Below are 1,052,380 nucleotides of genomic sequence, written 5' to 3'. Positions count from 1 at the left end.
TGCCACAAACAGAAATTCCCAATTTCTTTCTTACAGGAGTGAAAATATGCTGCATTAAACAATTCCCAGAGGCAGCTCTTGACTCAGTCTCTCCAAGGTTAAGGGGCAAGGAAGCTGAACGTTCCTTCCTGTAACAAGAAGTGACAGCTTCTTATTAGGATCCATTAAAAGGTGCCTCAGGGAACTGATGGGACCATTTTTCAGAATGCATTGTTTAAATTATTTCTTGTATTAGAAGGACATGCTGGCTGATCTCAGTGGAGCTCAGCTATCTTCGTTATCTTCCCCAAGCCTACATGTGTATTTTGAGTCACCTCAGAGCTGTGCCATGCCTACAAGTCAGGATATGTGATCTCTAGAAATCCTGATGCTCTCACAGCCCTGTCACACTTTATGGAAAAGAGCTGAGCAGATATATGTCCACGGCCATAGTGTACGAGAATGTGAATGAGGGGAACATAATGAGCATAAACCCTAGCTCTTTGAGGTACCAGGTTTTAGAGTCAATCATCATCTAGGAGACTATTCTATGGAATAGTCCTTGAGACTATTGAGCTGGAGCCCAAGGAGATCCATGCTTACATCCACTAACTACTATAAGATATATCAACACAGCTAACAGGTCAACAACAGTAGAAAGCCATTCTCCATCTATAAAGACTGTTGGTTTCTTCAAGTTCACAGCCTCTACCTTAAATATAGGGCAATCAAGGTACAGATAAATTGCTTCCTTGAGGCCTTAAAGAACCATACTCCAACCCCAGTTTAGCACACAGTAGTGTTCTCAGCTCTTCAAGCAGAGCACAGCTCTGCAGCAGAAAGAGCAAGGAAGCATTTTATACTAGCACTGCCAGAGATGTTCCAAAATGCATTCAGGGAGCTGAGATCATTTTGAATCCACCTTATTCAAATCCACCCCAATGATTTTGACTTTACTGCAGGATCCAAGCTGGAAGGAACCTGTCCTCCAAGCACCTGAGATCTAAAAACTGCAACACATGCAAGACTAACCAAATTTGATAACGGCAGAAGCCCCCAGACAAATTATTGTAAGACCACTCCGAGACAACCCAGATTCAGCTATTCCTATTGAAAAGCACCCCTCCAAATTCCAGCATAAAATGGTGGGTGTCTGGATATTTTGGCATACTAACTGGTACTTTCCTTGAAACTCCAGCTCCTTGAGTCAAAGGATTATAGGAGAAACTCATTACTCTTTGAAAAACAATTTATATTCCAAGCACTCATAATGACGAAAATGCTCCACAATGTGATTTACTTGCATGTTAATTCTGGTGGAACAAGAAAGAAGATTTACCTTTTATTTCCTCCTCATCTTTCACAGTTTGGACTGGTAAACCTCCTGCAAAGAGAGCACCTTGCCTTGACTGAGAAGAAGCTGTTCTGAACTAGTCTGGCATTCGGGTTCCTTTTCGACCAAAAGCAATGAGGATTGGTTTCAAAGTGACAAAGTAGCAAAACAAAATGAGGCAAAGAGTTTATTCCCTCTAGAAAACAAATCACAGTACAATTAGAGCCTCTGAGCTGTCCATTGCCTGTTTCTCTGCAATATCTGCAACATACATGACACCATTTAAAAGGAAGTTAGTGCCTTCTAAAATATGCATAAAGAGTCTTTACTGCCTCATCAAGGTACAGACAGCATTTTTATCAGAGCCAGGGAACATTCCAACTCCCAAAGGTAATAAAAACACAGTTTATCTGAAAACAATAGCAAATGAACAAAAGATTTTTTTGTGTGTTTCTTCAGGTACGGCTAAACTTGTTGCTACTCTAAGTCAGGTTCCAGCATCCACCCTGCCTTTCCCCCCATGGGATACTGTTACCTTGTACTGCTAAACCTTCCCAGGACTGCTGTTGCTGGCCAAACCTTCACAGCTTCATATCTTTGAGACTCAGCTGATGCTGTAATGCACCATCCCCTGGGGCTCGTGAGCCTTCACTAATTAATTGAAGGATCTGGCGATTCTGACTCTGTGCACAGCCTGTGCATTCTGCTCAGTCCTGGGACTGTTAGACAGCAAGGTCCCTTGTGGCATTGGCTCATCTTTCACTATATTTTTTTGTTTCCATATCAGGTTACAGGCAGAGATGCCAGGAGAAGTCTTTTCACGTGGCTAACATGGATAAAGCCTTAACTGTCCATTCCAAGGAAGCATTTGTGAAAAAAGATGGCTGAACTGGAGTAAAGCCAATGAGCAGTGTAGCAAGTGAGGCCCTGCCCATCTATGAGGCAGTGTCACAGCGGGCGGGAGTGAGGGACACTCTCTTGAATTTGTTAAGCAACAGGAGAAGAGCTTAGCAGGACTAATCACAGCCTGTTGGCCTCAGTCACAGATGGGAGCCTTCCTCACTTTAAGAGGGAAGGAATTTGCCTCCAGGGTTTGTTTGTTTCTATTCCATATGGGCTCTGTTCTAACTGGGAAGAAATAGTACCCAGATAGAGAGTGAATACTGGCACTAACGCGGCAGCTTTTCTTCCCGTGCAACCACTGAGTTTTATGAAATCCAGTATTAGCCATTGATGAATAGCATCTGTAGAGCTGAGCCTCAAACCTCACTGTGTTCATATCCACATGCTGTAACATTGCCTAGAGCAGGACACTAGACATTAATATGCCTAAAATAGCAGGGCATTTTGCGATTCTTTACAGTACCTTTGTGATGCTGGGGTTTATTTCTTCCTTTTTGCAATGAAACTCAGAAAATCACTATTCTAAAAACTACAAAAAAAATTTGGTCCCTGGACTTTCTTGCCACACCATTCTGGACTGCCCAATAGTTTCTCTTGCTATCAGGAGCCAGGATGTGGTTGGTACAGTTATTTTCTTTGCAGTGTATGATATGCCATTTATCATTACACTCCTGTGGGAGAATTGCTAGGAAAAATAGAGAGGACTTTTTTATTGTATTCCCTTACGACTAGAGCTCAGCCAAGACTGGGGCCTCATGAAGCAGTCCACTTTCCAGATAAACAGGTAAGGGGTGAAAGCAGAAGCCAGCAGCATGGAACTAACACAGCTCACTCAGTGGCAGATCCACATGTAGACCTTCAGTTCCTGCTCCAGAATTTTCAACTGCATCATGCAGCTTCTTGGGAGAGCATAGAGATATGAATTCTTCTACTTCATGACTTTACTCCAGTGTTTTTCCAGGGGAAGCTTCATGCCTGCACAAGCATTCTGCTGGAATGGCCCAGCCTCATCAGTTGCACACAGGGCTTCTTTTTTCCTTTAGGCTTGTTTTTGTGCTGTCCAGATGTCCATGATACGTTTTGAGCATCAATCTGGAAAGATCACATAAGAGCAACTTAGGCTGGCATCTCTGGATGCTGAGTATCAGCCCAAGAGATCTCAATCTGCTTTTTAATACACCCACAAGCCAAGAGCTTAAGCCATCTCTTTGGTTTGCCATTGTCTCTTAACTGTGGCCATCAGCACAGAAGAGGGGGATTTAGGGTAAGATTTTCTGAATTGCTTAATTACTGTTGACTTTAAACAGAATAGACATTCCTGAATCATGTATGTGCTTTTGCAAATTTCATTCAGTGTCCCACTTTTCCTGCACAGAGATAATGGGAACACAGGCAGAATGTTTCTTGCCTCTGATTCGGAGGCCTACATCTGTTTGCAGAACAGTGGCAGGAGGACCCCAGCCAGCAAACATAACTATCTGGGAATCCTTCTAAGGTGGCTGTCTTCAGCAGCCTCCTGTCAGGTATACACTCCCAGCAGGCACTGAATGGATTCATTTAGTAGTAAAAATTCAATAGGGAAAACAACTAAGACATGGAGCTATAGAAATGGAAACCAGCTCCCGTTCTGTATTATGCTATCAAAAACTCTCTGTGGCCAACAATCAAGTTGACACTAAGCTAGTTACAGAGAGACCTCCAAACATGAAAAATTGTTACCTACCCATACTACCAGCTCTACTTTTCTGATGAACACAAAACACTGTTGCCCATTTGTCTCCCTGCACACAAAGCAAAGGAGATATTTGGAGATAAAATCTGCAGAAGTGCCTGTTACCCTGCAGATCATGTGGCTGTACACCAAAACAGCCAATTTAGCATGCAGGCACTCAGCTCTTGCACGCAAGTGTGTGTTCTAGTCAGCACTGCCTGCAAATTCAACCTCAAGGAGCAATTGCAGTCACATAAACCCTAATTCTTATGTAACACTAAATAACAAGCCTCATGGAAAATGACACTCCAGGCCCTGTTCATAAGATTTGGAAAATGGGGAAATCCCTTTGGGAAAAATAACTCAAGCCCCTCTTCTCCAGATGATGAGGGACTGTTGATGGGCTGTAAATTGCCTGTCAGACTTAATTCTAGAGTGCACTGTCAAATACCCAGAGGAACGTTACACAGGACAATTATGCGAATATTCAAGCTTTTTATCTCTGAAACTCATTCAGTTAGTCCCTCTTTCCTTGCTCCTTGTTTATTTAGCTTCTTCTAAGTTACTATTAGCATGTCCTCCCCACCTCCAATTCAGCACAGTGATGCACTGCAATATCTTACGCCCCCGCTGTTGCAATTTGATCCCAGCCAGGCTTCATATCTGGTACATGGTAGAAAAGAGTGATACCTGTATGTGAACAGCTGTCCATAGAACCTCCTTCCTTAGATACTGGCTGTCCTGCAAGGACAATCAGGAGGAGAGAATGGACCCTTCTGGTGGGGAAAGAGGGACATGGCAGATGCTCAGCATTGGGATGTCTCCTTCCTTAGCAGCCTAGAAAACTTAGAAGGTCTTATAGCGAGGATGTAGTGTCCTCTCTGGTGAATCTCCCACTGTCTGCACTAGCAGTAGGATTTCATGCCCTGGGTTTTCAGCTGCTGCATGAGCAAATACAGCATTTGCAAAAATCTCAAAAACCTAGACTTGCAAGAGGGCTTCCAGCCTCCGATAAGGATTGGAAGGGGGGGAAGAGGTACTTTCTGTGTGTTTGTTTTAAACAACCACTACATTTTATGAGCTTATTTTAAGAAAGAATCTGGCAAAAACTACAGCAAGAAAGCTATTTCTTCAAAAGTTTGTGTATACGAGGCATAAGGGTCTAATCCTCCAACTCCGCCACTCTGTGCAAGCAAGAGCAACGCCAAACATTCATCTACAACAACACAGAACTTGACCTCAGATAAATGAATAAATTACTTAAGTAACTGCAGCACCTGAAAAAAAAAGGATAGTTTGTTTCTTTGTCTGTTCAGTGGCTGGGAAAAGAGGGCAAGGACCAGATTCATCACTAGTGTAATGTCACTAATTTCACTGCAGTCACACTTGGGATCACTTGTGAAGGTTATATTAATGCAGCAAGATGCTGCATTTGCAGGCTTTCCTAAGCATTAACATGCTGATGTGGTAGAAATTCATGCCATAATACAGCACTGAGAATCTTAAGATAATAAAGAAGCAAAGCTGCCTGCTGTCACCATTGCCAGCTAAGTACAACAGAATGGACAGACCCTTTGCAGAATTCCATATACCGTATTCATGCAGCACAATAAATGAACCATGTTAAAGACAGAAGGCTAAGAAGACATTTCTGGTTTTGAAATCCTCTAACCCTACAGTTATAAATAGATGAAATAATTCAATAGCAATTTGCCATTCTTTTTTTTCTCAGCTTCCCCTCCTGCCTCCAGACCTGCTTTTGCTGAACACTAGGCAGGAGAGAGGGCAGAGGAAGAAATAGCTATTTGGTAATTCATTCGGAGTTTCTTTATCAGAGTCCTCCACTCAGCCCTAGGCTTGAGGCAGAGAGCCATCTTAGACCTCCACTAGTCTTCCACTTGGAATACTCCTTGATCCTGGGACACTCAACAAAGGTCAGAAGACAGGATGAAACAGCCTGATCCAGGCTTTCTTATTTTGCAGTGATGCTCAGCATTGGACACACCTGGCTTAGATGTTATCTAGAGCAGCCACAGCAGAACTGCTGACACAGACAATTAGCACTTGCAGATAAAGTTTCAGTCCTAAAGAGAGGTGAACTGGCCACTGCTAGGAGTGAACATTCAGCACCTGGAGTGCACAAACTTGTATCATGGCACTTGTATCCAGAGGCTGCCAGGGCCTCTGGATTATCCTCATCTAGAAATGGGATGGGAAGTTTCCAAGATGAAGAGGCCAATGCTCTCAAACACTAGCAAATGACTTCTGTAGGACCAGCCTCAGGCTGTGCTTCTCCAGATGGCATCACAGCAGCACAGCTGGCAGACAGGTGTTTGTTTGTTAGCCAAAATTTGCAGCACTGTTGAGACTAACTACAGCTGTTTCCATGAAAGCAATGAGGCCACACAGCCTGTATCCTCCCCAGTGGAGGAATTTTGCAATGAGGGCACCACAGCAGCTGATACTGAGCTTTTACACAGGGAGAAGGTATTTCCAATCTATCAGTCACCCACCCAGCACAATTACTCTTAATTATTCTTCTTTGCATATAGCACCTTTGTTAGGAGAGTGTGAAATTCGTCCCCAGAAGTTTCCCCCTGAAGTTTCCAAGAATGCTTTGCTGGACAGGGGGAGTGGAGAAGACAGGCTTTGTCATGATGTGACCATTCTGGGTAGCTGACTTACTGAGCTGCTCTGAAAACGTCACTTCCTCTCCATTTTCATTCTCTTCCTCCCTTCTTTTCTGCACTGACCTCCCTGCAGTACCAAATCTGGTTGACTCCTGCTGTAAGAAGGCCTCAGTACTACTTCAGGTTCGAGAACTACTAATACTCTATTAGTTTGTATACAATGAAGAAGTGCAGATAATAGCATGAGACCTGCTGTAGTTTATGGGATTAGCGTGCATCATCTCTCCAATATACTAAATTCTGTTAAGCTCTCCTACAAAAAATTGTACAAGGATTAATAAAAGGCTCCACCGCTCCTTTAACCATTGACTATAAGAGCCAAATGATGCAAAAGGTTACCCTCTTGACTCATGCAATATACACTGAATAGAACTGCTTGGCCTTAGTTCCTAGTTGGCGCTGGCATTTCCAGACCCATTACAGATGCTTTGGCACAGCAAATTTCCATTTAGAAACAGACTGGTTGTTCTTCCTCACAGATATGATTTCCAAGGTTATCAATTATTTAGGGCTCAACCAACACCGCACTGTGCAGTGCCATATACCCCTCTGATCACAGCCCTGACTGCCCAGAAAAAAATTAAAACAAAATGATTGCTAAAATTTTCCTCCATTAGCTGTTTGAGTCACATAGGGCAGTAAAGCACTTGGTTCAAATGTTTCCTGTGCAGACAATTATTGCATTAGAATATGAGTGTCTCTGTAATAGTTGTTCTTCTTTGCAGAAAAATGAAATCAGGCCAGATTACACTGACAGAGAAAGGAAGGGAAAAAGAGAATAGTTTATATGTTTGAGAACACCATCAGATAAGAGACGTTCAATTATTAAAACTGTTGCATGGTTTCTCCTCACGCAGGAATGGGAAAGGAGACTGGATCCCAGCTTTGGGATGTAAAACAGCAGGTATAAGGCATCCCAGACCAGCTGGCTCACCTCTATGAAAGAGTGTCACTGAAGGAATATCAAGTCTGCTGCCCCATGCTCTAGAAGTAAAGTCACTAAAAGTACCCACTAGTGCAACTAGCTTCTCAGATGCCCATGTTCAGAAAAAACAGCATACAGCCCGGGATGAGATTCCAAGCAGTACCTCCACAACTCCCTCTCTCTTACCAGGATTTCTGTAGCATCAGGAGATCAATCTCACAGGACAGAGAATCAAGGAGATCCAGACCTAGAAATACAGACTGTAATTGGATTGGCAAGGCTAGGGAAGGTTTGAGTTCACAACTAAGAGATATTTAGCTGTCTATCTGTAGTAAATTTATGAAACCATGAGTATCCAAATGAGCAGGTGAAATAGGCTGCAAACTAGCTTAGATCCAAAAATACAGATTAAACAAAAGCAGTGAAGCAGGTTAAGGAACTGCCAAGACAACAAGCAATAGAGACATGTTTGCTTCTCTGAGGAAACTCTTGGAGCATCCACAGTGGATTAAAGAAACCACATAATCAGCAGTCACTTTTCTAGTTTGAATACACCTTTCACTATATTTCAATAGGTGTGAGTGGATGGAGGCAACCCGGCTAAAAATGACTTCTCATTTCCCTACAGCAGCTAATCTTTCACACTGCAAGGCTGGCTTTGTACAATTCAACCCCACCACTTGTCACTAGCCTGCTGTTCTGCAACACCAAATACAGTTTTCCTTATGCAGATCCAAGACTATCTGTCCCTTCTCTTTGCCTCCTGGTCATTAACACTGCACTCAGGACAAAAATGCAGCAAGACTATAGGTTGTCACAGCTCAATGCTTGTGCAACTTCCAAGGGCAAGTGTACTTTCTCATTGCTGGCATGTGCTTTCTTGTGGTAACAGGTTTCAGGATTACAAACGAAATATTGAGAAACTATCTCACCATGTCTACAACATGCTAGTACATATTTATTCAGGGTATTTGTTCAGTTGCGGAGCACTGCACAGCACTCTGGCTTGTTTGCTGACATTGCTGATACATTGCCAGTGCAATCACAATGACCTAGTGCACTGCTTCTTACACAGTCGTTCATAGCAGTGCAGTGGGATCAGACTCTGATGCAAAATTGCTGCAGTGAAGCAGGGTACAGGGTAAGAGGGTGGGTTACCCTATTCTCATTTTACAGATGAAGCTGAGGCACAAGCTGCTTCTTACAGGACCCCAGGGAACTAGATGAAATTCAGAAGTGAAGAAAAGTGATTCCCTGGTTACCCCTGGCAGGACAATTCCACAGCTGCAGCCCCTAGGCTGAATATATGATACCATTATATTTATTTGCCATCTGCCTTTGATTGCAGGCTCAATTCAGCATATTCTTTGCAGAGATTTATTTGCAACTACTTTAAAGCTCCTCCTGAGATTTCAAATGAAGATCCAAGCTATCTCTAGTGCTTTTTACCACACTGGCTGGGCTGCAAAAAGCAGGGCAGCAAAGGACTGTCAGCTAAGTCCATAGGCCATGCAAAGTTAGAGGACTTAGGAGAAACAGTTGATAAGCAGGGCTTCCGGACTGCCTGTTCTCTGAAATGCCAGGTTGTTCCAGGTTGTTCTGGTGTGTGCTTTTGAGGGGTGATTTTAAATTCACATGAGGAAGGAGGTGAGTGTGTCAGTAGTGAACCACTAGAATAGAACTGCTTTTTGAAACTAGCTAAATCTCGTGCTGCCCTGACTGTTTTCAGATGCACACATAACAGCACAGAAGAAATGGAGTATTGAAAAGGCAAGTTTCCAAATAAACCTGGACAACAACTAAAAATACTTAATGTCATTATAAGACAGGGGGTTGGAATTTTAAGCAGGAATCTCACTACTACTGTGATCTCACACTCTTTACATTTGTAAATTCCTTGCTTGAGTCCTTTTGTAGTATGCAGATCAGCCCCATAGTGCTTTGGATCTCTTCCTTCTGGAAGCAGTTAATTCACTGTGCTTTAAACGGCACACGGGTGTCTAACCGTGAAGCCACTAGGAAAACCTCAGCCTTGGACCCAGTTCTGCGCTCTTGTTATCAGGAATCTTCAGACTTTGGTTCTACACCTCAACTCACTCAGCATCAGGAGGCTAACTGTAGTGAGAAGAACGCATTTGGGGAAAGGAAAGGAAGGGGATTTTGTCATGTGATTCCTTTTAAGCACTGGAATTTGGAGAAGTGCCGACATGACTTTTTTGGATTGCTCATGAGCCCTGAAGAGAACTCATGGGCTGGGATTCATAAAGTTCAATGTCCTATTTGGTAGTTTTTGGTTCGGATTACACCCAAATTCTAGGCCACATCTTTTCATTTTAAAAAGCAGAAAAGGACCAAGTCTAATCCAGATGCTTTAAAGATCACCCTCTATTGCCTGGGTGGTCTGCCAGAAAGTGGTGCGCAACCTCCCCATTCCTGAATGTGGGAGCCAGGAGGGAATATTTGCCTCAGTAGCTGAGCTGCTGAGAGACTGATTTGGCTGAGACTAAACTCAGGACTATAAGGTCACCTTGAGATGACTGGGAGACAATCAGTAAATTCCTTTCTCTCTTCCCCTCTACAAGACAAAAGCCAGAGGCAGCAACTACTTGTCTTACTTGCTTGCCACTTCAAATTGACGAGCAAGTTTCTCTTCAAGGGTGTGAGGCTGCTCTTTATCTTTTTTTGGCCACCAAACATAGGCAATAGGGAGCTAAAGCAAAACAGTTCCATTTAAAACTTCTGCAGCCAGACGTTTTTCTAGAGCTGCATCAGCAGGTTAGAGGAGCGTGAAGAACGTAAATAAGATAGGAAGGCACTTGGCAGCAGAAGGTATTCTACTGCTAAAGAGACATTACTGGGCATGTGATGCAGGTGATGCTTGAAATACATGATTGTTGCTATTTAAAGCATACCTGTAGGTTATTTGTGCCTCGGCCCCAGACCAGCCTGTGTATCTCAAGTAATTTCACCTCTGCACTCAGTTCTCTTTAAAGCTGTCTTTTGTCAGGAGATAGGAGAGTTTGGAACACATGACCACACAGTGGCCAGCACGGCAGGGCCCTAGCTGGTCTCCTTTTCTCCCCTGTAATACAAACAGCAGCTCTGTGCCATTAAGATCAATGTGGCTGCTGTTGACTTCAGTAGTAAGGCAAAGGCCAAGTAAGGAGAGAGTCACTTGAGCTAAAAGGCTACAGGAAAGGCCCTCAGAGTTGGTAACTTTTATACTCCTTGATTCTCCATTTTCAAAGTGCCTTAGCTCAATGAGCTTTATAACCCCTTGGAAACGGAGCTCCTTCCAGCTCTGGCTGCTGCGGAGATTGAAAGGCACAGCAAAAACTATTGAGGCTATCCACTAGAAACCAATGTCTCCTGCAGATAGTTACTTTTTATGAATGCTGTGCAATTAGATTTGCAATTTTCTGTAATGGCCAAAAATATCCTTCCTGGATTGGACTGTAAAGCACAGGAAGGAAGTGCTCATCCCTGGGTAAGCGCGTGCAGGCTGGATGAGAGCAGCTAGGATCTCAGTACGAATGTGAGATAAACCTCTAAGTGGCTTGCATTTCAGTGATCAAGCTGAAGGATTCTCATTTGTGCTAAAGGCTTTCATCCTGTGATCTGCATTGGATTAAAAGTTAAAGTGCAGTGATAACCAAGCACAGCCTGCAGATAGACTTGATCAGTACCCAAGTTAGAAATACTAACTGTAGTTAACTCCCATTCCTTAAATCAGAAGAATACAATTCCTTACTTTCAGCCACTGGACTCATTGCTTCCAGTCTCAAGTGACAGACTGCTGTTGTGCGCTTGCCTGTCAGACATCACTGCAAAGCCTCAGAGAAACTTAGTGCTAGAAATGAAGATGCTCCCTGGGTTCATTGCATCTTTCACAGCCTCTCTACTGGGATGACACGAGGGGAGCAAGAATTAGTCTTCATTAAGGGTCAGTTCCTCTAAGGCCATCCATCATACATATAGCTTCATGCAATGAAGAGAGCTTGCCCTAGGAAGTGTGATACATTGCCAATCTGTTCATGCCGCTATGCAGCAGTTCCTCAGTTGTCAGCAAGCAGTCGTTTGCTCCCATTTGCCTTATAGCACTGTGCTAATCCTCACAGGAGCACTACTGCTGCAAGCCCAACTCTTGCATGTACTTAACACCTTGCTGCACAAGAGGCATAAAAACTTGGCTGACAAAGGAGATGCTCTGTTGGGGTGAAAAAAATTGGTGACATTATAACTTTGTACATTTCCCTGCATGTACACAACACCTTATTAACAGCAGTATAGACACTACAGACCAACTCACCAGCAGAACTCTCAAGAAAGCACAGCTGTCCTGCTCTGCAGGTAAACAGCTTTAGAAGAAGAACTGCAGCGCTACTTCCTAGAGAGTTCGCCCCAGTGCAGAGACTTACACCAACTCTGCACACCACTTAGCATGTTAGATTAAAATAGTACTTTACTACCTAGTGCTTACCCTACCCTGGGGCATAGAAGCTGCTTCCTGACTTTTAGCAACACAACAATATCTACCCTACTAGCATTTCACAGGAGACAGACACCAACATTTAAAGGCTAGGAAATTTGTAACAGAAGAGAAGAGAGACTTTGTCTTCCTAGAATACTTCGCTGACAAGAGCAACCCCCACCCTGTCCCTTTGGATGAGGACAGTTTGTCTAGCCAATGAGCTATCCTTATTCAGCTGTCCTAATCCCTGTTTCTATGTAGGCTTCACACCATTCACATCCTGGCATGATCTGATTTTTCTGTGAATTTTTTGTTCAATGCTCTATTAGAGAAATTGCTGTGATATGCTGGAAGCTGAGCTAACTTTCTTAAGGATCCTATCTCTTCCATTTTCCACTTCTTTTTTTTTTGAAAATGACCATGTAATGACAATAGAGAATGTGGCCCAGATGAGTCTTATCTCCTTTGGCAATAGCAACTACCAGCACTGTTTCCAATTAATAATGGTACCGGTCTGTATTTTTTGAGCAAAATGTTCCAACACACCCAGGACTAACCCCAAAGGTATGAACCCAACAGGTAAGTATCTCCTCTTCCAAATCAAAGAAGTGGCTTTGATCTTCCCTAGATGTCACTTTTAAAGGAACAAGTACAGCCAAGTTCCACAGCATACAGGGAACCTTTCCAATCAGCTTTTCAAATACCTGCTACAGAAGGTTAAAAATGATATCATTGCCTTAGTCACATCTGCCTAGTTGATTCCTTTAAGGATCATAGGCCAATTATACCACATTGTTCTCAGTTACATCAGTTTAAAGCTGGAATAACCCCACCAAATTTAAAAGTTATCAGATCTACACCACTTTCAATCACTCAAAGCTGGATCCATGCTTTGCCTTTTAGTTATCAGTTACCTTATTTCCCTTTATGTTTATTGCATACAGATGGTATCCCAAGGTAGACACAGACTTTTTAGTATATATATCTGTTATCTAATCCTCATAATGGCTTTGCCATGGCTTCTGGCTTATTTTAAATCTCCTGTTATTTAGCCCAGCTCCTGAAAGGCCCATGGCTCAAGGAATCAGGAAAACAGTTCAGCTGTTAGAATCTGATGGATTCAAACCCTAAAGTTTGTATTAACTTGGAGTCATATTTTTTCCAGTAAAAACTGTTGGTTAAAAACCAGGACAGCTGCTTTTCAGTGTTATAAGTTGTTGGCAAGGAACAAAGAGGAATCCCTCTTGGGTATGTGTTCTACTAGGCTGTGATTCTATTTGTTTCAGAGCAGAGACCTAGATCCGGAATTGAACTTCCTCAAAGTTAAGGAGTGTTTCAAAGCCGGGTATTGGATGTAGGTCCCTTTCTGGCTTGTTTGAAACTCCAATATCCCTCCAAAGGCAGTGTCACAAGATGTAACCATAATATCACTGCACATTTGCAGTGTGTAAGCCGGGGAAGCTACCATTTCCAGGCTTCAGTTATAAGAAGAGGATTCCCTGAACCAGTCTTTCCACATATAAATTCTTACATTAAGCACGCAAAACGGACACTGCAGAACACTGTTGTTGGGGAAAATGCCCTTCTGTACGTGACATGAAGACACCTGTAGGACCACCTGTTTTCCCTCCACTAGCCAATATTTTTTCCCATGTGATGTTAGCACATCAAAGAACATCACTATACTTCTGCTGCTGGTATTGCCATCATGTAGGCATCTACCTTCCTGGTCCAGTGCCACGTCTGTAAGCTACAGAATATTAGGAAGAGGATGGGTTACTTTGTAAGATAGGTTGGCTAACAGGGTTAAATCCATATAGCTTCACTGATCTTGAAGTGGCCTTCCATATCTGTTAGAGAAGGTGACTCTGGTGAAGCCTACAGTCTGTGACTGTTTCTGTATAACAGCGGCATCCAGTGGGCAAAAGATTCCCAGCAAAATACATTGGAAGATCAGGATAGGACCTTGTAAGAGCAGAGGCTTCTATCCCATATCCAGAGTTATGTTTCCCCGTTCCAGCCCCTCCCGGTAGCATTATAATATTGCCACTGAGCAAGAGACTGAGGTAAACTCGCTCTTACTAGACACCAGAGGATCCACACTGTAGCACGTATGATCACAGCAGCACAGGCTCAAAAGAGATCTAAGGAGGCAGTAGTGTTTACAGAACAGGAAACTAAGTCACCTAGGTTCAAATCAATAGTTTCTGGAATTGCCTACTGCTGTTGACCAGCCATTTTGGAGAGCCACCATTTGAATGCTGGTGTGTGTATTCAAAGCACTTGCTGCTCAGGTCTGCAGGAAAGTGGCACTCCCTTCACATAAGAAGTGAAGGGAAGGGGAATTACTTTGAAGCATACGTCTGCTGCAACTGTTTGGAAGTAGGGCAGTTCGATTTTACTGTATGACACATCAAGAAAGTAATCCTTCCCATTTACCTCCATCTTGCTACCAAATTCCCAGATGGTGATAAACTTAGGATGGTTCAGCTAATTATTTCTGATCCTGAAACGTTAGGCTTGCTGCTATCTTTATGAGAGATGAAATCAGGACACAGCCCAACACTCAGAATGAAATGACTGGAAATGATGGCGTTATTATCTCCTAACTCAGCTGTAAAATATTGTATTTTCACACTTCTTTATGTCACCTCTGCTTCTTTGGTGGGGTTTTTTTTCAAAAAGAAAGATTAGATGGCAAAAGCCAGATATAATTTAGAGTCTGGGCATGGAAGTTCACATGTTTAAAACAAGCACTGGTGAAAATAAAGCCTAAGTTATCTTGATACTTAAAGAGTAAGCACAAAAAAAGATACTCCAAATGTGAATGAGTATTTTCAGGCAATTGATTTTTGTATTCACCCGCCTCTAAGGTATTTCTATGTTTATATTAAAATATAATTCTGCCTGGTAAAAGGCAAGCTGAGGGAGTATCAGTGACTATTTAGATCCACTTACCACTCTCTCAAATACTTAACAGTACTCATTCTCCACCTTCTGGCCAAAGGGCAAACTGTGCTGCAGTTCTGCTTATGTGGAAGTTAGCAAGTCTGCCAGTCAGCTAAGCATGGAGCAGAAAGTTAGAAGTATATGGATTCCTCCATGCGCACTGCTGAGTTCTAACTTATTTTCCATGATAAACCATTATCTCTCTCTCGCACATGCATACCCTCCTTAGTGGCATATGTGGATCTATTCCAGACTTGTAGCAGAGATGCTGGTGATACGTATGTGGTAGAAACAGATCTAAGGAAACAATTTACTGCAAACAAAGCCACGAGTCTGCCACATTATAAAAATTGTAACATAGAAAATGCTGGCCAGGACATAACATCCAAAAGAAATATTTATCTTGCTAGTAACGTGATTCCTTTGAGGAACTGGATGAGACTTTTTGGTGGCAGAAATGGCCACAGTCCTCACAGATAATACCATTGTGTGATCAGGTTTAATGTTGCTAGAAACTGGTTGCTCAAAGTACTTAAATAACTTTTGTGTAGGAAAACAGTGCAACAAAAGTCAGGAGGAGACCTTTTGGAAGGGGAAGGTGATATTTTGCAAAATCTCCAAGTAAATTGAAGACTTGTACTCACTTTCTCAGATTTCATTCACTCATTCTCACATTTTCACCATCACCCCAACACATGTAAGAGAAGACAGGTAAGCTTAGGACAAACGCTTACAAGGTGTAAAAGAAAGTTAAGAGTTTGTTCCATCTACTAACTGGTGATCCATATGAAGGTATTGCAAGCGTCATTAGCAGAGAGAGACAACAGAAATTCCTAATTTGCCTCTGCTTCTTTGAAAAGGAAGATAATACACAAGCAGTAATACCTTATGCTTTTAGATCCACCCATTCTGCATTTGAGTGTCACAATGATCCCGAGCAGGAAATATTTGAGCCGTGATTTGGCAGCAGAGACAACCCTGGTGGAAAGCTGTCCCTTTCAGAGCCCTCAGACTACCTGGAGAACACTGCATCTTGCAAGGAAACAGGCTGAAGCCCAAAATCTCCCTAAAAATAACTAAGTTACTCTGAAAAAAACCCCAAATCTAGCACTCAAGTGTCTATAAAAATGCGTCTTGGAGGGGATCCTACATTGCCTTCATATTGGAAATTCCCGTGGACTTTAATGGCCATTTTGCTTGCGTAGAGAAAACAGGAAACGATCCTATTTATCCTCAACACCGCAAAGCAACCACACCGGAAACACGAAAGAACGGCAATACAGAGGGAGGAGAGGGCAAAGGCGGACCCCACGCCGCAGCCGCTGCCCCGCTCCCACGGCCAAGCAGCGACGCGGGCTGCAGCGGGAGAGCAAGAGCCGTCCTTGGGCGAAACCCGCCGCGCAGCCGACTACAACCCGCCCCGGCCTCTGCCCCGAGACCACCACAGAGGTGCCCTGGCGCTCCTGCGGGGGGCCGGGGCCGGGCCGCGGGGGCGCCCCGCGCCCTCACGGGACTTGTAGTCGGCCGCGCCCCGCGGGCGCTGTGCGGCGGCCGCCAGGGAACTACCTCTCCCAGCATGCCCCGCCGGCTGTCACCAGGCACCGGGAGGCCTGGGCGGGGCGCGCGGGCCGCCCCGGGGCAGCGGGGCTGAGCGGGGCCGCTGCGGCGCTGACGGGGCGGCCGGCCGGCCGCGGCCCGGCTCCTCGGCCGCTTCCCCTGGGTAGGAGGGGAAAAGTCGGATGGAGCTGAGCCGCGGGCTGCGCCGCTGCGAGGGCGGGGGGTGCCGCGGCGACGGCCTGGGGCCAGGCCTGCCGGCCGCGCCTCTGCCCGACAGGCCCGGGCCCGGGCGGCTGCGGCCCCCAGAGGGTCGCTGGGCTCCCGCGGCCCCCGGGCTGCGCCGGGGGTTGGGGAAGTCTCTGGGTGGCGTCCGGCTGTCGACGCCGGGGCGGGGCCCTGGGGCGGCGGGTGCACGGGTCGGGCGCAGGGCGGTCCTGTGGCCGGGCTTGAGCCGCGCCGGGTGCCCCTGCGGTTCGGGGAGCAGTGGCTGGGGCTGGACTCATGTCTCGCGTGGCATCAGTCCTTACCGGTAAAGGCCCGAGTGACTGGCTGTCTACAATTATGGTGCCCACCTGAGCTGTTTCTCAGATGTTCTGCTCTCTCCACAGGCCACTTTTCAGACTCCTGCGCCAAGAAGGAATGAGGGAAGGAAACAAATACGGCCCTTTGTTAAGGACAGTGGCTCTCTAAAGGGCTGTTGTGAGTTTTGCTCCCTCTCAGCTTGATCAGGTATGTGTCCTTATTTCCTTCTCTTCTTTGGGATAAGCTGGGAGTAGGTCCGCTCTAAGTGGTGAGTCTTCTTTCCACCGTGTTTAGCCAGGGTTGAGCCTGTAATTAGATGTGTTTGCTTGCTCCTGCTCCATTTTTATTTCTTTTCTTCTGGATGACTGGTCCCAGCTGTCCCAGAGGGTATAAATATAGATAATTTCCTGTTCTGGAATAGGTACTGCAGGTAAGTCCTTGCTTGCTGGGATGATACCTGAGCATGGAAAAACTGGGCGTTCTGTTTTACTGGAACACGTGCCATATTCTAGATAAATATCAGAATTGAAGCATGTACTACTCCCATCTGCCCCCATTCCACGCGTTGTGTTTGTATGATACTTACAGTTCCCTGAACTGAGAGAAAGAGTAGCAGAAACAAGGGCCAAATTTAAACCTAGAGGGGATGGTACAGCTACACTGAAAGCACTGCTTATGTTTAGTCTGATTTGCCTACAAATCAAAACCAAAACTTGCTTTCTTGACTGTAACAGACTCTTAATGGCTAGCTCGCTTAGACACAAGTGAGCTCTGGCTTGTCTTCGTGATAGAGGTCATGTGAGCTTGGCTTTATTACTCAATCCTCTCAATTTTTGGCCAAGAGCCTAATTAAATCTTCTGCATTTCTCTGTTGCTGTAGGAGGAATTTATTTGGCTTGAATGGGATACCCTTATTTCTTTTCTGGTTAACAGCTCTTTGGTCTCGTAGAACTGCTTCCCACGAAGGACAGTGCAGTTGTTCATCCTTATAGCTCATTCCCCCTCCCAAATATCTTCTTGGTTACCTGTTGAATGTTTGTCCATGCTTTCAGGATATAGGTGGGTGAATAGTCAAGGGATTCATTTACTGTAAATAACCCACATTGTTATGATTGGAACGATGCCGCATGTCATGTTGAAAACTGAAGTCACAAAGAGAATGCCTCAGTAGCCTTGGCAGAGCTAGCAAGGTCCCTGCCTTGTTCTGAGCTTCGCAGCTAACATTTATTGGATGGATGATGGTTCCCTTCAAGAAGCTCTTCCCTGAGGCAGCCAACTAATAGGGCAGTGGATTGGGTGTCAGGTGACTCACACTGTAGTCCCAGCTCTGATGTCTTGCATACCCGTGCTATTCTTGTCTGTATCTGTGGTGGAAAGACATAATTAGCTCATTTAGGACTTGCAAGTGTGCCTGCAACATATGTAACAAGCAGAATTTTTAGTTGCCATTTAAGTGTCACCACCAATTCTGTTTCCTTGAATAATTTTGTTTTAGGCTTCAACAAGGTAAATGTGTCTCCCTTCTTGTCCCTCTTACACAGAACACCTCTGAAAGTCAGTGCATGAGAAGAATCTTCAGAATTGTATGATATTTGGGTTAGCTTAGTTTTTTGCTTATTATGATACTGGTGTATTGTTTTATGTGCACTGATACATATTTTGAATGCTTATCTCTTGGCATGTTTGAAGCTCTGTGACTGGGAAAGCCCAGTGCTCAATTAGTGCATAAAGAATCTCCTATGTTTCTGTTTTGGTTTGCAGTGGCCCTTAATCCACTCCTAGGATTCTTCTGAAGAAAGGGTATTCCATGCTAACACTGTGTTATTTCCCAAGAGCTACTATTTTTGCTTAGTGTGCCTTGCTAATACTCAGCGTGCAGTGGCAGCTGAAGAGGGAGCGTGTGCAACACAGTGTCTTTCCACTAGAACTTTGATGGATGTTTCAGAAGTTGCAAAAACTGGAATTATTGCAAGCTTGGTGATTGAAACTGTCTCTTTCCATTTTTGTTCAGAAAGCATCATGTTTATGGCTTTCTGAGCTACTTTGATCAACAAGTCTGTGGCTACATGACCACAGTAGGCTAATCTGAGCTATGGCAGCTACCTCTGAAACAGGCTCATCTCCTAAATTGCATTTGTCTGACGTTAGTATTGGTTGCCTGCAGAGACCAGACTTTGTTGGTTATGGTTTGGTTGAAGGCTTTCTCCAACTTGATAATTCAGCTGTTCCTAAGTCACGTTGCCCCGACTGCCTGTTCCCTTTTCGTCTGTTTGTTTTTCTCATCATCTCTGATACAGAACTGTTCCTGGGGCCCTGCAAAATTCAGAGTCATGCTGAATGGCCATACCACTTGTAACAGTACTGATCATGCCCATTTATTTTGAGCTGCTGCTTTCCAGGGATGCAGGGTTGCAGGAATAGAATGCAGAGCTCTGTGAGCAAACAGTTTGAATCCTGTTTGTTTTTCAAGGATTCTGATTTACGGACGTTTAGGGAGGGAGCCAGAGCGTTGTGAATGTGCTCATAGGGAGACCAGTGCGTGGTTCAGTGCATTTTCATTGGAAACTCTGATTGGAGTGCCCCATAAGTCTTGTGTGGTGGTGGTTGTTGTTGTTCTTGCTTTTTCCCCTCATTTGCTCCTTCCATTGTTTAAGGTGTGATCAGGTCAAACCATGTTACTGGCTCACGCTGCTCCTTCCCCTGTACTTTAATAAAGCATCCAGTTACCGTGCTGTTCAAATGGTCTTATTATTAAGGTTGCCATTAGCAGGAAAGAACACCTTCTTGGATTTCTGTGGGGTTTTTGTTCCCCTCTCCCAGTGGGATGTCATCTTCATTGAAAGAAGTATGTTTCTAGGGCAGTAGCACCCTACCCAACCTGGGAAACCTATTTTCCCCTTCCTGATTCTCCTGCACAATTTTCTCTGGGACCTGCAGGGCTTAATCAAATAAAGATCAGGCTTTGCATGCACGCCCAATGAGAATACTGAGCCATTTCCTCCAGGAGTCGTGACATCAATAGGTCAGCTGGGAGTTCATCACTGTCAAAATACAAGCCTCTTAAACCCATTCATTTTGTATGCAGATGGTAGAATTTAAAAGCTTATATCTTTCTTAGTCTTCTATAGAGTATCTCCTTTACTTCAGACTTGTGATATATCCCTTGTTATTGCTGCTTGAGAGTGTAAAGAAACTGCATTGCCTGTTTTATTCTTTTGATTCTTATCAGAGTTACAGTTCCTTAGCAATGGAGAGCTCTTCTCCTGCAGAAATGGGTAGGTGTGTTTTTGTGTTTGTGCTTAGCTTCAGTCAGGTAAATAACCAAAGTTGGAATGGTGAGAGGGAGACATGCACCTGTGCAAAAACAGGCAGGGGGAGCTTGCATCAACATGAACATGTTTTCTGTCTGAATAGCACACAAATGTTCTGCGTATAATCTTAGCACTTCAGAATTATTCTCTTCCTGTGGGGTACATATGATTGGATACTCCTCTCTCCTTTAAAGAACGAGTGAAAAAGCAGAGTCTCACAGAACTTAAGTATTTCAGCTCCCTCTGGAATGAAAGCAGGTATTCAGTATTTCCCAGGATAGGGACCAAATCCTCTAGCATATAGACCAGGTGTATGTGGAAAATGGCAACAAAGTTCTGTGTGCTAGCATGATAGTAAAATCCACGTTCCTTGACGTGCTCTGAAGAAATTCGAGAATAAAAGCTGTATCATGGGTGACACCTTCCCTTTGTTTCCTTAGAGAGTTGTATGAGGACAAAGCCAGGTTCTGGAATATGACTAGTAGGGGCAAGGCTCTGGAGTACACAGCTTTGAACTAGGATACGTGGACTTCATTCCTGGTCCTGCCACCAATTCCATATATAACCATGGATCTATTTCCCATCTTTGAAGTGTTCTTGCATTCTTTAAAGTACTCAGCTATCCAGAGCTGAAAGATAACATCTGTACTTCCAAAATAGGCAAACTTGTAATGGAATTGGTATACATGCTGACCCCCAAGCCTTTTTTAAGTACGGGAAGGAAAGCAACAGCTAACTGCTCAATTCATTCTGCTCCTATGCAGTTGATGTCTCTCTGACAAAGGCATGTCAGTATAGATTAGACTTAAACCTCTTGATCTGCTCTTAGAGCACAGAAAGGGCAAGTCCTGCTAACCGGTGCAGCAGATGCCAGCTGTTTGCTGCGTATCTCTTAACGCCAATGGCCAGAAAAGTGATTGTGATTCTTGGCTGGAGAAGGGAGGGGGTTGCTCAATGCAGTGCTTGTGAGTTTTCTCATATGCCGCAGAGATCTTCCATGGAGGGTATGGAGAATTTAAAATACTATTGTTTCTGTATCAAGTGAAAAATATCATAGTCCCAACTATAGCAAATAATCACTTTCTTTTTTTAACAGAAATGTGATGCAAGCAAAACTCCAAAATCTACTATTGACAAAAAGTGGGTTCTGATCAGCCCCAGCTACTGAGCTTTTTAGGGCTTGAGGCTCCAGTCTGCAAACTGTCAGATGCAATTAAAGCAAATGACTGGAGCTGATATGTTTTTCTCCCTTCTGAAAAGAAGACAGTTCATCAAAAGCCAGAAGGAGATTTCATCAGGCTTATGTGCAATTATTTTATGAGATGTAATAAAAGAGCGTTCTACTAGATTCCCAGTCTGGATTTTTACTCATAATCATTCTTAATTCTCCAGTGAGTAGATGAGCACTGATCCCACCGATTTAAACTGTAAAGCTTTTGGCATTCAGTAAAAGTTAGTAGAGAGTAGAGCGGACTAGATGTTTTGCGGTATTTGATGGCTGGTGTCTTGTAAATCTGATTTTCAACTAGACCTAATGTGACAAATGGTATTTCACCTTTTAGTGGTATACCACAATTTCTGCTGTGGGAAGCCTGTGACGGCTCTTTATTTTTGGTTGATCAGTGTTGTTTCCTGAAGGTTCTGTTTGCATTTGTCCTGGCTAGAGCAAATGTTGACCTACTGTGCAATCCAGTTTAGTTCATGGGTCTAGTCCATTGGTCAGTGTTGAGCTGACTCATTAAAAATACTGTGCTGTATTTCTGCTCCTGGTAAACAGTGTGGCTGATAGTTCCACTTTCTGTTCCACTTATTTTGTTACTTGTCACTGACAAAGATCCCCTTTTGGTACACAGAGCTTGGTGACAAAAGCAGTTTGGACTGAGGCTATGCGGATGAGTGCTTGGTTTTGGAAGTAGGTTCATTTTTCTGCATCTGTTGTCACAGGTGGTTTGAAGTTGGAGCTTGGTTGAAGTGAGAGTTTGGGGTTCAAGGCCAATCATTTTTCTGATTTGACAGCTCTAAAAGACTACAAGCTTGTCATGCATGACTTCACACTCTATTGGAAGAAATTCTCTGAGTAGTGTGTTTCTTGGGACTTCAGCCATATTCAAGCTGAATGGTCTTTTGAATCTAATCTGTAACCAAAATTAAGGAACATGGCTCCTATTTGAGATTTTGGTTGTGGTGGTCCTGAATCTAAATGTAGGGAGTATTCTTTATCTGATTAGTCTTAGAAGTACAGAGGACTTAACAGCATTAAAGTATAACAAAGAACTCTCAGCCCCAAATTAGTACTTAAGGCCAAGAAGTCTAGCTTTTCGAACAAGGAGAATAGAAGATAACCTTGCAGGATTTTTTGGGTACTGTCTCGCCAGCTAGAAGCATATGGGGTGGTGATTTTCTTGGGCTGTGGAGTCAATTTTTCCTAATACTACCTCTTCGTAGTCCAATATGTGCAAACTGTTAAACGCAAGACATCTTGCTTTTCCCTTAAGGAGCAAGTGGTGGTACCTGTGCTCCTCAATTTCTGTTTGCTAGGATACATTTTCCTCTTCTGGTTATGTATTTTATAGTATGAAGGAGGCATGGCCTTGCGACTGAGTAACTCCACTGGGATTAATGTAATCTGTTGCCTGTGGCTCTGCCATAGACTGTCTTAGCTGAATCACTGAGTGTTTCTCTGTCACAATTCTGAATGAGGATGTTGGTTTTTGCCTGATTAGGTTCATTCTAGTCTGATATTGACATTTGACCCACAGAAATGTCATCTGCTCTTCTCTCCCACTCTGTATCAGTGATACCATTTTGCAAAATTTAGGCTAAACCGAAATCCTGACAGCACAAAGAAAAATATCCCTGTCATCAGTGAGCTGTGAAACAAAGCATTGCTGAAATCTCATGGCTTAGCACTGGAATATTGAACTATGTACTTCAGCCAATTCTGCAAATTTTTTTGGTGGGCTGATGGGGAATTTCATGGTGTTAGTTCCCAATGGATAAATGTGTAACGTAGTGGCTGAGATGGTATCGCTCTTCTACATTAAAATTTCTGCTAGCACTGGGAACTCAGAATTTGTTTTCTATGCTGTGACTAGGCACTGTGGATTTGCGACATGAGTGGACTCTCTCTAGCCATCTTTGTTTTAGCCACAGCAGATCAGGCCTTGGAAACTATCTTTGTCTCCAAAATGGAAAAGGGACCTCAGTGGACTTTAAAAGTGCTAGTATCAAGCAGTGTAAGGTGAGATAGGTGCCATGAAAACTCAAGTATTGCTGCTCTCTAGTTCTTTTCTCTTTCAGGATAAAAAGAATACAGTATCTTTTTCCAAACTATATTTCAGTTGGAGTCATTCATTTAGCCCTGTTACCAATAGGGCTAGATGTTCAGCTGGATGATAGCACGTTCTGTCAAGGTTTACTAAGGTACCTGTCACCAAGGTACCCCATTACTTAGTTGTTCCAAAAGTCTGGGCTTTTGAACAACAAAAAATGGAGGCGAGACCCTGATAGCGAGGTTTTCGTCGTTTCTTCTCTTTTTTTAGTTAGAGTCAGATGGCTGCTCCAAAGAGGAGTAGTGTTGTCAGGATTTGAGTCCTTTTTTTTTTTTTTTTTTTTTTCTGGACTTGGGCTGATATTGTTACAATTCTTTCATGATGTGGAAGTGTTTGGCTTTGATTTGTCAGTTCCTTGCTTTGATCTGCAAACTTTCCTCCTTGGAAGCAAGTCCTTCCTAAGCAGTCCAAGTCCTGCTTACCTGAGTTTACAACCTGATCCCCATTCTACAGTCTCAGTGCATAAACAAAGACCTGATCTAACAGTGCTGTTCTTTGTATGTGGAATCAGATCTGGAAAACAATAAACAAATAGGTGGGTCTTACTGCATGTTTTTCCACATCAAGAAATGGGACTGGTACTAGTGCTGTGTTAGGAGGTAGTATTAGAGCCCACCGTTTGTGAACTAATAATGTATTGAAACAGCTGTTCTGAAAGCAAAAAATCTTTATCATGTGTTATGATTTAATATTGATCTTTATACTGAAGTGACTTTTTTCATTTAGTAGGGTTTTAGGTAAATTCTTTAGCAAGTAGCATAGCACAACAGATACTAGAATAAATGTATTCCTAAAACAGAGATGGAAACATTCCCTCTAGCCTTTTGTTTCCATTACAGCCAGCGCCTGCTCTGTCTGCTGTCCATAGGCTGCAGGCTGCATAAAACCAGTGAAAATGAGCAGAAATACAAGTGATAAATCGCCCTACTTCAGTATCTGATAGGAGAACACCACAGGAAGTGTGCATTGTGGAAGATTGTACCCTGAAGTTAGTCTTTTTCTCATGACCCTTCTGTATTTTTCATGTTTGTGAAGATTCCCAGATCCAGTGAAACCCTTCCCCTCTTTTCTGTGAGATGCATTTTGATATCTATGGATTTACAACTACGAGAGAATTCCTGTTGTCCTTTCATGTAAGTAACTTGCATTAACTTTTTTCATCTAGACAGAAAAATCATCAGTGAGCCATAAATGCTTTGACAATTTGACGCTCCATTCTAGCTAACAAAGTATCAGCAGTAAACTCTAGGCTGAAGGAAAAATAAAATCCCAAAGTAGACTGTCACAAAAGAACATGGTATTCCTGACTCTTCTGCATCTAGAGTCTCAGTCTAGCCTGAATTTCCCCAGCTAACAAAATTTTAGCATGCAGTTAAACTCGGGTTGTTTGGTTTCATGCAGATCAAGATAGAGGGAGAAAGTTTTGAGTCATGAGTTTTGCTGTCTTGGTTTTGTTTAGCAAAACACATGCCTGCGCATCTTATAGTTCAGGGAGGTTCGAGCGCTTGCTGACTTATTATGAATTCCAAATATGGTCACAGTCTGACACCAACTTTTGCCCATAAATGGCTCTCATTGAAATGCCAGTTTATAGTTTAGGTAGAGGCCTCTTAAGGCCTCTTGCACTCCTGCATAGAAAGGACAGTCAATCATATGTGCTTGTTAGGGCTGCAATTGGTACAAGAGAAAGTAGTACCTGCAAAATTATCCACTACATGGCAATTGGAATAGAGAGGCTTTTTCAGAGCATCTTAAAAATAATATGCTAATTACGTATGGGGTAAATGATTGATATGTTGCTTATATGTCGCTGGCTTTTCTTAAAACAGGCATTTGAGTGCTAATGAAATACTTGGATGTAGATATAGCAATCATTTGTGCAGCACTTTAGGCAGGATTTATTTTCACTAGTTTATGCTACAATTTTAGCACAGAACAAAGTTGCTAAACAGGGCCTGGCTGCTGTGTGTGAAAGGAATAAAGAGCTGGAGCAAACAGCAGTTCAGTCCAAAGGCACTATTACTAGGGAGCTGCTTAAAAGAGGCCCACAAGAAGGCAAGGGTTTTGTTTGAGTAGTAGAGGAGCTGCTTGAAAGCAGGTGACGGCCTGAGTTGAGGACTAGATGGCAAACTCCATCCTGAAAACTTGGAGGGAATTAGAACATGTATTTCCATAGGAGGAGTTTTGGGGCCCAATAAGAATGGTTTAGGTAGAAAGCAAAAGTTCAGAGAAGACAAGGAGAGAAGACTCAAGAAGAGTGATTTGCAAGTGGTGGAGCTGGATATTTAACCTGAGTGAGCTGGAGTTGGGATAATAAAATACCATGGAACAGGCTAAAGTCTCCAGACAGGGCCCCTGCTCAGAACTGGAGACTGAGGACACATACAGTTCAGGAGTGCTGGGAGTCAGAATCTCCTCCTAGCTTGGAGTCATACAGAGCAGCCATACCTAGGGCACTACAGCCAGCTGGCAGCAATAATGGCCCCTAGTTGCACCTGGGGATCCAGAAGGGGATAAAAGCCACAAGAGCAGCCTCATGTGCTGGTAAATGAAAGGATGATTTGCTGCGAGTCTTGCTGGTTGCCTGACCTGCTGGTGAACATATTTATCTGTGGGAAGTGTGTTTATCCTTGGGAGAAATTACACTGGATGCTGCTGATGAGAGCACATGTGCATTTGCTGCTGTGGTGTCCTGGGATCTTGCTACTTGTTGAGGGGAAATAAATGAGGAGTGAGTCTGAATTTGAGTTTATTGACTTGTATGCTTGTTTTGGTAATGACTAACTTAGCTTTAATCCCTGGCCAGAGGTATTTGATCCTAGTTGTCATTTATTAGTAGAGAATCTTTAACACAGAAGTATTTATTTCTGTTTTTCAGAGAGGGGAAATTAGGGTGGGAGGCAAGCATTGTGTAGGTAAGCATTGGCAAGGCGGTTAGCTACTGAGCTTGTATTGGTTTCACAAAAGTACTGCTTCTGTCAGAAAAAGGAAAAATCCTATCAAATCCTATTTTTGTAGGGCAATTGTCTGAGAAGTGTAGTGCAGAGAACAGTATGGTCAAAAGCCTGCACAGCCACAGCAAAAGTTCTTAAGCCAGTATAAGCCAGTGGAGATGCCTTAGTTTAATTTAGACGTTACATCTAACATGTTTGAATCTCTGTTTATTTTTCCAGTGAGAGGGCTAATGATACAAAAGTAAACCTTGAGCCTTTACCATAGCGGTACTTGATCAATCTAAATGTTTAATGGTTTGATATGGCTTTTTTTAATGGTGCCACATCCCTGAAGCTCTCTTGGAAGGGAGCAGTTAAAATGTGTGTGTATGTGTGGAGAGCCTAAAATAGAATACTTAAGAGTGACTAAGAACCAATTCAGAGGCTTATTAATAAAAGAATGGTTGGAGAAACTGGTCCCGAGTCAGGTGTTCTTTGCTGCCTGTGCTGGCTGGGAACGATCCCTTTGGACCCTGACTGGAGTTGCAGACCCTTGTTCTTGTGCAGAATCCCACCGAACTGAACAGGAAGGCCAGCAAAGTCACCACAGTGTCTTTTGGAATCTTGCTACTGAACTGTCTCCTGAAGAATGAGCAACATCAATCTGATTGCTTGCTTGCACTACAGTGAAGCTATTCTGGATTTCTGCTGGCACAGGCGGTGCTGGTCATATGCTCAGTTCCAGGCCATGTGTGTTATGTGTGTCTCTTGAAAGCTAGTAAATGTTTTATGAGGTTTGCTTAGTCTACGCTGGGATCAAGGAAGGGTAAGCTTGACAGAGCTAATTGGCTTGCCATGATTTTTCTGATGTCAAGCAAATAGCATTTTCCTGCGCAAAACCTTGCCCCTGCTTGTGTGTTTCCCCTCTTTCCTGAAAGAGATGAAGTGAGGATCAAATACTGAAACATAAATCCCCTCCTTTGCTGACAGAATTCACAGCTTGAATGTCCCTGGCATACCTTTGTTCTGCTTGTTAAGTGCTTGTCAGCACTGATTCTTTCAGCCCTGATCCAAAAGGATCATTATCTGTTTCAGTGATCCCTGTAAATCTTTGCATCCATTTCATCAGGTTACTGCTGCTTGCAAATACTGATTTGTTTTGAGAGCTGTTTATAGCTCTCTTAGTTATACTTGGTTCTCCTTGTCCTTTCAACACTTTGTGATGATTTCCAATAGAAGAATCTCGTCAGTGCTAGTTTACTGTGCTGCTATTGCTTCTTCTACCTGTTTCACAGAGAATGATAGGCTATGGAGATAGCTGGGATCTAGATTAACTTCCGGTTTGCTGCAAATTAATTTAATAACTCAAGGCCTTATGTAGTTTTCCTGTGCTGCTGTTTCACTATCTGTGTGACAGAGGAATTCTGGGGGGAGCAGCATCTCAGAAAATGGGGCTGTTGTAAAACTTCTTAGATCCTCTTCTGATTGCTACCTCTGAGTTGTGCTGAGGGTGCCAAAGCTAATTCTCTTATTGCATTGTACGCCATGTACAAAAGGTTTGGCAGAAGAAGGGGTTTATAGCTGCGCAGTTATGCTGTGGAGGCAGCATGAACAAAATAAATACTGAATAAACAGATACTGAGTTTCAAGAAATGTTGGTCTGCCCATTTTTGTGGGGCAGAGGACATGAGTGCTTTTTCCTCCTAGAGAAGTTGTGTTTTCTATTCCTAAATGAGAATTCATAGAGGAAATCTTGACTCTTGTGAAGATTGTCCAAATCGCCCAGGGCTCACCAAAATGAGGATTTTGCATCTCTTGGTTGGCAGTGCATGTTCATGTCCCATCCCAGTGTACCCAATTGCATAGTCATTTTTAAGTCAAAGGCCTAGCACTGTTGCATTCAGAGCATGCATGTTAGTGAGAGCCTTAAAGAGGGAGCAAAACATAACTGTGAGGGAGCTGTGCATGGTCTGGCTCTGTGGTCATGGTTGTCTGGGCAGTGTTAATGGCATAAAAATAAATGATGCTCACTATGGCCCTTCTCCAAAGAAACCAAGACCTACAAACACATCTATCTTCAGGAGCCTGGAGAATAGAGCCGGGACTCTTGAGTGCTGCCTGCAGTGAAGGACCATGCAAGGCTCCTGCTCACTCACTCATTCACTACTGGCCTGATGCAAATAGTTGCAGGGGGGGAGAATCTGGTCCCAGGTGGCTACCTGGGCTGTCTGGAGGAAGCACAGCCTTTAGCTCAGCTTGTTGCTGGAGGGAAACAGGCTGGAGTGTCACGGTGCACCAGCCTATGCTGTTGCTTTAGGTGCAAAAATTTGCCACTGTCATTGTCTGTGCTGAAAGATCGCAGTGGAAAGGGGAGGTTCTGTGTTTGCATTTAGCTCAGATCTTCCTTCTCCCTCAGTGAGCCGCCTCCTTGTGCTCACAGCTCTGTAGTCGTGGGGCTGAGTCCCCACAACTCCCTCCAGGGGACAGATTGCCAGCATGCCCTGAGCAGAGTGGCTCCCAGGCTGGTGTTACAGCATGCCCGTTCCCTGCTTGCAGGTAACCCGGGCACTGCTGTGGGGGTGGCTGGACAGATGGTTTGCAGCTTGGCGCTGCCCTCCTGCAGTGGTGTGTGCAGGAGGTGCGATGGGAGCGCAGAAGGCGGGCACGTGGAGTTGCCCTTCGGTGGGCCCTTTGTCATCCCTTGTCTGGGGCTCTCACCACTCCCAAGGTGCAGCTGCCCCACATCCTTGTCTCAGACGAGTGAAGGTTGCCCCTCTTGGATGGGGCCAGCAGAAGCAAAATTAGTCTCAGGCTCTGGCTTAGTGCTACTGATTTGGCCCATAGCGGACATGGTGTTGCCAGGAGCTCGCAAGGGTTAATGGCAGGAGGTCCAGGTCAAGTAAGCAGTTCCCTGCAAAGCCATTGCTCCAGCTTACTTAGGCTCTCGCGCAGTGATGACTCTTGGAAAACTTTCTGCCTGATGGGTAACTCTCAGTCAGAGCAGGGATTTCTCCTGCTCTTATGTGCTGGGGCTGGTTCCATAGGATCACATTTCTTTAAATCGGTTTTGGAGATTTGTAGTTGACGCTTATTCCGTGTTCCTTGACAAACTGTCTTTTGGAATGAGAGTAAGACAATAAGTAGATAGCCTGACCTCCTTGGTAGATGTTGGATACTGCAGATCTCCAGTTACTAGAGATAACGATATCCAAAATTACAGGCTGGGGCATGGGAAAAGGAAAAGTCAGGCTGAAATTAATAAGAAGTGGGTGATATTATTTTCCAAAATGCTTAGTATAATAACAACTTATTGTGGGGCTTATGAATGAACAGTTGGGAATGCTGGGTATTTTAGGCTCAAGTGAGTCACTGTAAAAGACCCCATAATAAGAGTCTCCATGTGACTTCATAAATGATGCTAAGAAATTAGGAGATGTAGAGGAACATGAAAGTCTGAGCTTTGCAAATATTGTGCTGCTCTTCTGCAAAAGTGCAGTCCACGTTTGCTATGGACAAGGAAGCATCCTTAGGACAGGCAAAGTTCTCTAAGGTGGAGTAATTCACTGGAGAAGACAATTCTAACTGCGAACTATATCTCTGCTTAAAAAAGAGAAAAAAATGATTGGCTCTTATGTTTAAAAAAAAAACCCAACACCTGCACCTTCTTGTTTACCATACTGTTGAAATAATCTGATAACCAAGTTACATGCACTGGTTTTGTCATTTTGCTTATACCACTGTTCACTTCTGTTTACTGTGTATCCAGTACAGTAGCAACCTCTGCCTCTTATGAGCCAGATTTTAGGTTGCCTCTAGAGCACCTTCTATCAACAAGGCAGTTTGAGTATTAGCAGAAAGTTGCAACAATTTTTGCAACTAAAATGTTGTGGACAAAAGACACCAAAGTATTTTCCATTTCTTCCAGTTATATATTACTATGTATTCCTAGGAATGCATTGATAGATTACACCTGGACTGTTATTTTACGTTTTATAGTAGATTCAGTAAGAATATTACGTCAGGATTCTGGAATGTGATTGTGTTTCATGATGGATTATTTGTTCATAGTTATTTTAAACTCCAGTGGGAAGCTGACTTTTTCCCTGTGAATTGTTTCTGGCAGCTCTACCTATCCTTGCCTGGAACAATTATGACCCAAACAGCTTTGAGGGAGGAGCAGAAGTAAATAATACTGGTTTCTGCCAAGACTTAGACTGCATACACATTGCAATGAATCTTGTAAAGGTTTTGAACAGCTCTTTACTCTTGTTGTGTTGCATCACTTACTACTCCTGCAGATTAGATAGGAAGGCAGTGCATTTGGTGCCGTCTTGTGTGAAAATGAAAGATTCGTGTTAAGAAGGCGGCCTTTAGATCAGTGAGCACTGTAGCACAGATGACTCCATTGACAGAAGTGTACAGCTGAACTACAGTAGCTTTGGTGCCTGTTGGAGTCCTAGACTGTTAAGATCAGAGCTGTGGGATGGGTGGGTTTGCAACTCTTTTGCAAAACAGGTGCAGGGCCAAGGGAGGCTTGATGCATGTGACAACAGTAGAAGAGTCTGTTTTCTTCTGGATCCAGCTCATTATGGGCTACTGATTAGATGGATTTGTGTCCTTGCAACTTAATAGGAAAATTTATTTCTGACCATTTCAGGCACCTGTGGTGTCAACAGAGATTGCTGTATATTGGCAGCTCTGCAACCTGACACCTGATGTTGGTATGTCATTTTGCATCAGCTAATAAATTCACAGTGCAAAGTGAAATGCTGCACTTCTCCAGGGCTTTTTCTACAAAGTTTCTTTATTGTAGGCTTGTGTATTTCAAGGGCAGTCTGAAGAAGGGATGTCTGTAGCATCCCCTTCAGTAAAGAGGCAGGAAGGTGCACAGAGAAAACAAAGTTGTATCAGTACGTAGGTTACAAGTTTCTGTGACCAAGGCAGTTCTGAACTGAGGCTGGCGTTCTGCTGTTAGAGTTGTGCCTGTGTCACAAAATCTATAGTGTGTCAGCCTGCTCTGCTGTTTTTAGATCAGGACCATCGTCTTTTATACTGCAGTGACTTAGATTTTATGGGTTTGAGGCACAGCCTGGAATATTCTTTTATGCTGAATAATTTTTGAAACTGTTCTTGCCTTCCTTGAAATACCAAGTGTTCTGAAGACTGTGATGCTTCATTCATTCCTGGGGAGAGGGGTAAGGTCCGCTGAAATAGCACAAAGCTTTTAGGGTTGGGGAACGGCACTGTCTCTTCATCTAACAAATCCTGTGGGTCATGGTGCTTTCTCTTCTCAGTGCGCAATTACTTTTCCCTCTGTCATTATTTCCTTCCCTCACCAGCTCATATGGATGAAAGAGAAGGATTTTTATTTTTAGGAAAAGCCATGTAGCGGTGATTGAACTACATTTCTCCTGTTGTACCTTTGTACTGTTGTCAATTTCCATTTGTTTTCTCTCCAGTGGGTTTGAGTGTCTTGACTGGTTGATAGCAGCCCTTAAAACAAGTAGTTCTGCCTCTTAGTTAAAGCAATAAAATATCCATTTTACTTATCTCTGGTCTGGAGGAGGAGGAGATCATACAAATCTCATTAGGTTTTGCAGTGCTTTGGAAAAAGGGTGTTCTTTCTCTTTGATTAAATTCTGCTTCTAAAAATACAATGACCACTGGTGCGCCTTAGATTTTCAGCAGTGTTGCATCTGTCTGCACAAAGGAAATCTAAATGAAAGCATTGCCCAAGCCATCTTTTAGTGACGATTAGGAACAAAGATGCTATGAAGTTCACAAGGACGTTTGCTTTTGCTGTTGCTCTTGTGCAAGAGGCGTTTAGCAGTCACAATGAGGAGTAGCAGCAAAAGCCTGAAGCTAGAGAACTGCTAAAAGCTAAACAGAAATTAAGCCCTTTCTGCATGCTAGAAACTTGGTTCTGCACCAACCTACTCCTCCATCCGTTTAAAAGGGGATATTTGGCTGGAGGAAGAGTTTATTTTTAGGCTTCAGTGGTTTCAGTTGCTTTATGGGTAGGCAGTAGTGCTAGGAACATGACACAAAGGCGCTCCTACTGCCGTGTCTGAGTAGGCAGCATCTGAGCTTGTCTACGTTTTCATGGAGCAGGGCCTTGGAGCTGGTTTGTCAGGCTGGTTTGAACGGGCTCTATGTCATGGCAGTTGGTAAGATTTGCTGTGCTTTCAGAGTCTGCCCAATTTGGCCCTTAGAATCCTGTGCTTTTGATATTTTCATAAAATTTTGGGTGTTATAGCTAGGTTAAGCGGGAGAACCAGGGATGCCCAAAGAGAAAAGAATGCTACAGTAGATTTTTTTCCGAAAGTCAAAGCAGCAGCTTGACCCTAAATATTGAAAGCTGGTGGTAGATGCTTCTTGTACTCCTCTGTCCCGTTGTTCTGGTAAAGAGATTTGTAAACCAGGCTTTGACTGTCTATTTGATTTAATCAAAGTTGTGGGTGTGTTGCATCTATGTTGTACTCGCTTCATTTACCAATTGCCATAGCAACAATTGGAAAGGATATCCCAAGCTTTTACTGATCCCAGCACAGACTGCAGTGCTTACTGTGCATTAGCTACCCACCTTTTCCTGTTCCTGTTGTAGCTAGCATTGATGAATAGCAGCAAAGATTGACATTACTCTGACACTGGCATTTTTTTAACTGCTGTTATTCTGGAAAACAGACACATTTATTTCATATGCCTCTTTGAAACTTCCTATATCCCAAATTCAATCCCAAAACTAATTTTCTGGGCAAGCGAAACTCATCACTGCAATATTATATGGTAAGATGTGTATGAAGAGTCTTCCTCAAAAATTCAGAAATACTATTTTTTTTTTCTTTTTGCCAAAATCATACTGTTGGTGTTTCCCTGGTTCTCTCTTCCAACTTTAATCTCTGTGCTTTTTTGTTCCTGTTGCCATTGTGTCTTGGGTAGCTTAAGAAGCAGCAAAGGCATGTGTAAAGGATTTTAGAACTGAATTGCTTTATGGAATAGACTGAAAGTATCAGAATGGCCTAGGATGTTTCTTGTTGCTCCATTAGGGCTGGTGCCACAACTGCCCCATTCTGTGTTTTGAAGAAGAGTCTACTCTTTATCTAAAATGCAATAACCTATGCTTTTTATAGCAAGGAGACAAGTGTTTCTGAGCACTGAAGCTCTAAGTGTGTGGAATGATACATAGGAAAACCGGAGGCCAGAAAGTGGTTATAATACTGAGGAAATCTCTTCTTTCATGAGAGAGAAAGATGCGTTTTATCTTACAGCAAACAGTGTCTCATCGCTGCTATGTAGAGGCTGCTCCAGAGTCAGTCTGTGAACTAGACACGAGCACAAATACTGGCACTGGCCTTCCTCTCCAGCAAGCAGTACTGTATCATTCCCTAGGAGGAGGCTTCTCTGAACCTGGTTTACATCAGAAAATTTACACTGGGCTGATGTTTACCATCACATGCCCAGGTTGGGAGATTTATGGGAAGATGCACCTCTTGTGAATGCAGGTGAAAGTCATCTATTTGGCATGAGTTTCATTTTAATTTGAACTGAAGCATAAATGCCAGGAAGTGCAGCTGCTGTCTGCCCCATTTCTGTAGTTAACCAACTGGGGTTCACCTAGAGCTGAGACTGGAGCAAGAATGAATTACAGTCCTATGAGTGGCGGATTCCCCCACCACTACCAGTGCCTTGCTTTTGTGTCTTGTTGCTTCCTATATAGGTTGAATTTATGTATTTGATAAGCAGTTTGATAACGCTAATGGTATGTAGAGACAGAGCTAAGTATAAAAGCTGCCTAGGTCTGGTTAAACTCTGCCTTCTCGTAGGTATGTGTTTTGGGCTGAATGTGGCCTGATCCAAGTCAACAAAGTGTCGCTTTGGAGGAGCTAGATCTCCACAAACAGGTTTTGTTGGGAGTTTCAGGACCTTCCTCAGTAATATGATCTCTTTACTCAGTATCTTTTGGCATTGTTTACACCAGAACGGGATAAGTACTTTGAGCTGGGGCTAGAGTTCTTTTCTTTTGAGAAGTGTGGAGCATAGAAAACATCCTGGCCCTGTTTATTCAGCATGAGTTTGTGCACCAAGGGTATGAGCTGAAATGGTATCCATTTTTCTTGCTGTGAAAGTTACTGCTGTGATCTGCTGAGTGACATCACTTAATTGTATGTATGTTGTCTCATTAGATGTGCTAAACATGCTGCTGGCGATGCTGGATGTGTTGCTGATTATGGTGCCTGTCTCCAGGACCCCCTACATGGAAGAATTTTGAGGATTGTTGTGCAGAGCGATGGACTTGGACCTCTATGCCAGCATGCAGGTTGGGATGCGGGTAGTCCGTGGAGTGGACTGGAAATGGGGCAGCCAGGACAGCGGTGAAGGGAACGTTGGGACTGTGGTTGAGATTGGTCGGACAGGCAGCCCAACCACTCCAGATAAAACCGTGGTGGTACAGTGGGATCAAGGCAACCGAACCAATTATCGGACTGGATTCCAAGGAGCTTATGACCTTCTTCTGTATGATAATGCACAAATAGGTAAGTATGACATGGGGGTAACAGCCCCTGGTACTGTAAAGCAGTCTCCTTTAGCATATGTAACATCTGCTTCACATGACAGCTGCCACTTACTGAATTAAATGCTAACATTTCAGAGCAATATCAGAGGTGTGGCTGATGCAAGCCTTTTGCTGCCACCTATCCATGGACTGGTGCTGAGCAGTAGTGTACTATCAGCCAGCTAATGGCAACAAAATTCAATGATGAGCATTGCTTGGGTACATTCATGTGCAGAAATTAAAATCTCCAATCTAATAGACTGAGAGAGCTTAAGAACTGGGCTTAATTGCACCTGGATCTCTGTTCAGCAGTGAGCTTTTTAGCGAAGCTGAGAAAAGTGACAAACTTTTATCTGTTGAATCATCTGTGAAAATGAGGCTGCTCCTTTGTAAGAATGTGTGTTCAAATTCATATTCCCTCCTTCCTTTGAACTCATTTTTTTCCCTCTTTTGAATGTTGTGTCATTATTTGAAAGATGACATAAAATAGTCCCAAGGTTTTAAACAGTAGAGACAAATCCAAACCGCAGCTCCCTAACATACACTAAAACATTGCAGTTCAGGATGAATTCTAAAGAGGATCCAGTGTCACTTATATATCTGACTCAACAGCTTGAAAAATTATATTGCCTTGTGTTTTTTAAGACTCCCTAAGTCCCTAAAAAAAAATAGGGCTACAAGGGATGTGAAGAAGTCATCTAGTCTATCATTCTGCTTTAAAGCAGAATCAACTATTGACTATTCTATATCATTCTAGACAGACTTCAACATCTCCACGTTACTGTTGGACCCAAAGTACAATGAGATGTTTTGAAAGTCTGCTCCCTTGCAAGCTTTGGGAGTAATTGTTCTGATAAGTCTTGCTGACTTTGTCACGCTGTTAAATTCTGGCATGACTTTTAGCATAAGAATCTCTTAAGCCAGGAGATGAACGCTTCACACTACACATGAAAGGAGCATGCAGTTTAAGTGTTCAGTTGTATAGGGCCAAATTCTGCTGCAAACTTATGCTGTAAGCCCAGAACAATGTACCTGAGGCTAGTTAGGCTAAATTCTGCTCTAGGAAGGTCACATGTAGGAAGTATTTGACAGCTCCCCTTGCCTTCCAACAGCTATGGATTCTTAGATGCTTAAAACTATTTTAGAAGCTTGGGAAGGAAGAGGGAACAGAATACTGATGTTCAAATCTGGTTATCTAAAACATATGCAGAAATGTGGTAGAATAGATGTGCTGTGGTTTTATTTTTTTCAGAATTGCAGTGAAAGCTCAGATAACGTGGAAGCAAAAAGTACCCAGCATATTTGAATGGTTTCTGCTAAGTTTCTTAAATCTACAAATAAGCATCTAAGTTTATTTGAGAAGATTCCATTTTATTTTTTATTAATTTTAGTTTTGCAGACTTTTTTGTAACAGAAACTCATGTTTCACAGATTAGAAAGCAGGGATGTGGTAAAGAGGAAGAGGTGCAGGTGGATACAGATGTTACACTGCTTTTTTGTGGCCCCAATTTAAATGACTGTCATTAGAAATTGGGTTGAAGATAAGAATTCTTCACCTCTGCCAGTGAGCTGCTCTGGCTTTGTGTTAGTGCTGCTCAATCCAGACTATGCAAGACAGGAACAGTGTTTTGATAAGTGAATTGAACTGCAGGGAAGAAAACCATATGGAAAAGAATCAAAAGCTGCTCCTATACAGCCTCATTGTAATGAATGGGTTCAGTTCTGTTCTGTTACTCTCCTGTCACAAGAATGTGGAAAGTCATCAAAACTGAGCAAGCTAATCCAGAATAAATGAGATGTCTTCATAGAGCAATATCAGCTCTATTCCTTGGGCTCCATTGTTGTTTAGGCTGTATATGTGAGGCTCTCATTAAACTTTGTAGTCAAAGTTACCGTTTGTGCAGAACAAGCTTCCAAGTATTAGTTGCACTTCTTATGATTAATATTTCTTGCCTTGCACGGTAAGGTGCTCAAGAGTCAAGCATCAGAAAACTGAGCATATAAATTATCCTGATTGAGCTTATTTGCTGTAGCTGTGCTCACTCAGTGGAGTAAGGGCAGGAGTTACCTATTGTTGGGTGAAAGCTAATATATTCTTTTAAGCAGCTCTCCAATAAGAAAGTCTGTTCTATTGTATTGTACTGGATGAGCTCTACTCTTCCAGTATCAGCTGCTTTCATTGGCCATGCCCATGCAAAGGAAGCACTAAAAATGAGTTGCCTTATTTTGCTGTTGTGGTAGGAGAGAGCAGACAGATATAAACCAGCTTCAAATCCAAACACATGTAGCAGTAGCGTGGCCTTCTCCTAACCTATCAAACCAGGGGAGAGGCAGGGATTACTGGCTCAAGCTTGATGCCATCTTAGTGCATTTTGGGGTTTCTGATTTGCTCTGATTGCAGCTTCTTACATGTCCTTCAGTAGACAGGTAGTGTGTCATTTTTCTGTTTAAAACATGCTAATGTAGCTCTAGTAGCATTGTTGATCTTGTTTCTATACATTTTGTGTGTGGATGTTCTATTTCTTTTCTTTTGTTCCCTTAGGTGTCCGTCACCCTAACATCATTTGCGACTGTTGCAAGAAGCATGGGATACGGGGAATGAGGTGGAAATGCAAAATGTGCTTTGACTATGACTTGTGCACACAGTGTTACATGAACAACAAGCATGACTTGTCTCACCCCTTTGAGCGCTATGAAACAGCACACTCTCAGCCGTAAGTGGTGCTATAGGGGAAGTCCAGTTAACCATGCTGAGATTTATAAGTCGCTATTCTACAGAATAATATAAAGCTTGATCTAGCACATCTGAGATGGTTCGTGGAGCTGCCTGAAAAAAGGGAGCAAAGTTTGCTTCTCTTTTTTCTCTCCTTCCCTTCCCCCGACGCCCAAATTAAATAATGTCTTTGAGGTGCTCTAGTATTTGCTGTTTTCAGATAACTGAGAGGCAGTGGAGAGGCTTGACAGGAATCTTGCACTCACAAATTGTTGATTTCTTCTCAGAGTCTGTACTATTCCTTGAAGAACATCTTGTATACTGTGTACTCTACACATCAGCATTATCGGAACTGACCGTAGAACATTATCCATAATTTTGTGCTCATGCATCAAGTGCCAAAACATGGAAATCTGTTCTCCTGCCTTGAGTAAGAACTGAAAAATAACATTAACTGTAGTTTCATTTGCTCGTACTAAGGTAGGCGTGAAGATGAATCTTGTAATCCTCTTGCCTGTAAGAAAGGTCATAAGGAGTTAGCTCTTGTCGCTGTCATTGATTTTCTTCTCTTTTTTTCTTTTGCCTTAGGTGCAACATACAGTGACATTTCCATCTGTGGAATGAAAAGTGTAATTTCTTTGCTAAAGACAGTGGTGTTTGATCTCCACAGCTGTTTTTCCTCCCTTATGAGAAACTTACTTGGGAGTTGATGGTAGTTTTGCCAGTGTGGTTGAGCCAGGCTTCTGAGTGCTAGCAAAGGGATGAGTGTTGCTGTCCAAAGATGTCCTCACTAAGCTGTGTGGCTTGTGTTTATCTACCAGATTAGGACTTTTCTTAAGCTTGCGTTAATATGACAGTCTGTCCAGATGTTATTGTGTAATGAGCTTTAGGATTTCCACCATGTATACATATTCTCCCTCTTTCTTTGAGTATTATTATAGTTAGCTCCAAGTAGTTATTCAGAGGCAACTGCTTGTGTCTTCTGTTTAAGCTCAAGGAACGCTCTGCTGTTAAGGTACATGATCTTCCTCAAAAAAAAAAAAAAAAAAGCGCAATTGCTGTAAGAAGTTGCACTATTGCGAAGGTGTCCCAATTTACTGACCTTTGGAAGGGCTCTGCACAACACTGCTGCTTTGGGCCACACAGTGATGCATTTTTTTTTTGGACAGCTGGCCAGCACTGTCACCTTTTCTGACCCTCATCAGGAACACTGATACCTTTTATCAAGAGGCAGATCACTAGGCAATTCTCTCCTCAGAACTCTTATCCTCTTCAGAACTTGTATCCCTTTCTGAGTAGTCTGGATAGGTAAAGATGCAGAAAGAGCAGTTTCAAGGCTCATGGTGATGCTTCTTGTGTAGGAAAAAGTGAGCAACTTTGATTCAGATGTGCATTCCAGATATAGGGGGTGAGGACAAGCAGAGCAAACTAGCGGTCTTATTGTTTTGTGGTTCAGTGGAGCAAAGAAACCAAAGGATGCACCAAATTTACTCAGGAACTTGATGGAAAATTTGAGAGATTTAAGAGTGTAAGCTGCCCATGAAAATCAATAGAAAGATTCGCATAGGCCTTTCTAGGTTTTGGATCGGATCACAGGAGATCTAGTAAAGGCAAGTAACAGAAAGGAACCATGCAATCCTTGAGTAATTAACCAAGGCAGCAGCAGCAACAAAAACTTCTGGAGGCAAGTGCTACTCTATGCTGGCTTTATAAAGTGGGCAGATGTCTTGCAAATAATGATCGTGCCTCCCCTATCCTCTTAAGAGCTTTTTGAGTAGTCATTGAACTGTCTAAGGGAGGCAAAGAGATGAGAGCTGCATGTCATCTCGGCAGGACTGGCACAATCTTGTGTAGTTTGACTTGATCGCTGCTTTTCCTACATCCTTTTTTTGCTGTTAGCGCACATTGACTGGCTACTCTGATTAAGCTGGATGTAGATTAGACAGACTCAAGTGGCACTTTTGAAATGGATTGGCAAAGGGATCTGGGTGTTTGAGAGTTTCAGCAGGTAGACTAGCTTTGATCTATAGGCAAAGGCACTCTGGTTTGAATCTCATGCAGCTTTGGGGTTGTGCAGTTACCCCATAGCAGATCCCAGTAGTTACCCCACATCTCACGAATAAAAATCTGGTAGTCTGATATCTAGATCCTTCTTCCTTTCATTGGAAAAGCCACTTTTGTCTTTGTAATCAGAAGGTTAGGGCTGGAATGGTCAGGCACTCTGCTGAATTCTGCAAATAATCAGGTCCGAGATCATCTTCCTCTTCTTATGCAAAATGTTAATATTATCATATTCAAGAGTTAGTAGTAGTATTATATTCAAGCGCAAAAGCAGCAACAGCATTTTGCAATTGTCACCTCTCAGGGGTGATGCAAATTTAGATTTCAGTAGGGGGAACAGTGCATTTGACCAAGGCTATTTTCTAGTGTTCACTCACCAATCAATCACATTCTTAACAAAAAATTTGTAAAAGTCCTAGTGTGGTTTGGAGAACAATGGAGGTGGGGGTGACAGCTACTAGATTATGGTTTTGCCCTGCACAGCCCCCTCAAGGAGCCTGAAGTTCTGAAAGAAGGATGATCTTTTTTTTCCTTCACTGCAAGGCATGCTGTGTGTGAGTGAGTGGATGTAACAGTTTTGAAACTTCAGATTTATATATGTTCAATTTCAACTTTATATATTCAATGTATGTTCAATAGATGTTCAATATTGAATACATGGGCTCTTACAGGCTCATGCCTGTCCTCATGCTCATATAGCAGCCTGTATCCCCAGTTATCTGCAGCCTACAATTGAGGGAAGCTCAGAGCTTTTTTTAAAGCTCACCATAGATCTCACAATCTTTGATAATATTTGAGCATAAACTTTGATCTTCTCTACTTTTAGCCTAGTGTATGAACGACTAGCTGTCACTGACAGTTGTCCACTGTCAATAGAACAGTGCCTAGGTTTTGACCTTTCTGGGGAGAACAGCTTTTAGGATCAAAGCCTCTGTTCCGCTATTTTACTGCTTTCTCTCATTTTTTTTCTCTCACGTTCTTCAGAACTCAGACCATGCTTTGCTGTACGTAGGTGTGATACTTGGTTGGAACAGAGGTTTACAGAGTGTGAATAGTAACAGTAAATTAATCTATTTTCTCTTGTTTTATTTTTCAGAGTCCTAGTGAGTCCCCGACAGAATTTGAGTCGTATCACGTTAAAAGGGACTTTCCAGGGGGCTAAGGTAGTCCGTGGCCCAGACTGGGAGTGGGGTAACCAGGATGGTAAGCTTTTTCTGAGGTGTTCTGTAAAACACTCCTTGATTTTATTTTTATAGTTTTTTAATTATTTTTTTTCTTCTTGCCAAACTGCTAACTGAAAACGCTTGTGCTGAGCGGTAGCTTCTGTGGGAGCTGTTCAGATGATGCAGGTTGCTGTTCTGTAGAGTATTAAATGTTTGTTCTTTTGTATTTATTTGGAAACATATCTGTGTCAGAGACTCAATTCAGGGTGTGAGGGGAAGTTTTGCTGCTCCTGTTTCATAGATATGAAAACTCATGGGAAGCATCCTGGAAGATCTTATATAGAACTATAAACGTACACCATGTTTACAAGAAAATGAAGCCCTGCCCTATGCTATGCTGTCCTATCACGAATGAAGAACTCTGCTGTGGCTGTGTCTGATGTCTAATTCTCATTCAGTCCACTGAAGGCCTGCTTTTCTCATTGATGAAACTAGCAACAAAGCCCGCTAGTTTGTCTGTGTTACACTTTTTGGATGGATGTGCATTTAGATGAGGAATTTAGTTCCTTTAAGCTGGTAATTTCCTAGCCGTTGCAGGCAATTAGAACTTTACTGCCTCGCGGTAAAGTTCTAATTGCCGGTGAGATAGACAGATACTGCCGTTCTCATTTGGGAAAGCATTCAACCACTGCTGGGATTTGCCCAAGTTCATGCAGATTTGACAGCAGAATGAGGAGCAAAATCTGCAAATTCTGACTCTGTATAACTAGGTTCAGTTTTAATACAGTGTGGTCTCTTGCATGAGAGTATGTCAAGCCAGATTTACCTGCTCACATATACATCCCATGTTCTGGATCATTTCAGTAGTGTTCCTCCCTGCTTGGGCAGATAAAGAGAAGCACCGCAACAAACTGTACTTGATATTTGCCCACCTGACCAGTGTGTGAGAGTGTTATAGGGTCTTGGGCAGCTTTTATAATGCTGCTATGCTTCTACCTTGCCACAGTGTGGTGCAATGACACCATGCATTGCCTAGCTAGGCAGTATTTCTGTGGACTGGGGAAATGACTTTTACACTTTTGCAGAATGCAGCTTTTGTATATCCGTATTCCAAAGCAAACAGCTTTGCTGCCTTTCCACAAGCTTGATGCTGAGATTCTCTCTGAGCTAGGTCAAACTGAGTTATCTCATAGCTTAACTTCCTTAGGAAGATGACTGAGACCTCCTGTGCCTTCTGCAGCTTAAGGTTGTGAGGAGGATGTATAAGCTGCTGAATAATTTCTTTGGTTTGCTTTACTTCTTTACTGTATATGAAGAACACTTGATTGAAGGGCACTGCTTCAGGCAGCAGTATGCTGAGAGTGAAGCAGACCTGTGTGTGTTCACCATGTAAAATTGGCCTATGGGTTTCTGTATAGGGCTACGCAGAAATCCTCTCTGGCAGCAACCTCTCTGTCAGAATTTCACCTTCTCCAGCTAGTGGCTTTTGGCTCTGCACCTACTCCTCTGTGGTGAATAACTGGAGAACTGACAAGTTTTCTTATTTGTTTTGACCCTGCTTTTTCTCCTTGTGTTTGATTTATTTAAGATAAAAACGTTATTAAATTGTATCTCAGTAAACATCCCAGTGTCAGGTAAGTTTCTGTGTATTGGTCTCTGTGAGAATGCAAGCTAGATACTTTTTCTCCCTCTTTATCTGTCAGGTGGGGAAGGTAAAACAGGACGTGTGGTTGATATTCGAGGCTGGGACGTAGAGACTGGACGTAGCGTGGCCAGTGTCACATGGTCTGATGGTACCACAAATGTCTACCGAGTTGGACACAAGGGGAAAGTGGACCTAAAATGTGTTGTGGAGGCACCTGGTGGCTTTTACTACAAAGAGCATCTCCCAAAATTAGGTATGTGGAGTGAGTCTTCTGTTGGGAAACTCAGACTCATGCTGCCATACCAGTCACTTATATTTTCCTGATATTAAAGCTATTCTACTTGGAATACACAAAATCAGGAGGTAGCTTTGTAATGTTCCCAAATAATGTGTACCATTTAAAAAAAATTATTCTGCCTGTCAACATAGTGCTTTCTTACAGGACAGTTAGTAAAGCAGCTCAGTATTGAAGTGATGTAAGATCATATAAGATCATCAAGTGACTACGCTTGTTTACCAAAGAGGGATCTTCTGCCAGTACAGTTTCTCACTGATGCAAATGCACGAAAATCCCTTGGGAGTGCCTGCATTTGTAAGCAGAAAATTCAGTCCAGTGTCAGTTTTGTTAATCCAAAGTTTTTCATTCTTCAGGTAAGCATTGCTCCAACTGGTGTTCACTGTGCTTTGAGAGAGCAGATAGTATGGTTCTGGTGGACCAACAAGTGTGGTAGAGGGGAATATGACAAAAGGGAACCTTCTGAGAACAGAGCTGCCAAATACCTTTTCAACAGGGAGTTAGGAAAAGGTTGTGGATAAAGGTGATGTCTATATTAGGAACGTGCCACAATCCATCTTTCTTCTTAATTCTCCATTGAAATTATGAAAACTACTTTCATTCTGAGTGCGTTTCTGGACTTCAGCATTTTTGACTGAGGTGTAATTTACATGTACTTTGAATCAGGTGCTAGGGGCCTTCTTTTGCTCCCCTGAAATAAAACAAAGAGGACTGTTGTTAACTTTGCAGCAGCACAATCAGATCTTTCTCTTTCTTGTCTCTCCTTAAGTAACTTGACCAGAGCATCAGGGAAGGGAATGATCAGGTGGGGAGCTTATTTCCAGGAATGAGGCACCTGAACACAGAAAGGCTATGAGGATAAAGTACTCCACAAAGCAAGCTCTTTCTCTACCTGTGGAAGAGAACTCATTTTGAGTGCTCTGTGGGTGTCTGCTGAGCAACAGTTTTGGGTGCCTGAATCACTAAGAACACATACTGAAGTCTGACATCACGAGAGGCATCTTTCAAATGCGTACTCCTTCAGCAAAGGACAAAATTGTGTCTTGCGGGAACTACTTCATGTTTAACTCGTAGCATTATCTAGTGGGAGCAAAATATTCTTAGTCCTACGTAATGCTGCCCCGGAGAGTGTGCAGGGTGTACTCCTCAGGTAGAATAAGATTTTTACATCATTCTGCTCCAATTAAGCTTATGTTAATTTGCAACCCTTGTTAAAAGGCCAAATGAGAGACAAAGCATATTATTGCACCTTGCATGTGTGTGAATAGTGTCATTCTGCTCTTCAGGAAAACCAGCTGAATTGCAGAGGAAAGAAAGCACAGACAGGCATCCATTCCAGCATGGGGACAAAGTGAAATGCCTGCTGGATGTTGACATCTTGCGGGAGATGCAAGAGGGCCATGGTGGCTGGAATCCTAAAATGGCTGAGGTATGTTTCTGCTTGCTCCTATTCTTTGAGTAATTTATCAGTCGCTATATTCAACTACGGAAGTAACCACTGGCTAGGAAGCTACCAGAATATCGTTGTGTAACATAATAGCTTCTGTTACTATGTTGTGTTGAGCAAATAATAAATATAGATTCTTCAGTGGTAGCACACTGAAGTCAGATTTGGTTTTAGGTTCAGATAAATCTGTATTGTATGAGAAGAGACTTGTGGAGCTCTGCAGAATTTCTAAGAATGAGCTGGGCCAGAAGAGCTGCTCCAAAGTCTCAGGAGCCAGTGCAAAAAACTCTTGGCTGGTTTGTTTGTTTTCAAATGTGATCTTTTCCATGGAGTTTTGGGTTTGTTCCCTGTTTAGCTTCTTTTATAGCATGCATTAGTGCTAATGAAGGTTGTGTTATCAGCAGTAGGCTTTATCCTTGGATATGGCTGACTTCTCTGCCCACATGACATTTTTGGAGCTTAGCCTGTTGTTTTGTCCTTTGTTTTGAAGAGCAATCAGTTTGTTGTCACCTGTTGTCTAAATAAGCTTAGACAGTAGAGGAAATGAAAAAAGAAATGACACCTATTACTACAGTAGAGTCTCAAGGGGCAGTTTTACCATCAAAAGCTTCGGGGGTTGTGAATATTAGATGTGAGCTTACATTCAGATGAAATGATGACACCTAAATGAGTAAATTTGCCCTTTAAATCAAAAGATTTTGTACTTTTAATTTCTCTTAAGTTAGCTTTCTTGGGTTTTAATAGTCCACAGAGCTTGCTGAAAATAGATTAAATTACCTTCACACGCTGAAAAAGACAATGTTGCTGTTGTGCATTAGATTTACTGAAAGGCAAAACTACGTTTTGGTACTCATCATTGCAGCAGTAAGATCTATTTCTGAACCTATATTAGTCACCTCTGTAAAAGTGTCTTTTTGGAGGAGGAGGGAAAGTTAAAATGAAAGCGCTTGTATATAGCCACAAGTGGCCCAAAAACCTGCTACACCTGGGTTGGTATACCGAGTAAGCTGCAGGTCTAATGCTGAGGCAGCTCCCCTGAAGCCTTGGTATATGAAGCAGTACTATAAAATTATACGGACACATAATATATGTAGTCTAACCCAACCTGCCCTGTAGGTAAGCTGTCTTTTCTAAGTCAGGCTTTTAAAAGGTCAATCCAAACTATGTCATTTCAGGCTCAATGCAGAGATCTATTAACTGAGCATCAGTTTCTACTTTAGCCTGACAGGCAGGGAATTATCCTTATCTGACATAAACTTTTAAGTAGTCTGCCAACTGAGCCACGAGTTTCTTATTCTTGCTGAGGCCTTCATCCCTAAACCATAGTTTTTGAGTTGCTACTGTGTAGCTAAGACAGTCTGCCACATCGTTAAACTTCTGGGCTTGTTTCTGTTGTTACTGAATGTAGGTTTAAATGGGAATATTAAACAGAGAAACAGTAACTTCCCTTCATGTCAGAAACTGTTGCCTTTTGTCTCCTTGAAAACTGTCAGCTACTCAGGCCTGCCAGAATCAAGAGAGTACTGCACCACATAACACTATCTTATTTTCTGTAGTCTTCCCTCCTGCCCTTTTTTCTCTCAAAGCATGCCTTGCTGGTATTATACTGTAGTACTGTGTTGTAGTCTCTACCCACCTTTGTCATTGGGAAACATGAGGCTGATATGTGACCCAAGTTTCAAGCATTTTCACACTTTGTGTTCCTATCACCTTCCTCCCCCCAGTATGCTGCTACTTGAAAGGAGCTTCTTAGGCAGTCTTTTCTTCCTTTTGCAGAAAAGTAAATGACTGTGTGTCATTAAAACAGGTTTGGAAGCACTGTTACTCTGTGAATTAGAGACTAATTTAGTGTGACTCATTTAGCCACTTGTCCCTTGGGTGCCTGCTTTCCCCACTATTAAGCATTGCAATTTATTTAGAGGCTTTCCTCTGTTTGTTTTTTGTTTTGTTTTTGTTTTCTCCCCTATCAAAAGTTCATTGGCCAGACAGGGACTGTGCACAGAATCACGGACAGAGGGGACGTGAGGGTCCAGTTCAACAGTGAAACCCGCTGGACTTTTCACCCTGGAGCTCTGACTAAGGTAGGTGAGCTTGGCCAGAACCAGCAATGCTGCAGGGAATGGCCATCAATTCAGCTTTTTGTGTTAGGACACAGTGTGTCTCAAGTAAGTGCCAAAGAAATGCGCTGCTGTTCTAAAAGCAATAGGGCCGGGCTGAATTTCCTGCAGGCCATCAAAGCTAAGCCAGATGGTTGCAGACTGTGGGAATTGGGCTACTAGGCTGTCCAGTAGGAAGAATCTTTTGGATTTTAAGTGTTGGAAGTTCTTAAGGTGAATTCTATTTCTGGATTTCAGCTTCTTATAAGACTGATAACAATAGAGTTGTAATAATTCATCCTTCTGCAGCTGCCTCTCATCTGTGATGTACCTTCCTCCATATCACTCCATTTCATTTTATTTTCTTGCTCTCCTGTCTCCATGTTGTTCTGTCTCTTGTCTCTTTCTCACACATCTCCCTGACCGTTCTGGATGGCCTGAGTCTTTAATCCATCTCTTCTGATTTTATGTCTGCATTTTTAAAGCTGTTGGCTCTGGCCTTCTCTGGAGGGTTGATGGCTTGAAATGTCTATTAGAAACAGACAGGGCTGCTGGAAGACTAAAATTCTGAAAGATCTGAAAAAGGTTACGGCGTATTTATTTAAAAAAAAAAAAAAAAAGATGGAAAATGCAGTGTCAGGCTGTTTTGCACAAAACTGGCCTGCTCTGGACAGTGTGTTTTCACAGTGCTCCCTTCTTAGCTCAATGTAGGGAGGGAGCATCTGGCAAAGGATCAGTACAGGTAAACTCTGCTTTCCCAAAGATTTAACTCCCTTAAAGTGAATTAAAATCTCCAGTGCTGAGTCTGGTATGGTGAGGAGATGACTAAGGGAAATTCCTTGTGTGCTTCATCTTGGTATTACTTATAAACGTTTTGAAGAAGAAAGAAAAGAAAATTGTTCTATCCCAAATTATTTGCCTGCTTGTAACAGAAATCTCTCAACCCTTGAACTATGCTTATTTTGCAGTGCAGTGATTATGAATTTCTTGCCTGTGAAACTTCTGTTTTGTAATGCCTCATTTTTTTTGCATCAATGGGCTTCTTGTTTGGTTGAGATTTGGCGGGGGAGGGATGGAGGGGCTTGTGTGTGTGGTGGTGGTTTTGGCTTCATCCCCCAAAAGCTTATGACTTTCTTTTTCTTGTAGCTCAACACTTTTTGGGTTGGTGATGTTGTCCGGGTGATAGATGATATGGAAACAGTGAAGCGATTCCAACTTGGTCATGGGGAATGGACAGATGAAATGGCACCTGTGAGTGCACGTCAGTTCCAGGACAGTCCAGTAATTTCCTGAGTTTTCTCATGCAATTAGTAGTGGTGATTGGGCTTGCATTGCCCTCTAGTATTCCCTGCTGGTTAGTCAGTGCACAAACCTTTCCGGGACTGCTGAGGCCTTGCAAAAGAAATGTTGCCTAGTGCTATTGTCTATTGGTAATATAGTCACAGAATCACAGAGTGGAAGAGCTTGGAAGCGACCTCTGCAGATCATCTAGTCCCACGCCTCCGCTCAAGCAGAGTCAGCTAGAACAGGTTGCTCAAGACCATGTCCAGTTGCGTTTTGAATATCTCTGAGGATGGAGACTCTGCAACCTCTCTGGGCAACCTGTTCCAGTGTTCAACCACCCTTGCAGTGAAGTGTTTTCTGGTGTTCAGATGGAATTTCCTGTGTCTCAATTTGTGCCCGTTGCTTGTCTTGTCACTTGGTGCCACTGAGAAGAATCTGGCTCCATCTTCTTTATATTCTCCCATCAGATATTTATAAACATTGATAAGATCCCCCCCCCCCCCCCCGAGCCTTCTCTTCTGAAGCTATACAGTCCCAGCCCTCTCAGCCTCTCCTCTTATGAGAAGCGCTCTAGTCCCTTCATCATCTTTGTGGCCCTTCCCTGGACTTGCTCCAGTAGTCCTGTGACAGCATCCAAAGCAAAGTGGGTTGGTGGGGAATCTGACAAAGGATTTGGCTACCAGAGAGTCAAATAAGAGGATTCAGTAACCAGAGTAAACATGTCCTCTTTTGGCCTTCCTAATTCTCTGAAATGAAGCAGGGAAGAGTGTCCAACTGGAAAAATGGTCTGATCAAACTAGTGTGGCTACAGGGCAGAATACAGACGTCCTCCAGGAGCGGTTAAATGCACAGAGGAAACCTTTCCTAATCCCAGCTTTGTCAGTCCTCTCAGGACATCACATTTTGTTGTTTAATCAGCTTCATTTCCAGACATTTGTAATGTGTCTGGGAAATCCTCTGTGTGTGTAACCGGTAACACAGAGACTGCTGAAACCCTCTTAAGTGCTTAAGTGGGAGCTGTCTGCAGAGGTGTCACTGTTTAGTGCTTCTCTTTACACAACAGAAGTACTGCCTGTGAAGCCACTCTTAGAAGCGTTGTATTGGTTCTGAAAGGCAAAGAATGCTGCATCTTCACTTCTAAAAATTGTTTCTCTCTTCCCGTTGCAGACCCTAGGGCACATCGGCAAAGTGATCAAAGTGTACGGGGATGGAGACCTGAGAGTGTCAGTTGGAGGGCAGTCCTGGACATTTAACCCCGCTTGCCTGACAGCCTATCAGAGAGATGAGGAAGCAAACCTCATGACAACTGAGAACACGAAGGAATCAAAAAGTGAGCTAGTGAGAAGGGAGAGGTCTTTTCTGTCAAGGACTGAGAAACAATTGCTCTGGTGTAACAACAGCACCACTCTTTGGTCAGTGTTAAACTCCAGCTGCTTGTCCTTTCCCAGATGGAGTACCAAAACCAACCTATGCTCTATCGGGAAAGCAAAGCTGGTCTTGAGGAAAACACAGGATTTAGGATTCATGAGTACTACCTGTGGCACTACCTTACGCTCAGTGTTTGCTACCACCTTGATTTGTTCAATTTCCTATTCCATCCTGCTACGTTTCCTGCAGGAGGATAAAAGATACTAATCCATGAATGCTTATGATATACTCCCGGGTCCCTTGGGTGGAAATTCTGTCAAAAAGAGGAGCATTTTGTCCATTGTACCCTGAAATTGGACTTGAGATCCCATGCTGTGTAGAGGAGATTTTTTTATTTTGCACGTCTGCTGATAAAATTTTTTCTAGCCCCACCGTACCTGTTTTCTTTAGAGGTTAGGATCGTATGGGGGGGGAGAAGACTCCTACTGCTTTTTTTTTTTTTGACTTTGCTATGTAGACTGTTTGCTCAAGTACACCTGGTGATAAACTGTGTTAGACCTAATGCAGTACTTCTACCTGAGCCCAAGCTCTTTAACTTTGCTCTGCCTGGAGGACTATAACACCTCTGTCCTCTCAAGCGCTCAAAAGCTTGTGATTGGAGAGCAGGTCTGAAAGGACCCGTATTTCCTCCTAATGACATCTGTCCCAAAGCTCGGCGTTCCTCTTTAGAGTATTTGACTTTTGTTAGTGGTTTTTCTGGGTTGGTCTTCTGTAGCATGGTCTCCAGTATCTTTTGGGTTCTCAGAACATCAGGCTTGTAAAGCAAAGGGGCTGTGAAAGTAGCAAATTTGTAAAGCTCTTTGTGTGAGCTAGGTATTAGAGATACAGCAGGCCAATACTGTGGTTATACAGCCGTACTGCTCCAACTGCAGGTTGTACACGTGTGCACACATGCGTGTGCACATGCTCTTCGGTCCTGGTAGCTTGCAGCTGTTCCTTTTTCCTGTCCAGGTACTTTAATCACTGTTCTGGAGAAACTGCTGTCCCAGAAGACAGAATCAGACCATGCAGGGTGCTTGGTCATTTGGGCAGCACTCAACAATGCAGCTAAAGTTCGGGAGCTCCTTCTGAAGTACCCAGACAAGGCAAGTCTTGATGACATCCTTAATGGTTAATTCTTGTTGCGCTTCTTTAAAATACTGGTATAAAACTTTGTGGTAGAGTAGGCAAAAGGATGGAAGAGAGATGATAGATTTCTAAATCCTTGTATTGGGTAGTAGCAGTTGGGAAATGATTTTGCTGCAATTTAGGATTTAGTCTGTAAATTAAATGTGCATATCTTATGGCATCAATGTGTGGCTTTAAGTCTGAGCTGCAGTTAAGTCCTTACAGCTTGTTTCCAAAGCTGGCTTCCAGAAGACTTTCTGTATGGACACTGCACCTGTAGAGTTAGGGAGAGAGATATTCTTGTATATGAAAATAGTGGCAGGATGTCCAAGAGTGTGGCTCGTTTTTGAAAATAAAATGCATCTGTCCTTAGATGACCTTGCAAAAATGGAATTATTGGAGTCGGAGAAGGAAAAGAGAAATGCTGTCCAGATTCTTACGCTGTGTGTGTCTGTACAGTGTCTTATTTCATGTCTGGCTGGGTCAGCCAGACAGGGGGAAGGGGACTGAGGCTTGGCTTGTTGCTGAACAACTTATATGCTTACGGGGTGCCAAACTGCTAGGATTACAACTACTCATATCTTTTCTCTTTGAAGCTGCCTGTTAGAGAGGATCTCAGCTCCTTCAGTGAGGGGCACAGAGTCTGTAATGGGTTTAAAAAAGAGAGCAAAGTATTTCAGCAACGTCCTTGGGAGCCATTGGTAACAAAAATTCTGTTGAGGCTGTGAGTGCATGGCAGGCAGGAGCAGGTGGATGGGTTGCTGTTGAACACTAGGACTGGTTCTGAAGGAACCTCTGTGAAGCTGACTTAGTGGCTGCTTGTCTGATATTAGCTCTGGTTCTTTACTTACAAAATGAATGGGGCCTCTGGAGATGGGAAGGAAAGAAGGAGCATATATAATAGATTAAATAGCCAGCCACCCATGACTCTGTCTAACTTGTCTCAAATAAGAAAGTGCCAAGAGTCAGGAATACATTATCACATTACTTCTATTAGAGTATTATAAACAGCAAGAGGAGGCTGGAATTGAGGCTCACTTAGCAGTGCAAGTTGGAGTTGCTTGTGAAGGGTTTTCCAGCTTAACAGCATTGTCCTTCTTGTGTTAAATGGGGGAATAACACGCTGGCCTCTTAACGCCTCCTTGCCTGACTGGCTTACCCATCATTTTGAGCGAGCCAAAGGAAGTATTGGCTGTCCTGCTGTTCTGACCGCTGTAGAGCCAGCTGCAGGAATGACAAAATTGTTCTGCTTGCCAGTCTGCTGAGGCTTTGCCAGCTCCTTCATCTCTTTTCCTTAGTCTCCTATCGATTTCAGTAGCTTCCATTTCTTTTTGTCTTTCTTTTCATATAGCCTTTCTTCGCTCTTCAGTTCCTTTAATTCTTGAAAAATCTCATTGTAGGGCTTCAACACTGTGATTTACCCTCCAGCCATTGTGCCCAATATGGTACCTAGAGTGACATAGAAGAACAGGGACTTGGCATCTTCAAAGCCATATGCAAAGCTAATCTGATCTCTTCATGCATTTTCCTATTGGGAAAGAAATTGTTGGCAGAAATGTCAAATATCATGCTTGCAGGCCTAGAGGTAGTTGGTGTCAGAGGTGCAGCTTCCAGCTCTGTGTTCTCCCTTCTCCCTTCTTGACTTAATGCGTTGTCCATTTCCCTTTAGAAATATTTTGGGACAAGGTCAGCATTTTAATTGATGTGCATAAAACGCCTGGTCCAAGGGGGCGCAGATTCTACTTATCACTTCTGAGCATGCTACTCTTCTACAAGTAACAACTTTTATCCTGCTAGGCCTGCTCTGTAACAGGGATGAGGCCTAAACGCAAATTAAGCTCTTTCCTAAGCAGCTGTTTGCTGTGCCTCTGCTCTTCCTATAGGTCGACACAAAGAATCAGGGCAGAACTGCCCTGCAAATTGCCTCCTATCAGGGACATCTGGATGTGGTGAAGATTTTGCTACAGGCACATGCAACTGTCAACCTAAGGGATGAAGAGGGGGATGCAGCGCTGCACTATGCAGCTTTTGGGTAGGAGATCTTTCTTCTTGCTATGGCTTATCTCATACAAGACCTAGGGGGGCTATAAAAGGACTTGTGTAGATATAAATGAACAGTCTTTGTGAGGAGGGTGCGGCAGAGCGTGGCATTGCTCTGATTTTACTCCTTGTTAGAAATTGGCCCTTAAGCTTCAGGGCCACAGGTGAGTTTCTTAATGTGCTACTCTAACTTCCACAGCTAGGACACTTCCCATGCTATGAAATTTGGCGGGGGGAATCAGAACAAACGATAAGAAGTTTTAGGTGATTGGATTTTTGGTAGGGATTTTTTTTGTTTGTTTGGCTGGGAATTTTTTGTTTTTGTGAGTGCATATATTTTCTAGAGCAAGATACAATGGTGTTGGCAGTTACTAGGGGAGAATTCATCAGCATCGAGTGCGGGAGGTTACTGCCGATTTAAACCAGACTAATGGAGTGCAGACTCTAGAGTACAAATTAGGAAGGTTTTTTTAATACTGAGAGAAGATGGAGTGGAAAGGATACAAAAATCGAGAAATTCTGCTGCCTTAGAGGGGGGGAGAGTTTATATCTGCACAGCATGACATCTAATCTGTCCTACTCCACGCTTTTAAATCAGAAATCAAGCTGAGGTTGCCCGTGTGCTTATTGGTAAAGGAGCCAGCACAGACCTGTTGAACAACGCAAAGTGCACAGCGTTATATGTTGCTGTTAATCAAGGATTCACAGAGGTGGTGCGGGCTCTCTGTGAGCTCAACTGTGATGTCAACCTCCCAGTAAGTTTTGCGTTTGGGTGTCCTTTTCTTTCTTTTTTTTGGGGACGGGAGGGAGGTGGAGGGAAGGGCAGACGGCAGGCAGGCACAGGGGGCCTTTATGATCTTGCACCATTTGTTGTTTAGTGGAATGTGAAGCTCATTCTCTTAACAAAATATACTGCTGTTCATTGCCCAGGGAAAGTATTCCTCTCACTTCAGTACTCTGAAATTTCAGTTTTGGGTCTGGCCCTTCATTGTGGGTCTGCTCAGCTCAATCTAGTAGCACTTTCTGTTGTGCTGGACTCAGCCCTCCAGCAAGGGCTGGCCTGCTGCTAATGTATGATGTTGACACACCCCTGTTCCCAGCAATAAGAACGGGTGAGGATTTTCAGACTGGCATTTAGGGACCCAAAGGGCAGTGGTGAATTGGACCTAGCCTGTTTTTAGGTCACATGCATATGATAATGGGACTGGACTTTGCTGGGTCAGTCTCCCAAAGCTATTTAGGAGTATTAGCACTTGTTTACTCAGGAGCCGGACTCAAGACCCGGTTAAAGTGATTTCATGCAGGTTATGAAACTGCTACGGGTGCTAGTGACATCTGGATGTTTGGCCTGGAGTTGATGTAACCTGATGACACTATGTATCTTCTTGTCTCAAACAGTCCCTCAGGGTGGCCTGTTCGATTCAACGCTCTGTGAGGTAACCTGTGCTCTGCTTTGGTCTCCTTGTATAGGATTCTCAGGGAGACACCCCCCTGCATTATGCCATCACTGCTGATTACAAGGTCATCATTGAGATCCTCACTGAAGTACCCAACATTGACTTCACTGTCCAGAATTGTCAAGGCTTCAACCTGCTCCACTATTCTGCTCTGAAAGGCAACAAACCGTAAGTGAACAAACCATGGTATACATTCCTGGGATACCCACAGGTTGGCTAGGGCCCTCTGAGACCAGGTAGTGATAAAGCCTTGCTTGTGAGAATGCGTGTGAGACAGCTGTGAATCCTAGCAGGTTAGCACCCATCTGAGATAGAGGAAGTCTCCATCCATCATGGGCTTGGAGTGAATTCTCTGCTCTATTAGCAGTAATTCAGATGTCGGACATGAGCAGAGAGTGCATGTGGTGCTGGGGGGGGGAACAGGTGTCAGTTGCTGTGTAGTATACCTGCTTTTGCAGAAAGAGATGAGCTCAATCTGAAAGGTCTTTTCCTCTAGTCGCTCTAGTTTTCAATTCTTATGTTAATGTATTAATTCTCTGCAGAAGTGGTTTCTCAGTAAGGGACAGGGAAAGGCTGAGATCATCTAGCTCAAAGTGACACATTTTCAGCAATACAAGTCTAGGATTGTGCCCATTAAATTCCAGCTTCCTGTGCTTTCTCTGTGTTTCTTCAAGTTAGCTCTGCACAGAGCTTTATAGATATTGAAGGGACTTGAAATCAGAAAAATATTCTTAGTATTCCAAAAGCATTAGACAAGAGTAGCCCTGAGAGAAGTGAATTCTCCTAATGAGTATTAGACTTGAAGGAGGAAAAACAGTAGAAAATGTTCTGTTTGTTTATTCTGTGCCCTGTGTGCACTGAATAAGCTGTGCCTCCAAGCCATGAAAAGCAACCAACATAACCATGTAAGTTTTGCCAGACCTCAAAAAAATAGGAGATTTGTACAAGAACACACAGCTTGGTGTCCTAAAAACAGCTGTAGATAGTCTATGCTACTTTTCTGTAGCAAGCTTTCTGGCAATATGTGCAGTATTTGAAGGCAGCAGAGAAATCTAAAGGTCTGCCTCACTAAAGTTGCTAATGAAGGTCTGTTCTAAACTATGTTCCGATGCCTAAAGAGAGACTAAGGCAGGGCCTCCCCTGGAAACGCGTGCAAGTGTAGCAACACTGGAGAGGAGCGTGGTTCTCTGTGACACTGTTATGCTGACACGGTGGTGGAAAGATCCTCTTGCCCACAGAAGTTTTTCTGTGGGAAAACTGCCATACTCTGTGTCCACACTGGCAGAGTTGCAAGGGAAAGCTTTCCCTCACAGTTTTCATCTAAGAGAATCCTACAAATGCGTCAGTGAACAGAAGAGGAATAGAATGGCAGGCTTTGTTTTATTTTACTTTTGAGGTCTCAGATGTCCAAGAAAACTTCTCTTCACGTGCCTAGCTCTCAGTGGTCCCTTACTTTGGAAGACCAGATCTGCTTCAGTGAGGAGAAAGCTTTTCATCCATTTCCAAGCGAAGCAAAAGGAATCGTGGGAGAGTGATTGAATCATTGATACCAAATTAACATAGAAGGCGCAATCTGTCAAAACTAGGGCATGTGAAAAGCCACTCCAACCCTCCTTGAACAGCCCGTTATAATAAGAACCATCCTAGAGTTCCTCATTCAGCAGCTGCTTATGGCTAGTGTGTTGGCGGCATTGATTTTGGCTCTTCTGGGTGAGGATGTGGGACTAAATTCTGTGTTGATGGAGAAAGATACAGCTTGAGGCATCTTTACAAGCCATTGTGTGCATCTGGACTTTATTTTTACTGCTTTTGTAGATATTAACTTATGCTTGCTGTCTACCAGTAAGAAGACAGTGGATGTAGCTCTAGATAGCTAGAAAAAAAAAAGCTTGATTATGTATTTCTTGGGTTTAAATAGTTGTTGCATTCCTTGTCCCCTTCCCTCCTTCATGCATTCAGAGGAAACCACTGCCTGCTTTCCCCATCCCAACTTTCTTTTACCTCCCTTGGTTCCCTAGGGGATCCTTCTGCTTCTGGATAGCCTTCTTAGCTGTCTGGGATTATGTATGGAAGGACAGGAGAAGGATTATAGTAATCTGTACTTGAAAACACAATATTTAACTTACCAAGGGTGCATAAGTCAGAGCCTCTGGGATTCTACCAAGGATAAATCTATGCATTATTTTCAACGGCAAAGTGAGGTTTACGCTACTTCATTAAGTGATAACTGAGGGCTTTTTGTTTTACTCTTGTAATTCAATCTGCAAGATGGAGGTAGCTCTCTGCATCACAGTTGCCAGCTCAGGATGCTGCCTCTTGAAACGTGAAGAGCAGCATTCATAACTACCGAGCAGAAGAGGCAGGCCTGTCTCTTCTCCTTTTCCCCCCTCCCCCCCCCCCTTCCTGATAAAATAACACTTCTGTCTCTGGTTAACCTCCAACCCTCTAGAGCTGTAAAGAAGATTCTAGCAAGAGCTCGACAGTTGGTTGACTCCAAAAAGGAAGACGGTTTCACTGCCTTGCACCTTGCTGCTCTCAATAATCACAAAGAAGTGGCAGAAATTCTCATCAAAGAGGTAAAGGCAAAACAAAACAAAAAACCCTTAACTCTCCACCTCCAAAAGCCCCCATTTCCGAAGCATATCAGGTTAATGCTGGACTCATAAACATGTCTCTGTCTCTCTGAAGAGCTGCCGTTGCTGCCCAGACTTTAAGGAACAGAGATTGGCATTCCTGGTGATATTCCTGGGGAGCAGTTTCCTTTAGTAAGGAAAATAAACTGAAGGATGGGAAGCTAACTGGCATTTTGCTGTTGATTTTAGTGGTGTCAAAGCTAGCATCTATCTGTGCTTTGAGATGCTAGTGGCAATGAAAGTGGCAACTACAGGTCAGCACTCCTGGGTTTTGTTTCGGGTTGTCAGTGGTTCATTGTCTGAGTTTCTCCACCTTTATAATGGGGATCCAGGCCACCACACCAAGGCTCTAATGGCTTTATAAATGAGTGCTGTTGTGGAGAGATGTCTGTGAACACTAACTACTGTATTGTGATAGCTTTATTTCTGACATAATCACTGCATTAGCCTAGCCATACCTCTAAATGCTCTCCGTGTTTCTAATCCCTTGCTGCCGCCTTCCCCCGCAGATTTGGCGGAAAGGCAGAATGATCCAGGTTTCAACAGGTTTTTCTCTTCTTTGCTCAGTGGTGCAAACGAAGAGGGGGAATTAAAGCACAACAGGTAGCAAGGAATCAGTATCACTTTAAAGGAGCTAAGCCATGACTGCTTGGAGTAGTTCCAGAATTTGTTTGTAAGTGTCAGGAGATTGACTAGCTGTCATCCAGCTCATTACTAGGAAAACGTTACCTGTGTGTCACCTTGGGCACTGGGCTTGTGGTCCTCCCTTTCTTTACTTGATATATGAGATGTCTGGACTCTGTGGCCAAGGCACAGAGGGCAGGATCATGTAGCGCTCTCTTGGAGTTCTCTCTACTGCTCTGTCCTGAAGATGGAATTGATACTTGAGGCTTTAACAAGCACCATGGCTGCGGCACTCTTCTTCAGCCAAGTTCTGCAGCAACAACTCTCTTTGTCTGATGCAATTGTTCAAGGGTCGTTGTGATGTTAACCTCAAGAACAACAGGAACCAGACACCACTGCACTTGGCTGTCATCCAGGGACACGTAGAGATGGTGCAACTGCTGGTCAGTGAAGGCAGTGATGTCAATACTGAGGATGAGGATGGGGACACAGCCATGCACATTGCTTTGGAACGGCAGCAGCTAATGTCAGTCATGATGGAGAAGCGTGAAGGGGAGATGGGATTGTCCCTCCTTTCCAAGGTGAGCCGGGTGTAGCAGAAATTCCAGCACCAAGGGCAGGGAAACGCTTGACAATGTTGGAATGACTGCAGATGGTGGGACCTAAGGGGGCAAAGTAAGGCAGGAAAATTGTGTACAGCTAGCCCAGACAAGGAGCTGGGAACAAACCTGCTCGCTTGTGGGAAAGGAGTGGATATGTCCTCTGAGGCCTCAATATCTTAATTCTGTGGTATGAGGGTACGCTTGGCTTTTTAGCATGAAACTTCACATAGACACCAACTCATCCTGTCTTCCCCAATATTTTTTATTAGTGTTGTGCACTCCTTTCTTGACATGGGAAAGCTCGTGCATCCAGTTGCAGAGCCAACAGCATTGGGTTTAATTCACTCCCCAGAACCACACCAATTCCCTTCTGTCTGATGGTATTGAGAATATGAGGACAGCTAAGCACAAGCACCCCAGTTATCTGCAGATGTAGAGCAGAAGGTGAGAGATGAGACATATCGTATGTGATGAAGGCTACCTTGTTGGAAAGCCTGAGCTGGATTTCACCATGTTGCTCTATATTCATGGATATAAAAAAGTATTAGCCTGTGTCCCAGTCTAAAGCTTCCGGAGGACGTCTTGGCCTCCCTGAAGTCAGCAGAGAACCTCTCAAAAGAGTGGGTCCCACACTTCAGCTCCACGTTTCAGATTTACGTCATCAATACTAGACTTTCTTCAGGTAAGGCATGGACATTGACAAGAAAAGTTCTTTCACCCAAGGAAGCTCTTTCCAGCCTTCCTGTTGGTATAGAAGGCAAAGAGTATTGTATCTGCTTCTCGGTCTGCCTTCTTGCCACAGAGCTTGGAAATGGTTTTCTAGAAGGCTCAAGATTACTGGAGAAAGGAACACCTTACAATTCTCCTATGTAGAATACGTACTCATATAATGAAGGAGGTTTTGGCTCCCCCCAATAGGTTCTTCAGGCAAGAATTGGTTGGGACTTTCCCCGATTACTTTACTTTTTGGAAGACGCTAATAGGTATAAACAGTTCCTTGGAAATACATGTTTTTGACTTTGCTTTTGTCAGAAGGATTTCTCAAGGTTAAGTAGTCCACTTTGTAAGAGTACATAGTACAATAGCTACAGTACTTGCCTGCTCTTTTGAGAAACCTAGATTTGAATCCTAACTCTGCCTTATTTGGAGAATATGCTTGAAACTCTGCCTTCCACAGGGTATTCTGTGGGGAATGGTCAGAGGAGAATGTATCCCTATTTTTTCCCTCCTTGCTGCTTTTTCCATCTTTCAATGCAGAGCAAAAACAAATTACAACACTTTAACCTTTCTTAATGAAACGTTATTCTTGTTTTCTAGCCAGTTCAAAGCAGGATCTGTCAATTTACAAAACCACAAGTGCAGTGGAAAAAGTGCTTTTCTGCATTTCTGTTAACGCTCAAGCCTAAAATTTGCCTGTAGACTGTGGCTGATTTGGTGCAGAAGAGCTGAATTTCTCCCTCAGTTTGAGCACAGGTCATTTCAGGAAAGGCTTTAGATCTAGAAATCAGCACGTGATATGCCAAGTATTGGAAGCTTAGTCTGGTTCTTTGGCAAAGATATTAAATTAGCCCTTCAAAGTGCTCTGCCATCCATAAATATGCCTGCATGTGCACACACCAGATTTGCAATGCAAACCATGAGTGAAAGTATCAATTTTACATTCTGAATGGAATCAGAATGATTCCATTGAGGTGGACTATATAGTACACTGAAAAAAATGGTCTACCAGTAACGATTCCTGAGTTTCTCTACCTACAGGTTCAAGCAAAGGGATCAGCAGTAAGGATGGGTTTTAGCAACTCAGTGACAGTTTGCACAGCAGCTTTACTAGCTGTTAGGTGTTAGCATGTGCTGGGGAAGGTTGCTAGCTGGCCTGGAGGCAGTGTGTCCAAGAGCTATGCAAGGGGTCTGGACATGGTGTTTCCAATACTTTTAACAGGAATGTCTAGATTCCATAAGGCAGAAGGTAGGAAGGAGGATGATGGCGATTTTGGCCTAAATGTGCAGCTGCTTCCCCTCTGATTTTACATGCTGTGATCTACATGTCCTGGTCTTTTAAGTCATTGGAAAATTTTTGTCGACTTCAAATGAATTTGGATCAGGTCCACAAAAGCTTGACTTTTTAAGTAGCTGCCACACAGGGCTCCATACGTTAGCTGTTCGTCTTCTAATATGTGCTTTGGTGTCCTCAGTGTACTTCCGAATACTGAGGTGTCTTCACAGTGCCTCCTCAGTGCAACTGAACACATAAGAGGCCAAAGACTGAAAAAGCAAAAGTCTGCTGATTGAAACTTTGGCCAACAAAGCACAGATGGGAAGGAGGCATCTCATCTACTTTTCTCATGGCTCTTTTCCCTAGAAGTAATCAGTGTTCCTCATCCCAAGATCAAAAAGCAAAGAGGAATCAGCAAATGAATGAGTACTGAAGCGAAAAAGATGAGGATGAAAGGATATTCTGCAGGCTTCTTACATTGTAAGGCTGCTTTGGCAACTCTTCCCTGTAAAAGCACTAATCTAGGTCGATACCTCAGTATTGAGTTAGGCATAAGTGTTTAGAAGTATCCCAGTATATCAAGCTTGCCAGTTATTTGCAGTGAACTCCACAACAGCTTTCTGGAATACTGGCCTCATCTACTTTTATTCAAACATGCTCTGAAACTAGCATCCTGACTTGAACCATAGCGTAGAAGGGAAAAAACAGCTAGGCTGCAACAGTTCAACTCTAAAGAATAGCACTTTTCACCACCTGGAGAAAGGAATGCCTATTACCATGATTAGTAATTAATTAGCACCAGTTAGGACCAGTCTTTTGCACTCTTTGAATGGAAGATATGAATCTGTTATTTACATGCTGAAGGATCTTTTTGTTTACAAATAGGAGTGCAAAATTGCACTCTCAAATTGCCAGTACAAGGATTAAGACTCTTCAGAATTTGATGCAGAGCAAAGCTAGACAATAGAGATTTTTTTTTTTCTAGTAATACAGATTGTTTCTTATCCTCCTTTAGCTGCAGGCTTCTGGCTTCCTTGGAAATGTGGAGCTGAATGTTGGAACTGCAATTGCATGTTATTTAGCACAAGAAGGAGCAGATATTAATTACGCCAACCATCGTGGAAAGTCTCCTTTAGACCTCATTACAGATGGAAGGATTGTCCAGATCATCAAAGACTTCTCGCAGAAATTCAGGTAGGCCAGGTCTTCAGATACTGTTCACAGTGTACTTCCCTGCAAAATACAGAGAATTCCCACGGCTATTTGGTGTCACTGCACGTGGCTATCCAGAAGGGATTGTAGCCTCTCTGCAACATGTTGGATGTCAGTCTGAGCACCTCCTGTTTCATCTGGAGTTGGCTGCTAGCTGCATTCTTCTTTCAGGGTGTACACTGCTATTTGAAACAGATGGCAACAGCAGATGAATACTGCTCACACAAACTCAAGCTCTTGAATTGCAAAGAGCCTTGAGGCAGTCTGAGAAGACTTTCCACTGAAGGCAAGAGCAGCTTCTCTCTTGCACAGTAATTCTAGATTTTGTTTTACTTTCCTTGCATTCTGCAGTTAGATATTTAAAGCCTAAGCAGAGAGGAAATCCAACAAAAGAGTGAGCATCAGAATCCACAGACTTTATTCCAGAGCTGGATAAACGCCTATTTTTCAACTGATAAGAGAAATAGCTGAGCAAGTTTCAAGGGGAGAACGGCAAGTCAAAGGTGGCGTTATCTTAGGTTCTGAGAAACATTTGTTTGAGTTTTGGCTTGCAAACATGAAACCAGAGGTCTGTTTTATCTGAGGGCACAGACCCACAGTCATGTTGCCATTGGAGGAAGTAGCATGTAGTAGCCACAGTAATTGGCCACCATCTTACTCCATTGTAAATACAAGGTGAAATGTGTTCCTTTAAACATCTTTCACAGGGATTTTGTCAGTGAAATATATGTTGGACTGAGTATTTTTTTTGCTTAAAATGCCAGTTCTTTCAAACTGACATTTCTCACAGCAATATACTGGTTTCAATTTCTGTGTTGAAGTTTGACTGGAAGGTTTGGGTGTGCATTTGCACAGGCAAGTAGTTAAGGTAGCCACTGCAGATTGGGTGCTGCATGTTAGGTCATAGGCCTGAGGTACCTCATGATGTGTCCCAGGAGCTGCCAGGACATTAGTGAGGTGCCTTGGGAGAGGTTATTTAGCTGTGTCTTCTTACGCTGCTTGGTTAGCTTGACTGAAATGAAGAGGTCTAAAAGAAGGGTGTTGGGGATGTGTATGCATTTATAAATAAGCTTCTGCCACTGTGGTAGGAAGCTAGAGAATAGTTGCTGCCCAGAAACCTATTGACTTTGTATCAAAAGACCCGAAAATTCCTCTTCACAGTACTCCTAGTAGGCCAGGGACTTCTTGGCAATAATGTAGACATTTGCTAGTAAAACCAGCATCATTGACCCTTCTGTTCAAACAATTAAAGAGTTTAGGCAGCAGAGCTAGTTAGCAAGATGACCAGCTGGCAGCAAAAGTAATGGACAGATTGGATGTTAAGGGCTTTGGGTTTGGGACTCGTAATGTCAGGATATAGAAGTCTGAATCAGAGCTTGTATTATACAAGAGACAAACTCACAAACAGGTAACTGCCCCAGGCCATTTTCAGGAGTATGTAAGTACAGAGTTTTCTCAGAGTTACCCTTTTTAAATAGGTCCTGAAGGCTGACTCCTCCCTGCAGATGGATGTACTATCAAGACCTTAGTCATCATACAGAAGGGCAGTTTCAACTCGTGTAAATATGAGTTGTACCTGCTCTTTCCTCTGGGTAGTGTTTTTGGGGGGGTGGGTTGGTTGGTTGGGTTTTTTGCTGCTGTGGCAGCTGCTGCTGCTAGTTAGATCCAGCCAGCATACCAGCTACTAGAGGCTGAGCTGGCCCTAGCAAGGGTAATGAAGGTTCAAGAGTTTATGCTAGATGAATATCTGCTGCACTGTCTGCAGGTGGAGTGTTTGCCCCAGGGATCAATGCAATTTTATGTGCTTACTGAAGAGGTACCTGGAGTATGTGGCTCAAATCTTATCACATATTCATGGTTGCAGGGAACAGCAGGTTTCTTCAGACAGCTCAGCCATCACATGCAGCCTCCGTCGTGTGCACACCACCCCCAACACGATGACCAACCTTAGTGTCTCGAGTGTGGCAGCCCCCACAGAGTGCCTTGTCTGTTCAGAGCTAGCATTGCTCATCCATTTCTTCCCATGCCAGCACAGTATTGTGTGTGAAGGTAAGTCTGTTCTGTTTTTGCTCTTCCCCCTCCCCCCCATCTCCTGTTCTGCCAGCTAGCCTCCCTGTTTGGACTCTCATAAATCAGGCTCCATTCAGACACAAAGCTACTGAGCTGTGACCTGAAACAACCCTGGCAGGATTTCAATAACATCCTCTTAGATGGGATGCCCAAAGCTATCTATGAAAGGCACAGTGTGTTTTGGGCATTTGTTGATGGGGACCCCAGGCAGCTTAGCTTGAGCTTATAGATGCCGTGGATGATTCAGAAGGAAGGCCAGATGTTTCAGTTCTAGCTGGCAAGTGCTCTCTCCATCAAAACCTCCTGAGAAGGATTTCCCTCTTCTCTGGCTGTAGTTATCTGTTTACATTTCAGTTGTTTTAACAGCAGCCTGCTCAAACATGTCAGCAAGTCTGTTATCTTGCTAAGGCCACCTCAGTCTGACCACAGGGCATTTGGATGTGGCTCTGGCATGCAGTCCTTACAGTTTCCCTCAGAGCAAAGAGCTGTTTTGCAGCAACAGTGCAGCAGTTCCAGTGGAGAAGCTAGCATTATGATCCTGTTATTAAGGCACAGAGCACTGAAGAGCTAAGGGTGTTGTATTTGCTACTGGGAGAGGACAGACTAAACTAAGAGACCTTCAAGAGAAGGTGGTTTCCTCGTTTCCATGCAGAAGCAATCTTTTTGTCATCCAGGAAATACTCAGGATTTTTAAAAGCTAATATTCTTGAGTATATCTTCTTCTTCTTGCTTCTGGTACCAGTGGGCTTAATTGTAATCTCTTCTTGTCTCATTTGTGGTAGAGTGCTCCAGGAGAATGAAGAAGTGCATCAAATGTCAAGTGACAATAACTAAAAAACTCAAACAAGGTATGTTTGCTGTTCCTACAGTACAGTGCCATAGATTGAGAAGGGTCCCTCACAGTGTTAATTTTGGGCAGCATCAATTATCTTCAGTGAAATAAACATAAGGAAGGGGCTTGATTTTGTGTGTATGTTGGATTGACTAGCTTCAGAGAGGCAAAGGTAGATTAACTCTAAGCTGTCGTAGGCCAAGCTCAAGCTGCACAGACAGAACAGAATATTTGAGGAAGCTTGTCCTGTGCTTGACTTGCTCTGTGTACTGAAAGCAAATGTCAGGTCTTCCGTGTGTCAGTGTAACCCTTTTTGTAGGCAGTGATTTAACAGTGAAAATGTGTGAGAAAGCAAAAATTATTTCTTGTGAAAGCCTTGCTTCTCACTTGCCTGGGATTACAGTGCCTGTGCAGGACTGGGGCTAGACAACTATCTAAGAATCATTGAGCTGAACTGCTCTGATAAAGCTCTTTAGCTCAGTTTTAAGCAGGGATTTTCTTCTGTCCTTGTTACTCGGTGTCCAGAATGGGGAATGCTATACATAGCAGCAAGCTGGTAGCATGTTGGCACTGGCCTTGGAATTAATCCAGGTTGTCCACTGAAGCTTTTCAATAGAGCACCTGAGAGTGGATGTCTTTGTGGCTGAGATGACTTTTAGGGCAAGTTTGTGCACGTGAAAAGGAATTGCGTGTCCTGCTGCTGCTGGTTTAGCTTCATGTATGCCTTTGGCATCAGGCTATAATCTTATGACTTGATGCCTTTGACAAAAGTATAGGGAAGCCAAGAATCTGTCACATGGCATCAGACATACACAGCTAGCTAAGCCAGAAATCCTCTCTGGAACTTCGTAATGCAAAAAATAGCAAGTTTACCTGCCAGTAGGCAGGAGCATTGTTTTTGCTGTGAGCCGCAAAGCGTCATCAAAGAGGAGAGCAGAATTCCGGATGAGAGATTTGTATGCAGATTTCCACCGCAAGAGGAACAGCCAGGTTTCTGAGCGTATCAGCAGGACTTCTCTGTCAGTGATGTGTACAATGTATGTCTTTAGCATGCTCCCCATCCCCAAACTTGCTACAACTTTATGGATTTGAAATCACTTCTTGCACCACTGAGGTATAATTAATTTCAGAATGTTTGGGAAAGGGATACTTATATCAAAGTGTAAAGCTACCTAATCAAAGATTTAGGAGCAGAAGATGAACAGTGGCTGTGTTAAACTGAAACCAGGAGGATTCTATTTACCTAAGTTGGCAGTTGAACAGCACTTGGGATTCTTTCATTTCATCTGATTTAGAACCAAATATCTCTGCAAGGTCCACTTAATTTTGCCTATAAAATTGACTAGATGATTCTATTTGTGTAGCTTGATGCATGGAGAAGTCAACTTCGGTGAGTTCACATGGTTTCTTCTTGTTGTGGCCTGAAAGACTTGAGCAAAAATTTGCATCCCAGATGTAAACAGGAGGTTGAGAGGATGGAGTACAGTACTCTAAGGATTCCTGGACCTGTATGCCAGAGCATCACAATCACCTTTGAAAGTTTTTGCTTCAAGGTGGCAGCAGCATATTGCAGAACAACAAGGCAGGACATACCAGATTTTTTTGTGTGTGTTATTTAAAAAACAAACACGCACAAAAAGCTGAGCAACAGAATAGAGAAAAGCAACAGTGGCCAGCCTATTTAAAAAAAAAAAAAAAAACAAAACAAAAAACCAACAACAACAACACCCACCAACAAATCTTAGACTTTTGTCTGAGGAATCTTTGGATAAGGCTCAGTGAAGAGAGTTTAGGCTGATGTAATTGCTGCTCTTGAGGGGCAAAGTCTAATTAAAGACATGTTGCATAAGGGAAGAGGCAGAGCACACTAGCCACTAATTCTCTTCCTGCCCTCCCACCCCTGCAGACAGCACCGAGGTGGAGTGCAGCCCAAGCTCTGAATCCACAGATCAGAAGAAGCTCATGGAGGAGCTGCAGAACCGCTACCGGCAGATGGAAGAGCGCATCACCTGCCCGATTTGCATTGATGACCAAATCAAACTGGTCTTCCAGTGTGGACATGGCTCTTGCCCAGACTGCAGCACAGCCCTGACCGTGTGTCCTATCTGTCGGCAGGCTATCCGGGAGAGGATTCAGATCTTTGTCTAAGGATATGCTTACTTCTCTTCCCATCTCCCCCCCCTCCCTCCTTTACTTCCTTTTGGTTTGCATTTTAGATGAGAAGCACTGGTCTGTATGATGTGTTTGGTTACATGCAAAGCCATCCTGAAAGGGGAAGAAGCAAATAACTAACGTGACTTGGGTAGAAGCAGAGGGAGTCCCCTCCAGTCTCAATATTATACATGCAAGGAGTGGTGCTTGAGGGCAGACAGCCCCTCTCTCTGTGTTCCTGATCCATCAGAAAGATGTGAAATAAAGGACACTGACCCATGTGCTGAAGGCAGAAGAGACTTTCAGACCAGAGGCAACTAGACTTTGACATGCAGATGTTTGCAAGAGCATCCAACTCCAATGACTGCATCTTGTTGTCCCTGCAGTGTCAGATTTGCAGCCTTGTGTTGCTCTGAAAGGAGATGCTATGGGAGGATATACCTCATACCTTTGCAAGCAATGGCAAAGCAATATTCTTGCACTTCACATGAGGAGATATCAGAGGAGAGCAGTCACAGCCTTCAGTCCTCCCAGGGGCCCGTCAGTGGTAGAAAGATAGCGTCCTAAGACAATATACTCTCTGAACTAGTCCTCATCAGCTCAACAAGATCTTGGACTGACAGAGGCAAATCTGGATGTAATGAGATCCTAGAGACAGAGTGTGTGCCTTAGAGATAAAGTAGTGAGCAGTGACTGGAGAAAATATGTTGTTGCGAGAAGTACTTCTAACCTCTAAGTGACACTCTTTCTTCCCCCCTCCCGCAGCTGTGTGTTCAGAGACTCCTGAGCTTTCTATCCATGATGCCAAAGGCAGGTGTTAAAAAACTCCAATCAAAGTGTAAGGAAAACAAATAGTAGTAATTAAGAAATGAGGAAGAGGAAGAAGAATTTCATTTTTGTTTCATTGTTTTGCAGCAAAACTTAATAAAATAAAGTTTATATTTTCCTGAGCATTAAAATGAATGTGCAAACAATAGTTGAAATATGGATCCAGCTGTATTGTAATTCCTACCCTACTGGCTGACTGGAGAAATATTATCCAGTGAATCTATCCTGTAAAGTAACTGTTAGCGGAAGTGGCAACCTGTAGGGCTAGTGTTCATGCCTGTGTGTATGTTTATGTATATGTTTGTGTGTGTGGTGTGTGTCTTTTCTGACACAGTTATACATAAGTATGCTGTTTGTTACACCTTGCAAGTAATATTTAAATCAAACAAAAATACTGTGTTCCTCTATTATCTTTATTCATTAGGAAAGAGGTGACATCTTTTAAAGAAATTTTGCAACTTTGTGCAATATATGGTAGTTAAAGGAATATTTATTTATTTATTATTACTACTACTACTTAGTAGTGGTTCTCAGGTGTCTTGAGAAAGTTTTATGTCACAGTTCCAAATTCCTGCAGATAATCTTCCTCCAAATATTCAGATTTAACCCAATAATTATTTGGTCGGATCATATTTAACAGCTAAACAAGGTGTTAGGTGTTAAAACTGAATTTCAAAAAACAAGCATTGATAATGTCAGAGATGCAGACACTCATTTACTTTATTAATCTTATTTCCTAGAAGTTAATGTTAGGGTAAATCCTTATTGAATAAACCAGACATTTCCCCAAAAAGTTTGCAAATGAAAAGGACTGTTAAGGGGCCATCATTACCCATCATGATATTTTAAGAGCTGTTTTTACTGCTATTTGTTGCAAGTGAATAATTTTCCATATTATATATTACCCCAACATATGCTGAGAGCATTTTCTGAAATGTTTCTTTCACAAGCCTCTACATCAAATCCAAAAGCAATTTACACAGATGAAACTAATCAATACCTTATGTATGTTAACCATATATGTATGTTGGCTTTTGTGGAAGTGGGAGGAATTGAGAAATGGTTCAATGTCTGTTGCTTTATTCTCATGTCTTACCCTAGACTCTGTCAGTATATATAGGAAAAAATGGGGAGCATCTGATTTTTTTTTTTATTTTTTTTCCTCTAATAACTTCCTCACATACTAAATGAAGAATAGGCCTCAAAGTGATTGTTTTCCCTAAAGAAAGAAGTTTGTGGGAAGACTGCAGCCCTCAACTTCCAAGCTTTATAGCTGCTGTGGAAAATGAAAAATTACTTTTTCCCCAACTAATTAAAGACATTTTCTAGGGAAAGAAGAGCTCCCTTCAGTGTCATGTTTTACTTTTTTTTTCCTTGTAATACAAGTTCTCTTTCAAGATCTCATGATCTTGTTTGTATATGTGAAATTCATTGAAAGGCCAAGTTAGAGATGGAATTTTGCACAATATAATACACCTGCTTTAGAACTATGTTTAGAACTATGTTTAGAACTATGGAAATAGTTTGTAAACGTAGCTTTCTGGTTGGGATTATATTCTTGCATTTCCTTGTTCCTGCTGTGATTGCTTTTGATGTTTTAGGAGCAAGAGTTAATCTGTTAGGCACCCTTTTGACCCATTCATTTTCTCAGTAAGAAGTAGGGAACTGCAACAAGGAGAAAACAAGATGGTCAGTGAAGCCAGAGGGATAAGAGACATCAGAAGGCAAGCCAATGCTGGTATGTGCCAGGTTTGTTTTTGGTAAGCTTTGCCCCATGGCTGGTTCAGCTCCATGGGAATCTGAGGCTTTGGAGAAGTGTTGGTGGAGCAAAGGTTCTGCTGTTTTATCTTTACTTGTAGTCCTGCTAACATGGAGGGCCAGGATCACAGAGTGTCTTGAGGGCAATTGAGTGCCAAACTAGGTGAAATGGTTAGCTTCATGTACTTGCTAGCTCTTGTGTAGTCTGGCCCAGCCTGTAAAACTTTCTCTGCTCCAATCCAGACTAGAATCTGAGGTATGAGAAGAAAGGGATATCTGCTATAAGCAGGGAAAGAACTAAGAGCCTGGACTGAGATTAGGAGCTGCATTAAACTTAGCTACAAATTATAAGTGAGGAGAAGAGGGGCCAAGATGGGGAAGTATGTTCCTCGCTTTTGTTCCTTCCCCTTGCTACCAGCTGGTGTTCTTGCTGGTCGTAGGAGAACAGCAAGAGGCTGAAGAGAGGCAAGCAGATGTCTCTATGTCAGGCAAACGCTCCTTTAAAAGACAAAAGACAAATATTGTGGTTGGTTATAAGGTGTGGATGGTGTGTAACTTTCTGCTTGGTGTTTATTTATCACCTACACTGTGACAGCTCTTTGGGAAATGAGCTCAGGAACACCTTGTTCTCCCTGGGGCACTCTGCTGCCATCTGCTGAAGTACAGTTGTGTACCTTGCAGCAATGTTGGTTTTGAAAGGAAAAGATCTTGCTGAGTCCTGAAAATGTTTAATAGTTTATGCAGTCTTAGCCATTGTTTTAAAGTGAACACAACTTTACTTTTTTGGTCTATATACTGTTTTCCAGTTAGTCTCTAAATGAAGCAGATCCTTCTCCTGGATCGGTCTCCTAGTATAGAAGAATGTCTGTTGTTCCCTTAGAACACAGAAGAGATGCTTTGTTCTCCCCACTTCTCGTTTTCTGATTAACCCTCAGGAAGTGCTTCGAAACAAAATTGGCCACTTTCACTTTCTTACTTTTTTATTATGTATGCTGTCGCTTAAATTTTTCCTGGCAGATAGTATTCTAATCCAGCTGGGAGACTGGTATTTCAGTTAGCAGCTGGTCTTACGAGCAGGGCTTTTTGTGCAAAAGGATTTTCATGGAAAATCATTTTAGTAAATGGGCCTGCCGTTATTCTAGGCAATGTAAGGACATGAGCCTACAAGGAGCACAAGCTCTCTGCCTATTTTTATGCTTTGTAGAATCTGGGGATTCTGCCTCATTTTCGTATCAGTGCCATGGTGCAACCAAGTAGAGCTGAATTTGCAGTGTTTTCTTTTTTGCATGAATCTAGGATATTCTGAGTCAGTGCGAATACCTGTTGGAATAGCTTCCATCTGTGTACACAAGAGACTGACTTGAAGCGCAACTGGGTGACTGTGGCTAAAACTGGAACAAACTCTTAATGCAGCCAGTGCCAAGGGAGTCTTTTCATCTTTTAAAATAATTTTAAATTGCCCTCTTTTTGCAGTTGAAGAAAGGTAGATGTACCCATGCCCTTCTAACATCTGCTTTCTAATCCTTGGATCAAAATGAATTGTCCTTGTGTTATAGTTTAAAGCAGAACAATGAATTTTGCAGTCGCTGCACAAAAGAACCCAGTCATAGCCCTCAGAAGAGATGGCTGGCTCCCTTCTTTAGCTGGGAAGGGCATTCAAAGGCAATGGAGGTGCTTTGCACTGAGAACTGCATTGTTAAATCAAGGGAAAGAAATTCCAAGCCTCTCCTTGGGCTTCTTTGTCCCCCTCTTCTCTTTGCCAAGTTCTTGCTCTCCTGGATTCAGCTGAGCTAACTTACTGCACAAAATCATACACAGAATCCCTCTGCCTGCATCCTGGCTTCCTACAGAGGAAAACCACTGAATGGAATTTCTCTATAGAGGTTTAGTTTTTTCTTAGGCTAACAGTTGTTTTACAAATATCTGTAAGTGCTCTGCGAAGAATTTGCATTATTCCCAGTTGAGTACAAAAACCTGTGCTATTTTTACTGTTTCTTCCCTTTGATCAGAAAATGTTGGTATGATAGACAGGTATTCTCCACTTTTCCTCAAGAAGGTTACCTCTTGGAGCTTTTCCTTCCACGTGCACAGCTTTGTTCTGCTGTGGCATTTTTTAAATGAACTGAGTGCTGCTGAAGGCATTTGATTTACAAACCAGGAGATTGGAGCCATCTTAAGGGTCAAACTCAAACCCTCTGAATCTGTACAAGGGGTTATTTCATTTGACCTCAGTGGGATTTTTGGAATAGTGCTTTGTATGAGAAGGGGCTGCCTGATCTCAGAGATGCAAGTGAATTATTTCAGTATGAAGCAGGTAGACTTAATGTTTGAAGGAAGTCAGTAATGCAAAGGCTTGTAAGCTGGTTTCTTTTGAGCACTATGTGATGCTTTCTCTATAGCATAGCCTCAGGTTCTGTGGTTCACTTAGTCTACCATCTCTCCAGGGAAATAATTGATGTAAATTTTGGCAGGAAGAGCACAGGTACTAGGGCTAAGGTCCACCGCTTTCTTTTCAGTCTCCAGAAGTTTAAGCTGAGGATCTGTTGATTTAAGAAAACTATTCTGACACACAGACCTTTCCACCACAAAGTCTGAATTCAGTTTTGTCTTGCTCATTTACAGGGATAATACACTACTGTAAGGTCTCTGTAGCCCTAAGATGCTTATGAGCTGAAAAATGTGCTGCAAATAAAACAGCTTTTTCTTTAAATTCTCATCATGCTCAGTAGGTGGGATAAAGGCCTATTACCTCACATTTTCTCCATGCTATTTACTCCCTTAACAAAAGGATGAAGTTGTTAGCTACTGTGTCTAACTTTTTGCATCTGAAATCCTGTCTTCAATGTTAATAGCACTCTCTTTGCAATCTTCCTCTGTCCAGAAAAGAATGTTGTTTCTTTTATTCTGGTACAAATTGTCTTGCCTCCTACTATTATTATTGAAACTGAATGCAGTCCTAGGAATTTGTTGCTCCTTGGCTTTGTCAAGTACATTTGTTTGTAAGTTACTTTGAACCAAAGCTTCTAAAGCACTTCCTTTGAAAGTCTGGCCAATACTTGCCATTTTGCAGTCTGGGTGAGACTGAGGGAGTAGAGAGAGTGAGATAGCTTGTCCAAAGGCAGAGTCAGGAAAAGTTCCTATCTCTCCTTTGATTTTGTTCCAACTAACCCATGCTGCTTCCATGATTTCAGGATTGGTCTATGCACAAACGGTTTACAAATGATAAATGTAGCCCGCTAAAGGGCAATAGCAGAAATATCCCCACAACCCAGGGAGCAAGTCTTAGTCCCTTTTGGACACACTTTATTCATTTGTGCCTTGAGAAAATTTGCCCCTCATTTCATTCCTGAAATTCTACTCACTACATGGCCATGACTGACTGCTGAGCTGCTGACTGGGGTCAAGACCATGTCTCTTTGGTAATGTGAGGTCAAGCCAGCACAGATACTTCTGTGAGCTGTAGCTCCAAATTGACATTTAAGTAAAATATTCCATTTTCCTTGCCAGCTGGAGCAAGCCCTTGTTTTCAGCTCATTTGGTATTCAGCACACCATGGATTTTTCTAGGAATACCAGGAGATGCTGATTGCAAGGGGCTGCCTCATAGTAAGAGGGAGACTGCTTGGGCACTAAAGAACATTCTTGCTCTCCCACTCCTTGGAGAATGTTGCTCCCTGCTACAGCATATACAATCCTATTTCGTGCATGACGCACTGAAAAGGGTAAGTTTTAACTGCTATTCCCACAGGAACCAGGCAGGAATGCTTTTTTTTCCAGTTGTGAGATGAAGGGATGAATATGTGAGAGTGCTTTTTTTTGAATAATAGCTATATGAGGACTTGCTAATTCTTTTCACATGGGTCATCAAGGAACCAAAATGCAGTAAATCACATTCAGCTGTGTGCACACTACATCCCCTCTCTATGGTCTGGACTTGGCCTGGCACCCTAGAAAGGAAGTATTGCCCTGAGCCACTGGAAACAATATGATAGATTCTTTCTCTGTCTCTATCCTCCCCATCCCCTGATGTCGACCTCCCAGATCAGGACAAGGGAAGCTAATGAGAGCAGTTTGTTGCAATGCTGACTAATATGTACTTATTCTGGGAATAAACAGGAGGTGCTTTGCTTTCATGAGGGGTGAGATTCATTTTTGGATAGTCAGACAGCTGTAGGTCTAGCACTAATGGTTGTTCTCCATGTAGCCCCTCCTAGCATGAGTATGGATATGTTGTAAGAGATTGCTCTTGAGTCTTCTGGGGGGCTGGAATAAAGCAGTGCCGGTGTGCTTGCTGGCCTGCTGCTGCTCCGGAGCTAACTTTCCTCTTAAATGTGCCAAATGTAGCAGAGAGATCCATTTGGAAATAGCACTGAAAGTGAAATTTAATGATGTAACAGTGCTGACTAAAGGGGAGGAGGGAAATACCAAGAATAATCCATGGAAATAAGAAAATGGTTATTTTGTCAGCTAAAACCTACCCTTAGGAATGCAGCCACGTACTGTGTGTTATATTGCAACTATGCTTTACAACTAAGCATCACAGCAATTAAGGTTGAAAAGAGGAAAGAGAGGCTGAGGTGATTTAACAAGTGTATTGTGTTGTGCAAATGATCCAATCCTTTATGCTCTACAGAGTCTCTAGTTAACCACTGTGGATTTTTATGAAACACTCATTCCCTTCTGATAGCTGTTTAGAGACTACTTTTTCATGTAACATTTATTGTATGCTTACAAGATCTCAGGATATGCATCCCTGATTCCTTGCATAGAAAAACCTAGCTTCCTACAAAGGAGACCTAGGTCCTGGTGACTGCTGCTAATGGCAGGAAGACAAACCAAAGTCGGTTCTGTCCCCTGCCTTCCTCTCCTATTCCCTATTACACCATATGGCTTCCCTCAAACTCTAATGTGTTCCATTGCATTTAGACACTGTGTGGAAGGGAAGGCAGGAACGTTTTTCTCTCCAAATATAGTCAGACTGACAATTCTAGCTGTAGTCCAAACCAAATATCCGGACTTGAGAACTTGAGGCCTCCAATATTCTTCAGAGTTCTGAAGTCACAACGCTTCTCTGCCCTTGTATGAAAGCAGTCCTTGCAGGGGCTCAGACTGTCTGATAAAACACAGACAATATTTTCAACTATTGGAAGAGCCAGAAATAAAACCTTAGAATTTTGACTACCCTCTTGTCCTTGGCGCTTGGGCTTGCGCCCTAGGCAACACAGGCTCCTAGAAATGAGCCTTGGGAGTTATCTGAAACATCTGAAAGGGGCTTAAATTCTGGGAAGTGCTATGACTCTGAGGCCAGTGAGGGCTGCATCTGAGAGGCCTTTGAGCCCGGGTATCTTTTGGGAAAGCCATGACATTCTTAACGCTGGGCACGTAACAGGGATAAAATGTCAATGGATGTGCACACTGTTAGTCTTCATAATCCTTAAAATATCTACAGAAGAGAGCTGTGCTTGAAATTTAACGAGCACACTATTAACAGACTAAGTAGATCACCTGAACTTTTTCCTCTTTACCAGTGGCTACACCTGAGAATTCCAGCCAGAGCTTGGGCACCAATGAATCCACATGTACAGTGACTTTCTCAGAAGCATTGTCAGTGTGCACAAGGTTAAGTTCATGCATCTCTCTCGACTCCACAAACTTTGTTTGTAGATTTTGAATACCCCAGCATAAGAGCTTTCCTCGTCTGACCCTGCAACAAGTGAAATTTGTCTTGGCATTACTGCTGAACTGGTTTCTGATGAAATATTTGGCTTAAATTTTAAGTTTCAAAAGCATTCAGCAGCCAATGGCTTAGTGAAGCTGCACTCATAGACACTGAATCTTTATGTGGATGGGCACAGTGCACTGCCTGCAGATGCAAGGGAAAAGGAACTATCTGCTTTCGAAGAACCCTGTTCTGTCACTTCTAATCTACCTAGACAACCTGCTTTCTACCTTGGTGAAGAAGCAGGACCCTAAATGGTACAGAGGTCATGAATTCTCTGCAGCTAAAGATGCCCATTCATCCACCACATGTGGCACAAAAAGGGAAATGGCTAACACACAAATACAGAATACTGTAGCTCCTGTGGAAAACAGCTTGGCTGTGCTAAACTTCAGTAGCTGCATGAATAAGCATTCAGAAACAATGACATCCTCAAGAATGTGCCTTTACTAAAGCTCTAGATCCCAATTTTTTTTGTGTGTGTGTGGGGGGGTGGAATCTGGGCCAGGATATATATTCCACAAAAACTTTTACTTTCTTTACACTGAGATAAAGGAAACTCTCAGGTTCCTCAGGCTATGTGGTTGTGTGAGTTCTAACTTCATGTTTTAAACTTAGGTGGCTGTAGTCATCTTCAGAAACAGTAAGGCACTAGCTGGCTGCTTGGAAGACCTAATTTTCGGTTCCTGCTCTGCAAGACTTCGTGCCTGATCTCAAGGAAGTCTTTTATCCTATGCAGTGCTGTGCTTCTCAGCCTGTAAGATGCAGGTAATAGCACTGCCCTACCTTTGAGGCTGATGTGAGGATAAATGCTCTGAGAGGCTGTGAGATACTCAGACACGCCGGTAAAGAGGAGAGGGTGTCCGTATGAGTGGATAAGATAACAGTTAAAATCTTTTTCAGACACTGATGACTCTTAGAAGCCCTGTGAAGGGCAGATGCACTTAGTGTTGTTATGCAGTTGCACAGCTGAAATTTAATGTTCTTTCAGCAGTGCATTTACAGTTTTTTTCTTTTGTGCCAATACTACTTTAGTGGAAAAGAGCTTTTGGCCAAAGTTTTCAATCCCTATTCCAAGGCAGCTTTTTATTTCAAGACTCCCCTCCTCAATCAGTCTTTCTGCGAATGTGTTCTTGTCTACAGACTCTGACAGCAACTTTTTCAAGTGGCTTAAGACATTGCTAAGTGTAACAATGTATTGTTGCTTGGTTCTCATTTTATACTGTGGTCTACAGCTTAAACCACAAATGGAGGTGGGTTTGCTCTAGTCTTTGGGGCTCTGAACAAAGCAGTTGTTCAGAGTGCCTGTGCCTCATCTTTCATTCTGCCAGCTGTGTTACTGAGGAAGGAGGCCTAACTGCCCATAGAAAGTTGCTGCTAATAGCTGAGATGAGCTAATGTCTTAAACTACTGTAGCTGACTGCTTTGGCCTGTAGGAGTTAGAGCCCTGTCTCGTCTCCTTGCTTCTTGCTCTTTCTCTTCCTCCTAGTTCCAGTTTCCCTCTGTAATTCTGCCCGTAGCTTCCTTCCATGTTGCTCCTTATTCTGTCTCCCCTGGCATCACTCAACAATTTCTGCTGCACTTTGTCCGGTCTCTACGGGAAGCACATTGTTTCTGCTGGGGGAGCTTTGTGAAAATTGAAAAAGAAAAATGTTTGTGAAACTATATATTGATTCTTCGGTCATATTTATTTTGAGCTATTTAAAAGCTGTAGGTAAGCTTTAGTTTGAAATGCATGAAACTTCCAAAGTGTCATAAATTTCATTATGAACTAGGAAAAAAAAAATTCAAGTGAGACCATTTTTCATTATTTGAGGTGCAAGAAGTTTCTGATTTTCAAAGGCTTCAAATATCCATTAGGAATGTTTCATACTAACTGGTAACAGAGCTAACCCCTCCTCGTTATTTGCTTGTGAAATTAGGGGATTGCTCAAAATTCCCTTTTCTTCTGTCTGATCAGAGCTGTTTAGCTAAGGGCACCCCAGCTCAACAGCACTGGGATCCAGTGCTCAGCAGCCAGACAAAAAAGTCCAGCCAGTTCTGAATACCTCAGCATTTCTGTGTAAGCTTTTTTAAAAGCCCTGAATGACTTCACGTCCACAGCTGGAGATGCCTAATTGCTTAAGCTAAGCTGACCACTTTCCTTCTCCAAATCAATGATTTTGGGGTGCTCAAGCTGAGGTACCCAAAACCAGCATGATTCTGAAAATACTTTTGTTTGCCTTTCTCAGCATGATAACCCCGTACTGAGTAGCCCCCAAGTTCTGTTGGGATTTGCAGGAGTTGCTTGCCAAGTTTCATGGAGGAGGGAGTTGATTTTTACTTTTATCTGAGCTTGTAAATTCCCTGACCAAAATCTCCTGAACAGAGAAGCCCTGCCTGTTCTAGCACAGCATCTCATTTTTCATTCTACTCTTGAAGACAGCCTCGGACAAATGACAGCTCTTCAAACATTAAGCATCCCTACATGAAGCATTCCAAGGGTGTGATGCTGGCTTTTGGATTCCTTTTACTGCCCCCTCCCCCCAACTTTTTCATTACATAAAGCTGACAACTGCAGATTTGTCCTCTGTTGATATACAGCCAGTTAAAGAAAGGAGTTCATGTCCATCCCAGCTTGTTTCACTTTGCTGTTTTTCCTCCGCCAGCCCAAATTTCAGCTCCAGTAATATGATACCACTTGGCAGAGGTTAAGAGAATCTTTGGCACATTGGAAAGAGGCTTAATGTAAAGTCTACTTTTTTTTTTTTTTAAGAGCTTTTTGAAACTCTAGCATTTCAGCACAACTTTGACAGTAACTGCAGGACTCCTCACAAATGTTCCAGATGCAACTGTGAGCAAAAGGATTACCAATGAATGCATTCTGTGAAGTAAATGTCTTAGCGTTTCTCATCTCTCTCTAAAAAGCATTAAAGAACAACATGGATCCAATAGAACAATTTTCTGCAAACAGAAAGAAGAGCTTCCTCCCAGCAGACAAGAAAAAAAACAATGGTTATAGATCTATTGTGGGATTTTTATGCATCTTCCCTGTGGTGGCTTTGTTGGCTATTGTGGGAGACCCAGCTGGAGCTGCAGCTCAGAAGAGTCAGGTAGGGGAAGGATCTATTTCTTAGATGCTTGGAAGGGGAGTGGGGATATCAAGTGTGTGTGTGTGTATGCTTTTTAGAAGACTGGTAAACTCGGGGAGCAAGCTAAACAATTTGAAAATAACCGTTAAGGCAACAAGATCTATTTGTGTCTTATCTGAGTCCCTTTTTGCAAAGGACCTTAAAGGGAAATGAAGTGTCTTAAGTAGAACCAGGTCGTTAGAGATAAGCCTGCAGCTTGCAGACAACTAAATGGTGAAGGTACAAAAGCTTTGGACTGTTTTGCTTCAGAGCTTTGGCTATCCTCCTAAGTACCTCTGCTTTCCTAGACTAGTATGATGTGGCATGCAAATATTCTGGTTTCCTTAGCAGCTGAGCTTTCCTAGGAACTCCAGAGGCAGGGCTCTTGGTATAAAATCCAAAATGGGAGTTAATGCTGGACCTACAGAAACTATTAGCTGATGTTAGCTCTATTTCAAGGTCTATCCATTAGCAAGATATGCTGGGGCAAATTGGGATTCAGTGGGAACTAGAGCAAGGCTCTGGGACTCCCAAAAGCTGATCGTAATTTTACTGCTATGTTAAACCATGAAAAATAATCTTCTCTAAATCCTTACATCCTCTCCTGCTGTTTGTGCTTATGATGATCCTGGCAATAGCATCCCTGGTCTGCATCATGTACTCAGGGCTCTTATTAAAATGGTTGTAAGTCATAGAGTTATGTTACTATTTAATCTGAGAGATGAACTGCATGGCCAGGGGAGAGAAAGAGAGAAGAAAGAGCTACAGTCGTTACAACTCAACAGTCATTACAACTCAATGAAGTAAATTAATGGAGGCCAAACAGACAAGCAGGCTGACTGCACAGGGTAAATACTGTAAACTGGGATGTTGACCAATATCTGCCTTCATGGTGCTTTGCATATGTTGGTCTCTCTTGCAATAGTTAAAGTTGAAACAAATGTCCTTTTCCTAATACGTTCCAAGCTTTGTGAATATTCAAGACCCTCCCCACTTCCTCCTGGGAGTGGCTGACCTCTACTCCAGTTCTGAATATTCTCACAGTCTTGGCTACTGGGTCTTTAACATGTAGACAGATTCTTTAATACAAATTATACTGCATATTTTTTATCTAGATCATTCTCATTTCAGTCAGAACCTTAAATCTGGCTAGAGCGTATATGTGGTGCCCAATTGTTCAAGTCATTTTTGCAACATGTTCTTAATTAAAAGCATCCTGTTGCATCAGTTGTAGGCAGAACAAAGTCTACAGAAAAATGGAGACTGAGCAGGATGTTTGAGCGAGAGAGCTCAGCCCTCAGACACAGGTTTCAGTGATTTCTGTTGGGCCTGTGTCACCCTTACCTTGTTTTATATTTTGAGGATAAGCTCACTGGGGACATTTAATTTTCCCCTTTGCTCGTTCAGCGCCTATGACGTTAGGGTTTTAAGCTCAATGGGTATAAAAAAAGACGATCGTTTTTCCCTGTAGGGACTACAAGAGAGAGAAGTCAGCAGGCTCTTTCTGTCCATCTAATTTTCCGTTCCTGATACCCCAGAGCTTCAGGATTTCACCCTGTGCTTGTGTAATTTAATGGCCCAGTGGCAGAGGAGGCAGAATGGGCGGAGTGCCCATTACTCAGCCTGTGCAGCCCATGGCTCTGTATGTTATCATAAAGTGGAAATGGCAGCAGTTGGGCTGTGAATTACAGAGGCCAGAAAGTAAACGTGCTGCCTGTCTTGCTAGCTTTGCTAAGAAGCAGGAGCATTTATCATAAGGATAGACAGCTACCTAAAGGTGTTAAATGTTACGTTATCTCATCATAAGTTATCAAGTCTCCTGTGTCAGAGCCCCATAGACTGACTGAGAATTCACGATCCTAACAATCATAGACTATTCCTGAACAATGCCAGAATGAATATGTGATCAGCCCCAATACTGACAAGAGATCACAATGAAAACATAAAGGCAAAACATAAGCAGATAGGATTTGCCTAATTCTACCCTCCTTGGAAGAACTGCAAAAAAGGGAAAATAACTTATTATCCTATAAGTATGATGTAGTCTTCTCCAGGCTCCTTTTACAGCTGCAAGAGATGGTTTATACTTCACTGGCTAGCAGATCCTCTACGATGTCAGCACTGCTGAAAAGGATAGGAAATTTTCCTTTTGTATCAAGGGAAAATAGCATTCTCAGAGTAGAATCAGAGGTAAAAGCCACTGGAGGTGAAGGGAGAGAGACAAAAGTCGGTGTATTTGCATCACATGAGCCTTTGGGAAGAAGGGGCTAGGCCTTGAACAGTGAAGGTGTCAAGAAGTATAGGTTCCTAAGCCAGATCCCTTAGTACAGCGAAGTAAGGGACAAACATTAAAGGGAAAAGTGATCCTGTATGTGCTTTCAGGAGCAAATCAGCATCTGAAGCCTCCCAGGAATGTGATCAAACTGCCTGCTAAAAGCTAACAGATGTGGAGTGGCACACATCAGTTTTGCAGCTGAGAAGATAAAGCAGTGGCTAACATTTCTCTGTCTTATAGGTGAGGCTGCATGGCCCTTGAATTCCTTACATTGAAAGGATCTAGTGATTTCAAATCATTGGTCAAACCCATAGCTGAGCTCGAAGAAGACTGAAAGGCTATCTTCCTAGAAAAGAAAGATAATGAAGTTAGAACAAGGTAGAAGCTCGTATGCCTCACGGACAAGAGCAAGAGAGACTGATTTCCTGTTAGGAGGGTCTCTCAGTCTTTTACCAGCCATGACTAGCTATAGTCACGGAGAGATGCTAGTGATCTGAGCAGTTGTTCCTTCTGGATTTTAGTACTTTCTTGTCATTGACTTACTGTGAGACCAAGGATATGCTGTTTTGCCTCTCAGAGCCTCAGCTCTTCCCTAAGTAAAACGCAGACAGCCCTTGTCTTCTGTAGAATGTGCTGTGAGGCTTAACAAACTCATTCTGGTGCAGCTTTAGTAACATTGCCACTATACATATCACTTATTAAGTGTCTTGTTGCCTCTGGAGCAAAGATGACCCAGAGACATTCAATGTCTTAGTTCTGACAAGGTGGGGCAGAACAGATAGACAAGAGGTTCTGGAGAACCACATTGGGTGCCAAGCTTCTCTCTCCACTACTCAGGACTAAAAGGCTTTTGTAGTTTCAGTCAGTTTTGTAGTTCAGTAACAGTCAGGCCTGTTTTGGAATTTGAGGTCTTTTACTGTATGACTACTTTAAGTGAACTTCAGGGTTTCCAGGGCTCCAATTTATTTTGAAGGCATTTCAGATCCATAGTCCAGCTTTATAAAGAGCTCTCAGCACAAAGGGATGCCTGTTTAACTCACATGTCCAGTATTTCATTTTTTCTGTGGTTAAGCTGGAGAGCAATAGCAAAGTGAAAAGGAAATGAGAACTTTCCAGGAAGAGTTGCAGCACTCACTTTGGCCAGAAGCCTGTTGAGGCCTCATTTCTTTGCTCCATCTGTGCTGCGCTCTAGGAGGAGAGAGGACTGACTGCACTGTCCTATCCTAGAATTATGTGGCAGTTCAAGGGAGCCTACAGCACAGATCCTCTGTGATCCAGCGTTGTGGAGTGCTGCTCCCTTCCTTTTCTTGCATGTCTGATCTAAATAATGCTCCAATAAGTCCTTGCAGTTACACCCTCTTTTCTTCCCTTTTGGTTTTGTTCGCTACCCTCAGAGCAGGCATACTCTGCAAAGTACTGACCAGCTGATGCTGTCTCCTGGACACCCATAAGGGAGGACTAGTTGTGCTCCCCAGCTTTCGAATGCCCCATACCTGGTAGTTTTTCTTTTACACTGTTCAACCCTACATTCTCTCCCATCTCTTTTAACCTCCTGTTTTGTCTTTTAAGGAAGATGCTACATCACCTGGTCTTTATGGAGTGAATGCCTCTCCTTTGCACAGTCCAACTTTCCCACCTTCACCTCCAGCACGGAGAAAACGATACACAATCACACCAGGGCACTTGAAATGGGACCACTTCAACTTGACGTACAAGTATGGACATGTCTTAGCCTAAGAGTTGTCTCTCTCTAAGTGACTTTGGGGTCTGAGGTTTTTCTGCTATGGATATGGGTACGAGCCGTATGGATATTGCTAATCTGGTTGTTAGTGAGTGGCTAGCTGAGAATCTGAATGGAATCTAGGATGTTTTTCTACCTATGCTACATTCATCACCTCAGCTGTGGATCATGAGCAGTAGCCTCACTGCATTAGAAGCTAGTAGCACTGGTGATACCATCCAAATTGCCTGCATGCTGAGAACGCTTATGGCAAATCTCTAGTTGCTCAGGGATATGTTCAGGCTTCGCACAGACAGGCTTCCCAGAGCTGGGGGCTTCCCTCAGAGGGTAGTGAATTGAATACCAGCTCTGTCATGCTGGTATTTTAAAAAGAGGTCCATATGAACCTGAATCATCGTTAAGGGAAATTGCTGTTGAAAGGTTCCGTGATTTCAGGAGGATTGAGCTCTGTTAGTGGTGAATGCTCTTAGGAATCTTTTTCTCTCTGTTGCTTTAAGGAAAGGACGCCAATTCTCAGATTGCTAACAAACAAACAGTGAAAAGCCGTTGGCAATTTTAGGATGAGTGAATCTGGATGAGACTCGCTAGCATGAGTTAACCCTAGTATTTATAGATGTTTCTGCCCATGAAAATGGCTATCCAGAATGCTGATTTCCAACTGGGTATACCACTCCCCCTCCCCAAGCAACCGCAGCATTTCTACAGTATTATAGAGTTATAGACCAATCAGATTTTGACAGGAGAGACCTATGTAAATGTGCAGTGCTAGTACTACTTTCCACAAGCAGACTGTTCAGAGCCAAATTTGATGGCATCCCATGGCTTTTCACATTTAACTGTTTCTCATTGCTGTCTGGCTCTACTGCTACAGCTGTCATAAGGCAGTGTCAAATCCTGTTTGGTGCTCAGCCTTAGAACAGCACTCTTCCTGATGTCAACAGTGCTGAACAGCCCCTGAAACTCTCTGTGCAATTGGCTATAGTGGCAGCATCCTGGAAAGAGGCTTCATTGGGAAACTATTTAAATGCAGGTTGCTGAATGTTTTTCAGGAGAGCCAGCATGAGCTCAGACAGAACAAGGTCCAGGGAGTCCTCGTGGAACCAGTTTGATTAGATGAGCACTGCCCGATGGACTCAGACTGTCCTGGTAAACCCCAGGCTTGCAGGAGCCTGGTAAATCTCAGGCTGTTAGAAGCCCTGGAGTTTGCCTGAAGAAGCCTGTTGTTCACCACCTGGCCAACAGCGCCACATGCCTTCTGGGGAACACAGGAGCCAAATCAGTGTTTGTTCAATGTGTTATATGATAACAAAGATCCATTTAATATGACCCCCCATAACTCCAGTGTCTTCTGACTTTAAAGTACAACAAACCCCAAACTGACCTCTCAAAGGCGCAGCAACCACTAACTGTTAAACAGCAGTAGTTTGAATGGCATGTCATATTGGATTTCTGGAAACACTTAAAAGTGTCCTTCTGGCAGCAGAAATGTGTTGCAGCTTCTGCTTTGCATTAGGGTGAAGATATCATTATGGAGCTGTGAGGGTCTTTCTCTGGGAAGCTGACCCAGACTGTGACTGAAATGGATGGGAAAGTTTTCTTACACCAACAAACAGGAAAGGAAGGTATTTAGAGCTATGTTTGCAGTGGGTTAGCCTGAGACAGTGGAGGATGGGGGAGTAGGGTGGGAAAGAGGGGGGATGGACAGCAGCAGTTGCTTCAGTCTGAGAACTCTCTTCTAATCCCTTTCTCCTCCACAGAAGCAAGATGGGGAGAGTATTTCAAGATCTCTAAGTCCAGGCTGATGCTGCCTGCCCCCCATCTAGCCCTGCAGTTGCCTCTATTCACTAGGTAGCAGTTCTACCATCAGTCACACAAGTGTCTCATAACTGTCACCTGCCTCATGTGTGCACTGTGTTGTGGTTGTTGCCTTGTCCACTGGGTGATGCTTCAATGTTGACCAGTAAATCTACGCTTCCTGCTGGACCAGGGCTGAGTTCTTCCTGTAAGCCCAAATAATCAGTGGGTGGCATGAACCTGCCTCCTTTGCACTGAGCAGAGACCGTGCATCTCTTTAAAATCATCCCAAACAGGCTAAGCTTCATAATAGTCTTAATTGTCCAGTTATCTATTCATTAACAACCTGACTTGATATGAAACCTTCTGCTCCCTTTAGGATGTGCTGGAATGAAGGGAGAACAAACAGTATAGCTTTTTAAAAGAAAAAAAAAAAAGCAAGTTTCTAGGATCTATCTGTATAGCTCTATGGTACAAACAGTGGTTCTGCCATCCTACACTAGTGGTTTTCTTACAGTGCAGCTGTATGTATTCCTGTGGCCTAACAAAAAAAAAACTTTAGTCTCTCTCCCAAGGGATGGGACTTTTCAAAGTATTTTTTTACTTGTTTTACTATCAAACCTTTGATATCCTTCAGAGCCCTCTTTCAAAAGCTCTGCCTGAGAGTATTATAATTCAGTGTTTGCACACTGAATTATATTACATATATTGCATTTATCCTGAGCGATGTGAATAGGAATTACTTAATCTGCTGCTGAAATGCGCTGCTTCCTCTTCTAATAATGCTGTACAGCAGATTGGGGCTAATTTAGGAGAAAAGTGTTTTTCTAAGAGAACCTTGTCTAAAATTATGTGCTTGAGGTAGGAGAAAAGCTGTAGTCCAGAACATGGGATTGTAAAGAATATCAGTAATATCTTAGTCCTTGGGGGGATTTTCATAAATATTCTTCATTATACAATCCAAGCTATCTCTGTTTGGAACCTGTTAGAGTGAAAGGAAAGACTTCATTGTCTGCTGCAGCCTTGAGAGCCTTGAGCTAATGCTTGGGGAGGGAATAGTATCTTCCTAAAATTCTTCTCTGTCTCAACAGAATCCTGTCCTTCCCAAGAAACCTCATAAATGCCAGTGATACACGCAAGGGACTAGCAGCTGCATTCCGAATGTGGAGTGAAGTTTCACCATTCAGCTTCAGAGAAGTGCCACGTCATATAGCTAGTGATTTGAAAATAGGTAAGAGCACATGGGGTCCTGCACTTAACAGGATGCTGTTGCGTATGTCAGCTCCACGAGGGACTTTTAGATTTTTCAGTATATGACCCAGGAGTTCAGAGGCAGGAGATACTCCTCCTTTGCTGTGCAGACTCAGCAGGGACTCTTGGACAAGGATCTGGCCATCATCTGCCTTTAGTCAGGTACAGAAACTACTTTTAGTTTTTGTGGGGTTAATAGCAGAATTAACACTTCCTCTGAATCTTGCAGCTGAGAAACTTTAGATGTTTGTGAATTAATCCTCAAAACCTGCCACTGGGACAGGATTATCTCTGTTCCACAGATGGGGAAACTGAATATTGAAAGGTGAAGTGACTTGCCCAAGGTCACAGAGAGCCAGAGATTCCAATCTGTTTATGGATTAAGTCTCCCTTCTGTTGATCATGTTGAAACACCACTTTTTCTCTCTTCTCCCCTTCCTTCTGCCCCCATAGCACTATGCAGGCTTACTGGTTACTTCATGAGTCTCTCAGGCCTAGAAAAACAGTAATGCTGAGGTGCTATCATCTGTTCAGTCTCAACCCCAGATGTAAATTCTTCTTGTGATTTGTGGCCTGTGAGAAATAATTATTTCCTGCGCAGATTGCAGCAATATTGAGACAACCAGTAGATTTTCCATTGTTTCGCAACATGTTCTTCAAGCTACTCTTACGTGCTTTTAAGTGGTGTCATGCGATATGCCGTCCCAGGGGCTTGTCCTGCTGCCACATGTGAACTCTAGGTGGCCCCATTCCAGTGGGCGTAGGCTGCATTGTGTTGCTACCTGACCTAAGACAAGGATGGCAAGCATCTATATCTGTAAGGATGTCTGTTCATCTACATTTAACATGGTAGTACATAATACATCTTAGGGCTATAGTCTCACTGCCCAACTCCTATTTAAAAAAAAAAAAAAAAAAGTTTCCACATGATGTTGCAAAAAGAGCTCAGCATTCCTTTCTGACAGGCAGACTCTTTTGTGTCTGTTGGAGACAGCTCTAAATCCAGGGTCACCACAAGGCTGAGACAAGTTTGCATCACTTAATCCTCATTAATGACAACTGCTTTGCATTTATTTTTCCTTTCGTACCTCTGTGGAGTGGAAAATACATGGGACACCATAAGAAGAGATTTATTAGTAAACCACAAGTTTACAGACGGCTGTGTTCTGGATGGGCTTACACTGCTAGGTACACTAAATTTGCTTCCTTTTTCACAGGTTTCTACTCTATCAATCACACAGACTGTTTGGAGTCTCTTATTCACCACTGCTTTGATGGAACAACAGGTGAACTTGCCCATGCATTCTTTCCACCCAATGGGGAAATCCATTTTGATGACCATGAATATTGGATATTGGGGAATACCCGGTTCAGCTGGAAAAAAGGTAATACATGTTTCAGGGAGCACATAATGCCTGTAGGATTTAGATTTTTGTCCTTTTTCTGGTTTACCTAGTATTGGAAAGAGATAACAGAAACAGCTGTGCTTTTTCTGTAGTTCTGGAGTTTTGCTGCTCTTGCTATAATGTGACTGAATTGCTGTCAAGGACTGTGTTTGTTGGCAATTCCAGCTGTTTCTGATAATTCAGTGGACTCCAGCCACATACTCAATAATTAGGGCTGGCTTTGGCCCAAGCAGCTGCATCTCTGGGAAGGGCCATGTTATGTTGCTTTGACTTGCAGCCATGGCTGTTTACATTTTCATTTTCCTGGGTCAGTAGTCCATTTCAGGTTTGTGGGTACCTTAAAGAAAACATCTGTGTTACTTATGGCTTGGGGATTGGGGGGGGGGGGGATGGGTGTGTGTTTTAAGTGATATCAAAACTAACCTTAAATTAAAAGCAGATGGTCCCTGACTAACTAGCAAACTCAGTTCATATTATATGACCAACTTTGTATTTTTTTAAAAGTAGGGTATTTCGCTGTTCATCAAATAAAAAGAGAGGTGGAGAAATTCAGAATGGCCTAGAAGGCCCACCGCCCCCCCTTGCTTTCCAAAGCACAGCAACAAATAAGAACATGGGATGAAGGTCAGGGAAGGCCGATTTTAAAGCAAGAATGTCAGTGTCTATTAAGAAAATAACTGGTCAATGTGTATTTTGTAAAATATTCAGCTTTGAAAAGATGCCCTTCGCCATCAAACTACTAAATGGCTGCTAACTATCAATGGTAGTGTGTGTCAGTGATAATGAAGATCAGACAGCTGTAGTTTATCAATGCAGTATGGTAAAAAACTTATGTCAGCAAACCACACAGTTATCAGGGAGCAATATAGTTCCCTAGCCTGTGTTATTTTGCAGGCAGCTGCTGAAACAAGCATGGGCATTTGCAAAAGTTAATTCTTAAGTGAGGTGTGGTTTTTTTTTTGTTTTGTTTAGTTTTTTCCCAAAGACTGTGACAAAAATCAGAGACCTGACTGCCAGTTCTGCAGTTGTGCCACTGACACTCACTCTCTCTCTCTCTCTCTCTCGGTGCTGTAACGCCACTCTTTTATGTGGAGATATTTATGCAGGGATTTGCATATCCTTCAGCTACCTTTGTGAAATAGCAATAGCACTTCTGACTTCAGAAGGCCATTGGGAAGTCGTGATTATTAATCCTTGTAAAACATTGACCGCTTCTCTTCCCAAAGAAGAACAGGAACAAAGTAAACTGCAATTAATTGTTGTTCTTCCAAATCACATCAGTGCGATTTAGCCAAAAAAAAAAAAAACTTTTTAGCACCCTAGTGCTAAAATATTTATTTCCTCTGTTTATGCAGCAGGGTTAGCAAGTGTACGTCACTATGCAGTGTCAGCTGTTTTTTTTTTCATTTTTCTTCCAGGTGTTTGGCTTACAGATCTGGTACATGTAGCAGCTCATGAAATAGGACATGCCCTAGGACTTATGCACTCCCTGAACCCCAATGCCCTCATGCACATCAATGCCACGTTGACTGGGAAAAAGACCATCTCTCAAGATGAAGTCTGGGGAATTCACAGACTTTATGGTAAGGAAGGCAGAGAACAGGGTTGCGCTCTGGGCTTCTCTGTATAAAGAACATTTGACTACAATGTCAGGCAGATTATGACACGCTCTCAGGGTGTTAGTTCCTCATCTTGTGACAGGACTAAACTGTAAACCTGTAAGAATTAACAAGGAGGAATCTTAGTCCTTTTAATGCAAAGTGAAGCTAAAAGGAGGTGTGGCAGGCAGTCTGTTTCCAGAACTAGTAGCTTCAAATGAGATACATAGCAAGCTAATGTAAAAGGCTAGGATACCATACACTAAAATGGTTTATAGATTTCATGCTCCCACCTTGCAAGATTGCGCTTATGAGAGACGTTTACCTGACCCAGTGAAACCTGAAGCCCTCAGACTGCTCAAAGCAGCTACCGCAGAGACACAAGTACTGTATATGGTCTCATATGCCTATCTCATTATGCCCCAGCTCAGCAACCACCTCTGAGTGTGGACTCTTTGGGCCTCATTTTTGTACAAAAGCTCTTCCAAGAATAAAAAGCTCATTTTAGCCATGGAGGGCCCTGACTTGTTTGTATATATCTGCTCACTTCAGGTGCATGCCAGGAAGGGAGAGGCTCCCATACAGAGGAAAAGAGAGAGCAAACAGCTGTTTGGCTGGACTAGGATGTGTTAACACAGGGCAAAGTTCTCCACAGACCAAACAGGGTGTGGCACGAATCTCTCAAGCTCAGAAACAATTGCCTGCCACTCCTGAAACAGCACCTCTTGTAGGATTTAGAAAAGGCAACTTTGTGCCATCACTGGTGCAGCTCCATGAAAGGACCTGGGTATCTAGCCCACTGTTCATATAAAACTGGCATCCTGCTCTATTTATCATACACCCATCCCAGCGCTGCCATTTACACTGAACAATCTGATGTGGGCAAGGCATCACTTTGTTTCTCAGAGGGAACAATCTACCCCAATTCTGCCTAATACCTTGTCTCCTTCTGTTTTAGGATGTAAAGACAGATTATTTATGTGCCCATCATGGGCACGAAAAGGTTTCTGTGAGAAACGCAGGAAGCTGATGAAAAAGCACTGTCCATCCACCTGTGACTTCTGCTATGGTATCCTGCTTTTCTTCTGGGATTTTGGCAGGGTTTGCACAGAGAGAGGAGGTAATGTTAAGCAGTATTTGCTGTAGGGATAGACAGGATCTTAATTCCACGGTAAAGATCAGAGGATGTAAGTGACTAGCCCCACCCAGCTCTGATGAGAAGTATAGCATACCTCTGAGACAAGATCAAGCCTCAGAAATAAGCAACAGCCTTTAGGTATAAATATTTGTGGACTAGAACATTAAACTGTCCCAATCTTCTCTAGTTTAACTAAACCAATGTTGAGGAGCTTCTGAAAAAAACTACTACTCCATATGCCTCAGACTGCTTCCCTTTGGGACTGAACTGAGAAACTGAGTTGCCGAAGTGTTAAATTTGGAGATAAGAGATGCAATACAGTACCCAACGCAGTGATGGGAATGGAATAAAGCATATGAAATCTCAGGCCCAGCTGGACTTGAGCTGCTCTGGAGAAAACAAAATAAGAAAAGCATGTTATTCATCTCATTTAGTCCCTTAGTTCTATGAATCCAGATAAGGGGCTAATACAGGATCAAGGTCAAGCTACTGCAGATGCGGGATTAAGCTTCAAATACCTACTGACCTTAAGATGATGATGCACCATATAAGTAGTAGCTGTCACCAGTACAGGGGTATTTTTTAGTCCAGACTAATGTTAAAGCACAATTAGATACAAACACCTGTATTCTCTGGGATTATTCACATACCGAAGTTCTACCTCTCCAAGTATATGAAACAGTGGCAAGTTGCTTTTTATTCATCTTTGAGTTTACATGACACAAGAGTTATCTTTGCATATAAACAATGTCAAATGGTCAGCCAGAATTGCTCAGTAAGAGGCATTTTTTTTAAATTAATCCCTTTAAGGTTCCTGGGGTGATGGTGTAATTCTGTGACAGCATTTTGGGATAACTAAGGCTTGACAATGAAATATGCTAACTTTTGCCATTTAATTCTCTCAACTCCGATGGACAGAATTCCCGTTTCCAGCAATCCCCTCTACTCTGCCCCCACCAAGGACAAAAACCAAGACTGTTTCTGAAGGCAGAAACGTCACCTTCCGCTGCGGACAGAAGCTCATTCATAAAAAAGGCAAAGTTTAGTAAGTTCTCTGTCATTTATTCCAATCCTCTAGGACACTTAGCTGCTTACATACCAAAAAGGAAAAAGAATGAGGAAGCATGACAAAATATTGTGTACCTAAGAATGCAGTTTACCTTCTGGAGCATGTGACTGTCCTTTATCTGGCACTCAGTAGAAAGAGAGGGGTGAGGAAGCGCGCGCTAGCTGTGACATACGGGATGGAAGAAAGGACTGTGCAAATATTGTTTATAACATTGCAAAGCATTCAAAGCATTTAGTCTGAAAGCAGAGCTATCAGAAGTGAACAAGCTGAACTGAAAAGGATAAAATCCTGTTCACATATATAGCATAAGGACAATTCTTACCACTCGATCAAATTCCTTGGCCTATATTCTGCAAAAGATGGCAGTCTTAAATGTACCCATTCAGTTAATAATTTGTTAGCTCTTACTAACATATAAGCATGTAATTTCTGGATGTGTCTAAAGCTGCTAGATATAAGTGCTCAAGTCCATGGGTCAGTTTGGCCTGAGGGCCCAAATTCCCATTGACTTTCAGTAAGATTCCAGCTCTTACTGTTAAAGAGTTTAATAAAATAAGCTAAAGTTTTCTGTACATTTCAAGTAGCCGATGGGGATTATAACAGGGTACTAGCCACTCTGTGCTGCAATAGACTTGGTTCAAGCAAAACTTACCAGCACAGAGAAGGACCACTAACATATTGCATGATACTGGATGTTTCACAATTTAATTTCTGTTATTTTTCTTATGACAGCTGGTATAAAGATAAGGAGCTTCTGGAATACTCATATCCAGGTTACTTATCCTTAAATGATGATCACATGAGCATCATTGCAAATGCAATTAATGAAGGAACTTATACTTGTATAGTAAAGAAAAAAGAAAGAATCTTGACCACTTACTCCTGGAGGATCAGACTGAGGCACTAACAAGGGCCCTGGAATGAGAACTTCAATTATTGCTAGTTCTGTTTCAAATTCAAAAATTTTCTTTAGCATTTTGTATTTAATCTCCAGCAGTGCAATCGAACTTTTAAATCAGTTGCTTCCATAACTTGGCAAGAGAGACTCTAGGACTTCATTTTTGGAAAAAGCTTTTCCAAGTTACTTTTAATGGTTAAGAATTTATCAAGTATGTCCTGTACAGGTAGAGAATTAAAAAAAAAAAAAAAAGAAAGAAAGAAAAAAAAAATCAAGGGTCAGATTTTGCAGTTAAATGACCCAGGTCACTGCAGACTGCTGAAAAACAATAACAACCCCCCCCCCCCATCAGATAAATGGATCAACAGATTGATGGCTCAACTATGTTGTAACGGAATCAGAGGTACTGTGGAAGAAAAATGACCAGTTAATACTCAGTAAGTGTTTTGCTGTCTTTTTTTTTTTCTCAGATCTTGATGAGGGTCATTAAAAGGGCTTTTAAAAAAATAATAATATTACTTTTTCTTTTACTTGACAGAAGGAGGATACAGGGCCACAATAAGCCTTTTCTAATTACTCCATGCCCTATTTCAACATGTCCAGTTACTTAAGTAGCCACAGAACATCTCCCCCCCCCCCCATCTGCTTTCCTGTCATATGCATTTATTACTTGGTCAATATACCATATACTATTTACCTTCATCTGCAGCTCCTCATAAATTGTCCTTTAGGTGTCTGATCAGTAAGCCTCTGGATCCCTTCTGTAGAGATAAGATCATTTCTATCACTATCCTCACCCCCCCCATCACCCCAAGATGAGGTAAATATGCGACAGCGGACAAGAAAATGGCAGTAGTATTAGTGGGCAAAACCAAGTGCACTTAAACATCTGTATCAGTGGAGCGTTCATTTGCACAGTCAACAGCCCCTGACAGTCATTACATTTAATGAGAAACTCGAAAGAAAGGTGGAATGATTTATCCTTAAGTCCTTTTCAGTTTGCATAATGCCACTTGGCTGTAATGAAACTAAGCTACTTTAGCACTGGTTGAACATCTGTCTCAGAAACTAGCCTAGACAAGCCTTAGTATGTTATTGCAGAATAAACTCATGTGGACAATGACAGATGCATCCCTGCCTTCAGATAATGTCTTTCATTGACTCAAGAGCTAGAAAGGGCATCATCAGTGCAAGTGGAGGTTTTGACCCAGGTAACAGTTTAATTCAGTCCAGTTTTTAAACGACTCAAGAATTGAGCTTTCCACTGCCTCTCTTGGCCATACCAGAGTCTAACAGATTGTGCGTTAAGACATTTTTCCCAATATTAAAGCAGCCTAAATTACTCTTTGCTCAGTGTCACTCCTTTTTAGTTGTCCACTTAACCTCTTGCAATAAGTTTCTCCCTACTTAACGAACACGAACAAAACCAAAGCATCTCACAATGCAGTAAGAGACAGCAGTCTAGGAAGACCTGTATTAGAGCAGAAAGGCTCTATCAGTAAAACTCTGCTCTGTCCCAGGACAGCAAAATTGCAAGGGAAAAGAGAGAAACTAGTAACAACAGCGGTTTGCCGAGACAATTGCAACGGTGGTAGTTTTACTGGCAGACATCTAGCACAAACTCTGCCCATCTTTGTTTAACGGACCAGAGCTACACCACATCGATCTGAGCATCTCCTCCCAAGGCAGCTCTGTCTTTGGGATTTGGAGGAGAGGAACAAGAACAATCAGCTGATCACTGTAGCCATCAGTAACTCACAAGGGGATGTCACCACTTCAGCTGCAAGGAGGCCTAATCTCTGGGCAGAACCAAAGTCCTTCATCTCACGTCTCACTACAGTTTAACACTGGTTTTTAGACATATCATTTCTGATAAACAAGGTTCATACAACTTTTCTGAATCCTGCTTATTAATGTTGCAGTAACCTGCCAATTATCTCTGTAGCTCTTTCCAACTCTCTGATGGCGCCTGGCAGGCACTGTCCAAGCTGGCATTTGGAAAATAAGTGAATGCACAGGCAAAAGTGGAAGCAGAGGCAGAGGCAGAAGCAGAGTAAGCACTGGTTGCCAAGGACTGCTTTGCCACAGACATCCTGCAAGACGTTAGCCACCTTCAAAGACTGGCTGTTGACCTGAAGGCAGGTGGAAGAAACCAAGGAAACATTGCAGGTTTAATACACCAGGTCACAACCCAGCTCTGCCACCAGAATGCCATTCACACAAAGGGCATAGCACAGCACTCAGCATTCAAATCTGCTCTACGGTCTGCAATTTCAAGGCTGCCTGGTCACCCTACAGAATCTTCAAGAAACTCAGGAAACAAAAAGCTTGAATTTCTGTAAATAAGCCAAAAAAAAAAAAAAAAGAGCCTTCTCTCTTCCCATGCACAGGAAGGCTGCATGTTATAGAATCATTAAATGTTAATGATGTCATAGCTCCCATTTGTTGAAATGCTGATTTGCTGGTATGGAAAACACTTCACAGATCTGGAGATATCCTCAAGGTAAGCAATCAAGCTGGCTTTATCTTGGATTATAATCTGATTTTACAAAAATAAAACCTGAAATAAATCAACAGCAAAATAAGTACCTAAACTGCAAAAAATCCTGTAATGTCACCATGCTCTCATACAGTGGAATTTCCACTTTGGTGTAAATGATATACTTCTGCAATTCTTCCACACTGCTGAAATCAATTGTTTAAACAGGCATGATTTCAAACTAATTAATTAAATACTGTAATACTGTTCCTGGTGAAACTGACTTATTTAACTTATCTTCTCTCCTCATTTGCCCTTGCATACGATTAAAAACAAACAATTCCCTTATCACTGTCAAAATTCCAGATTTAAGTTAGCCCATCACGGAAAGAACGTCTCCCAATTGTATATGAAAGGCCTGCTTAAAACAGTTAAATACCGATAGTCATTGCTGGTAACGTACAATTATCATTTAGGTATTTTTATCCCCTTTCAATTCTCACATATTTGTTTAGCATGAATAAATAAGCTTAGGCTTCACCTTTACCATCACATTCAGCTGAGATGACAGGGTAGTAAAAAAATTTAAAAATGCGTCTTTCATATGGACAATCACAATCAGGATTGTAAACTGCAAGCATTCTTTGCAAAAATAGACATTTGAGCCAAAATAAAAGCTGAGATGCAGCAACTGAACAATGCTGCTCTACTGAGGAAGAGCCGATATTCCTCTTCTGTGAAGAAAATTGGAATTACACATACCTCAGAGCCACATCAAATTCTCATTATAATCCAGCATTAGGGTTGTTTTTGCCTTTTTAAAACTGAAAACATCCAACTTACTTAGATAAATAATTATTTCCTTTTGTCAGGGAATCAGACCTTCCATGAGTGATGTCCCTGCTGGCTGCAACAATGCCAAGGAAGTTAGTAAGGAAGTAACGTCACAGAGTGCAAGGTGCACACCAGAGCTTGGAAAAAAAAAAAAAAAAACAGTCACATTTTTAATCCTTCACAGTTTATCACAGGCCATGGCAAAATGGTTCTTCTGCGCTGCAGTCTGTGGGATGTAGCAGAGAAACTGCTTTTTCATAGGTTATTGAGCTCTGCATATGATCATCATGGAGGAATCTCACAAAAATCATGCACACTTCAGTAAAAGAGCAGTAATACAACTGTTTCTACTCCAGTATCAGGAAATGAGGCCTAAACAGAAAACAGCTCTGTCTCCCTTCATAGAAGCACCCTTTTTTCAAAATTTACAATTTTAGTATATCTAAATTCCAGTTCCAAGGCCCCGATGTCCAGTAAAATCTCTTAAAATGCACTGAAGTCAGTGGAATGTTTACTGTTTAAATTAAGCCTTTTACTGGACTGGTGCCCAAGTCTGACTACGTGAATACCCCAATATTTGGCAGTATTTTCCAAATCTTCCTGCCCCCAAAAAGAATGATAGCATCATAAATTAAGAGACCCAAAAGACACTGACATTCCAACATGATTCCTCTTGTGAGAAGGAATTTGAATATGGCATTTTATATACAGTCAGTACAACTAATCTCTTATTTTTTTCTTTTAATGGAAAAAGGGGATATTTAAAAGAAATTCTATAGGAAATAAAGTTTCAATTCTCCATAATAAATCTTTTTTGATGTATAAAACAATATATTAGTCCTTTTGCACCAGTACCATTGTAAATACATGTACGTGACAACTCAAACAGTGAAGTGGTCACTCAAAAGCACACTCAAAAACGTTGTCAGTGACTATCAAGCACAGCCTAGTCTCTGCAAGGCACAGAACAGGAGAGAAACTTCAGCAGCGTCATGATTTCTTGCCCAAACAACTACCTTCAGCCACATAAAACTTATGAAAGAAGTTGTTTGTCTGGGCTGACAATATGCTAAAATAGTTTAAGCAGCAGACAGGGAAACAGACAAAAAAAAAAATAAATCTCTCAGAGGTTTCCACTCTAGAAGACTTAATGCCACCAACATCCAAGTTTTCTGCATGTGAAGAAATGAAATCCTTCACACTGTTAAACAATTAAAAATGTATTTTAATTCTACAAATTTACAAGCAAAAATACCCCTAAAAACAACACAAAAAAAACACTGTTCCAGGATTGTACTTCAAGTTTTCCTTTGTCAAATTTTGTAATGATCCTTGGCTTTTCAGGTTCATTCCAGTCCTCTAAATGGAATGCAGCAGTTATACTCCACACCCAGCAAGAGCCTTTTAATCTGTGATGACATTTGTTTTTTTTCTGTGAAAAGCATCTAGTCTCCCTGATGTGAAGAACAGAACTGGGGGCACTCAAAATCCACTCACATGAACAGTTTGGGGGTTTTTTTGTTTGTTTGTTTCTTCATGGTGAGTTTAAAACTTGAGGCTGAATCCAGGTCCTGCAGCAGATGCTCCCTGATTTGTGGTGGTCAGATGAAAACCTGTATCTTTCAGATCATCATCGCCCTGTGAAAACGAAACACAATTCAATTATCAGCAAGTGTCAATGCACATGTATTCCTCTCTCCAACACAAAAAGTAAAGCCAAAAAAATTTGAAGTATCACAGAATCACAGAATCGTTTAGGTTGGAAGGGACCTCTGGAGATCATCTAGTCCAACCTCCCTGCTCAAGCAGGGTCACCTAGAGCATATTTCCCAGGATCACATCCTTAGAAGAGAAACAAGTGTTTGATTTAGTGGCATCATAGCCAACTGTGATGCAGTGTTATTCAAGTTATTTAAATATTGCTTTTTTGTTGTCTTCTCTAAGGAATCTCAAAATACGTTCCTAGTTTGTATACCTACTTTTGACCAAGAACGTTAACGATGAAAAAAGGTTGTGAACACAGTGGGTAAACCAACGCATTCAGCATCTAAGGAAACACACTCTGCATACCCTCCATTTCATTTTTTACATCCTCAAAAAAATCAAGGCTATACAAATTTTAGGCTATTTCATCTGTAAGCTGGGCACAATAACTACTGTGCTATCTCATCTATGCTGAGTCATAGAATCAGTAATGAGACGTTGATATAATTAAGGCACCTGAGATTGTAACATGCTATACTTAGAAGGGCATCTTTTTCAGCCAGGTTTTTTTCAAACTGGGAATGCAAATGGAAAGAACACCAGCCTTGCCTTTTACAGCTTTTTCTCTAATACTGGAAAAAGCAAAAAGCTTCCATCCACAAGGCATATGCAACTTGCCAGACTTTGGATTTTTTTTTTCCAAAAACAAAAAAAAAAAAGGAACCTGCAGCTTTGAAAGCTTAGCTGGAAGTGTAAAACAATATACACTTTCAAAACAAAAATTGCTCTAAGACAAAGTATCACTCCCTTCTCAGATTATGTATTGCAATCATGATTCTATGAATACAACAGTAGTTGGATCAGCCGTTTGAGAAAGACACTACAGAAGTCTAGCTTTCGCTGTGTTCTTTTTTTGTGCAAGCAGGGGTGAGTCCAATGATTCCAAGCCCCATAAGACTAACAGAATCCAATCTACGTCAAGTCTTCCAAAAGCAGAACGTGGATATGGATGAGGACAGCAGAAAAGTTTATGCCCAACTTTCTCAAGTCACTATACTTACCAATTGACTATATCCAAGGCCTCCTTCAGGCGGTCGTGGGCTAGTGCCACGTTTCACCCTTTGTTGTTCACTTTTTGCTGGCCACGTGGGAAACATGGAGGGGTCAATAGGAAGGGGAGTCTCTCGGAAATACTCATGCTTCAAACCATCTTCAGCAGTGATTCTTCTGGCTGGGTAGTATGTCAAAAACCTGAGAAGAATTTAGGAAGGCAATGAAGTAGGGGAAAAGAGAGAGACATGGGCAGAAAGAAGATAAACCTTAGCCCAAAAGTATAAACTCTTCAGAAATGCTTTATTTTTTAATAAAGAATTTTATTAATGAACGCTATTGGTGATAAATAAGCTATCTAACATAGCTACCTGATTTTAAAATCATGTTTCCTACATGAACCTATAACTAATGGAAGTGTAGCATGAATATATTTTTATATAAATATTTATAAATAAATGAATACTTTTTTTTTTTTTTAATAAAAGCATGAATAGCTTTTAGAGACCTGTTCTTTCAGATTTAAATTATTAGGCAACTCAGAGTCTAGGGTTAGTCAGATATAGCTCGAAGGGGAGCAAAGATGGTTCAATTAAACACTTTTACAATGCTGCTGGTTTTTTTAGGGGAGAGCGTATAGATACACCACATATAATATTGTAATATAATGTAATTTGACTATGCAGCTTGTGGTTGTCTATTCTAAAACTTTCACAATACAGAAACATGTTTTACTACATTGTTCATCCTCCTTAACAGTATATGGTCCTGATTTTGTAAATACTTATAACCAAAATTTGTATATGTAATTAGTTCCACTGACTTCAGTGCACTTACTCACGTTCTTCTGCAAGATCAAGATCCACAAACATACAGTGTGTTATCATTCCTACCCAAAATAATAAGGACATAATGCTGTTGTAGCCAAAGCAATTAAAAAGTAGATTGACCCTTATCTGATACCCATCTTTATTAAAACAAGATGTGTTTTGACCTTCTGGAAGGTTATCTAACTTTCAAGACATTATTCATGATTCATTCAAAAACCAGGGCATCAGGGTTTTGTTTTTTTGTTTTTTAATTACATTCAATGGGTCAACAGGTACATCTTAAAAATCTGTAATTAAGAATAAAGACATGTTCTCAATAGCATTTGGAACTCGCATCAATCTTTTACACTAGTTCATGGCATGAAACTTCAAGGGAATATTAGGGGAAGGAAGGGAAGAAGGTCTTTCAAGCTACTGTTGACCTCTTTGAAACAACTATGAAAAGGCACTGGGGCCCACCAGCAAAGGTAATTACAAAAGACTGGCAGAACATCAGATGTGATTTCATGAACTCTGAAAACCTAGGTAAAATTTAGATTGGTATTTTCCTAATTCTGTAATAGGATCTCAGAATGTGCTGCTTTTTTTTCCTTTTTGAATTCGGTCATACATAATTTCATTGTTTTAACAAGATCCATCAGCAGACTGCATGATAGTTGACTCACCACGTAAGTAAACGTGAGTGACCTAAAATTACTACTGAAGCAGTATTCTATTCTTCTAGGATATCAGTGTGCAAGAATAATCTGGAACTGAGGTAACAGCAGGTGTTAAAGACTGTGGTACACTGAACAGAGCTGCTGGAAGAATGACGAGCTGCATTGCAAGAAAATATCACAGGCAAATCTGAAATGCGTAAGCATGTTTTGGCAAGAGGTTAAATTCGCTGAAATACCATGCTTCAGTCATTCTCCACAACTACCGTAGCATGTGAACACATTTTCCGCGATAGCACTTACTAAGATAGCACTTACTTGTTCATCAGATCAAACCCCTGATCAGAGAGGAGCGCTCCAAATCTCTTGCGTAGATTGTTATAGGGATACTCGGTGAATGTCATCTTCTTTACAGCTGGCAGCTCATTGTAACCAGGCCAGATTTTTTCACTTGGAGTACCCAGGTCCTATAAATTAAAATATCTTGAGTGCAGCTTTCCTGCTTATTCATTATATAGCTATGGGAATTGACAACTACCCAGAGAAAACAAACAAAATACAATCCATGATCTTATCCCACTATATCTACTGTAAAGGGCTGAATATTTTGATTCTTGTTTATTAAGGCTGAATCTTTCTCTGAAAGAGTGGCAAAACATTTTTGTTTTCTTACTACCCTCATGCACCTCCCTCTAAAAATAATCAGTTAAAATCCAAAGGTGTTAAAAGGGTTACCTTAAAAACTTTGTTAATCTGGTCAATTTCTGATTTCCCTGGAAACAGCGGTTTCTGAGTTAACAGCTCTCCAAATATACACCCTACTGACCACATGTCTATTGCCGTTGAATATTCCTGAAAAGAGGAAATATGTTATACATTATAAAATTAATAGATGCTTTAACTGAGTAGTTTTTAAGAGGCTACTACCCTGTACAGAACACATACTGTCATTTCAATACCTAAGGCACAGCTGCCAACTGTACTTATTTAAAAGTCAAAGTTACTGCAACTTATAAAATGAGTAATACCACATACACAAACACTTCCGGATGAAGCATGAAATACAACACAGTGCAGCCTTTCTCCTTCACCCATGAACAGAGCGTCACGACGAGCATTTCGCACTTAAACTCTGAGCCCTTATTTTGCTGCCACAACCACCTCAGGCTGTGGACACAAAACCTGACCCTCCACGGTACAGCTCTTTTCTTAAATACAGTCATTTCACCTGTCGTAAGAACACAGTATTCTGTCAAAGAGGAAGAATGAAATAAGATCACCCTTAGCATAGGGCTTCTTTGACTTTTGCCCTCTTTTTTTTTTTTTGTGATCATGCAGTACTTTCTTCAGGTGTGGTTCTTGTCACAGAACCCTACTGATTTCATCCAGATTTCAGTTATGAAACCGGTAATCAGTAGAGAACATTACCAAAATGTTTCCAGCATCTTGTTCTGCTCTTGGACACCACAAAATTTAGAGTAAGGTGGAAAAAAATCCAGCTGCCTAAGGTGACAATGAAAGTTTCCAGCAATCCATGACAAGAAGGCAAGTAGCTCTACCACATCAGCATTCTAAAGGAAAACACTTCCATCCATCACCCACCTACCCTCTGTCTCTGAAAGCATGAACCTTTACAGCTTTTTTATTAGGAGTAATAAAATTGAAGTTCCACAGATTTCTATCTCTAAATTTAATATGAAGAGTCAATCATACTTGTACTCTGTTCATAAATTATAAAATAAAGCTAGTCTGAAAAGTCATTACTCTAGCTCCCAGAGGAGCAAGGAGAAACATACCTTCGCACCAAGCAACAACTCTGGAGCCCTGTACCAAAGTGTCACAACTACAGGTGTGTAAGGCTTCAGTGGAGATCCATATTCTCGAGCTAGTCCAAAATCCCCAACCTGAATGAAAATTAGTTATCAGCAATATTTCCAACATTGACCATACCATTTTCCAACAGTGCCAATGTGTATTGGCCATATTGGCTACTGTGTGGCCTCCAGTCTTCAAAAATAGCTGTAGAGAATACACGGTCTTTTAGGGGCCTTTCTTTTTTTTTTTTTTTTTTTTTTCTCCACCCAAGGGGGAGAGATCACTTCCTTCCAAAGCCAAGTAAGAGTACTTGTTATTGATCACCTTGACAGATTTTTCTCTGTGTACTAGAAGGCTTATATGGCAGGAGGAAGAAACAAAACCGAACAACATCATAAGGTGTTGACTTCAACCTTGCAAGTTGAAAGAACACTTAACAACACTTGAGAGCTGTAATAATGACAATATACAGTTGGTGTCTAAAATTCAGAACTGAAGAACTGAAATGTTATATCCTGATCCTATTCATATTGTTCTTCTAGATTTTCATAAGACGACAGTGAAAGGCTAGATTTTAAACATGCAACTTTTTTAAAGACTCCTTCTTTGTAAAGAGAATGTCCAGCTCCACCAATAACTGTACACTTCAGCACTACTACAGTGATTTATATTATTTATTTATTAAGCCTCACAATCTCTTGAGCAACCCTAGTTCAAACATTAAGGGGCCAAGACAGAAAGACATAAATGTCACCATCAGAGATTCAGTATGCTGCATCACCAGGAAGAGAACATTGATAATACTTGTACTCATGCCACAAACAATTCAGTCTTCACTAGACCACGCTTATTAATTAGTCACAACCTAGCATAAATCTTACAGTTGTGGCAAGGCAGTCTCTTTATCTAAAAGTAAAGTTTTACTAATTTGCAACTGCGATACACGTGACACACCTCATACTTCTCAAAGACTAATGCAAAACATTCTACCCAACTCTTAATATAGCCGTAATGCAATGTAATACTGCAATATAAGCTTTTTAAGAAGTATGGCACATTTCACGTAATCCTTACTTTTAAAATGCCTGAATGACTAAGCAACAGGTTGGAAGTTTTCAAGTCTCGGTGAAGTATCCAGTTGTCATGAAGATGCTTGACTCCTCGCAGTAACTGAATCATCAAGGTTTTCACTTCACCTGAAGTGATAAGAATAAGCCAAAATATATTTAAAATAATAAATCTCCCTTTAATTTTTTTTTGTTTACGGAAAGAAAGGGACATCAATTTAGTAGCATAGCATAGACTCTACCATAAAAATGTGTTGCAGGACAAGAGTGGTTATAACCACCTGGCTGCCAATAGAGCAGCATGAAATTGGATAGCTGGAATACAGCCAAGTAATGCTAGGAAATTAATGCCTCTCAGCAACATGGGAAGCGGCCAAAAATGGAACACAGCGGTCTCTTCCAGTCTAGCACAAGGGAAACTCCTCGCATCTGATGCCCAATTGCACCCTGAACACGTGAACTGGATTCATGAGCCAAACATTACTACGAGTAACAGCACTGCCAGCCTACTATCCTACCTTAACCTGGATCAGGGGAATCAGACTGGACAGAGAAAAAGCAATAGAGACCTCATTCCACAGAACACTCAAAAGGAAATTCCAAGGCATCATACAAGCTAGTTCTCTATTGTCAGTAAAGCCCAAAGATGCTGAGGTCTTTACAGGTCAGTTTTTGAGCTTGGGAATTACAGGAGACTGTGGCAAACAGTACCTGGTAAAAATGGTTGCTTCATTGTTTCCATTAGACTCTTGAGATCATGTTCTACATAGTTCATTACAATATAGATTTTATCCATATTACTACCTACAACAATTTCCTAAAACACAAAAAACAAATGATCAAAGCAAGCACATGCTATTTAAAAAGCATACAAAAATGAATTTTAGAAATGTACAGGAAATAGGATAAATGGTACCTGCCATTGGTAAAATTCACAGAAAACTTAAGACTAGCTGCCCAAGACAACAGTTAATTCTTGTAAATGACCAGATTTTGTAGAGACAAACGACATATGTTTAGTTTTACAGGTAGCATATAACTGCTTATAGAAACAAGCTCTGCTAGGAACGCTAACATTTTTGTAAGGTATTTTAGAAGCCAAGAGACAACATTTCAAGAAAAAAAAAACTTTTAAAATAAAGGGTTGGTGGCCTTACTCTGACAGTGACAATATTTGGATGCTGTGCTTTCAGAATAGTATTTATTTCTCTAAGAGAAGTAATGGGAAAACCTTCCTTTTCCTTTTCCATTTTCAGTCGCTTCAGAGCCACAATTTCATCTGCAGAGAAAACAGAGTTATTAACTGCTGACTCCACATAGCTAATAAAATACATGTGAAGAGGGCTCCCCAGTGCTCTGTCACTATTTATTTGAATGGAAGCCATTACTCAGATATTATATCTAACTAAGAGACAGAGTTAATCTGACATTACCAGCGTAAAAAAATAATAATAATTGCCAAGTTTAAGGAAAAAGAATAAGATTCAAAATAGAGATCCAGAACCGAGAGGAAAAACGCTGATTATGGATTTTAGTGTATTCTAAGATAACTCACCTGGAAAGAGACTAAAGAAAAAAAGTATTCAACTCCAAAGTCCTCACCATAGTTTGGCAGATCAGGTGTCAGACAGCAACGCCTCAAATGCAATTCACCTCTATCTAAAACCCGACTCAAAATCATGGTGCTACTCAAAAATATTACTAACATGAATTATTTAACTACAACTGCTTTCGTATGATACTGTAGAGAATAATGGGTATGCCATTCTCAGAGCAGACCCCACGACAAATACGGAAAAGAAGTAGCCGTCTGTGGTCACTGCCCAATAAGCGAGTGAACTCAGAGAAACTGGTATGTCAGCTGTATATTTCACTCCTCAAAGATGATGAAATGGTGGCACTTTTCTAAAATAAATGGAGAAACCAAGGCATCCAGAGTTTAAACTTGTCATCAAAATCATAGCTCGTCACTAGGAAACTGAGAATAACCATAATTTGTGTCTAGACCTGCTTTGCAACATGTTTTCTCTCTAAAGCTCTCTTCACCCTCTGTCAACTCCTTAAAATTGCACGTATACAACTTATACTGCTACAGTTCCCCTCTGAAAACCACCACCTTGCAGGAAAGTAACATAATGCTAATGATTGTAACACTACAGGGAAATCATTATCAGCGGCAAAAGAACAGTCAGTACCTTGCTGTACGTTATCGTTTTCCAGGGAAAAACAATGCTGCGCTAGTGTCACAATTTCTGTTAAAATCTCAAACTAAATACTTCTTTCAGTTGAGAAATCACCTCGGAAGAGGAATACACAAGCGACTTCATGTTTGGCTCTTGCAATAAATGCAATAATTTCAGCAACACCTGCTATTAAAAGTCAGATAAACAAGCAAACAGGTTTTATGTGTTTTTAAAATATAGATCCACCTGTATCCACAAGAAGTGTTTTTGAAGAGGTAGCTTTCGAAAAAGTGAAATTTCTCCATACAACAAAATGCTGTGTCATACACTCACAGCACACATACCACTGCTTTTATGAATTCTCTAATCAATAGCTGTACTTACAGTAACACCTAGTGGCCTGCTTACATCAAATCAACTGACCAATCAACCTGTTAACTATCTAGCAAATGACAAGCAATAAACAGTTGCTTTATATCAACTATCACGTTGATAGTTCTACACAATTATGGCCAATACAGAAATTACTTCTGACCTTAACTAGCTGCAAGGGAAACCCTTATGTCAAAATCCACATCCATTAAAAGGGATAGCTTACTCATGGAAAAAAAGAAGGTATTTCAGACAGATTTTCCTTACCAGTGCAAGATACAGAACCATAATCTGCTTACAACTGCAACTCTAAATTTATATATAAGACAGGAGCAGAAATTAGCCATATGAAAAATCAAGGCAGAAGATTGATAAAAGACAGAGTATCAGTTTTGTGCTTAAAATGCAATCTGAGAGCCAAGAAACACAAGCTATGTTTATCACTCTACCCCAGACTTCCTGTTGTACTCCTTGTATAGCTACCATGAAGTTTAATTTATTTGAATTCACAGAGCTCAACTGGTGGTCCTGGAACAGAATAGTCTCCAAAATGCAAAACACACTAGATTCAACTTGCATACAGTGCTTATGCTTACCCCTCAACATAACTGCTGTATACACTCATTCAATATAGCAAAATAATTACCAGTTCCCTCTGCAGAGTTCAGAACTTCATCATGATTCTAAATCCACCTCATAGTTTCACTGAAGTTTCATCTTCAGTGAAAACTTTACACCTTGGACATGATATCTAGCTTTGGACTCCCTGTGGCTCCAAATTTTTTTACAGCAACAAATACAATGTACCATATCCCCTACTGTACCACCACTTTTTTTTTTTTTTTTAAACCTTTTCCTCATCTTGCTCCCTTCCTATAAAAACTTAAATTGTCTACCGTATGTACACTGTAATACAAAGTAGTACAAAACAAGTACACTTGTTTTCACATTCATAAAGCACTCACCAGGTGAGTACCGCAGAAGGCTGATTCCACAGTTTAGAGTACAGGCAAATAAGTGCATTCTCCAAACTGCAGGTCCCAAAATTCATACTGATTCTCATAAATGACAACAGCATTCATGCTAACATGGGTCTTGACTGAAATGTTTCTTACATTAGATGACATTTAAGTCATAATGCTTAGTTTATACCACAAAATACTGACTGGAGACCACTTATACTAACCAGTCTTTTTGTCTTTTGCTCTGTAGACCACACCATACGTTCCCTCTTCAATCCTGTTCAAACACTGAAATTCCTCCACACTACGACACCCCTGAGGGAAAAAAAACACACAGATTGACAACATTTACTCTTCAAATGTCTGTGGAAGGGTTTTGCTTATTTGTTTTAAGAGGACGAAACACGGACTTCAGCAACTTCCTAGGAACAGTTAGAATTTACCAAGAAAATTCTAAATACAGCTATGCCAAATGAAAAAGGCATCTCAGGGGATTATTTTTACTTGGATGTCTAAAGAATTCCTGGACAGAGTCTGTGTCTCAGTATAACTAAATTACTTCATTAATTCCTCACTCATTTCCTTCTGCAGAGAATAAAGTGAAATTTTGGTCTCAGTGGCAAAGTCAACTCAGCAGCTTAAGATTGATGCCTTGTATATAGTTCAATTAATACAAAAATACTTTTTGTATTTTCTAAACTTTGCTACTAGCTGCAGAAAGAATAATCACCTCCTAATTTCTATTCTTATTAACTAAATCCTTCTTTCATCAGTATCTATTTTTAGATAACAAATACCAAAATAGCACAGTATCAAATGTATTACATTCTTATCTACATCTAAAAGAATCATCTCATTTTTGTTCATTTTTCTACTTGTGAAAAATTAGCATTATTTCAAATACAAATGTATATGTTGTGATGTGGAGTCAGTGAGGGATATTCTACCCACAAACTCTCTTATGCCTAAGTGCTACCGCAAATACATGTTTATCACGTTAACAAAGCCGCTAGGGAAAAATCCATCTGCCTTCTGAAGCATCCTCTAAGCGATCCTCTACCTGAAGCGCAGGAAGATACTTAGGAAGCTCTTGTTTCAATTCAATGGGGGAGGAAGCTGGTGAGTCAGGAATATAGTCTCCTTCTGTCATTGCATTGGAATGAGGGGTACCCTCCCCAACTTCCTCCTCTTCTCCTTCACTTCCTGCTGAATCTCGGTCAAACCTTGACTCTGTAACTTTAAAAGTCAGAATCAGTCATGGAAAGAGGGAGCCATTTCTAGTATTTAAATTCAGCTTTAGACAAATAACAGGTGAAACTTTGATCCATATAAATGGGATAGTAGCAAGGTGCATAAATTATGCAAGTTAAGTTACTGTAACACTAAATATCATTGAAAACTTAAGAAGCCTAATTTCTCCTCTTTGCAGAGATGAGGCTTTCAAGAACTCCAGTTTACAGTTATTCAGTCATTTCCAGAGCTAAACACTGCATGTTGGAAAAAAAAAAATCTTTACAGAGAATGCAAGAGAAAACTGACCCAGTATCTCATTCTGACTGTAAAACTGTTTGATGAGAGGACAGGATAAGAGATCCAGTATGAAAAAGAAGGAAACATTAGAGAAATCAGCTCCTAGTCTCATGAGGTAAACATGGGCCTTGGAAAAGATTGTGGGGAATTTCTCACTCTGACTTGAAACTGGGGCTTCCTCTTCTCTCTGCTTCTCAACTGAGAATGGCCAGAAAGTGCCAAATACTCAAAGCTTTAGAATGACAGCAAAACTGCAAGCACTAGATAGATTTAAAAAGCTAAAGCAACACTTCAAAAATTCAATATTTGCATTGTACCAACTGGGATGTGGTTTCCATTCTCCTGTTCTTCCTCTTCACTCATTTCTTCTTCGCTCACCTCTTCTGCAAAAGAGAGTCAAGTACAACTGAAAAAATTCAACACTTCTCTAGTTCCTTGCCACACAGATCATTGCTAAAGTGCTTTTCTCATTCGGGGGATGAATTTGCCAAGCCTTGTTCAGCACTGTCTAGTTAGCGAACCCTTACTTCTGTTTCACTTGGAAAACAAATGCTTCCTTTCTAACGCAACAGAACTGCATCATTCAGCTTCCAGCAGGGAATACAATTCTTATCAGTGCCTGGGAATTTAGGGTGGGAGAAATAAATTAATTGGGTCAAGAAACTTACGCGTATTAGCTTATTACCTTTAATTGATTTTTAAAGAAAAATATCCTGCCCTCAGACCAGGCTGTTGCGCCTTTTCTTTTCTTTACTAATTAATGATTAAAACAGCTAAAGTAGATTTGTTTACTAATCCTTCTTTATTATGTTCAAATATTTGCAGTGACTTTAAAAAAAAAATCTGATATTTGCATTCAAAATGACAGACACATTTTTATTTCACACCTCCCCCCACCCCAGACAATTGTGGAATTGTTCTCTACAAAATATTTCTTACTGTCCAACATAAAATTATTTAAACTATTGGTCTTACACCATTTAGGAAGACAAAAACAGCTTTCAAGGTTTCTAATCTTGCTTCTTAGATGAATAATTTGTATTACCTCTATGTAAAAGGACAGAATATGACTTGTACTTGTTTTTTTTTTTTCCTTTTTAGTTATCTTGACCTGTGAGGTCTCAGCCTATCCTAGACTAAGAGAAAAGGAAAATGTTGAAGTAAAACAATACAAGATATTGTAGGAAACTAAGATATGCCATAATGCATTATTTTAGGACCTTTATGTTACTCACCAGCTGACTGCTCAGACACTTCCTCAGAATTGCTTCCCGTCTCCTCTTCCTCCTCCTCTTCCTCTCCCTCTTCCTCAGATCCTTCACTGCTAGACTCTTCTTCCTCTTCTTCCGAGCCTGATCCAGATTCTGTCGAGCAATGAGCAAACATGTAACTAAGTAGATACATTCTATACATTGATGTTTCCTCAAAAGATGACTGTACAATGAATTACATCTGCTAGATTGCATTTACCTGATGATGACTCTGCCGAGCTGGTTTTCCTCTCGCTGTCACTGATGTCTTGCAAGTCTGAAAGGGGATCTCTCTCTTCTGGTTTCTCTTCTTTTACTGTTAGACCATAAAATCAAAAATAGAGTGGTGACGGAATATCACCTCTACTGTAATCTCTGAATACTCAGAGCCTTTCCTTTCTCTAACCATTCAGCTGATACTGAACATTCATCCAATACAGACCGCTCAAAGGATTTCACATTCTCTTCAAGAGACAAACAGCTTTCTGAATTGCAGTGGTGCAAGATTAACTGGCAAAAATGTGGAATACTGACTTTTTTTTTTTTTCCTTAAGCCCCTCAGAGTGAAATATAAAAAAATGCATAACACGATAACAAACATCATTACAGCACAGTCTCAGCAATATGAATACCTACATATAGTGCTTGTTATCAGGAGTAATTCTACTGCAGTCCCTTTAGACCACCATGGAACAGCATGTACAAATAACTATTGATTGATTAGATATTACATTCAAAGGACTCATTGGCTGTCTCACCCTGGAATTTCAGCTGGCTACATTGCGCAATCACCTTCTTTGTACAGGAACAGGCTCACTGAAAATAGTTTCACTGACTTTTACAGCAACTTCAATCATTATACACATTAACAACACACACACGTAGCTTGTCTGCTTTAACTAAAGACATTTTTATGTCAATTGTGCAAGTTCTCTGCTCACAGCTAGGACCTTCCATGCATGAGAAGGGTCGTTGGGTCGTTTGCTGGCTTAAAAAAAAAAAAAACAAAATTCACCATCTAACCAGAATACTGCCTGAAGCATTCATTTTCTTATACACAAAGACAGTATTAACGTTGTTTAAAGTACACTAGTTCCTGGAACAGTTCCTTCTCATCAACAAACCCAACTAGATCTAGTATAAACAATCCCTTTTTAAGCTGCAAGGAAATTAAGTTACAGAAGAAGGAAGAAATCAGCTGCCTCTTTGATCAAGTAATGCTCAAAAAAAAATTTTTTTTTTTTATTTACTGCTCTTACTACCAAAAAGGAAAGATTCTTTCAATTTGCTCCTCACACAATTACCTATGAAAGCAGTATTGCTTTGGAAAAGAGTATATATGTCATCCCTCAGAAATTTTCCAGAGTTATGCCACCATGACTAAAGTGACCAATATTTTCAATATTGCAAAAAGAGATAGGTTTACAACTAAACACTCTACTTTTCCCCAAAACAGCTCCTCACGGCCTCCAGGCAAAGGTATTATCAAGTGCAAATACTACCTGGTTTCCTGCCATCTCCTTGCTCAAGCTTGTCTCTTTGTTGTCGTAATGGGCTGCGACTCCAGGGTCTCATTTTTACTTTGTCGCCATATTCTTCCCTCACTGTTCTATGATGTGCAGAAACTAGTGAAAACAAAACCAAAAGAAATCCTTACAGCTCTGCTAAATGCAATTCTTTTGTCTGCCACAATCACCTGCTTTGTGTATTATTCCTTTTTCCTCAGAAAAGACAGAGAGATGGGGTAGGGGTGGGGTTGGAACCTAACTACATCAGAGAACAAAGGACTCTGCAAGTTACTGCATAGCTTTTGTGCATTGCAGTCAGCAGAAACTGCTTACAGAAAGGTGCTGTCGTACTTAACAAACAGGCGCAAGATGCCCTCTATAATATAGAGTGAATACCCTGAACCTAAGGCATTAGTAAAATGGAGAAAAGTGGACAGACCAAAGGAGATGCATAAAAACAGCTCAGGGTTAGAAGGAGCTGACAGAAATGTAAAGAGCAATAAAAATAACTAAAATCAAAGGCTAGGTATATTGAGCAATACCAGTATAAACACCAGGCATAAAAAGGAGCTGTCCGGCATGACTAGAACTAGGAAGAAGAGCAATAAACATGGCTTATTCTGCTACTCTTAAGCACTCTTTGTCACCTGATCACAGAGATGGGCAATTTTTAGCTCTGAAAGCTAGGATAAACAGAGATCCTTTAACTAAAAAGGATCTGAACTTAGACTGCAAGTGATCTGAAACATGTGAAGTGAGGATTCAGGTGTAAAAGTTAATTTAAATTAATTTATACTGTGCTGAACAAGTAGTTCTATGAACACAAGAACTAATGGCTCCTGGGTTTCTATATTGGTGTCTTGCAGTTGATTGACTTTGGTGCCTATGACATTAGTTCCAGCCAAAGCTTTTTCTGCTGCCGGGTTATCAGATCCCCCCTTAACTTAATTCCTACTATGGCCTTTTACATAGCTGGGAGCACATAAAGGCAAGGGGAGGGAGAGAGACCATGCGTTTCCCCCAACCCTTGAAATGTCTAATTTTGAGGCTTTAGCCTCTATCAAATGGGGCTGGACTCAGCTAGACTTCCGAAGGGATTGTGATCAATACAACCTGAATTACGTAAATCTTGCTTCTGTAGGAAACCAGACTAATGAAAAGAGGAAAAGAGAGACTTTCTGAAAATTTACTAACGGCACTTAAAGCTCCGTATGCCATGATATTTAAAAGATGATACAGCTAAAAAGCTTGACATTCTACTCCTCCATGCAGGATTTCACAGATTCTTTTTTCTGCATAGAAACATGTTTTTATTAATTCTGCTACTGACCTACGTAAAATACGCTTTCTTGCTTTCTATACCTCCATTCCAGCATTGTGTCATCAAATAGTAAGCCCAAACATCTATACTGAAATAGCTACCTTCTCTTCTGGCTTCCCTTTCCTTACGCCTTTCTTCAGCTCGTCTTTCTCGTTCTTTTTGCTCCCTTTGTTCTTTTTGCTGCTCTCTGATTTTTCTCTCTCGTTCTCGCTCAAGTTGTTCCAGACGATCTCTAGAAAAGAATTATTTTTTGTTACATTACAGTTCACTACAAATTCAGCTTCTGTTTTCTGTAACAAACTGCAAGACTACTCAATTTCACTAACAACAGCACCACTAAGTGCATGCCTGCCAAAAACATAGGCAGCTTTTCAACTGATCCTTTAAAAACAGTACTTCAGAGACAAAGATCATGAGCTAAGAAACACATAAGCTTCTGCACCCTTATTAGCGTTTAAAAAGATACAAAGCAAGTCCAGTTAATAGATCCCATCATACTATACAAAATCGATTTGCCCATTTTTCTCTACAGCAAAACACTGGCAACGACTTCACTTGGAAATATTTGTACTAATGGAAGTCACTCACAAAGCTAGTTAAAAGTCAAGAACCCATTCTGTTGGACAACACATTCACAGGAACATGCTACTGGCACTGGACCTTACCAGCTTTTGCTCTGAACTTTTGTATCAATGCAGAACAACGAAGAGTTACGGAGGCACTTAGAGAAGGAAGGGGTTCCTCTCTCTGTTGGTTTTTGCAGTGGGGTTGGGGGGGAGGGGTGGGGGGGGCAGTGTAGGGGGACGTAAAGTACCTCTCCCTCCTGGAATGCTCCCTTGCCATTTCTCTCCGTTTCTGTCTTTCCCATTCACGTCGGGCTTTATCCTGCTCTTCTCTATGTCTCTTCCTACGCTCATGTTCCCGTTCTTTCTCTTTCACTCTGGCATGTTTCCCTAACCAAGACAAAAGTGAGTTTTGGAGTGTTACTGTTCAAGATATTCAGCGCTCCTATTTCCAGAAAGCAAAACTAGAAAAGATGAAACTTATGACAAGCTATTTCTATGTTCTCTGGCCTTTTCTTAATGGAAAAATCTTGATCCAGAGGGGTGTTACAAGATTAAAAGTTTATAAAATCTTGCATGAATACTCATGTTGAAGACAGAGGAAGTTTGTTAGTAACAGGACTTTTCTGTACCGTTTTACATTGAAAGGATATTTATTCTTTTACAGCCAGGTGCAAAGATCACTCAGTGAAGCCAGGAAGAAGTTAAACAGCCTTCAAAGAGTAAAACTGGACCCTTTGGCCCTGTCCCAAAGTGGTTTCTGTCATCTCAGACTCATACACATCCTTCTTATAAGGGCATTCAACATAATCGAAGAAATAACACAAGTTTAACTCCTCTTGTCTTATCCACCTGTCCCATTTTCTCTACTTCACAGTTACTGTTATCTATCCTCTATACAGTGCCTGTTCAGCTTGACCTTGGGAAGCTACTATAAGTATTAAAGAACTGTGATAATACCGCCTTCTGCTGAATGACTACGATGTCTACGCTTCTCTTTCCTCTTCTCATCTTTTCTATGATGAGTTTTTTCTTTCCGTGACATTTGCTGTGGTGGTTTTATAGCCAAGGAATCATCTTCTTCTCCTCTAAAATACAACATAAATTAATACACTCAGGGAGCTTACACATACTGTCTAACAAAGCGTACGTTATTTTCTCTTTTCTCCATTTTGAAAAGAATGCATTTTTTCTATTTCATTAATTTACATGAACGTTCATTTCTTTAACTTAATGCTTGAGCCAAGGCATTAAGAGTATGTTACAGAAAGTCAGACAGGTGAGTAGTTATGCTATTATTATATACACGCTTATAATATACAAGCAAACTAAGGGTAATTAGGTATCAAAGAGAACTCAGCAGGGCTGCTTTAACTGCACCTTGAGGGAAGTATTATATTTCTAGGTAGAGGCCAAAACTTGACCACATTGTTAAACCACAATCAGTACTTCAGAAAGATATCTTGGCATGTTCTGCACACAGAACACAAGATGGAACATCAGCATACTACAGGAGTTAACTCTTCCCCTTCAGAAATTTTTAAACAATCTTCTCAGCTCTTCTAAAGTTTCATTTCACCAACTCTTTCTAAGGCAACAAACATTATTCTCATATTCTGACCTGTCTTCCATAGAGTCTTCCCTTCTGTAAGGTGAATTTCTGATTGTTATTTCCATGCGGTGATCTCTCAGCTCCCCCTCTTCAAGGGAATCCCGCTTTGAATCCCGATCATCCGACTGTAATAGGAACACAAGAAAGGGCAAAAACAAAACACGGTTAAAGAACAAAAACAAAACACGGTTAATGTGTATGTTGCAAGAAGAAAGAGAAGAAAATAGTTAGCAACAATTCCATTTCTAACTCAGAAGCCAGCCTTGACTGATCACACCAGCAAAATACGCTCATTTATGAAGCACAGATTTCCAGCTTAAGTTAAAAGTAGCCAAATACAGTTAGAGTGCAGTTATAGCTGAAATTCTGTAAATTCAATCTATTTTTGACAAAATTAACCCACAGCTATCAAACAGGATCCCAATAACTATTGTCTTTTTCTAGAAGACAATTATTTTATGTGTAAAAGACTTTGTTACCATAAGTAACAGTTATTTAAGTGAATTTAAGTCATTCAGTTTGAAGACAGAAGCCCTATAAAGTTTTATAACTTTATAAGGTAATCTATCTGAAGTGCAACTTACAGTTAATTATATCAATTGCTTAATCCTTTCAGCATCTATGAAACTAAGCATACAATGTAGGACCAATTCGATTTTGGCAAAGTATAGCATTTTGTTAAACTTTAAGGCAGAACATTAAGAGATCACTCGTGAAACATACAAGAACACAGAGAACAGAGCACTGACAGGGCTAGAAGCAGCACTGTTCTGATCAGAAAATGAGGGGACAGGCACTGAAGCTCTTCACTCCTCATTAGAAACACTTTTTAAAATCAAAGGGTGGCTTACATTTTTCATGCGTTTTATCTCTGCCTTCTCTTCTTGCTCCTTCCTTCGTTTTTTTTCCTGAAGAATTTCATCTAAAGTTTTCACTTTCCAAGAATCCTTTTCATCACCCATTTGAGTTCAAAAAAAGCTCTGAAAAAGAACATGATGTTAACGAAACCTACGCAAACTACACAGTCACCAAACATAGCTGCATTAATTTCACATTAATTTTTCATATACAGATAAACTTATTGTAACAGCTCCAAGGAGAGTCAAGTTGTAATTGACTTACACTGAACAGAGAGAGTCTTACTTAAATCTAGAACAAGCATAGGCTTTTCCATAAAGTTAAGGACCCATTAGAGCAAAACGAAGACAACATCTATAAACAAGATCTCGCTCTTTGCCACTTAGGAGGATGCAGAGGTGGTTGTAAGCACCAGCCTATCAAGTACAACTCTGCAATCAGAAGGATGAAGACAAACCCTGCTCTCAGCGGGCGCAATTACAGCCTCCTGCTGCGCCGCTGCTCCATCCCACCAGACAGCACCTCCGGGTCCGGGGCTTGCCCTCAGACCTGACGGCCGCATAGGCGACCAGGAGCGGGGGGACGAGCCAGCCTTGTGGCCTGGGCCCAGCGCGGCTCCCCAAGGCCCGTTTTCACCATAGGGAGCCGCTACTCCTCGGGCCCCTCCTCCGCCCGGGCTGGGGGCTCAGGGCACCGCCTGCCCCCCGTTCAGTCCCTCGCCTTAGCGGGTCGGACACCGGTGTGGCACGGCCGGCACGCGGCCCCGGCCCAGACCGGCTCCTACCGCCGCCGCGCTCAGCCGGGCAGGGAAAGGCCCCGCGCAGCGCTCACTCGCCTCCGCCGGGCGGGAATAGCCCACTCACCGCTGCCGCCGCCGGAGACTGGGACAAGGCAGCGCGAGACAAACACGCCACTTCCGCCCGCCGGCCCGGGCTGATGACGCCCAAGGCACGTCCGGCAGCGCGGGCACGCATGCGCGTGGCCCGGCGCTGAAGCAGGGCGCGGCGCGCGCCCAGCGGGACTTCCCCCCCCCCCCCCCCCCGCCGTGGCCCTGCCGGGCAGCACAGCTAAGAAAAGGCGTCAAAAAGCGGAAAAGGCGTCAAAACAAAAACAGGGCGACACTGCGGGAACTTTATTCTTTCCAAGGTTAATTAAAACGCTGGAACCATTTTAAACATCCACAGGATTTAACGGAGATCGTGCATGTGCTACCACTGCTGAATGGGCGCAGCTACCAGGCTAGAGCCAAGACAGCTGCACTACTTCGAAAGCGTCCAGACCTCACATAAATAGCCAACAGTCAATATACAAACTACCTTCACAAAACATCGTATGTAATTATTATGTACAGTTTAGGTCAGTCCCACATTCATATTTTGGTATCAAATACACAAAGGTTTGGCTTTGACAATGAAGCAACTAGAGCTACATCTTTAAATTTCTCAGAACGAGAGCTATTTAAAAGCAACTGCTTATTTAAACACCAATACCTCACACGCCTCCAAGGTCTTCTGGCACAGGCTTCTGCCTGCCTCAAAAACAGCACGCCGGTGCTCCTTCATGAACAAATGCATGACTAGATCAGCCAAGACTAGGCTCCAAGAGTCGAGATTGATGTCATTGCCACAGAACTAAACAGTTGTCTCTACAAGTAAATGCCTTTTGGGTCTCCTCTTCTCTTCCATGTCATTCATTGAGACCGATAGGGTATGACACAGCTGAAGTCTCTGCTCATCAAGGTGACAGTTAACTGAAGTCACTAGTTCACCTCTTAAGAAAGATTCCAGAAACTAATCACAGTAAATGCTTTTCTTCAGTTAGCATAACTCATGAAGCCAAGCACTTCTTATGAGCTCAATAATCAGCTGCAGTTCCAAGGGTGAAGCATGTCTTATGCTACAAAGTTTATTTAGAAAGCAGAGCTTGTTGCAGCCTCATTGCCTTAGTGAACACCTTCAGTGACTAGGTTCCCAAGATTAAATGTGTAACCTTACATATTATGACCAATAACATTGATAAGTGTGCACACAAACTGAGAAACTGAGTCTTTATTTGGCTATAAATGCAACAAGACTGAAACCTATTTCATAACTCTGAACACCAGCGACATCACCCTACGGAATGCAAAAAGCCTTTTCTGTTGAATGCCTCCTTACAACCAGTCTCTTAAGAGACTAGAGCTACTTATTGGCTGAATGAGATGAAGTTGAAAAGAGGTATCACCAGGAAAACTGTGGTGTTTCCAACAAAAGAGTATTTTTCCACATACAGCAGGCTGTCCCACCACCCAAACAAAACTGCTATGCTGCAAAACAAACATTTTCTCAAATCACGATTCCCGTACAATCATCATCCTAATTCCAAGTTTATATTGAAAAAACAAGGCTCCTCATACACTCGACTTCTGAAGTATAATGTAATTCTAGTCAGTGCATGAGCTAGGTTTGGGAGACCAAACTGAGTGGAATTAAACAAATCTCCAACGGCCACGCTAAGTAATTGTCAACAAAAAACGCTAAGTAATTGTCAACCTATTGTAACCTAGTTCCTATAATATATTAGTTTTAACACTGGGCAGGAAGATAAAAATAACTGCCAATCTCTGCCCATTCAACAATAAAAAATACAGACAAAGAGTGGCAGAAAAGGAGAAACCATCACAGCATGTATCTTTATTTTTTTCTTTTTTTTATATGTAATTATAGGGATTGGCATAAAGGATCAATTTTACTATTCATTTGAATAAAGCATGATACCAAAGAAAAAGTTTCAAAAAAAAAAAAAAAAAACCTTTCACAAAAGTTACTTGTATAACGGCAGCAGAACTAATACATGATGGAGAATTTACATGAATTAAATGCGAGAAGGGCCATTCTTAAAGTTTTATAGGAATATCAGTTAAGAATACATGCAGAGAGAAGTAAACAGACTTACATGGTTAAATCACTTGACCATGAGGAGAGGTTAGGTTAAAATATAGTAAGTGCATGTTGCACTTACTATGCATGCACAGCTGTTTCATTTCCCAACTTAAAAAGATGCATAATTTGTCTTAGAGATGTTAAATGCTGCTAATAATGTCTTACAGTTGCAAATCTGTGTTTTCTCTACAATAAGCACTTGCATCATTTCAGCACTGGGGGAAGGAGCGAGAAGCAGGGGTTTTTTTGTTTGTTTGTTCTATTTTTAAGTGAAACATCCTCTCCCCAGAAGCTATACACTGAAGTATTATGTGCCTCATGTTGCTCTGTTTATTAAACCTGCAGTAATCTGGCTTACTACTAGCAGTCATATTTAATTATGTATTTATACACTGAAATCCATACGAAATCCCAAAAATACAGCTGTATATCCATTCTGATGCAGTAGAATCATGCATAGCGACTCAGAATGTCCTTCCGCTAATAAGCGGATATATTTTTGCTTTTGGAAATGTGAAGGTTTCCAAGTTTTCCAAGAGGAAATCTATTTGGAGAACTGTTTTTGAAGTTTAAAACACCTCAAAGGTCTGCCTTTCAACCCAGGCAATGATCGGAATCCAAAAGCTTTAATGCAGGGCAGTCAACATCTCTTGTTTTAATAGATGATGCGTACAGAATAAAGGATTCCAATACAGCAAGGTAGCAAAAAAAAAGAAAAAGCAGCAAATGCTACCTTCTGCACAACATTTTTAAGGAAAAGTAAGAGGCCTTTCTTACAAGTGGATAGTAAAAAAGGTTGGTTTGTTTAGCTTAATAAAGGCCAATACAACTGCATATAAAAGTACATAAGAGGAAAACATGGTTAAAAGAAAACAAAACTCTCTGAAACTGAACTATCCTGCTCATCCTCTCTACCACAGAGCAGGTGGAGCTAAATCAGCCACTGAGAAACTCCAATATGTTAGAAATTACAAGTTACAAAATCCTCCCAGCTGTTTCACAATAGTCTTCCAGTAACTGGAAAGGCAAAGGTCTACTAGCTTTTAAAATGAAGCTCAATCAGTTTATGAAGTGGATTACATGAAAACTGAGCTAGACAATCAGAAAGCCACTTATACTCCTGTCTTCCCCAAAAAGTAGAACCATAATGCAAAACAGACTTTGGTTTCTGCCAAATCTACAGGTTAAAGGCATAACAAACAAACAAACCAACCAACCAAGATCTGCCTCACAGTCCACAGCATTTTGCAAGTAACATTAGTAATGACAAAACAAATCAAACATCAATGCACACAGTGATGAAAAAAGTTACGTTTTTCCCCATGACAATCTTCAGAGTATATACCCCAGGCAACCAGTCACATATAACACTGTGACCTGAAGTAAGCATAAGACTTGCACTCTTAATAAAAAACTGAATTATTTCCCCATAACAGAAATATATGACAAACTGCAAGATATTTAAATAATTCAAATGGTTGCTTATAGAAATATGGATCCTGCCTCCTTTATTACCAAAGATTTTCAGTGGTTTTTACCTGTGAGCGATTGAGAACATTTATTTAAACCCTCTGTCTTATACAGCATATGTATATATTCGCATTTCAACATTGTAAATACACAACTAGGCTGCAACATTTCCATGGGGGGTGGGGGGGAAAAAATCGCTTTTTCTTGCTAGCTTTGCAGTCAGAAATAGCTGCTCCTCATTATCTGGGGGCATGGAATCATTTTTACAGTTTACTTGAACTAAGCATAGACCAAAATATGTCATTTGCTGGGAGAGGAGGGGGCTCTTCCTTCCAGCTCTACGATACAAACAAATGATAGAGGGTGCAGTATGGTCACAAACAGCTAGGAACGTCAGTTAAGCACCAGTTTCACTCCACACTAAGCAAGCATAATACAGTGATGGGTCATGTTTTCACATTATTTTGATGGAGAAAGGAATCATTTTCCTACAAAATATTGAAGATGTTTTTCTAATATAGGCTTTTATATTATTTGCAGTCAAGAAGCAGATTACAAAGTCCACATTTACCACATTATATGACACTAGGTCCTCTGTTTAGTATATCAGTTTCTCAGCAACTCAAGGCTTACTAGATTCTTCCCATTGTTTTCTTTCTGCTTCAAGTCCCAGTCTTGACTTGCTGTAAACTCAAAGGAACCAAATCATCCTCAACTGTTGAAGAAACAACCACTTTCAGAAAAAGTTCCTTTGAGATAATGCTATTTTGGAAGAATAAATGGCCATATCAATCATATGGTTTCAAATCCTTGGAAATTAGTGGCTCAGTATCTTCAGTCATACTTTGTGCAGGCTGCGGGGCCACAACAGCCAGACTCTGTATAGTTTCTTGCTGATGCTGCTTTGCCTTGTTATATAGTAGAACTCCAATTGTCACTAAAACAGTCCCAATGGCCGAGAGGCTTGTGATTTTGTTACCAAACACAATAATACTTAGCCAGATTGATAGCGCATGCTTCACAGTACTAGCAACACTGGAAAGGAATATAAAAGTTAAGGCCCAATAAAGGTTTCTCATATCCCACACAACTTATTCTTCGTGCTCTAATGTAGCGGGACATTTTTGTTTTGCTTCTTTTTTAAACACTAAGTCCGATTCCATCTTCCCTACTTCAGCTAATGCCATAACCAAACTGCTTATATACTGACACTAGTATCTTAACTCTAAAATTAAGGTAAGTGTAAATACAAATAACTTGCTTCTCCAAATAGGTTTTTGTTTTGGTTATTTTTAAGCATGCAGTACAGTGTCAGCAATTTGTTTCTGGCTAATGCAGACACCCAGAAATACCAACAGACATAACTATACATTTTTATGTGCATTGTTACTATTCAGTATTCACATAGTATTTATAACCTGAAAAGAACCAAACTGTAACCCATACCAATAACATTGTAACATACAGTTAAGGAATTTTTTATTTACATAAACATGCATACATGCTTTTACATGCTGGTGTTGTGTAGGTAGAACTATCAACTTGCAAAACGTGTGGAATAGCAAACTGTCATGGGACTGCAGCAGTGACACATGAGAGCGTAAGACAGGAAAAGCCTTGAAAGTTTAGCATGACCCTGCATGCCCCAAGGCTATTCATACAAGTGACCAGTTACTGAATAAGAATTGTCTAAGGGTCTAACAAACCTGCAGTATATATCTGACAGTATAGGTGGAGCTGTCTTTAAAGCCTAAGTAAAAATACGACAAACAACCCCTTGTGCTGGTGCCATGCTTCAGAAACAAGTATGCAGAACTGATTGCTCATGTTCTGCACTGCACTGCTACGTATGCGAGTATTGCCTTACCATCATTCAAGCAAAAGGAAGTTTAATGTTTGGTCTAAGGTTCTGCTGATTCTCCTCCGTCTGGTTAACCACCTTTAAGGAATAGCTGTTAAACCTGAATGCAGCACTCCTGCTAGTAAACATGAGCACCTACTCCATCAGCTCAACAGCCTGAGTCAACAGCTGCTTTCCTCGTGCAATGAGGGAGAATGAAAAAAGTTTTGGTGGTATGTAGGATCTGACATGTTTTCTTCTTGCATTTGGTGTATTTGTACACTTACATTACTTATTTGAACAACACCTTTACTACCTAGACCCCAAGCAGGAGGAATACTAAGAAAAGAATAATGATCTTGACATGATTTTTTTTACCTGAAAGTCACAGGAGAAATTTTTCCCATCAAGGCATAGGCTGTAACACTTTGCAAGTGGAACAAGACTCCATCTATTAAGAGAAGTACAATGACATCTTGGTTGTAGCTGAAGCTCCTTCCGCTTTTCCCAATTACTGGCACATCCTAAACATTAAAAAAAAAAAGAGAGAGGATTTTAAGACTCTATTTTATAAACAAATCTAGAATTGAATTTCCCCCCCAAGTATGAAAAACAGTCATTATTGTTATTGGACCTTTTTTTTTTCCAATCAAAATTTCAGCAAAACAAAGACTAAAACATGCAGGATGTCTATATGCTCAAAATATGATTTTCCCTCCAAAAGAATACACTGGAAACCCAGATCTTAACTGAACTTTCCTGTGTGCTCTGCTCATCTGTGACATATTTTCTCCTTTGAACACTGACACATGACAAGACAAGGATTCAAACATATCCTCTGACACATTATACTTAACTCTCTGAAAGCAAAATGGAGATGATGTAATACTCCCATATACCATGTGAATACAAGGAAAAGGTCAACAAGTATTTAGCATTTATTATTAAGTCTTTACCTGAGACTTTAAATGCACCAATAAGACAAAATTATTCCCCCCCCCCGCCCAAATCCTGAAATAAAACCATGCTTTCTGGATCACTTGTCAGCTCATGTTTATACTGAACTATTTATTTGAACATTTTTTTTCCAATCTCTTGCAAACAGAAGATGAAATGCATTCCAGGGTGATTTTAAAGAATAGGAAGGTTGAAAGGTAAGCCTAAGGTTAACCATATGCTCGCAAGTCAAAAAGAAAACATACATCAGTGTTAGCAAATTCAAATTACCATAAAAAATATCCAAGCTGGAATAAGCATAACCACTGCAGCAGCACTGGTATAGAACTGAAGCTCTGGGGCTCTACAAAGGAAAAAAAAAATTAGTAAAAGCTTCCACTTCATTAGAACTGAAGAAAGCTGCATCAAATTTAAATAGAAGCCTCATTATTGTATTTACAGCCATCAAATGGTAATACTGAAAAACCATCTACCAAGCATTGGGGACAATAAATTCAATAATCTCTTGGAAAGACAGTATTTTGCTTTCCAAGCTAGCTGAGATGCATTGAAGATAAAAGGCAAACGTGTTCAAGAGCATACTTGGCGTTTTCTAAATCTGCAGCTATTTCTGAAAAAAAATATACATTTTTTTTTAAATGGAATGTGTCCTTAAACAAACAAACAAAACACAGAGAACATATTTTTAACCACAATATCTTGCTGCTGGTTCACATGTTTCATAGTTAAAATGTGGAGCAGGTACTGAAGGTTGCTTCTCCAAGACTAATAACGTTAAAGGAACTTTTATGATTGCAGCATAAGGACATATTTCTGTGAAAAGATGACTCCTTTTGGGTATGCTGAGAGAGTTTTAGCTGATCATGAAACTCCCCCCTACCATAGTGGGATCTGAGAATACATGAGTTTTTTTTATTTCCCTGATAAAATGATTTAGACTAAAACTGCAAACGGCTTAAGGAAAATAAAATATCCTAGTCCAATCTAATCACAACTATCGGGTTTCCTTATGCAGCCCAAGGTCCTTCTCTTAACAAGAAATTTGAATTAAATACTTACGAAAATCTGTATTTATCTCCACTGAGGAGTTTTTTGGAAAAGACATTTTGCAAACTGAAAAAGAAAAAAGAAAAAACCCCACACATTTACCTGTAGATTTTAGATATAACAAACAAATCAAACCGTGAGACAGACGGTTGTTTCTTTTAGAATACATTAGATAACATCTTCTACACAATTTTTATTCACATTACCAAAGCTCGGTTTGAATTCTATTTTCTTCTAAAAACTCCATGGATTTAAACAAAGTATTTTAAAGGAGGATTCATAAACAAACGTATTTAGGGAAAAAATTCCAGCACACACCTTTGCTACTTTAGCGCACTTAACTACTCTGTAACACACTTTTGAACTTTTACTTTCAAGGTACAACGTGCCTCTTTTTGAAGCAATGGTATTTTGTGTTCGTCTGTTAGGATTATTACATAAAAAGCACTAACCTGCTCTGTGTATTTGATGTAAATATTGTTATACTGCATGTGAAAAATGTTCATTTAATTTCTTCACAGCCTCTAAGTTTTGACTTTCAGAACCATCTATAGCCTTTGTGCTGAAGTTGAAACAATTTAGATCCTTAAATTATCGGTTGTTTAAGTAGAAGACAGAAGCATAACACTCCTTTTCCTGGCTTTTGTTATTCAACCACACATTCACAAACTGAAACAAGTATTGCACACTCTATATGTAAAAATATAAGGCACTGCCAAGAGCACACAAATAAACAAAGTAGTGTATGAGCACTGTATTTTTTTTTTTAAATTGAAACCACTTAAAATAAGAACAGCACACTTGATTTTATTTTAATAAAACATGCACAGTCCTCTCTCATGCCTGAACCTGTATTTTTTAAGACTGCAAAGTGTACAATGTTAAAATAAATTACCAAATCCAGAGCCATAGAGGGAGACCACTCACCCAGTCTACCTAACTTTACACAGAAATATTCAAACTAAATTTAGATCTAAACCTAGGTTTCATAGCATGAAGCTTTTCTCTCACACTTTAACTCACTGATAGCATACCACATTTAAAAAACAAAAACCCCACACCTCTCGATGACCTAAGCTCAGTTATATTTCTATCCCTAGAACATGCTCATCTGTTCTTTCTGAAGTCTAGAATACTAGACTAGAAGACTACTATAGAAGACTAGCACTCTTCTACAGTACTTCTTGTGTATATTTTTTTTCCTGTAGCTGGCAAGTTTAGCATATTTCTTAGTAACATTTTAACATAATAGGGTCCTTACCATTCAATTTCGTCTGTAATTAGAACTCAGTTTTTAATTTTGCCCCACTTCATCTAGCAGTTGCAGGGGAAAGCTTTCATAATCTACTGACATACTAGCGGTTCACAGGTTTGAGCAGCAGAGTCAAGAGTTCTGAATAAAGATTATACAACTACAGATGCTTTTGGACCAAAGTCGTACTATTCTTTATCTCACGAATGCTAACAGATATGGTTTGTCACGCCAAAAGTAACTGTATCTTCAGTTAAAAATAATTTTTAAAAACAAAAGCTTAGATGTAGTGTACAAAAACAATGGCAGGCAATAGTTTTCTTCAATCTACAAACAAACAAGATTCCTCTATTCCACACATGCAACTTTTATTATGCCTTACCAGTCCATAATATTGGTAGATAAAGCTGCTGAGAAACCCAGAATGTTGAAACTGATTTCAGTAGCTGTACATAGAGCTAGCCCGCCCATAACAGGGATGAGAGAAAGATTAACCAGCAATCCTGCAAATGAAAAGAAAGTTTAAAATCTCTGTTTAATTACTGTACTTCCAATGCCACACACCAGATAATACAGTTAGAAAAAGTTTCAATTCCAGCTTAGCTTCTTTAGTTAAAAGAAAAAGAAAACTTATTTGATAAGATTTTAAAATTACAGAGGTTCTAAAGTGAGATCTCAAACAGTAACAATGTTCTCTGGAAGACAATATGGATACGTATTGACTGATGAAAATATCTGCCTTGGAGAAGGAAAATGGACTGATGCCCGTCTTCATTTTAGCTTTGTCATCAAAAGGCAGAAGACAATAATATTCACCCTGCTTACTCTGTGATTGGACTAGTTTTCCTCTGGTGTATTTCAGCCTTCTGCCATTTGGGCTTTGCATCAGAAAAAACTGTGAATGGCTTCCGTATTAGTCCTATGACTTATAGCTGGTTAGAAGCAAAATCTCTGCAAACAAATAGCCTCAAGCATGCAATCACAAGTGGAATTACAAGTAAATTATATTGTGGATCTGAACTGTGGAAAGTCAGCTTTTATTCTTCAGCCACAAAGTGAACCCTGTAAATAAATTCAGGATTTTTAAATTCAGATCAGCAAGCTGTCCTCAGAAAAAGAAACACACAGAACGATTTAAGGCTGCAATGGTATTTCTTGACAGAAAAAAGAACTTCAAAGCAAAATTGCCCTTACATAGTTGCATTGAAACAAATCCTTTTTCACTTGTACATACTCTATTTACTGCGTTCATACAGAGCAATTCTTCCATTTACATCAAATTACTTACTACATTCTGGCAGAATCTCCCCGCCAAGGCCAAATAACCCACAGCACTACACAAAATGATCTTGTTTTAACAGTGAAGTACTTACCAGTGTATTCCCCTAATATCATTCGGGACATGATAACAGTAAAAATAGGTGCAGAACTTTTAACTGTTTCTGCAAATGAAACGGCCACATTTTTCAAGCTGACAAGCCCTAACACTACCGTTGCAAATCTGTAAAAGAGAAGAACATATGAAGTTAAGCAGAGAATAAAATAATGCTTAAGCATCTACTTTTAGCTATCCAGCCTAGAAAATGTATAAAATTGAACTACAATAACTAAAAACATGGATGGCCGTAGCTAGCAAGTTACCAAAACTTGATAGCTTGATTGAACTGCAGTAACTGACCAGCTACACACTTCTAGTCCACAGCACCTGCAAAGCATAATGCATCAGATCTATTCCCTTCTGCAGTGGCTTAAGCATCCATACTTATTTAGCATGAATGAAGGCACACTTGGGCAATAATCATGTGCAGTTTTTAAGGATGTACAGCAGACCTCTAAAAATCCATAAAGCTTACTCTTTAAGTCACTCAATAATCAAGCCTCAGATGAGTGTTTTAAGCTAAGATTTTTAGTAGGCTTAAGTTAAAATCAGTTAACACAGTTCTACTGATAAACAGTAATTTGCTAAGGAAACTTTAATTCTTGCAGCCATCCATCTGTACTGTAAGTTAGGTATGCTGAACATTTATTCATACTTCAAACCATGAAATTAACCAGCAAAGCTGCAGAGTTATTAAGATAAAGCTGCTCTGAATTAATATGAATGCTGTTATCCTATTTTTGCAGTGTAGAGGGGAAAAAAAACCCACACCAAACCATATATTCTCTCCTAAATCACGGACTGATGCTATCCCACCATAGAGCAAACACTTTTAAAAGGTAAACATTAACAGTCTGTATCACCTTTGAGAAAAAAGGCTGGAAAAGGTGACAGAACAATGTAACATCATAAGAAATACTACTACACTAAACAAATGTCAGCCTTAAAAGAGAACAAGAAATAACAGCAAATTGAAAGATGATGTTAGAGAATAGAGTATGTCTTAAGAGAGGCCAGCTGTGATGGAACACTAAACTAGCCCAAAAACTGGCATTTGGAAAAAGAAAACTAGTAGTTAGGAGAAAGAACTAAAGATAAAATTGTCCTGTGATTTTTTTGCTGGGGGGGGGAGGGGGGGGGCCGGGGGAAGGAATGGGGGTAGGTGAATACTGTTCTAAATGCTTTCTAATCTTCATATGAAAGCAAGAAAGAAAAGGAAGAGAGCCATGAAAACATAGGTTCTGTACAGAATAACATAATGAGACAACCAGAGAAAGCTCTAGGAAATATTTAACCGTTTACCTCATTAATCCAACAAACAGCATTATCATAATGAAATTTGGTGGATACGAGATACGTGTTTTGTGCTGGTACAAACAGCATGGAACAAACATTTTAATGCAGCCAATGAAGGTGGTTGAAAGCATTTGAACAGCACCTAAAGAAAGATAGGGAAGAAAAAAAAAAAAAAAAAGACGATGGAAAGAGAGAGACTCAAGCAACGTGAGAATCTGTAGTATTCTTAGTAGTTAAGAAATATAGCAATTATCTAAGTTTTATGAATTCACACAAAAGCCCTTTTACTTCTACATCTACCAGCAAGGCAGCAGAATATATGTATATGCCACCTTTACGCTATAAAACCTGACACACAGATAAAATTCCCTTTGTTTCTCCCTTAAAAAAAAAAAAAAGGCAAAACAAGCCCAACAGATAACAGTGGGCACATAAAGGCAACGTTTGCATTTCTACAAACAAGTTAATCTTAAGAACTCTGGAAACTATCAATTAACTCAAGAGTTGATTTTCCTAAAAACTCACACTATCCTACAACACAGACAACAGAAAATTTAATTACATTTTTCTTTCCAGCACTTAGTTTTCAAACACCATGCTCCTCTATGAGCAAAGTTTCATTCTGTGTTTCAGAGGCTAGAGGGACAAGGGGAGGAAGGAATAGTGTCAGAACCCCCTTTAGAGCCAAGGTTACAACTTACAAGTTCCCAGCTCCAAGATCTAACCTTCCCCCTCCCCCCCAAAACCAATCACCTAGCAAACTCTTTTTCACTTCAGGTAAACCATTTACTCCCACAACTTTACATAGGAGCATCTGGTATTGTCAAATATCTCACTGTAATTAAAGCATCAAAGAAAGATAAGGTTACCTAGCATGCTGGGCTCTCCTTCCAGTAATGAGAGAATGTATTTGTTAAGAAAAAGAGTGCAAAAGCTGAAGAAAAACCACAAAGTGAGGTAGATGAGAGCATGAGAATTCCAGATGCCCAAGTCTGACTCAATGACTGTTGTCTCAGTGATAGTTATTTTCAGAACATTCTCCTCTGGTACACTATCACTCCTAGCAATTACAAATTTTTCACTCCTGTTAGCAAAGAATGAGCCCAGTTGAAATAATGCTTTTTCCTTTGGCTTTTCTTCAAGGAGGGGAGGATTAGATTCCTCCAGGGTCTGAGTACTTGCTACAGTCGACATGCTGACATTAAGAGACTAGCGTTTGTCCTTAATACAAAGCAACGTTGACTAAGTACAGAGTGCCACTTCAAGGAAACAAAAAATACGTGATTAATCTTTCATCTCCAATGGCCTGTAAAAGTGTATTTGGTCCTCCAAATAAGATCTTGCAAAAAATAAACTTCAGATGCTTCTTCATGTGGTCTATTCCAATTTTTCTGCCTGAGAATGAAAAAAAAAAAAAAGAGATAAAAGGAAAACAACATGTAGCGCTTAACATAATGACATTTAAAATCCCTAACACAGCAAGAACACCACATTTCACTGTCAGTTTATTAAAGATACAAAGCCTTTTGTAGCTTGTCCTTCAGGCTGTACTTTGCCCTGCTAATACGATCATGATACCAAGATGGAGGACTAAGAACTTACCAACTTACCAGAGATTTTTTATTCTAAGCATGCACATGCACATGCACACACACAGAGAAAGATTTTCTGTTCTTAAGTTCTTTCTCCATCTAAAGTATGTCAACACAGCCTTTTCAATTATAAATAATTCTTCTTCAAGATTCTACAGTCATCTTTGTCTCAGTGTAGGGTCTCCTTATAACCACTCAAAAGAAAAGTCTTCATAACTCAAACCTGGGCAGAAACATACACCCTTAGTACTACTTACGCTCTTACCATCATCTTGAGTTAAAGTGAGCTATCAGTAATCAAGGACTGTAACTTCCAGAAATCATAAACATGCATTTAATTTCTGCTGTGCTAGTAATTCTATTAATTCTTCTGAAGTCACGTAACGTTAGCATTATAATACTAAGATTCAAAGTCCATACTATGAGGGAAAAAAAATCGTATCTGAGCAGTTTATCTGCAACATTCAAACTTATGATTGTACTTATTGCTTTCTATTTTGCAGTCTGTGTTTCAGGAACAAAAGAACACAGAATGAGACAGATGAGAAAGAAGTGACAGACAATCTCTTGCTTCTCAATGAAGGAGCACTAAAGGAAATTAAATTTGGAACACTGTTACCTATAATCACATTTGTTAGATGAATGAGATGGTGGACCTTGCAGAGTTAAACAGTTATTCAGCTGCTTGAAATGAGACCATAACACTACAGCGTATCAAACAATGGCAGCACAGAAAGTTATGAATGGCAAGCAAAAATATAGGAGTTCTAACAACAGCTAATACACTTGCATTGAATTTATTTTATCATGTTTGCTAAGGTTAATATGATATACTTTTTCTTCATGTTTTTTTTAAATGTCCAGTGCAACATCCCCCAAAAATTCTTGAAGACATACTAAAGAGTTAAATTTCACTGTCACTTTCAATATCCTAAACAGCAGCTACTCTACACTGAAAAGTTCCATTCCTCAGGTATTACATTTCTGTTATTATAGTCATGCACAGATGGCCTTCATCCCTATCCCCTTATCCTTTTCCACTATTTTTATCAGTAAATCATGCTTGCAGCACACTGAGATACAATGCCTTTTGATACATTCACGTTAATCCATATACTCAGGTTAACCCAGTTTAAGACAGACCTAGTCAATTTAAAGGAGGACACGCATTCTTTAAGAGAATTTGATAAGAAATTGATCCTTGATCTTGATCAAGGATCCTTGATTCTTCCTTTTTCAGGTCTTAAAAAAAATTTCCCTGTACATTCAAAGTGATTAGTGTTATCACAACTTTGTTAATAATTATTCAGTTTATACTGCTCTATTAAAACCAAAAAGCAATTATGCATAATAAATCACTCGGCCTCAGCAGCACTGCTAGGTCATATACGATATCACTGACTGCACACACGGCAGCAAGTAGAACAGCAATTAAAACTCTGGTGATCAAGAGCTAAGAAAAACCCACACTCCCAAATTACTGACCTGCTGTCTAAAATCAACTGGAAAGTCTTAAATTGGCTGAAAGAGTTCTTCATCTGGGACTAATTCAATCTTCTTCCCTTAAGACCAACCAGTAGCTGATGTTTACCAATAGATGAAAATGTGGCAGCGGTTGGTAGACTCTTTCTGTTGGATTATACACGAACACTGAATCTTCCAGCTCACAAGAATAAACAGCATGCAGTGCATTTTACACTGTTCTTTGCATCTTCTCTCATCTTTACTATATTAGGAATAAAAAAAGTTGTAGCAAAGGTGAAAAAAAAAATCCACATGGAGTATAAGCTTTGAAAGACTCATACAAATCCTGACTGCACAAGAAGTAGCTAATTACCAACCAATCTGACAGCTCCCCAATTTCATACGCATGAAGACACCAAATTTGTAAGACTACTGCATTCAAATTCATTTTCCCTTTCTGCTCCTAACAGCTCAAATTTTATTGGAAATACATTATCTTCAAGCTTAAAACAGGAGCAGAGTATCAGCCTTTTCTCAAAGAAGCTAAGGGTGAAGAAAATAAAAGACGACATTGTCTGAAAATGCTTTTAAGCATCTAGTTTTTATTTAAAAATATTATTGTCCCTTCGGTTCTTAACAGAGTAGTCATACTAGGAAGAGAAAAACTGTACTGATTCCTTTATTGGAGACTTGCATCAGATTCAAACTTACTCGTTCTTGGTTTGATTACTGAATTGCTGACATTATTTTCTATTGCATGCAAGTGGCCTTCTTGGGAACAAATATCATCTTGCTGCCAGCCACACTGCATGAATATATAGAAGTGACAGCTATCTGTACAGTGCTTTTGTGGAAATGATGCCACAATGTAATGAACATTTCAAAACTAGCAGCAGCTCAGGATTAGCACTCACTCCTGCTAAAATAGCTGTTTGCGTGGCCGTTCACTAGACCAAACTGGGGAAAATGCCCTTGAAATTTAAGGCTGCAGGAAAAAGGTTACTCCTAATCCATGTCAGGTCCCCAGTACAGTTTACCCCCTTCATTATAACAGCAGTAGAATGTCACTGATTGTTTTCTGCAAGCCTCAGAAGAAAAGACACATCAAGTTTTGCAAAAAATAAAGCGCAGAAGCAACACAAGTTATCAAGAGCATGCTCAATGCACTTTGCACCAGCTCTTCTGTAAGAAACGTTTTCAAAGTAAACTGTAACATTCCACACTAAAGTAAAGTAAAAGAGGAAGAGAACAAACAATAAGTAGACCTCACATAGGGTTTTACCACAACACATTTTTCTAACACAGTTTAAAAGCAAACAAATTCTCCTTTTCTGAAGGGGAGGTGTGCGTTGTGTCCCCCTCCCCCAAAGCTTCAGAGATAGAAGGATGAGGGCAGCTTGTGGAAACCCAGTTGCAAGCACTGAGCAATATTACAACAGGGCCCTGAAACATTCCACACATGACCTTCAGTGAGGTTTTCTGCAACAGACCTACAGATTAAGTAAGGAGAGCCAGCTGAGCTGTCTTCACCCAATTCTAAGAACATATAGTAATCTCGTTTAAAAGTAAGTGCAAAGTGATAACGTTAAGAGTCTGTTCAGAGCTGACTTTGATAAAAATCAAAGAGAGATAAAAATAACCATATTCAAAACCAATCTGGGTATCAAATTGTTTTTTTGATATTATTATTTGATGACATGTTTCCAAAATTGTCATCAATAGTATTCACTTAAATTAACTATTCATGAGAATCTAGAGTTTAACCCTAATTTTTAAGGGAGGGCTGAAAACAGAAAAAGCCAACACCACAACTGTTCAATGTACCCAGACATTTTGCCTACAACCAGAAGACTACAATTAAAGATAACACATACAGTGACAAAAGACAAAGAAGTCCTGTGAAAGAGGAAATATAGTACCTTTTAAAAGTTACATATATTTCATCAAAACACAGTGAAAATAAAATACATTATTTCCGGCACTGCTGATTCTGTGCTTTTAACTATGTATTATAACTCTGTTTTATGCACACAGTCCTTCATAAAGCATACTGAATATTTTTATTATCAAGATATATTCATTTGCAAGTGTTTGTCAGGTGCTCTGAAAAGTTTAATACAAAGTTCCTCTGTCACGCAGCTGATCTCAAAGCAGACACCCTTTGTTCAGAAGGTGTAATTATTTCTTATACAGCTTAGCAGTTTCTGACAATCACCATTACCTGTATGACACTGACAGTTCCTTACTGCATTCATTTGTCCAACTTCAGAAGCGCTCTAGGCTTTGTAACGACCGCCATCTAACAGTGAAGACAGAAAGTCCGTGCTACACCTTTCTCTCACTCCTTGTCCATAAGGACAGATATCTTCTTTTGACAACATCCACAAAGAATCCTATAAAGTCAGTCTTACATCCTGCAACAGAAAAATAAAAGCTCAAAGATGTTAAGACTAATCTAATGGTGAAAAACAAACAAGAGCTTCGTGTGCATACCTCTTAATCTACTAATCTACTGTTATGCAACAGAGCTCATTGCTTCTAAAGTGACAAAGGCACAGAAAGTAGCATCCCAAGTAAGCAGAAAATCTAAACGGTGTTTCATTATATGAAGATGAGGACACCCAAGACATTTATGAACACAAATTGTAAACCCAATCTCAAAGCTAGGAACATCTATACTAAATGCTAAAAGCAGATTTAAATAGCTTAATACTTTCTTGTACATCAGTTACATTTCTAGAAACCCAGTCCTCAGCTTCCCTCCACGTGAATTCAGGATCAGCTACCGTGCAGGCAGGTGCCACACATGTTTCTGTGTGCCCCAAGGCATCTCGGAACTGATCTTATCATTTCAAACACACTAGAAGCAGCCAGAGCACTGCGTATTTGGAGCATTCTCCATTCACGTTCAGAGACCTTCACAAGGCAGAGCTATACTATTTCAGTTCTGACCTGCTATCCCTGGTTTTCTGACCCAAGGATTTTCAGAGAAGAAAATTACAGCTGCAGTGAGTTAAAAAAGGAAATGACACAGTTACCCCTCTCCTAGGGACAAGATCAAGCTGAGCCAATACTTATGTGTTAAGTGCTCTTTAAAAAACAGCACTTTCACCTGACTTATAACACATTTTGAATCTTCTAAGTCAATACCAGCAGAGTCCGATGACTGATTTTTTCTCTCACAGGTGGAAACCTGACAGTCCAGTGCAAAAAACTATGTAAGATATCACAGAGAACCTCGGGAGGCTTTTGAGCCCGTGACTGCGTGCTTCCAGAAACAGAGCACTCCCTGTCGCTCTTGGATTATCCTGGCCAAACCAGGCTTCGGCTTTTCCAGGCGCGACCGACCCTCGGAGCGGCGGCCATCCCCCCTCCCCGTGTCGCATCAGGGCACGGCACCCGCAGTGCGTGTAGGGGGAGGAATAAACGGGCCCACGCGGCCACGTCTCGGCCCGACCCCTGATCCCTCACCTGGGGGGGAGGCAGGGGGCTGAGCTGGCCACGGCCTGCCAAGCAGCTTCGGCCTGCCCGCAGCTAGCGGTGCATTCCCTCTTCCTACGTACTCACCCCACAGGCACTGGAATTGGTGACCAGGTCTGCTCCGATAAAAGCTCCCGATTCCCCTCTCCCCCCCCAGCAGCAAAAGCACCTCTCCTGGGGGAAGCTGTTCTGCAGGGGCGAAGATGCCTCCGTGGAAAAGCGCCTCACTCAAACCGACCGTGGGAATGAGCTGCGTGTGCGCGCATTCTGCACGGAAACACGTCAAGACGCCTGCATGCCCAGAAGGCTCACAGTAGGGCTACAAAACCTAACGTGACTTCCAGAGCAGGCAGCAACCAAGTTAACTAGCTTCTGCAGTTAAATGAGTTTTTTGGCTCTGTTACAAACTGCCCCCACAAGAGCCCCACTTGCTTGCGATTCTCGGGGCAAGTGAGCCCTGGGGAGCGGAGATTTCAAAAACAGCTTCTGCATTATAGATGCAAATGGAAGGGTAATGAATAAACACACACGCGAACTGCAGCTATGGTTTAAATGAAAGCTAGGCAACAGTCCAAAACCATGAGGAACACGCACTAAACCTGCTCACTGACACGCTGGGGGATACACAGATTACAGCACTGCTCGCGGTCCAGCCTCTTTTACAGCAGACACTGATTTGCGTGCGCATGAAGCGCTGCCCCTCTCCTGTGCCACCTTTGCCACAACAACCATTTGTTTAATTACCAACAACCATTTGCGGTCAAAGGGAGGACTGTAAAGGTGCAGGATGATTATTTAGCAGAGAGAGCGAGAGAGAGAGGAAAAAAAAAAGGCAGATTATAGCGAATGCAAGTCCACTGAGGGGGAATATTTGATTAAAAAAAGCAGTAACGTCCACAGGTGTTCAAATCCACCCAGACCTGTTCATCTAAGGACATGGGAACCATCGGACAGTTTCCTGCTGCAGTGCTTGACCCAGCTCCTCCACCAGGCCAAAGAAAATGACTGCAATTTAGCAGCTGTGCACAGCGCAGCGCAGAAAAGGCCCGCGTAAAGACACGCCTCCGAGGAGCGGCAAGAGGAAGAGAACGCACTAGCGGCAAACGAACGGGAAAGCGCTATTGTGTCGGTGCGGACGGACTATCTGCTGCGGGAGGAACAACCGCTGCCTGATCGCTGCGTGATGGTGTCCTCCCCCCGCCCCCCCGCAATTCCTCGCCGTCTCCTTTGCTTACGGGGCGGCAAGGCTGGCGCCCGCTCGCTCCAACGACGGCTCAGGCCCATTGGGGACGGGGAAGTGACGTCCCGGTTCCCCCCCCCCGGAAGTGCAAGCACTCCCCAGAGCCCGAACCCGGCCGTTGCAGCCATGTAGGCACCGTTACCGGAGGGAGAACCCGTCGAGGCGACCATGGAGCCGGCCAACAATAGGTAGCTGCGCCTCGCGGCCTGACCCGAGCAGCAGCCCGTAGCGTGTCGCGCCTCTAGGGAGCTGAGGCTGGGCGGTACCAAGCGCCGAGCGGGGGCAGCGCGCCCCGCTCCCCCGCCTTGTTACCCGGGGGCACCCGTTGGGGAGGGGGGAGGAGCTTGGTCCACCCTCCCTCACCTGCCGCTGGTTGGTACGGCCCGCGCAGGAAGTCTTCTCTTGCCGGGCGAGCGGGGGTCGGCCGGGTGACGTCACGCCCGAGCGCCCCCCGCCTTTGCCTGATGGCCGCCCCATCCGCGGGGGCGCGCGGCCGCGGCGAGACTTTCTCTCTCTCTCTCTCTCTCCCCCTAGCGACGCCGCAGCCCCTCCTCTGCCGAGCCTCATCCCCCGCCACCGGGAGCTCATCCCCACCCCCTGCGGCCCCGTGAGTATCCGAGCGGCCCGCCGGGGGGCCCGGGGCAGCCGCGCGCGCTGCCCGCCGCCGGGCGGAGGGGCGGGGCCGCGCCCAGGAAAGCGTTTTCTCGCTCTCTCCAGCGAGTTGTCGCTGAAGGCACCGTCGGCGTGCGCTGCTCGTACCGCCCGCAGGAAGCGGGGGCCGGCTAGGGTCTCTCCTCTTACCGCGATGTCTGAAGACGCAAAGCGGAGGAATTGGCGAACCGAGTTTCTTTCGACCTGCCCCTTTGAAACTGTGTAATGTTTAGACGTGACTAGATAGTTGCCGCCTTACTGTTGTTCCTCCGCTACTACAAATGGCATGGTTCAGAAAAAGCACAGCCTGGTTACTCGCGTACCCTTAACTTTTCTGGCATTAATTGTGCTTGCGTAACTTTGTGAAACCCCGAGGACAGTGGATCACGGGTGATTATTTTAAACGTGGTTTTACTAGAACTTTTTAGCTAGTCGTTTTATTATAACTGCTTAGTGTGTGTTCAGATTTTATGGCTGTTTATTCAATACAATTGATTTTTTAAGCAAACCTATTATTAAATAAAACTCGCTAGAAAACTTGAATTAGTCACTGCCAGCCTAGCCGCAATTCAAAAAGCACTTTCATTCAGGTGCTCGATTGTTTTCATTTGTTTGGTTTTGTTTAAATAAAACCTTATTTTCAAACAGAGAATATGTAATTCATCAAAAGTTACTTTATATAATAAAACCATAAGAAATATTTCCAGTATATATTAAAATCATGGTCAGCAGGAGGAAATCACTAAACAGCTCTGTCATGCAGCAACCACGTCATAGCCAAGCCTTGACTCCAGGTGACTCTCCAGCTCCACAGACCTTTTGATGATGCTTTTTTTCTTTACTGCTGACACCATAGGAAAATAAAGTATTTTTGTTAGCATGGTGCAGTTTATCAGTAGTTCAGCTGTCTCCTGGGTTTATGCTGCCTGGGATAAATGGAAAAAATAAATCTCACTCAAATCCTGTGTGCGTTGCTTGGAAGTGTAAACCTTTCTTTAAGATTTTCTAGAGCTGAAAATCCTGATAAGGCTGACTACATGAATGGTTAGTGGGAGAAGTTACTTGCTGAACGTCACTTGCTGTGTTTTGACAGGCATATTTGCAGGCATTGAAAAACTTGTTTTCAGGAGATGCAATTACAATATTCTACCCTTTGTGAGGCGCAGTGAAAAGTGGAATGCAGTCTATAGGTATAAACTGGAAAATCTAGGCTGAGAATATTTACCAAATAAAGTTAGATTTCTCCCTTCCTAAAGAGTTTTGGATTTGCTATTCTACTGTAAAGAGTTTCCCTTCCTTTTTTGCAAGGCCAGCCTTGTAGTGGAAAGTGTAAGTGACATTTAACCAAATTGCTGTAATGCATTTCTTACAGAAGAGCAACTAGTTTATAGCAGATTATGAGTTTAAAACATTTTCTTTCTTTACAGATAAAGCCTTGTTCAGAGCTATCATTTCCTGTCAAGATCTACTTCTGTGTGACTATTTTGTCTCTGCTGAGTGTAATAGGGCTCACCATAGAGACGCTCACTCAACAAACTGAGGAAGATTTCACCATTTCTTTTATACAGTTAGTTGGAGTTGGTAAGACACATACGATTTGTATTTGAAGACAAATATGTTCTTCCCCAAATTAGTAATTAAGGAGCAACCAATGTTTCTTATTTCACTCCATCTGACATGATATATTATACACAGAATCTTCTGCTACTTTAGCTAGATGTTTTTGCCATTATTGTTTTTTCCAGTAGTATTTTAGGAGAAGGTTCAGTAAACATATGGTGTCACGTAGAACAGTTCAGAAATGTGCATATGCTATCTGCAAAAAAATAACGCGCAGAAAACAAATCTGCTTGCAAATGCTTTGTAGAGACTTATTCTGTTCTAGCAGCTGAAATTGCAAAACAAGTACTGTCTTAAATCTTTCAGGATTTCCTAAGGTCATAAGCATGCAAAAAAAATCATATGATTCACTTCTTAATTTGCTAATCATTTCCAGTTGTCTCAATTACTGTAAATAGAAGTGAAAAAGGAAGTTCATTGACTAGACAGCTTCTTTAGAGAAACTGAAGTCATTATGTAACTTTGTGAACTTTTGTGACACTTTGTCCACATGCCCTTAGAAAAAATACATTACTTGATACGCAGAATCCAGAAAGTAGCACTATGGGAAAAGAAATGTATTGGTATTTTGTCTAAAGTAAGAATGAATTAGTGTTTGGAGGAGCATCATATATAGGCACAAAGAGCTGACTCCTGTTCTTATGAAAGGAAAGCCTTTTTCTTATTTAAGCTTTGTCAAAACAGATGTGCAGAGATGAACACTGACAGCTAATAACATTATTAAGTGTGCTGCTTTTGGACATATTTCATAACAATATAACCTCAGAACTTTCCCGAACCCACTCCTTTCTGGACTATAGGTTGGAAGGAGGGGGAAGGGTTGAAAAATTCAGCACAAAAATAAACTGTTAGGAATCTAATCTGTCTAATGTCTTAATTCAACACACTCCCCCTTTCTAGTGGTTGGAGCCACACAAACAATACTGTAGAGGTATGTGTATGAGTGGTAAATTCCTTGCTAATCACTTGAATTACTCTCGCTGGGAAGATTATGTAATTTCAGATGTTTTCTTTAACAAAAACAATGTTGCTTCACTTAATTCAAAGATTTCAGTATATTCATTTAATTCAAATACACTATTCAATATATTGTTTAATATAATATTCAGATAATATAATCAAATACAGTGCAGCTGCCAGTTAATTTTGAGTTAATATGTTGCTATTTTCAAGGTATCACTTCACAAGTAATCCCCAATTCTAACCAGTTATTTAATTTATTTTGTGTTAAGCACAGGGGAGGGTTCTCACGGCATCTGATCTGAAGTATCTGATTTAGGCTCCTTGGTAAGAATAAGGATATGTTCTTGACTGAGGAAACTAAGTTATGTGGTCTTGATACTACCATTTTGTCATCTGGATCAAGCACATTGAAAAATTGCACCATATGCCATCTGTGTTCACTTGGTAACTGACCTTTCTTTCTCCTTTTCAGTGTTCTGCGTATACTACGTGACTAGAGGAATTCTGCAGGAGAATCGCCAGGAGCTTGTTGTCTTTGTTCTTTCCATCTTGCTAGTGATGTTCCGATCCACTGTCAACTTCACAGTTCTCTCAGCTGAACAGAAGCCAAAACTCCTGGTTAGTCTCCTTGCTTTTCTCTAAATCTCGGATTTGAAAATCTCAGAAAGGCAATCTGCAATAAGGGCACTGATCACGGAAAAATCAGGCTGAATTATTCCTGCCAAGTCACAAAATGTGCACTTCTTCAAAATGGTACATCTGTGTCTAAGCAATTCTGAGGGTTTCGTTATGGTAATATCTGAAAGTAAGATTAATATCAAAGAATTTTACTCACATAGGACTACCACAGAAGGTATTACCTTCACTTAACCTACTCTGCTTCAGGTTTGTCTATAAAGTGACTGGCTCAAAGTCATAAATCTGACCTAGGAACTGAACTGGAATTTTTTGAGTCCATGTGCGGAAACAGTGTCATTAGCCTCACTTTCCCGATATAATACCCTAAATTCAACATTGTGATTTTTGAGAGAGTTGTGATACATGCTGTAAGGAAACAAAAAGGTACAATGTACTAAGGGAGGTAGTGCCATTCCAGATTATCTCATTTGCATTTCATAACAGTAAAATGTAATGCAAGGATTGTATCCTATGCCTTATTAGGGTTTGTAGTTAAACTTCCTCTTGCTGTGCTCCTCAGAAGTCCTTCCCTTTTATGGTCACACAACTTTCCCAAAGGTGAAAAGGAAATTCTTAGCTAGAGTCATCCAAAATTTGTTCTTGGATAGCAGGGATTACAACCAAGCTAGCAAGATCAAAGCAGAGCAGAATTTGCCTAGTCAGTGTACATATCAGTTGTACATTTAGTTAAACATACTTATCTACAGCAAACTAAATTGATAGGGTCAGTAAAAAAACAGGCAACAAAGGCATGCAAATTACTTTAAAGTATGTGTCCCAGTCTTTACCTTATATATTAAATAAGAACCTCAAAATAGGGCCTAGTCTAGAAGATTAAGGATGTTTTTTTACTACTATAAAAGTAATTTGGATTACTGTAACTCCCTCCACTTCCTGCGCAGAGTTTCTGTGCCAGAATAAGGCATGTTTATATAAGCATTTTTATACCAATGTAATTATATAGAGATGGACGTTTTGCCACTCCGTCTGTCTTTAAAGCAGCAAATATTTGTTGTGAAGGACAACAAAGCTACAGATACAACCCAGCCAAACCAGCGTTTCTAGAAACTTACTAAATACAGCACTGTCCCCATAGAAATCAAAGAAGAAGTTTCTTACCAGTTGGTTTATGCCATAAAGGAAGTTTAGAGTCAGTCTGTGTTAAAAGAAAGTTGTTTCTTCAAACTGTACTTCAAACTTGAGCAAAACCTTGCTAAAAATTGTAGTGATATTACAGGGAGTGCAAAGGTTATGTTTCTCTTAACAGCTGCAAAACTACGTTGAGGGTAACATGAGCAAAAATAGCCAATGTGAGTTTACAATTATTACCAAGTGGTTACATCAAATGGCGATAATCACGACCAGATCTTTGCTACTTAACAGTATGGCAATCTATCGTGTTTAATTGTAACTTAAAACACTTACTTCAGATCTCTGTAGGCAGAGAGTAGGCAGCCTGGATATCCTTGCTCCTTTATTCTGTTATTTCCAGTTATAAGTGATTTAAATTTTAAAGTTGTCCTGTTTCAGTGTGGCCAGTCACATTCTTATTTCGCTTTCCCATCAGGCTCGCTTCATTCTGATTCTCTTGGTTGGCTCCTTTGATGTGATCTGTGCCATCATCCTCATTCAGAGTCAAAGCATGATGGCCTTCCGAGTGGGTGGTGCTCTAGAAAGCCTACAGTCACAATACTTCATGCTGAACCTTTGTTTTTCCATGTTGACCTTTGATCTTCAGGCACAGGTATAGATCTCTCTCCCTCAGATTCCCCTTTTTTTCCTCCTATTAAGCAGAAGTTAGAATTAGACTAGCTGAGCTGAACTGTTGACTTCCTAGAGCAATTCTGTCTGTCTTACCTTTTAGATAAGGTTAGCCTAAAAATGGTCATCTCTTGAGGTATTTGCGTTAGGGAATTTTGGATAAAATCCAGAAAAATGGATCAACATTATTTTCTCACTGTCCTGCCAAAATAATTAAAACAATCTTATTTTTGGGAAATAAGTTTGCCCAAAACAACACTTCCTTCCATAAGCTCTCACTCAGCATTGTATTCAGTCTCCTAAAATAAGAAAGGTTATCACTGCACAACATTGCAGCCTACTGCTTTTCAGCTATGCTAGCTGTCTACTACATTTGGGAAAATGATACTGGGATGGGAGAGGGGAGGAAGATCATAGCCTGACCTGGCACAATAATAAGGGTGAGATAACAACCTGAAGTTTCAGATAAGTGAAGTGAACCCAAGGTCTGTTTAGAAGGAGTTTGTACTTCTGTACAGTGCCATTCATTCTTACTTTGCCTCTGTATTATTTTATACTTTGTCTGCAGCACATCTTGCTGCAGGGAAGCAGGGAAGGCCCTGTTCTTCTTTTGGTGCTAATATGGTATACAAGGGAATGATGTCTGTCACTTTTTTGAGGAAAAATTTTATCCTTTTAAGGTCTGCCCAAGTTACTATTGCTGGGATTTTGTGTCTGATATTTTTGGTGGGGTGTATAGTTTTAAACTAGTAAGTTTATCAAGTCTTTGCCTCTCCTCTTTTAGCTCTGCTTGTGTGTTCTGCTCACAAGCCTGCGTGAGATCACCCTTCTACATAACATCATCTCAGCAGCGGGAGTCCTTTGGGCGTGCCTGAAAGTGACCATTAGCATCATCGCAGTAAGTGTTAAGCTAACAGCGACACTAGCAAGGGGAGTCACCTTCCAAGACTACAGAGTCTCACCTTGAGCAATGATGACAGGCTGGGCAGTCACAGCCATCCTATTCTACGCATACTGCTAAGCGGGAGGGGAGCCCAAACGGATCCCAATAGAGCATCAACACTAATGAAGTCAGGTTTTTTACACGTCTGAGTCTCTCCCCTGAGCATACAGGATGAGACAATCTCACACTATCGTTATTCCTTTCTGAGGGACATTATTATATTCTCCATCCTCTACCTGACCACCTACTGTCATGAAACTTGTAGGATCTTAATATCTTCAAGATCTCTACCTCTCTGACAAGGTTAGGTGAAACTGGCAATAGTCCTGCAAATTATTATGAAGATGGATAGACAGACACAATGAGACTGCACAGGCCTTATTTCCGTAGAAAACCACACCAAAATGATGAGTGGTCCTTTATCACAACGGTAAGTGGCAATCTTCAGGTTAACAAGGATTTGTGAACTTGAATTGTAGTTTTTGATGCCAGTCAGACTGAACTTCCTTTGAAATCTTTGAGAGCTCTGTCTCAGGAAGGATCACAGAATCAGGAGCAAAGTTGATCAGATACGTGAATCCAATATTACAGGAAAGGATTTTTATTTTTTTTCCCCTCAAGAGTTTCTTAGATGTTTGCTTCAGCCACTCAGACAAATTCCTAACAGTTGAAATACAGTTTTTTAGTACAAGCTAGGCATTATTTCCTGGATACCAGTAAGAGTTTTGTTTGCTCTCCTTGAAAAAAATGGGGATAACACCAAGCACTGGGCTCTTAAATTACTATTTCATTTTACGGGAGAAGTCACACTGAATCATCCTTCTCCTGGCCTTTGGAGTCTAGTGGCTGCTAGCTTCCGTCCTGTTGGCAGAAAGGAGACAGGACTCACTATGAGTGCCTGGCTTAAGAATGCAGTTAGTGTATCTTATAGCTTAGCTTCCTCCTAGGAGCTCCTCATGTATCTTTGTGAATCCCTGGATCTTTGCTTTCAGTTAAATTGTATCAGGTGTGGAAAGGAGGGTGATACCAGAACCATGTCTGTTTGCCTGTCAGGACTGAAAGTGTAAACCTTGCAGCTGTTTTCCCCACCACCACCATCAGAAACCAGGTTGAACCATTTGCCTTTCACAGGTTTATGAATTATTTCCTTGATTTGCCTTCAGGCATTAACAGAGGCACCATTTTATATTTCAATTAGATGGTCTCATGTCTTAACATACACGATATCACTCATGCTCTCATCAATAGCAAACCTGTTTCTTAATAGTTCTACTAGTAATAGCAAACGTTCTAGGGATCAGTACATATTCTTGCCTCTTTGCTCAAAACTGTCTACATTAGAACTATTTGAAAGCTACTTTTTACCCAGTCAAGGTACAGTACTGCCTTCTCTACAGTTGTCTAACTGAGAAATAGCAATGCAAAACTAATGAAAAGAAACTGCTAGAGCTGTATTTCAGTAGCTGGTGACACTCACTGCAGGGCAACTGCACCTTACAAAGTCAGGTGTGTTTGGTCAAAGACTGGCAGCTTTGCATCTGAGGAAAAAATGATTCTGTCTTAGGCGTGAGAATGCAGATGGTTTCACAGAGGGATCACCGTAGGAACTCATTTTCCTTACCCTGTTCAGACAAGTTTTTCACAATCAGCTTCTTGAAGATGATGCAGCAGTAGAGTAACATGTCATGCTGTCTCTTGTTTGGTGCTCTCACAAACAGCACATCCTCAGGTTGTTGTGTAAGAAAAATACGGAGACATACATAATACGCCACAAAGCGTAAGCATAGCAGAAGGGAAAACATGGAAACGCCTTGTACGCAGTCTTTTCTGGACACCGCAATACCTGAAAACACAACTTCAACTCAGACTCCCTTATTTCTGGGCTGATGCTGTATGCCTTTTCACAAGGGGATTGTTCACTGTTATTTATTTATTATGCACTGTTTATGTGCATGGTCTCCTATTTCCTTTGGTGGATTTCTTTTTCCTGCCTCCATTATTAAACTTAGGCTCCATAATACCATTTTTCCCTTTTCATCCTGTTAATTTTCAGCTGTCTCTTTCTCCTCTCTTATTTCCTAGCCTAACCACACCCCATTCTTTCTCAGCCTTAGTCTATTTTTGCTCTTAACCTAAGAGGAGCACAGTGCAGTATCACAGAGAACAGAGCCAGTGGCAGAGGCACACTTCCCTTACTACTTCTAATAGAGGTTCAGACATTGACCATTGCAGAAGGATCAGTATTGATTTTGAGGGTTCAATCAGATGCATCAAATCTTATCACAACAGTTGGCCCAGTTGCTGCTTTTATTCACAGTGACTCAGCTGTTTTTCTTTGGTTTGCTCTGACTTGCCCTTCTGGTTAAGGACTGCTGAAATCTGCCACCAGCTCGAGGGATTCTCCTAGACAGGAAAAGTAGTCCATCATTTCTTCTTTCCCAAGTCTCAAGGTTAAGCATGACACACAGTTATTCTGACAGTTAAATCCTCTGGCTTTTCCCAAGTTTTTCGCTCTCAGGGGCTTTACTTCCCTCCAGGAGAAATAAAGCTGGAGAAAATAGTAACAAAGCATATTCAGTCTGTAAGCTATGAAAATATTAAATTGTTAGAGAAAAATAAAGAGTATACCTCAAGAACTATTACGAAAAAAGAAATTTGCTGGAAAAAATACATCAGCTTAGATGGAGCGGTCCTCAGAAGAGTCAACAGCTTCTCCATTTAAGTTAGCTGGGAGTTGTCCTGGAAGTATAACCAGGCAGGGCTCAAGAGGGTGGCCCAGATGGCTCAAACCACACAGCTGTCAGGATGTGCCCATAAAACCATCAGTTTTGATTTTCACCAACACCACTCCTGTCCCGGTTCAGTGGAAAAGAGAGATCGTATTTCCTGCCAAGGAGCATAGGTGGAGAAGGCAAGTAGAAAGCAAAGTTATGACTGGGAACTGAGCTAGACCAACACTTAAAATCCTGTTGGAAAATGAACAATATATAGCCTTTATGGAGTACACAGCAACCAGTTATAAAGACACATGTATCCCATCTTATTTTACAGATTCTAAAAGAACTGAAACCTCTGGTGTGGATTTTTCTAAGCCAGAATGTACCTGAAGTAGTTTATCTCATCTACCTGCTTTACATGGTAATTCATGAAACTTGCTTGATAATAGAGGGCAAGACTGATACTGATAGAAGTCCAATAGCAGCAGTTATCCAAGTCCTTGGGGTTTTATTTATTAAAGCATGCAGCCAAATCAGACTCTTTATTTACAGGCCTCTAAAGGACCAAACACTGTCTTTGGTGGCTATGTTGTCCTTGTATTACAGTGAGGAAGAAATACACGGGTGGTAGCTTCTGACATAAGAGTAACATAGCAATTGAAAACAGCCAGGTCTGCTTACAGTTTTGCATGGCAACAATGAATGTGCAAGAGTACCTAGAAATGGAGAGCATCAACAGGCCATGCATACCCATCTCTGCCAGAGGCAGTTGCACTGTAATCGCTTCTCCAAAACAATTTTTTTCTAGCACCTTTTATCTGAACACCTCAAAGGCAAAAAAGAAAAAGCAAACTGCATTTACCGTTAATTACTTCAGCTCTGAAAAAGCTGCTAGAGATTCTGATAATACATAGCAGCTGCTTTACAAACCTCTGCAGTGTAAACAAGAAAACTGGTGAAATTTAAGTAGGCAGAAACAAATCAACCGCACTGAAATTAGCCAGGACATTCAACCTGCCTATATTTAGGAGATATGCCATTGAGGTTAACAAATCAAAACGATCAGAGAACTATGGGTTTTTTTGTTTTTTTTTTTTGTTTTTTTTAATCTCAGCTCAATAATCACTAGGACTGCTGGAAGCGGGAGGACTACTGTTGGGTCTTCGTATCCTTTCTTCACTGCTGGATTTTTGCAGAGGTCTCTCCTCTTAGTATTAACATGCCTGATCATACTTGGTTAATTGGAGCAGTGACCTTTGCTCAGCATAGTGGATAGCTGCAGGATATAAAAAAAAGAGTTGCTTTGCATTGCAAGCTGCCATCTTTTGTGTGTCAGACCCCTTAGAAAAGCAGAGGTTAGACATTCATGATGTCAGAGGCAAAGTAGTTAGGCTAACCGTGGAAGAAAATGGGGATCTCAAAGTAGACCCCCAGACATGTATGACAACAGCAGTACAATGACAGCCAAGGAAAATAATTTTCATCCCATAATCTGCAGTGGAGAGAGACTGAGATGTAAGATGAAGTCTGGTTTCCTTATCTCTGGCATAGCTGGTTTTTCAGTCTGGGCACAATACTGTTCTCATATGACTTCAATGATGTTGAGATCAGAAGGCACAAAGCATTTAGCTAGAACTTAGATTAGATTAATCTGCAACCAAGGAGGAAAACAAGAGAGTTTAAAAGCAAACCAGGTTTGTTTTTGTCTGATTACTATCTGTTGACTTCTTTCAGCCATTTAATGGTTGATCTGCATTTTACAGCATCAGGGTTTTGTGGCACTAGGTGCTGCTGATTGTTGTATGTCTCTCTTTTCCTGCAGGTAATAACAAAGTGGGGCAAAAGGAATTCTTACACTCTGGAAGCTGCTGTCATTACTGGCTCCTGCATTTCTGTTGCAATAAAATCTGTTTTGTTTTGGGCATTGATTCGTGTCTACCGCAGCTTTGGGCAGGGGCTGAGAGAAAGAAGTAAGTACTTAAAAACGTTAAGTTCACATATGAAAAGGTTGTAGCCTATTGTATTGCAATCAGAGAGCTCATCAGGCCAGAAAAAGAGTTAGGGATAGTCACAGTAACAGGTAGATCCTTAATGACAGCAAGTACTACTGCAGCCTCAGAATTTACTGTCCTGAAAAAGTTCACCAGCTTGGATGAGATAGAACATACGTGATCGCTCCTTGGAGAAAACTGACATTAATCAGGTCGCTTCCAAACCTGGGCAAGACTTACTGCTACTCAGAAAACCAGAGTTATATGGAGAAGATTTTTCCCTGTAAGATAATTTCTTCTGTATGGTGCTGTAAAACTGCCTCCTAGTAACTAAGAGGGACAGAATAAAGAGATACAGAGAGCCACTGATCTTAAGCTACCCAAGCCTCCTGTTACATTAATGACATAAATGCTAGGCATTGGTGTTGACTGTGATATTCTTCTTCCTTTCCTCCCACAGTGTTTTCTTCCTATGGAAGGATTGACTCCTGAGCATCCCCTTGTGCTCAGTCTGCAGCTCTCATAGAGTGAAGTCACAGCTGTGAAAGTTCTGATCATGTATTTGCATTCAAAATATAAGATAATAGGTGAGTTTTGCTGAGATAGGGCTCAGAAGAGCTAGCCCAAAAGGGGGCATAAAAGCTACTCACCTTTTTGGTCCTCCAATTTCAGGGTTCCACATCTAATACATTTCTTGGTTTGTACTGTGCCTGGGAACTATAGCAGCGGAGCTGGTAACCTAGTTTAAAAGCAAAGCACACTCTGGAAATCAGCAGTAATCCTCTCATTCAGTGCGTCTTGCTGACAGGAGAACACATCTTTCACTCTTTATTTTCCTGATATTGTTTTGCAACTGGAGATTACAACCTACATGTGAGTAGAGAATAACATAAATGCTGGTTTAATTGATATACCAGCATAGTGAAGACAATTTGCACAGCAGCCTGTTTTTTTCACTGAGCCTAGAAGTAGATTGCTGTACCTTCATTTCTCAACAGATGTGCTGCTGAACAGAGGTTCCCAGAGCACAGCACAAGCTTTCTCTTGCTACACAGCAGTTAAATGATTTTCACAAACCCACAAGTTGTTTTGATGAAGCTTCATTCCCCGATCTCCACCCTCACAGAATGCCTATGGCTTTTGCTCTTCCTCTGACTTCAGAATATTTTGGAATATTTATTTTTTTAATCCCAGCTATACATTAATTCTACACAATTTAATCTCATGCCCTGACTCTGATAGTGGATCTAACCAACGTGCCATTTCATGCCCAATGGTGATTGTTAAAATAAGCCTTTAATTTAAAAGTTTCATATTTTACTAATTGGAAGCTTTTTGTTACTGGCTGTGTATTTTTTAATAAAGTATGAACAGTGTGGGCATAGATAATTATTTATTGCATGTCTTAGGTGGGAAGCCCATGTATGAACACAGTACGGAAGAGGTTGGAACTGTAATTCACATGTGTTGTGAGAACTGCCATCACATTCCCCTTGGACTGCATCTTTAAATTATGGGTACTCAAACACTGCACAAAACAGTTCTACTAAGTTACAATAAACTAGTTTAATTTTACAGGGAAGATCTCAAAACTTCTGTAAAAATATTTCTTACAATAGTCTTCTCAACCTGAAATGAATTATTTTATGCACATTGAGGCATGAAGAGGTACATGTCTATGGCCAGACAGCATACAGATGACAATATTAAGAGAAAGCATGAGATGAGCTGATCACTGCGGCCTCATTCCACATAACAAAACCTGGCTTTGAATTGTTGCTGAAAGGGAGGAACACAATTAAGCATGTTCAATACTTATTTAAAAAAAACAAAAAAGGCAGACATGAGTCTATCTTGCAAGAGGCTTGTACTTTGCCAAAATTAAGTGACGAAAGTATGTTTATTGCTATGTTCCTTTTATCTTCATAGCAAAGAGATGACAGAAACAATTGTATAGTTAGAAGAAATACAGCTGTGATTACATTCAAACATTTATCCCCCAGAAAGCAACAGTGTATTGTTATGCCTTGGGGAAATAACCTTCACACTTTCGGGGAGGGGGGGGCGGGGGGGAGGGAAGAGAAAGAGTGTTCTCATCCCTGCCTGAGGTCTTGTTAAGCTCCTGTGGAAATCTGCCTGTTCTTTTTCACATCTTGACAAATCCTAATTCAAAAGATAACATGCTAACTAGCTAATTCTATTTAGAAACACAATATATTACCAAGAGTGCCTTTGCTATAATTTTTTTTTAAACTTACTCCATCAATTCAACCTAAGTATCGGAAAAGGGGTAAGCTCTGCAGCATCCAGTTTTTTCAGTGAAGTTAATGCTTTTGTAGGTCAGAACTACTACTGTATCTGTGAAAGTTTCCCTATATGCAATCCTATCATAATCTACAGCAATACTTTTGGCTAAATAAGTAAATTGCCGCACTTTACTTTTTACCCAGCTACTCTAATCCTGGATATAGATAATCATTACACCAACTGGTTGGGATAACCAGCTTCACATTTTCTAACATTAAGGCAGATTAATCCAGCTATATAAGGTCAAAAGAACAGAGTTAATTCATCACATTTCTAATTGGCTTTCACCAATCAAAAAGGAAAGCAATGGGAACAAATCACACTATTCACACTGTACCACAAAAATGGAGGCTACTGCTCTACATGTCAACAAGGACTTCCACTGTCAACACAGTTTTTGCAAGTTTTTACCTAGAATGGTATGGAAAAAAAGCTTTCTGGTTTTGGTCATTTGCTCAAATTCTTTACAAGGCACCTGTTAACACATAAACATTAGGTCAATCTTATTTGTCCATGCTAAATTAATAAGACATTTCTCTTAAAAACAACAGGTAGGGAGATACTTCTTAGTATGTAGTAAAATAAACACACCTAACAGAAAGAAAAAACTCAAACCGCTCACATGCTTTATTTTTTCACATGACTGACTTCTACCAGATCTTCTGTCAAATCTTTTGAGTTCAATTTTTCATAATACGTTAATGGGAAAAAAGTTGATTTTTTTTTTCCCCTCCTGTATTACAAAGTATTGGCAGTTTTAATTTTATCTCCCTGGGTATGGTTTCCTGTTTTTCTCTTTGAGAATGATACGAGACCAAACTCCTTTTCCCCTTAGTGTTTTATGACTCCCCTTAGAAAAAGCTTACGGCTACTGTGTACACGTGCCACAATTGATACTCATTTGGACTCCAGAAAAGTTAAAGAACAAACGTTTGAAGACATAGCACAGAAAGCAGAAGATAATTTGACAAAGTGAAGAAGAACATTTAGGCCTTGTAAACCTGTGCCCCACGGTAACAAATCACTAATTGGTATGGCAAGTTCAAATGGTCATTAGAAGCACTACACAGTCATTATTACAAAACAACTCTTAATATTGCTGCAAATAATAGATGTTTCCCCACCACTCCTTTCATTAACAATGCAGTAAATCTTCTCCCAGTTGCACAAGGAGCACAACACTGTCATCAAGAGGTGGAATTGCTGCACAGAAAGGGAGACCCAGATTAAATTTGACTTAGCATTTCAGGGAACAGCAGCAGCAAGTAAAACCTGTACTGATTGGATGCACTTCACATCCAATATCAGAGATTATTTTTTACTTACTGAGATAGCGGAAATCTATGCTGCCACATCATTGCTATGTGAACAATCTAGATTAATTCAAATTAGTATTGACATCCATTTCTACTTGTCATGTAGACACACACCCAAGCGGGATAAAACTAGAAAGATGGTTGCTGGCCTCAAGCTTCACACAGCCCTATAGCCAAATTATATCTTCCTATTTTGGGCTGCTTTAAATTCTAACTCTTGAAACTCCAGATAAACTGGCATAGCAGTTTTTTTAATCAACACAGCTGGTTTAATTTTGCACCTGAACTTCTGATACCTCAACTTGGGAAGAAGGCAGGAAAAGATTCCTTTTTGCTAGTTAAACAAGCTATGGTAACTCTCTCTCTCAATGCTAGAACTGGGTCATTTTAAACTGCAAACACTATGAAGCATCCTTTTTGGAAGACAGGACTAGCGTGTTGCATGTAAACTATCATGTGCAAAGCCAAACTGAGGGTCCATTCTTTGGCAGTGCTATTTCCCTGCTTTACACATAGGCAATAGAGAGTCACCATCACAAAAATACTGGGTTATTGTTTGGACTATGGACAGCAAGAATTTTTAACTAGCCAGGCATGAGAAGATACACACTCTAAGGTACCTCATTAAGCAAATGAGCTTTTAAAAGCAGCTATATTAATTGCATGAGATATCCTGACATTCGTGTGGCATGCATGAACTGTTACTTTATGGAATAAGTTACAAACTGCTTTAATTATGAAATTATAAAAGGAAGTTTAATCATAATCATTAACTATAGGCATCATGGAAGAAGCGCCTAGAACTCAGCCAGTGTGCAAAAGCAGGATAGAGCAGGTATTTAAACATGTTCATTCTTAAACTTATTATGTATCCAAATATCTGAAATTATCTCAGTTTACTGTGCTTACTGCTCCTCCCCTCATTATTCTACTCTTGGACCTTCAAAAAACTAGTTAGTGTAGCCTAACTAGCTGCAAGGAAGATTTGTTTTAACTTGCACAGCAAATCCAACACCTTTTACTTTGGAACTTTTGAGAAAAGACTGGTATCAGACATACATATTTAGAAAAACCTACATGTACTTCTAGAAAACAGAAGCTACTGTCCATGAGACAATGTATCAAATACCCACACTGGACATTTGGCTTCCAAGTAAGCAATTGTGCATATCTTTGTATTTCCAACAGTCAAAAAGCTGCTGCTGCACAAATCCAACTTTAAAAAAAGAATTTATTGAAAGGATTGAAAAATATGTTTTCAACAATATTTAAACCAAGTTTTCAAAACATTAACAATATTTAACAAGATTTTTCTTTAAAAAATTCAGTACACTGCATTATACCATGTTACATCAATTTTTAATAATTGCTTAAACTCTAGTAGAGAGTAACTGATTTTCTTCTAAACAAATTCATTTCCAAGTCTCCCTTTTTTTTTAATTGGAAAGGGTTTGTAGAAATAATAACATGAACAAATCCTTATATTAGAAATACTGCTCATAACCAGCAAAAAGCTACTTTACTAGTTCAACTTAAAGGAGTTCCTGTAATGGATTAAGCTACATCAGCAAAACGAGTTTTTTGTTGCCAATATAACCAGATCTGCATTAGAGCTCTTTTCCAATTCAGCTCTAGTCTGAACAGAAGTTACCACCCACCCACCCCCTTTAAGCAGTTAAATATGCAAAACTTGAATGCCAATCAAACCTCACTATCTTTCTTGTGAATTGCTGGTTTGAGGAGTAAAGGCCTTGAAAAGGGACTTTGGACAGTTAGATAAATTCGTAATGTATTAACACAAATAATTTAGATTGTGTTTTGGTAAAGAACAGCTAGTAATATTATAATCAAAGCAGCTTTTCTGAAGTAAATCCATCATGACATGACTTTTTTTCCCTGTAGTCTGTGGTTGCACCTCTCTACTTGACTGAGCACTGATCCAAATTAAGATTGTCATCAAGTGGGACTAGTAGTACAAGCAAAACTGCAGAAGCCTTAAAGCCCATAATGCAATTGCAGCATATGATAAATCCAAAGACATCCTAGTAAATCTAATTTAGAGAAAGTAGTTAACTAAGTTTTGTTTACAGGTTTCATGAACTATACACTCTGAAAATTAAAGTTGACAATTTACTTCATGAGAGATTTACTATTATGAAAAAGCATAAATAAAAAGTGCTGAATATAGTTTTATCTTTAAAAAAAAAAAAAAACAACTAAATAAGGCTCATTAATCATTTCACCTCACCTCAAAAAGATTTCCACTTCCTAATGTGCCTAGTATCCTGCTTATTTTTCACTTAATACATTCATACAACCACTGTACCCTGTTCCTTGTCTCAATTATTGCATGTTTAAATAAGAAAATGAATGGTTTCAAAGCAAAAAGTTTGATGCTTCTATAGGCTCAAAAAGTAAACAGGTATTTAATAACTGAATATTCCATCTAGAAAACCCGTAAGCAACTTCAAAACAGTTTACAGATTACTGTAGATTGAACTGAAAGACAAATCCCAAAAGCTATCTGAAAATTTTCCAAGATATCATAAAATTTATCTGTTTAGACTAAATTAAACTAATATTCTATTTTACAAAATTTACAAACTGAGTATTATAGTAACACAACTTCATTGTGATTTGTATCCCTAACTGAGAGCTTGCTTCTGCTTTATGGAAAAGTGCTCTCATCTTGATCTAATAAAATTAGATAGACTAGTGCAGTATCCAAAAAGGAAGATACATTCATTAAATCATCAGAGGACAGCAGGTTATGCAGAGTTCAGAAATTAATACATTTCCCATTACTGCCTTGGACCACACAAACAACGTAAGACAACCATGAAGAGTTCAACAGAGCTTCTCAATCCACTTACAAAGAAATCCCACCTTAATCAGTAAGAAATTAATTCCTCCACAATATTATGGTGTAGGTTGTAAATATAACGGATAATGTCCATTCCTTTAATGGCCGATGCAGCAACACTTTGAAAATGCTACAGTTTGGATAGTATCACCAAGAGACTGCACCAAAAGAACATAAATGTAAACAACATACGTGGGGTTGATATTTTTTCAGTTAACATACAGTACAAACCCCTTTCTTCCAAACTGCTTATTTTCATAAAAGCATGTACAATAAAATATGTACATCGAGAAGTTAGAAACAGTTGAAAGCATCTTTAAAAAGTACATATGAGACTTAGAATACCTTGAGTGTGCTGAAGGCACCATTGCTACTATACTGGGAATGTGTATTCTCACTGATCAGCCTATCAATGCAGTATCCCCTTCCGTATTACTCAGCACCCAAAGTTGGAAGACGGTATCTGTGAATGTTGAAGACCTAGTTTAGGATATTGTTTTTTCTTCAAGACAGTGGAGCTAGACAATATAGCAGTAATTCAAGTCCAGACTCTTCTTGAGCACATGGTGAAATTTTTAACTCTAGTCTCTAATAGTATTATTCATTCCAGACAATTAAACAAAAACAATAAGAAATCAAACACATTGACGATTCCCACCAACAGAAACTGCGGAGCTACAAACTAGCTCCGCCACAAAAATGAGAATCGTTGTACCCCCAAGTCAGCCCACACTAACACTTGTTCATGCTATTTTTGGATATTTATACAGTGATTACAGCCAAGGGCCAAACACTGTTCAATCAAATATGCACAAGAGTTTTTTTTTTCCCCTCCTCCCCCCCTTTTAAGTTCCATCTATTCATAGAAAACATATTCCTGGGTGTTCCTTCGTAGTTTGTCACGTCTGCAACTAAGGAGAAAGTATTGTAAGTGCTGTCTTGATAGGGAGACATTCTGAGCAAGATATATCTAAGCTAACAGACAGCTTATTTTAAAAGAAAAGTCCTTAAAGGTTTTAGATGCAGAAAAAATCTTAACAAATGGAATTAAAAATATACCAAATCAAATATTTTAATACCACTATTCTATTATGTATCTGCTTACAGTCTACTATGTTATTGGCATGTTGCTGGTTACAAACACATCTACAGACTTGCTTGTCAATACCATCAGAAATAATCCATTTCAAAATTTCTCATTTAAAGGAAATTAAATTTGGATTACAACAATCAGAGCCTAATTTCTTCCATTCCTTTTCCTGGTGGACAGGAAGTAGCACAATGATTTTTGGGCCATCGGCAGATCAGACTGATATGAGGTACGTCACTGTATATGTTTGTCTTGGTGTCCATACATGTTAGCCAAAAACTTAAAACCCAAATATTTTAACAGAAGAGATACTGCTACTTTCCATTCCCATGAGTCTTGTTAGATGGAGACACTTAAAATTCTTCTTCTTCAACAGCAAAGTTATTTTGCTTCTTCCGAACATTCCAGTGTAAACACTCAGCCAAACTTTCAAACCAGTCGCTCACAGGTTCTCGGAAACAGATCGAAGGAAGGGGATAGCAAGAGGTAGTGATGCTAATACTGCAACAACACAGGAATACCCCAGGTCAGTCAAGGGCAACGAACGGCAATAAACCCTTTCAGCAAAGACCCTGTATACCTAGATTTTTTTTGTTATTGTTAATCTTCAAGTCACTAGCTAAACGAGTGCTGCATTTAGCCATTTAGGGGAAATAGTAAGTTTCCAGAATCAGGCGATAACCAAGTATGCAGACACATCTAAACAGAATGAACACAGGGCTTAAAACTGCTAACAGAAGTGCTGTGGTTAAGCTTTTTTTCACACAGTGAGAATCTTGAACCCACTTTATGAAGTCCTGCATTCTCTTGTTGGTCTTCACAACCTCAACACTGGGACAAAGGAAAATTTAAGTCATCACCTTGGCCTTTAAATTTCAAGTTTTAACAATAAGTGACAGCACTGAGAAGTCTAACACTTAACAAAGGACCAAATGCCAAATCTGATATTTGGATTCTTCCTGATCTATTCCATAGATTTTTCAACGTAAGAGGAAATAAAAACAATTCAAGATGGAGTATCATGGCTGCTGCACATTCTCCTTCCTGGCAACTAATACGGATCAGGAAGGAAAGAAAATGGACATCCTGAATGACAAGTCTGTCAGTCACATACCACACAAAATTACCTTACATCACCTCCCATTAGGGTAAAGCCACCACATTTTGTACAAAACTGTGGAACCTTCATACATTGCATTTTGCCCACTCAAGGCAACAGTATTGCAAATGATCACAATGATTCGATAAGTTAACATGGTTTAACCATATGGCATTATTTGAAGAGTTACTGAATATGTGAACTCCTGTTGGCTTAATTCTTCTCAGACTCCCAAGATCTATCTTTAAGTTAATTACAGAAATTACTTAATTAAGTTAGTTACAGAAATTTCTAAAGACATTTCCCTTCCTTGCCAAGTATGCAATGTTCACATGCTTTTGTCCTGATACTTGATTTGCTTTCACAGTAAGATCCAAAAAGCTCACGTGAGAAATTAGCAAGCATTTTTAGCACAGTTTGTCCTGTAAGAGATATTAGGGTTTATAAAAGCTTGTTTCTTCGTTGCCTTTTTGACAGTCTAAGCAGAACGAGAGAAGCACATGAATTACTATTTTCTATATTTACAAAAAAGATGCTACAACCAAAAAAAGACTTGACCTGTCTCCGTGGCATATTTCCTGTCTCTTCCTTCCATCAAATGAAACCCATGCTGTATTCCTTGCATCTGGGGAAAGCATAATCTGAAAAAGAGAAAAGAATGAAATTTCAGCTTCCAGACCTATTGTACTTTCTATTTTCAAGAGCAAGGAAGAAACACCTTCTCCATCCTCCCTTTGAGTACAGAATTTACTCTTCCAGTTTTACAGTTGCACTGAAATTTGTCATCTGTCAGTAATAACACTATAGGAACATACTAAACAAGTTCCAAACATTCATTTCATGTTTCATATATATAAATATATGTATATGTATATGTATTTTTCTGTGTGCAATAAACCTGCCTTGATAAATCCAGCAAGGTCATAAAACAGAAAGACCTTCCAGTTACAGCCAGTGCATTTCCCAGTCCAGTTCCATGAGTTGGCTTAGCACCTCTTTCAAAAAAAATTATAAAAATTATCAAGAACAATAGATTTTCGCTTTGATATATAATAAATCTAAAACTATCAGATTCAGGAAGTCATAAGTTAATTGCTCATAATTAACATAATTTCCTATTTAAGAGAAAAGGAGAAGTGATTGTCATTGGCCAGTAGCATCCACTGCCCCATAAATAACTGTGGATTGACAGCAGTGCCATGAATAAACATCCAATTCATATAGTAAAAACAAGAACAACAACAAAAAGCACACACGTTTTTCTTAATGCCAAGGAGATCTCATCTAAAGATATTAGTTCTTTTGCAACTTAAGTAGACCAGAGACTTGTAACAGTTAAGAAGCAGAAAGGGGTTCTTCCTTAAACACATGCATAGACTAAAATTGCACATTAACTAAGTCCATTTTATATTTGGTTTTATGTGCCAACATTTTCTGCAAGACTGCATCCGCTGTAACAAAAATACTCAGTGAACTGCAGGTACCTCTACTAACACACTTAAAATCTGCAATAGCTTTAGCCATGGAGAGTATAATTTTTCATTCCCTTGAACTCTACTGAGCTGCATGCACTTTAGCCCTACTCATCAGAACACAAATGTATTTATACAAATTTTGCAAAAGTCTATACAACTACAATCCACTAAAAAGCAGTGCAACGTTTTGTCATGGTGGGTTATCATTCTACACAAACGTGTATTCTCCAAACAGATTTGATCAAGTCCTCCCACAAATAAGAGAATTGCAGGAAACTCAATACCAGGCAAATCCTAACCTCTTCAGTTTGGTCAGGTTCACATGCTTACAGAAGCTTCTAGCTTGGAAAGAGAAATAACATAATGTACGCTAACCTTGAGCTCCACTCCAGCAGGAACAACAATAGGTCTGAAAGACAACGAGTGAGGGCAGATTGGGGTGATCATTATTGCAGGAACATTTGGATGAATCATAGAAGCTCCTGCCGCAGCTGCATATGCAGTGCTACCAGTCGGCGTGGAGACAATGACTCCTGTGAAAGGAGCAAAAGTTTCGCTTACATTAACATTAGAATCAATACTGTTCTTTTGGAAGAAGCCTAAGAAGTAGGACTATTATGAAAACGAAGCAAAGAATGTACCAACTTGGACTTCACATAAGAGCTGCAGTCTAACACATAAAAAGCCAGAAATTCTCTTCTAATCCTTGCACAGCATGTTTGTTCTATGGCCACATGTAACTGCATGAACTTCTAGATTTCAGGCTACATTCTTTGTAAAAGTGGCATTCATTTGTCTGCAAAGGATAAGAATTACAGTTTAAGAGCTCTAAAGATGAAGTTCTCTAATGAGTTAGGAGATCTTGGCTTTTCAGCAAATTCCAGATAACCAAGTAAACTATTTTCTGACTGTTTTTTGCTCTTTGTCCTAAAGTATCATAGAAGTGGCCACTTGCCTTCACAGTTCTATATACAATAAAACTTAAAACACTCTTTAAGACTTCAGTGCTGTTGTGAATTGCGTTAAGTTACCGATGCAAAACCTTACCTATCCTTTGCACCTCAATGTTTTCTGTCACCCATGAGCTGAAGCTTGAGATGCTGTTTCCATATGAGAGAAAATATCCTCTGGTAAAATAACAACAGTCTACACAGGAGTTGATAAGCAATTTGACTCAAGAAACAGACATACCATCCCCTTGCACTGTGGTTATAAGGTGCCCATCTAGAAAGACATCTACATTGGAAAGGTATGAAGAAGGACCACGATCCACTACAACTTCATTTAGGACCTGCAATGATATCCAATATCACTACTCTGCTATTGCTGACTTGGCAATGTAACAAACGACAAGCGAAACCATGCTTTCCAGATCTTTGAAAAGTTCATACTGATTTAATATCCACCCAATTACAATTTTGCATTATCAAGTGCCAGTTGAAGATTTTTTTTTTTTGATGTTACAAATAAGTTTATTTCCAAAAGTCAGTTGCCAGCAATGTGCAGGGCTTTTCTTCTCACTTTTATAAATCTTTGGGATAGCCTGTTTTAAAACTCCTGGGGCTTTTTTTTTTCAAAATAGAAGGAGACTATTAGCACAGGACAGTAGAATATTAGCACTTATGACTGCAGCAAGTAAGGAGGTACACCACTTGCCCATTATTTAGCACACATGTTGTGAATTATACCAATATAGCTCTGTCACACCACTGGGCCAAGGCAAGTCAACTAATGAGAAGGGGAAACTGATAAATAAAAGCAATTTACAAATTGTGTATTAGGTTTTTCTGTTTGTTTACTTATTTTGCCCTCTGACCTGATATTGCATAATTTGCTTGCCCACTTCTTTCTCTGTATTTGCAGACACGACTCCATTTTCTTCTATACCATTTTGTATTGTCATATTCTCTCTGTTCTCTTTTACTACTTTCACTTTCAGCCTGCTTCGTAGAACAAGTGCTGCATTGCCTAGAAGTGAAATACAGGAGAAAATGCACAAAAATTATATGCTAGTATAGTAATAAAACTCTGTAATGACTAGCAATCTGAGTAAAATGCCATCTGTCCCTATGTTTTCAACATTTCCAATTTCATTCACAAGAGAATTGTCTACATTTGGTTAAAGTTCAAACTGATTTTTAGTAGTAATGAGCAAAAATGAAGTCAAATTTGAGCTAGTCCTTCTTCCCTTTCCCCATCATGTAAAAAGAAATTTTAAGCTTTATATGAACACGATCAAGATTAGAAAATACTGACTCACTAGCTAAGCTTAACTGAGACAGAAGCTAAGCTTAAAAAAACCAGTACATTAGAAAAACCTATTAAAAGACAACATTCTAAAAACATGAGAGTCCTACACATGTTTTCAGAAATCTTTATTTTGGGTGCAACCCAAAGAACCTTGTATTGAAGAGAGAAAGTATTTCTTCAAGTGTTCTATGAATTCTGTTTAGAAAATGACTTATTCGAAATATGAAATATGACTTTCCTAACGACTTCTTATTTAGCTGTCATTTAGCATACAAGTTCTGTATTTTCTTTTACTTTTTTATTTCACACAGGACAAAGTTATCTCTTAGCCATTTACCTTTACAACACAGTATGGAAAGCAGCACTGAGTGGATCAATACAATGCAGTATTTTTACTCGTTTAATATATTTTTTGGTGACCCAATCTTACTGAAAAACCTAAGTGAGTCAATTAAAAAAATTAACCAGTCTTAGTAAAAGCTGCAGAAAAATGTAACAAAACACCCCCACACCTTATCCCCTTAAATTTACCTTCTATAACCTGAGTGACTTGAGACTGAAAATTCTCAAAATTAAATGGAGTAAGAAATCCAAGAGATCCCAGATGAAAAGCCATAACTGGAGGTACACTACCCTATCAATAAAGAAAAGAATTTAAAAGCTACTGAATAAAAGCAGTATTTTGACTATTGATGTAATCTCAACTGTGCACAACAAAAACAGTGATATAATTTAACAAAGCAGCGCATACACATTATTTTCAGGACGTAGAGGGTAAAAGAGGTTTGATAAAGATAAAATGAACAACAGAGGAAACATGCAGTTCTCAATAACAGAAGGAGAAACCAATCTTCAAATTCTCTAAAAAGAAAAAGAGTGCTTTAAGTCTATTTCCTATGAAGACCAACCTGGAAAAGTGAGGAAGCGTAAAGTAAGGTCCCATCTCCTCCCAAGCATATGATAAAGTCTATCTGATTGGAGATATCATCATAATCTAAAAATAAATAAATAAAAGGTCTCAACTTCCTAACATAAATTAAGTATAGCATAGCAACATTCACTCACTAATATAAAAAACTGCAACTAAGACATAACAACAGCTGTTCACAAACAAAAAAAGTTTGACATATTTGATTTAATCAGTGAGGAAATGCTAAGACAAATAATCACTGTATCGCAAATTTACTTTCAAGAAATCATTACCATACCTTCTCTGAAGGTGCAAAATTTCTTCTTCACTGGTCCAAAATTATCGTCATTAGCTATGGCTGGGTCTTCCAAAACTTTTTTTTCTACATACACTATCATGTTATTCTCCTTAAAAGAGGCAAGATAACATTACTAATAACCTCTTAAAATGATGAAAATATTTGATGAAAATATTTGATTCTCCCCACAATTTTCATTAGTTTAAAACATATGATTAATATTTTACAGAAGTGATTTTCTATATCTATGGAGTTTTTTTTTTAAGCTACAGTATATGGTCTAATTCTATGGAGAATTTGCAGCATGCACAGGCTATGTAATAAACTGAACTTTGGAATATAAATTACATGATACAGTAACATTGCTATGCTTATTCAAAATAAAAGGATAAAATATTTTATCCTATCCCTTTAACTTAGAACTGGAAAGAGAATGAAGGAAACAGTTTTGCCCCATTTTTTTTTTTAAAGCTCCAAGTACTGCTCTGAAACAAGTTTTATTACTTCCACTGCAACGTGCATAATGATTGTTTGCACTACACAATTCCATGCATTCTACCTGTAACAGAATCAGTAAGACTGAAAACAGTTCAGTTATACATTTTTTAATTATTGGAGAGAGGAAAAAAAAGTGTTACATTTCATTACCTCAGTAAGATACACACAGAGTTCTTTAAAAGGCTGCAGCAGACTAGCATCACGTATCTTTTTAATAACAAGAACGCTCTTGGGAGGTTTGTTCCATGTCAACCGCTGGCTTGCTGGGTCCTGAATGTGCCTGAAGAATAGAGTAAAAAAGAGAGGGTGGCATAAATCTTTAGGATTATTAGATTTTATATGTCCCTTCATCAGGAAAGGTTAATATGGAAAAGAGCTAAACAGATTATTAAAAGCACTGAATAACTGAAAGAAAGAACAGAGACATGCTGCAATGCCTCACAGGTTTTCAAAAAAGTTACTACATTTTGCTTTGACAACATTCTGATCCAGTAAGAATACATGCTTCATTATAATCACACGCAGTCCTCGAGCAATATAAAGAAGGATACAATAGTTTATAATTGCAATGATGCTTTTTCTCCTTTGAAGCCAATCAACGCTTCACCAGATTAAGATGTAACATTGTACTAAGTTGTCCATTTCTGCAACTGCTGATATGCTAATAATATTTGCAAGCAGGGACTTTAATAGAAGCACTATAAAAGCTACTGAGATAAAGTTCTTCAACTGACATCTGCCCTGATGCTTCCAGCCATAATGCTTTCCTCTATCTTGTCTTAGTGCTCTCTCCTCTTCAGCTGATTCAAAATAAAGAGAAAATTAGAGAATCAGAAAAAGCTGCAGTACAAACTTGGTTTTTCTTCTTCCAATACTATTAAATACAAATTAAATATTTAGCTTAAGTCAATGCAAATTTAAGACACAGTATAGCAGTTCCATCTCCAATACTTTTTTTATTTTTAGGAATGTTTCCTCCAGCATTTGCACTAGTATCAGATCACAGTCAAAATTTTCTTGATATTTTTTGACAGCTGGAGATGCAGTCATAAATTCTACAGTTTTTCCACTAATATTAAGAACTTACTCAAAACTACACTACCACAAGGAAAGGGCAAATATTTTAATTATTAAGATCCACACAGTGGACCTGTTCTAAATCCTCAAGACAAGCCTCAACAATTATGAAAAACTGTACCATTTTAAATCTATTCTGGGAAGTCTGGACCGCAACTCTTTTATACTTCTTATCAAAAAGCCTCAAAATTAATGGCTTAACAAGGACAGACAACTAAAAACTTCTATTCCAGTACAGTATCAAGGCAAACATTACAGATATGTAAGTATAGGTGAGTTTTCTACAGTATTTCTTTAAAACATTATCCTCTATATTAATTTTCTCTCAGTGAGAGAGAAAAAATAGATTTATCTGCTTAAAGTAATAAAGGTAACTACTGCTTGAAATTAAAAAAAAGTTGAACTTTAAAAAAGTATTTCAAAACTGCTCGCTCTCTCTATTATCAGATTGCATTCAAAGACTTGAGAACCTTAAGAACTAAGTTACTTGTGTATGAATAATTTTGTAGCTTTCTAGTGATAAAAGTCAGTTCAGTACCAGAACTTCATGTTGCTCCATAATACATTTGGTTGATTTAGGAATATTCAGCTGCATTTTTCTGCTTTGTTTGTATCCAATTCTGAACTACATAGTTTCATAGCTGTATTTCACAGATTATAAGCATCCCATCTTTTTCCATAAGGTGTAGATAATCTACAAAGCAAAGCAGATTAGTATAAACGCTGTACAAGCCAAATTTATAAAGAGATTTGGATTTAGCACTCTAAGGGTTAAAAGAAAACAGATGATACTACTGCAGATGACACAACAATCTGCTCGTTTTACTTTCAAGAAAAAAATCTAAATGCCTATATTGTACATACAAATATAGCAGAAATTATAGGCTATTGAAGTAGTCTAATACTGAGCACTTTCACCAACATAAATTACCACATCTCTCTCTCTCAAAATATTGTTACATACACAGAGCAGTATAAACATGCAGTTATTTCTATACTCAGTATCGTGTACAGGCTATCAACATCATGTTAAATTTCTCCTCATTGGATTTCACTATCACAGAATCACAGAATAGTGAGGTTGAGTTGAGGTTGGAAGGAACCTCTGGAGATCATCTAGTCCAATCGCCCTGCTCAAAGCAGAGTTTTTTTGGTTTTGGTTTTTTTTTTTTTTTTTTTTTTTAAGATAAAGTATTTGGTCACTATGAATCTCAGATTGCAATGCCAATGGAAGGCTTCTCCTGACTTCACTTGCCAACCAACAGCTAAACCGGTAGTAAAAAAAAAAAGTAAGGAGGGGGAGAAGATTTCCAATAACATTTTTAACATTTACATGTTTATTGTTGCCAAACAATTGCAAAGGAACAGAAGCTGAAGTTTTATATGCCATTTTTTATATAGATGGTGACTAAGAATACTGTTTTCTATATTGAAGTTCATTTAATAAAATTAAATTCCTCAGATCTCAATACTGTTAAAAAGGAAAATACACATACAGAAATATCCCACACACATAAACACAGATTTCACCATAATCAGTCTACTTGGTAAAGCTAGCAAAGAACTAAAGACTGCAGCACTGCTTTTCACTTAAAAATCCAAGAACTAACACAGAATTTATTCAAGCCAGTTTGTTTCAACTGTACTCACCAATTCCACGTAGTACTACTAAAGGAGAAATTATTCATAACATGCTGTAAGATCTTCATGCTTGTCTACAGAAGTCAGGCAGGCAAATGCAACAGAGCTCCAAAATGGGCTGAGGCTTACAATGCTTCTTACTGAATTGCTACCTCAAAGAAAGCATGTTTCTCTGAAGTTGATTTCCAGTTAAGTATTTTGATTAGTCTCAGTAAAAGGTTGTGAGGCTTTACAAAAAAAATTCCTTCTAAAAGAGTATTATAGAACTTCAGAGACAACAGTGTTTCATAAAAAAAATCCTGTTTCAAGAAAGAGTTTAAACACAAGTAACTGACCATGCCTCTCCGCCTAAAATACAACTACTTAATTCTTTTCTAATTGAAGAGGCATTCTGCTCTTCTGGTCCTTTTACAGGACAGCCTTCAACAAGTAGGTTTTTCAACACAGTCATCACCATTAGCACTCAAAGAGACACTAAGACGATGACTAACTGATGCCCATACACACAAACTAGGATTTTCTGTTACATTCTCTTCAGTGAAAAAGAGTTTAACATTATTAGTGACTGACAAGAAGAAAAAGCAATAGTAAGAAGATTTAGCTTGTTTTTAAAAGCCACAAGAAACAAGAAGAAGCAAGAAAATCTCACAAACGGTAATTTACAATTTAGTTTTCAAATAATCCTTTCCTTCTAAGACCTGAAAATGCCCTACTTCCCCAGCTATTCTGAATTCTGTCTTCTCTGAATACTGTATTGCCATAGCCTCTGTACAGAACTGATCTTGACACTAACAGTATATTGTACAATGCTGTCTCAGCCCATGGGAAGGCGCATATTCATTACAAACAGGTGGGTAAATGTACAACGCAAGCTAGGTTGTCAGATGAACTTCAGCATACCAAGCCACTAACTTAAGAACGGACAGAAAGCATGAGGAAGTTGAGAGTTCCCCAACACTTCAAGATTTCCGCCACACCTTGTGGGAGAAGTTAAAATATCACCAACCTGCTTTGAGGAAAACTATTGTTATTTAAGTGAAGATCTAAGCAAATAAATGTATTATCCAAATACCTTAAGTTCATTTAATTTTAACAGAAAATCAGAGCAATAAGATAGAGCTTTTCAAAAGAACATTAACCAACTTCGTAGTACCTGTGCATCTAAAGAACCCTATTAATTCCTTGTTTGACCAAGACACCATTTACTAAGCATATAATACATGCTGATAAAAGATAATACTTTTATGCTGCCCAACCTACAAAATTAAAATGCTTACACAGCTGCTGAATAGAAACCTCCCCTTAATTCCACATGAAATTTACCAGCAACATAGACTTAAAGCAAACTTGCCTAGATGATATTCATACACAGAAAGTGCCACAGATTGGATAAAAAATTTCAAACTACAAGCTTAAATCACATTATACAAAGACAGGGAAAGACCTTCTCAGACTTCCCTGCGCACAGAGCAATTTTTCCTCATGCTGTCCATAAAAATTCCTCTTCTTTCACCCTTTTCTCTGCCACTGAAAACCAGTTCTCATACATATATATTTATATATTTCAAGTCAATGGAATAAAGAAAATGCTACCAATGCCTTCTCTGCATCATTATCAGATTATAAGGGTGTTTTCTTAATGCACATGCTGAGTTTACTGTCAATTATGTTGAAAAGAGTTTACTAAACTAAGAACTGCAGATTGCACAGGACATACCTAAGCAAAACTTAAGTACTTAATATTATTTGCATGCCCTGCCCTATTGCCCTATTTTTAAGTGAAATCGTTCACTTTCTTTTCAAAGTTTATATATCGAACAGCAAGAATACTCCATTAGTTTAGGTAGTAGAGTGTAGGCCTAAAAACATCAGATGAATTACTAAAGGAGGAATTATCACAATTAATTCCCTTGTAAATCTGTTACCCTGCAGGAAATACTCCAGCTGGCAAAATCCACTATATACCTACACAGAGAAATACGGATTGCATACTATCATCCTCCGGGAGGAAAAGAAAACAAACAATGACATTCAAACTTATATCATACTCTTCAACCCACAGATTAAGCTAATACACATTTAATTTGGTTTTACTTGAGAATCCTCTCAGCAATGCTATCCATTCTCCTCCCAGACTGACCTTTCAAAAAGTCTGTATGATTCAAATGACAGGCCATTTTCTGCAATACAGGTCCCACAATGGCAATCAAACAACACAAAAATCTCTGAGTATCAGGTAAAATACAAAAAGTGCAGATTAGGGGGGTGAGTAACAGCAAACTGTTACTTTTTTCACTTAGAATAACCATAATACTGTTAATTTGACATGAAGTACTTACATGATCGTTTTAGGATTTTGCAGCATACAGGCCTTTGGTCCAAAGGTGGTCACTGGGCATGGTCCATGCAAGGAGCGTGTCCTCCTGAAAAAAAATTAAAAAGGTAAAAGAATGTGAGGGCAAACTGGATACAATTAGCTCCCCAACCACCAAAGCCACCTTGAAAAAGCCACATTAGGCAATGCAGGGCAAAGTACATTTCCTAAACCTGCATTTGCTGTTGACCAGTCAATATAATTTTATGTGTATTAGCTCATACATTAAAAAGCTAAATCGTAACTCTTCTACCTAGTCCTAATGATTTTAACCCAAGCCTCACTCCCAGTTTATCCACTCTGCATACTGAGCAATTAATTCCTAAACACTAATACAAGGCACATACTCTTCTAACTCATTTAATCTTCACTTTGCACAAAGGAAGCATCACAGCCTCAAACAAGATATGGTCAAGTTTCAAGTTGGTTCTGTGAATGCATGTCTAGCCTGCCTTTTCAGTCTTAACTCTCTTCTGACATTACAATACAGAACAGTACACGTGTGTCTGAGCCAAGGCAGAGAGCCACACAATAGTAAAAAATTCAACAACAACAAAATTCTGTAGATAAATCCTAGACTATAGAACTATAAAAATATAAACTAGCTTTGAGGTCTCACTATTGCACAAAGGAAAAATATATATATATATAATGTTTAAAAAACAAAATCCAAATAATTCCTATTTCAGAATTAGATATGTAAATCTTAAATAAAAAGGCTTACCTTTTTCCTAAGCTAGAATAATAAGGAATTTAAATAGCTAAAGGGTGCATTTTTCAACTCCTCAATTATGTTGGCTATTTTTAGAATTACAGCAGAAAGCATAAACAAGTACGTAACTCTTCAAGTCCGTAACAAGTAAGCAACTGAACACCTCAGATTTTGTGGGTAGTCATAAAATAACACTGAGAAATTATCAAATGAGAGACTTGTGACAATGCTTGAAAGCAGCTCAAACTATCTCAGTAATAACACAGCTGAATAAAGAACAGCAGCATTCAGCTTTTGTTATGTAGTTCAGAAGTTTCACGACCTTCACTGAACAAGTGAAGTGTACCCAGTCAATTATTCAAACTACAAAAAAGTAGCCTGCTTTTTTGTTTGTTTACAGTAAATGCACTTTCTCTTCCTTAATGTTTTGGCATGCATTAATTCCTATTGACAACAGACAACCAAACAACTAAGCAAACAAACAAAATTAAATGCAAGACCTTTATCTTCAGGGCACATTCTCAGCAAAAAAACTGCAGCAACTGTTAGCTGTCTGTCATTAGATAGTTGTAAAGGATTAGTTGGATCAATTCCTGGGTGATTTCAGCTTTACTGCTGCACACACATTCACCACTTTATTTTCTGTATTTCTTGAAACACTGTATCTTATCTAAGAGAACACAATTTTAGAACAGGACACGCAGACTGATTAAATCCAGTATTAATATAAGCAAAATTATTTAAGCAGTATTCTTAATCTCAGTAAGGTACAGTAACATGTAAAAATTAGACTGTCTAGTGCAAGTCTTGACAAGCATTTACAAAGAAACCTCACAATACCTCCCACCTCCCTCAGCAAATCTATATATGGGAGTAAAAACCTAACTCATGTAATTGTTTAAACATCAGGTAAATACTATTAGAACTATTACAATAAAAACAAGTGGGAAATAACGCCTTTCTTGCGCTTAATTCAATTAACACAGGAAGTGTTAACTAACCTATTGCTTGTCCGTAGCAAATCATTATTTACTGCCTGTGTTCACGCGCACTGTAAAGTAACTCAGACCAGCCTGGTAAACTTAGCAGTTAAAATAACAAGGTTCGCTCTTAGTCCTGAAAAAAAAAAAACACCCCAAAATCTACTAAAATTTTAATCAGATGTCAGGTGAAGAAGATATAATCTAACCAAAGAATAACAGCAACATTCTATTTGTTCCATGTCTAAGAAAATGCACTTGTGTAAGACTGCATTCAAATAATAAAAACAAGTATTTAATTTCACACAGAAACGGTATTTGTTTTTCAAAAGAAAACTTTCCTCATTTATAAATTCAGGCATGACTAATCCATTCAGATGAGATTATTAGCAAGTGTTTTATAAAGTTGCCCTTATTTATAGCAAAATAGAAAAATGAGCAAGGACTTACATTATCATAGATTAATGTATACACCAGTACGTGTAAAGGAATGGTAAGTCTCTGTCTACTTCAGAACAATTACACTTGAAAGTAGGATAATAAAATAATACTCTGACAACATCACTTCCCACTTGCTCTACTCAAGCCTCACTCAGTAACTATCTTTTTTTGCCTTCTTTCAAGAGAAGTCCTTATTCCACGCCACCCCCTGTAACTGGCTAATCTCTACTCCTACAAAGAGCAAAGATACACATGTGACCTACACAACATTCAAACATAAGTTTTCTCTGGAGGCTCGGCTTAGTATTTGACAGAGATTTGTGTTATGGTTTTGCATTTATTTTGTTTCTATTAAAACTCGGTCTATGCACTGTTTGATCAACCAAAGATAATATGTTTGAGTGACAAGAATTTAAAGTGGTTTGTTGTAAGACTGTCTTTGCTAAGAATGAAGAGTAATGCTCTGGAAATTTTACATCTCTTAGGAAAATATAATTGCCAATGCAAAGCAGATAGGCAACTACTTCAATTTGAGTACTATAAGCAAGCCTGAGAACACTTTTAGTCTGACATTCTGCACAACACCTTCGGACAGGTTTTTCACTTATTGATAGACAGCCAGCAAATGCATAGAGAGCATTTTAATAATAATAATAAAAAACCTTGTAAACAATAGATCTAGTTCAAAAAGTTCAAAATCACAAGGGATAAGGTTTATGCAGATTATTTCCAGTCTCAAAAAGTAGCATCTTTTTATGCAGGTTAACTAAAGTCTATAGTCCTAAAGATTCAAGTGGAGAGGAAGCAGGGGAAAAAAAAAAAAACCCACACCACCAGTTTTACAACAACCTTTTTATGCAAACACTTACCTATTAGCTATGATGCAAAGCCTAGTAGCTAGAATCAATAAAGTCAGAGCATGGTCCTTTGTGAACATTTCCCAAAAGCATTAAAGTACACTACTTTCTGAACTACATATGCAAAGTAATTTTCTAAGCTTTTAGTCTCTTTAAAGATAGACTTACATCATGCCTCCTCCTTCACCATAAAGCTTCCCCTGCCATCTTGATTCTCATCCATGTATGTTCTGCATTGCAGCCACAATCCTACCCACCAAGCAATAGGAATGGAAGAGAATTTCATCTGTTAAGCAACTCCTCCGTGATTCTGTCCGTGCTTCAATCATGTGGGCAGTCACAATATAGTTGTGCTAAGTGCTGATAAAACTTCCCACAAGAACAAGACACACTGCTACCAAAGCATGCTATTTAATAGCTACAACAGGTCCAAAGATCACAACATCAAAAGTTGAACCCAAGTTGTCCACATGACAAAGCACTGCAAGTAGATTAACAATTTGGCCTGAAGAAAAAATGGGCGTTTCTGCAATATGATCTGCAAGCACAAACTTACGTGGTAATGTGAGGCAGCACGAAGTAACTTACATTCCCATACAGGTTTCTCATATACAGCACTAGAGCTCTAGCTAGAGCATCTTTGATGTTCATAGATTCCTTTCTGATACTATGAACTCTGTAGATATTGGTTTTGACAGCCATGCCATTGTGATTACAGGTATGGTTTAAGTCCTAGTATCTTCCCTCCTTCATTTTGGACTAGGGACCACCTGAAGTGCATTTTAAGGAGTCCTTAAAAGCAACCCATTGAGCCAAGAGGTAAAGTTCTGCCAACTTGTCAAGAATCTGGAACCAAGCAGAAACCTGTTTTTTCCTGTAACTTGAGTTACTATCAAGCTTTGAATTAATATCCTTCAGTACAGAAGCATTTGTGTTTTATTTCTGTAAGGTACTTAGAACTTCTGAGGTTATGTTGAAATATGACAAATACCTCTTAGCATTCAAAGCTGAAATCTATCCTGAGACCTTGGAAGTTGAATACTTAGGCACAATGGATTCCTCAAATCTGAAAATTAATATTTTGCATTTATCTGTTTACAGGCAACAACCTTCTCAGATTCTATATTTCATTAACTTCCTTCAGCTGGAAATATATCCATAGTTTCTTAACAAACTATTAGAAATAATCTATTTCAACACATGAGTTTCCAGATAGGAGTTTTACGTATAGTTGCTCTTCCAAAAAAGGGGTCTATTATGTTTCACATAGCCCTTTCTAAATGTAAATACTTTCTTGAAGCCTAGCTCTGACATATTCATCTCAGACAGCATTTAAATGTCACTCACAAAGCGAATGAGTAAGGCATTGTATCGCTGAAGCTGTATGCGCATGTAGATTGCTGACAAAACACGTATTAAAAAACAGCTCAAGATCTAGTGAGAAACACTAAAGCAGAACTAAGGCCTCACTATTAACTAGAACCTATTTACGTGAATGTGGATTTAGTGATGACCACCTAGCAGGCTTGTTCAGACATTCAAGTTCTTTTCACAGCACGCACCACACTAAGATGATGGCTCACTGATTATCTCTCTCCACGTTCATTACAACAAAATCCTATTTTTCTTTCTGTTCATTATCAATTAATCAATTCATTGACAGGACTACAGTTATATAAAAAGAGCAATGATAACTACAATATACCCTTTTTTTTTCCCCTTAAAGGTAGCACAGCAGGAAGAAACAAGAGCCATACCGGAATTCTTTGGTGCTTCCTAGGGCTGGTGAAGCAGACAGGCTTCGTGACTTAGCTCGACCCCGGCTAGTACTGCTCCACTCCTCATCATCATGACATGCTGAGCAATGATAAGCAGATTCTGAGCGTGCATCAGCTTTACTGGTACACAGTTTTCCTCGATTCATCTCCATACCGGAAGTGAAGGAGCTTCAGTCAGGAAAAAACTCAATTCCTGTGGGAAAAATGCCAGGGAACAAGAGGTAGGGAGGAAAGATGAAAAGTTTCAGCATTACCAAAGCTAATAAAGCAAATATTAGACACTGAGTTTACATCCTTAGAATTTTGAGAAACGCTTCTCAAAGACATCTGGGCCATTGAAAAGTTCCTCAAAATCATAAAAAGACACTGGAAGGAAGGAAAACACAGAGGATCCCAAACCTACAAGTAGGATGTACAGTCTTGAAAAATGGCAGGGGAGATATGGATGAGAGGAGCAAAAAAGGAGCTCCAGGAGCTGATACTCAGCACAGAGATGTTGAATGCTAGTAGCTCAGTACCAGTATAGATTCATGCCTCCAGCTCTATGCGGGGAAAATAAATGTATTTTATGGACTGTAGAGGAAGAAAAGCTTTAACTGTTTGCCAAGAATCAAGACCCAGGAATGCCTATTAAGCCTACTCTTAGGTGATACATATATTGAATAAATAAGAATAGAATACTCTAGGCTATGATACTGGAAAAACGCCTGTCAAAGTATGCAAAAAAATAACGGAACAGAGAAGCTTAATGAGCTTCAGTTCTTCAAAAAATTGACTATAATGCCAAGCTACAGAGTTCTTAAGTCATTCATGACAAATTGGGGAAATGGTCCAAAATAGGATAAAATAAGGAAAAACGTGAAGTATTTCACTTCCACAAATAATCAGCACAAATAAGATGAAAAACAGTTGGCTAGACAGAAATTTCACAGAAGTGAAAGAAGTCATCTTTTCACTATGCTTTGTGTACTTATAAGGTCTCATTTGCACAAAACATCAGTTTTACTCTCAATTGTACTCCAAATACATAAATAAATATCTGTTTTTTCAAGTCCTAATATCCTTCTACATCTCATAACACATTTTATTCCCAAAAGTTCTGCTCAATAGCAAAGAATGATACCTTCAGACACAAAATTACATTTCAAAATAAACCTTTTCTCAAAACATTCTGTTCTCTTTTACACCCAGGCTAAGCAATTCTTCAATAAACCAAGTCTATTCTTTTCAGTATTTTAAATATCCACTCTTCCCTGAAAGTAGTGGAAACCCCACATGCAAGCTCTCATCCTTATTTGAGCCAAGTAGAAGAAACCTTATCACAATAAAAATGGAAAGCAACTTACACTGTATAAAGAAACACTAAACTATTGGCAAATAGCATCTAAACTAATGAAGTACATTCCTCAAGTGATTTCAGCAGCAGAAAAAGTTGATTCATTAAAAACTTGCAGATTTTTTTTTTTTTTTTTTTAAAACAATTGTGTCATTTTGGTTGGGCTTCCCACAGTATCCTGTACAAAATGGATCATAATATTATTGTAAAAAGGACTGTGGCTCAGGAAGATATTAATAGGGTGAAAAAAAGGTATTTGGTGGTAAAGTTATGAGAGGATGGCAATCCCCAAAATTTTACAAACACTAAGCTTCACAACATCCCAACTTTTAGATAACAAAAGCATCAGGAAAATAGTGATTCCGTAGTAATTGAGAACTAAAACCGGTTCATTACTTAAGTGGTAGTTCCATCCAAATAACTAAATTATAAAATGTCTTTGCTCCTGCTGTAGATTGCACTGGCCCTAACAGAACACAATTACAAAGAACTACAGTTACTGTCATCCATTAATAATTTATAACATCTTGCACTCATAAAGGTATTGATGTTTACTCATTGCTTAGTATCACCTATGACCAAGAGTTGGGAAATGCTCATTTCGACACACTGACTATTCTGACATCCGTAACTACAAAAAACGTAGCTCAATTTTCAGTTAACTCCAAGCTCAACATAACTGCTGTGCCAGTTACTCAATTTGTGCACATAATTACCGGGATCACACAAGCACATAGTAAAACAGACTGATATCTGACAACATAATTTTTTAATAGTTTCTCATTCGCATTACTTTTTAATCACAGCCTCATCAAGTTTCAGGAATATATCACTGGCTGGTTGTTTCTAAACTAGGTACAAAAATAAAGTCATTTAAACGCCTAAGTTTCAGAAAACAAGCGACTTTACACATGAGATATTCAATACCTCTGACTGGCAAGGCCCCTTCAGCATCCGTGTGCAACTGTAGAAGGTCTTATATTGTTTGTTTGTTAATTCATCTTCTAAATTAAGTCACTGCTTTTATTTTAGAGATCCTAGACTTGAACAAGCATTTAATTTTTTTTTCCTCACATGCAAACTGGATTTTTAATTAATAGTTTTCCTGGTAAAATACAAAAAGAACCAAAATTCTAAGTTCTGAAAATTAAATAAGAGGATTTTATCCAACAGATTTTTAAAGGACAGACATAAAGGAAGTTAAAAAATTAGATACTCATTCACCTTCCATTTGTACCTAACTCACACCTGAATTGCATGTACCATCAAAACACATAAGCCTATCAACAACATACCTAAAAAAACTAGTGCCTTAATTTATGCCTGTATATCCAAAGATTATTCTTTATAACCGGAAATCATCAAGACAAGTAGAACATTGTGTTTGATGTGTCCATCTTATAGGGCCCACACAAACCTCTCCAGTATCTTAATACACCTAGACTTCTGTGTTCTTCATCACCCATCTTTCTGATTTTTAAGGAATTAACAGATCTGTCTGTAAGTCTTTACTGGACTACTATGTTCTTAGCTAACACTAGCCAAAACTAGTATACTTATAGCAAGTCAAAGTTAATGCCTATGAGTTAATACATTCCATTCTGTAAAATTATCAAAAAAAAAAAAAAAAGGTGGAGATAATTCTTCACCAGCTGAAGAGGCCATCCCCTCATGCATAATCAGAATAAGAAAAAAATATATATACTGGAAAAGGTGGGGGAAGGGGCAGATAAAAACAACCACTGCAGCTCACTGTGTCTTATTATCCAACTTAGAAACCAGGTATTTGGAAAAAGAAAAAAACCAACCAAACAAAACAAAAACCTTATCAACACAACATCCAGGAATGGACCCAAAAACTTTAGACACACGTCAAAAAAACAAGTGAAGAGGCTGCTCCTGTCTAAGTCATGACCAAAAGTTAACAACAACAGGATTTAAAAGTTTAGCGTTACAGAATGAAGAAGAGTTGAGAAAGACTAACGCTTTCATATTAAACTTCCACGATAGTGTCCCAAAGTAGCAAGTCGAGTCACCTCTCTCATACGTATCCACCTTTTTATTGTAGTATCACATCTTCTGCTTCTTAATCATTATAAATGAACACTCCTATGAATCAATGTTTCACAGAGGCTTCAAATCATCCCTATACGGAAGGAAACAACATAACATCCCAGAAGTTCTACTATCGCGTTTAGACCATGATTATGAATTTATATTGTCAGGTCTACCTTTGATAATCTTTTTCTCCTCTGATCACACTGAATGATAAAAAGAAATATGATCTTCCAATGGAAGCAGTTACACAAGGAGCATAATGCTGCAAGTAAGAGCATTTAAGGAGTTTAAATCATTTTTGATGAGCAGGCTTTTAAGCAGTTATTTTGTAACAAAGCTTCCTCTCTGTCAAATGCATGTTCCCAATTCACTATGATTAGAGGATTACTGCAGAGTCCATCCTGACCAAATACACACACTGCATTTAACATGCCTTTAAGATTGCCGCTATTCCACTAATTTCTTCAAAATTAAGAAAATTTTCAAAACTCTTCATTTTGCAACTTATCAACAATGTATTAGAGCAGAAGAGGACAATGTTACATGCAGAAACTGTACCAGTTGCTCTATTGCCACAGACTCCTGTTCATTTGTTCTATATGGTATTCACTTCATTCTGCTAACAATTTTTTTTTTAAACTATACTTTACTCAAGAAAGTACTCCAATAGAGCACACATGCATATAACTCCATCCACAAGGCCCTAAAGCTTCTCTCACCAAAAAAGCAGCAACAACTGTATCAGGCAGACAAGACTTTGTTGTAGTTTAGAACTTTGTGTTGCAGTGTGTCTGAAGCAAAAAAAAAAAAAAACCAAACAAACAACAAAAAACACCACATTGAAGTCTAGCTGTTTGACACCAGCTGAATTTCTGTGGCATCTTTTTTGATTACATACTTACAAAATACTGAAGTGCTATTTCTACTAAAAAACAAAACAGATAGCATGCCTATCACGTGTTAAATGCCCAGGGAAAACAAATCCCTGTGTTAACCCTTCCGCTACAGAAATATCAACACAACAGGCACCTATGTTTAACATACTATAACCCCAGGGAACAGATATTAATAACCAAAAACTCAGACTCCTAGATATATCCCTATCCGTGTTAGTCTGGAACGAAGATGTCAAAGAAACAAAAAATGAACTGGGCTGCATATTTGATGTGTAGTCAGCAGATCACGTGCCAAATTAAGTTGTTCTACCCATTATCCTTTCGAGAAACTATCCTCCTACCTCACTGCCCCTTATCGCTCACGTTACTAGGGCGCGTCTACAGCTTACTCCGGTTGAACTGTTCTCCCGGGTTTGCAAGAAGTTACCCGCGAGTCCGTTTGTCCCAAAGGAAGACAGCCCGCAGGCTCACCAACAGCTCTCTCAGGTTCCCGAGAGCCGCCGGATACGATCTGCCCTCCGGCGCGGGCAAAGAAGCCGCACCAGGCCAGCTCCCGCGAGCGGCGGCAGCAGTCCGGGAGGCAGGCGCCGCCGCGGCTCCCCGCCCGCCCCCGCGCTGGCGCTCGGGCCACGAGCACCCGGCCGGCCCCGGCACGGCCGCTCCGCACCCGGCCCCAGCGCCGCGGGATGCTGCGCAGCCCCCGCAGGAGGCCGCTCCGGACTCCCCTCGCAGGAGCCGCCCCCCACCTCTGCCTCAGGGCCCAGGCGGCCCCCGACTCACCGCGCCACGGGCTGCTTCAGGGCCGGGCGAAGCCTCCCGCCCCTGCGCCTTCAGAGGCCGGCGCGCCAACCCCGACGGTGGTGGTGGTGGCGGCGGCAGCGTCTGCTCCCGTGCAGTGAGCGGAGCCGGCGGACCCTGCGCGCCTCCATCGTCCTCTCCCCGCCTCCTCAGGAGAGTCGGCCCCAGAGGCGGGGCAGCGCGCATGCGCGAGCGAACGGCCCTCCAGGGCCGGGACGGCCCTCCGTCTGAACGCCTGCGCAGCCCGCCCTTCCGGAGCCCCGGCGGGCGTCGCTGCACGCCTGCGCCAACTCGGCCGGCCGCTAGGGCAAAGGGGCGCGTCACTGCGCATGGGCGGGCTACGCCCGCAGGAGAGGGGGGCGGTGGGGTGCGGCCTTGCTTGGAGGGCCCCAAGAACCCTTCTGCCCTAAAAGGTTGTCACTGCGCGCTTAAGATGGGGCCTGCTGAACAGGGCAACATTCAGGCCTGCCTCAGCCATCTAGGTTTGCAGCTCTCCAAACCAGTGGATCCTACTGTCGGCAAGCAGAGTAGCTGTCCTATATGGTGATGAACCCATGTGGAGGGGCCAATACGTTTCTTTCATTTTCACTACCCGATAAATGACTTCCTTGTTAGTTTGAATTGGAAAAATATCTGTAACGAATTAGTCTCCACAAAGGCTGCAAAAAGCAGAAGGGACCAAATGTTAAGAAATAGGCATGACACCTGAATGTCAGCTGCAAAATCCGTCATACCATCATTGACCGAGTGATGTTTCTATTAAGGATGATTAATTAAATCCTCAAATTAAACTGTCAACTTCTCAAGGCAAAGTTTTGCACTGCTCTGTTTTTGGTTTATGTATAATAATGCTCTCACCTCTGCAGTCATTTCTAAGCTAACCAATCACAAGTTATAACACATTTTAGATCTGTCCCAGATGTATCTGGGATGCAATGAACATCATTTAAATATTTTCTGCTATAAAATTCCTGTTTGGGAATGCATGTCACCTTACTGTATTTGAATCCTTCTCATCACAACTGTAAGCAAAGGATCCTGATATGCAAGCAGCTATCCTCCGGTCTGTCCTTGATTTGAAACCGAATTTTGAGCAAGAGTAAAAATAAAACAGAAAAGCATTTGATTTTAATAGTTGCTTGGACCTGCTTCCACCTGTTCATTTTGAATTGAGTATTCTGATGCCCAATGCTGACTATCTTGAAATTATCAGGAATTTTGTCACAAATTTCAAAAGGGGTAGCATTAGGCCCCTATATAGATGCAAACATGAAAACAGCCCTTCACAAGTGTCAAAGACAACCCGGTTTTCTAATTTCTAGACTGTGTTTTCCATGAATACTGCTTCATTTTAAAGAGGTCATATTTTAACTCAGACTCATACATGTGACTCACTGGAAAATATTTCAGGGCAAGTCTACAAAGTGAGAACAGTTTACACCATTTGAGAATTTGGTATTTTTGGATTTTTCTCCCTTAATGCAGAATTGCATGTTTTCAGAAAGCTGGGGAGTTGCAAAGCAGAATTCACAGTCAATAAACAAAGAGACAGACTTAAAAATGAGGAAGCAGTTGCTACATATGGGGAAATACCATAGCCAGTGTTACATCACTTTCTAGAGAGCAATATTTTGAATTTGAGCCACAATTTCTCCTTGATCTTCCTTTCAGACAACGATAGAGCCCAGACTGCAAGGAATTCAGGAAACGGAACACAGTTCCATGAAGTCAATGAAATCTTAGAGACTCAAATGTTTTGCAGGTGCTTAAAGGGATAATCAAACTGTAAAGGGACGATACAAAACGATATTAGGAAGTAATATAGAACTACGTTTGACAGAGTCAAGCCATTCATCTCCAAAGCTGCAGTGAAACACGTTCCAGCAGACAGGAACCATGCTCAGACTCAGTGCCTGTGTTACGCATACTTGTCCATACCCAATTACCCCCCACTACCAAAGCCAACCAAGGAGTAAATTTTCATTTAAGTTGGCTCTCTGGATGAATTTTTCCAGCTCCTTAAAGATGAAAGATAAAGCACCACTTGAATATATCTTTGCAGCTGTCCTCCACAGGATTAGATATAAAAAAAATAAACATTTCAACATTTTTCTAAGCACAGCGACTTCATGCACTTGCTGAACATCTTACAAGAGGAATGAGCTCTGGACTTCATGAATACTTATCCTCTCTAATTGATGGAGATTAAATAAGACTGCTAATCAGCCTATCCTATTTATAAAAGAGCTACAGTTAGCACAGCAGCTCTGAGATGCCCAGGTTCAGCAGTGACCTTGGAAGCTCTGATTCCTGGGCTGGATGAACTTAACACACAGACTAGTAACACTTCCTCCCTCCTTTACAGATCAAAGTGCCACGAGAAATAGAAGAGTTTTGTCACTTTTGAGTTTGTCCTCCCAAACAACATGCTCAGAACAGTGCAGCTCCACACACTAACCCAGGTTGTGCTTCCTTTCTCCCAGGGAAGACACAGGGGAAATGTGAATAAATAGGATCTCTGGTAGTAACACTGAGATATAAGCATAAAAACTTACTGCTTTTTTCTGCTCTGGCTCTCAGTTCTGTGAAATATAATTTTGCTGGCTTTAGATTTACAAAATAGATAAGTTAACAAAAATGCTATTGTCAAGGGAAACCTCAACTAATCATACAGAAGACTGGTGCCAGATACAAAGAGGCTCTGTTCCAGCCCCATCTACAGTTCCAAACCCAGCCTTCAGCAGAAGATATTTCCACTGACCAGGAAACAAATTAATTGCCTCTAGTAACACTCAACAGGGTTGAAGAACATAGTTTTCACTTCTCAAACTTCTTGTTTCGTACAGTCTCTGACAATTTAGAACACCTGAGGAATCATGAGGGTTAAAGATGTCCATAAACTTTAAATTCTGATTAAAATGGTAGCACATGAGTGTGACAAACGAGCTATTATTAATGGTGCTGAACCACAAAGCCACTGACATACGGACAGAGAAATGCATGCCACAGCATCACATTCGCTGTTCAGGCTGATCTACAAATACCTCCAACAGTTACATAAATATCATTATCCCCATTTTAAAGATTGGGAACTGGATTAATTGACTTGCACAAAGGTTCACAGATCTGTGGCACTGCTGAGATAAGCAATCAGGAACGTTGGCATGTAGCCCTACACTCAATCCACTTCACAATACAGACCGTCTTGGATAACGTGAGGATAACACTGAGAGCCGTTGGCAGCCAGTGTAAAGAAAACTTAGGTAATAAGTAGTGCAGAGATGCAGGAGAAACGTAACATGTGAAGAGTAGAAGGGGAGACAGCTGAAATCTTTGACAGAGTGAAAAGCCAAAATATTAGCACTGTTATTGAACATAACAGCTAGAAAAAAAAATACCATACAGCAAGTTTGTTCTCAAGTATATTGCTCCAATTAGGAAAGACTACTGATTTCATAAAGTTTTCAAATAAATTTGAGCAACATTAAAATGACATTTGTTCAGAAGAAAACGTTCTTAAAGGAGCTTAAACAGAGATTTGATGGCTAAACAAAACCAATCTAAAGTCATACTTTGGATGACCTGCTAACCACACAACACAGCCTAAGGATAAGACTTGCAAAGAGCACAGCTCTGGGAAGCCTGATTGTCTTGTTGGACTTGCTCTGTCTGGGAACAACAGGGACGAAGCAGAAGTCACCAAATTTTCCTAGTTTCAGACAAAACGGAGCTACTTAAAGGTCAATCACAAGCTCATCTATTTAACGCTGTACTCCATACATTCCAGATTCAGGCTAGATTACAGGACAAAACCAGCTTTGCATCACTGCTGCTGGTGCTTACAAGACAAACAGCTACTCTCACCTTTCTGGACCTTCCTTTGGCACCTGATACCTTTAGCCATGGGATAGAGCCTTCTTGTCTCAAGGATGCAAGAGGGTCCCAGGTTAATGCATTAAAAGGACACCTGAGTCTTTCAACAACAGCTAGATCCCTCCCCCAGAAACCTACACAAGAATCAGTTCTTTCCTATACAAGCCTTACTACATGAACTGGCATCAGCTGATGCAGGCTCAGTTGCCAATCTTCAGCAGATTCTAAACATATCATCCCATTTTTCATCACAGCTGACTACATCATTGCTAATAGACTTCAGTATTTGAATGAAAGCAGCCAATAGATTCAGCTTCAACTTGTCCCCCCACCCCAAACAGGGCAATGATTATGCTAGAGGGCAACTGAACCAACTGGAAAGAATGTGTAGCTAAAAGTAGTCTTCTTATGTGGAGGCATACGCTTCCAATTGGTTGATTCAGCCCATAGCTTCATATTGCTCCTGAATCCCCCACCAGTGCTAAGCCTTCACATAGCAAAATCTACAACTGAGGCTTTCTACCAACTCCAATCAGTAAAACAGCTGTTCCATCTTGATGTGCAATCAGTTGGTTTGAGTTATGCTTGCTTTTGCCATCTGGATTATACCTGTGCTGGAAGTGATCAACCCTGGGAAAGTGCAAGTAGCACCAAGTACTTCATTCTGTCTCTTTCAGTAAGGACTATCCCAAGCAAAGATCTCTTTGCAATCACTGTATTGTTTTCCATATAAAAAAATCCAGTGCAAGCAATCACTCAAAATACATTGTGTTCTTTATCAAAATAGGCCCTTAGCACTTACCTCCTATCTCACAGCAGGATATAGAGAACAGATAGACCTATGGAGAAGGCCTTGGAATACAACCTGGGGTGTTCTGGAAGGTGTTCCACCCTTACCCTGCATGATGCTGGCTGAGTCATAGAATCTGTTTTTCTACCAACAGAGCAGAGATAAAAAAGTTACTTCTCTCTTTATCAATCTTGTCAAAGCTGTAATATTACTGACACAGGAACCGCCTCTTAGCATATGCCAGAGAAGCACGTATTCCAGTGAGCCTATCATCTTTTATGAATTTCCAGTTGGTAACCTAATACAAATAAAAAATGAAAATCCAGGTCTATTTATTACAACATGTTTTTCTGTTCAAAGGAGAGCTGGAAAGAACAAGACTATATTTAAATAAGTCATTTAATTTTATTCCTTTTACAAAAGCTCAATTTATTGTAAAATTTAAAAGCTTATCCTCCAGGGAAACTGAACCAACTAGGAGACAGGGTAAGGTGTCTGATAGGTAAGCATGCTGCTGCAGCACTGAAGTTCAAGCCAAATCACTAGTTAGATGCACAGTCTAGGAGAATTCGTTCCATTTTCTGCAGGATCCCGCCAGAGTGAAGCACCCCTGAAAGCTCTCTTAGGTTTTAATATTGCCAAAATCAACATAGTTAGCAATTCCAGGCAGAGACAGTAATGGGACTCCAAAGAAAAACTTCTCCTGGTTTCCCATAAATACCTTGCTGTAACTGTTTGGTCAGGTCTAGGCAATTACAGTTACTACTTGCTCCCAAGCCACCAGTGCTTCCAACATGATCTTTCATGACTGAAGTATAGAAGAGATCGCAGAATTCAGCCTTATAGAATTCCAGATCTCTCTCTCAGTATTTCAAGGAAACTGGCTTATTGCTATCATTTAGGCTATTTTCAAAACACATTCCACCACCATAAACAGCTAAAATGTATTAAAAGTCATAACTTCTAGTTACTAGTTGTCTTCTTGATAGCGGGATGAGCTGGCTGTTCTGCGTCCTTTATATGCCAGAAACCACCCAAGTTAAACAACTGCGATTAACACCTTAGAGTAATAACGGAGGAAGTTAGGTCACAAGCTTTCTTAACTGCCCAAACTTTGAAAACAGATGGTTCCTCTTAAGATGGTTCCTCTACAGTCAATTCCTCTTTGTTGTCATGTGTTGTCAACAATATACTGTTTTGCCATCTATAGAGCATTATGCAACTATGGAATGATTTTAAATAGCAAGAGGCAAATGTTCAAAAAATGACATTAGAAGTAAGATGACCAAGCCCTGTTTTTTCCACTAGCAAGGATTAGCAAGTGAAAGCATTAGCACTGCAGGCTTTCCTTGCCCAAGTGCTGAACATATATGAAACATTATGTTCTTGTCCCAAAGAGAACATAGATGGAAGACTCAGACTTATGTCCAGGTTACCATGACAAAAATCTTACCACACATTAGTTGTCCACAGTAAGTACCAAGGGGTCATACAATTCACTGCAATGTGCACATTCATTACAGCTGATGCTTGTTAACCCATGAGTTAAAAGTAAAGTTTCTGCTCTGAAAGTCAGTAGGGATCCACTTTGCAGTTTGGTCATTAAGGGACATTTCCTTGCAGTTCTAGGACACTACAACTCCAACTCCAAGAGCTTTGTTGTTAGGCTCACAAAAAGAAAACCATAATTTTGCTGATCAACAGATATATTTTAGTTTCCTGTGTTTGCTGATTTCTTCCTCTAATTTTGGAAAGTAAACTTTCCAGTCTTTCTGGCCTTATCCCCCATTGGCCCTCAATGATTTCCAGTAAACAAGGCTGATCTTGAATCATGCTTTTGCTTCCTGTTTTGTTCCTAAGCATCCTCCTGTTGTGAAAGACCGGGTTAACCATTCAGAAAACACTTCAGCATCCAGGTCAGCGATGTAGCATTTATAAATCTATTATAAAACAACTCCTAATCATAGGAAAACAGAACTTGGTGAGAGCTCAGGAGGTCATACTTTCCTGTGGCCCAAGGCAGGATCAGTTTTACCCATGTCATATCTAGCAGACATCTACCAAAACTGTTTGTGAGGCTCTCTAATGGTAGCAACACACAGCAACCTAAGGCAATCTTTCAGTGTTACTAGTAACTGACACATGAATAAGCTTTTCCGGATGTTTAATGTGAATCTTCCTTGATACAGTCTAGATCCATTACTTTTTGTCCTATTCACCACGGACATGGCGGGGGGGAAAAAAAATACCCTCAACTCCAGCAGCTTTTGACACAGAGACTTATGTTTCGTCTGTCATCTTTTTCTTTAATTGAAACATGTCTGTTTAATCAGTCCTCACCTATAGTGATTTCTAGCTCTTTGATCATTTTGACTGCTGTCCTCTGGACATTTTCCAATTTATCCATGTTTTCTTGAAGCACAGCAACTGAAATTGCAGCCATTACCCTGTCAGAGAAACCACCACTGAAGAGGACAGGCAGGTTACTTTACAGGCTTTGCATGGTGTAATACCATTTGTACAACTTAGTATGTCAGCCTTTTCTGCAATGGCATGGCATGGTTGACTCATTTAGCTGGGGATCTGTCATAATCCCTTGATCCTTGTCTGAAACACTGCTGCTTATCTTTTCATTCCCCAGTTTGTATTTGTGCATCTTATTATTTCTTCCTAAATGTAGCTCTCCGTATTTTTTCCTACCAATTTTCATATAATGTTTTCTGGACTATTTCTCTAACTTTTTGAGCAACGACTTTTAGCTTGTTTGACTTGCCACTTAGTACTTTCTTGGGTACAAAAATTGTGTCACAGTTATAATGATCAGAGTTGAATGTGTACGCATTGGCACAATCAACATGCTTATAGTGTTGCATTCATATGGTAAATGCTCCCACTTAAACTGAGCTTGTACATGCAAATGAAGTCAGAACAGTATAATCAAATATGTAGCCCTGCACACATTTACTTGATATCTATTCTCATTCTTTACATGCTCTGGAGTTTCCCTGGGGCTTTTAGTGTTGGAATTCCTGCAGTCTGCAATCCCTTCTTGGACCTTGTCCAATATTTCACAAGCCCAAGCACTGCTATATTCTGTTCTGTGTGATAAGGGACTCTGTCGCTTCAGGACAGAAGCAACAGGTCTCCCTCTATCCCTCTATCCCCAGCGCAGGGGTATCTGAACAAGCCCGCACCTCCTGCATCACTGAGAGGTGATACAGGCAGCGGCAGAAGGTGCCACCAGCTGCTTCTATCATATCACTATCCCTTGCTCCAGAACACCCCAACAGAGGTGGATAGGGAGCACTAAGTCATAGTAACCAGGAAGAAAACCTGTAAAACCACCTGCTTTTTGGAGTTAAAATGCTTATAACAAAAATTGAAACTTTTTAGATTTAAAACATAAACACTAGTAGTGCCCTCTAGTGTTTATGAGATGGAGCAAACTTCTTAACTGAACTTCTACTTAGGCTCAATAGGTTCAAGCTCAAAAGGTGAACTTATTAATTAAGCTCAATAACATTACTTAATGCGACCACTGTGGCAACAGACTGCCCATCAGCCAGAATGAACTCATTTTTATGTCTTTCCTTAAAAGTTTCCTGCAAGTAAGTTTGGGTTGTCAAAACTGGGCTGACCTAAAAGGTAGACTTTGCCATTCCACTGCACATGAGGCTGCAAAAATTCAGGGTGCAAAAGTAGCAGTGTCTTTTCATCATACTCCATCTCTATAAAGGAATGTAGAAGATTCAGGAGAACAGCACGTTTTGCCATGGGCATCTAAGAGAAAAAGAAGTACACAATAGCGCTTTGTATTGTGTGTTTTACCAATGAGTATCGTCTGTAACAGTATTCCCTAACAATAGCAGTTGTATATCCCAAAACCACTACGAAGCATAAGAGTTTCCAAAAACATGCAATGGGGCATATTCCCTGACATAAATCACATGTTGGAAAAATTACAGAGGCCTGAATGTTTGCTTATGATCATACACACATCTTAGGAAGACCATAAGCATCAAAGTCACTAGCAATCAGTAGATTCCTTGTATGTTCTGTGTAATTGCTGGCACTCCTATTCTGGAATGAAAGTCTGACCTATAGGTCTGAGGCTTCATTTATAGTTTTTCTGTAATCAGAATATAGGCATATGACCCAGTGACGGACTGCAATAGAAAATTACACAGTATCAACAGGAAGAGCCTTAAAAATTTACCAAGCTTAACAGTAACTGTTTACTTTTTTGTGGATTTGTCGCACTCTAAAAATTGTCGTTGACTAGATGTTGGCTGGAAAAAATTACGACTTGACAAGATTCCATATTCTTCTTTATGCAATGCTTTTGTGGGGTCCTCTTGTAAGTTGTCAGCCCCTCTGATCCTTGGAATTGGTGGGCAGAGCCTGTTATGGAAAGAGAACGTCCACCTCTCACCAGGGAAGAATGGCACTATATTTATCAGTCCCTGGCAGAAAAAATAAGAGGAAAAAAGTTAACAGGTTTGGCTTGAGGTTAGAAGGCTAAAGAGCAGCACGGGAGGTTCAGACAACATTAATGAGTCCATGAAAAGCTTAAGAAATTAATGGCTACTCTCTAGAGAAGCTTTGCCCAACTAGATGCGTGGACCAGAGCCCTGAAGTCTCAGAGAACTTTCCCCATCCATCCTCCTTTTCTCAGACTGACAGTTCTGAAGAATAGCTTTTGAGGAGAGTGCATCATTATAATCACTTTTATAACAGCAGTCTTATAATCTGTAAAATGGAGCAGGAAAAGAATTAGCTTTTAACCAGGGATCAACCACAGTAACAGAAATAAACAAACAAGAAACCACTGGCACCTTATGCCACGTGCTCTTTAGTACTGTATTACATGTGTTACCCAGATGTTCATCACAACAGGGCCAAGATGCATAAAAATTCCCTATTGCTGAACTTACTCCATTATGAAGATGTATCTCTGCATATCAGGAAAAGATACAAAAAGTGTTCTTAAAGGGTAATGTAACAAGGAAGGCAGTATTACGGTATTTAAAATCATCCAGAACTGGTAAACCCCCAAGATACAGCAGCGCAGCCAGGTATAACAAGGGAACGGGAGTCACCATACCTATCTTTTGCTTCCACATTTGCCCTTGGGCCACACCTTGACATTAAGACCCTTAATCTTGCAAAGCATGGATCACTGTGACAAGTTCCCAATCTAAACTAGTCATTAACAGCAGATGGCAGTAGAAACTAGAGTCTGGGGCTTTCAAGCCAGCCTATACATTAGATTTAGTCAAAGTTTGTTCAGTCGCATAACACCCCATATACAGGGGATTTAATAAGCGTGGCTTGCATGTTTATCATGGGATGAGTATGGGTCTTGCAAAAATTCTGTGGAGTTAAATAGATGGGTTAGGCAAATTTGGGGCACGGTCTCGCAAATTAATCTCCCTCAGTGTACTCTGCATGTGCACACAGTGTGCCAGTACACAGGTCTTTATGGAACTACCTTCCTTCACAGAGCTCTTGCAGAACGACAGCCTCATGTTGTTCATCTCCAAGTTATCTGAACTTCTTTTTTCTCCGTATTTTAAACATACTCTCCTGCCACGGTCAGTTACTTGATGTTAAATCACATAGAGCATCAAAAAAAAAAATTAAGATAAGAGCTGAAGTTTTATCTCTACGTTAATACACTCCCATTAAAACGATACCTTCCACTAACCTTCACCCATAGCAAGACAGTACGTATAAATACTCCCTACTTTGGCAATTACGTTAGCAGTGAGAAGCTGCAGGGGGATCAGGATCCCATTGTACTGGGTCCTGCCTACACAAGTAACAGGACTCAAAGTTCCTAGCTAAAGAACAACTCATATAAGCCTTTCTGATATACTTCAGGGTCTAGTTCCTTTATTTCACTTAACTTCCTTTCCATTCATAAAATACGCTAGAAATTTCATACACATCCTATCAAACATATTGAAACCAAAATTTCAAATGACAATGCAAGTGACCAGAAATCAAACTACTTAACAGACAGATATAATGGACATGCCTAAGAGTTAAACAGTTATGACTTCCAGGTCAGCAGTCAGACCAAATCTTATATAAACCTAGGAAAAGTGATGTTTGTTGTTCACACATGGCATAATCCTCAATTCACAGCAGCTGAAGAAGAGTTTGTACCTGGCCACTCATGCAAACAAGGTCCCTAAATAATGCATAACACTACTATGAATTAGTTCTTGATGCTTTCTGACAAGATTACAAATCTTTTTATTTCAATCGGCAGTATTGGAAGTAGCCATTCTGAAAAGGTCAAGTTACAAATTAAGATTGCTTGCAGACTATTTCATCCAATGAATTCTAGTTTAGTACCAGACTAATGAAAATTGTTGGCTTTAAGAATGGAAAAGAGGAAAAAAGGAAAGATCTAAGTAACTTTCGGATGGGATGCAGCTGCCAAGTTACATAACATTTCAGAGAGCCCAAACAATTATTTTATGGCCTGGTCTTCCTCCATAGAGCTGAATTTCCATACCGCAAAGCATTAAAGCTTCGCAAACAATACCAAGAAAAACAGGGCTATCATCTGAGTAGGAAGAACAGGCTCATAAATCCCTCTGATATAATTACAGAGGACATCCTGTGGAGAACTCAGCCAAACACAACTCAGAAGGATTCTGTCTCTCTCTGTTCTCCCTCCTCCCTGCTAGGATAAACTGTAAAATTAGGAATATTTCTGCTTTATCTGGCTTACACCCAAATGTGTTACAGTTGACATTTCCTCCAACAATATCAGAATGTCATACTAATCCCACCCTGATACTATTGCCATCATCTTTTGCTGCTTAGTGGAGTGATTACGTGTGGCGGAAAAATGACAGCAACTGCCAAGATTTGTCAGCCTGAGTAAGCGGATGTCAGACAGGAAGAGCGAAGGCAAAGAAACACTCTTCTAGCTAAACACAGAACTGCAAGCCAGGCAGCCATTCTTTGTTTCATCTCAACCATTACACAACAAGGGTAAATCACAAGCATCTCCATGCCTCAGACTTCCAGTACACAAAATGGAGGCAACTTCTCCCTTCAAAGGATGCCATTGGGAGGTTTTGCCTTTGTAGATGTAGAGAGACATACAGGCATTGCATTAACAAGTTGACAGAGTAATTCAAAAGGACACATACAGGTTTGGCAAGGGATTTCTTACTCAATTGATTTTTAAAAAATGCTGAAAATGGTTCAGGTAAAGAAACTTCTTTGCACATGTTGCACTAATGCAACACAGCTGCAAAGGAGAGCTAAACTGACTGTTACCGCTGGCACTGCTGTTTGCCATTAAAAATGTAAACAAAGCAGTAAAGTATTAGAAATAGTATATTAATAAGCTAAACTATTCAAAACCAACACGGGGACAGAAAGATGTTAAAGTCTTTTGTGTTTGTACTGCTACTACCTTAACAGTACTTTTCTAGCCAGTGTGCATCACAAATTCCAATTTATGATGCTGGTTGAAGCGCTGAGCACTGACAGAATAACTTGGAATCGAAGGGGGATACAGCTGCCCAGCCACACTATAAAATAGGCTCAAGAACTGTTATTTATTTATATTTTTAGTAGAAAGAATGAGAAGCTATCCCTGATCTAACTTGGTGAGGAACTTTCACTTCTGCCAGGGATCAGAGCTGAGGTCAGAAGACTGGCTCCCATCTGGTATTTCTGGTTAAGTTATTCTTGGTGTTTAAAACTGTGATAACCTTCAAAGAACAAGAATGATCCTTTGCTTATTAAAGGAGTTTAACCTTCAATTCTGAATAAAATAGACTCCAAGAAACAGCTTAATTGCTGACTTTTGCTCCATTTCCTCTCACTACGCCTGATGCCATCACCTGATTGAAAAAAGCCATTGGAGGAAGAAGATAGATCTGCCAAACAGCATCATTTTTAATTCCAAGCATCACTTTCTAGGACTACCACCAGCACACACCAGGCCTGGCCAATGCATCCCACTCAGTTTCTTCCACTCCGAATGTTTTCGGTCACTTTGGCTTTCCTGTATAATTCAATAATACCTCATACCCAGGGCAATTCTCTCATGTTACTTGACAACATGAACTCGGGACAAGATTTACAAAGCTGTTCAGGACCCAGTGGGTTAACCACACATCTGATGCGTACAGCAGATGAAATGAAGATCGGTTCAATTAAGTGATGTAGCCATCCTTGAAAAAGCTCCCAAATCTCTCATTAGTGCAAACTGGTGTCCATCACTCCCAACAGAGCTGTCACTTCACAGATCCTTACTGTTCATTCAAGGGCTCAGATCCCCACTAGACAAAGAGCAGCAGCTGTTTAAGTAACACTAACAGCTCCTATGCTCTACAAGAAAAGGCAGAGGGGCAGGAAGAAGGTGGAACCAGTGCTCTTAAGGGGGCTCAAAGTCTCACCGCATGACTTCTCCCTTCACCTACACTTTTAGTGGCTTTCAGAAAGTGGAAAGTAAGATGAAAGACATTGTTCAATGCATAAGCACAACAAAAACACAAACCAAAACAGGCCTGAATTTTGCTTGACCTGAGGAGGCAGACTGCCTTCAGTTCTAACAAACGCAGTCAACTCTTTTCCTAAGCCATTCTGAAGAAAAGGCAAGAATATGGATGCTGTTTGAAGGGATTTTAACTCCCAGGTTTCTTCCACTTCATGATTTGAGTGGATGTGTTCATCATTTATAGTCCCAAACTACAGATTATACTTAGAACAAAATAAACTCATCACAGACTATACCCTGCTCCTCCTATTGGAGATGGAGAGGTACAGATGGTATTTCATTTCCATCATCCATGTCTAGACATATCTAAATACATAAGATCCACACTGTCACGGAGAAGGGACTCACAAGCAATAGTTTATTTGTAAATGCAGCTATAGAACTGTTAATGGTATGGGAGCAGTGATGTTTTTGTCAATGTATAAGATTTTTCTTGTTTGGGAATAGTACGTTTTTTGATTGCCCTAGGGATTAGAACTTCTTAGAAAGATTTCTGGTAATTTCCAGTATGTGGGTGCACCTACATACGTACAAATATGTTTCTGTATATTACCTACAAAGTACAACCCATATCACAGCTGATACAGATGTTTGTTCTATGCTTTTCTGCAATGTAATTATTTAGAAACTCTCTCAGCTTCCGGTATTATTTGATTCAAATACAATCAGTGCTGCTAAGCACAGAATTAAATAAAGGTGTTACCATATTTAAGTGCAAAAGATGGACTCCTGCAATTGATTCTGCAAATATGACAAGGTCCCTAGTAGGCTAGTTTCTGATATACTGAAGGACAACCTGAGATCAGACCAGACTTCAAGGTAAGTAACCACCAAATAATCTAATGGGTTAGAAATCTAGAAGCTCATTTAAGTTCTAATTTCACATCATAGGGCTGTAAGACTTCCACGTGTAAGTCTGCGGACCCTCTTACAGTAAGTATATCATGCTTACTAGTTCACAGCAAAATAAATAAATAAATAAAATCCAAATACTTTTGTTTGGTATAAAGGAGAGGTTGAAATACCATTCCATGAAGTGAACTGCAACTGTACCTAGTCCACTTCATCCACTTTTTAGTCTTCTGAGTACTAGCATGTTTTCTCAGAGCATCTTTAGTGTACGAGATAAGAAGGGAGGAGGAGGGGAGAAAAACCTTCAGCTGTAAAGCTAGAGTAATTTTAATGTCAGATATCGACTATCACTCACTTAAAAATCATGTCTTGTTCTTCACACTGGATTACCCAATGGCAAATAAAGGTACCAGTTTCAGGGAACAAGCGTCAAATCTGATTATTCTAGTTGAAACTTGTTTCAGTTTTGTTTTATGTCATAGAAAGTAAATCACTCTTCCATTGATTTTTCAACTACCGTTCCTTATCTTTTTCTTAAGCTTAAATATACATAGTTCCATATTATTACAATATGACTTACTCTGCCAAGTCCCAGCCAGCGTAGAAAAGGATCTGCTGCTGCCTACTTGGCTCTTCAGCGCTCAGCATGAATCTTTATTTTGTAAAGGAAACAGAAGCCTAATGTTAATATTCTACAGATGTTAAAATGCAGACTTTTTAAAATAAGGGCTTAAATTTATCTGATATAACAATTAAAAGATATCTACACCATTGCGTGTATCAAGAACAGGATATACCATAGCAGTACTCTTTTCTAACACAGAAAGGTACTTCACTACACTGCTTGGGGGGTGGGAGGGAGACACCACCTGAGCCTCATCTGAGCAGAAAAACCTTGCCAAAGTATCTTCATCAGAAGCTCCAGATTCCAATTCCTACTTGCAAGCAGAGGAAGAAAGCTGCAGAGAAGAACAAGTGTTCGGGAGTAGATTGTGATAAAAGTAACATCAAAAGCATTGAGAGAGAGTTCAGAAATGTATGTGGAAGAGGAGTGCAGAGAATTCATGTGACATTTGTGACCTCCACCCACTACTTTCTAAACTGGAGTGGGATTCAAAGTTCTCTCAGAAACCCTGCTCTGGTTAACAGTGGCTGATTTTAATCTCTCTGACTGCCATCTGAAGTTTTCATTAAAAAGAAAGCTTAGAAAAGGGTGTCCTGAAAAAAGTAAACATTAAGAGCAGCTTGTTTTGTTTGAAGACCTTCATGGAAAAATGTGAACATCTTCAGTGGTCTCTGAAGGTATAAGGAAGTAGGGGTTACATGTACTAGGAACACATACTGCACTCTAATTCAGCATGGGTTTCCTTATCACATATGTTTCCTCTACATTGAACACTAGCTTATGATTTATACCACCAGATGGCATTGCACCCTTTGTATAGCTATATACAGTTTTAATGAGAACTCAACACATTACCAACTTACAAACGTTCTTCCTTTTTAACAGAGTTTTTTCCTCTCCTGTCTATTTTGACATTTAAAATTCTGTCACATCAAATAAACTTTTAATTCCCCACTTCCAGCTCAACAGGCGATTACCTCACAGGGTCAATCACACCGCACAGCATTAAACTAGCGCAAACGGCTTACGATTAAGGAAAAGAAGACTCTCCCTGTGACCTAATTTATGGTAAAATTGACTTAACGTAAGGCTGGAATTACTCAAGTGAGTATATCCGAGGGCCTATGTTTCCAAATGGTCCCTTTTCAACAGCCATCTCTAAGAAACAGGAAACTCCTATAACTTTTTTTTTTTTTTCGTGTTTCTGAAGGGTTAATGTTTCTCCCATATAAGTAACATACTGGGTAATTATTCAGGTACTGTCCGGGGTTAATATCACATATATACTTTCAAAATACTTCTTGGAAACTTTTTGTTTTGGCTTTTGAAGAAAAAGCTGAGCAGATATTGTTTCAGAATTATTCAACTTTGCCTCCCTCAATGAACAAAGATTGAACGAGCCCCAGTTTTTCAAAGGGTAGGTGCTCTGAACTTTGGAGTATCAGCTCCACAATTTCATATTTGAAAAGAGAATGGGAACTACCATAGGAAGTACTAGCTTAAGCTTTCCTGCCTCTGTTGAACCAATTTAACCCACAAGAATAAATGCTACATAAAGAAATTTCTCTGGTTTGGCCTGAATTTCAACATTCTTAAAATGCATATGTAACACAGCAGTCATTCCCACGCTGTGATCTATACTGACATAACTTCTATAGTATATATACTATTACACTAGCATGAAAAAAATAAATAGACTTTTGTTATACACTTAAATTCAAGGGACTGGAACAAATGATGTTTTTCAGGAAGAGGGCTTGTAAACAGACATACCATTAGATCCTTTCTACATAAGGATAGTTAGATCCACTTATTCCTTAGTATTTCTGCCAAAATTACCAAAAACTGAACATTTGTTTTAGCGTTGGATTCCCAATAGGAACAATTGGCTGCTGGGACAGAACAGCAACTGGATACACTTTAGTAAAGTTAGGGGGCCTAAGAGAAGCTAATTTGATTAATAGCCAAAACAAAAGAAATTTCAAAGTGAGTATATCCTGCTACTAACCTGATTAATAGTCAAAACAAAAGAAATTTCAAAGAGAGTATATCCTGCTACTTACCTTTAGTTTATGAGATAACAATATCACCAATGTAAGCTAGGCAATCAACCTATCAACCTATTATCAACCACAACCAGATAATACAGCATGCAGAACAAAGAGCTGTCATATGTACCTGAATTCAATCATTTCTCAAGTGACCATATCTAGGGCTTTTTCACAGGCCTTTGGCATTAACTCCCTAACAGAATTTTCTGCTGTAGTTATTCTTTACATAAATTTTAAAAGTTACAAAAATGAAGCTTATGTATTTCAGCACTACATTCCAGATTTCACTGGGGAAAGACTTTCCATGCCTAGTAAAGCCTTCGCTATTTGTTGCTGCTCCTCTTCTTCAAAAGGAAAGAGGCGGGCAACAAAGTATATATGCGAACTTGAGGGCCTGAGGCCAGAAGGCTGGCAATCTGTCAGTCACGTATCACCTCCTGCCAGGAAGCAGAGGAATTGCAGATTGCCTCAACAGCTGTTTCTGGAGAGAACCTTTAACTCAAGCAGTAAAGCCTAGAAGAGCCACATCAAAATAAGTTACACAGACCAGAGAAAATAAAGGCCTTGATTCTACTGAGTGACTGATTATAGCAGGCTCATGGACAGGGCGAGCAGGGGCAGAAGTCACCTTTCACAAGAAAACAAATGGACAGCACCCAGTAATGTGTAAGAAAAGACTGGAACAGAAGGGGACAGAGAAGGACCTTCCTTTGGAATTTTCTAACTCACCAGGTCCAGTGGACCAAAAAGTACATAATTCACCAAATAACACTGCCAGTAAAAAGCACATCTCATAGGATGCAAGCAGCTGCCACTCAGTATACAAGGTATCTGCTCTGATCACTGAGCAGAGAGGGAACTTTCATGCAACAGGGAGAAGCCTTTACGGCCCTCGAAAGAGCAGTAGTGATAAGGGAATAGGCAAAGCATCCCCCTTCTAAAACAATGAAACTGAATCTATTGTTTGTTCTTTACAGACTTTCGCAAGCTCTTCTTCCTCCCTTTCTCTCAGTGTCCAAGACAGAAGAAACATAAGATTTCACATACTTTAGGAGACTTATTACACACTGAAACATAATAGGGACACAAAGTGGTCAGTGCAACTCAGATGCATTCACTACCCTGACAGTTGAAGCTAAAGCAGACTTTCTAAAGGTTATACAAAAGGGAGAAAAACAGAGCACCACTATGCAAAAATAGCCAACTGCTGTTTAGAACCTCTTTATTAGTTTGTTCTTCCCTTAAAAATTTGAATTCAAGATTACACCTACACTAAGAACAGCATCAATCATAATACCACATAAGATCCTGATTTGCTTCAGACCCAGAATTCAGCAAGGGTGACTTGTTTTATTATTCTTTATTTACTCTGCCACTTCCCAGAAGCCAGATCATTCTGGTTTTAGCTCCTATAGAGGATATCTCAATCAGTACTTTTAAGTGTATATCTCAATCAGTACTTTTAAGTGTATTTCACAACTGATTTAAAATATACCCACAGCATTTCACAAAGGTCAAAACTTGGAATGCACAACTCATCCATTCTTCTACTAGCAGTAGTTTCTCACATCTTTTAAGATACTTAGTTCTCTAAGAAAGTAATGAAAAGGCCACCGGGGCACAGAAAACATTAAAGTCTTGATGCAAGGTACTGAGACTAAAAAAAACAGCGATCTCATCCTCCATTTGACTGCCCCCTGCCCCGCTCTTTATGAGCGCTTCAATACTATGGATGTCCATTCTATTACCAGGACAAAATTTCCAAGCTAGGACCAGATAAATACCTGTAACTCACTCTTTCCTCAGCTTCACACCCACTCATTAGCCAATACCTCAGATCCACCAATCTTACCCACCTTTGTCACCTAACTTGCTTTATTAACATGGAAAACTTTATTCCATCCTCCTTTATAAAGGCATTACTCCTCATTCCTTCATCCATCTAATAAATACTCAGAAGCCCAGAATGAGTCAGGAACTGCAGAAGCTGCCGCAAATGCCAAGCAAGATAAAACCATTCTCAAGTACTATTGTTCTCGGTTTATGAACATTAGCTCTAGAAACTTGCCAGGAGCTTGATGAACCTGCTCTTTCGGAACCACATCTGAGTTATCTTTAAGCTAGAACCTTTTCAAAACCTACAGGAAGAGCCACTATGTTACTGTGACTGCCCTACATAAGATGATATGAACCATTTTGATTTGGGTACAGATCAAGGCCACCCTAAAACTAAAGGCATTCAAAACTCAAAGACTGGGCCCAAAGTGACAAAAAAATGAAAGAGTTCACTGCTTCTCATGTGGCATGTTCATTTTCTCCCTGTTACACCATGCTGAATAAGTAAACTACAGCATTTAAATGTGTGTCTATTTTCACGTAAGGCTTCGTATTTAACAGAAGCACTATCTGTAACAGAGAAATCTCCCAATCGTTAAGTGTTTCAGATAAATCACACTACACATTAGCCTCTTGACAGAAGAGGTTACTATCTTTGTGGGTATTTTATTGCCAGCAAAAGCATTCTCAGCGCAGGCAGGAATTCAACATATGGATAAAGATGAGGGAAAGTAAGACAAAGAATGCCTGCACTGATTTTATTATAAATAGGTAAGTCATATCTGAAACATCTGCTGCAATAACAATATACTAAGGAATGGAAAAAAACAGTTATATCTTTTGGAATTGGAAAAGACTAAATTTGAATTCCAAAATTTATGCATTTCCAGCCACATGCTCACTTACCACTATTCTGCAATCCAAAAAAATCCAAAGCTAACAGTCAAAGCTGCTACTTTAGTAATGCCACCATCATATTTTCCATGCTCACAGCTTTTAAAAACTTCTCCATTGAGGCTTAGAATTTCCATGTTTGGGAGGAAACCAAGCCATGGCACTGGAATTTCTCTTAGTTGATGTGAAAAGAGGAAAATCCACTTTCTTGCTCGAGGTTGATTAAGAGAAGCAATTTTATTTATTAAAATACAAAAAAATCTCAAGCTGACCAATACTGGTTAAATCAATTGCATTTTAACATCCCTAAGTACTTGTTTCATAAATTTGCTTTTGTGGGTAGAAAAATTGATAATTTTTTTTCTAGATTTAATTCTGGCTAGTGGGGCTTTTGTTCTTACTGAGCATTAAAAAGGCAGCCACTTACCCTTCTTAATACCTACGGTAAGGACAGCTAACACTGACAAGGGAGCTTATTTGATCAGATCCTCAAATGGCAGTAACATGACATGTTCCACTCAATTCTTTTCCTATTAAAGGATACAAAAAAATTCAAACAAGTTACTGCATATTTTGCTCTGTTATTTGAGACTTCAGGTATTGTACACTTGTATATTGTCCAAAGTGTTTTTGTGATCTATATTACACGAATCACATTAGCTACTTTTATTTGGGGTTTGAGCTTACAGAGCTACGAGCAGTTTCTGATCAAGCTCTTGAGTAGTTCTAGCAATCAGAAAATGTCCATCTTAATGGAAGAAGAAAAAATGCCTGCAGCTGCTAACCTCACATATTTGTCATATCCTTACTAAATTCAGTGTTAGTACATATTTCACATTCCCATGTTTTCACATACTACTTGCTTTCCACTAACAAAAACCCTTGGGGTTTTAACTCATCTTGCAACTCTCTTTTTAGCTTTAAAAACTTAAACCTGCATCCCTTCACATGTATACAGTATACAGCTTTCCAACACAGCACGCGCTCTGCCCAGTTAGCCATTAAACCCATTTAAAAAAATCCAAGCCATGTTAAAAATACTGAAGCCAATTAACAATTTGTTCTGGGGCAGCATATATTTTTCTGATTTATTTCATAACTCAAATTCTGCCAGGAGTTTTGTGGGTAGAATAATAAGCTGCAACACAGATCAGTCAAAACTCATGTCAAACTGCTTTATTACATCTTAAATAACATTACATTTTAATATAGTATCTATCTTGCATCCAGCTTTCTTGAAGTACACTGACTTTAAAATTAAATACAAAAGGTGAAGAGGGATACAGGGAGTGGAGAAAGCTCTACAGAGTAGTTTCATAAAAGAGAAAAGGGGAATTCATCTTTTTATGCCAAATCCAGGCCTAATGCACAATTACAGCACACTTCTGTACAGAATGTTGCAGAAAAAACAAAATGGAGAAAAGCTACTACTGCTGCTAGGGAGGAGCATTTCTGGATACAGTGAGAAGATAGGAAAGTTAACAGAACAATCTGCTGTCCAAACGCTGCTGCTTTTAATATTTTATTTGAAAAGAAAGCCAGGAAAACCTGCTCATTACAAAAGTGACTCTAATCAGATGCAAAGGATTCATCCTGCAAGAGGAACTGGCTGTGAGGAACTAATTTATTAAGAAGATGGTCTAGGTTCCCTCCTCCCACACCCCAGAATCATTGACAGCGATTGTTTGAACAGGTGGTTTCTTAAAAAAAACAAACAAACAAAAAAACAGATAGTGACTTATCACGCTACTCCAAAACGTGCATAGCTTTGTACTTAAGTTCTTCATATGTTTATGCACAGAGTAGCAACAATAAATGAATACAGGACAATGGTTACAGTTTTTAAACAGGTTATTTCTTTAAAAGAAAAAACATCTAAGGACTTAGTCCAATATGCACTTTTTAGCATTTCTACAGCATGCGATTCTAAGAGTAAACCCACCCAATATGGCAAACAATCAAAAAAAGGTTTTTTTTTTTTGTTTAACTTAGAAAGTTCAAGATCATTATTTTCAAAACATTGATTTGTACATCATTTCATACACAAAGAATTGACTCAATACCCAAGTGTAGGATAGGTCTCTTTCGAAAACAGAGATTCCTGGTTGTTGAGACTACAGGGTAGTGTTAGTATATATAAACTGCCCTTTCAAGTGGGCAAAACGAAAGCAGATAAAAAAAAAAAAAAAAAAAAAGGAGGGGGAGGGAAACACACCAAAAATTGCATTTGTTGCCCATAAAAGGTGAAAGGATTCTTTAAACAAGCATTCATTACCTTGTACAGCATGTGCTTGATTACCTTACTTCTTAACATTATTCTATATATGCCATGTTTTGTGCAACAATTATCTGTGATACTAGAAAATAAAATTAAAAAAAAAAAAAATCAAAGACTAGATTTACAGCGTTAACAACCCCCCAGATTCTCTGGGCTAGGACTCCCTTGTTTTGCTCAATTGAAGAAAAGTATTTAAAAAGGAAACTTGGAAAAAATCCTGCTACAAATACGACTAAAATTTGCAACTGTGTGAGATAAAACAAAGTTCTTAACTTCAACTTGGAAACTACAGTGAAAGCTAATCGTTTCACAACTATGATCAAGTTAATTTTCTGGTCATGCCTTTATGATAGTGTTTCATTTTTAAATTCCCAGACAAAAAAAAATGGTCCCAAAAGGAATGCACAATTTCATTTTGCTTACAACCACAGAAATTCTTCTTGGAAAGGTAATTGTGCTCTTCATTTCAGCAACAGGAGACGGAAAAGATCTTGCCCTTTGGAGCTGGGGAGGATGGGGTCCAAGTTAGTACGGTCAGACTGGATATGCTATCATTTTTAATTTTCAGCCGCTGGAAAGTTCTTCCAGTCACGGAGTCCGCTGCTCTTCTGACACACAGAAAGACATATTATGAGCTGCACTTTGATAAATTGTAGCAAGTTTCAAGTTTTGCTCTCCCTGCTCACTGACACATTCAGCCATTATTTCACCATTTTCAAGAATGCCATTTATTTAGTAACTCAGATTCAAAAAACTGCACAGTCATCCCTGCCAGGAAAATAAAACATGCCCAAAAGAGTTCACCTGTCCACAAAACCACTGCTTGTATTAAGCAAGTAGCCTTCTAAAGAAAGAAGCTTTTTTTTCCCCTCCCCTAAGGATGTTCTGGTTTGAACTATGAGCTTGTAACATCAGTAAAACAGGACCTTTTTTTCACTGTTCCAAAAAGCATTCTGAATGCAATGGGAAAAAACCTAAGGGAAACTTACAGGAAGTTAGTTAGTTGGATGCCTACTTACTTCAGTTCCAGATTTTGAGGAAGCTGTCCCATGATCCTGTTGCCACTGCCATACCATCATCAGTCACACCTAAGCAACTGACACGGTTATCATGACCGGCAAGGACACCTATAAATAAGAACATGCAACAGATGCATTGCATTGCTTTTGAGGATTTCATTGTTTAGTTTAAGTAATAGGGCATCCATGTTTTAATTAGCCACCCATACATCCAAAACACCCCAAACAAATGTGGTCTGCATTTTTAAATGCTTTTGTTTTTGTAAACACAAACAGAAAGAGAGTGAATTTGCAAGGGAGTAGTTTAGAAAATGCAATACCTGAGGATTTTACTTGATTTACTTTCTCATGAATTGTGAAATCAATGCCTTCAAAATTCCGCTGACAACACACATCAAGTATAGTATAAAAGCATGTGCTGAACAGCTCTTATTTCCCCTCCCTGAAGACCAATTAGTATTTTACAAGACTTGTGAACGTGCAAAAACAGAAATTAAGCTGGATTGTGTTACAAACACTAGATCATTTTTTCATCCAACTAATTTTATCTTACAATGCTTTCAAGCACTTAAAATACTTAAATGCCTACACTGATTGCATTTGCCAAGATGAAGCTCTGTTGCGACTCAATTATAGTATCATTAAAAAAACAAACAAAAACAAACAAAAAACAACAATGAGATATTGAACAGAAAATAAATTAAAGGAGTCAACATTTTCTTCTACCTCCTTTAAATATTTCAAGGAGGTTAAAAAAAAAAATCCTACTCCTGTTCAACCTCTACTCCACCCACTGCACAGGGCTAGAGATATTCTTGACAGAGTTACAATTAGTCATACTACATCAATTACAATGCTCATAGGGCTATCCTCATTCATCTTTTTGGGCTTCTTCCTCCCCCTTCCCCAAGGGGAATTCTCCAAAACAGAACACACATGAAGTCAGATTTAATTCTCATACAAATTCTCATATAAATGTTTAAAGAATTAATATTTTTATTTCTTAACTCAGTGTGAAAATCACTACATCATACACCAGGATTCTTGATGTTTGAAAAAGTAACATTTTTAATTTGCTTTACAAAAGCAGTAACACTGCGTGGGTAATACTGTTAATCTCCGGAGCTTATCAAATCTGTACAAGAGTCCAAGCCTCAGCACTGAATTTTGCACTTCTGCAGAAGCCAAATCGTAAGTGCTGAAGTGGCTGAAAGCACCTTCAAAAATTCAGTGGCATACAGAAGCCAGCTGCCAGAGGTAATAAAACGCCCAGGAGTTATGTAGGATTTATTGTGGGAATAGCATTCAGCAGTAATAAGTACTGAAACTTGGTAAAATAAAGAAAGAGCCAAGAATTTTCATACGGTTTGGACAAAATAAATCAACCACAAAGGTATTTATTACAGAATCAGGCACTACAGGTAGGCAAAACCTGCTCAGCAATTGCAAACCTCAGAACATTTCAATAAGCAGAATACTTGACAAAGTAGCTGTTTAAATCAGAGTTCTAAATGCCAATTAACATATTACTGCATAATGTTACAGCATATTCTACTCATCTCCTATTTCTGTATTGTTCCACTATAGAGCTTTTCATCTCGACAGAGTTTTGTTTGAAGATATACAGGTAAGCAATAGGATCGTATTATTTCCCCCCCAGCCCGAGTTGTCTCTATAGTTACAGCTACAAATAACTATCATAAAAGGTGTGTTTCATATAAATAGCCTCAATGAGTATCAAAACTCTTACAAGGGAAGTAGAGCAAGTAATGTGAGAGTATCTTTGATCATTCTTCTATTAACATATATAAAGTGTCATCCCATAAGCAGTTAAACTTTATAAAACAAACACAAACTAAGTGGTGTTTTTTTAATTAAATACTGCCTTGCAGAAGCGTTTGCTGTACAGAGAACTTTGAGATAACAAAAATCAATGACCACAAGTTGCTGCTTGATAGTTACACTACCGTACAATCCATGCAGCTGTACAGGAGAACATGAAATTGATAGCCTATCAACTTCCACCTTGTAGTATTTCTCTTAACTATGCCAGTTATTTTATTACTAACATCAGGCAACTGCAAACCCTTTCTATGTGAAGTGGACAGTACGCTGAATCACTTTGAACAGTTCAGGGGAAGGGGGAGAAGAGGAAAACCCACCCCACACAACCCAGACCTTTGTTTTGATGGCAGGATTCCTGTTTTCAAGCATCCATTGTTCTCATCTATCATTTACAAGTACTCCAACATATTTGTTAACATACATAAGCTACTTTTATCATTGGTCATCTCAAAGCAGATTATCAGAGTTTTAAAGTTGAGACATTTGCATAGAACTGCTGGCCTTCCCTGTCAACTTACACATTCAGTTTGTTACTCTATCCTATTTAAAACCAAATATGCTTACCTGCTCTATCAGCTTTCAGTGTATCCCAGACATTGCAGTTAAAGTCATCATAGCCGGCTAGGAGGAGACGCCCACTCTTGGAAAACGCTACAGAGGTGATGCCACAGATGATGTTATCGTGTGAATAAACCATAAGTTCCTGATCAGCCCGAAGATCAAAAAGCCTGCACGTGGCATCATCCGAGCCTGTGGCAAACGCATTGCCATTTGGGAAGAACTTTAATTGGGGAAGGTGGGGGCAGGGGAAGGGAGGGAAGACACAAGATTTCAAATTAATTTCACAGTAGCTGACAAAACAAGGGAACTACTAAAAAGCTGCAAAATGCTTTATGCCTGGCAGACACAAGTCCAAAATACACGAGATGCTTTTCATCTGGTACTCGGGTACAAACCCCATGTCTCCTGGAGTACTCCAAAGCTGAAAATTAGGAATAGAACTTTACCCTGGGTCCCAAGGTGGACTCAATTCCTTTGTCTCCTTGAATATACTTTGTATAGACCAAGTGTGGCAAAAAAGCAGCAACGAAGAGGAGTGTGCCCCTCTTCGCTACTGTGATATGAGTAAAACTGATCAAGTAATTAAGAGTACACAAAGAAACACTATCTTAATAGCCAGTCACTGTTTCCATTTACCACAACAAATCTGAAGTTATAGAAACTTCAGGTAGTCTCCCCAGCCGCAAAAGCTTTCAATTAAAAAAATTACGTGATAACACCAGAGCATGCAGCATACAGTACATGCTTAATAGCTGAGATGAGGGCAATATACAATTATGTATTTAAATCCCATTTCCCCAGTTCAAGTTCATACATACACAGATGGCATTGATGTCCGACTCATGGCCAGTGAAGGTTTGCCGACACATTCCTTCTCTAACATCCCACAGTTTGGCAGAGGCATCACAGGCACCAGAAACAAAACACCGGGCATCAGGAGCAAGAGACAAGCTCATGACATCCCCAGTGTGACCAGTAAATGTAGTTGTCTGCTGACCAGTTTCTATGTCCCAAAGAGCGCTTAAAAGAATAATCAGAAAGGCAAAAATCAACATATTCATGCATCCATTTTTTGTGTCCCATTAAAAGATCTATACAGCAATTCTTGTCTGAACCTCTGTGTTTACATCATTTATAAAAGGTACAATGAAGTACTAACAAAAAACACTGAAGGTAGAAGAACAGGCATTCTTTGTTGAACCATTCTGCAATGTTTACAAAATAACCATGCATAGTATATTTTAAAAGCTGTCTTTTTAGAAAATGTGTGTGTTTTCTTTTTTTTCTTTCTTTTCTTTTTTTTTTTTTTTTTTTTTTTAAGATAAGAGTAGCATAAACGTCTACCTAAAGAAAAGGATTTTTACGCGTTTCTAGAAATAGAGGGCAAATGCAATGACTGATGATCACGGTTGTTTAGACACAAATTTCTTGTGACATGGCAATGGCTTTATCTTCTAATACTACTATAAGGCTGAGCAGTCCTGGTAAAGCTACAGCAAAAGATGAGTCAGCATTTCTGTTGCTTTTAAAAACTCATTGAGGATATACAACCTGGTGAATGTTGTGTCTTGTCTTAAATTTGCCCCACTTGCCCATGACAAGCTCGCTACTGTGATAATCAAAGAGCAGGACAGGAAGAAATAACAATACCATGATCTCTCATAAAAAGAGGTCTAAACATTTAAGAAACATTAAAGATATTTATTTTCTGTCTACTTCTCAGTAAGCCAGCCTCATCAGTCAGAGATTTACACCAGGCAAATAAGAGATCAATGTACTTTGTTATCCTTCTGGGAGTTTGGCTGAACTGAAGTGACGTCAGGGACAAACTGTTATCCAGATAACTGCCAAGATGCTATAATAAGTCCTGAAACAGCTGCATCTTCTTGTGAAGAGCATCATTTTAACAGATCCAGTTTGTTTTTAAGAAGTTATCACAAACATTTTTGTATAAAAAACCAAATATCTATATTCAATAGCTACTCAGAATCAGTGCACTAACAGAAGGGCCTTGAAAGAGATTGATGCTGTGTAGAAAAAATTCACTGGATGACCTTTGTTTTTAAAAAAACTCCTGCTGAGGAGAGTTGTATTGCTTTTAAGAAGGAGATATACTAGAAAAATCAATGAAAAAAAGATTTGAGGGTTCAGAAGCTAATATTTTTATTAAGATATATACCTACATTCTCCTCAAAAAAAAAATCTGTTGTCACTGTAGAATGTTCTCTAGGAGCTCTTATGAATAGTGTTATGCATTGAAATTTATATAAAAATGATCTTGTTAAAAATGTAATAAATACTGAATACTACAGAACTTCAAAAAAAAACAGTCATTAGTCTAATACACTTATTTCCAAAAGCCAAGTATTTAGGGTCAAAAATTCCATATCATCTTGTCACAAAGAATTACATGAAACTCTTCAGAATATGGACATAACTAAACAATCAAAGCTAATAAATTTGCCTGATGGTTTTCTATTATTAGTTAAAACTTGACATAAAAAAAGCAACAATCACTTCTAGTCTTCTGGAGAAATATCAGCTTTAACAAGAATTAAGTTTGTTTCAGTAAGACCAACTGTGAACAGCCAATACTAACACTTATGTCACAATATTACTGCTTACCAAGTGGTGTCGCCAGAGCTGGTAACAATCTGATTATCATCCAAGAAACGGCAGCATGACAAGTATCCTGAAAGCAAAATCCAAAGTGGATGAATATAAAACCAGAGATGACTTTATGTTCCATAATGGCTGCTTCCTCCTCTCGTACAGAGTCACTAAAAACTACCAAGTAGCCTAAAACATAACAAAGAATTTTAACTTCAAAGCTTTTGGACAAAGTAACTCTTTACAGATGATGCCCAATTCAACCACTTCTCCTTGTGGTTTCCTGGCAATTCTCCTTGTGTCCTGAAAGTGGGGAACGGTGCCTTCCTATAAATCACTTCACTGGTCACAATCACTATTTGAAGGTCAAATCAGCACTGCTTTCCTCACTCCACCCAGACAGTACATAACTCCTCTAAATAAGATAGCTAAAATAAGGTTTTGTAAGAAAGACACCTGAGAAAATATGAAATAGCATTAAACCTGCTTTAGTCTATATTTCTTTTATTCTTTTCCATATGAATATTCATTAATGTATAACTACTCATTTCTGAGCAACCTTAGTTTCCTTCAATGGTAGATTTCATACCATTTACTTTACTCCTCATAATTAAGTCTTGATCAGGCAGAAAGTCAGCAAGATAGAGCCCACCTGATGTTTTTTTCCTCAAGAACTGTTAAAAATTTTTTTCCACAGCCAAGCTGGCAGCCTCTAGAGCAAGAAGCATCCATTTTCCTGCACACTGGATTACACTCTTTGCAGAAAGAGAGGGATCATAAACATGACGTGCAGCTTCAGAGCCGCAATCGTAAAAGAATTGCTTTACTACAGTTGATTCCCGTTTGCAGATTGCTGGAGAAATTACTGATTCTGCAAGAAAGCAGAGCCTGCTGATTTGTACGTTAGGCTCAGTGCTACTCCAGGACTCTGTGATACCAAAGTGACTACTAAATAGCCAATGTTTTCATTTTTAACTGAGTTCAAGAAAGCACCCACCCAGCTTTCCTCTGAAAGTTTCCAATGTCACTCAAAAAATACAACCTGTCCATTATTGTCCAAAGCAATCCATATTTTCTAGTTACTGCTGCTTCTAAGGTGCACATCTCCCTTACTCTTGTGTCCTAAAGAACACAGTTATCTTCAGCCAGGGAATTTGCATTTAAAAGTGCGTAACAAAGCTGATTCCCTTAGTTTGTTCTGAAAGAAAAAAGAACTGTTCAATTCATCCACACCTACAACTCCTGTTTAAGTGCCATGCGGGACCTTCTTGCTTCTAAAACTTTGTAACAATTACGGTTGTATAATCCTTCTTACTTAACTAGATGAATTTTGCTTTATCAGTTACTAATGGAGAAGTCTGCAGGTACACTTTCAATCATAATTCAAGAAGCAGAGTCTGTAAGATATAGCTCTATCATTTCACAGTTCTTCCTAACCGTAATTGGCCTAGAGATAACTACGTAACTTAGAATCCTCAGAACAGCTGCTGTTAAACACCTTCCCCTCCAACCAAGAGGAAAAAAAGTGGAGGCTTGGTATCAATGTGATTGTTCAGTTCTTTAGTACATAATTGTATTAGCTTCTGAGACTAAACTAACAGAAAGGAGTCACAGCAGACACATGTCACACTTCACTTTGTAGTGATACCCACTATTAGAACCTCTCTTGTGAGCGCATAAGTGCAAACAAATTGAACTATACAGGAATAACCTGAGGTAAGATATTCCATACTGTTCAACATGACTTCTTTCCCCAAAGAGATTATTCAATTTTAGAGACTGTTGAGAAAGCACATACTGAGTATGGCAGGCACCTGCAAGAAACGTGAAGACCCTGAAACACAGATCATGATTTTACCTGAGATTCAATGAACTTGCTGTTTCTACCCTTCTCAACTATAAGGGCGTCTTAAGTTAGGATTAGAACCCAGGGTCTCACCCATCACAAACCCCACCCAAGAGGACTAAACCAAGATGGCTTTAGTCCATCTTAAAAATTGAAGGCAAAAATTTGAGGGTACTGTATTTTGGGGAGAACGGAGAGAAGCAGAAGAGAAAGCAGCGAGAAGTTAAACCTCTACAGTTATGGAATGCCACCAGAACGAAGCTGCCTTATGAAAGGTTAAAAATATTTTCACGTGAGTCTCTATTGATACTCTTTGAACAAAAGATGTTAAAAATGAGGGCAAGAAAAAGCCTTCAAAAGTGGTTACGAAGCAGCTACATTTTTATTATTATGAGAAACAAAGGTGCACAATACAGTATATTTTTTAAATAGGAAATTACGTTAAGTAACTAGTAAAAGCTTTCTCCACAAAGACATGTTGAATAGACTGTATTATATTTCTGAAGTGTCTTTATCATATCTTCTCTCCAAGCCTGCACTAATAATGTAAACAGATTGAGGAATGGGCACCTGAAGCTGGATCCATTCATAATACAGATGAAGAATTTAACTCCCTGCCAGGATGCTGCGACGAACTGATAACTTGACAACATATTGCATCTTAACGTGAGCACTGCTTATTCAAGACTGTGTATGGTAAAGTATCATCAAGCTATTGCAGTGAATAGCCAAGCACTTAAAACTCTGAGAAAGTTGCGTGAAGCTTGCGATTATCATGATTAAGAAACCCAAAAGTATTTCAAGGAATTTTTAAAAACAACAATGTACAAACTGATAAAGCTGGAAACAAAAGGGAAAGCTATTTAGAAACAATTTGTCAAAAGGGAGAAGATTTAGTTACCAAGGTCCAAAAACACAGAAGAGGAACTAACACACAACAGGGTTTAAACAACTTATTACACCTAATATTAACAGAGTCATCCTAGACTACACAGTAAAATAACCTTTCAATGAAACTCTGAATCATACAACAGACTTAGAAGGAAAAAAACAAAGTTTTCACCATGGGCTTAAATGCCTTGATCATTCTTGAAATAGGCACTCACCTGTGTGACCAGCCAGTTCACGGCTGACACGTACATTCCCTTCACGCGTTTTCAGGTTATAAATGGAACAGATGTTATCAAGACCACCGCAAGCCACATAGTTTCCAGAAGGAGCATATGCACAAGTCATGACCCAAGATGAACGCAGGGGAATAGCATGCACCTGAAACAAAGACACACCAATTACTTCATCAACAAAAACTGACTTAATAGATTACAGTCAGGAAGTTTTTCATCTCTCAAGCCACACATCTTTTGGTCAAAACAGACAAGAGGGAAAAAAAAAAAACATGGAAAAAAGTCTTTGGCTGTTTGAGTATCAAAGTATTTTAAAGGTAACTTGCTCATGCAGCTTGTCACATCAGTTAAAGCTGTAATTAAAACCTGAAATCTGCTTTCCCTGAATCCGTTCTAATCAGAAATTCTCACAAAAGCTAAATGATTTTGGTTCAGTGCTGATGGCCATTGGTTTATTACAGGTTCAGGAAAATACTGATTTCCAAGTACAGTAAGCAAAACTGCCAATTCCAAGCTTAGATGGTATGGGTGAACAAGTGAAGAAATTGCTACTTTCGTCCCCATTTAAATCCTTCCTCAGAAGCCCACTGCAAGCAATTAAACTTCGCATTTACATAACTACCCCATGTTTCCTTGTCATCCCATGCTCAAAGGACAAAGAACTTTATACAAAATTATTGAAGCTAAACCTTTTTTGTCTCAGTAACTCATTGCTGTCATCTCTGAAATTTGTTCATAGCATCTATGAGAAAGGGATCATATCCTTATACATACTGTGAGATTTCATGTAATATTCACAATCTTCCGACATTTCTTAGATAGATAGAAGATAATTGTTTGTCCCTCTACTACTACAGAAATCAGCAATCCTGCAGCAATCAGCACTTAAAGAATAATACCCTGCACTAAGAACACAAACAGCTCATTTTGTTAAGTCTTATGCCATGGAACTAATTTGAATATTCATCTCGAGGCATTTTAGTTTGATGACAACTTTGTTATTCCCATTGCGTGGTGCAACTGCCAAAAGACCATCCTTCATGACTCTCATACAAATATTTCTGCATTAACTGCTTCTGGGTGCTACCTCGTCAAGTTTAATGATATATTAACACAAAAATACTTACTAGCTATAATTCCAACTTCCAATTTCTTTGGTTTTTTTAAACTCTCCCTACTTCACTGAGTCAATTTTGTCAGGGCAGTGAGAAGAGGTGATGTTTTTGCAGTTGAAGAGTTTTATTTCTGATTCTAGTGAAGATTTCAGTCTAGTAACAATCTCTGATTTAGTTCTCCCATTCTAAAAAAGACGTTCCCTGACTCTTGGTGATGTTATGGGTTAACATCCATTTGAAAGAGATACTAATATGGAAATCTTGGCATATAATTATTATTTTAGCTTATCTGTCAGTTGACAAGGTGCACTGTAGTCATTTAAAACACATTTACCTGCAGATGGGGGCGAGGGGAGGAGGATGAAGACAAAGGGATGCATTTATTTCTATTTAGTAAACATTATCACTACTCTTTACTGAAGCTACGAGTTCAGCAGTTTTTCAGCATGAGGGTTTCGGCAATAATCTCAGCTTTAGGAGTTGCTGCCTTCGCTGTTTTGTTTCTCCTTCCCCCCCTGTACCATGCCACCTGCCTAAGTGAATTGACAAAATTATTTGCAAGGTGATGATATGAGCTAAACCAGGAAAACTTGTTTGAAAAGTCAGTTCTGTGCTCCCACGCGCAACATAGACCTGAGCAGCTGTGTCAACCCAGCTCAAAGGGGCAACATGCAAACTCTGTTGCTAGCGCTGCTAATTGCAACCATAACCACTAAATATCAGCTACTGTCATATGAAAGTAAAAGGAACTCTGAACTGCATCACATGGTTGCAGTCAGGAAACAGCCCATTAGATATTTCCAGTATTTCAATACTTTAATGAAGACCCAAAACCAAATCATCATGGCTATGCTGAAGTCTGACTATTTTGGTGCAAAATGTTGATTACTTCTTGGTCTCTGATGATAAACACTTCTGTGGCATCAACACAAATCAAAGCATTCCCCAGAACTCAGTAGGGTTTTTTGTTTGTGTTGCACGCTTCCATACACAACACACTTAGGACTCTAATGGAGTTCCTTATATGCAAACTTCACTGTTCTAGAGATGTCAAAATTTAGGCTTATGACTATAAAAGTAACATAGCCAAAATCATGATAGGTAATATTTCTTTCCTTTGCATTTACAAAAGAATTATAATAATTTAGGAACACTTCAGTTAATCTTACCTTGTTTGTAGTATAGCTGTCCCAAATTATAAGTTTGCCATCCTGGGAGGCACTAACTAGAAGCCTAGGGAGGAAAGAGCAGGTAAATACAGTCACCACAGACAAACAGAAAGAAGCATCTTTCTGATGACATTTGTCTCCACTACCAAGGCTAAGGCATTTGAAATCATTTAAGAACAGCACGTCATTAGCCAAGTCTAATTATTAGCACTATAAGAACAACACTCAATTTCACATGCTAAATATTAAGAAAACGTGTGTGGTGGCAACTACATATCTACACATTCCGACCTTAGAAAAACCTGCAGCCATGCAATAAGCATCTCAGCGCTGAAAACTAAAGCAGAAAATCTTGCATGTTACCTGTACTTCTATGTTCTACACAGAAGCTTCAGATTCATTAAGCTGGGAATCTTATATATCAATGTGTTTTCCCTTTTCTTATTTTTACAACTAGAATTTAAATTCTAAGCTTTCAAAAAACCTGAATATACGTCAGCATTGAAATGCAATCAAATTTCATTTCATTGAAACGCAATGAAAGTGAAATGCAGCATGCAAAGATGTTACTAACGGAAGGCATAGCTTTAGGAATAATTTTACTGTAAAACAACTTCCTTACTCCTCCCCTGCAATTCGGTTTGAACCATGATGCACCTCACTGCTGCTCACAGCTCTCTTACCTGATTGCATAACATTTAATGATAGATCAGCATACTGACTTCAAACATCCATTCAGCCTCCACCTTTCCTAAGTAATTTTGGATAAGACAGTCCAATACTGTATCTGTATTTATTCAGTGCATCTTTGTCTGATCTTTTCCAAGTTGAACAACACAGTGCAGTCAGTGAAGTGTTCCAGTCTGTTTGCGTTACTTTTTTTTTCTTGCTCGACATCATATTTTTGTCAGTCTAGAGACTGAATCCCCATCTTTAAGCTATATGCCAAAGAGAAGCCTAAAGCAATGAAGTCTGCACACCCGGGAGAAACTACATTATCTCACAGGCATAGAAAGTTAGAGTGCAAGATGCTACAAAACGTAACTCACTACATAACAATTGTGTCTCTCTGATCAAGTGCTAAGCAATTCAGAAACTGGAAGTATAACACATCATGATTTACTTTCCATCTTCATGCTGCATACTGTTTTGTTTGTAAGCACTTGGCTATTTTGATTTAGCATATTGAATCTATACACGCACACAGGAGTTCACACGTTTCTTTCAAATAGTAAAACTTGTTTACACAAATCTGATAAAAAGATAATTTTAGCAACACCAAGCTTTCTTTGACAAATCTCTATCAAGTAGAAAGAGTCTAGCTGTAACTTGCAAATTCCTAAGGGTAAAAAAAAAAATACATTCCATATGTTCCTGCAATGAAGCAGCAACACATTCATTTAACTGAAGCTTGAAAATTTCCTGCCATTAGTGTGCCAAAAAAAGGAAAAGAAAAAAAAAAAAAAAGGGGGGGGGGGCAAGGGGAATAGGAGGAAGAAGAAGAAAAAGAATTAAAAAATGAAAGTAGCCGATAGTGGTAGCATTTAGTTTCACTATATACAGTTAACATCAGTGATTAATAGGAAGTATTTAAGGGAAAAATGTAACAGATACAAAGGTCTACTCTATCTCTAAGTTTCCTCAGAAATCCTATGGTACGACAACCATATTTTTCAGGTAAGTAGAAGGGACTGGTATTTTGATACCAAATTTGCATTTCAAAAACGTGGAGGTTAGCAGGGTAAAAGTAACATTAAGTGTTGCTGTGTTCTATTGGTACTAGAATAGGACTTTGTTATGAAACTTAAGCAGGTAAGGGTGATCGCTTCAATTTTAAGTTCCCACTTAAAGTGGAAAAAGGCTGCTTTCAACTCCAAGCCTTTACCTAAAAAGGACTTCAAGTAGACTGTAGCCATCACTAAAAAACAAAAACAAAAACCACACACACAGAAATGTATGTTTGTTTGGGGATTTTTTTTTTGGTCATGGATTTTTTTTTTTTTTCCTGGTCATAGGAGTGATGGGAACAGGAAAATAGTTCCATGCATTCAATTTTCCAAAGAACAGTGAAGCCAAATTATCAATCTGTACCACTAGCACTCACCTGGAATCAGTCCCCCAGTGCATCGCGTAAATTTTAGCCAGGTGTCCCCGGAGCGTTCTTCTAGTGCGCATTTGAATTCTCCCCACTGGGTCAATATTGGCTGTGATCTGAAGTGGGAATGGTGTTATACACTAAATTTTCACTCCATAGTTCCCAAAGTAACACATTAAACACAGTTGCATTTGAACAAGCGTTCCAATGCAGATGAAAGAAAGAATCAGCCCCATATTTTGAATATGAAGTTTAAAAAAATTTGACATAATCAAAAGTTATTTTATGTAGATCTGTTTACTTAACAACTGCAGAATTTGTCTCTAGATGCAGCCTATCACGTTTATAGACTTTGCTTAGGTCATATCTTCTTAGACCTCTGGGATTTCAGACCTCTGATCTAAGTTCTCTACTCCTGTACAGATATATACGACAGACTGAACAGCGTGTTTGTTTGTTTTCTCTCAGAAGAAGTGGATAGTAGCAGGAGAAATATCAGGCTTTAAACATGCCTCCATTTTTAAAGGGTGAATGAATAGCTCACTGTCAAATATAAATCGTCTTCCAAGCACAGAATTATGACATTCATAGTATTCATGTTTTATTTAACTTTCTGAAGATAAAAGTAGACTCAGGAATATGTGAATAGCAAGGTGAGCAAGTCATCAGTTTAGCTGTCATTATACTGTTAAGTTTAACAAAAATAATTCCTTCGGCCTGGAGAGAAGTACTGGTTTAAAAAAAATAAATAAACAAACAAAAATCGCACAGCACATAACGCATTTCCAGTAATATAATGAGTGCACATCACAACAAATTCAAGAGTTTGCAACTTCATTTTATGGTTAATATCTGCAGACTCCTCCTGTCTCTAAGTTACAGGATTATTTAGCAAGTGCATTTGAGCAAAGATCTCTGCTTTTCTGGAAAAACAAAACACAGCTCAGGACTCAAATGAACAGATAAGAACGTTTCCTAGGCAGAAAGACTCTCTCATGGTGCACATCTTATATGAAGAACTGAGGCCTTTTTGCACACTTTCACCCTGGGAAATGCTTATTAAGCTAACATATCTGACACATTGTGCCTCACACAAGATGAAATCACAAGGTATTTATGCTCAAAGAAATGCTGACATTACCTTTTTACTCGATACTTTTGTGACATTTTAAATGAATAATCTGACACCAATCACTTCTGTACCAACAAACTTAAACCAGGTGCAGAAGCTTATCAGACAACATTAAAGCAGAGAAATTGAAATATGTGACAAGAACAGACTCTGATTCACAACGTATCTAGAAAATAAGCAAAGGCTAGCCACTTTTGCTAGTGCAGTAAGTCTGCTTCAGTTTGAATTCTTCCCCAAGTTTCGGGGGGGGGGGGGCAGGGGGGGGAGGAAAGGTGGAAGGAAACCATGTCTACTCTATGAGATGGACTGCAGGGCACAAGATTCCCCCCTCCACCTAGTTAACACTGATTGAGCCCCAAGCCAATAGGATCAAACGTGACCACAGAGCAACACGCAGAAACATTATCTCAGGTTTAAAAGCAGTTCAGACACCAGTGCAGCACCATGTTGAAATTAATAAGCAGGTTAACCTCAGCAGGTCTTATGGCTCAGACTGTCACAGTAGCGTAACAACACTACCAACATATCCATAGCAGAATTTTGAGGCTCCCGTGCATTATTTTCCACTGAGCAGTAGAGATACGCCCAAGTCACCTATCAAAGTACTGCTCAAGTCTACTGCTCTCAAGAACTGGGCAAACACAATCAACATACATATTTATAGAGGAAGTGTTTTACCACCCAAAGGCAAAGAAAAAGAATTGGATAGGGGAGAGAAGAGAAAAGAGACTAATTTGAATGAAATAAATATTTTCATACCTTATTCTCCGTCTATAAAAGGGATATTTTGTAATTCAGGTTAACCTCTAATGAAAACTTACCTGAGCCAGGGTGGCATCCGCACATGCTTTCCTAGCATCCTGCAACAACAACAAAAAATTAGAGAAATTGGAAGAAGTTCCGTGCATCTATTTATCCTCAAATTTTATTTCGTCAAGTTAATCAAGTCCCTTCAAAACATGGTTTAAAAGAGCATTTTGCTTGTCATCCAGGGAGGACCATCATAACTGGAACATGAAAATAAAAAACCCAGACTGCTGTCAAAATATACCTAGCACTCACTTTGAAGTTTTCTTCTTTTAGGATAAAGGTAACATCATTTTCAGCATGAAGGCAGTCAAGCAGAAGAGCTTGCCCAAAGAGGTTGTGCAGTCTTCACCCTTGGAGTTTTTCAAGGCCCAAATAGATAAATCCCTGAATAACCTGGTCTGACCTCGCAGTTAACCCTATTTTGAGCAGGAGGTTGAACTAAATAACTTCTAAAAGTTCCCTTCCAACCTGAGTTATCCTACAATCCTAAAAAGGTTTGCCAACAAAGACCAGAAGCAACCCTCAATAAGTTACACATGCAAGTGGCTTAGAAGTTTCCTTTACTAAGTTTAACTATAAACCAAGTTTCCTTGTCATCAAGTCTAATACCTGATTAAAAAAAATTGAGATAACATTTGTTATGTTCAGAAAAGACTTAAAATAATGAAGATAAGGAGACATGTTAATTCATCAAGCTAGTTATGTATACTAATAACCAGAGAATTTGCAAGCTGTCCTACCATAGTACTTTGCATGGACAGAATTGGCTCTAAGGGACTTAGCTATTTTAATCATCACATGAGAATTTTCACTGTCTGTTCTAGATAACTACAAGCCGTTTTAGAGAATACCAGCAAAAATAATGTTTTCATTTACTACCTAAAAGCAGTCAAGAGAGACTTAACAATACTTAAACTATACAACTGGAGAAACCTTGTTTCTTATAGATGGTATCAAAAAAGTTATTAAAAGGAAAGGTAGAAAAAAAATCTAGACCTTCTGCTCAGCAATAGTGAGAGTTTCTTCTTTCTCTATGGATCTGATGCAACTGCATCTGGTTTTCAGCTGTTCGCATATCCCTTTGTCAGAAATATTTATAAATAAGGAAGAATTTGACAAAAAGTGAACACGGAATGATACAAGTGAAATTAGTATTAGAGACAAGTATATGCAACTGTAAAGAAAAAACAAGCAAGTTAACATCTGAAAACTATGAAAATACAAGATAAAAGTCTATACTATAGAAGAAAGTACAACTAATGCATCTAAGAAAAGGAAAACAAGCTAAACATCTTCATCTTTGCAGCAATAACTACTGGGTAGAATATCTTCCTAAAGGAGAAACTGAGGCCTATTGTTAAGGTAGACTTTTTCCACCTAGGAATATCAACTTTAGAATTGCCCTACAATAGTAGTATGGAAAAATAAACTGGGTAAGTGTCTTAACTGTAAAACCATGTGCATTTACAAGAAAGATTTATCAGGCAGTCTGAATAGTTTATTTATCTACCTGAACTTTGTTCAAAGGCACACACAAACACATCGTGCATGTGTGTGTGTGTGTGTGTGTGTGTGTGTGTGTGTATATGCACGTGTGTGCACATATATTTGTGCATATGTAAGTTCTTGTAACAGGATTCAGCTTTAAAGATGAAATCAGTGTTCTGTTCTTAGCCACTTGAGGACACCCTTAAATAAAACTAAAAGCAGCTAAGCAAACTGTTGTACTAATAAATTAACTTATACTCATTCTGGCATGAAAGCTACTCTATAATCACAGCACACTTGCTTGTTTTCATGCAATAATACAATATATTCTCTTTTTTCTAGGTTGTTAATGCATCTGAAGACACTAGGATATAAATAAAATTATACAAAGAAAGTCAGTACATAAATGTGTTAGTTTAAGCTAGTCTCCAATCTTTACTGGCCCATATACAACAGTATAGATTGAAGTAATTCATTGTGAATGACATTGTGGCATCAGAGATTCCCTATCAGGGATTGCAGAGATAACCACAGTTTTAGTATCATAATTTCTTAAGATGTGGAGACTCATGCCTGTAGGGGACAAGAAGATTCTGAAGCCATGTAATTATCAGTACCATATTCTCCCTGTGGAACGTGACAGGAAAGGAAGGGAAAGGAGTCCCATTTTCACTGCTAGGGGAAATTTCAAACAACAGAAAAGACGCAGCATCTCGATAAGGTAGTTTATGACCTGTTCTAAATTAGGTTCAAATCAAAGCCTCATGAAGTTTGGCAGGAATACACAGAGGTTCCAGATCCCGTTCATACATTAAGTATACAATTGTCCTTTGAGCAACTACACAGCCATGCAATTAAGCCAACACTGGTTCAGGATGGACTGAACAAGCATTGTATGGTCTTGCCATGTAAAAGTAGCCTTTGGCAAATATGAACCAAGTTAGACATGTCAGCTAGCTTTTGACAACTGCTACCCACCTCTGAACATTTTTTGGGGGTGGAGGGGTGGTTATTAAGAAGCCTATCTGAGAGAAAAGGGATTTCATATACTCTTGGACTATACCCCAGTTGTCTGCAAGTTCTGTCCCTAATCAGTTCATTGTTATGAGAAGAATGAACACCCGGATTTGTAAGAATGCCGCTACAGTACACAGATATTTCATTCTGGTAGCAGAATGAAATAGTCTGGAGAGACTGGTAGCATTTGGTATCAGGGAGACTTGAGCCTTGCAGTAAGTTTAGGCACCTCCTCTGAGCTAGCTGTCCAGCTATCAACGAAGAAAAAACACACATATGTACACGCACACACACAGACCCCTTCCCATAAAAGGGAAATTCATGAACAAGTCTCGAGACAAAGAGATGAAACAAGGAAGGCAAGCACTATAACCTTAGTCTGAGGCAGGAAATGATTTTATTTAAGTTTTGTCAGCTCCGAGATTAGAGATTGCTTCTTCAGGATGAGAACAGCAGCAGAAAAAAACACTATCCCTCTGGAGTGCCTCCTCCCAGGTCCATGCAACAGAGAGACAACTAGCAAATAGCATAGGTGCTGGAAGACTGACAAAAGGAATATGCAAGAGGGGAACAAAAAGCATACCACGGGTAACCTTTAGACAGAGAATACTAATTAAAATCCTCTGTCACAGCCTTATTTCACAGAGCACATCTTGGAGATCTCATCCTATGATGCACAGAAGCAACCAGTAGTTTTTAATGTTTCATTTTCTAAAGGAGATTTGTCTTTCTTTCAGTAAGAGTATTTTTACCATTAAGTCACCTGAAAGGACAAGCTGCTAAAATCTCTAAAGAAAAGGGCATTAAATGCATACAGGGAGATCAGGATGAGCAAGAACTAAGAGGCAGTTCCAATTTGATTAAACTTGATTCCGTCCTTGATGTCCTTCCTAGAGAAGCATGAGATATCAAGCAAAGTCTCTCCTGAATCTCTACATCAGTGAGGATTTGGAGTTGGTCTACATTAAACTCATTTATAGCCATTACTTTGGAAACTGGATAATAAATTTTGTTCTGTATGCATTATGCTCCCCTCTAGAATGAAATAAAACACTGAGAATATTCTAAATCATGTCAAGTTTCATAAAACATTTTTCAAATTAAATCTAAAATACATGTCATTTGGACAACATTGTTTCTTTAAACAGACTGCTCTCACTCTTCTTTTACTCAGTATACAGAAAATGAGCAGACATCAGCAATTCAGAAAGATGCATTATACTGCTTTAATCTACACTTAATAATGCGATTTCACATGACAGCCTACAGATAGAGCTTACATAAACCTTTAATCATGCTCAGGAAGTTTTCAGCTTCATTCCTCAGCTTATTTGCTCAGAGGGTGACTAAGTTTAACATATTATATCCTGTTGAACTATTGTTTGCAATACACATATAGTGTTTAGCACTATATGTAACCAACTTAGTGTGCAAAGCATGTTCCCTTTCATTTAGTCTCATCACAAATGCACTTGATATAAGCAGGTGAAATAGATATCGCAAGGAAAATGAAACATTTGTTTAATGTCTGGTACAGAAAAACTTCAGGAAGCACATTCATTCTGATCTAAGCCACTTTGTATATTTATTTGTGTAGCTATTATTTTCTAAGCAATATTAAGAATCAAAAAGTTATTTCCAAGAGCAGCTACATGTGCTTACACTTTTTAAAGATCCATGTCATGAACCCTGCAATATGTTATGAAAACATTAACTTATATAGCATTTATGTTCACCTCTGTTCTTCTCAAGACGCAAAAAATGACCATTCTTCTACACAGCGACTTCATGACCCACTGATTGAATACGTACCCTGATTTGGTTTTTCAGTTGCTCAGCCTCCTGGCGTAACTGGTCAAGCTCACTCATTTTCCCGTGCTAAAGTTGCGCTTCACTGCTACCTCTGAGGGGACCAGAAATCTGAAACAAATAATGAGAATTAGTAGGAGTCATAGCTTGAAATTAAAACGTAGACTGTCTCAACTAGCACAAGCAACACACACGCACAAGCAGTGACCGGTTTCCAAACACTGAAACAGATGATAGTATCTCTGAAATCCCCTCAGAATAAGGTATTACCATACTTGAAATGTGCTTGATTTTTAGTTTTGCTTTTCTCCCCTCCAGTCACAATAGATAGAAAATGATTTTTGACTATTCCTTTTCTCCATACCTCCCCCTCATCTTTTTCTGATTCAGTTTTGTATCAACTGAAATTCCACGAAGAGAATAGCAAACTTTTCCAGCTGATAATACTAACGCCAAACACAGAAGCTAGAAATTCTCTGTAAGCTTTAAGAATAGAGTAAGGAACTCCTCCTATGAAAGGATAAGCATCGTTAAGTATTTATAGACTGACAAAAACAATTGCAAAATTCTTTAAAAATAATATGAACTCAATCTGAAATACAGCAATTATGAGAAATGTTGTTCTGATATCTAGAGAGGAAGTCATTTACAATCATCATTCAGGTTTTTATTTGCTAACTATTAAAGTGTCTCCCTAACATTTCTCATAATGGATTTTAACATTAACATGTTATCAGAATAAAAGTAGTAATTTTTGAATGTTGAGAGAAAGAGTCATTTTTTTCCCAGCACCTCATTTTCCTAGCATCAATACTCCCCAAATTACTCACTAACATACAACCCTCTAGCTGCTGCACTCTGCAGCCAGCAATACAGAGCCTGAATAAAAAAATAAATAAATTAAAAAAAAAAAATCACCGAACTGCCTCAACTATTCCCAAGACTGTTTTCCAGTATAAGCATATATGAATTTTCTATTAAGCACACAATTTAGCTTTAAAAAGCTTCTGTTCCAGAAAGGCATTGTTAGCATTTTCACCAGTGTTCTAAACCAACAACTCAGCTGTACCTAAATTTTGTTATAACAACTCTGCATGCTTGTTACGAATATAAGATGCCAAAGAGACACAATAATAAGTTTGTCTTTTGCTGCAGAACAAGGTATCTGTTACATAGAGCATCTACAGTTTATGAAGTAGTGCATTTTTGAGACTATTTTACTAGCCAGAACAGATCCTTTACTACTAAATAATGCAAATACATACTATTCTGTTGAGATCTAATCAGGTTATTTATCTTTGCAAATATGAGGGGTTTGTTTTTTCTAAAGCTCTTAGGTAGCTCTTCCCAAGAGGAAAGATAAGGATAATTGCCAAGTTTTTAGCCAATCACAGTAACAGAACACATTGAGAAGGCAAATTAAAACTAGGAGAGCAGACATTTCTGTTTAATGGAGGAGGGGGAAAAAAAAAAAAAAAAAAGACAGAGAATTATTTGGGCCTTAATGCTCCCATGCTCCCCAAGCAGCGCTGACCCATAATTAGACTTTTCACAAGATCTCTCTATGTAGTAGAAAGTACTCCAAACTGAGACCGAGAACCTAAATGAACATAATGTTAAAAAGCTCTTAATATCATCATTTTCAAGTTTACACTCTTCTCTGAAACCAAGTATTTTAGAGATGGAATTTTATTTAAGTTTTTGTCATCAAAAATCCATTCACACAACTTCAAAGCCCTTTGCTTCATATACATAGCAAAACTAAGACTCTCTCTCTCTTCTGGTTCCAGGGTCATCTTTAAGTCTCTTTAAGACTGGTTGTTCAGCTTAGTTTAAAATCCAGTTAAGACAAAACCTGTCAAGAGTGTTTTATTATCCTATAACCACCTTGTTTTCTTTTGAATATTCTTTTGCTTCTCAAGATCTTTTGTTCAGTCTACATTTAAGACAGAACACTCTGCAGCTGGGTCTCCTTCCAGGTTTTAGCATGAGGACATCACTGTCTACAGTTCCTGTAGAGACACATTGTGAAGCTCAGCTACATATTGTGAAGTATACACTACTCCCCTCCTAAAGGAATTGACAAACTCTAGAGACTTTTTTTCAAAATACATTGGATCAAGATTTGAGATCTTTTAGTTTTTTGATTTCTTTTTCTATTTCTGCCAAGTTACTTTTCTAAGTTACTACACAGCCCAATTTCCACTAAGCACACACCAGCCTTTCCAGGCAGAGTACAACCAACTTAAAGGTGGTGCCTTTCTTATTTCAGAGAAAGGATCTATATTCCAAAGCCTAAGCGTTCAGCTCAAGGTCATAGCAACTGAATGACAGGATCAAGATAAAGATTCAGGACAGAGAACTCCAGCTGCAGAGTTCTGAATAACTAAGCTAGAAATTTAGCTGCAGCTTTATTTTTAAAATATAATAGGGTGAATAAACTAATGGCAACCAAGGTAAATACACCCTCCTACAACACACAGTTTAAAATAGTGTCAATATGTTTGTGCACTAATGCAACACAACTGTTTCTCATCTAAGTGTAACAAAACTTACTTGTATGGAATAGAAAGGCCTAAGGAAATGAAAAATAAACCTAGTTAGATTTATACCAATAACGTGAGACCCATGGGGGGAGGGAAAAAAGGCTCTCTCCTCCACTAGACTTTTTGGCTATTCTGTAGATCAGCAGAGCTCACTAGTACTCAGCGTTAAAACAAACTTTAAAAGAGCAACAACAACAAGGTTAGGGAACTGTATGAAAAAATATTTTTTAATCTATTCTCTCTCTCTCCATACATAGAGAATTTTTATACAGATGTGTTCATACTACAGTCACAAAAATAACAAGCACAGATTTCAAAAATGACCTAGGTTAGCTAGAAATGAGTCACAATTGAATATTATAGTGATATACTTCATTCTGTGGCATGTTCTAAAGGTATTTGACTGCATGCTAACATAAAAAGGTTTCTAGGAGAAACTGTTAGCTTGATAAGGAAGATTATTCTATTTCTGAGGTTTTGAAAGAAGTTACTAAATTTCTAAATCAAGCTAACCTCATGCAAGAAGCCACTACACAAGTTCCACATCCTCTTTCTCCAAATTATTACCATAGGTGTAAAGAAATAGGTAGTAGCAAAATTCATACTTACCTTACCTTCCCTTGAATGTTCTACTGTGTTCTCAAATGCAAGCTTCTCAATAATAACACATTCATTTTGCTGAACTTGCTCAAGACCTTTCCATAGGCTGAAGTGCTTAAGTCTGTATGCTCTAAGCCTAATTCCCCCCAAATCCTGTTGACAAATATAGGTTACAGATAATTCTCTTCTTACTAGGGACAATAATATGCATACTTGCAAGGTAGTTTACTATTCTTCACTACTCCAAATGACCCAAGTCTCTAGTCACCTATTACAAGTTACCCATGAAAGAGTTGCTTTGTTTCCCCTTTTCCCACAGAGGAAAACCAAGTGCTGTCTACACATACCTTGTTATTTAACAACAAACTTTTGTCTCTCAATTTCAGAGGGTTATATTACCATCCCTGTGGAAGAGCTTACAGTTCTATTTTGAAAGCATTTCCATTTAGGATAAAACTTCACAATTCATCAACTATGCCAAAAGGATTTATCTTGCCCCTTGTGTCAAAGTAACAAATTCTTTTTATTTTTGGTTTTCTCTATGCTGCACGAAATAGGAAAGTTATATACATCCGTGCAGTCTTAACTACTGAACAATTCTGCACAAGAATCTGAACAAATGAATAGAAAGCTTTGTGCAATCTATAAAGCATCAAAATACTTGCTGCGGAAGGAGATATACTTAGAATTCCAGTACAATAATTCTAACTTAAAGATAAAGCTCAGAATTCATCGAAAACAGTGACAGGACTGAGGTACAATTCAAATCCACTCATGTCACTGCTACAACATTGAGATCCTTTCCAGAACTAAAGCTACTTAATCCAATGAAGTACAAGCTACTGAGGTGAGCAATGTTTAAATCTAGAACTGAGGTATCATTAAAATCATCAGTTTAACACGTAGACTGATGCTCACCTATATTGAATTATAACAGAATTCCTTCAGTCATATGGTCTTTGGTTAGCTACATATGATTCTTCTCTAAAAGGTCCTGATAACAGCAATGAGAGAAAGCTTATACACGTCATTTTTATTTCGTTTTCCCATACCTCTGGTATGGAGGAAAAATAGTCGTCGTCTCCTATCCTGCCCTAAATCGCCTGTCCTGTGAATAATCTCTACAGTTACGAAAAGAACCCAGATTTCTCATCACAGCTTACGTTAGGCCAAACAATTACATTTTACCCCTTAACAGCCAAACTGCATTTGGCATAAGATTTTTTGTTTTTACTATCCATTATTACTATCAATAATTAAAGTAATCTCATTAAGCCATTGATACAAACTTTGGTAATTTTGGTTTAAAATTATATTTTCCTATGTCAGATTTTTAGCCAAGTAGTCATTTCATAAGGTGAGCTAAATCACCTTTCTTCCATATTAACATATTTGTTCCCCCAATGCCTTTCCTTTTAAAATATATCACTCAAATGTGTATGAAACAGCTAGACGAACAGCAACATGGATCATCTGCAAACACAAAGCCAAAACTTTACAGCCTTAATAACGTGATCACATTATGCCTACCAGACAGTCTCATAGCAGGTCATCCGATTAAAAGAAGCTGTGCTAATCTAGGAGATACTATAAAACCTATTAGCAACATGCCCAGCAGCTTGTATGTTTTCAATGACAAAGTAATTATACGCAATCCACTGCTAATTCCAGTGTTTGGTATCACATTGGCTTTGACGAGTTTTTTCAGGGCTTTCGCCTTTTTAACGGAACAAGATATCGTTTCCCATTTGATTCTCATTCAGTAGAAAACACGGTAAATCAGAAGATCAGAATTGCTTGTGTGACAAGTTTGAGGTGTGCATGCTCTAAGTTACATGGGCTGGAATAGAAGACAAAAGAAATTCAGGGGTGTCCTCTGATCCTGAAGTACACACATCCCAAAATGCTGCGATCACAAGAACGGTATACAGAACTTTAGAGATTAGAGACCATTGAAAAAAAGTATAGAGTAACACAACATAAGTAGTATATGGAATCACACAAGCTGCTGATATACAAACTTCATTTGGGAGAGAAAAACAAACTGGAAGAGATATACTGAGTAGATCAAGAACACTGGTTCACACAGCACTGGTTAAAACAGAGCAAAAAGTTACAGAGGGAATAGGATAGAAAATACTGACAATATTATAATGCCACTGCCTAAGTCAATGGTTTATGTACACCTAGATCACTGTGTTCAATTTTATTCTCTGAAGCTCCAAAAAAAGAACAAAGTGTCCAGAGATGACCAACACAAGTAGCTAGAGAATACCCTAAGAGATGGGTTTAGAGAAAAAACAAGAGGCTTACGATATAAAAGAACACATGCAATAGAAAGCATTAATTTGATGCTTGCTTTTTGAAAAAACAAGGAAATATCTAGTAATGGAAAGTTAACAAGTTTGACTGAGGAAATACTTTCTACACAACACGTGATTAAAATAATATTCATCACAGAGTAATAGGCTTCACAAGAGGCAAAAAAATTCAAAGTTATAGGCAGGAAGTTAATGAAGGTCTCACTGTTCCATGAATACTAGATGTAAACGTGATTACATAGAATATAAACTTGACATTTTTAGGCTCTGATTAAACAATACTGAAACATTAAAAAGAACATTCTGATAAGAGTCCCTTTGTCCACAAGAAGTTTAGCCTTCTTTTCCCAAACATGCCTGTTAAGTAGTTTTTCCACCCATGAGAGAACACATATTCTCTCTCTCTCTCTTTTTTTTTTTTTTTTTTTTTTTTTTTAAAAACAATAGTCCTCTGCCCCACCAAGATGAAACAATTTCATGTACAGTCTCCCTGTGGTTTGCCAGCCCTATTCTTGAAAACATGCAGGCACTAACATTTATTATTTAGCAAGTTTCCTGACCATCTTAAAATCCTTCCTGTTGATGAAAGAATACACACACACTGAAGGAGAAATTAGGCACTTTAGAACTGCAGAGTAAGAAAAAGCTAAAAACTGAAGTCATCCACTTTTTACAAATAGTCTGAGTTTCTCAAGCACTAGAAGAAAGGAACTACTTTATTTTACTACTTACATTTTCTCTCACTACAGTAGAAAGCCAACTTCTGCTGTCAAACATGTAAATTCTGAAAAGAAAAAGGTCAGAATGAGTCTATATATTAAGAAATAAGGTCAATTCCTTACCAGAATTAGCAAAAAGTCTAATACTATCAAAGCACAGAGTAGTTTTTCTTAATTAACATGAGCAAGCTGGCTTGTCTTTTTGAAGAATAAGGATGCCGCTTTGGCAGTAACACTAACATAACCAAAAGACATGCTCGGCTAAAGAAGCTTTCAACATTCTTTTTCAATAAAACTCATGCAATCCTCAGATCATTAGTTCTCCCCTACTTCAACAGAAGTCCATTCGATTACAGAGTTCAGGATTATAACAAAACATTGTCCCACTCATATAAGACTGGAATTTTCATAGCGCTACAAAGCGCCAAAAAGATCTCCATCTTCAAAGTCTTGAAATCATTTCTTCTCAATGTTGTTTCTCAGGTATGCTTGGTTTCTAAGCATAGCTAAATATCAAGATATCTAATTTATCAACAGAAGTTACATAAACTTCCTAGTGATGAGCTCAAGGCAGAGCACAACACTCTCCCTTCTGGAAGGCTTACAATTTCTAATCACTAAAAATAAAAAGGAAAAAATTTTAAACTGACAGATTAAATAACCCCCACACATTTTCAATTTGAAAGGTGGTAATGATTTATGTTCAGATTGGCTTCACAGAAGGATAAAAGGATTTTTCCTAAGAAAGAACGCTGCTTCTTTGACAGCACACAGTAACGATTATAATTCACCTCAAGATGTGAAATCTTCACAGCTGCTTTTATGTTCAAAATCTCTTTGGTCTCTCTCTATTATATAAGCAAGACAAGGACTATGGGTAATGTAAATGGACACTTGGGTGTACGTCTTCAAGTCTGTTGTGTTAGGACAGTGGAAGATTGTTTGAGGCATAAAACAAGAATGTAATAAAGCAAAGTAATTCTGAATCAGAAAGCCAGTCTACAGCTTCATACATTTTAAACTAAAACGTTTACATGCAACGCAAGTGTATTTCTGTTTGTACAATTCACTATTAGCTGGAAAATTTACAAACCACTTCAGTGTCTTGTATGGAGGTTAAGCTACTTGGGATATGGGTCATCCTCATCCAAGCTCATTTATAGATGAACAGTTTAGGATTCTGATTATGAAATCAGTGTAAGCAGTTTTGGTTGTTATTGCCAGAACAACACACTTAGACATAAGACAGTAACTCATACTCACAGGCCAAGCATTCCACCCCCCAAAAGAAACACCTGACACAACCATTTTAGGCTCTGGGAAAAAAGGATCAACTATACTCAGCTTTCAAAAATTTCTCCACACTGCAGATAGCGTGAAATCTATTTGCTGAAAGAATTACCTGAAATGTGAACAGGTAACATTATGCTGGAACACTAACAGCACACAGAATACACAATAGCAAAGGCCAAAACACACACCATTATTGTCCTGTGCTGCACCCTCATTAATGCAGGAGAGGTGTTGCAGATTTCATATGCCTTCTGCAAAAAAGAAACAAAAACAAAACAAAAACAAAAAACTACTTTAACCAGCCTGCAAGAAGAGTAAGAAAGCATAGCAAACTTGTTTTCCATAAAGTTAATTTTTGTTTTGTTTTGTTTGTTTGTTTGTTTTTTTGATTAGGTAAGTTTTCAGTTGGGTATGCTGAAAGCATCCTATGATGCCTGCAGAAAGCAATCCTGACACTGAGATATTTTCAATCCTACACTACAGATAGAGCTTGTTTAAGAACAAAAGTAGACAAACCACGTAAGGAATGAGACTTGCATTTTTACAAGTTTCTTTTTTTTTTGTTGTTGTTGCTGTTAAAATACAGTCTGGTAAAAGCAACACAAGTTACAGGCCAGCTCATATTCATCGCACCACAGCACTGGCTCAGTGAAGAAAGTTCTTGCATGCAACTTCAGAAGCTTAATCTGAAAGCTGTCTTAATCAGCTCTTTAACTCTGCTTAGCTGAAAGTTTGAGGTTCTCAACATTAAGAATTGGGGTTACTAAAACAGAAGAGAACAAGAAACACCACAGAATACTTTAAGCATCATTCAAGCAGTTAAACATTTACACCAAAGGACCTAGATGCCAGCCAGTCCTCCAGATTCTTGGTGTAAGCCACATCCCCATATTGCAGTCGCCTTCTGACCCCCCCCCCCCAAAAAAAAAAAAAAAAAAGGGCACAAGAAGTTAGGACTAATAAACAATCTGGTAACCCTCAGAAGGCAAAAGCATTGCCATTTCTAGCTAAAGTTTCCCTACCACAGGCACTCACCCTAACTGCTGTCAGTCTATTATTCTGCTCTTTTCTTTAAAGAAGTTGAGATAGTCATGTTGATATGACAACACCACCCCAAAAATTTATCTCAACTCCAACATTCACTCAGAAACAAGTCTCCATGAGAAGACAACTCTTATGCAGAAGAAATTACATTTTTTTTCAGGAGGCTGGGGAAAGTAGGGAATGAAAGAAAGGAAGGAAGGAAGAAAAGGGAAGACGTGTAAACACTTTTCCAAGTCTTCCAAGTATTCTCCTTAAACATCGTAACAAATCTGAACATACCCTCCAAACTAAGCAACTTACTAGAAAGTATAAAAACATTTATTTTAGCCTTCTCCAAAGCCACTATCTCTGTGAATAGGTATTTCTCTTCATACCTCAGTGGTGTTAAGACCTACCAATTCAGTATAAGACTTGAGGAATTAACATCCAGAACATTTGTTCTACCTGCGCTCCTTCCTAAGGCTTCTTTACATGTATGTTGGCTAGATGCCAAAGGTCACATTTGAGCTCAATCAGGAGTAGATTACCCTGACTGAGGCCTCAAAAATACTGTCCACACCTCAATACAGTTGAAACATCTAACCACCATACCTGAGCACTTCCTACGCTGTCCAGCGTAACGTTGGAGAGATGTAAATTAACCTCCTTGGCCTTAAGAAGTTTAGACTGTTGTTTTATAGCTTTTGCTTCCCAGAAAGAAGCAACTGCACCAAAAATTATCTGCATTGCAAATAGATATGCTTAATGCTTTAAAGTTTTATCTCTGTAAATGTTATGCATAAAAAACACCAACCAAATAAGACTGTGGAACCTCAAAAGCTGTCTTCAGAGTTTCAGCTTTCTATTTTTTACTTCTAGAAGCAACTGACAAATTTAAAACACCTTTTCAAGGTGGCAAAGTATTTCTGGAATTTATTACTAGAGTTGAGCCCAGAGTAATTTCAAAATTGGAGCTCTGCACTCAATGGAAGCCAATATGTTGCTACCCCAACCATCTAATGCTTGCTATGTAGCAGTTCTGTTTTGAAAAGCACCTCAAAGTAAAATGACTAAGTAGATACTTAAAGTCAGGTGTCACCGAAAGGGGCTGTCCTCCTTCCCCATCCCATCTGTTCCTATCGCTTACCCCTTGCATCAGCACTAGCTCAATACAGTAAAAACACTTTATCCTCCCACAAGAACAGGTTTGGTTTCTAAGTTAAAGCAGCAAAAAGATCCATCATAAAGCGCAAATGCAGATGCTATTTTATTTGCAGCAACACCATCTTTGAGCATGAAATTAAGTTATTATGAATTTATTATAAAATTATATCTATTAAATCCAGCAGAGAAGCTACTACTAGTTCCAATGATCAGTTAAGTAAGTTTGTTCATTTCCATCTGATAAAAATCCAATGAACCTTGCTTCAGAAGTGTCACCCAATCTTAAGGTAGTCTTGCCAACACAAATTATGGAGTAAAACTGTTTTGCTCAGGGTATCCCTTAACTGCTTACGTTTTGTTCCAGGGAGCTGATAAAAAGGAAAAAAAAAAAAAAAGAAAAAAAAAAAAAGAATTTGACCAAATCTGAGTATTATCTGACAGATAAGCACGTACTGTCAGGGAGAGGGAGGAGGAATTTGACCTACCAGTTTTCCAGTATTTGCATGTAGAACAAAGACAGTATACCTGAAAAGGATAACAGTTTCATATATACAGGCAAAATAGAGGACAGTACCTAAAAATGTCATTATTCTTAACTTGGGCATCTCATCACATCTGCAATGTTATTACTTACAGCCATTTTCTATTTACACTCTGCCACATCTTTTCAGGGGGCAAGTCTTTTCAGCTTTGTACTTCCGAACCCATATTTGTAGACTAATACTAGCTTCAGTAAGTTCTTGCAGGCACTGACGTAATAGATTAATACAGATAAAATTCAGCATTCGTGAGTACTATTTACTCCACAGTATAATAAGGCTATATTAATAGAAAGCTAGTATTAGGGCTTTCCAGTAGTATGAGAATGAGCTACTTCCAGAAACTCAATTTCAACTGTTGCTAAACAATTAAATACAGAAAATTTCCAGTCTTAGTAATATTACTCTACCTGAAGAAGCAGCTTTCTTTGGAAAGCTAGATGATTCTAAGCTTTTCAACAAGGATACTCACTGTATTGATCTTCCTTCTTTCAAACAAAAATAAACAGTGAAAAAATAATTTAAGAACTCTGTATTAACAATCTCAAGTTAGAATGCCCAATACCTTCATGCACCTTTAGATCTTTTCAACAATAAGAATGCAAAACTGTCCTTTTAAAAAACAGACAGGTTATTTTACATCAAAATGAGAAAGTCAGACACTACCCAGGTAAATAGTCAAACAAAAAACTTGATTAAAAAAGGTACTGAAAGAAACAATCCATTAATAAGGAAGAATGACACATGCCAGTATTACCTATGAAGAACAAAATGCAGCAAAGTCTCAATGACTTAGAAGGACTTAGGTAGGAATGATCACAGAATACCTCAACCCCAAAAAGCCATTTCTTAAATGCATGGCTTAATAACCAAGCACGAACTCAAAGGGTTGATAGTGAAGAAGTCTTAGGAGCACTTTAAGTGAGCTGTAAAAAATATTGGCCCATAACAAAGATGAAGGATCTAGGATCTAAAAACAAGCAGTTATTTTCAAAAAGCACCAGGAGAGGGCAAGGAGGAGACGTAATAAAGGAAAGAGATTCCAATAAAGAACAAATATCTTACAGTAAGAATCATTGTCAAGCATTTGAGCAGAAAGCTCTATACACATCATCTACTCACAAAACGTTGCTACTACAGAACTACAGCAAAAATATTCAGGCTTCTTCAAAAAACACCACCAAGCCACAACACCAAAGCCTACTACCACCTAGGTGTCAGCATACCAGATTTGTCAGCCTGTGAAGGCAAAGTCCTGAGATCAGATTGCTTCTGTACCAATTTAAAGTATGCAGTCTTCCGTATAGACACATGTTTTTAGCAGTTTTATCAATGTAGTTTAAAACAGATCTTAGTCAACACAGGTGAGAGCTAAACTCCACAGCCTTTACACCATTAAAAAAAATATATATATATCTATATATATATGCATAGCACATCATCCTGCCAAACTGCTATATAAAATTGTTTTTATCAAAGGCACTCAGCTGGAGGTGATTTCACTGGAAAAAACAAAACAAAACAAAAATAACAAAAAATTCCCACTCAGTATTATCATTAAAGTAAAATAATTTCAAATGCAGTTACTTGTTAATTTGTTACATCTTGGATCTGAAAGGGACATATCCTACACCCAACACAGAAAGCTCTGTGCATGCAGACATTTAGTAATTTAGGATGCAGGCGCTTCTCTTCTGGTACACACCACTTATCACCATCATTACACATCAAACTACATAGTACAGAAAATCAGTGAAACGGGGAACTGCAAGTTACTTTTCTTTATTAAAATTCTTTCTTACAATCTGCGTAGCTGATTATCACACACAGAACAGCTGAGGTCAAAAGGGACCTTTAGAGATGATCTAGTCTCATTCCCCTGCTCAAGAAGGGTCACCTACAGCAGGTTGCCCAGGGCCCTGTCCAGACAGCTTTTGAATATCTTCAAGGATGGAGACTCCCCAGCCTCTCTGGGCAACCTGCTCCAGTGCCCACTCACCCTCACAGGGAAAATTTTTTTTTGTTTTTGTTTTTTAAGATTCCTGTGTTTCAGTTGGTGCCTGTCCTATCCCTGGGCACCATGGAGAAGAGTCTGGCCCCATCCTCTTGACACCCTCCTGTCAGCTACTTATATACACTGATCAGAGTCCCCCTTCAGCCTTCTCTTCTCCAGGCTGAAGAGTCTCAGCTCTCTCAGCCTTTCCTCCTGAGAGAGATGCTCCAGTCCCTTACTCATGTTAGTGGCCCTTTGCTGCTCCACGTCTCTCTTGTATTGGGCAGCCCAGAACTGGACACAGTACTCCAGGTGTGGCCTCACCAGGGCTGAGGAGAGGGGAGGATTACCTCCCTCAGCCTGCTGGCAATGCTCTTCCTAATACAAGCCTTCTTGGCCACGAGGGTGCGTTGCTGGCTCGTGGTCTACTTGCTGTCAGCCAGGACACCTAGGTCCTTCCCTGCAGAGCTGCTTTCCAGCAGGTCAGCGCCCAGCCTGCACTGGTGCATGGAGTTATGCCTCCCTGGGTGCAGGACCCTGCACTCCCCTTGGTTGAACTTCAGGAGGTTCCTCTCTGCCCATCTCTCCAGCCTGTCAAGGTCCCTCTGAACGGCAGCACAGCCCTGTGGTGCGTCAGACGCTCCTCCCAGTTTTGTATCAGCAGCAAACTCGTTGAGGATGCGCTCTGTCCCTTCACTCAGGTCACTGATGAACAAGTTGAACAGTACTGGACCCAGTATGGACTCCAGGCATACTGCGCTAGCTGCAGGCCTCCAGCTCGACTTTGTGCCACTGATCACAGCCCTCCGAGCTCTGCCGTTCAGCCAGTTTTCAGTCTGCCTCACTGTCCGCTCGTCTAGCCCGCGCTTCCTGAGCTTGCCCATGAGGATGTGATGGGAGACAGCATCAATAGCTTTATCATGGGACAAGATCTTAAAAGACCAAGAGATTACGTGACCTTTCCAAACCATTGCCAAGTCTGCAGGACAACCTAAAGTTCTAGTTATGCCACCGAGCAACAGGAATTAAAAGCCTGAAATTTAAAAATACGCTTCAAGACTACTTTGTATATATTAAAATTCTCAAGTTGATGTTTTTTCCTAACTTTTAACATAAGCAGGTCTATCACACATACATGCGCATGAGCTGCCTCAAGAGCTAATTTTCATTCAAAATTTTCTTTTCTGGTACAGATCCATGTTCCAGGAAGCCTAGCCTTTGCTGTCACATCCTACAGGAAGAGCTTTGAAGGATAGCCTATAGAGGTATCAAATAATATTTCAAAATTCATAAATCTAAATATATTAGGTGAATGAACATACCCCTCCCACACATATACACTTATCCGACACCTTCTTTCTGGGAATCTTTTGCCCTGTCTGTAATTCCTTATCACATGAGGTTTGAAATGGAAGCAATACCTTAGAAACAGGGCTCCAAAACAGATTGCCCTAGTATGGGTCATCCTAAAGTGTACAGCTCCTTTGAAAACTTACTGAAAACTCTCATGCAGTCAAAAGATAGCATGGCTGGACCATTTCTGTGGGAGGTAATCCCTTCTTTGTGTGTTGCAGTTTCCAAGTATCCAGAGGAGGCAGGTATTTCGCTCAGACATTTTCCCATGTATTAGCGTGAAATACACATCGAGTATGTGAGTACCATGTAGATGAGTGCTAAGACTCATTAAGCAAAAGTTACAAAAACTGACTGAAGAGCTAACAATATATTTCCATTTTCAATACAGCAAGCACAGTAAAAAAAATTACATAAGGCCTCATTATTACATATAGTTCAATTCTTCAAATACGAGTTTCATTTTAATTAGATAGCTTTCTACAAGGGTCACTGATATTAATACTTGACAGTTTTCGCACTTTTTTTTCCTTAAACAGAATAACCGGCAGTGTTAAGATAAAGAAAAACTGTTTGTTATGCTTGCCATGTCTGAAGATAAATTTTCTGATAAGTGAAATCCTTCATCTGTCTCCCATGCATAGGAACTGGTGGAACAGAATCACAGAATCGTTGAGGTTGGAAGGGACCTCTGCAGATCATCAAGTCCAATTGCCCTGCTCAAGCAGGGTCCCCTAGTGCACGTTGCACAGGACTATATCCAGATGGCTTCTGAGTATCTCCAAGGATGGAGACTCCATAACCTCTCTGAGCAGCCTGTTCCAGTGCTCAAAGCATATTCAAGTTCTGTAATCCATGACTTCAGAACATTCCTATATGAAGTTACAGCCCTATTAAGAATTAACATGTTCATGAATATGAGTGACATTTCCACTGTTTTTTCTTTTTTTAAGTCATTTTTGGATATAGTGCTTTCCAATAGGACATCAGAAACCTGGAAACACTTTATCTCAGTAGTGTGTACACTTTCTCTACCCTGTTTTACAGATCTAGAAAACATCACATTATGAAAAGTTTTTTCCTCACAGCTCCCCAGAACACAGAAATATTCCCGGCTATAGAATAAAGGTCAGTTCTATGGCCTTTCCAGGTTCTGGCTACGTTCTTTCAGCCTGTAACCTTATTCAGACTTGCAAAAAACCCACACACAACAGGAAAATCCTGATATAGCAGGTCTTCGTCAAACAGATGGCTTCTGACCAGTCAACAAGGCCTTCCACCAAACTGCCTTCAACTCAGCAGCCAGGGCAGTAATTTTACCACTTTAATATGTAAGAAAAAACAAATAAACAAAATCTACCATAAATAACTTCCAGTACTCTGCAAAAATAACCAAATTTTTATTTCAGAAAATCTATGGTAGAAATTTGATGTTTTAGCTAAGCTGGAAAGCTTGCGATACTTTCCAAAACCCAAAATTTTTAAGACATTTCCACATTCAAAGTCCCAAATTTGAGTTATTGTCTCAGAGAGATATTGCCTTTTTATCTCCTTCAAAATTGCTACAGAATAAGACTAAGTTGTTGGGGGGGGGGGGGGGGGGGGACCCAACCCTAAACGCAAAATCCTCAGTGTGCCAGCTGCTATTATACAGTGATGCAAAACGGAAAAGCTACTCAAACTCCAACTCCAACCATATCTGTTTTGCATAACCCACCAGCTTGTATATTTAAATTTTCTAGGAACTGAGGACTCACCACTCCCTATGCTGAACAAGTATTTGAAAATAAGCTTTTAGGATAGTTTACCACTTTCTTTAAATAGAATACTGATCAGCAGAAAACAGTGCTCAAGATCTTGGCAGGGGCACAGGCTTGTAATAAATGGCTCTGCGGTGAATCGGCCAGTCTCCTTCTGCCACCAACAGTGAACAAACTCAAGCTGTCTTCACAGAAGACAGCGTCCATACGTTGCCAAAATACTCACATTTCCTGAGCTAATCCCATGACCTACATTTTAAGAATCATACCGATGCAATATTTAAGCATATAAATCTGGACTGTTGCAGGTCACTCCATTAATCCCTTCTAAACAAATATCCAAGCTGTGTGCATTATTAAAAGTCTTTAACTCTAGGTACAGCAAAAAAAATTATGTAAAGAATGACAGAACAGATTATTACAAGTTTAACAGACTACTAAAACTTATATGCCTAAAGGTACACTGTTTAAGAGGGTTCTTATGAGAACTTTCAAATAGTCACTAACATTAATACTTTTGCTACTTTAGTGATACAAGTCAAAGAATTCCTCACTACATATCTTCTTTTCTAAAGGAAATTCATATTTATGAGATTTCTAACATCTGATAAGTGACTGGCAACGGGAGCTAAGTTAACTGTAAGGAAAAAGTTATTAATGATCAGCATCAGTTTTCAAACTTACTTATTAAAAATTTCAAAAGATAGTACTCTAGTTTTTATTCATTTGTTCAAAATTACCTTTACTTGAAGAGCAACCCACTGACAAACCACATTAACTCTTATCAACCTGGCCAGTGATGTTTTTGATTGTCTCTAAGGTGGTACAACCCTGCTTTCTTGATCTTACTACAATTTGGGGGGGGGGGAGGGGGAGGTAAAAATCAAGAAAATTTAGAATGCGCCTGTGCATAAATTTCTAGCTAGATTTATCTCAAAACTAAGTTACTGAAAATTGTCACTTAAACCATGAAGTATCTTCTTATACAAAAAGAAGTTTTTCCCCTGTTACATACTACTACACATCTCCCTTCTTTTCAGTCTGAAAAGAACAGACAACGTTAAAGGAGAATGTTACTATTAAATAACCAACACAGAAATGACTAAGCATTTATTACGATAGGCTTCTAGGCTTTTTTTTTTTTTTTTTTTAACATAGCTAAAATAATCTACAATTGAAACTTTTTAATTTTTCACTCAGACTACACTTCTATTTCACCAATAATATTTCGCCAAAGAAAACATGCGTAAAAACAAAAACGTTCATGAATACTAATGGAAGCTGGAAGAGTATCAGAATGAAGGAAAACCACACTCTAACAACGCACATGATCTCTTACTGCATCCAGGTTTCTTTTTCGTATCTTTGCTGCCTTAAATAGCAATATTCATTTTGCAGCAACTAGAAGATATCCTAGTTTCATGTGTTTTTGTTTAAGACTTCGAGAACTAGGTTAAGAAGAGAATTTCGTCTACAGTTTTTAACTTTTCACATAGCAATTTGAAGACTCGAACCCACAGCCTTAAGTTAAAAAACAGATCTAATAGTAGCTTAGCCTACTTGTGAACACAGCAAAACTCAACACGCACATAAAATGCAATGGATATTTATTATTTTGTTAATCAACTTATACCAAACTACCACTTAGATAGATAAATTCGGTTTTAAAGAATTCAGAGATACAATTATTTTCATATAGTTACCAAGGCAAGAAGTATCCATGTTAAAAAGTAAAACTATCCTAGAAATTAAAGGTTTGATATGTAATATTCTCTGCATAGTATGTATCTAGCCGACATCTGAATCTCCAAAACGCTTCAGAAATAAGTGAAATACTGCCATATACATGATGCTCATTTCAGAGCACTTCCTTTTTTATTTCATTTCTCCAGCAGACATGCTATGAATTTGGATAACGAAACAGAAGCCAATCAGAGCCATTTCTGAAGGGGCAGAAGGTTTATTAAACCTTCAGCAACCGTGAAAAGGAACCTCTTTTCCACAGACTTACAAGGTCATTTCTATCAAATGAAGAAGCCACCACTGGTAAATCAAGGTCATGGGGGGAAACCTTCACATCATAAGGCCCCATGATAGACCTTAAATCCACTTCGTACTATATTCATGTCATCAGACTTTCTTTTCATTAGTTGAAAGATCAGTTTTGCCTTGTGCTTCAGTTTCATAAATAAGTATAGGTAGGTTGAAGGAAGACATTAGAACTCTATCTGCAGAGCCTCACAATAACTGAACATCAGTTAAAAATTGGTGAGGATCTCCAGTTGCTGTTTCTTATATCAGCTGGCATCTTCCACTGTTTCCTTCAACTCTTACCATTAATCTCCAGTTTTCACTGACATTTTTATTTCCTTTGTAAGCTTACCAGAAGCTGTTTACCTAAACAGGGCTGAGCACTTGCACAATAGGGATCTCAGTGCTATTTTTATACTAATACTCCTTTCTGACACACATCATATTTCTTGCTGTTTAGAATTAACGTTATTGCCATGAACAGAGAAGTAGCTAAAAAAGGTAGTAATTCCTTAACCATTATTACTCTATCCAAACACCTTTTCCTTAACACACAGCCAGACACAAGCTGCAAAAACCAGAAAACTCACTCCTACTAGTCTAACAAAACTCTGCTCTGAAGAGACACTAGTCAAAAAGGTTTCAGCTGTTCTCCCAAGCCAAGTAATCTGAATCAACTAGGCTTTCTGCCATTTGTCCAGATACCATAGTTCATTTACTTCCAACAGTTTTTGTCACGTAACTATTTATATCCCCTTGGAATTGCACCAAAGTTACTTTGTTCTGCCATTTTTTTTGAGGAAATACAATTTTTGACATAAGCCTTTTATCATCAGAAATGCTTAGGACCTTTACTTAAGAGGAAAAAAGCACAGCAACAGCTATTTGGAAAGCTGGTAATGATGAGAACCGTTTCAAACTGTGGATTTAGAAGTGTTAAGGAGGTAAGAGAGGGGAATGGGGGCAAAACTACAGGAGAAATCAGTCAAATAAAAGAAAAATTGCCTGGCACATGAAGTATAACAGCAATGTGCTTGCAGAGTAGTTAAATCAAATAATGCCAAAACCCCAAAAAAAGAAACAAACAAAAAAAAACACTACCATTTCTCCAGTGAACCTAAAGTAATGCCACAGTATTAGGGTAATACCCTTTCACAAGCTGTGTAATCTCTCACCTAGATCAGTTGAGCCTATAGGCAGCAGGCTTGGGGCAGTTTGGAATGCAAATTATAAACAGTACACTTTATTCCAGTAAACAGAAGCGCGTTGTTGTAGGACAAAACAGTTTACACATCATCCCAGTGTGACAGATCGATAGCATCACATAGCAAAACATATTTAAAAAAAAAAAATGCACTTCACACCTAAGCACAGATATTTCTTCCTTTTTATTAAAAGTCAGTCTGCTAAGAACATATTTACTTACTTACCAGAATAAGTTTTTTAACCCACAATTTGAGAACACACCTATGCAAGGTTACAGCCCTATTAAGAATCGTCATCTTTGCTAGTTCTCATGAAGTTTCCAAGGATTATAAAAAAAAGTCATTTCTGGATATACTCATCTTCCAGTAGGTTTTCAGTTTATGCTCTGTGACCTCAAGTATGTTCAAGAAGTCCTCACAAAGACTTATTTCTCTAGCATGATGATGTTCTGTTCAAATTCTTCCCAAATAACTCACAGTAGACACTGAGAGGGGCACAGGGCATGACTGGAACAGGTTGAGTTGAATTCACAGGCATGCAAATGGTTAGATTCATAACCTAGCACAAAAATAGGTCATTATATCATTCCTTGTTACCAAAATCCTTAAGATTACAAAAGAAGCAACCAGGTGATTCAACCAACGCTCACTGAGGGGGAAAAGATAAGAGAAGAATAAAAGTGTTTTCCAAAGGCCTAAACACTGTCTTTCAGCTCTGTTGGCCAACGCATCTCTGTTGGCATCATCTTCCCACCTACCTTCTCCACCTTGCTAAAAATCATGTATTGTTTCACATATTACCATTACAGTGACATCAGTAGGTACCTTAAGATCTTCACTGCAACGTTAGTATATTGGAGGAAAGGGGCTATATGATCATGTATTTACAATACAAAAACCAGAAAATAAAAACAAAGTTACACACGAATACTAATTTATATAAATATAAAATCACTAAGACTTATCCAGGCACAAGCATAAGGAAAAAAGAGTGAAACTTCCTATCAATTAAAAAAAGTTGCATTTTCCATTTCCCTAAGTTTCAGCTCAACTATTTTATCAGCACGACCTGAATCACCCATTTCATTCTATGTGTCAGACAGTAAAGAGTTGACTGAGAATCTGTTGCTTCTTATTTACAACATTAAAAAGAAAAAGTATGTGTGTGTGTACATACACACCCCCACCTAACTGACTGGTTATTTCTACTAATTTTGAATGGTTTCAATTTCAAGAATGTATTAATAAACATTGCTAAGTGTAGCATTTTGAAAGTTAATCAAATAAACATACTATTTTCTTGAGCCAAGCAAGCCATTTACAGATACGAAAAGGTCTTTTATGGGCAATCAATTCTGCTTCTGAAAAGTGTGTCCCTCACCCATGCATGTAGGCACACTGACTTCAGTTGAGATACTCATGTGCTTATATGTCTTATTGGACTAAGGTCATCAGAATACTAATGAAAAATATGTTTTCAGAAGCAGGAAGATAATTCTATTCCGTCAAATCTGCATTGTACTTTACAAGATGGATCAAGAAGTGCCACATCAAATGCCTTTCAATATTAGGGTCCAATCCTGAAAGTACTTCAGCAAGATAGACCTTTGTCTCAACTCTTAAATTGACTTTGAGAAAGTAAGCAAGATGATTGCTTTACTAAAAACACAACCATCTAGGGTAGGCTGGACAAAGGCTTGATAGCTACCTTCTGACCCCCCATAAATACAATCACATCCTGCATGGATAAAATATGGTAGTAAAGTCATTTGAACAAACTATCTGCTCCATTTTTGTTTCTGTCACCCTCACTGTACACAACAGCCTCAGAGATCATCTGAAAGGAAAATACAATTACTTTACCACTATTTGTGTTCAATACATTATCCAAACAGCCGATTGAAAAAAGAGGAGGGGAAAAGAAAAAAAAAAAAAAAGAACATTTCGCCGAAATAAGAATTTAGTTGTTCAAACAGTATGCTGGTCTTGAGTAAAAGCTTAACACAGCATTGTTAGAATAAAGTTAAGCTACTCCCATTCACGAAATAATTGATTTCCAGTACAAGCCTGAAGTTAAAAAATGGACCTTAAAACCAACAAAAATATTCTATGCATATAGCAGATACAAGAATCCTCAGTAGAGATTCAAGTATGGCATGATTTCCTTAATCTTTATACCCCAAAACAGACTGAGCGACACTTTGTTCTCTAGTCCTGCAATCAGCATAATCCATCTTTAGTCAAGGTGCATGCAGCTTCATTTAGTTCTTATAGCAATAATTTATACCCAATAGTAGCCCATCGATTTCTCCCAGAAATTGCTCTATTTTGATATTTATGGTTGATATAAAATAAAGTTAAGGTACAGAAGAACAACAAGAAGAAAAACAAAGCTGATAGACTGTAAAATAGAACACAGGAAGCCTCCAAGTCATTAGACTCAGAAGGGGTGTTTGGGAACCCACAACGCAGCCATGCTTAACGCTGATACAAAAGGTAAACTTCAAGTACAACCCAGGGACAGTACTGCAAGAAAACACAAAGGTACAACAGGAAATACTTGCTTTCATATTGCACAGTACTTGCACAGTACTGCATTCACCCTTTTGCAACATTCAGCACTAGTCTTTAGATAGCAGTTGTATTCTTCTACATCCTATACGTCTGGGTAAGTGATCAAAACAAAGAGGAAAATAAGAACAACATAACATGAAAAGAAAACGGAGAAAGGATTTCTGGGGATGGAGCCCGGGGGGGGGGGGGGGGGGGAGTGTAAAGCAAAGCTGAGAAAGTAAAGCTTTGTTTAACAAAGACAGTAGCAATATGGTAATGTTAGTTGAAACATCTGTAATTCACGAGGTTCTGCACTGATTTTCTAGATCCTCTGCATACTCACCTTATACAAGCACTGTTTCATTTTATTTGGAGTCACTCAGCACTACTGTTGTGCAAGTCTGTGCAGGTTTTTGGGGAAAGGGCGTTTTAAAACAAAGAAACAAAAAACAACAGAAAACACACTAACTGTAGTAAATAATGAATCATTCTGGTCCTTTAAAAATGGAAACAAAGGGATTTGAAGACAGACCACTTGCACCTTACACAGCACATTCAGGATTCTCACTTGGGAACAACACAGTCATAGTACCCATCTCTAGCTTCCACCTTAGCTTTCGAAAGTTCCTGCATCTGCTGTAAGAAGAGCTGACCAGCTCATTAACTAGCACCTGAACTGTCACAGTATACAGCACAGTGCATGACAGGAAACTATCTCCCATCTTGGTTTCCTTAATATGCTGGGTTGTGAACTGGCAAGGCAGCTGCTGATTCAGATGTCGATGCCACTCTTTGCAATGGAAGCAAGAATAAATGCAGTTTTCCCAGCGTGAGCCCTTTAGAGTTTTGATTCAGAACTACAAGGATATGGAACAGAAAGTTACTACAGGACAAATTAGACTGAAATTTCAGACCCAAGTCTTGAATTCTCAATAGTACATATCCACTGGAGACAGTCACTGCTAGCTGGGTAATATAGCTTTACCATCCATCAAAGGGGAAGAGAGGTGAACACAGGCTAAGAGTAAACAAGAGGGATTACTGGGCATCTTCTCACATCTAAGGACTTGCCCAAGATTTCCAAAGCGTTTTGAAGAACCTCCTCCTATTTTCAAAGTTTCCGAGTTTATAGCATTTAAGATGTTTCCCCCTTTTCTTCAGGATTGTACTCATTTGATTATAGCAGACGGATTATTCTTTCTGAAAAAATTACATAATTGAATCTTCAATTTGTGATGTTTTGTAAATAGTAAGAGAACTTGAATACAAAGACACCCAAGTACTGACATCTATCAACTACTGTGTCCAGATACACCACCTCTGCAGTGCAAGTTCTGCAAGGTACCACCTCCCCTATGACTCTGCATTTACAGGATAAACTGAAGGACTTCCTGAAACAATGAAGTTTCACATATTGCTTACAGGCACAATAATAAAGGAAGATTTTAAATGCTGAATTAATCAATCTGACTTCACTTTCCAAAGCGCCCTTGGAATTCAAGAGTTACATACATGAAAGACTATTTCCCCCCTGTGACTTCTCAAGCATCCATTAACACACACTATTCTGTCAAGGTTTTAAATCTGTTAAGGTGTTCCTGTTCAATACTACTACACTTTCTGTAAGTGGTATACAGTCTTTTAACCAATTCAACATATTTTAAATTAACTTTTAACTAAGTAGAGCCTGCCACAAGTGTGATTAAGTGCATATTGATTAGAGCTTTAAAAACAACTTTTCTATAGTAAGAGCCTAAATTATGGAAAACTAAAGAACAACTACACAAACGGTGCCTCAAATATTAAAGAATATATTTCTTAAGTAAAATATCTTCATAGTGGTTTAATTTTCTACCCAATTGATACTCAGTGTGAGATGTGCCATTGTCTTTTTCCTTATTTGTTAAGAAGTATCACTGAATGCAGCACAAGATGGAATTTACAAGTTTAATAAACAATCTTTCTATGGTATTGCTGTTAAGCATTGAGCAAGGATCCTTGGTCAATGCTTACAGCTTTCAAAAACCTTTTTCCTTCAAGGGAAAAAACTTCACATCTCAGAAATATCTCCAAATGAATCTCCTTTCAATAACAAAACAGTTCATTTCTTGCCCCAGTGAGAGACTTCAGGACAACGTCACTTTGCAGTACCATTTCACTTTTCTATACGATTCTCATTTAAGCACACTTGTTTCAAGCACTGGGAGGCTAACTGGTGCTCACAAAAGAAGTTCAAGAAGTTTCAAGCTTAAAAAAAAGTCAAATTTGCTCTAGACCAACCTTGAAATCCCCATTTTATGAGAGATCCAGGTGGACTACAGCCATTTGATTTCAAATAGTTAAGTCTAGAATAAAGAAGATAAATCTTTATTTCAATCTTGGCATAAGTCCATGACTACTACAATTGTTTCCAAGTCAGAACATTTTTATCATCTAGTGTATGGTTCCAGTGTGTTTTATATACAGAATAATTCACCTAATGTATAACTTAACACATACATTTATGGGCCATTCATCCACAAAATCCCACATTAGTTACTACCGGGTTTTGAGGAGCAAGAAATGCAGTTCTAACTAAATTCTCAGGCATAAGAGATCTATAAACCATTACCTGACAGCATCTGCCGACCTGCAGTGAAATCCAGGATTTTGAAAACTGAAGTACAATTAAATTGCTATAAGCATTAAGTGAGCGGTTTTGATCTTTGTACAAACAACACCTTTCCTAAATAGAGAGCAGCGAATCTGTCTGTCTTCAACAGTTTACCACTTTACAAAGAATGTGCAACCAGAATATCAAACATATGTTCTAACAAAAACACTTCTTTAATTAGTAGGGTATAATTATTTTTAGTACCAAAGGTTTCAGCAGACTATCACATCTACTTTGTTTTTCTAGGCTAACAGATAAAAAAAATCACCACCACCCCCAAACATTTGTTAGGGTATCTGGAGAAAAAAAGTTTTGGAAGCTAACAGCAAGAACCCAAGAGGACCATAACCAGATTTCTTCTCAGCATCTTGAGGCATGCACGTGCCTGCTTTGTTGAGTACTGCTGCCTTGTTTATAGGAAACAGAACACATACTAAGTTTTGTATTACACAGTTTTAAGTCCTGATATTTTATGCACTGAAACTTAAGCTTAGTCACCTTTTACTTTTAGATTTGACATTGCTATGCTCAACATCTAACACACACAGTGTTAACTACAAATGCATCAGCTTAACAATTTAAATAAACCTAAACAGAACAGAACTAATTGCATATGTGCCAAAAAACAGATTCACTGCTCTAGCCTGTGCCACAGAGAGATCTTACCAGAAATTATTTATACTGTACACTGATATCACGCTAAGAAATAGCATTGACCAGAAGTCCTCAAACTTACTGAGTGAACATTTCTGCCTGCCCTTAAGAGTTTCTCTACTAAAGACAACAAAACGTTAACTTTTAAGATCTATGCATCAGCAAAAGGCACATTCACACCTTCTGTACACTTCTAACCGTGCAGCTCTGCACTGCCTCCTACCGCTCAACTTTTTCAGGAAATCACACTTAAATAGATACAATAGCCCAAACAGATGAGCTGAATACAAAGCGTTCAGATTGTAAAACAGCATTTACCAGAGCAGTTATGGCTTGCTTCTGGAATTAGAGGAACTTATCCCCCTCCAATTACAACAGCAATACCTCTGTAGGGACCTGCAAGGCAAGGCATCTGGACAGATACAAGCATTCTGAATTACCTTCAAAAACATCTGTAGGCTCAACAGCCTGCTCAATAATCCTCTGTAAGAAGTAGTCTAGTAAAATATACCCCATGTTACCACAGACATTTCAATGAGAAAGTCTCTGCAATGAAGCGTACACCATTAATACAGGGCATTCGTACTGCCGTTACCAAGATAGTTAAACTGCAATTTTAAAGTGAATAATTACAAATCCATCTGTTAGAAGTACTGGAAATCTGTTTCAAAAACAGATTTCCAACAAACAGATTTCCAACACTCAGATTTCGTTCCACAAAAATAAAAGAAAATCCACTCAGCTTGTCAAATGGTATTGCAAAAAATTTTAGATTACCTCTACTATTGAAAAATTCCAATAAATCCTAAAACGTTGTAAGGCTGACCACAAAGCATATGTTAGTGAACAGACTTAAGATGGTTCCCTGAATCTGGCCATAGATAGGCAAAAAGGGTCAGAAAAGCAGGAAGAACATAAGATGCATAGAATTAACAACTCACCTGCAATAATTTCACAACAGAAACCTTCCTTCTGTACAAAAGAAAAGTAAAAACTGACACCACCTGTTGTAATTAAGCCTACTGTAACAAGGAAAAAAAAGACATACATAAGGCACTGCTTTCCTGTCAGTGATGTCAACTTTATGGGTGTGGTTGTTTGTCTTTCTGGAATTTATATGGGAGCTTGGCAAAATTTTTTTATTTAGTTCCCCATGCTCAACATAGTTTGATTTCAGAGTAAGGATAAGCAAAATCAGCACTAATACCTGCACTGGTAAAATGTTCACAACTACTTTGAAAGGCTGTGTTCAGGAGTTTCTAGAGCTACATGTTTTGCTTTTACTTTTTCTTTTTTTCTCTTCTTCTTCTCCTCTCAGAGGGGTAAGGAGGAAAGGGGGCAGGGGAAGAATAAAAAGCTGTTGTTAATTACAAAAATCCTTTACACAGTTTTAAATACAATAACGCATTACAGAAAGCTACATGAAAACATATGTATAACTCACGTTTTCTTTTTTGGCACCTGGCAGGTAGCACTGCAAATTCCAAGAAGAGAGTAAAATTATATTCTCATCTTGGGCAAAATTTATGATAAACATAATTGGCAAGAAATTTTAGATAAACCTTTCTGATCCTCAGACCAGTGTAGGAACATGTGGAAAAAATGTTTAGCTATCTAGATTTCAATTAATCTTTATAACATAGAGAAGGTATTCCTTTTCTACACAGAGAATCTTTAGAAATTGCAGTGATTATATAGGCTGAATTTTAACTTAAATTTAAAAATGTATATTTGATGAAGTAGAGTTTCATATAAACTCCTTACTGCAATGAATAGCATCTCTTATTTAAACTACATTTAGTTCTTTGAATCATTCTCTTTCTCTTTACTGTCTGCTGATTTTTCTCCTTCTTCCAAGTTCTAAATAATATCTATGAAAGTATTAAGTTGAATATTATCCTGCCTTTAGCACTGTCAGGTAGAGAATCATTCCTTTATGCTCTCTCAGATTACCTTCTTCAAATCTTTGGCCTCATTTTCACTTAGCCATTAGGAGGACTCCAAAACTGACAAGGCACAGAAAGATCTATTTTTAACCCTCAAGTCCAACCAAATCAAAAATAATTATAGCTCTTCCCTTCATAAGTCTGTGACTAGTGACAAAAACACTGATTGAAAATACATAAGCCTGCTCATTTAGAAAAAAGAATTTTAAGATAGGTCTACCCAAATATTCAAGTAAGAAATCTCAGTGATCTTGGTATCAACCTACACAGACTGCTTTCCCACAAGCCAAACAAGGCTCAAGCTCATGAGCAAATTTCTAGTATTATTTGATCCACAGTATTCATCTATATGCACACTTTAAGCCTACACTAAGTTTCAGATATTGGAATTAATTTAGTCCTCAATGAAAAAGGGCTATACTTATTTGAATAACCTTGCATTTATCTTAAGAGTGCAGACCTGGATAATTGCCATGGACCAGCTGACAAAGGGTAACCTATTCATTAATCCAAAGCCAGGTCTTCCGAACACCTGCAACCTCTTCTGACACGCTCTTATTTTAAATCTGCTATAGTAATTTGTATTTCTTGTTTTCAGTAAGACAATCTGGCAAGATCTAAACAACCGAAGCATTTGCTGCATAACTGCTTTCTCAAATACTTATTTATTCCTGCTTCTCCCTACCCCCAAAATTGAAGAAACATTTCAACAACATGTCAACATGTAAAATTTACGTGCAATCCTTATTCTGTCACTTAAAATTTTTAAGAATCGAACAAATAAAGTGTCCAGGCCTGTGCTGAAAATCCTGGACAGTATTTAGAGCCATCATTTCCAACACTCACTACATATTACACTTTTATGACATCCCTCAAAATGTACTGTAGCTTACATGTACAGATTATCATGCAGATATCTAATTACATCATCCCTGGTAATACTGAGCATACGATACGCAAAACAAACAACATCATGTCTCAGTTGTTTCAAGATAAACATAAATAAATATTGTCATGTCATTACACTCCAGCTGGGTTCAAGAAAAAAATGAGTTCTAGGTGCCTAGAGACATATTGGGAAAGGTAAATGTTGCCCCCTTCACCTAACACACTCAAGGTTCCAGCTGCAGTCTTCCAAACAAGCAGAAATATTTCATTATATTCCAAGAGAGTTACATATCATATGACATTAGACACCATTCTATAATAAATCTAGTCGCTGCCACAAACACTCGATACAAACAAATATCATTTTACAAGAGATTCATTATAAAGTACATATTCTAGAAGGCCAGTGTTAAAAAAATAGGCCAATAACACATCTGGTCTTTGCGTATTTCTATCCAAAGACTAACCATCTCCTCTCTTTCTCTCCCTCTCTTCTTGAGGACTCCTAGTGTTTTAATAAAAATGCAGTATTCTGCTTGAAAACTTTTTTTGGAATGTCCACTTTTTTTGCAGTGGGAAGCTTGGCATGCTAATTTACACTGATTATTTTGGCATCTAAAATAAAAGTACTGTTAGTAGCCAGCTCAAAACTTTTAAACACTGCTTAATATTCTGCTGAACTACCAGTTGGCTCTAGTATCTAGGGATTTTGCATACGTTTCTATTTAGCAAAAGACAAACCCTCCACAAACAAAAGCCCCACAATACAAGACACACTGAAGAAATAATAAATTGAGATCTTATGCTAAACAGAAACATAGGGGTTTGGGGATTTTTATTTTTATTTTTTTTTTATCATGACCCTGGCTAATACTGGTTCCAGCAGTGGCGAGAAAAAAAAAAAATATTGTGAGTTGAATCTGTATTCATTTCAAGTCTGTACCTTAAGCAATCAAGAGACTCCCTTAAAACTTCCATTTGATCTTAAATCAAAGGTTTAAGTAAAATTTCACTAACACAAGCTAGTTAGTTTCAAGGTTATATATGTTTTTCCAACATAATCAGTAATATCACATTGCAAAAAACATCCAAAATACTAGCATGACTGTAGGCATTAGAGGCTCCAAAGAAGATTCACCTAAGCCTAATTCAACCACTGGAATGCATGGTTTCTCATTCCCACTTGTTAATAACAAACTAGTGCTAAACAGAAGTCTTGGAACAATATGGCATGCCATATGGCTAAAACTGGATATTAAAATTGCAAATATCAATTACCAATCCACTAATGCTGAGAGCTAAAATCCACGGACAGTAAGAATTTAATCCAATTTAGCAACTAAAACATGAGCCAAGCCTGACATACAGAAGGCAAATCTATGGCAGTTTTCACAGAAAGGAAGCAACTCCAGTTTTATTGCAAATATTTATATTTGCAAATATTTTTATTATAAAACCCACACAATTAACTAAATGCAACAGCTTCTTAACATTCTTAGCTACCAGCAACAGGCAACATGAGAATCTGCGAAGTCTACATACTCAAGTTTTTACATTTACTGGTATCTCATTTCACATTGAGATTGAGAAATCATAACCAACGAGCGTGACTGCTAAGAAGGAACAGTTATAATTGTTTCCTACATGACCAAACTGAAGGCTTCAAAACACCAGGAAGTTATTACATACTGTAGCCAGAAACATCTCGTTTAATTTTAAGAAAGGGTATCCTATAAACGCAAGAAGATACATATTTTTACTATAATTAAAATATCCTTAAAGTAATTGTATTAACATGGTGGTTTATCAACACAAAACATCAAATAATTTTTAAGGATTTTAATATTTTAAGCATGCTAGTTTTAATTATTTTAATTTTAAAAGAAATAATAGCTGCAAGAGTGTTGCCTTCCAAATGATACTATGAATAATTCTATACTGTAAGTTCTACACACTTCATAATCACACCAATCTTTATTGGTTACTTTCATATGAAGAAGTAAATTCTCATTAAGTCTAAATACCACGCTTTCAGATTTCTTCAAAGCAAAGAAGTGATTTTAAAACCGTTCCATTAGGATTCACTGTGGATTTCTAACTCTACACACTGCCAAAAACTTCATGACAGGATGCTTGCTACATACTGACCTAGCAGCTGCAAGGACTAAAGGATAAACGCAATTTATCTTATTCAACACAGGATCCCACTTCACCTGCCCCCTTCCTGATCCTGTGGTAAAAGGCCAAAGTACTAGTACCAGAAGATTGCACAGCTAATTTCAGGTTCAACAGCACATTAAAAGTATCAACAAACAGAACAAAACATTTCCTAAACAAGTATTCTTATTAAAAAAAAAAAAAAGTTCTTGAACTAGTAGATGAATAAAATACATATAGTTAATTTCAGCATTTAGCTTTTTTTTTTCTCCCTAAAACAAAAGCCTCAACTGCAAATTAGCTCTTCTGTTTCCTGCTTTCCCTCTGTACTTACTACAAATGGGTTATTACAGTAAAGAACAAACATCTGATTATACATAAAGTCACAGATACACAGAACTAAAAGTCCTGGTATCACCAAAGGTTTGGAGCTTATTTGAATACAGGAAACATAACCAAGTCTTATTCTCTGGCTTAAAATAATACACTACTATAGAAGGAAAAATAAAAATCTGATATATCAAATATTAACTACAGAACCTAAATAAAATAGCCTGTTTAAGAAGGTTGGTACTATAGTAAAACATCATTAAAGTTACAACTGAAAGCCCATTTTTTTTAAAGATATTAAAAACAGTATATAAAAGATTTTAGAACGCTCTAATATCATTTTAAAATATGATACCCTGACAGACACAAAGCTGTTAATATCCCCACAAATCTTTCTTACCCTTCTCCATAAAGAGAGTAATTACCTAAAATATGTCAATAATTTCAGGATAAAAGAAGATTTAAAAGACTCCACAAATCATGAGGATTTTGAAGCAGATGGGAGACTTTTATATTACAAAAAGGGTGACTGTCTACATGGGGTCTGATGATTATTTGGTTGGTGGAGAACCAGCAACAGTACATAGCCCTAGCAGAAGCTTTGCGTACCTATGTTCTAAATTTTAAAAATGTTTTTTGGCAATATGCTTATGGAAAAATAAAGAATATTTTGATAGCATTGAGCAGATGCTGGAAGGTAAAAAAGAAAATCATGTCACCCTTTTATCCAGTAACAGCCTACGTGAACATCTCAATAAAACTATTTACTCCTCCCACCTAATTTCCAGTCTGGAGAGGCTCACAAAATTAAGAAAAATCTACAGATTTCTTGCAACAATCTTCCAAACGGCCCCACCCCCACCCCCCCCCCCAAAAAAAAGAAAGTAAATAGAATCAGAAAGTAAATCTAAAACAATTACGGAATAAGATCTAGCTTGGCAAGGCTGTGGTAAGGAGGAGTTGAAAAATGAGAGCTGCCTTGCTGCAAACGCCATCTTGTTGCAGTTATTGGGCCCAGGCACAGAAGGATCCATTCATTCACAGCAAAAAGAAAATCAAACACACACCCTGGGTAATCTGCAGCCACCAAAACAACCACACTATTATCATCCCTTCTCTTTCTCTTCTCCTAAAGGACACGGGGGTGGGGGGGGGGATAAATACACTGCATCTAAGATGACTGATATATTACACTTAGAACAAGTTTAGATTTTAATGCAATCTCTAAATTTTCTTACATGCTTTTCACATACACATCGACACCGTTTCATTTTGATTCACATCCTTGTGTTTAGCAGCCTGGCTTAAAACATGCAATAAACCTCTCACAATTAGGTGCAGATATTTTCCAGCAGCAAAACGTTTAATTTTTATTATCAGTTTTAAATGATCTCTCCAAGTTGAGCCAACTATTCTCAAAAGCTGTTTCAATAATCATTTAAACCATACTTTTACAGATCTTCCCTCCTATATTCTACTCTGAAGATCATACAAAATAACATGGCAGTCAGTACCCTACAAAGGATGCCTTATTTAAAATAACGAGTCCCAACTATGACTTTGTTAGAGAATAATGAAATATCACATTCGTTAAAATTTCAGCTCATCTTCACAAATGATAAATTGGCATCTTAGAATAACCTCTATATCATTCTGATTTTCTTCTGGACAAGATTTTTTAAATAAAATGACTTGCCTCTTTCATATTTATCCACAAGACTCTATACCTCTTCATTTTTATAGAAAGGTGTAGAACTACGTTAAAAATCCTAAACCATAAGAACCCCTCGTGCAAGTAAAAAAAATTAATATTGAAATATTTTCAACGATAAGCTCGGTACTGAAGTAATATTTTAATAACGCTTCCGAGGAGAAAACTCCATTTTCCTATTGCAGTAAACACCCTCCATGATCTTCATTATTGCTGTTACGGGCACACAAAAAAATAGGCAGCACCATGACAGGGAAACAAATATGCAGGCTAAACACATCCTCAGCCCTGATTTTTAAGAAAGAACAAAACATTTTCTGCCCCTTCCTCCCCCAGTATAAACAGCATGAACCCAATCTTCTAGCCCCAGACGTTCCCCTCACTGGGCTGGGGGCTGCTAGAAGCAGTCTTACCCTGTTTGTCTCACCCCTGTCTCCTCTTAATCAGTTTTCCACCATTACAGCAGAGACACCATCGCTTTTCCTTGATTCTCTCTCCGAATATTCCCTCTGCAGGCTTGCTTTCTCTGGAAACTCACCTTTTATATCTTAACACACAAGAAAACACCCTAAACCTTCTAACATAGATCGCTACCGCCTAATTATAATTAAAAATGGAACCCCGCAAAATCCAAGGTCTCCTCCCTTTTCGCCTTAAAACCTTCAAGAGAGAATCAGTCCCACCCACACCTTTTTCTCCTCCTCCTCTACCAGCTACAAACACACTTCTTTTTTAAGGGAAGCTCAAGTATCGAAGAGGTGAGAAAGCGCGGGGGGAGGGGGGATTATTTCCAATCTCGCTATACAAAGAGGTGGACAAACCATTAGCCGCCCTTCCTTCTTGCGGGGGCAAAGAAAGGGTGGGCGAAGAGGAGGGTCCTGGCGTGGAAGGTGGGGGAGAGGTACAACCAGGAGCTCTGAGGTAATAAGAGGGCTGAAAGAGCAGCGGAAAGGGAGGAAGAAGGAAAAGAGAAGTGCAGCAGCAATGGGGAAGGAGGGGGGAGGGGGAGTAGCGTGGAAGCCACGGAGAGGAAGAAGAAACCGGGGATGGAGAGGAGAGCTGGGGGGAGGGCCGGGAGCAGCCAAGGGGACGGGGCGGCGGGAAGATGGCTTCGGGGTGGGGCTGGGATACGGACGGGAGACTCGTGGAGCCGAGCGCAGCGAAGGGGCACCGGCGAGGAAAGGCTTTTGCGCGGACCGGCCACCTCCCTCCCTCCCCCCCCCCCGCCCTCCTGGATGGTTACCTGCCCTTCCGACCGCTGCTCATTAACGGGGCCGGTCTATCCGCCGCCCGCGGCCCCTGCCTGCTCTGGCTGCGTCCCCGCCGGGCTGGGGAGGGGTGGGGGGGCGGAGGAGGAGGGGAGCCGTCCGCGCTGTGTCTGGCTGGTCTCGGGGAGACCGCAGCTCAGGCGGGGAGGGGGGGCGGGAGTCGGAAGGAGAGGGGGGCGGGGGGGTCGCTAGGCCTCGGCTCCTCCTCGTAAACTTGGCCCCCGCTCAGCTCCCCACAGCCATCGGGAAGCGAGAGCCTGGGCGCGGTAACCGCCCCGCCCCGCCCGTGCTGCCCGGCCGGGAAACCCCGGCTCGGCTCGGCTCCCGCCCCGCCGCCGGCCCCGCCCCGCCCTGCCCCCATCGCACCTCCGGGCGGCGGCCGGCCCAGGCGCCGCTGCGCGGGAGGCCCCGCTGCCTCAACGGTAACCTGCCAGCCCGGCCGGGAGGGCTGCGGCCGCGGCGCGCGGGCCTGGTGGGATGCCTCCCCGCCACGGGCAGGCGCGCGCGCAAGGAGGGCAACACCCTTTCGGCCAGCCCCTCGGCGGGCGGGCCGTGCGGTGGGCGAAGCAAGCGTTTAGCCGCCCGGAAGGGGGGCTCGAGCAACTGTCCGTCTTCCTCCTCCCGCCCGTTCTGCTTTGGTTCGTCCCCGTTGCCGGGTGCTTCCTCCCCGGAGCGCGAACAAAGGGCGAGGGCCGCGGGTGGTTTCGCTTTCTGCCGTGCCGCGCCCAGGCCGCCTCGCCGCGGGGCTCCGCGGCCTGCGGCCCTCCGCGGGTTTCAAAACCTGGCATGCGCAAGTATGTCCGCACAGAAAAATAATAATGAAAAGAAGAAAACAGGCCCCCGAACTAAATTATTTAGTTAGTTAACGTAGCGAGAGAGCAGGGTTTGGGGGAAGAACAGATGTCCTTATCACAACAGTAAGGTGATACCACATGTAAAGAACATTTGAGTGAAATTCTGAACTGTTCAGCATAAGTGAAGGTGGGGGGGGAGGCTGAGACCTTAAAGAGCTGCTAGTAAGAAGGCTAGAAAAAAGAGGACTTGGGATCATCAAGTCCCCACGATTCAGTGGGTTTACAGATTTTTGTAATTTCTTTTTTTTGGTCTCGTTTACAAGGATATTTGCATGGCCAAAGTTTCCAGAGTCCTATTTTAAAATTCTGCTTACCAGATAAGCATCCATCTGTGCTCTGGGAAGCATTACTGAACTGAGCAATCAAAAAAATGGGAGAACAAACAAGGAAAAAAAGTCTTTCTTTTTTGCAGACTGGACCTCACATAAGCCAGGCAGGACAGGTGTTACCAAGATAGAATCATTTCACTTCAGCACTCACAGACTGAAGCTTCATTACTTAATGATACAGAGTAAGTAGACAGTAATACACCATTTTTCCCTTATCAAAAGGCCTAAATCTATTTTTTTTCTATCTTTTATACTTTGTTAACTCAAAAGATAAGAACTTTACCTTTCTCTAAGTAGGCTTACTAGCAGAAAAAATAGCTTCAGAAGGAGAAAGGGGCAAAAAGAAAAAAACAAATCATAGCAAGTTTGGGACAGAGTACTTTAAAAAATCTGCCTGAAAAGAATATGATCTAATAACATGAAAAAGCTACTGACAAACATCTTTCCCAAAAGCTTGCAAACTCTCCCCACAACAGCTACTTGCTCTCCAGAATTTAAAGAAGCAGTTACTTGCCGTCATGCATTCTGGAAAGGTAGCTGTGGTTACCTGTAGTTAGTAAGGGAAAGAATAAATTTGTCAATTAGACAAAGTGGGTGAGTTGCTATAAATGATTTAGGTTATCTGTTATGAGTAACTCTTAGATTCTTCTGTGGTTAAGCCTTTGTTATATAATAAGCAGGTATTTGTTTTTAAATGCTTTATATCCTATGCTTAAGCTTTAGTTCTTTGCCGTGAGATTTATAAATAACAGGAGATTTCCTTGAATTAGAAGCAAGGATTCTTTAGTTATAGTCCTAACTTGCTTCTGTTCAGTAACCATGGGGAAATAAATTATGCTCCACTTCTGCAGAGAAACATGCTTGAGTTGTGCATCATGGAGAGGAACTATCCCATTAAAATCAATGGAATGACTTGTATGCAGGTTGGGGATGAATGTAAATGTTCTTGAGATTGGGGCTAGATACTGCATTCCTATTTATAAGCTATTGACTAAACAGAAATGCTTAAGAAATACCCCAACAAGTTTATTAGATATTTATAAAGTATTCTAGAGATTTCAAAAGCAGTTGCACACATTAGTGCAATATTTAAGTCAGAAAGTCTAAGATTAGGGAGATCTGTAGTAGGCGTGTTGCATGATATTTTGTAGTTAGAGATCAATTTTATGCACAGATTTTATCCAGAAAAGAGATTAAAATGCCATTTTTGGGTGTGCCAAGATTTGTCTGGAATAAAAGATTGACCACTTATTACTTCAGTGAAGAAAAAAGGTATACATAAAGGATAAAAAAAGCACCTTGTTTTGCTAAGGAAAATTCATAAGACTTCATGAGATTTTGTGGAAAATTTTCAGCCAACACTAGGTGATCCAGTAGAAATCTGTGGAATGCATTAAAATAAAGTTCGGTGATGTTCCTAACACATAGTCACGTTTTGGTTATTTGAGAGAACAGTGGCCAGGAGATTTTGTTATTAAACAGGAAGATTCATTGTGTGAACTAACTGCACCATAATAAACCAGTGTGTGTTTTTTTCCTGTCTCATGTGCTTTGCCACACAGATACTTAATACTTTTCCTCTGCTTCTAGTAATGGAACAATTATAGAAAACTTAATGCCACAGTTTTTAAAGTAAGCATTCAGATCTTATCCTCTACAATGAATCTTTAATTTTTTTTTTCTTTTTATTCACTCTCTGTTTTATGAGCACTAAAGGATAATTTCTGTCTTCAGGTCTGTGCTCTGCCACCTCTTTCAATCTGTGGAGTTTAGCTAAGGAACCTGGACAGGCCAAATGTGGTTATATGTGACAACTAATTCTTTTGCCACACCTATTCTTCTGTATAAATATGACTGTTGCAGTAGTTCCTGTTTCTAATCCAGTGACTTAATTATGTCTTGTTCTCCAGTGAAAAATTTGAATGATATGTAGTTAGACTGCTCATATGGAGAGAGATTGTGAAGATTGGAGAAGGAATTGTTTACAGGCTGGAGGGTCTGGGCTTTTTTTTTTTTTTCCTCTCCTGTAAATCTGACTGGACAAATCAGTTCTGCTGCATTTTCAAAGCTTCCAAGAGAATCATAAATTTTTGTGCCGCACTTTTTTATTTTGATGTCTTCGTATAGTCCTGCCCTGGAAGCTACTGTGAGCTACTGTCTTTATTTTTTAAATTTCATTTTCATTTTAATCTTCAGTTTTTGTATGTGTATACAGATACATACACAAACTGTCCTAGATTGTAGTATTTAGCACAAGAATGTGCAATAATCACAGAAATAAGTGGACTTATTGTATGTATGAGTTTATCTGTTTCTGTAAATGGAAAGAATTTTTGTGACTAAAAATGTAGATGAAATTAGCTGCTAATACCTGTAGATCCTAATGTACATGATTGACAAAAATAAATCTTTATGGTTTTTCATGACTCCAATATGAAGCAGCTAGTACAGCTAAAGCAAATTAAAATACCTGAAATAGATGGGAAATATAAATCACAATTTCACAAAGTAGTAAAACTTCTTCATTCCTGGGACTCTCACATATGGTAGTACTAGGTTGGCTGAAGCAAAAGTAGTAGTCTTTCTCATTTAGCTTAGTTTGGATCTAAAGAAAAGCTTCTCCTGTAAGCATGTTCCTCTGTAGCTCTCAGTTGTAAAATTTCTTGCACCTTTTCCTCAATCATTTGATATTAACCCCTTTATAGAGAGCATACTAAACGGGATGAATCTTTAGAAACGTCTGAAGTTCATACCTTTCTTCAAAACTGTTTCAAACATGATGACAAATCTACTCAAATCTGTCATACTTTAATACCGTACTAGAACACCTGCTTTTGCAGGTTGCTCTGTCCTTCAAGAGCTCTGTGTTACAACACACTAAAGCACACTGCTAGTGAAGCTGTGAAAATTGTTTCAAGCCATTTGTAGAACACAGAGGACTTAGTTGTTAAAATGAAAAATGATCATCACGGGTGTACCTCACTTTGAAACTTTCCCAAATATGGAACAATTATGCCACACGCAGCTTATACTATTACCAACTCCAAATTTACAGGACATCTACGTAAACACACAGAGCCAGTGATTGCATGCACATGAAAATTGCTTTCCAGCTTTCATCCTCCACGCTCTGCTTTTGCTCTTACACGGGTGTGACTGCCATCAACAGATGAAAATGGAGGCTATTGAAGGTTAAAAATATCTGTGAAATATTGGCTTCAGAGTATTAACTACAAAAATGCTGTATTTCTTCCCTCTTCTGAGATCTTGCAGTGCATAAGAGAGAGATTAAGGACTTAGCAATCAGATCAGGGAGTGGAAGTCCTGGAATGTTTCATCCTTACTAGTCTTTCACTTGTCTATCACAGTCATCAGATTTGTAATGCTGTAGTACAGCTATAATCTGCAGGATGTCACACCATAAAGCTCAATGATTCAGGTAGCCATGTATGTCCTATTCAGGCATCTCTGTTGCAGAGGCAATAACTTTCATTCAAGGTGTGGACTGTACAGGTTATGGTAATGAACTGCTCCCAGATATACTTCCTGTCAAATGTATGGCTGTATCTTTAATACTAAGGCAACTAGAAATATAGGGCTGGAAGGGTGCAGTTGAGTTACTGAGTCACAAGTATCACAAGTATATATATCACAAGTATATATATATATCACAAGTAGCCATGTCATGTAATGTCTTTTGAAAATTTAGCAAACTTCATCTTTAAATTATTTTGTTTTTGGCCTCCTCTAAACCAGTTATAAGGTGGTTTGCCTTTCAAAGCCTTATTGCACTGTTCAGAAACGGTGAAATTAGAAACTAGAAATGGGAACTTTGAATATTCAGCAAGTCATTCTGGTTAGGCATTTACAAGCCATTTAGATTATCTTTCCAGTCATTGCCAAAACTCCTTTCTTTCTTCCGTCACAATTTCTATATATAAAATATATGGCAATGTAGTCATATTCTTTTTAAAATAAATGTATTAGATCAAAACTGTTACATAATTTTCAGTTACTATAGGTGTTGTATGGTGTATGTTAACTTTAATAAAGATTATAACTTGACTAAATCCTCCAAATAACTTCAAGTTCCTTCATCTAATGAGATTGTAGGGCTTGATCAAAAAGTCAGTTTGGGTTATCTGCTCTTAGAACATTATTGCATAGTCCTGAGAGAAGGCTTTCTTGTTAAACGGGAAGAGCAAGGACCCAACTTACTCCCCAAAGCATGAATGAGTTTACATGAGTTTTATTTGCAAGTGAAGTTGCCATTGCATATTGTTTAGAAATATACCGTATTCATGTTTGATTGAACGTTTTGTCAGTATTTTTCCCATTTCTTAGGAAGTAATTATTTTTTGCATACAAATAGCATTGTTACAGCATTGGAATAATTGAAAATTACATAGTGTTATCTGAGTAAATGTACTATATAATTCTTATGATAACTCAAGTTGCTCCTGGACTCTGAAAGAATAACTGTCACCAAAGAGGGATAAAAATTGCTTTGTAGAGAAAGGAAGAAGAAAAGCACTTCTCAAAATTGCACAGCTCCACAGATAGTATAAAAATATTATGGAAGTAGGAAATAATTATATTTTACTTACATTTCTATTTGTGTCTTCCAAGGTGGGTATTTCTAATGGACTTATCCAAAGTAATAATTCAAAAAAAACCACTTCATATTCCAGGATCACACTAACACCACTTCCCTTTCTGGTGCACTTTGTCTGCCTTCATATGCTGTGACTTCTAGTGGGCAGCGTTCTATTAAACCTGCTGAGATTCATAGAAATGTTCCCTTGATTTTGACCTGCTTTCAAGCTCTCACTCCGTTTGTTCCAAAAAGTAATGCAGAACCATTGTTTCTCCTGAATTTCCATCAAAATTAAAGGAAGCTTGTGCACTATTTTCAACTCAGCTATGCTTCAGGCCCAAGTCTACTCAGAAGATAAGGAATTTTCTTATTTTTTTAACTAAATTGGAACTGTTCCAACCTGCAATTCTTTGTGAAAATTCTTTGAAAATTGTGGCTGCTTGTTTCTAAAGAAGGACCTGGGTAGCAGAATATTAAGATCATTCATTTAAATAAATAAATAAAATAAATGCCTACTGAAATAAAATAAATGTCTACTGAATAGAAATTTTTTGTGAGGCCGAGCAGAGGAAGAAGTAGAAATAACGCAATCTGCTTAGTTACATTCTGAAGTCACACAGTTTCTTTCAGTTTGCTTATTCCTACCGAACAAGAGTTATTTTTAATGAGTTTGAGAACACAAAACATAAAATTAGCAAAATTATTTTAGTCAGGAGAGAATATAATTGGGAAGATTTTAGGTAGGGGGAACTAGTTTTGCAAGCATTAGTGTAATTTAGAACAAGAAGGGCAGGGAGATCGATATACCTGAGTTTCCTGACTAATGCAGTCTTGCAGGATAATATTGAACTTGTTACTTAGAGTGTTGATTAGAATGGTTCATCTGTGAAACGGGTTTGTGAACACTTGATTCAGAATTGTTGACGGACTTTGTAAAACACTCTAAATCCCTTGAAAAAATTTTATTATTGTCTATTTGTAAAGTAGAACAGGGTTGTGAAAGAAGTGGGAAAAGGGACAGAATTCGGCCAACAGCATCTCTCCAAAATTTGATGTGTAAAGAAGGTATTCCTTAAGCTTAAGGATATGGGATGTATAAAGGCAATTGAAGGCCTACAGTATTCCTGTAGATTTCATTCGACTGCATCAATGTGTATATAAGTTACTGTAAATATATAATAAGCATATATGCTACATGACTGCCTCTGTATTTCTCATTCTTGACTGAGGCAAGATAAGCTACATGGGGACAGTATACACTGACCTATATGTGTCCTAAAGGGCATTATACTTATGATTTATAAAAATAACGAGGCATTTTTATTTCCAGGGGAAACCCTTATTCAGTTCCTATTGTCTTGTGACCCATTTCACATCAATGGTATAAGCAGCTTGGGCTTCAACAATAATAAAAAATTACTGCCTGGTTCCTGAGTGATTCTTATATTTAGCATCTTGAAGCATTCATTTTTCTAAAGTCAGAAAAAATCACTACCCTGTCTTAGACATAAGAAATCAAAGCATAAAGTTGTCAAAGTATTTACACAGTACCACCCAGCAGTTTATGGACAGAAGTGAGAAGAAATGTTAAGGCTCCTCAACCTGGATCTACTATTCCTTGCAGTCAGTGCCATAATTTTATACCATGATACTGTCTTACAATATGATATAAACATGTACTTTTGTGATCTGTATTTATATTTCTCCCAGCATGTTGCTGGGAGCAAGCTCTGTTCTGAATTTTTCTATGCATTCAGTTTCTAACCTTGAAACACATATGGGTGTCTCAAGGTTGGTTCATGCCTGTTTGTACACTTACCAATCACTTTCTCCATTTTTTTTTTTGTTCTTTTTGTACCAACCCATTTGGAGAGACCCGGAAGAATAGTATTTTTGGTGCTTTTTTCCTACAATCAGAATTTATCAGAACTCTTTTCCATGTGCTCGTGATTATATAAGGTCTTGCTCTTGTTTCCTTCATGTTCAAGTGTGCATTAGTAGTCTTAATTTTTTTCTGTCCTTTTAAACTTAGCAAACCACCACTGTGCTTCTTGAAAATGCTTTGTTGGAGCTGGGCAAAGAGGATTTAGAGCTGCCCTACCTGGGCCCAATGGATATTTTTTTAAGGTGATGAAATCACTTAGTGGCATGAAACAAGTATAGCGGGCTTTGCACTGGCTTGGATAACAACAAACATGGCCAAGAATGGGAGAATATAAAATTAGTACATGAACTTTTTTTTTCAAAATCTCATATCCTATACTGAGCATAGGTCATTCAGAACTGTGGGGATTGGACCTTACCCTGTTGGTAGCATAGTTAGTGGAATTGAAGGAGTAGGTGTGCAGATATTAACAAGCAAGTAAATATAAGTATATTTTCCCGCATGGACCCCCTAGCCTGCAGCTGTAATAGTAACAAATGGCATTGTTACAATAATCTTGGAGATCATACTCTATAGGGTGTATGTGTGTGTAGGGCTACATATATAAAAATAAATTTACACACATGCACACACACACACACTCCAATGCAAACTGCTAGGTCTTCCTCTAAAATAATTTTTTCAGTACCATTTCAGTTGCATGAATTCATATTAAGCAGTTGAGTAAAGCTTAATGCCTAATGTTTTCCCCTTTAAGGGGACTTTGCTCAAGGGGATCATTGTCTTACTGAACAACTAACAAAAACAACTGGTACCCTGGAGATGCTGACAATTTAGAATTCACATTGAGAATTCAGCCTACCTACTAAAATGTCTGTGATGTCTGATGCATCAGACCTGCAGTGAAGTTTGCCTCTGGGAAATATCTCCAAATACAAAAGATGATTTGCTTATCTCACTACATGTCAGATTCCTATAGAACGTTCTTTCATCCTTGGCAGAACAGTTTCAAGTGGTCACAGATGTCCTATGGAAGCAGCTACCAAACGTTGGAATTACTGATGAGGACGCTGTTCGTTCAAACACGTATATCTTACTTCATTGCTGGAGTTGTAGTATAACTTCAATGTTGCTAAAGATGCCAGAAGCCAGAAAACAAAAACTACATTCCTAAATGTAATTGAGTAGAAGGGCTTGTACCACTGTCCTTGGAGAATCCATGTGTAGTCAAATAAAGCCTATCTGTGATACGAGAAAGGGGTAAGATATGCTTGGAACATTCAGTAGTTGTTTATTTAATTCTAGTAAGTAAAATGAGTAGGTTCAATAATTGTTACATCCTGTACTTCAAAAGGGAGCATTTACTTGGGAAAGTCCACTGGGACTGAGAAAAATACAGTGATAAAAGATAGTCTGAAATCAGTAGACTTCCATCATTCACACCAAGCAAAATTGGCCACAGAATTCAGCCCAACCACTCTGTTCTTGCAGCAGAAGAGAACTCAATGAAGAACAAAAAATGTATGCTAATCTGACATTTAAGAAGCAGTTCAAGAAAAATCTGTGTGAATGTTAGATAATGGGTATAGAGGTTCTTCATAGACTGTATGACAATATCGCCTGGTAGGCTGTTGTTTAAATGGTCTTAAGAGCTTTAGGAGCTGAAGATTTAAAATAGTTAAACGATATGGCAGGACATAAAGTTGTAAGAGGACCAGTAAGAATCATTAGGCATCAGGTCCCATGGTATGTGAGTTTAGGTATGTGTACTCCCTGCTGTGCCTATCTTGAATGGGAAAGCATTGCATGGTAAATGTAAAAGAGAAAATTGGTTCTAAGAGTGCATTAAAGCACAGTGACCTGAGCAGACTAAATGATGCAGTGATCCTGAGAAAGACCTGCATATTGGATTTCCTCACTTGCTGGAGCAGAAGGCTTTAGTGTGAGGAATCATGACGATCATGGGAGGAGCAGAAGGGACAAAGTTTCTACACAGAATTGAGTTGCCAAAAAAAAAAAAAACCCCTAAAAGAATTGAAGTGTTAGCATACAGGATCCATGTCTACCTTTTTCTTCAGTGCTCCTAAGGAAGAAAGAATTGCAACAAACAGCTACATCTTCTATCCCTAAGAATTCATATTCTTTGAACACAAGGATGAGTCTTCTAATTTTCAAAAAGAGAACTTTCCACTGACCTCTGGGATTCTGTCACAGTAAACATTCCAAGTGGGATGTCACTTGTCAGGATCTTGACAGATTCTGATGCTGCAAAGCCCTTTCTTATGAGCACCTGAAAAGAAAAAAAAAATTTTTTTAGAAAAAAAAATGCTTATAAAATTCGTGTTTCTGTGCAGCAAAACAAAACATACACAAAGTCAAGCATCTCTCAAGCCACTGCCCACAGGATCTGACAGAAACAGTGCCTAGCAGAATGATGTTTAGAGGCCAAGCAATACTCTTCCAAAAGTCCAGAGGAGATTTTAAGTTCATACAATGAACTCATATGATATGCAGGAGTTTTGCCCGTATCTTAGCATAGCCAGAATTTCACCGTACATGATTGAGTACTTAGGGTGCTAACTACAACCTGTGAGTCTGTAGTGCCAAAAGCAAATACTGTCATGGAAAGAAAGATGAGCATGTACTCCAGCCTTACTTCCCATGAGCTGGGCAACTTCAATTACTTAATGCTGGATAAAAGTGCTAATCTTTATAAAAATGTGTAAAGTGGTAGCATAACTTTCTTCTTTCATCCCACCTTTTCCCCAATATCCACAGACTGGCTTAATACAAAACTCTGTTTTGAAAACTGTAAAATGTATTGTTTATTTGTTTTTTAAGTGCTGTCTTATATTCCTGGAGAATAACTCTCATTGACAACACTGGAAATAAGGTGAGGGTCGTATTGTTTTGATGTAGAATATGGACCTTTCCATGCTACATACATTTCAAATACTATGTCTTACTGTCTTCTTGGTGCCAACTGTCATTTATGAAAGTTATCATTTTCTTCAAAGGAAACAGAACTTCAATTTTCTTCTTATATGTGCTTCCTCAGTTTCTATAACTCTTTGGCTCCCTCTGCGAGTGTCAGTACATGATTTGCTATCTTAGTTGGTTATCTTACTTAGAGATAATCCCATTTAGAGTTTATCCTTCTTGCAGAACAGTCTTGTTAATAGCTCTCCCATATAGCGCAGAAGAAATGGGTTACAGTTGGTTAAGGTAGACTGGCCATGGGCTTGAAATTCAAGAGTGGGACTCTCTGATCTTCTGAGTTTTATTCTTGGCCTAGCTGTGGAGTTTGACTTTGAATAAATTATTTGGTTCCTCTGCTTTATATGTGCGAATGGGGAGTGGACATAATAATGCACAATGGTATTGCAAAGCTTAATCCAGTAACGCTTCCAAAATACTTTGAGATTCTTGGGTTGAAAGAGATGCAGAAATTGTTGCTGCTACTACTGCATTTTGTTTCTCAGCTCTAGAAATATGATTCAAAACCCAGTGGTATGGGATGAGGAAAGTTACAGTCCTTCTGCCCTATTTTGGGAGATTTGCGTGTGGAGATATCTGTGTGTGTTTTAGCCTGTAGGAAATGTTGTCTCATGAGAAGATTTAACATTTTAGTAAATAAATAGCAAGCAAAATTGAGTTTTAACCCAAAGACAATTTCATCTAATGCAAAAATTAAGCCCCTCTACAGGTAGATTTTTATTTAATCAAACAAAAAATATTTATTGCAAAAATAATTTTTATGGAAAATATTTTGACTAACCCTAAAACACAAATAGATTTGGACTAAGAATTTCTAAAAGGTCAAGGAACACATTCACAAAACAGATAATAAAACTAAAAGCCCCCCCTTCCCCTTTCCCAACGGTTATAGGTCTCCATGGACAAACAAAAAACTGAAAAGGAAACCTACGAACAAGCAGTGTGATTACTTACTTATATCTCCAAAAGCGTTTACCTTTCAGTTAACTGAACAAACTAGTTTCAGATTTGATAATACATTCTCTTCCAAGATGATTAGTGTGTGCTGAGTTTTGGTGCTTCATTAAAGACTTTTGTACTTGAGAATTGTAACAGCTGGCAAGCAGGTTTTATGTTACACTATGAGTAACATGCCAACAAATCTCTTACCTACTGAAACTCAGCAACAGAGCTATAATATTGCCTGTGTGTGTTTAGGCTGAGTTATGCTGTTATATTACTGCTGTGTATCATGCTAATCCAATGAAACATAAAGACCATTGTGTCTTTTGTGACTTCTACCACAGTGGTACCAGTAGGGATTTGCACTGGTAATATAACAGCAGCAGAACAATCTAGGCAATTGTTGATGTGTCCTATTTTGAGGTTATGGATCCAAACCTGCAAGTAAGTAGAATTCCCACTAACTTCAGTGAGTCTTGAAAGGCTTAGGACTTACTTGACAAGGTTCAGCAGCTGAGTCACTGACACATCAATATGCTGTTCATCTCTTAATTAAAAAATAATAATAATAATTTTGTGGTCCTGTGGATTATGGGCTACCCTCAAAATGTAACTAAAGCTGATTGAGCATGCAACTGATTTAAAAAGAACATTTGAGAGAAAAAAATTGAAAAGCAATTCCTATCAATAACACCTTACAGTATTAGAATTTTAAAAAGTGAATGTACTTCTCACTATTTAAAATGATAGTTTACTTTTGACATTTCATTTATATTTATGATCAGACTAGTCAATTTCATTTTTGCATCTTCCATTGTTCTATATTGGGGCTTAAATCCTCATAAGAGCAAGATGTAATGGAAATAAAGATGAATGACATTTTCAGTACTTTTAGTAAAGCCTTCCTCCGCTGCCAAAATTAATGTTGGGGACTAAGCTAAGAGCACTATGTGGTTTACTAATATGCACTAGTCAGCAGATGCATATCTAGATACAGCATCACCCTTTGACAGCTGGTATTGGCTGTATTGCTATTTATTATTTATTAAGCTCCATTAGTGTGAGTATTCATAGTTGTGCTTGAAACTCAGTTATTCTTTTTTCTTGTACATGTGCATGTGTAAGTGGGTGATATGGTATGGATTTTAAAAACTCACTACCTCCTGATGCAAACAATGGCATTTGGCACTGAGGTGATTCACCTTTTTATGAATGTGGAAATTCAGAATAAAGCTTTCAGATTTTGACTTTCTGCCAATCTTGTGTTGGGCAGCATATTAGTAACTGTCGATATGGCTTGAGGACAGTGTTCTGCCCCATTTGTGTGGAGTGCATTAGTTTATTTTCATTACCATGTTTACTCAGCCCGTACTAGAGCTGAAATCAGATTTGTGTACTCACTTCTGCCAGCATATGTATGGCAGTCAGGGAAGTGAGGGGAGATCTCAGGTACAGCTAGACTAAATTGGAGGGTGCTGAAAGAGCTGTCTTCCTGTGCTTCTCCCATTATAACTACCCAGTATAGTCTGCAGTCTGGATCACATGATGAGGGAGTAGCTGTTCAGGCTCTCTCTCCCTCTGTTCGCATTGCCGCTGTGCTGATCTCTATTGTAGTTATGCTGGTGAAAGGCTCTGAAGTAGAAGCTGCTACTGTTATTTTAACCAGTAGAGCATGTTCTGTTCTGGAGATATGATGATGGAATATACTATGCTCGATAGAGCTTGCTCATATCTACTCTGCAAATATAGCACGCTGTTTTTGTTATACCAATAGAGTATTCTTGGAGGGAATATCTGCACCATGTGGTGGAATACAAGTAACATAGCTACACATGCCAGAGACATTTCAACAGGCAAATGCCAGAACAGAAAGCAGAATAGGCTACCATCAGTGTCATGCCATAGTCGAATTTAGCCCTGGTGTGCAGCGCTTCACTGCTATGACTATACTGCCTCTGTGATCCTGGCAAGCGTTTTTACATTCATACGTATATGGCACAAGGTAGTGCCAGTTTGTGCAGTCTTAGCTACAAGGTCTTTAACATGGTATTCACACTTAACTCCACATTGTTATTCTCCTAGCATATTTACATGTGCTTTGTTACACTGTAGTGTGCATTTTTTGTACCTGTTTTTTGTACCTGTTTCAGTCTAAGGCTCAAACTGGACTTCACTGGCTCTCAGACTGGAGCCTAGCGAGTTGTTTTTAAAGGACCTTGGAATCTAGTTAAAATCTAGGAATTGAGATTAGCCCTATTAAAATTAGTGGGAGTTTAGGCATTGACGTGATCCGGCCTGATTTCCCATAGTTTTCCTTATTCTGCAATTGTGGCCAATTTATATTATGGCAAAATTCCCACTGTCATCAATAAGAGTTTTGCTAAGTCCACTGCAGAAATGGAGTTGAACGGCAATAACAGTCACCTGTATCTCCCATTCTGATCATATTTGCTTTAGGGACTAGGTCCAGCTTTGTATATGGTTACAACAACGCGACTCCACAGTTCAGGATATTTTGGGGATTAAGTCTTATCATTAAGAACAACTTTATCGTCTGTGCTGTCTATCTTGAACACTTCAGCTGAAGGTTTTGGGTGTAAATGTAAACAGTTCTATGGTTACGAGTTTTCACTCAGCATAGGCAAGGTTTAAATACATTTTCTACTGTTCTGCATATAAGGGGGTGGAGGAGGGAAATCTTCTGGAGAGGAAGCTGAACTTCCTGTGCCAGATTTTTTATATTGGAGCCTTCCCTGAATTCAAGACAATGCAATAAAGGCTTAAGATATGAATCACTAGAACTGCAGACATGCAGGAATTGATTGCCTGCCAGAAAGACCCTTCTGCATTCACAACTGTGATTAAGGATTCATGTGTTTTTGTAAATTTGTAACAGACCAAGCTGACTCATTTTTGGACTTGGCAGTTGCCTCCTCCTTCACTACCCTATCTCCAAACTGAGAAGAAATTCCCTCTTTGTAGTTTGATTTCTCTGAATGTTGTTTCTGATTTGTGAAATAGCTAATTTGGGCATCTGGATTAATTGTGAGTATATAGTTAAATGACTGCAAGCTGAGCTATGACAGAAACAAGAAACAAATGGCCTGCTTACAGGAGCAGGTCTAAGCAGATAAACAAAAGAGGTAAAAAATGCAAGGACTGTGGGGAATAGAAAATAATTAGATACATGTACACACCTTTAAGAGTTATATTTTATAATTACAAATGAATGAAAAAAGCACCAAAATAACCCCACTGCTTCTCAAACTACCCTTAGCCTGATTTTTTTTCTGTTATTTGTTTAATTATATTAGCACATGTTACCTAGCGCCTGGCACACGGATTAAAGCTTAGAGATTTTGGGATATAAGTTCTGTATCTAAAATAGCAGGATGTGTTAGGAAACGAAAAAGAAGGAATTAGTAACAATTTTTGATCTTTTTAGTATGTTATCACTAGCTAGTATCACTAGCTGCAGTTCACACAAGAAGACATGGGCTAATATCTTCTGTCAATAGCTGATCGTTTTGATGGAATCCTGTGGGAACAAAGACAGCCTCTGATGAAATATGGCTTTCTGCATGGTGAGAATGAGAGAAACTATAGAAAAGAAAGATCTACTCCTTTTCTGGGCTGGAACAGCATTACTCTTTATGTTTTTGGTTTTGTGGGTTTTTTTTTAATCCAGGCAGTTTCCTGTACTTCTGAAACCTGATCTCCCACAGGAGGAGTTTTTATACAGCATCTTTTACCCAAAGGCAATGTGCAAAGCAGTAGGTAGACTGTGTTTGTTTTTCCTGTTTTGAGGCAGCTCATTCATTTCTGATGACATAGCTCATGTAGAAGCATCTCCTTTCTCCCCTCTACTCTTTATCTGTTTTCTTCTTGCCAGTTTTCTCATCAGAGGGACAAAAATCAACAGCACACTGAGCTGGCCCCTGTAATCACAAGCCTGTGTTGAGCTCTCACTGTATGAGATGATGCAATGTCAGTCTAAGCAGTACAATTAAAAAAAACATTGCATAGGTAGCATCAGCAAAGCTTACAGCCTGCCAGCACAGTATGAGGAGGTAAACAGGGTGATTTAGGTATCCAGCTCACATGACATTTCCCATGGGCTGCTTTATGCAACTGTTTATTCTAGACCTACATTCAGCAAGAATATATTAAATATCATACTTAAATTAGACCTGTGAGTTTTAGCATACCCTGAGTAATACCCTGCATTGTATTATATGCACAACATCATCTTCAACAAAGAATTGCGTCCAAAGGAATAGTGAGAAAATTAAATGGTAATGGTTCACACGAATCTTCTAGAATGTTACGAGGTTTAGGTTAGATAGGTAGATTAGTCTAGTTTTCAGACGCTGATAGGACCAAAGGGTCATAGTAGAAGTCAGAACTTAATCTTACTGATGGATTGCAGGACTGCATCATATAGCTGCAGGGCAGCTAATTTGCAGACATTCACGCTATCCAGTTTGGCACTGTAAATCGTGTCCTTTAGGAACCCTTTTTTCCCCATTGACTATATAAAGCACTGTGACTTCTAGCTGTGGGCCAGTAGACGTCCAGCATCCATGTAATTCAACTAAGATGACAGGCGAAATTCCTGAACAATTTAGGATCTAGACAAGTTAGACAAAAAATTAGATTAAATATTTTGATTATTAAAGGACTGCAGCATCTGTCATACAAGGAGAGGCTAAGTGAGGTAGGATTCATGAAGAGAAGGCTCAGGGTGATCTTACTGATAGTTATAAATATCTGAGGGGAGGGACTAAAGGAGACAGAGCTAGACTCTTCTCAGTGGCACCCGATGACAGGATGAGAGGCAATGGGCACAAATTGAAATACACGAAATTCCACTTAAACATTAAGAAAACTATTTTTAGTGTAAGGTTGCCTAGAGCACTTGTGGACTTTCCATCTTTTGAGATATTAAAAACCCAACTGGACAAGGCCCTGAGCAACCTATTCTACTTGACCCCACTTTGAGCAGGGGATTGGACTAGGTGACCTCCAGAGGCCCCTTCCAGTCCCAGGTGCTCTATGATTCTATGAATTTTCTCTTATTTTTAGCAATGAAAAATTGAGGCAAAGGTATTGGAAGTGAGACGTGTATAAATGTCCAGGATACCTCTGGTAGGGCTGGAATCTGTCACATTCCAGGATATTTCTTAATTGAAAAAGAATCCTTCCTATTAACACAGTTTTTCTTGAATGTAACAGTGAAAATAACAGAACATAATTTTTTTTTAACTTCCCATAGCTCATACTAGCCAGGTCAGTTGAATTTTAGGATTTTACAGCAGGTGGAAGGAGATGAAGTTGTTCTGAAGAATGATTGTTTTTTGTGTATATGTGAGTCAGTAGAACATTCCCGACTGGACTGGATTCTTTGCCTCCTGGCCATCTTGAAAGAGCACCAATCCAGCAGCAGGCTTATGTGTTCAGTTCCAGAAAGTGCTGTTAAATGTCAATAGTAAATGAGAATCTTGCAACTTAAAGCAATGTTAGGCTACATGGCTCCTGAAATGAGTGACCCCTTTAATATTAATACCAGCAGTGCTTGGCTGGCAGTACTAGACCAAACAAGCGTATGTTTCATGGTTCTTCAGGAATGCTACCTTAGGAACTTGACAGTTGAGCATTGTTGCAGCTGTAAGAAAAAAAAATGTAAAAGGACATAATGCTGCCTTTCAAATACTTGCCATGAACTTAACATCAGCAGACAACTTCATTCCAATGTTTAGTACTAGTTAGTGTCTGGTTCTTCATCTGTAAGACACTCAGTGATACCTCATAATCTTTAGTGGGAAAATAGGAAATTCTCTTTGATACGCCCACTGCAGCTGTTAAATATGCATTGGAAAAGAGGAAACAGGTCAAAGAACTAAACAAACTGCAGGATGCGACAGTTTGAGGGCTATATCATTAACTTAGAGATAGATCCTCAAAGCCACAGTCCTAGGTCAGACAGGAGATAAAGCAGATGCTCATTCTAGATTTGGCCAGAGTGTGTGTTTCAGGAAAGAGAGAGTCTACACAAAACGGAGAGGAACATTTGGTTTGACAGTTTTGTCATTTTAAATTACTTTCCCCAATCTGAATACTATTAGGAAGTTTTTAAATGGAAATTTCTTGCGACTTTTCCATATTTCAGATGATTGTAGTATCTTCTGTCAGTCCAGAAGACAGTAGATACATAGTGGTGACTATAACATAGTTTGAGGAGATTCTGTGCATTCAAATCATTTGCCTGGTAGAACAGCTGGCCAGAAACCTCAATACACTGTTAAAACGTGTCTTGAAAGATCAGCATGCTCTTAGCAGACAACGTTGTCCACCTGAATGCGTGCATGGCACATGAATTAGCGAACAGGCGATTTTAGATTAAATTAGATGTGGAAGATGTCCAGCTGATTCACATCTAAGCAAACTGCAAATATTTTGTTACAGACCCTGTTTGATCTTTTAGTATTGGGGGAAAATAAAGTCAGCAGTAAGGCTGACTTTAAACAGGAAGAAAGGGGATTGTTAGTTTTGAGTTCTGTGAGTAGGGAAAGTGAAACAGTATATAGATAAAAGGCAATCTCTTAGCTCCTTTTTTAAATGGAAACTAGAATGAGATTTCTATTTAGTTAGAACCAGTGTTTGCTCTGTTTGGCTGATGGGGATCTGTAGTAACGCCACTGAATTCTAAAGCCCAAATAAGTTAAGAGTCACAGTTTCACATAAACACACAGGATGTCGTAATCCAGCCCACTGCTTACAGTATTGACAGGTTTGTTTCTTCCTTGACACCGTAGATCCACTTAGTCAAATTCCTTTGCCTTACATTGAAGGAGCACTTGTCTCATGTACAACAAGCAGGATCTGACCAATTTGTCTATACAACACCTTAAATTGAGGGCAGCTCTGTAGCAGAGCGTGGCACTTTTTGCTGGTAGGAAAACAACAGATGCTTATTCTTTTTATTCTGGGAAATAAAAAAAGTCTATATGTGCAATTTTAAAGTAAGGAAGAAAAGCGGATGGCTTTTTTTCCTCCAAGTAATCATCTTCTCACAAAATTTAATTGACTTTGTAAGTGCTGCTATCTAGCACCTAGTCTGAACGAACCCCCCCCCCCCCCCCCACTTGCCAGACTGCTTCATTCTGAGACCAGGAAGTCCATGGTCCTGTGGCTAAAGCAGGGAACTGGAAGTCAGTAGTCCTGGATTTTGTCTGTACCAGTGATTTGATCTGTGGCTTTGGGTTGGTCTCCATGCCTCTTTCACACAGATATTTCTTCTCTGAAATACTGTAATAATATTTATCATCTTCATTATCGGTTTTAAAGGGGGAGGAATAATCACTTAATTCATGGAAGTATTTTCCAGTACAGTTTTTTTTGCTCTCTCCACCACAGTTTCTTTGTGGATGTTCCTCTGTCTTTTCTGTTTGTCATCCTCCCCGATACAGAGCACAAACCCGGAAATATTTGAAGGCAGGTTTAATCAACTCACTCTTAATTACCATGAAACCCACACTGCTTGCTAAGTCTTGATGGCTTCAACAGCCCTGTTTAAGAGGGTCGTGTCCTCTTTTTCAGTCATTTGTTCTGAAAATTTAATCAGCTGTCACACAGAATATCCATTCATTCTTTCTCTCTCTCTCTCCCCCCTCCCTCTCTTGTATTTTTTGCATGATTGTAACTGAGCTGTGCTTTAAACAGATTTTAGCTCTTCTTCTGTTGGTCCTGGTTTAACAGTCTCTCTTCAAATGCAGGATGTTTATCTTCCAGAGAAGACTGAAGGTTCCTGATTGGCTGCTTTTTCACTTACTTAGGCATGAGTTACCTTGCAGTGGAGCGTTGCTAAAGTGGGAGGTGGACTGAGGGAAAAACGTGACTCTCTGAAGAAGTTCTGTTTCATACCTCAGAGGCAGCAATATTGAAATACTCTTCAGGATACTTCGTTTAAGGACTTTACTTCTTAGGATCGACTGAGCTGCAATCGTTGGACATTCATGTAGGTCACTCTAGGCTCACTAATGCCATCTTGTGGAAGAAGGCAGTTTAGCTGGGAGTACAGAGATGGAGGGATAGTTCTCCAGACGGGGATGGTGTATTTATTTTATGGCCTTCTAATCACACTAATGTTGCCAGCTAGTGCCTTTAAAAAAGAGCAGCACAGCTTCCTCCCATCTGCTTCACAGAACACTGTTGTCTATACTTTCTCCCTGGAGTCTGATAACTCCCTTTTGACAAGAGATGCAGCCACTTGAGAAATGTTGGTCAGGGGTTAAAAAGGACAGCATTTCCTACACCATGGAGCTGAGCAAAGCTTCCTGCCCAGTGTGATTTTATGTTTTGTGGGGAGGGTGGAAAGTAGACTAGAGAGGCTTTTGAATGAGACCTAAGATTATAGATTACAGAACAAAGGCTGAGTTTCAGCAAAGGAGAAATGAACAAAGTTATACAAATGAAGTGCTTGTACAAACTAACAAAGGAGCAGCTTTCTTTTTAGCGTTTACATCTGAGGTGGAATCTTTGTCGGCTGTACATATTTTGAATTCCAGATCACTACCAAAGTTAGCCTAGAAAACTAGAAGTCTTTCCTTGGCTTGGAGGCAACACTTAATAGGGTGACAAGAAGCCTCAAGATCGAGAACTGGAACCTGAGCTCCAGGTCATTTGAGACAGTCTTCCAAACTGCCCTGGATTCAGATAATTGACCTGGAGGTAAAAGTTTCTCTATTTAGTTATGAAAATTTCCTGAGCTAGCCAGTCCTATGACTGTAGTGACATTTAATGTATTCTGAGTATTAAGAAAACAAAAAGCAAACAGTCTTTGGATAAAACACACACTGCACATCTTTGCAGGAGGCTGGCTCAGGTACAGTTCTTTTCCTCATATGCACATTTACTTATCCCACTTGCATCTTAAATAGAACTGTGGGTGAGCCAATTTCATCCTCTTAATGGTCATGAAAGTACACTTTAGTTGGAGGTAGCATTGTTGTAAATAACTTTTCAAGCAACTGTGACACCATTGAACCACTATTCCATTAAAGAAAAAAAGCCACACAAAACAAAAAACCAGCAACAAATAAAACCACACTTCACCCCTCAACCCAGACCGATACATGTTCCTCCTCTGAAACTTATATCCATGCAGTGCTGACCTGATTCGGTGATAAACTCCTCCAAGGAGCAGCTTCAGCAAAATTCAGCCCAAACAGCCAGAGTAAACATATTAGTGGCTTTCAATATCAAGCAGTACTACTCACCTGACAATAATTTAAAAAGTTTGTTTCAAGTCAGTCTCTTTATTTAACACTGGCTGCCTGTCATGTCAGTAGCCATTTGGGTAGCACTGACGGATTCTAAAAGGAGAACAGGTACTGAAAGGAAGATGATCAGGAGGATATATTTGTAAGAAAATTTTCCAGCAGTTAAAGCTGTGTTGGGTATTGCACTTTCCTAGTGTGTGAATCGCAAAGGCTGCGCTTTGCTTACGCTCCAAAGTGAGTTTCCTTTCCCTTTGTTTGAATGTCAGTTAAATATTGCCCAGGTGCTTTGGCAGGGTAGGGAAGGAAAGGGAGAAGATAGTGCAAAAATCTTGCCCTTCACATCTTGAACTAGCCATTTTTTCCTTCCAGTATTGCACTGGTTACTATCTTTAGAATATGTACCCTTAGTTGGGAGCCAAAGAGCCAAGTGAAAAATTAGACGGAAATACACGTGCCCATCAAAGTGAAACCTCTCTATTGAGCCAAGATTTCTAGCTTAGTTGTTGTTTAGGTGATTGAGTGTTTTAAAGCAGTATGCTGTAGCTATTGCATCTTAACTGTTCTACTGGTTCGGTTCTAGTTAAGTATAAATTCCATTTTTCCAAAAACATTTTCTAGATTGCATGCATATGCTCTGATGTCATCCACTATTAGTATGTAACCATACTAGTGGGTGTCTAGAAGTCAGCAAACCACTGCTCTGTATCTCATTTTTAGCGGAAGGTAGTGGCACGGGTTCAGCATGTGGAAGTAAGAAAATATTTTTAATCCATTTCACCAGGGAAAACCAATGCTTCTGTGAAGAATGCCAAAGAAGTCTTAATGTAAAACTAACAGGACTTAGGTTTTAAAAGAATTTCAAAAATTCTCACATAGATTAAACCAATAAAAATGCATTCTCCTGCTTTAGGATCAAGGGCTGATCCAATTTTATTTTTAAGTATAACGGTAACACCTAGCGCTGAAGTCACAGGCACTGTATGAACATGTAACAAAGATATAATCCCTGCACCTGCAGGAATTCCTGATCATCTAAGTCTTTCAAACTTGCTGCTTAATGCACCAAAACAACCCCCTCTGGCCACTAATCTCTATTTTATTGATGGGGAGGAAGCACATTTGGCCCAGTGAACAAATGGTATTTGGGGACAGCAAGGCAGAAAAGGCAAGTGCAAGGCAAAACAAGGAATGGCTTTTCTCTAACTCTTATTGCATCTAGATCTTATTGATGCTTTACTCTGGATGTTGCAGGTTTACCACTTAATAGTCTCCAAAGATTATAATGCATTGATCATAAAAGCCATTATAAATGCACCACTTTACTTATATTGTTAATGAGCTTGGCTATAATGGGATGTGCAACCTGAATTTTTTGACAGAGCCAAGGTATGATTTGCTCTGGATTATAAAGCTTATGAATTATGGAGACAATTCCCAAGTCTGCATTTTCTTTCTGAGCACAAGTGCTCAGGGTGAGTGCATATGTGTGTGAGAAAAGGAGAAAGACAGGGCTGCAAGCTGTTGACAGTGACGTAGGCACCAACTTGCTCCACCAGTGTATCTCCAATCATAAGTTCCTTCACAAAGCTAGCCGATAACGGCTGGTAATAACTGGCAAAACAGTCATTTTGGACAAATGAGGGAATAAAAATTACATGTGGAACAGTGCCAAATGTGTTCCAAATTCAAATCACAGTAAAGAATACACTCGGGATAATTACAGAGAGCTGTCACGTAACTTGTGTGGATATAATCAGATTTAGTGATGGCGAAAAGTGCTGGAGTGACAAATCAGAAGTCTAGGATCCCCCTATGCAGCTGAGCGAATAGTCTGCTATGGGACCAGGTCTCCCACTCAATGTTGTTTTTATCCTGGCTTCCTAAGGAAGTGAGGCCTTGTAATCAGACTGTCCGTCTGTGTCCTGTCTCCCCTCTTTCCCCTCCCCACCCCCAGCTACTAACATTTGAATCCCACTGACAAATTTCAACCCAGGTTGGTAGAGAACCGGAGGTTTCAAAGGCATGAAGCTCCTAAAAGTTTCATGAAAACAGGAAACTGGATAAAGAAGAGGGATCTTTCAATATCCCCACTGTGGGACAGTCTGCAGCATGAGCTCACCCTTATTAGGCACTAGAGAATGCACACAGGAAAGGAATCTTGTGCATGTCCTAACTATAAGGAAAGCTTCGACTAAAAGTTACATATTCTTAAATGTTTGGAATTTGTCATAAGATACCAGGCACCATTACTTTTGCTGCTCAAGGAATTCAAAGGGTTCCCCCCCCCCCAACTATTTGTATAACTTGAATACACCAAAGACCCCTCTGTGACCAGATCTCCATTATGGCCGGCACTGTGGGAGAATTTCCTGCTCCGAAGCATGTACATCTTAAACATGGGACAGACCACCGGATGGGAAAAGAAACAGAGGCATAAGGGAGGAAGCGTCTTGATGGAGGTCACCTAACAGACTTCTAAACACAACACCTCACAATAGCACATGCACTGCAGCTGCAAGCAGTTTCCTCAGCCAGGGAATAGAAAACTTCAGCATTATGAAGGAGAATCACTTCAATACCAGTGTTGACAGGATTTCATACTTTTCAGTGCCCTCCTACAACAGGTGAGGACAGCCTGATAAAACCAGCAATAAAAGATGACCACTTGTGTCAGTATGCTGCCAACATAGCTCTAGTGAAGGATGCTGCATTTAAAAAAAAATGCACCAGGTTAATTGTGGTCATCAGCAACCTGTCTAGGCTGTGGCTTCCAAAACTGCCAGGACCATTGGAGTTGAATTAGCATAACCAATCCTGAGAAGAGTTTGCAGATTTCTTTAGCATAGACCAGGCTAATCTTGCTCTTTGATATACTGTTGTAAAAGGATTTTTTCTTACCCCCACAAGTCCTAAGAGTATTTTGATACCAGCTAAGTGGAATACCAGGGGACAATCAGTATCACCAATGAATCATTTCATATTACTCAAGAGGTTAAAGGGAAGTTCTGTATCCATCACATGTTTTCTCTTAATCTTCTCTTCTGATATTCCCAGCAAGTGAGTCTATAATGCTTATCTTTTAACATATTTGGCTTAGGAAAAAGTCTCTTTTGGGAAAGAGATGTGCTCAAACCACAGCCCTGCTCAAGAGCATCAGGATAATTCAAATCCTAATCAGGGCAGACTGTGAGGGCTTGTCTCTAACCCATGCCATCATACCTGTGACCTGATCTGTGCTTTCTTTTTAGTCTTAACTGTGTGCATTCAGACTGCTTTGGCCTAATATAGCTGAACCACCTTCCAAGTTCTTTTTTTTTTTTTAATTGCCATTTTTGAGAAGAGCCCAAGAATTTATTTCATTACAACAACAAACTAGCTAAGAGAAGCAATACTCAAGTCTCAAAGCAAAATGCTATTGGCCAAATTGTTTTTATTTTTGGTCCTGAGATAATGAAAACATTATGCTTAAGGTATCCATTTAATGTCAGTGCCTTCTCAAACTTGTACCTTGGGCCATCCTTTCCCTCCCCCACCCCGATTCCTTTTCCTTTATTTGCATCCAGAGCACAAAAAGAACCTCATCCCAGGTGTTGTGCTTCTCTGAGTGGTGCCTTAGCTGTGCTTCTTTTTCTTGAAATCAATTAGAAAATCCACTCGCAGAAAATGAATTAAATCAGTGTCATCTTTCATATTGCATTTTGTTTAATTAGCTGTTGGACTCTATCTTTCGAACCATTGTCTTGGTCGTCCCGTCCCTTACATAGAAAGGTACTAGGCACTCTCTTCCCTCTTCTGTTTTTTCCTTCAGTGAGATCACTTTTCTTTGTCCCTCACTCATCCAAGGTGCTTTGTTTTTAGTTCATATAATCACAGTCATCAAATATAGCTAGATATTCAAATCCTCTGTTCATAAAGAAAGAAACTGCATAGTGCACAATTTTTACTGGGAATTACGTACACTTGACTTGAAATGTGCAGCATGAGGATGCTGTTCAGAAAGCAACATTGCTTAGCAGATATGCTGCTCACATGCCTGGGACAAAAGGATGCTGCCAAGGGCAGCAGGGATCAAATTCAGTACACCTCAAACATAACAAACAAAACAAAACAAAAAAATCTCTTGACCCAAAAGAAACCCTAAAAAATTTGCAAATATTAATTCTTTTTTTAGGCTTTCTCTTTGGAAATTGTGTGCACTTCAAAAATTATAGCAAAAAACTTTCTTCTGAAGGTGTTTTAGTGAGACACATGCTGGTACACAAGGCTACAGGAATTCGAACATTTTACTGCTGTATTGTATGTTATTTACCCCTACCTGTCCATGTTTATTTTTTAAGCATGATTGTACAGAAATGAACAGCTTATAAATATGGTAATAGAGTTTCACTTCTTCAGCAGGACAAAAGATACAACTCATTTTTATTGCAGTCTTCATCAACATTAATTACAATTCTAATGTACAATCATGATCTTACAATCATAAATAGCCTTAACAACCTTATCATTTTTCAAAGTTGAGAAATTGGATCTACAGTTGCTGATTTAGACTTGCCAAATGCCCATAGTGGACCTGGACTGCCTCGCTCTTAGAATTTTTATCGGCTCTCTGGGTTAAATCGGAGCGTAGACTATTTAATATCTGGGTATACCTGGCTTGTAGCAGATACAACATGTTTTCATGAGGAACACGCTGCTGTCAGCCTCCGATTGTTGTGACAGTTCTCTGGACTCTTCTGGCTTGACTCATTGAGAGAGCAATTCTCTATATCTCTGCTGTAGATTTGTTATGAGCAAAGTTCCCCAAAGCAACGTTCAGAAGGTTGGGCAGGGTACAGCTAATGCTTTCTAGGTTTGCACCTAGAAAGATATGACAAGTCTTGTCAGACCAAGCTGCTCAGGCTTTTTAGTTGTTAAGTTGGAGTTTCAGAAATTGAGGTGCACCAATCGGTAATCCTTTTGTGAATATCTGGTCCTCATAATTTCTCTGTAAACTGGCTTATTGAACAGGTATTTTACTGATCTCTTATCCTGGTGTCTTTATTTATGATTTTAATGTTGTAGCCCAGGAAGAATAGATAATACAGAGAGGAAATCCTGTTGTGTACAGACTTTGGCTCTGAGCTGATGCTCTCCTACTCTAAGCAGATACAGTCAGAAATAAATATTCCAAAAATAGGGTTCTTAGCTCGTGAGCCTTTGAAGTCACAAAAGGTTTTCAAGAAACCCTGTCCTATGAGGATCGGCTGTGTAGCCCTCTTCTGCAATCTGAAATAGAGTTCCATTTGCGGCAACACACTTCTGTCTGAGCAGTCTCCCAAGACATCGAGAACACGGTAAGTATATTGCCTTTCCTTGCTGTACCAAACTGTAATACCCGCAGCTTCTTTATATACCTGTGATAACACTTCTTTTACACAAATGGTATGAGACTTTGTGTGCGAATGTGCTGTAATACAGACCTGGCAAAGACAAACAATTTCAGAGTAACCCTGCGCAGATCTAACGGACAATGAACTCCTATTTGGGTAATTGCCTCATCTAGAATTATTTAGACATGCTTGAATGACTACCTCAGAGAATTATTGATTTTTTAACATGTACATTTGAATTCACTTCTCTGCTCTGGAAAACTTTTTTTAAGTAAGTGTTTAATTATTAAAGCACTTTTGAGGGAAAAAATGTACAGGATTAATACTTTATGAGTGGAAATATGCTAATCCTCTGGATCTTCCTGAAAGGCTGTTCTGTAGCATCACCAAGGATAGTATATTTCTCTTGAAACGATTCTGTTCTAGACATTCACAGTTTAAAAAATTATAGCACTAATAAATAGTGTTAATTACACAGTATCTTGAAGTCCCAAAGTACCTTAGAAACTGGCTACAAATGGTACCATCCATAAAGAGCACTCCAGTTCTCACTGATATACACCCATGTCTGGATGCTATGTGATGACTCTCTAAGAGCCTGCAGCAACTCTGTACAAGATTTCTGACCAGAAACTGAGACATGTCATATTTGTTCGGAAACACAAGAGGGAAGATACATGTAGCTAAGAGAAATAAAACTGAACATAAAATGGGCTTTTTTTCTGCAGTAGGATCTCATCATGTTTCCTGTAACTTTCATAGCGTAGAATGGAATTCTAAATGAAAAATCAGTCATATATTCCAAATACTTTTCCTGGCAAATAACCAGGGACCCAGCCATCATAAATGGGGAGAACAGTTAATGTGCAAGAACAATCCTGTCCCACCTTCCCTTATGCAAGCTTAGTAGAACAAATGCAAAGGAATACCATGTCTAGGTTGGGAGCTTTTGAAAGTATCCATTTCTTACTTGAGACTAAGAACATCAACAGCAAAACAAAATTTTCTAACCTTGTAAAGTCAGATCCCACACTGAGAGATAAATAGAGCTAGTCAGAACACAAGCAAAAGTAAATAGAGAAAGAAACTTTAATGGAAAGCAGCAGTAGAAGTGAAGACAGAATATTAATCTCCATTCCACATTTTGGGGTGTGGTTAATAAGTTTTAAAACAAAGAAGTTCATGTCAACTTACCATGCAGTAGGGTTAAGAACTCCTAGTACCCACCTCCTAGTTATATTGCAGAAACACAGGCTCAGCAGAAGCTGGCTACTAAACCTATTTTCATAAACATTAACAAGAAATTCTGACTTTCTCCAACTTGCCTAATTAAATAGAAAAGACTCAGGTAATCAGTGGACACACTTTTCCATCCTACTTCCTGCTATTTAGGCATGCAGGGCATATGGGAGCTGTGCTTTCAAGCTGTTCCCTAGGTCAGGATTCAGGAGATCTGCTTTTTAATTCTTTCTCTGACATTAGCTTAAGTGCCTTTGGTCATTTTCTGTCTGTATTCCCCATGTGCAACAGTGATTCTAAGGCCTGACTGATGACAGTCTACACAAATATAAACTGCTGTTTTCAAAGCGGGAAGGCACCTCTTTGTTTGCTACAGGCATTGAAATGGAATTTATAAATCCCCCTATCCATGATCTTACTGTTTGGAGGGACAGCATTTCTGCAGTGCTTTTGACCAGCAGAAACCCGTTAAGTGCAGATGTAAGGAATGAGCAGTTGCTGGGGTAATCCTCCTCTATAAGAACAGAGGGCCAGGGCCATCTATTACCCTTTGATTATCAGCTTTCCCTAGAGAAGGGGTTAGATGATTTTGATAAAAGGCTCAGATATCGCTGTTGAAAACATTGTGGGGAGCAGACTGAGCTGCTTTTGATATGTAAAGAAAATTCTGTGGTCCTGGAGCCTAATTAGGTCAGGGGAAATAATAGTTTGTGTTTGAATTAATTAGAGCCTGAACAAGACACAAGATTTTTCCTAGGTGGGGGAGGGAAAATACTAGATTATACCGTTCCTGCTAGGAGAAAAACTTAAGTGCCTTATTCGCCATGCTGTGTCAAGCCACACTTCCTTTCTACATACACACACTGAAACTCCATTCTGCAGTGTTCCTTCCTCTTTGCCCACTCTGTACTTTCCTAAAGAAGAAGCAGGTTCAGTTGTTTTCTTTTGCTGTGCATAATGGCTTGTAGAAGCTATTAAGGACATGAGGGACTGATTACTGAAGGGCAATTGTTACTAGGTTAGGCTGGCAACATGTAAACACATCTCCTTGCAGTTTCGTAGATGCTCTGTCAGGCTCTGCTGACAACTTACAATATGGAAGAGTTGCAAAAGCAAAAGCATGCTGGGAATGGAAGTCACAGTGGTGTGATTACTCCTCCTGTCCTCCTCGAGCAAGCTCAGGCCTTGCACTGCAGAGCAATCTCTGCAGAACCGAGCAAAACTGATCCTTAGAACCACCATTTCCTCTTTGCCACAGCAGGAGCTAGTCTTTCACAGCGCTATTCTCAGTGATGATACAGTACAATACACTGAAAAGTGCAGGACTGCCCTCTTGTGTCAGTCACTGCTTTCTTATTTATATATTTCTGGTTTTGTATTGCTGTGTCTATCAGTAAGCACTCTGCCATTTCCTTCCAGTAGTTTTGCCGAGTTCAGTGTTTTATCACATTGATTGCAGTGATAGGAAACAAAAATGGAAATGTCCATTGATCAATATATTAATTTACTACTTTAGACAGACAATAAAGGAGACAGGAATAAATATGCAGGTTTTGTCAAAACTGGAATTTAAAGATATCTCATGTCGGCTAACACTATCAGAGCAAAATTTGCAAAAGTCCTGTGTAAGATAGAAATGTAATCTATCTGTATTGAAAACTAATGGCTTTTATTATTTTGCACACAGGATTTTGGTTTTGACAACATTTTTCTCATAGTCTCTCTCTGTAATTTAATGTCTACTGAGTCTTTCTAGTAGTGTCCTGGGTTTTAATTAATGTGCCTTAGCACACTGGATACTAGATCACATTTTTTGCATTAAGCTCTTAGAACATGTTGATCAGAATACACCTAGTGACTTTTAAGTGGAGTACCCCTGTTCTGTGGTTCCTTTGGAATCAGAAGAACAGGTACAAATATAGCATGATGGTATTAAAAGTTCATCATGCATTAGAACTGCTTGAAGAATGAGCGTTTTCAATTAAAAATTCTGCAAAAAACTTTCAATCAATCTGTAATTCAAAATTCAACAAAACAATTTCACAAGAAAAATTCCAAATTATTGGTAAAAGGCTTATCATTAATTGACCTAATGTAACATTGGCAAATGTTGATGTGCTTGCATGAAACTCATTTGTAGTGTTCAGAAAATGCTAGCTGCTTAAATAACTATAACCTCATACAGAAAAGATGTGGGTGCTAGTGTGAAATAGTTCTGCCAAGAACCAGTACCCAGTGATGAACATTAGCATTATAAAAAGGCAAACGTTGTGTTAAAATACTTAAATACTAGTATGCAAGACACTGAAAGTGTCATCATGCCATTACATTAATCAATCCTGTATTTAATGTCTAGAATATTGTGTTCAATTTTGATTTTTCTACCCTGAAAAAGAGACAAGAGAAATACAGAAGAATTCAGGGAAATTCTTTATTTCAGGGAAAATAAAAAAAGGTCCTAAGATAAACTGCATTTTCTGAGCACACAGTGAAAGTATGGAACTCACAGCCATTAAATACTTGAGGCTAGGAGACTGAAGGATTTAAAAATATGAGGCCTTTATGTTGGTAATGTCATTTAAACAGAAATACTTTTACCCATGGGTAGGTTGTAGACCACTATATTCTCTAGAACACAAGGCTAGAATTCTAGCCTAATTTATCTTCTCTTTGGAAAGGCACAGAATTTGTTTCTGAGTGCCATCTTGATGGAAAGGTTCAGTAAATAAGAATACATTTACTGTATTCGTGACCCGGAGACACCCAGGATTGAGGGTATATATCTCTTCCAGCTGGAGGCATCCAAATAGTTACACTGAGTAATAATTCATTCTGTTCTTAAAAATGATTCCTGCCTGTTCTCTATCTTCACAGAGAAAAAGAAGGAGGAAGAGGGAATAAGACAGGAGAAGATAATTAAGACGGACAGAAGAGACAGAACAAAAGCAGATTTGTTAAACCAGTCTTTTCGTGGAACCCTCTTAGAAAGCTATATGCAGGTTAAATATAGAACCAACACTTCCCTAGGGAGCCTGCTGGTGAATGGTTCACATGCCATGAGTTTGTAGCAGATTCTAGTCTCATTCCTGTTGGCTGGCGGAGATCTTCATTTCTAAATCATTAGTGCTTGTCTCCAGGGTAGTTCTTGCAGTAGTGGTTTTCAGAGCATAGTCTTTTAAAAGCTGTGCAAGATTTTTTGCCCACCACTTTTCTACTGCTTAGTAACAACAGACTATGAAGTTACGATATCTGCTCACATTAATCTTTTGTAAATACACACATTAATCTTTCATAAAAAAGCTGAAATAGGAAGATTACTCTTGATGACCTATGTTCAATAGTCTTGGGATCCTCTTCTGTAAAAATCTTCTGAGTACAGCATTACTTTTGAAGAGGTAAAGCCAGTGGTATACAGCTGTGGCAGATACATAATTTAGGGCATCAGATGACTAGATGATTTCCAGTGGTGACACTGACTTCTTCTCCAGTTAAGTTATTTTATAACAAGAAGAATAGAAAATGAACTTGATATTTTCCCACTTATCTAAAATAATGCAAGTGATATTTACAGTTTCTGTAATACCTGTTTTTATGGAATGGCCGCAGTTTCTAAACTGTGCAGCTGACTACATTAAAATGTATTGTTTCATGATTTTGATCAACATTAAGGTACTAGTCACTAAATGACAGTTTAATGCAACACTACATTTCAGCTGATCCTTCAACAGGTGGCAATAGAAGCATGTTTGCTACAAGAGATCAAAGTGCCATCCCATTCTTGTCTGAACTTTTTACAGAGGTTATGGCCGGGTCATGATCATAATTTTTCATTTAATGTAGGTTCCTTTAAAAATTAACGCTGCGCTCTTCTCTGTCTGGATATCTTAGATGAGCAGGAATATGTTTTCATGACAAACCCTAATAATACTGAATCCTTACACAGCTCAACATTTTTTTAAATATGGTAGAGCCAGACTAGATCAAATATCTAATCATATATTTTTCTCAAAGTGACTAGTACTAAATATATCAGAGGATTTCATTCATCTTCTTCTGGAACAAGTAATTCCATTGAAAGAGTATCTTTCTAAACTCCTCCTCAGTAGGAGGCAAACTTGCATTTTAGTTTCAGATCAGTTTTCCTTCTTAAAATACTCTCTGACTATTAATCAGACACTGCTAAGTATTTGTGACAGACATAATCCCATAGACAGTCAGGGGAGTAACTTTAACCCTGCACCTAAATTATCAGACCATCGTTTAGTATTCTTAGTATAATCATTTTTTCTCTGTCCTTTACATGATCCATTAGCACTTACCCTGCTTCTCCAAATGCATAATGTGTTTGTTAATACCCTAAGAACTCCCATGTTGTTGGGGAAACCTATATGCAAAGGTATGAGTCACACCTAACTTGAACTGTTCTTTTATTGGTCCTGCATGCATTATTTTCATCCCCATTTGCCCCACTGTGGACTGCCCTATTTAACAGTGTGCTTTGGAAGATGTGGCCTCAACTGTAGTTCTAGCCTGTGGTTTAGTAAACTCCCAGAGCATTTAACGCAAGGTTCAGTTAAGGCCTGAGTTGGTATCAGAGAGTATTCTCAAAGCAGAACAACACCCCTTATGGTAGCTGCTCTAGCTGAGCCTGCTTTAGAATTGGACTAAATTCCAAGGTCCCTTGCAACCTCAGCTATTCTGCAATTCCGTGAAAGTATAGCCCTAGTCATTGATCTGAGTACCCCTCAGCTTTTTCTTTCATTATGTCTCCCTAAGATAGCACAGTATTTTTATTCCCAACAATAACAATAGCAAAGACAAACTGATACGCAAGATCATCTAGCAAATTCATGGCAGAACAGTAAAGTGTGCTCTCAGGCCTGCTCCTGGGTATTTATTTAATATAGTTCATTGTTTCTGTTTTCAGTGAGTGCTGCTGTCACTCTTTGTGTGGACCAAACGTATTTCCAAAAAAAAATTGTTTAAGTATTAAAATTTATACCAAGCAGACTGAGTGGGCTGGAGAAATTACTCTTCTTCCTCATCTTAGTGCTAGCAGCGAGTCAAATCTCAGCGCTTTAAGGAAAAGCACTTTTTACTCCACACCTTCATGTGGACAACTACTCTTGAAACTATACCAAGCCCCACAGTAGTAAGACCACCTATTAATTGCAAAAGGCACTGTCTGCAATCACTGTTTTAGAAACAGAGACAAAATTGTCATTGAATTCTCTGTTAGATGAGTTTTCCCTTGATTGGAATCAGTGCTCTTGCTTGTCCCTATATCATTTAATCTGTAGGAGTGAATAATGAAATTTGTGTAAAAAAAAAAAAAACCCTACTTGATCAGCAGATTATCCAATACAGCAGTATGACAAACTGAATAAAGAAGGAACACACACAGACACAAAAATCACAAACTTGTTATCAACTGTAATTTAGAATCTATACAGTCTCTTCCCACCGTAAGTGATCCTTTTCAGTAGGCTTGACAGAACTCTTACAGTTTATATTTCGGATTGGGGGGGGGGGGGGGGGGTCAAAGAAGAATCAATAACTAAAGTTTGTTTCACTATCAGAAATCATACCTTTAGAAGATATCAGTATCACTTACCAAGGTTTGGATCAAATCCTTAGAAGCGCTCATTATTTCTAACAATGGTTTAAGTCCCAGGGGGAACTGATAACTGTCTCCCACTTTTCATCTGCTTTACTTTCTTTTCATCCATGACTTCAGTAGAATGACAGCTTTTGACATCTATTAGAATCAAAGACTGGTAATAGCATTAGCCGAGAACAAATGGGTATGACTTTCTTCTCTTTCCTCTGTTTTCAGCCTGGTTTTAAAGGCCTCCCTGATCCCTTTCTACAAAGCAACTAGAAAAGTTTCACATTTTAGATTTCTTTCTCTGTTCTTGAGGTTTTCATCCCAAGGAAGTTTAGATTATTTCTCTTCTTATGCATATAGATTCATCTCTTCTTATATATGGGTAATTGCATTGTCAGTCTCCTCTCAACAACTGCAGAAAAAAGCAGACAAGACCCTCATGATACCATTAGAAAAAGCTACCCCCAGAATCAGAATTAATTCTAATTCAGAGACCTCTAATTTAATGGACTGGCAGTTTTTAAGGGAAAGAAGATATTTACTGTACTAATAAATTAACAATGTTTGTGTATAAATGTATCAGCCATAGTAAAGTTTAGTTATACAGGGGGATCCTCTAATGATCTTCTGGGAGGAATATAGGAACATTGCCTGAGTATGCAGGGATGCGATGAGGAAGGCCAAGGCCCGTTTGGAATTTAATCTGGCAAGGGATGCCAAGGACAGAAAGAGGACTTCTTCAGATACATCAGGAACAAAAGGAGAAGCAGGGAAAATGTGGGCTCACTACTGAATGGGGCGGGGGCCCTGATGACAAAGGATACAGAGAAGGCAGAGATACTGAATGCCGCCTTTGCTTCAGTGTTCACTGCTAAGACCAGTCCTCAGGAACCCCGGACCCTGGAGATCAGGGAGAAAGTCTGAAGAAAGGAAGCCTTTCCCTTGGTCAAGGAGGATCAGGTTAGAGATCATTTAGGCAAACTTGACATTCACAAGTCCACGGGCCCTGATGGGATGCACCCACGAGTGCTGGGAGAGCTAGCGGACGTCACTGCTAAGCCACTCTCCATCATCTTAGAAAGGACATGGAGAACAAGAGAGGTGCCTGAGGACGGCAAGAAAGCTAATCTCACTCCAGTCTGCAAGGAGGAGGACCTAGGGAACTGCCGGCCCCTCAGCCTCACCTCGATCCCTGGAAAGGTGATGGAACAGCTCATCCTGGATGCCACCTCTAACCATGTGAGGGATAAGAAGGTGATCAGGCGTAGTCAGCACGGATTCACCAAGGGGAAAATCATGCTTGACCAACCTGAGAGCCTTCTACAATGGGATGCCTGGCTGGGTAGATGAGGGGAGAGCGGTGGATGTTGCCTTCCTTGACTTCAGTAAGGCTTTCGACACTGTCTCCCATCACATCCTCACGGGCAAGCTCAGGAAGCGCGGGCTAGACGAGCGGACAGTGAGGCAGACTGAAAACTGGCTGAACGGCAGAGCTCGGAGGGCTGTGATCAGTGGCACAAAGTCGAGCTGGAGGCCTGCAGCTAGCGCAGTATGCCTGGAGTCCATACTGGGTCCAGTACTGTTCAACTTGTTCATCAGTGACCTGAGTGAAGGGACAGAGCGCATCCTCAACGAGTTTGCTGCTGATACAAAACTGGGAGGAGCGTCTGACGCACCACAGGGCTGTGCTGCCGTTCAGAGGGGAGTGCAGGGTCCTGCACCCAGGGAGGCATAACTCCATGCACCAGTGCAGGCTGGGCGCTGACCTGCTGGAAAGCAGCTCTGCAGGGAAGGACCTGGGAGTCGTGGCAGACAAGCTGACCATGAGCCAGCAACGCGCCCTCGTGGCCAAGGCGGCCAGTGGTATCCTGGGTTGCATTAGGAAGAGCATTGCCAGCTGAGGCCACACCTGGAGTACTGTGTCCAGTTCTGGGCTGCCCAATACAAGAGAGACGTGGAGCTACTGGAGCAAGTCCAGCAAAGGGCCACTAACATGAGTAAGGGACTGGAGCATCTCTCTCAGGAGGAAAAGCTGAGAGAGCTGGGACTCTTCAGCCTGGAGAAGAGAAGGCTGAAGGGGGACTCTGATCAGTGTATATAAGTAGCTGACGGGAGGGTGTCAAGAGGATGGGGCCAGACTCTTCTCCATGGTGCCCAGGGATAGGACGAGAGGCAGCAGGCACCAACTGAAACACAGGAAGTTCCATCTGAACATGAGGAGAAACTTTTTTTCCCTGTGAGGGTGAGTGGGCACTGGAGCAGGTTGCCCAGAGAGCCTGGGGAGTCTCCAGCTTTGGAGGTATTCCAAAGCTGTCTGGACAGGGTCCTAGGCAACGTGCTCTAGGGGTGATCCTGCTTGAGCAGGGCGGTTGGACTAGATGATCGCCAGAGGTCCTTCCAATCTCAACCATTCTGTGATTTGTATTATTCTATGTTACTATATTTTCCAAGAAAAGAAACATAAAGGGTATTCTTCTTGTTATTGAAAGATTTAATAACAGAGTCTGAGAAATACCAAGAGGTTTGTTTTGAATTTTTCTTTTAATTAAAAAGCAGCAGCAACAACAAATTAGAAATCTGATTATAGATAAAATTGCAGTGCCAGATTTTTATTTTCTGGAACTTATGCTCTTGGCTTTCCAAAACATTTGACATTTTTCAGCTCATGCTGATTTTCAAACCCATCGGGATCAATCAAAGAGCATGAATATTAGAAACATGTTAATACTCAACCACGTGTAGACCTGTCTGTGAGACTATTTTGTTCTGTAACAGGCAAAAAAGTTTAGGAAAAAGATCCCACCCACAAGCCAGCTCATCTTCAAAAGAGAAATTCTAAAGATTAAAACAACATAGAAACAATTCTCTCAGGTTTCATGACCAACAAAAATAATATCTCTTATCTGTCTCATTCCTTGTCTCTAGTTGTGCAACATAACATAATGCCTTCCCCTCCATAAACACTTCCATGACCTTGTCTGCAATTTTCCTTCCATTTAAGGGACATTTGCCGTTACATAGCAACGAGTTCAGTGCTCCAGCAATTTGCTGGACAATTAACCTTCCCAAAACAAGAGACAAACTATAGAGACTCTTCACTTTGACATGCTAGGATTCCACTTTCAACTCAAGTTTGGGAAGTTCCTGTTCTGGAACAACAATCTGCCCTTTGTAACATTCTGGCTCTTGGGTTCCTAAGATGGCAGCATTCCCCTGACCTTTTGTATTGCTATGTGCTGGGCACAAGGAATTTTTTTTTTTTTTCCTCTCTCTCTCTCTCCAAACCTCAGGAAACAAGCGAGCATCCATGTCTTACTTTTACAAGCATTCTTAAACTGCTGCCATTTTATTTCATTTCATATCCTTGAAGAAACTTGTACCAAGAGATTACAGCAGTCACAGGCAACATTTCTAATTGACGGATCATTACAAGGGCACAAGAGGAAACATCTTTCCATGGTAACATGCCTATAAAAAACAAACTCTGTGTCTTCTATAGCTCTTAGAGTCCTTTTCTTGCTTTTTATTCTCCACCTGAAATGAGCTGGAGCTGAGGCTGAGACTGTTCTTGTGCTGCATCTTGTGAATTTTCAGAATTTGGCTGTGTGGCAAGATCTCTGTTAACTGTATAAAGTGAACACTGGATAGGATTCAGCCCACTGCCTGGTAGCACATGTCCAGCGACGTCATTCAGTTTCTGGCTTACCAGTGCTGTCTTAATATATTGTTTACCTATTTGGATAGCTTCATCATAGGAAGGTGGCAACTCCATTGCAAAGAGACTGTAAGCTGGAGGGGACATAATGTTCCTATCCATATCCACATAGGACAAAGGAATAGGGGCACATGGAGGGCACTGCAAAGAGCTGTACGCTGTGAAGAGAAGGGGAGGGGGGGAAGAGAGAGAAAATAACATAAAAACAACTTAACAGAACCCTCTTATATAAAGGTCTAATCCTATTTTTCTCTAAGACCCACAGGTATGGACCCATCTTTGTGGTGTCAGAACATATGTGCTGTATATTAAGAGCTACCAGTATGGAATTACCCATGATGGAACCTCACATTCTCCAAAGGAGAATGGTCAGAAGAGAAAACATTTCTGCAAAGACCCATCCAGCTATTACTGTGAAACAGTTGCCATAATAGTTTATGTTGTAACAGTGACAGTTTCAGTTGGGTTCCTGCATGCCTAGCTGTGAACAGTTCCTCATGTTAGAGATACTTTGGCTGGAACAGCTCGACAGTGAGATGAGTTGAAGAGTTAAAGCAAAGCAAACAAAGAAAAAAAAAGACAATGGTGATAAACTTGGAGAAGACTTGTATGAGGTTAATCTACCACGGACTTTATTTTAACCTCTATAGCATTAAATCGTACTTGTCTTCTGCCCTTACTTAAAAGGTTGTCCTGCTGAAATCTCTTATCTCTTTCCTGCTGAAATTTCCCATGCCCTCCCTATATCACTGGAGGTTGTTATGAGACTATCTCAAAAAGCCACAGTTGTTGCAATGAGTAGATAAAGTATCTTAGTGGCTTAATTGCCAAGTACTGCTGAATAGTTGACTCCCTGAGGACACTTACAGGTCACTGTGCTATGGGCAGTGCTGTCATTGTCAATAACAGTCAAATCACAGGGGTGCCTAGGGAAGGTCTGAACTGGAGGACTCTTCTTCCGGCAGCAGAATTTCACACAGCTTGCTGTGATCCCACAGAGCAGGAGCATGAATACAGTCAGCAGGATTAACCTTAAAGAAATGGGGAGAACACATCATTTCATTGCTTATGTTTTAGTTCTTCTAGAGCTGAATATAATTTCACTCTAAATCACTGCAAGACAGTCTGAACCTCTTCAGGCTCACTTCTTTATGGGTGCTGGATCCAAAATTGGAAAGCTGGATTGCAAACAACTTAATCACAAGTTAAGTGCCACTGATGAGCATTACGACCCTTTCTGGCTCACAGATACAGTAATATTAAAGACCTTGGGCCAGATTTTCAGTTTGTATGCAGTGAAAATGGCTCCACTATCATCATACATATTTAAGTACATACTCTTGTAGGCATGTACTTAAAGGGAAATACAAGTACAAGCTTTCATAAGTCTAGGACCTATATTTATAAAACACTGCAGAAACTGTATTGCAGTCTGTCTTGAAAATGGAATTCAATCTCTAGCTATTGTCCAACTTCATAGCACACACTGGGTGAGTGCTTTTACAATGATGGAGGTACCTGGAAGACCCACTCTGCAGTAAAAGGAAAGCTCTGAACTGAAATCAAGTCAGCCTTTACTTTCTGTACCAAACATACTTTTTGCAGAAGCAGTGCAGTCAGCATTTTCTGGTGCTAAGAATGAGTACTCACTGAGAGTTTTGGATTCGAATATGCTCCTGAATTTCTCATTGGGATTATATCCCACCCTAAATATGCATAGAAGTGGCCTCACTATCATTATATTTTGCCCATAAAATTCATGATTCCAAAATAAACATTCTTTAATAACTTTTTAACAAGAGACTATTTCTGTTAGTATTAGAGTCAGACACACACAAAGACTATAGTCACCCTAAAGTTTGTATTTGAAAGCCTCAAACTTCCATAGATTCCATAGCATAAGCTCTGGGTTCTTGCAGGAATCCCATGTCGCAGCTATTTCCTTTATGCAGCTGACTTCAATTGCATTTCCTTTAAGTTACTGTTTGGAAAAACCCTTTCAGGCAGTTTAAAACCATGTGTGATAAGAAGGCTCTGCCCTGCTGGAACTTGGCCATGAAACATTCCTCTATTGTGAGGAGTATTAGCTCATCACTAGCCAATCAGCATTTCCTGCCACTCCCAGAGCGGTGTGTTAAGTGTATTCAGCGAAATAATCGTGCCAGCATATGCTGCTCCCCTCTGATGAAGGCAGGGATAACCTAGGTAAAGGGGTAAGTCTCAGTAGTAAACACTAGCTTATTAGCTTCAATGGTTTCAAGTCAGCCAAACTGCAGATTGCCACACTCAAGCCTTCTTAAAATATTGTATGTAACTGTATGTATTTTTAAACAGTTCTGTGCATCAGCATGTCCTGGAAAAAAAACAAACATCAACCTAAATTAGTCCACAGACCACGTGATAACCAATTTGATCTACAAACTATCCAAACTAACCAATTTGATCTACATACTATCAAAGTTAATTATTTGACAAAATATAAGCTATAAAACAATGTTAAGATACATGCCCTTTTTGTCATTAAGCCAACCACTAAACAAGTTTGTAATCAGCTTGAGTAGTCAACACCATAAACTAACAATCTCCTGTCCCTTAACAGAAAGGGAGAGCACTGAGGACTATGTATGCATTAGGCAATGCAATGCCAAGCTCTAACAAGTCCATTCTGTGCAGCCGCTACTGTGTTCAAAGTTGTCTATTTAAAAGGAACAAACAGGCCCTACAGTTAAATACTGATGTACTCAGAATGGAAAGATGACCTGTCTCTAGGTGAACGCTCTCTTCTGCCTTACGACTTATCTTCTGTGGTCTCATTTAACACACTCCACGGGCAGCTTTCACAAAGCTGATGAGCAACCCTTTCCCACATCCTGTGGGAGGGAAGTGTTTTCATTACCTTTCCGTCATTACTGTTCATAACATCTTTCAAATTACTTTGTTAGTAAACTTACCAGACATACCACAGGCTTGTCCAATTAGACATGTTCTGAGGGCATCTGTGAAGGAAAGCAGATAATTCACTAATTTAAATATCTATGCTCAGTTAATTTATGACAGGAAATAAATTTCATGTCATTTATGAGGTGAAAAAAAGGAAAGCAATCAGTAAGAAAATGGAGCAAAGCCCCTCTAGATTTAGTTTCAAAGGGCTATTCTTCATAGTTGTAAGATCATTACAGCTGAGAACATGCGAATTCCCCTGTAAAAAACTGAGTTCTGAGTAAATGAATGGTTTTACAAAGTGGTACTTCACTGTCCTTTATGAGGGAGAACTACCCATGCTGGATTTTCAAAAGCCCTATGAAATAATTTGAAGTTAACAGAGCGCCCTAGGCCTGTCTGAAAATGCCAGCCTAAGACAACTTCCTGCCTCTCTTATTTACTTTTGAATTACTTCCTGCCTCTCTTATTTACTTTTGAATTACTTTTTCCATGGCTCCAGTACAACTAGAGTTGTCCTATTCAGATCTTCTTATAGAACCAAAAAAAAAAGAACAGCTTCCAATACATTCAGAAGAGTAGCTGCCAAAACAGTATTATAATTAGTGAATTGCATGCAATGGATTTGACACAACAGAGCAATCCTGAGATTTGGAAAATTGTGATTACTCACCGATCATAGGTCTCACAATTATTCTCAGAAGAACAGAGCGATGCCTAGTAAAGGAAAAAAAGAATCGGATAAGCAGAGGGCCAGAAGTAAAGCACTTTGATGCATCTGCTTAGCCAAGTCCAGCGTGAGTTTTCAATGACTGCTACGCGTGGCAGCCACAGCCTCCGACGGTGCTGCATGAAGTTACAGATCGCCCCGCTGGAGACGGGGTGAACCCAAATGGAGTTTCTTCCGTGGCCTGTAACAAAACACCCGAGCCTCTAAGGGGGGAACACGCATATCTTCATGAGAATCAAAATCCGCACTCTGCGCCTGGAGCTAACTCCAGAAGAGGCAGACGGATAAAAAAAATCGTAATTCATCACTCCGGGTGCCTTGACTGAGCAGAACGATGCCGTCGCCCAGCGGCGAGGCCGGAGAGAGACGCGAGGAAAGGCGCGTACGGCGCGCGCTCCCGCCTGGGAGAAGCTGCCCACGGCGGCGAGCGCAAGGCAGGACCCGCCGCAAGGCGCCCCTCCGCGCCCGCGCACCTGCAGCGCCGCCAGCAGCGCCGAGAGCGCCCCGCGCCGCCGCGCACCGGCCATGCCCCGCCGGGCTCCTGCGCTCAAACCGCCCGGCGGCTCGTCCCGCCGCCCGCGGGAGCGGAGCCCAGCGCGCTGCCAGCTCTCTCCTCGCCGAGAGACGCCCAGCGGACCGCATAGGGGACCGCGCGGCCCCCCAGCTCCGCGGGGCACTGTTTATCCCGCCCGCCCCAGTGGCCGCCCCGAAGGGGCGGTCCAGCCGCAGCCATGCCGCGGGGGCTGTGCTCGGCCGGCGGGCGGGGTGTTGGGGCGAGTGGCTCGCACAGCTGCTGGGAGGCGGGGCAGAGCAGGGCAGAGCTCCCCTGCGAGGCGAAGTGGCGTCGGCGCCGGCACCGCTCTCGGAGCGGGGGGCCCGGCAGCGCCCCGGCCGTGTCAGCCTTCCCCCCGCACCGCCGCCCCCCTTCCCCGCCGCGCCCGGGACCTGGCGCCGCGCAGGCTCCCCGCTAGCGCCCGGTGCCCCTCGCGCGGCGAGCGGAGCTCTGCAAAAAGAGACTCTCCGACCTCCAGCCCCCTCCTGCTAGCTCTGAGGTCGCCTCGGTGCCGCGGCAGCTCCCTGCAAAGCGCAGTTGTTTTCCGGTGAAGCCTGAGGGCAGACTATCCTATGTCCTTCATTCCGTGCAGAAGCAGAGGCCCTCCAGCTCCAGGAGTCACAAAGGAAGCCTTGAAGTTAGGAAGGTGATACAAAGGGAGCTGGAATGCAGGAAATTCAACTTTCAGAGGTTTCCCCGAAGCAGTTTTGGACTGCTACTCATTGCTTCCTTAAGAGAAGGTATTGTCAGGCATGTCAGTAACTGAACACACACCTTGTGCCTATGTGGCATCAGAGAGATTTTGCAGGAGTCATGGAAAAGGAATGAGTAATTAGATATGGAAAAAAAAAACCATCGAGAAGAAACAAAGGTCTGCAAAAGCAGATCATTTTAAAAATTAGCCTATTTAAGACACATGGAACAACTGCATTTCAGGACATGAGTAAAAAGGTATTGACTGCTCCCTGAAAAGGGACCTTCTCCAAAAATAATTTAACCATGTCCAACATTTCAAATTTAGAAATTGACTTGTATGTCATTATTGTCTTAAAATTGTGAACCTAAACCCTTAGCATAGATAACATTTGGTGGTGGAAATTTCACATAGATGTTATTGTGATTAGAGTGATCATTAACAGTGATTTTGCCCATCTGTAAATAACAGCTTTTCTGCAGTTCTCTTCAGAGTGAAGTCTAGCGATTTTACTAGGATTGTATGTAGCCAAAGAGTTAAAAATCTCCCCAAGTCCCTTTGTTACTGCAAGTTACAGAAGTCTTAGTATCAGCAAAGGAGAATAAATAACGCACCAAAGGTCAACCATATCCACCACATGAATGAGCAAGGATTATTTCTGCTTCAATGTAGATGGTGACTTAAAGGTCAGGCACCTCTGAAACACTCTTAATAGAGCAGGGCTCAGTTACATAGCAACAAGATAGTATTAGTCAACATGAGAGATGATCAGAGTTGGGGTGATCATAACATATGGCTAGGTAAGTAACAACAAAAAAAAAAGAACTGGAGCTGAAAAGCAGGGGAACTAATTAGTGGATTGGAAAAGATTTTAACTGGAGAGTAAAGGGAAGATTGATCTGACAAGCAGCCTTTTGACATCTCTTGAGGTCCCCGACTTTCTCAAAGAGAAGGGCCTGTGTGTGTGTATGCGCACACATGCAAGTCTCCAGTAATTAGAATGGGACATCATACAAGGATTCTTTCTGATATTTTAATGCAACAGGAAGAGACCACATTTGGACTTGGGTTGCCAGAAGTTTATTCTATGACAATCATGAATAAGCTCCAGAATGATGAGGGCAACCATGGACAAAATAGCTTGGAAGCAGCTGGTTCAATTCTCCAGATGAAAACACTTAGTAGGGTTAGTCTCTAAGGCTCAAGAACTGTGCTTTAGGGCTTAGTGATGGCACGTGTCACTGACTAAAGTATATTCCTACAGAACAACCCAGGATCATGGGACCATTGCTCATTTAAGAAAAACTGCATTCATAAGTATGAAACAACCTCTAAAGTCACTGGGTAAGCAGAACATGTATTAATGAAATGTCTATGACACTAGCACTTATTTCTCACTTCCTTTCTGCTGCGGAAGAGAAAAAGCTAGATGAAACTGTTAAGGATTATAAAGAACATACATAGATATGAATCAGTTTTAAACTAGAGCTAGACTTGAAGCAAGAAGTACATGTTTGCATTTAGATCCAAACTTCTCTGAAAGCACAAGAGATTTTGGATCTGCTTATCCAAAAGCTACCACAGTTGCAAAACTTAACCCGCAAGCATAGTCTTCAGAAATGCAGTAATGGAGGAAGAAAACTTCATCTCATCGGAAAGTTAGATACATCTTGAAGATTACATTTTCTGTATTATCCTTGCAATATGGGCTCCATTCCTATTAGTCTTAGAACACTGAAACAGAAACATCAAAATTTCTGTTTAGCATCTCCTGGCAATTTCAATATGGAATGTACTATGATTGTTGCTAACCTGCTTTGGAAGGTTTGTTTTTGTTATTGAACAGTTTTTTGTTGGTTTTTAAGAGATAACATGCATGAAGACTAGAGCTGCTGTGCTGACCTTCTGGTAGTTGTGAACTCAACATTAAACCATACAAGCAGAATATAATAGCTCTCTCAGTTGTCTTCACCTAATATTCTCAAGGAGTTGCATACAGGCTCACTGTTTTTACTGCAGCTTGGTGTATCTAAATTATCAGACAAAATAGTTTCCAGTAGTCAGTCATCTCAGCCAATTTTCTGTTTCCTGTATTGGAGAAAGAGATGAAGAATCTACTTTAAAACATATCCATTGTACATGAGAATTGTTTAGGTAGGAGCATGCAAATAGAATTCCTAAATTTTCATTCACCTGACAGTTTACATCTTTGATCAGCTTGTTGCAATATTGCATTATGAAGATTCTAAAGAGGCATGGTATCTATTAAAAATATAGCAAAAGTAACTATTCTAATCTAAATAAAATGCATTTTTAGTTATTTCAGTTTTAGAAGTCAGATCTATTGTTGACTCCCTGGCTTGCTTGCTCAATAGCCAGGCCCATAAGCACAAGGAGTTAGGCAAGTAAGAAGTCCCAATGATGAAACAGCATACAAGTGTAGGGTACAAGGGTTAAGGCCCTGACTTTTCCACTTCAGTCAACTTAGTCAGAGAGAGCTCTGTCAGATTCTTGTAAGGGAAAACTAGTTACTCTACTCTTCTACAAATTAGCGAGCTTCATTTAAATGCTAAATCAGGCAGCAAATATATCAGAGGATTGGTTCTTTCATTCCAAAAAGGATCCCACTGTTTTCTGGTGAAATGTGATAATTCTCAGTTGAATGACAGTAGAACACCCGAGGCCTACATTTTGCAAAAAAAGAATAATTGTGCCTTTGCTTTTAAATTTTACTTATGTTCCAGATGAAGACGCATACTCTGCACAGCAGTATTATGCTTTATAATGGATCTGTTTTCCCACATCGGACAATTTGGTTTTTTTCCCTTTATGTCTTGCCTCTCTCATTTGCTTGAGTGTTGCTTCACACAAGAGTCGGGCACATGGACCTACACAGGCCAAAAGAATGAAAATAATCCGCTGAGGCAGGAAATAAACAATCCCGGAAGGATCAGCCATTATGTCCCCAGAAAGTCAAATCTAATTATTAGTTTCCTGGCCCGAGATAAGACATCAGTCTTTTCTTCCATGAAATGGAAATCTGGAAGTTTGTTATTCTATAAGCGCCTTAAAGAACATCAGATCCCTTACATCAGCTGGTGTATTGCAAGCATAGTTTTTCTTATTTTCATTGCTCCAGAAATAACAGCCTATTCTTAGTTGCATGGTTCAACACTCACCCTGGAGAGAATGAATACACATTTTAGGCTTAAGCATGGAAGTCTGACCAGAACTTTATGCTCATTTCAAGTAAGTGAAATTACTCATATGTGGCTGCAAGATCAAGTCTTAAGAATGCAGTTAAAACTTGGTTACATCCTTTGTTTACCTTTAAGTGATTTAGTATAGACAATGAGCTAGACTGGTTGATAGCAGTTGCTCTTTATACTCAACTTAGCTTTCTGTTTCTCATGCACTAGCATAGCACTGTGTGCTGGACTTTCCAACTTCCTACAACTCAGCAGCTTCATCCAGAGCTCACCGAAGCTATTATGAGACTCGCAGATTCAGTGGGTTCAGAGTGGGCCTTAGATATTCAAATGTTGTTAAATAAGGGGATTTACATTATTTCATAACATTACTTTTCCATTTTTTTAAATTATTATTATTCCTCCATCTTTTTAATCGTAAAAAGAATCTTTGGCCTTGACTAGGTCTCACCTCCATAGAGACTTAAGGTATTAAAATTAATAGACTAACAGGCATCACACTGTGGTTTGCACTTGGTCAATTAGAGCTCACTCCAGCCCTGAAGCTAAGGTTCAAAAACTTGGAATAAGCAAGATGGAATGATTTGGGATACTCCATTTCTAGTTCTAATACCAGTTTAGAGATTCCATTGTTTTCTATTAGAAATATGAGTGCTGTCCTCTATTTCTCTCCATTACAGTGGTTTCATGGAAGGACATTTCTCTCCATTACAGTGGTTTCAGGAGGGACAAAGGAGATAAATGAGCATTTGTCAAGTTCTTCTCATGTCTTAGCAGACTGAAAGTATGTGTAAGTCTTTGGCAGCTGAGACAATGCATCAGAGGTTCTCATTCATGTTTGTACTAATCAAAAGAGAAAGACGAGTGTAAAGGCATTCAAGTTCAGTGTAAGGACAGTTTTTTAAACCGAGATATTAAATTTATATCTAGAGTAAATTCTCACTAAATGCATTAAGGTTAGTTTTTTGTACACAGCTCAGGTAGCAATCATATACAGGGTGAAATCCTAGCATATCAAGCCCTTGAGTCTGAAGGGCATTAATTCTTCCTTCGTTCACGATGTGGACTGTTTTAGAAAGTATTCTGAGAAGCTTCTTGTGAAAACTTCTGTTACTATCCAATAGGTATCAAATAGGTAGTTGAAGAGCAAACAATTCATTTCGGAAAGGCCCAAACATCATGAAAATTACATATTTAAACGAAACACTGAAAATATAAAGCTTTTCACAAGGTCATCTTTCCCTTTTAAGTCAGACAAACAGACTACTATGAACAGACTACTATCCTGTTAAGATCAGGAATATACTAGCTGTATGTTTAAATTGGCAGGACTCCTTAGAAAGGAATGAAGCATTTCCAATTTGCATGATTGCTGCATGCCTTCCAAGAACAAAGTACGCAGGCTTCCATCAAAGTCCTGCTCAGTATCAGTTTGCTCAGTTGTGACACCTCCCTCTTAAGTTATGCTTGGGAGCAAATCTGTTTAGCTTGCCAGTGCCTTCTTTTTTCTTCTTTACAATCATTGACATCTAGGCCACATCACAGACTGTTTGTTTTGATACTGAATTGGAGATCTGCAGGTCTTCTCTGGGAGAATCCAGAGTTATGGCTCATAAGCCAAGCCAAGCCAAGCCAAGATGAACTCACTGATCATAATATTTTTAAAGACCATTACTGTAGAAAAATCCTGTATGCTCATTTTGAAAACATTCCCAGAAATAAGTAACAGATGTTATGCATATTTTGGGACCGTTTGTGTTTCCAGAAGATAACTAAAACATGCAACAAGCAGTGGCTAAGAACTCTAATTAGGGTTCTTTGTGCCAAGGAGTACACAACAAAAATTGATAGTTTTGCTTAAGAGAGCTGAGCCTAGTACAGGAACGATGGAAGAGGAGGTTAAAAACAACCTGCATTGTCTGTGACCAGTGCCTAACACAGCACTGCCAGAATCAGAAAGAGGGAGAATCCTTATTTGACTCTAGCCATTATTTCCTATATTGCATTCATAACCTTTTGTTTTCATTCTAAACATTAAGAGCTAAAGACCAGCTAACTACTCCCTTTCTCGCTCCAACTTTAAATTTGTGCTCTGAGTTATCCTTTCAGCTCCTGCCAGTGACTGGCACATGAGTCATTGCATAAAACCAGAATTGCTGTTATTCTAAAGACTCCCTTGAAACCCTTTTTCATTCTGCTTCACATGCTACAAAGTCTTTGTTTAAAGGAAGTGGATTTAAACTGCATCCAACAACCTGAACAAGCATGACATGATATTAAGTCATCAATTTTTCTCACAGTAGTAAGAAAAGTAAGCAGTAAGTGTTTATTGATATGTGCAGTAGAGCTCTTGTTCTGTGTCTCTTTCCTTTCTTATGAAACTCTTCACTCATAGCTAGCTTAATAGACTTATGGCTTGCAGCATCATTCCTTCAGAATTGGCCAAAACTGGCCAACGCTATTTACACAAGCTAAATCTCCCAGAAACAGATAAATGAAAATAGGTAGATCCCTTTTTGGGAACTGGCAACTCAACATACAGTTTTCTTTTGCCCCTGATTTGTTGCTAGAGATTTAACTGCTTATCACAACAAGTTGCTAACTTATTTGCATTTCTTCTTCCTTTTAAGAAAGAAATATGCAAAATAAAATAAGTAGTAACTGGCTAGCTGTCTTTGCACTGAATGTATCTAATAATGTGCTGTGTACCTAACGGACCTTAGTGCATGACAGTCTCTTTCAAGCTGACTGGCATTACTTGCCTCAGAGTTCTCCTGTATTCAACCCGAGATACCCAGAGAAACTCAGTGCAAGGAAAAACATTTTATAACAATGCCTCATTCCATAGACTTCCTCTCCACGAGTTTTTTCTAGGGCTTTTTATTCTTGAGATTGTACATCTAATGACTGCATATACACACTTCCAATAGCCTTCTTTCTGAAAGTTCCTTCTTGTTGAAATCCCTGATGTCTTCATTGCCCCATGGTTCTTTATTCATATTTTTTTTCCTCTGGGAAAAAAAAATATATAGATTCAGGTAACTGGCTTGAGTTTTGTAACTTAACTGCCCGGCTTGAGTCTTCCCCCCATTACTCTTTTGCACTTTGATTATAAATAGAACATCGGAATGTTTGCTGTGAACTATTATCTCAGTCTATTATGTTAATTTTGTACTTATTGTTTCACTGTTTATCTTACATGTTTATGCTTTAGTATGCGTAGCACTAAAGTAAAATAAATTTTATTACTACTAAAATTGTTGTTGCACTGAAGAGACTAGAGAGAAATTAGTATTTCTTGCAAAATGCTTTCAAAATTTTAACACATCCAAACTTCATTTGAATCTAGAAAGATAACTCCGAAATTTAAGACTAATGTTCTTGGAACTTCGTTTTGAAAATATAGTATGTCTCATGAAGCAATTCACTTCTGCTTCAATATGATATACAAATTTTATACATTTTAATTAAAAAAAATCAAGATTAAAAAAAATTAATGAAATGTATGCTCGTATGAAATTCTTTGGTTTTGTCAAATATCATTTTCCAGGGTAAAATTTATTCCTGTGAGTGGGTGTGTGGGTGTGTGTGTATATTTGTGTGAGATCAACTTAAAAAAATCTTACCTGGATTTCTGGCTCATGTTTCACTTTTAGCTTTTAACTCGTTAAACTATGAGTTCAATGTTGTTTTCCACAATTTAATATTGAGTACTTACTTTTTGTTTTGTCATTCTCTTGAATTACTGTTGCTTGGATTTCCCAGTCCTTGCAGATACACCTCCTTATGATTTACCAGCCCATTTCTTCTTCTCATCATTACAAGTGACCTCAAACAACTATTTTAACATAGTGACAGTTTTCACATACACTCTAAGTTGTTTGCTCTTTTAATCCACTGGATGCTTTTTCACCTGCAGTTGAAGTTCACTGTACCTGGCTTCTGCAAAGTAGATTGCTAAAATGGGTGTGTTGTTTTCTGGTAGAAAATGTTATGTTTATTTTCAGCAGAGTATATGGTTACAAGAGTCTGCAGACTCCACAATAGTACTTTATTTCCATTACTTTTCATTTCCAAGGGTGAAATCCAAACAATTCTTACATAATGGTGGCTCCCAAATTAACTGCCTTGAAAGAAACCTTTTTGCCTAACATGCTGTGCCCTTCCTTGCTTTCTGAAAACTCCTCTGTCATTAGGTAACTATCATTTCACAGTAATATTTGCAACTTTCATTTCATGAGAGATTAAATATCACTCCTTTTCTGGGCTGCAAAGACTACAGAGAACAAGTGCACAACTTTGTTGTCCTTAACCTCAACCTAACTGCCTCAGCTGTGCCAAAGGAAACACTCAGCACCTCTTTGTCCTTATGAAGGCAGAGCTGTCTTTGGCTAGCACTGCCAACCCACTTCTAGCTCCTGCTTCCTCCCATGGTGAGGGACTATTGCTTTAGCATCAGTCATGCTTTTGGCTGAAAAAGTTAAGCAACTTCTCAGCCATTTGATCCATTATTAAATGGGAACAGATCTGAATGAATCCAACACACCCTGTCTTTGAAAAACAGAGCTTTTTCATCAGTGTTATACAGGCTACCTCTATATAAGTGGAAAAGCAGTTGAAATACTTCTTGTGACCATTGCTTTACTTCTTTCCTGCACTGTGATTAACTTGATACATTTACCTTAGTGATGTTTTACAACGGTCTCACTGTTTTTATTTTCTTACTGCATAATGTAAATGAGCAATTTTAACATCTAGATGGCACCAAATGGCAATAAGCCTTTGGAATGGTGGTCAACAGATTTTGCCACAAACTTATTGCAATTTGTGAAAGAGTGTGACATAAGATTTATTGGATTATCTGTGCTTCTCAATTTCTGCTACCTTTCTTCCCTGTATTGTACTGGCTCTGTACTTCTCTTCCCTGAAATGGCTACTGCTCTCTGACAGAAGTTATACCTGTGGGGAACTCCAATCCCCCAGCAGCTAGAAAAAAAAAACAAAAAAAAACAAGTCAGAATTCAGAGGAAAGCAAATGTAGAAATACAGAGTTCCTGGACAGCCATGGTATATGGCAAGTGTCTAACAAAACTATGTGATTCAGTCATCAGCATAGTCACTATTTCCTTATTGATGCTATGTCATCAGGAGGAATTCAGAGGATATTGTAAAAACAATTTCCCATAGAATTTAGAGGGGACTTGAATGAAAAGGTTTATTCCAGTCTTAAAACATAACAGAAAAAAACAAGGAGTTTCCACATCTATTAAAATGCATCTCAAGTTGGAAAAAAAAAATAGTTTGAAACTCACACTTTTAGAGGTTAAAAAAAGATACACTTGCTGAAAGAATGCCTGCCTTTGGAAGATGCTGGGATTAATAGCGGATGTATCTGCTTGGCCCCCGTACTCCATGTTAATTCCTCCTTCTACCATGAGGTTAGTGTCACAGAGTCAGCTTGAAAATAAAACTAGTGGAGTCAGACTTCATACACAACTTTATGGAGAAAAGCAGAAGTATTACATTACCTTCCTTCCTGTCCCCCACCCCCTCCCATCACATACTTGCAACAATCTCACAACCTTCCATTTTCAAATTCAGATTCAATGGTCTGCCAATCATATAAGCCTCCATCATCTTCCTTTCCATTTAACTTCATTTTCCTTACTTAGTGGGAGTACATGCAGATGCAACTTTTGCCATGAAGAAGATTCGATAAGCTTCCTTAATGTCACCTTTTAATGTCAGTAAGGTTGTCACAATCAGAGGGCTATCAGCCTACAAAAAATACACATATGAAGCTCTCCTATTTCTTCTGTATATAGAACAGATTAGTAGATCCAGTTCTAAACAGTGTATTTTTCAGTCGCAGTTGTAAGGTGTACCAGTTACAGATAACCTCTCTTCCCACTTTAAGTCTTTGGTATCTTCCCACAATGCTCATACTGTTGTGATAAGTCGTACTGACTAAGCATTCTATCTCCAGAGTGGTACAGGCATTGTCACCAGGTTACAACCATAACAGCAACTGGGCACAGCACTGACCACAATATGTTGCAGCAGAGGTCAGGAAAGAAACAGAGCCTGTTAGCCATGAGTTAGTGCAAAATCTTGTGTAACAACCAGTTCTGGTTACCAAGAGGCACTGAGTCAATCTCATATGTCACCCCAGGGACTCTGGTGCCTTCTGCACATGACAGCAGAAGCCTTTTAATTTTGGAACAAGCCACTCACTTTGCCATCCCACGCACAGCTCAAGACAAAGTGTGGGAGACAGTTCTTTCAATCTCTGTGAATACCCATGAAGATGAATCAGGAGGGGCAATCCCAGCCCTGCACTCAGCTGGAACTCCTATCAAGACTCTGCAATAAAAAAATGGCAGAAGCAGCCGGGGTAACAGGGTTTATAGGGCAATTCATAAAGTGAAAAAAATCAAAGAGACTCCACTGAATCCCAGTGGAGAAAAATATACCAAAAATAAAAGGGATCCTACAGCCAAAAGAAATGTAAACACTAACAGAATGATCCATGTAAACTTAGTTCTGTGTCAGCAGGATTGCAGGTTTCCTTGCAAACTACTGCATAGGGGGCGTTAAATAGCTCATTTTTCATCAATACATAAAAGGCACTGCTTTGATTACAACAGCAGCAGCCATGTTTTGGTCTTTTGGCACTATATAATAAAATGACATGTGAGAGATTGAGCCCTGTAAGGTGCAAGTTACTGTGCTCATTCTTCTCATTACACAGAAGACTAGAAGTCCAAGGTGAGGTAGCAAGCCTCCAACTTAGACACATGCTGCCCATCTTTTATTCCTATACTAGTGTTTACCAGCCTATATTCCCTTTGGTAACTACATGTGTTGTCACCCTAATGTGTTAAAGCAGCCCGCACCACTGACGTCTTGAAGATTGGCTTTTGTGTTGCTACTACAAGTCATGAAAATACCACTGTCACACATTCACTTCCAGTTTAAAAGCAACATGCCCTGGCAACTGTAACTTACATGAAAGTCAGCAGGTGGCACCCAAGAAACACTGATGCATTTTATTTGACCACGTTCAACTGTTCCCTTTGCCGATTCAATGGTGAATCCCTTCTGCTGCAGAAGCGGCAGGTTATCAAAACTGAACTCCACATTCTACAAGAGACACAAACACAACATACCCTCACTACACACCAACTCCTTCATACAAGAATGACTGTTTAAAGGCTGCATTGCCCAGATGCTATATAACTTGGCCAAGTTGCAGCTTCAAAGGGCAGAAGCCAACATCTATCTTGTTCACTGCATACAGTTGACATTAAATACTACATAAAATGAGAGAATATAGAGAATTTTTTTTAAAAATAATGTGCTCTTCACATGAAATTTAATTCTCTGGAAATGCAATCTGTTTCATCATTGAACAAAATGCCATTATTACAAGTCAAATTTAGGTAAAAAGTTGTGGGGTTCTGTGTGTGGTTTTTTTTTTTTTTTAAAAACAGACTGCAAATATCAACTAAAGGATTAGTTTACAATGATCAGAGCCATAATTCAGTTCTGTGTTCAGACATCTATATTTAAGAATTAGGGGAAGACTTAATTTGTTGCTTACTTTTAATATGATAATGCTAATTCCTCTTGTTAACATGTGGAAAATATTTTTTCCTCTTTCCCAAGACTGATGCTTTTGTAGTGTAAAGCTTAACAGAAAAGCTCAAAGGTGTTTTTTTTTTTTTAATTTTAAAGTTCCTAATGCTCAATTTTTGACTGGAGGAACTAGACGCCATTTGTACTGTCTCAGTGTTCCTAATATCTGTGTCTGACATAAAACCGCACTTGTCTTCACCTTCTTGGATGCAAACTGAGCTGTCCGTATAGCTCCAACTTTCAGTTCTGTCATTGCTGGCACTATAGAACTCTCTTCCTCAATGTACTCCAAGACCAGGAGGATGGACTTTACCGGTTCTTGCAGCTCTAAACAGATATGAATCAAGTAAACTTTAGAACACTCAGAAATGAAGGATTATCAGTCTGGAATGGCACAAGTTACATCAAGATGGTTCAACGCAAAGGTGATGTTGTGGCAAATCCATTAGCTGGCATAGATAAAGATATCCTTCTTTAGTTTAACTTACAAGGTTAATGAAGAATTAAGCAAAGGAGGTTTTTCATGATTTGCAATTGCAAACTGTTAATTGTTTTTAGGTTTCATGCTTATTTTCTAGCCTTGTGGCACATACATTCTATGAGTGCTGTATTCCTATTGTGTATTATGTGTGCTTGTACTCCTTTATACCTTAGTAACTAGATGTTGTTTATATACAGTCTCTGAACATAGATCCTGTCCACAGAAATTAAATAATGAGGATAAATTCTAAGTCCTGAAAGTGTGTCCATTTCTGAATTCATAACAATATAATCAGGAGAGTCCTGAATACGTTAATATATGTGAGATAATTTTATAGATTTTTAATGCAAGTCAGAAGTAGCAGAAAGCAAATAAAGTATAATTCTTTGCAGTATTATTGGATTACAGTAGCTTTTTGCAAGGTAAGTTGCAAAGACAGATGATCTTCATTAAGATAGGACTGTATTAAAATTTGGAGAAACTCTTTCCTTAAGGGAAAGTTTTCTGCTTCATGTTGTGAATACAGGTTACACTATAATATGTACTCATTCTGACTCTAGAAAAGTTATCTTTAATTTACTTTTTCTTAAAGTAAAGGATGAGGAATAAGCGTATGTCTTATCATTCATTATTTTTCAGTAAAATGCAAGTGGCAGCACGTTACCTCCTTTTGCTGCTTGCTGCGATGACACAGGTAATGTTACAGCCAAAGACTCTATGGGCACATCAAGTGGAATTCCCCCTTCCACAAACATTGGATGATATCTTGCTGCACCCTTTAAGTGGATCACATGGGCTACTTCCTATATAGGACAAGAATGCTGCAAATGTAGGTTACAGCTCAACTACTGATATAATTGGAATCCTGACACAATGGCAGCAGTTGCACAAAAACAATTGCATAATCTGCCTATACTAATGCCAAGAGACACTACACTGTAACGTAAGAATCCTGCTTCTTCCCCTTGCCTTATGTAGTCATGCACTTTCACTTTAAACAATTTCATTCTCAGGACACATGCCTTAGGAGGGTACTGACAAACTTGACACTAGAGCCACTAAAACGCAAAACTTATCAGTTGCCAAACTTAGCTGAAGTTTGTGAATGAGGATCAGCCTCCATGCATCTTCAGCTTATTCTGATTTTCATTCTTACCTGCAATTCCAAAAATAGTTTGGAGATACAAACTTGAAAGGAGAGGAAAAAAATTTAAAAAACCACAACAAAACAAACTTATTTGCTCACTACCAGTTTCTACTGTGTTTGCAGTACCTGCTGATGGTCATTAGCTAGCACTCTTCATTAACTTTTGCTCAACCTCTTTGGGAACATGGTGGTAAGCCACCCGTGATGCTACCAGCCAGTACATCCTGATTTTGGCTCTGTCTAAGCTGAATTGCCACTCTACAGATGGAAACCTCTTCCCTCATGCAGAGGGACAGCAGAACAGCTTTCTGGTATTCAGTGCACCTGACAGTTTGCACTGTGCAGGTATAGCTCTCCTCTCACACTGCCACTAAATGCTACTTGTAGGAACCCCACATGGAGCTGTGCTCAGTGTGGCAAAAGCATAGCTCCCATCCCCTCTCAGTTACACAGTGGTGACAGCAGGGTAGAAGATGGGACTGAATCCCAAGTTATTATTATTATGAATATATTCATAAATAACTGAATATTTAAAACCTGAAGAAAGCCAGTGGCCCAAACCTGCCATCTCCTACCTGTATCAATGAATCTAACAAAGGCAATACATTTGCCTACAAATCTTGTCCACTAGATGTAATTATTTGAAATTCCTACTAAGATCCACCAACATAGAGTTGTGTATCAGACTTGGATTTCACAGTCTAGATATGTGGATCGTCTCACCTTGCCAAAGAGCACAACCTTGAGACGGTCAGAATAGTATAGACTTTCATGGTCAGGGCTGAAAGTGACAATAAAATCCTGGCTCTTCCCAGCAAGAATTTCTCCTTCTATTGGAAAGATGCTGAACACACTTAAACCATTATAGTTCTGTGTTCCTGGAGAACAGAAGCAATGATAAGAATAAGAAAAGAGGAAAGCTTTGTTTTATTTCATATATATGTTAAACCCATTTTATTTTTGTTGGAATGGCAAATAAATAAAAACTTATACATGGCTTTGCAGCAGAACAGGGTATTAGAAATACCAGACAAACCCATCTATCAGTTCAATGCATTCATCTCGTTTGGTGATGCTTTTTCAGTTCCTCCTTTTCTGTATTCTGCAGTCTACTTTCACAAAGATGCACATTCCCAAATGTACTCTTTAACATGCAAATACTATGTGGGTTATTTAGATTCAAATACTAGTAACTCCTTACTTGAGGATATTTGCTCAGGCTGCGTAAACTTACAGCTACCCCTTGTTGATAGAATTAGTACAACTCCTACTGGGGAAACAAAATTATGCCCTTAATTACAGCCATGTGATGACCCAGGTTTTGGTAATTGGATAGATCTAATAGCAGCAACACTTTGTCCTGTTATGTACTTTGAGTCTTAGCAAAAAAAAAAAAAAAAAACACACACGGAAATTTACCAACAAAGTCTGTTCTTTGCAAAGAGGATGTCATGAAGGAGGGAAGTCTCTGCTGATCTTTTTCCTTTGTTGAAGAAAGTGAATCCAGTTGTATAGAGTATCTCAGGTTCAGTGCGGAAGTGTTCTGTATCTGATGACAGAATTTACAGAAGAGCATTTTCATTAGGAAAAATGGTTCTCAAGCCTGTAGGATCCATAATTTGTAAACTGGCTGAATTTACTTTTCTGCATTACTGCACTATTTTGTGCCTAGAAGCTATAAAAAGCGTGTAGGTTATTGCCATCCATGTGTCATGCCCATCCCTGCTCCCTCCCCCAACAATAGGGACCAGCCTCCTCAAGTCTTGCAGCAAGCAATGCATTTTCATCATTGACATGCTTGGACAAAATTAAATACCTGAGAAGAAAAAAATTATGCCTAGATCCTGGCCTGTTTCCGAGACTGTGAGAATTTGCAGTATAGGAATGAATGAGTGAATCAGTTAAACTTAAACAATCAGTAAACCCAGATTGTACCATGACAGACCCTCACGTGCTCTTTGTAGGACCAGTTTGCATTTCACTCATTTCACTCTTGCCCTTTGTAGAGGCACAGAAAGCAGCTTCAATTGGGATAGCAGTAACAGAGAGAAGACAGAGGACAAATATTTCTGACATTAGTGCTGGTGAAGCCATTTCTGGCTTTGCATCCCTCTACATGCTGGCTAGAGCTAAGGAAAAGATCACATAGGTGCATTTCTTTTTCTTTTATAGATGGTACTGCATCTCTACTGTACACGCAGAATCCTGCGGGCAATGCAGAAACAGCTAAAGAGATCCTCCCCACACAGCTTTGTTACCTTTAGCCTTAAACTGTCTCAGCCTCAAATCACTCTGCCAGATGCACTTTTAAAGTTGCATTCTTTTGCTACTCAGTCGTACATCCCACCAGAGTGGAAATTACATAATTCTTCTTCATATGTCCAAAAATGGCTGGTAGGCTTTTCAGTTCAGCATAGAGTTCATAGAGATCAGCAGTTACCTTGAATGTGGAAGTTGCTTTCTCTTTGGCTATGACATATCCCATATTGAGTACTTCTTCCACAGAGCAGGCAATTGATGGCATCACCCCGCGACCAGTGATGCTTAGAGTTAGATTGGTTTTTACAGTCCAGATGTCCAATGTTTCAAAAAACTGCAAAGAACACCTCCATTAGTCGGCCCATTTGCTGGAGGAACATGCAGACTAGAATGGACCATTACTACAGAACTTCTGGATTCAGTACATGGACAAAGAGCCAAATGTTCAGAGGGGCTATGTACAGGTAGCAAAGTTTTGCTTATTATTAGGCAGACACATCTGAGTCAGCTTATATATGTATATACACACACACACACACTACACAGCCCCTTATCTCCGTCTCCCTTCTTTTTCCCCCCTTACCGTTGTAACTCTTACTCACCCATTTATTCTCATTTGGGCAAAAAGAGATGATAAGAGTTTTATCTTCCCCTGGATGAAGTGTTCCAACTGGTCTGACCAACAGGAAGGGACCATTGGGATTCAAAATTGAGAATCCGAGCTAAAATAGTGCAACTTAAGGAAAAAAGTTTATAAACAATAATTGGGGGAAAAGATATAAGAACAGATTTTATGTATTGTTCAGATCAAAGATGAGTGTTACCCAACCACCCACAAGAAGCTTTTCCAGAGATGAGTAATTTTTCTGTTCTCTGAGTTAACTTTAGATTTTTTTTGCACACAATTCAAGTAGCCAAAAGATTATTTTCCAATTACTAACATCTCCATGGAACTCCATTTCCAGCTTTTGCCTGGAATGGGTCATTAACACCTTAAGATCTGAGATAATGGCATTTTCCCATACTATCCCACACTTAAACCAGGCAAGATGAAAGCCAATGTAATAGCCTATTCTGATGAGGTATTCAGAAATTCAAAGTAGTACTGTGCAAAAATCGACTTGTTGGTTCCTTTCCACATGTATGTCATACTGTATTGAAGCCAGCTTTGTTTTCAGTAGCTTTTACTGTTTAGAAAGTGCTAAGTGCTTATCAAGTTTAGTTCTATGCACAGTATTTCCAGTCAAAAGAGTGTGATAAAACTAGCTTCCAGTGGGTCACCTAGACTTGTCCAATATAGTCTTCACGTCACCTCCTGTCTTACTGTGGAAGATATGTATTAAGTCTGAAATATGCTATCTCCTCCTTGCTCTTGTGGCAAACAGGTCCTATTTTTGGTACAGCATCAAATTAATTGAACAGCAGATCAACCTACATGTTCCAAAAAAAGGATACTTCCAGCTGCTCTGGGGAGATATTTTGTATTGTAATTTGCTTAATTCTTCTGTGGCCTAACAGGAATGAAAACAACATTTCAAAAACTGTTGATGCTCATTCATGTATTGCCGTTCCTCCTTTTTACTTCTGTTTCTACCTGTGCTAAATGTTTATTGCATTTATATGGCTAATGCATAGTCATAGCTCTCCAAAATGTTTTCAAATTTGGACAGTCACTAGTAGAGCTCCCAATTCCATGTTTCAGGATCAAGCAGACTTTTATATGCCTCAGCTGGCCAGGTAGGCTCCTAATTTTCCATCTGAGTGCCTATTACAGGGCTAATCTCCGTATCGACTTTTGAGGGAGAGGAAAAAAAAACAGCACAATATAAAAGCAAATAAAATAAAAAATTATGCTCAGAAGAAATTAGAGACAGATAGAAAAAAAAAATCCCAAAACTTGAATTCAAATTTCATACCTATTGCAACATCACCAAAATTGACCGTGTTTTTTCCATTATCTGAAGTGACCACAACAGACGGTGCTACAGCTGGACAGTGCAGCTCCAGATACAAGGTATTATAAGGGCTGGGGAGATAGTAAAGAGGTATTTGCTCTCTTATAAACTAGCATCAAAAATCTGTTCCTATTTTGTTCATGTGGCAGGGTATCATTACATTGGCATAACAGAACAAATAAATACTTTTTGGTGGCTGCTTCTCCTCCTGTGTATGCTGAAGCAGAAAGATGAACTATATCTGGCTATTAAACTTTTCATACAGTTACTCTCTAAGATGCTTTGATATTAATGTGTAAGATTTTTATCTAAGTAGTTTTATCTAATTATTTATATCTAACAAACAATTAAAATCCGAAAACAAATTTTCTTCCAAAATGAATAAATAACATGCCTACCACATTCCTCTGAAATTTCTGACCTATCATGAATTACAAATATCTTGTTTGAAGCTATTTGCTTGTGGAATACCTGCAGCTTAGATCTTCAGAGTTTCTCTTTCCATCAGTATCTCCACTTGCAACAAAGCAGGGTATGATGTATCTTTCAAACCTCCCTCTGAAATTCCTCATCAGGAAAATATGGGCTGCCATATAAGCTTCAGAACTAGAAAATCCAGGAGCAGGAATCATGATAGTAAGAGACAGAACAACAAAAAAAACACTAAATAGATATCTGCTGAGCAATTTGTATTTGTCTTCTTATTCATACTTTCAAAATGGAACTAAGCAGTAAAACTACGCAAGCACAACAATGGATTTGTTCCACTGAATATGTGATTTGTTTTTCTGGTCAAAAAGAATAAAAATTACAAATTCAGATACTTGATGGCATACTAAAGATGACAAAGTCCTCAGTATGATTCCTTTATGTTGAATACCTAAGTATTCCAGTATCTAGTACTTCCACATCATTTCAACAATATGTGCACACACATCACAAACCACATTTCTGTAACACAGTATGGCTAGCAATATTTTAAATTTGAAGTTTGCAAATATGAACTTCATTTTTATGACCTGTACTAAAAGTACTTTAAAATTATAATTAATGGTTGCAATGAACATAGAATTTTATTCAAAAATAACTAGCACCCAGTGCAGCAAAATGCCTGGTGTTTAAACATGTATTTACTTTCAAAAACTTCTTCCAAGTTCCTCAAATTTGGCAAAAACGTGGTTCTAAAAGTTGAATTATATGCCAAACCAGGGACCTTAAGTATCAGATTTCAGATCTAAGAATCCAAATTGCTAGATAACATGTGCCATTAATAATTCTCAGTGAGCTATACATATTGTAAAATGACTATTTAAAAGGTTTATTTTACAGTATTGTTACATTTCTAACTAATATGATAGACTTTCATATTTTCTGATACATTCTTTGAAGTCCTCAATTGCCCTGAAGCATATTAAAGGGGTTCTTTACCTTACTTGAGATGTTACCACTGGGTGGCTTAAAAGCAGTACTAACAGCATTTGCAATATGACTAAAGCTATTTCTTCAGCACTGTTTGATTTCTTGTCTACCTGTAGGGTTTAGTAGCTCTATTAAACCACTTATAAGAGGTATTTGTTGCCTATATAACAGATGATGCTTTTACTGACTTACTTAGGTTTTATCTCTTTGGATTTTGGTTGTTCAGAACTATATACAGAAGTCAGATTTTTACTGCCTCCGTCTCTTGCAAGCTGTCTGGAGGACTGCTGTCTGATAAAGGAAATGCTTAACTTCTTCATTTCTCTCTTCTCATCTTTCTTCTTTGTCTGTAAATACAGAGACATCTCTCAGAAATTATACACTGAGATTTCTAGCGCTGAGGAATTTGGATAACCAGTTCCTACTGGAAAGGCAATGTGATGATGCAGTGAGGAAAGCAACATAACAGCAGGATTAGGGTTTAAAAAAGTAGACGCAGTAGTTGTTACACTTTTAGTAAGATAAAATTAAAATAGAAGTGTTTTACTCCATCTTAAAAAAAAAAAAAGAGTACTCACAGCAGTTAGCTGCAATTCCCATTTTTTTAAAAAATGCTCTAGGAATGCTTTTGAAAGTCTTATGAAATTGTTCAGTCACTTTGTCCTGTATACACAGGTCATAGCTCATGAGTTTGCACTTCATTAATATGCAGATAATTTTAGGATAAAAAATACCGCTTGGAAAACCAAATAACTGAAATTGACAGACCAATAGCACGTGCTAGTTCTTAACATTTCTTACTTGTATTTCTGCCCTTGTCACAGCTGCTCTGCAAAGCCCAATTGCCTCTTCTCTGATTAGCTGATCTGACAATGTTGGTCTGAAGGACACTTGAATCAAGCTTTTCTGGAAGTGTGAAAGCACAGACAAGAATGATTCAGCCCCTCACACATGTGTTATACCTACAAAGCACATTAGGGGCATACATTTGACAGTAAACTTTGATAAATGCAATTTTGTTTTTCCAAGTGAATGAGATGAACCTAAGGATAAGGTCACTTACAGCTTCTTAGAAGCACACTGTGTTAAAGTGCCTTCACATTTACCACTGTTTTTGATATTTAAAGGTTCTCCAAATAAATCATAACAACACTAGGGAAAATATTCAGGGTGACAGTTCCCATAAAGCATTAGCCAGATTTGATGGTTAACCCCTTGATTCCAATTTACAGCATTATTTCAAACAATACAAAACATTCCAGCTTTGCTAATAATACAACATATGTTTTGCTCTTAACTTCCAGGCTACAGCATTTGTAGGGATGTAGATGACCAAAAGATTTATTAGAAAGTTTGACATTTGAAAGTGATTTTACCTTCCCAGGTAAAACAGTCCCAACAGAAGGCGTAATTGTCACAGGACAGTCTTCAGGCACATGGAATTCAAAGGACGTGGGTCCAACGTGGGCAATTTCCCCATTGCCAATTCTTGGGACAGCATGACTACAGTGGTTGACACTTACATGGGAATTTATCACATACAGTGTTGCTGTAGATACACCATTTAAAGCTGTTGCAGCAAACTGAACTAAGGAATGAGACAATTCAAGAGGTGGGTGGACTCCAACTGCTTTGCATGACAGCTTGAATTGTCTAAAAATAAACATATCATAAATTGTCTCAGCATAAAATAGGCTCTTAACCAACCCAGAAACTAGGGAACCGATCCGGTAGTCCCTATTCAAACAGAATTTCTCAAGCCTGCAATGGGAATTTTGCCTAAAGATGAACAATAATACTATCTATTTTTCATGCACAATTGGCTAAAGATTCCCTATTTGAATTCTTCCTCTGTGAACTTCTGGAAATGCATCCAATTAAATCAGAGTTTTTGCCATCATTATTTTAGTAGCACTAGCTTACTGAATGAACCATTTTTAGGGAAAAAAAATTTTTGATAATTCTGCCGAGAAAGCAAGCAGAACATTGCAGGTTAAGAAAACTTGAGGCAAACTAACAGCTGGGATATGTGACATGGATAAATTATCTTTTCCTGTCCCATTTGGAGTAAAACGCAAAACTTATCTCAGTAAAGACAGACATGGAAATGAAGAATGAAACTACCAGGAACTGAGCAACTAACTAGAGAATTTCTGCCTGCCTCACAGTTCTATCCTACAGATAACATCACCTTTTCAAGGTACATAGTTGATTTCATTACTGGACAGGCTTATCTTAACTGTGGAAATCCACTGTGATTTAGACTTCCACATTACCTATTACTCAACCAGTTTCATAACATACCTATTAATCTCTGACTTGCAGGTTAGTTTAAAGTCGTATTCTTTTGCCTTGTTGGCTTTAAAGATTATGTCCAATGTCAGGCTTTCCAGGGGAAGAAGAATTCCCAGTCCATCATTGGGCTGAACTTCAACAAACTTCAAAATAAAAAGTTAAGAAAAATATTATTAAACATATAAGTGTCAGGAAACAGAAACCTCTTGGTTAGAAGCTTTCATCTGAGTTAGTGATTAGTGTCTGGCTGATTTGCAGGATTCTTATTCCAGAATAACTTGAAAGGCAGAAGTTTAATAACTCAGACTTTTGTACAACCTTATCGCCTGACTTCATACCATCTATGGTAATCACCTTTTCTCAACGATGTTTGTTTACTCTTCATATAAAATTGAATGAAATATAATAAAGTTCTCAACTGTTCCCCTGAAACTTTGAAAAGCTAATGCTTGTGTGATGTGCAGATACCATGGTGATAAGTAGCAGCTTAGTACCTAGAAATGTACATTGCCTTGTGTTTATATGAGCTGATAGTGATTCAATAATGTCTTTCAATCACAGTTAAAGCTAATCATGAATCACCTCCTGTGCAATAAAACTCGGAAAGCTGAAGATTCCGATTTCGGTCAGCTAACTCCTTGGGTTTAGTCCTTAAAGGAGCAGAGAAAGGGAGAATGTCTAATTAAACATCAGGTTCCTGCTACCTCAGATTCCAGCATGCTAAATGGTTTCTTATGTGATCACCACAGTATTGCGTCAAGCTTGAACAGTTGATTTTTCAAGATAAACAAACTAAACAAAACCATAGCCCTCTAGAAATTGGTGTTCCCTGTGATTAATTTAGCCTACATGTGAACTAACAGTCAATCAGACAATGCCCAGTCACAGTTCAGGGAATGTTTCCCAAAAGGCAGTTCGGGCATGGCCCCTGCTTTGAGAGCAAATAGAGTTTAGGCATTTGGACAAAAACTACGCCATATCCATCAGTGTCCAGGCCAGAGCAGTGTCCCTCAGCCTGTTTTATTTAGTAGCATATATGCAGCCTATGAGTATGAAAGAAAAAGGCATCAAATATTCTGTTATTAGATCTCCTGGTGGAAAAAAAAAGCATTCTAATAGGATAAAGTTAGCCTATTAACGTTAGGTAGGGGAGAGGAATACAATCTCCCTGGAGATGTGTACTGCTGGCATAAGATATGCTGCTTGGAAAACGCTTATGGTAGTATAAGACAGAATTTACACAAATCCATTACAGAACTAATCTGCATGTCTCCTCAGTGCTGCTGGCAGGAGTATTTCCACAGGTTTGCAAGAACCATCTCAAGAGTTATTTACACTCACATTGAAATGCAATTTCAAAACAATTGTGTGCATTTTAATAGAAGCTGTGTAGGAAGGATAACCACATACCTCTGGAAGTCCCACAAATCCAAACTCTTGTGGCAAGATGGATTTGTTTGTTAGTGTGACATTTGTCTGCACAGCTTCATAGATTGTGCAGTATCCAAAATTTATTTCTGCTGGACTAATTTCCAAATCAGAAGTAGTAACAATTGCATGGACAGTAAAATTAACAGGTTTAGTCTGAAACAAATGCAAGAGCGCTGGTAAAAACTGTACCTGTAGTATTGTGAGCATGAGATTTAACTGAAATGACATTCAAAAAGATAACTACAAAAAAAAAAGACTACATTTCTACTCTATTCCTTGACAGTAACATATCTATTTTGAACTTCAGTCTCACTGATCTCTAAAATTAAAGGAGTACAAAATGCCTCTTTTTTAAAGAAAATTGCCAAAAGAATCTGTGTTTATCATCTTAAATTCCATATGCTAGAGTAGAATCAAACCTGCATCTCCATGAAACGTATGCCTTAAGAATTTGCTACCTCTGCAGTACAATACAGATCAGAATAAAAATAGTATGCTGTGGTATCTTAGAACTCACTGATATAAAAAAAATCTCTAGGGAATAAAGGAGCAGTAAGGAGAAAGGATTTAACTTTCTAAATTTTATATTTTAAAGGAACTAACCATTTTGTATTACCACTTTAAGCATCTTTTACTATTGTCATAGAACTTCAACTAGTAAAGGACTAAACTAAGATTTGATATCATTAAGCAAATACTCAACTAAAATAATAGATGTACATCTATTGTCAGTCTGATAACCACCATAATAAAATCACTCACCTTATCTGCAATCAGTATTGTCATTGGAACTTCCAGAACTCTCGTCTCCTCATCAAAATAGCTCCCTGCATCTTCAGGAAGAGAGTGCCTAAAATTGAAAAATACGCTCAGTTTCATAAAAGCATCTTGACTGTTTTCTAGCAAGTGGGAATAATAAAATGGATTTGAGGGATGTATTCCTGAACCAAATAAAAAATAAAACAATTCCATTTAATAAAGATCCAAAAGTTTTATTCTTCAAGGCTTGTTCTCTAACATAGTATTTGTGCTCAAATAAGGGTATTCACATACTTGTGGTTAACACCACAAGTTACCACTGTGGTAAACACCAGATCCAATGCTTCACTGAAATGAAGTCTAATTAAAATCTTGTCCTACATAAGCAAGTGTTAGACAAAACGCAACATAAAAAGGCCATTCAAAAAAAAAATCATGACCTACGATCAACGGCCTTCTGCCCAAAAAAGTGCAGTCATATCAGAAATATTGTGGACTTGTCATGGTTTTCCTGGAGAATGGCATACCTCCAGGCAATCTGCTCTGAGCAGGTATGTACTGATTACGAGGATATCTAGCAATGTAGTTAAAATAATTGACCTTGTATAGTAATGCTGGATTTTTTTGATGACAGGTTTGTGGATATACAGATGTTTTAAGAGAGTTATTTACTGGCAGCTGCACTCGTTTATGTTCTTACCAAACACCCCATCCAAATGCTCCTTAAAATTCTGAAAAATTTAAAGCTTCCTTTATCATCAGAATGTAAGCCTTCTGCGCCTTCACTGCAACCACAGCTAATAACCAAACCTACCTCAGCAACCTTTTGACACTGATGACAACTAATCGCTAGCCCATTTGAGACATTACCAATTGGATCACAAGATACCAAAAAGACATAGATAAAGGCAAGCTGCGTAAGCGAAACAAACTTGGAGACCAATAGTGACTGATTACATACCAGATTAGTCACTTATAGGGAATACGTGGGTTTTCTGTTGCTGAAGCATCTTCATATTCTAAGCTCAATTTCAGAGCTTCAGGCCAAGACAATACAAAAGCTCTAGCATTTTTAGCTCCGCTGGTCTATTAATAGTGCCTTACAGCATCAGAGCTGATTGTTTCCTGTTCTTAGGTCTGCACAGTGATACTGTTCTTGGTAGCAATTCTGTAATTGCATGTAATTTTGTAGTGTATTTTTAAAGAAAGTTAATGAATAAATTATACTCGCTCATAATCATCATGGTGATCTGTAATCTTACTGGCTTTTGTTTTGCAAATCTGAAATGCAACTTTAGAAGATCTGTGTTGTTCAAATGGATTGTAGACTTGCTTAAAGATAGGAACTGAGTTAAATATAAGGAAGGAATGAAGTGTCAGTTTTCCCTGTGCAACTGGACATTACAATAACATAAGTTGTTCACATAGTGCAGAATAACCCAGAGAAAAAATAATCATAACTAGAGCCCATTGCTGTGTGTGTATAAATTAGCTGTTATGCCTTGGGAATAACAGTGAAATCCTTCCTATAGTTCTCCAAAAGCATCATTAACATGAAAATTAACATGACAAGCATAAGAGACAAATCCGATTTAGGCTGCCAGCAGCAGCAGGACTAGTTCTAAATGCAGAAAAACTAAAAGACAACATTGGGGAGTTCTGAAAGTCCAAAAAAAAAAGAGAACTTGCTTTTCAAATATGCAGAAATTGTCTTTGCTTGAAGCAGCCATATAGTTAAGAGCATAGTATTATCTTACCAAGCATTTCAATGTGCACAAAATACTTGGGAAAGCTTCCCAAGCTACCCATCTTTTCAGTTAGTCTTCCTCATTAAGAGTTTCTTTTATTTTGTTTTGTTATTAATGCAGCTATTCTTTGTCCTGAAAAAAGTGAGCTTGTAGTACTAAGTCAATTTCCAGAAATGTGTCACTAGCTCAGTGCATTACAACAGGCATTGTACCAAGCTCATCTTTCTCTCTTGTTCTCTCTCATATACACACACTCTCCCCTTTTAAAATTCATCTGTATGGTAAAACAGCATGATACTTATCTTGTGTGTCAGAAGCGTCTTAATCTCATCAAATCTCCTTTCTGAAGCTTTCTCATTTTTCAAAGACAGATTAATGGTCTAAATCTAAGCTATACTTCTACCACTCAGTAAGTGTGTTTTACAGCATTGAACTTTAAGAACTGAAAAATATCACAACAGTTACTGTTGTTGTAATCTGATAGGATGTGAAGTGTTGGAAAATTTGTAAGTGCTTGCATTTTCTTTGAATACTAACCTGATGATAGTTTTCATGTCAGTCATTTTGGAATGTACAGGGTGTGATTTCCAGAGATGTTGAGCACATCAGTGAAAATCCCAACATACTTATATGAAAGGAGCTAGATAATCTCTATGAAAAAAGCAGCAGGTGTGCACCAGCAGTCACTGCATCTAATGCTTTCGTTTTTGTCCTTACAAAATCTGGTTTAAATTTGTAATAACTGAAGCCACTGAAGTATTTGGCTCTATCTGTACTGAGATCTAATCATTCAATTTATTTTTCAAAGGAAACATCCTGCTAGATTCTTTAAAATAACAACAAAATTAAGATAATTAACAATGGTCAACAAGAATCTTGCATTTAAATTTAAAAAAATTGGACTTGTTAATTTCTATAACTGCGTTATGCTTGCATACGTAGATGCATTATGAAGTGGAATAACGAAACTTGCTAGGATAGGGCTTTTAGCATCTTAGAAGACGTTGTTATGTAAAATGACACATGAAATAAAATACATTCATATTTTAGAGAAAATGATACTGGGTAGGAGGGATACAAACAGGAAGTCCAACTGTTTTTACCTTACTTAGCAAGCACACGAGTACTTGTCCAAAAGTGATTTCATCAGTGAAGTGTGAAGTAGCCACCTGCCTAGCTAACCTCTCTTTTGTGTAAGGATAGATTCCCCACAGAAATGGGAGCAATCTACCAGGAATGCAACTGTTAAGATTTTCACACTGCTGCTGTCGCCACAGGAAAAGCATTTCCTCACAGGAACGCGATCCAAGTTAATTTCCTTCTTGAGCATCTGGCATCTTTTACCAGAGAGACAGGAGGGAGACTGGGACTACACTAACACCAGCAATGTGGAGTCCAGCCTACTCCACTCAGGAGGTGTGAAGGTTAAAAAACAGACAAAAAAACCAAACACACCACACACAAGCACACCCACCCACCCACCTTGGACTTGCTCAGATTTTATGCTGACAGCCTCTTATAGATATTATCTTAAATACCCAAAAAGATATTGTTAGATTACCTGGGCAGAAACTTCAGCTGCACACTGAAGGATGACTGAGCTTGAATGTAACCTGTTTTTGGAAGAAGATCCATATGCTTACTCAATTCTTTGCATACTTCAAACTTCAAACGCAGTGCAGCTTTTGCTCTGCAAAGAGATCAGACATGCTTAGGTGGCTTAGGGGCTACTCATTTTGCCAGATCAGCAACTCCATTTGCTCTGGGAGTTTGTTCCTCTTCCCCCTCTTGCATCACTCCTCTACATTAGGATTGCAACTATTCTAAGCCTCCTTTGAAAATGAAGGGCATGTAAAACTGTTATAGCAAAATCACAGAGTTACATTCTCTTTTAAGCTAAGTATAGAAAACAAGATTTTGGAAGTACTGTGAGCAAACTCAGCTGTATTTCAAGCAATGTATACAGCTGATGGGAACATAATTATCAAAGTGCATAGTGATAAATCAGGTCAGCAGAAAGTCAAAGTCAAATTATTGTGAAATATAAGCTAATTATTTGTTCCTAATATATAGTCCCTCTATCTGAATCAATAAGAATGATTCATGCAATGTTTCTGAGACACCTAATTGGTCCTAGCTGCAGCCACAGAACCTACTCAAGATGGAAAAAGAGTAGTCCTCTTGTAATGCTGTGATGCTACAATGTTTTGTAGTGATCAGGGGTAAGTATGATGTAACAAATGAAAATCTGTTATCCTTTCTGAGAAATAGAAAAAAGACCACCAGCCACCCTAAGTGGGGCCAAAGATATCTAGATGCTGTTTAAGCTGCTAATAAGCACTGAATGTTCCAGCAAGGAGCTAGGAAGAAAAAAAAAAAAAAAACACAAAAGAATGAACCTGGAAGGCCATAGTACACCTAAATAGAACATCAAAATGTAGCCAGTTTGTGAATTCTGCTCATCCACGTTCTTATAACAATCTCAAAGCCTTCAACCATAGACAATTAAGTCTGCATAGGTAGGAAAAATACCCAAATTCAGCTGTGCTGGATGAGTTTCTTACGCCAGGAAATCTAATGAGAGCTTTTTTTGTTTGTTTGTTTTTCTGAAAATTGTGGTGACCTCTTAAAGAGATGTGAATTCACAAGTCTCTTGTAACTTCTCTTGCCAACAGGGATTCTACAGGCCTAGATGCCATAGTGTGGCTGAGCTGATGCTGCCAGATCCTCTGCTAGACAGCTTGGGATCAATTTGCCCTATGAATGGTATACTGGAGGCTAAGGAAACATCTCATTGTTTACTGAATTCTGGCCATACTATAATATGGCGATAGCCACAAACCATATCCTGCTTTGGAATTTAATGTTTGTGTGCAAAATTGCCAAGCAATTTACAAATATTTCAGCTTGTCATTTTCCTTCTCTCTGACTGGTTTACAAGCTGTCAGTCCAGATGGTCTGCTCTCAGTCAACAACTGCAGCATAAGGTACTGAGAGCCTGGAATGATTTCTGACCGTTGACGGACTAAGAACTGCATACTGCTTCATTAAATCAGTGCAAATTATAACCTGCCAAAGAAATTACACTTCAAAATGGTTTATTTTGGACAAGATTCTGGTGAAACACTTTCGCCCTCTAGGCTCCATATTTATGCTTCCTGATTACCATATTCTATGTCATCAGAAAGAAAGAATAGTATTAACTAACAATTTGCAATTCTACAGAGCTTGCTGGGACACTTTAAGTGCCTGAGATATCTAACTACAGAAAACCTCATCTCCTACTTATGTTATAGACTATAATAATAACTTCTGTTCCTGTATCTTAATACTGCTACAGTTTTTTTCTGCTCTGTTGCTGTTGGGAGTTTGTGTGTACTCAGTGAACAAAAGGCTATTCTAACAGAACATCCCTCACAAGTGCTGGGTCAGATTTTGCCCCAAAAATCTAGAGGATCATCTCTGAAATTTTTGCGATTTTTTCCAATAACTAGTTAGGGATTGGAGAAAACATTTGTAAGAACAATCCAGAATTTTTAAAAACAATCTTTAAAATATCTAATTAACATTTAAGTAATCTGTATTTTACAAGTTATGGTAATAAGATTTCAGAACTACTGGATTTAAACCTTAGTTCTCTCTAGCTAAGGCATTTCAGGAAATGTTAGACAATAGCCTTTTCAGCTGGGTTATGGTAACCATAGCTTTGGTCTCCTTAAGTGCTTGGTTGCTATGAGCAAAAGCTTACTTCAATGTAACACCTCTTTAGCTGATGTACAGTTTGTATGTTTACTGTTATACCAAACTACTGTCTTGGTTTGTATGTTGACAGCAGTTTGGACACTTCATTGCTAGCTTGATAACTGTCCTTGGCTCTGGATCCTTTGTCTGTGCATAGTTGCAGAACACAGACCTTAGCAAGGCTACCTTTCCGCAGTCTTTCACCACTGCGATCAAAGGACAGCTTACTTAACAGTCTAACCACTACCTTCCTGAGAGATTATTCCCAATTAATAGCAAGATACAGGTATTTTCACCAGTTCTTAATCCACTCTGTTTGACAAGCAGTTTGACATGTACAATGAGGAATCCTGTTTCTGATTCCAGCTACAGAGTAATTTTAATAGCTACTAGAGGAAGCGGGTTCTCAGGCATCCCAAATGCAGCTGAGATGAAGCGTATCCATGTTGGCAGGATAAAAAGCTGAGACATGATACTCTTGCAGATGCAATGCTTGGGATTTCAGCCCTGATGAACAAGGATAGAACAAGGATAATCCTTCCCAACGAGTCAGAAGGAGAGATCAGATTTGCCAAGATAAACTGGTATATTAGTGTGCTACATATTAAGCGCCTTTAATATAGTGAAAGTTGCCAGAAGTCCAGAAGGATGATTTTTCCCATGGTTAAGAAGTTTTGGCCTAAGCTGTATGACAGCTTCTATCTTTGGAATACCTAGAAATCTTAAGGTTTCATTAGGAGAGTTATTTTGTTTCTATACTTCTGATTTTTTCCTTGAGTTATATAGACCAAGTCAAATCTCTTACATAACTTGTACTTGTCACATTTGTGAGCTGAATTTCTGAGATAACAGCTCTACTCATTTCTTTCCAACTGCAAAGAATTTCTGCAGCCTGTAATTAATTCTGGTAGGAGGTTAGAATGGATGCCTTCTAACAGAAATATTAAAAGCAAAAAACAAAAGAAAAATTCACATTACCCTCCTCTCCCCCAAAACCTCATCCCAATTTTAACAGCATATATGTAATTAGAATCTAAGATAAGGAGATTGTTGTTAAAATAGGGATACTGAGCATCTAGCCGATAGTCACGTATTAGACAGAGAAGACACCCAGCACCCACAAGACAGTTTGTTCACATAACCACTTTCTAATAGCAAGAAGTGTCTGGAAGCCAGTGAGCTAAAATAATTATCTTTACATTACAGACAAGCAGAACCAGTCTTTGGATGTTACTGGTGTGGATTATGGAAGTACCTACACAGACTTTTTCTTTAAATTGCTATTTGTATCCATCACTCTACTGCAATGTGCAACGTCTACATGGAAACGCAAAAGGATTGAAGTGATTTAACCAGCATCTTATCCCTAGTCTGGAAAGATTAGGGATTGAATTTCTATTCCAGTATTCCCAAGTACTGCTGAGTCCACAAGGCAAAAGGTAAAAGACATCAGAAAGTTCTCAGACATCCCCAGAATATCCTAACCAAAGATATCCTATCCTATTAGGATAGCCCATCCTCTTTTCAAAAATATACATAAAAAACACAACATGCTAGTGTAAAGACTTGCAAGGTCTAGCTTTACCTACAAACTCAGTGAAGTTCATAGTGGATAAGGGGAAGGGGAAATGCAACTGACCCTTTCAGCTTTGAACATACTAGCCAGATTAGACTCAGTCATGCTATCCAGTACCTAACAGTACTCTAAGTTCAACAAACATTTGACTTGAATACAGTAGCTGTAGAATCCTATAAGGAAAAGTTGTCATGAAGCTGGCTTCCAGATCATAAATCTTTCATGGACTGTTAATAAAATATAACAAAGAGAAATTACAAAAATATTCCTTCATGAGATTTCCTGACTGAATCAGTTATACCCTGATGTTCACTTTAAAAATCTTAGGCACATTTACCTACCTAATATTTAGTGATTGAATTCTGCACTGCTGAAACCCAGTGGGACTGTTATTCCCTAGGGCTTTAACAGTTATATGCCAAACAGGCACAGCATAGGGAATCTTGTGGGAGTGGATAGGCATACTTCATAGCTGCATACTTCATAGCTACTGCTGGTCCTAGGGATTTAGGATAGCAGAATATCCAAGCCCAATTTCTACAGCAGAGAATTCAGAGGGCTTGCAGCCGTATGCCCTCCTGAAATGCCAAAGAAACAAATCCCTGTTCTTCAGCCTCCCATGGTAAATTTATTAACTTATGTGTTTGGCACAATTGGACCTCCAAACATCACCTAGTGACTTAAGATCTCATTATTAGCTACAGAATAAGACCGATAATGAATGGGTAGCTCACCTGCTTTGAATGACAATGCAATCCTGATAAAGTCGGTCATACATACAGATCTTTAAATCGATGTTTGGATTGGGCACCCAAACTGGCACATCAATAGAAACTCCAACGGCACTAAAGTACAGCTGTTAATATACAAATTCAGAGTGTGTTTGTTTGTATTAGTCTCTGAAATTCTTACCCATCTAAGGCAGAGCAAGAGTTTCCTCTATGAACTACAGCTGAGTAAGATACTGTTCATATTAAAGGTATTTTAATTAGACAAAGGTAGGGAAGGCATTTATAAAATAAATCATAAATATTCTCGTGTTCAGCACAAAAAATATGAATTATACTTTGGCTTAGATTCTTTGACAGAAAACAAAGGAACATTTCTTTTCAATATCTTGGACAGCATGATATCTAAAGTACATCTAGTTTAAGTGAATGTGCCACAATTCAGAAACTCAAAAGACATTGCAATTTGTTTATCCAATAAAGAAATACAGCAATGGCAGGAGAGTACACTATGTCCTATAATAATGACCTTAAATGATATTTCAGCAATGAAATAGCTCAGACTTGGAGAAAACAATCCTTCTCTACCAGGGCTGAAAGGCAGCTCCTTCTACAGTGTATTCCATCTGCAGATCTTGAGAAGAGCCAAGACTAGCCTACTGAGCTCCTTGGAAGTTTTAAGTTTTTTGGCAAGGTTCTGTGAACTGTTCCCAGGCAGAATTTGACTTCCAATAAAACATGGAATTAAAATAGCTGCAATGGTAACTAAAGTTAGCATCTGTCCCAGCTTTCACACATCAGTTTCAGTATTACATGCTGAATAATTCCAATCTGATAGATCAGGAAGAAAATAAACTGTGTGGGTTGGGGATAAAGACTTTTTTAATTTGTTTCCAGGCAATTAATGTTTTCTAATATGATGCCTGATAAAATAGGAGTATCAGGATAGGGCTTTTAGAAAGTACGTTACAAAGACAAGGGCCATGGTTTACAAAATTAGTCTGTGACCTGCCATGAGACTACATAATAGATAATCATGTGCTACCTCGTTATTTCTTAGAATGTCCATAAACAAGTTTTCATCTACCTGCTTCCCTGGTTCTAATCCAGCCTTCTGAACTCTTGTTGTTCTTGGAAGAAGCATAAGCAGGAGGATTTCAAACTAGTTTTTCTACAGTGTTTTGAGTCAAATCTTATACAAAAAAAACTCACTGGTTTGCAGGGTGAGTTGTCAAACATAATCACAAACTCTGCCCTTACATCCCCAGGGACAGCTGGGATAAAAATAATCTGAAGTTTGACTGAGTTGAAGGGTCCAATTTCACCTTCAGTAACCTAAAAAAAAAAAAAGAAGTACAACTTCATGGAAACCTGGCAGTATTACTATAGTTGGCTATAATTTGTACTGAAAGGAACAGTATATGTTCTATACATATTCATACTATACAAACACTAGATTATGGGGTTTACTGAAGAGTGTCCTTCATGTCAGTGAAAATATAACTAATGCGTGGAAAAGTTGTCTTGTGCTACCATCCAAAGATTTGCTCTACTAAATTCAGCACAAGTTTTCCTGCCTTCTGTACAAATGAGCAGAAGCCATGAAAGCTCATAAGAGCTAGCATCTGTACTTTCATACCCAAATTCTTTAATATAGTGCAAGTCTCCCCTTCCTCAGACATTCTTCCTGTCCCTTCTTTTTTGGTAACACCAAACTTCGTATAGTCATGAAATGACACAGCAGAAAAATATATGCTGACCAAAAAAGAAAAAAATTAAAGTTATGCAAAGTTTAAATGTATACAGTCTCTTTGGCCCAAATACTCTTTCTAGGTCAAGAGAAAGGACAAATGCATAATGTGATTTCATTTTAGGAATTAACTGTGATACACTAAAGTCCACTGGGCTTGGCATTGATTGCATACTCACGATTTACCACCAAAGCCAAAGCAATTTGCTTGATACAGGCTTAGAATACTGAAAATCTTGTATGCATCTCAGGATATTCATTACCTTGCCCAGCATAATTTCAATTGGTGTTTCTTCAGGAGAGGGTTCCACTAAGTTCTCTGCATCATCTGCTTCTAGATCTGATTTGGAGTTCAATGCATCTCGACTAAGCTGTTCTGGAAGGAAAAAAGAAAAGTGCTGAATGTATGCATCTATACACTAATGAAAATATCAACCAGCACAAGCATACTGATTTCGGTCAATACTGCAAATCTGATCACATATCCCAGCATAGGGGAAGGGGAGGTCTAGAAGGAAACTTCTGTTTGGACATATGAATTTGTTCCAGTCCAGAAGAAGTCTTAGACACTTGAGCGTCCCACTGCAGGCAATGAATATTAATTTTTCAGTAGGATAAAGTACATGCAGGAGATTGTATTTCTTGACGTAACAGATTCAGCTGAAAACTTAAGCTGGGCTTTAAGCAGCATTCCAATAGGACAAAGCAATGCAGTCAAGAGGACCTGCAAAGCAAGTGGAAGTGCTGTTGCATATTGTATCACTATTCATTTCATTTCCAAAAAAATTGCAAAAATAAATACCTTTTAATCCAATCAACTTCCTCCAGGACTCAAAAATGCCTTAAGCTAATATACTGCTGAAGAGATGCGGCTAACTCTGGACTCCATGGCAATAATCAACTGGTGACCGTATGTTAACGGAGGAAAAAGATCAAAATGGCATGAGACGTTTAATGTGCTAAAGCAAAGGAAACCTACAGATGGAAAGGAAGTCTAAGCTATTTTTCAAGTCTGAAAATAACTTTAAAAAGATACATATGCTGTAGAGAAAGCTAAAGTGACTTATGGAATCACCATTTCACAATACAGAGAAGAAAAAACCTACAACCTTTTCATGGGACTATTATTTTCTTGGAATGATCAATATAAAGAAGAAACTTAACTTCCTTAGTATGTGTATTCTTTTCTCCTATAAGACTGGGTTTTTATTAAGCACATAGTAAACATGAAATAACAGGAAAAAGTTCTGAGGAGGTTCATCTTCCTGTTTCTTTGTTCTTAAAATTACCAGCTATAAAAATAAACTTGTGACATGGCTCTCTTCTGTGAGGCAGGTGTTCAGTTGCAGAGACAAGAATGATAATTTCAGTTTCTACAGTCTGGTTAGCTTTTGAATTCTTCTCTAAGGCCAAACTGTTGATTGCTAATGGGGAGTAAGATTCTCCACTGTTTTTGATATAAGAGTGCTGGCACTTAGTCATTTTTGTGAGCTGTGTAGGTGATTTAGAGTTGAGGCAACATACAAATAAATGTAACACAACTACTGGAATGATTAGCTGAGTAACTTCGCCAGTTGAATTCCACAGTTTGTTACAAGGAACTATACACAGCTAATGCTTAGCCTGGGAAACCACACTGCTAGTTTTCCCTAAAATCATCATCTCACCTGTAGAGCTACTGCTCAGGCTTGTCTCTGTGCTCTGCTGCTCCACCTGAGGTGCACAATGAGTCATTTCTTCACTACGGTCATGACAAGTTTGATCCTTTTTCTCAAGCACAGATTTCACAGGACAATTACTGACTTTCTCTTCAGAGACAGAGTCACTGAACTGTTGACTAATCTATTACAAAACATAGATAAAAAAATTACTAAAGTTATCTATCTAGCTTGCCTCCAGCTCTGATTTCATCAATCAATTTTCAGAGAAAACCAGATTGGTTTTGTGCCAGTGTTCCATGTTATAAATGGAGATTGTTGTACTTTTCAAGAAGATGGCACACTCTTCTAGAGCAACCAGCAAAAAATTACATCGTCTCATTGATAAAACTTAAAACAGGAGACTAATATAGGGGGAACAGTAGAATATGGTGCTAAATATTTTACAATTAACAGAACCCACATTTTTCCAGAGGAAATACAGATCCCTCTATAGCAAATTTAAGCCTGCTAAAACTAGGCTTCTGTTTATTATACACCTACAAAAGTAGTTCATGAGCTGCCAAGGATTTGGGAACCACAGATTAATTCAGATAGCGGTTTTTTTTTTAAACAGCAATTATGTTCAGAAAACGAGACAGGACAGAACCCAGTTCATGTCAGTTTTAAGCTTTCCTGGGTTTGCAGTCAATTGTAATAAGGAATGGAACAGAAAAGTAATTAGCTATAACAGAAAATGCAGAGAGAAAAAATGTGGATACAGAAGGTGTTATTTGTGTATACTCATTTTCCTTATTTGACCCATGCTTTAATGTCATGATAGCATGAGAGTTGATATCCACGATGAATAATCAGCTCAGTTTCACCGTAGGTACTGTTTAATGTAGTCTTTCAAAAGGGAGGTCAATCCCTTTTTTAAAGTTTACATATGGATTAGATTACTTAATTCCCTAGCAGGGAATTTTGAAAATCTGATCTACTTATACTTCAACAAAAAAATTAAAGACTGCACTGATGAAAAAAGATGAAGTATCTGCACTGTGTCTATGAATACATTTAGACACATTGTAAAGATACCATGCAATCTAGTGGTGACATTCTCTTTTGTCAAGGACCTGTGAAATCTGTCTCTGGAGTACTTTTTACATAGCACCTGAGGAAAAAGGAACATATGATAATAGTATTCATCAACACAGCAGTTACACAGCACAACTTGATAGAAAGTTGAGACATTGCCTCCTCTTTCTTTTTTTTTTTTTTTAAATCTGAAGATACTCATCCTTGAGGAATAAAACCCATAGCTTCATGTCTTCAGACTTCAGCTAGCCTTCTCATACTGTAAATCCGCCCCACAATGCTGACATACAAAGAAGATTGTATTCATGCTTTCTCCATAAACTTTCACTTATAAAAGTATCTACCACATGGAGCAGTAGAGCTCTTAGGAATCCTGGGTTCTCTGTCAACTTCTACAATTGGCACAGTGTAGGAGCAATCAATATCAGATCTGACACCACCCACTGTCAGCTCTGAACCAACTGTCTGAGTTTTTGTGAATTTCTTCAGTGATCTGTGCTTCAGTCCCACTGAGCATATTCTACAGGGCACAATCGCTTTCATTCATTCCAATATTGATTTTAGAGATCTCCCCTCAGTTTTTTTTTTTTTTTTAAACATATACAACACACACACACACACCAGTTTTCAGGCAACAGACCTGATTGCAATTCTTAGTTTGACTAAGAAACCTTCTTCTCCTCTAATAATAGCTTGTTAACAACTGTTGTCCTTCACTAGGAATTTTAAATGAACAGCTCAAATTTTAAAGGAAAAAAATCATAGGTTAGTACTGCCAACTCCCATCACTTCATTGCTAGTTTTGCAATAGCTGGCTTTTTTCTGAAGTCCAGGAATCAGATATTTAAATGATTGTGTCAGAACCTCTGCTTTTAACTAAAAAGTGTTTTTCTTCCTAGTTTTCCAAGATGCCAACAAAATAGGAAACATGATATCTGAGCATAGACTGAAGTGTTTCAAAAATTCTAATTGTTGAGGTTTTTTCCAGAGCCATTTATTTTTAAGTTACCTTGCGATATTTGGAGTCTAATGTGTTATTTATGCTTGGGTTGGCAATATTGCATATCTCAACAAAAACTATGATGCTCAAAGCAGAATGTCTTGATTAATTTAGAGAAATGCTTTTGAACCTACCATTCTTCCAGGAGAAGATTTTGCTATTGCTCTGCTTACACTACTGTCACCTGCTGACATCTGAACCTTGAATCTTGTTCCCAAAGCTCCACAGTTTGTCAGTGTGACAGTCCGTGAAATTCTCTCTCCCACAACATGAGTGCCAAAGTCAATGAGCTCTTTATCTAGTGCCAGCTGTAAGAAGAAAACACATAATTACTACTGTCCCAGATAGTCACTAATGCCAACTAAATGGGCACCTACCATTTAAAGAATAAGACTTTAAAGTCCTTATTACCACTTCAAAGACAATGTCAAATAATGACATAAGTTACAGGGACTCTGCCTTTCTGGAGAAGCAGACTAATTTGAACAAAGTAGTCTTGAATTGAGCCACTTCTCTATCAGTCCACTATATGAGCGGAAACAACATATCATATTCTGATCATGGTAGCAGCATTGCGTAAACCTGAGCAACTTCAGTTAGTTATTCCGGATTTAGACAACATTTACACATGAATTTGACATTACTGCTCTTATATTACACTAAGGTGGTCCTATTAGCATCAGGATGATAAACAAGCAAGCAGCATTTAATGTCGTGTAGTTTGCAGACAGTTTATAACACATCCTATTCTGTTCTTTGAGCCACCATAGTTTAAAAGCAGTATAAAATTAATATAAGGGAAATGGAAAAAATAAACGTACTTCTTGCTCAATACTTTCAATGATGTTTATATTATTTCACGTTTTTTATTACTACTGTTACACTGACTGATTAAAATATTTAAAGAAAATCACTTACAATGCATTTCTTGTTTGTGCATTTCAATGGAACAGAAAAAGAACCTGTCTGTGCCATAAATGTGATTTCTCCTTCCAGAGTTTCATTTATCTAAAAAAAGCATATGTAAAAACAACCAAAAACCACCAACTAGTTTGCAAAGATTTAGCCTGTTTAGTTAGCTTTCTAGAAGGTATTTTTTCCTCATTCTTTGAGTTGCATGTTAAAATGTAACTCTGTAGGTTCTGTACTTCCACATTAAGGTAGTTTTTGATAACTGCCTGGCTAACTTCAGCTAGGCAATACCATAAACTTTCTAGTTCAGAGCAATTTTCAAAACATACTCCAAAAATATCTAGTGATAAACACTTCTCTAAAATATGCCTCTTTGCCTTACTACAGTGTAACAGTCAATGTATGCACCGTTCTCAAAATAAAGTAAAATCTAAGACTGTAGTACCCATGTTAACAACTGAGAAATCAGACTAAAGATACTTTTAATTGAGCTGATTGATGAGAACCATGGTATAATCCTTGTACATCTTTTCATTTAAAATTAAAATGCATAGCGCACTTACCACTGGCTTAAATGTTACCCCTACTTCACAGGACATTCCAGCAGCCATTTGACCAGGTGGGTCAAAACTATGGAGATAATTCACATAAGACTCAAAATTAAAGCTACATATGAAACCTCCAGCTCCCATTCTGATAACACTAGCAGAAAAATGACATAATCTTTTTTTCACTTGGATTCATTCATTACTCAAAGCCAGAATGAGTGACAGATTAAGGAAAAGCTAAGGAATCTTGGTGCAGTTATGAGACCACAGAGGCTGATTTTTTATAGAGATGTTAACCAGAAAGTCTTAGAATGCTTTTAAGAGGCAAGAATTATTGTGTCCATGTTACAAATGAGGAGACTGTAGCCAAATAGGTGAAGACGAGAATTAAAAAAGTGCTGACATTAATATCAAGAATAGGGACTAATCACCAAGTCTAACAACTAGGAAGCACTCTTCTCCCATTACCCATTGGGAGTATTGACCTGTAACACCTCCACTGTCCAAACAAGTAGTGGAGGAAAAGAAAGAAGGCAATTGAAAGTGATTACAGAATCTACTGCTTGTTACAAAGTATCAGGATTATCTTGAGTAAGAACTGCCACTCATTTCAAGTTGCATCTCTCTCTTCATGGCTGCCCTGATGCACACAAAATAGCCACCAGATTGTTTAACTCCTTCTCAACTATGACCAAAACAGATTTAGTGAGACAAGTTCTCACAACTGCATTATAAACGAAATTACGGTACGACTGGAGGTCTATTCCACTTAACAGAATCAGAAAGGAAGCTAGACAAATTAGATAACTATATTTACTCGCCATAGGAATACCTATGTAAACTGGACCACACTGCACCATAAAATCATGATTAATATATATGTTGTATCAAAACAGAATTGAAAATAAACACAACTAAGATGAAAAATTTTCAAACAGAAATGAATAAAGGAAGTGGTATTCAGAGTTCAGGGCATTAAAATTTAAGTAGGCAAACAGGTCTATAAGCTTCTGGATACTGAGCTCCAGAACAGACCTGGTAGTTTCTCCTGAGTAATTGATTACACAGGGAGGTCAAAATTCATCAACATACATGACTTCAAAAATAAACAAAAAAGCTAGACTCATTCTGTTGTGCACTTGAGCAACTTTAAAAGCTTAAGCGCTCTGCTGTATTGTGGCCAAATATGCATCTCTTACTCTGTGACTGAAGTGCTAAATATTTACCAAGATCTTCTAGAGCAGTTGGATTCAGACCTTATAGCTCTTGAGTGATTATATTCAGTCAAGAGCTGTAGTATGTTCACATCCCAGTGTGCTCATAGAGATCAAATGGGCAGGAATGGTTTGTTGTGCACCATAACTTATCTTCTTATCAAGGTAGTTAGAAATTCAAAGTGCAATCTATCACTACAAAGTAGCAATGGCTAGTGAGCTGTAAAACAGAATCTCTTAAGTATGAAATTAGTTACTGTGGTAATACAACTTGTTCATTTCACTGGGATATGACTAAAACAGTGTAAGAAATGTTTTTTTTCCAGGTCAGTCAGTCGGAAGAGCTGAAAACTTTTTTTATGTAAGCCAAATAAATTTGCTCTGATGTCTCCTATTCATCAATAAGCTCTGCAAACAAGCAAACAAGAGCTTTAGCATTTTTTCCATTTTTAGAGCAGCTACAACTGATTCTGTTGGTTTCACAGAATTCTAAATAAAAATAATATTTCCTTGTCTTTATTTTTAAGAGAATAAAAACAAGTTGGGGAAATAAGTATTTTAGAGTTTTAAAGACTTCAAATGTCTCCAAAGAAAGCTAGGCTCTGAATTACCTTAAGAAACATTTCAAGGATACTTCCATTTGCTTACTTATAAAAACTCACATAACATGATCAATATAGTTAAGTTGAGATGAATTTGTAATCTGTCCCAGCTGGGACAATTATTTCACTGTACAACCTCTTATGAGGATTATGCAAGAGGATTGATGGGAAACTCCATAGGATTTCTATTTAAGTGCTCTTTGCTCTGAGATCAATTCATTTCATTCGCTCCTTTTCACTTATATTTCATATGAACAACCAATAATCTGGAAGTTAGTATGAAACATGCTACAAAGGACAGCAGCTGGTAAAAGTGGGATTAAAGGCCCTTATGGTTGCCTAGGGAGAATCTTGGGTCCTCTTTCCCTAGATACAAGTGGATCCTCTTCCCCTCTTTCCAAGTGTCTGACATTTATGAAAACAAGCTCTCAACTTCTTCAGGGCTGGCAGTTACCAGGAGCGTGTATATTGCTTTCCACAGATTAGGGGCTGGTCCCTTGCTATTACCACTACAGAAACCAGTGACAGGCAGCTCAACCTCAGGAGGTCCTTTTTTTCCCTCAACTTGGGCACAGTTCCTTCTCACTGCACAAGGACAGAATATTAGTAATTTAGACATATCTGTTGAAATCTGTTTCACTGGCTATGGAATTTGGTCATGCCTTCTGTTGTGGTACAAAGATAAAACAGGCAACTAGTACACAGTTAATCTTACTCACTGAATACTGATGAAGTCCTTGAGCCATTCACTGATTCCTACTAGTCTGCAGAAGTTAACACCGTAGGATGCATTTGTCAAAACTATCTTCTTTTTGTAGATTTTACCAACATCAAAATCCTTGGAATACCAAACATATCAGGTGGTCTGAGTTACATATATAGCATTTACACATGCAATTACAAGAGCAACTAATTTACTGCAGTAGTCCTCATAGTCGCTACTAGAATCATGCGCTAATATAATTGTCAACAATTTATTCTGCATGTGGCAAAAACAATACACAGATTTTGAATACAGAGCTAGGTACCACTTTCTTCCAGTGAAGTTCTGTTTTCTGCATGAGGCATGGATTCCTAGCTCCTAATGAAACCAAAACTCCATGAATGCTGCACACCTAGAGACATTCACATAAAGACAGAGACCTGCAGGCTGTCTGACTGGCAGCAATTCATCTTTGATAGAGTCAGAAAAAGTCAGACATGCATTTATTTTCACAAGTTTACCAAGAGAAAAATTTTAAGTGTCTTAGAAAGTACAGGATTTAAAAAACAAACGCCACACACCAAACACAACAGATGCTTTGTTCCTGATCTGTTTGCAACTGACCTGAAAGTTGGCACACCTGAACCATTTTGCAGCCGAGCAAGATTTTAAGGGAAACGTTCACAGATCACCCCAGAAAACCCTGTTCTACAAATGGTGGCAGCTGATGATTTTTATGATCAGAACTGCAACTTGTAGAACAAGGGACACTCAGAAAATCTGTGAAACTTAAACAAGTTTCCTGGAGCATGGACTCCAAAACCTCAAGATTATAGGACTTTTTTCAAAGTATAAATTTGAACTTCCCCAAACTCAATTTCTCCATCTATAAAATCTGAGAAAGGCTACTACCCATCTCTAACACAAACAGGACCATGACAATTAAGTCACTAACATCCATGAGGAGTTTTGAAAACTAAGAAGGGGAAGGGGGAGAAGAGTAAAGTCTACATTTTAAAATATTTTCAAAAAGAATTCTGAAGAACCCTAGATGAGGGCTACTGGAATTTTTAAAACCTATACACACAAACTCTTACGAAATATTGGGAAGTTTATGTCAACTGTATTTTTAACGTATGATTAAGTTTGCAGCTAAATTTGAATAAAAGTTGAAGGGTATATTTGGCCACAGGGAAAATATGAGATTTTCTTCTTGCCCTCATCTGCTTGTAAAGTTGTCATAATTCATTCATTTTTTTCAGAGAATATGAAATGATAGCTAAGGTGTTTGTTAAGGAAGAAAGCACACCAAGATAGCGCTTTTAGTCTTCTTGATAGCGTAACTTGAGATTTGGAAAGACGTGTTACAACTTGCCAGAAACTTAATATCAGTTTGATACTTTAAAGGGAAAGAGTCTACCATTTCATTTTTCTAGTTTGTACATTGTGTTCCTCAATCATGCTGTTATGCAGAGAAATGGTGATGTTCGCCATGGCAAAGCACTGTCTGAGATTTCAGAAGCGTGCTGCCGACAAGCTCATTTTCCAAGGTATGTAGAAGCCATGCAAAGTCTTTAAAGTATCTTTAGATTAAAAAAAGAAAACAAAAAACCTATACACAACTAACTCCAAAATCAAATAATTGTTAGAGATCCTGAAGTAAGAATCCTGAACAAATGGTACCTTTAAATATTTTTAGTCCCACTTTGCAAATGAAAAATCTGGAGCACTGTGGCATTAAGCAACGTGTTCAAGATAAGAAGTATGAAGAAGAGCTAGGCATGATGTGCTTTTTTCATGGCATACTTGTTAATTACAGCAAAGAGAAACTGCAGCTCACAGAATAGTTGAGGTTGGAAGGGACCTCTGGCGATCATCTAGTCCAACAGCCCTGCTCAAGCAGGATCGCCTAGAGCACGTTGCCTAGGACCCTGTCCAGACAGCTTTGGAATACCTCCAAAGCTGGAGACTCCCCAGGCTCTCTGGGCAACCTGCTCCAGTGCCCACTCACCCTCACAGGGAAAAAAAGTTTCTCCTCATGTTCAGATGGAACTTCCTGTGTTTCAGTTGGTGCCTGCTGCCTCTCGTCCTATCCCTGGGCACCATGGAGAAGAGTCTGGCCCCATCCTCTTGACACCCTCCCGTCAGCTACTTATATACACTGATCAGAGTCCCCCTTCAGCCTTCTCTTCTCCAGGCTGAAGAGTCCCAGCTCTCTCAGCCTTTCCTCCTGAGAGAGATGCTCCAGTCCCTTACTCATGTTAGTGGCCCTTTGCTGGACTTGCTCCAGTAGCTCCATGTCTCTCTTGTACTGTGTCCAGTTCTGGGCTGCCCAATACTCCAGGTGTGGCCTCACCAGGGCTGAGGAGGAAGAGGAAAACTATACTATACTGGCCAAGAGTAAACTGTGATGGTCACCTGCAATCTAAAACCTTTACCAAGTTTTATTTCATAGTCAGAGTTATGATATCAAGGCCATTATTTTATGTTAATAATGTATGTGCGGACAATATATCAATAACAGTTACATGGCCTTTTAGAGAGCATGGAACACAATCTAACAAGATGCTTATTTTATGCTCACCCTTCTGACAGTGTTTAAATTCCCTTAACTACAGAAACTATTTTATATTCAAAACTGAGCAAGTACTTCATTTTGCCTGGTTCTATAACTTCCCTGGGAGCTGCTAGAGAAAGAGGCAAGTAGTTTTCCAGGTTTGACTAATGACCTATTAAAGGCAACAAGAGTTCCACTGCCCCCACAGCGAAACAGGCATTTGATCAAGACATGGGTATAAAGATACAGTGGATACATACACCTTCTTAACAGATCCTATGCAGAATGGCCACTAACCTTGAAATGAATGAGATTTGGTTTACTATAAAAAGGGCATCCCTCACATTCATGACCAGACGCTATTTGCTTGTGAATAATTCCAGTTCGGAGTTTTCCTGTTTTTTTCTTGAAAATCTCTTTTTTCAATATCCTTGCAGCCAACTGCTTTGATTCTGTTTCTTCTTTGGGTATCTAACGAAGAACACCAAAAAAACCACCATGACTTGAATGTAAATAACTAATCAACGAATCTATTGATCTAGACAGAAAACCCTGTGAATAGAATCTTTTCATCTCTGGCTGGCCTTTGTCCTGCTTCTAGGTCAAACTCAGCCTCCCAGCTTCTGTTGGAAGAAATTAATGTTCTGAACTTTCTATTCTGTATCTTGTGTACACCCAACATTAACACCTGTGAGTTAATATTGTCATTAATAACAGTAAGTCATACTTTCTCCTCTTTCTGAACAACTAGTCATTCAAAGAAGTTAACTTTATTGGGCCATTTCAGTTACAGTCCAGTGTTTCTTCTATATGAGTATATGGATATGCACTGACAATGTTGCTTTTTGACAGATTCTAGAGTCTGTTCTCAAAGGTCTTCTGCGTCTCGAGAAAGTAGTATATGGAAGGTACGCCTTGGAATAACATTTAATTTCTCAACTACGTAATTTCCACGCTGTAGGTGAGTATTATTTGCTTGCATTTAGAGAACTGAATGCTGTTACTTTGCCACAGCAGAAGTGGTACTTTTTGGTGCTTAGCATGGGATGGAAAAAGTTGTTTCCATATGAAACAATCTGTGTTGCCAACTCAATAGAATACCATGTTCAGTTTTTTCAAAACTCAAACAAGCAAGTGAGCATGATGTGATACGTCTTTACATATCTCTGAACTAAAAGTGAAGTGTTATTTTCTCTTTAAGAGAACAAACACTACAAAAACAGCGTCAAACAGCAATTCCTTTTATGATATTCTCATATGGAACCTTTACATCTATGAAATAATGTAAATGTATTTAAAATGCAAATTAGATATAAATAATTACTTTAAGTAAGGTTCCTAAAATAACGCCTGCCAGTGTCACTACTTTGGTAACTAAAATTACTAGAGAGGAAAATGACACTGTTCCAAACCTTTAAGATACTTTCATATATACTTTCAAAGTTCTGTAAAGAGTTAAAGTTAACAATAAGACAAAAATATAGGCATTTTATCCACATCTGTTTTTCTACTTCTAAGAAAAGATATCAAAACACTTACCTTGTGCAAGTCACTTTCTCGATTCCAAAGTCCTGGGAATTCTGGTTCAGCTTGAGGCTTGTCCCCCTCCTTCTCATCCTCTTGCCTTTCACAGAACACATCATGACATACTTTATGGGAAAATTCACATAAAGAAGTATTTCTCTCATCAGCTGAGGAGCAAGTTGATGGAGAGCACCATGACTTTTATAAGAAAACATAAGTTTTGAAGATACAGTTAGGAATTGCTATAGGGCAATTGCTTCAACAGTAACAGTTTTGGAAGAGACCTTTTAAAACAAAAAATGGCAGGGTTCTATAAAGCTCTGATGCCAAAGATCACAACTTAAGCAATGTTCTTTAGAAGACTGAACACAGCTGAAATGTCATTTTACAAGCATCTGTATGATGTTAATTTTATGCTATAGGAGCATACATAGGAGCAAAACCTAGTCTTCAGTTAAGAGAATATTCACTGTGTACTGCTTGAAGGTTCTTTATCTATTAAGTGATAACCAATGACTTTGTAAGTGGAAATAGGCATAGTACAATAAAACAACAAATATTCCCCCCTCTCCCAAAACTCACAGAATGGTTGAGGTGCTCAAGCAGGGTCACCTAGAGCACGTTGCCCAGGATTGTATCCAGACAGCTTTGGAATACCTCCAAAGCTGGAGACTCCCCAGCCTCTCTGGGCAACCTGCTCCAGTGCCCACTCACCCTCACAGGGAAAAAAAAGTTTCTCCTCATGTTCAGATGGAACTTCCTGTGTTTCAGTTGGTGCCTGCTGCCTCTCGTCCTATCCCTGGGCACCATGGAGAAGAGTCTGGCCCCATCCTCTTGACACCCTCCCGTCAGCTACTTACATACACTGATCAGAGTCCCCCTTCAGCCTTCTCTTCTCCAGGCTGAAGAGTCCCAGCTCTCTCAGCCTTTCCTCCTGAGAGAGATGCTCCAGTCCCTTACTCATGTTAGTGGCCCTTTGCTGGACTTGCTCCAGTAGCTCCACGTCTCTCTTGTATTGGGCAGCCCAGAACTGGACACAGTACTCCAGGTGTGGCCTCAGCTGGCAATGCTCTTCCTAATGCAACCCAGGATACCACTGGCCGCCTTGGCCACGAGGGCGCGTTGCTGGCTCATGGTCAGCTTGTCTGCCACGACTCCCAGGTCCTTCCCTGCAGAGCTGCTTTCCAGCAGGTCAGCGCCCAGCCTGCACTGGTGCATGGAGTTATGCCTCCCTGGGTGCAGGACCCTGCACTCCCCTCTGAACGGCAGCACAGCCCTGTGGTGCGTCAGACGCTCCTCCCAGTTTTGTATCAGCAGCAAACTCGTTGAGGATGCGCTCTGTCCCTTCACTCAGGTCACTGATGAACAAGTTGAACAGTACTGGACCCAGTATGGACTCCAGGCATACTGTGCTAGCTGCAGGCCTCCAGCTCGACTTTGTGCCACTGATCACAGCCCTCCGAGCTCTGCCGTTCAGCCAGTTTTCAGTCTGCCTCACTGTCCGCTCGTCTAGCCCGCGCTTCCTGAGCTTGCCCGTGAGGATGTGATGGGAGACAGTGTCGAAAGCCTTACTGAAGTCAAGGAAGGCAACATCCACCGCTCTCCCCTCATCTACCCAGCCAGGCATCCCATTGTAGAAGGCTCTCAGGTTGGTCAAGCATGATTTTCCCCTTGGTGAATCCGTGCTGACTACGCCTGATCACTTTCTTATCCTTGACCAAGGGAAAGGCTTCCTTTCTTCAGACTTTCTCCCTGATCTCCAGGGTCCGGGGTTCCTGAGGACTGGTCTTAGCAGTGAACACTGAAGCAAAGGCGGCATTCAGTATCTCTGCCTTCTCTGTATCCTTTGTCATCAGGGCCCCCGCCCCATTTAGTAGTGAGCCCACATTTTCCCTGCTTCTCCTTTTGTTCCTGATGTATCTGAAGAAGTCCTCTTTCTGTCCTTGGCATCCCTTGCCAGATTAAATTCCAAACGGGCCTTGGCCTTCTTCATCACACCCCTGCGTACTCAGGCAATGTTTCTATATTCTTTCCAAGTGGCCTGACCCTGCTTCCACCTTCTGTGGACTTCCTTCTGTTGTTTGAGTTTTGCCAGGTGCTCCTTGTTCATCCATACAGGTCTCCTACACTGTTGACTTGACTTCCTGCTCATTGGGATGCACTGCTCTTGAGCCTGAAGAAAGTGATCCTTGAATATTAACCATCTTTCTCAGACCTCTCTTCCTTCTATGGCCCTCTCTCATGGGATTCTTCCAAGAAGGTCCCTGAAGAGGGTAAAGTTAGCTCTCCTGAAGTCCAGGGTTGTGATCCTGCTCTTTGCCCTGTTTCTTCCTTATAGGATCCTCAACTCTACCATCTCATGGTCACTGCAGCCAAGGCTGCCCCCAGCCTTCATATCTCCAACCAGCCCTTCCTTGTTTGTTACTACAAGGTCCAGCAGCACATCTGTCCCTGTTGGCTCCTCCATCACCTGTGTCAGAAAGTTATCATCAGTGCTCTCCAGAAACTTCCCGGAGTGCTTGTGCCTTGCTGCGTTGTTCGTTCAGCAGATATCAGGGTGGTTAAATACCAAAAGATTGCATGAAGCTACTAGTTTTATCAGGGGATTCAATTCATCCCACCTCCCGCTCCCTAGGCCAGTACTTCCTGGAATATTGTGGAGATCAAAAAAACTGGAAGTATAGGGGACATTAGGTCTTGAGAGTACTACTGTCTTCTTTCTAATTCAGTAGAAAGATTTCTCACTTAGACAAACTAATCTGAATGCTTAGTCAGGGATGAAGGTAATTAAACAGGAAATGCCTTTTGATACTTGCTGTGATGGAGGTGTGTGAAAATTCACCTCTTCTCACAAATGCATTTTAATTTTTCTTAGTTTTAGCTGGACAATGTCCTTATTCATACAAGTGTCAACAGTCAAGAAAAGGGAGATTAATAATCATAAACAGACCTAATGGAGAAGTTATTCACTCCCTGCTTGTTCTGTACTATCTGGTATTTGTTTGCAGCCTGTGCAATTCAAAGGAAAAGAAAAATTCATTTTCAAGTCTTTGACAAAAAAAAAAAATCTGAAGATGGCTAATGCTTAGACCTTTGTTTACCTGTGGCATTGCTGCAGCTGAATATTTGCAGGTCTTCTCAATATATTCCCATGTTTTCATCCTCCACAGTAAAGAATCCTCAAGTTTACCACCCCTCTTAACTTCCTTAGTCCAGGATTGACTATTTTTCTGCTTGTGAAAATAAACATTTTCTTGCAAAATTTGAGCTACAATTTCAATTCTTCTAGATTTTTGCTGTTCTCTAAAAGCTCTGTAATAAAATATTAGAAACATTAAAGAAATCATGGCTGTATAGAGTGAAATTATCAGATTCCAGTTACTTTTGATCCTTTAAGCTAACTAGTAAGTCTTAAACCTTGGGTGCAGTAGTAATTTTTGGCAAGTTAGGGAATTCAGAGGCATTATATACAAAGTCATACTGTTTTGCTGACTAAATATACTGAATTACAGTGTTTTCAAAGATAAGGAGTTGATAAAGCGTATCAGTCATTACTGCTGAAAGTTGTTAAAGTTCCCTAACCTAGTTAGGTATTTAAAGGAAACTGTCTATCTGAAATCTAGTGGTTTTAACAAAAAGAGGAAGAACTGTTAAAAGAAGAGTTAAAAGATAAGGACGCAAGTACTGAGCTTGGGAGATACAAATTCAAAGCTACGTAATGCCAAAGTTTCCTGTGACACGCTGGGTAGATTAATCTCAGTTTTAATACCAGCACTTTACTACATAACTTTTTGGAACAAGTATTATCCACTGTAAAGATATCTTTTAATATAGTCATTCACCTCCTCAACTTATCCATATAAATGATTATTGACTATTAATGAGAGCAAAGATCTTTCTTATTGAAACACAGGCTACTGCATACTGAAGTACTTCAATGACCCACTGCAGCAGAAAAATGGGATTTTCTATACTATACATTTTGGGAAAAAATCATGATACTGAGAAGTTACAAAATATAGCAATGGTATACTGACTCCCAGTATTGGCAGTGCTATCTGCCGTAACTGTAACACCATCCCCCTTTCCTAAGGGAAGTTATTGTCTCTATAATTCTATTTATAGATTTAGTTTATACAATTAAATTACAGGCTTGAATGACTGAAGAGGAGGTTTTTTTAAAAATATAATTCAGAAATATATATTTGGGCTGAAAAATGCTCAGATAAAAACTTGCCTCTGATCTTATTACAGGGTAATCTTCCAGAGATGTTCTGTAAAAGCCCTAAGAAAGCTATCTAATATAGATAGTGTTCAGGAAACACATAATTACAGTTACTTCATGCATCCAACTTAGGTTCACTGAATCACCCTGCTGGAGCAGTCTATCTTCTCTGCACTGACCACAAAAGAACATGGGCTCCTAACTCTGGTTCCCTGAATAACATCTAAGCTAGAAGTTCAAGTTACTTAAAGCAGATTGCACAAATATCACACATACAGAATATAAGAATGATTAATTCCATTGAGATAGCATCACAGATGTTAAGTTTTTAGTCTGAGTAAGAGATCCAATATATTCCTGCATAAGCATCGCTAAGCAGCTGAGAGTTCCATATAGAAATGAATACTTACTGTTTCTCTTTTTCATACTCTAGCAGTCGTTTATGTAGAAAAAGTTCCTTGGCAACATTGCCTCCTTCTGCTAGGAGAGCCTCCCTCATTTTCATCTGTTTTTTTGCCTCAAAGGCCCTCCTTGTTTTTTTCCCTATCTGGAGAGCTCGGAGGTTTTCCTACAAAGTCACACAAACCACAGTTAAATATTTGATTTATTTGCAGAATATGGGTTTGGGTCCCTATCTATATAGAAATCCGTGATTGATTTCTCTGAACTGGAATTTACTGTTTTCAATATATACAGTAGTCAGTTAAGCTGCCAATAGACTCTGTGCACAGGAGATGCAGAGTATTACTTATTTGTAATATGCATTATTTTAAAGAACTATTCTACTAGAACAACTGGATCGCTCACAGAATAAACTCTACAAGTAGAAGTGCCAAAATCTGCCCTTACAAGTCTAATACTGTTTTTTCTGCAGTTAAATTCTCTCCGGTTTCAGAGATTTGGCCAATGGTAAGACAGAGCCACACAATTCTGCAATGAAAACTGAAATTACTTTCACTAAAACCTATCAGTCTACAGAGACAATTTCTTCACTCCTAGTCTAAGCTGCAGCAGCAGTACCCTGTTGGAAGTTATGCTGTTTTTCAGGGAAAGCACAGCTTGCATCCTTCTCTCCATATGCTCTTGAGTCTTCAGTTCTTCTTTTGCATTCTCCTCATGAATTCTGTAAGCAGAGTAAAATCTTTCATACTCACATCCTGGAAGCTTTTAGTATTAGAATGTTTAACCCAGCAAACAGTAATTGTCAGTGTCACCCCACATTCTTACTCTAAGTCTCTGTTTACTATTATACTGGGGTTGGGTAAAGTGGAACAGTTGGAAGAGTCTTCCATATACAGTACCACTCAAGTTACAAGTGCCAAGAACCTCCACTAGTTTGCTCAACAACATATTTTTTATATTTTGAATATGAAGAACTTTTGTTCCACATTATGACATATGTCTAGTTGCTAAAATAAAGTGCCTTCGGGTACTGCTCATATAACCAATATTTAAACAATTACAGTGAGCCTTACTTGTACCCCCACTAAAATAAACCCTAGAAACCCTAAGAATTAGTAATGCCAGTCTGAATCAAGTCTGAGAATATCCCAGTTAATTAACAGTAAACTAGAAAAAAAATAATAAATTTGTATATTTGATATATTATTCAGCAAGATAGATCAATTTGGCTGATTTTGTTTTACTTGATTATTGTAAGCTGGTATATGCTAAGGAAAAATGAAATATATAATACAGAAACACTGATTATTCTAATCACTTTTTCAATTAAGACAATCCTAATATACAGGTAAAAGTTATAAGTTTTCAGTTTCTTTAGTAACAAAATAATTTAACATCACAGTAATTAGATAAACATAAGCCTATGTAGAGAACGCTTGATTTCCCATTCACCATAACACAGCAGGAGCACAGAGAAATGCACTATGAACCAATTCTACTAAACAATAAGAAAGCTATTTTACCAAATTTTGGAAGGAATATAGAAAGGCAAAACGCAAGTTTCAAACTTAGAATTTAATTATACCACTTCAGTTAACAACATGTACAGTTACACTGTACATATTTTAAATTATGTATGTGAAAATGTTTCAAAACATTATTAATGCCTGTAAGCAGACAGAACTCTTTGCATCTCATCAAAAAGACAGTTGCTTCAGCTACAGGCAATCTGCAGACCATGTTAGGACACTAAGTCTGCACAGACTCAGAAAAGGAGATGTCAACTACTGAATTAGTCACACTACTCAGCAAAGCCAGTGGATTTTCTTGAAGGCCTTTTCTCAAGTCTTTTTGTGCTAGGACAGATTTGACCACTTCACAGTGCTGGCAGCATAGCTGAAGATTTCCAAGTGTAAGAGAGGATGAATCTAGCAGAAAAACAATTAGACTGAAGCATATTGTATCATATGCTATAGAATGCGTAATGACAGAAAAAAAGGAATTAATTATAACCTTGTCATGGTTTTTCTCAGGAAGTGGACTGCTTTTCCATGGTTCCTTTGGACATCTTCAAGCATTTCTTTACGCTTTTTTTCATATTCTTTCTGGGCTTCCTCTTCTCTTCTACGAAACACAGGCAGAGAGCTGCAGTAATGAAATCTTGATTCTAACACTGCTCTTCTGCTTGGAATCCATGATCTAAGGCCTACAAGGCACGGGGCTGTTATCAGTATGTCCTGAAAAGGGGACATTAGTCTGTTCTCTCTTCTCTGAGCGCTCATTTTCACAAGATCTACAGAAAATTGATGAACTGGAATCCTCTTGCCCTCCAGCAAATTTGGATGAACGTGATCATATGTTTAGAAGTTCCTGGGGCCAACAATGATGCAGACATATGCGGTTAGTCTGATCTAATAACCTTCATTGCCTTAGACAGAAAGCATACATATAGCTTCCATTTTTAACAAGCTTGTTTTCATAGGTCAGAAGTCTATTATCTACATAACTGCAGGAGGGCAGGCAATTCTCATTTTAATTTATTTCCTCAAAAATTTTCCAGAGTCAACAACTACTTCAAAAACAGAAAACCACTAATATGCTTTGAATTCACTAGTCTTCTCAACAACCAAAATAATGAATTAAGTAAAAATACTGCAGGCAAAGGAAGCAGAGTGAACAAGCGCTTACTTTTCTCTAGCCTGTTGATTTTGTTCTGCTTGCAGAGCAGCTATTTTTTCCCTCCAAATCCGCAATTCTGCTTGTTTTTCATATTGCATCTCCAGCTTCTCTTCATCTTTTTCAAGTTGCTTATGGAAGCTTCCAGATTTTCCCTGCTCAGCTTCTACTGTCCATACCTCATATCTTTAAAATAAAAGATGAGCTGTTTTCACTAACAGTCTGGCATTCTTTCATTTACTTAATATTATTGAGCAGGTAAGGCTCCACAGTGAAAATTAAAATCCAGCCACATTTTAAGATTTAAAACATTTTGAAAAATATCTCTGCTATTTACACAGGATTTGTACCTTTCATTCAAACTAATTCTCATATCTAATAGCATGTCTGATTTTAAAGACACTGAAAATATTTATGTTGATACTTTTCGTCTTTCTCAAATTCTTAATGTATTTTAAAAGTTTTTTCTGTTTTGGACAATAAAACTTTTTGACTTCTTTCTGAAACTGCAGTGCCAGGCCTTAGATTTTACTCTTCTGTTTTGCTGAAGGAACTTAGATATGATAGGGATACATATAAATAATTTAATACAGTTATCACTAATCACACAATAAGTGTGTCAAATAAACATTTTATAGCTATTATGCAACACTGCAGCAGAATGCACTGTATTCTAGTGAATCACTTGGATAAAAATGTCTATAAGCTCCTGAAGGTGTTCCCTTTCTGATGGGATGGCATTAGTACCGGCATTTATACCAGGACGGCATTTATACCTCCGGCATAAAAAATGTGAACAGGCTCGTCTGCTGCCTTCTGAAAAAGATAGTTTTATTCTGTCTCATATAAATGGATAATTTAGTATGTGTGGGGGGAGGAAAAAAACAGCTAAAAGTAGCAATATTAACGTAGCATAACAAAACATACAATTAAAACTTCTCCATAATTCTTAATTTAATATTTTCCCTCATGTAATTTAACTACTAAAACTTGTAAATTAGAAGTACTTATGCTTATTCAGTAATCAATATTATTTTCTATTTAAGATGAGACTTGTTCAGATCCACAGTTTGTACACAACTCCAAATAAATCAAAACTTCATTTATGTGTACAAAGCTAACTCAGGAGCTAAACCACAGCAACCAGTTTAATTTCCTAAACTGTGGCCTGTTCAGGCCAAAAATTGCTCTCAAGATCCCATGCTTTACAGAAAGCTCATGTGACCTTACATTACGTATTTTAGTACTTACATGCAACTTCTGTAGAGATTAATTTATGACCAGGAAGAACAAACATCCATTAAGCAGCTTATGAACAGAAAACTACAGTAAAGATCAGTTCTCACCACATTATCTCTCATTCCCTCACTTACACACTTTCTTTCAGTGTCAAAGCAATTTTTGACTCAAGACGCTTCTTATTCTCCAGTTCAGTGCACAGTTGCCTATGCACTGCCTGCGCATGGAACAGGGCTGCACTTACATTGAAGAGAAACAATTAGAAAGAAATTGGAACTAATTCATTTTAGAAAATTGGGAAGGGGAGGGGCACAAAAATCAACAACAAAAAAAGAAACAGCCCTGAGGCTGAGATTATGTTTCAGAATTCCACTTATATTTATTTGATGTCTCTTAGTTAATCTTCTAAATCTCCATTCTTCCCCCAAAAGCAGTTTTCTTTCAACTATTACACATTGATTGAAATAACAGAGAAGTATTTATTTCAAAAGCACTGACGACCAGTTTAAAGTGACTCTTCATTTCTCAGGCTGAGAAAATAGTATTATTAATGAAAATAAGTCTAGATAAATTGAGAGAACTTTGACTTATTTTACTTTTAAAATGGCACCATGGTTCTCCATGTACTTTGGCTACAGCGGCAGCTTAGGCAAAACATTTGTTTATTTTCCTTGGGCTTGTTTACCTGAGAAAACGAGTGCACAATACACTACAGGAGCCAGAGACATGAACTGACTATATTCAACATAATTCCCTTTCTGGAAATGAAAATTGGAAATGGATCTTCACCTGAATTATTACTTTACCTTGCTAATTTTTGGATTAGGCATCAATAATGTTAATGGCAGCTAGTATTTTCATTACCATTAAAACATTCTGTATTTGAGCTGCATAAGCCAGAAATTTGTTAACAGATCTTCTTATTAATTTGCTAAATGATGTTAATAGATGGTGAGAATTGCAATTTTTCTGCATACCTAGACATCATAATTGGACCTGTCATAAGTATAGAGACTTTTACAGTCCTTTTCCGTCTCTTAATTTTTTTTTAATCAAGATCACCTCTTTGAGATTCCAAAAGGAAGTACTGGCACTCACCACAGCAGTTCCATCAGTATTCGTTATTTTTGTTTAATCAACCATTCTACTTCGGCAGTTAATCTACCTTTATTATCCTATCATTTATTGGTATACTAGCTTGCTGGATCCTGGTACACAAGCCACCCACTTCGTTCTATTTAAACACATGTGAAGAGTACAGTAAATTGCCTCCCACTTTACAGCAAGTGTTTCAGAACAGCTCCTGTATGCAAAACTACTCCTGAAACACATGCATGCATTTCTCAACATAAAACAAAGAAACAAAAAAAGACACATAATTCCTGTTCATAACAGTTATCACAGCAGCAAATCTATGACTTCTAAAATTACCATAGCAGACTTCAATATCAGCTGATCATGCTGAATAGAAGTGATTAAGCAACTGATAAACAGAAACATAATTGACAGTAGTGGGCTAGGCTGAGCTAATGACCTGCTGTTTTTAGACGTTCTTTAAAACACATGCCCATTTCCCATCCATTTCTAAGTTTCCACCTCTTTCTGCATTCTTATTTACCCAACAGAATATCACCTCTAGACCAGAAAGCATAGAGATAATTATTCCCAAGCTAATGGACTGTTACTCTTCATTTCAAGAGGAGAAATGATTGCTGACTAAACCACCTGGAAAGCAATTGCAATATTAGCATTGCACCAACATGGGAATGAACGTAGTGCTCTACTTACCAGCTAAAAGCACATACCCTTGTGCCAAAATAGCCCTCCAAACTAATGCAGTTTTACCTCTCATCCCAAGAATGGCATTGGCTTTCATCACTGACCTATTAACATCTTGAAAATGTGTTTAAAAATCCTATCAGCTATGTTCAGGAACACGAAGAGGTGAAAACAACAAAGTTTCTCATTAACTACACACACATAAACATAGAGGATGCCAGTGATCTCTGATGACCAGAAATACTCTCTACCTACATATTGCCAGCATCCCTCTCTGTTTCAGTGTGCGTATATACTCCAGCTGCTTTGCTAGCATTTTGATCTGGCACGTGGCAGGTACCGAGCTTGTCTTTGAAACAAGCAAACAGCTTGCTTACATTTTGTGAGTTCTCTACTCCTTCCATAAAACTCTTCCCTTTCAGGGTAAAATTTACAGCTGGTATTCCCTCAACTCTCTTCCCCCCTCAACTTTCTCTTTTAAGATTCTAGTATGAGGTTCCTCAGAAGCAACTGTTAACGTCAAAGTATTTTCTCCAAGAAAATAGAAAAATATCATAATAGTTTATTCTGACTTCACCCAGAGTTCTGATATTATATAACATGACGACAGCATTAATATCTTTTTCATTAGTCTTCAGATATATTTGCAACTAATGAAAGTATTTTTGGCCTTGACACAGCAGAACACTCATAGCAGATGCTTACCTTAAAGTATGTTAATAACTTCTATCACAGTTAAGAGCACTTTTACCATGATTTTTCCACTTGATGGTTCCAACTGACTGTTGGGCCAGCAGGCATATGCGCAGACATAACTGAAAGGAATTAGTAGCTAATTCTCCCAGACCAAACACCTCTTCTTTAACATTTACTATCATTAGGGTTTCATTTTTTCAGATGTTTAATTCATTTATACCCTCTATTCCTTTTAATTAGTAAAAAGGTTTTGAAATTTGAGTACATTCCCATGAACAAGGGTTTTTGTCAGATAGCTTTCTTAAAAATTATATAAACAGGTACAGTACCCCAATATTTGATGGTGCATTTATGCTGATGGCTTACATATGCTTAAACACTAACCTGTTTTTTTGTACCGCATGTTCCTTTTCTTTGGCTATGTCATTCAGCTGTTTTAGGTTCCCGCATTGGGTTAATATATGAATTCTATCTGCGTACTTCATATTCTGAACATTATCAATGTTGTCCAAATACTGTTCCAAGTTTTCCCTTTGAATTGAAACATAATTAATACTGAAAACAGGACTGAGAAATTTAGAAGATACGCAAAGTCCATACATTGCACTTGTGGGTTGTTTCATTCTTTTTCTAGCAATACTGTAACAAATACGGTGACCCTAAATAAGAAAAAACACCAAGACAGTAATTTGTATAAAAGTACACTTAAGTCAAGATGATCAGACTTGGATATCTAATGTTGAGCACCTATACCCATGTTTAGGGCATTAAGGATATTTCTTTGTTTTGAACTACCTGTGGCTCCTCTTGCTAATAGCCAGGGTTTGCAAATTCTAGTTTTCCTGAACAACAGTTTCAGACTTTAAAGGGAATACTCTGAAGTAGTTTAAAACACTTTATACACAGCTGATCAAATAGTTTGTGGGGCAAGTTAATCTCTTGTCATTCTAGTCTATTTAAATAGACTAGAAAAGAATAAGCCTGAATTTTTAAATCATTTTGGTGTATTTTGAGTTTTTCTGTTGATAACAGAGACACTGTCAACATTTACTGGCAGTAGGCATACGTGTCATGCAACTTCCCACACACATAAACTAATAACTTTGCTTTGTTTTTTCATCACTCCTTGTATCCCTATGCCAGGTAAATCCAGGGCAGAGGTAAACAATCTTGTCACAGTAGGCAGAACCTGGCTTTGATCTCTGCAAAGTCAGCAGCAACCACTTAAGACCACATTCAACCCTGCAAACTCCTTTTCATGTGTGACCTTTGTTACATGTAAGGTCACATGTATTTCTCCTGGAATAGATCCGCTGTACCACCTATCTGTGAAAACAAAGTAGTACTGAACTATCACTACAGTGGTTCTGTGCTAACTGACTTTACATGGTGGTATTAAACTCTTCAAAAATTGCAGTCCAGCAGTGATACTCCTTAACAGACCAACTTCTCTTTTTCAAAAACTCCCCATGTTCTACAAGTAGAGGGACATGAACACAACACAAAGTAGTGCTACAAAGAGCAGGCTGATTTTAGAAGCAGTACAAATATGTTAGTGCAGCACTACCCCGGCTAATAAAGTCTTTCAAGGAAAGCTAATTAGCTCATGTTAATCTAGTACAAACATTGCGTTATGTGCACACACCTTCAATGGCTTCAGATTAAAGAGGGCCCAGAGTCTATCTTTATCTTATTATGATGTAAGTCATTATTTTAACAATGGTAACTGATTTTGTTTATTTTTAACGGAAAGGCCATACATCTCAATGATGAATTTGCCAACCCCCCCGCCCAATGGATAGCTGAATTAACCAAACCTTATCTTTAAAAATGTAAATTAACACTATAGAAGAAATTACTGTTAGAACTGATAACAAATTAAGTTATTTACATGCTAGAATCAGACTCATCTCCAGCTCCTTTAGAAGGGTCCTTGTTTCCCATCTTGCCACCATCACCTGACTCTTCAAGTTTGTGTTCTAATAGAAATTAAAGCAAGACAACAGCTTAATAAAGACAGCTTGGGCATGAAAATGCAAAGCCCTTGTATACTTCCTGTCAAGTCAGAACATGAGGATAATCAAAAACGCCATTTTAAAAGCTTTACTGCTGTGTATATTGAAAAATGTGATGTCACAAAACACACAGAACTGCAACTGTACACCTGCAAACCAAAACAGGAATATGTACTCTGCCTTCCCTATAGAGTTGTCACCAACGATGACTCCACCAATGCACAAGAAAAAAAGAAAGAAAAAAGGAGGTTAGTACTAGCCAAATGCAATGTAAGGTGCATAGCATGGTTCATTGACTGGTTTTGGTGGACAGTCTACTCAAGTCTTGTTAATCTTATACTCGTTTATCCTGCTCTACATACATCTATGTATTTTTTTCATTCCTCAGACTTACTGCAATAGAGTCCATTTTTATTAAACATATTGGGATCACCAAAATGACAATGAAAAATAGCCTAAACTTTTGATTTAACAGTCAGTAGTCAGCACTACACCACACGCAGAAACAGTAATTTGTAATATGGTAGTTATGTTGTCTCACATAACCTATTTCAGTATAACTTTTTGATACAATTAGAGAATTTTGGATACAATTAGAGAAATCAGTTGCCTATCAACAGATATCAGTTGTCATTTACAATGCCTAAGGCATGCAGCAACTTGAGAGTTAGATCTATGGAAGAATATGCCTTTCTGGAGCTAGACAGGAGACTAAAGCACCTCAAGTGGCACTAGGTGCTAATGTACAACCAACTGAATCAAGTCCACACAGTCAAATATTGATTTTTATCATTAGTAACTCTGAAATTAAAAAGCCTTACAGAAGTAGAAAGTATGGAATTCACTGCTACAGAAGTAATGGGTTAAATTTGGATGAATTACACCTGTGACAGTATAACTGTAGAGAAAACTTTACTCAAATCATTGCATTTACTCAGAGTTATCATTCTACCCTAAAACTGTACTGTTCCCATCTACTAAGTCAGTAGAACTGTTAAAGATAGCTTTCTGTAAGTTACCAAAATGATTCATAATCTTCACCTTCCTGGTGGTCTTTCATATTAGAGAACTGACTGGCTCTGTCTTCTTTTTCTTCCTGTTCCAGAAATGGTAAAAGAGTTTTCTGCTCTTCTTCACCACTATCACTGAACTTAGCATCTTCCATATCGATGGTTCTTTTAAAACAATCAAGCTACCAAAGAGAAGAGTGCATGTTTTACATAAAGCAAAAGTGCTGACTATAGTTTGAGATGCAGTAAATATTTATTAAATGCTATTACTCCATGCGAGATAACTGGATACAATCACGCGCCTTTATACTACTCACACATTTGGACTATTAGTCCAAATTTAATTAGTCCATTTAATTAGTCTCTGATGGAAAATAAAAGACACTTCCAAAGAATTTTGTTATAATAATCAGTTCTGTAACAAAACCACTCTTCCAAATGTGTTTTATCCACTTGGACAACCACTTTACCCAAAATAGTTAGGGAATGACTCAACAGACACTGTTGACTCTCGCTTCTTATGCGGTTCCCCCTTGTTAAATTCTTCTCAAATGTTGATGCAATTTACCAGAATTCAGTAAATGCTGTGTGTCATCTAGAATGACTTATTACCACATGGCTGATCATTTCATCAAGATCTTACTCATATAGAGACATACATATGATTAATTTTACACCCAGAGCAAGGCCACTGACTCCTGTCTTTATGTAAATCCTTCTGCAGAACTCAGATAAACACAAACTAGAAGAGAGTATCTATTTCTCTGAGTTAAGGAATAGAAGGGGTATGCTACAGAATTTAAAGTATGGGATAGGCTGGAACAGAAGTGATAAAAGCCACCTTAAAGCCAAAACAGAATTCTTACACAGGGTTATGGTCAATTTAAAACTACCCTGCTAGTTAAAGGTTAGAACTACCCTGCTAGTTAAAGGTTAGAACTACCCTGCTAGTTAAAGGTTAGAACTACCCTGCTAGTTAAAGGTTAGAACAGACAACATGCCTTGAAACATGCCATGAAACAATTTGGGCTACGTAAGACAAAGGAAGAACATCTTTAGCAGCTATTCCGGGTAAATATGGGTTCATACACACACAACTCACAGTCGGTACTCAGGATTCTCAAAGGTATTTAGGCACTTGGTATGCAGGCAGTTAGGTAAATACATATCTCTGAAGATCTGGGTCCAGATCAATAGCCATTCATGCTGGAATATATACAGTCCAGCAAGACATGGAGTCTCCTTTCCCCAAGATTCCTCAGAGCTCTTCTTTATCTTATAGCCTGAAAGTCTAGCAGCCTGTCCAAGCTGCATATTTAGATGAACAGAAAGTGTATTTTCCAAAGAAACGCAATTATACGTTTAGAAATAATACTAAGTGGCCAAAAAGGCAGTGGAAAAATTCTTAGTAGCTTTGAGTGCTGAATTGGGAGCTTATTTAGCAGCTACAAGGTGTTATTTCAAACAGTTTCAGAAACTGAAATGAAAGAGTATTTAATAGGAAATGACACGGGGAAAGAAGTTTGGAAACAATATCTACACTGCTTTATTTTACAATCAAAAAAACAATCTGCAATTTTTGGATTCTGTGTAGGAATGGTAATGAAAACTTCTCTACTCACTTACTCATGACCCAGAGTCATTGTCACCTGTTTTCTTTTGGAGAGGAAAACAAACAAACAACATCCACCACCAACAAAAACACACACTGCCTAGAAACTATTCTCTTGCAAAACAAAGCCTTGGGTTACCCAGACCAGAAGTTTCCTGCAACATTTATGTTACCCAGAAATCTTTTCTGACACCATGAAGAATTTCCTCCAAAATCTTCACTCTTTGTGAGTACTGCTATAAGAACTACATACATAACATATATTGAATTTCAGCAATGCCTAAGAAATAGGAGCAAACAAAATAACTAATGACTTGCACTTTTACATGACTATTTCAGATGTAGAAGTGTGAGAATTATTTGCCAAGAGCCTGCTTTTCTGCAGCACTTGAGAGATGACTGCTTTCAGTAGTCAGAGAATTACAAAGTCTAAAGGCTACAGAAGCAAATCTGTTTTTAAAAAGTATGTTTTCAGCTTTTAATAATGCATTAACTGTTTCTCTAAGAGGATGAAGTCACCACTAATCTTGACCAGCAGGTGAAGACTGCATCACTTGATGACATGAGGTAATAAATCCAGCAGAACGTTTAAACTCTGACAAAAAACAACACAAAAGTACATCAAGCTGTCAGTGCAGCAGTAATAGCTTGAATACCTTCTGATAAGCCATTGTCTTGTCAAGAGATGGAACCCAAATTTAAATGCAATATAGCTTTGGCTAAATTAGGCCAAATCTACCACATGATTTGGGGCCTTCTGTAAGAAAAGAATCACAAGTCAGACAGTGAAAGGCACATAGCTTCCAAAATTCATCATGCTACAGAACACACATGCTGCATCTGAACATTATGTTGTCAAAACATTATCATGACATTGGATTCACGTCGTATCCCAGCAACACCACAAACAACAACAAGGTACAGGGCACATTTGTACAGCCTCCCTCTAACTGCTGTAAATCCGCCCCAGAGCCAGCAATGGAACTGCAACAAAGCCTCCCACACCAGAGCACGCCTCCGGTAACAGCCGCGCAAGGGTCAGCCCACGGGGTGAGCCAAGGCCGCACGCGGGGGGCACCCCAGCCGACCCGCGGCGTCCTCTATGCCCCCCTCCTCCGGCGACGGCAACGGCTCACAGCGCTCTACGGCACAGCACGGGCCGGCCCGGCCCGGCCGCCCGCGCGGGGCCGGGGCCGGCTCGCCCCACCGAAACGGCGTGATGCCGCCAGGGGGGCCACGGCGTTCCCCAACCGCGGAGGCCGGGCAGCACCTCCGCGTCCCGGCAGGGCAGGGCTGCGAAACAGCTCGCCGGGAAGGAGCGCGCCATTCCCGCAACCCCCTCCCATCTTCCAGCACGCGGGGAAGGGCTGGCCTGGGCTCGGCTCGGCTCGGTTCGGCCCACGGCCTTGCCGCTGCCGCCTACCTCCAGGGCGGCAGCCGGCGTCCGTTGGAGCCGCTGCCACGGCAACGGAGCGAACCACGGCTAGCGCGAGGCAGGGGAGCCGGGGGCGGGTACTCCCCGCTGCGGGCCGTCTCCTGCCCGAGGCATGGCTCGGCAGCCGGCTGCGTGCACCGCCGAACCTCCTGCAGCAGCTAAAGGAGCGAGGGAAGGAGCCCTGCGCTTCTGCGGCTCACCGTGTTCCCCCCGGCCCGCGGGGTGGTCCGTGCCGGCGCGCTCGGGAGGGAGGTGCCGCGGGCTTCCGCCACACCTTACGGGGACGGAGGGCTGCGTGCGTGCAGTGCCCTACATTGACAAATACCAAATAAATTTACCATGAGCGAGTTCCCAGTTCTAAATTTGCACTCTTATAAACAACCCGGAGTTGGGAGATGTAGGCCAGGTATTTATAGGTTTATTCAGGCCGATGAATTAACACAGATTTGAATCAGCTGAGCAGTTGATCGAGTTGTTCTCTAGCTTGACAATTATTTTATTTTTAGTAGTGTAGGTTAAAACGTGAGCTCCTATGAAACACCAGCTCTTTCTATTTTTCATTGACAATTTTTTAAGATAAAGTTTTGTGAGCTTTTAACACTGTTTCTAATACTTGTGTGTGTGTACTTACAAAATGAAAACTGATACTTTTTAAAATACAATGGCATTAATACTTTAATTGAACTACGGTGGATAGTTACACCAAGGAGAGTGCTCATGCCATCTGTGATAGCCTACATTAGGCTTCTTACACAAGTGATTTCAGTTACCTGAAATCTAAGAGAATCAGATTTTCAGAGAGGTTCTTGGTATCTCTGTTTCTCATATTGTACTATACTTACAATTTTGTTCTTTGATTCTCACATATGCAGAATGGCCACAACAGAGAATGTGAATATTCTCATTAATATCCCTTTTATTACAAAATACGTAAAACCATAAGTCTTGTGGAAACTAATGCAAAACGATGTCTGAAACGTGCATGGTCTTTTGCCTTATCAGCACATAACATAGACAGCTCATTGCTGCATAACTCTTATTCCAAAACCTATATGATTATTACATTTACTTCTGAATTTGGACTTGCTTGTGCATGGTATTACTGTTCTGTGGGTCTTGCATGAACACAGATTACATTCTTGCTGTCTTTTTTATCCATTCATGTATGTATTAGTTTCAGCTATGTTATTTATTCCACATATACACTTACAAGTTTTAAGCCACTTGATGGCATTACATTGAAAAAAACCTTTTAGTGTTATATTTAGAAAAAAACATTACATTTAGAAAAAAACCTTCACACAACTTTCTGCAATGAAGAAGTCATAGAGATTTGTGTTTGTAGATAGAGATTTGTGTTTGTAGTACACTTATTTTCGAATACTGAAGAATTCAGAGTTCCAATCCAGGCTATCTTAACTGCCTTTTCAGAAATAAGCATGTACAAGTCTGACAATAGTATTTCACCATTAGTGGCTAATTAAAAACTATCGCAGCAAAAATTGTGTACTGATCATGCTGCCCATTAGCAATGTTCCACATTCTGAATCCTTCCTCTAGCTTCAGCATAAAGGCCAGACTTTGAGGGGCTTCCTCGTAACACTTTAATAATAGTTACAAGTATGCACAAAATCATTAAATGAAAAAGTCTTTAGATGATATTCTAGTCATTCGTAGATGTCACTATTCTAGATCTTATAGGCACTGACCAAAGTCATGCGTCTCTAAGGTACTGGGTAACCAAGTGAGCATGTATAAATTGAAAACCTGCTATTTTCTTAGTGTGGAGTTAAATTTAGAAACATTTAAGTAAAGTTGCTTTAGCACCAACTGCTGTTCAGTTTGAAACTTACTAGAACCAGACAATTCAGTTTGCTATATGATTACATATTGTGCTTCTTCTGGCAGTTGGTATTTCTTTTCTGAACGTTTCCAAGGTGACAGTAGCTCATATATGGAGATTACTAGCTTTTAGGAAGCAAGAAATGCCAATAACAGAATCTTAATTTTTACAGTGTGGTTCATGTCAGATTCCAAAAAAAGAAAAAAAGAAAAAACCTTCTCTTTCCCTATGCTATAAGATGGATCAATATTTGACTGTAAACAGTGACAAAACGTTGATAAGTGTCTTATCAATGAGTCATTCCTAGAGATGTAGTGAGAACAGAATGAAAAGAGAATTTGCTATCAGAGCACTCCAAGGTGGCATGAGCAGAGATGAGCTTGGATGAGGTTGCACCGTTGAGAGCAACGTATCTGGAATAAGACAATCATCTCCACTCCTGGAACTAGCCCTGACTCTGGGGCAAAGTAGCGAATTTCATCCCAAATCTATTGCACAGAGAAGAGGAAAAGAGGGGGATGTTTCTAGATGCACCGCACTTCATGATTATCAAAAAATATGTGCAGAATGAAGGAGGAACTAGATGTTCTGCAGAACATTTAGAAACAGAAAAAAATGAGATTTCTCACCCAAGCTTTTAAGTGAAAGGAACAGTAGTATAGAGGCTATACTGATATTTAAGTGTAGACACTTGTGTTAGGACCACAGGAGATTGACACAGTACAAGGAATCATTTTTGTACAACCTCTGAAATGAGCTAAATATTCCGATCATGTGACTGTGATTGATATTTCCAAACCTCATTTATAAAAATAGACATATGTGTGTAATTTATATATCTAGAGACATTTGGAGACGTTGCCACAACAGAGTCTTTCACGAGCTGTTTATGTGGAATCGTGGGAGACTGAAACTAATCTGTGCAGCACATTTTTGCTTCTAAAAATTGTATGTGACAATAAGACATGCTTACTTTGCTGACAGTAAAATTAGTTGCCATTTTTAGAAAATGATCTATTCAGAATATCAGATAATGCAGATGCAACTTTAAAATAAATTTAAATAATGTATTTTTGATATACTCTTGAAGTCTTTAGATAATAAAGGACTATGAAAACTTGCTATCTAGACAAAATTACCGAGCATATTTCTTCTAAATCCTACCTAAGTTTGTTCTCCGATAAATTACTTTTTAGTAGCAGTTAAAAAAGTATGGATCACTATGATCAGGAAAAAGTCACAACTGGTACATGTTCCAGAGGAAAAAATCTTGACTGCTTTTGAAATGTGGATTTCTGTTTTATAATTATAGTCAAATATTACTTCAAAGCTGTGACCTTTACTTACTACTTGAGAAATACTTAAAAAAAAATAGTACATGATTTAATAATTAATGTTATTTTACATAAACTAGGTTTCCTTGTAAAATTGTCCAGAAGTGGTCAGAGTCCCTCAAGATTAGATAAGACATACATGACATATATGGTCAGATGACACGAAAATACTGACCTAGGTATCTATAACACATTGGTCATTATTGGATAACTTTCCCAGATCTACTACATCTTTATATTACAACAGCAATCGGGAAGGTTTGTTCCAAACTGTATGACTCCAAACTGAAAACCTAGTTATGTCGGGGCATAGTTTAATCTCGTGCAGCCTCTGATGATCCATCTGAACGATAAATGCAAAGTCAGATCACAGCATGGATACTTTCATAATAGTGAAAATACCATAGTAGCTGCAGCCAGAGGGAATGAGAAGAGGTACTAATTTAGTGGAGTGACAAAAAGGCTTAAGAAACATTTAGACTCATCTTCTTGGCCTATCATAGTGATGATGAAAGACAAAGGGACTCTCCATACGTATTTTTCTCATTCAGGATGGCATTATCAATCCAAATCTATAGTATAAGGCCTTGATCATTCAAGATGATTTCAGCAAGTGGTAAACATTCTTATGCAACTCTGAGTGAATGGGACAGCAAATTTTTCCAAGGATAATCAGAACCCTGATAATATCCCTGAATTACCAGAGTTTGTCAGAAAGGTTATCAGTTAAAATCCTGAAGCCAAACACTTTCCTACCATAATTCCATTGAAGATTTTGTGATCAGTGACCTTACTGTTTTGGCTATAGAGCTGCTGAAAAAGGAACATAATGGTAGAAGGAGGACTAAGAAAGAGAACTAGCTCAAAAAATGTAGAGATAATATGTAGATGTTACTCTTCTGCTCCTTTTACAATATCACAACAACTGTCAGCAAAGAACATTTTAATGGTATCAAAGTGAACTAAGTGCTGAAAGTGTAGCTGGAGTAGAAACAGTTCTTTCAGTAATGATTCTTTTAGAGGAGTCCTACTGTATTTTTACTTGTTTTAATGGACAAATTTATAGCAGCCAACTATCCTTTTAGAGCATATGCTGCCACAATCTTCTTATATACGTCCATATATACATATAAAATACACTTACACACACACTCACTCATTCTAAATATATAAATTGCCTTGGCTGTTTTTTTGCTATTGTAAAAGATATAGCCTGAAAACATAGAACTGTATGTCCTTTTTCACTAGTATATTAGATGACAGCTGTCTAGCCAGAGAGAAACAGTAGCAAAGAATACTCAGAGCAGGTATATAGTTAACTGGAACAGCATCCTTAAGAGTAGGTAAAATATGAAAAAATGTCAATTGCAAATATCTTGAAAGATGTAAATCTGCTCTATTATACAGAGAGACAAAATCATTTTGTTTTATATCTCACCCTGTAAATTCCATTAAAAATCTTTTGGTTTCCTTCCTCCAGGAAAAACAGCTTTCATGGAATAATACAACTACTACCATGTAAATTTAACTCTTTCCTCCCAAGCATGCATTAGCTGCAGGCATGACCACTGAAATTTGCAAAGAAAGAAAAAGATCACACACACACACACACACACACACACAAAACCATAATTCTTACAGTCTCTTGACATATGCTTCTATATATATAGGTATGTTTGTGTATGCATTTTGTACAGATGCACATATATTCTCCTGAATCCCACAGGGCTGTTATTTTCCCCCCCTCCCTTAGTTGCCATTTAAAATTGGCATTAAATGATTAAAAGAAAAGAAAAGAAAAGAAAAGATAAACCAAACACTTTACCCCTTTACCCCCAGATGCATCCTCTCATTTGAGTAAAGTACCTGCACCTTCATTTTTGCTTTATGATACAGTCTCTTAAAAATGTAGCCTTCCCAGTGTTTTCTTTGTGGGTTGGTTTTAAAATCGTCATTCTAGACTGAACAGTACCAAAAAGCAGAGGAGAGAGCAGGAGAGAAGAAAAGAGCGAATATGGAGGAGAAAACCGAGTTTGACCTGCGAGTAAAGACGAAACCAAACTCCGGAATAGCCTTCTGGCCGGGTTTCCCTACTGACCCTTCTCCAATGAGTCCCGTTCCGTAAGAGCAAGCGGAGGTTCCAGAGAGTTTGCAAGACATGAAAGACGCAAACGTACACGGCGTTATTGAGTGTTAACGATTTCAGCCCCGGAGCAACCACGAGATGGATTATTGTAAACGCAGTTTCACAGCTCCACGCCTGCTGAAGTAACCCGAAGCGTTTCATTTTAGAAAAGCCCCTTAGGATTTGACAAGAGATGAGACAGAAGTTTACAAAACCTTGGATCTGCCGCCTTTACTTTTGTTCTGCCAGGCTGGGACAGCTTTTAGAAAGCAAAGGGATCGCAATTTCCCCTTTTCCCGCAGCAGTGTCCCCCCCGTTTACATTCCCTCTTCCTTTCGAAAGCTGCTCGAAGACGGGCTGCTGCTGCCGTTGCCCCGGAGTTGTGCAGCCCAGAATTGTGCAGGGAGGAATAAGGGGGGGGGGGAGGACTGGGGGAGGTGGCAGCGTGCTTCCAACACACAACGACAGCCAACTCCTGCAGTCCCCTTGTCCTTTTCTTTGCCGAATAAACCTTCCATTAATTTACTCCAAGCAGCCTACGGACTGCCTCCACCCTATGGCTAAATCCCCTTTGCCCTTAGATCGGGCTGCATCTGCCTTTTTCTCCTTGTCGTTATTATTTGCACAGGACACGTCCAGTATCTCAGGAACACTTGTAGTTTGCTTCCTCCCGCGCTCGGTGGGATCAAATCTGCAATTTTCAGAGGTTATTTTCGGCAACGAGCTTTGCACTCAGGAAGATCGGCTGGAGGAAGAGCGAAGTGCTTCTGAAAGCAGCACAAGGGCATGCCAAACCGGGGCAGCAGAGCTGGCTTCTGCTTCACTTCTGCTGCCCTTTGCGGGAGTGAGCCAGGGGAGCTCAGCTGAGGTGTCACCCCGCAGAGGAGGAGACCTGACCTACTACCTGCTCCGCATCTCTGTCTGCCTGCATGGCTCACAGGCACTGGAAAGACTGCGGGGGTTGCTGCTGCTGAGCAACAATACATTGCTTTAAACTAAACCTCAACTTACCACAGCAAGGATGGCAACACAACTGGAGCTTTGGAGCTGCCAAGAGAGCCGGGGAACCTGGGTTTTGTTTGCCACTATCTAATAAATGGGAGTAAAATGGAATTTCTTACCTGGCTTTTTCCTGCCTTGGTTCTACTGTGCACCCAACAGCACAGGTGTATCAGGTAAGAAGAATACATGTTATAATTCTTTCTTAGAGCAGACTTAGCTTTTCTTTACGTGTGCATGGGATGAAAAAATGCCAGATTTGTAGCTGTAACTCTTTTCCCTGCCCCTAGCTCCCATTCCCACTTTTGCCTGCGCATGGTCTCCATTTAAGGGCTACAACTGCCTAAGTGTTCAGTAAGAAAAGGTGGTCTTGACTCAAGAGTTTCCTCCAAGGTGCCCTATCCCTTTATTTTCTAGGAGAGGATGCACTTCTGCCAATTGAGCTGCAGTGTCTTGGGTTAATATAGGAGTATGCTTCCAACAGGATGCCTAGGGGAGCCTTTTCCTGAGGGCACTTTAAATTGGGGGTAATCACCTTTTGTAATGGCCCTGCACATCCTGGGGCAGCCTTGCTCCCCTTAAACAGCTCTGTAGGGGGGTTGGTTGGAGAAGAAACTCTTTTATAAAACCCAGAACAACCAGTGGGGTACTAACTGTACATCTTTGCCTACTGCCTTCATAGACATTATTTTTAAAAACTCCAAATGCAGACATTCCTTTGCTAATGGGTTCATTAAATATCCTGGACCTGAGATAAGAGGAGGAGACTGGAAACTTTTTTTTATGAAAAAAGTTTGAAGAAAGACAACCATTTTTTTAAAATAATAAATTGTAAAGATAAATGTTTGCCATTGTTAGTCACATTTATTCAGAAGGTGTTAGCTAGGCAACCAGCTATGTACTCTATATATTCTCTACAGACCTGGAGGCTGTATGTGGAGAAAGCTTGCCATGATTATGCAATGAAAACAGGAGGGGGAGGAAGAAAAGAACTTGGTGCATGCAAAAACATGACTACATCATCCAGAGCAGAGATGGCTGTGTATTACAGGGGTCTTCCTACTTTTATTGTATTGACACTGTTAATAGTATCAGAGGGTAATAAAAGGAAAGTGATGACTGTAGTAAGACATAACACTACTGTTTCAGTTTTTGAAATTAATTGGTGAGATCTGATTATTGCAGTGGGAAGGAAAAGGATCTTGGATTAGAGGAAGTGTCAGGTCAATTGCTCTTATTCAGGACCTGACTTAATGATTTGTCTATGACCTTGAAGCTGTTATCCAGGGCCAGATCCTGACACCCTCATGCTCTGAAGTGATCCAGTATTTAACAGAAGCCAGAGAAGATACTGTTTATGATCTAAAGGCATCAAGACCTGGCCCATGATTCCAGTGAATCTGTTTCTCTCTCTGCATTTTGGCTACCATTAAGTATTTTGGTTGAAAAGTACCATTTCAGTACAAAATAAACAAAATAAATTTTAAGGAACAGTCAGTCTTCTCAGCCTGTGACTTCAAGGTCTGTTTCTAAGTATAGCAACTGTCAGGTTATGTGCAACCTGTAATGTGTTAGATACATTATTTTATTGTTGGATTAATTGCCTAATTACTTGGTCTTCTTTCTCTAGTTACACAACAGTGATGAGTTGTTGTTAGAAATATATATGCCCATGGCAGAGGGTTAGGAAAGGTAGCTTCTAGCGTGTGAAGTTCAAACTGTTCAGATCATAGTGGTTTTCCAAAATATGCCAAAAATGTAAGACGTTCAGTGTTCAAAGAAAGCTGCTCTGTTTAGTACAGTAGTTTTCTGAAGATCAGGATTTAGCATGGATATAGCAGATAATTGGAACACTGCTTAAGCCTGTAACTTTGCTTCTTTGCTTACACGTGTACTTTTGATGAGTTAATTAAACAGAAATAAAAAACATTTTACTCTTGCCTGAGAAAAATTACTCACACATATGTGACCACTGACTATGAAGTAATTCCCTTTGTAAGAACAAGGAAGCACATTAATTGCCTTATTCTTCTTTCTTGGAGTCTTGAAATATGACAATTTTGGTGAGAGATGCTTTTTATTAATCTGTTGTTCTATAATAATGGATAAAATTGCCAATAGCTATGTTTCTTTATTGCTCCAACTTTGTTTTCTAAATGTAATGTGATTCATGGCTATGATGATAGAGGCATTCAAAAATGCTCAATTAGCTACCTGCCAGTTGTATGGATTGTGTACAAACAGGTGTAAGTAAAAACATACAAAAAAGGAGGAACATTTCAAAGGATTCCAAAGTCACTGGTATGACATAAGATTTCCCAAGGATGAACTTTAAAGTTACTTATTAAAATAATGTTAAAGTCTGGCACAGGAGAGAAGTAGCGAAAATAAGTAGCCTGCTTCCTCATAGCATTTCTGACTATCATTTCAGGGTGCTTAAAAGAGCTGTCTTTGAAGCACCTTCTCTGTCATGTGTGTTATTTGACTGCAATGAATGAGCCAAATTCAGTCTAACTGAGCACATTTGCCTCTACTTATGCCAGTGCTGTTTTCAGGTAAACATTCTTATGAAATTAGTATTTTTGGTCTGCTTGAGAGACTGATAGTGGCAGGAAATTTGGCATTTATGTAATTGATAGCTCTTTGGGGCTAAGACTGCAGCTTCTCCTATTTTTTCAGAGTTTGATATACTGTAGATGCTGCAACAATAAATGTGTCACAGTCAATGAGATCTGCTGAAATAAAGTTAGCGAAATCTTTCTTCTTTCTGCACCGGGAGAGAGTATTATCAGTAGGACTTTTGGGGTATAGGCTCATACTCTGTAGTTCTTAACTGAACAAGATTTTTGTTCTCTAATAAAAAAAAAGGTATTTAAGATTCTACTATGTTAAAATGACTTTTGTATATTTGCATACAATTAACTGTCATTCAGTAGGGTATCTCCCTTAGCCTTTTATTTTGAGTCATGAAAATAGAGAAGCTTTAACCACTGAATATATGTAAAGAGTAATTTATTTTCTGTAGCTCAGAGAGAATGAAATACGGGCTTTGATGTTCATAATGTTACCATGAATTAAGAATAACCCTTTTTCAATTACATTTCAAAATATAGAACATATTTACAGTGAGTTTCACTTAGAGTCAGGAATGGCAGATAGAAAGGATACACATGCTGCCCTGGATAATCCTGGAGCCTGACAGAGGTCAGATTGTTTGCTGACCTGGCTAGATATTCTTTATCTTTTTCCCAAGAAAAAGTTTTCTTGAGTGGCAGTGACATCTGCAACATCTGTCCCCAACAGATTATCTTAAAGGAAAGAAAATGTACTCCATACCAGTCCTCAGTATCAGTAAAACTGGTGTTTCCATCTTCCAAGTTAATAGATTCATACTGCAGCTATGTCACTGCCCCCAAAAGATTCAGTCAGGTTAGCGGATTTAAGGAAGAAATGGGAGATGCAGCAAGTGATTTTTCACATCTTTTCTTACTGCTATACACACTTGTGAGAAGGTTAGCAACCTCCCTGACCTAAAATCAGCATCTCAGTGGCTACTGACTTAAAGATACTGCTGAGCTTTTTGCATTGCTGCTAGAGCTTTCTGTAATGCTGGGCAAAAATAATATTGCTGAAGTTAAGTCTTGCTCAACTTTTGTAAAGAGAACATATAGACTGTCCCTGTCTTTGGAGAAGACCTGTTAATACAGGCTAATACTTCACTTGCCTGATAAGTCTTTTGAAGATGTGCTGTCCAAGTTGATTGACACCTCTCCTCAAGATCATTCCAGATTAGTAGAATGCATTGGTTCTTCAACAGCTAGGAGAAAGATGTGATCTTGGATAGGAAGGAGTTTGGGATATATGTACTTTTTATTCTAGAACTGATAATACAGCTCTGAAAGAGATGCATTTCTCTGCTATGCCATTTGAGATCCATTGTTGAGTTACTTTCCCTAACCTGTGTCAAGGACATTTTTGCTGTCAAAGAAGAACTTCACAGTTTTCCTAAGTTTAACAGCATCAGTATCCTCTCACCTTTGTCTAAGAGAACTAGCTATTTTTTTTTTAGTTTAAACAATAGTAATCTGTTTTCCACTGCTAACCTCCAGCTCTTTTGAAGTTCTCACAATGCTGAAAGTCCAGATTTGGACTGATGTAAATATATTCTCCAAAATATCTGCTTGAAATGAGATATATCTAGAGTGAGAGTGGAGATTAAAAAACATTTTCTTCAGCTTCAAGTTTGGGAAAGACTTCCAGAGTGATATTGGTACTCATGAATATGTTGCTATTCAGTCAACTAGGCATCCCTCTCTGGCCTAGTGCAAAGTAAAGATAAGCTTTCTGATGAGCTGCTAAGCCCCTTGAACTTTACAAATCTATAGCTTACTTTTATCAAGTCCCTTTCTTACCAAAACAAGCTTTACAGAAGCTTACATCAGGAAGTGAAGTTGCTGCATCAACTAATAGTTTCCTTTCTCTTCATCTGCATTGCTTGTATTATAAAAAGTTAATCCCTTCCAAAGTGTGTTTTCTATGCTGGTCTTCCTTTTTTCAGATAAAATACATGAATAATATTTTAGGCCGCATATAATCCCCACTGCTTATCAAAGGATGAATGAAACTCTCCAGTCATCCTTCACATAACTCTAATGCACTGCATTTGATGTACAGAAGTCTAAAGGGATGGTTCAGTGGAGCTATCACAAATTGGCCTATAAATTGCAATGAAATTAAAGGCCTGCTTTCCAAAGTCATTCTTCCTGACTGAAGACTGCAATACTATCAGCTCATAGTTGTACTTATATTTTCAACAGATAAAAAAAGAACTAAAAAGATTATATGTAGAATAATACTCTTGACTTCATCGTTTCTGTTCTTCAATATTCTTCAGGGAGATAAAAGAGGGGAATGGGGGCATTCTACTGTGATGGAGGACCTGCGATGATTTTAGCCCTGAAGAGCTCACTTCACATGGACAGTAGAACTTGGGCCCATTTACACCATACTGAATCACACACACAAGCAGTTAGCCCCTGCTACGTTATTCCTTATGTCTGCATTTTTTCCCTTTACTCCATCATCCTCCATACCAGGCTGACAAAATATAATTTGAAGAATATGGTTGTTTCAAGTGATTTAAGGGAAAATATAGGTTCTTCATGAGAAACCTAATATTAACAAAAATTTTTGTTAACTTAGTGATCACTGTAAATCAAACGGCGGGTTATTCTGATTCACATATTCTCTTTGAACGTTTGGAAGACATACTGTGAGAACCATGGTAGTGCATGAGAATGACAGTAACTAAGTAAGAGTAATTTTGTTGCCCGTTTAGAAAAAAAAATAAAAAATGGATTGGTAGTACAAACATCAAAAAAGAAAATCTAGCCATAGAATTATTTTAGCTGCAATATTTTAATATCACCCACAGGCATTAAGTGGATATTGCTCCACTAACTTGAACAAATTTGTTACACTGATGATCTGACCCTAGGGCTTTATTAATAATAGAAACAAGATTTTTTTTTTAATTGTGTCATGGATATTTAAGTAAAACTCCCTCCAGATTGTAATGTGCTTAAAATGCATGGCAAGCTGTGGCCCGCAGTTTTTAACCCAATGCTCTAATTTTAACTTCTTTTAGCTCTATGTTTCTCCTTAAAGCAATTACAATAGAATACTGACGCAGGATAATGATATGTTATTGCTGCATTCTGTAAATGCTGAAGTTTTTAAGAAAAATAAATGTCAAAGGAAAAGAGGTGATTTTATTTTTCAAAAAAAAGGATGAGCCTCCTAACAGTTCTTATAATGACATTACTTCTCGCATAGCAAGTGACTGATTATGAGTCAGTTATCTGGGGATGAGTTCTTGATGTATTCCTGTAGTAATGCCTAAGGTGAAAGGGAAGCATCAAAATTTGCTTCCATTATTTTTCTCAGGTTGAGTACTCACAAACATACATGGTATTCTGATTTTCCAAAAACTTGTATCTAGCACTTTCAAAGTATTGTATGCGCAGTAAGCACAGGCTAGATCCTCCCATCCTCATAGATCAGGCTTGCAAGATGAGCCATTACAATACAACCACCTTTTGACATGAATATTATTTGGTTTAAAAACATTGTACAGAACTTGGCTGCAATTTTAGCAGCAAGAGACGAAAAGCCCCATCTTCAAAAGAAAATGTAAGGAGTTTTTAAGCAGATAGAGTATAATCACTCAAGTACACTCCAATTATTTACTGTAATTAGGCAAAGACAAGAACTATCATTCTTTGCCTATAAAAGGGGTTCAGATATTGTACTGATCAGGATATCTATGGCTGAGAGCTACAAATCACAAATAAGTACATTAAAAAAAAAAAGTACTTTCAAGACAGCCCCATATTCTCTAATCTGCCCAGGTCTTAATTTCAAAAATTCTTTGTTTTCTGCATTAACTGATAGCCTTAGTATTTCAAAGAATAGGGTAATAAACATAAAAGAAAATAAAAGAAAGAACTTATGAACTGCAGTGTTTGATGGTACTGCAGAAGAAAGCCATACCTTAGTACCTGGATCTTGCTAAGTATTACAAAACCATGATTTTATTGAAGAGATTTTATAGAGAGTTGGATGATTGAAACAGCAGTCTGATAGAAATAAGTGTTTATATAGTTCATGAGAGCCAATAAAGAAAGAAAAAGCCCTGTCAACATGATGTTATACATCACCAAAACCCTTGCTTGAATGAATTATGTTATTCCAATTTATATAGCTGAGAATATGGCTTTGACTCTTCCTTAACTCAGAAGAGGTACAGGAACATGAGAAATATGTGAGATAAGTCATTTGGTGAAATATGAGAGATAGTCACTTGAGATAAACATACAGCAATCTACTTATGGCAAGGAAACATTATAAATGCAATGTAATATATTTTTATATTTTTTAACAGTTTTTAACAGTTTTAAGAGTTTTAACATTTTGCTGTGAACTAATGATATTTCACTTTGGAGCGGTGTCCCTGTACTTACAGGTCACTAAGCTTTGACAACTCTGTTAATGCAATTTGTCAGTGTCTCTGCTGCTCAGAACTTACATTCATACATTGTTACCCCAGAACTTCTCCCTCATATAATTAACTTCATACACATATGGCAAGAACCTCATCACTAGCTCAATCAATGATGGCTCTTCCAGCCCACTGTGAGAAAAGGAGTTGGTTATTGTAGTAGGATATACTGCTATTGTGGTGGCAATAACTGCACGTACTGAGCTGAATGTCAGCACTGGCATACTTTGGGGAGAAAAATGTGTGCTTAATGTGAGTCAATGTCATATGAACATTCTAAGAAAGTTATGCAAGTCCCAAATCACAACATTTTATAGTTTTACTCTGCAGTCTTTCATCAATATTTAACAAGTTTCTCTTCTTTTACTAGTGATATAGTAAATATCACTAGTATATATCACATATATCTACATCTATATGTATGTCTATCTTAAATGCCATATTTATTGCTGGGCTCAGTGGAAGCTGCTAAAGCAGTGCTCAGACAGCTCCGATACACGGTACTTGTGTTCAAATGTGTGCCTCTTTCAGACCACTGGCAAGCATTGCCTTTGCAAACAGGTGTGGTAGAAATTGTCATAGTCCTTCATTTTTCTGTTTCTGTCACCTCAGTCATAGTGCTGGCAAGAATTATGTGAGCAGGCATGTATCTACTTTGAATGAAGTCTGCCAGGTCAGTTTAAGCAGTTAATGAAGGCAGCTTGAGCTGGCCTTTGTTTATAAGAGATTAGGGAATATCCACATAATTCCTTCTACCTGCAGGGTTGAGGGGTATCTACAAGGCTGTGGAAAATGACAACAAGAAGCAGTGCTAATGTCTTCAAGGAGCATCTCTAGATTAGGAAGAAGCATGTGCCTACCTACCACCTGAGAGATGGAGGTTTATTTCTGGCAACTCTGACAGTGAACATGTTACCTCCCCAACAAAACCCAATGCCTGCTTGGTGGATCACTCAGGTCCCACGAGTGACTGCAAAAGGATGTGTGCATTATGGCACCCCTCCTTTCCACAGCAAGTTATGCTCAGCCTGCGTTCCTACGAGCTCCAGAGTTGAGGACAGATGTGTGGACACCTGCACTGCCTCATACTGGCAAGTGGAGAACAGCACAAGTAGGATTTAGGATACCTGCGGGAAGGCAGAGAGTGCTCTTCCCCCCACATTTCTAGGATCGTGAGGCACATCTAGGGTTCTAGACAATGGCCAGATCCTTCAGGTTCGCCGCTAGGGGCAGCTCCTCGTCCTGCAGAACCATAGGCTGCTCCTTGAGGTTTGCAGGAGGTTCTGGAATTGCCAGGACCATAGACAGCCACCTCTTTGGTTCACCACCACGCAAAACTACAGGCGCTTTTCAGAACCACGGACCCACTTCCTTCCCCCGGAGGTTCAGCGCCAGGAGCAGCTCCTGCCGAGGCTCACAGCCATGGACAACGCCCTTAAGTTTCAGGGCTGAGGGAGGCTCCCTGACAGTTCAGGACCGTGGGGATGCCCCTTTCTGTGGTTCAGACTGTCTTCTGCTGTTTCTTTCACCTTTAAACTTTTATCTTCTTTTTGACCATATCTTGGCAGCTTACAGGTGTTTGTATACTTTCCATTTTGCCTTGCTTTTTTTGTATTTCTGAGGGCCAACAGTACTTTTTACAGTATCAAAGACGTTAAAGAAATTTCAGCTGTGTCATTTTTACTTTTTCTTGTCACATTTGAAAATATACCTCCCTTCTTGATCTAAACTGTTCCACAATGATGCTAGGAGCTATCAGATAGCTGCTGTGTTCTGCTACCCAGATAGCTGCATTTTAGTGTCCACCAGATGCACTGTATGCAGTATATAAAGTGTCTCAGTCTCTTCTGAGATGTCTTTAAAGTTAGGGAGCAATTCCTTCCATTGTCTTTCTCTCTTTTTCTTTTCTTTCTTTTCTTTTTCTTTCTTTCTTTCTTTTTTTCCAAGTTAGCGACTGAATGAGTATCATATTCTTTATTTCACTTTTGTGGTTGGTGTTACTGGAGACAGGTCACTATAACTTTTCCAGACAATTCATTTTTCTGTAATACTTAATTCTTTATCCTGCTTTGTCCATCTCAGAGCCTTTCACAAGGCTAATTACAAAATATTTAGACATTTTCAAAGGAGCCTGAAATTAAGTTGCCATAGATTCTCTAACAATCAAAGTACACAGATAAAATACAGTTTTTGTCACCTCACTGACAGGGAATAAAAATCTTCAGGCGAGTAAAGCATGTTGATAGCATTTCGATGATTTAGAATGTTATAATTTACTCTTCTTAGCTTCCCTCAATGCATAGGAAATCCCTATCATCTGTAAGGTATTCTTTACCTACACTAAGTCAGAGAGAAAAAATAGTGAGCTCACTTTAACAGCGTTACAGTAGAACTGTAGATTTCTAAGCTTGAAATACACCCTTGAGTTTCCATTCTTGCCCCACTTGCTATTTCATTCATTTGTTCATGTCAACATGAAAACAAACTCCAAGTACTTTTAAACTTTGATTTTTTTTTTTTAGGGGAAATGCTAAAAAATTGTGTGCTTTTGGGCTTGTATCTCAGAAAGATGCCAGAGTCTTGCCTGAAATATACTTTGATTTAAACAGAAATGTCTGACCCGAACATTTGATTTAATCAGAAACATTACGGGCTAGACGAGCGGACAGTGAGGCAGACTGAAAACTGGCTGAACGGCAGAGCTCGGAGGGCTGTGATCAGTGGCACAAAGTCGAGCTGGAGGCCTGCAGCTAGCGCAGTATGCCTGGAGTCCATACTGGGTCCAGTACTATTCAACTTGTTCATCAGTGACCTGAGTGAAGGGACAGAGTGCATCCTCAACGAGTTTGCTGCTGATACAAAACTGGGAGGAGCGTCTGTGCTGCCATTCAGAGGGACCTCGACAGGTTGGAGAGATGGGCAGAGAGGAACCTCCTGAAGTTCAACCAAGGGGAGTGCAGGGTCCTGCACCCAGGGAGGCATAACTCCATGCACCAGTGCAGGCTGGGCGCTGACCTGCTGGAAAGCAGCTCTGCAGGGAAGGACCTGGGAGTCGTGGCAGACAAGCTGACCATGAGCCAGCAACGCGCCCTCGTGGCCAAGGCGGCCAGTGGTATCCTGGGTTGCATTAGGAAGAGCATTGCCGGCTGAGGCCACACCTGGAGTACTGTGTCCAGTTCTGGGCTGCCCAATACAAGAGAGACGTGGAGCTACTGGAGCAAGTCCAGCAAAGGGCCACTAACATGAGTAAGGGACTGGAGCATCTCTCTCAGGAGGAAAAGCTGAGAGAGCTGGGACTCTTCAGCCTGGAGAAGAGAAGGCTGAAGGGGGACTCTGATCAGTGTATATAAGTAGCTGACGGGAGGGTGTCAAGAGGATGGGGCCAGACTCTTCTCCATGGTGCCCAGGGATAGGACAAGAGGCAGCAGGCACCAACTGAAACATAAGAATTTAAGGAGAAACTTTTTTTCCTGTGAGGGTGAGTGGGCACTGGAGCAGGTTGCCCAGAGAGGCTGGGGAGTCTCCATCCTTAAGATATTCAAAAGACATCTAGACAGGGCCCTAGGCAACGTGCTCTAGGTGGACCCTGCTTGAGCAGGGGGGTTGGACTAGGTGACCTCTATAGGTCCCTTCCAACCTCAACCATTCTGTGATTCTGTGATCTGAAATGGTCTTCCTATCTATATATGGTATTTTACCACTAAGTTATCAGTCATGCTTAATTGATTACACTGTAGGTGGTTTCTGGTGGTGTAATAGGGGCCAATGTTTTCCATTTCCTGTTATTTTTCTTCTTCTAAAGATGGCCAAGTTTTAAAAAATACTTGTTCTCTTTACCTAGAGCTATGAATGACATTGGAGATTACATAGGTTCGAACATCGAAATATCCTGGTTGCCGAACCTGGATGATTTGATGAAAGGGTATGCACGTAATTTCAGGCCTGGGATTGGAGGTGAGACTTTAGGAATTATGTCTCTGTTATGTCTGACAATCCTACTACTCTTTGATATTTATGTGAACTTCATCCTCTACTTGAATAAAGGGTTGTAGTTATCTTGTACTTGGATAATGGAAACAGTAATGATCAACAATTTGCTTGTTCTGCCACTCAAAAAACATCGGACTGTTTTTTATAGTACAACACAATTAGAAATGCACTCTAATTGTGCTGATACACTTCTTAAAACAATCAATATCTAAACTGAAGTCATTTTGAATCACATTAAGTGGGGAAGATTTCTGCATTTGCTTGAAGTCATGGTGTCTTAAACTAGACAACATGATTTCCAGCATGGATTCCATAATTTTCAATAGTTGTGATTGCACTTCATTTCCTTTATAGCGGAAGAGAAGTGCTCTGTTGAGACTTGAGGGCATGCTACAAAAAAGATTGAAATTTCTTGCTCTAAGGAAGAGTTCATTTGGAAAGTGTAATCTGCCATGGAGAACACTTTTATATTTATTATATGAAATACAAAAGAATTAACAGTCTTAGATCATCTATATTATTACCTCACTGTGATGATGCATGTCACCCCCTTCTAATATTTTTTCTCAGGTCCTCCTGTTAATGTTGCTCTTGCAATTGAAGTAGCCAGCATTGACCACATCTCAGAAGTTAACATGGTATGTTGTCAGTTAAACTTACCAACTTAGGAACATCTGTATTGCAATGACAGGAAGCGTAGAAGTCTAACTAAATAGATAGATAGTTGCAAGTAGGATATCCTGCTACAAAATTAAAGAAGGAAGAGATTTCCCAACATGTCTGGAGTGTCACAAGAAAATATTGCAAAGAACAAATATTGTATTTTAAGACACATTTTGGGTAGAAATTGGCAATTATAAGACTTTAGCCATGTAAAGCGTGTGAGCTTTCTTACCACAGTTAGTTAGAACTGCCCTTATTAAGGGAAAACCTAACTTTAAGCAGTAACCTCCAACTTCTGCTCAAATTCCTTTTCATCGCATACACTCCTAAAAAGATGCTGAGGGAACTATTAGTTGTGAGATGCTGCTCCTTATTGCATAAAGATCTCTGAATAAAGCAACAGGGTACAACATATTGCAGATCACATACATAACCAAGCACAGGCAGGAATTAACCACATTTCTGAAACACAATAGATTTAATTTAAAAACCTCAAATCTGGATTCCCCTCCATCCCTTTTCTTTATTAAGATGCTTAACTTCACCTGACTTTTTTTTCTTTAAAAAACTTTCAAAACTGCAAGTCTTACTTATGGACATAAATAAGCGGATTTTCTTCATCTTAGACAAATATGCAGCTCTTGCAACGAGGTATATGTAACACTGTCATTGAATCACACTATTTTTTGATCTCTTGGGTTTATACGTAGTAAAAGCTCATAAAAGAAATGTAAATGCTTGGGCAGGATGTCTGAGTACAAAAATATTTTTGTGAATAGGAAGCAGCTATTACATTTCCAGACTTACACAATTATTTTTAACCAAGTCCCAAGGCATTGTCATTATGTTTGTTTAGCATCATCTGTTAATTGTGATTTCTGTTGTCATAGGAATATACCATGACAGTGTTTTTGCACCAGAGCTGGCGAGACGACCGTCTGTCTTATAACCACACCAATGAAACTTTGGGCTTAGACAGCCGGTTTGTGGACAAGCTCTGGTTGCCAGATACTTTCATAGTAAATGCCAAGTCTGCCTGGTTCCATGATGTGACTGTGGAAAACAAACTTATCAGGCTCCAGCCAGATGGAGTCATTTTATATAGCATCAGGTGAGCAAGAAAAAGTGAATTCAAGTGCACTCTCTCACGTGTGTTAACTTTTTGAAAAGCCTGTAAAAGTAAGCGCTCAAGTTTTCCTAGGATTTTTTCCTAGAATAACTATTAATTCAAAACAAATGTAAGTTCTCATCACTCCTATCAGAGATCACTTTGCTTTGTAACGATTGCACTGTCAGAAAGGTATCTTCAGCAGCACCAACACATTTTCCATTGAGCAATCACTAATCACTATTAAAATGTCCTTAATGGAAGATAAGCTTATAACTATTTGGTCACTAGGCAAGGAGGTGCTGAATACAGAGAAAAGATTGAGTTTTCTCTCATTGTTTCCTAAGGGAACTGTGAGCCCAATTTTGGCTCAACTTCCCTGCCTTTTGAAGGGAAGAAAGTAGCATTTCTCTGCTTTGGAAGAGTGTTCTTGTTAGAACTCAGTAACTGTATTTAAAAAAGTTAATTGTCTAATATTCTGAAAATTACTTAATGAGTGCGCACCTTTGAAATAGTAAGTCCGAGTTCATCTTAAGGTATTGGTAATGATCTTGGGGACGGGATGGGAGGAGATTTGACTCAGAAAAAGTCCTTTTTATCATCAGAAGTAGCTGAAGCATCCTCTGACATTATACAAGTCATTTGACCTTTCTTAATTTCCCCCAACTCCGGGTTTCCCAGACACTTAGTAAAGACAATAGCTCTGAGGGTTTTGAAAATATTGTTTGTTGTGTTAGTATTATTAAGGTTTCAGGGTTTTCCATTCAGTCCTTAAGTTCTGAAGGAAAATGAAAGGTCACAGAATTACAGAATAGTTAAGGTTGGAAGGGACCTTTGAAGATCACCTGGTCCAACCACCCTGCTCAAGCAAGGTCACCTAGAGAAGGCTCCCCAGGACCATATCCAGGTCAATTTACAAAGGTCTCTCCTAACTGAATTCAACTCACTGGTGTTCTTCTTGCTTGGAACAGGATTACCTCAACAGTGGCCTGTGACATGGACCTTTCCAAGTATCCAATGGATGAACAAGAATGCATGCTGGATTTGGAGAGCTGTAAGGGCTGAGTACAGTATTCCCTATAACTTATATTCTATTTAAAGCCTTCATATATGGTACTTAGGTTGCTGGAGTTTGTTGGAGTAATTCTGCTTTAGTCAATGAAATTTAAGGACTGCTTAAAATTTAGAAATAAAAGGTACAAATCACAATCCTTTGATTCTCTGTGTTGGGCATTAGACTATGCACTTTTCAAAACGAGTTCAGCTCTGACCCAATTCAAAACTATAGGATTCAATTCAGTGAGGATGAAAAACCTTCAGTCCTACTGATGACAGATGACTGAGAACTTTGTGCTTGATGTAAAACCTAGTGAAATTGGCAAAATTTGGTGTGCTTCCTTTTTTTCTTTCCTTTATGAGAAAACATGAAGAGGAAAGCATTCCCTGCTCTTAAAGAATGTGATAGTGACTAACCCTGGCATATCTACTTAGCTTGCCTAGGCATTTCTGTATCTGTTATACAGGGATCAGTTAGAAGACTATGCATAAATTGGCTTCATGCTCACAAGGGAGAGTGAAGGATAAATTTATATTTTGTCCAACCTCTATTTTATCTACAATCAGCTTGTAATTCCCATAAGCACTAATACTTTTGAATGAAATTCACCACTGACACAAGCAGGGGCCATACGATCAATAGCAATGAATTTGGCTTTTTGTGGTTTTTGTATCAGGAGCAGACTAGAGATCCTGAGGGTTCCACAGATTGGAGAATAGCAGTTTCTGAACAGATGCACTGACACACTGATGCAAGCTTCTCGTTTTCTTTTTTAGCACTGACTCTGTTTTCCAGGCAATTAACCACAATACAATTTTATCCTGTCAAAAATAGCAATCTACAGTTTTACTTATGTAATCAGCAAATGCAGAGGCAGCAGACAATGAACCAGCAATCAGTTCTCTCTCCCAGCAAGTGCTGCAGGAAGTTTTGGTGACAGTTGATTTTTTAAATTGAATTTGAGCATTTTGATTTCAATGCAATAAATATATGAAGAAATAAAGCCTCTTTAAAGAAATGAATTAAAGTATCAAGTTGTCCATTACAGAAAAACTAACAAAGACTGATTTCCTATGGATTTGCCTATCATATACATCCCCTCATACATCTCCCACCCCTATCTCATACTCCCTGTGCCCTGTATCTCTTCCTAGCAGTTACCTTCCAGCTGCCTCCCATGTGATACTGCAGTGACTAACAGGCTGATATGCTTGGTGATTGGCAAGCTAGCTGCTGCATCTCTGAATGGATGTGGGTCTGAGTTATACTGCCTTTCTCTAATTGGATGCACTAATTTGTGTTCTCCACCCACCATTCCTTACAAAACTTGCAGGAATCTAGCAACTTTGAAACCTTCATCTTTCTGTTAGATTAGTTTGAAAATGTTAAGGAAGTTCAAAGGCTGTTAGGAGGAGACTGACAGAAAGATGGAGCATAGGCAACTTAACTGCATAGACATAGCTTTCTTATTAAACTACCTAAAGCCTAGGGGAGATGTTGACAAATGTTTCCAGGAGTGGTGACTCCTATGAACAATTCAGGTACATATTTTAATTTCCTGTTGGGTGCATCTTTTTTTAAGTGTTGCGGGGCTTGCAAGGAGAGACACACAGTAGCCAGTAAACTGGATGCATGCTTGTTGAGGACAGTGGAGAAATCCCTGACAAGAGAACTCTGTTTCCTCTGTACTACCTGACAGGCACAAAGACTGCCTATCTCATAAAATCAATGGGTGAAAGTAGAAACAGATTTGCATTACATAATTACACTCTGATCTGCCTTCAGTAGGGTGGTGACATTAGATTTGGTAGTTATTTTCTTTTCCAGTCAGTTCCAATTCCTGTGACTCTCAGATCCAGGCGCATTGCAGAGGTAAGTAGCCTAGCTTGAGTGCTAAAGTAACAGTTAATCTACTTTGAATATGTAAATGAGTTTTGAGAGCTAACTTGAATATTTCTCATGGCACTGAATGTGTTGTACCATGCCACTTACTGTCAGTTTGTGTGAATCAACTTGATTTTTTCTCCCTGTTGGAAAGCTATCCCTGTGGTTATCCTGGCAAAACTGATGTTGCCAGGACAGTGAATTATGCAGACTGAATCTCAGCATGTTTGCAATGCGACTGATGAAAATCAGATTGGCAGAGGAATGTGAGGAGTTCCTCTCTGAACCCTCTACATATTAAATTTCTTCCCAAAACTTTGTGCTTATTCAGATTTCCTTTTGGCAGATGGCTACTCTTCAGAGGATATTGTCTACCACTGGTCAGAAAACCAGGAGGAGATCCATGGGCTGGATAAGCTGCAGCTTGCTCAATTCACAATCACCAATTACCGGTTCACAACAGAAATGATGAACTTTAAATCTGGTAACAGAATCAGTCTTTAATTCAGAGACAGTATCTGACTTGTTCCAACATAGGAAAACCTCCCTTATCTGTATTAGAAAATTCCTTCTTTTAAGGAATTAGTTTAAAGGATCTGTTATGTTTCTGGTACAACTTTCTTTAGCTCATACTTGCAAAAAAATGCCAACCTTTGCTGAGCCTTCAGTAGCCACTGCAGCATATTATGACAAATCTGTAGTCCTTTAGATCTACGTGTTTGAAATAATACTGCATGGGGTACCCAGATAGCACTTTATAAAAACATTTGAGGTATAGCTCATGTCTTCCTGACCTAATTTGCAATTTAGGGTAAGGAAAAGTTGAGCCCTCATTTTATGAGGCTTATGATGTACAGTCAGATCATTCCTAATTCTATCCAGTAGAAGTCAGTTGTGTGTAAGCATATCACTGGGTTTATTGCACTGTTTGTAAGAGATTGGAATCATTTCTTTCCTGCTGATTTTTTCATCCTCATTCATGTATTCAGATTCTCATTTATGCTGCAGATCTCCTCCAAGCTCTTTTTTTGAGTTTGAAATTAACTTGGCCTTTTAGAAAAACTAAATTTAGTATCTGGAGGACTTTCTACAGCAGATGATGAGACAGTACACATTTTGAAGCAATACTGTTATTCAAGAAGACTCACAATTTTATTTTCAGATCTGGCATTGATATGACCTGAGACAAGTCATTTGACCTATTCTTAGCTAACATTGCCAAGGAAAACTAGAGTACCTCATGCAGGGCTTATGAAGACTAATTGAACAACATCAAAAAAATTTTTTTGTAATCCTTGTCCAAAAGATGTTTAAGAATGCAGATCTTCATCACTATAGGAAAAGTTATTTTAAATATCAAGTTGACTGTAATTCACGCAGAATTTTTTTTTCATCTGCTTCTTTTAATCAGCAGGTCAGTTTCCCAGGCTCAGTCTCCACTTCCACCTTCGGCGAAATCGAGGCGTTTACATCATTCAGTCTTATGTTCCTTCTATCTTACTAGTGGCTATGTCATGGGTATCCTTCTGGATCAGTCAGTCAGCTGTGCCCGCCAGAGTGTCATTAGGTAAAACAGATAGTTTGGGGAACAAACAAGGAGGAGTATGCTGAAGTTGTAACGATGCTCTCTAAAATACCTCATTTTCCATGAAGGCACATTTATGAATACTATGTCTACATCTGCAGAAGAGAGGGTCTTTTAAAAGATTTCCTTCATGTTTTAAGTTCTGTAATGCTATCAAAGCAGCTGTCTGAGTAAAGAACAGAAAATAAACATCTAATGATGGTTAAAGCCATAGTGAATGAAGGCAGTTGTATGAAGGAATTGGTCTGAAGCAACTGAGACCATGACAAAAAACATTTCTAGAGCTTGTGGATCTGTTTGCCTGAAAAAAGGTTGCAAGTCCAGATGAAAAGACTTTTGAGGGTCTGGATCTAGAACAAAATGAAGATTTTTCAAAGCTGCCTTAGTCATACGAATGCACAGTTTTCACAAACTTTTCAAATTCCCTAGACATTTTGAAAATTAGAAGCCACACTATTAAAGGGCTTCTACTATGAAGAATATTCCTCAATTTCAAATTACTAAATACTTTTTTATAAAGGTATATTATGAAACCTAAAAAAAGTTTCTCATACTACACTGCAGGTATAACTACAGTTCTTACTATGACTACACTGATGGTCAGTGCCCGATCTTCACTTCCACGAGCATCTGCCATCAAGGCACTTGATGTTTACTTCTGGATTTGCTATGTGTTTGTCTTTGCTGCACTGGTGGAATATGCATTTGCACATTTCAATGCTGACTACATGAAAAAGCAAAAGAACAAGATAAAGGCGAGAAGGCGGAGTGGAGAGGTCAGTAAGCTAAATGCAAAGAGTCATCCTGCATTACAATCTTTTCTCCTGTGGAAGCAAATTCTTCTTGTTCTACCCCTTTTGAAAAGAAAAATAAACAATTCCTGGTTAATACTCTTGCCATGTTAATATGACAGGCAACCAACCGCAACTGCTGATTTCCCCCTGCAATATGGTCAACATCATACTCAAGGAAACGTTCTAACATGGTTTGTTGCTGTATTTAAGAGAGAGAGAATGGAAAAGAAGAGGTGCAAAGTATGTCCTGAGGCAGATCTCTATGCCTTGCACTTAGAGAATACACTTAGACCCTTCGATATTGGTCCAATCTCAATGTAAATTACTGTAACCTTGAGCTGCTCCTGCAGGGTCAGGGTAGAGCCATTATGACAACATTGCACAAGAAGGGGAAGAAAGGCCTTTTCTCAGAAAGTATTCTTTAGTGGCTGCTTATATTAAGACTCTTCCAGCTCTGCTAGAGATTCATAAAAGGCTTCCAGCACAACTGAAAATTAGGCCTGTAGTCTTCAATATTATCCTGTGGAGATTACATTGATACATCTAAGTTGCATAAGATTAAATATAGATATAATTAGCTTGGCTCTAACTTATGTTCTAAAGTAGACATGAAGCCCCGTGAAACTGAACAAAGGAGTCCTTAGATGAAATTTCTTCCTGGAACTCCACAGATGGCTTTGCTGCTTTCTTCATGCACCTACATGCATGCCAGCAATGAAGCAGAGTGAAACGTTTAAGGAACATTTATTCTGACAATTGACAATGTGCAGTCCAGGCCTATATATTTTAGAGCTCTCTGGGACACTGAGTATTATTTATTATTACTCAGTTTTATGAAGCGGTAGCAGATATGACTGATCCATGTTCATTTTCTATCCTACCTTCACATTCTCTCAGCTTTAGTGAGTCTGAGAACTCCCTACTGTCTTTGACCACACATGAGATAACTATCTCCTTCAAATCAGGCAGTTATTTTTAAGCAGGAAGGCCTAAGCACACTATCTCAATAGTATCTCAGTAACCAAGAGTATGTAAAACTATAACCAGAATTTATAACAATTTCTGTGGCAGCACAGAATCTTTCATGGTTCCTTCTGCCAATGCAACTCATGAATACTGTTCAACCCTTATAGGTCTCATGCATATTTAGCTGTGTCAGTATTATGGCTAGCTCTGATCAAGTACATTACCTTTGCCCTATAAATTACTGTTTCTCCTTTTCCCTTTGCAGATAAATGTGAAGAATGCCATTGTTCTGTTTTCCCTTTCCATAGCTGGTGTGAACCAGGAACTAGCCATTTCCAACAGGCAGCATCGAATTCCCAGAAGCCTGCCTGGATCATATGGCACAGTAGAAATAGAAACTGGAGAGACAAAGCAGCAGCATGAAATGAAACTGGATAAGAAGAGTGGTCTGAAGTCCCTCTTTAAGCCTATTGATGCTGATACCATTGACATATACGCCAGAGCAGTGTTTCCAGCAGCCTTTGCAGCAGTCAACGTTATATACTGGGTTGCTTACACAATGTAAAAAAAAACAAAACAAAACAAAAAAAGGTTCTGTGAAGACCTGCAGATTGAACAATATCTACATACTACACAGCCCTTGCTGAAACTGTATTGGTCCATCTCTTCTCAAAGTGTTTCCCAATGAGCTTGAGACACTTGCAAAGTGAAGGAACTCCTACAACTGATTACTACTAAAAGCAAAAGAAGAAACAATTCATTATCAATTTGATTTAATATATTAATTACTGTACTCTGTCAAACAATCTCAGCTCCTTTTGTTTGTTGTCTTAGTGTGAGACAATTTATCATATGTACATATTGGCAGCAAAAGTGCAAATCCTAAATTATTATGTTTTTCCTCCATTTTAAGGACTAGTCAGTAATGAAGACTTATTTCTTCACACTCATATAATTTTGGTTTTTTACAGAGCAGCTAATTACTCATTTCCACACAAGAGTGATTTTCTGTACCTGGCCTTCTGTGGGATGGTCCAGGTTTAACAGTAGTGATAAAGTTGGATATTTTAGTCATAAAAATCTCATTATCCAAGTAAAAGGGAACAAGAGGTGGGTAGAGGATTTTTTTAAAAATTATTATTTGTCTTTGATAAAGCATTTAAAACATTTCCGTACTCTTAGTCACAGCATGAAATAAAATATACATATAATACAAATGCATATATACAAATAGAATTCTAGTGAATTTCTAATAATGACTGTATTACATTTCAGATACAAGCTAAGGAAAACTTAAAACACTTAAACATAGCAATGTTTATTAGTTTAGCAGGCCCAAAATAGACAAGTGCTTCAGAAACACAAAGGAAGCTCAAGCTTCCTATGTTGGAAAGGCAAACATTTTTAAAAGTGCTTGATAACAAAAGTACTCCATTTTCAGGAAGGACTTTAGAATTCCATCTGTTAATTTTCAGTGAAAATCAGATACGTGACTACCATTTGTGCCTCTGAAAAATCTCCTTTTTGCATCTGGCCCTAAATAGCTGAGGGAAGTCCAAAAATGTCATACGTGGCTTTAATCTACTCTAGATGCTTTGAAAATTTTTGCCATTTTTGTTCAGAGGCTGACCTAATAGGTATGTTAGGCCGTTTCACTTCCATGATTTGATAATGAAATTTGTGGATACTCGCACACATTCCTTAATTTAAGACTAGATCCTATCACCCAACTCACAAAAAGTAACTTTGTTCTGTAAATAATTCCAGTGACCTCAGCAGATGAAGGCAGGGTTCACAACAAACAAAATTTTCATAATTCATCTCTAAAAAATTCCACAACAAATATATTGGGATATAGGTGCAAACAACTGAAATATTGTTAGTACAGGAAATCAATACAAGAAGCTTCAAAAGGGGGATTTTTTTGAGGATTGTGGTGCCTAGAAAGTGAAAGGTTGTTACGAATATACAGACTGACACAAAAAGTGTGAGAGGGAGGGAAGGAGGGAGACAAAGGAAGTGGCTGAAAGTTGGAACCAGGGAGAGCATGGGGAGATGCAACATTAAACAAGAAAAGATGTAGGAGAGCTCTGCTGGGCTTTGAAGATGGGGATCTTGAACTTAGTGACTGATGCTTAATAGCTGCAATTGCAGTAAGGATGAAGGATGAAGCACTTGAGCACAGTGCACACTGATCAGTGTGTGCAGATTCCTCCTGCCTTACTTCCCTGCGACACGTGGTTTGATTTCACACAACCAGCACTGAAAGATAGAGCATTGTTACACAGATTTATAACTTAAAATAGTTCTTTTCCAACTCCAACTCAGTAAGTGCATCCAAATAGTACTTACATGTTTGTATTTACTACACTTTACGAGACTCTTCTATACTAAATAAAAGCAAGGTATCACACAACTTTCAGCTTATCCAGGAAGCTCATGAAATTTCACATTCCTTTAATATGTGTAGGTAATCCAGGTTGTCATCTTCCTTCTGCTTTTCCTCCTTCTATTTTATTTTTCTTAGTGATTGTTCCCGATGTTGTCAAAATGCTACATTACAGAAATATACAAATTTTTACTAAGTGCATTTTGGTCATAATTGTCTTCTCCCATAGGAAATTCAATAGCCTCTGAGTTGCAACCCTTTCTTGTCCTCTCCTGAATCAGGGATGATTCAATGATTCAACTGATGATTCAATCGATGATTAAGTGCAGAATGGAATACAGAGGAAGCATAGCTTTACAATGACTTTTTCTAAGTTGCTTTTTCTACAATCTTGGGCCAGGTCCTTGACATATCTTAAATCTCTTTTCTACCTCTTATTTTTCCTTAAAACTGAGCTGTTTCAATTTACACCTAATCTAATTCTTGCCTGGTCTCAGGAGCAAAGGAAGTGAAAAGGTAACTTTTGGATGATGACAGTTTCTTATCTGTCTACCCATAGGTAAGCAAGAAAGCAGGCAAATCTGAAACATTCTGCTCAGCACTTTGAAGAGTATCACAACAACAGCACACTGGAGGAAGGCCATAATGCCTTCCTCTTCTCTTTAACATTCATGTAAATTAGAAATAATCCTTGTTTTAAAGTCAGTGGAGAACTATGGCTTTGAGAGCAGAGTCTAACCTTTTTGTATCCCCTGGTTTCTCTAGCTACTAGTTTAACACGCCGCCTGTCAGAGTCAGAATCTGTTCCTAAGAGTGAAATTATGGGCTGAATCTAGTGGAAGAAATACTTGCAGCAAGCTCCATTGGAGTGTATATCATAAGAAATCCCCTTGATTTAGGATTAAAGTTATTAAGGAACGGAGAACAAAGCACTGACCTAGTCCCTCTAGTGTGCAATTGCTGGTTATTCAGAGTAATTAGCAAGAAGGCGGCTGCAAATATTATAAAGGCAGTGTCTAATCTAATTACTTCAGCAGTAATACTTTGTAATTGTAAACCTGATATAACTCCTCACCCTGAAGCCAGCTGAGCAATCACAGTGAGTTACTGGACAAAATTAGTTGATTCTCCATCTGGAAGATACTCACAGGCTGCATGCCCTGTTGACTTCTTCAGATTTATTCAATGAAATTTCTATAGTTTGACTGCAAGTCTTTGAGTTGCATAGCTCAGTTGCGACTGACCAAGTAAAAGGTGGCAGCAATCTTTCCTTCAGAAATCTAAGGCACTGAATCAGCCAGGAGACATTATGCTAGGCCATTACAATGTTATAGACAGAGGCATAAATAAATGAAATTTAAAAAAAATCCTCTCAAAATATTTCAAGCAGTCAGAATGTGCACTGTGAGCATACATATGGCAACTGTGTCCATTCCAGGAATTAGGTGACTCAGAGAGGAGAACAGGTGTTTCAGCTACTGTTACTGCAAAAGCATTTGCAGGAGTACCATAAGACAAAACATCTCCATCTTGAAGAGTGTTCTCTGTGTTTCCAGAGGCAGAAATAGAAGAGACAGATGCCAGACAATTCCCCCCCCCCCCCCCCCCCACACACACCTTAAGGAAGAACTTCCATACAGGAGCATTGTTTAATGGCTAGAGTTTTGCATAAATTTGAAGGTTCTGAGTTTTTGGGTATGTCTTACATTTCATTTTTCATTTTTAAAAAATGTCAATGATAAGGGCTCTGAATGCAGATAATACTCTATTTAAAACTACACACAATACCCTAATCAATGCTAATTTTACAGAGCACTGAATAAAAAGAGATAAACTAAGTCTGATGTCAACTGAAGGCTATCCAGGCTTTGGATGTGCTATACTAGTGTCGAGGAGAGAAAAAAGAACCATGTGACAGAGTAGAAGGAATTTTTTTCTATGCTGTACCTGAAAGTATTTGTATTCCTTTCAGCTCTTTAGAATACTGCTCTATGGACTGGTGTGTCTGTGGGAAAGAGAGTGGGATATGTTTTAATGTAATCACTGTAACTGTTGAAGTGTTAATAAAGTGTAGATTATACATAAGTTGTAGCTTCTATAAACAGACAAAATAGACATTCCAACTATTGAATAAATAGATAAAAGACATTACAAGAAAAATCAAAATAACCTCTGTGATTTCTTCCCATACTGAAATCTTGTCTCTTCAGTGCCCAAGGGCTCATAAAACCCTGCTTTGGCCTTGACAACAGAAGAAAAGTACCATTCTGTATTCATGAGTACTCTTTGTGGGGAACTTACACAAACTTCTGTATTTAGGTTAAAAAAAACCCAGCTGTTTGCTGCCTTAAGAGGTTGGAAAGAATCAGACAGTACAAGATGAAGAAGAGAAAGATACTAAATGATTTGTTTGAAAAGCAATGCCTGCAACGCCTGCACTATTAAGAGGGTAACACACATACCTAAATCTGTCCTGCTGCTTTGCAAAAAAGAAAACATTTATCCAAGTTTAAGTAAAAGCTCCCACATCAGTCCTTAACAGGTTTGCTAATCCAACAGATAATGGAGCGAAACCAGTTTTAACTCAATGAGGCGTCTGCTGTTGGTACAACAAAACACTTAATAGGATTGCTCTGATTTTCAACGCTCAGTGTCATTAACCTAAGAAAGCACTTCACATTAGGAGGAAAACAGCAACCCTCTGCATGTTTGTTTATGCAGCGGAATAGATAACAAAAAGCTCATTGAAAGTTATTGAGAATATTTCCATTAAAGAAAAAAAAGAAAAGAAACACCTCTCCCTATGCCCTCTTTATTACAGAGACTTAAAACATTTGCAGTGGTTGAAAGCTTGTTTAATGTTACAATAATACTGAGTGCAATATTTATTACAGAATATTTATAGCTAATTCTTCTTAATGAAGACTTAATACAAATTTGGCAGTAATACGTCTTGTTGAACGGATTTGGTAGCTGGACTGCAAAGCACTGTCACTTTCTGCCTTTATAGTTTGTGTCTTAAATGAAATGAGTTTGGGGATCTAAGCCCATCATTACATGAAACATTAGGGATCTGCCCTCTCCTTATACCTGTTTTATGTTACGGCTATTCCTTTTACAAATTTCTGCCTGATAAAAACAAATCTGAGAAGATAGTCAAACTCTGTCTGTTAGAAAATTTGGCAATAAGAACTAAATAGATGTTATTGGAGTTGACAATGCAACAAAAAGGCTGGGCCAAATATATATACATATATATATATATACATACATATATATATAGACACACACACACACACACATATATACATACATATATATATATATCTCCAAATAGCTCTTACTTCTGTTATATTTGAAACCTGTCTCAATCATTCTGGATTTAGAACCAACCAAAATATAGGATTCTGCTCCACCAAAGGTTCCTATAACCCATTATCCAATCTCCATCCTTTGGTATAAAGCCTGTCATGGAGTTGCTGAGGGTGCATATCTTTTATTGAGATCAGTAATGTTCAATATTTAAAATTGCTATTCTTTTTGTTCTCAAGTTGGGTTATCACAGACAGTATTAGAAACTAATGAAAAATGCTTTTATATATGTAGGTCCAATCCACACAAAAAAAGTTGTACTGATTTAACCACATTAGTTTCACAAGCTTGTTTTGTCAATACCACCATTTCGTGTCACACAGAAGAGAAAGTGTACCCAAGCAAATGATAGAACTTTTTTGTGTGCACAAAGTTCACGAAATTTCCATGAGGGGATTTACCAAAGAGAGCTTAATTTACCTTGTTAGAATTGTTTAGAAGATTAATTCACTAATAATTTGGAACACTGTTAGCTACTTAGGATGAAGGCATTGAGAAAGGTAAAGAGTATTTCAAATAGGTAACAATGATTTTTCAGGCTTTGAAACTAAGTTGTTCAAAAATAATTACACGGTAACCTGTCACTGGTCTAGATTTCACCTGGCAAGATGAGGATTTCTCATAATGTCCTAGAGATGGCATTAAGAGATAGCAGATGTAAACAAAGATTTGTAAAATGAAACTGACTGTATATACTTTATTTCCCAATTGCCTTTAGACAGTTTTTATATATTCCTGTAGTAACCATAAAGCCATTGATCAATTTACCTGTTGGTTAAGATAAGAAGACTATTCATATAGTGTGTGCACCATGGGAGCTTTTAGAAAAAAAATTACCATTTACTCCTTCCCTGCATTAGGATATATTATTTAATTGAACAGTATTTACTCAACAGTTATATTCCTTTACTCAACAGCTATATTCCTATGTACTTTATTATAAATAGCTGTATTTTTTTTAAGCTACTTGAGTAAGAATAAATCGAACAAAGGAAAAATAGTCTTTCAAGACCTGACATTCTCAAGCTCAGACTTTCATGTTAACAGGATCCATAACAACTTCAGCTGAAAGCCTGGAATTTAAAGAGCCGGTGGGGCTGCACTCTTACCATATAACTAATAATAAATTACAAAATTACTATTACAAAAGGTCGCAATTGATATTACAATGCCTAGCTTCCTGGGGTTGATTTTCAAGATATACAGTGAGAGACAGTACTTATCCCAACAGTTTAAAATCTCAACAGGCAAAGGAATAGGAGAAAGGAATTACATATCCCTGATGTATAAGTAAGGAGGTGACATCTTAGCAAGTTGATCGTGTAGAGTTAATTCCAGAGTACCTTTGAAAACTTAACAGGCTGTGAAAGGAAACCAACCTCTAGAAATATATCCCTTTCTTTAACCCTTATAATACTTCTATCTCACTTGTTGCTCTGCTATTTCTCACTTTCTTCCTCTTGAAAAGCATTTCAAACTTAGAAAAAAAAAAGTGGAAATTTTCTTTCTCTTTGATGCTAGGACAAATTAAACAAAACTAACTGTAAGCTCTTCCTTCACACAGGTATGAAAAATACACTGAAGTTCCTATAAAACTTTTGAGTCTCAGTGTACAGACTTTGTAGTTGTACCCATTTCTTTCTCTTGCAGCACACACAGGTAATCTCATATATGCAACAGAGAAAAAAAGAGAGCTTAAGACATTCCTCAAATTCTCCACACTCCTGAGTAGACTTCTCTGAAAATTATAATTTTGGCCCAAACACCTTTAACACAGTCTTTGGGTAATATAAGTTAATAAAAAATACAGGCTTGCATCAGTTGCTGACTGGATAAATAATCAGAACAAGACCAGCGCTGGGAATTATCCTTGGTAGCACAAATATAAAGCGCTCAATCTTCATGCCTTGAGGTCACCAGATGGAGTGTGGAAGACATTTTTCTTTTACATGGGAATAAATAATTGGTGAGAATTAAGGGGGAGAGGTGGGGAACAGACATGGCTGGAAGTAGCAAACCATTGGATTATTCCAGTATTGCAATTACTATAGTCTTTTAAGATAGATCATTTGAGTGATGACCTACAGAGAAACCTGTAAAATAGCTGGTATAATACTCCATCCAGACTGTTCTTCCTTTATTGCTACATTTGTTTCAGAGTTGGACAAATACAAAAGATCTATTTCTGCACATCTTGAACTTACTACACTTTTTGGATATATTTAGGATTACCCTACCCTGATCTTCCCAGCTTGTCTGTGTGTGCAACTAATATACATACACGTATGAGCTTGTATATGTAAAAGCCAGCAGGATTCTGCATATCGTTTATAAACTATGGTGCATGCAGTTTTTTGGAACTGAACATGTACTTTATAAAAAAAGAAATACTTAATATGTTAGTTCTGATTATTTGCAGATTGCCTCCAAAGGTGTTTTTGTGCATGGCTATTGAAGGAGCTATCAGGCACTTCCAGGATTTGGCATATTTTGAACTAACAATGCCTATAATTCATTACCTATCTTTTTTCAAGTTGAATGCTAGCTGGAGCAATAACGAGAGTTCAGGACAGCAAAATTAAGTCTGGTCTAAGGAACGGAATAGAAAGACGATGCTTGAGGAACCAAGATGAAAACTTAAGTCATCAGGTTTAAGTGTTTTTGTTTAAAATCTTCTACATTTTCTTCCATCCACTGAAATGACAGATGCATGTCATCAGTGGCAAAAGCATCCGTTTTCTTTCTTTCATAGTTTCCTTCACTGCTATCTTCAGAAGAGGGATCACTGCTTTCTAAAGGATTAGGATCAGGTTATGCAGCAAGAAGAGAAGAGCTCTATGATTTACAGTGTATTGTCTAACGATGAAAACACATGAAAGGAAGACAGCCAAAAATTGTAATGGGTTCTACAGAGACAGGTTGTGTAAATATCCTGGATAAATAAGTACAGAAGCATAGAGGTTTGGTTTTGTTCTTAAACATGTAGCTTGGGCTGCACATAGCATTCTTCTTTATCCTGTAGGCTAATATAATGACAACAAAAGTGGGAGTTAGCTTCTGGGTGCTTCTGTCTTATATAAAAAACATGGGTAAAGGGAGGTGTTGTCTTAAAATAGTCTTGAAGCATTATTCATTTGGTCTATTTTAACATGGACTAGAAAAACACTAATATTCAATCCACCAAGCCAATTTGCAAAGAATTACCATGGTGATTTCTGATCTTATATAAGATATACAGTTTGCTCCAGTTTATGTTAAAATATATTAATGCTTTGCCTTATAATTTTTATCCAAACTTGATCCAACTTTGGGGCATCTGGCCCCAAATCTGTTCCTACCGAAAACAATGATTTCACTGTCATTGACTTCAAAGGAAATAATATCTTGTTGCTTGGGAAAAAGAGAGCAAGTAAAGAGAGTAAGGTTGAAGAGTAGCCTGCATGTCTGCTCATGTTGCTGGTCTGCGTTGCTTAAAGGAGAAATTCTAGAAATTCATTCCAGAGTGACACAGAATCAGGTACTCATATTTCGTGTACACATTAAGATAGTAGTCTTCCCTTTCCATTTATTAGTTGTTTAGCTCTTATTCTGAAATCATCAGTTCTAATACACACTAAATCTTTAAAACCTTAGAGAGCTGACAGATCCTAATATGTCTGAAGATCTTAAGTCACTGGTTCAAGTAAAGACAGGATGCCTGTCAACTTCTTTTGCTAAGATAAAACTAGTAGTTGCCACATTTCTTTCAACAGCTGTCTTTAAGAACTATTTCTCATAATGATGTCTTAAATCAAGCACCCTGGAGGGGGAAGAAGGGAAGGAATTTTGGGAAGGTTGTAGTGGAGGGAAGGTGATCAACTTTATCCCATATATACAAGCACCTTGTGGATGGAGCCATCTAAAAAGTTGTATCAGCAGAGAAATGTAGACAAACAGGAGTCTTGCCACCTACTCATCAAGTTTAGTAACTCACAACACTATATATTTCTCCTAAATTTGAAAGAACTTTCTACATAATAATATATTCTACAAAGAGTTTATATAGAACAATGATTCTTTAACAACCTTTAACAATAGGAACATGCCCAATAGTTTTAAACATATAAGCAATGTTTGAAAGTCCTAGCTAAGTCACCTGCTAATTAATCGCACAACTTTGTGTTCACTGAACTAACAAAATTAAAATAAGGAGCTTTTCCTCCCTGTTTCTTAAACCTGGTAGAGAGGGAAGATTTAACTACCAATATAGCAACAATCTTCCAAAATACAAGGACAGAGGCCTCACCTCTGCTGATTTCCTGATCTGTGAAATAAAATGAACCGTAAGAAATACATAGCCTTTGATCCTTGTTTCTAAAGGCAGATATCTCTTTCAGAGGAAGGCCTTTGTAAAAACAGAGATGTTGCTATGGAGACGAGACAGATCAGCTGTCACTGATAATGAAGTTAAGTGCTTACTGACATAGGATTATCAATTCATGTTATGCTTCCACACTAATAACACCTTTGCCCACCACTCCTCTTCTCTTACCTAGCAGACCTGAAGTGTTTCTCTCAAAACTTGCGATTCGCTCAGTCTTGGAATGGGTGCTAAGCGAGAGCACTTTAAATATTAAACTCAGTAGTCCTGACTAGGTTCAATAGCTGACATTTTTCTCTTTAGGATCTGAGATACTTGATAATTACAGTTATTGAATCAACTTTTTAAACTAAAGTATAACTAATCTTAAAGGTGCAGACAAAGAACTTATGCATGAAAATCTTAAAACAATGAGCAACCTATGAGCATGCCTGTTTTAGTCAAATACTGACCATCTGACTGAACACAGGCAAAATTTACTTTAGACATTCTAGTGGATTCCTGTATGTTTCCCTGAAGAATTCTCTCATGTATTGCCTTAACAGTTTGTCCCTTAGTGAGGGTAGGTATCCCTTTCAATCAAGATCCTCTGTTGCTCAAACCCTGGGATTTGAGGCTCTCAGTGAAAAATAACGTTGTGATCTGAGCTACAGAAAAAATAAACCTTGCTAGTCAATAACTCTTTCGTTCTTCTGTGATGACTCTCAAGTATTTCTTATGGGATATCTTGTTTCAAACCATTCATCTGATTTTACAGCCCCTTCTCCATTTAAATAAACATTAAAATATGGTAAACATCCCAACATCCATGTTATATACGCCCTTCATAAATATTTAAAAAGCAGCCCTACCTGTGACTTAGATTGTTTCAACAAAAAGTACAGCTCACAAGAACAGTGCAGTTCTTCACTAACCCAACTACATGAACATTCCTCTACTGAAATATATTTTATTGTATTCTACTGAGCAAAAAATTGGCCGAGCTTTCTTTTATGCAACCAAAATACCCAGTACCTTTAAATCTCTCCTTCTGTTTGTAGTCTGGATTCAGAGAATCACTTTTCTGGATCTGTACTTTACAATACCAGCATACGCAAGTGGAAGGACATAGTATGAAAGAGTAACGTTAGGATACTCCTTTTTCCCTTCTTTTTGCAGGAGCGGTAGCTGCCAGAATAGCAATAGGTTAATATAAAACATGGCATTCAAATAGATCTGTGTACCAAAATGTGAAAAAAGAAATGCTAAGATTATAAAGAAAAGTTAGAGCTATTTGGAAAATTTAAAATGGTTTTCCATTAGACTAATATGTCTATCAGTAGATCACAATGAGGCAAATGTACAGTGGAAATAATAGGAACTACAGTTAATATATAATAAAATTTCATACACACAAAGCAATTTCAGATGCAGTACATACCTTCCAAAAACAAACATTACTTACAGGTTTTAGGCAGGATGAGTAAAGAGGGCTGAGAAAATTTGTTTCTGTCTCAGTTATGCTGAAGTACAACTTGAAGAGAAAACGGTTCCCTCTAACCTAAAAAAAAAAAAATACACTATGTTTTTTTTCTGTTTTTGTAGCTAACCGTGCCAAAATTCTAGTAGCAAATACTACATGTGAGAGATCAAATTATTTCTACTGTATTCAAATTAATTAACATTTAAACCTAGAAATTTTCTCACTTCTTCCTGACTGTGGTGTATAAAGTTATATTTGACAATTGTTTTTTCTGAATGGCCCATGTAGTGAAACTGCTCTGAGATATTCCAGAATATTATTCTTTTCACAGAAGAGGTTAAAAGATACTACTTGCTCCATATGGAGACCAGAATAAACTAGTATAATTTCCTTCTCTAGATTCAGTGGGGTATTTTTGTGCCCTTTTTTTTTTTTTTAATGCAGGTAGTCCTGTTAAAATAAAGGGAATTACACACACACACCAACATTTTATATATAAAAATGTGTATATATACATATATAAATGTGTATACACACACACACACACACACACACACACACACACACACATGCATGCATGACATTATTATCTGAATAAGGGTCTGAGACAGAAAGGAAAGAATATCCCCTTGATACAATTTTCCTATGCAATTGCAGCCTATTTCTTTCAAAATGCTGAAGAGCAGATTGGACCACGATAAGGAAGTATTGTATTCCTCTTAGAGGCACTAAAACAGTTGCACTGCCTTGGAGTTTCCAAAGCCATTAAAGAGCAAATGTTTCTTGGAATTTTAAAAAGGAAAATACAGATAAAATAACTTTGCACTTTAGTGAAATTAATAGCCATTAACATAGACATCTGATGCCTGAATCAGGACTCTAGATCTGATGCCAGAAGCAGGACTCTAGATTGATGCTATTAACCCCAAATAATTTGTTTTCCCTTTAAACTAATCTTTAAAGAACAGTTCTCAGTGGCCTGTAGGACTAAAATAAGGGACTAGCACAAATAATCATTGTATATTCAGCTGTTTCTTTCCCAGACAGTTGCCTAGGAATATTTTGCCATCTGCTGGAAACATGTAGATATACACATTTATATAAATACGGACTTCAAAAATATCACAATCACTCATAAAATTAAATAACCAAGGAGATGTTACATTCAGAAACCAACGCTCTGCATGTTCATAACTTTTAGTCAAAAAGGCAATTCAGTAACATGAGGTAATAGCAAACTTCTCTACTGCAGCAATCGCAATAACAACAATACATTCTTTAGTAAAACAGTTTTCATCACTGCCACTATAAATCTGTTGCACAACTGGACAGTGAGGTTGAATGTATACCTGGTCCTTACATGTGTAAAGCTAGATTATCATTGTGGTCATATCTGTGTAAACTGGGACTAAACCCACTGATGCTGAGGTGAAGGGATAAGAATGCAAAACAATACACAAACCTGATGCATATGAGTATTTAGTACCACAGGTACAGGTGGCATAAAATAAAATGGCTGACCTGTAGGACCCTCAAAATAGTGGTGTTAATAAGGATACTATCAGGTCTTCAAATTTAGGTGCGGTTGGCAGCCATATAACAGCTTTGGTTTTATTAAGCTGAGAGTGGTTTTGTAGAAGATAAAAGTGCAATGCTCTGTCATCGGAAAAAAATAATCAGGATCAGAAATACATTCAGGATTACAGGCTCTAGGCCAACAGAAGCTAGCTGTGTTTCAAAAACAATATGCCAGACACAATGATCTTTCAATATGTTGCATTTTCAAACCAGTTACAACCTTGTTAACTAATGCACAGAGGAAAACCTACATCTTCCCACAAAAAAGCCATCTGCCCACTCTTTTCCCCAGAAGTGAGAAATATCTACTAACAAATTCAAGTGTTTAAACAATCCTGTAATACAACAAAATCTAAAGCAACAAAAAATAAGACTTTTAAAAGTAACAGCATGAGTACTAATTGACCAATAAAGAAAAATCTTTGCAAGATATACAAATTGCTTTGTATTCAGGTTTTCTGTAATTGCTGAAAGTGTATCCAACAATTTGTCCTGAGCAAGCTGTGCTGAGAAAAAACAACAACAAAAAAATTCAAATAAATCACAGTTCTGAAGAACTACACCATCTTTTATTTCACTGCCCAACATCTCAAGTATCACAGGATGTCTGAGGTGACAGAGAGATCAAAGTCTAGTTTGCCCTGAAATAAAGCATGTTCGTTGACACATCTTATATAACGTTCTCCATTTTAAAGATGAAATCTGAAACATATGAAGATTCAAGGGTCCAGTTTGAAACAACACTGAGAATTCCAATTGAGATAAAGTTAGCAACGGAGTCATTATTTATTCAAATTAAAGACTGTTAAATCAAACCAACTGCTGCATTTTTTTGGAGTCACAGAAAACATCTAGATTGATGGGAATAAGTTTTGCTTCTGTACTCCTACTTAAACTAGTATTAAGCATTATTCATATTTTTGGAAGTTCATAGAGACACCAAACAAAGCATTAGCGCTATATTCGTACAAGCGCACACATTCCTATAACCCTCAAGGGAATTGTAAAAGCGCAAAATGGTGTCTAAAAGAAACTTGAGGTAGGTGTGTACAAGGTAATAGCAAGAGACTAAGGATCAGTCTTTTCTCATTTTCAAAATACAGATTATGACTGCTCAACTCGGAGTAGTCAAACCCAAACCACAGTGGTTGTGACACCCTGGCTTGGTTTATTGTTCAGAGTTCAGTGGACTAGTTACCTGAAGGAGATGCAAACAGCTAAGCAAAAGCTCCAAGGCAAGCCTTTTGTTTGGATAGCTTATTGGCTTGCCAAATTGGTTTAGGTATAGAAGAAAACTAACTGGCCATTTTAATTCTTAATTTCCACGAGGGGACTCTGTGAGTACAACTATCCCACACCTCTGTCCAAAGAACAGAGGAGACCACTGTGCTTAAGTCATAGCTGATTCATAGTTTTAAATCAACAGATCAAAGTAGCATTAGGAAAAAAAGCACTTTATAAAACTGAAATAGTGATGACATTGGACGTTTCACAGGCTTGCCCTTGTGAAAGCGTAGGTAAGTCAGCACCGTTACAACAACGTAGTCCATTGCTTTTTTTCCTCCCCTCCCGATGTGGCTACTCAGAAGAAGTCACGATATTGTTATTTTTATTGTTTCATTTCTTCTGTACCTATTTATTTCGACAGCAGTTTTCCTGCCTTTACAGTCCCGAATGAAGTCTTCTCGGTTTGGGTGGTATGATTACCCTTCCATGGAACTACACTCTTGTGAAAGGAAGCTTTCCCTCTAACTCCGGGCGGCAGCGCCGCTCCTTCCGGGCACCGCCGCTCGCCTCAGCACCGCCCCCGGCCCTGCCCCGAGGCGGCCCCGCGCTCCCTGCCCCCAGCCCGGCGCTGCCTAGCCCGAGGGGGCGCTGCCGCTCCTCCCGCAGCGAGCCAGCGCCTCCCGGCGAGCTGAAGCTAAGGGGGGGCCGGGCGAGGCCACACCGGAGAGCCAAGGGGCCTTCGGCAGTTTGGACGACCCACTACCTCTCTAGAGGGCTCCGAGGAGAGCAGAACCGTAGCTCTGTGCCCTCACAGCGCCGTAACGGTCGCGTCTGCTCCTCCTCTCGGGCCTGGGGCCTCCTCTCGCCACGGCGCTACCACATCTCCGAGCGCATAGGTGCTGCACGGGCACAGCAGGGCACCGAAACCCTCCAGGGACGGACTAGGGCTACGGCGGAGCGCCAGAGCGCGCCCGGCCGCTGTCGTGTGAGGACAGCCGCCCCCTCTGGCCCCGCCCCTCCCATCACACCTACCGCCCCACCCGCCGCGCCCACGGGAGCCGCGCACCCGCCGCTCGCTTCTCCGATTGGCTGCAGGCGCCCGCCTTCCGCTCCCTCTATGGCTTTTTATTGGCTGAGAGGCTCCTACTCTTCAGGTAACGGTTTCTAGCCTATGATTGGTCACGGGTGGGGAATATCCTTTTGGGGATTGGCTGCAGGTGAGCCGGAGTTTGCTATTGGCCGGCAGGTAGAGTGGGAGGGGCTCTATTGGTTGTGGGTGCTTCTTCGTCGGCCATGTTCGGAGTGGTGGCGCTGGTGCGGCTAGGGCTGGGAGGAGGAGGAGGAGGGCTGGGAGGAGGAGGGGGAGGAGGAGGAGGAGGAGGAGGGGGAGGGGGAGGGGGAGGAGGAGGGGGTTACTGAGGTGGGGAGCGGATGAGCAGCTACGGGGGAACCTGGGGCTCTTTCCGCAGCGTGCTGCTGCCGCCACGGTTCCCGGGGGACTCGCCTGCCCGGAGGGCAGCGGAGCCGGGGTCCGACCCGAAGTTCCTGGCGGGACTTTGAGCAACTTGGGGGCGGCGGGAGCGGAGAGCCGAGCTCTGCTGGGACGGGGCTGGAGAGGCAGGCCCGGAGGGCGGGCGTTGTCGGTGAGCTTTGCGGAGGTGATGGGGAAGGGGATCCTTGGGCACCCGGCCGCCGGGGAGGGACCTGCCTCGGCCGGAGCAGCAGAGTAGGTAGGAGGAAGGGGGAGCCCCAGAGGCGTCCCTTGGGCGCGGCGCGGCAGGGAGGGAGGGAGAGGCCTCGTCCGGGCGAAAGCGTCCCCTGCCTCTCGCTCCCCGCGCGCGTCGGGGCCGCGGCGTCGCCCCCGGGTCGGCGGGCGCCGGAGGAGCCCTGGGGAGGGCGGGAAGGGGCTGCGAGTGCCCTCAAACCCCAGCAGGGGAGGGAGCCCAAGTTCTGGCATCTTTCCATGGTCCGTGTGGCCCCGCTTCCCTAGAGAGCGGGCTTAGGGAGCTGTGTGAAAATATTTTCGAGTATGCCTGTATATGGGAGGGAGCAGAGAGAACCTCTGAAGAAGCAGGATATTTGCTTGAGAGTCCAGTTCTAAAGGCAACTTAGACAGCCCTTTGGAGTTCTTTCACTTTTCTTGAATAAATTTGTAATTAGCATGAATGAGTAACTGTCTTCCATGTATATGCAAATTACTTTGAATTGGAATTCTCTACTGTATGAAAGAAAAGAGCCAGAAGTAGTATGGATGAAGAAGTAGTTAATTCCTTTGAGTATTTCTGGCCAGGAAGGAACTACTGGATATTTTGTTAGAAAATATTGTCCTTTAAAAAAACCAAAATTTAAATGTTTTATACCAATTGTGCAAAAAAAAACCCAAAAAACAAACTGTCTTGAGTTCCGATCGTCTATAAATTGGAATGCTTATGCAATGCAGGGTAGTTTAAACTGATTTACTTCATTACTGTGCCAGACAAGTCTTATTGTATGTTTTCCTTTTGTTTTCTTTTGGCTTTATATGTAAAGCTACTTGAGTTTACAAAATCTGACACAACGCATTTGTTCAGTAGAGCGTGTGTATATTCATCTGTATTTTGATTTTTCTTTCTTTCAGCTGGATTGACTGTCGTCTGGAAAAGATGTGCATATATCACATCTGAAGTCTTTCACTTAAGAATTAAATGAATTATCTGCTCTTTCTATATAGTTACCATATAGTCATTCATTTAGACTGTTGAATTTAGACCATGCCTAGCAGAATGGGCTCAAAAGTTAATTTGAACAGAGACTTCATCAGGGTGAAAACACACTATAGCGGGTAAGTCCACATATTCCCTCCTGTGTATTGTGTCATACCTAATTTTGAAGCGTATCGAACAGGAGTCTATAGTCTCACTTAGTAGCAGAGTAACCAGGAAGCTGATGGATTTGAATGTAATGTCAGGACAAGTATATAAACTTCTAGGCTATTAAAATAAACATCCACAACAACTGCAGCACACTGAAACATTTTAAAAGAGTTGCTGTTTTATTCCTTAGTCTGGGTTGATGGGTTATTGCTTTCTGTTTTCTTGCAAGTGTTTTACGTTCACAGGCAGATAAGTTGTTCTGTTACATCCAGATACAGTTGTTATATTTTTATAATATAGAAATACATCTATTGTACTTTATTATATTTACTCATGTTGTGAGCTCTGAATCTGCAGATTACCACTGAAATTAGCAGGAGACTACTAAGTGCAGGTTTCCACTCACAGATGTCAGTTCATGACTGTGTGCTCCTTGGGACAGAATCTATGGTATTTAGTACGAGAGCTCTTTTCCGGTGGGATTTTTTAGATATTGTTTTTAATTTACAGTGGTCACTGTTTGGAAAATTATTGGAGGTGGGGTTTTTTGTGGGTAAATATGTAAATCTTGAAGCAACAATCAGATGTCATTGGATTTGTCTGCCTCTTGAGAAATTTTGAAGAGAATGCTTGCCAGGGAGTTATCTAGGTAAATGTGGGAAGAGAGAATTTTAGTTAAATCTCAAATTATGAATAAACTTAGATTGAGCCTATGTAAGCTGCTTGAAGACTCAGTTTTAACAGTGTGTGTGTTTTTTCTTAAAAATCTAAATTCAAGACACAATGTTTATTTTCATACAGTGAATAAACACCAAAAAACTTGCAAAGTATGTTAGCTTGCTCTCTTCTTGATAGCTGCTTTTTTTCTTCCTTCCCTGAAGCAGCTTGACTAATGGAACATGAAGGGCAGTGAAATATTGGTGTTAACGCAGTTTCTTTGGTTGTCCTCTCAATGCTTATTTTTGCAGCTCTGCTTTAAGACAGTGAAAAGAAAGTCATGGTCTTCATAACTTCAGTCAATTGACAACAGAGTCATGAAGAGTTTTATTACTTCAACATGTAACTTGGTTTTTAAGGGGAGGGTGTAGGAGTTTGTCTTCCTGTAAAGCATCAAATGTCAGTTTATTTTTTTACCAACAAAACCCCGAGTCCTGTAGGCCAGCACTTCAAAATCACATAGAAAATCTGGTTGGTGGTTAGGCTGCGGAATACCCTGTTCACGGTCACGCTTAAGGCTATTGTGTGTCAGGGATTATCTGGACGTGATTTCTGCAGGCAAGAAATATTGTTTGCTTTGAATGTGAACGTTTTTTAAGATTGGTCTGCATAGATGCTTCTGTTCGGCAACTGAAATATCCAGCTATCCTAGATGTTTCTATTGCATCTGTGCAATAAACCTAATACTCAAATTCAGTGCTTTTAGGAAGCATGTGTGTTGTGTGGGAGCTTTATAAGTATGTTGTAAATCTGATGGAGGTTGGCGATACTGTTCTTCCTGTACCTTTGTTAGACAGTGTGAGCTTATTTCCTTCCTCCCTGGAAATTCTGGACAAGAATACTGAATGATAGACTGGGAAGGAATTTTCTCTTAGAATGGCAGCGTCTTTAGTGACTTTTTGGCTTTCTTGTCAGACTGAGACTTGGATGTCTAATGGATCATATTTCACTTAATTGATTTACTGCCACTGTGAGGACCCTTGTGAATTAACATGATTTTGGTCTTTCCTATCTTCACCTGAGCCATAAATTTAAATCATTTGAGGAGTTACATATTTGGCTTAAGTAAGTCCTTGGACTTGATTTGAATCATTTAGACTAAATTTATTAGCACATGAATTCATAGTAAGTGACCTAAGTCACCCTTCTTGATTTTTGTCCTGCTGAACTGATGAGCATAGATACTGTAGTTGAGGTTTTTAATAGTGTGGTGTAGGAAAGTGGTATTTGTAGTGTAATTATGAAAATATCTACCAAATTTTCATATAAATAAAGAGCTTTCCTGCTAAGTATAAACTTATTTTCCAAGTCAGTGCCAAATAGTTTGAGGTCCTGACCTCAGAATTCTAGAGCAATTGCCATTATTGGATTTTTGCCTCTTTTCCTTAAAGCCAAAAATGGGCCAACCCTGGTGTGCCTATGTCAGTAATCTGGTGAACAGCAGCTTTATCACAACAAACTTCAAGTATTTCAGTTTGGAAGGAAGAGAACAAATTAGTGTAAAAATGCATCCAGTGCAGTGGCTAAGGAAGTAGTTAATACCTGTATAGATCTCTTCCTATGACTCTCTTCATTTTTTAATGCATTAGCAGAATTGGATAATAGCATCTTGAAAGACAGATATTCTCATGTATAAGGGTAAGCTTTTACTTTTGTTGGCTTCTACTCCTACCTGTGCTTCTGACTCTAACTCTTTCCTGATGCCTCATCATTTGACTTTTATGTCTTGATTTTTGCCATCTATAAATTGAAAGTCTAGTAAAATCTGTTAATTTGCAGTTCACTTATCTACATGGTGAATTTTCATATAAAAATTCTCATAGCAAAAATGTAGATATGCTTTTTGTGATAAGATACCAATTTTGACCTGAATTCCTAACAGAATACCAAGAATTTGCTATCCATTTTTGGCAGTAAATAGGCACAATGCTCTGGTTCATTTTTACTGCTGTTTTATTACTGTTGCTCAATAATTTCTGAAATGTGATAATTAGTAGAGCTTGTGCAAATCAATTGAGTTTTGTTATATTATTAATCATCTGCACCGTGGTGCTGTTTGGGATATTTAATAGATGCTTGTAAACTGTTGTATGAATTTGACTGAAAGGTTTGCACAATATATGTAACATTATTTATGGTTATTTGTGCTCAGTAGTTTAATCCTACACCTATTAAATCATATCATACACAGGCTTAGGTTGAAAAGAACATACAAACGTAATACTTCTGGTGTGATGCATTTCTGAGATTGCATGGATATGCATGTTCCTCTCAAGCAACATAGGAGAGCTGCCTTAGCTATATGAGGGAAGGTACTATAAACACAAGTAGAAATTACAATAAACAGTTTGGGATAGCTTACTGGCATAAAGTGCAGCTATAAAGAGAACGATGTGTGTCTCTTTAAAACATACCTACTCGGAAGTGGATGAGGTGAAACATTTGCTTCATTATTAGAATTTACAATAAAGAATGTAATCACTGTGAATGTTAGTTAGAATAAAATATTATAGTAGTGTCTCCTGCAATGCTGTGTTCAGTAACTTCCATTAGCTGTGCAGGCTTTCTTCTTTCAGTTATTCATCTTTAGTGTATTATTGGAGTAATCTCTCCATGATGTTCACTTGCTTAATGCTATCCTCACTTGAAGAGGAGTAAATCATCTCCTAACTTACAAAATGGGTTCTGTAATCACGGAATTTTGTCTTTGTTTGAATTCAAGGGTCCATATGAGTAAAAGCTGACTAACTTTGTCATTATACATTGTATAACTGATCCTTTCAATGTCGTCTTTAAATAAGTTTGACAAACTGCAGGAAATGGTTCATGTTGGACAGCTTTAGAGTTAGGGTCAAGCTTATTCTGGTACCTCCTAAACAATTTAAAATGTCATGTGACAGTATGATGCGTCTTTTTGAAATATCAATTAAAAATAAGCATGAAGAAGCTGTAAAAAGCATGAATGCTGAGTCTGTCTCCAGGGAGTCCTAGGATCTTAGGTATTCCTGTTCCTGGGTGTGACAGAGTTCCTCACATACCATAAATAAGTGTACAAGCAGATTGCAAAAGGAACTTGTAAACTTGTGTAACGCTCGCTTCATTTTTTTCTCAGTTACTTAGTTTGTCTGATTTGTATGTGATCATTTGAAATCGCTTCATGTAAGCATTTCCTTGATGCAACACTTTTTTTCCCTGTGTATTACCTCTGTTTAATTGGTGAAGAATCCCACGAGATGCATGCTTTTGCCATTGGATAGCTAAAACGGCACGCTAACAAGTAATATGAAAGACTAATGATCAGGAAGTTATATGTATGGGCAGTTATATTAAGAGAATTACTCATGTACATAGATTAAATACATCAGCTTTTAGAACCATGAACAATGTTTGTTTATCTGTGACCTGATTGGCTAACGTGGCTACAGGCATTAAGATTAAATATTGTAAATCTCAAAAGAATATGGGTATAATCAAGATAATGGTTTGAATAAACCTAATTTTATGTTTGCATCTGTAATAGGTGTTGCTTGGACAAAATAACACAGCTGAAATACGCTAATCTGAAGGTCATTAATTTATATGTAGAAGGCAATGCCATCTTCTACCACAATTTTAATAATTCAGTCCTGATTAATATTCCAATCAACTGCAGTTGGCATGTGTGTGTGTATAATACTGTCTTACCGCATAGTTTCACATTTTGCATACATATTTAAATACCTGTGAAAGCATGATTACTGATCTAAAGAAGTTGGCAAGAATTACCACAGATCTACAAATGCTTGATTTTATTAGTAGCTTGCGGTGGCTGTGCATTAAATAATGAACTACTTTTGTCAGTGACTGTGTCTTGGTGCAAGGCACTGCACCGGTCATCAAAAACTATTTTGAGAGCTAGTTTGGCCCCTTACTCACGTAGGTGCATCAAGTATGCCTTTCTCACTTGGGCAGAGGGGAAGGGGTTATTCTTAGACTCTGCCTCACCTGACAACTCTCAGGATTGTAAAACCATCCGGCTTTGCAGATTGCATATTTCTTTTGCGTTGGTATCAGGAAGAATTAGTTTATTATGCTACCGTTCTTTGCATACTTAACCAATTGTAAATTTAAAGGTTCACTTGAAAAGCTAGTAGTTATTTGAAACTTAAAACAATGTTTTAAAGAATTCTGCTAAAACTTTGCTTACTGGTAATTCTTATCTGAAAAAGTAGAGTGTAAAATTATTTATGTATTTCACTTAATATAAGTTACAGAATTTAAGATTCTTAATTCAGTGTATTACCCTTCTTAGAGATCTCCACATACTTGATACTTTTAAATTTTGTTGTTAAATCTAGTAAATAAGTCAAATACTTAAAGGTTTTGGGATCTGGGTGAAAAACACAAATAAGCAAAATAGGTAAGATTGCATAACAGGTTAGAAAACATACTAGGTGAAAATAGGAAAGCTAATCCAATCTCATTAAGTAACTTCCGATACATTTACTGTGTTGAGCTAAGAGGAAAGAGTTGCATATGCCAGTAGCCATTAACCGGGAAATACAGTTTTGCAGTTGTCTGCTAGGAGGTCTTGAAAGTACCCAGACTACTTAAGTATGTCTCCTTTTTGTTTAATCGCTAAGTTTCCTTGAGTCTTTTCCTGAAAGTATTTAGAAAACAGGAAAAAATTTAGTTTGTGTCTTCAGAATTTGTTTGGCATCATCTTTTCTTTTAAAGAAATCTTCATTCTGTTTGACAGTATTATGTGACTTTTCATTGTATCAAGAGTTATTCTCGCAAATGCCTGAGCATGACTTACATTAAGCATAATTAAAAATTAGATTTGTATTCTCAAAACACTTGAGATGTAAAGTACAGGAGAGTACAGAATTTGGAGAAGGTTTTATCTGTAATTTAATTTTGTTGCAATATATCTTTTGAGAATTCACCAAATCAGAGCTTCTTTTTTAATGACCTAGCAGGTGTGAGGAAGTATTACATTTTTATAGGCCTTTACAGTAATCATGAGATTTTATTTTATCACCTTATGGAAGATCCCAGGATCCAATTGTTGTAAAATCATGGGGGTTTTTGTTTTTTTGTGCAGTCTTGAGCACTGGTGGCTATATGAAAGGAAATGGGCTGACTGATGGGAAGGAGTAAATTTAGGGAGAAAAACCACAATCGTTAATACAGTTAATGCCTCTACTTCAGTATTTTAAAAAAGTAAGTTAAATACTGAGATGTATTCCCGTTGGCTTCTGGCCATATACTTCAGCCAGTTTTTAAAGTATGCTTTTGCAGCTTAGAGTCCATAGATGGAATTGCTGGACTATGCTGGCTATAGCACATGTTTTCTCGTAAGTTTGATTTCATCTCTTGCAGGGACATCCTGATAACAAACTTGGATGCATCAATGAGCTACGGTGAACTTTGTGATGAAGTGCGTGAGATGTGTACTCTACAACAGGAACAGCCGATTACCCTTAAGTGGATTGATGATGAAGGTACTGTAGATAATGATGAATTGCTCAGTAACATTTCATGTATGTTTATATGTTTTGGTACAAAGAGGGGCACTGAGGAAACTTGTGTAAAACAGGTTTCATATTGTGAAGTCATTTTCGATTTGTAAATACCAGGGCACATGACCCTGTTCTATAAAGCAGGGAGCTCTGAATAAATGAACCTCAGAATATCAAGGTTGTGCTGTACTTGAATTTACTTTCTTCCTTTTTGAAGAACACTTTCGATGTGTAATTATCTGCTGTTATATTTAACTAGAGTGACCAAAGGAATAGCTGATGAGAAAAAAACTTGGCAGACTTATTGTTTCTATTAACTCAATGATTAACTCAGATTTTTTCCTTCTCTGGTTGATACGATTGGAAGATATAGGTTTTCCTTGGAAAAAGGCAAATGTAGAGAGAGTAAATTGTAGCTGTAGTCTGGTAAATGAAACTTGTAATGTTGCTAGGGAGAAAAATGTCTTTCAAGAGGATGCTAACCAAGATCTAGTGGTAGGAACATTAATGTATCTTGAGCTAATCATGCAGTGATTAATGGTTTAGATAATTACTGTGAAGAGTTTTAGACGTGGTACTACATACTTCTTTTCTTGCCTCTTTATTTTCTTAAGGTTGGGTTAAGAAGATGGTTTCTGGTTAGTATCTGAAGCCTGGATCCTAATCCTAATTTCTGCTCTTCTGTCTACTATGTGTAATTTTGGGGAAAGCTTTCAGCATTCAAAGTTGGTCTAGCTGCTTGCCTATAAAATAGGTCTGAGTGTATTGCTTGCCCATGCAGACATTTTTTTCAATGTTTGTCTCTGAAGTGCTTTGTGAGAGGTATTTAAGAGGCTCTGTAGAATTTTAATATTTGACTATTCCATGCTTGCATGTTGAATGCAAAGCCCCTTTTAATTTCAGAATTTCATAAGCCTAATGCGATACTGTTCAAAACACTCACTTTCAAATCTCAGCAACATCTTGTTTTTAAGGTTTTTAAATCATGTCAACTCTGTGTGACATAGGCATTTGCATCTTATAAATTATGATTTGCCTTTAGAGTGAACAGGTTCTCAAGAAGTAACATAGTTGTAATATCAAAAGACTATGTTCTTAAGTTTTTTTTGGCCTTTTGTGAAAGGCTGATGATAAGAGTTACAACAACGATAAGTGATGTTCTTTTTCTTGTGGTTCTTGACAGTTGCACAACTGTTTCATGGTTGTCACTGGTTGTAGTATTGATTATGTTACTGGTCTAACATAGCTTATTCAAGAGCTAGGGGGCAGATTGTTGGTGTCTGTTCTTAATGGAGCATTTCACTAAATTATGTTAATATCATCCTGTTATTACCCGACATGAAACAAAAAGGTGAGTTATAGGTGACTTGTTTTGATTTTTTTCCCCCACCCCCTCCACTTGGCTGATATTTTGAAGAATCATTTTTCAAGGTGATAGATATTAAATGAAAATATATCGGAAATAAGTTGCTTTGCCAATGTTACAGAAAAATACCTGGTGTATTGCAAGTAAATGATATACAGAAAAAGTAAATGGGGGGGCAGTTAGTATCTGGAAAAATAGTGTAACCTTTTATTTTACTGAAGTGTGAGGTTAATAAAGTCCAGTAAAAATGATTTGTTGCAAAAGCTTCAAGTTCTTACTGTTTTGCTACAGGAAAGAAAAGATTGATGTCATCTGATTTCATTGTTGCAAGCTATCAGTCAGATCTGAAGCAGTTTATCATTATTCTGTTTCCACAGGTTTTTGTATGTGAGAGAAATCTGCTTTTTCTTTACCTTTCCCATAGGCTCTGAAATGCTGTTGTGATGTAAAATGGTTTTGCATGTTTCTTCTGCAAAATGTGGCAGGTCTCTACAGCCTTAAGTTAGAACCTTCTGGTTGCTGTGAGTAGGAGTAAAACAGAGGCTTGATGTTGTGTTGCTTTGCTGCTTTTTTTCCTTTTTTCTGAACTTACGTGTTTGCTTACGTGCCTACATGATACAGCTGTAATTCATGGTGGGTAAAACTCTTGTCTAGTAGGTTGTGAATAGCTGCCATGCAATTATAAAACTGTATTTGGTGTTGTGCTGTGTGTTCTGAGCACCCCTCTTCCCCCACCGCACTTATATTTATCAAGGCTACACTTCGCAGCAGAACTTCTGGAGCTGCGTGCAGAGAGATGGAAAAAAGATTAGTGGTTTGGTTCACATTTCTGATTAGGTGATTTTTTTAATTTTTTTTTTTTTCATGGAGTAAAATAGCCAGTACCATCCTCTTCACCAAGTAGTGTAGTCTAGTGGCTGAGTAGGATTTCAAGATCCCCTACTGTGAAGAAAAACCTGTAGTTGGAGAGAATTCAGTCCCTGTAAGATGAGTGTGAATTTTTAAAAATTTCACTCTTGCCTTTCTTGGTAATAGGAATATAAAGAGGCAGCTGTAGTGATTTTGGTTTCCTAACCTATAGTTTCATTGCTGTATATGGCAGTCTAATAAAGTAACTGATCAGAAGTGCATGGAGAGTCATTATATTGCATGTGCTGAACTATCTGAACAGCATCATCACTAGGAAGGCTATTGTAGTGAAGATAACTTCATGAGTTTTGAGGTGGTAGATCTTCAGATGTGTCCTTTTTAACTGCTTCTTGGTTTCAATGTCTGTTTTATTTGTTTGTAACACTTCTTTCTCCTATATTTTCTTTTAGGCTTGTTTATATATAAATCTATTATATATATATCTGTGTATGTATGTAACAGATTATGAACTTCTTGCAGATTTGTAATTTGAAGTTGTTAAGTTTCAATCTGTTTTGCTTTCCTTCAATCTGTTTTGCTTTCCCTGAATCCTTACAGATTTAGCTACCCTGTTTTTGCATGTAAATTGAGTGCTTACACTTATTGTCACATGTAATTTAAATTCATTTGACTGACTGTACCAGATGTTCTCTTTGAACTCACTTTGAGCAAACAGAATTTCTGACTGCTTAATGGATAAAGAAACCCCACCGAAGATCCAAAGAAAACACATTTTGTGGTGGATTTGTTTTAGCATTTCTCTGCTGGTATTTTTAGCAAGATTCCCCAAACCTTGAACTATGAATAGCCCTGTCACTATAAAATGCCACATAATTATCAGGAATTTGGGGTGGTTGATTTGCAGCACAATTCATTCTTTTCTCTTTCGTATTGCATTATTGCAGTATTTCTAGACTATCTAGAGATTATCATGAGTTGTTAAAACTGAATCCCTCTCTTCCGGAGAGGTACTCTTGCAGTATCTCCCAATTCAGAGGTTTAAAAAAATATATATATATATATATATATATATATATATATATATATATATACATTTTCTCTTAAATATTAGAACTTACCCTTTGGAAAGGTCTTTTTCTGACATGCAGCTTTTCAGTAATATGGGAGAACTGGAAGCTAAGCCAGAACACATAAGAAGTCTTTTCAGTGCTTTTTCTCTGGCACCAACCAATTAGGTCAATTGGTTTTCTATAGAACATCACCTAGCTCACTCACTTTCCTATTATTGTCTGGTGTCAGACTGTCACTTTCAAATCAAATTGAAAAACCATTCTGTTAGCTAAGAAGAGCTAGCCTCAGTCTGTCTTTTCTTCAGAGATTCAGAGAAATGGAATCCTTTAATTTCTCTACTTAAAGGCTAACATCATTACTACAATAGTGTGGATTTTTATCTTCTGAATTTTACTATTTAGTAATGACCTTAGAGAAGTGTATGTCAAGGTTTGTGGTTCTTTGTGTTGATTTGAGGGGTGGGGGAAACTAACTGGGATTTTACGTTTTAAAAAAAGCATTCTGGACTAAGTAAAGATCAGTGAGTTTTTATTATGAAAGGGTCTTTAAATAGGATTTAAAAAAAAAGCTTTTAATGGCTGTAATGTTACTTGTCTGGGCTCTGTTGTATGTTTTCCTGTCAAATGCGATAACACAATCTGTATGTCTGTGTAATTTCTACCTTTCTGTAAGAACTTTTCAGTCCATTGGTTGATTTGAGCCATACTTGTCAGAAAGGCAAAGGCTTCTGGAAAAAAAAAAAAAGCAGTTTGTGTGTGGGTTTTTGGTTTTGTTTTTAATATATTATGGCAGTTGAGGTGGAGTTGGAAATCTTACAAATGTATCATCCAAGTGAACAGTTGCTAACCTTATGCTATATTAGATACCAGGTTGTCCGTACGAGTAAGGACCCTTGTAAATCTCCAATTGTAATAGAAACTTGAACTGGAGCTCATAAGAGTCAGAGCACCAGTTATTCAATCAGAGAACACAAATGCATAGAAAGCTAGACTTTGTTAAATATAATGCTCATTAAGCCTGTGTTTTGTAATTACTTTTTATTTTTCAGAGGCCTTTCTCTTAATTGGCTCTTAAAGATATTTGAGATACTGAGATTTATGTTTATATGACTTTTTTAATCTGTCAGTACATCTCATTGGTCTTTAGCTCTGAGCGAATGCTAATACAAGCAACTGAGAGTTTTTAAAATTAGAAAACACAGAACCTGAAGACATTATAGAGAATGTTTTACCTTGGCAGAAGATAAATTGAATGATACAGTAAAGACTGGAGCCTGAAAGTATCTGTGGTAATCAGAAGTACTTTAGAAGGGTCTAGATTTCATGTGGCTCTAATGTCTTAGAGTCCTTTCATGATTCATGGTTGTAGCTGTCATTAATTTATTCCGACTCATAACAATTCTCCATAGCAGCTTTTCTTTTTTGAAGCTTTTTTTTTAATGCTTTAATATTAAAAGAACATTTCTGGGTCACTCCTTTATGACTGAGTGACAACTAACATTTCTGTGTATTTTCTTAATGTAAAAGCTAAAGGTGTATGCTGCATGCATGCATACATACAATAAGGTGTGGGCAAGATGTGGTGTTTGAGCCTAGGCTTCAGTATTCTGTAAACTTTTTCGCCATAGTACCCCCCCCCCACCCAACTACCACTTTCCTCCTCTTTTCCCCCTTTAGATTTCATGCTGAGCTTTTTAAAGCTTTTCTGAACTTGATCTGTTGAATCTGCTAATGAAGAGTATGAGTAGAGAAGATAAATTAATAGAAATGAGGGACTGATCTACTCTTTTCTGAAAGAGAGGGTTTGTTATGGCTAGACAAGTTTCACTTTTTCTGTTTTTTCTTCTAAACCTAAGTTTTTAAAAATGCAAATCGACCTTTCTCAAAAAAACCTCTGAAACTTTTATGGAAATATTAATTTTATATTAATAACTATCACTTCAGTTTTGGCATATTTGTACCCCACCTGTAACTTCTGTCTATTATCTTTATATATAAATAATTTTAAGCTTTTTTAACAATGGATTGTTTCTCTGTCAGTATAGTGAAAGAGACCTAACTAATTTTTATCTATGGACACCTTTATAACACTTTTTCTAAGTTACCATAGTGTTGTTCTGCAGTCAACAAAGTTAAAGTAGTAAGATAAAAGGCCTCTTAATGAAGGACAAATTTATTTTAAATTTGATCTTTTCTGGGTACTAGGGAGTGAGCTTACCTTCTCCTCCCCCCCCCCCCCCCACCTTGTGTTAAACATCATGTATTCACTTTTGTGTTTCACTGTCCACTTGCAAACTAGTATGGTGTACTTCTGTCTACTTACTAGAAGTTAAAGGGGAAAAATTGTGTTCCTATATTTCAACTTTAACCAAAGTGACAGATTAATGTAACATTTTTAACGAAAAGCAATCCTGAAAGCTAGTACATTACTTAATAACTTAAATTCTCCCCTAAAATACTTTAGTCATAAATTTGCTTATGTATTGCTTTGTGCTTTTTTTGCTAGGTGACCCATGTACCATCTCATCTCAGCTGGAACTGGAAGAAGCCTTCCGTTTGTATTGTCAAAACAGAGATGAAGGGCTGATTATTCATGGCAAGTATTACACAATTTGAGAACCGTGTATTCATTTGTTGATAAGCCTAATGGCTCACTAAAGGTGAAAGTAGGAAAAACATTTGACCATCAAATGAAATACCTACTTTATGTAGGTGTTGCCCTACAGTTCTGTGTTGTAAGAAGGAAGTGTTATATTGGGGTGGAGCCAAAGCCCAAACAATTCAGTAGGCTTTGAGTGGGCTTCAAGTTCTAAACTGTACAGATCAGTTAATGCTGTAGCCAAGTGTAAGAGCTTGCCACTACTGACACTGATTTTGAGTTGTTTAAAGGCTTCCAAAAACTGGCGGCTTATAAATGTGTTCAAGAATCAAGGAAATAGTACTACTGAGATTGTTTCTACTTAAATTTAATATTTTTGTTTTAGTTTTCCCAAGTATTCCAGAAAAACCCGGCATGCCTTGTCCAGGAGAAGATAGTGAGTACTAGAATGTTTTCGAATTTTAGTTTATATTTTTGTCGTATGGAAAAGTAGTACTCTAAAGATTTTTCACAAGCTAATTTTATGTGCATGTATTGCATTGTTTACCTTTTTCTAAATAGAATATTAAAATATTTTATCATCAGAGAAATTATGATGTATTGTATGAATCAACATGGTCGTATTTTTAATGTTGCTGAGGATTAATACTGGCTTCCAGTTGCTCATACAGCGCAAAGAAGAGTGGTCAGGATTTTAGATGTGTTTAAATATGGTAAAAGTGGTTTTTGCTTTTGGTTTTTGTTTTCGTTAGTTTTTTAACCTGTGAGGAAGATAAGCGATGTACTGGAGAAGAGTGAAAGAGCTTTTTATAAAGGCCCTATCAATCTGTTAGAATCTTTTTGAAGGAGTAGATACGCCTCCAGAGAAAGCAGACATGATTGATAAGGTCCACTTCAATTTCAATAACTTAAATAACTGCATTGGGATGAAAGAATTAAATAGCTGGATAGTCACTTTTCATTATGGAGGGGGGTCATCAGTAAAATACTCCATATCTTTGTAAATGTCAAGGAAAGGAATGTGAATAATTGGTTGGCAAAGTTACCTGATGACACTTGGCTAGTCACAGTAATATAAATGAAAGCTGATTGAAGAAATTGAAGAATTGAGGTATGCTTTGCTACCTTTTTTTTTTTAAAAAAAAAAAAAAAAAAAAAAGCTTGCTTCTGTTAGACCAAACCTTTCACAATATAAGAGCTGAAAGAAGCAGCTGACTCTAACTCTGCTTCAATTCCCGTAGCCGTTTAAAGAAAGGAGGAGGAAATACTCATGTGCCAATCTAGACTGATGAAAGTTTTAAGCTGGAACTATTTGCCCTTATTTGCGAGAAGGCAAAGGCAACTAATGCTAAATACTATGGGGAAGAGTAAGCTAACCAGAGGGGAAAAAAAGGCTTGTTCCTTAAAGAAGATCTTTGCAAATCATGTGGCATAGCAAAGTTCTTTGCAGTTTAATAATCTCATTAAAAGTATGGATATTGTAGGACAAAAGTGTTCAGTGTTAAACTGTAGACATTTTAGTTGTCCCAAACAATGAGATGAACTAGAAGTGCACAAATTAGCATGACTCAGATGACCTGTATGTAGGGTATTCTTTTTAAAATACTTTCATACTTGAGTTGTGCTTTGATCATTCAAAAAGCCTGTGTAGTAGGATGTGCCCAGTAAATGATTTCCAGTCAGATTTCTCACTATTTAATGAATGAATTCAGTACATATCATCTCTTGCAGTCATGGGACCTGCATGGAAATCTGGTATCCTGACTTGGTTATAACTATTTACAAATTCTTTTACAATAGAGGTATTAAAGTGTATTGGTGCAAATTAGCTAATATATTGAGCGTTATTGCTTGTTAGCTACAGCTGTACAACAAGCGCAACAAATGTGTTGCGCTTGGACCATACGTGTGAGTTTCTGGTATTGGTGATACAGTTTATATTAAAGATATGCTATGAAAGATTATCTGAGCAGTACTTTAACTTTTTATGCTTTAAAAATACACACAACCCAAATCCCTGATAAAAATATGATTATATGTGCTTGACAGTTTCTGTTGTATGGATAATGTGAAGTAGAGAGTTGACAAGGCTAAAAATTCAGAAAATTTGGAATGTTTCAAGTTCTTATTTTGTGACTTTTTTTACTAAGTTATCATTCTTAAAAAGGATTTTATATGGAAGAAACTATTGTATGTGCTTTTTAGAGCATCATGCTTTCACTGTGGAAGTAGCTTGTCTCAAGTTTGTCTTCAGTTACATGCAGAGACAAGTAAACAGTTAATCTGCCACTTTATCCAAAATAATTTTTTTTGTTTAAAGTAGGAGTCTGTAAGCGTGGACTTTGTTTCAGAATTGTGGACAGTTTGAAGTGGATTTTGTCAAAATTTTCTTTGCTTGCCAAATTATTTCACTTGCAATGTATTACTCAATTCTTGATCTAACCTGAACAAGTTTAAATTCCTACTTAGTGACATGTGATTGAATGGCAAATATTTTGTGATGACATGACTTTCTATAGAATTGTAGGTTTTTTCTGTTTCTGAAAAATAATGTTTTTAGAAGGAGAATGCACAAATACATGTGAAATATTTTGTGCTCATGTTGAAATCAAATGATATGATTCCAAATGATATGATTCCAGCTGTCTTGGATCTTTGAAACTGATGTGCCCTTGAGGTTATACCAGTCAGAGAAACTTGAAATAAATGTATGTAATCCATTAATGAAATAAACCATGACATTGAAGTTTCAGTGCTGTTTGTACTCCTTTAATTAAAAATGAATAGAAAAGGGCTGTATGGAAAAAGTTGGCAAACTTTTCCCCTGCCCTCAACAGTGAAGAACAAATAGATTTTTAAAAATTCTTATTTGAAGAAGCCATTTTTTTAATATTGGTATGTCTGCAGAATAGGATTTGCCCAGATTCTCCAGCATCTGAACTTGTGTTGTCTCTGTATTCTTTTTGCTCTAAAATTTTTTGCTCCTTCCTTTCTTAATTTTCCCCTAGAACCAATTCCTACTGTACTTATACAGCTACTGTTGTCAAAACAGTACCTTTTTACCTTTAGCAAGACAGTTACTCCATTCCATGCAAATTGGAATGGCAGTGCTGCTATGTGGGTGAGGTAGCAGGATTTCTGAAAGATCTTGTATTCAGTATCGGGGAAGAGATGCAACCTCTCATAGGTGCATCTAGCATCTGCTGGCCTGGAGCCTCGGATACTGATTTCCTGATACAGATAGGAGACTTCTAGGCCAGCCTTGTGCATTCAAAGATCTTTACTTTTGAAAGTAGACCAGCTGTTTTTTTGGAATTGATAGTAAACAATGTTGTTTATGAAATGTTTAGATGTATATTTCTCTTCTGTGCCCATAAGTGATAGCCATTTTGATATCCTGATGCAAAAATGCGATCTAAGTGGCAGTTCTATTACTTGAAAGTTATTGTAGGCTCAGTTTATTTATGCTGACAGATCATGATCTAATTCATCACTCTTGAAACTGCAGGGCGTTGTATAATAAAACATATTTAGCTGAACGATTTCTATTGACTTTGGTAATTCCCTTAGGGAACTTTTATATTTTATCAGAGAAATACTTGTTTTTGACATCAGCTCCTTGACATCCATGCCATGTTTTAGTTTGTGCCTCAGCTGCTAGCTACAGCCTCCCAAGGGAGCCAGTACCACCCGTGCCTGGATACATGAGGCAGAGATGTGAAAGGGAGAGAACAGGATAACCAGTCTTCCATTAAATATTTGCTCTTAATGTTCAAGCTGATCCTGCCTATTGTCTTTGGTGTCTAGTGGTATTCAAACAACAGCATCAGTGGAGTAAAGGGAAAATGTTTCATTTCATACCTACTGCATTGTAAAGCATAAAGAATTACATGCTGAAGAAGCGAAAGAATAAAACCCAGTGAGTAATGCATGCCTTTTCTATAGCTTTTATGTATCACTGTTGCGATTGCTACTGTGAATTGAGGCCATTGATGCAGTGTGTGTGCGTGGTGCAGCAGATAATAGAAGTCAGCATTTTGGTTATCATGTAGCTGCTTTGCCTACCATCCTCCCTTGCAGCCATAGATTGTTACAAGTACAGATATTCCTGGTGCATCTTGTATTTGTAAGGATGTGGCTGAGAGACTTCTTAGAAATGCTGTTAAAATTGCAGTGAAAAGACTTTTTCTTGGGGGATGGATTTTAGGAGAAAAGGACAGAAGAAAAGGATAGAAGAAGATGCTGCTGCTGCTAGTAAGGGAGATTAATGAAAGAAATGTATCCGAAAAACCCTGACGGTATGTGTTCAGGGCCTATTTATTGTAAGCTTCCTAATCCAAAGGTAAATGTTTTAGGGGCATCCTTTTCTAAGGCCTTTTTATTGAAATGTATTTAGTGGATTATTTAATATGGAAATACTTTTTTTGAATTAGGATTTACTTAGTTTCTAATATTAACAGAATAAGCTGCTGGTATACTTGTTTCTTCTGCTTTTCTACATTTGATCAAATTGGTATTTGTGTTTAATGTTAAAAATGCCTCTTGGATTTGGGTATCTAGAGCTAACAATTTCAGGGCTATTTTGCTATTGGTTTCATTAAATGAAAGAATGCAGAGGAAGAAACCTTTAAGTGATTTTTACTAATAGAATCAATATGTTTTTAAACATACAAGTGCTGAGAGCGTTAATATGATAGCAGACTAGTGCTTTTGTTATCTAATGTTTATAGCTGGTTTTGCTGGACTTCCTTTTTTTGTAACAATTACACTGTTAAGAATGTCTCTTATGCTCTTTGTTTATCTACATAATGTTTTAGCATTAGATATCTGGACTTCATTTTTCCCATGCCATCTTTCTTGAAAATTACATCATAGGGCTCAGTAAGGTATCTTACTATCCTGATTATTGTTCTGAGTTATTTTATTTTAGATACAGATATTTATTTTTGCTTTAGCTTTTTGTCTTATACTGTGAAATAGCTCTAAAAGGCTTCTTATGACAGTAGCATGGCCTGTAAATATTTTTCTAGCTCAGAAGGCAGGTTTTTCCCTTCATTTGTTACTGTATTGGCAGCAATGATTAGGTTATTCAGAGCACGTGAACCAATTCCATCCCCCAGTGAAGGAAGGAACTATTGCGACTGTACAGATTACTCTGAAGACATAGCTTGGATTGCACTGGGTAATTAGTCTGTTTTGAAACTGCTACTAACCTTCTCCCTGTTCTTTAGTAATTGAACTGGCAGAGGGGGAAACAGTACTATTTGTCATATAATAACATACAGTGTTGCTTAGGAATGGAAAATAGCTGTGTCATGCTTTAAACATATCTGAAATCTCCCCTTGTCCTCTTACTGAGTACCACTTGTTTTTTTTTATGTAGCATGTTTGGAAAAATATACATTTTGATTATTAGGCAGTGTAAGTCCATGAAAACAGACTTGTGGTTAAGATCTGTTATTGCTTAGAATCATTTAGTGTTTTTAATTCTAAAATTATTTTGTTGTTTTTCTTAGCTGTGAAGCACGCAATGATGGCTAGAGAAATATAGCTTCCTTTGGGGAACTGAGATGTGAAATTGCAAAGCACGTATCTGATCATGATTCTTTGATATCTTCCCTTACTTTAAGATACTGGATATCTTACCAGATGTTTGTGTAACAATTCATAAACTGTAAATAAAAATATACTAGAACAAGGTATGCTTCAGCTAGTTTTTAAGGTAACAACAAATAGCTTTAGTTTTTTTTCTCTGTTCTTAGCTGTTGCTCAGAGTGCAATATAATCATGCAGGAAAGATGTCATTTAGTTTTAGGAAACTTCAATTAAATATAATTCTATTGAATATAATCCCTGTGTTACTTCTCGTACTTCCAGTCCATATATTTCCTCTTGTAAGTCTGCAAATCTGCTTCTTACATGCAGGCATTATATACAGGTAACTAAACTGGATGAAGGTGATGAAGCTTTCTTTTACTTGTTGGAACTAGCGGACATTTGCAAGACTGTTAAACCTTTGTTAGGTTTTTGTGTTTCAGTAGCTTGATAGAGCCCTCACGTATAATGCTGTAAATGATATTGTGAAGGTTAACTATCAAATATATTTGGTTGCTTTCATAAGACTTTTAAATCAGCTGCTTCAAGCAAGTTATAATTAAAAATTTTTTTTAAATTGAGCCACAGATATAGCCGCAGAGGCCTGCAGATCAACACTCTTCTCTGAATTTTGAGTTGCTGTATGAGAAATCAGATTTTGTGAGGGGGAATCTCAGGTCCTGCTGATTTCAAATGTAAAGTGCTTCAAAAGTGAAGCCTTGTAAGACTAATGATAGTACTTGGCTAGCCATTGGAAGACTTGCTGTCTGTTCAGGTCTGGGTAGTATACGAGTTGTCTGAAATAAACAAAAAGGTGCTCATGTGAAGCATGATGAAAGGGTGGTTTTTCAGCAGAGGTATTTGAGACTTCTCTAATCATCACTGTCAATGCAAGAGTTCCATGTTGAACGGTCTGCAGTTCAGCCCTTAAACCTCTGGGGGAAAGCAATGACTTGGATAGCGGAAAAAAGAAAAACGGGATTCTCGGTATTGACTAGAAAAGCTCCTCATTTGTAATTCTGAAGTTCCATTACTAATTCTTCTGCATCTGTAAGTGCTCATCCTTGAATTACTAGCTGGGAATACAGAAAATATTTAAAGGAGAAACTTCAAGATTTTAGTATGGCCCTCTTTACTTCTACAATACTATGCTCATTATTAGCACTAAATCAGCCTTATCATTATCTAATACTGCTTATTAAAACAACTCTTCTGGTAATTTAAGTTATCATCTATTGCTTTTCTCAGTAAATCAGGTGTAGATACCCTGGTACAGGGGCTGGTAGAGGACTCACTGCCCTTTAGAGTCTCAGCTGTCATAAAAATCATGCTTAGCCATGGGGAATGCAAAGAAAGTTTTGAGGAAAGAATCGGACGGTGATTAAAACTGATGTTGTAGGCTCTACAAAAATAGGTCTGAGATGGGAACTGCCCCATTGATTTCAAGGTGTAAATTGTTTTTAACAACACTTCTGGCTATCTCAACGCTGCTTTAAATTTGTTAGAAAGAATAAGAATTGTAATACAGTTTCACAGAGCAGTTCTTACAGTGTATACTGGGAGGCAAAGGAGAGCACAGTGGAGATGAAAAGTAGTTTTGATAGACAACAGCAGAAAACTTAAACTTTGCAGTTGTAGTGTAATTACCTTTTTCCTTGATGGAATAGAAAGCCTCCTTCCAAAAGCTGGAAGACAAATACCATTACTAATTTGAATGACTTAAACATGCTTTCTTTAACAAATGAAATACTAAAGCTTTCTGTTAACAGGGCAGATAAAGGACAGGTAAATAAGACTGCATCATATGAAAATTTATATATATAGATATGAAATAAAATTTTCCCTCTAGGATAAAGAAGTTCTGAGATGGAAGATTACTTTCTTAAACAGCTTAGTAATTCTCTGCATCATAAAGGAATTAACCAAGTAGGAATTGTGATTCAGTTTGGTATTAGAATTAGCTTATCACTAAATCTAGAAAGTAACAGATATGATAACTTTATCTTCGGCAACTATTCAATTTTTTTATATTTAGTTACTATTTAATAATACTTTATATTACGACAAACACAAAACAGTTCTGAAACTTTTGGAATGTGCAAATGTTATACCCCTATATCAGGAAGCTTAGAGTGAAAGTACAAATGAAAGAATCGGGTAGAGATGAGTGTTATTTCTTGGATGATGAAAATGGAGCAGAATACTTAGACTATCAGACTGTGACATGATGAGAATCCATGTTTCATCCACTTAATTTCAGCATGCTTTCTTCCTAATACAAAACAGAATAAGGTACCTCTGAAGTGCATGCATGTCAAAACTATCAGACTGAAAAGTAATTGGTCTGGAGTATTTTAGGCCTGCTGTAAAAGCTCCATCAAACTGTGACTCATCCTAGGAGCCTCTGACTTGCTGTATATACTCGCTATATATGCGATATCAACTCTTTGTTGCGTGTGTTTGACTTGCTCTGCATGTGGGTCATTGTCTTTTATCAGGGATTTTTAGATCTGGAAACCTAATAACCACGCTCCAGAGCAGCAGGGTTTATTAGATTCTGGCCAAATTGGCGAGTTTGGCAATGGGCTCATGTGAGGAGGATATGGAGTAAAAAGTGAGTGTTTCTAGCCTGGCATGTGCATAGGGTACAGAAAATCCAATAAAGGTGGTACATGTGTGTGTGCAGTTTTATGCAGATGACCTGTAATCTTCTCTGGGCATATAACTAAATAGATAAAACTCATCCTTTTGTTATTTGTTAAAACTGGACAAGTTTTCTTCAGAATGTCTTGTATTGTTCAAAGTACCCTATATTCAAATTTCTGACTTACCAGGCATGACCAGCTGAAGCTCAAGTAGACAACATTTCCTAATTTTGAGCAACCAGCTAATAGTATCCTTCTGTGTCACAGTGAGGTACTGCATTCTTTTCTGGCTGTCTTGTTACCAGAAGGCTGAAATTTGAAAGAATTCAGAAAAACAGTCAAGAGTCTGATTTATTGGAGCAGATTGGAAGATAATATACCTTTTGAAGTAACATCTAAGCTGAGTTCTATTCTATTAGTGTTGGAATAATTTAAACACTCTTTCTAGAATAGAACACTATCTAGAATGGAATTGTGCTGTGAAAGAAAACAACCCCAACTAGAAAATGTGTCCTGAGACTCTCAGAAACAAATCATGGTTTCATGGATATTGTGGAGGCCACTTTATGCAAGCCTTATGAATTTGAAGTAAATTTTGAATCAGTTTTGAATAGCTGATCAGTCTGTCTTTTGGTGTGTTTGTTTGATGTGTGCTGTCCTAATCTAATACATATGGATGACTATGACTTAAGAGTGAATCAAGTAGTTTGGTATGCAATAGAATAAAACTTAGAAAATAACATAAACTTAATACCAATGCTAACAATCTAAAAAATCAAATTTTCATGAGAAATAGGTATGAACAGCCCGTAATAAATGTATTGCTTAAGTTTGAGGGCTGGAGGGCAGTGTGTTTAGATTTTTTTTTTAATTATAGACAGATTTTTAGAATCTCCTGGTAGTTTTGTGACTAATGGTTGAAAATACAAGTAGAATATATGGGTAATCATGAAATAGGGGAAAAATTAGAAAATTTACAAGATGGGCAACAATCAAATCCATAGAAAGGTTCCACTGCAAGGAGAGCTAGACTAGACTAGGACTTCAACTTAGAAAAAGACAACTAATGAAATATGATACCATTAATTTAAAATTTGCATATGGCACTGAAAAATCAGGAAATTGGTTAACTCTTTTCTAAGGTAAGAAGGAGCAGTCATAAAATGAAGTCTTATGAAAGGTATTCTAGGGGAAGTATCAGTAGTTAGCTTCCCCTCATCCTGTCTAACCCATTCCATATTTATGTTATAACTTGCTGTTCAAGACAGCAAAAGAGACTAGATGGAGGCTTAATCTGACAGTTTTAACTGGTCACATTTTATCACACTGGATTTAGTTCCTTCTCTGATTGCTATCTAGCTCAGTCCTCAAGAAGACCCATATAGTACACTGAGGTAAGGGATTTGGCCAGAGATTCTAGTACTTTCCTTTCAAATTTTGCTGTCACTGGCAGCCTAACATTGAAAATTGTGGACAGCTATGAGAATTTTGAACTTTTTGATAGTGATGTTCACTGCAGGTCTACATATAATATAGCGCTTCAAATGGATATAGATTTTTTTTTTGACTCTTAATGTAATTCTCACCATTACAACTACCAGTAGACATGAATCATGTGTACTCAATTTAAGTACTTGTCGTTGTTTCTAGAAATTTTGTGCTGCCGGGTTTAGCTAAGATTCCCCAACAAGTCTCAAGACAAACAGCAGCAGCAAGTCTTAAATCATGCAGGCTACTGGTAACAGAAAACAGAACCAAATTTCTGCAGGAAATTCAGTGATTTGCTACTCATGTCTTTGTATGCCTACTTCAGTAATTCTAGATGTATTAAAGACAGAGGCTTTATTTTAATAGGTTGTTACTTGAAATTGACAAGAAAACTCTATTTTCTTTGTATGGGCTTGAACATAAAAGTTAAGAAAAATAGGACTGTGAAAGGGATGCGGATGTAAATTAGAGAATAATGTTTTTACTGTGCTTTCATCCAGTAACCTGGGCACTCTTGCATTAGATACTTACTAAATACAAATAATAATGGCTTAGTTGAAGCTATAAAACTTGTAAACATGAACAATGTCTGGATAAAAATATACCTAAGAAGGTGCTGTCTTACCCATTCACACCAGTGGAAAACTGCTTAGAGATCTCTGCATGAATGGATTTTAACAGTAAAGAAATGCTGAAAGCCTACTTGAACATTCTGAACTTCAGTTATATCTAATCCAGTACTAAATAAGGTAAACTGAAGAACTAAATCACTTAAGTTGTGGTTCCAACTCTTTTAGCCTGATTTTAAAAAATTATAGATCTTATATAATGTTGTGTTAACAAGAATTTTAGTTTTCATTGTAGTAAATATTTTAATGCAAGTGATTTGGTGGAGGGGAAGAGTATAAGATACAGGCATCAAAGAAGCCTTTCGGACTTGGTATTAATGATGCTACAGAAGCTCTTCCTCCCCCCCTCCCCTTTATTTCCTAAGTAAAAATGCTAGATCACCTTCAAAAGTATGGATCAAACTCCAGTTTTTCCTTCCCTTTCTGTAACATAATATTTCAAATTATAGTGTCCAAGACAACTTTCTCCTATCTTGTGTTCTGGACAACCTTGCAAAACACATACATAGCAATTGCTTCGTAGCTCAGGGAAGGACATATAACACATTATGTTCCCTGACATGTGTGTGCGGAGAAGATGAGGACCTCTCCACTTCTGTAATAGCATCCCTTACCTGAGTTTAGTGAGGATTTGAGTACTGCTGAACATAGGCCAAAGCTACATTATTGGGAATTTCCCAAATCACTTATGAAAATATCTAATAAATTTCATATCAAATATTCAGAGAATAAAATTCTCATCCCTCTGATTACAAAGTTATGATGCATTTAGAAAGATAATGACCCTTGTCCTAACATGTAATAAAATGTGTTTTGGGGCTCTCAGTTCTACTCTAAACACTATGAATAAGCACTGTGCAGTAATGAAGTGTCTTGAATTTAGGGCACTGGAAACAGTATTTACAAGTATCTGGGAGTATTTATCTATGGATTTTCATTTTACGTATATATACATACATACATATATATATATATAAAAAATACCCTCTACCACCTTAATTTCTTGGGGGACATGAGGGAGTTGTTTGAAAGAATTTTTAAATAATAAAGCATACATAGAACTTCTATTTTCTCCTGCAGTACATGCACACCTTTTGCATAGTATTTCTTTCTATGAAATATTTCAATAGACCTACAAGTTTTTATTAAGGAGAAAAAGCAAAATGAGATTGAATAATTCAGACTCATTCCCAAATTTGTGTCTCAACAAAGCCATTGTCTTGTCTTCCTATTTCCTTCTATACTGACTTTCACTGTTCTGTTGCTTCTAGCTACCATAAACTATATTCAAAACTCCCTTAATTCTCTTAAATCAACTCAAAAGATATTTGCCTTTTGATATTTGTTTTCATTTAATTTCCAGCACTGGGCATACTGCTGATGAAGGAATTCACGTTAGCCTGTACTGATAACAGCAATGATAGAAACGTTTTTGCTTTGAGTGGATATTAATATACAAGTAAACTCTGGCTTGTAAATTGAGTCAGGTTCTTAATGGTTCTTAGTGATAGGTTAATAAAATGCGTAGTCTCAAGTAAAAAGAGAATTGTATTCAAATTCTGTGATTTATTTCACAATTGATGTTACAGAATTCTTTTTTAGAAGCCAGAGGATCACTTACTTGTTGTAACTTCTCCACCAGGGGCCTGGGAGAATTCTACTCTAATCCTAGTTTAATCCCAGATTTATCTGTCTCAGTAGCATCACAATTGTATTAAACTACTACGTGCACAGTAATCTTTAATGAAAGGAAACTGTTCAGCTGTTGAATGTGATGTAGCAATGTTAAATTGTAAAAATCTTTGCTTACTGAAAGTGACGCTCAGGTTTGTCTGAGGTTCAAACTGTGGTTGTTCACCTGCATCACCCAACACGTATGCAAGCCAGGCAGATGACTAGCGTGGACATGGGACTTTTATTGCACTCAGTGATCTGACCAGTAACAATTGTAGTTTTTACACTTGATGTTAAGGCAATGTAGATTGTTTAAGAATGTATTTTTTGCTATATCTTGTTCTGAGTTTTCTAACTTTCTTTTTTGGTTTGACAGAAACATACCTCGTAATTTTGTGCATTATTATTTCATGATTGTGGGAGGGTTGTGTTTCCAATAATACAAGTGATGTGTTCATCTCAGTTCTCAAATAATTCTGTCAATTCCTGATTTGTTACTAATTGTTTAGGTATTTCCTTAAAGTATCAGTTGATTATCCTCTTTTGTTTAAGAGGTATTAAGTCAGCTCCTTGGACTTTGTCTCTTCATTTGATAGCTGAGGTAACTATCTTGCTTGTCCTGCTAGTAGGACACATTATAATTCTTCCACACAGGGTGACTCTCTATGGTACATCTTTGAGGCCTCATCCACTTTTTAAAATTATTATTATCAAATCTGTTAATCACAATTGAGCTGCCTTTAAAAGTTCAGTTTATTTATTGTTAAAATGTGTTACTTTAAATTTCTGTATTTTTGTGAATGTAGTTTTTGTTTGAGAGCCTGTGTTTTAAATAAATGTTTTTAGATCACTTTGTTTTTTAATTTTCTCATATATGCTGAATGCAACCTGTATTTTCAATGATTAAGCAATCTTGATTTTTCTAGTTATTTTCATGAGCTTTTTAACTTGGAGGCAAAGGAAGAGCGGAAAACATTAACAGGTGTGACTGAGTATGAAAGGGCATATATTGTACCAGTGCAGCAGAGGCTTTTTGAATGTGAGAGAATAGCTCTGTTCTTATTGGGTGCCAGTGTCTTAGTAAATCTGGTATATCACCTTGTAATGGCATGGAGCCGTTTTAACAGAGGGGCATGAATAAGAGCAACCAAGAGATAATGCATGAAAACTTAATATGTGTGTGGAGGGCAGATTTTCTATCCAAAAATCCTGAAGTGGCAGTCAGCTGATGGCTTCGAGTAGGTGAGGAACAGGATATCCAAACAGTATTCTAGCTGAGTTGCAATAAATGCCCCCTGGCAAGGCATCCCCTGCTGAACTGTATTACTGTGAATGTTTTTGGTGTTGCTAGATAAGTGTTACTATTCTGAGATACAGTTCTGTTTTCTTATTGCTTTTCTGCTAATGTTGTAGATGGTACCATGTTCTCTTTGTCATTATTGCTTTTTTAATTGTGCCTTTGTTAACATAAAGGTTCATCTGCCTTTATTCATAGTTAATTTAACATCTTTTGAAAGAGAAGTTGAGGGTGCTGTTGTTCCTCAAGCACTAATCAGTTTAAAATTACTTTTAATATATTTGATTTCAGAAGTACTGAATCACTTTATGTACCTTTCTGCCATGAATATTTTCTGATATAAATAATAATAGGACCTAGATCTATAATTTCTTAAATAGTAACAAAATGGGTTAGAAATGCAAAGCAACCTATGAAATGTTACTGAAAATGTGCTGTATGAATACAATTTAAAAAGGCAAAATGGACCACTTGCAGACCACACACCACTGAGAAGAGTCTGGCTCGGTCTTCTTTACAACCTCCCATCAGATATTTATAGACATCGGTAAGATCCCACACTCCCCACCCCAAGCCTTCTCTTTTCCAGACTAAACAATCCCAGCTCTCTCAGCTGCTCCTCATGTGAGAGATGCTCCAGTCCCTTAATCATGTTAGTGGCCTTTTGCTGGACTTGCTCCATCTCTCTTGTACTGGGCAGCCCAAAACTGGATGCAGTGCTCCAGGTGTGGCCTCTCCAGTGCTGCGCAGAAGGGGAAAAATCACCTCCCTTGACCTGCTGGCAGCACTCTTCCTAACGCAGCCCAGGATACCATTGGCCTTCTTGGCAATGAGGGTGCACTGCTGCCTCATGTTTGACTTCTTGTCTGTCAGGATTCCCGGGTCCTTCTCTGTAAAGCTGTTTTCCAGCTGGTCAGCCCCCAGCCTGTACTGGTGCACAGGGTCATTCCTCCCTAGGTGCAGGACTTTTCATTTACCTTTGTTGAACCTTTGTTCGTGAGGTTCTTCTCTGCATGTTTCTTCAGCCTGTTAGGGTCCCTACAAATTCCAGTGCAGCTGTCTGGAGTATCAGCTACTCCTCCCAATTATGTACTGTCTGCAAACTTGCTGAGGGTGTGCTCAGTCCCATCATCCAGGTTGTTAATCAAGAGGTTAAAGTATTGGCCTTGATATCGACCCCTGGGGCACACCTCTAGTGACTGATCTCCAGCTGGACTTTGGGTTGCTGCTCACAACCCTCTGAGCCTGGCAGTTCAGCCAGTTTTCAGTCCAGTTATCTAGCCTGTACTTCATCAGCTTGTCTATGAGGATGTTATGGGAGAGCATGTCAAAAGTCTTACTAAAGTCAGGGTAAACAACATCCCCACTGCTCTCCCCTCATTCCACCTCATCCCAGCTAGTCATACCATTGTAAAAGGTATCAAGTTGGTTAAGTGCAATTTTCCCTATGGAAACCCCATGCTGACTATGTATGTGACATCTGACTAATGCTGCTTAACAGACATCTACAACCACAGAGCTGTAGAACCTTGCTTTTGTTGGTTATTTCTGAACTCTGGACTTGATATTTATAAGCAATTCTCTAAGATTTTTTTTTTCCCTGTTTCATCTGAAGTATGGTCCCTAATTTCCAAATTATGTTTCCAAAGGAGCGTAACTTTCTTTGCAACTTGCTGTAGGTGACCCTGCTTGAGTAGGGGATTTGGACTAGATGATCTCTAAAGGGCCCTTCCAAACTCAACTGTTATGTGCTTCTGTGATTCAAAGGCTTTGACTTTTCTCATAAGTTCTGAGGCCATTCCTTGAATGGGGGAGACTTCAGCATATAGTTTAGTTCTTTCCTTTTTTCAAACGTCTCCTAGAAGAAATGAGTGCTTGGCAATCTTTAGATTGAGAATTAGTTGAAAATTAATACACTTTTCTGATACTTTTGTTTAAAGATGAAGTTTTAAATGTGTATCTGCAGTAGACTAGTTAATTTGGAACAAGCAGTGAAGGATAAACTTTTCAAAACACTCATTAGTTTGTTTTATGCAGTTTTTTGGTTTTTCCTCAAGTTTTTCTGCAGTTGTCTATAGAAGTTGAAAAATAGGGGAATATGGCAAATAGGGAATGTTTTGGAAGGATTTATTAAGTGTTTACAGGATTCCTTGTGTATTGCTGTTAATGTTGTAGTAGCACAACTTGACAATAGAGGGAAGTATTGCGTAGCAGGGGTAGTCATAGTTGTTCAGCGCTTCTATACAGAGGCAGTTGGTTGATTTTTATTTAACACACTTTAAATATTTTTTTTCCTTTGCAGTCTTAGCTTGAAACTTCTCTTTAGAAGAGCTTGAAAGTAGATAAAGTTCTTAAAATGCTTTGTTATTAGATTATTTGTGGTCTCTAATGAAAACTTACTATTATCTTTAGTGCCCAAAACATCTTTGGGGGTTCCTCTAAGCTTTGTCACCTACAAAAGGAGTATTCAAAAAACTTTGTTCATTTTTGCTGTTAGGTGAAGACTTAGCTTCAGCATTTAGTACAGAAAAAGATGATTTTCTTTAATTAGGGGGATTATATCTTTCATCCTCCAGACGGTTAAACTGGAGTTCCTTAAGTGAAATGAAAGGAACCCTTTCCTTTTATCCTAACGCATTCTTGAAACACATACCGAAAGATGTCTCAGATGGATTCAAAACTACCTTTTCCCCATCAGAAATATAGGGCTGAAATGCGTACTAGGATAAAGGCTTGTTCCCACATCAGACAGAATACTGACAGGAAATTATTTGTTCATCATTTCAAAAAAATGTGCTTATTGCCATTTTATTCCTCCTGTTTTCTTTGATTGTAAATTTCAAAATACAGCTCTAGTTATTTCATAGAGCTGAAGGATTGATTAGGATTTTTTGATGCTGATAATGCTTTAATAATAAGGTTAATGGCAAACAAAATATTTTATTAAGGGAGTTTTTTAGGAAGGATCTTCTCTTTCACTAGGGCATTCCTAGATGGATCGGATACATGTTTTACCCCATTTCTAGGTGTTATGCCCTCTTATACAACAGAAGCACTTCCATTGCTGTTTACTCATTGCAGTTTTGTTTAAACACTCTGAAGATGAGGCAGGTCCACATGTATTATATATGTGAACGTTTGATTGCCCGGTTAACAGAAATAACACAAATGTGCTGGCTCTTAGGACAGTTGACAGCTGTTTTCCTCATGCAGCTCTGTTTTTGACAATGCAATAATCTTAAGTCTGGAAGTTTGATAATTGCCAGTCATAATGCATTATTGATTTCATGTGGATTACAAAAATGAATACTAATATTGATATTCCTGAAAACTAGTTTCACATTATTCTGCAATATGAATTTGAGCTTCTTGATAAAGTACTGAATAATAATAGTACTTGTTATTTAAAGGTATCTTATTATCACTATTTTTTGTTTTACACATAGTCCCCTTTTTACAGAGAGGGAATAGGAGTTCATCTGCCTTAGGCCAGACACTGAATCAGTGGCAGTCTAGTGGGAGTTTCCTTTTTTTTTTTTAAAGCTACAGTAACTTAAGTATTTGCTAGATGACTGTCTCACAACAGTACACTATACAAAAAAAAAAACTGATTTAAACTTAACTTATTAATTAGGGAAGTGACTTGCTCCTTTATTTGCAGACTTTGCCAGCACAAGCTGCTCATTAATTTATCAGTCACTTAATATTCCTCATGTCAGTGATAAGCCAGCATTCAGAACACAGATGTATTAAGCTGTCTCCATATGGTGCTTTGTCTAGTGAATCAAATGAGCTATTTTGGGGGGGAAAAAAAAAAAATCTTTGTGAAAGGTTCTTCCTGCCTGCACCTCCCACCCTGGTAAAATGCCATCCTACAATGGTGAAATAGTGTATATGTGTATGGTATGTTTCAAAGTTGCATCAGTAAGAAGTGTATGTAATAATGGAGAGTACATAGTGTTTCACAAAGTAGTATTGAATTTTTTTGAAATTTCTGAATAAACGAATCTAAAAATTGGTTCGACTTTCCTGTAGTAACTACAGCTATGCTATTGTCTTTTTTCTGTATAATTCTAACTGTCTGAAATTCAGAAGTTCAGATGAAGAAGGAAAGTATAATTTGACTCCAATGCACTTGTCTGAGGCTGCCAATATGCTGAAGTGCTTTGTGATGACTTTTTCTCTCCCCCCTCCCACCCTTTTTTTTTTTTTTTTTTTTGAGGACAAAAAGTTGCCCCTTTAGGTCACTTGTTACTGATTTAAATCAGTAATATTCTAGTTCAGAAGACAGAGGTACTGGATCAGATTTTGCTATACCAAATGGTTGGAAAGAGGAGCATCATTCTCTTTCTTTTGTGATGTTAAAGTTGGTTTTAAAAGTAAATATTTTTCATTTTCCAAATTTGGTTTACATATGAAAAGTTATCTAGGAAGAGTAGGTTCTACTTTCAGAACATTTTATGTTGTTAAAATTGGTAAGCTTCAAATGTGTCTTTTAACATCTAAATGTGATGTTTACCACTTTTGTGGAACTTTTATAGCATACTCAGATATTCTTTTTTTCATCAGAAATAAATGTTTTTCTTAGAAGAATATTCATACTTTCCCTTTCTACAAAAGAATAGGTTGTAGAGAAAATACCTAATTAGACTTTAAATCTTTGATGATCTGTTTTCTGTATTTGCTTTACAGGTCAACAAGTGTTAGTTATTCTGAAGTATGTAACATTAATTTTGTATTCCATCTTACCAGAAGTTTGGGATGTACAATGTTATATATTTGATCATAATTTTGAATTATTTTTCCATTTGATTTTTTCCACTCCTGATAGTTATTTTACTTCAGTGTTTTTCTAATTATTTCTAATTATAATAAATTATGTTCTAATTATATCTTTGTATTTCCTCTTGTACACAAGAGGGTGTAGAGAGGAAAAACTTCTAGTGTTTCATGAATTTTCATGCAGGAATTCTCAATGTCAGCTATACTCCTCTGCCCTCAGATGAGTGCATTTTGTCTATCCTTATGGTAGTTCTTTGCTAAAGCAGTTAGTTGCTCTTTTCCTGTTTGTTATCTTCTAAAACTTCCCAAACTTCAAGTCAAAGCTTTGGAGTAGTTCTTGTGGTCTTAGTTTCTGTACTGAATAAATGCTGTCATTGTAATGCTCTAGTTCTTAGAGCACTTCTAAATGCAGAATTAGAGTAGATATCTGATCTGCCTCTCAGCGTCATGGTTACAGAGAATCTCCTGGCCTAAGAGTCCTCAGCTTGGAAATCTTAAGTAGGATTTGCCTCTCTCTCCATGCCTAAATCTATTCTAGTAATTAGATGAATGAATGCAAACTGTTTAAAAACAAAATATAGTTATTTGAAGAATGCATATTTTTTCATACATATTAAACTTCTAAAATACATTATCTTCTCCAGAATTAGTAAAGTATTTTGGTGTAGGAGAAGGCTGCATTTTTTTCTTCCTTTTTTTTTGAGCCGGCAATGGTTTCTTACCCTAGATGGAAGTTAGTTGCATTTGAGAAAGATGAATATAGTCTTTATTGTTTCTTGACATTTTATTACATAATTTTATTTTTATGTTAGGAAATGATTAAAAAATAAAACAGATCTCAAAGTTGTGATACACAGTAAGAAAGCCTGCTATGTTGGCATTTTGTTAAATGCTTAATGCGATCCTGCTTTGCTTTTTGGCTACAGCTTTAAATTAGAGAATCATTACTAATTTTGAATTTTCTAACTATTAACAGTTGCAATTTTGTAGTTCAAATGCATGCACGCACACACACACATTAGTAAGAATTATCTTAAATCTTGTATGTTTTCATGGCATCAGGTTACTATAGCAATTGTTCATTCAAGTTCCTTAAGAGTCCTTTAATAGTAGCCTTTAGACACAGAGGTGACTTCTCATTTTAAGGCCTTGATGTATGTGTGCCAGCTTGTCTGCTCTGAAAAACTTGAGCTGTAGCAGGTAATTATTTCTTTGTAAGAGAGAGATCTTTCCTTTCCAGACACTGCGTATGATGTGTTTAGGATTTGTCTACACGAGAGTCAAATGGTGAGAATCTAGCATAAGTGGATAGTCAAGGCTGTCTTTAACCTGCCTACATATTCCAGATGGCAGCTCTGATGGAGCAACGTGAACTTTTTCACGAGCAGTACCAGTCACCCAGGATCTTGCTGTATATGCTTAACGGTTGAAGGCTAAGCCTCTGAATTTTCTTAGAGAATTCACTACTGGGAGTAACCAGAGAGAAACTGCACCTGATGCATGCATCCTTTAAACAGTGTTTCACTGTCCACTGATTCTTCCAGACTGCTATTTTTATTAGCATCTATCTCATGAGATATACCTTTCATTTACACCCTTTGCTAGGTGTCCCAAAGTATCACCATTCACAAACATTTTGCTCTGAACCTACCTGAAGCTTTCAGGTAATCACCCTTGTTTCTTAGAAGGCTAGAATATGTCATGATATGTTTGAACTAAGTGGAACCATAGCAATGTAATACCCCACCCCCACCCCATACTTGATTCTTCAAATTATGTTATTTCCACCAATTAGTCAGTTTAATTCTAAATTATACTTGCAGGAGTTAACTTGTTCTTTAATTTTATATTTCATCTTGGTTTATTGTTGTTTATGAAATTAGTTATTCCCCTCAAATATTACATAGAAATTTAAAAAAGTGTATTAACTTGAAGCATTACGTGTAATTATAGAATGTGATAAGGGAGTAAATCACATATTTTGATATCTACAGCAGTATTAGTAGATCATTACATCAACTTGCTAGTATAAACTGCAAAGTTTTGAAAGGCTAGCTATTTAGTGGTTCTTTAATCTTTTGTTGAAGTTATAAACCAGTGGAACTGGTTCCGAATACGAACTGGATGAGAATTTCTAAAGATTTAAATACTCCCATTTCATTTTGTAGCTTTTGATCTGTCTTTAAAAATAAATTTCAATGCTAATGTAATTACTGTACTCATGGATGCTGCAGTTTACTTGAAACTGAAAATGAGGACACTGGTTGAACACTTCTGTAATGACTATAATGCTTACTCTTAAATAAAAACCTGTAATAGTGCAAAATTTATATGTTGAAAAACAAAAGCAACACCAGATGAAGAGCAAACGATGCACAAGTACATGCAGACTTTAAAAGCTACAGATTAAACTACTGCAGACTCTGTAGTCACGTTAATGGCTTTATAGATACCTTTCTGTTAGGGTGGGAAAACAAGAATGCAAGTTTTTCATCAGTGATTAGCTGGATAATCATTTAGGAAGTTACATTCAGTGACATTTCAGAAAAAAATCTCTCTTTCTAAAGAAACTACTACATTTTTTTCTCTTCCCTTAGTAGATTAGGCATGTGTTTAGACACTTGTAATATTTATGATGTAGGTCAGACCGTGTATAGTCCATAAAAATATCCATTGACGGCCAGACATGGCTTATGTAATATTGTCTTGTTGCTTAATTTAAAATATGTGGTTAGAATTGTGTCTTTGGTTTGTGAGGCCACTCAACGCAGTGTCATAATTCATAGATCCAAAGTATGAAAAGCTAGAGTCATTTGCCCTTGATTTTTCTCATCCAATTCACAGAATGTGTTTTATCTTGAGATGGTTAATTCGTTGAAAAAAGGTTGTGTAAATTAAGTTTGGATGCTGTCAGAGCATAAAACAAATTTTGGATGCTTTGCAAGAATGTCTGTTCGGATACATTCTTTGCACTTAACTTACATTCATCCTTCTTCTTTGTCCCATATTAGAAAATTTGGACTACAGAATTTGCTGTAGTTCTTCATCTTATGAATATGCCAGTCCAACATCTTGCCTTCAGCAAAACTTTCAAACCAGCGTGTCCTCTGAGTAGTTGTTGAACTACTTTTGGGATCAGTAATGTAGCAGTGCCAATGTTAACAAAACTGTAGCCACTTGAACTGGTTCTTCTGACTCTTGCCGAATAGTAGGGATCCAGAAGGTGGGAAAAATAGGAAATGAAGATTAAATTCCTAGTAGCGTGCTAGTGTTTTCTGCTTCTTTTTTTAATCATGTGCAATGACTAAGCCAAATTGTTGATAGAAATGGATCCAAGAAGGCCATTTGAATCTTTGTTTAGTAAGGCACTTGCCAGAAAACTGAAGGAAGCAATTGTCCAGCTTTTAAAACTGTCTGAACATATTCATTGCTAAAGTTTCGACCATGAGCTTTGGACCTGTATAATAAAGCAAGTCCATACAAGTTTGCACTGCTCTTTAACACTTTTCAAAATTAAATATTTTTTGAACCTACCCTATGGCATGAAAGAAGAATGTCATAAATATTGGTTCATTTGCAATACATGTGAAGCTGATAAAGGCTCCGAAAGTTTGTAGAACAAAATTTTTGATATTGATAAGTTGTTAGTGTTGCTTACCTGCTGGCAACCTATAGCAAGGACAGTGTCCTCCTTGATGTATTTGTCTCCTGAAGGAAAGTCTCAGAGAGCAAATGCTAAAAACCTGATTCTTTGTTGGTATGAAACCTTTCTGTGGTTATATGAATGCCTTTTTCTGATCTTCTTCCAGGTTGTAGTGAAGCTGCAAGTTTGATGGCCTATCTTATGTAGAGTTAGCCTTCAGGTTTTTTTCTGTTGTATGTGGCCAACACAATTGCTTAGTGTATCAAGTCTCTTGCTGTAACGACTTGGATAAGCTGGCAAAAAAATTAACCCTAATCTACAGTTATGAATGGAGGGTTTAAGGAAACAGTCAGAGACAAGAGTACAATGAATATTGTGTTTTTATGATCCAAATTCACAGCTTACTGAATCTATAGCTGCTTTGATGCTTTTGGGGATTTGAATTGACAGCAAATACTGAAAGTGTAGTTGGACTAAAAGGTTTTGGGGTTTGCACCTTTCTGTTACTGAACTCAATAGATCTCAAGTGGTTATCTAAAAGAAGTCTGCTGGAAGATCTGATCTAGAGCGGGATATGACTTCAGTAATTCTTCTTTTTGAATTGTGGTAATGGCTAATGTCTTAATGGTCGCATAAAGCGTCAGGTAACAGGAAAACATGCTCACTTGTAACACTTATGTTTTTGTCTTCAGTCATTCTTTCAATCTGTTCCCTCATCTTCAAATGCTTTCTCTTCATTATTCTCTTTTCTTTTGGTGGAATGTGTCCATCTGACAATTACAAATGCTTACTGCTTGCTTTTTTAAAAGGATTAAGTTTCTTGTTAATCACTGTCAGTGAAGTTCATTTTTCTGAGCATTTTTTAGGCAAAAACTGCAATAATTCTGCTAAGTTCTCATGTAAATTTTCATTGCACTTAGTGAAGTAGTTTTTTTTTTTGTTTGTATTTTACAGATTTTGAAGAGCTTTTGTAGTCAAGTAAATGTGTCAAGTGAAACACCTCTATTCTAGCAACTGTGTTTGCCACCTCTGTGGCACGTGGTCTTTCCGCTTTTTTGAGAAGATCCCCCTGCTCCCCAAAGTGAACACTTTATTAAATGAAGTGCAATGTCTGTTTCAAATTCTTGTAAAGCAAACATTTGCACGTGTGAATAAAATTACATGTGAATGTTTGCAGAGTTGGGGCTGAAGCTTGTGGAGTAACAGAAATTTTAGTATTTTTATGTGCCTTACTATTGAAGAATGGCAGTAGAATATTTAAAATCAGACCCACTATGTTCAGTGTTTGCACACTGCATGTCAGTAGCATATGATTTTTGGCTTGCTCAAGCTTAAGTTGAAGTAATATTTATACTAAGCAAAAGTACTTGTTGAATTATATTTTGACCATAAATATGTGAAGAAAGGAATGACTCTTGATAAGGTGTGAATATTTAAAACTAGTATTATGTGATATTTGAAAACCAGAAACATGAATGCTAAACACGAATACTAAAGATTGTTTTGTGTTATTTTCTGAGATTATAATTCCCAGGTTTTACACCTTGACATAACATAGCAATGTTTATAAGTCAAGTCTGTCAAAGAGTTTAGATTAAGGATGTTCTCTGCTACCTGTTTTAAGTTGCTTTATAAACAGTATACTTTTTTAAAGACTTTCAATTAAAACTTTATTTGGAAATGTAATTGATTGTGCTACTGAAGATAGCTTTTATATAAAAATCTAAATAAGAAATCTTAACTTTTCACTTTTTTAATAATAGGATATTATAGCACCAACAAAAACACTTTTCAAGATATTTTTCCACAAAATGTTTAAGGGTATATGCTATACTTGTCTGGTCTGATGTTTTTAATAGTCTGACGATAGTGTTTCATGTTAAAAATACTCTGTTGCTGTCTAAAATATGCTTCATAACTTTACAAGTTCTCAAATTGTGCTATTATTTAAATCTAATTATACCTGTTAACAGACTCAAATTTTAATTTCTTTATCTTTGAAAATCATGCAAAATCTTCAGGTGTTCTGTTTTTTGCTTTTTGGGGGGTTACTTTTTTGTTTTAGGGTATTTTGTGGTTGGAGAGAGGTTGTGGGGGTTTTTTTCTGTGTATGGGGGTGTGGTTGGTTTTTTGTTTGGGGGTGTTTTCTTTGTTTGGGTTGGAGGGGGAGGCCTTGATGGCAGGAGCATACTGCAAATTTTAACATGGCTGCTGACTTTTCTGCTTAGTTCATCCCCCTGTTTTTTCCCTGTCTTCTCTGCTTTACCCGGTATCCACTAACATTGCCAGCTATAGAAAGCACCTGATCCTGTTTGTAGCAGGTGATGGCTGTGTTCTTTACAGCTGCATGTAGTTCTGAACTGTACTAGTGTTCTACATCACATTTTTCAGCACTTAATACTGAATATCCAATCTCTAATTAGTGTTATAAACAAAAATTGTGCATATGTTTGTGCAAAGCAACAACAAAAGTAAATTTGCAATAGGTGGTAGGTATTGTCTTGTATGGCCTCTTGAAATCTGTCCTTAATGGCTTAAACATGGTTTCTTGTTGTCGTGTCTAGGAAAGATTAGAAATAATTGCAGAAACACAGTTGAACTGTTTCCATAGCCAAAGTAGTATTTTGGTAGTGTTTTCTAGACTAGATAAAAACTAGGTTCTTATTTGTAATACCTTTAATAGGGCATACTTAAAACATTATTAGCATCTAATATCCCGTACGTGTTTATACGTTAGTTTGACATAGCAAGATAAGAATCTTAGGTTTTATTAGAGGAAGCTGTTTCTTTAACTGTTATCTGTCTCTTTCACCTGAGCTTGAACTAGCAAACAGCAAAGAAACTGTAACAAGATTATGATCATGTGAGAAAGAGACAAGGACAGAGAAAAAGGAGAGGCAGTGGTGAAAGCACATCTTCCAGAATCTGTCATTTAAGGCTACCTTAAAAAAAAAAAAAAAAAAGGGGGGGAGGGGAAAAACCCTCAGCAAGGACTTTAGCTGAGTGTTGACATTTAGAAAAACAAGATTGCTTTAAGCCACAACTTGCCTGACGTAATGTATCTGGTTTTGCTGTGCTACCATGCTGCTTCTTTACACCTTTTTAATTTTTTCCTTAGAATCAATCTATCGACGTGGAGCCAGAAGATGGAGGAAGCTGTACCGAGTCAATGGGCATTTGTTTCAAGCCAAACGTTTTAACAGAGTGAGTACTGTTGCATAAAATGATGGGTTTTGGTAATGTTCTGCAGTTGTTTTCTCAGTCCATGCTTTTTGTGCATTTAGAGTGGTGAAAATAAAGGAAAAACAAGATGCTTGTTAGTGTGACTTCTTGGTCTGTGCAGTATTATTCAGGGCATAACAGTTAGGAAAAAGTCACAAGTCTTTGAATCTGGGGTGGAGTTAATAACATATGATTGGTTGAATTTTTTTAAGCTTCTAAGAACTATTTTTGTGAATATTTAAATTGATACATTCTTCGATCAGCTTTTTTTCTCTCTACCCTTTGTCATTTTGATTGCTTTTTGGCATAATTTTTACCTTCAGTATTTTTTCTTATTTATTCTTTAAGATTAGAGCTCTTGATGTTAATTTTAACTCTTTTGAAGCCAAGGTAGTGTATAATCCAAGGAGAAAATTTGGTGTTGAACAAAAATACAACTACATTAAGAATCTGACTTAATTCATATAAGCAAGAGAATGCCCCTTTAAGATCGAGGCTCCTCCTTCACATATTCTGTTATGCCAAAGTATTGCAGCATATATACAAATACAATATATATGTTTGGGAAATCCATACAAAATTGAGTAAAGTGAAGTGAGCTGATTTTCTTGATTCAGCAGTGACCTTTATTTTATGAAGTCTTAACTACTGTTTGGATATGGATATGTGTTTTTTTTTTTTTTCTAATGCTGCCCTCCCCAAAATTGCCTTAAAAGAAGGAAAGAAAGGCCACTTAACTCAGCATCTTCTCACTGGATATGAAAAAATAGTCGTATATCTGAATTATAACATGCGTTGGTACACTGTATATTGTATCATACAAACTCAATTTTTTAAATTCATTGTATGAAATGTATTTCATTCTTTATGAAGTATGATTTGGTACATTGTTAAAACATAATGTTCTGAAATGTTGTGAATACATACTGCATATTAATAATTCAGAATATTACTAATATTTGTGTAATTATTCATGGAAATTAGGCCTATAGTGAACTTATATTTGAAAATTTCAGACTCATTAGCATATTTATTTACCAGGAAATCTAAACAATACTATTTTGTTACAAATGTGTGTATGCAAATGAAATCATATAAAGCCATGACACAAACCAAATCCTGAAGCTGCTAATAAAGTTGAAATGAACTGTAAAATGTGACATTAAAATGTAAATATTACTAATAAATTATGTGCATGTATAAATGAATTAGGAATTTTTATAATGATTGGATTGTTAAGACTGGGGTATTACCTAATGAATTCATTCCTTTTCCAAAATAACTTTCTGAAACTTGTTCAGATAATTCAGATAAATGAGCACATGCAAGAATCTAAGCTTTAGTATCCTTTAAAAAAAAAAAACACACAATGTAAAGATTAACTATTTTTATTTCTGTGCTTGTAAGCATTTGTGAGGTATAAGAAGGGCATCTGAAATACTCATGGAATTTTACAGCTGCCTCTGGGTCCTTTTATTCTTGCTCGCCTGCATCTGACTGAAGTAAATCCTGTTTTCATGCATGTCATCTCCAGAGCCAGAGACACTTTCTTTAGTCTTAGTATTATTGTTGCCAAACCTGTGCAAGAATGCTGAACGTAATCTGGTGGACTAGGAGCTTTGAAAAAAGAGGCTATAGATGTCCAAGGCTTCCTCCTTAGGCAGTATGGTTTTGTCCTGGACAGTACAGTTTGAATTTTTCCTGATAAAAGACTCTCTGTACTGATGAACGGGAGTAGTTCATCCTTTGTTTTCTGTAATTCTCAAAAATATGAGAAAGTCTATATGGGGAGGAGAGAAAAACATATGTACATTTTATCATCCATTCTGTGATCATTATTGCTATTTCTACTACTAGTATGGATTCATACTAGCTTAACTGTTTTGGGTAGGGCGCTCTGATTCATTAATCTGAGGATGTGAATAACCACACTCTAACTTGCAGTTGGCTGGGAGGAATAGACTGTCACTGTTTTGTGGCTTTGGGAGAGTTGCAGTAGAGTTCTGTCTAAGCTTGAAATGGTGGATGAATGCAGGACTGCATGTGCAGCTTGCAGAATGATAGGTATTGTCTTTATTCTGTAATTATTGCAGAAAGGGAATAGAGAGTAAGTTGCCTGTTGGTGAACTGTGCAGTGTTTAGGGAGATAATTGAGGCTAGATGACTTCCTGGCATATAAGAATCTCAGGTTGCTATTGTGCAGACTGGGTAAAGTAGACAAAATGACCACAGTACATATGCATTATAAAAAATATTTAAAGAACCTTTTCAAAATCAGCAGTAGAATGTCTGACTTCTTCATGGATCTTCATCTCAATTCAAATTACTTAGATACTGTTTTGTTGTATGCAATAAAAAAGGCCATATATTTCTGATAATAAATAATGGAGCATGCAAAGTTTTTTTTGTCAGAAATGATAGATAATTTTTTAATTAAAGTTTTTTTGATATTTGTATTGTTTTGCAAAATTCCTACTGGTGTTGTATTACTGTTACAGTATATAGGTACAGAGTATTCATATTGTAACTCGATCTTGTAGAGACTTGTAACATTTAGTGCCAGTGTTCTCCAAAGTAGTCAGTTGGGATTCTTTTTATGCATATTGGTGTGGTACAAATTTCTGTTGGTTGTGTTTGGGCGATGCCTGTTTATACCTGAAGTTAAAAATATGCTCATCCTTGTAAGAATGTCATGCAGATGTGAAGCTGTGATGAATTCTTCATGCTTGAAATCTTTGTTTTCTTAATATTCAGTTAAATAAGGAGTGCATTTAGCTAAATTTTAAGTGTGAAGTGTAATCTTCAGTTATTGAAAAACCCTGGATATTTTACAAGAAGACATGTTGATCAATTTTATTATTGAATACTTACTAGGAGGTGGGTAGGATAGGTTCTTTCTGCTAGATAACTACCAGCCTATGGAAAGAAACAGGTAATTGATAATATGCATTCTGGCTTTTAGAGAGCATACTGTGGCCAATGCAGTGAAAGGATATGGGGTCTCGGAAGGCAAGGCTACAAGTGTATCAACTGCAAACTGTTGGTCCATAAGCGTTGTCATATACTTGTTCCACTGACCTGCAAAAGGCATATGGTAAGTTTGCATTCTGTATAAAGCTAAGGTATCTTATTGTGTCCTGTTTTGTGATTGCCAGACATGCATCCCAAGGAATAAACACTGTATGGGTGTGGATCATAACATTGGTAACGCTTGGTATTTTAGTTCAGGTTTCCAAAATGTCTGTGAAGGACAGGCCTTTGGATTGTCAGCAGTTGGAGACAAAGTGAGGAAACAAAGTTTGTGATGTAGCTTAAGTGCTAGCAAGCTTGAGTTTGAATTTTCCAGAAGAAATACTGCATTTTACACATAGATAAGGAGTTACCATTGAGAGCCTTAGCGTTTGTTCCTTTTACGTTGCAGAAATAAGAACAAAGGCACTTGTGTCTTTTGTGCCACTGGTTGCAAAAGGACTTCTTGCTGCTTTCATGTTTTTTGCCATCTCAGTCTCTCCAATGCTATTCTCTTCCTCTCCATCATTTCCCTCATATATTCCAGCTGCAACTCTGGTATCTTTCCTAGGCTTTAAATATTAATCAATGTTCCTAAATTTTAGCCCTTCCTCAACAGTATCCCAACAGTTGCTGCATCATCCCTTTTCTAACTAGAAGCTAAAAACATTATTTCTCTTTACTGGTGTTGCATATGGCTTGTCTTGACATTGCTAGGTTTTTTGCTGTTTTATTTCTACATGTTGTTACATCTGCTTGAATAATACTACACGTCTTGTCATGTGTTGTGGTTGAGACCTGGGTCCAAACATACTATAGTAATATTTATTATTGTGACCGTTATCAATATATGCAGTACCTTTGCATAATGAGTCGATTACAATTAATGTTTTTAAACAAGAAAGGAATATGCCAGAGCTTTAAATTGAGCATGTAACATCACCCTGAAGTATGTTTACTTGGTGGCAATTATGTGAGACAAAATGGGAAGTCTTCAAGTTTATAGAGATTTTATAATACATTACAAAAGATTAATATTCTGAAATACTTTCTACAAACTCCATTTTTCTTTCTGGAAGCTACAAATACAAGATTCTCATCATGCTGTATTTGTATGGCAAGGCATACCTGTTTGAAAGGGACTACCTTAACAGATAATTTTTTTTTCTGTGTAACTTATGTATTTTGCAAGGATTCGGCCATGCCTTCCCAGGAGCCTCAGTTAGATGATAAAAATGATGAAGGTGATGTCCCCTCAGAAGAAACTGATGGAAGTGAGTATTTTTCCTGTTAGGATATAATTAATGTGCTTCATTAATCAGGTAAGAGTATTGATATGGTAGCATGGTGTTAGGTAGTTGTCCAAAAATCTATGAAAATGTAAGTTGTATAAAACGTAGCGTTTGTGAAGTGGGTAACTTTGCCTCCTATTACATACTTGGATAACTAAGCTCAGGGGATGAGATGTTTAACCTTGAGATTAGGGTTTATGGTTGCTTTTTTGTGTTCAGTAAGATAAGAGTTAAACTCAGCTGGGCTGCACGAATAAGGCTCTCTTTATATTAACAAGTAATGTGGTATGATGGATTGAGTCTGTAGAACCAAACAGTTGGTATAGGGGGAGGCATTTTCTGTTTTACCTTCATTTTTGGTAGTTTAATTTCGGCTATCGCTAATTTAGTCCCATGGACTAAATACCCATTAAAGACTGAAGTACAGTAAGTGTACTTCTGAAATACATCATCTCGTTCAATTTCATCCTAAATTCATATGCTCTGAAACCATTCTGTAACGTGAACTAAAGCATACAGCAGCTGGCAGCAACAGGAAATTTTCCTTTTCAAACAAACAAAAAATTGAGCTTCAGATCCAAACTGTAATGCCAATGTAAGGGCACCTTAAAACTTTAAATATTTAACTTAATTTTGTGGGATTTGGGATTTTTTTTTCTAGATTAATATTTTTGATGCAGAATCACAGAATGGTTGAGGTTGGAAGGGACCTATAGAGGTCACCTAGTCCAACCCCCCTGCTCAAGCAGGATCACCCCTAGAGCACGTTGCCTAGGGCCCTGTCCAGACAGCTTTGGAATACCTCCAAAGCTGGAGACTCCCCAGGCTCTCTGGGCAACCTGCTCCAGTGCCCACTCACCCTCACAGGGAAAAAAGTTTCTCCTCATGTTCAGATGGAACTTCCTGTGTTTCAGTTGGTGCCTGCTGCCTCTCGTCCTATCCCTGGGCACCATGGAGAAGAGTCTGGCCCCATCCTCTTGACACCCTCCCGTCAGCTACTTATATACACTGATCAGAGTCCCCCTTCAGCCTTCTCTTCTCCAGGCTGAAGAGTCCCAGCTCTCTCAGCCTTTCCTCCTGAGAGAGATGCTCCAGTCCCTTACTCATGTTAGTGGCCCTTTGCTGGACTTGCTCCAGTAGCTCCACGTCTCTCTTGTATTGGGCAGCCCAGAACTGGACACAGTACTCCAGGTGTGGCCTCAGCTGGCAATGCTCTTCCTAATGCAACCCAGGATACCACTGGCCGCCTTGGCCACGAGGGCGCGTTGCTGGCTCATGGTCAGCTTGTCTGCCACGACTCCCAGGTCCTTCCCTGCAGAGCTGCTTTCCAGCAGGTCAGCGCCCAGCCTGCACTGGTGCATGGAGTTATGCCTCCCTGGGTGCAGGACCCTGCACTCCCCTCTGAACGGCAGCACAGCCCTGTGGTGCGTCAGACGCTCCTCCCAGTTTTGTATCAGCAGCAAACTCGTTGAGGATGCGCTCTGTCCCTTCACTCAGGTCACTGATGAACAAGTTGAACAGTACTGGACCCAGTATGGACTCCAGGCATACTGCGCTAGCTGCAGGCCTCCAGCTCGACTTTGTGCCACTGATCACAGCCCTCCGAGCTCTGCCGTTCAGCCAGTTTTCAGTCTGCCTCACTGTCCGCTCGTCTAGCCCGCGCTTCCTGAGCTTGCCCGTGAGGATGTGATGGGAGACAGTGTCGAAAGCCTTACTGAAGTCAAGGAAGGCAACATCCACCGCTCTCCCCTCATCTACCCAGCCAGGCATCCCATTGTAGAAGGCTCTCAGGTTGGTCAAGCATGATTTTCCCCTTGGTGAATCCGTGCTGACTACGCCTGATCACCTTCTTATCCCTCACATGGTTAGAGGTGGCATCCAGGATGAGCTGTTCCATCACCTTTCCAGGGATCGAGGTGAGGCTGAGGGGCCGGCAGTTCCCTAGGTCCTCCTCCTTGCAGACTGGAGTGAGATTAGCTTTCTTGCCGTCCTCAGGCACCTCTCTTGTTCTCCATGTCCTTTCTAAGATGATGGAGAGTGGCTTAGCAGTGACGTCCGCTAGCTCTCCCAGCACTCGTGGGTGCATCCCATCAGGGCCCGTGGACTTGTGAATGTCAAGTTTGCCTAAATGATCTCTAACCTGATCCTCCTTGACCAAGGGAAAGGCTTCCTTTCTTCAGACTTTCTCCCTGATCTCCAGGGTCCGGGGTTCCTGAGGACTGGTCTAAGCAGTAAGCAGCCTTGATTTAAGGGTCCATTTACCATACCTGGTCCTCCTTTGCCAAAGTGACTCTCTGGCCCTTATCTGATGCTGTTGTGAGCTCAAAGGTTCATTGATGAATTTCAAAAGGCCTTTCTTTCTCAGAGTTGATTCTCTCTGCAGTACCCTTAGGAGCTGCTCTCAAGATTAGGAGAGTAAAGTGGAAAAATTTGACCAAGCAAAGCAAACTGTTAAGCCTAAGCTGTTAAATTATCTTTGTTTATCATTTTTTTAAAATGGCTTTTAATGAAGGCTTTAACAATTATACTACTTCTATTTACTTGCTGTATTTTGCAGTTCCTTACCTGCCTTCAAACCGGAAACATGACAACATTAAAGATGACTCTGAGGTATGTTTAAAACACACGTGATTGTAATTCACACTTGCACATACTCTCAATCATACAACTTCTATAAAATAGCTAATTATTTGTCCTGTATTTTTTCTGCTACCATATAAATAAGAAATCTGTGTTTCTCTTCTGGAAAATTAATATATTTTCAACATTTTAATCGAATTTTTCAGATTTCTTCTGGACACAAACAGCTCTTACTATCCTAATCATGATGCGAAAATCCTTTTTTTTTTTTCTCCATTCATGTTAGAGCAGTGATTTTTATCAAGACGGTTTGAGTGTATTGGCCCCTTCAGCGTAGTGGCTTTGACGTTTTGTCCCATCTGCCCTTTCTAATGGGAGGTATTTCCTTATCACCCTCTGGCTAACATCATGAAAGTTGGCCCAGTCTGATAATACATTAACTATCCAGCTCTCTTTGAGATGTTTCATATAAATAATACGTTGTCAATTATAGAAAGCTGATGTGGAAAGAAACATAGAACTGTGTACTTCTATTCTGGTTTTGGCCCTTTTGTAGAGGGTCTGACACACTAAGTATGTTATTCCCTTGAAGCAGTTTGAAAAATCCCAGCACGCTTTAAATAACTCTAAAGAACTTAAAAAGAATTACTTTTTAAGTGCTTCTGGCATATTTAAAATAATAGAATGCACTCAGAGCACTAGCAGTTTGTTTTCCCATTTCCAGCAAGCCTGCACCTTCTTTTCTCTACCTCTTCTACAATCCTTGTCACTATCATTCATTCACACTTCAGTAGTTCCTGCTGTTGGGCAAGTGACTGCCTTATTTTCAGGCACACGTCTTTAGGTTTTGTCTCAAATACAGAGACAGAAAGGTATAAATTTGAAACACACTGGTGAATTTTAGTTACTGTCTGGAATTACTGAATTCTATGATAGTAGTGCTCAGATGGGTAGTGCTCACATTTAAATTTTGAGTCTTGACTTTGTTCAGCCGTCCTGAATTGCACTGCTCTGATTTTACTTTGTCCTTTTGAGCTTTAGTAAATTTAAGGTATCCTGCAGAGAGGACATGGCATTCTGGGAGCTTTGACTACATCTTTAAGCTCAGAGCAATCTCTTCTAATAGCAGTCAATCCTAGATCAAGATTCTTTATTTAAACACTTTCCATAGTTAGCAGAATGTTGATCTGACTACAAATACTAGTAGTATGAGGTCAGATAAAAATAGGCCATAGAAGTATGTCAAAGCATTGTATACATTGGTAAAGCATGGATTGTCAAAATGCATGCAGTACTTTGTCTAGTTTAGCTGCTTGATCTTCAGTCTTAAATTCAGACAAGCCTAGACATATGTTCTTGTTCCAAAAATAGATAAAAGTAAGTTTTATCTTGGAAAATAAAAAATAAATTTAAAAATCCACTTTTTCATAGTGGAATATTTTGTGCAAAGTCTTATGTTCGAGAAACCACCCTGTGCTTCTGCATGTTGCCAGGCAGCTGTTAGCAATCTTCATGTTTGTTAAAACTCTAGTGAATTTGATGCAAATAGGAGTTGCATAAACTCAAACCAAGGCAGGTATATTCATCGGGAAATTATTTCCATGTCTTCTCTTTGGATAGCCTTTATAAATTTGTTCTGCAACATCCATCAGAATATTAAAGACAGAATTTTCATGGAGTGAACTGTAATTCTACATGGCTTACGATTTGAGAATTTGAATGAAACCTCATTTCTTTAGGCATTGTCTTTCCCTTTCTAGTAGGGAATATTTAATCATTCCTTAAACTACTGCCTTGAAAACACAGCATTTCCTAATAAAAGCAGAAATAATACCAGTAAGAAATTTATTTAAGTGTTATAGTCTGCTATTTATGTCTGTGCGCCGGTGACAATGGCATGAAAACTCAGCAAATCTTGTCCAGTGATTGAAGACCTCTTTGCTATAATGGTTATTTGTTATGAAAGTGTCTTTTGTCTGTAGTATCTATTTATTTCTTTTTATACAGGATATCAAACCAGTCATTGATGGAATGGATGGAATTAAAATTTCTCAGGGGCTTGGACTACAGGACTTTGACTTAATCAGAGTTATTGGGCGTGGAAGCTATGCCAAAGTTCTTTTAGTTCGGTTAAAAAAGAATGATCAAATTTATGCCATGAAAGTAGTGAAAAAGGAATTGGTTCATGATGATGAGGTAAAAGTCTGTGTTAATCATAATCTATTCCATATCGTAAAAGCGTGGTATTGTTTAACAAAAAGCATTCAACTAAGAGCAACTAAGGTTTCAGACAGCGTTTTCTATAGTAGAAGTTTTACTGACTTGTGAACTAATTTTTCATCAACTGAGTGTGAAGTGTAGCACTGAGATTAAATCTGAGAAATGTCCATTATTTTAATAACATCTAATAAGTATTAATGAAGACTTAGTAGAACACACATGAAAAATAATATTCTTAGATGTGCTAATCTGTTAGTGATGGGAAAAATAGGGAGGAATTTGGGCACTTAATTTTGAACGAAAACAAAGATGTTGTTTTCTAGGGCAGATGGATTAATCAACAAAGTACTGTTTCTCTCCTTTAGAATAGGAGCTGAAACTGTTCTTAGTATTTAAGAACACAGCTTCATATAATAATAATACACAAAATAGAATTTTTGTACATAGAGGTTAGTTTTCAGTACATGCTTGGAAACGCGGAAATATGTTTATGTAAATATTTAAATCACAACTATATATAAATAGATATTTAAATCACAATTATAAAGCTCATGTACAAGTGATACAATACTCTGGTTTGTTTTTTCCATGTGTTTAAAATATTATGCTACTGTTATTTAAAGTTTTTATAATATGGGATCTCAAATGCATAAGTTGGTGGGGGGGGGGGGGGGGAGGCAAAAACAGAAAGCCTGGAAAAAACTTTCTCTATCTTTTTGCTGTAATATTCAGACCTCCTGAGAGGACTAGATTGGTTCATTACACTTATGAAAATAGTAGAAAGGAAATAGAGAAGTTGCAGCAGATAAGGAAGGCAGATTGGGCCACCCACAATGCCATTGGACTAGAACGTGCGATGTTAAGTAATGAAACAGGATAGGGTAAATGGAATGCTTGGTATTGGACAACAGCCCTGATGCAACAGCTATCTCGGAGACCTGACAGGAGGAAGAAAAGTGTTTTCCAGCTACCAGTTTTATTGGAGTGCTACAGTGTGAGATACTGGTGGGGAAGTGGCAGTGTATCTGAAGGATTATATGAAGTGTGACAGCATAAAAAACAATACTTCTGTTTTCATCAAGTAATCCTTGTGGGTGAAATCCCACACTCTAATAATACAAAGAGTAGATGGACTGTCATTCTGACCTAGTAAGGAATTCCTTTTATAGCTGTTCTTAAAATAGAAAGAAAATTTTTCCAGTAGAAGTATAACATTGTTAGGTTAAAAAACACATGAGTTTTGTCGTCCAGGAAAACTGGGCTTCCAGAAGGTAAAGTGTTGTCGGGGGAGGAGGAATATGATTTTAAGCACTGCTTGTGTTGGCAGTTTTATCGAGGTACTCTAGCTGCCATCTATGTCATTTTTCTAGAGACTAAGGTTAGGAGACTAAAGTTACGGAGTTTTTTCTAAAATATATTGGCCTGCGCGGTTATTTGCTGTCTTTTATGACCAAAAATCAGACTGCTATGTAGTTTATTTACAATTGTTTTTTAAAATGTGTTTTTGCAAGGAAGTAGAAGCTAAAGAAAAATACTTAATGGTGTATGCAGTTATCCCTAAGAATCAGAGGTAGATGAGAAAAGTCTTCCTCATTTGAATAGTAGTTTTCATATGTAATGACATAGAACATTGAGCTAATTGTTATTCTTTTCTGTAAGATAAGCTATGTAAGGGAATGCTGGGAATTGATAGGAAATCTGTTGAATTCTGTGAACGCATGAGCTATTGCAAGTAATGGAAATTCCACCTAGTAAGTGTTTCACTGATAAAAATTAATTACATAGCAGATATAAGATTAAATCTTCCAGTGCTTTCTGTGTGATAGATAATATTGGAGACAAATGAATACTGCCCCAAAAAGATTGAAGCAAATCAAATACTTCAGCTCCTGCTATGGAATTTTTTCCTAAGCTTAATCCTTTGTACAATAGTACCCTAGTACAATACTGGTGTATTAGTGCACTAGTAAAATATGAGTTTGGTTTGAAATCTTTTAAGGAGAAGCTCATTCAATTAAAACAAACAAAACCACATTTATTGTTTTATTACAATTTTTTGAGGGGGCTTATATTTCAACCCCCATTTGCCCCTTCCAAGGTGTCACATCTTCAGGAGAACGTAAGCACAAAACCTGAACAAATTTATACATATTTGATGATGACGCTTCTTGACAACCTTTGAAATTTTGGTTGCTTAGCCAGACATGTTGTCCTGAGGTTGAAATCTTTGTTTTCCCTTCATACAATGTTTTTAGTAATTATTCCAGACAGAAGGGCCTAGTTTCTCAGTATCTGTCTTGGTTTTCTCCAGGATTGGCTGGAGAGGTGAAGTCTGTTGGAAACGGAGAATTTTAGAGCAATGATATCGCTAGTTCATTGACAGAGTACTGAGTGTTTGCAGCATGGAACGTGATCTGTGCATTGCCTGAAGACTGAATATCTACTGCTAAAATCAGTTGTCCACAAGGCATAAGTTTTGTATGCTTATGAAACTTTTAAATTATAGTTTGTTAATGAATCTGAATTTTTGCAGTGCTCTGCTAGCATCAGTCAAGTTTTGGTATGTTTTTGTTACGCGGTTTTGCGCTATGGTAGCCAGGACTTCACCTTGTTGAAGTATTAATGGTAGTCTGATACTGTTAAGAATGGTTTTGGTTTGTCAAGCTAAACAGGTTTTTGTAGTTTCACTGAGTTCATTTTGACTTTCAGATAAACAAATGAAGTTTAGTTGATTTGAACATTTTAAAAACTGGAGATTCACATTGCTTGAATTGAATTATTGGCTTGAATTGCTTCCGCAACCTGAAGGTCATTTATCTATGATAATTGCATGTAATTCTATCAGCCAGTGTAATCAGTGTATCACAAATACTCTAGATATATATTTTAACTGAGGTTAAACAATTTGTGCACACCTTTCTAAATGGTTAAGAAATATCTGATATTATAATTGAATTTAAATATTTTGTGACTTCCTTCCAGATTTAGAGGCTTTTCTCTTTCTGAAGAACACTTGTAACAATGACAGTATGTATAAGGGAGCATAGATACTCACCATTTCTTTTCTGGGATTACCAACAGCAGATTATCTGGCAGAAGTTCTGATTGTTCAATTACTCTATTTCAGGATATTGATTGGGTACAGACAGAGAAACATGTGTTTGAACAGGCATCCAGTAACCCATTCCTAGTTGGTTTACATTCATGCTTTCAAACAACAAGTCGGTAAGAAAGATCTGAAATTATTTTTGTCTTGAAAGTCTTATCATTGTACTAACTGCTTCTCATAAAGCAAACATAACCATGGAACACTTCCATCATGTAGTCAGAAGTCTTTGGAAGGAAGCATTAGTATAGTCAGGCATTCAGTGGGAGTAGTGTAGTCAAAGGCTGTGGGGCAGAGCAAAAGGCAAGAATCTTCAACTCTGAAGGAAAAGAAAGAGAAGGAACGGTGTGCTGTGTGCAGGGCAGTGTGACTTCAGCAATAAGGGGATGATAGCAGGGCAGAACAGAACTTTGTAAGAGATAGCTTATACATGATTCTAAAGATGAGGGCCAAATCATGTCCTATTGTAGTTCTCTTTCTTCAAAATAGTATAAGAAAAAGCAGTATAGTTACATGCAAATATATAAATATCCAGACAGATGACTCTTGGACTTGAGCAAAAAGCAATTATATCCTTTTGCTTATGTTCAAAAAGAAAAACTTTCAGTACTAGTGCTGTGTGTTCTAGCAGGATATGTACTAGGACAGCTAGAAAGAACTCTCCTAAGTAATTTGAGCAACTATGAATCTATATATGTATGAAGAAGTATTTTTGACCTGTATGAGTCTTGTGAACCTGTAGTTGTTTCATTTGGAAAAACATTTAATAAATCCTTTGGTTACTTTGAAATATTAAATTTTTTGTTCTCGTGCACACAATCCAAAGTGGATTGTTTGCTAATAAAATGAAGAACTTCTATTCCAATGGGGAAGATTGATTGTTGTCATTTTTTTTCTTAAAGCATTTCCATAAACATGCCTATCTTGCTTTTATAACACAAAATGACATATAGCATAAATCATAAAAGTCCTTGCATCCTGCCTATTTAGGTAGCATGCACTGTAGTATATACACTGTTCTATGCATTCTTCATGGATTATCTAGTCACTTATCCTTGAGGAAAAAAACACCTGTTGATTAGTGTGTATTATAAATTATTAAAATACAAATCCAGGCAAAAACCATTTCTTCAGTCCACTAACTTTCAGCCCCTTAATGGCCATAGTCACAGGAACAAGCTTTTTCCTAGCAGGAAAAACGCAACTGAGAAAAAGGAAGTAAAGCTGTATAAAAGCGTTCTGAAGGTCTGAAAACTAGGAAATGTTTTGGACCAGGAAGAAAAATATTATCTCTAAAGGTGACTGGCTACAGATCTGACTAAAAGAAATTCCTCTTGCAGGAAGAGGCAGGGAGAAAGGAAAAACAAACAAAAGCAACAACCCCACCCCAAACAAACGGAAACTGAGCCTGTTAAACATTCACAAACGTCCTAGTCCTCTCATCAAATTAGAACTTAGTAGCTTTGAACATCTAATCTAAAGGCGTGGAAGGGGGAGCTATTGAGGATGAAGTTTCTTTTAAATGCTGTCAGAAGCAAAGAAAAAAAAAGATGTCATTTGTAGAAATATTTTTAGCATGCCACTTTGATAGTATAACATCATAGTGGAGGAAAAGAAATGGAAAAAGAACACACTGAAGGTAGTCAGTGATTTCTGTATTGCCATTGTTACAGAATTTATTTTCAGGAGGCTGCTTTTTCCAGTCTGGCTTATCCTTTCAGTGAAACCAAAATCTTATAACTTCAGCCAGTTGTCATGGATATAGCTGTAATGTCACAAATTCAGAATTCTGAGTTCATTGCAGGATCAAATACAAGTAAGAAACTGATTGGAAGGGAATAAATTTATCCAGAGCAGGTTCTGTTGATAACTGGCCCAAAGAAAGTATGTTGTAATATGAAAACAATTTGTGTATAAGTCTGTTATTAAAAAAGAATACATTTTTTTAAAATGTAATCATATTTGGTGTGTTCTTTCCCTTTTGTATATTTTTTAAAGATAAAATACATTAAGAGAAAATAAATATACTTAGAGAAGACACTTTCAAAACTTTTTTTATTGTCTAGGGTTTTGTCACTAGCCCATTCAATAAATGTAGCCGTTTTTGTTGTTTTAGATATCAGTGATGCTTTTCTTATGTATATGTATATATATACATGTATATTATTTTACAATAATATGCTCTGAGCTTGCCCAGAATTACCAGATAGGTGTCTTCCAAGAGTAGTTACAATCTGAAACCTCAGTCCTGCAAAGCTGTAGGTGTTTGAATAAATCCTGAAAACAGCAAGGACTACTACTAAGAACACACTTAAAACAGCTGGGCATGACTTGACGCATGCAATTTTAAATTGCGGATTCTGGATGTTAAACACCAGGTGTCCCTAGATAGGAGAGGAAAGTTTGAAATGGGGAATATCTGGAGTACTGTACTAAGCTATTGCAATTGTTGGCAGTATTTATTTTATTCATGCTTTACTTAGTCTTTTATTCTTGTGCAGAAGCCACTGAAAGACTTGCAAGCTGTGGTGTCTAGTAATTGTTCCTGGTTTACTCTGTTCAGTAAAATACCTAGGAGCGTTTTCAATGTTTCAAATGAAGAATCTTTCATTCACAATTTAAAAAAAAAAATCTTTGCCAAGAATGTATTTTAGAATCATCTGAGAGGCTGTAGCGAATGTTTCCCAAGTATGTTGTGGGCTTGCGGAAAGGAATTTTCAACTCATGGAAAAGTAGGTGTATAAGGAAATGCTGCTTCCTGGGACAGCTTCAACTTTCATAAGAAACTCTCACTCAGCATATTTCTATTTTGTAGGTCTTTGACCATGCCAGCATTGCCTCGATCATGTTTTCCCAAGGATAAAGCCTTCCTTTCAAGCTGTAATAAATATCTTTTTATATGACTCTTGATTCCATCTATATTTCTTTCTCCTACTGAGTGAGAACCTGTTTTGAGAAGACCATTTAAAAACTCAGTTTTACAGGGAAACTAATAAGTATTTACGCTGCAGCCTTTTGTGCCTATGTCTTCCATTTAGTGAATATGCTGTGTGGAGAGTAAAAGAAGTGGGTCCATTGTACTTTTTTTTTTTTTTAAGTTTACATTCAAAGCCTAAAATTCCCCATGTTGCTTATTCACCTGTCTCAAAAATTTGTGTGAACTTGTAGAGCTTCTCGCATTCCACAGGAGCATGCCTAAATATCACACAGGAGTCTAATGTACCTCAATAGTATGACAGTCATCAGGCATGATTCTGTTTCTTCCTCCCTTTTCCTTGTCACCTCCCCTTCCATATTCATTGAGTAGGGTTTTCACTTTAGTTCTCTGGAGTTCTGCTTGAGTTGAAATAGAAGTTTCCTGTGCATGTGTGTGTACTGATGAATTGGATTATGTGCAAGATTGTCTCAGATACCTACAGCCCTCCCACTATAGTTCAGCTTGGTTTTAAAAAAAAGTTTGGACAATACTGAAAGTTCTAAAGACCTTTGAAGATCTGGAATTTAACAAGCTTATTCTAGTTCAAAAGTGACAACCAAGCAGTGTTACTGTATTATCAATATGTTGAAAAGACCAAGTTGTGTAAGACTAAGTGGGATAAAAAAATTTGTGAGTTTAGTCAAAAAGTTCTTTCTGGTTAAAATGTGCTAGGAAGGAAAGAAATCACTGCATGTGAGTTAAGTACTCAGAGTACTAGCTCAGGAAGCTCTAATGCATCCTGAGTTAGACTTGAGTGAAAGGAATTTTCCCTTTGTTAGGAAACCAGAGTTTTCATATTAATGTGTAGACTCTTCTCTACTAGGCAAGGAGCTGAAATACAATAGCACTGGACAATTGCCTGATATAATGAAAGAGAATTGTAGTTGAAATCACGTTTTTCTACAGATAAAGTTCCTAGCAAAGTGAAGAGAGGGCGAGGTTTGATTATCTAACCTGTTAACCATGGCAGATTTAGTTTTCAAAGGGGATAAATAAAAGACAAACACGTGTTGAGTATTTCACTCTTAGTTCTTTAGTCTGAATCTGTGTATACAAACAAAAAAGTTTTTCTTCTAGGAATGAGTATGTATTAAGAATATGCTAGAGCATATAATTTTATTTGGAAAAAATTGTCATACGCTATTTTTTCTTTCTTTTTTTTTTTCTTAAGTAAATTTGGCTTATTCTTCTGAGTCAGTCTTCTGACACCTTGCTTTTGGTATATCTCTTTTAGCTTTTTAGGAACTGAACCAGTACAAAGAGCAAGCTTCAGAGTTATGTAATTAATATCACAAATCCTATGGAATTTACTGATTGCTTTAGTAGTGCTGATTACCCATTAATTACTGTTGATAATCAAATGTATAGTTATTTTTAAAAGATGCTGACCTTCCAGTGACAAAACCATTTCAAAACCAAAAATGGGAAATTTCAGATTTTGTCAGTGCAGAAAACCATCTTTAGTCAAGTAGAGAGTGTAACAATAACTATTCTATCAAAGTAAATCTGTCAGACTACTGATTGTTTACCTTGAATTTAAAAAGCATACAATTTAATTGATGTAATTTTAAAAATATATATTTTCATGTTAAAACATTTATTTTAAATTTGCGTTGTTTCTGGGAGGTTTGTGGGTTTTTTCAGTCAACCAAAATGTTTTTATTCAAAGCAATATACTCACTAAACAAATTTTATAGTATGGATTTGTGTTGCATAAGTTTAAAAACAAAAATGAACAAAAAACCCCAGCAGCCTTCAATAGGGAATAGTCATGTAGTATTTTTATATTATTATGGGTATATAAACTTTTGTCTGCTGTCATCATCTACTCTTGTGACCTTCCGGTGTGGATTTTCTTTGTTTTTTTTTTATTTATTGGGAAAAGAAAATTCTGCTATCATGTATACTATTTTACATGGTTCTGCAGGTTTCACACTAAAGAGTAGCCTCTGTAAGCAGCTGCATCTCCTTTACATTTACTCCAGCTTCTCCATTTATATTTGCATTTGAATGACGCATATGATCCTATGTAATATGGATCAAATAAGTGTTCTTTTTTTATTCTTGATTTGTGTTGCTCTGAGAAGAAAAGTGAATCTAAAGCAGGAATAGAAGTGAAAATGGCTTGAACTGGAAGGTTAGGTAGGAATAAGGACTTATTTTTTTCTTGAGCATTTCCTTGAAATCCATTTATTTGTATATATTTTTCAGATTGTTTCTTGTCATAGAGTATGTAAATGGGGGAGATCTTATGTTTCACATGCAACGGCAAAGAAAGCTTCCTGAAGAACATGCAAGGTATTTCACTATACGTTCTTAGTGGTTCTCCTATGTTGTTTTTATTTAATGTTATATAAAATGTCTTCAAAACTATTTTCTATAAGAGAACATAAACTGCAAAGAAATAATGAAATGTTGATTTTTAAATATAGAATGCAGTGCCTTGGGAAAAGATGTTACTTTTATTTTTTCATAGGATATGTATTTTTTTAAAATAAACAAAGCATTTGATAATAGGAATAACTGTTACCACTTCACTGTTTGCTGCTTCATGTTTAACTGACGTATCTTTGAAATGTTGATGGGAGATGTAACTATGAATTATTTTGATCTCATATTCAATTAATCAAATGATGGCATTAGAAGGAAGAAGAAAAACTGACTTTGCGTGGTTTAGTACTACAGAAAAGTCTCATTGTAGTCTTTAAACTGAAAATGAAGTTTTTGAATGTTTATTAATTTGACGTTTTGAGGAAAAAATCTATAGGTTATACAGATAATTCTTTTCATTCCACCCATGAAGAAATATAAATGTGCCATATTCATTTTAAGGAATAGTTTTACTTATGAGTTCAGTATCAGTTATGAGTAAACATAACTTTTTTGGTATCCTGTTCATAGTGAAAAGCTGATGCAAGCTGGTGTTTCAAGAAATGATTTTCTTAAGTTGTGCCAACTCTTGTGTAATCTTCATGTTAGTATGATTTTTTTCTTTCTAATTTCAGGTTTTATGCTGCTGAAATTTGTATTGCTCTAAACTTCCTACATGAAAGAGGAATAATCTACAGAGATTTAAAACTAGACAATGTTCTTTTAGATGCAGAGGGTCATATCAAATTAACAGATTATGGCATGTGCAAGGTAAGACTGTATCTTAGCTTTCTTTTATTTCTCTGTAATTCAATGTTGTATCTCTCTGGTGATCCTTTTAAGTCAAATACTGCATCCAGCAGTGCTAAAGTAAAACTTGGAATCATTACCCTTAGCTTAACACTAGTGTTACTGAGCCCAGAATTTGGTTGTTAAATAACAATTTTACTCTGAAAAGTGACTTTTGAAAACAACCATCTAAGTAAATTTTTCTATTGAGTGTTACAAGTTGTATGGGTCATTTTGGGAGACGAAAGTAGTTTATCTCAAGTCCAGCACCGAATAGAGGAGGCAGCCTGCTTTTATACCTGCGCAACTCCACTGGAGATAGTATATTCTAGCTAGCTTTTATTTTAGGATGCCAGAACCACTGGAGGTTCCTGGGTTGGGTTAGTTTTGATTCTTGGCCTAATAACCAAGTCTTTCTTTTATTTAACTTTCTATGCGACCCAGGTTAGAAAATACGAGTAGATTTTCAAAAAGGTCTTTTCCAGCTCTAAAACCTGTGTTCCTGTGAATATGAATTGTATTAACCATTTTCTATGGCTGGGGCTTTGGAAAACAAGCTATGTGAATTGTTAACTTCACAGGAACTCTGTTTTTATGCTGCAACCTTTGGCACCAAGCAGCAATTTAGAAAGCACTGTTTTCAAAGTGCTTGGTAAAGAGTAGAATATACTTATGTCACATAAGAAAACAAGAAAGCATCAACAGAAAATACTAGTGTAGAAGATACTGACTTTAAATAAAATCAACGAAGACAATGCCAGTTGCAATTCTGGTTTCTGAGACTTATTCTCACCAGGAATTATACTGAACGCTCATCTTGCTTCACGTAATAGCCAGAAACAGTGTGGTGGCAATAACGGAGACTTGAGGTCAAAACAGCAGCTCAAAAGAAACAGCAGATTTTGTGCCAGATTAGAACTACTTCAGTCATCTCTGGTATCCTTACTTTACACAGATAAATTTTAAAGAATCTAGAGATTGAATGTACAATATTAATGTAAGTTACTTCTTTACCTTACTAATTTCAGAGCATGATTAAGGCATGTTACGGTAAGGTAGTATCTTGTTCCCTTCAGAGAATAAATACTGCACCAGTTTCTAAGAATTCTGGACTAGTGTTTCTCCACTGTCAAAATACCCAGGTTGTTATGAGGCTTGGCTTGAAACACAGCAGTTATGTAAAAGCCTTTGATTTGTTCATTTGTAGAAATAGAAGGCTTTTCCCCCAATACCTGTATGAGTAGGATTTCCATACTTTTTTTGGTCTGGAAAAAAATCTTCTAAAATGTGCCTTTGTAAGTAGTAAGCAAATTGTTACTAGAAATGTGTTGTGACTCAGTTTTACACATTTAATTTGCTGCTGCTGAGCTATGAAGTCATAAGCCAGTTTTGAGCGCTAAGAATTTTTTTCAGTCTAACACTGCCTTTTTTGAAAGGAAGGTCTTTAGACTCCCGAAATAACTTTGTTTTACGAGTGTAATGAAACAAAATTCCTAGACATAGAGCTCAATTTTAAATTGCTTACCTGATTTGTGCATATAGGAAGGATTGGGCCCTGGTGACACTACAAGCACTTTCTGTGGAACACCAAATTATATTGCACCAGAGATCCTCAGAGGAGAAGAATATGGTAAGCCAGACTAAACAATTTGGCTTTGTAATTATAGTGAATCACAAATCAAAGTTCTAGTTTTAGGTTGCATCACATACGTTTATTATTAGATTTTTTTATATTGTGTGATTATACATTGAGAAAATTGAATGCATTTTGTACAGTTTTATCTGAAATGAAAAGATAGTTTTACCCCCTGTAGTCATGCGTTTCAGCTTTTCTTAAATCATGCTTGAGCAAAAGTTAGCTTTCTCCTGAGCAAGAGCTGTTAAATGATACCATGGCAAAACGAAACAGTCCTTGGCATTCTTTACGTTCCAAGTGCAATTGTCCCCCAGAAAATTTTATAAAATTCTGTCACAAAAAGTCATTGTTCATACAGAAGTCAAAACTGTAATAGGCTTTTTAACTTGCGTTATTTGAGAACTGATCTGTTGAATTGGGTACTGTTGCTTAGATACTGTATCTCATAATGTTCAGTTTCTTTTAAAAATCAGAAATTTTCAGCTTAAATTTCTTTTTTTGAATCTTTGAGTTTTCATTGAAGCACTGCTGTGTGATGGACACCTACAGACTCTGATTCAAATTACATTTCTAGTGCACATTCGGAAAACTCTGAAGCCTGATCCAGTAATACAATAAGCCATGATATTTGTAGCTTCAGTTAAAGTAGAAGGTTTTCAGTATTTTGTGGAAGTGGGCCATTAATCTTCACTTACAGATAAGAGAACACCTAAATTCAAGGAGTCCTGGCTAAAAACCTGCTCTGTAAATACTTACAGGGTTCAGTGTGGATTGGTGGGCTCTTGGTGTATTGATGTTTGAAATGATGGCAGGAAGGTCTCCTTTTGATATCATTACTGACAATCCAGACATGAATACTGAAGATTACCTCTTTCAAGGTATAGTCACTTTGATTATTTTGTGGGGTGTTTTTGTTGTTTTTCATGAATTCTGTTGGGGAAAACTAATGAAAATTAGCAGTTGCAGTATGATATTTAAAAAGTGTTTATGCCTTTCTTTTAGACTTCAATGTTTCTTTTAGACCTTTCTCAAATCTCAGTTTATCTGATGGCTGTCAGCAGATTTACTGTAGATGGGAGAGGGCCACAACATTTCCAGTTCCTCGTTCTAGGAATTTACTTTGCTGAACTGGGGGAAAAAATGGCCCTGAATTGGGGACCATACTTCAGATGAAATAGGGGGGAAAAAAAAAAAAATCTTTGAGAATTGCTTATAAATATCAAGTCCAGAGTTCAGAAATAACCAACAAAAGCAAGGTTCTACAGCTCTGTGGTTGTAGATGTCTGTTAAGCAGCATTAGTCAGATGTCACATACATAGTCAGCATGGGGTTTCCAAAGGGAAAATTGCACTTAACCAACTTGATACCTTTTACAATGGTATGACTAGCTGGGATGAGGTGGAATGAGGGGAGAGCAGTGGGGATGTTGTTTACCCTGACTTTAGTAAGGCTTTTGACATGCTCTCCCATAACATCCTCATAGACAAGCTGATGAAGTACAGGCTAGATAACTGGACTGAAAACTGGCTGAACTGCCAGGCTCAGAGGGTTGTGAGCAGCAGCTCAAAGTCCCATTGTATCGGATGGCATCTTTGTCAGCCTACAGGCTGTTGATTTTAAAATCCGGTGCTATGTGAGGATTAGAGGATTTCTCTTGACAGAATGGTATCTATCTAGTTTTGTTCCAAATATCTTTTCCTTCTGATGAAGTTAATAAAGCTTCTTTCTTTCCTTTTAACCCTCAGGAGTAGTGACATACAAGGTTTTCTAAACAGAAGTGGTAATACTTGCCATAAATTTATACAACAGAAGCTCTGTTACAGTTTGAAGAATGGATTGCAGAGGCATAGCATAGTCTGAGCTGAGTTTTGAAGAGAATGGTTTTCCTGAGAAATAATCCTTGATCGGCCAGTCTTTGTGCAATGGAGAGCTCTTTCAAAAGCAGTTGCCTCCCACTCCTTAAAATGCAGACTTGTTTAAACTACTTAATGCAGTTGTCATACCGAATCTGCCCTGGTGGTCTGGACCAGTGTAGCATTAACTTAATTATTGTTTAAAAACCTACATATGTATATTAAGGACACTGAAAAGCTTTTATTCCTCATTTTTACAAAAAGTAGAACAAACAGATAATGAAGCTAAAATTTGTTTAGAAAATCTTGAAATGTCAGTTCAGTTGTACCTTGTATTATGTAACTCCTTTTGTTTGCACTATTTTAAATATTTACCATATTCTCCCTTGTCCAAATGGTAACTCAAACCATAGAGTGTTTCTTTTGGAATTATGAAGAGTATCATAAAACAGAAAATAATACTGCTATTTTTAAACCTGTAACAGTTATTCTTGAAAAGCCAATCCGGATTCCAAGGTTTCTTTCTGTCAAGGCCTCCCATGTCTTAAAAGGATTTTTAAACAAGGTAAATGACATTCTTTTATTTTTAGCATCTAAGATCTGGAGGTTAAATCTTTTTGTTGAAAGGAACGTAAGTTAAGAAGTTACTCTGCTTACTATTAAGAAAATCTATAAAACCTTGACATCCTAACTTTTTAAAATAAATTCTTCTTAATTGTTAAATTACTGAGAACATTTTGCAGCACAGAACTTGATTTAAAAGCCAGCTCATAGTTAATAATGATTGTAGACTTGTGTTTATAAACTCTGTTTTCTGGAGAACTTACTAACTGTTAGTTCATTTAAGCTGGTTGAAATCTGTTGCACTAATGTCATATTTAATGGAGGGAAAAAAAGGAAAAGAACTATACTGTACTGTAAGTCTAGACTTTTTATTTTGGAAATGTTGCACAATAACATGTTTAAGTGAATTTTAAAACCTACTTCATTTATTTAAAAAAAAAAAAAAGTTGATAGCCCTAATATGTGTATCTTGCCAGCAGTTTGCATAGTACTGGGGATGCTAGAGTTGTGTAGATAGGCTTTGACAAAAATGGAATCTTTCTTCACTAATTGATATAACATCAATTTCTTTGTTTTCTGCAGGATCCCAAAGAAAGGCTTGGTTGTCAGCCACAGACAGGATTTTCTGATATCAAGTCTCACACATTTTTCCGCAGCATAGACTGGGATCTGGTAAAAATAATTACTTCTGTTTGTGTGTTCAAAAGGAACATATGCTTTTTGTTTCTTAATTATGTAAATATACAAAAATCTTATTAAAAACAGAAAAAGGAGTATTTCAATTTCACGAATATAAAACAATTTTCCTTTCTCCAGAGAGGGTAATGTAATGGAAAAAGCTTTGTTTCATGACCAAAATTCTGACTTTTTTCCAAACTTGAAGAATGGTTGCAGCTTGTGGGGATCATTTTTTTTAATTTATGATGAATTTTATAAAACAGCTTAAAAAACCTATCAGAACCTTGATGAAGCCACTTATTCTCTGGTTTGTCTTGTCAAATGCCGCAAACTCATGCGCTGCGTTCTACTGCTGTAAAATTTACCCAGAATATGTGCAAGGTGCCTGCAACTGTAGAACTTAGGATTTGTGTAGACTTTTGGTATCAGAATCCAGTGCCTTACCTTTCTAGGCAGTTGCTTCGTTTAGTCCTGTTTGAAAACATTTCAAACTCCATTGAGAAAAGTGTGGGTCAGCAAAGGCAGCCTATTGGAATGCCATTCCAGTGCTTCATTTTTCTGCTGATTAGAAGCCTTTTTGCCTTGAAGAGGTTGTTGGTAGTTGATTAACACAGCCAGCAGACTGGGTAAGGTATTATGGAAGCAGTTTATATTTGACCATGGAAATACGTAGTACCTCAGATATAAGAAGAATTTGTAATCTCTTTGTAGTTCACAAAAAAGGCTGGATTTACAAATGATATAATTTTTAAAACCAAAAGGATTTTACAGGTATGTAGTAGGGTTTATTTACACAAGTAGGATCGTGCCCTTGGGAAGGGGTGGGGGGGGTGGGGGGAAGGAGGGATGTAGCTTGAAAATCTTGAAAGCAGTATGATTATTTAAAATGATTCTCTGATTATTGCTTTCAGTTGTGAGGGGTTTTTTATACTACTGTTGGTATAGAGGAAGTTTTTTGGCTCATGGAGTAGACTATACTTGCATTTCAGTGGCTTTGCAGGCAGAGAATTGTATTAAAATTGTAAGTTTTTAAAAACTTCTATTACTTGGTGTTTGTGCCTACTTCTGTCTTCATCATAGAAAATTATAGAAACTACCTTAATTGTTACATTCATTGTTTTATGGCTATAGCATCAGTGAGGTCAGGAACACTGTTACTTGCGTTACATTTTTAACACCTCGTTGAACAGTGAAAATACATGTGCATAACACTTTACCAGTCCTAAGAAGTCTCCAGGAAATACTGTTCAGACCTTCATCACTAACATTCCTCAGAGAAGACATGCTACATGCGGAGCCAATGTTTTAAAATACTTGGTGATTTCAAAGCTATTCATATAATGTTTACAAGGGAGTCCTTAATTTTTGTCAGAGACATCCCTTGTTTTACGTAGCTCTCAAGTCTGTGTTATGTTCCATTATATTAGCTACCTAAAGGTGCTGTAATGCATCTTGCTATACATAAGCATCATGTACTACACAGTTTTGTTCTGTTTTTTGGATTTTTTTGAGACAAGATTTTGTTGGAATTGTACTTTGCTTATTTGTATAAAAAAAACTAATTACAACTGGTACGTCTTGGTCAACACTTAAACTGATTTGAAATGTAATTATGATTTTTTACTTTGAGACCTGCTATTTAGTATCTAGTAAAAAAAGACTAAACAAAAGATCAGGGAGGCTATCTCTACTGTTATTTTGTGTTATAATTGGGAAAATGCTGTTCAGTGTGATCTAAAATATCAGGTAAATTTAGAGCAAAACTTATAGCGGGGAGAGTCGTCTTGGGAAATACTCAGGAGAAAAAATTATTTGGAGAGTTTAACTGTAGAATTTTCTGATGTGCAGATAATGAGTAGAAAAGATTTAACTTCAAAAATGTTTTTTCAAATCCTTTCGAAGTAAAACACAAGGAAATGAGGCTTATGTTTGCTGAAAGAATTCTTCCATGTGAAGCTGGAGTTGAATAAAAAAAAAAAAATGGTAAAGTGGACAGACATACCATAAATATTTTTTTTTCAGTGTTAGTCATCTGAGTTGTATGTGGCACAACTAAGAACAATTCTAGTTATTCACCCTGTGTATAGGGTGAGTTAATGATGTTCAGGGAAGTACAAAGACAACCTTTTGGATCATTTCAGCACATAAAGTCAATTATTTTAGTGCTTGCTTTTATGGTATTTATCCATTATGTATTGGAAACAGTAGTGCAAAGCTATGATTACTGTTAGCTGTGCATAGAAGCAATAGAGATGGATATGGAATCAAAACCTAAACCAGGAAAAATATGTAAGAAAAACTACAAATGATAATTTTGGTAGAAGAGAGTGGTATCCTAATACTTACAAATAACATTGTAAATATCAGGGTTTCACAATTCTGTTGTGGTCAAAGTTTTTTTCTAAAGCTATACCAACACTTTTTTTAACGTATCTGGTCCTTATTTTCTTACAGTAAAGGCTGCAAGTGCATGATATGTTTTCTTTCTTAAAAAAAGAGGACTTTTATTTGCTCTGTCTGATACAGAAGAGGCAGTTTAAAGTTTAACACTTTCTGTTGAAATGTTAACCCATAGCTATGGCTGGCCCATCTTATTGCTGTACTTGTTCAATTTGTAAATATTTAGTTTAAGTATTCAGTAAGTGTACAGCTTGTCTATTTTTACTTAAGAATATGTTGGCACTGCAGGAACGAGCATGTCCTGGGCAGAGCATATGTGAATGACATGGACTTGACAGCTCAAGCATATTATTAGTTTTCAACATGCAGGCAAAACAGAGGCCTCTGCATATACAGTGGAACTTCATGATATATGGGCATGATAGGTGCAATGCATTCTATATAGTAGCTAGAGAGCCCTCTTCAGGAAAGTCTTCAAAATGATATTGGTGAAAAGGAATACAATGGGATATATCAGATATATCTAGATAAGAGCATAGAAGGATCTGCAAGACCCTTAAGAATATCCAGGTCATGGTGTAGAAGATAGGAACATGCTACTCTTCTCAATGTGTTTCAGCCATCCAGCCACAAGTGTGGAAAGAAGTTGGAGCAAAGGAGAAGGCTGACCAGATGTACCATGAGAGTTCACAGAAAGAACACTCTCTGATCAATAATAAATCTAAAAAAGGGAGTGGGGTTGTTCACATGTCAGATTTTTTTGGGTAATGATTGGCTGTGATCTTAAGACCACTACATCTGGACTGAGAAGGCTGGACTGGAAAAATCTTACCTTGCACTTTCAGTGCAAAAAAGATCTCAGCCTATCAAATTGAAAGATCATAGAGCTCTTTCCAGACAAATTTAAAAAACACATTTTGCTTATGAAGCATAGTGATATTTTCTGTGTTCTATTTACATTCAGCATTTGTTACTTTTAATGCTATGAACCTTAAACAAACCCACCCCAACGCCACACTAACTAGGGAGCCTGAGCAGAAAGTTCCAGAACTTGAATTCGACTCTTTACTCTTAGGCAGTGGTCACAGGTGATGGACTTGGTGGTAAGGGATCAGAGGAAAACATCATTCACTTATATCTACAGGAAGTCTGACAAAGCATATATGACTTTTTTAAACAAAATTATTCAAACTTAATATTTGTAAATTTTCTTATAACTTTTAGGGTTTTTGTAATGTTTTAACTGTTGACCTAAAATATTGTTTTTGGGAATTGAGTCATCTTATTAAAATGATGGATGTTATTTAACTTCAGTAAAAAGATAAGTTTATCTCCTGTGTCTTGATTTAATAGACAATAGAACACTGAACTGCAGTTAAGCAGCTGGTTTAATTTTAAGTAACATCAGTTACTGTAAGAATGTATTTTACAGAATTTATTGTAATTGCAAATAGGATATGATGAATTTGATCCAGATGTGAATACCCTAAAGACAGAATTTAAACTGGGATTGTAGTGGGATAGAGAACTAGATCCCTGACTGAAGTGGTTTGTCAAAAGGTTTTAGAGCTGTTTTTCATTTAGTTATAGTTAAAATATATGCAAGCTGTGCATGTTGAAATATGCATTTCACTGAATGTATTTATTTTCACAACTGTAAAACCATGTGAATAGGGTCATTTTGCCTGTGATAATACTCCTTTCAGTAGTGAAAGAAAAATAAGCTAGTTCTGCATAATCTACAGAAAAATATGGAAGTGCTCCATCCTCTTGTCACCAGCCCTTTTATCTCTGCAAGGAAAACCACTTTGCCTTATTCTGTTCTGGAAATGCTTTCACTCAAAATCCGGATTTGTTCAGCCACTCTGAAAGCAGGTACCTTTTCTTGAAAGGAAGCAGGAACGTGATTTGAATCTGTAGCATAAATGAGGGAGTACAAGAGTTCAGCCTTTTATTGAAATTTATCTATGAAAATCTTTTACCTCTCTGCACATTACAAGACTAGGTTCCTTAAAGAGATTTCTTTTTTACCTAGGCACCCTGAGTAATAAAGCGCATATCAAACATAAAAGCATACCAGGACAGATTCATCACTCATAGTTAGCAGTAACATAGAGACTGTAAAAGGAGAAAGCGTAATGAAAGTTTCTCTAAAACAGTGTATGATGAACTGACCTGGAAATAGTGTGTGCATTTCCTTTCTCATCTTAAAACAGAGATTATCAAATGGTCTAGCTGCATAGCTTGTTAATCTAAGTGATGTCAGATGACCTTTGTGATTTGGATCAATTTACTATTGAATTTCTTGTACTGAGAACAGAGTATTACATGTTACATCTAGGGTAATATATGATTGCCTCATGAGGACCAAGCAGTGGGGAAAAATGTCAGCCTTCAAGTACTAGATTTCTTGCTGCAGAGAAGTTAGTAGTTCTGATAAAGTAAATATTGTGACTTATTGACACAGACATCCAGATAGGAAGTTTTAACCTGAATCAGTGTTAGAAATTTGCCCCCCTCCCCCACCCCCGAGTTCTTTTAATATGTATCCATAGGAGATTTATTATGTTGTTAGCATACATTAGTTTACCGTGTTTGGCTCAAATGTAGAGAAAGGCCAGAAGTTGCTCATTGTAGCACAGAAAGTGAATGGAAACCTAAAGAACATCTTAAATTCTTTAAATCATAAGAAGAAAAAAAAAAAAAAAAGCGCAAACTGCAGAGCTACCATTTGTTTAAAACTGACCTCATCTTACTGGCTACTTAATAGAAAGATGGGCTTTGCTTTGCATGAGCAGATACCAACAGCTGTTTTAGGAAGTTAAGACTTACAGCTGGTACTAAATATCATCTAGCATCTGGTGTTTCAAAGGGTGGTGAAACGGGCAAAGAGAAGACTATCTACTTCTTCCCTAGCAAAAGGTAATTAGTGGCTTGCTAATAACCTGATTCATGTAGCTTAATTTTTAGATTTACATCTAGTGAAATATTATTACTTTGAAACCAGAACTTCTTAGAAATTTCTCTCAATCTCCATACAAAACCATGTATTAAAACAGTCTTATCACTTTGTCATTTAATATTGTTATCACTGAGGATTTGTTGCATGAAAACAAATGGTGATTTTGATTTTTTCCATTAGTATGATTAGGTCTCTTCCAAAGGGAGTTTTGAATGTTGATTTTCTATCTGATATTTCTCTAGAGGAACGGTGACCTCCAGTGGCCAGCAAGGCTAATCCAAACTGTATAAACTACGTAGGCCATAACAGATCAGAATAATGATCAAGTCTGGTAGCCTGTCTCTATCAAAGCCAATACCAGAAGCTTCAGAGGAAGGTAAAAATGGTTCCAAATGCTCATAGCCTACAATGTTTCTCATAGGGATAACTAATTTCCTTCTGATTCATGTAGTAAATTTTATGCCCTGTAGCATGAGTATTGATATAGTTTGTATAGCTGTTTAGTGCAAAAATATGGTCAGAATACTATCTGGGTTGTTTTGTATTTTAACCACAGTTTTTAAGTATAAACTTCTGTGGTGATAAACTCCTTGCTGTAACAGGGGGGATGTAAGTAGAGTATACTTCCTATGATTTAAAAAAAATTACCTCCACAATTCAGAGAAGGCAGGAAGAATTCATTTAAACAGAATTTCTTTCTGAAATAACTAGGCAATTTATTCTTTTATCAGTTGCATGCATTGCATTGCATTACCAGAAGGAAATTTTTTACCAGTGATTAAATTATGTAACACAAGGTAAAATATTATCCTCGCTCTGCTCCGAAACAGTTTGTTTGCCCATACATGAACACACAATTTTGCCTGGAAAGATTTAAGTTTTATACAGAATTTTCAAGGAATTTCCTGAAGATCTTCATGTTGAATTCACTAAACTTTAGTGATTAGACTGCCTAACTTACTGTTAGCCGTGAAGGCTAAGCTCTTGACTTTGCAGAGGCAAATACGCTTGTGAAATGATGTATGGCCTATGTGGAAGTTTTGAATATCGTCATTATTTTACTGTAAACTCTGTTACACAAGGATTCTGAGATTTTTGTGCTTATATTCTTAAGCCACACTACTGAATTTTTTGCATGCAAAAGGAGGAGGGAAGGGAGAGGAATAAACTGATACTATGGAATCTTTGTCCCTTAATGATGTGAGCAAAAGATTCCCTCTTGCAAGAACAGGAACATCACCTGTCTTTTAAGTTATGCAATGCATTCACAGATGCCTCTGAGTGATTATGCTACTTGGAATTTGCAGTTATCCTTCCGTTTGGTATGTGTTTTTCAATTCTGCCCCAACATATCTCCCACCCTTCCTTTGTAAGGGGATCCATGCAAGTTTTGCACCCCTATTATGATATAGCTCTATGAGATTCTCTCTGTATATTTTTACAAAGCCTATAGCAGTGGGACAGTGATCCTATTTAAGGTCCTGTAATTTCTAGTTAGGTGACCTTTTGAACAAAAAGGACATACAATAATGATGAGCATATTATCTTAGTATTGGAAACCTAGATTTATCTATCTCCTTTTCCTTTGATTTGCTAAGGAGAAAACATAGTTTTAATTCAGTAATGTTAAGTGAGAAAAGCAAGTTGGTAACTGAATCATATAAAACAGTAGAAACTTCTTACATAAGGTTTCAAAGAACCTTCAAAGCAAAGAATGTATCCTGAAAATTCCATGCTGGAAACAGTAATGCTGGCATTATTGAAAGAGGATGTTAAGATATATGTGCCTACTCAAAAAAAACAGGATTCTTACAAATTTGTTTTTGCATTGTCTTGTCTTGTATCAGAATCATTCCTATCATTTTCTCCTACTAGCAAAGTAATGACATGATCCATTGTTAGATGTGTATTCTGATGTTCTTGTACATAGTCACAGCCTCATTAAATTAAAGGAGCTTTATATGGATGCAGGATTCCAATTATGCAGACTTTTTGTAGAATTGGCATTTTAAATGGTCACAAGTAGAAGAGCTGTGAAAAATACATGGTTTTAGGTTATGTTTAACATAGATATATAGAGATACTCTAACTATTAAATTGAGAATTTGGGGCAAATTATAAATTTCACTTTTCCTTTCATGTTTAATAACAGCTCTTCAAAGTTTTGCTGCAAGAATTGTTCTTTTTACAAATGTGCTAAATTTACTGATGTCTATTAATATGTTAAAAGTGAAAATGCAATTGATAAAGTTTAAAAAAAAAAAAAAAGCATTATATGCTGGCATCTTCATTGGGATGGTATGTTTAATTGCCAGTTTAATCATTTGCCATGCTTTGCTTTGTAACTAGCACCCTGGTTACACTTTTGGAATTGGGTTTGTAATGAAACTGTTTTCTGTGTGATGTGTATCTAACAAGAAATGGGTACAGTCTGGTCCTAAAATAAAATTGGAGCATGGGACTCGATGAATATTTTTTTACAAGGGATAAAATAAGGGATTCAATCAAATATTTAAAAACTAAATAATCAAAATAGGGGTTCTGGAGAAGAAGGAGAATTTTCCAGGTAATCCTAATGTCTCTAGATAAACGTGTTGCAATTTTGCCTGATCCTCCAAATTCCTAATACTCCCAGATTCCAATCTGGGAGTATTTTACTGATGTGAAAGTAAATATATCAGCCAGTTGGTTTGTAGGATTGAGCTCTTTTTAATTTTTAATCAAAACCTGTAAATGGTTAATTGAAATTTTTCTAATTTATTTTTCGCAGTTAGCAAGATATCTTATTCAAACCAGGCAATATGTACTACTTTACCTTTTATTGTATTGCTGTATATGTTTAACTGTATTATGTTTATGTGTATGTGTATATATAGTGTATGTATTTCTTTGGGAACTAAACTTTCTGTGATGCCATCCACATTTTTTATGTAGAGCTATAAAAGACAAATTAAGGATTAGAAGAGGAAGACTGATGAAACTTTTATGATTTTGTGTAGGCTGAAGTTAGTCTTGACTGCATTAAAACACTTTCAAATAGAGGTTTCACCTGATATATTGGATCTCCATCAACCACATATGTAAGAACAATAGTATTTTTTAATGCAATTATGAAGGAGAAGGGACTTAAACATTGTACTATTCTTTCACCAGTTATGACACCAATAAGTTTTGAGCCTTTCCATCAGTTTTTGCTTATTTTGATAGGCATGTGGACTCAAAGATACTATATGCCATGTCTTCTGTGAAAACGAGCATCAGGGTAGACAAGATAGAACCAAATTAGTCCTCTAGTGAGGCAAGACGGGGAATTCTCTCCAAAAGCAGCTGTCTAACCAGGATACTTGTGTTGACTGGCGATCAACGGCCATGTATTTCTGGACTAGCTTTGCCCAAACAAACCAGGAGTGCCTAGAGGGAACTGAGAGAATTGTGGGAGATGGACATATGATCTTGGGAGAGGAGGTGGAGAAGATGTAGAATGTTGGATATGAGAACCCTGGAAGTATTCTGGTTAGTGTTGTGTAGGATCTGGGAGAGCTGAGGCCAGAATTCAGAGTTGCTTGTTTCTAAAGTACTAATTTCAGTCCAATCCAAGTCGGAATCCAAAGTTGTTACAGTGGCTTCTTTAAAGAAATAGGTTCTTTCAGGCAGCTTCCATATGATAATGCAATGCCAAGTGAATTTAGAACTTTCGGGAAAAATGTAATCAGTTGCTTGTAATTTTTTTATCTGTTTCTGAGCAAATTTTAATCTTCAATGTATAACACTTTCTTATTTTGTGCTTAGTAAGTATGAACATATTTAATTTATTGAAGTAATAAGATTTCTTCATGGCCGGTCTGTGTTTCATGCCTGTCATCATTTATATGTAGATGTGAGGATCATCTGTTGAGTGTGAAAGATACTCTTCATTGGTGTTAGGTCCACTATTTTTCTTTCATCCCCAGTTTACTTGCTAATATATACAAACATTTTGGTTATCCCACTATTTCTAACTAGTGAGGCGTTAAAATGCATAAACGTACAGATTTTATTTTAGGAAGTGTTATATTTTTCCATGCATAACTTTTCTGTAATATTTAATGCTCCCCTTTTTATCTTCGTAATATTGCATTCCTGAATTGTACTTTTTTTGGTATAGGGTATGCCCATAGTATTTTGACAGGCATGGACGTTCGTATGTGATCAGTCATCTTCCTATAAAACATAGACATTTGTAGGACAAATCTAACTAAAATCATATGAAGAAGTTAAGTGATATAACCTCTTTGAAACACTTTGAATTTCAGTTATACTAAAGAGTTTGACGCATTAGACCTTCTGCTTGCTTATATCCAGTGTAGTTTAGTTCACACCAACTTTTTAACATCAGAGACAGGAATTCAAATAATAAGCAATACTGTTCCTTTCTTCTTGATTTTTTTCCTAGAATGTAGTGCTTTGGAGTAGTTTGTTCATTTGTATAAAGGAAATGAGTAGTAGCTACGGCTGGGTCGTTGTACAGTGTGCTTAGTATATAAAATAACTAGTTTGAATGTCCCCCAAACTTTAAACAGAAATGGGAGAGAGGTGGCTAACTTTTTTTTTTTAATCAATGTTTTTGAGCATCAGCAGAAGCAATGTTTTGCGTTTGGGTTCCACTCGCTTCCTCTTTACAATGCAGAAGAGAAATTTTGAGGTTTTGTTAGTGGTACAGTGGTAGAGGGTTTTTTTAGGGTACAGTGTAAAATTTCAAGTCATGATCAAGAGGGTTCAAATTGGAAATGTGAGTGGTGTATAATAACTTCAGGAGAAATATGAGAAGAATCCAGTAGAATAAGTCACAGTAAATCATTTGGAACTTCCAAAGGGTTCCTTAAAATTAAAGATGCTTTATTTTCTATAATATTTCAACTGGCAGAGTCAGTAATATGGTAGAAGTAATATGTGTAGACAACATAGTAGTATTACCTGTCATTTATGGTAAATGTGATTCAGCTGACTGGTTTTGTGAACCAATAAATCAGACAGATCAATTGCATGTACTTCCATTAGCTTCCTAAACTTAAATTACTTGTGATTTCCACCCCCTCTCCCCCTGCCCTCTTCTGGAGCTATGACTACTTTGAAGCAAGCTAAAAAGTGTGGAGTTCTTATTGAGCCTTTCCAAACTGCCATGGATAGAGATTCAGACATTATTCAGACGTGATTATCTAATCACATTTAACTTATCACCTCCTGTATAACTCAAGCTCGTGATAACAGGGATCTGATAAATCTGGAGACTGGTAGGGATTTGTCTTAATCAGAAAACTTCAGGCACTGAAGATGCTATTGGTAGTAGCAAATCAGAAAAGGTTCTTAATGAGTGGAACAGCATTATTTGAGTCAAAAACATTTTCCCTGTGTTTATTGATACTCTCTGGTGTGGAAGATAAATGTTGGTTTCCAGCTCCTGTAGCAGGAAATATTTACATTAAATATATTCATAGTTACATTTTAACTAGAGAATAGAAGTCTGGGCTGTTCCAGCTATTTTATTGTTTAGCATTACTGTCTTATAGTGACTGCTTACCCCTGTGGCTAGTAATTGATGAGGACATTAGTAAATAAAGCTTATTGTTTTGTACTGTGCTAGAATTATGTTAACAAATAAGTAAGTCTGGTTATACTGAAATAGCATAGGTTGATTTACATGCAGCTTTTCTTTTCTAAGAGGTCACCTTTACAAGAGGGGGAGCTTCAGAGAGGAGCTTGCGAAAGGATAAAAATGAGTTAAATCCTGGGGGAAAGTATCTTGTCTTGAGTAGAGAGTTTCTGGAGTATATTCTCAGTTTAAAAACTGACCCAGACTTATATAGCAACAATGCATTTCTTAATTCACATGGTGAGAGACTTGGGAAACAGCTTTTTATACACTCTCTAAACTTAAATTTTTATTAAATTTTGATAATTTTTCAAATTTTTGTGTTTTAAATATAGCAGTAATATAAACAGGTGATTGCATACTATTTAGTGTCAAAATCTACTTGACTAAAATTTTTTCAGATGTTATTAATATCTTTATTAATATATGTTTATATCTTTCACCAATATTGAACTTAAGTATAGTGACTTTATGTATGTTTGTAATCTAGAGACAATGTATGTTGTTGTTTTGAGATTTAGTAAATATTCAGTGTTTTTCTCTCCTCCATTATAATTCTTCTTAGCTGGAAAAGAAGCAAGCAACCCCTCCATTTCAGCCTCAGATCACAGATGATTATGGTTTGGATAACTTTGATACGCAGTTTACCAGTGAACCTGTGCAGCTAACCCCGGATGATGAGTATGTCTTCCTTTTTCCCCAAATACAATTGCATGTTAAGAGATATTTACAGATTACGAAATTATTTACAGTTTTCTGGGAGGAAAGTGTTAGAGAGGTGTTAGAGTGGGAGGTTCAGTGTTAGAACATGGTTGAGTTAAAGAATTCAGTTTATTTAAGTAACTGACATTTTACATAACTTATTTTTATATATTTGAAGACTGATCATTTATTAGATTACTAGGCAGAAGAGTTTATTGACTTATTGCTTAGCATGTGCTTGGCATGGTATTAGGAGATGAAAACTTGATTCCTAACCCATTTCTGCATTAAGAAAAAATAGAGACAGTTTCTCGGATCTTGGAATAAACTTGAGATAGCAGAAGAGCCTTAGAAAAGGGTATTACTCCAATGTGCTATGGAAGCTTTTGCAAGAAGTAGAAGTATGGTTTAATAAAGGAATTTGAAAGCTGCGAAGTGATTGCAGTATGCAGAAGAATTAAAGTGGCTTCAAATACAGGATGGTATACAAGAAGACAGGCTGTTTGGTAGTTAGGTGGGAGACTTCTCTTGCCCAGAGCTAAGCAACTAAGAGCATAACTGCACAAAGGTTTAGGGGTAAGCTGAAGCCTAAAAAGTTGAAATTGGAAGCTTGAACTTCAGTTAGGAAAAACAAGGGGACGCTGTATGCAACAGGGTAGGGTAAAAATGTCAGAGAAAAACAGCCCTGGGAAGATCTAGCACCTGTCTGGTAAGAAATGCTTTGTGGAAAGTGAGAGGAAAGTGGCTCAGATGATATCAGGGTGAGACACGGTATCTAATTGCTGAGGAATACAAAAGCTTGCATCTTTTCTATTCTTTTTTTTTTTTCCCCAAGGTTCACTTTTTCTTTCATGGCTTAGGCATGTGACACTAATGCCAGAAGTGGCATTAGTGCACCTTTTAAAATGCACCTTTTAAAAAACTTTAAAATATGGTTCCTCATGAAAGAACTGAGGTATTAATAATAGACTTACCATGTCTAAGTTCTTAGATACTATCTGAAGTGCTGCATGAAATACAGTGGCCTGCCATTTTGGCAGGCAGAAGCTGTTGCATATTATCAAATGGCTCTCATAATTAAGGATGCAAGACCGTTGCATTCCAGCCTGTGTGTTTTTACTAATTGTGCCCCTTCCATGGTGGTTAAGCAACAAAGCTAAACTTCTCTGAAAGATGGGCAATGATGTCTCAAAGCTTCCTTCACAAAGTCCTAGTCCAGCCCCCAGGGATAAGAGACTCTAAAGATTAGGTAGTTTGTCTGGGGATTTAGATTTGTACAAATAAATGCTATGCTAGTTAAATTTATGATTGTAAAAATTAACCCTGTAACTAGTGATCTGATTAAGTTGAGTCTACCCAAGTGGCAATGAATTCACTATCCATGGGTCTTCCTCTTGGTGCTTTCTTGGGCTAGCAGGTGTTCATCCTCAAGTGATTATGTGTAGGGAGATTTCATTGTGGATGTTTGTGTGCCCAGGTGCTCAAGCTTGAATTTTTAACTGGTGTTGCCTATATACCTTAGATCTGTATTTCACAACCTACTCTGCATTCTCTATTTCTCAAAAATCCAGAATAAATGAAGTGACTAGCTGAATCGAGACCAGAGCTATGTACTTCAGTTAAGTTTCTGTGTAGAAACCAAAGAATGGCAAGGCATATTCATCCATTATAGATTTCTGCTTGACAACAAAATTAAGTACCAAGTGCATGTGTGCCTGTAGTGGGAAATTATATGGCATTATTTGACTTCTCAAAAGAAGTTTCAAAGAAATTGTCTTTTCTATATGCATCAATTTATAACTCTTTCGTTTAATTTCCAGTGCATACAAAGTACAGCAACACAAGTAGTTCTAATTGATAACACTAAATCAATGTTTCTCTTTATTTTTCAGAGATATAATAAAACGAATAGATCAGTCAGAATTTGAAGGATTTGAATATATTAATCCATTGTTGTTGTCAACAGAAGAAACAGTATGAAGGAATGTCATCTTCAGTGTGGACAATGTGAATGACCTTTAAATTTATCCTTAACTACAGTATATGCATGCGAGGCTGGGGAACCGTAAGATTTTGGATGGAGACCAATGATTTAAAAAAAAAAAAAAAAAAATTGCTGCTGAAAATCAGAGGAGACTAATGATTTTGGTGGGTGTCTTCCGCTACATAGTGGTTCTTAAGTTCTGGGCACTGACACAACTGGCTTCATTAATGAAGGAATTTGCATTTTGTGCCTGTTTCATGAAGAATCAAAACATTCATTGCATCCCTGGAAAAAGATTCTGAACAACTTTGAGATCTGCGCCCTTTCTACAAACATTTGATGCAATGAGCTACCAATTGAAGATTATTAGAGTGTAACATCCTGAAGAATAAAGTGTATTGCAGTGGTGTTGAAGCTTATTTTTGATGCCTTTTTTCACAAGTGGTACCTGTCTAAACGTCTCAGATATATTTAAAAGGAGTTGTGTTTTATTAGCAATCAAAACATAAATTTGGGTACAAGATTTAAGTGCCTAAATGGATAAACTGCTTTGAAGAATTATTACATGTTTGGAACGTTCTTAAACGGGGTAAGTTCTGCTTGTTAATATTAAGTAACCATTTACATATGAAACATACAGTACATAGCTGCAGCATAATATTCATTTGCGTCTTGATAGAATTTGAAATGCAGAGTGACTCAGCAATATTAACTCCAAATTAGAATTTACAATATCAACTCCAAAATCTATTGTTTTAAACTCCAAATTTACCAAAAGATAGATTGAAGAAAACTAAATTTGCACAGAAAGGATTTCTGAAATACTTAAGCAGTGCCTACACCTAGTGATGCTTTTTGTTGTATACTAGATTTTTGAAGAGTATTTTTATCAACAGTACAAATATTCAGAAGTAGGGCAAAAGCATAATAGATAGCCTTAAAGTTTGAATAATACATCTAGAACATCCGTAACATAAAATACACTTTCCTGATAAAGCACACCTCCTACTTACAATAAACTGTCTGCTTGAAAATACTCAATGTATATTAATAACTAATCATCCTATATAAGAGAATGGGATGTTTTGGTAAAACGGTTTGCATCAAAGTAGTAAGTTTTTTTCTAATGGAAGAAACATTGAATACCTGAAAAATTATGTAAAGAGGAAGATAACCACTGAATCCCTTCTCCTAGAAACTGGGGGGTGGAGGGGAGGGGAGGGAAAGGGGGCATTACATCAGAAAGGTTTAACAATTTATCAGCTTGGAAAAACTCATGTCACTACATTTGAGGACTAGCAAGTATGTGTTGCTATCTAAAACTTCAGATGCTTGTAAAGATTTACCTGCCTCTATGGGTAACAGCAGCAGGGGCAGTGTTTCTTTTTACTAAGTTTCTGGTTAACTATATTGTGTGGCTTGTAGGTCTGGAAAAAGGTTTGAGAAGGAAGGAATGAGAAACCCTGTGCCATGACATCTTACCTAATTTGGTGTAAAATGCAGGATAAATTGCAACACTTTCACTTTCTGTACATTAACATATGGTTTTCTCAGGGTACAGCATTGCATTAGGTGCTGAACATGACATCTTTCGGATTCACATCCAAGTCATGAGGTGCTAGGATGAGACTGCCAAGACCTTGTGTTTAAAATTAACCATTGATTGATGACCTACATTTTTGTATCTCCTCATTAGGCACTATTACACAGACCTGTGGTTATTAAGTTCTATTAATACCATTCAGATTTAAGTTGTGGGTTTCTCTCTGTTGGACTGTAGCTTTTTATTTTGAGCAAGATGCGTTTTAACCAGCACTAAATAATTTAACTGGTAAGAAATACTTGCCTCAAATGCCTGGACATTAGAATTATTTGCTTTCAAGTGTAATCACAAAATTTTTAATTTTAATTACCCCTTTTTTCTTTCCCTGTAAATTACTTAATGTACTCTGAATAATTTCTCTTTCAGTGTTTAATCAAATCTCCTGGTTATACGACTAATCAATAGTTAGATCAGTCAGATCATGAATGGAAATACAGAAGTTACACTGTCCTTTGACGTTCTGGGGCATGGGACTTAGAAATAGAAACAAGGAAGGGTGGAGGATTTTTTGTTTTTCTTTAACCTTGTTTCTAGGTGGCCAGAACATCTTGGGGGGGGGGGGGGGGGGGGAGGAACGACAAAAAGGCATATTTGCTAAACAAGCATTTAAAAAAATATATACTTCATTTATTTAAAAATATAAGGCATTTAAAATGTTGCTGTGTTGCCAAATAGTTTGCTGGTTACAAGTTTGGTTGCTCATGTGCAAGTGTATGAAAAATGTTCTGTTTATGATGAAGGGGAAATTTTTTATATGAAGTACTTGTTTTATAAATAAAAGAAGATGAAGGATGTAATTAAATGTGTGTTTTAAAAAAATCCTAATATATTACAAATGGATCTGGTAATGATATATAGTTGTCTTATTTGAAAATAGTAAATGAAAAATCTAGCTAATTTAATGATTGTAAAACAGTAAATATGTTCTTGTAGTTTTGTATAATTAATTAGTTGGGATCTTTGCTGACCAGTTTTAATTGTGCAGAAGATGGTATACTAATCCATAACAGTTAAGATCATTTATATTCTTGCACAACTATTAAAGACTTTAATGAAAAAGCTGACTGTTATTATTTATCAGTAAACTGAGCTGTGTCCAGCTTACTCTTTTTAAAAAGACCCCGTTGCAAATTACAAAACTATGGAATTCTTACTGTATTTTGATACTGTATTCAATGTTCCTTCTGTGTTTTTTGGATCATATCTGAACTGTATGTTTTTGAAGTTGAGGCCACAAGTTTATTGTGACAGAAAACCATTCAAATACTGAAACTTAGTCTAGTAATTTGAGTTACACTTTTCACCTCATGGGAAAATTATAGAAATAGCTGAAAGATGCACTGCTGTAACTCTGGCATATAGTGCTTTGTGAAAAGAAATTAATTTCAACTCTGAGGCTGTGACTCAAGACTTGATGTATTGCCTGAATAAGCTAGCTTGTTCAGTAAACTGCACAAGTGAATACTTGGGGCGAGTGAACAACCTACTTGTTGTTTTCCTCCCTTCCATTTGTTGTTACTAAATTATCACTAAATACCGTATATTGCCCATCATGGGCAAGGCTGCTTTTCTCAAACTTACAAAATGCTTACTTGCTGCTATTAGGAAGCTATGAAAATTGTAGATGAGTCTTGATATCATCCAGACATGACAAACTTTCAGTGTGTGTGTGTGTTTGTTTTTTCCCCTTGAAACACTGATGCTTACTAAAGAAAAAGCACAAGCTGTTTTTCCTACTTGCGAGCAGGGGCAAGGAGCAACCCTGTTTTGGCTGAGTGACTATTAAGTCTAGAGTTGCATTTCAGTATTATGAAACTGGCAGGAAAAGTGTTCTATTTATATGTTGCTTTCTGGAGCCTACTTACTTTAGACTAGGCATGTTAATGGAGTGGATGTTGACTAAATACTTATGAAGTAAGATATGAATCTAGCTGTGTTGCTTCAAAAAGGAAAAAAAAATCACACCCTTTATTTGGTCTGGGCTGTGTTTTCTTTAACATAGATGCATTCAGAGAATCAACAAAGTCTTTATTTAGATATTCAACTCGTCAAAAATGCAAGGCTAGAGTGAGTTTTTATTTTTCTCAAATGATCTATTGATAAGAAAAAATAGATCAGTAAACTTTTAGATTAACAAGACAACTGTTCATTCATCTAAACTGCTTTCTTCTGTACTTTTATTTTCAGAACAGCTAAGGTACATGAGACAAAATAGGTTCTTCAGGGACTTGCAGCAGTGCATTCTTCTGAGGTACCCAGATTCTAGGAAGGCTAAGTCATTTCTGTGGGGGTCGCTGGAACATCTTACAGCAGCATTTTCAGAACTAGAACTATTTTACATATATTTGAGAGGATTTATAATAAAAGGACCATAAACTGCAGGCAGGTGCTATTTCACTTTCCTTTTTGGAGGCATTGGTTTGGTTTGCTACCCTTAAAGTTTGAGACAAGCATGTTTTCCCTTGACGTACTTTTTCCTTCGAGAAAGGTTCATCCTCGACCTTGTGACTTTGCTCTTCGTTCCTCTGAAATTACCACGTTACATCATCTGCGCTTTCAGACAAGCATCTAGCAAGATGGCCATCAATATCCAATTGTGACAGTCTGTAAATTCAGAGAATTTATTCAGTGAGAAACAAAGTTAACTTATGCTGTTCATCACATTTACTCTCATTTCCTAACTAATCAGAAATGTTGTAGTAGCTTAACAGATAAATCATTCCTATGCTCAGAAATGTTATAATCTGCCACAAACCCTTGTGCTTCTACATGCTGCTGGAGAGTTTGCTAATGCCACTTACTAGAAGGTGATGCTAAGGACAAATAATGCTTTCCTTAGAATGATGGATGCAAAGTTTTTGTTTTAATTATCCTGATTTTGAGAGGTATCCTATCTACATGAAATGCTCTTGCTGTTAGTGATCTTAAAATCAGTTTTCAGTCTAGGAATTCATAATTAAGACAAAATAGCTGATACGAAACAGAAAACCATTATCTTACTCCACATTCAACTGCAACTTGAGGATACAGGAAATAGGAGATCTCTGATAGGGATGGAGGCTTTAACATTTTCCCTTTGCTTCCCCCCTCCCCCCCCTTTTTTTTTTTTAAAGAGTTACTTGTGATTGTGAGTTCTCTCTCCCCACCCCCCCATTATATTAAATGTAAAACTACTGCTAATCAGTACAGAGTAACTAATAGCACAGAGATGAATATGAGGATATGGAGTATATCTAGCCTTTCTGTCAAACTTTCTTGATATAATGTCCACAATTTTGATAATATTAATGAAGCTATCCTCTTGTCTCCTTGTTCAGCATCCTAGAGAAGGAAAATGTTGGAGACATTTATCTTCCAGCTACAGGGCCTGTTAAAGAGCATATGTTAGTTTTCAGCAACTATGACAGCATAGATGCTATTCAGAGGTACAACGGCAGGAGGCTAACGTAGTTCTTATTGGAGAATAGATGTTCAATTGTGTGGTGGTGTGTGTTTGCTGTGGGGTTTTTTGGTAGAGGTAGTCTGATAGCAGTGGATGACTGACATCTTATTTTGTTGTATTAATTTGGGCTCGCGTAAGGAAAATCAGCTTCCTCCCATTTTTCCCTGACCTGGAAAGCTAAATCTAAAATTAAGAGCACAGTTGCTCAGCCAAGTGTCCAGGTACTTGCTGAACAGCTACACCAGTGTAGCTGTAACTGTAAACTCTAGATCTTGAAGGGAATGTGACAAGTATGAGATTAAACCGTCTAGTTCTAAAGTTAGCTTTTAGCTACTAGGAGTGCTGATTTAGAATAATTTTTGAATTATAATATAGACTTCACGAAAGTCTTTTCATACTCAAGTATTTTAAACTGCTAATTCTAAAAATACTAGCAAGATTTACCAGAGAATTCCAACTTAGTTTTTTTTTGAAGTGTTATAATTTACTAATCAGGAACTTTTAGACTGAATTAGAAGTAGGCGATTCTGACACTTCAGAAAGTGGCACTTTACAGTAAAAATTCTGCCTGCCCTGATTTTCATTGTTTCGTTTGTAGAGAATGCAACTGAAAACATTGTTTTCTGTATACTCTAAAGTTATTTCAAAAAAGTACAAAAGACTTACGTTCCACTAAACTGAATCAGACACATTGGACAACTGTCAAGAATTAAAGTTACTTCACTCTGATCTTCAGGCTTTTCCTTGCAGCTTTCAGTTCCAGGCACGTTGACAAGAAGAGACTTCCTTTCTGCAGGCATAGATCTGGCCTCACCAAACGAAACATTGCCTGGATGTGTTTGTAACTGGGACTCTCTGCTGTTCTGTACAGTCCCCCTGCAGTGCTGCTGAAAGCTAAGAGCTTTTGCAGAGCTTTGCGACAATGCCAAGTGATATGCAGAATGTTCATGTTGAGCGAGTATACATGATTTAGGATTTTCATCTGGCACTGAAATACCTTTTGAGTTCTCCCCAACCATGTTTTTGGTTTGATCTCTAATATTTACACAGCACATTTTCTCAGCTGTAGAAGGTAAACTTTTTGGTTTATCTGGTTGGCTGCATCCTTTCAGTAAATGGTCAGTTTGGCTTTCTGTTAGCTGAGGGGAGCTAAGATCCTTTTGTTTTAGACTTTTTTCTTTGTAAAAAGATGGGAATGATATCCACTGAAAGTCTTTCATTCCAATTTTGAAGACTTCTGGTTTTCGTAGATTCTCTTCCTCAGAACTCTAGAACACACCCAAAATGTCCTCAGAACAAATGCAATTCAATCTGTCTATTAAAACAAGATTGGGCATAGTACAAACAACTGAGAAGGCTAAACTGCATTGGAAAAAAAAATAAGTATTTTATATTTAGATCCCTCTTCAGCTCTTGTAAAGCAATTAAGAACTTCCTCCTGGAGTTTATGCAATATATGTATTTCTTTAACATTTTTAAATTGATACAGTTGATTGAACACACATAGGATACTGCTACTATGTCCCACAGAGGCTAAGGAGGATGAAAATGCAATAAAAAGTGAAGATTGCTGCTGTTTGCTCTTGATGTTTGCGGGAGGAGGGGGAGAATTTCCTCTAGGAGAACTCCATTGGGTTTTTTTGTGTTGTGATAGCCCCTAATGCTATAGAGCTCTTATGTTTGTTACTGTGTAATTTACCTCTGTTACGGTTTGCCTTTTTCAGTTTCATTCCTCTAGCAGAAGCTAGTGCTTATGAGCAGTCAGTGTACACTGGGTCACCTCTTCTCAGTAAAAGTTCTAATGCACTAAACAATTTGTCACATTATGGGGAGTGGGGAAGGAACTAGCAACTTGTTCTTATACCACCTGCTAACCACACTAAGCCCCACTACTCTATGTAGTAACTAAACAGCAGAAAACCAACATCCATTTAAAAGCTGTTTTAGATTGTTTCTCCTAACTCATAGTTAACATCACAGTTCAGATTATCAGTATTTTAACCGCTACAGAAAGTGCAGACAATAGCACACACTACCTTTCCAAAGAACTCTGGAAAACTGGACACTGTTTGCCAATTTGTGCATTTTAAGTCTTGATTGACAGCTTTCAGTAGTAAGATCCATGTTTTTTCACACTCACTTAAGTCGTCTTTTTCAAACCAGGAACATCTGTCAGCCGATGTCCTGTAAACAGAGAAACAGTCCACTAGTTTGCTGTGGGCAGGAGGGAAGGAAATACTTTGCATTGTTACTATGTTTGTCTTTTAACTAACTTGATTTACTCCTCCTGTAACACTAACTGTGTATCCATTCTTAACCTTTGATTTATCAAGACAAAAGTATTAAAAGCAAGATGTTCCAGTAGTTGACAGTGCATTAAGTCCATTAACCTCTTTCAGTCCAATTCAGTGGCAAAATTTTGCAATTCTCCCCTTTCCATTTTTAATGGCCTAGTATAAGGTAATCTTGTGATTGAAAATGCATTTAATTCTACCTTATGTACAACTAAGAACTCTATTCTTGCCTATTTTCTCTTGATCAAGCAGCACAATACCTGCTAAAATGACAGTTACATTCGACAATTCTGGTATGCCAAACCATAAAGAGGTACATAAAAAGAAGCATTTGTCAACTGGAGCAAGTATACAAATGCAGATTCCTCCGAGCTTAAAGGAGGGGCAAGACTACCTGTGGAGGACAAAATGGTTTAGCTGTTCATTACACTATTTGTTTACCAGGGCAACCTCCATATAGCCTACAGCAAGTTCTTGCTAGAACACAGAAGTTATTTATCCTGCAAACTCAGTTTTAGGGTCTGAAGTAACTATTACAGCTTTCAGAAAAAGTTACCCTATATTTGAACAGCATGTCTAAAAGCTGTACTTTCTACTTGTAACAAATGAGGTCTATGTATTACTGTCTGCCCTTCTAGGTGAAATAGTTAAGTGTAGCCATTACTTTTTCTCTCAAGGACTGAACTGGGCACTTGCTGAGTACAGAAATCACTTAAGTGTTTGCACTGAGGAAGGCAACTGCATTGATTCCCATGTCTGCTTGGCTGTTCCTATACTGCCATTTTAAACTACTGATGATCTTTCTAAACAATGCTATCTAACTAATCCTTCCTAGGAAGCCATTAGAAAGGTTTAACTATAAAACAAGCATAAAAAGGTTTTTATACTATTAGAGCAGTATAAAAAATAATGGATTATCAATATCAGAATACTAGTTCCAGTGTTCCCACTTCTTACTGATGCATTTTATTGGGTGGTAGCTAAAGAATGACACTGCAGTAAAGAGGAATGAGGTACAATTTTCCACAAGCCTTCAAAAGAAGAAAAGCAGCCTTCTGAAGCCTATGTTTGGTAAGTGGGATTGCTGACTGCTTGCTTGCTTGCTTATCCCAACAGGCTGGGACAAGAAGCAAACCACTACTTCCTTGCCCGACTTTTCTTCCTCCTCCCTTACTTGAGGCCCAGCCTAGAAGAAACAGAAATTGTTCTTGGCCTCCTGTGAATTTATTTTGAAGAAAGATGTCAAGATAACTTAATACATTAACATTCCCTGTGGGTCCGTCCCTTCCTCGCAGGTGCTGTGTGGTGTCCGAAAAAAAACCATGCACAAGACCTAGTATACTTTAGTTTGCAACTGGCCTCTCAATTTTTTTTTTACGTGCTGTATGTGTTTTATGAAATAACTTGTATACAGCCGTGAATATGCTACGACCACGCCTACGAGATGTTTAAGGCTGTAAGCGTTATCCTGAAGGTCCCAGGCGCATCTCTGCGGCACGGAGGGCGGTGACAAGGAGCAGGGGAGAGCGGAGCGGCCCCTCCTCCGAGGGGCGTGCGCGCCTGACCCTACCGCGGACCGACGGAGGGGCGAGACCGCTGCGCCCCTAGGGCCGGGGAGGCCCTGACGGCGCGGGCGGCGGAGGCGGCTCTGCTCCCCGGCGCGCCCTTCCTCCCGCCTCAGCTGGAGGCGGGAAGCGGCACCCGCGCGCTGGCCCTCCCACCTCTCCCCTCCGGCGCCCGGGGACTCACTGGCGCCGCCCGGGGGGGTCCCGGGCAGGGCTGGGCTCCCGGCTGCGGTCTGGCAGCGCTTTCCTGGGTTTGAGGCGCAGCTTGGCGGCTCCTTCCTGAGACATGGATGAGGCACCGGCCCGGCCCGGCCCGGCCCGGCTTTCCCTGACAGGGCCGCTTGGCGCTCCTCTCCCTGCTCCCCCTTTTCTGGGCGGGCGGCCCCGTGCCTGCCTACAGGGCTTGCGCCGGAGGGCCGCCTCCTCGCTGGGGGCCGCGAGGCAGAGGCGCCGCCCGCTCGCGAGGCGGTGGCTGAGGCGGCAGGCAGCTGCGAGCTGTCCGGCCCTGCCGCCGCGCCAGAGCTTCCCTTCGCTTCTCCGCGTCGTTGGCTGCGCGGCGCTCCTGCCCGTAGTCGGGCGGAGCCGGCTGCCGGCCCTCCCTCCCCCTGGCCGGGGCCGCGGGGCGGGCCGGCCGCTGCGGTGTGAGCTGCGGGGGCCTCGCGCGCGCCTCCGGCTCTGTCCTCAGAGCTGCCCTGCCCCAACGGTCGGCGGCGGGGGGCGGGGGCCCCCGCAGCCCTCAAGAAAAATTGCTCCTTCTTTAGCGCCTCTGCCGCGGTCCGCTCCGCACCGGCGGTGCCTGAAATACCACAGATAACCTGAAGTTCCGCTACTAAGTACTTGTCCAGCTCAAAAGTCATCTTTATAGTATTAATTCTACTCTAAACCGTTTGTATGTGCTGGATTTTAGTATATGTGGGGCTTGGATGTGGAGTAATCGTTATGGAAATGCAGTATTTTATGTATGGCCGCTGTGTTTTACTGGGTATTCTTTAGGTAGGATCAATGAGTTGGCCAAGGCGTTGTCCTGTACTTCCTTGAAAGCACAATGTTTGGGACTGTAAGCAAATATGTGAAATCAGGCTTTGGTTGAACTGGGCAAAATGGCTATGGCCTTAGCTGTGTTTGTCATCACTCAGTTGATTTTTGTGCTGATACCAAAGATCTGTTTACTGTAGTATATGTCTGAAGGCAAGGTTGTTATTTCAAATAATAAAGGGGAGTGGGAATGCATCTCTGATCTAGTTCCTCTTTCAGGAAAGAAAACTGTTGAAGTGATTGTCTTTTCCGGCAGGAACCTCACTGTATGACTTGAAATAAAACATGACCTAGAGTTGAGCAATAACTGGTAGTTTTTTACATGGGCAGACACACTGATCAGGCTGCAGCCTTTTCAAAAAAAGACATATTAGGAAAATGATGATAGACCATTGATAATGCCCCAACAGTTATATAAAAGGATCAGAAAGTACCTGCTGTTTGAATTCATCACCATCAGTATGAGAATAACTGTACAGGGAAATAAAAATCCTGTTTGTCTGATAGCAGGTGTTTATGAGCTGCAGAGAGGGAGCAGGTACAAGGCACTTTTTCTTAAAGCTAATTTACTATTGCCGAAAGATGAATTCAAGTTCAGATGAATCCGAGCTCCTTTCCTATAACTGCGTTTCTGGAGTGCTGAACGTCTTATGGACGGACTGTTTTGTCTTTGGACTCCCCCTTCAGGCTACCAGTGAGGTGTCAGCATTGACTGCAGCATAGTGTTAAAAGTTGTTTGTGAATTACTTAGCTGGGCACACAGACCACCAAAATGTATTAAATAACAGTTGTCGTCAGTTTCTACATATCTCGGACAGATATGAACCAGGAAAATGTTATTCAGATATCAGAGTTAATAGATATCAGTAGAAACAAATTGGTAGATTAACCTGGAAGTGACAGGTATAGCCACACAGCCATCTCCAGCCGTATTATAGACTGAAGAGAGGAAGATGGTTCAGTTAGAGTGTAGCTAGAGATCTGTGAGGCTTGGACCAGCTTATAGCTGTCCTGTGTTAACTTAGGTATTTAGTGTTTCTGTGAGGCCATAGCTGCAGAGAGAGGTAATGCCTCTTACTATAATAACTGATCTGTTAAAAGGGGGTTAATGGTTTTCATTTTGTGTAACAGTGAGGATAAAAACATTGAAAGGTGTGAAGTGTTTGGTTACTACTGAGAACTGTGCAAGTTTCCACAACAGATAGCCCAGCTGGAAAAAAAAAAAAGGTAAGAATCATCGTCCTAGAGTGCTAGCATTTCTTGTATGATAGGCAGACTAAAAGAGAATGAAATTCAGGAAGAAAGAAATGATGATAAAAAAGCTAATCACTATCATGTAGCCTAACATTTTCCCATATTGATGTTTATTACAGCTAGCACAGTACCCAAGAGTCACTACTCAGTTACAAAAAATGTGATGTCTTTGTTTTATTGTTTTTGTTGCCATTTAGAAGCCTCTTCACAGAGATTAAATGAAATTCCAGGAAATGGGTCCTCCTTTCCCTCTGCATGCAGGAGAGGCATTCTCCAAAACATTCCAAGCAGAACCAGGTGAGCTGAACAGAGACAAGGGCTGGATTTGAAAGTGAAGATTTTAGGCCTGCTGTGAGAAGAAAGGTGGTGATGGCAGCAGGTATAGAGCAACTAATAGCAAGAGGAAATAAATATAAATAAAGCAGAAGTGTAGACTGAAAGGAGGAATTAGCCGTGCAGCTGCTTGAAAATTAGATAACAGAGGAGGAGTCGAGATTTGATTTCACAACTATTATTGCCAGTTGAAAAAGAGAAAGAAAAAGTATTTTGACTTGTGTTCTTTTGCTTGCTGCTAATCTTTGCCTTCATGACTGTGCTGTAGATTAGAAGTAACACCATTGATAATCACCACTTGGCGGCAGCAAACAATATAAAAATCTCTCCTTAAAAAATGTGAGTGGAAGGAAGAGCTTTTTGACTGAGCTGATTTCTGCAGGCGTCTGTACATATTTCTGGGTATACCTATGTTAATGATTACTCTATTCCACCTTTTTTTTGTTCCTGTGATATGTGTGTTAATGTTTTATAATGCTTTAAGACTCCCTAGCTACTGCTTTGACAATCCTCTGTGCCTAAATCATACTTTAACTAATATATATTTTGTTAGTAATGACTTCTCCAGGAACAGCAGTCACATGTTGTCTGTTTTTCGTGCTGAAGGTGTTGTGTGGTACTGTTAGTGGTGTGAGTCATGCATTATAATATTTGCGAAAATGTTATTATGGGTGAGCATTAAAAAAGAGAAAAATCGATTATTGTGCAGTAAGGGCCAAAAATGAAGAATATGAAGACTATAATAAAAAGAATAAGGATAGTTATTACTGCAGCTGCTAATTGTAAAAGTGAAAGAAAAACACCTTGCTTCTATCTCAACTATAGCTGTAGGTCTTTTTGTCCTTATGTAACTGAAATCTATTTACAAAATTTACAAAATTTATTTTGTTCTTGATTTAATTGAAATCTTGGTGTTATAAGTTTTTTTTTGTTTTTTACTGTTATTTGTTTAATGCATACCCATTATAACCTATGCAGGCAGGCATGTCAGTGAGTGTTTGGGTTTTTGTTCTGCCCGTTTCTATAAGTACAAGTAGAATTGAAACAAGCATTCTAGAAATCTTTACTGGTACTCAGTATTTTCAGTCTGCATCTTTCCAGAATTAATAATGTACTAATGGCAGCAAGAAGGTGGTCTGTAGAATAGATTGTATTCTTGGTTCTGCCATGTTGGACAAGATCATTTCTACCATTTCTTCCACTAAAAGGGAAATCCTATTACTTTTCACTTGACTCTGGTTCTTACTTAATAATTATAATGTTTTGAGATCTTAGAAAAAAGTTCTTGCAGAAATACAAAGACATTATCATCATCATTCTCAATTGGATTTGAGCCAGCGGCCAAGTGATTTGAGCTTTTGGAAGCTAGAATGGTTCCACAGGTTATCTTTAGGGGTTTCCTTGTAAATGGAGTGTCAGCATGGATAGTTATCTCCTCCCTGAAGAGTCTCATCAAGCAGCACATGCTTAATCTTTACTTACATAGTCCCTAATTCCTTCTGCAAATTAGGCCTCAGTTTTAACTTTTGCTCTTATGAAGAAGGGGCTACTATAGCAAATTCTAAAGCTTTACAATACCATAATCACAAAAGCCTATGAATTGTCTGCCACACAAACCAAGTGATCTTTTCCTGGGCTGAAGGAAAGAGGAGGGTGTGAAACGCAGGTGCCAGCATTTGCTAGGGAAGAACTGGTACATTATCAACTAATCCGCCTTCTGCTATTTCTGATTTCCTACCCAACAGCTGCAGTATTGAATGAGAGCTTCTGCATTTAGGAAGAATTAGAAAGCCTGAAGTAATGGCGGAATCTCTATTTAAGATACAACAACTCACGGAGACAGAGGAGAATTTTGCTGTCAGTATAGGATTTGGAGTGCTGGATATTTTACAGCCTGGAAAAATTGTCACTTTTCAGCTGTTCTTATGAAAAAATCAATGAAGAAAAGATACCATAGGTTGTGCTAGATTTTCCTCTGGGTCAGATATAATTGCCTGCATGAGCTATGCTTTTTTTAATGTACCATTTTGATGCTAGAGCATATACAGTTTTTGTTAAAACTTTTTATGGGGATTGATGCTATCAGATAGTTTTGGTCCTTCTAAAGTAACTCTGATTCTGCAGTCGGTAGTGATAGCTCCTATATCAGATAGAAATGTTTAGAATAAATTGTGCCTTGCTAGAAAATTAAAATATTATTGTATTTTAATTGTTTTATCTAGCATATGCTTGTTTTAAGATAATATGTTGGTAATTTGGTGTCCTTGTCAAATGTTCTGTAACTTCAGTCAAGGATCAGGGGGTCCACTTTATTAAATATGGGAAAATGCTCTAAAAGATACAACTGGAGTCTAAAGTATGTATAGTAGAGCATTAGTGAAAGCTTCTGCAGCAAATGGACTTGCCACTGTGTCTCATCTACAGTCTTGTGGCAGCAAATGTAGCATTGGAAAGAGTAACTCAATCACAGTGGCCTATTCAGTATAGCACTGATCGATATCTGTTGTGGAGTGGAAAAGTCTGATTCTTTTTATTAACATCGTGTATTACACTTCAAGCTACAAAATTATGAAAGCTGTGTAAGACTTCCTTTAGTATACTCAGGAGAATAAAGATGACATGCAATTTCAGTTGGAGAAATGCAAACTTACTTCTCTTTCCAGAGAAAGTCAGTTGAGTGGAGGTGCTTTTGTTGGCTCTCCCTAATTTTATTGGTAGGTGACAGTCTTTTAAATGAAAAATCATAGGCTTTGAAAACTGCTTTCCCTGGTAGCTTACCAGAGCCTAAATTTGTTAATGTGCAAAGCCCAGTGCACAACTCACATTTTCAATTCAGCCTTCCCTTTTCAAGTGCAAGACCAGATCAGTACCCACGAGGCTGTCTATACAAAATCAAGTCTGCTGACATTTATATGACAAGATGGGAAGACCTAAAAAGAGGACTGGGGAAACTGGCATGGCATTTGTGGGCACCAGGTTGCCAAGGAGGCATATTGTATTGAAATAGTTGCCTGGGAAACATTTAAAAATACATTGAGTGAAAAAAGCATATGTGATGTGCCCACAAGTGTTCTGTGTGAATGAAATGCCATGGCTGATGATGGTACCAAGAGACTGTTACTATTGCACAAAAAGATGCTGCAAGTGATGTGGATTTTTTTGTTGTTGTTGTTATGAAATCCTCATGTCTTCTCATGCTCTGTTTGTAGGAGGTGTGCAGAAGAAAGATTGCTTTGCTCTTGGCCGATGGATTAAAGTAAATGTAGAGAAAATGGTGCATGCAGTCATCATTATCATCAGCGACTGGAGATGGTAAGAGTAACTTGACTTTATTTAGACATCCTAAACCAAATTAACAAGAAGCCCACACAGTTCCCCTCAGAAATAACAACAGCACTGCTAAAACTGCTTACATTCATATAAAGATAAAATAGTTCTCTGAATTTATTTTATTTTTAATCTCTTTAATTTGTGTTAAGGTTGTGGTTGGAGGCTCTGAGATCCTTGCCTCATTTGAACAGAAACTGTGTGTGTAAACATCACATAGAATGCAAAGAATTTATGATGAAAGCATTTGAAACAGCTATATGAAAAAGTCTCTCATATCCCTAATTTTATGTCTGGGGAACTGAGGCAGAGGGAGATTAAGGGAGGAATTTTCAGGAGACAGCCAAAGTGCATGCTTCTTCCTCAGATCAGACCCAATTATTGAGAATTGGTACTAGCATAAAAGAAGGATAAAGCGTCACTAGAAATAAAACATAAACAGCTATATCCACTCATTTGTTTCTCAAAAATAAAACTTTATTTTTTTCTATGCAGCCAAGAAACAAGGGAGCTAGCAACCGTAATCTATGATGTGCTAGCTTGGACAAAGAGGTTCATCTGCTAGTGTTTCCAGATGCTAAAATCCCTCTCCTTCATTGAGGATAAGGGGCAGGTCTGAGGCTGGTTAGGATTATAATCTCCCTGCCTGATCCTCCTTTGGAGATTTAGAAACAAATATTTAAGAACCCTTCATGTCACTACCTACTCATGGTTTGCTATAGTCTTAGAAGGCCTGATTGGGGGATGGCAGATTTAGCTTGGTCCAGCCTTTATGTGGTCCAGACTGAGTAAATTTGTAGGAAGAAAAGACACTGCGGATAGGGCTTCTGCTAACTGAGAAAGATGCTCTAGAGGCCTTTTGGTTAGTAGTAGCTCTACAAAGATGTGTTGCCTCACAGGGAGAAGCCCCCAGGGCATTAGCTTCTTGGAGAGGTTGTCTGTTTGAAATGGTAAAGTTATTGTTTATCTGGTATGTGTGCGTTTTTCCCCAGTGAGTAAGCATTTCAAGTGACAGTGACTCTACTGACTTTGCTGTTATTTTGGTGAGTGATGGGATGCTTTTTGGCTGTCTATTTAATCTGGGCACAATCTGCTCAGGGTCCTGAGGTGATCCAAAGACTGTATTGGAGAACTATGAATGAAACAAAGTCTTCTGTATCCCAATTAAGTCCTAGTATCACTAGGTCACCATTTTTCTGGTCCAGCATGTGCTTGGTTAAATCAAGTCCTGATGTTTATAGGTCCTGGGGTTAGTGTAAGAGAAGTGGAAACAATCTGTCCTTCATCTGCCTATACAATTTTGGAATACGACTGAAAACTGTTGGAGAGAATGTTTCAGATCTCAAAGATTAGGTTCGATGGCGTGAAGCTTTTGGTTCTGTGGCCTAGAATTCTCCTGAGGGAGATGTGTAATATCCTCACATTTAAAGATTTTGGCTGTGAATTTAGGCTCAGAAATTATTTGAGCTTTTTAATTTATATCTTTCTTTTTTCCTTTTCTTTTTTTAATGTGTTTCACAGCATTATCGCCTATAGCAGTTTGATTTACTCCTATTTGCTGTGTATTGTTCCTTCACTTTAAATCAACGTACTAAGAGGTTTAACCAAAAAAATCCCATAAATAATAGCTATAGTAATTGCAGGAAGTCGCATGCCTTTTTCGCTGGCATGAAACTGCAAAGCAGAGTGACAAAATTACCAATACCAACCACTTAATGTGGTGGGGTGGTATCCGTAACTAGAATGGTGTATAAAATCAACTTAAAATACCATGTCATTCAAAAGTTTTGTGCCAAGAAGTTTGGATAAGAGGTTCAGTTAGTTTTGCAATTTTTAAGGGATTAGCTAGTATTTTAAAATGAAAATCTAGCAAATCTGAAGGCACAATCAAAGCCATTGAGAAAACTGTTTTTTTTTTTCACTGAGAACTGAGTGTTTTGGTTGGGATCTATTATTGTAATAATTACAGTACATTACAGAAGTATCTTGAAAATATGCAGGAAGTCCCCCCTTCCCTTCCTAAATATTTTCCTTTTTGACATTCATTCTACTCCTGTTCTTCATTAGTGCTTAACTTGATAAAAGACACACTAAAATACAGTAGACCTATAGTTTGCCAAATGTCATTTACCTAATTTTATCAGACACAGGCTGACCTGAGTATGGTTTGTTTAGATTGGCTTATACCCACTAAACTGAAACTATTATGTGACACTGTCAATGTGAAAGGTCGTTAGGCTTAGAAAATATCTTGTTATGACAGGACTGCAACACGTAGTTAGAGATCTTGAAGTAGGTGTCTGCATTCCTCTGCTGCCATCTTGCAGTTTCCAGCATCTATAAATCAAAATTGTTTAGATTATTTCATGCCACATACAAACAGAACCACTATCAAACTACAGCCTCATGCTACTGTTCCTTTCATGAGTGACTTTAAAATGATGCTGGTTTTGGAGTATTTTCCCCAGCTGACCTCTTCTCTTTCAAAATTCACTTTACCATTCATTCAATTCATCTCTGCTGATCTGGTATAAATCTGATAGCTCTCTTCTAGTCAGTGGAAAGTACTCTGCAAGAGGATGTGTAGTAGCTGAAACAGAATACCCTAATGCTGGTTTAGGACAGGAAGTCTGTTTAGTTAGCAGAATAATAACTGTTTTGTACCACTGTTATTAGCCTGTTTATTAATGTGTCCTAAAATACTGGAATCAGATATTTTATCAGAAGATAACTTTACAAGTTGATTGTGAGGGAATGTAGCAGCTTCACAGCTCCTTATGGCTGTTCTCTACCCTCCGTAAAATGAGTTGGTCAGCCTCTATCCAGATTCCACTGGACAAGAGTCAACATCACTAAGAGCCGCAAAAAATTCAGCGCTGTTAGTCTTAGGATCAAACAAATAGCTGAATCCAGGTCCCTATAAGAAACTGTCTTGACCTAATTGGATTGGCTGGACATGATGAGATATGAGCTATGACCAATGCAGCTTTGCAGGCAGAAATGCCAACTATAGATGCCTTTAAGTGACAGAACTGCCTCACTTTCCCTCTAAAACCAACTAAGATTTAGAGGAGCCTGCTTGATAAAGTCTCCTGTACAAAGTTCAAAGGACAGGAGCAATCAGCAGGAAATTGTCATGAGGATGTTCCTCCAGTCCTTTTGAAATTTTTTTTTTAACTATAGCAAAACTAGAATTGACATCCCCATTCACTAGTCATGATGTAAGGGATGGCATTTTTCCTGAAGAGTTTACCTATTCAGTAATGATTTAATTTAGGAATTATTTCAGGAAGTTATACAGTGTGATGCAGGAAGTCAGATTAGGTGATTACAATGATCCCTTCTGGCTTCATAGTAGTCCTTTCTTAGTTTATTTCGTAGTTATCCCTATTTACGAGATGGAAAACAGGTATACAAAAATTAAGGACGTTGCCTGAAACAATGGAAGACTTGGGAACTGAACTCTGGACTGTTGTTTGTTGGGCCTTCATATAGGCATAAGACTGACCTTCCTTTCAAGCAGCATTTGGTTCCCAGGGGCTTTCGACGCAGAGTCATCGGTTTTGAATTCATTAGAGAAATTAAAAGAAATAAAAAATAAAGGAGGAATATTTTTCTGGAAAGTCTTTGCCTAATATCTCATGTCCTCCATAGTACTGATCAACAGTAGTGCAAATAAAGTCTCCTTAGCCCCAAAGACATGCTCTGGCTTTAGTATCACGCTTTTAATGGCAAACATTCACCTAGTTTACCAAAAGCATTCTTCTATCTTAACTGTTCTCTGTGCACATTAGGAGATTTATATCTACCCATAATGTATTTCATGTGTGTTAGTTGTAAATGCTGTGCTCATAAATCAGCCTGGACTATCCTGGCCCAAGAATGGAGACAACTTACAATAGGTCTGTCTGCTTCAGTTTGTGAGACTGCACTACTTCTCATCTGTTTTTTCCCTTTCTTGGCTCTGCTAGTGGCATGTTGCCAGTCTCCTGTCTCACATTAACATGGATATTATATATACTGAATTTTAAGTGTTTTTCTTTCAGGACTAGAAGAATGTAATAGAGCATGCATCTGGAAGCATGGCATTCTTCTTATGGGGCACAGAGTGCCCTCTAGGCAAAGAGTCAGCACAAAGGATTTCTGCTTCAGTCCTCTAGGCATGAAGAGTTTTACTATGTGCATTGAGGTAGCTCTTAGAGCAGGTTGGGGACCCATTATGGCAGAGACTGCATGCATACATACGTAATGTGTAATGAAAAACTGATTCTTCTCCCCTCCCTTCCACCAAGATCTCTAAACTGAATACCACAAAATGTAGCAAGTCTATAGCATAATTCCAGAATTCCAACTTTCTCATTCCAGTTCTAGAAAGAGCTCCTTCTGTTCACACCTGCTGACCTTACTTTTTTCATCTGGAGAAGAAAACTTGTTATATCTGCCTCATGAGATGTTTTTGGAGAATTTATTAGTTCATAAAGTGTGAGGGAGGACATACCATTACCATGGAAGCATGTACCTAACTGCCCCAAAACTCTATAGGATTGTTACTCTTAGTTGCCGGATAGTTCCATCTGGATTCCTCTCCGTTTGTCCTTTTGTTGAAACCTTGTCTCCTTGGCAGGAACTGCAAATAGTTTCTTCAGTGCTACTGCTGAATTATTACCCTTTCTATGGCTTTTAATAACCTTGTGCTCTTCAAATTCCTACGCTTGCATGAAACAAAGCTCCATTAAATTGGAGTGTCTAAAGCAATCAATATTCAGTGAGCTTCTAGTATTTTAATTGGCTTGCTTTTAAAAGTCTGAAATGGGCTGAGCTGCATGGCTAAACTAAACAAAGCTCATGTCCTACCAAAATTACTCCACAAAAAATGTATTTCTTCACAGTGCAATGCAGCTGAAAACACCACATTTAACTGTAATTAGTACACATACACACTTGTGTCTATGCTTGCTCTCTTTATTTATGTATACTTAAATATGATGTTTCTAGGTATCTGATTGTTGGAGGCAAGGTTAAGCCGGTGTCTTCTGTTGTTTATTCTGATCTAATAAAAAAAACCCTTAATTTGCATCACACAGTACATCCCCAAACTATAACCCTACTCAGACAAAGTTCCCCAGAACAGTACATGACCCAGAGCACATGATGCGTTGCAAGACAGCTGGAAAGGAGAATGGTATCATCACCTGAGAGGAAACACAAATTAGAAAGAAACGAGGAGGGGAAATTTTGGTGCTTATTTTTAGACTCTGTGGGTGTGTATTATTTTCAGCTCTCTCTATATAAAGTTCTGTAGAACATAGTATCAACATGTGATTAGTTTTTCTGTTAATACAGTATCATAATTTCTAGCTAAGACTAAAGTAATCACTTACTAGCAATCCTGGCAGAATCAATATACCCATTTGATACAAAGATAAGGTAGTACTCAAAGGTGTGGCTACAGACTGTGTAGATATATCTGAAACAGCTGTAAGCTAGCTAGCTGAGAAACAAGAAACCTATTTATACATATATTTATACTTCACAATTTCAACAAAATATGTCTAAGACATTGGGTCGGTCCTCCATTTAGCTGAAGATACTCTGTTATTGGTAATAATGTGAGTTACTTTAAAGCGAACTCTGGATCTGTTTATGTGGAGCTGTTTTCACACTTGTGACTGCATACCTTCAGAATCTTCTCTGCTTACCGCAAGACTACAGATTTGTAAGTCTCATTGAAGAAGGTGCTACTTGTTGATCAGGACTTTATTGTCTCAGTATGCTTAAATTAAGCATTTTAGCACATTCAAGAAGCAGAAGCTTTATTGGTTTGCGTTCTAGCACCATGCTTCGTATTGTCAAGTGCTGTCAGTTGGCTTCTTTCTGTACCTTATTTATGGAGAGAAGGAGATTGCAATTGGAACATTCTGGTAACAGTTCTCACCAGATACCTATTGGATATGTTATAGAAGTATCTCTGATGTTAGAAAGAACAGGAAAATTAATAGGTAATAGTCTCACCGTGCGTGCTAGAGAGGATCCCCTTGAGAACCTTTGGTTGCTGTATAGGAAAGGTAAAATTTCCCTGTTGCAGAGTGAATACAGTGAGAGGAAGGAAAGAAGATAGTATCGTATCAAAGGATCTTCTGGTTTCCTTTATAAACAGCTAAGGAGCAGCTTTATCACTTCCCTTGCTCAGTATTAAGCAAAGAACCTCTGACAGTAGTTGATAGGCCTACCAAAATTCTCTGAGACTGTCTTAGAACATATTTGCTGTCTCAGTAGCAATAAAAGCTAATACTGCGTTACAGCTAGATGTTTCTAGTTAGTCTTCCATGCTGTCTTTTAAGCTGATGCGGAGGCAGAAAGGTGCAATGGAGTCTGATTTTTGTTTTGAGAAACCTGCTTCTGTCACTGGTCCTGAGGTTGACCTTTTCAGTGACTTTATGTGAGTCATTGTGTCTCTGCATCACTCCCACACTTTGCAAACTCATCAGTGGAAGAACTGCTTACTGGCAGTGTTGTGCCTTACACAATAAAGACTAGTTCTTATTTGACAAGGCTAAATACTATTGTCATTAAATTTAATAATTTACAAAAATGGTAACATTTGTGGTAAGTATTTTCTAAATAAGAACTAAGTGATGACAGACATTAAAGCTATTTTGGTAGCTTATGTTATAAGTGGAACATCAGAAAAGGCAGCAAATGAGGCCTGATTTTATATGATATTTTGATGTAGTCTAAATAGAAGCAGCTAAATTCTGAAGTGATAAACTAGCAGTTTCCAAACTGGTCCATAAGACTGAGATAGATACTAAATTTCAGTATTCTGTGAAAATTTTTGAAGGTTGACTGTGGCACAATAGCACAGAAGTTGGGGAACAATTGAGTTGAACGATATATCTCCTCTGCAGAACATCACATGTAGCTTTTGAAAAAGATTTCTGTAAGCTTATTAATATCTGCTAAGATTCTTGACCAGTTTACTACTGTTAATGCTTCAGATACTTTTAGAGTCTTTATTAAAATCCATATGTAATGGCATTTAATTATGGGTGTATATTTTCAGCCTGTCACAGAATACATCCCATTACAATTTTTTCGTAATACCTTCTTAGGGCAGGTATATACAAACTAAATATATGAGATTTTTCTCTTGGAAAATGCAGCAGATGATAGCTAATCTTGGACTGTCTTATTACAAAAGAAAGCTATGAGAATTCAACATAAAGCTATGCAGAATAATCCATGTTTCCAGTGTTTATTAGGTTATTTATTAGGTTTTATTGTGCCGCAGAATTTTCAGAAAATTATGAGGGCCAGGAACGTTCAATTAAGTCTTGGTTTTTAATCTGCCAATTGAGAACAAAATCTAGAGGAAAAAAAAGTCATTTGGATTACAAAATGTCAGAAGCATATTGATATAGTTATCCTTAAAAGCAGATGCTGTAGGAAATAGGATGGATTAAATCATTACAAACATTCATGGAGTAAAAACACTATAAGACATTAGATGAGTCATATGACCACTGCACCAAAAGCGTAAAAACAACGCTTTGGAAATGAATATTTTCCCAGGAAGACTTTCCAGTAAGAACCTGGGAAACTGCTTTTTCTTGCGGTTAAAAAAAAAAAAAAAAAAAAAAGCCACAATCGAACTTTAAAGAGACAGTACTTCCACAGAACTTACAAATTTAGAATGTACTCTCTCTCCTTAATAGCTATGGAAAAAAAGAGGCTTAAGGATTTAATTTAGGATTTTTCCAGTGTATGCCTATTATTCTTTTTCATTTTTTTCCATGTGGATGATAAAAGTAGACAGGGCAGTTTCTCAATTGTTTCTATTTGATTTCTTTTTCTGACTCCCATGCACTTGTAGAATTGCTGCTAGTGGAAAAATAATAATAATAAAATCACTGTGGGGATCGGAAGGTGCAGTGTTTTTTGTTGACGTTTTAATGTGTATGTCAGTAATGGTTACATGATTACATGGTCTCATATGTGTTTCAGCCTAAATGACAAATGCAATTGGTCCTAACTGGTTTCCTTAGTAGCTCTCAGGAAGAGCTCTCATAGAAAACCTAGCCTAGTTAGTCTTAGTATTGCATGTTTCTTTGACTTTTGCTGGTGGTACTTGGAAGGTTCTTGAGGTGTTGCTTATTGAAACGCGCTGTTGAAATAGTGTGAAAGTGAAATTCTACCCTCTCGCTGATGGTACTGAACCTGTTGTGTAAACAAAGGACTTCGTTCTCCAGGGCTGTCGTGTCTGATATCCTTCATTGCTAATAAATACAAAAAAAAAAAAAAAAAAGAGAGAGAATGAGAGTGCAGAAACTGACCCTTCCTGCTTTGGCTGCCTCTCTGCATAGAATCAAAGACTTGAGCTTATAACATGTACCATGAGAGGAAGAAAATTTGGAATATAATACCTGATTTAAGACTTTGAAAAATGCTTGGTCCCGTAGAATTATTGACAGTCTTACGCTACCACTATGAATTTACTTTAATCCAGCAGTGGTCATCTCCCCTTTTTTTTTTGCCTTAGTTAACTGTATCAATTACTCAGTTTTCTTGTGTAGAAATGAAAAAGAAAGAAGATAATCCAATGCATGGATTTCTAAATACAAGTAATATTTTAAAAGGAAATAGTTTCCAAAGAAGAACAATATCCTTTCTGGTAGTGGGTGGCATAAAGAGACTGTTTTTTCCATTCAAGGCTTTTTTTTTTTTTTTTTACTGTATTTGATTTAGGTTGATTTCACCTGGTGTGGGAATTGAAAGTTTGACTGTGAAACTTCCTGTTCAAAGTTGTGGCTTAAGTGAGTTGCTGGATGAATGTGTGTTGCCAGTGTTGTATCCTCTTTCTGGCATAATGAACTGTAATTCTGATGAGTTTCTATCTTGTGCGTGGGCTTGATGAGGCAGTGTGCTCATGACCCGTTAAAAGCAGAGGAAGTCTGCATTTCTATCCAGACCTTCTATATGTCTTTTGATAGAATTACTCAATTTCTGTCTTTTATCTCAATGTGCTTGTCAGTGCAGTGTAACTTCTGGAAGTGCTTTGAAATCCTGATGGAGGATTTGCTGAAGTCCTTAGAAGGAGTTATACCTGGTTGTTTTACTAGGTGCTCCCTTGCTGAGCTGGTAAATAACCTCAGCACTTGGAAGTGGAAATACTCTCCCTTGCCTTCCATTCTTAGAATCCACTTTGTTGCTCTTTCGGTGAATTGGTACTTTTCCTGTTTTCAGTACTTTTTTTAAAGATTTTTTTGGATATTCTAAGATATCTGTGACAGTTTGGACCTAGTCCTCTGCTTTCATCTGAGCCCCTTCAAGCAGGTTGGCACCAGAGGTTTCCTTTGAGTTAAAGCAGGTGAGAAACAGTTCTGTCTTTACAGGCTGTGTAGCGATAGCCTTTAAGTTACAGCAACATCTACAGATATTTCCTCCTTTTCTGACTGCTTGTGTTGACAGGAAATGGCCGATATGGATAGAGACTCCCAAGCCTAAAACTTCTGCTAGCAGTACACAAAGAAATCACAGGTTACAGGTATGCTGGTTAATTAACAGTTCAATGAAAGGTTTCTGAGCTCTGGAAGTTTATTGTACCCACCAGCTAGCACTCTCCCTAGCAGTTTCTGACTGTGGTTCAAGAGATGTTGTGATCCAAAGCCCATTCTTACAAGGGATTTTGTGTGCAGCCATCCTGTTTTAGAGACAGGTAGCTTGATGTTATGGGCATGTACTGTGGCCACATGGTATGAAACAATCCCACAGAACAGGTTCAGGCCTGTTTAAATTAGTGGATACAGATGTAACCTTAGTATCTGGAATATAAGAGAGAGAGAGATGTAGCTTATATTGATTGTACAGTCCCATATATGGCAAGTTGCATATTGAAGCCCTTGTCTTGAATATTTCTAGATTTTTTTAAATACCAAATTCACTGTTTATTTAAACCAAACTTACAGTTACCACTTTCTTAAGTTCTTAGAAAGTTTTCCCCTCTTTCCCCTGTGTCAAATACTATAAACTCAAGGTCAGAGCAACTCTTCATGATGCAAATGTGCTGTTTTTATCAGTTCCTCTGTCTCATTTTTCTTGAAGGAAGGAAAGGAAGAGGAAAGAATCTTTGCATCTTTTTAATCAAATAAAAAGTAAATACAGAATGAATGCTTTATGTACTTGAGTGTGTGCTTGGTTTCAAGGTTCTCTTACTTTTCTGGAGAAAGTTTTAAGAATGTTATTGATTATATCTACCTATATCTACCTTCTGAATTTCTTTCTCCCCTTCAGATTTCTTGCTAGTGATATCTGGGAGCACTATTTAACCTAGTCCATTGTTGAAAGCATCTGATGCTAATCTTTATCCTTTTCAAATATATATAATATATATAGTATGTATTAGCAAATACAATATCTGTGGAACATCATCTTAAAAATCCAGATGTTAATAAAGAGAATTAGCATGTGTTTGAGGAGCACAAAATTCAACCTTACAGGATAAAGCAGGGAACCTTTGACTTATTCTAGAGCACCAGCTAACACAGTTTCCTCTAATACGGTGCAGAGGCCTTTGTGCTCAGCCACTGACAAGACAAGTACTAGCATAACTTTGTCTGAACTGTATTCCGCTGCCTGATTTGTGTTCTGCTTAACAATCCCTTGGAGTCAGTTGACCACCAACCCTTCACCAGTGTCATTCTTGTAGAGACTGTACACTCCCTCTGAGCATGTCGTATCTAACCAGCCAATACAGTTTTGCCTCTTAGCTCCCCCTCCATGATGTTCTTCTCTGAAATATTTGCAAACCCTATATTTCATGGCTAGCCCTATTCCTGATTTATCAGCTGTGCTGTTTATCTTACTGGGTTCATGTTCTTTTTCAGAGATGACCTCCCTTGCTCACAAACCACAGCTAATTTGGTCTTGTATTTCCCTCCCTGCCCCCTCTTTCTGGCATGCTAATAGCAATGGTTGCTAACTTCTACTCTGCAGTTGTCACTGAGCCTTTCCAAGTTAAATATTGCACGTGGAAATTAGAACATGCTTGGCACTGTATTCAGCTGGAGGTGCAATCTGCACGTTAGGAGGTGATGGTCACTACCAAATGTCAGCTTTGGAGAGATTCAGCAGGTGGGAACACTCTGTTTTAGACTATCTGCCCATGTATTTGTTTAGACAGATTCATGGGTATTTCAAATGCCTTCGGAAGCTGGCACTGCAATGCATAGCACTAGAAGACAAGGGAAACATGGAAGTATGAGGAAATGTTTGTAGTGTGCATGAAGTGTTTTCAAATAATGCTTTGCAGTTGCACAAACAATGGATGTTCCTGTTTGCTTAAACCATGTAGCAGTGAAATCTCATTACAAAATCTAGACAGCTATTCACTCAGGTGACTGAGAACAGTGCAAAAAAAATCAGCTCATCATCTGCCTCTGAAAACAAGGCAGGCAGGACCTTTTAGTTACTCAGTTGATGTCCGTGCTAGATGTCCGTGGGAACAAAGTATCAGGAATAGTAGCTGAATCTTTTTAGAAGCCATTTATCTTATCTACTGCTTGCTCTTCCTAGAATTAAAATAAAATGAGAACAGAATCTGAGGCCTGGTCAAATACAACCCTAAATGGATGGCGCATCTCCAGAGAAGTTACAGGGACTTTGTTAATCAATTATATAAGGAAAAGCATTGCGTAATAGACAAAAATTGCAAAGCAGTGTCATCTGCGTGAACTTGTTGAGTCAGTATAGATAATCAGGTTAGCTGAAACAAGTAGCTGTGATATGGAGAGAAGACAGCATGCACTCACTAGGCCTACTTTGTTACAGCAGATTGATCAGCTGATTTCAAAGAACGATTCCTGGCTTAAACTGCTAGGTGAATGTAGTATCAGCCCTAGCTACTTGAACTTGCATTTTTTAGGCTACCATAGCCAAAGCTGGCTTCTTATGTAATCAGGTGCAGCAGGAATAGGTGTCAACAGAATTGTGCCTGTTGATCATAGTGAGTTTAATCCACTTTGAACATGTCTTGTATGTAGTATACCTATTAGGCTGCAGAGACCATGCAAAGGTCCATCTTGCTTAGATACCTTTGTGTTCAGCCAGCTGAAGTAGTATCTGGAGTTGGGAATGTGTGTGCTGGAGCAAAGTCTCTATGTGGGTTTTGTATGAAGCAATGGTACAAGAATTATTGAAGAATCCAGTCCCACCTTGTGTCATGTCCATTTCCACATGTACCTCTACAGGTACATATGATGTTATCTATATGGTGATAATGGCCAGAGATTAGAAATGTAGTGGTCACAGGTTGAATAGCCTAAAGGATTTTGAAATATGAGTTTATTCTAATTTGAAGTGAAACTAAACTATTAAAAATATTAATTTGAAATCATTCAAAACTTTTTGTTTTATTTGAATTTTTTCTTTTGTATTGGTACAGTAGGTGAACTATAAAACTCGGGCATTTTGAAATAAAAAAAAATGAACTTGTTTCACTTTGAAAATATATATTGACAATGGTATTCTCTGCACTTATCCTCTTTCCTAAATTAAATGCAGATGATACAGATCCAGTTTCATGGATCATGTAAATTTCAGTGGAAATTGCCTGCTTCAGCACAGTGTAGTTCTATCAAAGTTTCTGTAGCCAGCCCTTTTAAGGACTTCATTTTGTTTGCTGGTTAGTGAGAAGAGTTCCTCTTCAGGGAGATAATCTAAATGGGTAGCTCCTTCTGACCATGGGTGTGAGAAGCAATAAAAACATGGAGCAAAAACTTGTTTAAGGTCACACAGTAGATCATGGCAAAGCTAGCTCTCTTAATTCTAATGCTAATCTCGATCTGTTTCCACTTGTAATACACAGGTCTTCATATGGTGCTACGTAAAGCTGTAAACAAAGGAAGTCAAACCATGCATTTCCATTTTATGGAAGAAGGGAGGGAGAATTGACTTGCTGAAAATGGGCTTGCAAACCTGAGGAGGAGTTTGGGATTCAATTTTGAAGTTTTTTCAGTCCACCATAGCAAGTATCATTGCAATTCTTTGTTTGCAACTGATTAAAATGCCAGTGATCTGGGTGTAACAGGGAAGGCAGATATGAAAAGATTACATACGGAAAATGCAGGTGAAATGACATTTTTAGTAACTGAGCTTTCAAAAATTGAAGGCAGTGTAAATTTGCATCATATACCTCTGTTTTGCCTGCTTTCTTTAACCTTGATGTGTTCCCCTTAGAGCTTCTGCAGGCCAGCATAAAACAGTCTGTATTGATCCAACTAGACTGTTAATTTACTTGCTGTAAGAAGACCAAACTTGCCATTTCTGCCTTGAACTGAGCTTTTCATTCTAGGCTTAAATGCAGGAGAGACTTCAAACCTAATTCCTCAGCTTATTTTGCAAATAATATTTTGAATCTAGCAGGATCATAGCTTTTGTATAAAGCTTTCCAACTGTTTTCTGTTGATAAAGGACTTAGCTGGACACTAAGACATAAGATTGTGGGACTGAGAAACTGATGACTTAGTCATGTAATCTTGGACTGCATTCCCATGTGGAAGTTATGGATAGGTGTAACTCTGTACAAGTTAATGTTCTTAGTCCTACAAGGTGCTCAGCCTTTAATTTGATGAAAATTTTGGATGCTCGGCACTGTCAGGTTAAAGTTTTATACATAGACTCTAGATACCTTGCAGATTGTCAGTGTAGCATTCAAATGAATTAATTCAGTGCTGTTACTCTGAATCTGAATATGCTGTGTTCAGAGAGCAAATTTGACCGGAAATTTCAAAGTGACGCCTTTTGGAAAGACTGAACCTTCCAGGATCCAGCTTAGGGAAGAGTGTCAAGATCAAACATGATTTACAGTATCAAGGACTTTCCTTAGTATTGACAGCTGAGAATAGTAATAGAGTTTGTGATAGCCTAGAGTTTATATTCTTTGCTTCTGAGCAAATGTGCTATCCATACTTCTGCTGAGATAAAGGTTTGTCTTGATGTTCCAGGTAACTCTAATTAATTAGACACAGGAGTAAAATTGGACAAATTATTTGGACAAAGGGACAAAATACATCCAGGTGGTTGGAAGCTCCTAAAATCTCATGTGCTACAATGACTGCTAAGCCAGCTAACTACTTTTTATGAATTAGAACTCTAATAAGCAAGTGAAACCTGCTAAAATCTGCCCTAGAGCAACTCTAACTTCTACATCCCTTTTTTTGGTTCATCAACACCTTTGTCTCCTGCAAAATTACTTCTAAGGATACTTTTTAATGTAATCTGTTATATTTTGTGACTTGACTTCATTGTTTCTGCAAATCAGCAAATTAATTCCATTTGCAGTTCAGTTGTATTTTTTTCTAAGGCACAATATTTATGCTAGATTTCTGTTCCTGCCTTTACCTTTAAAAATTACACACCGTAGCAACTCTCTGTCTAGGAGAAATATACAGCTGTGACTAAGTGTAGCATGCATGTGGAAAGATATTGTAAGGCCAGACTATGACCTACATTTCGCAAGTGGTGTAATCCATTAAGTAACTTCAGATGTACACTGAACAGCACCTGCCCTACATCTCGTGTTTAATTGTTAAATACCATCAATGAAATTGTTATACATATATCATAGTCCTTTTGCGTCAACTTCATACCACAGTCATTCTGGTTTTTTTCCACTGTTCCTGTCATATAGCTGATTGATATCAAAACATGGGAGATGAGACTCTGATGCTGATGTAAGACAAAACCAAGCCTTTGAAGTCAGAAGAGTTACAATGATTTTACCCTAAAGAAGAAGAGAAGCTGTTTTCCCTAGCTTAGACAGTTGGTCAAATTTTTTGTTTTGCTTATTTATGCAGAACGTTGTGGCTCCATAATATTCCCTACTGTGAAAAAGAGAGAATGTGTTGATGCCCAGTGCTGTAGCAAAGTATATAAAGAAAATAAGAACTTAAGGTAGAAAAACTCTAAAAATTAGAGAAATCTATGGAACTGGTGAGAAAATGAGAGGTGACATGAGAGCAGGAAGGAAAGGGGAAGGTTATGTCATTAGAGACTGGAATTCAATGTTTTGATAAAACTCCATGGATACAGGAAGAAGCTGGGTGGGTAAAAATAGCTAAATGAATATGATTTGAGTTCCAAGAATTCAACTCTCTGAAAAGAAAGAAATATATTGTCTTACTTAAAAAGAGGCAGAAAAAGTTATGTATAGTTATGAATCTATTAGAAAGAATGAAGGAGAAAGAAAAGAGGGAAAAATTGCTGACTGTGATTTCTGCTTTTTTCTCCAACCAAAACATTAAACTTTGTGTTGTTATATAAATTTCATCCAAATGCTAAGTGGTTTGGTTCCCAAGAGAAGGAGAACACTTTTTTAGCAAAATCTTCTCATCAGAAGGCCTTGGAGGCTGTTCAGATTAGGGGTGTTTTTCTGGGCTGAGCACATGCACACATACATGCTTACAGACACACAAATGCACTCTCTCACTCAGTGATACAAAACACCACTGATCATGGTGTGAGAAAATGGCCGTTACTTTTAGAATGGAAGTTTACTTTTCAGATTTTAACTTACCCAAAGCCAGTTAAACCAAAGTCTCCATTCTTTTTGCACCGAATTGTATATGCTAGCACCCCTCCCATCCAGACTTGCATCTCATCCATGAAACAGAAAGCTCTTAGAACAAGAAAAAGAAAGAAAATCAACCAATTTACTGAGATTTTCTGTTAATGTCGGAACAGATGGTAACACATCACCATGGAAGTTTTATAAAAATTTCCATCTTCTAACATTGAGTGCAGGCCTTAAATTTTTCCCTGGTGAAAATGCAGAGCGTGAGTCATTAAACATGCTATGTGCTATCTGCATGGAATTTTCACTTACTTTATTCAGAAAAATCAGAAAGCCGTTCTATTACACTAACTACTTCCCTCCTTCCCAACTGGGCAAATGGCCAATTCTGTCATCTCAGGCCCAGCAGTATGAACAAGGAAGGTACAGTCCAAGGAGGGAATGTAATGCACAGACATAGGGATATGCGTTGCTCCACAATCCAAAGAGGAGGAGTCAATTTCTAAAGCCTAAATGATTGTCAAAAGAAGTAGCCTGAGTTATGAGTTCTCCAGTGCAATCTGAATTCACTAATTGAAAAGTTATGGCCTGGTTGTACAAGTGAGTGGTAACAGTGCTTACAGAATGTTCAGCACCTACTGCATCTTGGCCCTAAATTATCATTTAGGAGACAGAGGGTATAAACTTAATCTTTGTTTGGGCTCCATATGGACTTTGGTACTGACTACTGAGGGAGCAAATAAGGCCCGGGGCAGTGATTGCCATTTTCTGCCCGTCTAGTGACTGGACCCTGAAGAGCTACAGGAGTTCAGTCTCTCCACTCTATAGTACAGTTCATATTAGTGAAGCTATAGAACTTTGCTGGGAGGGTTATAAAGGGATTTTTTTCACTGAGGTATCAAGGCATTTGGAAAATCCTTTGGTTCTGTCCGGGGCCTGACTGCAGCCTGTGATGCCAACTCCTTAATGTGTAGCATCTTCCTGAGCAGTATAATTCTCATGACTTGTATCTATCCATTCTTTCCTGCATTGGTTTTGGTAACATGTAGATCAAAATTACCATGCAGAAATCAAGTTAGGATCTGAAATTTGCAGCCTGGAGTTACCTTTGCAACATCTCCAAGTGGTATCTACACCCACCTTGGAGTGGAGAGGTGAAAGAAGTATGAGATGTTTTGCCTCAGTTACTTATATTAATGAGTGAATTAGAAATGCAGAAAGGTGGTTGGGTGCATGGATGGGTAGATATTTCATCTTCCAAGACCTCTGTCATTCAGGGAAAGGTTAGTAAATTATTCTCAGCCTGTGTGATACTAAATGACACCTGGAAGAGGGGTGAATGGTATCTTGTCGGATGGCAAGAATAATATAGAACACCATTTCCCCTGAAGAAATAGCTCACATACCTTATATAACGCATGAGCTCATTTTCTCTGCGTTTGCCAGAAACAATACAAGTTAGAAAATGTCCCAGTAATTAAAGTAAAGTGTTACGCAGATTTATGGTGAGAAATGTGAAATGTCAGGCAATTGAGTGCAACTCCACACTTGCAAATAAGCTTCACATTCATTAGAACAGGTTGCATTCATTACCAAGAACAGTGTGGGTCCAGTGCTAGTCCCAGAAGGCAATGAATGGTTTCTCCTGCTCAGAGAGAGAAAGCAGAGGGAAAGGAAAGGTGCCAGCTGGCATAGTAGGTGATGCATCTTGGGTTGTAGCAGTAATGCTGCAGTATGCACAGTTCAGACATAGTCATTGCTTCAAGTTGGGTTTTGGATTACACAGTGGACAGTAGGAAGAAGGGAGGGAATGTCATTCTCAGGCCTGCCACATGCACAAAAGAAATCTAGTAGAAACTTCTGAAAGGGAGGAGATGAAAAAGGGGAATCTAAGCAAGGTCAGCTCTTCCTAATACCCTTCCTCTTACAGTCACTGCTTTTTAATTATACAAATACTATACAGACAAGGTCATGGATATGAGTTCATAGCTTGCTAAAATAACCTTAAATGCTAATTATTGCAGAGACCTCCTTTTTTTTTTTTTTTTGCCAGAGGGCTGCACAAGACGAAAGAAGTAGATCTGGTCTACATTACTACTATGCATCTAGACATAAGGAATATTTAAAGTATATATAGAGGTAGGACTGTTCGGAATAGAACTGAAACTTACAGAACAACTACTGTGTAAGCTCATTTAAGCAATACCCTTGCAATTCATGCTCAAATATTACAATTAGCTTTCTGCTTTGTGTTGCTAGAAAAGGGTAGGCTTGCTTCGTGCAAGCTGATACATGCCAGTTGTAGAGCCCAATTCTATTCACCTTTTACTCACCAGAGCAGCTGCAGCAGATCAAATCAGTATTCCCACAGCTTCTCTGCATGATAGAGTGTGTGTGGGAGAGAAAGGGAGAGGAGTTAACCTCCTTTGTTTTGGTGAAGCTCAAAGCTGAGGCTTTGCTAATCGGTAATTCCTGTGGTGCGAGACTGGCACACACATTTCTTTTGATACTGATTGCTTTGGGATAGAGTGGATGGCTATAAACCTTGAGCTAGGGGAGATACTCCATGTAACTCTTAAGTTTAACTTTGTCTCAAGTGTGTTGATTTTTCTTCCCTGAAATGGTGATAGTGACTACTTGGTAATAGCCTGTAGGAGGAAATATGGAGTGTGGATATTAACAGTTTAATTGCTCTTTTTATAGGGTCAAGGCTTTGGCTTAATATTCTTACCCCTTCCTCTGTTGAATACACATTCTGTGCCTTGTTTGCTTACCGCTGGGTATGCTGAGAGACGAAAGATGCTGTGTTAATGTAAATGACAAAAAGTCTGTGCTGCCCTAAGTGACCTAGCAGGGCTATTCTGTAAGCTTCTTTGGGAATCCCAAAGGTTCCAGCCTGTATTTCCCTCTGACTTTTTCCAGTCAGTATTTTTTTTTTTTTAATTGGCAGTGGCAAGCGTTCCTGTGTTTTGTTTTGTTTTGTTTTGTTTTTTTATGAGGTGTTTGGTGGCGTCCACGAGGACATGTATGCACAGAGTGTGGGAGTGGGGGGGGCCTTGGGCAACATACCAGAAAATTTTGGGAGGAAAAATCCTAAAAGATGGAGAGCTCTTTCATGTGGTTTTAACAACCCCTCACCTCTCCTATATTTCCTAGGATGCCTGATGACTTCTTCCAGTAAAAATGTGAATTTCAGGTGTGAGAGCAAGTCATATTTTAAGCAGGTCATCCATTTGTTGCATGTATTAGTTATGTACATGTGCCTATTAGTCAGACTTTATGAAGATTCAAGCCAGTTCTTAAATTTAGTAGAGCTAGACAGCTTTTGTTCTGAATAGGCTGCTGAACTGTGCTAGCATGGTAGCTGCTATTCTGGCCAATGCTAGAGACTTCTGGAGCAAAAAGCATCGGTTGCTGTAATCTCAGCCAAATTCTTATAATAGGTCATTATTCTTTGAGGATCAGGAACAGAGAGGGATATGATCTATATTGATCAAGAGGTTCTGTACTTTGTGAAGAAGTAAAAGACATGAATGAGCTAGGCTAGGAAGCTAAGCTGAACAAGGACCAAGAATTATGAATGGGGTTAGGAAAATAATGGAGGCAACTTCTGAACCCATGGGATTCTCTGCTTAGTGAGGTCAGAATCCACTACATGAAGATGGTAAAATGTAAACAGTTAGCTGAACCAAGCCCATAAAATATAGCATAACTAGCTGCCATCGCTGAAGAGATCAGATAATTGAGGAAAAGCAAGAGCCTGGAGGGGAGCAGCATTTGGGAGACAGATTGTTTTATCATCTATGCCCAGGTCATAGGTGCTGAAAGGGAAGATGAGAGCTCTTCTGTTTTCCATATGCCTGTTTTGTGCCTAGGCCCCAGCATATGTTTCCACCATTCCCAAATTCTGGCATAGTAATTTTTCTTCAATTTATTCCTTGATTTTGAGTTTCTTTCATACTGTACAAGATTGTCTGCGGTACAGTCAAGCTGGTTCTGCCTTCCAGAACTGAGGAGGTCAGCCTTGTTGCTCCCTAGCCTTTGTGGCTCAAAGTATACAACCTGAGACACCTCCTTCCAACTTAGGTATTTTAATTGAAACTACATAGCAAGGCTGAAGTGGGAACAACCTACCAAAGGGGAGCTCTGCCTTTCTGTCCTCCCTCTGGACTTACTTTGTCAGTATCTCAGTCTTCCCTTGATTTGCACCCTGTCAGACATTCAAGCTGCTGAGCAGCTGGAGTTAGAAATGCTGTTGTTATCATGATGTTGCTCTATGCCCTGGACTATCCATTTAAAATACTTGACTTCAAAATTTGGCTCAAAGATGTGAAAAACAGAGCCTAGCTATCTTTGACTCTTACTTATTATGTTGTAGTGCTGTTATCTTAGACGTACAGTTACAAATCATATCTTTTAAGTCACATCTTCAGAATCAGAGCTGTGATTGCATGCACTGTTTGAAAATCAAGACCATTTATTTGGGTGTTTAATGTTAAGAGCTTAGGTTTGGTATTTCTTACCACAAGATCTTACCTTTATGTTATTAAAAATTTAAGAAATTGAATTGAAATATTTTCAGGCATGTTTAAGGGGGGGGAAAAAAAAAAAAACACTTAGATCTCCCTGAAAATTTACTGCATTTCTTGCACTCTTCGAAAGCTCATAGCAGTAGCCTTGAGGTAGCGCGTGGGCCCCAAAAGGTGATACTTAGTATAAACTTGCAGTAACTGCCACAAGTGGATCCTGGTAGTTCATAGCATCCATGATTTCTCCCCAGTCACTGTTCATATTTTACAAGAAGAGGAAGGTTGATCCAAGGACTGATAGGGAAAAAGGGTATGTGTTTCTTCAGCCGGTGGTGGAAAGGGCTAGAGAGTAGAGGAGCAAGGTGAAATGAAGATTGTTGTGTGCCATCAGGCAAGCAAAAGAAACTCCACTTACTTGCTTTTGCTACTATTTTAATCAGCCTAGAGAAGGTAACTGAAACAGTAGTTACTATTTCAACTGTTAGTAACCTCCAAAATGCCAAAGGGCTTTATGAAGAGAAAATGATGGCTAAACCCTGAGCTCATTAGCTTATTGATCCGAATTGCAGTGACAGCTGATTTTCCCTGTAGGCAGAAGACTGCAGTATGTTTGACAGAGGGTGCCCTGGGAATACTGGAAGAGAATCCAGATTCAGTTCTAGCTGTGCTTGCCATGCACTTCTTTTCATTGTGCAGTGATAATGGCACTGATAGTAAACTGAGCAGTTGGAGCTGGCTGGTAGAATATGGCAGAGACTGGGAGTACATATCATAATCAAACGTGGATTTTAATTGTAACAGCCAGTTACTCTAATTACATCATTACAAACTGATGGTAAAAATTGTGTTTTGTTCTTCTGAGATGACTGATGGTGAAAGCAGGCAGCTGTACTTCAGTAAAAATACCTTAATCCTTTTTTTTTTTTTTTTTTAAATCTTGGTAAAGCTCTGTTCCTTAGGATTGAATGCCTCACTAAGGCATTTCTTAGGGTCTTTTTCTCCCTGCTAATCAGACTTACATTTGAAGTGAATAATACATGTGGCTTTACTTTTAAGCAGAAAATTGTTTCTCTTTTGCCTGTACCTCCTGACAAGTAGGGTCTCTATTTACTAGGATGCTGAAGCCACATTGCTCTCAGTGCTTTTTTGAATAAAATAGGGGGAGAAAATGAGTAGGCAGACTTTGTTCAATGTACAGACTTTGCTAAGCCTGGATTATGCAAAGAGCCAAATTGCTGCCTTCCCCACCAAAATGATCTCCTGCTTGTCCTGTTAGCAAAGGTTATCTTAAAAAGTCTTCACCAACTGCTAACTCATTTAATCCAGCAATTTCTGAAAGCTTTACATCTACCTATATATTCCCTCCCCACTTACAGTATCATAATTACCAATTTTGTTTTTTACTGCTCCCAGAATAGATCATGCCACTACTTGGAGCACAGTAAAAGCCTAAAATGACTTTATAAACGAGCTATTAATATGTAAATCAACCCTGTAACTGGTCTATATGAAGTGTGATATAGACATTTTCAAGGTTGTGCAGCATCCCAAAGATCACCTAGAAAATGGTAGAACCCAGTGGGTGGTAACTATCATGGAAGATCCAGTGATTCCTGAGCTCTTTTTTCCTGAAAGGGGTTGTGCAAATAGTTGATTTTTCCATTAACAAAAAAAAAAAAAGAAAAAAAAAGAAAGAAGACTTGCATTGACATGAATCAATTGCTGACCTTCTCAAACTGAGTGAAATTTTTGTTTCCTAAATCTTAAGTCTTCTTAAATATGACTGATCTATGAAACATTTTAGATATTTTAAAATTTGCTTATTTCAGTACATTTCTAAGATAAATATATTAAACATTTGATTTCTTTAAAAATAAATGTTTCACCATTTGTTTTAGCCAAAAAGCTAAGAATTTGACACAAATTTGTGAAGTAATATTCTGTGAGCTGTAACTGTATATTGATGGAAAAAATGAAATATTTAATTGAAAAAGATTGCCAGACTCTTAGGTAAGTCTTTTTCAACAAGAGTTTGAAATTTTATTCTGCAGGTTCTGGATAGTTTGTCATTTCCCAGTGTCACTATAAGGGGAATAGTCAATGAAAGTGGTAAACTTTAGCAGAGGTTCCTTAAAGAAAGGAGGGAAGGAAATGTCATAGTATATTCTACTTGTGTAGAAATCATTTTGCTTTAATACCTAAATGTCACGTTTAGAAGTGAATATGAACAATGCAAACATGAAGAAATTAGATGCTCACTGCTATAATGAATTACCATCTAAATTAAGCTGCAACAGCGATTTTGATGTGTGTCACATTTGCACATTTCATTTTTTACTTGTCTTTCTTCACATTCTTCACAATAAGCCTTTCCCCAATGTTTTGTCAAATAGCTTCAATAGGAAGCACAGTTCTTGATAATCCCCAGGTCTTCCTGTCTAAGCAGACATCTTAAACCAGAGCAGGGCTAGGGTGAATCATTTTAGGATATACTTTTTGTATGTATATATGAAAATATGCATAAACATGTCACCCTCCACTTTGGGAGGATGTAAAAGGTGGGACATGATAGTTGTGAGAGGCTCACAGTTCTGCAAAAGAAGGTGATGTGGGTGTTGGGGGGGAAATGAATTGTCCGTTAAATAGGGAAAATGGAGTCTGCTTTTTGTTCGGGGCCTTTGGAATCTGTGGGTGGATTGGAACTGGCAGGCCGGGAGCAAACACCCACCCACTACAGGGCTGTGTGGTTCAGAAGTTTACAAGAGTGTTTGTGTTCCAGAAGCTGTTGGCCTTGAAGCCAGTGGGGAGGGGGAGGAGAAGAGGGAGAAAATGAGAAAAACACTGTGGTGTTAGGGCCCTTCCTCTGAGATATTTTTTTCCTTCTCCTTTCTCCAGCTAGAGGGCTGTGGAACTAGAGCAAGACAAGCAGTTACTGGGGGAAAGATGAATGTAATTTTAAAATACACTGCACTGCACAATCCATCATCAAGGGAGGCAGAGACTTCAGAAACCGCTGACACCTTAATCCCAAATGAGAGCGCTCTTTGCTCCTCTTTCTCCTGCCCTATGGCTATTTGATTCTACAAAGCCTATAAGTTACAGACAAATGGAAATTTTAATGTATTGTTATTGTATGAGTTGCAAACGCCAGTCTTTTGATGCCTAGAACTATGTGGAGAAAACTGCAGGTTGAGCTGTTTGATTCTAATGCTCTGCCCATCTCTAGCACTGTTATTCCAAGAATCTAAAAATTGTTTTCTGTCACTTCATGAATTTAGGTTCAGAAGCTGCCCCTGATTCACAATCTCAATATTGCAAATATAGAAACTGAGGCACAGAGAGACTAAATAGCTTGCCCAAGGCAACAGGAAGTCTGTGGGAGAATCAATTCCAGATGTCCTGAGTTTTCTGCCGTAACCACAAGCCCATCCTTCCTGTTTTTTGGTAGTCCCCTCTGCTTCAGGAATTCCATATATGAATTCCAACCATAAACAATCCGTTGTGTGCTCCAGTGATTTACTTGCATAAAAGACACATTTGGAAGGGAAGATGGCACCTCTCTTAAAATAAGCTGCAGTTATTACTGTTATTTCTAAAGGATGAGGGAGGAGGAGTGCCAAAAAACATCTTCCAGAGCTAAGAAGCTTTACGTTACTAACCGAAATTCCTTCCAAGCATTAATTTCATCCTTTAAAAGGATCAGGAACTCCATACTCCCTGTTGAGTACGTCTGGACATTTATATCCTAGTGAGTTAAAAATGGCTGAAACTGAATTAAATCTGTCTAGGGAATTATTCTACTGCTCATTACAAGTGTATCTGAGTTACCTTCTATGAAAAACAGTTAAATTCCCATATTCCTAGTGGACTTCATCAAGTATCTAGTACTGCTCTTGTGTCATATTCAGAACTTTTCTAAGATGAGGGTGAACAGTAGGAAGAGTTTTTTTTTCTAGTAAAGCACATGTTTTGGTCTGGAAAGATGGCATGAACGGAATGTCATGGATGTGCTTCATATTATCAATAAGTGACATAAATCAGTTCAAAAAAACACTATTGAAAATGATTCTTAACTAAAGCTTTTAGATAACCCTATTACTCAGTGCAGAATACTCCTAGGCCTGCTTTCTGTTAACATGGTAACCTCTTTAGCACTAGGAATCAGTAACTAGCACAATATAGTCTTGATTGTCAGTTCCCATCTTTAGACTTTGGTATGGTGGTAATACCTAAGAATTCCACTCATGGATCATTAAATCCATTGTGCTATGCACTATATGAACACAAATCCAAAGGATACTTCATGCCAGCAGTAGATAAAGGTTCTCTAAGCATCTTCTCTCAGTACATGAAGATACAACTGATGACTTGAATCAACATGTTTGGTTCTTCCCTTCTCTGAACTCCCTATTAATACATGAAGGCTTGATACTTCCATTGGATGTGTGAGAGAGGGCTTCCCTGATGAGAAATGCTGATTCACTTGAAAGATCAAGGCTCTTTCACAACTCTTTGACACCTCTTTCCCTTACTCTGAATGTGATTTCAGAATATAAAAATTCAAATAAAATATCAGCTTGATTTTGACTAAATCTCATCCTTTTCTTGTTTTCTACTTTGCTCTTTGAAGTGGTATATGGAAATACATCTATTTGCTCTACCTCTTTTTTCCTGATCTGTTTTCTCTGAATTTATATTATAATGGTAAGCACTTTCAGAAGAGACTATCCTAATGCTCAATTTCTGCATCCCTCAGTGTAGAAAGATTCTGAACTATGAATACTGCTTCGACTGACAACTTCATTACAGATAATACTTTTAACAACAATTGTATTTCTGTGAAGCTATTCTCCAGCCTTGTCTGCACACACAGTGAATTTACAGAGATTCCAAGATCACAGAAATAACCTTTTAAATTTGTTTCTTATGTGTGTGCTTAGAGCTAGTTAAAAAATGTTCAGACTTTCAGTTATGTAGCTCATGAAAAAAGGGGAAAGTCAACTTTTTTGTTTTGTAAATTAATTTTAATAGAGACTAGAGAACATTTAATTCCTGCTCAGAATAATGAAATAATAATAAAATTCGCAGAACTGAGCAGTGGTGATATGTGCACGCATGTTGATATATTCATTTTAACTTCTCCAAACTGTTCAAGGTTGAAAAAGGGATCAGTAACAGAACAGGAAACTTTCAAGAAAAGCCTTCAGTTCTGGAAAAAAAGTGCAAAATCGCTCAGTAGAGGGTGCTCTTCTCTCTGGGTCTGCACAGAGTACAGCCAAATGGGAGGTAAAAAAAGAGGTCCTTATTAGCCATGGTCCTTAAATATTCTGTATCACATTTTGTTGAAATAAGGATATTGACTTGCTCAAATTTGTAACAAATGTATTTTTTCGAGCCTGAAGTCACGTTACCATTTCAGTGGGGGTTTTGGTAGTTCATCTATTTTCTCTGTACCCGTATTGTGGTTGTGCCTTGTATTCCTTCCTTATATCAAACATGCATGGAGTTTGCGTGTTTGCATTAGATGCGTAGAGTGTTAGGCATATGGCATTTGTGTATTTTGCTCTTTATTCCATGAATGTTTTTTAAAATATCGAATGCATGTGTATGAAGTGTTGTGTAAATTTGGTGCATGACTTGTCATGTTTTGCATCTGAGTGATTTGTGCTATCAATGTATATACTGTTCCATATCATAAGTTGTGTTTGTAAAGCTGGCATGTGTATTGTGTTTGCACGTGTGTGATTTCTGCTAATACAAAGGGGTGTATGCTCAATGTTGTAAGCAGGTTTTGCAAGTACAGGTTTTATGGGGTGCACTTGCACTTGTATGTGTGCGAGTGTGAGGCATACACTTTTTTGTGTGCTCCTTTTTTTTACTACTGTTCAGGAATAAAACTGTAAGAAGAAAAAAAGCCTTGCCCTCCCGCCCCTCCACCGCAGCGAGCTGGTCTGTGAACCCAGCACTTTATTCTCTCTCTCCCCGGCTCTGCCGCCCGGGGCCTTTCTGTGCGCCTGCTTTGCAGAAGCTCTAAGAAGAGCGAGAGGGGGGAGGCGGCCGCTGTTCCTGGAAGAGCCCAGCCTGGGGAGTTGGTCACATTCTTGGCTGTGATTCAATGACTGAGGCAGACACCAACAAACAGAAAGGGGGGGGAGGAGTGAGGGAGGCTGAGCCAGCCTGCATTAGCTCAGCTTTCAGGCACTCTCAGTCTCTGCTGGAAAGAGGAGCTGGGAGGATGAGCGCTCTGTTACCGCGGCTCCCCACAGCACGCTGAAAAGACCGAGAGAAAGAAGAAAGGAAAACCGAGAGACGAAGAGTCCTCCCAGACCAAGCTAAGGGACCACGAGAGAAAAGGGAGCCTGCCTATCTGTCCTTCTGTAGTCCCCTCGCCGTTTTGGAACTGCCAGGGATTTGGGCCTTTTAATTTTATTCTGCGTTGTTCCCCTCCACAGACGAAGCTTTCTTCCTCCTTCTGCTTTTTACTTTCCTCCCCCGCTCCTTCCTTTTGGTGGATATGGACAGAACGGAGATTATTGCAGAGAAGCAGCAGCCGCCAGAACATATTTGAGCCCCTGGTGCTCGGAGCGTGGCATAGACTTTTTGTATTTTTGTGGGTGCGTGCGTGTGTGTGTGTGTCTTGTATGTGTGTCGGAGGTGTGGGGGGCGGGATTGGTTTGCTCGGGGGCTTGGTTGAGGGGGTGAGTGTTCGGATGAAGACCTCTTTTGGCGTGACTCTTTGCTCCATCGGGGCATCTTTGGAGACTTGGAGGTTTTGAAAGTGTAACAAAGCGAGAGAAAAAGAAGAGGGAGAGAAATACGTACAAAAAGGATTTATTTGCTGTTCATTAGTGGATTGTTAAACCTGAGTGGGAAGGAGAAAAAACGAGGGTGGGTTGTTTTATTTTTATAATAATTCTTTTTTTCTTAAAAAAAAAAAAAACCAACAACTTTAAGTGGATTTTTTTTTTTACCAGGGTGGAAAATAATTGAGGGTTTTGTTGTTTGTTCTGGGAATAGAAACTAAAAAATGGAGACTGTAAGTAGAAGCAGCTTCCAGCCTCATCCAGGACTGCAGAAGACCTTGGAACAGTTTCATCTGAGCTCTATGAGCTCCCTGGGTGGCCCTGCTGCTTTCTCAGCACGATGGGCACAGGAGATGTACAAGAAGGACAATGGCAAAGACCCAGCAGAACCTGTATTGCATCTGCCCCCTATCCAGCCTCCTCCGGTGATGCCTGGCCCCTTCTTCATGCCCTCGGACAGATCCACAGAGAGGTGCGAGACCATCCTGGAAGGGGAAACCATCTCTTGCTTTGTGGTGGGCGGAGAAAAGCGGCTTTGCTTGCCCCAGATCCTGAACTCGGTGCTCAGAGACTTCTCCCTGCAGCAGATCAATTCAGTGTGTGATGAGCTACATATTTACTGCTCCAGATGCACCGCTGACCAGCTGGAGATCCTCAAAGTCATGGGCATCCTGCCCTTCTCTGCTCCCTCCTGCGGGCTCATTACCAAAACTGATGCTGAGAGGCTTTGTAATGCCCTGCTTTACGGTGGCACCTATCCTCCCCACTGCAAGAAGGAGTTTTCCAGCACAATTGAGCTGGAGCTCACAGAGAAGAGCTTCAAGGTGTATCATGAGTGCTTTGGGAAGTGTAAGGGGCTCTTAGTCCCAGAGCTTTACAATAACCCCAGTGCAGCCTGCATTCAGTGCTTGGACTGCAGGCTTATGTACCCACCTCACAAATTTGTGGTCCACTCTCACAAATCCCTGGAAAATAGGACTTGCCACTGGGGCTTTGACTCGGCAAACTGGAGGTCCTATATTCTCCTCAGCCAGGATTACACTGGGAAAGAGGAGAAAACACGGCTGGGCCAGCTCTTAGATGAAATGAAAGAAAAATTTGACTATAACAACAAATACAAGAGAAAAGCCCCCAGGGTAAGTGATGTCTTTAATTCTTATTTTAACTGAGGAAGGGAGAAAGAGAAAGGGGAATTTTCTATAATTTAGGTGACATCCATTGATATACCCATGTGTTACCAAGTACTTTTCATTTTGAAGTCACTTAGCAATCTAACCATGCTGTTAATTCTTACCACGTGTTTTTCAGTGTAGATGAGCAGAGTTTGAGATGGCACTTTTTAATGGTTGTGAATTTAGATTTTTTTTTTTCTGTTCTGAATACAGTAGTTAGAGTTTAATTGAATTACATATCTATATGTATTTGTTTATCTTAGTGTACATGGAACTTGATCTTTGAATCCCATCACATTGCCCCAGACTCTAGCAGGAAGTATGTAACATCGGGATTTAAGGGCATGAATTAGGGGTCAAGACAAGGAGGATGCAAGAGAAAAAGTAACAGATTGCTCCAAACACAAATATATACAGCTTCCTTCTCAACTGCATACCTCCAGGGGTGGAGGCAAAGGCTAAATTGTCTAAATGCATGTATTGTAATAAAATGTGACTGCTAAGAAAAATCCTGACAATAATGCAGGCTATTAATATTCAGATTAAGTACCTGGTACGTGAACAGAGATTTCTGTGCTTTCTGAGAATCTCAGTGGAGTCTGAATCTCACCACCAGACTGGCTTTTCTATATTGGATTATGTGTATGTTCAGTAAATGAATCTGTCTAGGGCCAGCTGCAGCAGCCTCTTTAAGGTATGCCATGCAGTATTCAGTCTGCCTATCCAGACAGCACGTTTATTTTAGGTGACTTCCCCCCCCCCCACTTCAGTCTGAGCTGCCTTTAGATCCCAGAATCCCTTGTCTAGTATGTCGGTGGGAGGCTGCCTTGGCATCTAGCACCAGTCCTGATCAATGGGCAGCGATGAGTGCCACAGGGCCTTGAGGATTTGCTTGCAGACACCAGGATGTCTGGCTAGCTGGCAGTGGTGCAATTGGCTGCAGGATGAGCAGTTGACTTCCCACCCCTTTTCTCCCCCCCTCCCCAAAGGGTAAAAGGCAAATAAGAAAAGTCGAATTAACTCTTGCCTACTGAGTTTTACACTGCTGATTTGTTGTATTGATTTTGCCTCATCTGTTGGAGATTTTGGAAACTTTTCATGGGTTTTTAAGTGTCTGGAGTGGAAGAGCAATGACACTAGCCCCAAGGAGAAGCAACATTCAAAGCCCGTTGAGAATGTTCAGTAAGATTCTTAATTAACTTCCCAAATATATGTTTAAACATACAAACACACACTCAGACTCATGTATAACTTTCCTTTAAAAAAAAATACCGAAGCTGATTAAATGCCTTTCACACACAATGCAATAGTTAGTAAAGCTAGCCTAAAAGGCCTAATTAATAGATTGGATTGGCTTCCACGTTTTTTTGATCAGTGAATGGAGTCTCACAAGTTGCCATTCCTTTCCTGGTCTTCTGTTTAGCAGCCCCCCCCTCCCCCTTACCCTTCCTTTTTCTCCAGCTTGAGTGTCAGAACCACTGTGACAAGCCTGGGCTGTAATGAGCCATATTATCTCCATGGTTGGAGGTGGATGTGTTTTTAATGGCTTGTCTATTCTCTGTCAGTCATGTGCCAAGAGGGAACGGTGGGATAGACATATGAATGCCTGTGAGAGGAGAGTACAATTCTGAAAGTGGAGATATTTTTAAGCCTGGGAAACAAGTTTTATGTGACATGCTTTGTTTGGGAAGCAGAATTAAGAAATTCCACTTTCTTGCTCCCTGAATGGTAATGTGTCTCCAACTTGGTCATTTCCACAGTTTAAAATTAAAATGAATGTTATTGGAGGTGTGCATTCCTTTTCTTCCAAGGCTTTTATGGTACTGTACTCTCTGCAGTTTATCCAGTACACTAGGTGAGATTGCACATGGAGAACAAGATAGGGACTATACCTGCTTAGAAAAGGCTACTAAATTTTGGTATTGCTTGTCTTTTTTGGTGCCCATTTAATTGGTCCTAGTTCAGAACATGGCAAGTACTTTTCCTCCACCCTCCAAAATCTGCATACATCACAATGCTTCTTGCAGAGGGATTTTGAGATACCTTTAGTGGACACCAAAAATTATGTAAGACAATAATAACAATCTGTTTTTCAGGAAACTTAGCAAAAATCTGTCATAAAAAAATGTTAGAAGTCTCCTGCATAGGCTCTTTTGAGAGGTGGCAAGGAGTTTGATGGAGGAAGACTAGCGTGGTAAGCGTATGTTCTGATGATAGGGTAGAGAAAGCGGAACGCTTCATCATAGATCCTGTGCAGAAGTGGGCTTAAGTTCCAAGGCTTTTGTGCTGTCTTCAGGGCTCTTTTATAAAAGCAGTGCAGTCTTGAAGCAGTCTGTACGCAGCTCATTTACCTGGCAGTGCTGGCTGAGTTTTGAACACTTACACTTCCATTTTCCGGAGCCTTTTTCTGTTGGGCTTAACCAATAGATATCATATGCCAAGGTTATTTGTGTTGTAGAAGTGTTTGCAGATAATTATGGAGAGATTTAATCTGGCTCTAGGTTTGGTAGACTGTGGCCAGGGGCAAATAACACTGGAGTAAAGTTTAGATCGCCTAGTGAGGAAGTGAAAGGATGATCCCATGTCTGCTTCTGTGTGTTTATGTTAATCATTGTCAGTCTGTGTGGTTTTTGTGTGTCTGAGCTCTGTCTGCCTCTGTGGATGAAAGGGTGAAGCATATGTGTCTTTGTGGTGGTCTTCCTTTTTGATGTGTATCTCTGCATTGCTTTGTTTTATCGTATGTATGTTTGTGTGTGTTATATGCCTTAATATGCTGTGTCAGATGTTCTGCCTTCTACTTTCAACAGCATTTCTTTCGTTTTCCTGATTTATGTATGTATGTCTGCATGTACGCACACATGCACACCATTTTGTGTGGTATGTTTTCTGTGTTTTCCCTGGGGCTCTGTTAGTATGTTGGTAGTAGTGGGATGTGTGTGACTGTTGTGGCTGTATAAGAAGCAGCGAGTTTTCTGGCGTTTTTGTGGGTCTTCATGAGGTTTATATGATGAGGTGTGTTTGTAGGATTCTTCCAGCACAGTTCTGCCTTTTAAAGGTTTGACTTCTGAATGGAGGAGGTGAGTTGGCAAGCGCCCTCATTGTAGATTCAGTTTACTGGCAAAACTGCTTTTTTTTTTTTTTTTTTTTTTTTTTTGCTTTAGGTGGTTTTACAGCATTTGCTACAAGGGTTTGTAGGCAATGCCTTGCCTACAGAATTGCATTCCCACCATATATTCCTATATGCATCAGGCACCCATTGTGCATGTATACTGACATAGTCTCTCTGTCAGCATGGTTGCTTGAACAAGGTGTGCGTTGTCTGGTCTTGCCACTCACAGAAGAAGTTTCTGTCTAGATCTCTAGCTCCATGAAGTCAGCAGTGAGTTTTAACCAAAATCTGGAGGGAGTGGTGACAGCTGGACCCCACCATACCGGGAGCTAGAGGAGCCATAGATCCCTCTGCCACTTCTGTTACCCTCTTTAAAGTTTTATTTTTTATATGCTCCCTTTTTGTCCTTGGATGAATGACTGACCTCCCATAAGATGCTTCACCTTCTTGTCACTTCCCAAAGCTCCCCCTTTTCTTGAGACATATGATAACTTCTTTCTTTTCCTTTGGTTGTGTCCCTGACTGGGTTTTCTATCTTTTCACATGCTTTTGCATTTTACTGTGCTTTGTTTTCTGTATGATCTTTTCAGAATCTCCACGCAGAAATACTGGTTTTACTTGAGCGGGTGTCCCCTTTCCCTTCCTGTCTCTCACTTCATCCACCATTACTAGCACGGAGCACAATTGAATTCTAGGGTATTTCTAGAGATTTAAAATATGAATAACCTGACAGGGTGACAAAACAGGGTCCTCAAAATACAGTATCAATGCTACAGCCTTTTTCTTGAGCTGAACAGCTCAAGAAAACGTGTTGAATCTTTGCTTACTGGTATAGATACGGCCTTGGTGTTTCTCACACTCTGTTCCCATTTCAGAGTGCTCTCTGCTTTCTAAAGATCAGTATGCCTCCACTATGACTGAATTCATAAAGGAGGCCTTAAGGCTTTGTTGGTTGCTATTTCCAGTAAAGCAGGGTGGGTTCCATTCTGTCATTTTTGAATTCTTCCCCCACCGCCTTTTTTTTAATACTGAACTGAGCAAAGTCTGACAGTGCTTTCATATTTCCTACCTGTGTGTCAGACATCTGTACTTTAAGCATAAATGTGTATAGTCAGATACTGGGAGAATAAGAGGGCCTTCCCTGCACACATGTGAGTACACCCACACGTGCTGGCACTGCAGTGTTCCCACGGTTCAAGTCCCAGCAGCACTTCTACGAAGTAGCTGGAAGCTAGAAAAGAAGCATTCTGGGTACTGACACACAAATGAGCTCATAAGGCCTCCCACTTTATTTCACAATGCCTACGAACCCAATGCTGCCACAACATGTAGCTTTCTCAGCTGATGTAAGGTTTGGCCAGATCAGCCGTGCAGCCAAATCAAAGAACAAAAAGCACTCAAAGTGAAACAATGCGGTACTGACTTGAGTTGTAAGATAGCTGTGGCCTTTTAGTTACTGTACAATGGTTGTTATGGTGCACCTGTAGCCATCTGAAATGTTGCAGTAGTAGAGCCAGAATGTGTATCTTTCTGTTTCTATATCTGAGAGTCCAGGCTCCTGGCAGTAGTAAACTTCTTTATTAATAGTATATATTCTACAGTAGCTATAGCAGAGCAGTTCTGATTTTTTGCACAGGCAGTGATGTTCAATCTACTAGCGGTATTTATTGTTCTCTGTATAAAACTGGCTTCATGAGTACTCCTGTAAAATTTTGCCTAAGGACTGTGGTATCAATTATTATCCTATGGAGTAATTAAGTTATTCATTGCCTTATCTGACTTTTTAAAATTACATTAGAGATTCTTTAATACAAATTTTGATGACGCTAAATCAAAAATCCTGAAGTCTTGAAGCAGTAATTTAAGCTCAGAATGATTTTGTGGCTTAGAAACTGAGCTTCAAAAAAGGTACCAAGCTTAAAGCAAAATTCTGTGCGTCTGTAGAGATGTCAATGTTTAAGCAGACATCAGCATTTTTTCCCAAGAGTGCAAACAGTTGATTGAGAATTAAGAAGCAGGTATGTGCCTGGGTGTGAGACAAAGAATATGCTGCAAATAACGATTTAATGATGTTGAGTCAACTTTGGCTCTTTGTGGTCCCAAAATAGTTCATATGAAGTTCCTGAATTCTATCCTCTTGAATGTAGGGAGGGAATTACATGAAATCTCTTCTTTTGAAAATCAGTGCCTGAAATACTAAATATCTGCTGCTCCCTTCAGGATCTGTGCTGTCTGACTGGCCTCTGCATTTTTGTGGTTTAGGGCTTGGGCATATGTCCTTCCCAAAACAGTAGCATGCTTTCAAGATGCATATAAACACAGCTTATTTTTCGCATGTGTCAGGAGCATTATACCTGGTCTGTCTTTCAGAATATGAACATGGTTATCACTAGCTTGGGCTAACTGACCAATGAGGGGCATGCTATCATTTGTTGAGATCTGTGTTTAGATAAGTGTTGTAAAAGCATCTGGAGGCGTCTCTATGAGACTGCTCGGAGCATGTCTAGACAACGTAGTGGGTTAAAAATCTGGCAGCCACTTGCACCTTATCTGCCCCTTGCTTCTCAACATTACTAGAACAGCGGGAACTTTTGGGCTGAATTTAGGTGGTTGAGCCCAAGAAAGATTTGGATACCTAAAGGAATTGCCCATTCTAACTGAAAATTCATGTTATTTTTGCTTCTTGTCAAAGTTATGTTGCCAAAGTTACAGGGTTTGCATGGTATTGATTCCTGTAAGGAATGGGCCTGTTTTCTGTACAGGTGATAACTAACGTTGGAACTCGCATTGCTGGCTTAGCTAGCCAAACTGCTTTGCCACTGCACAGAGAATCGCATCTTAATGCGCACTACTCAGACCCAGAAATCTTGTTAAACTCTCTCGCTCTCTCTGTCTTTTTTTTTTTATTATTATTATTTTGGCAAACTTTGAACTTGAGAATAGAACTCTTATGTACAGGGAACTCTCATAGAAGAGTTGCATTCAATCCAATGGAGGGGGTTCTTGGAAAGAAGTTAAACATACACATAGGTGACTTTGACTGACTTCTAAAGAGTCTGTCAATAGAATACTAGCAATTACTAGGCTAATCTGTTTTAGCTGAGCAGCCACAGAGCACCTAAATCAAATTGATTTCCACATAAAGGAGTAATTACTTTTAAAATGGAGTAATTTAGCACGCTTTTGTTTTAACTTTGTGAATTATGATATATTTGTTAATAATAAAACAAATGTTATTAGAGATGATCTAATTTGCTTGTATATTTGTTTTCTGAATCTGGGTAGTAAACATTAATAAATATGCACCACTTTCTTTTTATGCCCTTCCACTCTTCCAGTGTGTAATCTAGTCAGTATTTGTCAGTTGGGCAGGGAGGGGGACAGGGATTAAGTTGATGTCATGTTGTTTTTCCTTGGAAAATAATTATGGAGAAGCAAGTTTGCCCTGAATAGGTGTGCTCTATTCCCTTACCTTCCTTGTGGTCCCTTCTTCATTTCATTGTTATTATAGAGCTGCAAACTCAGATTACTACTAAAATCACCTGTTCAGGTATCTTCTGGGACATGTGAGGTTAATTTGAAGGTCTGGGGCTTTGGGGCTTGTTCTGCAGTTTTCACACAGGCCATCAGCAGGTATGGTGATTGGAGCCAGTTCACCCACAAACCACGCTAAACTTGTAGGTGTATCTGACTTCTTCCTGCGCGTTGACTGGCAGCACTTGCAGTCATAGAGTATGGGGACAGATTCTGGACCAGAATATATCAATCTAAATACAGAGTAGCTTCACTAAGTTTGTAGTGTTACTAGGCATCTACAGGGTGCTATAGCTGAGAGCAGAACCCATAGTTTTGTTATTGCAGTATTTCTGTTTCACTTATTTATTAGGTTTTGGGTTCAGAGGTGTTTGAGGGTGCTCTGATCCTGGCAGATCTTACTGAATGGGGCAGTAGTTCCTACAGCTGTGAGCTGGCTTCATACTAAAAGAATTGTGCATGCTGGTAGCTATATGCAGGATTGGATTTTAAGGTTTAGGATTTGTTTATCACCTTTTTCTCTTTTTATTCTCTTTTTTACTGTCTAGAAAATATTTCTAAAGCTAGGATATGGGTCAGCCTTTTTTTCTGATGTGAATTTAAGGAATGTAATTTTAAGGACCATAAACTTGACCTCAAAACTGAATCAAGTGCAGGTGCAATTGTTTGAGCACGCCTGTTCTGCTCATACTGAGATATTGGCCCTTCTGCACTGAGTTAACTGTGTTGCTTTGTCTTTTGGTTGGATGATGTAACAAAAACCCTGATACAAATTCAAGGCCTAGTCTTGCCAGTCTTCCAAGAATGAAGATCCTCTTGAAGTTAGTGGGAATTCCCATATGTGAAGCTTTTATCATTGGTTCCACCTGTAGCTGGCTGCTGTCACTTCTAATTGGGCTTCTTCAAACATAGGGTGCCTATTAAAACAACCCGATAAGCTGGACAATCATATTTTCTGTTAAATAAGATAGGCCCTGCTGCCTTTACTTGTGTTAACAATTCCGTAGAGAGTCAGGGGAAACATACATGAGACTAGAGATTCTGTACATGAGTAGAAATTGCAGGATCATTCTGTACGCTTACAATAAACAGCAAAGGAGCTAATCAGTAACCCAGTTTCTGGCCTTGTTGTTTATTGATTTTTATGTACAGTTACCTTTGACCATGCTTTGTAGAATATGTGATTATTTTGTGATTTATTTATTTTTTAATTGAAACGATTTCTGCTTTGGTGTGAGGATTAGTGGCACTGGAAGCACAAGAATAATTGCTTAGGTTTTAACAATTGAAGAACAACAGCAACATTAAAAAAATAAAGCTAGAGCCTAATGCTTCTCTTATTTTTAGTGGGGAAGACTTCAGTGATGTACTCAGAAGACATGTACCCCTGTGCTTTGTTCTTCATCCACTCCTCAGTCAATGGCATTTTATAGAATAAGGTCATTGACTTGGATTGCTTCTTGGTTTCTCAACCCTTTTCACCAGCCAGTTTGTGTAATGTCTGTCTGAAACATTGAGTAAGGGCATTGAAATAGCAGACAGGATATCAAGTGTTAGGAAGTCTGGGTTAAGTATAACAGACTATTCTGGCTGGTGAAAGGGGAGTAGCCCCTTGAGCTCAGTTACAGATCAATCTCTGTGGAAACAGCAGTCTCTGGTCTTTGCACTCCTGTTGCAGCTTTTTCCCTCTGTTCCCCCTCCACCCGTATAATTATGTGTGGGTGCAGCTCTTTTCTAAGGAGGTGTCTTCCTTATTTCTCAGTGATAACAGAATTGTCTATAATAATGTGTCTTTCTAAGGATTACATAAGTTTAAGATGATTTCTTCACTAGGAGAATTATGCAAGTTTAAACTGAAATGTATTTAGAAAGCTTTTTGTGTGTGTTTTCTGACTTGCAATGCAGAGGGTGATTTGTTTGCATTCTTAATTGGACAACATCTGTTAGGGTTGGAAGAAGAAACACTTTGCATCTTTTCATTGTCATAACCTAGATTTTTATGAAGCTCCTCCCCCCGCCCCCCACTTATTACCATTCTTTGACTTATTACATTATATGTGTTATAGGTTCTGATTCTTCATGCCCAAATAGAGGCAGTCAGGCACTCAAGTTGGATGCTCTTCTGGGCAGGGGTCTGCAGATCTTTTAAAAACGTATTTGGAAAAATGTGATATGTGCCAATGGTACTGTTAAAATCATAAATAATAACACCTATTTTCTTTCAGTCTTTGAATTTTTCTCCTTTTATGGAAAGTTGTTGTCTTTATTATTGTTAAACAGAAGACAATGATGGTGAGGCTTCCCAATTCTGTCAGTGAAGAAAAAGGGACTAAAATATTTCTATAATACTACTATTAATAATCTTTGACCATTTAGTAAAACCTTTCCTGCTGGTTTTCAGCATGATTAAGCAGTTTTATGTTACTTAGCACAGGGGAAGAAAGCTACTGCGCTCACACGCATTTACCTAACTTGAAGAAACCAAAGTAACCTCTTGGTTAAATGTGAGCTTTCATGTGAGGCTATTTATGTGACTGTATCCTGCAGTCCCAAATCTGGCATCTGATCTGTGCAGGCAGCCTTTAGAAACTTCAGTGGGGGAGCCACACAGGCATAAAAATCTGCCCATACAGATCAGATTGTAGAAGTGGGATCATGATGGTTGTTTTCTTTCTGTTATTATGTAATACTGGAGTGCTGGGCATCTTGGACTGCATGCATAAAGCATGCAGATACTTTTTCAGGATCAGCTAAGTAAGTTAATTCTGCTGAGCGTTAAAATGTGTGTGTTGTGTGGAGATCCTCCAGCTTACTAAAGCAGATATTGTCGTAGTACCAATTAGAAACCGTGAATTACTCTTTCTTTTTCTTGCCCCCTCTGTAAGAATTTAATTTTTCTAGGTTCTGTATTTTACTTGACTAGTATCTTTAAAAAACAAAACAAAAATCATCAAGATTATTCAGGTTTACATATGTATAACAGGAAGATAAGTTTTATAGCTTTTATTTCATATAGATTAATAAACGAGAAAAGCAGAAAATTGACAGTATTAAGGCTATAATGTGCTCTGATTTCAGTCTTTCACTGATGTTATGAATTTCAGATTTAGAATCTTGTTATTGAGATAAGAATTTCTCATTAAATTGTATGTTAACCATGCTTTTTTAAATCCCTTCTTTCCACAGTTGAAAAACTTTTCTGAGTTGAAAGATAATGGAGTGTCATTAAAAAAATAAAATGTAACCCATTCTTGACTCCCCACTAGGAGTTTCAGTTTATTCAGTGGGTGTGAATTATCTCACCCATGCTGGTATGATTTAGAAATATTCCTTTGAAGTGAATGTATTTAGAGTGGTGCAGAGCTGCTATGAGATGTAAATCAGGCTCAAAGAGCACAGACTGCATCATTGGATCCATTACTGATATTTCTTTGTTCCCATTCTATCACTCATAAGAAATATGCCATACAATGAGTCCTTGCGCTAATATGTCCAAAGGTTTAGTTTTGTTTGGCTTTTTGCCTTTCTATTTATGACACAACGGTGTATTTATTTGCAAAAATGGGGAAGGCCAATAAATAGAGTGCTGGATATGCATATGAGGAAATCTTTGGACGATATTCAGCAGTAGACAGTGTTGTAAGTGGGTGTAAGTGGTAAAGTGGTGTAACTTGCACCATTATACAGTTCAGTGGATATGCAAAACTGCTGTTCAAAGGACTTGGTGCTCACAGCATAGCAAATACTGAAACCCTAATTCCTAGAATCATATTTATGTGAAAATCTATTTTCTCATGCAGTTACTGATTCTTCCTTAGCCCTAGTGTTTCTAGAGCAAAGATTATGTGTGTGCAATTACTAAATTCTGAAGGGGGGGAAAAATAATTGCTTTAAAAAATGATTTAGATACAAAGAAAAATGAATGATTGTGAGGAAGAAGGGGTAGAAGGAGTTGGCAGTGCTGTAACTACTATTCATTCGTACTTACCGTATGACTTGCATTGTTATTTGTAACATCATTTTAACTTATGTGTTTTTTAAAAGGAAATTTGGTCTTTTTGCAGGTTTATTTCTGTTAACAAAGTACCCCAGCCATGGTGAAGCTTGAATTAATATCATCTGCACACCTGTTTAATATTAAAGATCAGGCATTCAGTGCTTTCTGGCTTTAGCTTGAAATTCAAGTTGCTTTGAGTCATCCCTTTAGTCTTTTGTTTGGGTGAAAAGAAGGAGTGGCAATAAATGGCTTGCAGCTAAGAAATGAAAGAGCTGAATTAGGTTTTAGAAATAAGTTAGTCTTCACATTTGGGACATTTGCATTTGTACAGATTTTCATGCTGCTTTTATTATGAGTTTAGCAGTTCACCGCTCAGGATGAAAAACGTTTCATAACTTTTCCCCAGTAATGTGACACACAACCTAGATTGGAAGAGTAGGAAGGAGTTGGAGTATGAGTTGTGGTTTCATGTTTCTACTAGGTTGGCAGTAACACCAGCCTATGGATTATTGCCCCACCTATAGTTTTCATACTATGGTATACAGTTGACTCAGGTTTGTTCAGACAGCTGCTTCTAGTTCTGTGAACCAGATCAGAGGACTGATCCAATATTAAAAAAAAAACAAAAAACAAAAAAATACCCAATGAGACAAAAATGGCTAAGAAATAATTGCAGCATTCTCTTTGTTCTGATTTTGGTTTAATTTGTAAAGCATCATTAGTTCTAGTGTAGAAGAAGGTATACTAACACATACTGCAGGGATAGTGTGTGGTGAAGTTAGTAGGAATATCTCACCCTGGTATCATTGCTGAGTGCTTTATATTGTGTAAACAACCATATCTTGTACTACATTTACTAAATTGCTTTAGTATGTAGAGTTATATTTATAAATGTATAGAGATGTGGATGAGATTTAACTTTTGCCATTGTAGAAAAGAAATAATATTTTAAATGACCCTATAGTCTAGACCCTTAGGGTCTTTAATCGGTTTATCTTGCCTGGTATGCAATAAGAATAATCCACTCGACATCACGGTGGTTGTGCTGTCAGGAAAACCATGTAAGGGATTGATTCAAGTCAGTGGTCAAACAACAAGCTGCTTCAAAAAAGACCCCCTAAGTATAATCAGAAATGGACCTAATGCCTGCCTCAGTTCAGAGGAGGTCATATTAGGCAACATTTTTCTCTATTATTTGACTCCAGTGAGGTCAAGGGACTTGGTCCAAGTTTATCACAATGTATCCTAGAGTGGAAATTGGTTATCATAGCTTCTGAATGCAGCCATTATTTTTTTTTCATTGATTATAATTGGAGGGTCAGATTCTGCTTTGAATTTACAAGTGAAAATCTAGAGTGTTGAGTTGGGGAGTTTATTGTGAGTGTGGGTCTACTCACAAGAGTAGAATTTTTTTTTTCTAAGAGTAGAATTTCAATATGGAAATATAATATTGCATGCAAATTTGAAATTTAAGTTTCTAAGGATTTATCAAATTCACTCTCAATATTGGACTATTTTATCAGTGCATTTTTCTCTTGTTATAACTTGATTGGATTTCAGTATATTTACACTGGTCAAACATTGTACATTTCTTTTTTTCTAAGAGTGATGTTCATTTTCTCCTTACTGAGCAGCTAAACCGTTTTGACAGCAACTAATTTTGATGTCTCAGAAGATTATGATTTTGACTGAGGGAAGCTGACATCAAAATGCACAAATGGATATCACAAAGCAAGCATTAGATGTGAAGGAAAAGAAATATGGAGACACATGTATCCTATTTGAAACAAATTTCTAAACTAAGAAGAGGTTGCTTGTTTTGATTTTAAAAACAGAAGTCTGGAGCACTTTTGTTTTGGGGTTGGTTTTTTTTTTTTTCAGTCTTCTACAAGCCATCAGTAGGTTGGATTCTGCTTTAGTTAGATTATTGTGTTGCATAGTAACAATTGATTTGCTCTAAAATCACTCTGCAGAATCTTTTTGGTAATCATATAGAAGACTCTCCAAACTGACTTTCTGTGATTTTTTTGTTTGTTTATTTTTGTTTTGTCAGGGGAGAACTGCAGTTGGATTCATAATTCAGCTCAGTTGCTCTTCTTCCTGCTTTTTTGGACACACTGGTAACTTTCCTTTTTTGTTTGTTTGTTTGGTTGGTTTTTTTTCCAAGCTTCTCCTTTAGGCTTTTTGCCCAGGTGCATCTTGGGATTTCCCTTTTGCTGAATGAGCTGTTTGTTTGACAGGGAGGAAGTAAGGTCCCTTCTGGATTAGGAGAGGATGGGGGTGGAGGGCGGGGAAATGTCCTGTTTCTTATGCAAAGCACATTGAACTAAAAAACCACCACCCAAAAACCTTTTTTAACAAAACCATCCATGTCACAGGCTACTGGAGCAGCTGCTGGCTTTGTTATGGAGAATATTAATGTTTCAAAGACTTATAGAAGCTTTTAAAAATGAGATAAAGGATGTAATGTGTTTGGTTTTTTTTTTTTTTTTAAGTACAAGCTGAGATTTAAAAAAAATCACCGTATGGGTGTTTGTGAATGGAATGTGCTGTTAGATGTAATATCAACCTCCACAATACAGTCATGAGCTCAGTGAGATATGTCATTATGATGTATTGTCTTCTTTCTAAAACTTTAATTAAAGAAAACAGCCATGGTTTTCTTGTCCCTGACATCAGTATTAGCTGTGTGTAATTTGATTTCAATGGAGTTTTTTTTACTTGGCCTAATAAGCAATTTCTCAAAAGAAAAGCAAAAGTAGCTAAAGAGCTGTTCTAATCTTAACATGACATTGCTTAAATGGGGAGCAGTGAAATCTGTGCAGACAATGGTGAGTCCAGTGTTTAATTTTTTTTTCCATCAGTGATTGTTCATCAAGGATGAGATGTGAAGTTTCCATGATACCCAGAAAGTGTGGAGGGCAGCTATATTTTACTCAGTTGCCTGTCATCCTCATTCTCCTTCCTAGTAAGGTCAGCAGGAGGTCAGTTCAGAAAAGAGTTGAAGATTTGGGAAGAAAAAAAGAAAAAGCTTCTCCATTTGTATTTGTCTCATTAATGAGATCAATGCCTTTATTGCCTATGTCTCTTTGTATTAAATCTTTGTACAGTAGAGATATAATGCTCCAGCTTTTACCATTTTAATAGTTGGTCTAGTTTGTCAATGCGAATACAAATGCAGAGCATTATACTGGTTTAAGGCTGCAATTCAAGTTAGTTGATGTTAGCATGGAAATGGTATCATCATCATCTATGTTCTTGGCAACCAGCAATATGATGCTGACCCTGTGGCCATTCTTGTTGCTGTTTGTAAGATTATACATATACCAAGATGTGATTTTTGTTTTCCATTTCTGGAATACATGGGTGCTGCTTTTATGTTAAAAACTTTTCTTGGGCATAGGCATAAGAAGCTTCAATTAAAAAAGCAGACTATTAAAAGAAATAACTCATAAAACTGGCCATTTTTTTTCAGAGTACTTCACAGTTAGTAAGCTTGATGGTGATCTTGCGTTACCCTGGTTTTATAGTGGTATGACTTAAGGTGTCAGAAACATTCTGATATTTTTTATCAGTGGTTGTACATAGATACATGAGATAAGCTAATTGTATGTTGTTGTTTTTGTTTTTCTACTTCAGAAAATTGGAACGGATAGAATTGATAATGTCAATACTTTTCAACTCCAAAAGTGTCTCTGTTACAACCATAAAGCATTCAGAGATAGAAAAGAAATACTGTACAGCAGGCCTAGCAGATATCTGGTTTGTATGCTGAATTCATGTTCTTGCACAACATGTTCAGATTTGTAGAATCTATCTTTTAAAAAGGGAAGTGTGTTAGCATCAGTTCTGCAGTGATAAGCTTCCAAACGTGAGCAGGTTTTAACTCTTTCCGTAATGTCTGCTTGTGTCTGTTAGCAGCCTGCAACATAAGTCCAATATGTATTGTGGGAAGGTTATGTTCTTGACCCCAAATTCTTATCCACTTAAATAAAATCGTAATTTGACATCCCTGCTGCAAGGCTCTTAACAGACTAGCTGCATCCTTCATACTTTACGTTATTTATAAGCAATGCAGCTGGAAGATATCTACTTATTTTCCTTGATTCTAGTTGATCTTACAGTCAAAGATCTTTTTTTCGGCTGCATGCCTGAAAGTTTTCTCAAATCTTTCTTTAAATTCCCTCCAAGTTTAGTGACAGAGCAGGGCAGGCATTGATATTTTCCCTTCCACAGTTTTTGAAACAAAAAATTTCATATGCAGAAAATGATTGTTCTTGTAAGTAAACCTGTTTTTGAGAGTAACTCAGAGCTGTATATAGGAACAGGCAGCAGTGATCATAGTTTAAAAAAAGGGGAATAGTTAGCATGAATATAAAATACTCTAGTTCTGAATCGCACTGGAATCAGTTGTGATATTCTAATGTTCTCGACAACAAAAAAAATGTTGAAAATCTCAGCTGAAAACTTCAATTTCATTCAAAAACTCTCATTGCTTTTTCTTATTGCCTTAGTGTATTTTACTTGCAACTTTCTTCTTCACAGGGAGGGGCTGGTGTAATGCCCAAACCATTCCATTTCTCAATGAATGATATGCAAATATAGTCAATTAAGCAGGGGGGTTTTAATTAGCAGTTTAGGTTTATGTGTGAAGTGCCTTGCTCTAATTACTTAACAGTTTTGTTGTGAATTTGCAAAGTTATTTTTTTTCCCTCCGCAGAACTATCAAAATTGTATTTTTTTTTTTTTTTTCCCCTTTGGTAACGTTTTCAAATACTAAGAGTAATGTCCAGTGTGTTTGATCTCAGTGCTGCTTTTGTGTATGTGTCCCTTTATTTATAAAGCTCTTTTCAAAGCTGTGGAGAGAAAGCAAAACTATGTTTATTGTCTCAGAGTAGAATGTTACATTTAAAAGAGAAAATAATTTAAGGCTTTTTGTACTTAATTTGGAGTGAAAGGCCATTTATTTATTGTACTTTTGTAGCTAGATTACACCAGCATAGTGGCATTTGTATAACTGCCAAATATAGTTGCGGAGCACTGTAAAAGGTTGTTTTTGTTTCAAGTTCTGTCTGCACAAGTTACTTTCCTATGCTATTGTAGAAGATCAGTATATATTAGCGTGTTAGTGTGGTGGCAGTGATGCAAGGAACCTAGCATTAATACAAGAAGAACACTTAAGTGCTGTGTGCTAGTGCAAACTGTCTTTTGTGTGTGTGTATGTGTTTTTTTTTTTAATCACATAATCTTATTTGGATGGAAGGGGGACTAAGCATGTGAGAGTAGCACCATTTAGTTTTGTGATAATCTAAAGGCCATTGCTGCCAGTCTATTTTATATTTTATGTGTCAGTATGGTGCAGGATGACTGTTTTGTGGCTTTATCTTGAAACATTTAAGGGCAGGAGAGAAGAGGGATGGCATCTTGAAACATTTGGTTTCTTGAAACGTTTAAGATGGGGGAGGGAAGCACTGTAGAAGGATGTGGTATCACCCGTCACCAGAATCCTCATATGATTTACATATATGTCAAGACTAAGATCATTCTTGATCACTGCAGCTTCGTATTTTATTATCTGGTAGTATTATGTTGACTGTTGTTTTGCATTCTTGAATTAATAACCAAAGCGATAGGGCAATTCTTGGTAAAAGACTTTGTTCAAAGGGCCCAGGATATCTTAAGATTGGGCAATTGCAAGAAAAAGACATTGCTGCATTGAAAAGGATCCCTCTATAGTCTGGACTGGGATCATCTGACTTTAATCCTCTAAATTATAGCTGAATTTGTTGGTTCTTCCCTTTCTTCCTTTCTATCCTTAATTCCCTAATCCCTCACCCCAGTGTGAGAAACTCTGGGAATGGAAGAACTAAGGGAAAAACATAGGAGATGGGAAAGAAGATTAATTTCTATAAATTCCTCCCTTAATAACCCCGAATAATATTTTAACGTGTCCCAGGACAGATATGAGTATGTGACCCTTCTTTCCTCCAGTTCAGCACAACAGATGATTCCAGCTCTCCCTTTCCTCCTGGCTTTGGCAGCTAAGACTCCTGGCACATTGTGAATTTCAGCACGACTGGGTGCAGTTCTGCTGTTTTGATACAGATTTTCACCAACAAATAATATTTATCCCTACGATAGCAGATACACTGAAGCCGGATCTAAACTGCAAAGCAAAGTTTCTCATCTGATGTCATTCAGCCGTATCAATTCTAGAAAAGAACCTTACTAACCTTCACACGCTTAGCTTGTATGTATTTCTTTCTCATTTCCCACGCCCTCTTCTCAAACTGCCATATACCAGGTGCTAGTATAAATGCACATTGACAGATAGGAATGAGAACTCATAAAAGGTCTGTAGGAAATTTAGCATTGAAACACCATGCTATCTATAATGCAGTGTTTAGTTCAGAAGATACTGTTTGGGTACAAAGAGGTTCCCCGGCTCTCAGCTGGGTTATTTTAAACGTGGCGCTTGCATAAAAGTTCAGAGAAACAGCTGTCTGCTCGGTTTTTAAACACCTCTCTAGACACTAGTCAGATGATAAGTGCAGGGGGTTAAGAGTTCGGACAGTGTGCTCGCATTACACGCTCACATTGCATATGCAGATCTGCCATTATTAAGCAGAAATGAATCTCCTCCTCAGAGCAACTGTAGTATGTAGGCAATGACCCCATGGCATATTAAAGGACCCATTCGCATTATGCTCCTTTCTGCAGTGCCTGCATGAGTTTGAGAAAGCCACAGCAGGAGTATTCAGGAAGTCGGGGAAGGAGGGAGAGTGGTGGCAGGATGCTGAGCAGGGTTTACCAAAATGAGCAAACATTCAGGAATATATCTGGTACTATATGGCTTCATCAATAGTTTCTTAGGATGATAGGTAGTATGGCTTTTATGGCAGGAGTGTTTTTATTGCTGTCTGACTCCCAGGCTGTAGGACTGAGTCACTGTGAACTCTGCTGCAGTGAAAAGCCTTTCTGTGGTAAAAGGGTCTGAATGTCTCCATCTGTTTTAGTGCCTCATAGTATTATGCTAATCGTGATTCCTTTTGCTACTTGGTATATAGTTGGCTGTAGTTTTGGGTCTGTGCATGTCTGTGTATTTACATGCAATAGAGGAGAAACTGGGGAGGAACAAGAACGTTTTCACTTACAGTTTAATGCACTACAGATTTACCGATATTTTCCAGTGATTTTTTTTAAAGGATTTCTTTAGAATATGACTTAAACTTTTTAACTTTCCTTCAGCCCAGTTAGAAATTATACTAATTTATCTTCTGCAACACACAAACTGCCATTAACTTTACAGCTAATGGTATAGTAGTGACATCCTCAGTTTAAAGCTTTTAGACTGGGAAAAAGTGTTTTGTACCAACTGAGAGTTTGAGACACATGGTTAAAAAAACTGTTGCATTAGTTCTAGTGACTGGGTTCTCATATCTGTGCGTCTCTCAGAGTATAGATTTTAAATAATTCAAAAGCCACACAGATTTAATGTCTACAGCAGCAGTATTGTTAGAATCACTTTAGTCAGCAGACGTTCAGTCTGGGCAAAAGGCTAGGATGCACATGCTCATTATTCCTTCATGTCCTTTGATTAAAGGATCCTGTTTAAAGATAAACTGTAGCACCATATGATGGGAAGTTCATCCTGTTAACAGTCCTTTTGTATGAAACAGGAGAAATCTATCTAAACTAGAACTCCTCATTTCATTTATCTACATTTTGCAAATTGCTTTGTGAAACTAAGCCATGTTAGAAATAGAATTATTGTGCTGCTTACGTTTAGGATATCACTTCTTGCTATCTCTTCCCTCCCTGCTCCTGTACTAATATTAGTGGAAATAGGGAAGAGTAATATAATACAAAGTGGGTTCCTCCCTTCCAGAGAGTTACCACGTATTTTAAACAATCCTGGCTAGTGCTTACTTCCTAACCACAGAATAAAGGGATCAAGAAAGCAAAAGTAAACAACAGACATGGAACCTACTGACTTGTTAAGTTTCCAAATTGAAGGGTAAATGCTGTGGTTCAGAAATTTCATTTTACTTTTTAAAATTATGCCAAGTCTAAGAGTGTAATAATAAAACACATCTAAATTGAAAGTTGGATGTTTTTCTTCCTTCGTTCTCTGTGCTTTTCCAGGCTAGATTCTGGAGACTTTTTCTTCAAATTTGCTATTATTATTTATTTGATTAAGATCTTGTAGTGGTGCCAGGATATAATTTAACAAATTTCTTTCCAGTTCAGATGGGGCAACTCTTTTACTGGGCCTTCTTTTGGACTGTGTTCCCATGTGCTGCAAAGGCACTGACGCGTGACCTCGTCACACATAGAAAATCCTAAATGTCTTGCCCCTTGCCAAACCTATCACAAAACTACCCATCGCTCCCTTTTCAGGATCCCAGATGGTAAATAACAGCAGGAGGTGAAAGGGGAGCTTTGTCTCCATTCTCAGTCCTATTTTAAGTATTCTGTGTCTGTCTGTTTCCTTATGCCTTTCCCACTCTGCCCATAAATTAACAAGCCAGCTTTTCTGACAAGGAAAGACAAAATGTCCATAAAACTGCAGTAACATCACCCACTCAGGATAACGTATTTGAACAGTCTTAGTTTTCATTCTGTGTGATTGTGATCTATCTTCATTTGGGTAGAACTTCCCTCGGGACTGACTGCTACACTATTTAGGGAAATGCACTTTTACTGAATATCAGGCTGCGTTTTGTAATTTCTGTGGCACATTCAAAAAGAAAGTATTCACACGCTGAAGTTGACCTACACCCTGGGTGATTGGGCTCTGACTATCAAAAAAATAATTCTACAAAGGCTTGCCTCTCTCCCCCTTTTTTATTATATTATTATTTTTATTTTGTTATTAAAGCCAAAATTGTAACACACACCAGCAGTTCCTGCTAGATGGGATGCCCTGAGAGCAACTGCCCATATGAGCTTCTAAAAGGGTTTATCAGAGAGGCTGTGAAAGGAACAGGAATGAGGTCTGTGGACACAGTGATGCAGTTTCAATTGTTGTGCAACTCAGTGCTCATTTACAGAAGCTGTGCTTCACTCTTAAAATTCACTGAGCAGGATATTGTCTCTATACGCTCTTCCCATGGAGTTTCCCTCAATATCAATTATTTCCTCTCACTTTGTGGAGTAAAGATGATTTGGACTTTTGTGCAGAGAGGGGAGGTTCTATAGCATGAACTGCTCTAGTGTTAATTCTGAAATACTCTTAACAGTATCTAGTTGTACTGAGAAGATGATAAAATTAAACTAGGTGTTTGTGGTTTTTTTTTTTGGGGGGGGGGGCGGTTGGTAAGTGTAAGGACATGTAAAATTTTTATGTTATCTCTCACTTATCTCTCAAAACCAGGCATCAAATCCTGGTATACCTATAAGAAGAACAACTTAATTTTTTTTGCCAGTGCATGCTATTTATATGTGTATACAATATGTATATGGTTATCATATTGTGTGAATCTAGTGGCTTCTGCTAAGAAATGTTCATTTATGCTAGTTGACCATATATCCTAGTTTGCTGTTGGCAGGTTGTTTTATTTTCATTAATTAAGATATTGAATGTTCTTTATCCCCTTCTGATTCCAAAAACAACCTGCGTTCATCCTGAACCTAAAGTCTAACACCTTTGTGAGTGTGAGATCAGTCTTGCTTTCCTCTGACCTAGGCTGCAGCTGAAAGTCGTGACTTTACAGTTTCAGATGATTGGAGATGAGAGACTGGTGAACTGAAATAGTGAAGGGTTAATGAATTCCCTGGATACTGAGATCACTGTTCTTTTTTCCATCTTTATTTTAAAGTGTTGAATATTAATGAAGAAAGTGGAGTGGGATCACAAGGTTTGGTCCTTTCTCTGTCTTTTTTTTTTTTTTTTCCTTCCAAATACTGTTGTAGAAATCCTGTATGGTTACCAGATTCCTACCTAGCCATTTGGATGCCAAGTGAGTATTAGCTGAGACATGGATGGGAGTGCTTTAAGGCAATAATGCCTTGTTTGCAAGTGTTGTGGCTGTAAAACCTAGAGTGAATCCAGGTTTGACCATATTTGAGCCTTCTTTTTTAAGTGATGAGAAAAGTTAAGATGAAGGGAGTGAAGAGTTTGTGTGCCTTTTGGCTCTGTTCTCTGGTAAGAGTAGCTCCTTTTCTATGTAGTACATTAATTAGCAAAGGTTTTTATCCCTCCTCTGGTATCTCCTGTGTTTCCCTGACCTGTAATTCTACATATAGTCATCACATAAAACAGGCCTGATGGGACTCAGTTCTGTCATGTTGCGTTTTGACAGCACATTTTGTTCATACTGAGTCAATACTGTTGAGGCCATAGTTGCTTGGTCACTTAAATTTAACATAAACCTAGTTGCTGCCAAAACTCCTTTTGGCTTCTGCCCTAACACCAGCCTACTATTCCTGTCACCTTCTTTGACTATCCCTAGCACTTTTATGGCTGCACAGTGTGTAGCAACTCACCAGGGAATCAATCTGCCTGAAAATTAGTCATTATGTAGGGGAGAGTGACAAAAATTAACTGGACAAACGTGCTGTTGAGTGTACAGAATAAGCAAGTCAGGGTTGGTTGGTTTGTTTGTTTACTGGTGTTATTTTGTATTTTTATTTGGGATTGCCAAAGATGTAAAAGTTTCAGAGAAAAGTACGGTTTACATGTTGGTGCTTTGTCCTAAAAGCAAACAGTATAAAGAACTTTTCAATATAGCAATGGTGGGTGGGAGTGCGAAATAGATGGAATCAAATAGTACTTCTTCAACCCTAGCTTCTGTAATATGTTAAACCTTTGTGTAGTAGATGTGGCTCTTAAAGACTAGGTCAGTATCTTTTCTTGAACACCTTACTAGGCAGTTGCTCTAAACCATGAGCTTCTGGGAATGCATTTTTCATTTAACTTTTAAAAAGGGTCTTGATGGATGAAGCTCTAAAATGAATAGAAATAGTGTCTCCCTTTTCGTTTTCCCTCCTACTCAATGCTCGCATGCAGTCAGCCCTCAGGTCTTTTCTTTCTGCGGTTGGCAGAACAGAGAAGGAGGGAGGGGAAGAGAGAGAGAGAGACTGTCTGGGCCCCTAGCGCTGTCAGGAGAAGAATAGTGGTGCTGTTACCACTAAATCTGAAGGGACAAGCTTGTATATGTATGCTGCAGCAGCCAGAAGGCTGCATTAGTGACATTTAGGCATTGTGAAGAGGCTAATTGAGTCACTGGTACTTGCTGATGAAACCAGCATGTCCAGTAATGTCTGGATGTGCATGTTGACGTTTGGTTCTGTACTCTATGAAAAATAAACATGCTAGGTTTTCTTTAACCCTTTCCATTTTGTTTAAGCCACTCAGTAGCCTAAGGGATATCAAAAAATCCAGATACATGTTTTTGGGAGATCAGTCTTATTTTATTCCATTCTCTTCCTCGTGCGCTGTGTGGTGGAAGTGGACAAGAAGGCATTAAAGCAGTTCCTTTCCAGGCTGCTGAACTCTTTCCATTTCAAAAGTGCAGTCTCAGGTTAGCCTTTGGTTTAGTAGGGATAGTCAGAATTCTGAGGTGACAGAAGGTAAAGAACTGAAGCCGTCCATGATGGATGATACATCTGTGCCACGTAGGTAGGACACATGAAGCCTTTGTTGGAATTCGGGTTGACATCCATCTCAACCCACTCCACCTTCTTCAGAATTGTGTTAGTAATGTACGCTTGCTGGTGCACCACTGCTTGTGAATATCTAATCTAGGAAATGCATGAACAACTCAATTGTTATATATGCTGATGAGGATTACAGTGTGGGTAAAGAAAATTTAAGCTTTAACTGGGTTGTAAGAAGAATACATTGAGAATCTCAAGAGCTGACCTAAAATTTAATACACCTTTGCAATATATTTTCTAATATGTTGTCTTTCCTGACAAATCTGCTGACAGACAAAGGCCCAGCTTTGCTTTTTGCTCACAGTGGTTGTTAAACAGTTGTAGCTTGATTGACTTCAGTAGAATTACTCCTAATTTACAGCACTGTAACTGGAAAACAGAATTAGATTCTTGTATTTTTCTTTGACGTATGCAGTGCTCTCAGGGAGGCTGTTATGCTGAGGGCATATTGCTTTCAGTGATTCTTCTTAAAAGTTAAAAACAAGATTGAAAAGAAAAAGACGCCTCTCAATCTAAACCAGAAGGATGCATATGGAAAAAATAGTAAGACATATAGAGGCGAATGGTGGGTTCAGAACCTTGTGAGTCATTGCACAGAGATTGACAGTTTGGGAGCATGAATGCGGAGGAGTGAGGATGGGATGCTCAGGGGCTGATGAGATAAGGGAGTCTATAGAATGTCAGTGTAGGGGTCAGCAGCAGCATGCATCTCATTCCATAGTTAAACTCAAGCTTTGGAAAATGGCGTTCCTTGACGACAAACACAATCTGACAGTTCTCAGCTAGCTACAGTGTTCACCACCTCCTCCTCCTCCTCTTCCCCTCCCCTTCCCGTCAACTACATATCAGTGGATGCTTTGAGATAATGCCTGTTCTTGCCTTCAAAGCAGCAACAAGAAAATATTTAAAGCCACAGGCACGCCTTAGAGGCTTTGCAGGGTAAGTTGGGTTAGCAAGAAATGTGTGTATTTTAAAAATTTTGTCCTTATTCAGGCATCTCAATTCTTAGTTGTGGTCAATCAGTTATATTCCTGTGCAGAGATTATTCAGCTTTACTCTAATTTTAGCATTTAATTTTTGTCTTTCTCCCTCTTTCTTTTTTTCTCCTGTGTGTGTTTGTGTATATGAAAGAATTTCCTTCTGTTTGTGAGCAGGTCTGGACTCGATCAGCCCCTGGAGTTAGCTACGTAGAAGTTCATTCATTCCTCCTCTGAAATTACTTGGTGTTTGCTAGGTATAATTTGTTCTTGGGTGGTGGGGAAGGAACTGTCCTCCCATTGTTATTACTAAAGGTGCAGGGAAGTGATACTGCTTTAGTGGACAGGGCAAAAGACCAAGTCAAGAGATCTTTGTTATAGTCCCAGTGTTTGACATCATTTTACTGGGTGACCTTGGGCAAGTTACTCCACTTCTCTGTGAAACAGGAATAACGATGTTTACCTCCCTGCCCAGCAGGTGTGTTAAGAGGATTTTTATGAAGCATTTTACATACATATAGCATTGTATGATTGTTGAGTGTTGTGGGGTTTTTTTATGAGCATATATGAAAGGTGCTAAACATTACCTAACCCTGGGCCTCACACACAACTAGTTGCAAGCTTGTGATTGATCTGAATTTATGTAAGATGGAAGAGATTAGAAGTGCTGTCCTCCGAAGCTGTTGACATCCTCCGAAAAGAAAGTGGCAAATCCCATTTCTCTTTTTGTAATAAGCACTGCAATAAAAGAAAAATGTGGTTTTCTGATTATGCGTTCCTTCTGGTAGCATTTTGGGGATGGGACATAGGAAGTCTCCTGTCAGACTAAATACATATTATTTTTCTGTAGACCTTTTGTGAGATGTTAGAATCTAGTTCTTATTGCTGAGGGAGACTGGGAGAAGTAATGACAAAACATTGTGCTATAGTTTTATTTTTGAATCCTGAAAACTGGGCTTTGGCAGGGGAATCAACAGCACAGAGACCAATGAGAAGGCTGCACAAGCACTGCCTCCAGGGTGTCACTCTTGTGATGTCAATGAAAACTTCCTCTTTTAATCAATACCACAAGGCAGCTGTGCTGCTCTGACAGCGTGGTCGTAGCTGGGGGCTGGGAGGGATTCCAGTTTGTAAAGGAAAGAAGGATATGATCCTCGTCTTATCTGGTCTCTTACACAGGGTGGAAAAAGGGCTGGGACACTGTAAAGGAGACCCTAGAAGCCCTCCCTATGAAGGGGAATTTTCTTGGGCAGGAATTGAAAAGTATGGCCATGAGTCTGCCTTATATGCTGTTCTTGCAAACTACAATGTGCTGAGGATGGGAATGAGGCTCGGGGTGACTTGATAATGGCCATGGCCTGAGCTTTGAGCTACTGCACTGATATGTAGTGGTGGTGCTAGAGCCCATAAACAACAAAGCACAGATTATTTTAACATCTATATGTTCCCAGACACCATGTGAAGAATTAGTGAAGAATTTTTAAGGTTTTGTGGATTTTATTCCTAAACTCTGCCAATATTTAGTTCTGGGTTTCAGCTGCCCTATTTAAAATGAATAAATAAAAGCATTGGAGCATTAGAGGACTTGGTGTTTGTGTTGAAATTGTTGAAAGATAGACATATGTAAATACTGAATGTCTTATCATAAATATTCCAGCTTTGTAGTCTTCTCAGGTAATGCAAGTCAATTGTATAATGACTATCAAATAACATCTTCTGTCCCTGCTCAAATAGCCAACAACCTTAGATTTTGGTTTACTGTGTTGACAAGGCAAGTTCAGGTTGGTTAGAAACTTTTTCCTCCTGTTCTGTTCTAGGTTGTGCTTTTGGCTAGGCTGTTAACGTTCATTTCTAAAGACTGATCATATTCGCCGCATACATTGTGGGTATAATTAATTAAAAAATGAACTTGTGACATGAGGAAACAGACTAGTGTAGAATGGATTAAGGATCTCTCTCTCTTTATTTTTTATTTTTTTTTGTTTACCAGTATATTAAGAAATTATACTACAGTCCTGTAGCCCTGTGTCTCTTCCAGTTATGGGTTCTATACAAGTCCTATCAGTCTGAATGGTGCAAGTGATGTAGCTGATTTTAACATGTTTTATGGGATTTCTGTGATAAAATTATTGGGTTTAATTATATTGGCAGACCGTTTGTTGCTCGCTCTTCCAAAAAGAATACATGTGAATTGATTCTACGCTAGCTGAAAGTACTTGGGCGTATATAGCTACAGTATAAACTACACTAAAATCAAAATCAAAATTTTAAATACTGACATGAATTCAGTACATTCATGTGTTCTGAATGTACACATTCAGAACAATGTGTACAACCCATCTCTCTATCCCTTTTCTGGGACTCATTCTTGTAACGTTTTTTTGCCTCAAACACACTGAGACTTTCAAGGGGAGTTTTGTGCACTCAAGATTTTTTAGTCCAGACATCTGTTAAGGCTGCCTGTGGGTGTTCAGTTCAATTACAGAAATACTTTTGTTCTTTAACTTCATCATAGAATCTGTAAACTAGAAAAGTTTCATAAGATCAGATAGTGTCCAGTCTTCAAATGTCCATTTAAACACTCCTAGCTAATAGTCCCTGTATAGTGATTGTCCTATTTGCAGGGCTGTCCCTTCTGCAGTTGCAGTGCAAAACTGTACTTTGTATATTTAAAGTTTCTTGATGGTTTCCTTTCCTAGCCTTCCTTAAGTTATATTTGTCTCTTTTTGAATAAATGTGTGAAAGAAACAATTATACTTTCACATGATTCATGTGGCTTCTAAGCATATACCAACCTTTATTCATAGTATTTCAGATAGGGTTTCTGGTAAAGTTTGTGTGTTAATGTCCGTAGGAATGGAGCTTTTGTGAGTGAGTGTGTTCTTACAAACTTGTTCTGCGTTTGGATGGTTTTAAATGAGTATGCTTTGTCTTTTAAGAGAATAAGTGCATTGATATCAACAATTTGTTGTCCTAAAACATTCTTTAGGTTAACTCATTATTAACAGTTTTGACTCCACATTCAGATTACTTTCTGGAGAAAGGTTAGTTTCAGTGGTGGAGGAGAGAACAAAGTTCAAACTGTTGTCCTTTTAGTTGTTGTTTTGTAGGAGATAGATCTCTGTTCCTTGGGTGCAGAACACATCTTTCCCAGATTGAAAGCAACGTGCTAAATACGAAAGAGAAAAGTTGCTTTGATTTTCACCAGAGGCAGAAGTTGCTGGCTGAGTTCTCTTCATTTCAAAGTTTGGGAGGTTTTTGGTTTTTTGTCATGGTTCTGCTCTTATACCCCTGATACAACCGTAGTCCTGTAAGGGTCATGTGATCACAGTGGGGTGATCTGTACTAAACAGACAGAAGTCACAGAGCTGGTGGTGGCTGTTTAAAGTTTGGAAAAAAAAAAAAATTTAGATCTGTTCCTTTGCTCTTTTTGACCCACTCATTCTCTGCCTTCTACTGTATGGATAGGTTTGAAAAGCCTTTACATAACTGATTTATTGTAAAATTGCATCATCAGTGGGTTCCAGGTTAAGGATCTGTGTAAATCAGAACTTTACACAGTAGTCTGAAAGTTTCACATACAATAGATACTGTATTTCTTTGTTCTAAATGCAAGTACACAAATCAGCTGTATTTGTGCCTGGCTTTCTATGTTACACAATTCATACTTACAGTGAGATGTGTTTATCACTTAGCTCCTGATTCTCCTATGCAAAGATCCTGTCTCACAGCTTTCATCAGACGTACCTTTCTGTGAAACAAGTACATTCCAATATGCTTATATCCATTATATGCTACTTTTGCACTACCTACCTACCTATTTGGGTGATGAAGGGGGTTTAGTGTAAATGAGAAACAGTCTGTACGTTTCTTAATAGGAGTAATGGTGCCTTGCAGTCACCACTAATAACAGTGAAGATAAGTTACTGGAAAAATCTTATTCTGTTTTGAGTTCATAGGTCTGATGTTGGAATTCTTACTTTTATTGAAAGCAAAAGGGGAATTTGAATATAGGAATTATCTTATGCTATTTAAGATTTATTCTATTTTACATTTCTTTATTTGTAAAGTACTTGAAGATACAATGGCTTGAATGGTGCTATGAAAGGATAAATCTGTGGCAAGGAATAGGGAATTTTATTAATTTTTGTCATCTGGGAAGGCTACTTCTAATGGAATTGGATTGCTTAGTTGAGACAGCTCTTTTGGGGGAAAATTAGAAAGGCTTCATTTCTGTCATAACAAAAGTGGGTCATTATGATCTTAACTAGGTCACATACAAGTTTCCAGCATGGGAGGCTTCTTACCATATTTGATATAGGTATGCTATTAGAGCAGCCCAGTCCTGTTCACTGTTACTGCAAGGCATTGTGCGTTCTGCCTCGAGTAGTCATGAGGTAACTACCTCCGTTCATAAATACTACTTACTCCCTGCTGTGAATGTTTTCCGAGAAGTTAACTGGGAGCCTGATTCAACTATTCTCTTTAACGGATGTGTCTAGCCTAGGCTGAAGACTTGGAGAGGTCAATTGTGATAGAACTCCCAAGCCTTTCAAATTAACAGTATATTTTGGCTTCTGTTGTGGCCAGAGGCTGTCATTAATTTTCCTGGAGGAGAGGAAAAATACAAATGCGTGGAGCTGTAACTTCAATGCTGAGGACATTTTTAATTCATTAATCTATCTTAATGAATCCTTCTTTAAAAACATTTTGTTACTGTAACACTTGTGTGAGAGGTGTCTCCCACAGTCAAAGTGTAGTCCAGGAAAGCTGTAAGAGATGCAGAGTAAACCTCTGAAAGAAAGTAAGTCTCCTGTGTCTTTCTGCTGTACATGAAAAGAAGCAGTGTCCAAAAACCAAACCAAACAAAAAAAAAGCCCCTTAGCACAACAGCTGGCCTCCTTCCATGAACTAGCCCTACTATTTCCAGCCTGCCTACCGTGGTACCAGGGGCAAAGTCTGTCATTTAGAGGCTGTTCTTGTATGTACATAAAGCCTTGTGATTTGTGTTTAGAGCTAGGAGTCTCCTAGAGTTCAGCTCTGCTGGAACAAAGTGTTCAAGACAATACTGCGGGATCCAGCTGGAGGTTTATCATTAATGCAGTGTCAGCCAGATGGAAATGAGGTAGAGAGGATTGCAGAGGAGATGGGGGATGGGGAATCCCTTCTCCTTAAAGAAGAAAGAAAACAATAGTAGCTCTGAAATACATACATTCACATGCATTTATAGTGTTAAATGCTAACTATGAAAAGCATATTCTCATTCAGTTCAGTGCCACTGAGTTATCCGTTGTGCTTTGTTTATGGATGATACAGTAAATAGGGCAGAGACTTCTCTGAGTAAAAGGCCTGCGTAGCTCTTCTGACTTGGGATGTACACTGACATAACTGGAACAGAATTTGCTCATGGCCTGTGATTTTTCCAAACACCCTAGTGAGTTTGTGTATACATCGGGGCATGCCTTGCATTGACCTGGTTTTCAGAAAATATAAAGCACATACATTCTAAAATTACCAGTACTCAAAGCTACTATTACCTTTTTGAGATCTTGGTAACTGTTTCTAGATGTAACATGCATCTTGTGAGCTGTGATAGCCCAAATTTAGTCCCTTCTGCTTTACTGATGTGAATGGGCATGGTTATGGATTGCTGAGGGGGCGGAGCAAGATCCATCAAGTTTTTCAACCTCTTTTTACTGGATTGCTTTGCTCTTTGGAATGGCTGTGAAGGATTAGTGTATGATGTGTTTTAATAAGCTGACAGTGAAATGAAGCTTCTGATTTGTATTTGTGTATGAGGATTCATTTGAGGCCTTTCGAGGTCTTTTTGTTCTTTATACCAAAATTTAATACAAGAAAAGGAATTTGACATTAGTGGTTCATTTATAGAAAAACATGCTCCATTTAGGCTCCCGTCTGCCCTATAACACTGGAAAGTGCAAACCCGTCCGGTTTGCTGGGTCTTTGGAAAATCTGTAGCCATGTGAGCGTGGAGAAACAGGTAGCACTAGTTGGGTAGCGGTAGTCCTGTCCAGGAATGCTGAAACAAAAAATAATTAATTTGAGAAGATAAGGTAACTTTCTTCCATTCTATGTTTCTCAGAAGCCTGCTGCTTTTCTCCTGAGATAAAGGAAAATATTCAGCAACCCACACCTTCACACCTTACCTTAATCAAGCCAAAAAAACATTGTGTTCGTTTAAGGCTATTTTAAGGAGCTTGGTAGGTGGCTCTTTTATGGAGCTGCAGAGGGAAGAGCCTGTTCATGTTGTTTGTCTCTCTCTTCTATTGGTTTCCCATTTAGACTGACCAAAAGCAGAACTACCTGCATGCAGATTCAAAGAGCCAGTTCTGCTTTCGCAGAAAAAGGATTTAGCAAGAAAGAATCTCTCCTCCTTCTCTTTTCTTGGCTTATTTTGCTCTTTCCTCTTTTAGAGGAGAGGTCAGCAGGTTCTAGTGAAATCTATTTGAAAAGATTAAGAAATACTCTATGGTCCATTCCTGTAACTATTCTTGGTTCAGCAATAACTTTTAGAACATCTCTGGAAATGCTGTGATGTCCTAAACACTGTATTTCAGGGCCCCTGTGAGTAACATCAGGTATTTTCATAACATCACAGAGCTTGGACAGCTACAGCCAGATAGATAGTGATGTAGTGTCACTTTTAGTCCTTCGACGAACATCTTCAGAGAAAGAAAACTTCCTTCATGTAATAAAATGAAAAAAATTTTATTGTAAGGGCAAAGAGAAGAGGCACAATGGTATTCTACTTAATGACCTTGACTAAGAAGGAACAGTAGACAAGAGGAGGGAGGAGATTTTTCTCTGTCTTCTGGAATATTCAGAGATCATTCCCTAAGGCAGAGAAGACTTACAGCATCAAAGTTGGTTGTAGTCATATGTGGGATGCTGAATTGTTAATTAAATTACCCACAGCAGAGGTCCGTGGCCGAAGCCTTTAAAAAGTATTTAGCATTCTTTCATCTGTGCCCTAGTATCTTCTGGGAGCAACTTGCAATTAAAGTCAGATCTTAATGAAAACAGTTGAGGCTCTCAGTGTGGTTTTGGTGGTAGTAAACAATCAGGAAATTTAGTGATTTATTGGTGGTGGGTCAGTGCTGGGAAACCTATACCCCTTCTTTAAAAGTTTCTCTTTTAAAGTTCTCCCAAACATGCAGTTCCCAAGCTCCCATTCACTACTTACCTAGAGAATCAATGCCTCTATTTTTTTTTTCCTCCTCTTATGTATATTCCCATGGGCTATGTGATCATAAGTTGCATTGCTGTGTTCCATTTTCCACAGCCTGTGGCTTCCAGGCTTTTGTATGGCTTCTTTAGAATTTCATAAGTGCATCATAAGATACTGTTTTGGGCAGTAGTAGAACAAGGAGTGTTTAAGATCTTCAGAATGCCCTTTGCCACTCTGTTAGGACTGCAGAAGTATGGAGAAAACAAACCAGACCAAAACTCTTGGTACATCTTACTCTAGCGTGTTCACTTTACTTTATTTTGAGCCTGACATACAGTTTTTCTAAATAGCCCCTCTGCTCCTTGATTCAGGAGCATATGCTTAATCAGCCACTATACATAAACATATATCTTAGTTCAGCAAACAGCATTCTTAAGTACTCTGCTCAAAGTTAGGCAAAGGAGCTGGGCTAAGCACACCTAAACATGCTGAAGATATTTTTCTGTCTGGGGACTTCCCGATAAGAGTAAATGAGGGATAATTCTGATGCATCTCGACATTTAGTAGGCTATATTTTGTTAGAGTGTAACTTCCTGTCTGATTTGAGATACAGAGGAGGTTATTTTTAATTTTCTGGGAAATGTGTCCCTTCCTACATTCACTGTATCACTTCTTTGGAATGAGTTGGCCAACTGATAATTAGTGTTGCTTTTAAAAGTGAGGCCCGTTGTGGCAGAATGTATAGGAGAAATACCTGCCTGTAATCAGCTGAAAGGAACCTGTTAGCAGAGCTTTCTCATTCTGTCCTACTGCATTCCTGTCAGTTTCCACTCCTGCACAAAGCTTATGTAACTGTCTCTGAAGTAAAAAAGGGGTCACTTCAGGCAGCCGTTTTGATCTGTTAGCATCTCCTCTTCTCTCTGATGTTGCCTGGAAGGATTTGTTAGATTCCCTTTTCAAAAGGAGAGGCCAGGCGTGCATGTACTTTCACACATGCGTATAGTGCTGTCACACTGGGATTCATAAGACATGGGAAGCCAGGGCTGTGACAGGAGGCCTGTTTGGCCGTACAGGCCTTCCACAGTACTTTGCTTTTACATTAAAAAACAAATTCTGTGTGCCCAGTATTTAGACGCACTGCCCCAGTGACATCACACGCTGACAGTACTGCAGTTATAGCATTACCAACAGCAGTACTTTGCCTGTCCTGCTTAGTTTGCCTGAGACTATTAGAATCGTTTACATATGTTTAACTACTATTGTATGACTTTGTGACAAAAAGTTATTTTATATGGTCTGTAGAGAAGTAAACTGAGATAGAGAACAGCCTGATGGCTTGTCTGTGGCTGTACAAGAAGTCATCTGGTAGACCCTACAATTAGAACCTGAGAGTCCAGGCTCTACTGTGTTCCGATTGCTTGATAAGCTCTTCTTCCTGGCATGCAGCCTAGGACCAAGGAGTCTTCACCTCCAGTGTTGTGTTCTGACCTCTCTATTGTATCTCCATAGCTGAGAATAAAAGCTGGGAGTCATGACTAACAGTTTCTTATTTTAAGCAGTAAACTGAAGTCTGAGTGCCCAGAGGAAAAGATGTAGTCAATGAGGATGTTAATCTGCCAGCTTCCATTGAACTGGTACAGCTTCAGATTAACTGAATGTAGAATGTAGACTTGGTTGCTGATCTTCGTGACTAGTCTCCCTCCCTAGACGCTGCTAGTACTTCTTTCGTCTGCTCTAGATAAGTAATAATTTTTCGGGGGATGGGTTGGTTCTTCAATTTTTGGGTGTCCAGCTTGGAATACTTTCTTGGGGTCTGAATTTTCATAAGATGAATGCCTTGCACTGTGGGGACGAAAAAAAATAGAGGCTTACTGAAATACCCCTAGGAGAGAATCCAAACATAGAGACTACTGAAATCACTGGTGAAAATCACTGGGCTCTCTCTGAAGTTATTTTGCAGCTACTTTGCTCATGTTTTCTTATCAGGCAATAGTTAAGTGCTTTTTGAATGCCTAGAAAATTATAAAATATAATGAAAATGGACACGCTGATGGTATTGCATGGCATTGTCACCTGTATTGAATGCCCCAGATGAGGCTTGATGAATGTGATAGCTAATTTTAGAAAGAGTTCATAGTGGAGGGAATGTCATTAAGGATGTGACCATTGTATGTATTAGGACAGCCAGCTACACAGCAGTCATCTCTGGGGTTAGGAGGAAGATGCTGCCTAAAGAAGACGTGGGAGAGAAACCAATACCAGGCTTATGTGTCATAAAAGCTTTTATTGTAAGCCTGGCTTACAAGGGGAGGGGGGGGTTCTGTGTTGGAATCCGTGTCACTCAAGTCTTCTTCATATGTCTGTGGTCATTTTTTTTTGTTAACTGCATCTAAATAATCTAAAAATACATCTTAATTTCTATGTGTTAGATTGGTATAGATTCTTATAAAATTATGATCTTGGTAGAAAATGAAATGCACAAACTCTTTAAAGATTTGCTAAGATAAAAGAACCTGAGATAAGGCATACATTTTTAAGATGTATTTTTTGTAGTGAGCAACTAGATGCAATTTCTGTCTTCCATCTCTGTTTCTTCCCCTCTTCCTTCCAGTCACTTCCCAAGGATAAATACAGATGTTATGCTGTTTCACTCTGGGGATTCTGATAGCAAGTGTGTAAAGGAAGCTTTATATCTGAGATCTTTTGTCTGTTGGGATGTCTCCTTACATATCTGCATGGTAAAGGTTTTTCTCTTAATGGGCTACAAACTTTGAATTAGTGCCATTCTTTAATAGGCTATTGGGTCTGGTCAAAATTAGGATGAAATACCAGGCATATGCTACTCAGGTTATGTGTGAGCAGCACAAGAAATCTGCCCTGCAAGCTCTGTTACTGTTCTTTGCCACATAAATTGGCACATGAAAATCTAGCTGATGTCAATGAGAATTCTAAGTCAAAATTTGTTCTTTATACAGGTTACTCTGTTAATGTGACTCCAGGAACACCTCGGCCACAATTAGGAAAGTCGAGATCTGTCTGTCAGATCTATGTTGTTCCATGTGCCCTTGAACATGCCTTTTTCTTGACTGAGATGTAGCTGTAACCAGTAAACTATTACCAGATAGCAAAATTCTCAAGAAATCCAGAGTTTCATGGACATCATTAACCAAAAAATTATGAATGGTTAATGTGTATTTGATCAGTGTTAGGCAATGCACTGCTGTAGTTTTGCATGATCATTTCTCTCCCCTCTGCAGTACATTTGATCTCTGAGCCTGCCTTAATTTTCCCAATGAGCGCCTGATTTGTGTGCTGTTGTTCTTGATATGTTTTGTTTTGGGTTTGTTTGTTTTTCTTTTGCCCATTTGAATTGATGCATATGGTCTTTGGCAATGCTGTCCTCTCTTGACAAGTGAGAGAGCAAATGTAATGTTCAGTATTCCTCCCTTTCCAGAAGCTTCAGCAGACAACTGGAACCAGAGGTTACAGTCTGGTTGAGTGGAGCTTTCAGTCAGTCACAGAAGAAAGGTGAATCTTAAAGAAAATCCATATGCCCCCTTTGGCCTGGTGAGATCTTGGAAAGACTTACAGTTGCCCTTTGCACGCAAAAAAAGATTAACAGGATCCCGTTTGGTAACGTGGTGCCTCTTTAAAGAAACAGAAAACCAAGAAATGAACCCTTGATGTAGGAGGAGAAAGATGAAGTTTGGATAACTATCAAAGTGCCCTGAGCTGCATTCAGAGTAGAGTTTCTTGGAAGCATAAATTACAGGAGGAATTAAATAGCACTAGATTGATGCATCACAGTCATCTTTCCGAAATACAGTGTGTGTTTATGAAATGGAGAGTGAGTTTAGCTCTGATAAGATTTTATTTCTATGTCTCCACCTAAGTTTTCTAACTCCTTTTATATTCTCTTCCCCCAAATTTGAGGAATTTTCCCCAAATTGGGGAGTGAATTCCTAACTCCTTTTAAGGCAGTGAGTGCACTTAGGTCTTTCAGCCTGGGTATATTGGTAGGAGTGAATAAGGAGAATGTAACCCCTTCCTTCAAGATGGAATTTAACTTGAGACAGGATGCTTCAATGTGTAAGGAAAAAAAGTGAATTGAGTATAGAATATATATGCTAACTATTGCATGATGCAAGTGTTTCTGACTACTTAAAAAGTTTCTTCCCAAAAAATAAATAGTTACCTCAAATTTTGCTTAATTTTTGTAGCTGTTTAGCCCTAGTCTTTTCTGAAAAAGGGGAGACTCCTGAATTGTATTGTGAAAATAGAAGGAAACTTAAGAGTGATTCAAGCAGGCACCACTATAAAATGTAGCTACATTCCACATACCCCTCTCTCAAAATATTTCCCTAAATAAATAATAATAAAATATTAATGTAGTGTTAATTAATAAAAGACACCAATTTTTTCTCCTAGGGTTAATTTATTTGTAGGAAACGTGCATGTTAAATTCAGTAAATAACTTCCTGTGTTGTTATAACGATTTTAAAAGTATTAGACTCTGCCACTGTTGGAAGGATTCATGTGGTCTTTGTTTAGTGTTGGGATGTAAACTACATACAGTAAATAAGAGGGATATATCAGCCCTCCTGCTGACCAGATGTTAGATGAAAAGAAAAGCAAAATGCAAAAGCCTAAACCGAAAATTAAAGATTACTAAGAATTTACTTTTGAACTCCATGTAAGTTTAACAGCAAAGAGCAAGACAATTCTGTATGGTCACAATACTATATCCTCTATCATAGACGTTAATAGAGAAACTCTGTCATGGGAACAGAATTAGAAACCTTTCAGTTTCTCTGGAAATGTGGAAAAGAGATGAAGCTGAATTTCCTAAAGAAATAAGGACTCATTTAAAAGGCCAAGAACTTTTTTCCCTTCCAGAAAGAATGCATATCTCCAAAAGAAGAGGTTAGCACAGTGTATTTATCCTCAAATGGACTGATTGGGAAACTGTCTTCATATTCTTTGGTTCTAGTCACTACTGAATATTGGACTACACAGATCATTAAACTTACTTCTTTTTGGGACTCATTCATGGGGTATTTTTTGCAGTTTTAGTTCTGCTGTTTAAAAATCTGCAGCAACTTGTTTGAAGTTGCCCTTGATTTAACATGCTATGGGCCTGTACTTTTGTTTGTTTGTTTTGCAAAGGACTCTGACCTACTATCTTGAGGATGCCTGCTAATAGTTGGACTTGTTACTTGATGAGAGTAAGATCAAGATCACAAAGAAAATAGGAGAAGGAATGAGTATTTCAAAGTCTTCTGGAACTGTGTTTTGGGTAGAAAATTATATTAGAGCAGGATGAAGGCATACAAGAAAACTAAAACTTAAGAGATGAATGAACCTGCATAAATCTGCGTCTAAATAAGAAATTATATCTAAACCAACCACAGGTACTCATTCTGGATGTGTAATTTATTGGCTTCCTGCTAGTGTTGGTGAATCTGTGCCACCGTGTTACAATCATGTACTGTACCACACTGAAAACAAGAAAACACCTAAGAGAAGAGGCAGTCCCTAGAATCAGTAAAATTGAACTTAAATACATGAGAGGAGAATCCATCTCCTAATTAAATCTAGGTGATAATATTCGAGATACTTTCTGAGCTCCTGTCTGTGCATTTCCTACTAAAGTTCATGAGAAGTTAAACATGCATAATTGAGAGAAACAGAGTTGGGACTTTCTTTTTGAAAGAATGAATCTTTTTCTTTTCTTTCTTGTTTTCTTTCTTTCTCCCTCTGCTCATTAAAAAAGTGCTATTTGTGGTCATTAGGAGGCACTCAGAGCAATTCGTTCTGACTGTCCCACTTGATAGATATTCAAGACAGAAGCTAAAGCAGGACTGTATTGTAAACAACAACAGAAAAGGGATCGCAGTAAACTTTATGGCTTGTTGGTATGTTGGGGGGAGAGATTAGAGGACAATGGTTCAGCATCCCTGTAAATGTTATTTATCACTGATGTGGGGGAGGATACCATATTTGAGGGGAATCCTAGGACAGTGAGGTTGTGAACTTTAAGGTTTTTCAGTTAAAATGGCAATGAAGAAGGAGGGAGTGAAATAACAGAATACGGCCATATGACTCATATCTGAGTCTGACTTGTAAATGCTTGTGGGTTGGGGCTAGACAGAAGGAAAAACCACCTTATTAGCTCTCACACGCAAGAATGGCCATTCCAGGCATCCATCTAACTCAATATCCTCTCTCAGAAAATGGTCAATAGCAAATGCTGGAGGAAAGAGATAAGTCTAAGCGTACAGAGACACTTTCTCCAATATATGCTTCCAGCCATGTGTGGTTTAAGGGCTTCCTGAGTTGGAAGTTTGTTGTTAAGTGTAATAGCCCTTAAGGGACTTTTCTTTGGATTTGTCAGGTCTCCATTTTACCAGTGTCGTCATGTTCAGTAAAAAGCTAATTCTGATTGACTACCGAAAGAGTCAAATGGTGTATAAACAGTCACAGACATTTGAATTGCTGTACTTTATCGTCAGCTAAGCTGTGATAAGTGCTTGGGCATATGTTGTCCTATAGCATTATAAGTGAATCTTAAATAAAACATATTGGCTTATATAACCCTCATGGCATTTGCTTTGGGATAGCACTGTACCTACTTCATGCAGATTATCTGGTGATAGTAATTCCTTTGGTTTCCTGATCTTGTCCATCCCTGTAGTAAGAATGATTGGTGTAGGCTCCATACTTTTTTTCTAAGCAATGAAGAACTGTGCAGCTACATTAATTGAAAAAGGCTGTGCTGATTTACAACAGCCCTTGATATAGAAGAGGCATATGATAGTGTACAGGCAAGGTAATACTCAGAGGAACATAGTATGTTTTAGATCAATAACCAGATTTGTTAAAATGGAGTCATGGATGGATCCACTGCCTCCCTGCTGGAAATTCCTACTTCTTTGGAAAAGGAGTCCATGAGTTTGTTTTTTGATTGGGGTTGTCTAATTTCTTGGGTGTGTGTTTGGAAGAGATAAAAAATCTTCTTTGTAGTATATTTACAAGCTGAATGAGCATCTCCCCTTCCCCCTATTGCAGGGAACTGTATTTGAATCAGCTTCTCAGGGCAAGGAGAAGGTTGTCTTGTGTTTTCCTCTTAAAATACGTTATATGCTTTTGCTATAATGTATATTATTATGAATAGCTAACCTGCTGCTTTTTCTAAATCTGGGTGTGAAATGGCTGTACAGAACTGGAAACAGATTGATACAAATGGGATCAGCTTCTTTGAGGTTTGAAGGCTTCTGCACCATCCTGTGGTGGGATTGGTAGAACAAGGTTCAGCCCTTTCCGCTTTTATGTGGGGTCAGGCAGTCACTGCGGATGGTAGAAGGTTCTTAGTACTGAGTCCACCATCTGGCAATCATAAAACAAGTAATCAACATTTTTTTGAGGAGGATGGTGAGGAAACAAGCTGCAGATGATTGTCATGAGATCACGCCCCTACACAGACACCTTTATGGCTCTTCACTATTCTGGTTGGGTGTCTGCACTAAGGGTCAAAAGTTCAGACTTTCTCTCTCCCCCCCACCCCCCTTTCTTTTTTCTTCCAAAAATGGGAATTAGGCAGGGGACTGGAATGCAGAAAGACTGTAAAATGGCTTATCCTGCCTAGCCCCTCCTACCCCTTTCCTTCCTTCTCACTATATTGCTGTGTGTGTTATGGGTGGAGGCTGGGCAATGCAGGCTCAGGTTGCTGGAGCGCTTGGAGAATATAGAAATCAGACACAGCTTGAACTTTGTAAAATGCTTTAGTTTGTTGTTTGGGAAGCTGCCTTGTCACTTCATCTAACTGGCAAGTTCAGGTTTCTCAGTTATTTTATTTATTTTAAAGCACAATTAGTAGTTTTTAAAAGGTTTTTATGCTGCTGTACCAGACCTTGGAGGAAAATAGCAAGGTGAGGATTTCAGAGACTGCTGTTTAGGGTAGCACTGAAACTGGACAAGATGAGACACTGCCAGTAGAATAATGCTGGGGAATGCTGTCACAGAAGCAGATGCTATTAAAGGGGAAAATAGGTAGATGATTTGGTCGATGTGATATTTTGTTAAATTCTATTGTAGGAAAGTGAAGTTTGGAATAATTATATAAGGTTTTCTGTTCTGCTGACTTACACACATATTGTATATGATTATAGCTCCTCCCACTCAGTTGCTTATCCATTGATGTAGTCACTGTAAGGGTGAAACTTCCAATTTACCATACTGATACGACAGGAATAACATCTGACAGGTATGCTTTGTGCACTAAAAGAATGCCATAGCCATCGGCCTGATTCTGCTCCTCATAATGAAAATGGGGAGTATGAGTAATTAATTGCATGAATGCATGCAGCTACACCCACTGCAGAATCAGTGGACAGTCAGGATGAGATGTAAGGTAATATTATAACAACAACTAGAACAAAACAACAAAATTAAAAGAGAAATGTCTATAACCAGGACCAAGTATAAGCTACAGAAGAGGTTACTGTGGGCTGAGATTAAACTGTGGATGTGAACCATTTTTAAGGTGATGAATCAGCTTTTTCTAACAAGAGAACTCAATGCATTTCTTTCTCAGAATGGTAAAGGCCATTTTAAAACAGTCAGACCTAGTTAATGTGAATCATTCTGTACTGTTTTTTTTTTTAGTCTTTTTTTCTCACATACAGAATCTGCAGATTAGCAAATTGCTGGAATGCAGAATGCACATCTGGTCTGTGTTACTGTGGACCTGGCTGTAATCACACAGAGAAGGCTACCTTGGGTTTTCATGTAGAAATGTTTGTATTATACAAAACTCCAGTTGCCAAGCAGTTTTTATTAAAGCAGCCAGTTTATGCTCAATCTCATGTCCTGCTGAGAAGCAGAGAAAGCCATAAAATCTATGCACAGCCTCACTCCCAGTTGTTAAAGCTCAAGAGGCTGAGAGTAACCAATGTATTACGGAATTGGTTGGTGCTATCTGAGCTTTTGTCTACACTAATGTTTTTCATCTTGGAATATCCAGTTGTTGCTGCCACTTTGATAGCTCTGCCTATCATAGTCATGGTGGATTGCTAAGAAAGACTGACAGCTGGAATTGTAACCACCATTTTGCCTGAATTCTGCAGCAGATCTGAGTGACAGGAAGTTAAAAAAAAAAAATCACTACCTAAACTAAGCTGGTACTCCTGGTGGAACTGTACCCTAAAACCAATAGTGAGAAATTAAACCAGAACACATTGTAGTACAGGGGAGCATGGCAGGGGTTAGTTTTGAGGACCCAGAGGGTTTTTATTGATACTCTTATGGTGATACCTGGAAAAAAAAAAAAAAAAAACTCTTGTTCTCTAACACTAGTTTGTATAGCTTATTAAATCCAATTACATCTATGCAGTGAGGTGCTACTTTCCCTTCTTTTATATTGTACCTCCTCATTATGTTTGAATTTTCACTATGTCTGTAACCTTTTGTTATTGCAGGAACCCTGTTAGAGCTTTAGATATACCACCTTTTTGAGCACATTTTCTTGGCAGATTGGTATTTCTTGGTCTGTCACATCAAGTGATATCATTGTCAGTGCCAACTAATTGCTATCAATCAACTGTTGAGCATGAAAGGCTGGTCTGAATGTTTAATAAAGTATGTTGTAAAGCAGGGGACACGTTATTTCTTGTAAAATCTGAGGCTTGATTGATTATTCTGTGGGAAATAGGCTGGGAAATAGGCTAACACGTCTGCGTTTTGCAGTTGTTAGGATCTGCCATGCAGGTGGGTAGATGAAGCAGACTTCGATGATTTATGTCAGGATTTAGTGCCTGTCTCTTGGGAGTGAGTGTGAAAGTGGTCAGCAAGGAACCATTCCTCCTTGATTGCTGTAGGGTCATCAGAGACCATCTGCTTTCTCACAAACTCTGCTAGCATGATTGTAATTGATAGGAAGATAGTACCAAGCAGGAGAGAAACACAGGTAGTACATCCCTTATTATAGCTAAAATAATCTATTATCATCCTCCTCAGATAATTTATGGGATAATCCCCTTAAATCTGAATTTTTCCCCACTGTTAATTCATTTGTTAGTGGGCTGTTCATTTTTAGCATATGCCTGTTCCTGTGATGGTCTTAGTAGCCAAATTGTCATTTAAATTATATGTAATTTATTAAGATAACAGTAGTTTGTCTGATGTTTGGACAACACTAGTTGTCCAGGCCTGTTGTCTTTCCTGCCTACCTCGCTTAGTGGTTCAAACCAAGGCATCTCTTACAAGACTTACAAACACTAGGAGTAAGGAGCTGTAGCCACTACAACTACCACGTATCTTTCCCTACAAAACTGTAATATCTAGTACCTTTGTGTAGTCCCAAAGCTCAAAAGGTCATAGCTCATGTTTATTGCCTTCAGATTAGTTCTCATGAGTCCCATTTCATGACCACCATCAGTTCTGGCCAGGGCATCAGACAGGTCAGGGGTGTTATCTCTTTGTTTATGACTCTTGGGTGTTTTTTTAGGAGAAAGAGGCATTCTTTCTCTTTCTTCCAAGCTCATTTGAAAGCTTGGCCATCAACCTTTAAGAAGTTTTTATTCTTTAAGGGAAGCTATTTAACTTACCTTTAAGAATGGAGAGTTTCAAACAAGAGAAGAACTTTAAAACCCAAGGCAATTGTGAAGCTTCACAGCCTAAGTGAAGAGGAAATAGTGAATTTGAAAATAGGGGAGAAACAGCTATGCGTCGTTTTTGGTTCTCTTTTCTGACAACAGAAACCCTTTGTTCTCCCAGTGAAGAACTTTTATGCTACTGCTTATTGATGCGGGCTCTTTTTCTCCAAAATGTGAAACTTTATTCTGGGAAAAGTGACTTACTCTCACAGGAGCCACAAAGAAAATAATCCTAAATTCTGATGAGAAATGAACAGCCTAGGTTGGGCAGGGTAAGCATCACCTTAAAAATTCACATTTTCAAAGTTAAATCAGTGACCTGATTTAAAAAAGTGCTGAGCACCCAGCAGACTCCAGTTGATTTCCGTCTTTTCCTAATCTTCTTGAAAATAGGATCATGTCCCAGTTTGGGAAAGTACATAGGCAAAAATCTTGAATGTTCTCCGATGGATTTTGAATGTTGTGTTGTAGTTAAAATATAAACCTTGTTGCTACTTAAAACTGTGTCTTTTTCCTTTAAGGTACCTTGGATAGTTGCTCAATGTATAGATAGACACAACTCTGTGCTTGAAAGGACGGGAGCTCTCTACCTTGTTTGCAATACAAGTCATTATTAAATTGTAACGTGCTGCCACTTGTGCAATATATCACCTTTTCTAGTACATACTTAAATTAAGGCAAACCTTGTAAACCTTTCGTATAGGAGTGGTGTTATCCATTTAAGTAAATTTCGTAACAAATGTGGACTGAACTTTTCCCCTTCATGCTGTTGAATTGTAATGCTCTGATTTCTTGGATGTATGCTGTATTATTGTGTAGCTTATATTCTTTTTCTCTTCCCCCTCCCCCCTTTTTGTTTCTCTGTGGTGGATTGTGGAGTAGGTAAGTAATGCATGTTCTGTGTCTGGTATTCAAATTGTGATGTTAGCTTTGGAACCTTCTTTCTAGATAAGTGTCTTGCTTTCTGACTGGAAAACATATTTTGTCCTTACAGTGACCTTTCAAAGGTGGAACATGTTTGCTCTGCTTAAGTGTTAATGGTATGATGTTTCCCAAGGGGTTCCTTGTGGGTTTGGGACTTATTTTTGTGGTAGAAAAAGTTTACTTCGTGGTTTTTTTTCTAATTTATTTTTTTAAAGTGAAAAAACATAAAGTAAACAAATGCTTGTGAAAGCACTTGAATGCTAGAGCTATGTATTCTTGTTGGAAGACATTGGTCTTATTGTTCCTGTGCATTGTAATCAAATTCAAATTTAATTCAATTAGTTACTAGTACAACAGAATATATTCCAAATAGATTGTTTTAGCGTGTTGTCAATAAAAGAAAGTAGTGGAACGGCTTTCTCCAACAGTACTGCAAAGCTGCTATTCTCTGAATACAGAATTTGTATGTATCATTAGAGAAATATCTTCAAGCAATGATCAGTTTACCAAGGTGCACTTTGAGAAGTCCATGGTAACTGAATTCCATATTAATTCTCATAATTCACGGTTACCTTTTCTAATCCATCACAGTTATCCTCTAAGAAACCCTCTGAAGAGTTAGTAGAAGGAGAATCTGGTCTTTTGCTCAGGTAGTTTTACTAAATACATAACAAAAAAATAACATGAATATTGAAAAAGATCTTCAAATCTAACATACATAAAGACAAATTTTAGAAGAACATTTTTTCCCTAAAAGTGAACAAAGATCCCCAAAAGAAGCACTGTTTAACAAGATGAGAAAAAAGTAAGGCTATGAACAGATGTAAAAATGAAGATGTGCTTAATTACAATAAGGATCTCCATAGGAAAAGCAGAGGGATTATTCTGCAGAAGTTTTAGTTTTAATTTTCACTTTCTCTTTTCGTGCTTCTAGAGAAACCTTGGTCGTCTTGGTTAGAAATGTTGGCTTTCCTTTTCAGTAAAGCTGTGCTTTGCAGACAGCATCGATGTAAAAGGTTTTGCTGAGATGCTGTTTGAAAAGCAGTGTGAAGAGCGGAGATGCACATACTGTATTGCTCCGTACAACGTTAGTTTTGTGGTATTTTGGTTTTTCGTTATAACCCATTTTCCTGAGGAACCTGGCTTCAAGTTGGTTGACTTTAGGCCACAGGGCTTGTAATATGGGTTTTTTTGGGGTTTACCACTACCAGATGGAGCTTTGTTTTCTGCATGCTTGGATGTCATGTTTTTAAAGGAAAAAAAATCATTAATATTTATAATGTGTGTATATATATATATTTTCAATTAAAATAGGGCTGACTTAATACTTATTAACTGCTGTCAGGTCTAGACTTTCCTCAAGTCTTCCATTCATTCATAGGCTGTTGGCCCGGAGCTAAGGTAGACCTATCCTAGTACCTTTCAAGCTGCTACGTGATTGCATTTCAGGTGAATAAGTTGCTGTGTTTGCTCAGCAGTTCACAATGAGAGTTCAGCATCTTGACTGTGCTTGAACTTGCTACTTTTTGGCACAAAATGGTGAAAGTGCTTAGACTGCATTGAGACTAGGGCAACCTCCTCAGAGAAGGCCCATGGGTATCTTACCTCCTAAGCTAGCAAAAGGTCTTTGGAAGTGATTTTCAGAAGTGAGAAAGTGAATACCTGGTTTTGGTTATTCAAACCAAAGCCATGTCAAAACAAAACTACCTCAAAAGGCTTCAGTTTCTGGGAAGCAAAGAGCACTTTGACATATCTGCAGATATGTCATACAGCGGTCCACAGAATGCTATTTGATCATTGCATATGTTCATATTTCTTGATTATTTGTATTGCTATGGAACTTGGAGGTCCTCCAATCCATTGTGTTAGGTTCTATTCAGATGAAATAGCTGTTCCCCCTCTTAAGAAGTTCAGAATGTAAGACCAAACAGAACTGATGGATGCATGAGATGGATGAACAACAACTTAACTCCCCAATATGCAGCGGTATATGTGTTGTAAAAACAACCACAACAACTCCCCAATATGCAGCGGTATATGTGTTGTAAAAACAACCACAACTATTTTTCAGTTTCCCTTGACTTGATTGCCAGACTTGAGCAGTTTATGAATTACAAAAAGAAATGCCATTGTGAACACACTGACATTGTGTCCTATGGAATAATGACACTGCAACAGTTGGATCACATCAGATCTGCTAGTCAGTGTTTGGAACAGAACAGTAGAATAGTTCTGATTCCCAGCTCCACTCTCAGAGGAAATTCAAAAAATGAATGGGCACAGAGAGGTGTCCCTGTTGGCTCCCTAACTAGATAAAAGATTATTTACTTTCTTCCTGTGGTGTATCCAGCGACAAATGCCTGGTCTGTATCTCTCTATAACATGAGAACAGAGCGCTTTGCATCAGATAGGATAAAGGCCAAAAAAAAAAGACATGGATTGTTTTGACGGAAGTGACAGGCTTTTTTTTTTTTTTTCCCTACAAGTTGATGTATTTAAAAGATAATCTTCTTTTGTCAGAAAATTTCCAAACCTACTTTTCCTACAAACAGTTCTATGAAAGATGGTTTAGGGGTTAATGTTACAGGCTTGAGTGACTTGAAGTTGTAAGAACCCTTGGAATGTGTAAAGAGGGGAAAGATTCCATGGATAAGGCTGAACTTTGAACTCAGAGCACAATTCAGTTTATAAGTTAATCTCCACCAATAAAAGCAGCATCAGCCATCTGACTGAGTCAGGACACTACTCCTCCTGTTTAAATTGTTCAAATAAAGAAAGTAGGCTGTTACACCTGAGAAGAGGGCAAAGAAGGTGTATTGTGTTATTCTTGAGCTTTGAAGCACATAAAGCAGTAGAGCAGCTTAAAATAATTGGAAGAAATGTTCTTTTGAGGTCATATAATCAATGCAGTCTCATATAACTTTCTCCTTTTGCAGGGGAGATTTCTTTATTAGACCATTGCTCTGACCACCACCCCCTGTTCCTGTATAACTCGGCATTTGCCCTGTTGCAGATAGAGGAGCAGTTGTGTTAGGAATTGCGGGAAGAGAATCTTTGTTTTATTTATTTATGTATTTATTTTTACTTGATGTTCGTGCTTAATATGACTGGGGAATGCATTTGTCTCTGGCCAGCAACGGTTTGTCAGAGACAGCAAAATGGACTTGTGAAATAGCTAATCAATGGAAAGTATGTACAGAAGCGCTTCTTTTGATGCCATTGGGAACTACCTGCTTCTGAACAAGCATCGAAGAGGGGAAAGAGGAATGTAGGATGAAAGCACAGCTTCAAGTGGGAAACATTTCAATTTCAAAATGGTAAGAATATGACTTAGTCATGACTCCAGGTTAGATATTTTATCTGTAGAGGCCTGTTACTTAGTTTGCATGTTAACCTGTCATCCTTTTCATGATGGTTACAGTTATCTCTTCCCAGCTTTTTCCTCAGTGAAGCTCTGAGCAAGTTGGGTGTGTGGAAAAACATGGAAATGAATAGGTTTCTGTGAGTCTTGTTTTCTCTGACAGAAAACTTTTGATTCTTTAAACATGTGGACAAGATTGATTACTGTCAGGTCTTTCGTATTGTATGGGATGAAAACCTCTTCACAGAGATTCTGTAAGATAAGAAAAATGACTGTTGATAGTAACACAAAAGTACGATGAGATCTTCTTGGGCCATAGTTATATCTTGATTATAAAGGTCACTGAGTGAACCCGGGGGTATTTGAAACATGGAATTACTAGATATTTGAAAATCAACAGTAAAAAAAAGAAGTTGCATTAACTTTGAATCCAGGAATGTTAACTTTCTTTTGCTAAAGTGCGTTGTGAATTTTGGCTCACTACCTAAAACAACCTGAGAACCTTGGTTTTAAGGAAGTGATGACTGGGCAGCTGTTGAAGATCAAATCTCTTTAACAAGATTGAGTTTAGTTTAACTTTGCTCTTGCCCTCCAGAAATGAAGGCTTGAAAATTCAAATTTTGTTTTTAAAATTTTAAATCAGTATTACAAGCAGAAGAAATTGGTGGTTCTACTTGGAGCAACATCTCATGACGTTATTAAAAACAGGATGTTGCTATGTCATTCTGATTCTCATTTAGTCAGTAGTATCCTTCTTTTTACATCACTCCATCTGATTTTCTGACCTAGCACATCCTTTACTTTCTTAGGGCCAGAGTATATTGTGATCTTAAGAACTGGCCATCAGTGTAAAGGTCAGAATAACTGGTTTCTATTTGTGTCTTTTGCTGAGTGATGGTCTCAAAATCCTTGCCTCTGTTAACCTATCTGCAAAAATGGATATAATGCTGCTTATAGACTTATATGAAGCACTTACAGTCTTATCTTTTTTGGTTGGCTGCTTGTTAGGGAAGGATAAAATGACTTGAGTGCTTGTGCCAAAACTAGACTTCACTGAACATTTGGAGAAATTGATTTTAATTTACATTTTCATTCTCTCTCTGAGTGAAACCCAGAAGGGAAGAAATACTTCAAAAAGCAAGTCTCACTAGATTTTTTTAGGGCTTATGGAAAGCAGGAAGTGTGGTAGCTCTCATGAGAGAGGAGCAACCCATATTTTTAATGAATAAGGTTGGAGAATCACTAGCAAGACTGCATTCTTATTTAAACCAATTTATTGTTAACCAGTCCTTATTGTTAGTGTCTGCTTCTTTTTGGTGCCAGACTAGGTGGTGATGATAAGGGTTCACTATCTGTGATCTCTAGGGATTATGTTTGTAGGGGGGACTCCTTATGTCACACTTGAATCAATGGATTACTGCAGTTAGTGATGTGCCATTTTTGCTTTACAAATGACTATTTTGCCCTGTCTGCTTCCTGCTTAAAAGCTCCTTTGGACAGTTGAGAAGGAATTGAGGTTAGAAGGGGCAGCAGTTACTTTTTGAGGTAAGGGAGTGTCTCCTTGGTTGCGTAGAAACCTGCACCTTATCTCCTGCCACCACTTCTTTGAAAGGTTACTCAAGGTTTAAAGTTCTGGGTTTGAGTAATCAGTCCAGCACAAGACGTTACAAAGGGAAACAATGGCTGAATACAGTGCCCTAAACGCTGCCACAAAGGAAGTGGCTTGGCTTGCCTGAATTTACAACCTTCCTGAGACCATCCAAAATGTACTGCTTAGATTCTGCCTTTAAAAGAAAAGTGTCCTCTGGGCTATCCTTTCAGCCCAGTGGGCCCTTCCTCCCACTTCACCCCTCCTCTCCCCCATTTTTTTTTTTTTAAGTCATCATTTTCTTCACATGCTATTCTCAAGATTTTTTTGTCATTATATCATGAGCTTCCTCAGAGGAGATGCTTTTTTTTTTTTTTTTTAAACAGCCTCTCGTCGGAGGAATGTGCAAGCAGAATATGTTTAAGAGCCACATTCTGTGCTACCATGGCAACCAGAGTTTTAAAAATGATACAGTCAGTGTTCCAAAATGATGCAACCTGCAATGAATATCAGGAATAATTAAGAAAAGTAGAAGCGTGCTCTGTGCCCAAGAGAAGAAGAAAAGATGACGCTTAGGGAACCATTTCTCCACCCCCTCACCCCCACCCAAATAATAATTACTGGGTTCTTTGCTCTGGTAATACTCTCAAAGTGGTCAATGGGAAGTTTTTTCAGAGACCACAACGTTTTGTCCTATGTGGTTTTATTATAATGTGGCCTGCTGGTGATACTGCTGAACCAAAAAAAAATTTCTTTAATCATTGCAGTGCTGGGACGCAGCACCGCTAATTAATCAGATCTTGACCCAAGGACCCAACACTGGTGATCTTCCAAGACATTCCAGTCAGTGATGGTACCAATACTATGGTATTCTTGTCATAACATACAAGCTCTGTCACTATATAAAGGGCATGCATTTAGCATCATTCCTTTTTATGCTTGGTTTCTAACTTTAGTTATATTGAGGGAGCAATAAAAAATGGAAGTCCCAGGGGCAGCTGATGGTGCACGAAGGAGTCAAGAGGGCTTAAAAAGAGCAAAGGTCACAGGCTAAGACCCTTCACTGGGAAGAACAGAAGCAGTTCTGTCTTCCTAGTGAAATGACTGGGATTTTTAGTACTGGGTAGAGAAAGTGAGGAGATTGGGAAAGGATAGTGCACTGCCCAAGCTTTCTGTGAAGTTTCAAGTCTTGTGAAGCTTAACCATGAATATTATTGTTGATCCCATGAATCAGATACCTTCCCCTCCCTGCCTCTTATTTTTCTAAACTGAAAATTAACTGTTTTTCTGCATAAACTGTTCAATTTCATTAGGAGAGCACGACTGAATCCTGCTTTTGTCCCAAAGAAAAAAACACATCTGCTAATTAAATTATTAAAATCCAAATAGCCATGAAGCTTCCAAACAGGCTTGCTTACTCTGGAGAAAATTAATGCCTTTCCAGCTTGAGGACAAGCGTTCCTTTCATAGAAGTAGCTGCTCTTCTGCTGATACATCAAATCTTCATTACCAGCCAGTCTAAATATCTTAAACATAGGTTCTTGCATGTCTTCATTAATAATAGGTAATGTAAAACAATATGTAGGAAGTGTAACTTCAACTTCCCAAAAAGCCATAGGTTTATCTTTCCCTTTCCTTCTGTGCATGTATTCTACTTTTTATGCCTAGCTGCTCAGCCACAGAGAAGCCTTAAGAAACAGACATTCTGTATTCTTTTGAGGTTGTTTAGTGATGTATTTTAAACAACAAAATAAAAAACAGACAGAAGTGAATGATACAAGGACAGCTCACCACCATCTGTTATAGAATTAGAGAGATTACACATCCAAGCAGTGTAATTGCCACCCACAGCTGTACCTCCACACCCCCATGCACTCTTCCCCCTCCTTCTGGCGTCCCCACCCAGAAAGTAAGAAAGAAACATCTTTGTGATAATGTGGAGTTTCTTGTTCTTAACTGTTGGAGGTGAATCTGTGAAAGAACACCAAGTTCATGCCCCAACCATTTCCCAAGAGGCAAGTGAAGCAGTGTTTTTTTTTTGGTGCTGACGAGACAAATTGAAAGTGTGTTTTACAGGCACACCCTTTCAGGTTTCTATATCTCTCAAATTGCATTAATTTTTAATCACTTCCTCCAGTTGGCGTGTAGCAACACCTTTAAGGGCTGATTGAATTTATTCTCAGACAAGCAGTACTCAGCCTTCTTTATCTAACAATCTAAGGTGACATGACCTTAAAAACTACAGAAAATTAATTCTAATTTCAGACGTGCAGGTATACATTGGCTTCAGGGGAGCAGTGCCAGCCTCCCTGAGATCATAATCTGTACATAAAAAAAAAAAAAACTTTTTTTTAATGCAAATTCAGGCTTCTGGATTTTGTGGACTGCTGCGTATATCTGTTAACAGGATCTGTTGTGCATAATTATGGAATTCGTGCCCTGTTCTCAGACAAAGGAGAAGATCCTGCTGGTATAGAGTTTCATTTACCCTGTTGTTTTGAACGTTTAAACTCATCGTATTTCAAGAAGCAAAATGAATACTTTGGATGTGCACGTCTGTATATGGATGCATATTCAAAATGTCTATATATGAAGTACTTTGTAGGTGGTTAAGCATACTATTTCATTTCAGGAGTGATGTGCCAAACTGATTCTGATTGGAACATGTAGCTAGAAAACTAATGTGAGGGAAGGGGTTTATACTATATTGAATGTGAGTTACCTTTCCATGTGAAGCATATGTCCATGGCTTTTTGAAGGGTAGCTGGAACAATGTTTGTGGGATCCAAAAGCTCTTTTCTAACATTCTGTTTCCAGGCACTATGGTGGCAGTTCTCAGTGCTTGCTGTCTGTGTAACAGCCTTTGCTGCTAGTTTGCAGCTTTGGGAGTTCAGGTCAGAAACCTGAAAAAAATCTCAAGCTAAAGTTTGGGGAAGAGCCCCTGTACACACATGCACTCGCATACACAGAGATATAAAAAGCAGGAAGCATCTTCCACGCAAATACTTCTTTAAACCACTGATAGAGGGTTGCCTGCCCTTGGAGGCATGGGAGACAGAAGGTGGTGGTGAGCAGGATTGCCTTGAACATGGTCCCAGCCAGGGGAACTGTGCAACAGTTTTAGGGCAAGGGTTCCCCTTGGGTGACATTCTACAGTATTTCAAATATACTGTGCCACTAATGTGGCACGGCCTGTGTGCATTACTCTTCTGCCTTGAGACATAAGGCTTCAGAGAGTTAATGGTCTGTTCACTGGGGATGACCCTGCTTTCCTCTGAATGACAAAGAAGTGGCTTATGTCTGCAGAATGCTGGTAGAACAGGACTGTGCTATTAGATGCACTGTCAGGTTAGCAGATGTAGTCTAAGCAGGCTTGCCTTCAAAGATTTCATTTGCTTATGTACATATGTGTACAACACATACGGGCACGTTACACAGAGGTCCACTGCATGTAGCATAAATATCTATTAAAGGGCATGTGACATGCATACCGGTATGTCATTCCGGAAAACCACATACGGATTTACCAAGCCATCAAGGGAAAACTGCCTCTCTCTCTCCCTGGCCTCCCTGCTGCGGCTTTGAGAATGCCTGTGAAGTGCGTCAGTCCTGGCGTGGCGGCGAGCCGGGCAGACGGGGCGGGCGGGCGTTTGCAGGACGGAACAGCCACAGTCTGGGCTCCCAGCCTCCTGGCTAGACTGGAGAAACTTATAATTGAGTTCCTGAGCCTCCCCTCCCTTTCCCTCCCTGCAGCTCTGCTGAAAAACACTCTGGCTCCCTGCCATGCCCTTTCACAGTGACCTTGCCTGCAAATAGCACGCAGGAATTTTTACAGGCAGTTGGAAAAAGGGTTGGAGGGTGTCAGTAGGGAGCTAGGAAGGGACATACTGGTGCATTTGGTTTAAAAACACACCATCAGCTTCCCTTGTCCCCCGCACCCCACATGAAAACCACTGAGCTCATGAGTTGCAGATTTCATTTTGTTGTGCTTTTTTTTTTTTTACAACATTATAAATTCATTTTTCTTTTGATGTTATGAAAAATTGTAAATCTGGTTTCAAGGAAATTGTTTAAAATACTGTCAGGATGATATACTATATGCTTTGGTTCCTTGCACATATAATTTATCTTTGACTTATATGTAAAAGTATTTATAAAAATATATGTATAGTGTGTATGTGTGCATATATATGTATATAAATGTGCATATATCTAGTTATGCATGAGCATAATGTAAAATGGTGATGGTAATGGCTGCCTACTTAGTATATATATGTAAAGCAGCAGTAATTGGCTGGAAATAACTTCAAATTGTTTTCTCAGATTACATTAGTTAAACTTAGAACTTTTTAATGTAAAAAGCTAGGCCCTTAGATTCTGTTTAAGAATTAGTGGTACTTCTGGGACACCATGATCCAGGCTATAGAAAGCACTGGAGTAGGGGCTCAGGAGCTAATCCTGATTTTGCCAGTGACCAGCTATGTGAACTTGGACAAGCCGTTCTGACTCTTCCACCTTTTATCTGCAATATTGAGTCAAAGTCTAAGCTTTTCAGGGCAGAGATGATTCTCATACAGTATGACCAATGAAAGCACAGTGATCCCCTGAATCTTAGTTGGGGCCTCTGGAGGTGCTACTGTAGCAATATTACTTAGATTCCTAGGTTTTCATCTAGTGCTTTAAAAGTAGTACAGAAACATTCTTGCTTTTGGGGTCTTTTGGGGTCGTAAGATATATTCCTTCCCATAGCTGTTTTATGCAGTCTCTGGGAATAGGAGGTGTTCAGCACCTTGAGGATCATGCTTTTCACATGTTGTCATCTTGCTGTCAGTTACTGGACCAGCTTGTGTAATGTGTCAGTTGTGTCAGACTCTTCAAACACATATTAGAAGTTCATGAAATGAAAAGGAAAATTGATTATCTAGAAGTGTCTTTAATTAAGACTTGTTTTTCTTGTCTGCTCTCCTGTGTTTATGTCTGCAACAACCCACTCCCTGTAGTCAGCAAACTTTTTTCACTCCTCTGAAAAGTTCAGTTGTTGCAATCAAAGGTAATTTTGTTTGTACAAGATATTCATCTCCAAAGGAAGGGCCAAGAATAGGGGTGAAAGAGAGGACAGTAGTTAGATAACTTAAGTTTTTCTATTAGGCCTATCTGACAACCTCAATAACTTTTTAGTGGCTTCCTAATAAAGTTTAACATAATTATATCTGTTAGTTTTTTGGACCCCTTTTCTACTCATTGACTAAAAGGCATGAAAAAGAAACAGTCAAAATCAGAACATGTATGTCTCTGTTGTGCTGATACAATGCCACAACAGTGTCTTTAAGTTCCTTTTTATCCTTTAGAAAGGGAGTAAAGGACTAAACGTGTTTACATGTCAATTCAGCTATAAGATTCATCAATACATGGTTTGCTCCTGGCACCCTTTACATAAGCAACCCAGAGTCTCAGGATTTTGGTACCTAAAGATAAAGGATTTCTTCTATCAAAAGGTAAAAATTTGCTTAGTGTGACTTTCTCTGAGACATATGGTATAGCAGCACCTGTTTTATAAGTATGAGCTCAGTGCAAAGAGAGCAGATCCTCAAGAATAGAGGAAATTTCATATCTCCTTCCCATGATTCCACCTGGCTGCCACCTGCTCCCACATTTAATTGGCCCTATTCCCTTGGCTCCCCATAGCAGCCTCAGGGTAAGCTGGAGGAAGCAGAGACAGACAGTGAGTATGCAAAGTGTTGTGGTGAGACAAAAGAGACTTTCAAAGAGCAGCTCAAATAGAAGCTGTGCTGGTTCGTTGTTAGACTTGTCAGTCATAAAGGGGTGGTGTTTGGCCTAAGTACCACAGTCTGTCACTTCATGTGAAGGCACAGTATAACTTCTTGTATAGTTGGGCTAAATAATCTCAGTTACTGGGCATAAAATACCTGACAATTAATGTTTGAAGAAAAATCCCGTGCCATCTAATAATGGACCAACAATTCAGAAGTCTGCAGCTTTCTAGTTTCGTAGCAAAAATAATGATGATAACAGCTGGGAGTATCCAAGAGTAGTTGGCAATAATACCCACACACCAGGAATAAACACTTCAGCTTTCTCTGGATGTTTATCTGCATGTAGATGTTACTGCTTGGTAAATTCTAACACATCTGGTTACCACCACTGAGACTTGCCAATAAAAAGGAGCATATTTTACCACATTTTTCCCAGAATAAAATGAGCATGGCTGCTTGTATAAAGAAGGTTTGAAAAGTTAATACCTAACATAGGTATTATGTTAATACCTAACGGATTTTATTCCTCCTTGTCTGCGCTTGCACACACCCCCTCTACTCTACTGAGTTTAGCCATCTTTTTTCACTGACTTAGTATGACCACAAATATTTAACCATGGTTTGTGAACTTAATCTAACCACACTGGTAATCATGGTGAAGACGAGCAAACTTGAGGGGGGAGGAAAAAGCTGTAGTAATGTAATGAACTTGTGTGGATCTGTTTGTTATCTGAACGCTTGACAAACAGAACAACACTTACATTGTGGTAAGTTACAAACAGTGCCAATGTGTTTCCCTTTTGTGCTTCATTTCTCAAAAGTACATTTATGGATTGTGGAACGCCAGACTCTGAAACAAGTTCAAAAATTAAGTCTTTAAGTAATAATTCCTAAGCTTTATATATCACAGAGATCAGCGTTTTACAATGGCAGGTCGCTCTTATCCCTGTTTCTCGAACTCTGGGCAAACTGAGGCAGAGAGAGGAGCAACTCAAAGTCATTCATTGAATTGACATAGCTGGGAACAAAACCCTCACTCCTAGTGCAGTCTTTTCTACTAGAACATACTGTTCTAGCAGGTCTATCCTTACAGAACATTTCTGTCTCCTTTTTACCCACGTATACTGGAGTTGAAGGCTCAGAACACTTGAAATTAGGACTTTTTTTATGCAGATAGGCCTTGAAGCATAGCTAGTATGGCTCTAATTCTTAGTAAAGGCAAAATTCATACCAATATTGTGCTGTAAAGCAAGCATGCTTTCTCAGTTTTGAGTGAGGCCTACAATTTCTTACTGTGCCGCAGCAACTTTCTGAAGCCTCCTCCATCCATTGCTGTCGCTGAAAGTGTGCAGACCTAAATCATGCTAGGTTCCTGAATGGCAGATTTTTGCCAATATATTTTCAGATAAGCTTCTCAATTAGCTCAGAGAAGGTCTTTAAAATGATATAATTTTTCTTTTGCTGTGTAACGGAGCTCTGGATTTCATTTTAGCATCTCGTTGGTGGTTAGTAGATGGACACCTTCTCCCTTTCAACATGCAGGAAAAGGGAGGGGAAGGACATTCGGAGGAAAAAAAGTTAGTTGCGTTTTCTTGGCATGACTGAGGCTGTCTGCAAAGAGTTTGAAAACACTGCCTGCTGAGGCTAAGAGAGACACCCACCAAGTATGGTGCAGCTCTTGTGGATCTGTAGCGTTAATGTGACCTTCTTTCTGTGTTGCTGCATTTTCAATCCCTTTTCTATAAAATAGCAAACTCAAGTTGATGCTGTTCTTATCACTTGCATGCCACGTGTGCCACAGAATTATGCTGCAGCATTGAGGAGAATCTGTGGAAGGGGGAGATAAGTAAACCACTTCTGTTTAATGAGAATGAATAGCTTTCACTTTGGTGCCATTTCTTTCCTATGTATAAAGCTCTAATGGCTACTTTCATATATAGAGGAATATAGGAAATAGTCTTTTTATTCTAGTATTAATGGTGGGTCTACTTATACTCATGGAGGATTGAATTCTCTTTAATGTGTGACTACTTGAGATGTCAGAAAAATGCACAAAAAGCAGGCCTTACTAACTGAGCTTTCCTATACATTTGTGTTACTTACCTTAAGGAGTTTGCGCACTACTCTTCAGGCACAGTGCCCGGTTCCCAGTGTGTGGGACACAGTTGGATTTAGTGGAGGAGGAAGAGGCCAAGATGACCCTTATTTGCTGTTCTCTCTCAGTAATCAGGTTTGCAGCTTTGGCCTCCAGCCTCTTTGTTCTGAATTTATTTTAAAACAGTGTAAGTATACAGAGGACAATGGATGTAGGGCTCAGATATCCACATTTGGAGGGAAGTGGACATCCACAAGCAGTATCTTTAGTAGCCATTACAAGCTAAGCTGTTCTTCTTGGTCGATTAGAACTTTAGAGTGGCCTCAGGGCTACTCTGTCTTACTGTTTCTTGGTGTAGATATATCCTTGAAGTGTACAAACGCAACACATTACTCCACCAATGGTTGGGCTGAAGTAGAGTTTTCACCGTTACAGAAGCAATCTGTATAGGTTCTATTCTTATGGGGTCCTTTTCATTTACTTTGAGGCTCCTTTATGCTGATATAAAGAGATTTTAATGCAATTTGGAATGCACAGCACAGTCTGTCACCAGCTTCCAAGCACACAAATGGGAAAACTGTGACAAGTGTTTTCAAATGGAGCTTGTTTCCAGAGGACTTCCTCCTTCCATCACCTCACTCCCATCCTAATGGAACATGAAGATAATAGTGAAATACATCAGCAGAATAGAATGGTAGGAGATGACCCTCTAAATAATCTTGAGTACAGACTGCATTAAACAATTGCTGATGCTGCCTGCCAAGTGCATATTATCCTTGTGTCTCTGAGCAGTGTAGCCATTTACAGATAAGAAAAGATTAGTGCCCTTAAAGGAGTAGGATGGTGTATACAAAGGTGTCAATATCAGTTTAGCAAATCAATGCAGTATCTGTTTCTTTGTCTCTTTTTGGTGTTTAAGGAAACAGTCCAGCTCCTGGTAGAACAGGTTTCTTGTTCTGCATGGAGAGAGAGAGGCAGCCAAGTAATGTGTCCTCAGTACTTTAGGAGATGGCCCATACACAACGCTTGTATGCTTCTATCATGTGTCTCTTGCTAGTATCTAGATAAAATTTTCAATGTGATGCACGCAAAGCCTGTGATGTGAGAGTACAGTGGACAGGCTTGCAGTCGCTCCCATGGAAGCTGGGACTTAGGATATGTAAATTTAATTCCTTTGCCACCTAACTCCTCTATAAACAGAATCCAGATCACATTAATCTGTAAAATGCAATCTTTTTCTCATCTTTAGATTGTAAACTCTTTGGGGGTGTGAACTGCTTATATAGGCATGTGTTTGTTGCACTGTGCACAAAATGGTTGTGGCTGTGTTTGAGATGCATGGATACTTTTACATTAATACAGGAAGAATGGGATGAATTTAAAGTTTTTAGAGGGAGCAAGCTCTTGTCAGTGAGGAGAGAATTCTCCTTCTCACCAAGAAGGAAGGAAGGAAGGAAGGGTATAGATAGCCCAGTACTCTGTTGTTTGGTTGCTGAACAAAGAAGGCATTGATTAGGCCACACCCTTTTTATGTTCCCTCAGACTTTCAGACTGAGATTTAAGGTATCTTATAGGGGTAGAGGTGCACTTGTTACCTAGAGAAAAATAGACAAATGAAACAGAGTACATCCAAGGTATTGTGCACCAACCTAATCTGGTTTTGATGCTAGCTGAAACAAGAAGTTACATCTGATTCTATTTTTCTCCTTTACATGTTTCTTCTTTCCATTAGCTTTTGAGTCAGTTAATGTTTATACAGACTGAGTCACCCATCCCTACCCAGCCACCAAGGAACGCATTTAATTCACAGTTTGAGAAGCAAACTGAATGTTTAAATTGACTCAACCTTTGTGAAGGCTATGATCCATTCTGGAGAAGACTAAGAGAAACCAGGGGAAGTCAGTTTGCAATACTACAGCTTATGGCTTTTGCTGTAGGATCACTTTCACGAAGAGCACTAAATGTTAGAAGCAGTTTGGAAGTGGTATCCTGAGTGCTGGAGATGGGACAATGGCTGTTTTTTGCAGCACACAGCAGTGCAAAATGACTGGGCAGCAGCCAGTGTCACAAAACAGCTGGGGTTCTTCAGATTGTTTTTAAAGTGCCAACTCCTTTTAGTGCTCAGATATGGGTACCTTGGAGGGATTTGTTTTGTAAAGTGCTAAATACTCACATGCTGAAAAACAGGATACTCAAAACTTGTTACATGAAAAACCTCAATTGTTGCCTTTTTAAAAACGTAAAAACGTGTGCTCTTTTTCAGTTTTTCAAATGTCAGAACAATGATGCTAAAATCAATCACATATGGTCTCTGTAGCATTAGAACAGGCTTTTTTCTCTGTATTTTCCTGTGTTATTTGTCGCACTTTTAGTCGTCTAAAGGACTTTAATGCACCTGGATTTAAGGTAAATAACTACGTGTGGCTGGTTATGGGAAGTGTCCTTGATCTCTCCTGTAGGGACTGTACAGTATCTGGAAAGAATCCTTTCTAGGCTGTAGTGCTGTTCTTATGTCTCTGACCGCTGTTCCACTGAACCAAGCGCTTCATCAACTTGGTTTCAGGGTCATGGAGAATGGGGGTAAATTGTCTCTCTTGAGTCCTGCAGTACTTGTCTGTTGAGTAGCCAGAAATCCCTCCATTCTGCCTCTCTCTTCTCCCTCTTGTGCACATTCTGTCTCTCTAGCTTTTCCCTTCCCTTTTGTGCCAAGAATGTGGTGGGGGGAGGGAGGAACCACACAGGAAATGCCTCTTCTTTTCTCTAACGACATTTCCAGCTGCATTTGGATGGGAGACTTAGGGGAGGGGGAAAGCATCAAATCAGTGGAAAGTTGTTCAGCTGCCAAGTCAAACTGGTACATTTTAGCTCTGGAGACAGTAGAGCCTTTTCTCCCTAATTTTGGCCCATTTTTAAAGTTCTGTTTTTGGAAAAGCAGAAGGGAAAAAGTTAGTGACATCAGCACTCCTATTTCATATTTCTATGTAGATTTTTTTTCAGGGTTAAATTGTAACTTTACTTTTAAAGGTTTTAAGTGCAGTCTGTTTAGAAACTCTGAAAAAGGGTGATGCCTTTTTTATAGGAAGGAATATCTGTGCTTGCCTGCCTATCCATCTTTTGTTTATCTATCCATGCACGCACATCAGTGCCAGTTCCTCCTCCTTTCTGCCTTCCATTCTTCTATGTGATGTTGTTATTAAATAATCTGACTGTCACACCTGATCTATAGATTAAAACAATGCCTCACAACATAGAATCAACCACTTTTCAAGTAAGTGGATTCCTCAGTACAAAGATAACCTTACAGTTTATAAGGTGCCAAGGAGGTCAAGGGGTTAGCTGCAAAGTAAAGAAATTGGAGAAATGTAGATAGGGTAGAAGATGCAAGGTTCTCTTCTAACCAAATAATGTAACTTTTCTTCATTCAGTCCCATGAGACGATGGAGTTTTCCCCCAAAGAGTCCAGCTGTTGCAGGAGAGCACAGGGTTTGTCTGTAGCGTGCTAAATTTGGAGTTTATCTCTGTTGCTTTCTGGTATGCTGAGGTCTTGTACTTGCTTGATGTTCAAATGAAATAGGCTGCAAGAGTAAAATTTGTGTTGGTCCTACTAAAAATGGCAAGCAAGTACTGGAATCTTTTTGGTGGTGAATGTTACAGTCTTTGAGTTCAAATGCTGCATATTTTGCAATTGTTTGCCATATAAACTGTGTTCCTTTGCAGCAAGGTGCAATGAGATGTTGAAGCTCTGTGGAAAAAGAAATTACAAAGGAGGAGGAAAGAGGAGAAAAAAAAAAAGCTTGTCATTAGCAGCCTGGTTGTCTGTGTTTAGAAAACCCATTAAAAATGTATCATGCTGAGGAGACAGTCTGCACAGTGTGTAAAGAAGATGGGTTGCGATAATTCTGTCCGGGAGTTTTGAAACGCAGCCTTAGACAAAATATACAGGACAAGGAAGGGTGGGGGGAAAAATCCTGAGAGAGGTTGTTTATTGCTAGAGCAACTGTATTCTGGACTTGCACCAAATGCGTTACTGTGCAAGGGTCAGAGGAGGAACAGCAGCAGTAGTGGGCAAGAGGAAAAATGGGAGTAGAATGGGGAGAGTGCAGGAGGAGACCTTTTTTCTTGTGATGCTGAGATATTATATTGATGAAGTAACAGAATGAGGGCCAGGGTTTAGCTCAGCTAGACTGATCTTGATTTCTCTTGAGCTAGCAAAAATCATAGGTAACTTTCTGGAGATCACGTGGGATCTCTAATATGACTTAACTGAAACTCAAGAGGAATTGTTTGATTCTTCTTCTTTTTGCATGGTAAGGTTAAAAGGAGTACACAGAGGTAGCAGAATGTTCTGAGAAAGTGTACTGGGAGGAATGGAGAGTCCAGTCTTTTATTCTCTGCACTTGAGTGAGTCTGCATCTCTGCTTTACCCCTTGGGTCAAGGTTAATGCTCTTTCACAAAGTTTCAGGTCACCACCAGCATGGGAGAACTCAAAAAATGATTTTGGATTTGTATGAAGACAAGATCAGAATCCACTTTGGGTCATCTTTTCACTCTTCAAGAAGCTCTCTTGGTTTGATCCTCTGGAGTGCTGAGGACTGTGGCCCTGAATCAGTCACCTATGTAAGCATCTTCTTAACTTGATGCATGTGAGCATTCTTACTGCCTTCAGAAGCATGCTTCATGTTTTCACTGTGTGCAGTGGGCCTCGCTAAGTTATGGGCATGGTGCTTAGCATCTCACAGAATCTAACTGTTAGTCCCATGGCCTTTTCCTCCCAAATCTGCAGAGTTGCTGCTCTTACCCCATATCAGTATTCCTTCTCTGCAAGGAAGAGCAGGTGGGGTCTAGTTTAATGCCAGCTTGTCTGGTTTTGATTTACAGCCTCCTGGCTCTTTATCCTTGAAGGGAGTAGGGGGTGTTGGGACTTTCTCCTCCCAAGGGTTGAATCACCATTTGCCTTGCAGCAGCCCACAAAAGCAAGAGTCACCAAACTTGTCCAGAACATATTGTTTTCACAGCCTACAGGGTAGTGTGGTTGGCTGTGAGCAGTCCTAGCCCCATTTTCTTTTCCTCTCCAAGAAGCTGGATTTCTTTACCTTTCTACTAGCAAGATTTCTGCAATGTGTTCTGTTGTCCCTTATTGTCTTCTGAGTGCACAAGGGAGGCCAGTGTATCCTGCAGATTGAGAGGTAAACAGCAGCATGGGAGATTTAGGCCTCCCTCTTTTGGTTACAGGAATTGTTTTCACTTGGCATTTTTATACTCTGTAGCTTTGTTGTTTTTTTCCCCTAACACTGCAGAAGAAAAATTATAATTCTGTAAGGCTGGGGATTTGCTTACTCTGACATGTTGGAAATCTTTTGCTTCAAGGTTTGAGACTTCTTGTGCCAAAAGGCAAACCAAAATTATCAAAGAAAACCCTAAACAGTGATAAGAAACTTCCCCCATTTATTACTTCTTGGTTGTTTCCTCTCTTTCCTCAGTCTGTTGTTTGAAGACTTCTTGAGTGAAATGCTATACAGTAATGGAGCAAATTGGCACTCAGTAAGGTATTTTCTCAGAGTGCAATCTACCCACTCAGAACTTTAAAATAAAGTTGGAAACAATCTTGCTCTGTCAAACATAAATCCTTGTTGCTTAGCTAAAAGAGAACTGTCTAACAGCAGCACATGGCTTTTGACACATACCTGAATTGTTCTTATTCTATACAGTGGGTTAGGGGATGGAACAAAATTTGAGAAGAACTGGGTTTTGTTCTTACTTGCACTGTTGATTTGTTGCAGATTTGGATGCAAATTACTGCATTTTGTATCTGATTCTCCAACTGAAGAATGTTGGTTAAAAACGTTGGTTTCATTTGTGTACACCTTGGCATCTGCTAAGTCCTATATGAATGATGTCTGCTAGAATATTGTATGCTGTCATGACAAACTGCTGCTTTTTTAATGTTTTTCTCTGTACTTTATTTTTTTCTGTCATAGTCGGATTTGTCCTTAATTGTCTGTAGTAGGTACTGTTTTGTAATACTGTTCTGCCAATTTTATGTATGTATGAAAACATGCTAGAGAGGCTCAAGGATCTGCCCAGCGTTATGCATCAGGGTGGAAACTGAACTCCAGAGTCCCGATTCCCACTATTGTGCCTGTGTTTGAAGACAATGGACTGTTTCATATGTTATTTTGGGCATCTTTGGTTTCTGCTCATGAAGTTTTGTGTTAAGGTGTAAACTTCTTCCCTCCTGCCCCTCTTATTATTTGTTAGCTGCAACCATTGCCTTACTTAAACTGTGTTAGAAGGATGTGGCCCAAATAAGACAGCAATTTAAGGTCAGTTGGTGATTTACTATGTCCTTTTTGATATTTAGCTTAAAGAGATTTGTGTGGCTTTGAAAAGCTGGGGTAACGTGTACAAGCTCTGACAGAGATGCTTTGGAAATGCTTAAAAGGCAGTGAAGTACTGATGTCTGGTGGAATATGCTGTGAAATTCACCACAGGCCAATGGGCACGGAAGAGCTAAGATGGAGCAGTAGGTATCCAAAAAGACTTCAATTTTAGCTTATTTTCCTTTCTCTTCCATATTGGCTCTATCTTGGGGTGAGCTATTATTTTTTTGGCACATAGATTGGTAAACCTAGAAAGAGAGTAGCAAGAATATATGAATTATGTGAAAAGGTGGTGAAGCAGTTTTTTTTTGCTTCTAGTTGCAAAATTGATCTTAATTGCAAGATGACTTGAGGTAATAAAAGTTCCAAAGTTAGACACTGTACTCATGTCAGTGGAGTACAATACACATAAACACCTTTGACCTCTTTCATGAAGTTCTCTTCAGTACTGTAGGGGAAAGGAGTCAGAAAGGAAAAGATAATATTTACTGTAGGAGATAAACATTTACCATGTTTGCATTGGCCCATAGTATAGTTGGAGCCCAGATAGAACCTTCAGTGTTGTATAAGCATTTTCTAGAGCAAGGGCAGTGCAGGTTAGCAGCAGGCTTCTTTCATTGCTCACAGAATTCTCAAGAAATGTCCCATTTGCAAGATGCAAGCATAAGTCAAGAATGTATGTGAACATATCTAGGAAAAAAAGTAAGTTTTCCTACATTGCAGATGGAGTCAGCTTGTTCTAGGGGAAATTTTCAGGCCTTCCCAAGGCCATCTCATTCGGGCAGCCCTGCCCTCCCTATCAGAGAGGAAGAGAAACGAAAGGAACCACGCTAGCTCACTAGTGTACAAAGCATCACTCTGGAGCTGCTAGCGCTGATAATCCCCTTTCAGAAGCATTTTTTTTTTTAATTATAGATGGGAAGATACAGAAGTCTGCAGGGCTGAAAACATGGCTAGTGGATGGGTCTCTGTGAATACTCCACCCAGGCACTGAGGATTTCTCTTTGATCTGCTTTTCACTCATATCTAGGAAAGATGACATCCTTGAATTTCTAGGTCTTGCTGATGTGGCACAAATTTCTTTTGGTGTGAGGTTGCTCAAAAGGGTTGTCATGTGCAGAACGGAGTTTGCGGGAAGGAATGTTACTTCTTTTAGGTTAGCTCTACAGTGGAAAACTTTGCTGGTTTACCATTGCCGCTACTTTTTATTTGTGTTTAGAAACCAACATACCTTTCTGAGTGTTGTTTTTTGTTTATTCCATACCACAGATACCTTTTTAATAGGGAATAGAATGTATTTAGTTCCATTTTATGTGTAAAACAGTTTATTGTGAAATGTAGGGTATACCTTGCACAAAGAGTCCTGAATGAGCTGTTTAGTTTTTGCCTGGTACAGTCTGCATGTGGTTACCTGATGCCTCTCCTTTTTAAGTGTTTAACCTTCTGCTAACTACCGTGGGAAAAATATAGAAGGCAGATAAAAAAAGTAGGAAGTTTGCAAAGATGTTGCTGCCTCTGCTGTTAAATTTTATCTGTGGAGTGGAGTGGAGGGCACAACATTGTTATTTTGCTGAATAGCCTCACAGTACTAGATTGATGGGACTGTTGCCTTTATCCTGAGTAGTTTAGAACAGTACCTTGAAGGATCAGATGTGCTTGGCAGCCTCTGGGTATCCTGGACATTTATTTCCCTAACTCCCCGTTTCTTTAGAGTGTGCCTTGGGCCAGGCTGTGTTTGTGGAGCTGGAGGCTGGCTCAGGCTCACTGTTATGTCGGTTTCTATGGAGGAAAAAAAACATAAGGATTGCCAGACCTGGAAGAGAAGGAAAAAAAAAGGGGGGAGGGGGGAGAGAAAGGGGGGAAAGAGGATGGGGTAGAAAAGAAATGTGATCCTAGTATGCTCCAAAGGTGAAACCCTGTTTTTTTTTTTCTTCTGTTTCTTCTTACTGAATTGTATGTGGTGTTTTTGTTGTCTGAGGCTTGCAAAGTCAAATGGTGATATATGCATCTTCGACTGAGGTGTGTTTTCAGCAGGAGTGGTTTCTGACCTTGAAGCCAATGTAGTTGACAGCTGAACCCAGCTGGTATGTTCAGTGATGTGGGAAATAGATTAGGGTTCACCCATGGTAGATCACAGAGTTATTTTGTGTCATATTTCCATCAAAGTCTCTGGATGGTCTGCAGAATTAGAGGTTAATGGAGCTGGCGTTTCATCAGTGTGGTTCCCAATTTCCTTGCCTTTCTTCAGATTTTTAAGAATCAATCTACAAGCGCTGTGTTCTGCTGTTTTAGGAGCAATTTTGAACTGCTGTCCCTCCCCCCATATGCACTTGTTTCCATTGGGATCATAAGTTACATTTCAGTGCATATGTTTCAAGTTTTTCAGTAGCAACCTTTGGCATCAGATAAAAGCCTCTGCAAATTTTCTGTTAATGGGAGTGAATGGGTTTATAATACTGTTCTCCATCTGCCCAGTTAGGAGGACTTCTCTTTAAATCCTGACTCTAGGGAGTTCTTGTAGCTTCCTGTAATGCAGAGGGGCATTATATTTTCTGACTGGGATACAGAAGGAACTAAAACTAAATTAACAATAATTATCTGCCCTCCGATTAATATTTTGATCTCCATCCCCTTGAGAGATGTCACCTTTTACATGTTTCATAGTTGTTTTTGTTTGAATGATTTTTGAAACTAATTTGCGTTGTTAGTCTTGATTAAGACACAACTGTAACCCACTATTGATGCTACCTATCTTTGTAAACCCTTCACATGTTTTCTATATTCAGTAGGAATCCTGCAGTCTTGCACGATTTGACCCTCCACCTTGTACCTTTTTGGGCTATCGTATAACTGGAGGTGAGATCCCCAATCCCCACCCTTATTTCGCTCATGACTAAAACTGAAGCAATCTTAACCAAGAGCCAGTGTTCTCTCTGCAGTGACCCAGACCTCAGACTAGAAGCAAACTGTTGGGTCTTCAGGTATCATTATAAATCCCTACTTGGAGTGAGATCATTGAGGTTTGGAAACTTTTTTTCTGGGCCAGTGTGGAGCTGGGTTGCCTGAAAAGCCTGGTTTTGTGTAGAAACCAGGCAGATTTTTTTTTTTTTCTCCCTGACTTTTGGTTTTATTGCCTTCAGAAATAGTCAAGGGGCATATACAGACAAATAGAGTTAAAGTAAAACCCCCTGTGAGTGCACAGTTTCTCACAGCAGAATACTCAGTTGTTCCTCGTTATAAGGAATTTCCCTCTTTTGAAGACCTAAAAGAACCTCTCTCAGAAATGCTGAGTCATAAAACTTTGGCATCATTGCCTTTAAAAGAAACCAGTAGTTTTGGGTTGTGTAAACTTTCTGGTGCTGATAAATGTGTGTCACATTTTGGACTTTTCTTGCTTTCATATTCTACATTAGAAATCAAGACAAGTCAAGGAACAAATTCTATACTATGTGGGCTTACTTATTAAGCTCCTTAGGACTCAATGTAATTACTTTTACAGGCAGAAAATATTCTTAGAAAGTTTCACAAAACATGCTCCATTTTACATGTTATTTTTACAGAAAAAAATGTTATTTAAAAAAGACACCCTTCAGAATGTTGCATGTTAAAGGCAATCTTTAGACAGAAGTATGCATGCTTCAGGCATTCCAGTGCATTTTTTTCTTTTTTTATTAAACAGTGCGGATTTTCTTTTCAAACTATGTTGCATCTGTCTGTTGTATACTGCTGTTCTTAGCTGGGGGTAAGGTAGGTGAAAGTACCCAACAGTACAGTGGATCAGTACCTATCTGGCCAACAATGGAAAGTAATTTTGTGGGAAGAAAAAAATGGACTAGCTTGCTTGGGTTTTGTTATTGTGAATACTGTTTTTAATTGTCTGTGCATACTTGATTTAGAACCTGGCTTTTCCTGTAGGATATCCTGATGGAGAGTTATATTTTTGAGCAGTATCAATTGGAAGAATATTTTAGCTACAGACCAAAGCTCAGCAATGAAAAGAACTTTGTAAATGAGGATTTTCACCAAAGCTCATTGAAGTTAGTGGTGGGTTTTAGAACAAGGCTTAGAACACTTCGTAGCAAACTTAACCCTGTCTATCTTTTTCTTCTGCTAGTTCAGAGACTGCACGAATGGCAGTTTCAGTTATCTTACTGGTCGTGGACTAAGAGATGAAGGCATAATGGTCATGTTGTTATGTTTTATACTGAAGGATGAGCTTCAGTTATATGGTGTGTTTGGAACTGAGGTGTTGTGTCCGATAGTGCCTAGCACAGCAGGGAGGCCATTCAGTTCGCCCTTGTATATTACTTGTAATAACTCCATTAGTGATGAATAGCTGAGAAAGTTTGGTAAAAAGGCAGGCCTGTGCAGAGAAAAGCAACAAAGGGTCCAAACTGCTTGCTTGGAAACTGTATGTGGTAGGGGGGCACAGGCCAGCAAGTCTGCTGGAACTCTTCCACCCTAAAATCTCCTTGGTTCCTAGCACTCCCCTCAGTAAACATTGGCCTCAGTTGGCAGCTAAAGCAGGACAAGAGTTTATTTTTATTTCTTGGAGTTCGGTAGACCTGAAATCTGTTAAATGTTAACTTTCAAAAGACACATGCATCAGCATTCTGAGCCGCAGTTGGTATTAAAAAAAAAAAGAGATAATAGAGAACAGAACTTGAGCTAGATTTTATCCTCTCCCAGTCTTCTCTCTCTTCCTTACTCTGCCATGCTTTTCTGTGTGACCTGTAGAAGAATCTGCAGACAACTGTGTACCATCTAGTAACTATGATTTTTTTTGAGTATGTTTTCATTTAAGTGGTTGCAGTGGTTGCCATAGGAGAAAAACAGCAGCTTAGAAAGTCAGTGTGCTGAAGTGTTGACTCATTGATTGAGTGTTAAATAGGTGTTTGTCTTTGCTGAACTGTTAGCAAAAAGGGCACAAAAATTTCTCCCTTGACTCAGTTTGTAATATGCATGTGCATATGTAATTAAGAAAGAGACCTTGTTGAATAGATGATTTTGAGCTCAAAAAGGGGGGAAGGGAATCCAGATTTTTTCAGCTTAAACAGTTTCTCATCCATATCAAACCTGATTCTGTAATAAAATGACCCATGGGAAGAAATGTAGACCAGCTTTCTTCCTACTGAATTAGTTAATTTATCACCTTTAAAACAGTTTCAGCTAGTCATTTTAATTTTTTTTTTTCATTTTTTCGATTAACAATTTTGAATTACTACACATGTATGTCGAACTAGGGAGTAAGTGAGACAACTGAAAAATAGAACTGACTTTCAATCCTGTCCCACTTGTGGATATTCGTGGGTAAGGAGGATAATTTGTGTAAGTGACTGGTCAGATTTTTTTCTCCTCCAGTGTGAAATTCGAGTCCCAGTGGTAGTTTTATAAATCTGGAATGGCTCCATTGACATCATCTTGGCATTCATTTGTTGATATTTGTTTCTTCCTGTGCTAATAGCAGTACCTCCCTTTCTGATCTTATGTTGTGATTATAGGTTCTATTTCACAGCATTACCAAGACCAGATTCATTGTTATTTGTACTGCAGTAGTGGCTGGAAACCACAATCATGACCTTTTGTGCTTAGTGCTGTATAAATGCATAGAGAGACACAGTCCTTACTTCTTGAAATCTAATCTAACACAAACTGAAATGAACATGAGTACTTAGGGAAAAAGGGGTAATGAGTAGGTGAAGCAGTAATCAAGATAGCTGTTGTATAACCCTATTTGTATGTCAGAACACTAAGCATACATATATAAATGTAAACCAAATCATCTCCTTGGCACCCAGTACAATCTTTTAGTTTACTTGAAATCATGTAGCTATGAGAGCAGAAATGGGATCTAGAAAGAGGAATATAGAGGTTTCATGGATATACTCAAGGAAAATTCTATCTAAGGAAAGTTCCCCTTGCATGTAGAGATGGTACGTCCGTATGGCATCAGCATGCATGTATCAGTCCTGTCATCTTCTCCAGAGATTTCCACAGGTTGAAAGGTTATGCCCCAAACTTTATATATAACAAATACTTTTCTCTGTTAAATAAAATTGTTCAAATTTAGGGAAGAACAGAAGTGTTTGGAGAATCAGAGTTTTTGTTGTTTGGGATTTTTGTTGTTGTTTGTTTTAAAGATGAATTTCAAAGCACCTAGACTGATGTAGTAAAATAATATTCACTCGCCCCTTTTCACTTCCCTTGTTATCTATGCATTCCATCATTGCAGCTGTCAATGTTTAATTTGGGTAAAAATATTTCTCAAAAAGATTGTTTATAATAAAAGTATTTGTATTACACTGACAAAATATAAATGTGTAACGGCTGTCTCAGTTAGCACAGGCTATAGGAATACTGCTTTGAGTGTTTATAGTGCATCCTGAGATCTCAGATAAGTCTGCTCTGGCTTTAAGTATCCTTTTAATTTACCCAGATGTTTCTTCATCATCTATTCTTTTCAGGCTGTTGGAATGATCAACAATTTAGTCTAATTGTGCTGAATGTTTGGGCTGTAAGGCTGTTTATTTTGTCTATGTGTCTGGAATAGTCACTCTTTCAAGGACTTGACTCGTCTCCACAGACCGCACATAATTTAGAGGAAGGCCTGGGTTGTGATTTTGTTAAAACCATGAAGATGATATTACCAAGCTTGGTTGCAGGCACAGTTCTTTCATTCCTAGCTCTGCCATATGGCAGTTTGCTTCACTCATCTACATGCCCATGTAAACTGGAGACAATAATAATTACCTGTTTACATAATGACTTGAGATCTGTGGATTAAAAAAAAGTCCTGTTATTCTGCTCATAAAGAAGAATTTCCCTTTTCTGAATACTAAAAAGACTGTAGTCACTTCCTAGGTGACTCTTGTCTTCTAGGTCTGATTTTCTTGAAATCTTGAAATTTGGCAAAATAGTGAAGTGAGCATGCCTTGCTAAGCTATGATCATCTTTGTCACTGAACAAACAGTCTGTGGTGACAATGATGGAGGAATTAAGTCATTTTACTCATCCATCCCAGCGCTTAAAGCTCAAAGCTCAAAGACTGATTTTATTTGATGGCAAATCTTGTGTACGAAAGCGTAGAAGTCCTTTGCTGAGGACTGTCACAGGATGATTTTTCCCATTACTTGATAGTTAATACTGAGTTAACTCTCTAAGAACAGGACTTCTGGACTATTTTGCCTACTCTGATTGAATTTCGCACATTAATTTAGTTTGTTTTCACAGTAATAAATAAATTCTACACACAAACGCAAATGATGAGAAGTTGCTGTTCTTACAGAGGACGGTGGTAAATATTTGACTCTATGTTGTTCCGGGTCCTTCACCCATAGTATATGTAGGAAAATAGTTTAACATATAGAATCTGCACATGTCAGCTGGAAAAGCACTCAAAAGTTATGTATCAATCCATCCGGTACAGGTACCCCCTACACTTGTGCTAATCTTGACTTAACGTCTGTTACATTTCAGGGAGGTCCTTTTAAGTGCATTAGCTGCTGTCTCTTATATGAATTCGTATTGCCTGAAAGTAAAAGAGGTGGTTTGAGTTGTAGCTTGTTTGTTTGTTTTTTTTCCCTTGGACAATTAATTCAGTATGGCATATTTCAGTCAGTGAAGTAAGCTGCAGGAGATCCTGGCTTGTGGCCGTGATCCCTGATAAAAATGGACTTTTCTGAGAGTCGGGAAAGGGAGATTGAAGAGACACTGAAAAAGCAATGGAGTGATTATTCACAGTTTAACAAATCCTATAGATCTTTAATGGCTCTAGTCAAACAATCCTTCTTCACCCTCCTTGATCATGATAGATAATCAATTGTCTAGGACAACTGATGTACAATAAAACACAAGTCAGTGCAGGAAAACCCACTGCATGGAGAAGCAAAGAACCATTAATGACTACAGGACTATTATTTAATCCCAGTATGCTCCCTGGAGAGTTCTTGAGTTTATAGAATTGTCTTAGTCCACAATACCTTAGATTTTGCAATTAATAGCTAGTTTTCACTGATTAGAAGTATTTATGAAGCAACTCAAGTGTTGCTTTATAACATAATTAGTGAACTTGAGAGATGTGTGTGGCATTCTGTATTTATAAATAAGGGTAGTGTTTTTGCCATGAATTTTTTAGTGTTTACAGTGTGACATACAGTTGCATTGGTGAAGATGGGACATTGATGAGCAAAGTGGGATTTGGGGCACTCTGAGCCAGCATAAGCAGTGAACGTAAAGGGTGATCAGTAATGAGACCTGACCTTTTCAAGAATAGGGCAGTCAGTGAGCATGATTCTAGCCTAATATTCTAGTCTTGCAGAATGGGGACGTGGGTAATGGATAATGCAAGTGTGTATACATGTTTCTACACAAAAATAGTAACCAATAATGACAGTGTAAGCAGTGCTTTTCTAGCATTTCAGTGACACCTCTCTCCAGGATTGTCAGATGTAAATCTTGTGAAATGACAGCTGCTATTAACTTTTCTCATTACATGAACTATTACATGAATAGATCTATTTTTTTTAGCTAAAGTTCCATTTGAACGAAAGCACTAAGCCATTTTGAAGAAGACCTGTAGAAAATGAGATTACTGCTTTACTACCATATTTCTTGTTCTTTTCTGAGGGTGAGGCAGACAAGACAACTGTTTATTAGAATGTCATATTATCCCATGGTTAGTCATATTACCTTCTTGAGAATTTATTCTACTTGTATGGTCTGTCCTTGGCTTGTAATATGTAACATTCTGAAAAATTAAATAGTTAAAATCTGGCTGGTAAGTAGTAGTTCTGTGAGAGGAACCATTGTATGAGAAGTTTATGGAAGGAAAAAATCAAAACCAAAATACTGCAGGTACACACACCACATGCACATACACACACACACTGCCTAAAAGCCCTGGATAGTTGGCGTAGTGGCAACTATATCATGCTGTGTCCGTGTTGAGAAGAATACATGAAGTCATGACTGTAGTAGCATAGCTGAGTATTTTCTTAATCTCTTCTTGCATAGATAGATCAAAGCTTTTAAAGTTGAGCTATGTGCCTTTTGTTCCAATGGCTTTTCACAACAAAAGGTTATTATAGAAAGGGAAATAATGAAATATTATAATTGGATGTTTTTTCTCCTATTGCAGATGACTTGTATTTGCAAATTGTGACTTGGTCATGGAGTTACCACAGCTATGTTCCCAGGGAATGTAGATCTAAAACTGATACACTGCTCCTAGGCAAACTGGATGGGATTTGTCCCCATCAGATGTTCAGTAACCTTTAGTGTGAGCAAGATTCTGGATGCATATTGATGTATAACTTAGGGCTAGTACTCTGCATGTTTGAATTCTTTCGTTCCCTATTCTGTTTTATTTGGCTTTTCTTCTAAAACTGTGAGCAATAGCACGTCCTACCCCCTTTCAGCTTTCCAAAAGTTCCTTGAGTTCCTTTCTTCTGTATTTCTTCTTACTTTACCTAATGTTCTCTTCCTTCCTCCTTTCCTTCCTCCCCCTCGCCCCTTAGGTTTTGATCCCCCCACCTTTAGCATATTTCATCATAGTTGAGCTATAATGTATAATTCATCACACTGCACTAAAACTATGAAGCTTTTGTATGGAAAGAGAGAGAGAGATGGTGAAAGTTGAACAAATAAAAGGTTTTATTTTGCATGGAAACTTGGCAGGCTTTCATGTGCCAGCTTCCAGACACAACTAATACTGGGCTTCTTTTTTTGCAAAGGGGAATGACTTAAAGAAATACACCTCTTACTAGAAACACTACAACTGCTATTTTTTTCAATATGCTTCATTTTCTCTTCTCATTACTCCTTTCAGCTCTTCCCTTTGCCACCTTCATAATTTTATATTTTGCAGCAATCAGATTACTTTTAATCACATTTCTCTTGTACATCCTTAGGGATAATAGCAACTGGAAAGAGCTCTTTCTTGTTCTTTTTTATGTGCAAATAATGGTAGTGCTTTCCAGTTCCAACTAAGGATCTCTGATCACTTTGCAAATATGTGTTGCAAACTCATGATGGGTAGTCTCAAAATGTTATTGTAATAAACAGAAGAAATAACAGTTAGTTGATAATGGTATCCTGTGCCTGACTCTCCTCTCGCTTAAGCCCTGTTCATACTACAGGTTCAGCTATGGTTATATACTACTCTGAAGCTGTCCTCTTACTCTGGTGCATAGCTTCTCAAGACAGCAATGTTAGTCCTGTCATGGTTGGACATGGTACATCTGCATAAACCCTACTGTCTGTCATTATTAGCATTTTATGAGAATGTGGACAGCTGTCCTGCGGGGTAATAATATCAAATCTCAGGAGCAATAGTATTTTTAAATATGTAAGTGTTACTGTTCTGATTCTTATGGTGTTACAGTATAAAAATATAACATACAGTTGTGGTTTCTGATCTTTCTGTTTTTCTCTCTTGGTTGCCCATAACTCTGAAATGGCTTCGTGTAAAAGTGTTTTGCAGGGCCCTTATGTATTTCATTTCAGTGAAGGTGGGAAAATGTCCAGCCAATGAGTGATGTGATTTTGGAACTCGTTCAGACATTTCACTTAGCTGTGATTGGGGGGGGAGGGGGGGTTCTTGCATTTGAATCTGTTCCAGCATTCCCTGTCCTGCAAAACTCCTGCTGGCTTCTTACTGACTTTTTGTTCTTAAATTTAAAAAGCAGCAAAAACTGCAGCAAAAATGGAATATTTCAGTTGATTTTGTGTTGAAGCTGAAGTTTAAAGCTGTAGAGCAGATAGGTTGCCAAATTTGGTCTTACTTTTTCCCATTTTCTTATTGCACTGCCTGAATTACTATATATTGTTGGGGGTTTTCTTCTACAGTGCAACACTGACTGATCAAGTCTTTTAAATATGGGCAATCAGTGTTACTAGCCAATTCCTTCAGTGAAGTTTTCAGTAAAAGTTAGAAAGCTTTCTAAGTTAAGGATTTCTGAGGCCCTATTAAGCTGTATTCTGAAGCTTGTATCTAATGCTAAGCACATGCTTAATTTCTTGTTCAACTGGGACCTCATTCCAGGAAAAAGAGATATGAATATCTCTCTGAGAGTGTGGACAGATGTGTGCCCCAGAAGAAGTGGATTCTCAACAGCAGTAACAAGAGCAATTTAGCAAAAACGCTACTGGTATCTTTGCAGAATGGGATTTGGAAAAATGACTTATAGTGCAGGCCTGGTTGAATCCTTAGTGTTGGAGCTGCTCTCGAGCATCTCTGTAATTTGGAATGTGAGTGACGTCAGTTCTTCTGGCCATCTGGTTAGAAAATCTAGTCATAATTGAAAATATCCAACCTTTTTTTCTCTATTGCTAGGTGGTGACTAGACGCTTATGTAATTTAACAGCTCAAATTCTTTTCCGTTCTGCTGATTTCTTCACTAAGTCGTAGCCGAATGGACGCTAATAAAAGGATATCATCAACCTATTCAGTTTATATTAGCAGTTTGTAGTCTAAAGGGTAGCTGCGCATCAGAGGGGAACTACAAGGCTGAGGCTTAGAAGATATGGCTCTGTTCACTCTGTTTGGTATGTGACCTTGGACAAGTAAATTTCCATTTCTGTACTTCAGTTTCCCCCATGTATTAAATAGAGCCCATGACACTTCCTATCTTACAGGCATTGATAGAATCTAACCAGTCATGCTAGGAAACACTTAGAAAGGCAGCAAGGTATTGTTGTAACTACTGCCCGCAGTGTTCTGCTTATTCCTTACTTTTTGTTTTTCCTTTTTTTGGCCCATCCAGATATCCCATTTTAATGACCTTCCTCAGATACTTCTAGACTTACTGCACTAGATTGTACGATTTGTTTCAATGAAAACTGTGCATGAAAAGGCACTGTTATCATATGAAGAATAAAGGAAAAAAAATGTCAGCCATTTTGTAAAGCATTTTTAATGGCAAAACTCAAAAGAGCCCAAGAACAGGTTGTAAACAAACCATAAATGTAGCCACACTTCCTTAATGTTCTTATAAAACATTCCTTTTTGATTTACTCAGATTCCTAGTAAATAAACTTTCCAAGCAAAATAACCACAACATCCTGTGTTTCATTTTTATGCTTGGTATTTCCTCTAATTCTGGATGGAAAAGTTAAGTCTTTTTCTATTATTGATCCTTAATGGCAGCAGAGAGTCTGGACCAAACACCTCTTCAGTGCCCCCATAACTGAGCCCAGTCATCTAGCTGAAATGCCAGATGCTTGTTAGTGACCCTGAGAAGAGAGCTGACATCACTAGGGAAAACTATAATAGAGAATTTGCCAGGGAGGAGATGAAGTTTCAGGATCTGAAAAAAATGGGCGTTTATTTCCTGCATGCTCTTTTTAGAATTTCAGATCATGCATATTACAATTTAACCTGGAGAGGAAGAAACTACTCCATTCTGTTATTCCAAAAGTTTATGCAAAGGGGACAGCATTAAAAATAATAAATGAAATAGAAAATAACTTGTTGAAAGCAGTGAGAAATTATCACATTGTTCCCCCCACCTCCTTCTTTAAAACAAACAACCCCCTTCTGTTGGGGTAGAGACATGATGAATGGTATGTAAAATTAATCAGCAGACCAATTAAAGGAGTAACAGGCACATGAACAGATTACTGCAGGTAAGCTGAGATTTCAACTTGCCGTACATCAGCTACTTCAATAAATGACTTTGATCTTTGGTAAGTACATGGTAGCTCACCCATTAGTGGTGAAAGGAAAGCTGTATCTTTGAATGGAAAGCTACCCAAAGTTTACTGTGGCTCTACAGGAATATTAGTTTCTGTTGCTGTAGAGGAACTAAAGTGCTGTACATTTGCGCCCTGGCACGCTTGTTTACGTGCCACCACTCCTGTGCTCCTAACAAATGAATTAGTAGGATCAGTTGTTAGTGAATAACGAAGAGAAAATCCTAGTCTTAAGGAAGACTGTGGCAGGAAATGGCCTTATTTGTATAGTAATAAAAACATTCACTGTACAGTGTTCCCCCCCCTTTTTCTTTTTCCTTGAGGCTTTTCCATCTCCGTGGATGAAAACTTTAAATGACCACTCAAATGGCCTAGTACCTACTGCTGTGGAACAGTAAATCTTTGTACTGTATCTCCTGTTATAATGCACCATTTTTTTTGCATTAATAGTGAGTTGGAACTCTAGAGTTCACATTTATTTTCCTAAAGCACTTCAGTACCACACTAGAAAGAGTGATTTCATATTAGGCAAAAAAGGGGGAAAAAAAAAAAGAAAAGAAAAAGAAAAAGAGTGGGAAATACTCAGTGGTTAGGTTTAATTGTACTGAATCCTTACTGTGTTTCATGAGAAAATGTACTGAGGAGAAGTGCAATAGTAGAAAGTGTGATGGAAAGGTATAATTTGACCACCTACCAGTAGCCAGTAGCAGCTGAAAAGTAATTCTAAGGGCTGCAGGTCTATCAGGATTAATCACAATTTCATTATTGAAAATACCTTCTTTCTCACTCATGCAGTCTTTCATGATAGGCTCTAGGCATAAGAAGGTGTTTGACTGAAGTAAATAGGTTATAGTCCAACCCTGTGCTTGTGACATCCACAAGAGCACCTTTTGTTTGGTGCAATTTTGGAGTCTTTTGCTGTGGCAATTACCTCTGTAGAAGAACTGGGAAAAGGGCCGGATGGCCAGGCCCCACCCATCACAGAGCAGCATCACATCTCTAGACCATTTTATGGCCCCTTGTCTAGTCATTTACCTCCAGCTGAACTCTGGCGATGGACATGGCCAAGTGTTTCATTTGGACAAGAAAAAAGAGCACTACTGAAAGGGACTGACCTTTCCATCACCCTATTCTGTCGTCATGGTGCTTTTATAGCATTTCTCCCTACCAGTCCCTTCCCTTTTTTAAGCCACAATAACTCCCCTCCGCTCAGTCCTTCCTCCTAGGAGACTTGGTAGTTTCTCTTTGTTTTCACAGCACCTGCACTGCTGCACTTGTTTCCTAAGATTCTGTGAGCCTCTGGCAGAAAGTAAAATAATCAGCTTTGGTCTATCAGCAAAGCTTGGAGAGACTGGATTTCCCTCTCTTCTGGGTACACGGGCAGTGCTTGTTGAGCAGACTTAGGAGAGAGACCAAGACCAAATGGGTCTTGGAAATTGATTTTTTCTTTGGCTCTCCAAGAAGAGTAGTTGAGGCTGCTTTGCAAGGCCTTTGCGCTTTTGTTGCACGTATTTTGTAGATAGAGTGGCCTTTAGTTTATAGAGCAGGGAGTCTGGTACCTTTTCTCTGATCCAAAATCCATTTCGGTAATGGGAGATAATCCTGTTGAGCCCAGCAATCTTTTTCAGAATTGAATGTTTGTTGTATTAAGGTACAAGGCTGTCAGCACTGGTGTAATAATTCAGGCAGAACAGGTCTATTCGGGACACCTATCCATAGGTAAGCAAAGGATAGAGAATGTGTGGCCATGGCAAATATGCTTGTTATTCTGAGTGAAAAAGTTCAGGCTGAAAGTGAGATGACTTACTTTCCTTAAGCAAGTAGTAGACGTATTTTTGTAAATGCTGTGGTAACAGTGAAAATCTCAAAGTATTACATTTCATTTTTATTTTCTTGACAAAAATTCTTAGTCTAGAAATTGAATAGCTAATGTTTACAACTGTAGATTTTCCGAAGATATTTGGGAAGATGGTTGTTTTTCCATGAATTCATGTTGATATATGCAAACTGTGCAAAGTAGTATGTTAGCCATTTTCGGTTCATTGGGCATGATAACTTGCGTTAGAGAGTTTGGTTTTTACTGGATTCCAAATTTCGTTACTTGTGCTGATGCCATGCCTTTACAGATATAGGCCCAATGTTTCAATTACATACTTGTACTTTGTTACTTGTACTTCGTTACTTATACTACTTTTCTCAATAGTTTTTTCAGTATTTAGCAAAAAGCATACCACCTTTAAGGATTAGATTTTCAAAGGATTATCCTATGTTCTGCGTGCAGCAATTGCCTCTGTATGTCCTGCTTCAGTATTCTATGCACAAACAGGAACTTGTATGCCTATTTATTCTGACTGTATAAGATCCTCATGGAAAAGCAGTTACTGCAAAATGTTGGTCACCTAGGCTGTGCCTCCCATGTTTCATGCAGACCCAACAGGAATTTGACCGTAATTCCAGGTAATCTTTTGTATTGTCCTTTTTATTATTGTACATTCTGTATTTAAAATACTCAAACACTGTGAGCACAGCTTCTAGACCTAGTCTTTCAGGCACAACCCTTTTCTCAGTTGCAATAATACTCCATTCTTCCTAAATATCTGATGCTAGTGGTGTCCATTCTGAGCAAGCAGGGTAGTTGGAGAGCTCAGAGTTTTAGAGTTCAAATTCAGCGTGCCTTTGCTATGACTGAGTGGTGATAGCACTGTGGGTGGAACTTCCCTGTTGAAACCTCATATCAAGTTAGAGTGGAACTGAAACTTACAGGCCACTTAAGATTCAAGTCAAAACACAGGCTCAAAGGGATGAATTCCTAAACACTGATCAAATATTTCTGCCTAAGAACCTGGCATATCTGTGGTAAAGTGGGAAGTGCAATGAAAATTGCATCAGTTCTGTGCCTTAAACAAATGCTTTTCTCTGCATGCTTGGAGAAGTGAACACAGGATTTTTCCCCTAGCTTCTAATGAACATTAGAATTCAGTAATATAATATTGGCATTGTACTTGGGCTGGAACACTTGATTTGGCAGGGTTACGTAGTGCCTATCTGACAATTTGAAATGTTTTTATTTTAAAAACAAGTCAGATGCCAGACATGCAAGAAGGGGTTCATTTGGCTCAGTCATTCCGGTTAAGTTTTGACCTGTCAGACAGCTATGTCCTTGCTCAGGTTATGGGTCTGCTATTTTTATTTTGCATCTCTGCAAATTTTGATCTTTGTAGTAATCGTACTGAGGAGGCGTGAAGCTTGAATGCAAGCCAATAAAAAGAGGAAAGAAGACAAACTGTCACCAGGTTATTCCACCAGCCAGGTAGCTGGTTTATAGATGAATCTTGGGCTGTAAGCCAAGTTTCCGTAGCCTCCCTAGAAAGGAGGCACTTGCCCTGTGTGGCAAAGAACCAGATAGAAAAATTGATTGTTACTCTAATGTTATCTGACATACGAAAAAGAGGAAGTAGAGGACAGGGACAAACTGCAACCTCAGCACTCCATTAGAAGCACTTTGACTTTGTAGAATGTATTGGTGTCCTCTTTCTCTCCTAGAGACAAATTTGTAGAAATCTTCCTAGGGAAACGGAAAACAAGGGAGTGCGTATGGGTAGTACAGTTGTGCAGTGTCCTTGTGCTAGACAATCATACTAAGATTGTATATACGAAGATGACATTAGTCTGACTGCTTATGATGCCTGCAGAATTGTAATCTCCTCTTAATAATGCCATAAATAAACTCATCAGAATGGGTAAAATCACAGCTATAGCTGGTAAAATGGTTCAGGCATGTAGTTGGAGAGGTAAAAATCTTCAGAACTGCAGAACTTTTGTATGATTGCTGAAACATTTTTGCAAAAGGATAACTTAATTTATTTGTGGTCTGCATTTTGGGTGCAGTTTCAGGCATTTATAGGTTAAATATCTTTGCCAGCGGGAAGGAGTTGCCATTCCCTATCTAGTTACTACTCCAAGGATTTTCTGTATATTGGGAGAAGTGTACACTGTTTTCGTCATTGTTCTGAACTAGAAGATTGTTTTTGTCCTGCTGGAAAATGTAATTATAAAAAAAGAGGTACGCATTATAATCATTTTTTAGCTTCAGTGTTTCTTTTGAAGGGGAAGTGCTACAAAAAAGACATTTGACTTATTCATGAGGCATAAAAATGTTGTCTAAGATACTAAAAAAGCTTAATCAGCTGAGAGAAGTGGGCAGAGAGAAAAGAAACTTAAACATTGTCTCTTTAAACAGGGATCAGTCTTGTAGATATTTGCAGCCAGATTTTTCAAGGATATTTAGACACTTACTTCTATTTGTGGATGCATAAATAACTTTGGGAGTCTTGTCCATGTACCACAGTGCAGGCTTCTAAGTCTGTGATGACAAATTATCTAGTTAGTTTTAAAGCACCTGGTTTAGGAGGAGTTGCAGTCTAGAAGTGCCTCTTTCTGTTGACTGTAAGGGAGTCTAGACAACTGTCTCAAGTGCAGGTAACTCCATGGTAGAAGTCTAAAAGCAGATTACATCTTTAGTCAACCTGATTTTAAATATCCCACATACAGATACTCAGGTTAGAACTTAGCACATATATTCACTTTTTGAGAATGTAGTGAAAGGATCAGTCATACGAGATCAGGCTAGAGATTTGTTTGGTCAGGCATCTCATGGTGAGATGCTTCAGGGAAAGGAGTAAAAAGGTACAACTTATGTGGGATGTCCTGTCTTGAGAATATTACTGTAGGCATACTTAAATCTTCTCTTTAAACTGTGGAAGCTCTTGTCCAAAATGATAAACCGAGACTTTTGGAGAGTCAATTTGGGAATTAGAGAAAAAGGTTGAAAAATGAATGATCAATATATAGAAGGCAAAACTCATGAGCTCCACCTTGAATTGTTTCCAAGCTGGATTTAAAGTTGTTTAACCCTACTAAAGAATTAGGAAAATTAGATTTTAGATTATTTATGTGAAAACATTAGCTTTATTTCTGCGTAGCCTTATGCTGAAGATCTCAAACTCCTTCAGAAATTCTGATACTGTTTACACAAATGTTGTTTAGTGAGACTCATGAGTTACATGATTTACCTCAAGCCATTCAAAAAATGTTAGTAATCCTGACCTTCAGGTCTCTATAACTATTAGGCAGCTCTTCTTCCACTAAAGCAGATAAACACATCATTCCCCAAATGTCAGCAATGGGGTGTTTCTCTTCCTCCTGTTTTAATATTTTCCCTGTGAAATCAAGAAACAGTTATTGGAAATATCAAGGAGAAAGGCATGTGCCATTCATATTAGCTAGAACCAGATGAAAATAGCTAGAACCAGTGGTTTTTGCACAAAACCAAGGTCTGTGATCCCAGATTTAAAAAATAACTGTGCCTGATTTAATTCAAGGGATCTTAAATTAGACTACTAGCATTTATTCAGTGTCCCTGCTCACTCCTAGCAGTGGTCCAAGACCACTTTGTCACCCCATTGTTAGGATATTTGCTGATTTTTGACTGATGTACGAAGTAAAGAAATTCACTACAAAAAAGAGTAAAATTGAGGGTTTTGTTTTTGTGGAATTTTTGTCCAGCTTCAGTATTAATTGTAATTAAACAGGGGGAAAAAGAACATATTGTCATGAATGCTTTCCCACTCGTCTTAAAGCTACCCTCAGTTGCATTCCACATGGGTCCTATTAACTCTACAAGGAATACTGCTAACATCCCATGATTTTATTATCTAATCCTATTAGTCATGACCCAAATCAGGTTTAAAATGGTTAAACGCATAGAAGGGGAGCAGGAGTAGAGTGCCAAGAATAGCTTGGAAGATGTTATCCCACATGTTAAGAAGGAGTTGGTATCTCAGAGGTGTCACAGTGATAGAAGTGAGGAGAAGACTAAATGGCCAAGTAGGCTTTCCAAATAGATGTTGACTCCAACGGAAGTCCATTAATGCCTTTGAAAATATCTCTTGGTACTGATGCAGCGCTTCCATGAAATTCAGGAGAGGCTGTTGTTGCTCTAAACTTTCGAGAGTAATACCTATCAAAACTGCCAGAGATTTCTAGTGGTTGGAGCGTAGGATTAGGAGCCAAAAACTAGCAGCCTCCATCCTTAGCTCTGGCGCTCACTGGAGTGGGTCATTTGGTCTGCTTTTTTTGCCCTGTGTAAGGGTGGGCACAGGGCTGGTGCATCTGATGGCACAGCTTTTTAGCTCTTCATACAGGTCATGGTTTAAGTTGCTTTAAAATAAGATTCAATCTCTGAAATTAGTTGTCGCTAAAAAAGAATTTTTCGTCTTAATGGTTTATGTTCACTTTGTGTAGAGGTGTGGAAATGCTGATCCGTATACATTTTTTGTTCTCCTGTTTCTCTCCACTATAAACATGCTATTGTGCTATCTTTGAATGAATGAAAATTACCACAGTGGAAAACTGCAGGAAAGAATATCAATAGCACTGACAGGCTGTGGGGTAGCTGTGCATGAAATTTACAGCGGATAAGTTGGAGTAAAGTGAGTGTCAGAAAACCCACCTTCAGGGATGGCTTGATGGTGTTAATGCGTTTTCATTGAGTGCAGCCCTTAATTCATGTGCTTATTTTAGTTTCTTGGTATCTTCTCACAGTATTGCACCCCCATCCAGAAGAAAGGAGACCCACAAGGTAGCAAATTTTCAGAGTATTTTTAATGTGTACATTTGCCAGAGACAGCTACGAAATCACTTCTGATTTAAAGGGGGGGAGGGAGAAGGCTTAATGTTGCAGCTATCCCTTTAAGGATTGTGTTTATAGTCTGTTTTAATCGCTACTTTGACCTGATTAAATCCTTAGCCTCACAGAAATCAGCTTAGAGAAACATGTCTCCTGTTGAACCTGAGAACAGCAGCAGTTCAAAAAAACAATCCAAGCCAAATACCATTAGAAAGAAATGAAGTCTTTTGCTCTCAGAAATATTATAGTGATGTAAATCACATAGCACTACTCTACAATGGGATATTTCAAATCTGCTGATGGTGAAGGGCCAGAATGAAAATCATCTAACTATTTTGTGGCTTTATCTCATGTACAAACAGATTAAACTTGTCCCAAATATAAAAGGAAACCTTCTGGGTTTTGATGGATTTTTATTTTGTGCCTTATGTCTCGTAATATGGTGTCAGGAATCAGGTACGTGTAGGATGAAGGAGAGAAAGTAACATGCTTTGCCTGGGATTGTGGGATCAAATGAAGTTTTAATCTTTTTTCAATGCATCTGCCTTCTTATTACACTCAATATCCTTTCCAGATGTTATTCAAATCCATATGTAGATCTCCTTATCAAGATTAAAGTACAAGAATTATTCCATTGAACAATTCTAATGGCAGCCAACAAAAATCCTTAATTTGTGGGTCAAAATTGAAGCTATCTGTGAACCTGTAAAATGAAAAGGAGGAAAAAGCCTTTTCTTTCAACACCAGGAATGAAAAAGTGCAGGACTTCTTTTTTTTCCTCTGATCTTAGGTTTACCCCAGTATTACTTACAGTATAGCTTTCAGCAGTCTTTGTATACATCCCTACTACTACAGGCAAGGAACTCCTACCATTAACTGCCAATTCTAAATTAAAATTCTTAAATTTGAGGGATTTGTTTCACCTCCTCTTTTGAGCCAACAGGACTACAACAGCTGCATCCTAGAGTGATAGGTAAGGATATTTGAGGCTTGGTTATAGAAATTCTGTAAGAAAAGTCAATCTTTTCTATCTATCTTTATCTGAACTTCTGAGAACAAGCTGCATTTTCCAGGTACGTCCTTGTTTACATTGTCCCTTTAGCCATGCTAAGCAAGAACAATTAGACTCTTCCATTATGCAAGGCCTGCCATTTTAAAGCTCTTTTGCAAATTAATCAGCTTCTCAGCATTCATGGGTGAAGTAAACATTAGTTTTAGCAGGGTTAAGTGACTTGCCCAAGGTCATGCAAGTCTGCAGTGTGAGAGCCAGAACAAAAATCATATTTTATTACACTGTCCAAAATCTTAACAAACCAATTTTTGGCCATAGCAGGAACAAACATTGTGAACCAGTAATAAGCCCTGTTAGCCCTCAAGGTAAATCAAGCTCTGTTATACTGTATATGAACAGAATGACCTTGTCTAAATTAACATTTTCCCCTCTCTCTGAAGTTTCTCAGAGTTAACTAGTGCTACAGTAGTATTCCTTCCTACAGGCAAAGCAGTGATTTTGACTGGTGTATTAGTTGCCATGTCACCTGCAGCAGCATTAGCTTTTCCCTAGGAGAGAGACTCAGCAAAGAATGGATAGAAGAAAGCTACGTTTTAAAGGACTGTCCCCGTACTGAGCTGAGTTATACTAGCCATCACTGAAGAAGTATAAAGCCTCTAGCTGCCTTCTAGGTCAACTGAAAGTAGTTGATGACATGCATGCCAGAGGCTGACAATGCGATGAAGATGGGGGTATCTTTTTTTTTTTTTTTTCATTATGGAGCTCTAGGAAAGAAATGGGGACATGTACAAAACCAAACCCCAAATCTGCCTAGAATAAAGACAGCAGCCTATTCTGGGAAGGCAACAGCTAACAAAAGAGATGAGAAAAGCAAGGAGACAGGGGGCCCCAACCTATTGTTTCCCCTCTTCGTTCCAAATAATTGTGACTTTCACGACCTCCTGGCTTGCTCCCTCCAATGAGGATTTCAGGACAGCTGCTACCCTGAACAGCTGAGCCAGACGTTATTTGCCTGGCTTCCCGCAGTTCCTTCCTCCTCCTTCAGCAGCAGCAGTTGAATTTTGCGGGGGAGTTTATCACTTCAACTATATCCTTTAATAAAGGGTTGGGATTCTATTCTGTATTTTAAACAATTTTTTCTTCCCTCTTGTTTGAAATTTGCTGCTTTAACTCCATTATGTTCTGTTTGCAACATTTTTTCTGTGCAGTAATGGCTCAATCTGTTTCTTATAGAAGCTGATGACTAAACTTGGCCTTACAGAGAACAGGATTGCAAGTTTGTCAGAGAGAGTTTAGCAGAGAGAGTGAATTTGCAGCCTAGTTCTTTTGCTTCTTAATCAAAGGTCTCATTATAGTGGTTGGAAGAACCAGCCTAAACATTCTTAGAAATTAAGACTCAGGGCCCATATATGGGAGAGCTTAGATGACTGTTAATGTTTGGTGTGGTTTTTTATTTTTGTTTTTTTGTTTTTGGCCCTTGAAATATTTGGCTGTGGTACCAGGGAATTTTAATTTTATATCTACCTGAAGGTGATAATTTTTGCCCAAATGCTGGCAGGTTTCTCCTGGAGATGAACTCTGGCTTTCCTCAGCCTGAGTAGTCTTTCTTTAGCTGAAATATCAGCTTACCTCTGATTCATTCTCGCTTGCTTGCTAAGCTGAGTAGGCAGTATGGTGTATTTATACCAGTAGGCTTTTCTTCCCTAAAAAGATGAGGGGAGACAAAAATCTACCGTCTGGAGTCGTCCCTCCACCAACCCCATCTTGTCCACCTTTGCTCAATTTCTGTATGGTATTGTTGCCTTCTTGAGCCTCCTTCTGCTAAGTTGGTACCTTGCACAGAGAGAGAGAAATTCTCAGCCAGCCAGCCACACGTTACCCAACTGGGAAAGTGAACAGTGTAATATTCCATTGCTCTATTCCAGTGCAAGTCTTGGGCTTCAACTGTCAGAATTAGAATCCAGTAACCCTTCAAATTAATCTGTTTTGTTTAGGTCTGATCTCAGAAAAAACAGAACAGTGATATCCTTAATATGAGATAGGTGAAGAATTGTGACATGTAGTTTCATGGATAAGTAGGGAATAAAGTCGAAAAAAGCCTTAGCGGAACGTCCTTTCGCCCCTTGCACGTTATTATAAGAGTAGTGTTTGAACCATAACTTTTTCTATTCAGGCAAGTGGAAATGTTGTCCTTTTTAAGTTGGGTTGCAGAAGTGAAAGGGTGGTCAATCTAATTTCTGCTTTTTCTTAGGTATTTGCGTTGTACATTTTTTTTCATTTGGGGTTTGGATGAGACAAGACGCTACAGTGTCTAATGGTTTGCAATTAAGTCCTTCAGTCAATCAGTTATCTTGGAGCTTTGTATGTTTTTGTTTTATATATCAAAACTCTAGTAATGTAAGGTTGGAAGCTATCCTTAAGGGAAACTTCAAGAACAAAGCAAACCATAGGACTACCCATCTTCCAATACTGGAGTACTATATTGTTGTATGATGTTACATATCAAATATGTTGGCACAACAGAGTGACACTGGAATAAATTGTCTGCATTTTCATTATTAGTCTGCTATCTGTTCTATTTAAGTCATTCACTAAGGTTACACATCAGGAAGCCTTTTTTTATAGACTTTTTTTTTTGAGTTCTTCTTTTCATAGCAACATGGTGGAGAGTGAATTAAGGAAGTTGTCTTCCAGAGCTACAGAAAAAAGGGAATTTCTCTTAGGAAAAAGCAAAATGGTTTTGGTCCTTTGGGGAAGACTTTAGGCCATTTTCCCACACCGTCACCTTCCTGGCCTTCATCCTTGTCTCTCTGTATTAACAAAAAAATGAGCATGCAACAAGTGCAGGCATCTAAGTGAACACCTTCGTACTGCTAAATGTGATGCACGTACATGTTGAATTGTACAGGAATACACTGTAGGACCCGTGCAAAGACCAGCAGCACAGGTCTTTATGCCCGAATTTGTCCTCCTGAAAATGAGAGTAGTTCTATCGTTCCTTCCTATCAGGCGTTTGGGAGCATCTGCCTGAATGCAGATGTTTGACAGTTCTCATGCCGCTGCACAGATTGAACCCGCCATCTATCTTACCATGAATTCCTGTAGAGAACTCGGGCCATGGTTATTAACTTGCCTTCTATGTACAATCCACCATCACTTCATCTTCTTGCATGAAAGTGATTTCCTGTCTCTCTTCCAGGTGGATACACAACATGTCTCTCTGATTTTTTTAAAATAAAATTGTTGCATACTAGATGTATGAAAACAGCATTGAAATGCAGACCCAGTGAAAAAAATTTAGTCATGTAACTGAGTGGCTACATTCCCTTCACACTATCTTTTGTCTTCTGCTTACACTGGTGTAACTGTGTTTGCTTTCATGGAGTGAGGGCCTGATTCAGTCTTTTCCTTGACTTAAGACTTTTGGGTTAGGCATTTATTGTTAATTTATACCATAGCTTTAACAAAAATGGAGCACAGTTCTACTCTGCCCAGAATACTGAAGAACGCACATCTATGCTTATGTAAGGTTTTCATTGCTTCTTTATAGCTGGGCTGCTTGAGATGTTTCTTAACATACAGTACTGGTCAAAGTCTTGTGTTTTTCGATCACTGCGTTACAGGCTTCATTAGAAAACTTCAACCCACAACTCATATTGAGGATTCAAAGTCTCCCACAAAAGAAAAAAAAATAATTTGAGACTTTGAAGCCGTCACGATACTAGGGCTGCATTTCAATTCTGGTTGATTCCCATGATGTGTTGGATGAAATGTTAGAGACTTCTGATAGCATAATTCCCTGAGAAGGCAGGCAGACAGATTTGCCCCGTTACCTTGGAAATCTTTCTTACTTTTCTGTTTGTGAGTAAGTCAGTTGTGCTGAAGATGAGAAGAAAAAGAAATCCGTGCCATGCTATAAGAATAGGAGGGAAAAAAAAAAAGGGGAGGGGGATGTTTATAGCTCCAAACATTCTCTCAAGCCCTTTCTCCGTATTTCTGATCTCAGGCTGCAGTCCAGACTCCATGGTGGTTTGTAATTAAACCCAAATTTTGAGGGTTCTGTGGAGTTCTCAATGACCACCAGGTCAAACTGAGTCTGGTTTCTATCATGGAATATTTCAGTTCAGTTGCCCCTTGAGGAAGTATGGGAACAGATAGTCCATTCATATTGAACAGATGACCACAGGGGGAGACTTAAAAAAAAACCTTTTTGTCCATTAAGCTATGGCTAAGGTATTACAAAAACTGCTTAATAATATTCCCTAACATTTATACCACACTATTTTCTTATTTTAATTTTCCAGGCAATTAAAAATAATTGAAAGTTACTGCCAAACCCCCTGAAGATATACTTTTTGTTTTAAATAAGCTTATTTTCATACTTGTGAGATCACTAGATATTTATTTGACCATCTTTATAGGGGTTGTGCAAATTACACATACAGAGCAGGAATGTGGAATAGAGCTCACATTGTAACCAGAAAGTAAGAAGTGAGAGGAAAAAACTAGTAAATGTAGGGCCCTGTGGGTGTTCATATTTATTATTTGGGCACAATAAACGTAACTCATTATACAGGAACCAACTGAGGCCTGAATTCTGCAATTAACTTAAATGCTTAACATTAAATTTGTGTTTAAAGCCTATTAATTTTTTTAAACAAAAGCTTAAATGCTTTGTCAGATATGGAGGCTGGGACTAGCAAATAGCTTAGGCAGAGGCTACTTAACTGAGTAAAGTCCAGTCTGGTGTGGCGGTTTGCTCCATTAGGCCCTTTTGCAGTGCTGTTTGTATTCTAACATCCCTAGGAGTCTCTGTGGCAGTGAAAAGGATTGGAGAGAGGAGAGAGAGAAGGAATTCCACCAAGGAATTATGTTGGTAGATATAGGCTGTATATAGCCAAACCTCTCTAATCTTTTATCCTATTAATAGAGTTGTAGCAGATACAACCCATGTGGCTGCTCAGTCACGCTGCATTGTAATATTGCTTAGCCAGTTCTCCCCCTTAAGGCTTAAAATCCATCACATTATACAAGAACTGAAAGCCTCCTTGTGCTGTCCCAGTTTTTCCCCTCATGTTCATCCCATTCCCCTTCCATTTTTTTCCTTTCAAATTATCTTTTGCTGCCTCACTTATGTTATACAAAATCAGTTTTTTTGAAATATGTTGTGTATATATGCACATGTATATTGTGGATGTTTCCTTTTAGATCCATTTTCTGTAGTAGAAAGATGATTTTTATGTTGGAAAAAAGAAAAAATGGGTAGGCTTTTTGTCAGTATTTTGCGTATTGAATGAAATGTTTTGCTGAAGGCTTTTTTATCATTGATGCACACATTGATCATCCCAAGTTAGCGAGTAGGATTTTGCCCAGTTATTTTATTTTTATTTTTTAACTGTTGTACATGTTCTCTTTCCTCAATGCTGATGGATGCACTGAAGGACAGAAGTTCTTTTCTAAGTCTATCTATCCTGCAAGATGATTGTTCCAGGTAAAATTAGTTCTATTTAGATTAATCACCCACTGGAACATAAAAGGTTCTTCCAAAGCAGACCCTTTCTGACAGAAGAGTAGTGAACAGCTGCTGCATGGATTTTCTGGAAAGAGCAAACTAAAGGGCCCTCTCCTTTTCTTCATCCCTTCTCACCCCTCACTTCCCTCTTCATAACCCTCCCTCCTTAACTAAACATTTGGTGCAAGGAGCATGTGATGCTTATTTCTAAAGGCAGCAAAAGAAGCTTTGAAAGTCTAAGACTGTAATTGATTGTCTAGCTTTATCCTTGGAGCTCTGGGGATGTTTCAGAAGTAATAACTGTTATTTAAAGTAGATGAGCTTCTTGTGGCGTCCTTAGAATTGTTTTGGGGCACTTAAGGAAGCATCTGCCTGCCTTTTCTGTAGCTTTCAAAACATTTTGTAAGTAAAGGATTTGTTTTTTTCCTATCTTCTGTATATGGAGGATGAGAAGATACTGCTCAAAAATTGTGTTTTTACACAAATGGCTCTGTCTGGACTGACAGTACCTGAAGGAAAAAAAAAATGTTTAATGATATTAAATGTTCTCAGCACCTCACTTAAAGGTATTTTAGATGCAAATAGGTTTAACTATATGGTCATTGCTCATGCCTTCTTGATATAGAAAGACCCAAGATAGTAGTTTCCCCTAGAACTGGATAGATTAATGAGGCCTAGCACCATTTTTTTCACTAGGAGTAGGGGTTTCCATTGCACTGTCTCTTAACCTTAATAAGATTTGAAACCATTAATCCATAATCAATGAATTGACAGTATACTTTCACCCATATGTTTAAAGTAGTCTTGGGTATAAAAACTGCATTATGCATTGGTTAGAAAAGAAATTGCAGACTCAGTGTTGCTGTGTTCTTACTCAGTAGCTGACTTTGTGAATACCTTTGAGCTAATTGCCATTGTTTCTCTATACCTTGCCATACTTGGACTTAGAAGCAAAGAGCCTGGCTCCCAGTCCTGTGATGAGACTGTTAGCCTGTTTATTCCACAAGAGTCTCAAGCTTTTCTGCAGTCCTCTCAGGCAAATTAAATGCACGTGAAAAAATAATGCATTGACCTCAGCCCAAGGGCAATGCAGCCTTTCTGCAACCTTGAGGACCTCCATTGTTTCATAGAATTTTTATTCCAATGTATTTTTGATTACTAGAATGACACCAGAACCAAACTAGATCTGCTGGTAAAATGTTTTTTCGTTAAGTAGGGGGAGGGATGCAGAGCAGGTTGTCAGAAAGAGCCCTATAAATAAATTCAAGTAAGCATGGATCACAGTGCAGACAAGTGGGTTTGTATTTGCAATGCTCTACTGGTTCTTCAGACTTTGAAGTAATTCATCATGATGTGCTTAGACTACTAACCATGGCTTAGGCTGACAAATGGCTCTGTTCCATTCCCCTGCTCCCATCAGCGTCACATGCTTACACCCGTGTGCCAGGCTTTTGCCATAGTTCTTGACAGCAAACCAGCCTGCCACAAGTATCAGATTAGGTTTTGAGAGGAGGAGTGGAGAGAGAACTGAAGGCCTGATTATCCAGCTGAATCATGAGAGGTGGTTAAATACACCCTGCTTACCAGTTTTGCCATTTTTTTTTTTTAACTTTTTCTCACATAATTATACAGATTTAAAAATAAACCCAATCCTTTGAGCTTTGTCTTGGAGAATACACAAATAATTAAATATAGAAAATCATTTAGGAAACCATAGTTCTGGCAACTAACTTTAAAGGATCTTGATTGTATTTTTGTCTGCTAGGTACCACGCTGTAAATGTGGTAGGGTTTGGGATTAACATTAAGGTGCCTGCTGAACTTCTGGCGCAGAAGACTATACATGGGAGACCGTTGCCCTGGCAGCCCACCATTGCAACTAATAACTGCACTGAAGGTATCCTGGCTTCAGACATGCGCTTGTCTGGGATATGCCAACTGTGATGTGCTGTGATCTGCCACCACATTTTAGCAGGATGGGACTTGGTATCTGTGGTGGTAAAATAATGTGTCACCCTAATAGTCATGAAACCTGTGAGTATGGCCTTTGCTTGGGAAAGATGCCAAAGTGAGAGAGATGAGCGAAACTCAGGGGAACTCATGAGGAAGAAGTATTGAAGAACAAGGTCTCTGTTAACAAACACCTGTTCTTGGAATTAAAAAAAAAAAAAAAAGGTGGGACATGCAAACGTAGGGTGCTGGTAGCTCTTCGTTGTATCGCCGTGCATCAAAGGCAGCATCTGTGCTCTAGGAAACTCTGCAGGCACCAGAGGAGTTGGGGAAGAATCTGTATCAGTACATTCTAGAGCTTGGTAGCTGTCTGCCCAGGTACTACAGGAGGGTTTGACAAAGCAGCAACAAAAGCCTGTCTGTTTTCCATCAATTTAGACCTCTCCCTCCCCTTTTCGGAGTTCGTTAAGCATTGGCTGGTATTTGAGGAAGAACAGCCTGCCTGCTAGAGCCAATGTTAGTGGAAAACATGAGGGGAATACTTGCCCTTTTATGTAACATTCAAAATTAAAATGAGATTCTTGGCTGACAGAGTGGACGTATCTCCACAATACAGGAACTGATGCCTTGGAGAGAGTTTGAAGCTGGAACTTAAGCGCAGTTATGGCAAGATATCCTCGTTTAATTTAAAAGAATATGAGAGGGGAAAAATTTCATCCTCAGAATGCTTTTTAGGTTCCAGAACTCTGCAAAGAATTCATCAAAGATTGGGCAAAGAAAATCTGTTCTTAGAGGAAATTTTGCTTTTCCTTGATGAATGTTCCACTGAATCTGATGCCATAACTTCCCTCAGCTTCAGTAACAACAGGAGCAGAGCCCTTAGTTCCTCTGGATTTTCAGGCTTGCTTTCTGTTTTCCTTGAACATATATGCATGTATGTGTGCATGGGCATATACACATGCTTAATTTCTCTTTTCCTCAGTCAGTCACGCTCTTCTTTCCCGCCATATTGACATAGCATCAGAAAGTTCCCAGACAACTGTTGCCAATAAAAATGACCAGAGGAAAAAGGGCCATTTTTCCTGCTTAGTCCCTCTGACCTCTTTTATGATAGTCTCAATCACTGGCTGTACTCCAGCAGTGGGAAGTGAGTTGATTTTTTGGTGTTGTTTTGTTTTAAACCACAGGGCAGGTATTTCTTTTCAAGCCATAACTTTTAATTCCACTGGAAGGGCAAAGCAGACTCCTAGCAAATGCAGAAGAGGCTTCCAGTTTGCACCAGCTGAGAGCCAAAACCCAAGTACATTGCCTAACAGCTAATCAGCTCTCTCTTTTCAGAAGTCTCTTCCAAAAGAAGAAAAAAAATCCAGAGGAACAACTTTATTCAAGGGTTTTAACTGCTGACATTAAGTTAGCACATTCATATGTAGCTTTTACTTTGTTTATGTCGCTGTATTGCTTGCTTCAGTTTTCCCATCTGTGCAATGGGTATCATACCATGGTCATCTTGTGATTGTCCGTACCAGGGGGATTCCTGCTACAGGAATCAGAGATGCAGAATCTCTTTGCATAGGAAATGCTGATTTAGTTGAGCACCGGCATGAAGATTCATAGAGTTCTGAGATCAAAAAAGTGGCTTATGTTAATAAGGTAATGTTTGTATAGGTTTTGGACACTTTTCAGGTTAAAGAAGCTGTGTGATTAATATAGCTATCATGCAGGGAAAGATTATGTCTTCTGAGGACATTTCTGTGGTATAGAGGAGGAAATGCTTTCATTTAAAACCAATTTGTCATTTTGTTTTTTCTTCTTTTCCTTCCACCACCACCCAAAAGTATTTTTCCACTTGTCTGCCAGTCTGGCACCTATCATTGCATTGACTCATATTTTGTGTGACCATCAGGCCCAAGACTGACTGATTTATTTACTTTCGCATCAAACTATAAGAAGTGGAGAGAAAGGCCAGTATTGCTAGGTAGATATCCTTTAGCCCATGAGTAACAAAAATGATTTTGGTGAAAGAATTACTATTGCTTCTAATAGAGCATATTGTTTCTAGAGAGCACACAAAGTGACATCCTTATCCTGGATATATGTTTTTGGGACAACAGGTTTATATAGGCTAGTGGGTTTGAGATAAGTCCTGTGAGCTGCAGTGAAGCCACAACGCTGCACAGTACTTCAAGAACTGTTTTTTTGTGGTTGTGGGAGGTTTTTGGTTGGTTGGTTTTAGTTTAGATGGCAGTTGGGATCTAGAACAAGTAGAAGTAATTTACTCAAGTAGATAATTTTTTCCAGATCACTTAGAATGAAATACTTACTTTATAAATTACACACATCTGCACATTAGATGCATAAGAGAGAGAGATTTCTATATAAAGGGATATCTACAGTTCTGTCCAGCTGTACTACTTTCTGGTTTTAGATGGTTGTGGGAAGAGGGTTGTGTCAGGTCTTTTGATTTTTCTATTCCAGTTGTCTGAAATCCACTTCAGATTTAGCCATTTTGGTCAAAACCATGGGTGTTTGGGAATTACTTCAAGGATAAGAGATGTTTATATATGGCTAAAAATCTTAGAAGAGCAAGCAGAAGCTGTTTGTTGCTTATTTTTAAATTCATACTATGTGTCTCTATGCGTATATATGTATATATGTGGTTTTCTTTTGCAGAGATGCAGCTAAACTCTAATGTAGATGAATGGTGAAAGTTTACCTCCTGCACAGAATGAGTGAGGTTATCTTTTATCTGAATACACAGAAGTACAAAGAATAACATACTGAAGTTACTCTATCTGAGATGGCCTAAATATACATCCATAGCAGAAAAGTGCCTTTAGCAGGATATCTGACCCAAGTTGTTGCTAATCGTATCCGTGGAGAAAATGGCAAGGCAATAACATGCTCTAGGGTTTTTTCCTTAGTCTTTTCTTAGCCAGTTAGAAGAGTGTTTTGCTTCAGGCCTTGAGATCCAGTTGGTAGGACTTTTTCCTTAAATTCTTACAACCAGACCTAATTTCTACAGAATAAGGATTTGCAGGATCAGGCCTATATCAAAGCATAATTTTCTATGATAGATTTACAAGCCGAACTGCAAAATAAAAGAGTAATTGCTGAGCTCAGGAATTAAACTTTTGGCCAGTTAAACAGGCTGAACATTTTTTTCTCAATGCAAATTTCCAGGTAGCACCAGCGAGATCTTTATGCTACCAAACTTTACTAAATTGAATTCAAGAAAAAGTCTACAAGTTGCGGTAAAGCTTACAGTGGCCCAAAAGTATCCCAGAAAGCTTACTAATCTTTGTGAAATAGAAAAGTAAATGATGAGATTATTTGCATTTTTATCTCTCCATTTCAAAAATTAGTTTCTGGATTTTGGGTTTTCAGGGTGAGCAGTTGTGTTTTTTCTATTTTTTCTATACCACAACTTCTTAGAAATGCCTTACTGTTTGCTATTTGTTAGGGTAAGTGCAATCATCAAATGGCATGTGGCCTAATCCTTATAGTAAAAAAATAAAAAGGAAGAAAGGCTGAGGCAGAAGAGTAAAGTTTTTTTCTTTCTTTTATGCTAGCCAAGAAGCTTTAAAAATGGACGTTGATTTGGTCCAGAGGCTATGTAAAGAATATTGTAGAAAATAATTAAAATTATCCTTCACTCAAGGCATTCAGCAAAAGCTATAGTGTAGGAAATTGCTTTAAACTGAGGAAAGCGTCTGAAATACAATCCCAGTCCCTTCTCACTTCTGTTGTAAATCATGGGTGTGGTTACATAAAAATTAAAAGTTTTTACACTGTTCTGAGAAAAATTTTATTCCTGAATTCTTAAGATGAACTTCCTATACTAACTAGCATATGACTGAGACGCTACCTTTTTCCACAGCGTCCTCTGGCTGGGACTAGTTGTGAAGTGGCATTTACGTCGCTATTCAGTTAGGTAAAATAAGGCCTTTGCACAACCAGAAGATTCTCCCTCTGGGAGAGACAAAAGGAGTCCTTGTAGGCTTATCAGTAAGAAAGGAGAGCAGGTTAGTTCCAGGGAGGTTCTTTTCACAGCACCTTTTTAAGCCGCTGCAAAACTGGCACTCTGTAGTGCTCGCAACTGTGGTTTGTGAACATTCCCCACAGGTCAGACTTGTGACACGCACTAGCAACCAGCATACGTGCTGGGAAGGGTACTACTAGAAGAGGAGTTACCATCCAGGGTGCCTTGACTTCATTGTGTTTATAGTAAGACTTTGCATCCTTTTCTTCCAAGTAAAAGCACAAGACAAGCCTCACAATACCCTTTAAAGGTGGTAAGTAACATTACCCATGTTATCTCCAGAGGGCAGCTGAGTTTAAGTAACCAACCCCTAGTCACACAGGTGAACAAGTAAAGCCATTTAAAATGGAACCTCAAAGTTCTGTTTTTAAGTTCCCATTAGTATTACTCAATGTAGTGTTCATGGAGCAGGAGCAGAACTTGTATATTCTGGTTTCTCAGCAATGATCTATGCAAGTATTATCTGCAGGCTTTCCTAGGGCTCTTCAGGCATTACCAGTAGCATGAGATACAGAGACTGGGGTAGTTGCTTAGACTTGCTTTTCATTGTGGAGTAAGGAAAGCCCATCAGTCTCTGTAGGAAGATGCTTTCAGAGCTTCTCGTGTTTAGTGTATTTTATTTAATAGGTGTGCAGGTGATGAGAGAAATAATCCCTACAAAAATTTTTTGTTCCCTTGCTGTGGCTGAACATTTCAACACTTCATTTTCTGTAGCGCTTTTCCTGCAAGGGAACATTATTAAAATATTGACAGCTTTGTCTGTTAACAGCTAGGTTGCTGAGTCAAATAAGTACTAGGAACATTCTCATTTGCTTCATTTGCAGTTACCACAACGAAATGCAGTGCAGTTGCCTGGAAGGTTAGTTTAGACCCACTTTTTCACTGTGTATGGAGGTTTTTGGGCTATGGGGGAAGTTTGTTCTTAAAAGCAAGCTGGTGTTGGTAAAGTAAGCTTAGCAAAACCTGGAGAATGGAGCAGCCTGGTAGCATGAATCATCCTGACTTTTAATATGCTTTTACTCTGATACCGCTTACAGGCTTTTGAAAATGCCATCGATTCTCCCTAAATTTTGATTTAGAGGAACACCTTAGAAGGATGAGAGATATTGTTGGTGGAACTCCTGTTTGGTCCTTGACTTCCCAAAATATGTTAAAAAGATGCTGAATTTTTCCAGTAAGATAAGGACTGATGTTGTCCAATCCATTTCTTGTAATCTAGCAAGGTCCTAATGGATAGGTCCATAAAGTGCTAAGAAAAATAAGCCTGTTGCTAGCTGGCATGAATTTGCTAGAGATGGCTCTTCACCTCCCTGGAAAACTTCTAATATCCACAAATTCAAAAAGTCTGCAAATCATATAGACACCTTTGTAACCTTTTTATGGGAATATCTGTAGTGTCAGAGGATTTTTACTCTTGATCCATCCTTTGAAGTACAACAGAATTAATGTCAGTTTCATAGGGAAAGGTAGAAGTTGTTACTTGCTTAGGATCTCATAAATCAATCTGTAGCAAAACTTAAGTCATAAGCCCTTTTTTTTTTTAGTCTACTCCTGTATGCACTTACAAATCATCTTTCCTATGCAATTTACCTAAAGAAGAAAGTTATATTGAAAATAGGTGTTAGACTAGTTTTCCTTCAGAATTTCCGTGGCCTTGTGGTGCAGATGTGTTCCTTCCCAATAGGCTCTTACACTGACTTTACTGTTCTGTGTAAGACAGCACTGTTCTAGGTGTATCCAGGTTCCCTTGGGCTGATTGAGTAGATATGAGCTGAGACAGTTATTAAAAATATTGCTTTTCCTGTCCAGAGCTGTTTTTAACAGGAAAAACTTATTAAATAGCAACCAGCTCATTTCTAACCAAAGGTTCACTGAGGTTAGCAGGAACCTGCTCATCCAGTGGACTCTAAGTGAGCCTCAAGTACAGACCCGTGCAGTTTGTGATTTAACTAGTTTTCAGCATTAGCACTGAATGCAAACATGGGCATTTCATGTTAGAGGTAAAGCATATTCACCTTAAGCTTTTTGCTTTTTCATTTTTAATGTACTATTATCTTCTGGTGTCTGACACATTCTTAACCCAAATAGACGATCTTTGAGGTTTCTCCATGCTTGTATCAGACCAGTGTTGGTCTTGTGGTTTTTGCCCCTCATGAGAAAGCTGCTTTAATTTTCATGCCCTGAGTATCAGATGAGACAGGAAGCTCCACCCTTTTTCATGGTGTAACTGAACTCAGCTGTTAGCATGGTCTAGCTGCAAAAGGAATAGCTTGAACAAGACTATCTATAGACTTAGAGGCAATTTTTTATTTTGTTTATTCTAGTTCGGCATGCTTTTTTAGTTGCACAGTTCTCAATGGAGACATTCCAGATTTACACTAGAATTAGGAATATAAAACTCAGTTCTTTTGCTTCACAGTATTTCCAAAATTCATTTAAAGAGTCTGAAATAGAGATTCTGTGTCTTGGTGTAGGTTTTAAGGACATTAAATCAACGACGAGGATAGACAAACTCTCCTTTTTAAAGGTGCTGCATGGGATGCAGTGATTTCTGTGGGTATTGTATCCACATCTCCAATCTGTCTTTAAAAGGAGTGGATTGGGCCAAGTGATGGATTCACCAGCGTCATCAAAGTGCCTGCACAGAACGTGCTCTGTCCCTTTAACTGTCTACTTCCTATCAAGTGGTGAATCAGTAACCCTATGCAGCGTAGGTCACTGCACCTGCTCCTAGCCTGTCGGATGTTCGGAAAGCTACTGAAACAGTGACAGTGCCCCGACTGGCACTGCATCACTGAATTCAAAGAGCAGAAGTCTGGAGTTTTCCTTCTCTCACTCACTGCCTTCACCAAACGTAGTGGAGATGCACTCACACCTAGCCTGGGAAAGGTTAGAAACACAGATCAACGTATGCCATTTCCCCTGTCTTAACTGAGATCTGTGTTTCGAATTAAGTTTTAGAATTTGATGCTAAACTTCGTCTCAGCTATGGTGAAATTTTATCCCCAAGGGATAGATCAGAAATTGGAGCATAGACTCTTTTTCTGGAGGTACATTTCTAAGCTAAGTTCCACAGACAAGGAAGCCCTTAAGTATTTTTCACTCCTTTTGCCTAATGTTTTCCACTCTTAAAAGGCAAATGGAGCCCACATTTCACTACCACATGTGTCAGTATAACCTAGCTGAGTACCATAGCAAAGCCTGGAGTGACAATGAGCACGATGACATTTGAGCCATTTTAACAGGATCCTTGGTGATTTGTGGACGCTGGGTTTCACTGAGATTTAGTCCTGTTCATAATGCTGGTTGATTTTATATACAGAGAGAGTACTGTCCCGTCTGTCGTGGTCTTTGCTTATCCTCTAGTGGATAGCTGCTCACAACACAGAGTGTCTTAGATATACAGCAGCCATTGTTTGGTGCAGCAGAACAAAGAATGAGGAATAAAGGAGAACAGAGAACTAAAGTCATCCACTCAGCCCAGTTATGTAGCATTGGAAATAGGATAAAGAAAAATGGGTTACGTCAGGAAATGCATTTTGGTAGATCTTCAAGAACCGAGAATAATATCCATGAACATTCCCAAGTCTTAAAATTTAGGAATTTCTTCTGGGCCCAGTTTCCATTCTAAGTTGCAATGGAAAAGTAACTTTCCGGTACTATGCTGGCCAAGTACTTACTCTTTGATCTGCTGCTTCTATGCATGTTATTGAGGACTAGGAAAGGATTGTATTTTTGAGAAATAGAGGGTCAAAAATTCTTTTTATTGGTCTCATGCTTTGTTACTATAATTCTTAGAATTAGAAACTTAGAACTGAACTAGAAAATTTGATCTGACATATCAAATGTGGCCTTGGCTGGCTGGAGGCCAAATTAGGCCGGTTAAGTTCAGTTCAACTTAAAAGGGCTGACATTAATGTGGAATGTCTTTTTTAATCTTAACTAAAATCAATGCTTTAGAAAACAACAGTCCAAAAGCGTAAGTAAAGGATTCACATGATATTTCTGGGCCCACTTGGTATCATGAAGTTTCTTATGTGCATGGATTTGAGAAAATGTGCATTAACAAATCACTTTGCCCAGCTCAGAGCCTACTTGACAGATCATGGAGTTGCCTGCAATGGAATGAAAACTGAGGAAGAAATAAGAAACACTTCTTAGAGTCTTCCAGGGTTTGGGTTGAAGTTTTTTGGAAGACATTTATGAAGATGGTAGAAAAAGTTGCACTAGATTTTCAGTATTTCTTTTTTTAATTTCGTATGTTCCATTATTTGCCCAGGAGACAAAAATAAATAAGATTTGAGCCAATATTAAGGTTTACTGCCTGCTGTGGCTGGGGTGGAAGTGGCAGAGTGGGATATAATGTTGCCTGGAATCTGTCCTGGAGTGGGATGTAATCAGTGAGTCATATGAAGAGGAGATTTTGTGGTCAGTATCTAGTCACATTCTTGCATCTAAATATTTTCCTGTAGTTGTGAGCAAATTTTAATTCTTTCTCTTTCAGTGTCAGACTGCCGTACAGAACAAGAGAAGTGCAGTACAATAAATGACAGTCAATGATATGCTTTTGATATTTATAGGTGAAAGTTTTGATGAATTTGTGACACAGTCACAGTATTTCTGTGGAGAGGGACACAGTGGGATACCCTGGTAGACAGAAATACACAAGAGCAATAATTTAATCAAATGACTGCAGGTTGTAGTCAGACACCTTCAGTTTCATGAGTTTCAGAGATGAATCCCATTTCTTGACGAATAGCAACATGTATTGCCTCAATATTTCATAGGCCAGGTGGGAGAACTACTACATTTTTATATTGCTAAATTAGAACCCAGACATTGTTTCATACATGGTGTTGTATAAGCATGTAGTGAGAGGCAATTCCTGCCTCAACCAGCAGATGATCTATGTAAACAAAATGGGATAGTGGATGGAAAGAGAACTGGCTGAGGTCATCACAGCAATTCAATGATTATGTTGGCAACAGTCCTGTGAGTCTAGCTGAAGTGCTTTACCACTTTAGAGAGCACTGGTTTGTTAGGAATGCTGAATAGCCACATGATGGGAGATGACTTGAAGTTAGAACAATCTACATGCCCATTTAGCACCTGCTTTCCTCTCCCCTTTTCCGTCACCCCATTTCCATCTCTTTATGGTAAAGGAAAACTATTTTTCCCTTATACATGTGCTTTGTATACTGGGTTTTTCTTGCTACAGCTCATGTTTTCAGATCAACACTGGCTCCTGGCAACAAAAGAATAAGCATCATTTCCCAAATCTACTGAAATTTTTTGTGCTGAGAGCCCTGTGCCTTGGATGTCAGCCTTGATTTAAGGGGAAAAAAGGGGTACAGTGGAGAAAGCTGGAGAAGAGGCATGGTTTCTTTAAAAATGCAAATGAGATAATTCTGTTTAGATGTGCCCCCTCAGACCCTCTTAAAGCCTGACACTTTGCTCTTCTTTTCCCAAAGCTGCTTGTTTTTACACTTGACCTGTAGTACAGATCTCACTATAGCTGTGTGTGTGTTGATGGTGGAGGGGTAGAGGGTCCAGAATGGCTGCCTCCACGCCTGTCTGAACAGCATGTTCTCCTGCAGACGAGCGGAGCGCGGATGGTCAGGGGGAGGAATGGGTTTCCATGCTGAGTCTTGCCACCTGTTGCCTTTTTCATTCCAAGCTCCCCTTCCTCCTCCACCCACCCACCCCAAGTTTCCCTCCCCACACTGCTCAGCATCCCCAGTGGATAGGGCTGGGATCAGTAGTCACTTGCCAAATACCTTTCTAATGCTGTCACTAATTCTGCACAGGCAGTATATCTGAAAGCAGAAATGAATCTTTTCCAATGCATTGTCCTGTGTTTTCTACAAAAAGCATTTAGAAATGCCTTTTCTTAGTTGGGTAGCTGGGAGGGACCATGCTATAGCTATTTACAGAGTCAACCCTAAGAAAGCCTGAAGCTGTGCCAAAAGAATCCTTTGCAAATCCATTGAAGTTGGCACTTGGCACTGGCATGGCTAATTTTACACTTGCGGTTACACATATACACACCCATGTCATTCTACTTCATCTGCTACATATGGAAAGCTGCCCCAAGCTCCAGAGTGCCAGAGAAGGTTTAGTAAAACCTCCAGACTTGGTTTGATTATGTTACTGTGCACATTGAGCTGTGGAAGCTGTAAGAGTGGTGTGTGCTGCCAGTTGAACTGGCATTAACTAGATATTCATCAGCTTGAACCATAGTTTTGCACTGCTGCCCTGCTCAAATGAAAGTAGAAGATTGTTCATGTTCTTGATATCATAGTTTCCCTCCAAATTAAGGAGTGTGAAAGGAATAGTATTGATCTAGTTATATAGCTGTTGGTTTTGTCTGCAAGTCAGTTGAGAGTCTGCTTTCAGTTCCACATGTAGTCTCCAGGTAAAGTCATTTAGGTCACAATTTTCAAAAGTGAGTAATCATTTGGAGAAACAGTCTTTGAGTTCTTAACTTAAGATGCCTTAAAGGGGACTGGCTTTCAGAACACAAGTTACTGGCAAGCAAGATCCTTTCTTTCATTGGCAACTTGACCTGTTTTGAAGCATTTTGGGCTTCTCAGAATTTTGCCCTTCACATGTGTCTGTGCATCTGTAAAATGCAGGAATGAATACTTGTTTGCCCTCAAAAAGCACCATGAGAGGTAGGGGTGGAAAAATTTGGTGCAAACAGGAGCTATTGCTAATTACTGCAGTGTGGTTCTGCCACCTTACTTAGAACTGGGTTGGATGGGAATATGGAAAGTATCCAAATTGCAAAAAGGAAGGAAGAAAGAAAGGAAGAAAGAGAAACAAAGACAGAAACAAAGGTGGTATGTTCCTCTTTCATTATTTGCAGTCATGATGTAGAACAAGGTCCTGAACCTTCTCCCCACTGCTGATAGACTTGTTTGTGCTGGCAGGGCTTCATGCTGGTATCCACAATGCACCAGTTAAACCAGTAGTTACCAATTTTTTTGCAAGCCACACTGGGGCTGTAGCAATTTTATTCCTTCACAGTGTTGAAGCAAAGGGATTCTGCTTGCCAAAGGGCTTTCTTATGCTTGAGGATGATTTATGGGCCAAGCTGAGCCTCTTGTGGAAAAGGCAAAGCAGCTCTTGGCAGCACCCCCAGAATTCACTGCAGCTGTGGGGTAGTGAAGTCATCGGCATAACAACCGCTGCAAACAGAATAACAAAGTCTGTTCTGTTCTCATTTAAAAAAGCTGTCCAGTTCAGCAACAACATTAAAACTTACCTTTCTGCATACAAAAATAATAAGAGCAGATATTTCTCTGCAGCCTGGTGTAAATGTCTTGCTTATATTCCTGCCTGATTATTACTCTTGCACCATCTACCCTTTATCTGGGTATTTTAGGTGAAAGAATGAAACCACATTATGTCATGGAATATGTTTATGCCTGTCCCTTGTTTTTATTCATTTGTTATTCCTTCAGTTGCAGTCATGAAATGACCATTTGCTTTAAAAATGTAAAAAAAAAGAAGAGTATTTTTTACTTTTAGATACAAAATTTGCTTTTGTCTTGTACCTTCTTTCTAAATTTTTCCTGTTTGTCTTTGTTCCAGGTCCCTTCAGATCCTCCTGCTTCCAAAAAGCCCAAAATAGATGACTCTGCTTCCCAATCTCCAGCTTCTACTGAGAAGGAAAAACAGTCCAGCTGGTTACGGTCCTTATCCAGTTCATCTAATAAGGTGATTACTGAGTGTTTTGTGCTTAAAAGAGAGATGAGATTAGCATGTAGCATCCCTCTAGTGCAACCAGAAGAGAAAACCAGAGAAAGACGTTGCCCAGGTTTTGTAAATTTTTAGCATTTCTCTTCTTTTCCTAGCAAACATTCAGCTATACTGTTCTCCCAGTTTTCTTGCCATCTTTCAGTGTGCACTGGCCTTGCTTGTGAGGATGAAGTAAGCAATTCCTTCATGCCTTTGAGGTACAGGAATCCTGAAAGGCTAAGGAGCTTCATGTGGTCTCTGCAAACCACATATAAATTCTTGGCAAGGGAACAACCATGCAGGATGTTACATTAGTACAATTCACCCCTTCCAGTGGAACCTGCTAAGCAAGTAGGTCCTAGCCAGTGGGGGATCAGTTCTAGAGATAACAGAATGTGTACTTAAAAGCATCACTAGTGCTCCATTGTGATTATACTTCAAAAGGATTGTCCAGTATTTATTTATTTTTTATTTATTTTTCTTTCCTCTCTTTCCTAGAGTATTGGCTGTGTCCATCCCCGTCAGCGTCTCTCAGCTTTCCGGCCCTGGTCTCCTGCTGTATCAGCAAATGAGAAAGAGCTCTCAACACCTCTTCCTGCATTGATTCGAGACAGGTAAGGAGACATGAACTGAAGGGGGCCTGGGGTTAGCAGCTGTGGAGATGCTACAACAAGTTGTTTTACTATTCTTCCCATGTGCTGCTGCTGGTGGCTTTGTCATTCATTCAGTTCAGTCCACTGGCATCAGAATAAAAGCATTTGCAGCTGCAGTGTTTTAATTAGGAGAAGGGAAACAAACACACAGAAAAAGTGTCAGTATTTAGTGCATTCATTAGATGGGTTTTCTTAGGTGAAGCAATGCCATAAAAGTCTGAAATGAAGGCTGTTTCTGTAAACTATTGATAATTTGGGGGTACAGTCACCAGAACCTTCAGGGCTTTGCTGTTTAAAGAAGGATTGTGCTTTTCACTCAGGGCAGGTGGTCAGGGACCAGACAGCTGCTGATTGGTAACTGCAACAGCTCTGTAACAGTGGACTGTTACCACATTGCCAACAGCTGCATTCTGTCTCCTGTATTGACAGTACCATAGGAAGCCCAGGAAGCTGAATGGACAGCCCAGCGTACCCCTACTCTCCTGATGGCGAGTGGTCTTGGGAGGTCATGGTAGAGCACGCTGGGCCAGGAGAGTTTGTGGAAAGCTCCTCAGTCTGTAGGACCCATTGAAAAGCTGATGTTATAGGCCGGATTCTGCTCTAGGATGGGGACATAATTAAATTGGTACAAGAATCAGCTCCAATCTCTAATAAATATGTGTGCCTGCCGGTGTCACATTTACAAAAAGCATCAGGGCAGCCATACATTCCTTTGCCAGACTCAACGGTTTGCCAACTGTTGAATCTGAAAAATCATAATGCCAGGTTTCTGCCACAGGTGGTGGTGGTGGTGGTGGTGGTGGTGGGGGAGTGTCAACTAAAATGGTCCAGGTGTTTTTAGGAGGGATTATGGAGAAGAGATTTTGTTGCCCTTATGAGCAAGCTTCTTGGAAGTGTTGGGGATTGATTTTAAAAAAAAAAAATCCCAGCAGCACATTCCTGCTTTTAAATAGATTTTAAAATTAGGTGGGAAGAAAAGGGGTAAACTGGTGTAAGACTATCCCTTTGTTGTCCCTGTGAGAAATCTGGCCAACTTATAAGTCTCAAAAAAGCAAAAGGTTTAGTAGGAACTTTAATATATTAGATTGAAGAGCGCATTGTATTGTAGATGCTGAATTAAAGTTGCAAAGGCAGTCTTCACTATGCAAACTTCTCTGTATTTGCTATTATAGCATTAATATCCTTTTAACATAGCTCTTTGTTTTTGTTTTTTAATGTAGCTTTGTTTTTTAATGTAGCTTAACATACATGCACTCAGGTCCATGCTGTGTCAAGAAATTAATGATATACAAGAATATGCTGCTTGTGCTCTCACGGCCTTTCTTCAGGAAGTACTGTTCCCAAGGTTGCAAAACATTTGTGGATAGGCAAGTAAAACTTGTCTATTTAGGAAAGTCAGTAATGCAGGAGGATCAAGGGGAAACAGCATCATAATTTTTAAACACTGGGAGATCTAATCTGCTTGGTGCTTAGAATATGTGGTACTTCAAATATAATACCTCCTGAACTGGATGGAGATTACCCGTATAAAACTCCTGTACATTTAGAGGAATGCAAAACACTTAAATATATAGTCAGAGCCTTTGCTGCTGGTATAAATCAATCAATGCTGCACTATCATAAAAGAAAGTTTCTTGCTGTTTTGGTGTAACGCACAGATTAGGAAACATTTTAAAGGCAAGAATATGACTGTTTTCTCCTTCCTGTTTTTTTGCCTCTCCTTCTCAAACAGTTTTTATTCCTACAAAAGCTTTGAGAATGCTGTGGCTCCCAATGTGGCTCTTGCACCTCCTGCCCAACAGAAAATTGTAAGCAACTCTCCTTGCGCCACAGTAGTATCACGGAGTAGCGAGCCAATGAGCAGCACTGTCCAGCCACGGAAAAGAAAACATGCTGCAGAGAACCCAGCCGTCCCAGAAGCAGTGGCCACTGTTACTGCCACTGAAGAGGATAAGGAATCAGAAGCAGAAATTGAAGTAGAAACCAGGGAGGAATGTAAGTGACAGTTACATCTGCCTTTATTTTTTTTTTTTGTTTCATTTGTACTGAATTTTCCACAGTAATCCACAGGAATTAGCTGCTCAACTCCTACTGTATTTAAACATAATTCTGAAAGGCTAATATCCCAACAGGATGTAAAAATACAGCTTTAAGTAATAATGAAAAAACAGAAACAGAACATAAGTTACAGGGAAGTTTTCCTGGGAGAGGACAGAGGTGCCTCTGCAAAAAGAAGCACCTGCACCAGAAGTGTCCACAAGCCTGGAGTCTTTCATTAAAATAGATAAGTGCCTGTGCAAGGGGGGACATACTATGTTTTGTTTGCATAAAAATTGTGGGTTTTTTTAATCTGATCAAGCGCCCTCTATACAAACCTTCCTGGGATATGCACAGATACCCCATAAACATTCCAGAATGCATATGCATGCATGCTAGTGTGAAACTTTATGTCAGATGAAGAATGTAGTTCATATAGTTTCAGTACTGCATTGATGGAGTTGAATACATAAAGCAGTTGAATATACATCAAGAGCCAATATGTTCTTAAACAGTATTCATCAGATCTTGAATCCCTCTGTGAAAGATGAAGATACTGATCTCACCTCATTAATAAGTCACCAAGAAAATTCTACTGCTGACTTCATCAAGTCCAAACCTTGCTCAGTACACGTAGTTTATGCAAAAGAAGAAATTTTACCACAGAAAACCCCAGGATCATGTAGGTCTCCCTGAAAGAATCAATTACTTCATATGCATGGAGAAGACAATGTTCGTGATGCAAATCCTAAAGTCACAATTCAAGCAAATTCAAAGTTGGTCCTATAGAGAGTCAGATTTGCATTTTCATCACATTTCAAGTATCAAAGCATAACATGAGTGGGTTTTCTTTTTCCATTCTTTTTCACCGATTATTGAATATCTCCACTTTGCAAAAGGGCCTTAGCACATTTTGAGTTTTAGTAGTTTTAGACATTTTTTTTATTAATTTTAGATGTTTCTGTTTTTCAGTCACCTCCTCCTTATCCTCGCTCTCCTCCCCATCCTTTACTTCATCCAGCTCTGCAAAGGACATGAGCTCACCTGGGATGCAAGCCCCAGCCACAGTCAGCACTTCGTATGAGGTTGCAACACATTCTGACTCTCACAGCAGTGGATTGGAAGCTGAGCTGGAGCACCTAAGGCAGGCCCTGGACAGTGGCCTAGATACAAAAGAAGCCAAAGAAAAATTCCTCCATGAAGTTGTTAAAATGAGAGTGAAGCAGGAAGAGAAGCTAAATGCTGCTTTGCAAGCCAAACGCAGTCTACATCAGGTAATTCTAAAATTCAGCTTTCTCTTATTCCTGCCTACATGTATTCTTCCAGGTAGAAACCATTAGCCAGTCTCATTAGCTAGTCACATTAAAAAACAAAAAAAGAAGCCTCATTTTCCCCAAACGACAACAGTATTCATTGAAGTACTGTTTGTAAATTCAGCCAGAAGACCAGAATATACAGGAACCATTCTTACATTTTTAAGCTTGCTACCTGTTCTTGCTTTAGGGTGTAAATCCATGTTTTTTAAAACAAAAAACAAGCATCTTTTCATTACTGAAAACAATCTTGTAGTCCAGCACAGTTTATTATTTTTTATTTTCACTGAGCTAGAAACATTTCTGTCCTTATGGAGATTTTATCTGTAGTTTAAAAGATTTGTAAAAATCCCACCATTGCCCAGTTGAGGAAAGTGTAACTGCTGAAGCTCTGATGAGGTGCTGAAACTACCAGTCTTCATTAAGCTTTCCATTAGCTATGCTTCACTGGACATTTCCTGTTCTCATTCAGTGGAAAAGCTCCTCATCTTTGTAAATCCTTGATATCTCTCTCCTACCAAAGAAAGAGTGGTCAGATAAAAAAGCTGCAGATATGTGCTGGCTATTAGCAAATCACAGTGACTGAACAGAAAGAGGGGTTTTTTTTGTTTTGTTTTTTTTTTACTGTGCGATAGGGCAAAATCAGTATGTAGAAATGGAAGATAGAGCGCAGTCAGAAGATTTTCATGTCCTCTGTAAATGTTTTAAGGGGAGCTGTAACCATCCTAGAAATGTAATCCATTAGATAGATCTGGGGTGCCAACTGTAAAGTAAGGGCCTTATTTCAGAGAATCACAGAATGATTGAGGTTGGAAGGGACCTCTGGAGATCATCTCGTCTAACCCCCCTGCTCAAGCAGGGTCACCTAGAGCACATTACCCACGACCATGTCCAGACAGCTTTTGAAATTCTCCAAGGATGGAGACTCCCCAGCCTCTCTGGGCAACCTGTTCCAGTGCCCACTCACCCTCACAGTAAAGAAGTTTTTTCTCATGTTCAGGCAGAACTTCCTGTATTTGAGTTTGTGCCCATTGCCTCTTGTCCTGTCTCTGGGCACCATGGAGAAGAGTCTGGCCCCATCCTCTCAACACCCTCCCTTCAGATATTTAAACACACTGATAAGGCCCTCCCCCCCCCCAAGTCTTCTCCAGGCTGAAGAGTCCCAGCTCTCCCAGCCTTTCCTCATGTGAGAGATGCTCCAGTCCCTTACTCATATTAGTAGCCCTTTGCTGGAAGGTTTCATCTACCCTGGGGGACAAAAAAAACCCAGTACTTCTTGTCAAAATCAGGTATGTGCAGCTGTGTTTGCTGGCACATAACATTTTCGTTTGTTTTGGGGAGTGAAACAAAGGGCAGTAGCTCAGAGATATGATTTGTATGTAGTATGACTCTGCTGTGTTAAAAAAATGGTAGTAGATTCAGATATTCTAACAGGAAGGAGGAGGTGAAAGAGAGATAGTAATAAGTGCTTAGATATGAACACAATTATAATTTTAAACAGAATTTGCCTACTTATATTCCTGTTAGGGGTACAGTACAGCAACCCAATTTCTATGCTGCTTATCTCTCATGTGAAGGTGGCTTGTGTTCTAGCTGCAGGTTCAGGTCCCAGAGTTTGTTCTTTGTGACCATGGGCAAATTACTTCATTTCCTTGTGTTTTAGTGAATGTATGTATATATGTATATATTTAAAAGTAAGAATAAGAAACATATTTAAAGGTAATTTTTAGGTATGTAGACTAAATATACAGCATATACTTCAAATGTAAATTATGTGAAGTAGTTGACAAAACAAGAGTTAAGCATTGAGGCATTAAATGAAGCAGTGTGTCAGAATGAGGGGGAATATGGCATCTGACTGTCATTTTCCATTTGGGCAACTGTGGGTTTCCAGTTCCACATACACAGAAAGTAGATGCGTGCATGCTTCCAGTGACAAGGCTGGGCTAACAATGGCCTGGCTGGGAACTGAGATTGTCTAGAGAGTGAATTTCCCATGACCTGACTGCAGTGTTACTTAACAGAAACACAGTGCTGTGAGGTTTTGTCTCTGACAGGGAGGAAATGCTGCTTCTGGAAAAAAAAAGGAAAAACTGCACTTGAGCTTAGCTTGTCGAATTTAACCATTTAGGAGACAGATCTTTAGTGAGACATGTTTTTTCAAAGCAGAAGTATGCTTGTGATGCACAGGCATCTTTTAACACCTCTTTAACAACCTTTTAACATCTTTTTAACAACTTCTGAGTTTCTTCCTCTGTCCTTTGAGTTTCCTTATTGTTATCACTTTAATTAATGGCTTTCTCTTGGGTTTGAGATTTCATGGTAGCAGTTAAGAACCTGCACAGGAAGAGAGGCAGTTCCCAGAGTGAAACATGGTTTGGATTTAGCTTAGTTTTTAGCCTGGAGTTTCCCAAATGTTATGACAGAGCAGTTCATTGGCTACTTGCCAAGAGTCCTAAGGTAACACTACTCACAAGTTAACCATAGCATAGCAGAATTGCTTAAAATTTATAAAGACAATTTGTTATTTTTCCTCATACCTTTCATAAGGTTGGATTTTTTTTTTTCTTGTTAAAATGGAACTGCTTACTGATTTCTCCGGCAAGTAGTAAACTTTCTTGTTCAGCTTTGCTGTACACAAAGGTCATTCACAAACTGCATTTATCATAACACTGTGCAGCCTCAGTTCAGTGATTCCAATTAAGGTGCAGGCATTGCAGTTGATTCATTTGAAATTTTAAGCTAGTGTAGGATGCATTGCAAGTAGCTGTTGCCAACTCCAGATCATCTTTATTCAGTCACAGATGGTCACAGCTATTTCGCTTGACAAAGCAAAATGTGGCTGTAGCGTAGTGTTTTATTATCCAAGAATTCAGGGTAAGTTTGGCCTAGGATTTCATGTCCATTTGAAGGAGAAAAGTTTGTATGAAGTTTTGAAGCAGGTTTAGACATAAGCCTTCCCAGTCAGAATTAATAGAATGGTGGGAATTTAGTTTTGATCTCTTCCTGTACAATTCAGTTTCTTTGCATTAATCTAGTTCCTCAGTTCTCACAAGTCTAACTACTTGTGTATTCTAGGAGCTGGAGTTCCTAAGAGTAGCTAAGAAGGAAAAACTGAGAGAAGCAACAGAGGCAAAGCGCAACTTGAGGAAAGAGATTGAACGTCTGAGAGCTGAGAATGAGAAGAAAATGAAGGAAGCCAATGAGTCTCGGATACGACTAAAGAGGGAACTGGAACAAGCCAGGCAGATCCGGGTTTGTGACAAGGGATGTGAAGCAGGCAGGCTTCGGGCCAAATACTCAGCCCAGGTAAGACCCACTGAAAGCTTAGTGCAAGTACCTTATTGCTTCTGCAGTTTTCAGGGTTAGTTCCAGTATCTACTCTTCCTCTGATGCCAGTGTGCCTAGTTTTCTCTAATTTGATATATCTCCAACTCCCTCTGTATAATATCTGTGCCCCTGTCATGTCAATTTACAATCCTAGTCTTAATGCAAGGTGTTAAGAACTTCCCTGCACTTGGACCACCTGTGTCAATCCCACAATTTTGCCTAGAGCTTTGCACATTTATCAGCTGAAAATCACCATTTAGAGAGAACAAAGACAAATGCTAGACATTATTTCAGTTCCACTTAAATTCTTTTGACTGTGTCAATACATTGGGATGCATTTCACTACTGTAAATATTAGGCAGAGTCACTTTCTATAATAGGATAAAAGATAAAGATCAGCCTAGACCTAGAGGAATTATTTAAGATGAAGAAAGAGCTAGGGCCCACCAATAAGCAAGCTGCAGGAAGGAGTGTTATTTACAGTGGTAAAGCACAAGAAGAACAAACTCTCAGGTCTAAGAAAATACTTCAGTGTGATCTCAGTGAAAGTTCTAGGAATGCAGGAACATGTTGTTACAAGTAATATGTATGCTTTAAACTTTCAAGTTAAAAACCTTCCCACCCTCTCCACATCAGAGTCTCTTGTAACAAATGATTTAAGTTTCTTTAAACCATCCAAAGCCAAGTGAACCAAGAGCTGGGGCTGCACGTCCTTAAGTCGCCTTGTTGTGTCTTGGTGTTGCAGGGCATGTGGAATGCAAGGCCATCCACTGTTCCAAGCCCTCTGAAATGACCCAGCATAACAGGCTGAGCTGAGAGCAGAACGGCAGCCTCCTGGATTTTCGTGAGAAACAGTCCCGAAGAGGAATCCATTGCATGTCCCGCCTTCCCTTTCCTCCAGTAAAACAATCCCAGTTGCCCAGTAATGCCTTTCCTATAAAAGGGCATGGTTCCACATCCATTGTTAACTCCCTCAAGCTCCCCCTTCTCTGTAGAGGGGGGGCTCCCAAACAGACCCTCTCCTTAAGACTAACTCATCTTCCTTTATCTGCCTCCCCTGTAGCCCTGCTCTGATCAGCTCCCACCTAAATCTCCCTCTGCCAAACCAGTTCCCCTGCCAGTGGTTCCCAAACCAAAAGCCTGGTTGAGAAATGCATAAATAAAAGATATGGGTCAGCAAGAATTAACAGCAAATGGCTTCTGAAAGATGGAGCACATTTACCTAAATGTAAACTCCTACAGCACAGAGATAAGTATCACTTACATACAAATGCTGCATATGTATCACACGTTTGTAAGAGGCTTAACTTGCATATTGTAATATACCTGGATCAGTGTTAAAGGGACTTCTTCTAGACCATATGTAATAGAGGAACTATTCTGATATTTTGTGCATGCTGTTAAACACATGCTTCCTATGTGAAGTTGGATTGCATGTTATTACTCCTAAAGCATGAGCTGCAAATATTCTGTTTGGTTATTTTAAGGAAGGAGGTAAAAAAGGAAAAGAAAAAGAAACAGAAATCTGAAATTCTTCTAACCCCAGGCTCTCAATAACGGGAAGGGGAGTGGTCCACTTGTACCACTATGAGACATGTCTAACCAGGAGACCAGAAGCAGGAAATGATGTGGGCTTCCTCTCTAGCATCACAGGATGTCTCACTGATAAGAGGTGTCCAGACTAAACATAACCAGATTGAGAGCTGCTGCACTGGGCGTTACCTGCAGTTGACTTCCACTTCAGCAAAAAAACAGGGCAACAGCAAGTGCAGATAAAATAAACTGCATACTTATTGGATTACAGTTTAGCAAATCTGAAGGTGTGGCCTCCCTTGTGTTGTGACAGGCATGAAAGTTTTGACAATGTGGATTTTTCAGTCTCCTGTTACATTCCCTCCTTTTCATGGGGAAAGACTAAACTCTCAAAAAACATTCCAAGTAGCTGAAGAGTCTGCAGGTTTGTATTTTCTAAAGACACAGCACTTTTGCAATATTGATTGTAGCAGCCTGTTGTACGTACTTGAGCTCGCTGTTATAGCACTGGAGTGCAGTGTAATGGTATAAGGATGCACTACATTAGGGCTCAAAAGCAGTAAAGCTGTATTAGTACTGTGCTTGGGCTAAATAACGGGGCAACTAATGTTTCAGGCTCTGGAATAAATGCCTTCTTATTTAACAGCTACTTCTGAGAGTTCTGCATGGCACTTCATAGAAACATATCCTAAGTAACTTCAAAGCCTGACTTTTACAAGACGTTAATAGGACTTAAGTTTCTAACTCATGTAAGAAGTTTTAAAACAAAGCTTTATACAGCCTTTTAGCTTAACTCTAATTTGGCAAATACACACAGGAAGTTTCTCATTTATGTTGTATACTTTGCTTATTTTTTTTTTTTGAGGAAACCACAGTTCTGTAGCCAGGCTTAGTCTGAGAGAAACAGCATCAAGCAGGCATGAGAGGAAATTAAACAGCAACTTGAGTGTTGTACATTTCTATAAGTAGACTTACTTAAAGAATTAGATGCTAAATTCTTACTGAATATCACTGTGGTTTATGCCTCCTATTTCCTTATCTTGGTACTGAGATCCAAGTTTTGGGGGGGGGGGGGGTGTGTGGCAGGGAATCCTTCATTTTAGTCCAAAAGGTATGAGTTTTTCTTTCCTCTAATAAAAGCTAGTGTACTTGATCGGAGGTAGCCATGATACTGACAGAGTCAAATATGTGTGAGAGCTATAAGGGTTGAATAGTATTTAGCAGTTGCATTGGCAGAAGGAACTGCTAGTCTAATATGCTGAGAGCTTAAAAATTCTATTCTTACAAACTGGTGCAGGTGGGGTTTTTTTTTTTGTTTTGTTTTGCCCCCCCCCCCCCCCCAAATTTATACTCTTGATTACTGGGGCTGCTCTCTGCCTTCATTATCAGTAAGCAAAAAAAAAAAAAAAAAAAAAAACCAGACTGACTGCTGAGGTCTTTGAGGAGGCTGAGACTATCATCTGCTGAAAGTAAGAAAAATAGGGCATAAGACCTCAGCAAGTAAGTGCTCCTCTTCTAAGGATATTTGGTACATCTTTTTCTTCATGCCCTTTTCTGTGCAACGTTAGTAGCTATTAGAACTTGTTTGAGCCCCTTCCTATCCTGAGACGTCCAACTTATTTATGGGTTGAAATAGTGCTAATTTGGACTGTCACTTGGAGAGTTTCTGGTGGCTCAGAATATTCCATCCCTTTTTGTCCCCCACCACCTGACCCATACCTCCAGCTCCTTTGTATCCGTTCCCACTAAGTGCTTTACTGTGGCCATCATGACCCCTTACAGTCCCTTACATGTAATACAACAGATGTAAAAAGTTCTTGTATGAGAGGACATTACAATTGGTTTTGCTGGACATGACTATACTCATAGCATATATTTTTTTAATATATATAAATAAAAAAAATATGCTATGAGTATGTTTTTTTGGTCATTCACATTAACAACCATTGTAAAAAATATCTGAAATTGCTCTAGCTTTGCAAGTTTAGCTTGCCGCTTGCTTTGCTGAATTGCTTTCTGCCTAAAGAAATAATAAGGGTATAAGATGTACACTGGCTGGAGTTTCAGAAAAAAAAAAATTAAGACACCCTTAACTCTTCTAGTTTTGATATTAAAACATTCACCCTCCTTTCTGATATTTAAGCCACGAGAAGTATTTAATAATGTCAAAGCTAAATAGTTCCTGTGGTGACCTTGGATTATTGTACAGTGGTGCATGGAAAAAGTAGGTACAAGGGAATTCCTTCCTCCACCTCTGCTTTGATCATCTTATGCCTGGCAGCATGAGGTTTTATTACTCATCTCACTTTGTATTAAGCTACTACGCTGTGTTTAAGTCTACAAAATGACAATGGTACTGAAATGTTACAGTAGTTTATGATATTTCTTAATATGCTTTTCTCTAGATTGAGGACCTACAGGTTAAGCTTCAGCATGCAGAAGCTGACAGGGAGCAGCTCCGAGCTGACCTGATGCATGAGAGGGAGGCTCGAGAACACTTGGAAAAAGTAGTCAAGGAACTTCAGGAACAACTGTGGCCTAAAGCAAGCAATCAACCCAGCAGTGAAAACACAATGAACAACCTTGAGAACTAAATAACCACCACACCATCTAATACACATTCAGAATGCTGTATATGCACAGTAAGGGAGGATGTGTGGGGGTACGTGTGTAAGTGCATGTGTGAGTAGTTGCGTCTTAACACACATCCATGAATACAGACTCTTACATAGTTGGAAGGCAAATGTTACTCTTCATAACAGAAGCACTGAATTACATCTTTTTGTTTTTTGAATCCATACAGCACAACATCTTACTGTGCCTATAAAACACAAAGTGTTTATAACAAAATACTTCTAAGTCCACAACAAACTTTCTACTGGCAGACTCCAAGCAAGCAGCATCGTCCAGCTAAAATCAGAGTAAAGGCAAGCGTGGCAATGTTTTTATGTTGCCTTTCTGCCTGTTGGAACATTTTGGAATTTAAAAAACAAACAAACAAACTTTTGTTATAAGCTATTTAAAATAATTCATTATACAGACTTGGTATTAAAACAATTAACAAGATTTTTATAATGAACCTTTAAGAGCAAAACAAAAATCTTCAATGCACAATTTTTAATGACTTGTTATAGGCTTTGGGATTCTTAATGTAGAAGCCCTCTGGTGATGATGCCATTTCATAGCAGTTTTCCAGCCATTTAGGAAGCCATCACAGTTTTAACCCTGTCACATAGTTGTATGAGAATTTCAGAGTGCTTTTCAAAAGTTGATTTTTTTTTTTCTTAGAAACAATTATCTTCATTTCCTGTGCTGAAGAAAGGAAGATGTAGGTAAGAGGACTGTAAGAAGGGAGGGGGAGAAGATGTATGCTTGAGAATTATAAACTCAGCCTTATGGACTTCAGTGTTTGTAAATCATGCCATATTCTCTAAAGACATCTTCATTAACTGGTGTATTCAAAAGACTCACTTCATCCAAGAGCACTTCAGCTTTAGGAAAAGAGAGAAGGAAATAAAGGAAGGAAATGGATGATCTGTTAAGTTGGTTGAGAAATAAAGCAGAAGGCACATGCATTTTGAAGTCATTCTGAAATCTTTACTTCAGCTTTTGGTTTTCTGGAAAACTCGTCTCTGTTGCACCATGTTACCATACATTCAGTATTTACCTTATTCTGAACTGCTTGTCAGGATTACTGTGCCCAAGGAGAGTGCAACATCACATTATCGAATACTACAGAAAAGAAAAACAACACTTTTGCTGCTGTGAATAAGCCTACTTTTTTTTTTTTGTTTATGTTACTTTAATTTTGGGATCCAAGCCGCAGCCCCAGAATAAAAATGCAGCATGTCATCACTTTGTGTTATTGTTGTTGTTATTGTTGTTAATATTATTTTTTTTAAAAAAGAACTGCACTTTGTCAGAAACTTTCTTTGCATTTTATTCCATAGTTTTAACGTTTACAAGATGAGCATTCTAGATTCTACCCTGCCTAATTGATGTGAAAAATCATCGACCCAGTTTTCCATCATGTGATACCTTGTGTCACCATTTAAATTTATGCAAAGTGAGTATTCAGCAGGTATAGAATGCTACCAAATGAGAATTATCCAGAGCAGTGCACTACTGGTTCTGTTTTAAACCTGTTTTTTGCGTGGTGTCTCTATCAGAATATGGGAGGCACTAGCAAGTGCGCTCCCAGAAGTGCTTATCAAATACAGTTGGTGCTTTACTGAACAAAAGAAAAGGATTTATTTTTTTTTCCACCCACAAACACTCACCTCTTATACACTCAAGCTTATGAGCATAAGGTGAAAATTTGACCTGGGGCTGCAGATGTGCCTTCCAGCTCATTTTTCCTCTCAGCATGTTATATATAGGAAATGCTGATGCTTTTTTATCTCAAAAAAAAAAAGAAAGGAGAAAAAGAAAACCCTCTGCATCATCATACACAGAAGTTACTGAAAACAAAGAACCATATTTCCAGTAGTCTTTATTTGCTTTCGGACATTAATCCCAGTAGATGGAAAATGGCTGCCAATCCTAAAATTATAGTATTTACTTACAGTATGCGAGAGAGACTTTTTTCAACAAGAGCTGTTTGCTTGAAACCATTATAATAACCATTGTAACTGTGAGCATTAACAAGAAGTAAAGTTCATATATATGTTTTAGGTACAAAAAGAAGAAATATGAAAGGAGTTGAATTACTGGGACAATGTAGAACTCTGGGGAGCAAAAAACAGTTATATCACATTAAATTACATGAAACTGTCCGTTTATATAGGGCTTTGCCCTTGTGTGTTTGGGATGCTGGAGACTGAGTCTAGGTGCAGCTCTCCTCGTCTAAAGTGCAATGCAAAAGGAATATTGATTATGCTTATGCAGTTTTTTTTTATGTGGATTTTTTTTTGGTGTCTTTTTGTATGTTTTTTCTGCAATTATTAAATCATATGCATGGAATTAAAAAAATCTCTGCCATACTTATATATTCACTAAGGGGCATTATTACTGTCTTATGTAAAGGGTTTATTTTGTTATGCAGTATGCATAAAAGTGTTCTCAGCCTTATGATTTCCAGATCTGTATTATTCAGTTATTTCTTCAAGGGAAACTAAATAATTTTAACTATAGCTGATCTTTTGTATTTCAAAGATCTGATATATGCTGTGCTTTATTGCTATGTTAAGAAATTACACATAGAACAAAATCTGGATTTTTTTTTCCCCTCCCACTATTGGCTTTTTTGAAGCCTTAATTTTTAAATTTTGATTTTTTTTCCTGTCCTCTGATTGTGTCTCTCCCCTTATGACTCAACAAAAAAAAAACTGCAGCATGTCTGTCTGTATTTGGTTTTGTTTTGTTTCTACAGGAAAAGTGGCCCACTTACCTGCAGCATGTCACACAATTTTTTTCTTGTGTTCCTGGGCGCACACACTGATTGATTCACTGGCATAATTTCTTCTGTGCATATGATGTTTTTAATCCTCCAGAATGAATAAATTCTGTATTTTTTCAAAGAAAAAAAATAGGATAGTAAATAGTCTCATCAATAACTGTCTAACAACCAGCATCACCTCTGTTTCACACTTGGCCTAAGACTTGCAAAAAAGAATTCTCCATAATGAAGTTACATACTATTATGCTACAAAAAAATGCTGTTTCTTCTTTTGCTGGGTATTATGGTAATTCCATTAAGTATAGTATTTGACTACTGAACTTCATAATGTTTGAAGATGATTGATAAGAATCTTTTAGTATTTGATCTTAGGGAGTGTAAACATCCTAATAAAAACATTTCTATAAATTACAGTTTAAAATCAGTATAATTAAATATGGTGCAGGAAGACTGGGAACAAACCTTCTACACCAGCAGTTAAATGACAAGAGGGGTTTACAGGTTAGGATTCTATCTTAAATCATTTTGTGTCTTTCTGAAATACATGTTAATAGTAAAATCTTAATATTTCTGGAGAGTATGTAATTTATTTCTAATCCAGAATTCCTGTGCATGTAATTTATTTACAAATTACTTTGTCTGAAAAAGACCACAGAGACACTAAATCTAGAAAATGTCTTTCAAAATGGTGGGAATCTTTAGAGGAAAAATTTCTGTGATGGTGCTCGCGGTGAGTGAGTTCTGTGTGTAATTTCTGCTGGCAACACTTCAGTAAAACAAGTGTTAGCCCTTTCAGATGGACTTGCTCTTCTTTTGACGCACTGTTGGGTCCCTGCTGCATTCCATTTGCACTCCAACTGGTGAGTGTAGGAATTGTAAAGTCACACCTTTTCATTTTATCTATTCTTTAGTTTCCTTTAAGAAGTTTTAAAAGGGAGAAGAGGTGTTTCATACAGGCTGTTGACTCTCCCTGTACATAAAAATATATTACTTAATACTTGTATATTCAGTTTAATTACACATTGTTTCTATTTCTGAAAGAAGACTTAACGAAGGGAAAAAAAACAACAGCAATAACATTCATATCTATGGAGCAGCTAACTAGTATACATAATATTCTGCTTTTCAAACAGAACTAACCATTGTAAAAAAAAAAGTTAAAATTAAATTCAACATGTAAATACTTTTTTTCATTTTACACTGTTGTATTATAAGTGTATATGGTGTTTACTTTTTCAGAACTCTTTCTTACCTGGTAGTTGTCTTGTTTTGAGAATTGTGTTTTTAACTAAGAACCTTCGCTGTCTGTTAGGAAAAACAACAACAAAAGAAATCTTTTTGCAAGTTTTAAATGTGGGTTAACCTTTCTCCATCATCATTTGCATTGTATTCATCCTTATTTTCATTGTAAAGTACTTTATCAAAAGGTTTTATTTTCCATTCTACCCTCCCATCAGTCCCTGTGTTTTAGAAGGCAGTTTTTTTTTTTTCTTAAAAGAAATCATAGAAATGACATTTTTTCAACTGAAGAAAAATAAAAATTTATAATAGCCAATAGCATTTCAGCACATTTTTTTTTGTTATCCTGGTCTCTCCTATGCTGCTGCTAATGACAATATTATGACTTACTCTACTATTCTAGAACTATTTTTATGTAAGTAATGTATGCTTTCTTGTTTATAAATGCCTGATTTAAAAAAAAAATAAGAAAAAAGCTTGGCATATTTATCTATTTCGCTGTGTACCTTGATAGTCCTTTTACACCCCCTTTTCCACATCCCCTCCCCTTGAGGCAGATAATATTGTAAAATAAAGGACTTTATGAGATTATGTATGAAAATAGCTATGCTTATATACCACAGTGACTGAATGTACAGTGTATAGATGCATTACCTAAAATAAAATTGTTTGTCCAGAAAAAAAAAAGCTTTTTTTGTTTTTTTGTTTTTAGCTCTCTTGGCTGCACTTGCAGCCTGAATTGTTCCAGACTAGTCACTGCAGTGACCTTACAGGTATCAGAAAAAGTTCTAGGTACTTCCGTTTGAAAAACAAAAACTTCATAATGTATGTTACATTAAACAACATACACTAATTGACATCCCCCCCCCACACAAACGTATAATTGATTCATTATCTTATTTGCCTTAAGTTAATTTCCTGGTTTACACATATAGATGTACCTAAAGCAGTAAGAGTGGTAACAGCAATAACAAACTCTGCTTTACTTCAGTGCTGGGAAGAAAATCCAGTACCAGCTGCACTTGTTGCAAGAATTTCTTCAACCCAGCAGATTAAAAAGGTGCCCTTGGGCAATAGCTATGTTAACATGAGATTATGGGCTGGTGGAATCAGGACACTGTTGGAAACCCTCTGTTCCCCTTCCACCTCCCCCCCCCCCCAAAAAAAAAAAAAAAAAAGGCTGCTCACTGCTCAGCCTTGCTGCAGCCTAGTCCTTATACAGCAGAGCTAAGGCATGAAAGACCATGGGTTTGAGTCCACTCCGCACCCCACCCCCTTTTCAGTAAGCCTATCTTTGTGGATATTGAGCAGGCCAGTGTGAGTGTGTGTGTGTGTGTGTGTGTGTGTGTGTGTGTACACATGCATGTAAAAAAAAAAAAAAAAAACTCAAGGCTAACATTGGCTGGCTGTTGCTGCATGACATGTACAACCTCAGAAGTTTGGTGCCATAGACCACTTTCTTATTATATGCTGATACTATTATAAGGCTTAGCAGTTCATTTTAGCTTGCAAGTCAATTTCTTATACCTCAGTTTTTCAGCTCATGCAACTTAAACCTTCTCCCCCCGCCCTCCAAACCTAACAACAACAAAAACATTTTGTGTGGCTTCAGCAGGTGCAAATAAAATTAAATTCTCTCAGATAAAGGAGGGAAGCTCTGACTTCCTGCCATGTTTGAGCTCTTCTTGCCCCCTCCACCCCGACACACGCAAACCACTGACTGACTGACTTACTGCTTTCAACATGCTCAGGCACAGGACCAACCTGAGGTTGAGAGTTACAAGGGCACCTTCTTTGTTGTTGTTGTTGTGTTTTTCCTCCCCCAAACAGCCTAGTAACAAGCCTCTAAAAGGTATCATTTAAACAGCCAATTGGTTTCATCTCTGTTGCATGTGCAATACTGAAAAGCGAAAGGCAATACATTGGAAAAGATGTATCTCTTTGCAGGGAGATTCTAACAAGGCATTAGGTCAGATTTCTACTGATAGTGAAGTGCGTAAGCATAAAAAAAAATTTGTACCAGGTCAAAGAAAAAGAAATACAAGTGAAAAAGGCAGAAAACAGAAGATGGAAACATGTTAAAAAGTAATTCTCGCATGGTCTTCTCAGAAATGGCTGCAGAATTTCCATAGCACTGGTACATTTCTTAACATGCCCTTGTAAAGCAGTGGAAAAGCCAGAGAATGAGCAAACAACACTTAAAAATTTTCTACTTTATATTTCTGATTCATGCAGCCTTATTTTCTGAGGGGGTTTGTATCTTCCCTCTTTCTACCACCTGGCTATTAACAGCGGGCACAATCAGGGTAAGCTTCTCTATGGGAGGTGAAATTTCTTAAAAGTTCAGGGACTGTCAAATTGATACAAGGCAATAGCTGTATTCTTCCAACATGTCCCAAAATATCTCTTTCCTATTGATCCCCCCCTCCCCCTTTATTGTTGACAAAATGACTGCAGGCACAAAATGATTTACTGCCTATATTTTTTGCATAAATCTTAAGGTATTAAAAAGTGATCCAACCATTCCTGCTGTCTTCTGTATGTATGAAAGTATGAGAATTTCGCTCACAAATGATGCTGGAATTACAAGCTTGAAAACCAAAACCTGTTTATCCAAGAGCTCTTGGATAAACTTCTGTACTTTCTGCAGTCTATGAGAAGAGTTCAGAGCAATACATCTCTTTCCCTTGTTTTTGCTGGGACTGTTAAAGAAAAGTGTTCAATTATTGTCAATTATGACAATGAGTTTTCTTCAACACAGACAACTGCACCAAAGCATTTAGTTTTAGCTACCATTGGCCTTGCATCGCAATTGGACCTAGATTCAAATTACTTACTAAGTAAAAGACTCAGCCCCTTTCTCCATCCTTTCTCTCTTCAGCTATTGTATTAAAACCGTAGCAGCCCAAAGGAAAACTATTAAAGCAGTAAGACTTTTATTCTTTCTTTTCTGCTCCAGGCCTCATGTTCCCAAGCTAAATAGTCTCTTTTAAAGTTTCATTCTATAGCATAAGTACAGCCCACGAGTTTGTGTCATCTGTATTCTTTTTGCCAATGTTCTAGTCTAATTCCTTCTGACAGGGAGAACCGTCCAGCAAGAGCAGAGTTCATTACCAGAACCCTTCCTACTCTGTAACTAAACAAACAAATAATTTGTGACTCCAGTGGACACTCTCAGCTTTGGAGTAACAGGAACCAAATGGATCATGTCATTATCCACCTCCCAAGGGGAAAAAAAATTAAAAATTGGTGCATTCGCTGCAAACGGGGAAGAGAGGTGTACAAACTACAACAACCCAGGAATTTTTGTGGGTACTAGTTTGTTTTTGGAGCAAAAGCTTCCCACAGTAGCTTGATGACAAAAAAGCTTATCTTTAAAATTTTAAAGATGATAATAAGATAACAATGCAATGTTACCAGTTAACGTCACCCACGTTCTATATAACTTCAGAACGTGATTTTGAAAAAAAAAAAAAGGGGGGGGGGGACCTAGAGGTTACCATCCACTGTACAGATTTCCCATTTTCTAATACAAAAGGCTAAGTTCTCTGCGTACAAAGATCTCCATCTGAAGGATCATAGGTGAATATACTCGTTGATGTTTCCAAAACCCCAGAACTAAGGCAGATTCAATTTCTGCAAGTCAAAAGTGAACAGAAATTAAGGCCTGGAATCCTGCAAACACTAACCAATATATCCAACTAAGTACATAAAAGCTGTCCAGTTGCCTTCAACTTCCACATTGCATATGTTTGGCAGGTCTAAAGCATTAAAGACAGAGAGGCAACCATGACAGTAATTCTTGGTAAGACAAAAGCCCTCAAATGACCAGCAGTGAAATAGTATTTTTACCCATTTTTGCTTCCAAGTAGAATCAGTGGGCTTTTAAGTCTAAACTCTGCTCCATATGCTTCCCCTATAAAAAGATCTTGTGCCTCTGTATAAAATTCATATAGAAGTCCTTCACTTGCACATCCGTTGTCATGATATTGGTTTCTAAAATGAAAAACAAAAGGTTCAAACAACTTTCCTCTATTGGAAACGATCTTCTATAGTTAAAGTGTAAGCCAAGAAACCTTTATGTTTTCTGATTTACTTATACAATATACTTCCGTAACTGTTCCAGAGATTTCAAATCCAAAAAGTAGGCCTGAAGAGATTCAATTGGCCAGTTACTTTCAGGAAAATCAGCTGTGTTTGACAGCACACCATATTGCTTTTTTCTTTGAACTTTTTGATATTTTTGGAAATAGCTCATTTGGAAGCAAAATAGCTTTAAAGAAAGTAAGTTGCTACCATCTCCCGGGGGCAGGAGTCACAATCTCTCCTCTTTAAAGAATTCACCAGCTCTTTTTCTTAGCATGAAAGAGTAGAATTCCTTCAGTTAGGAACATGGGGATACATTTCAACCTCATTTACTATTCCACTGCAAGTCAATAAACTACCTCAAATTTACATAGGAAGAGATAGAAAGCCTCTTACAATCCTTACATTGATAAAGCATATTTTAAAATCATTATGCAAAGGGACTAAGATAAGGCATAAAATTTTTCAGCCCAGAAAAATGGCCTCAGAGTCAATACCCAGTGCTAAAGTAGTGTTACTGTGGGCTGATGTTTCATACAAAAGAAGCCCTTCCTGATAGGAGAATGATGAATTCCCCAGGGGAATGGGTTATATTTTTGCCATTATTGACAGCACTGCATCAATAGGAGTCCTGGGTTAGTGTTAGAATAGCAACTCAGAGGAGAAGGACATAGCAATTCTCTAACTTTCAAAAGAACTTGGGACTAAGCTTGTTTGGTTTATTTTTTTCTGAAGTTAGCTGAGGTTAACTTGGAAACTAAGACTTGGCCCTGCATATGGAAATCTCTGATGTTTGAATCCAGCTATCCAGCCCTTTTAGGCACGTTATTCTTGGACTACCACTATTCAACTGTCCTAAATTTATCTGGCTACTCTGTATTCTAGGAGCTTTTATTAAACTGACCTAGATTACAGGCACAAATACATGCAGCAACAAAACTGCATTTTTCATTTACCTCTCTTGCCTTTCTGAGCTTAAGTCGTTTAGATAGATAGATACTTAAGATGACTGTGACAGATGCTCACTGAGTTCAGACTAGTTTTGAGCTGAAGGTAAATTTTGGCAAACATCTGGAGGAAAAAACCAGCTGCTATCAAAATTTGATGTTAACTTGCTTATATATAAAAACAAAAATCATAGGAAAAACACTAATGCTCTAATTTGCCAGTTACAGCTGTGTGTCAAAGATGCCAGTTTAATTTAACTAGGTGTTCAGAGTGAGTCTAAACAGACAGCTGGGGATGTACTGTCTGCTTTTCTAAAGGTGTTAATTTAGGTGCCTGTCATGGAGTTTCTTATTGGACATCAAGAAGCTGAGATTTCCAAAACTACTGATCACTCATGAAAAGCTTTTTATTTACCCTACCTTTCTTCTCCATTCCTGGATGTTTATAGTCTTTCTTTGGCAACATTCCTCTATGGATGCAGCTACAGTTCATACAAAAGTCGTCACTACCCGCTACTTCATCAATGTATCACCTGAAAGGTGTGCTTGCCCAAAAGAACCAGAGCAAAAAGACTGCTCTCTAAAATATACAGCAAATTATACATAGTGAAAAAGGAAAAATTAAGCCACATCCTTTGGCACCGCTTGTTGCAATAAGTAAACAAGAGCTAATGAAGAACTGTTTTGTCTGTCTTGTTGATGTACTTCCATAAAAATTCTTATTAACTAAGATGTTTTAATAAATTACAAAGCATGTGCAACCATTTGAGGAACCTGCCTCTATCTAGAGCAGAAAAGATAAGCCATCTCTCCTGACGCTGCTTCTCAGAGCTTTCATGCTACTACTTTTACAGAAACAAAATGTAAAGCCAGATTTGGGTTGATAATTCTGAATAGCAGTTTGAGGCCAGTCAAACTGCCAACTGTCTTGTGTTTATAATTAAAGGAGTACCTGAGTTTTGAAAAAAAAAATTTCTGCCACGAATAACTTTGATTTAATTAAAAAAAAAAAAAAAAAAACCACACACACACCTAGGAATCAGACATGGATCTACACCGTTCAAACAGCTTGAGTACTTGAGTACCTCCAGAAACAGAGGTGGATTTGCCTTGGCACCATAATGACTCTGACCAGTAACACAATATTATTTTCTCTCACTACACACTCGGAAAAGCTATGTCAAGGAAGCAGCACTAGAGGAAGTGTTTTTGCATATACTGGCTGTTAGGTTGTTCTCCTAATTAAAATATATTTTCTATCTTGCAAGAAGTCCTGCAGGTGTGTACGCTGCTGGTCAATCTATAGGCTGGAACCTATTTTTATACCCAGGCCCACCTGCCATCAACCCTGTTCACATGGAAGTGAAAGCTCACTGAGCTTGCTTGCAGTCTCCGGCAGAATTCGGGGCATTCTCTTGTGAGGAGCTTTGAGTATGTTTAGAGCCTCCTCTTATAGGAGATCTGAATGGCTTAAGCATGGGCATGGCTGAGTAAACTATAGCCCACTCTACAACCAAAAATCCAGGGGTCTGATTTTCCTGAGCACAGTAAAAATACTTTGAGCCCAATCAATTCTTCAACTAAAGCTAGCAATGTACACAGAAACTTGACTCACAGAACTTGGTATGCTTAAGTCCCTCTTGAATTCTACTTAAATTTCACAAGACAGAGATAGTTTAACCTCAGTTCTCTGCAAATACCTGAGTGAGCTATAGTCCCTGCCCAAAGAATTTTTATTCATAACAGGGACAACAAAGAATGAGAGGAAAATCAATAGCAAAGGGAGATTAACTCCAAGCTCAAACTAGCTGTCAGAGATCAGAAACAAGTTTTCCTGAGCCCTGAAGTAAAATGTCTTCATGTCTTATTCAATAGATTATGTTGTTCAGTCACCAGAAAAAATACTTTTAGAGTTTCCGATTCCAAACATACTATGAATAGTCAATTAAAAAGCCTGTACGGAGGACAACTAAAATAACGTCTATGAAATATCAACATAGGATTAAACAGCTCAGCACCACATTTCAGTAATTTCTGTTTTCCAGTACACAGCATCCCTTAGTTATAACTAAGAGATGAAGCATAGGTCAAAGGAAAAACTTAACACATACCTATGAGTATAGGCAGAGCAGAGGCTTGACAGGGTGTTTTGGTAGAAATGATGAGAGCCCTTCTTACTGCACATGGTATCCAAACCATGCTTTTTACCCACTCCCATGTTCATTTTCTGAAAAGATATTAAAGAAATACATCTTGGCACAGCTGCAGGAAACAGATAAAACTCACAGAAGATGATAGGAACCAGGGAAGCAGTAAAAACCCAGGAGTGTCAGAGTTAATGATGATATGTGAGTAATCCAGTTATAAAGGCACTGTCAGTGGGAAGAAAGCACAAATATAATAAAACACAGCTGTATGACGTACACTCCAGTGGAATTTTTATTAGATGGTTTATGTGCACTTTAAGTATACCTGACTGCAATGCAAATTCCCACAGACTTGCGCCTGGTAGGAAAAAAGGTTTCCATAGCACTCTGTATTGAACTGATTTAGTTGAATTGTTCTGCACAGTATCCATGGTTTTTTGGGCTCATCTTTTGGGATTTACTTTTGTATTTGTATTCTGCTGAGTCAGCTCTTTAATCTGGAACCTTGAGAATTTCATTCTTTTAAATACTTCTCCAGAGTCTATTCTGGCCCAGCTATCCTAGTCCTCTGGCTTTTCTACCACCTCTCCCAAATGACTATTCTTGTACCTCCCCTATGTATACTTCAAGAGCAGGACAGAGAGAAAAAACCCTGCAGGATAAGAAGAAAGCAGGAAAATGTCAATGGGTCAAAGGAAAATGTTTACAAGGATAGGAATGCTTTATACCCGAAATTGAGGTTTTATTGCTTCAAAGGAGGTGAACTTTGTCCCAAAATCTGCTTTGTTATTTCTGTAAATAGCATAAAGACGACGAGCTTGAGTTATCATTATGTTACAAACAAGAATTACACAGTCAGTATACCTATATGAGATTCTGAGTTCATGAAAGAAAAGTTGCTACATGGGTCGTCAGCAGGACTTAATTCCAAGACCTGTAATACAGATCTATCGCTTGGCTGAAGAAACTCCTTTATTAGCTAGTAGTTAAAAAAAAATCATTAATAGCTTACCCTTATGTGGCCAAGGTACAAAAACAGGTGCTACAAAATGCATAAACAAAGCTGATGGTCACACAGCCCACAGATGAAACTGATTCATGCAGTACAAATGGATTCTTTTTTGTAGTATCCCAAGTGACAATTCTCCTGCTGTTGTCTATATGGATCCACCTTCTGATTTAATCATATACTGAATTGGAAGTACGTAACAACACCTCATAGACATACCAGTGGCCTTTCCAATGCTGACTGCAGATTCAGTGGAGGAAAGCATCACTGTACAGATGGCAATATTATTAAGTACTTTTACATCCATCTACTGGATTCAACATTGTTTTGCAGAATAAGCAACTTATTACACATACAGAAGCAGAATTCATGTTACTCACCTTTCCAGCCCATAAGGCAGGTGGGGGGCAGGAAGCAGAGGTACTAATGAAAGTAAAACACCAAAACCTACAAGAATACATGGCATTTCTTTAAAAATAATATACATAAATATATATGTGTGTGTGTATGTATGAAAAGCTCAAACCTCTGCAGACTTTGTAGTGTCAGGGGTCTTTAAGTGAATCCATACAAACACAAAAACCTGTTCTCTTCCTGACAGCGACAACTGTTCATCCCAGAAGCTCTGGACTATACCAATTGCAGAGGGAACAGTAAACCTTCCAAGTCCCCCTCAGCAGGAACTCAAACACCACTTACTTTCAGTAGATGTCAGTAGATCTGTCATGGATTACATTCTATGCAGCATGAGCACATTGCCAAAAGATTCAATATATATATTATTTTTAACCAATACGTTATCTTTAACCAATACAGTTTTACTAGTACTGCTTCTAAAGTATGCAGCTGTTGGTTCTTTGCTTAAGTTGTTGGTTCTTTCTCTGCAGTCCTTTGCATGCAAAAATTCAGAAGTATTTTAGCTCCACCAAAAAATAACAAGCAGGGGAAACAATACATTAAGACTGCAAGCAGACACAAGGTTCAAAACTGGAATTGGTGTCATTAGGTTAAAGGTTCTATATATTGCAAGTTCTGAATTCCTTTTGCACATATGAGTCCCACTGATATCAGTGGGAACTCTGGATGCTCAAGAAATTACCAGTGAGTACATGTTAGGTATACCTCCCTCACCTGCCTTGCTCATGAACTAAGCTTGCTATAAACAGATTCTTTAAGCTCCGACTCTCACAGTATATAAACCAGGGATCCCATGCTGCTTAATTCAATTTGGCAGATGACATTGGTGAAAAGCATTGATTTCTGCCCTCAATCCCCCTTTCTCCTCCATCAATCTTCCCAGATAAGAGGCCTGTGGCTCAGACCCTGCTGGTGACGGATGCCTTGTAATTGCTTTGAATGGATTATCACCAGACATCTAGCAGGCATTTACAGTGCTACAGCTGTAATCAGAAACAGTCTCACCCAATAAAAGGGCTTAGGGGGAAAAAAAACAGCTGTTTCCACTGCCTCTGCTTTGTTTCTGTTCTTATATTAAGCCTAACTTTATATTTTTTTACAGTAATATTTGGGACACCCAAATAAATCAGGGTCCCGATAAGCTAAGTGCTGTTCAAACCCTAAGAACCTCTCTCTGCTTCTGGCAATGTACAGTATGACTCAGGCTACAAGAGCCAGGCTGCTGGCCTTCCATACTGCTGAAGGCAGTCCACCTCGCATTTGACTAAATGAGTATGTACCCTTTTGGATGGGTAACATAGTGAAAAGTTGGGAAACTAAAAAAATACCTATTCTGCTCCCTGTTCTGACAATTATTGGCTAAAAAAAGAATTGGACAAGACACTTCATCTCTTTACGCCTCAGCTTACTGCTGCTAGTCTCACTCTGCCTAGACTGTTCAAACTGTGAGTAATTTGGTTACAAAGATCACAGTGGCATTCTAATTTGATATCTGCAATTCAGTTGGTATGGCTGGTGGCTGGAAAAAAACAAAACAATCGATTGAGATAGACTGTTAAACAGGAACAAAACCAAGCATTTTGATCAACTGTATTTTGTATCCATTTTGTATAATTATAGGTAGCTGCCCAATATCCAAGAGGCAGCAGATCCACGTGGATGTTGCTTAAACCTAAAAATTTTCTTGATCAAAAGAAATTTCTGCCCCGCAAAATTATCTTAGGGATAACATAAGTGAATAAGCCTCAGTACTCATGTCTGATTGTTCAAAAATGAAAATTAACAGTATTTGCCAGCACTTATAAATACATATCCATCCTGCACCATAAATATGCCAGTGAAACTTAGCACAAAGATACTTACACTTGGCCCTGTGTCCAAGGGTTTCCTCAGAGAGGTGAAGGCCATATGGAGGGGTGACATGCCTCTCCCTGTCATGACCTCCCTTTCCCTGAGCAGACATTTTCTTGTGATCAGAGAAATACTCTGATAGGACTCAACATGGCAAAATTTAGCCTGTTCCAGATTACATTACAAATTTTCTACTATTATTTGGAAAGTCTCATTTCTTCCTCCAATACTAGCTTTATACCAGCATTCCTACGCTCTACAACAGAAGCTATACGTTTTCCTCCTCAAAGAAATATGATTCAGATACTTTACTTCCCATAGTCCTCTTGACCTGTAATTTTGTAGTGCTGATGCCATACTGCTAGCCCTGATTTTAATTCAGCCACCCATACAGCATCATGGTTCAGTCAGTCCATACAGCACATTTACATGGTCAGTGGCACCTTGATAGGAAAGCTTTTAATGTTCAATACAAACAGTACAACCTTTGCTCTTCCAATGGTTAAATTCAAACAAAAATCAGTTCTGCCTTGAAATAAGTTTCATCTCACACTAAGTTCCAGCTCAAAGTTGTTCTGCTATCGTTGAAATAAACATGAAATCTTTCTTGGAGCAACTTAAGAGTTACTGACAGTCTGGTGCTTGAATCATCAGTGAGAATCCTTCCTCGCATATTCTGTACTGATGTGTCTAACCAAACACTCATGAACTTCATTGTAAGCAATGCTAAACGATCACTAATAATGTCTCATATCAGTTTGTTTTATGTACAAAAGTTGACTAATAGAAAATTAAAAAGTGCTTTTTGATTTAATCACATGACACAATAAGAAATACGAAAAACATTTACAATTTTTGCCCCTTGAAAAGCAGAATGAAGGTGGAGAAACAAAGGACAGTGGCTTTGCTAGCATATATGTACAGGCTGACTCTGTAGGGCTTGTGCAGCTGGGAGATAATGTGCTTTGCAGGTCATTGGCTTTTAAGCACTGTGTTATCTCCCTGTAACATACACCTTGTTGTGTCTTACGGCTTAATTACAGCTGATGTGCAGGCCATAATATTGCTTATCATTAGCCAGAGGATGATAATTACAATTTAAGATTAAACTGTACTCTTTTTTTCTTCAGCCAAGCCTCCGTATGATGCTTCCTTATCCCAAGAAAAGATTTGCACATGCAGAACAAATCCATACACTAATTGGTTATGTGCCCCTCATAATAATGTATAATTTAGACAGCATGCATAATGAACATCACGAACAGCACTCAGATATTGCATGCAGTCTATATCCGAGCTCAGAGGGTCAGCCTGAATAACCTTAAACAGTAATAAAGGCAATGAAATATTTGATCATCCACACAGGCCAAGCTCCTGGCTTGGAGACTGTCAAGAGCAGTGCCTCAACTTGCAACAAGCTCAGTCCTCTTCAGCCGTTATTTTTCAACTCACCTTCCACTCCATCAGGTTCACCCTCTCTTCTTCATTCCTTTCATCCCCTTTCTAAAAAGGCGCAACAACGTTTCACCTGACATCTGTCATACAGGCAGAGAGTAGTTGCATGCACCCATCCTCCTCCTATTGTTCTCCTGCATTATGATGCACTGCAGAAGTTTGGGTCTTAGTTCAGCAGAACACTGAAGCATGCACTTAATTTGAAAAGTGTTTCATACATCCCTAAGTTTCTTGCTTTATCAGGGCTTTTGTTTCAGAAATGGCTATAGTTAACAAAGATCCTTGAAAGAGGAGACTATCAAAGGATCAGCAAAAAAATGCATGAGTCTGCTCAAACTGAACTGTCATTAAGTACTTACGGCTTTTTTCAAGACATACAAATGTGTGTTTCTCCACAAACAACAGGAGAACTTAACAATTGCTCAGAAATATTTCACATTAAAAGCCACAAGGGCCTGAAAGGATATTTAACCACTGATTACCACAGTAAAGCTTAAAGACAGAAAAATGACTATTTTGGTACCTCTGCTAAGCATTTATGAGATTCCCTCAGAACAAAGACTATAGCCTCTGAACATAAATGTCATAATATACAGTTGCAATGACTCAATGTCAGAGGTCAACGGTTTAAATCTCCTGTCCTGTAGTTTGTCAACTCCCATTTATCCAATCCAGCACAGCACACGGGTGACACGTAAATCTTCCAAAAGAATGTGTTCTGATCTTTCACCTGCAGTAGATTAAAAATAGCCCAGAGCAAGAGCTTTAGCATTTTGTCATAGCAGCTTCGCTGTCAAATAAGACGGCTTGCCAGCTACAGGGAGAAAGAATGAACCAACCTGGAGATCAGATAAGGAAAAGTCTGAATTACACCTCCAAGAAGCAGGAGTTTTGCTCGTGGTGGAAATCCCCACTTAGCGCATCTCACTGAGCCTATGTATTGCAGCACAGAACATGTTGTAAGATTTATTCAGTAAGATACTTTTCTGTCCTCCATGCACATTTTGTATTTAAATCTCATTAGAGTTCTGGGAGCTTAGGCAAGAGTCTTGAGGTTTTTTTTGGATTTTGCAATCTTCTACCATGATCTTGGGCAGAATGTCCATTTCAAATTTTATATAAAAATGTACTTTTTAATTTTGGCTATCCAACATGATTATAAGGGCTTCAGCCACTTAGCTTTTCTGAAAGCTGGCTCCCCAATTAAAAGCTAGAAAGTGAAAACCTTAAATAAAACACCTCTTTCTAATAATCTTGCCAAATTACTGTTAATAAGCCTTTCAACTCTTACTTCTTGGGATCTTCTGGTGTCCTCACAGCAATGAGACAATGGTTGTCACTATTAGTAAAGCATGTAACACCTCTTCACTATCAGTAAGCATACTTGACAGCAAAGGATCCTGATCTAGGTATTAGTGCAAGGTACTAGGGGTTTTCTTCCTAAAAGGAAAATCAGGCTGAGGTTTATGCTTGTTCATCTCCACTAATCTTGGCCTAATTTCAGATAGTTTTGACAATGTGCTTAATACAGATTTTACTGCAAGACTTTGTATCATCAACACTTTGATGAAATCCTCTCAAAAAGATTTCTACTCTTACCATACTGATTTTTAAAAAACCTAAACTAGTAAGAGAATGCTACAAACTGTAACCAACTGTCGTCCCAAGCCTAGAGTTGAAAAGATTCTCTCTGCATTACACACATCCATTTGCCAGCTGCAATATTTGCAAAAATATTTATAGATCTGAAGAAAGGATTTTTTGCCTGAAAGTTAGTAAGTTTTTCCAATGTTATCAGTTGGCCTAATAAAAGATATTATGTATTGCTGTAAACTATGCTTTACTTGTATCTTTAGATCATCACAGCCACCACAACACTGCCTCCATAATAGCCAAAGTGGAATAGATTTCTAAAGTATTCAAGGAACTAAATCTTCCAAAGCTGCAGCTGCCTCCACATTTATTCAGAATGATGCACATTTTCCCAGCAGCTTACAAAGAATGTAACAGCTGTTTACAGACACCTTTATGACATTCTATCTCTCTGAGTAGTGTGCTAAGATATAAAGACTAATCATGTTAAATCCTGCAGAGGTGCTAAATACACTGCACTCAAAAAAGTACAAAATTGCCAGTAGCCCTTCCCTCCTCCCCAGTCTCCATCCTCCAAAGACTCAACAGCACAACAACCCAGGTATTTATCAAACGTAAATCAACCAGTAAAAACAGATACTAAATCATTTTGGGAGTTATCTATTTCTTATAGTTTCTACTACACGTATGATGCGGCACAAAATGTCCATGTGATCTCACAGAAAGTTGCTTAGACTGGAAGATGGAATAGGTGGCCATGGGGGGAAAAAATCCCCAAATTAGAAACAAACCAAACTAAACCCAACAATGCTTTGTAGCTAAAGATTCTACAAATGTTTGAAAAGCCAGGAATTTGTACTCTCTCTGAAAAAATTCAGGTTTTCCAGAGAAGTTTCCCTTTTACTTCAGATTGAACTCAAAACTCATTTTGTTAGAACCTAAATAGACACAACGTTGTATATTTTATATATTAACAGAAATTCAAATTGGGAAACCCTCAAAACTGCACCTGTAACTCACAGGCACATAGCACAGATCTTACTCATGCAAGTTATCCCAGAGGTATCAATGGGAGCAATTCCTTTCACAATAGTGTGAGATTAGAATTTGATCCAAAAGGTTATTCACCATAGTTATAAAACAGAAGTTTTACCTATGAATCAGAATTGACTAAACACCACAGAGTTTTGCCCATTTTTTTCAACTCGCTTCACTTTTCAAAGCACATTATCATTTTTATAGACTTTACCTCTGGACTTTGCTTTATCTATCATTGTCATCATCGGTAATAATCTGTAACATCAGGAATTTCCACACTTCTTAAAGAGGGTGCTCATCAAAAAAAAAAAAAAAAAAAAAAAAAGACTTCAACTTACTTTCTCTTAAATCCACATGCCAGCTCTTGGATTATTTTTTCATCAGCCTATCTTACTCAAGGAAACAAGCATTTCAGTATTTGTGTTTATATTTTTCCACTGGCTTTTGTTGTGCCTCAGGGAGTCATTTGCAGAGTTGAAACAACGTGGTCTTCACGTGACCATATAATGTGGTCACCTCATTTCTGATGCCTGGATGGTGAAAATAGCATAAGAGGAAAAGAATCTATGCTATTTTAGCCCCATAAACGGGCCTACGGTGGGAGAAAAGCCCGTGCAAAATAAACGCAAATACCAGGATAACTGAGTTTATTCAGATTTAACAGAACACTGTGGTATCCTTACCCACTCGCAGTTTTGAGTTTTGGAGGGGTGGGGCAGCACAGGCTCTTCTAGTCCCATATAATAACAGTACAGATTTCTGTCTATTTGGTATTGCAGTGTTTTCTGGCTACCATTGCCATGTAAGAAACTGTCTGTCATACAGAAAGCTGCAATTTCACATGCAGTAGCAGTGAGAGAGAACACATGGGGGAAAAAAAAAAAAAAAAAGGTACAGCTGCTAAACTTCACACCAGAAGCCAATCCAAACAGAGGAGAAGTGGGTGCTTCAAGCCAGACACAAAAGCATCATTAAATGAAGATGAAAAGAGAAAATAAAGGAAAACATGTTTATGAGAATTATACTGAAAGATTATTTGTGATTATTATTTGTATTCTTGGTATATTACTATTTATATTTGGGTAGAATTTGGAGGACCCAAATGAGTATGAGGTTCAGTTGTAGAAGACACTGTCAAGAGCAAATAGTAACAGTCCCAGCCTCAAGTAATGTATAGTCTAGATAGATATGACAAACAAAGTAATTGCAGAAAGGCAGGCAGTGAGAAAGGAACTGACACTTCCAACACCACACAAGTTATCAATGGAAATGCAATACACATCTCCTCTGAGACCCATCCAGTGCCTTACAGTACTGAAACAGGCAGCATTTCTCCGTTTTCTTCCAGCTGCCAAACTTAATAATAGCACCTTATCTGGATTCTCAAGATAAATCCCATAGGTATTAGAGACCAAAGGACTCTGACAAATTCTAGCTAATATACACTAAACAGCGTAAGTGCAAAGGGAGATGGTTTCTTGCACCTGCTCACAGACCTACATGGGGTTCTCAAAGCTCTGCTGTGTCATGAGAATCCAGTGGATCTTAGGAACACAGGCCAAACAGCTTCCCTGTCTTCTCCTCTTCTGTTCCTGCACTTAGTCACACCTCATAGTAAGTTCCCACTTCTAAGCAGTTTATATAGAATTAATAAACCATTCTTAGATGTTATGAACGTTTTATGGGCTGGGACGCTACACACTATAGGTTAACAATTATTTATTAAAGCAGCTGTTGATCATTTGCAAAATGTCTACGAATCGAAACTCAGTATAATTCATTACTATGCACAATGGCTATTATCTTGGCTGGCACACTGGAGATCAGTCCAACCATCTCCAGAGCTCAAAGACAAAAATCATACTCCTAAGGCTAAAACAAGCTAAGATTCCCAACAAGAATCTGTAACAGACTTCCAGCTACTACAGGCTGGATAACGGCAAGTTAACTATGACCCCTTATTGAACTGACAACTCCCACTTTTCACAAACATTCAGCAAAGCTCACTACACTCAATACTCCCTCCAGCACTCACTGTAATGCTGGTAAGCAGCTTCAGTATCACCCTGCTAATTGTGCCTAGAAGGGGGAGCAGCAGAGTCAAAGACCCCTAGAGTCATGCATTCTGTGGCTCACCGGTTTTATAACAACCCTTTCCCTTCTGCTTTCTCCCCTGTAGATGGCCCAGGACCAAAACGTTGCTTCTACAACAATACATCAAATTTCTTGGGCCTGATTTTTCATTATCTACAGCTTGGGTGATCAAAGGAAGTCAGACACTAACCAGTATAAGGTAATTTGTACTGATATAAATGACTGCAGTGAAGTGCATGGTAGAAAGGCAGAGACATGTTAACTGTTTTGAATTTTAGGCATCCTACAATTGGTGCTTTCCTTGATGAGCATCTGGGAGTACATCCTGCCCCCTTTGGGAGGATTAAAAAGGAATACCTTTATTCCTTTGGCATTTTTAGTGCCATTAGTAAGAAAAGTTATATGCGAACATAAAATGCTGATTGTCCTTGTATTTTCAGACACCTCAACAGCTTCTCTATACCACAAGCGTTGCCTTTTAAAGCCAAGGTACAAAACTAGATACATATATCTGTTTTTAAACAAGACACTTATATCTGTCTGGGGCTTGTGTTCCTATCAGCCATGAAATGAGGTACCCTATCTAGGCAATAATTTCTTTGGGGGGGGGGGGGGGGCAATCTCCCTTTTTTACCAAAGACCTGGTTTTATCTCTTGCAAGCAGATGAAATTCTGGGGAGCCAAAGCCCTAAGCTGTTCTTATCTGGCAGAAATCGCCAGAGCATGTTTTTGAAACATTGCCACAGGTCACAATCTATAACTGTTGCTGAAGGACCAGGGCTTTTAACTCCTCCCCTTGTCTTCCCCAAAGCCTCAGTTGCAAACTGGAAAAAATCTTGCAGTGAAATTCACCCCTCATGGGAGCCAAACGTCCGTCATCTCTGTAAGAACACACATTGTAAGAATTCCACAGTTGTTGGTTTGCTGTCTAGCACAGTTACATCAGTGATTAGAGAAATGCTGAGTAGTTCAGGTTGCATGGCAAGAAAATACGTGACGTACTGTTCTTCCACTAAGCGTAGGCCTTGACTTCTAATTTGACAGGCTGTGTTTGTAGTGAGCCATGGTGTCATCTCAGGGCTTCTATGACCCAGACTTATAAAACATAAAATGTCTCTGTACTTTAGAAGTAAGATTACTTTGTCCTGGCAACAACCTACGCATTCATTGGGGTTTTTTATGGATTTTTTTTTTCTCCTCAGCTTGAGATCAGATCGTGTGCATTTGTGCCATATTTCCACTATCCATTATATCCATTAAATAACTGATCTTCTTGCATTTAATCTGATTCAGTTAGACGTTTACAATTCAGTGCATCTGTGCACCAACAGTTTCTTCAGCACAACTGTTTCCTCTGCCAATATTTTGCATATTTCACACAAACTACTTGTGTATTACTGGGAAAAACTGATACTTCCTCTTCCAATAATGCCACTTATAATAGGGACACGCTCTTCATTTTTAACTATGCAATATTGGAACTCATTTCCATCTTGACAATTATATCCTTTCTGCTTCGGTACAGATGCCTGCTTACACAGTAGGTTAGCCAATCTCAGGCTCTGATCCAAAAAAAATGCTTAAGCATATTCTTAACAAAGCAAAGGAGTAATTTTATTACCACTAAGTGGGACTATTCACTTGTTTAAGTATATGCTTAAATACTTTCTTGGATAGAGACTGTATTAACCTATAGAGCAGACCAGCCTCTAACGTAATCCTGGAGACACAAGAATGGTGTCCAGGCTGCATTTGTGGAGTCTGATAAGCGCTAATCTGATAAAGACTTAACCACATAGACTACATACGTCAATGAAGACAATGTAGCAAGTGGATATTGCAAGAAAACTGCTTATCTATCTGAGAACAAATGAAAATTCATCCAAAGAACTTGGTGCTTTAGAGATAAAAGTTGGGGAGGCCCTGTAGGGTGGACACTAAAAGAAGAGGTTATCAGAACAGCAGACAGGCTTAAATACAACAACAACAAAGAAAAAACAAACAAAATCATCCTATTTATTAAATTGGCTATGAAAAGATTAAGACCCATATCTTCAAAAGACATAAAAGTGTCTCATTCCAATTTTCATCACTGGACAGTAAAGCACCGAACAGTTTTTGAAAATCTGGATCCTAGTGGCACTGATTGTACAGTGCAATCAAGTTTATAGTAAGCTTTTAAAAAAACCTGTTTCTTCCATATAAATTCTTCATGAGTTACTGGAACAACTGCATCGCCAGATTTAGGTTATGCAGGGAAGAACCACAATGGAAGCATGCTCCATATTTCATATTGTCCCCCACACAGAGACAACAGCTACAAAGCACACTGCAATCCTTAACGTGATAGCGTCACCAAACATATTTCATGAGGTTGGTTGCATGTGCTAAGGGAGTGTAGCCTGCATGCACTGACAGCAGAAATACAAGCTGGTCTGCTAAAAGGTTGATTAGAAAAAATATCCTATACAATATGAGCAAAGGGACACTGCACATGGCTGGTAACTGCAATTACCAGAAATGAAGTTACATTTCTTAATGCACATACAAGACTCCAAAGCACCAGCTCTCCGAATTCTTCTCATGTGGACCTATTTACTGGGATGCAGTTCAGCTCTCTGTCACAGAGAGCTCACTCATCCCATAAGCTACTGGGCTAAAGAACAATCTGCAAATACATAATTATGCTCAAAATTGGCACCTATCTTCCTTGAATTCATTGTTCCATGCAAAGACAGCTTTTGTTACCCAGGGAGCTTTTAAAGTGGGGAAGAATTCAGAATTAACTTTGGCTTATGTTAAAAACTGGTCTGCATGTAATCGGGGAACTGCATGTAAGGATCAGGTGCTGCAAGCTCAACTCTGGGGCACTATTTTCCTGGGAGTTTTGCACAGAAGCATCTTAATTTAGATTTTGTAACAGGAGTTTCCAATTTTACACCACTGCCTAACTTAGTGTAGCAGTTCAAAGATATATGAAGAGCTGGTTCTCCTCTCATTTGTTAAAAAACGTGTATTAAGTAACTGTAACATCCATACAGGGAAACATGGGAAGAGTGGAACATTCAGAAGGATCTTTGTTAAGAGAGAATAGATTCCTGCTATTTAACCTCTCTTCTTACTAAGGCAAGTCTACAAAGGGCAAAGGAGTTCATTTAACGACTGGGCTAAATTTCCTTAGTATATTCAGGCACTATGAAGTCTTTCCATTGGTTTCCCTTTTATTCTAGCTGGCTGCTTCTCAAAGGTCTCTTGCAACTTAGGGTCTCTTCCATTTTGACTTATCTCATTGGCCTGGAGAACAAACTTGAGCCAAGGCGACCACATTCTTATGTGTTTCTTAGGGAACACATAACTGAAGCTCTTCAGTTCTTTAATCTTTCCTCGTGCTGGATCTAAGCAGCTTGGCAACAATAGTTTATCCTGCAGAAACCTGATTTTGAATTTTTCTTTTTTCTTTTTCTTTTTTTTTTCTTTTTTTTTTTTTTAAAAAGAGAAAGCCTAGAGGCAGAAGTGGGGAGTCAGACTGTCCCAGCATCAGATGTCTATTATTAGAAAAGCTGAGCACTTCAAGATCAATGAATGGTTATTATACCTCATTAACCCCATTTCATAGCTGGGGAAATAATGAATTAAAGGACCAAAGACCAAAACATTAATGTTGAGATAACAAGTCAATGTTACAAATGACCCTAGACCTAACTATCCTACCTCTCAAAACTCCAGGAAAGCATTGTTCCCCATTTCCTCTCCATGCCCTGAACAGACAAATCACAGTAACTGAGTAGGTTAAGAACTTATTTTCACTTCCCCAAGTTGAAATACAGTAAATAGCTACATATAGCCCTAAACCCTTTTAATGAAAGATTAAACAGCTTGTACCACCAGTGCTTAAAATGACTTTTTTCCCCTCTGGATTGCGAGTGAGTAGGAATGCACATACCTTCACTTATTGCATCTCAGTCTCGTTCAGTAACTTGTGACTGCCTGACCATACTCTTAACACAGGACTGCTTTCAAAGTTTTAAAAGAGATGTCACCAAAAGGTCTTGCCAAAGCATTGACTATTAATAGTCAGCTCTTTCAACCAGAGACATACTCAGAAGTAATGCTCTCCTTTCACACTCCTTCATAATTCCAAGAGAAGCAAGTAAAAAATTGTAGTTGTTAGGAAAACTAATCAAGTACAACAGCTTTTAACCCAAATACAAAGTAAAATTAATGAACTTGTGATAGCTAATCAACAGTGAAGTGAAGCTGTTGAATGTACACAAAGAACTGTGGTGATACTGATTTCACTCTAGTCCTGCAATGGTAACTGTGGCAGGCAGTGGAAAAACACGAATTGTCTCACGGCAAACATCCTCCAACTCTTCTTTGTTACACCCATTGTTAGTGCGTATTTACCTCATGATAACTGCATGTCTAACTTGCTAGAAATAAGCCCTCTCCTGTTTTCAAAACTGAAGAAAAGATGATGTCAATTGTGTCTCTACATCATGTTCAGTAAGCAGGCATTTGGGATCACATAGGATAAAATAAATGTCTTGGATAACATCTGCTTTTAAAGACCTCATCACAAAACACACTTTTATGCACATATGTGATAATCAACTATAATAATTATTTTGTGCTGGAGGTCCTCTCTGTTCCTTATAGGTTCTCACTCAGCTACTCTTGCTTCTAGTTTACAGACTTGATCATGAAAAGGACTTCCTATAAACATTCTTAAGCCAATTTTGTTGCATTTTCCAGACATATTTCAGGCTCTTTTACCTCAATATCCCCTAGTTTCACCGGCAGGTATGAAAAGCCTTCATAAACTGTTATATATTACACTATATTATTATACTATATATTACACATTTACTACTGCTACATCAGTTTCAAGCAGGACCCCAGCACTGAATATAAGCCCTTCAGTTTGGAGCAGCACAAAAATTAAGACATCTTTGTTCATCCATCACATGATTAATACCCACATTTCTCCAGCTGACTCAGTGGCAGCTACAAGTAGCAGCTCTCAAAAACAAAGCTCAAGGTCTCTCTAAATTAACACACTGATGACTAGTTTCGAAATTTTTAGCAAAAGTATTCCCCTTCTCAGACAACCAGTAAGGGCGAAAGGAAATTTAAATTAACTCTTTCTTCTTCCCATATCTTGACATTTTCTCTATAATCAAGTCCAAACCCTACAAAAAGGCTGCTTTCTCACCAAGTGAGCTAGAGCACTGGTCAGTTTCATTTCCCCAACACTGAAACGCTTAAATTTGCTGCTTTACTGAAGAGTTTTAACTCTGAGCTAGACTCAGTGGTTTCAGTTCTCAGGGGGTTTGTTTCCCACAGCTGCTCTGCAGCCAAGCTGTGAACAAACCTGAAAATTCATTTGAAAAACCTGCTATGGTTTCTCATGCTTTCACAATCACATTACAGCTCTTTCCTCAACATTTACCACCTCCTGCAGGGAGTTCCCCCCCACCATAGGTGAAATTTACCAGGAAGGTTTATAAACCTTGATAAGCCTTTCAACTTAAACAATTTAAAAACTTGGTTTCAAATAAATCTTCTATTCTATAGGTTGGATTCAGAGCTGACTGACACAACTGAAAGGACTCCACGAATGTTAACGGACTCTGAATTTTAAATTTCCTCATGCCTCTCACTGTCCGTGACTCAGTAGGAAAGTACTCAGTGACTTAAGGTTGAGGACAACTATCCTTTCTGTAATCATAAGTTGAATTAGTGGCTGGGCTAGTAATAACTTCATATGAAGTGCCACTTCATATGGCTATATATGAAGTGCCATATGAGGAGCCACTTTGCAGAGGTTAAAATTTCTTCCCTTCCATCAGGTAAGAACAGGGTTTGCAGGTCTCAGTGCAACAAAGTGTTGGACCTAACTCTTACCAATTTTTTAATACTAGTCCTGAAATGATCACTGTGGCCACAGCATTTGCGCAGTGGCCACGGAAACAGATAAACTGGCATCTGCTGAACGCAATGGTTTGAAGGACCTGAGAAGCAGCTTGCACTCAGGCAAGGATACTTCCCACAAACGTGCAAGTCCAATCATGAGAGTGTTTACTTCTTCCATATCTCAGTTATGCATTCTGCTTTCCAGCCTTGACCTATTACTGGTACTTCGTATGCTCTAAATGCACGAGATGCTATCGTTCACCAGAATTACTCAGGCCCATTTACTACTACTACTTTTTTATTGGTTTAAAATCCTACTAGAAACTGACATGGAGTTGACCCCTGAATTCACACCCCAAGAGGTTCCTGAACCCAAAGAGGAAAGTACTCATTTTTAATTCACATTGACAAATCAAACAAATTTCAAATTATTCACTGTATGTAAGCAAAATCCTGATCATCATCATCTCAGAAGCAGTTTATAATCAAGCAAATAAACTGAAACAAAATGTAAAACAACAATAGTAACTGATAGTTTCTGATGACCGACTGACAAAAAAATGCCAGTAATCTATATATTTAGACCATAGCTATTTCAAGGGTTCATTTTTACAGTAAATGCTTGAATATTCCACTATCACTATCCTAGGTTTTTTCAAACGTCAAGTAAATAAAAAGGTGAACTCAGGGCAGTTCATTTGTAGGACAAACTCCCTCAATTGTGGCATGTTTGGGGTGAGAACTACCTACTATATATGAATGCAGCTCCAGCAACCTACAGCTTGATCTTTCATTATAGCCACTACAACACAACATAAGAAAAAATTGAAATATTAGAAGAGTAAGGTAATATTTCTTATTTCATTGCTAAATTATATTTAGGGACCCATACCTATTGTTTAAGAGATTTTTACTCTTTGTCACTACCTACAGAGACTGAAATCTATTTTTTTTGTTGTTACTTTAGTATTTTCTTTAAAACTGGTGTTCTGGATTGCAATCAAACCAACTCTAGCTGCCATGCAGCAAGAAAGAAGTTCCTCACAGGGGCAAACAAATAGCCAAAAAAAAGCAAGGGATAGAAAGGAATAAAGGTCATTTTCACAGTGGAGTGATATCTTCAGAGACTCTCCCAAGTATCTGTGCCAGGCCCTATACTGCTCAACACATTTATAAACTAGCTAGAAAGTGCACGTGAAAAGCCAGATGACAAACTTTGCTAACGCTACTAGATTATCCAGGGTAGCAAAGAGTTGCCTGCCAAGAATTGTAGAAGGACCTCAGTATATTACTAACCAGCTGATAAAATAGCAGATGAAATTCAAAGCAGATAAACATAAACTGAAGTAGGAAGGGTATGGTAGGAGGAAGCAATCCTAATTTTATATATACAATAGTGCATTCTAAGCTCGCCCTTACCATTCATAAAAAACATCGGGGCAGAACAGAAGGTTCTGTGAAAAGAACATAATACCCAGCAATGTTCAGGAAGGCAAACAGAATGCTAGGAATCATTAGAAAAGGAAAGGAAAACAAAACAGAATATTTTTATGCTGCTATTGTAAAGTCAGGAGTATGCCCACATTCTGAATAATGTGAGCAGTTCTGGTACCACTTTCTTCCTGTCCCCCCATTTAAAAAAAGAAATGGGACTGGAAAGGGTACCAAAAATGCAGTAAAGGATAGCTGAAGACACAGAACAATTTCTTTACAGAGAACAGTTAAGTAAACTGAAAGTCCTTGCCATGAGTTGTTGCAGATGCTAAAAATTCAAAAAGCAATTGGACAAATGGATGAAAAACCATCAAGTAATATTACACAAGAAAGCAGTATTTTTGGCTGAAGATCTTGAAATACAGAGATTGGGAGAATACAGTAGAGACTAGGAAAATACACTGGTTAAGTATCACTATCTATTTGCTCTGTTTTCAAAGTCTTTCCTAGGCATTTGACATTGACAATCTCTGAGGCAAAGTATTAGGCTAGGCAAATCTATCACCTGACACAGTATAACTGTTCTTATGTTGATTTAATTTAGCTATCATGGAAAGCAACAGCGGTAAGGATCTGGTATGACAGGTTCCCTCACAGTCTACCAAAGGAAGCATCCTGGGGAAGCCTCCTAACAAAGGGTTTGTATGCTGACTGCATAGAGTTTTGCTTTTTTACATTCCTACTACAGTATGGAGAGCCTGCTGTGATATCCTGCCATATCCTAATAGTCACTGCTGTAGAACAGTCGAGTTTTCTATTTGCATAGGACCATCTTGATTTGCGGTTTTAAAAAAAAAAAAAAAAAAGAAAGCACATTCAAGAAGACACTATTTCAGTTAAAATGATGAGCAGTTCAGATGAAATGGGATGAAATTAAGCAGATGCACATCTAGTTGCAGGCTCAGGATCTCAAAATATTAGTATTTAAAGGAAGAGCTGTCTCTTGTTATCTGTATACCACCCAACTTTATAAAATCCTGATCTTGTCTGGGATCTCTTGATATTTTCACAATGACTGCAAATTAGACTAAAATTTATAGACTGAAATGGAGAACATGAAACTTCATTTATTCACATCATAACACAGTGCTTTTTTCCCCTCTTTTATTATAGGAAAACGCACATGAAGAGTGACTCTTCCTGTTAGAAGACTGGTTCCTCTGGAGTTCTTCCAACATGTCTTGTAATTGATGAGTGCCATATCTAGCCATGTGAGCCAAGCCAGTTAATCAGGCAGGCCCTCCTCTTCCTCTGCTGCCTGTGACAGTACATGTTGCTATGCAGTTGATGGGATTCTTCTTAAAGCTCAAAAATTAATAAATTTTAGTTGTTTTCTATTCAGAATGCATTTCAGTGTTTTGGAGAGATATCAGTTTGTTTAACAATCACATAAGCCTCACTTTTGAGAGCAAGGAAGATTAGGTTCCAGGCATAGACACACTTAACAATTAAACAGTAAAATAAAAAAGCAACATAACCAAATAAAGATACTACTTTAATTTATTAAAATAGAGAGCTGGTAAATACCTTTCAGATATGTATCTGTTTCAATTGTCACGCATACTGGACACAGGCGATTTGCTGTGCTGAAGTTGTTGCAACGCTTTGAGGTGAAGGGTAAAGGCAGAATCATGCAATGTTTTTTTCCCCCTGAAAAACACTTTCTCTCATTCCCTCAAAGGGGAATGAATGTATATGGAATACCATTAAAAACACACCATTTTAAAATTTGCCACTTTGAAAGTTCTAAAAGCTGGAATTGAAGCTTGCAGTAATAAATACAGTCTTTTTACAGGTTTTTTTTTTTTTTTTTTTTTTTTTTTTTTTTACACCCTCAAGCCTCAGAGACACATAAGGTCTAATTTCATAATTGTGTTAAATGACCTAAAACTAATACTGCCACCAGAAATCATGAACCAGGGCCAGGAGCACTAACAACACCCTTTTCAGCAACAACATACTCTAGAGTAGTCTTAAGCTATTCACCAAACTGAACCTGAAGTCTAGAAACTGCCTTGCCAAATTTTACTCAAGAAATCAGTGGCCAACCCCGACATACCACAATTTGAGTTCGCTCAACTAATTCATGTAGCATTATAGAAAAGTGTGACCAACTTCAAATTATTCAAAATCATTAATCAGACTGTGAAACACTTTCTATATATAAACATTTTTTAAAATGGTTTAAACATCTTCAGGGTTATTTGAAATAAGTGAACAAAATTTTGATTTGCTTCCTTTGACTTCTAGTTCCTGATGCATTTGGATCACATTTTTAGGAATTTTTTTCTGCAAGACTAGAAACTAAGCTCTTTAATCATGCAAGCTAATAGTCCTATGACATGCTTAAAGAGGTGGGCTTGAAGAGAACTCCCAAGTATCACACTGATAAAAATCAAGAGAGTTGGCAATATAGCTTGAATTTGAAGAGGTGAAGAAATGTGCGTGGCACTAGACGGACTTGAACAGCTGTACATATTTCAGCCCAAGATTTCAAATTTTCTGTCAAAATATTTCAGTGAAAAACTAACGTTCTCCATGGAAAGCAGATATTTTTGATGAAAATGCGATTTCATCAAAACTCCATTTTCCATTAAAACACAGTTTTGACAGAAATTTTTCAACCGTCCTTATTCAGTGTTATGTTCTGTAATTGAAAATGTTAGCAGTTTTTTTTAGGCTGTCTCTAAAACTGCAAAGATTTATAGGGACTTGGCAAAAATGGATACGGAAAAAAAAAAAAATCTAACTTAACCACTAGTAGCTCTGTCCCTTCACATTACACATTTCCCTGGAAAGTATTTTTACTTAAGTTTGTCACAATACATGACAGTTAGTGGCATAGCACAGCAATTCATTTCAGCAAAGCAGTTCACATTTCCTTGCATGGTATTTTTCTTATTCCTAGCCTGTCTTAACAAAGCATCCCTCCTCTATTAGAGAAATAGTGGAGACTTTCATTTTGGCTTAACAGACTAAGGGAATAATTTTTCACCTGGTTAGATTCTGGTATCATGGATCAGAGTGTTGATTATGAGAGCACTGTAGGTGGCATTTGCCACTTTCTCAAATCCCAAAGAAAGGCACCCAGCATAGAACTATGCAGACATGTCTGCTGGAGTTACCCAGGACTCCCTAGGCTATGCTCTGAAGACAGGCTGGCTGCTGCCGAGTGGTTTTATCATATTACAGTCCAGTCTGAAGTATGACTGAAAAAAGAGAACTGGAATCAGAGGGTGCAAAACAGGTATTCAGAAAAGCAGAAAGACACTTCAGAGAAAAGGAAAGAGAGAAGGCTGGAGAACTTCTGGCTATCATATTTTATCCAGCACTTTCTTTTTTTTAAGCTTTCCAAAATGTATTTAGTGGGTGTCAGGGCTCTGCAGGCTCCCTCCTTTGCCTATAAAACCTTGCCTAAGCTAGAAAGCACTTCAGAACAGGGTTGACCTCATTAGTAATAAGGCAAATAAGAAGCTTCAGCGATGACCTTCCTGCAGCTCTGTCCTGGCCTTTGCTTGAGATTGCACAGGGTAAATTAACAGGCAGAAGCCTGTAAGACGTACACCTATTCCATCTTTAGCACTCCTGCTTGGCCACTCCTGTCCCACAGCTATAAAGTGTTGGGATGTCAGTTGGTGTGAATTAGTGCATCTCCACTGTGGGCCAGATCCACAGCTGCTATGAACTAGCAAAACAACAGTAAGGTTAGTGTAGTCATATAACATTACACCAACTGAAAACCTGACCTGGATTTTGCTGCCAATAATTTCTTGTGTCCCTCCTTCTTCTTCATCCCCTGAACAGATGAACTCATAATCATGATAATTAGCAGAAGTACCTACTCTTACATCTAGTTATTATGTGATGACATGCAGGCTACAAGAACTTTTTAACCTGACAAAATCACTCATACAGCTAATTTGCAAGACAGACATAGAGCAAAAATAAAATATAAGCCATACACAGAATAAAAACATAACAAAACAAAAAAACCCAAACTAACCTGAAGGAAGACCTGAGATGATGAACGCTTCCATATAATGTTTCTCTCCGATTAGACTAATTTGAAAATTCTGCAGGCAAGCCACAGTCTCCTGATCCCAAATCAGAGACATGTACACTTGTCCACACATAGATGCACAAAGTTTTTCCTAATTGTCCCTATAGAACCTCTAAATATCCACTGACATTATTATAAATCCTTCCCTCCTGCAAGGCAGCATTCCCAGCCCCTTCCATCTCTCACTTCCCCCCCATAAATGACAGATTGGCTCTAATCTCTCACCTGCATAAATCTCCCATATTTAGCACAAATATTTTAGCTATGCTGATTTATGGAAGCACCAGCAAGACTAAACCAGGAGATACATCCTGCATGCACAATGACTGATAGCTTGCTGCAAATCTTTCCATTTAAAATGCTGTCACTTCGGCAGTCCCATAGGAAAGAAAAAAAAAGGATAAAATAACACTCAATAATGCTATTTATGGCAGCTCCTGGGAAAAAAGAAAAAAAGCATTTACACAACTTGATTTCTTCCAAGTTTCACTGCATAAAATCCTTGTTTTTAATTGAAGAAATTCTACTTGAGGGAGGATGTGAAAACAGCTGCAAGGCTCCCAAGCCCTTCTCCTCTCTCCCCTCCTCCAACCATACCATTTTCTGGTTTTAACTGACTGCAGCAGTCTTGATTTACAGCCAACAGGAAGTTGCTATGCAGCTGAAGCTGCCTGCTTTTGTACTCATGGACAGACTGAATAAACGCATGGATTCCCTACTCAGATTTAACTGCAGCAGTAAACAAAAACAGGCTCTAGTTCCTGATTCCAGAAAAGTTAATGGCAATAACCTCACTGAATTCAGTAAACTAAGCTTTGAGGGCACTAGGCACCAGCAACTCCTCCTGATCTCAGAGGATACTCATTGTAGCCAGCACTTCAGAGTTTATTCTGATAAGAATGAGATTAGGACATTCAAGTTTATTTGTGGTAGATAAACAAAAAAGACACAGACTGTTTGGGCACAAGGAGAGACCTGTCTGTCTGGTTCACTCTCTCCATGGTGTTTAAGGGCCCCACAGGGGCAAGAGCTTTCAGAAGAGATTGAATTCATTTAGCTGCTCTGAGCCAAGCTGTTTTAAGATTTGTTTCCCTTTAGCGTTTTGCACAAGGACATCAACAGGGGCAAATTATGCTGTTGTGGCAACACTTTATTACTCTTCTGCTGAAGACTTAGAGTTGCAGATTCAAACAGTTGGGCTGAGACCTCAAGTCACTGAGCAAATTAAGGGAGATTCTGCATTCTTGGCTCCACTGACACCATTTTCCTCGCACTGTTTCCTCTTCTGCACTGTCCTCAAATTGGGCTAAGTTCTTCCTACTAGCCTGTTGAAAGCTGCAATTTCACCTGCTGTCACAATGCCCTAACGGTAATATCAGACTGAACAGCTGTGTGCTTCCTGCTCCACTGCAGCTAATTGACTAGTAAGGAAAGTCTGTTCCACAGCCAGATCACAATCATACTCTCATTGCTCGAGTCTGGAATTTGACTTACCAAAAATTCTACTGGACACAAATCATCCACATTTTCACATTGTGACTCCAGGATTCCAGCTGAAAGAGAGAGAGATAGTTGGTTAAAAAGAAGAGCAATAGATAATTCATTGTCTTTGGAATGCAGAGCAACACAGAAATATCTGTGATTTCAGATGCTTATTTTAGTGCCTGTTACATGGTCTACATTGTCTGTTATGCAGAATTCTGGATCCAACCTCTCCTCCAGGCTCTGTGAATAGATCACTTTCTTTCTCCAGGTCTTATAATTTTTTCCATTTTACTGCCTGAGGAAGTTCTGTATCCTTCTTAGGAATGCATTTAGTGACAAACCTTTACATAACAGCTAATTGTGCAATATCATTTTTAAGGGAAGAAACCAGCCAGCAAGAATCATAGGACACATTCCCATCCATATCAGTAACAAAGTTATACATGTTTGCTTTAGGTTTCTCATCCAAGTATCCACTAGTGAAACTTCAAAATCTCTCTTCTAACAGGAAACTTTGCTTTCCCTTGCTATGAATAGGAAAACAAACAAAAAACAGTGGTTAACATTTTGTAATTGTTTTTACCAGTTTGTAAATTCAACTCTAAGATGTGAAAAGAAAAATCTTCACTGAAGAGAGAAATAAAACAACAACCTCAGTGACACACACTCCACTAAGGCTCTAAGACATTGTTACAGCTGGATTTCCTGTTAAGCAGCACCTGGATTTTGTTCTAAAAGCAACTTTGCAGAACCTCTACAGATGTTCTTCGATCACCTGCTTGACATAGTGAAATAATGCTTGCATTAAGCAGGATCTTAATGAGAAACAGTATTAACAGAGAGGGGGGAAAAGGTAAATAAGGATTTTCAAGTGTGGCAGTGGGACAGAAAAATCACCATCATTAGGGCAGCAGAATGTTCCCCACCTTTCTATCCTGACAATATTTTAGTGTAAAGAACTTCTCAGTTCACATATCAAACTGGTAGCAGCGACTTTGACAGTTCTGACATTGTTCCAACTTGTATAATTTAGAGTTCAAAATAATACTTAATTTCTCAAATCTATTCAATATGGCAGACGTTGGAGAATGGCTCTTTTGCAAATCAGCTTCCTATATAAGCCTTAAATCTATGCACCAAAGGTTCTTTGGTCTTTATATTTCAACATGCAAATTGTCAGTCTAAACGGCTGTCCTGCAAGAGTCTAGCTGGGCTTCAGAAAAGCTTGATTCTGCTAACACAGGAAAGTGAAGGCACAGTCTTCGACAAGCACAAGTTGCAATTAATGTACTCTCTGTGAAGTAGCTGCTGCCAGGAAAAAATGAACAGAATTTTGGCTTCAATAGACTAGGCATCAAAGAACAGTTCCAAAGAGATCTGTGTAAAAAACTGTATGGTAGCAACCGAAAGGAAAAAATAGAGAGGTCCTAGCCAAACTATGAAACATCACGGAAATGGGAAGGGGGAAAAAAAAAAAACAAAACTACTCAACATTCTTTTTTTTTTTTTTTTGGTTAATCTACTTTTTGAACACTAGGGCACTGATTTCAAATAACGTACACAATACTACTAAAGCCTTGTGTTGTGTGTGAACCCACAGCCCTATATGTCAGAATAACAAAATACAGTATTACCAGAAGATAATCACTATGTGAGAAACACACATACAAAGTATAAATAGATGTTGTGGTCAGGGTTCAGGACTGAGCCAGCTAGATACAAAGAGACAGAATATCGCTTCTAAAAGAACACCGGTTCAAATTCTGTCAATTATTTGGAATGAATCTGTGTGATTTTTTGCTGAAAATTCTTATAATTTCCCCCCAAAACATGCTTGAGATCAACACTTGTGTGTGTACACACACACACACAACAAAACAAAGGATTCAACATTTCTTTAGTAACTTAAAGGAAAAAAAACTTCAACTGACAGTGTGATACCAAAAGATACAGCTGAAATGTATTTCCATTATAATTATATTCTATATGCAGCTAAGATTATCATATACATTCAGCTTTTTGGTACCTAAAGATGATTTTATCACTAATGTATGTCAAAAGCTAAATACAAACTGTGTAAGACACAGAATATGGGATTTAATCACTCAGTAGACACAGAATGTGAAAGTGAACAACATGCTCATGACAGTAACATTAAAACATTATTTAGCTGGTTAGATCACATTCCTACAACTACACAAGCTACCACTCCACAACCACAAATTACCAAGCCAAGACAGACACTCCTAAAAAGAAGCTTTGCATTTTTCAGGAAAAGTTGAGAAGTAATTTTTCAGAGAAGACAACAGTTGCTATCAGGTTTGCTGCGGTTTAGATAGAAGTTTTTCAGTTACACGCAATGGACTGTTACATGGCATTTTAACCCAGTGAATTATAAAACAATCCTAACGTACTACGTACAAGCAAAAATCTTGAAAAACATTTTCCTAATAAAAAGCAATATTGTTGAAGCGGCAACAACAGTGCACTATTTTATTACTAATATTTAATCATGTGGGCTATTTGATTGGCTTGGTTAAAGATAGCATGTTGTCTTCCAAGACTGAACCACAGTTAAAAGTAATAAACAAGGTTTTTGTCTTAGCAAGATGCACTATCAACAACATATTTACTCCTCTTTAGCTTTAGAAAAGAATTCAAACAATACAGTGGAAGGAACGTATTTTTCCTTTGTGGCCACTGTTGCCACAAAATATCAAAATGATCCCCACCCTACATATTTGAAAGGAGAACAAAACATGTATGCTTTAGTTGTTTGAAGGCAACAACAAAATCAATTAGAAATATCTACAAAGGAGAAAAGTGTATTACAATTTTATTGTTGGAAGTTGGAAGTAGAAGTCCACCTAGTAATTGTTACCTTTTAGTGTTCTGGTAGAGGAAACAGATAACGGACACATTGTTGTGTTAGGTGCCATACAAATATAAAGCAAACATAGACGTTCTCAAAGGACTCTCAGCATTTCATACTGGTCACCTGAATACTTTTAATAACAATCTCTCACCCCAGCCCTGCCTGCTATATTTCTCATCGCTAAGGGAAAAAGAAAAAAATCTATTTTTTTCTGATTTTAATTGCTTTAAACAGTTATAATGTTGTTTACTAAAAGCAATTTGCTTTTTAAGGTTTGTATGATGGCTAGAATGGAAAGTCTGCCACAAATATAAGCTACATATTTATGGAAAAAAATCAGTAAAGTTCAGGTTATTTGAATTTATGCAATATATATTATGCATATTTAGGCAATATGCTCTAGAGGTCCCTGCTTGAGCAGGGAGGTTGGACTAGATGATCTCCAGAGGTCCCTTCCACCCGAAACGATTCTGTGATTCTGTGAATTTATTTCTAACCCTTTCAGGTTCAGATGAGACTGCACTGAGATAAGCACAAGACAGCGCTAGTTGCTCAGGTCAGCTGAATTAGGAGACGCTGGAGACCCTGTATCCAAGGGTTTCTCCTAAAGCTGTGCAGACTGAATTAGCCCTAAGTAAAACCTTAAATGCAGTTGTGCAACCTACATAATCTGTTCAAATACATGATAGAATACATAAATAGTATAGATAAAATACATGATAGAAGAGTAACATTTACAGAAAATAAAAAAAAAAAAAAGGAGCAAGTTAGACAAGGAAAGATGGATAAAAAGAATCATATGTGAAAAGAATGGTTTCTATTTGGGCTTCCCTTCAGAGATTACTTGCTTTAATCTGAAATATGAAGCAACTGAGGGGCTTTCTGATTTAAGCCTAGCATGCACTATCTGTGCATCTAAGCTGCCAGTGCTCAGACAGAACGAAGGAGGCGATCTCTCTACTCCACATCTTAGGAGCTAGAGTGACAAAATAAATGAAAGGTCTACAGAGTTTTAGCAGTTCATAGGCTTGACCTACTTCAAAACAAACAATTATAGGAAGAGTAGTGGCATGTTCACACTGTGAAGAAATTATTGTTACTCCAACCCACCATGACAGATTGTAGGTTGCTGCTGGAAGGCCACCTGCACAGATTCACTACAGAATTCAAAGCTCAAAGTGACCTATTTATGTCTGATATTGAAATAATATGCTAGGAATACTGTCCAGAGCACTGTCTAGTCACTGACTGCCAGAAAACCTCTGTGGATTTAGCACAGCCCTCCTGAGTGTTGTCTGCACAGGTTTGTTTTGCTGAACACAAAACCACACTCACTTTTAAAGCCTATCCACTTGCTTACACAAGAGACTTACGTAAGTCCATATAGCAGGAGACAAATCACACAGGGATAAAGGTGTCAGGGTGAGTTTCTGATCTCATACTAATGTAAGTGAAAAGTAACTCCTTAGAAGGAGCAATTTAGATCAGATTTTAAACTAGGGATGTATTTACAAAATTAAACAACTGGTGAACAGCTGCCTGCAAAGTTTCCGGAATTTTTGGAGGGGTGTTAGTTTCTGAACTAAGAGGCAGGAATTTCAAAACTGAGGTAGCAATTTTTATGCCAGTTCTGTTCTTTTTAACTAGTGACCCCCCCCCCTTCACAAGTAAGAAGGTAAATTGTCATGGTTCAGTACCAAAAAGTAAGACCAATTTTCCCACTGAGGTTAATTCCCATTTTAGGTACCTAAATAAGGGCCGCATTAGTAAAAGTGCATGGGACAAGTTCTAGTCTGAAACGATTTTTTTTGGTCCATACAAAAACCAAATGTTTCACATCAGCACAAGAGGAGAGTTCATTTGCCATAAAACATGACACTGATGTTTTCTGACTCCTCCTGTGATGCTGACGACTTGCTTTTCACATGAACTCAATACTTGGAAAGCTGATAGAACTTTATGCATAAACAGATTTCCAGTACAAATCAGGACTTTGGAGTGAAGATGCTGTTTCACAATCTGTTTAAGCCAATAACCTGTTCTGCTGGCAAGAGCTGTGGACCTATCATCCTCCCTGCTTTTGCTCCACTGCTTGCACCAGCCTTAACATAGCTACGCAGTCAGTCAGATTATGGAGTTGACACCGCTGAAAAATAAGCTTTAGTTTTTGGCTTTCTCACCTGGATGACCAACTGCACAAGCATGAGTGCCTGCATAAGGCAGAGGGTACAATAATATCTTTTGGGGGCAAAGCCAACTTTGGTCAGCTTCAGTGACTAACAGAACTGCAGCCCCAAAGAATAACAAACATGCCCCCAGGGAAAGACCTTTTTCTTTCTCTCTACTTTGACTTTCTGCAACAAACTAAACACAAAATGTCTACTAGTCTCTTCTGACAGTGCAGCTCCTAGGAACATAAAGTATGGAACCCACACATCACAGCAATCCCCATCTTGGTTCTCTTTGTGTCTTCCCCAAGCCTGCATAACCTCATTGCTAAATTATTGCTCTTGGTTCAGTGCATCAAATGGGTACGTATTGGCTGACTTGTCAGCATACTTTTCCTTACACTGCCAGGTACGCTTTTTTCTGTCTCCAAGTATTTTTAGTTTTGCCTTTTAAAATAGCATTTGTAATGGAGAAGCAGGGAATATTTTTCATAGAAGGGAGAGGAAAACGAATTTCAAACTGAATAAGACAGCAGCCATTCCAAATGCTATGAGAAAAGGTTCATATAAGAAGCATATGTATACATACATATACACACACACACACACATATAATAAAATTCTGACAAACTGAGGGAATCTTAACTTTGCAACCTGTCGTACCCCCGCACCGACACCAAGGACACTGCTGTTACAATCCTGGTGTGGATTCTGCATGCCAAGAGAGACAAAATTTGTATGTATCAGCTGAGTATGCACCTGCCTGCTCCTTTTGCTGCAGGTTGCAGAACTGATGTTATAATAGGCAGACTTCAAAACTGAGAAGATTTTTCCTTTGAACAAGAGGGTCTGATGGTTCTGAGCAAAAGACAGCAAGTCAAGAAAGCAAACAAATGCACTCAGTAAGGCAAGTTTCATCAGGAAAGACAAGAGGATCTTTTTTTTTTTTTTTTTTGCCTTCTATTGCCCTTATTATCCTTAAAATAATGGTTCTGGGAAGGAGATTTCAACATATACCCATAAAGGCTGTGGCCTAACTAAAGAGCAAATTAACCACAGGGTACGGTGAATTATTCAGGATATTCTAATGAACAATATAATTTAATAAAATTAGCTAGTACAGTCCACTTAAAAAAAAATAAATAAAACAAAACCAAAACCTCAATAGAATCAGTTCACTTGAGTTTATTACTTTTAAGAACCTGGATGACTCCTCACTTCTGAAAATGCATTCCAGTCATTTCAGAAACTTTAGCACTCTATCTTACTTGAGAACTCTTGACAGCTATTAGATACTTCCCAGCCATCCATTTAGGGCAGAGGAATGGTATAATTCTAATGATTAATTTCAGATTTCTTCAGAAAAACAGAGAATATGACCATGGCTTTTTAAAAAAGTATTATATCTGATATCTGAAATATTTCTTGAGTAGTAGTATTAAGGAAATAGTTGCACGTGGCAAATGGGCTGAAATCTGGACTAGGCTACATCCAAAATGGCTCATAGGGCTGATGGGGGTATTTGTTGGTCACAGTTAACTAAGAAGGTCTGTTGCAAATTTTATTTTTGGCTTCTTTAAGGGTGATATATAAGATTATCAGATGTACTACATGGAGATAAAACAGTGCAGAATGGAGACAAGATCTGGGCTATTTAATGAAACATGTTCTGTTAAAAATTCAGCTAGATAAAAGGGCTGGATCCTGCAAACCTCCACAGGCCCAAGCAGAGAGCCTGATCAGGAAATTGGCATTTATATTTATCCACGGAAGATTATCTAACTCCAAAACTCTTCTCATCTTTGAATAAAGCCAGTAAGCAGAGGGACGTACTACACCAAACCTGGGTGAAATAGGAACCAACTTTCTGTCTTACTACCAATGACTATTTATGACTCTTCAAAAAGACTGACTCCAGACCTTCTCAGCAAACACAGCTAATGGCCTTGCACCAGGCACACAGCCTAGACTTGAAGCTGTCAAAAATGGATCACCACCCCTTAGGAAAGATGGGATATGCACAGAGCCTTGCAGTTACCTCTGGAAGTATCCATGTTGATTGCACAGCCACACAAAACAAGATTTTACTCTGTATGAGCTACATTTCTATTATTCATTTGGTTTCAATATTTTCTGCAGTATATTGAAAGGTAACAGACAAATAGTTTACACAGACTGGAACAGATGATTTCTGGGTTCATTTGCAGCTGCGATACCAGCTAGTTCTCGCACAGTTAGCTAGATCACTTACCCTAATGTCTGTATGCAAAATAGATTTAAATAACAGCTTCAGATGCATTGGGAGAGTGAAATGAGCACACAGAGGTAAACTGTAGTTTGTGAAGTGCTTCAAAATCCTTCAGCCACAGACACTGAGGAAGAGTAATATATTGAACATATTAGAAAGATTCGCATGATTTCAAATGGACTCTAGACAAGTCCAAAAAGCTTTCTGTTGTTTTGGAGCTTTTTTCCCCCCTCCATCATAACTGGGAAATTCACACACCCAAAGGATACATTGCCCCTGTTTTTGAACCATACTCATATTCTGTTACTGCAGCAAATCACAGAGCCAGATGTATTCCTTACACCCAAGTTTTTGGCCCATGTATCATAGTAACCAGAAAAAATGCAGTCTATTTCTCTGAAATGTAGGCCAACTCTGTATAACCTGTGCAAATGCCAAGAATGGTGAAGGAATGGGGCCCGAGAAATGGATAATATATTACTTGGCAGTGGAGATAGCTAACACAGTATTTCTTGCAGCAGGGCAGGAAATCATATCAAAGATCTCTTCACAATCTTGGCTATTCCTGAATAGATCCTCATCCTCCCTACTAACTCTCACAGAGCTGGAAGATTACAACAACTCCTGTGCTTGTCCAGTGGGACCGGGAGCAAAAGCCTTGAGCAAAATAATCACAGACGCAAGTTGCTGATACCGTCTATGTGGTAAACCCGACCATTTTTCTAACATCTCAGCTTAAAAATAGTCAGCTGTCTCTGTTACAATGCAGGCTCTCTCATAATGCAGGGCAAACAGAGGCATTCTGAAGAAAGAACGAAGAGATCTGAAGTCAAGATACATGTGCTAAAAAACTGGGCCAAGTGGCATATACCTGTCCAGTAATTCCTTCTGCCTTTATCTTCTGAACTGTGTAATAACGTGTGACTAATATCAGTCCTCCTACTTCTTCAGCCTAGTCATTTCAGCTGATATTTTAAAGTGTACCACACTATATGCTGACATGCTTCCACCCTCTGCAAGCTTTCCTGTTCTAGAGAGAGACAGAAAGAGAGAATGACTCATGCATCTCTCCTATTACTCAAGTCTTTTAAGCAAATTCAAAGGAAAATTTTAAAGGTGCTCTCTTGATTTGGGAATGCCTGGGTGGAGCTGCATTCTTTGTGTGTATGCTTGTTTTTGCCAAATTCTATGATTTTCCAACCTCTAGGATGCTGAAACAGTTTAATAATTTATGAACCTTTCTGGCCCTGTTAAATCTCTCTTTCTTCTTCAAGTGCAGGTTTGGAAATGCTGGAGGTACCCACTGGTTTAGGCAGCTGTAGAACAGGAAAAGGAAAAAACAAGGATGGTAGAATTAGGTTGGTAAATGCAATGTCTAGCTTGTACTCAGTTTGGCAGCCACAACTAAGAACTGAGGGGGTGGAAAGGAGAAAGTGAAAAACCATATAAGGCATTTTAGACCCGATACCAACACTGACTGGCTCTGGAATGTTATGAAGAAAAAGAAATACTGCAGCTTCTCATCTAACTACCAGCATATTTATGTCAGATTTAAACACAAAGTACCACAAACCCTGTGCATCTTCAAAAGATAAGCACATGATATGTACAAAAACAAAGGCAGAACAGCAATCGATCCCAACTGCTCAGTCCCAACAGTAAAAGCATCAGGAAACATGGACTTGAAAGTGCATCGCTTAATTTTATGAAATGAAGAGCTATTCTGAAGGAATAGGCTAGTTTTTAGAGAGCAAATGAATAAAATCTTCATAAGGGAATGGCCTGCCTGCAAATCCTGTTTGCAGCTTCAACCACACACAGCTGATTCTAACAGTAATGGTATCATAAAGAAAAGAGCTGGATCAATAAAAAGAGAGATCCTCATCACTTACAGCTTTACAGGTCAAACTGACCTTCAGCTTGTGGGCTTCCAATGGGTGTGCTAGGGTCACGTGCCCACAAGGAAATAAATGAGCTGACACTTTGCTTCTTTATCACATGGCAATATAATACTAACCCAAAAAAATCTTTCTTTTCCTCTTAAAGAATGAATAAAGTAACTAATGCTGAGATCTATTTTAAATGGGACAGAAAATAGCCCTCAAAACCAGCTTCTTACAGTCAAAAAGCTAAAGAGAAAGTGCTGAGTTTGGAAGAACCCAACAAGTGAGCATGCCTAGATTATTCTGTTTTTAATCTAGATCCCAGGAGAACAGAGAGAGTAGAATAAAAGTCAGTATGGAGAGCACCAAGAAAACAAATCAGCACTTCAAAGATCTGTTTTTCTCCTAGACTTTTTTCTTCCAGGTCAAATCTCAACCTCAGATATGAGTTAGAGAGAAGCACAATCCATCAAAAAGGGCAACTTGCTCAATGGCTTCTAATGCTGTCCCCAGGAGGATCACTACCTTAGGTAACCCAGATGCTTTCTCCTACTCCCCCAGCGAATTTAAAGGCGTTTATTTTTCCAGAATCTATACACCTAGTAAAGAACTGTATTTTGGAAGAGGAGATTGATGCTGCATGGCTGCATTAAAGAGTAATACATCCACATTCTTAGTTAAGATAATTAACTGACAGATGGGTCATGCTTCAGAGGATATATCTGAAATTCAGCTACATGGACAGCCTCAGTTTCTGAAGATGTACATGGCTACAGAATTGCAGAGTTGTCTCTTGCTCTTGACACAAAAATGCTTTGCCTGCCTCTAGAACAACTTAGATTTAGTTTTAATAGTAGGCTTCAGTCATCCTCACCTACTTGAGTCACTTCCTTACAAAGAAAAACTAGCACAAACTGCACTGAGGAGGAACAATGGGTCACAGTACTGTCCTGAATTAAATTCCTCCGTTTCTGATGTATTTACGGAGTAACATGACCATCTACTGGATGGGTTCATGGCAGCATTCCACTGGTCTCTCCTCAACCTGGCACCACCCATATCAGATTTTTCAGACAATGAAGTTCTACTGGCTTTGCCATAGGTTTCTCTGAGCTCTCAGAACGGAACGCAAGCGGGACTGAGATTTCCTTCTACGGAAGGGGCTTTTTATCTGCTCAGCTACTTTCTTTTCAAGTCGCTTTCCATGTATAATCAGTTTCCAAACACAGCTGCTGTCTTTCTTCCATCTGCACGCCCCACAGCAAGATGAAATCCTTGTGAGACAAGGAAGCAACGCTACTTCTGGTAAGAGAGCCAAGCGCGGCACTGAAAACGTCACTCCTGCAGCACTTCCCTGGTGCGGGGGTGCAAGCTAGGCTCAGCCCCGCAGGGAAGGGGCAGCGCCGCAGCAGCGGCAGCAGCAGAGGGCCCCGCACCCAGCCGTTTCTTTCGACGAGCACGGGCGCGCAGAGGCGACCCCTCAGGGACCTGCTTCCCGCAGTCGAGGGCCCTCTGCCTGCAAGAGCGCGCCGCAAGGAGGCCGCGGGCCGGCGCCGCCCTCCCCTCCCCTCCCCTCAGGGACGGCGCCGGCCCCGCGGCGAGATGGCGGACGGCGCCGCGCGATCCGCCTCAGGCCCCGAGCGCTCTGCGCGCTTAAAGGGCCAGGCGCCGCGGTGCCAGGAAGGCCGCAGCGGGGGAGGGGAGCGGCAGCACCGCGCTGTCGGCTGCGGCCCTGCAAAGGGCAGGGCAGGCAGAGGAGCTCAGCCGAGGCTGCAGCTCGAGTTGCCGGCGGAGGTGTCTCTGCCCGGCGGCCTCGCCCGGGGCTCCCTCCGCCGCCCCTCGCTTGAAGGGAGCGCTGCTCCTTTAAGAGCCTCGGCGGCGCCCCCTGGCGAGCGCAGCCCGCGGCGCGGCTTCCTGCGGCGCCGGGGACCGCCGGGCGCGGCGCGGGGCGGCGCAGCGGCCGCCGCCGCCGCCCGGCGGAGCGGAAGCCGGGGTAAGCCCGCGCTTCCTGCGGCGCGGCGGCCTGCGTTGCCGGGACTTGAACAGCAGTTTTAAAATCCCCCTGGAGCCCTTAAGAGCATCTCAGCTCAAGGCCTTCTAGAAGAGGTGGTGAGCGAGCACGTTTCTCCGCTCGTCCTTCCCCACCTACATCGCGGTGATGGCTACACGCAGACTTTGAGGGCTGCGCATGGATTTAGCTTGTGATCCTTCTCCACTGGTTTTTACAGCAATCAGGCGGGACCCATGGTTGTGCTTTTTCTCAGCAGAAAAGCCGTGGACCCTTGGCAGTACCACAGAAACACCTCCATTTTAAGCACCCGTTAGTTTCAAAACCAAATGGCAGCCGGAAAAATTATCTCAGCCTCAGACAGCTTGCTTCAATGTTTCCACTACAATACTGTTACCCTGAACAGAGTACTCAAGTCATTACATTCATCCCTGAGCACATGTTTGGGGGGGGGGGGGGGGGACTACACCTCTTCCTAAACAGCTTTTTACAGGACTAGAACAAACTTCCTCAAAAGCTTCTTGCAGTTAGGGGTAGAAACAAACTGGGAAAATCTTTCCAGTTTGCCTCACTGTCCCAGACTCCTGATGGGGGAAATTTTGTCTTCCAATAGCCAGCACTGAGCTGTTAAATGTGAACATCCTCGCAATTTGCACTTTGAGCCTCAAAGCAGTGTCAGCAGTCCCCCTCAGTGGGGATCTCAGCTGACATATGTCTGTGATTCACCCAGGCACTTGCCAAATCATTAGCCCATGAGTACCTTTTCTTTTTTAAGCACAGTAGCAGCTTCTAAAGAATAAAGCTGCATCAGGAAAAACAAACTGCATCAATACCTCCAACCAGGCTCCCTTTCCTCACAGGCCAAACCGTTTGTCTGAACTAGCGCCCAGCATTTTATCACTTAGAAACTGCAAGTTCGATTACAAAGTCTAGTCTGATGGCTGGCTGAATAATTTGTCTCTCATCTCAGAGAGAAATGATGGAAGTCAATTTGACAGCCGCGAGGCTCCCCAAGGATTCCAGACCCAAAGTGCATAGAGCAGTGACAGACATGGCAGCGCACTGAATACCAATGAAGCGCTGCCTGGGAATAATGTAGAGGCAGTACGAATTGCACATGTTCAGCTGGAAGGTTATCACTATCATTATACTTATTACTTCTATTATTAAGCCATAAAAGAAGCAAAAAGCTCCTCTTGGTCTCATAAGGCATAGAAAAGTTCCCAGTTCTGACCCACACTGCCCTCAATTAAATGAGGCTACAGAGGGTTAAGAAGACCCTGCACGATAAAAGCTAACAAAGGTTGCCTCTAGTTAGAATAGGGATAGTACTGAGGGAAGAAATTCACTGCAGTCCAAATGGGACCTAACTTTCCTGTGTCTTGCACCTAGTGTTAGGAGAGAAAACACTATTGTTTTCTCTTCTCATGGTGATGGTAGGTGCTCTGTATTTCTGTAAATGATTAGACAAGGCAAAGAACCAAAGTGCAAGAATGAAAGCACACACAGTTCAGCTGGTGCGCATTCAGATCAACACCACAAATCTATTGAACTGATAACTGCAGAATTTAGAGCAGAATTTGGCCTTAAATATCTATCAGACTACAGTTCACTAGCTTGAATAATTAACAAACAAATCCTAATATTTGTTTTTTTGGGTGACAGTAAAATGAACATCCCTTTTCTGCCACCTGTAAATACAGGTAATTTCAAAGCCAAACACGTGAAACCCAATTTAGGTCCTTTGCTTACCCTAACTTTTCAGGATTTCTTTGGAAGTCTTGGGCAGGATTAGGTGCTATACCAGTTGGCCCAATTATCATTCAAGTTGAAGTCAAAAACAGCATTAAGCAAAACAAAACTCAAAGCAAAATGGCTTTAATGCTCATATTCAAAAATATTCTTTTTACCCATTGGAGAGAAGGGAGGTCAATTAAAGCAATATACTAGAACCTGCCTACACAGCAAACTTCTCCTGAAAAAGAGATTTACAACGGAAACCCAGCTCAGTGGTGTCACCATCAATTCAGTCATAAGCCTTATAGTAGAAGCACAATTGTTTGACTAAAACTATGGTAACTGTACAGATACTAACATGCAACTTTGCTTTATTAAATCAAACCTCTAGTGAATCTGTTATCACCATAGTAACACTGTAGTATTACATGGAAACATGTTGAACTACAGTGTGATATTAGCATCTGGTTAGCATCTGCACAGCTTCTTACTCACATTACTACAATTGTAATCCAAGGAGAGCAAAGCTTAAGTAAAACTTTAAGGCTAGATTCTGGTCTCAGGTGTGTTATATTTAACATTCAGATCCCTGAAATGTACTCTATATCTGGATTTATAGTTAGAGTCTTGGTGTGATATGTAGAGGTTAGTGTTTGTACATCTCCTAGGATGCAAACACACACACTCAGTGTTGTTGGTGATAATATCTATGCAAAAAATTGCAAAACCATATGATAATTGCAACTGAACATCTCACCAGCACTCTCCACAGCAACCTAGGTTTGCTGGGACTGCTTCTAGCACTCCAAAGCTCTGAGCATTTTCAAACAGAGCTTGTTTTATTCTTATTTATTTTAAGCCACTTGTCACAACATTTTTTCTGTCTTCTTCCTCCCACATAAAGTGTGGAACTTTGTATTTAGGCCAGCGCCATTTTGTGAATAAAGTTAGAAAACGTTCAGTCTGAGATTAATGCCCAAGATCTAAACAGAGTTAAATTAAGAAGTGGCCGTTATTATACCACTAGAAAGAGATGTTTCTGGATAAAAATAAATAAATAAATAAAAACAGGCCTTTTCTTTTTGGCTAATAATAAATTGTGACATAAAGGGTGCCTTAAATCACAGTATTGCTGCATATGGAAAAAAGAAGTCCTCAGAAGTTTTAAAGAACATAGTTAAATTTCCTTGTATGTTAAACTGCACACAATCCTATTCAAAACATGCCCATCCTTGCCTGGGCAAAGTTTTCTATTTCTGTGTTATGCCAAGCAGAATAATAGACAAACAATTTCAAGTAGGCTACAATTCTATAAGCATTATTTTCCAGTGTTTCTGCAGCACAAAACCTGCAGAAGCCCTACTTCACAAGCAGTGTATTTAAGTGCTACAGAACTAGGAAAAGATAGAAAACAAGTCCAGGTACTAACAGTGCAGTGGATGAAAAATAAATATATATCCTAAGAAGAATTGACAAAACCCTCTATTTCTGTAGCACAGTTTCTATGGATAGATTCCTGAATCTCTGAAGGATCTGCTCTAACTTAAGCTTTTGTACTAAATTTACCAGGTTGAAGCTTAAACTTCTCAAATATTCCAGACAATTAAACAAGATACTGAAAACCTGTTTATTTTCCTTTGACAATAGACAGCTAAGGTAATAAAACAAACAAACCCCCTCCTTTCTGGGAACTGTTGCTAACAGCCTTTCCAGTCAAAGTGTCCTTGAAGAAGTAGCTTGGGGAAGTAAAAGAGCATGTAGTAATGTGTACGTTTCTCTCAATAGGTAAACGCAATTTTAATACCAGATACTTTGGTCATTTGCCAACCACTAGCATTCTGAATATACAAAATTACAGTGGATTAGATGCCCAAAAGTCATGGAGTTAATTAAAAATGTTTTTTGCTTTAAATTTTTATTTGCCTTTGGATTTTTAACAACTTGCTATAGTCAGAATGGCACATTTTCCTCTGCAACTGTGATAGCTGGAAACGTACTTTTGCTTCACAAGCATCATGCATAATGACAACACTACAATTTTAAGAAAAGTCTGCACAGCTGATTCAAGTTTGGCATTTAACATTACTAACAACCATCTGCTATTCCTGCTTCATCTCAGTCATATAACGTGGACTGCCTCTTAAGGAATAAAGCCTACCTGAGGCAGAATAAAAGAGCAAACCAGTGATGACACCACCATTTTTTGCAACCTTAGAAGGCTATGTCATTTTTTTTCTTCCTCAATAAACTAAAGCTCTGATAAGTGAAAAAAACACAGTTGTCTAACAGTTGAGCTTTACATCTAGATGAACAAGGAGTCTAGTGCATTTTCTCAGAAAAATAAAATACTTTCTAGAGACCATATATTGCAAACAACTGGAAGAAGTGGCATTTCTTTCCTGTCCCACCACAGAAATCTGTTATGTTACAGATTTCACTGCATGTTATGTTGCAAAGGCATTTATCATTTCTACCACTGGCACAAACACGTAAATGACATTCAGAGGAAACGTGTGAGTTCAGAAGATCAACTTATTTTGAAGAATTTAGAAACCTGTTATAACCTGTTTCATGAATTATTTCCATATGGAATGCATAAATTGAGCAATGTATAGATGGGCTAATTTACTACTACCCTTGAAGGCATGTAATACAGATGCAGAATAGATCAGAAGTAAATAGCTAGACTAAAACAAGCACTCTCTTAAAATTCCAGTCTTAGAGCACATAAGAATATTTTGAATGGTTGGGTTAGACCTTTTGTAGTGAGGTGAAATACATGGCAGGTGGCACAGGATTAAGTGCTTAGCTTTTAGAAGTGTGTAGGTATCTAAATCGGTAGATTAGTGAGATCACTTAGTGAGATTTTCAACAGTGCACAGGTGCCTCCCTGCCACTGCAATCAGTGGGTAGTAAAAATATCCCAGGTGGTCTGGAAAATCCTGCCAGGTACGGCAGCTTTCCTGAAAGAGACTAATACTTACTAAGTAATACTTAAGTAAGTAATAGTAAGTTTAATTAGTAAGTAATACTTACTAATACTTAATACTTAGTACAAATTAATCCAGTCCTACATGTTTGCCAAATAGAAATAAATTTAAACAAGTCTCGTAGTGCTTGGATGATTATAGGCCTTCTGCGGTTTGATCAATTAGTTGTTGAACATTGGTAGGGTTCTTGGTTTCAACTGCAATGGGAGACGCAAAATTAAAAGCAGCCATGCAGTTTGGAAAAAGTCACGGGAGAGTTGGCAAAACTAAGTGCTATTTCTGCTTCTGGTCTGCTGTGTGACCTTTTGGAAGTCCTTTTCTTTCCTATGGTTGTGTTTCCCCCACCCCCATTAGTGAAGTTAAGGTTAATGATACCTTCTCTGAGGCATCTATAACTGAAAACACACCCCTGCAGTTAAATATACAACTAACTTCACTATTTACAGCTGTAGAACTTAGTCCCAAATACTATACAGTGAATATCACAGACAAGACAAGAATTATTTCTAAAACATTCATCTTCAGGAAAGGGGAAATCTTTTAGAGAATTTCTAATATGCAATCTGTATCAAAGAAGTAGAAATACAACCTCACAAGTTTCCTTGTATTTCTGAAGCTATTCAGGTTTGTTATTTTTAGTCAGCAGAAGATGGACATTGGTACTAATCAATGAGATACTAGACACAAATCCAGAAAGCAGAAAAGTCCAGTGGGGGGTGGGAGGGAAGGTGTAACTTCATTGTGGGTCATATCCAGGTTACAGTTCTTGAGCTTCTTGAGAAATTACTTTTTTCATGAGGTAAGTTTAGGTCATGGTATATCTGACATTAATGAAGTTCAACCGTCAGAGCTTGCCAGGCCTTCAAAATGTGGAAGTGTGTTTATTTTTCCTTCTTTCCTTTCTCACCATTAACATCTATCTGCACAATAACTTTAGTCTTTTTCAGTGACTATTATCACGTATGGTTTGGTGGAGCTTATGGGTGACAAAAAGAGAGAAGACTCAAATCCATGAAATAATACAGCTGTGAAGCTTTCTGATCCTTCCAAAGGGTTTACACTTTTGTAACACAACATGCAATGTGCTCACATAGCCTAAACAAAGCACTGTAGCTACAGTACCTACAGAAAGCTCAAAGGGGCTTTCTAGAGTCATAGACACTAAGTCTAAAAAGTATCTTCAAGGTCATTTAGTCTGATTTCCTGTATAACCCAGGCCAATTAGTTCCACCCAGTAATTACTGCCAGTGAAATAGTTACTCTTCCCAGCTGCGTATGTGAAAGTGAGCAAGCCTTAGGTTAAACAGCATGGGGGAGGAGTCTATAGCACTTAACCATGAGAACAGGTGAAGCGATGCTGGCACTATTTTGGGCAGAGATGAGCATTAGCATTTTTGCATATACTTACTTTCCACAGCCTACAATAAGAAGTGCTGTTTTGCCTCAAATTACTGACATGAAATAACTGCAATCCAGTGCAATAGGCCCTGCAATAACTAAACATACAGAGAGCAGCACCCATTACAAACTGCAAATCTGAAGCAGTGGCTTTTTGCCAAAAAAAGGACCAGCACATAATTAGAAAGACAGGATAACAGACACCACTGCCAGTGGCAGACATACAGAAATAAAGACAATTAGGAAAGAAATTGGAAGCTGCAACTTTTCTTGTGCTTTCAGTCACATACCAGGTTTACAGATGCTTTTCCCCCTTAAAATGTCTTAAATACAGGTTCTGTAACTCCCTCCTGCATTTCACATTAAGCAACAGGCTAAGGCTAGTTAAAGACATAATTGCTCTCTTCATCAGATAAGAAGCAGCTCTAACAAACACAATAGAGTTACACTAGTAAAAAGCCACATAAGAAAATGGCTAGGCTCTATGGCTCTATGCTTTACTTACAAGTCCTTAAGCAACTCAAGGCTTATCTCAGTTCAGCTTACCTTAACACACATGATCTCTCTCCCAGGAAACCACATCAGGTACACAGGGCACTTCAGACTTACTATGAAACAAAGCAGGTGAGGTCAGTACTCTACTACAACTGATCCTGCCTAGCTTGCTTCATGGTAAAACTGAAGTGCTATGTATTCACTAGGCTTTTCTTCAGAATAGCTCTCACCCATTATCTACTCTAAGATTACTTCCCCTCTCTCTCTTTTTTTTTTTTTTTCTCTTTTTTTTTAAAAACAGCAAGAGAAGCCCAACAAGGACCCCCAGACTGAGCAGCTGCAGAATCTCTAGAAGTAAAAGAGATACCTTATACATACCCCTGCGTAAGCAAAAAAGCAAAGCCACCCCAGAATCAACCTCTCATTATTTTTCTTCTCACTCCAATCTTTAGTGGTCCTTTCTCCACTCTTCAGATCAACTTTCAGAAGAAACTGCTGCTTCCAAATGGCAATTTCACAAACACCTGTGAGAAATTGTAACTAATTATCAATTAGCTGTCTGGGACTGAGGGGTTACAGCAATTACTTCAGTTGGGAAACAAGTTGGGGGGTGGCTTCTTTTCAGCAAAATGAACTAAGCTACTCCCTAAACAAAAGCTTTCAAAGAGACAGAACCTTTCAAAGCACTCTTTTGAAAGGGGAGCAAACAGCAATTTGAATTAAAGGTCATTTTTAGAGAATGTAATGGAAAGCATTCCCATTACAATCTCTATCACAATAAGCTATCTAAATGTTTGAAATTATTTTGCCTTCTTCTTTTCTCCTTTCTTGATATCATTTAAAAAAAGCAAAAAAGGATATAAGTTTTCCAACATTTTAACATGAATTATTAACGTTCAGCCTAATGGTAAACTGAAATGGTAAGCTCTAGCAGCCAAAGCTCAGTGATTAGGGATTACCTAAACGCAGTTTTCTTCTGCAGTTAACGTCAAGTTTTGCTTTTCTCTTTTTCACACTTAAATACAACTCAATGAAGTCCCTACAATCAAATATTTATTAGTAGTAGTATTAATAATCATATTTCTAACAGTAAGATGTACACGCTCACCAAAAATAGGTCTTGTGCTAGCTTTAGCATGATTACGGAATAGTAGGTGATCCCTGAATTGTTTGTTATCTATGTAGACCAGAAAGGTATCACCATTAAAATACATAAGCAAAGTGAATAAGAAGCCAGCAAACAACCTTTGATAATTTTGGGTATGGGTTTAAGTGAGGGTTACTTATCTACATGGAACAAAGAAGAAAGGAAGTGGTGAGATGTGACAGGATAAAGCAATAGGAAGGAAATTTAGCAGAATAGGCTACGGGTTGGAAGAAATAGTTATGAGCCCAAAGTTGAAAGAATTCAATGAAAACTACAGAAAATTCTCTGATGATTTATAACTATACAGTCTCATTCTATGACAATGATAACTGAAATTAACTCCTCTTTTGATATCACAAATATATTTCCTTTGTGAGGGGGATGAATCCCTTAACTGTGAGGAGGAGCATGAGCAATAGTGAAGCATTACTGTTTTAATCAAGAGAGAGCAATATTAACATTAAAATTTCTTTGCCTGTGCAGCACAGATGCATTTTAACCAAGTCTCCTGAGGGACTTGTCTATGGCCAGACTGGTGCAAAACAGAAAGAGTAGAAAAGAGGCTGGACTGCTGCCTAATGGGAGAAGGAAGGAATAACACAATTTTTTAAAAGCAACTCACCAGAGGCTGGCTCCCCATAGATACACTCCCCTGCAGCTCACATGCTTGGGAAGAAGCAATCCACATATTTATTTTCAATTCTGTTGTAATGCAAAAAAGAAGATAGGCCTCCCACAAGCATAAATGACTAGTCCAGCACAAAGCAAAGAACTTACAGAGTACATAGCTTTAGTAACAGTCAAGGTAAGTGAATAATATCAAGAATTACAAATGCAATCTTCATACTTAGCAATTGCATTCTAAAACCAATTTAGTTCCAACTTCAGTGTCTGCAGAAACAAGCAGGATGATGACAAAGGAAGATGGCACCTAAAAGGAGTAGTCTTGTTAACTACTAACCAACCTCTTGTTATTCTCCTCTATATGTTGTCATTTCAAATATTGCTAGACATCTCAGATATTAGATATTCCTCTGCATACCCAATAATTCTCTGCTCCTGAAATGTGCTTGTCTGAGGTGATATCCTTTGAGAGGTCTAGCAAGAAGTAGAAGGTCTAGAGAAGAAAATTTGTTTAAAGAGGGGAAAAATGTACTTTATTTTGGCCACATTTTAACTGCATAAAATAGTTGTATTTCAATATCAAGGCATTTAACTCAAGGTAGATCTTGTAATATAAAATCCTAGAGGAAACAAAGCAAAAGCATATCTTACTTAGACATAGCTAGTTAGACCTTCATCACAGCCCCTCTGCCTCGCTCTTCTTTCTCAACAGTCTGAGTAAAAAAACAGTTATAACTCTGGAGTTCTACATCAGGGTAATTGTAAAAAAAGAACATTTCTCAATTAGAAAGCAAAACACATCATAAAAACTTGAGGTATTCAATGAGGGGGAAAAAAAGCATCAATGAAAGAAATAAAACTGTGACTACATTTTTAGGGCAGATAGGATGTCTAAGGATGCCTATGTCAGTGTTGATTATGACTGGATGACAACAGGCAAGTCTCCTGAGATCCAAAAGATTTGCCAGATGAAATTTTCTTAGGAATTAGAAGTATCTCCTTATTGACAGCTAACTAGATGCCAGCTGTGGGGAGTTCACAAAATCTCTTTCCCAGCACACTATCTAAAGAAATTAGAGTCTAGCCTTTCCTCTTCCTTTCAAGACTGGAAGAAATATTTCTCTCCTAGCTATACTTACAGGTATACTTACAGGTGCATTCAGGGCTCTTGCAGTTCTGAGTGTATTCTTCAAGGCTCTCCAGTGATGCAAAGTCAGGTGGCACTGTCACCTTACGGATACAAGAGGAGATGCTCTTACAGCCAGGAGGGCTCTCTAAGGTAAACCAGTATTTTGGTGAGTAGTTATTTTTTATTCATCGGTAAGTGAGTATTTCTGTGAACCTGATTTGTTTTAATTCACTCTCAGTCAACACTCCAAAATATCAAATAACGTTTTTGGCAAAGTATATAGTGACATAGGGTCAGATTAACAATCAATGGGTTACTCTCAAGACAATGAAGCTCCTGTATAATTTGTTCTAGCAGAGCATGCCTTTATGCCAAAACAAAGCCCTTATGGATAGGTTAATTACAGTACGTTGTTTGGCAATCAGTTAGCTTTCAGGCGAAAAAACTTTACTGTAGACAAATTCAAAGCTGACTGTCAGGTGTGCAGAACCTATTGAGAAAAGGAACCATAAGAGTCAAATCTTCAACTGCTGTAAACTTGTGCAGCTTCAGTTTACAGTAGTCTTTATGTTTTATCCTAACTGCTCCATCCTTTAAGGAAAACATTTAATTTTCTAGAGTGCTTGGTAAATACCAAACTTTTAATACATTTCTTTTTTTCTTCTTCTTTTTTTAAAGCTCTATTTTTGGTAGTTTTTTGTGTTGAGATCAATATAAATGAAACATCTTTGTTTCGGGGTATGGGAGTTGAGATAATCCCAGATGAATCAACTGAATATGCTTTTAGCAGTCAAGAAGATAAGTGATATTTCTAAGTTATCACTGACTTTAGATGTATCTGTGATTATGTACATTTACTGAAGTGGTCAAATTCTAGAAACCTAGTAGATACGTATATATAATGGATCAGATATGAAAGTAAATTGTCAGTAAGCGTACGATATTCTTTTGTATGTGCTTTTAGTAGTAACTTTGCTGATTCTTGTTGTTGCGTCTCTTACTAGAAGAAAAACATGACAGAGGGACTCTTACTGTAGAACAGTTCCTGAAGAATATCAAATACAATGAGTGCTGCACATACTGGAACCACTGTTTGCTATTTATCAAACTTGCTTTTCAGATTCCATTTTTGTTTCATGAAGTATACACCTAAAAAGCTAAAACTATATGCCATAAATCTACATCTATCATTTTGTATTATATTCCTTTTACTAGGCAACAGTGTATAAGAGCCTGTGCCTGCCAGCTTTGCATGAGTAAAGTTTACCTTTCTGTCTTCAGCAAGATTACATGTGTGATAAAAGATTTTTCATGAATTGAAGTAATGTGATTGCTAGTAGAAAATCACCATTTCAGTTTGATGAAACTCAGGAAAATATGCCCTGCACCAAAGCAGAGAACTGTACCATTCTGTAAAACAACATACTTCCACGAATGGTAAAAAATCAAGAGTTTCTGAGCAGCATTAATTTGAAACCTTGATTAATTCCTGTGCTTATGGGTACAGACCTTTATTCTGAATATTACAGCATTCTGTGCTTCTGTTAAGTGATGGGAAGACACTGAACTAAAACCAGAACAAATGTAGCAGCAGGATTGATTTTTTTTTTTCCAGGTCCAGGACCAATTTTCAAGTTTTTTTTAAAAGAAATGAAATGCCTAACAAATACTGGTTTCTGGCATAGTTATATTACTGGTGATGTGCGTGTTCAAATGGCAAAGTTAAACAGAAAAATGAGGAAGTATGAGCTAATCCTGTAAGATGCTAGTTTAATAAGGACCAAGAGCCCATGGAAATTCACTTAGCTAGTGAGAGCTGAAGACTTGGAATTTGTAGGTAGCTCTGGGAATCTTGCTTGATAAGATCCTACACGCTTGAAATCAAAACACATGGCCCTGTTTCATAGTAGACTGCATCAGCAAAGTCATGTGAAGCTTTATCATGACTTCTGTGTGCTAGGTAAACTCCATTATACTCCACAAAAACTTTTGATAAAATTCACATTGAGAGAAAAGCATAATTAGAAGGAGAAGAAAAGGTCAATTTTAACAGCTTCTATATAACTCTTCATAAAATTCACGATTTTCTTCTCCATGTGATATATAATAAAGGCTTTAAAGAGGATAAACTGGGGAAAAAGGAATCTAAGATTATGTGCATAAAAAAGACAAACAAAATACAACCGTACAGAATATGTTCTGTTTTGGTCTAAGGAAATTCATGGACCTGCTTCTATAATCTTGGGAAGGAAGGCAAAAGAAGATTGGAAATACACAGAACACTTTAAACAATCGCTCTTACTGGGAGGTACCTTTTATCCTACTGGTAGCCAGATGTTTCAGAAGTGAAACACTTGTAAGTGTCTAGGAAATGAAGTGGAGACTCATTCTCTTATTTCCCTTCCAGACTGTCGTCAAGCAATCTATCTTAGCCTCCTGTACATGCATATAAGTTCTCTGTAATACTGCAGCCAAACTGCCTCAGGCTTTTGATCTTGGATCTCACAAAAGCTAAGCAGGAGTGGATTGAGTTAGCAGTTGAAAAGAAGCATCTTGGGGAAGAAACTGAGTGGTTGTGGTATGCTGGCACTCCTGTGGTACGATGTTGTGGGTGGTGGTACTCCTGAACCAGAACAGTTTTGCGTTGAGGAATGCTGTGCTGCTGGACAGTGCTGTCTTTTTCAGAGAAGAGGTGAGAGAGAGCATTTTGACAATTTGGTCATTTAATGCTTCGAGTACAGAGATGTCTGCAATGGTTGCACTTTAATGATGGCTGATGCCATGCCTTTACAGATTTAGACCCAATGTTTCAATTACGTGCACAACAGCAGGATGCAGGACGCTCAACACTACTGCTCCAGCACTGCCCTCAGAAATCTAACTGCAGCAGCCCAAACATTAGATGTAGACCACAATCTGTAAGGTATTATAAAATGCTCCAAGATATTACTATAAATACAGCTGTGAAGAGGTTAGCATTGTTCCACCCTCAACTGCAAATCCCATGCCCCTTTTAGACATAGCTTTCCTCTAGCAATCCCTGCCCCCCTTTCAACATCCCTAAGCAGAAAAACTGGAGCATGCCTCTTTAAAACTAGCCTATTTAGGCCACAGATGTTAAATGAATTCAGCAGACAGACGGAGTAATGGAATGTCAGTGTTCTAGTCTGCTGCCTTGAAGCAATAGGGTTTTTTTGTTATTAATTTCTTGTTTCATTTTCCAGTGCTGCCCCTGGGCTCATACTTGAGATGCAGTATTCTTGTCAGTCTCACTAACCTAATTTGAAAATAATTAAATTTTAAAATATTAAAGGGATTATAAATACTTCCCACCCCACTTCCTCCTTCCCTTCCCTTTTATTCTGTCCCTCCAAAACTGCTGAATTTTGCTTCAGGACTTAAAATGTGTTATTGCAGAATCTGATTTGTTACTGCAGTTTCCTTTGCAAAGGCTGGAGAATATTTGAAGGGGAGAGGAAAAGAAAATAGAGTGAATTCCAGTTAAAGGTGCCCAGAAGCCATATGGGATAAAGCTTTTTGCCACTCTGACATCTTGGAGCCTGATCTTACTCCCATTGAAATTAATGTTAAAACTCTCATATCCTTAGAACTGAAAGACTTTCGGTCACATCTGAGTCTGCATAATGTCACAAACAAGGATCCAATTCATCATAACTAGATTATATTTACCATTATGTTCCCTCGTACTTAAAGAAAATAACTGAAACTTGGCACTGTCCCTATATATAGTATCCTGCTCTTGAATACTACCATCAGCAGAGCCCCTTGCTGATTTAATTTTAGGCCTCACAGATGCCAGATATCCTCACAGATACACTTTGCGTTTCCTTGCTAGGAAGACTGAGACAGAAAAGTGCTGCACCTTGCTAAAGATCAAACAGCAAAATGAGAGGCAGAACTGTGAACAGATCCTAGAAGCCCTGTCACACAGACCCTAGAAAACACACTGTCATCTTCATGTTTGGCTGCTTCAAACAGCCCTCAAACTACAAATACCTGTTTGATAACTCTTTCTGTAATGTTAGGCCAGCACGAGACAATGAAGAGTGTTCTAGCTGTTGCCATGCTTTTATGGTTGAATTACAGGCTTTTAATTTAACTACATGTAGTGAATGCTGGCATTTATGGGGAATTTCTTCATAAGCCTTAAAGCACTTTACAGCATTGGGGGAAAAATCATTAGTCCTTGTTTAAAACCTGAGATAACTAAAGCCAAAATTTTCAGACTGGTTAGCATCCACAACAAAAGTCAGAATTCAAAAAATCTCTGTTTTTTTCTGACATCTGTGAGAAGCATCCAGATTTTCAAAAGTTCAAGACCAAGTAGCTCCCACTGAGAACAATGGATACTCTCCCCTTGCTATACCCCATTTATTAAGACTAATGCAATTTTTCTTTTCACCTTGTGCCAATGGATAAAAACTTAAGCTTCTGGATGCTGAATGTCTGGACATTTATATAGGCTGATAGACTTTTAAGGCTAGAAAGAACAGTATCTTTGCATACCACAGCCCAGATATTATCATCAAATAATTTCTTCTTTTAATGCCATAACAAATATTTAATAAAGGCATGTATTTAAAATTCTCAAAATGGGACCTGAATTATTCTGAAAATGTGCATCCAGCTCTGACTATTGGGATCTTTTAAAAAATGATTCCCAGGTTCAGAAAGTCACACTGTGGGTCTCTCAATAGATGGAGGTTTCCTAACTCTGAGGCTTGTCCTCTTGTGGGTCCAACATGCTGCTATTATTTTAAGGCTACATCTGGAATAGAACCTAGGAAAGGAAAAATGAGACCACCACAAGCCCATCTACACCATCTTTGTCCCACATTTCCATCTTGAAAACATTCTGCTTAGCCTCAGATCTCTCTGGGTCACCAGTGGTTTGTTTCAACAACTGCACTCCAGACCTCGCTGAGACTCAACCAATCATTTTTGTTTATGGCTTCTCTTTCCTGTATATTCTTCTCACTGATTGCATTCCACAGCTCATGCCACGTCTCAGATGGAAAATAAGAAGTAGGGGAAGTAAGGGGAATCCAGCGCGTCACAAATTTTGTGTGTAACACACAAGCTGAGGTTAAGCAGATCGTGAGAATGGCTCTCTAGGAACTCAGACTTCCTTTTGCCTGGAGGAGTCAGCAGGGTACAAACTACTCTCAGTTCGCTTAACGATTTCTATGCAAAAAATATTGATACAGTCAGCAAGCCCCTCTCCACCCCCAAAGTCAGTGGGCTATTCCAAAGACAAAGGAGAAATATTAAAGGTGGCAACTCTGCAGTTTTTCATATCTAGAAAATAAAGTTACAGAAAGTAGAAATAGTTTTATATTGAAGATGGGTAGGTCTTAGTAACCTGAGTGCTCTAGATAAGATACTGAAGATATTGATTTCTGAAGATCGCGCCTCTATAAGTTTGTTTACCTTCTAGAAAAAAATTGTGGCTTTGTGAGGGGATGTAAAGATATATTCTTTGGATTGTTTGAATTTTCAGTTCTCATAGAATTGGTGACTATGTATGAATCACCAGTTATACTGAATATTTAGCTCAGAGAAAAGCATACAAACAGACAATACGTTATGTAAAATTAAGGTAATTCTATCAATTTCTCTATAACATGTTTTTTGCAGGGTAATTTTTCTGATTAGTAAATCTTATAATGTTATTTTTTTTCCAGCATCAGTATATTTGTATGTTCAGAGAACAGTTTTTTCACCAGTGTAAATCCTCTGCCTTTTTCAGATTTTATGCAATGATTTAGGAGAGAAATGAGCCTCGGTTAAAGTGGAAGTGACGACAGCAGCAGTGGCAGTGTCAAAAGGACAGGAAGATTACATTGTTGTAGGATTCTGCAATTGCAAAAGCATGAGCTACTCTGTCTTGAAATAAAGGAATTCCTAGCTAGGAGTCCCTGGTTAGGCATATGACAGATACCCATTTTTTTTTCATCAGGCAAAGAAGGGATCCATAATGCAGTGAGTTATACTTGGGTTGAAGAAAAAAGCTTTTAAAGGATAGCAAGTGATGCCATACGTTTTCATTATGGAGCACGCTATGCAAAGATCTGGGTAGTCAGCTCCCACCAACCATCTGGAGAGAGAAGTCACTCAAATTTAAGCGCTGAACCTGCTGTGGCAGACAAATGATGCCAATGAACCGCTCACCACTCTCCCCCTGTCTGTTTTCCTGCCTTTTGCTGTAATAGAGCCTTAAAATAAAATAATCTGACTGCCACTTTCCAAACACCTGCCTCCAAACACCCCAGCTTCCACATGCAGAGTGCACTTCATTCATTGGACGTAGAGGGCCACATCCACAGAAAGAGCTATACTGAAGGTCTAGCCAAAAGGGAATATCATAGAAATGAAATCTGTAACACATGAAAAAAATACCTCTTCTTTACTGAGTGCCTCATGTCCCTCTGCTAAACTTTAATTTCTGTTTTATGTCTTCCTGATTCCTCCCCACAGTTTAACATCCCTCTGACTCCTGTTAAAAGCTTCCTGGGGCTGAGACCTTGGGAACCCAGCAAGCTCACTGGCTTTGCCTTATGAAAAGTGACTTTAGTGCTAGAAAGGGTTTAGCAGCTTTGAAATAAAAGGAACTTTCCACCATGTTGCCATAAATTGCTTTGTTGCCTGTAGTCAGCAAGAATCAGTTTGCAGACTTTTGAAGCGGGAGGGCATCAATTGCTTTCTTTTTTCTATCAACTCTATCCTCCAGTGACTTGTTTTACACTTGAGGGCTGCTTTGGGATGCTCAGCAGATGCTAAATGGGACACAGGAGACATATCAAGCCCCTTGGCATGCATATATTTTCAAATCAAATAGGCAATGATGGACAGAGGAACCTGTACTGGTGAATCAAATGTCCCTAGCCTGCTCTGTTGTATATAGTCATCCTGCCTCCTTGTAGGACTAGAAAGTAACTGACTGAAGTAGAAATAGCTTGGGATTGAGTTCTATACGCCTCAGCTGTGTAACTGCAAGTTCCAATGGGCTCACTGGGATAGCTTTTATTATAGCAGATCATTTTATGGGTGAAGTTCTCTGAAAAAATACATAGGTGGGGAATAAGCTAACAAGAACAGAATAGAGATGATGTTTACTACAGAAACAATTTGGTGCACATCAGCTATGAAGAAAAAACAAGTAGGATGTGGAGCACTATTTCCAGAATAGCAAAGTACTCAGCTCCTAAACAGGAGAAGGAATATTAAGCAATCTAATAATATTGAGATACCTTTTTTCTGATAATTAACACGTTGAAAACATTGCCAAATAAAGGGGGCTCTTGATAGTTTTTCTGTCCTTTGAACTTGTTTGCATACAGAAATTGCACAGAATTAACCTAAATTAGGTAGGGCTATGAGTAACAGTCCTAGCTATTACAACCTTTCCTAAAAAGCAAATACGGAAAAAGATAAATGAAGAAAGATGAGCTTGCTTCATTGTAAGAACTGACTGGCTGCCTGCTTATCTACCTAAAGGTAGAGGAATAAAACCTATCAGGAGAAAATTCTCTGGTATAAATGGAACTTATTTGTGACCAAGAAGCTGACCTAACTGAAGCATAAATAATTAACAATATGTACGGGCTCCATATTTGCTGTAAATGCTGAACTATTGAGAATGCAGTATGGGAAAACTGAAGTATTCAAAAACCATAAAATATCCAAAATGTTATTTTAAAAATTTGGATTCTGGCCCTTCTGCTGCTGAAATGTCAGAGGTGCTTAACAAAGCTCAGTGAAAGCCAGTGCAATGATTATAGCTAATGCAGCAGCTGGGAGAACTGTGTTCACCCTCTTTTGTCAACACAGATTTTCCATGAGTTCTGCCAACTGATTTAGCTTTCCTGAGTGTCAGATTCCTATCTATCTGAAATGCAGAGAGAATAATTCTCTCCTACTTAACAAGGACATGGACTACATAAATACATTATTACTTGTGAGACAGTCGGGTAGTTTAGTGGTGAGAATTGTGAAAGCCTCTGACATGGAGAGGGAGTGCTACCTGCTTGAGAGCACATACTGAAGAAGTGGAGTCCATGATTTGTGCTCTTCTGTGAAGAGAACGTGCTTGCTGTAAAAGGTTTGAGAAGTCCACCCTCACATATTGGAAGTTTTTCACAGTTGGTTAACGTTTTTGGTTCTGGTTCCCCTGTTTGGATCAACCTCTTTACCGTTGTTCCTTTTTCACTTCCACTACATCCTCCCTCATACAAGGACATCAACTTGCCTTGTATGCTGGTGGTAATGACAACAGTAAGTAGACAGTCCCGGCTTGCTGCCACTGCTGCAGGGTTTGGCTGTCTCCATAGCTTAGCAACACGTGCAACTCCTATTAATAAAACAGTGTGTGCTGGTGGAACAATGCCAGATTGCTCTCATCTCTGTGTTTCCTAATTCCTCCTATAGCCTTCGCCCTCCAAATGGGAACAAAGATCTCCCCTGTCTGATGTTACTAGCTGTGGAAAGAAGCTGTTAATTACTCAGAACGTCACTTCTGATGGAGACAGCATGTTGGGAAGCAAACCAGCCTCTTGCATGACCACTAACCTGTCCCTTCCTCTTCTTCCCTCTCCCTCTTCCCCCACAGCGCACAGATGCTGAGTTCATGGCCCCAGGTGCATACACACAGGAAATACGGTAGTCAGTATTTCAGACAGCAGCCATTAGGAGATCTCTGTATGATTAGCCTTGGTTTCTGTGTGAAACGAGAGTAAGACAGAATGGCAGACACAGGTGCTTAGTTTCCTTTAGAAATGTTGCACAGTAGCTGTTCTTCACCCCATGAGTGCAAGGCCAGGCGTCCACCCAGGAAAGGGAGCGCTACTAAACAGTGGGATCTGTGCTGCTGTCTGTCAGGTACACAGGTCTGAACATTGGACCTTTAATCCTTAGAACATGGAAAGTTGGTTTAAATGGAAAGAGACACTCTAAAAAGTTTACAGGAGATGGGAACATGAGGATGTTTAGTATTTAGGGAGGAATGAACTGGAGAAATCCAGAAACTGCAAGTCACAGCTAAATAGAAGTCTGATTTAGGTTTTACTCACTGCTTGATCAGGCAAACTTCTCAGAGAAGTCAAGGGAAATCTGCCTGAGAAAAGAACAAAGAGCTACTCCTTTGATAAATGGTGACAGCTACTTTTTTGCAGGGACTTTTCCTAGAGAATAAAAGCACACTGGAAATAATGACATTCCTTGAAAAGTTATTATGTATTCTGCAGAGAGAGAAACTGAGACACCAAGGTGCTATAACTTCCCCAAGGTCCGAAAGGAAGCTAGCTGTCCTAGTATGCAGCCCTGTGTATTAACTAGTTGAGAAGGCTGCTTTTCATCACTGGACTCAAAAGAAGCTTCACTGCTTTGGTGTTGTGCATCTGATGGTAGAACCACAAATAAAGTCATTTTCCAGGAATTGTCTGTTAATTCCTTCAGGAAGACATATGACAGAAAACAAGCAGTTAGAGCAACCCAACAGGGTTCCCAGCATTCCTGCCCAGATATTTGCATATAACAGTTAAACAGTATTTAATTTTTAAAATTTAATCCTAGATTAGCACTGGCAAGTTAGATAACCCTAACAGGGGAACAGGAGGCTGGCACAGTTATTTGAGTGATCTCAGCACGCATCTTCCTCAGACAAGCTAACTATGTACAGTGGAACTATAGTACAGCAGCAGATCTAGTAAAACTGGGCTGCTGATTTCATGCAAAACTTCATCAGCTGTAAACTTACTTTGCAGAATAAAGAAGAGTCAGTTCACATCTACATCCTATTTACTAGACCATATGAATATTAAGTGGCATTAACTGCATGATCCTGGCTTAGGTCCAACAAATAAAATACTGTAGAAGCATAACCAAATAAGTCCAGATATAAACAGCTGAGCTGAAAAGTGCAGGGTCCTAGAAAGTTTAAGTACCTCTTAAGCCAATTACAGAGAAGCATTCTGAGAATGATTATGAGATGCTAAGCATCTATTAGAATTGAATTTTGTATTGTTAATACAGTCTGTTAGAAGCACAAGGAAACAAGGACTTCGTGATAGAGATTTCTAAACCGTAAAGGATTTCCCAGCGGCAGTTAACCTTTACGATGCATATTTGGGGTAGGATGAAGTTCACAAATAACTTACTAAAGGTTACAAAAAGAACCAATGACGATTTTGAATAGAGACCAGACTGCCAGTTCCGTGGTCTTAGCAGAAAGTCAAAGTGTTTTGCTCATGCTTGTAATTTTCAAAGGGTTGTGCAGATTGTAGAAAGAGAGGAGAAAGCGTAGCAGTTTGTGGTAAACTGCTTATTAACCTTTTCTCAGTTACAGAAATCAAGATCAATGAGCCAAGTGGTCCTGAAGAGTCATGGACCTGAGAAGCAGCAAAAGAATCAGATCGGCGATCACAGTTAATCCTGCTCTACAGTATTAAGCTTGCAGGGTTATTTGCCTGCCACAAGCAGTAGTCAAACATAATGATTAAATTACAGTAGCCTTCAGAGACTTGAGGTCCATACATGGCAGATAGCGGGGGCTCTGCAAGCAAAGAATGCACAGTACAGCCTGTGTCACATCCTCATTTCCCGTTCTTAGTTGACAGAAGATCAAGTGCACTTGTGCTCTGAGGTCTGTCCTGTATAAATATCCCCAGGAAATAAATAAATGCCAGTACACTTGAGTATTTCCCTCAGATATTCTTCTCCCCAGCTGCTGTGCTAACAGTACTTACCAGGAAGCAGGCATTTCATTCTGGCTCACTGTTCTGCTGGAGGGAGACAAGATGCTCCAAGGCAGGGAAAGAGAGGGTCGCAATTCAATAACCAGAGTATTAATCTGTTTATTTATAGACACACACACAAACCTATGCAGAAAATCGAAAGCTAACTTATTCTGACCCTGTAATTGAATGGGTTAGTTAAAGCCTGAAATCTTATTCAAGGGAAAGGGGTTTGAGAGAGCGGGGAGGGAGTTTAGGACTAGGGTTTTAATTGTCATCCAGTTGGGTGCTGAGACCAGATATCTGTTATAAGGAGTAAAATAGAAGGGGATTGTCTCAGTGATTAGGTTTTCCAGCAATTCTGGCCACAGGCCATCTGGTTATGACTAGCTTGAGTCCCCACAGGACTTTGCTTACAATTATTCTGTATTATTTTAGGGACTGATGTCTGTCCTGCATGATCGCCTACCCTACCTTGCAGTAAAACAGAATTTAATGTCTAAAACTGTCTAGAATTAAGTACACAACAGCTGCTTAGCTGTGTTTGCCTGCAAAGCCACTAGGATCTGGGAGCCTGACTCTGAGCTCTTCAAATGCCTTTAAAATCACCATGAATTGAATAGGTATTTCTGACCATCACCAACAGACAGGAAGTCAGGCTTCCATTCCATACATTGTTTCTTTTATGTCCTAGGAAAACCCTGTCACCTTTGCATGCCTTGGTGACCCATCTAGAGAATAAAAAGAATGCTCATCTGTCTTTACAGGGGTTATGAATTTAATTATTGAAATGCAGAGGAATCTCCTGGATCCTTCGAAGCAGAGGCACTCAGAAGCCCAACATCAGGATTATGCATGCAAAAGGAATTGTGTTCCTGTGCCAGATCAGCCACTGCTGATTCAATTCAGCACAAAGTCCTTAAACTGGAAACTTGACAGCGACTATGGATAGATGAGCTTGTCTCAAGCTGACAGCCCTGACTTTCACTTGGCTTTGCATCTGCAGATGGGTCTAAGCCAAGGAAAACCCCAGCCAATGAGACTGTTCTGGCATTACAGCTTTGCAGTTGGTCACAAATGACTTTGCAATGCCTATCGCTTCCTGGAACATATGCATTCCTACTCTTTCCCTGGAGACCATCTCTGGGCAGACATGAAGTCACATCCCACCAGCTAAGGTATTAAATGCCAAAAGTGCAAATGCTCTCTCTTTTGCAGAGTATGCAGGATATGTATGCTCTGTGAGAATGACTAGGTTTAAGGGATGCTTTTGCTAAAGAAGACCAACATTCGCATTTTAGCTCTCATTAATTACTGTTGGGTCATCTGTTTAAGTGCCTAATAACAACACTTAATTTCTATGGCAATCTGGATTCTGCTGTCAACATCAAGTTCACTTCCAGTGTTTATCACTCCCCATGGCCCTCAGACTAGGCTGCATCATCATTTTAGCTGGAATGTATTCAATTAGAATTGATGGAGACTTCTCCATAAAATAGGCACCCCTTCTCATTCACAGTTGGGAACAGCAGCACTTAGTTTTCTCTGTACTGCACATCCTGCCGTGTTGTAAAACTTAACTGAACAATAAGCCAATCTCTGTGCTGTCTTGATTGTTAATCAGATGAGCAAGGCATGGCGTAGCAGATGAGATTCTAAAGGGAAGGTGAGTGTCAGTTTCACCAGAGAGTGCATGGCAAATTATTGCTGGTTTTGTGAATTTTTTTTTGCTCTCTCCATGAGATACTCCCAGTATCATAATGAAATGATGCACAGATACCAGTAGATCCAGTGGACTAAGGGACTAAAATATTTCCTTTTGGAGACTCTGACTGCCCATGAGTTGTATGGTTTGGTCCTAGCAGTTAACCGTCATAGAAATCAGTACACCTCAATGTAACTAGCAGGTTTTGATCAAAACACATCTAAGGCCTAGAACAGAAGAAAATACTCCAGCCGGGAATGAAGGCTAGGCTAGCAACAGAAATAGCTGGACAATAAGACTTAGGTGAATGAGAAGGCCAGGAGAGGGCAGAAATACTGGAAACACAGATGGTCAGATATGTGATGCAAACATAGCAGCACCTGTGTAGGAATGCAGAAGTGCGGGTCTATTACAAGTTGGAATCTATGTGCATTAATAAAGTTCTGTATGTGTGAATTTAAGGCAGGTTTAAAACCAGAATTATAAGGAAATGGCAGATCAAAGCTGAAGTATCCCAGAAGACCGAGAGGAGGATCTCATCAGTGTGTTTAAATATCTGAAGGGAGGGTATAAAGAGGATGGGGCCAGACTCTTTTCAGTGGTGCCCAGCAATAGGACAAGAGGCAACAGGCACAAACCGAAACACAGGAAGTTCCATCTGAACATGAGGAGAAACCTTTTTTCCTGTGAGAGTGCTCCTATGGGCGCTGGAACAAGTTGCCCAGAGAGGCTGTGGAGTCTCCATCCTTGGTGATGGTCAAAAGCTGCCTGGACAGGGTCCTAGGCAACCTGTTGTAGGTGACCCTGCTTGAGCAGGGTGGTGGGACTAGGTGACCTCTATAGGTCCCTTCCAACCTCAACCATTCTGTGATTCTGTGACCTCACTGACCTGACTTACGATTTTTGCCAGAGGATCCTATTCCAATGTCTGAACTGCAGCACAAGATTCGCTTTCCTTTATCTCTCCCCTGTCATTCCTAACCAAGCTATATCCTTCTCATTTGAGAGTGGGCGCCAGCTCAAAAACTGAATGCCGGACTGAGAAAAGCACTTGGATGCAGACCTCTCTGCTCTTCCTGAGTCTTAATCTTTCTCTCTTTACAGAGGGATCCATGTGTTTTGTCTAGTGCTAATGAGCTGGCCTGCGTTATCTCTAATGTCATTTTTAAATTAAATTAACCCCAGACTGTGGGTGTGTGTTTGCATGGAGATAGTAATACACTGGGAAGGAGGATGCCTTGGGCACACAGATGAAACCTGCAAAGCTTCTCTGTTGGCCTTGGCTGCTGTGCTGACTGGCACCACCCCAGGGGAGAGTATGCCCATGCATCACAAATTTGCTTTTTGGTTCCCCTTCCACCCACCCGTGAGCTGGTTTCTCTGCCAACTCAGCTTCTGTATAAATCAAAGGGAAATATTCTCCCCCTCCTGTTTTTTTCTTTTCCTGAACAGATTGGATGTCATTATGTGCATCTGAGCTTGCTGAGGCGGGGTTGGGGGGCAGGAGGAGTGAGGGAAAGAAGAGACAGTTTTAGAAAAAAATGCTTACAGTCCATCAAAGGGGGAAAACAGCCTCCAGCTACAAGTAACCAGCACTTTACGCACATTCTGATTTACTAGGGAAACCCAGAGAGCTTTAATTTTTAAAAAAAATTGAAAGAGAGAGTGAGGAAAAGAATAGAGGGGGAAGGATGTAAACCCCACTGCTGGAGCAACGGGATAGAAATCATAGGGTTGTGATGGAGGAGCTGAATGTCAGAACACCTGCCTGATGCATTGGGGGTGCTCAGGTGGGAATTTACAGACTACATGCAGTCTTACAGACATTAGTCTGCATACAGACTACAATGAATAACCTTACTCCAGGGGGAGGAAAGGGGAGAAGGGGGTTGGGAAAGAGGGGAAGAGAGAGAGGAAGAGGGAGAAAGAGGGGGGAGTGGGGAAGGAGAGGGAGACGAGTGGGGAAAAGGGAGGGAAAAGGAGGGGAAGAGGGAGGAAGGGGGGAAAAGGGAGGGAAGCGGGGGAAAGAGAGAGGGAGGAAAGGGAGTGTGTGAGCCAAATGCATGGCATTCAAAATAAGCATCTTTCAAAGGCTTTGGCTGGGATGCAGCTTTGCAGAAGCTCTGGACCCATAATTCCCTGGCATACAAAGCTTGCTCGAGGCATCCATGTGCCCAAAAAGGGCTTGCAGAATAAAGAGCAGATAAAAAAAACCCAACAATCCTATGAATTAAAAATGAAAGCAAGGGAAACAGCTGTACTTCCAAGCTGCAGGTGACCTCATTGTGGAAGCTGTGCCACAGTGAGGCATGATCGTGTCCAGGAGTTCTGAAATAACAGGCATTGACAATAATAGCTGTGACAGAGAACACTTCCCCTACCTATATTAAAGAGTAGGTAATTATCCAGGTCTCCTGCCAGCTATACTTTAATCTAGAACTAAATTACTTTGAACTTTGTTATAAACTTTTATGTTACAGCATATTCTAAAACCTCTACTGACACTACTCTCTCTTGTGCCTGGTACTGTACATGCACTAAAATATAGACTGTTCTCACTCAGATCAAAACAGTCAGAAGGATTATTACCCATTAAAAGATTGTCCAAGATCACAGATGGAGTCTGTGAGAATCAGGAACACAGTTCAGATTTCTTCAGTCTCAGACTTGTGCCTTAAACAGTTACTTTCTTGCAGTTTTTAGATCCTTATTTAAATGAGCAAAGTTTGCATATGAAAAACAAAAAAAAAGACCCCTACCCTCTAATTTAGTTTATAGATTTAGTTCTCCAATTAATAGTTATCCTCAACTTGGATTACTTTGTAGTGCAGCAGAGTAATATCTGATTACATCAGATATTAACAGTAATGTAATAGTATTGAGGAGGTTCTACTGATCACATTTTACAGATGAAGAAACTGAGTCAGAGGATGGCATAGTTTTCTTCTGTGTGCATAGAAAGTCCTTTGACTATGGAAACAGATTTCCTACATCGGTGTTTTATGCTACCAAATCAAAATCTTTCATTCACCAATATCATTGGTGTTATTATGTAGCTGAAAACTGAGGATGCAAGATAACAGACAATTAAGTGAAGAGTCAAACTAAAGCGAGGCATCTTTGTACTCCAGAGAGATAGTGTAAAGGAATGCACAATTCTTTCTTGTCCCTTCTGGCTATCTAATAATACCATACCATTTTCCAAAAGACAGTCATTACACTCCAGTATTCAGGTCCGTATATTATTATCTCCAGGACAAAAATTTTAATGGCCCTCCAGTAGAGATGCAACATCTCTGACAGGTTTCCTGTGATATAAAAATTAACAGGTAGAAAAGTTCTGAAATGTTTCACAAAGGAGATTGCTAAAACTGTGGAAATAATTTCCTTGTTTTAAAAGCACAATTTTTCTGACTTGCTGAATATGGAAAAAAAGTCATTCAGAGTGGCAAATGCGGAACATACTGGGGAACAGACAAAATAAACAGAGCTGCCCTCTCCATGAAGCAGCTATCTGCAAGCACGATGACATTTCTCTCCAAAAGCAACGAACAGTAGAGCATAATGATTTGCAACTTGTTGCTGGGATTGGAAAGCAAGTCCAGGGCATGTGTTGGCATTATTTTCCTTTTCCACGATGATGGAACTCAGGATAAATCAAAAGAGATCTCATAACACTGCCCCTTCCAGAGAGTTCTAATTTCCAAGGAATCTTTTGGTGCTGAGAGCGTGTTTACTTTTGGAATATTGTTTACTAAACTTTGTTTTATCTAATAGGTTTTTCTTCCTTCCTGTGTAACTTAGTAAGTTACAGATGATTCCTCTGACTGAAGAGGGGTGTGAGGATGCTTCTTGTTGTGTGAGGATGCTTCTTCTTCTCCATGCTTCTTGTTCCTCCCTTTTTACAAGGTGGAGGAGTAAAACAGGAGACAGGGTAGGAAAGGACTTCAAATAAAAAGGATGCAGCAGGAAGGTAGTGTGCTGTACAGAAGTCTCAAGGGGACAGAAAAGGCTGACAACTATGGTCCTTTAGATTGGCTTTTTTCCTAGAAGCCCTAAAGGCTTAAGACTTTTCCTTTGACCTGAAACTTGCAATAAATATATGCAGTTGAACTGAAGGATCCAATCCAAAACATTCAAACTTTTCTCTCAAAGTACTCTGAAACATTTCACAAACTGCTCACCAGACCCTGGGAGACGGAATGAGAAATGATACGTGCATATGATACCTCTACATACACATATAGGTAGCAGACAGTAGTGACGAATGTTAGCATTTCAAAAGTTCAAACTTCTTCTGTCCTTTACTATGAAAGGAAACAATTCCAATACAAGCTGCCATGGATCAAATACAGCAAACTAAGCTCTTGTTAGGTGGCTGCACTTATTGAACTATCTGTGGAGATACTGATAGCTACCAATGCTACATCCATAGTAACTGATGTTGTAAAAGACACAGACATACAACAGTAAATTTCCAACGGTTTTTCCCTACTGGAGAAAGGAATGCCTATAAATACGCAAAGAGTCAGTAATCACCATCTTCTCAAACACATACCAAGTCACGACTAGCAAGTCCAGAATGAAATAATGCAGTTTTTCAGAAAGCACATTGCTTCATTAAGGATGCAGGGCAATGGAGGATCAAAGTCTGTTCAATTTTTAGAAAAGAAAATGACAAGGAATAATAAACCCACATGGGAATACAAGACAAAAGCAGTCATTAAAAAAATTGTTTGTGAATGGGTAGTTTTTTTATTAGAGATAATTCCAGAGCTTTTTCAGAAAATCATTCCCAGTTGCAGTTCTTGTTTGTTCTCCAGCAAATGGAAACGGTCTAACTATAAAAGTCTAACTATTCCTTCAGAAAATGACCGTACATGTACACTGGAAAGCATGTTGCAATACTGTCCCAGAGGCATTAAAAATAGCCAGAGATCATGTACCACCAAGCAACAATAATTTGCGGCTACTAAAATAGTTTACAGTATTTTAAAAAAGCTTAATCTAGAGATAGTTCTCTTGGCAGCACAAATCTTGCTGGTGCCAAGAGAAAAATAATTTGCATCCCTGGTGTCAGTAGTAATACTACCATGTTGCTTCAACTCTCCAGGAGATGCAGCCAGCTCAGCATTGCTTTCAGAAAGAAAATCTCTGAAAATAACATGGAGAAGAAAAGAAATTGACATTACAATTGCAACAGTAATGAATCTGACATCAGCAGGTGATGAATCATTCTTTGTTCCAAGCATTTATCTAATGAAACATAGTCCAGTTGCTTGGTTTTTTTGGTCTTTTTTTGAATTTCAAGCTGTTGTTAAAAGCCCTCAAGGGGTTAAGTTTTCAAGAGTATGGTTGCCTTGGTACTATGCTTTCAGCTGTGATCAGCAATACCTAACAAAAACAGTACTTAAGTGGATTTTTTTTAAGTATTCCCCACTGTCAATGTGTAATTAATTAGCCTTCCCGTCCCCCCTCAGCTGAACTAAGATTCACATAATCAGACCCTTAGGGACCCTCCTCTTTTCCTCCTATCAAAGTCAGACAGTGACTAGGAACTGAATTATTCATTCAGCTGTAGGTGTAACATATCCATTTAAGCGATTTAAAGTTTAAGCAGTTCTTGCTGCTGTTCAGCAACAAAAAAGTTTAAAGAGTAGAACCCAACAGGAATTTGGAAAGTTCTTTTTTCTTAAACCACTTGTTTGATTACATCAACAGCACACGTTTTTGTGAGCTGAACCTATTTGAGTGAGAAAGGAGGGCTTTCCGGAATGGCACACAAACATCCATCATTTATTAAGGATATATCATGATTATAAGCACTAATTAAAGCTTTGTTCCAATATGTCTAGCTGAGTACCTTTGCTGTGAAAGTCAATTTTATGTACGCTTTGCTGAAAATACATGGTAAGTGAATTCCATACCCACAATCATAGAAAATCATATTTAGCTACCTATTTGGTCCTCATCACCCATTGTATCAAAGAACCTCATGCTAAGAATGATGTACAGCCAGTCAAAGAACAAATTAACCATAATTAACAACAATTTGCAGCACTTCTGATTAGAACTCAAAGTGCTTCAAAGTCTTTAATCCTCTGAACATTCCTGTGATATAAGGCAGTACTATTACTCCCATTTTAAAGCTGGGGATCTGAAGTACAGTGGCTGAACCTGTCTAATTGTGTGCAATCTGGGAAAGTTTCTCCTTGGCTAGCAGTGCGTCCTGACCATATCCTAATTCTGTTTTAGTATGCACCGATGTCTGAACCTGTCTTCCTATTTCTGTCCCTCTTTGTGCATGCTGGTTCCCATAGGAAGAACGGCCAAGACATGGGCCAGATGGGAGATGTGGCTTACTCTGGCTATAACCCTGATTTAACTGAAGAATCAAGATGTATCTCCCAATGTACATGTGTTCTACAGCTTAGGTAGAACGTCGATTTTCTCAAGCTAACACACGCAGTCTGTGACAGAAAAGAAAAAGTCAAATCTCCTGAACTGGAGCCTAGTGTCACAACCACTAGGTCTTCTTTCCTCAAGAAGGAAGTGTTTGTGTGTAGGTGTCCTTAATGTAATGTGTCAGTTCAAAGTAATTCAAGTGGAAAATACAAATTCTGAATATTGTGATTGCTAATGCTTAAAATTTTGTTAGCAATACCATAATATGTGGTATTTCTCTTGAAAATGCAGATGCTTTAATACCCTCTGAGAAACTCAGCCTTCATTAAAAAGTCATAATTATACTACTTATCATTTTAAAGTCCAGACTTGCACCTTTATTAATAATATAGGATTGGCACCACTGAGCAAAACCCAAAAAACAAACAAACAAAATCCCCCAAAACACATCCAAAATCCTGAAATACCCAAAAGCATGGATATCAAGGAAAAAGCTTGAAAGAAACAGGTAGCAGGATTCCTCCCCTAACTCTTGCAGTACAGAGTCCATTGTACACAGATTCAGAAATTAAGCCAGACTCTCACAAACCTGTCTCCACAAGCAAGTACATATAGAAGAAGAGACCAAAAAGTGCCAGAAGCCGTCAGCAACTGTGTGATGCTGATTACTTGGGCTGCTTTAAGTTAAGAAGGCTACCTAACTAAATCCTCTGGATTGTAGAATGCAAATTGGATCATTCTGGTAGAAAACAAAGGTTGCTTAAAGCTACTAAATTCCCTCCATTGTTAAGTCACCTGGAGGTGGCATAGTGCAAAACCACACCAGCAAGAAGTTAATAAAAGTGTATTTCTGATTACACATACAGCACTATTCAGTATAGTTAAGAAAGTTAAGAAATCTCTTTTTATCTTTAAGATTCTACCCTGCAATTGGTTCTACCCAGAAAACTTGATTGTGGAATCAAGGCTTTTATTTCTATGAATCCTTTTTGATCTACATTTGAGTGGCATCATCATCTTCTTGATTAGAAGCCCCACTTGCTTAGAGCTGAATTTCCCTGATAGTTGTCTCTGTATGAGATGCTCCATCAAAGGATTGTCATAACAGACTGTTTGCCAATTTGAAATCCAACAGTTTGTCTGGTGTAAGTGTTAAAAATGTTGTCTTGGCAGTTTTTTGCCTCGAGTGATTTGATTTTTTTTTCCTCTCTCTATTTGCTTCTACAGTATGTCAAGCAAACTGGATCATTTTAGTAATCAAACCTGCTTTTTTCTTTCACTTCAAAAGAAAACCCAACACTTAACCTCTGAATTCAGAAAGTAATTTTATGTGACAGCACACCTTTAAGTAAGTATATAAACTCTGCCAAATTTGACATTCAAAAATTTTTTTGCTGCAACTTATGCTAATTGCTAGTAAAAATAAAGTAAGTTGTTTTAAAGCAGGATTAAAAACAAGAAGATACACACATATTTTATTTACTGAGAAAGAAAGATTTGAGCCTAAAAGTTCTCCTAGACCTTAGTCTGTGAGATTGTGATGACTCGGTTAGGTTCTTTGAAATGATCTTTCACCCAATTTACCTTTTCAATCATTAAATGACTAAAAAAGCTTTATGATCTACCTATGATAAAAAGATACTCACTTTATGCTCATCCTCTCTAAAAAGAAGTTTTTCAATTTCAGTTAGGGTCCCATCTACTGAACTTGCTTTTTTGATGGCCCAAACTGTCGATATCTAAAATAATGCTCAATTCAAAATTTTAAGCGGACATTCATCACTTCTGGTGGAAAATTCCTAGGTGGACCAGGGTGATACTGCAAGATTTATGTCTATGCAAGTTTATATAGTGTGAGTTTCATGAAATTCACAGCTTGTTCAGTACCTGAGAAAATATCAGACAGGCTACAATAGAAAAGCAGCACTAATTCAAAATTAGTAAACTGAATAAATGCCCTGCTTATAAAGGAAAAAAAATGCCTCACAATGACCCGCAAACTTGGAGTAACTCAGCATCCAGGAGGAGGCATCTACATGTGAAGAAAAGCCAATGGACATCTTGTATAGGTTTCCATGCCATTAATAGGAAAGATGCTTCAGAAACCCAGACTATCAAGAGCTGAACTTAAAGCTAATTCCTTTATCTATCTTTAATTGAAGATTTTAAAATATCCTAAGCTGTCAAAAGGAAAGAATCATAGAAGCACCAATTTCAGTGACCCATTTCATCGAAGCCCAGAACACTATGACTACATAATCATCCAAAGTTATTAGTGTATTTGTGAATGGCACCACTACGTTTCCAGGAGAAAAGCTTGCTTATTTGTTCAAAAACGAAGCTCTATGGGAAAACAGTAATTCTTCTAAAGAGAGAGCAAAGTATAGATCTAGAAGAAAAGCTATTCTAGAGTGCTAAAGCAACACTACCAGAAAAAAGAAAGGCATGAGGGAGCAGTGTAGGCCAGCTGCTCCTACAGGATGGGGAGCTGAGCGCAATGACAAAGCCATCACTGCAAGGGCCTCACCAGCTGGGGTCCAGTCCCACAGCACATGAGCAAGCTGAGCATGGCAGGCCCAAGGATGGCAGCCAGAGTCATGTCAGCTGAGAGGTCAGGCCATTAGGCAAGTTCATGAGATAAATGCGAGGTCAAGCCAGAAGTGCAAGTCACTGAACCAGGATCAGGTCCAGAAACAGTAATCAGGGTCAGATAAAATCCATCCACTGTGGCAAGTCCACAGTGACAGGACAGATTTGAGGTCAAGCTGGGAGGTCAATATGTGGGTCAGGATACACAGAGGTCCATTGCCAGGCACAGCTGTGACACAGCTAGAGATAGTTATACCTACACTGTAGCTCAGGTAAGGGGCTTAAATGGTGCTCCTAGGCCCATGTGCAGAAGGAGCCTGAGTGGAGGCCCCAGGCTGGTCAAGGCAATTAAGGCTGTTAGTACAGCCAGGGCCCAGACACAGAGATTCATAGATATGTATATGACTGCTAGCTTTACCTGTTGCCATGTATTAATCAGTTTACCCTCCCACCATATGAGATGACAGTACAAATCAGGAGCATTCTCAAGTTTTGAGAATGGTTCATGAAAGAAGGTACCTGTCTCTACTTGATAAAGTACATGACTTCCCTCATTTCCCCCCGCTTCCTGAGCTGTGGTAGTTGCACTCTTACCCATTGGCTAGAACTCTCTCTGAACGGTGATGCTGTCATTCTTTTTACACTGGGCTCCATGTGTGCTATTTCTTTTTAAATGATTCATGACTCCCACTTCTCACTTCATCTGCCTTTGTTTTCCTCTGCAATGCAATGTGTCTGATACATCGCAAAACGTGCTGTGCTAATGCCAGCTCTGTGAATGGTTATACATTAATGTCAAGGTAAAAATATCTGCAGATACAGCGCAGTGATGTAAAGGGACTTGAGAGGGTTTGGATTCCATTTCTTTAGCCTTGTAAAATCATGCAAAATAGGAATACAAACAGCCTCCCCAGTGAATCCTTTTCCCTTCAGTGCATACTTTTTTTTTCAGAGGATTAGATGTTTCATTACTAGGGGCCTTTTGAACTCATCTTTACCTTCTTGGTACTTCACCGGGTTCCTACTGCTTGTTGTGACAGTAAAAATCAGATGTCAACCAGTGTTTTTCTTCATCAGCTTTCATACATCTTTACAAAGAATCAGCAGCCCTCTCTAATGATGGAAAAACTGAGGCACAGAATCAGAAAATACCTTGACTAAAACCATTGAGCAGGTTAGTGGAAGAGCTAAGAATAAAACTCTCATTTCCTGATTTTTAGTCCAGTACTCCATGAATTGGACTGCCTCACACTGAGAAGGTGCTCAGTGATCAGCTTTATTTATGTATTTCTATTCAACTTCGGAATGTTCTCACATCTTTTATTTTCTCATTAATGGTGTTGTGGATCTTCTCCACCCACCCTCCATTTCCTTTAGTACATTTGTTCTGTAGCTATTTGTGTGGAAAACAAGCAATTTCAGTTCCACCTGCTCATAAACACAATGAGAGAGAGAGAGAACACTATGTTACAGCACAGCCACTGCCTTAGCAACAGATTACAGCATCAGTGGGAAAGGAATGGAGACTTCTCTTCTGCGGGAGAGGAGTGTCCTTTACCTCTCTGCAAAGTTACAGCAGGCAAGTTCTGTCTTTAATTATATTTCCTGCAAACCTTTTAGTTTCAAGAAATCACTAGGTTTTAAAGAAAGAATGTAAAAATAATGACCACAGAGTTTGCTCCTATCACTCAGAAAAGACTAGGTGCGGTTAGTAAAAGATTCTGAGCAAACAGATTGGCATCACCCAAATAGAATATGCAGACCCGAACTTCAGCACTCAGTTATGGAGGCGTGTAAATAATTCATTCTGTCCACTTAACCCATTGGTATCTAACTGCCTGGCTGGATAGCTTTCTTATGGAAGTATAAAAGGGGAGTAAGCCAGAGCTCTTTGCTGTCATATAACTAGAAGCTCATACAACTGTGATCAAAGTGATGAACCCTCCCCTTCTCTATGGAAAAATGCACTTCAATTAGCAGGCATAGTGCGACATGCAAGTAACACCTTTATGCATATGAATCAACATGCATTCCCATCATGTGAATGAATGTTTACCATTCATGTGACAGGGTAGATCTGTATTTTGGTCAAATTACATCGTCGGGACACATGATACCATCTTCAGGAGAGAGGACAGGAAAAAACAGAGCGTATGCTGTATGAACTGATCTTGTAGGTCATACCTGTTATGCAGATCATAGAACTGGCACCCTTGATATACCCTATCAGAAAATCTATCATGATTTGGCAGACAGGTGAGTTAGATGGCACTTTAAAGTATTTTTAGAAGGGCAAATATTTATGTAAAATCAAATATACTTGATTTTAGCCTTCTCTCAATCCATTTCTGTAGGTCATACATCTTAGACTGTGAGCTCTCCAAAAGCAAGCATAACGTGTTTTTTTTTCCCAATAATACAATCTTGATCTTGAAAGAGGACTCTAGGTGCTACGAAATATAGACATACAATAATAACTTATGGGTTTAGAATGGAAGTATGGCCATCTACATTTGCATTCCTTTGTTATAAGGATGAAATTTGCGCCATTTGACCCACGAGAGAGAACCATATCCTCCACCCTGTATCCCAGAACCCTGAACTAATATACAGGAACTATGATATAATGGTAAGTAGTGACATGAACCAAAGACAGACAAAAAAGGTTTGTTCATTGTCAGAGGATTAGATGTTTCATTAAGCTGTCTACCCATATAAGAGAATTAAGCCTATTATCTAAACATTTTGATACCATAAAGAAAGGGTCTGCACTCATAGCTTGTCTAGTCATATGACAGAAATATGAGGCAACCTATGGAAATAGTCTCACTTCTCTGTGCTCTGGTTCTAATGTGGATAATGAGTGATACAGAAAAGGGTACATAGAACCTCTGGCATGAAGGCAAGAATGAAAAAGAGACTCGAGGAGGAAAATAAACTTGTGTGCATAAAGTCTTTAGAGAGAGTTTTTCTGGATTTAGAGGATTTGATAGCTCGGACATAATAGCGTCTCTACAACTGTGTAATGAAAAAGTTAAAGGCTTTATGAAGTCTGGCCAATATCACACAACACTTTTTTGCAGATGACAGCCTGAAGATGCATTAACTTTACCAAAGGCATACAGCAGTGACAAAGTTGAGACTAAACTGTCATCTAAATCTCAGACTTTTACCCAGTCAACTGTGTCATGTAAATTTCTGTGAGGTACACAATTGCAGCATGAAGCCTCACTCACAAAGCTACCATGTAAGATTTGTCTTTTATAAAGTACCTAAAATAAACTTCTATTCATGGGTTCAGAAAGGCACTGTGCCTGCTCACAAGGACATTAGGATTGTCTCACAAGGAGATAGATGTCACATGCCTATGGATCTGCATGGGCAGCCTACATAACTCAGTAAGTGCCATCTTTCTGGAGGAAGTCCCTCCTCTGACGCATTGACACCACCTGTCTCTTTACACTTGATGACATCTGTTGGCATTTTTTTATGTGCCAAAGCATTAATATCAGAAAAGTGCAGGAAAGGCAGATACCAAGTTCCTGGGAACTGAGAGATGCTGAAGACCTAGGTTGCACTGTATCGTGAAACTAGTACTATACCCCAGAAACAAAACACAGGGGACAAGTCATGCACTTGTCTTCATGGTCTAAGATCCTGCTTAAAGAAATCTGAGTGGCAGGGGAGAAGAATGCTTTATCATGGGAAAGTGGGGAAAGAAAAAGGTAAACCAAGTAACTTAAATCAAAAAAGAATATAATGGCAGGAACAGGTACCAGATGGGTAGTACAGAAACCCTTGAGTTGCCCCTAAAAAAGGTAAAGCAGACAAGCTTTCCTGACACTGGTCAGTCAACCGTGAGTAGCCACCAAGAAGAGGCAGATGGTCATTTCATCTCTAAAATTATTTGGTCCTTGGCCTCTGCTGGGGATATAGGTTAAAGTGCTAATTATCAGCACTTTCAGTGATGGCTTTTGTGATACGTTCATTTAGTAGTGTACCAAGATCCTCATTTCACAAAGAATGCCAAAAGATGGCAAGATACTAACAATTCTTGGACAACGTCCAAAACAAGCAACAATGAAACCATGCATGTGCCTTTAAAAATAAAACAAGAAAAAAAGTAAGTAGGACAAAGAGAAGCCATATAGTAGGCAAACAGTTCTAAGAAACATGCTAGATATTATTATCGGTGTTTCCTTATTTATTTTAATGAAGAAGCAGTTCAGATACCTCTAATAGACCTCTAACCAGAGAAAATAACTTGAACATAATTTCAGAGATTTGAACAAATGTTGCTCTTGTCAACTGTCCCTTTTAAAGCTACCTCTGCATTTCCCAGTTATCCATATTAAGGCTTGATTCCAAACCCCCTTTAAGTCCCTAGGAGTTTTTCAACTGATGTAGTTGATCTCTGTGAGCCCTGGATATGTAATGGCCTGAGAAGAAGTCTTCTGCAGTGATTTTTGCAGCATGTGAATTTTAGTTTCCATTAATGTTCTAATTCAGTTTTGTAGCCTATGGTATTAGTCAACTGCCATGAGCATCTGAACATCCTTAACCAAATCTGAGCTCTCCAAAGGTAATGCATCTGAAGCATTTGGGCAGTTGTTTGGGGAACAGCCGATTCCCAAGCCTCAGGTTTTTTTTGTCCCCTTTTCTGTTCCTGATAGAACTCCCACTTCATTGTGGTTCCAACTAACGTCTTCCATATTCAAAAAAATGTGAGGAAGGACTGATACTTTCGTACATGAAATAAAACCATTGATGTTTGGCTCTTTACCTTCTGTAGTAATTACACTTCAGTATGTGTAACTGTCTGCAATGTGACTTACTGAGCAGAACCTTTATGATTCTGTAGGGGCCTGGTTAGTAACAACTCCGCTTTGAAGAGCTGCTGCTTTGACTCTACTATTCAAACTATCCTAATTCTCTTCTCTTGGCACTGATTTCAAATCAGTGTACTACTGATTTCAGTGGAGTTATTCCTGACTCATCTGGTTTAAGGGATCAGAAGGGATCAGAATCAGGACACAGGGATCCACTAGACATGCTCAGAGACAACATGATGGTTTTAATCCCCTATTCTGAGGTCTATATTTTATGTCACATGACAGTAGTGTCACTCAGCAAATACTACAGGTTTTAACCTCAAGTCAAATGTAACATAGTAAAAGATTTTCTCTGTTATGTACAGAGAGAAACAATTTTCCCACTGAGTTCTTGGTTTGCTTCATTCTGTCTGGTATCACTGACTCCAAGAACAGTTGAATTACAAGGTCATAGCAGAAGTCTCGGATCTTAATCTGAACAATTATTGGCCCCAAAATAATTTTTATGTGTGTAAATTAGTATCAGAGACAAATCAAACCTGTCAAAAAGAATATGAACCTAAGTGTTAGGAGCATTTGTTCAACCTATCAGTCAGTGCTAATATGGGCACAGTGATTCCTAAAAGACCTTAAGAAAAGCAACAGATAATCATAAGAGCCACCATGAATTTTTTCGAGAATAGTTTAGCGACAAGCACGTTTTGCACCAAAGTTACATTTTACTCCTTGTTTCTAAGACTGTTTTTTCCTCATGATTTATTTTAGCAGTGATATTTTCTATCATGGTTAAAGGTCACTGGTATGCAGTTACCAAAAGTCACTGCTTTCTACTGTTTGTGAAATGACTTTTTTCAGTCTCAGCCCATCTCTCTGTGGGTAAGGGTCTCCATGTGAAAAATATTGCCATAATTGGCCCAAGCTAGCTCCCTAGCAGGGCAGTCAGTGATAGAGGATGAATGCAGAGCACATACTTAATTAAACCTCACCGAAACACTTAGAGGCTGCAAAGGTTCATTTTACCCTAATTGGATCTCTACACATCTTCCTGAATGAGCTACAGACAACTGCCTTCTCACTCCCATAAAACATTACAGAGTACGGCTAATGCTTTTCAGTCAGGACAATTAGCAAGCCGGTTAGTTTGCACTGCACTTTCCCATTCTATAATTTACAGATAAATAGAAGAGTGCAGTCTCCAGTGTTGCCAGTATGGTTCCTTTCAAAAGTCACTGAAGTTTGCAAAAATTAATGAAAGAATCTGAAACAGACCTCACATTTTGGTGCCACCTGTCAAGCCTGTCCTTGTGTGAAACTGCTGAATAAGTCAACACTCCCTGGTTTTTACTTTGACAGCAAGGCATATTGCAGTGTGCTGTACTTGGGGCTGCACCTTAAATCTATCTGTGAACTGAAGCTGGTATAGAATGTGGCAGCCTGCTTAGTAACTGGCTCCCAGCATGCCAAGATCTATGCTGACAGCCTATTGACTTATATATGGAGTTTGACAACTTTTTTTTGACCAACAGTATACAGAACAACTTCATATCCATTTGCTTGAGAAATCTTGTCTCTTCATACCCTACTGCTACAGATACGGGTGCTCTGGTGGTGACCATTCCTTGGAATAATTCATCCTCTTCCAAGGCCTAAAGTAAAAGTTAATAGGTGATCTACTGGGCACGCTGCAAAGCTCAGTGGGATAAAGTTTAACTTGTCAGATGGTTAGTTATTAGAAAATGCATGAAATTATGTCAGGAACCAGTGCTGCTATGCTGTATCCCTTTGCCCTCACTGATTTCTTGCACTCCAGGACTCAGAATTCTATGTACAAGAAATATGAATTAATAGATGTAACATGACTCAACCAGTGGACAAGGATGGAGTCTCTTCATGCCAGGATAAAACAGAATCTGAATCCCACTGCTTTGCCTGGGGACAGCTTTTCATTGTCTATATTATCAACAAATGGGTAATGGGTATTAAATAAAGGTAAATAAAGGGTTGATTCCTGTGAGTAGGCAGGTAGTTTTACATCAGATTTAATCCAGCAAGGATAAGCAGCAATAGTTGGGAATATGCAGAAGTTTAGATTTCTAAATGACAGCTATCTGATCACACTCTTAGTGGTCTTGTCAGGTTTTTATAGACCACGAAAAAGTGTGTGTCACTCAATTTTCACAGTGGTTGCTATTCAGTCTAGCTTGCTTAACGTGTGTATGCATTTGCCTATAATGCAATCTACTCTGCATGCAATGAAGAATATCTAAGAATAACTAACTGAAAATAAAATGGTAACACTGGAAAATGTAGAGTGTCTTTTCCCACTGATAGTAAAAGAGAAGAAAACAAACATTTACGGGGCAAGATTTTTGTCTCACTTATTCTATATGTCAATAAAGTAACATTGGCATAGTGGAGAATCTGCTACTACGGGGTCAGGCATGTAACCATACTAAAATTCAGAGAGAAATAAAAATTCAGTAATACAGTAAGTACACTGACAAAAAAGCATTTCCAAGGAAAGGAGAGGAAACCTACCTCTTCTCCTGCCCTCAGCTGTCAAACTCAAGAGTGGTTAAAACAAATATGAAAATCAAGCTTCTCCACAAAACTGCTTTAATTCATTCTGAATAAGACTCTGTAACTTCCGCAAAGAAACAGGGAGTATATTAATTAATCACTTTAGTCATAGTAGTGCTACTTCTAGAAGATGCTGAGATACATGAGTAAACAGAGGAGCCTTGAGAATGCCACAGTACTTCTAAGTACATACACCTTCAAAGCACTTCTGTGATAGAGTGGTACATAGTCTTATAATTGGGCAGTAGTTTTCATTCCATGTTCCAATTAGCACACAATTATGATTACATGAAAAATAGTTCCATCTCCCTTCCCACTTGTGCCTGCTGAACTTAAGTAGAGAACCTTTTTGCTGCATTAGCTGTATGTCTATCATTACCATTCAGCTCTGATAACAATGCCTGTTATCTGAGCAATGTAATGATCAAATATTCAAGATAGGAGTTGAAATTATGCTATTTGTAAAAAATATTTGGTGTCATTATTTTTTTCCATTTCCTAAAAATGTACATTATGCTGCAACAACAGAAAGTAAGGTGACTCACCAGCAGAAGCGCTAGTAGGCAATGTAGCCAAAACTGCTGCAGAATTCATATGTCGCAAGTGCACTGCATGTGCTATCTATCCAGGGATAAGCTATAAAGGCCAGTTTTGGCTACAACATCTTGTCCTGAAGGTTACTGTTCAACCAGCAGTGACTTCCTGTGAAGCAATGTGAAAAAATGTTGGCTTTCAAATGGCAAAAATCTCACTTGATACACTGATTTCATGCTGTTTCTGTCATCTCAGATATTGAGTCTTACAAGATCAACCCTTTTGTTTCTATTTTATCTTCCCCCTACTTTGATTATAATCCAGAAAACAGGTTGTATTGTTACCGCCGACTGATACAGTACTAGAGGTAGAACTGAAAGTGGCAGAACTGAAATTGGAACTAAGCTTCTAGGCTCCAATAAAACACTTTCCTCCAAAAGGCAGATGTTTTTATAAGCCTTGTGAAAAGCATCTGTTTTTAGACCAACAAACTATGCCCAAGTTACAACAAGCATATGCATTAGATCCTTGCTCACTAATACTCTGGTAAAAGGCACATTTCAATTTAAGTCTCAGAACTTTTAAGTTATCACTGAAAACTCTCACTTGATTTACTACCTCAGAACATGACTTGTGGGGGGGTTGTCTTCTGCATTAGTGTTATGAGCAGAGGATCACAGCTTTTCTGGCAGACCTTAGATAACTCACAGTGCAGAAAACTAGAAAACAATTTTTATCCCTAATGCAGATATCGTCTATTCCCTGCAGCTTGAAAGAAATCATGAGTCCTTCACTGTGTGGAATTCACCTCATCAACTGCCTCAGAAGGGAATTTTATCTTTAGTAGAAATCGCTGGATTCTTCTTAATAAAATCTTGAAAAAAATCCTAGTAAGTCAGTTAATACCACGGAAGAGATAATACTAAGATTTCTTGGACTTTTTTATGCAGGAAGGTCAGGTTATTATAATGCTGAAACTATGTATTTACACTATAAAATTATTTTATATCTACTGTTTTTAATCCTGCTTTTGGTACCATGGTCTAAATTCTATAATTGTAGAACTCAGAATACAATTTTAAAAGTATAGCGCAAATACCGCAGGTCAAATACTGCAATCTATACTCAAGTAAAATCCTTTATTAAAAACATTTCTCAAACAATAGATTTGTGAAACCCAAGAAATTAGTGTACGGTCCTTTAGTTGGTCATTAATGCTAAACTTTGCTCCATTCATTTACTGTGTACAAGTTTTGCTAAAGGAAAATGAAATATTTTATTCTTAAATGAATAAAATTAGACTTCTTTAAAGCTGGAACATTTTACAATAAGGTTCCTTCCCCCTCTTTCTTTCCAAGTTTTCATCAGATCTGAAAATTACTTGTTGTTACCATCTACCTGTCTCAAATGCAACAGCATAAATAATTTCTGTTTTTTTTAACTACATGTTCCCATTTCTCTTTGTTTTTTCCATAACTTTCCAAAATTTTCCTGATCTTTAAAGAGAATATTGAAAAAATGTGTCTAGGGTACAAAAGAAATAAAAAGTGAAAGCTAAAGAAAACATTCTTGCTTGGTCACGTTTATTGGCAAAAAGAAAACAACAAAATTCTGCATCAATAAAATGTACCTTATGAAAAGTGTCAAAGAAAAAATACAACTTTTTCAGAGTTGATTAAAAAAGACTTACATTTAAAAATACTTTTATTTTAACTATTTTTTTTCTTCAATTAGCTCTAATTTTCAGTACTGCTAGGTAGAGACAATATGAACAGATCTTCCACTAAATTGTGTCCCCCCTACTGGACAGTCTCTATTCTTCATTTGTTACTGCCCAAACTCCTTAAATTGTCAACACACAAAGACTGGTCACCACAAATGGCAGATGCTTCACTCTCCCACCGCCATCACAAAGGGCACAAGGACTCTCTATCCCTCTGTAGACTGAGACCCAAGCTGCCCTATTTTTCACATTGTGAAATGGGGAGGATATACTTTCTTAAATCTGTTTGCTAATAAAGAAAAGCCTAAATTTCATGAGGATGGTTGAATATGAATTTATGAGTATATCTATGGATTTTGATAAAAAGATGTATTGGGACTCTTCGAAGGGAATTTCATTTTCGTGAGATTTCCAGTTTGGTTTTGCATCTTCAAATGGGTTAAATAATTCCGGTCAGAATCTACATGTACAGATGATGTGCCAAGTTGAACAAAGATCCTGTGTGAATGGATTCTCTCATTCTGGTGTAAAGACACCTCTGTCTTACTAAAAGAACATCTCCACTCATATCTGAGATTCTACAGTGACATAAAAAAGAAGAATCATTGCAAAGCACAAGTAAATTAATTAAAACCTGTATAATTACATAGGTATAAATATTATACGGGATTAAGAATCAGACCAGTACAGATCAGAATCAACTGGTGCCCAAGGCTTTGCACAGACAAGCCTTTCTCCACAATGCACTCTTCTCAAATAAGTCCAAAACCACCCCTTCCTTCTGCAAACACATATATACATATCAGTAGGCTCTCCTTTTTTTCCTCATAAACAGTTACTTCCCACATATACCCATAAAGAGGGGCAAGCACATGCATAAATTTAAGGGGGGAAAAATGTACTGCAGATGGAAAAGAACAACAACAACAAACTCTCACATTCTTTCCAGTCATTCCTGTGGGAGATATTTATCTGTGGGAAAAGCTTTACAAACTCTAAGTAAAGGAAAAAATTATATTTTCATAACATTTGCAAGGAAATGCATCTTAATGGAAAATAGCTAGAGAAAAATAATAGCAGCTAGTGAGTTGAAGGAACTATATTCTCACTGACACGCAACAACAATAGAAGCTAATGCAAGTCATTTGTAGAAGGAAAAGTGAATAGCTGTGGCATATTTGCAAAGAATATATGGCAGTTTACCAAAGGCAAAGCTCCAAGGAATACCAGCTGGGACATGAGAAGGGAGCTATCAAAGGAGGAGGGAGGTATAACAGCATCATGGAATGGTTGGCACCATTTCCTTAAAGTGTTTCATGAAATGAGACATAGCTGCTCAGAGACGGTAAATCAAGGTGTTGGCGTCACTAGCTATAGCTTGTGGCAGGTGGCCAAGGAGTATACAAAATAGAAATGCATTAGTAAGTAAAATTTTCTGTGTGTGCATGTGCAATTTGTTTTTAGCATGTTTCAAGTTGACAAATTTACCAGTTATTAAAGCAATTAGTGAACCAGATTTTATTAATAATCAGTCTCCCATTTTAATCAGAAAGCATTTTTTTAAAGTGCTATTAAAAAAATTTAAATCTTTCCAAGAAGAACACATTCCGTTTTTGGAAAACTACATCCTACTGGCTTTGCACTTTGACTTTATTATCTCAAGACCAGGATGGCCTATTGTTTTGTGCTTCAGCCTTGCATCTTAGCAACACACAGAGCTGAAAGGCTTAATAAATATGAAGGCATTCAAAATGTCATAGTAACATACTATTTATCCCGATGCTTGCAAAAGGTTGATTTCCATGTTTGGATCTTTCAATACGATGAAGCTGCCTCTGCAATAAAAAAGTATGTCCTAATTAAAAAAAAAAGATTAATAAACTTATTTCTGACTAAATGCAGATTTTAAGGAAAGGAAAATAAATTGTGTATAATTTTCACATCTCCAAATAAGATTAAATTTGAATTCCTCAGAATTTTGTTTTTCAGTGAGATGACCGTGGACTGTAGTTATTAACAATTTAGAATAGGAAAAGGGAGCTGTTTGATTTGCAAGCTGTAAAACTTGTTTGCTTTGCTTCTTTCTGCAATGTTTTCTTTCCAGATGTACCAGTTTGCCATTATAATACTTGCACTAAGAACAGTTAGGTACACAGCTCTTTATATGGTTATAGGCTGTTACACACGATCTTCAGTTTTTCCATTTGTAAAGTGGTGATACTGATAAACGTGCTGTTTGGTGAATAGAGCTAATCAAATATTGGAATGTGTATCTTTTGCAGTCTCTTCCAGGAGGAATCTGCTTCATAGACTTTCAGACCAACTGTTCCTGAGAAAGACCAACTTTTTTTTTTTTTTTTTTCAGTACACACATAAGAGGTTCCCTGTTGCTACAAAGAGATGAGAGATGTGTTTGGATATTTTGAATGAATAATCTGCTTCATGAACTGCTTATTTGTTTTTCAACAACCTTTTGGAAAAATGTATACAATAATCAAGAATCCATTAACACTTGTCTGGAACCTGCACCAACACTGTTCCAGAGGGTCTGAAAGACACTATTAGCAATACATTTCATTCTGTTTTGAAAAAGATTCTGATCTGTGTAAAACAAAAAAACTACTGGTATAGGCAGCTCTGCCACAAGGACCATTTGAAAGTTCCACTCTAGGGTGCTGACTCTGAAAGAAGGAGAAACAATTTGCATAGGAAGTTTGATCATAAATGATACAAATAATTGTGGCTCAGGTCTAAAGCACTACAGCCCTAAACCCCTAAGAGAATAGCACAGATCTGAGATAGAACATATCTTTCCTGTGGTTGAATATCTATCACATAGCACCTAACAGCCTATATACCTTTCTTTTGAAGAAACTCTGGATGTACTATAAAATATTTTCTCCAGTTGCTCTGAAAGCTTGTCCATTATTTCCCTGCTGAAATACCTTCCATTTTACCTTTTAGAGCACTGTCAACAATAAGATTAAGCTTCTCTCCTTCCCAGACATGAGCCAATTGGTTATTGTATCTTGTCATTTCTTACCAGCCAAAGAAGTGTACAACACTCCTTTTAGCAAGATCACCCTTGAACCACTTCTGAGGCTGAGGGTCACAAGGGATAGGCCTTCAATGAAGTGAGAACTTAGGTGAATGCAATTGATATCTGAGTACTTAAAGTAGTATATATCCGAGCAGCTATGCTAGAAAGCCCTATCTGCATTACTGTGTCTTTGCTGGGTCTGTGATTACTCATTACATCCTGAGGTTTTCTAAGCATATATCTCATCAGTCGGGGAGAGTGCTTCAATGAGTTGAATTGTTTTATGATTTACCACAGTGAAATGTGGGAGAAATTCCTTAGTTATTTATGCACAGAGTAAAATTGTGAGAAAACACTGGATGATAGTTAACATCTACGCGATTTAGTGTGCATCTTCCCTTTAAAACAACTGGCTGCCATAACAAATAGAAGCAGCTCTTGAACTCCTACCTATACCCTTGGAGGCCAATTTGTCCAGATTTGGCACCAGTAAAGTAAGAGGACATGTGAGAAGTATCGTTATGGATATGTGTTAGTATCGTTAGTTGTTGAAGAGCCCCTGATTTAAGTTTTCAAGGAAGAAAAATCTAAAGTGTCTTACAGTCAATTCACTGCCCCGTATCTGTCATGAGTTGCACCTTCGTAACAGAGCAGCACAGCACCTAGCCTAGGGACAGCAAGTATCAAAACTAAAATAATCAATACATTCAAGTCCACTCTCTCAGAAGTACTGAGGGTCTACGTTTTGTGCTCCATGACCTTTGTGGTATATTTTTTGTCGGCTCTTAAAGGACATCTGGCTACAGATCCAGGATTCTCTTTTTTTAGGTTTCAAAACACTCGAAAAAAAAAAGTGGCTCAAAAATTGCAACAAATAGCTTAGAGAAGATAAAAAAGACTCTGTCTCCCACTTGTAATTACGGTGCAGTTCAGTATAATGTGATAATTAGTTTCCTGAAAATCATTCCTCAAGTTCATACTGTGATAATATAGCATGAAATAAATCTGAGCCAACCATACAGTTCTAATTCCAGTATGATGCAGTCAACTGGTACATTAATTCAATTAAAATGTGCTTGTTGGTGAAAACAGAAGTTATAGTGGTAGGAGGAAAAAAGAAGGGGTAAACTCCAGCAGTATTAGTGGAATCCACATCCACAGCTCTCTAAATTACAGATACAAGATCTTTGTTCAAATTACTGACAAGGTTACCAGCTGGAACTTTACGCTCAATTCAATTATTTTATATTGTACCTTCAGGCTCCATTCCAAAGTGACTCTTAAAGAATAATCAGACTTACTCAATAGGCAATCAAAATGAAACTGTTTTATGTAAGTACAACAAGGTTACAGACTTGGTGTAGTCCGTAAGTTACATACTACTAATTTTGAGTGTTTTAAAATTTACACTCTGAGCATCTGTGCTGTATAGGCTTCAGCGACCAGGACAGAATTTCTTCACAGTTCCAGATAAACCCCTTTACTGTCTCCATGCTATTTCGGATACATAAGTAGAAGCTAACAGTGGAAACTAAGAAGAAATTATAAAACATTTGGAAGTGATGCTTTTTATTGTATCTATACCTAAAAGCAGTCCTTGATGGAGGGCCCTTCTTGTGACAGGCATTATACAAATACAACCATACCTGTAATTCACTAGAAAAAAATCTCACAATCATTGCTTAAAGCTCTTTAGCTTAAATTTCTGGGTACTGCAACAATTTGAAAAAAAATGTAAGAGTAAATTAATTTCATTCAAAATTAAGGTCCAGGCTTTCAGAGTTGGATTCTGAGCTTTTTCAACTGATGTCTATGGCAAAACTCCCACAGATTTCAATTTCTTAGCAGACTGATTAGAAGAACGTACATGAGCACACAAAGCATTATGTCTTACTTATCAAAAATTTCTAAAATGATTTTATATATTAATCCTCTTTCTGTCCCTTCTGAGATAATGGAGAACAGGAAGCCTCCAGAACTAAATTCAATTTGTGAAAATTAGAGGTAATAAGTAAACCTGGGAAAGAAAAGAAAGTAAAAAACTCAAACGTTTCAAGATTAAGAGGCAATACTTTGGTAATAATGTTTGAGTCTGAACAGGATAAAAACTAATTAAAAAATCTGTCTGAATTTATTTGATACTAAATGGAGCTTCACAGATCCCACTTTCTTTCAGTATAGTGATGTTACTACTACAAATATTCACCTTTATAAGCTGCAGTTCATGTGCTGCAACTGGCACCATGACCTAGAGCATTTGTTTCCAACCCTGGACAACTGAACTTGTTTTCTGGACAGAATATCAGATCCTTAACTGCTGTATATTGAGGGGACTGTGTGGACTTTAACAAAGCTTCACAGACTAACAACAGATGATGTTCTGGCCTTTGTATTACATTTATATCAGTTGGAGCTTAAAGCATTCCAGTGCACATTCTAACATGTTCAGACCCACTGAAACATGCTACAAACACATTATACATATGTCCATTATACATTATATATTCATTATACACATATTCTTCTAGTCTATACATTACATTCCACTGCTATAGCCACCTGTATTTCCTATATCTGCAATACAGCACCACGACTGCACTCCTGCTGTAACCTCATTCACCTGTTGGGCAGGTGCATCCAGTAGGAGAGCTGATCAAGCAGGACAGATGCTGTGTCACAGTGAAATAGTCATTTCACAGACTGCTAACTAGCAGAGGGCTGTACTCAAGAGAGTGCTTGCTAGGTGTAGGCTGGTGATGCAGCTATGACATGTTACACTCATATTCTGGCTGCACAAACGTACATATCCCTACCACATGACTATCAATATAACGTCTCATGAGTTGAAAGACAAGGAAGTTATCACCTGCATGTCATGCCGCTTCTGCTGTTCACAGCTCTGAGAATGGTTTTTAGAACAGATCTTGCCTGTGTACAGGTGAATGAGGGGCATACCTCTCAGCACAAAAGTACAGTATGACCTTTAATCACTACCAGTAAAGCCTATACCCATCTATCTACAGTAGGGAACCATGTGACTTAAGGACTACTAAAAGTGGATCTCTAGCCACTCAAAACTGAAAAGAGGGACATTTAACTATGCCGAGAATACAGAACTCCCTACTTTTTATCCAAAGCAACATGTGCACTAACCATGGCCCACAAGACCACCTGCAAGGCACTCAAGATGCATAAGTGCAATACCAAGCAGGATGAGAGCTCTTTCAAAGTTCTCTGTACTGTACTTCATAGCCCAGAAATCGGTCTCTTGGAAACATACCAGCTCCTAACATTTTCTGTATTTCACGGATGATTTTTGAAGTAATCACAGGCCCTAAAAAAATCTGAAACTGAACAACCAGTTGTATTTGGTACACTGCACGTCAACTAGAAATCTAGCGATTCCTGTACTGTGTGCTCTCTCCTATTTAAAATAGAACCGTCAATATAAAACCAACAAACATAACAATCCACCTTCTTTTCCAAGACATAATTCCATTAGAGTTCTGAGATGTGCATGGCTGATAACATGTATCTTCTACATACAAAAAGTTGAGTGCATAAAATCAAGTAATGACAGCCAGACATAGCCTCCATTGGCTTTTGTCTCAGACACTTTCCTCCTGGTTTAGATGGCTGCACTTCTAGAAGATGCTGGTTTAAGCTTCAAGTCCGACTTGAGCCCCATAACACTTGAAAAATCTGGAACATAATATGCGGATTGGGCCGTCTTTACTAGTGAAAAGACATGAGTTAGGATATTTGAACTGAGAGCACATAAGCATCATAACAGAAGCACATGATATCTGCATGAAACGGACAGGCAAAAATTTAAATGTAAGAGCTATGAAATATCTTTTTCACTGGTCCTGACAGTTTTTGCTGCAGCCTTTTTTACAGGAATGTGAACAGTTCTCTTTGCAATGTCTATGCTACGTTGCTGGTTTGTTACAATTTCCTAAGTAGTGCTACTGCCAAGAGCACAAAGTGTGAAGCTATCAAGAGGAGTGCCTCTTATTCTAGTATCCGAGCAGTATCCTGAACTCTGAGGGAGTCCAGGATCACTAATCTCACAGGACTCAAGCCATTATTTGAGGTACGAGGGGGTTTAGCGAGTGGCTGTTGTCATTTCTGCTGCACTTTGTGTAAAAATTCTGTGGTCATTTTTTCAGGCTGATGATTCTTAGATACATCTAGAAATTTCTTCTGATGAGATAGAGCACTGTACACTTCACTGTACGTACCTCTTCATGGGCTTTGATTAAAGAGTAAAGATGTGAAAAACTAGCAGACCTGTGTTACAGGCGCTGGCCCAAATATGTAGTCTTATTGTCTTTTGCCATATGCTTTATCATTTCCAATTGTGCAAAAGTTGTACAAGAAATTTATTTTTATTTATTGATTATAACAAATGTGAGTTTATATTAGAAGTGGCATTTTGCACTTACTTTGACTAAAAAATATGACTACACAAGACCGACCATACAAAAAGTTGTTCTTCTTTGGTTTAGTGAGACTGAGAACGCTGAATTTTTGTGAAACTTAGTAGTTTAAATGCACTGTAAAAATTACAACATGACATTTGATTAAAACCACAAAGCTTTACTAGACCTCTCATGGAATTGAGACAGGAAATACTCCTTACCAAAGCTCCAGAATATACAAACTTATAGCTTGATATGGCTGTTGTTCCTAACCAGACTATACAGATAATGAAAAAATTATTAATTGTATGTGATTCTGATATAAATTTATTAATCTGACTTTAATAGGAGCCACAAACAGGCTGAAGAGTTTTCAAAGACATTGCCTTTCCTTCTACAAAATGCTTTACTTCATGCAGCATCTGAAAAAAACCAAACTCATCTTCCTAATACACCTAATCTCTGGAAATGCATTTTCAATTATGGAACTTATTCTTCCTGTAGGTCCATTGGTAATCAAGTTTACTGACAGTGAAAGATCCACTTTTCATCCAACTAGTTGCTTGCAAAGAGATGGATAAAGCTGGGTCAATTAACTGGAGAATCTGATTCTTAGCTGTAGAAAAACAAATGGCATTTGCATGTGGGCTGGTAGATGCTCTTGCTGTGGACAAGTTTGGGTTGTCATAAGACTGAGTGTCACATAGTTTCACTGGCAGAAAGAGAAAGCAGTCATGCAGTAAGCAATTCTTTCTCTCTGTCCTGGTTCCAGAGTGCAGTTTACAATGCAACTGAGAACCAAAAGAGAAAAAATACCCTAGAGCACTCCAATAACAATGCTCTTCAGCAGCACAATCCAGGGCTATATAGAGGCCTTGTAAATTACACAGCAGGAGAGCAGTGGATAGAGAAGTCAAAAAAAGGGTTTGAAAAAGCAGTAACAGCACTATATCCTCTCTAATAATCATGGAAGACAAAGAAAGCAGTTTCTTTTAAAGGAAAAAAAGAGAGAAAATTATGCAGTGATGAATGGAACTGACTGGTTGGGATAAAACATGCTATGGTCTTCATTCTTCTCTTCTTCATTTTGCTGTACCTTCCTTAGTCTCAGAAGGTTTATTTCAGCTTTAGATCACTTTAAGAATGTGCTCTGGCTTCCTCTTTTTTCCATACAAATAGAAAATGCCTTCTCTCTCCACTTACTCCAAATCACTTGTATGCTCCTTCCAAATGTAATACTTGTTCTGTAAAAGGATATTAGTTCTCCTTAACAAACTTCTTTCTTTCTTTTAACAGCTATCTCAGAATTCTATCCTTTGCCATTTAGCTACCTCCACAAAACAAAGTTAATGGCAACAACTTTTAAAATTGTGGATTTTATGATTTTATGTATGCAAGTTGATTTAGCAGGAGAATGCCAACAAATGAGAAATGGTAATTAACACTCCCAACGCAAAGACTGCTATTTCTCATCCTCTTCAACCCTTCTCTCATAAAATGCTTTCAGAAAGAAGGCAGCTGATTCCAGCAGCCAGGGCTACACATTTAGCTATTCCACTCCACTGCTTTTCCAAAAACAAAAATATGTAGGAAGAACATTTCAGCATAACTAATTAGCAGCCTCTGTGTCCTCATCCTTGTAAATTCAATGGCCATCTCTCAAAGACAGGAGTTTCTGCTGTTATAGTATTCCCTCCCCGCTTGAGCCCAGACATCCACTTAGAAGTTCTGCAAGGAATAATTCCTATGAACACAGAGGCTGAATATCCAAGTTTTATATGAGAAATTGCACTTGTCTTCTGAATGGAATTTAGCACATACCCCAAATAACAGAGAGTTAAAAAGAATCGGAAAGAGATGTTCCTCTCAGTCTGTTCAGAAGTAGTAATCTTCATGTTGCTGTGGCTACCTTCTTATAAACCCCACACTAGCGTAATGGCCACAGATACTGAGCCACTCAGTAACATTATCCCTAATTCTGTCTCAGCGTGTCATTGAAACACCGCATAACCACTCCTTGTGTTGACTGTCATCAACTCAGCTGCTCTACAGCTAAATGGAAACTGAGAGGTATGCCCTCCTTCACTGTCTGTTCTCACAGCATACTGAAAGGACCTCCTTCAGCTGTGGGTAAAGCGGTCAGCAGTGGGGAGGGACTACAGATATTTTCACAGAATCATACCCTATGGAGCATAGGTAGAAATCATTCACCACTTTGGAGAGAAGGTCCCTTCTGGAAGGCTTCAGGAGCAAGATCTGTCAACATGCAAGAAGGGAAAGGAAAGAGTGTGGCCAGATTTGGTAGTTTTCTTCGGTTTGTGAGGAGGCTCAAACCAGAGCCTGATACGAAAATAAAATTAAAAAGCATCTTCCCTGTCCATTATGCAAATACAATAACAGTTGCAGTTGACACAGCTAAATTCAGCACTTACTAATTAAAAAATAGATAAGAATCATGTACGATTCACTTGCTTATTTACTACTCACTATGTAAACTTCACTTTCTATATGGTTTTGTTACTTTCAGATGTGTTTTATTCCCTGATATTAGGAAAGGACCCTAAAGCTACTTCAGTAGGGATAGCGTAGGTAATTACTTTAAAATGACTTCTTAAATAAACAACACTAGTTTTCATAAGAAGTGTTTTTTAAATTAAAAAGTATCAAAATTTGCACTCAATTTCCTTGTTTCTTCTTAATAGAAAGCAGAGATTTCTCCTGACTTTTTGATTTGGTCACTAGCCTGCAAAATCCAGCAGTCAACCAATCTACTTCAGATAAATAAAATAACAATATTTAAAAGACTGAAGTGCAATTTTTTTATTCATTAAATAAGAACCAAAGTGATTCTGGAGAATAAGCACATGACTATACAGAATATGATTCTCTGAAACAGTTTCCTTCTATGTCCTAATAGAAGTGATTCCTTTTCTTTACGTGCTTGACTAACTTGTACCCCTTCTTTTCTGCCAGGGGGGTGCAGGCTCCCTGTGCTGTTTCAGTCTCCTTTGGCTGTTAGTACAGATCCAATAGGTACAGAGAGTTTGATAAGATCTGAAGAAGATTCTGTGTTTCACGTGTTCCTTTAAATCAACCCTTTGCAATTTCATACCTTTTGAAACTTGCCCATCATTAATCTCCAAAATAACGTGGCATGGAATAATGTCTGCTAGATCACACAAACAGGAGAAACATCTGAGACTGTGCTCCTAATAGTCTTTGTTCACTACTTCTGTGAACAGTGCTATAAAGGCATTTGGGCAGGAAAGAAGAGCTCAGTTTAAAAAAAAAAATCTTTGGTAATGTAGTGAATTTCCATAAGCTTCAAAACACTAAAGAGTTCTGGGGCCGCTGCTCTCTGCTATCAAGCAAGCCAAATACTCATTTTTGCATGCAGTTTATCGACACTATCATAGGCAGGCCAGCCACCAGATGCTCAGAAATAGTCATTCCTTTCCAAATTAGTTCAACTCATTTCATAGCCAAATCATTCACTTGTCAATTTCCCCTGTGGCCTTCACAGTTAATGGGATCTGCTATTAGTCAGTCTGGGGGGAAACTGTTACTCCCAACATTAAAAAAAAAAAATCACTCTGAATTCAAATGGAGTTCATTTTCCTAAATATACCACCACAAGTTGCCATGTTTTTGTTTTAGACTAGTAGATTTGCGAGTGTTTTGAGCTGATTACAAATGAAAGATGATTTCAAAATTCAAAATGCAAAATGTGCTGTTTCCATTCAAGTACCTCCAGAAAGGAAATACCCAGTTCCCTCCCCCCTCCCCCCCCTTTTTTTTTTTTTGCCTTTCACCTTTCCCTTTATAACCAGGCTGAAGAAAGGCATTGTGTGGTGTGGCAGATGGCTCGCAAATGAAAATACAGGCCTATAGCCATTTCTAGCAGTAGGCAAAGATCAAACCTTTATTCTGGTGCAAAGTATCACAATCTAATGGCTATTGCTTGAAACTATGAGCCCTATTCTTATCACTATCCGTGACCTAGAGGGAATTGCTTGAAATAAAGTACTTGAAAGACCCACTGATACAGGTTGCCTTTGTTTTCCAGACACACTACACTGATTGCTTAATACAGTATGCTGTCACTTAGGCCCAGTTTCCAGTTGTGTAAAATGTGATATTCGCCCTATAATATTTATAGGAGTAATCACGTGCTATTATTATAAAATCATTAACCTGATATACCTGCCTTGGAGGGTTTTCAGGTTGTTTCAACTATTTACAATTACGAGGTCCTCCGAGTGCTGTGGCCTGCTACAACTGTATTCATGTGTGTGTCACTAGCCTCCACTGGACCAGGCCCACATTAAATAAAGATCATGTCAGGCAAGTAGAGCCTCATAAGCCTGCCAACAGGCATGTGAACCTTCCCACACCCCAGAAAACAAATGCATTTTTTAAAGCAGTGTGGTCTCACCTGGGAATCAGACTGATCTGTTACTGTGCCTGCTCCTTCATTCAGAAGGACCCATGCAAAAACAAGCCACCTGAGGAGCTGCCATTGCACCTTCCACAGGGAGGAGAAAGGCTATGCTTCCGTTTAGATTTTCTTGCAATAGGTGCCAAAATGGTTCTTGCACTTCAGAAGCCTCAGGGTTTTTTTCAGTGGCAGCCTGGGTTCTACTGAGAAACCCTGTCACAATCCATGGCCAACAGACCACACCATTTGAACTTTATATATACTTTTGAACTATCTTATGAATCAGGCCCTGTGTTTCATGCCAGGCATCTTGCCATGTGCCCCATTTAGTTTACATGAACCTCCAGGGCTGGCTTTAAACTGCTTTCTTAGAGTCCCTAGGTTGGAAAATGTATATATCAAAAAGGGAGAGAGAGAGGGGAAGGAAAAAGAGAAAAGAAATTAAAGCATGAAGTGAGTTCACTTCTCTAAATCTTATTCAATAGTGATACTAGGACAGTTTTGTAATCTCACCCCTTCACCTCAGGTGCTGGGATTAATGGAGGACTGTTTTCCCACTTTTGATTGCGTAAATGAGGAAGCTGCTGATTCGCAGGATACTGGAAAGACATATGTGCTTCATTATCTGGATTCCTTGTATTGTTTCAGCTTGTCGTTGCTGGCTGGGAACATGCAGCCTTGAGCTGTTCCCATTTTTAAAATGCACTTTTTTCTGCCTCAGATTATTGCCAAGTGGAGATTTAAGTACACTATTACTTTTATAGGGGACTATTAAGAGTTATTAGATTCCATTAGAGCAGACTATGCTCCTTAAAAAGTGAATCCTTTTCTTTAGTTCTGAATAACTATTTATGTTCATTTAAATCTGACAATGTTTGTATCAATACAAACACAGTTAATTATATCTTAGATCAGTGGGAGCATTTCCTGTTAATTTTTAAAAAATGTTACATTAGTCTCCTCTAAGGACTGTGTTTTACTTACATAGCTTTAAAGCAAGTATGAACCATCATGGATGATAAGTGTATCAGGTGTTCTGGTATGGGTGACATACATAAGCAGAGATGGAGAAAGGTGATTGGAAACTGAATCCCAGCACAACCTGTACCTATATTTTTATTATGTTCAGACGAAGTTCTTAACTCACGGACAATAAAATATTAAGTGCAACCTTTACATCAGTAAGAGCTGGACCAGGCCCTATGTTACAGTAGCAGTATAACCTACTAATATTGACAGAAGTTGCTACCAGTGACCATAGCACCCATTCCTGGGTGGTTGTGATTTTGTTTTAAAGAAAGGATGAATGCTTGGATTAATCCCTGCTCTGTTCCAAGTCTACTTCATGCCTGCTCTGTTCTTTACAGCTTAGATCCAGTTCTTCCAAATTTTTGTCCATTACTAGTTTGTCTCAAGTCAATTTCAAATAAAAGGAAAGAAACCTGTCTCAGAGGAGTAGAGTTCTACTTGCTGACATTACGTTTCCTAAATAACCTCTGAGATAGAATAGTCCTGGCTGTATCCCTTCCCTTACAGTGGTATTCATTGTAAGCAACATTCTCAGTAGACCACACCAACTATGAGTTTGATGTGACTGAGTTGCAATTTTTATAACACACTCTGGGAAGAATGAAATAAATCTTCTAGAAAACATAAAACATTCTTTTCTTCTTTTCCCTTCCCTTCCCTTCTCTTTTGGAAGACACACTGTGAGGAGATGACTAAATGCTGCCACAGGAGGGAGAAAAACAAACAGGAAAGAAGGAAAGGGGCCTGGGATAGGGCTGTAAAGCATGAGGCATAATCAGTCAGCTTTTCCCCTCCCTGAACTCTCTTGCAGCCAGCACATGCACAACATCCCCCTTCTGGATGAGACTTTGGCATGAAAGGCAGATCACATTAATGCTCCATCATGTTACCACAGCAGAGCATTGCTTAGCAAGATGATACAGGATATACCCTCAAGAAAACTTTGAAGGAATGGTGCTGAGCTAGGTAGTGGAGGGGAGGAAGGAAGTCAGAGGGAGGAGAAACATCATGACCCATAATACTGGTTATGTGAGGAATCAGGTTTAAAATGGATTATTCTCAGAGTATAAAACCAGTCCAGGATTAGAAGTACTTGTTAAAAATATATATACATGCATCTGGAAAACTACCTGTAAAGAGCTTGTGTTGCAGTTCCTATTTTTCCTTTTGTTTGAAAGATTGGCTTAATAAAACAATCAGCCACATTAAAAGGCAAAGAGTAGAATTCTTATATATGTTGTTTGGCTTTTTTTTCCTGATTATTATTTTCTAAGGAAGGCAGTTGTAAGAATAAGAGCAGTTATGCCAGAATCATAGCTCTATGGCGTTAACCTCACCCTGCCTTAACTTGGTCCTTTCATGCTTGGCTTTGAAAAACTTTAGGTTTTGCCTAGACTAGGAAAAAGGTGTTTTATTCAGTCATCATAGTTCTCAACTGAACAGGTTCAACCTAGCAAAAGCAAACACTTAACAGTGTTATGAACACGGCTTAGGAACTTTAGCTCAATTTAACAGGTCAAATTAGAACTAGATTAGGTAAACTGTACTAACTTACGCAACTTTCTACCTTAGACAGGCCTTAAAAGTTTGTTATTGTAACACATAAGTCTGTTACAGACTGACAGCCTTAGGGACTTTCTGAACAGCATCAAGGCAGAGCATAAGTAGGCTCCCTCCACCTAGTTCCAGTCTGGAAGGACAGGAGAAGAAAGGAAGCTCAGCCTCAGTGGACCATTCAACCTTAATCTGCCTACCTACCTAGCTAGCTACTTGGCTTCTATTATACAGTATTTGGGCACTGCCTTACTGAAAAGCCACAGAACGATAATATTTTTCTAGATGATTACAAAATAATACTGGTTACAGGGCTGAGATCCACTTGACTTCTGTTCTGCTGGAGTCCTAGTCCAGTGAATCATTCTGTTCTTCCCACAATGAAAGAAAAAGCAATAGGATTAGCCTTTTTCCACTGCTCATTTTCGTTGTGAAATCTCCTTTCAGAAAAATGGACAAAGTAGATAATAAATTACTCCTCTTTTGCCAGGAATTCTCCATTTCAAGTTTATTTGTTGCTGTGTTTTGGCACCATTAAACTGTTAAAGGGTAAATATAAAAAAACTGGGAAACTGTCTTCTTGGACTGTAGTTCTTGGCTTTCTTGCAGAATTGGAAAAATTTTTGACTCAAAAAGAACTCTGATTTTTGATGAAGCTCCCAAGTATCTGTTGTCACACGCAGATAATTAACTAATGTACTCTAGCTGGTTACCAGCTACCTTTCTTCTGTCTTTCCATCTCTGTTTTACATAAAGTTTCCAGTGAGACTGTTAAACAAACTTGATTACTCCAGTGTGTTCGGTTTTATACCTTTATTTCTTTCTTTGGCATTTGCATCTACCTAGACAGATAATTGCTCCTATTAAAAGGCTTATTCATGGTCTGAAGTAAGTGTAATCCACTAATATCGATGCATAACCATGTGTTTTGAATTTCACCACAGAAGACTGGGGTGTGAGAGTTTTTTGCTTGAGTGTCTTTTCAGTTAGTACAAACTAAAAGGTTCTGGCTTTTAGCACTGGAGCAACCTTCAGTGTTGATCAGATTGGCAATATTTGTATAACCATAGTAGAGCCTGGCTTGGATCAAAACCTATATAACATTACCTGAATCAAAACTTCATTTTTCATTCAAGTTAATACTGTATTACGGGTTCTGTTCAACACTATGCAGTGAAGAGAAGAAAAATGTAGTCTCTGCTCCAACGAGCCTGCCATCTAAGCTGGAGTGACTTCACGGTGGCTCATCCCATATCATTGTAAACTAAACCAGTGAAATATTTTTTTATGGATTAGCATAGTTGGTTTTGTAAAAGCAGATTGACACAGATTGGGGCTGTTAGAGGAGTAAGGATTAGGGGACTGTTTTAATAGTACAGTAGAGTACTTCCCAAAGGGTTTCAGAAAGGCAGAGCAGGATTAACACAACATGGAAAATAGACTGAGGAGAAAGAAACAAGCAAGAAGCTTTCAGCATTCTTCTGAAAATCTTAAAATTGATGGTAGGTAGCAAACGGATGCTAATGCCACTTAGTAATCTAGTTCAAAAGCTGTGGAGGAAGAAAGTGAATAAGGACCTACACCCAGGTCAAGAAAAACATTAGGGAGAGTCACAAGGCCTGGAAAGAAAGTTGGATGAAATGGAAAGAGATAAAAAATATCATATTTATTTTGGATGCTAATGGAACCTGGAAGCCGGTACAGCACTGTGTTTGATCCTGTGTGTATGCATGACAGGAAAATTGGTTTCCCCTCAAGAAAGATTAAAAAATTATAATAAAATATCAGACGGTTCAGGAAGATACAACACACAACAGTAGGAATCCAGCTGGAAAATAACATGGTTCTGAAGCAGGTCTACCTCTGATTTCAAACGTCTCCAAAATTTTACAATAGAGATATATTTAATGGATCTAAACTTCAAATTCTATGCCTTTAAAATTTCAGCCTTCCTGACGAGTATGTGTGAGCTAAAAGGAACACCATCTGGACAGGTCTTTTCAATAGTATTGGTAGTTTACTGGAACTGGAACAAACCTTGGAATTATAGCGGGTCTTTTTTTTTTTTCCAGGGGAAGGAGAGGAATGGAAATGGAAAAACTTCAGTGAGAAAAAACAGAGAGAGCCCAAAATTCAGAGCTGAGGAAATCTGCAAGGGGGAACCCAGCCGAGATAGCTGTGCTGAGGGGCCCTAACTCAGGGCTGACCGAGCAACTTCTGTGATGTCATCTTTTGCCTAGATGGGCTATTAAATTAGCCTGTTAAACCTGCAGCTTTCAAGGTGGAGTTGTCAAGGTAGCATTGAAAACTAAGGGATTCCATGTGGACTTGATTGTTGGGAATGAGGCAGAGCCTGCACAGAGGTTCTTTGCTCTTTTCTTCACTGTCTTTCAGGATTATTTTTTCTATACATATTCTAGAACTGGCTTAGAGAGCCAAAAGAATAAAATACTACTTGTCCACTGGTATCTACAGTTTAATGCCAGATAAAACTAGGAAAGTTGGTTCCTGAGCTTGGCTCTACAGTTTTCCTCTATAGTCTTGCAGGAAATACCCCTCTTAATTACAGCAGAACAGAGAAGTAAAATATTAAATTCTAAAATCCATATAATATTAAAAGGCCACACGGAGGATTCATTCATACTTAGAGCAGTTACAACTTGGAACTATTTAGTGTCTTTCATCCCAAAGGATCCAAGTCACCTGCTCTGCATATACATTGTAGATGATAAAGATCTTATATAATGCCCTGAATCCCAAGCTACTCACAAGACAGCATGTGATGGATACAGACTCCATCTGCTATTCTTGCAGCAGGTAATGGAATGACTGCCTTAAGGAGTCCAGAATCCTCACAAGAACAGACCCAGCACTGTTCTGTCTATCTCAAAGAAACTGTCTCCATAGAATACTATGAGTCAAGAGAGTCAGTGATCCAACTATCTCTGTAAATGATAGGTCCAAAATGGACACCTTTGTTTTTCATTTTCACTTTCCTCAGTAAAGTTTTCTTTGGGGGAAAGAATATCTCTTTACTCCTTACTCAGTTTCTCAATGTCTCTCATTTCCAGTCCTCAAGAGAAGAGCTACACTTCCCTCTCTGCTTGTTTCCTCTCAGAAATCTATGTTAAATGTGGAGCACATGCTCCATACGTTCCTTCTTCCACCAATAATTTCCAAGTCCCTGTATCTACTTCCAGTGACACATTCAGATCATGCAACCTGCTACATTTTGTGGCTGGACAGGTAGAGACGCATTCTTGCAATACTCATTCTTCCTGACAAAGCTCAATTACTTCGACTAAGCCTTTTAGTGAAATTAAAACTGATAGGAACTAGGAAACTGGCTAGTAAACTGCCTCTCACTTCCACCAGAGGTCTTGAAGTGCAGGACGGAATCCAGGAAAGATTTTTTTTGAAAATGAAGAGAGAGCCAATAAAGTCTCTAAGCCTGGACAAGTCAATAAACTGTCACAGTTGCCCAGAAGGAATTGGCTTGTCTTACATGAACTCACAGAGGTCCTGAAAAAATAGGACTTTTAAAATGGCAGAGATTAATTTTCTGACTTCAAAGTAGTATTAATACAGAACTTGGCTGAGGTTTCCCGTGCAAGTAGTTTCTCCCCAGGCAATGATTTCAGAATCCGCCTTGTTTTAAAGCTGGCATTTGCTGCAGCTGCAGACCTGGAATATTTTCGATCCCCTTTGAGTGCTGGAACACTATCCAACAATTAAACCACAACCCAGAAACAATCAAACATCTGTTTGAAGGCAGGCTGCTCAGTGACTGACGTTCTCCTGCCAGCATAAACACTCTGGCTGCTGAGTGATTCCTGTCTTTTTTGTACATGTGTGTATATATGTACTGCCTGTGTAAATGTGTTTGTTTTTCTTGCTGCATGCAATAAGATTTTGTAAGGGGTAAATATGTTTAAGAACATTTTTGTTGAAGTATATGGATGTGCTTATATAGGTCATTTGTGAAAGTATTTGTGTTGATATGAAAACAAATGTTTGAGTGTCAGCTTGAGATTTGGTTAAGTATGTGCTGGAGGTGGCTTTGCAGAAGCAAATGTATTTATTGATGTGGGTGGTGCGTCTGTAATCAGGTATGTGTTTGTGCAGTGCTGTGTGTATTGATGTATGTTCATTTACAGATATGTACATATTTTCTTAGGTGGGCAAGAGTAGCATTATGCATGCATGTAGAGACTTATGTATAGATAAATGTCAGGAAGTGTGTGGCATGTAGCACTGTATGTGTTAATGTGTTTGTGCTTTTTGATGGACGCTTATTCAACTTATACTTATCTTCAAGTTCCGCTTTTGAACCAAGCAGTTCCTTGGGTCACAGGAGTTGACCTTCTTACTCTAGGCTCAAGAAGGGAGATAGCAAACTGCTGAAAGCAGTTCAGAATAGAATTCGGAAGAACAGCTAGCTCTGGGCCTGATGTAATTTCAGCTCCTCTAAGTCTTCTGAAAATCCTGCATTCAAGAACTCTTTTGGGACAATGTGCAGGGAATCAGTGAATGATTTGACTCAAGGGCTTTGGGAATAGGGATGGGGTGATAAACAGTGATGTTAGGTCTGTTTGCCTAGAGTAAAAATTATTCTCTCTTCCTAAAAGCACTTTACAGACTCCATGCAGGTAGCTGCTTTTGCCCTATTTTATTTATAGGTGTCAAATAACCATGGGCTGTTGATGGCCAGGGTAAAGTAGCATGCTCTGCATGCAAATGGCATTTCATTCCCAGTAGGAACTCCCTCCCTGTAAAACTAAGGCCAGCTTTCAGAAAAAGCAATTGCTCCTACTCCCAGCCAAATGACAGCTTGTGTTGCTTCCATGAGTTCTCCTGGAGCCCCCAAGGTCTGGAGACTGCTGCTTGCCATTTGTGGTGTCTTTATATACCTAGCAATATGTGAGTCATCACAGCAGGTGCTAGCCATAGCCTTCTTGCTTAAAAACGTCGGTATCGGAAGTGACAGAATCTGGGCCACCCACTGGCTGTGTTTCTGGAGCATCCCCCTGTCTCGGAGAGAACAGCTGGAGTTTTTCGCTTTACAGCATTTCCCAAATACCCTGTTGCTGGTCATTACAGGAAAGAAAGACTTGACAACCTTCGTATTACACAGCTTAACTCATTGTTATGATCACCCATGTTTTACCCTAACCTTATTTTTAAGTAGTTTAAGCAGAGAAAGTTTACTAGAAAATAGCTTTGCCTCAGAAATAATATCAGGAGGTTATATTCCTTAGTCGTCGGAGCAGAGTATAGAGTGTAGCAGTAATCTACAGAGAATCAGCATTCTTCTCCCATGTCTGCTGCCCAAGTGCTATAGAACATGAATACCACTTTATCTACTCTAACTATGTACACTCAAACTTCCCCATCTGTCAAATGGGGAAAGGATTTATTATGGTGGGAGAGGGCCTTATGCGACATAACGCTAACTTCTTTGAGATACCTGAACTAAAAAAATCTACAGAAGAACACTATTACTATTACATACTGTACTAACTACAGTGCATGTACGTATACCTGAATTATGAATAAGAAGAGAAGAGAAAGCTCTGTCCACAGAACACAGTATCACCTAGATCCCAGGATCGGCCTCTACCTCTGTCCCCAGAAAGGTTGGCTCCATTTGTTATTTAGAGCCATTAAGGTTCTCCTTTCAAGTAAGGAGCTCGTGGTTGTTTATAGTCTGAAACTCTACCCCTGCTTATGACTAGAACAAGCTGCATGGTCACTGAACTGTGAAGCTCCTGTAGACAGTCATGTCTATTCCAGTAACAGGATCAATCTATTCAAATTTCAGTGCTTCTGTTCTGGATTTTTCAGACACATATGGGGAGTTAAGTATCTAGTTTGGGCCCGTCATGCTCCACCTCCATTTGAGCTCTTCTGTAAATGCTACATTACAGCATCCTATTTAGTTAGGATGCAGCAAGGGATCTGTGCTTTAGCAGATCTGGCACTGAAAGCATGGGACGCAGGCAGGTTAAGCCCTTCCCCCACTTTCCTTGCACTGGCTGTTTCAGTAGTGTTCAAGACTGAGCCTTTGAAACTCCAAGGGATATAAAGGTTACATAGTATAATTATCAGAGATACTTCTATCAATTTCTGACACCCCCTGACTACAGGATTTGTTTCTTATTTCATCATAGAATTTTATACTCTACTTGCATGCTGGAGACATAGCAACTTTTCACTCTGGCTGCAAGAATCAGCACAAAGAAAATGCAATGGATGAGCTGAATTTGGAATGATGCTCTGGTGCATTTATATTACATAGCTATTCTTCAGTATGACTTCTTAAGTGGTCGTGCCAGTGGCTTACATGGTTTGTATGCTACTGAGTGAACAGATAATGATTCTCAACCCTACATAACTGGTATGTGCTATATCCTTAATGGCAGTTTTGGATTGGACGGGTCAGAAGGGGGTCCATGGGAAATGGCACATAGTGGGATGTTTTCCATAGAGGTTAAAAAGTCCTAGAATACACTTCACACACATTACAGTTACACCCTTGACTTCCTACAGTATAGCTTAGGAATAGCTAAATTCTCCTTCCACCAAGACAACTTCTAATGCTATAGACTGTATGCGTGTCTGTGGTAGAACTGGCTGTATAGGGAGTACAGCATAAAGGATTACTGCTGAGTTTCTTCAGGGCCTATTCAGCTTGCATACTGTGGTATGCTGCCCTGTATTTGTTGTTGTGCCTTATACACATTTCATTAAAGTATACAAGGATTTTAGGTGCCAATTTGTTAAACCACCACTGCTGCTAATATCATTAATTAGGCTTGTCTGGGAATCATACTAGAAAACATGTAGAATCTTTTCAAGAAAATCTTCTCGTTCATGGATTTACTCCAGCTCTGCTCATCCCATTTATATTATCCAGTCACATTCTAATTTACAAGCACTGGGGAAAATCAGATCACAGAACAAAATCACAGAATGGTTGAGGTTGGAAGGGACCTATAGAGGTCACCTAGTCCCACCACCCTGCTCAAGCAGGGTCACCTACAACAGGTTGCCTAGGACCCTGTCCAGGCAGCTTTTGACCATCACCAAGGATGGAGACTCCACAGCCTCTCTGGGCAACCTGTTCCAGCGCCCATAGGAGCACTCTCACAGGAAAAAAGGTTTCTCCTCATGTTCAGATGGAACTTCCTGTGTTTCGGTTTGTGCCTGTTGCCTCTTGTCCTATTGCTGGGCACCACTGAAAAGAGTCTGGCCCCATCCTCTTTATACCCTCCCTTCAGATATTTAAACACACTGATGAGATCCCCCCCCGCCAATCTTTTCTTCTTCAGGCTAAATGGTCCCAGCTCTCTCAGACTTTCCCCATGTGAGAGATGCTCCAGTCCCTTAATTATGTTAGTGGCCCTCCGCTGGACTCACTCCAGTAGTTCCATATATCTCTTATACTGGGGAACCCAGAAGGGGACACAGTGCTCCAGGAGTCGCCTCACCAAGAGGGGAAGGATCACCTTCCTCAGCCTGCTGGCAATACTCTTCCTAATGCAGTTCAAGATAGCACTTGGCCTTCTTGGTCACAAGGGCACATTGCTGGCTCGTGGTCAACTTGCTTGCCAGGACTCCCAGGTCCTTCTCTGCAGAGCTGCTTTCCAGCCCCCAGCCTGTACTGGTGCATGGGCTTATTCCTCCCTAGGTGCAGGACTCTGCACTTGCCTTTGTTGAACTTGACACATGAACAGTGTCACCCACATTAGTCTGCCCCTTCATCTTTATCCATAAGCTCTCACCTAGCCCATCATCCACCCCTAGGCAGAGCTACATACATTCCAGCTGCTTCACATAAAGGGTGACTGCCCTTCCTTGCCTTCCTGGCCTGTCCTTCCTAAAGAGCCTGTATCCATCCATTGCAGCTCCATTGCAACTGTACACAGATCTCTCATTTCTCCTGTTTATTCCCTATGCTGTGTGCATTTGAGTACAGGCACTTCAAAGAGGTATTTGAGTATGCTGATTTCCCAGAAGGGTTTGCTGTTATTCTGTCCATATTATACAAGATTTTTCTTTCTAGTCAATAAGCTGGATCAAACATCTAACTTGGATAAACAGATTCCTTTTCAGAAAAACTTGTGTAAATGAGCAACTGACTACCTGAGAAGACAGGTAGTACTTATTCAGATCTGGAAAGGTATTTGCCATGCAAGGTCTTTTCTAGGCTGACAACAGCAGCTTCCTGTACTCTTTCTAGGGGGAGTGGGATGAGGGGAGGTTCAAATCCTCACATCTGCCATTCTACTGCACAGCTGTCAGTTGTTTGAGGGAGACCCATCCCTGCTTGCCCAGCTGCCCTTCCATTCACTGTCACTCAGCACAAGTAACTATTTTACAGAACTTACTGAACACAATAGGACCTTTCAGGAATGAAATCGGATCTTGACTCTGATAGGGAGGCAGCTGTGGGACACATGAAGGCTTTTACTTGCTGTGTCTTCCTTGTCACACAAGGTTCAAGTTCAAAGAATTGTAGTAAAACATCCTTAGCCCCTTCAGAAATGTCATTGCTGCAGAGAAGATTCTAAACATTTATTATCCTGCAGAAAGATGTGTAGACAGACAGATATTATAGCTCACTAACAAGCTAAAAGGATAGTTACATGGAAATAAAATATTAAAAGAAAAAAAGACCAAGAAAGAACATTCAGTTTCACTTTTTTGATTCCAAAAGAAGATCCCATGCTTTATAAACTCAAGGAATCATTTCTTCCATCACTAGTATTTAGACACCTGTGAGGTAGATGGCAGAAGGTTTTAACAGCACTGTTATATACCATTTTGCCACAGCCGCTCCCAAATTTGTTACGGCACTGGGTACTTTATAACCTTGGAGGGAAGAGTATCACCTGTTAAAAGAGCACCACTATCAACAACCTCTGCAGTTTCCCTTGAAGGCTGTTTTCTCATCTAAGAACTGATGAGGTCCAATACAATTTTAGCTTTCTAATTATTCTAATTTCAGGACATTTGTGCTGCTGATTAGGAAGTACACTGCAACCACAAAATGGATGACTTATTCCTAAGGGCACGTCAGTGATGCAAAACAACACACTTGGAGCTCAGTGTACAGGCACAACATTGAGAAACAGAGAAACAGAATGGAGCTTTGTGGTAATGTGGCTAGCTGCTTTCCAGTACCTAAACTCACTTATTTACAAGCACACTGAGTATTTATACCACATTGCAGTCTGTAGCATAATCGGTCCTGAGAAAATCAAGAGTAAGGGAGGAGCTGCAGTTCACGCAGAACTATGGACAATACAAAAGCCATTTCTTTTTGATTCCGAAGAATGTACAGACTGTTCTTCAGAATGGTACAAAACCACATGCACATACTGCTTTATTAGGGATTAGTCAGTCTGTGATCTCTCTTTTCTTTTCTTTCTTGAATATACTGAGCTTTTTCCAAGCACAGGGACAGTTTGGCATTCATGTAGCAGCAAACAATGCATGCTTGACTAGCTTATAGATTAGCCGTGTGTTGCCCTTCTCTACTGCTATTTCTTCACCTCATCCTTACCTGTTTAGCCCTTCCTGCTAGTCTTACTTCTCCTACTGTGTCCCATTTACATTGTGTCATCCATGTGCTCCTTCTTTCCTTATTCATTACATTCACCCACCTCTACCAGCTAAGCCCCACTTCAAACAAACAAAAGAACAAAGAGACAGTTTTGCATTCAAAGCAAGAATATGATGTTTGCTAGTGGTTGCATCTCTTGCATAAAATGCTCTAGTCCCTTTCATTAGTGTGCCTATTTGACTATCATGCCCAAAGACATAAAGTCTTCAGGACTGGGTAGGCTATAAAGCAGAAGAGAGTTGTGATTTTACTGAGGTTTTTCAGGACCTACCACATGTCAGTAACACTGAGCTCAGTCCCTGAGGCTAGCAGGAAGGTGCCTTGCAAAGTACAGGTGGAATTTCAGTGTGTACACAAAGGAAGGAGACTTAAGGCCATGAACAGGAGAATGTTAGGTTTTGCTATTTTGAACAATATTGTTGTTGTGTATGTCTTATGTTTTGAACAGGTTCCTATTTTCTACTCTTGAGTAACACTCCTGAAAAAGCATCTTGTTTATATAAATGCTACCTGCTCTAGTATAAGGTGTGTCTTTGTGGTTACCTTACTTCGCTGATGAGGGTTAAGAGTTTACTACTGATAATGGAGGCAAGATTTACTTCTTTAATTCATCAGGTAAGGATTCATGTTTTCAGCTCTAAAACTCCAGGGTTCAATTCCATTTATGACCCAAGGGAGGAGCTGTTATACAGGACCCTGTCATTTATTTACATCATGCTAGCATTGCCTTCTTATCATCCTGTACCTGAATTGTTACCCCATGTATCATATTTCCTCACACTAGAGAACTCCTGGTTCCTCACATTAGAGATATAAATGACCACCTTCTTAAACATTTGTTTATAACTGGTAGGAAAAATGTTTTACAGTGAGTGATTTCAATCTAAGTACTGTCTGCAGAAGCTCTCATGCTGGCAGAAACACATAAACAAAAAATGATCCCTGTTTACAAATGATAGCAATCATATCCTACCTCAAAAAATTTTGTATCTCATGTAGTGGAATTTTTTGTCAAGTGGAAAGGACTTTATTTCATAATAAAAAATTAGTAGTGTTTGAAGTGAATTTGATTGTATTTGTTATGAGCAAATAGAATGAATTAGCTTGGAGGAAATATCTTAAAAGAAAAATGTGAACAATATTTGCAAATTATGTAAGAACATTTACTTATTGGGAAAAATAATGCCAACAATAAAGAATGATAATTTAGTTTAAAACATAGATGAAAGACAGTTAAAAAAACAGAGGAAGTAAAAATAATCACAAAGTTAATACTACAGAAGAGCATACATGAAATAAGAGAAGCTAACAACTATAAATTAGAATTAGAAAGTGTAGAGAATTGATAAGAGAAACAAAAGGAAACAAGGAGAAAAATGAACAGTACTTATCACCTATAACAAAAAATATGAGTTGCTCTGTAAGGCTGATGCAGAAAAAAACATGTTTTTGCTTGTATCCAAATATAAGGTTATATATTTAGAAGCAATGAGAAATAGCTAAAGATGAGCTCCTAATGCAGTATCATGTTCCACTTCCAGAATCACTGCTGAATCTGAAGCAGGAATGAATAGAGAGAAATTATGCAACAGATCATATTAGATGATGACAACAGTCTTTTCTTGTGTTAAAATCCATATATCTATTAATTACTAGGTGGCCAGACTATGCTGCTGCTAGCAAAAGTGCAGCTGCATCATTACTGGAAAATGGGATAAGCCATGTACACAAATAGTGCTACCGTTAAGCGTGCATCCTTCAAAATCCTCTCTGCTTGTCTGTTTAGTGCATTCTTCAGCCTTTATCATTCAAAAGGCTGCATTAAAATCTGCTGAGCTTTAGTGTGCTCTGGATCAGGGCTAACGCATATCTGAATCCTCTGAGCTAGAGAGCTACTACTTAAAGGCAATTTCAAGCATTAGCAAATTATTTAAAGATGCTTTTGGATGATGACGAAACAGCTCAGATGGTGTGTGACAAGAAACAATACATAACTAAGAAAGTGTCTGAGAGCTAAGTGACTGAACTTGTGGAATATTTCTTTCATTTGGACTCTGTATTGGCAAATGAACTTGTATCAGTTCATCTCTAGCCTTCATTTACAGAGACTGTTTAACCCTCCTCCTAACACTTTTAATTTTGCAGGAATCTGCTGAGGCATCTCCTCAGCGCTAGCAGAGTTGGCTCATGTCTTCAGTCATGGTTAGTGATAGGATGAAGAGATAATGCTGATGTCTGAATGCTGTCCATAGACCTTCTTACCCTTTCTAGCAAAGGGAGAATCTCTTCTTTTGGAGATTGGGAGTGACAGAGCGAGGGACACTTGTCTGTTGATAACGAAATTACACATCCTGTATTTCTCTGCCCTTCTGTTTTAGTGGTATGGGGCTATCCTCTGGCATCAATTTCTGACAGTGTTCAGATGTTTACCCTGCATCTATCCATTTGAGCTTAATGCTGGGTGCTGCAGTACAAGCTGTAGCACTTCCTGTACTCTCTGCACAGGGCTTTTATTCCATTATTAGTATCTCACTCACAGAATGCTGTGATTTCAAGTCATGTATGCTGCTTGTCTGGCCTTTCTCATCATCTGCTCAGAATCTGTAAAGAGTGAGCAGGCTGAGGCTGTGGGATGGAAGCAGCTACAAATCTGATATGACCCCTTGTCATATGTACCCCTCCGTTGCACTGACTTCAGTATATGTCTTGGCCCCATCTCTTTCTATGTCTTTTTGAGCCTGATCCCACACAGCAGGAATTGCAAGAATTACATGAATGAGCTAGAAAACAACATGCAAGACTGCACGAATGAGAGTTCTGCTGCAGAGCTACCAAGACACTTTTGCCAGTGGTTAGTAGAGGATCATACATAAGTATCTCACTGTCATGCTGTGGATTGAGCTGTGCTTCATTTTGCTCTCCATGCATGAAAAACTTTGGATTATTTGTTCCCTTGCTCCTATTTTTGCATATACATTCAGTAATGGGTGTACAACAGATGTGAAGTTCATTAGAAGTTCATTTACATAGTCAATGCTTATGTTTGATTCAAACTGCAACCATGACGTCCATGGGTGGAGAGAATATACTTGCGCCCTCTTATCAAGGATTCATAGCATTTAATCTTCATCTCATCTAAATCAAAGTTTGACTACACTATTTATGCCATTTCATTGTGTCTGCATGAAATCCTGTTCTCTCCTTCCACTAAGTCTGGGTGCTACTGGGAACTCTAACAGACAAGACAACAATTGCCTTTCCTGGACATTCTCCCTACCTCACCTACCTCATCAGAAAAACTCAAACTCTGTTCTCCTTTCTTGCAGGATTGTATTAACTTTCTTATTTTGGGCAAGAATCTGGTACCACCTTCAGAAGTAGAGACAGGCAGTTGTGTGGTATGGTGCTGAGCATTTTTGTCTAGTGAAAAGGCTCTTTGTACTTTGGTGACTTATATCCCTCCTCTGCAAGAACAGCAGTAAATGCTATCTCCTTCTGGGAGCTCTACTGAACAAATTATGTGATATGAACCTGAAAGCTCTAGGACAGAAAGCTGGCAATCCATTTTAATTAAGTCTAGAGGTGAAAGAAGTTGCTTGCCTTTCCTATAACCCCTGACCACATTTATTTTCCTAGTCAGAGTGCCTGGATAAAGTATAGCAGGATTGCAGCAGGACTGCAGGACTGGTTTGAGACAGCAGCAAGAAGGATTTGCGCTTGTACACACATACCAGTGCAGCCTTTCCTAACCGTCTCTTATCCACAATGAACTCAAGAACAGCTCATTCTTCTTCAGAACAGAATGTTAATGCTCACTCAACAATATCTCTCCCCAGGAGGAGTGAAAAGAAAAGGGCTGATAAAATTATAGTGCATTTTTACTTATTTCAGAAGTAACAGAGAGAATGGGATGAGAAGCTGGGGAAAGGGAAAGTTCAGGGAAAGGTTTGCAAACAAATCTTATCTGTTTACTTAATACTCTTATAAAATGTTTCTGATATCTTATGAAATATACTGTTATTTCAAAATAAACAGCCTGGATTCCACCAGCTTCCCAGTATGGTGGAACACATTACTGTGAAAGAAGTCCATTACAGCTCGCAGTTCATGTTTAATTTTGGTTCACTATATAGAGTAAACTCCTGCTCTTAACTCCAGATCTGGAATTAAAATTCCCTAAGCTGGGGCATGAGGAAAGGGTCTAGTTTGAGACCTTCTGTCAAAATAAAATTTAGATAAAGTTTTGGATCATTTCTGTATTTGAAACAATCCAAAAGATCTGGCAAAAAGATCACAATAGACAAAAGAGAAACATAAAATATAACAAAGAGAAGATGGGAAAAAATTTTAACATCAAGAAAATCAAATTCAACTGATTAAAGGAAAATCTTTCAAATGAAAAGATCATCCTCATGTGTGTTTAAGAGCTAATTCCAACATCAGAATCTACTTCTTCACTCACACTGGTCACATCATATCATAGCTGCCACTAATAAAGGTATTCAGCAGAGATGAATGCTTTATCCTGTTCTCAGCAACATCCAGATGGTGTACTGGAACAGTTGTGGAACTCCAGTTTTCTGAGTAATATGATTACAAGGGATTTTGCAGGATCCAACTTTCTGGTGACACTCTTACCACTTCCTAACTGTGATTACAGCTCCACACTGATGCAGAAATCAGATGCAGAAAGCAGTGAGGCAAAAGAATAGGGCATAACAACCTTTTTTTTTTCCTGAGCTTTGAAAAAAATTCAGAAAAGTCTCCATTCGAATTTTGGATTAAAGATCAGTCCCTTCTTATTTTGCTGCCACTACTTTCCCCATCTCTAGTAAAGAAAAGATCATTACAGTGTCAGGGACCTGGGAGCATCTCCCTTCCTGGAGGTTTGGCTGTCTGGCCTCAGGACCAGTTTAGAGACAGTGCAGCTAAGGGCTGTACCCTTTCCTTCTGGTGACCTTGGAGAGAACGATGCCAGACAGCTCTATGGGGAGGCCCTAGCCAGGACTGCCCCCTCCCATGGAAGCTGTTTTTAAGCAGAGGCTCTAGCACATGGTCCATCTGGGCTCCAGTTCCAGCTATGCTGCAGTCATACCAGCGTCTGCCCATTGGCCCTGTTGATCCAGACCCTAACCCTGACCTGCAGACTGACTTTCTGGCCTGGCCTTGGACCTGCTTGCCTGGTGATCACTGGGCTGTATCTGACACTGGTTACTCTCTCCAGATCTGATCCTGACCCTGACTAGCTGACTCACCTTCCTGGCTTGACTTCGTACCTGCCTCCAAACCATGGGCTTGTGTGATGCTCTAGACTCTTGGCTAAGCCTGACTACCATCCCTGGGCTCTCCCTGCTTGCTTTCTTTAGGGCTGAGCCTGTACTGGTAAGGCCATTGCCTCTGCTGGCTGTGTGATCATGCTCAGCTCCCAACTGCCCTTCCCTTATGGAGCAACCAGCCCTTGAGACACACAGGACATAAAGGTGCTAGAATAAAGGCATATGGACTACTCAGTGATGTATCAGACAACACTGTATCTCTGAGAATTTACCATATTTGAAGTTGAGAATTTTGCAATTAAAACCCTAAAAGTCATTTTTTTTCTTTTTCCCAACTGTACAAATACTTCAGTTCTTAATAGCCATTCTGCACAGCACTTTTTTTTATGCTAAACTCCACGTCATGCATCTGAACTGTAACATGCTGAATTAAGCCCACGCACAAGAAACCATCATCTCTCCTGCACTGTTCATGGTTATTCTATGGTGGATAAGAGCAGTATGAGAGTCCCTGAAAACTGGCTTGGTTGTAAGACAGTAATTAACTTTGCATTTTATTTCTTTGGCTTCAGACTTCTCTAGAACTAGTCCACAACAATTATTTAGCTCTGCTTTTCTTGGATTCCATTTCTCAAGCATCAGTGAGAATGAGGTGCATGAGAAGGTAGTTGCTTGACTTGCAAGTGAGGAAGAATTGGAGAGTGATATGGTTCAATAAGGAGATCATACCGGGATCTGAAATATCCTTCCGACAAACTGATTAAACACAATTTTCAGTTGATATAAAAAAGCTGCAGCCCCAATGACACAATTTGTTCTCATCTATTCCTAGAGACATTGCTTTTAAGGCTAGAAGGGATCATCTAATCTCCTGAAATTATTCAGGTCATTGGCAGTAGATGAAGACTTGTCTTAATGACTTGGAAGGGATGAGTGTTAGGATGGGATTTGGGCAGTGGAATATTATCAAAAGGTTATAACAGCAAGGCCTAAACATTTCTCTAGGGATTGCAATAGAAAGGGAGAAGGCAGATGTGAGAATGGAATTCTTTCAAGTTTGTAAAAAAGAAACAAACCTCTAGTTCAAGAAACTTGTTTTACACCATTTCATTTATAGGAAAGAAAACAGTTTTTCTTATAAGACCTAAACTTTTTTTTTTCAAAATTCCAAAATTTCCAAAATGCAATAACCCCTAAAATTTTCAACTTAATTCACAGGGAAAAATTGACCTTCCTGAGAGCATGGCATTATTATGCCTTGCTTGTAGTTTGTTCCTTTGGGCTTGACTGCTATGTTAATTAAGCAAGGCATTGATCAGGTTTTAACACACCATCTTATGATTTTTTATTTTACTTTCAGCTTTTTGAAAGGTTTCCAAGAGTACCAGGCAAGGAAAAGAAATCTGCATCCCAAGGAAAAGATCCCTTTCCAAAACTGTTAATCTTTCCTTATGACATGTTTTGGAGTACAAACGTACCCAGAGGGGGTTTATTCAGCAATATGTTGTGTTCATGTAAGTGATCGGATTGGGGGTTTATTATAGTCGTACATATGTTAACAATAATTCAAACTTTTATTCATTCTGTTTCACCACCACAGCTGCTCTTGGTTTTCCTTATGGTCCCACCCGGTGACACTTGGAATACAAGCAGATACACATATGTATTACAGAGTGATGTGTTTTACATTGTTATTAGAGAACTAGGCTTCCCTTAGTATACAATATTATCACAATAAACTCATGAATACATAGGAACAATCTAAATGTTACTACATTACATTCCATATATGCTGGAATCAGCAGAATTAGAATGCAGAGCTGGTTTCTACATATCACTTTTCATGAATTTTGGCATTACAGAGAAAGAAGACAATTACAGAGCCTCTGGATAATCCAGATTTATCCATTTGTAGCTCTGTTCCACTACAACATTCAATGAGGTCATTAAAGAATCTACATAACTGAATGTAGGAAAAAATTAAAAACAACAAGGACTTACTAAATTTAATAGTAAGTGACTTATAAGTGTATTTTTTGCAAATCGTATTAAATAAAATTTAAATTTTCATTTCTTAAGACACATTGGTAAACACTGAATGGAAAATATTCATTACACTTCCCTTTTTAAGTTCTTCTTCATGTCTTTTTTTACCCCAACAAAACATTAGTAAACACAGCTAATGGGATCTTTGCATGCGTAAAGATGGAAATACAGAGTAAGTAGGTGGATGCAGCATAGTGCATTGGTGATATTGGAACACCTTTTAAAACTTTCCAGAAGTTTTACCTGAAAAAAAAAACCCCAATGCAAAGAACTAATGCAGAATGAAATTATTTGAGGCCTGGAGAATATAGCTTGCATTAAGATAATTATTAGACCAAGGGAGCTATTTAATATATCAAAGAGAAATTTGACAGGTGACTTCAAATACAGCATGTAAGTAATGTCATAAGATGAAAAAATTGGGAATTAGATGACTCTTGAGCCTAGGAGGAAGCAATGGCTTTAAGCTGAACCTAGACAATTTCAAAATTTGACATACAGTGTTTGGATTAATACTGCTTAGTTTCTAGGAGCTGATATACTTTTCTCAGCAGATGAATGCTGAAGCATATAGGTGGTTACCTTCTCTAACCTTTCATCTGCTCTTTGAGGCCTGTCAGGCTTGCTTACTGGCTAAGACCTTTGTCATGGTAAATAGTTCAAGGATTCAAAACTTGGCTGATAGCTCAAGCTTGCTTGTGTATCCAGGCTTAGGCTCATACTTCCCTCCACTACCATTTCCTCCGCTGGGCTTCCTAAAGAAATGCCAAAGGAGATATTTCTTTATTCATTCAGAAAGAGAAAGCCTCAAAAGGCACTTGCTTTCTGCTTGGAGGAAAAAAAAAATCTGAAACTGATTACATTGCCAAGCATCTTCTGATGGCTCCCATCCCTTTGGTATTTTCATCATCAAATTTGTAATCTGTCCCTGTCATTCCTCACTGGGCAGACTTCTTCAAACAATTGCGATGCTTTGCTCTGAAATCATATAATATCACTCCATCCATAATGTTAAGGGCTCAGAAACAATCTGGAAACTGGCAGCTGAGTTGTCTTCACTGCTACTCATGAGCCTGTGCTGTACTAGGTGATGGTGGCTGCGTTAATGGAGAATGAACTATGGCATACATGTCAGGAAGGGTATGTTTTACCCAAGTCTTGATTCTACTGCTTCGCTTGCTAATGGGATTAGCAAGATTTCTTTGACACAAAGTAATTTAGGATGATTCTTTGGCCCTTTGCTTATGGGGTTCCCTGTTCCAAGGGCAGACAGTCCCCTTTAGCAGATAACAGACACAAGAAAGGAAGCGCTCTTCATGCCGCCGACCTGCAACATTTTTCCTTTACTCAGTACTTGCGAATGGTATATTTCTAAGATAGTGATAATGAAGGCTGGTATATACTATACTATAGTGTACTGAACTATACCATACTTCTCTCATATTGACTGAAACCAAGAAGACAAATAAAGAAAAACAAAAACCTTTCAGAAATGGGTGAAATTTTCTGATGCCTATTTTTTGGTGACTGTTCTTTTGACTGCTGGGTGTGGTGGTCTTCTCTGGCAGCCCCAGTTTGTGAGCTCATCAAGGGTGTTAATAGCACATACCATAGCATGGTAGCTGTACTCTCTGGGCAGGCCTTTCCATTTTTATTTCTCTAATCACTTTTAAGCAACAATAATATTAATTGAGGTCACATGTTTTAACTTTATGTTAATTGTTCTCCTTTCAAAATTACTTTTTTAGGTCACTTCTTATTTTCTCCAGGACTAGGGGAAAATCAGGACTATTCTTGGTGGTTATAGGAATACAGTGGACTGAAAGAAAAATGCAGGACAACTACAAGTTTGTCTAGGTGGTAACATAGCTGTGGAAAGCAGGCTTGGTATTCATGGTTCTGCCTTTCCAGGTATGGATATGATTTCACTAGAGTACAGCCTAAGTCATAAACACAACCCTGTCATTTCAATTGGTCAGGGAGAGGACTTTATATCTCACATATGTGGCTACATCTTATCCTGGTTCCTGTTCTGCAATAGGCACAATGAAAATAGGAAAGAGCAAAGAAAAAGAAGCAAACATCTTTTATAGGCTCATTCCCACAGTAATTCTGTGATGCTATAACTTATACTCCAGAGGAAGTATAAACTTTCTCTGACCACCTTTGGTGTTCACATATATTGATCACTTGAGCAGTAACCAATGGAGCTGATGATCTTGTACAGGATCTTGTGTTCCTGAGAGCTACCTTATTTGATAAAAACTGACAGATTGTGAGATGAAAGTTACAGAACCTGACCTGATTTCCATTCAACTAAACTGAAATATTCTGACAGCTTTCAGTGCCCACTGGATCAGGCTCATTATCTCCATTTCACATGTGGGGAGACTAACGTAAAAGAGGTTAAGTGTTTGGTAAGAGCACTGGTAAGGGCAGGAAATCATCAGCAACACCACAAATAGAATGCAGGTCCCTGACACCCACTCCTTCATTTTGGCAACAATAAATACTCTCAGTATTTACATTCCATTCATTTTTTCTGTATTACTGAAATGTAAAATGAAGCTATGTGCCTGCCTTTGCTACCACAGAAAAAAAGGGACACACTGGATACGATAAATAGCATCACTTTCATCTTCTGAATTGGCAGGAAAGTGTTGCACTCCAAGAGACTCATGGGGTTTAGGTTAATGGTTACTTAATGTCTGTACAGCTGTAATGCCTCTTAAGCAAAAATTAAAGCCTATATTACTGGGTGCAAGCATGTAAAATGAAAAAATATGATGTTAAAAAGTTGATTTTTATTCTAAAATTTATGATGATAATTTGGTTGTCTCAAACATTAAATGATTTCTTTGATCATCTTCATAATAATCATCTAATAACAGGTTGTTCTAACTTGTATTTATTATAAAGAGGATGCAGATCCAAATTGTTAATGCTTTTTATATCTTACTATCAACAACATCTTAGCAACATGAATAAAATACTATACTCACAATCTGGCTGACCGAGGTCCTGATTTCTAAGACAAAATATAGAGTGTGTCGCAAGTGCCAGAGAAGGAGGAACTCCCACTGCTTTCAAGACTCCTTTGCCAGATGAAGCGAAATCAAAGAGGGGGGTCACCAATGACTATAAAATTTGTGGCTTTCCACCAACAACTGGATGGACACAGTGCCTGGAAAGGGCACTATTTGTTCTATGTCCAATTTATTACTATAATCTCATTGGCTTCAATGAAAATAAAATTTGGTGATGGGTGTGAAAACAAAAGATTTTTCAAGCTCTTCTGAGTCTCTTCACTGTTGACCAATATACAGTACTTTTAAATATATTTATGGAATGATACCACTCTATGAAGACAGAGGAAGGACTATTGGTTTTACTACTAGCTTGTGATCTAGAAAACATGTGTTTCTGTTAGAGGTCCTGATTGACATTTTGGAAGTCGCTTAGTGATTCATAACATAACAGGGACATAACAAAGAAAAATATACACCTCTCAGTCTAAAAAGACTGTGAGATATTCAGACAAAATAATAGTTAAGACTACATAAATATCTACAGTAGATAATAGCAAGCTGGAAAAAGCCAAACAAGCTCAAAAGCTCGCAAAAATTAGGTATTTCCTCTAAAGGGAAAAGTGAAAGACTGTCAACCTGAGTATGTAGCGCTTTGCTTAAATACTTTCTTCTTTTTTGCTGCCCCATCAGTGGCCCTCATCAAAATTAATTCAAACAGCTGGGGTTCACTGCCTTATCACCAAGACCCCAAGTATGCAACTTATGGTAGGATAAATTAAAAGGAAAAACATTAATACAGATTAACATTTCCTCTTGGATGCCACTCTGTTAGTCAAAATTTAACCTTGATTTCACTTCTGGTCTGAGATTTAAAAAAATGAAAAAAATGTTTTAAATTAAAGGATGAATTTAGTTACAGATTTATTTAGCTTTGAATGGCTCCTCCCTCTTTGTCAATGGAGCTTCCTTGTAACTAATTAAGCTGTTGCTTGGTCTGTCTGCTGACAAGCAACTTCTGCCAACCAGATGCTTTTTATCTTAAGGAATGGCTATTTGATATAACTGTTCTTAATTGGTAAAAAAAGAAGAAAAGGAAATAGTTGCATTTTTTTTCCCCTTAACAATTTAGGACCTAGATTATTGGTAATAAAAGGGGGATTGAATCTGACATTTATGTAAAAGTATCAACACGACGTCCTAAGCACCAGCTAAAACTTTTCTATACTAGGGTAGATCATGCAGATTCCATTAATAAATGCTTATTTGTTGTTAGACGGCAAACCAGAGCTATTTTGTGGATCAAGTGCTTGGTAGAAAGACATTTGTTAGTGACAGAAACTGCTTTCAGAAAACGCAAGTAGGCAGTATAATTACAGCTATGTGAACTTCAAAAACTTTACAGGTTTAATCAACAGTGAGAATCCTGAGATCTTGGCATTTCTCTCATTTTCTCAAACGTCTTTCTTCTGGAAATTTTCAGAATTTGGGCTTTCAGAGTGTTATTTTCTGTATTTCTTGTTTTTGTTTTATGCTGGAAATACAGAAGGAATATAGTCTCCCATAAGATATTAATTTTTAGCTTCCAGTCCCACATAAATCCCAGAAGTGCAAAAGTTACACGGAATATCACTTGAAATATTTTTAAAATGTAAAATGACCAATATTGACTTGACATTTTGTGAGCATTCAAATTTGAATGAAATATTCTAATTTGACACCAGGTGATGAAATTGGAAAATTTTTATTATTTTAAATTCACATTTGCCTATTATTATTATTATATCACTTTTGCTATCACTCCTGTTGCTATATGAAAAATCCACAGAAAGAATACTGAAAAGTAACAATATGGCAGCCATATTAAAAGTGGCTGTGACTAAAATCATTCTAAAAGAGCAAGAAAAAGTCTTCTAAGACATCCTGAAGGAGACAGGTCCTATTGGGTGCCCAGAAAGATCCATTACTCTTTCTCTTCTGAGAATATGTACTTATTATTCTAATGAACTATTACGCACTCCAATGAAGCCTTCTTTCACCACATGCAGCATCAAATTTGTTCTTTGTACTATGTTCATGGAGAAGGCAATAAAATTGTTTCTTACGATACAAATTTTTCAGTGTCTAAGAGAGTAGGTCCTGATCTCACTCAGGGTCCTAGGCTGTTACAAGTAAACGATATAATAAAAACAATTACATCAGCTCTGGTGCTGGCATTTTGCTTTACAGTTCTTAGGGCCCATCACCTAAATTACTGAGAAGTGAATCAGGAATGAGCTTATGTGTTAACTACCCATCATAACTGCCCAGGAACATGTCAAATTGTTTTAAGGCATCCACCGTAGCTGTAAACCTGCAGTTACATACAGCCGTTTACTCTTTGTGTATGCATATCCTAGTCTATCCCACTGTAACTTGCACATGCAATCAGACCTTTGCTGTTAAGAGAAGGCAGTAATGCCCATGGAGCCATGAAGGATATATAATCTGTTTTGTTTATTCTAACTTCTTTGACTGTTTTCTCCAAATAAAAATGAATTATGCATTTGACTGATGGACTGTGCATTTCCTTAAATCATCCTGCAGACAATAATTCCATGGAGTAAGAAAATGAAAATTAATTAGACTACAGATTCTAATCTCTTTGGCAAAATCAGGTGGCTTATATTGCCACAGAAAGCAATGAGGTAAAGGCTTCTGAGTTACCGGCCAGGCAAGTATTACTACAGATGTGCTCCCTAACCAGTGGAGAGGGAATTCTGGCTTTCCTAGTTTATCCATTCAGGCTGACCAATGCTATCAAGAAGCCCAAACTAACAAATGCAGGCTCATATAAGTAGCCTTGATTTATGTGTCCAATTGCATAGGAGCAGGACTAATTCCTAATGAATCACTATTTTCAGCCCGCTTGTCATCCACATCATAACTGTACACCAAACTAAGCTCACAGATCTTCATTTCATAGCATGAGCTCCCTTTTGGTGCATACAATTTCAATTTACACGTGCGTTAGCACAGCAGCACTGACCTACTGTGATGGTAAAAGCTAAATATGTTCGATTACAAAGATACGAGAGCAAAAAGGCAGAGAATGGAATTTTCAAACAGAATATAGTACTGTAGAGAAAAAGGGTAAGTTAACAGGCTGAATATTTAGAAGGCCTCTGAAAGGAGGATTTGGAAAGAAATGTAAAATTTCAAGTTTTAAACTACATTTTGGCCAATTCAAATTGTTGAAAGACAACTCCTGAGAGGCTCCCTGCTGTATGCTTGTTTCATAAAATATATGACTTTCCTAGAAGAAGAGTAATAGTAGCATTCCTACTAGGCTTCCTTCTGATAGCATAGCACAGGCTTCCATTAAATTGGATTTGGGTTTCTAGAAAATTTTCCTTCACAAATTAAATAATTTAAGTTAAAAAGAAGTTAAAAATAATTAATAAACTAAAAACGTTTGTCAATGTTTGCTACTTTAAAAAAGGTACCCCGGAGGTTTTACAAAACTCTGAATATTCCTCAAATGCTGTAATTATTCTAATGAATTTGCTTACAGAATACATGGCTGCTCAGTAGCAACTAATGAAACATATTGTGAAAAAAGGTGTTTTGCAAATATGATTATAACTTCATGATTCCAGGCATAAAAGATTTTTTTGATCTACAGAAGGAATATATCATTGCATTGTCAAGTTGCTGTCCAGTGAAGTTACATCTGCATGCATGCTGCTTGTTTTTGGAGATGGTCACCATTGCAGGAGGCAGGATACCTTGGCAGACACACAATCTGTGCAAGCCCTCATATGCACAAACCTCAGTTCCCATATATAATACAGGAAAAACAAATTGACTGCTACAGCGACAGGATCTAATACAATAAGAAAACTTTTCACAAAGAACTATAACATGAAACGGGGTGGTACTAGGAATATTCAGTTAAATGATAGGAATGATCATTTCCTGACTTGGTAGTGAAATCTTTTAGTCCGTATAAGAAACAGGCAGAAAGTATCATGGGCATCAGTTGTCTCACAAGGCTCTCTATATTTACCTAGCATACTGATGCATTCGCTTTAGTAAAGTACTATCATTAACAAGAACACCAAAAAAAGATCATCCTAATACTAGTATTTTCCATCTATAAATCAGTACTATTGCAAAGCAACAAGTGACAAATGACTATTTCTAAATGTATTAATTTTAAATTAATTTTTAAATGATTTAAATGAAATCTGATGGAAATATCTACCTGTCTTGTCAAGATTCCTATTCATCAAGTACCTTCCTATTTAACTGTATACTTAAGTATAAATCTCTGGCCTGTGTTCTGCAGAAGATCAGATCAGACGATCATAAAACCATAACGTAGGTACAGGTCTATAAATTTGAGAGTATCAGTGTAAATTGATCTGAAGTATTTCCAGAATGACCTAGAAAAAGCATGTAGCCTGTCTAATAACTTTTGATGAGCTACGATATCAGAAACAGACAATAGGTGCAAAAGCTCAGAGAAGAGTCCCACTGAGTCTGGATGAGATCATTACAAACGACGAGTGCAATGCTTGTGCTAGAGGAAAGAGTGGAATTTATTAAAAGTGCAGTGATGGTTCATATTCCTGATAATGAGAAACTAGTAAAATGGGGGTTTGGGTTTTTTGGTTGCTAGAAATGTCTTACAGCACAAAATCAAGAATGAAAATTGAGAAACAGTTTACAATGACGAACTCCAGTAAATTCAACACCTTTTAAAAGGGAAGTACCAAAGCAGATTTTAAACTTCTGGCAATTTATCAGAAGCCAGAGGAAGATTAACTACGTGAGTCAAAAATCAGGCCAAGAAACTAAAAGCAGCTTTTCATAGCTAAGGTAAGCCAAGGAGGAACTAAATCTAAAAAGCATATGGAAAAAAATGTTAAGATCATTTCAGTCCTAAGAAAGAGATCATTAAATCAAAAGGATTTTGATTTCCTTTCAGAAGTGTGCATATATTTATTAATTTACTTGAAACATATAGAAAGAGAATGCCAAAGTACTAACGGTATCAAGAAAGTGCCAAATAGAATAACGCTACTCAGAAAGAATACCAAGCGTGCTAGTACTACCACTGGTACTAGGGCTAATTTTACTCACAGACAGCATGAAGACATGAGATGGTTTTCTAGAAAAGTCACCAAAATGGAATGCAGGATACCTGCCTGACTTTCCCCTCTTTCTTGCATGAACTGGCAAATCTGTGCTGAAGTTCCTAACATTTAAAATAAGAATAATATATCTTTCCTCTCTGAAGTCCAGCACCAGCTCTGCTATACACTCCTTTTGTGGCCTCATGTGGCATCCGTGCTGCTGCTTTCCTGTTTATAAAAGCCACATAATACTTTGTTATAAAGACTCAAATAGCTTATTGTATCCATAGCACACTGATAATAAAAAGTACTACTTCAAGGTTGAGTATTGTTTTGTATGGAGTGGAATACTATGTGGGGCAGTTTTCTACTGGAATTTAATTCAGTGTTTCCAAGGTGACTGTACATAATTTGCTTTCTGCAGGTTGTTACAATTCTGAATACCACATTTTAAAAGTGTAGGCATATTTAGGTGGAGGGAGGAAACGAGAGAAACAGTTTTTTCAAGGTACTAGCAACAGGAATAGTTAGAAACCATGTAATGACTTCATAAAAAGCTCATGTAAGAAAGTAAAACCCAGAGAGAACTGAGTTTGTGTCTCAATACTTCTACACAACAGCTATCTTAGAGGTGAAGAAAAGGTACTGCATGATGGAGCAAGGGGCAGCATCCACCTTTATAAGCAAATGATCTTAGGGTAGTCAGTCACTAAACAAACTACAGTGCCAGTGCACAATATAACAGAAGGGAAGAGCTCTCCTTATATTTTATTCTTATCACTAAATATCTATGTTAATTAATTTTTATGAAGCAATTGTGGAGACTTCCTACTTTCCACTCCCAGCATCTCACAACTACAGAACCATAGCACAGCTACAAAGAAAATTACTAATTAAAAGAAACAGAGGGAAATTTGGGTGAGCAAAAGGAGAATTTTTTTTTAAATATAGTTTTGAAGTAGATGACTAGATGCTGATGTGTCTTCTCTACTTGAGGCAACTCTGAGAATATTTCCAAGAAGGCTATCCCTTCCCTATCAGTGAAATTCATATTTTTTACCTTTCAGATAGACCATTCTCTCTTTCCAGGAATATACGGCAGGAACAACTGAGAACCCCCAAACAATGTTTTCAGAAATATTCAGAGTTCTGCACCACTTACATTCCAGCAACTTTATGTGTCAACCACAAAGAGAGCAAAACTGCAAAAAATTCCACAGCAGAAGCTCTCTGTGTGGAAGGAGAACACATCTGAGGATTGCACCAAAAGTTAGCATGAAAAAGACCGCCATCAGGAACTATACTACAGTTTGTTCCACTCTGAAAATAACTGAGTAAACGTGATTAACAGAACACTGTATTCTATCTAGGAGGGAATTCATGGAGGGAGTCTAGACTAAACTCTAGGCCCAAGAACTTTCTCTACAGTGAGCACTGGTAGCTGCTCTCCTGAGGAATGAACAGCTGGTGTGCTTGTAACATTGTGCAAAACCCACAAAGGGCTAAAATCTCATTTTGCTGTGGGTTATTAACATAAAAATGTCATACAACTATCATTTCTCTGACCATTTTGTGAGAGTGTTTATGACTTCTTTAAGGCAATTTGTCAGCTACTTGTAAATTGTTTCAAATGTTATTTTAAATGTACCTGAGTGTTCAACCATGGTTCCAGAATCTCATAGGAAATGACCTTTTCTGGCTTGGGATTTTGTCGATGATAGTCAAGCTCCAGATCAATTACTGGCTGTGCCTAGTCTTCTGACTGCTTTATGATTGCCAGCCATTCTAGTATAACTGATGATTCTTACATATACATTCAAAACGTTCAGGCTACTCAATGCTCACAGGGTAAACTGCATGTCTGACAATTCCTCATTCCAAACTCAGAGTAGCATAGTACTTGAGTACTATCTACTGTCAAATAGGAAGCACTTGAGGGATACTAATTTCTTCAAAAGACAGCAACTCAAAATGATCCCAGGTGTTATTATATTTTGGTTAAATCTTTAATTCAGACATTAAACAAGCTTTTTTTTGACAAGTAATTGATGTTAATTACACTGGCAGCTGTATGCCACCTTGTATTGACTCCTCTCCTAGAACCTAAGCAGGTTTAGTATCAGTCAGGTCTGGATGGGAGAAATTGCCCAACCGTTACAAGACTTCGCATTATTAAATAGAGGCTGTTCTTTCTTGCTCTGCTGTATCACACTCACGGGAAGTTAGGAAAGACTTCCTTTTGGGTGCAAAAAAGAACAGAAAAATCATTACTTCTTGAAGTTACTAAAGATGTGATGGCCTGAAAGGTTTGGGTTTTCAGCTCAGTGTTCCATTCCAAATGTAACAACCATGTTCCATGTTCCTAAATTCCCATGGAAATTCCAAAGTGACACAGACTCTTCATTCTGTTTTAAACAATTGTGTTTGAACTTAAAAAGCTTTTGCTTTCCTCTTCAGAGGCAGATGATACCTCTCATACACTTCCCAAGAGGAGCTGTGACTCATAAATGGAGTTCACAAATGCTCTGGGTTTTCAGCTTTGAATAGCTACAGACACTAAACACTATTACTGTTTCCCTGAGGTTTTCTAATGGGAGCAGACTAAGCAGCGTGGTAGTTTTAGAGTCCCAAAGATAAATACAGGATCCTAGTACATCGGAGAACTTCAGCAAAGTTGAGATCTAACTTGTTGTATTTAGCTCATCCTTCTATAGAATATCACTTTTTTTTGTGGAGTAAGAGCAGGCATAACACAAATTTCAGACATACATTTTCATACTTTCCAAAGAAGGGGGAGAAGGGAAAGGAAGTTAAAACCTCTCTAACTTTTTTCTAGCTGATCTCAAACTCCAGAAATTTCCTAGTCATGAAAATGTTCTGCTCTAGCTAAGGAAACAATGTTGATTAGAAAAAAAAAAAACTTCCAGATGTTAACAATGTGCACTGAAAGTAATCTCAAGGAGATGGGGAAGGGGGAGGGAGAGAAGGCATGTGAGGTGACCCCACCCTTGGCAGGAAACACAGTGAGAGCCTTTCACCCTCTCTGTGTTGGGATGTGGCCAAATGCTCAATAGCTCTCACACACACTCACACTCATCTCTTCTCCTTCTCCCTCCAGGCAGTAATTAGAGCTTTTCCAGTTTAACCCCATCAATCCTTCCCATCCTTCTTTCTGATTTGCATTATCAGGTGAACATATAAGGAAGACAGAATTAAAGTCACAGTGGAAAGCTCCCCCCTCCACCCCAAAAGCAGAACAACCTATATCTCTTCACAATTTTCAAGGTACTTTCTTCCTTACATCCTTCTTTGGATAGTGTCCCTGGCTGAGATGCAGAGGCATCTCAAAAGGCATTGATAGGGTTAAAATAATGAGTTCCTGCAGGCAAAACAATGTAGTTGCGGTGAAGACAAATGTCTTAGTTCTTTACAAAGCTACTTAATAGCATTTAACTCTTTGCGGCTTTTGCACAATGTTACAAGCATACCAGTGGTTCATTCCTCAGGAGAGCAGCTAGCTACCAGTGCCCACTGTAGAGAAAGTTCTTGGGCCTGGAGTTTAGTCTAGACTCCCTCCATGAATTCCCTCCTAGATGGAATATAGTGTTCTGTTAGTCACATCTGTATTTAATATCTGTCAGAATTATGTTCCTTCAAGTAGATATCTAGGGAAAGGAAAGGAAAGAAAAGAGAAAGAAATAAAAACACTCTGGCCCCAAATGCCTAAGTGGATTCATAGATGTAGGATACCTCCCTGCATAGAGAAAAAGTGATAGTCATCTGAGCAAGGGTGCATGATCCGTGCCTTGAAAGTGATTTTTCTGAAACGCTTCTTTTTAGGAACTGGTGAATAACAGAGCTGGAAGAATGAGCATGTGACTCCCCATCTTGATTTTCCTCCAAACTTGAGCATGGCTAGACCATGGTAGTATCTGAATATGACAGAAGTTAGCCAATCCTGACTGTACCCAGGATAAGAAATACATACTCTAGCCTTGTCTTCTTCCTGAAGCAAGGAGAATGTGCTCTACACTGTAGAACACCTTCCACATATCATCTTCTTATTTGATGTCTGCTGTTTTGACTTTTTATGGTATTTTGCTTGGATGTCTGAGAAACTCAGAGCGAGATAAGACTAACAGTAGAATAGCAGCCTATTTTCAAGAAGTGAGTTGGTGTTTTGCCACCGAGACTTGCTTGTCATTCTTTCTTCTTATTGGAAGAGTGTTGATTATGGGAAAAACTGTTTTCTGTTGCAGAGACTACTGCACTAACATTAAGCTCAGCCAGAATCTAAGCCCCTCAGGCAAACTCTTACCTGCTTGTCTACCATTTCAGCATCCTGTAAGAGCTTTTTTTTTTTTTTCTTTTAAACAGTGAAGTTCTCTTTCCAATAGCCCACGAAGGATAGACGACATTATTCTTCTCATACAAATGCCTCTCACAATCCTTCAAAATCTGACAATGCATTACTTTAAAATGGGTTTAATGAGATCATAAATGATTTTTAATGAAATACATCTTTACATCTATATATTGCCTTGCATTCTACAAGATGCCAAGGTATTCTCTAATGGATGCACAAACTTCATTGAAATGGAAATGCTGCAGAGAAGTAGCTTGGGTCTGGTTTTATCAAAGACTTTCTTCCTCCTTCCCTTCTCCACTACGTACATGGGTTTCATGGCAAGAAGGCAGTGTTGATTTAGTTTCCTATCACGGGTTGCACCACAGAGCAGAGAATTGGCTCCTACAGATTAACAATTATTCAGCAATCCTGAATACCTTCTTGAGAAAAGAATGGCAGACACAGGGAGAACTAAGGTCACTGTCAGCCCCCTCTGGGCAGCTCCTGCTTCTTTTGTCTAGAAATTTAAAAGAGATTTAGGAAATGGCACTGACAAGGTTTATTCAGACAAGACTCAAGACTAAAAGCAATATAATGGGGGTGTAGTCCAGTTTGAAACCCAAATTTCAGTCTAAGAACTAGACATAAAATTTTTCAGAAAGATCTAGGAGATCCAGCATTTGAAGTTACCTGTCCTAAATCTGGATGATTCTGTTCCTAGATCACATATTCCTATTTTCCAAGTTTGTTCCCTCTCTGATAACCATAGAATCATATGAACATTGAAGCTGGAAGGGATCTCTGAAGATCATCTAGTTCAAGCTCCCTGCTCAAAGCAGGGTCAATTGGAGCAGGTTGCTCAGGGCCATGTCCAGTTAAGTTTTGAATATCTCCAGTGACAGAGACTTTACAACCTCTCTGAGCAATCTGTTACAGTGTTTACCACTCTCACAGTAGAAGTATTTTTCTGTTACGTTTAAGTGGAATTTCTTGTATTTCAATTTGTGTCCATTGTCTTTCAAAAGCATAAGCTACATTTCTTTTTCGTCTGAAAAATTCTGACAAGAGTGATGCACAAAGATACCTAGGAAGGTTTTAGCATACCCTATGCAGAAGGCATCTCTGCCCTATTCACAGAATATGAATTAACATATGGCTGCACATTGAAACAGGGAATTCATAGGCCTATCTTCTCCAAGTCACAAACCCACCTTCTCCATATCTTAGAGAAATCTGCTACATTTCAGTCTTCTCACACAGCCTGTTTGCTACTAATATGAGATTCCTACACTAGAATCAGCCTCTATAAAATGTTATCTAGTTTGTGTTTGAGGCCAGTGCACTATATAATTGTATGCAGAGCTGTAAGGTATTGTCAAGTCTTATTTAACAATGCTGCTCAGGTGTTTGCACTGTGCTCCTTTGGTGGCCTCTTCTCATACCCTTGCTTTCCCTTCCAGTGAACAGCAAAGACTGTGCAATTCAACACCCTGTTCTCTGACATCTACATGGTCAACACAATACAATAATACAAACATGTTGCTTAATGCAAAGATAAACAGAGGTGGTTCAATACAAGGCAATATTTGAATAACTGGCAAGTATTAATTGGAATTCATTTGTTAGTCTGGGAAGCAGCAGTAGTGATGCAATAATCTGTTATAAAATATTTTCTCTGCCATTTAAGCAACAGATTGGAAGGTAGAGACAGAATTTTCCAGATCCAATTGAGTTTAAGTTATTAAATAGTCATCACAGGAAATGGTGATGATCATTGTTCGTCACTATCACCATCTATCCAGGAATTTCAAAGCCTTCTGTATCTTCACAAAGCTTTACTGAGAAAGATAACTTCATTGTCATTTTATCCTCTGACAGTACATACATGTCTTAAACAGAGACACAAATAGATTAAATTAGTTATGATGCAATAGTGTGACCAAGGTTAGAAAGGAGACTCTAGCCTCCTGAATTAGTTGCTAGACACTCTCTCCCTGCTGCCATGTCTGTCACTCAAACAGGGTCAATTTTATATTTAACCAATCAGCACACATAAAATATCATATGTGTTCAGTACTTAACCAAACCAGTTGCCATTTCAGTTCTGTCACTCACAAAGCTGCTTGCGAAGGAGCCATAGACCAAGAATTATTCCAAGAAAAAACCCAACAAATTGTCAGCAAATGTGCAGAAATCATGAGCTGTTTGTAGAAGATATAAAGACAGCTGAAGTTTAGACTCAGCTATAGATACCAAAACCAGAAGATCAGCTGTAACTTTGATCCTAAAACCAAAGTAGTTTATTGAACAAAAATGCCAATTGTTGTTATTGGTATTATTATTTAATAATTGCATTATAAGACTAACATGGACGCAGTCTGGTCATGTCATGTAAGACTCTGTACAAACAGACAAGTGAAAGATACTTGCTGAGAACCACAGGGATAGCTTTGAAGCCCTTTCAAAAGGACTGTCCAGACTAAGCTAAATGTCCAGAATGAAGCTAAACAAACCATTCAATAACATACTGCAAGGAGTCATTAAGAACTGGCAAAAGAGATGGACAAGATGACCTAACAGTTTTTTCCCGTCTCTAATTTCTGTGATTCCATAATTGCATCTTGATATGTGACCAGAAAAGCTGACAGTTCCACCTGCAGTCTCTCTTGCAAAGAAGCTGACCCCACCCATGAAACAGACCAAAAACTTAAAGGGGAAAACATCACATGTGCATTAGGACTTGGAGGGGGGTTCAAATTTGGGCTTATAATACCTCTTAAAAGCTATCACTGGGAATGAAGAAGCAATGAAAGAAAAGATCTTGCTTGGTTTAAAAGCACAGTGAAGATAAAGGCTAGATGATATTAAGCAGAAAGATGGCCTATCAAATAACATTTATGCCTACCACAAAGCCACAAATAAGAGATTTTTAAATACATATTTTCTTTAGCATATTAAATAAAGTTTCTTTCCAAAGCAGAACTAGCTTCTAAAAGAGTTTCAGAAGTTTTCTGCTCCTGCAGGTGTCCTTGTGTAATGCGTTTTCTAAAGTATTTTGAAATTAAAAACAATAAAAACTCTTATAGTGCTTTCTTGGCTATGGAAATTAGAGCAGTTATGAAAGAGCAATAAAGCAGCCCTTCTCTTTTAGCTGCCAACAACTCCAGAACATGTTTGCTGGAACTTTGACCCTTTACATACAAAACATTAAAACAACTGCAACTCGATACTATTAACTGGTATTAGATCTGAAGTTTGTGAGGCCAAGGGACTTTTTATGATATATTTCTTGGTACTTACGTACTAATGGGAACACGCCGAACTTTTGAAAAATATATTCCAGATAGGCTTAGTGTTACCTCATTCTTTAGAACAGTTTCTTTAGCAACTGCTCTTGTCCTAACTGTCTGCAAAGAATGAAAAATAGGAGGGGATGAAAAACAGGCTTAACATTTCTAGTGCTGTACACAAAGAAATTCTTCTATCTGCATACAGCTTTCTCTCCGAGTAAATACATAAACAATGGTAGTATTTTAAGTGTTATGGATAAAGCGTTCATTGCACTTCTCAGAAATACTAGTATCACCGTTATAACATTTCCTAATCCTTCAATCCATTCCCCAGCTTAATATTAAAAAAACAAACAAACAAACAAACATGAAGCTCATTCTAAAATTCAGCTACAGTCAGCTCTACATGACCTGCTCTCTCTTTTCTGTATAAGTCTGATGAAAAAAGGGGCACATGGGCCACAACAGGGGCTATGCAAAAGGATGGTGGTTAGAGACTATGGAACTCCTAAAACTGTATATTCCTATGTAGCCCTTCCACCTGTGTTAGAAAGGGGAAAGCTATTGATAGTCACAGCATTAAAGGAGACAGAAGGTTGAATCAGATCCTACTACCTAAGGGACTAAAAGAATTGTCTAATGGGTTGTGGCTAGTTCATCAATTCAAAGAGATTCAGTAACAAATTCAATTGATTGGCTTCTGATGGATATTCAATAGTCCGTTTACACTGATCTGGAAAACTCAGCCCAGCTACTAAATGAGAGGTGTTTATATTGTACTGGCATTGGTGAGCAGTCTGGAAAGCAATCTTAACAGCAAAAGTAAAGCAACTTTCCCAGGTGGAAATGAGAAGTTTCTTTTGTTTATACTCTTAAAATATCTGATAAAAGAATGTCCAGAGCTGTCACTCCATCATTACAGAAGAGAGATCATGCATCATGTAACGCTGCCCAGCATTCCTTCAATTACAAAGTCATCTACAATTAAGACAGTTTCTGTGAACATATGTATGCATTCCTATTGCAACTGTTTTCTGCGCTTTCATCTTTTTTAAGCTAAGTCATATAGTTGGGAATTGTTGGTTCCTTACTGAATCTCTGTGTTGTTCTGGCCTCAGTAAGGTTTTTCTGGTTTAGCTGCTCATCATAGAATAGTTGGGATTGAAAGGGAGCTCTGGAGATCATCTGGTTCAACCCTGCTGCTCAAGCAGGGTCAGCTAGAGCTGGTTGGCCAGGACTATGTCCAGTCAGATTTTGAATATCTCTAAGGATGGAGATTCCATAACTTCTATGGCCAACCTGTTCCACGGTCTGGCCACCCTCACAGTTAACCAGTTTCTTCCTATGTTCAGATGGAATTTGCTGATCTCGTTCATTACCTGCAGCAAAGTCTTCAGGAATCACATAGCTCCATTCTCCTTAACTTTTTATGTATATTCCAGTTTGTAATACCAGCAAGGCAGCCAAAGGCACTATGCAGTCAGTGCTCCTATAGGTGTGCAAAAATCTCCTCAGCCTTAGCTTATCACCCAAGCTCTACTTTGAGTGTCTAGTAACTCACAGCTTGGGAGAAGGACTTTTATTTTTTAGTAATTACTATGCTGAACTACAGGAAAACTTTTTATACGCAACTTTCTTTTACAGCATAGGCAAAAAGATTTCTTACATCTCGAGACTGTGCTCACTAAACAATAGCCCACCAGTCAATACAGTTGCTTTGGAATTAAAGGTGGTGTAATTGAGAAAAGACTGAATACTTGGGAAAATATTATCAGGTTTTCCAAAGTCTCCCACAAATCATCACAAAAGATTAACTTTACCCCAAGTTAACTAGGACTCAAAGAGGACAGAATCCTGCCATGTGAATTTTCCTGTGAGCATGTGTTTTGTAACAGAAATTCAGTTACTGAGGACTGGATCTCCCTCCTGTTGTGGCTGTCTGTATTGCAATGCAAGCATTAAGTGACAGACTGTTTTCTTAGCTTCTCTAAAAAGTAACAGTGAATGATTAGGCAAATGTTTCCGTAACAAACAGTTTATAGAATTTCCTACAGATGTTGTAGCACTGACATCACTGACAGAAAAACAGGTCTGCCATGCTCTCAAGTGGCATAGGAAAATTTAGATAATAAAAGCTCTAACTAGAGACCAGTATGTCTGTGAAGATCTGGGTTTTCATTTTTAGAACACTGTTTAGTTATAAATCAAGGAAAATACAAGACCCCATTCTGTATGGCTCATCATCATCTTTGCTGCATATACTACACTACTCTTCTTCAATCATAATCATTTTGGAGAAGAAAATGTGGCTTAATATACAGGCCTGACTGGCATCCTGTTCTCATAAAAGTAGTCATGTTGAAGTAAATGGAACAACTATTGAAGGCTCCAGGATCAGATCTCAAACAAAACAAATACTTGTAAGGTTTATAGGAAAGTGCATATCTTTTTTTTCTTTTTCTTTTCTTTTTTTTTTTTTTTTTTAAAAGGACATCACATTTTCTCAGTTCTGAAAAACACAAAAGTCTTCCTTCCTCTAGGCTGGGACAATGCTGAACTTCTGAAACTGACTGAATTACACATGGAAACTAAAGTGATTCTCCATAATTATCAGAGTGCAGCTATAGCACAAGGCAATGTAGCCGTGTCCTGAGAGGCTGACTTGCAATTCTGCCATCACCTAGAGCAATCAAATGGCATTGTTTTGTACTTTTTGTTAATGTGAGTGGACCTGGAATTGCTCTGTTGACAGTTCCATTTAGAATGCAGTTCAATTTGCATGCAGCTTTGAGAAAATCCTTTATTAACCCTTACATCCATGTCACTATCAAACCTGATTTGCCCACAATAACAAGGGCAATCAAAATGTACGATGCCAAGAACTTCCATAGTAATTTTTCGCATTTTTCCTCCAAAGATCTCAAAATGCTCAGAAATATTAATGAATTAAGCTTTTCCATCTAAACACAGGACATATTTTAAACTTTTTTTTACTGCTATTGATCCTCAAAAATAGAGAATTACTTAACAGCAGCACATCTGTAGCTCTATGTACAAAGATCACACATTCTAAATTTCACTTAAGGACTGTATACATCTACACAGCAGTTATTCTCCTTAGGCTAGAGATACAGTCTGCAAGACAGAATGTTAGAAAGAAAATACCAAATATTAATTCACAGTCACTTAAAAGCTCAGAAATACTCAGGATTTATAAGAAAATAGCTATATACATGGCAGACACTTCCATCAAAGATGCTTTATGCCTATTTAATTAAGTCTTTGTGACCGTGATCAAAACTCACAATAAACCTGACCAGAGCAGGCTCTTCACTTATGCTTTTGGCCAATCACGTGACTATTTATAGTGTTCAAAACACAATACGTACCTTACCATAGCAACTACAGCACCCATGTGCTACCAGAGAGACAAAAAGCACTGCCTTATAGAAAGCACTAACCAATGTCAAATCATGCTTCTGGAACAATTTGTTTCCAAGCACATATTCCTCATCATTGGTCATTATGGTACATTATTTATTGCCTTCCTCTGCTACACATTTCTCTCTATTTTCTTCATAAAAACAAAAATGGATCAGAGAAGATAGGATGATAGCTTCCACTTGAAAAGCCAAGTATTCCAATCTTATATATAATTTTGAATTATGAATTTAGTATGAAGCTTACTAAATAAGGTTTGCATTTTTCAACTTCTATCCTATAGCCTGTTCTCTATTAAAATCAACTGAACTATGGCAATATAATCAGCTTCAGTGCTGGACGTTCATCTTTGTTATTTTTCAATTTTTTGTTTATATTATATTGTTTTAATCTCAGATTGTTTTAGAATTTTGCTTTTATAGTCCGAGATATCTCTAATATTTTACATTTACCTTCATAGTATTATGTAGTTTTGGATGTCAGAATTTGATGAACAATAGACAGGACTTCAGTATTTCTTTCCCGCATAGAATAAAATAGATCAAAAGAAGTCAAATTCAGCTTATTCCCTTATCTTCTTCAAGAATTCTGAATAAACCATTATTTAGAGAAGTATTTAACATTTGGGAAACGTTAAATCACAAACTCTTCCAATAAAAACTTCTATTCTCTTTCACCAAACGGCTAGAAAACAGCGACAATTTCCTCAGCAGGATCACAGCTTTGTGATCTGGGTAAGTTGTATGTACAGACAAAAGCTGTTCTGGGGCAGAGTAAATCCTTGCAGGGAAACCAACACAATTGGAAATGTCATTGCATGCTCAGTTTTACAGCCCAACTATTGACTGAAATCAAAAGGCAAAGAATAAAATAAAATAATCCTACTACTATGTGTCTTGGCAAATTCATCATCCAAATACTTTGCAGAAACTCCTCTTTGATGATAGAACTGAGACAGAGAGTGGGTCTGTGTTTTGATAGCTCCCCTTTATTTGTACTGTTCCACTCATGCTTTTGTTTCCTTCTTGCTTGTTACCTCTGTGGTGGCTGGCTGTAAGTCAAACAGTATGCTAAAACTCCCCTATAAATATATCAACATAGCTCAGCCCACTGTAGAACAGTAGCATGCTAACATAGTCTTTTACATCCCATAAGCAAGCTGAGGATGAACTCTTTCAATTGAAAGAGTCTATGCTTCATGAATGGGTGCCTGATAAAATAGCAAAAACAGCTATGTGGTTTGCTTTCAACTAGTACTATTTAATCAGCACCACCCATTCATTCCCATTTTATATTTTCTATTGTTCCACTGAGATCATTAGGACATCATAGGAAATCAGTTTGTTTGGGACTGACCCCTTCTACAAGCACCAGAATGGATTTGGATACCATATCTCCCTTGTATATTAGTGTCTGGAAAATTATTTTGGTTTATGTGAATCTCTAAGTAAAGGAGGACCCCAGCAGTTAGGTACCACCAAAACAGAACAATCCGATTTATTAATGTTCGTAAAATGAAAAATTACCAAACATTTAACACGGTGGTTCCTGAGCCTTAAGTAATATTATCTATGTTCTGATTCAATGGCATTGTACAAAAAATTATTTTGCAAAAGTAAATCAGTTCAGTACTTCTTAGTTAAAGGTTTCTTACTGAACACTAATTCTTCAAAAATTTTTTCCATTCCTGTGCATCTTCATGAGCAATTACTATGCCTGTGCTTTCTATTGTCTCTCTGCATTTTAGGCACATTGTGGCTGTGTACATAAATGCTGTCATTTACCTTGAAAATCGTGTAATACATCATTGTTTAATATATAATCATTCAGTTAGAATGTAAGAATCTCAAATCAACAATCATCTTACGCTAGCAGAGTGAAGTAGAGAGCGACTACTGTAGACATCTCTGTTACGGAAGAAAAACCACTGTGTTCCATTAAACTTAGGAAAGTTTAGATAAAAATCATGTATAAAATCTACAATGCTACCTGCTGGCCTTTTCAAAGCTTGAAGAATCAGATGGGATCAGAGCAACTGGAATTTAAATGTACAGCAATTGCTCACCTTAATAGCTAGAGGGCAAATTTGACACATCTGTATAAACTAAGGACATTCCTCCCCACAAGTTTAGTTTTTAAATGGAAAATCGCCATGTCGAAGAAGCCAGGAAAACACCACACACAACTTTCTGGGTTCACCTACATTACAGCACATGGCATGAGAAAACAAAGAAAACTGCTTCTTTCTTATCATCTTCACTTCTTTCTCCTCCACTTCTGAGATCCACAGTGATGCAGAAAATAAGTTTAAAAAAAAAAAAAAGCAAAAGGATTTAGAGTTCAAGGTCATCTTCATTACCCTTTCCTGCTAAAATCCCTCTTTCTTGTTTCGTGAATTCATACAATTGCCAATAAAAATTATGCAGTACAAAGAAATGCTATTCTACATGTAACTGATTTCTCTAAATACTGTTTTAAAATAGAAGACAGACCAGCAAAAGCAATGCCTCAGAATACACACATACAGCTAGTTACTGATTTAACTTTAAGATTAAACATAGATTATTGCCTCTCCAACAGAGGATTTCTATTAATGCACTGGTACCAGCTTTGCTGTAAGTGAAAAAATATCCAGTATCTGTTATGGACTACCTTGGATAACTTCCAGTACTGTGCCAGACTCCTTTGTCTTTTTTCTGGTTAACAGAACACTCTTTGTTCTAAGATGACAAAATGAAGCCAATTTCTGCTCTATTGAAGAAAAATGGAGAAAACGGAGGAAGAGAGAGAGAGAGAAGGGGGAGGAAGAGAGAGGGGGGAGGAAGAGAGAGGGGGGAGGAAGAGAGAGGGGGGAGGAAGAGAGAGGGGGGAGGAAGAGAGAGGGGGGAGGAAGAGAGAGGGGGGAGGAAGAGAGAGGGGGGAGGAAGAGAGAGGGGGGAGGAAGAGAGAGGGGGGAGGAAGAGAGAGGGGGGAGGAAGAGAGAGGGGGGAGGAAGAGAGAGGGGGGAGGAAGAGAGAGGGGGGAGGAAGAGAGAGGGGGGAGGAAGAGAGAGGGGGGAGGAAGAGAGAGGGGGGAGGAAGAGAGAGGGGGGAGGAAGAGAGAGGGGGGAGGAAGAGAGAGGGGGGAGGAAGAGAGAGGGGGGAGGAAGAGAGAGGGGGGAGGAAGAGAGAGGGGGGAGGAAGAGAGAGGGGGGAGGAAGAGAGAGGGGGGAGGAAGAGAGAGGGGGGAGGAAGAGAGAGGGGGGAGGAAGAGAGAGGGGGGAGGAAGAGAGAGGGGGGAGGAAGAGAGAGGGGGGAGGAAGAGAGAGGGGGGAGGAAGAGAGAGGGGGGAGGAAGAGAGAGGGGGGAGGAAGAGAGAGGGGGGAGGAAGAGAGAGGGGGGAGGAAGAGAGAGGGGGGAGGAAGAGAGAGGGGGGAGGAAGAGAGAGGGGGGAGGAAGAGAGAGGGGGGAGGAAGAGAGAGGGGGGAGGAAGAGAGAGGGGGGAGGAAGAGAGAGGGGGGAGGAAGAGAGAGGGGGGAGGAAGAGAGAGGGGGGAGGAAGAGAGAGGGGGGAGGAAGAGAGAGGGGGGAGGAAGAGAGAGGGGGGAGGAAGAGAGAGGGGGGAGGAAGAGAGAGGGGGGAGGAAGAGAGAGGGGGGAGGAAGAGAGAGGGGGGAGGAAGAGAGAGGGGGGAGGAAGAGAGAGGGGGGAGGAAGAGAGAGGGGGGAGGAAGAGAGAGGGGGGAGGAAGAGAGAGGGGGGAGGAAGAGAGAGGGGGGAGGAAGAGAGAGGGGGGAGGAAGAGAGAGGGGGGAGGAAGAGAGAGGGGGGAGGAAGAGAGAGGGGGGAGGAAGAGAGAGGGGGGAGGAAGAGAGAGGGGGGAGGAAGAGAGAGGGGGGAGGAAGAGAGAGGGGGGAGGAAGAGAGAGGGGGGAGGAAGAGAGAGGGGGGAGGAAGAGAGAGGGGGGAGGAAGAGAGAGGGGGGAGGAAGAGAGAGGGGGGAGGAAGAGAGAGGGGGGAGGAAGAGAGAGGGGGGAGGAAGAGAGAGGGGGGAGGAAGAGAGAGGGGGGAGGAAGAGAGAGGGGGGAGGAAGAGAGAGGGGGGAGGAAGAGAGAGGGGGGAGGAAGAGAGAGGGGGGAGGAAGAGAGAGGGGGGAGGAAGAGAGAGGGGGGAGGAAGAGAGAGGGGGGAGGAAGAGAGAGGGGGGAGGAAGAGAGAGGGGGGAGGAAGAGAGAGGGGGGAGGAAGTAAAGCAGTCAAAAATCACTTATAATATCCTAACACTTAGACACTCAAATTAAGAATGCAGATCCTATTTTATGTAGCATAATTATATAGAAAAATACAGAATTCCAAGCAGAGGACTAAGTAGATAACATGCATAAAAAGCAAATGCAATGAGAGAAAAGATCAGTTTCTAAGCTGCCAAAAATACGCTAGCTCCTGGTGGACACATGTAGCTGTACATTCAGGACTTCACCTGTGCCTATTCAAATATAATTATTGATAAAACATGAGAAATATTACCTCAGAAGTAAATATTTTACATTACCTATTTAAATAATATAAATATCTAGGAAGAATTTAACAGATGTCAGTGATATCAGGACTTCTCTCAATACATTTTAATAAACTGTTAAGTTTGCTGTACAGCTGACAATTGCTGTCTGGAGAATTTATCTCGAATACATCTGACAATGTAATAAACTTTCCTTTTAAGATACGAAATGCAGCTAAAACTATCTACAATTTCTGGATCACGACAACCCACAAGTGTTTCACCAGATTAGAATAAATTCATCCCCCACGGAAATACTAAAAAATATCACAACAGATAATTTATATTTATCTTTTCTACAACTTATTTGAGATCTTGACTATTTATCTATTTACAGCCTCCATAGTCCTAACAGATGATCCAACAAATCTCTCTAGAAAAAAAATTATCAAGAGTTCCTGTTCTTTTGGTCTTACTGGGCTGGTATCTGCACTGTAGTAGGGAATGGGATAGTAGTCTACTTAGGTTATATATATATAACATATTTGGAAATTAGACTTCTAAATTGATAGTTTAAGAAAAAGTGAATCCTGCTTTTCTAAAAGACACATTTTGTATAAATCTCATTTTGCCAAGAGACATGATGGTGAAGCATGCTGTTGTTCAGAATTAGCTAAACCAGAAAAGAATTACTGTTAAAACTTGCTTTAGTGAACTGAAGGCACAAGACTCATTCTTCATAGTTAGATCCGCCATTACATCAATAGCAAACATAGCTCATTATTCTGACACCTAAAAAGAATCCATGAATGGCTAGTTAATAAGGTCCTCTGGCACAGAGATTTCATACTCCAGGATTTCTGTACATTGCAAAGCATATTTCAGAGGGCAAGCTACAAGATAAAATTTGGGAAGTCCACTGCAGGATAAAGCCTTTCAGATTACAAGGTTTGATTTTATTTTTTGGTTACGATATAGCAGCTGATCATGTATTTGATAAAGGACACTATATTAGTTCTGGCTAATAATAAAGAAATTAGCAACTGTGTATTTACACACGAACAAAGCAGCAAGATACCTACGATATTTAGAAACTCATGTGTTTAATACTTGCAGATAAATCACTTCTTTTTTCATGGCAAGGGGCCTTCCCTTCTAGTTAAAAAGGCAGCATGTAATAATGCTCAAAATTAAGATCTCATGAAAACTAGCTGTGAAATAACAGAGACTATCATTCAGCTGCACTGCAGGGGACTAACGAGGTCAAGATTTCTGGGTTCTACTGCCAAAGTCTGTGATCCTTCATATTGCTTTAACCAAGCTTCCACTTTGCCATCTGTAGAATAACAAAACTGTCTTTCCACGCAGATTCAGAGGTTAACAGCTTAAACACAGAGACAAATTATTAGAAAACATGGGGTAAGATCTTACTGGTTATCATCTCAGCTGAGTCACAGTAATCATTCATGAATGCACTAAGCAGGTGGTAAAACATTAGGTAATTCAGTTATTTATTCATTCAGTTCGTTAGAATAAGGCCTGAAAGAGCCATTGTTACAACTGACTTCTGCATAATACAGCTGCATCAAATCTTGGATTTCACAGTGAACTGGTGCATCTCTTTTATGTGAAATCTTGGCTGTAACTTCAAGGAACAGAAAGTCTGAGATTCTTGAGTGAGGGCTAAGGAAAACTGCCAAATACCACCACTATTTTTAACTGCTAGTACAATTCTAACAAAACCATTGTACTGTAAGAAAACAAGAAGTGATAAAGTTCATCTCATGATGAACAGGAGAGGGCAAAGAAAAAAAAAAAGATGTATTTGATGTATTCTGAAAGTAAAAATATCAAGACATTAGAAGCTACAGAGTGCTGTAGGAATGCCTTGGAAAACATATCAACCGCGACATCTGCGCCTCCAAAGCTGCTTTCTATCATAAAGGGACTTCTGAAGGAAGTCCTTACCTAGCTTTGGGTTAAATTTAAGGTTCTTTATGTGCTTTACTTCAAAGTTAGTATCATGAGTTTCACTATTCACTTCAACAAGGGAGATCTAAGATAAGGTCCAATATGATCTTAATTCAGAGATGTGAATCGACTCTAGCCCTCCCCTTCACAGACATATCAACCTCTGCTCCACATGCAAAGGCATTGGACTTAACTGTGGAACAGAATTCCTATCTTATTCTTAAAATGAAAACTTTTGCATACAGTGAATATATGGACATTCATGTATGCAGTCAGATAAATAGATCAGCATAGTTTTTTCCTTATCAAAATGTTCTCTGTAGTTTGCAATTATTATATAAATTTGCACAGAAACCAGCAGGCTTTCAAAGCTGATAATTTTTTTTGAAAACTGTTGCTTGAAGATGGTGGATTCTCTATCAAAAATGAATTGCATTAAAAAAAAATCACATATTAATTTTTAACATTTCCCCCAAACAGTTTTTACCTTTATGTTTTCATTTAGAATGTGGTATTACTGTGATGTGCTTTGAGAAATCCTTACATTGAAAAATACTAATGATGCTATTTTCCTCCTTGCTTTAAATATTTTTGTTAGTTTGATTTACTTCTCACTCCAGAATTCAGTTCTCTTCTTCTTTGGCTTACTATCCTGTCTCAGCGCCTTCAGCCACTGAATCAGTATACACTGCATTTCTAACATTGCTTTGAAATACAAATAATTTCCTGCACAGTAAACTAAGCTCTTATTTTCCACTATTACTCATCTTTATTTCTGAACTTTTCAAGTAGGACTTTAATGGAACAATTAATTCTGCTTTTAAATTTCTTAAAGTATGACAGAGAGAAACCATTTTCAGGAGAGAAGAGAGTTATCTGGTTGACCACATACAATACAGGTACTTTATGAACAAGAATTTTTTTATGCATGTGACAATCTCAACATGTTACTAGAAAGGTGATCACAGGTGTCATAAAAATTAATTTGCTATGTCTGTTATCACCCATCACTAACCTAGTTGGTTGAACAGTTTGTGGAGAATCATTATTGGATCAGTGTGGCATGAATTTCCAGTTATTTGACTAAAGTTCTTAAAAATACTCCCTCCCCAAACTTACATATGGATGAAGAACAGAACTGATTAAAATTTTCCATTTATATCTTATACATTTCTACAGAGAATACCTCTTTATCTTCTGAAATGTTAATAGATAGAAGACAACCATGACATGGTTCTCTGAGAGTACTATATTCTTGGCTGTTCAAGGCCTATAATTTTCAAAACTGAAGCCCCATTCGTGCATTAAAAAAACATACAAGTATAAATGGGATCCAAAGGCTGAATCCAGCTTCCAACGTATTGAATGGGAAAACTTCCACTGATTTCAGTGTACCTTGGAGAAGAGCCCTGACTGTTTTGTTCCTCTTTACTTGCCAGTTACTTTCAAAGACTATTTTTTAATATACTTGGTTTTCATTTTATCTGGCAAAATTCTCAAGAGTGTGAAGGCAGGTGGGAGAGTCTGGCCCAAGAATGGTGCATAGTCATTTCATGGATCATAAGCCCAAACTGGCCTGAAGGACATAACGGAAAGCTGTGCATTAAAGATTTCAAATGTGGAAAAAAGCAAGCAAAAAAGTCCCCACCAAAACAATCTCAGTACATAAACAGAGGGAAGAGACAGGAAAGACAGGAAAACAAAATTATAAACCTATCATCACAAGTATTAATTCTTGAGTATTAAAAAAGCTATACAACTCCTGTGCCAAACTCTATTGTTTCATATTTTGCTAAATTGCAAATAGAAAAAAATCGTGGAAGCACTGAGTAGACCGCATGATAATTCTTGCTACCACCTAGGAGCACCATTTATTAGCATACAATCTCCCAAACCAATATGCAGTTAAAATAGCAAAGACACCTCAAATGTAATTTAAACAATGATTTATAACACAGGATTACAGTAATAGCTGGTATATCTGTAGAATCCTCTCTCTTTCAGACTCTCAGGTAACAAACAGTTGGCCAAGTCCCGTAGGTTGTTTTTGTGTACTGTATAAAGAGCCATACCTGGAAAGCCTGGAAGTCAAAGCAGATATTACAGAATGGAAATACTTTAAAAGGAATACTGCTTTTTCTCCACAGAATGAGACAGAAAAATGTGAAATGGTGAAGCATTTCTGAAAGAAATATTCTTATATACCACATACTTTTCATAGACATTATGAAAAAATAATTTCCTAATTTATAGATTGGTCAGTCTGTGACCCTGTAGTCTCTTCATGTGCAAATCTTTAATGAGACTCATATTCAGATTTAAGGCTGCAGCTTTTAAAGCTAGTTCTGAATTAACACCACCAAAGGCATTTCATATAGGAAGCTATGAATCCATGGGATGCTAAGCAAAAAATCCGAAGATGGCATGTTTTAAATTTCATTACTTATATTTTGGTCAAAGGCCCACTTGTGAACTAGTTTTTAAATCCTGTATCTGCAAAGACAGTTTGGATCGCCAAGTAAAAACCCAACATCTCTCCTGTCTGCATTACGTTTCTTTCCTTTACTCTGTACATGAAAAAAGGATCGAAATATAGGGCTTTTGCTATGTATCTTATGGAGAATATCTGTTAGCTGGTCTATTTCTGTTCTACTACATTATCCAGATTATATTCTTGTTTTTAAACATCTGTATGCCACGTACAGTACAGACCTTCAGCCACAATGTATTTGTATATTCAAGAGAGACAGAAGTGCAAATTGTCTGCTTTCTCATTTTACTTCCAGTATTTTTTACAAGGTAACATAGTAATCTGAATTTTAAATGTAATGAAACATGAACAAAGCTATTTTTGACTCCATGGATGCAAGAAAACATCACTGAAAGTGGAAGAAAAATACTGACAAAAGTTTGAAATACTTATTTAAAATGCTAAATAACTAGTAAAAGTAATCTTATTATAAAATACTATTTATTCATAAATACTTGGGATAAATTTGGCACATTATAGACTAAAATCTACCAATTGTTAGCAACCATCCTCACCTACTGCTTTCATTTTCCTCTCTCCTTACCTAGCATAGCTCATTTCTCCATGTTTTTTTCCCAGCTCAAGTCCCTCAGGATCCAGCAGAACACTGCTACCCTCTTTAGCAACTGTACAATAAATCATAACTCTTATTGGAAAACTCTATTATGACCTTCAAGGTAAATGCTTCATTTTTAGGAAGGCAGGATTCTCCTCTGAAGGTCTTGCTTTCCTACAATCCTCTCTCACATACTCTAGAGTGCAAAGGGACCTTCAAACTGGCTGAAATATAACGTCACAGTGGTGTTAAGTGGCCATTCTGTGATTCAGCCTTAACTCAGCCTACTTTCAAAAATCTGAAAGCAAACTTCACTCTTTCCCTTGCTTATGCCTCTTAATGTTTAATTCCTCCTTCTTCTTTTATTTAATTTCACATTACGTGACTTATTTAAATGTTGTGGGTAACTCTTTGCATGAAAGTGTCATAAAAATGAAACACTGTGCTATATAATTGGAATTAATAACAGTAATACAATCAGTATATGCTTTTAAAGCAATCATGAAGGTACTATCCAAATGGAGAGTGACTGCATCTACCACTTTGGCTGTTACATTTTGGTTGAGATAAGAAGCATCACAAACAAAAGACTTCGAGAGAAGAAAGGTATTTGCCCCTTTTGTTGCCTGCAAAATGCCTGGAGAGTTTCAGAGAAAAAGGACCCATTATAAAAGTGAATATGAAAAAATGTTTTGTTGCCTTAGAAACAGTCCTACTTTCCTTATCCTTCCCTTTGAGGTGACATATTAGCATTCTATATGTTTTGGCACCAAGAAATATATTAAAACTGGCTTCCTCTACATAATCCCTTCCCCTGATTTTGCACTGACACAGAATCTCTACACAGTTAAGTAAAACTTTACTCCTGTAGGAACATGTAACATTGTAAAAAAAGGAATAAAAAACCAGAACCAAGCTCCCAAAACATTCAGTTTTGTTCTATGTAAAGCAATTCATCCTGAAGTTCTCTGTCATGGGAGAGAACGGCAACTCCAGGGCTGTTTTCTGGCTGCAGATGCAAGAGGATACCATGGCTGTCAACGGTTAAGTTGAATGCCTGACATGTATCAAAAGCTAGTGTGCTAATCCAAATGTATTCTGATAAACTAAAACAAGATCCATAGATATGGACAGGGAATTTATTCTGCCCAGCTAAATCTGCTCCAAAGGGTATGAGGTTTAGAAGATAAATTTAATTGTGGATTAATAACTAGATAAATCTTTAAAACAGAATAGCTTGGCAACTATATTCAGAAGGTAACAGCATAATGTAATTTATTTAAACTGCTAAGCAATCATCAGTCACTTCAAACAACTTGAGTTCTCTCAAACAACTTTGAGAGAAAGTATTAATGAATTCTCTCATAAATTCATGCTAGTTTACAACAGCATGATTACAAGGTGCTTTGCACAGGGTTTGGTCTAAAGGCAAGTATGATAAAAATGAACGTATTAACAGTGGAATACCTAGACCACCTGTTGCATTAAAGCATGATGCAACATGCTTCCAAAGTACATTGGAAATCATATGTGATATGAAGTATTTTTTTTTTTTAATGTGAAGTGCAACACTTAATAGTTTAGGGCAGTAAAGAACAGACAGAACATGTAACTGAAACTTAAGAAAGGATTTAAGAAGAAAGGATGTTACCACCAAAGCTAGAGTATGACCAGTACACTTAGGTTAGCACTCTACTCTTGTGATACTTTCAAACTTCTATTAGTTTACTTTAAAACATATGTAACATCTAAAACCAAAAATGAATATCAACCATAGTGTTAATTTTGGGGATAAAAGAAACTCCAAGTCAAATTCCAATGCGTTCATAAATTAATCTTATTGCAAAGTAAAATACAGAAAACCACATAACTTGTGTTCTCCTTTGTTTGTGCATTCAGTGATTAATAAGAACTAACTACAGCAGTCTTGATCAATCCACTACACGTTCAGAAAAAGACAATTATCCTCTGATATCTTACACTGTTCCTTACACTGTTTGTTCTGGTTTCCTGAGTATACCTGATTTCTCCTGAAGAATACATCATAAAACGCAAAAAAGTGAAGTCCTCAGGCATCTACATTCATAAACAGATTTAAAGGCTATCTCACCCTACACATGCATCCTGAAGAATTAGACAGCATAGGCAAACTTGCTCCACCTCAAACACAGAAGTGGTTTGCAAAGGGTTGTCATAAACACTCATTGAAGAATGATGCTAGTTGAGAGATTAGAAAATAATGAGCAGCTCTTAAAAGATGCCAGTGTGTGTGGTTAGCTAAGATGGACCTAACCAGATCACACCTCTGAAAGCAGGCTATCTGTTGAGTGTCATTTGCTTACTCCTAGAGCCTGCTAGAATCCTCTGAGACACTCCTCCTGTATAGCAGTAGATGGAATTTCTTAAGAAACCTGAGTGCTTTTTACCCCCACCCCCCAAAACGTGGCTCTTCAGTATCACAGTATTACAATTCATGGCAAAAGCCTGCGAGTATCTGAAGCTGAAATTGACTTTCTGAATGAACCTGCTCCTGTTTAAAATAATCTATGATTTAATATATCCTAATAGCCCCCCGTGTGTGATACCCATTAGCAAAAAACATAGTCCAGGCTAAAATTAAGCTGCAAATGTGTTAGACGCTTTGAATTAGTTCTTAAATGGCCTCTAGTACTACATTACTGTAGTGCTTCCCAAGTATTTAAAAATACTACTTGTACATACCATCAACTAAACTTACTAAGTTAGACACAGTGTCTCCACCTTTAACACTAATAAAAATCTGTTCTCTCCAGTTTGGAGATGTTACATTTTCAGCTTGATTAGCTAAATTACACGCTATAGGAATAATAAATATTACCAAAAGATGAACAAATGTTGTATTAAACAAACAGCATCATAGCTATCTATAGAGTAATTTTCACCTAGACCATCAGATTGTTAAGCTATTTTGCATTAAATATAAATATTTTACATATTCAACAGCTTCCCAATAAATGTATTAGAAGGAACAATCTAAGTTTTTAAAGCATAACTTTGAAAACAACTTTTTCATAATAAAGTATAAAGCTAAGATTGTGTGAAGACTTATGCAAAGACTTATCTTCATGCCCCATCCTTAGAATGGGCCTATTCACAGTGCAAACAATTAGGCATGCTCATAAATCTACAGGACCATGGTTTGTGGATGCAACAACATTACAATTTAAATTATCATGGCTAAGTCAATACAATTATCATTTAAGCAAACATTCCTGTTTTTGCTAAATTGTTTCAAATGTTCTGTTGTCACCAATTTAAATACACAGTCACTAAAAACAAAACTCTCCTGGGAAGACTGGAAGGTGCGTTGGACATCAGGCTTCCCTCTCTAACACCTGTGTTGTAATTGCATGCTATTTCCATACATACAAGTTGAGATAGTTTTATTTTCAAAATCAGAAAACTCTTCTTTGGTAAAGGTTTAACTGCCTAACACTGGCATAAGAAAACTGTTCAAATGTATTTTTCCAGGATGCAGGTAGCCCTGCAACCACATCAGATTTCATCAAAACACTCTTCCTGTATTTCTTTTGAACCATAATTATTTTCTTGTAATGCTTAGATTAATATATTTATTATAATCTTTCATTCTCTTTTCCTTCAAAATCTATGGTCCCTGAGGGTACCTCAAAGGAGCCGATCCTACCAACATTTACATTTTTATGTGATTTTATCAGCATGAATCACCACAGAGATTTAAAGAAGAGCCCTAAATGAGTAACAGCAAGCACATGTTTAAGATAAGCTTGAAAGGCAACATCTAACTAGTATTTTGGAGAGTGGATGATGGGGAAGCCTGCAGCTTAGCATGTTTCCTGACTCTGATCCTCATGTCCCTATTGCTGTTAGTAAGATGTCTGTGAGTTAGGATGCAAAGATCCTCTTTGCAAGAGGGTGGTGCAACCTCTAGCTGCCTTTGAATGCCACTGTCTTCAGAAAGGCAATGCTGAGGACTTCCTAGGAAATCTTCTGATCTATCTAAAGTCGCTTTGTAAGCAAATGGGAATATTCCAGTAGGTGAACTGGTCAGTGTCACAGCTGGTGTTACTGGAGACAGATGCAGGTTTGAAACTGTGCAAAGCAGATGTCCCTTCTTGCATGACTAAACTCAAATCTACTTTGCGCCTCCTCCTAGATTTAATCCACTGAGCAGCAATTTGCATTTGAAAACAAACCTGAACTTGATACACAAGGAACACATTGAACAAACCCAACCCTGGAGACTGCAAATGGCTCTTATCTCCCATTTAGTTAGGTAAGATTGGGTCCCAAACAACTCAAGCTGGGTGGAGTTAACCCTTTATTTTGAAAGTTCCTGAACCACTCCTAATTACAATTTTTTTTTTTTTTAAATGTAACAAATGCTATAATTGGTTATCAGACAGACAGAAAAAGAAATTAGGATCCCTTAGTTTATGACAGATAGAAATGTTTGCAAATCTTAAAGAACTAAAACTGAATGGAATTTACGAATGAATTACTACAGCTCTAAGTAATCAATTCCAGCCACTATTAGTAATATAACTTTCTCTTCAAAGAATTACTTTCACCTTATAAAGTCAAGTCTTGAAATCTCCTCAATCTTTAATAGAGCCTGTAACAATTAATGTAAGGCACAGGAAGTATCTACAAATTAGAATCCCTGTGTGATTATCTTTTTTTCCAATGGACTCTTTTGAAGATCATAAATAACAGTAAAATTACCATAAAAACTAATACTACTGCACTTAAACAAAATCATTATGTAAAGGTTTATGAATTTTGTAGCCATTAATAGACATAAGTTAACGAGCCATAGGCTTTCCAGAATATGATACCAGATATTTTTCCACCAATGAAACTTTCAGAGTTCCAAATCCTTCAGAGGTCACCAACTTCAAAAATATAATAAAAAGTTACTGTCTAACACTAAAAAGAGTAAAATTGAAATAGAAGTAGTAGAGCAAACATCACACATTGGAATTTAAATAATCCTATAGAACAAGATATGGAAGTCTACCTTGTCAACAACTTGGAATCAATAAAGACAAAATCAGAACATTCAAGATGAAGATGACATTTTTAAAAAGACTTTGTGCATATTTTAAATTCACATATATGTAGATTCATAGATTTTTAAGTCAGAATGTTAGAATCACATAGTTTCACATGAGGCAGCTAAACTAAAATGCAAACTTCAAAAAGACAATGAATTGGGGCCTAGAGACATCTAATGATGGATGAATTTATTGTATGTCTTAGAAATACGTTCCAGAAAAAGTAAGAATGTGCACCTTCGATAAGTGAATGGCACTTAATAAAGCTGATCTTTCATTCCATCTCTCTTAAGCTCTAGGCACGTGATGGCTCAAGCTTGCAGTAACACAAACATGAAGGAAGTGTGAGTGTATGGTAACAATGGTCTTTTTTTTTTTTTTTTTAAGCAAACCTAGAATTATTTTCAAAGAAATATAAAGATCTGAGCTTTTAAAGTGACTAATAAGGCTCACTACAGCACAGAAAACAAGTATGTGTCATCCATTTTAAGGAAAAAGGTATTTCCTTAATCTTTTCCATTCAGTCCAGAGATAATGGCTGATTTTGTGACTTAAGCAATTACGTACAACTTTACTGACGTAATTCACTCACATTGTTTTACACTAATCGAAAATCCTGTCAGTATGATGTAAAAGCTCTTCAGGTAGCAAGTTGAACTGCTTCTCCTGTTTTGCTGTGGCATTAAGAATAAACATTTATTCATCCTGTTATTGACACATTTATTTTAAAAGTTCCATATGCTTCCTTCCATATGTGACTTTGGTTTTTGGTGTTACCAAAAGCAGGAGATTAAAAGGCTCCCACAACCTTGTTTACAACCAGAGCCAAGATAAATCATAATGGTTTTAGAGAATGTCAGATAAACATGGGAATCATAAGCACCCAAAATTACCAGATACATGACATACTGGACACCTAATCAAGATACTGAAGACATGTGTTCTGAAAGAAAAAGTGCTAGGAAAATTGGACTGGCTTTCTTTACTGATCCAATAAAGTAATTTAAAAATTGACATGATCTTCATGGCCAATGTATTTGCTCCTGAAATTATACTGTAAATCAGCTTCAGTTGATGATGATATAGAGAAGAAAAATCTTTACTTCGCAATGCCTTAGAATTCTTTATGAGGTGTGGATCCTTTTTTAGCTTGTATTCTTTGGATATCATGTGAGATCTGCAGAGCGGACTACACTTCTCATTTTCTGATAATGGTGCTTACTTACTGAAATGAAAGCTCAAGAGTTACTGTTATCTCATAAGATAGTTCAAGACCCTTCCCCTCTAATGTGTTTTGTAGTGTTTCACTTTAATGTGAAGTGCTTGCCCACCATGAAAATAGTATATTTTTGATTTATATACTATATATACATAAACTACAGAGAGTGTGTATATATAGATTTTGATATGTATACATACACATATTTGTATATACATACATTTTTTGAGATAACAAGCTTCAGATCCTTTAGGCTGGGTTTTTAAAAGCATTTGGTTGCCTGAAGTCATCCTGTCTTGTTTATCATGATAAGCCAAATATTACCAGTTGAGGTGATAATTTTTAAATGCATATTTTAAGTGAGAGGGGGAAAAAAAAAACCACTTTAAAAAATTAAATATAAATAAGGAACTACCTGCCTAACAAAAAAAGAACTACCTGAATCATACTCACAACCCTATTACAGTGTAAATAAAGGCCCTTCTATTAAAATGGTATACGTATTATTCACATTCTATAGTACAAATGATAACACTTTGTATGGCTCTCCTTGTACATAAAAAAATCTGTAAATTTATTGTGAAAAAATACTAGATAACGTTTATATAGTAATCCCTGCAATTTTTTTTTAAATAAACACTTATCACTACTGATGAACAGTGACAATGAAAAAGATTACTTCTGTTGTTTATTCACTTTTTTCTTACTTGCAAGTTAAAGACATATATAGCTTAAAACACATAAGCAATACCACGATTATTAGGAACATATTTAATCCTCTGCTTATGTCTCTAAGCTTACAAAAACAAAAAGACTGAAACATTGATATTACATTATGTTCAGCAGGAGACTGGATTTAAAGAGTATGTGCCTAACCCTTTTATTTTACCAACACTCAACATTGTTGTTGAAAAATAACTGGTGATTAAAAAAATTTTTTGATCCAAGAGGAAATGGCCTCAATATTGTTCTATCACACATAGCAAGAGATAGCATAGGAATGTTATTTAAGGAAAAATTAATTTTAGATCCACTACTGACTGCAGGTGGTGAATATGTTAACTATAAAATGATTTATATGACCCAGTGGACTTACTAACTTACTACACTTAAAATTACAATTACAAAAATTCAGACACCGCACCCTTAATATACTGATATATTCAAACTTTGCACATATAATTTTCATGATAAAAGACTGAAGACAAAAAGATAAAAACCACTTTTTTTTTTTTTTAAATGGAGAAAAAAAAAAGGCGCCTGATATGTCCCATGAGTCAAGTTAAAGATTCAGAAGTCAGGGCTATGAAGGGAAGAGGAAGATAAATAATTTAGCCCTTAGAATAACTAAAGGCTGTCAGTCTGCCAGCTTTAAGAGAAATAAAAGGGTTTACAAGAATCTTAACAGTTTTAACAAAACCTCTAGGGTTTTGAAAAAATAAATCCAGAACCAAAAGAGAGTTCAAAAGCATCGTGCATAAATACATTTTTACATGCAATGGTTAAAATGTAAAAACAACAGTATGTATGGATTCCTTTAACTCAAAATTAGACTGTTCTTCTGGTGTTTTGTTCGCCCTCCTGTATCATGCCCTCTTGCACCAGCAATAGGACTGTCTTCTTAATAGACATATCTGCTTGTCAGAACACAAAGAAAACATGCTTATGAGAGGCTAAACCACATTAGTCTATCAGTTTTAAGCAAAATGGATAAGCCTATGTTATTTTTTCAGATGAATCATATATTCATGTTTAAATATCGAAAAGGATCAACCCTGACTGCCTTCAATTTGTATAATTTTTGTGTTTCGTCCATATTCATGGTTTAATTTACAAGAACTAAGGAAATATAAACCTCAATATTCTTCATCCACCCACTCTATATTTTGGGAAACTTAGCATGATTTTCTTCTACTTTGAATTATTTTTTTGTTTGAGTCTACTTTGCAATAGGAATAGATACAGAGATCCCTTGAATTGCATAAAAATAGGAGTTAAACTGGAAAACTTGCCCCCATGTGAAAATTTTTAATTCCATATCATGATCACGTTTTCCTTCAAACTTAGATGCAACCTTGTACTTTGTTGCTCAGACAATGTTAACTGCAGGAGAATCATGGAAAGGAATCAAGTTCATTTAAGTCATGAAGCAATTTTGAATTGCATTGATTACAGTGATCAGTCTATCACTTTAACGTCATCTAAGCTGGCATTTATTAAAAAGACATGCATGTGACAGCCTATTGATCCTTAACACTGTAGCTGAGAGAAAAAGCCTATTTGCACAGGAAAATTACTACTTTAATTAGAAATGGAGTATCGTTTCCTTTTTTTCTTTGTTAGAACTTCAGCAGCCATGTATCAAATATATCATGGGAAGGGGTGAACAATCTGCTATCACGTTTGATTAAAAAGTCTTCATAATTAATCATTCAAAACTGTACAAGTACAAGCTCTCAAAAAGGAGTGCTTTACTTCTTGTGGACTCTGCCGTAAGATTAAAGCCACGGGACAGGGTCATTACTGCATCAAGTCCCTATTTGCATGTGGAAGAAAGCAACAAACAAATTGTTCCACAGACTTTGTCAGATTTTCAACGAGTTAACTCTGGCTAGGCACATACTTCTTCTAACTACAAGCTACTTAATAAATAAAAGTATTTGCTGAAAAAGAACTGAAAAGTCAAATCTGGTAAATATTTGCCAATAAATACTTTGCAAAAATGACTGAATCTTGCCAGCCATGTAATGTACACAGAAAAATAAATCTTCATGCTATCATGAGCAGATAAAATGATAAGTGTCCGATACGATATTAATGTCATGCTATTCTATAAATTCTATCTATGTGTTGCAGGAGGATTCCCAGTTGGTGAACAGAATTTTGAAGCCAAGTAACTAAATATGTAGACCTACAAAATCCTATCTTAGCATCGTGTTTTGTCTCTTTGTATAAATCTAAAACCATATCTGTGGTAAACTTTCCTTTTCATATCGTGTCTCTTAGTTCTGTGGCTAACCAGTCAGATTCTTCTTTAGGTTACGGATTTAATTTGTATAAATTGAATTGCCTTTGTTTTGAAAAACGTAATAATGATTTCCTGTCCATCTCTCTCAGAAAATCAAAGGCATCTTTACATTCTACTCTTATGAAAGTGTACTCTTTTTATATCAAGTGGAATTAATTCTGGATAATTAGCTCACATTCCCATCAAAACCATACTGGTTTCAAATAAATCGCTTCTTGCTCTACTGCCTTACTTCTCAATATTCTTATATAGGATTAAATATTTACATTTCGGTGTAGAATGAGTTTCAAAGGAAATCATCAGTATGTTCAACATCACCATAAATACTATGCTCAGGCTTTAACATTGCAATTAATCAAAAAGTGCAATTGTCCATGCATTTGCATGCACATACACATACTCTCACTTTATTGTATTTAGTCTGTATGTTCACTACACTACTCATATTTGAGAAAAAATACAGTAAAAATAAACAGCAATGGAAAATCATACTAGAAATTGTATTTAAGTATCCGTAAGAACAGAAAACAATGTGTAATATTGTAATTTAAATGACTTATAGATTTGTTTTAATGGGAAACAACTGTAATTGCAGTTACTAGAGAAAAACTGTTCAAAATGATGCACTGTAGTGGTGTATAGACAAGTATTATTATTTTAGTAGTACTACATATGGAAGTTACCTCTATGCTTTTCTCTATAAATGGAATTTATTGGAGTAAGCTTTTACTCTGAGAGCTACCAACTGTTTTTGGTCAGGAAGCCTGTCTGGAATTGCCTGGATCAGTGTGAATGTACTGAAAGTCAGTCGTCTTGGAGGCCAGTAAGGGCTACAAGATTAGGTTTTCAGCTTGTAACGACAGGCAGATGATCTATAGAAGGCTTTCAAAAACATTCCAGATTCCCATAACTTTCTATGTGCAATTACCAGTGTGCTTTTATTTGGACGTCTGTCCTAACGATCACTGTTACACAAACCAAATCTCTGCTGATGTAGATGAAATTTTATCCAGGTGCTCTATCACAAGAAATTATGAAGTAACATGTTGAATGATGGAGGATCCTTAGTATTCAGCAGCTTTCCAAAATGCTATTGTCATCCAAAAATTATATTTAGTACAGATTATAAGGGGTAGCATTAATTCAGAAAACTTATTTTCTGTGGTGAAAAAATTAACAGAGGAAAAAAGTTTGTTGTATATTTTTTTTTAGAAATTAAGTTGATCAAGTGTCATTATGTTATCTGAATAAGATCAGTGCACTATTGTAAACTGCTGAGTTACACCATTACCTTGTGGAACTTTGAGAAGGACAGAAAATTTATTCCCTTCATCAAGCCATACTTTTAATGTTAATTTTGATGAGATTTTGCATTAAACAAACTTCAGCTTTGAAAATTAGAAAAATCCAGTGCACTGCTGATTTAGCATATTAACTCTGCAGTTAGCTAAGAAAATAATCTCCAGACTGCGTGATTATTTACAACAGCGGCTTTCAGGGCCTTGGATCAGTTAGACTCTCTTTTACAGTAGGTAGCTTTTACAACATACTTTAATTGCTGCCTACAAATGAACTCTACCTGTATCTCATCATCTAGTAATAAAAATAACTTAACTAGACTGCTATTAGATATTGAATTGCTATCATGTTGTTTGTACAATATCTGCCTATAAAGCTTGGAAGAATATTGCCTTAATTCATCTGAGTAAACCAACAGCTCCCTTACAATAACAGACAAAAATATGCATTCCTTTAACTCTCCGGAGTGTGCAAATTAAAATTTTCACATGGAAGATTTTATTTGGACCTCTCCTTATGGCACCACAAGTTATCACAAATGATGGCTAATGGAATGCTTTGGATGCACATAAGCAGTAGATGTAAGTAACAGGAGCTGTGCAAATAATTCCCTGTACACTGCTTTGAACATTTAGCTCTCAAACTTCTATAAATGCAGAATTGATTGGCTGTGACCATTCTTCCCAGCAAGTAATTTTCTTCTTTCATTACACCCAACAGGCCAAATACTCAGCTACTATTAATCAGTAAAAATGATTTCAATATGACTATGGCTATTTTATATGGGTTACAAATTTGGCATAAATTTTTTAATTGTTTGAAATATCTCTGTACGAACATGTACAAATGCAACTTAATATCTTCTGTTTTAGGGTAAGGAAAGGAAGAAGCATAGGTAGGATATCTAAGAATATCAGGACCATAGGTGAGTGGAATAAAACTTCCAGTTTCAGGCGCTCTTTATCTGCAGCTGCGTGAATGTATAATGAATTCTTGCCACTGGTTGCCTATAATAAACCAAAAATTTTGCAGCAATCTTACAGCAGTTCCCACAATTTTCTTTTGGCACAACCCACTTGGAACATAGGACAAAAAAAGCAGGGTGCCAAAACGTTCTTGTAAGTGATCTACTTCGCAAGATAGTTTCTAAGTGTAACCTTGACAAATCTTACCATTATTGTGGGAACAGAACAAATACGAAAGAAAGAACCCACATACTACTTACTTAGGTGGGCATTTCTTTCATTTCTGTTGCATACTACTTCATATCCACCCCAAACTATTATTTCCAATATACAAAGCATTTTAAACCCCTGTTAAATCAAAACCCGTTACTGGGCAGGAGAGAACGGAACTTTACCTATTTTTGAATGCTGTTGTGACAGATAAGGGCAATGAATCACTTGAGTTCATCTCAATTACCATGTTCACTCAGACCTATGCAACTGCTCTTCCTATCTGTTCCTTATATGAAACCCTAGATTAGCTAGCAGAGTTTTTCTAGTGGACAAACCTGCCCTCTGGCAGACTACAAGAGTCAGGACTTGACAAGATTCAAGATACAGAAAAAGGCCAGATTATCCTACATTTTAACTGAATATTAGATCATTTTATATATACCGATGATTCAGTGTTTACTTTAATTGGAAAGACACATTTATGTGCAAAGGCCACGTCAAGAACAGGAAGGGGAATCACTATACATATTCAAATAAAAGCTCTGAATTAAAGTACATTCCAATTACCACACAAATTACCAAAGGCTTATAGTTTTCATCTTAGCAAGATGTGCCTTGTTGCAAACACTGAGCATGCATAACAGAAGTTTGCTGAGGTACACATACAAGTGAGTGAAAAGTCAGCATAAAGAGTTAACTGTGGCTTGTTTCCTCTTCCTTTATCAGTCTAGGAACCCTTCCATATGCTGTGTTCGATTTATTATTTCTGCATTGCATCAGGAGTGAAATATTCACACTGAGCCATAGGGATTAAAAACTGAAGCTCCAGAGAAGTCAGATCATATCCGTCCTAGCCAGCTGTTTTCAATTCCAACCCCTTACACCTGCTTTTATTTATTATTCCTTGGCTAGACAAGACAGGGCTCTTTTTTCAATCTTTACAAGTTTTCTTAAGGAGAAAAAAAAAAAAAAAAAAAAACAACCACACACACACACACACACACACACACACACACACACACACAAGAAAACAATCTGTTCCTTTCCTTTTTGCCTCTTTGCAATAGCCCACCAGGAAGACATCAAAACAAAAGTACTGACATGGTGAGGATCTGACCTAACAGGGAGCTGTTTGAATACTGAAGCTGGATAGCTCCCCCATCTCCCAACATGGTGAGGATATCACAAAATGAAAAAACAAAACAAAACAAAAACACAGTATAATTGCAAAACTCTGCTATTAGCACAGACTCTTAACTGCATTTACTCCTACAGATTCAAATTGCCATGTTCTTAATTTATGCTGGAAATGGACTCAAGAGATCTGGGTGTGACTTAACATACTCTAATTCATGTACTTCCTCATGCAGCAGGGATTTCCACTTTTACTTTTCTTAAGCTATCTGTCCCCAGGGCCTGCTTGTTGGCAGTCCAACCCAATTGTTTTCGAATTCTCTGTCAAGAGGTTACACTGCCTCAGCATTTGGTTGTCTTTCCTTACCAAGTAATTTTACATAACGGGACTTATAAGTCATTCTTTTCACTGTCTTCTCTAGTGTCACGGTCTTTCCAGTCCCTGAAGTCATTTTCATTAATCACTCAACAGTAAGGACACTACTGCTCCTACCTTGTCTTTCACAGGTCTGCTAAAGAGTCAAACGTAGTACCCTCAGGATCTAAGTTACTTTGTTACATCTCTATAGTATGCCATTCCTGAAATTCCCTCTTTAAAACAACTTCTGAGCAGATTTTCTTACCGCTTGAGAGGCTGCCTCAGCACTCTGCATGACTCCCACTGTGTTTGTCTGCATGAATTCTAATAGTCAATAGCATGAAGCCTGTAAAGGAACACTCTGAAGAATCAACTGAAAGGAGAAACAAGACAATTCATTCTCTCCTCTTGATAAGGCAGATCTATGGACAGTTGTGTAGATTAGACATAATATCTATACTTTAGATGTTACGTCACATTTTTCTCTGACTGCTATTCCCTATTAGGTCAATACAAAGCATGGCACATGTTCATCCTTTTCAATTGTCTAAAATCCTTCTTTCTTGTGAAAGGTAAGATTATAAACAATACAAATACTAACTTGAAGATTAAAGAATACAGTACTGCTGTTTTCAAACATCATCACAAATTCACCATGCCAGCATTCCACAATAACATTTTCCTTGGGAAACTTCCAGTTACGATTCTTGCTCTTTTTCACAGATAACTTTGTAATCCATTCATGTGCCATTCTACCAATGAGTGCTTTCTTTTGTCATCCCAGACACAAACCTGGATTTAGTTCACTGCTGGACTTAGTTGGTCTTGCTCATTATATACTGTATCACTGACTTCTTCCAAGAGGCAAGAGCCCAGATTCAAGACAATACTACGATCCAATGGACCTTAGTATGCTACTATTTTTAATCCCTCATATCGTATTTTATTGTCAGTTTCATCTACAATGTATGCTTAAGAGGAAAATCCAGATAACTTAAGAGTTTTCCCTTGCCCCAGGCAATAGGGTCTCAACAAATGCACACTACTAGAAATTACCAGTGCTGTCTTGTGAGCCCATATAAATTCAATAAAAATATAATAAAACTTGTATCAGTTAATTTTCTCTGTATTTAACTGCTGAGTAGGATTGACATTAAATGTTTTGGCTTGCTCACTTTTTAAATAAGCTTGATATTGCTTTGGAAGTCTGTCTACTGAAGAGAGAATGTATATCAACTAGCCACAACACAATCAACGAATTGAAGACCCATTCTAAAATATAAGAGACTTCTGTTCTCCTCTGGTTTTGCAGATGACTCAATGACTTTGATCTATAACTAGTTAGTCCCTTCAGACATTGGTCTAAGATGGGCAGGTGGGCCATTCAACACCTCTTATGATTTTTAAGAAGTAATTTCATTGTTGTATATACCTCATCTTTCATACTTACCAAGCAGATAAAATGTCTTCCTACATCAAAAGGAGCAGGCACTTAGCTTCAGAAAAGAACTGAAATTCTTGCAGGAAAGCACTGAAATGCAAAGTATTATCATTTGTAATAATAAAATACATTAGGAGTTTAGTTTCTGAATGCATTTGCTTTAAAAGGTAATTTCAATTTTCTAACTGAAATAAAGGACCCTCCGTAACAGTAACAACCACTGAATTCAGAACGGAGCTGATTCATTAAAATCTTGATAGCATATAATGAAACAAACCTTGAGTAGCCATAATATTGATGTGCTGCAAGGACTATCCGGTTTTTGCAAGAGTAACGTACACTGACTAGACAGACTTCAAGTCAATCGCCCATGATACAATGTTAAAAAAATGGCATGGCTTGTAATAGCATCAAGTGTCTATTCAAATCTAAAAAGTTAATTAACTCCATATGTATTGGCCTAATGACTGATTAAACGACTAATCACAGAAGTCTTAATTAAAATCATTTTTCTGTACAGAAGAGGATGTGGGGACGAAGGTGTTCATTAATGTGTTACAGTGTATGCCAGATTACACTTGTGCCATTTGCTAACAGCCATCAAACGAGTAATTATGCACAAGGTCATTCTGTAAACTTTCTCCATACATCATCAGCCTGATTGGATTAGGCCTTGGTGCTCAAGTAGAAAAATGCAGCCATATGCAGAACCTATCACAAAACAGGTAATTAATATTGTTCAAAATAAGCGATAAAAGAGGTTGACATGTCCTCTTCCATCTTCCCATGAGCCAATCCAGTCAAAGATTCATATAGGACATTCATATGCTGTTGGGTAAAGTCCTATGCCTCACTAACTCAAGCCCATCCTCAGCAGCTGACAATATAATATTCTTCATGAAATTATATAGATCTCCTGTCACGTTATGAAATCCTGTAATGTGCAAGGAATTTTTCTGCACAAGTCAAATGACCAGGCTATTAAAAAAAAAGTATCATTTTCAAGTAAAGAAAAACATCAGTATAAAATTAAAAGATGATTTTTAGATTTTACTGGCCAGTCACTTGACTGCCCTGATGCTTAGTGACCTTTGCTATGGAAAAATAACAAGCTGCTTCTGCCTCAACAGCTGAGTCCAATCTATTTAAAACAATGTATTAAAATAAGTAGCGGAATAAAAAAGGTATGTCTTGAGCATTAACTAAGCCAACTTTCCACTTGCATGTAACTCATACCTAGGATCTATGCTTTTTAATGAAACATGTTGTGTATAAAATGCTACAGCTGTGCCAATGAAAGGGAGGAGTCCGAAGTATAAACTGCAGTACAGAAATACATCATTTGCTCCGACTGCTATACCGAAATTTCTTGCAAACCTATTTGCAGCCACAGTAAAAGTCTGCCATATCACCAGTCACAGCTATTCGGAATACCACAAGTGACAGGACAATATCTTGTTTAGAAGACAAAGGTTTGCAAACAAAAGAAGTTGGGTACAGCCATGTCACTACCATCAACAAGCGTCCAATCCTGAAAACATTATTTTTCTTCATAGCCCTGAATGTGCACTACTCATGTGAGTTACAGCTGCAGAATTAGGCCCCAAATAAGTTCCCGTTCTTCTAAAATAAGTATATCAATCACCTTTTAATTCTGAATTTAAATTTCTTCTCAAACTACAGTTGCCTCTGTCTTTCTAAATAGAGGTATTCTGATCAACAATCCTGATAGAAAAGGTCTCTGAAATGACAGTCATAAGTGTACATACTCCCCTGAAAGTATGACGTGTTGCTTTAGAGCATGCCCAATTTGACTGAAAATAGTACTCAGAATATGGATGGAGAAGCTACAGGGACAAAAAAGGCAAAAATAATCTTAGTCTATGTAATTTCCAATTATACTTTTGCTATGATTAAATGCTATCCTGTCTAACTTTTCAAAGCCATGCAAGTCAGAGGAAAAATACATGTGAAGTATTAAAGCCCCAGCCTTTTGAGAAATTTAGCTACATCAGTCAGCTTCAGCCAAATGTCAAGTAAATAGAAATTTCAATTAGTTTGAATTAATTAGAATGCAAAATGCAGTCAAACTTCACCCAGCTTACCATATAACTGAAGAAAACCAAAACTTGACAACAAATGTATGCTTGCCATGAATGTTAGCATCACATAACACAGAAGTTCATTTTACTAATAAAGGGAATAGAATTGACTGTTTGATAGGTTTAGAATTAAATTCAGCCATTCTGTAACTGTTACTGAGTGTTAAGGTGGCTCTCAAGAATTAAAACCATGACTCAGACTAAAAAATGTGCCATTCTCTGGGCTTAAAGGAGAGCCTGAGTTTAAAATAACAAACAAACCAAAATAAATATTTATAAATCAGAATATATCTTCCAAAATTTGAAGGTATTTTCATGGAATAATTCAGCACAATCTGCACTACCCTGCTAATGCAAATGAAAACTATTGTAAAACTACCTAAATTACAGGGTGGTGTGCCATTCTTAATCTTCACAGAAATGTAGGAGTTCCTGTTTCAATCATTTCTTTTGTTTGAAATATACCAGATGATAACAGAGTGGCTGCCATTGTGGGCAGAGATTGATTTTTAGGTGAAGCTAATAAATGACTTCATGACTTACTGTAGGTTTACTAGACAGTGGTGAAGATTAATATGCGAGACAGCTGCAAGTACATGAAGTGACCTAATTGTCTGAAATTTCAGTACTATCTTTTTTATATATACATTGATTATATAGGTTATTCATTGTCTTTGATAGTATAATAAAATTTAAATTGATGTGAAGCATCTGAAGCACCTCACATAGCCCTTCCCAGGGCACAAATACATGTCCCTACCATCACACTATAGAAGTGCAACTATAGCTTGACTGAAAGACCACCTTCTCTCTTTTTTGAAATAGTTTTATTTCTTTAAAGCTTAACAAAATTAAACTTGTCTCATGCCCAAAGACACAGACAATAAAAGAGAGACAGCTTCTTATGCGAAGGTACCTCCAGCTTATCCTAGCTCTAGGAGTCTGGGAATTTGCAACTCACAAGGCCACTTAACAGGATGAACAAAACAGCTTCACACCACAGAGCTGGAATGTAGCGCCAAGCAGAGCCATTTAAGAAAAAGAAATACAGTCTACGTTAAATTCCTGGTCACGTTGCAAAAAGGAGGCAGACAGTTGTTGCATGTGGTAAGCAAAGTATTTTTGAAAGTGCTGTAAATAATTAGGTACCTCTAATTGCTTTCATTAGCCAATGTACATTCCCCTGTCCATTGTGAGATCAACATGATTTCTCGTACCGGTTAAAGATGACAAACCATCTTATTCACTACAGAAGCTACTGCAAATCATAATGGGACCAACCCCGATTAGACACTGAAGACACTATGCCTACTCATGTGATTAAAAGTAATTTCCATTGTAATTATTTTATGCTTTGCTATTATTTGAACTAAAGAAAATGCTGGAGAATTACTCATCGTGGCAGATTTCCTCAAGTCAGTACTTAAAAAAGCCTGTAACCTTTTGTATAGTAAATAAATTGAAGCAAACAGGAAAATTATCAGTAAGCAGGTTATGGTAAATGCTACTTTCACCACAACCCAAATAATGAAAAAGGTAAACATTATACCTTTCTCTCACTATTGAGAACTCTGCCATCTGTTTCAGGGGATGTCTCCATATTCATTTTGTTGGTAAGAAATGCAAATTAGATATCCCCTATTCTTCTATTTGTTTTGTACAGTGAGCATAATTTCTGCATGAATGTCCAACTGTGTTTCCATACTCTTTGTGTCACAGAAACCTCATTTATTACTCATTCTTCTCCATATGAAAAGATCTATAATGAGGAGTCTTTCTGTCATTGCCCTGCTCCTCTGAGTCAGGAATTTTCATTTCCCCCTAATATTGGCTGCTTTAGCTGCAATTTCGTTTACTGTTGTCTCATTCTACAGCCTTAATACAAGCACATCTGTGGCTGGATCATGGAAAAGACTATCGCCTTCGACGCTGCATATGGATTGAATGGTTATGAGTAAGTCAAAAGTCTTGCTTCTATGTTTTCAAAAGGTTTGAAATAAAAGGGAAGGTTTATTCACGGTACTCAAATGACAATTTACTTAAAATTAAGTATTTAAATATTATTTTTCCAAGTAATCATTTAACAAGAATATCTGTATGACACTACCGAACATAGAAAGCAGGACTAGGAACTCTACTTGCACATGCATTCTCTCCTAGAAAGCAATTTAAAAGACATACAATTAACCAAAAACTAAACATATATTTTAAACTCAGATCAAAGCAACATCAAGAAGGAATCTATTGCTTTTTAATTTGAGAAAATGCCTTTTTTTTTTCTGAACAGCACATTTGTACTATTCTTTTCCTTTCAATATATATATAAAGCAATTTACACGTGCTGAGCCAAATTTAATCTTTGGTGTGACTCCACAATTCAGTTATATTAGGATGGATCACCTCAACCTAACAACCTAAGAAAGTGGTAGATGTCATGGTCTCTTTGCAAAAAGCTAGTGTTTCTGTAAATCAATATCCCAATATTTGCAGGTTCTCACACATAAAACTACTTTTTAAAATACACAGTAAAGAGAACTGCTGTACTCTCAGGACTAAGCATAAGTTTTCACATTCTAAGCATATCTGAAGGTTACATTTAGCTTCTGAAAAATAAGCGCAGCATTCCACTTTCAAATAGGAACAAAGACACAAAGATTAGTGTAGTTTCAACCTGCAAAGTTCTTACTGGCTCGTCTGAAGAAAGTCTTCCAATGGTAGAATTAGAAAGATAGAATTATTATAAACAGAAGGCTGCAAAGTATGAATGACAAAGAGAAATAGGACTCTAATACTGCTTAAATAGTATCCTATTAAGTATGGCACACTCATTCTTTTTCTTTCTGTATTTTCTGACATTCTAGTCATGCCATTGTAAAACTCAAATGCTTGGGAAAGAGGCCAGTGGAAGAACAAAAGCTGTAGCCTTCAAATTGAAACAGTACAAGGCGCAACCCTCCCTCCTGCTGTGTCAGGATCACTTGTAAGGCTGCCCGAAAGTGCCAAACCTAGAAAAAAAGACTTCTATAGGAAGAACTGAGCAAAATCTGAGCAGGACAGCAACTGTAGTTGCAAAACATTTTGTAATTCTCAGGTTTGAGAAAAGATAGCTGATGACAGATGATAGTTGGTGCTAAATATTGGGTCTTCTTTAAACATTGCCTCCGATTCCCTTCTTCCCTTATGTAAACATGAAGAATCAAATCTGTAGGAAGGGGAAACAATGTCTGAAAGGAATGCAGAAGGCCACAGAGATATGGTATCTCACCATCCTTTGTCCTCTTGGTTTGGTAAACTATGCAGACTGACTGGCCCTCCTATGACTGGCATTCTTCCAGGCACCTTGACTTTCTAAGGGCCTCCTATGACCTTAGTTATTTGCCTAGCATACCTTTACATTAGCAAAACTACAAGACCAGCATCTTCTCTTCCTCCAGCTGGAATTCAAGGATTACGATTTGGAAATTTAACAGCAGAAAAGATGAAGCTAGAGCTTATTGCGATCAGTATCTGAAGCTGGTAACAGCTAAACTGACGATCAGTCAGAGCTGAGTCCTAGAATTTCAAATGTAAGCCTCCCGGTAAGATAAAGGAGACCTGACACTTTCTCCAAGTCAGGCTTCTCTGACTACTGCATACCCCTTATCCTTCTGTACAGCAACAGAGTTAGTGGATTTAAAAGACAGCCAAGACCTTGGCACTGGGAAACTGAGGTCTACTCCACGTAAGATGTTACAGACTGCAGTTAGATTTCTGATTTGCAGATCTGGAGATTGATTTATAGCCTTTATTTTCAGCACTAAAAATCATTAATTTACAGAGGTTGTCCTGAGCAATAGTTTTTTCTATAGTCCGTATATAAAGTCAATACAATTCAGAGTTGAAATAGTAAGCTACCGAAAAGAGGTCACAAAAGTTTTTATGAAATAAATCGCAGAAACTTTTCAACAGTTAATTTCAATTATGATAGATAAAAGTATTATGCCTATGCAATCTGCAATTTGCACATAATTGCACCTCTGGAAGTTAAAAATAATTGTTCTTCTCCTTTTAACCTATAAGGGTACAGCTTCATAAGCTTTTTTGCATTAGAACAACTACTTTTATGATAATTCTACCAGGTTCCTGAATCAAGGAATTTGCCATTTGTCCATCCACTATTGAAGATACATGTTCAACAACAGGAATTTCCATATTTCCATTTTAATTAAAATATTGAGTCCTCTGGCATAATATGAAACTATAAAGTATATGTAAACTAAACCACCAACAGCTGCTTGAATCAATAATTACGAAATAGTGCAAGGGAACCCTTTTCTGTCAAGAGGAGAAATGCAATGTTAATCTTGTTTATTATTTTATTTTCTATCAATGAAAGCAGAGAAAGAGCAAGGCAATCATACACTGAAGATCTACAGATGGTGTTCCCTTTTTGATATATTAAGACCACAAAAAGTGGTAATATACTTCTCTTTCTTTGCCTAATTCAATTCTAGATTTATAGTAAACTCAAAGTAGCATATTTTTCCACAGAACAGGAAATTCCTTTGCTTAAATAAAATAATATATATGCTGCCACATTTGTTCAAATCACCCTTGCAAAACTTACCTAGCAAGCAGAGAAGAAGCTTTTTCTCTTCTATATAATTATTGTCTTTCTAACTGTGTATCTACATTATTTGCAATGCAATTATAGAGGTTCATTTAAACACAGCAAATCTAGTTTTAACTAACAAGGTTAGGTATCATTGATCAGTGTAGCCACAGTAACATGGAAGTCAGAGCAGATTGCAAAACACAGCTGAAAGTGAAACTTCCCACACCTATTGCATTTGAAAGGGGCAGGGGGAAGCCCTAGCAAAAGAATAAAAACCCTCAAAAAACCCAATAACAGTCTCCAAATAGAAGGATTGAAAAACACTGTTCTTGCAAGCACACACCCATGTTTTAAAGACGCAAAAGACTTACTCACTTAAAATGTGAAAGGCAATATTATATGATAATTATGACAGTGGTCAACTAAGAAAAGACAGGGTGATTTCCCAAAAGAGTTACACCAGTTTGAAGTGATTTATTGCAAAGAGATAAACACTACTTTCAGCAGAAAGCACTCCAGCTGAGCAGTAGGAATTCTGATTCACACATACCTGCTGTCTCCAATTTTCTTCCATGAGATTGTCATCTTCTCAGCTTTGTCAGCATATATCATGCCGCTTGGCTTTTTGCCTCCTTTCTATAGGAAAGGAGAAATACATATATATTTCTGTAGTGCTTAAGGGAAGTGCCAAAAATGGAGTTGTACTTTATGATGTGCTAGTGTTTTCCTTTCCTGGTAAAATAACCACTAATGCAAAATCCATCAACGCTTGCATATGGTGGATTTTGATGTAAATATATGTTAAGATTCTCTCATGATTTCCTGTTATTTATTCCTGCAAATAAAATTGCATCCTGGTCACTAATCTGTCAGTTCAGGTTACTGAATGGGATGCTAAGTCATAACAAAGATAAGATACAGAATACACAACTCAACAGTTTCAAGAATTTGAAACAACTTTCCTTGTCTAATCTGAACCTTTTATCTGCTCTTGTGTTTTAGAATTAATTATTTACTTTATTCCCAGTAATGTTTTATCTTATCTATACCTGAATTTTTGGAATGAGCGTATCTCACCACTTTCTCACTTTGAACAACAGCATCCAGGCTTTGCCCTTGAACTTTCCATTTATTTAGCTTTAAGCCTTTAATTAGTAAGATTAAGTGATTTTCTGATTATTTTCTGGAATTTTTAAATTCCTAAACCATGCTTTATACTTCACTGCATTACAGCCATGCAAATACTGTAATTTACATCGAGTTTGGTACTGGCAGAAGTTTCATTTGTTTTACTTTTCTTCTTTTTCTGAAGTATTCCTTCGGATCCCTCTGTAGAGTATACTGCAAAGCCCGAGAGATTATTTTGGCAACATTACACATTAAACTTTTTTCCTCTTTTCATAGTGAACAATTACATATTACAATTATTTATGATAATTTTATACCAACCTACCTTATAAGAACTCAAAAATTTTGCAATTAAGTAGCTTTTGATTACTTAAAGGTCTATACTTTTGTTATTACTAGTTAATGGCAATGAATATTTGCAATTTAAAAAAAAAAAAAATCTGTAATTGATCCGTCTCCCTGCTTGCCTTAGCTACCTTGAAAGAACCATTCCATAACATAAGGTACAAAATAGTAAGAGGTTTTTCAGACTCTTTGGCAGGTCTGTAGGCTACACCTAGACCTCTTCAGCCCCAAACTTGTTTCCTATATATGGACCAAGGGACATTCCCCTCATTTTATACCATTAGTATGCTGCCAGTGCTATAGCTTCTTTATTTTGGCTCTATAGCCAGCTCATAAATGCTTGAGCCCAGGAACACTCATTAGAAGCTACAGGGATGAGTGCCTTGGCTACACAATGAATATACAAAGTATACATCTTATTAATCCTGTAATAACCTATATAAACTTCACATCAACTGTGGCATCATGCAGAATTTCTTTTCCCGAAGTCTGGAAGAAGAATATTTACAAGTTAGTAACCCCAGCAGAACTGCACAGAAAATGCAGTGGGCTTTTAAAAAAACAAAACAAAACAAAACAAAAGTCTTCTCAAAGACGACTGCAAATAGCAGACCACCTCAAGGGTTTCAGTGAAACTGTGGCTGATAGAGAAGCAGAACGTTACCATTTGGAAGGTTTCACTAGAGATGAACTCCAAATCTCCCTTCACTCTGAAGTAATACATCATTAATTTTCTGTTTATATTAAAACTATTTTGGGAAAAACAACGTCTGCAGGTCTTAAAAAAAAAAAAAATTCATATATGCCCTCTCCTGTGTTGCTGTTGATTAACATGGGCTCCTGGGTGTTACGGACCACCCTGCTGGCAAATGAAACCAGAACTAACAGTAGAAATGAGTTAGCTTGGTACTGCCAATTTTTAATTGCCAGGAGCTAGTTATAGCACATCCGTGTGCCTGTCCATGTCTGTCCACACAAACATGAGTGCATGCATGTGTGAACATTTGGTTTTTTTCAACACCATTATTTCTATGCCTAGGTTTGTATAGCTACTGATGACTTTTGCAAGGAGGCACTAGCAATGTTGATGTCCAGAAAATACTCAGAGTTAATAGTCAAAGTGTCTGCTTTTCTTAAGACAAATTAAAATGTTTTAATAAGATTTTCTTACTTTAGTTATTTCATCCAGAAGAAAGGGTATGTAATTGGCAGGATAAGGTGCAAGCAAGATGTTTCTGTAAACTGCAAAACCGCATTCCACCCTCTGTCTGGTTAGAAGACAAGAATTTTGACCTTCAAATACTATAATGGGATAACAAAGTGAAGAAACCATGAACAAAATGGTTTACTCTCACTAAGTTTATCACTTTCTGAAGAGATAAGGTACTATACAAAAGTAAACAAGAATATATAATTGAGCACTGTTATTCTCGCTACCAAGTAATTTAGTATAGGTCAGAGACTACCGAAGTTTGTGTGTGACCTGCGAGGCATATATAAATGGCCAACAGGCTATTGAACACAGGAATATGGAATATTGTTTCTGCTCCCTGCTTCTCTTCTCTCCCTACACCACTATATCCCATCCCATTGTGAACAAGACTTGGCAAGCTCCTACAGGAGGTACTGTAATAAATAACTACAGATATGCTACTTGCAAGACATGAAGCTGTTAGTCTTTCACAATGCTGCAAAGTATCCATACTTATCTCTACACTTAAACTTCCACTGAGATTAACCCTCTCAGTAGACATATCTTTCAATTTACAACAAGATCATTTTTGTGAACTACTCTAAATTACAGAAATCAGAAAAGATGTCTGACACTATCCTAAGTGCATATGGAGGACCAAGTTAAAAGAAAGTGCTTTGTTTGCTTTCATTACCATACTTTGAAATACAATTATTTTCTGGAAATAAAAGCTAAGTTTCCTTTTAAAAGTAAAGTATACACATAAAGTATCAACAATAGCAAATGGTAAATAAATGGAGGCACAGAGAGGTTATACAACAATACTAGGAGCATACTAGGACTGCTGGACAAAAAGATAAAAAATTGGTTTTCTTTTTGCTCTTAAGTTGCTTTTCTCATCATGAATTGGAGCTTCAATGGAACAACTCTATACTATGCTACTGGCTTCAGACATTCTATGCCTTGTTTAGGAAGAGCAGGGCTATCAGATTTTCTTTAACCACACTTCCCTACATCTTTCTGGTTCTTTCAGAAAAATCAGCATGCTTATTTACAGATTGGATCATGACTGTTCCCCGCAAAACCTGCAAGGCAGCTGTTTTGGTCACATTCTTAATGAGCAGAACCTTGAAAGAGCATTTCAGAATGCAATTCAAGAGATAGGGGAATGGCTTGGTATGTAATATCCCATCGTGGCAGAAACATTTTGCACTGGAAAGCAGTTGTTGGATAATTCAGGTTAAAACCAAAAAATGTTAATATTTTTCTTAACCTCTGTGGGGTGAAACATGAAAGAAAGATAATACTCTAACTGGAATACTTTATCCTACCTAGAATATGTTAAAATAAATTTCTAATTGCACGCGCTGCAGTTATCTCCACGGTGCCTTAATTTTATCATTATATTGCAAGATAAAAGTTAAGTCTTAACTTCTACAAGGACATTCTTTAAATAACATCCTTCTCTCCATTAGCTTTTGCTGTAGTAGCAGTATTTATGCTCTGGGCAATGAATGAGAACCATATTGCTTACAGAGTAATTCTAGGTTCTTAATACACTAATAGTTTCAGTAAGAACACCGTGTCACACAATGGTGCTGTACAATTTCCAAGGCGTATTCAATACTGAAAAGAAATCTTTGGTAGTTCACTATAATAGCAAGGCTGGTATACATACATGCCATTAGGGATGAGAAATCAAGTTCAGTAAACATAAGTGATCCCATTCAATTCCCCTCCTCTGCCTTTTTTTTTTTTTTTTTTTTTAATAGTGCAGGGAAGGAACATCAGTGACACTCTAGGGAAGAAAGATGAGATGATTAACGTTTTTAGATAAATGTGCAACTCTTTCCTGTTTGACATATGCCTTCATGAGGCTTGCCCCATGATGTATTTATTCTCATAGTCAATTTTGAGATACTTCTGTTAACAACTAAAGACTATGATGGCTACAGCCTCATGTCTGAGTAAGCACTAAGAACAGGAACTCCTGAATGCAGACCCCTATTCATTGGTATGACCCTGAGCGAGTCATTTTACACTGAGGCAGAGCAAAGTAACAGCACTCATCTGTCTCACTACTAATGGCAGGATTATTTAATTGTCATTAAGTCTACAGCAGTGAATAGTCTTTTAAAGAAAGTCTTTTGAAGTCCTTTAAAGTGCTATAGTTGTCAGACCTACAGAAGCTTTACAGTCACCTAACAGTCCTCTGATATAGAAGTACACAAAACTGAAATAATTAGCTATGCCTTTCCAAGAAAATATATTAATCTAACTCTGTTTTTATTTATAAAGAATTATCCCACCTTCCCTCCCCCCCCCCCCCAAAAAAAAAGTCTTTTGCTTCTTATATTCTTCCTCATCTGTAGAATTTTGCTCCCTTGCATATTTAACTCTCTCAAACATCAGTGGAACGTCTACGTTTAGATAAACCATTTATTAATAAATACTTCATGCAAAAAAAAATTAGAATTTTTAGCTGAAATAAACTCAAAATAACCAGCTGTTCAAAGAAAGGTGTTCAAGATTAATGGTTTTTAAGTAGTAAAATTGCACGTTAGACATTTCAGAAACCCTATGTCATTTATTTATACACATCTACAGTCATACTTCTCTTGTCCCACACTACTGGTAATAAGGCACAAAACACTTAAACAGCAAATGAGGTAGTATTGTTCCAGACATGTTAAAGATAAACCATACAGACAACTATCTAATAAGGTTTACAAGCTCCAGTTTCACATGCTTTCAAAGTGAAGCCAAATTATGCAAATCAGAGAATCACTTAAATACTCTTTTCATGTCAATTTTCATCACAACAATTATAACTTGATCAGCAAGATAAAGGTCATGCTGCCATCTTGGAGGGGTGAGTGCCAACAGGATGACTACTTTCATAACAACCACTGAAAACAGGACAGCTTGACCTCTCTGGGACCAACTCATTAGCACACTAACCACCTGTGTAGGAGATCAAGCTAGCAATTGTGTGGGGGCTGGCAAAAGGAAGGAAAGGCAACAACCCTCAGAAAGAACAAAGCAGTTACCCTACAATTGTGGATGTGATGTTTATTAACAGGATGCAAACGGTTGTTAGCTGTTTATGGCAGACTAAATTCTGTAATACCTTCTTCATTTAACTGGATTTTTAAAAAGTTATTGGTCCTAGGAGAAATAGACACATCTCATTTAAAGGTGACCAGACACACTGCATTAGTCTTTAATGTGAGAGTCAATTCACCAAGAAGCTTTGTTCATTAAAGAAAAAAAAGGGAGGAGGGAAGATCTGTTCAGCAGAAAGCAAAAAAAAGTGCTTAATTTATGTTAACTCAGATTACACATAGGACCACTTTACATAGGACCACTACTGATCCCAGAGAAGATGAATCAATGCAATATAGCTACAATAATATATTGAGCAGAACATACATTTGTACGACCATTTCTCAAAGCAAATATGCACTGCAGTTTATGATCATATTAATGCTGCTACATAGCCCAGACTTGGAAAAGGTACAAGCGAGTGTATAAGCAAATTAGCATGCGTAAGAACTATTTGAATACTATAGAGTTATAGTACTCTTTAAATAAAATGGCAGAACAGAGTATGTTAAAGGACCTCTTTTCACAACAATTTCTGTTAAATGAGTAAAAGTCTTGCTCCACTTAGTAGAAAATTTCTAGAGTTACTCTTGACTCTTGGTAGCAATAGCAGTGAAGGCCTGGCAGCAAAGATGTACAGATAAGGTGAAAGAATTTACAAGGGAAACTGGCAGTTTACTAGCCCATACTGCTTCATACTCATTTTCATAGTTTTTAATACAGCTTGATTAAGGCTAAAACACATGTACCTATCTATGCTACAATTACACCTTCAATTTCTTTGTAGACAGCATATTGGAAGTCATTAGCACTTATACCCCTAAATAACTAGACAGCTCTGAAAATTCCACTATGGACTGAAGATTAATTTCTAGAACTAAAGCATGTATTACATCATGCATTCAAGGAACAGAATATAGGGTCTAATCTTTCATAGATTGAGAGCTTCAAAGATGCTAGGGATGTAATTCTCATGGATCTTCCTCAGTCTTTAGCAAGGAACAGGCTCATAGTGGTCTTTAAAAAATATTCTGAAAAAAAAAACACTGCTTGTTCCACCTGCAGACTCGTGAATGCATGAAAGAGCATCTTACTAAAACTTCTATTCTAATTTTGTCTATTCTGTATACGTTCTTACACCATAGTTACTGCTGCAGTACCTAAGAAATCTTCCCTAGTGCTTTAAGAAATGTCACTAACATTTGCCAAGTGTTTGTTCTGTGAGTGAGTGTCCCTATTAAGAGGCATTCTGCTATTTAAGACTTGTTTTCTGAGTCAGGTTTGTACATTCTGCACTGCACCTTAGGCAGAGTTACTAGTACTTTCTATTCCAAGACTATTCTGCACTTAGGTTTTTTTTCTGCTGTCTTAATAGAATACTGATGTTTGTTTTTTCAGATAGAGTTCTGATATATGAACTACCAACTCAATTTACTTCAGAAAAAGGTTTTGCCAGTAAACCTCTTGAATCTGGTACACAGTAAGAATCAACTTCTTAATCACATTTATTCTGGGATCTATTCAGAAAGAGTATCTCTATGAACAAATAAAGGTGTCATCTTTAGCCACCCAAACACTACAAAGCCAAGATGTGATTTTTATGATGCTTTAGCACTCCAAGGGCTATTATTGCAAATGGAAGCAACTGTTGCTACTGAACTAACTACTGGCATAAAATAAAAGGTTAAAACTAAAACCTTTTATTAGATTACATTCCAGGATTATCAACACCTAAGGAAAACAGCTGATTAACACTGTCTTTCCCATGTGACATGACAAGAAAGGTTGACCACCTCTTTTGCAGTTAAAGACAACTCAACAATTACCCTATAGGACCTACTTTGGATCTTGCAAGGCAAGGTAGGGTAAGATACAGAAACTTAGTTCAGATTGTCAGGCACCATATGAGCATTACAGAAAAGCACGTATAGCCACAACTGTCTTATATGTACATATTTTTTCTCTAAGATATATTCTTTGTTTGTCATTGGGAAAATGTGTTCTACTGCCAGCCATTTTCAAAGGAGCAAATTAGCTCTACTGCCAAATTCCATTTATCAGTGTTCAGTGAATGAACAAAATGCAGTAAAACTGTGGAACTGTAAAACCTTGTTTCCATAGTGCATATCATAACTACTACAATTTTTTTCTTCCAACAGAAGTAAGAATCAACTTGTGATATGAGCTTTAGGTCTTCTATTTCAGTTTCAAAAAGTTTCTTTTCTTATGGCCACATTTCAAAGCGTCTTATGCAAAAAACTCAATTGCAATATATGTAATAATATAATTAAGCTGTTACTGTTTATCACATACCAATAATTTTAGACTAAGTTGGTACTTCAAATAAACAGCCCCCAACTCCAAAACATATTTGTTGAAAAGAATGCCAAAGAAAACCAGACAAATCTCTCTTTTTTGACAAATCTCTAGAGAATATATTAGAAGTCAAAGGAGACAATCAATTTAGTATTTTGCACATTGACCTGTGAGCTGTATTTTATACAAGCATTCCTTCTTAAATCAATATTAAACCATGTCTGTGGCAATGGCTGCTGCTAACACATGGGAGACTATTGTCATTTGGGTCAAACACTGGAAAAATGCATGTACAATACACATTCATGCAAGTTTAAGCTATTAATTTTTTTAAACCTACTACATTTTGTCAGTGCTCCGAAGTGGCAAAATCCCAATTATAGGTTCTGCTGTAGATTACTTTTGGGACTGATTACTGTTTGATAGTTACTGACCAAGTTTGTTAGGGTAAGCTTTCAGAATGACAAGTCTGTAAACTGTTGTCTAGAAACTAAACTAGAAACAATCTCATATGATGCCACCACAATAAAATTTGCACCTGGCACAAATGATGCCTTAGTGGCTAATCAGTGTCTGTTTCTTTCATTTGAGAGTGCTCCATCTGGTGTAAATTGCACTAGTATTGTATTGTTAGGTAGGATCCGTGTCTTGCTTCCTTATACTGCTTAACTGATCTTTTTCATTAGAAATCCTGCCTGAAAAGCTGCTGACATTCCAAAACAGGTATTCTATGAATTCAAGCCCACTTTTTTTTTTTTTTTTTTAAAAAGTGTACACATACATGCATGCACATACTCCAAAACAATAGTTTGGTGAATTTATCTCTTGGTGCTGCTTAAAAACAAACAAACAAACAAAAAAACCCCAGTAGATGTTAGAAAACAGCGTTCGAATTACCTGTAACAAAAGTAAACCACACAGAGCTAGACTGCCAGATTTTTCATAAGGGAAGCACAATGCATGTTTCCAATTGCAAAACTCACACTTCCCTAATGTAAAACACAGGCAACAAATCTAACAATTAGTTTGCTTTCACTGCTGGCTGAAAAACATGAAACCAAGAAGGCAGAGATTGAAATTGTTGACTTAAAAATTATGTTCCATTGATACCTTGCACGAACTTTAATTAACACAAAAAACTCAACAGTATGTCAAAGCAAGGTTGTAGTTTAATTTGACAAAAAACAAAGTAGTTAAGAGCTAAGGCCTCTACCATTCTTATTTTATGCTGTTGAGCCTGAGTTGTCTTGCCACAGGGTATAGACCTTATTCAATATACTTATGTGTTTTAAGACTTTGAAAGATAAGGGAAAAATAACTGTCACTAGTACAAGTATAACTGTAGTGTAGGTAAACAGAACCTTAAAAAAACCCTGATCTGAGGAGGCTGAGTCAACAAGAATTGCAAGTGGCCAGCTCCATTAAGGATTTACTGCCCAAAATTAGTGTCTTGATGACTGCCTTTAAGTTTTCATATACAGGCAGTATGCATTAGAAGGTATTTAAAGTACTGTATGAGTTTATATGAAAAAAACTGTGCCCATGTACACCTCAACAGGTTAATAACTTAAATGAATGAAACTCACCCATCAAAAGTACAGATAATCTCACTCTGGTTCTAAAGTTCCTTGGACAAGTTTAGTTGAATCATTCAAGATCAGATTTTTTAATTGTTCTTAAAAACAACTCTAAGCTGCAGGCAGAGGGATGAAGGGGAAGAAAAAAAAAAAAAAGTATCACACAAATGGGCTGACCAACAACATAAAATTTTCTTGTATCACAGGGGCTTGATGACAGCCTTGAGGAGTTGCAACAGGACCTGAAAAGGAGAATTAAATGAATAGCCTTCTAGTAAAAGCAGTGACTACTAGGTAGAGCAGAAGCTATGCTCCAGGCAGCTACTTGCCATTGAAGTTTAACCACTTAAATCTGAACATTCACTACCAGATGTGAAATATTACATTCTAGATAATTTACCTCTGCAGAATGTTCTTTTTCAGTATTCGCAAAATTAACCCCCTCTGCTTCAAAATAAGCAAAATTAAATATTTCAGGGCAAAGTCTTAAAAAAAATTCACATCTCTTGAACTAGGTCCAGATGAGTAGCTACAAAGGGGCAAGAAGAAACAGTAGTCAAGTTTTCTTTCTATAATCATAATGCAGACCCACTGGAGTCAATCTCCACAGTGAAATAGCAACAGCAACACACGGAGCCAAACCCACCCAACCCTTCCTGAATCTGGTTCTACTGAGAAAGTCACAAGCCCTGTTAGGAACTCCTGCTTCCAAGCAATGCTTTGTCATTACCATTGATCAGTGCCTTTATACTGTCAAAATACTGTTCAAATTTGCTGTTTGGAGATATTGTTTGCTGAAACTGATTTGCCGTTTGGAATTTTTAAAAGTTTTATTGAAAAAGAAAAAATAAAGCATCTTCTTACAGTGAAGACTATACAAAGCTTCTAATTTTGACCACAAATTTACTTTCTTCCTGTGCATAGTAGCTTCACTGTACTAGAGAATTTTCTCATGAGAAGTGAGTCTCATCCATATTACAAAATTCTGTGAAAACAGACTTCATTGTGAGAGAGAGAGAGAGGGTCCATCAAGACTATTAAAATTATAATCACTTATTAAAAGAAATAATTTACTACTTATTCAATGTAAGAAGTGCTCTGCATTTAAAAAATTTGCCCAGGCAGCATTTTAGCACATTGTATATTCCAAACAAAATGTTACTGCTTAATCATTAACTCCCCATTATATAGACTCTCAATGTAAACACTGCCACAAATCACAGCTGAGATTCTAGTAAAATAATGAGCACTTAGTTTTATGGACAGAACTAAATCCCATTAAGATTATAGGACAAATTTCCACTGGCTATAACATTGTTCAGATTAGGCCCAACGTTCTCAGAAAACGACAGAAAACAACAACCTCTGTCACAAATGAAAACAAAACAATAACAAAAAATCCCAATGCCATTATTTTTTACTACAAAAAGCATGATTAGGAGGAAGTAATCTGTCCCAAATCACTCAAAGAGACCTGGGGTCAGAATATAGAATCTCTCCCCCCACCTCCCGCCCCACATGTCATATTCACTGTATTATGGTGTTACATGAAACAATCATTTTCCAGAAACTATTAGATAAAAATTCCTATACATATCCAAGACCAATAGGACTAATAAAGATATTCTAAAAACTATACAGTAGCTGTTCAACCTTAGAATCTGCCACAGTGAAGACTTAAATTGACGGTACATAAAATTACCCTTCTTGGATATGAGAGGGAAAGAAACCTCTGCCACTTTGTTTTTCTTTATTAGAAATATGATGTAAGATTAAAGATGGGATTTTTTCTAATGTTCTCAAATCCAATTCGCACAGAATTGTTTGAGACATACATTCTGCAGCCAGTCAGACAATAACAGTTCTGCAATTATCAGCACCTGCATTACAATTCAATGGACTTAAATTACTAAGGAGCCATGGCAGATACCCTACTGACAACAATTAGCATAAAAATGTTCTACGGTTTAAAGTGGTGGGTGGGAATTACAAAAGGTTAACAGACTAAATATAAAAATCTTTCTGAATATAAAATCAGTGTGCTTTGTTACCAAAATCTGGGTACTGTAATTTAGCCAAAATAGGGTTTAGAGTATCTGGTAATCAACCATGTGTGTGAGCCTGACTTTTCTTTTAAGCAAAATGCAGAACAGCCAATCTAAAAGTTTAAAACAAAATAAAACCTCCTAAGAAACAAAATTGTTTTATAATATTCATAAAATATTTTAATTTGCTTGAGTTTAAAACCTAAATGACAACTCCAATCAGGACTGAGAACAATCCTTTTATGTAGTCAGAGTCAAAATCCCCAAACTTTTTATTGAATAACTTGAAGAAGGAAATAGGTTTCAGTGGTCAAAATAAAGAATGCTAGAAGTTTCTGGATTCAATTCAGCTGTAATACCAAACAGTTTTCTCACAGGTCATCTCTGTATCACAAAAAACAAACATTTTCAGAAGTCTGTTTTTAGTACTGCTTGGCACCACAGCTTTGTCTTATTTAGACGTAATTTATAAGCAGAATAGATGAAAATAATGAAATTAAATTCTGCTCATTAAAATTACTAAATCAAATGATGAAATTTAGGAAAACATCAAGCAGAATAGACATAGGCAAGATGCATCTTCAGTAAAGGCATACAAACACAATAACAGTCCAAAACACTATCAGGGTTGTCTGTCTTTTTTGACAAGATAGGTTTGATAAATGGGCATGCAGGAAATCTGGATCTAGACAACCTCAAATTAAAAGCTTTGTCAAGAAAAAGAAAGCCTCAGCTCCTCTTACCATCTGATTATTTATCATTTATTAACAGTTAATTAACAATTCTCAAAATAAAATTATTATATGGCAAACATATTGTAGGTTATAGAAGTAGCAATAAAGCAAAGCAGATAAGAGATTAGCACAGTTAGATTTTAACTCCAAATTGATGCCTTATTAAATTGAGTTAATGTGGATGTGCTTGAGACACACAGAGACTCCTTTTATCACAATTAGTACCACATCTCCAGCACTACTTGTTGGTCTAATCGAATCAGCATGTTTAGGACTAGCCCAGGCTTTCTAATTGCAAAATCAGCAAACACGTTAATCATCACTTCATAGCCCTGTTGTTGTGGTGAAACGAGAGTACAGATGTCTATTAAGAGGTCACAGACGGGATTCTCTCACAAGTTGATTTAGCCTATTATTTAAGTATGGAGGTAAAATGCATCACATGGTTCTAATAAGACACTATTCTTTATTACTTCTTCTAGATACATATCTACAAGGCTATCAGCATACTAACATATGTCTAAAAAATGAACCAGGTTACCAACTACTATATACATTCCAGTACAAACAGTATTTCTCTTCCTTTTTTGGACAGATGGCTTGCCTGCCAAAGATATTTCCCAATATTATAGCATACTTATTTTTAGTGAATGTTAAGACTGAGAAAACTACAGATGGAAATTGACCTCCTAACCACAAAATCCTTAAGGAAAAAAGGGCGTGTATGGGGGGGGGGGGGGGGGAAGGGAGGGGAGGGGAGGAAGATGCAACGCAAAAAAGAGTTAACCCTCTCAATTCAAGAACTGTCATTACCCAGAAACTACTACCAGTGGAAAAGTGGTTAGAGGAATCCCATAGTAATGGGTGAGTAGTTTCAGGTGTTACAGGGAAGGTTAAAACATGCACTGAGCCTTGAGCTCTCCCACGTCAATACAAAATGCCTCCACTCAATTACTGCACGCACTAGTTCTTCAGTGCTGATAAACAAAAGGCTAGAGGCAGGTATGGTTTACCTGATAGAGATTTAGATTATACGTAGACCCGGACCTGGGTGAGAGAAGGGGGATTCCTCTTGAATAGGAGCCAATTGTGTTTCTGGTCCTTCTCCAATTTTTTTTCTGCCTCTATAGTTCTGTGCATACTGGAAGATGAGAGGGCTGATTGTGAAGAAAAACGCAAAACTAACCTGTAAAATCCCATCTGAACGTATCCTCTGTTGCTTTAAGAGGAGAAACAAAGCAACTATTGCATATATAGCGTGTTGATTTGCTGCTCAGTTGTCCCTAATATAGACAACGTTACAGTAGAAAACAGTAGAAGAGAGTAGAGGAACTCTCTGGGTATTGATGCACTTATCCAGCTTGCCTCATTTGCCAAAAAAGAAAGAAAGAAAAAAAAAAAAACCATTGTGAGTTACTTCAAGTGTTCACAAAAAAGAGAAAAATAAATCACCTGCACAGATGGACGTTTACCAAGGGTGTTGTCCACTCTGCCCACAAGCTTAAGTAGAAGTACTACACTGCAAAAGGCTCATGATATAGTTGGAATGAAGTAGAGGAAGATGCAAGATGGAAATGACCGTAAGGAACATATTTAATTCAATCCAGTAAATAACTAGAAGAGTTTCTGTTTCTTCTTAGATTTTCTGTATACAAAATGCCTGAAACAATCTGCAACTGTTTCTGCTAATAAAGTAAGAAAGAATATGCCAGTCCTGCCCAAAGCCTGCATTACCTTTTAGAGGAGAAAAAACAAAAAAACCCACACTTAAAGGTACGATGTGCAAAACAATCACTTGACAACCCTTTTCCTTAGTATCCTACCCACAGCTAGATTGCATCCTCCTCTATAAATGGTTTATACTCTTCCTCAGTAAAATCCATATGAGAATACAGGAAAGCGCCAACTTATCATAGCCTTTATTTTAGCATTCATAGTTTATTACTATAACTTTGATTAAGGTAAGAATTTGAGATTTTTCATCCACACAAGCTAACACACACAAAATGTGTGAAAATGTTTAACACATATTGTCTTTAAAATGTCTTATGTAATGCTTTGCTGAATCAAGATCAAGAAGTCAATACAGCTGAATTTAAGTGCAGAACTTACTCCTTACAAAGTCAGATATTTGCACATAAAACTCTGCTTAATACAAGGAAATGCTGCAGGACACATTTCAGCAAAATTCAAAAACATAGTCCAGCAAACTATAGAAAAACAAAGAAATCAAAATCTACAGCAATATAAATCCATCTCATGAAATAATTTTGTGACTCTGTACCCAAAATACAGTGAAAAATTCACTCTGTTGCACTGAAATGCCAACAACAAACTTAAGTTCTACCTGCCAGAAAACAATCTCTGAGACCAGGTTACATAAAATCACATTCACATAAGTTATTTTCTTAAAAAATGTATTATTCTAAAGTTTCACATAGGTTCAGGAGATCAGAGTTTTGGTTTTTTGACAGGCCCTCAAGAAATGAGACTAGAGCAAACACACACACCCTTCAAAACACGCTCATATACATAAAACACCAGGATAATATTAAAGAGAGACCTGTATGGGGCTCAAGAAACATGACTGTAGTCTCAGATTATATACAGTTGTGCAAATGGCCACAGCAAATTCAATGTACCTCTACATCTGTCCTTGTCCAATGTGTAGGATATCACTTTAATTTTTCCCTTTCATAATTAAAAATTTTTTGCACAGTCATGAAAGTTACCCCAGATTATTGTACATGTAAAAATTCAAAATAAATATGGTAATTTCTATAAGTACCTTTAATACTGCTTCTGAACCCTAAATTATTTTATGCTCCCATAAAACTCTGGGAACACAAAGATTTGAGAAAAGCATTAGTAATATTTTGTTCCAGCTGCTACAGAGGCAGCTGAGGAACCATTCAACTTTTTTTTTTAAACCTGAGTTCCATTAAAATAAGCATTTTATCATTATTTTGATTTAGATTTAAAATGCACATAGATATTTAGAAAGCAGATTTGCTCTTCTAGTATTATAATACTAAGATGAGTCAATTTGGGGGCTTATAAACCTATTGTAAGCAATGTTAAAAGAAATCACAGAGCAAAAGGCAGATGCTGCTTTGCTATTAACTGTGTCACTGAAAGTCTCATGAGACTAGTAAATATAGCACTTTTTATAAAATTGTAAAATATTACATAACCACACTTCGTTCTGATGAGACATCTTGAGATACTACAGCTAATCATGAGATACTGTTTTTTGGCTATGTAATTATATGGTATCCCTTGTACTGACACCTGTCTCAAGGGTGTTAAATATGTATGTTTACACGCACAGAGCTCATGCACGCTAAGACTAATTCACTCTTTAGATCAACTGCCTTGTGACACTCAGAAATCAATGGGAAGCAGTGATCCTCAGAAAGGGCTGAACATCAATGAAACACATAATTATGTGGACTCAAACAGTTTCTCATTACCATAACCCAAGTAAGTGTATTTTCAGACCTTTACTCTCAAAGAAAACTAAGAGAGAAACCTTTCAGAAAACAGTTACTGCAGACAGTTTGGATACTAAATTTAAACACTGTTGCTAAAGTAAAATTGTTTTCCATAAATGACTCTTACATAAGTAAGAGTTGAAAACCTAATATTTTTTCCATGTCACATGTGGAGAAGTTAGGCTTATTTTATTTTTGAAATATGGTAGATACTACAGTGATGGGTTCACATAATATTCCAGAGACAATAATCCAAACGGTAATATATATTAATCGGCTAAAAGCAGCAGAAACTGCTAGTTGAAAAAGCAGATAAAAATAAATGATAAAATAGAAGAGAAACCAAACAATAGTTGCATTTTTTTTTCCAATAGGTGAACATATGCAATATCAGATTTAAAATAACCTCACTTCTCAGGAAATCTTTATTTTTCATTGCTCACAGAAAAGAGGGGGTAGAGCCAAAAACTCATTTTCAACAGAACACCCTTCTGCAGTGAAAATTAATATCAAGCCTTCAAAAGAGTCTGTGATGATCTGCAGGCTATCTCTACTGATGATATCAAGAATTTGATCACTAAGGACTTCAATGGAGAAGAGGGAAGCATGAACGGGGAGAAGTGGGCTTTGATGTTAGCTCAGAGAAGCTGACATGAAGAACAAAATAAACCAGGTGAAGGCTTGATTATGCAAGCTCATATGTCCAAGGCAGAACTCCTATTGACTTCAAGTATGGGCAGAATCAGGTCCTCAACAATGATTTGAAAGTAAAAACAGGTTGTTCTGAAACTTCACAGTTAAAATATATAAATAAATAAGTAAGTAGCACATAAAAAGAGGCACTTGATCAGTGTTTCTATTCCATTGCCCAATATAGCTTCTGTCTGTTCAGCTCCCAGACAGGGGATTCCCTAATATGATTAGAAATCAAGTATTTACAGATTATTATTATTAGTTCTTTTAAATAGACTTATTTCCTGTTTCTTCTCATAATGGACATGAACATCTAAGAAGTATAATTTCTTATTTTCATTATCAAAATCCTGCTTGAATAAAAAAAATCAGTCTTGCAATCACTGGAAAAAAGTTTTGTTTTACAAAACAGACTGACATGTGACTATGTGCCATCTGATGCTGTTCCTGAATTAAGTTACATATTTACTTTTGTCAGACATATCCTAAGGAGGGCTGCTTGGACAGAGAAATAGAAGGATAAAACAGGGCATTTTTCCTAGGCACCCTGTTTTGACAGGGGTAAAATAGCTCCAAATCCTTGTGTTTTAACATGTCCAGCTACACACAGAAGGATGCAGGGTTGGCTTGGCCCTTCTGCGTGCTCATAGGCTAGTTTATAATATTTACTCTCCCTTTCTATGTAACTTGAGGTATAAATACTTGTAAAAGAGAATCTCTGATCTATCAACTTTATGAATATTGATGGACTTAAAATTTTAATTAATCAGGTACTGCCAATTAAAGGACAAGCCCAAAGTATTTATATTGCTGACTTTTTTCTGTTACAAGTTACTGTGTGTTCTCCTGAACTATCAGGCCATAAAGAAAAACTTTGTTGTAAAAAAACTTGTTAATAACTTTTTGTTAACTTTTTGATGAAACAAAACAAAGTATCAAGAATTCTGTGAGTTCCAATCTTGAAAACTCGCTGGCTTGTATGCTGCTTAGCCAGTAATCTTAATGTAGCTCTATCTGAACTCTCTACGATCTTTCTGCCTAAACAAGCAAAAATAATCATTTAGTATTTCACTTAAGTATTTTGTTCTTCATTCAAATTCAATATGCTACCCGTTGAATACTAGCAGTGGTGAAATGGGAGTAGAATCCATGGAAGAGCTGTTACAAAAGAGCCTCCAAATATATCATGTCTTAAGTGTACTTTTCCTGGAAAGCTGGTAAAGCAAGAAAAAGTATCTAATAATAATAAGCTTGAATTAGATGGCAGAATAACTGAAGCTAAGCACTTGTGACTAAGAACAATGAGAGCCAAAACTTGATCTTTTTAATGCTCCAACCTTCTAAACAATTAACCAGTGATGTTTGAGTTGGCCTAATACAAAAGCTCTATAGGTTCCTAGCCCTGGTTTCAATTGAAAGCTTGTTACTCAGTCTTGTAAATTTCCTTAAATTTAAGACATGTAGCACAACAGTGTTCTTCAAAAATATGAAAAATATTTTAGCTGATGCAGCAGAAATATGATGAAATGTAGGCAATTTAAAACAGAAGGATTAAAAAAAGCTGGACAATTAGCAATATCATGTTACTGCTATCAGTACCTAGAAACTTTTTTATTGCACTGTGATGTCTTGTAACAACATCAAGAACGCAGAAAACACTGTTCTTTAACATGCATTCATCATTTCCATTACTGTAACAAAGTGAATTACCAAGATATTGTTGCTACTACGAGTTCACTTAGTAATGTATCTAATGCTACTTTAAGCAGTCATTATTATCTTTTCAAAAGAAAGTCCTGGAATGTAATTTAAAAAAGGTTGTAAAAATGTATTACTAGAAGTAAGAAAAAATAAAAAAAAAAAAATCAATAAGATGCTTTGATACTAAGCTCATTTACTAAGCCAACATCATGAAACAACTAGAAATGAATTTGTAAATGTGATATATATGTTACTAAATAGTAACTAGAGAGACATTCCAGTCAAATTGCATCTAATTCATCTTTCATAGGCATGGATCTCATTACCTATTTGAAATATTGGAGAACAACCATATTTGAAGAAAAAGTTACATATGTGTTACTACTAAACAACAGAACCTTTTGGAATTCTATTTTCACTGACAGTTCATCAATATTGGATAAAACTGGATGATTTTCCGCTATTGCATTATTATAGCCATACTACAGGCAGTGGTGCATGAAAGCCTCAAGGATCCCATAATCCACCCATCAGCAGAAATTATTCCTGAGGCATTTTGAGAGTTAGCCAACATTTCTCTTAAAAAGCAGAGCTGAAACCTACTGAGAAGACTCGGAACAAAGGCTAGGAAAAAGAATTTTTCTATAGCTCTTCAAGTGTTACTCTTCTTCCTTTTCTTCCTTTTTTTTTTCTTCCCTTCTTCCCTCCTCCTCTTCCAGTCTCAGCTATCTTTTCCTATTCATTCACCCCCCACTACCTGACTGCATCCCTGACTTTCCTTCCTGTACCTATTATTCTAGTGTCCCTAATTAAACACAACCCATTCACTGCAATCACTGATGTTTAACTAACTCTGAAAAGTCCCACTGTTTGTCTGTCCTGAACACTCGAAGACAACACTGTCCTATGAAGAAACCACTCTGGACAATAACCTCACCAGAAAACTTACAAATTCAGTTTCATTTTTAAATGAAAGCCTAATTCTTCAAACTCCCAGTGCTAGAAAAACTTTGTACCCTTAGACACAGTTCAGATAATAGAGTAGTGGGGACCCATTGCAAGATCCGCATACGCTCTTGCAGCTGACATTTTCTAATCACTGAACCACAAGTATAGAGGATATTTGCGGTAGTGAGGTGTTTAAGATTAGATTTGAAGAGTTCTGTGGTCCAAGAATCCCTGCAATGGCCACATTAAGGGACCATCACAAACAGGCAAACATAGGGTAGCCTTGGGCTAAGCTGACCTGTGGATAAGCACATCCTCAAAATGAAAAATATCAGGCACAAGAGGTTCTCGTTTGTTTCTTCTCACCTCATGTGTGATCAAACACACATACTGAAATAGTGACATATTGTACAACCAGAAAACTATGATTGACTAGGCTATAACTACAGGATGCCTGGAAACCTTGGAAACTAAGTTAAGTTGTCTTAGTGCATTATGCAAAAGAATCACTGCTTGTGTTTTGTAGTTTAATATTTAGAGCAAAACACTTTTCTACTTTTCTGTGCAGTGTCATCCTTCCCAAATACTGAAATGCCTCCTTTAAAGTGCTCCTTTTTTGTGGCAACATGTGGTATACCATCCACAGTCACAATAGATTTTCTTTGTACTTGATTAAGTTGCATGAGTCGTAGAAAGGATTACATTATGGATTACAAAAGCAATGGCTTGTTTTTGATCCATTTCAAAGTAGCACACAGCTATCACAATCAACTTTGCAGTCCCAGCTATCAAAGAGCCACCAGAAGTTTTCTCAAAAACATCAAACTTGGAACCTCAGATCAACTGTGTCACCCGCTATTACAAGTCTAGCGGTATCTTGCATTTGTCTTAGACAACTTTGTTGCAAATTTGGGATTAAATGTTATATTTTCTGGTGTTATGGATACACAGTAAAATTTTGTCAACTCTGAAGTCTCAAATCTCACAATGTAAATAAAAAGGCAAATTTAGCACCTTTAAAATCTTAATACAGTAAGCCAAATCATGTAGTCGTTTTTTGGGAGGAGAGTTACTTTGTTTTTTGAATCATAACTTCACTGCCTGGACTGGCAGCATCAAAATGATTCACAGGTTAAAGTTTGTTATCAGTTCTTTCACCAAAAATCAAAAGGCAGACATGATAGGAATTAGGAAAATATTAAGTAAGAAAAAATTAAACAGTATTTCTGCCTCAATAGTCAGCTTGAATATTTCCTAACAATTTAAAACAGCTTTTGCATGGAGACAGAGCCTACGGGTTGAATACTTCTTTCTTGAAGCTGCATTTATGGGAACTTCATCTGTCAGTCTAAGGTATTATTAGAAATACCTGAGGTAACAACAGTGTTTCTGAACACTAGTTGATGGGTATAAAATCTGTATTCCACTGCATTTCAATTTTAGGCCCCATTTCATTCTTAGTAAATGAATTAAGATTATATAAATTATTGCCTCAACTTTATTGGTCTTATTGCAAAACAGTATGTTTTGCCTAATGAAAATAAGCGAAAAGAAAGCCTAGAAGGGATACCTCTCTTATAAAATGGAATAAATTTTATTAAAATGTTTTGTTTCTATTATAAGAAATTCATCAGATATCCCTTCTTTGTTTAAAAATGCTTTAAGAGCCACCTATTTGCATTACAAAGGCAGCTTCGTCTATTCTAAAGTTGTTTTACTGCTATGCAAAGATATGCTTTATTTTTTAGTTATCTAGAAAGCTGAGCTTTCTAATCCATTATCTTTACTTACCATCCTGGTTGCTAGGAGTATCTCCTGCTCCATATAAGGTATCTGATCCAGATTTTGGCTCTATAACTGCCATAGGGATTGGCAAATCAGCCAATGCAAATCCAGAATTGCTAACTACAGGAGCAGCAGATTTCAGTTCCCAATTTCCAGATGAAGTATCTGTCAAAGGATAGCTTATACACTCCTATTTTCTTTCATAGTTGACTCTTTTGTCATTTTAATTTATTTGTGCTCATAGGCTTTAAAATCTTAAGTCCAAATGTAACATGGAACTCACTGTGACAGACCATTAGGTACTCAGTACATTAAACTTACAGCTGGACAGATATATAACATTAAGCATAATACTGAGAACTAGTTCTCCAATAACTTGAAAAGCAACCTAAATAAATTATGGATAGGAAGTCTAATACACCCAGTTTGACAAAATCTAGTAGACTTAAGGAAAGATGGGGGAAGGGGAGAGTTATAGACACAGGGTAGACAGTAAAACACTGCTCAAGTCGGGATGCCTCCAGTGGGTGCATGCTGCCAGGGCAGTGCGTACTGGATACGGCTATGGAGGATCCTCTTGCACCTCTCCTGAGAAACCTGCATCCTCGATTGCCTCTCTGAAATGCCTGTACATCAATGTTCGCAGCATGGGGAATAACTGGGAAGAATTAGAGATCTGCATGCAGTTGCAGGGCCATGATCTCATTGCAGTTACAGAGACATGGTGGGATAGCTCACATGACTGCAGTGCTGTCATGGATGGCTCCAAGCTTTTTAGGAAAGACAGGCCAGGAAGACGAGGTGGTGGAGTTGTTCTTTATGTGAGAGAGCAACTAGAATGTATGGAGCTCTGCCCAGGGGTGGATGAAGAACAAGTTGAGAGCTTATGGGTAAGGATTAAAGGGTGGGCTAACATGGGTGACACTGTTGTGGGGGTTTACTACAGGCCACCTGATCAGAAAGAGGAAGTCAATGAGGCTTTCTACAGACAGCTGGAAGTAGCCTCATGATCACAGGCCCTGGTTCCCATGGGGGACTTCAACCACCCTGACATCTGCTGGGAAGACAGCACAGCTAGGCACAAACAGTCAAAGGTTCTTGCAGAGCACTGATGATAATGTTTTGACAGAGGTGGTGGAGAAGCCAAGAAGGAGAAGTGCACTACTGGACCTTGTAGTAACAAACAAAGAAGGTCTAGCTGGAGATGTGAAAGTTGGGGGCAGCCTTGACTACAGCGACCATGAGATGGTAGAGTTCAGGATCCTGCAAGGAAGAAGCAGGGCAATAAGTAGGAACGAAACCCTAGTCTTAAGGGGAACTAACTTTGGCCTCTTCAGGGACCTACTTGGAGGAATCTCATGGGTTAGGGCCACGAGAAGGAAAGGGGATCCAGGAGAGCTGGTTAATATTCAGGCATCACTTCCTCCAAGCTCAAGATCGGTGCATCCTTATGAGTAAGAAGTTCAGCAAAGCCGACAGGAGACCTGCATGGATGAGCAAGGAACTCCTGACAAAACTCAAACAGAAGAAGGAAGTATATAGAATGTGGAAAAGGGGACAGGCCACTTGGGAGGAATACAGGGACGTTGTCAGAGTATGCAAGGAAGCGACAAGGAAGGCTAAGACCCATTTGGAATTAAATCTGGCAAGGGATATCAAGGACAACAAGAAGGCCTTCTTCAAATGCATCAATAGCAAAAGGAAGACTACGGAAAACATTGGCCTACTGCTGAATGGCGTGGGTGCCATGGTAACAAAGGAGTGGCAAATGCCTTCTTTGCTTCCGTCTTCACTGCTAAGGCCAGCCCTCAGAAATTCCAGACCCCAGAGAAAGTCTGGAGAAAGGAAGACTTGGTCAAGGAGGATCAGGTTAGAGATCATTTAGGCAAACTTGACATCCACATATCCACAGACCCCGAAAGGATGCAGCCACGAGTGCTGAAGGAGATGGCGGATGTTATTGCTAGGCCACTCTCCATCATCTTGGAAAGGTCATGGCAAACAGGAGAGGTGCCTGAGGACTGGAAGAAAGCCAAGGTCACTCCAGTCTTCCAAAAGGGCAAGGAGGAAGACCCAGGAAACTGCAGGCCTGTCAGCCTCACCTCCATCCCTGGAAGGGTAACGGAACAGCTCATCCTGGAGGTCCTCACTAAGCATCTGGAGGACAAGAAGGTGATCAGGAGTAGTCAGCATGGATTCACCCAAGGGAAATGATGCTTGACCAACCTGATAGCCTTCTATGACGGAATGACTGGCTGGGTAGATGAGGGCAGAGCAGTGGATGTTGTCTACCTGGACTTCAGCAAGGCTTTTGACACTGTCTCCCATCACATCCTCCTAGGGAAGCTCAGGAAGCATGGGTTAGATGAGTGGACAGTGAGGTGGACTGAAAACTGGCTAGATGGCAGAGCTCAGAGGGTTGTAGGCAGTGGCACAGAGTCTAGTTGGAGGCCTGTAGCTAGTGTTGTCCCCCCCAAGGTCAGTACTGGGTCCAGTACTGTTCAGTGTATTCATTGATAACCTGGAAGAAGGGACAGAGTGCACCCTCAGCAAGTTTGCTGATGATACTAAACTGGGAGGAGGGGCTGACACACCAGAAGGCTGTGCTGTCACTCCGAGGGACCTAGAGAGGTTAGAGAGCTGGGTGGAGAGGAACCTCATGAAGTTCAACAAAGGCAAGGGCAGGGCCTTGCATCTAGGGAAGAACCACTCCATGCACCAGTACAGGTTGGGGGTTGACCTGCTGGAAAGTAGCTCTGCCGAGAAGGACCTGGGTGGGAGTCCTGGTGGACAACAAGTTAAGCATGAGCCAGCAATGTGCCCTTGTGGCCAGGAGGGCCAAAGGCATCCTGGGGTGCACTAGAAAGAGCATTGCCAGCAGGTCGAGGGAGGTGATCCTGCCCCTCTCCTCAGCCCTGGGGAGGCCACATCTGGAGTAGTGTCCCCTTCCGGGCTTCTCAGTACAAGAGAGACATGGCACTACTGGAGAGAGTCCAGCAGAGGGCTACAAAGATGATGAGGGGACTGGAGCATCTCTCCTGTGAGGAAAGGCTGAGGGAGCTGGGCCTGTTCAGCCTGGAGAAGAGAAGACTGAGAGGCGATCTGATCAATGTGTACAAGTATCTGAAGGGGGAGCCTCAAGAGGATGAGGCCAATCTCTTCTCCGTGGTGCCCAGCAACAGGACAAGAGGCAACAGGCACAAACTGAAACACTGGAAGTTACATCTAAACCTGAGAAAAAACTTCTTGACTGTGAGGGTGACAGAGCATTGCAACAGGTTGCCCAGAGCCCAGAGAGGTAGTGGAGTCTCCTTCGCTGGAGATATTCAAAACCCGCCTGGACGTGATCCTGGGAAATACGCTCTAGAGGACCCTGCCTAAGCAGGGAGGTTGGACTAGATGATCTCCAGAGGTCCCTTCCAACCTTGGCCATTCTGTGATTCTGTGACTGGAGAACTAGTCTTCCAAGTTTGTCAAATTGCTGCACAAACTTACAGCAATGACTTCCTTAATAAGCAACAAAGTTCTACATCTTCAAATACACATTTTACTGTAGATTCTATCACTTGGTACAGTGCTGTAAATAGTTATTGTTAAGTGTCTACAATTCTGATGTCAGCTATTATCCTTGGCAGAAAAAAAATTGTTACTGTAGAGACATGGAGAGAAACCAGATGTTGGGAGAGAACTTTCAGAGAATTTATAGCAAGTTTTAAATGCTGGACTTCATTAGCCTGCTCTAAAAATCCAAGCTTAATTTTTTACCTTGGCTTCTTAGAAGTGTTAAGGCATTCAGCAGTTCCCAGGGACTACAGTAGATTTATCAGTATTTCAGAAATCAATCATCAATTTAGGATTTCAAATCAATATTTACAAGAATGATTTTACAGAGGAGAGGGAAAATTCACACTCTTTAAAAGGCTGAACATTATCTTACAAAATTAGTACATTTGGGCAATTGCAAAAAACCCTCCATGTATAAAAATGAATTTTAAAGCATATCACTTGCACATATTTCTGTAATTAATGAACTCAGCATACTAACAAGCATTATTCTGCAGTCATTATTATAGACACATTTTAAATCAAGGCATCATGGTTTGTTTCTCTTAGTCTGAAGTAAGGTGAACTTGTGTAATATTGTGAATGAAGTTCCAATTCCAAAGCAACCACCGATATGGTGATATATCTGACTACATGACATTTTTACCACCAGTACTGTATACCTATAGAGTTCATTTTTGAAAATACTGCTTCTTGTGAGCTTCTAAGGAGCTTAAATTTAAGTCACATGGTTATATTTTAAAAGAATCTTCTTTCAAGCTAACTTTCTGAAAATATTAGTCAGTGTCTTTGTCTAACTAAGCATTCATTTTACTTTATAAAATTATGTAAATTTACATGTATAAAATTGAAAGTGTTGAAAAGCAGCTTATTCCAAAACCTACATTAAGAAATACTGACAATATCCTGCAGCTATGACAGGCAATAATGCCTCCAGACTGCTATGTAAAAGTCAGTGAGGATTGCTATATGAGGCAATACAGTCAGACTATATGGGCACTGTGCCAACCTAATACATAATGAAATTAATGGGACTCCTCCCATCATCTTCAGAAGGGAGCTCAATGCCCTTTGTAATACATTTTACTCCGAGTTCTATTAGCACTGGCTCTTAGGGAACATGCCTTCCAGAAGAATGGCATTCAGCCTTGCGAGGAACAAGAAGAGCTCAGAAAAAATACTGCAGGAAAAGAAAACCAAAAAGCTCATCCAAACAAGTGACTGTCAAGTAAAGCTAATATTAATATCAGGGAAGAGGAATACATCTTTAAATGAACTGCTAATATTTTAGGTTATTGTACCCACATATTAATCAAAGGAAATATATAAGGAAGAGGATTCTTACACACAAGAAGGGATTTTCTTCGATTAACTCAAGTTGGCAGCAGAAAATGATAGAATTTGGTGGTTTGTGACGCTGGTCCAGATCTCCACACCTCGACTGTTCTCACCTTATCATCAAAAGTGCTACAAAGAAATAGTTACCATGTCACAATTATATATTAAACATTTCCTTACTGTTACCATACCACATTATTGTACAAGTTTATGCAAAGTTTTCAAATAGTCAGAGAATAAAGCAGTCTTGCCATTCTCATTACTGAAAATGGCAATAGAACTATTTTGGCCAACAGAACAGCACTAAAAAGAGGAAAGTTAATAGCTGATGATGATAAAAGTTAAAATTAAGAAAGTCTTTACATTGCTTATTTGGTCATGAACATAGAACAGTATGTTCTTGTATCCATCACCTGTAAAATTTAGTCACTTATTTTTGTTTCATGAAGCAAGAAAAAGTGAAGGAAATAAAAATCAAGATTCTAATGCTTTAACATAACCACTGTGAAATTGGAAGCAACGTTCAAGTGAAAGTAATATAAATGCAGCCTAACAGCTAAAAAGAGTCGACTTGCATGATAAAAATCACTGGAACCTTTGGCAGATAATAAATATGTAGTAAAACATCAATATAAAGCCAGTAAATATGAACAGGTTTATTGCTGCCCAAGATATCGAATTTCCAATCCTTCTGAAGGTGAATCTTCTAAAGCATCTTCCAGAATATCTTGTAAACACAGAACTGTCATCTGTACTTAACTTGGACAACCGTGACAAAAAAACTAACTTGTCTTCCCAGAAGGACGGAAAGATACACATTCATCCCTTTTACTGAAGGAATAAATTGGAATTTCTTGGAATAAATTATTCCAAGAAGTTGGAATAAATTATTTCAGTTTCCTCACAAACTTTCTACTCAAATTGTGAAGAAAAAAAGCAGACAGATTTTTGCTTTTCCAAAGACTGCATTCTAAATAAACTTTTCTGATTTTTTAAAAAGGAACACCTAAACTATCATCCTTCCTGAAATACTTACCTAGATACATTGATTTTACACTGAGATACTGTGGATAATCTTGACTTTCATATAAATGCATTTTTAAAATGTTAAAAATTATATAAATAATTCTTAACTATAAACAGGAATATCATCCTTTCTTAATACAAAATGTAAATGATTGCATTACCGAAGAAAGGGAAAATTAAGTCTAACTACCCAAAGTGAAGGGCAGAAGAAATTTTCTCTTCAAATACATCCTTACAGTGATCTGAAGAGAATACTTCTATGATTGTGTAGAGATTTCCTCAAGATCTATTCAATTCCTTATTGTTCAGCTTATAGTGCCAGGAAAAAGGCCTGTTAAAGTTAACATCTGCTAACTAATCATGAAATGGAGACCCATCAACACATTTCATAGGATTTGAACATGGTCGTGAATTTTGATCATTACAACTTCGTTTGGATTAAAGCAGCACTTTACTGTGAGAAACTTCCTTATGAAACCTACAAAAAAATTATTTCTTCATAGAAAATGCTTCTAACAAACATTTTCATCCTGAGATCTGAAAATATGAGACAGCATTACCAGAATTTATAATATTAAGAATAGAAATCAGAGAGAAGTAAAGTGAATGCTATTCTTCTGATTTTTTGATTAAACACTTTTTTAGAGTGTTAACATCCCTAGAGTAGATATCTCTGGCATAAAAATATTTGTAAAATAGGCTGTTGCACAGATCTATTCCTCTGAGCTCTGTACCTTAAGTTGTGCTGCACGACACCAAAAGTACATGCATATATTCTGTATTTAAAGTTTTTCAGATCATTTCCTTTGAGGCGATACGTTCATATGAGTGACACAATGCAGAAACTTACTTATAAGCATCTCTTGACTGGCTGCTCTGAAATTGGAACTATTGCCTTCTGCGTAGACAGACAGTCTCCTCATGCAGAAGTCAAGTGAATTATAAAAGCCCTCTATTAAACAATCTAGACCATATCCCTGCATTATGATAGAAATGATTTCTGCTCTGTGCTTGAAGAACAGCAGCTGAGCTATTCTTTGCTACTCAGTGACATAAGTTAAACTATCTGGAATTATGCTCTACTGTGTATACATACACAAACACACCCAGAGTTTGTTTCTTCTACTGTCTTTCTGACTTTTACTGCACTTGCACTTACTTGATACAATGAGAAGTGCTGGTACTCAAATCCACAACAAACAAAAAAGTAGCAAAAAGCAGGGTGAACACAGTATTTTCTGCCACATGCTGAATACCTTCAACTCCTATATATAAAGCAATAGGAGACCTCTCATGACAATTTCAATTGTGTATTTTGTGTATCACCTTAGAACTTTGTAAAAGGTGACTCCTGATTTAGTTGTTCACTCACGTGCAGGTTGTTTTAATTTTTAGTAGGTAAAACGGAAACCCACCTGCCCATTTGAGATATTTCAATTGAAGTAGAAGTGCCAGACCAATTCAAATAATGGATCTCATAGAAGATCTAGTATGAAATTTACCATCCCTTTGAAAGAAAGAAAAAATTCGATGTCATATTTTTTATTTTCATTCTCTACTATAACTGTGAAACATTTTCTTTATGCAGCAGAAAAAGAGCTATGAATGTATTCTCACATTCACAGACCACTCCTTCACTCTGCAGCTGAACAATAAAGAGTGATAGCAGATCCCTGGAACATCAACAATTTCTGGGCCTAAAGCCACAATCACCTTTGCCTGAGCTGCAATATTAAATAAATTTTAGCATTTCTACCATTAACGCAAAAATTTGACTGCAATAGTGGTTTTTTTCCCCTCCCAATCTAATTACTGAAATATTTTTATACAATTGCAGGCATCAATATCCTGAGAAGTTTTAGATTTTCATTCTGGATCTCCTCTTTTGTGGCCAAGAGACGGTTTTCTTATGAATTCCTGTTAGCGCTAAAAAAAAAAAAGAAAAACTCTCCCCTCACCAGCCCCCAAGAAACCAAAACAAAGCAAAAAAAGTCAGTCAGGTTCAACCTTTAATTGGCTTCCTCAAGCCAAAAAAGCAAGAACGTGTCAGAGTAAGGACTTGAGAACACTGATCATCTCAGCACTGCCCAGGAAATCATTCTACTTTTCACATACTGTCGAGTATATCAGGATTGTCAGTTCTACAGAAATCACTGCTTTACTGGATAAGCACAAATATTTTTTGTTTTAATATTTAAATTCATAAACCATGATTCTTTGGTTGTAAAGCAAAGCAAGAAACACTGAACACATGGGAAAGCGGAATACAGCTACAAGAAACCTTTGCAAAGATCTGTGTTAAGTGTAAATCTGACTTTAGCCAGCAGTAAAGCAAGCATTGACTACAAACACAGGAGATGATCCAGGAATTATCTCATGGAAAAAATAGCTAAAGTTCCTGGTTTAAGTAGTTATACTAGTTAATATTTATGCTTTGAAAATGTAACAGCCTAAATAAAAGCCATCATTGGCTTTGTTTTTAAAATGAAAGGCTACATAATTCTTGTTCATCTGAATCAGCTTTTCCAGGGCAACTTTCAGATGTCATGAATCTGTATGTGTGACCAGTTCCTGAGGAGACTGCAGATTGTAACTGCTTATTGTTTCAGCAACATGGAAAAACAACACTGCTAATAGAGAACTCTGATTCACTCCTGGTTTCTCTAGGCATCTCTTTGTAGCCATGTTATACAAGCTGCCCTTAGGCAGACTCTTTCTAATAGTACAGACTCTTGATGCTTTACATCATGACTTTTATGGAAACATTCATGAACAAAAACTAACCAGTCATCAGCTGTGGAGCTATTAAAAAATGCAAAAATATCCTCAAACTTTTGTTGTCCAATTTAACACTGAGCACTTTAGGAAAATGCCCATTGCCCTGTCAGTTGTTAACTTTAAATATTTAGCTAGCCTGGCAAAATTTCATTGAACCCAAATGAAAAAAATATGGAATTAATTTGGAGGTGTAGGGGGCTACAAGTATTGAAACCAACTCCTGTTGTTATCACAGCTACAGGACAACACAGAAAAGATCAATTCTAGTGTTACTCTGTTATATACCTTCGGAATAATTTTTGTTCACTTCTCTTGAAAGTAGATTATGAAAATTGATTTGCTAAGAATAGCCTTGCCTGCTCCTTCCCTGGAACACCTCCTCTGGCTCCCCCTTATCTATTTATAATAGCAGGTAAATACTTTTCTGTTCGCTTTCATTGTCTTTCCCTAAACTGAAAATTTCTTCTTTGATCTTGTCCTCATGTCATTTGTTTTCTGCTGTCTCCCATTCAAACTACTACTGTTCCCTGTTCTCTTTAACTTCCAAACTAATCGTTTCAGTTGTATACAACACTGGTTCAGTCTGTCTCCTCCAATTCCTGTTCAGATCATCTCAAACTGATTGTCTCTTCCTTTTTCACTCTAACAAAGGATCTCTCACTTAAGTCTCCTGTGCCAAATTTCATGTCAACACACTACATCCTCACTCTTGATTTAACAGTTGCCTTTGACATTGTCAGTTATATGCTTTCTAAAATACTGTTCTCACATGGTTTCCATTATTCACACCTCTGAGTTCTCCTCCCCTTCCAAATCTTCAAATTCCACTCGTTCTCCCATTTAGTGCAGAAACTCCGCTGCCCTTGCTTCCTTTCTTTTCCAGCTAATACCTGGTTTCTGGATAAAACTTTTCACAAACAGATACAACCACCTATCACCTGCACACTAATACCCACACAATTTCTATTCTACTACAAACTTGTTTCACTCAGTCCAAATAATAATAATAATAAAAAAAAAAAACCTCTATTTACCTCACCTAACATTTCCATCAAGCAATTCAAGATCAAAATAAAATTCTTCCCCAAGGCTTCTTTCTACCTCTTATCTGGATTGTGACGGATATTGTCACCATCTTGCCTGTTTCTCCAGCCCTGTTTTAAGATACATACTTCCCAGGCTAGTGTTTTTATGTTTTTATTAATAGTCTTCTACTATTACTCTCATTTCATGTCTGTTGTTGTTATTCTATTCTCTCTAGCCTTGAAGAATCTCTCTCTAAACTCATAACCATTCAGAACACTTCTGCAAACAATTAACCTTGATGCTTTGACCACGTCATGCTTTTCCTTTCTTAATTTTAGCAGCCATTCATGACTTTTTTTTTTTTTTTTTTTAAAAAACATCCACTGTTGAAATGCTGGCTCCAATTTTCAATTGCCAACCACTATCCATTTGTTATTTTTTCACTCTTCATACTTTCCCTCATGAGGGAAGCTCTTTGCAAACATCTGCAAAGTTATCTCATTATTCTTCTTCAAAAGTCTCTTTAGCACTCTGCAAGGACACAAGCAAAACCAACACAATGAAAATCTTAACAGAAGTTAATATATTGTTAAGTTTGGACCACTGATTCTCATGCTGACTAAAACTGACTCACTGTTCCCATGCACTTCGTGTGTTATCTTGATGCCTCATTTTGCACTGTATCTCTTTCCAAAAAAAGGAACAACTTTTGTATTTGTTCACCACTCTGCATATAGCGTCAGTTTAAAATAAAGGAAATACTAATCCTATAAGCTGCTTCAGCTCACTTCTCCTTTCTCCCACAATTCCAAGATAGTGCAATCATGATTTATATGAAAGAATTTCATTTACTATCGGCCTACCTGTCTGCTTCCCACCTCATCTTATTTAAAATTTTTATTCACAGAAAGAGTTCACAAACTTTCTGGAAGCATTAAAGCACGAGTATCATCTGTCCTACATCCAGTTCTAAACCAGAAATTTTTGGGGTATTACTCATGTTTTGAAATGTAAATAAAAAGTCTTTTTCTTTACAAAAATCTTCCCTTTTTTTTTTTTTTTTTTAAAAACACTTTCAGTCAGCCCACCAGGATATTACCACTACAGCAAATAAATTCACTTACCTGTACAACCACCATTCATCAATTCAAAAAGCAAACCGATATATCACGTTCTAAAAACTACCTCAATTTAAAGAAATGTAGTACATAATCATACAATAATTTTCACTTACGGTGGTATGTACAAGAGTATAAAGAGCAGCTCAGGGATAAGATGACTAATTCACTGCAAATGTGAAGACTTGCCATTTACAAGTTTTCATGTTGGGACCTCTGTCTGATGAGCACGACAACTGAATACTATTTTTTAAGTTACTTTTGTGAATAAGATAATAGTTTCAGCATAAAAATATTTTCTGACTTTAAAATGAAAAAGCCCACACTATTAAAAACAAAAAACATTTCCCTCCTGTAATGAAAACCTAATACAACAACATTTGATACCTCACTGTGGTTCTACATTTAATTTGAATGAATAGCTCCCTCCCTCCAGCAAACATCTCACTCAGATAGCTATCCCCTTTGCTCCTATAACTATGCATTCTAGAACTGAGTACTCAGAGGATGCTAAACACAATAGCCAGATCACATTAATCAAAAGAGGGACAACCAAACCATTCTGTCAAAGCCTTGTTAATAACTAGAGAGGATAACGAATGTATCTATCAGCAGGGTAGCCACTGATTCACAGTCTATCATAGATGACACCTAAACAATGAGTTATGGTGCCCTGTCAATTGCATACACCATTTCTCCATTGCCCCTTTAAACAGAAATACACACCTATTTTAAATTTGCACTGCAACACAACTACATTAGAAAGAAGGGATTATTTCAGACGATTTTCAATAGCAAAGTGGGTGGTCCTCAAGGCTCTTCATAAACACCCTTCCAACATTTGTGCAAAATGTTGAATGGGAGACCACACAACAACAAAGTATTAAGTGGCACTCCTCAGCATACCCTCTAAAAAAAGGGGCGGGGAGGGGAGAGAAAAGAGAATCAAGCATTTCTTGTCCAAGGTTTGTTACAGTGTGGTACTATTATGTGAGGTGCTTCAGTTCCTATGTTATATGGTATTAAATGCCAGGAACGAATAACTGCTTTGTCACATGCAGAATCATGCATTATTTTGCTTTTTAAAGAATAAGAGTGACATAGTGTACCAAACTCAGGTCTGAAAAGCTTCAGTGATTTAAATCTCGGTTGCATTTCACCCAAGACATATCATCTTTATGCAAAATGCACAAAGTTTAAAAGTTCCTAAGGCTGCAAAGCCAAATGCCAAAAAAAAGCTTAATTTAGTCACACCTTAGTTTTCTAGCAGCCTCAAATCTGGTGTGTACTCATCATAATGTAATATTAAACTGCATGATTACTTGCTGTCTTTCCAGTGGATCAGAATAGTGTAATCTTGAGATGATCCGTTCACAGGTACCAGTAACGGACAGCAGAGTCAGGCGACTCCTTTGTGGTTCAGTACCAGGGGAGGATAAAAAAATTGTTAGAAATGTTATGGGTATATGCTGACAGTACAGGGAGGGTCAGAATCAGGAACACTGTGTTTAGTTTCAAATGTCAGAAGAGAGCATATTATTGTGATCACACATTATTCACTTTTTCCTGCTGATTGTTTACTGAAATTTGCATAAGAAATATCTTGAAGCATACAGCTGGCACTGAAAATTAGTGTGAATCACTCCCATATTTTGGAAATAATTTAGTGCTGAAACTGGTAAGGAATTGATGAGACAATGGTCAATGTATAGTCAAAAGCCCAGGTACAGGAAGTAAAACAGCTCAGTAACAAATGCCATTTGCTATCTGCAGTACTAAATCCTGTTCTGTTGTCTGATAACAATCCTTTCAGTGTTATAGAACCTAAGAAGCTAGAGACAAGAATACTGAAAATCTAAAATGATCTTCTGTTAAGTTAGATTTGTGGCTTTTTGTGTGATAACAGCAGATGTACAAAATAAAGTGCTACTATAATTCTGAATTTCTGTGAACCCAGTTTGAACTCCAGATAAGACTTAGCAGCTAAAATTCTGACACCTTATATACACCCTTAGTAATTAGGGGGGGCAAGCCAGAAGAGCAATGATGATTAAAGCAGTTCTTTGGAAATTAGCTTCTGATATCACCTGCTTTGGTCTATTCCTTCCATTTCTATTTAAAGTATGTGCTGTTGGTGTATTCCTTCCATTACTATTTAAAGTATGTGATGCTATCTTCTGCAGTTCTCCCAGTGATAGCAGTACTGTCAGCAACTCTAACATGCACAAGCTTCAGCCTGCCACTGGCACTTTTACAATCATGTCTTCTCTGCCTATTGGAGCAAACCTTTAAAACATTAGTCAGCTAGTTACACTCATGAACATAGCCAACAACTGGAACAGAGCACTAGAAAAAACCTCACTGTAAACTGAACTGTACATAAACAATGTAGTGAAACCATAGGGGCCTTCATCTTACATTACTGTACATAAACATATAGTAGTATTCAGTTCTATACTGTTTTCTCTGGAAAGAACTGCAGCCCCTAACACCTAGGGAAGAAAAAAGGCAGGGGGGTGAGGGGAAGGCAGGAATAACAAAATATGTCTTTTCGCAATGGCTCCTTATCATTACCAGTAAAGGCATTTGCTCACATTCAGTTAGTTCACATGATTGCCTACTATTAACGTCACTCATTCTCTTAAGTAATTAAGCCATCTCTTTCTTTGATTTGCCTTTGCCTCTCTGACACATTTCCTTGTCTAATCCTCTTCTCCAGATGGCATAAGGATGAGAGATAAGTGTTCCTAAAAGTTGCTTAGCAATGCAACACGTGCAAGGTTTGGAAATGCTGACAGGCACATAAACACTATCTACTCATCACATGGTTATGCAGAGAAACAAAGACGTGAACAGCCAGAATGACACAGGGGCCTTCAGAAAAAAAGCTACCAGTTTACTGATGGTACCAAAAGTAAGCCAACAAAATAGGGGAGGAGGAAACAGAGAAAAAGAAAAAGCTACCAAGATTCCAGTGATAGGAGGTATTATGCCTTTTCTTCTTTCTTTAATTAAAGATGGGACAGGAAATTTTGATCAAAAAACCCTATGGAAAAGGGTTTTCCCTGTAATTTCTGCAATTTAATGAAACAGAAAATAGGAACAACTGCAATCTGCTGATGGGGACCAAATGAGCAATACAGAAGCTCTTGAACAGCAGTAAATGATGAAGGTAAAATTGTTTGTCAGTTAGGTATCAACTGGAGAAGTCCTCTTAACCTAAGGATCAGTAATAAGGAATTTAATCTGATAACTGCAAAATATAATGATTGCTTCTAAACTCTAAATTTAATGTGTTTATGCAGAACTTTTGTAAACCACAATTAAATATTATGGGTAACACATAAATAACAACATACAGCAAACAAACAGTAATAATTTCACAAGATTGTATTATCATATTAATTAGTTTCTACAATGGCCTTATGAAATAGGTTAGCACAACTCATTTAGTACTAAAAAAATGAGAGATATTAGGAATATAGCTCCTAAGTGACAGCAACAATCAGCTCCAGGTAAATAGCTAAATAACTATAAACAGTCACATGTGGCCTTACTCGGGGTAGTTTCTTATTAAACAAAATTTTCATCAAATACTAACTTTGATGGCTGTATTTTTTTTTTCAATTTTTTTCAAGAATTAAAGAGTTTTTAATATTAGCTACTCCCAGCATTGTGCAGCAAGTTGTTCAAAAATATCTGTTCATGAATAGAAAAAAAAAGGTGTTGTAAATGGGTCAGAAGTACTTTTCACTTCCTCCTGCCCCTCCTCCCCCTCCAAGCTATTTCCAGGTAATGGGTGGTGTTTCCATTTCTCAATGAGTAGCTGTTATGCTTTTTGTTGCAACTAACTTAAGTTACTTCAAACTCAACTTTTATGCTTCATATGATTTCCACATGTTCTAATTTATTGGGCTTTTATCAATCATTTCCATTATCAGGCTTCAACCATTGAAGAAACTTATTTGTCTTGGCCTGATCTTAAATATCATGTTAATAATTACTTGACAGGTTGAAGTAACGAATTAAAGATGCTTTACTTTACAAAATGTTTGTCATTACAGGGCAGAGTCTCAGCTGATATTAATTTAGATAACATCTATATTTAAATACATGGAGTTACTCCAGTATACCCCAACGAGTTATCTGGCTGAATACGTTCGGATGGTTCGTGCTGAATAGCCTGGTTTTGGAAAGCTCTACTTGGCCAAAGCTGTGTCAGTTTCAAGAATTACAATCTCAACTATAAATCAGTTTATGTCAGGAGACGTGCAAGGTTTCATTTCCACCTTAAATTTCAAATAGATTCTATAAAGCATTTCAGAAAGTTACTGACACTCAATTACTCTTAACAAAGGAAAAAACACTGGCCTAAGTCTATGTAAAAGACAACAGTAAAGTTTCAGTGCTTTTGAACCTTGTATGGAGTGAAATAAACATATTAAAGTATAAAAATAGTTTTAAGACATATTAGAGGATAATGTTTCATTGGCATATTTTAATATAGGAATGTGTGTGATCTGATAGACTTTACCTTACTCTCAACGTGCATTTCAAAGTAAGACCAAAATAATAATTCTGCTGGTACTTCAACACCCCTTATAAACACAAGCTTCCTCCCTGGTTAGGTTTTTCATAGGTTTAATTCTGCTAATCATCTTTATCACAATCCTACCCTATCCTTCTCTGAATCCCTTTCACTACCGTTTTTCTTGAGGAAAGATATCAAGTGAAGGCCTGCCGTGATGATCTGTCCATTTGGTTGGGTCACTTGGCATTTGAGGCATTTAGCTCTGTTTCTCTTTAGCAAGACAGTTTGCCATAACGTGCATTTTTACAGCAAATCTTCAGTATAAGACCTCGTATATTACGGCAAAATCTGAGTAAACTACAGAGATAAAACTTTTTTGGAATTACTAGTTAATAGATGCATGACTGCTGCAACCATCAGTGATCCTATCCACAAGGAATTAAAATAACATTTGAGCTCAACATTTATTAATGCAAAGTCTCATTTGCAATCTTTATGTCAACAATAGTGTTTTTTTGTATCCTATTTATCAATATACTGTAATTTTAATCAAGATTTAGGAATGAAGATTTACTGTATCTACAAATTCCATGCTATCTACTAGCATGCAGTATAATTATGAGTAGCTGAAGTTCCAATAATTTTAATAATTGGCATGATAATAGAAACTATGATTCTTCCAAACAGGTAATAAAACCCAAACAGATTCCAAGGGGAAAGGAGAGGGGGGAAGAAAAAAAAAAAAAAAAAACCAACCTGCAGGTGAAAAAAGCCCATAAGGCTAGCCACCTGTTTACTGTAGTTAACAGGTGTATCAAACAGCAGGCCTTCCTCTGGGAAGAAAGACAAACTAAACACAGCCAACACACACAAAGAAGTAGCAACAGGGACAGAATGGAACGCAGCATCTGCTTACTGGGCCTTATGCACCAGCCAGAAAGGAGAAATCACAGAAAAGAAACACTTTCATGGAAATAAGTGTTTCACTTCCTTAATCTCTGCAAACTTCATTTACATCGTGTTAAGTTTTCTTCCATTCTCAAATGTGTGCACATACAAAAGCACTAAAATAAAATAGCACACAGCAGGACATCACAGGTTATTTTTTCACTGTAAACTTTCAGTGGTGTTTTGTTATATATTCCCTAGTACTCGGTTATATTTTCTACATTTTAATTTCTCGACATTTTTCCTCAATGTGAAGTTAGTTTTATGGTTAGGCAGTGGGTAACCCCGAATTATTTGTCATTATCATCTGCTGATATCGTTTCAACTATTGCTTGTTTCCTGGACATTTAATTGACCTGAACCTCTGAAGGTTAACAGACTTTAATACGCTAATAGTTGACAACATCCACTTACTAATAATTTATCATTTGCAAAAGGTTGATCTAAAACGTAACCCTCACATTATTACAGCTAAAACTGGAGACAAAAAGACATATTCAACATGCATGTCACTATTAAATGTATTTTATACCACATTAGAAATATTACTAATAAAAGTACATCCTAGAGTCTGAAACGTGTCTATGTTCCCTCCATTTTATCAGACTACTTCACCATATCCAAAGTACTATTTCATTAAAGAAAAAAATTCCCCAAATTTTTCACAATCAATACAGCTGCAGTTTACAGGCACAGAACTTACATTTACTGATTAGCAATAAATAATGTAAGTTTGATACTCATTAAGACATCTGGGCATATAAAACAAACTTTGAAATTATATCTGCAAAACCTTATGTGAACAAAGTAGACAGTGGACCTCTAGATTCTCAGCCCCCATTTCCTTTGGTAGCTTGCCTTTTTGTGGACACAAGCAAATCTTGTCATTTGTGTTATGACTAGGTTTGAGTTCCCTGCGCATAGGCAATTCCTCTGATTATTTTTCATGTATTTCCTGATCATTTCTGTAGTTCAAAGACTCACTTTTTGTTGGAACTTTGCCTTGATTTTTTTGGACTGCAGTATACACTGATCTATTACAATATCGTGATACTGTCTTCAAATTGTTATAATAAATAGCTTGAATGTAAAATCTGTTTTTTTAATATCAGCTTTCCTAAAATTATCTTAACCTTTTTGCTTGCAGTGTTCTGTCAGGAAGGTACTGAAATAAACTGCACACACAAATTCAAAGAGTAGCAGATCACTTAGTGTTTGTTAATTTTCCAATGACAACATTAAATTATTAAAAACAAGTGATAGATTCTGCTAGTTATTTGTAATCTCTGTCAAAACTGACCACTATTTGAGAAAACAAGCAGTGTTAGTAATTTTATGTCCCTAAGTTCATGGATACTATTCTCAAAATATAACATCTGTCAACTTCCCAATCTGAAGTGAAAGTAGTGACTAGGCACGCTGTAAATTGTCAGAGAATGCCAGAACCAAAGATGGTTAAAATCTAAGACAGTGTTCTGGGCAAAAACATAGAAAGAATAGTAACATTTATATTACTATCACTCCTGGGAATGAGGCTCTAGGAGCAGCATGCTAAAAGAGATTAAATTTGCAAACTGCATTCACCTGAAAGATCTAGGTCACAGGTATGACTTTTAGAACATTTCCAAAATACTGGTCGGTCTTTCATAATTCCATGGTAAGAGGTTAAAAACAATACTAAACTACTATTTTTTATTTTTTGTCAGTGCTAAATAGTATGTATATGCTTTTATTGTGTTATGTTTATTTAGATATTTCAAAAGCAGTGTATGTTGAGTGAATACTTACATCAAGCTACTGTCTTTTAAGTTTATTTTCTGCATAATATAATTGCTAAACCCATCAACAAGATACTGTTGACAGGACTGTGAGGGATTTACTTCTACTTTTGCCAAATTATCTCATCACTTTTGAGAATATACCCTGTGTAAATTTAACTACAATACTAAACATTTACAACCCTGCAGAGTCGGACCAATTTCTAAACAAGTGTAAGCCTGAGGAATTTAGTAATTCAGCCTCAAAACACATGCTAGAGAGACACCCAGTGGTATAAAACTGTGTGCATTCGCACACACAAATACCTAATCCATATTTAAGTCTAGATTAGACTACAAAAATTTAATTACAAATTTTTAATGTGTATTTACAGAAATTTGAGGGTGCTAGCAGGTAGAAAAAACCCTTACCTGAAAAGTTGAGGTATCTACTTATGCATATACCAATAGCAGACTGAACTGCTATACACCCTGCCTTAACTGCATAAATAGTATTTGGTAGAGTTTTGGTTGCAATTTCACGCTCTGAAGGAAAAAACGTCAGTTGGCTCAAGACACAGTAGTGTCATACAAAAAACCTTCCCTATAGTTTTTGCTTCTTCTACACACATATTCCTCTGCATTTTCACTAAACCCAGAAAGACTCTTCTTTTTAACAATAAAGTGACCGAGGATCAATATCAGTAAAGGAACAGAGATTCAGATGATGAAATCAGTATTATGTTTCTGAATGTAACTATGATAACAGGGTCATGAAATAGTTTAAGTACTTACCATTCTAAATATTAATAAGTTATGGTATAACTGAAAAAAATAGTTTTCAAATATTAAAATTAACAGCAAAGTATGAACTGCTGCTACTTCAAAAATTTCTATCTCCAACTTAGCAGTAAAACTATAATGCCAAATTAAAAAAAAGAAACCATTTCTCAAAAATTCAGTAATAACATCTGGATTTTATTTTTTAACCCTCAGACACTATGATTGCAATGACAGAATCTCATGCTTGACTTTTCATATAGTAATTCATACCTGCATACCATGATGGCATTTGTTCCTTAGTCTCAGGCCTCACAATTCATCTCATAGAATTACTGGAAAATAATTCACACTATGCTGTATCCCATTAGTTTACTCAAAATATATTCTCTGATGTTTCTAATTATGTACTGTTTTCATAAACTTATGAGTGCCATTTATTAGGAAAACAGGTGACCTAGACAGCTTTAATATGTGCCTCTTACCTACCTATCAACCTAGCTATCATTATTTTATCAACAAAAACACAAAACTTCAAGACTATAATCTCTGACAAAGTAGAAACAGCAGATAACCACTCTGCCATCCTAGCGTACACTGCAGTTGTTTACACAGGGACTTCATCCAACTCTCCTCTGTCTTGGCGTAATAAGGAACAATATGCTATGTGTTTTAAGTAGAATACTTTCATTTAGCTGTATTTTATATAAATGCTGGTTGAAAGCAATGGAAAACTAGACACACCCAGCCACCATTTCCTATAATGTGTTCCAATTGCATCGTTTCCAGGTAGAAACTTAGAGTTGCTTAGGTTCTCCTAATTTTGTTACTTCCTTTTTTATATTTGGTCTGTGTGCATTCTCGTATATATGTATATACGTATGAGATGTTTGAAGAACTCATCTTCATAACATCTTGGGTCTGAAATACTCACACCAAAAAAATTTAAAAAAATTATTTGTTTACTCATGTCTTACAAATAAAGAATACTCCATATAATGGTCACAAGAAATAATTCCCAAAATGACTGCTGATCACATCCAAGAAAAATCATAAACCGAATTTGAATCTCAAGTTCAACTGTATAAAATACTAGTAGAATATGTTAAAGAAAAATTAAAATCTCTTCACAGATAACTTGATTAAAAAATAGAGACTAAATTTGTTAAGTGAATTAACAGTGCTATTTCTAAACATGGACTTTTTGGTCAGCCTATTTGGAGCATCTGTACTAAGATTCTTTGAATACTTCTAAGTAAGGCAGTACAGTTTTCCATAACTCTTCTTTATATACCTCATCTATTGTTCCATCAGCACAATGCAATATCCCATGACCTTGACACTGGTCTAGAATCCAGTTTCCTTCATATGTAGTTTTGTTCCTAAAACAGTGAACAACAAATAGGAAATTCTTAATGGAAGAGAGGTTTGGCGACTTGGTAGATGAGACCATTGGAGAAAATGAGGGCTGAGAACGAGCCAGTAACAATAAGCAGCAATAGCAGACAAATCTAGCGGCAATCAAATTTAGCTCATAGTCATCTTATGGCCCTTTATTTGGGCTTCAAGTGGCTTGTACGGTTCAGTTCTTCAAGTGTGACATTCTAACCTGTAATCTAGGAGAAAGAAAGATATGCCCCCTCAACAAGCTAGAAATGAAGGTCTTGTTTATTTCTTTTAAGCCTGATCATTTCTGGTAAGCACTCAGCAACATTTGTGTCAGAACTATCTGTGAGTCAGCAGCAAAAATTTAGCACAACTTCCTTTGTAACCAATAATAAACCAGGATATCAGCAAACACGACAGGCCACTAATTTAATCCATGGTAAAACTACTGTTAATCTTACACAAGATTAGAGATTATTATACAATTTTTGGAGACAAGTGTCTTAATTCTAGAGAATCAATGGTTCACAGGGCTTCTGCAAGTGAAATGACAAAATCCTGGGCAAATTTAAACTTAACTTAGCATTTGTCATCCCCTAGGAAATCATCAGGTCATGTTTACGCATTACATTTTGGAGAGACCAGCCATCATTTTAACTATACTGTATTTACATCACAATATTCTAAGCATTTTTAATGGAAAACCATGTGTCTGGGTAACTATCTAGAGCTAATTATAAATACTAGCATGACTGGGTTAAGAGCACAGTTGAAGCACATACCACAGCAAAGCAGGCATGACTTGTGAACTGCAAGATATAAGAACACAAAAAGGAAGGACAGAGGCACTGGCTAAGTCCAGTCATCCATTTATCTGCTTTCCAACTGTGGCCACAGGCGCATGCCTAGAAAAGAGCAGCAGCAGCAAATTCCCCCAGTAGTTTCTAAACCTACACATTTTTCCAGCTCAAGGACTTTTGGAGGCCCAATGTGGTTTCTATGTATTTAGAAACTTGGTGGATTTTTCCACAATGAACTTACCCAATTTCATTTCTTTCTATGATCCACAATATCCTTTGAAAAAGTTCCAAGAGTCAACCACACAAGGTGCAAAGAACTGTTTTATGTTTGTTCTGAACCCGTCTCCCATGTTTCACTAGATATTCCCTAGTTTTTCTAAGAGAGGGGCAGCCAAGAATTGATCTGTTCCATTCTCCCCATACTATTCAAGTTTTTTGTTGATCTCTATTTATATCTCTGCTAAACTGTAGCAAAGTGACAATTCTACTATGTACTTGTCAGCACTTTCTATACATTAGAGTCCCTCAAACCAGAACTCATGCTTCTAGAGCTATATCTGCTCCGCGGTAAGTTACTCTGAATATGCAATCATCCATTGACGGACTTGAAATTTAATTCTCAATTCTAAAAATATATATGGCTTGAAAACAGCTCATAATGCCAGTTTATAATGTTTGAAATAGTTCACTTTCTTAAAAAAAACCCATAAATTCTACAGTTTGGTCTTTTTTAAAAAGATTTTAAAACACTTGCTAGATCTCAGCTTAGCTATCACAATAACTTCAATATAACATGAAATGCTACTTACTACAACTGAGGAAATTAGAGGTCAAAGCAAAAGAGACAAAAACCAACACTTACCCGATATTCATTTACCCTCTTTCATGTTTTTTTACTTTTGTGAAGGGATCCTTGGTAAGTTTGTCCATCCTTTTCAATTAGTCATCTATAACCTAAGTAATAATAAATTGGAATCTGTGGCAGACACGCACACACAAAAAAGGAACACGCGCACACACACACACAGAGGTAGGAAAAATCTTTCCTGCCTGCAGTAAACTCTGCTGATGCCATAAAAGAGGCACATGGCTACACAGAAACTCTCAACCTCAAACATAAGGTTCTGTCAATCTGATAATGGTTTCTTCCCTACCCTCCAAACCACAGAGGTGATCTGTATATAGGTCAAAAACCTATCCCCGTGAAAATAAACATTTTCCCCATTGGCTCCCATAGGATCAGAATGAGATCTGTTTCTTAACTCTTTAGGCCAGGGATCTGACATTCACAGCAACCTCTACAACTACACTAGTCTTACACAATACAGTAAGCGACCACTATCTGTTAAAAAAACAAAAAAAACATACATACATATAACTATGTAAAAAAGCAAGAAGAGATCCATTTGCCTTCCTGTTCTGTCCAACAGCCTGTAAGACCAGTTTTAAAGACTATAAATGACAAAAAAAAAGGGGGGGGGGGGAGGGAAGATAAAGATTGTTGCAAGCTCAATTCATTTATACTCTCAGTATCAGACCCCTGAGCATGCTCAGCCTCAGTTCCTCTAACCAGCTTCACCTGGGCCTCCATCTATAACCTCTGCCTATCGGCCCAAGAGCTTCACTGAAGGTCAGGCCTGTGCTCTCAGTCCTTGCCTGAGCTATGCTGTTAAGTTTAGGTGTTCAGCTTTGTTTCCTGGATAGACTTTGGACATATATTCTAGTCTTGTTTCTAGTTCTGTCTCTGGTCCCATCTTACGCTGTTCCCAACAGGATTTCCTGGACGGTCTCTGGACCTGATCCACCACCTTGCCACCTTCAGGACCATTAGTGAAACCTCTTATCTACACCCCTACTCTGACCATCCTGTTGAATTGCAACAGGATTGTGCCACAGCTGATGAGGGCACTGCTCTGCTCATGCTGCGGTCACCTTTTCCTCTGCAATATCAGTGAAATGCTTGATGAAATTATAGACCTTGGACCTATTCCACAACCTTTCTTCTGAATGCAGAGGAGAACATTCAGCTGTACTTCAAATTTCATAACAGAATCGTGAAACTATATGAATCATGAATGGGGAAGAATGCAACTGGGAATTAATACGATTAGCTTCCAGACCCGGAAAAAAAAATTAAACTTTAGCTTAATGCATAACAGTGCATCACCTTACAGGATCTGAGTGGTTATAAAGGGAGAACAGAATCCCCTGAAATTTTTAAAAAGTAAGACATTAAAACACAACTGACTGGAAGTAAAGCATCAAAACAATACATATCATCTCTATGAAATAGTTTATCCAGTTTCTTCCCATGACAAAATACCTCCATGGCTCACTCTACTTGCCTCAGTTGCTCAGTTACAATATCTTCAATTGCTAAGTATCTTACTTAGCTATAGTGCACAGTTCACATAGAAAAATCTTTAAAGTAAGCAAGTTAGAGAAAGGAATTAAGAATTCACTTAGCTATTACTTAGTGGGGCTTTTTTCCTCCATACCATGTTCTTTCTGCCATTTCCAGTCCCCATCATATTGAAAAAAGGGATTAGGATAGATGCAAAGTCCACATCCTAGAAAAAAAAAATACTGTGTTAAAAGAAACGATAACTGGAACTATTTAAATAAAGCAGGTTCAACACTGAGTAAGTAGTAATACAAAAGTAACAAGAGTGCTGTTTTAACTTAGAAATCCATATTTTAAAGTTTCACTATAAACAATACATATATAAAGATAAATCTATTATTTTGTTTACAACTTACATTCACTTTATGTCATAGATGGGAACTTAGACTCTCTAAATACCTGGAGGTCGTTATAACCATCACAGACAGACTACATAAAAACAGTCACAGGCTAAAATAGAGAGTAGCAAAGCTACCACATCACACTTGTTTAAGACAAGAATGCAAACATATAAAATAAAGCAAACTTAGAAGAGGAAAAAAGTATTTGTATTTAAATTAGCCTAAACGCAGGAGTGCAGGCTTTGCACCTCTTTGTCTTAATGAGAGACCAACTCTCTCAGGCGCTGCGGGTCTCACCTTCGCCTTCCCAGGTGAGGTGAACAACCTGAGGCGACACCGCGCAGACCCTACCCCGAGGGAAGTACGTTACTGAACACGCTGGAGGGAGAGGGGCGAGGAGAGAGAGGAGAGAACACGGCCCTGGGCCTCACAGAGCGACGCCGCCCCATCCCGCGCTGAGGTACCAGCTCGCCCACACGACACTGCCCGACATGGCCGCCGCCGGCCCCTCACCAGCCCCACACAGGCACCGCAGACGCCGAGCCATGGCAACAGCACGCTCGCGCTCATTGGCTTCGCGGGAGCGAGGCGGGCGGGGCTACCCCCCAGACGCGGCACAGGGCTGCGCCTGCGCAGCAGCTAACGGCATGGCCCTGCGCAAGCGTACAGGGTGCGAGGGCGCACCCGCGCCCTCTCCCTCGTGGCTGCTTTCCTCCTCGCGGCACGGGTTTCAGTGGACGCTTCTTGTGCTGACAACAGAGCAGAGCCCCGTAACTGGGAATAGCAACAACAACTGTCGTTCCAGCCTTCCCTGTCTTCCCCGGCCCGCCCTCACAGGTGCCGAGCCACCCATCTCCCTCCTCACGTCTGAACACCGCTGCCGCGCCCACTTCCTCCCTCGGTTGCCAATGGCAGGGGATTACCGCGTCTTAGTCCCGCCCACCCTAACCCCGGAAGCGGAAGCGGAAGCCGATTTCTCCCCGCGGCTGCCGCCATATTGGGTTTTGTGGACAGCGCGGGGGGGGGAGGGGGAACGGAAGGAAGGAAGAACTCGGCTCGAGCGTCTGTGAGTAGCTGGTGCTGCTGTCTCAGTGCTGGGGGCCCCGGCCCCGCAGCCAAGCGTGGGAGCGGTGGGAAGCCTGAGCCTCTGGGCTGGTAGCTTGGGGGTGGGGGTGCTTCGGGCGAGGGGCTCTGCCGCGAGCGCAGGGGCCTCGTCGGGCTCAGCCGCCGCTGCCGCGCTTGGCGCTGGGGCGCCCCTGCGAGCCGCACTGACAGGCGCTGGCTCTCGGCTGTGGGGCTGCTGCTGGGCCGCCTTGGGCCAGGCCTCCTGCGGGCCGCCCGAGGGCTTGTTTTCCCTTTCCCCTCACCGCCGTCTCTCTCAGTGCTGTTTCCGGGCCACCTGACCTCAGTGGGCTCTGCTACTATCTCGGGGGCTTCCCGTTCTGGCCTCTTTGTCAAAGCAGTATTTATTTTTATTTTTTTGTTTGTTTGCTGTGTTTTTTTACTGAGTTTCTTGTATTGCTTTTGTTGAACAGTGTTTGTTAGGTGGTGTTGAAGGGACGTGGAAGTCCATGTTTCCTGAGAAACACAAGGCGGTCCGGTGCCATAAGACTGCTGCTGCTATTTAGGCAGGCCAAGCAGCTGTTATACTCTACCTTCTTTCCAGGGTAGAAGATACACTTTGTCAGATCAATGGGTTATTTTCCTGTGCTTATCTGCTCGCCCTATTAATAACAAATTGCTTCAGAATGTTGCTTTTGAAAGTAAGCTTACTTTACGAGAAGAGAAAACTTAACGTAATTGATGAATTATTTCTAGTTATTTGCCTCATTTGTATTTTAAATCTAAGAAAGTCTATGTCATGGTCAAAGCATTGTCTAAAAATTCTGCAGGTCTTTACTTTCTGTTGAAAGAAATGAATGAAACCTCTTTACTGCCCCAAATCCTTTCATTTTGCAGAATCCTAGAATGTAATGCTATTGTTCATGACATCACCATAGTAACTGTGGTAAAAAGCATAATTGTTGAAGGTCATATACGCACCTACTTGATATTTTTCAGCAGAGAAAAGCCTCTTGATGTGATTGTTTTTAGTAGCAGTCAATATTCTGTTAGTAGCAAACTGTTCAATTGTTTGTTATATGAATCTTTATACATCTCTTTGATTACTGGCTTTATTCAAACGAATGGATTGTTAACATTATGCTGAAGAGTGAAGTTTTATGTTATGAAAGAAAGGCTATTACTCTTTAGTTTTAATTTTTACCCATACTGCTGAGATCTGATATGTACTCTTAACTGTAAACCATCTTAAAAGCAAATGCCAAAGACTGCTTTTCTTAGTGCTAATCTAATTGCAGATGTTCTTTAAGTAAATGTTTTGGTGATGAGCAATATTCTCTAAAATTCTTAAATTATAAATATGAAATTGATACTTTAGTCTATGCTACTTAAACTGAGCCAGTGAGAGATGTCTTGTTGCTAAAACAGAGCGTCAGCTGATAACTGGATGTATGATAGACATACATAAGGTTTTTTTACTACCTGTGTCACTAAGCAAAATCCTTACTCCTTCAGAAAACCATCAACAGCCTTACATACATAATTTTTCAATTGGTCTACTTAGGTTGGCAGTTTTAGAATTTCTTTGTGCTCTTTAGAGGATTGCTATCTGATCAATAGTTTGAGTATCTCTTTTTGAAGGTTTATTAGTTCAGGAGGTTTCAAAAAGAACCAAAAAAGCACAAAGTCTTATTCACCTAACAATGCTGAGTATTTTTGTTCTTCTGCAGTGAATAGGGAGAATAATAGATTACTTCCCATTTGCCTGTAGTGGAAAAGCCTGTGTCTATATTGTATGAGTTTCTAGGAATTTTTAACTTGTCTGAGGTAACTTGAATTAAGGCAGACTGAAACTCTTGAAGCCTCATAATGAATCCCATTGTCTTTTGCAGCACAATAGGACTCCTTTTTATTACTTATCATTTATTCCATAGGGTGTGATTTTCAGATGTCTAAAGAAAAATATGCAACTTTAATATTCCATGACTCCTCATATTGTCCTTGGTCTCAAATTTCTTTCTTGTAGTGGTCACTGTATTGCAGTATGCAAGGCAATTTACATGTTTATGGTTTAGTAATGTTTCGCACATCTTTGTTTTTCATCTGAGGCTTTTGAGTTATTAGTACTGAAAATACTTCCGTTATCCCACAGTTATGTAGTCCCGCCCACAGATGGGGACTTCAGGAAGTAATATTAGGGATTGCCTTTGGTGATGTGGCAGAAATGTTGCTGTTTAGGTTCCATTTGATTTTGTTCATTTTATATTTTGAAGTGAATGGTAAAGGTTACTTGGGCTTAACTGAGGGGGCAAAAAAAAAAAAAAAAAAAGGAAGATCCTAAATTGGTAGCCTCAGTATGTACTTAATAATTCCCTTGGTTAATATGTTTTACTTGAGTTCAAAATCCTGGTCCAGTTTTTTAAATAAGCAGTTTTGCTCATGTATAAAACTTTTCTGTGACTGCTAAGGTCTTCATGTTCATGAGACAGATGAACTCGCTCAATAATTCTGGCAGTAGGCAGTGTTTTGAATTAGGTGGTTATGGAGATTTTTGTTTGGAACCACTGGTGTCCTGAACTTAAACTGCTTCACGCTCTTCTAGTTACTTAATATTTGGAAATCCTAAATAGATTTTTAAAAAACTGTTTTGGTTTTGTTCTTTGTCTTCAGAAACAGAGGTGACAGGAGGGTGGTGCTGCAATACATATCTCAATGCTTAGATGTTATAAATCAGCTCCTGACTTATCAAGGTGAAGATGTCTAACATCTTGTCTAACAAGGCTCATTCCTCGATTTCTGTATGAACTTTTTTCCCTTGCTAAAATAAATGGGATCCTGTTTCACTGTTTTTATAAAATACTCTACTTTCTTGACAATTTCTCTTGGAAATGATTAGAATAAATACCTTATCTTTAAGAATGCTTCAGAAAAGATAATTTGGTTCAAACAGGACAATCCAAACCTATATCATACATAAATGCTGGTTCAAATAATGTACTTCAAAGCTCACTGAGCGTAGATTTGGTTTTAAATGTTATCTGTGTAACTGTTTTGTTTCCACAGCAAGAATGTCAGAAGGGGACAGTATTGGTGAGTCTGTTCATGGAAAGCCGTCCATGGTCTATAGATTTTTCACAAGGCTTGGACAGGTTGGTTTTCTGCAGGGTTTTTCTGATTCCATTAGAAACAGGTCCCATTGCAACTTTTTTTAACTTGTTTTTTGGATGAGCTATTGAAATACTAAAATCTGTACAAAAGATTTCTAAATGTTTTAAAAATAGATAACGAATGCTACAATACATAGCTTAGTGAAATATTTAATGTGTGTATATTCGATTTTGCTTAGTGAAAGTGTATGCTTTTATTGTCAAAAATGATGAATGATTTTAGATTCTCTGTCAGAAACATCTTAAGGAAAGCAAACTCTCATGAAGTATTGAAAATTTAAATCTTTATGATGTCCAAGCACGAGGGGAAGATTTTTTGCCTTTGTAGGAATATAGGACTTGTATTTTATAGTGCTCATAATTAGCCATTAAGTATATTTGTGTTAAAGAAGAAAAATGTTTAATCTTACTCTGCTTTCCAAAACCACTTCAAAATAGTTACCAGTTCTAATGCTTTATTATTCATTATGTGTCGTATGTTTTACAGATATACACTTTATATTTCTTCCTAGCTCTACCAATCCTGGTTAGATAAATCTACTCCATATACTGCAGTGCGATGGATTGTAACTTTGGGCCTGAGTTTTATCTACATGATTAGAGTTTATTTACTGCAGGTAGGAAAACCGGGTTTACTGCTAAGCTTTTTTAGATAACACTACTGTTTTGTGTGTGTAAGAATGTTTCTGAAGTATGATATCACTTGGGAATTACATAATGTATCATTAGCATACGTGCTTAAAAAAAAGAACCAGATAGTCTGAAGAAAGAACACATCTAGTTGATACTAAAGTTGCTGCTCCAGACTGAAAAATGTGTGAATGAGTCAAGATATTCAATTGATGGCAAGAGAAAGTAGAAAAACTCCCATAGTTCTGATGAAATTACAAAATAAACTTCAGAAAAATCTGTTTCACTTAAGGCTTTACCTTTCATTTTAAAGCTATGTAACTTGTTCAGGAGCCAGTAGTTACCTTCTGTCATGCATACCTTAAAGAATTTCTTAATTGGCACTTTTACCACTGCAGACCAGCAGCAAACTATTTCTCCACTGATCAGGTATCTGTATTTCATGACAATCGATAATCCAATTAAGAGCTTGAGAATTGTTATTCCTGAAAACTGAAGGGTTACAAATCAAGTGTGAAAAGCTAGAAGATTGTAGTAATGAAGACATTTAAGAATTCGAAGCCAGTTTTTAAAAAAAGAAAAAAAAATACACACTAAGAAACTTGTTGCCTGTATGTTGTTTACTACTTTTATGTGTTTTTAATGTGGAAACTGGATGTCTGAAGAAAGCGTTTATATTAAATCTGCTAATATATGAGGGAATGTCACTACTTTTATGTCTTAAGACTTGTTTCCATTAATATATTAGGTTTTACCCTAGTATCTTCATAAAACATTTAGTTTGCAAAGGCTAATAGATATTTCAGCTTTGCTTGTTTGTCTTCCTAGTAAACTTAGTCAGTATTTGCATAGCTGTAAAAGACTTATATATGTTACATGTCACTGTGCAGATAACAGAAAATGTGTTAATAGAAAGGCAAAGAACTATTATAGTGTATATTCATATATATATATAACAATGTGTGTGTGTGTGTGTATATTTATATATGTTTTAACTAAGTCCAGAAAACTCTTCATGTGAATATGAGGATGCAGAAAAGCACTTAATCAAGAAGCTAAAACCAAATTATTCAATCTTGTTGAAAAATAAGTATCTGAAAGTGGTTTCCAGGAAGTATTTAGTTTTGTTTCTTTTCTCCTCTCCCCCTTCAGGGTTGGTACATTGTGACATATGCCTTGGGAATATACCATCTAAATCTCTTCATAGCTTTCTTGTCACCAAAGGTAGACCCCTCTTTAATGGAAGATTCAGGTATGAGGAACAGTTCACATGGCAATAGTTTTGAACTTAGTCAAACTTCCAGTTCATCTTGTCTAATATAACAGTGTGAGGATGCACACTTTTAGCATGATGTTATATTTTTAAACTTGTAAAAACTCTATGCAACCTGATTTTAGGGATCACTATAAAATTTGTCTTTTACATATTAATCCTCAACAAAATTCATTTTAGTCTGTATTATATTACTTTTCTGTATTTTGATATAAGGTTTATGTGGCTTAAGTCCTCCTTGTAAGGACTCAAGTCATCTGGCACTCATTTCTTGTATCTTTCTTTTTTCTTTTGGGAAATGGACATTAGATTGTTAAAGCAGCCACTGGAACTGGGATCTGGATGGCAGTAAAAGCTTTTTTTCAGAAAGATTTTTTTAAAAGTCTGAGGAGTGAATACAGTGAAAATTAGTGTGAGGTGTGGGGTTTATTTTCTTCTTCTTCTCAGATGATGGTCCTTCCTTACCTACAAAGCAAAACGAAGAATTTCGGCCTTTCATTAGAAGGCTCCCAGAGTTTAAATTCTGGTGAGTGGATCCATCAGCCCATACTCTGTTTCTGAAACATTTAAATATCTGTGTCAAATAAGTGTGGCTTGGGTTGAAGGAATAATTGTTAATGTTGTTTTTAAGGCACTCTGCCACTAAAGGCATCCTGGTTGCTATGGCATGTACATTCTTCGAGGCTTTCAACGTTCCTGTTTTTTGGCCAATCCTTGTGATGTACTTCATTATGCTGTTTTGTATCACTATGAAGAGGCAAATCAAGGTAACTTATTTAGAATAGATGGGAGCACTTGTGACTTCAAAACTTACAGTATTTTTCCAAGCTGACATCCAGATGAGTACTTCAGAGGTATTAAATATATTGTGTGCGTTTCTTTTACTAGATAAGCGTGAACACCTAAACATGTCTGCATATTTGCAAATTTGAGCAAATATTGGTAATAACAAATAAAAATGCTTGGAAAAAGAATTCTTCATACTATATTACACAATTTGATGCTTGCTTTCCAAAGATTTCAGTCTCAGACTTAGATATCTGTTTTTTAAACAGTCTTACAGTTTCCCGTCCACTTTCTTTCTTGAGTTAACTCTGTGGCTATTTTTAATGAAGAAGTCTTTTAAGATCTCTGAGTGGAAAGGAGGAGTTTTGACAAGTTTGTGCAAGAAAGTGGATGGAGAAAAGGAGAGGGAGAAGAACATAGGCAAGTCATTGAGACCATTTTAAAAAAATTACTTTGTCTGGCGTTTTAAAAAGAGAACCAATGTTTTTGGTGTGCCCCCCCCCCCCCCCCAAGACATTTATAATTTTGGATAAGTACTGTTTTCAGAATTGTAAGTGAAAGATTAAAGGGCAGTAAGGGATTAATACCTCTATGCTATTCCCATATTCTTTGTATCTCCCAATCAGTTATCTTCACTAGGCTATGCGTGTTTTTGGAGAGGGTATACCCAAATTTGAGATTAAGATTACGCTGAGAGCCCTATTTAAATGTAAAATTGTGTATGTTTGGCTATTCAACCATTTTTACAATACTGAAGAGTTGTCTTTCTAGAGGACTTTTTAATTTAAAGTGCATATTATAAAGCATTTTTTGTAAACATTATCTAAGTTTATTGCCTCTAAAAATTGATTTTTTTTTTTTTACAGCATATGATAAAATACAGATATATACCCTTCACACATGGCAAGAGGAAATACAAAGGGAAAGAAGACGTGGGAAAGACCTTTGCTAGCTAGAAGATACAATCAACCTGTTGACCAGTTCTGCTTATACGTAAAGGAATGGTTTTGAGCCATTGTAACAATGCCTTTTTTCTTCATATAAAGTGATTAAGAGGGTGGTGACAAAGCAGTTGAATTTTCATTTTATGAGGATCTTGCTATTTTTATCTGAAATATCAGTTTCTTGAAGAAACTGGCATTCTAACCAAATTGCATTGAGTTTAGTATCTTTTCTAAGAGCTGGAGGAACTTTTGATAGCCCCATGGCTTTGGGATGACGTATTTCTTTTAAGGTCCATTGCAGCTGCCATTACACTGGAGAGAGACTAATGGCTTAGAGTTAGATATTTTTACGTAGTTCTCCTGCTTACTGTGACCCTGAAGTGCTGTGCACATATGTGGAGGAAAAAAGTAAGGTGGCATACATGATGCTGTTTTCTGCTTCATGGATACGTGCTGTTTTCATACAGAAGTCTAGTAGACATTAATAGATGCAGAATTTAAGCCAGTTTGTTAAATGCATGGTATTACTGAGTTACAATGGAAAAAAAATATATAAATAGGAATAAGAAATCTGTTAAATTGTGGGTTTGGCAGCAGGGAAAAATATATGTATGGCTTCTAAGGTAACTCATTTGTGTAAGGTTTTAATGCCAGTTTCACCATGATATCTCATAGCAGATGCTAGAATTGGGCTCTTTCTTGATGACTCAAAACTTTGTTCAAAATCTCTCACGACTTCTTTTGAGGACCTGGAATTATAAATATATATTATATTTTAATTGTTATTAGCTGGAGAATATTTTGTCTCATTTCTTTAATACATGAGCGTTTCTTGGTTAATTTAAGTTGACTTTATGCAGCCCTTTCAGAGAATACCCAAATTGGCCATAGTAGACAAACTTTACAAGTTTTAACACAGCTTTTAATTTTCTATGGAAAAATATAGAGATAAATGACCTGCATGTAAACTTTTTGATGTGATACAACTGCAGTTTTATTAAGTGACTTTTTAATTCCAAAATTTATTAAAAGATAGTGTCCCCCTTTCTTGTCCTTTATTAATCTTTTTATACCTACAGTAATCCAGTGGTGTTTATAGATCCTTTTCAGTTATGGCTGCCCTTAGAATTTGTCTTCACGTAACACATTTTCTTAGCTCTTCAGGGAGCATTCACATTATATTTGCAGAAGATAGGAAAAGATTAGCCCCTTGAAGATTCTGAATGGAGAGCAGTGGCATCTTCAATAGACAGCTAATTGGAAAATGTATTTTGAAAATACATGTAATTGGAACCCTGTGATTCAGCCTTCAGTAATCCTGGAAAAAATGAAAGGTAGTTTTAGTTAACATTGGCCTATTTTTTTAATTAGGAATATGAAAGCTAGTAATATGCATAAAAGTTTAAAATTATGGAAACAGAGTAGCTAGAAGGGGCCTTATAAAAATTACCAGTCGTGGATGCTTGCGGTTCATTGCCTAAAAATCTGAAAGCCCTGACTTGGAGAAGCTGTGTTTAGGCTGGTTGGAGTGAATCGAGGAGGAAAAATAGAAATTGTTCATTTTTATCGGTTTTAATATTAGCAACTGGGATGACCCCTGTTGGACAAAGGAGTGTTAGAATAGCCGTTGCAAATTAGAAATGCCTTCTGCCCTTTGATTTTTTTTTTTTTCTTTTTTCTTTCCCCTCTTCAGTGGGAGCTTCTGGTGTATGCCTTCTCATTCTTAGGCAGGCATAGCTGTTCCACATCCAGTGGGACTAACAGTTTTCAAATACAAATTGTAGTTGAAATTGGGACAAAGGCAGAGTGTAGTTCCCTAGTTGATTCTCAGCGTGCAGAGGGTAGATGAGTCAGAGGGCTTTTTGTTAAACTTTGGTCTATTTTTATCACTTTATGACTTACTGCTTATGACTGGTATGAGTATCACTTATGAGTGATAAAAATTATTCTTACAGAATGCATGATAAACTTGGCTGGGCAACTTCACAGCAATTTCATATTCACTGATCACTTCCCGTTTGTTTTTACATGCAGTTAAATGCCTGGCAGTGATTCCCTTAGCTACTCAAAACTGATGTGGACCTGAGTCCTGATGTGGACCATTTTTTCTTCCATTGTGCCTTGACAGTTTGAGGCATGTGGGTCAGTACTGAAAGTTTTTTTTCATGCAAGAAAGGGAAGGTATTTCATCTCTGAAAAATCAGTCTTTCATAAAGTAATGCTGAAATTTTGGCATGGTTGCCTATCAGCAACTGTTGTTGTTTTTTTTTTTTTCCCTTACATTTGTATGTATGATGTAAAGTTAAACAATTTGATTGATTGACTTTATGGTAATGGTTTAGTATTTAAATGTTAACTAGCTAACCAGGACCCCTGCAGCATTTAAAAAAAAAAAAAAAAAGTGCTCTTACTGTCAGATTTTCCCCCTCACCCCCCGTGCATGTTCGGTGCCAATTCAGTGCCAGTAGTGAAAGTCTTATTGAAACTGTAACTTATGATCCACAAAAAGCAGATCATCTGGATTTCCTGCCCCATCTGAATTTAAAGAATATAAATGTGTTGTATGTTTTCTATTATGCAATAACGAGGAGAAGATATGCTAACATTTGAGTATCTTCTTTTTCCCTGCTGCTCTGAATACTTTTATGAGTGAATTAAATGGAAATAAACCTTGGCGAGGTTATGCTGCTGAATCCCTCCTCATTTATACTCTTAAAATACTGGTTTAGAATAAATAGTCCCTATTGCCATAAGGCAGAGATGGGGCTCCTGTCTAAAGCAAGCTTTCTCCCTACTTGCATTAGACTGTAGAAAACACACAGACAAAACAAACTGTTAACAAAAAGTTTTATCCTTGACCTTAGTTTGCTATTAGTATATGGTACTAAAGGTTTTTTTGAAACACTTGTTACATTGCTGCAGTTTAAATGTCTGGACTACTTGATGAAAAGTTTTGATATTTAATAATGATAGAAAAGCTTTGAGTTTGGAAGCTGAATATTAATAGATCAGTGTATAGAATAGCCTGTAATCTGCATTTCAAGGGGCTCCTTGCATTTGTTGCTTCTGTTGATTTAAGGGAAGTAATGTAGCTTGTGAAATCAAGGAAACCTGCTTTATTGTTAACTTGTTGTGAAAATGGAATGGTACCTGGCATGTATTTATCATCAGATTTTCCACTGCAGATAAACTAAGAATTTGTGTAGAGCTACCGTTTTTCCCCCTGAAGCCTACAGCACGGACCATTGTAATGTTACAAAAGAGAGTCTTACAAATCCTAGAACTTTACTAATACCTTAAGTATGCAATGAAAGACTGGAAGACTCGCTGTTCGCACTTGTATTTAGAGAATGAGAATTTGATGTATATCTTTCATTGCCCAAAGTGAAGGAAGAGAATTACATTTGTCCTAATCACCCTTTTAAAGAGGCGTTTTTAATACGGTCAAGAACCATGTTACAAGAAACAGAAGGGCTGAAGCCAGAAATAGGTTTCTTTTGTAAAACAGAAATGAGTGCCACCTTGTACAGGCAGTTATCAGTTTTATAATAAAACCTTGTTCTTCGACTAACTCAAGCTGTATGGCCACTTTGTAAAGGGAAGAGACCTGAGGTGCTTGTCATGAAAGAGAAAAGATTTTGCTTTACTATTGATAGTGACGTAGGTAGATCAGTTTCTGAGGATGAAACTTCTCTCTGCACAGTGGACATTCTGCCTGCAAAAGGAAAAGAAATTAGATAGAAGTATTGAATTACTATTTTAAAAAGCTTTTAAAAATCTAAATAAAACTTTTTAACTACTTCTAGAAAATGAGCATCCATAATTATAAACAATTTTTTCAGACCAATTTGTAATGCTAACTTAGGCATGTAAAGCGTCTTAAGCTAGCTGCACCTAATTTAAAGAGCAGCTTGAGGTAACATGAGTGTTTGAAATACAACCATAAAACCATGGCCATCGTACACAGTATACAATACCTTTGCCTTAAAGTAACATCATTGTCTTAAAGAAAAGTGACTTCTAGGATTTTCATCTTCAAGGAAGAAAGTCCATCTAGCAATGTCAATCAAATGGTTGTCATTTCAAGATTTTACTTGGGTGTTCTATTATCCTTGAATATCTTAAGCTAAGAAATGTTGCTGTATACTCATCTCAGAGTTCTCTTCTTTTTTCCATCTTCATACTAAAAATATTTTCCCTTATTTTACTTGCAGCTGAACGAGAACTAGCAGACTGATAGCCTCTCTGCCATCTTTACCTGAAAAATCAAGTGTTGCATTGTCCATGTTTATACTTAATGTATTACAGGCCAGTTTCATTGCAGAGATTTGGTCACATAACATACTTAGTAAACTAGAACTGTGGCTTTCTTTGAGGAATATATCTTAAATTTGCAAATTTTATTTCAGTTCTTTTGTCCTCTCTGAGTTTCTTCTGCACAGTTTTCATAAGGGATATGCTTTTACTGACTATTTAGCAAGCATTTCCTAAAACAGTAAGCCAGAATGAACTAGACTGATTATTAACAGTTCTTTGTCTTGTTGTAAACCTAGCCTGTAATATATACTGCTACTTTGGTTAATTTTGCTAACATATGTGGAATCAGAAAAACTGAAGTTCAAGCCGGTATAAGGAAACACTAACTTTTGCTAGAAGTAGCATTTAAACATATTTAACTGTGAAGTACAAGCTACTCTCAGTTTCCGGATAAGAGCTTTTAAAATTTTCTATCTGTGGTTGATGAAGCCTGTAGGAGAGTCAAAAGATTTATCAAGTCAGCACATGTTCCAAAATACTAAAACTTACTAAAAAGGCAACAATTGTCAGTGTCAATGTTAAGAAAAGATGAATCAACTTAAGCCTCTGTACCTTAAGCCAAAAAAACCCAACCCTGTACTGTGGACTTTGAACTGCTATCAGAGTAGTAAATTAGTCACCAAGTCTTTAGGGCAAAGAATCAAGTAAAGATACGATTATAGTGAACAGATCTTTTTTCGTGTTTGAAACATCACTGTGTAATGTGTTTTTAATACTGGCTACCTACAGGCACGTGCATCTGGGACAGCTTTAGAGTGGACAGAGATGCAAAAAAGAAATGGCCTCTAACAGATTTAGCTCTATTGCCAGCTACTGCTGAAACTGAAAACCGACAACTAAAATTGGTGGTAGACTGCCAAGTATTCTTGTGTTGTGTTCAAATTTCAATTGCCTCCAGTTTATTACTTCATGCAGGGAGTAAGTAGGGCAATTTCTACTGCTAACTCAGTTGAAGCTCTTAAATTTCCAGTTAGAGATATTAGGGAAGTGACAACTAATCTTCATTCTAGATTACAAGAACAATTTTTTAAATTGATGCCTGGATACATAAGAAACCAAATAAGCTTGAAAAGGGCTACCATACTAAAGAATCATCTACCTAAATTATTCTAAATTGGTTTTGAAAATGTGAGTGGAAATGAGTTCATGATGTTTCAGCTTCCTACTGGAAACGCTTTAAGAGCCTAAACTGAAGTCTTCAGAGTTAGATGCAAATCCAATGCAAGTTAGCATTTGCTTGCTGCTTATCAGCTTAGTTGAATTTTTCCCAGTCTGTACTTGCTTTCAGAATCAGCTACATCATTTGCTTTTTCATTTCAGATTCATAGGGAGGTATAATATTCAGGAGTTAATACCCTCGCGTGAAAGGTTTATGTTAGTATTCAACAAATCTTACTTATGTTTTCATCAAATACTTATCACACTGTTCAGGATAACGTAACCTGTGTAAGGGAATGACTTTTTAAATAACCGATTTCTTCTCCTAACTCTGGTTGGGAAAACAGCAGTTTGCAACACTTTGTAGTCTAGCAGGATAGTTTCAGTCTAAGGGGCCCTATTTAGGTACCTGCTTCAGGTACCTGCTTACACTCATTTTCGGTTTAGTGAGATAGTTTTCTGAAGGGAGCCCACACTACCTTTCAGTTCAGTATCACTGTGTAGTGAACTTGCACATCCAGCTGAAACTTGATTGTTTGCTGTCTCCCTTACACTTACCATTCAGAAACAAACTGCTGGTGTGCTGAAAAATGCTAATTTGGGGGGGGAAAAAAAGAATACTTTGGTTTGTTAGGCAAACTAATTTTTTTTTTTGAAACAGGGTTAAATGAACCTGACTACCCAGTATGAAGAGTTATCTATTTTCACAGCCTGGGAAAGAACGGCTGAGTAGTTCAGTAGATTGCCACCCTTTCCCTGCAGCTAGATGAGACAGCTTCTGACAGTATTGAGGTAAGACTGACATACATTGGCTAGGTCTTTGTAAACATATCTGAAATGACTGGATGTTTTCTAATTTGCATCAAGGTATTGTTAGAAAGGAAGTAGCTTGCACAAGCTGTGTTCAACTTTGTCTTCAAATGGTCTATCTATCCTGGAACTTAACAGGCTGTATAGGTATAACCTTGGTGAATTTAAATACAGGGCTTTGATAGTAATAGTTTGGCTACACTAATTTCAGTGTCAAGATCCATTGGGGATCTTTGGGAAATACTCTGACAAGTAGTATTTGCCTGATCCAGAACAGTATAGCTGTTCTACCACAGCTATACTAATATCACTGTCAGATAACTGTAAGTAGATTGCTCATATCTAAAACAGCTGTGGGTAATACATCTGAATTATAACACAGATATAGGCTCAGTGGTAAAAATTCTCATTTGTAAGTAGCCCTTGATGCCTTTTTTTTGTCTGGCAAGCAGTTTACTCTGCAGAGAAAATGAATGGATAACACCTTGTCTTATTCCAAGTTATCTATTAAAACTTCACTGGATAAGAATTCTGTTGTAATTTATTAATCCAGAGCAAATGTAATTTATTCATCCAGAGCAAAATCCAGCTTTAAAATATCATGCATAACAATAATTGGCTCAGTTTGGTTGTAACTTATTTATTCATTTTTATTGGAAATCAGTCTTAAATGAGAAGAAGGCTTCAGAAGATCAATTTTCTTGCTCCATTTTATACAGAATTAGAGCCTAGGTCTGTAGATAAATGAGTTACGTTCATGCCTGACTTGCACAAATAGTCCAATGGCATTTCAGTGGTTGGGCAAGAAAAATGATCACCTTGTTTACCTCATCTTTAGGTCCTGCTGAACTCTTGGCAGGGAGGGACTTAGCGTGCATTAGTAAAGGAAAAAGTACTGTTTCAACACCCAGGCTGACAGGTATTTACAAGTAGAAATTGCATCATGTCTACCCTTTCAAGTCTGTATTTTCCTTCTGTACTTACTCTGGTATTACACCACTCTGTGATGCATTCCCAGCAGAACAGGTGGCCACAGGGGGTGGCTGTTGCATGTCTCCGTTCTTCCAAACACAAAGTACAGCGGGAGTGGCGCCCAGTAGCTTTTTCCTCAGTCACGTTTCTAATTAACATAGTTATATATTACTTGCAAGAAATATTTTATAATACAGAATCCTAAAGTAAATCTTGTCTTCAAGTATTAACCCTGTCTGTGAAGATTTTAAAAGTATAAAAGCCAAGCATGAAATCTAAGAGATGCTTAAATCAGTAAGGGATGTGTCTCAGGTGTTACATTACATCAGGTTTTAACTTAAGTTAAAATGAAACTCTAGTGCTGTCCCTGTTCATAAAAGTCATTACACTTCCCATTATTGTTTCTGCCTCTTTTCTAATAAGTAAAGATCATCATACTTCTGATGAGCTAGATTGCGGTGCAGTTTCCATTCCTGCCTTGCTCTCTGCCTCTGTTTGAAGCTGTACATCTGAACGCCAATAGTTAGAAGAAGATGCAAGAGTGAAATTATTCCAAGAAACTTGTAACTTGATCGAATGCTCTGATCTTCTCCTTGCAATCCTCCAAAATACAGCTGCATAGTTCACAGAAATAAAGATGTTAAGTTGTTGCAGTTTATCATGAAACTGTCCCCCGTTACCAGTAAAACAATTTGGAAATTCTCATTTCTGTCCCCCAAATTGACATACTATGTTTCTTGGACCTATCAAGCTGCCCTTCAGCTGTCTCTCTGTACATGTCCTGGATGCATCAGGCTACACTTAACTGCTGTCTGTACAAGGATCATTTGTCTTGAGTTGTCAGTCTGTCTATCAAAGCTACTGTTCTAATCAGATTGTTGTTAAGTGGCTCTGAGCAAATAGTCAAACAGCTCTTTTCCACATAGACAAGATTTTTCATTAGGAAAGTGTTGAAGGGTCTTGTGTCTATACACAGCTCTATGCCAGTGGCTGAGGATGTTTTTGAAAGATGCTTTTTGGAAAGATAATGTTAAATTAAACTTTTCATGTGGAAAAAATCCCAGCTAAATGTGTACTGATTTTTGTTTAAAAACTATGTTTAAGTATTTTCCATGCATTTATTAAGCCACTTTTCAGTTTTTATTTATTTGTAGAAGACACACTGGACTAGATAATATTCTAAAATTATTTACTAGTCATAGCCTTTAAACTGGAAAGACTCATAACCTCTCTGTAGAGTATTTAAAATTTCCCTCTTCACCCAGTCTGCACTGCCAGTATTGTAATCGGCTAAGGCCAAATTCTATATTCCTTTTACCAACACGGCATCCCAACAGAAGCCAAAATATTGCAGTGGACACTATTTTCAAACAAGAAATAAATCTACTTACGTATGTGATTCCTGTGATCCTTTTAGACAGGTGATAAAAAGTGCCATATATATAGAATATTGCCAGATGTAATCGACGAAGCAAAGGAATGCATTGTTTAAGAACATATACAATTTGTAGTAGTGTTTTTTTCTGCTGTTCTGGCAGTTCCCCAACTTGGTTCTGTATCCAGTTTCGTATTAAGGTCCTATCCAACAAGCCGCATGCTGGGTTGCTCTGCTGGGTTCTAGACCCATGAGCTTCTGTCTGCAATTCATGTTCCAGATGCAGTAATCCTTTTTCTAAGCAATAGGGTGCTACAGTGTGAAGAGAAATCAAGATGGCTCGTCGAAGAAAAGAAGGCACCCTTTTTTTGGTTGAGTCAACTTGAACAATGTTAACATACTCTTCACCCAGAGTTTGATAACCTAAGAAGCGTGTGTAACGGAAAACAAAAAGGGTAAGATAACAATTGCAATATTGTTCTCTGTATGGTTAAGCAGTGGTGACAAGCTGCTCGGGTCAGAACACAGGTTTTGGAGTTTTCATGAATTTGTGTGTTGAATGAGGTGAGTACAATATTTATTATCACTATTCAATGTCTGCAATGGATTGAAGTGTTAAAGCAGGAATACTTTTTCATACTGTCATGCCTTTTTTTTTTTTTTAAAAAAAGGGCAGCTTCTGCATTTAAAATAACATTATATATAAAAGCAGTGATAAATTGTTGCATTTGAACAGCAAATTTATAACGTTTGTGACAATATAGTGTTATTTTATGATGGGCATTTAGAAGCAGAGAGCAATAACGGGCATAGAGAAGCATAAACTTACTGTTACATTAATGACAGTCAATCAGCAATCTCATGCCAGGGGGTGGTCACAAACAAATAACAACCACCCAGGCCAGAAATCTTTTTTTTTTTTTCTTCATACTGTTAGAACTACTACCCCCAGCATTTCTCCTAAATAAGCTACTACACTCATTACCTGACAAAGTGGTGAGGCTGAAGTAGGCTATATCAGAAAGCAGTTCAATCTCTTTCCTCCATTCCAGCCACTTCTTAGCACCTAAGAGGTCAGAGTCATAGTTATTTTAAATAAATTTCTATTGATCTAAGCCCTCCTCCAGGAATGATGTCGGCCAAACGCTCCAACGCTGCATTGGAGCAAAGGGGTGGCCCACCTCCACTGCCGATGCGAGAGAAGCTGTAACAGGGCCCGGAGCTGCGGCCGATTATGCTTTTGCGGGCGGATTTCGCAGTGTTTGCGATGTCGCTTCAGTCCCGCCCTCCCGTTCCGCGCCCCCTCATCGCAACAGCGAGCCCGGCGCCTGCCCCCTCGGCCGGGCCGGGAGCCGAGAGCAGCCCCCACGGGAGGCGTTACCGGCGAGCCCGTGCAGCGCGGCGCCGGCTCCGCTCCTCAGCCCGCTCCGGTACAGCTCGTCCTTCTGCCCGCAGCGCACCAGCTGCGCCGGGCCGGCAGGCGCCAGCGGCATCGCGCGCCGAAGGAGACGGAGCCGACCGGCCGCTGGCGCTGCGGCGTGGAGCGCGGCGGAGGAGGAAACCCCGCCCTGCCGCCAGGCGCAGGGACGCTGCGTCAGGAGAGCCCTCCCAGGAGGAGGGCGGGCGGGCGGGAGGGAGCGCGGCGAAGGAGGGCCGCCTTAAAGCGGCCGGGGCCCCCTGCCTCCACCTCATCGCTGTCGTCGCTTGTGCTGCGTGCTGCAGCTCGCGCCCTGCTCTGTGACCGTTGGCGCTGCCTTCCCGCCGTTAGCTGAGGCGCGGTCGCGCGCCGAGGCCGCCGGGCGGAGCGGCACTGTGGCGGGGCTCGCGGCGTCGCGTCTCGCTCCGCTCCCCTCCGGTGCTGCCTTGTGGGTGCCCAGAAGCCCGGTCAGCGCCTTGGCTTGGCTCTGCCGCCGGCCAGCGGCAGCTCTGTAGCCCTGGCTGTTTGCCGAGCGCGGTTCTTACGCGGCCACAGAGCAGGCCGGCACGGGCTCATCACCTCCGCCCTGCAGGGTCGCCCTGAGGGGCGAGGGCAGTTTCGGGTAGAGGTAAATTGCGTGGGCCAGGTAAAAGGGGGAGTTTGGGCTCCCTGTGAGCTGCTGTTGCAGGTGTCTGCACGAACTGCCAGAGAAGTTTGGGAGTGTTGGTGTCTACCATTTCAGAAACCACCTCTGTGCCTTAGCTGGAAGATGCGTTTTCACGTATGCTGAAGGGATCCATCCTTCTAGAACGTAGTGTCTCTCTGACAGCAGAGTTTCTATTTACTAACTTAGTGTGTCCATCTGACATAGTGTGTTAGCTAAGTGATTTCCTTTCATGGATGATTCATTCATGAAAGATGGGGTTTGGAAAGAGAAAGATGAGTGAACACCAGCGTTAAAAGCTTAAAATCGCCAGTGTCCCTGATAAATTACTCTTGAAATTGCATCTAATCACTAGTTTATTCTTCTAGAGACTTGAGTGGATTGTAGGAAGAGTCTAATAACTCATGTTGTTGTAAGGCCATGTTATTGGCCTTTATGGAGACAGCTGACATTCTATTATCCATTTTGAGGCCTGTTGCAGGTAATGGATAGCATTATATTTTTTTCAGTGTGCTCTCTATAAACAATAGCTTTTTTCACAAAGGTAAAAATAACAGCATTTTGAAAATGCTTACTACCAATATGCATATTGAAACCTGATACATTCATTTCTGTCAAAATATGCCCTAACAGATTTTAATATGTCACTTTAGTTATAAACTCAGCTTTGCAAAATGTGTAAGGAAAGGGAAAGTTAAACACTTCCACAGTGTAATCGACTTGAGAAAATGACTCAGTTTCGATTAAAGTGAATATTTTCCAGAAAAGTTTGCAGACTTCAATAGTAGCAATTAAGAGTGAAACTCAGAGTACTCTGAAAGAATTAAGAGCTTGTACTTGTTTTTCTCATCTCTGCTGAAACAGAAGCAAAGTTTATTAATAAACATAAGCACAACTAAACAAGATATTCGTAGTCCTCTAGCTTTCAGTAGTCTGTTATTAATAATACTGTTTGTGACAAAAAAAGAGCTAATCTGTTTTACTGCACCAAAAGCTGCAAATTATAGGTGATGGTACATAATCTTGCGCGTAAATAACACTTCCCTACTGCATCGTTCCTTGCTCCAGGTGCAGCTCAAATTTTTATTTGTTCTTATGTGGAAGGGTGTGTAACATAAAAGGAATTTCAGATTGAACGATCTGTGGCTATGAAATCAAACAAGAAAAACACTAGAAACTTTTATTTAGTAAAACAGTAGGGGGAGCACTTGCATAAGCTATATCCCATGATATATTTTTTTTAATTTTCACATCTAGCCTGCACTTATGATTTAAATCTTGACATACAGTGATTTGGTATGTCCCAAATTATCAGACTTGAAGCTGGTACCCCATATCATAGCATTGTCTTAAAAATATGAAATTAAAGCCAATCGACCAACTATTGGATCATTTTGTTAAGAATGCCAGTTTGCTTCACAGTCTCATATGCTTTGATTTTTCTTTAAAGTGGGAACCGTGATTCCCATACTATCTCATGCATCCAACAGCTCAGTTAAAAAAAAAAAAAATATATATATATATATACACACACACACACACACATATATATATATAAAACATGGGAAGACTTAGGATAAAATTACAAGACTTGGTACTATTCTCGCCATAAAAACATTTGTTGTTATTTCAACATCATACAAGCAGTATAGCAAGTGCATTCCAATCAGAGTTTAGCCCTCATACTGTCTGAGATGGATAGTATGTCCTTGTATTGTGTATAATGACTTCCTCCAGCAATCAAGAAACTAATATCATTTGAATCAGTTGCTCATGAGAAAATGCAAGAAGGCTAGGAGGAGTTAGGAACAAATGGTGATATTTTGTTAGAGCCACTAACTTGGGCTAGAATGATATCTGATTGGTTGTGAACAACTGTTAGAAAAGTTGATTAGAGTGCTGGGTGTATTTCTGTTTTATGTTTTGTATGAGATCTGTGTTTTATGAAGTATACAGAGTAAATATTTATTGCTATTTTATTGAAGTGGGTAAATAGAGTTTTCTTGTTTCATAGGTCAAGAAATCAAAGCGAGAGCTCGAGAAATTTTTTTGCAAAGTTGTGAAATTAGTGAGAAAGCTGAAACGCTGGCTATGAAGTCCTTAATTATTAGATCAGAAAGCATTTTTAGAACTAAGGAGAAGTTCAGGCTTCTGAAGGACAGACTTTCATTCCTCTAAAAATTGTTATTTGGGGGAAATTGTAATGGTAAGTATGTAAGTATGTAAGTAATGTTCTTTGGTTTCATTGTTAATAGAGCTAGTTATTTTTAATATAGCTTTAAAATAAACAGTGTAGTCGAAGTGTATCAAAAAGCTGTAGGAAGAGTGACATAGTAAACTCTTGCAGTCCAGTAGAAGTTTATTTGTGTAACTGATTATGGAGTCTATTCCTATTTTATGTGAAAAATGACTTTTTTGGGTAGAAAACCAAAGCCAACCTTCATAGCGTCTGAAAATCCAAATTATCACCAGTTCTGAGTGATCTATGGTAAATTCTTTGATTTTGTATGTGTTCAGTCTGTTCTTTGCATCAATGTTTTATGGGTCCAGCTCATTAATATTATTTTTATTAATTTTGAATTCACACCCTAACTGGTCCTTATCGTCACTTAAGATTCTAGGCTGCCAAGACTCTGTTCCCACAAATAATAAAACATATGTTTAAGTTCTCAGTATGTGAGCGTTCTTGATGAACTGAATAGATTTTGGCATATTCTAAAAATTAAGCTTATTTGTACTATTTTGAAGGATGAGAGTGCTATAAAGTATGGCAATAAATGTATGCTCTCTGTTTAAAAAAAAAGGAAGGGAGGAGAGTTGTCCAAATCTAGAAAGCAAGTCAAGATCTCTCTTTTCTCACGCTCTTTCATCCCCTCACTTCTGATGATATCATGCTAAATAGCCTCTTCATTATGGGCAGACAGCTGTCATGTATATACCATTTAGGAGAATTGACTTTTGTTCCAGTTAGCTATATTCTTGTACTGCAAGTTGCAAGAAAGAGTGAGAGAACTCTTTTCCCACCTTCAGTATGTTGTAACTGATTATTACAATAACGGAACACTTTCTTCATTTCCTGATTTCTGGCATTGTGAATAATTTAGGCAGCTTCCTGTGTTTCTCATGAGAAGAAGTTGCATTGGCATGTGTGTATGGCAGTAATGATATTTTCGTACTTTGCTTTTTGTCACTAACATACATCAGAAATCGGTATCATTACTTCTTAGCAGATGGGAGAAATCAAGGAGCAAAAAAGTGATATGACATCTACAGACTAATGGAAGAGCTGGAAAGAGCTCTAGATTTTTAGTCTCAGTCAATGTTCTGTGTACTGGACCAGCTCTTTTTGCCCATGCGGTGTTGATTTATACTTTGTGAAGTTTTCTGGAGAAAGTTCACATCTGTGTTACGTGTAGATTGGTATGCTTTTGGGCAGTTAATGTGATTGCAGCATCATGAAGAAATATAGTTCTGTGTAGGATAAATCATATTTGTTTACTTGGCAAACAGTGCTTGCAAGAGCTATGTAGGATAGCATTGATTTGTATAATATAAATGCAGTGTTATGCATCTGATATGTTGTGGAAAAAGGAGTAAATGCTGCAGTACATAAAGCGTCATTTGAAATTCACATACTCCTAAATGCCTCTTAAACAAATCTGTATTAGGAAAGGTGTCGGTATATGTATATTTAATAACTTGTTTTACCCATATTTAAACTAGTGATAAAATGTAAGTGTAGCATTTTTTCTAGTTGCCTCTCTTTTCTTGCCTCCTCTTAAGATCTTCACATCCGTATTTTGCAGAAAATAAACTAACATTGTATAGCTTCTATTACAAATAAAAGACATGATAGGGAGAGGTGACTAGAAAATAGTTACTGAGCCTGAAAGGTGAGCCTGTCCTTAACTGGATAAACCCTTGCTACTGATAAGAAGTTGCTCATATAAATAGTTCTGTAGCGGACAGACTATTTCTAAGTAATTCTTTATTAATGGAAGTTGATACTTTATAGTCTATGATTTTTGTCCTTAATTCATAAAACAGTAACAACTAACAAACATGCGAACATTAAAGGGAAAATACAAAGTGGGCGAATTAAACAAAAAATAATTTGAAGGCATTATCCAGGGCTATTAGGTAATCTGTAAAATGATTTAGTATGAAACATCCAGTTCTGCAGCCTCTTGAGGAATCTCAAGACACTTGACTGGTAAAGGAAAAATCTTAATTTGGTCTGCTTTATAGTGTTGCCTTATTTATCTTTGCTCTCACTTTCTCATTTTTTTTATTCCTGTTAGTGCTGTGGCAGTAATGCTGCCATATGTTGTGAGATGAGCTCTCTTCTACCTTAAGTAGATTAGCAAAGGAATACAATGGCAGACAACTTTGCCTGCCTGTTGAGGGCCAATATTGTGCTGCAGGTGTCAGCCTAAACTCAAACTTGTTTTCCTTCTGCCTATTTCTGATAATTTCTCTTTCCTTCTATAAGGAAGTTTTGGGAAAACACTTTTATTATTTTGTAGAGCTGGACTTACTAATCAAAAGGACTATGAAGTGTCATTTTGCAGAGTGGTTTGTGACTGCTGATTAGAAGTGAAGCTCAAACTCGCTGGTAGTGAACTCTCAAGTTCTGCACGTATACACAGTAAAGATGATAATGTTCAGTGATAAAGTGGAAGTGAAGAGCATTGGCTAATCCTGCTAAGTTTGAAGGAAGAAACGTTAATTGGCAAATGTTTTGGGATGTGTTGAGTATTCAGTCAATTATATCTTAATTCTCCTTCCTTCCCTTCTATCTTTTTTTCATACTTTCTCTTTGGAGAATAATAATTTTAAAAGAGCAAAATTGTTTTCAGAAAATGGATTAGTAATTCATTCTTCCTTGTCAGTCCTATGCATGTGACATAAGGTAGATTTGTTCCAGTGCTGTGCAGTATTTATACATGGGGGTGTAGCTGGGGCTTACCTCCCACCTGAAGGAAGTTTCATCGGTCTATATTTGCAGATATTGTTTCTTCTGATTCTTTTTTTAAATCTTGTACACTGTAGAAAGTTTATATCTTTTGATTGTGCCCCTCTCTATTGTTTTACACTGAGATTTTCCCTGTTTGCTGCATAGAATTTGCGTTAGTGAATACTGCAACAGTTATAGTTACTATTATTTTGTGCAATGGGGAACATGTTATCTGCCAAATAGGAATATGTATTCACCTGTGTGTGGACACACAATCTCCCCCTGCCCCGCAAACTAAAACTTCCCAACAAAATTACCACCTGTACTGGGAAGCAGTAGAGGAAAATGCTACAATTCGAAACATTAAAAACAAAACAAAACACACAAAAAAAACCCCCCTGCAAAGCGTATGGTCTTGGATTATTCCTTTTATATCCAGATCAAACCTGCTGCAACCATAAATTCCATCCTCTGGCAAAACCAAACTCATAAGTTAGGAGATTAGAATGAAAGAAGTAGCTGATCTGAATGCAGATTGTGCAAATAGTGTGTTTATTGTAATGTTAAGTAACACGTAATACATTTACCAAGAATAATAAAACAGCTTTTTTTCCTAGCAGAATACTAAGCAGTTAAGTCTATAAAGCTGAAAGGACCCGAGATTCTACTGTATTTCAAACACTGCCCACTAACCTAATGGAAGCCTCTTGGATACACTGTATCTTAAGAATGATTGTATTAGGAGTAGCAGCAGATCTCAGTATTGGCCCGCTATGAATCCTTTTATCGGTGTGATGGCTCAGCTGATACTGAAGTGAAAAGGTAAAACACCCTGGCATGGATATGGCTAATTGTTCCATCTGTCACATGCAGAAAGAACAGACTGATATTAGTTGCTTTACTGTGATATGCAAGAAAAATTTACCTTTCTTCTCCTTTGTAACCTGATTGATATCTGCAATTGCAGAAAACTGCCATCCCTCTTAAAATTTAGCTGCTGTATTTGACTTAAACTTTTGCAAGACGGAAATTTCTGTGAAGACTTCATTGCCATTACATTCTTCTCTACTCTTGCTTATAACAAGCCTAATAAGGGAGTTGCTTCTCTGGTATTAATATAAGGAAGTCCAAAATGTAAAATAAACTCAGTGCATGGTAATGATTAACTTTCCCTCCCACATTTTGCTTGTCTGTGCATTATTAAATATGTTTTTACCTCTACAGACTTGTTAGTATGGAAAAGGTTTGGCGTGCAACTTTCAAATAGGGCAATAAACAGATGTTTCAGTTTCTAACCTGAAGAACAGGTTCTGCTTACATAAAAGGAACTCAACGTCTACCTGAGACTGTTACCACGCTTTGATTCCCTTTACCTCCTCCCACTTTGAACTTGTTACCCTGGAGCTGAACTGTTTGAAAAAGGATCGTAAGAGTTGCTTTGTGATCAGTGAGCTAAGAGCCATTAACATGTAAAGTGCAGGGGAGGAGCCTTCACCGTCAAATTTTGCACACCCCTCCTCCCCCCCTTTTTTTTTTTTGGTCATGCTTATGGCGCTCCCGATGTACCGTGCAAAGAAGCTAGGACGGATCGACTGCACTGTCCAGAGAGAAGAAACAAAGGTGTGTTTTTTTTTAATCTGCTACCTTCCTTTTCTGGAATCATTCTGGTGTACATTTAACACTTTTACTCACTCTTAGAAGTTAGGAATAAATTTTATAATGTGCTACCACAGGAATATACATAGCTTTATACTTGCAACAGAATTTGCTGATACTTTTGCTTCTATCTTTTCTAAGGAAGAGAGAATGGAAAGAGCATGATGTCTAATGCTTATTTTATTTTGGTCATGCTTTTTCTTGTTCAGGAAAACATGTACAACCTCGGAATCCTGTAAGCCCTTAATTTTTAGATCCTCTGAGCTTGTAGTGATCAAAGGAATCACATTTATGATATAACAGTTTAGACTTTTTTTCTAACTGGACAACTGCTTTCTTAACACAAGTCTATTGCGTTCTGAAATAACCTGAGCATTGAGGTTTTGCAGGTAAACTGTTAGCAAAAACTAAAACTGAGTTGAATAAGAGAGGTTGACTGTAAAGTAGAAATAAGATATTTAAATAAGGTACCAGTTAAAAATAAGTAAAATAACCTGGCTGATTCTGTGACTGAACAGTTAGTAAGTCTTGTTTGGAAGGAAAGGCAGACATGACCCTTTGAAAGCGTATTCATTGTATGTTTGTTTGTTTTTGTTTTGGGCTGTGGAAAAGGAATTTTCAGTTCTTTCCTGGCATAAAAATGTAGGTTAGGATTGCAAAGATATACTAAATGACAGGGATAGCTATATTGTGCTGCCTATACTTTAAATGCCTCAGGCTCCAGTGCTTAGATGTAGATCTTGAACATAGCCAAAATACTGAGGGCGATAAGTTCTAGGATCATGTTTTGTTTCATGGTAGAGATAGGTTCAACTGCTGAAAAATAAAATAGTTAGACGTAGAGTAAGATTTGCTGCCGTCTCTTGGAAGTTTTGGGTAGGAGATTTATGCCATTTTCAGAATCTAGGTCAAAGTTAAGTTATTTCTTTCTTGTTGTTCAAAAGAAAGTGGTCCAAGTTTTGTATATTAAAAGAGGCTTCCTGTTCTTACTGAGGAAGAAAACTAGCTGGGGAAAATTCTTTTTTACTTAGTAAGATTAGGGATGAAGAAACTATTTAGTACAGATTAAGGACAGGAATTTAATCTGTTATGAGGAAAAATCAGTGACTATTGATGAAATATACTGGTTATCTAAATGGAGGAAGAATTGCACAGAATCATAGTTACTGTGTCCTCACTAAAACTGCATTCTAATGACCTCAATACTAGTGTGTGAAGAACAGATGAGTTAATGCTAACTCAGTTGTGAGCTCTTTGGTAGATGAGCTACTAGTTTTAGGTTGTGTTTCTGAGCGTCTCTGGTTGTCTCTATAGACCATGACTAGATATGGATACATTTGAGATTGCAGCCCAGTTACATGTGGGCTTTTATATTTTATTTAATAAGCTAAATATTTTACCAGATCCAAAAGGGGTATACAAAAGTGGTTGCAAATTCTTACATTTAATGATTATTTTGGGGAGATAAGCTCCTATAATGAGTCATGTTTTGGTCTTTTAGCCCAAAGAATCTGTGATTCTGATCACCTGACTAAGGTGTGGCTTCCTGTCTAAAGCTGGGGGAATTTCAGTCTGAGGTTTTTATTAGTATGTCTAATCATAATGTTAGCCCTGAAAGGTTACTTTTTCCTACTTGTTCTGGCAACTCGTGGACATTTTCACCTTATGGGATCACAAGTCTTCTAGGGCTACAGACTACATGGAGTTTTTAATTAATTCATATTTTGTCTTGGTAAGTAAATGTAACTTTTTAATGGAATGTCTTGTGAGTAAACTTATGTGAAACCTATTAAATTCATGTCCTCCAGACCACTGTACGATTTTCATTCTTTGCTTTTGGTTTATTTTTGTTTTAGCTTTGAAAACATGATAAATACTCATGGCCAAACTCTTTTTCTGTTATCTGAAAAGGCTGCTGTTTTCTTCTTATGTGACATTCATCATTTTTGTAGACAATACTGAATTAAAGGCTACTCCATATTCATCCTAAAGAATCTGGGAGAGCGTCTAAGTGAATATTACTGCTAGAAGTCCTTCCCTCTGTGAGAGAGCTTGTTGATAAAATCCACAAATTGTAAAGAGCTGAAGAGGTGAAAGACTGAAATTCTTTTTGTAAAAGGATCTTTCTTCTCTTTTCTAGGAATAAAGGACATTGAGAGTATGGTTCTTTAAGTTCTGTATTCACAGTTTCAGAACTTCACAAAGGTACTTGTCTTCCAGTTTAATAAGAGATCATAATATTTCTTGCCTGCAGTATTTACTTTGTTTTAAAATAAAATGTTCAAAGCACTCTGTTCCTGAATATAATTCAAAGGGGGCAACTTTTTGTGAATGCCACTGGACTTTGTTCTTGTTAGTCCTGTTAATTCACCCAGAGCTAAGAAAATGACTGTATGAGTATTTCTCAGTACTGATGGAAATAGAAATGTTAACTGAATGAGACTGCTGTTAAGCACTGACATGATTTTCTAGCTTGTTGACAGCAGATGGTACTTTATTCAGCAGCATCTTGCTTCCTTTCACTCTTTTCTGTTATGGAAAGCCTCACCCAAACACCCTTTATCCAAAGGAAGGGTACGTTGCACTTGGAAGCATAACAAAATGTATTTTGATGTGGAAAGTATAACCCTCCTTGAGCAAAATGAAATCGCTCTTTATGGCCTTTGTGGAATAGATATATAATTTCAGGATTTTAAAAGCAAAACTGCTCTTTGCAGTCTTAACTGCCGCATAAATTAAACAAAGAGGGAGTTCAGTTCCTTTGTAAGACTGGTTTAAATACAAGGCCTCCTTCTGTCTATATGTCAACTTTCCCTCCCCTTTCTCGCATTTTAAAGAAAAACGGAAAGCTAGTAATTTTAAAATGGAAAACACCAATTCCCAAAGAGATCTCATAAACTATAAAACCTACTCAAAGCAGAGCTTTGATCCTTGAAATGAAATGTCAGAAACTACATGAAATCTGCTGGGAACTTTGTGGATTGCATGCAACAGCATACTAGCATTAAGTGTACAGTATGTTGATTGTGTTGGAGTACTGCTGATGAATAGCAGAATAATACTGTAAAGGTAGACTTTTATTTTCTGTGCAGTTTTATTTCTTATGTCTTTAAATCATGTTATTGTAGATCACAGAAGTAAGGTTTGAGGTATTTTCCTAAATGAAACCTGAGATTCTGATACAATTTGACTTCAGGTGCTGGGCATTATACACCAAGAAATTTGCAAAATCAAGGCATTGCCCTTGATAAAAAATCCATTAATGCTCTAAATTAGAGAACAGTTTAGTGCTGTGATAAATCAAAGTTTTATATGGCTCATCTGTGCTAATGGTGGAGTATCCCCTTAACAGGCCTAAACACAGATGCTTAATCTTCTTAATTAAAAGTGGTTCTAGGAGTAAGCGCTATCCAAAGTTGGATCAAAATGTAAATAATGTAAGGCCATGTATGTTGCAACATGGATATATTTCTTACGTATTTTTAAAAACTTTGCTTTATATATGTTTTTGTGTTTTCTGTATTGATTTACAGATTTAAGCTAAGGCAGTAGCAGTCAACTGTCTATTGGTAAGAGTGTTAACACAAAGATTTGCCTGACTATATTGTTTAAAATGTTCTTTCTTTGAATTTTGGGGTATTTTTGTTAAGCTGGTGCATTTTGTCTTTGGCCTGTATCTGTAAATAAATGGAAGAAGTGATGTCATGACATGTACTAGTAGTCTGTTGACTTCTTCCAGTAAGATGATGCCCGCTGTGAGCGCAAAAGGCCTACACACAGCATAAGTATTATGTTTCAGTGGCAAAATTAATTGGGGCACAGGCTTTTTGCTTTGTTCTACATAGAGAATGAACTTTGCCCCTGTGCACTTTGTTTCCAAAGGTAAAATCAAGCACCATTGTTGCATTCTTGTAATGATTCAGGCCGTTGTTGTAACAGAAGTCATCTGCTTTTCCTGGGTATCTGTATGTTTATCAACAGTCACCTAACTACATAAAAAGAAAACCTCACCCCAAATTCTAATTGCATCATTTGCCCCTCCCTCTCAAAAAGATCTTTTTTTTTTTAAGAAAATGATTGAAGTATGGGAGTTTGTTATACAGTAATGATATAATTTTGCAGCAATATAGATGATAACAGTTTGTTCTTTCTATAGTGAAGCTAGACATAATAAATAGCTATTTGGGGAAGTGGAAAACCCTCTATTTAAAGTACAGGATCATCTGATTCAAACTCATTTGTATTCCAGTGATGAAAAAAATTGAGTTAAAAATGTACTAAGCTTCAAATTTTGTCAAGTTTATATAATGCTATGTAAACAGTTCCCTCCCCCCCCCCCCCCCCGCCTTTGTTATAAAGCATTATAATTTAGATCCGGCAAAGTTTTTGTGTGTAGTAGGTAATGACCTCTTTTGCCATTTGACTATATAGTCTTTGGGTCAAGTTTATTGAGACGGATGTACAGTCTACTTCTGTGAGCAAATGCCCATTGTATTTAAACAACACAAAATATTTTCAGGAGGGCAATCTTAACCAAAGAAATGAAAGACAAATATTAGGGTTAAAAGATGATGTGTTGATGGTATAGATGATTAAGGATTTGTAAAAGGAGATAAGCAAAAAAGGGAGAATCTGCCTGTCAGGTTTTTTTCCCTGTAGTCTTTAGTTACAGCATTTCTCAGGTGAACGATCGTATTTTTTCAGTGATCTGGGCTGATATGTATGCAGCAGGGGTCTGTTCTGCATTTGTTATTTATAAAAAGACTGATTGCTTCCCTTGATAGGTTTAAATTAATCTGGTCTTGCTGTTGAAATATTTCTTCCAATGTTCAGCCTGAATTTCCTTTGATTTAATTCCACTGTCTTGGCCCTATTTGTGATTTTATCTCTGCTCCCATTGAAACCAGTGGCCTCACTATATGACAGCAAGCCTTCCTGTATGTCTCTTATATTGCTGTGAATGTTTCTTAATGGCATGTGTGAAATTGGTAGTAGGTACAGACCTTGTGTTTATTGTCAGATGACACTGAAGAAAAGGCCTGTATAACATGAATAGTGAGCCAAATCTGCTTCCAGAAGGACAGCTATTCTCTCTCACTGGCCCTTGAACCAAGTATAGTGTGTGTGGCCCCTTTGTAGATCTCAGCCCAGTGTTTGCTGCAAGTTATTACAAGATTCTGGACTTTCAGGTTGCTGCTTAGAACTCAGACCTTAAATCTATAGGCAATTTCCAAACCTTTTCTTTGTGTAATCTGCCTTTTTTTTTTTTCTGGGAGGGTGCTTGCCTTCAGTACATATAGAGTAAAGTCATTGGATAGGTATCTGCAAAACTGCAGGCTGTGACAATTCTTTACTCATGCTTAGACAAAGTTCTGTCTTTTCTTGCTGATTTTCTGTACATTGCTGTGTGGCAGCCTGCACGTGAGTCCATGAGCATTATTAACAGAAATTTTGAGTGCAGATGTCAAAGTAAGCAGGGCTAATGCTTCAGTGTTTTTGAGATGTGCTGCAGGAGGCATACTGGCTACCAAAAGAATAGTAACAGCTGCAGTCCACACTTGCAAAATTCTTTGGTTTTCAAATAAGAATTGACTGAAAATCTTGAAAAGTGTTCACTTATGAGAAAATGTAGGATAAGATTCTGGGTTAGGAGATAATGTTTCAGGCTGTTTATCATGAACGTTTCCCCAGATACAAGATGGCCACAATAAAATAAATTTTTTGAGCGAAGCGCTTCGGGCTCTATTGAGAAGAGCTATGTAAGAACTCAGTGTTGTGTTGCTAAGTCTCTAATTGGTTGAAACTAGCTTGCAGGCCCTTGGATCTCATTTGTTCATAGCTCTCCTTGCAGGACTAGGTACTATAAAATAACTTAAAAAGAGCTTTCCACTGCCTCTTCTCCCCTTCAAATCCCCAGGCTCCCTGTTCTTCAACCTTGTTATTCCAGATTTCCCAGTGTCTTCTCTTACAGTAGCAAAATCAAGTGCAGAATGATGCACTTAATAGTTTTATTGTCTCCTCCTGTCTATAGTGTCCCATCCTACTTCTTCTCATCCTAAAAGTTTAGAGAGTTACTGAATGAGATAAGAGGTTACTGGAGTCATCTTATTTAGACTAATAAAGTACTAAAGTTCATGATGAGGCCATGAACTAGGCAGAGCTGTACTTGGACGTTTATTTGATCAGGCTATAAAAGCTTGCTACCCTGTGACAAATTCATTAGTGTTTGTGGATGTTGCTTCCCTCTATTGGACAAAATGAGAATGGATCAAATGAGTCCTAGACCATTTTCTGCTAATAGGAAAGGAGATTGAATAGCCAGGAAGTTGAATGCTTGGCAAAAAAAAAAAAAAAAAAAACTGCCTTTACTCCTTTTTGCCTGGTGTGACCATGTTTTTCTCGTAGTTTAAAAATGTAACAGTCGCTTTTACGAGCTTATTTTCTGTCTAATAGGAGGATGGTACAAAGAAAGAACAGCTTGAAAAGAGAGCATGTTTTTGCTTCTGTTCGGATTCTTTATTACGGTAAATGAAAATGTTGCCAACTGTGCAAGTCCTAATGAAGCCCTTTGTCCAGCCTTAGCTTCAATATGATGACTTACTGAGTTTTCAAAAGAAGTCTGAAAGATAATCTGTAGAGAAGATGGCTTTAGGAGAATGCACACAGAGCAGTAGTCTATCACCAGCTCCTTTCCAGGTGTCTTTGTTGGAAATGAAGTTTGAATCGCAAATCATGCGTTTGTTATGGAAGGAGGTTAAATATAGATCCTTTTTTAATCTTAACAAACAGCAGTATGTGGCCTTAATGACAATGCAAATAGATTACATCTGAGATATTCAAAGGAGCCTGTACTACACAACATTAAATTGAAGAGGAAGCTGGGCATCTACACTTACTTTAAATCTGTGGTCTGAAATCTTCAAAGCAATCGAAGTATTAAGAGAGCTGGAGAGTGTCTCTTAAAATGGATTTGAAACCCCACAGTCCTTCCAAAGCATCTCTTCTTTCTTCTGTGCTTGGAATTGATATTCCATGCTTTCTGTGCATCACTGTTCTCCCTGTCACTGGAGGTCGCTTTAGTATTTCTGTGTCCTGCCATTATCTGTCTCTAGTTTTGAAGTCTCTCATGTCTGAACTTTGACTCCTGAAAGCCTTACACAAAATAGATGTTCAGAAGTAGTACAGAGTGGTAGAGCACTTGCACAGTGTTATAAACAGGGAGCTGTGTTGAAGGTAATAGTCCATTTGCAGAATTTACTAGATTGCCCTCCTCTTTGCAGCTTTTACCGTATATGTGCTCTTCTCCCAAAGTTGCATATAGTTAGCTCTAGTTTCTAAGTGTTTGTGTACATGTGTTTGATATCATCTAGTGATATGAAGCCTGCTTAATGGATTTTAGTTGTATTGAACACAACAAAGTTTTACCCCTTTCCAGTTTCCCAAAGTAGACTAGAAAAGTTAAAATAGAATGCAGATCAAAGCACCTGTAGTATATATGTACGTTCCCCTATTATGGCCATTTTGTGCTGGAAAGTGTAGACATTATCAGCATTGTTAAACCTATGCTCTGGATATATTTTCTGTATTTCACCGATTTTCATTTACCATGATTGGGCTTTCAGATTGTTCTAAATGGAAGTTAGATGTGTATGTTTCTGCTATAGAATTTATTATCTCATTAATGATACAAGCAGTGGAAAATTGTGGTAAATAAATGTGCTGAAAGGTGGCTGGAATAAGACTGGTGGATAAAAGCTTTGCTTCTGATTAGGTTAATTAATATCCTCATTCCTCTTCAGTAGCAAATGCTTCATAATGTATAAATTGTTACTTTTTTGCCTCATGGTAAGGTAATAAAATATGTTCATTTTATTATTTCCTGTCCTACTCTCTCCTTGTCCTTCTTCGTTTGCTTAGCATTTGTATCTGGTCCTATTAAGCACCCTCCGGAGAAAGCTGAATGTTCACCGCTGAACTGCAGAAGGCGAACACGTTGCCATCTCTTTCTACCTCCCACAGAATAAACTATGCCTTAATAGCTAAGAGATTGATCAGTACAGCAGTAAACCGGTGTACAGAACTAAAGCAGCTCGATTAAATGTCAGACACTATTTTTGAAATAAGCTCCTTTCCTCTTAGATGAAATTGTAAAAAAATTTTGTTGGGCTTCTGTAGAGCGACCAAGACTGCTAACATACTTAGCGATATTATCAGTCTCTTGACTGATAGGTCAAGAGAATTATAGGTCTCTTGAATACAAGTGCTGTCAGAACCCATAATCTGTTCCTCCTCTTTAATGTGACTCTCTAATTCCCATTGCAGTAAAAGTTTAATCTTCCCTACAGTGATCACTTCCTGCCTGTCCCTGTTTTGGAAACCTAAAATACTAACAAAGAAATCTTCCTTTTCTCCCTATTCCTTTTCTCAGGCTTTTTTGGCCTTCATGGTATAGAATGAAGCTTGTAGTTTTGAAGCAGTTCTGAGCCTTTGATAAGATTGGCAAAATAAGATTTAGATAAGATTAGATAAGATTTAAGATAAGATTGATAAGATTTAGATAGTTGCTAATTAATTATTTCCCTTTGCTCTTCTTCTAATACGAATTTCCCACTCTCTTTTGCTAATAACAAATGTAGATATTCCTTGGGAAGCAAGAAGCTGCTGTGTAATGTATTTCCGTGTCATTGCAAATTTCAGATAGATCTGGGAAATAGCTATCAAAAAGTAAAGATTATGAAACTAAAAGATTTTTTGGCAACTCTGGATAAATAGGAAAATGAATTAAAAATAATTCTATCCCCTGCATATCTTTCTATAGAAAGCGTTGCAACTTCAATTTTAGTTTGTAAGTAAATGCTGAAGTCATATAGCATAGTTAATAGAAGCCTGGAATAAATATTCTTGGGATTAAATAATAACTCTCCTTATTTGTGTAAGAAATATCCAGTTACATCATTCAGCAGAAATGCAGGGCTCTCCTACAGTATATGCAGCTCTAATTGCTGTAAGGAAAAAAGCTGACAAACGTTGAAAGTGTTCCCTTTATGTGAGATTACCATGTTTTAGGTATGAGTGCATCAGGCTGTCCAAAAGATTTTCCAGTGTCCTTTTTTCTTGACTGCCTTCCCACTGCTCCCCCTTATAATTTTTTTTGTTTACCAGAGGACACTATCTGATGCCAGTTTGTTCTGTGCATGCTCTGACCTTAAGGTAAAAGAATGCTGCATCATGCCCTAAGGCTTACCCCCTTGATCTACAGTGCTGAAACAGTCTTCCTTCTTTTTGCTTTGGATGTGAAGTAACTTGCCTGGGCACGCAAGTTATCTCAAATGGAATTGCCCTGTGAATGAAGTTGCATTCTTTAAAATGAACAGCATGTCATAGTGAACCTGTAGTAGAGTTTAATAGCAAATCCCAAGTCTGAGACGTTAATGCTTTAAAGTATTTTTCTCCTATTTGATAACATATTTTGATCTTTTACCCTGTTGATTTGCTTTCTGATCAAACTATTCAGATTGAACCAATGACTCAGGTTTTTTACATTTCATCCACTGCGTTAGTGTATTTATTCTGCAAGGATAACAGAGCTTATCTCTAAGCCAGTGGATGCTGTTTGATACCTTTCTGAACACAAAAGCATGTCTTTTGGGGTTAAACTTTAAATGCTGCAGGGATATAAAAATGGCTGAAAGGTTGGTAGTAGGATAGCTTTTTGTCTCCAGAAGATATCTATCCTGCCACTAGGGTGTATATCCTGTTGTTTAAGGGAATATGGAACGTGACACGCTACTTAGATACAGCTCTTAACATAAGCTGTTGGTTTAAATCTTGTTCATGTGATCTGATTACGTACGATTCCTCTCTCTTGGCTGTGCTGTGGCTTTTGTCAATGAGCTGTGCTGTTCTCAGATTGTTTGCTGGTATAACAGCAACAGGTATACATGGTTATATTTCCATTGCAGGAAGTTCAGTCATTGTGACTCACTATACACCAAAGAGCGTATACCAGGTTATATTTCCTTTGCAGGAAGCTCAGTCACTGTGACTCACGAAACACCAAAGAGAATGTCCATCAGAGTAAGGAAGACTTAATGGCACAGATGTTAATGCTGGTATAAACTGTCATAATTTCAGATGAGCAAATATAACCTGGTATAACAGGTGAAATGTTTTCAGAGAATATCACTGATATTTTAATTATACAATCTTCACAAGAAAACTTCCCAGGGAAGTCAACTGAGCTTCTTTCATTTCTCTTCATAGGAAGTCTGGCCTCTAAATCTTGTTTTGAGACACCCATTTGTATTCTGTTTTTACTTTTTAAAGGTGAATTGTGTGCTTTTCTGTTGGCTACCTAGAATTTAGGGGCCTAGGGGGCAGTGGCAACAAGCTTCTGGTGAAGACCTGTACAGAAAACAACTGTGAAGAAAGAGCATCTTTTGCATGAAGCCAGAACACATTTAGAAATCAGCTGAGCCACAATACTCTATTTTTTTCTGATCTGAAAGTGAAACTAAAGAACATTAATGTGACATGTCTCAAAATAAGACAATAAAATATTCAGTGAGCCACATCCTTATCTAATGTAAAGTATTACAGCTCCTTTGCTCATCTGAAATGATGCCAGTTCATACCAGCATGAACACCTATGCCATTAAGTCTTCCCTACTCTGATGGACATGCTCTTTGGTGTTTCGCGAGTCACAGCGACTGAACTTCCTGCAAAGGAAGTGTTCTCTCAAACAAACTCTAAAGCGAAGAGGTGATATAGTTTGGCAAAATAACTGCCAAGCAGTTCAGCTTTCTGAAAAAGAAATGGACAGATTTTGACTCAGTATTAAATTAGTTTAATCTGTCCTATGAGTTGTGGCTTCCTGGATTAATCTCAGGGCTAAACATTTATTTCAGATGTACCACAGAAATGATGCTTTGTAGCTAGTGGGTATAAAATTGTGGTTAGGAGGAAACGTTGCCCAAATAATTGAAGCAGCCATATAACTCGCCTCTGAGATATTGCCTGTCCTCTGTAGAAATACTCACTCACAGGGTGCATTGGAGTAATAAACCAGAAATTCTTCAGAAATGCAGTTAAACGCTATTTTGGCTTTTTCAGTGGACACTTCAGTGTATTATATTAGAAAAATAAACCAGATGTAAAATATCAGACTTAAATATCAGAAACTACTTTACTCTTTGGCTCTCACATTGAAAGGCAGACACAATGCTCTTTTTTCCTTGTCTGACTTTTCAGTATCTGCTTGAAATTCTAGAGCGCTCTGAAAATTCTGTTCCTGAGATTTAGTTGAATGTGAGAAGGGGGGTAACTTGGTGGTAATGTTTCCTGTTTATTTGTGCTATAAGATGTGCATAGGGATTGGTGTATGGATACGAGTAGAATGTTGCAAGGGTTTCTTTTGTTCTTAATGTTAAAACAGACAGTAAAACCATAGTAATATCTACAAAGAGTTACAGACTTGATATACCCGAAAGAGTGCTTTGGCACTCTTAAATGTTGCTCATTATTCAACCCTCTAACAGAAGGTTAGCAAGCGACTCGCAACAAATGGGGAGTGGTGAAAAAACAATCCTCAAGAGGAAACAACTTCTGAAGAAATTGAGTGAGGGACCTCAGACAAGAAGAGAGATGCAACTTCAGTCTGGCAGATGCTGTAACAGGGACACCTCTTTAGCCATTTTTGCTGCAAAGGTCTTGGCCCCCCCCCCCCCCCCCCCCCCCCGGTTTCTGCTTCCTTTAAATAGATGGCAGTGCTTCATTGCCTTCTCTCTCTTACAATAACGTCAAACTGGATCTGTGCTTTCACAACAGAACATGTTAGGACAGCATTTCAGAGCTCAACTTGTAATTACAAACTGAAGGAGACTCCCATAGATTCAGTTACCAGCATAAGGTAAGATCCCAGGTTTCTGCCTTGTCTGATTACTGTTTTGGAGTAAGCCTTTGACCTCCTTTTTCTGAAGAAGGTATCTATCTGCAAGTTTTGGAAAGGTGAGTCTCACTGCAGCTAGCAGAGAAAGAGATAGGTTAAAAAAAGGAAAGGAGAATGCCAGACAGTGATGAAGAGGTACAAGCACATAAGAGGAGAGAAAAGCTGTGAAAGGTAAGAGACAGAACTGAATGAACAAGTCAGCATCGTGGCAAATATCTGTGAAAGCTGTCTTTTGGTAGTATAGCTAATACTTCCAACTATTCTGGAAAATGATTGAGTTAGAAATAGGGATACTGCTAAACCCAGCAAGAGCAGTCTGTTGATTTCTGGAGAAGTGGCTGCTGGCAAAAGCATGTTATTCTATGATTATAGAAAGTACTGAGGTGAGAGACAGAGGAGTCAATGCCTTCTCATGCAGGGAGCTATCTGGGTATAAGCAGCTGCTAAGATCAGTCCATTGTGTGTAAACTAGCTATGTTGCTGGGGTAAATCTTATGTACTAAACAGTTAACACAAATTCCATTATTAAAAATGTTGTCTTCTCCAGGTTTGCAGCGTGCAGGAAATCCTGGGAAGATATACTGTGTACTTGTAGCTATTTTGCTGCTAAGAAGGGCCATCATATCCATTCTACTAAGACTGAACTCAGTGGTAATTCTTTCTCCACGCTGATACTAGAGCTTTTATTCTTCAGTGTATGCAGTGTGTCAGCAGGACTAAACCAGGACAGTCTCCTGAACGTGGGATTCCAGAGAAGGCACCTTCTGTGGTTTCAGATAATTTTATTACTGGGACTGAATCTTTTGGCAGATAGATGTTCTGAAATACATTGTTGTTTGACTTGAAGCACACACTCTTGCAAGGCCACTCTGAAAGCTTGAGATGGCTCTGACTTCTCCAAACTCTACAGTTGGGGATTTGGTGCAAAGAGAAGAACTCATGCTCCATGATGAAAACTGTCATCATTTCCTCTCTGCAAACATCATCACAGTAGGTAAGTGAAAGGTTATGATTCTTTCATTTTATAGCTTGGTACTGAAAATATTTTTCCTTTTCTCCCAATTTACTTTTATGGTATTGGAATTTCATATGGGACCTTTAGGTTTCCTTAAGGTTGTTTGCGGGAACTGTGCTTGCAAGTTAGGAGGCTGAATTCCTTGATCCCCTTTTTCTCTGTGTAGTTCATGGGATGAAGAGGGATTGGCTGAGGCATATGAAAGCAAAGTGTCACTGCTCTTTGACCTGTGTTTGACCTGTTCCAGTAGTGTCCAGAGGCTGGTGGCATATATGAGCTATGGTGCCTGAATGGCCAGGAATGAAGTGAGATGCTGTTAGAGGGCAAAAATTGTGCCAAGTCTGGATAAGATGTAATATTACCTTACACAGTAAAGACGTATCTGAATCAGTCTCTCTTACGGTCTCATACACAGTCTGTGATGTTTCTGACATATACGAAAGAACTTTCCTACGTAGAATCATTATTTTCCCATCACATTTCCTTAGGTTGAAGGTCTCTCATCAGGGACTTTAGATTTGCAGTCTTAGGAAAGTTCAACTGCTTGGATTTCTATGTTAGCACAGTGTTGTGTTTACCTAATTATAGCAAAACTGCTAAGATGCAGGAAGATTAAGGCACTTCCTTGAAGCTGTAGTGTGTCCATTTTCAGATGTGAGTAAAATCCATCTTTTGTTTGGCTCACAGTGGTTTAAACTGACTATATTATAATCCCTCTCTCCATTTAAAAAAAGTGTCTTCCTTGATGATTTTAGTGGAGAGTGAAATTTAAATGGATGTTATATGCTATTTAGCATCAAGGAACTACTTGCTTTGTCAGTGTTCATAAGCAACTACCATAACACTATCTTATGGATAGTGTTATGAACTGTTTTGTTGTAATGTAAAGATTATGACTGTAATGTTACCAGTTTTTCCCAAGACATGCTAGGCAGCATAAACTTTTCCTGCAAATGTGATATGTAGGCCTCAATAAACTGTTACAGTATTTTTAAGATGCTCTTGAATAATGGGAAACGGACGTCTACTCCAGAGTTAGTTAGTTAATACAAATAGAAACCCCACCTATTATGCAAGTTAACTGTAGTTCTGTAATTAGAATCTTGATGTATTGTCTTCTGTGGCCATAAATAATGATAATAGTATAGCAAAAACCAGGGTTATGGCAAAAATCACAGGCAGGTTGGAAGGACAGCGTAAGAGTACTCCTCTTATTTACCACATCCTCAAAGAGCACTGGCGTCTGTAGCAAATTGGCTCTGAATCATAATCTGACTTATGAGTGGCCTAAAAGGGGTTTGTGTTTTAAAGGAAATTTGCATCTTTAGCTGATCCCTCGTGGCAGGGAGTGTTTAAATTGTTGGTTTGCTAAATATATGAAGTTTATATATATATAAATATTTTCAAGTACCAGTAAGCATATTTAAGAGGTATAGGCCTATCTGCTTTTGAAACCACAGATGTGCATGCATATCGTCCATGATGTGTTACCAAGAAATTTTAACTTCTGTGCCATTACAGAAATTAGTACATGCATCGATGTCCCTGGCTGTGTGCCTTTCATTGTATCTGTAAGAGAGCAAGGGCTGTCTATCTCCAAAAAAATCCCCATATTTCCAAGCAAAAGCAGATTTTCAAGTATAAAAATGAACAACTGTACATAGGAAATGCTACTGTGTTCCTGTTTTTAGATTTTCTTGTCCAAATGATAGTGTAAGAGGTAATGGGAACCCAATGTTTGACAGTCTGCTTATTCTCCCATCTTGCCTCCAATTGATAATGGATATCTGGTTCAGTTAGAAAAGCTGGCTAATAAATGTTAACACCCTTTTGAAAGAATACTAACCTGTCAGTTGTAAATTTTACCATTGCTTTCTTAGCTGCCTCTGAAGGCTGGTTAGTAGAGATGCCTGACAGATGAATTAATTGGAACATCTTCATTGGATAGCAGTTCAGTGACTTGTAGCTCTTTTTGGAAATTAATTACTATAGATTGGAAACAATATATGTAAAAATTAAGCTGATGAGACAAACAGATGAGAGAGAAAAGGGACTGGAGGCTTTAAGTCTTGGTGGCTATTAAGAAATAAGCACTGGAATTTAAAAGGAATGTGCATCAGTTTTCTTTGCAAGACAGGCAGACAGAAGATGGCCAAAAAGAAGTACTATTTCAAAAGTGGGAATGTAGGTAGGAATGAGATCTGTCATCTAATAAGTGGTATCAGTCACTATATCTTCATTCAGTGTTGAGATGACTATTTAGAATAGGTAATTGAACCAACCAGATTATGATGTTATGTACCAAGCACCTGTAAATTTGTCAGCTCCTCTTAAAAGGGCAGTTAGGTATGCTGAAGCTTTTTGGGAGAGAAAAAAAATAATTTTTCTGGTCAAAATAATTAATATCAGTAAGAAAAAAATGGTAGTAGTCCTATAACTTTGTTTAGAATGTAGCATTACTCTTTTTTAGGGGTGGTGCTAGTGCAGTTACCTATCAACTAGGATTCAGCAGCAGCAAGTGCTTTTAACTGTTTTCTTCTTCAGTCTTTAACAGATATATTCCAGAGGGAACACTGAATGCTGGGAAAATGGGGAGGAATAGTTGCAGTAGAATGCAGCTATGAGGGCCATAAGAACAAGGAGAACCCAAGCTGTTTCTGAAAGGAAAACATTTTAAATATTTTTAGAATGTGAATTAGTATCATAGGGTGTGACTGTCAAAATGTGTAGAGTGTTAACTGAAAATGATAGCAGCTTTTGTTCCCTGAGTCTTTCAAGTGCTCTTTGACAATCCTTCTTTAAGTTAATGGAATAGCACTGATTTATACCGCCTCAGGTTGTGGCTCTTTGCCATGAAGTTGTCTGAGTTGAGCTATGAGATGCAGAGCTCAAAGAACAAATATTGCTGGTTGTTACTGGTCTTTTTTTCAGTGGTGACAACTTGCTCAGAGGAAAATGAGCTCTTATCTTTTGGAAGCTTTTGAGATTACAGATACAATTTTATGCATCAGGTGTTGAATGGAGACTGGGTAGGAGGAAGGCAATTGTGTAACTGACATCTGTGGCAGATGAACTTTTGCTATTCGAAGGAATTTGAAGGAGGAAGAGGTGGCTTGTTGCATTTTAAAAAAAATCAGTTTAGCTCAAGATTTTGGTGAGAACTTGGTGAACTCATCACAGGACTTATTCGATTGAAACTGATGACTAATGGTAAATTTATCACTATATGTATTCCCATTTGCTGCCTACAGTCTCAAAGCAGACAACACTTTGTGTTTTGACTGCGCTTGCACAGGAATGAGTTTCATCATTTTGGCCAAATCTCTGGCAATTTGGAAGTCAGTTTAGCTTTGTGATAGCTCAATATTTGGGCTGCTATTTAGAGTTTTTACTAATTAATGGGAACAAATGTATTTATATTATAGCTGTATTAAAAATAGCACATCAGTGAAAATATAACCTATGATTAACTGTTGTTACATTATCTTGTTCTTACCTTTATCTTATCACATATTTAGAGATACGAATCATTTTCTAGTAGAGGTAGCCACCTATTATCCTATATGTGATCATCATCTAAATGTACTTTGTGAGTTCACTGTGTGTAGTAAGTACTTAAATATTCTGTATTTATCTTAATTTGATGTGTTTAAGTAGAGCATTTTTCCACAAGCAAGTTATTCCATTGATGGCTTTTTTTATTTTTTAAAATAATCAGAAAGTATATTCTTAATTGACAAGCAGTCTAAAGGAAATGGACAAATTTTAAATTTCCTGCATGCAACAAATGCAGTTTTGCTATTATGAGAAGATATATTTCCCGCAATGTTGTAGGATTTTTTTTAGACAACTTTTTCAAAACTTAGTTGAAGTTCAGTTGGTGTCCTTTTCGCTTCATTGAAGCTTAGGCACATGTCCAAGCAGTTGACTAAATGAAGTTTGCATTAAATTTCTTGATCACTAGGAATGGAAGGAAGCACAGGCCAAACTACTTTGCCAAACCGAGACCTTTCCTAAGAGGTATTCTTCTTTGTTGATGAATCTTTCAAAAAATACCAAAGGCCTGAAGTGGAATCTTCATGGATCCACTGTCCTCTCTTGCCTTTGTGCTGTTTCTGAGCTCTCCTCTCTACGTCTCTGCAGGCTGCATAATTGACATCTTGTGGTTCCTAACAATATGAAGATTTTAATACAAAGTTAATAAAGTTACGAAGGTTGCCCTAGTCCTCTTATATGGTATGTCAGTGGAAAAAGAGAAATAGTTACATAAGCATGTATTCCTTTCCTGTCATCTGTGAATCACACCCATGATGATCATTTTTTCTAGCTCTTTCTCATAAATTGACTTGCAAGGGATTTGGAAAAGAGAATTGCAGAAATCTAAGGGTGTAATAAATGTATTACATCATCCGTGTTTTTTTCTGGCAGCACAGAAATAAGATGATCTGTTCTGGTTATTGTTATATTATATAAACTATGTTTTAGGGAAATACTTTTTACTTGTAAAATGAATTGTATTCGATCAAGAACTCTTGATCAAGAACTGTCCTTTGTATACTTTTGTTCATAAAGCTCTGTCAAGTGTGTGCAAGTAGGAGAGAGTGCAAAGAGATGACAGAAGTAGCTGGAGGAAGAAAATAGTGTCTTTGTTGTGCCAGTGCAGCACTTTCAGCATTCCACTGCAAGTGGGATTGATCCCAAACAAAAGCTGGTCTTCTGCAAAGGAATTCCTTTGCAGCCCAGTTCAGGACACCCATCTGAGTTTGTTCTTATCTTACCTCTGTAATTAACTCTTTATGTGACTCAGATTGACTGTTGAGTAGTGCAGCGGCAGCTTCTTTTCTCTGTCTTTGTTTCACCTTCATGTTGTAATAATTGCAGAGCAATCTATGTAGAAATGATAATGTTGTTGGACTGTTGCCTTGATTGACTAGCCTATGTTTTCAAATATGACATTTCAAGTTTCTCATTTGGTGACTATACCTGCAAGAAAATTTGGGAAAGAATGGAGCTAGAGAGTAAGATCTGCAGTTGATGTAAAACCATGCAGTTAAATAAATGCTCATCAATTGATGATTTGGTCCCATAGTATCACAGCTGCCTATAATCTACTTCAGTACAATACTTTTTAATCTCAGAGGGCTTGAAACTCTTAGCATTCATCTGTGGTTTTCTGATTTGTTAAATCAGCTGAGACAAGAATAGTTTTCAAAACTTGTTGCTTCTTTTGGAAACAGTACTCCCCTTTTCTGTGTAGTTTGTGTATGGATGAGGAATAAGATTGGTCTATTGCTGTGTAAAAAGTAAATCTGGATGGAGTGCTGCGGTTAACTTTTACATATTTTTCCTATGTCGTAGTGATTCAGCCTTATTACAGCAGCATTAGTAAAGTCCAAAATCAAGGCGATATATGGCAAGTTTAATAACCCTCTATTTCTGAAATATGTTCTGGCATGTCCAGAGTCACTTTTGCCCTGTAACCTGACGAGAGAGTCCTGTGCGCAGACATGCAAAATCCTATTTGCTTAGGTATATTGTACATGAGATTAGCCTGGAGAAGTACAGAAAATGGCCTTTGACACATGGATCTAACATGCTGCATGTCCACATGTGCAGTACTTCTGGCATGGAAACTTCTAGCATCCAAGTCTAGATGAAGAGAAGATACACAAGTAAGATCATATGAATTGACATGAACTGTCTGGAAGTAACATTAATTAAAGCTAGATCATTGTGAAACTGCCTGTTGGGATATAAGACGACAACTGATGCTATGACTGCTGGTTTTGCAAGCATTAACAAGTGAGCAGAAAAAGGATACTGGTTTGGATTTGTTTTTGTTGTTGCTGCAGTTTGTTGAATAAAATCTGAAAAGATGCATTGTTTCAACACAAGTGTTTCAACTTAAACACAGACGCTCCTTGTTTTTCTGCTGTATAGAGAGTGGATGCTACAAATTCTAACACCAAATCCTGAAGTTTTTGCTTAGTCTCAACTTAAAGAATTATGTTTTCAATACCTTTTTATTTCCTCTGTGAATGAAGACCAAGGCTATAGTATAATGAATGCTGCAGACTGTCTTGGCCACTTGTTCTCCTTTTTGCTGGCACAAAGTAGAGCGCAGAGGCAGAAATTAACAACTGGTGCTTGCAGAAGGCACTGTTGTTTCCCTTGTTGGCAGTGTTGGCTTATGCTGATTTAAAGTGATCGTGAATCTGTGGATGGCTGGAATAAAGACATGGATCTAAAGGCATATTATTAGTCTGATCAGCAGATCCTGGTTCTAGTTCTGATTCTGTCACTGATTTCTTGTTTGACAGTTCTTGGCAACTTCACTTCCTGTTTCAGTTGTGCATCTATTTTGATTTTGATTGAAAATGGGATCTGCTGTGCCTGCACAACAGACAAATCCCAGTCATGTTTGGGTCTCTCTATTACCAGCGCTGAAATACAAATAATAATAATGCTTGACCCAAACAATTCAGAGATGAGATAAGCATGGTAAAAGCTCTCAGACAGTGACATCTGTGGGAACTGATGCCAACTGCTTGAGAATTGTGCTGCAAAATACAATATGTAGACCCCCGCCTCTGCCTTCCCCCCCAGAAGTCTGAACCCTACAAGTTTTAGTTAGCTGGAAATGTTGAGTTAGATAAGAACAAATTCAGTAGCATACAGGTAACAAACGCTTACATTTAGAGAAGCGTAATCTAAATCTATGAGTCAATGACAAGCTAAAAATGGGAGGGAAAAGATGCTATTAATTTTGTCAGGTTAATGTTTTAAAATACTAGAGAGAGACTCAAGAGTAAAGCTGTGAGAAATGTTGATTGTTCTGCGTGTCTATGAAATGAAGATGGCAGTCAGCAATTTCCTAATTCTGCTACTTGCATCTTGCAGTATCCAGGATGAGTTAAATTCTTTCTCTGTGCCTCTGTTTCTACAACCCTAAAATTGAAGATGATAACAGACTATCTGTAGGGTAGTCATCTATATTGCTTGAGCCCATTTTTGTCTAGAAGTGCTCTGAGGTTAGGCTTTTAACGCTTCCTAATGCAGATTCAGAATGCTACTGGCAATCTCTAGAGAGAGAGAGTTTTTTAGAACAAATTTTGTTCTATTTGCAGGCATATACATGCAAATAGCCAAAAATGTAGGTGGATGTTTTCTCTGAGAGATCACAAACTGATGTATTTTCATCTCAGCTGTGTCTGGAAAGGATCCACAAAATAAAAACAAGGAAACTGAATCAATTTTCCATTTGTAATACAAGACATTTTCCATTGATGGAATTACAAAATGTTATATGAGCACAAAAGTCTTATCGGTAAAATCATTAGAGGAAATTTAGTCCAAGTTGTTTTATCTCCCATTAAGACATGATAAAATTGTAAGAAACTGTGCCATTTATGTGATGTAGTGTGTGTAGTTAAGGAGAAAGTGTCTTTTATTTCTTCATGATGGAATAATTTCTGGTCCTCAGGTCATTTTGAATTGCACGGGGTAATATTTGACTGTAACTTAGCACTAGAGGGCAGAGGTGCTCTTCGTTTGTTCCATACATTCACTGCATTACATACATGCATATTCCATACCTACCTTACGTACATCTAACATAGGGCCAAGATTTGTGAACCATATAAGATGGAAGATACTAGGAGGACATTTAGCTAATTATGCAATCCCAACTCCTCCTCCTCTCCTCCCTTCCCCTGAAAAGGACTGAGTCTGTGATGGGCAAAAGGTTCCAGTCTACAAAAAAATCAAGACTGAACCACTTGATCACTGGCCAGAGCATTTTTTCCAGCTGCAAAAGATAGCTTAACAGAAACTTGAACAATCTTCTTCTTAATGGTTGATTAGAGTTTCTCTTGCAGATTAGTTCCCTAATCTTTATTTAAAAAGAAAATAGATATTAGTGAGAAAAGTCACTTGGACCTTAATATGTGCTGAAGTGCCTTACAAAAAAATTGAGATTTATAAAGTCACTCGATGTTTGGATGAGTAAAGTTTAGATGATTATATACAAATGAAATGTTTATTTACATTTTGTCACTTGCTTACAAAGAGAGTAATTCCATGTAAGCATCCCTAATATTGGTTGTATTGTCATAGTGTGGTATTCGAAACCATGAAGGGATAACGATAAAAGCTTTATTTAAGGCAAACAACTTTAATGCTATAAAGCTGTATTGCTTTGGAACATCAATCTCTAGCATTATATTTGCTTCTACTAGCAGTTTTGCTGATGGACGTTCCAGTGCCTCTTTGGCCAGCTGTTATTGTCCAGCAAGTAAGCACTCTTTTTAGTATTTTCCTTGTAGAGGAAATTGTATGGTGCATGGAGAAAATGCAGCATTTTTTTTAGTAAAAAATTAATTTTTACTGTTAAAATCAAGAACCTTAGAGCCTCTTCTTGGCCTCTTCTACCTGAATTCTTTCATCATTATGCCTCAAGCTCTCCAACTGTAAGAGAGAATTTGAGTCTTAATTTTAATTACCTAATAATTGGATTAAAAATTTTATATCAATATCCATGATTTATAATTTTTATTTTGGAGCTAATTGAGGAATTTTAGTCTGAGAATTTGCAACAAAAATTTTGGAAACACGTGGCACAGTTTTGTACAAAATAGTTCCTGTTTTTATAGTCATTCTATTAATAGTTTTCATTATTAAAGGGCCTGAATTGTTATCGAGGTTCCCATGAAAAGAATAGCTTAAAAGGCATGGATGAGGCATAGCTAACCATTCAGATCACTAGGAAACCAGCATAAGAACAGAGAGTAAAGGGAAGTAGAAGCTGGTATTAATGAAAGCAGTAAGAGAATTTAAATAAATGGAACATCTGGATTGACAGTCACAAGGTTAGGTTTTTCGTTTTGAGGTATTCAAAGAAATTTAAAGCAGATAATTTATATTTCAAATATTTGTTCAAAAATTAATCTTGCTGTATCAGAACACTTAAACTGCAAAAGGGTCCAATAGAAATCAAAAGTATTGTGGATTTACTGCATTGAAGGAGTATCTTTCTTGAGGCTGCTAACGTATATGGTGAACTCAGATGAATTCAAAATTCATCTGAACAAACCTTTCAAGATTGTTATAGAATAAATTGTCCAGTTTTAAGACCTTGATCTGTGCTCCCATGATATGAAAACACAGCTTTATCAGCAATGCAAGCACTCCACAGCTTTGATTCACTCTCAGCCGTTATCTTCCTTTACCTGCTTACAGAGTGGCTTTACAGTAATATTCTGGTTTATATCTTTTTCCTATCCTTTGTCCTGTAAGATAAATAATAATGCAAGGCATAGCTCAATAGTAAATCTAGATCAATCAATGTAAGAAGTATCTCATTTTTCAGCTGATGTCACTCATATACTTCTTTCTATTGACTTTGAAGAGTAGGTATTTGTTTCCTTAAGGACACAGGTTTGGATCAGATGAGCTTTTCAAGCATTGCCATTTAGCCCAAATACCTTTTCAGTGCCTACTGAATCTATCAAGCTTCTTTGATTATTTTCTTTCTCATTTTCATTTGGTTGGGTTTTTTTTGTTTGTTTGTTTTTTTGCCTGTTTTAGTAAAGGGTGTTATAATATAGTTCTCAGAGGCTCTGTGCCAAGATGCATAAAGGTATTTAGTCTCCAAACTCCTATTTAGGTACCAATACGCCCACTAAGATGTGTGGGAAGCTAGGATGCTAAATTCTCCTATTGACTATTACACACACAAAATTAAGCACAGCTATCAGCAACAGTTTATGGTCTCCAATTCAGAAATCCTTTGACATTGGACAGTGATTTAATTTTAGAGTAGCAAAATACTGGCACTACCTTTCTCTATGTTATTAGAGCTTTGTGAGGCTAAATGCACAGAAGGCTGTGAAACTGTCAGAAATAGCATTGGGATCCATAAGGGTACATAAGAGAGAGGTCTGGTTTATGGGTCATTCTCAAATGTCAGTAGGAATTTTGCAGCATGATCTCACCTTTATCTTTGCTGTGTGCTATTGATGTCATATGCAAGTGTAAAAAAAAAAAAAAAAAGTGAGGGCTATGTGCACATGCAGTCAATTTCTACACTAGCTCCATTTCTTCAGTAGAAGTTAACTACTGAAAACAAGATAAAAGCTACTGACTCTAATTTATGTTGGACAATCAGTGTTTTCTGTAAAGGAAGAGAACAGCATGCTACTACACATATGTAAATATAGCCATATGTCAGCATTGTGGCAGAAATCTGCATCTCAGTCAGATTTGCTTTTCTGTAACTTAAAATTGATCAAGTCTTCACTCTAAAGTTTGAAAAGGATAGTAACAAATGGCAGATTTGGGTAAAATCTTGATAGCAAGCTAAAATTTGGCTCAGAAATTCTATTTTTTGGGGTGCTATCGACTCTTATATATCACCCTAGGACAATTTAAAGCACTCTAGAGGCTCTCTAGAGGCTCTGTGAGCAAGTTGTGCTACCATTACAGAAACAGTCTTAGAGAGGAGACTGAGTAAACCCCTCTTTATTTCAAGCTTAGAATGCAATATCTGAGTAATATACTTTCAATAGCATAATATTGTGTGATCCAAGCCACTGCAGAACTGTTAAATGGATTTAAGTTGCTTGAGGAAGAAGTGGCATTGTTTTGTTGCAGTAAAGCCTGAGGCCTGGTAAATTTTTGATGCGTCTGTGTTAAGAAAGGGCTTTTATGGTCATAGAAATCATAGAGTAGAAACTGGATAACCTGACTCTTACCATCTCTTACCTTCACCCCCACCACCTCAACAGTTTCCCCTTCTTCCCCTCCCTCCTTTGTATATATGTTGCTGCATGTAAAGACTACTTTGGAGTGTGTACACTCCAGAGGGGAACTGGTACATTTGAAGCAGAATAAATAGTACTCTGTTTACATGTACATTTCACAGCGTATTATAATGCTGTTGCTAATACGGTAACAGTCTTGGTTTATGTGCATCACTATTGCCATCTACTGGATGAAACCACAACTGTTCAGCTGGCATCGTGAGCCCAAAGCTCCTAACTAAAAGGAAGGGGAGAGAGGAGACTTTGCAGCAGGAAGATCTATATCTTATTTCCATGGTTACTAAACTGTTCTTGCAAACAGTAGAGTGACAGACATGATGCGTATACATGGCCCTCCTACAATATATGAGCTATGGAACTTGACCAGTGCTGTGCAGGCTTTCTGTGAAAGAGACTGCGCTGCATGCATGCTCATATTTACATAGCTTCTAAGAAAAGGTTTTATAAGACGACCTGCTGCTGCTCTTATGCAGCAGGACAGATTTATAACTGTTCACTCTAATTCAATTCTGATATAGTGGTTATTACATGCCATCCTAATGACAGTTTTAATGAGTGGATCCTAACTCGCTGAAATGATGACAAGAACAAAGAAAACAAATTCTTTTTTTTTTTTAATATATGCAAATATTGGTACTTTTCGAACAGCAGTAGAAGAGATTGGGAACTTTTAAATGCAGTGAAAAATGTGAAAACTATTCATGCTTTTTTCACCATTTCTGAAGAAGTTAATTTCATTTTTATCTTTGGATTGTATGTTTACAACTAGTACTTGAACACTACTTGCAATTGGTGTTTATTGAAAATATTCCTGTGCAATCTGATAACTGTTTTACTTCCTTTCCTACAACACAGCTTGGCAAATCTTAAATCTAATTTCATTGAAATCAATGAAACTGCACTCCAGGAGAGATTGCTTCATGAACTGCAAGATTGTATTTATCTCTAGAAAAATGTTTTCACAAAGCTGAAGTGTAAAGTTTGAAAATCAATTATTAACTCCCTTGGAAAGTAAAAAGCCTTGCTTCATGCTTTTGGTTTTAAGTTCTTGCGTAGTCTCAGTTCACCTGGAATTCAAATCAGGCTTTCACTTACCAGGTTTTTACTATTTTTTTTCCTGCTGTGATGTTGCCAGTTATGGATGTTGTTCTACTAAGAACTGTAAATGAAAAAGAAATTTCCAGCCCCTGGAAGTTTTCAGATTAAATAAAAAATAAATATCTAAATTATAAAGTGAAGCATTACATTAATATTTGTCCCTCCCTCCTCACCCTCCCAAAGAAGAAAATGCACTAACGAACTTCAGAAACACAACAGGACCAATTGTTATTTATATTTGGTAGTTGTAGCTAGAGTGTGAGCAGCTACATTCTATTTGTCACAGCCTTTAAATTCATTGGTCATAAGTTTTATGATAATGAATTACAAAATTTTTTAAATCTTTGATAAACAGAGGTAGCAATCTCCTTAGAATATATGACTTTGTGTTACTTTATTAATATTACACGTTATTCTTCTAAAGTCCTTTGCAGTTAGTAAAATGGGGTTTCCATTCAAAACTAGTTACTAGTGAGCTGCAAGAGCATGGATATGTCAGTCCAAGCCAGAAACAAATCCTACATTTTTTATAGGTAAGTCCAATTACCATAGAAATGCCCCAATCTGATATCAGCTCTTACTCCCCGAAGCTAGTTCAGATGCCAAGAACTGGCAATCTAATAGCAGCTCAGGAAGAGGTTAAATGGTTTACATAAACTGAAAGATGGTTGTACTTGTATATACACGATTTTTATTCCAAGAGTTGCATGTAGCTTCTGATTACATGGAAAAAGTCATCAGTTGTACATACCCAAACTAATTGTAAAGGGCTAATTTAGTGATAGACCTTTTGTTTAAATATCATGAAGTTCCCTGTAGACTAATTTTTTCTGCTTCTTGGGAGGAATTAGCCTGTGCTAAATTCTGTGCTGAATTTTTTTAGGTTAATTAGTGTATCTATGCTATCAGCATAAAGTGTAAATGAACCCTACTATTTGTGGGAATATCTATATCCTGTGCTGAGTTTGGTATTAGAGAGAGACATGGCACTACTGGAGAGAGTCCAGCAGAGGGCTACAAAGATGATGAGGGGACTGGAGCATCTCTCCTGTGAGGAAAGGCTGAGGGAGCTGGGCCTGTTCAGCCTGGAGAAGAGAAGACTGAGAGGCGATCTGATCAATGTGTACAAGTATCTGAAGGGGGAGCCTCAAGAGGATGAGGCCAATCTCTTCTCCGTGGTGCCCAGCAACAGGACAAGAGGCAACAGGCACAAACTGAAACACTGGAAGTTACATCTAAACCTGAGAAAAAACTTCTTGACTGTGAGGGTGACAGAGCATTGCAACAGGTTGCCCAGAGAGGTAGTGGAGTCTCCTTCGCTGGAGATATTCAAAACCCGCCTGGACGTGATCCTGGGAAATATGCTCTAGAGGACCCTGCCTGAGCAGGGAGGTTGGACTAGATGATCTCCAGAGGTCCCTTCCAACCTAAATCATTCTGTGATTCTGTGATTACTGGATCTAGCCCGTCCATGCGCTCACTTGCTCGCTCTTTTTTGTGTTTGTGAGCATGGGAAAAAATGCTGGTTGCTGTTCTAGAGCTGAAATGGAAGAGCTTTGTGGTGAATTGTTGTGAAAAGTGTTTCTAGATCTTCATTGGTTCTTGGTGTAGACTTTTTTTCCCTGGGAAATGTCAGTATCAGGATTGAGATTCTGGAGAGGAGGCCTACATATTGTATGTTGCCATGTCAGTTGAAAGGCTATGTTTACAATATAAATGGAAAATTTACACTTTAAATTCCCTAATAAGAAACTGACAAACTGACTTCCAAGGCCTCAGCAGAGAATTAGGTCTATGCTTGACGTTTGGATTTGAAATAGTATGGTGTTGAACAATGTGTCTGCATGGTGCGCTAACAAAGTCGTCCCTGCCTGAAACAACTTCCACCTATACGTGAGGACAGAGAAAATGGGAGACTACAACAAGCATATAATTAAATCAGAGGTGCTCAGGGTTGTATAATAATACAGTCTCTGCAGTCTCTACAAACACTCTACTTGGCTCTCCAGTGTTATGTAAGCCTTAAGGCATAGTTAAGTTTTAGCATTTTGAAGGAGACTAATGTAATGAGTTTATAAATATCTGCAGGTAAGTCTTTTCCTGCATGGATGGCAAACATGGCAAGTCCACTGAGAGGAGAAAAATATTTAAACCTTGAATTTTTCTAGAACTCACCACCACTAGTGCTACATGGGGAATAAATATTGCCTACATTGCTTCCGCGTTATCGTCAGCCTGTGCCTTGCTGTAAGTTCATTTCTGAATGCCATGCTGAGCAGATAATGAAGATTTAATGAAGTATTTTGTCTTCAGTTATTACAATGGAAAACAGGATGTTTTACTTAAGGGAGAAGGAAGGATTTGTGTGAAGTCCTAAAATGAGTTTGCTGCGAACTTTATTCAGCTATTTTGCATTTGTTTCATCTTTCCAGAATGTAGAATTGGAAAGTTTCTTGCAGCCTTGGAAACAGTTTTGTCAATACTACTGTTATTTCCAGAACTATTGTACCTGGCATTATCTCATGATCTCAGAGAAACAAAACATGAGGTAGATCTGTGTAGCCAATGTGAAGGCATAGCTGTTCTGTGATGGACATTTTATGCTGAAGATGTTCTGCACAAAGTTTACAGAAAAGCTGTGAATGGTTCATGGAAAAGTGTGGATGAGACTATTTTTGGCAGTGTTCTAAACTTCTGTTAATTTCTCTGTGAGGGAGACAGACTCTCCAGCTAGCAGTCAGAAAGAGACTTGAGGATCAATGCTTGCGATGATGGGGAACCATGTTGTTTCCTTCAGTGACTGAAATTTGGTAGTATCAAACCAAAAATATCTTAAATGGCTACAGAGATCTTTTTGAGAATATCATTTTGAGGTGTTGGTGCAGGTACTGGTGCCAAGAGATACTGTTATTTCTAATGATGACAGTGTTCTGCTTACAAATGTGTGGTGTTTTTTTTTCCTGTACTGTAATTCCTGGGAAAGTGCCCTGAACAGCATTCTCTTAAGTGAAAAATAATAGTGCCATGCAACTGTATAGTATGAGACTCTGTAGGTGATGGATCTAAGTGATTCTATTAAGGAACTTAAATGATGTGCATGAGTTGGTAATTACAGAGCTGGAGCTTACATCTGCAAATATTTGGCTTTTTCAGTGATGTCTCACTCAAATAAATGATTTTTACATAGTCCTTATCTCAAGTAACAAATAAGGATTCTGTACTACTATGCATGTTCCTCAGCATATATTTTAAATACAAAAACATATTAACAAAGTCAATCATCTATTTCATTGTATTGTAATGTTTTCCTTTCCCTTCAATACTGAGAGGAGTTTGGGAGACTTCTCTGGGAGAAGGTGAAGACCCTCTGTGCCTTTATATTTAAAGCTCTTTTTCGTTCCATGCTTTTAACTATATGAGTATTGCTATTTAAGTACTGCATTGCATTGCAATATATAATTGTGAGGAGGCTAAAATAATAAGATAGATATAAATCAGGCCTTCAAATATTTAATTTTATCCATTTCCAATACGATTTGATTAAAATAATCATCTCTCAATAACATGCGTTTAATCATGTCTAGGGCCAAACTTCCCAAGTTTAATGGATAATTATGTCCCACTGTTTAAACCACTCAGACGGTATAGTGCAATTTTTCAGTAGTCATAGGACAATGAACTATGATCAGTGGTGGAAATAACTGAATCCAATATTCTACCACTTGCCAGAGCTATAGACCTTTCCCTGAAGTAATAAATCTTTTTCTTTCGCTCTCTGAAAGGGTAAAGTTCCAGACAGTGGCTCAGTTAAGAAGCAGAAAACAAAAGATTTTCTGCCTTTATAGAGACGATTCCCATCCCATTAAATCTGGTGTACCTCTTACTGAACCCGAAGGGGGTTTTTTGACTCCTAGTAGGCTAGCAGGATTTGTGGTCAGATGTAAGGAAAGCAAAACTTAGAAAAACAAAACAAGCACTCCAAAACAAACAACCTCCTCCCATCCTTGCCAGGTTTTTCTCACGTGGAATGAACATTCAGCTTACATATGTAGATGCTTAGAATATGCAGAACATTAGTGAAACTTAGAGGAAAATAGTTCCAAGAAAGAATCTGGCCCAGCACAAGACAGATTTTTGTAATAGTGAGAGGTGGAGGAGCTGTGTTGCTATCAGGCTTTAAAAGACAGAAAAGGAAGCTTAATGAAAGTTCAGAATGGGCATTTGTTAGAAGCACTGCCATGCAGATGCACAGCTGCAGAACAGGTTTTGTTCTTATCATTTGTTAGCTGAAATAAGGAAGGGGTGGACAACAAGGTGCTGTTTGAAGAAAAAAAATATATATATATGTAGCGCTTAATTCAGCATGCGCTCCCCAGAGGAAAATGGTCAGTCAGTCAGTCAGGAAAGTCTGTTTTTCTTGACCCGTTTTTCTCATGCAGCTCTATATAAGACTTTGTATGGGAGAAGTGTTACCGTGGCCAGGGATGAGAAGTTAAAACTCTCTCTTAAGAGATGCAAATATCTACTGAACATGTAGTACTGCACAGGAGAACACTAGATTTGTGAAAGCTTCTGCAGTTCTGGTTGATTGCACTGAAATGATCATGGGGAGTTTCCAGTGGTAGGGTTACCAAAGCTCTAAATTAGACTATATTTCTTTTTTTACTATAACAAGTGATTGAGAAAAGTGGATCAAAATCATATTTTCTTACATCAGTAAAAATTCATAGCAGTGCAGCTAACATGATTCTGTTCTGTCGTCTTGAAAATTTAAGAGCTTTGGAATAAAGATGATATACAAGTGCTTCCACATTTTATTTTTCTTGAGGTAGGGGATTAATTTTCCTTGTGAAAAATTATGTTCTGTTACTTTGGCTATTCAGGGTTAGAGGTTTTATATACTTTACTACTTTTGCTTATGCAAACTTTGAATCTCTAAGCATAGAATTTTTAGTGGTGATTAGTGACTTATGATCACAGGTAAGTTAGAAAGTTCATGGGATTTGTGATCCATAATCACTTTGGCACAATTGAAAAAGGGGCACCCCATATGGCTATAAAAAGTCATGCCTGTGGTAGTGTCTGACTGTAGTTACTCGTTAAGCAGTAGAAAGGAAAAGCAGATGAAATCTTGAAAGAAGGAACAGGGGTATTAAACTGCTGTCCTAAAAATTCCCTATTACCTTGGAAGAATTGACGCTTCAGTGTCAGCTGACGCTGAAGATACCAGGGAGGAGATGTTGGTCAGTGAAGAGTTAATCTTTCCAGCAAAAAGTAGTTCATATAAAATCCTATCCTTTCTCTCTCCCTCACTCCCTCCAGTGTTGTCTGCAGCAAAGGAGCTTGTACCATCAGAAAACTGACTGATTTCTCAGTGGCTAAGCTAATAAATGGGATGAAATTTAAACTGCTTCCTCACACAAACAGAAAAGAGAGACTTGCAGAAGAGGGAGCAAGACAGAGGGAAAATGCTGAGTGTATTTATATTCTAATATAGACAATTGAAAAACAAATCTTATTTCTAGAAGACAATGGATTTAGGAAGCCTACCGCAGAAGCACAGTAGGTAGATTTATTCTTTTTACCACATATTTTAGAATTTTAGCCAGAGGATAAACTGTTCTCGTGCTTATGGGCACAGTTGTTCTTTAGTTGTACTCTGATAGCATCTGATTACTCTCCCCTTTTTCTCACTTGTCCAGAGATGTTAATTTAGTTGTCAGTGACTCTGTTACTTTAGAGGATGTAATTTTTAAAACTAGATCAGCAGAGTCATTCAGAAGCTCTTTTACCTCTAAGTAGGCCTGTTTTATTAATTGTGGCAATACTATCCAGATGAATAAAAATACTGTTAAATTAATGAAAGTCTATGCTACTTATTGGAAACAAAATATATACTACTTCGGGGAAATAGTAGTGATAAAGAGATATAGCAAGTCATAATTCTCTGTCAAATATGTTTGCTTCAGAGCAGTTTCATTAGCTATATTTAAGTGTACCTTGAAAACCTTACTGATGGAGGAAACAAAGGTTGACTTTTAAGTAAAAGGGACTATACCCTAATGCAGCGTGATACACCCTACTTAGCCTTTCCTAATGGCATTAATCATTGCTCTCTGGAATAGAAACCTTTATGCTAAGTGCCAAACAGAGCTCAGCTATGCCTGCATTCTTTCAGTGATTATACAGTTTCGGTCTCATAGATGATGCTCGTTGATTTTGATTGTGTAGTCACTCTTATTTTGACCGTGGTACGTAGTTCATTTAAGCTGTGTTTAAATCTGAAATTTATTTGCCAGGTGTGTATTTTTGTGGTTCTGTATATGCATATGTCAATTACAGGTTGTATGACAAAGCATATTTGTATAGGGGATGATATTACTTGTATCTTTGTTCTGTTTGAGGATAAATCTATCACATCTTTAGTGGTGGTTGTAAAATGTCAGGTGTACTGTGTAATGAGCCATTTTGAGTAGATAATTAGTCAAGAAAATGACTGACAAGTAAATTAGAGTTACCACAAGGAATATATCTAACTGATAAGAGCACCTGCAGGCATTCAGGCATTGTATAACACCAGCTCCTCAGAAAAAGTAAAATAGGGGGACTGGAGATTATTCCAAGCTCTGTCAAATATGCACTTGCTGTCTTGCAGGATGTAGTGCTACCTTCTGGTTCTTTCTGTGTCCACAAAAGCATAGTGATTTTCTAGATTTCCTTTCAGAGGTGTTTTTCTTCTCCCTACAGGATTTATATAATTTGCTCTATTCTTCTAGCATGCATTGGCCACAGGAGTATTGAAATGCTTATGATCAACCCTCCCCGGGAGGTCTTTAATAGTGCAAGTACTAAGTGATAGATTTGAGCAACAGAGAGGTAGGATAGGGATAAAATCTGTGTTTTCTCCATTGTATAGGATGGCCATGTTGTCCCAATACCAGTGCAGAGAGTAATGGAGAGTAGGGGGGAAAAGTTAATTGTCATTTATGAAAATTGCTGCCTAGTGGTCTCCCGGGGATCACTAGGAGTGAGACATTATACAGTTACTGTATTATGCCGTTTCTGCTTGGAGAAACTAAAGGTGAAGAGGGCAAGGCTGGAAGACTTCACTATCCCTGTTCTAAACAGAGGCTATTAATGTTGACTGTCATTAAATGGCTAGACTAAGATCATACATTTCTCTATAGCAGGACAAAATAAAGGAGTTTGCCTCATTATTATCATTTTAGCACCTAAATTTGAAGTCATCCTTCCATTTTAATGAAACAAGGCTTCTTTTGTTTCTAAGATTTGGTAGAAGAATAGCAGATTTTTCATCTTTTCTGAAGGATCCCATTTTACACAGCCAAGGTTAGAGTCAAACTCTTTCAGTCCTTAAACTCTGATAGGCCTTCAGATGTAGAATGAGCTTGGTGGAATATCTTGCTCTGCATGTGCATGACCCAAGCGGTAAAGAGTTCCCAGGAAGTTCACAGATGTCACTCTGTTCTACTTCAGTAAGAACAAAAAGCAGCACAGAGGTGTTCTCAAGCAACTCCAGATGTCTTTGTTCTCCAACTCATTTAGAAAGTTACCTTTGTATTCATGGGCGTATTTGAAAAACTAACAATCTTGAGTCACCTGCTTTTCAGCATTTCCTGTTATTTTCAGAATAAATACAGTAAACAACTAATCTAATCTCAGTTATGTTGATTAGTACCCTAAGTTTATTTAGATAATGATTTTTACTCTGACAGATTGTGAAGCTCTTGACACCCTATAAAACAGGAATTGTTACATCTTCCTCTGAGGTGTGCTAATTTCTTTTAAGTCAGGAACCCTTATATAACATTCCATAACGTCTATAGTGATTGAAGGACTTTGCACGAATGGAATAGCAGATGTATTTGATAGACCGAAAGTAATACCAATCATTTGCGGTTGCAACAAGGTCAGATTTCCCTGCACAGAGAAACTTTGAGATGCATGTTCATTTCTAAGCCTGTAATGCTGCTATTGAAATGTCTTTCAGGTTTGTTTCTGTAGATACCAATGGAAAAATACTCCTAAACTGGTTATGAAAGTGAAAAACCATCATTGTTTTAATAGTAATATTCCAGATTTCAGTTTTACCTTTGAATGAGAGTAAATAGAAGTTTCTATAAAGTAAGTGAATGTAATTATTGAACTAAATAATTCATGGCGGTTTTCTGTGACAGCATGTACTTTCACTGAAATTCTATCACCTGAGAATGCTCTCTATATAATTTCACACAATTCCTTATACATTATTTACACTGCCTTCTAAGTATGTGAATGTCTGGTAGCACTATTATGGCCTTAAAGCCCCCATACCAACCATTTGAAATATGTATTTACACTTTGCTGAGTCTGTCTAGAGATTGTGCATGATTTTCTGTAAAGAACAGCAACACACTTTATTTCTCGTTGGGAGTATTCATGTCAGAGTTATGTAGTGTGTTTTTCAGAACTACACGTTTTTTCATAAAGATATTTAATTAAATGGCTGAAGGCACACCTGTTCATTTACTACCTGCGTCCACAGCAGCAGATCATACTAAAGTGAAAAAAAGACATAGATTTAACAATGAACTTGGAACTGTGTTGCTTTAAATAGAAATTGCTGTAAATCATAATTAGAATTTTTTTGGAAAGAGTTTGAGAGTTTAGCTTTGGAATTCTAAATGGAAGATATGGTTCAATAATGAGAAATATAATCAAAGTGAATAATCAATTCACTTACAAACTTCTGCCACAATTAAGACTGATATAAGATAGGGAAGACCTTTTGATAAGCATATGCCTCTACTGGTATTCTTTCTTTCCCTGTTTTTCTTCTGTGTATTTTCTGAGTGAGCTTTCATGCCATGCTCCTGCTGTTTAGCCATTCATGTTCATGAAAGGTTAGCTTTAGCCCTTTTAAAAATAAACAAAAAATAAAACCGAGCTGGGGTCAGACCTGATAGTCAAGCTTTGATGCTTGCTGCTGTGCACATGATTCAAAGTTTAGTCCCCCACAGTTCTCTCCCATCGGATTAGTTTCTTCATTTATTCATATATTATTTAGCTGGTGATTTGAGTAACAGATGCATATAGGGGGGCATTCATAATTTATTACTAAAGATGAGCATATAGTGGCATGTGGATAGTAAGGACAGACTAAATTCTTTGGGTTGTTGCAATGAGGGTTTTTTATTAAAGAAAGAGTAGGGTTTTTTTCATGCTTTAAGGCCATTGGCTACTTTTACTAAGTATGCTCAGCTTTGTAGCGATAAAAGCTGATCCTGGGGATGTCTGAGGGCTGGGCTGTATGTGATAGGCCAGAGCAACTGTAGGATGAGTACAAAGTATCATGGAAAACAGTGAAGTTGGTTCTTGCTGCTTATTTTTCAGTGCTCAGTTTGCCTAATAAAACAAACAGAACCGTGTGGTAGCTTTTAATTAATTAGGAAGAAATAGCTTCTTTTAATTAGTTAGGAGGAAATAGCTAGACAGGGTGACAGTAGACATAATTTGGCAGTGACACATATTCAGAGATCTAACTGCAGCAAGTTCCCTCATGTCAAATTATGAATTACAGCATCTCCGTGAGATTTGTATGACAGCCAGAATATGTAGGATGTGACAAGGCCTAAACTAATGTCTGCTGAAGCCTCTTACTAGCTCTCTTGGATTTTGGTTCAGGTTTACATAAATTTTTCTATCTCCAGTAAGAAAATTGCTGTCCTCAGTGAAAACTCAAAATAGGTCCAGCTCTTCAAAAGAAATTTATAGTAAACATCCAAACTAGAGCTGGCTACAGCAACTTGAATGAACACAAATACTTTTGATCTATATTGTTTCACCAGATGTGAAATGCTTTGTAAAACTGATTTTTTTTTTTAAATTTCTGATCAAAATGCAAATGTATTTTTGCAAAATGTTGAAATCATTATGTTTTTTCATTTTCAGAACAAAACGCATTCAGTATTTTACCTAAAGTAGCATTTAGGGTGGTTGGGTGGTTTGTTGTTGTTGTTTTGTTTTTTTAGTATATATTATTATATCCTATGCTTTTTAAGTCAATAACTATTTTGATGAAAGAAAACATTTTGGTCCAAAATACACATGTATTTGGGTCATTTTCCTTCGCAGAAATCCTAAAACCTTCCCAGTCCTTCACACAATTATTTTCTGCAGTGCTTCTCCACTGATGTTTCTGATGTCTAAAAGAAGTGGTGAGAGATGATCTAAGCAAATGCATTTATTACAAGATGTGAATTGAGTTTTTTTAACAGCAGTAGAATAAATATAATGGCTAAAAAGTAATATGTTAAAGTGTTAAAGACAAGCATTTAGACCTCTCAGAAAGCCACTAGCTGGCTGTGTTTTTAGTTCCTTCTCTGAAACAAAAAGTAAGCCTGAAGAATAACATTTCAGTTCTGCTCAAAAGCTGCATTATGTTATTGCTATATGTTACTTATCATTTTGAAGAGCCCAGTATGCCCCAGATGCTTACTACAGAAGGAATGTGGGAGGCTTAAGGGAAACTACTGAGAAACTCTGGATGTAAGAAGTCTTATTGAATAAATTTCCTCTGGAAACAGGGATAAAACCTTTAGGTAGCAGCTAGAGTAATTTAAGCACATGTAAATAAGCAGTCTGTCAATCCCAAATCCTGGATTTGTACTGGAGTTTTGCTAGGGCCCAAAGTACCAGTCACATGAAGTAAAATTAGGAATCTAGCAGTCATCTCATTTGATCTTGGAAATATCTGTATGTTTTAGATTGTGCTATACGAACCAACATGTAGCAGAATCTCTGCCACTGCAGGTTAATTGTTGCTGTTGACTTTGTGCAACTTTAGCTCTGAAGGAACAGGGGAAAAATCTCTCTTTCAGATTCTTCTGAGTGATATGTTTTTAGATGTAATGTAATCGGAAAGGCATAATAGTGCTCCAGAACTGAACTTTGCTTTTCCTGATAAGGAGTGGGGTAGGTATGAGTGGTTCAGGGAGAATACCTGTGCTGTTAGATTCACCATAAATCTTTTGCTGTATGTTCATGCAATTAGAAAATATTTTGCCTCTTAATTATAGACGTACAACTGTCTGCTACACGGAGACTAGTCTCATGCCTACTAGGTTAGATTTATGTCCTTAAGCTTGCTTTCTCTGCTGTGGAGTAGAAATATACCAGACTGGTAGGATGCTGTGTAATTTGAGTTTCAGGTTTCTTCACTAGCAGCATTTTATTGAATTGCATATGGAAAGCATTCTATCTTTCCCCTCCGTATAATAGCAGGGGCTCTATTTGCATAAAAAATAAAAGCTACTTTTGAAAACATTCAAATGGTTATTTGCATGTGCAGGATACACTAACACATTCTATGAGTGAAGTTGCATAGACAACTTTGATAATGCAGCCTTCTAATCTGGTCAATTGAATTCCCCTGGAAAAGCAAAAAGAAAAAAGATGTTGCCTCTGAATTATTTGTAGCCTTCTTGCTCTGTTTACCTAGTGAGAGAGCTTACAGGTGAAGAGAGCTATTTATGTATTCTGCTTGCTTCCATATAAATACCATTAATTCTGTGCATGTATCAGCAATAACTAAAGCTATCTCTTAAATATGGTGTCACTGGATATGTTTAGAATTTCTGCAGTGCTGGTGAATGGATTTTATTACAAACAAGCTGAAAATTGAAATACAATAATGTTCATTCTAAAAATGATACCATTTAATACTTTCACTTGGGGTACCTTTTGCATAGTTAAGAAAAAAAAAAGCTTCGATTTCTTTATGAAAATGCATCATGAACATGACTGCCTAACTGAATATTATTGATTTCTCTGGAGAGGCAAATGGCTTTCCAGATGAAGATAGAATGCCCTAATATTTTCAGGTTAAAAAGAAAATCCATCCCTTCTAATAGAGCTGAAGTAATCAAAGTTAATAGTCTGTCCAAATGCTATATAATCTGTCTTGTTGTTGTACATTGAATGTCTTGGCACTGTCTTAGTCAGCAAATGGATGCCATATTTATATGTCTTGAGAAAAATTTCACCCAAGAAACGTTGCTTGCTGTTTCTCACAGGTACCTTGGTAATGTCATTGCAAAATTTTCTCTGTCACAATAATTTTGTGGTAACGGTCACAGATCACAGAATCAATGACTATTTGGGGTTGGAAGGGACCTCTGGAGACCGTCTGATCCGACCCCCCTGCTCGGGCAGGGTCAGTTAGAGCAGGTTGTCCAGGGCTGTGTCCGGTTGGGTTTTGAATATCTCCAAAGATGGAGACTCCAGAGAAGTCACAGCTGGTCAGCAGCTCAGTTCTTCTATGGAAACTTTAGGTCAGCTAGTCCATGGCTTTCCAGAGTTCTAGTATTTCGTTTTTGTGACAGCTGGGTGGGCAGTCAGTTTGTGTTTAGCCAAGTAAAAGAAGTCATCACATCTCAACCATTCAGAAAATGATGTTTTTATGAAGCTCTGCTGTTAAATTGTAATGTTTTGGTGGTTGTTTTGGGGAACAGATTTTTGTTTTTTGTTTTTTTTTTTAATGCATCTAGGTGTGGCTATTGCCATACATATGCACACGCACATAGATGTGTATATGCATACCCATTTGTATATATGTATGTATAAATAAATATAAACATACATATATGTGGATACGCAGAAATCTTTTGCAGCTAAATCAGGGGTGTGTGTGTGTACACTTTGTGCACTGCTAGGAGCTTGTCTATTTGCCAGTAATTCAGAAATCTAGAGCACAGAGCCTTCGTTCCCCCCTGTCCCCTTAGAATTTTGCCATTAAAGTCCAGACACTAAAAATGAAAAAGTGGACTACTGATCACTAAAATGCAAAGCAGCATACTCTTTGGGGTGTGTGTGTGTGGTGTTATTTTTTTTAATTGTCAGATAATAGTTTAATTTTTAAGTATGCTGAGATGTGAAAGTGAAATACATAAATTCCTAGAGAATCAGGAGACTCCTGTGATCTCTTCAGATGGGGTATTTGAAGTCCATGCCCCTGCCCTCCCCAATTTTACTATCCACTTTTTTTTCCTCTTGCCACTAATCCCTGCTGTCAATAATCCTTTGTCGCATTTAGAAACTTCTGTAGTCAAACCTCGATGGGCTGGGTTGAAGTCAGAAAGTAGTTCTATTCAAGTGATGCCTCAGTATCATCTTTGTATTCCTTAGACAATTTCCAGAATAAATCTACTATGAAAGCAAAGCAAGGCTTTTAAGTCTGAGAAATCGACTTGGGCTCTTTCTGTCTTGTATATGGACAAGTCTGTCTGGAAGTGGTAGGAAAACACAGGCAGTAGATTCCTTGCTTCCTGCTTAGCAGAGTGAGATGCCACTGGAAAGAGAAGCCTGAAGAAGACTCCCTAAAAGTAGTCTAGGAGATGAGTGAGCAAAAGGTTTGTCAAGGGTGCCAGTGAATCTTCCTTCCTTCTACCTTAAGATGACTGGAGCATGAGCCTCCATGCTGTGGAGTTAGTTTTGCTGGCAAAGACAAAGTTGATTAGTGTCCACTTGCTCTCTGGCAGTTTCTATAGTTCTGGCATGCTGACAAGAAGAGAAAATTGTTCTCAGTTGCCTAAGATGTTGCGACTCAGGAGAAGCATAGGAAGGAGTGTGTCTCTCATTTACACTTCATTAAATGTGTCACTCATTTCAGGCCTACATATACCTACATTCTACACAATCCTGCTCTTGCCTTGTTAATTTCCTTTATTGAAAAGACTGATTGCTTGATGCTGATGTTATGGAGAAGTTTATGGCATGTCTGTTCCAGCTCCTTTCTCTCATGATGGGTCCACAATATTATCTGGATTTCTGTCATGCCTGTCAAAGGCCAGTATATAAGAAACCAGTCTTGACATCTTAGGAACCAGACAGATTTTGAATATATTCAGCAAGAAGGGACAGTTTAGACAGAATCATTTTTGGGTCTGTAACCAAATTTTACAGCTGTTATTTTTTGTTCTCACAGTTCTGGGAATATTATTCTATTTTTAATACAGTGCATTTGCTTATCTTACTAGTAAAAAAGAATAATTTGGGGTTTAAAAAAAGGGATATGTACAGACTGTGGAATAGGATTCTTAGTTAAGAGTGCTATTTATGTCAAAACTTCTAATTTGATTTATACTCTTGATTAAAAGAAATGCCCGTTTGTGCTGTAATGCAGAAATTGTGCCAGGTTGCCAGCAGGCATAGGCAAGGAGATGCATTATGCCAGGGAGCTCAGTGAAAGGTGCTAAGAATAGCTACTGGGACTAGGAGAACAGTACCTGGAGGTGGTGACTGTCTGACAGAGTGAAATGTTCTGTTCTGCGTAGCTTTGACTAGAGGTTGGGTAACTGGAAAAGACTTCACTTATTTTTCCTGCCTTTGATTTGGACACCTGCTGCTTCTTCCATGCTATATAGGGGATGTTGCTTGTTGCTGTGGCTTATAACTGCTTACTTTCCCCTTTCCTAAGATGCATGTACAGTTTTTCAGAAGTAAAATGAAAATAGTTATCCTGAGCCCACTTTCTTAGGAATGTCATGACATGAGATGCATGATAGAAGAAAATGCCTAGCAGGCTCACTGTTAACGATTATCAACATTCCTAAATCAAGCAAAGGGATTGCAGGCTATAGTGAAGAAAGCTCATGCAAGATCTGTAGTGATGGAAGGAGCTAGAACACTTACCAGTGCCCTCCATTTAGTTTCCAGAACTTTATGCAGCAATATGTGTCACTCTCTTGCACTAACACTGGAGCAGCACTGTCTTATTCCTTTTTCTCAGTTGAACTCACTCTCTCTTTTTAATATACAAGATCAGAGCATGTTAACTTTTAGGATGGGAGGGGAACTGCAGAAGTGTAAATGTGTATTATGGGAAGTTTTCAAACTTGGGTATGCTGTGTTCTGATAGCTCAGTAAATAAAACAAAAATCAGGAATCTTGGAAAAAAACTATAAATATACTGTGGTTGAACAGAAATGAGTACTGGCAGGGAACCTTTCATTCCATTTTATGATAGTTGTGTGAGATGGTATGGACTTCCAGAAAACAATTTATCTAACTACGAAGAGAATTCAAACAGCAAGTTTGAATGTAGACATTTAGATGGTTAATAGGTATACATCTAAAGCTCTGTCAGATGCATCTCTTCCTAAGTGACTTACTTGCACTGTCTATTACAGAAAAGAGATTGAATCCATGCTGTGCAGTATCCAAGCTACAACTCCCAGTACTTGAATATGCTTTCCTCCAGAAATGAAGTATATTAAAATGTTCCTCAATCACAACATAAGAGGGGATACAAATAGCCAGATTCTCAAAAATACTAAGACATATAACTTTTATGGAAGGATATTTTTAGGAGATTAAGAAACAAAGACTGGGCTCCCAGAAACAATCAGTATATTAACTGTCAGTATATTCAGCGTGTTATTGATGGATTACATTCCAATACTACGTAGTGAGTAGGACATTTCTTTTGGTTGCCAATGGTTTCAGTGATACTTCACAAAGTGTAATGGCATTTCATAGAGGAAGGAACTTCCAACTTTAACAAAGTAATGCTTTGGGACTAAGGCAAACAGACTTTGGTGTCTTTTAAGATTGGTTCTCCATCACATAAGCAATTCACCTTCTTCAGCAGCCTGTATATAACCTAGGACAAAATGAGTTTGGGCTTGAACGTGATTCTGTTTTTACAGAAGGCTCCCTTGGGGAAGTTTCAAAGGCTGCTGTAAAACTTGATGTATCAGTATCTGACAGTTAGGTGCTGTTACACACCAGTACTGGTGTTACACACCAGTGAGATCAGAGAATCACAGGCAAATCGCAGGCAGGGTTAAGCATCATATAAACTGTACTTTTTCGGTGGTTGATCAGAACTGCCCAACTTCAAGAACCGTTGTTTGGGGAAGTGGGTTGAAGGCTTATTTGCTGCTAATACAGTTTTTAAGCTTGCAATCGACAATTTAATTTTAGTTGATGGGAATATTGATGGGAATATTCAAATGAGTTCCTGCAAAGAACAGCCATGTTCTCGCAGAACTTGTTTTTATTTTTAAAGACCACATTTCTGTTTCTGGAGATAAAGAAGTCATATTTTGTGTGCTATCTGTAGCAGATTGCTGTGTTATGAAGTGTCTGGCTTCAAAACGTATTAATCACTCTATGGATGTTTTAGAGGAGTGGGTCTTATTAATGTAAAATAAAGGTCCACATACTGTGTCATTTTTATTTCTGCTTTTGTTGACAGTATGTGCATTTAAAAGCTTTAGCTAATGTGTCATTTCTGTAATTCTACTTTGGGATTATAATTAGTACAGTAATGACTATATCTGTATATGCATACGTAATACAGCAATTATTGCTTGACTGTAGTAGCTTCTATTGTAAACATTTGCCTTTTAAAAATGGAAGAAGGACCTAACACATCCTATGAGCAGTGCGTTACCTGACACCTGAGAACCAACAAATACAGTGGAGGGGAAAAAAACATACTGTGAACAGGCAGCTGCAATCCTCGCAATTCCTTGTTGGCAGCACAGCAGGAGTGACCTGTAAAAGGGAATGAGCTTGTGATTTTTGTAGACAAGCTCCCATGGAAGATGTCATGGAGCTGCTTGTGAGTAACAGGGCAAATGAATATAATTATTTGATATAAAAAAGACTTGGCATTTTGTGCTAATAGTCTCTGACTGACAGCTGGAAGCAGAAGGGGAAAAAGTGAGGAGGTGAACTAGTTTTCTGGTATAAAACAGAGCTTAAGGTTTTAACTATGCAGCACAGTATAAATTCCACATCCTTCGGTTCTTGCAGAGAAACCTAATTTTAAAAATCTCTACAGGCTTCTCTGAGGCAGAAGATGCTAATTTTAGAAATGTGGCAGTGTTTCTTCCTCCCCACCCCCTTCCATTTGCTGCCAAAATGCTTAAATATAAGCAATGCAGTAAACAAGCTGTAGAAAAAAGAAAAAGCTCAAGAGCTTAGGGTATTGGCCTCTTGTCAATGGTATTTTTGAAGAGAGTCTCTTCCTTCTCCCTTCCTCCTACCCCCACCCCAAGGGTCTAGAGTTTGAAAGCTATTTAAAAATAGAGGATTAACAGGTCAGCTGACCACAGAAAGCAGTGTTTAAAGGTGTAATAACCAGGAATAGTCATTTCCTTTCAGTAACCTGTTTAATTCTGTATAAGTACTCAGGGAAATTTCCAGTCAAGCATTGTGGAAAGAAGTGCTTAGAAGTAAAGAAACAAGCCCTGAGTTGTCAGGTAGGACTTGGAGTATCCCAGTTTGAGTGTTCACCTATACTCTGAGCATTTGACTCTGGAAATGGCACTCCTGTCCCCATAGTGTCTCTTGAAGTGTATAGTTTTCTCTCTGTGATACCAAAATATGCTGAGATATTTTATTAAAAGTCACAGACTCTGTAACAAGTAATTGTTGATACTGGCTATAGACTTGTATATGTTCCTTTGCTACATGAAAGTCACAGAATGGGTGCATAGTTAGGGAGAGAGACCACCTTCTTTTTTCCAGTCTTGTTCTAGTTTTGAAGTTGGTGCTACTGTACTGGACTCCCTTTATATTCACATTTTTCCCTGTATGTATCAAATTTTCTTCTTTTCTGGCTAAAGTTTACTTTTTTTTTTGTGTCAAGTTATGACAAGTTTTTGTAACCCAGATAATATGGAGTTGCAAAAACAGGGGTTTTTGTCTTTGTGAACAGGAACCTAATAAATGTTCTGCAGTGGAATGACCATAGTTCTATGCTGCTATTATTGATACTTTGTTATTAACCTAAGTTCTGTCATTATCTATACAATGGAGTAGCACATATTTGAGTTAGTAAGGTTACTACAAAATTTTATCTCCAGTTTGTCAGTTTTTCAATTAGCAAAAGAGAATTGTGAAACTGGAATCAGGACCAAAGTCTCTCTTGCTCTCCCTGAATATAACCTGACTTGTAGCTTGTGTGTATAGCATTTCTTTAGAGTTGATTTCATCAAGACTACATGACTACTGACGCGATCTATGCTAACTCATGTGCAAAATACCTAACTACATAAATACTCATCTGACAGTAATTACCTGGAAATAACAAAATATTGCTTTTGGTTTTGCATTATTGTGCAAGATTTCAGGGCTGATCTAAAGAATGTACTACATATTGTGTTAGGAATTTTATTTTCAGGGTTGATGTAGGGAACTCACTATATGTTAGGTGCACTGTAGTAACTCTTGTTTCGAAATGCCCATTTACTGTGCTGAAAGGTATGTTATTTCATCCTTAATATGTGCCCAAAGTCCAAATTAGTGCAGCATAGCTAGTGGAATACAAGTTTGCACTCCATACCGATTTCCTTCTGAGCTGCCTCTTTATTCTCTGCTTAAGCTTCATACTTAAAAAAACAATCTTGGAAAATGTTTATGCATCAGAGTTATGACTTTTTAAATATAAGGCTTTATAGGGCAAATAGTTTTGGTCTCTTTTAGCAGCTAGACTGATCTGGGCATGTTGGCTAAAATTTTCCTGTTGAAAATATTCTCATGATGAAACTTTTTATTTAAGAATTCCAGTGCTGAGCACTCCGAGTTCCCTTTAATTTGCAAATACCCAGCACTTCTGAAATTCTGTTTTGTTATGGTCACCGTTGTAGATCCTCAAAGTTGTTTGTTCATAATTAAAGAGGCTGCAAGAAAATATTTAAAATTAAGCATTCTGAGTACCTATATCACTAAAAGTGCTTTAGTTTTTTGTTAAACCTATGTTACACATATGTGGATTTTCTGTTTAGGAAGGGTTTTTTGTTTTTTAAGAGGAAATGCAAGGTAGTGAAATGTTCATTATATTCAGAACACATGGATAACAAATCTGCTTAAATTTAACACACATCATAATTTTAAACACCCTGTAGTATTTGGAAGCTTTAACAAAGCATGAATGTCTCTGTCTACTTAGTGCTCATGCAGACCGATGCATTTCTGATTCCCCAGTTTACTTGGAACAGTCAAACTGAGTGTGGCACAGCTGCTTTGTAGATATGTATATGTCTTCCATAGCTTAACTGAGCAATTGGACCACCCGACTATGCATTTTGTCAGCCCTTCATGTCTCAACTATATAAAAACTATGTCAGTGTTCAGAAATTTAAGTCACAGCCATGACTGGAGGAATTATGAATTTTGGTGCTGCGAAAGGAGTTAGCTCAGAATAGGTTTCATTTCTAAATGCCTCTTATTAAGCACACATTTTGTCATGTATGCCATGTGCTCTGTCTGCTCTCTTTTTTCTGAAAAATTAAAGGATTAACTTTTTCTGTTATTGGTTCTGTTTATTGTCTTTGGTTTTTAAATGCATCTTGTCCCTAGTATGCAACAAAGATACAATTTATGAGGAAGCATGTTATTACTTGTTTTTGGGTACAATTCATGTAGCTCTGGCAGCCATGATTCTTTTCTGGCTGTAGTTTTGCTCTTTTTCCACAGCACTGTAGTAGTGCTGACATTAGCTTCTTAGGAGAAACTGAGCTTTGCAGACAATAGGCTGTCAGGGTAAAAGGCTGTCAAAAGTTGTAATGCAAACAGGCACTGAGAAGGGAGCTGTAAGCATGTTCCTTTCCTTCCCACCAGAGGAAAAATGGAGTAAAGTAATTGTATTGTGTTGCATTCAAGGAAGAATCTTAATGCATTTGTATTTTTAAGAGGGGAAGGGGGGCTATGTGGAGAAATAAAGAGGTCTGCGGTCATTTGGTGTTGATTTCCGTGATCTGTGTATATCTGATAGTACTGCTTGGATGCATCTGTAATAATCAGGCCTGCATTGTCGTAGCTGAGACTTAACCACTCACTTAAGGTGTGTACAAATCTAAATAGAAAAGACAGGAAACGTATTGGGAAGGAGAAACAGAGTCGCTGAGAGGGGAAATGATCCTCCATTTAGCAGCTGAGCAAGGAGTTAAATCTAATTCCTTGTCTCTCTCACACTTTCACAGCAGAGTAGAAAATGTGGAAAATCAGTCCTTTCAGAATTTTCTGTTCTCCCCTGAACTGTTTCTGAGACTGTAATTCTCAGCCTGGGCCATGTACCTGTCTGTCTGCAGCTGTCACTGGAACAGATTCCTTTATCTCCTGCGAACAGTGTAAACTATTTACCAAAGTGTTTCATTGCTTAAGCAAGGTGGCCTAGATGACTGTCTGTCTCTAATTTCCATAGTCTTAGTAGTAAGTCTGAAGACATTTTGGAAATCTTTTTATAAAACGCCACAGGCAATAGCATAAAGACATATGATATATGTGTTGCAAAGGTTGTAACAATAAAAAGTATGCTTCTGATCAAAGTGATTGAAAACGTGTCAGTTCTGATTCACTGTGGTAGATAGTTCAGTTTTTTAAGACTTTCTAAGACCCCAAGATCTATTTGAAGCTATGTCTTTACCCTCTTTCTTTATTGCCTCTCCCCCTTCTTGGCTACACACAAACATCTTCCAACCTTGCTTGAAAGAACGTGGATTCCCGGAGAACCTTCAGTGGACGAGATCATTTTTGGGTCTTTGAAGAAAAGATGCCAGTAAAGCATTAAAGTTCTTCTTAAGGTTCTTCAGAGTTCATCTCTGAAATAGAAAAGAACGTAGGACTGAAATAACACTGCATGCAGTTTATTCAGAACATGCTGCAGTGAAAAAAATCAGGCTAAAACAACTCAATCAGGACAGCCTTCTCAGTGTTCTTTTACATTCTAGTCTTTATTAACAGAGATTTTACTTTTGGACTGTGAATAGAAATATAATTCATTTGAAAGAGCAGTAAGACCACCATAGCTACTGTTGAAATGAGCAAGTTTTGCTCTCGGTACCAATTACAGAAAGATTGTGTCTTAGGTTAGTAGTTCATTTCCTTGCCTGCAGACAACGGCTATTTTCTAACTCGCAGACCATTGCATCAGCAGTTTGTATTGCTATATAAACTCATGTGTTGTGCCGTTGAGGGGCACAATGTGATATTAATATGATAATAAGTTAGTGTGATTTTTTTTTTTGGTAAAACTTCCTTTTCTTATAGCATTCCTACCCTGCTAACTCCTTGCATTATAATTTTTCTCCCTGCCTCAGTACCTGATCTCTCTCTGCCCATGTTGTCTTATATTTGTTTTGTGTATTTCATTCTCCACGTCAGGTTTCCAATGCCGGCTCAGCAGCGGGGATTCTGAGAAGCTGCTGGAGACTGAATGTTTACTCTAACTGTATCATTTTTCTAGTGAAATTGGTAGCTAATTTAGGATTTTGCTAGTGACCTAAAATTAAATTTAAAAGCTGCCCTGTGGCCTGCAGTGGGTAACTTGTGGCTTTAGAGAGATTCCTTTTGACATGAGCTAGTATAATGAGGAAAATACCTTTGTTGCAGGAGTCATTAGGAATTGCTTTCTATTCAATCTTACTTGACAAGAGGGGCAAACTGTATCCTAAGACCAGCAGAACAAGGAACTAATAAATAATTTTTTTAAAAGCGCGTCTCAGTATAAGTCTGGAACATTAGAACTCCTCAGTAATAGATATTGGGGTTCCAGAAGAAATCCAGACCTGTTTCAAGTAGGTACTTGCACTTCAGATGGAAAGGAATTATGAGTCATTTGGAAAATACTGGATGTTAACATAAAGTCAATGCAGCCATTATGGTGGTATAAAGTATTTATTGTTGCTTCATCTGAAGAGCTGATGGTAGAAATCAAAATCAGTCAAGCTACTTTGGGTTTAGGCTGGTGGAATTTAAGAACAGGATTTGGCCTGTTGTGTCTCACTAAGGCTAGGAATGCCCTCTTGCTACAAACGTTTCCTATTTGACAATTCTGCCCATGACCATAAGAAAAAAAGTTCTATTAAGTAGCTTATCTGGATTCAGAGCAGTTCAGGTAGGAGATTGTCCTGGAAATACATAAGAGGATGGCATCTGTATTGTCAAGACACATTTCACAAAAATAGGTTTTTATTACAGCAACATGTAGAAGCACAGTATGGTGAATGAAAAGCTACGGGCGGTTGTTTGTAAAGGAAATACTATAAAGTTCTTTTGAATAAAAATGTCTATGGTAGAGCTGAGTAGAGGTTGGCCATGAACCATTTGACTGCCATTAATGGCCAGTGCTTCATATGCTAGGTAGGATAGTCGTTATAGCAAACTAACTTCATGTGGTCACTCATGTACTGCTTGAGAACACAGCAGGACTGTTCTGTGTCCCACAAGTCACACTTCTACTCTGATTAGAGAAAATAAAGGAATCAGTGAATGCTATGCTTTGCAAAATGTGGAACTAAGGACAGCTTAGATTTGTTCTATGTTAGCATTGTTCTTTCCAAGTTGGCGTTCCAGTGACCTTCCTGTGTCACTTGTGCACTTTTGGATCTGATTCAGATTTCATCAAAGCCAGCTAAAAATTTCTCATTCATTTCAAGAGGCAGTGGATTGGCTTTTCATATACAAACCTTCTGTGCTTAAAACTACACCTTACTGTCAGTGAGAGCATGTTTGTTTGTCAAATACTTATGTCTCTATGATAGCATAATCTATGTTTTCTTTACTTCAAAAAATTCACCTATATCTTCATTTTCATGAAAATGTTTTGCTGGTGCTTGCTTTTTGACCCTGTTTTAACTACATAGCAAAATACTCCTGGAGAGAGAAAGTATTTTATTTTATTAAATAGGTATGCTATATAGTAACCAAATGCTGATTTTTGAATATACTATATCCTCAGATGTGGTTAGTTACCATTTCAATCAAACATGTAAACCCCAGTAAAGAACAAGCATTGATCAATTTGAGTTTAAAAGCTAATCAGTGAATTAGTCCATCAATCTTAGCTGTTATCTTTTAATTTGCTCTGTCTCTTGATGAATTTGTGAAGACTAGATTGTGTTGAATGGGAGATTCATATCTCTAGGCATTACGTTGAACTAGGTGTAGCGTGAAAGCTTCACTGGCTTATGAGATAAGTAGCTCTATTTATTTTACAGGAGTGGATAATGTGAATTTAGTTGGTCTCCTAGAATAGCATCTTTCCTCCTACAGTGCTTCCTTATGGGTGAGCCTCAACCAAGTATAGCTTCTGATATAATAGGTGTGTAGCTGGAGTATAGTACAACTTTGCAGGCAAGTACATTCCAGAGACCTGGAAACTTACAGCAGATTGGACTGTGGCCACAAGGGTAAATCCCCTGTCTTTTCCTAGGTTCTTTAGCCTATATAAAACAGAGTAAAGACTATATTTTATCCATAATTAACCATCAGGGACAAGAAACCTAAATTATTTGAGGATAAAGGGAAATTCAATTTGGAAAGGCTTTTTATAAACAGTCCTTGACAACAGGAGTCTGGATGTAAGGGTAATTGGTCCCTTTCACTGTTATTGCCTCTGTTTGATTCCTTGTCTTAAATTTCAGGGCAACACGCAAATAGTTTTATGCAGGCAGGTTTCAATATAGAGAAAGAAAGAAAGAAACAGAGAGAGAGAGAGAGAGAAAGAAAAAAAAATATTCATGGGAAATGATCCTGTATCTAGCAAAATTAAAAAACAAAACAAAACAAACTCATCTCTGGTAATAACCAACAAGAATAATTGTAAAATTTAGGTGAATTAATTTTCCACACACCAAAAGATCAGATCAAAATTTATTCATATTTGTCCTCTGATGTTTGATTCATTTTCATTAAGGCTGAAGTCATTAGTCTGGAAAATGGCTTTCTTATGGACTTGAAAATAATTTTCAAGCCACAAAGAAATCTGTTAGCTTTGAAAGATCAAATGTTACCCTCTGGAATGCTAATTTTCTCAGCATTTTGTTTTAAATATTGATGTTTCCCTTACTGAAAACTGGTTTCCCTCATGGGTCCGGGAGAATTAAAATACTATGTCCTTTATAAATGATTTTTGTCCATTAGGTTAGTTTACTAGGGTTAGATATGCAAGTCTAACTTGGATGGAAAATAGTGACTGAGAAGAACGGGTCCTCTGAGGATTTGATAATATGCATTCAGAATACATAGACTTGCTACACATCTTTTGCTTTTAAAATCTTCCCCTCTAATTTGTTCTTGACTTGCTTTTGGTGAGGGTTGTCATCATTTAATAGCAATTAATTTACCAGCATGTGAAATCTACACTGCTTTTCTGTGGAGAAAATTGTCCCTTTTTATCCTTGAATAACTGGTGTGACGACAGTTGAGCAGACTATACACGAAATAATTATCTTTTCCAAAAGCTTGGAGGAGAACATCTGCCAGACTTTACCTTATTACGCAGCATATGGTTTATTTATGTATAAAATATCATAATGTATGCAGTATTTTTGTGCCCTTCACCTTTGCCATTGTCATGTATGTTATGTCAGCCTGAGTTTGCACATGGAGTACAGCAGCAAAGGTCCTCAGCCTTTGCTCTCATAAGCATATATTAAAAATGCAATGGATGCAATGGTAATAAAACAAATGCAACGTAGTGTAAATGTGTGATGCCCCTGGAGGCTCCTGGAATTAAGTGCTCCTGAAGAACTGGGTTGTTCTGGAGATGGTATCTCAGGGAATATAGCTGGTGTTGAAAAAGCGTAAGCAAACAGGATAATGTTTTGCTGAAAATAGACTTGGGCCAAATCTAGAAATCATTTCTTAGATGATAATGACAGTGGGATTCATGCTAAAGTGAAAATTTTAGGGTTTTCATGTTGAATCATGCAGGCTCTTGATGCGTGTAGAATCCTGACTTGTGTCTGAAAGATGAGAGATGAGATCTAGAGATGAGATGAAATAAAAACCTAGCAGAGCAATCTAGCTGTAACAGGTGGAAACAAGATTAATGAGACTCTAGTTTCTTGTTTGGAAAGACCGAATGGAATGAGAGAAGGATAACGGTAAGCATTACACAACAATTCACATACTTCAGTAGATCAAGATTACAGCTTCAAATAAGATTTTGTAGGACAACACAGCGAGGTCAAACAGCAATTTTGAGCAGAAAAGCATTGACCTCACTGTGGTCAGGGTGGGAAGGGTTAAGAACAGCAACGCCCATTAAGTTTGTATGGGATGAATGCCTGATTCTACAACAGATACGCTATATATTTTTGAGCACTCTTATCCCTGTCACCCTGTCCCCAGGCCTCAGTTTTTATTTTCTATATGAGAAAGAATAATTTTTCCATTCATCTATAAATCCTGTTTATTTAGATTTCAAATTCTCAAAGGCACAAACTGTCTTATCTTGGATATTTAAATGGCATGTAGTGCAGGCAGGAACTATTTCTGATTGGAACCTTTGCATAGTGTCATCCTGTAAAAATGCTGAAATTCTTCACCGGAATTGAGCCAGGCCTCAAAGGTCTGCATCTACCTTTATGTCTGTTGTGTTTTGGAATACGGCATATACATGTCCAATAATTTGCGGTGTTTGCTGCCTGTTTTCCACTAACTCTGAGGTAATATTTTCTTGCAAGTCAAAAAGTAGATGACTATATGGTGTTTATCAAGAAAAAAGGTGAGACAAAGGTCCAGAGAAAACAACTTGCATATTTTTAACAGTAACTGTAGACTTGCTGTCTTAACCTAAGCAAGTTTGAGAGGATACCTTAACAATCTACAGGATGCTCTATGGGCACAGGGAAGACATTAAAATATAAAGGAGATTTTTTTTTTTCCTTCATAAATGAAGTAGCACCCCATTGATGGTAGCTGCCTCCTGAAATAATTACATCACAGAGGAATTACAAGTGAACTATGTCTTTTACTTGTTTCCTAATGTCCACATTTTCCTTGAGCACTTTTATGAAGGAGTGAAGCAAAATACATGCCTATATTCCATCTGAGAGTGGGGAACAAAGAGTTAACAAACGATTATCCCAGGTGGCTGAACAGTTGAGTTGCAGTGAGAGGCTGGTAATATTCATTTAGCTCTTCTGCTGGTTTCTACCTGACAGCAGCTCCTGATAAACTATACAAGGAATAAAAATGAGCTTGCTTAGACTAGAAGAAGCAGCAAGCATCTTCAGTAACTTTTTGATGCTGCATTAAAGACCAAGGTTCAACCTTATTTTTATCATTATTTATAAGAGGCTTTTGAAACCTCAGTGATGTATATACGGTCTTTGCTGCTTCCTGTGGTGTTTCATTCACTTGATTCTATCACTGAAATATGGATGATGAAAGCACTATTGGATGCATCAGCCCAGATAAAGGTAAGAGGAAATTTTATTTTAACCACCTTTTTGAGGACATTGAGTTACACTGTAGAGAAAAGTATAGTTTAAACAGTATACTTTCTTGCTTATTTTCTGTTATTCAGACTTAAACACTTAGTACACAGATAAAGGAGTTTCTTAAGGGAACCTTTGCTCTATCATACCTTTGTCTTCTGTCACCAGCAAACCTTAAATAATACATGCATCTCCAATGGCTGCTTCTTCCTGCATGAAAAAGTGCAAAGGAGACACCAGTTATATCCATGTCCCTGTTTTGCTTGCTTAAGTAGCTAGCTGTCACTGTAAAGAAAGGCTTTCTATTTTTAACCATAGACCTTTTGCTGCCCACATTGTAAGACAGGAAAGAGACTGCAATACTATTGCGAGTCAGCTGTGTTGTTTTTAAAATTTTTTAATGTGTGATTTGCTTTTAATTAGATACAATTTCTGCTATACTCTCAAACAAGAGTTCATAGAAACAGCTCAGGATGAACTAGTCCCTGGTGGAGTTGTACCATGGATGAATTCAGTCCTTTCTATGAACTGTCTCAAGCTGTTTTAACTATGCTGTATAAGTTATCTGTAACTTGAACTTAGAGGTCATATCTTCTGTACTGATGTCTTCTTGAGAAATTAAAATGATGAGAGAGGAAGTGTCCAAAAAGACTTTTTTTTTTTTTTTTTAAAAGTTTTATCTCTTAGTTGATTTATTTGGGAAAATCCCAAAGACAGTCACCCTTAATTATGATAACATATTAATCCAATCAAATGAATAATTGCTTGTCTCATTTTGAAACACTGTATTTTATGCCTATTAGCCATGCAGTTTTACAATAGTTATACTACAGGTAAAGAGGTATGCTTTCTCTGTGTTCAGAAAAGCTACTCTGTGTGCGTTGGATGCTATTCTATTTAACACCTTCATGTCGATGCAAAAGCATATTAATAGCCCAGACTCCCTGTATTTTCAAATAATAGAATATTAAAAGTCACATGTTCACAAATATCTTACTGCATCTGTTGAAGGGTGCACTAATTGAAGTTCATTCCCCTTTTATAAAAATGGCTCAAAAATTCCTCTCTAGATTAAAATTTTCCCAAACTGAAAAAAAAATGTTTGGGTCTAGTATGATGCTTAGGTGTTGGAACCAAATGTGGTATCCATTAACTCTGGTTTTGACTCCTCCATGTCTTTGTAATTAGTAGGCTAAAAATAAGCCAAAGCAATGCTATTTGTTCAGACAATGAGGAAAGGTAGTGCAGACAGATGTGACTGGAGCCATTTAGTCATTCCTCACTGCAGTACATACTGTTTCATTACCTGAAGAATGTGAACATGAACATTATTGCAAATTGACTGGGAAGTCTTATTCTAAAAGCATAATTGTACTAAAAAAGGATGTCCAGAGAGCATCACCTAGAAAATCTTATATTGTAAACAGAAATAGTCATTGTTTTGTCTATATTTTATGGCCATTTCAGTAATGATATAATTTATTAATAAATTTAATATAAAATCCAAGAATACTTCTAGTCTGTGACAGATGACTGTGAAGACTATGCAACTAATTCAGTTCAGTAATGAAAGAGTCACAGTCGGCAACAGCAAAATAGGAAACCACTAACTAATATGTACCTTTGAGGTTTGGAAAGAATTGAAGAAGAGATAATGGGATGCATTTAATCCTCATTCAGTATTTATTGTTTATATAGCAAAAGTTGCAAAACATATTTTAAAACTTGGCATAAGGGTTGATTTGCCTGTGCCATAATGCTGTGGCAGAAGACCCTGGATTCTAGAGTTTTAGAAGCATGCAAGCTTTAACTTTACAAGATGCTAAATAGAAAGAGAGAGCGATGAGAAACAATTTCCTATGTGCAAGAATTTTTCTTGGAAAAGGAAAGGAAAAAGATGATTGTAAATCTTCATAAATTGTAAATGCTGACATTTTGGGTTAATTGAAACATTCCAGTTTTATTTAAATCTTTTCATTTAAGATTTTTTATTATATATTGAATGAAGTTTCTAACCCAAGTGATTCAGGACTGAAAACCAAAATGTTTTGTTTTTGAAAATGTCATGATGAGACAGCGTGTTTATTCCTCAAAACTTCAGAACTAATTATTGCTCTTTGAAACTTGATGTACCCTTGTGGACTCATTTCTGCTTTGACCATAGAAGGTCCTTAAGGAAGCAATGGTGGAGCATGGATTTTGTCACCCAAAGTGCTTTCAATGTCTTACTACTAAGCTCAGCTTCTAACTTCTGAGCATACTTAGAGGTATCAGAGAGAGAGGGTCTCACATGATTATCTCCGTGGAGAATCATGCAAGTAGCAGTTACTGAACTTAGTTCCATGTTTGCAGTTAGGAAAAGCTGAGACTTAGATTTACGCATGTTCACCAACTCTGTGTTTCTGCCAGAGGGTGTCATTCTAACCTAGCTAGTGGAAGCACCTTGAAACACAGAGAAATAGGATTATTTAAAAGAGCAGAGATTCCATGAGCTGAAGCTACAGGCAAAGCCATTTAATGAAGTTTCTTTCTAAGAGAGGCCACCTTCCTGCTGCCATTTATAGTATTAAGAAGAAATGTGATTATCCTCTCACTTAGGAATACAACAGTGGTGATGCAACTGAAGCCCGTAATTTCATAGTACATGAATGCCTCAAAATCTTCATTTAGTATCCATTTTAAAAGAATTATAACGTGAAAGGTACTAACATAATAGCTCTCAATCCTCTAGTATTCTAGTGACTCAGTGCTCTTGGAGTTTGAGGTTATTTTATTTTATTTATTTATTTCTGGAAAGAGGTTTTGGCTGCATAGAAGCTGGTCAGTCATATCTGATCATTAAAAAAAATTTTTTTTCCAGGTAGTTCTGAAATGTTCAGCTTTAGGTAAGGAAACAATTCATATTTACTTTCAGTTCAGTAGCACTGGGGGAAGAACGGGCCGCATATTCAATAAAGCATGTTGTCTGGGAAAGTATGTTAAGAATGTGACCTCTGGTGTAACACCTCCCTGTGCTTGAAAAGAGCCAGTAGCCAGTTGAGAGCCTTCTTTTTTCTTGCTCCCATTCAATGAGACTGAAATTTGTGATCTTTCAATGTTTCTCTCTTTTCCTGCCTTGCTATACCTGTTGCAGCCAGATGCTGTGTGTCAGTCATTTGCCTCCTTCACAGAGGTCTCTTTTCTCAGAAAAGCCATATTGATCAAGGTTTTACTGTCTTTATAGTATCATTATTAGACTTGTACTAGAGTAGTAGTTGTCTACATTTGCTGCAGCCTGCAGCTGAGGATCCAGTATAGTAGACATTGCTGAGGACCATGGTCAACAGTACTTTTGGGTTCTGGTTGATGGACCTTGTGCTTTGGGGGACCTTGTGCTTTGGGAAAAGAAGGTTGGAAGCTTAGAATCATAAAAAATGGTTCTCTTTTCCTTTTGCCAAGCCGTATCTGAGGTGAATATCTTCCTATTCTATGTATATGGTTGGATATATGTCTATACTCTATAAATACATATATGTATGTTTGTCAAATAAAAATGTGGAATATTGCTTACTCTACGTTTCCTATGTTGATATGAGTGCTCTGCTTTGGATGAAAGTTGTTCTCCACCTCCTGTCTTTGAGGAAGTCTGTGTATGTGATGTTTTGGAGTTTGATTTGGAAACATATCTTTCCATTGACTTGGTTCGATTTGGAGTTGAGATCTGACATCTCTAAACTGGAAAACTGGAAAAGTATTTCTGCTTTCAGATTATACACTGTAAATCAGGGTAACATTTTTGAAATAATAGGACCTATATCATCTTAAGGATTTACACTATCTTAAAGGGAAGCAGAGTCAGGTCCACACTTTATGGTAAGTGACAAGCCAGTTATCAAGTATGAACAGAAAGCATCTATAGCATCTTTTATTGACATCAGAATTACCCTGTTACTTAGGCGCCTCTTTACTGCTGTCAGTCCTTCATTTCACTGTACTTGATCCTGGCTGTCAGCTTAGCTAGTGTTAGGTGGAAAATAGCTATTATCATGTTCCGTGTCCTTTCCCATCAGTGTGCTTTACCTACTGTACTGAGATTGAACACCTTTCCACAATAGCTTTCTGTTTTGAAACCTTATAATACTTAGTCCTTCGCAAAAGTAATGTGCTCCTGATTCTGGTACTTACAAAAATACATTCTGATCAACAATGTTATTTGTATGAACTGGGGAAGGTTAAGAATCTGGAGGTTGTCTGGACATGAGATCCATATTTGACTGAACTAAGGGCTCAAATTGATGAAGATTTGGTCTTGCAAGCTATAGTTGCAAGGTTTCAGCCTCCAAACTGCAACAGTCTCCTAAGAGCAGCTTTTGTACGAGACAAAGCATTCTCTTTTTCTTGAGTTATCCCGAATTACCTTTATTGTAGTGTACTCGATCTGTTTAAGGAATGCTGCATTTCTTTTTAAAAAGGCAACTTCACTAAATATGTGTTGTTTGACATAAACCAAAAGTCTGGGATTGCTTTGTCCTCACCATCCAGCTGCAAAATGTCTCAGGCATAGCAAGGGAGTCTGCTCAGCCTTAGTTCAGCAACTCGCCCGTGAGAGCAGCCTTAAAAAAACAAATGGCAAAGGGGACCTTGTTAGCTTATTCTCTTGCTGAATAATCTCAAAAGCATGTGGGTCAAAAGAAATTCAGTTTGGGGAATGAAAGATGCCATTCGTGAAAAGATTGCTTGAATTTTATTTGTAGTTCATCTACTCATTGGGCCTGCTTTCTTTAGACAAAAGCAGCAGACTCAAAGATGCAAGATGCTCTTTTAAGCTGGATAATGAAATACCAGGAATTTCTCTTCAAATGAAGGGGCCTCGTACTTTAGTGCACCAATGCACGGATTGTTTGCCTATTTGGAAAGGTATCCACTCTGTTGGGGAAGACCTTTTCTACAACTAAAAGATTGAGCCAGGATTCCACGCTTTCAAGGTCTGAGTGTCTTCAGCCTCCTTAGATAGCAATACAAGCTGCAGGTAATCAAAAGCTCAGGGGATTAAGCCAAAAAATTCAGCTGTAAGAATGACAAGTTTGCTGTTGATCGTTGGGAAGCTTTCCCTTCCGCTCCTCTTTGGGGCAGAATGTTTGCCAGAGGGTGTTCTGACCCTTTTTTTTTTTTGACAGAATAGAAAGAGAAAAGCCTCTCTCCAGACAGGACTCTAATCTAGCTCATAAAAGCATTCAAAAACCTGGGTGATAGCAATCTTCTTTTTTTGAAACTTAGTGCTTTCCATTTTCTTTTCCTTCTCCTACATTGCATTTGAAGGTCTGCTTCCAGCAAAAGTTTTTCCATAGACCTTGTCTCAGAGTGAAAGAAAGCTTGCCATATCTGGGGCGGGGGAGAAGATTTCAGGAGTGAAATTGCTTTGCAGCATCTTTTGCTGAAAGAAAATGAAATTGGCGAAGTCGTCGTGCATTGATTCAGTGGTCTGGGCCTCAGCAGTGTTAAATAGTTAAAAGGCTGATCCTCTCTCCTCAGCTCAGATCCACTGAAAGACGGGGCAGTGACAGTTTAGAATTTTAGGTGAGGTGGTTAGTATCTGTAAGCTACGGATTGCAGTCTAGCCCAAGCTTGTTTTTTCTGAGTCTTCGGTGATGACTCTCTGATGAACTTTAGGATGGAACTGGTGTATATCTGCCTAGTTATGATGGACTTAAGTATAAGTTAATAGTTCTATCATGAATCATCATTAACATTTTCCCTTTTGTCACGAGCATCACAGAAGCTGGAGACTGACTGTTTACAGTACGGTCAACTATTGTTATCCAGTGTAATGAGAGACAAGATACTGGCAACTTGGAGGTTGGTAATTCTCTACTGCTACTGCTTAGGTAAGGATGGACTGTGCTTTTAAGAAAGCACAGTGAAAATGAAGTGCTGTTCATGGTATGCTCCTTCTGTAGATAAAAAGAGATTTCATTTTTTTAGGTACAAACGCCAAGCCCTTTAGCCAGTAAGAATCTTCATAGGATCAGACTCTAAAACGTTATACTAATGTAGAATTACAGTTAGTTGCACAGCCAGTGCAGGTGAAATCACCGGAGCAATCAAACATTCTACAGCATTGTGAATAAAGGCTTCACAGTCCGTGCATACTTATACTTTTATGTTTGAAAACAACACAATTCAAATCAATCAAACCAGAGCATTTGCATCTTCTGGCATCTCAGTCTTGCATTTTACCTCCCACTCTTAGGTAGACATGGTTTTCAATACTCAGTGTATTCTGTTCCGATCATTACATTGTCATAACTTCAAAGTTTCTAATCTAACTGAAGTAATGAAGTAGCAGGTATCTCCCAGTTTCCTCATAAAAAAATGTCAGCTTCCCGTCTCTTGATGCTTCTGAATGTTTTGAGGTAATACTGTCCACTGATGTCAGCTTCCCATCTCTTGATGCTTCTGAATGTTTTGAGGTAATACTCTCCACTGTTCTAACAAGGAATTAACCAGTATAACCCATTTGGCTTCCTCTGTATTTTGCTTTTGTTTGTTAGCATCTTGCTAGTGTCTATTTGAGCAATTAAGTAAAGCACTTTCTTTACCTGTGGGATCTTATTCTGAAGCTGCTGAATATACTATGCAGTAATTACTGATCTGCAATATACTGTGAAGAATGGGAGATAAGTTCACAATTGCAGTTTGTTTTCAGGGACAAAAGGTGGACTAATCTGTTGGCTCCAGGGGAAGTTGTGCACTCTCACCCATCAGCTTTCTCCCTCTAGAGTAACTCTTGTAATTGAGGAGGCACCTGGCATTTTCTTCTTCGCGTCACTGTTGTCTCTAGATTTGTAGTAAGCCCTCATAAGACTGTCTCTTGGATGAGACAGGAGCTGAGGAGAGAGCTGAATGAAGACAGAGATTGGGTTCCCCCTAGAGACAACACGGCTCTTATTTTCCTGTGTTTTGCAAAACTGGTTTATATTTGAAGAAATAAACATAAGGAATCTGTCATGTATTTTAAATGTATATGGCCGAAAAGGAAAGTCTAAAGAATCCTTTTTTTTTTTTTTTTTTAAACAGGTAGAATACGTTAAATTTCACACCAATATGTAAACAAAGGTTGAGAGTTAAAATCAAGTTGTGATGATGGTAGGCCAGTATACTGCATTTCAGAAGTAAATGGCTTTTCTTAACCTCTTTGATTCTGCCTTGCTTTTCTGCACCAACTTTGCCTTAAATTCTTAAAGGTGTTTTCATAGAAGTCATTCAATAACATTGATGGATTTCTTCCTTCCTAACTGCCTTAATCTCCCTTTCACTGTTTATGACCCATGTCACTGAACAGATGGTAAAGTGCTAAAAGATCTTTAAATGTAAAGAGTTTAAGCTCTTACCTCAGTAAGGGTGTAGGGGTATTTTCTTATACAAGTTCAGAGACTGGAAACAAGGTGACCTTAGAGCAGGATTTGTATAGTCTGTCTTTGGAAGAAACTTAAAATCTTTATTTTAGGCTGACATTTTTCTACGTACAAAATTTCATTTCAAGTTTTTTCTTGTAAAGCTGCTAACATAGCTTTAAAATCTTTTTACTAAAGATATCTTGAAAATTGAATTTCCTTTACCAAAACCAGCATCGGAATTTGTAGTAGAGTTCATTAGTACGCTATTATTTTGTTTTTAATCACAGCAGGCAAAGCTATATAAATATTTCAAAGATTTGAAATTTTCCATTTTTTAAAGGGAAAAAGGATAATAATATTTGTACAGTGAGAGCAGAATTTGATGAAGATTGAAAAATTCCAAGCCTTATGTCTCCTATTTGTGTGGGGGGTGGAGGGTGGAGGTTTCCGGTTCAACAGTTTAGGGATAAATCCACTACAAACCGTTAATGTTTCATTGGTAAAATGTGAATCAAAATCTTAATACATTGCCTCTTCCGTAAGGCAAGACCTACCTGAAGACTCAAAACAAAGCCTAATGCTCATTTAATTAAAATAATTGCATCAAATTTTTCAGAGGAGCTCAAGAGGTTTGAACATCATGGAAGGAAGCAAACCAATTGTTATTATGTTAGTGCTGTTCTTGCTAATTGGTCCCGATTTCACAAATATTTATTCATGTGAGTAAAGTAATTTAAAAGATTTCAGGATGAGTACTACATTTTAAAACTATGAATTCTTAACCAGCATTGGAAAGCCCTGGAAATGTTCATATTAGTAATTCCTTAGCTAAGGCAGCCCTCTCTAAGACTTCCTTATAGTGAATTCCAATTCTGAAGGGGCGGAACAGAACATGTCATGTTACAGCTACTGGTATCTCTCCAAATGGAATCAGTGGCCTTGTAAATTGCTGCACACTAAACGGATGCATATTTCAATAAAATAAGCATTTAGGTCTGTTCTGAGCAAATGTGAAAATGTTAAGCTTTGGATCATACTAGGTGAGAAACAGAAGCTAGTAAACAGCATGGCTCCCACATGCCACAGGGAAGATGTGTAACTTTAATCTTGAGTGAGGATTAGTGTGCTTAGAGTTGCTGTCCAGATGGTCTAGCAGTGTGTAGTAGACTATAGCTCTGGACTGTAACGATGGCAAAGGTTATCAGAATGGTTATGTGAGAATTAAGGAAAAGGCAGCTTATAAGCAATTGGGATAACGTCGTGGTCCAGCTGGTCATCCGTGTCGTCCACAGGCCTTTTGAGCCTGTGAATTAGCCTCTGTGTGGGTGCCGGAAACTTTGTTATAACCCTGCATGTATCTGAGCATTTTCCTTCCTTAGGAGTTAGCAGAACCATTTGAAAGTCGTGGTTCTAGTGAATTCTTAATATAACTACAGCAGAAGCTTTTAATTATACAAGGCATTAAAAAATAGAAAATATACAAATGTTGTCTATACTGCATCATTATATACTCACCATATCCCTCCTCTTGTGAAATGGTCATCCCAGAAGCATCGCCAGCTATTGCATGTGGATACATAGCACTAAAAGAACATAGAGCGCCGTGGAAACCTAAAGGCAATTGGCTCCTGCAAAGGAGAAACTGAAACTAGGAGTTGACCCACCTGACTGTCTAGACCGTGTTACTGTAGGCCCTTAGGAATAGGCAGCATTTCTTGGGGGGGGGGGAGGCCGGGGAACATTAGTCACACCTTTAGAAGTATTGAACTAGCATCATGATTTTGGTTATCAGGTCAGTCTTTTAGTGCTCCTGCTGTTCATGTTCATGCTTATGTATGTTAGGTTTTGAACCTTTACCATAATCCAAATGTGTTTCTAAACTGTATTTAGCTAAGTGCATTTCAACCAGATTTGGGTTTTTGTTGTTATTGTTGTTTTGGTTGTTTTTTGTTACTTCCTTTTGGAAACACCTCCTCAGCATCCAGTCTTTCAATGGATAGTGTTAGGCAAACTGACTCATATGAAGATCTTAGGTGAGGTATGTAAGATACTTATGAGTTTCTGCAGTATTTATGGGATTTTTTTGACTGGTGCTTACAGCTAAGCATGCAGTGATGTGTGATTTTTTTTTTTTTTTCTCTCTCTCTGCAAAGGAATAAAAGTGTGTGTGGTGTGTGTTCGGGGAGAGGGCAATAACTTGTAATGCTTTATTGCTAATTTCTCCAAAGGGAATATATGAGTGGCACTGTATATCTTTATGATAACAAACATTGTTGCTACAGCTGAAGTGATCATATCCTGATGCAGCTAAATGGCAGAGTGCCAGATGACATTAACAATTTTGTTGCCTCCTTTTATTTGACTTCTTAAAATCAATTTCTTTTTATTCTGCAGCCATTAGGAGTAAGAATTCCCTGGATGGGAAGCAGGTATCTGCTTTACCTACAGTTGTATCTGTATTAGAGTTAATGCATGTATTGCTAATTGCTGCCCATGTGTTTAAGTATTTTAGGATCAGCCTCCTGTGATGAGGTTAGCTTGCTAATCTGGTAAACTGGGTCTGTAGTGTAAAGTGTGTTCATGCAAGGGTAAATGAGTGCATAGCTGAAGTTACAAGTATAATTCTTGTGGATTCACAAGTCAGTTAAAGTATCAGGTCTGTAATATCTAACGTCTCTGGTGACCAATACATTGATTTCCAAAGTGTTTTCCATGATCTTTCAACTGGTAGCCAGTTGAGGTATAGGAAGTGTGTCTGCGTGCTGTTACCTGGGTATGCTCAAACTTCTTGGTACGCTGTGAGCCTAGTTTACCTTTTGTGTTGCTTCTCTTTTATTGTCTTCTGAGTGAATCCTGATGTACAGTGAGCATGAGAGAGATCAGAATCTGGTCTATGTGTTGAAATTTGCTGTACTGAAATTTCTAGGATTGTCTTTTCTGCTTTATGTACTGCAGTGTTTCTCTATATATTATAATGATCATTATAACACTTTTTCCTTCCTTCAGCAGTAAAAAATACAAGTTGGAGGTTAATCCATCTATCCTGAGGGGTTAATTATAAATCTGTGTGCTGCGGGAGGCTCACTTTCCTTCATCTTCCTGACTTGCATATGTATGTTGTGCTCCTGTATCTTCTACAAGATGCTCTTTGTTTGCATGCTGGAGTCTGTCTTTTTTCCAGTCTTAAAGGATCTTCTCTAACAAGACTTTCAACAGTCCAGCATTTGTTCTTCAAGTTTTATGAGTTACACTTTTGGCTAAGCCACAGGCCAGCTTGCAAACTTAAGGATTTATGTATATATATATCTTTTTGTGGCGAGAAAAGCTTTTGGTATCCTCAGAGAATAATAATAGATTTCTAAAGTGCCATGGAAAGAAGTCTTTAATCTGTATGTTTTGTGAGGTGAGCAAAATTTTTCTAAGGATGTTAACTGAGGCTAGAACAGAAACCTGTTTCAGTAGGCTTATATCCTAAGTACTTCAGCTCAATATGCTTAAGGAAAGAGTTGGAAGAGGGATTGTGTCATGTTTAACCCTTTGTTTTTTCCTATTTCTTCCCCATACAGTCGCTAAGTATCCAGTCGTGATCAGAAAAAACAAAGGGCCTTTTGAACGATGTTAATTACTTTTCCCTGTTTATGTGATCCTCTTCTGATCAGGCCTGAAGGACTGATTGGTAGTGTCAACTAAGAGGATTTAAATGGTAAAAGCTTTCCTTTTGGCTGGGCCTTGGCTTACAAATCTGACTTTAACTTGAACATCAAAATAGTTCTTCTTTTCTAGTGTTACAAATCACTGACATTTGTCTGTACTAGAATAAAAAATAATTCAAGTCCTGCTTGTATGGAATTCTAACTCTGAGCTGTGAAACTAGTACCTTGGACATAGCTGCAGTAAGTTATGTTATATTCTTCTTCTCTCTTCCATTTGTCTCTGCTATTTATCTCATAAATAGTTAATACAAAATCTAGGATGTCCTTGCAGAATTAATATTAAATTTTAAAGGCGGTACCTTTTGCTGCAGGGCACACAGAGTGCCCGCTACTGAGATTTTTTTGCATGTATAACCTGGAAGACTGCAAGCAGTCCTTGGAATTAGTGCTGCTAGGGAAGAAAAGTGCCATCAGGATGGAAATAGCGACTGAACAAGTACAATCCTTTTGGTTTACTGCAAAAGTTTACAGCAACTCTGTCTTGTTATATATGAGCCAGGGAGTTTAATTGTATCTCCTTCTTTGTGAGGTGCAGAATGTTGTTCTCCCCATTTTAAGACACAAAGATCTTGTGTCTGTAGCGGGGATATTACCCATAAAGATGTTTACTGATTTATTCGGGAAATTCATGGAAGTGTGTGATAGAGAAGGTAATTAAGCTTACATTTCTCAAGTCTGATTCTGACCTATGCTAGATCATGCTTCCCCCGAAAAAGTATTAGCATCTTTAGACCATACTTAATATGTTCATGCCTGCTCTGTAAGTTTTCTGTTGTACAGATATACACTTAGCATTTTACAGAGGAATTCGCTCTTTCTCTGATGACAGGAGACTGTAGTTTGCAGTCATCTCACTAAATTATTCTGAAAGATCCATTAAGAGAATGGAAGGCTATCGCTAAAGTATTTGTGTAAGTATTAGGAAGTGGCATCCTATTGTTGACCTTAAGCCCAGATCCAGCTTGCTTTTTCTTTAAAGTAGCTCTGTGGTTCACCTCTGAGGCCAATCTAATATAAGAACTCTGAATATAGATGGTGAAGTAAACAACTTCTATCTGAGAGCAAATTGTTTCTAAAATTAACTACTGTAAAATTTCAAACTGTGAAAAGAGGAGTGGGATGTATTTAATGAATGTGTCTTTATGTGGGCAATTTGTATTTAACTCATCAACCTAGAAGCATGTTAGGGTGCTTGTGCAGATCACAGAGCACAATTTGTGGATTCAGAGGCTGTGATAACATAAATGATAGATTTACACATTTGGTGTCTATTGAGTGTATTCAAAGGGAGTGAGATAGTGACTTTGTGCTTTTAAAAAATTAATGCTTTCCTGCTTTGAACTCCTCTAGTTTTCAAGCACTCTAAATGGTCCTGGCTTCTATGAAGAGCACTTAATGCTGTACAGTGTGGCTGGCTGGCAAGCATAATCTGTGGGGTTGTGTCAGTTCACAAGACACTCCTAAATGAGCTGTGAGATTGAAAGAGGCTGATAATTTAGGTGGAAAATACATTTGGGGGGGGGGGGGGTTGTTTTGATTTTTTTTTAACCTTTTTATTTTTCTATGGCCATAACATGTGTCACCTAAATCCTTTGACTGGATAGGCCAGAACTACGGCTTTAGGATTAGTGCTTACGGTGGATTTAGGATTTCAAGCCAACATGTGTTGCTGTATTTGCATTGTATCAATTTTTTTCCTGCCTGGAGAGAAATGATATTTCTTTTATCGGAGATGCCTATTCAAATATTGGGGAGAACCTTCTGAGAAAAGATGAAGATGCGTACAATGACTTTTGAAGAGCTGTACAAGAAGAAAAGGTTTTTTTTTTTTTTTTTAATAGACCTGGAAAGAGAGTGAAGAGCTTAAGCGCCTGAATGGATTTGCAGTGAAAGGCAAGGGTGACTCAGGAGGGTGGAGAGGGGAATGAGCTGTACTCTGTTATCTTTGTGCTTATTTACCGCAACAGATAATTTGATGGTTTTTGAAGAGTGAGGAGAGCCCTCAGGAAGAGTGCGACTTGCAAGTTTGTTAGGAGTCAAATATACGCAAGGGGGTACCCCTGCATAACAACGGTTGTCAGAAGGGGGAAGGAGCATGCAGAATCCACCTGTGAATTGATATAATGGCTTTGTGGCTACTCAGCAGCTGATGTTGTAGCAAAGGAAAAAGAATATCGTCTGGAGGCCTCTCTGTGTGCCAGAAACGGATTCACCTAAATGCCGTCTTGCCTCATGGGACTGTCTGTGTCCATCATGTGTCGTCTTGAAAATGTTGTACTGTAACCCACTTCATCCTCCAAAATAGACACATTGGTACATTACATAGAATAAAAAAGATTTTGCTGATATTTTTATAGTTTAAATCTGAACATGGGAGAAGGCCTAAATTTCCTTTGAAACTGCTCCATAACAACCTGAAAAGTACTACTGGATTTTTGAAACCATTGATTATCTTGAAGTTTTTTTTCATAAGAATATTTCTATGCTATTAAATTGAAAATTTGCAGCTACAGAATATTGATCACTGCTAAGGCCTGCAGAGCTTGTATTCAATTCTAAAGCTGCCATTTATCTCAGATATGGATGCCTCAAAATCTCCCTTGCTTCAAAATAAGTTTTCAGTTGCTCGCCTGGCTGAAGAGTTTTTCTGGGTTGGTGGCAGCATTGTAGCGTCTCCGAGATGGAAAATTGGTCATGTTGGTAAGATGCAGACTGAATACCTGACATTTAATTGCACAAGATGGTATATCTTAAAAATTTTTACATTTAAATCTTATTTAGTGAGAGCTTTGTCTAGCAGTAGTAGGGGGAGAGGAAAAGAAGGAAGAAGTCGGCACACAGCCCTGATCCTATGTTATTTTGTACTGTTTTACTGGTTGCCAGTGCAGTTATTTTGCTCAAGAACCTCTGAATTACATTTTTAATTGATTTATTTTCCTTCCTATGGAAATGCAAATGCAATGTAGTACATTTTGACACATGCAAGCCTTTTGAAATTTTCTGTCCTCTCCTTCCCTCTCCATACTTGCAGAAAGATAGGTTGACTCCCTGCTCTTAGTTGCTAGAATTTGTGCAACTCTTGATTCTTTGTTTTTTTTCCATGAAACATTTGTCTTGTTTCAGTCTTTGAAATCACCATTTAGAAACATGTCTGTTGTTTTTTTTTTTTTTTTCATACTTAGATCATTTGACTTTCTTGGGGATTTGTTATCTAACTACTGATATGCTATGGCAAAATCCTTAAGCTTCACTAGCTAACTGAGAAAGATCTCTTTGTTTCATAGCAGCCTTTCTCTTTCATAGGTGATAAAAACAACAAACCTAATTGGAAATTGCTAGGTAAACGCAATGTTCCTGTTCTAGTAAATGCATTTTAATTGCGGTCTTCCTGTGCCGCTCATCTCCGGTACGGTATCCTCAGTGGCCTTGACAGAAACACCTGTTGCTTTGGAAGCACTTTTTTGTCCTTCTTGTTTACCACCTTCATCAACCAAAGATCTTTTTTTTAACAAGAAAGCCTGAGGTATAGATAGCTTAGAAACTAATGGGAATTCTTGCGGGGTTTCAGAAATGCCATCCTGCTCTGCTTTTGCATTCCCCTATATCCAGATGGCTGATTTAGTCTCAGCCAAGAGAGATGGAGAGCTGACAAGCTGACCTCAAATTACTCTACTTTCCGTAGTGTTTAGTGTCTTTTCTCCCATTAACATCTGATTTACTAATGATTGTATGCCTTAATGATAAATTCAGTCTTAAATTCTCTCTTATATGCAGCAAGCACTGTCCCAACCATTGTTGGCAGATTTAAACAGAACTTTTCTATTCCGAAGATATTTTAAGATTTCTTTTCTAATGAGAAGAATAATAAGAATCTTGAAATTTCGTGAGACTTGAGTCAGTGAGAGCAAATAAGGGGGAGAAAGTTCTTGCATTAGTAATACTAAGATTGCTTAAAAGGAAAGAAAAGACCTGCTCTCAAATATGTAGGAATGCAAAAAGAAACAAATGAAAATTAATGGACTTGGACTTGGATGAAGTCCTTTTTTTAACTGGATCCTGACATAAGGATGTGATTGAACCTGCTACACTTCAGCTATGAACACTGTAGACTGAGAATATCTTGGGTGAACTCTTGACCATTCCAGTCACTGCATGACAGTATCCCAGTTTCCCCTCTTCCCTGTTGCCTCCCCTGATTTTCCCCCCCTTGGAGGGACGTTGAATCCACTCAACAAAGAACAGTCCAATTTTTATATAAGAGAAAATTGAACTGGGATGTCCCTCTCTAAGTTCATTTTGTAAGGGGAAGAATATACTCTAAATATATTGTTTGCCTCCATTGTGAGCCACAGAATACTAAATTCTGTAGGTAACGTTGGTTATTAATAGCAATATGTATGATTCTTAAGGCAATATGTCAAGTTGGAATTTCTACAAATGCACTCCATTAGCATAGGTATCTGAGGAGCAAAAACAGCTTTTTTTGCAGGCAACAGTGAATGTTAGAGCTTCTGTGATAAAAATATTACCGATGGAATGTCTTCAGGGCCAGAAATGGCATTCTGGGAGCTTTTATTATGAGAATTGTGTGACAAACTGTCATGGAGATTCTTCAGGCTCACAGAAATCAATTGTGCAGTTCATATGCAGCTTTTTCAAAACGCCTTCTAATTCCAAGGCTTTTGAGCTGAACAGAATTCTCATTGTACTCAACTGAGTATATTCCTTTTTTAAAAGATTGGATGCCTCCTGTATAAACTGAGACTGATATTCCTGACGGGGATAATTGGAGCCTGACAATTCTTTGGTTTATCTATTGATAAGCCAGCTATAGCTGAAAAACCATTTCTGGTGAGACTTTTTAAAAATGTGGCAATTATTACCTCTTCTGGGGATTTGCAGCGCTGAACGTATGACAGGTGTGGGAGTCCTTTGCAGCAGGGAGAGCAGCAGGGAGAGCTGCTTTGTTTTGGTAATATTTTAATGGAACAGGCTGCCCTTATAGTATATATGCATTGGAGGGGTTACTCTAGGCTTGCAAGTATGTTGTGTGTTCCAGGGACCCTGAAGGGGAAACAAGACTCTGAAATCTGTTTTCCTCTCCATATAGGATCTAGATGAGTGGTTATTTGGAAGCAGTAGTCAGGATGTATCTTGTCAGAATCTGTTAACAGAGCAGAGCTCAGCAAAGTTGTGTTGTGCTGGGCTTCTGACTTCTCTAAACAGCTTGGCTAGTGTTAAAACTGCATGACGTTACCTGGAGCTGTATCAAACTTTGCTCATGAATGTTTTGACAAACTGATCCATGTATAAAGATGTCCAACTGACTCCATCCTGCTAACGTTTTGTCCTCATGTGCTAAAATACTCCCACTCCTCCACACGCATACGCCCACCAAACCCAGAAACTCCTCAAAGACAATGATGCTAATGAACCATAAATAAGTAGCAGAGATCAGATCTTTCTAGCAATAAGCATGAGACTGGATCTTTTTCTTTTTTAAGGAGAAATTTTAGGGATTTAGAATCTGTGTACTTTTGTTACTTACCATAAAGCTTTTTATAGTAACTACAAATGTTAATATAAACTATGAATGACCACTTTGAGTCTCTGCTGTGCATCAGTCTGGCATCGCTTAGTAAGAACACAGGAATGGCTTCTATGTTCCTGTTTCCTGCTCTGCTATAACACTGCTTTTGCCAGTTGGTGCAGTACAGAGGTTCCATCTACTCTCCATGTATGTATTTTATCCAGATACAAATTGGGGAAATTTATTATATCAAAAGAGAGCTGAACCTCTACTGAATTTTTGCAAAAAGGTACTACTGAAGTGCAACATGTTATTTAGCCAAGAAGAAAAGATTAAAACAGACAAACAAAAAAACCCCAAGATAGTTACTAGCCATTTCTGCCAAGAAATAATTCATTGCAAGGCTGAGGGATTTTTATCTGAAGTGCAGAAATTAACCCTTAAAGAAGGTAGCTGAACAAAAGTAAAGAAGAACAGTTATACTTGGCTTCTCATCAGTGTTCTATTTATATGCTTTGAAAGTCTTCAGAAGAAAGATGTAATTTCTAGTTTGATAGAAGTACCACTGTGATTTTATCTAGAGCTGTTCCTGTCAGTCTATCTAGTGCTCTAAACTTTCAGTGACGTAAACAGGGATGGGTGTGTTTTTCAGTGCACGTACATGTGTAGAAATGTGGAGGTGCACTTTTTTCCTCTCTCGGTCTCAATGACCTGCTTTATCTGGCTGCCTCTAGCTAGCTCCTCAGCATACCTTAAAGGTTTCCCTTTCTGTCGTCTTTGTAGAAACCAGAAAAGCTGTTACTGTTCTCCGACACAAGAATGAAAAAACATATTGTGATTTCCTTTCTTTTTGTCACCAAAACCACAATGATAATCACAGATACTTGAAACAAATGTTCAGTATGGTCTGACCATTCAATTGTCAGGTACCCGGAAAGGGAAAAAAAAAGAACTCAGATTTCTGTCTGCAAAAGGTAGTTGCAATTGTGTATTGAACCATGAGATGAGCAGTGCAGTGTTTCACATTAGTTGGAACTGTCAGCAGAGTGGCTGTTTGTGTACTGTATGCCTTGGACAGGTTTGAGTGAGCAATCTTGTAGCAGAAATGAATGGCTATTTCAGAAAAGCTATTGAAAGTTGCTTGTAAAAAGTTTAACAGCTGAGGAGTCTATTCCAACTTCATGTAATGAAAGCAGATCAAAGCATATATGTTGCATAATGTGTACTTTGATTTTGGTGCTTCTGTGTTTTTTCTGCTCTTCTCACTTAATTTTTTTTATTTACTCCACAATAAACAAAATAAATACTGATAGGATTCACTGCATCTTGAGAGGAAGTTGGAAATTTAATGTGTTTTGAAGTCTATATGGTTACCACTAATAGAAACCTTTTTTAATTAGGTATTTTGACAAAAATATTGTCAAAAGCCATAAACATTGTAAAATTAAAATCATTTCAAGCTTTCCATAATTATTATCTCACAGTAAATTTGAAAAATATTATCTTCTGAATTGAAATGAAAGCAGATATTAAAAATAGTGCACTATCCTGGAAAATGGTTGAACTGAGTTTCAATCTGCCTTGGATATGATGCTGCTGGGCATTCCAGTAATGCTTCTAAGCTGTGGCACAGCTTTTACTTTTGTGACTCTTACCTAGAGGCCACATGGTTTCATCTAGGGGCATCTGTGATTAAAGCTAAGCAATCATCTTTAAGAATGAAATATCAAATGAGGAATTATCTTGCTCTTAATTTAACATCTTCTCTCTAAATATATTACTAACATGAACAATGTACTCTACAAAATTGTGATTTTTAAGTCTAAATTTTCTTTTATTAGTGATTTACTTTCAAAATAATCTATTTTGGTGAACCTTCTTTGCCTGAGTAAATGAATTGAACTTGTCTGATTATGAGCCCTAAGGCAGAGGAACTTCCATGACTTTTTTCCATTTCTTTTCACTCTTCCACCTTGCTTCTGTTGGGTATTTTTATGATTGCTCCTGAGAGGTAGATCTGGATCACCTCAAGGAATTGTGTGGTTTTGTGTACATCTTTAAATATTCGGAATGAGTGTTTTAGATTAGACGCTGTGTTTTGTCTGGTGCCCTGGCATCGGTGTCAGAGAGCAGCAGGTTGCTCTTAGGAGGAGACAGGAGCCACACGTGATAGCAAGGCAGGCAGAGGCAGTAGCGTTACCAGCCAAGGGGCACAGTTCCACAGCACCTGAGTAAGGCAAGCAGAGCAGGTCTGATGATGGTAAAGAGGTTCAGTCCAGATCACCGCACAAGCCCATAGTGATGAGGCAGGCCTGCGGTCAAGCCAGGAAGCAAAGTCTGTGGCTTAGTGTTTCTGATTTAGGACTGGATGCAAAAATAAAATTATATTGGTCCAGTAGCCATTTTAGGTCCCAATTGTGCAGCTGCTATGGTAGGTAGAGGTGTTCTTCTGAGTTTGCTCTCTAGGATTATTCACATGCTGAGAGAATCTTACCTGGGTAAGTATTCATGGAACTTAAGTTCCATGACCTCTGAACTTAAGTTGCTTAGGAGAAAATGGCAGATCTTCTGCAACACCAGGTTATGGGTTACAAATACAACTATTTTAGCATGTAATGATATTTCTCAGTCAGTCATAAATAACTACATTTAACTCTTTAATATGTCAGACAATGTTAAAGCATATGTGAGGATTTAGTTGTAAAATGTTACAGGACAGAAAGAAAATGCAACTTTTTTGTTATACATACTTATCCTTGTAATATCTGAGTGCCTTCCACAATACATTGATCAGTGCAAATAATATCTGCTCTGTATTCTTTCAGCTTTTTCCCAAGAAGAAAAATTTGGATTCTTCCTTTTAAATGCAGCAACATTATTTACATTAGAGAAGGCAAATCAAAAAATTGCTTCCTTATTCAGCATACATTTCCCTAAGTATTGTGCGAGAACTTACCGTATCATGTACCCTAACTGTGGGCCTTCTTACAAGAATGCAGCCTTTGAAGATGACTTCATCCTTGCAGCTGACTCAAAAATTAAATAAAGTCATGCACTGTATTCTAATAATCTTCTCGTTAATTTTTAAAGCTTCCCTCTACAGTGAAAATGGTTTAACTCTAAAGTAGTTTTTACTTAAAAGCCTTTGAATTATTTATAGGCTTTCTGGAATATTTTTGATGATAAAGTCAGGAATTTAAACATTTCTTGAATTGGATTCTGGACAAGTAGCTAACTAAACTGCTTGATAGGAATCAACTGTACTTCTAAAAGTGATATTATTGACAAGAACTACAGATTTACAAACGGGAATATGAAAAAAAAACATATTGAAGTTATGCCACAAGGTTCCTGGAACTCTGAGGGGCAAATAGTTGAGGCATAAATCGGAACAACTCTCTTGACATGGATGGAATTGTGCTAGTTTTCACTGGCCAAGGATCTGACCCTCCAGGTGAAATTTAATTCTGTGTCAAGAGCCAGCATGAGTTCTACATATTGCAGGAGCTCAAATTAAGCTCTCAAAATAGCCTTAAGAAGTGTATATGCCTTGGCCCAACTCCAACATATATAATTTTTGTACTTTTTTTATAGGAATGGAAATTTTCACAGGTACAGACAAGAGTTCGCAGATGCCAAGGGTTTTCCTGACCGTGTGATTGTATAACCTGACCTCATACATTAGACAGCACAGAAAATCTTACTCTTTGTCATGTATTGTTAATTGGGTGCCTGCTTGATATGCCTTCTTTCTGTAAAGGCAATTTGAAGAGCAGGAAAGCCTTAACTTATTGATGTCACCTTATTTCTTTCTTCAGTGGAAAGATGTATGAATTGCATGCAAGCTGGTACGCAAATGATCAAACTCCGTGGCAGTTCCAAAGGCCTGGTACGCTTTTATTACTTGGATGAGCACAAGTCATGTATTCGCTGGAGACCATCTCGAAAGAATGAGAAAGCCAAAAGTGAGTGTCAACTGCAGAGCCTTTTTGCTGGTCCCTCCTAGGGTCTTGCCCTTTTATGTAACAAGGCAGCATGATGGATTTCATTCATTTGCAGGTGATCAAGAGGAATGTTAATGTTGTACTTGGACTTAAAGGACAATATGTGATTTTATGAAGATTAGTTTATGCAGATTTAAATTGCTGTTAGCTATGCAGGCTACACTAAGTGTGATAACTTGGAAATGAGTTGCAGGCAAACTCTGTGTGAATTTGAGACCTTGCAATCTGAGTTCTGGGCCCTTTTTGAAAATTTCTCTACAGGATTATCTTTCGCTTTTCCATCCCTGTAACTTACATAATTAGTTACCATATGACTGAAGAGTAATTTACCACTTTTTTTTTTTTAAACTGTCAGAAGCATACACATAGGTCAAATGTAGATCAGTTCTCTGTATGTGTTGAGACAGATTTTAAGCAATTTCTTATGCTCCTGGAATAATGATAATAAAAATGAAAGACCATTCACCATCAGTTATGCTTTTTCAAGATGCAGAGGTTTGCTTTCCCTATTCCAGGTGTCTGATCTAGTGCAAAAGGAGGAGGTTGCAGTGTTTTCAGCTTATTTGCAATTATTTTCTTGTATTAACTTTCACACTCCATAGAAAAAGTATAGGTGTTTGAGAAGCAATTATTATTTCATAGACAGACGTTGCAGCCTATAATATGATAGAACTTCAACCATTTATCTGATGGAAGCCATTTAAAAAGATGTGTGAAACTGCTTTGGCAAGGAAACAGTACAGGGGAGATGAGATGTCTGGCAACAGTGGCACCAGTGGGAGGAAGACGACACCAGAAGCTGAGGAGACCAAGCTATTCTTATAGTTTTCTATTTATAAAACACTCACATATTGGTTTGATCTTTATCTCTGGACATGATTCACGGATTTACTGTCTAAAGGGGAAGTAAGTTTAATATTTTAAGAGGTATACTAGTGTTATGGTTAAACTTAAGGCTGGATTCTGATCCCACCACTCTTAAAGCCTTGCTTGTATGACCTCTGACAAATCACTAAATTCAAGCTTTTTAATGTATTTAATCAATCTCTCTGTAACACAGTATCTGTGAAACAGGAATAATAGTTCCTTCTGTCGTTTCCTTAGTTCTTGAACAGATTGTCACTGACATTGAGGGTGATGAAAACCTGATCCCTTTCCTAGTTTGGCTGTGTGCTTTCCTTGCAGATTTAGGAGCTGTCAGTGGTTGCACAGCAGAGCACAACACAGAGATCCTCAAGCAAGGAAAGACCATGTGAACTCCAGAATTGGTGTAGCTACGGCAAATCCAGGCTAAAAGAAAGGCTAGCTTGCACAAAGGGCCAGTCTGTACTAACCCAGCTCCTTCAGGACGAAACTAGTGTTTCTGCAGAGTGAACCCTACTGAGCTACAAGCTCATGTCAGTGCTAGGCCAAAGATCTCTGCACTGTGCTTACTAGAAAGGCATATGTGTAGACAGATGTGCCCACTGTCTTGCTGGGTATGGGTATAGTGCTTAGAACCAGAGGGTTCTGTTGTTCATTGAGACTTCTTGGTGCTTCTGCAGTGCAGAAAGTTGGTAATATTGTACGTGAGCTTAATAGTGAAATAGAATTAAAACTAAATCCTAAAAAAAAACCCAAAAACTTCCTCTAATAGATTTCCCCATCATTCCAATGATTTGATGTCTCAGTCAGTAGCAGTAGTTTTATTTCTTTGCTGAGACCTAAAAATTACTACAAGCACTGAAAGCACTGAACTGAAATTACAAGCATTAAGTTGTCTAAGGAAGGCTAAGAAGCAAAACCCACATGTTATTTTTTGCTGTAACAAGTTAGTGCAAATTTGGAACCAGCTGCCATTGAGCTGCATTTTAGAAATTGTTCCCAAAGGCTGTACCCTTCTTTTATATACTTTTTAAATGGTATAGTAAAACTAGCAAGTGTAACACAACTGCGAGGATAACTGCAGGATTTGAAAGTTCATACTAACTTCATAAAAAGACTACATAGAAGTAAAGCGTTCTGTTGTTAATGACATTAAGTACGTTTATAGTGTCCTCAATGTGAGTGGAGCTAGCAGCTCAGGTAGGTCATAGACCCAATATTTCAGTGTTTTCTTTTTCTTTTCTCATTCAATTTACCTACTGCCATAAGAGCCTAATAATTATGTTTCTTTGATCTTTTCATAAAAAACATGAGTAACCAGAGGTCAGGCCAACAGAAAGCACAGAGTTCTTGCTGAGTATAACATCATCTGAAAACTAACAGTAGAAGTAGAGCATGCACTGAGCTTTTTGGCAGCTTAAATTCACCTGCCTTCAGTGTGGAGCCAGTTAATAGTGCAGTTTGTATTTTCACCCTGTTAATGAAATTTTGCCTTTAAACTTCAGTCATTTGTGTTTGTATAATATTCTGTCTGGCTGCGCAGTCCATGCACCATAGCAAACAGATATCTCTGGAAGACAGTGTAACAAAGCAAAGCTGAAATTTGTGCTCGTTTTTCCTATTACAATTTCTCTTCTATCAGCTTGGAAACAGGATCTTTCCAAGGGAATAAGCGGTTAATGTAATTATAAGATACGCAGGCTGTGAGTGTTTAGCGTTTCCACATCATTACATTGAGGTAAGTGGAAGAATTGGATTTCATTGACAAGATTAATCTTTGTTCTGACCAAGAATGGCCTTTCTTGTGCTCTATTTGACCTCTGTTTCAAAGATGTGGAAAATTGGCCATAGAGGATGACATGTCATTGAATTCTTACCTGTTTCATCCTTGTACCCGGGAAGAAATGAATGTGACTTTAAGATAACTGTACCCTCTCTGGTCTGGGGCATGCATGAGCCTGTCTGTCCTTAGCATAAATTAGAACAGGGAAAGTATTTACTGTGCAGTGGATTTTGAACCCACCCTTTTTTTCCTGGAACTGGCATCCGTGGCAGGATGAAGCCTTTGTACCAGTCTACTGGTTAAAGAAGCCCCTCATTAAAAGACTATTTGATATTATGGTAGTACTTTTCCCTCCTACTTCCAGGCTAGTGTACAGTGGGTAAGCTTTGCAAAACCATGATTCAGCATCATTGCTTTGGTTATATAATCCTAGAATCAGTCCCGCTCTTGGAGGAGGAGGAGGATAGCATCCCTTGTCTAATGAGCATTTTGGAAAAAAAGCACATACAACTCCCTCAGAGTAGACAGCTACAGTGTAAGAAAGTGGTCTGTGCACCTCTTGATTGATGCCCAGAAAAGACATAATAATGGAAGGGAGAAACAGTCTGTTCCAAGCAGGGCCTGCACTGCGGCAAGCAGTCGGCTTCCTGATCATGACATCAAAGGCATCAGCCAGCCTCCAATTAGTTCTTCCTCATTCTGTTTTTTTGGGCCAAGGAGGGGCAAGGTCTAATTTAATGTGGGATGAACATTGCTGCAGAAGCTTTGTAAAGGATAGCTCTGAATTCCAAAATTGGACTTTCCTGGATGTGTTCCTTTTTTCAAGATGCAAGACTTTGTGCCTGGTACAGTAAATAGTGTTGCTTTCTCTGTAGCATTTTTGGACGATAATGTGGCATTAAACTGATAAACAGGTGAACAAAAACTGCTCTTGGTAAGAAGGTGTTTGAACCTTCATTTGACAGTCACTGAAGCCAGATGGAGGAAGGGGACAAGGCAGCAAGTTACTTTTAGGAAAGTATAACTTTAAAGTTCTTTTGCAGCATTTTTCTGTAATAGAGCAGTCAAAACCCATGAAATAATTTTGGTTGCTGATGATTTATCAATGAATACATTATGTACATTCTGTTTACAATGGATCATGTTTAGGGAAATAACTAAGAAAAAGCTCTGATTTGCTTGTAGTTGGGAGAAACTGTAAATAAACTAAAAATGCAGGTTACGCAGTCTTAAGAAAATGGAAGCTAAAAGTATGATCAAGTTATGTTAATATGCAGATTGTCTCATGTCTCTTTGCCTTCTCAGGCTATAAAATGTAGTGTTTACCTAGGCTAATCTTGTTGTAGATGCTTTTTCTTTTTGTTCGAATTGTAAGATATGCTCATCTGTTATGTCCTTAGCCAAGTAGCAGTGTAATTCAGCAGTGTAATCAGAGGAGATGACTTGCTTCAAGCAAACAAAAAGGGATTCCCTTTCTTTGAGGTCTTACTGTAAACCAGCCTGTATGAATATTTTTGTACGCACAGTCAGTAATGAGCCACATATCTTTATCCTTCTAGTCTCTATCGACTCTATTCAGGAGGTGTGCGAGGGGAAGCAATCAGAGATCTTTCAGCGCTATGCCGATGGCAGTTTTGATCCCAACTGCTGCTTCAGCATCTACTATGGAGACCATATGGAATCTCTTGATCTGGTATCTTCCACTGGAGAGGAAGCACGCACCTGGATCACAGGGCTAAAATATCTCATGGCAGGGATCAGTGATGAAGACAGCCTGTCAAAACGTCAGAGGACCAGAGACCAATATCCTTCTGTGCTATCTGAAAGAGTGTCTCTCAGCAGTGCAGTGATTAGAGATCCCAAAAATTCCTTTAAGTATTTATTTTGTTAAAAGTATGCATTAGGTTCATTCCCTGTTTCCAGAGACAGACAGAAGTTCTTGAAGAGGATTGGTATGTACACGATTTAGAGATGAATGGAGAATGGAGTGAAAAATAAACAGGTATACTTTCTGTCACCGATTACTCTCTGTGTTAAGCTATCTATTTTATTTGGTTTTACAGAACAAAGTATGACACAACATTTCAATTTGCTCATTCTGTGCTGGAAGTGTAGGTAACTAGCCTGTGTTGCATATTGAGCATAGGAAGTCTAGAAACTGCTGCTGAAATAGCATATGAATAGAGGTGTATTGTTTATTACCTTGAACTCTTTCATCCCCAGCTACATATGCACTCTTCCCTAACATGAAAAAATTCATGCATACATAATGTGATATCATGCCCATATTGCTTATGAGAATTATAGCTCATAGGTGCTGCTAAGATGCTACAAGTGCTGCTGGTTAACTGTATTACTTTTTTATTCAGACTTTTAAAGTGTTTTGCACTAATCATAGCTGAACAGCAGCCAACAGCAGGATCTCTCTGTTACTGGTTACTATAAATTAAATGAATTGATGTAATGAATGTATAAAATGTTTGACTTTTTCAAGTGTAGCGAAAGGAAGCTTTTACTTCTCTGCATTTATTAGTTTCTGTTCTGCAGCAAGTACTTTTCTGTATCACTTACATAATCAGCTATCATCATATTTTGCAAGGGCCCTATCTTGGGTGTAAGAACAACCTGAAAATACTAAGTAATTTGAGAGCCTGGCCTCAGCAAACCGCTGAAACAAGGTTTGCAAGATTCTGTCAGTCTGTGATATGACAGGAAGACTGCAAGAACTTCGATTCTTAATGGGTGGCAAAAAAAAAAAAAAAAGTGCAGTTAATGACAGCAAGATGAGGTTCTGGGAATCACTTAAATTTCTTGAAGAGCAATTAGGATACGTTTGCATCATTTTGGAATACAGATTTTTATTTTACCCTGATTCTGGAAGAAACCCTGCTGCCAAGTTTAGTTCACCCTGGTATAAAGCTGTCTTATGTCACTGATCCTAGGTATGTTTGTTTTTCTGGTTTCTAGCCTGAAAATTTGTCTACGTGGTTTTAAGTCTCTCTCTCTCTTTTTTTTTAATAAAATTCAGTAATATCCCTTGATATTTCATACCCTTCCTTTAACTCCTGTTCAATGTGGTTGAAGCAGACCTTTGATGAGGCAGATAAAAATGGTGATGGCAGTCTGAGTATTAATGAAGTGCTCCAGCTAATGCACAAACTGAATGTGAACCTACCCCGACAAAAAGTCAAGCAAATGTTTAAGGTAAGGAATGAAAAAGTCCTATTTTAACAAAACAAAAACAAAAAACCTGATAGGGGAGACTGTGAGTACTGCAGCTGATTTGTTTCCACTCTGCTGAGTGTGCTATATAGTATGTTTGATATTTTAGAGCTCTAGAAACATATCATGAATAAATTGTTATTCAAAGAAAAAGAAAAGGGCATAACACCGAATAGCTTCTAGTGTTATATATTGTGAATACACACAGTGCAGACGTTACTTTTTTGCTATACATGCTGATTTGAAGTTCACTCACAGAATCTTCCCTAATTACATTCCCTCTAATAACTAGTATCTAGTTAAAGTACCTAATATCCTCTAATAAGTAGTACTAATGAAATATCCGGTATGTAGACTTTTTTTCTGCAAGTTTCTGTCTGTCTGTCATGTTTTTTGCACTGCTAAGAGCTATTTGGTTGACACTGAACTAAGGAGCTGCGTATACTTCTGTGGTCAAAAAGTTTATTGTGTGAAGCACCTAAACAGAAAATTGAATCAGTATGGTGGTACTTTGTTCTTGGGCAAATAATTGTGAATTGATATTTATATGTGGACCACAAGTGCTTTCGGTAGGTGGCTCAGTGTTGCTGTCCGTGGTGCTGAGAACTTGTTTTCAGCCCTTTCCTCAGCTGGTACAACTGCAGTAATATGGCAGTACATGAAGGAAATAAAGCCATAAAGCCTTTTTTTTGTTTGTTTGTTTGTTTTTTTTTTAATTCTCTGACTTGTAATGTCCTTAAACTTGGCAAAGGTGAGCAAATCAATATGTTGATGACTCAGTTTTTGAGAACAAGGTAGGGAATGCTGGAGAAGCTTGTTTCAGAAAATATTCAAGCATTGTCTATCCTGTTGGAGTAAAGCTTCAATTTTCCTTTTTCATACCTGTCCCCTGGCAGTTTTTTTTCTCTTTATTTTTTTTCCCATGCTTTTGGGACTAGACCTTTAAGAAACACAGTAACTACAAAATTTCTCCTCTGAGTAGTAATAATTATGTCCTGTGATGGATCCCGTTGTGGTCAGGCTATCACAAGATTTCTTGGGAGAAATTCCATCTCCACTGTGTGCAAACAGTATGTAGTACTGCTAATAGAGCTGAAGTGGTGTGCATCACAGGCTGGGGCAACTGACCCCAAAAAATAGTGTCCCAATACGTTTATGTTGTAGGGAGTCTATATACCAAAGAACAGTATCATTTACTGATATTTTATTTAGTTTTTGTGTTATAGCAAATTATTATACTCACAGCTCTTTCTAGTTATGGCTTTGGATTTAACAGGTATCCTCTCAAGTCGTGGACATAAAATTCATTTCAGCATGACTTGGCTTCTAGTGATCTTCTCAAGAAAATATGAATGGATACTTCTTCCAGACATGCATGTTCTCTTCTATCTTCCAGGGCCCAGTGTTTCATATGACAAGTATCAGCCTGATTAATCAGTCTGTTCTAGCAGGCCATACAGTGAGTAGTCGTGTCAGGCAGCATCCAACCAATGTTGCTTTATTCTGATGGAGGAGTTTGTTTAAAGCTTCTTCAGGCTATTGCTGTGCAGTTTTATATCTCATTGTTTTATTGCTGTGTAATGCAGGAGGCTGATACAGATAGTAACCAGGGCATGTTGGGCTTTGATGAATTCTGTACCTTCTACAAGATGATGTCAACACGACGTGATTTGTACCTGCTAATGCTCACCTACAGCAACCACAAGGACTACCTAGATACAGATGACCTGAGACGTTTTCTTGAGATTGAACAAAAGGTAGGCCAAAACCAGGAAAAGACTTACAGTCTGGATGCCAGAAGCCTGAAAGATTGGTATCCCAGCATATCATTTACAAGTGGCCTTTTCATCCTTTGCTTTCAAGCAAGGAATGAAAGACACAACGAGGAGAGGGTTCTTCAGTCAGAAGCAGATTAAGGCTCCTTGAAATTATAACAGACCTTGGCATCTTATGCTATAATGAGGTCATACAGGTAATCTTGAGGCTAGTCCAAACTTGTACACAAAAACTCTGGTAATACTGAGTGGCAATAGGCTTTATCCTGTCTGAGTTCAGGGTTTTTATGCCCCTAAATGGGAAGAGTTCTTGATAAACAAGAACTCGATAGCCCTGTATGAAATACGGTGCCATTGACACATCTCAATATGGAGTCCGTTTATTTTGGAGAAATTAAAATCCTGCTTAGACTAAATAAGCAAAAAACGGTTAAGCGTGTCATTTAACAGGGTTGTATCTTACGCCTGTGTATCTCCCCTAGCACATTAATCTCTTCACACTTGTAAATGGTCCACCTAATCAAACTGCTCATAACTTACTATGCTCTGGGGTACTGAGTTTTAAATGAAGCTTCTTATTTCATTTCTAAGCAGGTGAAGTTGTTTGTGTTTTTTTGTTTTTTGGGGGGGTTTTTGCAGTGGCTTTTGAACTTTCTGTGACTAAGAGAAATCATTTCAAAAGTACTGACTGCTTGCACTTTGTTTTGATCCTTAGTCCTTTCCTCACACCATTTTGTATGTATTTAGTGTACGAAACAATTGGCTGGAACACAGCAGAACATGTATAGATGCTGTACAAATGTTCTACCCACTTTACTGTGAATGCATCCCAAGTTTTCAAAATCAACAGCCTCATGACCAGATAATTCCAGTCAGATTAGATTTCTTACAGTTCAGTGAAACAGGCTACCAAACTAATTTTCAATTGTTTGAATTAGTAAAGGTATTTCAAGATTTGCTGACTCTGGAGTGGTAAATGAGCAAATGTCAGAAACAGTCTGCAATATTGAAGCTATCCACTGCTTTGGATTTTATATGATAAGAGCCTTGGAGCCCTGTTGCCTAGATGTCCTTAGCTTATTCTCTGATGGTTTTTACTGGAGTAGACAAGTGGTACTGGGAAGGAGGAAAGACAGACAGAAGCTCTGTAATTGGGCATCATTGTGAGATTTGTAATTAGTGAGCTAGTTGTTTCTCTGACGTTATCTTTCTGTTTGCCATTGCCTTTTTAAAGGAGAGGGAACTTTAGTCATGCATGTGAAAAGTGAGCACCTACTTTTATTTTACAAGCTTTGCTCAGGAGAGTGTGAATGAAACAATTGGATTTTAATCTTGTAGGCTGATATGGCTATTTCTTGAATTGATTTACTCCCACTGCCTCTTGTTCCTGTAGGGTCTTTTGTTGTGTCCCTGAACATAGTCTCTGTAGTTTCTTTCTTTCTTATGTGCTCTTTTAGAAAAATTGCATCAATGTCTGTCTTCTTCCGGTATTCAGACACTGATTTTGTCCCACTTTCTCAGTTTGTAAAGTGGGAGATTTCTGTTTTCTGAAGAGCTGTTGAGAGTTCTTCGTGTCTTGAAAAGTATTTTGAGGCTATACAGTAGTGCATAGTAGGTATTCTCTTAGTGATTAACTTTCGTTGCTGGAGTGGGTCTTAAAGACTGTATTTTCCCATTGCACTTGTCTGAAACAGGCACAGTACTTTTAGTCTATCAAACCAGGGGGTTTTTGGCCAGTAGATAACGGTAAGCATTATATCTGAAGTTGCTCATGAATCTGATACATACTACAATTCTTCAGAGACATTAATTCATAGCTTTGAGCTTTACTGTTCAAATATTGAAATGCATTTATACACTGTGCTTAAGGCTATATATGCACATTCAAGCTAAATGCCAACAAACAATTTACTGTGTTGCAATAAATACTATCCTCTTGTGTTACTATACTCAACAAGGGGTCCAGCCTACTTCAGTCGCATTAATAATTTTGCCCGTCAGTCACTGCTGCATATCAAAGGCACAGGAGTCCATTTTCTGATAGCTCTTAGAGGTTTCTCTGAGAAGAAACTAAGTCCTGGTATATTCTTATTTTTAATGGCAGAAAGTAAAGGTTTCTTCTTTTTGTATATATGGTTCATCCTCCATCATGAACCCAAACCTTTATGGAAATGAGAATCTTTGTAACCAAGCTACCTGGCAGTCAAAAACTTTTACTCCTGTGCTTCTATCACAAATACCTCTTGGTCAGGACAAGATGTGGGTCTTTCTGGTACACAGTAACTTGACAGACTAGAAAATGACAAGACATGTAGTATCTGTATCAGGAGGACATTCAGCCAGTGTAGCAGGTTGCCCTGAGAGGCTCCATCCTCAGAAGTTTTCAAGGCCAGACTGGGTGAAGCCCTTAGCTACTTGCTGTGACCTCATAGCTGACCCTGCTTTGAGCAGAATTTTGGACTAGATGACCTCCTGAGCTGTCTTCCAACCTGAGTTATCCTATAACACTATGAGCTGTTGTCTAGACACTTGTGAAAGTTTCTGAAATGAGGAAAAAAAAATGGATAGCAAGATGCAGTCAGTTCATGAACCAATGAATTGGCTTGTCTTTGCCTTTTCCCTCCCATGACCTCTTTTGAAACTGCATGCCTGTAGTCATAAATCTACGTCAGAGTTTCAAGAGCTGTCGAAGAAACGAATGAATAAAACAAACACATTTCTCCTGCACTTATCTTTTTAAATAGGTGAGATATGTTCCCATTTCATTGGTCTATCGATCCTCCTGGTGAGAGAGGAAAATGAACACTAGCCATAGGAAACAAACTAGCTCATCTAATCGCTGACATGGATAATGCATGTCTGTAGAGCTTCTCTCCCATGCCTGGTGCTGTTCTTTCTCATGTAATATGTCCAGGGAAAGCGAGTGTTCATTTTGTTCATTTGGAGCTCATCAGCAACACAGAACTAAAGAACGTTGTGGCAGCAGTGTTATAGAGATGTAGCTGGGAAAAATCTTGCTGAGGCATCTGAATTCAAAATCTCATGGAAAATGGATTTCCATATGATTGCTATATTTTGTTCTGTAGGGCTGAAATGTTAATGGAACCGGAAAAACCTTTTGTTCTTTCAGAGTTTGTCCTTCCGAACCCACCCAACCTGTAATTTATAGGCAAATAAAAGGTTAGGGTTATTTTCTTCCTCTTTTTCACTTTTATTTATTAGATTTTAAATTACTACCGGAAAAGGCATTGGTTTTGTAGCAAATATGCCAGTGGTTTAGTTTCTCCCTAAGCAAAGATTCCAGGTTGCCAAGCCATTGTCAATTTAGCCACTGTATTGGCAATCCCCTCTGGCAACAAGGGCTGTATCTTCGTGTGTGTCATGTACAGTGCCTGATGAAAAGGAGTTGTTGGACCACTCAGGACAGGAATATTAAATAATAGCACCAGTAATAATAAAATGAATAATAAATTACAGGAGTAGTAAATAATACTGTTTGCTTTGCTATATTTTTATAATTCAGTTTTAACAAAGCTACAGTAAGTGGTCTTTTTTTTTTTTTTTTTAATCCTAACATCTCCAAACATATATATCCCTTTCTACTCTTTCCCTTTTTAACTGAGAATGTAAAGCAATCGTGAAGTTAGCAGATTTCCTCAGGGAGCTTTCTGAGAGCTGTTTCTCCTGATCCTCTGTTACCTTGCTAGTTGTAAATGATTCTTCTGTCCATTACATAAGGAAGTACCATTTTGTTGTTTTATTCTAAAGTAAAAGTCTGTGACAATGCAAATGAATCCTTTAATCCTACAACAGAAGAAAGCCTATTGGTTTGTTACAAAGCTTATCGTATTTGGAAGCTTTGTGTGGTTAACAACACTCAAATTAGATTTGACCTACAAAGCAGAACTCAGACTCTGTTTTTTGGCTGTGATTGGGCAGCTGCTAATAGGACAGAAACTTTCCACTGAGCAGCTTAGTTCTTATCTGACCTGACACTGATTGGCAGGAGTGAGAATCAAACTGGGTAATTGGAAATCCTTGTGTCACTATGGATAATCTGGACAGTTGTTGAACTGTATACAGGGAAAAGAGCTAGGAGAAACTGCGATAGCTAGTTAACAAGTTTTCCACTTAATTTTTGCTACTTTTACAGATGACCAGCGTGACTAAGGAACACTGTCTGGAAATCGTCAGTAAGTTTGAACCATGCTTGGAGAACCAGAAGGAGGGAGCTTTGGGGATTGATGGTAAGCTGACTGGTGTGGCTGTTGTAAGAGAGGGGCAGCAGAGATTAAATGCTTGTGAGAATATCGCATTTGTTTGCATCATATTTAGTTTATCATGTTATATAAAGAGTGGATTTTTTCATGTGTTTTTGATATATCTGTTGTTTACTGGAGAGCCTAAAGGGAAAATGGCACTCCTTAGAAGCTTTGTAAGGGTACATATGATAATGAAGTAGCAGTCATTGGAGGTCCGCAGGACCTGGATGAGTCTCATTTTTGCTTTTGGAAAGTAGAACTTAGTCCCACAGTTGCCATAGGTGTCTTTGGAAGTACTTTTTGTGCGCCTATACATGCATATTGGATCTTTAATAAAATGAGTTACCTGATTCAGAGTAAACATGTAAAGCAGGATGATAAGTGAAGTTTCTCCAGAAGCATGCTTTCATGATCTCTGGTGCTAATGGCTTCACTTTGAATATAATGATGCTGTACCATCATGACAGTGCCTGTTACTTCGGGGGCTGATTCTAAATCCCTTTCTGTAAATGGTAAACCTTCAGTCAGGTGTTACTGACTCCAAGAGCAGAGTTACACTACTTAGGACTTAAGATTGCATGCAAAAGTTCTAGGACTGTGTTTAAAAATCAGTCTTTTACATTTCTGGGTGTGTTGGCATAGTGAAAAATGGCAAAATGTAAGTTCTGTTTGGTTTACTGCCTGAAGAAGTGGGTCGTTTCTGGTACGTCCTTTCATTTTTTTTTCCTTTAAGAAGTGGTGGTTGCTCAGAATGAATTCAGGTCTTTTCTACTCAGATTAAATTCTTTGTTGCTCTCAATTTATGTTAAAGCTCTTACCTAATGCAAAGTGAGTGTAGAAGTGGACATAGTTGTGCTTTGATTTGGTAGTGCTTTACAGTCAGTTGGCAGTCATATAAATAATAAAGATTCAGGTTTATTATCCTTCCTTCTTCATAGCTAGGAATATCAGGCTGAGCTTTTCAAACAATTTCAAACAATCAGGCTAGGCTTTTCATATCAGAAAGAAAAACTTTTAAGAAACTAGCCTGATCTATAAAAGCTTTGCTTAGGGGTGGATGATGAGCCAGCTGAGAGTTTATAGGTTAGGTTAGGGATCAGATCAACATGGGTGATGTTGCGGCAGGTGTCTGCTACAGACTGCCTCATCAAGGAGAATTAGGAGATAAGGTCATCTTGAGACAACTGGAAGAAGCCTTGCGTTCACAGGGTCTAGTCTTTATGGGAGACTTTAACCCATAATCTCTCTCCTGGAAGGACAACGCAGCAGAGCACAGGCAACCCAGGAGATTTCTAGAGTGCATTGATGATATAAGTTCCTAACAGAAATGATTGAAGAGCTCACAAGAGGTGGTGCTCTGCTGGACTTGGTACTTAAAAACAAGGAAGAAAAGGTCAGAGATGTTAAGGTCAGGGGCAGCCTTGGCTGCAGTGACCGTGGGATGATAGAATTCAGGATCCTGAGAAAAAAGAACAAGGCAAATAGCAGGATAACAACCCTGGGCTTCAGAAGAGCAGACTTTGACCTCTTCAGAGACCTGCTTGGAAGAATCGCGTGGGATACAGTCCTGGAAAGAGGAGGGGTACAAGAAAGCTGGTTAATTTTCAAGGATCACCTCTTTTAAGTTCAAGAATGGTCTATTCCCATGTGCAGGAAGTCAAGCAAAGGTGGCAGGAGGTCTGCGTGTATGAACAAGGCTCCTGACAGAATTCAGACATAAAAAGGAAGCATATAAGAGGTGGAAGCAGGGTTAGATCATCCAGGAGGAATATGGAAGCACTGTCTTGAGTGTGCAGGGATGGTGTTAGGAAAGCCAAAGCCCATCTGGAGGTGAATCTGCCGAGGGATGTGAAGGGCAACAAGAAGAGTTTCTACAGGTATATCAACAGCAAAAGGAAGGCTAAGGAAAATGTGGCCCCGTTTCTGAGTGGGGCAGGGAGCATGGTAACAGAGGACATGGAATGGGCCAAGGTACTCAATGCTTCCTTTGTCTCGGTCTTTACTGGTAAGATTTGCCTTCAGAAATCCCAGGCTCCTGAGATTAGTGGCAATGAAGACTTAGCCTAGCTGGAGGAGGATCAGGTTAAGGAATGTTTAAACAAAGTGGACATACATAAGTGCATGGGACCTGATGGAATGCATCCATAAGTGCTGAGGGAACTGGCCAGTGTCTTTGCAAGGCCACTCTCGATTATCTCTGAAAGGTCATGATGATAAGGGGAAGTTTCTGATGAAAGGGAGTTTTCTGGGAGAAAGTAAAAGTCACTCCTATCTTCAAAAAATGCAAGAAGGAGAATCTGGGAACTCCAGGCCAGTCAGCCTCACCTGTATCCCTGGAAAGCTGATGGAACAAACTCATGGAAGCAATTTCCAAACATATCAAGGCCAAGAAGGTGATTGGTAGTAGTCAGAATGGATTTATGAAGGAGAAATAATATCTGACCAACTTGATAGCCTTCTGTGGTGGAATGACTACCTTGGTGGATGGCGGGAGAGCAGTGGATTTTTATCTTGACTTTAGCAGGGGCCAGCACTGCTTAGCATGTTCTTTAGTGACCTGGCAATAGGACAGAGTGCAACCTCAGCACATCTGCAGACAGTACAAAACTGGGAGGGTGTTTGATAAACCTGATGGTTGTGCTGGCATTTAGAGGGACCTCAACAGGCTGGAGAAATGGGCATACAGGAACCTCTTGAAATTCAACAAAGGGAAATGCAAAGTCCTGCAGCAGGAATAACCCCATGCACCAGTACAGCCTGGGGGCTGACTGACTGAAAAGGAGCTTGGAAGAGAAGGACCTGGGGTGGACAATAAGGTGACTGTGAACCAACAATTTGCCTTGCAGCAAAGAAGGCCAACAGCATCCTGCGCTGCAGTAGGAAGAAAGTTGCCATCAGGTTAAGGGAGGTGCTCTACTCAGCAGTGGTAAGACCACATCTGGAGTGCTGTGTCCAGGTCTGAGCTCCCCAGTACAAGAGACATGAACATACTGGAGCAAGTTCAGCGAAGGGCCAGGAAGACGAGTAAGAGACTGGAGCATCTTTCATATGAGGAGAGGCTGACAGAGCTGGGACTGTTCAGCCTAGAAAAGAAAAGGCTCAGGGAGGATCTTATCAATCAGTATAAATACCTGATGGGAAGGAGTAAAGAAAAAGGAGCTAGACTCTTCTCACTGGTGTCCACTGACAGGACAAGGGGCAAAGGGCACACATTGAAACACAGGAAATTCCATTTAAACATAAGAGAACTTTTTTTTACTGTGAGAGTGGTCAAACACTGGAACAGGTTGCCCAGAGAGCTTGTGGAGTCTCCATCCTTGGAGATGCTCAAAACCCAACTGAGCAAGGCCCTGAACAACCTACTCTAGTTTACCCTGCTTTGAGGAAAGAGGTTGGACTAGATGATTTCCAGAGGTCCAACTGCAACTATTCTGTAATTCTGTGTGATTTGATGAAAAGGAGATAAAAAGATTCCTGCTTCCAGAAAATCTTGATGAACTGGCTACGTATTTTTTGACAATCTCTCAAATACTCCCTCAGTTAACTCCAGGTAGAGTAAGCATTAATTCCAAAGCAATCTTTTAAATCTGCCTACAAAATTATACATATGTACATGCATGAATATATATGTATACACACAGAGTCATTCTTTTTTTTGTCTTTGTGTGTAATCGAGACTCTAAATCTCTCATTTTCCATAAAGCAGATAGGGAGTTGCATAGAGAGGCTGCAATACAACAGCTGTGGAAACTAAAAACTTTTGTTTATTTCTCAGATTGATACAGCCCAGGCAAAAGCATATTGCCCACACTTCAAGGCACTTCTGTAGGAGTAGTGAAATAGTAAAGCCTTTATTGCCCATTCATACCCATTCATGTGTCTGTATTGACTCACAGGAACAAATTTGTGTCCTCAGCTGTGATGGTTTTTTTATCATGAAGCACCTAGGACAGGCCTGAGACAACCAGCTCATTCAACATGGGCTTGCAAAAAACCTCTCTGCTGATCAGAGGAAAACCTTCCCTGAGCGTGTAATTAAATGCTTGAGGTCTTTGGTGTCCAACGCTACCATCACTGTATCTTGGTTAGTTCAGTTTTCTTCGTTCTAGGGTTGATGGATCCAGTTAGTATGAACTCATTTATAAATTTTGATATTGTATTTTAATGAGTGCTTAAAGCAAACAGGAGTGTTGTTTCAGAGGGTGCTGTGACAGTAGTGTGTGGAATCACTCTTGTAGCATCTGATTGGCTTGTAGTAAAAAGAAATGATTGATTTGCTAAGGGCCACTAATGCTATTTTTGCTGGCATGCACTGTGCCATGTCCATTTTTCGTTGTATCTGATCTGACTTGGTCAGTCTCTTGCTTTTACTCAAGCTGCATTAATAGTTTGCTCGTTGATCATTGAGTCTGTGAGACTGGCCTAATGCTGTAATTCTTTGTCAGGCTGTAGGATTTATTAGACTGCATGTTTAAAGTGATGTTTTACTAGCTTGCAGTTAGCCCATAAGGTGTGACATTGGGTGATCTCCAGTTTGGTTTCTGGCAGGCTTTATATCATGTGTTTCACAAGCTTGCATGAGGTCTTAAACATTTTCATCTGAGAGTGCAGTTTTGGCCTATAAGGTCTTATACATATGTATATTTATATAATTATTAAAAGCTAATTTCATAAAATAACAGTTGTATTCTTGTGGAAAGATGCCTTTTTCTGTCTACCCAGGGAGGAAATTCGAACAGCGATCCTCTTATTATAGAATTATTTGCACTTAGCGTTATTCCTGAACAGTTATTCTGTTTAAACAGAATGTTAACATTCCAGAATGTTTACACAATTAGCCCTAAAATACCTTATGTAGTTTTTTTTCCTACAAAGACAAATATCTAGAAAGAAACAAACTTTCTCCCTCTCCACAATACAGATTTTTCTCTTTTGTTATTGACTGTATTTTCACAAATATTAAAGTGGACAAAGCTGTGCTATTTTTCGCATACTTTTCACTTGAGGAATCGTTTTTCTTAAGAATGGAAGTTTGACTGTTTTTGCTTACAAGATTTGGGAGCAGGGGCTGAGCTGCCCAGAAAGGCTCAGTTTACAGCCGCTTTCCAGCACAACTCTTAAGCATATGGCATTGTCTACCCGCTTAAAGTTAAGCATAAGCTGAGCTACTGTGCTTTGCTTCAGGCCCTCCCTAGAAGAAACGTATTTGAGTAGACTGAGGTTCCCTAGCATCGTCTCTTAGCGTTTTGTTCAGTATCTAAATGCAAAAAGTTTTGGCTTTGATTTGTATTTAACAATTCATTTATTTTAATAAAACCTTAATCAACACAAAATGTAAAGCGCATACCACCATAAAGGTGAATTTTTATCTTAAGTTCTGTTCAATCTCAATTTCTCTGTGTTCCGTAGACCAATACTGTGAGACTGATTTTGAGGGTTGGGGTTATTTTCCCTAGTGTAGCTTTAGTGAAAACAATATACCCATCTGTCACAGTGGGAGAAAGTACACTTCTTCAGAAGCTTGGCAGCATTTTTGTATAGGCACTGTTTTATTTATGGAATAATAAGCCAAATATCAGGAGAATTTAAAGTTTTGAAGCAGAGAACCTAATGAATAAAGGCATCATCACTGTCAACAGCTGTTAAAGCCAGGAGGTGAAAGGGAATCTTAGCTTTTCAGTAGTGGTGAATGAAAAGAATTTTAGGGCTGCTTGATTTCATATCAAACATGTAAAAATGTAACTTGCTAAAACTTTACTTCCAGCTGTTTTTCTTCACTCTTATTCAGAACTGTAAGTATGATGAATGCAATACAGCAATTGTTCAGGCCATGTAGTCTGCATTACCTGCAAAGATCCCACTACTATGGAAAATAAATTCTTTTGTTAACATTACTGAATGTACCCCAGATAATAGATGTTCTAGTGCCAAATCTAGATTATTGCAGTGAACTTCAGCCTCATAAAGTGACAGATAGTAATGTAACGCTGCAGCTCTCTCCCTTCCACATGCATATGTGTGCATATGGTGTCTTATCAAAATTAGAGGTTGTTGTGTGTACAAGCCAGGGCCGGAATGTTGTGGGTCAAAGATCCCAGTGCACAGTCTACCTTGTGTGCTGACATTCTTTTGATGTTTTCGGGAGAAACAGAGGAGAGGAGAGAATCTCCCTGGCCTCAAGCTATGTTGGGCCAGTGGAAACTATCTACAGGCAGTGCAATAACATCTATCTTTCAACTCATCTCACTGATAAGCAATGCCCGGATATGACCACATATCTCTGGAGGCTTTCATGCACCATGCCACTTAATGTCCCAGCAGAATCTTTTGAATTATAAACCTACAATATCAGATTCAGATTAAATGCAGTCCTACTTTTCAAGAAAGGCAGAGTAGGAAAGTGTACAAAACAACTAGTAATAATGTCAAGTCCCAGATTCCTGTTCCTAAATGGTAGTTCTCCAAATATCACAGATGCTCATTGTGACAAATTGTTGGTATATAGTAGTGTTATTTATTTGTTCATTTTGCTTCACATGTTCATGAACCTGTTGGTGAATGTAGGGGTGCATTTTGAGGCTGTGGTCTGGGAAGGTTACAGCAACAAAGTGGAAAAAAATGTATTATCTGTTGTGTTATTCATTTGCAGGTTTCACCAATTACATGCGGAGTCCATCAGGGGATATATTCAACCCAGAACACTATCAAGTGAATCAGGATATGAGTTATCCTTTGAGTCACTATTTCATTACCTCTTCACATAATACCTACCTCACAGGGGATCAACTGATGTCTCAGTCTAGGGTAGACATGTATGCATGGGTGCTACAATCTGGCTGTCGTTGCGTAGAAGGTAAAGATCAAAAGTAATCATCAATAGACTCCATAGTTTTATCTCTCCTCTATAAAGGAAGAATAATGACTTCTGCAGAAGACACAGTAGAGGAAAAAGCCTAGTAAAATGTTGTTTTCCCTTCATAAAGAGCAACAGAATAACGGTGCCATATAACAGATACATTTTCTTGAATGTGGGAATAAGGAAGACATATAAAGGGGTAGTGTTGCTAGTACCAAGAAAAAAAAAATTACAAAAATGTATCTGTAGAGAGAATACTCCCATTTAGTAGAATCTGCTGGTGTATATAATTTGTTGCAAGCATATGGCAACCAAACTGGCAAATAGAACAGAGTTCCAACTAGATAGAGGAGGGGAGCTGGTATTTCTGTTAAGGTAAGTAGGTTCATATGCAAAATATTGGCAATCTCTGCGCTCACCAATGTGCCTTGCTGTGAAATCCATTCTGAAGTTTGCAGTGCCTTTCAGAGGTAGTACCTGTTCTGCAATCATTTATAATGTACTGACCATCAAAGGTTTTCCACAATTCTTCCTGTAGTAATAATAATCCTTAGCACTTGTTAAAAGAGATCTATTTTCCTGGGGCTTTTTCCCCAGTCATCTGTTCACAGTAGAATCTCAAGGCCAGGAAATTTCTTCAGAGAAAGGACATTCAGCACAGTTCAGCGATAGATACAGATGAAGGGTGGGAGTGAACCTATGCCTTGCTGTGTGGCTGGGTTCCTGAAGAGGACTGCAGGGTCTCAAAGTCTTCTACAGATAATGGCTGCAGATGTTAATTGTCTGATGGGTGTCGTCGTTTCTGTTCTACAGTTGACTGCTGGGATGGGCCAGACGGTGAACCAATTGTCCACCATGGATATACTTTGACTTCCAAAATTCTCTTCAAAGATGTGATTGAAACTATCAACAAATATGCCTTTGTCAAGAATGAGTATGTATTTGGGCTGTCACCTTCTGAGTCTCAAGGTTATAAACTGTAGTGCTCTCAGGCATCGTTGTAAAGGTTAAAAGACACCTCCTAACCTGTTACTGCATAAGCCAGACAAGCATTAGAATTCTAAATTATTTTCTATGGGGAGAAAGCCTGCAGAAAGAAATAACAAGGCAAAATTGACTGAATAGGGACATTGTGTAGATAGTTGTGGGGCTGTCTTTATCCCATCCCTAGAAGGCAAGAGACAGAAACATGTTTTGACAGTGAATATTGTTAGCAAATATCTGACAGTTCAGCCACTTATCTCAGCACTTATCTATGCACATTCTAGTGATGCCAAGATCATACTCAGATGGTTGTCCCAAAGATGGGTGGCAAGTCATGTAACAAAGGCGTACAAAGAGATAGGATCCCAGCTGTGGAGAAAGCAAATTGTTCAAGAGAAACAGGATTTTTCTCTATATGCATATTGCTCAGAAGATCACAGAATTATAGAATGAGAAGTTTTGTAAAGCTGACAGTACTATCAACCTTTCAAGAGTCAAAATGTTTGTGTGAATATATCTTCTCCTTTTTGAAAAAATAAACTAATGTATCTTTATGGAAATCTTCCACTGACTTCACTGAGTGTGAATCAGGTCACCCAAATATGTCAGACAGTCTATCTTCATTAATAGAGCTAAACTTGAAATTTTAGTCCAGGTAAACTTACTGTGAGCCTGAAAATTCTAGTGTCTGTATGAGGGCTCTGACATGGTAAAGAAAACAAAGGAAATCTGACCAGCAAAATGTAGAGCAGTGCTTCTGAAATTGTAATTCTTAAAACTGTATGGAAAATCTCTTTGGAGATTGATGGAAGCTAACCAGGTTTCTGTTACAATTTATTATTTGTGTAGAGTTTTTTTTTTTTCTTGATAAGTATTGAAGCTGAGTCAGAGTTTGGTACCAAAGAAAAATGGTGCATATTAGGCTTGCTGGTGTTTTCTTTCTCAGGGTAAGGCTGGAGGCATAGCTGCTGTTAGGTTGCAAGCCCAGCTAAGGAACTAGCTTTGGGCAAAGCTGAGTTTAACTTTGGCAAAATTTTGTCCTGGTGGCTTTTGCTGAAAGTGTAGTTTTTCCTGATACGGAGCTAAGGAGGGCCAGATGTCAGGGTAGACATCACTTTATTCATAATTAGTTTGTAATTCATACTTACAAAAGTGCACTGTATGTTGGCTTTTGTGCTCATCCTAAGAATGCATCATCTCTAAACTTAACAGGAATCCATCTTCAGTGTATTTATATGTGACACCAACCACACTTGTATTGAAGTTTTATGAGTCTTATCTTGATGCCTTTGAAATCGAGCATTGTGATTCCTTGACCTCTACCTGGAGAATCAACAATAAATGACAACAATAATAAAACTAAATCTAGAAATAACGTTAAATGTCTTTGTAAAAGAGGCTCTATGGACAAAAGCTGCAGGTTTGTTTGTATGACATTGCCCTTTTGCCAGCTAGAAAGATTTTCACAGAAAAACTAATATGACAGGTTTCTCCATTGGTTGTTGGAAGTGGGAAGGTAAAGACAAAGCCCATTTGGGGATCTTTTCAGTTCTTGGAACTTTTCTTCACTTTTGCCTGTGAAAGTAGGAGAGAGGTGAAGGACAGTTCAGGGAGGGGAGTTGAAGGCACTGACTACATTTGGTCAAGGCTGGCTTGTTAAAGACTGATAGAAAGCGAACATCAGGACTCGGTAGCGTAGGAAGATGAAAAGCATGCTCTGGAAAAAATGTGTCAAGTCCGAATGCAGAAACTGAATTATCCTCTGGCTGTCAAAAATGGACTATTCAGTTTGGAGTGAGTAGTGGGGTATCAGTCCTGTGCCCAAACTGATTTATTGAACTTCACTGGATTTCAATAGTGGTGCCTATTACAGTCATGGCTCAGGCAGTAATAACACTTACCCTCTCTAGTGTTGTAAAAGCTAAATTTGCAGTTGATGATACTTGCTTATGTCTCTGCCAGGTACCCTGTTATCTTGTCGATTGAGAACCATTGCAGTGTTGTTCAGCAGAAGAAGATGGCACAGTATCTTATAGAAATACTGGGAGACAAACTGGATCTGTCTTCAGTGCGCAGTGAAGATATTACCAAGCTCCCTTCACCAGCGAGTCTTAAAGGGAAGATACTGGTTAAGGTAAAAACCTACCTGTTTTCACTCCTTCCCTCTTGTGATGATTACAAGCTCTACCTGTTATGAGGGGGCTAAACAGATACAGCTGTGTCATGCAACCTTGTGTTTTAGTGGGAAGTTTAGTGTTGCCTTTGTCACTCACCACCAAGACGTGTTTTTTTTTGGTTGGTTTGCTGTTGATTTTGGGGATCTTTTTTTGTGTGGGTTTTCACTAAAGAAGTTGCCTACACACTAATATAGTCACTAAAGCTGCTAACATCTGTGATAATGCTTTGTTGAAAAACGACTTAAGTCTACCTTACTGTAACGTTCTTCATCACTTCTTCACACTTCACGTTCTTCCCATGTTATTTTGAATCTAAAAACACTAGGGTGCTTGCTCTTAGAATCCTTTTTTGGCCTGAATCTGCTGAGTACATAAGAGATTTTAACAAATACCTATTCTCAGTTGAGAAGTTCTGCTTTAAACCCAAGCTACTGCAAATGTATCTGTCTGGCTTTTATTGCAAGCTCTGTACTTTCTGTATTCACTTAAGTTTTGCTCAGAGCTTACAGATTTCTGTCCTAAACATTTGATTGTTCTCCCATGAATTAGAAAATATCACATCTCTTATTTTTTCCCCTTTCATTCTTTCTTGTTCTTTCTGTATGTATTTTTGTAGGTTTTCTTTGCGGAGGATGAGAGAGGACAAGCTTATTTTATACAGAATCCTGGCTCAGTGTCTTTGCACACACTAAACCTTAGTGTTTGCTTGGAATAGTATCATTTCCACTTTTCCTAGGAATTACTCTTGTTTTTGTCATGAGTGATGCCATTTTTTTCTGTGTCAGAGCAAGAGCTGCATGCTAACCTGTCTGTATAAACATTCCACGTTCTAGGGGAAGAAACTTCCAGCCAACATTAGTGATGATGCAGAGGAAGGTGACGTGTCTGATGAGGACAGTGCTGATGAGATTGATGATGATTGTAAATTAATGAATGGAGATGTAAGTTAAGTGACCATTGAAATGTAAATGTGTGTTAAGATTTCCCATCACAGTGAGAAGGAACCTTGTGTGTGCTCTTTGGAATATGGATGTGATATAATCTTTGTGACTCATCACAATTTTTTAAGGTCTTATGTCTTCCTGCGGACAGGTTTGACAAAAATACATACTAGACAAGGCCAGTTGTAGTGGTAGTGCTTGAAGTTTGGAATTTTGTGTCTTTTAATATTTGAAAAATGTCTCTGTATGATTCTTTTTCGTGTCACAGTGTTCTCCCCTTCAAATGCAAAAAAAAAAAAAAAAAACTACCTGTGTCAAGGTGTCAAACTGGTCACTGTTATAGAGCAGTCCTTTAGTTTACTGAATGCTGGGTTTCTTTTTTTTATTATTATAAGGAGGTGCTAAAAAGGGGGGAAATGTTCATCTCTGCTTTCTTAAGTTTGAGAATATTTATCCTTTCATCCCTTTTAGAAGAAAAATTCTTCTGGCACTTTAATTTTCTGGCATGCAGGAAGTGTGGCATTACAGCTCAGAGAAACAATGTAAAAGAGACATCAGAACCATTTAATAACATAAACCAGACTGCCTTGGAGATATATTGCATTTGTAATCCTCTCTCCTTCAGAATATTTCCTCATTTTGTATTATGGATATGAATATTTTGATTTAAAACTAACAGAGAAGCTTCTTTATGAGTAAATCTATGTAGGGAGGAAAATAGTGTTGATAGATTGTATTTTAGCGTAGCATTTTTCAGTATTTTAATTCTGAGATTCTATAAAGTTTTTGATACTGTATTTTATGATTTTTCACTTTTTGTCTTTGCATGATGCAACTTTTCAAAGTGGAAGGTATTGTACAGCCAGTGGTGACAGAGCAGGCTTCCACCTGTATGGGAGCAGTTATAGTATCAAGGACCGACCATTTTGAACAGGGGAAACAATGAGTTCAAAGCCAAACCAAAAGCTTTTACAAAACATTCAGGAGCTACCAATGCAGTTATCTATACAGGGAAACTAGAACTAGGCAAGCTGAATAAAATGAAAATTAATCGGACATTTCTTGACTTTGAAACTTTTTACTATGATAGGCAAAATACATTCAGCTTGTTCTTCTGAATTTTCTAGTTCTTTTGTCTGTGTCCCCTGGTAAGGCAGAGTATTTCGAATAGCTAAAGAAGAAAAAGGAAGCGATGTCACAACCCTGCTGAAATCAGAAACACTATGGTACTTAATTTTGTAGATTTTCCAGCTAATTTCTACATTGAAGAAGGTTTGGTTCCAGAGGATCCAGCTCCAAATGCTTGAACAAACAGAAATGTTAGAGGATCTTTCATTGCTAGAAATGACTTTTGCCATGATCCTCTTTAACTCAGCCCACACATATACTGTTAGGAAAGAGTTGGCCAATGATGTTTATTTTTCCTCCATTAAATGGATGGAGAGATGAGTGCTAGGAAGAAAGTGTCATCTTTCTTAATAAAATTAGCGAGTAACATGTTATGGCTGGTGTATTACTTTCACTAAGACTTTGCTGACTTCATTGTCTTTTTTTACTAACAGTTCACTTTGCTGTGAGGTTTGCAGATGTCTAACATACGAAATTTGTTACATCTGATTCTATTTATAAGCCAAACTTTGAAGAGCTCAGAAGATCATAGCTGGTTTCCTGACAGAATTAACTGGGAATTTTTAAGGCCTACTGAGGAAATAAAATCTTTTACCTTTTAAAAGACCTGGAATTGTGAGTTTAGGCCTTGTGAATGAAAAAGAATCGAAAAGATGAAAAGAGGTTTCTGTTTTAATTTCCCTCTCTTCTTCACACAGGCTATGATCTACCCAGAAGGAGGGATCAGGAATTCTCCTAAATTTTGCCCTTGAACTACCGAAATCCAGATTCTAAAGCTACTCCCATTCCATCCAGTTGAATCTTGCATCTATTGTAGTTGCAGAATCAGCCTTTACATAGCATATGAATGCTTTCCATCAACCCCAATGTGTGAGAAATACTCAAACTCTGCATATATATCCTTAACTATTAAACTTCAGTGAAGAATAGCTTATTAAACAGCACAATGGAATAGATGAATTTTTTTACTAAACAGATATTGCAAAACATAGCATATATTAATCGAGTTCAGTAGGAGGAATCATCTCAATATTAATTATGTTAGCACATCCTTGGCTTTTAACAGAAGCATGTGTCATCTGAATAGCTTTGCTAATGGTCAGTCTTGGTTCCTTTCAACCACTGAAGAATGACTTTAATTAGTTTTACTTCCTCTGTTTTCAGGTAATCTGTTTACACTTTAGATCTAACATCTGTATTAGGGTTTCTCATGTCTGCATATCTTCTGTGAAGTCTGATATTGAGCTGCAGGCAATTGCTTCAAAGTATGCGAGTGAAGAAGTTGCTGGGTTATTTGGCATTCTCCAAAGTAGTTACTAATAGTCAATTAGAGCAAATCCTTCAGCTAGTCTTTTTTTTTTCCTTTTCCATCTTTTTCATACACATAGCATTTCAGTTTGTATTAATCCTGACTGGAATTACTAATACTTTTTTCATCACTACCTTGTTTAATGGTTCTGTTTTGTTTGTAGGCATCTACTAATAGGAAGAGGGTGGAGAATATAGCAAAGAAAAAGCTTGACTCGCTGATAAAAGAATCCAAAATCCGTGACCGTGAAGACCCAAACAATTTTACAGTCACCACTCTGCCGTCGTCAGGGAAGGTTGGTCAGAAATCAGAAATTAAGAAGGTGAACATATTTTATTGTTCTTCACTCATTTGTAGAGTTGACTGTTATTTTTTTTTGTGTGTCTGTAGTTACCTAGTGCTGTTATTTCATAACAATCATGTTTACTTTTTAAAAGATGAAGGTCTAAGGTTGGGCTTCTAAATCTATTTTGAGGCTCTCAAGTAAAGATGGGTTAATTTACTTGAGGCATCTGCAGCTATTATAGTACTAATGAAACTGAAGAATGCTCCACTTCCCTTAAAGCAGGATGCTGTGAGCCACAAGATTAGTGTGAATTTAGAATCACTGCTTTGGCAGTTTTGGCCAAAAATTTTAAAGGACCTTGAATTATGAAAGTGTAATTTTAATCCATGCTCCTTCCGTGGGCCACAGTGAAAACCAAGAGATCGTTCTGTGGATGACTGGAAGAGATTGTTCTATTTGTTCTTCTTTTATGGCCCTTTCTGATGTAGCTGGGGTTTTTTTGTTTGTTTCTTCATTTTGCTTTTAAAATCTGTGAGACTTCAGCTCAAGGAATTTATGCTTTTGTAATGACTAGTATTGTTTTGTTGTGGATGAATCCTGTGGGCTTTATGCTTATCCTACCTTCTAGATCATAAAGCTCTTTGAAAAGGCGTGTGATGGTGTTTCTTTTTGTTAGAAATGCTGAGTGTACGATAATCTGATTTATCACTTAAGAATTGCTATTTCAGGAACACAATTCCATGGCGCATTCTGCAGGAGATAAATTCATAGTAAGGCTGAAACCCCTTAATTCTTGACTTCAGGTTTTTTTTCTCTCCCGGTGCGATTATTATATTTAAAAGAAACATTTGCACTGCCGGTGTAACAAACCATACTTCTTGTGATGTATATAATACTAAACTTATAACACACTAGTTAACCACAGGCATTAGCTATTCTTTGTGTAAACAAAGCCATTTCATCAGATAAACATTAAGAACTGGAAGCCAGATCATTCATGACAAAACTCCAAGTTAAATTTTACTTCAGTGAGAATACTGCTACTAATAATAAATTGGATGGATTGTGAGGCTTCATGATGCTCTTGGTCTGAAACTTTGTTATTTCATTTGATTGCAAACTGACAAAGCATATTATAGCTTGATTTCTAACAGACTTGTTCATTATATATTTGTCATATCTATGCATATTGTCCCTGTAGAGGGGGCTGCTTAGCTTTCAAAGCAGAGTTTGTTACGTAAAAAGCAATACATATTCATCTAAAGTTAAAAGTTTATCTCAGATCAAGTCTGAGGAGAATTTAGTTCCAGTAAGTTTTCAAGCACATATTTTACTATTTGGAGGGTTTTTATGCCGATGGAGCCAGATGTGTAGTCACATTTAATCCTGAATGAATGGATTTGATTTTCCAATCTGGAGTTTTAGGTTACAATAGTAATGGGACTTCCTAGTTTTCATCTGAATTGTCATAAATATTTGGTTTTGGTTCAGATCCACATTCACTGTTCAGCGCTGGATGCACTGTGTGCAGTGAGACATACAGGGTGTCTTATTATCCTATGATAAACCGTTAATATCAATTTTAGCAGGTGTTCTTGGAGACACAGCTGTCATTAGTAAACTGGGAAAGAAACTTATCGTCCTCTTTCCTGAGGTAGATAAGTTCAGAGGATTCATTTTATCCATCAAACAACTCGGTGCTAGTGGAAACTTATTTTTGGAGCCACAAACTAGAAATGTTCAAAGCCACTTCTGAAAGGGTTCAGTGGGAGCAGAGAGAAAAGAGGCTGGGTTTGATATTTGAAAGGAATGGTATCTGTAAATATTAGCTGGTCTGCCAAGATGCTTCACCAGTTCTCTTCATCTTTTAAGAAGAGGTATAAATACAGTGTTGCAGAGTTGTCTTGTTAAACAGGAAAGATGAGGAGAAAGTGTTTTGTGTGAGCTAACAGCCTGGTGAGAAATGCAGAAGGATTTGGTATCAGTAAATACTATGCTTTCCTATGACTTTTGCTTATAGAAAAGAAATGAACTAATGAAGTGTGATGCCATTGGGTTTGTCTGTTTGTTGTAATAGATGCAGTCATAGCACACAGTCTCTGTTTCTGGATCCCTTGCCTGTCACCCTGAACAATCATGCATTGTTTAGATTTAGTGAATCTGGGACTATACTAAACAGTTTTATAGTAATATGTGGGTTACATATAATTTTAAAATACAAATTAGTTTGGTTGTTGAGTTATTCGTTGTGTCAGCCTTACTGAAAGCAGGGAGATTGGAGCAGATAGGGTTGCAGAACCAAGTCACATGAACACATGGATAAGGCTGTAATCACTTTCCTCTGAACTGCAGCTGTGACTAGGGCAGGACAGAGCAGCCATTTGACAGCTCATAGCAATGTTATACAGTATTTTATGACAGTAGCTTAGTGTCAAGTAAATATCTTAACTCAGACTAAGGTACATAGTCATGAAAGTTCTATGCTCACCAAAGAGCTGACTTCATTATTCATGATGATACAAGCAGGACATATAAGGTACCTGGCAAAATGATCTGCTGTTGTGATTCGGCTTGAGTAACTGTGCCATTTGGGCTTGTAACCGTTAGCTGGACTTGTCTTGACCAGCACATAATTTTCTTGGTGTAATGCATTCATGCTGCCTACACTGCCAGGGCCAAATGCAATTCTTAATTAAGAGCAGCATACGCAGTCTTGGTAGTAAGCAGAAATGTGATGCTTTTTTTGGCAGAGGTATTGCATAAGTCAGAGTATGTGCTTTTTCTTTCCTAGCACCTTCTTGTCTGGAAAAATGTTATGGCCAAATTAATTCACTTTTTTTTTTGTTTGTTTTTTGCATCAGTTCAGTATTAGTAGGTGTGGAAGAGGGTAAGAGAGTCTACCTTGAGGGACACCAACTATCAATGACTGTTCCAGCAAGTCATTAAGACCCAAAATGAAATGAGGCACTAGGAACACTGCAGAAGGGCTCAGCTTGCAGAGACTGACTGGTAGTCATTTAAACATTCAAGCATTTAGGAGGGCTCAGTGCTGATTTGTACAAATGGAATTATACATTACATAATGCAAAATAACAATAGCCCTTAAGCTAGGAACTGCATTCCAGCAGCGGAAAAGCCAGCTCTAAATAATTTGGGAATGTGGCTTTGCAGGAGGCAGCACTGTGATGTTGCACTGCTGTGGTTTCATGTCAGATCATTGCAAATAGCTTCCTTCCCTATCTTGGCAGCAGAAAATGAAGTTATTCAGATGTGGAGTAGTGGCTTTCTGTACCGCTAGTTACAGTGTTCAACCTCACTCTTTCTTTTGCTCTCTCTTTTCTAATTTTCATTAGACTATGCATTTGAATATGAGCTTGCATGCTCAGAATAATGTTTCTTACACACAGATGTGTTAATTGTAGCATCTAAAAAGCTAAGGAGAAGAATCTGGCCTAGCCATAGCACTAAAATATGAATTCGGTGGAGTGTATTTGCCATTACCTCCCACCCTCCTGTCTCACCCTTTAGAACACAGAGTTTTGTGAGATGTTTGGTAGTAAGTGCAGCTGTAGAACAGTGATTTAGATCTTGTTAGAATTTCATCTTTGTTTTAAGTTCAATGGTTTGCCTTCAAGCCATTTGATCTTGAAGCGGCAGCTTGTCTTCTTTTCTTAGATTCTATCTTAAAGCTGAAAGAAAAGTCTGAAAGCTTTCTAGGCTGACCTAAGACGTAGGACTCATCAGCAGGGCAATACCGTTGATAGAAAACTATGCTATTGGACATCTGTCCTTCAGAAAATTGTGATCTGCTGAAGTGATTCATGGACTAATGATGGAACCCAAATAGTTTATTCTGAAAACTTGACTCACTTGCTGTCAGCTTGCCTCCTTGATTCTTCTGTAGTCTACCTATTGAAGAATCTGGTCTATATCTTTCTGAGAGACTGCTGAGTATGGTCAAAAAGCCACGCAGGCTTGAGACTTTGCAGCAGGATCTACATCTCTGGGCTAATGCAACAGTGGACTGCTTTAGAGCCAAAGATCTATTTCCTTTCACCAAAAACTATTAATTTATTTTAAAATGGCATGCCTACAATAATATATTATCTACTATTGGGACGTGGAGACGTTTAAGGCTGCCTTTGAGAAGCAGGAAGTTCCTGTAGCCCGCTCAGTAAGCACATAACAAGTGCAAATTGTTACTGAGCCCACAGCATACTACTGAGTTTATTTGCACCAATCCATATGGGTAGACAGAGTTAAAGCTAGAGTTCTTCCATTCTCAGAGAAGTGTCTGTGTGCAATGTATTTTATAAGCATTTACTCAATAAAGGAGGATTGTTAATTACAAATGGGAAATTACGGGACAGAATGAGGTAGATTTCCAATTTACCTAGTGATTTTTTTAGCCAGATTGCAAGCGTTCTTGACTCTCCTAAGACTGTTTCCCTAGCTAAATACTACCTCTCCTCTCTTCCTCTTGCCATATTTTTTTTAAGGAGGCCTCAAACCTCTTTGCCTTTAGTTTCATCCTCAGTATTGAATTTAGTCTTAGTACTGGTGTTCTTTTCTTATCCTGAAATTTCTTCTCTTATGTCCAATTAGTGGAAGAAAAGGAAGGAAATAAATTATTTCCTCTTGCATCTTTGCACCTAATTGTTTTGATCTAAGAACCTTAAAGAACATGAAAATTAAATGCTTGCCATCCTCCTGACTTTTATGGCTCATATAAAAAAAGCTATGGATATTTTGCTGTGTTTGCCTTTGAAATACATTTGTATTTAGACACAAAATAGTTCTTAAAATAGATACAAAGACACAGCAATTTTCTAAAGATTACAGTGAAATATCCTCTAGAGTCCCAATCCCTGAAGATGAAAATATGCTTTCAGATACAAAAGGGGCTATCCCCCCTGCTCCATTACAATCTGGTAGCAGCGATTTCTGCAGGTTACCAATGCATTGTGAATGGGGGAAATAGCTCATTCTAACCACATGTTACACCCACATGTTTTAGGTGGGTCTTTTTCAGAGCCATTGCCATATATGTGATAGTCAATGAGCCCCTGTGCAGGGATCTCATTTCTTTTCAGCTGTTGCCTGACTCTGTGCTGAGTGGTATTATCTGTCAAAAACTAAAGTGTGAATCCTTTAGAAACTGCAAAGGTTTTAGAATCACAAACATCTGCCAATTCAGGCCTGAAAATCTTGAGCTGATGTTGTGTCTCTGGGGCATTAGAAAACATTTAACAGGCCCTGTTTGTAACCTCTGACTTCTGACTGAAAAGTGAGAGCCAGCTCTCACAAAGGACAGATTCTTCTGTCATCCATTTTGGAGAAAGAAATGACTCTCAGAGGGTGGAGGTACTTCAAATAGAGAACTCCTTATTGTTCCAAATACTCCCCCTTTAATCTGGAAGAAAAATCTCCTCATCCTGGTAACTTTGTATACAGTGTACTTATGGGCTAGTGACTAATGTTATAGAAATCATTGCTAATAGTTTTCTTTGTAAGAGCACAAAGGGCTCCAGACAGATTAAATGTGGTAAACTATATATTTAGGAGCTAAACTTTTCAATCACTTTTAATTTGATGATTTTCCTCCTCTTCATAAAAAGGCAGATCAATATTGTTCTCTCAGCTGTAGGCAATTATGTAACATGTTTAAAACAATCACTTTTCATGCAATCAACGTGCGTGAGCATAGAAGTTAACCACGTCTACACTAGTTCTGACAAACTGTCAGGAATCAACTATTTATAAATAGTCTGGTATTATAGCATGCTTTTGCAAGTTTTTGAAGAAATTAGCTTACTACTTAGCAAATATTTTATAACTAAAAATCACTTTTTAAGACAGGGAAAAGTGTCTTTAATTTCAGAAGAAAACCATTCTAGTATTTTTCTCTTGGAATGTCTACATATGGAGATCTGTTGCCTTGTCTGGAAAAGTCAGTTCTCTGGAAAGGTCTCTTATCTGGTATGTGAAAGCCTTCATGGTATTTTATAGCAGCGATAAGGTAGGGAAGCTAATGTGGGTCAGACCTGTGAGATTATTCAACTCCATGATTCCTATCCTAGTCATGTTTGTAAAATAGCTCTTCACCCTGATAATCTCCAACTTGATAACTACATTAAGTGGAAAATGATTTTCCCAACCTGTGAATTTTCTGAGATTTCAAACATAGGTACATCTTGGGGCATAATGCAATCAAAACTTCTTTTAGATTTTTGTATTAAAAATTAGATCAACTGAGCTAAAATGAATCAAGAATAACTAGATAGCCAAAAGATTCAGCTGGAATGGGGAGATTCTGGGATCATGACCCCAGGCAGACTTAGGTGGAACTGGGAGCTGAACCGTTGTTCCCCATTCCCAGATGACTGCTCTGGCTCTGCACTGCGTTTGGCTATTTCAGAATGGGAGTGGGGGTGGGAGGGTGTTTATATCCTTTCCATAACCTCTGTCATGGGTCTGAGGAAACTTTTGCAGTTAAAGTTTTGTTGAAACGTGTATGTCCCACAAAGACATGGTTATTGGCAAATGCCATTGTGTCACAGAAAATAAAAATTGCCTAACCAGCTCTAGCCAACTGCTACTCAATAAATAGCATGACTTTCTGTTTATAGGACCATTGCAGTCCAGAGGTGCAAAGACCTTTTGGTCTGGAAAACGTCTCATGGTATCCAGAATGAGGATGATATGGGCTTCTGTTAAGAAACTCACCTATAGATTTTAATAGAGAACTTAGTTTTGGAAGTTCCTGAAGAATTTTTTTTCACTCGAACAGAATTCTGTGCGATCAAATTAAAATGGAATATTTTCACTTTTTTTTAGATATCTTAACATATTTATTGGTATCACCCTGATTAACTGTCTAAGATAAATCATAAATCTTGGAACAATGTTAGCCTGATGCAAATATAGATTAAATTTATTAGCATCATTTAACTTTTGCATCATTATGAGATAAGATTTTGCCTGCAAATATTAATAAGGTATTAATAAGAAGGGCATATATTTTCTTTTTTATCTTATTAATAGTTTACTAATAATGTCATTACATCTTATTAGTACCTCGTATTCGTATTATTTATATAAAAGCTACATAATAAGGAAGAATATTTTCTGCATTAATGTCCATTTAGTAGAAGTCTCTTGTTAATTTACTGTTACTTAGATTTTTGTTAGCTATTTTCATGATTCATACTTGATGCAGAGGAGTAATCTATTATTACAGATGAATAATAAAGTGTGGCAGTCCTTGGAAATGTAAATTGGACTTTGGAAAAAGAGGTCTTTAACAGTTCATTTTATTTGTGTTTCGTTAGCTTTCTACATAAGTTGTTTATTATTAATTTCAGATTTCATAGCTGAATTCGTTCAGTTAATGATGATGCCAGATGAACATCACTGTCAGATATGCAAAGCTTTTTTGGGGCTCAGAGAGCAATTGGAGCATGGAACGTACACAAGTGATGACTTTTCACCATAAGAATTTGTTTTCCGCTATGAAAGCTGGGCTTTTTTTTTCTTAGCTGTCTATATTCTATGCATTTACATTTGTATTTTAATTTTATACTAATAGTTATTTATAAAAATGTACTTAGTCCACAGGCTACAGCTCATGCACTTGAGGCAGTGTCATTTTAGAGGTTGTAATAAGCCGCAAAAAGGTTAGGAAGATTATTGCATACAAATGAAAAATACTGGAGACCTGCCAGTAAGCAGTTTTACTAACTAGGGATTAAAACTAGACCAGAACTGGAACTCAGCTTCCCAAACTTCTAGTACATGAATTTTTTATATGCTTTTAAACCTAAGGATTTATGTAGTATATCAGAGAGTTATCACTGTAAGATCCATTGCAAGGCCAAGACTTAAGGAACCCTTCTGAATAGGTGTGAGCCCAGAGTAGTCTGTGTGTTATTAGGCTGGAAAATAGTGAAACTATAGGGTCATATATATGACCAGTGGCACCAGTGAAGTATATTCATTTTCAGTGAAGTATATACATTTTTCAGCATGACAAGAATTCTATTTCTTTTTTACCATGGAGCATGCTAGTAAAACCATGTGATTTCAGTCACATTTCCTGGCGGAAAAAAATCCTGTTAAACTTGACTTTGCAAATACTAAGCTATGAAACAGTCTGGTATTAATGACTGTATGTGGCTTGGGGGTACCCAGCTCTGCCTAGATTCAAAATATAATTTCCTAGCGCATGATGGGTAGGTATTTGTGTGATTTCTGTCTGCTCTGAAAGTGCCTGTGGACAAATATGATGTCAATTATTGCTGTGATTCAAGGTTTTGTACCCAGCTTATAGAAAAAATGTTTGCATTAGTCCAGTCAAGTTCTGTCCACACTTTAGGATGGATTGCTTTCCAAACTGTTTGTGATGGTGTTTAAAAGTGCTGTCTGCAGCACTCCAGTCTGCTGCTGTACATTATTCTTTCTATTTGATCACCTTAGAATAAACTTGAGGATGATATGCAATATGGGGAAGACTTCAACACCAATAAACGGCACAGTCGATCATTGATGGGCAGCTTCTCTAAACGGAAGGTAAGTCACTTGGTAGATTAGGTCCACATAAATGCTGGACTCTTGGATAGAACTTTCTGTTCACAGTGGTCGGGGAGGAATGTCATAGTTGCACTGTCTGACAGAGGCTTGCTATCAGACTGTTCACTGATTACATAGGCAAGCCAACTGGTTAATTATGCATAACAGCTCATTTCAGTTTACAGCAGAGTCTAACTTTATCCAAGATCTAGTCTAGAAACATTCAAAGTAATTTGCGTTTTCCATTTAAAATAACTTAGAGTTGCAATGTAACTAACTAGAATAACTAGAATATCCTAGTTTCTCTGCATGACACAATACTAGCAGTAGCAGTGGCACTATAGAAAACACCTTTTATGTGAGGATCTGCAATTCCATTATAGAAAGGCTCTGACCTTAGGCTGAGTCTCCCCCACGGACATGCATATCATTCTACTAAACTGAAGGGTATTAAAAAAGTTGTCATTTCACATTTTCTGTAAGTAACATGCTACTTAGCATAACACAGCAGAATTGTTTCTAGCTGCTCAAATGTTGCTCAGATGGATGTGATATTAAAAACACGTTGGTAGTTGTGATGTTTCATACTCTGTGCAAAGCTTTTCAAGTAGGAATACCGATTTTTTTTAAGTGCCCTACTGGGACCTTTTAAAGGATTCTGCTTTTTTCAAAGCAGGGAACTGGATGCTTTCTCAAAATAGGGGAAATCTCAAAATAGAAACTCAAAATCAATAATGCCCTCAAAATGCTGAGAGTTTGCTGATATATATTTACAGACACGTTCAATTGTACCAGCAATATAGAAGCTGTGGACATCGTAAGAGCTACTTTATTTTACCACAAAGACTTCCCCAAATCTGTAACTCATGTTGCCTTTCTTACACCACAGAACTTATTTGATTCTTTTATTGAAAGCAGTTCTTCAGAACAAACCCAGAAAAATTTTTCCTCAATTTTTATTATAGACTATTTTAACTGCCTGAGTTTATTTTTATTTTTCTCCTCCACTGCTGCATAGTTTCTGCAGTAAAGAGCAACTCTCTCTAATCAATGAATATTGATGTCCGTTGTATATAATGGTTTTATTTCCTTATGGCACAGAAAAAAGGAAGCAAATTGAAAAAGACAGCAAGTCTGGAAGAGGGTGAAGATGATTTGGACTCTCAAGGAAATTTAGCCAGGGACTCTGTACATAACAGCAGGTTTGTAACACATGATTTGGCAATTTTGTGTCTAAAAAGATGCATACATGAATGTACCTAGTAAATAGATACCCTTCAGCTCTGCAAGCCAATTTGCTGAAGGGTGTCTGCAGGCATGTGAAAGGAATCCTCTGTAAGGCTAGGATACATTGGCACCTTCTTTGGGGAGATTGGTAGGTATGCTGTGAGTCACAACTTGAAGCAAGTGAGGAGATCCAGAGCATCCCTTTGTTGCTAATTCTTTGGGATTTAAGAAGTATTTCTGTTAGCACTTAATAAAATCCTATTAACTTGAGAAGTATAAACATGTATGAATAAATTGATATCCCACCCTTTGGTCTAAGCGGTTTAGAATCCTCCCCACCAGATCTGAGCAGGTCTTATGTCTGCCCACTAATGTGTAAGAAGAAGAGTTCCTTGTTCTGTGTACTTTCATGCTCTTGCCTCTAAAGCCTCTGTGCCTTGACAATGAGGCTCCATGTGGTATAAAACTATTAAATATCTCGCTGGTGGAAGAAAACCTTCTTTTATTCCTTTACTCTGATTTTTTTTTTTTAAATGTGGAAGAGAAAGTTTCTCCCTTAATTTATGGCAAAATAATTGTTTTGTTTTATCTTTCTAGGATAAGCCGACAGAAGAAAACAATGAAACTTTCCCGGGCGCTATCTGACCTGGTGAAATATACAAAGTCTGTTGGCATCCATGATGTTGAAACTGAAAGTAGGTTGAACTAAAAATCTACTAAAAATAATTGCTATGCACAGAAATTGAAAGGCTTATGTTCTCATAGCTATTTTTATAAAAGCTGTTTTTCTGTCTATTTGCCTCCTACCCTGCAAAGAATTTGACAGCAGAGATGCATACAGTAAAGCTATACTATTTCAAGGTGGCTGACCATTTGTTATTCAGAATCCACAAAGTGAGTTGTGTGACAGCTTCATTAAAGGAGATTAAATTTACTACAAGTAGTAGTAACACATGTTGTTTTGCTAGCTTGTGTAAAGTTTGCTACACATCACTTATATCCTTATCCTTCCCTTCTTATATCCTGGGAAATAGTAGGGGCCTTAGATATGCTCTTGAGCGGAATGGTCTGAAGAGCATTCACTATTTTTAGGTCCTTGTGTTTACAAATCAATAGAGATATTACCAAAAGCTGCATATTTCTTAAAGTTTAGATCTTTCTTCAGATCTGATGAAACACCAGCATTAAATTGCTAGCAGACTTCACTCCTTTTTCTATGTTTTCTGCATCTAATCTTGATGGGAATCAAGGATTCTAGAAAAAATGTCAGAAAGAGAGACTGGTCAGAAATTGTACTATCCTTGACCAGCTTTAAAAAAATCTTAAGAGAATTTTTTTCAATTTCCTAATGAAGATTCAGGTCGTTTATTGTACTCAGCTTCATTATCCCAGCCATTACTCCTCCAATAAACAGGATGATTTTGCTGTCATAGAAGAAAAGGATGATTCCCTCTGTAGTAGGATGTATTCCAATGACACTTGATAGTTAGGAGTAACTGGTGCTATGTTGTTAAATGTTTTATTTAAAAATAAATACATAAAAAAGGAGATGACTCCTGAACTCTTCCTTTCTTCTTTGTAGTCTCTTCCAGCTGGCAGGTTTCATCTTTCAGTGAAACAAAAGCCCACCAGATACTACAGCAAAAGCCAGCACAGTATCTGCATTTCAACCAACACCAGTTATCCCGCATCTACCCATCTTCTTACCGTGTAGACTCTAGCAACTACAATCCCCAGCCATTCTGGAATGCTGGCTGCCAGCTTGGTGAGCAGAAAGAAAACTTGTTTTGTTTGTTTTAATTCAGGAGAAATGTTTAAATAGAGGCTCCAGAATCGCCTGTTACAATACTTCCGAGTTCTCTGTTCATTCAGCTTTACTGACATCTGAGTCCTCCTTATTGTTTTCTATATTGTTACCTAGATAAGTTTTCTCAAACATGTCTTATGCATAAGCAAATATCTGATAAATGGAGATAAATGAGCTTCCTTCTTATCACATGCAAGAAGATTTCAGAGTTCAGAACTCTTCTGTAGAGCTTCTCTCCCTGAAGCTGTGATGTATGTGACATAAGAGAATTCTTTGTTCAACATATTTGAGTTTCTGTCTCCAAGAAGTAAAATTTAAAGATATATCTAGGTCTTCTTCCTTTTTCTGTGATGTACAAACAGGAATGTTGTTAAAATCCTCTGTTAGTGATATCACCTTTTTTTGAACAGTTGCATTAAACTACCAGTCAGAGGGGAGAATGCTGCAATTAAACCGGGCCAAGTTTAGTGCCAATGGAAATTGTGGCTATGTCCTCAAACCAAACTGCATGTGTCAAGGTAAGAAAAAGCAGCAAAAAAAGTTGCATTCATGCTCTTCTCATGGTTATTGCATGAGATCTAGACGTAGATCCCAAGTATAGTTTGTAGATAACTGGAATGCTGATTCTAGAAGCAAATAAGCTAGAAGATATCCACTGCCATCCCTAAAGTTGCACTTCTTTCACATTATAAGGCTTCTTATTCCTACAGGTGTCTTTAATCCGAATTCTGAAGACCCACTGCCTGGTCACTTGAAGAAACAGCTAGTTCTAAGAATTATCAGTGGTCAGCAACTCCCAAAACCACGGGACTCCATGCTGGGAGACAAAGGAGAGGTATGAGACAATTGATGTTTGTTTATTTCCAAATTGACTGGGGTAAGGATGAGTGTTTAACTTAGTGCAGTTATTGTACAGCATGAATAAATTAGGCAGGTTATTAGCATCCTAGATCTTTAGGTGGTTTTCATCTCTTCCGAGCACCACAGCAGTAGTTTGATTTTTCTCTGATTGTCAATACGGTGCCTGCAGGACAAGCAAAAAAGGCCAAGAAGCTGTCGTCATGATGGGGTTCTAGTCACAACAGCACTCTTAAACCCTCACCCTGCACCCCCAGCATATAGAGCCGAATTAGTGTCTCTCTTAAATTCTCTTAGAAAACTGCTGAGCTTGTCAGGCAAGACCAGTGGAGTTACTTGGGAGTCTCTTTCTCTGCTTGGGTGAATCTGTTCCATTCAACACAGTATTACTACTAGTTTTCTTTCTCTCCTTCATTTTGGCTTCTGTTGCGTGATTTGCTGTGATACCTCATTTTGTTTAGTAAAACCCTCGGCAACTTCACTCAGGGGAGCATCAGACTAAAATGAGCCAAGTCTGCACCCCCTTGGCAGCTTCTGTAAGAGATTTTGTTTATTTCTTATGCTGTCTATTGGTGTTCTAACAACACCTGTGTGACTTTATTTCACATTAGACTTAATGTTAGGATCTGTCACAATTAAAATTTTCTTTTAGCCTTTTGCCTGTTAGAACCAAAATCATACCTCTCAAATGAGTTTTAGATGCTTTGATTTTGTATGAATGTTGCAATTATCTTCTAAATACCCTTTCTCTACAGAAATGTTTGGACCACTATGTCAGACTGTAAATTTCCCTAGAAGATAAATGTAGGAGGGTTATACTAAGGCTATAGTGGGCCTTTTTGTGTTTTCAATCATTTATTTGCATTTTCATTTCTTTCTGTCTTTCTTTCTTTCTTTCCTTCTTTCTTTCTTTCTTTCCTTCTTTCTTTCTATTAATACCACATGTGTAACAATCAGGAATATGTCATAATTCAAATTAAGACCATGTTTCAGAAGATGAAGAATAATCTGTGTGGTACTTCCAGTTTACTCTGGTTAGTAGGATAGATTAGCTCATGCAGAACATAATCCTGGAAGAAAACTTCCTGAGAACGTGAATCTAGATCCCCACAACAGAAGTACCTGCAAAACATACAAACTTACTCCCCAAGTTGGGAGCCAACAATATTTAGGAAATTTAATAACCTTAAGATAAAATACCCAAATAATGGGCTTCTTAGGAAGCAATCTGTACCTAGATACCAAACTTGTGGTTAGTTAGCACTTGCTGAGCTTCTCAAAATCAGAAGAAAGGGGGCCCTCCCCCCACCCTAATTTGATAGCTGTCAGTGTTTGAGCTAAGTCAGGTATTTACACTGCATAAGCCAGCGGAGACTCAGAAATAACAGCCCTGTTGAAAGCTACAGACACTGACTTCTCTCAGAAAGTTAGGTGCTGTTTAAAATTCCATGTTCATTTTATTTGTATTTCACTTGCACACAGTTGTACCAGATGAAAATCAGACCTTTATTGTGCTGACCACTATGTTATGAAAAAAGCATTCCAAGTCCTAAGACTTTTGTAGAATAGAGCTATGTGAACAATATAAAGTGTTTGATAAATACATTATGCAGTCTTTCCTATTGAGAATTCAGGTGTCCCTCAGAAATAAGATAAAAGATACTTTGCACTTTAGGGGCAAAGTATTCTATGGGCTCATGGCCACAAGGAACACTTGTTTCTGCTAAGCATCAAAATGATTCTTCTTTCCTCATGAGACCACATTGCCTGTTTACATTCTTGGTATTTGAAAACAGTAACAAACTTTCCAGAGATCTAATAGATGATGAGAGGTACTCTTTATCCTCAGTGTTACTGACAGGGAGATGGATGGTGGATTTCAGTATCAGGATGCCATTTCAAATGACATGTTTGAATGGGTCTAGCATAGATTTTTTTATGATTTGCATCACGTAGTTTGTATCCTAGGTTGGAACACAGATTAATCTCTTAAAGCTATCTGACTTTTCCAACTCTTTGTAAATAGGGATAAGAGGTATCACTGCGAGAGTCAACTCTGTGAAAACTTAAGGTCATCTTTTCTGAGAACCCAAGAATTATTTATAAACTAATAAAAAAGGTAGAGGTGTGGGCCAACTAGAGGAATATCTGTATCTGACTGGCCAGTAGAAGATAAAAACTTTGTGCAAGAATGGTCTTTCTCTATGATCCCCAGACTGTCCATCCCGCTTGCCTTCAAGGAACTTGTAATTCAGTTGAGATTACCATTTAATTACAAGAGGTCTCAACAGAGTCAAAAGTTTTCTAGTCTTAGGTAATTACAGGAACCTTCTACAAGGCCAAAATATGCTGTAGTTTTGCAGTCTTACATTCTAAGCAGGCTATGAGTAAGAGGTGAAATGAAAGCTAGAAATAGAAGGTGTTTGAGGTTTAGGGGCAGAGGTAGAACTCAGACCTCCTGTGCCTTGATTATTGCCTTGTCCGTTGTGCCACGATGGTTTAATAGACACTGAGACTTTTAACAGATGATTCTTAATGGGTTTGTTTTCATTTTACTGCTTTAGAACATATTTGTCATAATGACTGTTGTGAATGTATTTTTAAACCTTTTACTCAAATATCCACTGAAATAGAAAATATTCATATAAAGACTAGTGTTTAGATTTCCTTTTAGAATAACATAGAATAGAACAGAGAAATGATCACAAGTCTGCACAACGTGATCGTTCTAAATTATGCCTTTACAATGATTTGGCCATAGGTGTCTGATGAGCATAATGATCATTTGCAGAAAGGCTTATAATGAAAAATTATTGGTGAAACAGTGTACAATGTTCACGTTGTAAAGGTTAGCATTGTGTTTCAATTTTGTCATTGTCACTCTTTCTTTTCAATATTTATTACTTTCTCTTTTCCAGATCATAGATCCATTTGTAGAAGTAGAAGTTATAGGCTTACCTGTTGATTGCTTCAAAGAACAAACTAGAGTAGTTGATGATAATGGTAAGATCATGGGTTTTTTTGCTTTTATATGGCTATCTGAAACATCCTCATTCAGGAAAGTTTTTAAGGAATCATTTTACAAGTTTTGTTCTTAAAGAGAAATAGATGAAATTTGGTGCCTGCAAAACACTGAAAAATCCATTTAAGGATTCTTGATGTTAAATCAGACTTGGGTCTTGAATTGCCCAAGTGAGTTGCTACAGTGTTGTGAAGGTCATAGTATAAAATGAGCCATTTTTTGACTCCTATTTCTTTGTATAGAAGGATATTCAGAGCTATCAGTGGTAAAAAGAAGTGACTAGAAGCCACCAACTTCTTAAGTCTACCCGTACGTTTCAGGGAGTGTAGAAATATTAATGAGGAAATTAAAATCATAGGATAATCTAGATTAGAGAAGACTTCTGGAGGTCAGCTTGTCCAACCACCTCTTGAAAGCAAGAGCCAACTTTAAGTAAAATCCATATCTTTTGCAAATTCTTGTACTCTTGTGGCTCCAGCTGAAATGAGTAGGAGTACTGGATTTTTAAAAAAACAAAGATCAAACTATTAGAAAAACTGGAATAACCATTGCAGTTTAGGCATGCCTTATATAGGCTGTCTTCTTGCTTCATGTGTTTCATGAACAAAATATCTAAAAGGAAACAAAATATCAAAAATATGTAAATATCTTTCATTCCCAGGTTTTAACCCAATGTGGGAGGAAACACTGGTGTTCACAGTGCACATGCCAGAGATTGCACTGATTCGATTCCTTGTGTGGGATCATGATCCAATCGGGCGTGATTTTATTGGACAGAGAACAATAGCTTTTAGCAGTATAATGCCAGGTAAGGCAGAAATTGTGAAATACTGAATGACTTGGCTAGGACTTCTTCCTGTGGTGAATGAAACTGCAAAAGGCTGTATTACTGTGTGTACATATGTCTGCAGCAGAAAGTTCTCACAAGAGGCTAGGAGTTTGAACTCCTGAGTTCTCTACCCAGGTCCGCTGCTGACTTACCATATGACAAAAACTAATTCAACTAACTGTGTGGGACTAGATTTTCGAAAAGATGCATAAAATTGTAAAGCAGGATTGCTAAATATAGTAGACTTGAAAGACTACCGTACATAGTCTTTCTCTGTGTTATTTCATACAGCTTTTTTCTGCTTTATCTTCCCACTGGTTTTTGAAAGATGCTAGTCTTGACTGGTGATGTTACTATCAGTAATAGTTTAACATAAGGCAGGCATTTACCTATTCTAAAGGTGGGATGCAGGTTTTTAGACTATTTTCTGTCTATTTCCTGTTTTTCTTTTCAGCCCAGTCTCATTAAACCTCATGTATATATTTTTCTTTCAAAGCAAAGGGAATGAAAAGTATTTTGTGGTTTGTTAGTTAAGACTGAAAGCAAATACCCAATCTTAATAAAATAAACTTGGTGGAAACGTCTGCAGCATTAGTAATGGACTGTGAATCTCCAAGAGAGAACATAGTCAAGTTTAAGTCAAACATTGACAGCCACAGTAATGGACACTAGGAACAATAGGACATAGCTTTTTTGTAATGTAAAAGGAACAAGAAGAAATATCAGTTAAATTTGTAAGTGCTGTGGCTCTTAGATAAATTGAGTGTAGGTAGATAAAGCACAAATCTGGATGCTTAGTATGGGGAGGAGTTAGTTGGGAGAAAGCTTGCTAATTTCCTTTGCTGTTTACAAAAGGGAAGTCCCTAAATGCTCTGTCATCTGTTTCTCCTTGACAGCTTTGCTTACTTTGTGTTTCAGGCTACCGACATGTGTACCTGGAAGGTATGGAAGAGGCATCCATCTTTGTTCATGTGGCTATTAATGACATCTGTGGTAAGGTGAGTGCCTTCAGTGTAGAGTAATGAATTTTGCATGTGTAAATGCTCTGACAGGATTTTGTATTCACACTGGGGAAGCCCAGCAGGTAAAGGCCTAAGCTAGCCTATTTGTCAAACTAGAATAAACTGCACTGCTGAAATTGTCATAGTAGCCTGATATCTTTCTAAACACACAAGGATGCAAAGGTAGATCAGAAGGAATATTATAAAAAGAGATTCTTGCTGCACCCTTTTTGAGGGAGGCATAGGGGAAGGTTATTTCATTGCAGCATACACGCATAGATATAATGAGTTTGCTTGTGTCTGGTACATTAAGTGCATGTTACTGAACAAATGCTTATACACCTGAGCCACTAAGTGCTTTCTGCTTGCAAAGCTTATTCTCTGAAGGCCCTGTCTGCCTGAGACTTTTAATTTTAAAAGAAATTCGTAGGGGTTATTTGCTAAGGGGCTTTTCCATAATAACACTTAAAAGAGCAGGAGAAAGATGATCCCTGTCATCGTTGTTGGGGCTTATTTTCCACTGTTTATCTGCTAAGAGTGTTTTGCTTGTTTCACATGCAGGAAAAATATAACTGTCTGGATGCCATGTCTGAATTCACATAACTCCTAAACTGAAAGTAAAGCTCCAGCTTCAAACTTTTCCTAGGGCCAGCTGAAAATAAGGCAGCTTCTTACTTCCAGTGCACTAGATTTAGTTACTTCTGTGGTATTAATTACAATGATAATCAGGTGGCTAAGTCCCTTCAGAACCTGAGAATGGCAGACTGAGCTTTCTGTAGTAGCAAGCTGTAATATCAGCATCCTGACAGCAAGAGGCGGCATTGAATAGTCTGGGAATTCTAATTTCATTTTTTTTGTGTTGCTCATATTAGGAGAATTAAAAAAATAAAAATAAAAAGGAAAGCAGCTTTTTAAACTGCTAGATTTTAATCAAAGCATTTATGGGATGGAACTGAGATAACTCCTAGGAAAGTTGCATTGTGTTGCATAAGTGTCTTCACTTATAGGAAGATGGACTGTTTATGGAAAGAATGTTGTGTTAGACGTTTCAGTTAAAGCCTGTAAAAGGAATGAGAAGTCAAGCTGAGTTCCTACCTTTTTGTCTGATGTCTAACCTGAAAGCCTTTGGGCAGGTAGAGCTTATTCATCACAGGACTGTAAGTCTTGTCTGAAACCCCTTGTGATGGCATTATGAATCTCTCTGAATTTAGCTCTAAAGAGAAAAAGACTTCTAAAGCTTTGGGTGAAAGAGAGTTGATTGATGTTGGTCTGAGTAAGACAGAAAGCAGATGAGTGGTGTTTAATTTCTGACTGTAGGGCCTGTCGCAGATAAATGGCTAAAACTCAGGTCATGATAAAAGGCCAGCTAATTCTAGTCTTCAGGGAAAAGTGATAGCAGGCTGAGCATTTCAATGATAAGATCCTTTCTGGCCATGTTTCTGGGTTCAAGAAGACTATACAGGGCGTAAGTCATACTGGATTTGGCCCTGGGTAGGGATGAAGTTGTATTAGTGACCTTAGAGACCCTTGCTGGATGCATGCACTGGCACTGATTCAAACAGCTTTGAATTTTGTCTTGAACTTTCTTGGAATTCCCGTGTTCAGGTCTATTGCCTCTTTCTTGCATAGTCTTGTCAAACTCTCTAGGCTTGTAACAAGAATGACAGATAGCTCAGTCCTGGGCATGGTGCCAGTGAGAACGGAATTGGTCTGATTAGTGACTGTGCCCCCACCGTGTCCTTTAATGAAAACAGGTATCTATTTTCTGTATGAATCCAGCAGAGATGATGTTTGGCCTGACCACCCAACTGACCCTTTTTGTGAGTTCTTCTTTTATATTCTGTTCCTAGTCAAAATGATGAAAAATAGGCAGATTCTCCTCCTCTTGCCACTGCCAAGTGGATCCATGCTGCTTTCATTGTATACTACTTTCAGGTGATGCTCTCTGTGCTGCTCTTTTGGTGCTGTTGTAAGGACAGCAAATATTTCACTATCCATCATTGGAAGTTACAGTTTGTAGCTTAGTATCCACTGGAAAATAGGATTTTAGGTAAAGACAGGGTCTGCCTGTTTTAGTTACTGATAGGTTAAGTTCATCAGCTTCCAAGTCACTGTTCTCGGTTGCAGTGATTCAAGAAAGAAAGGATGTTCATAATCTTTGTGAATGCTTTCACTGAAGAATTTTTGCCTCAACTCTTCCTTGTTATTTTTGGTTCCTGGAAACAGTTTCTTACTTTCAGATAAAATAGATTAATTTGAAGGTATTATCTCTCCATTAATCCTTCTTTTACCTAGCTTTTCATAATTGTTTGCTCTTATTGGCTTCTTCATGAGTAACTTGCTGGTAATAGTTATAATTTGCAGTAGAATCACATGCACATTTCAACTTTGTCAGCAGTGTTGGGGTTATTAGATTTTCTTAGTATGCTTTTTAACCGAAGCTTTATGCACACTGAAAGACCCTTGCTGTATCATGCTGTCTCCTCCCTGTCCTTATCTACTAGCTTCCAGTCTACAGTACTGATCTGGATTCTGAGCACACATCCCTTGTTACTTCTCACTATCATTGCAGTCTCTTGGTCTTCCCTGATGTTAAGATGGTGGTGCTGTGCATTAACCTCATTAAAGCACAAGGATTTGGAAGGGAAGTTTATACATGGGTTTATTTTAATAATTATTAATAAGCCCAGGGACAGTCCTACCTCAGAACACTACAAAAAGCATGAGACGAAATATTACACAATGCTTTTTCTTCTGGTCTCTCTGGATCACATTCTGTTATTCTTGATCAGGAGTTCCTTTTGTGCATGTAGATTTATAAAATCAGTGAAGGCTGCAGGTGAAATACTTTGATACCCAGCAAGGACAAGAAAGGCAGAATATGAATCACAGCGCCTAGTTGATCTTAAAGAACAGAGTGAACAGGACAACTTTAGTCTTATTACGAGCTCCTAGACTTCTTGGTTACTGGCTTCTCTCAGCCAAATTGTTGTCTGCTTCTATTATCAGTGGCAGCTGGAGTGTCACATATTTCAGACTTTTGTCAATCATGCTGCATTTTGTTTGCTAGGACTGAAGAACTGGAACTAGCATCTGAATAAGGTTGTAAGATTCAGGAGGTAGCTTGCACTGATTCAATTTCATTGACTACACTGACATCATCTGTTTTCCTCTGCTAACTTATTCATCTGTCCCATTGATTCATGGGCATTATACGGTTTTGCACCAGTTAATGGTTGAACCTTTACACTGAAAAAATACTGACTCCATTTTTCAGAAATTGTTTTATCTGTCTGTAAGCGCAGGAAGAATTTTGTCAGCATTTGCATTTGCTGGGGCACTGGGGAATACGTAACATATCTGTCTGTTAGAAAATGTCTTCCTATCTCCAGGCTAGAGCAGAGTTGAAGGCTGTTTCTGAAAACCAAGCCCAATGTTGCTTTTAAGTAGGAATTACTGGAAGAGTTGTCACTTAGGAAAAATTTTCAGCTGTAATTAGAATATTCTTGGACAAAAATTTTAGCATTTTTTTTCCCTTTTCCAATTAGCTGTAAAATATTTCAGTGTTTTGTTTAGAAATCTGTGTAAGTATCTTCAGATTTGCCTGTTGTCACTTTGTGTGGCCTTGTGCTGTCTTTTTTTTCCCATAATAAAGAAAAATCTAAAAGCCAATTTTTATTCAATAGAGATCTGTTAAAACTAGAATTATTTCTCTGTTTCCTGCTCTTAATCCTGGGCAGAAAAGCAAACACAGATATCAGTCTGGTTTTACCCAGCCTTTATTAATCCAAATATTCTAATGCAGGCATTAACATTTTAGGGCCTTTTTCTAAATGCAGATATTCTGCCCTCTCCAGTAACTTGAAATTGCAAAATCAGAATCTAGGATTATTTTCACCTTCACTTCTATTTAGTTGAAATCTCTTTTTGTAGATTATATTGTTTCCTGGAGACACTCTTAATTTCTCTCTCTTCTGCAGTCCATTCATGTATTGTGGAATTTCTCATGTTTTTCTAGATGTGTGTATCTCTGAGATCCTCCTCACTATTGTGTGTCTTACTTGCCTTTTTACTCTGTCTGTTTGTGATTTCAGTGGACTTCTCTGTGTCAAAAAATCTACTTTAGAAGCAGAGCATTTTTAGACGCCTTGAAGGTACCCTCTCCTGTCACAGGGAGGCATAGTGACCACCATGCAGCTGCATGCCTCTAACTAGTTACTTCATTAGCATCAGTGTCTCCTTACTAGCATTTTGAAACGCTTCAGCTCATATAACATGGACTGTGACATTTGACTTGTCAGTTCTGTTGGGTCTTCAGTCAGCCAGAGAGCCCTCCATTTATGAAGCAGATCCAGGATAAAAGTCCTTTGATACCTTCCCTTTCTTTCTTGAGTCTCTTACTGTCTTTTCTCTGCTGTGCTATAATTCAAAACACTTCCTCCACCTGGAAAAGAACATTTAACAGTGAATTGTTTGCTAAGTTGTGGGAAAGCCTCTTGTGCTGATTTTTAAGTCTTTGAAGTCTTTGAATTTGGAAGATTGAAGGATGAAGTAGCCCTTATGGTTTGTAAAAGCTGGAGTAGAGGCTGAAAGCAGACATTCTGGATCTCCTTCAAACCAGCTCTCTTTTTAAACCTTTTTTATAAGGTTAACCAAATTTGTAGTTGATTTGGGTTCTTGAATCAGTCCATTGATTCAAGCAATAATGGCTAGCTTAGCAAAGGTGCACCAAATAAGCTAGAATGATACCTGGGACCCTTCACTGCTCATCCTCCATTCCATCAGTGGTTTTTCTTTCATTTTTGTTAGGTATTATATGTGTGTGTATGTGCGTATGAGAGAGAGAGAAATTGTTTTTTCGTGTTTTGCAATTATTATATTGCATGATTTTATATTAATAAAGCTGTGTACTTGCCAACTTGTCTCAATTGGACCAGGATGTTTTTTTCCTTCACTCCTTAACAAATGCATAATCTGATTCTGAAACTTTCTACTGCAAGTGAATCCAGAATGATCCAAGCAGATTATTCAATAGCCTGCCTCTCACCGATATTTTATTAATATTTAACCTACATTTTCTCTGCTTTGCATTATTTGCACTATTTCGTCAACTAATAGGAAAAATTAATCCTTGCCCTCTTTATCGTACCCTGTACCTATTTTTAAAGGCTATTTTAGTTCTCTTTTTAGTCATCTCTTGCTCACATTGGATCATGGCATGTGGAAAACTAAGCTTCAGTCAATTAGAGCCTGAAATAATATTCTGAATGCTGTCTTTGAGCTTTGTATCAGACCACTAAGCTCTCGTTCCATATACCAGATTGCTCAGGATACTTCTGAATAAAAACGGCTTTCAATCTGGGCTCGCTGCACAGTGCAGCTAATTTCTATCCGTTAAGTCCTACAAAGCAAAAAATGAAATGCATGAGCATGTGGTCAAACATTTTGGAGTGAAAGATAAACCACTGTAATTTAAATGAGACATTTCTTTGCCGTTATTTGGGACTGCAGAAATGTGACCTCACACATGACATCACAGGGTAAAGGAATTGAACTGACAGCAGGATGCCAACATGCACTGATGTTGATCAAATTTATCATGAATTTCTTGCAATGTATTTCAATCATAGGGTTGTGCGCTTTGGAGAGTGTTTTCATTAATTTGTTATGCTCAAGATAGGGAAGAGAACTACAGCTACTGAAGAAAGTCTGATCTAATTGGGACATAAAGGGAACAAAGGAGAAGCAGATCAAAAGGAAAACACCTGTTTCTCTGCTTTATGTGACATATAAAAATGAGTCTCTATGCTTAGAGTAAAATGAGCCTACTCTTTCTTATGCATCAACTTATTGCTTTAAAAGTTGGCGAATACACCTTGAATGTTTACAGGAATGCTGAAATTCAGTTTCACTGAAATGTTAAACAACTGTATGATGGTGGGAAATTCCTGACAGTAATTCTGTGTATTTAATACTTCAGTAAGTATATACTTCAGTACATAAAGTACTATATTATCATCCTGACTAACTTTGCTTGTTTATAATATGTTTCTTCGGTAGATAAGTTTTGGAAATGATCAAATATAGGAAATGATCAAAATGTAATCACACAGGTAGAAAGAGAAATGTTTAGAGATAATTTCTCATGTATATAATTAAACTGCTATTCATGATAGTGTTCATTCAATTGAAGTGCTGATCACCTGTATATTAAAAACAAAATATGGTACTTTTATGTCCACTATGTAGTCCCCAGCAGTTCCTAAAGAATGTAAAGCTCCATTTGAACATCACATTTATTATCTATATTGTTTAAGTCAAAAATATTCTTTATTTTAAAAGGCAACTGTCATTTAAAATTCATGTTGCATGACAGGTAAAATAAAAATAATTTTAAAATACCTTTTCTAAATTGCCTCCATTTCTATAGCTTGGGGTGTTTGTGGGGTGGGGAGAGGGGACAGATGGTTTCAGTTTCTTCCCCTCATTTACCCTTAGCATTCTTTTTTGTTCTACAGCTGGGCTCTTTGGTGTATGCTACAAATTTCTTGTGCAGAGTGTGAATGCTAGTCACTATCTCCAGTTTAAGAGACAGGAAAATTTAGATTCAGTGGTATCTGATGCCCAGCTCTGCACAAATATAACTTCCCGTACAAGCCAGAGAATTCAGCTTTATGTTCCTAATTTAATTTAATGTTTCAGCAATTCTGATTGGCCTAATTCTAATGTGTCTGAGTCTCCAAAATTGCAGGTGATGTATTTTGTTGAAAACATGTCTAAATTTATTTTTAAACGACTGTATTTTCCAGTCAGACTTAACCTAGACAAGACCCCAAAGCTAGTAATGACCATTTAAGATAATATTGGGTTGCAGTATTTGTAGTGTTATTTGTATTCTGGTGTGATTTAAAGGCATAAGCCTCGTTCAGGATTTCCTGGTAGAGTGCAATTTTCTAGAATCCAGGTTCACAATGCAGTAACTAGGTTGCACCATTTCCTCTGTGGCTGTTTTTAGGGATCATTTACACCACACACTTTAAGTGTGAGTGCTTTAAGTGCCTAAATTAGAAAGTTCTTCTCTGTATTCTACCTATGTAGTCGAGGGCAATCCCTTCAGATCTGTTTTAACTATTCCAAATTGCCTTCTGGAGAAGTATCGTTATTCTAGCTGGGTACTTCCAGAGTCCAGGAGACTTGCCTCTTAACGGGGTTTCAGGGGCTGGTTTACATTATGTGCAATGATTACATAAATGCTTACTTTCTAGAGATTTGCTTCTGTAGTAGATTTATGTTCATTTCCAAGTAGCTTATGTTCTTTAAAGAAAAGACTTAAGTTTTCAACAAATCTGTAAGTCTCCACTTATCTTTGTATTCTAGTAGTAAGTTAATTTCCTGTGCTTCCTCGGGGTTCTGCTATGTATCCATAGGAAGAAACTGTTGAGGCAAGATTGTGTCGGAAAACTGACCCATACCTCACAGGGCTTTGTGTTTCAGACTCTTTGTGAGTCTGAAATCTGTGACATTATGAATATCCCAAGCTTTGTTGCTTTTAGCACACATTGAGAAACTCTTCACCTCTCAGAATTAGATCCTTACAGACGGGAATATTTTCCTTTTTATTTTTTCAATATCTGATGCTTGTGTTTTCCTTATATTTTCCTTTTTATTTTTTCAATATCTGATGCTTGTGTTTTCCTTGTAAGTAGCTGTGTGCTAGGAGGAAAAGGATGACAAATACAGGGTAAGCCTGGGGAAAAATTTAATCTAAAAACATAGTTCAGCAAAAATCAGATGTGAAATTTTGCAAAACTTGTTGCTGATTTGTTTTTTCCTTTTTTTAATTTCCATTCTATTTTGGTTTAGTTCTCATGCTCATGGTAGGCATATGGCAGGAGACCCTGTGTGCATGTGTGTGTGTGTGCGTTGTGTATGTTAGTACCCAAAGGAAGAGGCTTGCATTTTCTATTAAGGATTTTTTTTTTTAAATTATTTTCTAGGCCAAACAAACGTTGGGTCTAAAAGGCCTGTTTCTCAGAAATCCAAAACAGGCATCTCTGGACAGTCATGCTGCTGGTCAGCTCCATCGCAAACATTCCTTTAGTGGCCACATCTTGAGACGCACAGCGAGTGCACCCACCAAAAGCCAGAAGAAGAACAAGAAGGGGTTTCCAGAAATTGCTTTTGACACCAAAGATAACAGCTCTGAAGGGGCCAGTGAAGACCATGAAGTGGAAGACACCTCACAGCCTCGCTTTGAGCAAATGCCAGAAAGTGCTTCTCTGTCACCAGCTCCCAGAGATGGTGCCAATGGGGAGGTACATGGCAAAGGGTTGAAAGGTAAGGCCCATTGTTCTGGCAAAGGTAAAAGCCAAAAATGTGTTCAAGGGGGTGCTGCTTTCAGTGAACCCATACGGAGGTCCAACAGGGTCCGTCTTCAGGAGAACCAGAGTGAGAAGCAGAGTATCTTTGCACGCTGCACCATCAATGGCTCTGGTAGGATTGGAGTGGCTACCAATTGCATGAAATGCATGATTGGTTCTAAAGAAAGCCCAGATCTAGAATCCAAGTGGAGTGACCATCCTACCAGGCCTATTGCTAAAGATATGCTTCACCATGATCAGTATAGCAGTATAACTGGAGAAGAGAGGTTAGAACTAAAAAACTGGGGTATTAAAGATCAGCCAAGGCTGCAATCAGATTTGCAGTCTTGCAGCAGCTCTGAAACTGCTGGTGACCTAATAAGGGGCACCCAGTCTTTGGTGACTTCAGGGAAGAAAATTGCTGAATCTAAATGTAATGGAATGAAGGCTCATTCCCGGCAGCGGTGGCAATGCCAATCAAGTGGCAAGTATGGAAGCACTGTGAACTTGGTTGCAGCCAGCAGTGGCTCCATATCCTCCAATTCCAGCAGTCTAGAAAGCCTTGGAAGCCCGGAATTCCCCAAGTGCTGGTCTGAAACTTCTCGAAGGCAAGTGGGCACCCTACAGCGGGAAATGAATGCCTTGTTCATTCAAAAATTGGAGGAAATTCGAAGTAAATCCCCTATATTCTTTACTGGTAAGAACAGACTTTCTTCACCCTTCTCCACCTTAGGTTGCATCATTGCCTCACCTTCCACGTGTCATCTCTCCTTAGAAGCTTCTTTGTGTTGTTTTGGTATAAAGAGCTCTTTTTTTTTTCCTGTCAATGACAGAAAAACATTTGTGCATAAGCATATTTTTTTCTAGATCTGTCTAGTTTAGATGAGTCCTTTCTGTGCCTAACCAACCATCTTCAGTAGTAAAACTGTCAATAGTCTATGAATGTTTGGATTGTTTTGTGAAGGTTTTTTGTTTCCTTGTTTTTTTAGTGAATATGGAATGATGCTAAGTGCATTTTAAGAGTCAAACCAGAGCATTAAGTAGAGATTGAATATGGGAAAACCATATTAACAAACAACATTATTTAGCAGTATTTGTGTTTCACTGAAATATAACCACAACAGAACTGAAATTGAGTGTGCGCTCTGCTAACAGTCAAAGCATTCCCTTCATCAGAGAACTTGCCATTTAGTGTTTAAGTTACTGGCATCAGTTCAGGAATTACTGGATGGAATTCTCTGATCTGGCTTATTCAAGAGATCACACTTTATGAACATAGAAGACCATTTTGGTCTTAAATACATAAATCCCCAGTCATGCAATGTGATTTGACTGTGACCTGGGGGCACAGTTACATAATCTAAGTCTAGCAAGGTACGCGATCTAATGTTACTTGACATCAGCCAGGCTATGCACACTGTTAGCATTTCCCAGTTGCAAAGTGTGTCCATTTAAAGGAAGGCTGCTTAAACTAAAACATTCTATCTTACAGTTGTTTTGAGCTAGGAGTATGCATGTGGTCACCTGAATCATGTGATTGTATCTTTATTCATCAACTATATGCTCGCAAATATGGAAAACAGGAACTTCTTATAGCTAGTTCCCTTTATAATATTTGAAACTTAATGTTGGGCTAAGGACAGGGGATATCAAAGTATGTATTCTACTAAGGAACCTAGCTAATTTAATACCTATTTTGGGGGGCAGGAGGGATGTTGCGTTTAACTACGTTTTCTCTGTTTTGTAGAGCAGTGAAGAGGGAATAAAGAAATACAGCTTTTGTCTATGACTGTAAGAACTTCCCTTCAAATTCTCCCTCCCTTTAGTTTGGACATTGATGGTTACATTTTCAGAAACACTCAAGTCACTTCGGTGCTTCTGAAGATGTAATCCCTTTTTTTAGTGGTAGATTCTGACTGCCCACATACAGAAATTTAAAATATTCTACATATTTAATCAATTTGATCTGATTGGGTGTCTGCAATTCCTCTTTATTTCATTTTTAAAATCTCTTTTTTTAACAGCCTTTCCTCAATATCTGCTTTGAGCTTTCAGGAAAACACCAGGGCAAGGGGAAGAGGAGGAAGAATTTTGCCAATTCCCATGACTTGAAATTAAACCAAAACAGTAGAACCCTTCCTGCGCCTAGATTGTTGGCATTAGGCTTTTCATAAGCTCTGAGTAATGTGACATATGGAGCCATTTCCCATTATTAGTGCCAGCTCCCCTGCCAGCCCTCTAAGTCACTAAATAAATATTGTGATATGCTTGAAATTTGATTAAATCCATCTGACTTCTCAAGCATGGAATCAGCAAACCTTAAAAACAGTGAAACAATCATTTGGACTGGATGCTGATGATGCCAGTGACAAACACTATAGTCGTACAAACAGCATGCTTTCCCCATCCAACTGCTATTTTAGTGCCTTAGGCCAAGACACCAAGGAAACCAATAACATTAGCCTAATATGGATGCATTTCATAATTAACATTCCATTGAAAGAAAGTGCCAGAATGATGAGACAGGAAACTATAGCCTCTAGTTTGTCCCCTTTATGGCAACAGCATTACAGTTTCCAGTATTTTGCCTTGTAAGTGTGCCTTAGTCTACACTGATGACCTAGTCTGGATGGGGACAAGGAGAGTTCATTAGTCCGATCAGCTCTGGACTCCTCCAGATACTCATACAGGTATTGAAAACACTGCTCTTGTGTGAATGGAGGACTTTGCTTATGTGCACAAATGTCTTCAACAATCAAGACGCTTTCTTCCCTTTTAACACTCCAACAAATGGAATATAGGCCACTAAATAGCGGTCTCCGTTTTTAGGCTTTCTGTCAGTAGGCTGGATTGGAGGTGGTGAAAGGCAAGGCCGAATATGCTTTCAGCGTATTTTTGTAAAGTAGATGAATGTCCCTGGTATTAGAAAAGAATGTGGAGAAGAGGAGGGTAGCTTCCTTTCCCCAGTCCGGTGGAGGGTACTGCTTCTTTACTATTACAGCTCTGGGGTTATGCAAGCAGGTAGTCAACCCAGGAAAACAAGCAAAAAAGAAAATGTATGAATCTGTAATTCTGAAGCAGTACAGTCTGTGGAAGGTTTGTCATTAATTTCAGTGGAGGAATAATTTCACCTGAGAGAAAAGGAGCTAAAAAAGTAGTAGTGAAGCCATTTTGGATACTTAATCCTTTTAGTAGTCAGTAAGACTGATTTTGATTTTGCCCATCTGGGTAGAGCGTTTACTTTCATGCAGTAAGTCACCAGGCTGGTCTTCCTATGGTTACTAGTCCTCTAGGTGAATATGGACTATCAGTTCCTATAATAAGCATCTCTTCAAGGAAAGCAGATATATTTATGCCTGGTATGACTTATGAATGTGCCATCTCTTTTGTGGGATGCCTGTTTTGTCTCATTTGAGTGGTACAGCTTTATGCTGCAGTAGCGCCATGTGAACTCCAGTGATGATGCACATATTTCAGACAATTTATTTGTGGGCAGCTTGAATTGTATGTAGCTTTTATACCAATTTCTATGTGGCAGGTGGGGACAAAACTATTGGTGTTTTCAAATTAATATTATATTATGAAAATGTTCTTAAAAATTAGCAAAAATTGTCTCCTATTTTTCTAATTCTATGACAAAATAAATGGACTTAATGTGAGTCCCTTTATGGATTCCATTGAGCGTTCTGTTTGGTTAAATAAATACGTAAGTTGTTAGGATCCTATGGGAAATGTGACTATTTCTGTCTATATCCCTTCCATCCCTCCCCACTAATTTATCCTATTATCTGCACCTGCCTTCCCTACATTAACTGGAATTTTTCCTCTGTTCTGTCCTATTATTCTACATGCACACTCTCTCTTCCTAGTTAAGAACTGAAAGGACAAGAAAGTAAAAGGTAACTGTCTACTGACTGTGGGGTGTGGGTTTTTTTTTTTTTTTGGTTTGTTTCCTGACTTCTTATAATTATCTTCTCCTATATTGTTGAGGTGGTTGCCTGGCTTCTTTGTGGTGCTTTGCTAGTTCTTGAAGCATGTTTGCATTGTGGTTTAGAGATGTGGGGAGTAGTCCTTTTGGCATGATTGCTTTGTGTCTTAGGGTACATGGTATAAACTTTGCAACTGGAATGTCTTTTTGGCCGCTGTACTGACTCTTCAGGAAGATACTTCAAGCCTGGTGTTCATGGAGCGTGCACCTGTGTATAGTTTTTTAAAGATAAATAACAAAATTTTTTAGGAAAATAAAGTTACTATATTGAAAGTTTAAAAAAGGCACATTGACTACAGCACATTATACATATACAAATCATTTTACTGTAATCCACTTCAGAAGTCGTATGCTGCTTCTCTTCTGCATAATTGATCATTGGAATCACATCTGTTGCTTGGGCAGTGATGTTCTGATTATATATGTTCTGATAATGATCTGATATGCTGCCATTTTTGAGTGATGGAAGGAATAAAACAATTCAAGTGGTGCTGGCTGATGGAGGAAGAAAAGTTCTGAGGAGGAATACAAGGGCGCTAAGAAATGTACTAGTACCATTCTTTGAATATGCACAATCAGGAAAACCATACTTTGCTAGTAAGCATGGACTGAGATTTTTCAAAAGCCACGTGGCTGTTGGATAGCTCAAACTGAATGAGCTTTTACTTTTACTGCCTTTATTGGCGCTTGAAATCATAAAAGTCATTTAAAAAACTGTGACTGATATTTCCACTGCTACTTTAAAACAAAAGGATGTAAAGAATGAATATTCAGCTAAACTGGAATTGGTAATAACTGATTAACCTTGTATCTCTGTTTTTCTTGTTTTTTTCTTTTTCCTGTCTCCTTCATATCTCCCAATTAGATATCTGCCAGCTCTCAATACAGAGGTCAATCACTTCTTTATGCAGCCTAGAAACTATCACTGAAGAGCCCAGTATTGCCAATGAAAACCAACATGCCACCATCTTCTTCCCTCTACCCGTTGCTCCTTACAGCGATTCTGAAAAAGGGTCTACATCTGATCGTTCCACTGATTTTCAATCAGAAGAAAGCAGCCCATACAATCAGCCTGAAGAACCTCTATACACTAAAGAACAAAGAACAAATTTGGCTACAGAAGACCAAGTGCAGGTAACCACAGCAGCAGCTAACAGAAGTGTATTAGTCCAAGAAGATGAGAGAGCAAGTATGGCAAGATGTCTCAAAGAAGAAAATGGTTGGACACAAGCATGCAGTCATGCTGAAGATGAGTTTAGTGTGGCAGTGCATCCTCAACAAGCCTGGCTGGTAGTGGCAGGTAAGACTGCTGACCAAGCTGCTGAGAACTGCCAGAAGCAAAATGACCAGCCAGGTCAGGTATTAACAGACGTGAAAAGCATCATTGAATGCAAAGGCCAAAAGCTTGGTGCAGCAGCTGTCCCACTGCAGCATAACAGTGTCATTAACTGCACACAGCTAGCTTTGCCTCCAGGTGCATTCCAGAAAGCCCAGTCTGCACAGGCTCCAGGTGTTTCTGTTTCTCAAACCAGCTCTTATTTATTAGTAAGGAAGTCAAAGAGTGAAGGTCACAAGATGTCAGACTCCTCAGCCTTAATAAAAAATCTAAGTAGCCTGTCTCCAGCAGCAGAAGTATATTTTGATGCCACTGTTAATGACCGGATCTGGAGCAAGCTAGATTGCAGCAGTCACCGTGACAGCATGTCTTCCTCTTCTAGCATGTCCTCCAATGACACTGTGATAGATCTCTCCCTGCCCAACCTGACTCGAAAAAGCCTCCCAGATCTTGGCATCCGTCATGAAAATTTGGAGCCCCTTGCTGTTAGAAAGGGTATGCGCCCACGATCTGCTACCGCATCAGGTAACGAGATGCCAATGGTGAGCAAGAGCAAATCCAATCCTAATCTGAGGTCTGGCCAGCTGCCAGTGGATGAATTATGCCCACGGCCTCTTGCCAGGTGTTCTCAAGATGCATTCTCATCCATCCCTAGAAGGCAAACCTGGAGCAGGTTGTACATGGAAAGTCTCAGACAATCTTCTCTCAAATCCAAAGCGCAAGATAAGGTTGGGAATAGCCAGGCAAAATCCAAAAGTCTTGGAGACCTTACCTCTGATGATATCGTATGCACTTTTGAAAGCAAATACCGGAGCATCAGCAGGAGTTTTGTCACTCGATCAATGCGGGAGCAGCGCCGCTCCTCAGGCCTCAGACCCTCAGTCAAATCCCAGGATGAGTTGACTGAGCAGCTAAAGAAGCTGACAGCCTTTCAGCAAGCAAATGATATCACTTCCCCCACTAGTCTTGATCCAACTGAATCTGAAGAGGAAGGGGAGAGCTTGGGACTCCTTCGCAGGTCTTCATCTCGGAGTCAGAGTAGGGTACGATACATTGCCAACAGGGCCAAACAAGCTCAGGAGAGACAGCGGTTGCAAAGCCTAGGCCAGCTCAGTGGGAGTCCCATTGAGGAGAGAGGAAATCCAGAGGGAGCCTGCAGTGTTGTAAAAGGTGTTTGTATGGATGTAGCTTCTCCTACGGTGTTTACATCCCAGCCTAAGAACCAGACTGAAAACACTGACACAGAGGTCTTTTTTATGTTGAAATTGTAATTCTGGGAAGCACTGAGTAAGTTGATGTTTACACTCCTGTCAAGACAAAATGTAGTGACCTAAGAGGCACAGAATGTTCGCATATGGCATAATGCATCCTTGTCTTCCCTTGATAGTGAAGATAATTAAGATCATGACTCCAAAAGAATAGATGAATGTTTTAGACTTGCCAACAATCTGTGGAATTAGAACAACCAAATGAAATCAAAGGCTGGTATTTTAACAGTCTTAATGATCTGACTTTTTTTTTTATTGCACTTTTTCCAGCTTTCCATCTGGCCTCCTTTGTCTGTGACCACTGCTTTGCACTTGCAATTTACTCTGTGCAAAACTTGCATTCTTTACTAATTTAAGTGATTGCTTCCTACAGGTAGATAAACATCTTTATGATGATAACAACAGCTAAAGTAAATTTTGCTGGATTTAAAATCATGTTTCCTGTTCTGTTTTATTTTTTGGAAGAATTTGAGGCATCTGAGTGTATCCTCTTTGGAAGACAGTCAAAATTGCAGTGTAATTGTTTCCTGAATTAATAGTACCTAAATGAGAGTAAATAAAGTCCATCTTCTATCTTTGTCCAGTTTCTTTCAGTGAAAAATCTACGTTGCCTCACTCTTTGAAGAGGATAACTCTCACCATGTTCCAAAACAATGATTTTTCTTTTTAATCAAGTTTGTGTGTGTATATATATATACACACACACACACATATATGTGTGTGTGTATGCATGTATATATGTCCACCCATATATTATATATGCACACATACAGACACTTAAAATGAACTATGACTGTTTCTTGTTTCAAAACCTAATCTATGGAAAAGAGCCAAGAGAGAGAAGGAAATTAATAAAACAGACAGGAAATATCTTCTGACTTCAACTCCAAAATGGCTAAAAAGTATGCTAGTCTTTCCTTTGAAACAGAACCACCCCTTCTTTATGGTATTTTAACAATGCTGCTGTACATAGCACCTTTTGGATGAATTGTACTTTTTCTGTATTGCACTGCCATACAAAATTTTCAATGATATGTTCTTAAAAAGATATATTTAAATTTTTTAGATGGACATATTTAGAATTAAATACCAACCTAAATAGAATATTCATTTTTTCTACCCCTTTTTATTTTTGGTTTCTTCCACCTCCAGAATTATTATGTCATTTATTATAGATGCACATTTTATCAATGATGGAGAATAATGTTTACTATGTTGTGTTTTAAAGAGAAACAGAGGTTTAATTTTATTTTCAGGATGTATAGATTCCCTTCTGAGAGGATATTTTCAGGATGCATAGATTCCCTTCTGAGAGGATATTTTGCTTTTGTTTACAAAAATTCTTCTGTGCATAGTGCAAAGCCTATAAATCTGTTTGTAAAACCACCTGACACTGCTAAAATAAACATATTTAACCTTCCAGCTGTTGACTATTTAGCTATGACATAACACTTTGTGCATGCTGTCTAGAAGTGTGTGGTATGCAAACATGGTTAATTCTTTCCCTTCTTGTTTTAAAATTTGTTTAGCGGATAACATTTCATTTTACCCTTTTTCAGAGTAGTAGCCATTTCAGATCCTGCTCAAATTTTTGCAGGTCCACCAAAACATGGGTGGAGACTGGCATCCTATTGTTGTGTGATACACTGCACGTGGATAGTTTTGAAGTGGTGCCTTTGTTTGGCAGGGCCAGTGACAGCTCTAGATGAAAATTCTTGGGGGTTCCATGTAATTCGTAGCAGAACAGATGTAATCCAAGGACCTAATCCATTCTGTTACAGCCAGAGCAGTGAATGTTGTAGAGAACTGCTCTCTGCAGCAGAAATTTGCTCTCGATTAGTCTCATTCAAAAATACAGTTTATTCTCCTCCTGTCCCAGCAAAGTGCACAGTGAATGTGTATGTTACTTAGTGCATACTCTCCTTGTGGATTGCAGGGCCTGAAAGGCATTCCTGGCTTCTCGTGTTAGTATCATTTGGCCATAAGCATATCAACACTGAAATATCAAAGTATCAGGCTAATTTAATTATAGCTAATGATTTGATCCTGACATAGCAATGGGGCCTGGGAGTGGAGGCTTAATTTTTCTGATTCAGTCTTTTTAAATGATCTTCAGTGTGTTTTGTCTAAAAGTACTGTTCAGTTTTTCATCCTGGCTCTGATCTGCTTATTTTCACAATTTCGATGAAAGGCCCTTGAGGTTTGTGGGGGAAAAAGAGGTTTGGAACATGCACTGAAGTAAACCTGCAATATTTTTTGGAATCTCTGAAGAAAAAAAGGTAGATCAGCAAAGCAGAATGTGTGATATGCCAAGATCAGTCTTGCATTGTGTCTAACACAAATAAAATTTCATTAACATTCTCTAGACGCAAAGACAGTCTGTAACATTTTAGTTTTGGGCTGCAGGATGTTGCAGCTTTTTTATCCCTAAAGCTAGAAAGCACACACAACTTGACAGCTTTAGAAAGTTAGAGGCTTGTTTTAAGCTTTTTGTGTCAAATCAGTGTGTGAAAGGCCTGATAATGTTTAAAAGGGCTATTTATCTCCCTTTGAAAAGACCAAGTTTCATAATCAGATTATCTTACAATTGATTTAGCAGTACTCATTAAATTAACGCACCTCACAGAAGGCAGTGTCACGTAGCATTTAACTTTTATCTGTGTTCACATTTTTGACAAACTGTGTGGATTTAAATTACTATGGTACACATGAATTTTGTCCTCCTGCTTGCAAGTTAACAGAAACTGCCTTGGCAACTTGTTTTGTTTCACCGCATAAGACCTTTAATGATGTGTCCGTTTATTTATCTGAATGGAATTTATTTCATGGTGCCTACACTGTTGAATAGCAGAAGTTTAATAAGCAGTTCCTGTCTTGTTGGAGGAAGAGGGACGCTGCTTATTCAGATCTGATCAGCATGCAAGGTGTTGTCTAAAGAGGTAAAGAAAGCAATGAAAATTATCAGTAACAGAAGTGGTAGTCAGGGCTCCTAGCAGCACTGATTTTCATTTTACCTCTCTACTCTTATTCTCTTGCAAATCTTCTGTGCCATCCATACACTGATGGCCAAGATGAAAAAACAGAAATCCCCTCCCCCCCGACACCTGAAGTGGCAGATGGATACAACAAACATGCAAGTTGAGGGTAAAACCACAATGGCCAGTGCGTGCCAACTGCTAAGCCAGTTACTTGCACTTTGCAGTAATCACTGGTTGCTATATAGCAGCTGCAAATGTTTACCATAACTATACTGCTGTAGTGCAGCACTCAGGGATCCATGGGAGGGAGGCATCCACATTTAGGCCAGAAGCCCTTGCAAACACTGCACAAGCATTGGTTTGTTGTGCTCTGTTCAGGGTGTCATGCAACAGAACAAGAGCCTGGCTGCAGATGTGAAGAAAGCTTATGGCAGAGATGCAACTACACTAGGAGTTCGGAGAAAAGAGCAACAAGAGCAGTTGAAATCAGCCTTCTTCCAAGAAGGTCAGTAATTGAGTAAAACGTTACTCAAGGTATTTAGAAGTGTTCTTTTGCTGTGAAGAGCGACATGATCAATAATTTTATTCTATTTCTAATTTGATACCATTTGATTTACGAATGTGAAGGTTCGTTCTAGCGATAGGTAATAAGTCAGTGAAATTTGCATAATAAGCGTGGGTTGCTTTTGTAAGGTTTTTAACACCAAGGCATTTGGTCCTCATATACCTGTTTGAGGAACAATAATCATCAATCAAATCCATAATGCTGCCTACAGGAAGCAATGTGGTATCTATTCTTACTGGCTTGTATAGAAGCAGCAAATATCTTCCCTTGTCCTGAGCTCTTCCTGTGAGGACTCAGACTCGTGTCCCATCTGTTTTTCATTTCGTTAAACTGTAAGATTAGGATATCAAGGTTTCCAGAGTACAAGCAATCTATTACACATAGTTGGATTTGGGATTTATATTCCTCCAACTTAGTGCTTAAGAACACTGATGATACTCGATTGTATCTTTAAGAACTGATTTTGCCAGTGCTAAGATACTTTCAGCTGCCTATAGGCAAACTTAGTACTCTATTAGCACTCATTAGCTGCCAGCTGTGAAAGGTCATATATGTAATGTGCATCTTATTAAAGTCTAGAAAATATTCATGAAAACCAGCTTGGAAACCTCAGCTGATCAAACAGATTTTTTTTACAACTTCCCCTGCATACAATCCTTTACCAGAATCTCTAGGATATACTTATTCTCTAAGAATATGAAAGAAGTCACATTCAAACTACTAAAGATAGCACCAAGAAAAAAACCTGTGAACAGATCCAAGTATCTTAGAGAAGTCTAAGGTGAATGGATCTTTCATGACTCTTTGTGATGTGGTCCTGTAGAGAGAACAGAGTTATCTTTCTATACTTCTATTTAGAATATATCTTAGTATCTTGTCATTATTTATATTGCCAGAATGATTTATACCATGCTCTGAAGTGCATTAAAAGTGATCCAAGAACTCTTGCAGCAAGCTTTAAGCCCTTGAGCTCTGTTAGGGCAGGCATCACCACATACAGTCTTCTAAGTGTTTTTAATTGAAATATGAGCAATTTTTGACTCTGTAGAAGACAAGCTATGTTGATGTTTAATATTGATTTACTCAGCAGCAGATATAGGAAAAGCTTTATTAAGAAGATGAAGCTGTTCAGGCTGCTGGGGATTTTTCCATCTTGAACAGCGCTCAAAGTCAAGTGGGGAGTAAAGTTCTGTTACTTATTTGAGCGTGGGCATGTTCTATGTCCCCTCTGGGATGAGCTGTAATAGTGTGCTCTGTGCTGAGTTCCTGTGAAGGCGCTGCTTTGTTTTAACAGTGCCTTAATGGGTATATTTATAAATGACCTGACCCAACAGAATCAGCCACTTCTCAGGGTTGTACTTCAGCGTACTTTTGAAGTGAAACTAGTAGATGGAAGGAAGATGGGAACAAGAATTTCACTTAATTCTGTGCCTGTATATTGAAGAGGTCTGAACAAGCTAGACCAGGGATTTGTTTGTCTTGAAGCTCAGGCCTCCCTTCAGCTCCCTAAGCACTGTGAGAAATCCTGGAATGATTTTGTGAGTTTGAGCTGATAACTGATTGATGTGTGCCAGTACTTGGGTTTGGGTTTTTTTGTTTGTTTGTTTTAGTCATTGGTGAATCCCCCAACTACCTCCTGAGACAATCACGGAGTGGAGAAAGCCTCTTCCTTAAGTGGCTTATAGTATCAATAGACAGGAGAGAGGGGCACAGCCAGGTAAGACACAGTGCTGTAGAAAGAGCACTTTTACAAAACCACACAGTAGGTCAGTAATAGAATTCAAATTTTCTGAGTCTCAATGTAGCATTCAGCTGCTGAACTAAATTGCTTCCATACATTGTCCTCTGGCTGGGAGTGCTCTCCTCCTCTCTTCCAAAAAACCAAGGTGCCCCTAGAGTTTGCAGTACTAGCTGGCATGTACTTCCTGCAGGAGCCACTTAGCCTGGCTCCTCCCTCTCTTTTATCTTTATAATAGTGTGAATGCCTGTGAACATTCACTCTTCCAGCAGTTCCATTGTGCCAGTTCATCGCGTTTCTTCTGCTGGTACCCAGTGCAAACTAGGAGAGGCTAAAGGAGTTGCTGTAAGTGAGATGCTGCCTTGAATCCCTGCTGCTGCTGTTCTAGCTGACCAGGATTAAATCCTGTGTGCAACAAGCTATCTCCTTCCTGGTTGATGGCTGTTCTTTTCCACTGCTCTGTTTAGTACTGATGTCTTCGTTCAGCGCTGCATGCAGAAAAATGGTTGAGGGGTAGTATTGACAGGTCTTTTTGGTTACGTTTTAATAGAGTGAAAAGCTTCAAGAGTGAGAGAGCTGGTTTTAGCAAAGTAATTTAGCTACCCCTCTCCCCAATATTCTCTCTTTAACTGATTCTGTTCATCGTTAAATGATTCTAATACTAAATTAGAGTTAGGGAAATGTATTTGCTTTTGCAATTTTTTTTCCCACGTTTTATTTAGGCTCTATTTGTTCTTCTTGACAGTAAGCCAGCCAGTGTGTTAAAAACTGATTTCTTTTCAAGGTGATGCAAGCAATTTATTACCAGCTCTGATTAGCTTTTTGTGGGGGAGGTCACTTGAAATAAATATTTTATTATATATGCCCAACTATAAGGACAAAAATAGCAGTAATTTTCAGGTAAAATCTGCCAGAGAATAAGCATTTCCTGGCTGGTTTAATCTGAAGATTACTGCTACTTTTTCTTTTATGTGCATTGGTAACTGATTCAGCTGTTCAGTTCATGTGCTGCTCTGGCAACAGCTAACAGTAGCTCCAGTCTGTCTGTATTATCTACAATTACTTTTTAGAAAATCAAGGCTGACCCATAGCTCAAATGTCAGTCCTCTCCTTTGATCTTTTAACAGTATCATCTCCATTATGAAGCTTTTTTTTTTTTTTCAACAACAACAAAAAGAATAGCATTTAAATTTAACCTTGAAAGAATCCTTTATGTCAATGTTATCCAGCGTCTCTTATTCTTCTTAATGTGGAGGTGGAAAACCTGGAAAAAATGAGTGTGGGAAGCCACTGAGGCTTTGTAATGTCAAGAGTTTTCATAGTACAGTTTTGAGGAGTTTCCTAAAAGTTGAATAGACAAGGTTAACTGAAGCATCTTCTCTCTTAGGTATTTTTGCACACCTCAGTCAGAAGCAAGTAATACCATACTGTAGCATCTTTTTTTTTCTGATTAGTCTCTTTAATGGTGAGTTCTCTAGGGCATTTTTAAAATACATTTTTCATAGTTTCTGGGGTAATGGCGTTCTGAGCCATGTTTGGCACTATGATGACAAATGCAATGGAAAATACTGCAGTAGTTTGAGACGTGGCATTGGTAGTCTTTCTTTTGTTGCTGTTTTTCAATGACAAGTGTATAATTATTTCAAGCCCTACAGAAATTTTGTTATACAATTTGAAATGAAGAAGTTAACAGTATGTAATCTGAGTGAAGTATGCTGTTTTTCAGCCTCTCCCCGCTGCCTCTATGCCTTTGTTCAGTAGAGTAGGATTGAGAGAAAAGAGGGCTTCAAAAATAATTTCTCGTGCCTATTGGTGCAGGACGAAGCAGTTCTGATTCATTTCATTGTCACCAAAATGATGTGAACGCTTCTGCTATCTGCAGCCCAAACATAAAGTGCAATTAGCATTTGTTTTTAAGCCCCCCTAAATGTGAGTCTGTTTCTTCACTGAGGTGTGATCTACAGGAGTATTGCAACTCTGAGTGAAGCCAAAAACAATCGGGCTTCAACAGAAACTGCTGATAAGCTTCTTTTATCCAATGCCTCAACTGGCTACATCACAGAGCCAACTGGAAGAGAAAAAAGTGCAAGAACATCCAGTGGATAAATCCACTTTATAGGTTTGTGGCATTCTTTTTGCTGCAGTGGAATTTTTGCCAGAACCTCTTCTTTGGTATTTGTTATGCCTGGTCTCAGAAGTGATTGTGTTTTCACTTGCAGACCTTTGTTTGAACTGGGACCCTCCAGAATGAAATGCAGAACATCCAAGATATTCTGACATTTTACCCAGCCCTAATGAACCAAAAAACCAGCTTTAACTACTTGCCTTTCATCTCTAGCAGGAAGTGCCCTCTAGGCACGAGTTATTTGTGCTCCAATGGACAAAGGTCTTCACTTCATGCTCTGTGTGATTACAACCGTGCTGCTCCTAAGAGAATCAAGCCAGACAGGTGAGAGCAACATTTGATCCACCAATGCTGGCTGCATCCAAATGTGGTTTTGTTCTTCTTTGCAGTGTATTAATTTTTCCATTCTTTAACTGCTAGTGCCTACTGGACTCTATCTTAAACGTAGGAATTCGGCTGTAGATTTGATTATTAAGACACCATCAGAACCTACCTTGTTATAACTTGTAATGCTGGTTGTGACTCTGTCATGTTTTGGCTGTAAACCAGATTACAGTGATCAGTGAGGGTGAAGAAGCTTTGGAACAGGGAGGTTGGATGTCCTTGAACACAACTGTTGTGGTTAAAGCTGTACTCTTTTAGAGTCTATCGTCCCTTGAATTACAGCAAGTTAGGCTGATTAACTTGTTCCTGTTGTTAATGTTTTTCATGTTACTTGTTTAGCCCCTCCGCTCCCGGCATGCTTTGGGAAGAAGAGGGGAATTTAGTGCATTGAATTTGGCAACTCAGTGAGGCCCCAAGTCTTTTTGCTGCCAAAAGGTAACACTGCATTTCCCCTAAGGAGTTTAGGGGATAGTAATAGGAGCTTGGCCTGGATTTCTGCACAGTGATCAGCTGGCTGGATGACACTTTACTCTGTGTGAGGAGTTGGCAAGCTTGCTCTTTTCTCTGGGGATTGCAACTGCTGCGGGCTGAAGAACAACAAATGCTATTGTTTCAATCCTACTGTGGCTTCTGGGTATTCTATGCCTGGCATCCAAACTCAGATTAAGGAGTAGTTTAGGCTTACAGAATTACTGGGAGGCAGAAACTGGCTCTCTGTTTAGAGGGCTAAGTAGAGCACCTTCACTTCCTCTGCTGCCTTACCTGTCCATCTCACCCATGCACGTCCTATTTAGCTGAAGCTGGTAATCGCATAGCTATGGTAGCGGCTGTTCACCTAGCATGCTCAGGTTTCACATACTTCAATCTTTTACTTCAGTGACAATGGTGAAATTCTCTCATACTCTTATCCTGAATGTCCAAGTGTGCTCCAGAATTATAATTCACCTGACCTATTGCCTCTTCTTTTAATTCAGCTAATCCTCCTGTTCAGCAGTTGCAACAACGGAAGCTTTGGCAAAGGATGCCGGGCAAGTCTGCTAGACTAGACAGGGAAAAGGTGGTAGAAAATTGGGATGTGGTGCCCAGTTTTTAAACAGTGCTATAAGCTTTTTCACATCATGTCAAGCAAGGAGTTGTCTCCCATTAGAAGGCTGTTTGTGCTCAGAGTCATTAGTGTGGCAAACCCCCACGCAGAAGGAGTAAGGACAAGGCTGATTTTTGCTAGCACAGTTATTTCCTGCAGCTGCAGCCTTTGGAGGATGAGAGTGGAGGGATGAGCCCCTTTTCTTTGTGTTATGTTTTTGTGTGTTTTCACAAAAAATTCTCACAATACGTACTTGGCTTTTGAGAAATGTCACTGCCATGAACTTTTGAGTTAGTGCTGCTACTTGATTACTTATGGTCTTTTCAGGAGTTGGTAGTTCTTACAATAGAGCTTTGAACAGCTGCATCCAGTGCCGCTGTGGGGGAGCTGAAACCCTCAGTACAAACTGTTTTCTTCCAAGAGACCCTAACAGGTCTTCAGAAAGGAGCCAGCTTTTACTGGCTCTAAAGAGTTTCCAAAGGGAGACAAGAGAACTCCTTTGTGAAGGTTTCCAGCTCCCATGGAGAACTGTATTGAAGAGGAAAAAAGCAGGTTTTGTTTTGCAATAAAGTAGAGTTCCGCAAAAGACCAGAAAACGCAGAACCAAAGAATGAATAATACATAATGAATGATTTTTATTATACTTAATGAAAGATCTTTAAAAGCTTTTGCTTGAGGGATTTTGGCCTTTTGCTTTTAGATAGTTAATTCTTTGATTCTAAGCAGTAATATATGCACATATTCTAGAAAAAACATTCTGGGCAGTTAATGAGTTATATTTTGGTTTTAATTCTGCACCTCAATCATTTTAATATAGCCCTCCTGAAGTTTGGGTGGGAAGTGAGGTATTCTCCTGACTGTTATGAGAAGGGAGGCTGAGGATCAAATAATTTAACATGGCAAGTTGTGCATCAGAGCAGTGAATAGAACCAGAAGCATGGTTAACCTCAATAATAATACTTTTACAGGTGAATTGTGGAGTTCTTACCCAAAAGCAAGGTATCATTACCTACTATGTTTTACAAATGGGAGACTGAGGTACAGAAAGGAGAAGTAATATGGAACAGATCAGTGGCAGATTTGACAGCAGTCCCTGATGTTTTCACTCCAGTGCTGTCTACAGGGCTGTGCTGTCTCTCAGTACACTTAAACTCTTTGCTAGTTTGATTGACTTTCTTTGCTGTCTATTTCTTGATGGGGCACAATGAAAAGGCAACACAAGACAGGCTTCCTGATCCCTCTTTCTTTAGTGCTGTCACTGTTTTTCCTGGTTTTGCTCATAGTCCTTTTTGGAGGCTTTAATTTTCCCTACTCACAGGAGTGAAAAGTCAGAGTACTTAGAATTTGGGGTGGGGGGATGCAAAAGGATGTGGTGGGGAAGGATTTCTGTCCCAGTGGTTGCAAGATGGCCTCCTTTGGCTGCTTTGACAATAGGAACCTATCATCAGTAGGGGAAGGGAAAAACAAGAAAACCCAGTAATGAAATTTAATGGTGATGAATTTTTTTCCTTAGGGGCGTACGCAAGGTGTTGCAGGAGACAAGAGTGAATCTTGGTGTTGTGAAGTAGCAGGACAGCTGGCTTTTCATCCTGTTGGGGGGCAAAAAGGGTGCAGTTCTCCAGAATTCATTCTTCAATGTACGAGTGAGAGCCGTAATAATTAAGTTGCAACTAGAAACTTACACAGCCTAAATTTTGGCTATGTATATTTCTGCTTTGGTTTAATTAATGCTGTTCTGTGAATGAGGAAATAAACTTGACAAAATTGCTGTGAGTCAACTGCACTATGAGCTTGTGAGTCAAGGATAATCATTCTGTTTATGTAAGTACAATATGAAATGAGTTTATGAAACTTAAATTGTAAGAAGCTATAAATGTAAGTGTTGCAAGAAGTTGATTTTTTTTGTGTTTTTTTCCAGGAACTACCAAGAATGATGATGCTGTGAGTAAGGTATGTCTAAGTTTATTGGTGCAGAGCTACCAATGAAGGCATACATGAGGAAGTTTTACGTTTTAAAATGCTTTTCACCTGTAAAGAGCTATGATTTTTGAATGTACTTTTCATGCCTATTTCTAAGTCTGTCTGTATCTCTCTGTAAGTTTTCTTTATAATTTGAATTTTTTTTCCATATTCAAAATTCAGTCATGCCCCGAGGAGGAATCTGCCTTTAGCCCTGGCTTCATGGCTATAGAATTTAAACCTCAGAGTTATTCCTTTGCTTATGATCATTATAAACTCCTTAGCACTGACAACCACACAGATATATATGAGCATGCAGAGATACCATTTTTAGTTCTTAGGATGTTTTTAACTCCCCCAAATTCGTATTCAACATAAAGAGGTATTTAGGGGAGAAGCTTCCTCAGACTTGTAGGAGGAGGATGGCACATGTCACTTAAAATACAGTCTGCTTTAACATGTAGATATTCACCAAAGGCAAGACAGTATATATTCTAAAGATATTACAATCAAAAATGATGGGTGACTGGGTCATGGTAGTGTAGGGAGGTGAATGGAATTGTCCAAATGGCCTAGGTAGAAACAGAACTTGGGTCTGGCCTAGGTAGAAACAGAACTTGGGTCTCCTGAATGTCAGCTCATTTCTCAATCTCAAGCCATGCTGCTACCTTTCTGATGTATTTACAAAAATTGTAGCACATTGCTGAGATTTTTTAAGAACCATTTTGGAACCTTCAATAATTGATGGGGCCAAGTGAGGGGCTAGGATTTTTTTGTCTTTTGTTCTATTCACCCTCTTGATCAGTAGGTATAAATGTTTTTAAAAGGTCTGAAAAGAAATGCGGCTGTAGTTTTGACTTTGGTCTAACAGCAAGTTGTAGCTCTTCTGACAATAACAATACTGGTTCCAGAACACCCTGCATTAGTTAACTTCTGATCACAGCTTCAAAGATAAAGCTCATCCCTTGAAGTCCTTCCATCCCTAAGAGAGAAATAAGTTTGTTTAACTTATGCCAGAAATAGAACTTCTTTGGCGGATCTTGTAGTATGCACACAAGCTCTCTCACTCTGTCTAGAAATTTATCTGATGATTTTAGAAAAGAGATACACTTAAAATCAACAAGTCTTACAGAATTAGACAGCTTTACTGATAAAAGTTTGAAGTGTTCTGAAGTTGTTCTGATGAGAAACCATTACATGAGTTGTGTGATTGTGCAAGGTTGGATGATGCACTCTTTAATCCAGCATTCAATGCAGTAGTGAATTCCTGTTTTCTGTCCTCCTCATCGCAGGTTCCCTGATGTTCTGTGTCTTCAGGAATTGCTCTCTAATGAGGCCTTAATTGGCTGCTAGCTGTTTTGTCTGCAACATAAATTAATCTCCTTGGAAGACTGTATGCACTGTGTATCTGAAGAAGTGTGACAACATTTAAAGTGATTTTTATTTGGACAAAGTATGCTGGCAACATACAATGAAATGAAATGCTCATGAGTTATTAATTACTGTCAGGGAACAGTGATGCATGAACGAGGTAGAGTAGTGATGAGATGAATTGTTGCAGATTTTGGGGGCAGATTTATAGCTGACTTAAAACAAAAGCCCCAGACGTCAGATAATAATATAAGCCCCAACTCAGTAGGGCCATGTCTGAGACTTTCGAAATCCAATTATTTCTTTAATTTTTTGACCTGCAGGGCACTGACCCAGGAGGGCCAGAAGAGGATCTTCCAACTTTGACTGTCACCACAATCCTGGTAAGGCAGAGTGACACAACACTGACAATGGCAGGGCTGGGATTATACCTCACTTTCAATGTTCCATCCATATATTTGCAGGTTCTTTTTTTGACTTTGACACTGGCACCCCTGTTCGTCACATACAGTATTTTCAGAGTGCTCACCCAATAGTGCAGAAGTACAAGGTGTCTGCAGTTTGCAATGGGAGGATTCAAGCACTAGCAAGCTCAGCCCATAAAAGAGGCTGAGAATGCACTTCTATAAAAGCCTGCTATGTGAAGACAGACCTCTTTACTCTGTTTAGCTGTGTCTAACAGTTGTCATGTTACCTGTAAGTTGTTATGTCCTACAGCAGAAAGACTGATAATATATCATAAAATAAAGATCATGTGTGCAGGAGTTAAAAGCAGGCTGTAAGAAAGGAAATGCCTTGCAAGCACCAAACAAGGAGGACCATTCGGAAGAAGGCTTTGCAGTAAATTTTCCTGACTTTGTCAAGGTCCTGCACCTGCAGGTGATGCTCAGCTAATGCTTTGATGGACCAAACAAAATGCATTTGGGCTTCTAGACTGAGAAGTTTTGGTTATTATATTTATTTATCCATTATGTATAATATATATTTATTGGTTGCTTCTCTGGTATGTGCGGCTTGCAGAACACAGCTCCCCTGCTGGAGGACTAGTGGTGACACATAACTCCAGTGAATATCTTGTAGGTTTGGATATGTTTTCCCCATGATAATATGGGGACTGATTTTTGGGGGGAGGGTTTGCTGAAAAAATGGTTTAGTTTACCATTAGTTGCACTGGAGACTGTTGAAAGTGTGTACTTCCATGTGTTTCCCTCTACACGCAGGAAGATCCCTATGCCATGGTGAGAAGTGCAGAACTGGAGGGATACTGCATTGATTTACTGAAAGCGCTTGCTGCAATGCTTCACTTCAACTATAAGGTGAAGGTGGTGGGAGATGGGCAGTACGGTGCCATCTCTTCCAAAGGCAACTGGACAGGGATGATTGGCGAGATCATGAGACAGGTAACTTTCAATGTATCTGTTTGAGGAACTACAGCTCTAACAAGGAAAGAACTGTGCCAGCAGGCACCTGGGCTTCAGTATATTTTGCTCAGGGACTATTTGGAGTCATTCTGTCTTTTGTTTAGAACTGATGACTAGCAAGGGGCTTTGTAGTTAGTTTAGCTTGTAGTTTGTTAGTTTGGAAGCTAAGGAACAGAATTAAAAAATGGCATGGCCATGGCAAGAATCACTGCTACAACAAGGCACTTCTGGTGTGGTGATTGTCCTGTCTCAGAGACTGTCCTGTGTTTCTCTGCAGTCTGAGAGTCTGCACAGACATCTTAGTTCATTAATGAGACAAAGCTAATGTCTTTAAGGAAAACTTGCCTTCAGTTTAACCATTAGGTGAAATCTGCTTGAGACGAGCTCCATTCCTTACTGATAGGTGGAAGGATGTAGTGGCTTTTATCTGACAATTTTTAAAAGCCTACATTAGTGCTGATCATAAACCAGAGTGTGTTAACGTTTCATTACCTTCTTCACGTTCCAATAATCTCTCTGTGTGAACAGATACAATTGTTCCAGGAAAAGGGTCACACTTAGGGAATTTAACCATGGAAATAGGAAAAGCCTGTTGATGATTGGAAAAAGCAGGCCTCTTTCAGAAAGGTAATCCATTAGACTCTTCAAGGAGATTTGAAAATGTGCATCTTATCGAATCATTTGCTGTTTCCTACTGCTAATATTCTGTCAACTGCTGGTAATATTTGATATTAAACCCTCTTTGCTCCTCTGAATTCAGTGTCCAGCTGTCATTCATGTAGTTGTTCCAATCAGAAGGGGCACATGTATTGTTCTTTTTTTGCCAAAACCAATGTGGTTGACAGTGCAGTCTCAGCTTGTGTGTGACACTACTTGCATGTCTTGTAGGAAACCAGAAGCCCCATGTACTAATCAGCACCCCACTGTGAATAATGCAAAACACACAACTATTTTCTTTCACAGAGCTCACAGTCTAAGATGATAGCTTTCTAGTGGGACAGAGAAAGGATTTTGCCCTGTAGATATCTGCCCATTGAGCCTGGGAAGCATTCTATCTGTGTGACAGAAATAAAGTACATTGGATGGGTGATTGTTTTTTTCCCTGTCTTACAGGAAGCAGACATTGCAGTGGCTCCCTTGACAGTCACATCAGCAAGGGAAGAGGTGGTCTCCTTCACCACACCATTCCTACAGACTGGGATTGGAATCTTGCTTCGAAAGGATACCATCTCTCAGGAGACACCTCTCTTCCACTTCCTGGCTCCCTTCAGTAAGGAGACCTGGACTGGCCTCTTATTTGCTTATGTGCTGACATGCCTCTGCCTCTTTCTTGTTGCCAGGTAAAAATGATTTTTTTTCACAGCCTTTCTCAAGACAGCTGCTTTCCCACCTACAAATAAACTGCAGATCTAAAAAAAGTACCAGTGTGCATTTTGCATAGAGGAACGCTCTGTACTGGTCCAGAACCATGGCTAATAAAGCTTAAGTCATGTCAGGTTAGAGAGAGCAGTAAAAGCAGGATTGCCCCATGGATAGCACCATAGAATCACGGAACAGTTGGGGTTTGAAGTGACCTCTGGAGATCATCTGATCCAACTCAGTCTGCTTAAGCAGAGTCACTTACAGCAGGCTGCCCAAGACCATATCCAGTCAGGTTTTGAACATCTCCAAGGATGGAGACTCCAACAGCCTCTCTGGGCAACCTGTTCCAGTGTTCAATGATCAACCACTCTTACAGTAAAGAAGTGGGATCAAAATCTCTTGATGTGCATTATATCCAGAGTTGCTAAAAGGGCCGTGTGTTCGCTCTTTGGCCATTCTCCCTCACCATCATTGAAGTCAGTTTCTTTGCCTTGAACTAAGACCATGTTTTTATGTGCAACTATTCTCTGCTAGTGTGTTTTTATGCACTCTATCCTGCACTGACTTTTGTGGAAGAAATTCTCTCTCTCCTCCTCTCTTCCCTCCTATGGAGCAGGGAAGAGGAGAATCAGCCTTCTCCTCTTGTCTTGATCAGGCTGCACTGCAGCTCACGGCAGCTGCAACCTTGAACGGATGCTCTTATTGCTGCTTTTCTACCTTTAGGCACAGTAAGAATCAGTCTTCAGCCTGTTATGAAGGAACAGAGACATATTACTCAATGACTGAGGAAGAAGGCATCTGACAAACCTGTGACAGGAGCCCCCTGAGCCTTAACTAGTGCAAAGTACTTGAGCCATTGAATTGGAACACTTTGCATTGCTTAAACTGAGACATAAGCAAAGGAGGACCTGCCAAGGAAGGAAAGAGTATTTCCAGGCTATGTGCACCGTTGCAGTCTCACTGCAGGATTTCTTTTTCTGCATGTCTGGTTCTATCTTGTCATTTTCCCACAGACTGAGCCCCTGTGAGTGGAATGAGCCAAAGAATGAAGAAAACCACTTCACCTTCCTAAATAGCCTCTGGTTTGGAGCAGGAGCACTGGCACTGCAAGGTGAGCTGGGAGGTCTGCAATACATGGGCTCTGGGAGTTATATGTTTCTGTTAGATGACTGCATATCCAAGTTTCATTTGTCTGTAACACTGGCATGTTGTGCTGTTGGGCTGGGGTCCTTTCGAAGAAGAAGACATTCAAATTGGGACAGCTGGCAGCACCAAAACTCTCAGTTTGGGGAGTTAAGTTTGCTGGAAGTGTACAGATAGCTGCTTCAGCCTAGGACTGGATATTTTTTTGCTGTAACAATTGCTCTAGGAGATGTCAAGATAACCATTGCACTGTTTGTCTGGGAGAGCAGAGTGTTTTTGGCTACTGATGTTGCTTCAACTCTGCATGCAGTTTTGATGCTGTTCCAACCAGCCTTAGTAGGTCTTTTCAGGCTTGTGTACTCCCTAAATATCTGCAGGGCAAGTTTTGAAGTTTGGCCCTTATATAAAAAAGTCTGAAGAGTCATGGAGCTAAAGTTTTTGGTCTCTCTTACTGTGCATCACCTCCTATACTTTTTATTGACTCCTCTCTGGTCGTGCAGGTGTCACCCCTCGGCCCAAAGCGCTCTCTGTGAGGGTCATTGCTGCCATCTGGTGGCTGTTCACCATAGCCTTGCTGGCTGCCTACATTGCCAACTTCACCGCTCTGCTAAGCTCTGGGAGTGAACAGCTTCCAATCCAGACTTTTGAAGATCTTGTGAAGCAAAGGGAACTTGAGTTTGGGACACTGGACGGCTCCTCCACCTTCTACTTCTTCAAGGTGCAGAGAATCTAATTGTGAACATACACACATGCCTTAGAACTGCTAAACCGCACCCAACTTGTTCAGCTTACCTCTATTGGTTCTTTTACTGCCTTCATCACTGTAGACAGCATCCTTTTCCTATTATATTTTAATTAACATGATTGATATCTGCTGTTTTGTTTAGTCTTCTTTCACCTTTTCTCAGAGGAAAAAGCACGCAGAGGGTTGTATTTTTATAGTGCGTTTTGTGTTAAGACAATGATGCTAGTCTTCAGGGCTTTACTGTGAGCCTTGTGTACCTTGAACAAAAGGACTGACCTAGATTTCGAGTTACATTAACTGGATGTCTGCAAAGTTGTGGTTTTTTTTTTTTGGTGCAGGGGGATACTTACTATTTATAACACTGTAATACTGTATTGTAGAGGAAAGCTGTGCTAGCTCGATGCTAGTCTTCAGTAGAGAGGGCTCAAAGGGAACTAGCTTAAGTACTCTGATTTGCACATGCATGCATTTTTTTTTTTTCCCCCCACATATTATTTTACACTTCAGTTTGACACTTGTATTTTTGGGCTGCAGAATTCCAAGAATCCTATCCATCAGCTGATCTATGAATATATGGACAAGAGACGAGACTATGTTTTAGTCAAAACCTACCAGGAAGCAGTTCAACGTGTGATGGAATCAAACTATGCCTTTATTGGTGAATCGATCTCTCAAGACCTTGCGGCAGCCAGGCACTGCAATTTGATCAGGGCCCCTGAAGTTATTGGAGCCAGAGGATTTGGCATTGCCACTACAAAGGGTTAGTCATTGTGCACAATTGTCCCACTTCACCTGGATTTCATGGCCTTGTAGTAGCAGATTGACAGAGCAGAGAGACACCTTCCTGGCAAGGATAAGTCATGAAACTCAAGACATTTTCCATGCATTAAAACTAATAATATAGTATGAGCATATCTGTAACCCTGCTATCCAGTGCTTTCATTCAATGGATGAATTATCAATCAATCACTAGCACTCACTGACTCATACTTTGAATTATAATAGATGCAAAAAATTCCAACTACCAATGGTGTCATTGGATTCTGTATTTTTTTTTTTCCTCCTTGGCCATGGTAATGCAGAAGAGCTCTTAATGTATTTAGAAGGGCAGACAGCTTGTTTTGTTGTGAGTCTTATCGCTTGTATGTTTCATACATGCTTTACTCTGTCATTTTATCATATATCTATGGATAGTATAGAAATGGTTGCTACATAAGAAAGGCACTTTTCTTATTCCATGGCATTCTGTTTGCAGAATGACCCTCTGAAAGGTGGGAAGCAGCACACAGCTAACCCAGCTTGGTAGCATAGCAGGCAGATTGCTAAAAACATTAAAGCAGATATGGCTTGTCCTATATTCTTCACTTTCATTCTACTACTTCCAGCATCCCTATGGACTAAGAAGCTCTCCATTGCTGTCCTCAGACTGCGTGAATCAGGTGATCTTGACTATCTGCGTAACAAATGGTGGGAGAGCAGCTGCCTTCAAAAAAGTCGAGACAGATGGAGTCCTCTGCAGCCCCAAGCTCTAGGTGGGCTCTTTCTTACGCTTGCAATGGGCCTTGCATTGGGAGTGATTGCAGCTGTAGTGGAGCTGTCAAATAAAAGCAGACATACTGCTGGGCATGTAAAGGTAGGTGACAGTCATTAGTGCCTGTCCTACTCCTTGCCTCCCTTCTGCTTACCATAGGCAAGCTAGGCACCAGTGTTCCTGTGGAAAATGTTAGACTTCTGACTTTAGTGAGCCTGCTTTTTCCTAAGGAAAGTGGGGGGGAGGGACAGGAAAATTCCATGTATTTATTTGTTAGAGCTCTGAAATTTCATAGTTTAGAATGTGTGTTAGTAAACAAAGTTTTAAAAAAAAGTCCCTAAATGAAACATTAAGTAGAAACATTTACCATAATTCCTAGACAGCACCAAGTATGAGTATGTAAGCTGAGTATGTACAGAGGAGAGTAAATCATCAATAACAAGTTTATTCTCAAGAATAGCTATTCTTAAGTCTCTGACAAGCACAATAATGCATGGAAATAAAACCCCAGTCCAGCATGTGCATCTTGTTCTCTATCCCTTTTTTTGTATAGGTTGTGCATGTTTAAAATGCAGATTCTATCATACAGCATGTCTCACCCCTCTGTTCCTCTCCCTTTCTTTTTCAGAAATCTTGTTGCTCCATTTTCACAGAAGAAGTGTGCACTCGTTTACGTATAAAAGAAAATACAAGACAAAGCCAAGAGACTTCAGGGAAGGCAACTGCTTAAACAAAAAAAACTTTAAGAAAAGGGCATGTATTAGTTTTTTATCCTATATATTTCATAGGAACTACATCACCACAGAAATAGGTTTTTTTGGCAAGGCTAGAATGTTAGTTTCCTAACTACAAACACACACAGCACTTCTGATCAGAATTAAGGGGCTTGGAGGAATCTAAATTGGTAAGGGATAGAAGGTAATCTGGGTGTAACAGTTAAAATTAAGGGAAATTAAGATGTTTAAGGTGCTGGATTCATATTTAAGTGTAGCATTTACTGTGTAAGTAAATACATGAATGCCTGCAGGAGTGACTTGGAATAGGTTATTATGAAGCCTCTGCTTACTAATTACAGTATGAGGTAAATTCTGAAAATTAAAGCTCTCACGTGACTGTTCTAAACAAGAAACAGCTGCCTCTTGAATGTTTTAATTATAAATAGGCTGTACTTTTCCCCCTCTTCTAGGGGGAACATGCTGGTCAGTGTGAAGGTCATTTCTGAATCAGAAGGGATAGCTGCATAACAGTTGCATTAACCAACCCCCTCCCCCCCCACACATGCAGGACTTACTTAACTGTACTCTCTTCAATCACCTAAAACCAGAGAAAAGGAGATCACAGTCCACAGTACTGGACTTAGAGATGCAAGACCTGGACCACTTTTCTGAGTAGGCAAGCATTTAGCCTCTGTAAATTTACAATCATAAGATGAGAAGTTCACCTGTTTAGCTATAGAGGATAGTTTGTCCTAATTAAGCTGATCAGTCACTTAGGAAAAAAAAAAAAAAAAAAAGATTCACAGTTAAAATCCAACAGTACTAGAGCATGAAGTTTAGTAATTAGTCCAAAAAAAAAAAAAAAAACTACAAACAAGTCTACCAGGCAAGGGTTCTTGCAGTGAGTAATGAGCATTTTAGATTCTTCTTTTGCTTTCAAAGAAGACTCTTTGAAAGTCATGGAGAAGCTTTCTCTCAACTGCATATTACACAGTTCTCCAGTTAAGCTGCTGTTCTCATATGAGAACTGGAATGACTGAATCATGCACGTGTTGGTTTGCAAACCAAGAGTTAAATCACTGCATTTATGTATGTTACGTCCAATGGCCCCGGGGGGGGGGGGGGGGGGGGAATTCAATTATTTAGAAGTGGTTTTAACTGCACTGCATGAACAAAAACATTAATTCCTATCAGTCCCAGCATTAAATAACTGAAGGTAACAAACTAACAAACACACCTGTGACAGGAACACAGCTAGGTGTTCCTAAATAAAGCAGTACAGATTCACTTTGCAGGTAATTTAGATAGATACACTAAATTATTCAGCAGTGATTAGAACTTAAGAAGGTCTAAGTGCAGAATATTTTTTCACCCTCCCCCCCCCATCCTTGACTGTTCTTGACTGTTGACAAACAGTGGAAGTGGTAGAGTTAGGAGTTCTTCCACGCGTTGGTAAACTACCGTTGTTCAGATATCTGCTATGCTCTCAGATCATGACAGTTCTATTTTAAATACTGCTTAAGCAATGTTTGTTAGGTTAGCAAGTGAACCAATCCTTTAACCAAAAAAACCGCAAAGAGTATGAAACAATTTAGATAACTTTAAAAGCTAACATGGCAAATGCAACGTCAAATTCTTTCAGCACTTTAAAAACTATTTGGTACAGGCCATGTCATTGGTGGCAGAGCTGTATAAAAGATTTCATTGACGTTTAAATATATTTCTATATGAATGTCCCACAGAACAAAAAAATAAAGTCTTTTCATCACAAATACTGCAGCATTAAAATAAACACTTACCAAAATAAACAATGAGTGATATACATATATATATTTGAATGTGTATACTATATAATGAATCATATTGTTGCTTTAAGTCACAAAAGCACAATATAAATATGGAATTTCCTGTGAACTCTTTTCCCTGTTGTAATAAAAATACATTCTTTACAGTTAAAGTAAAACTAGTGCAAGTCCATTCTGCTGCTCCTGTTCACACAGCTTGCCAGAAACATATCATTTACATGGCACTTCATACTTAAAAATGACACTGAAAATTTTCCCTCCAAGACGATCAGCAAGCCAGGAGTTTTTGATAACGGCAAGCTTGAGGCTCTCACACTTCAAAGCCGCGTAATAATTTGTGTGGATAGCACGACCCATGCCTTCAATGATAACCAAGTCCGTCTCCCGTTCTCTGACCAGCACTGCCAAACCTTTATCCAGGCGGCTGAAATGAGAGCTTTGGCTTAGAAACAGTTTTCCTTTTACATGCTAAAAGGAAAGACAGGCTGTTCTAAGGGCTTTATCATTTACAGAAAAGGTGGTAGACTGGAATTACTGATATAACAGCAGCACTTAAACTGAAGCGTACAGGCTTCAAATGAAGCTTTTAAAGTTACATTAAATGCATGCAGAATTGGGATTTCCCACAAAACAGAGGTTAAGTTTTGCTTTCACTAGCGAAACTTAAGTAAAACTAAATAGGCTAACAACATGAAACACACTTGAGTCAAGCGGAGTTCTTGGTCTCATACAGAATTTCACCTCATCAGTAACTAAGCTGCTCATGAAAGTGACAATGTGCAATTGCTGAAAACCAAAATGATAAGTAAGATGCACAACAACCTGTAAAGCTTCGATCAATAGTACAGTTCTGTAACTGCAGACTGAGCAACTCCGGTAGTATTGTGGAAGCGATTCATACCAGGACAGATCAGGAAGGGTGGCCAAGATACTCCAGAGCTAAGTCTCTGGATGACCTTTATCTGATGGAAACAAATAACAAATTGGTACATTGCCAAAATACCTTAGATCTAGACACGGAGAACTTGAACCTGTCTGGACCAACAGCAGCTTCTCTTCCCTCAAGGCAGATCTTTATTTAAACAAACAAAGAAACAGCAACAGTTACATTGCTACCACAACAGGTGGAAAACTGGTAACAAGCCAGACAGTTCAGACAGTGAATATTTAAGTGTTCTTGCAAAGTCGTCTTTTCCCGCCAGGCCTTCACTCAGAAGCACTTAGTGTTTTCTTGAATAACAGGATTTAGTCAGCTACTTATCCTCTACAGGATACAGAGGTTACCAGGGAAGGCAGAGCCAAGAAGTGTAACATGCTTCTAATTATGAAAGTTTTCAAGAAAGATATGATTTCTAAGTTTTTCACCTTAATGAAAACAGTAGAGTCATCTTCCAGATCTTACCTGCAGGTTGTGGATTTCAGGCACTAACAAAAAACTAAATACAAACTACATATGCACAAGGAACTTGCTTCTTCTATGTATTTGCATGATATATAATGAAGACTGGTTATATACTTACTGAATGACTGGATCCATTGCTGCTATTCTCTCAGTAACAATCAGAGATTCACTGTAGGTGACATCATTTAGGGCAGGGCCAGAGTTACAAGCCAATATAACCTGAAACAAAATGTCAAAATATTTCCCTGATTAATGCAGTTCAAGTACGGTGCTAGAGATAGTGACTTTAAACAAGTAGCTCTATATCCTTAATACATGAGGAAACAAGAGAAGAGAAAGCCTGGAGGCCCAAACCTAATTTTCCCTGTTAACCAACTTTTTTTTTTTTTTTTGGTTCAGCAAGTCTTACAAAAGGCTCCCGTTACAAAGGCTTACCGTTCATAGACTACTGTGGAGTCCCAGGGATTTGGGGCCAAATCCTGAAGCTCATTGACTTACATGGGATTATTTCCAAATTAGATGCTACTTCTGATTGATAGGTATTTAGCAAACCTTTCACCCATTACAAAAGCTCTGTTACATCCACAATGGCAATCACTTACCTCTGTCCCCCTAGAGAGAAGCTCTCTGACAAAGGGAAAGACTCCTAAAATTATGTCTATGCCACTGTTATCTGCGAAAATTAAGGCACATTTATGAGGGGGACCCTCCTGTAAGAGAAAACCAGTGCATTTATGATTAAGTTCACAGTTCATTTCAGTGACTAATTTGTGTTATTTAGAAACTTCACTTTAAAACCCAAGACTTTATACCCTTAAATGATTGACAATCTTGGTTACTTAGTAGCAGCATAACTCATGGAAACATCACCCACCCCTGCTCTCGGTAGAACTAGATTTCCTCACCATTGTTCTTGCACAGTTGTCTAGAGCTAATTACTTCAAAGAAAGGTAGGCCTCCATTGATAAATTAACCCTAAAACTGCCAACTAAAGACATGCCAAATTCCAGCAGCTGTGAACAGGACCTTACTTCAGAGGTTTCTGAATAGTGGGTCACTAGGCCAATATTCCTACTGTTTGAAGGCTAGAGTATGGCTAGCGTTTTGTTACTCCATGCAGCTGGTTCACACCAGTCTCTAAAACTGAAGCAGCAGCATGGGACAGCTGCTTAGTTTTTACACAAACTGGTTGCTTATCAGGGTAAGTCTACCTTTGTGGCTGGGTTAAATTACCGTGCTGTATGGTGAAAGGGATTGCCTTCTGCCAGGAAGGGTAGCATGGACTGCTGGAGGCAGTGACATCCTAAAAAATGACAAGGTAATCTCTATTCTCCATTCACGTTTTAATTTGTTCCAAATCTGATGCTATGAAGCTCAGTTCACTACTAGCAGAAGTATAGTCACAGTGAAGAATGCTTAGTTCCTATCAAAAATTCCTGTCAGGACAGTTCTTGAACCTCCCTAATAGCCACTGTTACACAAGATGCATTGGACTAGACATTAGCTTATTAAAAATTACATCTTAAAAAAAATTATTAACATATACCAAGCTTTTTCACTATCATTATTTCCTACAAATTTTGAGATCTACACAAAGAATCAAAAGCTTTAGCCTTTTCAATGAACCTTGATTAAACAGTAACAGATATCACACAGATCCAAAAACAAATCTTTGCTAACTGATCAGTTAAGTTAATTATCTTCAGGAAGCTCCTAAATTAATGTAGTTTTGAGCTTGGCTACTCAGATGGAGGACCAACCTAAAAAAATACATTTGGGCCCAAGTCTTCAGAATTGTGGGTCCAGCTGTATAGAAATAAGTGCCCTTATAAAGAAGGGACACAATATGGTTACGGTGGAAGAGCTTTGAAAGCAGCCAGGTTCCAAATACTGCAGTTTCTGATGGAACTGAGCTAAGAAGTTTGGCAAGTAATGAAATGCTGGACTAATTCCTTTTATTCTGGTATGGCTGCTGGATTATTCGTACCGTATTAATAGAATTCATTTTGAATTGCCTCAAAGTTCTGACTGTTAAATCTGTTACTTTAAAAGAAGAGTGCAAGATTAATATGGTTGTTTTACAACTAATGTATTATGTCTTTAATTACTCAGCGGTTAGCAAAAATTGTAAAGCCATACCTTCAGTCGCTCTAGCCATTGACTGTATGAATCTTCTAACCAAGGACGTTCTGTGTCACAGACAAAACTGTGTTAGCATTATTTTTAGACAGTCATTCTGTATACTATGGGAAAAAAAGCACGGGGAGGGCCTTTTTTTGTTTTTGTTTTTCATAGATGCTTAAGCATTAAAGCATTTGAGCACTCAGGTTCCAAACATTAAACCTGCATATTCAAAGATGTCCTAAGCTCCTAATTATGGAAATAGCTCAATTACAGCAGTCTTGAAATGAAATTTTTATAATAAAGCAATGAAGGCATGTAAGATACCTATCATTATGACTGATCCTAAGAGGACTGATATAGCGTCCCCTGAGGTACTATCTCCTTGATTGATAGGATTAGAACAATTATTAAAAATAGCAAGCATGACAAGATATTCTGAATATCTGTGTGGCTAAAGGCTTCTGTACAAGGAGAGTGGTTTTCAGATTTCAGTTCCTTTGGAACACAAATAGCAGCATTTCAGTGAAACTCTAACCTTTATTTCAGCTGACCCTAGCAAGCACTAATAATTTCTTGTCATCTGGGCAGCAGAACTGTCACAGTAATCACCATCACACTCCCCTCCATTCTCGTATTAACACAATTTCCAATTCCAACCACCATAAATGTATTTCCCTATACCTTGCAGTTTTGACTTGGCTTCTTCAAATCCAAACTGTGGCTCAGATTCCAGAACGCTGAATCAGAAGAGAAATAAATGGTACACAGTTAAGCAACTGTATCGCATATAAATGTATCATTCAATCATTTCTTTAGCAGATGACCAACAATTTTATTGCATCAGGTGCAGTGTGTAGTATGGATAGACCCAATGACTGAACACATTATACTTTATGTTAAAAAGAAAGGTCTCAGATGTATATTGAGCCAGAGAGTTTTTATGCTAAAATAAAAGAGTTTTGGCAACATACGACAGCTTGCAGGCACTAAACTGTAGGCAAAAAAGGAAACCTTTTTGATCTGCAGGCCACCATAAATCTAGTCATGGTCCGAAGCATCTGCATGGTAAAACAGTCCTTTACAAAGTCTAATTTGAAGACTAGGCTATAGAAGTTTTTTTTAAAGCTGTACCTGCGTGGGGGGAAAAAACCCAATATTGAAATAAGTAGATATGGGTTTTAAAAGGTACTGCTACTGACAACATGTATTACAACGTAGCCTCAAACAGTTAGGTGGTGATGCAGGAAGACATAAGGAGATGCCTGGATTCCAAGCTGTCAGTTAAAATATTACACCATGCTGTTTTGCTTCATGAAACAGACTATGTCTTGCATTCTGTGAACAATGCTTGCCAATCAAGTCCCCATAAAAGATAAAGTTCCTTGACCCTACTATTAAGTGACTATTATGTACTATCTTAGCTCCTTCCTTAAAGGGAGGGAGAGATACACTTTCCAAGACTGGCAACTACACTAACTGCTTTACTGCTGTCAGTTCAAGGTTCTGTGGTTGTGGGCAACATACACAAGTTTAAAAACGCCCATCTAGCCTTCAATCATCTCATGTTGAATGGACCTTTGTTGATTTAATCAGAGGGAAAACTCCTCAAATAAAACCATAGAAAGGGAAAGAAAATGCTGAATGTCAGCTTCAAAATAGCATCCTCCCCCACACCCTTGGATCTATATTTTCAGCTGCAAAAAAGAAAGTGGGAATTCTAGAGCTGAAAAAAAATCAAAGATATTTCAAGACTATTGGTATTCATATGCTTAAATAAATTTATGACTGCTCACAGGATGTATAAGGAAGAAACTGTCTCCAAACAGTTAAATATTGTTTTTGATTAACATTTTTATTCATTATAGGAGACCACCCAACTTATCACATATTCAGTGGTTTTAAGTTATCAGGACAACTGTGGGCTACAAATAACAGCATATTTTCTATATTATAGGAACATAGTATCAGATTAAATGGAACACATACCCAAAAGCAGTGCTAATAAAAATGTCTGCTACAAGCAAAGCAGCCGAACTGTTGAATATTAAATGCTGTGCCACTTAATTCAAACATTCACACTGACATGTTTTCCAGGTTTAAAGGGTGGAAATGGGAATTTTGCTGCACCACAATAATGTTTGTAAATAGAAAACCAGCAATTGATGAAGGTGAAATACAAACTATAACTAAAATTAGATTGGTGCATTTATATTTAATTAATTAATTTATTTTAAGAACAATGGGATATTCTGTGTCTTAAAAAGGGTGCTTTTAAAATATTTAACACCTACTCTGAGACTGCTTTTGCTCCCCAGTCAAAGACATTCCCCGCAAGAAGTCCTTTCACCAGAGCAAACTGCCTCTCCTCCCAGCCTAATGAATCCAAAGATTCGATTACGCTTTGAAAACATTTTAAGGCTATGCCATTTTCTTTCTGCTTTACCTGTAAAAAAGACACGAAACATTGGATTTACAGATGAAAAATTCTTACCCATCATTGGTTGTCTCAGTCCCAAGACCACCTCCAAGCATTCTCCTCTAGGTTCATGGCCTCTAATGGACCAACAAGTTACTGTTATCAGCATGCTTAGTATCAACAAGAAAAAAAATTTTCCTGGGATTCTAATAGAAAGCTTCAATAGCAGTAGGATTTATTTGATAGCCTAACAATTACTTTTCTAAATAAATCAGATGTGCAATAGATTTTGGACGGACTGGAAAATGGGGAGTGGACACAAAAGAATGACTTCAGTAGTAACCTGATCCATCAAAACAGATATTTAGCATGAGGGGGCTTACCACTAGTATTCTGCAAAAACTGGAGAAGGGTGGGGTTTTTTTTTGTTGTTGTTTTGGGGCATGAGTTTTCTCTTTGTGTTATCACGAGGTTTGTCAGCCCAGACACTTAAAATCTCTCAATTTTTTTCCTCCTCTTCTACCTCCATTAAGATCAATGCTACATAACTAGTTTGTTGAAAAATTTAATGATGTAAAGTTGGTATTCAATATGATTACCAAGACCTTATCTTGGTAATATCTTGTTTGAATCACAAAAAAGCAAACAGAAATAAAACCCACCTCTCATACATTTTTTTTGTCCGGTCCTTAAAAGTGAATGCAACTTTTGACAACACAGATTAAAAACAGTAGGGAGAAACATCCATGTATTTTTCAAAATATGTCAATAGTCAAAAAAGTCTCCAACCAGATAGTGGCACTGTTATTGTTTGTACGTCCACACTGAAAAGTGGTGAGGATCAGCCCTACAGGAAATTATTTTTGACAAATATTGACTTCAAAAGCCCTCTCCCCCAATCATATTAAGTATAAATTACAGCAAGGAGTAAAGAGCTACTCAATAGCAAGAAATATTTTTAAAAGTTAGACATTATGTATTTGCATACACCCCAACCCAATGTAGCTAAGTATGTGAATGATTACAAAAGCAATCAAGAATCCTTTCATAGCATAGCAGGAAATTAATCCAGAGACTATACACAGTTTCTCCTTAAGCTGCCTCAGCAAGGAAGGGAATGGGTGGAGGAATTTTTTGGGCCTTTTGGAGGGGTAAAAGGGAAAGAACACTGTGTGAGCCTCCCCCCTTCCAAAAAAAAAAAACCTCACAAACAAATATCCACAACACCCCCCTCCCACTTCAAGGTAGTTAAAAGAACACAGAAATGCAAGTTCATAGCATTGGTGACTTTTGTTTGGAGCTGTTGAGATTGTTAACTGCTCTACAAGATAACAATGCACTCCAAGTGTCTTTTGCAATCGTCTGCAACTTACTTGCTTACTGGAAAGTATGTACATAGCTACACATAGCTTTCTTTAAATTTGAAAATGGTTTCTACACCGTAAAAACAATTACAAGAAAGAGGGGAAAAATGTTCTTTAAAATCTGCCAGACTGCAGTGGGAAGTAGACTGACTGTCCTCAGGACAGAAATTCTCAGGTCACTTGTTAGGTACTCCTTCACTAGAAGTGTAGGCTTCTCCATGTAGCCTTCTCAGTTATAAACTGCAGGAAGCACCTCCTCACTGCAGGAGTTACAATAGTATCTAGTGACAGACAGGAGACACTCATCAGAAAGGGGACTGACACCATCAGTTTACTCCGGAAAAAGTATCAGACAACTGGAACTGGTAATATTTTTGGTTAGCACTATCCTCACCTTGAGTGGGACCAGCAATTCAGAGGTCAAAGGCTCCATATCCCATTAGCCATTGCTGTTCCTCCTCAGAGCAGCAACCACCAACTGAGTAATACTGTTGCAAGATAGCCAGTTACTTATCTTCCCCCATAAGCCATTACTTACACAAAGTTTCAGAGTATGTAAAAAAAAAAGTCTTGAACTTACATGTTGTCCACCCTGTAAAGCAAGAAGAACTTACCTTTGAGTAGGGGTCTGGAAAATTGAATTCATTTAAACAGTGTTCCCTTGTATCCAACAGACTTCTAACTGTTAAGGTACCATATGCACTTTAAAAAGGGAGAGGGGGAAAAAAAGGTTAACTACTTCAGACAGAAGTTATTTCCCTCCACTTTTCTCCCAGCTTTGGACGCGTTTCAGTAAGCCATAGCATGTCACATGCACTTTAGATAGAAGTCTTTATATGCCACATGCACTAAATTCCGGTTTTAAGTGGTAAATCTACTGAACAGGTTATTTAAATTGAGAGAGGGAAAAATGTTCTGAGCACCAAAGATACTAGATTCTTGAATGAGTATGCTACCACTTTTAACAGTTGTAGATTATTGATCATTTTTTCCTGTTGACATGGATTTTTTTTTTTTAAGTTACATTCTAATATAGGAAATCTCAAAGTTCTGTTCATAGGGGACCTGACATTTGGACCATCAATTTGCTGTAGCTTCCAGCCTAGTTATCTTTTAGTTTGCTCTGCTCAATAAAAGCAGCCAGTGCTGAAAATAGGAAAATAAAGACTCTTACAAAGGCTGCTGCCTGAGTGTCTGGAGCTTATTCCAGTATTTCTGTCGGAACTTCTCAGCTCTCTCAGATGCATCAATAGAGTCTGGTTGACTGGCTGCAGCACGCTTTGCTACCTGGTAGAGAAATGAGGCAAGAATGAAGTTACGAAATGAATTCTTCCTCCATGTAACCGATTGGAAGTTCAATCTGAAAAATATCTGCTATATTGTTCAGTGCACGTGTACTAGCTAGTCCTTTCTACATAGTATCTTCCATCTTTCTTCTCCAGCCACCAAAGAACAATTCTACGTACCTCCTCCCCTCCCAAAAGAGTCAAAGTTTATTTCAACACTGTGCTTTCAAAAATGAAGAACAAGTTCTAACTACTTGTAGTTCTTGGTGGGGGGAGAAGAGAAGAGGGGAAAAAAAAAAGCAGGAAAAAGTTTAAAAAAAGAAAAAAGTGGATGGGGGAGAAAGACAGTTTACATAACAGACATTAAAACAGTCCATATCAAGCCCTGGTTTCTTTTTTTATTTATTATAGTAAGGTCAAGTTAATAAGTTCCCTTTATGTTTTTCCCAGCCCTTCTCCTCCTCACACACAAAGTCATGGATTTTCTGATTTGGATTTGCTTACTAAGCATACACAGCTCTTAAGTGCTAGCACGCACTGACTGACTGACTTGGGAAAACACAATCAGTTACTTAATCAGACCTGAATTATTTCTTTTTTGCACTAAATCATGCTTCTTGGATGTAAAAGTGTCTCTAGGTCAGTAAGACTGCTCCCAAGAGCGAAAACAATAGAAGGATCCCTTTTCTGGCCTTTCATTGTGTAATCATCATGCTCACCAGCTCTGCAAAGACAAATGACTTGTCGTGTTTTAAGAGATGCTTCGGAAACACCTCAAAAAAAAAAAAAAAAAAAAAAAAAAAAAAAAACAAGCCACAGGGTAAAAGCATTTCTGTCTCTAGAGATACCACAGATCTAGGAGACTTGGAAAAATTCAGATGCCTCTGTTAAAAGGGGGAGAGGAACTGTACTTGCATACAGTAGGTTTGACACATGCAGGCATATTTTACAGGCTAAACACATCAGTTCACAGAAAACTTATTCACTAAATCTTTGCATCATTCAAACACACAAGTGCATTGTAATATTTACCCCATCCAATGCCTCTTCAAAGCAAGTGAGCCAGTATTTTCTGGCCATGGCATCATCTGTGAGGTCAACAGTGTCTGGAATATAGGTGGAAGGGTCCTTCAGCAATGGCAGGTTAACAAGCGGTCTCTCCAACCTATCCATTTCAAACATGTCAAACTAGATGAAAAATTGGAAGACTTTGTTAGAACTTACTCAGAAATTGATTCATTAAACTAGTAAAAGGTCTACAGAAGTCCACCCATAATTAAAATTGACAGATTTGTAGACACGCTCCCCTGCATGGATTATTTTTCCTGCCCACCCTGCAGAAATTATCAAATTTCATGTTAAAATAAAGAGCCTCATAGCAAGCTTTCATTATCTGCCTCCCCTCTAGTGCCGAATCTGCTGTTATCAGGTTCAAAGACAGGAGCAGAAAGAGCTGAGCACAGGCTTTGTTCAGAAAGGAACACTGCTATACTGCTTTACAACTTCATTTTATACTCCCAATCATGTCTCCAAAATTTCACTTGTACCTTGTAAAAACAAGCTTTAGGACCAAATTTCTAAGGATAAAAACTAAACACATGCAAAATATGCACAGTTACACAGCTCTGTATATATGACGTGCCTTATTTCTTGTACCTCTTAAAAATAACGTTGTGCATGTGTATCTTTATACTTTATACAGTTATTTGCTTGCATGGCATTTGCAAACAGGATGGCCTAGTAAAGTTCAGACTAGGTACAGATCAAAGCCCACAATGTGGCAAAGCCTCCTGTACATAAACCAAAGCGGCTGCTAAATAAAGAGTCTTCAGTATTAATTTCACTGCTGAAAATTGGACTTCTAAGCTATGATTTCTGCAAAGAGATTAAATTTACGCAAATGAAGTGTGTGCCAAGCAATGCTAGAATTCAAAAATGAAGCTGCTGTGGACAGTATGCTACATCTGGTTTAAGAATCCTATACAAATGCCTACATGAAAAGTCTTTTCACAGATTAAAGTGTTGACAAACAAGAAAAGAACATTAGAAAAAAAGCGTGCAAATGTAATCTGTCGTATTTTATGAGTAAGAACTAAAGATCACAGGGTTTTTGTTTTTTTTTTTGTCATACATGTAATCCACGATTGCATTACAATAATTCATTTAAGTTACAGCAGACCTTAAAGTTAGATTTTTTTGTATATAGACAAAACCCACAAATTTCATTATCTGCAGTTCAGAGTGAGTAATGGGTTGGTCTGGGAAAACTTCAGAAAGAGTTCTAGTAACCAACAGAAAACACCCACTCAAAGCCAACATTCCTTCCTCCTCTCCCAAGGAAACAAGTCTAGTGAGCTAGTCACTGAAAAATGTGAGCAGATAAACCAGTGATGGAAGAAATTAAGGGGGGGGGGGGAAACACAAAATCCACCACTCCCAAAACATACTTAACATGAAAAACACTGCCCAGTAAAAACAACAGTGACATGAAAACACACTGAGCTCCACTATTCTAGCTTTTTTTTTTTAATAGCACTTCAGTAGATGCAGTATTAGAATATTTTATGAAACTTAATGTATTTTGTGATTGTCTATTGTATGCTTGTTTCACTGTGAAACTGGAATTGCTGTATCGCCAGTATATTTGAGATGAACAAGCTCATGCTCCTCTGTTCAGTTATACAGTTCTCGCCTCCTAGGGGATAAATAAATACTGCTTAAAGATAGAGGAACATCAGATTCAGAATTCTGTGGCACACTGTTTCAGCTGTAGCAAAATCCAGATATTTCAGAGAAAAGGTAGGAGAGGAACATTTGTTCTACTTCATGAAAGGAGGAAGACAAAAGTAGAAGCCACAATCTGTATTTATGAGACAATGAAAAAAAGAAGTGATTCACGTTTTAAGAATGTGGGATGGCTTATATGAAATTATCAAACCTTCACACATGACCTAAGACACCATATTAGTCACTCCTTTTGGTAAGTAGCATATTCCGAGGGGCAAGACGCAACTAGCTTGAGAATAACCATCTAGATCCATATCTTCATCACTAAGGGAAGACATTTAGTTCTAGAAAAGAGAACAACATACCGTACCACTCCTTGTTCTCTGCATGGGGAAAACATCAGGTGATGTACTCATAAGACCAGAACTCCCAGCATAATTCTCTCCCCAGCTATACTGGTTTGGATCTAGAAAAGAGAAAGAGAAAAAGAGAGACATGATCTGAAAATACAATTGAAAATACTCCCATGAGTGATTCTAGAGACAGCATCCCTTTAGAGAAGCTGCTTCACCGCAAAAGCTATTTATAAAGACACAAGATAAAATGAAGACTACTTCTCCCTCTACCCTCCACAGGAGTGTTTTAACTACTCAGTGGATTACCTAGCTCAAAAGAGCTTCAGGCTAAGCTGAATGAGACACAAGACAATTAAAGTTCTAAAAATCATTCTATTTTTTATCCCCTTTCCTTATCATTAAGTACTATAAAGAGCAGGATGTCTTCAAAGCACTATAGCTAGCTAGTTTTTCTATCACTATCATAGAGACCATTTCTTATTTCCCAATCTAGAGCCATTATTAATGCAATACATTACAAAAATCTTAATCAAAGTACATTATATGTTTTGTATAAAAACTAGAGTTACTTCTAGAATTTTCTTTCATTTCAGAAAAAGTTCAATCAAGTTCCTGATGTACAATGCATGCTATATAAGCAACATGCCTTCAGCAATACTGGATTAATTCCTTAGTAGCTGGCTCCTTGCCAAAAATCCATAAAATGGGTATGAAATTAATTCCTCATCCATTGTTCTGAAGTGTATTTGATATTTACTAAAATTAAGTAGCATTAATAATCTCATTATTGGTTCCACTGTAGCTAATGTACTGAATGGCTTGCTTGTACATCAACAAGAAAAAAAAAAAAAAAAAACGTAAGAGGCAGAATTCAACCAAAGCAACCTATACCCACAAAACACTAAAAAGTAGGGTCTCATCGTTCACAAACGTCTGTGAGGCTTTCCACTCCCAAATCAATAGTTTTGAGGTACCATTCTTCCTTAGCACATTAACTGAATTCAGAAGCTGGCCTCTTTGAAGAAGGAAGTTCTCAGAAACCCAAATTTAGGAGGTACAGCTTCTCTTTGCAAAAATGCAGAAAAGAAAATAGCCAAATCCTCCAGGCTTATCAAAGGAGAGCAGGAAAACAGTGAGAAATTAAGATGTCCTTGCCAGAATGTATAAAAGCAAAGCCTAGCATTTGTGTTTTTAGTGACAAATGTATTTATTTAGGCAACAATTCACATGCATCCTCTTAAGAGAAGCTCGGACATTACACTGACATTTCAGAACACAGCATATACAGAACATAGCAACGCTGTACTTACTGTCTTGTTCAGCTCCTTTTAAAAATGCCCCAATGGCTCCCAGGTAGCCTTCATGTCTCAGGAACAATGCCTGAACCTCTCCCTGCCACAATATGAAACATTGCAATTGGATGGTCCCTGATGGCTAATAAGCACTTCTTTGTCACTAGTTTTACACTTAACAGGAACAACTAGAATATAGTAATATTCATTTGTGCTACATTCTAACACATTCAGTAACTTCAGTGATGCAGCAAAAATGGTGTTCCTGAAACACAACTTCAGGGAATACTGCTTACAACAATTATAAGACAGGTGGGAAAAAACACATGCAGAAGTGGTGCATATTCTAAGCCTGTGCAGCCACGGAGGCAAAGGGAAGCCAGTACTTCGCTAGAAAGACCACTGCATCATTCCGTGAATATTCAACTCCTCTTGCTTGAAAGGCTGGAAATATCAGGTCATCTGATTTCTAGGTCTTCAACATAAACGTGCACCATTGTGGATCCAACACATTCAAGCCATTAGTCATTTCCTTTATCTCATTACACTGCTATTTAACATGCAACAATATACAGACACCCCGTATGTTATCCATAGGCAAGCATTCCCCCCATCAAGTTATTGTAATTGCTAATATAATACAAGAAAGCTAGGGAGAACAGAAACACCCCCAACCCTAGCAGCCGGGTCCTTTAGCTTGCCTAGGCAAGGCTGGGTAAGACATCGCCGTCTCTAAAGAAAAATCAGCTATGTCTAGAGTAGTAAATGTAAGAAAAGTTTACACTCAGGTTACCTATAGTAAAAGATCAACTATAATTCACAGTGAAATTTTGCATAGACCAAACCACTGATAAAGCTCTGCTTACAAGAATCTAAAGCTGCAGTTTTGTAATAGTTTTCTTGAAACCTAGCCAAGTTTTAAAGAAAGGGACTGCAATGGTGAGACAAAGGAAAACAAAAGCAGCGTACAGGAGTCTGCTGGCTGAAGCACTGAGATGAAAAAAAAAATTGTCGTCTAGTATCCATACACCATCAGTTCTGTATGACTGCAATATAAATTGCAAAGGTGCAGGAACTAACCTACCTCTAACAAGGACTAAGTGAGCTTTTGGATTTGATGATTTTTCTACTGAAAAATATTTGATATTTGCCACAGCTTCAAAATCAACAAAGAATTATAGTTTGCAATTTTTTTTGGTTTTTGTTTTTTTATTTTTTTTAAAATAAATACTGATATTAACTGACAACTATCTCAGCAGAACAATCCCACACTGCACAGCCTGGGGGAGGAAAGAAATAGATGAGAGTCAGCAGGAGAAATTGAGTAACAATGGTAGCTATCTAGGAAGACAGTGAAAATTCATTATATGGCAGCTAAAGTAGAGCCTACCAATTAAAAAAACAAAAACAAAAAAGGGATGGACAGCGAGAGCGCGAGGCAGGGAGAGCGAGAGAGCAAGGCAGAACTCCCAGGCCATTCATATTTATTTTATCCCTCCCGCAATTGGTCTTTATAGGTGTGCCTTTCCTACGTAAACAGCAGCCCTTTAAGCTTATTTAATTTGCTAATCCACTTCTTACAGTCTCTGAACAAGCCCATGAAAAGATACATAAACACTTGACTTTGCTATTAGGAAATTCTCTGCTTTCTTTACCTTGGAGAAGAAGTTGATGCTGTAGGTTATTGTGCGCATGGTAACAGGGTGACCACGAATAAAGAATCCTCCAAAATATATTTTATCTAAGTTATGGAGTTTGGCATAGAGGCAGGCAAGTTGACCAATGTCATTGCTGATCATATGCAGTAAACTTTTTGCCATATCTTCTTTGGAAAATTCTTAAACAAAGGAAATAGTAAGCCAAATTAAATACAGTTGAAGAATGCTCGAAGGGACAATATTTTTCTAAAAGGTGTTCTACAGCTGGCAAAAAAATACCTTGAGTAGATTCAACGATTTCTTCAACTAGCAATAGGATGGAGAGAGCTACGCTCTCTATGCTTGATCAGTTTCTTTATACATGTAAGAGGTGTTTTTCCCTCCCAAAGATCTTTTATATAAACACCCTTCAGATAACAAGCAAGGGGAGTATCTATTTGACTGAAAGTACTGTGGAAAAATGCACTGAGCTTCTATGAAAGAATGCTTGAGAGAAACCTTCTTGAAAGGCCAGCCTCGCATGAACTCCACTTCTCTCTAGGAACCATGGATAACAAGTTATCTTGGCCCGAGATGCACTGCAAGCGCTTTATTATAATATTGCGAATAATAAAATTCCAAGTTATTAAAACAAACAAACAAACAAATCACTACACCAGTTATCCAGGATGCCATATGTCCTTTCCTGGACCAAAGACAGCCATGTTAATTCATTCATATGGGGAATTAATGTTGGCTTAACTAGACAGCTATTTCACTTTCCCTAGGATTACATAAACCCAAACTGAAAACTTGAATGCTTGCTTGTAAGATAAATATTAAAAAAAAAAAAAAAAAAAAAATCAATGAAATATTGTATGGGCAAGATCAATAAAATATGGTGCAGGTAAAACACATGCAGGCAAGATCATGAAAAAGATTATGGTAGTTTCAAGGCAACATTAGAATCGGTGGTTATTTGCCAACTCTAGCTGCTTGGAGACCGTTATCAACCTTTGATTTCCAAGGGCCAGAGGAGATGGTTGCACTTCCTCTCCTCATTAGCTTCAAAGGAGGACTCCAAATAACCAGAGCAACTCAGGCAGCGCTTCATGTTTCCTCCCAGCCCAACACAGATAACACAGGGAAACGGGTATGGCAAGATATATTTATGCTGATGAGGTTGGCAACTACATTTCCATGCTTTTACGTGTTAGCAGGAAACTCTCAAAAGAGGCAAAACCCTGCTGACCAGCAACGAAAAGTATTAACTGTATAGTAAATCTCAGGTAGATCTTTTCTTTCTGGTACCTTTATCTGCTGTAGTAGATTTCCCAAAGCTGCTAGCTATTAGATTTCCACTTAGCCCCAGGGTCTGGTAGGCCCCTCCATACACATCTTTCACCAACATGTCTACATTTGTGTGCTGTCCCTTCGAAGCAAGTTGCAGCAATTCATCAAATTTCTGAGGAAGAGAAGCAAACAGTGTTACTCCAGGTTTTCTGGATGGTCAGAAAACTTTGTTCACAAACCCAGACTTCTGCAGCATCCTTATTGATAGTAGATGAGGGTTTTGGCCTATTTTAGAAATAGCCTCACCAGCAAAATACATAGTATTTCTCATGACAAGGACTTCTCCAGAGTCTGTATCTTAATCACACAGACTGATCCCGGAGCTCCTTTAACCACGAAATGCACAATCAGTCCTCTAAGAGCTAGGCCCCATATAGTTATCTGCAAATAATTTTCTGAAATTCCTCAGAAAATGAGAGATGGAGCACAAGACTATCTTCTTGTCTGTTTTGCAATACTTCGGAGAACTGAAAAATCTCTGGCAGAATGCTGCCATCCAAGACTAGCACAGCATAAGACAAGACAAAATTCACCGAGTTCTGCATACAACCCCAGTGAAAGGTTAGGACATGAAATTAGGTTATACAGGCATAAATAAAAGGAAGTAGATCCAACATCAGAGCTTGGATTTCATAATACTTTAAAAAGTATTATGAAGTTACCAAAGAGTCCTCCTAGCCTAGTATGTTTCTTCTCATCCAGACTGGCACATACAAAAAACTAGTCAGGAGCCTTATGCATTTCTTGGAATGAGGTCAGAAATACACTAATTCAGAACAAGCACAATTATGTCTTGAGGCACAGGATAAAAAGTGTCCAAAATCCAACAGACTAAGCCTGCCTTTACAGCTGTAGAAATGCATTAATGTCACTGAACATAAACTTTCGTGTAACCTGCATTCTCCCACTACAGACTATTAATTTGTAACTGTTAACTCTAATTTCCTCTTCTACAAAATCATGTGTGTTTAAAAGCAAACATTGTCAAGTTCCCAGATTTCTTTTCAAAATGCATCAGACAAAATATTGCAAGTACAGGTCTTGCCTTTGACATTTTCCTATTTGATACCTATGTAATTCTAGCTTTTCTAAACTGGTGACATTTAGGGACACCTATTAAAGCCATGTGGACTTTTGAGACAGGAAAAGATAGTGTGATTTGAAGGCTGAGTTAGGCAGAGCAGTACCAGATCAGGCCTTATTCTAGCAGATTACTAACCTGGGACTTAAATGCTGAACCCCTGAAAATAACAACGGGTAACAGAGGTAAGGTGCCTCCTCCCTACCCTCAGACATTCTGCAGTAATTGGGATCTCTCCGTTTTGCTTCTGCAAGTACTACTGCAGGAACTAAGTGGGCAATTCATGTTGAAACAGAGCACAGAAAATTAACATGCCACATGGAGCAAGCTGTTCTCTGAATTATACCCAGTTTTAAGAGAGGAAAAAAGTCCATCTCCTCCTATAAGCTTGTCCTTGATGACCACCTCCTCAGCTCCAAGTAGGATTAGTATTTTGCTACTGACAAGCATCTCTGTCCATGTATTCTAGCCGTATCTTTTTGCATTTAGAGCTTGCCTCTATGCATTAGTACCATAGAAAATACGAGCATAGTTTAAGGACTCGGCCTGGTTATCTAACAGTCTAGGAGCACAAGGCACTTAGTAGAGTACTAAAACCACCCCCAACATCACAGAAGTGCCTGTTTTGTTTCTGCATAAGGGCAACAGTTCTCCAAAACAAGATAAAAAACCCACAGGAGATGGGACATAGTTTCATTCATCTTCAAGCAGATGAATTTAGCTTCCTGGTCTCCCAAACAAACATCACTTAAAAATCATTATTTCTCCTTATTGAAAGGGTATGGCATTCCACCATCTTGAGCTTCCTCTTAGCATCTCATTTATTCCCACTCCCCTTGAAGGAGAAGCTTTGATACCTTCGTTTTTGTGAGCAGTGCTCCAAGACCCCAAAAGGTTCCTCCTCCAATTGAGCTCCCTCCAATCCATTCAAATTGGTCTTCTGTTTCTACCTATCAATAGAACACAGCAGATTTTGCTTAGAAAGTCCTACTGTAACCATAAGCACATAGTTAACTATGACAACACCTTTTTTTTTTTTTTAAGCACTGGGCTGGGATTGGTGCAGGCAGAACTATTTAATTATGTAAACATGAGATGAGAAGTTCTCCAGAAGTACGTATTCCACAATCTAAAAACACCAAGAGCTTTCTGCTCTATGTAGAAATCACTGTCCCAGCATCTGCTGTGAGGAGAGACACTTGCTTATAGGTCCAAGACAATACATCCCATTCCTTTCCATTCATATCAAATAAACATATGTGCAGGGCTGCTACTCACCACAGAAAAATAGCAACCTCCATGGTAAAGTTCTGTTATTAGGTTTAGCTGCTCCAAGCTTTTGTCTTTAATGGCTAAAGCTTAATTTTCAACTGAACACCACAAGTAGTTCTGGAAATTTTTGCATTTATTTCTAGGCCAACATCTTAAATATGGACATTAAATTTGATCCTCTAAACAGTGTAGCGAAAAACCCACTCTCCTCTGAGATCCTTTGTCCTCTGCAGTTAATGCAGCAACTTCTCTAAAGACTGATTTAAATTTGATTAAAATGAGACTGAAGCAGTCAATGGAAACAGCATTTAACTCATTTAGAAACTGAAGAAAAAAAAATATTTCCTTTTCTAAACTTTGTATGACCCTTGAGAAAAAGCAACCATAAACCTAAAATAGTAAGATGTTTCAGGTCATCCTTATCAAATTTGATGAGAAAACGTTTTAGCAACCACTCACCTTCACTATAGAAACCCCAGAACCAATATTGACTAGTAAATACGGGAAAATATTTGGGTGGTTTGTCTGAAATCGAAATTCTGTATCTGAATCTTTCTGGTATGCAAACACTTCATGGGGTATGTTCTTTAGCACAAAGTTGCATCCTTTAATTAGGCAGGTCATTACATCTTCTTTATCTACTCTGAAGAGAGGTGAAAGAGGAAAAAAATAAAATTCACAGTCCTACGGATGAGCAAGTGTCCTTTTAAAGCATTAGTTTTTTAACACTTCACAAACAGGAGCTAGTAACCCACCCCACATGGCAAAAGTCCAGATCTTGTAAGCAATGAGAACTAGATCTGTATATGTTCGCATGTCCAATTTCCATGCCAGAACACACAGTCAAAAGTTAGACTGTACTTGCACAGTAACTTTCATCTACATTAATCATGCTGTCATTAAAAATAACTCTGCTCCCCAGTTTACTTGTTTCCACTGCCTCCCTAGTGCCAGCACCAGTACATATGCACCCACACAATTAAACAGTAGGTCAGGATACTTATCTGGAAATTAACTGAACAAAAGCAGTGTTCTATCGCTCTTCTCTTCCCTCCTCCAAAAAGTCCATCTCAACATTTCAATATTCATTTATGATAGATTAAAATGACTGCAAGAAGCCTACTGCAGGGATTACCAAACACAGGAGAAAAGGAGACACCTCACAAGAATAACAGAATTCAAGGCAGTGCATATCCTGAGTAGGGAGGCTCGCGACATGATACACAGTCCGTGTAACATGCAAGCTGTAGTTCAGTCAGCTAATGCTTAATGGCTTCTGTAAATTTCAGTAACAGTACATAAGATACAGAAGTTGTGTATGCTAAATTTTTTGGAATGAAATATCAGAAGTAGAAGCCCTTCTGAAAACACATAAGCAAAATACAAATACGCATCTCAATTAACACAGATCACTAAGACGTCAGCTGCTGCTGCTTTCTGGGTCTGTAGATCTATTAAGTATAAAATTCTTTACCCTTTAAGAACAGATGCACCACAAGAGTAAGGGGAGAAACTCTTCCTGGTCTTGATTAACTAACACTTAGTAAGAGCCAATAAGGGACTGATGTAGGCTGGTTTGAAATAAAAAGTTAATAGGATCCTACCTATTAGAAAAAGAGAGTAATCTGAAAAGGCAATGTAAAGGGAGATGGCCATAGTACTTTAAAAACTGAGCAGGGTGCTCCTTAGAATTACAGCATATGAGATGCCCTTAAAGTTTTTGCCAAGGGTATCAGGTAGTGTTTTATATTGGTGTAAGTGAAAGATATAGAGGCTTGAATGGCAAAAAAAATGAGGCTGTAAATTCACGAGACTGTCCCTTCAGCCTCCTGCAAGGCTGTTTCTACATGAGGTTTAGGCAGAAGCTATGCAATAATTACTGTATCATATCATTTACTCATTCCTGGGCATGCATGGAAAAGTGTTAGGAGCTTTTAGAACTGTAACTTGAGAAACCGGGCAACTATCGAGATTAAGTACACCCAGAATAAAAATTGCTTGCCAACAGGATTTTGGCTTTTAATATTAAAAGTCTTCCTTTCGTGAACTTAATTCTAGCTTTTTAAGTAGAAAGATCAAGTCTCATAAAAGAAACATCTGATTACAGTAACTGAATTACATTTTCTCAATTAAAATCCTTGTTAATAATGCACTTTATAACCACTATAGGTTTTGCGTAGTAGCACCTCTACCCTTGTGGCTCAACAGCAAGTCCAAAGCACATTACTGATAATTGGGATACCACCACTGAAAAGCTGCTGCTTGTGAGGTGAAAAGTGAAGAAGTTTATCATAATCATGATGCGTAGCAGTTTAAGCTAAGAAGAAGCGGGTGCAAGTTAAATCCTTCATAGAAAAAGCTGTGATAATACCACTTTTTTTTCTATTGCTGCCTTTCTGCTGGACCCTGTGTTCTTTTCTGTTGACTATTCCTGGACCTCTACTGTGCAAGTTCATAATCTGTGTGCAACTTATGTTCACTAACAAGGCAGTCCAGCCTGATTTGACCAAGATGAATGTACATGTACTCCAGCTCCATTTTTGCTATGCAGGTGGATAGTGCTGGCAGAAGAACAAAGTGGAAAGGAGGGTTAACATTAAGTTAGTCAATTAAAATTGACTATGATGAAGAATCACTTTTACAAAGAAGAAGTGCACTGCCATAATTAAGTTTTAATAGCTCCACTTACTTCAACCCCAACTTCTTCTCAATAAGATCTTTAAATTTATAGGCACCACCACCTGTCGCTTTGATTACTTTTGTCTCTGTATTGACAAGATGGTCTTTGATGAAATCTAGGCAGGTTTCAATATAAGTGTTTTCAAATTTAATGAAGTGAAGTCGAGCTGTAATCTCCTCCTGAACTGATATTTCATATAAAGGTTCATGTTCTATGTCCTAAAAAAACAAAACCAAAAAAAACAAAAACAGATTTCATTATTTACAATGAAACAAGGGCATATGCTAAACTACTGAATACATGTGCTTCCTTTGCCTTGAAACTGTGTTAAGGCTACCATAGCCTAACATCCCAAGCCGCTTTCAAAGAATGAAATTCCAATAAATCCTAATACTCCTTAAGAAGCCAGGAATATAATAAATTCCCTCCCATGCATTAGACATATGTGAGGAATGTTAACGTGTGGTATAAAGTTATGCTTACACAGGAAGGTGGTTTATTTATTTGTTTTTTAAACCAAAGTATCACACTACTCTGTCTATAAAATAACTATTTCAAACATCAGCTGTAGCAATCCAGGCACTTCAAACACCCAGAGCCTATAGGAGGCGGTGAGGAATATAACTCAGCTTTTCCATGCATGGACTGCACAACTTGCAAATCTTGCTACTGGTCTTTCAGTGAAGAAAGCATCTATGATGCATGTATCATGTGAATTTGGATCTAGAGCTCCATAAAGCTTGCAAAGCAAAAGCAATTGCCAAACCCAAGAGGAAGATCAGTTTCCCCTGGAATACACTAAAAGGTTATTAACAGGAGCCACACACTCTTCCAAGCTGCAGTACAAATGTTTTGGGATAGTCTTAAGTATGTTAGTATGTATTAGAATGTGTGTTTATAACAAACATTTTAGTATGACAACTTACTTCAGAATCACAGATGTTACAGAAGGTCATACCTAAGCCATAAGCAAGTTGTAGCCAAAGTTCTATAAAGAGCAGGGTACTATAATAGTGCAAGTTTTATTTGATAACTATGAAAAGTCAGCCTAGTAATTCAGACTTTCTGGGTTTGATTGTACTTCTGTTCTGAGTCATACACGTGCAACTGATACATCATATAATGCAATGCTTACCTTTCCAGAATGATCAAAGGATCTCACTCTTGCTACTTTATGCTGTACAGTTGAATAATAAGCCAACTTGGTTAATGAGCCACCTGTTAACAAAAAGACAACAAGTTATGATCCATGCCTCACTTTAACTTACGTAAGACTGTTAGGGTACTCAATCTAACGCTATTCTTGGTTTTAAGACCTTCTCAGCTAAAGCCAGATAAAATTAAGCTAAGCACATAAAGCAGTGACCCAAAGAACTCTTGTCAGGAAACTGATTTGACACGGCTAACTCTAAACGCACTATTCTATGGGAAAAGCTCCAAAGGATGAGCTTATGCTCAAGTGGTGTGGGGATCGAGCAGAGTCAAAGAAGCAAGAGTTCTTAGTCAGCTAGTCCACTAATACGTTTACCCCCCCTACAGGTAACTAAGACTTGAAGGCCTTGAGAGAAAGGGTGCGTGTTAGTGTAGCACTTACACCAGCCATTGTTAGTTATCCTGTTTGAAACTTTTCTGGAGATCCCTAGAGCTGCTGCTTATAAAAGGATTTTATAAGTAGGCTTGCTGTGATTGAGCAAGGTGTGCCCCATGCATAATCAACAAGTGTTTCACTAGGAACATTTAAGTAAATATATTCTTAACTCAGTTTCAAGGAGCTTTGAATTTGTAGCTTGTCCTTACAGGATGAATTTAAGTACTGAGTAACTCTACTGCAAAAATTATGCTTCACTTCAGGATAAACAACATTTAAAATTAAACTTCCAGCAGAAAACTTAAGACACATACACATTTTCACATATTCTTCAAAGGCCAAACTAAGATCCTTTAACAGATAGCAAAAAAAGCAAACGATGACACCAACTTTGACCAAGGGTTTTGAGTTTTGCCTGTATGTGAATTGAGAAGAGCCTGATTTAGCTAAGACTTCCTTAAACATACCAGTTAGCAAATATTACCAATACCCAAGTCCCAGCAGACCAGCCCTATTACTCTCTTCTCTTCAGGCCATGAGTTTGCTTTTGTCAAGACAATAAACCTTTCCACACGTATCTTGAAACGGTAAATGAGCACTTGCCCTAATTACGTTATCTCTGCCAAGGTGGATTTAGGGAGCTAGGCTAATTTTGATAACTTATTTTCCTTATGAAATAAATCTGCTGACGCATTTGGTGCATTTGGTACCTTTGGTATCTTGAATCAAGTAGAGATTTGACCCTGAAAACAGGGGACTGTCAAAGACCCTGCTTTTTATTTTGTAAAACTAGCTTTTTATTTTTTTTCTAATCTCTAAAAAAGAACACTTCAACCTCTCCTGTTCTGAGTTATCAGTTTGGTTCATAAAACTCTAAGCTGATTCGGCTGTTAGAGAAAAGTCTTAAGAAACAGAAAACAGGAACCTATTTTAAGCCATATCAAGAGTAACTTGGGCTGCAGACTATAATCTTATCCACAAAAGAAAAGTCACATTTAACTATGCCAAACGTTGCCTTCTCAGAACGTGAATATAAGGCAGTCAGAAGGTCCGTATCTTTCAGTGTTTCAGTAGGTGAATTTAAATCTGCATGCATTACTTGCCTCTTGCCAAAGATCTGGCGTATTACCTCCTTTCAGTAAGTTTGTGATGCATCTCACAGAACACACAAGACAGCATACAAGACAGGATGCAATTCTGACCAACTACTCAGTTAAAACTACAGTCCCAACAGTAAGTAAAAAGTTGGCAAAGTCATAACATACTAGCTAAGTTCACTGGTTACAAAATCTGCTGCCTTACCAACAAGCGTAGTCAAGAAATGCAGTGTAGGCAAGTGAGAAGTAACGCTATAAGCACTAGCTAATTTTACGTATATAACAGTACTCTCATCTCTTCAATAACACTCAAATAAACTTGAAAATTTTTGCAACTTTTAGGGGAGAAATAGAAGGCTTCCATCAGGAATTTTAAGCTAAATCTGCCTGAGGTCACTTGTGAATGATCACTGACAAGCATTTATAGAAATAAAAGCAATAAAGTTTTCCTGACCTCAGATATTTGTTTCAGTGCACCAGCCAATAGGTTAAAGCTTCTGGTAAACAAAATCCAAACTCTGCTATGTTCTACTGGCTCATTGTTTAAAGTTTTTGGTTTTGCTTTTTTTTTTTTTTTTTTTTTTTAAGTAAATAAACCTCTTTCTCTTAGTTGATTAGTTCTGTGGTATGAGGAATAGCTTCTTTCCAAACCTCTTAATAGGGGAATCACTAAACTTGTCCTGAAACTTAATAGTGTTTGTATGACACCGATAATGCTAAATATAGGTGCTTCAGCAGTTAATTTATCATCAGATAAATGGTATGTAAAGCACATATCCAGCTGGCTATGCTTTCTCCCCTCCCTCCTCCAGTTTTTTGATGTAAAAGCCCATTCAGGACACCAGCCGAGACATATAACCAAGGTTTACAATTAATCCTATGGCTCTAATTCCGCTCTGACCCACTGGAAGGACTAATTCTAACTCTCATTTTAACAAACGTGAAAGAAGTGACTATCTTCTGAAGGAGCTAACTATACCTGTGATATAATAACAAGGTTTTCTATTATGGTGCATAGATTCCTCCTCACAAACAGTAAGTCCACGCTACCCAACAGAGCAGAGCGTGGACCAGAGGACTAATGGAAGCTTACACTGGGATGACCATATGGCACAGCGATGTGCCAATACAGCAGCCAGCTGCTGAGTGCAACCCAGTAGCGCCTGTTGCACTACATCCAGCCTACACTCTGGTTTGCCCGTGCCCTACAAATTCTGAGCACCAACCATGAGCAATGCAAACAAAGAGAAGAACACTGCTGATCTGGGTTCTTATCAAGTAGTTTCACTGACCTACTAATTACAAGACTGGAGCAAAATGCGTGAACTGGTAACTGGCATTTTTGGTTACTCTGATGGCCCTAGAAGAATGAGTACTAATCTTTGCACGGGTGGAAATATCATCAGCTGGCTTTGCCCAGATATGAGCACACATTCAGCCACGTCCCAGAACAGCCCACACTAGCACAGCTGTCTGCTGGGGGCGCTACTGCGTCCATGCCTCGGTGCAGGTCTGTCACGTTCTCAGGTCCAGGCACAGGACACGGCGTGTTTCTGCAGGTGACGGCAGTAAGCAAGCACAGCTTGCTACTGCTATAGCCCCCCCACCCAGTTCAAACCCGCTCGCCTCCTCTGCGGCCACCCTGCTCTGCCAGGGCAGGGCAAACCTAGCCCCGCTTCTGCTTTGAGGCCTGCTTCAGGGGCACGGAAGAGCCCAGGCAGCGCAGCGCTCCGCCGCGCCCCAGGCCCTCACCGCGGCCAGGGACACGGATCAGCCGCCGGGCCGGGGCCGGGCCCAGGGGGCTGCGCAGCGCTCCTCCTCGGCCGCTCCTCGCCCCGCGGCCTCGCCCCCCCGCCCGGGGCGCGGCTGCTGCCTCGAGGCCCCGCTGAGAGGGCAGCCGGCCCTGTCCGCGGGCGATGCGGCGCTCTACCCGGCCGCCTGGGCCCCGCGGGATTTCTTCTCCCTCCCCGGCCGCCAAGGGCAGCCCCAAGCTGCCCCGAACCCAGTCACCTCAGCGGCCCGTTAACAGCCGCGAGCGGCATGTCGGGGCTTGTAGTGCCGCTGCCCGCCTCCGCCCTGCCACCGCCGGGCAGCGGGACTCCCGGTCCCGCCGTGCCCCGCGCCGCCACCCCGCCGCGGGGCGTGCCGGGAGCTGTAGTGAGCCTCGGGCAGGCCGCGCGGGCCTGGGCGCCCCCAGGGACTGCACTTCCCAGCGTGCCCCGCGCTCCGGCAGGCTGCCCGTCCCCAACGAGTCCCCTCCGCGGGCGAGAGCCGCCGCCGCCGCCGCCGCCGCCGCCCGTCCCTCGGCCGTCGCCCCCTCCCTCCTTGCCTCCTCCGCCCCGCGGCCCCCGCCCGGTTACCGATGTCTATGGCGAAGCGCTTGGCGTTCTCCAGGTTGCGAAAGATTTCGTCGGGCGGAAGGGTGATGCTCTTGTCCAGGCTGCCATGACCGCCGCTGCCTCGCCCGCCCCGCTCCGCCATTTTGATCGCAACCCCACTCTTCGCTCGGCCTCATCGGCATGCAAATGTATGCGCATATATTTGCATGCTAATGAGGCCCCGCGCATAGATTATGCGAATGAGGCGGGAGCAGGGGACGGCAGGTGAGGGATCCTGCTGCCTGTGCCTGTGCCTGTGCCTGTGCCTGTGCCTGTGCCTGTGCCTGTGCCTGTGCCTGTGCCTGTGCCTGTGCCTGTGCCTGTGCCTGTGCCTGTGCCTGTGCCTGTGCCTTTCTGCGGGGCTGCGTGAGCGTGTGCATCCGTGTGAGGCTGTGGGGGTGTGTGCACATGTGACTGCAAGCGCATGTTTGTGCATAAGCGCGTTTGTGTGAGCGGGACTGTGAGCACGGCTGCTTGCGTGCCTGTGTGAGGGCATGTGAGTGTGCATGCGTGAGCGTGCAAAGCCTTTCCTCAGCTCTTTTTGCACACTTGCACGACTCCTTGGGGGTCCACCAGGCAGCGCAGCGCAGCTCACTGCTGCAGCAGCGACGGCGTGCGCAGCTGAATGTCACACCACGGATATGACTGGAAACGTGAATAATATTTCAAAGTGAGAAAGTAAGAGGCTGGCTGTGAGTCACCCCAGCTACGCAGTGCAGAGAGTTCCAGTCGCGCTTGGGTGCTCACTGACGAGGGCTGACCGACAGTCTCGTGCCTCTGCACGTGGTGCCATCCTGCACGCCTGGCTTCTGGGTTAGCTCCTTTTGGCATTCTGCTCCTCTGCTACACAGCACTTCAATGGGAAGGAGCAGCAGCAGGTTTGCATGGAGCAAAAGTAAATACAGTTGACCGAAGAAGTGTCGTCAGGCCTGTGAGCTCACAGGTGTCAACCTACTGCTGGGCAAAGCATTACCCTTTGATTAAAAAAATATCTCCTGCATGTGCAGTGTTTATTTTTTCCCATCAGTGTGTTTTATGGAGCTCCGTAGAGAGTAGTCACCCAACATGTCACACATGGAGAAATGAGACCCAGATGGGTGCAAAGACATTGCCAAAGTTACACAATACCTGGTAGAGGCGGCAAGAGAACTGTTTTCTAGGTCAGTGCTCTAGCAGTTGGACAGCATCACACCCAACGAGAGGCTTTAAAGTCTGTGATCCCCTAAGAGTCTTTCCGTTATTCCTATAACTACCAAGGGCAACACTGCTTTTAACATCTGTTGTGTTGTCTCATGCCCAATATATGCGTATGCGTATATATGCATATACAAGTGCACTGCACAGCTATAAATATCTCCCCTTTAGAAGGAAAACTGTAGATTTAAATTCCCCACATTTCAGCTGCTTTAGGGCTCAGCTACATGTCGTGGGAGCATGAGATGTAGCATGAAGTGCCTTAACAAACTTCATCTATTAACCAAATGTGTTTCCTGGGTTTGGGACTGAGGCATAAAATTTCCCGAGTTCGCCTTTGCGGTGACCTTTCTTGGCAAGTCCCTTGGCTCTAAATTTCCAAAGAATTTGCTGGTTTGAGGGGCCACAAATTTTATCTCCTATGGAGAGAGCTAGGGTGTGATATTTTTGAGCTATGTCATTCTCTGCTTTGGAAAACACTGTTGCAGGGATTTCAAACCGGACACAAAACAGATGAGACGATTAGACAGTAATTCTGAATATCTGTTTTCTTTTATTGCAATCTCTATCTCTTGCCCACAAGGTGGGAGCAAACCATGCACCCCAGGGACATCAGCTATGCAAACTACTCAAGAAAGAATAACTTGCTGGATTTATTACCTATATTTTTTATTTATTTCGTCCTGTGAAAAGTTTCTGCAACTTCTGAAGCTGAAGATAATTTCTGACAGAGGTTATACAATCGGTGCAGCTCACATATAACATGTCATAGCATCCTCCAAGGACAATAGTGGATTTACATTCTCCCCTAGTGGTGGGGTACCAAAAAAAAATAAATATAATTTGTACACCTGCCTTTCATGAAAGACTTTAATAAATATTTCTTGTAAAATCGACAGCACAGGCCGTAACTTTCTTTCCTATAAGGATATAAAAGGAGCTGTTGCCTTTATAAAAGGCATACATATCCTGAACCTCGCAAACGACACTCCGCTTTTGCGAGCAAGACATCCTGAGGAATTTCCTCTACCTAGTTTGAGTTAGGGTTTAACCCTTTTCCGAACACATTCAGAACAATCTGCAAACATTATAGAACCCGTTATGGCACACAGGCAAGAGCGAGGTTGCCAAACGTGTCCAGTTAGACTGGCTGCTCTGCTTGAGACACCTTGGGCCCCCGTGGCTACAGCTGCAGCCTGGCCACGGCTGCAGATGAGGATAGTGTAGGACACTTAGGAGTCTCCAGGGGCACAGGTCAGAGGAAAGGGCTCCTACTGCATGGACACCTTTGAAAATGCTAGCCTGAACATCCTAGAAGTTACTGCTTTCTAAACAGACATAAATATACAACCTCACCAAGGTTAGGAACAATCAGTGTTCCTCTCTGAACAACTCTCAGTCAGCCTAGCAAGAGGATTATGTCACACATTCTTTTAGAATAACTTTCTCTCCATGTGGTGGGAACATTTCTGTCCTTCTGGAAGAAGGGAAACAGACATCCAAGCATAATGATGCTCTGTAAAAGGAAAACATTCTTCCCTACTCGTGAGAGGAGTGAGGGCACTTCTACAGAAAGTCACAAGCTCCTTTGGGATACAAGCAAATGTGCGGAAACATAACAAGAGTACTCCTGGCCTACCAAGGCCTCCAGAGGTTGCAGGAGGGTTTCAGTGCTGCTTGTTTTGCAGAGGGCTGATGAATGGAAGTGGGCATGGAAGATGAACCAGAGTCCTTGGGTATTGCTTGTGACCTCTGGAAATGGCAGAGCAGTTTCATTTGAGTTTCTTTGTTTGCTGAATGAAGAGACAGGAATTGCAGAGCTTCTTTGAGGCACCAGGCATACCCTTCACTATAATCCTGCTGTAGGCTTTTGGAAGATGCTGAAAAAGCTAAAGGAGCAAAAGAGAAGAGAAGTGTTAGGCAGACCCAGGCTGGAGTTTTGTCCAAAAGTAACGGTAGCAAGTGTGAATTGCTCACATCCAGAGGGGGGTTGTACTCACCTTGGCTGTATTTCAGGTAGCTGACAGTCATTTCCAGGATGTCAGCTTTCTCCAGCTTGGAGTTGGGCTGGTGTCTCTGGAACTCCTTCTCCAGGAGTAGTTTCAGCTGCTCAATGCTGCTGTTAATCCGGTCGCGACGCAGTTTCTCTACAATCGGCTTCCTGAGCTGTAACACAAATCAGGAAGAGGACAGTTAGCAACAGGACATTCTTCTTCCCAGCTCTGCTAACCTTCTGCTAAAGAAGCTCAGCCCTCCTCAGCTATTTGCCCTCACAGTCGCAGAGAGTGGAGTGATGGATACTTACTCTGTTCTTTTCTTTGGGTGTTAGGATTTCCAGGCAGAGAGCATTGGGTGCCATTATCCCAGATGTTCAGTGCTGGTGTTAATTCAGAGCTTGCAAGTTAGCCAGTGGAGAAGGGAGCTGAGAGCTCCTCTATTTATACACAGTAGATGCTTAGAAAAGTATGGGTCCTAAGCTACTTGGAGTTTCCCACAGTTGAGAGCCAATCCATGCACGCCCTGGGACAATAGAGAAAGCGTCTGTTACAGCATGGTAAATTGACTGTGAATTGCCTGGGGATAATGCCTTGCTCCCAAAGGAGCAGGTGGACTGGGGAGTGTGTTACACAATAGAGCTTAGTCTTATGGTGCTGGGGTAAGAACGTGGGAAAGTGTTTGCCCTCATTAGAATCAAACTTCTGCCTGAAGCCGGGAACGTCAACATCTCAATATGCTGCCTTTTCCCAGGCTGTGAGGAAATTAAGCACAGAAGACAGATCCCAGGAAGAGAAAACGGTCTGTCCCCATGACCAGAAGAGAGGTTGAAAAGGAAAAGATGCAGAATGAGAGGGACTAAATCCTTTCATTGACATTAAACCATGCTTAGATGAATACAGTATCAGATAATTTTCAGGCAACCAGTGATTAAAATCAAGAGGAAAAACCCTTAAAACAATTTCCTCTAAGATGTAGCTTGAAATATTTTCCTCTCCATTTGTTTAAATACTTATGTGACTCTATAAGTTATAGTCAGAGCTCTTTTTTGCTTTTGTCTGGGTCATCTGGGCTCTCCGATGGCAGCCTGCGATGTGTATTGATTATGATGCCTTTCCCAAACGTGCTCTATTTAATCTCATGCCACTTTCCAAGCCATTGCAAACAATACCTCACTGTTCTCTTGGCCCCCAGCCTCCACATAAAACACCTAGATACATTCTCCCTTTACAAACAGACAACTGAGATCCAGTCAGAAGGTGGCTCTTACCTATTACTTTGCTTGCATTATCCCATTTGTAGAGTGGGAATACAGGTGCTAGGATGTCCTGTGACTCCATTCAGTCTTGGGCTTTCTCAGTATATCTGACGTGCGTATTGCACTGAAAGCAGGTAATAAAGTGGAAAGGACCAGTTTGGATCTAATTTTTGGAGATGTTTTTCCAGGCTGTTCTAGGTTGCCTACTCAAGTCTACTGTCCCCAAACATGATCCAGTACTTAGCTGGTCTCCTTTAGGATCTGTCAGTCAAGCATGTGAGGCTTTGTATTGACAGATTTCCCAGTTACACTTTATGGTACATGTGTCTGCCCTTTTTAACTCCTGGCTTCCTGTGGCAGTGAGTTTCATAGGTCAGTCATTCTCCCCGCCTCCTTTTCCAGTCCAGAGACATTTTATATTTAGATGGCTCATTTAGGGTGTAAGAATTTTAAACGTTAATAGTGGTCAAAAACATCTAACTGAGCAGAGCGCATGAGTCCTATTGAAAACTGTTCCCTGAATTATTTTTTCAGCTCGGAACTGGCAGTATTACTCGCATTCCAGGCAATCCCTGGCTCACATATTTGTACTTTATTGGGCCTTGAGGTCAAGCACAGGACTTTGGGCATCTCTGTCAGGGAGCACGTCAGATGAAATGGACAGCAAGTCTTGCCACTCACTGGATGGGAAGGGGTGTATCTGCAGCAGCAAAGGGCATGGTGAGGTGGGAGAAAAGCTTTAACCCAATTTTCAGTTCTGGAAATATGGCATGAGTGGTTTTAAACACTGCCACCTTATCCCCAGCACAATGTTCCTGGACTCCAAGGGCTAAACCAAGTCTCACTGATTAAAGCATTGTCCCTTCCTTCAAGTGCTGGGCAGATGGTGCAGCAGGCACTAGCTTTCTGCTGAGGAGCCGCAGAGGCACACTTCTTTTGTCAACGGTTTAGCACTGTGAATGGGATGATGTGTGAGAAACGCTCAGAACTGTGGACTCACACCATCTGATGTGAATCGTAAACCAGGCAAGCTGCCTTGCAGTGCGTGCACAAAACAACAGCCGTCTGCGCTTACAAACTCCCAGCTTCTCTTCCTCTGTCTCACCAGTTGAAAAGATAGCAAATCTTCAGCTCCTCCCTTGCCCACCTCACCTTTGCTCTGTATACTGTTAATGAATAAAAGAGAAACAAATCATTCTTTTCCAGTTTGCTTCCACTGCCTTATTGAGGTCTAAAAACATAATGGCAACAAGATATTTCTCAACTAACATTTCAGGATACTAAATGCTCTAGGTTAAGGCTGCCCCTAGAATGCAATCTTTGTGGAAGTGGGTGCAGTATGCATTATCTGTAAGGAGGTCAATGAGGAAAAAAACCCCTGTGCTGTAGGTAATTCTGTTGCTCTTTACTTCAAAGTCTGTAACTAGTTTGCTCAGTTTCGGCTCTTTGGAAATAGAGCTGTCAGAGTAATAGTCTGTCCCACTGTAACACGCTTCTGATCCAAATCCAATCCTTGTCACTGTCCTTCATATTTGTGGGAGGAGTTTGTGACTCTCACTGACTGTCACTACTGTGCCAGAAGGAAAGACTGATTGTCTGAGGCTCTGAATTGCTGGTGTCTTTGTTTCTGGAATGACGTATTAAAAGAAACAAGTCACTAAATTTGCCAAACTTGTAGAGCTGACTACATGATGTGTCAGAAACACTTGCTTTGAGTTGAGGGGCAACCTCAAAGGATCTGGTAAAGGTAACTAACCAACCCCAAGGTTATAAGCAGCAGACTTGCATTCATTATAGTCCGTAAATCCAAACAGCTGGAAGAACTCTGGCCTAGGAAATGCTTACTGAGCTGTGTGTGGAGCTCTCTGCCTGCGGATTGTGGGTGGTGGTCTCAGCCCAGGTGCAGACTTACTGCGCACACAGTTACCACAAAAGCTATCACTACTGGTAATACTAATTGGTAGCTTTCTGAGCCCATCTGATATAAGTGGTGGACCCAGTGTGTTGTCTGGGTCCCTGATGGGTCTGGAGGAAGGTGGCCTGTCAGAATAGAGTACAGGAAACCAGCATTTCACTGTCTCAGTTTTGTAGATTTAAAACACAGTGCTCATGTACATCTAGGGCTGTACTTACAGCACACAGCTTGATGGCTTACAGCTTTCCTTTCTATGTCACTTTTAAAGCATTCTTATTTTAGACCATTTCCTACATTTATGTGAGCCTGTCTCACAAATACTCTGGATGGTATTTTTAAAGAAATAATTATGATTTTTTTTTCTGAGCCTTCCTTAAATGGTTTAAAATCTATCTGACAACCCCTCTTGGGACACCTATTTAGTGTCAAAGACCATAACATTCCCAAATTTTAAAAGGGCTCTGATAATACTGATTGATCAATGTGTTCCTTGGGAAAATAGCTCTCCAGATGGTCTAGCAGGACCGGAATTGCTGGTCATCACAATGCAGAGCCAAAGAGCGTCACTAATGCGGGTTGTTGTGAGGCACGCTTCCTTTGTGCTCCATTTGAATGTCATAAATAGGGAAGAAAGTGTGGGAAACTCTGAGAAACTCAGGCCCACACTCTGGGGTTAATAGGGACTTTGTCAGGAGAGTATTCCTGGGCTGTGGGATCTGCATAATAAACATCATCTTCCCTAAGGGTGGGAATGTGTTGGAGCAGGGGAGAGTCACCCCAAGGGAGAGAGGCGCATAGGAAGCTTTGCATCCAATTATTATAAGTGATAATAATTAATGCATTGTAAACATAACCTTTGCTTTGCTAAGACTGGGGAAACTGGAGGTCTGAATTTAGCTCACAAGTAATCGGGGAATCAAAGCCCACGGGAGTAGGTCTTTGGCTGACCCAAACCAGAAGTGCCACGCTTGCACCAGCCATGGATCTGACTCCCTGGAGCAAATGGGAGGCTTTCTGGTGGGATTTGGATTCTCCTCTCCACCAAGAAAGCAGAACCTTACTGTTTCTCTCCCTTGCACCAATTCTGCAGATAGTAGGTCTGAATCTCATGTACACCAACTGCCCCACTATAACCAGAGTAATGTAATATGGCCCCTGCATAAATGAGAATCAGATCCTGAGGTCTGAACGTCAGCAGCAGCATCTGTCTGGATTTATGCCAATATGGCTGGCAGGGGTTCCTGGGCTTTATGGCCTGACTGTGATCTCACATGAGTTGTCCTTTTTTCCCTTGTTCCTCTTTTAGCCTAGAAATAGGGGGACTGGCTTCAGATGTAACTTATCTTCAAAGTGTGTATGGCTCTTCTTTGGTTTCCTTTTCTCTTTTCCTTCTACCTAGTGAATTTTAAACAAACTGCTGATGCTGCAATTATAATATTAGCAAGGTTCTGCAGCACAGCTTACTTGGGCTGTAATACACTCGCTGCACAAGACACCTGTCATCATAGTAGCAGCAGACTTCCCCATGCCATTATACAGTGCGTGGCTCTGCTCCCTGTTCCTGTGCTGTATAGTCAGAACGAAGCGTGCTTTGAGGCACGCTGCATATCTACTGTCTCAACTGCCCCAGAAGAATTTGTTCCCCCTCTCTGCATACTACATTAGTTGGGTTTGAGTTAAAAATACACAGACATGGATGAACAGCTTGAATTTTGCTGGTATTCAGAAGCTTGCACTAGTTGACAAAGATAAGTTGAGTGCAGCAAGGTGGAGTGGCTTTTTCCAGATCACTAAGCAACCACTAAATCTACAAATATCTCCTCTGAATTATTTAGCAGGAAATTAGGAAGAACTAATCTATCTACAGCATTGGGATCAGCCCCTGATGAATTGCAGAACTGTACAAAATCTTAAATGTATTGCACTCCCAGTCAGATGAAGAGCACTCAAACAGCTCCTGCGTTCAAGGTACAATAATAACCAAAGGGATCCATGTAACCTTAGTGAGGCAGCGCAAAACTGACTGGCTGGCTTTTTGGTCCTTTCCATACGTATAACAAATAGTTTCACCACAAGTCACGTGAAGATTGGCCAGGAACAGCCAGGACCATTTGTATCAAGTTTGTTCCTGCCAGCCAAGCAGATCTGAGATTGCTTAGTGCTTAGCTAAGCAGCTGTTTGACAAGACAAGATGTATTAGGTTTCTTTGCGTTTAAGGGAAAAAGCATGCACTAGAAATGAAGTTATTCAAGGGTACCTCTCCTAGGGAATCTGAGGGGAGGTGGGGTGGCTGATCTTAAGTGTTGCATGCTATTAATGTATCTCTGAAAGATGAGAGGTTTCTCTATCATATACGCAAACCAGTGCATTACGCAAACCAGTGCATTATTGTGGTTAGATAATAATAATACTGCGAACTGATTGTGCAGATTTATTTTACTTTGAAAAGAAGGGAAAGTAAAAGGTGACTCATCCTCACTGATCAAGGGATGGGAACTCTTCAGGGGAAACTGGGTGAGTGTTATTGTGGAAAATGCCATGTTTTGGGGAGACTGTTGGTGATCAAGGTGCTCAGGGTTGGCTTTAGGATCCTCCTTCTGTGCTCTTCTTCCTGCCTGCCCAGATGCCTTCTGAATCCCTTTTTCTCTGTTTATTTCTCTGCAAGCTGTCTGTGTGTAGCTGGGCAGGAGAAGGACGAGCACGTTTCTCTACCACAGGGGCTAATTTTCCTCGCATCGCTGGAGTGTGGCTGACTCAATCCTCTGGCGAGGGCAGCGTGTGGCCCGTATGGTAGAGAGCTGGAGAGCAGCCTAACAGGGCTACAGCTGAGGCTGGGCAAGGGCTCTGCAATGCCTCTCTTTGAGAATCACAGGAAGCCCACGCTTTTCCTTCGCTTGTGCCACTCAGCTGGTGCAAGCATGGTGGCAAGCTGTTGTAAATCTCCATTTAAGAGGATATGTCGGGTTTGTTTTCTAAATTGAAGCTGGGCAAAAAAATCGAGGGAGAATCATTTAAAAGATGCTTGACAGTGAGACCATCTCTGCAACAGGTTGGGTAGGAAAAAACACCAAAGCCTGGTGGAGTGTGGCAGAACATCTCTGAGGAAAATTAGCCACAGGTAGAAATATCTGACATGCTGTGAAGGTGCAACATTCCTGTTATCTGATAATTATTTAGCATCTTTTTTATGTATAGGCAAAAGAGCTTTACAAAGGGTAAGGCAATATTATTATCCAGTTTTTACAGACGGGGGGAGAGATTGGCTTTGCATCACTCAGCAAACTGGTAGCAGCGTTAGGAATGGACAGTTCCAAGGTGCAAGCCATGTTCACTGGGTGATCATCTTTGTGTTTTGGACCCTTCGGTGGATGTCAGAGAAAGAGAATTAAAAGTTCCAAGCAAAGAGGATAATTGAGAAATAGTTTGGGAGAGGAAATGCTGTTTCAATTGTTTGCTCTCAAGTTCTGTGTATTGTTAGCCATACGTGGACAAGTTTCACTTAACAAAAAAAAAAAGAAGCAAAAAAAAAAAAAAGCTTACTATTCCTTGACAGAATTTGCGTTTAGGCAAAAGAAGGAGCTAAAATTAAAAGACTACAAGAACTAGCTCACCCCATGGGTTTCAAAGAAGAGGGTGAGATGCCAAGCAGAATCAGGTGCCAAACTATTTAGAAGAAGGAAGAAGTTATTAGAAACTTTTAGGAGTTTTGCATGTTACCATCTCCTGTATGGACAGAGCGCATAGGTCTCTGAACACAAGTTGGTGGGCAAATTATCAGGGGAGAGAGGGAATAAACCGGCTGTGAAACTGATGATTTGCTGAAGTCTGAATAGGTTGCTGTTAAATATTTGGGGTCACACCACTCAGTATTTCACTTAATTTCACCTCTATTTTTACTTTTGCTAGCTTTTCCGAGGTTTTCTCTTTTGCAGGATCAAAAATCGCATTCTGCAATGTGGAATTCACAAATATGAAACTATGCACTGGGATGAAGGGCTCAGAAACATGACAGCTCCTGATAGCTTTCCTGCTGCAGAAGTCCACATGCAACACTTAGTCTAGGCGTGTTATTCGTTTTAATCATTTCATATAAAAGCATTAATGACTAAGAACATTTTTATTGACTTGTACAGTGAAGAAACCAAAGCTGAACATCACACAGGATGAATACATTGCAACTTTATAAAAGCTTTTTAAGCTCTTCCGCATGTTTAGTGAATAACTGTACAGTACTCATTGCCTCCCCTCCTCCCCCTTTTTCTTAAGGTGTATCAAAAGTACTTCCTTTACAAAAGGCATCAATTATCCCTCAACTGAGAGTAGCACCTGCTGGACATTAAGAGAATTTTCCCTACAGTAATCTGTTATCATAATAACTTTATGTAAGAAGGTACCTTAAAAATAAGACAGGAACTTTAGAAGAATCAGCATTTTTGAATAACATCTTTCACTCAAAAGGTAAAGGCTCAATGTGCTCTCTTTATGATACAAAATACATCCTCCAAAATGCCCCTTCTTTAGGAAGGTCAATACATTATCTAGAGACAAAAGAGCACTTGAACCAGTGACCCAGGGAGCTGGTTGAAAGATTTCCATTGACAGCCACAGCCATAGGCTCAACAGCCTTGTAAAGCAAAAGTGTGATGGAAACCAAAGGACATTTGCTTTCTAAATCACCACAGGACTTGGTCCTCTCTTTGGCTAGGAGCCACCCATAAGAGCAACTTTGCTGCAAGAGACAAATGAAATCCTTCACTATGAAGGGAAAGTAATTAGTGACCCTCATTTCTCATGACAGAAAAACAATAACCTCCCCCCTCCCACCTTTGGAAAGCTATGTTTCCTACTTTAAAGAGGAACTATTATATCAGAGGTCCCTCTAGTTTTTGTGGCAAAATGCACAGTAATAAAGCAAAGTCCATCAGCAGGTCTACCAGGGTCTCCAGATGGTAGGAGCAGCAGCCACACTTTTCTGGGCAGGGTGCTTTCTGACAAACAGACAGGGCAACAGAGGTAGACTACGCGGAGCAGAAGAGTACATGACGTCTGGACCCATCTGAACTTTGGAGAAATGCTTGATTAGCTGGACTTGAGTTTCCTTCTTAGGTTCATAGCAGGACAGAAAATGTAGAGCTTCCTTGAGGCACCTCAGGTATCCGCTGTTAAAGTCCTGCTCTGGATTCTTGTGAATGAATGCTAGAAAAGAAAGACGGAAGCAAATCCAATGGGTTAATGTCATGTCCAAGTAATGGGGCTGTGAGAATTTGCGCGTAAGGTTTCTTTCAAGAGCCTGATCCAGTAAAGCTTTGCTCATGTGGCTCGACCTAGTGTGTTATATCCCCCGCATTCCTCAAGGGCCAGGGCTATGCAGGAGAGCAAAGGCCTGTGGGAACAGACTCTTAATGGTGTGTACTCATGCTCTACACTCACTTTGGTCCTGCAGCTGGCTCTGCTGTTTCAGGTAGCTGACAGTCACTTCCAGGATGTCGGCTTTCTCCAGCTTGGAGTTGGGCTGGAGTCTCTGGAACTCCTTCTCCAGGAGCAGTTTCAGCTGCTCGATGCTGCTGTTAATCCGATCACGGCGCATTTTTTCCACCACTGGCTTCCTGAGCTGTAAAAGAGACAGAGCAGTTTGTTAGGGATATTTGGAGAGCTGACCTACTTTCCCATTCTGACGCATGCCCCAGTACACGCAGATGTTCAAAGACGCTTTCCTTTGATAGAAGAGCTGTGAGATGAACTGCCCACCTGTTACCCACCCAACTTCATTTTTTTTAATCAGTGTATTCTCTTTTATCTCTCTTTAATCTATTTGTCTTCCCCCAGATCACTTTTTCCCACCTATCAACTTTTTCTGTGTACTATTTGTTTGGCAAAGGCAGACAACTGACATTTTTGTATCACGTGTATTAGGAGGCTTATTGCATAGGGGCCAGACCAGCCTTTCAGCCTTTTCTGACAAGGGCTCTACTTACTTTATTCTTTTCTTTTGGCAGTAGTTTCTCCTCCATGTGGATCATGAGAGTGCTGCTGGGAGCCATTCTTAGTGCTCTCAGTCCTGGGCACAGACCACCAGGCTGGGATCCTATGCTGAGTATAAGACTATGCTCTGGCGGTTACTGACAGCCTCTACTTATACGTCAGAGAGCTTCAGAAGATATGTGAGTCTCAGGATTGCTGGTGTTTCCCACACTCGTTCAGCCAATCCAGGCACACAGCTGAACAATAGGGGAAGCACCTATTAGTGCATGGTACATTGATTGCAAATGCCCTGGAGAAAATAACCTTCTGCCCAAACCAAGTGGTGGAGTGTGCAGCGTGGCTCTGCAGGGCTGCCCAGGGATCTGGGAAAACACTGACCCTACAGCTGGCTGTCTCAGATCAATTGCATTCCTGAGTCCCTGCAAGGGGTAGTCACATTGTGGTGCGGAGGAGGCACGCTTTCAGGGGAAGGCGGGAAAAGAAGGAGGGGAACACTGTAAGGGTTAAAATCAATAGCATCAGGGACATCTCTCTACTCGTCCCAGAGCGGGCACTTTACAACCAGCCTCCCAACGCCACTTTACCAGGGCACGTGTGGGTGTGGGTGTGTGTTTGTGCTTGCTGGTGTAGTCCTCGCAGATTTCCCAGCACTAAGCCAAGTGTTATCAGTGTGAAACGGCAGGTTTGCTTGCATGTCGGTTCTAAATGCTGTGGAGAAGCTAGAGTCAGAGCTGTGGGATGGGGGATAGCCAGGGTGAACAAATAGGGAATGGGGGAAATTGTAACCTCAGCTCGCCTCTTTGCTGTTCACACTGGGATTTGTGAGCCAATTACACCACTTGTGAGCTGTCCCACTCCCTTCATTCAGGCCATACATGCACCTCTCAGAAGAAGTAGGCCCATGCCAAGTCACCTCTGTGGATCTTTCTTTTCTGTTTTCTACCCTCTACCTTTCATACAGAAATTTTCAAGTGCAGTGGTTGTGATGGCCTGAAGAATAGCACCACATCCAACTCAGCAGCCCCAGGCATCGGGAAGCCCCAGGGGCAGGTCGGGAATGCGCCTTGGCAAGGAGGTTGGCGCTGCTTCTCTCCTGAGATTTCCAGCACATCCTGTTCTCATCCGACCTAGGGGAAGCACGCTGTCCCACTGCAGACTGGACCTTCTTGTAGGAAGTTTGCAGAACAGAAGGGTCTAGGAGACCCTATCGTTACTTCCCTGTGCAACCATTAGCATGTCACCCCCACTGTTTTCGCATCTGGAAAATGGGAGTAATGATGCTTTCCTGCATTTGCATGAAAATTTCACTAAAAAATGTTATTTCTTTTGTGTTAAAGGAAGGAAAAAGAATGAAGCTGTGTGGACACTTCAGGTCTGTTCTGATTTTGTCTGAATGGAAAAATCTCTGTCCAGATACAGTCCTGGAGGCAGCACTGAAAATAACGCAGAATCGATCTCAGAAAAAATGTGCTGCTTCCTGCCATCTGAAAGTCTGGCCTGTAGAGCCTAAAGCAGAGGTGTCCTTGTTTCCTCCCCGTGTGCTCTTGGTGCACAGAAGCGTGCCTAAGGAGCTGGAAATGGGAATGGTGGAGGGAAGTGTGCAGTGAGGTAAGAAAGCCAAAGACAATGTCTTACTTCAAAATCCTGAAGTGAGGCCTGAGTTTAATGGGCAGTTGACAGGAAGAAGGGGGGTGTCACTAAAATAGCCAGCTTCATGGTTTTCATTGTATGGGCCTGAATGGGCTTAGCTTTTTGTTAAGGGCAGATGTTGTTTTCAGAGCCCTTTATTCCCTATGTTATGGGAAAACCAGCAGACAAGTCTCTTTCCTTGCAAGGGAGCGATGGTGACTTGAAGCTAGGAGCTGACAGGTAGACATGTACCAAGCTGGTTAAAGAGACTCTTCGGTGTCAGAGAGCATCTTTTTCCCAACTCCTGAGAAGTAGCCCTGACCTTTATTGCTGTATTATAACAGCTAGCCAGATGGTCTTTTGGGAGTTGGATTCTCTCCCTTTAATTCATTCAGGCTCAAGCACCGTCACTAATGTTGTGAGTAGCTGCAAGGCACACTTCTATTGTCCCAACAAGAAATGTTATCAATAGGGGAAAAGTATGGGAAACTCAGAGAAATTCAAACCCACACAGCCTGGTGCTAATAACTCCTTTGTGTAGCCTGCATTTCTGTCAAGGCACCATGAACTCACTGGCTTTTTCACCGAGTGAAACTGAGAAGTGCATGGCTTACCATGCAGCGAGGAGTTTTTCAGAGATCTATGTTTACCAAGAGAAAAGAGCATTGCGGGGCAAGAGGGCAGAGACATGGGGAACACTGAGCACGGCTGCATGACTGGCTCACCTAGGGACTGCTGGCTAGTCTATTTTTTTGCCTGTGCCTCAGTTTGCTTTTCTGGGAAATGGGAGTGGTACTGCTAAACTTTTTCATGGAGCCTTGCTAGAATCAGGAGCTGAGCCCATGCCTTTGGCAGGGGATAGGGACAGGGCTGAAGTGGCTCTCATATGCCTTTTGGCGTTGGTAGAAGAGGCGCCACTTGGAGATGCTGCTGAATGTCTCTGAGAAGAAGTGGAGAAGGAACAGCTCTGGGGATAGTACTTCTCTGCAGGTGGAAATGCTAAGGGTGGCCTCTTCTCGCTGTCTTGGGGGAGGAGGGGAGTCACCTAGAGCTATCTGGGAGTCTGGCAGAGATGCTTCTTGCCTGGGGGTATCTCTCTGTCGTCACAGCTGCCTGGGGAGCAGGTAGCTGGCAGCATCTGTCCTATGTGCAGCCTGACCTCTAGTGGGCTTTGGCTTCTTCCTCCGGCTAGCCCATGGTTAGCATCCTCGGGAAGGCTTGTTTACACAGGAAAAATAAAAGGGTTTCTAGGACCAAGCTAGCTTTGCTCTAACTTACACAGGCAATGTGCTAGTGGCAGTATCATCAAGGAAGATGGCAGCAATGAGAACACAGCATCTCAAGTAGGCTTTTGTTGCAGTGACCTATGCTGACACATCTTCGGTAAAATTTTTATCCTTGATGGAGATATGGGGTCTGTCTGTTGTGCTGCACTCACAACTTACTATTACTTGGTGGACATGTCCTAACATTTAAGCTTCCTAGACTTTTAGCACTACAGGTTCAGTTCCCTGAAGTATTACCACATCACTTCATCTTCTTAAGACTCTTGTAGTTCACTCTGTGGAGGTTTTTTGGAGGAGGTGTGAAAAGACAGGATGCTGTCTGTTTGAGGTGATACTTAATGACCACTGGACCCTTTTTTATTCATGACAACTGCTTACTTTGGTGTCACAGATGAAGATCCTTCCTCCCAAAGCCCCCAGGTGCATATAACCCGGCCTATTGTATTCTGCTCAGGGCTTTTCGGTGATATTACATTCTACGTAGTAGATAATTTAAAAATGGTTTGGCACAATATATTCAGACTCACAAAGATTTTGCAGATTTCTCCTGCAAAACTTGCTACTTAGGCTGGGCTTCTTCCACTCTCACAAGCCAAGTTTAATTCTGCTCTCTGAACCAACAGAGTGAAAATACAGTGAAATCTGCCACTTTCAGGGGAAGAGTTGTTATTAGACCTATTATGAAAAATATTCCATGAATTATCATTAGCATAGCACTATCTTGCCTTCTTTAGAACCGTGGCAAAGAAAAGGCCTTTTATTACTGTAAAGTACATTCTTTACAACTTTAACTTTGTTTTAAATAGGTTTTCTTTAGATCTAGCATCCTTAGTACACTGCCATTCCCAGGTGCTTAAGGGAAGGAAAGCGGACTTTGATTATTAAGAGACATATGAGGCAACATGATCCTCCTTTTCAGGGTTGTTAGAGGCAAAAGCAATTTCTGTAGCTGCTTGTGTGGGTGACCCTGAAATAGTCATGCACCAATGACACAGTCTTCCTGCAGCAAGTATTACAAATAATTAAAAGTTGAAAAGAATTTATTATTTTTCTGCCTAGCTGAAATTCCCACAAGTCACCTCTCAGCATATTCCAGGGTGCACAAGAGGGATTTATTATTTCCTGGAATATTGACTCTGAAAGGTCTGGGGATTACAGCTGCTTTGCACATGAATAGCTGGAGTGTGTTGTACAAAAGGCATGGTCTGTGGGATAATGGGCTTGGATGTGGGAAAGTGCTGACCCTGGGAGAGAGCAGGCTGGTGCCTGATGGCAGGAATCAATTATGACTCAAAGGAACACATTGCCCTCGGAGCAGGGGTT

At 38.6% G+C, this 1,052,380-nt stretch overlaps 21 protein-coding genes and 1 long non-coding RNA gene across 125 annotated transcripts; 10 read left to right on the top strand and 12 right to left on the bottom strand.

Annotated features, from left to right (window-relative positions):
• Positions 1-16,217: 16,217 nt before the first annotated feature.
• MIB2 (MIB E3 ubiquitin protein ligase 2) lies at positions 16,218-66,973 on the top strand. 35 transcript variants are annotated; one of them, XM_068915997.1, is made up of 21 exons: positions 16,218-16,410; positions 17,127-17,247; positions 24,719-24,816; positions 34,800-35,150; positions 37,713-37,884; positions 41,041-41,147; positions 42,811-43,005; positions 44,334-44,476; positions 46,468-46,575; positions 47,737-47,841; positions 49,042-49,204; positions 50,254-50,387; positions 52,293-52,441; positions 53,048-53,204; positions 53,920-54,074; positions 56,356-56,482; positions 57,514-57,744; positions 60,774-60,952; positions 62,835-63,019; positions 63,823-63,888; positions 65,779-66,973. In XM_068915997.1, exons 4-21 carry the CDS (start codon positions 34,904-34,906, stop codon positions 66,018-66,020), a joined length of 2,865 nt encoding a protein of 954 aa, XP_068772098.1. In that variant the 5' UTR covers positions 16,218-16,410; positions 17,127-17,247; positions 24,719-24,816; positions 34,800-34,903; the 3' UTR covers positions 66,021-66,973. The 35 variants fall into 35 exon arrangements, with proteins under 35 accessions (XP_068772098.1, XP_068772106.1, XP_068772100.1 ...); XM_068916003.1 differs by having other exon boundaries at positions 16,226-16,410; positions 34,861-35,150; XM_068915989.1 differs by having other exon boundaries at positions 16,232-16,410; positions 47,737-47,871.
• A 4,586-nt stretch (positions 66,974-71,559) lies between these two features.
• Positions 71,560-90,952, top strand: MMP23B (matrix metallopeptidase 23B). Of its 3 annotated transcripts, XM_009671572.2 has the most exons (11): positions 77,335-77,419; positions 79,820-79,952; positions 81,282-81,427; positions 82,967-83,075; positions 83,211-83,301; positions 84,339-84,478; positions 85,716-85,883; positions 87,323-87,487; positions 88,461-88,571; positions 89,559-89,685; positions 90,442-90,952. In XM_009671572.2, exons 4-11 carry the CDS (start codon positions 83,033-83,035, stop codon positions 90,614-90,616), a joined length of 1,020 nt encoding a protein of 339 aa, XP_009669867.1. In that variant the 5' UTR covers positions 77,335-77,419; positions 79,820-79,952; positions 81,282-81,427; positions 82,967-83,032; the 3' UTR covers positions 90,617-90,952. The 3 variants fall into 3 exon arrangements, with proteins under 3 accessions (XP_068772131.1, XP_009669866.1, XP_009669867.1); XM_068916030.1 differs by lacking the exons at positions 79,820-79,952; positions 82,967-83,075; positions 83,211-83,301 and adding an exon at positions 71,560-75,095 and having other exon boundaries at positions 77,235-77,419; XM_009671571.2 differs by lacking the exons at positions 79,820-79,952; positions 82,967-83,075; positions 83,211-83,301 and having other exon boundaries at positions 71,560-77,419; positions 81,286-81,427.
• Positions 90,953-95,124: 4,172 nt separating this feature from the next.
• Positions 95,125-121,502, bottom strand: LOC104141932 (cyclin-dependent kinase 11B). 6 transcript variants are annotated; one of them, XM_068916022.1, is made up of 22 exons: positions 121,449-121,502; positions 120,660-120,732; positions 119,811-119,956; positions 113,195-113,323; positions 112,353-112,468; positions 111,692-111,819; positions 110,983-111,121; positions 110,270-110,400; positions 108,842-108,964; positions 107,560-107,655; positions 107,325-107,453; positions 106,407-106,472; positions 105,620-105,795; positions 104,784-104,874; positions 102,200-102,321; positions 101,754-101,859; positions 101,050-101,171; positions 99,957-100,064; positions 98,896-99,012; positions 98,479-98,627; positions 96,686-96,875; positions 95,125-95,558 (listed from the first exon to the last, which is right to left on the bottom strand). In XM_068916022.1, the coding sequence occupies exons 4-22, from the start codon at positions 113,303-113,305 to the stop codon at positions 95,466-95,468; spliced, it is 2,313 nt and encodes a 770-aa protein (XP_068772123.1). In that variant the 5' UTR covers positions 113,306-113,323; positions 119,811-119,956; positions 120,660-120,732; positions 121,449-121,502; the 3' UTR covers positions 95,125-95,465. The 6 variants fall into 6 exon arrangements, with proteins under 6 accessions (XP_068772123.1, XP_068772122.1, XP_068772126.1 ...); XM_068916021.1 differs by lacking the exons at positions 119,811-119,956; positions 120,660-120,732; positions 121,449-121,502 and adding an exon at positions 114,065-114,156; XM_068916025.1 differs by lacking the exons at positions 119,811-119,956; positions 120,660-120,732; positions 121,449-121,502 and adding an exon at positions 114,065-114,156 and having other exon boundaries at positions 105,620-105,789.
• SLC35E2B (solute carrier family 35 member E2B) lies at positions 118,381-126,556 on the bottom strand. Its single transcript, XM_009671574.2, has 8 exons — positions 126,232-126,556; positions 125,369-125,504; positions 124,062-124,189; positions 123,071-123,191; positions 121,449-121,502; positions 120,660-120,732; positions 119,811-119,956; positions 118,381-118,627 (listed from the first exon to the last, which is right to left on the bottom strand). Exons 1-8 carry the CDS (start codon positions 126,554-126,556, stop codon positions 118,381-118,383), a joined length of 1,230 nt encoding a protein of 409 aa, XP_009669869.1.
• A 1,883-nt stretch (positions 126,557-128,439) lies between these two features.
• NADK (NAD kinase) lies at positions 128,440-173,740 on the bottom strand. Of its 14 annotated transcripts, none has more exons than XR_011135787.1 (22): positions 173,499-173,740; positions 168,408-168,621; positions 163,626-163,709; positions 158,719-158,848; positions 158,071-158,179; positions 157,771-157,856; positions 157,394-157,496; positions 156,429-156,580; positions 155,804-155,903; positions 154,988-155,145; positions 153,696-153,778; positions 151,294-152,539; positions 147,181-147,244; positions 145,113-145,329; positions 142,383-142,640; positions 141,232-141,597; positions 138,908-139,012; positions 138,476-138,833; positions 136,826-136,967; positions 133,940-134,715; positions 130,640-130,832; positions 128,440-128,680 (listed from the first exon to the last, which is right to left on the bottom strand). XR_011135787.1 is itself a non-coding variant. In XM_068916027.1 (12 exons), the coding sequence occupies exons 2-12, from the start codon at positions 168,578-168,580 to the stop codon at positions 152,392-152,394; spliced, it is 1,326 nt and encodes a 441-aa protein (XP_068772128.1). In that variant the 5' UTR covers positions 168,581-168,621; positions 173,499-173,740; the 3' UTR covers positions 149,299-152,391. The 14 variants fall into 14 exon arrangements, 2 of the variants coding, with proteins under 2 accessions (XP_068772128.1, XP_068772130.1); XR_011135792.1 differs by lacking the exon at positions 147,181-147,244 and adding an exon at positions 170,692-170,869 and having other exon boundaries at positions 173,499-173,691; XR_011135782.1 differs by lacking the exon at positions 147,181-147,244.
• Positions 132,899-147,165, top strand: LOC104141935 (uncharacterized). 12 transcript variants are annotated; one of them, XR_011135796.1, is made up of 11 exons: positions 132,899-133,326; positions 133,673-133,745; positions 135,217-135,370; positions 136,845-136,990; positions 138,618-138,794; positions 139,596-139,709; positions 142,806-142,892; positions 144,294-144,441; positions 144,923-145,049; positions 145,135-145,335; positions 145,461-145,838. XR_011135796.1 is itself a non-coding variant. In XM_068916032.1 (9 exons), the coding sequence occupies exons 1-9, from the start codon at positions 133,307-133,309 to the stop codon at positions 144,952-144,954; spliced, it is 951 nt and encodes a 316-aa protein (XP_068772133.1). In that variant the 5' UTR covers positions 132,900-133,306; the 3' UTR covers positions 144,955-145,838. The 12 variants fall into 12 exon arrangements, 5 of the variants coding, with proteins under 5 accessions (XP_068772133.1, XP_068772136.1, XP_068772137.1 ...); XR_011135797.1 differs by lacking the exons at positions 145,135-145,335; positions 145,461-145,838 and adding an exon at positions 145,872-147,158; XR_011135794.1 differs by having other exon boundaries at positions 145,135-145,838.
• A 20,391-nt stretch (positions 173,741-194,131) lies between the features above and the next one.
• GNB1 (G protein subunit beta 1) lies at positions 194,132-247,030 on the bottom strand. Its single transcript, XM_009671585.2, is given in 15 exon segments — positions 194,132-195,712; positions 195,715-195,762; positions 195,765-195,856; positions 196,268-196,319; positions 196,322-196,375; positions 198,677-198,893; positions 199,492-199,693; positions 201,299-201,365; positions 204,236-204,398; positions 206,538-206,601; positions 208,642-208,748; positions 210,586-210,624; positions 214,892-214,999; positions 221,088-221,139; positions 246,741-247,030. Coding segments are annotated over 13 exon segments (1,263 nt in total). The 5' UTR covers positions 214,949-214,999; positions 221,088-221,139; positions 246,741-247,030; the 3' UTR covers positions 194,132-195,611.
• Positions 247,031-285,281, top strand: LOC138061829 (uncharacterized). 3 transcript variants are annotated; one of them, XR_011135781.1, is made up of 3 exons: positions 247,031-247,085; positions 248,862-248,960; positions 284,669-285,281. It is a non-coding gene; the product is annotated as an uncharacterized lncRNA (long non-coding RNA). The 3 variants fall into 3 exon arrangements; XR_011135779.1 differs by lacking the exon at positions 247,031-247,085 and adding an exon at positions 247,944-248,389; XR_011135780.1 differs by lacking the exons at positions 247,031-247,085; positions 284,669-285,281 and adding exons at positions 247,966-248,389; positions 250,513-255,907.
• TMEM52 (transmembrane protein 52) lies at positions 283,219-288,828 on the bottom strand. 2 transcript variants are annotated; one of them, XM_068915983.1, is made up of 5 exons: positions 288,555-288,828; positions 288,025-288,068; positions 287,363-287,407; positions 285,279-285,442; positions 283,219-284,569 (listed from the first exon to the last, which is right to left on the bottom strand). In XM_068915983.1, the coding sequence occupies exons 1-5, from the start codon at positions 288,606-288,608 to the stop codon at positions 284,220-284,222; spliced, it is 657 nt and encodes a 218-aa protein (XP_068772084.1). In that variant the 5' UTR covers positions 288,609-288,828; the 3' UTR covers positions 283,219-284,219. The 2 variants fall into 2 exon arrangements, with proteins under 2 accessions (XP_068772084.1, XP_068772085.1); XM_068915984.1 differs by having other exon boundaries at positions 288,602-288,775.
• Positions 288,829-289,030: 202 nt separating this feature from the next.
• CFAP74 (cilia and flagella associated protein 74) lies at positions 289,031-391,031 on the bottom strand. 15 transcript variants are annotated; one of them, XM_068915952.1, is made up of 38 exons: positions 350,337-350,391; positions 349,570-349,670; positions 347,333-347,483; positions 346,168-346,255; positions 344,661-344,807; positions 340,575-340,748; positions 339,900-340,031; positions 338,505-338,607; positions 337,895-338,052; positions 336,361-336,571; positions 333,275-333,457; positions 332,033-332,206; positions 329,195-329,313; positions 326,675-326,741; positions 326,118-326,207; positions 325,334-325,507; positions 323,132-323,306; positions 321,728-321,840; positions 320,927-321,049; positions 319,721-319,842; positions 315,231-315,359; positions 311,925-312,012; positions 311,142-311,315; positions 309,741-309,874; positions 308,813-309,089; positions 308,238-308,342; positions 307,629-307,783; positions 306,489-306,623; positions 305,979-306,088; positions 305,518-305,573; positions 304,665-304,784; positions 304,244-304,396; positions 303,223-303,352; positions 302,527-302,681; positions 301,321-301,459; positions 300,375-300,502; positions 299,546-299,680; positions 289,031-291,416 (listed from the first exon to the last, which is right to left on the bottom strand). In XM_068915952.1, the coding sequence occupies exons 2-38, from the start codon at positions 349,582-349,584 to the stop codon at positions 291,393-291,395; spliced, it is 4,866 nt and encodes a 1,621-aa protein (XP_068772053.1). In that variant the 5' UTR covers positions 349,585-349,670; positions 350,337-350,391; the 3' UTR covers positions 289,031-291,392. The 15 variants fall into 15 exon arrangements, with proteins under 15 accessions (XP_068772053.1, XP_068772046.1, XP_068772048.1 ...); XM_068915945.1 differs by lacking the exon at positions 289,031-291,416 and adding an exon at positions 297,739-298,315; XM_068915947.1 differs by lacking the exon at positions 289,031-291,416 and adding an exon at positions 297,739-298,315 and having other exon boundaries at positions 339,900-340,010.
• Positions 356,110-380,230, top strand: GABRD (gamma-aminobutyric acid type A receptor subunit delta). Of its 3 annotated transcripts, XM_068915978.1 has the most exons (10): positions 356,795-356,825; positions 366,232-366,955; positions 367,551-367,663; positions 368,270-368,337; positions 369,253-369,473; positions 370,442-370,524; positions 372,758-372,895; positions 373,823-373,978; positions 374,561-374,772; positions 376,022-380,230. In XM_068915978.1, exons 3-10 carry the CDS (start codon positions 367,555-367,557, stop codon positions 376,319-376,321), a joined length of 1,287 nt encoding a protein of 428 aa, XP_068772079.1. In that variant the 5' UTR covers positions 356,795-356,825; positions 366,232-366,955; positions 367,551-367,554; the 3' UTR covers positions 376,322-380,230. The 3 variants fall into 3 exon arrangements, with proteins under 3 accessions (XP_009669883.1, XP_068772078.1, XP_068772079.1); XM_009671588.2 differs by lacking the exon at positions 366,232-366,955 and having other exon boundaries at positions 356,110-356,825; XM_068915977.1 differs by lacking the exon at positions 366,232-366,955 and having other exon boundaries at positions 356,121-356,825; positions 373,826-373,978.
• Positions 390,786-469,067, top strand: PRKCZ (protein kinase C zeta). Of its 8 annotated transcripts, XR_011135776.1 has the most exons (20): positions 391,444-391,874; positions 392,762-392,965; positions 399,078-399,199; positions 405,030-405,119; positions 405,508-405,558; positions 429,994-430,079; positions 433,060-433,191; positions 434,299-434,380; positions 436,956-437,008; positions 438,986-439,174; positions 442,326-442,423; positions 447,493-447,579; positions 448,287-448,422; positions 449,983-450,070; positions 450,835-450,954; positions 452,415-452,494; positions 453,076-453,165; positions 458,776-458,909; positions 464,728-464,843; positions 466,757-469,067. XR_011135776.1 is itself a non-coding variant. In XM_068915975.1 (19 exons), exons 2-19 carry the CDS (start codon positions 392,895-392,897, stop codon positions 466,842-466,844), a joined length of 1,779 nt encoding a protein of 592 aa, XP_068772076.1. In that variant the 5' UTR covers positions 390,786-391,298; positions 392,762-392,894; the 3' UTR covers positions 466,845-469,067. The 8 variants fall into 8 exon arrangements, 7 of the variants coding, with proteins under 7 accessions (XP_068772076.1, XP_068772075.1, XP_068772073.1 ...); XM_068915975.1 differs by lacking the exons at positions 391,444-391,874; positions 458,776-458,909 and adding an exon at positions 390,786-391,298; XM_068915974.1 differs by lacking the exon at positions 458,776-458,909 and having other exon boundaries at positions 391,402-391,458; positions 392,855-392,965.
• A 1,320-nt stretch (positions 469,068-470,387) lies between these two features.
• Positions 470,388-476,309, bottom strand: FAAP20 (FA core complex associated protein 20). Its single transcript, XM_068915987.1, has 4 exons — positions 475,937-476,309; positions 473,930-474,077; positions 472,560-473,161; positions 470,388-471,055 (listed from the first exon to the last, which is right to left on the bottom strand). Exons 1-4 carry the CDS (start codon positions 476,038-476,040, stop codon positions 470,983-470,985), a joined length of 927 nt encoding a protein of 308 aa, XP_068772088.1. The 5' UTR covers positions 476,041-476,309; the 3' UTR covers positions 470,388-470,982.
• Positions 476,310-507,898: 31,589 nt separating this feature from the next.
• Positions 507,899-623,955, top strand: SKI (SKI proto-oncogene). 4 transcript variants are annotated; one of them, XR_011135775.1, is made up of 9 exons: positions 507,899-508,686; positions 508,816-509,737; positions 610,502-610,627; positions 611,147-611,262; positions 613,034-613,296; positions 614,311-614,612; positions 617,730-617,960; positions 618,727-619,938; positions 621,920-622,043. XR_011135775.1 is itself a non-coding variant. In XM_068915968.1 (8 exons), exons 2-8 carry the CDS (start codon positions 508,826-508,828, stop codon positions 622,106-622,108), a joined length of 2,139 nt encoding a protein of 712 aa, XP_068772069.1. In that variant the 5' UTR covers positions 507,904-508,412; positions 508,816-508,825; the 3' UTR covers positions 622,109-623,955. The 4 variants fall into 4 exon arrangements, 2 of the variants coding, with proteins under 2 accessions (XP_068772069.1, XP_068772068.1); XR_011135774.1 differs by having other exon boundaries at positions 507,899-509,737; XM_068915968.1 differs by lacking the exon at positions 618,727-619,938 and having other exon boundaries at positions 507,904-508,412; positions 621,920-623,955.
• Positions 623,956-624,899: 944 nt separating this feature from the next.
• Positions 624,900-834,565, bottom strand: LOC104142001 (uncharacterized). Of its 3 annotated transcripts, none has more exons than XM_068915985.1 (8): positions 834,470-834,565; positions 833,792-833,863; positions 709,333-709,399; positions 655,753-655,811; positions 633,296-633,411; positions 630,004-630,147; positions 626,165-626,217; positions 624,900-625,018 (listed from the first exon to the last, which is right to left on the bottom strand). In XM_068915985.1, exons 1-8 carry the CDS (start codon positions 834,485-834,487, stop codon positions 624,960-624,962), a joined length of 588 nt encoding a protein of 195 aa, XP_068772086.1. In that variant the 5' UTR covers positions 834,488-834,565; the 3' UTR covers positions 624,900-624,959. The 3 variants fall into 3 exon arrangements, with proteins under 3 accessions (XP_068772086.1, XP_068772087.1, XP_009669967.2); XM_068915986.1 differs by lacking the exon at positions 834,470-834,565 and adding an exon at positions 834,336-834,463; XM_009671672.2 differs by lacking the exons at positions 655,753-655,811; positions 709,333-709,399; positions 833,792-833,863; positions 834,470-834,565 and adding an exon at positions 634,060-634,712.
• On the top strand, positions 834,530-842,685 carry RER1 (retention in endoplasmic reticulum sorting receptor 1). Its single transcript, XM_068915979.1, has 8 exons — positions 834,530-835,104; positions 837,771-837,850; positions 838,164-838,249; positions 838,780-838,884; positions 840,050-840,149; positions 840,618-840,696; positions 840,802-840,937; positions 841,823-842,685. Exons 1-8 carry the CDS (start codon positions 834,530-834,532, stop codon positions 841,910-841,912), a joined length of 1,251 nt encoding a protein of 416 aa, XP_068772080.1. The 3' UTR covers positions 841,913-842,685.
• A 189-nt stretch (positions 842,686-842,874) lies between these two features.
• PEX10 (peroxisomal biogenesis factor 10) lies at positions 842,875-852,117 on the bottom strand. 3 transcript variants are annotated; one of them, XM_068915982.1, is made up of 7 exons: positions 851,914-852,111; positions 851,518-851,598; positions 850,549-850,955; positions 849,596-849,771; positions 849,170-849,305; positions 845,548-845,615; positions 842,875-843,218 (listed from the first exon to the last, which is right to left on the bottom strand). In XM_068915982.1, coding segments are annotated over exons 1-7 (981 nt in total). In that variant the 5' UTR covers positions 852,026-852,111; the 3' UTR covers positions 842,875-843,217. The 3 variants fall into 3 exon arrangements, with proteins under 3 accessions (XP_068772083.1, XP_068772082.1, XP_068772081.1); XM_068915981.1 differs by lacking the exon at positions 842,875-843,218 and having other exon boundaries at positions 845,449-845,615; positions 851,914-852,117; XM_068915980.1 differs by lacking the exons at positions 842,875-843,218; positions 845,548-845,615 and having other exon boundaries at positions 846,952-849,305; positions 851,914-852,102.
• PLCH2 (phospholipase C eta 2) lies at positions 850,883-994,181 on the top strand. The gene is made up of 26 exons (XM_068915963.1): positions 850,883-850,987; positions 854,628-854,819; positions 858,795-859,190; positions 861,367-861,431; positions 871,722-872,168; positions 930,782-930,928; positions 935,174-935,417; positions 936,689-936,818; positions 938,423-938,593; positions 942,765-942,858; positions 949,523-949,726; positions 950,543-950,663; positions 952,676-952,847; positions 953,724-953,831; positions 956,432-956,590; positions 965,030-965,122; positions 966,224-966,324; positions 966,947-967,044; positions 967,932-968,114; positions 968,567-968,674; positions 968,867-968,991; positions 971,933-972,017; positions 972,698-972,844; positions 973,784-973,863; positions 981,864-982,203; positions 987,080-994,181. Exons 5-26 carry the CDS (start codon positions 872,057-872,059, stop codon positions 988,819-988,821), a joined length of 4,764 nt encoding a protein of 1,587 aa, XP_068772064.1. The 5' UTR covers positions 850,883-850,987; positions 854,628-854,819; positions 858,795-859,190; positions 861,367-861,431; positions 871,722-872,056; the 3' UTR covers positions 988,822-994,181.
• A 151-nt stretch (positions 994,182-994,332) lies between these two features.
• On the top strand, positions 994,333-1,009,768 carry LOC104141947 (probable glutamate receptor). 3 transcript variants are annotated; one of them, XM_009671603.2, is made up of 11 exons: positions 994,333-994,444; positions 996,441-996,548; positions 999,611-999,642; positions 1,001,346-1,001,405; positions 1,002,243-1,002,422; positions 1,003,557-1,003,783; positions 1,004,819-1,004,916; positions 1,005,449-1,005,666; positions 1,006,228-1,006,453; positions 1,007,079-1,007,326; positions 1,007,853-1,009,768. In XM_009671603.2, the coding sequence occupies exons 2-11, from the start codon at positions 996,476-996,478 to the stop codon at positions 1,007,952-1,007,954; spliced, it is 1,464 nt and encodes a 487-aa protein (XP_009669898.1). In that variant the 5' UTR covers positions 994,333-994,444; positions 996,441-996,475; the 3' UTR covers positions 1,007,955-1,009,768. The 3 variants fall into 3 exon arrangements, with proteins under 3 accessions (XP_009669898.1, XP_009669899.1, XP_068772077.1); XM_009671604.2 differs by having other exon boundaries at positions 994,359-994,444; positions 996,438-996,548; XM_068915976.1 differs by lacking the exons at positions 994,333-994,444; positions 996,441-996,548 and adding an exon at positions 999,383-999,513.
• PANK4 (pantothenate kinase 4 (inactive)) lies at positions 1,007,649-1,036,124 on the bottom strand. 4 transcript variants are annotated; one of them, XR_011135773.1, is made up of 20 exons: positions 1,035,781-1,036,115; positions 1,031,871-1,031,953; positions 1,030,745-1,030,953; positions 1,028,515-1,028,698; positions 1,027,641-1,027,733; positions 1,025,661-1,025,814; positions 1,024,368-1,024,549; positions 1,022,731-1,022,812; positions 1,021,430-1,021,530; positions 1,019,370-1,019,525; positions 1,018,226-1,018,338; positions 1,017,666-1,017,753; positions 1,015,563-1,015,714; positions 1,013,953-1,014,008; positions 1,013,287-1,013,336; positions 1,012,381-1,012,450; positions 1,011,750-1,011,857; positions 1,011,266-1,011,366; positions 1,010,749-1,010,817; positions 1,009,751-1,010,169 (listed from the first exon to the last, which is right to left on the bottom strand). XR_011135773.1 is itself a non-coding variant. In XM_068915964.1 (19 exons), exons 1-19 carry the CDS (start codon positions 1,035,899-1,035,901, stop codon positions 1,009,956-1,009,958), a joined length of 2,316 nt encoding a protein of 771 aa, XP_068772065.1. In that variant the 5' UTR covers positions 1,035,902-1,036,124; the 3' UTR covers positions 1,007,649-1,009,955. The 4 variants fall into 4 exon arrangements, 3 of the variants coding, with proteins under 3 accessions (XP_068772065.1, XP_068772067.1, XP_068772066.1); XM_068915964.1 differs by lacking the exon at positions 1,012,381-1,012,450 and having other exon boundaries at positions 1,007,649-1,010,169; positions 1,035,781-1,036,124; XM_068915966.1 differs by lacking the exons at positions 1,012,381-1,012,450; positions 1,035,781-1,036,115 and adding an exon at positions 1,035,431-1,035,524 and having other exon boundaries at positions 1,007,649-1,010,169.
• A 1,393-nt stretch (positions 1,036,125-1,037,517) lies between these two features.
• HES5 (hes family bHLH transcription factor 5) lies at positions 1,037,518-1,039,406 on the bottom strand. Its single transcript, XM_009671606.2, has 3 exons — positions 1,039,298-1,039,406; positions 1,038,993-1,039,158; positions 1,037,518-1,038,881 (listed from the first exon to the last, which is right to left on the bottom strand). Exons 1-3 carry the CDS (start codon positions 1,039,349-1,039,351, stop codon positions 1,038,628-1,038,630), a joined length of 474 nt encoding a protein of 157 aa, XP_009669901.1. The 5' UTR covers positions 1,039,352-1,039,406; the 3' UTR covers positions 1,037,518-1,038,627.
• A 6,815-nt stretch (positions 1,039,407-1,046,221) lies between these two features.
• Positions 1,046,222-1,048,731, bottom strand: LOC104141949 (transcription factor HES-5). Its single transcript, XM_009671605.2, has 3 exons — positions 1,048,136-1,048,731; positions 1,047,591-1,047,771; positions 1,046,222-1,047,356 (listed from the first exon to the last, which is right to left on the bottom strand). Exons 1-3 carry the CDS (start codon positions 1,048,199-1,048,201, stop codon positions 1,047,091-1,047,093), a joined length of 513 nt encoding a protein of 170 aa, XP_009669900.1. The 5' UTR covers positions 1,048,202-1,048,731; the 3' UTR covers positions 1,046,222-1,047,090.
• Positions 1,048,732-1,052,380: the final 3,649 nt, after the last annotated feature.

Source organism: Struthio camelus, chromosome 21 (assembly GCF_040807025.1).
Source record: "Struthio camelus isolate bStrCam1 chromosome 21, bStrCam1.hap1, whole genome shotgun sequence".
Classification (NCBI taxonomy): domain Eukaryota; kingdom Metazoa; phylum Chordata; class Aves; order Struthioniformes; family Struthionidae; genus Struthio; species Struthio camelus.
This window is presented reverse-complemented; position numbering and strand designations above follow the sequence as displayed.

What these genes read in the sequence shown, in the direction of transcription:
- SKI (XM_068915968.1), top strand. Translation starts at nt 508,826, where the DNA reads ATGGAGACTGTAAGTAGAAGCAGCTTCCAGCCTCATCCAGGACTGCAG. An exon ending in ACAAGAGAAAAGCCCCCAGG is followed by an intron (nt 509,738 to 610,501) that starts GTAAGTGATGTC and finishes TCTTTGTTCCAG; the next exon opens with GTCCCTTCAGATCCTCCTGC. An exon ending in GGGCCAAATACTCAGCCCAG is followed by an intron (nt 617,961 to 621,919) that starts GTAAGACCCACT and finishes GCTTTTCTCTAG; the next exon opens with ATTGAGGACCTACAGGTTAA.
- RER1 (XM_068915979.1), top strand. Translation starts at nt 834,530, where the DNA reads ATGGCCGCCGCCGGCCCCTCACCAGCCCCACACAGGCACCGCAGACGC. An exon ending in TTAGAGTTTATTTACTGCAG is followed by an intron (nt 838,885 to 840,049) that starts GTAGGAAAACCG and finishes CTCCCCCTTCAG; the next exon opens with GGTTGGTACATTGTGACATA. An exon ending in CTCCCAGAGTTTAAATTCTG is followed by an intron (nt 840,697 to 840,801) that starts GTGAGTGGATCC and finishes GTTGTTTTTAAG; the next exon opens with GCACTCTGCCACTAAAGGCA.
- MMP23B (XM_068916030.1), top strand. Translation starts at nt 77,249, where the DNA reads ATGGATCCAATAGAACAATTTTCTGCAAACAGAAAGAAGAGCTTCCTC. An exon ending in AGCTAGTGATTTGAAAATAG is followed by an intron (nt 84,479 to 85,715) that starts GTAAGAGCACAT and finishes CCTTTTTCACAG; the next exon opens with GTTTCTACTCTATCAATCAC. An exon ending in CATAAAAAAGGCAAAGTTTA is followed by an intron (nt 89,686 to 90,441) that starts GTAAGTTCTCTG and finishes TTCTTATGACAG; the next exon opens with CTGGTATAAAGATAAGGAGC.
- PANK4 (XM_068915964.1), bottom strand. Translation starts at nt 1,035,901, where the DNA reads ATGGCGGAGCGGGGCGGGCGAGGCAGCGGCGGTCATGGCAGCCTGGAC. An exon ending in CTGGGGTTTCTATAGTGAAG is followed by an intron (nt 1,027,734 to 1,028,514) that starts GTGAGTGGTTGC and finishes TTCTATTGATAG; the next exon opens with GTAGAAACAGAAGACCAATT. An exon ending in TTGAAGAGGCATTGGATGGG is followed by an intron (nt 1,018,339 to 1,019,369) that starts GTAAATATTACA and finishes TTTCTCTACCAG; the next exon opens with GTAGCAAAGCGTGCTGCAGC.
- LOC104141949 (XM_009671605.2), bottom strand. Translation starts at nt 1,048,201, where the DNA reads ATGGCTCCCAGCAGCACTCTCATGATCCACATGGAGGAGAAACTACTG. An exon ending in TGCCAAAAGAAAAGAATAAA is followed by an intron (nt 1,047,772 to 1,048,135) that starts GTAAGTAGAGCC and finishes TCTCTTTTACAG; the next exon opens with CTCAGGAAGCCAGTGGTGGA. An exon ending in GAGCCAGCTGCAGGACCAAA is followed by an intron (nt 1,047,357 to 1,047,590) that starts GTGAGTGTAGAG and finishes TTTCTTTTCTAG; the next exon opens with CATTCATTCACAAGAATCCA.
- SLC35E2B (XM_009671574.2), bottom strand. Translation starts at nt 126,556, where the DNA reads ATGTCGACTGTAGCAAGTACTCAGACCCTGGAGGAATCTAATCCTCCC. An exon ending in GATATTAGGGGAATACACTG is followed by an intron (nt 123,192 to 124,061) that starts GTAAGTACTTCA and finishes TTTCATTTGCAG; the next exon opens with GATTGCTGGTTAATCTTTCT. An exon ending in TCTACCAATATTATGGACTG is followed by an intron (nt 121,503 to 123,070) that starts GTAAGGCATAAT and finishes TTTCTTTTTCAG; the next exon opens with TTTGCAAAATGTCTTTTCCA.
- CFAP74 (XM_068915945.1), bottom strand. An exon ending in AATCAACAGGCTAGAGAAAA is followed by an intron (nt 340,032 to 340,574) that starts GTAAGCGCTTGT and finishes TCATTACTGCAG; the next exon opens with CTCTCTGCCTGTGTTTCGTA. An exon ending in ACAGCATAACTTCCAACAGG is followed by an intron (nt 338,053 to 338,504) that starts GTACTGCTGCTG and finishes GTGACTTTGTAG; the next exon opens with GAAAACCTCCGAGCTCTCCA.
- FAAP20 (XM_068915987.1), bottom strand. Translation starts at nt 476,040, where the DNA reads ATGTCTCAGGAAGGAGCCGCCAAGCTGCGCCTCAAACCCAGGAAAGCG. An exon ending in GACCCCCCCGGGCGGCGCCA is followed by an intron (nt 474,078 to 475,936) that starts GTGAGTCCCCGG and finishes CTCTGTTTACAG; the next exon opens with GACATCGGCTGACAGATGTT. An exon ending in CTGATTCAGTTTAGTGGAAC is followed by an intron (nt 471,056 to 472,559) that starts GTAAGTCTTTTG and finishes CTGAATTTACAG; the next exon opens with ACTGTCACAATTGGATATTG.
- TMEM52 (XM_068915983.1), bottom strand. Translation starts at nt 288,608, where the DNA reads ATGGCCGGTGCGCGGCGGCGCGGGGCGCTCTCGGCGCTGCTGGCGGCG. An exon ending in CGCTGCTGGCGGCGCTGCAG is followed by an intron (nt 288,069 to 288,554) that starts GTGCGCGGGCGC and finishes TTCCTTTACTAG; the next exon opens with GCATCGCTCTGTTCTTCTGA. An exon ending in ACAAGCCTGTGGTATGTCTG is followed by an intron (nt 285,443 to 287,362) that starts GTAAGTTTACTA and finishes CATTTCTTTAAG; the next exon opens with GTTAATCCTGCTGACTGTAT.
- GABRD (XM_009671588.2), top strand. Translation starts at nt 356,758, where the DNA reads ATGGAATTTCTTACCTGGCTTTTTCCTGCCTTGGTTCTACTGTGCACC. An exon ending in CATGCTGGATTTGGAGAGCT is followed by an intron (nt 370,525 to 372,757) that starts GTAAGGGCTGAG and finishes TCCTTTTGGCAG; the next exon opens with ATGGCTACTCTTCAGAGGAT. An exon ending in GCCCGCCAGAGTGTCATTAG is followed by an intron (nt 373,979 to 374,560) that starts GTAAAACAGATA and finishes ACTACACTGCAG; the next exon opens with GTATAACTACAGTTCTTACT.
- LOC104141932 (XM_068916022.1), bottom strand. Translation starts at nt 113,305, where the DNA reads ATGGGTGATGAAAAGGATTCTTGGAAAGTGAAAACTTTAGATGAAATT. An exon ending in AGGAGATGGCAGGAAACCAG is followed by an intron (nt 107,656 to 108,841) that starts GTAGTATTTGCA and finishes ATGGTCTAACAG; the next exon opens with TAAAAGAAGAGAAACCAGAA. An exon ending in GTCATTCAGGCATTTTAAAA is followed by an intron (nt 100,065 to 101,049) that starts GTAAGGATTACG and finishes ATTTTCATTCAG; the next exon opens with GTTGGGGATTTTGGACTAGC.
- LOC104141947 (XM_009671603.2), top strand. Translation starts at nt 996,476, where the DNA reads ATGGACAAAGGTCTTCACTTCATGCTCTGTGTGATTACAACCGTGCTG. An exon ending in TGCCTCTTTCTTGTTGCCAG is followed by an intron (nt 1,003,784 to 1,004,818) that starts GTAAAAATGATT and finishes ATTTTCCCACAG; the next exon opens with ACTGAGCCCCTGTGAGTGGA. An exon ending in TGGCATTGCCACTACAAAGG is followed by an intron (nt 1,006,454 to 1,007,078) that starts GTTAGTCATTGT and finishes TACTACTTCCAG; the next exon opens with CATCCCTATGGACTAAGAAG.
- PLCH2 (XM_068915963.1), top strand. Translation starts at nt 872,057, where the DNA reads ATGGCTCTGACTTCTCCAAACTCTACAGTTGGGGATTTGGTGCAAAGA. An exon ending in TTCTTGAGATTGAACAAAAG is followed by an intron (nt 938,594 to 942,764) that starts GTAGGCCAAAAC and finishes CTACTTTTACAG; the next exon opens with ATGACCAGCGTGACTAAGGA. An exon ending in GACTCTGTACATAACAGCAG is followed by an intron (nt 966,325 to 966,946) that starts GTTTGTAACACA and finishes TTATCTTTCTAG; the next exon opens with GATAAGCCGACAGAAGAAAA.
- MIB2 (XM_068915991.1), top strand. Translation starts at nt 34,904, where the DNA reads ATGGACTTGGACCTCTATGCCAGCATGCAGGTTGGGATGCGGGTAGTC. An exon ending in GGAGTGGGGTAACCAGGATG is followed by an intron (nt 41,148 to 42,810) that starts GTAAGCTTTTTC and finishes TTTATCTGTCAG; the next exon opens with GTGGGGAAGGTAAAACAGGA. An exon ending in GAACACGAAGGAATCAAAAA is followed by an intron (nt 49,205 to 50,253) that starts GTGAGCTAGTGA and finishes TTTCCTGTCCAG; the next exon opens with GTACTTTAATCACTGTTCTG.
- NADK (XM_068916027.1), bottom strand. Translation starts at nt 168,580, where the DNA reads ATGGAGATGAATCGAGGAAAACTGTGTACCAGTAAAGCTGATGCACGC. An exon ending in TCTGTGTGTATCTTACTGAG is followed by an intron (nt 158,180 to 158,718) that starts GTAATGAAATGT and finishes GCCTCTTTTAAG; the next exon opens with GAGAATAACATGATAGTGTA. An exon ending in ACGCTTCCTCACTTTTCCAG is followed by an intron (nt 157,497 to 157,770) that starts GTTGGTCTTCAT and finishes CTTTATTGATAG; the next exon opens with GGTAGTGTACCTCCAGTTAT.
- PRKCZ (XM_068915975.1), top strand. Translation starts at nt 392,895, where the DNA reads ATGCCTAGCAGAATGGGCTCAAAAGTTAATTTGAACAGAGACTTCATC. An exon ending in AAGCCAAACGTTTTAACAGA is followed by an intron (nt 430,080 to 433,059) that starts GTGAGTACTGTT and finishes TCTGGCTTTTAG; the next exon opens with AGAGCATACTGTGGCCAATG. An exon ending in CCTCAGAGGAGAAGAATATG is followed by an intron (nt 450,071 to 450,834) that starts GTAAGCCAGACT and finishes AAATACTTACAG; the next exon opens with GGTTCAGTGTGGATTGGTGG.
- LOC104141935 (XM_068916031.1), top strand. Translation starts at nt 133,307, where the DNA reads ATGGAGCCGGCCAACAATAG. An exon ending in TATACAGTTAGTTGGAGTTG is followed by an intron (nt 135,371 to 136,844) that starts GTAAGACACATA and finishes TCTCCTTTTCAG; the next exon opens with TGTTCTGCGTATACTACGTG. An exon ending in CCTTTGATCTTCAGGCACAG is followed by an intron (nt 138,795 to 139,595) that starts GTATAGATCTCT and finishes CTCCTCTTTTAG; the next exon opens with CTCTGCTTGTGTGTTCTGCT.
- LOC104142001 (XM_068915985.1), bottom strand. An exon ending in TGTGTCCAGTAGAATTTTTG is followed by an intron (nt 633,412 to 655,752) that starts GTAAGTCAAATT and finishes ATATCTTTTCAG; the next exon opens with AAAATGAACATGGGAGTGGG. An exon ending in CAAAACAAGACAACTACCAG is followed by an intron (nt 625,019 to 626,164) that starts GTAAGAAAGAGT and finishes GAAAAAATACAG; the next exon opens with AATTTATTCATTCTGGAGGA.
- PEX10 (XM_068915980.1), bottom strand. Translation starts at nt 852,025, where the DNA reads ATGCCGCTGGCGCCTGCCGGCCCGGCGCAGCTGGTGCGCTGCGGGCAG. An exon ending in CGCGCTGCACGGGCTCGCCG is followed by an intron (nt 851,599 to 851,913) that starts GTAACGCCTCCC and finishes CTGACCTCTTAG; the next exon opens with GTGCTAAGAAGTGGCTGGAA. An exon ending in CAGCCTCACCACTTTGTCAG is followed by an intron (nt 850,956 to 851,517) that starts GTAATGAGTGTA and finishes CACGCTTCTTAG; the next exon opens with GTTATCAAACTCTGGGTGAA.
- HES5 (XM_009671606.2), bottom strand. Translation starts at nt 1,039,351, where the DNA reads ATGGCACCCAATGCTCTCTGCCTGGAAATCCTAACACCCAAAGAAAAG. An exon ending in CACCCAAAGAAAAGAACAGA is followed by an intron (nt 1,039,159 to 1,039,297) that starts GTAAGTATCCAT and finishes TTTGTGTTACAG; the next exon opens with CTCAGGAAGCCGATTGTAGA. An exon ending in CTACCTGAAATACAGCCAAG is followed by an intron (nt 1,038,882 to 1,038,992) that starts GTGAGTACAACC and finishes TTGCTCCTTTAG; the next exon opens with CTTTTTCAGCATCTTCCAAA.